The sequence below is a fragment of the Ambystoma mexicanum genome, chromosome 5q, assembly GCF_040938575.1.
Source record: "Ambystoma mexicanum isolate Mex_15411 chromosome 5q, UKY_AmexF1_1, whole genome shotgun sequence".
Taxonomy (NCBI): domain Eukaryota; kingdom Metazoa; phylum Chordata; class Amphibia; order Caudata; family Ambystomatidae; genus Ambystoma; species Ambystoma mexicanum.
In genome coordinates, this window is record NC_090933.1 from 81,875,779 (window position 1) to 82,887,435 (window position 1,011,657).

General features: G+C 45.4%; 1 protein-coding gene across 1 annotated transcript; it reads right to left on the minus strand.

Annotated features, from left to right (window-relative positions):
- Nucleotides 1-267,701: 267,701 nt before the first annotated feature.
- LOC138497230 (band 4.1-like protein 4B) lies at nucleotides 267,702-738,911 on the minus strand. The gene is made up of 10 exons (XM_069620556.1): nucleotides 738,755-738,911; nucleotides 698,790-698,908; nucleotides 558,017-558,223; nucleotides 503,124-503,191; nucleotides 474,135-474,239; nucleotides 464,632-464,827; nucleotides 386,041-386,118; nucleotides 351,615-351,683; nucleotides 300,317-300,477; nucleotides 267,702-277,353 (listed from the first exon to the last, which is right to left on the minus strand). Exons 1-10 carry the CDS (start codon nucleotides 738,801-738,803, stop codon nucleotides 277,284-277,286), a joined length of 1,122 nt encoding a protein of 373 aa, XP_069476657.1. The 5' UTR covers nucleotides 738,804-738,911; the 3' UTR covers nucleotides 267,702-277,283.
- Between the last annotated feature and the right edge of the window lie 272,746 nt (nucleotides 738,912-1,011,657).

A 1,011,657-nucleotide genomic window follows, 5' to 3' on the forward strand; every position in this document is an offset into this window, starting at 1 on the left:
GAAAAGGATGGATGGTCATTCCATGACAAAGTCCGCAAACTTGCTGGGCTTCCTTCTCTCTCTCTGAGGTCTGCTTAGATCTGTATCTGGGGCAGGATTGCTGGAGTACTCTTGAGGAGGTGCGGGTGATTCGAGTTCTCCTTGTCTTGTTCTTCGCTGTGCCTCCCTGGGTGTAGTTGGAGAGTTGGTTGCCATGGTGTGGCTCCAAGGCATCTCTTTCTGAGAGGTGAGGGTTTTCGAATGTCCCCTGGCGGTCTTGATCTTCTCCGGTATCCCAGTGTGGTTGTTCCCTGTCTTCCTTCCTGCGGTACATGGCCACTCTCTCTAGATTCCATTTCCTTCCGTCGCTGGTGCAAATGTGGTTTGACCCTCTCTCCATGACTTCTATGGGACTGCTGTATTTGGAGCCAGTCGAAGTGTCTTTGTGGGGAAGGCGTATTTTCACCAGGTCACCTCTGTTAACTACTGTGTGTCGCGCGGCTCGACGCAAGTCCCCTTGGGTCTTCATGGCTTCTTTGTTGCGCTGCATGTGAAACGCTACGTCATCCATGTCCACGTCTTCGTCAGCCCTCACTTGATGGAGCCAGGGTGGTACCAGTGAGGATGCTGCCCTTCTCCCCCTCAGCAGATGGAATGGCGAAACACCTGTGACGGCGTTGGGGGTGAGGCGGTGGGCTGCTACAGCTTCCTTGACTGTCTTGTACGGGTCTAGGCCCGAGGCATGAGCCAGTTGTAGCGCCCCTTTGATGAAGCGGTTTACCCGCTCAACCAGGCCATTGGCCTGTGGGTGGTATAGGCTTGCTCTCCGCTGTCGAATGTTGTTGAGCTTGAGAAATTTCTCCATTTCTCGGGAGACTAGCTGGACTCCGTTGTCTGTGACGAGTTCTTCTGGTAGACCTTCCCGCTGGAATACGGCGGTGAGTGCTTCAATGACTGTGCTTGTGGTGATGTCTGAGGTGAAGTCAGCTTCCACCCATTTGGAGAAGTAGTCGACCATGACTATCCCGTATTTGTGTTCTGGGGGCATGTTGTCCAGGGGCCCAATGAAATCCAAACCTAGTTTTCACCACACCCCTTTGGGGACTTCGGTGGGCAGAATGGGGGCTTGCCTCACAGCTAGGCGCTTGTCACTGTTGGTTCACTCATGGCACCTTTCGACCATTTGTCTTATGTCCTGATCCATGCCTGGCCACCAGTAGGTGTCGCGTATCCTGCGTCTGGTCATGTTGCATCCCAGGTGGCCTGAGTGTGCTCTGCACAGTATCACCTTGCGGATTCCGCTGGGCGGGATGATTTGATCGCCTCTGAGGATGAGACCGTTCATGGTGGTGATTTCCTCGTTCACTTTCCAGTAGGGACGAAGGCCTTCGGGGATCGCTCTCTCGTTGGGCCATCCTTCGCGAACCCAGGTACTAACATGCCGTAGGGCATCGTCCTGTTCGAACTCCTCCTGCCAGTGGCGCTCACTCAGGTCTATGTACTCGCCGTTCCTTAAGTCACTGATGGAGGCTACGACACACTCATCTTCCAAGAATGTGGTACCGGGGGCACTTTGGTTCAGGAGTCTGGACATGCAGTCTGCTTGTGCGTTTTTCCAACCCGCAATGTGGGCTATCTCGTATGTATAGTCTTGAAGCTTTGCGGCGATCCTGGCCAGCCTCGGGGTGGCAGTCTTGCTGCCGCCCGGGCTCAACATGTGAATGAGGGGTTTGTGGTCGGTGATCAGCTTGAATCTCGTCCCCCTTACATACGATCTGAAGTAGTTGACGGCCCATGCGAATGTCAACATTTCTTTCTCAACCGTGGAGTAATTCTTCTCCGATGATGACATCGCTTTGGATGCAAACGCCACGATATTCTCAGTGTCTTCCTTCTTCTGGGTCAAGGTGGCCCCCAGGCCATACGCGCTGGCGTCTGTGGTAATGCAGGTGTCCCATTCAGGGTTGTATGGTTTCAGGCACGGCGCGTGTAGAATTCTCTTTTTGATTTCACAGAAAGCTTCGTTCTGTTCCTGGCCCCAAGAGTAGGCTGCCCCCTTCTTCAGAAGCTCCCTCATGGGAGACGTGGTCTCGGAGAATCTAGGGACGAATTTGGCATAGTACTCCGCTAGCCCAGGAATGAGTGTAACTCCTCTTTGGACATCGGAGCCAGGGCTTCTGTTATGGCCTGCATGAGGTTCTTCTTGGGACTGACGCCGTCACTTGAGATGCAGTACCCAAGGTATTCTACCTTGTTCACCCCGAAGACGCGTTTTTCATGGTGTAGGTGAATGCCCTCCTCTTGAAGCCTGCTCAAGACTGTCCTGAGTGCCTTGTCATGGGTCTCGTTGTCTTTGGCATACACGAGGATATCACCTTGAAAGAAGGAAACATTCGTGAGTCCTTTAAGTAAGGAGTTCATCATCCTCTGAAATGCGGATGCTGCCGACGACAACCCACATGGCATGCGGGTATATTGGAAGGTGCTGAAAGGAGTGATGAACGCTGTAAGGGGGCAAGAGGATTTGTGCAGGGGGATCTGGTGATAGGCATCACGCATGTCCAGCTTAGAGAAGATTGCCGCCTCTTTCATCATGAAGACGATTTCATTGATGCTGGGGAGTGGAAAGCTATCCGTGATTACCTCTAGATTGAGGCTTCTTAGGTCGATGCAGATCCTGGGTCGTTGCTGGATTTCTTTTTGACCAAAACTACTGGACTCAGCCACTCTGAGGATTCCACGGTCTCGATGGTTCCTTCTTCGACCATCTTCCGAAGGTGGGCATCCAATGCGGGTCTCGCTGTGGCAGGTACTGCCCTGACTTTGTGTTTCACCGGGATCGCGTTGGGTTTCAGGCGAATCTTGTGGACAAAGTTTCTCACCTTCCCTGGGTTCTCGGAAAACAGGTTCGGGAACATCTCCTTGAAATTTTGCGCTGCTCCTGAGGAGACCATGAGTACCTGTTCCGGAGTGCTGGGATCTAGTTTCATGCTGAGTTTGTGTTGATCGTCCCATCCCAGCACGGCTGGGCCTTTGGGTGAGAAATACACTTTGGTGGTGGTAGACCTACCTTTGAAATCGATCCGGGCTTTGATGTAGCCTAAAAGGTCGACAGTTGCACCACCGAACACCGTCGGTTTTTGCCTGGTCGTTCTGATCTCTACTTTTGCTTGTCCCATCATCTCCTTGTATGTGTTGATGGGGAGGATAGTGAGGTCATATCCCGAGTCTGCCAAGACGCGCGTTTCCATTCCGTCAACCTTAATGGTGCAGTGGGGCTTTTCCCTCCTGGCATGGGGGGCGTTGACCATGACGACCATGGGTCTGTCCTGTAGATCGTCATCATCGCTCAAAGCGCAGTCACCATCGACACGGGAAACAGTTTTCTCCCGCCACGTGCATGCCGGAGCCACGTGACCAATGCGTCCGCACTTAGAGCACTCCTTATTCCTGGCGGGGCAATCGCGATCATTCGCCATGTGCTTGGTGCTGGTGCATCTATAGCATTTGGGTGCCTCCTTTTGCCTGGGACCTTTGTCTCTGGGGCCGTCACGGGACTGCTTGTCTCACGCCCTCTCCATTGTAGTGCCGCAAGTTCGGGCACGGGCAGGTGACTTCCCGCCTCTTTTCGTCTGCTGGAGGTTTCTTCCTCCGCCCTGGCAATTTGGATGGCCTTGTCAAGGGTGACCTCCTTTTCTTGTATGAACTTGTCCTGCACTTTCCTAGAGTTAGTGTGAACGACGAGCATGTCGCAGATGACCTGTTCTGCGTTTTCGCCAAAGGCGCAAAGAGAAGCCAGCTCCCTCATCCTGGTGATGAAGTCGTCCACGGGTTCGCTCCCTTCTTGTTTGCGGGTGTAGAACCTCAGCCTGTGCAGTACAACGTTCTCCTTATTGGTGAACCTCTTCACAATGCGACGAGTCGCTTCCTTGTAGACGTCGTCGTCGTCATCATTGGCCGCAGGTATTGCCTTCAAACTGGCAAAAATGCGCTGACCTTCAACCCCCAATGCATTTAACAGCATCGCCCTCTTCCTGACGGGGGCATACCGCCTGCCGCCCACTGCTTCCAGATAGGTGGAGAAAAGGGGCTCCCACTGCATCCATGGAATTGCTGGTGTCCCTGGTGAAGGGAGAAAGGCAGGGGGCGGTGTGGCGCCTTGCATGGTGGGCCCGTGGGTATTTTGATATCCTCGTCGCCAAATATGTTGTGGCCTTAAAGGACGACAGGATGCTGTAAGGGGTTCCAACTGTCTTTATTGTAAAACAAACGGGTGGACCTTAAACTGCCTTAACTCGGGACAAACATTTACTCACAGTTCGGTTCAGTTCAGCTTCATGGCTTCCCAGTAAACTCACTGTGGGAAGGGTGTGCACAATGATGGCACGCTGCAAGCTTCCAGGGCCCCCATGTAGCCTCCTGTGGCTGTGGATTTATGCCCTAGAAGCTGTGACTGGAGGCTGCTCAAAACCTCCTGTTATTGCCTCCTTATCAGGAGCAGCGCTGTGGCATGACCTGCTTGGTCTGCCGCTGCATCAACACTGGCGGGAACGTTTTCCCGCGGAGCGTGGGCTCGCAAGATCACGTTATGCCGAGATCTCGCGAGAACACGCTCCCGGGATCACGTGATGTCCCCACACTATTGCATTCAAATACTGATTCATGTGTACATAGGGATAAGAGCTTCTAACAAGGGGTACACATGAATGACTTTTGAGGAGCCATACACAGTGTATTTGGTGTTGTTAGTTTATTGATTTGTCCCATTCCATGCCCCTATCCAAGCTAATCCCTGTGGCTAATCCCACCCATTCCTGCCCATCTCTGGAACTCTGTGGGCTCTGAGCTCTTCCATGGAGGCAGCCATCTTGGATGACTGCTTCTAAGGAAGTTCTCTGGAATCAAGCCGAAACAAGCAGGCATCTTTGAATGCGAAAGATACCATGCATCTTGCAAATTAAATGATTCATTCAAGCATGTGAGTGTAATCTTTTTTGAAATTGCTCATGTAAATTTATTTTGTTTTTCATGATTTTGTTATACGTGCAACGTGTTGCGAGACGGCCGCCCCAGAGGGATGTTCGTTTACGTTCAAGGCATCTGGTGATGTAGCGTGCAGCCCCCGTGTGAGGTGGATGAAGGAACCGGCCCACAGAGATGCTCGGCACCTGCAAACATTTGGGGGAATCTTGCGTTCCGCAGACGTCCTTTCCTTTCTCGAATCACACTGAGTATTTGAGTATGATTGTTTCAGCTTCTGTTGCTAACCCAATGCAAAATCTATATTACGCTATGACATTGCATGATACGAGGGAACAAAAGCAGTGTAGATGTGTGCCTAATGCAGGTAATGTGCCCACTTCCCCACCAACAATGTCAACATCTAACACTTTATAAGTGCATTTTGCAAACTGACGCTTGCTTGTATGACCATGTTCACAGTGGTGCGCTGAGCTAACATGTGAAGCAGACTTTACTTTAATTGACTTATAATGCGCAAGAATGGACCCATGGGTATGATGGTGCAGACATGACAGACACAACAAGAAACACAAAGGTGATAGTCTAGAAAGGGGGTCATGAGCCGAAGCAAGAAACTTTAGTTAAACAACCGGGAAACATGGCACATGTTCAATACTTATTCCCATCACCTACAAGGACATAGGGCCTCATTACAAGTTTGGCGGTAGCTTTGCCGGTAAAACCGGCAGGCTGCTGCCGAACTTGTGAAATTTACCGGCGCCCGGGAATGGGCAATTACCAGGTCATTACAGCTCTGTCGGACCGGGTATTTGCCCATTCCCTGGAGCTGGTAAAAAATCCTCCCGTAATGGGGAGGCTGGATGCACCGGCACCAATCAGAATGGTGCCGGTGCATCCAACATGCTCTGCTTGCGGGTGCCGGTTTGCCCGCCAGTTCCGACCTGGAGGGCGAAAAGGCACCTGCGAGTAAAACTCGTAGTTTGCTGGTCTGGTAACTACGGTACTGGCAAGCTTACCGGTACCGTAGTTACCGGACCGGCAAACTTGTAATGAAGCCCATAGTCTCATATGAAAGTACGGAGAGCCAAAGCACTGCCCTGGGATTTGCGGCACATGTCTGTGTTCTTGAATCGATGGTCCCTGTATGTTTTCTGAATGGATTCAGAGTTCTGTTTTCTGCATGAAAGGTGGCTGAGTCTAAGAGTGTAGCTCTGAGCTCTGCCAAAAGGATGGCGCGTGCCTGATATTTGAGGATGGGCACAGCTTCTTTTGGTATTGTTTAAAGGGGAACCTGCAACATGTACAACATAGTAATTTATTTACATTTCAAAATATGTACCTTAATGGCATAACATTGTCCAAGGTGATAACATAATTTCCAGATGTTATCTTTCCCTCCCCCTGAGCTAGTGTTTTTCAACCAGTGGAGGTAGAAGACAAGTGTTTGTTTTACCACCTAAATTTCATCTACATGACATACCTCATAACACATACCTACAAACTAGCTTTAGAACTGTTGGCATATAAAATGCAATTCACAAGGATTTAATATCACCAAAGAACTAAGGATTCGTGTCAAGGCAGCAGGCTTGCTAGCTATTGAAAGGGAGCTAATTCTAATTAATCTTCTTGTGAAATTAAGCAGGATATGCAGCAGATCCTCCAGCTTAAAAATACTTGCTTGTGTTCTCATTACATATTGATCTGTGTGTCTGTTCAACACACAGTATCTGTTTTTGGAAACAGTAGTAAAGTCCTACGGTGTGTCTATAGCAAGTATTTTTAAGTGGGAAGAGTTTCCGCATATGCTGTATAATTGCTGAAATGTAGCAACAATAGGAAAAAACATGGATTACCAGAAAATATGATTCAATAGAAAAATTATTACCAGCACAAGAAGATTAATTAGAATTGGAAACTCCTTATGATATTGAGAGATGTAGGAGGAAACACTGATTGCTGACAATTTGTGCGAGCATTCTTTTTCCTGATGAAGACCTCTTGGAGGTCGAAACACGTGTCAGCTTTGTGTGTTGAACTGACATTACATTCTTAAGATATTTTGATCATAGACTGTAAAAAAATTATTTTTCAGACTTTTTTTCAAAATTCAGTTAATGGAAGATTAGGAGCACCTAGAGCATAGCTAACCAATGGAACTTTGCCATGTGTGGCCTTGGGCTTAGGCCATTTGCTCAAATCCATGCGCGCACCATCAATTGGCCTAGCGTTTGAATGTAATTTAACAAGAATACATAGAACTAATAGGTAACTAGCTCAACCTGATAATAACCCTCTTAATTTCTATTAATTTTATGTTGGTCAATTTTAAGGTTTCAAAATGTCCTAAAATCAAAGCAGATGCAATGATGTCCATCACTTTGTCAAGAATCCCCTTTACCACTACGCTTTAAAACGCAGAGACCCCCAAAGGTGGGACCTCTTTCACCAGAAAAAATTGTCTGTCTGTTGGAAAACACAGAGAGTTCATTTCTCTTATTTCTCGGATTAGGGATTTTGAGACCAATGCTCCAGCTGCCTGTCATTGTCTCTTAATCACTACCCACTTCAGCCTCTCCCCATGTGACCCACTCTCTTTTTTTGATTGCTTTTCTTAAATGCTTGCCAATTCCCATCCCTAATGTGTTCCACACTGCTACCACAGTCCCCCACAATCTCTCTCCCCCTACAGCCCTGGAAACCTCCGTTACCCTTTTGTCCCACTAACTGTACACCCTTGATTTCTTCCAGCTTCTTCCCACACACTCTTTTAATCCATCCTGCTTTACCTGTGTCAAGCCCCAACCATTCCTCTTCAGAATCTCGTTTTACCACAGCTCTTCTCCAGTCAAAATGCGGTTTTGTTGTAACATTATTCTCATTGCCACCTTTTCCGTGCCATGCTGTGCTAGTGTCTGGTTCTCTTTGCTGTCGCTTTGAAGCTGAGGGTTCCATCCCACATGGTAGCTCCACTGAGTAGAAAGGATCCCAGTTAAAAAAAGAAAATGTGCTGCTCAGATATTAAAGAAAATATGAATAGACACAAAAGCCCAAACTGTTGGCATTGCCAATTCTTGTTGTATGAGTATTCGCCTCCCGATTTTCAAAGTTGGTCTTTGCTGTGCATGTACTAGCAGAGCTTTACCTGGGCTAGGGCTTTCCGGCGTTGGGCCCGGTCCTAATTTGAAACTCTGCTTCCAGAAGGGGCGCTACTGGGACGCTGGACTGTGCGCAGAATCCACCCCACCAATATCATCTCTTAGCATACTCCTACAGCTGCTTTGCCGGGACAGGGCTTTGAATGCATAGAGGCCTTGAAATAAAAGGGGTAATAATTTGCTTGCACTGACCACTGCAGAGTGCTGATGGGACGATCCCCTTTTGTTGTTACCTTCCTCCTTTTTGGCCCAGAAGGAGAACACGTTCTTTTAAAGCAACAGAAAGGGGCACACACTTTTCTGTTTTGGGGATGGGCTGGAATAGTGAGTGCATGACCACGTTCTTCTGTTGTTTTGGGGGTACTCTTTCCTTTAAATTACATATAGATTGCTGCAGTAGGCACATTAGCTGATTAAGCTTTGCCATTAAAATATACTTTTTTGTCCTGTAGGGCATAAGCGTGGCTCTGCCAGAGGCACTTTTACACTATGAGTCATCGTATATGGATTGGATCCTGCATTGACCCTTTTTTGATGTGATTTATTTTTCTATTTAAATATTATATTAGTATAGTTTTGCAATTACTGATTGATAATACTATATTTAATAAAAAACATTTTTTATAGTGAAGAGAGGGTCCCTGGAATGCCCCTCCTCACCACCATGAACATGACAGCCCGAAGAGTCAAAATGCACACAGTCACTTACTATTCTCCCAGGCCCCAGGAGGACCAGTGACTGACATGTACGCAGAAAGATATTCTCTCAGACAGCTATTCAAATCGTATCCAGTGAATGGGCCTCATTACAGGTCCAGCGCTAACCCTGCCGGTGCATACCGGCGGGTTGCTGATGGACCCATAAAAATGTACTAGTAATGAGTCAGTGGCACCGGGAAGCCATGCACCAGTATATTTTTTAATCCCCATTCCCATATGGGATTGGGGACATGGAAGCACCAGCACAGTTGCTAACAGTGCTTGCATAAAGGGTTTGCCTACCGTGATGGCTGCGCTCGGCAGGGTCAGACCTGTCGGGCACAGCGGCTCCGACAGGCAATCACGTAGTTTGCCGGTCTGGAAACAAGGGTGCCCGTGAGCTTACCGGCACCCTTGTTTCCGGACCGGCAGCAATGTAATGAGGCCCAATGTCTTTATGGATACAGGTGCTTCGACATTGGTTATAGACCCAAATGCCTTGATGGATGACATTGACTAATGCCGAGAAACCACTGTGCTGACGTCATTAGTGACAAAACGAATTGTGCCTTATGTTTTGTACTCTTATAATTGTATTTTACCTTTCAGGACTCCTGTTATCTTACAATCTGGCTCCTTACACACACGTCCTCTCATTTGTTATAGATAAAAGAAACCCATTCCTGAAGAAAACAAACCCAACTAGGGCTTTCGTTGAAACTAGGACACTTTGCGCTTGACATCATTTTTGAATGGAAAACAGCAAATTGAATGTTATGGTATTGTCTCACCTAGTAGACCTCATATGATAGTATCTCCTGCATATGACTGTATTTCTGTTTACGCTGTACCATTTGAATTTATATGATAGTATCTACTGCATATGACTGTATTTCTGTTTACGCAGTACTAATTGGAAACCATTGATGGTTACAACATGAGACCGGACCTCTGTCGTTGACTATATTCTGGTATCTATAGTTTGGATTGTGATTCAATAGGGGTATCTTGTTTAGAACCCTATTGAACAGCTTAGAGCATTTATGTGACTTACCTTTTATGTTCTATCCCCTAACTTTCCACTATCTGTCATTTTTTCTTTTCCCCCTTTTTCCATGTACCTCATGTGTTGTATCCAATATCTACTGACCAAATGTTTTTTTAACATATTTGTGTTGAAGCCAGTGACTTGCAGCAATTTGGAACTATTAAATGAGACTTGTTTGATAATTTATCTGTATGATATCTATTCTCCTTTCCTCCCCTTCCTTTTGAATTTAAAAGTGGTATTGCTAACAGAAACATTGAGAACACATAGTCATTCCCACCACCTTGAAGAGGTGCACAGTGGTGCGAACAGAGCTGGGTCCCAGGACTGGGGAGACCAGTTCCAGCCAATCAGGGGACAGAAATTCAGGGGTGGATGGCAGAGGGCAAGAGCCAATAGTAATCCTGCAACCCTGCAACAATGTAATAGTTTCTTGGGGAAGGGACAGGTCAGCCATCTAACATGCAAGGGCCAATCAAACAAGATCTATAGGGGTAATCGGTGTGCAGTTAAAATGTCGAATGAATAATTTCGAATGCATTAATTTCGAAAAAAATAATGTCGAAAGAAAATGTTGAATATTTATTATTTTATTTTATATGTTTTTCTTGGGTTTGGCTAGTAAAAAAAGGGTTTTTAAAAAAAACAGAGGGTCAGGGGAACCAGCGGGTCAGGGGAATTCTTTTTTTTTCGCCATTGTTTTTCAAAATTAATGCATTAGAAATTATGACATTCGAAAATATCACTATAAACCGGGGTAATCTATAGTGTATGCCATTCAGATCACCCAACCAAAAGGAGGGATAGGTTTTTTGGGGAAAGGCCCATTTTATGATGACACACTGCAACAAAACGGGTTGACACAGGTTTGGGAGCAGTGACTATGGAGATTTTTGAATGTCCTGTATGGTCCCTGTCAGTTTTTTGTAATAAACAACAGTTTAACTTGTCCTCGGCTGAGTTCTCCATTTGTTCTGGGGGCAGGGTTTTTGGGTACTGGGGGCTGAATGGGTAGGCTCGAAGTAACCCCCAGACCTCTAGCATACCAGACCTTACCAGCAAGTTGGTAGCAGAGGGATGGTTTACTATGCCCATTCAGCATAACCCACCTTTTCCGCCGCAGCGCCTGGAGGGCTGCGGGATGACTCAGGGACACCAAGTCCGATGGGGTGTGCACCCCCGTACAAAGACTGTCAGGAGCCAGCTTGGAAATATCCTGCCCGTGGTCCGTGACGAGTCCAGCAGACCTGAAGGGTGGCATGGCAGCTTTGGGGGAGCCGGTAGCCGAACAGCATCAGTGGATCACATAGTGTAAGTATTGTCTCAGCCCCACAGCAACTAAGGGGAATGGGAAAGTAGCGGTGGGGGTGGTGATGAGTATTGTTGAGTATCTTTGGAGTATTGTTGAGTATTGTCTAGTAGTGTCGAGTATTGTTGAAGCATAGTAGGGAAAGGAGTGGAAGTAGATGTCATTTCTGTGTTTAGGGCACATTTGGTCTTGATGGAAAATGTTCTGGTGAATGACCTACACCATTGACTTAAGGGTACGAATGACAGAAGTCATGTACATTTTGGTTTCCCTGTGGATTGGGCATTTTAGCTCGGGTTATGGATGATGGTATCCCCGTGTAAAGGTTTAGAATAGGGAGCTAGCCTAAATTGCGGAAGGTGTTCGTCTGGTTAAGTCTTGAGGCGGAATTTTATCTGCAAGGTGATGCTGTAGGTACAGAGTGAACACAAAAAATATTTCTATCCCCTGTTAGGAGGCAGGAAGACAGCTGTGGGTTCATGTTACGGTTGTGTACATTTATTGTGTAATGGGACAGTAGCATTGTGAGTATTGTAAGTTATCTCTAGCACTCCGTTGTCTAGTAAAGTGGTGACATCAGCCATCTGGTCTGTGCATAGGAGTCAGAATGCACGAGGAGTTAGAGAAGTTGGTGGTGAAAAACTTAAAATTGACAGAGGAGGATGTTCGGTGGCGGTGCGTGGAAAGGCGCATGTGCAATATTGGTGGGTATGCCTGAGGAGGTGAAGAGTTGCAGAAGGGTGGTGCGTTGGACACACCTGACAGGTTGTTTTAGGGCCAGAGAGGCTTGAAAGATTGTTGAAAACGGATATTTGTGATATTCATGAATCTGAACTGAAAATATTCATTGTTCTTGTGTAATAACGGAGTGTCGAAAGCCTCGACTTGAGGTCAAGTAAATATAAAAGAAATGTACCAAGGGAAGTGCGTGGGGATACGCCCCACAGCACTTGTTTTATGCTCTACCACGACATAAGGACAAGAATTGTAAATATAGTGTGGAATGGATGAAAAGCACAGAGGTAAATTGACTAAGCCATGGCCATAATGCAGAGGTTTCTCCAAAAATGTGCAGCAACCATTACAGAAACACATACAAGACACCTATAAGGGGAAGAAGTTGGACAAGTGTATGGCCATATTTGAGCTCTGGAGAATGTTCCAGGAGGACGAGGGAGAAGTAGTGAGGCATCAATGGATGCTAAACCAGCAGGAGAAACCGGGGCAGCGCCCTCAGCTCCCGCTCCCCCACCTTCTCCTGAGAATGAGAAAGAAGGAGCTGCAGCAGAGGCGCAGGGAATATATCCTATACAGAAGCAAAAGGCAGCGGCGGTGTACACAAATACAATATTTTAACCTCCACTATATACCAAAAAGGAGGGGCAGAAAAGTGTCGGACAGATAGATGGTGGGAAAAGAGCATGCAGCAAGACCCATACTAGCACCAAGGAGGGGCTAGAGGGCATATCCTCGAACTAATGGGTAGGAGGGCAGATACTTCTGAAATTGTATGGGAAGGCGACTGGAGAATCAGCAGGGGCGACTAAAGAAATGGAGGGTCATAAGGGGAGCAGCGAAGAGACAGACTGGGCTGAGATAGTGGAAGAAGTAGAAAGAAAGGATAAGGAAGAAGAGGAGGGATGCGACAGAGCGCCCAGACACAAGCAAAGGGGAAGAGGAGAAAGAAAGGGAGCAGCAGGAAATGAGGAGTAGGAGAGAGAACAAAGAAATAGAGAGGCGAAGGGAAGAAGACAAAAAGGAAAAGCAAGTTGTAGTAAGAAGGAAACTGAGAAAGTGGCAAATAGAGCAGCTCATAAGAGAGCGTAAATGCAAGGAGGAGGAGGAGCACATAGTAAGAGACATAAGATTAAAGTGGGGAATGGGCACGAGAGATGACAAAACGTGTGGAAATAGGTGAACGGAGCCCGACAGCAGTACCTTACAGGATAGGACTGCCACTCCATCAGACAGGACATACATGGGGTCCTGAGTGAGAAGGGGTAGCAGGGACCTGATTGACTTTGAAGGGAATCTCAGCTAAGGTACAACCTCTAGGAGGCCGAGCTTCGCCGACAATTTTGACAGTGATATGGACACTGACTCAGGCGAGGACGCAAAGGGAAAGGAGGACGAGGGAAGTGGGTGAACCAAGCATCTGTCGATGGGGGAAAAGCGCAAATAGAAGTGTGACATGGGAAGTAGGAAAAGACACAGGGGGATTTAGGGTTGACAAGGACAATCGATCGCAACAGTCCAGAGACGCATCACGCAGTATGGGCGACTAGACCCCATACGTGCAGAGGCTTAGAGATCTTCCAAAGCAAAGGAAGGGGGATCCGGCAAGGGCATGTACTACATTAAAGACACTGACAGACCCAAAAGGCAGATCAGGCTGACACAAGGGGCGAATGAGGAGATCAGGTATACACAGTTGCTCTCAATGGAAAAGAAAGGGAGCAACCTCAATACATACCATGGAAACACATAGACAAGGAAAACTTGAGATTTAGGCTACTGTTGTTAAGCACAGGTGTGGAAAATGGATATATGAAATGGAAATGACGACAGCGGGACAGAAATTAGCAGTGGGGCATGTAAAGGGGCTACATGTTGCAATCCTCAGGGAAGCCGCTGATGATGTATGTTAAAGGGTGGGGTACCCAGGAGTATCCACCCAGGACACAGCGCATGATTTCTAACTGCTGAGCGGCCGTATGGCAAGCTCTACAGACACAGTACCCAGACACATCAGACATTAGTACGATTATGGCACGCAAAATGGGGGAAGACGAAGACCCCTTACACTACATTCAGATGATTCAAGAGCTTTGGCACCTTGAAACGTGAGAACCGTGGGACAAAACTGTAATATTATCCGATGACCTATTATGCCTGTGGTTGCCAGAGCAGGTGTAAAGGCAACTGAAGAAATTGGTGGTGAGGTATTGGCCTATTTGACCTAAAACAATTCACCTGATGACCAATTGTATAGAATTTTGCATGGCTGATTTGGCCTTCGGGACAATTAGGTCGCATATATTGCAAAATACCAACCCTGGAGAGTGGGGTTTTTAGGGGTGTCCCATGCTCCCATATTTGATATTTTGCAATTTTGAGGTTGCAGGGGTGTTGCCTGCTTCCTTAAAATTGTAGACAGGGACAAAAAATACTTTTTTAAAACATGAATGTGCATTTAAATTGTGCCCCGAGCACATAAATTGCGGTCAGTCTGCCCCGATCAAAAAAAATTCTATCAAACACCCAAACTGGTGGTGATGGAGGCAAACCGTTGGTCAGGAATACAGCTCATGATAGCACACTACTGTAGGTGAATGCAAGAAAATGTGAGGAAAAAGCATGAGGAAAGAAAGCAGGAGGATGCGTAGTTAGTACAGAAGAAGCTATCTAAATATGCCTTGGAAGGGGTAGTATTGACGAGCACGGGAGGACAAGGGGCACCACAGACGCAGTACGCACCACCGCTGGTGGGAGGCGGATTCATGGGATGGGGGATGCAGAGCATGTGTTTCAAGGAAGAGGGGGGCCACCTAGGGGGCGCGGGTATGCGCATTAGATGCAGAAGAACCATGGGGGATTCCCAGGAGGGTTTCGAGGTTATTGACAACAAACAGGGCTCAGGGGAGTTGCCAGGGTGGTTCCTGAGGCAGATAAGAGAGCCACCCCAATGCTGTGTGGGCTGATAGGGCATATTTCAAGGGTGTGCAGAAGTAGGGGTGGGGTGCAACAGAATGGGGGAATGCAGTACCAGCCAACAGAACGAGTATTACACACAGGACCAGACACCACAACAAGGACCAGACACCGAACGCATAACCGCAGACACACCAGCCCATGACAGAGGCAACGCAATTGCAAAGGACTATGAGCAGTATTCACAGGCACTGCAGATGCCACAGATGCAGGGTAACACACAACACGCATTTACAGCACAGCCAATACTGCAGATGCAAAACAGCACACAACCAAACGATGGGACAGTGGCACGCACAGACTCCATTGCAACGCGTGCCATTAGAAACCTGGGGGGTCACTGTAGTGGGCGGTAACCCATCCCAGGGGAACGGGATGTCCTTATACCCTCAATAGGACAGCCCACAAACTGACTTGATATGTCTATTCATTGATTACACCCAACCCTGTGATCCGGGAAGGGAAATATAGTGTGTCAGGCGATACCAAGAATTATCAAGGGTTCTCTGGGGCAACAGAGATGGTTCCTTTTACAGACAATATTACACTTTCTATAGGGGAGCCCGATCTATCCATGCCCCTACTCTATTCTCGACAGACACCTGTAACTATACTGGGGAGAGACATCATGGGCAGACTTAACATGACCATTTCATTCACTGACAAGGGACTAGTGTGCTCCACACCAAGGATCCACTTTCTAAATGTAAGGGAAATCATTCAAACTTATTGTAGGCGAAGGGTACAGAGGGGTTTGCCATTGGACAAGTTGCTGTTGTAATATGCGAAAAAAATTATAATAGCATGGCTTCCAGAGTTTCAGGGGAAAATGTGGCGCATTCCAAATGAGTACTTATTCAGGCCAGAGATACCATTAGATGAGAAAGAAAGGATGATAGTGCCACTAGAATTAGAGGCAGTAATCATGAGGGACAACTGTAAGCAGGCTGTTTTTGCGGCTACAGCTGCAGTCTCTCTTTCCGTCTCTTGGTTTCTTTCTTTGCGATATGTGTGCTCCACGTGCAGCTGCTGCCTTGCTGCTCTGTTTGTGTGTTCGTTGATGTTGGTCCCTCTATGAGTTGCACCTGACTTTCTCTGATTGCACTGAGCCTGCCGCTGCAGGCCTGTCTGTGAGGACATCCGTAGAAGCTGAGGGGACGACAGTGCCAGCAATTCCACTAGGAACATTGCAGTAAGTGGTCCGGCACCTTTATTCATCATTTGATTTGTCACCCTCTGCAAGTGGTGTGACCTCTATGGGCCAGAGGTTACTTTGCCTCCCTTTTTCCCTGGAACCTAGAGCAAAATTGTTTACTATGCGCTTTTTAACTTTGAAAATTTATTAATGTGCCTCAAGGCATTAAGGCATCAAGGTTTCAAGCTTCAGGCACCTCAGGTACTTGATCTTCGGTTCTGTAAGTGGCCCGGTGGGGGGGAGGAGACAGACTAAGGCAGCCCTTTCAGCCGGTCGGGCATGCTCTGGGCACTTCATCATTGTTCCATCTTGTTTTTGAATGACATTTGGTCCATTTTTATCTGGACTATTTTCATTATTCTTTTTAACTATTTAACTATTTTTAACACAGAAATTGTTGCAACCGTTGATTTGGCCTGTATTCCGATGGCTTACATCCAACCTATTTTAGCTTTTTTATTCTTTTTTTAGAAAATATGTAACTAATTTTACTCAGAACTTGCTCTTTTGCATCTTTGCATTTTTCAAAATAACAGGGCCTTGTGAACTTATACTTAGAACTTGTACCCAGTTTTGCCATTCTATTGCCATTTTCATTGCTATTTCACTTGTTTTCTTGCAGGGCCTGCATGGTTTGCACATACTTGTATTTTTCCAGATTAGCTTGGTGCTGCATAAGAATTGTACATTGGTCTCTTGGCCTATCGGTGTGTTTTGGTGGGTTTACCCCATTAATTTGAGTCATTATGTCCAAACGGAAGGCAAGAGACCAGCTGCATGTTGAGCGAAAAACTAAAAAGAGCAGGCAGGGTCAAAATGGCGCCAAAACCCATGGCGTTTTCTATTTCTCAACAACCCACCTTGAACGAATATCTGAAACAGATGGCTGAGAAAATTGAAGAATGCATCCTTAACGCAGAAAGGGCAATTGAAGAAGCCTCAAATCACACAGGTGATTTGGAGGGCATATTAACAGCCTCCTCAAGGCATAATTCTGGTACTCATGGGGGCGTTATTGATGTAAACTCGAGTGGACTCATATCTAGGGTATGCATAGACCTGTTGTCTAACCAACCGCCGGTCGGTTCTGCTCAACGTAGTGAAGGCCCCACAGTGACGGCCAGGGGCTCATTACACTCACAGGGGGATGTCGGTTTGGCTTCGGTTTCTAGTGATTTTAGGATCTTGGACAAGAAACATGCCCGGGTATTGGATGGCATCTCTCAATTAAAACACTCACTTAATATTTCCCTCACTATTTTAGATGATCTTATCAGAGGGATTAAGAATGACCTTTTGGAAGTTAAGCAAGTGGTTTCAGGCAGCACCTCGTTCATTGGTGCTGCCATGGGTTTGGTTTGGATTGAGACACAGGTTAAATCCCAGGGAAGTGTCTTGTCCTCAAAATTCACCAAAATTGGTGGATATTGGGCCAACTCCCACCTAGACAGCCTGTGAATAGGGCTACTCTGTTTAAGCATATAGTGCAACATAATCTTAATAAAACCCGAATCACATTTAGGCCCAGCCAGGTCGTGGGTCAACCAGGCAGTCATTGTTCTTCCACCCGAAGCGGCACTGTTAGTAGGGGTAATTACTGGCTTTCCCACCTTAGTAGAAGGGGTGGAGGAGACAACCATTTCACTAATAAATAAAACAACTCATTGTATTAATACTCACCTAATTGGTATGAAAATTAACCCAAGAAATATTCTTATGGCTTGAAGGGCCTCATGAGTCGGTATCACGGCTAAATTTGAGGAGGGTGATTGCTTGATTGTGACAGTAGCAACACCAGCCATGATGAATAATCTGGTCTCCACCCTGGATTCTAGTGGGCACAACATGAATGGCTTGAATAGGGAAAGCAAATTCATTCCCCTAGCTGCTTTTTACCCTCCACACAATGATCCTGGAAATGTGGTCTTCTGTCTCCCTATCCCTCAGAGGGAGCACTGGAAACTGATTAGAAGGCAGGCAAAAGCTAGCTACGCGTGTAGTGCAGGTGCAAGGTGGCAGGGTGTTTGGAATGTGAATGGGGCTGTTCTCACATTAAACCATTTTGACTCCATGTCAGGAATCGAAGAATTCGACTGACTAGGGGCCGCTAGCAAATTACTTTAAAACTCTTTGGGGACTCATGCGGTTCCCAAACAAGTTGTAGAATTGGCTGACCGAGTCATAGGGAATGTGGTCTCCATCCTCAGCTGGAACCTAGCAGGGGCCGCATTTAAACTTGATAGATTGGATGTAGTGGCACATATGAAACAACATGATATCATCCTTTTACTGGAAACTTGGGCCCGGGAACCCGTGTTGCTGGATGGATTTGCTTCTTTCTCATTCCGGCATGTAAGAACAAAAGAGGACGTTGCTTTGGGGGTTTGACAACTCCGATTAAATCTTCCTTGAATTATCGTATTCAACAATAGGAAGAATGATGGAAACCTGGGCAAGAGGGAACTCAAAAGCCACAATTCACTATATTTACATGACCAAAGGTATATACGACGAAAGTCTGCATACTCAAAACATCAAATCTGAAAATAGTGACCATTACATAATGATGAGAACATGGAATACCGTGAAACAAGCAAATGAAAAAAAGGAACTACCAGAAATGGAGATAAATAACGGCAGAAACAGGTTAAGGATTGGACAAAAAACGATACAAAAACTGGCGAACAGAATGAAAAACTCAACATTAGATGACACCCAAAAAATCAACTACGAATGGCTACTACAACCATTCAAGTGTCAGAATAGAACAAACCAAGAGCAAGCAACAAAAAAGCACTCTCATGCCTATAACCAGAAAATAATAACAACAAAAAAGGAACCGAGGCTAAAGATAAAATTGATAATGAAACAAAACCTAAGCGAGAAATTCAAACAAATCAAACTGGCGAAACAACAATACAAAAACTGGATAAGGAACAACAGAACTGTAGTAATGCAAGAAGATGCAGAGAAAATGCTGCAAACCCTGAAGAACATAAATACAAGACAACTATGGGCATTATTACACGGCCAATCTCAAATACAAAACACAATGATTATCGATCTACCAGAGGCGAGCTGGATGGCATACTTCACAAAGCTATACGGAAATCGCCAGCCTTCGAAAGAAATAATTCAGACAGCGAAAAATTTAACATGACAATGGGAATGGGAAACTGAAGACGTACAGAAAGCAATACGAGCCCTAAACGTCTCCAGAGCGCCAGGCCCCGACGGCCTATCGAATATGATAATTAAACAAAATCCAGAGGCCTGGGGATCAATATGTGAGAGCATATTTAAGATGATATATCGTACAAAATCGATTCCAAATACATGGAGGCAAGCCACAACAATACCAATATTTAAGCACGGCTCTACAAAGGAACCGAGAAATTACTGACTGCTTGCATTACTTGATCCTTTGGGGAAGATATTTGCGAAACTCCTACTAGGGAACTTGGACAACTGGGCGACAAAAGAAAAGAAATACGCAACCAGACAAATAGGGTTTGTGAAAACGATAGGAACCAACGTCAATCTGCTCTTATTGAACCTGCTGAAACATGAAGCCATAAGATTGAAAACACAGACTTATGCTGCATTTGTAGACTTAAAATTAGCCTTCGATTCAGTAAGTAGAAACTCTCTATGGGAGAAATTAAATGCATGGATGTGCCCGATCAATATCATCAAACCCATTAAATTTCTGTACGATAACAGTATAAGAATCAGACTATCAAAAGACGGCACACTCACGGAACAAATTAAGACATGGAACGGTTTGAAACAAGGATGCCCACTAGCTGCCACCCTTTTCCACCTATATATGGCAGACCTTGAAGCAAACATATACACTCCGCAAATGAATCTGCCGAGGATTACAGATTGCGCTACAAAAACTAGAAGAATACATGTTAACCAACATGGTGGAAATAAACACATAGAAAACCAAAATCATGCCACTAACAAAACAAACCAAAATAAATGGACTGTCAATTTCCTTCCATGGGGCAAGTGAAGAACATAAAATATCTAGGCGTATGGATATCTCAATCTCCTGTAGAGGATGAATGGGCACAACATCTTAAAGACAAAGCCCTATCACTAGCGCGCCAGGCTAAAATAATACATCGAAAATATGGAAAATTCTCCTTGACTCCAGTTGTAACATTCTACAACCAAAAAGTAACGGTAGTACTAACATATGAAGCGGGGACAATGATAAACATTGACAAATCCATCTGGGCTCAACTAGAGGAAAGATTCTGGAAGAAAGTACTAAACCTACCTATGTCGCTTCCTACACCGCGCATCCGAGCAGAACTCGCCCTCTAATCACTACAATCCATTGTGCAGTGGAAACAACTCGATCTTTATCGGAAAATCATGAGTGAATCCTACGCTTCACCACTCGAAATACTTAGAACCCAAAAAAACTGGTAGCACAGAACAAGCTCTAGAACTCTGGAAAAGATTGATTGAAGCAAAAAGAGAGGAACTAGACATCTCCCAGGAAATGCTGATAGAAAGACCCCAAAAAGCGAAGATAAAAGTCAAAGAGAATGACTGGATGAATATGAATCAAACTAAAGCTAAGTATGGACATGATATACCATGCACACTCGATACCAGATCAATGAATCAACTACCATTGTATCTGAAAACATTCCCTTCATCTAAGACAAGAGACATGTTTATGAGACTACGGCTAAACATCCTACCAACACGAGAAATAATGGCAGCCAGGAAGCAAATCCCGTAATCTAAAAAACATTGTCGAATTTGCAAGGACAGAACAGCAACTGAGAGCCTACACCACATCATCATGATATGTCCTGCTCTAAATGAAAAAAGGAATCTTTCCAGTGGATGGTTCATGAAAAATCAAACGATATTATCACCTGAAGACTGCTGGGCCACAATGATCGCAGGAAATTTAAAAAAAACGGTATTTTCTCTAATATAATTTTGGAAAAACATAATGGACAACAGACAAACAGGATAATGAAATTTGCGGATAATGAAGCAAAAGAAGGAGCAAAGGAAAATAACCACAAAGAAAGACAAAAAGAGACTTTTTTTTGACAAAAGAACAGCAAACAAAAACAAATCTACAAAATAGATGATAAGATGATAAGATGAGAGGTTTGAACTGTAAACCAAAACATTTTAAATAAAAATAAAAATGTTAAAAAAATGACTGTATTCAGGCAAGGAAAAAGAATACCACTTGCATACAATATATTAGTATGATGTTGGAGCAGGGAGATAAATTATTGATGGTTAATTTCTAAAATATCCCCCATGCTTCGGAAGCCAATCGGCTTGGGGCCTTGAAAGACTTGTTGGAGTGCTCTATTCTGGACCGCTTTGATCAACAAACGGTATTGGTTCTGGGAGGGGACTTCAATGTGAAGATGGGCAATGGGATTCCAAGAGACCTGGCTGATTCTGGTGAGGACAATGCCTATGGGGTTGCGTGCTTGCAGATGATGGACAACCAGGTATAGGGGTCTACAATTGGGCATTTGCCTGATGGAATGGGGAATGAGTTCCCTTAAGAGACGCATGCAACCTGATGCATCTGGTAAACCGACCTTTATAAATGCCCAGGGGTCATCTAGTATTGACTATTTCTGTATGCATGTCCAACACTGGAAATTAATATTTGATTGTAAGGTCGTACAGGCAATCTCCAGTGACCATTTTCCGCTGAGGTTGGCTCTCAAACAGGATTGTTCACAACTACTTATAGTTGCTCTACCGCAGTTGGATTTATGCAAAGTAAATCTGCATTGTACTGCAACGCAGAGTTAAATGGGCAAAGTGTGACACCACATTATCTAAACACAAAGTGGTATCTGTTAACCTAAAGCAGTTTTTGTCAATACTTGAACAGGATGCTGATCCCCACCAGATTATCATCTGGTTTAAGGACATGTGAAGGTTCTTGACTGAATCTTTTCAGTATGATTTCAAAAAAATGAGTAGCATGGTGATTAGCTGGTTTGATGATTCATACAGGAATGTGCAAAATAATCTAATGGGGATTTTGAAAAAAATTGATTGTGGTTCTCAAAGCTATGGCTGATTATAAAATGGATGTGGAATACAGAAAAGAGTCCCCAGAGAACAAAGCGTGGAAAGATCTTTTGTTGGCTGTTTCCACATGCAGGAGGTCCCTCATATAAAACAGTTAAGACACATAGGGAAAACCATGAAGTAGCTAAATCTTGGTTTGACCACTTTTCATCCCTATATCGGGGCCACATGACTAGGTATGCAGGTGGAGACTGTTGTTCTTTGATATGGCTGACATTGAAGGAGGTGGCGATGGCAGTAAGCCAACAGTCACACAATCGTGCTCCGGGACCAGATGCGGTCCCTGCAGAATTAGATTAGGGTGAAATGGATTTGTGGGTTCCTCTTCTGACAATTTGCTTTAATTCTGTTTTGGAAACACGTGTTCATCCGCAATCTTGGAAATGTGCAATTAATCACCCCATTTTTAAAAAGGGATATTCTGGAAGCCCTTTGGCTTACAGTCCAATGTCACTGCTAGACACCTCCTTCGAGGCTTTTGGCCATGTCATATTACAACATGTAGAGGACTGGATTCTGACTAGTCAGGTTCTTTCGGCTGTCCAATACAGCTTCAGGCCAGGATTGGGGACACTCAATTTGTATTTGGTGGGGGCATCTTCAGTTTTTGGCAAGGATGAACCGATTTATTTGGCCTTCATGGACCTAAGCACTGCGCTTGACAGGGTTGACAGAGCCTCTCTGTGGTGGGTGCTTGGGTCCATGGGCTGTCAAGTGGAGCTGTTAAAGGTTCTTCAAATGATTCATGAGGATACCAGGGCTTGTGTCCGTTTTCGGGAACAGGGCCAGTGCACAAGTTATTTTGAGGTTTTAACAGGAGTTCGCTAGGGCTGGGTTCTAGCACCTGTTTTATTTACTTTATAAAAACATATATATTCTTTTAAATGTATTGTTTTGGTTTATTTTAAACCTTTAAAAAAGTACAGAAAAAACAATCTTTAAATAGAATAAAGATACAACATTATTATTCAGTTACACAATTGAAATCAATACTCATTTCACAGAAATACAAGTTTACATTAAAACAATTTGCAGCACATAACCATTAAATCGACCATACAATTAATGAATCATCTGGACCATCTAAGCTATTTCACATATATTGTTCAAGAATGCGATGACTCAAATTGATTTACCATGCCTCATTTGAAACCATACAGATTTTCTTAATACTTGATGTGTATTACTCACAAAATGTGCAAAGTATAATAATCTTTGTGGGAGTAAGATTGGACAAGCCAATAAAAGATGAAGTAGGGTCTCTTCCATGTAATTTATTTTACAAAATCGACAGTATTGCCATTCATTCTCTCCGAGGTACCGTTTATTGCTAATTTCTTGAGTAGACATTACGTTAAATCTCAAGCGCATTATATTATTTCTGGTATTTCTACTCAGATACTTCTTTAAATATTGTTTGGGTTCTGGATATCATTTATAAAAGGAGACCATTTGTGAATATAATTGTGTATTTAATATAGCTGCATTATTCTCAGACCAATCATTAGCTCTCACCAGCTCTTTTACTTTATTGGGATTGCGTAGTAAGATTTTAATGGAACCCCCCAATTTCAACAGAGTGTCAAGCCTTGGGGATACCTCCCGAAACTCCTCCTCACCTGTATCCTCAATGGTGCTGTCTGGGGTCTCGGAATCCTTCTTCCGTCGCTGTTTCCTCTGCTCCTTAGCCTTCTTCTCTTTCTTTTGATGGAGGTAGGGGCAAGCTCCCTCAGTGGCCACCTTGACCAGAACGAAATCCAGGTCCAGGGGACCTCCGAGGAGCAAGCTCTCAAATCAGGGAAAAAGCCAGCAGGCGTAAAACACCCTGGATGGTATTGAAGCAAAAAGTCTTCTTTGTGTAGTCTTAGAACTGTCTTGCCGTAGAATGAAGAAAAGTTCTTTATGAACACTGTTCTTTGAGTTTACAAGTTTGTACATTGCTAGTAGGGAGCAGATATGCACTGTAGCATAGAGGGAATTCTCTTTGTGTACCACGTGAAAGCCGGTGAAGGCCTTACTCCAATGCAGTGGTATGTGGAAGTTCCAACAAAAGGTAAACAAACAGACGGACACGTGAGGGCGCGCAGAGACAGAAGACCGCAAATTCTATGAATGCGGTCGGGAAACTAAGACCTAAGAGGCAAGGTAGAATTAGTACAGAAGAGAGAAAGCGATAGATAAATGAAAAACAGGGAGAGCCACTGGACGCTACGCGCCGCGTAAGAAAAGACACAGCGGCGCGAGCAGAAAAGGTAATTAATCCAAAACAGAGAACGAATAGCAAGGTGGCTAGGAAAACGAAAAGGAAAGCAAAATAGGGAAAGCTAGGGCAAGGGAAATATAGCAAAGACAGCTGATGATCGATAGGGAAAAAGTTCACTGCGGGAAGATGACAAGAGGGAGAGTGAACTGCATGGTGAAAAGGAATAGACACAGACCGCCAATTACCTTAAAGTATAGAGGAGGCACTCGAATGTGCTGGAGGACAGCGGACACACGAAAGGAACAAAGGATAGGAAGAAAAATTCACAAAGGATCACAAGCACACTTTAGAACAGGAGCTGGCAGCGTCAGCACCAGAAGACGTATACAACGCACAGGAGCAGTGTTCTGAGAGCAGTATGAATACTCTGGCAGCCATCTTGGGGGAAGAATAGACCGTCAAGATGGAATCAAGAGAATCCATCTTAGGTGTATTTCCATCTCTGCCAACATTTCCAAGGACGGTGCATGACACAGAGCATCTTCACATTCATTTCTAAGTTCAGACATAAATACTTCACTGTTATTTCCATGAAATATAGAATATAATATGTCACTTCTTGCTGTAAGGCACTTACGCCACAATGATATGATATGATAGTTTATTTATATAGCGCCTGTACACAATGTGTTTCAAAGCGCTTCAAGGCAAGGGAGGGAACAAGGGAAAATACAATGAAATTCTTACAGGCCATGAGCAGTAAGGATGTGAAATTAACTATCGTACTCGGCCTGACGACATTTCAGATAGTGGAAGAGCTAAGACATAGATAAGGAAGGGAGGGGGAGAGTGGGAAGGAAATGGAAACAGACAAGCGACTACCTTACTAGGCCTGACAACGTTTCTGGTAGAGCCTGAGAAAAACAAGAGGTGAGGAATAGGGGTGCAGAAAGGTAGGGGAGGAACAAAACAAGCGACTATCATACTAGGCCTGACAACATTTCAGATAATGCCTGAGGGGGTGGGGAGGAAAAAACCAGTAAGGGGAAGGGGGAGGAGACAGACGAGGTTGCTATCATACTAGGTCCAGGGACAATTCTGATAGAGTAAGTGCATAGAAGAAAGTAAGGGGAGGAGATAGGAAAAGTGAGAAAGGTAAGGAGGAGTGAACAGAGAGTGAGCAGTCAAAAGAGTGGAGAAGCAAGAGGGGAGAGTGAATACAATTGCAGAAGTCAGTAGTATCACATAATTTTGCAAGCCAGGATACAAGATGAAGATGGGAACAGCATGATTCAGGGCCACCATGAGTACAAGATGCAAGGGAAGTCCAGCATGAGAGTTGAGAAAGGGCAACGCACTGTGAATAAGTCCATAAAAGTCAAATCCAGCATTGGCCACTAGACGGTGATGGTGAAACCAGAATTTATCAGGACAGACTCCTGCAGAAGTAGGCTTGAGGGGTTGAAGGGGGAGCAGTGTAGAAGAATCAAGCAAAGCAGGCAACACCTGTGTGCGAGAATGGTGCAGACACAAGGGAACATCACAGAGAGACCAGAGGGAGTGGGGATGGCCTGTGAGGACAGAGGGAGTAACACATGTTGGTGCATGCTTACCTGCTGTCTGAGCAGGGGGTCGAGCCCTGGGTCCTCCTGGTCCAAACAGGATTTGCCCTTTTCTTCGTCTGCCCTTTGTTTCGGACGCCCGGGCGAGAGACGCCCTTGATCTAATAGTTAAGAGCAGGAAGGAAGAGGCAGGGCTAAGAAGGTGGGCGGGGTTTAGGCCAGTTGACCTAGATCCACTTGCACCTGCTCCCCATCTGCAAAGGAAAAGAGGCTGGACGGCTCCTTAAGTAGGGAAAAAGAGCAGCAAGCAGGAAGGCACCAGGTGGGCGGGCCTTGCTAAGTGGTGAAAAAGAGTGGCAGGAAGGCACGCACCAGGTGGGCAGGGCTTAGGCCAGGTGATCTAGATCCACTTGCACCTTGTTAGGAAAGATTTCCTAATTGTGGGTAATTTTCCTTCCATGTGGCAACCCCTAAACTTTTTGCTGTTGTTTTCACCATGATCTAGACTTTGCCAGAGAAGTTCAGCCTTCTGCCGCACTCCTCTGGGCTTTCGCTCCATTCTTACGGGGAAACTGACATGCCCTTAAGACAGTCAGTACCGGAAAACGCTGATTTCCGTAGTTTCTTTATCATGTTGCAGCTTTCGTGCAACATGACACACGAGGGCACTGTAAGATAAGTTACTACTCTCTTGGGTCTCTAGTCTTCTACAGGCCCTAGATACTCTGTTTGGATTGTAAATGATCGGTGCAAGTGAATCACGGACGGGAATGGTGGCAGCGATCGTTTCTTGTGTTTCCGAGCTCCTTTTGGCGTTTTAAGCGCGTTTCTTGCGCTTAGCCCAAAATGGTGGCCTGGCTCCCAAAATGGCCAGACCACGAGGCTCCTTTGTCCTGTCCGCTGACCGTCTTGCCCCCTTCACCTTCCCCAGGTCGAGCCGACCTGGGGCCTTCCTTATTTGGGCATGTACTTTCCCGCGAAACACAAATGCTTTCGCTGGCTTCTACAGGCCTTGTGTGTGCCTCCAGGATGTGGGCTGGGATGTCTGGTCCCAATACACATCCTGGGTGCCAGAGAGTCTAGTGTGGTATGAATGCCTGGGACCACCGTGGTCCGTGATAGGTCCACGTATGGTGTGAGTGTTTGATGAGCGGATCTCCCATTGGGTCCCCTCCGTTTTGGTGCGAAGGGAACCGTGGATAAGAGGGGGCTGGAAACGCCACTACCATGTCGATCTCCTGAGTTCTCACGAACAAACGAATACAGGAGCCAAGTATCCTGCAACCACGAGGCTGAACCGAGGAATCGCTGGTGACCCACTGAAGGACTGCTCCTCTGCACTGCTGTCGCTTTGTGAAACCCTTTCTACCTCTGATCGAACCAGAAGGCCTGTACTGGTACTTCGACCCTTGGAATAGCGGGGACAGCTATTCTCGGCATCGTCACCATCTCCTGCACGTAAGCCTTCGGAAGTGTCTCTGGGCCATCCAGCAGACTGACCAGCCTACCGAGGAGTCTTGCTCTGTAACCGCCGCCAGGTGGTGTTGTATTTCGAGTCCTTGGCACTCTCACATGATTCGTACACTTGGCATTCCCAGGTCTGAAGTGAGTAGTGTACATTTGGCTGAGGTACACACGGACGCTCCGTTGCCCTGCTGTGGTAACAAACTGTGCGGGTTCACTTCGTTTGGGACATCTTTAACTCAACTCTGCTGCTGCAGAGTCTACATGACGACGAGACGTCCACTGCTCCCCTGAACCTACCAGCACTGAAACTGACGCAGAGAAGCCTGGGTCTGCTTGCATCGGGGACCGGTGAGTAGCATAGCTAGGAACTGGTCGCCCTCCTGCAGGAGCCCATAGCTTTTCCCCGCTGTGTCAAACAGCACGCCTTTCCGTACTCGCGCTCTGCTTCTGCCCACAGTGGAGGCTGTGCTTGAGTCGCGGAACTCTGTTCTTCTTCATTTGTGCACCAAACTGAACTGTCTGATTCCCTCGAAGAGACTCCCCTTTTTGCCCGTTGGCACCAACGTGTGCAGGTACTTTTGAGCACAAGGCTCCACTCTTCGTAGGGCTTAGACTTCCTTTTAGTTAGGTGCCTCTGAAGGCGGACTGGGTCTAATCATTATTTCGCACTGCCTGTTTTCCTCCCCTTCTAGGGGGACTACACATTTCGTGCATCTAACGCTTTAGACTCGTTTGTATTTGTATATATATTGTATTGGTTTGGTATGTGTTGGGTTACTAGAGTTTTTATCGTGATTTCTCGCTACGGTCATTGTTGCAAAGGCCTTGGAATAAATGTGTATATATTTTAATATAACACCTGTTTGGAGTAATTTGTAAGTGTCCTTGCTTTGTGTGCTCATTGCGGGCTTTCAGTCACCCTCACCCCTCTTGAGACCTAGTCTTGACCGCCGCGATCGCTACCCTGATTGGTCTGGCTTGTCCAGAGGTTACCCTGTTCCAAGTAATTAGGTTGGCCTTCTGAACCTCTGCGCCTCCAGCACAGAGTTCAGAAATCTGTCTTAACACACCTGCTCCCCATCTGCAAAGGAAAAGAGGCAGGAGGGCTCCTTAAGTAGGGAAAAAGAGCAGCAAGCAGGAAGGCACCAGGTGAGCGGGGCTTTCTAAGTGGTGAAAAAGAGCGGCAAGCAGGAAGGCACCAGGTGGGTGGGGCTTGCTAAGTGGTGAAAAAGAGCAGCAGGCAGGAAGGCACCAGGTGGGCGGGCCTTAGGCCAGGTGACCTAGATCCACTTGCACCTGCTCCCCATCTGCAAAGGAAAAGAGGCTGGAAGGCTCTTTGAGTAGGGAAGAAGAGCAGCAAGCAGGAAGGCACCCGGTGGGCGGGGCTTGCTAAGTGGTGAAAAAGAGCCGCAGGCAGGAAGGTACCAGGTGGGCGGGGCTTAGGCCAGGTGACCCAGCTCCACTTGCACCTGCTCCCCATCTGCAAAGGAAAAGAGGCTGGAGGGCTCCTTAAGTAGGGAAAAAGAGTGGCAAGCAGGAAGGCACCAGGTGGGCGGGGCTTGCTAAGTGGTGAAAAAGAGCGGCAGGCAGGAAGGCACCAGGTGGGTGGGGCTTAGGCCAGGTGACCTAGATCCACTTGCACCTGTTCCCCATCTGCTGGCTGCAAGTCTTTTCCATAACATAATGCTTCTCATTGATTGCAATCCCATTTCATATCTAATTAATTAAATCGGTATACATTTTGGTATGCAGAACATCACCCCACACCAAACGAGGCCCTCGATAACTTTTAAATACTTTGCTATTTGAGGTGAAAAAAATTCTATCCCGTCCTGCTATCTTGGTACAATTTTTGCGCGATAAAACTCTACAAGGTTTCGTAGAGAAGCAACCATATTTATGCTCTACTCTTCGAAGCTGACGGGATGCTGCGACTGCCTTTGTTTTTAAATGTGTCTTTATAAAATTGAGAGAGCAATTATTTGAAAATACGTATCCCAAATACTGAAGGACATTCTGGCTTTTACATTTCAACATACATTTTGCCTGACTCTTAGGAACCTTTCCAAGACACATAATAACCGTTTTTGATGGATTTATGGTTAATTTAAGGTCATCAATAAACTTTTCAAATGCTACTATCAAACGTTGAAGACCAATTCTAGTGCAATCAAGTAAGAGAAAATCATCAGCATAAGCTTACCAATGAATTCGTGCAGATCCCAATTTAGGTGAAATTAGGTCAATGTGCTCCAAGGCTTCTGCTGATCCAGCCATATACAAATTAAAGAGCGTAGAAGCAAGAATGCATCCTTGCCCCAGACCATTTTGTGTGGGAATATCCCTTGTTAGTAGTCCCATTCAATTAAGTTTTACCCTCATCTTAGTATTTGAATATAAATGTATAATTAAATCCAAGAGATTTGTTGAAATACCCATTGTCATGAGTTTATGCCGCAAAGTAGGTCAAACCTTGTCAAAAGCCATCGACAAATCTATTGAGGGAATAAAAATAGGAGAAGCATTTTTTATGGAAGCTTTCTTCTCAAGACATGCAATAGCAAGCCCTCCACCGTCAGTACTGACTCCCTTCATGAAACCTGTTTGTCTCAGGTCTAAGATCATATTTGTCTCAATCCAGACTTGTTTATGGTGAAGAACAATGGAAGCAAAGATTTTAGAATCAGTGTCCATTATCGCTATTGGTCTGTAATTTGACAGAGAGACACGGCTTCCCTTTTTAAGAACCTGAGAGGTATTCCAAGATATAGGGACATTCTTGGTTTTAACAATATCAGTAAAAAGAATATAGTTTTAGAAGAGCTTGGCTATGTTGGTCAGGTCTAACATGGCGACATCTTTAATGAGTAAAAAATGCTCTTTTCTCTACAACAGATTCCCTGCGGTCGAGTCCCCTTGGATGGTGGTTTTGCCAAGTGAAAACCACATATAAGTGGTTAAGTAAAGAGAAAAGATCCCAAGTTGAGACTGCGCCCAGTTTTTTCAACAAGTGTTTTATTATATTGCTGCCCTTTGTGATGACACGTGTTTCGGTCCCTCTTGGACCTTTCTCAAATCAGGGCTTATTTTCATCTACTGCCCCTTATGGGTTAAAGCAGATAGTAGTCTCTCTTCGAGTCTCGGGTTAGATCCCTGACAGCCTTATTCTCGCGTCTAATCGCGTGCCGGCATGGCTGCCGCCGGTATACATTTTTTACCGGCATCCGCGAATGGGCAATTCCCGGGTCATGCCGAGTTTGGCGGACCCAGTAATTGCCCATTCGCGGGTGCCGGTAATGAGGGACTCCCCATCCGGCCCCATAGGGCTCAATGGGAATGGGGAGGGTGGTAGCACCAGTACCGATACTAACAGTACCGGTATTACCATCAAGTTCTGCTCACGGGTGCCGGTACGGCCACCTGGTAAGACCAGGTGGCTGCAAGGGCACCCTCGAGCAGAACTCGTAGTATGGTGGTATGGTAACAACGGTGCCGGTAGCGATACCTGCACCGTTGTTGCCTTACCGCCACACTCGTAATGAGGCCCATTGTCTTGGTTTGAGGAACTAGAACTCGGCTTCTGCCTCCAGGAGGTGGAAGAAGAGTTGTGGGGAGCAGCCCTTATATGCCGGCTTACTACAGTTGAAACTGATGTAATAATTCGGTTGGCTTCTGCGCAGAGGCCAATTTATGAAAGAAGTAAAGCCAATTTGGTTGCATGTGACAAGGGCCCTCATTACGACCCAGGCGGAAAACCATGGTGCTAATAGCACCATGGTCCATGCCGGTAAATTACCGACTCCGCCATGGAGAAAGGGGGAATTACCACCCCATTACAAGGTTGGCGGGGCGGTAATTCCCCCTTCCTCCATGGCCCTTCCCAATTCCCATTTTTGACCCATAGGGCTCAATGGGAATGGGGAAGGCGCTAAGTACGGTACCGCAAATTGCGGTACCGTACTTAGCACCAAGGTCCCTTTGCGGGTCCCTACTTTAAAGACTGGTGTAGACCAGCCGTTAAGGTCGGGTCCCACAAAGGGACCTCGTAATCAGGCGCTAAGGGGTTAACGGCGCTGCAGCCTTTTACGGCGGCGTTAACCCATTAGCGCAAGGGTCGTAATGAGGCCCAATAACATTAAGAATTTTGAGATGGAGTTACACCAGCATTTAGTGGATAAAAATATCACAGAAACGAGGTAGCTTGCCAAGGCTGCCTACAGGCAAAGGTCGAAGTGGGCGGGAGCAGTCAGGAGCGGTGCTCCCATACGTTTTATTTTTAAGTTTCACTGTTCCTATACTTCTATTTTATAAAGACACCATTCTGGAATGGTTTAGTTTTAAAATAAAAGTGTAGGAAGAATTTGAAGCCTGCACTACAGTGCACTGCATTGCACATTACCATAAATAGCAGGTGATATGATATGGTATTTGTAACGCGCCTATACACAAGTGTTTCAAGGCGCGACGAGGCAGGGAGGGAGGGAAACAAGGGGAAGACAGACAAACGATCCTACTAGGCCAGGTGTCATTCAGATCGCGCAAGTGCAGAGTTAAGGGGAAAAGGAGGAAGTGCAGGGGGAGGAGGTGGGGGGGAAAGTGCAGTACAAGGTAAGTAGCGTAAGAAATAATAATTAATAAATAATAAATAAAAAGGGCCAGCTGCTGGCAAGTGCGAGGTAAGTGCAGAGCAAGTGCTGGGAAGGGGGCTGTAGGGTACAGTGACAGTCCCACAGTGCAAGGGGAGCCAGGGAGGCAGTGCAAGTGGAGAGTGGCTGGGCCCTGGACCGAGGTTGCTGAGAGTGGCCTAGATGCAGGTTTAGTGCTGAATTTAGTGGGGGGTTAAGCAGGTTTAGCAGGGGAGAGGGAGAGAGAAGGCAGAAGCGAAGAGGAAGGTTTTGAGGTGCTTCCGGAACCGGAGATGGTTCTCCTCAAGTTTCAGGGAGGCAGGAAGGCTGTTCCAGAGGGAGGCCCCTGCTGCGGAGAGAGATCTACCCCCAGCTCGTTGCTTCGAGAAGCGGCTGACCATGAGGGAGTTGGAGACGGATGAGCGAAGGGCTCGTGAAGGAAGATATTTAGGAAGAGAGAGTTGAAGGTATTTAGGTCCCTGGCCCCAGAAGGCCTTGTGGACAATGCAGAGGGTTTTGAACTTAATCCTCGCAGCCACTGGGAGCCAGTGAAGGGATTTCAGTCCTGGAGAGATACGGTCCCTGGGCTTGAGGCCAAGGACAAGTCTCGCAGTTCTGTTCTGGATAAATTGCAGAGGGCGGAGAGTGGAGGCAGGCAGATTAAGATAGAGGCTGTTACAGTAGTCCAGCCTTGAGAGAACCATGGCTCGGGAGACAGTGAGCTTCTGGGGGAAGGAGAGGAAGGGAAGAATACCTCTGAGGAGGTGCAGCTGGTAGTGTGACTTCTTAGAGACGTCAGATATATGAGGAGAGAAGGAGAGTGTGGAGTCGAAGATGACCCCGAGGTTTTTAGCCTTGCAGGTAGGGGCAGGAAGGGGGCCAAGGGAGGCCGGCCAGAGAGCTGCAGGGAAGGAGGGAGTGGGTGTGCCGATGAGTAGAATCTCAGTCTTACTGGCGTTGAGGCAGAGGTCATTGGCGGCACACCATTCCTGGATAGCAGACAGACAGTCGGAGATGAGGGAAGGAGAGGAGGAGGCCGAGGGTAGCCTGAAAATGAGCTGGGTATCGTCGGCATAGCACTGGAAGTAGGGGCAGAGAGCGGCGATGCGGTGGGCAAGGAGTGCCAGATACTGGTTGAAAAGCCAGGGAGAGAGGTTGGAACCCTGGGGGACACCACAGGTGGAGAAAAAGATGTCAGAGAGGAAGGAGCCCATTTGGACCTGGGAGGGTCGACCGGAAAGGAAAGAAGTCAGCCATGCCAGAGCCTGACCAGTGATACCCAGGTTATCACGGAGACAGTTGAGCAGGATGGCATGGTTGACAGTGTCAAAGGCAGAGGAGAGATCGAGCAGAATGAGAACACAGGGAGTGTTGGAATCGAGGTTCAGGAGCAGGTCCTCACGGATGTTCAGGAGAGCAGTTTCCGTGCTTCTAGCCGCTCTGAAGCCGGATTGATGGTCATGAAGATTACCAACAGATTCAGCATGGAGGTTAAGCTGGGAAATGGCCAGTTTCTCCAGGAGCTTACCCAGGAAGGGAGTAATGGAGATTGGGCGATAATTGGCCGGGCAGAAGGGGTCGGAAGAGGGTTTCTTGAGGAGGGGGTGCACAAGGGAGTGCTTGAGGGGGGATGGGAAGACTCCAGAGGCGAATGAGTGGTTGCAAAAGACAGCCAGGGCAGGAGCCAGGGAGTCGATGTGGTCCTTGATGGTTTTGGAGGAACAGGGGTGAACCTGTTTAGACGAGGCTTTCATAGATCGGACTTGTCTGGAAACCTCATCAGCAGAAAAAGGTGGAAAAGCAGAGAAGGAGGGCGGAGGGGCGGCTGCAAGAGAGCAGGAGGAAGAGCCGGGAAGAGAGGGAGGGGGGAGAGAGGAGGAGAGCGAGGACAGGATGTCCTGAGTTTTTGAGATGAAGTGCGAGGCCAGTGCAGTGCAGAGGGCCTGGGAGGGGACAGGAGAGGTAGAGACTGCAGCAGGGTTGGCCAGCTCCTTGCAGATTTTAAAGAGTTCGGCCGAGTTGTTAGATGCCTCAGAGATGCGGGCTTGGATAAGGGCTCTCTTCTTGGTGAGGACGGAGAGCCGGTATTGCCTTTGGAGCAGGCGACAGGCCAGTTTGTCAGAGGATGAACATGAAGCACGCCATTTCCTCTCTGCCACCCTGCACTTGCGTTTTAGGGTGACGAGATCCGAGTCATACCAGGAGTTACATTTGGCTTTGGGCTTCAGGCGGATTCTCATGACGGGGGCAAGGATATCGAGAGTATCAGATATAGAGGAATAGAGCATGGAGAGGGCTGTGTCAGGGTGGGAGTCAGCCGAGGGGGGAGGAGGGGGCGAGAAGGTAGCAGCGAAAGCCTCAACTGACACGCGCTTCATGGGTCGGATGACCGAGAAGGTGGGTGGCAGTGAAGAGGGTGGCTTTGCCTGTGGGGAAGGGAGGGAGAGGTGGGAGGATAGGAGAAAGTGATCGCTCCAGGAGAGAGGAGTGGAGAGAGGGAGGGAGAGGGGAAGGTCAGAAGAGATCAGAGCATCAAGAGTGTGCCCTGCAGAGTGGGTAGGCCCAGACGGGAGAATAGAGAGTGAGAGAGAGTTGCAGAGTTCGCGAAAGAGACCAGTGGGGGGACAGGAGGCATCGAGGTGGATGTTGAAGTCACCGAGAAAGAGGAGTTGGGTGGTTGAGGACAGGAGTGAGGAGGAGAGGTCAGCCCATTCAGAGAGGAAGGAGGAAATTTGACCAGGTGGCCGATAGATAGTAGCCACGGTAAGGGAATGGCTAGGAGAGAGAGAGTCGGCAGACAAGGCATTCAAAAGAGGAGTAGGTCTGCGTAGGAGTGACAGAGGCAGGAATCCACTCGGGGAAGATAAGGGCAACACCACCCCCTGAACGGTTAGGCCTGGGCACGGAGAGGATCTTGTAGCCGTCAGGTAGGAGTGTGTCGAAGCTGGTGGCAGAGCTGGCTGTGAACCATGTCTCAGTGAGACCGAGGACGTCGAGGTCCAGTTCCTCAAGAAGGCGACAGATATCAGAGGAGTGCTTGATGGCAGAGCGAGCATTTAGAGTGGCAATGTGGAGAAGGTTGCCACCTTTGAAATACTTCCGGGGAGGGGTACAGATCAGAGGTATGCCCTGCGGAGGTGTTAGAGAAGGAGTTGAGGAGGGAGCAAGAGAAGGGGCAGGGAGGGAGGGGAGAGGCAAGGTAGCCGAGGACAGAGGAAGGGGGACAGCGGGAGCGGGGAGGAAGTTGATGAGGCGTGGGAGGCGCCTATCAAAGAGGTGAAGGTTGGCCTGAGGGCCTTGGACCAAGACCGTCCCGTTAGCATAGACATTAATGATGGCCTTAGAGGAGTGGAAAGGGGCCAAGAGGACATCCCAACGGGTGCCACCATTAAAGGGAGAGGAGGAGAAAGGAGAGAGCACAGCGACCATGTGAAGGGTCCATAGGTCAGGAGAAGGCACGAAAAAGAGAATGTCAGTAAGAGTTTCCTTGGAGCAGGCGCTCGTGTAGGTGTCAGCGATAGGGAGGCCTGGGTTGGAGACCAGGATGTCCTTTTTAAACTTTTTCCTACCGGATTTAGTGAGGAGAGCAGGATAGTCAATAGAGAAGCAGTTAGAGTAGATAGGTGAGATAGAGAGCACCATGGAGTAGGAGGGGAGGCGGACGACACAAGTATGCAGACAGGAATTGAGTGGAGGGCACTAGTTTAACACAATACAGAGCAAACAGTAATGCGTAGTAGGTCAGGGCCACCTAAGTTTGAGAATCCTGCGAGGGGAGAAAAACACCCTAGTTTAAAACAATGCAGAGTAGGTCAGGGCCACCTAAGTTTGAGAATCCTGCGAGGGGAGAAAAACACCCTAGTTTAACACAATGCAGTAATGCGTAGTAGGTCAGGGCCACCTAAGTTTGAAAATCCTGCGAGGGGAGAAAAACACCCTAGTTTAACACAATGCAGTAATGCGTAGTAGGTCAGGGCCACGTAAGTTTGAGAATCCTGCGAGGGGAGAAAAACACCCTAGTTTAACACAATGCAGTAATGCGTAGTAGGTCAGGGCCACCTAAGTTTGAGAATCCTGCGAGGGGAGAAAAACACCCTAGTTTAACACAATGCAGTAATGCGTAGTAGGTCAGGGCCACCTAAGTTTGAGAATCCTGCGAGGGGAGAAAAACACCCTAGTTTAACACAGGTTAAAGGTGTTAAAGGTGTGTTTGTTTGGGGGTCTGGATTGTATGTGGGAGGGAGTGCAAGGATGGGGTTTGTGGGGAGTGGGGCAGACCGGCAGGCAACATAGTTCCACTACTTTTTTTCATACCTTCGACCACTGCCGACAGGTATGTGAGTACTTAAGTCCAGAAAAAGACACAGAAGACCACATCTAAGCCAGACGAGGAGTCAAATGATAAAAGCAAATTCAAGGAGGGCAATCATACACATTCACACCCTCCGGCCAAGAAAGGGCCCCAAAGGCATAATGGGAAATCCCTGACACACATTATGTTCACCCGCACAGAAAGGAGTGCGGCACCCAAATCCAAGCCAGATCCCATCCAATCTAAATGGGTTTTATAAGCATGTAACCTGCCAGGTCTAGGCACTAAGTAAGACTATTATCGTCAATATTGGTGGACCAAGAACCCAATCTATAGGTTATCTTTTCAGCTGTCACACCAATTTTACGTTCTCTTGAGTCATCTGCAGTTGTAAATAAATATGCAGAATTAGTCCCCTCAAGGGCAACATTTACATATCTGCTCAATCCCCAAAACAACTGCCAAATATTCTTTGGGGCAACAATAGATGGAGTTGCAACATGAAAAAATTGGCAACTTTTGTTCTTTGCTCAACAACATGTTATGCTATATTCATGATGTGGCAACCATTAACTAACTGTAAGAAAAAACAATATTTGTGGATTCAAAAGCATACAAGTGACTATGAATGCCCATAACACATAAAACAAACCCCACACCTTTATAGTCTGAGACCATATACAGTATCAATGATTTGCTTCCCATGAATAACAGTTACAGTGTACATTTTGTGACTTCACCTGTCTGGCCATGAATGATCTTGTAATAGCCAATCAAACAGGCAAGCTCACGTCAATTTTCCTGTTGGTGTAAAGATCTGGCCTACCCTTTCACAAAGCGACTATTATATCTTTATTATTATAATTGTTCTTTGATAACGCGCTTAATACCAGAGACCAGTTTCCAAGCGTGAGACCGGGATTCAAACCTGTTTTGCTATGTGTTGTCCTGCTTCCAAGACAAACACGTTGCCCCTGAGCTATCCTCCAAGTTGAACTTAAAACATGGTAGCTAAAAGGAGAAGATACGTTAATCAGAGAACACAGACACAAGTAACTTTTAATAAAAATGCGCCCGAAGATGTGTTGAGAACCATAGGAACAGAGTAGATCTATGAGTAAGAGATACCACCTGTACACTGTCCAAAAAGGCCTGGCTACCCTGTGCAAGTGCATGTATCTCCGAAACATGACCACAGTCATCAGGCAAACTTGAGTTCCCATGGTAGGACCCACCACATGTACCAGAAGCTAGCTTGTTCCCACGGATAGCAGTGACAGCCAAGCATGAGAGTTACAAATGCAACATACACCAGGAACAGAAGAAGCAATTAGCGAAACACGCCCTCTGTCCCACCCCCTTTAGCCCCTTTTTCCCATTGGGGCAGCAAGTACCTTTTGGCCAAGACTGAGCGGGTCAACATTTTGCCATGCCTTCTTGAGAAACTGTTAATCTTAGCTCCTCCTTTGTATTAATTAATTAGTCTACTCACTAGCAGGAACAGTCTCAAAAGAGTAAAAATGCATACTCTTATGAATAACCATGAGTAATAGCTGATGTTTGTTGTAATGTTAAGGTGGGTCTTGCCATCACATACCTGATATTCTCTACTGCTGAATTTCAGACTTGGAGAAGAATCCAGAGTGTCACATTTTCCATCGATGCAGTCTGCCTTATGAATGGCAGTCTCAGGGTGGCCTTATCTGAACAACTACAGGGTAAGCAGCCATGAGGGTGGCCGTCTTATAATCCAAGCCAACAACTATGTCCCTGCATACTTTCCTTGAATGTTTTTCCTACCAGAGAATGTTTCAGCATACTTTTCTCACCCCTCCATTACTGGCTATTAAAACCTCCCACCACAATTACCACCCAACAGTTAATAAACATGAAGCAAAAAGCCTGTTAGTATGGGCATAGAGGACCATCGGTTTTCACCTATCATCTCATGATATTCTAATTGTTGAATTGGCACAGACTTAAGACCTGTGGGCTGCAACACCATGGCAAGGCTCCCACAATATTGCATGAACAAATGTGGGCTATGTTCCAAAGGTAAATTATATAGTATGTGTAGTTACATAGTTACACTAGAACACAGTCAGGAATGTAAGCAGATCAGCTCTGGGGGAGGGTGGAAGGTTTTATTCCTAAAGGAATTGAATATGAACTTAAAGGAAGTCTTTGGATTCAGTCAACCCCATCCATTAAGGGGTTGAATGCACCTCAAGGCTTCCTTTAAACTAAAACAAAGTTGTCAAAAGCAAATCTCCATTATGGATCCAAGTTATGGATAGTTGCCTTTGGTACTTAGTCTAGGGCATAAATACTTCAACTGTATGAGGCGTCGGATCACTTCTTTTTTGTGAAGCCCTGAGATTGGGATAAATCAAACTGCAGGTTCACTTAGGACCTTTATTTAACACTGTGTCATGATGCCTACCTCCAAGGAGCCAGGTCCGACCCAGCAACCCCAGAGGCAGGCATCATTTCCCCCAGGGGAGTGCCAGCGGGCCCAAGCTGGGGCCCTTTGGACTCAGTCCTGGCGCCTTAGGCGCCAGGCTCATGTTGGACCTCTGTCCTGGCGCCTTAGGCGCCAGGCTCATAAAGCTATACATGTGTTCAAGTGTTTTAATGTGCACTTACCTGATGCAGACCATGCTGCCACATCCAGGCCCTCTTGAGGCCTGAATAGGAACTACTTTACCTGTGGGACTACTTTCCACCCGGGTGTGGTCGGGGAAGGATACATACCTGATCGGAGGAAGGATACACACTTGGAACTTCTTCCAAAGCTATTTAAACCACACCCGATCAGCAACTCACGCTTCGCGTTGTTCTGCTCCTCGCAGCTGAACGCTCACTGTGTCAGCTCCTGCATCTGGACTTCAGCCACGCCTGTCAGCATCCTGGGTCACCTGCAAAGGGAGACAAGAGACCTACCAGCTAATCTGCACCACGGAGACATCACCGACGATCTTGAAAGGGAAGACATCATTTTTAAAAGCATTTCGTTACGATCGCTGCAGCGCTGCATTTCACTCACCTTTCCTGGGTTCCTCCATCTTCAGCAGCGATCATCCGGATACACAGCCACTTCCCAGAGCCTAGAGAAAAAGACAAGAATAAGAGGTGAGAGAAGGAAGGGAATAGGAAAAGCTCAGTTTCCTTCTAAGACTTACCTGTTGGGTCATTCCCATTTCATTTCGGGTCTTGCTGCTTCCAAGCAGGACCCCGGCCCCTATGGGGAAAAAAGACAAAGACATTAGATGAGCGAATGCAAAAACATTACCTGAGCGCTCATCTAGGACTTACCAGATCTTTACTGGAACTGCACGTTTCACTTCGGGTCGGCGCCATATCTCCGGCATTCCGAACCCCGGCCCCTATGGGGAAAAGACATCAACATCAGCGCTTTGTTGCAAGAAGTCTCCAAAGGAATCTTCATTCATCACCTGAAAAAAGACAATGAACATTATTATTTAAAGCTTGAACTTTTGAATTTACAACAGAACTTTTACAGCGCCTTACCAGTATAATCAAGCTTACCTGAACTCCCATCCAACCTCAATCCAGTGAATTAACTGGGTTCAACGCGACCCTGCGTCAGAAGCAGGATGGAGAGCTCGTCCTTTCAGACCCTAAGGTGAGACTTCACGGGGAATCGTGGAAGGGTCTCGTGGAGGGTTGGAAGAGAGTGGGAGGCTTGAGCATAACTCAGTCAGTAGGTAATACTCCCTTTTCACGCACAGGGGAATATTCCTGCGAGCCGGAGAAGCCAGAGTAGAGGGCCCTTCCTGTCCATCTTCAGAGTCCTGCGCTTCACCATTGAAGAAGCATCAGCACTCGAAGCCAGACCTGCGCCTCCGTGGGAATCAGGTGAGCGTTACACACTGGCTGTTTTAAATCTTCTTTCTCTGTGTTCGTGGAGTGCAACCTCATTGTTTGCTTTTAATGAAACATGCCTTCCTTCTCAAGTTTCCTTTATGTAAGCTCCTTAGAGCACTACAGCAACTCTGTAGGCTTGAAGAACATTACAGAAAACGTAAAAGCCCTCCATGAAAGCTTTAGTTCCAATAAAAGCTGACATATATTTTGTTTTTAAAAAATGTTTATTTGTGTTGTAGCCGTATTATACGATTTTCCTAAATACGTAGGAAAAAAATACAATCAGTAACAAACATTAATATACAACAATGTTTAAACAGTTAAAAAGAGAAAAGGAGGGAAAATCCATTATTTCAATAGAATGAGACCTAATTTTTCCAAAGTCTTTAAGACGGCAAGGGGTAGACATCTTTTATGGCCCCCTATTAGACTTTTCCAGAATGCATTCATGGAGATCCAGGTTTTATCATCGACAAAGCCACCCAAATGTTTTTCTGGAACATCCCCGGTGCCATCACAGATAATGAGAAGATGGTACATTGGCTGTACCACATTTCCATTTCATAAAGAACAAATTGCTGTTTTGGGTGTGTTACTCTCTTAAATCGATTGAATCTCCCCGTTCTTACAAGATTGAGTCTCACGCTAAGAAATTCGGTTCTCATGTAGGCACTTGCAAACCAGGTTAATTTAGTTTAGTTTATTATTATACTAATAGCCATACGACTTTGTATATGCAAATACAATACATAAAATACATAAAACAAAACACGTTCACCATTTAGCTTATTCCATCGATTTACACACTTCGGTGATACAGCAGAATAAAAACATATTAAAAATCATGAAGCAACATTAAACATATAACTTATTTCATCTACCATCTTATTTGTGTAAAATAGTAACGTAAAAACATAATTTATTTACCTAATTAATAAGAATTAAAACGATGAAATGATCATTATTAAAATTGATGTGAAAACAAATATCAAAATTAATCTAGTATTTCTTTACATTTCCATTAACATATATACAATTTTGCGCATCACCCGTCATGAATTTAGACCAAATAGATGACGTATCTGTGCAATCAAAACTGTTGTCATAAGCCTGATGGGATAAAGACTTGCACATAATGTCATTAAGTGTTCCAATCTTTCTAGGTTATTTTCACCACACAAACAGCTTTTACGTTGCGAGCGAGGCAGACCAACTAACTTGCCTTTTATCTCTAGGGCAACACTACTATTACATTTCAGAAGTACATACTGGGCTTCATTACACAGATGGCGGTGTACCAATAGCAATAGCTAATAGCACCTTGGTCCATGCCGGTAAAATCCCAGCACCGCCTTGGTGGAAAGGGGAATTACTGCCCTATTCCAAGGTTGGTGGGGCGGTAATTCCCCCTTCCCCCATTGCCCTTCCCCATTCCCATTTTTGCCCCATAGGGCATAATGGTAATGGGGAAGGTGCTAATTACGGCACCGCAAATTGCGGTACCGTAATTAGCTCCCTGGTCCCTTTGCGGGTTGGTTTTTAATGCCTGCAAAAAGCAGGCGCTAAATTCCCCAACCCGCAAAGGGACCTCGTAGTAAGGCGGTAAGGGTTTACCGGTACCGGTAAACCCTTACCTCCTACCGTGTAATGAGGCCCACTGTCTAATTATATCACTATTCGGGTAGGCATCAATGTATGACGGCTTACAAACTCGAGCAGTTCTATTGCAAATAAAAGGACCACTGTTGGCGTTGGTACCTAATTTAACTAAGTTATTTTCGTAGCTAAAGGTAGTCAATGTCTGTTTTAACTGACTTTTCGCTATGAACACATTACCAGCCACTCATCGACCTTTGCACCTTACATGCACTTATTATATAGTGATAAGATGTTGCACATAGTGCCCATATTGCAACATCTATAAAGACATAGAAAAGCCTAAAGATACCCTGCCATGATCGTACCATTGTTTAACACACACAATTTTTCAAAGCACATGACTACTCGACATATCCTGTTTAAATCAAATTCAAGATACACGAATTCAACAGACCATGCTTCCGGCATTCTGAGCAACCTTCGGAGCATTTTAGCCTCAAATAGTTTCAATTGATCACCATATTTATGGCCCCATACCTCAATACCATAGTACAACATTGGCAGGATTTTTGCAGTTTACAGCAACAAAATCGTCAACAAAGAGGAACCCCCATTCTGCCCAATGAAGGAGCTGATGGTCTGTACAGATTTCATACATTTCACTTTTGTTTCTGACCAATGCAAATTCCAATTCTGAGTATTCTCCACATGTATGCCTAGATATTTATAAGAGTTCACACACTCTAATTGAGAGCAATTCAACATCCAGGCAATATTGTTTTGCTTTTTCAGATTCCCAGAGAACACCATGATCTTACTTTTGACAGTATCTACTTTGAGACCATTAGTAGCAGCATAGTCACGCAGTGCAACAATCATACTTTGCAACCCTTTCAGTGTATGGTCCATTAGAAGGAGATCATTTGCATGCGCAAGCCAACTGATTTGTTGGCTACCAACATTCACAGGACAATTATGAAGATTACTTAATACATCTTTCAAGTCTGCAAGATAGAGGTTGAAAGGGGTAGCTGCCACAATGAAACTCTGTTTCACGCCTCTATGAGTAGCCATAGATGCAGACAATGTACCTTCCACTTCCAGCCGGACCCTAATGGTATGTAATAACATAAGCATTTTTAATAGTCCGGGGGGAATATTCCATGCAACTCGTTTGCTCCATAATTTATTCTGCATCACAGTGTTAAAAGCTGCACTGAAATCTATGAACCCACAAGTCACCGGACATTCCCTTCTCAACCAAGCAAATTAAATAGCAGAGACTAGGATTAACAATTATGGGGTATAGGGGTTTTCATTCGGAAACCCGTCTGGTTTGGGCGGCAGGATATCGTTCTCTTTTATCCATATATTCAGTTCAGCAAGTAAAACTTTTGCAAGAATCATGGACCCTTTTTGTAAACAGGGTGTATGTGGCTCTCCCGCCATGTTTCAGGGAAAACGCCAAAGGTTCCATTGTGCATAAAAAGAAGATACAATGCATGAGCCCACATTCCAAGGAACAGTTTAAGTAAACTATTACATATACCATCTGGGCCAGCAGCACGGGAGCTGTTCAAACACTCGATTATTATAACAATGTCTAAAATCGTAACCTTACATACCCATGTGATATCTGGGACCTCTATGTTGGCATCAACGGGGTGAGAAGCCCCCAGTGTCGATTCAATATGAGCTGCCCATGCCGGTTCTGAGACACCATTAATTGATAAAATCAAATTTTTCAGCCCCCGTAATCACTTTACAGATTTCATAATTATTTCTCGAGGTCGCCAAATAAACAATATGTTGCAATTTTTCTTTCTCACATCTTGATTCATGCTCCCTGAGCCATCTACGATAATTCAGTTTGGCAAGTTTTATGTGAAAATGAATCTCTATAGAAGTATATAAATCCAATAAGGGATATGAAACCTCAGATATTTCGGCTTGCAATTTCTTTATGGCTGCAGCAATTCTAACATTGAAATTGGCATCCTTGTTATGAGCCTTGTCACAAAGCTCATTTGGACTTTTAAATTTTCTAGTTGGTAATTTCTTTAATATTGGCAATCAATATTGGCAATCAACGACCCGAAGGCAGTTACTATGTGAGGTGAAGTGGACAAACCCGGGTCAACAAATTGCTCAATAAAATGGGATAATAGCGTATCAGAGGCGTTTATGGCCTTGTTAAGGTTCAGTGCATTCCAATGAATATGGTTGTTAGTATTGTTTATATAGATATCCCCATTCAAATCGGTAAGAACTAATCACTGACGTTTCTTTAGATGGTTTAACAAGAACAAATAGGAGAGAGATGGCCACTTTCTTCACAGGTGAGAATGGATATGTCCTCCACTAAAGACAAGCCCTGCTAGTTCACGAAGAAAGCAGGTTAAGTAGTTTAATAAGTGACTACTTATCCTATCAAAACTGTACAGTGAGCAGAATGTTGTTCACTCCCGCATCTGCTCAATGGTATGGATCCAGTCCATTTGCAGCAGAGCTCGTTTTACACTGGTGGGATCTTGGACAAGATCATCAATGGAGCGCTCACATTCGTCCAACATTTGTCTTGCCTGGGTGAATAGATCCTGTAGAAACTGGATAGTTCCACTTTTAAGCTCATCTGCTATATCTATGTTAAGGGAATCTTTACTAGAAGACCATATTGACATGCAGAGTATTAATATCTTCCAGTGGAGGTGCGATTTTAGGGAATGAAGCCCTAGTTCGTACCTCAGAGATGCTATGGGTTAGCTTGATGGAACATGTAGAATTGTTTTCCAGATTCTGCCCTTAAAACACATCCATTGAGTGTATTGGAGTGTAAACTGAAATTATCTTAAAGTCAAGACCTTGTACTAGTAACTTTTTAGTGTGGATTGAGCAAAGTTTGATAGCTAGGTAGATGAGTTCCGTAGTCACATGCACAGTCTGATCTTGGAGGGACCACTTAAAATTTGTAGAGCTCTCACAGGGTCTCCTGAAAGACAATGGGCCTCATTACGACCCTGGAGGTAACCATGGCGCTATTAGCACCATGGTTGTTGCCTCCAAAACCTTACCGATTCCGCCATGGTGAATGGAGCAATTACCGCCCCATTCCAAGGTTGGCGGGGGCGGTAATTCCCCATGCACCATGGCGCTTCCCTATTCCCATTTTAGCCCCCATAGGGCTCAATGGGAATGGGGAAGGCGGTAATAACGGTACTGCAAATTGCGGTACCGTTATTACCTCTAAAGTCCCTTTGAGGGTCCCGTTCTTAACGGCTGGTTTTACCAGCCGTTAAGGGAGGACCCGCAAAGGGACCTCGGAATAGGGCGGTAAGGGATTACCGGCACCTCAGAATCTGCGGCCATAAGTAGGTTGTCAATGTACTGTACCAATGTGCAAGATGAAGGTACATCTAATGTGTCCAGTTGTTCCTTGAGGGCCCTACTATAAATGTTTGGGCTTTCAGTGAATCCTTGGAGTATTCTAGTGAATATATGGGGTATTCTTGTGAATGTAAATGACAGCCCCCCCAGAGTAAAGGCAAATAAGTACCTACTGTCAGTATGTATCGGTATGGTGAAAATTAAAAGTTATGAAATTGACAGACTACTTCAATAAAAGATTGTTATTAACCACCCTACTCTCTTGAATCTGAGTGATTTATTTCAAAAGAGCTGGCACAACTTCAATGTCCCTAATGTAAATTGTGTTCTTTAAATCTACCACAGAAAAATGAGTGGCCTGGGCAGCAATCATAGTCAACATAGTTGTGATGTCAGGCACAATAGGAAATTGGGGACAAACAATTTTGTTGATGTCATGCGATGAAGTATTAGTTGCTTGACAAATACCCTCCTTGGTTCCCTCCTCCTCCTCCTCACCTGTACTGTGTTCTTCTGAGGAACTGTCTGTGTCTATGGCTCGCCTTTCTCTCCAGAGGTCCAGTCCTTTCTTGTTGAGTTTGGGACGAGCTCCACTGGAAGCCACCCTGCCCGCTGTCAAACAGCAAGGCAGAAGGGACCCTCAGGGAGTCCGCCCCCAATTCCAGGGAAAAGCGTGGCTGAAAAACCCTGGTATGCTTGGATGCTGTAGCACTACGAATATCAAAACTGAAGGCTTTCCGTTGAAGTAGATGAGAGGACTTCAATTCCCAGAAGACACTGCTAGAGTCGAGCTAGCGTACGTAGTGCTGTTTGGATGTAGACTGTAGCCGAGGAATGAGGAAGAGGTCTGCAGAAGGCTGCGGTGGGAAGGAGCATACAATATATGTATGTACAACAGGTTAGGGAAAAGTACTAGAGCGGAAGAAGGAACAAGGACTACACAGCGGGAGGAATAGAGGAGTGGAGGAAGCACCATGAGAGATCAAGGCTAGTAGCAGGGCGGGCAATCACTGAGGACTTGAGAAGAGAAAACAAGCGGGAATTAACAAGGGGAGTCAGAGAGGAGCACTAGCGTACGAACCTGGCGAGGAAAGCAAGGTTGCAACGCATCGATTACCGCGTGTGACGCCTATATATATGCGTCATGACGGTAACGTGCAGTGCGTGGGAGACTAGACCGCTGGTGGAGGAACGGAATCAGCCCTTCCATCGGCTCCATAGTTTCCATGGAGCACGCGTCATGACAGTATAACCCCTTCGCCAAGGCCGTCCTCCAGGCTTGCCTGGATGGTGTCTGTGGAATATGCGTAGGAGTCTGGTGGCATGTAGATTTTTGGCTGGTTCCCAAGATCTTTCCGTCCAAGGGTATCCTTTCCACAGTACGAGGTATTGTAGGACTCCGTGTTTGTAACGTGAGTCTAGGATGCGTGAAACCTCATATTCTTTGTCGTCATCATCCACACTGGGTATCCTTCTTCTGGAGGTTCTCAAAAAAGGATCAGGTTTATACTCCTTGAGAAGCGAGGTATGGAACACTGGATGTATTCTTCGAAGAGAGTGCGGGAGGTTTAACCGAAAGGCCACAGGATTGATCCGTTGTTTTATGGAAAACGGTCCAATATATCTCGGAGTGAATTTACCTGGGTGGACTCTTCGGGGAAGGTATTTGGTGGATAACCATACCTTGCTTCCTTTCTTCCAATCAGGATTAGGTCTTCTGTTTTTGTCAGCCCATCTCTTGTAAGTCTGGCGACTGGCTAACAGGGTTTCTTGAGCAGACTTATGAGTTTGTTTCAGAGTGTCCAGTAGTAGGTCTATGGTAGGGACATTAGTGGGTTGAACAGTAGGAAATGGGAAGTGTTTGGGTTCGTATCCATATGTACATTTGAAAGGACTCATTCCTATCGCAGTATGTTTGGTGTTGTTATACGAGAATTCTGCAACCGATAAGAGATGATACCAGTTATCCTGAGTCTGGTTGCAGTAACATCTCAGAAACTGTTCAAGTGTAGCGTTGAGGCGTTCAGTCTGTCCGTTTGTTTCTGGGTGAAAGCCAGAAGACAACGCTCTCTGAATCTGCAACTGTTTACACAAGGTTGTCCAAAACTTGGAAGTGAACTGGGTTCCTCTATCAGACACGATTGAGGAAGGTAGACCATGGAGACGGACTATTTCCTTTAAGAACACGTCTGCCGTGGTAGTGGCAGAAGGAGTGCCTTTAAGAGGAGTGAAATGAGCCAGCTTACTGAAGGAGTCGACCACTACCATGATAGCAGAATATCCTCCCGATCTGGGTAACTCAACGATAAAATCCATAGATATATGTTGCCAGGGTCCGGCAGGTGGTTCATCTTGTTGTAGCAGCCCCAATGGTTTAGCCGAACTGTGTTTGCTTTGAGCACAGACTGGACAGGAAGAGACGTACTCCACAACACCTTTATTCATCTTAGGCCACCAGAAATTCCTCTTCAGTAGTTCCAGTGTAGCAGTACGGCCCTTGTGACCAGCCATGGGCAGATCATGGCACCACGAAAGAGCTTGGTTTTGGAGATCTTGAGTGGGTAGGTAAAGCAAATCATCTTTAAACAGATATTCTCCTTTGTAGGTTAGAGAGGGGTCTCTTGGAAGAGAGGTGGTTTTTTGGGCTTGCAGAACCTGTTGTAAATATTTATTTACTGTTCCTACGAATCTCTTCCCATTGAGCAGTCGTTCTTGTTCGGGGTGATTCTCTGATCCTTCTCGATGGCTGCGGGAGAGTGCATCCGCTAAGTGATTGTCTTTACCCGGTAGGTATGTGAGTGTGAAATCAAATTGGGAGAAATAATAAGCCCAACGAGCATGACGAGAGTTCCTGCATTCCATCTGTTGGAGGATACTTAGGTTCCTGTGGTCTGTTCGTACCTGAAACGGGTATTTCGCTCCTTGCAACAAATGGCGCCATTCCTCACAAGCCTGTTTAATTGCTAACAGTTCCTTTTCGATCACTGAATAGTTTCTTTCACTGGAGGTGAGTGTTCGGGAATAATAGGCAATGGGATGTTCGAGTTGATCCTCCTTCCTTTGTAGTAGGGCTGCTCCAATAGCCCCTTGTGAGGCGTCAGCTTCTACGATAAAGGGTTGAGACTGATCAGGCTGCCTGAGGATCGGTGCGGAGGTAAATGATTGTTTGAGCTGATGAAAAGCGAAATCTGCTTCTGACGTCCAACGGAACTTCACCCCTTTCTTTAGCAAAGCTGTGATAGGAAGGACTATGTTGGAGAAGCCTGTGATGAATTTTCGATAGAAATTTGTCAGCCCCAAGAACCTCTGGATGTCCTTGACTGAGCTGGGAACAGGCCAATTGTTAATAGATGTAGTCTTGTTAGGATCCATCTCAATGCGGTTTTCTGACAGAATAAAGCCCAGATATGAAACTGTGGAAACCTCAAAAAGACACTTTTCTGGCTTGACTAATAGGTGGTGGTCTCGAAGTCTCTTGAGCACTTCTCTTACGTGTAGACGATGTTGTTCGAGATTGTGGGAGTAAACCAAGATGTCATCCAAGTAAACTACAGTGGACTTAAACAGAAGATCACTGAAGACCTTGTCCATAAATCTTTGGAACTGGGCTGGCGCGTTAACCAACCCAAAGGGCATTACCTTGTACTCGAAATAGTACGAAAGGCGGTCTTCCATTCGTCCCCTTGTTTGATTCGTAGGAGATGATAAGCCCCTCTGAGGTCTAGTTTGGTAAACCATTTTGCCCCTTGTACTGCTTCCATGATCTCCTTTATTAGAGGCATCGGGTATCGATCTCGAATGGTTTGACTATTTAGACCCCTGAAGTCAATACAAGGTCTGAGTTCCTTGGTTCCCCTCTTTGGTATGAAGAACAGAGAAGCTCCAGCCGAGGAAGTAGATTCTTGTATCAAGCCATTCTGTAAATTGCTGGCTAGGTAGTCTCTTAATACTTCCTTCTCCGGGAGGGATAAGGGATACATTCTCCCGAATGGAACCACCGCATTAGGTATAAGGTCGATCTTACAATCCTCAGCTCGATGTGGAGGAAGAGGTCTGGGAAGAGTGTCTGCAAAGATGTCGGTAAATTCTTGATAGGCAACCGGAATGGAGTTAATACTCCTCGCTGGCACTGTGTCACCCTGATGTGAATGTTGCCCTTCCTCCTTCAAACAAGACTGCATACAAAGGTCTGACCTCAACTCTATAATGTTAGTTACCCAGTCGATTCCCGGATTGTGTTTTCTTAACCAGGGTATCCCGAGTATCACTGGAAAGTGGGCAGCCTTAATCAGATCGAATATCACGGTTTCATGGTGAGTCTTCATCTTAACCATGACTTCTGTGGTTTCTTGTCGGATAAAACCGGAAGACAAGGGGGTACCATCCACTCCTTCTACAGGTATGGGTTGAGGCTTTTCTCTCCTAGGTATGGCGTATCTACTGGCCCATTGATCGTCCATGAAGTTCCCAGCTGCACCACAGTCAAGCATTGCCAGACACTCAACTGCTTGGGTAGAGGTCCATTCCAGGACGATCTTCAGGACCATAAGTTGGTTTGAGGGGTTACACGGTATAGGTGGATTTGTAACACAGGGATTAGCAAGAGAAGCCCCTTCCGTGTCCCTGCTCAGGGTCGGGGTCTGTCGTTTCCCGATCTTCGGGGAGGTACTTCCGGACAGTCTCTTAGAAGGTGCTTCTCAGAACCGCAATACATGCACAAGTGCAGGTCTTTTCGTCTCTTTCTTTCTGCTGCGGTGAGGGGACCCCTTGCTGCACCTATTTGCATGGGCTCTTCAGTCTGGGGAAGAGATCTGTCTGGAGCAACTGGCATGTAGGAGGATGGTGTAGAAGGCGGATTGGATCTGGTCTTCCTTCTTTCTGCTCGTCTCTCGGATAATCGAAATTTCATCTGGAGAGTCAGAGCGACCAGTTCTTGGAAGGAGGAGGGTCTTGCTACTCGAGAGAGTTCATCCTTCAAGTCTTCATGTAGCCCTCTCCGAAAGAGAGTCTGCTTAACTGAGTCAGGCCATCCTGTCTCCAAAGCTATCCTCTGGAAGTTCGAGGCATAGGTTTGTACATCAACAAGACCCTGTTTGAGGTCTAGTATGTTTTCATAGGACGCGTACAAAGTCTCGGTCCTTTCAAAGCGTTCTCTGAATTGTAGTACAAAAGCATTGTAATCATTCAGCACAGGATCAGTTTCTGTAACCAACGGGGTGGCCCATGCTAGAGCGTTACCCCCAAGGTTTGAGACGAGGAAGCCAACCTTTGCTTTGTCGAATTCATACATCTTTGGGCGAAAAGTGAAGTATACTCTACAGGCATCGAGGAATTCCTTAATCTTCTTGGGGTTCCCTTCATACTTCCCACATGGTAAGGGCATAGGTGGGAGATCTCCCCGAACTTCTTCTCTCAGAATCATTTGTTGTCTCAGAGCGGCATTGTCAGCCTTAAGGGCGGTGTTTTCTACCCTCATGGTCTGGAGCTCAGCAGTTATTCCCTGTATGGCATTAACCAGTTCTTGATACTGCTCTAAGCCAGCCATCCTTGGGCGTTGCAAACTGTCATGCGATGAAGTATTAGTTGCTTGACAAATACCCTCCTTGGTTCCCTCCTCCTCCTCCTCACCTGTACTGTGTTCTTCTGAGGAACTGTCTGTGTCTATGGCTCGCCTTTCTCTCCAGAGGTCCAGTCCTTTCTTGTTGAGTTTGGGACGAGCTCCACTGGAAGCCACCCTGCCCGCTGTCAAACAGCAAGGCAGAAGGGACCCTCAGGGAGTCCGCCCCCAATTCCAGGGAAAAGCGTGGCTGAAAAACCCTGGTATGCTTGGATGTTGTAGCACTACGAATATCAAAACTGAAGGCTTTCCGTTGAAGTAGATGAGAGGACTTCAATTCCCAGAAGACACTGCTGGAGTCGAGCTAGCGTACGTAGCGCTGTTTGGATGTAGACCGTAGCCGAGGAATGAGGAAGAGGTCTGCAGAAGGCTGCGGTGGGAAGGAGCATACAATATATGTATGTACAACAGGTTAGGGAAAAGTACTAGAGCGGAAGAAGGAACAAGGACTACACAGCGGGAGGAATAGAGGAGTGGAGGAAGCACCATGAGAGATCAAGGCTAGGAGCAGGGCGGGCAATCACTGAGGACTTGAGAAGAGAAAACAAGCGGGAATTAACAAGGGGAGTCAGAGAGGAGCACTAGCGTACGAACCTGGCGAGGAAAGCAAGGTTGCAACGCATCGATTACCGCATGTGACGCCTATATATATGCGTCATGACGGTAACGTGCAGTGCGTGGGAGACTAGACCGCTGGTGGAGGAACGGAATCAGCCCTTCCATCGGCTCCATAGTTTCCATGGAGCACGCGTCATGACAGTTGATGGCCCGTGAATCAATTACAAAACGGTAAGGCAGTTCGTTGTCACCCTTCTTGTTTACAGGAAGTATGGAACTGTTACAACTGCTACCCGTAATCCGTTCAATGACACCTAGATGTACAAGATCTGAAATTATCATTTTCAGTGCGACTTCTCTGTCCACTGTAACCTTGTATTGTGGTGTGCGCGGTAAGGTAACATTTTGCTTTAACTGGATGCATACTGGTTCAACATTATACATTCCCACATCATTATCACTAAGGGCCCATAACTGAGTGGATACCCTTTACAATTGACTGGGTAGTGGGAGTGCTAACAACTGAGATGTAGAAGTGTGCTGCAGTGAAATAGTCAAATATACACCAACGGGTGAGCAGTAAATAACAGCATATCATTTCTTCCGTAAATTCAAAAGTAACAGGTTTTCACCACAGTTAGTTGTCAATAGAAAAGGACATGCATCAGTGAATGGTCCCAGAAAAATAGGTACCAGTTTGGAGACTGAAATCTTTACAGGTGTGCCAGCGAACCCTACAGAAACATTTTGTTGCCCTGACTGAGGAATATCTGGAACCGATAGGTGATCAATGGAGCACTTTAGTGCACCGGTATCAACTAGAAATATGTGTGGCCTATCCCAAACTTTCATTCCAACATTGGTCCTTTTTTGATTGACAGGGATAGGGGTAGGCACCAGCCCCTGTTTTGGGCTGTCCTAGTCAAAGAAAATGTAATCAGATGTGTAGTCCTGGGAGAATAATTCTGTGAGGGAGTGTAATCAAACATTTTGGCAGGCTTAGTTGGGTATTGTGTGTCTGTATTTGCAGTATCATTTCTGAACTGTGGAGGCTGAGAAAACTGGCTTCGATTTGGTCCCTGCATGCCATTACTATGTCCTCTTCCTCATCTCGCGTACATATTGTTTCCCTTCTGCTGGAGTATTGGGCATTGCGCCCTCCAGTGGCCTTCCTGCTTGCAGTAGGCACACTGGTTCTTATTCACTATCAGAATGCTTTGTATAACCTGTCCCCTATTTGGGGCATATCCTCGTGACTCCCTAGCTCTTTGGATCTACTTTCTTCTTTTCTTTCCTTTCCTTCCCATTGTTAACTCTGTTCTCATAATACTGAGCCATCAGCAGTATTTCGGAAAGGTGTCTTTGTTTGCCAGGCACTCTACGAAGCCGTGATTTCAGACTGAGTTTAGGGCAAGACAGCACATACAAACCTGTCAACAATCTCTTTCCTGATTCAGTGCTCAAATCATGTCCGCTGAAGTGAGCAAATACCTGCTCAAATCTATTGAAATACTCTGTTGCCCCCTCAGATTTCCCTTGCATGCAAGCTGTTCATTTGTTCCATATAATACTTTTCTCTAAGGTTAGCAAGGATAGCATTAGCTAATTGTAATATTTTCTCTGGAGGTTTCTTACCTGCTTTTCTCTTAATGGGGGCCATGAGTTCTGGCCGTATACCCCCAATGCCCCGTTATCATCAATGTTCTGGATTTGCTTCCATAAATCGGAAGGTAAAATGACGTGAAATAACAAATCTATATCTTTTAAGGTAAAAACTGAAGAAGCGAAGACTGCCTGAACTTCTATATAGAAACCGGTGGGGTTATTCCTTATGTCTGGGATGGATAGTTAAATCGTGTTAACTTCTTGTCTGGAAAAGGGCACATATACAAATTGTTTAATATAGTGTGCAGCAACTGTCCTAGCAGGCACGTCACCATTGGCTGGCTCCTCACGTTGTGGGACGAGTGTTGGAGGCACCTCTCTCATGGGCATCTGAGCGGTGGTCTTTAAATCCTATTGTTGAGCAGTCGAGCTAAGTCGAAAGACAGGGAACTGAGTGCAGTGTCATCTGTGAAGGTGCACTTATATATCTTCATAACAACTGCTGTACAACACAATTTCCTTTTAATGTATTGGTCTTGTAAATATTCAGCCATCATTTGTAATACCTATTTATGAATGGATGGGGATTTATTGCTTAAATGTGTCATGGATCTCCATAGGGGAAAGGGATGGATTAGAAATCCATATAAGAGCGTCTCTAATGATGATGTGCATTCCTGCAGCATCTCCACCATGTTTGGGGAGGGTGCTCTTCTGAATGAATGCGTTGTTTATTAAAGGACAAGATATTCCTAAAGCATCTAGATTTGCTATCTGTAGTTCATGTGGTTCCTCCTCACTTGAGAACAGCTCAAATAGGTGCTGATGTGCGTCTTCTAGTGTATTGATGGTGCATGCTGAAGTATTTAAATGTTGCAATTCAGTGAGTTTGCACCCTTCTCGGGCAAGTGTTTTTCCCATGTGTTCTAACAAATATTTTGGTTCAGGGGTATGCTGTCAGTCAAAGAATGTGTGAGAGATAATTCGGTCCCTTCCAGTATATAGTCTTCTGCTGTTACTTCTAACCTTGCCTTTTTATTCCCTGTCAGTGCGCTACAAAGCCCTGCTCTCTGATCACTAAGTGGGCGTGAATATTGCAATAGAAGGGTATCGGATTTGGAAGTGGAAGGGGAGCTAGGAGGCATACCTTTATGGAGTTCCAGTGTGCCTAGCCAACATATCTGTCAGTGATTTTCACAATTGCTTTTCTTCTCAGATATGGGAGGTGCAGGAGGCCAAGAGTCGGTTTCGGGTGTACCCGACACTGGTCGAGGAAGCGCTGGTGGCAAAGGTACATAGGGAGGTGGTGCAGTCGGACATTCTCTTTTTCACTCAATAGTGCATCCATTAATTTATAAGCTGTATGCAGCTCTTTGGATGAGAATATTCTGCATATGTCTAACTATATTGCTCTATCTGTTGCCCTATCAAAGTCTTCCTGTTGCTTTTGGTCATGTAATAAAGCCTTTTCTGTATGGGTCATATGTTTGCGAGCTTGCTTCTGCCTACATTTAATGCGTAGGGTTGCCTCTTTTTGACAATCCTTAACCGCATCAAAAGCACCTGGCCTAGCCTTCTTCTGCAAAAAAACTCACTCCTAAAGCTGTATCCTTGCCAGTTCAAATGACCCACAATCAGGCCATTGTAAATCAGGTACATGTCTGGTCTAGCGATGCCACAGACTATTAAAAACAATTGCTCCTAACCCATATTATACATATCATAAGAGGGAGAACATTCAGGTGGGGCAGGCTGTCCATATTCTAACCCAGTGAGTTGTTTTCTACAACAGCACAAAATTGCCCAAAAAGTGCACATTTTACTGAACCCAGGCATTTTTACATAAAATGGTATCTCACCTGGGAAAATATTTAGCTAAATATTGTTGTGCAATCAACTTGAAACAAACTCACCTGATTTCAATCAAGACAATCATCCCCCATCAAACGAAATCTGTGACTGGTAGTCTTCAAAAGGGCGAAATGAAGTTGCACAGCTATGGTCCGGAACGATTGTAGGGATGATCACTGGGCAGAGAGGCTGATGTGGATCACTAGTAGCAGCTGTGAGAAACCTCGTCTCAGATTTGGCAGGGATCCGTGGTACCTTAGTGGTCCCAACGCTCAGTCATCCATCCTCCAAATACGATGAATCATCCTCGAAAGGGCCCACTTCCCAGGCGCCAATTGTAAAACCAAAATCTGGTAACTGTACTGCAAACAAGATAAGACCAACAGACACTGAGATAAGTATAAACAACAGAATGTATTAGCTTCAAATGGGCTCCGGTTCCACACAACAATAGCTCTGTAGAAGTGAGCTATTTACAGAAAGGAAATCACGTCTTTTATGCACCCCATTTTACATGAGTTCTGCTGTTAGTGTGATGTCATAGATAGTTTACAGCTCCCTGCTATTTGTAGGGTTTTCTGAGAAAACATACATTCATCAGTGATTTCATGCTTGTACATTCTAGCTTTCTGACCTTACAAGACAACAAACTGTTCTCACTGAAAGGAGACATTCCTACCAATATTATCTTTTGTTTTCATGACCAAGAGTTACTGTGCAGCGGCATGTTTTACAGTTTCTTTAGGATAATCCTTTCCTGGTACAAAGAGAATAGAAAAGAACAGAACATCCCTGTGCCATAAATTAGTCTTATTACTAGTACGTGCATTTGTGAGACCCACGCAACTAACAGTGAAAAGCGAGAATATCTTAATGCGCTTGGTCCTGGTTGTGCAAGATCCAATGCTGTATAAATGATGAGCTAATTTCTTACCAGCAACATTTCTATGTGGCTCAGCACTTCTATGCAGCGAACATATTCCTTTCAGTTCTAACTATGAGATTTTCAAGATGGAGTGAGTGCATGAAACAAAAATCTATCTATTTATCTAAAGTATTTTTATATAGAGCCACTTGCCCAAAGGCCCCAGGGTGCTCGAAAATGGTGGAGCTTAGTTTACAACTGTTTACTGAAGATCTACAGAAGAAAGGCTGTTTAGAAAGTTTCAAAGCCACCACATCATAGAGAAGCAGAGCTCTCCCTGTAGGATTGTTCATGACTCCCACCATTTTGAATTTTAAAATGGGCCTCTTCTTGGAATTACAGTCAATGAAATTAAAAAAAGTGATTCAAAGGGTAACACATTCAACGTTCTCACTCCCACAGTCTACCTAGCAAGACCAGTCTCCTAGACTACAGTTATGCTGAGGCTTAATATGTGCACTCATGTACTTAGCTCCACAGGACTAGCACTACCTTGGAGTTTCTCCTCTATTTAATTTCCAGAGACACCAGCCTGAGACCACAGGCCTCACAGACCTGTATATTACAGTTACAAAATCCAAACATCACTAACTGGGTAGAAGCCAAAGCCAACCTTAGGGTACGTTTGACAATGCACAACAATACTGACATGAACATCATAACCTTCTCTTCTACATGGGCTACCACCCTCCAACTCTCTTTGGGGCTTGCTCGCCACTCTGTCAATGCAGTCAATGCAAGAGAAGAGGGGGGAGTGCAAGTCCTGCCACAAGGCAGGGTTGACATGCAATCATTATGTGCACTGTTCCTACGTTCTCCAAAGTTAGTCTAATAGTCATACTGATGGATCAGAGATTGCTTGGGCAAACAATACCATAGATAACATGGCCAGATCTGCCCTTTGTTCAATGTTTGGGGGTGGTGAATCCACAGAGATTTCAAACCTACGTCAGTTGAGCATAAGCCTTTCTGACTGGGCAGATGGAACACGAACCATGTTGTGCGAAGACTGTTATCATTAGGATTCCCCACAGAGTATTTGGACTCGCTGACGAGAAACCTTGTGCTAGAGTGAACTGGTGTATTTGTCATATTTCTTGACCATTTAGATGCCAATCTAGATACAGGCATATTGTTTTGGCCCATAATAAGAATTGGCCTGTGTCAGAGAGTAATTCTTGATTTTATTTGATAAATCAATGTAGGTTGTTATATGTGCAAGTACTGAGGAATCCCCTTTCTGGTAAAAGTATTACATATAATACCACATAAAGGGCACCACTCATCTCCTGAGAGACATGTCCTGCATTGCCAATCTTAGTGTCCCCAGAGATCGGGTCGCTCTAAACATACATTGCCCAGTTGGAAACTTTAATTTTAATTATCAGCACTTTATGTTAATCAAAACATTTTTTCCATACAATGAGGAGTTCTAATTAGGAACTGAAGGTACTGTTATAGGGTAAATGTTGCCCGCTGCCTAGCCAACATATCTGTCAATGATTTTCACAATTGCTGTCTTCTCAGATATGAATCACTTTCCCTTCACATAGATCTGTAAATCCCTTTCCCTTCACACCCGTGCTTCCTCTCACTTCCGCACTTTCTCTCTTATTGATAAACTTAAATGTAATTCTCTTACCCTGGGCATCTGAGAAACAGTTCATATGGATTTGTTCAAAAAGAAACTAAAAGCCTACCTCCTGGCCTCTGAGTTACCCTCTTAACCTACCTCTCAACTGCCTGCTAGCTAACATTTGTCCCTCGTCTCTAACCTGCCTCTGTCCTTCCCTTCCTCTGCCTCCGCTTTAGCACTTGACCCATCATGGTCACATCCCAAACATAGCTTGTGGTACTGCCTACATGCACTTAAAAATGTCCAATGTTGGTTGTCCTTAATCTATGCATGTCCACCTATGTAATGTCCCCTGTGACTGTTCCATTTATTCTCAAACTAATTGTATGATTCCTTCATGCAATGTTGCCGCTTGCAACCTTGGTTCAAACCCAAGCTGATTTCGTATTAGTTTCTCCAAGTTCCCGGCTGTGCTGCTTTAACTGGCGCGGCTTTCTTGCAGGAGCCAAGGACAGTACCATGGCAGCAATCGTTCCTCCAGGCCTGGGTTATCAACACAGTGCCCTGGATATCTTTGATGCACAGTGTATGATTGTTCAGCTTCAGTTCCCAGTTTTAGGCTTCTCACTTTCCAAGGCTTGTGAAAATAACAGTTTCTAGAGGTCAAGGGTACTTCCCTCCTTGCGACCCGCTGCTGTCTAGGAAGGTTGTTGGCTTGACCATGACAAACAGAGATGGATATTACCTAATGCTTATGTACAAGCTATAGTGACCATTGCGCAGCCCACATAAGCTCAAAAGGAATCTGTAAACACCTAGACCCGGTATGGAGGAACTCCAACATACCCAAAATAGCAGACCGCCTGGTCAAGAATTGCATGATCTGTTTACAGCATAACTTTGAGAAAGGAACACCAGTATCTAAGGGCATATTTGGTCCATATTCCATGCCCTTTGAAGTAATAAACTTAGATTTTATTGAGATGGAAAGATGTCAGAATGTTAAATACGTTCTAGTGGTAGTTTGTGCATTTAGCAAGGGGGTCGAGGCTTTACCTCTGAAAGATATCACTGCAATGTCAACCGCAAAAGTAATGCTAAAAGAGTACTAACCCCGTTTTGGTTTACCAAGGGTGAACTGGTCGGACAAATGTTTGCACTTTATAGCATCAGTCACCAAGCACGGTTGTGAGGGATTACAGATAAGAAAGAAATGTAATTCCGCAGACAACCCCAATCGGCTGGGCTCGTTGAGAGACACAACTGTACCCTGAAGAGCAAGTTAGCTAAGATATGTGCACAGAGCCAGCTAAAATGACATGAAGCCCTACCATTAGAATGATCGTCAATGAGAAAGACAACCCAATCAAAAACAGGTCTGTCCCCATGTGAAATTCTGATGGGGAGACCTGCTAATGTGTGGAATGTACCGAAGCCGAAAACAATGAATTCTGAGATTGAGTAGCCATTATTGGTAGACTATTGTAACCAGTTGACTCAAAATGGCCGATTGATTCACCAACAGGTGCTAGAAGCATTAGCTGATCGATAATTGGTTCCTGGCCACACCATTTGGCCTGGTGACTATGTTCTTGTGAAAGACTTCCAGTGGAAATCCAGTCTTGAACCACGCTGGAAGGGGCCACTCCAAGTCCTATTGGCCACCCAGACTGCTGTGAGTGTAGAAGGAAGAAGAACTGGTTATGTGCAGCACATCTGAAATGAGTACCTTTGCCCTATAAAAATGGGTAAAGGAGGGGGTAGTTGATGTGGAACACAAATACGTTCCTTTGTCAACCACCATCACATTGTACGAGGATAACTCTGTGCCCGGGGTATCCAGATATAATCTTTGACCACAGAAATCGCTAGGGTAGGACTTCTTGTAGGTAGGAAAGTGTGGTATTTTTTAGTATTGCATACACAAGAAACCAACGATATTTCCTCCATACCCCCCACAGATGCCTGGAGGTAGAGGGGGCAGGGAAAAGAAGACTCCAAGCAAGATAGGCCATGTGGTCAGGTGCCACCCATGGATGACGTTATAAAGCCTATATCAGTGAGGCTTCTTAACAGACACTGAGAGACTATGCCTCCGTTTGGGGTACGTAGAAGTGATGAAATACAACGTTTTCCCACTGGAATGACCGGGTCCAAAGGACTATGGTCGACTAGAGATAAATGTGTGATTATAGTTTTTGTGGCATGTACCGTACTTATAATAATGCCTGTTTTATATTTTCTGGGGAGATCACACCCCTTAGCACAATATTGCCCACTGTCAGCTCCACTACTATGTCTCCTTTCTATGTTCACACATACACACTTTGTCCCCTTGATCTTGAATACCGAGAGGGTTATCTAATAACACCTTCATAAGAATAATGAATGATACTCATGCAATACTGAACAAAACCAATTGTTGGGTATGTACCTACCTTCCACAACACAGTGAGAAAGGGTTAGGATGGTACATATATCCTCTCCCATTGTCCACTACTTGCTATGCACCCTTTAGGGCCATGTTTTTTGATAGATGGAATGACAATACCACAGGTAACTTTAATGGGACAAATATAAATACTTTTGTTCAGCAAGTGCTACTACCTTTGGGATGCTCTGTGTTTGCTCACAGGAGCACTACCAACACTGCCTCTACCAAACGCTCAGACAGGAATTCTAGGCCATACCAATCAATGATATTGTTTTGAATCGCACCAATAGGGAATAGGGAAACAAATCCTCCAGCATACACAATTAACAGAAATCCTGACACTGTAGCCTTTTGTCTGAGTAAGGCAGGGTCTAGGTACATGGGTACATATGACAAATGTATAAATACTGCAGTTTTGGTCAATGGAACAAGGCCCTTGCACATTGGGGGATCAATTTACTTTGTCCGTGGGAAGCAAGCATATCCATGGTTACCCAAAGATTGGAAGGGAACATGTTATTTAGGGATACAGTTACCAGGGTTTTACTTGACATCAACTTCAGAAATATTGAAACACCGTCCAAGGAGGGATATCGATGATACAACTGGTCAAATATTAGGGGATGTGTAAAAAGCGATAATTCCCTTTTGGCACCCGGCAATAAACTTCTGAGACATCAGAGGTTTGGCACAAGTATTAGAAAGAGCGATTAATGAGACGACCGATATACTGTTCAATATGACATTAGAACAGAGTGCTATTAGGCTGGTTGCACTTCAGAATAGGATCGTATTGGACACAGTGCTAGCGGAAAAAGGAGGGGGTTGGAAAATGGGTGGGTCATTCTACTGCGGTTACATAGCAGACTACTCCCCTAGTGTGTTTCAGGCTATTAAGAGGGTGCACACATTGGGGTCTGAAATTCATCTTAACGAAGGTACCTGGGACATCAGTACTTGGGCTTGGAATTTGTTTGCTGCATGGGGTTAGAAAATACTTTCTGTCCTTGCTATGATCCCTGTTGCCATTCTCTGCTGTTGTTGCTGAACACAGTGCTTACCTACTTTAGGATGTATGCTATGCCAGTTTTGTTCTAGAGCTCTGGAACACTTACAACCTGAACGCTTGTCCCCTGGGAATGTGACAAATGCACTAATTATGCAGGATATGGAAATTCAAAAATGTATGAATATCGATGTACAAGCATTTGCTGATGTATCAAAAAATAGGTTAGCTTAGGCTGAAAGGATGTTTTTGAAAATGCATTCATTCAGGTTAGCCTTAAGCTCCTCCTTTATTGTTTCATGCACTCATCTCCTATTTAAAGCTGAAAGGAATATGTTTGCCGCGTAGAAGTGCTGAGCCACATAGAAATGTTGTTGCAAAGAAATTAGCTCATTGTTTATACATCCTTGGATCTTGCACAGCCAGGAACAAGCCTGATAAGATATTCTTGTCTTTCACTGTTAATTGCATGGGTGTCACTAATGCACATACAAATAATAATAATAATTTATGACACAGGCGATGTTCTGTTTTATTCTGTTTGTACAATTAAATGGTTACCCTAAAGAAACTGTAAAGCAAGCAGCTGCACAGTAACCCTCAGTCATGAAAACAAAAGATAATATTGATAGAAATGTCTCCTTTCAGTAAGAACAGCCTGTTGCCTTCTAAGGTCAGAAAGCTAGAATGTGCAAGCATGAAATCACTGAAGAATGTATGTTTTCACAGAAAACCATATATGTAGCAGGGAGCTGTAAACTATCTATGACATCGCACTCGCAGCAGTACTCATGTAAACTAGAGTGAATAAAAGATGTGATTTCCTTTCTGTAAATGGCTCACATCTATACAGCTATTGTGTGGAACCTGAGTCCGCTTGAAGAGAATACATTCTGGTGTTTATACTCATCTCCGCGTCTATTGGTCTTATCTTGTTTGCAGTACAGTTAATATATTTTGGTTTTACATAAATGGTGAAGAAATCTGAAAAATATACCAGTACACTCTAACACAAGTTTTCTTGCCAACCAGTACAAATACTTTATGGGGAATCCTAATGATGGCTGTCTTTGCACAACATGGCCGGTCAGAAAGGCTTATCCTCAACTGAGGTAGGTTTGAAATCTCTCTGGATTCCACACCCCAAACATTAAACAAAGTGCAGAGCTGGCCATGTTATCTATGGTATTGTTTGCCCAAGCAATCTGTGATATGTTAGTATGATGATTAGACTAGCTTTGCAGAACATAGGAACTGTGCATACAATGATTGCATGTCAACCTCCCTTGTGGCAGAACTTGCACTCCCCCCTCTTGTCTTCAATTGACAGAATGGCAAGCAAGCCCCAAAGAGAGTTGGAGGGTGGTAGCCCACTGTAGGAGAGATGGTTATGATGTTCATGACAGTATTGTTGTTCATTGCCACACGTACCCTAAGGTTGGTTCTGGCTTCTACGCAGTTAGTGATTTATGGGATTTTGTAACAAACAGGTCTGTGAGGATTGTGGACTCAGGCTGGTGTCTCAGGACATTAAATAGAGAAACCCCAAGGTGGTATTAGTGTTGTGGAGCTAAGTACATGAGTGCACATATCAAGCCTCAGCATAACTGTAGTCTAGGAGACTGGTCTTGCTAAGAAGACTGTTGGGAGTGAGAACATTGAATGTGTTACCCTTTGAATCACTTTTTTTTTAATTTCATTAACTGTAATTCCAAGAAGAGGCCCATTTTATGAACAATCAAAGAGGGACAGCTCAGTTTCTCTATGATTTGGTGGCTTTGAAACTTTCTAAACAGCCTTTCTTATGTATATCTTCAGTAAACAGTTGTAAACATTGAAGAGGCAGGCAAAGGGGTCAACCTTAATGGCGAGTCTGAATTAGAAAATGCAGAGCTGTTGCCAACAAATGCTGCAATATTGTGGCTGCCCAATATTCTTTCAATAATATGTTACAATAGGGACATTGAAGCTGCACCAGCTCCTTTGATCCAAATCACTCAGATTCAAGAGAGTAGGGTTGTGAATAACACTCTTTTATTGAAGTAGTCTCTCAATGTCATAACTGTTCATTTGGGGAGTGATAACATTGAATCTGTTACACTTCTAATCACTTTTTAATTTCATTGACTGTAATTCCGAGACGAGGCCCATTTTCCAATTCAAAATGGTGGGAGTCATGAACAATCCTAGATGGACAGCTCAGCTTCTCTATGATTTGGCGGCTTTGAACCTTTCTGAACTGCCTTTCCTCTGTTGATCTTCAGTAAACAGTTGTACATTTTGAAGATGAAGCACAGGGGTCCACCTTAATGGCATTGAAAATGCATTTATTCATGTTACCCTTAAGCGCTAAAACAACAGTAAGGTTGAGGTATGCCAGATCGTTGTAGCGCTCGAGCCAATCAGATTCCAAAAATTGGAACTGTACAATTCACTAGCAGCTACAGGGTAGTGGAACTTAATAGGCACCTCCAACCTATTCAACATAGACAACAAAACCAGCAAGGGTTGAGTCCCACTGTTGATTTGCGCTGCTAGTTTCAGATTATTACATGAAGCTGCCAATGTGATGACAAATTAAAGTCCAACAGAATTAGAGTCACACAAATGAATGTCAAATGTATCTTGTATTCAAGTGGTTTTCATTAGCCAGAGTAATTTGCTGACACGTGTTTCGACCTTCTGCAGTCTTTCTCAAGGCAAAATTCTGGAATTCCATGCACAGTCAATGTAGTCAACCAACCCCAATCCACCAAAACATGTGTCATAGTCATAAAGAAAACATGATACACAAATTTAAATGACCACATATACATCCATATGGATTCCAGGTGATGGATACATGGGAAACAACAAACACATTCGAAAGCAATGCAAAAATAATGAATACATTACCATGGTACCCATGACCTAATTGTAATACATGTTCCAGGACCATATCATCATGTGGAAGATGAGAAGAAAGAAAACACATAAGCCAGAGGCCAAATTAGCCTCATTGTTTATCATTGTTTATCATAACATATAGTTCAATTGGCAAATCTACATGATACCTGATAATTGCCTAATGTGATATGCTATCTCAAACCATAACTGTGCAACATTGACCTGTATTTTCAATATGATTTATAGGCTTAATTTCAGAATGTGCTACCAATAAGCCTAAGCCCAGAATTACCGGTGGCTGTGCCGGCACACTGTGCCGGCTCGCATACCAAAAGTGAAATGACTGATATCATGCCCTGATATCACTAGTGGTACATAATACACCTCAACACCCTTGTGTGCAACCAAATAGGCTCTCGGTACCACTTTAGCTAAATTCATTACCTAATGTAAATGCCACTGGTACTGCTACTGTGCTGTAATTTATTAGAAATGTTCCGGATGTTGTATCCAAATAACCTGTATTGGACAACAACAAAAATAAAAGAATATATAGAGGTATTCATCCATTAGACCAGTTGTGTGACCCTAAATCAAATAATCTACAACCGATACCGCCCGGTCTATTTTACCTGCAGATTTAAGGCTATTAAGCCTAACAACCAAATACGTAAGCGTCGGCTCACTGTGAAACTGCAAATATATCCTGAGGCAAAGATCTGTATAGAGAAACAAAATCAACACAGAAACCCGCACTTCAATATGAGTCAAAAGTGTCTTGCCTCCAGTACAAGCGCTCAATACGCCACAACATTTAAGGTGTAAAGTCAGTCTTACCTCAATAATCTGACGTCGTCCAACAATATAGAGTCCTCATCCCTGCATGATGCTGCTCGATACCAATAACATCAGAGCAAAGCACCTCAACCGTACCCATATACGTAACTCATCACGTGTTCCATTACGCTCACGTGACATGGTGTTCCAATCACCAGTCCACTGCTATTGCGTGAAGCTCCTCATCCGTGCGGAATGTACGTATCTAGTCATGTGATTTGTGTGCTCACGTGACAGGTGTAAATGGTCATGTTGCCGCTGCTAAATGTTAATTCATGATGTGGGAATTGATGCTACGAACACATGCATGAATGCGCCCAAATGCCAGGGCTGCGTTACGATTGACCATATCCACTGCAACAGTGTGCAGACAAAACTCGGGTGCCCTAAATTACAATTAGCGCCCATTGGGAACGTGATTCCATAGTGCAGCAAAATTATGTTTTAGCCTGAATAAAGTATATGTGTCATTTCCCCTAATCTGTAGAATGTGCCCACAATAAGAGATGTCAATAATAATTCACAATATCCACTACTCAATGTACGTGATCCAATGCAGGGTTGCAGTGATAAAAGTACAGGCAAACATCTGATATCTAACGTGCCACCAGTAATATGATGACAGTGAAAAGTCCATGTTTAGAAACGATGAATGAAGAATAAAAGTAAATGGGCCTCATTACGACCCAGGCGGTAATCGTCCGTCATTACCGCCATGGCGTAATGAGCGTTTACGCCGTGGGCCGATGGCGTAAAGAGCGCCACATTACGACCCATCGCGCATGAGCATTACGCCATGGCGGTAATGCAATTAACGCCATGGTGGAAAAGGCCCCTACCGGCATCGTAAAGCGAGCAAGGTGCACTTCCGCCACCGTAAGTAGCGGCCACCGTAAGTAGCGGCCACCGTAATTTGCGGCGGCCGTAAAAAGCAGAACCGGAAATAGCGTCATCGCGCCGGAACGGGAAACAGCCCATCGGCCATCTTTAAAAACACAATCCATTGCCATCCTACCGAACAACACCAGACCCAACCCTGACACCTGTCCCAACCTATCACCCACCGATCCAAGTACCCGAAAATGCCTAAAGCTGTGAAAAAGGCATGTGACCGCCAGCGCCAGGAGAGATTCAGCCGGGAGGAACTCTGCATGCTTACGGAGACCCTGCAAGACAACGCAGGTGTCGTTTTCTCCCCGGAAATGACCAGGACAGCGATAGGGAAGAAGAAGGCCATCTGGGCCCTGGTGGCTGAGCGCGTCAGCGCGGTGGGGACCGTACCCCACACCCCACAGCAGTGCAGGAAGCGCTGGGATGACCTACGCATACGGGTCAGAGCCGTCATCTCTGCAAACCGCAACCTTGCCCTGGGTACCGGTGGAGGGTCGGAATCCCCCCTAAAACTCCAACCGTGAGAGGAGATCTGTGCAACCACGATTGGCATGGAATCCATTGAAGGCGTCGGAGGGATGGAAAGGGGAGCTCCGACATCAGGCGATGAAGGTAGGTGCCTCAAACAAGACATGCCATAGTCACTGCAGTCCAATCATGTGTAGCACAAGGTTGCCCTAGAGTGTAAATGCAACACATATCAACACTGCCCATAGCCACATGCAAGCACCACCCTGTATACACTGCTGGCACCCGCATACCTGCATCCACATTCCACACTAAAAGGAGACAACCTGCATGGCACTGCCTGAAATCTGCCTCATCTACTGACCAGAATAATGTCAATCATTGTCATTCCAAAGTCCGCAGACCCATCAATAACGCCCTCCCTCCTTTGCTCCACCACAGGCACAGATTCACACCCAGAGGACCAGGACACCCCTGCGCCGAAGAGAGCCAAGAAGGCAATCAATAACGTCCCTGCACCCTCAACCTCAGCTGCAGTGAGGCAGACCCCACTACAAGCAGGTCCCACTGCAAGCATACCGAACGTCCCACCGGCAAGCACCCCTGTAGGCAGCAGGCCAGCAGCAGCTGCTCCACCTCCACCGACATTGCCTGCCACAGAAGGCACGGGGTCAGCGGCCAGCAGCAACATCGGTGAGACAGCTGCAACAGCTGCATGTTCAGACTCAGACATGGAGCACGAGGTCAGAAGCCCCACTGACCTACTACATTCCCCCTGTTTCTCAGATGCCAGCCCCCATGAGGATCACACACAGGGGCACACAGAGGTAGAGGAGTGGCCTTCCACCCCATGCCCTGTCCACACTCCACAGGAGGGGAGCAGCCCCTCCATCACTCCACCAGCACTGGCCATGGGCCATCAGGGCCAGCAGTCCCTCGAGGACATCACTGAACGGCAGCATCAACTGTCCATGATGCTGAATGAGCATGCCGCGGAATGTGTGGGGGCTAGGTCTACCATTGAACAGGCCACGGAGACCCTAAGGGCCGAAGTAGCACAGAGCACTGCCACCCTGAGGGATGCCATGCAGGCCATGTCCAGGGACATCTGTGCGGAACTTGCCGCCTTGCGTCGTGCGCTCACTGAGCACACCCACACCCTACAGGATGTGCATGCACAGGGGCAGCCAGGGACATCCTCCACTGCCAGTTCTGCACAGAGCAGCCCCGTGCGACGTTCCGGACGTAACCTGCGCTCCACAGCCAGGGGTGCCCCGGGGGCCGGGAGAGGGGGCTTGTAACAGCCTGTGGCCACTGTCACAGGCATCTGTTGACACCTAGAGGGGGTGTGTTGGGGTGTGCAGGGGGGAGGTGGGAGGGGGTGTGTTGGGGTGTGCAGGGGGGAGGTGGGAGGGGGTGTGTTGGGGTGTGCAGGGGGGAGGTGGGAGGGGGTGTGTTGGGGTGTGCAGGGGGGAGGTGGGAGGGGGTGTGACACGACATTTCATAGTTTCAATACACTTTTTTCTTTCAAAAAAAGTAATGTGTGGACATTTTCATTGCGTATGTGTGCTTTATTGGTGTACAGTCCACAGTGTGCATGTCCCAGAGACACACAGTGCCCCAAGTGCAGTCTCCATGTGATAAACACCAGCCGTGTGTGCTAGAAGCAGTGGTCGATGATACTTTGGCGCATTGCACGCCCCTCCTGTGCATCGCCTCCTCCATGGGGTGCCGCCCTATCTGCACCCTCCTCATCCTCATCGTCAGGTGGTTGCAGTTCTGCGTCAGGGGGCAGGGGCACATTCCGTCTGACGCACATATTGTGTAGCATGACACATGCCATGACGATCTTTGCCACCTTCTCATGGCCATACAGGAGTGCCCCACCAGAGCTGCTGAGGCTTCGGAACCGTGCCTTCAATAGGCCGAATGTCTGCTCTATGACCACACGAGTACGTGTATGTGCACGGTTGAAGTCCTCCTCGTGCTGGTTCTGCGGGTTCCGGACTGGTGTAAGGAGCCACCTCTTCAGGGGATAGCCTGCATCACCTGTATGTAGGCGAGAATGTATGTGTCAGTCATGTTGTCTGATCAGGAACATGATGTTCCACCATGGCTCGCATCCAACTGTTACTTTGGCTCACTTCTACATGCACTGATTGATTCACACAATGCAACCAGTATATGCTCATGGCTCCCATGGCCTGTTTTGCATGCCATCACCCAATGTATGCAGAGGGGTTGTGTGCATTGTGAGTGCCCATCCTCTGTCTCCGTTCTCTGTGTTACTCACAGCCAGGTGGAGTATGCATCACCCCCCCTCCCCCTTTCAGCCAGGTGGAGTATGCATCATCCCCCCCCCCTTTCTGCCAGGTGGAGTATGCATCATCCCCCCCCCCTTTCTGCCAGGTGGAGTATGCATCATCCCCCCCTCCCCCTTTCCGCCAGGTGGAGTATGCATCACCCCCCCCCTTTCTGCCAGGTGGAGTATGCATCGGTACGTCATTCACCTGCCCACTTCCATGACATTGGACTCACCGAGTAGCCAGGATCTTGGGCCTGCATGTCGCTCCATGTAGCGTGGTATTGTGGAGTTCCTCAGGACCATAGAATCATGGGTTGATCCGGGGAATCGGGCACAACAATGTGTGATGATCTTGTTGGAGTCACAGACCATTTGCACGTTGATTGAGTGGAACTGTTTCCGGTTGCGGTACTGTACCTCCATGGCACGTGGAACCACCAATTCCACATGGGTGCAGTCGATGGCACCAATGCAACCGGGTATGCCGGCTAGTGCATGGAAACCCACTTTGGTGTTTGCAATCTCCTGGGCAGTCCGTGGTAATGAGATGTGGTCGTCTGTGTGCTGGAGGAGGGCATCGAGCACTTGGATGAGTGTTCGTGAGAATAATGGTTGTGAAATGCCATGCAGGTGCCCCACTGTGTGCTGGTAGGTGCCTGTGGCCAGGAAGTGGAGTACAGACACTACCTTCAGTAGGGGGGGGATGGCGGTTGGACTTTCTATCATGCTGACGATGTCGTTGTGTGTCATGTCTACGATGGCGGTGATGGTGTCCCGGTCCAAACGGTACAGGGTGTGGATCTGCTCAGCAGTGAGATTGAATGGATTGGCTCTGATGCGTGGGATTGGGGGCTGCCTGCGTGGTGGCACTGGCTGTGCTGGTGGGGCTTGCTGGGCCTGCCTTGCCCTCCTTCTCCTCCTGCGTCTCCTCTGTGCTGCCTGTTGTTGTTGTTGCTGTTGTAGCACATGCATTGCTATCAGGTCCTCCAGCCCCAACATTGCTAGTCGTATTGGCATCATTGTGGAGTGTGACTGGGTGTGGGAAGGGGTGGGGTGTTCTCTTTTTGTACTTCCCTGAGTCTGTATTGCCTTCACCTGTGCTGTTTCTGTGCACCTGTGGCAGCTGCATTCACTTAACATGGCCCTTTACGGTTGGTTCGCGATGGCGTTATTTGCACCATGGCGGTAAGGTACTTAACGGGCTGGGTGATGGCGTTAGGTGCATGTCCGCTTGGGTCGGCATTTGCGTACCTTTCCGCCATGGCGCTAAGTACGGTGTGGGCGGTCGCGTGCGCGCACTCTTAGCGCAGTTAGCGGCAGCGTTAACTACGATGCCGCTAATGACATCGTAGTTAACGGTCACGGGTCATGATCGGACCTGGCGGAAAACGATGGCGGTAACCATTTACCGCCATCGTTTTTCACTTAGCGCCAGGGTCGTAATGAGGCCCAATGTGTTTTTGGTATTACGAACAGGCACAGAGCCGCCAACTCATCCGGGTTCGGGCACTATTTAGAAAATGTGTACAACACTTAATGTTGATGTCACCTGAAACCTCAATTCTATTCTCATTGGGTGACAGGTGTATGGGTCACTGGCTCACATCCTTCCGACATTTAAAGAAACACATGTAGTTCCATGTCTTTATTTAGACCCATCGTGGTGCATCTAAGGCGACAAATGGTTTGTGCTTCCAACTGGCGCAATAATGCTTGACGGTCACCTCCCCTGGGGTGAACACGTGCTTGCATTAGCCCAATGAAGCGTAAGTTCAGAACATCACCCATCTGGTGATGTTCCTGCCAATGAATGGCAAGTGGCAATATGGGATCAGGACTATTTAAATGAGAAAAATGTTCTCTAATACGGATCCTCAATTCCCTAATCGTGGAACCCACATATGATATGAGTAATTTCACTTTTGGTTTGCGAGCGGGCACAGTGTGAAGGCACAGCCACCGGTAATTCTGGGCTTAGGCTTATTGGTAGCACATTCTGAAATTAAGCCTATAAGTCATATTGAAAATACAGGCCAATGTTGCACAGTTATGGTTTGAGATAGCATATCACAGGCAATTAGCAGGTATCATGTAGATTTGCCAATTGAACTATATGTTATGATAAACAATGATAAACAATGAGGCTAATTTGGCCTCTGGCTTATGTGTTTTCTTTCTTCTTATCTTCCACATGATGATATGGTCCTGGAACATGTATTACGATTATGTCATAGGTACCATGGTAATGTATTAATTATTTTTGCATTGCTTTCAAATGTGTTTGTTGTTTCCCATGTATCCATCACCTGGAATCCATATGGATGTATATGTGGTAATTTAAATTTGTGTATCATGTTTTCTTAACGACTATGACACATGTTTTGGTGGATTGGGGTTGGTTGACTACATTGACTGTGCATGGAATTCCAGAATTTTGCCTTGAGAAAGACTGCAGAAGGTCGAAACATGTGTCGGCAAATTACTCTGGCTAATGAAAACCACTTGAATACAAGATACATTTGACATTCATTTGTGTGACTCTAATTCTGTTGGACTTTAATTTGTCATCACATTGACAGCTTCATGTAATAATCTGAATCTAGCGGTGCAAATCAACAGTGGAACTCAAACCTTGTTGGTTTTGTTGTCTTAGCCTTAAGCGCCTCCATTTTTGGTTCATGCACTCACTCCATCTTGCAAATCTCCTATTTAGAGCTGAAAGGAATATGTTCACCACATAGAAGTGTTGAGCCGCATAGAAATGTTGTTGCAAAGAAATGAGCCCAATGTTTATACAGCTCTGGAACCTGCAGAGCCAGTACCCAGCGTGATAGGATATTCTCATCTTTCACTGTTAATTGCATTGGTCCCACAAATGCACATACTAATAATAAGAATAATTTATGAAACTGGAGATGTTCTGTGCTGTTCTATTCTGTTTGTACCAACAAAGGGGTACCCTAAAGTAACTGTACAACATGCCACTGCACAGTAACCCCCGGTCATGAACACAAAAGATAATATTGGTAGAAATGTCTCCTTACAGTCAGAACAGTCTGTTGTCTTGTAAGGTCAGAAAGCTAGAATGTTCAAGCATGAAATCACTGATGAATGTATGTTTTCACAGTAAGGCCTATACCAGACAGGGAACTGTAAACTATCTATGACATCTATGATATCACACTCGCAGCAGGACTCATGTAAACCGGGGTGCATAAAAGACGTGATTTCCTTTCTGCAAATGGCTCACTTGTAAACAGCTATTGTTGTGTGGAACCTGAGTCCGCTTGAAGCTAATACATTCTGTTGTTTATACTTATCGCCTGTCTGTTGATCTTATCTTGTTTGCAGTACAGTTATCAGATTTTGGTTTTACAATTGGCGCCTGGGACAGTGGCCCTTTTCGAGGATGATCCATCCTATTTCGAGGATGGAGTGACTGAGCGTTGGGACCACTGAGTACGAGGGATCTCTGCTAAATCTGAGACGAAGTTTCTCGCAGCTGCTACTTGTGATCCACATTGGCCTTTCTGCCCAGTGATCATCCCAACAAGGGTTCCGGACTGTAGCTCTGCGACTACATTTTGCCCTTTTGAAGACCACCAGTCATGGATTTCATTTGATGGGGGATGATGGTCTTGATTGAAATCAGGTGAGTTTGATTCGCGTTGATTGTAAAAAAATATATTTTGCAAAATATCATCCCGGGTTCAGTAAAATGTGCACTAAATATGGGTTAGGAGCAATTGTTTTTAATAGTCTTTGGCATAGCCAGACCAGACATGTACCTCATTTACAATGGCCTTGTTTTGGGTCGTTTGAACTGGCAAGCATACAGCATTTGGAGTCAGTTTTATTGGAGAAATAGGCTAGGCCAGCTGTTTTTGATGCAGTTAGGGATTGGCACAAAGAGGCAATGAAGCGCATCAAATCTAGACAGCAGCAAGCTCGCAAACATATGACCCAAACAGAAAAGGCTTTAGTACATGACCAAAAGCAACAGGAACACTGTGATAGGGGGACAGATACAGCAATACAGTTAGATATATGCAAAATATACCCATCCAAAGAGCTGATAAATTAATTGATGCACTATTTGTGAAAGACAAGAAAATCGGACTGCACCACCTCCCTATGTACCTTTGCCACCAGCGCTGCCTCGACCAGTGCCATGTGTATCCGACACCGACTCTTGACCTCCTGCACCTCCCCCACTGGAACGCCTTAAGGCTACACGACCTAGCCCCCTGCCACTTCCAAATCTGATACACCACTATTGCAATATTCACGCCGGCTTAGTGATCAGAGAGCAGGACTTTGTAGCACACTGACAGGGAATAAAAAGGCAAGGTTCGAAGTAACAGCAGAAGCCTATATACTGGAAGCGACTGAATCAGCTGTTGCACATTATTTGACTGACTACCATACCGCTGAAACGAAATATGTGTTAGAAAATGTGGGAAAACACTTGCCTGAGAATGGTGCAAACTCACTGATACCGCAGTATTGCAACATTTAAATCATTCAGCATGCACCATCAATAGACTAGAAGACGCACGTCAGCACCTATCTGAGCTGTTCTCACATAAAAAGGAACTACATGAACTACATATAGCAAAGATAGATGCTTTAGGAATATCTAATCATTTAATAAACAACACATTCATTCTCAAGAGCACTCTCCCCAAACAAGGTGGAGTTACTGCAGAAATGCGCATCATCATTAGAGACGCTCTTGGATGGATTTTTAATCCATCCCTTTCCCCTATGGAGATCCATGAAACATTTAAGCAATACTCCCCATCCATTCAGAAACAGATATTACAAATAATGGCTGAATACCTACAAGACGAATACATTAAAAGGAAATTGTGTTGTACAGCAGATGTTATGAAAATATATAAGTCACCTTCACAGATGACACTGCACTCACTTCCCTGTCTCTCGACTTTGCTTTACTGCTCAACAATAGGATTGAAAAGGGCACTGCTCAGATGCCCATGAGATAGGTGCCTCCGACACTCGTCCCACAATGAGAGGAGCCAGCCAATGGTGACGTGCCTGCTAGAACAGTTGCCGCACACTATATTGAACAATTTGTATATGTGCCCTTTTCCAGACAAAAAGTTAACACAATCAAACCATCCATCCCAGACATAAGGAAGAACCCCACCGGGTTCTATAAGGAAGTACAGTGTCTCCGCTTCTTCAGTTTTTACCTCAAAAGATATAGGGCCTCATTACGGGTCTAGCAGTACCGTGCCGGTGCTACCGGCAGGTCCCGCCAGGCACGATATGATTTACTGGCGCCTGACTTCCCAGTAACACCAGGGGATTACAACTCTGCCGGTCCGGGAAGTCAGGCGCCGAGCAAATTGTAAGTCCCCATTCTGGAATGGGGACCGCGGAAGCACCGGCACCATTATGAATGGTGCCGGTGCTTCTGTGACAGCTTGCCTACCATGGCAGCTGTGCCCGCCAGGATCAGGCCTGTTGGGCATAGCAGCTCCGACAGGCAAACCCATAGTGTGCACATTCTGGGAAACAACGGTGTCGGTAAGTTTACCGGCAAAGTTGATTCCGGACCGGCACACTTATAATGAGGCCCATAGATATGTTATTTCCTGTCATTTTACCTTCCCATTTATCGAAGCAAATTAGGAACATAGATGATAACAGGGCATTGGGGGGAACATGGCCAGAACTCATGCCCACCGACATACAGAGAGAAGCAGGTAAGAAACTTCCAGTGAAAATACTAGCATTACCTAACACCATCCTTGCTAAACTTAAGACTTTAGTACCAGAGAAAAGGATTATATGGGACAAATTAATGGCCTGCATGCAAGGGAAATATGAGGCGGCAACACAGTATTTCAATAGATTTGAGCAGGTATTTGCTGACTACAGCAGACAAGATTTGAGCACTGAATCAGGAAAGAGATTGAGGACAAGTTTGTACATGCTATCTTGCCTGAAATTCGGTCTCGAATCACAGCTTCAGAGACTGCCTGGCAAACAAAGACACCTTCCGAAATACTGCTGATGGCTCAGTATTATGAGAACAGAGTTAACAATGAGAAGAAAAGGATAGAAAAGAAGTTAATAGATCTGAAGACTAGGGTGTTGTTACAGCAGGTAGCTAAGGGACTGCAAGGATATGCCCAAATAGGGGACAGGTTATAAAACACACTGTGATAGTAAATGAAAACCAGTGCGCCTACTGCAAACAGGAAGGCCACTGCACGGCGCAAAGCCCAATACTCCAGCAGAAGGGAAACAATATGTACATGAGACGAGGAAGAGGACGTAGTAATGGCATGCAGGGACCAAATAGAAGCCAGTTTTCTCAGCCTCCACAGTTCAGCAATAATACAACAAATACAGACATGCAACAGCCAACTAAGCCTGGCAACATTTTCAATAACACTCCCTCACAGAATTATTTTTCCAAAGACTACACATCTGACAAAATATATTCTTTGGCTGGCAATGCATGAAACAGGGGCTGGAACCTACCCCTATCCCTGTCAATCAAAATGGGCCCTACGTTACAATGAAAGTTGGGGATATGCCACACTACATTTCTAGTTGATACTGGTGCACAGAAGTGCTCCATTGATCACCTATCGGTTCCAGATATTCCTTTGTCAGGGCAACAAAATGTTTCTGTAGGGTTCGCTGGCACACCTGTAATAAGTCCGGTCTCCAAACCTTACCTATTTCTCTGGGACCATTCACTGATGCATGTCCTTTTCTACTGACAACTATCTGTGGTGAAAACTTGTTAGGTGTCAATTTACTAAACAAATGATATGCTGTTATTTTCTGCTCAACCGATGGTGTATAATTGACTATTTTCCTGCAGCACACTTCTACATCTTAGCTGTTAGCACTCCCACTACCCAGTGAATTGAAAAGTGTTCCCACTCATGTATGGGCCCTTAGCGATAAAGATGTGGAAATGCTCGATGTTGAAACAGTACGCATACAGTTAAAGCAAAATGTCAAATTACCGCGCATACCACAATACAAGGTTTCAGTGAACGGAGAAGCCGCACTGAAAATTATAATTTCAGATCTTTTACATCTAGATGTCATTGAATGGGTTATGGGTAGCACTTGTAAAATTCCCATTCTTCCTGTATGCAAGAAGGGTGAAAACGCACTGCCTTACTGTTTTGCAATGGATTTACGGGCCATCAACAAAATTGCTTGTGCCCAATTTCCCATTGTGCCTGAAATCACAACTATTTTGACTATGATTCCTGCCCAGGCTGCTCATTTCTCTATGGTAGACTTAAAGAACTCATTTTTCAGCATACCAATACATACTGACAATAGGTACATATTTGCCTTTACTCTGGGGGCGGGGGGTTGCTTTAAATTCACTAGAATACCCCAATGTTACACTGAAAGCACAAGAATTTATAGTAGGGCCCTCAAGGAACAACTGGACACTTTAGAATTACCTTCATCTTGCACATTGATACAGAACTTTTATCGGGATGACTTTCTATTGCAGGCAATGGATTCCGAATTTCTCCCTTTTTATTAAGCCATTGTTAGAACTAACGAAAAAAGATGTAGCTCTGCCTTAGGGTGCATCTTGTTAAAATGCTCAAAACTGCTCTGTGTTCCTTTTTTTCTTTTGCAGCGACTCGCACTGATGAACATTCGCGCTGTAAGTCTTTCCTTTGCGGGCATCAGCCACATTAACTATGTGAGGGGACTCAACCCGTTCAGGACTGAAATCTCTGCACTGGCTCCCAGTTGCTGCGAGGATTAAGTTCAAAATCCTCTGCATCGTCCATAAGGCCTTCTGGGGCCTTGGGCCTCAATACCTTCAGCTCTCTCTTCCTAAATACATTCCTTCTCCAGCTTATCGCTCATCCGCCTCCAACTCCCTCAGGGTCAGTAGCTTCTCTATGCAACGAGTTGGTGGTTGATCTCTTTCTTCGGCTGGGGCCTCCCTCTGGGAGGGCTTCCCTGCCTCCCTGAAACTTGAGGATAATCATCTTCGGTTCCGGAAGCACCTCAAAACCTTTCTCTTTGCTTCTGCTTTTTCTCCTCTTCTCCCCTACTGACTTCCTGGCTGACACTGAAACTGCACCGCTTACCTGGCCACCCCCTGATCTCGGGCCCAGGTCCCCTCCCCCGCCAGTTGCACTCCTGCACTGCCTTCCTGGAAACCCCCTCACTTGGGGACTGTTTTCTGTATCCCTACAATCCCACTGCCAGCACTTGACACCTGCTGGCCGTACTTTTACTTATTGTTATTTATTTTCTCATCCCATGTACTGCACTGTCCTCTTCCCTACCCCCGCCCTCTCCTCCTTCCCCTTCCTATGCACTTGCGTGATCTGAATGACACCTGGCCTAGTAGGATCATTGTCTGTCTTCCCTCTGTTCCCCCTCGGTTGCCTCGTCGCGCCTTGAAACACTTGTGTATAGGCGCGTTATAAATGCCATATCATATCATATCATATCTGTGGAGCAGGCCAGGCGACGCCAATATTGAGCATGAAATTGAAGGTGTATTGAAGCCTTTCACCAATTTAATAAGACTCACATATTCAAAGGACCTGTTGAATCTAAACTACAGACTCACTATATACAGAATGATCAATTCAATACTGCCATAAGAAGTTTTCAGATATGGTGGTCACTCCAGACCTAGTGACAACACCACAATCCCATCAAGGGAATGGAATTTAATGATACCAGTGTGCCTTGAAAATGACCAGGGGGTCGAAACACGTGTCGGCTGTCCACAATCTGAAGAATAAAACATCTTTACTTATTATCTGAATTATTGCAGTGTTATGATCTTTATATCAGTGGACTTTCTCCAAGTTCTGGTGGTGTAAAGAGCGAGATACCTTCCCAAACCCAATTTCTGTTGTTCTGTGTTCCGCACCATTATTGGGCACACCAAACTACACTAAGAAGTTTGTGGTATTTGTGCATGAAAGAGATGGTTGTGCTTTGGCTGTTTTAACACCAGAACATTAGGGAAAGAACAGTCTGTGTGGCTAAATGTCTTAAAGCTGTGGCTGCTGCCGCTGCATCAGTACAACAGAGCGAAGGCATGGTTTTGGATCACTCCTTAGCCGTCATGGTGCCTCACTCAATAAATGTACTATTGAATGGAACACAAACCCAACATCTCACATCTGCTCAACTCATTTGATGCAAGCTAATTTTTTTTTGCACCTCATGCCAAAATTAAACGATGTAACACATTAAACCCAGCTGAAGTGTTACCTCCCCTAGAGGAGAGGAGCATTCCTGACACCAATCATGATTGCATTTTTATCACTGCATATGAAACCAAAGGGAGAATCGATTTGACTGACAAACCTCTGCCATCACCAGATGGAGAAATATTTTGTGATGGTTCTTGCTTTAAACTTCCGGATGGCATTTCTACTGCTGCCTAGGCAATCACTACACTAGATACAGTGGTAGAAAATAGGAGGATTCCTTAAAACTCTGCGCAAGCAGCAGAAATAATGATTGTGAGGCATTACAGATAAGAAAGAAATTTCATTCCGCAAATCATCCCCAATCGGCTAGCTTAGTTAAGAGACACAACTGTACCCTGAGAACAAGTTAGCTAAGATATGTGCACAAAGCCAGCCAAAATGGCCTGAATCCTTACCATTAGCCTTAATGTCAATGAGAATGAAAGCCCAAGCAGATACAGGTCTGTCCACATATGAGATTGTGAAAGGGAGACCTGCTAATGTGTGGAATGTACCTACGGCGGAAAAAAAATCTGAGATTGAGTATCCATTATTAGTAGACTATTGTAATAAGTTGACTCAAAACTTGTGTTTGATTGACCAACAAGTGCGAGAAGTGTTGCCTGTTCAATGCGTGGGTCCTGGCCACACCATTCAGCCTGGCGACTACGTTCTGGTGAAAGACTTCCAGCAGAAATCCTGACATGAACCCGCGCTGGCAGGAGCCACTCCAAGTCCTATTGGCCACCCATTCTGCTGTGTGTGTAGAAGGGAAGAAGAACTGGGTGAATGCAGCACATCTGAAACAAGTATCTTTGCCTTTGCCCTATGACGTTTCTCAGCATGCACCTTTCAGTGACGGAAAATACACTAACCCAAATTTTAAGCAGCCAGACTTTTCACCTTTGCCAACCACTCGGTGCCTGGGGTATCCAGATACAATCATCGATCACGGAAATAGCTAGGAAAATGTGGTATTATTTTAGTACTGCACCCACAAGAAACCAACGATATTCCCTCCATACCTCAGGGGGTGTGACACGACATTTCATAGTTTCAATACACTTTTTTCTTTCAAAAAAAGTAATGTGTGGACATTTTCATTGCGTATGTGTGCTTTATTGGTGTACAGTCCACAGTGTGCATGTCCCAGAGACACACAGTGCCCCAAGTGCAGTCTCCATGTGATAAACACCAGCCGTGTGTGCTAGAAGCAGTGGTCGATGATACTTTGGCGCATTGCACGCCCCTCCTGTGCATCGCCTCCTCCATGGGGTGCCGCCCTATCTGCACCCTCCTCATCCTCATCGTCAGGTGGTTGCAGTTCTGCGTCAGGGGGCAGGGGCACATTCCGTCTGACGCACATATTGTGTAGCATGACACATGCCATGACGATCTTTGCCACCTTCTCATGGCCATACAGGAGTGCCCCACCAGAGCTGCTGAGGCTTCGGAACCGTGCCTTCAATAGGCCGAATGTCTGCTCTATGACCACACGAGTACGTGTATGTGCACGGTTGAAGTCCTCCTCGTGCTGGTTCTGCGGGTTCCGGACTGGTGTAAGGAGCCACCTCTTCAGGGGATAGCCTGCATCACCTGTATGTAGGCGAGAATGTATGTGTCAGTCATGTTGTCTGATCAGGAACATGATGTTCCACCATGGCTCGCATCCAACTGTTACTTTGGCTCACTTCTACATGCACTGATTGATTCACACAATGCAACCAGTATATGCTCATGGCTCCCATGGCCTGTTTTGCATGCCATCACCCAATGTATGCAGAGGGGTTGTGTGCATTGTGAGTGCCCATCCTCTGTCTCCGTTCTCTGTGTTACTCACAGCCAGGTGGAGTATGCATCACCCCCCCTCCCCCTTTCAGCCAGGTGGAGTATGCATCATCCCCCCCCCCCTTTCTGCCAGGTGGAGTATGCATCATCCCCCCCCCCTTTCTGCCAGGTGGAGTATGCATCATCCCCCCCTCCCCCTTTCCGCCAGGTGGAGTATGCATCACCCCCCCCCCTTTCTGCCAGGTGGAGTATGCATCGGTACGTCATTCACCTGCCCACTTCCATGACATTGGACTCACCGAGTAGCCAGGATCTTGGGCCTGCATGTCGCTCCATGTAGCGTGGTATTGTGGAGTTCCTCAGGACCATAGAATCATGGGTTGATCCGGGGAATCGGGCACAACAATGTGTGATGATCTTGTTGGAGTCACAGACCATTTGCACGTTGATTGAGTGGAACTGTTTCCGGTTGCGGTACTGTACCTCCATGGCACGTGGAACCACCAATTCCACATGGGTGCAGTCGATGGCACCAATGCAACCGGGTATGCCGGCTAGTGCATGGAAACCCACTTTGGTGTTTGCAATCTCCTGGGCAGTCCGTGGTAATGAGATGTGGTCGTCTGTGTGCTGGAGGAGGGCATCGAGCACTTGGATGAGTGTTCGTGAGAATAATGGTTGTGAAATGCCATGCAGGTGCCCCACTGTGTGCTGGTAGGTGCCTGTGGCCAGGAAGTGGAGTACAGACACTACCTTCAGTAGGGGGGGGATGGCGGTTGGACTTTCTATCATGCTGACGATGTCGTTGTGTGTCATGTCTACGATGGCGGTGATGGTGTCCCGGTCCAAACGGTACAGGGTGTGGATCTGCTCAGCAGTGAGATTGAATGGATTGGCTCTGATGCGTGGGATTGGGGGCTGCCTGCGTGGTGGCACTGGCTGTGCTGGTGGGGCTTGCTGGGCCTGCCTTGCCCTCCTTCTCCTCCTGCGTCTCCTCTGTGCTGCCTGTTGTTGTTGTTGCTGTTGTAGCACATGCATTGCTATCAGGTCCTCCAGCCCCAACATTGCTAGTCGTATTGGCATCATTGTGGAGTGTGACTGGGTGTGGGAAGGGGTGGGGTGTTCTCTTTTTGTACTTCCCTGAGTCTGTATTGCCTTCACCTGTGCTGTTTCTGTGCACCTGTGGCAGCTGCATTCACTTAACATGGCCCTTTACGGTTGGTTCGCGATGGCGTTATTTGCACCATGGCGGTAAGGTACTTAACGGGCTGGGTGATGGCGTTAGGTGCATGTCCGCTTGGGTCGGCATTTGCGTACCTTTCCGCCATGGCGCTAAGTACGGTGTGGGCGGTCGCGTGCGCGCACTCTTAGCGCAGTTAGCGGCAGCGTTAACTACGATGCCGCTAATGACATCGTAGTTAACGGTCACGGGTCATGATCGGACCTGGCGGAAAACGATGGCGGTAACCATTTACCGCCATCGTTTTTCACTTAGCGCCAGGGTCGTAATGAGGCCCAATGTGTTTTTGGTATTACGAACAGGCACAGAGCCGCCAACTCATCCGGGTTCGGGCACTATTTAGAAAATGTGTACAACACTTAATGTTGATGTCACCTGAAACCTCAATTCTATTCTCATTGGGTGACAGGTGTATGGGTCACTGGCTCACATCCTTCCGACATTTAAAGAAACACATGTAGTTCCATGTCTTTATTTAGACCCATCGTGGTGCATCTAAGGCGACAAATGGTTTGTGCTTCCAACTGGCGCAATAATGCTTGACGGTCACCTCCCCTGGGGTGAACACGTGCTTGCATTAGCCCAATGAAGCGTAAGTTCAGAACATCACCCATCTGGTGATGTTCCTGCCAATGAATGGCAAGTGGCAATATGGGATCAGGACTATTTAAATGAGAAAAATGTTCTCTAATACGGATCCTCAATTCCCTAATCGTGGAACCCACATATGATATGAGTAATTTCACTTTTGGTTTGCGAGCGGGCACAGTGTGAAGGCACAGCCACCGGTAATTCTGGGCTTAGGCTTATTGGTAGCACATTCTGAAATTAAGCCTATAAGTCATATTGAAAATACAGGCCAATGTTGCACAGTTATGGTTTGAGATAGCATATCACAGGCAATTAGCAGGTATCATGTAGATTTGCCAATTGAACTATATGTTATGATAAACAATGATAAACAATGAGGCTAATTTGGCCTCTGGCTTATGTGTTTTCTTTCTTCTTATCTTCCACATGATGATATGGTCCTGGAACATGTATTACGATTATGTCATAGGTACCATGGTAATGTATTAATTATTTTTGCATTGCTTTCAAATGTGTTTGTTGTTTCCCATGTATCCATCACCTGGAATCCATATGGATGTATATGTGGTAATTTAAATTTGTGTATCATGTTTTCTTAACGACTATGACACATGTTTTGGTGGATTGGGGTTGGTTGACTACATTGACTGTGCATGGAATTCCAGAATTTTGCCTTGAGAAAGACTGCAGAAGGTCGAAACATGTGTCGGCAAATTACTCTGGCTAATGAAAACCACTTGAATACAAGATACATTTGACATTCATTTGTGTGACTCTAATTCTGTTGGACTTTAATTTGTCATCACATTGACAGCTTCATGTAATAATCTGAATCTAGCGGTGCAAATCAACAGTGGAACTCAAACCTTGTTGGTTTTGTTGTCTTAGCCTTAAGCGCCTCCATTTTTGGTTCATGCACTCACTCCATCTTGCAAATCTCCTATTTAGAGCTGAAAGGAATATGTTCACCACATAGAAGTGTTGAGCCGCATAGAAATGTTGTTGCAAAGAAATGAGCCCAATGTTTATACAGCTCTGGAACCTGCAGAGCCAGTACCCAGCGTGATAGGATATTCTCATCTTTCACTGTTAATTGCATTGGTCCCACAAATGCACATACTAATAATAAGAATAATTTATGAAACTGGAGATGTTCTGTGCTGTTCTATTCTGTTTGTACCAACAAAGGGGTACCCTAAAGTAACTGTACAACATGCCACTGCACAGTAACCCCCGGTCATGAACACAAAAGATAATATTGGTAGAAATGTCTCCTTACAGTCAGAACAGTCTGTTGTCTTGTAAGGTCAGAAAGCTAGAATGTTCAAGCATGAAATCACTGATGAATGTATGTTTTCACAGTAAGGCCTATACCAGACAGGGAACTGTAAACTATCTATGACATCTATGATATCACACTCGCAGCAGGACTCATGTAAACCGGGGTGCATAAAAGACGTGATTTCCTTTCTGCAAATGGCTCACTTGTAAACAGCTATTGTTGTGTGGAACCTGAGTCCGCTTGAAGCTAATACATTCTGTTGTTTATACTTATCGCCTGTCTGTTGATCTTATCTTGTTTGCAGTACAGTTATCAGATTTTGGTTTTACAATTGGCGCCTGGGACAGTGGCCCTTTTCGAGGATGATCCATCCTATTTCGAGGATGGAGTGACTGAGCGTTGGGACCACTGAGTACGAGGGATCTCTGCTAAATCTGAGACGAAGTTTCTCGCAGCTGCTACTTGTGATCCACATTGGCCTTTCTGCCCAGTGATCATCCCAACAAGGGTTCCGGACTGTAGCTCTGCGACTACATTTTGCCCTTTTGAAGACCACCAGTCATGGATTTCATTTGATGGGGGATGATGGTCTTGATTGAAATCAGGTGAGTTTGATTCGCGTTGATTGTAAAAAAATATATTTTGCAAAATATCATCCCGGGTTCAGTAAAATGTGCACTAAATATGGGTTAGGAGCAATTGTTTTTAATAGTCTTTGGCATAGCCAGACCAGACATGTACCTCATTTACAATGGCCTTGTTTTGGGTCGTTTGAACTGGCAAGCATACAGCATTTGGAGTCAGTTTTATTGGAGAAATAGGCTAGGCCAGCTGTTTTTGATGCAGTTAGGGATTGGCACAAAGAGGCAATGAAGCGCATCAAATCTAGACAGCAGCAAGCTCGCAAACATATGACCCAAACAGAAAAGGCTTTAGTACATGACCAAAAGCAACAGGAACACTGTGATAGGGGGACAGATACAGCAATACAGTTAGATATATGCAAAATATACCCATCCAAAGAGCTGATAAATTAATTGATGCACTATTTGTGAAAGACAAGAAAATCGGACTGCACCACCTCCCTATGTACCTTTGCCACCAGCGCTGCCTCGACCAGTGCCATGTGTATCCGACACCGACTCTTGACCTCCTGCACCTCCCCCACTGGAACGCCTTAAGGCTACACGACCTAGCCCCCTGCCACTTCCAAATCTGATACACCACTATTGCAATATTCACGCCGGCTTAGTGATCAGAGAGCAGGACTTTGTAGCACACTGACAGGGAATAAAAAGGCAAGGTTCGAAGTAACAGCAGAAGCCTATATACTGGAAGCGACTGAATCAGCTGTTGCACATTATTTGACTGACTACCATACCGCTGAAACGAAATATGTGTTAGAAAATGTGGGAAAACACTTGCCTGAGAATGGTGCAAACTCACTGATACCGCAGTATTGCAACATTTAAATCATTCAGCATGCACCATCAATAGACTAGAAGACGCACGTCAGCACCTATCTGAGCTGTTCTCACATAAAAAGGAACTACATGAACTACATATAGCAAAGATAGATGCTTTAGGAATATCTAATCATTTAATAAACAACACATTCATTCTCAAGAGCACTCTCCCCAAACAAGGTGGAGTTACTGCAGAAATGCGCATCATCATTAGAGACGCTCTTGGATGGATTTTTAATCCATCCCTTTCCCCTATGGAGATCCATGAAACATTTAAGCAATACTCCCCATCCATTCAGAAACAGATATTACAAATAATGGCTGAATACCTACAAGACGAATACATTAAAAGGAAATTGTGTTGTACAGCAGATGTTATGAAAATATATAAGTCACCTTCACAGATGACACTGCACTCACTTCCCTGTCTCTCGACTTTGCTTTACTGCTCAACAATAGGATTGAAAAGGGCACTGCTCAGATGCCCATGAGATAGGTGCCTCCGACACTCGTCCCACAATGAGAGGAGCCAGCCAATGGTGACGTGCCTGCTAGAACAGTTGCCGCACACTATATTGAACAATTTGTATATCTGCCCTTTTCCAGACAAAAAGTTAACACAATCAAACCATCCATCCCAGACATAAGGAAGAACCCCACCGGGTTCTATAAGGAAGTACAGTGTCTCCGCTTCTTCAGTTTTTACCTCAAAAGATATAGGGCCTCATTACGGGTCTAGCAGTACCGTGCCGGTGCTACCGGCAGGTCCCGCCAGGCACGATATGATTTACTGGCGCCTGACTTCCCAGTAACACCAGGGGATTACAACTCTGCCGGTCCGGGAAGTCAGGCGCCGAGCAAATTGTAAGTCCCCATTCTGGAATGGGGACCGCGGAAGCACCGGCACCATTATGAATGGTGCCGGTGCTTCTGTGACAGCTTGCCTACCATGGCAGCTGTGCCCGCCAGGATCAGGCCTGTTGGGCATAGCAGCTCCGACAGGCAAACCCATAGTGTGCACATTCTGGGAAACAACGGTGTCGGTAAGTTTACCGGCAAAGTTGATTCCGGACCGGCACACTTATAATGAGGCCCATAGATATGTTATTTCCTGTCATTTTACCTTCCCATTTATCGAAGCAAATTAGGAACATAGATGATAACAGGGCATTGGGGGGAACATGGCCAGAACTCATGCCCACCGACATACAGAGAGAAGCAGGTAAGAAACTTCCAGTGAAAATACTAGCATTACCTAACACCATCCTTGCTAAACTTAAGACTTTAGTACCAGAGAAAAGGATTATATGGGACAAATTAATGGCCTGCATGCAAGGGAAATATGAGGCGGCAACACAGTATTTCAATAGATTTGAGCAGGTATTTGCTGACTACAGCAGACAAGATTTGAGCACTGAATCAGGAAAGAGATTGAGGACAAGTTTGTACATGCTATCTTGCCTGAAATTCGGTCTCGAATCACAGCTTCAGAGACTGCCTGGCAAACAAAGACACCTTCCGAAATACTGCTGATGGCTCAGTATTATGAGAACAGAGTTAACAATGAGAAGAAAAGGATAGAAAAGAAGTTAATAGATCTGAAGACTAGGGTGTTGTTACAGCAGGTAGCTAAGGGACTGCAAGGATATGCCCAAATAGGGGACAGGTTATAAAACACACTGTGATAGTAAATGAAAACCAGTGCGCCTACTGCAAACAGGAAGGCCACTGCACGGCGCAAAGCCCAATACTCCAGCAGAAGGGAAACAATATGTACATGAGACGAGGAAGAGGACGTAGTAATGGCATGCAGGGACCAAATAGAAGCCAGTTTTCTCAGCCTCCACAGTTCAGCAATAATACAACAAATACAGACATGCAACAGCCAACTAAGCCTGGCAACATTTTCAATAACACTCCCTCACAGAATTATTTTTCCAAAGACTACACATCTGACAAAATATATTCTTTGGCTGGCAATGCATGAAACAGGGGCTGGAACCTACCCCTATCCCTGTCAATCAAAATGGGCCCTACGTTACAATGAAAGTTGGGGATATGCCACACTACATTTCTAGTTGATACTGGTGCACAGAAGTGCTCCATTGATCACCTATCGGTTCCAGATATTCCTTTGTCAGGGCAACAAAATGTTTCTGTAGGGTTCGCTGGCACACCTGTAATAAGTCCGGTCTCCAAACCTTACCTATTTCTCTGGGACCATTCACTGATGCATGTCCTTTTCTACTGACAACTATCTGTGGTGAAAACTTGTTAGGTGTCAATTTACTAAACAAATGATATGCTGTTATTTTCTGCTCAACCGATGGTGTATAATTGACTATTTTCCTGCAGCACACTTCTACATCTTAGCTGTTAGCACTCCCACTACCCAGTGAATTGAAAAGTGTTCCCACTCATGTATGGGCCCTTAGCGATAAAGATGTGGAAATGCTCGATGTTGAAACAGTACGCATACAGTTAAAGCAAAATGTCAAATTACCGCGCATACCACAATACAAGGTTTCAGTGAACGGAGAAGCCGCACTGAAAATTATAATTTCAGATCTTTTACATCTAGATGTCATTGAATGGGTTATGGGTAGCACTTGTAAAATTCCCATTCTTCCTGTATGCAAGAAGGGTGAAAACGCACTGCCTTACTGTTTTGCAATGGATTTACGGGCCATCAACAAAATTGCTTGTGCCCAATTTCCCATTGTGCCTGAAATCACAACTATTTTGACTATGATTCCTGCCCAGGCTGCTCATTTCTCTATGGTAGACTTAAAGAACTCATTTTTCAGCATACCAATACATACTGACAATAGGTACATATTTGCCTTTACTCTGGGGGCGGGGGGTTGCTTTAAATTCACTAGAATACCCCAATGTTACACTGAAAGCACAAGAATTTATAGTAGGGCCCTCAAGGAACAACTGGACACTTTAGAATTACCTTCATCTTGCACATTGATACAGAACTTTTATCGGGATGACTTTCTATTGCAGGCAATGGATTCCGAATTTCTCCCTTTTTATTAAGCCATTGTTAGAACTAACGAAAAAAGATGTAGCTCTGCCTTAGGGTGCATCTTGTTAAAATGCTCAAAACTGCTCTGTGTTCCTTTTTTTCTTTTGCAGCGACTCGCACTGATGAACATTCGCGCTGTAAGTCTTTCCTTTGCGGGCATCAGCCACATTAACTATGTGAGGGGACTCAACCCGTTCAGGACTGAAATCTCTGCACTGGCTCCCAGTTGCTGCGAGGATTAAGTTCAAAATCCTCTGCATCGTCCATAAGGCCTTCTGGGGCCTTGGGCCTCAATACCTTCAGCTCTCTCTTCCTAAATACATTCCTTCTCCAGCTTATCGCTCATCCGCCTCCAACTCCCTCAGGGTCAGTAGCTTCTCTATGCAACGAGTTGGTGGTTGATCTCTTTCTTCGGCTGGGGCCTCCCTCTGGGAGGGCTTCCCTGCCTCCCTGAAACTTGAGGATAATCATCTTCGGTTCCGGAAGCACCTCAAAACCTTTCTCTTTGCTTCTGCTTTTTCTCCTCTTCTCCCCTACTGACTTCCTGGCTGACACTGAAACTGCACCGCTTACCTGGCCACCCCCTGATCTCGGGCCCAGGTCCCCTCCCCCGCCAGTTGCACTCCTGCACTGCCTTCCTGGAAACCCCCTCACTTGGGGACTGTTTTCTGTATCCCTACAATCCCACTGCCAGCACTTGACACCTGCTGGCCGTACTTTTACTTATTGTTATTTATTTTCTCATCCCATGTACTGCACTGTCCTCTTCCCTACCCCCGCCCTCTCCTCCTTCCCCTTCCTATGCACTTGCGTGATCTGAATGACACCTGGCCTAGTAGGATCATTGTCTGTCTTCCCTCTGTTCCCCCTCGGTTGCCTCGTCGCGCCTTGAAACACTTGTGTATAGGCGCGTTATAAATGCCATATCATATCATATCATATCTGTGGAGCAGGCCAGGCGACGCCAATATTGAGCATGAAATTGAAGGTGTATTGAAGCCTTTCACCAATTTAATAAGACTCACATATTCAAAGGACCTGTTGAATCTAAACTACAGACTCACTATATACAGAATGATCAATTCAATACTGCCATAAGAAGTTTTCAGATATGGTGGTCACTCCAGACCTAGTGACAACACCACAATCCCATCAAGGGAATGGAATTTAATGATACCAGTGTGCCTTGAAAATGACCAGGGGGTCGAAACACGTGTCGGCTGTCCACAATCTGAAGAATAAAACATCTTTACTTATTATCTGAATTATTGCAGTGTTATGATCTTTATATCAGTGGACTTTCTCCAAGTTCTGGTGGTGTAAAGAGCGAGATACCTTCCCAAACCCAATTTCTGTTGTTCTGTGTTCCGCACCATTATTGGGCACACCAAACTACACTAAGAAGTTTGTGGTATTTGTGCATGAAAGAGATGGTTGTGCTTTGGCTGTTTTAACACCAGAACATTAGGGAAAGAACAGTCTGTGTGGCTAAATGTCTTAAAGCTGTGGCTGCTGCCGCTGCATCAGTACAACAGAGCGAAGGCATGGTTTTGGATCACTCCTTAGCCGTCATGGTGCCTCACTCAATAAATGTACTATTGAATGGAACACAAACCCAACATCTCACATCTGCTCAACTCATTTGATGCAAGCTAATTTTTTTTTGCACCTCATGCCAAAATTAAACGATGTAACACATTAAACCCAGCTGAAGTGTTACCTCCCCTAGAGGAGAGGAGCATTCCTGACACCAATCATGATTGCATTTTTATCACTGCATATGAAACCAAAGGGAGAATCGATTTGACTGACAAACCTCTGCCATCACCAGATGGAGAAATATTTTGTGATGGTTCTTGCTTTAAACTTCCGGATGGCATTTCTACTGCTGCCTAGGCAATCACTACACTAGATACAGTGGTAGAAAATAGGAGGATTCCTTAAAACTCTGCGCAAGCAGCAGAAATAATGATTGTGAGGCATTACAGATAAGAAAGAAATTTCATTCCGCAAATCATCCCCAATCGGCTAGCTTAGTTAAGAGACACAACTGTACCCTGAGAACAAGTTAGCTAAGATATGTGCACAAAGCCAGCCAAAATGGCCTGAATCCTTACCATTAGCCTTAATGTCAATGAGAATGAAAGCCCAAGCAGATACAGGTCTGTCCACATATGAGATTGTGAAAGGGAGACCTGCTAATGTGTGGAATGTACCTACGGCGGAAAAAAAATCTGAGATTGAGTATCCATTATTAGTAGACTATTGTAATAAGTTGACTCAAAACTTGTGTTTGATTGACCAACAAGTGCGAGAAGTGTTGCCTGTTCAATGCGTGGGTCCTGGCCACACCATTCAGCCTGGCGACTACGTTCTGGTGAAAGACTTCCAGCAGAAATCCTGACATGAACCCGCGCTGGCAGGAGCCACTCCAAGTCCTATTGGCCACCCATTCTGCTGTGTGTGTAGAAGGGAAGAAGAACTGGGTGAATGCAGCACATCTGAAACAAGTATCTTTGCCTTTGCCCTATGACGTTTCTCAGCATGCACCTTTCAGTGACGGAAAATACACTAACCCAAATTTTAAGCAGCCAGACTTTTCACCTTTGCCAACCACTCGGTGCCTGGGGTATCCAGATACAATCATCGATCACGGAAATAGCTAGGAAAATGTGGTATTATTTTAGTACTGCACCCACAAGAAACCAACGATATTCCCTCCATACCCCCCAAAGATGCCTTAAGGTAGAGGGGGGCAGGGAAAGGAAGACTCCAAGCAATTTAGGCCACGTGGTCAGGTACTACCCATGGTTAAACTTATAAAGCCTATATCAGTGAGGCTTCTTAACGGACAATGATAGACTATGGGCCTCATTACACGGATGGCGGTAAGGATTTACCGGTACCGGTAAATCCTTACCGCCTCACTACGAGGTCCCTTTGCGGGTTGGGGGATTTAACGCCTGCTTTTTGCAGGTGTTAAAATCCAACCCGCAAAGGGACCTCGGAGCTAATTACGGCACCGCAAAATTGCGGTGCCGTAATTAGCGCCTTCCCCATTCCCATAGAGCCCTATGGGGCAGAAATGGGAATGGGGAAGGGCAATGGTGGAAGGGGGATTTACCGCCCCTCCAACCTTGGAATGGGGCGGTAAATCCCCTTTCCACCAAGGCGGTGCCGGTATTTTAGCGCCATGGCTCACCGCCTACCGTGTAATGAGGCCCTATGCCTCTGTTTGGGGTACGCAGAAGTGATGAAATGGAATGTTTTACCACTGGAGTGAACAGGTCCAACTGACTATGGTTGACTAGAGATAAATGTGTGATTAATAGTTATTGTGGCATTTTTGGTACTTATATTAATGCCTGTTTTATGGTGAGTGGTGCGCTCATACCCCCTTAGCTCACTATTGCCCATGGTCAGCTCCACTACTATGTCTCCTTTCTATGTACATACAAACACACTTCGTCCCCTTGATCTTGAACACTGAAAAGGTTATCTCAATAACACCTTCATAAGAATAATGAATGATACTCATGCAATACTGAACAAAACCAACTGTTGGGTATGTACCCACATTCCACAACACAGTGAGAAAGGGTTAGGATAGTACATATATCCTCTCACATTGTCCACTACTTGCTATGCATCCTTTAGGGCCATGTTTTTTGGTAGATGGAATGACAGTACAAAAGGTATCTTTGATGGGACAAATATAAATACTTTGGATCAGCAGGTTCTACTACCTTTGGGATGCTCTGTGTTTGCTAACAGGAGCACTACCAACACTGCCTGTGCCAAATGCTCAGACGGGAAATCTAGGCCACACCAATCAATGATATTGTTTCGAATGGCACCAGTAGGGAATAGGGAAGCGACTCCTCCAGCATACACAATTAACAATAATCCTGCCACGGTAGCCTTTTGTCTGAGTAAGGAAGGTTCTAGGTACATGGGTAGATTTGACAAATGTATGAATACTGCAGTTTTGGTGAACGAAAGAAGGTCCTTGCACATTGGGGATCAATTTACTTTGTCTGTGGGAAGCAAGCATATCCATGGTTAGCCAAAGATTGGAAGGGAACACGTTACCTAGGGATACTGTTACCAGGCGGTAACACAACTTCAACACATCAACTTCAGAAATATTAAAACACCATCCTAGGAGGGTTATCGATGAGATACAGCTGGTCAAATATTAGGGGATGTGTCAAAAGTGATAATTCCCCTTTGGGGCCCGGCAATAACCTCCCGAGATATCAGAAGGTTGGCACAAGCGTTAGAAAGAATGATAAATGAGACAACAGATATACTATTCAATATGACATTACAATATAGAGCTGTTAGGCTGGTTGTACTTCAGAATAGGATGGTATTGGGCACAATGTGAGGTGAAAGAGGAGTGGTTTGCAAAATGGTCTGGTCATCTTGCTGCCTTTATGTAGCAGACTACTCCACTATTGTGTTTCAGGCTAATAAGAGGTTACACACATTGGGGTCCAGAATTCAAGTTAACGAAAGTAGCTGGGACATCGGTACTTGGGCTTGGAATTTGTTTACCGCATGGGGTTGGAAAATACTTTCTGTCCTTTCTATGATTGCTGTTGCCATTCTCTGCTGTTGTTGCTGAATACAATGCTTACCTAGTTTAGGATCTATGATATGCCAGTGTTGTCCTAGAGCTCTGGAACACTTATAACCTGAATGCTTGTCCCCTGGGAATGTGGCAAATGCACTAAATATGCAGGATATTGAAATTCAGAAATGTATCAATATCGATGTACATGCATTTGATGATGTATGAAAATGGGTTAGTTTAGACTAAAAGGAGGGTTTGTGAAAATGCATTTATTCAGGTTAGCCTTACACTCCTCTACTTTTATTTCATGCACTCACTCCATTTTGCAAATCTTCTATGTAGAGCTTAAAGGAATATGTTCACAGCATAGAAGTGCTGAGCCACATAGAAATGTTGTTTCAAAGAAATTAGTTCATTGTTTATACAGCCTTGGATCTTGCACAGCCAGGACCAAGCGCGATAGGATATTCTTGTCTTTCACTGTTAATTGCATGGGTCTCACAAATGCATGTACTAATAATAAGAATAATTCATGACAGAGGAGATGTTCTTTTCTATTCTGTTTGTACCACGTTATCCTAAAGAAACTGTAAAACATGTCACTGCACAGTAACCCTCGGTCATGAAAACAAAACATAATATTGGTAGGCATGTCTCCTTTCAGTGAGAACAGTCCATTGTCTTGTAAGGTTAGAAAGATAGACTGTACAAGCATGAAATCACTGATGAATGTATGTTTTCACAGAAAAGCCTATACGTAGCAGGGAGCTGTAAATTATACATGGCATCCTTGACATTGCACTCACAGCAGAACTCATGCAATCTAGGGTGCATAAAAGATGTGATTTCCTTTCTGTAAATGACTCACTTCTACACAGCTATTGTTGTGTGGAACCTGGGCCCGCTTGAAGCAAATACATTCTGTTGTTTATACGTTTCTCTGTGTCTGTTGGTCCTATCTTGTTTGCAGTACAGTTACCAGATTTTGGTTTTCCATAAATGGTCAAGAAATCAGAAAAATATATGAGTTCACTCTAGCACAAGGTTTCTTGGCAACCAATCCAAATACTCTGTGGAGAATCCTACTGATGGCTTTCTTCGCAATACATGGTTCATGTTTAATCTGCATTTTTTTCCGGCTCCCGGGAATGGGGAATTACCAGGGCATTACAGCCCCAGCGGACCTGGTAATTGCCCATTCCCGGGTGCCAGAAAAAAATGCTCCCCATTTCTATTGAGCCCAACAGGGCTCAATGGGAACAGGGAGGCCGGATGCGCCGGCACCATTCCGGCAAAAATAATACTGTCCCGTTCTCTAATAGTTGAGTTACAAAACTTTTCTTTTTTTAGTCCTTTACAGTGTTGCAGTTCTTAAATGAATACATTTCAATAGCTTTTGCAGCACAGGTTCTAGGACATTCCAATAAAATTGAACCAGCGCAATTAGCAATGACATTTGCATTCCTCTTAATAGTCGAGGCCACCAATCCTCTGCTGACAAGGATCTAGACTTCTCCACAAAACAACCAAGATATTGTCTACACTTCAAGGTAAAAGCGGAGCAGGTAGTGAAAAGATGATATAGAGTTTCATTTAGGTCCACTTTTTTACAGAACCTCCAGCCAGGAGTTATTACCGCTCCATGTGATCCATGTGATTATTTAATTGGACCTGCATTGTTTAAAACAGATCTTCATAAAGGCTGTCCATATATTAGGATTTGGACACCTCCAAAGGTAGGGTTGTAGGTCACTTTGTTTCCATGTTTCTGTTGCCAATTGCATGTCTAGTTTTAATTTGGGAACATCATCCACAGTCTGGATTCAATCACATTCATAACGTTTTCTTTTCACCTTATCCGTGTTTGGCAGCAGCTCTTCAGTTGCGCAATTTATCTCATTTAAGAGGTCAATGCAGTTCATACACAAAGCATTAAGATATGTGTTTGTACTCTTCAAGCATTCGTTATTGATCACTTTTATCATTTGAGGAGGATTATGATCAATACACTTTCTGAACAGGTTTCATGATTTCCAATTTGCAGCAGATTTCAAGGAGCGCAAGCCTAGCTCTTTCCGCACCACCTGAATAGGAAATGAACGTGGAAGCCCCAGCACTTTCTTCCAAAAGGACCCTTTCGGGGGAGCCCGTAGCTTAGCTGGTAAAGCCACAAACAACTCTGAGCCGTAATGTATGACCGGAACTACTTTCATTACATAAAAGTCAATAAGCGGCTTCAGTGTAAACTTGCAATATTTTTTCCCCTGCATACTCGCCTGGCACGCAAGCGTTCCATCTTCCAATTTTTAGTATGCAAATAAATCAGTGTCAGTCAGATTCTTGAGATCCAGATCCACGGGTATTTGAAGCGCACAACGTGTTCAATTTTTGAGTGATTAAGAAACCATTTTGCCATTTCTTTGTGCACTGTGCAACATTTTTTCACCGTACGGATCTTAGTTTTATTAATATTAATCGCCAAGGTGTTTATCTCTGCGTATTCCTGTAGGCAATTTAATTGCCTTTGTAGCCCTATGGCAGTGTGATCTAGTAATACGATATCATCCGCATATGGTTATTCTAACATCTCCCAGCTTAGTTGGAAAACCTCTACAGGCTTTCATAAAGTCCCCCAGATCGGAGATGTAGAAGTTGTATAATGCGGGTGCCAGAGCCCAGCCCTGCTTTACTCTTCAATATGTTGGGATTTCTTTAGTTAGATCGCCTTTCCTTGATAGGCGAATATGAATGGTTGTGTTGGTATAAAGACTTTGTATTTGTTCCAACAGATCAGGCGGGCAGTGTTTCTCCACCAATGGAAGTTGTCTATTTAGGCTATCAAAGGCCTTTGTGAAATCCATGAATGCCAGGTGGAGTTTGATGTTGTTTTTAATGGTTTTGCCTTTCAGTAGAATGTTCACAAGTGCCGGTGGCACTGTTCCTAGGCCTTTAACAAAGCATGCCTGGAAATAATCGTTAAATTCGTTGATCTGGATCCACATAGATAGCTGTTTGAGGAGCAGAGTTGAGTAGACTTTCCCTAGCACTTCTAGTAGTGCTATCGGCCTGTAGTTGTTTGGATCTGCATGGCTACCATTTTTGAATATAGGTATAATATGCACCGTCTTCCATGATAGTGGTATGACTTTGGTTAAAAGAACATTAGTAAGGACCAAGTGGAGTATTGTTGCCCATTGCTCAAGATTGTTATTCACCATCCTACTAGCTTGAATCTGAGTGATTTATATCAAAGGAGCTGACGCAACTTCAGTAAACAGTATCTCAGTAAATCCTCTCTCCAAGTTTAGGCCATCAAGATCCCCTATAGGACTCTGTTTGACTAAAGTAATTCTTAATGGGAACAGTTCAAGATATATTGGTGGGGTGCTTGCTTTTCATTAATATCAAAAGAAAAGAAAGGCGTTTAGAAAGGAAATGCTTTTTCAAGATAATAGTTTACAAAGCCTTGAAAGATTTACTTTGAAACCCAAAGAACACATAAAAGAAAGAAGATTTTAGAAGTAGAATTGGTATTTTCAGACAGAATTGTTAATTTAATGTTTTCAGTAATTTGTAGGTTAGGCTTAGGTGGTTATTGTTCTGTTTAGTTAGGGATGGTGGCAGCCTACCTAGTTAAGGGTTAGAAAGGATGATAAGGTTTCAAGAAATTATTTTATATTGCTGGATAACCAAGAGGAATCCTCTAGTGGACCTACACTGAGTAGTACTAATGAGAACTACTCTGAAAAAAAGATAGACAAAAGACTATGCTTTGAATTGAAAGAGATTAAGGAAATAGAAGGTCAATATTAATAAACTTCTATGCCTCCTCATAAAAAGTAATCTTCAGCTTTAGATTTTATGGAGAGAGGTCCAGGTAACAAAGGACCTGTGAGTACGGAGGACTAGGGATTAGTCGTTTGAAGCAGAGTACTAGGAATCGGTTGCTTTTCTATCTCTACAGATTTAGAGTTTATTAATTTGCCCCAATACCCTTTAACCTATGAGATCTCATTTACATGTGCAATATCATCTGAGGTGGGCACAACTCTCAGGGTTGGCTGTGGGGCTAGCGCCTGCCCTGTGGGTTTAGATGTTTTGATGACATGACCAAATAAAAAACAATTGAAAAACAACAGACCTATTAGCAATTCCCTTTTCCCTGTATTTGCCACCTAGGTTACTGGCCTAGCTGTCACTGTATGTAAATGTGCTTAAGCTCTTTCCTCAGAGACTGGTTTTCCTCCAGGGCTGGGGGAATTAAATATGTGTAATGGCCTGTGCTGTCCAGGATGTGATTTTATTCAATTAATTTAGAGCATGCTTTAAATAAAACTAGGTTCTGGTCTGCAGTTCCTTTACCACACATGCTGAGCAGATGTCAACTTTCCTTCTCCATTGTGAAATGTACTTCAATAAAAAGGTGCTTAAATGTCTAAATCAACCATGTCTCTGTTAATTTAGGTAGTTTCACAAGAGAGCTCTAAGGTAAGTGAAAAGGGTTCAATTGGTTAATCAAGTCTTAATCTTCTCTTGTTGATGAAAATCCAGTCTTAAATTAGGTAGTCTAAAAGTATTTTTTGCGAAGACCTATATGCCCAAATCAATATAACAAATCCAAGATTCACTATTCCAGGTTTGCAATACAGACCTGTGGTGGCCGCACTGGATGTTAACTCAGATTGCAAAGTCTGCCTGCACCCAACATATTACCAGAGTTTATAAATCCGAAGAATCCAGAATGGCTTCCGTTTTCCAACTCCCAACAGATTTGAGAACTTTCCAGTTTTTGTGAAGTTCATAGGAAATAGATATTTCTTTTCAGTGTAATCCCAGTGCTGAGTTAATAGTAGATGTTCTCTGGTGGACCTTTGAAATGTTTAGGACTTTCTATGCAGTATTCTATTCTCCAGGAGTAATGAAAACCTGTGAAAGGTTGGGCCTGGTGTTGCCCCTTTCTAAGGGTACGTTATGGGTAGGGTTAATGATGTTCTATTTCCTTTCACCCCTTTTCTGTGGTGTTCCTCTCCCCTGTGGTACAAGATGTTGTGTCTACTTTCCGATCATATTCAGCTCCCTTTGAATACCCTAACATGGACTTCAAAGAATAGTAGTAGATCCTACCAATCTAGACAGTTTTCTTTCCAAATTCCCTTCCCTAGTCCTGGTTTGATAGTGTTCTGCCTGTGGAACCTTCTGACAACATTGTGTGTGTAGATCTGTTTGGATGGCTCACAGGTTCTGTCCTGAGGTCCACACTCTTGTCAATCAATTGTACCATCCTGGACTTGATTTTAGAGTCAAAATTTGATTCACCGGGTCTTCAGGTACATAAGATGCAATTACCTGTGGGAAGGCTTGGGGGAGAATGTGTCTGTTGTCATGCTGTGTTGACAGATTTTAGTAAGGATGCATGAAAAACCATATGCATTTGTAATGATTTTGGGAGAGACACTTTTACAGAAATGCTACCAATGATATGCCTAATCTGATAGAGCCCTATAAAGTGTAGTTGCAACTTACCTGATCCTTCAAAGTATATGTGTTTTGTGGATAGCCAGATCTGGTCACCCCTGAGGTATTTTGGTGCTTGGCACCTCTTAGATTCACCAAACTTCCTGCACTTTTCATTGGCCATTGTTATGTGTGCAACTCCCTTTTATCTGACTTTCTGTCATTGCTCTGTAAGTCAACTACAGAAGTGTGTTCACTTAGTGGGGTATTCAGTTGAAGTAACCCTACAAAATAAAGAATGGAGAATAACCCATGGAGGTGCGTTATGTGTCAGTACATGCAAATTCTACTAGTTATAATGAAGTCACCCCATCTCCAGTTTCCTGATTTAGTGAGTGTCAAAGTATTTGACCCAGAGTCTGAGTTGCTCCATCTGTGCTTTGTATTGTGGGTATTAACTGATTTTTAAACATACGTCCATACCCACAATCTGACCGAGTGCTACCCAAAACTCGGATGTCAACTGTTCCCTCTCCGTCAGAAACTCCTACTGTAGGGAAACCATGCAGTCGTAACACATCCTTTAAAAACACCAAGGCCAGCTGACAAGCTGGCACTAGACACCTCATACAAATAAAGTGGCCCATTACTACTAATACCGTTTAACATCATATCTGTATACCTTTTGGAGATCCACCGTGTCATTCTTTGAGACCATACTTCAAGGATTAGTTGAATAAGTCAGCATTTGGAGAGAACATGCAGGTTTCAAATGAATACTGTGCACATACTGGTATACATCTGTGACCACCATGGAATGCTGCAAAGTCTTATTGGACTAAGCCAAGGACTTTTTGTTCTTCAGGATTGCCAGCAGTCTTGGAATTGTGTCACCGCTCCAAAACCTGGCTGTAAAGTGGTTTAGTTGGAATGAACCAGAGATTTCCCACATACCAATAACCATGGAGAATAGCACATCTTAGCTTTGACACAACCATACCTTCCTGTCCACATTCGAGTGGCAGGTACAAGCCCTGAATTAAAGTAATTACTAGAGGATGCAGTGATAAACTTGTTTTCAGGCATAATCTGTGAGGGCTTGTTTTGACCCACTGAGTTCTCTAGGGCAAGATGTGGAAAAAGCAATAAGGAGTCTGCTTTGCCATAATTCCTTCTGGGTTGATATGTATATGCAAATTAGTAATTAGAAAAGAGTAATGTAAATCTTAATGGTAGAGGTGCAAATCTGCAAGTTGTGGTGGCCCATGTAGACCGTAACATCATGCCACCCCCTAAGAATGAACACAGCCATTCTTCAAAAGTAGCTTTAACGGAAAACAATTCTCTATGACCGACTGCATAATTTACTTCAGCATGGCCTAGTTATCATGAGGTGTATGCTTCACGGTGTAGTCGACTTGTCAAGGGATGTCTTTGGGGCAGAACTCCCTCAATGGTGAAATCAGAGGCATCAGCATAAAAGGAACTCTCTGGATCAGAAAGTTACATTGAGAGAGCAGAGGTAAATGCTCTTTTAGGGTTTTCGAGGCTTTCTGGGCTCCTTCTGTCCATTCATTAATTTTCCCCTTTTTGAACCGATTTATGATAGGATGTATAAGAAAGCGGCTCCGTAGAATTAATTGCCTATGAATATTGATGAATTCAAGAAAACATAGATATGCATAACTGATTGTGTATGAGGTCACTGTGCTATGGCACTGGCTAATCTTGGGTCATGCGTATTCCTACGAAGTGTGAAACACTTTGGTGGTGTGAAACACAGTTTTCCAGTTTGACAAAGAAGCAATGATTCCGCAGACTGGATATGATATGCTTTACATGTTTGATGTTCTCTTCAAGTGACTGTGAAAATATCAGGATGGCAACAATATAAGCCACAGCAAAAAAGTTCCAAACAATTCCATAATACATCGGTTATAAAACAAATGGAAAACACCAGGAGCATTGCAGAGTGCCAAGGGCATCCCCTTGTACTCGTAAAAGGCAAAATTGGATCCTAAAACACAGTTTTCTATTTGTCTCCTTCCCTCACTCATAGCAGCTGACAAGCACATACGAGATATAAATTGGTGTAGATATTTGCCCCTTTACACCAAAATGATTCTTAGAGTTAAAGAGTAACCATTTCTTCAGTTATTCCATCTAAGGCTTGATAATTGATGCATGCTCATAAGTTCCGAGTTTACATATATACAAAGGCAATGGTGAAGAGACCAGTGATTTAGAATGCTGTATGAAGACTTTAGGAAAGTATTCATCCAGATATGTCATAAGGCATTCATTCTCTTTTTCAGTTAATGCATAGGTTAAACTGCACTTGAACAGTGACCCTGGCTGTAAATCCTTTTGGCTGTTGAAACTGTAATGATGGGCAAAGTCCAGGCTATTTTATTCCATCAAAAATATTATGTTGATATACCGCGTACCACTGCCATTTGCATGATCTACAGAAGCTCATGTGGCTCTGTAAGAAAAGTGGGTAGGGTTGGTTAGTGAAGGAGAGAGGGATAGGATAGATGTTGTGCTCATCTGTTGATGCGTGCAGAACCAGGAGAACCTGGTGTCTGTATGAGTGAGCTTTCTCAGTGTGCTTTGTTATGTGCACTAGGCATGTTGTGTCCAAAAGTGTGGCACACAATGTCTGAGTTGTTTGTTGTCTGCAGATATTGGGTTTGTAGCATGGTTTCCAGGATTTGGTGGGTTGTTTCACTAGCCCCGTGGGCGTGTGTAGTACGTGAGAGTTGTGGGGGGCAGGGGATTGGAAAAGAGAAGGGGAGGTGCTTAGGTGACTTCTGGCGATCTCAGGGTTTTCAATAGTTTTATTGTCGGTTTTTCATTCTGTATTGTCCCTTGTTTGCTCTGATCCAGGAGTATAGTTTGTAGGGGTGCATGTCTATGTTTATCTAAGTGAGTTGAATAGCTAGATTTTCAGTTATTTCCTGACTATTAGATGGTTTTCTGTTGTTCTTATTTCTTTCGGTATCGAGTTCCATAGTTTGGCAATCAGATTGGAGAAGGCGGTTTCTCTGAATGTCCTTTTCTCTTAGTCTCTTGCTTCTATTGGGAGGTCGTTGCTCGATCTTAAGTTTCTTGCTGGTTGATAATGGGTGATTTTAGCTTGGAGGAATTTGGCTCCTTGTCCATGTAGTGATTTATGAGCAACACAGAGGGCTTTGAAGTCAATGTGTTTCTTTAATGGCAGCCAGTGTAGACTTTTCAAGGCCAATATGATATCGTCTCTTCTATTTAGTCTAGTTTTTTTGGTGAGACGTTCTGGCATTCCATGATAGAGACTATTTGCATAGTCTATTCTTGATAATAACAAGGAGATGATCCCTCTTATTAATTGCAGGAGGTAGAAACTTTTTTTGCTATTCGTTGATTTGTGCTTCCACAGATAGGCCATTATACATGAAAATTCCAAGTTTCTTTGTCACTGTAGATGTCTTCGGATGGGTTTACATGCTTGGTTGTCAGGTCAGGTATGCCTGTGCTGTATTGTCTTCCGGTGGGGAGATCATTATTTCTGTTTTGGTTGGATTTAGCTTGAGGTGGTTCTTTGTCATCCAGGGATCTATGTCTGTGAGGCACTTGTTCAGGGTGTTGTCAGGGTCTCAGTTCAAAATTATCTTGAAGATGAGTTGGATGTCCTCTGCGTAGTCGTAGGCTGACAGTACATGGGTTTTAATGAGTTTCATTAGGAGGGTCATGTAGATGTTGAAGAGAAGCAGGGAGAGGCTTGATCCTTGTGGTACACCACGGTATCCAGTTAATTTATTAAAAAAAAGTGTAAAAAAACAAGAGGTTCAGGGGGAACCCCCCAACCCTGCTTAAAAAAGTAAAATAAAATAAAAATAAATTCAGAATTTTATTTTTGGACATATTTGTGTCGCAAAAATGGTATTTCAAAAATATTACATTCGAAAAAGTCACTATGAACCGTACAACACAGGTGATATTTTTAGTGTTTGATGTAAATGGCGGTAGGTTTGCTCTTTTGCTCAGGTTGGTGAGGAAAGATTTTAGCCATTGTAATGTAGTGCTTTTAATTTTCGCTCTGTATGGTGATTTGATATAGGTCTGTAGTTAGTAGAGTCTTTTATCTTTCCGTTTTCATCTCTTAGGAGGGGTTTAATGGATGCTGATTTTCATGATTTTGGTACTATTCCTGTGTCTAGGGATAGATTAATTAGTACTCGGAAGTATAAGGCTGGTGTTTTGTAGTTGAGAAGTCTTTTTGTAGTTACTTGGTAGCCATGGCTCTCTGCGAGACCTGGACATTTTTGCGTCTTTTATTAGTTTGTCAAAAACTTTCCTTGCTTATGTGTTTGAATTAATCAAGTGTTGTGGTAGTTGATGGAGTGCTGGTTTCTGGGAGGGTGTTTGTGGCACTTCGGCCTATGTCGGTGGCCTGCCGTATTGCTTCTATTTTTGCTCTTAGATGGTTCATGATATTGCCACATAGAGATTGCAATGGTACGGTGCAGTTGTTGCAAGAAGTTGGACTTTTTATTTCCTTGTTGAATTTGAACATTTCTTTTTGTGGGTTTGTTGCCGATTGGATTCTTGTGGGGTAGTAAGCTTTTTTGGCTTTCAGAACTGCTGATTTGTATAATCGAATGTGTCCTTGGTATTTGGCTTTATCCAGTTGGCTGTCATGTTTTCTTCATCGTTTTTCCAGTTTACGGTTTGTTTTTTTGAGTTCCCTCAGTTCTTCTGTGAATCATCTTGCTGCAATTTTCTTTGGAGTGGTTTGAGTTTTAGGGGTGCTAATTGATTTAGCACATCTGTGATCCAGGTGTGACGCCTCTCGCCCACTGAGACCAGTGTCATTCTATTTAGTTGGGAGTTGTCGGGTGTGGTAGATTTCTATATATCTATTAGGGTTTCCAGGCCAAGTCTTCTCCAGTTTCTTATGTTTGTCACTGGGAGTTTTATGTTTGTAGGCATCATGCAGCTGGGGATTTTGACGGTAAACGGGATCTTATGATGTTCGCTCCATGTAAAGAGTGGAGGGGGCTATCTGTAATTCTGACCCCTATACAGTTGGGTTAGAGGCACAGAGTACCCCAGCCAAGGTTCTCTAATGGTAGCAATGGACGAGCAACCAAGGTTGACACTCAAGGGAGGTGATGCAGGCCGGTTCTTGGGTACAGTCAATCCCTAAGCCCACACAAAGGAATGTCAACACACTATGCTATGTGCTAGCACATTTCTTTTATATGAAAATAAGGTTCAAGTAAATATATACATATATAAAAAACACACTTTGTACTCAGGCACCACTATCCTAATCAGGGACGTCATTTCACCAAAATGCCAGCGGTAGCGGAAGTGACATCACGCGACCCTTGACCTCAGATGACATCACAGGAAGTGATGTCATTTGATCCCACTCCAAAGTGATATTGCGGGAAGCAATGGAACACGACCTTTCGCCCCTTTATAAAACAGGAAGTGGCATCACATAGCATTGTCCCTAAGTACACTATGAAAAATATGGTTACGATATCACTAAAATGTTATGTACATTTCATACAAGAATGGATCACCATATGTATCATTATAATCTGTGTGTATAGGTCCATATTACCAAATGACTGTGAATGCAAGTAGATGTCCATGGCCAAATGATAATGGTGTGTTATTATACAGCACTTACGCTTAAGTGCTTTGTATAGAAAAAATATACAAACAATATCACCCATCCTGTGTTGGTACTCATATATCGACCTCAGAAGGATGAACGGCTGAGTTGAGGTGTTTAAGAACAGACTAAATAAATGACTCGCCCCCTGAAGTGTGCCTGAAATAAATCTTTAATGAGTGCAGCAATTATTGTATAGAATTCCAGAAAGACACATTATTTGGTTTTCCTATTCGTTCTTATTTAGGGTCACTGCTGAAAGTGTGATACTTGCTGTTCTTTTTTTTTTTTTTAAAGAGACCTGAATGAGAAAGCCAGCCACTCCAGAAGCAAAGAGCCACATGGGGCTGGTCACAGCCCAGGAGCTTCCATTAAAAAAATACTTTTAATTGAAAATTGAATTTAGCTGTGTGCATTTACATCCTGCACCCTAATTTCACTGCATCTGATGCCTTTCATGGAAAATCGTTTTTTGCTGTGTGCATTTACCTCCTGCACCCTAATTTCACTGCATTTGTGGCCTTTCATTGAAAATCATCATCATATAACTTTATTTCAGCTGATCGCCGTAAAAGTTGCACAACACAATTTTATGTATTACAATTAGGGCTGTACCGAATAGCATATTTAGTATTCGGCTGAATACTGAATAGTTTGTCAACTATTTGGCCAAAGCTGAATATAAAGCCGAATAGTTGCTTTATTTAATAAATCATGTTCCAAACTTCAAAAAACACACTTATTAAAAAAACAAATAAAGCACCATTGTAAATGCATTCTATGCTTTTATTTCTCTTCATTGTAATTAATGTTGCATCTTTATTTAAAGTATAAAAGTCAGAAATTAAGCAGATTTGACAAAAATTAAGGGACCAAATGTACAGAAGATTGTTGCCTATTCAGTGCCAGTTAAAGTAGGAGTCTTCACAAATGCAAAAGGACTGCCTTTGTGAATGAGATGCATTGCATTCTCTATCCAGTTGCAAAGTCGATGTGGTCGAGTTTCGAAACTTCTTTGCAGCTCACATAGAAATGTATAAAATGGTTCATGTCGGCTCATGCAGGACACAAATAAAGAGGAAATCTGAAATGCATTAACTCCATCTCACAACTATTCATCCCACCCAAACAAATGATGCTCACTTTTCACTTATCCTCGCCACTCTTTCTCGCCAATACACAAACCTATGCAACTTATAATTTCCAGAAAAAATATCAGATAATGTTAAACCCAGGAGTCAAGTCCTTAACAAAAGAAAAGGGGGGACTATGACGTATGCAATGGGAAGTGACATAACAGGAACTGAAAGTATCTATGTACATTTCTTTCAGTTTGTTTTTTCTAACTGAAAAAAGTGGACATTACATATAAACATTCACCAAAAGAAAAGCTATTCCTGTATTGTTGCAGGCTAAGTATAAAAGACGAGCATCTTTTTTGTCTAAGAACCTGTAACAAAACATGCCCTAAAGAGCAGATTACAATATAAGATATTTTTCAGCTGTGTGATAGCAATTTGTCTGGTCTAATTCTATTCAGTTTTGCAAACTGAAGTCTATATTTGCCTTTCTGAGTTCATGTTGCATTGTATTCAAATGAGAATGTCAGTATTCGACAAGAGCCGAATAGCAAGAAACTATTCGGCCGTAGCCCAATAGCTTTTTTTAGCCGGAATTCGACCGAATACTTACTCGAAGCCGAAGTTCGGTACACCCCATTTACAATACAAAACTCGTATTGATGGGTAGCCAGTGCAGCTCCTTGAGGATGAGGTGGTTGCATTTTCTTGGAACGTCAGAAGCAGCCAGTTCTCAGCTCTGTGATTGCTCTGTGATTGCGAGCCTCGAACGTGGTGCGGCTTGACGTGCTTGGAGAGACGTGTCTGGAGAGACTCGGAGGTCCTTTCCTCTATTGTGAGGAACCGTGAGTCGGGAGCCGAGAGAAGTGGCAGTGCGGTGCGGCAGCCTTGTAAGCTCTCAGTGAGTGGCCACCATCTGACATCTACCATCTGCCGCTTCTGCCGCACCCTGGTGCCTGACGGCACCCGGGGCGGAATCTTGCTTGGAGCATAACATCGGAAGCAGCCGGAAAGCCGGGGCAGCACGCAATCTACCTGGGGGTGAGTTCGACCGCAGGCACTGCGGATCCCCGGATACTATCGGCGCTGTGGAGCTGGGGGGACTAGTGGGGCTATTATCTGGGGGAATAAGGGGTGGCCCCCAAACACGTGCGGCTTGTGTATTTCTGTGCGGATGATCATTGCAACACAAGAAGCTGCACATACTGTTTAGTGTTGCACTGTGCTGAACAGGAACACACACACCCTGGGTCGGAAAAGCCTGAGTTAAAAAAGCTTCCTAGTTTGGATAATTGGGATAGCCTGGGTAGTGTAGTCCCTGTTGGAGGCGGCACTGTAGGTGGCCCTACTATAACGTAGCACATGCGTGGTATTCGCAGAAGTGCAGCCTGACACAGCGGAAAGGCTGAACGTCTAGTAGGTAAGAACGTGCAGGAGGCAGATATATACCCTGTAGGGTTACTTTTTTGACTCCGATAAACACCTGGAGACTGCGGGCCTGTGCCTTTGATCCAGGTGTAGAATAATAACGGTGTGCAGTAGAGCAGGCACAGTGGGCAGAACCCTGCAAATTGAGAGTCATTGAGGCAAGTTGATCGACTATCTGCGGGGATTCCATCAGCGGCCCTTCCAATGCAATCAGGCAAGAACCTGAACTATCCAGTGTACAATCTAAGGAAAACCAAGTCAAGAGCAGTTGCCTGGGGCCCTGTTAGCAAGAAGGCCGAGATGGAAAAACTGATACCTAAAGTAAAAATTCTCCCATCAAGCAAGGTGTGATTACTTCTTTCTTTCCTCCTCGAGAAATAAATTCGACCATAATTGAAGAAGATACACCCGATCAACAAGAAAATGCTCTACTGAATGTGTCAAACTTCAAAGATAGTGACAATAATTCATTATTAGACTTGTGCCTAAATAATCAAAGAAGTATGACACCACAATCTGAAGTAAGATTGAGGAATAACAGCGGATTACAGACAGATAAGCCAATGATCATACTCTCAGGAACATCTACGGTGGGAGAAGGATTAGACAGACTCTCTATTTCACCTAATTTAGCATTGGCTTCGATGGAAGATGACCCAGATGAAGAAATTGAATGCTCAGAAAAACTATACACAGGGGCAGCTGAAATTGCTGAGATTCAGGCATCGGTAGCTTCGCTACAATTCGTGCTCAAGATCTTGTTGAAAATGTCGGGGCGGATTTTGGCCAATATGGATATTCTAATCAGGGAAAACAAGGGGAGATCGATCTCTGTCAAAGATGTAGAAGCAAACTTATCTGAAGCTATCCATATAACAAGCGAGATTGATGAGCAACAAAATTTAGAAACCGATGAGGAGATGGGTAGACCTGACCCATTCCTCTCCAAAAAAGAGTAGAGGCTAGCAAGAAAAGTAAATAAGGGCAAAAGAGACAGTGCCACACAATCAACAACGACAGAGAAGAGTGCGATGGGAAAGTCAACTAAGAAGAGCAGGAAAAGAGTAGCAAGAGCCAAGAAAAAGAAGGCAGCCCGCAATGGATATTTGACCAGTTGGATACTCCCTGAACAAGCGTCCAAACCAGACCGGGAAGAAATGGTAGAGATTGTGGAAGAGGTGGAGGTGAGCTATAGTCCCGCAGTGGATACGGCTCTGGCAGCATGTCAATTGACAGTGCTGGAAGATCCACTAGCTGAAGCAGCGGCTACTATGGTAGATAAGAATGAGAAGAAGGCAGTCGTATATGCTTGATCAAGAACCTCTAAGGTCAACAAATGGTTATCACGATCAGAGCTGCTGATAAGACTATATTCTGTTCCACAACTCCGGGTATTAATCTCAGATGACTTTCAATTTGTGGAACCTTTGAAAGGCCCAAACCCAAATGTTTCTGCGCTTCACTGCAAGTTCTTGGCCACGGCTGATTTATTAAGAAAGTATAAAGAGGAATTAAAAACAGTAGACGTGGAAGTGGATGTCGATTTAAATGAAATAGATCCATGCTGCCCGGAGGAAGAGATTGCCATCTGTGTGGAAACAGCAGCCTGCCCAAACATATCTATGGACAAGAAGATAGAAGCAGCTGATGTCCAACAAGTATTGAAATGGTTGGCTAATGCTCTTCCCGAGATCCTAAGGAAACAATGAGATCTATCCATTGTATCATGGAACTGTCGGGGTTTCTCGCATTTACTTACACTAGAGGGCTCCACGAAAATGTTCGACAAATGCAGCTGTTTCTGTTTACAAGAGACATGGGCTATAGACCCTTTGATGCTAGATAGTTATACGGTGTTTCACGCAGCCGCTAAAAGAGGCAATAAAGGCAGGCCTTTTGGTGGACTGGCTATAGGAGTGGCTAACACTTTGGGTTCCAGGCAGATGGAATGTATTGTGAAAGCAATCTACTTGCAGTCGAAGTGATACTGGATGGCGAAGATTCTATGGGCTCTTTTTTTGTTGGTGAGCCTGTACAATCCTCCTGGAACAATACTGAATGAACAATTGCAAGACTCTTTACAGGACCTGTTGGCGAATTGCCTACACACAACTACTGATGCGGGAGTATTGGTTGTGGGAGATTTCAATTGCCATATGAGAGGATGGGAGAGCAAAACGCAGAATCCTAAATTGAGAGAAAAGGGAACTATGGTTCACAATAAAAAAGACCTGGAGGACAATGCATGGGAATATCTGTTCGAATCCTGGGATATGATAATGCTCAATGGTAGAACTGTCAGTGACCACCCTGGGCAACATACATGGTCCAATGGCGTCTCTTATAGTACTCTGGACTATGTATTTATATGCCCTGGGCTTCAAGAGCAGATTGAAGATCTGATAGTTATGCCTAACGAATGGAGTGACCATGCTGCCTTAAAATGTGTGAGGAGTATTCCCAGAAAACAGCCCCCATCTAGCAATGTGAGTACGGTAAATGTCAACAATGCAGGTACTAGGATCTTTTGGTCTGACAAAAATATAGTACTTGCGGCTGAAACTTTGGGAACAGTAGAGCCCAACGAGCTGTTCAAATTTAAGGCAATGACCATTAACTCCATAGAGGATTGGATTTGTGTCTTTGCAGGTAAACATGCGGCTGCTCCCATGGGGCTAATGATTGGTAGTGGGGGAAATAAATTGCCATTTGACAAAATAATCAGAGATATGAAACGTAACCTCAGAGCTGATCTACGAAGGGCCAAGAAAACAATGGCCCTTGGAAAAGTATACTATCGAACAATTAGAGAGATCAAAAATAGATACAGGTCGGCCATTAAGGCAAAAAAAAGGGCGGATAAGGTACTTTCATGGCAAAAACTGGTGAAGACCATATGTGAAGGAAAGACCCGTAATATCTGGTCCCTTTTGAGCGAGGCACAAGGTGTACAGAGGGGGGCTCTAGTTAACCCCATTGAAACAAGAGTGTGGGTAAAATTTCTCGAAAATAGAAACACAGAGGGCGAGGAAGTAACAATGTTGGGCAGCCTGCCTTTTGAGGTCCCATTTCCTATATCATACGAGCTCATTCTGAATAAGATTAAAGAGATAAAATCGTCAAGAGCACCGGGACCCAATGGTCTAGCCAACATTGTTATGAAAGCGTACCCTGAGTTTTGGGCGAGTCTGCTAAATATTCTGTTTGAGAAAGTCTTAAAAACAGGTAAAATACCCTGCTCTTGGCAGAAGGCAATATTAATTCCCATTTTTAAAAAGGGTAATAGACTTGATCCAAGCAACCTATAGGTTGCTCTCAATGTTAGATGTTACTGGAAAGATATTTGCCTCACTCCTGCTCAATGAATTACAATCCTGGGCGGAGGGTAAAGGAGTACTGTCTAAATTCCAAAATGGGTTTAGACAAGGTTATTCTACTGCCCATAATATCATGGTAATGGATATCTTGCGAACTAGGGCATTGAGAAGTGGATCAGCCCCTCTCTATGCACTGTACATAGATTTCTCTGCGGCATTTGATTCCATACCTCGTAGCCGTTTGTGGAAAAAATTACAATCAATGGGTTGTCCGGAAGGCTTAATATATTATCTAAGACTTTTGCATTCAAACAACTCAGTTAAATTGAAGTTAGACCAAGAAGGCCACACAACTGAAAATGTTGTGCAAAATAGGGGAGTCAAACAAGGCTGTGTAACAGCACCTCTAATCTATAATCTATATGTTTATGACATCCCAGATGCAATGAATGATGTAAGCAATTGCCCGCCGAGAATCGGAAAAGCAAGTTGTCCAGTATTAGCGTATGTAGACGACTTGGTGATATTTGATCATACCATCAGTGGGATGCGTAGATCGGCGGTTGCACTATGGGAGTATGCAGAAGAGAACGGTCTGCGTATTAACTTAGGAAAAACAAAAATTATGAGATATACAAAAAAGAAGGTCTCACGTGTGCAACTTAGAGTAGGGGTAGCGAATATTTCTTATGTCCCTCGGTACTGCTATTTAGGCATAGACTTTGAAGATGCTGGAGATTATGTTGCTTGCAAACAAACACGCCATATTAAAGCAGCACAATTGACCGCCTTGTTTCATAGATTTACTGCTAGGCAAGGCGGTTTTACCCTGTGGGGGACTCGCCAACTCTATATTCAGGTTTTTGCTCCGGCGGTAATATACGGCCTGGAAGCCCTACTGGAGTCCAATCTGAAATGGCTACAGGTGCTAGAGGATAAATTTTGGCGACACGTCCTTGGCTTATCTCCCTCCGTCCCTATGGCCATTATCAGATTAGAATTGGGCCTGACCTCCTTAAAGGCATTAGTATTGAAGAAGAGGGCCAGGTTGTATCTTAGAATGACCCGAGATGCAAGTAATGGACTATTAACAGCGGTCCACCAGGAAATAGTAAAGGAAAGTTTGACCTCCTCATCTGTCGACCAGATAAACAATCTGTTTCGCGAAATAGGCTGGCAACCCAGAGATGGTAAATACTCAGAGGAAGTAAACAGAGCGCTGAGCAAACGCGTAGATCTCTGGGATTGGCTGGAGAATTTTGAACATCTTAAGAGCCTGAGTAGTTACCACTTTGTGCAATATAGATTGTTTGATTTTAGGAAACCCCAGAGATATTTGAATATCTGTCCATCTGTCAGACTTAGACGGTTTATATTGTTGCTCAGATTGGAACAACTGCCCACGCTAATGACGACTGGGAGAAAAGACATGATTGCCGCTGAGAAGCGCATATGCCGACTATGTAAAATTCAAGAGCAGTTGGAGACGGCAAAGCATTTGTTGGCTGAATGTCCTCAGATGGCCAGCATATTTTCCCCTCTTTTTGCCAGCTATGTGCATGAAATCACGCATATTGGGGAAGCCTTGTTTTGGCATCATTGTTTCAACTCTAACAGCATATGCTTGCTGACAGTTTTGTACACTATTTGGCTGCAAATTGAAGCTAGATTGGGTATAACTTTTTAGATGGCTACATTTATTATATGTAGGTAATTATTAAATAGATTGTAGGGAATGTATGTATATAAATCTTATACCTTAATTTTGATTTACTCTATTTTTCTTCTTTTTTCTTTTTTGTGAACGATATGAATCACCTGTATTTAAAATTGCTTTTGGATTATGAATTATATGTATTTAAAATTGTACTTTGATTATGTTTTAATTTTATATGTTATTTAATGTTACATTTGTGTAAAGTTTATCATTTAAACTATAACACAATAAATATTAAATTAAATAAAAAACTCGGGGAAACAATAATCAAGATAATAATATGGAGCTAGAAGGGCTTGGGAATCAGAGCCATCTTGGAGCAGGGCAGAGGTTATTCTCTCTAGGTGATACCACAGTGGTCCGTGTAGCCCGTGGCCGACAAGGCCCCCTTGGGCTCTGTCCCCAATGGGACAGCATTTGCTCCTGTTAAGATGGGCCCAAAGACGTTTTTCCAGAGCAGCAGGAGCTTAGTACGATAGTGCTGTTTGGCGGGTGATTGATTCACCTGGCAGTTCTCAGTATGTCCCTGGCCACTTTGGGATCTCTGAGCTTTAGGTCGAAAGAGTCAAGCGCATTCTTTCCCCTTTCAGGTGTCCTACTATAGCCCACAATGTCATCCCCGGTTACATAGAGACGCCCACTCACGGAGCGGACACAATGTCAACATTTGTTCCAGAGCGCTTCAAATTGTTCATGCCGCGAGGAGATCTATTTGGGTACTCCGTGCAGTAATATTGACCAGTGAGCATAAGACCTAGACAATATAGGTGATGGATTAAACAGGTCCTTAGCCAATCCCTCGGCTGCTTTCGTGGGTATCCCAATTACCTCAGGGGTTCTAGCTACCTCCAGAGCTAGGGCCATTTCTTTGCCAGCCATAGCACCTGTATTCATTGGTTCGGGTCTGTGCACTTCAAAGACAATTGCCCCCCACCGACAGAGTGAACTACTTGAAAAAGCATGTGCGCCCAGAAATTGCTGAATTTCGGAAATCAGTAGATGTGCATTGCCAAAAGAACTGGCAACGTCATGCAGTTTGGGGGCAGATATACCATCAGCCCCTGGAGGTGATAGTGTGGTTGGCTTGGGTATCAGGGTTGGTTTGTTTCTCTTTAGAGACAGGATTTTATGTTTGGCCCCCAGCTCAAGCAAGGGACCCGAGCTAAAACCAGGGCCAAACACAGGAAGGGAACTAGATGCCTCTGCCAGATCCTGTGTAAGATTCTGCGCAAGTACCTGTGTATGCGTCAGGGCCAAGGCAGAGAATGCTGACATGGTAAGTTCTGGTAAATATGGAAGTATGTAACTGAAGCACAGGATCGAGGTAAGACTCCAGAAAAATCATAGTGGCCTCCATTGCATTGCATTAGGTCCCACCGGATAGGGCTGGCTGAAGGAAGCAGTATGCAGCCGGCGATGATTCTGGCAGCAGCCTACAGCGGCCAACAACGACTTCAGCAGACTTTGGGACAACTCATGGTGGAAGAGTGGGACTCACATGTCGAGCTGCTAACACCCAGCGAGACCCCAACACCTTGCACCCTTGACACCGCAAGCTCCACCCTGGTGGGGCTGTGTAGCAGTCCATATGCAAAGGGGAAAGTGGCTAGAAAGATTCCAACGGAGACCCTCCTCAGCCCTCCAGGGTCAGAAGACAGGAGCAGCAGCGGGATGCCAATACCCCACGCCCTTGACACCGCAGGCTTCATTGAAAATTGTTTTAGCTGTATGCATTTACATCCTGCACCCTAATCTCACTGCATTTGTGGCCTTTCATTGAAAATAGTTTTTAGCTGTGTGAATTTACAACCTGTACCCTAATTTCACTGCATTTGTGGCCTTTCATTGACAATAGTTTTTTTAGCTCTGTGCATTTACATCCTGCACCCCAATTTCATTGCATTTGCGGGCTTTCATTGAAAATCGTTTTTAGCTGTGTGCATCTACATCCTGCACTTGAACTTCATTGCATTGCGTCTTTGCTACTACTAGGCCACCTGTGAGATTAGGGCAGAACTGTACAGTGCAGTCACCCGTCTCCTTTCAACTTCATTCTGTCACCCTAATCGCACTCACCATCTCTCCTAACTTCTCTAATTGCTACTCTATCTCCTATCCCCACTCTCTCACTAAGTCTGAAATGAAAAAGCATAAAAAAGACATCTTGCATACAAACCCTGGTCTTCCCATTGCTGACACCTATGTCAGCGCTACTTCCAGAGGGGTCTTCATGGATATCCTCTTCTCTGCCCCCTCTCCAGATTTTTGGACTCATCTCCTTTCTACCCTCTCCCCTTCCACATCCTCACCATTAACGGTGGGACCAAGTGGGAAGTCCTCTTGGCTGGCTACTCATCCTCACGCTGCATCGTTAACGCCTACTACACTGGCACTATCCTGGTTCAGGGTCCTCAACCCAACCTTTTACTCTTTGACCGGATCCTGCCTTTTCTCATCAACTTCCTTACTTCTGCTGCCTCTCCCCTCACCACTCTTACTGTCCCTCCTTCCCTGTCCGGAGTTCCATGTCTCGGTACTCAGAAAACCTTCAAAGGCAGAGACTGCCTCCACCTGGAAACCCTTAACATCCACTCTGCCAACAAACACTCTGCTGACATCTGTCTCCTTCTTGAAGACACTGACCTCAACTGTCTCGCGCTCACAGAGACTTGGTTCAATGCCAGCTCAGTCACTGCTTTTGACTCCCTCCTCCCTATCGGTTTCAAGATAATTTCCAAGCCTCGACCTCACTGTGCTGGCGATGGAGTCACCTTAATCTATCCTGAGTCGGATACTTCTTCCATCATACCCACCCAACTCTATACTTCCTTCGAGAGCCTGGTCTGCAAGTTGGTCATCTCTCCCTCCTCCATTCCGATCATTACTACCCTCTACCGGCCTCCAGACGCTAACATCCTGTTCCTCTCTAAATGGGCTGATTTCTGCTCCTACTTACTTTCATCCATTTCCAACCTCCTCCTCTTGGGTCACTTTAACATCCAATTGGACGCCTCTGGCTCTGCCTCAGCATCCACTCTTTTCATTGACCTCTGCGCCTCTCTCTCAGTCTCCATCCTCCCCTACGGTCCAACCCACTCGGCTAGACACACCCTGGATGACCTCATCCACTCTGACCTCTCGCTCGCTCGCTCCCCCTCTGGTCACCACTCTCTCCTGGTCAGACCATGCTCTTCTCTCCTCCCACCTGGGTTCCTTCAGCCCTCCTACCACACCCACAAAAGCCCTGCCAACCTCGTTCTCTAACATTTGCCCAATGAAACGAGTGTCAACCACTGCCTTTGCCTCTACCTTAATCCCTGTTACCCCTACCTCAGACTCCACTTCAGACTCTGCTCTCAGCATCTTCACTCAGCAATCACCAGTATCCTTGACATCCTTGCCCCAGTCGTGAGGATACGCCTGAAAACCTGCCTCTAAGAGTAACACCTGGTATGACTCTGAACGTACAGCCCTGAAACAAAAGTGCAGAGCAGCTGTGAAAAACTGGCCAGCCGCCTGCTCCAAAGGCAATACAGACTCACCATCCATGCTAAGAAAAGGGCTCACATTCAGGCACGGAAATCAGGTGCATCCAATACACAACAGACATTTTCAAAATATGTATGGAGCTAGTCAACCCTTCTGCAGCCTCCTCCTGCCCTCTTCCTTCCCAGGCCCTATGCAATGCACTGGCCACACACTTTGCCACCAAAACTCAGGCCATCCTGAACACCCTTGTTACTCGCCCACCTAACCCATCCCACACCCCGTTGCCTCCTTTGCCCAATCCCCCTCCTCCGCCCATCTTCTACCTCCTTCACCCCTGTCACACCTGCAGCAGTTACCAGATTTGTCAGCTCTAGGAAGGCTTCTTCCAAACAGATTCCCCCCTTCTCATCCAGAACTTTCAAGGACAACATTGGCTCTCTTGCCCCTGCACTCGCTGATTTCTGCAACCACTCTTTCCCCTCCTCCCTCAATCACTCCATTGTGTGCTCCCTATTGAAAAAGCTTTTAGCAGACCCTACCTGCCTATCCAACTACCGCCCTATTTCAATCACCCCCTTCCTGGGGAAACTGCTGGAGAAGCTGGCCTTGCCCCAACTCAACTCGCACACTGAACTTGCCGGTGGTCTCCACGATCATCAATCTGGATTCCAAGCATCCAGAGGCACGGAAACAGCTCTTCTGAGCACCTGTGAAATACTGCTCGCATCCATGGTCCAACTCCCCAGCTGTCCTCATTCTACTTGATCTCTCTTCTGCCTTTGACACTGCCAACCATTGCATCATCATACAAAGGCTCCATGATACCCCTGGTATCTCGGACCGGGCACTGGAAAGGCTGACTTCTTTCGTGACAGCTCTACCCATGTCATCCTGGGCACCTTCTCTTCTCCGACTTCCTTCTCAACCTGTGGTGTCCCCCGGGGATCTATCCTCTACCCCTGGCTATTTAACAACTACCTTGCTCAGCTGGCACGCCTCATCTCCTCCTTCTCCTCCAACAGTGTTATGCAGACGAAATTCAACTCTTTTTCAGACTTCCTGCTGACTCACTCGCACCTTCCTTCATCCCTGACTGCCTGTCTGCCATGCAGGCTTGGTGCTCTTCCAATGATCTCTGCCTCAATGCCAGCAAAACTGAGATCCTTCCTGTTGGGACCCCTGCTCCCTCCTTCTTCTCTTCTCTCTGGCCCCCACCTTGGGCTCTCCCCCTGCACCTTCTTCTAAAGCCAGAAACCTTGGAGTAATCTTTAACTCCTCTTTATCCTTCCTCCCTCCCTCATGTGCAGGACATTGCCAAGAAGTCCCACTTCCAACTCTTCCTTTTCCAACAAACTCTCCCATTTCTCAGTTTCCCCCAGAAGCTCAATGTTTCCTAAACCCTGGTTCTCTCTAGGATTGACTATCGCAACAGCCTCCTCTTCAATCTACCTTCTTCCACTCTGCGACCTCCTCAGCTAATCCAGAATAGAGCAGCAAGACTTATTCTTGAACTTAAGCCCAGGGACTGCATCTCTCCTGCCCTAAAAAACATACACTGGCTCCCGGTTGCTGCACGGATCAAATTCAAATCCCTCTGCATCATCCACAAGGCTGTCTGTGGCCGGGGACCACACTATCTTCAATCTCCCTAGCATCTGTCTTCCTTCAGCACTTGCCTCAGCACACCCTCTGCACTGGAGATTCAAACTTTCCACCCAACGTGGCTCCTGACCACATAGCACTTACCATACCTTGCACTTAATCTGCGGCTCCCCCTCGAGCATGGACACCACCACTCCTGCCCCACTGCCCTCTTCCTTCCTGCACTTGCACGTTCTGAATTCTCAAAAGGCATAGTAGGTTCGGCCGTCCCTTCCCCCTGTACTTTTTTGTATTTAACTGCACTGCTATCACATGTTCCCTCCCTGCTGCCCTGTGGGCACTTTGAAACAGAATGTATTTCCTATATAAGCACCTAACAAGCAAACAATAAATGAATAAATAAATGGTTTGGAACTTTCACAGCTACGGGTGTCAAGCAGCACTATGCCAGGGTACCTCCTCTTCTGGGTAATACTCAGCAACCTGGCTTCCAGCGGTCACGGACACTCCTCCGGACCTTGGCCGATACAGATGAACTTCATGGCTTCAAGATGTTCAGGCACTCCTCTTCTGGACCCATGAAGATCCCTTCTCCGGATGGCAGGCACACAGGACTGGCTTCCAGGACAATTTGGGTGAAGAGCAGCAGTTACACAATGGTCCCTCAGAGCTACTGGAAGAGGTCCCCTATCCAAGTCCTTTCTGGTTCAGTCCTTGAATCAGCACGGCAGCTTTTGGATTAGATGAAGAGATGCAGCCACAGACTTCTTCCTCCAGCTTAATTCCAGGATGCAAGCTTAAGATGTCTTAAGCTTCTGCTTCAGGCTTCTTGTTTCAGCTTCTGACAAGGAGCTGATTGTGAGGCCCCCTGTTATACAAAACACCCCTGATTCACTGTGGCCGAGCCATGCACAAGTGCAGAGCCAATCACACACAAGTGCATTCATGCAGACAAACACCCAATCAGGCTCACAGACATTCAGGCTATTCACCAGAAACCAGACACCCAAAACACAGGATGTGGATTGGGTGTGACTCCCTAGCCTTTCAGGCCCCACACTGCATTCATTCCAGCTTCAGACTCCTGTGCAGAAAATAAGCAGAACACACAGTTTAAGGAGTTATAGGCAAAGGACAAGGAGACCCTGTCCCTCCAATGTATTTGCAGCATCACACTCCATATGATTGGTAATGGTAGGGCAGCGGCCGAGGGCCCATCTCTGCAGAAGATTGAGTGTAAAGGGTGTCCAGCTTAATGGGTGGGACCGTTTGCTATTTGTTTGAAGTGAAGGGGTTCCAGTAGGGCACTGAGGAACTATGTAGTGGTTTCATTTTCTCTTTTGAGCCAAATGTGAAAAAAGTCCTTTACTTGATGCTCGAGTTAGATGGTTGGGAGGCTCAGGGGGCTAGGCACTCCTGTCCACTACAGTATGCTGAGCCCGGGGACGGCGTCAGGTGGTCCCCTGGCCTATCCCGTCATGCCCTGTTATGAGGCAGGAGCTTGTCACAGTTAGAACAAATGCATTGAGTGAAGAGGTGAGGAGTGAGCAGGAGCAGAAGAATATCCATTGGAATCAGGTAGTGGAGAGGAATTAAACTGGACAAAAGGGTGAAGACGGAAGAAGAGAGGAGGTTGAGACAGAACCCAGAGAATGTTTGTGAGATCAGAGACTTTTGTTTGTTTGAATCATAGTGAGAATCCATCATATTATGTTTTTAATTGTATTAAAGGATAGTTCCGGGACTTTTTTTTTATTGTCCCTACGGGTCGGCCATGTGTTTGTAAGCATAAATCGGTAGATCGTAGGAAACTTTCCTATGGACCTTACCCGACTTTTCGCCCATTATCGCACTCGAAATCAGCCTCCATTTTGTGATAATCCTATCATTCCGCCGCATCGACCTGGCTCACCTGCCTTTGCGGCACTAAATCAAATCCCCCGCCCCTGAAACAGACTTTATCAAAACATTCATATTCCCCGCCTCTATCCGTGACGTGACTGAGCTGCGTAGGCAAACGCGCCCAGGCGTCTTCTACGCGACTCCACACAGACCCCGGAAATCAACACAGATCAGCTCACAATACAGCGCACCACAATTCGGAATATGAAACTGTACTTTGAAATCAAACCGCAAGATTGTAAATGTGGTAAAGTACATTTATTTGACATCAAATGTTTAGAGAATATTCAGCGATTTGCATTTTTATTTGCTCATGTTCCAAAAAGTTCGTATTGAGGAACGCGATGGTCCTTTGCTGTACACAGGGTCTTAGAGCATCTCACAATACAGCACCACAATTCGGAATGTGAAACCGTGGTTTAAAAGCAAACGGCAAGATTGTACATTTGGCAAAGTACGTTTATTGGACATCAAATGTTTAGAGAATATTCAGCGATTTGCATTTTTCTTTGCTCTCGATCCAAATTAGTTCGTCTTGAGGGAAGCGATGTTCGTGTGCAGTACACAGGGTGTTGGTTTACGATAAAAATAAGCTCTTCTGTCGCACTGATAATCGCATGGCTGTTCCAACAACGAGGCACTAGGCCACCACAACGGTAGGTATGTTGCATCTAACCGTTAGTACCGCGTAAGGGCATACTTGTACTTGGCGATCGTCCCATAAAATGGTCAGGGTGGTAACGTTGTTCACGCGGAGAAGCAACTGGCGGCTGTAGAAGCCGTCCGCCGGTGTCTGGTACTCGTGACACAGACAGTAGTGAATGATGTACCTAAAAACATAAAAAATGAAATTAGTCTCACCATCAGATCCTTATTAAAATTATTCATTTCATAGCGAGGACAGCGCTACTGGGTGTACACAAGTGTTTAAAGGCGTGGCGAGGCATGGAGGGGGGGGGAGTGGAGTACAAGGTAAGTAGCATAAAATAATAAATAAATAGGGCCAGCTGGTGGCAAGTGCAAGGTAAGTGCAGAACAAGTGCTGGGAAGGGGGGGCTGTAGGATACTGAGACAGTCCCCCAGTGCAGGGGTTGACAGGGAGGCAGTGCAGGTGGAGAGTGGAAGGGCCCAGGACCGAGGTCGCAGACAGTGGACCAGTTGTAGCAGGGGAGAGGGAGAGAGAAAGCAGAAGCAAAGAGGAAGGTTTTGAGGTGCTTCAGTAAAAGCAGATGTTTCTCCTCCAGATAGTGCGCGGTAGAAAACACTATGCCACATAGAACGAACAAGTACAACTGAACCCGTCTTTAAAGCCACTGTATAGTAATGAAATTGCGGTATAAACTCATCAAAAGTTACTTACATTATATTTGCATTTTCCATTGTGTCTCTGTGTAGGGCAGACCCGAAACACCACTCCTTCTTTGCCGACGTTACTTCTTCTAATGAACGTGGCTCATCGTTTAGTTTCTGAAATTTTATTCATTATCTTTTCTTAGTCTTTCAGGATGGTCCCGGCCTGTCAAGGTCAAATCACAATAGAACCTTATATTGGGTCGTGGGCCGTTCCGCCACCCGAGCAAAACATCAAAGCAGCTGACCTTCACTTTGAGCGAGCACACATTTCTAGTTAGCTCCAGTTAGTATAAGGGCATCTTGTCTGCGTGCCTTTTTTTTTATTGTCCCTATGGGTCGGCCATGTGTTTGTAATACGGAAACATTCTATAATTTTTGTAAAAATGATTTATATTACTGTTTGGTTTAATTGCAATGGGCCTGCAACATGAGGAGACTCGAGAGAACAGACAATCGAATTACAATCATTTAAACCGTGATGTGTATTTCTCAATGAGCTCTGCTTTAGGTGGACATGGAACAGAGGCAATGTTGGGTGGCAATGCAGTTGTCCCCTGCATAGGTTCGTTCACCACTCCATGTATGTGCCTATCGAGGACATCTACGATAAGTCTCTCAATAAACTCATATTGCATATCCTCAAACACTGGTTTGATCACCCATTGTTTACTTCTTTTAGTGAAGGCCTTATTGTAGCGAAGCGTCCCTAAAGTTCCGGTCGTCCTACTTTGTTGACGGCCAACATTATGGTTATGTGCCAAGACCGCTAGAAGAGTCCGATTTATCATGCCTTCCATGCCAAAATGCAATCTTTTGGGCCTGTACTTTAGGCACATATTGTGGAACACCTCCAAATCTCCTGTGTGGCAGAATTCCGTGAGTCCCCTCAAATCTCTTGTTATAGTTTTATCAAATACAATCTTTTCAATGGCCTTGTGAGTGGGTGATGAAGGAATCAACCACTTCTTCTTCCGTGCCTCCTCTGTGGACAAATGGCCATGTTCACATTTGTGGAAATGCTCATTTGTCGACCATCGATGTACGTTGCTACAGTGCAACATTACTGACCGCCATTTTTCCAGTAGAATTTCCAACGACCCTTCACATGTTTTTGAGCTCCACCAAAGATGGTTGCTGATTGACTTGGACCACTGTGAAATACCTTGCATATCTTTTTTTTTTCCTGCAGCCGACAATTTTTTATTGATTGATTTTGCAAGATGCCAAACGTCAAATTGGTGATTTATATTTTTGTACTGTTCTCTCATTGTCTTGGCAATTGAAACGTGTCTGTCCGTGGCTATCAGGTCGATCACCATTCCCCGCGATTGTAGTTCTTGCAATGATGCTACAAAGCCAACTTTCTCCATGGCCACTGAGGATGTACTTTGTGACACCTGCACGACCACCGAACTCACAATTTTCTTACTTTCCATGTCCTGAAAGTGGTAGGTGCAGTACTTGGCTGAAAATCCTGGACTGTCGCATTGTCCATCACCGGCTAGCCTGAAGCGTTTGCCCGCGAATGTACTTTCCATTGACATTTTTTCCATTCTCCAAGCTTCGCTGATGGCTGGAAATAGATAATCGGTTTGGTATTTGTAGAACTGACTTTTCGCAATGAAATGGATTCCCACAAACTGAAAGAAATACTGTAACTTTTTAAAACTTGAACCACTAAAAAGTGCGGCCGCTGCACAAAGTAGATTGCCTGCTGGCAGTTGCCCCAGCATGGGTTGTGCAGACCATGCGAACGGATGATATTGTGTACAGGTGGCATGTATTTTAAGGTTAGTGCCTCGAATTGCACGAGTCACATTAATCAATGGCTCCCCACATACTTCCCCACCAACCCAATGCCCACATTTCATCATCATAATAATATCCATCAAACAGCTATCGAATACAATGAATTTGGCCTCTTTCCTTATACTGTCACTCTGCATCCCAGCTGGTTCGGCCTGTAACGTTGAGGACATGTCACTTGCATGAAAGGTACAATCTCTGATATCGTCTTCCGCTATGCTGAGTGATATTGATGGTGTTTCATTGTCGTCCACTTCATTCTCTTCCATTGCAACATCTGTTCCTTGTCCGGAGATGGGAGAAAAAAACAATGTCTTCAACTTTCGCGTGCTCTTATTTTTTGCGGGTGTGGATTCTGTGAATTGATCTACGACTGCATCCAAACTACCAGGAGGACATTCACTATCAATGGCTGGTGGTGGTATAGCTCCGTTGTCAATCACTTCATATTCTTCCCATTGGCACGATGCATCTCCAGTCTCAAGTCCCTGCCAAAAGGTTTGACAAGCAACATCTCTCGTTCGCTTCACTGTCTGTGTAGATCTAGTTCTTACACCCACTCGCAACTAGAGGACAGATTAGAAAAGGGATGTTCAGTTTAAACACAATTTACAGTATTGAACTATTGACAGTGAAAGACAACATAATATAGTGAACAGGACACTAACCTTCTTTTGCTTTCTTTTCTTTGAAACTTTCTTTCCTCGAACTTCAACATCTGGACGCTGTTGCTCCGACTCGTGTGTGCATGTCTCCACTTCCTCTCGCGCTGCAACGACTATACTTTCATGATAAGCACATCCATCACTCACTGAGGCTCCATCGACTCGCTGAAACATAGAACTTTCATTAGTATGTATAATAATATTGAAAACACAAAATGTACTTGGGGACCAATACCCATACGTACATCTCAATAGCAAAACACGAATGAACGCATTGTGTAGAACATTCAAACGACAATAGTTCACGCATTGTTGATCTAGTTAGATTGAACTGTCAAGATCCATACCTCGGGCTCCGCATAGACTTCCATTGATGATATTATTGAAGATGACGCTTCAGCAACTCCCTGAAACACAGTAATTGCATTAGTATGGTTTTCTATTTTGTTTAAAAGAACATAAACTTTCTGCAGGCGTCAACGGCTCATCTAAATAGACCTGCACAAATGATCAGTTGTCTAAAATAAATAATGGATATCCAAATATGATTCGATTTGCTCCATCGTTGGAAGTGTCACCACCCAGAGATCTGCATCAACTACTAGGGGTGATGTTCTTGTTGAAGAAGCTCCGTCAGCTCCCTGAAACATAGTACTTGCGTTAATAAAGAAGGAAGTATAGCGGATGTAATCACGTCATTTGATCTCGCATGATTGATCTGTCAGTATCCATACCTCGAAATGCATAAGAACATCAAGGGACGCTGTAACTGCGGTGCACACTTCTGCAAGCTGTTGCGCCGACCCGTAACTGCATGCTCCCCCTTCCTCTTGGACTAATGCTCCATCGACTCCCTGAAACATAGGACTTTCATTAGTAATGAACACAATATTGAAAAAAGAAGACACATAGGAGGGCGACGACAGAAGGACATACCAATGGCTAAAAACGAAAGAAACATTGTGTGTAACAATCACGCTACAAGAATGCAAGATCTGATGATCTCCATCGATGGAACTGTCCGGAAACGTACCTCGAGCATCTGAGTGACATCTACGGTTGTCGTCAATGCGTTGGACTCCTCAGCATCTCCCTGAAAGACAGTACTTGCATTATTTTGGATAACAATAATTATAACTGAAAACAAAGACTAGAGGACGAGTACTGTGGTGTACCATTAGGTAAAATAATTACACGATCAATTAAAACTATTGATTTACATGCCTAAAACAAGTCAGTGTCAGAATAGCTAAGTAAGATTACCCGATAGGCGCTTGAAGTGGCTGATGACTGCAATAACGACACGGATGGAGAATCTTCAGCCTTCATATTGAGTGGATACATAAATGGGGAAATTATTGTTAGCTAATGCTACACACTACCGCAATGCCGAGAGATAAATACGTAAACTTGACTCACCAGTGGAGGGATGTGGACGAATAGAGTGGGAATAGCGGTTGAGAGCAATTTTCGCCTCGCTCGCAGTGTTTTCGTCCTTATTAGCAATGATGTGGAGTACATGTCTGGGCTAAAGTGCCTGCTGCAGATGCGGTATCGATCACCCCTCTTGTCCGCAAAGACTTCTAGGACTCTACTTTCTATCTCAGAGGCTGGATATCCGCAATATCGGACCCATTCTCTTATCTGATCTATTGTCTTAGGGAAAACATGCATTATAGTACCTTCAGATTTGTTATGGGTCTTCGAAGGGCAACCGCCAATGGAACAGGCAGGCATTATGGAAAGTTCTGAAAAGTAAAGATCAACAATTCTCTATGAATACCAATGTGTTAAAACATTAAATGACACATAAAAGGTTCAATGCAAGGTCCGTTTTGGTTCTTGGAACTATACATGTTATTCACATGCGGATAAGTATTTCAATAACTTTCAAAAAATAGAAAAGGTAATTTGACTAAACTCAGAACATGTGACTAGTTCCTTGCATGTACTGTCGTGAACGAAAAGAAAACATGGATGCAATTTGATGACTACTAGCAAATAGATATAAATTAAAAAATTGGACGCAAAATGATTATGGTACATGGACTTACCTTGACGAACAAACAGTTAGATGCAGGGATCAGAGTAGTTTCTTGTCGTAGAACAGGGAGCAGTTCACAGGTTACAAACTGACGAGTTTGCTCAAAGTGGTCACAGAAGTTCACAGAGACGAAGAGCAGATAACCAGCACCTTCACGGGTTGACTAGCAAAGCGCAAAGAAGTTCTCATTAGAAATATGAAGTGGGTTATAAAGAATTCGAAACAGGGGTGTGTTTGTGAATGAATGACGTGTATATGTCGTGGCATTATGCGGTCTGCAGGGGGCCGTCCAGCGTGAGCGGGGATGCTTGGCAGGAGACACGGGGTCTGGAGGTAGACATGGGAACAACAACCCATGCTCTATAGACCACTTTGAAGTGTACATGGTCTTTGGCACCTCTTGGCCTTTATCGCTCCCTGACAGCTCCACTTGCCAGCACAAGTACCCCGGTGCGAACTGCCTTTGATAGGGCGGGGGGTGGATCGGGGCGGTGGTCGTGCAGACAAGACACAGGAAGACTCGTGAATGGAGACACACTTATGTGGATTGCAGGGGGCCGTCCAGCGTGAGGGGGGATGCTTGGCAGGAGACACGGGGTCTGGAGGTAGACATGGGAACAACAACCCATGCTCTATAGACCACTTTGAAGTGTACATGGTCTTTGGCACCTCTTGGCCTTTATCGCTCCCTGACAGCTCCACTTGCCAGCACAAGTACCCCGGTGCGAACTGCCTTTGATAGGGCGGGGGGTGGATCGGGGCGGTGGTCGTGCAGACAAGACCCGTTTGCCGCAGGGCCTCACCAAGGAGAGGCCATCTAACTGAATGTAAGAGGATGGCTGCAGGATCTACTACATGGAATGCAGGGGGGTGAGTTTATAAATACCTCACCCTCCCAGGAGAATATACACTAGATTCATTTAAAAAATCAAAACAACCATTGTTAAAATATATGTTGGGCTTTATTTTAGATTTTAATTAAACATAAATAATAAACATTACACATTGTAAAGTTGAGGTTGCAGCACATCGAGGGAAAATCCGCGGTATTGTCCACTGTCACTGGGGAAATGTTGTCTAATGGCAAGTACCGCACAGGCAGGTATTACTCTCCGAACGCGGTGTCCGAGCCTCCCGTGAAGCCACCAAGTGAAGCAACGATAGGCCACCAGCCTGTACCACCTGTGAAAAAAAAAGATGCAAACTGTATTAAACTGACCAAACTTTCTTATCAATGTCGATTCAGGTAACACATGTCATTTTTCTTAGAAAAAAATTATATCTAGAAAATGCACTATATGGAACAAATTTACATGCGTTCGAATGATATGTAAATGTAATTTTATATGTGGGAGACGACCATGAAATAGTGGTGGCATCACTGACATCACAAACAGAGTATACTTACTCGTTACTCGGATTACGCGGACGAACAGTGCCGCGAAGTTCGTGCATAAGCACCATCATCATCCTCAACACGGTCCGTGAGAGGCAGGCTTCCCTGAACTCTGGCAGCTCGGTGATGCATTGCGGACTTTGCTCGCCTTCCTGCAGACTTTGCTCGCTTTCCGAAATGTAGGCCAAGCACCCGGAATTTTCACGGCAGCAGCAGTTCTCCTCCTCAGTTGGCATTAGCTCGCACCGATTGCACGTGCACCAGGTGGAGACGCCGTCCATGCGACATGGTCCAGGCTCTTCATCCGTTGACTGGTCCTCCCAACTGCCGTCCGAATCCCCATCGTTTTCGCGTGCTTGACTTTCCAGTAGTTCTTCCTCGGTGTACTCGGGCTCGTACATTTACGGCATTATTGTGGCCATTGTGCGGTAAAGATAGTAAAATAATTTACAGAGATGGTACAGGTGTTCACACGGGCTACAAGCGGCGAAGGTAGCTGACCAGAGCACTGAAACGAGTCACAGAATACTCAAAGTAACACAGAGAGAGGAATGGAATCGAAAATCTGCTGCTGTGTGTTGTGAAACGGTCTGTTTATACTTATTGGGGAAAGAGGCGTCCTGCCATTTCCATGGCAACACGTCAATAGCTGAGGCGCAGCGATTGTTGACACGAGACGTGCTTGAAATGGGCAGTACGCGTCTGCTGATGTCAGGCTCAGGGGCGGGGGATTTGATTTAGTGCCGCAAAGGCAGGTGAGCCAGGTCGATGCGGCGGAATGATAGGATTATCACAAAATGGAGGCTGATTTCGAGTGCGATAATGGGCGAAAAGTCGGGTAAGGTCCATAGGAAAGTTTCCTACGATCTACCGATTTATGCTTACAAACACATGGCCGACCCGTAGGGACAATAAAAAAAAAGTCCCGGAACTATCCTTTAAGTTGGCCCAACTTTTACAAATATCAATAATGAACCTGTATTTGTTAAAGAGATCGAACTTTCTCTGTCTGAGTCACATCAATTCAGCTCAGTTTCATGATAGAGGCAAAGTAGTAACTACCATTGAGCATTGCAAATCACAGTACTTCTGTTTCCTTTTATACACAGGACATAGATCCAGACAGGTGGTGTCGATTTTCTCTTTTATTTATTTTGCAACTTCCCTTTTTCCCAGTAACTCTGAGATTTAACTAGAGAGGGTCAAGTAATCCAGAGCGAATTATTGTGCCTGCTGGTCTTACTTTGGAGCACCTCTCAGTCCGTGGATGAGTGTTTAAGTCCTCAGCATTTCCTTTGCAATCGACAAATATGACTACAAAATGCAATGACTTAGGAAAAATGATGCCCACAAGTCAAGCTTATTTTCAACCATAATTATTTACACATTTCTCTTCAAACACCAAAGTTGACAATAGACATACCTATCCTCCCTACCCCCTTCCTAGTGAATACCACCCAAAATACCTACCCATCCCTAATTTGTCCCACTACTCACACCCCAGCAAACCCTTCTGTCCCCACCGTCGGTCCTGGTGAACAGATCTCCTCAGTATGAGGTTACTGGAGTTTCTGACTCTAGATTTTGCTGTGGGGCACTCCATTACCTGGTGGATTTGAAGTGGTATTACCCATGTGATCGAACTTGGGAACCTGCTCACCATGTCCATGCTCCTTGGGTGGTGAGGTAGATTCATGATCTGCATCTAGGCATAGAGAGGGGCGCATACTGTTACATTTCTTTGGAACCATGGTTTTCTCTGGCCTCAGTGGAAGTGTTATATTTGCCTCTGGGAATACTGCTCTGCCTTTAAGTCTTTTTCAAGATGGAGGCTCCCATTATGACCTATCAAGATGGCCAGCATCTTTTCTGGAAGAGCGAGGAAGGAAATCCCAGAAGGGGAAGGAGTATGCAGCCGACTGCTTTGCAGCACTTCAGGTGAGGTTGCCTGCTGTGAGGTGCTATAAGCACCATGGCTGCCTCCAAACTCGGGTCCGGGTAGTCGGAATGGGGACTTACTGGGACATTCCGACCTATGCGGACCCGGAAAGTCCCCATTTCGAAAACCAATCTCCATTCCCATTTGACCCCCCATAAGGCTCAATGGGAATGGGGAAGGAGCTAATAACGGGCCCGCAAATTGCGGGCCTGTTATTAGCTCCATGGTTCCTTAACGGCTCCCGCTAAGGGCGGCTGGTAAAACCAGCCAGCCCTAGTGGGACCTGCTAAGGGACCTCGGAATGCAGCGGTAGGGGGTTAACGGCACCGGCATCCTTACCAGTGCCGTTAACCCCCTACCGCCATACTCGGAATGACCCCCATAATCTTCAATATTTTAAGGTACAGGGGAGGAAAAACAGTCCTGGCACATGTGCTGACAATAATGAAGAACAAGATATAGTTCCCAAAAATTGGGAACTCCCGTCCCCTGCACACTTTCACAGGCCGAAAAATCAGCCAAAGATTTAACATTACGTTTTGAACAAACACAGTCTGAATATTAATTGGATTATTCAGTCTCAGTAACCACTAGGTCAAGAATTATTTCTGGAAAGAACTCTATTTCAATTCATTTCAACAACATATACCCTGAATTACCAAGGTAATCCAGCAGTGGACCCCTTGCTCACTGTGCTCAGAGAGGCACAGTTCCACCTCACTTGTGAGGCCTGACTAGGCCAAAACACGTGTCTGGGGTTGCTGTTGGTATTCTTGTTCAGAGGAGATTTCCCTGGCATTTCAGTACTGGGCTGCCTTTGGGTGGGATAAAGACTGATATGCAAATGGACATTTCTCCTCTGTGAAAAGCGCAGTGAGCTAAAGCGTGGTTGAAACTCTTGAGGGGGCCGTCCACCCAAGAACAGATCAATCGACTGTGTCTGTGCCGGTAGAGAGACTCCCAGACCTTCTTTCGCATATCAGAACTGATTGCTGACATTGATCAAGATACAATTTCTGAAGAGAACCCAGATAGATAAATTAACAAATTAGAGAGATTAATTAGAAAGAGAATCTCACAAAAACTCCATGCCACAACATTGGCCCAATACCACAAATCACAGAGAATTCCAAGGGGACTTAGGGTTTACCTTCATCCAACTCTGTGCAAAGAGAACCAAGAGTTTGTAAAGAGATGGGATCCGGTTTTAAATAAATGTTCACTAGATCATATTTTGCTTCCCATAGAAGAACGGTCAAAATCCCTATGCAGTATACATCAAGAGATAGATGAGATCAAGGAACAGCTAATTACATTAAATTCAAGAGAGGACTTGAATAAGATCCTAGAAGACTCCAAGCGCAAGTTGGAATCTTACCGTAAGGAAATTGAGCCCCGTAAAATTAGGAAATTCCGCAGGGATACCTTGGACTACACCAGGGATATAGTCTATTCCTGGCAGGATTTGTATAAAATCAATAGACCAACACCGAACAGACAACCTAGACATCCCCCATCTTCTGGTAATACAGATAGTGGTGATATTACTAGTGGTGAAGGGGATACCCTCACCAATACTACTATTACAACTGCCACACAGGCATTAGTGGTTCCACAGAGACAGCCAAGCACTAGTACCTCTACAACCATTCAAACACTGGTCCCTTTTCTAGACTGGGGAAGACTCAAAGAGGGCAAAAGAAAGCCACGGGCAAGGAACAAATAACACCATCTATTGGGATGAACATCTCTTCTAAACAACTGAACGAGGTACAGATTGGCACCCCCAATTCAGGCTGATCATTTATTCCTATACATAACAACTCTAATTTGGAAGAAGAAGTTAATTTGTTAAAACTAATAAGAAAAATGGAGTTGAAAGTGTTTTTTGAAACATTACCTGAAGTATAAGAAATAGCATCCATTGATTACTTAGAGATGAAAGGTAAAAGCTCATTCCATCCTCAGATTGACCATCCCATAATCAATATATTTAAATACCACAAGGGACCTTAGGAAAATTAACTGCAGTCCACACTAACAGGGTAACATCAAAGACACCAGTTGAAGCTTCTTAACGAGTTGTCAGAAGACACCTCTATGGTGATGAAACCAGCAGCCCAGGGGGGAGCTCTGGTGATCATGAATACCTCACTTTACCATCAGGGTTGCTTGGGGTTATTACAGGATCCGAGAACCTATCTGTTATTGGACAATTACTCGATATTGGTGATAAAAACCTTGATAGAATAAACTGTTCTGAAAGCTAAGGAGTCTGAATGGATAACTCGGCGTACAGCAGATTTCTTGATAATAAAATCCTAATAACTCCAGTTTTCTATGCACTTCCAAAAGTGCATAAGAATCCCACTAACCCTCCATTCCGTCCCATAGTGGCAAAACAGAAGGTGTGTTTGATCCTTTGGCTATCTATTTAGACACAGCCTTACAACCCCTCGTACAACAGGCTTCGATTTATCTCAAGGACACCTCCCATTTTTTACATTTATTAAGTGAGCTAGAACTTACAGAATAAGATTTGATTCTCTTCTCTTTAGATGTTTGTAGCCACTGTACCTCAATCCCCCATGGCGAAGGGATTAAGGCTATGGAATGGTTCCTGCTGGCACTATTCTCAAAACGGCTTGATCCACAGTGGGGGGTTCACAACTTCTTACTCCATGGAGAAGTACTTATATTATACAGAAAGAAGTTTAACAATTTGAAAGTGCCTATCTGAAATGATATCCTAACTAGCAAACAATAACATACCATATTATTTCATTAACATATACTTACATTTTATTACTCACATGTAGTGAAAATTATCAATGAAATAAATTTAAAAAAATGCTCATATCACATAAAACAATTACATAAGTAAAAAAGCAACACAAGTATATCTGTATAAGTGGGTCCTAATGGTACGATTTTTCTAAGGTCAATAACAGTGTCAACAATTGACACTCAGATCCTTAAGCCACAGAAGAATCTGGCTGTTTCATATTCTTTGATCTATTCAATAGGTTCCCAACTTGCACAAGTTTCTGTCCCTTAGACACACAGAACGTAGGACATTCTTCAGGGGTATAAAATGTCTTGTGTCGATTGTATTAAAAAAAGCTTCTAACATTGAGGGGATACCCTGCAGGTCAAAAAAGAAGGCACTAATTAGTACCGCATATCTCTATATAGGTCATTTTAATTTAACCATTTAATAACCCTAACCCCCAAGGGTGCACGGTATATTATTAATCACATATCTCTCTGTCTCGTGGGATAATTGTCCCGGAGTCTCTTAAACCTTTGACTTTGTTTATAAATGGCAGGTTCCAATTGATTGCGGAAATATTGCCTTTGTTTTCCTCTAGCTCCCAACCTAGTGCATAATAGATAATCAGACTCAGAAGTTTCTAATGTCAAAAATGTCACCCTAACTCACTTAATAGAAAACATGAGAAGGGAGAAGTCTTACCCAATATTGGCTGGGTCTTCAATTGTCTGCTTATTGTAAAACACCTACTGGGTGTTGCTGGTCTGGTTCCTGCTGGAACATGAAAGTGTATAGATACATAATATTTTTGCTATGGAATTAATTGATTTAATTCTTATATAACAACTACTTCAGGTATGAAGGACAATTCTACCTCCAGATTTATGCAACCATTTTTATGTTTCATTTCAAAAAGACATACATACTAGAGATGCAACTGGTTGTCTGATATAGTATTCTGGAGAATGTAAATAGATGATGTGTTCGCTATTTGGAAAGGAACTAAATTAGAACTTTTACAGTTCTTTGAGTATCTAAAAAATTTTCACAAACACATTACATTCACCCTGGAAATAGGGGAACCTGATATTCACTTTCTAGACGTGTTTGTTACTCACACAGGAGGAGAACTTCTTCTCAGCATATACAGGAAACCCACTGATGTTAACAACACATTGCATTACAACAGTTTCCATCCTGCACATCTGAAAGAAAGTCTGCCCTATAGTCAATTTGTAAGGCTGAAACGAATAGTCTGTAATACAGACATTCTGCAGAAGGAATATGACTTGATGACACACAGATTTAAGGATCGGGGGTTATTGCGATGAGATCTTAGAGAAAGCAGTATCTAGATCTGAGACACATAGGAGGGAAGACTTCCCGAAACAAGGCTCCAAGAAAGAAAGCACTAGGATGATCCTTACCCTATGAGTTTCGGCACAGAGTCATCAAGTTAGCAAAGTAATCAAGAAAAACTGGGATCTTATAAAGTTGGACCCCACCTTACATCGGTTATTTCCAGAACCTCCTATGATGGCATAAAAGAGAGGAAGAAATTTGAGGGACACTTTGGTGAGGGCAGAAAGGCCAAAGAAATCTGTACAAAGAACATTATACAAACCAAAATTAGGCACTTTTGTCTGTTTGAAGTGTCAGCATTGTTCCAGCATTATTAAAGGAAGCAACATTAGGCACCCAAACACATGCAAAAATATTATACTCCGTGATTATGCTACATGTGACCGCAAGAATATCATATCTGCATTAAGATGCCCTTGCAGGAAATATTAAATGGGTCAAACCACACGTAAAGCAAAAGACAGATGGAGAGAACATAGGTCTAATCTTAGAACAGCCAACATTAGATCACCAATATGCAGACACTTTAGAGACAATCGGCAGACAGTAGCACAAATGAAATGGGTCAATCTGGAAATTGTTCACCCCCTCCCAAGAGGGGGATACCTAGCGAAGAAGCTAGCACAGAGAGAATTACATTGGATTTATCTTCTTGGTGCAATAACCCCCTTGGGGTTGAATGAGGAGTTTTACTTGGGGTCATATCTAAAAAGGGTCTTAACTACAAATACCTGGGAACAGGTATCAAGTAGAAAATGGTTCCGATAAGTTAGTTACAATTCTGGTGGCTTACTACATCTATATGATGATTTACATATTTGATCCTAGACCACCTACACCTACAAATAATGTATAACAACTTACAGTATATAAGGATACATTGTACACTTTTCAGAGATAGCTTCATTGATAGGTCTGGACAATTTAATAATTGTAATATGCTCATGAACATTAAAGGGTTGCTTAGAGTTCATCTTCTGAGTAATTGCCTGAGAGGGGTAGCAGGATGTGCATGTCATCAGTATAGTCTCGGGAGGCTAGTTTAGGGGCAACGTGCTCGCCTTGGAAGCAAGATGACACGGAGCAACACAGGTTCGACCCCCGGGTCCGTGCTTAGAAACCTCTTGGTATTAAGCGTGTTAAGTGAGAACTGGGAGAGTGAGAACTTTCCTCCAAAACTTAGCCTCCATTTTTGTCCAAATGGTTGATGGTAAATTCGTCATTGCGGCTCCACCATATGTTAAAGTCAGTGTCACCTTTTTCTTGTAGTGTTCCAGTACTGGGATCAACGAGAATCTACCGAACTTTTAATCTATAGCTCTGGCTTGAGCTGCCAGTTTGTTGACTTTAGTCATCAGTGCTATTTGCATAGCTTTGTCTTGAGAAGAGGAGTCTAGAGTTACTCCTAAATATTTAAAATCAAACACTCTTTCGATCAGGGAACCTTCCAGCTTTAGTCTCAACTTTTCCTTTTTCCTGGTCGATTTTTCTAATACCAGGAATTTTGTTTTCTTTACATTTATTTCCAGTTCGTTTTTTTGCATATATTTCTGGAGGTTTGTCAATTGGCGCTGAAGACCTATTGGTGTGTGGTCCAATAGGACCAGGTCATCTGCGTAAAGAAGTCTTGTTATCGAGGTTTTACATATTTTAGGAGGGAATGCACGTATTTCAGTGTCCTCATCTTGTATATCACCGATGAATGCCAGGAATAAAACCGGGGCCAGCGGGCAGCCCAGCTTTACCACTCTTGCTGTGGGAATTGGATGATGATAGAAGGCCGCTTTGGTCTAGTCGAATTCAAATGGAGGTGTCAGTATACAAGGCCTTTATCGGGTTTAGTATGGGTTGTGGGCAATCCCAGGCTTCAAGTTTAGACCATAGAGTAGCCCTATCTATCCTATGAAACGCCTGGGTCAGATCGATAAAGGCTACAAAGACTCTTGTTCCCCCTTCCATTACTCTATTTTTTAAGACGTTTAGCATCAAAATATTTGCTGTCGTGCCCAAGTTTTTTTTTAATGCCGTTTGGAAGGGATCATTGCAAGGTGAGTCCGCCGCCCAGATCTTGAAACGGTCGAGAAGCATTGAGACAAATACTTTGCCTATCACAACAAAAAGGGCAATTGGTCTATAATTTGCAGGATCCCTTTTGTCTCCTTTTTTGAATATAGGTACCATTGTTGCTGTTTTCCATGAAGGTGGTATCGTTTTCAAGTTGGTAGATCTGTCAAAGATTTTGCTCAACAGGCTAACCCACTCCTTTTGGTTTGTTTTTAAATCCAAGTTCGTTATCCCATCGGGTCCTGATGCTCCGGAATTTTTTAAGCTCGCAATCTTCAATCGGATTTCCTCCGGGTTATCTACTCTTGCCCATGGCTCCCAGTTTTTATCACTTTGGCTCACTGATTGGATAGTTGGTGCCGCATACATTGCAGAGTAATGTTTTATCCACGTTGTTTCTCCGATCTCACTTATAATGGTGTTTTCTTGGACTTCATCAACGGTTCTTATAGCTCTCCAAAATTGTTTTATGTTTTTTCCGCTGATCATTTTTAGAATATTTTCTGCGTCCTGTTGGTAGAGAGCCAGTCTGTATCCTTTTAGCCAAGATTTGTAAAGTTTTGTTGCCACATCCGCTTCTTTCACTGCTACTAGTGATCATGTAGATTTTGCTTTACGCTGTATTTTACGAAGCACACGGCGTCTCTCCACCAGTGTTTTATCATATATATGTCTAGGAGGATTTCCACCGTTCATTTTAGTTGTACGCGCCTTCTTGTACTTTGTCAATAGGGGCGTGTAATCCGTTTGGTTTGTGCCCATATTATTTGGCATAGAACTGAATCTATTTTCTATGTCCATGATAGAGTCACTTGAAAGTTGTAATCGGTTTCCCTGTGCATTGGTGGTAACGTGATATTCCACGTATTCGTTCCGGGGGCTTGTTGACTCCCAGGTCGTTGACAAGGGATTGTGGTAACTTGCTTTTACTCGTGTTGTTTCAAAAGATTTTGTTATAGCCAAAATAGGTTCAGAAACGAAAATGTAATCTATGGTGGCCGTGGATTTGTTTCTTTCCCACGATGGAGGGCGCTTCGGGTCAGGAAAAGCAGGTTGTGGAGGTTTCTCGAATTCATCAGTTTGACCCATAATCTACCTCTTTGTTAACCTGTCGTGCTTTGGACTTGCTCCGTTACCCGATCTTTCGAACCCACACAGGTAGCATTCAGGTCACCACAAATAAGGAAGTATTTTGCCAAGTGGTCGGCTAGCGCCTCATCTATTGCGGCCTCGATGGTTTCTAGGTAAACACTTGTCTCAGTACTTGCTGGATTCCACTAGGTATTCGCTATTATTAGGGTTGTCGTTTCATAACCAACTTTGTCAGTTACCTGTCGAGTCCACGACGCCTTAACCATCAGTATCATTTGGTTACTGATCAATGTGTCTTCCAATTTGATCCCACAATCTTTTTTGCAGGCGATCAGTAATCCCGATGAAGGTCTTCCTATACACCCTTGTTTAGCTGGTGCCAGGATGACCTCAAAGCCCCTCATTTGCCATTTTTTCTAATTTTCGCTATTTGCTTTCTGTTCAAACTGCTTTGCTATAAGTGAATTCTATTTCGTTATTGCTCATGCATAGAGCAAGGCCACAAGTTCCATGTTGAAACGCAGCCCAGGCAACCCAGACAGCAATGCCCCGGTCTCCTCCCTCACAAGTCCTTGGAAGAAAGCAACAAGGCATTTAGTCACTACGCAGGTGCCAGCTAGTCTTGCTGGTGCGGCAAAAACGGTAGAAATGAACAATTAATGGCTTGAATTATGCTCTCTTTTACGGCCCCCCTTCACTGAGCCCCTGTAGTTCGAGCTGACCTCTAGCACACAAATAGAAACTAGAAGATAGTGAGGCCTGGAATGTGTCTCTCCCCTGCACGCAGCTTGCCTGTAAGAACAAGAGCATTATGTTCCCTAAAACAAAGAATGGTGTCTGCGACGTCGCAAATTGCAAACTGTTGCTGAATAAATGTCTGAAGGGTGTCATATTAGTCATAATTGTCAATCATCGAAACCATTGCAAACAAAGATACATTATGGGCGGTTTTGAATGTGTCACTACTGATAATAAGATGATCATTTTGTATATATCTAACTGATGTAGAATGCTCGCTCTCTTGCATCCCACAAGGTCTGGGTGACACACGTTGTGGGACGTGAGACCCAGTCGGCCGTCTGAGACTATTTGCTTTGCAATAAACCCTAGATTTTGGGAACTGAATCTCGTGTCTGGCGTATCAGTTTGTGTGTGGTGATTGCCTTGTTTCCATACGTGAGGGTCCCTTAGGGGCCCCATCAAAATGGTGCCCGAACAGGGACCCTCCCCCACTTGCTCCATCATAGACTGGTAATTTAAGGAAGGCGAGAGAGAGAGAAAAAATGAAACGAGGACGAGACGGTCGAGCCGGGATCAAGAGGTGTTCGGGGCGCCCCTGTGAAAGTGATGAGAGACTCCTTTGCAGATCTGTACACAACTGATCCCTGATTGGCGTGTCCGGCCAGAGAGCAAGGAGGCGAGGGTCCTGAAACGAGGCAGAGTGAGCCAAGATATGTAGACACAACGATTCTTGGTTGCCTCAGTATATGGACGAATTGCGTCTCGAAAGACGACTTGGTTGATCAGGTGAGTCGTGCCATAATTCTAAATAACCATGATATTGGTTGAGTGTTGCTCTTGCAAGATCAAATGCCCAGGGTAAGGTTAAAACATGCCTGGGATATTGTCTTCCTGTTTAGTGGGATTTTTCCACTGCGGTAGACAATCTTTGGAAACGGGCCAGGCTGCGCCACCTGTAGGGTCGCCGGCATATGGGATGTATGTGAAGTATGGTATAGGGGCAATAATGTTTTGTGAAATTTGGCATAGGCAAACCAGACACGAAGAAGATTTACAATGGCCAAAACATGGGAGTTATGAGATTGCACGGATAGACTATTTGGAATCAATACTGTTGAAAAAGAAAGCACGCCCTGCGACGTTTGACGTCATTAGAGACTGGAGGAAGGAAGCTATGCTTCGCTTGAGAAGCAGAGAGAAAAATGCGCACAGGCACAAGTCAAGAATAGAGAGAGTGAAAGAACAGGACGAATAGGAGTGAGGTGAGAATATAAGAAAGACAGATAGATGTGTCCAGATGGGGGTAGACAAAATATATCCTCAACAAGACTTGCATTAATCAGATGAACTAATCAATAAGATATTAACCGAGATGAGACAAGAGCGCCCTAAGAGTAAGGCTGATAATATTGCATTAACACCCATTGCCCAACCTATCCCTGTTGCCCAGTCATTATTACAGTTGCAGACCGTACAGCCGCAGCAACCACTCCCCCTTTCAGTTGTTCCATCTGCACCGCCCCCCGCCCCCGAAGACATTCCCCTTCCCTCTCCCCCTATTGAACTTGAATTCACAGTAACAAGAGAAGACGGTACGGGAAGAGAGGGGACGGCACAAAGTGAGTGCACTAGAATAACCCGTAGTGCGGTCAGCAAGGAGAGAAGAAAGGAGTTAAAAGAACAGGCAGAAATGTATATAGATGGAAACGATGAGACATCAACGCTGGATTCGATGTATGATTTCAGGAAAACTAGTGAAAAACAGATATTGTTGGAATGCATGGGAGAATATTTAATGGAGAGATGGAAGCAGTTGATTTCTATGGTACCGCTGCAGAAGTTGCAGGATTTGAATGCTTTTGCACGGATGAGAGAAAGAGATGTAGAAATAAAGGAACATGTGGACAGGCTTTTTGAATTTAAAAGTGAACTTGATGAAGCATATGCTGAAATGTTTTCTATGCCAGGGTAGAGGAACAAAGACATAAGGAGGGAAAGGAAAGAAGCGGTGCCATATGTGCAGCAGTGATTTCGTCCGCCGTCAAGACAGGCTAGTGAGAAAATGAAAATATGTACACGGGAGGCGGGTAAAATGGATTACAGATGCTAGTATTCCCACTATGGAAGTGCACAAAATATTTAATCAATATACATTACTGATGAAAAGGAAAGCACTGCAGGTGATGGTTGAATATTTGCAGGATAGAGATATAGAAAATAAACAACTTAGCCCTCCCGAATTAATGGCAGTATATAAGAGAGCTATTGAACGCGATACAGGAGAAACAGCCCTATCTCTTGATTTAGCAATAGTGTTGCATATGAGGGAGAGAGGAGGAAAAGTAAGTGCGGTATTTCCTATGAGGGAAGTTCCACCTACTTTTGTGCCGAAAGTAGAAATTCCTGAAACAGGTAATCAACCTGTGCAGGTAACGGAAGCACATTATACAGCACAATATGTATATGTCCCTTTCTCCAGACAAGAGATGAATAATATAAAACAGACGATCCCTGATTTGAGAAAAAATCTGGTGGGATTCTATAAAGAAATAGAGTCCTATTTGAAATCGTCCATTTTTACTATGAATGATATTGACCTAATCTTCCCAGTAATTTTACCAGCAGACATATGGAAGCAAATAAGAAAAGTAGATGATCGGGATAGTTTTGTTGACACATGGGAGCATCTAGCAACAGAGGATGCGGACAGGAAAGCAGGCGGCATTACCAGCACGCATAATACAAAAATTGAAGGAGATAGTTTCAGAAAAAATAATTGTATGGGACAAATTAACTGCATGTGTTCAAGGAAAAGATGAGTTAGCAACAGATTATTTCAATAGAATTGAAGAAGTGTTTACAGATTTCAGTGGGCAGGATGTAAGCACTGAGGCAGGGAAAAGACTATTTGTTGATAAATATGTGAGGGGATTAATACCTCCAATTCAAAACCTAATAATGACATCTGAAAATGCATGGTAAGCAAAATCATTGAGTGAAGTATTGCATATGGCCCAGTATTATGAGAATAGAGTGAATACAGAGAAAGAGAAAGAGGCGAAGGATAAGGTAAATTTAAAAACAAGGGTGTTACTCCAGCAGGTAGCGGGTCACAATAGAGGAAGAGTAAATGCGCAAGGGAGAGGAAGTAATTCCAACATGCATGGAGGTCCTTTTGGATTAAATCAGTGTGCATATTGTAATGAAGAGGGTCATTGGCGAGCGCAATGTCCACACTTGCAAAGTAGAAATGGGTATGGTCAGAGAAGACAGCACAGAGGTCACCCAGGAGCAAATGGACAGAATAGGAATAATAATATGCAGTAAAACCAGAATAATCAAGGAAATGGCAATCAGAATCAGAACCAAGATCAGAGTCAGACTCTTTACTTCCAAAATCAAAGTGAGCGCAATAGAGGCAGGAGCGTAAACATTTTTGATACCCAGCCAAATACATATTATTCTGGTGACTACACATTGGATGATCTATTGTTTCCCCAATAGGACAGCCCAAGACAGGGGTCAGAACCAGTGTCTATTCCCGTAAATCGAGACGAAAGTCGGGAATAGAGAGCACAGCTTTCTCGTAGACGCAGGTGCACAAAAGTGCTCAATAGACCACCACTTGGTTCCGGAAATACCGCTGTCAGGGCAAAAGAATATTTCAGTAGGGTTTACAGGTACGCCAATAATCAATCCCGTGTCCCAATCAGTACCAGTAGTACTAGGGCCATTTACCGAATATTGTCCATTTCTATTGACAAAGAATTGCGGGGAAAATCTATTAGGATTAAACTTATTGAAGAAACTAAGTGCAATTATCCATTGCAATCCTGATGGAGTGTTTTTGACAATATCACCTCAGAATATACCAGTGTCCGAGTTCCTGTCTAAGCCTCTGCCAGGGGAGTTAAGTGAAGTACCAGCTTGCGTGTGGGCAACGAATGACAATGATGTGGGATGTTTGAAGATAGAACCAGTGAAAATTGTTTTGAAAGAAGGAGTAACATTGCCACGTATTCCTCAGTACAAAATTTCGATGGAGGGCGAGAAAGCATTGAAAAGTATTGTCTCAGATTTGGTAAAACTGAAGGTAATTGAAGAGATTACAGGTAGCACTTGCAACAGCCCCATTCTTCCAGTGTATAAGAAAGGAGATAATGAGATACCGTACCGTTTCATAATTCATTTACACGATTTGAACAAAGTGGTTAATCCTCAGTTCCCATTGGTCCCAGATGTCACCACAATCTTGGCAATGATACCTGCCTCGGCAGCATATTTTAGCGTGACCTTAAGAATGCATTTTTCAGCATTGCAGTACACCAGGATAGCCGATATTTATTTGCTTTCACGTTAGGGGGACGGTCATTTACGTTCACACCTATTCCACAAGGCTATACAGAGAGTCCAAGTATTTACAGCAGAGCATGAAAAGAACAGTTAGATATGCTAGAATTACTGGCGGGTTGTGTATTATTGCAATACATAGATAATTTGTTAATTGCTGCTGATACAGAGGAAATTTGTAGAAATAGTACCGTTTTGTTATTGTCACACTTAGCAGCACATGGCCATAAAGCTAGTTTGAAAAAATTCCAATATTGTCGAAAGGAGGTGGCTTATTTGGGCTACCTACTTTCGAAAGAGGGGAGAAGACTGACACCAGAAAAGATAGAAAGTATCTCTGATATGCCTATTCCAAAAACGCAGAAAGAAGTCAGAGCCATAATAGGCATGGCTTCCTATTGCTGTCAATGGATAGCAAACTTTGCGATGATTGTGAAACCGATGATGGCATTGACGAAGAGGGTGTGATGCCTTTGCAATGGAATGAAGAATGCCAGAGAGCATTTGATCTGCTCAAAACTGCATTGTGCTCCGCCCCAGTTTTGGGCACACCAAACGATGAAAAAATGTTCAGATTATTTGTGCATGAGAATGAAGGCTGCGCGTTGGCTGTTTTAACGTGGGAGCAAGGTGGAAGAAAATAGACCATGCGGTCTACCATGCGGTATACCATGCGCGTTACCACGTGGTTTGCGAGCTGTTGCAGCGGCTGCTGCGTAAGTGAAACACACTGAAGGAATGGTGTTAGGGCACACCTTCATTTTAATGGTGCCACATGCCATAGATGTTCTATTAAATAGAACGCAGACGCAACACCTCACGGCCGCTATATTGACTAGATATAAAATTGTCCTATTTGCACCACACATTCAAATTATGAGGTGTAGCGCTTTGAATCCTGCAGAATTAATGCCACTGCCCAGTGGAGAAATAGGGGAGAATGAATCACCTCCCCACGATTGTTTAATGGTAACTGAAGAACAAACGAAAGGAAGAGGTGATTTAACTGACACCCCACAGAAGGAGCCAGATGGAGAATTGATTTGTGATGGCTCCTGCTTTAAATTACCTGATGGCACATCAACTGCGGCCTATGCCATTACGACACAAAAAAGTATTGTAGAAAGCAAAAGAATCCCCTACAACTCCGCACAAGCCGCGGAGATAATAGCGTTAACCAGAGCATGTGAAATTTCTGAAAATCTGAGTATAAATATATATACTGACAGTCAATACGCCTTTGGGGTGGTACATAATTTTGTCCGACTATGGGCTGAGAGGGGTTTCTTGACATCACATGGAACCAGAATTCAACATGGCGCTTTGATAGTACGATTGCTGTCTGTACTTACGTGTCCGAAGCGCCTACCGATAGTAAAATGCGAGGCACATAAAAAAGTAACATGTAAAGTGGGAGAGGGAAACGCATTTGCAGACAGGATTGCGAAACAAACTGCCACTGATTTGAGTACCAAAATGTTAACAGTATAGTCAGAAGAAGTGCCTTGCATGATAGAGAATGGGATTACTACCGTCAAAGAGATGCAGGCGGAAGCAACTGCTGATGAAATACAAGAATAGGCTGAGGGCTCTGCGGAATTAGATCTGGAAGGTTGCTAGGTTTCTGGGTGGACAAGAAGAGTAGAAATTGGATGCTGCCCAACTCCTATGTAACTGCAACGGTCACTATGGCCCACATCCCCACGCACATTTGTGCAAGGAAAATAATTCAGCATTTAGCTACAGTGTGGCAGAACACACACACATAAAGAAAAATTCAGAAAGGCTAGTACAGAATTGCATAACGTGTTTGAAACACAATGTTGGAAAAGGAACAGCTACTCCAACAGGTAGTTTTGCCCCCCCCCTCTATGCCATTTGAGGTGATCCATTTTGATTTTATAGAGATGGAAAAGTTTCAGAACTTAAAATATGTACTGGTGGTAGAGTGTGCGTTCAGTAAATGGGTGGAAGCATATCCACTGAAGGATTGCACCGCCATGAGCACTGCTAAAGTGATGTTAAAGGAGTATTTTTTGCGGTTTGGCTTGCCCCGAGTCATATGGTCAGACATTGGCCCGCACTTTGTTGGCGCAGTATTATTGCAGATTTGCGCAGGTCTTCAGATTGATAGAAGATTCCATTGCGCCAGGCATCCGATGAGTGCCGGGCTTGTTGAACGTCAGAACGGCATATTAAAGGCCAAGATTAGTAAAATGTGTGTAGGAAACAAGTTACGCTGGACGGATGCATTGCCCCTAGCTTTGTTGTGCATGCGCACATCTGTGCAAGCAAGGACTGGGCTCTCCCCCTATGAAATAGTAATGGGGAGGCCTACTAATGTTTGGTGTGCACCGCAGCCAAGGCGGTTGAGTGAAGTAGAATATCCTGTGCTAAGTACATATTGTAACCTGTTAATGCAGAAATTGCGTTTGATTCATCAGCAGGTGCAGGAGGCTCTTCCCATCAGATATACTGGTCCGGTGCATTCTCTGCAGCCAGGCAACTGGATCCTGGTGAAGAATTTTAAGAGGAAGTCATTGCTTGGACCCAAATGGCGTGGGCCTTACCAAGTCCTTCTGGCAACACAGACAGCAGTCCGTATGGACGGTAGGAAGGCATGGATACATGCCATGGATACGAAGAGAGTTCCATCGCCATTGAAAGAACTGCCTGATCCAGACGACAAGAAAGAAACAGCTGCCTCTGAAACGAAGGAAATTGTTGCCAGTTCTCTGCCACAAAATCTGTCTGATCCTGAAACAAAGCCTGGAAAGATTGCTATAAAGGAGAAAGGGCTAAGAGTGCTTTGCTGCTGGCTGACATGAAGCCTGCATCATCACTTTGGCGCCCACCACTTTTCATAGCGCCGCAGGCTGACTCTGAGCCTGAATCTGGAAGTGCACCCACACTATTCATAGATCACACAGTACCTGGAGCAATACGGTACAATCTACAGTCTCGAGATAAGAAGTGATCAGATCTTCGTTCTATTTTCTTTGTTGCCTCTATTTCCCATTACGGATGAAGTGGGAACCGGAGGCCTAGGGTAGAGAGACGTGGGAGTTGTGCACATCCGACAGCTCAGGAACGCGGCTCCCCGGTGCTATATTTGAAAACAAAAAAATCCATGTGTTAATCACCCCACACGGACAAATGGGGCTCATATGGTACAAAGGCAATTGATGCAACTGCTCCGGAGTTCTTTGAGCAATGTGCAGAAGCACGATAATCTTGCCCAACGTATAGCAATCCAGGCCGTGAAAAACTGGCTAAAACACTTTGTTGACACTTTAAAACTTACTGATATTCGGACAAATGCAGTGGTAAGAGATATTCACGACGAACATTGTTGGAGAAGAAGAATCAAGAAAAATGCTTGCACCAGCTTCGGCCCCCTCCTGCACCAATGCTGACAATGTAGTAAATATAGAGACTGTAAGATTGCTGAAAAAAAAGTGCAGAAAAAATTGTATGCTGATCTTAATAGTCATGTGTGTCATGAGTATACTAGCACCGATAATGACGGTACTGGTATTATGGTATCTAGAAGAAATACATCCATTGGAAGTGTTCTTGCCTATTAGAAATATTTCCGCCACTGAAAGCCCAGTCCATGTAATTTCCTATACTTTGTCCCCAATGGAAGAAAGACACAAGGAAGGATATGGAAATAACACATTACTTCTGAAAATGAATATGACACACTCAATTCTTAGAAAAAACAATTGTTGGGTGTGTGCCCATATACTGCAACATGGTGGAAAGGGAATAGCTTGGTATGTGCAGCCATTGCCATTGAGCTCTGCATGTTATGCGTCCTTAAGTGCACTATATTATGGGAAATGGAATAAGAGTGAAATGGGTCAATTAGATAAAACAAACATGGCTGAATTTGAGGAGGTAATAATGAAACCTGTAGGTTGCTTTATATTTCGCAAAGAAAGACCAATAACACCAGTAGTAATGCCACAAGATAGATTATATGTGCCATATAAATCTGTAATCACGTTTCACATGAACCTAGAAGGGAATAAAGATAGAGTGCCCCCCTCCTATACAGTAAATTACAGTCCACACTCTGTTCCATTTTGCTTAAGAAAGAAAGGCTCCTATTCAGTAGGGACATTCACTAGATGTACGAACATAGCGTTGCTTGAGAGAGAGGAAGAACCCGTATATATAGGTGATCCTGTCTTTTTCATATGTGGAGAAAAAGCTTATCCCTGGTTGCCTAGAAATTGGGGAGGTACTTGTTACTTTGGGGTTCTGTTTCCGGGGGTGCTTCTTTCAAAAACGGCAGATATAGCCAAACTATCTAGATCAAGACCACAACGAGATAAGGAAGGAGGATTAATTGCAAAAGACATAGCAAAATCATTTATACCATTTTGGGGTCAAGCAATAAATTCCTATAATATAAGACTGTCCAAAATATTAGAAAAAACAATAAATGGGACAACAGATATATTATACAACATGACTTTGGAGGAAAAAGGGATTAGATTGATGACACTCCAAAATAGGATGGCTCTTGACATAGTTTTGGCTGATCGTGGGGGAGTTTGCAAAATCGTGGGATCATCGTGTTGCGTATTTGTAAGTGACTCCTCCCCTACGATTTTTGAAGCGATAAAAAAGTTGCACGTTCTGAGCTCCGACCTCCATCCCCCAGAAGGTAGTTGGGAATTAAACATAAGCTCCTGGTTTGGGAAGTATTACGCTCATGGGGATGGAAATTGGTTGCAATTCTAGTAGAAGTGCTCGGAATATTCATGACATGCTGTTGTTGCATACACTGTTTACCAATAATTTGCACTGAATTAAGTGATGAATGCGTACACATGGTAACGCAGAAAAAAACCACCAGATTGGATACAAAAATGAATCATGCAATGAAGACAGTGAAAGAATTTATGTCAATCAATATCGATGACAATAATGACGATTATAGTAGTATGCAAAGCTCGGAATCAGATACATGGTCAGAGGAAGATGCGATGTTCGGATGATGCGTTTGGCTTACGGCCAAGAGGAGGATTTGTGAGTCTAGAAAATACCCTCCCATACCATAGGCGATATATTTTGTTGGCCGAAAACCAACCGCATCATATGTTCAGCATTATTAGTACAGACTCATGAGCATAACCAGAGAGCGCGTCCATTTTGTAGGACTAGAAATCGCCATTTTGACTAATTTTCGCTTTTTTCTTTCTGTTTAAACTGCTTTGCTGTAAATGAATTCTATTTCGTTATTGCTCATGCATAGAACAAGGCCACAAGTTACATGTTGAAACGCAGCCCAGGCAACCCAGACAGCAATGCCCCGGTCTCCTCCCTCACAAGTTCTTGGAAGAAAGCAACAAGGCATTTAATCACTACGCAGATGCCAGCTAGTCTCGCTGGTGCGGCAGAAACTGTAGAAATGAACAATTAATGGCTTGAATTATGCTCTCTTTTATGGCCTCCCTTCGCTGAGCCCTTGTAGATCGAGCTGACCTCTAGCATACGAATAGAAGCTAGACGATAGTGAGGCCTGAAATGTGTCTCTGTGTCTCTCCCTTTCACGCAGCTTGCTTGTAAGAGCAAGAGCATTATTTTCCCTAAAACAAAGAATGGTGTCTGCGACTTAGCAAATTGCAAACTGTTGCTGAATAAATGTCTGAAGGGTGTCATATTCGTCATAATTGTCAATCATCGAAACCATTGCAAAGAAAGATACATTATGGGCGGTTTTGAATGTGTCACTACTGATAATAAGATGATCATTTTGTATATATGTAACTGATGTAGAATGCTTGCTCTCTTGCGTCCCACGAGGTCTCGGTGACACACGTTGCGGGACGTGAGACCCAGTCAGCCGACTGAGACTATTTGCTTTGCAATAAACCCTAGATTTTGGGAATTGAACCTCGTGTCTGGCGTATCAGTTTGTGTGTGGTGATTGCCTTGTTTCCTTACGCGAGGGTCCCCTAGGGGCCCCATCATGGCTTTCTCCAAGAAATTGGTCGCAGAGTTGAGAGGACTGTAGACAATCTTATGGTCCACCAAGTCAAAGGCAGCTGAGAGGTCCAGAAGGAGAAGAAGAGCAGGCTTGCCTTCATCTCTGAAGGCGTCTAGTTGTTTTTTTAGGTCCAACAGTGCTGATTCCATTCTGTGATCTTGTCTAAAACCAGACTGGCACAGACCTAGGATTTTATTTGATTCTAGACAGTGCTAGATTTGTACATATGCAGCCCTATCTAGAATTTTCTGCAGAAATGGGACTGTTGTGATAGGTTGGTAGTTGCTAAGCGACGCTGGTTCAAGTGAGTTTTTTTTAATGAGGGGTAGAACCCAAGCTTCTTTCAGGGAGGTAGGGACCCTGATGGAGGCAAAGGAAGCATTGATGAAACTGGTGATGAAAGGGATGAGGGGTTCTGCACAGTGTTTGATGACTGATGCGGGGCAAATGTCCACTTCGCATCTGGAGGGTTTTAGGTTTTTTAGTATTTGCCTTACTTCGGTTTCTGAGACAGGGTGGAAGTAGAAGGGTACTTGGTTTTGGAAGGTGGGTGGTGGCAGACACAGTGAAGAGGCTTTGATGGAGGTTTGCTTGGCAAGGATTTTTGCTTGGAGGGTGGTGATTTTATTTAATAGAGCTTCCTGGATGTTTGCACACCAGGTATTATCCTTGATAATAGATAGTGGCACCAGTGTTGGGGTTTCGAGCTCCTTAAGGATAGTGAAGAGCTCCTGTGTTGGATTTCGCATTCACAAATCTGTTGTTGTAGGTGGTGGCCTTGCCTTGGGTAATGGCAAGTTTGTACATTCTAGCAGCTTCAGTTTGGTGCGTCTTTGCTCTTAAGTTCTGGAGGTGCTCGGTGATCCAGGAGTTGGTATGGGAGATGGATTTGGTCTTGCGAGGTGCCAGTGGGGCGACCACGTTCACAGCTGTTTTCATTGTTGTAAGGTCTGCCAGTGCATCTGGGTTATCAGCCCAATGTACCAGGTGTTCAGGTTGGCTATCAGAGAGGAGGGGTGAGATGCTATTTTCAGTGATTTTATGGGAGCTTCTCGCCCAGGTGGGTGGTAAGGGGACACCAGAATTCTGATCATCCTATGCTAGAGGGATGTTGAAGTAAATGATGAAGTTGTCAGAACAAGGGCATGGGGAGATGTCAGTGATTGCGATTTCAAAGTTTAAGTCACCCAGCTAGTCCAAGGTGCAGCCTTTGATGTGGGTTGTGCAATTTATCCGGAGTGTGAGACCTAGTGCCTTAAGGGCATATACTAGAGAGGAGGCGTTGCTGTCTGTAGGGTCATTCAGAACCAAATTCATGTCTCCCAGCTTGATGAATTTAGTTGAAGGTTTGAGGTTTGTATTGAGGAGGTATAGTAGGTCATCCTCAGACGTGCCAATGGGGCCTGGCGGTCGGTATATTAGGCTCAGTAGAGTGGAGCTAGTATGGGATGTGATGATTTTGAGTGATGGTAGATCACAATTCCCCTCTAGATTGGGGGATACTCTCTGATATTAAGGTTTTCTCTGTAGATCAGGGCAGCCCCACTTCCGTTGGTATGCTGACTGTCAACTCTTAGGATGTTAAACCCAGGAGGGATAGCTAAGGCGAGTGCAGGGCCTGAGGCAGGATAAAGCTACGATTCCATAAGGGCTAGGAGATCTAGATTGCGTGATACGATGAGATCCTGGATGTCCAAGGCATGGGCATGCACAGACCTGGCATTGATGAGGGCAGCTTTTAGCTGTGCCTGCTGGGTATCTGCATATTTGACAGGGATTTGGCATAAAGCAGGTATCGAAGGTGACACCTTCTGTAGTGGCTCATGTAGGGGGGGTGTTGGCACAAGAGGCGGGAAGCTGGTTTTACAGTAATAGGTAGGTATATGCCTTATGAGACTGTTCGTAAATGCGGCTGAGGTACGACTTGCCAGCGTACAGTTCCTGATGAGGAGAGGTTGTATGGTGGTGGCCGGAGTGTGGCTGGGTCTGTTATGGAGCCTCTTGTTCCTTAATATCGTAGGAGATGAAAGCGTGGAGTAGGGGGATGGGGGATGTGGAGTTGCATGATGGTATGTGGCAGTACTGCAGGAAATGGGCAGTTTGATGTGTGGGATGGTTTTATGGAGGTTCCTGAGGAGACAGTTGCATGGTCTCTCCGAAGCCTAATTTACTTTTGGCATAATATGCTGTGAGGAGCATGTCAGGTGGGCATCTGGATTGCGTGACTCTAGTAGAAGTTCACATAGAGAAGGTGTTGTGAGGTCAGGGTCACAGACCAGGGTCGGGGCGACAGCAGCATGTGCCCTGTCAGGCGACGAGTGGATAGAGTTGGCAGAGTGTACCAAGGTCTGAGGAGGATCTGCCACCATTAAGTTACAGACCGTATTGTTGGATGACTGTGAACTCAGGATGCCGGGGCACAAGTATGCTCAGTGGCATTATGGGGTGAAACATAAACACGCTTACCTAGTGGTGTGTGAGGAGTCACAAGCCTGTCTGCAATGAAGTCTTGATTATTCGCAGCAACCTTTTTGAGGGCATTGAGCTCGGTATAAGGCGACGAGGGACTTTGCTTCAGCTCTTTCCGATTAATTCGAATCAGGGGATCCGAGCAGGACTTGTCCCATGCTGTGAGCAGCGGAGAGCTTCAGAAAGTCGTGATGGCCTTAGGTCACGGCCTTTGGGAGTCTGTTTAGCCATGCAGCTTCGGTCAGGGCATATTATTGGTGGTTTGCTCACCCAATCAGCATCCTGCATGCTACTGGGTGCAGTAGAAGGGGTGTACGAAGTGCAGGCAGCAGCCATCTTATCACCGGTTGCTCAGCATACACTGCGATGAGGGTGAGCACTCTCCTGCGTGTCCTCTGCTCCCAATGAGGATGATGAATGCAGCAGAGCTGCAGAGAGTCCTGATGGCAATAGGTCACGGCCTTTTGGAGTCGGCTTTGCTATCCGGCTTCGGTCGGGGAATATTATTGGTGGTTTCCTCACCTAAACAGCATCCTGCATGCTAATGGGTGCAGTAGAAGGAGTGTACGAAGTGCAGGCGGCAGCCATTTTATCTCGGGTTGCTCAGCATACACTGCAGTGGGTGAGCACTCTCATGAGTGTCTTTTGCTCCCGATGAGGATGATGAATGCAGCGGAGCTGAAGCAGAGAGAATTATCTACAACTGTCTTGACCAGGAGTGTATTCTGGATGGACCTCTTCTATGATTGAATTTAGACGTATAAACATTCGTATATACTATCCACTAGCTACACAGTGGTTAACTATTTAACTTGGTTCCACTTTGTGGTTGGATAATTCTTGGCACCTAATGCATAGTAAGGATTTCTTATCCCTTATAAAATTGTCTGTAAATAATTGTTTCTGAAATACACGTTTTACCAAATCATTTTGATTATCCAACATCATTCCTTACTCAGACTCATGAACTGAGATGTAATTGAGCACAACATGAACCTTTTGGGGCTTATTACACCCCTTGTCCCTTTACAGGCTCAGTTAATCTTTAGGAAAATAGATTTTAGCGAGTAGAACTCGGGCTTTCATTTTAAACCTTATGTTGTAATATGCACGGGCTCGTGCATAGGCACACTGGTGGAATGTTGATGCGTGTTCGGCAATCAACGTTCCACAGTGGCCGTTGAGCTGAGGGAGCCGTGGCAGCAGGCTGCGGGGTCTCGCAATAAAGACACTTTCTTCCACTTACCAGAGTGTGTGTAGGAGTTTATGACATTGGCGACGAGGATTTCGGCGAGACCCCGTCCCACGTGTGCGCGGAACAGCTGTTCGGGCTCCGTGCTCATCTCTGGTGTTGTCGGCGAGGACGAACCGTTGGAGCTGTTTGCCATATGCCCTGTCCGCCATTGAGGACAGCGCGGGCCACAGTAGGGCCCTCTTGACGGGTGTGCGGTTGTCCTGTGAAGAGGGGAAGGAGAGGAGCTGTCCGGGTGCCCAGTCGGGGTACCGCGGAGGGCCAGTTCGTTGCCGGCTCGCCGTGAGCAGCTGGAAGCTCCAGGGAGTTCGCGTGTCGGTTGCTTTGCTTCCGTGTTTCCAACGGAGGCAGCGACAAGGGCAGGAGGGCTCCATTCTTGGGAGGAGTCTTTGGATGCTCGGGTCCAGTCGGGGCCGGGAGGAAGAGCAGCCGTTGGGCTTTACGGAGGCCTGCACACGACAGCATCTGCGTAACTAGCAGAGTGCCGGTCGCTGGCCCCGCCCCCGGCAGCGTCTCTATCCAACGCTGTTCTCCGCGGACTGCGGTCTCCTCTGGGAAGGAGGAGGGGCTGCGGTGGCGCTGCGCGGCGTGCTCAGCAATCAGCTGACTGCTGCCAAATTTGCGAGAAGGCAGGAGCATAATACGACCCAGCGACACATGCAAGTTGAGGGGCCACAGGTGAATCCAAAAGGCCGTTGGTGGTAAGGTTGGGGCACACAAACCTTGTGGAGTCCTGACAACTGGAGGTTGGCAGATTTGCTTGGGCTGGGGTGGCTGCAAGTGAGTTTTTGCATCAGTAGTTGAGACTCACCCAGTGCCAGAACCTGTCTGTACTGCATTTACGTGTGGGTGCACGTGCTCAAGGCAACAGTGGGAGACATCTGTCTGCTTTTACATTGGTTGGCGTGTTGTGACTCACCCAGTGCCAAATTCTTTGGGGTACTGCATATATTTGTGGGTGCATGTGCACAAAGTGACAGTGAGGTAATCCTCTGCCGCAAGGGAACAAAGAGCATTGAGGATTGCACAGAGGTGGGCAAGTTATTCTTGGGGACATAAGGAACAAGCGAGTACATTCAGCCATGTTGCATAGAGCTGCTAGGCCTCCACCTGCTTTTCTGCCTAATCCTGGAGAGCCAGTTGCTCCTTGGGAGCAGTGGGTAGATGCCTTTAAAGTATATTTGAGGGCTGCAGGTGGGGCAAAGTTCAACGATGATGAAAAGGAGGCTGCATTACTGAATTGTATTGGTACTGAGGGGTTGAGGGTTTTTCGTCATCTGCCTGGAGAGAATGTAATGGTTCAAGGGGGAGGTGAAGGGGAAATGGTTGTAAGTGCCAACAAGAGTGCTTTGAAGAAATTGCAAATACGTTTTGGTAAAAGAGTTAATGTGGTTTTAGAGCGATATAAGTTTTTCTCTAGGGCACAAGGTTCCACGGAAAGCATAGATTCATATGTTACAGCCCTACGTGCACTCATGGCTACGTGTGGGTTCCCGGGGAATGGAGAGGAACATATAAGGGATCAGATTATGATGAAGACGTCTAATCAAAACATTTGAGAGAGATTGTGGATTGAGAGCAATCCTTCTCTTGATAAGGTTTTGGAGATTGCCAGAGCAATTGAAGCCTCAAAGGCGAGCGTACAAGTGGTTACTGAAAGGGATGGGAATAGGGAGATGGTGCATGCTTTGGTGCCAAGGAGCAAGAAAGGTTTTGGATAACGTTGTGGTACAAGGCAATAGAGCATCTAAGGGTAAGGAGGGGTGCAAAAATTGTGGCTGGTCGAGTCACACTGCTGATTCGAAATCCTGTCCTGCTAACAATGTTGAATGCAGGAAATGTAAACGTTTGGGCCATTTTGCACGCATGTGTAAGGGGTAGGTGGTCGCTAGTGTAGCTACAGAGGACTCTACCATGGGGCTGGAAGGGGCATCAGGCGGTGGCTCTAATCAGAGTGTTATATTACATGTTGAGGGATGTGGGCGGAAGGATCCATGGGTGTCGGTGTCTACTTTGTTGACTCCGGACATCAGACCATATGCTTATGGGCAGAATTCCATCGACCTGCTTTGTTATAATTGGTCGAATTTCTCTTTCAAAGGGAGGCAAACTTCAGGTAAATTGTATGTGGCTTCAAAGGGCACAAGTGTGTTGGGTTGGGATGAGCCTGCTGCACTAAAAATACAAATTCATCCAGGTGAAAAGGAACCAGTTCTAAGTGTCATGGAGGGAGCGGGAGAGAATGACATAATGATTACTCCCACAGTGCTCATGAGTGAGTTTCCTGAAGTATTTTCAGACACTCTTGGTAAGCTTAGGGGTTTTACACATCGCATTGTGTTGAAGAAGGGTGCAATTCCGAGAGTTCATAAAGTGAGGGGAGTGCCAGTTGCAGCGAGGGAGGCATTTAAAGCGGAATTGGCTAAGTTGCAGTCAGCAGGAATAATTGAGCCTATTGAGTCCTCAGAGTGGTTGTTTCCCGTGGTTTTAGTTAAGAAGAGTGATGGCAGCATCAGAATGTGTGTTGACCTCCGGGAACTAAATTCCAGCATATGGGTGGATCGGCATCCTTTGCAAATATTAATGAGTTGTTGTTGACGTTGGGAGAAGCTAAATACTTTTCAACTTTTGATCTGTCAACGGCGTATCATCAAATTGACCTGCATGTTGAATCTAGACCCCTTACTTCATTTATGACTCCGTTTGGGGCATTCAGATTTTGTCGCATGCCTTTTGGACTGGCCTCGGCTTCGGCTGTGTTTCAGAGGCTGATGCAGCAGTTGTTTGGTGGTGTGATGGGTGTCAGCTACTTTCAAGATGACATTTTGGTTTGGGGCAGCAGCAAGGAGCAACATGATGTCAGGGTAAGGAATGTCATGCAGATTCTTAAAGAGAGAGGATTGACGGTAAAATTGACCAAGTGTCAGGTGGGTGTGGAGGAGGTCACATATTTGGGACACACATTGAGTTCACGAGGTGTGAGCCCAAAAAAGGAGTTAGTACAAGTGTTGAGGGATACACCAGCTCCGGTCAATAAGGATCAGCTAAGGGCTTTTCTGGGTCTTGCGGAGTACTATGTTAAATTTGTTTCAAATTACGCTGAAAAAACGGTGGCCATGAGAGCTCTCATGAGGAAATGCGTAAGGTTTGTATGGTCTGCGGAGTGTGCGGCAGAATTTGAGTTGGTCAAGAAGGAAGTGGAGAATGCTCCATCATTAAAGTCATTTGACCTGAAAAATAAAACTGCTTTGACTGTGGATGCAAGTGAGGTGGGTCTGGGGGCAGTTCTAGAGCAATGGATAATGGTGAATGGGTCCCAGTGGCTTTTGCTTTGAGGACCTTGAGAGATGTGGAAACCAGGTACTCTGTAATTGAGAGAGAGACTTTGGCAGTCTTATGGGCTTCAAAAAACTTCAGGACATTTTTGTGGGGCATACCCTATATTGTCAGAACGGACCATAAACCGTTGGTGCAGGTATTTTCTACCAAGGGAGTCATGGCAGTATCCCCGAGGATTGCAAGGTGGTCAGTACAGTTACAGGATTACAATTTTTCCTTGCAGTATTTTCCGGGAAAGTTTAATGTTGTTGCGGACTGTTTGTCCCGCTTGCCAGTGGTACAGGATGACAGTGAGGCAGGAATAGTAAAAGAGGATGATTTGCAGGAGTGTCAGGTTGCTTTGGTGACTTCAGCTGTGGAGAAGTCGTTGTGGGATCGGGAGTCTGAGGCTGATCTTGAGTTAAAGTGGATTAGGGAAGGTCTGGTTAAGGGGTGGCACACTGTTAAGGACAGGCCGGAAGGGAAAGCTTATATTCAGGTTCTTTATGAATTAGCCGAGGGTCCCTGGGGTGTGTCTAGGGGTAGTAGGTTGATACCTCCTGTAAGTCTGAGGGGAAGAATGGTGGAATTGGCACATGTTGGTCATTTGGGCCGATCTTTGACCAAAAGGAGACTGAGAGAGGAGTACTGGTGGCCGTCAATGGACAAGGACGTTGAGCAAGTGGTGAAAGATTGTCAGGCATGTTCTGTCAGCGATAAGAGCAAGGTACTGCGTCCACAACCTATGCATCCTGAAGAGGTTCCAGAGCAGGTATGGTCGAAATTGGCTTTGGACATCATGGGTCTGTTTGACTGTTTAGAGCCTGAGTCCAGATATATGTTGGTATTGGTGGACTATACGTCCAGGTGGATTGAGGTGGCGGCGTGTTCTTGTGTTACAACCAATTCCGTTATTGATTTTTTGAGGAAAGTATTTGATCGTGAGGGATTACCTGCAACTTTAGTTACTGATAATGGGGTGCCGTTCACCTCTAGAGCAATGAGAGAATTTTTGGAGCAGCATGCCATTTATCATTGTAGGACAGCTCTATATAATCCTTCTGCGAATGGATTAGTTGAGAGGGCAAATGGTACGATTAAGTCAGCCATACAATTGGCTTTGGCCAATGGTTTGGATTGGCAGGAAGTGCTGACACAATATCTGGCTGCATATCGGAGAACCCCTGCCATGCTTACGGGAAGATCTCCATTTGAACTAATGAGGGGGGGTGGTGGGCCATGTAATATGGATTTGCGAGCTATTCATCGCAGTATTTTGGAGCACCAGCAGAGCACAGTGTCTTCACAAAAGTCTAGGAAGGAGTTGAATGTTAAGCCTGGGGATGAAGTGTACATAAAGAATCCTAGGATGGTTCACAAAGGTTACAGCTCTTTGATGCCCTTAAGGAGAGTTGTTAAGGTCGGAAAAGGGCATGTGCACTTGGAGGATGGCTCTGTCTGGAGTAAGAGACGGGTGGTGGTGAATGGCTGTAAAAGTGTGGACAGGGCAGGTGTGGAATCTGATTTGGAATCGCAGGAAACTGTACTGGATTATGATCCTGTGGGTTCACAAGCAATGAGGCTTGAACAGGAAGAGATTGTCCCAATTCCAGGTCCTGTTGGTCCAGAGGTGAATGTGGAATGTCAAAATGCTATTGATCAGCAACCTGATGTAGGACAACAAAGGGGTCGTGTGGGTAGGAGCTGTGGTCCTCCCATAAGATTTAGAGATTACATTTGTTAAAAGTGAAAGTACATTTAATCGCACCCATGTTATTTTGTCTTTATCTAGGTGGAAGTTGTATTTATGACATGTCATGTAATATTTTGTTCATTTTTTCTATTTGTTCAAATTGGTGTTAATATTTTTATCCAAGGGAAGAGGATATGTTGTAATATGCACGGGCTCGTGCATAGGCACACTGGTGGAATGTTGATGCGTGTTCGGCAATCAACATTCCACAGTGGCCGTTGAGCTGAGGGAGCCGTGGCAGCAGGCTGCGGGCTCTCGCAATAAAGACACTTTGTTCCACTTACCAGAGTGTGTGTAGGAGTTTATGACACCTTAGCTCAAAAAAGGATGTTTACAATGATGACGACATCGCCGGCATTACATGACGACATCATCACACATTAACGGCACACCGCTTATAATAGCTGACATGTTTGTTTCTAAAAATCTTGGCGGCCACAAGAATGAAAAAGTCTCGCTGCACAGGGAGAGGGATCCACACTAATCTACTATGACATACCTTATGTTGGTGGTGATTCTGAATGACAAGACTAAATTATATTATCCTGATAGAAACCTCTGTTTATTTATAACAGGGGTACACTCATGAGAGCTCGTTCTTTAGCAGCAGCGAGCCACGTTTCCCATCGACTGCATATTAGATAAACCTCCATGGAGGGGTGGGTGGATTATTTGATCATCCTATTAACACAAGTGATTGATTGCCTTTTTAACGTGTTGTTGGATATTTGAGTGAACATGCCCAATATTTATAGTGACCATTTATTTCCCAGGCACAGACTGGTCTATCTCCCTGACTCTATTATTTTTGAGTCTGGAAAATTATACTAACCTTCAGTATTTGACATCTTAAACTGAGTGAGTTACTTGATTGGATATTCCAGGGATGTCATTTGGGGATCACCAGGGGTTGCAACTCTGACCCCTGGGGGCCACAGATACAACTGGTGGGGACTCCCTTGCGACCCCAACATTAAATAAAACCATTTAATTTTTGTTGCAAAGAAAACGGGTGCTCCTGGTTTAGCGGGTCCTCCCACGGCGCGGAGGCCCCCCGCCACACCAGGTCTGGTGGGTCCCCGGGCCAGTCCTCACCCATCAGGGTCAAGGATGGCCCGGGGAGGCACTCAGTAGGGGTTGGAGCTGACCGTGACATGTGACACATGTAAAAGTGTGATTGACAGGTGGGTGAATGAGAAGTGATGTGATGTGTGTTTTCTAATGTTCTGGGTGGGTGGGTGGGTGTGTGCCTGTGTAGACAATGTAATGAGTGGATGTAAGAGAATGTGTGTGTGTGTGTGTGTGTGAGAGTGACTGGTGGGTGAATAAGTTTGAATGTGATGGTGTGTTATTGAATGTTCTGGGTGGGTGGGTGGGTGTGTACCTGTGTAGAGAATGCAATGAGTGTGTGTAAGAGAAGGTGTGAGTGTCTGGTGGGTGAATGAGAAGTGATGTGATGTGTGATTTCTAATGTTATCGGTGGGTGTGTGTGGGCCTGTGTATACAATGTAATGATTGGATGTAAGATATGGTGTGAGTGACTGGTGGGTGGGTGAATGACAAGTGGTGTGATGTGTATTTCTGAATGTTCTGGGTGGATGGGTGGGTGGGTGTGTGCCTGTGTAGAGAATGCAATGAGTGGATGTAAGAGAAGGTGTGGGTGACTGGTGGGTGAATGAGAAGTAATGTGATGTGTGTTTTTGAATGTTGTGGGTGGGTGTGTGGGTGTGTGTGTGTGTGCCTGTGTGTGTGCCTGTGTAGAGATTGCAATGAGTGGATGGAAGAGAAGGTGTGAGTGACGGTGAATGAGAAGTGATGTGATGTGTGTTTTTGAATGTTCTGGGTGGGTGGTTGTGTGCCTATGTAGAGAATGCCATGAGTGGATGGGTGTGTGCTTGTGTAGAGAATGCAAGGAGTGGATGTAAGTGTCAGGCTGTTCCGTGTAGCAACGGTGAAGAAGACATGAAGCAGAGAAGAAGGATGACAGGATCCAATCCTTGTAGCAGTTGCCGGGTACACAGGTAAGGAGTAAAAGTAGAGGGATACGGGAGGTAAAGAAGAAGGGGAGTAAAGCATAGAATGGAGAGACGTTCCGTATAGAAACAAAGTGCAAGGAATGAAGAAAGGGTAGGTTTAGAAACAGCCCTTACTTACCAGATAAAGTCAGATCCACGAAAGGCACAGGGAGGAACATGTAGATACGCGAGGAAGGCGGACCAGCCGCTAGTTGGAGCGGCAAGGCGCCGAAAGTTAAAGGAAAAGATAGAGAATACGAAACGGCGGAGAGCCGAGGATGAACTGAGGGTGGAGGTTAGCAGGGACAGGCGGGTAGGAAATTCAGCTGCAGAAGGCACAGGGAAAGCCAAACAGGGGTTTAGCCGGAGCGCTCGTATCAAAGAGGTAACACAGATACAACGCGCAGGAAAGTGGGCGGGGCTTGCTTAAATAACAATGTCGGCCATGTTGGATGAGGACTGGCCCGCTAACTGAAGGTTCTCCGTGACGATACCTTCCACTTATGCCACAGATTCCAGGGACGGATCCTGACAGTAAGAGAATTTGTGTGTGAGTGACTGGTGGGTGAATGAGAATTAATGTGATGGTGTATTTTTCAATGTTCTGGTTGGGTGTGTGTGGGCCTGTGTAGAGAATGCAATGAGTGCATGTAAGAGAAGGTGTGAGTGAGTGACTGGTGGGTGAATGAGCATACATGTGGTAAGTGTGTGTTTGAATGTTCTGGGTGTGGTTTGGTGGGTGCCTGTGTGGTGAATCCGGTGTGAGTGAGTGCGAGAGGAGATGTATGGGTGAGTGACCAGTGGGTGAAAATGGATGCATGTGTGTGTAAGGCCCTGGGAGACTGGGGATCACTGGAGCATTTTTGCCACATCCTTTATTGACTTTGCATGTTTTACTGGTATTTTTGGCAAAGGCAAGTTCATGTGTGCCATTCACTGGCTAGACTGTCATTTTGGTGCAGTCAGTCTCGCCATTGCTTACTGTGGCATGACATGTATTACTCAGCACTTTAAAAAAGCAAGCATGGTAAGTAGTGTTACCTTGCTATACTGATGTTTTGGTGTAGCGGTCAGTATATTCTTCACCGTAGCATGACTTTTTATTAACTGAGCATCTATTATGAATCAAGCAAGATAAGTATTCTTATGGGTCTAGACTAGCTTGCATTGGAACCAGTTTGGACAGGCTTTCCTACTGTGACATGTCACTTTTAATGGCCAACAGGAGTAGGTACTTACATAGGAGTACTGGCATATATTGGGAAATCCAGTTTTGTGCCCACTGCCAGTAATGATAGTATAGAAGAACGTCTTAAAGTGAGCATAAGTATGGTCTTCTATGGGAAAACTAGCATATGTTGGTGGAGCCAGCATGGACATGCATGGGCACAGTCAGCATACAAATGCTTTTCATACTGGCATATATTGCAGGGGCAGGCATGATAATGCATTGGGAAATACCCTATGCACTTTTGGTGACTTGCATCTATTGTACTTTTTTCATGATTTACCCTACACCCTACAAACACAATTGTTGGCTTTTTACCCAAATTGTTGGCCTTTCACCCAAATTCTCCCAGAAAGTGTGCAGTGTAATGGACCATTTCAACCCATTATTCAAAACATTTACTCTGGGGATGGAGAAGAATCCCCCCGGAAACCCCAAACCCCCACACCCATTTTCATTAGTTCGGGCTCCCTCGCTATGCTCTGTCGAAATCGCATACTTGTGGAAAATATTTACACCCTCCAAAAAAACAACTCACCAGCCACCACTGGTGGCTGGTATATTTGTGTATCAGACACCGCCCCTTCTCTCTGTTACATTAAAGATTTAAGCTTTGATTGAAAATCATATTTACTTCTTTCACTTGCAGCAGTGCATGCCGAAACGGCCTGGGGAAACGGCCTGGGGTGTGGCGTGCCCTGTGCTTTGTTAAGGAGCTTGAGGGGACCCCCACAGAATGGCTTGCAGGGGAGCTGCCAAATGTTGTGCTACGCCATTGGGCACCACTGGGTCTGACAAAGGGGTAGTGTGCAGTGCGCGCCTTGAAGTCTGCCAGTGAGTCCCCGGGTGAGAAGCAACTCATGGGTGTTTTCAATTTTCAATATCTGTGTGGTGCTATGAATTTACGTGTGCTGAAATGATATTACATTAAATGGTGTTGTTTTTTTTTTTTTTAAGTCCTCTGGCACCCAGTATTACTATTAGATAATAATAACTATGGGGTTGGGGTGTTGAGTATATTGAAAGAACCTTTCCCAGGTATTATACTTCAGCAAAGATAACATTATCAGGTGCACTCCCCTCTGTGCACACAGACCAGTCTAATAGGTTTCTCCGATTGTAGTGGTAGCTGAAACATATTTAAGCAATATGACCCAAGCGGCAGGGGCATTACCGACTCAGGTAATGCCCCGGGCCCATAGTTATAGGCCCGAGCGAAGCATTTCATGCCTCCCTCTGTGCCTTGGTTCTTATATCTCGCTGAAATGAGAGCAACTGGAAACACGGGTGCTAGATGCATCTTAAAAATCTGAAGGTCATTTGTCATCACTTCCTGTGATGTCACTTGGGGGTGGGGACAAATTACATCACTTCCTGTGATGGCATCAGGGGGGTCAATGGCCGTGTGATGTCACTTCTGCTACCCCAGGCATTTTGGTGAAATGACGTCCCTGGGATATTCCTGGAAAGTTTATGGTTTCAACATTGTGTAAATGGACACGCGAGTTGAAATTTACAATTAATCCCTGATACAATATGAGGACAACTTTGGTTATTACACAACACAACACAGCAAAGATTCTGATTCTAGATATCCTCATTGGTGAAGAAACTGTTTGAGCCTCAGGAAAGCAGGAGAGGTGAGATAGTTGTGAAAAATCAGACCCATGAAAATGTCTCCTTAATCCTGGACCAGCAGCTCTGATCGCAGTAGTGGTAGCAGGTCAGCTTGAAGCACTTGTTCTGGTCTGTAGTAGTGGTAGCAGGTCAGCTTGAAACACTTGTTCTGGTCTGTAGTAGTGGTAGCAGGTCAGCTTGAAGCACTTGTTCTGGTCTGTAGTAGTGGTAGCAGGTCAGCTTGAAACACTTGTTCTGGTCTGTAGTAGTGGTAGCAGGTCAGCTTGAAACACTTGTTCTGGTCTGTAGTAGTGGTAGCAGGTCAGCTTGAAACACTTGTTCTGGTCTGTAGTAGTGGTAGCAGGTCAGCTTGAAACACTTGTTCTGGTCTGTAATAGTGGTAGCAGGTCAGCTTGAAACACTTGTTCTGGTCTGTAGTAGTGGTAGCTGGTCAGCTTGAAACACTTGTTCTGGTCTGTAGTAGTGGTAGCAGGTCAGCTTGAAACACTTGTTCTGGTCTGTAATAGTGGTAGCAGGTCAGCTTGAAACACTTGTTCTGGTCTGTAGTAGTGGTAGCTGGTCAGCTTGAAGCACTTGTTCTGGTCTGTGGCATGATGGGGCATCTAGAGCCACAAAAAAGATCTTGCTTAAGCCTTCCGCGGTCTCCAGAAACGCCAAAGGAGGCTGCGTGCGACCACCCTCAAGGTGATGATCTGCCCATGTCACCGCCACTGCCCACACCCATCTATAAATCTCTTGCTGGCACACAGGATGGCATAGGCACTGGTGTCATCTTGTAAGTAGCCTATGCAGCACTGTCTCTCCTCCCAGTGGACTTCATGGCACTGACCTACTAGTCTTCTTTACTTTGCACACATAGCAGGCGTCAGAGGTTGCTGATTGGACAACAGAGAGGGACATTTGTTTACTACTGATATGCAGTAAAAACTGCCAGGGGGTGTTGCATGTACGCCTTGCTTTTTTTTAAGAAGACCCATCAGGTGTCACTTGTCTTTGTAAACACTCCCTCATCTGAAATTACAGACAAAAAGTGCCTTAAGGACATTTAGACAGACAGCGAATATAAAGCCTAATTTCTGCACTGTCCCTGATGAATACAGACGGCGGTCCCCTCGTAGAGTATCACACCTTTTGTCATAAAAGAACATTATTCATTATTGTATTATGTGCGTGAATGTTCATTTCAACTTGTCTTAGCATATTCTTAAAGGTGCTGCCTAATCACGGTTAGTGCTTTGAATTCTTTACAGGGCCTCATTACGACCCTGGTGCTCCCGCAATGAAGGGGGCCGGCACAGGACCGGCCCCCTTCATTACGGGAGCGCCTGTTACGAGTTTCCCTTTGCGGGACCCGGAAAAGACGTCTGGTTTTACCCCGAGGGGAAGAGGGAGGTAACAACGGGACACTTGTAATGTGCCCGTGGTTACCTCCCACCCCATTCCCATTGAGCCCTATGGGGGCTCAAATGGGAATGGGGATGGGTTCCTGCAAGGAGGATTTACCGGGTCCTCCTATGTCGAATGACCCTGTAAGTCCCCATTGCAGGAACCCGGTAATGGAGCCCAGTTTGGAGGCAGCCATGGAGCTAATAGCTCCATGGCTGCCTCCAAAGGCGACATGTTGGCACCATCTAAAACATACATTTTTTTTTCTTAGAGCGTATTTTTTCACTCAGTCTCCTTACTGTGATATGCTAATTGTAACTCGTTGGGAGCAAACGCCATTTTTCACATCACAGTTGCTTTGTTTGCCCCTTTACAAATGGCCTTGTTTGCAGTTTCTGCTGGGAGAATATTGTGCCATGCCTTACAGTGAAGGTCATGGCATTACTGCAGATACTTTGTCACTCGTTTATTTGTGAAATCAGCTAAGCCCTTGCCTTGAGGGGTGATGCCAGTTCCCTTTTGTCTGATTGCTCCAGTGATCTATGCTTCGCAACCAACGATTACAATGATTCATTCTCGCCATCTTCTACTGACCCACAGAGATGGCTTTTTGTGGTTGCCATGGATACGCACAACATAAAGGCTCACTTTCCAATCTCAGAAACCTTTGGCTCTCCAGTGAGATTCTGAACACAATCAGAAGTAGATACTTACATTGATTGATTGATTTATTTATTTATTTATCATCGTTAAATGGATTTTACAGCCTTGCAGAGAAAGCTTTGGTAGCAAGGTACAATGTTTTCGCAGTTTTTCTGATTCAAAGAACTGTGCATGAAAGTTTGAATGTCATTTTTTTGCAACTGAGTCAAAAAACATTAATTTCGTCCGAAATAAATGTGTTTTAATTGTATGTTTCTTCAACCCCGTATTAAGAGAAATAGCAAAAGAGGCATTAGTACAACATATTCTTGCTGTTTTAATTTTCCGGAAACCCGATGTTAGAGGAGTTATTTGGATTGCACACAAGCAACAAATGCTGTAAACTATCATGGAAAGAGCCGGATCTTGAAGGTTTTTCAAATGCTAAGATGGCCGTCTCATTCTTGGGGATAATGGAAGAGAATATGTTCTAGAAACATATCTTGGGGATATGGAAGAGAATATGTTCTAGAAATTAGTAGCTTTATTAGGAGGATGGGGTGTGTGATATGCTTGCCTTGTGGCAGGGTGCCTACTATCTGGGTGATCAGGGGCCCAGGCGCCCTCCCGGAAAACAATCTCTAACAATGTTAATAGCTTTTCAATACCTGCTCTAAAATCAGGGCTGGAAATTAATAAGTTGGCTCCATTGACTTGTGGTCCTTGTGCAATGAGGAGGATGGTCGCGAGACATCTAGCTTCCTGGTATTTCAGGGAGTGTGATGCAGAGTGGTGCTTGAATGTATTGGCCAGAAAATCGGGGGCCATGGCTTGAAGTCTTGCGTACAATACATCATTGTGAAATTAGTTTAGTTGAAGGGAGCCACTGAATGCATTGTAGCTCTGTCTGGGGGCTCAGTTGTGAAGATCAGTAAGTTTGGTTTCGACCATGTGTAGAAACAATAGAAAAGTGTTGGCAAGGCATGGAGGATAACTCAGGGGCAACATCGCCTTGACGCAACACAGATTCGATCCCCAGGTCTGCGCTTAGAAACCTCTGGGTCTTAAGTGCGTTATAAATAACCAATTACAAGGCTGAGGTGGTGCTCTATCCGTGGATGACCCTAAAAGAGATCAGAACTGCGAATCCCAGATACAGAAATGGGGGACGGGGAGCAATTTGTTGGAATGTTGATAGATAAATGGATTGAAGTCATGTTTCCACAGAACACTTTTCTGCAGAACATGACTCCCCCCAGCGGATGACGCACACCCAATTTTTCGCTCCCGCCTTCTATCCTGACATGTTTTAGACCTCCCTCTAGTTTCCACCAGGCCCTCATTGTCCCTGCCCGCGCCTCCTTTTTCCTTTTTTGTTATTGGCATGCAGTTCTGCACCCCTGCTACTTTCCACTCCTTTTTTTTATTGGCATGCTGTCTTGGTTTCATGTCTTGGGATTCCGCCATGTTGGGGTTGGGTTTATGACTCGTGCCCTTAGTCCGGCGACGATGCAGCAGGAAAAGGTCTAAAAATGCAAGTTACACTTGTGTTGCACATGGAAGATCCCACGGAGAGGTGAGTGCTGGGTAGAGTCGTTCAGAATAAAGAGCAGACACGTTCGTTATTGGTTCTATGTTGTTCACCAGCTCATTTTTGAGTTCTTGGACACCTGCATGAGCAGAGTCTTGCTAAACAAGTGATAACACATTTGGGGTCTAGGTTTTGCTTCCACGGACATCAACGCACTACATTAGCAACATGATGCAAACCCTGTAATGATTTCATTTATGTACATTAATAATTCATTTTATGTGTATTAAAGCTTTATTCTGCCTAACATACATGAGGGCATGATCTTCAGCTGTCCTGCTAACTTGAAATGGAGTTATGCTGCTGTTCATGGAATCCAATATGAATAGCATATGCCAATAGACCAGTGGTTGGGTTTGCATTATTAGGTGCCGTGAATGTCCTGTCTGCTTCAGCAGGATACAATACCTAACTTACAAAGGGAATTTGTGTATGTTATTTGTAGTAGGGTTGTATTTTTGTAGATAAAATGTTCCTTTCCCCAGTGGTGGCCAACGATATTGGTTGTGATTGAGGAAGCAGAGAGCAGGGGTGCTCAAAGGGTAAATGAGCACTTTGGAGCTATGAAGTATATTGAGCGTATTTTCTGTGTGTTTGTTTATGATGTGCTGTTGGTTATAATGAAGGCCAGGGAAAAGTGAGCCAGGAGCATGGCTGCAGATATCGAGAAGGATAAGGATAGCTGGGGAGTTGGAGTCCAGGGATGCGAGCAGTTCTTCACAGGTGTTCCGAAGAGCAGTTTCCGTGCCCCTGGATGCTCGGAATCCAGATTGATGGTCGTGGAGGCCACCAACAAGTTCAATGTGCGAGTTGAGTTGGGGCAAAACCAACTTCTCCAGCAGTTTCCCCAGGAAGGGGGTGATGGAAAGAGGGCAGTAGTCGGCAGGGCAAGTAGGATCTGATGCAGAGGTGGGTGTACAAGGGAGTGCTTAAGGGAGGAGGGTAAAGATCCTGTGACAAAAGAGTGATTGCAGAAATCAGCAAGAGCAGGGGCAATAGAGCCAATGTTATCCTTGATGGTCCTGGATGAGCAGGGGAAATCTGCTTAGACGAGGCCTTCATGGAGCGGACAACTCTGGTAACTTCTTCAGGTGTGACAGGGGGGAAGGAGGAGAATGAGGATGGAGGAGGAGGTGAAGGTGTGTGAGATGGGTTATGAGGGTGTGTAGCAAGGTATGCTAAGGATGTCCTGGATTTGGGAGGCAAAGTGTGAGGCCAGTACATTGCAGAGGGCCTGGGAGGGAGAAGGGGAGGAGGAGATCGGGGAGGGGTTGGCTAATTCCCTGCAGATCTTGAAAGGTTCAGCCGTGTTATTGGATGCACTTGAAAACCGTGCCTGAATGTGGGCCTTTTTCTTTGCACGGATGGAGTGTCTGTATTGCCTTTGGAGCAGGCGACAGGCGAGTTTGTCAGAGGATGAGCCAGAGGTTTGCCATTTCCATTCTGCTGCCCGGCACTTATGTTTCAGGGTCTTCGGTTCGCTGTCGTACCAGGTCTTATGCTTAGAGGCAAGTTTCAAGTGGATCCTCATCAGTGGGGCAAGAATGTCAAGAGTATGGGTGATAGAAAGTTGGAGGATGCTGAGGGTAGAGTCAGAGGTAGGAGGGGTAAGGGGGGATGAAGGTGGAAGCAAAGGCAGCCGCAGACACTCGTTTCATCAGGCGGATGTAAGCGAACGAGGTTGGTAGGACTTTTGGGGGGCGCTCAGGGGGCCAAAGGCACTCAAGTGTGGAGGAGAGGAGAGAATGGTCAGACCAGGAGGGAGGTGTGACTAGTGGGGGGGAGAGAGGTCAGAGTGTATGAGGCACCCAGAGTGTGTTCAACTGAGTGGGTTTGCCCAGAAGGGAGAATGAAGAGGGAAAGCGAGGTGCAGAGGTCAGTGAAGAGAATGGATGCAGAGCCTGTGGAGTCCAGTTGGATGTTGAAGTCAACCTGTAGGAGGAGGTTGGATGTGGATGAAAGTAAGGAAGGAAGTCAGCCCATTAGGAGATGACCAAGATGAACAGAGAGGTGACACTTGGAGGCCGGTAAATGGTGGCAATGGTCAGGGTGGAGATGGGAGAGATTACCAACTTGCAAACCAGGCTTTCAAAGGAAGAGTAGTGCTGGGTAGGTAAGATGGAAGCAAGAACCCACTAAGCGCAGATTAAGGCAACCCCCCTGCCAGTGCGGTGAGGTTCGAGGCTTGGAGATAATCTTGAAGCTGTCAGGGAGGAAGGAGTCAAAAATAGTAACTGAGCTGGCATTGAACCATGTCTCGTAAGAGCGAGAATGTCGATGTCAATGTCTTCAAGAAGGAGACAGATGTCAATGGAGTGTTTGTTGGCTGAGTGGGCATTAAAAGTTGCCAGGAGGAGGAGGTCTGTTCCTTTGAATGTTTTCTGAGGTGGTGTGCAGAGGAGTGGTACATAAGACAGAGGATGGGAGAGAGAGTAGAAGGTGAAGATGCATGAGAAGGAAGGAAGTTAATGAGAGAAGGCAGGATCTGGTCATAGAGAAGAAGGTTGTGTTGTGAACTCTGAACCAGGATAGTGCCAGTGTGATAGACATTAACAAAACAACGTGAGGATGAGAAGCTTGCCAAGAGGACTTCCCACTTGGTGCTATCGTTAATGGTAGAGCATGTGAAAAGAGAGGAGAGATAAGATGGGGGTCCATAGATCTGGAGAGGGGACAGGGAAGAAGATATCAGTGTAAACGTTTCTAGTGGAAGCGCTGACATAGGTGTCTGTGATGGGAAGTCCAGAATTTGCACTCAAGATGGTTTTTTTGTGCTTTTTACTACCGGGCATTGTGAGAGAGGGGGGATAGGTGATAGTGTAGCAGTTAGAGAATATGGGAGAAATAGAGAGAACCATAATTCGGCAGGGGATTGGACAAAGAAAGAAAACAGAGAAACAGAGTGGCTGCACAGTACAATTATAGCTAAACTCACCGGGAGGCCTACTAGGAGAAGTCAAAATGGATGCACAAAACAATCTAATGAAGGAGGTTCACAGATGGAATACAAAGACACCTAAATCGGATTTATTTTAAAAATGGACGAGGTTCACAGATGGAATACAAAGACACCTAAATCGGATTTTAAAAATAGGGGCACAACAGTGAAATGCAGGAGGTTCACAGATGCAATACAAACATACCTAAATCCAATTTTTGAAATGGAGGCACAAAATAGTGAAATTCAAGAGGTTCATAGATGGACTACAAACACACCTAAATCCAAATTTAAAAATGTAGGCACAAAGGAGTGAAATGCAAAAGGTCCACAGATGGAATACAAACACACCTAAATCCGATATACCTAGGAGTCACTTGTGCACTGATGGAAGATGAGTGTTGATTGCAGCGAGGAAAGAGGAAGTGAAAGGCACAGTGGACATTAGAATGATAGTGGTGTAGGTCAGCCAAGCTCACTTTCATGTTTGCATGGAGCATAGATAGTCTAGGATCCAATGGCATGGTGAGAAGTAATAAGTCAGGAGGACGGAGCATAGTTCGAACAGGGGTAAGGCCCTCCAGGCCCTCCTCAGCCCAGACAGGCACAGACAGGGGCCTTACTTGCGGGGCCTCGATCTAAGGGGGCAACTTCCACATGCCGGTGCCCAGGATCAGGTCTTCACGGAAAGAGCTGCACAATCACAACTTGGCAGTTAGCTAGGCTGAGGGAGGCTCCTCTACACGAGGATGCAACAGCCATTTTGCAGTGGAGATTCATAAACCATATTTGAATGGCCAAGTGGCTTCAAATAAGGATGAACACCTTAAAATACACAATGAAAACATTTGCGATTAAGGTGAAGATGTAAAAATATCTCCAACACAAACTTTAACTAGCACTGCCATGAAAACAAGGCTCTGCCTTGTGTCCTGTGATGCCCAGAGCATTTACCTGCAACAAGATGGATTGGGCATGTGGGGAACCAGGAAGATGGTTCCCCATGCATGCGTGCCATCCCCAACTTTGCTCCCATGTGGTGGATGCACCATGCCAGCAGCCATTGCAGATACGGAGCAGCTTGATTCGAGGAAGCGAATCCCCCAACCGCCAGGCTGGATAGCACCGCCAACTCCTCCGTAAGTTAAATGAGCGGCGTCCATGCAATGTGGACACCTTGACAAAAGTGCCAAATTTAAGTATGTGTTTGTTAATTCTTGGACACCTTTCTTTGTCTGTAGATGTTTTACCTTACTGTACCATTCTCATATCTTGAATTTTTGTTTCGACTGCTTCTGGTTTGTAAACAGGGAAGCTTCCTTTTCAAAGCAGGAACCTATTTTTTTATGAAAACATTTGTTATTCTGAACAAACATAAAATGTTCTGGATTCTCAGATTTGTTCATGTCCTTCCTAAGAAGCAAATTAACGTGTCTTCCTGTTTGATCTTCAGATAGTTAACACATCTTTTTATTTTAATCATAGTGCTTAATGTCAACAGACCCAGCTCAATTCTTATTAGCGCTAACGGGCAATTTTGTGGAACTCCCAGACATGAGCGCCAGAAATGTTTTCCCTTGATCTTTGCTAATTCTCTATCCATGCCCTCGATGAGCATTTCCAAACCATATGTGTTTGAGGGAACTAAAATATATGGTTTTGATGTCTGCTTTGTTTGTAGGGGGCTGATAATTCTGTTGAAATTGTTTTGGAAGGTTATTTTTTGCATTTCTTTTCTGATGGAGTTGGAGGAATGACACTTGTTTTGCGATTGGTATGCTTATATGTTGCAAGATGAGAGTTCTCTCTTCTTTTGCTTGCACATTTTCGATAAACAATGTCAGAGTACGTTGAGTGTATGACTCCCTTGTTTTTACCAGCACCATGTTTTCTTCAGAGTTAGATTTAGATGGGGATTTTTGTGTCTGGCTCTGTGTCTAAAAAAAGAAAGAATATTTACATTGGGTTCTAGTAAAGTGTGTGTCTGGGAAGAGATGCTATGGTAACTAATGTTTAAATAGGGGCGTTGAAAGGAGGATTGTCGACTTGGGTATTGGTTGCTTTCTTAGCACCTTGAATAGTGCGGAACAGTGGGGCTGTGCCTGCCTAACAGGGCATGCAGGAGATCTGATCAGAAGTCATGCAAATGTTCACATATTACCTTAGAAATCACAGACAAGTTAGATGTGGGCATGGCCCAACCTTCCTGCCAGGATTTTGCTATTCTGTACCAACTTTTCATTCCCGCAGTGGCGGTGGCGGTGCATGTTGAACTGCTCGCTATCACCAGAATTCATGGGATGAGTAATGCGGTGCTGAAAGCAGAGTACGATTGAGAAAGGATTTACCTGCACACACTTGTACATAAACAGTACTTACGGCGGTTTCAGGTTGAGGCATGCCCCCTTTCTCAATGTACAAAAGTAGAGCCCCGCGCGCTCCGGCGCGCGCGCTCCGGAAATAGCACGAAGTAGCTGTTTGGCTGGGAGCTCTCTGCAACTGCACCTTGGTTGAGGCCACGCCCCCTTTCTCAACGTACAAAAGTAGAGCCCCGCGCGCTCCGGAAGTAGCACAAAGTAGCTGTTTGGCTGGGAGCTCTCTGCAACTGCACCTTGGTACGAGCTACTCTCCACTTTCAACTTTAATCAGGAGCTACTTGAACACTTGGACTTTATTATTGGCCTTTATTGTTGATGCTAATATATTTATAAGCCTTTACAGTATATTATAGTATCTAAATATACGGTTTTTGTAACTTTTTTATAGGTTGAGGCCACGGCCCCTTTCTCAATGTACAAAAGTAGAGCCCCACGCGCTCCGGCGCGCGCGCTCTGGAAGTAGCACGAAGTAGCTGTTTGGCTGTTAGGCTGCTCGCAATCGAGCAGTGGGCCAGCGCTTCTACTTCCTTCCCTCGGTCTGTCGTCCATTTGTTATCATAGTACCAAGAATTATGGTCCTGACGCATTATTGCTGTATAAATTGTATAAATTGAAGTTGCAGCCTGTTACCATAACGAGCGTACCGTACAGTTTCCATTCAAATCCCTTCTCCTTGGTGTTGCTGCTTGTTCGAGCGATGAACTCAATATATCTTTATAACATCACATGAAGTAAGCGTGATAGACTGTACACTGTCGCTACTATAATTGTGTCATTGCTTGTAAGGGAATCACAGGAGCCCAAAATCTTGATTGTTGTCAGTGACTGCTCTCTGCCTAATTGTTCTGAAAACACTGGGCACTTATGTGCAATTTCTGCCGTGTGGGCTTCAACACAGATCATTGAATATCAGTAACAAGTTGTGTCGTTAGTCCGTTCAATTTTTTGTCTTGAAGCTGTTTATGATAATAAGGTGCTTAATAGCTGGTTTCATCATATATCCCAGCGTATATTCTAAACGCCAAAATGGCTGACCATCTGAAAGAACTTGAGATGCACAAACAGCTTAGAAATCGACGCATCTGTGTTCCTAAGGTTATTTCACACCCAACTAAAACTATTAAAAACAGTAAACCAATTACTGCATATTTTGCTAAATATATTCCATCCAAAGTCTGTGTGACTGACCTAGAGGCAAGTAATGCAAGTAATGGCTGTTCAACCAATGCCTGGCACTCCTTGCCCACCGCATCGCCACTATCTGTCCCAACTTTCAGTGCTATGCAGATGACACCCAGCTCATTTTCTGGATACCTTGGCCTCCTCCTGCTCCTCTCGTTCCCTCATCTCTGACTGTCTGCCATCCAGGATTGGTGTGCCGCCAACAACCTCTGCCTTAATGCCAGTAAAACTGAGATTCTACTCATCGGCACACCCACTCCCTCCTTCCCTGCAGCTCCCTGGCCGGCCTCTCTTGGCCCTTCTCCCAATCCCACCTGCAAGGCAAAAAACCTTGGGGTCACCTTCGACTCTGTACTCTCCTTCTCCCCTCACATCTCTGACGTCTCTAAGAGGTCACACTACCAGCTGCACCTCCTTAGAGGTATTCTTCCTTTCCTATCCTTCCCCCAGGGCACTGTCTCCAGAGCGCTGGTCCTCTCCAAGCTGGACGACTGTAACAGCCTCAATCTAAATCTTCCTGCCTCCACTCTCCGCCCTCTGCAACTTATCCAGAACAGGACTGAGAGACTTGTCCTTGGCCTCAAGCTCAGGGATCGTATCTCTCCAGGACTGAAATCTCTGCACTGGCTCCCAGTGGCTGCGAGGATTAAATTCAATACCCTCGGCATTGTACACAAGAGCTTCTGGGGTCTGGGGCCGAAATACCTTCAACTCTCTCTTCCTAAATACCTTCCTTCTCGAGCTCTTCGCTCATCTGCCTCCAACTCCCTCAGGGTCAGTCGCTTCTCCAAGCAACGAGTTGGTGGCAGATCACTCTCTTCGGCAGGGGCCTCTCTCTGGAACAGCCTTCCTGCCTCCCTGAAACTCTAGGAGAACCCCCTCCGGTTCCGGAAACACCTCAAAACCTTCCTCTTTGCTTCTGCTTTCTCTCCTCCCCTCCCTTGCTGAACTCATGACTAAAAGTGTACTGGTGACCTGGCCACCCTTCTGATCTCTGGCCCAGGCCCTGTCAACTGCCCACCTGCACTTCCTCCCTGGCAACCTCTGCACTTGGGGACTGTTTTCTGTATCCCTTTAGTCCCCTTTCCAGCACTTTGTCCGCACTTCCTTGCACTTTCCTGTTTTTTATGTATTTTATTTATCTTATTTATTCCACTTCCCATGTACTGCACTTTCCCCCCTCCCTCTACCCCCTTGCACTCTTCCTTTCCCCCCTTCCCATGCACTTGCGGGGTCTGAATGACACCTGGCCTAGTAAGATCGTTGTCTGTCCTCCCTTTGTCCCCCCTTGCCTCGTCGCGCCTTGAAACACTTGTGTATAGGCGCATTATAAATGCCATATCATATCATATCATATCATGCAAGGTCGATTACTGCTACCACTGACGATTTGATATTGGAAATATTAGGCAAGTTGGGTTGTGTTAGCTCAAAATTTATTAACAATGTTTTGGGTGGTACACTATCTCCTATGCCTGATATGCAAGCGCATGTCCCTGTTGTAATCTCTGACTATCCTAAGGAACTATCTGCTATTGCTGCACAAACTGTTAATTACGATAACTGTCTTGTAGCATCGACTAAAAATAATGAGATTCTCTCAAGGCCACCCAAAGCCACTCTAGTTGTGCCTGTTAGACAATCCCTTAATCCTTCTTTGGAACATCCGACATTACAATCTATTGACCTAACCAACTCTTGTTTGGAAGAGATGGAGCTCGAATATCTTGGCCAAGACTTAGATTGTACGATTGGTGATCCTATTACTACCCCGTTATACTTTACACCTCCAACAAAGCTAGGCAATCTTTCCATTCCGTTGAAAACATCTCCTGGACACCTTCCTATAGTAAATACTAATGACATCGATGAGTATGATTCTAAACCTAATGTACCGTTGGTATTTATGTTTAACTCATCGGCTAAACCACGCATGCCATCCTATACACGGGCTACAACAACTGACCCCGCACCTAGGACTGACAGAGAGATGTAGATTCGAGCATGATCTTTAAAGATAAATTTGATGCTCTTGAAAATCTTTTATCTCATCTACTAGCCAAATGTACTTCGCTAGGAGCCAAACTTGATGTTCAATCACTTTTGATTCATACTAGCCTCAGGAGGAAATGCGATGGTCAGTGCAATAGGATTAACCAACTTGAGCGATCTGTCCCTCTTTTTTTGATTACCACAACATTTCCCTTAGCCACATTGCACGCACATAGCGTAAACCCTCCTAAGCCTAAAATTTGTCAACGGAATCGTGTCCATCACGCTTTTATGTACCATAATCATCGAGTCCAGTCTGGAAAGCGTAACCCACCTAAAGCAACCACCCTTTCTAATAATCAGCCTTTTGTAACGAATCAAGTCACCCCCCATATTGTGCCAACTCTTATTATATCTAACCTAGCACATACTGGTGCTTCACCTTGCGCTAAATCAGTTGGCATTACAGCTGACCAAAAAAATGGCAATTGTATGAAAACCATAGCAGTGAAACAAAATAAAAGAACAAATAATAAAAATAGTACCATCATTGCTGGCCATGCCAATAATTGGCAGACGACTCTCCCAACGGAATGGCACTCAAGCAAAGGCTTGGTTAGTGATCCTCCGATTACCCCACTAACTTCATCTAACCTTAAACTTACTGACATGATGGCAGTATTATAGCTTACTCAAATTCCTAAAGACTCGCCACAAGCCCCACTTAACAGATCAGCTATACTAAAGACCTTTCACGCAATAGTACCACTGCGTGGAATTAATTCTAGTGACATTCGACTAGTCAATCAGATTGAGCTGTACAACCATTTTACCTCCAATGTCTGTTTTTATACTGATTCCACACTAAATGACATACTGAGCTTTGATGATAATCTTCTCCAACATGGATATATTGCTCAACGAGTTTCTATTCCGACCATCAAAAGGCGCTTGGTCACTCTCCATACCCCTATAATTAAAGCATATGGTGTAGCGGCTAAATCTCAGGCCCTCATTCTTCATAAATCCAAGCAAGTTAAATCGGTAGCTTGTAGCATTACTGAACTTTCAAAGACTGTTTGTTCTTCTACTAATTCCAACAATCCTCCACAAGAGATTCCTGGTGGATATTGGCAATGGCTTCCTACATCGTTCAAAGAAATCTTTTCTGGGTCTGGGAATTGACCTGCGCGGTTGGAATTTCTGTCTTCATGGAACACTCGTGGTCACTCCCATATAATAGACACTGATGGACTATTGTGTAACATTGATATATTCTCTATTATTGCCCTTCAAGAGACCTGGCTCATTGCTGAACTACAAATTGATAATCGTAGTACGGTCTATGAAGTTGCAACCAAAGGCCCCTTAGGTCGTCCTAAAGGGAGGACTCGTAATATCAGTTCACACTCCCTGGTCTATTACGAAACTGCCTCAATCTTCTCCAAATGTTCTTATTGCTCAGGTCTCGTGTGCAGAGATAACGATCATTATTATTAACGTATATGATCCACCTAAAATGTCATTAATAACACAAAATATGAAAATAGTTGAATTGATTCTCTTGCTCTATTCGCATGTTTCCCAATATGGTTGCTTGGTGATTTCAATGCCAACATTGGTGAGTTGTCTCTAACCCACCAATTGACCCATGTCTCCCATAATTCAGAGCCTATTAAGCCAGTATTCAACACCCAAGGTAATAAATGGCACAAAACTCTTCTACCCTTTAATATGGTCCGTTTAAATGGCCTGACTCCCGGTGATGCCAAAATGGCACCAACAAGTATTGAGGGTCAGTCTGTGACCACATTAGACTATATATTCCCTAACCAACTAGGTTTACATCTCATTGTCGATATGGGAGTGGTAAATCGTGAAGAAAGCGACCATTTGCCCCTCTGTCTTCTTATTGACCTTAATCATGCAGTACAATCTCCCCGGTCTATGACATGAATTGGCAAATCTTAGTAAATTATGGAAAAAATCGTATTTTGTGCCAAAAGCACAAGATTGTGGAAGCACAAAAAATGTCCCAGATACTTTTGCCTGAATTTATTCGCAGCTCCTCTTCCGCCCAAAATGTGAATAATGCAGTGACTGATAAATATACATCTATGATGTCTGCCATCCAAAGTAAAGACACGGTACAACGATAGTACAAAACCTTTCTTGAACAAATTAACTCCCCGTTGCCCATGAGAATTGGCAACGACAAAATGATTCAAGCTGCGAAACGAAAATCAAAACCATCGTTGACCATCGGGATCGTATGTTACCTGCGCCTATTGTTTTGTCTCAGATTCGAGCACTCAAGCGCACGTATAAAAGATGGCTAAAAACCCATAAAAAAGAACTGGAATTGCGGCGTAAGATAGCTAACCTTGCACTAATAGGAAACAGCAATGGCATATGGCAATTGCTTGCGAATAATAAACAAAGAGACCCTACCCCAAACTGTATCAATGAAGAAACATGGGTGAAATACATTAAATCCACTCTAGGTCGTCCTGAAGCTGCTGATCCTTTACTTACGATCCCGAATGTAGCCTGGGTATGTAAAGCCTCCGTTCTCGACATAATTGATATTATTGAGAGGTTGAAATCCTCACGTGCAGCTGTCCCTGATGGTATTAGCAATTTAGTAATCAAGAGTGATCCACCATTATGGGGAGCAGCTTTACAGATACTATTCTCCCATATTGGTTTACATGGTATACTACCGCCATCATGGAAATCAAGTAATATACTGACAGTCCACAAGAAAGGTGCATGGAATGATCCTTCCAACTTCCGCATGTTGGCGATGCTTGATTCAACCTCAAAATGTTTTACTAAAGTCCTACTTCAAGAACTAAACACCTGGGTTACCGGTAATAAGATCTTGCCTACAAACCAAATAGGCTTCAAAAATAAATCCAGCACTTCCCACAACTTGTTAATATTGAGCTCGGCCATAAAACACGCTTGGCTACGCCGCAGTCTAAATGTACATTGTGCATTTATTGATTTTTCTGCCTCATTTGACACCGTTGGCAGGAATCGGCTATGGCGTAAATTAGACAGTTGGGGGATTCCCCCTGGTTTACTTCGTATGCTAATGCTGCTCCACGCTGACACTACAGTTTGCGTACACCTCAATGCACTTGGTATATTATCAAAATCCATATCTACCTCCTGTGGGGTAAAGCAGGGGTGTATGATCGCAGCCATCTTATTCAATCTTTATTTAGCTGGCATGTGCAGAGCATTCACCATACATGCAGCAAATCCGGTAAGAATTGGTAATGTCTCCTTGGGTTGGCTTGCTTACGCGGATGACCTTGTATTATTAGATTATACCCCTGCGGGATTGCAACCGATGTTGAATGCTCTTGCTTCTTACTCAGCAGCTAATGGCCTAGCAATCAACATATCCAAAAGTAAAATAATGGTTTTCTCTCAGAAACCCCGACCCAAAAGACATACTTGGACTCTTTCCTCTAATCCGATTGATGAAGTGTCGTCGTATTAATATTTGGGCCTTATGCTTGATGACAAATTGAAATGGGAGCTCCATTGGACAGATGTCAAACGGTAATGTTCGTTATCGGTTAATACCCTAAGTGCATTTATCGGCCGCAATAATTGCTATTGTGTTTCAACTGTATTGTCTATTTATATTGCTAAAATCTCCGCAATATTATCTTATGCAATAGCGATTTGGGGCCATAAATATAGGAAAGAGCTTGTCATTTTTTAAGCAAAACTATTGCGAAAGCGTTTTCGTCTTCCTCAATGTGTTAGTATTGAATACATTTATCTCGAATTCAACATCAAAGGCATTTGAACCATCTATATTGCGCAATGCGTATTATTTTTTGAATGCCTACTTACTGTGCAAACAGATACGATTATCGTTCCCTATATGAAAGCCTATCTGGGTCTCGCTGATAGAATTCAATTGGCATTTTAAAACAAACCCATAACAAATGGCTCCATGAGGGTTGCAATACGTATGTTTTGGGCAATATGAAGCTTTGGCTTAAGAAGAAACTACGTGAAGTAGCATTTATAGCAAATATGGTCCACATTGGAAGCATGGCCTCAACTCGGGACTATTGCAACGAGAGAATATCTAGCGTATATGAACCATCTTACTTAACTGCTTACCCTAGTCCTTCTATCTTTCGCAATTATCTGCCGATCAAATTTAATGTTACAGTTGTATAATCTCCTAAGCGTTGGAGTAATTACTCGTTGTACCAACACACTTATTGTCATCTTTGCGGCACTTTAGTTCATGAAACAATTTTTCATAAAATTATTGAATGTGAATATTTGATAAATCTCTGAATGAAATATTTTAAAGCCTACAATAATTCAGTCATTTTAAATGATATACCTTCCTTATGGTTGGCTTTTATGCAAGGAAATGACCCAAACCTAATGTATTTTATTGTCCGGTTTTATTTGAATGTTGTTGACATTTTTAAGTGTCTTGTATGAGTTTTGAGTCATCATGTTGAAATTTTATGATGTATACATTTTATATTTGACTTTCCTGTTAAATGTTATACAAAGCCTTGTTGCTATATGTGTATCAATAAACTACTACTACTATTCTGTACCATGATACAGCTGTGCCCAACCCTTATGCTAGTAGTAATCACTCATCACTAAACCAAAATATGGTATTCCTACTACAGCATAGTGAATTGGTTTATTGTTTAGTGGCTCATTGTTTTGTGCTTGCATCAGATTTTTTGTTTCTTATTATTTTTTTGCTTACGTTGTATCCTATTTTTTTCCTGCAGTCTTTCTGTTTAAAATGGGCAAGGGAGTAATAGTAGTTGATATGTTTATGTTATATATTGGCCATTTGGTGATTTGTAATATCTGTTTTACGTACCATAGGGAGCATTCAATGGTTACAATACCTGGTTGCAAACTGTTATCATCTTTAATACCTGTTGTTTACTGATTCTAATGTACATCTAATGTAGTTGATGGTAGATATAGTCTGCATACAATTGGTATGAAGTTTTATAAAGGGCCTCCAAAAGAACTTTTTACACAGATAGATCGCCTATTCTTTGACTTTTGCCTTCCCCTCTCCTGCTCACCTGTCCCACTTATCTGTTGGGTTGCCGGTCTCGTGCCGTATCGCGTGTCATTTTCTCCCAAGGCCACCATGGAAATGGAAAAGGGGGTTTACAGGGGCCCTGTCTTCCATTTCCCTGAGGGTTAATCATTCATTCATTTCTTTTGTCTTTCACTGTAATTATGGTCCCAACGTGCTTTTGGTTGAAAGCCCTTCGAGGGATAGGAGTCCCAAAATGTTGGTGAGTTTGAGAGATGCTATTATGCATGTGTGCATTTTAGCCATTAAGGTTAGACGCGGGTGGTCAATGGTATTGAAATTGGCAAATGGGTGCAGGAGAATCAGTATAGCACATCCTTTTTTTCTGTCGTCCCAAATGGACAGTAGGGAGGTCTGAAGCCAGATTGGGCAGGGTCAAGGAGGTTGTTGGCTTCAGTAAAATGGATGAGTTGCTTGTATGCTGTTGCGTCTATGGGTTTGGCCATGAAGCGAGTGTTGGAAATGGGCCAGAGTTCTGGGGAAGGAGTGGGTTAAGTGTAGATTTGTTTGAGGAGAGGTTTGATGTAGGAGGTTTTTAAGACTTACGGAAGAGTCATGATGTTAAGGAGTGGTTAGGAATTGAGCGTGCAATACTGCCTGCACAGCTTGAGGTTAGGATATATTTGAGGGGGGCGGGCGGGCAAGGATCCTCGGGGGATCTTGTCAGGCGGCTTTGTGCTATTGGAGTGAGACCGTGCCTTCTGCTAAGTTGCGAAGAGAAGAAATGGATTAACTGTACAAACAACAATGGACCTCATTACAAGGTTGCCGGTCTGGTAACAACGGTACCGGTAAGCTTGCTGGTACCGTTGTTAACGGACCAGTAAACTACGAGGTCTGCAAGCTGGTGTCTGTCAGCCCAGCAGGACTGACCTACTGGGCGGAATGGCACCCGCTCATAGACCATGTCGGATTCATCGACACCATTCACAAATGGTGCCCGTGCATCTGGCTTCCCCATACTCATTGAGTGAAATGGGACTCAAGTGGGAATGGGGACTAATATTTACCAGCGCCCGGGAATAGGCAATTACCGGGTCAGCCTGGGGGCTGTAATGCCCCAGTAATTGGCCATTCCCGGGCACCCGTAAATTCATGACTCCGGCGGCAGCCATGCCGGTAATTACCGGCACGGCTACCCCCGAGTCGTAATGAGGCCCAATGTCTATTTCCTGGGTTCCATCCATATGCAGGGAGCAGTGCTACTTTTCACAGGCGATCGAAGTGCTAGATGAATGCATAGTACTCACCCTCTCAGAGGGTTTTAGAGTGAGAGATTGATGTCCTTAGTTTCTTCGAGTGCAAAAACAAAGACTCTCATTCAGATTCCGGCAGTAACCCTGCCGGTGCTACCGGTGGGCTGCCGCTGGACTCAGAATAATTTACCGCTCATTCCGAGTCCAGCAGTCGGGAAGTCAGGCACCGGTAAATTGTTAATCCCCATTACCATAGAGATGTATGAGACACCATGGGAGTGGGGACCACGGAAGCACCGGCACATTGATAATGGTGCCGGTGCTTCCATGACGGTCTGCCTACCGTGGCCGCTGTGCCCAGCAGGGTCCAACCTGTCGGGCACAGCGGCTCTGGCAGGCAGACCTGTAGTATGCCGGTCCGCCATACTTGTAATGAGGCCCCCTGTTTCATTATTACATGTGGCAGCCTGCCCCACCCTCCTGTGCTTTAGAGTTACATGCAGTGCCAACCATGAGTGAGGGGACTGAGGTACCTGGTTGTCCCCCTACGGAGTGATCAGCATGAAATTTCCTAAGGTGTGATGCATTGCCCTCCTCCAAACCCATATAGGTGCAATACCTCGCACACTGTCAGGATTCATTTTAGGTGTGAATTGCTGGAATGGCTACCCGAGTTCTTCATGTGTGCTTGGCATCCCACATGAAGGTTGGATGACAGGGCAAAGTGGTTAAAAGGAAAGAAGGGGCTAGTAGTTGACAGATGGGCAGGAGGGGGAAGTGTGTGAGGGGGTCAGAAGAGGGGGACTGTGGGGTTAAAACATGTGTGTGAGAGGTGGGGAGTGGGTGCAGGGAGGCAGAGGGGATCAGGAAGTCGGGGGGACCAGCCAGGTTTTGAAGGCTTTACTGAAGGCCAGATGGTCCTCTATGAGGCATAGCGTTAGGGGAACGGAGTTCCAGGAAGCGGGTGCAAGGAGAGAGAAACATGCAGATCCTAATCTGGAGAATTTGAAAGGAGGGACTACCAGCAGGTGTGCAGAGCCTGATATGAGGATTCTGGTGTGGTGGTAGCGAGTGAGTTTGTTTTGGTGTAATGCACATGGCTTTAAATTAGGCCCGCTGGCTGATGGGCAGCCAGTGGAAAGTCCTGAGTGCGGGGGAGATGTGTTCTCTGTGGAGAGTGCGAGGAGGAGCCTTGCTGCAGAGTTTTGAATCCGCTGGAGCTTTCTCAGTTGGTATGGAGGCGCGACTAGGTAGAGGGAGTAAGAGTAGTCTAGGTACGAGAGGATGATGGCCATGATTACGGAAACTCTATGGGGGTAGGAGAGATAAGGAACGATCTGGTTGAGGATGCAGAGGTGGAAGGTGCATGATATGGAGACTGCATTGATGTGATGGGAGAAAATCCGATCTGAGCTAAAGGTGCATCCTAGGATAGAGGGGGATGCAGTGGGTGCAGGACCTAATGAGTGCAGGCAAGGGATGGGTTAGGGAAGGAGAGCTGTTTTGCCGCAGATTAGGATTTTGTGTTATCCGAGATTGAGGAGCAGGTGATGCTTCGTTTTACAGACTTCAATGTCTGAGAGGCAGGATGCGAGGTCTGGGTGGGGTGAGGAGGGGGAGTTGGGAATCTTGAGGATGATTTGGGTGTCATCAGCATAGTTGTTACAGGTGAGATTGTGGGAACGGATGAGCTTGAGTAGGGGCAAGAGGTAGAGGTAGAAGAGGAGGAGGGAGAGGAAGAGGGAGGTGGCAGAGGAGAAAGAATGGGGGCAGACGATTAAGGAGCAGTCGGATAGGAAAGAGGAGATCCATCTGAGGGCGAAGTACTGTATGCCTAGGTCGAAGAGTCTGTTCATGACGATGGCGTGGTTAATCGTGTCAAAGGATGCTGAGAGGTCACGGAGGCTGAGAGCAGCACAGTTCTCAGAGTCTGCTGTTCTTTTCATGTCGTCCAAGATAGAGACAAGGGGGTATTAAGTTCAATGGAGGGGTCTGAAGCCAGACTGGGCAGGGTCAAGTAGGCTGTGGGCCTCGTTGATGAGGCTGAGCTCGGAGTCTGCCTTGTGATCTAGTAGTTTGGCTTTGAAACGGTTGTTGGAGATGGGGCTGTAATTGGAGGGGAGGGGGGTCAAGAGAAGGCTTTTTGTTACAAGTGGTTTGATGTGGGAGGTTTTGTATTCAGACGGGAAGATACCTGCTGTTAGTGAGTGCTTGATTATAGATCTGATGAGGGTGCCTGCACGGGTAGAGGAGAGGATGTTTTTGAGGTGAAGGGGGTGAGGGAGGTGCAGGAGGCAGTGCTGAGGAGAAGTAGCAGAGTGATCAGTCCAGATGAGGGGGCGGCAGAGGGGGAGATCAGGTTGGATGAACTGAACACTACATATTAGGTGTGACCTGCAATGTGAGTGGGGCCTGATATGAGTTGGGTCAGATTGAGGGCTTCCATGTTGTCAATGAGGTAATGGTCATGGGGCTGGAGGGAGTGTCGAATCAGATGTTTAGATCACCAAGAATGGTGAGAGTTGGATGAGATAGTAGTATGCCCACTGCAGAGTCACTTAGGGAGTCTGCAAAGGTTCTGTAATAGCCCGGGGGTCTGTAAAAGAAGAGGAAGCTGAAGGAGAAAGCGGAAAAGGATTGGAATTTAACTAGCAGGGATTTGCAGTCATCATTGGGTTGTTTCTCTACCTGTAAGGATGTGAGGTGAAGTTTCTGGAGGATGGCCATACCACCACCTGCTCTGTTGGCTCTGTTGTGGGTGATCAGGGAGTAGCCTGTACGGAAGGTCTCATGTGCAGAGGGAAAGAAATTGTCAGAGTACCCGGTTTCAATGATGAAAAGGATGTCACGGTTTTCCTCTGAGATAAAGTCAAAAATCATATGTTTGAAGAGGCGGACAATGTCCTGAACAGGGATGGTTAAAGGGGGATATGCTGTGGATGGGGCAGGAGGGCATGGGTGCTGTGAGAAGAAGGCGAGGGAGAAAGAGGCGATAGGACGAGAAGATGGACAGGATTGGGCAAGGGGGTCAGGGGTCGGTGTGTAGCAGAGTGGGGATGAAAGGGGTTGCAGGGGCAGAGGGGAAGAGGAGCGCGACTGGTAGTGGCTGTGCGCAGAGAGTCTTCTGCGCCTGAGCTGATGGGGGGCAGCCAGATGTGTGTGGGTGAGGGTGGGTGGCTCTGCAGAGTCTGGTGTTTTGGTCAAGGCTGTGCGGGCTGTGCTTAATGAGCCGTAGGTTGAGTCCTAGGTGGGGGAGATTGGGCTGGGAGAGAGGGGGGTAGTGAAGGAGAGAGGGGTAGACACAGGAGTTTGAAACTAAAGTAGGGGTTATCTGGGGAGAGGGAGAGAGTATGAACAGGGTTGGGTAGGAGTGGGAATGGGTAGGGTGTAGGAGAAGGGGGAGGTGGAGTTGAGAGGGTGGGGAGGGGTAAGATTGTGAAGGATGGTGGGCAGGTCTGTGGTGGGAAGGTCTTGTGATCCTGGGTTGGTGTGCCGGTGCAACTTTGGCCAAGGATGTGCAGGCTGCACTGAGGCGAGGTAAGGGAAGGTTAAGTGTAGGGCAGCAGGGGTATGGTCTGGGTGGGTAAGGAAGGGGGGGCAGGCCCATACATAGGGAGGTGAAGGGAAGGGTTTGACCAGAAGGGTTACCAGGGGGAGGGATTGGGCAGGGTTGGTATGGTACCTAGAGAAGGAGGTGTGGGACAGGGAGGGAGGAGGGGGAGAGTGAAGGTGGTCTTACAGTGGGGGAAGAGGAGGGGCCAGTCTGACTAGTGAAGGTGGGTGTGAGCACTGGTACGGGGAGAGGAGGATGGGATAGGCTTAGCTTCTGGTTCCTGATGCACAAGAGGGCTCTGCTGGACTTGACATTGTTTGGCATGGGGGAGAATTTTGTTAGGAGCGGGAGAGGTCACTAGATTCAGATTCAGGTGGAATACATGCAAAATATGCCTACCTTGCAGAATGAGAGATAGCTGATTGATACAGGAGGGTTTAAGGCTAGATAAGGCTACCGTACACAAATAGGCTGAGTACAAGATATGGCTACCTTACACAAATGGGCTAAATGCATGTGGCTATATGATGTTCGGTAATAAGAGTGGTGGGGTTTTACTGTAGTGCAGTAATGGCTGTACTCCCCGGCCCACACCACACCACACTTACCTTATCAGTTGCTGCTGGTTCACTGCAGCAGCCCTCCCAGGCGAACAGGGGCAAACATGGGGTGGAGCTGCTTGGTCGGGAGCTGCCCTTTCCCTTGTGGCCCTTAGCTGAGGCCTGCCCAGACAGGGGCTGCCCTGGCAGGATCTATTAAGAGTGTATTTTGGCCAATCAAGGGGTCAGTGGGTGGAATGGGAGGCAAGAAGTTAGGCAAACAAGGAAGTGGGCAGGCTGGGGAGCGGTGAAGAAAGAGAGTGTGCAGAAGTGCTAAAACTATATTTTTTAAAACAGATTACAGCCCAAAGGGGGTAACAGACTCAAAGACATGCACTCCTGCAGCAGCAGGGGATCAAGTGGCTCGGGGCAGCAACGAGGTGCCTAGACCCTCGCAGAAAAAAAATCGAAAATCTGTGGCCAATCAGGGGGTTGGTGGGAGGGATGGGAGGCGTGAGGTTAGGCGAACAAGGAAGTAGGCAGACTGCAGAGCGGGGCAAGCAAGAGAGCACTCAGGGGTGCTAAAAAATTATTTTTTAAAACGAAATACAACTCAAAGGGGTAGCAGGCTCAAGTGCATGCACTCACCAGCAGCAGCAAGGGCTTAAGTGGTTGGGTGAGTATTTGTTTGGAAGAATGGGTTGCCGCAAACCAATACTTTAACTTTTATGGTAATATTAATAATAACCCTCTCTGAGGGCTTCATGTGCTAGGAAATAAACCTTTTGAAGGAAGATTATTTTCTAATTTCTGGTTTCTGTGGAATAAAAAAGACATAATTTTATTAAGTTTGAGAAAATGTAACAAACATGTAATAGATATGTGCTTTTCTATAGCTGGAGTGTGTGTGGCTGGCAATCAGGTGTTTTGGATCACAGACTGAATATTATGATTTACCTCATGTTCTGTGCAAGTTGACAACTGCTCGCACATGCCTGCCATCTTGTGTTTGTCTGCATTCTTTCCCAAACGTGACTTGTCCTCTGAACATACAGAACTTCTTAGTTGCTTGTTGGTTGTGACAGCGTGGCTACACTTTTCCTTACAAGGTTAACACCTGCCGGAGCCACATCAGCAAAGCATTGTGTGTATGCAAATTTCTTAAATGCATGACTTTTGCTCCAGAAAATTGCCAGTAAAAAGAGTCAGTATGGCATTGTTCTGTGTTTGGGGGATTGTTGAGAAGTCTTTGGCGGAAGTTAGTGCGACAAGACAGGCTTGAGACTAGACTGCTCAAGGTGGATACATATCATTTTGATTATTTATTGTGCAAGGTCTATGACCAATGATTTTAATTTGTTATATGAAGATGAATGGTATTGGAACTAGGGTTCTTGGGTGAAAATACCTAGTAAATAGTGGCCCGAGCCGGCTAGCTCAAGTATACTTTTCGCCTGGTGATGTAATGCATACTCCCACCTATAATTGTTATGTGATTTCTGTACCACAATTTGGATTATTACTTGTCTTAAATGATGCTGTTGTGTGCAAGAATTAGAGAATGGTGATTTTTATTCGCATCTTATTGATTGTGTTTTAATGTTTGATAGTGGCTTAGAATCACAGTGGATTTTAAACCAAAAAGTATAGTATATTATTGTATACTGTATTGTATACTGTATTTATACATTTAAATATTTTAGAAGTCATATTATGTGAACATGATGAACTAAACGGAATTTTATGCCAACTTCGTGTAAAATTGATTGAAGCTGATTGGAAATTGGAAGTATATCATGTACTACATTTTATGTTGTTTGTAAAGTTTCTTTGAACCATACACAAATAAAATAAATAAACAAATAAATATATATTACATGGTATATATATGGTAGCTGCCATGTAGTTATGGTTAAGTTGCTAAACCCATAGGAAGAGCACATTTTGGGCATCTTATAACTTTGCTCCCTGTGGACGAATCCTCACCAAACTTTGCATAAAAAGTATATGGCCCACTCTGATTTTATTTGCAAACTTTGGTGAGGTTTGGTCCAGGGGGGCAAAGTTGTATGGGGGGTCCGAAAATGTCTTTTTTCCCATAGACTGAATGGAGAAAAAATTTCTGTCGCGCCTACAGCCTAAACCGCTGGACGCATTTTCACCAAATTTGTGTAAGGAGCGGCAGCTTGGTCCCGAAAGCATGCTTTTGTAAATTTGGTGACAATCGATCCAGTAGTTTTGTTTAAAACGACCAAAAAGTTGGTCTAAAAAATTTAGTGATATCTGTGTCCGCTACGCGGATACACTTCCCAGTTCGCTCCGCAGACAGGGCACCGATTGGTTAATCGGCTTGCGTCATGTCCGCAGACATGTGACGTGTTCGCTGTTTGGCTGGAGTGAAGCGTGAGATGCGTCAGATTTTTGGAAATGCCTGCCATCTTGGATTCGCGGACACCGGCCGGTGTACGCGGACATCGTGCTAAAAACATATTAAAAAACACAACATTGCACTTGTCAAACTTATCAAATAATCTCTGGGGAGGTGAATGATGATGAGGATGGAATGGAACATGGCTGCAAGAAGCAAAAAAACAGCCGGTTTTTGCTGCGAAAGTCCGCAAACAATTTGGATGTTCGCTAACAGTCCTATTAAGTTTGCGGACACATCTGCATTGCAGGATTGGTGAAAAGCAGTTCTTGGATGGCTTATAACTTTGGCACCACTTTGTTAAAGGGACGTTATGGTTACAAGTAAAACCGAAACCCCCCAGAAATTCGCCAGTTATGGTAAGCTAAGCAACCATAACTCGCGCCACCACGGTGCACTGCTAAGACTAACACCCAGGACATCAAAGATGTCATCACAAATGTCATTGAGGAAATCACTGATGACATCACATGTGAAGCAAATTTTGATGAAAAGTCCATACAAGGAGTTGTGTTTATGTTGTTGGTAACAAGATGTCAGGGGTGATTGGGAGACCTATCATGAAGTACTTAATCTATTAAAGAATGTAACCATCTAAAATCATTGTATTGGAGCGTTGTTGTTAATACAGAAACAAAATCATATATAAACATAGGCAATGACTGCAGCATGCACCATAGAAGTACACTATTTATAATTTCGTAATTTTGGATAGCACAATAATGAATGCTACCTTATCAGAGTTTTGAGTAATGTTAAACTTGTAATAACTAGCTAACAATTCAAGACTTACAACACTTGTGCTGGTACAAACAATGCATATGAAGAACCACAATACATACAAAGCAGAGGCACATACAGGGAAACTAAAGTAAGGAAGAAAGAAACTGCATCATCAGAAAATGTTAATGACATTAAAGTTTATCTTCATGTATACAAATGAATTGTGTGTTTGAGGCCTGCTCATTTCCCCTTGTATGTGCACCATGAGCTGAGTCCAAACCCTAAGGAAAGTACATATGTGTAGGAGACATATTGGGCCTCATTACAACTCACCCGGCATGGAAACAACGGTGGCGGTAAACCCGCCGCCACCGTTGTTTCCATACTTGGTGATCACGACTCCTGCAGGCGGAGGCGTCAATGCCTCGAGGTTCTTTGTCCATCTTGCCCCTTTGCCCGAGCTGACCCGGTGCAGTCCTTATTTGGGCATGCATTCACCCATGAAACGCCAAGCTTTCGCGGGCTTCTGCATGCCTTGTGTGTGCACTCCCAGGATGTGGGCTGCACTGTCTAGTTCCAATACACATCCTGGGTGCCAAAGAGTCTGGTGTGCTGTGAATGACTGGGATCACCATGGTCGGTGATTGGTCCATGTCTGGTGTGCCTGAATGTGAGCAGATCTCCCACTGAGTCCTCTTCATTTTGGCACGACAGAGATTCTGGATAAGAGAAGGCCCCAAACACCCACACCAGGTCGATCTCTTGAGTTCTCACTGAACATAGGATAGAATCCAAGTATTCTAAAACTAAGAAGCCGAGTTGAGGAACCACTGGTGACCCGTTGGAAGGTTTGGCACCCTGAGCCCTCTGTCATCCTGCTGGACCTCTCTGCATTTGATCGAACTAGAAAGTCTGTGAAGATGCTTCGACCGATTAGAATAGTGGGATCAACTACTCTCTGCACCTTCTTCAAACCCTGCAAGTAAGCCTTCTCTGAAGTGTCCCTGGGCCAACCTGTGGGCTGATCAGCTTGCACAGGACCATTGCTCTGACACCGCCGCCATTTCCCTTGAAACTTGGTACATCGCAAGCTCTGTGTTCCTTGCACTCTCACACTGAATTTCGTATACTTGGCATTCCCAGGTCTGGAGTAAAGAGGGAGCACCGGAGCTGGAGTACACACGGTTACTGTGTCACCCAGCCGTGGTGACGAACTTCGCAGGTGCCTTGCTGCTATGCCCCTCTGTGCCCTCAAGCCTGCTACAGTGAAACTGGCCTGATCCATCCACCAGAAGTGGAGAAATCGCCACTGTCCCATTTGGGAATCAATGTTGTAACTTCGCTGCTGAAAGCTGCAGAGCTGCAAGATTGCCACATTTGAACCAGCAACCGAAGTGGACTCGACTGCCGAAGTTTGGTCCAGAGTGTGCCGGGGGTCGGTGAGTACTTACAACCTTTACCGGTGGCCCCTAGCGTATCCACCCACTTTTACTCACAAGTGTTCCCTGAGGGACACTCTCCTTTCCACAGATAGCCTGAGCTATTGAACCATTCCCACCTTCTGGAACGTGTTCCGCCCTTTTGGGGAGACCCTCCATGAATAGTGGGAACTTATTCTGCATCACCTCACCCAGCTTACTAAGCTGTGACAGACCCTACAGGAGACCCCATTTTCACCCTTCTGCACTATCGCGTGCACCAGCATTTGAAAGTTCATTGAGCCCTAGGCTCCTCTCTTCATAAGGACTGGACTGCCTCTCAGATAGGATTTGAACGTTGCTGAACTGCCTAAAGTGTATTTGCACTACTTGTTTCCATTCCTTTCAGGTTGTGGACCCATTCTGTGCTTTTTACCCTTTAGGCCACTTGGAATTGTATATATGTATTTTAGTAGGATTGTGCTGGTTTAAAGGTATTACTGTTGATAACTCAAAGGCCTTGAATAAATGTATTTGTATTTTTACTATATATACATATATACCTGGCAGGGAGTGTTTTGTAAGTGTACTTTACTCTGTGTGCTCATTGAGGTCTTCCAGTCACCCTCACCCCTCCTGAGACCTAGTCTTCATCGCTGCCAATGCTACCTTGATTGGCCTGGCTTGTCCAGAAGGTTACCCTGTTCCAGGAAACTAGGCTGGCCTCCTGAACCTCTGCCCAACAGGTCAGAGTTCAGAAATCCATCTTAACACCTGCGCTGTCACTTTCAATGAGCCACGGTGGCGGCAACATTTTTATAAAAATCGTCAAGCCATTTGGAGGCAATGACCACTTTTCCATTTCCTAGAGACCCTGAATCATTAACAGGTCTCTTATCTGAATTCTGATAGCATCCACCTCACTTGATCCTGTCGGTCTTTCACAAAGTGCATTATCACTTCGTATGATCGAGAGGCATCCTCTCTTTGCTCTCTGCCAGTGGGTAACCTTATTAATAAGGCCTTCACTCTGTTCATAGTTATTGTCCCCAAGTTTAGGGATTTTCATTAGATGAAAACAGGCCGTCCTAATTGTGCCACCAATGTTGTTCATAAGGGGGGGATGTGTCCTCTATCAATGATGGCTGATCCCGCACATTATTATCCAATCTTAACAAGCTATGGGGAAAATTGAGAGGTGAGCCTTTCTTCACCTGTGTGTGCTCTTGCTGGGTGGGGTGGGCTCATTTAAACTACATTTTACAAGATGGGCCCCCTTTCTCTGTTAGGCTGGCCCAACTTCCACTACTACCGCCTCAATCACTCAAACAGGTAGGGGGTATGCGTAAAGCCAACCCCTCAACCATCTTAGACAATCTACTGAAATCTCTTTTTAGTTCCTCGTTCTCCTTCTGCATTAGTGCTATAGGATCTAAAGCCCATTTACAACCCTTGCACCCATGAGGCCCTGGATCACTCCATGTATGTATGTCTTGGTCATCCTCCACAGACTCAATGATAGGGGACACAGCGGTTACAGTGGCAGTGGTGTCGTTATAGTGTGTGTTCAGAGCCTCAATCCTATTACTAATAACCACCCCGGGAGGGTAAATAATACTAGTTGTTACCTCTTGATCCACCTCCCACAAGGCATTGGCCCCTTCCTTCCCCTTGCCCCCTTTGCCCAAACTGTAAGCCCCTGCTGGGGGCACGTTAACCTCCACTGGCATATGTTTAGACATTCCTTCATTTTAGTTTGGATGATTTTGAACCTGATACCCAGGCAATATTTTTCCCACGCCCACAAGTGCAATTAGACTTGCCTTGTAAGTACCCATGCTATCATTAGGATCATCAATGCTGAGCTTTTGCTTGGGACCCAACCTCCCCCTGCAGACTGTGGGGGCCACCTCCTTATTACCATTTTGATAATTTCATCGCCATTTGGGACACTACAGTTGGAGATCACTCTCATGCTCCGGGGACCTCCTTTGTTGCATGCTTTCCTCCCACTACATGCCCTTTGCTAGTAGGGTGAATATCATATAATAACCCAGCAATCTCATCGGTCATCGCATGAGTCTCCTCAATGCCGTCTACAAACATTGTGGTACGTTTCCTTGCTGAGCCACTGGTTGACGGGCTTACTGCCTTTCTTTTGGACTTGGTGCCAATAATTTTATGTGTGATCTGGTGTGCAGCAGGAGTGTTTCAGTTTCCACTCTCTCAGCGTCACAAACCTGGAAGGATTGATATGCTACTACTTAAAATCTACGAGGCAGTAGATAATCTACAATTTCTAAAATGTTTAACAACCTTAAAAACTAACAAACACAAATCATCAGCACTATAAAATTCATTAAAATTCCTTAGAATATACATACATGAAACCATTAATCACCAATACTGAATTTAAGATGATAAAAATGTTAAAAACTAATAAGAAAATAATCTTCTATCCCGGTCAGGCCTCAGTTGTAACATTGGGATCCCCTCCAGCTGCCATTCTTCAAGTGGTTCCTCCTGCCAGCTGCTCACTCTGTGACAAATTCAAACAATCACCCAGCTCTCACAGAACTCCATGTCTAATTTCAGTCTGGGTTTGCGTCGTTACAGAGGAATCCAAGTCACACTTCCAGCGTCATCTTAGTCCCACAAATGGCCCGTTTTGAGGCGGGGCTCACAGTACCTCGGAATCACATAGGGAGCAGGTTGAGATTAACAGCAATTCGGCCCCTGGTTGCCAACCGGCACACTGCCCTCCTGCATTGATCCAACCAGAGAAGCCACGCGGCACTCTGCAAAATGCAGAGCAGGAGAAATGGGAGAAATGAGGGACCACCTCCAGCCACAGAACGAGTCCACAGAGCTGGTCCCTTAGAGAAACACGTCGATAGAACATGGCGCACTAATCAGTCATAGTAAGGGATTAAAATGGCATTAAAAATGTGGAAAAACCAAATACACAAAGTTACTGTGTAACCGTAACTGGAGAGATCATCTATCTCCTTCCAGCAGCCAGCAAGACTGCAGGACTGCCCTTTGTCGCGGCTTTGCCATGCCAAGATATTTTATTGGGAGAGCAGGTGTGTAGCAGTAGGGAGCCCCCCTCCTGCTCGCTAGCCTCTGCACAGCCCTGAGTCCACTGCAGGACTGCCCTTTGTTGCCCTCGAATTTTGTGAACAATACGTTATAAAATTAAAACGTTATCGAGAAAACAAAACACCAACATTTCATAGTTTTCAGTGCATTCATTTTTACAGAGGAAAAGTGTAGTCTTTGAACAGCCATAGCGCGAAAACCGCTCTGAAGATTTGGACCAAATAAGAAACAACTTATGCAGAAAGCATTGACTTAAATTTCTAGACTAGTTATGGGAGTAAATCCATCCAGTAGTTTTTAAAATATTTGACAGAGAAAGGGGTGCCCTCTGTTCCTTAAAACTTTACATCAGCCTTGTTGCTTTTTATAGTAGAGAGGCTGAGCAAGGCTAATATCTTTTGACTTGCTAGATGGATTTGGGTGAACTTTCCAAAAACAGTTTATCAAGAGCCCCACTAAACTGGAAATTCTGGGGACGATTTGTTGGCAAAGGAAAATGTTATTAAAAAAACATAAAAACACTGTTTTCAGCCTACCCGCAATCATAATCCCATAGACAAAAAGTGCAGTTTTTGAACAGCCATAGCATGAAAACTGCTTGGCAGATTTGTACCAAATAAGAAATACTTTGGGCACAAAGTTCCTTGACTGGTTTTGGGTAAATCCATACAGTAGTTGTAAAAATATTCGACAGAGAACTGGGTGCACCCAGCTCCTTTAAACCTTCCTATCGGTCTTGGTGCTTTGCAGCAGAGAGGCTGAGACAGGCTAATAAAATATCCGGGAGGTGCCTGGGGTTACTCCCTCCAATATGCACATTTATTCATTGCACAATTAGAGACAGATGTCCTTGGCACCTGTGACTGCAGACCTTTTAGGTACCTGCGCCACATCAATGAAATCCTCCAGATCTGGACTGCTGGGGAACAGGACCTCCTAAACTTCCACAGAAGATTTAATGAATTTCACACAACCATCAACCTCAAACTCTCCTGAAAAAAAGATTTCCTCAACACCACCATAACAATAAAAGATGGCTGGCTACAGACCACAGCATATTGCAAACCAGCTGACCGTGTCAGCTACTTGAAGAATGACAGCTTCCACCCAATGCACACAAAACATGCTACAATATTCAGCCAAGTATTCAGATAAAATTGAATATGCTCAGACACAAGGGACCAGAATAAAAACATTCAAACCTTGAGATCAAACTTCATAAACCATGGATACAACCACAGAATTGTAGACAACCACATTCCCAGGGCAACATGGATCCCCCGAGCAACCTCTTAGAATACAAAGCGAAAGAGACACTAACCCATGTGCCAATGGTAGTCAGATACAATCTAGTGTTAGAAGTCCTCAGCAAGGTTGCTATGGAACTCCAACCCATCCTGCAAAAAGATGAATGCCTGACAGAAGGTTTTCCTGAGATGCCCCTCCTTGCTTTCAGACAACCAGACAATCTGAAGGGAATGATGGTCAGAAGCAAACTACACACAAATAGCACAGATTATGGAACTGTTCCTTGCAGAAACAAAAGATTCCTAAACTGGCCGCATATCAACATTTCAGGCACAATTAAGATACACCACAGTGGGCAGGACTAGAAAATGATGGGATGTTTACATGTGCATCCTGCAATACTGTTTACTTGATTATGGGTATGAAATGTCCCAGACGGGGTTACTATGTTGGGGAAACTAGTCAACCGCTACATAAACGCATGAACCTCCAACGTTAAAGTCTCCAGCGATGTGCTAACGAGGCTCCATTGGGTGAGCAGTTTTCAGAAGTTAATCATACCCTTGATGATCTCAAGATTGCTGTACTCTGGCGTGATTTCAGGGGTGACAAAGCAAGAAAGACCTATGAATTCAAATGCATGCACATTTTCAATACACTGGCATGGGACTTGAACAGACATTGCGGTTTCATGAGTCACTGTTCCAACTAACAGACTTTCACTTTTTCCACCCATAGAGATATAGGGATCACAACATCCAGTTCTGACAATTATCATCTTTTTTTCCAAAGCTGTTCTCAGACATTCAACTGGCACTGAATCAGCCCCACCAGCCTCTCTAAAGCAATTAATTGTTGCCGACTCCCGCCAACCCAGCCCCATCTGCCCTCAAAATGACACAGCTGAAAAGTTTCCCAGAGACTTGTCAGGACTCCACCCTTTCCTCTTGGTTGTGATGTAACACAATCCCGAAATGGTATTTGACACAAAGTTAACACACTGGTCTCCACAGGTCACAGGTCTAACAAACTGGCTGTATATCTCCTCTTTCAGACTTCTAGATGCACAAGCCTGATATGTTGATGATTGTGCTACCACTGATCTTATTAAGGGACTGGGATGACATACCGAGCTTCAACTGGACTGAACATACAATAACGAACACGTAACCAACCCCTCCTTACTTCCTGACAACCCTCTAAAAGCGTGGGCTGTTTTTTTGTTTCTTTTCCCTGCTTTCCAGTTTCACTGACCCCTGACCCTCTAAACACAGTGTACCATTTAGACCTTGAAGATCGCAATGTGTGGGGAGTTGAACGTGCAATACATGCCTCTCTGAGCAAAACTACTAATCAGGTACAGGCAGGCACAGATAACGGGGTATCTGCAGGAGGGGCTATGGAAACTTTAATGCTGTGATGTTTTTCAAATACTTCATTTCATCTCTACCTGAGGAAATGGAGACATTTCACAAAAGCTTGCAAATATGCAAAATAAATGACTTTGTTAGCCTCATTAAGCGATCGACTCGTTTTCTTCTGACATGATATATGATATGGCATGTATAACGCACCTATACACAAGTGTTTCAACATTCAGGATCAACATTCTATTCAACCCGTGGCTAACATGGTACAAGCGAACTGAAATATATATAAGTATTATAAATTGTATCTATAGTATTGATAGAAACAGGAGTGTAGCTCCATGTGGTAATAATTTAACAATGTTCATTATAGTTAACAGAAAAACAGTTTATAAGAATGGGAACAAAAAGGAGGGGAGGGAGGAGAGAGTAGGTGAAAGAACAATTAGGGGAGTATCCACCAATCTTAGAAAGCTCAGCTTTCTCAAGTGCCCTCACGCCGACTCCTAACCCCTCACAATTAGGAAAAGGCATAATGCAACTTTAGACGACCATTGGTTACCTGCATGGCTTACGGTCATCACACCAAGCATAAGGTGAGAAATAAACGCTGTGGCAGGATTATGGACATTTAGCTCCCCAGGTTTGATGACAGTAATCTCCTATAGTTTCACCAGGAGCCTCTTTATGGAATGGATTCCATCAGTCGGCCACATCAGACCTTTTGGTGTGGCGTAACATGCACTGGGCATGACTCTGAAATTGAAACTCAGATGTCCCATCCACAGGCATGAGTACGACTGCAGTGTCCTCCTGAACTGTAAAGCAATGGAGGATGGGGCCAACGAACACAGAACCCGCTCCTAGCTGCCGGATCAGTTGCACAGGCAACATGTTTCTGTTGTTAGCTGAAGGATGCAAAGCTCACTATCCAGTAGTTAGTAGGTTTGCTGCACTCCTCCCACACCATGATGGTTGCCTCAGGAGGATAGATCTTGGCAGGATATTCAGGTTAGTAACCGGGCGGCGCACTCTAGCATCTATGTTGTTTATTTACTGCTAATGGCCATCCTTTCTCTACAATATAAAGCCGATCCTATGAAGTTCTGTTGCACAACATTATGCAGGTTAAAGGGTACTATGCACAAGCTTGTGGCACAGGCGCACAGAAGCTATCAGGCCCTGGGGTAGGGACTGATCAAATAAGGAAAAATCAATACTGATTACTACCTCATCTGGTAGTCCTAGCATTATGACTATGGGTACCTTGAGGAGTTTCCCCAGAACTCCTACACACACGTGAGCATGGGGATAGAGGCCAGTATCTCCATGCACACAAAGCATTCTTGGAAGAGATTCCAAGAACAGTTTCTTTCCTTGGTCTGATTGAATGGCCATTCACCTACTCTGAAATCACCAAGGGGGGCAAGGAGTGGGTGATTTGCTCCACTAACCACATCTCTTTTGATTCCTTCAATATCTTCATATCTTGCTCTTGATAGGACAGATCTCTATGTGGTTCCTCAACGGCATTTAACAATGCTCTTAGTCATGCCCCGTTTTTTTCTAGAAGACCTCTTTATTTTCATATGTAGAAGTCCCTTTGAGGTTCAGGGCTTGGTCAGTCTGTTGAGCTTTGCCAGGATGAAGTGGTGCCATGTAGAGAGACAATGCCATCCAGCTATCTCTGTGACCCTTTCAAACTTCACACAAAATGCTGCTGGGTCTTCTCCATTGCACAGCTTTTGGTGGTGTTAAAGGGCACCCAGCCTCCGCTCCAGAGCACCATGAGGGCTGTCAGTGTCTCCTGATGTCAGCTGTTCATCGTCAATTGTTCCTCAGCATAAGTCCTCAGCAGATCTTTCATCTTCCCTGGCAGCTGGGTCAGATTCTGCCTTATTAGGACTCTGTGTAATCTCTGGTTCCCGAGGTTGCTGAAGGGGCACTACCAACTCTCACCAAGGCTGGTGTCTCTGATTGCTTGGAGTCCACTCCCAACAACTTTGGCTTTCTATTGTCATGTTCCCCTCCAGAAGGCTAACCGATTACCGGTCCCTCTGGAACCACTGCCAGACCTCCTAGCATTTGCTTGAGCCACCAAACCATGCTTCCTTCAAGATGGTGCTGTGGCGGTGCCACATATACCGAGATGTCCTACGGCACTTCCCAGTCTCTGCCTCCTCCTCAGACAGCTTCCCGGCTATAACAGGTAGGAAGCCCAATGGCATTCCTTCTCTCTCCTCTGTCTATTATCGCGCCTCCACTCCTAGATCCTGTTTCCTACTTCCTGACCTTCCTGTATCTGCTCTCTGTGCTTCTGCTCCAGTTCTTTCCCTTTCTTGCTCCCTACTGCATGTGCCGGTGCCATGCCCACCTCCTGAACATCGTTCTATAGGCTTCATTGCATCTGCTCAAGTGTCTACATAATTACCCCTTTCCGCTTGTCCCTCAGATGTTTTGCATCCACTTCCTCTCAGTCTGTGCAATGGCTTACTCTCTTTTTCTCTTTCTCTCTCTTCACTGGTCTCTCTCTCCCCCTCTCTCTCCCTCCTCTCTCTCTTTCTCCCCCCTTTTTGCTCTATCCATCTTTTTCTCATTAAATTATTCTTGTGCTGTATCTCTGCTTCCTGTCTCTCTTTCTCTCATTCAGCTGTTCTCTCTTCCTCTCCCTCTTTCTTTCTCATTTCACAATTCTTTTGTTGTGTCGCTACTCCCTTTCTGTCTCTCTCTCCCTCTCTCTACACCTCTCTTTCTCTCTCTCTCTCTCTCTCTCTCTCTCTCTCTCTCTCTCTCTCTCTCTCTCTCTCTATCTATCTTTGTCTCATCTCTCTCACTCCTGCCGCTCTGCTGTTCTTTTTCACTCTCGCAAACTTGTGAGCTCACAGTCCTAGGTTTTAAAAGGTTCCTGCACCGTATTTTCCACAGTTCTTAGGGTTTCATCTCTTCAGTGGTCGGTCCCTGGTTTAAAGGTTGCCCACAGTTCTCAGTGATCTTTTCTCCTTGGCTTTTAGATCTATCCTTGGAGCATGTGGGTGAATTCTGGAAGTGGGGTTGTGAGTTCTGGGCTTTCCAAGGTGGATTGGAGCCAGAAGATGACAGGGGGCTGCCCTAGCATTAGGAGTGGGTTCTCACCGGATCCCTCACTGTCTCCCTTTTGGAACGTGTTCCACTCCTCCTTCCACATACTCCAATCTCTCTCCTTCTCTGTGTCTTACCCCAAACCCCACTCCCACAAAACTTCTCACATGGTTCCATGTCTTCCTCTTCCTCTTTGTGTCTGCTACCTACTCTTCAAAATAACACCAATCCACAGCTCTCTGTAATGCATCCTCCCCTAGTCCTGGTAGTTAACCTAACGTCTTCAGGTCTATCCACTGCCTCCTTAATTCCTCCCACCCAATGCTTTCCCATCACTTCTTTCTGTCACCTCTTCTTTCATTTTCCTGATGTTTCTCAGCTCCTCCACATCTTTCAACACTACTTTTACCCACTCTCTTTCACTTTCATCTTTCTCTTGCTCTTTCCTTATCCAGCTCTCATCAATATTTTCGCACCAACTGTATACCGTCTTGGGCACCTTCCTCACCCCTTTGGCACCTCCCTTAGAGTAATTCAGATACTCCAATTCCTCACTATCACCTGCATTTTCTTCACCCATTTGGACACCTGCTTCAATCAATTTAGCTCCTTCTCCAGTTTCATCTACCAGCACCACCTACTTGCTGAGCCCTTGATGTTTTATAGGACTTAGCCTCTCCTTCTAGTCTCCCTCTTGTAGAATGGAAATGAGGTGTGGTCATTTGATTAGGGAAGCTGGGAGTTGTGCCTCGTTGGGCATGGGTGGGTCTGGACCACAGCTTCAAGAACCACGTCCACCATATTGGAGTTCCAAACTCATTTTTTTATCCTTTAAGCTGCTGGTTTACTGTCTCAGGGGTACTTGATCTAGCTCAGGTACTTGTCTTTGTATAAATGGATTCCAGAGTAGCACCAGCACAAAGGGAGCCAAGCCTACCAGCGCTGCTGGCTCTGCGATAACGCTGTTCCTCAGTTTTCTTAAAGGGACCAGCGTTGCTATGATCATCTTGTGATCTCCCCTGTATTCAATGCATGGCATGGTGGTGTCAGCTCTGAGATCCTCCGAATGCAGACCAAGGGCTCAGCATCACTTTTCTCATAGTGCCAAATATCTGCCTTGGTAGCCCCATGGTCCACAAGCACGGTAAAACAGAGTGCTTTGTCACAGTACACTAGATATGAATATGCATTAAGGGCATCTCTTCTATCAGCTCCACTACTACTATATTCATTTTATGAATAATACATTCTGCGACCACAAGTGGGCCACGCAGAGGGGTCACTTGCAACTGCATCTTGCACAGCCTTGCCATTGCAGTAAGTGAATATGGGCCAAGGAAAGTAGGAAACAATTTAGTATGGGAAGAAGACAGCACCTAAGGGCATGGGTGAGATTGGCACCGATATAATGGTAGACTCAGATCTCTATAAAACATCAAGACTAGGCAGATGCGGCTGCAGATGTGTGGTAAAGGTCTGAATATAAAATTGCATCAGCCGATTACAATTCAAGGGCTTCGGAAATCTCCACCATTTGTTTTCAAGGCTACAGGAATGCTTTGGTGTAATTGTAGTATTATATGGCTGTGGTCAAGGTCTACGTGGCAAAGAAGGGTGTTAACATTTTGGGATGGAGGGTCAGGTCAAACTGGAGATGAAACTTGAACTAAGAAGCAATAACCTTGTATCTGTTGTGATTGGTGAATATACAGCTTTCCAGGAGTATTTAGTGTCAGTATTTGGAAGAGTTACCTCAAAAAGGTAATCTCCTAATAATTTTTCTTACGGGGGAGCAATAATAGACTAACTATAAAGAGGTGAGAAAAAGATTACCCCTCTCTATGCCGGTAGAGGTCAGGCTTGGTGATGTTCTGTACTATAACAAAATTAGTACGTCTCATTTGATCAACACACAATTTTTACACAATTTAATTTGTGGTACCACAGAACTACAAACACACTTTTTTATATAATTGAACCATATATCTATTGACCACTCTTATATTTACTTACAGTACACATTTTATTGGATGTAAAAAAATACATATATGTATAAAAGCAGTACACAATGTTCTAAATATATTCTTAAAAAGACACAGCACCATCTGTGAGGGGGTCAGTTTTAGTGAATGAGACACGCTACATCCAAGTTGTAGATGTTTAGCACAAGACTTCAGTTGTTCTTTTGTCTTTTGTCAATTGTCGACATGTTTCGGCCATGAGGTAATATTGGGCACTATCTCTAGTGCCTGTTGAACGATTAATTTCATGGCCTTCTTCAGGACAGACACATTTCTTCAATGTAGTATTAATACTTTCGTATACCCCATTACAATTTTGAAAATATCCACAAAAAAAAGAAAAATGAATAAAAACACATTACATAAGATAGTGGTTCCAAAAGATGTAGATATATCTAATAGGTTTACATTTCCTACACAGGTCCAACTGTCATTTAAATTACAAATTCATTATTCGACAGCGTTTATGTGTGGCACCTATTTAGGGTTTGTGCATATTTCAAAATAAATTACATCACGAACACAAAAAAACAAACGTCACAAAGCCGTCACTTACATCCATTACAGGCATGAGCAGGGTTCCGGCTCAATTGTAGCCAGTAGAGTTTTTAATTTCAGAATGGATATAAATTATTTCACCCACGATTTTATTTCCTTCATCAGCATCTCATTTATATTTGGACCTAGAAGGAGCATAGACAATGGAAAAGTTGTGTCTATGCATAATGGGTAATCATATGTTCTTACTATTTAATGTGGCTGTTAATCTATACCTTGTTCACTATTTTATACAGAATCAAGTCTCCTTAATGGGCATGTTACGAATTCAATACTTTCCCAAAGTGTCAAGTTCTGTGTTCTCATTTGTTTTATTTCTAAACGGTTGCACAGATCTTACTTTTGTCCAATGTAACACGTATTCATCTGGACAACGGTCTTTCTGTGAGTCCTTCACATAGAATTTGCGGGGATCCCTTATAAACGCTGAAAAATGGAGCGCGTATGAGTTGGGCAAAACTCTGTGCCTAAAATGTCAAAAGAGAGAAATATAGTTTAATATTGACCCGAGTCCCTTCCCATGCACGTCAGGTAATGGCATCCGGGTGGAAAAACATAACACGGACAAAACACCACGAGTCTGGCTTGCAAGCCGTATGTTCATCCATGCTAGTGATTTAGTGCCTCTTCTAAAGGGAGAAAGACTTCCAAAACAGTGCGCGCAATGCTTGTTACAGCGGTATGAGCATACGGAGCGCGCAAGTCAGTGCTTCCGATCTACATAGATGTTAACACACGGGGAGCGGGAGCCAAAGCTCAAGCTTACCGTCCTCCTCCGGTCAGTTTAAGGTTAGTTTCAGTGCGGTCGGGAACAAATGCTCAAAAGATTTTCTCATCTTGATCATTGACACCGCTGCAGAGGAATCGACGAAACAAAAAATTGATATTGAGACTTTGGAGAGCAAACTCAAAGGAGATGAACACATAAAGGACATCAAAGAAAAATTAGAAAAAAATAGATGAGGAAATACTTACATTTTAAAAATGTACACTTGACAAGAAGATCTAATTAGTCTCATATAAAGAGACTAATACCTATCCATACTTGATAGAGTCTTACTATGAGGATCAAAACAAACTATCTCAAAATAAAGGGAGAAACACAAATTGACAAAAGAACAAATATGTGAGTTTCTCTAACACCTTGAATAGCATGATTAGCGACTCAGACAGTACTAACTCTGCTAATAACATCAACCCCAATAACCAGCCCCATTTTCCACGAGGCCGAGGGAGGAGACCGCGTAATTGGCACCAGGGTCCCCCAGAATGCAAACTCACAACTGGAGAGGCACCCCAACGACTTGGTAATTCCAGTCTTCAATTTGTCTACTCATCACCTAACCAACACTGAAATGCAGGTTTTAAAAAACGGATTAAGCTTCGTACCAACTACGAAAGCTAGAGACTTTGAAACTCAAATTGAGTTACAAAAATTCTTTCGCCTAATCCGGCTCAAATATTTTTTCAAAGAGACACCAATCTCCAGTAAAGCACCAAGTGTGACTGGACTTAAACCTCCTTCGAGTTTTACAACACTGAACAACATGGTCTCCCCTAGTATAGTCGCTTTCGAAAATAAGATCATCAATGAGAGCAAAAAACTCTTACAATCCATTAACCAACATAAAGATAAAATGACCCGTGAAGAGAGAGATGCCCTTATTGCGTTACAGAATAATCATACCATTCACATAAAACCGGAAGATAAGCGTGGAGGCATTATGCTCTGGGACAAACAACTTTATGACAGGGAGGTTGCTATCCAACTCCATAATCCAGTTTTTTATCTTAAATTAGACAGAGACCCAACGACTCGCCTTAAAGATGAAATTAAGAGTCTGATGGATCATGCGTTCCACGAGTCGTGGATCGAACCAGAAGAACATCAATATTTGGTCAAAACAAATCCAACCATCCCTGCTTTTTATTTAGTTCCCAAAGTGCATACAAATTCTATAACCCCACCTGGTAGACCTATTGTTTCGGCAATAAATTCTATTTTGGAACCCTTGTCAGTCTACTCAGGTTGGTTCTTCAGACTGTTTGTAAGAACAATTAAATCATTCGTGAAAGACACAACTAGTATGGTCAATATAATTCATAACCCACTTTTTGAAAATAACATCTTACTTGTGACATTAGATGTCACAGTGCTATTTACTAGCATACCACATGGGGAATGCCTTAAAGTTGTAGAACGGTACTTGAACCAGCATACTACAACTTTAGAAAAAGTTCCAACAGTATTCATCCTGGAATGCATAAGAATAGCCCTAAATGAGAATTTTTTCTTTTGCGACAGAATTTTTTAGCGACAAATCCATGGAACTAGCATGGGGGCCACGTTTGTCCCCAATTTAGCAAATCTTTTTATGGACAACTATGAAAACCTACCTATATATCATACTAACAATCCTTTTAAAGAACAAATAGGCCAATGGTATCGATATATTGACAACGTGTTTATGGTGTGGAAGGGTGACAGCATTACATCAATGAATTTCCTAGATTGGCTTAATAGCCAAAACTAATACATCAAATTGACAATGTCTTTTGATTCAAAATCCATCCCCTTACTCGACCTTCTAATTTGTAAATCAGACGCAGGCCATCTATTTACAAGTCTGTACCGAAAACCTACAGATAAAAACACCCTTTTAAAATACAGTAGTTTCCATCCTTTGGCCCTATGCGACAATCTTCCTATCGGTCAATTTCTAAGAATCAGAAGAAATTGCTCCAACATGTCGAACTACATAAATGGAGGTAAGGATTTAAAATCAAGACTCAAAACACGAGGATACCCATAGAGAGTTGTCCATTCAGCTTTCAAACGAGCCCAACACTTCAATAGAGAGCGATGCTTACATCCTGAACCTAAAGTTAAAGAAGATAAAATGACATGTGTGACTACTTTTAGTCCCATTAGTAACAAGCTGAGAAAAAGCATCAATAAAAATTGGCACATTCTACAAACCGCCGACTTTAATCCTATTGTATCGCGTTTCGCCTTTAAGCGCCAAAAGAATTTCAGAGATATGCTAGTTCACACATATCCTAAAAAAGAGGAAACATCTAGTCAAACCACACTGTGGCACCTTCCACCTGTTATTGGCCATTTTAAATGTGGTCACTGTGTAGTATGTCCCCTAACAAGTAATTTGAAATCTGTTGAACTCAACAGTAAAAATTGGGTCTTCTGAGACTTTTCCAATTGTGCCTCATCTTGGGTAATCAATGGGATTAAGTGCCCATGTAACCTATTATATATAGGTAAAACAAAAAGATGTGTGAAACAACGCATATGTGGATATAAGTCATGTCTTAATAGCAAAGTGGCCAACAAACCATTAGTATCACATTACGAGGGAAGAAAACACAAACATACTGAAATATTTTGGTTCGTCCTACAAACAACTCAAGCTCCAGAGAGAGGTGGAAATAGAGAAATTACGCTCAGCATGAGTGAACAACGTTGGATTTATTCTTTGAATACTGCTAAAATTGGTCTAAATTCCGCCATTGAGTGGAACTCTTTATTGACATAACAATCCTATTTTTTGAATCTGTAAGTCAATGAGGTTACACATCTTGATGAAGGACATTTGAAGGTCTCTGTGGTCCGCTCACTCTATGGTAGAAAATGTGTCAAACTGCATATAAGAGAATGAGCCTGTTCAGCAGTTTGTGGGAGGTTATCGCCATTTTTTAGGTAACAGCAGGTGTCACACTCTTGACTCGCGCTTATATATCACACTGTTTGCTCTGTTGCATGTACAGAGTTTTTTGAACGGTTTCACTTTTCGGCAGTTCGTTTCCTTTAAAAATTGTCTGCAATAGTAGAGACATCATGTGACTATATCACGTCTGTTTTTGGAGTATGTGCAGTATAAATACAGGCAGAAAATGTGCATTTCGTGACACCTACGCCACGATATCCGAAAAGCTACATCCACGACCGACCGGAGGAGGAAGGTAAGCTTGAGCTTTGGCTCCCGCTCCCCGTGCGTTAACATCTATGTAGATCGGAAGCGCTGACTTGCGCGCTCCGTATGCTCGTACCACTGTAACAAGCGGTGCGTGCACTGTTTTGAAAGTCTTTCTCCCTTTAGAAGAGACGCTAAATAGCTAGCACGGATTAACATATGGCTTGCAAGCCAGACTCGTGGTGTTTTCTCCATGTTATATTGTTTTTCCACCCGGACGCCATTACCTGATGTGCATGGGAAGGGACTCGGGTCAATATTAAACTATATTTCTCTCTTTTGACATTGTAGGGACAGAGTTTTGCCCGACTCACACGTGCTCCGTTTTTCGGCGTTTATAAGAGATCCCCGCAAATTCTATGTGAAGGACCCGCAGAAAGACCATTGTCCAGATGAATACGTTTTACATTGGACAAAAGTAAGATCTGTGTGACTGTTTAGAAATAAAACAAAGCAGAACACAGAACTTGATACTGTGGGAAAGTATTGAATTAGTAACATGTCCATTAAGGAGACTTGATTCTGTATAAAATAGTGAACAATGTATAGATTAACGGCCACATTAAATAGTAAGAACATATGCTTTTTCATTCTCTATGCTCCTTCTAGGTACCAAATATAAATGTGATGCTGATGAAGGAAATAAAATCGTGGGTGAAATAATTTATATCCATTCTGAAATTAGAAACTCTACTGGCTACAGTTGAGCCAGAACTCTGCTCATGCCTGTAGTGGGTGTAAGTGACGGCTTGGTGATGTTTGTTTTGTTGTGTTTGGGATGTAATTTGTTTAGAAATATGCACAAACCCTAGATAGGTGCCACAAATAAACGCTGTCGAATAATGAATTTGTAATTTAAATGACAGTTTAACCTGTGTAGGAAATATAAACCTATTAGATATATCTACATCTTTTGGAACCACTATCTTATGTAATGTGTTTTTATTAATTTTTCTTTTTTTTAGATATTTTCAAACTTGTAATGGGGTATACAAAAGTATTAATACTACATTGAAGAAATGTGTCTGTCCTGAAGAAGGCTGTGAAATTAATCGTTTAACAGGCAGTAGAGATAGTGCCCAATATTACCTTATGGCCGAAACATGTTGACAATTGACAAAAGACTAAAGAACAACTGAAGTCTTGTGCTAAACATCTACAACTTGGATGTAGCGTGTCTTATTCACTAAAACTGACCCCCTCACAGATGGTGCTGTGTCTTTTTAAGAATTTATTTAGAACATTGTGTACTGCTTTTATGCATATATGTATTTTTTTACATCCAATAAAATTTGCACTGTAAGTAAATATGAGTGGTCAATAGATATATGGTTCAATGATATAAAAAAAGTGTGTTTGTAGTTCTGTGGTAGCACAAGATAAATTGTGTAAAAATTGTGTGTTGATCAAATTTGACATGTACTAATTTTGTTATAGTACAGAACATCACCAAGCCTGACCTCTACCGGCGTATAGAGGGGTCATCTTTTTCACTATTTGGAAGAGACAGGGGTACTCACACAGAATAGTGCGCAAGAAGGGTGTGAATCCAGTGGTCTGTACTGTGAGACATCTTCCCATATTACAAAATGAGGAAGTGAAGAAGGATATTGACAGACTAATGAGCAAAGTGGTGATTGAACCTGTGAAAGTGTTTGAATGCATCTTTCCCATTGAGGTGGCACATAAGGCCAATGCGAAGGTCTGGGTATGTATTGATTTGTGAGACCTGAAGAGAAACATTGTGGTGGAAAATACGTTTTGCCTGTCATTTCAGATTTGCTAACGTGATCAGGGGAGCCGATTTTGCCTCCACTATAGACCTGTTGGCGGCATTCCACCAGATTTCATTGCATAAGGATTCAAGGGAGTATCCAACATTCAGTACAGCATTTCGGATGTATCATTATCCAAGGGAGCCTTTTGGACTTTCATCAGATGCTGCTGTGCTTCAGTGTTGAATGTCTCACAGGTTAGCAGGTTTGCCTAGGGTGACAGTGTTTCAAGACATTCTAATGTATGGATGTGGTGGGAAGGAGCATGATAAGAGACTGAAGGCAGTAGTGAGTAAATTGGAAGAGAAGGGATTTACTGTAGAGTTCAGCAAGTGCACATTTTGGATGAAGTAGTCTATTTGGGACATACCCTTTCCAAGGAGGTTTATAAACCGAAGGCGGATGTCATGAAGGAAGTGAAGGATGCAGCTTTGCTGCCTAGTAAGAATACATCTCACTCATTTCTAGGGCTAGCTGAGTTCTATAATAAATGAATCTGGGGTGTCTCAGAAATCATTAACCCTTTAAGGAAACTGATGAAGAATGATTCAAGGGTTGTGTGGGATGATGCGCATGAAGACGCTGTAAGGGGAGCGAAGGAAGGTATATCTAGTTCCCCAGCTATGGTTGAATTTGTTCCGGAACGGCCTTCTAATATAACAGTGGGTGCTATATGTAAAGGTTTAGGAGCAGTCGTGTCTCAAGTTGAAGCTGAAAAGAAAGGGTAAGTTGGTTTGTTTCACATTCAGTAATGGAAATGTCCTCAAGATATCCTGTTTCTCAAAACGAGTTATTGTCATATTGTTCAGAAGCAGAGCATTTGCGGCAGTATGTGTGGGTCGAAGAACTACTTATTAGGACCGATCATAAACCCCTTCTAAAGGTATTGTTGGACCACTGTCCCAAAATAAGGCTAGGACAGAGATTGTTAGATTTAATTTGATCACACCCCTGGACCTGAATCAGGGGTGTCAACAGAATGTGGTAATACAAGGAGAAAAGGGGGAGAACTGGGGGTAAGTAGTTTGGTGAGGCCAAATGGAGCCCCGGTTGGTAACCTGGTTGGCCAACAGCTAGCTAGGCCAGGGAGCAGAGGTAGCCAGAAGCCCCTCCTGGACCAAAGGGGATGATCACGGCTCCATGACACTTGTGAACAAACTTTAACTCTTAGTAACTCCTTTACGGCTGATGGGTTTATCTATAAACACCAACAGTGGTTTGGACCTCCCCCCCTTTCAGGCCCAAACCTACTCCTCCTTGGTGATAGATTGGTTCAGGTGTCTCGTGAGGTAGGTTTATATCGGCAATGTCCCGCGGTTGGCCAAGGCTGTATATGAGGATGCAGACGTCCTTAAGAATAAGTGTTTACACTGGTTCAGGGAAACCAGGGGGTGCCTATCGGTCATTGGGGAAGATTTTTTAAAATGTGTCAGGGGCTCTTTCCTTAACTCTAGTACTGATTATATCGAGGTTTATTTGAGTTAATGGGGATTGGTGGGGGGGTATGCTGAGTATTGACTTGCGTGTTATCCCACCAAGGTGTGCCAAGATATTGGTATGATCCCAGGAATATTTTAATCTTATTCTCAGACAAAATTCTCTGAAATGGCAGCACACGAGTAATGTGGATCTAAATAGGAATGTTGCGATAGCAAGGGGCCAGAGAATCTTGTGGTGTGAGGACGTCTTCTGACTTGGAACAGGTGGACTGACTGGAGGGGGTTGAGAGAGAAGAACCGGTCTGCAGCCCCTTCAGAATTCTATCATGGACTATAGCGGGTCTAAAAAGAGTCATTATGGACCCCGATTGGTGCTGTTTTATTAGACAGGACCAGGTTTTACTGTTCGAGGAACCGTGGGCTTCGGGTCCTATTGATTTTCAAGGTTATGCACATTTTACAGTCTCTGTAACTAAAGACCCTAGAGGAAGACCAGTGGGGGGGTTGCAGATTTGGTATGATGTCAATCTGGATTGGGAGGTGGTTCCCCTTGACACTGGTCTACCATATATCCAATTGTTGGCCATATCTAAAAAAATGGGTCCGCGATTCCTGCACTTTAATTTATATAACAAATTAGGTGTGGGTTCAGGCCTGGAGACTTTATTGAAGTTGCAGGAACTGAGTAACTCAAATATTCCTTCGATTTCACGAAGCCAATACATTCTGGTTGCAGGTGACATGAATTTAAAGCTGGAACCATTGGAGGTTACTAAAGATCTCTGGGAAGAGCAGGATATTGCTTGGCCCATACCCCCTCTCCAGGCCCAACCCACTAAAAGAACTCATAAAGCGGCAGTGCAATCAACGTCCATTATAGGAATTTCAACGTGGAGGCATAAGCAGCGATCAAGGAGAATGTGGGGAATATTTGTAACACTAGCCTATTAGCTAGTACTGCAATTGTAGAATTCGAGACCTTGGGCAAGAAACGAATACCATTCTTGACCAGGTCAAATGATAAAAAAAGAGGGTGGTGGTGATAAATCCCTGGTATGATGAGGAGTGCTCTAGGGCAAATAGAGATATGGTTTTATGCGCAAGAATTCAAGGTTCATTGGACAAAAGTTCCCTACACAATCTAAGAGCCAAATATAGGGTGCTATTAAAAAAGAAAAAAGGGGACTATGTGAAAGACTCCTGGAAAGCTCCATATTTGTTTTTGGAGAATAGGGACAAAACACGATTCTGGAAATTGGCTACTCAGGGAGAGATGGAGGGAGAGCAGACTCTCCATTGTTGTGTCCGGCAATGTATGGTGGAGCTATTTTTCCAGCTTGTATGCAGTCCGGTAAACACACTTGAGCCAGCTAAAACCAATGATTTGACCATGCCAACAGCGCAGACGTATTGTTTGTCTCTAGAGCGGATGTGGAAGAGGCCCTGGTCTCACAGAAACTAGGAAAAGCAGCAGAACCGGACTTGATACCTCAGGATTTCTATAGAGATGAATTGACTGAGGCAACTTCATAGATCATGGAAGGAGACAATAATAGTCCCAGTGTATAAAAAAGGAGTAAGAGATTACCACGAAAACTACTGCCCGTTTTCATTTTTGGATTGTGTCAGGAAAACGTTTGGGAAAGTACTCCAAATTAAATTACAAAATTGGGTAGCTGACTCAGGGATTATTAGTGATGCCCAGGCGGGATTCCACAGGCGCAGGGGTACGGTAGACCACTGCTTTCTGCTCTTTTTTTTATTAATACAGAAATAGACCCGATGGCACAAAATAAAATGATATGCCATATTCCTAGATCCTAAAACTGCTTTTGATTCAGTACTAAGAGAAGCCTTGCAACAAGTTATGCAGGGCAGGAATGCACTGGTTCCACTAGTTGATATGTTGGTCCTCTCACGGCTGGACTATTGTAACTCCCTGTATTTATCCCAACCAACGGGCCTGATCCAACGGCTGCAGCGTATGCAAAATCTGGCAGCCAGATTAGCCTCTGGCTCCCCCTATGGTGCCCATATCTCACCGGTGCTTCGCCGACTCCACTGGCTCCCTGTGGCACAGCGAGTTAAGTTTAAGTCACTGTGTATTGTTCATCGGGCAATCCATGGCTTAGGAGCGGAGTTTCTTCAATCCAAATTTTCCCAATATATTCCGGAACGTAACCTCCGCTCTTCTACAACCAACCTACTTACGGTCCCTAGGTTTAACCGGGAAAGACTTGGCGGCAGAGCCTTTTCTATTGCCGCGGCCAAGCTTTGGAACACCCTTCCATCATCGCTAAAATCTTCTGCTAATCATCTGGCGTTGAGGAAAGCTTTGAAAACCACTCTGTTCTAGCTTTCTGCTTATATTTTTTTCCTTAGGTCGCTGCTTCCACACCAGCGCCATGATGCCTCTGGGCGACCGTGCGCTTTGCAAATGTATATAGCATAACATAACATAACATATGCAATAAAAATACTATATGTGGATACACGGGCCGTGATCTGCTATGGGCTTGGCGGGGAACAATCAAAACCCGTGTGCAGAAGGTTGTCCGCAAAGGATGCGGCTTGGCTCTCCTCCTCTTTTCAATATATATCCAGGGAATGGTGGATGCACTAGAGGTGGGTGCCTTGGAGGCACCTAGGATAGCTTCTAAGATGTGGCCAAACCTTTTTTTCGAAGACGCTGCAGTGATCCTTGCAAAAACAACAAAGGGGGTGAAAACATCTCCTGATATCTTTACGGGAAAGTGAAAGTACCTTGGGTTAGAAGTGAAGGCTAACAAAACCAAAGTCATGATTTTTAAACCTCCTGTCACTAAGCCTTGTCGCCTGGAAGTAGAGGAAGGTGGTTTAAAGTTGGAGCAGGTTAAGTTCTTTGATTATTTGGGTATTAGGTTTAACAAGTCTGGTGGTTGATCGATCAACTCCTCAAAGATAAAACTATCCTAAGCAAATTTAGTGGGGGCAGGCTCAGACTGGCCTATAGGGCAATAGACCCAGGGCCAAAACAAAAACTTAAAATGCTGGGGTGGGCCCATTTTTTTGGTCAACGTGGGCCACTTTTTTGGCTAATATGGGCCAGTTTGATGAGTTACTTCACTATGCGACTAATAGTTTTGACCAGTGTTGCTGAATAAATATTCTTTAAAATGCACAATTTGCATCAGATTTTATCGAACAACTCCCCCTTGGGTACTATTCAAACAATGTCACAAAAGGAATGAAGAGCCATTTGCAACGGTGGGACACTTTTTCATTGGTGCCTGGGACAATTGTACGTCCCTGTCTGACCCTGAGTGGGGGTATTTATTCCTTCTTTTTGAAACATGGTAGCAGGGCAGTTTAGCCGGCTGTAGAATTGTTTGAAAAACAAGCCTTGGCAGCAGCACTTTATGGCTCTGAGATTTAGGGTCATACCAATATAACATCCCTATATCCAATTGAGAAACATTTTTTAAGAAGCTATTGTTGCTACTGAAAAATGCCCCGACTTCATGGGTCCTCATGGACCTCATAATTTGGCCTATAGCCGATCACATTGCCCTGAAACCAGTATTATATTGGGTAAGACTTTCTTCTTCGCCGAGCCTGGCTCCCTATAGAGGAGCACTGATGAATGTTTTACAATTGGAATATGCCAAAAGGTGTGGATGGGTAGTTCATGTGAAACCAGTGTTAATTAAGCTGAATGCCACATTTTTGGGAGATAATCCCCCTGAGGGCCACAGAACACTAAACGTTGAAGATTAAGAAAGTGCAAAGAGACAAGCTATGCTAAAGCTAGAGGCAATAAGGTTTCTCACTGAAGAACGGACCAGAATTTCTACCTTGTAATATGATGGGAAAGTGTACAAACATCTTAGATGAAATGTATCCACCGTATGAACGCTCTTTATACATCCGCTTTAGTTTGGCCATACTACATACAGCATGGTATAATTGTTTGTAGTCTTCTTCAAGATCTGGTGAATGCCCCCTTTCTAAATCAGCAAACGAAACATTGACACACTTTATGTTAATTTCTCCTGTCTCGTTAGCCCTAAGGCGAAAGTACTTAAAGGTTATATTGATTGATTCGATGAGTAAACACACAGAAGAAGCCATGCAGTTGTTAATTTGTACAATAGAGTGGAAAGTGGTGTTTGCCTCTACTAGATATGTGTATCGTACCTGGTTACTAAGAAGGTGGCTGATGGGAAATAATTGGGAAGTACTGTGAGGCTGAGAGCTTGCTCTCCTCACAGGGGGGAACATGATTGTAAGGTAACTACTATACAGGGCTTGATTTTAATCAGTATGTGTTTTTAAGGTTTTATGTGTATTTGACCATGTAAATAAAATTGTCCTTTTGTATAAGATTTGAATGTGATGAATTGTGCTGAAGGTTTATATCGAATAAAGCATTAGAAATTAACAGAACAGATTAATTTGTGAGGTCAGGAACTTGCCTGGCAAGAACAATTGTATCACAGATTTCTTGCTGAGGATGCCAGTTAGCAGTTCAGGGTATTATGAGGCGGAAGAGGTTACGTTGTGGTGGGATTACTGGATGGGACTGCCAGTCCTGTAGGGGCTATATACTTATTTTATTTATTTTAATTTTATTTTAGTTATTTGTTACACGCCCAGACCCTCAGGTAGCACGGCGTGGTTACATGAAGGCTTAATCATTATTCATACATTATTGCACAATACAAAAGTTATTCATACATTATTACAGAATACAGAAATTATTAACAGATGATTACATAGTACATGGCAGATGATCGTGGGAACAACAATATACACATTTTACAGATTCCACTGGAGCAGTTTCTTGTAACCTGGGAAGGAGGGTTCTTTTTTAATATTGATGGGGAGGGTATTCCAATACTTAGGAGCTAAGACTAAGAAGCTGCTGCCCCCCCCCCGCTCTGTTCGTTTTGTAGCGCGGGGGTGCCAGTAGGAAGTTATTGTTGGATCTTAGTGATCTGGTGGATTCTTTTAACTGGAGGGTGTTGTTCAGGTATTTTGGGGCTTTTTTGGAGAGGCATTTGTACGCAATGCAAAAGTGTTTTGAAGATCATTCTGGCTTTGATGGGAAGCCAGTGAACATCCTTCCTTGTCTTGGTAATGTGGTCCAATTTTTTGCAATTTCGTGATGTTAGTATTGGATGTGCCTAACAGTAGTACATTGCAATAGTCCAATTTTGACAAGACTACGGCCCTGGCCAACGTGAGGCAGTTGGAAGGGGTCAGGATTTGACGGCTGAGAGCAATAAGTTCAGAGGTGTAAGCCGTGGAAGAGGCGAGTGTGTTAATATGCTTGGTCATAGTGACACTGGCATCAAGGTAGACGCCTAACGTTTTCACTTGCTTCAACACTGGAATGAAGGTGCCATCGATTTTGATAGACGAATAGTCCAGGTGGAGGGCCGCAATTTTGGCTGGGGATCCTACAGTGAGAACTTCAGTCTTTTCGTCGTTAAAACAGAGACTATTTAGTGCCATCCAATTCTGTATGATAACAAATATTTTGTTGAAGGTAACAGTGTCCTGGTCATAGTTGCCTGTGAGGGGTATGAGGATCTGGGTGTCATCCGCAAAATTAGTATAAATGACACCCATACCATCTAGTGTTGAAAAGAGGAGTTTAATATAGACATTGTAGAGTGTAGGGCAGAGACATGATCCTTGGGGCACTCCAATGGGGACGGAGATAGGGTTGGCCGCTTCTTTTCCTGTGAATACTCTGGAAGTACGATCAGCTAAGAAAGTCTTCATCCATGCAGTGGCATCGCAGGAAATATTGAAATCCTGAACAATTGAGGAACATAGATTGTCATGGTCTACGAGATCAAATGCTGCGGAAAGATCTAACAGCAGGAGGATGCATAGTTTCCCTGAATCTCTAATCACATCCATCTGGATTTTGAGGTCCAAGAGTGCTGTTTCTGTGCTCTGGTTGGGCCTAAAGCCTGATTGTCTGGTACCGAGGAGCTGATGCTGTTCCAGGTGTGCTTGGATTTGATTATAGGCTAATTTGTCAATGATTTTGAGTAAGAATGGGACCGTGGTTATGGGACGATAATTAGTCTGGATAGTAGGGTCAAGAGTAGGTTTTTTCAGAAGTGGGGTAACCCAGGCTTCTTTGAGGCCTACTGGTACTATGTTGGAGTTGAGGGATGAGTTGACAAATTTAGTGATGGTGGGAGACAGCGTGGACGCACATGCTTTGACTAAATTAGCTGGGACCGTATCTCCTTTACAGTTAGAGTCTTTTAACTTAGAGATGGTGTCGATCACTAGTTCTTGGGTGACAGGGGTGAAATGGAATAAAGATTTGGAGTTGTGGATAGTGGTAGGGAGGGGGCTAGGGGTGGCGGGATTTTTGTCTGCTAATAGCAATCTTTTGGTAGTTATTTTGTTCTGTAGCGAGCCAATTTTGGCGGCAAGTGCATCTTGTATGGTGGTAAACCATTCTTTACTAGAGATAGTGGATGTGACGGTTGGTACAGGGTTTTGTAGTTCTCTAAGGATAGAGAAGAGTTCTTTGGTGTCTGACGTTGCGTTGCTAATACAGGTGTTGTAGGAATTGGCTTTGTGCGAGATGATGGCTGTTTTGTATATTTTGTTGGCATCCTTAAAGGCTTTAGCTGAATCAGGGCAAGGGTGTTTACTATGCGCATGCTCAAGAGAGCGTTTAGTCCATCTTAGGGTGACTAGTTCTTCATTAAACCAAAAATTATTTTTATTTTGTTGGCACGTCGCGTTTTAGTTGTGATGGGAGCTACTTCATTGATAGTGATGGAGAGGCATTTGTGGTAGTAATCGGCAATGTCAGAGGGATTGTTGCTGACAATTGAATGAGTTACTAGTGTTTTAATCAGGGTTGGGTCAATGTTCTCTACGGTGAGCCTACGGGGATTTCTGCTTTCAAAGGTATTCATTATTATGGTTTTAGGAGGGCAGGGGTCATCACTCATGAGAGTGAATTCTACACAGAAATGGTCTGTAGAAAAGTGGGGTGATTGGGCCTATGGTGAGTTTGGTATTAAGAGTGAGAACACAGTTGAGGGTTCTACCCTTGCTGTGTGTGGGTACATCAACAAGTTGTTTGAAGTTCATATCTTTGATTGCTAGGTGTAGGGCTGCTGCTTTCAAATCTTGGTCATCATTGAATCCTAAATTCAGGTCCCCAAGAATAATACATTTAGTGTTGGGTTTTATGATGGGCGCGAGTAGTAGCGGAATGTCTATTTCTGGCTGGCTATTAGTACTGGGGGTTCTATAAATTACCACAATATTGAGTGTGGTATTTTCATTCATGGCAGGTTTGCCATGTTGGGAATAATGTATCAAGTCGGATGACACCTTTATGGTGGTCTGCAATTGGGTGTTTATGTTGTCAAGAAAAGAAACATCCGACAAGATCCATGTTGGATATTTTTGGGTCATATCATTTTTTGGGGTAGGATTAGCAAATTCTTCATTGTGGTAATAGGACAGAATTCTAAGTGGCCAGATGTCGATTGGATGCATTATAGAGTTTCTTGACAAAATCTTCAGGCCAGAGAGGTACCCAGAGACAGTGTTGAGTGATAATGGGCTATAGTTTGTGGTAAAATAAATGACGAAGTGTTTTGGGGAGAGAGGTTTCTGTTGGAATTTCTCCTCTATCAGCCACAAACCAATGGTATGGTGGAAATACTTAATTGCATAATTAATGGTTGCTTACAGCAAACTCTTATGTATGAGATGGACTAGAAAGGGGACTTAAATGAGTCGGTGTGGAGCAGGAGATATGCCTCCAACAGTACCCCATGGGTGTCCCCTTTTGGGTTTAGGAGAAGTAGAGAACAAAACTCCAAATGATCACCTGACAGGTTAATAGATAGAATGGGAGTGAATAGGGATGACGAATGTTGTGTTTCAGGAAATATGCATAAAGAATAAGACAAGTACAATGCTTATTATGATTCAAGGGTTAAACATATTAATGCAAGGAGAGAAGTTGAAATAGGCAATCAATTGAGAGTTGAGTAGGGCCATCAAGGTGAGAAAAGAAAACTGAAGTTTTCAAATCCTGTCAAGGTGATCAAGGTACCTAAGAGATGTTTGGAATATGAATTATGTCTCAGTGCGTGGAAAAGGAGTTGAGGCTAGAGTAAACTGTGGATACCATGACCCACAAGAGGGGAGGGGGATTGGCAGGAAGAGTTATAAAGTGAGAGGAGTGAAAGTCTAAGCAAAGTGGATGTCCTAGGTAAAAGGTTTGTGATTGAAGAAGGAGAGGAAGGGAGTGAGACATCTGGACAGTGTAGGAGAACATGTTGCTCTCCTAGAAAGTGATATTGTACAAGTGAATGAATAACCTTTTAGATTGTCCATTTTGTTAACATGCGTACAGGTATGGCTCCTATCATTCTATGTCAACCTCAGTGTAACGTGTTGGTTATTTCTTTTTCCTTCTATCTATTATTATTGCTTGGTTGACAATGTTAAGTTCTTCGATTGTTAAGTAGGGGATTGCAGTGTGTCCTGCTAGCTTATTTGGAGGTCCCCTTAACATCCTAGAATGTTGTGGGGAGAGGATTCCATGGAAGGCAGTTGTAGAAGCAGTGTTGAGGGGAGGGTGGAGGGTATGTAAGCAGAGTGTTTACTTGATGCTAAAGACTTTTCCTTGCTTGGTTTCCGACTCAGTGTGGATTTTTCACCCCTTGTACTTCCTCCGGTCATGATACACCACCCAGAGAAACCTCTCTTGGATGGAAGGGAGAGATCCTGCAGGTGGACTGGTATTGGTGTACCTGTTGTTTTTAAACATTGCTTTTTAGGTTGTTTTCAGGATATTACCTTTTAGTAGCCATCAGGTTTCTGATAGGCTTTTCCTTTTTTTATAGATTTCAAGTGGCTGAACTGACATCACATTACTACTAGCTCACCTTTCCAGACAGCACCAATGTGAGTATGTCTTTTGCTTTATCATATTTTTGATAGCTGTGAACATTAATGATTGGTTTCAGGCTTAAGATTCCTATACAAGAATGGGATGAGTATGATGCTAAGATTATATTGAGGCACACTATTAGTTACATTTGGAATTTCTTATCGTTTCACTGTACTATTATTAACACACATATATTATCTGTACACAAGAATAAATAAACCTATGTTATAAATAAATGTTTGACAGCATTCACTCTGTGTCCCTGTTTTATGAGTGTAAGAGGCACTATATTTCAAATATAAAATCTTGTTTTTTTAGTGATAAAATAGTTTTGGGACAATTGGTGCCATTTAATATTGATTGCCTACACAGGTGTATTACAGATTGATTCCTAGGAGTTCTAGCTGTAGGCTTAGGGAAATGGTGACTAATAGTAAACCTGTCAGGTTCTCAAGGGCAGAGGGCCCACTTGCCATAAAGCACAGCGATCCAACTTTGGTTGAAGCTCTGCATCAAGTATAGCTATTGCCTCTGCCACAAAACCTGCCACAGTCCCATGTGTGCATAGGGACCACTCCAGAAAAATAGACATGATAGCAAATTATGTCACCCTTAGGCCAGTTACCATGTCGTGCATTATTTTCAATGTTCCTCATCTTCTGGGCTTGGCATATCTTGGCCAGATGGTGGTATTTCTGTTTTTTGGAGACACTTATTGGCCGGTGTCTGGTGATGGACTATGGGCCTGGGGATCCTTCGTCTACCAGATCCAGAGGCTACATATTGAGCAACTCCAAGGTCACCTCAGTTCCACCATCTAGCCTCCAACACATGACTTCATCGCATACCCCTGTGAAGGCTCTTTGTGGTCTTTGTAACTGCATTTTGATCACAAGTGTCTTTTTTAAATGCATCCCGATCACTAGTGAATTTGTAAATTCAGCTTAGGCTCCAGTGGCCTTTGTAACTGCCTCTGCAGTCACTATTGGCCCTTTTAACTGAATTCTGGTTGCTAGTGGCTTTGTTGCTGCATTTTAGTCGCTAGTAGCCTAAGCTACACTTGGCCTCCTCCTGATAAATGACACAATACTCTACCAACATGCTCCTGCCCTTTCTCATCCTCCACACACTGCATCTACTCCTAACCTTTACCAGGGAACACTGAGTATCCACCTGAATTGTGCTATATTTGTTAGTTTTTATAGAGTGCATACAATGGGCCCAAAGGGCTTGATAATGCTGTGGGCATATGGTAAAAACATGAGTTAACCAGTCTAATACCATAATAAACAAATAGGAGTCAGGTGACTCCTTTGGGACCAGCAGTGCCTTTAATTTCTGTCTAAACAGCATGAAGTCGATGATGTTTTAAAGGGATAGCAGCAGCTCTTTTCAGAGGCAAGAAGCAAGATGGGAAAATTATCTGCCACCCCCCTCCGCACCGCTTAAAATTTAATATATTAACCAGATATAGCTTCTGAGACCAAAGAGAACAACTGGGGTTGTAGAAAGAAAGCTTTTGGGTCAGAAGGGTCACCAAATGCAGTTGAGCTAGAGCTTTGGAAATACTGGCTCTTCTGGAATGTTTCAAAATCAGCGGGGCCTCTGCACTCTGGATTCTCTGGAGTTTGCAAATGTTGTTCTTGGGAAGACAGAGATAGACAAATCTAACACATGAATTAATTAATCTTTTATTACTGTGCAAAACCTGAAGGGGATCTGTCATCCAGGTGACCAGGACACAGTCATCGCTATTGGATCCAGTTCTCTGTGGGATAACCAGTGCGGGAGGATCACCTGGATGGGTGGTCTTCGGGACGTGGGACACCGAAGGATGAGACGCGCTATACCCTTCCTCATGACACCTTTTCCCCATCCTGCCCAGTAGGATATTTAGAAACTCTACCTTCCTTTTCCAATACAAACACTTTCGCACACCGAGCGGCAACAGCCTAATATTAGAACCGTTTACCTGACATGTCCCAACACAAAGGTCAGGTAGAGTCAGGCAATTGCTGACAACTACACACACCTGACTGCCCTTCCCTTCCCCATGTGGATAAAAGGCAGAGCACAAGAGCACACTCTGAGCAAGGCCAAACGTACAAGGAAGCAGCTATTCAAGGACAGCAGTTCAAACGGATGAGAAAGACGGAGAGACCTGAAAGGCCGCCAAAGAGGGAGTTGCTCGTGACCCTTTCGAACCCAGAACTGCAAAGCCTCTGATAAAAGAAACATAAGACCGGCAATCACAGCTGGTGAATGGTGCGACGGATGTCAGCGGTACATGGAACCCTCCCACACTGACAGCCAGGGCGGGGATATGCAGTTATCATCGTGGTACCGTCTTTGACTCCAGCAGAAAAATAAATGCCAATGAGTTCAGCCAAGCTGGTGAGTCGGAAGAACTTGATAGTGGACTGGACTCTGTTAGGCTCAAAGTTGCAGTGGCAACATTAAGAAGATTAATAGACAGAAGTCTTTGTTGTGAACAAACTTGATACCAGAGATAGAGTGGTCCGGAATCACATGGGCGCTCATTTGAAGTAATCTGACTGGTACCCCTCTCCTGAACCAAGGGAAGGTGTTGAGTTAAAAGAGTATTGAAACTATAAGTACCAAGAGGCCATAGGCAAGGCCGGCGTAAGGTGACAAGGTGGTCATACAAGGGTCAAGCCAAACCCCTTGCACAATTGAAAGTCCTTGGCACGTTGCAGAAGTTTTGACAATGGTGAAATTGTGAACCCGACTGAGGGAATTGTGAAACAGGCATTTGCGCCCGGCTGAGGAGGAACGCTCTGCGTACTGTGATTTTGTAAAGCACGTTCTTGCCTTAGGCTAACAGAGTGACCCAGCGAGACGAGATAGCCCTTCGGCAGTCTCTGTTTAATGTGGCAAGTGCTCTGGGTGGTTGGCGCTGAAAGAAGGATTGGATCCCGTTTTAGGGGAATCCAAGGGTGAAAGGGAATCACCCGATGTGAAGATTAGCTGAAGGAACTTTTGTTTTGTTGGTTTTGGCATATCAGGCCTTCTGAAGCAAGAGTCTTGTGAACAGAAGCCCTGATATAGAGAAAATAAACAGTAAGTTTGTGGCGGAGAAGCCCAACAGTGTGCTGTGCTCAAGAGTCCCGCCTTATCCCGTGCTAAAAACATGGTGAAGGGAGACCCCGGCCATAACATTCTGACCTATCATTTTGTGAACACTCTTTTCTTTTCTTGTGAAACATTATGCAACACTATTTCGTAGCATAGCGGTAAGGACTGGCAATAGTTTTTTTAGTAAAGGTCCTTTTTAATTTGACTAGACTCTACTAGGACTGTATTATTATTATTTGATGGTCGTAGCCTGCTTCCATCTTAGATTTAGGTTTAGATTAGGCGTTTCTCTCCCCCATTTTACAGTTTAATAAACACCCTTGAACTGTGATCACTTGTGTCTGTCTTACTTTGATACCATGCCTTCCTTACATTACGCACTTAATACCCAAGACCATTCTCTAAGTGCAGGACCAGGATTTGAACAGTGTTGCTCTGGTCTTGCTTCCAAGACAAATGCATTGCCCTGGAACTGTCCTACTGGCCCAACTTAGTTTCAATAATCAATTCCTGATGAGACAAAAGTATTCATGGTCACATTTTTGTGACTGGAGAGAAAAGTAAGGAGAAATGTTCTTCTGTCATTTTAGTTGAAAGAAACAATATTGCGATAACTTATCAGCTTGACACTCAAAATCCAAAATACTGTTCATCAATATGCCAGGATTACGAACTGCTAAGCATGATTCAAGAGGATATCTGAAATCATCTTGCTAAGAGAGTATAAATATGATAGTGTTATATTTAATTTATGAGAATCAATATCTTAGCCCGCGGCTTGAAAGGGCATGCAGTTGTGCATGGTGAGAGCTGCCTTAATGGTCCCGAAAACCAAGAAGCAGAGGAGACCAGGACCCCTACCCTTTAATTTCCAAAGGGAGGCCCTGCACCGGCAAAGTCCACGGCACAAAAGGCACATAGTTGTGCGCAGCTTGCGTAGTTTGGTGCAGATTTGGAGTGGTATGGAGTTTGAGTCTCCTACGACTGATGCCTGTTTTGCCATTTCAGAACAACATCATATCACAAGCATAAACCTGTTTTTTTCATACTCATTTACCTGGGGAATGCGCAATAGGGTCCCAAGCAACCATAAAGGGCTCCTGACCCCATGAAAACAAACTATTTTTGCTCCTATTGGCAGCTTTTTGATTTTGGGTCCCTTACTTGCAATTGAGAATGTACTTAATCCATTTACTATGTCAAAAAAGAAGGGCCGCCCGGTTGCAAGCCCACCAAAGTAAAAGCCATCTCCGTCAATGGGCTCAATCAAGGAGGCCCAGTACTTAATTGAAGAGATTGCGGTCTTGCTATCCGACCTCAATGACAAAGCCAATATGGGGCAGGGGGGGGGGCACGTGGTTCACATGTGTCAGAACATTCTTCAAGTAAATAATGTTCTTCTCTAACACCACGTATAACAAAGGAGGTAATGCCACCTGGAATGGCAGAACTCCCTCATCTGATCGGGCAGGAGATGGGTCGCAATTATGAGGTAGTGGCTGTTATCCATCATGAGATACACCCATCAATCAAATGCAGTAATAAGTATGACGTTTTACCAATTGATAAACCCACCCAAGCCCAAGCTGGCAACCCAAAGATTCAGGAGTACTGTTAAACAAGTTCCAGAGTGTGGGAGCTTCAGATGCCACTGAATCTGAGGCACACTTTTGATCCTTTCTGAGAAGTGGTAATGTGTACATCTTTCGACCTACCCAAACAAGCTTAGAGTACCAAAACAGATGTTTTGATGGGCCCTAATACTGAGCCTAATTGTTGTAGCTTCTTTGAATTGAAAGACAGACCTGATTGTTCTCCGGGGCAACACGCTGGTGGCCAAATGTGCATCATATCTATCCCTCTCCAAACTCAGGTCCTGCTATCCCAAAGCCCCACCAACAACCTCAGTCCACAGTCCGTATTTGACAACATATGCCCTTACCTGCTCATAATTCTGGTACTAGGTTCGCAGCCACTGCTATCTTACCCTGTCCCGATTGAACATAGCCTGCAAATAGAATGTCCTTGCTTTCGTGGAACATTCATGGCATTCACAGTAAAATCATTGACGCAGATTGCTAAGATTTTTTGAGATCACATGAAATCATCTGCTTGCAAGAGACATGGGCAATTAATTAAGTAAACTGCCCAGAATTTGAGGCATTTAATACAAAGGTCCTGGTATGCTAAAGGGGGGGGTGAGCTTGCTATTTGGGTTAGCCTATATTTGCGAGCCAAATTTACTATTGCCGATACAATACACCTTGAGATGCAAGCCATAAGGATTATTCTCCCAGGCAATCTTAGCTATTTTATTATCGATATTTATCTCAGACCGATCAACTCACAAACTACTTTCAATGCTTACTTGCTTATAGGAATCCAAAAGATAAACTAATAATCGCCAGCGATTTTAACATGCAGCTAGAACCATCTCAGCAGTTAGACCTATTACTGCAAGTAGAAAATGAAATTCGGGGTGCACACCCATCCTCTGTTAATTCCCCCGACACTCCCATTTGCAAATACCCTATGTAGCATATGTAAGGAAGGCATGGTATCAAAGTAAGACAGAACAAGTGATCACAGTTTATCAAGGGGGTTTATTGAACTTTATCACGGGTGAAAAACACTTATCTAAACCTAAATCTAAGATGGGAGCAAGCTATGACCATCAAATAATAATAACACAGTCCTAGTGGAGTCTAGTCCAATAAAAAGGGCCAATACCACCAACAAACTATTGCCAATCCTTACTGCTATGCTAAACAATAGTGTGGGATAATGTTCACAAAAATATAGGTCAGAATGTTTAAGCTGACGGCCTCCCTTCCCCATGTTTTTAGCACGGGACAAGGCAGGTCCCTCCAGCACAGCACACTCCTGGGCCACTCGGGCACAAGGTCACTGTTCCTTTAGCCAATATCAAGGCCTTCTGTGCCCAAGTCTCTTTTGTACAAAGTCTCTTGCCTCAGAGGACCTGATATACCATAAATAACAAAGAAAGTTCCTTTCTCAATATTCACGTTGGGCGATTTACTCTTCACCCTGGATCCCCCTTAGCCAGGCTCCGATCCTTCTTTCACCTTTAGCCTCCCTCAGACGGGCTCAGACCAACTTCAATTTCTAGGCATTCCTCAGTCGGGTTCACATTTGCCACAACAATCTTCTGGGGTGTGTTACTTTTCACTCTGGATCACCCTCTTCCTGGCTCAGACCCCTTTTCTACAGTTAGCCCCCCTCGGCCTGCTCTGACCAATTTCAATTTACGGACAATCGAAGACTTTCGAATAACGTAACCCACTGCAGGACCACTTTGATTTCACAGTTCAATAATTCTTCCGCGTTTAGGGGGGGTACCAAAAAGAGACCTTCAAGTGAGCACCCATGTGGTACCGGACCACTCTGTATCTGGTACCTATCTTGTTTTCACAAAGTTCAAATGTATTCAAGTTCTCTTGCTTCATAGAAGGTTGCCGCTTGCAACCTTGAGCATAACACAGTCCGGTCGGCTATCAGTTTCTCCAACTCACCGGCTGTGCTGAACTCGTTGGTGTTGCTTTGCTGTCAAAGTAATGGACGGTACCACAGTGGCAATTGCTTCTCCTCGACTTGGCTATCAATGTGGGAGGGCCCTATGTACCTTTGACGCACGCTACACCATTCGTCAGCTGCAATGCCTGGTCTTAAGTTTCTTTTTCTTGAAGCTTCTTGAAAGTTGCAGTTATGTGTTGAAAAGGGCAAGGGCATTTCTCTCGTTGTCATCCTCTCCGATCTCACCTCCTTTCTCCTCGGTTTAATCTGCCACTGCCAAATTGTTGCTTCCTTGTGCATTTTGCCTTGCTTAGGGTGTGCTTTCGTGTCCCACATTTTATCCGCGTGGGGAAGAGTGATGGAAGTCAGGTGTCTGTAATTATCAGTAACTGCCCGACCCTTGTATTGGGACATGTCAGGTATACGGCTCTGGTGTTAGTCCATTGTTGCTCACGATGAACTGTCCATGAGAAAGTGTTCATGTCAGAAAAGGGTGGGTTGAGTTCCTAGGTATCGCACCTGGTAGGTTGGGGAAAAGGTGTTATGAGGAAGGGAATACCGCGTCTCACCCTTCGGTGTCCCACTCCCACTCCCCGAAGACCCCCAATCCAGATGATCCTCCGCACTAGTCCACCCCCAGGAACTGGATCCAATAGCGATGGCCGATGGTGAGACGTGGTATTCCCCCCTTTTTTGTTCATCTACCCCATCCTATTTTTTAGGATCTTCCCAACTCTCCCCCCTTTTTACACAAACACTGGGCCCAGGAAGAGGGTGACTGAGAGTAACCAGACTAACTCTCTCATATCGTACTGGATATGTCCCGTTAATCGGGTCAGGCAAAGTTATGCACTTTACCCTAAGTGCATACAACTGATACCAATTAGCTATCCTCACACAATAAAAGGCAACACCTAAAGACACACTCTGAGCAAGGCGGAACACACGAATGAGCAGAACTTCCAGGACGAAAGCACACCTGCTGGAGCAGAGCAACAGACCGAGGGACGAGAACAGCGGGCCGAAAACCCCAGGGCTTCCCTACTGGATGTCGTTGCCTCCGACAGACCACGAAAGACACGTGGAGATCCCACAAGTGAAGATTGCATTGTGTTTCAAGGGCGCCAGCGACCCTCATCGGTGAATGGCTTTGTTGGGGACGTGAGGTCAAGCCTGTGGTACTAACCTTGACTCAAAAATCAGAAAATCACAAAATGCAAAACAAGTCGGAAGCGCACACAGCCGGTAAATTGGCAAGCAACCTGAGACACCGGGGTGTGTTAAAGTGAAATGAAGTAGCAGCATCATATCAAAAGTGAAGGCTACATGCGTGTGTATGAGACGCGAACAAAGGCAAACCTGTGAAGTAACTTTAAAATAAAATACAGCTGCAAGTTCAGCGATACTATGTGACAGAGTCATCCGGTAAAAGGAAGTAGCCCATTCGAAAGTCCCTCTGAAAGGTGCATTGTTTGAAGCTAAAGGACGAACAAACAGCAAGAGTAAAAGTAAATAGTGACCGTTGAGTCAAAAGTGGTCCTGCGGTGATCTGTAACGAAAGCCACGCACCTTCGAAAGACTTCGACATCCAAAAGTGGTCTGATCACGATTGAGGGAGACATGAAGTATATTAAGCTTGGGGAAGGGAGCCCCCTTGCAACTTTGTGTGAACAATATTGTGCGAGATCTGAGCCCGGCAGAAGGTGACTTACGAGAATTGTGTGGTGAAAGGTCTGAGCCTGGCAGAGGGGGACCTTTGTGAATGTTTTGGCTGAAACATTATTTTGAAATTCAGAGAAAGGAACTTTAAATGTGGAAGTTAAGGCGGGCCTCGAACCATGGTTTTGAACTATGTACTGTGTTGGAAGCAGAGCCAGAGTGTGTCACCGTGCCTACAAGGATCGCCTTACCCCTTGAGTCCTAACGTAGGGAGGAGAACTAGTTCATCCACATTATCTTTTACTTTTGCATACATTTCCTCCTTTTACACTTTCTGTACAAGTGATAGGGCAGGCATTAGGTTTATGTTAGAATAGGTCATTTTGATTTGACAAGACTCCACTAGGACTGTTTTGTTTATTGTTTGATTGTCACGACAACTCCCATCTTAGTTATAGGACAGAATAGGAGTTTCTGCAGACCCAGCATTTTCAATAAAGGTTTTAGAAATGGTATCCATTGTGTCAGTGTCAATATTCGTGATACCATGCCTTCCCTACACTAAACAATGATCTTTTACCATCCTTAACTAAACATGCAGAGCCTTTGCAGTCCTGAGATCCTATTAAATAGCAAAGAAGGCCTTGATTGAGGAGATTAAATCAACAGGAGTAGATCACAGTGAGTCAGTGTCTACTAACATCGACTACCAACTCATAAACAATGAACCCACTACCGCTAAGAACAACATGTTGGGCTGGGTTGTGACCAGAAACCTCATAGCACATATCGGCTGTACCACCCCGTGTATATGGTCCAACCACTATGTGGTCAAATTTCATATCCAGCATCAAGTCCCTTCCCTGAAATCGTCCACCAACACGAATACAATCCTCACACAAATAAAAGGCAAGACTTAAAGACAATTCTGAGCAAAGCGGAACACGAGAAAAAGCAGAACTTCCGGTAGTAAGGCACACCTGCTGGAGCAGAGCAACGGACCAAGGGACGAGAACAGTGGGCTGAAAACCCCAGAACTTCCCTGCTGGAGGTCGATGCCTCCGAAAGACCTCGAAAGACACGTGGAGATCCCACAAGTGAAGATTGCGTTGTGTTTCAAGGACACCAGCGACCCTCCTGAGTGAACGGAAGAGTTGGGGAGGTGAGGTCAAGCCTGTGGTACTAAACTTGACTCAAAAATCAGAAAATCACAAAACGCAAAACAAGTCAGAAGCGCACACATCCGGTAAATTGGCAAGCAACCCGAGCCACCGGGGTCGGTCAAAGTGAAATGAAGTAGCAACATCATATCACAAGTGAAGGCTGCACGCGTGTGGATGGGACGCGAACAAAGGCAGACCTGTGAATTAACTTTAAAATAAAATACAGCTGCAAGATCAGCGATACTAAGTGACAGAGTAGTCAGGTGAAAGGAAGTAGCCCATTCGAAAGTCCCTCTGAAAGGTGCATTGTTTGAAGCTAAAGGGCGAACAAACAGCAAGAGTAAAAGTAAATGGTGAACATTCAGTGAAAGTGGTCCTGCAGTGATCTGTAATGAAAGCCGCGCACATTCGAAAGACTTTGACATCCAAAAGTGGTCCGAGTCTGATTGAGGAAGACCTGAAGTATATTCAGCTTGGGGAAGGAAACCCCCTTGCAACTTTGTATGAACTATATTGTGAGAGGTCTGAGCCCGGCAGAGGGGGATTTATGAGAACTGTCTGATGAAAGGTCTGAGCCCAGCAGAGGGGGACCTTTGTGAATGTTTTGGCTGAAACATTATTTTGAAAGTGAGAGAAAGGAACTTTAAACGTGGAAGGCAAGGCGGGTCTCGATCCATGGTTTTGAACTGTGTACTGTGTTGGAAGCAGAGCCAGAGTGTTTCATCATACCTACAAGGATCGCCTTAACCATTGAGGCCTAACGTAGGGCGGAGAGCTAGTTCAGCCACATTATCTTTTCATTTTGCATACATTTTCTCCTTTTACACTTTCTTTACAAGACATAGGGCAGGCATTAGGTTTTTGTTAGCATAGGCCATTTTGATTTGACAAGACTCCACTAGGACTGTTGTGTTTATTGTTTGATGTCGAGACTACTCCCATCTTAGTTATAGGGCAGATTAGGAGTTTCTGCAACCCCAACATTTTCAATAACGGTTTTACAAATTGTATCCTTTGTGTCAGTGTCAATATTTGTGATACCATGCCTTCCCTACACTATACAATGATCTTTTACCATCCATAACTAAATATGCAGAGCCCTTGCAGTCCTGAGATCATATTACATTCTATAAAAGGATGTCCAAAGTAATAAAACCTCTAGATACATCAAAAGTGTCCAAACATAATTGCACCCTGTCTAATGCAAATCACACCCAGTGGCACAATGCAGAATGTTGTGCAGCAAATAAGGCCTTGATTGAGGAGGTGAAATCAACAGGAGTAGGTTGCAGTGAGTCAGTGTCTACTAACATCGACTACCTATTCATAAACAATGAACCCACTACTGCTAAGAAGAACATGTTAAACTGGTTTGTGACCAGAAACCTCATAGCACATATCGGCTGTACCACCTTGTGTATATGGTCCAACCACTAGCTAGTCGAATTTCGTATCCAGCATCAAGCCCCTTCCCTGAAATCCTCCAACAACATTAAGAAAGTGCGGCTTCCTGATATCCAAACGTGTTTAGAATCCATTATGTCATCTACAGCTGATGCTGACTCAGAAGAGACCCTAGTGAACACCTTCTCCATCTATTTTCGGGACATACTAGATAGAGTTGCACCAATTCGGCCAGAGGCAGTCGGGGACAATATTGGGCATCAAAAAGGGGTTTACGGCTGAGTAGCCCGTTATGAAGAGGGAGAAACATACTTTGGAAGCAAGGTGGCTGAAATGTCCATCTAGAGAGAATAGAGACCTAGAAAGTTCAGGAAAAACTCTACAAAGGTAATACAATCGAGACTAAAAATAACCTTTTTAACACACAGATTAAGGAGGCTACAAACAACGCAGGGAAACTCTTTGAGATCCTCAAATCCCTGGAGAAGCTGAAAGCGCAAACTCTTTCCCTTGCGCCCACTGTGTGTAGGATTGTACAGAAGTACAAGCAGCTTTCGTAGCTAAAATAACTAAGGCCAGGGACAGAATTACAAATGCCTTTTTCCTTGCTCCACCAAGTGGAAATCCCTTAGTCCCTCTTGTTAGGTACCCGGAATCTCCTAAATTTACTTTGTCGCAGATCTCTATTACGAACATGGAGAATTTGCGATCCACCATGCTCTCCACCATTTAACCCTTTTCAAGTCTTGAAAATATTCTCCTGCATAAAGTGCTAATGGAGCACAGAGAATCTTTTGCTCCCTTCTGCCTGGTTAGCTCCTCCTTTCGGGACAATCACATCCCTGAATCAATAAAGGTAGTTACGGTCACCCCTCTTCTCAAAAAACCTGGAAGTGACCCTAAAAACCCAGTTAACCTCAGACCCATCGCACACTGTAATTTTCTTCTAAAAATACTTGATAAAGTTGCAACACTTCAGCTTCAATCCTTCATGGAACCTAACAATGTTATCCACAACAGGCAATCCGGTGAACCCTTATGGTCCTTTTAATTAAGGTAATACATCGTATGATGGATGGGCTGGAGAATAACTCTCACACCAAATAAGACTGACTCTGGAAGTTGGCAAAGTGTTTTATTCTCAATTATCTAAAACATGGATTACAACCGACATCAACGGACGTCTCACAGCATGGTCTAAAAGCATTTAATAAAAAACATTACTTTTATAGCAAAAACTTGTCATACGTGACATCATATTACGTTGCAAACTACAAAAACCTTCATGGGATTGTGATTGGACTAAGGGAAGTATCTAAGTATACTTTCTATAAGGGATTGGATTGTGATTGGGTCTCTATAGTCAGGTGGGCAACTCATGCCCTCCCTTAGTGCAAGTCATCTTTGACAGTGATTAGAAACACAATATATAATTGTCTCTCAAACTATTTGACCATTCGTTATATGTCCCTCTACAATTGGTTGGCATGCTTGTACTTTCTGAAACATTCAATTCTCTAGCAGCAGGTAAGCTGGTACCCCAGGTGCTGGTGGGTGGACTTAACTGTACCTCCCCACCCAATTAGCCCATCATCTCTCATCACTTATGCCTTCTGCCATTCAGATTGTCTTTGAACTTGGCCGTGTAGTAGCTTTTCTTTCTGGGAATATAAGGGAGTGTGAGCACGTTCTTATCAAGGTTCAGGCTTGCATGCCCACATCTATTTCCATCTTGCATTCACGTGACAGGAGACCATGAATCGGCCCATTTTATAGCATTTAATTGTCCTGAATAAAGAAATTTGGCTGTCATGGTGTTCTCTCTTTGCAACTTAACAAGGGATGCCTCGGCTTTCAAATATTCACTGTCCTTCAAGGACTGATAACCCACATTTTGGCTGCTTTAGCCTTTGACACTAGGCCAAGCAGTCTTCCTTTGGTCCATCTTCAAACCTTGGTTTATTTCTTTGCTGCGACACACACCAGTTATCAATCCTCCTTTCTCCACGGGTTGAGCTTACTAAAATTGTGACATCGAATGTCCAGATTCACTAAAATTGTGACATTGAATGTCCAGATTCTCCATACATGTATATATTGGCGGCACCACCTGCAGTCTATTTACTATGTATAGCTAGCCTTTACAGTTAGTCTACTTGCGTTACGGCATCTGTACGATTATAATGCATTTTCTGCAGTGCTTCTTCACATGTGCAATCTTCATTCCACACATGAAGTCTTCTCAATTCTTTTCTTCGCCATCTTGTTCTATGAGGTCTATGCCTTCTCTTCTTTGGTCATCTTTCTCGGTGCATCACGCTCATTTCTTGTGACATCATCAGCTTCTCCTTTTCACATCTTCACACTTCTTTGGGCTCTCCTTCAGAAGACCATCATCTCTTCGGGGATACATCATATAGGGTTGTCTCAGTGGATACCTTGTCTCAAAGGCTCTTTGTGGTATAGGTACCATTATTGGTGTTGCACATGTCGCAATTTCCGGTTTCCAACATATAGGCAAAATAGGGGCGGGACTTCCTGCAGAGGCATTCAGCTGCTCCTCTACGCCGGCTTCAGACCAGCACATAGTACGGAATCGGCCTTGGTCGATCTCCAAACACACATGCTAGGTACCATCGAAAAGGGAAAGGCTGGCCTCCTGGTCTTGCTCGAGCTGTGCGCGGACTTTGACTTGCTCGATCATAACCGCCTATTGAACACACTTGGACTCATAGGAAAATGCTATAAGAAAGCCATTGAATGGATGTAATCCTTTCTGTGCCAGAGCATGTCCAGAGTTCATTGGGACAACCCTTTTTCACTTTCAGTCCCCAATTCAGTGCGGTGTGCCCCAGGGAGCGTGCCTGTCTCCAATGTTATTTAACCTGTACATAAGACCCCTCGTTACACTCCTTGAGGAATCAGGTATATTTTTTGTAAACTCTTTTAAACCTACAATTTAATAGATTCTTTGATGTCTGAGAATTGGATGTGCCTCAATGGAGGAAAGACAGAGTTTCTGATCTTCATCTCTTCATCTCTTCACAGGCACGTTTCAAATTGAACCCAGACTATAAAAGCGTCACAATAAACAACTGCGCAATTCCAGTTCAGAGCAAAGTAAATACGTTGGGCACTCAACTTGAATCTTCCTTGAATGCCGATGCATACATCAACCAGATCAGCAGAAATTGCAATTACTACCTCCGGCTGCTTAAAAACATCCTCACTGAAAGGAATTGCGCCACTATTGCCCATGCAACCATTCTATCACGGTTGCACTATTGCAATGCTCTCCTGATGGGGGCAAATACCACCTGCCAATGGAAATGTCAAGCCATCCAGACGCTGTACGGATCATTAAGAAAATCCCAAGGAAGGAGCATATCTCCAAGTATAGGAGGAATCGGCTGCCAGTGCAGGACTGCATCAATTTCAAAGTAGGCAGCTTTGTTTGTCGTTTCCTATTTTGGATCGTCCCACTCTATTTAAATCCTTAGTCACACGTTATTCACTGACCAGATCATTGCGCTCTTCCAACCTGGCACGGGCCTATTGCCCTGGATTTAAATGTGCAAATGGCTTAGGAAGATCCTTCCTAGTTTGCACAGCAACATTTTCGAACGCGCTCCCACTTAAACTTAGACTTGAAGGCAATCCAAGAGTTTTACATAGAGGATTAAAACCCCATCTCTTTAAGTAAACAGATCCCCAATTATTTATCGGACCACCCTAGGATCTTGAACTGTCCTGTTTCTATATGTTGTCCATCAGTGTAATTGGGCACCCTGATGCCCGCTGGCGTGTTATACATAAATAAATAAATAAATAAATAAAATAAAAATAAAGGGCGTTACATAAAGAATTAATTAGCGAGCAAAAGACAAAACAAAATCGGCAGGCATAGCAAAAACTGAACATGGCAACCAAGTCCAATGATAAGAGAACTTTCTGGAAGTTAGTTAAAAACTCCCAGAATGGCATGGTATTTAACATATTAATCAGATTACCTCGGTAGAGTGGCATTCCATTTTAGTTCCCTGTATAACAGCGAGGTAGAAGAACCTAACCTCTCTGTAAGTCAATGCATTTTCCTGCAGATTTCTGGCGGCTCTGAGCTTAAACCCTTTTCAGCCTTGGAGGTTGAGGCATCAGTCCTATCGCAGAAAGCGGGTAAAGCGCCAGGTCCTGACTTCATCCCTGAAGATATATTCAAAGAGCAGCCAAAAATGTGGTCCCCTATTTAACAATGTTTTTACGTGAGCTTCTCAAAATAGGTTCTCTTCCCCGAGGCTGGTAGGGTGCTGTTAGGGAGCATTCTCTGTAAAGGCTAATTTCCCAAACCTAGTGAATCCCCCAGCAGCTTTGCTGGATTTTTGGGGTTTATTTTTTTTCTCCTGCTAAGAGTGAGACTCTTTTCCTCCCACTCTTAGACATGATTTGAGGTGTTCCTTTGACTTTGTATATGTTCTATGGGCTATGGGGTCCTTTACCCCATAGGGTTTCATGTGTTTTTGATATGTGGGTTACACAGCACCCTCCGTGCAGTAACCCAGGGGTGTCGTAGCAACCCCCCAACATAGACTCCATACCCTGGGACTGACCGTCTCCCAGGGCATGTAAAGTGACCATTGGCTTTACTAGTCTTAAATTGTGAACAGAACCAGTACAAACCATCATATTGTGGACGTACTGGTCGGGGCAATCCGATTGCCCCGGGGTCTGTTGTTTGAGGGGGCACTGTCCAGTCCCCCCGACTGATTTTTGGCTGGTGGCAGTGGATACTACTTTTTATATTCGACCGCGAATATATTCCTATGGGATTTTCCCATTGTTCGAGGCTACCACTTTTTAATATAGCCTCGAACATACCGCCGGTTTATTAAATGAATATAAATTCACCGGTTGGTATTTTTTTCCGAAACTTGGTTCCAAAATGGCGTTTGTGTTCGCTTCTGTGATTCCAACCCAAGTCGAGCCCTTTGTTCCACTTTTTGGCGGGCTTCTCCACAGAAGCCTCCAAAAGTGGTGCCACTCTGTCTGGGTACCACAGGGGGTATGGGAGGGGGTTTAGGCACCCTGGACTGAGTTGCCTTGGAAACTCAAGTCGCACTCTTGTGTGATAGGCCCAAGTGGTGAGCCGCCCGGCTCACCACTTAGCATGTTTGAGTGACAGCTAGGCTGAATGAATGGGGGTTTTCTGCATAAAAGCAGGGATTTGGGGACTGGGACTTCAGACGTCGCCACAGGACCTAAAGAATCCGAGGAGGGAGAAGCCGAGCCGACCTGCAACTACGACACCACCGGTGGAGCCCTGCTGAACCGTCTCACCACTTTTCCCGACGACAGAGGAGATCTCCAGCCCGGAGAGTCTTCTTCCTTTGACTGGAGGAGATAACCAGTTTGCCCGTCTTTTTGCCTTCCTGGACCATCTCGTGGCCGCCTTGCCCGTGCCAAGCACCCCGGCAACCGGAATACCAAGGTTTACCACTACCGCTAAGAAAAGGGTGGTACCTTGTAACCGGGAAACTCCGCGGCTGGTTTCTTCCCTGGCAGCGCAACGACCTTCAGCTTTCCTCCACGTCGAGACCTCCTCTTCCTCTGGATGAAACACTGACTTGCACCTGCTGCCAGGAACAACTACCCCCGCTGGAGCATTCTTCCCATCTTCAGGTACTGTGTCCCGCCTGGCTTCCCTTGCGACAGATCCTTCGGGGTGACAGTAAATCCTCGACTTTCTAACCTGGGTTGGCCTGGGGCCCGTTAACTAACTTTTCCTGACTTCATCTCAATCTTTTATGAACTATCTACAAAAGACTCTTTGGACATAACCCCGCTGTGTGATCCTGGACACATTTCGCTTGCTCTCTCTAAGAGTGGGCCTGGCATTTGAACTTCCTTGCTCTCCAGTAGACTTTGCCTAATCTGCCTCACTGTGGTTTTTTGAAAAGTATTGAAATTGTGTGCTTTCATAACTTTGCCTTTTCCCTCCCTTTTTCTAAAACTTATTAGAGTGCCTTCTTAGGTTAAGCGCTCACCTCTGTCTGAAAATAAGTGGTGTTTCTCACTAAGACTTGTCTAATAAGTAATTAGGGTTGTATATATATAATAGTGACTGTGTGTTGAATTTACTTACCTCTTTGTGTGCTAGTGTAATTTACAAGTGTGTCTTTAAATAAATAATTATATACTTTGATACCAAAGCTCTGGTCGGTGTTTGCTTGTATTATTGTATCTGAGTGCCTATTGTGTATACTTTGCATACTGTCTAACACTTCTTGAGGGAAGTCTGACTGCTCAGCCACAGCTACCAAGTGAATCTGTGTGGTACAGACTGCTACCAAGTGGGTTTACTGCCAAACACCTGTAGTCCTAAATCTTTTGCAGTGGTCCCTACCTAAGGGAACTGCACAGGTTTCTGCTTAACAGGTGCTATGCCAATCCCAATTTACAAAAAGTGACTACTAATTTACCCCATAATTCTAGACCAATATCCCTTTCCGACTTTTTGGGAACCTTTTACAGTCTAGACTGGAACTCTGTTGTAGCTACAATAAGGTGCTTTCCCCCCTAGAGGCAGGGTTCAGAAAAGAGGTGTCAACAATTGATCAGATGTTTTGTCTACTATTGATATTATATAAATATGTAATTCTCAAGATGCAACCTATTTAAGGCTCCTCGAAAAACTTTGGGGCCATTTGCTCGAATTTCTTTTTTTCTTTTACACATTTCTCTCTAAACAAATGTGGGGTGAGACCCCTGAATCAACCCTACACCCCCACTTAATAAATTACTAAACCTAAACCCCCATCCATGTAAACAAACAGCAACCACAAATGGGCCTCGAAGAAATGGGCCTCGAAGAAATGGGCCTCGAAGAAATGGGCCTCGAAGAAATGTGCTAGTTACGATTCTTTTATCTAAACCCCAAAAGGTTGACAGTTCCAATTATTAACCTTTTATGAGCTCCTTGAAGGCAACGGGCTAATTCTCAATGCACCAAAAACAAAGAGTCTTGTTTTTATTCCCCCCAGATTTAGGAAACATCTAAATCTGTCATTTAATCTGACTATCTAGGCATTAGGACAGATGCAACCCTTTCATGGAAACAACAAGTTCAGAAGGGAAGCCCTACGCTGGGTCAGAGAGGTGAAGCGATGGTAAAGTTCTTCAAGCAATTCGAGGACAGGTAATATGATGAATTAGTAGTGATTCCCCTCAAAACCTTGGCCTGGAACCTACCTCATGCATGTGGCCAGGGCAAGGCAGACGCTTCCTGGTCCTGACCCTGTGGGTGGTGTTCTGTGGGAGGATCACGCGGGGAAAGAAACAGGTCAGGAAGAAGGGCAAACCCCCAGTTTAATTTCCCCCGAAACCCTAATTTCTTAATGGCTTATTGTAAAGCAGAAAAGGTTAGTAAAATTAACTTTGTTGCCAGGGACTTCAAGTCCCATAATTCCCTCAGTACTGGGACAAGGAAGAGGGATGCAGAGGAACACTGCTGTAGGAGTAGTCAGCTAATTGGTGTAGATGACTCACACCTGAGGGAAACTGATAGGCTTAAAAAGCCCCCTCAGGGGCAGGTATTAGAGCAGCAAGAGAGTAGAATGCAGGGTAGGTGGTGTATGCAGCTGAAAGTGAAGCTGGAGGTGAGAGAAGGAGACAAGACCACTGTAACACCAGAAGCAGTGGCAAGTGCGAGAGGGTCTTTGCCTCGAGTTATAACCTGTTGTGGATACCGCGGAGCGGGAAGCGTGAGAAAAGGACACTTGCCCATTGAGGATTCATTGTGCAGAGCTTGTGCAGCAGGAAGCAGAAGTAGCAAGGGAAGTATGCCCTCTTTAGAGGTTTCAGGTGGCTCGGTTGCACCTGACCATCTCCGGACCGGAGGAAGCCCCATTTTCAAGTGGTGTGAGCAGAGGTGGACCAGAGGAGGCTGTTTGCTAGATCGCCAGGAGCCCTAATGATAAAAGACCTTTGAACACCAAGTGGAGCGTGAGCAAGCAACGTACTCGGTGAGTTCACAGCTCGCAAGTGACTCTGTTATGCTCCAACACTGTCCACGTGTGAATGGCAGTACGTTTTACTCGTGTGTGAGTGAAAGAAGCAGTGATAATCTGAATGCTGAACTATTAAAAAACAACAATAGTTATACTTATTGTATCAATATAACTATGCAAGCAAGCATATGAGTTTGTCGAAGGCCCAAAAACCCTCTGGGGAAGCTTTACTAGAATCAAAAGCTTACAAGCAAGCCAAGAGTACTTAAAAACTCAGCAATACCAAAACAACAAACATTGCTCAAGGCGAGAGGGGAATATTGGGAAACCTGAGAGTTGTAAGACATGCTGCTTATGTGTTGTGAAATACAGATCATCAGGTGACATAAAAACACATTGCCAAAGCCAAGACAGAAGTAGAGTGATACCATATCCTTGTTACTATTTGCTTGTTGGTGTAGAGGGGAAAGAAAGGTGGCAAGCAGGCTGCCCTTCTGGAGAAGATTATCCAGAGGGAGAGGAGCATAGTTGCAAAGAAGTCCTACAGAGTACTAATGTGCTTCATTTTCCCCCTGAAATTGGTTTAAAGTTTGATGCCAAAGAAACCTTGTGAAGTAGTTGTTCTAAGTTGGAAATCAACACTGAAGCACATTTTGTTCTTTTTTTTTCTTCTTTTTTTTAATTGTGATTCTGATTGTCAAAGCAACCTTACACGAAAGCGTATATATTTATACAGAAACATATAAAAGAAAATAGGAAATACACACACTGTAAAGAAAACAGAAGCAATTCTCACAGTATAAGAGCAGAAAAACATAATAAAAATGTATGCAAATATAAAATAAGCGATACAATATGGCCCCACATTAACCAAGACCAAAAAAGGTCAATAGAGAAATCATATTCCCTCAGAGCATTTTGTTTAAAACATCTTTCTCTATTTTCCCAAAAATAAGGACAGACAGCGATCCGATGCTTGGGGGTTTCCTGGTCATTCGTACTATCACAGAAATTACAGTAGATGTTATTGAGTAGGGACTGTTGACTTTTCCAATGTAAGATACGTTCCTTAGAGTGAAACTGGTTGAGGCGAAAGTGCAGATAAACAGCACAAGCTCTATTGCAGGGCAAACTCTGTAGATATTGGGGGATACATTCAATTTTGTGTACAAATTTAGCATTTTCAGTATATGTACTATACAAATAAATTGCATCAACTGTTTCCACCCAGTCTAATTTGTACAATTTAGCCATTAGATATCTAGGTTGATAAACAAATTCCTCTTCCGTTACACCAATGTGAATCAGAATATCCTGCATTCTTTTTATAAAGGAATTGATGGAGGAAACTGTGGCTTCTTTGGTAATACTAGACATATCCACATATAGACTATTAGGCGGTGGACAGAGGATCTTAGAAAAGGAAGCCAATGTATGCCAAGTGTAGCGGGCATTGAGCGAGATAAGGCCGAATGCATGGCTAATGATGCAGTTAGGAATAGCAATAGAAATACCCATGACCTGTTTCTACAGTTTACCTTGCACAAAATTAAAGTAATCCCCCAGGTCTATTAGGCAGACATCTAATCCAAACAATATCACAGGTTCAACCTTTGCCAAATGAAAACGCCAAATTGGTAAAACAGACAATCTGCACACCTTTCTGTAAAGACATTTCATTTGATAGGTCAAGGGGGATAGCCGAGTATGTAGGCCTGTCTTCCAAATAACACTAGAGGACAGATTGCTCAGATTGTAGCCTAAGTACTTTAGGGAGTCCACATGTTCCAGTATCTCTCCACCTCGATTCCAAGTGTTTAATTCTCTTCGTCCCTTAGAGAAGATGACCATTTTAGGTTTACCCCTATTGGGGGATACATTGTTGTAGGTACAGTACTGAGCTGAGGAAATAGATGTAATTTGTCTTGTAGGCCCATGGGTGTTTGATCAAAGAGGATAAAGTCATCAGCAATGGCCAACCAATCAAGCCTGAGGCCACCCAATCTAGCCGATGACATAATCTCACCCCTTCATGGATATTCCACAACCCACACACATAGATTGAAGAGGGCAGGGGCAACAGTACAGTCCTGCTTCAAACCCACCCAAGTTCGAATATGGATAGACAAAGAACCCTATCGCATGAAACACACCCATCAGAGAAGTGCCTGAGTGGAGCAGCACCAAGAGCTGAACTCAGATTGTGGGTACATCCCAGCTACGGCATTTGTTCCACTATTGGGATCTTACCACACAATCAAACGCACTGGCTAGATCTAGAGATCCCACATAGACGTCCTCCACATTTGTATTATGTATATTATTTAAAAGATGCACAAGTATTGTGGTGTTTAGTGGAGTGCCCAAGTTTTTCCTAAACCCAACCTGGAATTTCAAAAAAAGATCCAGTTGCCTAATATGATGGTCAAGGTGCCTAAGGAGAAGAATAGAAACACCTTACAGGTGGCATCAATGAGGGCAATTGGTCTATAATTGCCAGGGTCAGCAGGATCTCCCTTCTTGTAGATAGGTATGATGATTGACTGAACCCAAGATGGCGGGATAAGATGGTACACAAATGTTGCATCAAAGAGGGCCTTGAAAAGGGTTGCACATGGTGAAGGAGAGCACTTTAGTACAAATGACGGAATACCGCCTGGGCCAGGGGACCTCGATGGTTTGAGGCTTTCAATAGCCCAGATAATATCAGACACTTTCCGTTGGCACTCCCTCCACTCCACGGGTCCCAAATTAAGGTCTGCACAGGAAACCCCATCCTCCAGAGGCGAGTATTTAGCCTCAAAGAAAGCCACCCAGGTGGTCTCAGAAATGACAGAATCCATAACTGTGGTTCCCTCCCCACAAACAGAGTTTAGATTAGCCCAAAAGGTTGCCTCCTTGCCCACACATAAGCTATCCAGCATGCACAGGTTAGTAAGACTCGATAGATAGGGATTGGACCAGGTTTTTATGAGTCTGTGCAATTTTCTTCCTGGCTAGTTGATACTCCACAACATTTAGTCTATGGGCCTCATTACACGGAAGGCGGTGAGCCATGGCGCTATTAGCGCCATGGCTCATGCCGGTAAAATACCGGCACCGCCTTGGCGGAAAGGGGATTTACCGCCCCATTCCAAGGTTGGAGGGGCGGTAAATCCCCCTTCCGCCATTGCCCTTCCCCATTCCCATTTCTGCCCCATAGGGCTCTATGGGAATGGGGAAGGCGCTAATTACGGCACCGCAATTTTGCGGTGCCGTAATTAGCTCCGAGGTCCCTTAGCGGGTTGGTTTTTAACGCCTGCAAAAGCAGGCGTTAAAGCACCAACCCGCTAAGGGACCTCGTAGTAAGGCGGTAATGGTTAACGGTCACCGTTACCATTAACGGTGGCCGTTAACCATTACCGCCATCCGTGTAATGAGGCCCTATGTCTCTTAAGCCCAAAGATAGCTTGCCGTTTATTTATTTATCTTCTTAAAATGCTTAGAAGGCAGAATCCTATGATCAAAGGTATGGCGCTTTCTACCTTCAGTCAAAATCCCCTTCGTCGTCAAGACCTTCACTAGCAATACAGTGAACAAAAGTGACCTGCTCAACTCGAGTCCCCAAAGACAGCACCCCCCACTCGTTTCTGCAAACATCTTGGTAAAAAATTGAGTAAACTTGGATACTTTCTTGTAGTTCATGTAACTGTTCATCTGCCATTTACTGGCTGAAGTAGAGTCAGATCCATTCTAACATAAAGTAGGGAGAAATGAGTGTCCAACCAGTGTGTCAGCAGTAAATGGTCTTCCAAACCGGGGTCCACATGGGTCAAAGAACCACATCTAGCTCCCAGAGTGGTAGTAACATAGACATAATCGATCCTCGATTGAGAATTGCCCCTATGCCATGTATATGCTAGTTCACTAGTGGTCAGAGCCTCCAGTAGGAACATACCTCATTTGTTCAGGAACGAATCCCATTCAAAGCCTCTCTTCACGTTCACGGACTGGTGGTGTGCACCACTATTTGAGTAGTTTAGCAATGCACCCTCGGAACAACTAGAATTGAAATCCCCAGCTAGAATAATATAGGCCCCATTCCCCTTGCCATATCAGTCCCTAAGTAGTTGCCCTAAGCTTTTGGTTACATCCTCAAGAGACACCCTTACAGGATTCCAATACAGATTCACTACATGCTACGCCCCCCCTCCCGCCCCCACTCACGGATCCAGTGTGGGTTATTTTAACAGCAAGCAGCCATTCTGATTCAAAAAAGACCTCAGACACCAATTTAAGGCTGAGATCAACAGCCACTGCAAGCCTCCCCCTTGGCTATCCCAAACCGGAGCAGACGGCTAGTTTAGTGAAGGTCTGGTGACCATCCAGGTCAAAGTGTGCAATAGACATAGTTTCCTGCAACAATACAATTTTTGGCCCTTCAAGTAGCCGAATATTCAGACAAAACTTGTGTAGGTTGATCAACCCATAGACATTCCAGGATATCAATCAGACACCAATGTTGCTAGGGATGTCCCAATCCTTGTCGAATTAGATCAAAGGTTTTGAGAGTCGGTCCAACCCAAGACCAATCATTGGCTGTCTGTAAAAACTAGCCCCTAAGGTACTCCGATCCCCAGACAAATGTCCGGCATCGGCCCCTGGTGGGATATACCTCTTCACCAGCTTTTAGCGAATACAGATAGCTGAGAGACAAAAGGTTGGCCCTCTGTTCCCATACTTTGTTGGACACAATGGCTAAGTGAAAACAACTCACCATACGTAGATTGTTAACTAAGGGCAGGGTGATCCAGTCGATATCTTCTGTGATAATAGATCTGAGCTGGGGGATCTTTCTAAAAACAACCAAGATATGTGATCTGTTCATGGACGTTATTCCATCAGTGTCTTTCCAACAGACCATCCCACCAGTGTACCACAGATGTCATCCCTCTTCTTTCCTTCCTCTTTAATCCCAGCATTGCCCACTCTCACCCCAGCCTCTGAAGGCACAGAGTGTTCACTTGTTGGATCTCCTCCAGCTGTCACAGCCAAACCCCCACAAGAGTCCATCTAAATAGCATCAACATTACCCCCCTTCCTGTTGGAGATATTCCCATAATCTGTAATTTTGGTCAGTTTAGTTGCTGGACGGTCCAAAGCCCCCTCAGCCCGACTCTGTACAGATACTATTTGGACGGGCATTGAAGACCTTGAGCACTGGACCCCGTGGGTTTTGCCCTAAGATCCCCACCCAATGGATTGTTGACCATATTCCCCATCCCCTCAACATTGGTTATCACCTCTCCCACACCTTCCATATTAGCTGGGACCAGGTAACTCCCTTCCACATATCCAAAAGAGTATCTCTCAGTGTCCAAATGATCAGCAGCGATGCCCTTCTCATTGCTTAGATCCAGGGGTCTCCATTTAGGGGTCACCAGGCGTCACAACTGCGACCCATGAGGTCTCCGTTGCTACCCATGTGGTCTCTTTTGCTACCCCTAAAAAAACGGGAAAAAAAGAATTCTATTTTTTTTTAAATATGTTTTAAATGCAAGCTCCTGGGCTGTGGCCAGTGCCATGTGGCTCTTTGTTTCTGGAGTGGCTGGCTTTCTTGTTCAGAGCTCTTAAAAAAAAATTAAACAAAAAAAGAACATGGGTTCCACAAGTCTAACAGTTTCATCAGTGACCCTAAATAAGAAGGAATAGGAATACCAAATAATGTGTCTTTCTGGAATTCTATACAATAATTGCTGGACTCATTCAAGGTTTATTTCAGGCACACTTCAGGGGGTGAGTCACTGATTTAGTCTGTTCGTAAACACCTAAACTCAGCCTTTCATCCTTCTGAGGTCGATAAATGTGTACCAATACAGGTTGGGTGATATTACATGTATTCTATATAAAGCGATTAAGCATAAGTGCTATATAATAACACATCATTATCATTTGGCCATGGATGTCTGCTTGCATTCACAGTAATTTGGTAATATGGGCCTAAACACACTGATCTTAACGATAGATATGGTGATCCATTCTTGTAGTAAATGTATATCATATTATAGTGATATCGTAACCATATTTTTCGTACTGTACTTAGGAACAATGCTATGTGATACTGCTTCCTGTTTTGTCAAGGGGTGAAAGGTTGTGTTGCATCGCTTCCTGTGATATCACTTTTGCGTGGGGTCAAATGACATCACTTCCTGTGATGTCATCAGAGGTCAAGGGTCATATGACATCACTTCCGCTACCCCTGGCATTTTGGTGAAATGACGTCCCTGCTTAGATCATTCATTCCACTCACAGTAGAGAGATGCATAATGCCCCTTACATTAGTATTGTGCCCCTTTAACTTAGTATTGGGCATATTTTCTGGCTTTTTAGCCTGAGCCTTTATTTTACCAGTACTTTTGGCCCCTCTGGGGTTACCCTTTTTCTTCACTCTCGCCGCACATTATGACCACCGTCTCTTCTCATAACCTGGGTGAATTCTCCTTCTCCAAACCAGAGCAAGGTTTGTGCTCTACCGTTAAAGAAAAAACCCAAGGAAATCCAGGTTTGTCACAAAGTTCCAACACAGTTTTTGAGGGTTTTAAACTTGATAACAAAAAGTTCAACTGTCTCAATAATGTACCAGAATAAATAGTATGTCCCAGCTCCTCCTGGAGTAAGAACAAGTTTCACAATTGTCTTTGTCAGGATGATTTGCCACAACTTTGACTTTTGAAAAAATATTGAGGAATTCAATTGTATGCTATATATATTTGTTGAATTGAACTGCCATGCATTTCCTTATTGTCTTATTGAATGTACAAGTGTGAGGGATAGATACCCTTTTGATATAATGTTTCCCTTAGTTTATTTTAGGCAGGGAAATCCTCGTCAGGGTAGGGATAGTGAGGCACTCATCCAACCCTTTGATTTAATAAAATGGCTAATCTTGAAAACTCTTTACAAAGTTGTTTGTCTCACTGGGCCGGGAGGATCGCTCAGGGGCAACACGTTTGTCTTGGAAGTAAGACAACACAAATCAACACAGGTTAAAATCCTTTTCTCCCGCTTAGAAACTGGTCTCCAGTATTAAGCGCGTTATAAATTATAAAATAACATTTCAGAACCCTCACAATAATATCTAGTGCCCTCAAAGTCTATAGGATGGAAGCCGTTTTGGCCACCATATATGGATCTGAGTTATGGGGTCATTGTGACGTAAATCAGATCCAAATTAGGGAGAACACAATTTCTCTCACTAATTTGGATCTGATTTACATTGTTATGACCCCAGCGTGTTTACTCTCATTGGAATACAGTGCACCAACAATCCCGACACTGCTAGAATTGGGCCTGAGATGTATCTCCTACAAAGTGAAGTTAAAGTTGTTAAAATACTGGGTGAAAATGTTGTCAAGTGAAGTCCTTAAAGATTAGTTGAGCATTTTAATTAATCTCACATCTCAAGTGTCTAGATGCTGATGGTTTACCATGGTTCAAATATGTGAAAGACATGCTGACCAAATTGCACCTTTTGGATTTATGGTTTCACCCACAAGATATAGATTCTCAAACTAAAACCCACTTAATTAAGCCCTACAACCAATGGGTTGACTCAGAGGTCCACAGCCTGCTGGCAAAGGGTAGCTCGGTGATTGAATATCTTTGTATGAAAGATGCTAAGGTCTTTGAGCCTTATATTGACAGATCAGACCACAAGAATCACTTGTTGTTATTGAAATTGCCTCTGGGGATCAGGCCAGTTAGGTCCTTTTGTTTCAAGTGCGGGGCTAATCAACCAATGCAATGCCACTATTGTAAAACAACTGAAGAAACTATCCTTCATTTTCTTTTTTTCCCCTTATAGAAAGCATCAAAGTCTTGCTAGTTAAAGCCACTTCTTCTACAAGAAGGTATAAAAGGAACGTTTATAGTGCATTACACTTTTGCAGCATGATACTTAGTTACATGAGAAGTTCTTGGAAAACGAGAACACCGTTTATAGTGGCAAATACGCAATCTCTTATATATAATGAATTAACAGGTTATTTTTTTATTGTTTCCTTCTGTAAGTAATTTGGCAGGTTATGTTTCTACTATGATGAGTTTTATTTAGTCTGTTTTGATGGATGTTATTTATTGCCATTTAATTGTTGATTTGTCTTGTACTATTCGTTTAATGAGTGTATATCATCATCATCAAAGTTTATTCTGATAGAAGAAATCCATAAACCAGCATTAAAAAACAGCTACCTTCTAGACCTGAAATAAGCAGGTATTTTCTGTTCGACTCCACCTGAAGCCCAGATGTTTCCCTATTAATCACAGCAATAGACAGAAACATCTGCTTGAATTTATTCGCGATAACAGGAGTTAGAACAGGCAGGCACTGCAAGCTCTGGGCATTCAGCTGTAATAAACACTGAGAGATAAAGTTCAGCCATGGTATTTTACGCCACGACAAACTCACAATCAGGGTTTTGATAATCATATGTGTTAAACTAGCTTTTGGGTTTGACCAGAGCACCAACCAATGTAAAAGTGGGGCTGTATGCCAATCATCACCTATGTGAGGGATTTCCAGTTGAACATGTCTGGCATCATTTGGTGCCGAGCTGGGTAAACCTAGTAGATTTATTAGAAAGGTGTTTTCTGTTATTTCAATGGGTGTGTTTTTCTCAATGGTATGCCGTCATTTCATCGACGGGCTTTTCATCGCAGGGTTTTTTGCCACAATTTCTTTTTCGGAAAAAAAGTTCGATTTTTTTTTGGGAGGTTAAAAATTACATACATTTGGTGTGTATCTAGGGTAATATTAAAATAATTAAACGGATGGGACGTTTGAGGGGGTAACCCCCCCAAAAAAAAGAATCGATGTTTTTTTTCGAACAAAAAAAAAATCCGCGGCAAAAAACCCTGCGATGAAAAGTCTGTCGATGAAATCACATAATTTGTTAGAGCCTTAGTTTGTGCTCTATAAACTTCCAAAATAATTTTCATTGGCTGGCCTAAACACATGTTCCTAAAAAGAGTCAGACCCCCTAGGGCCCATTTCATTTTGGAGCACTGCTTCTCTATGAGTGAGGAACCCGCCAATTTTCACAAAAGGTGACACCCAGAAAATCAAATCTTTCTGCCCGTGGGATAATTGTTGCTCCACATTTTTCACATCTTTATCCCTCTGCCTTCTGCACTCGCACGCACCATTACTGACGACTTTTTAGAGTTCAGTGATAGCTTAAGATTTGACATCAAGGCAGTGTAGGCATCTATTAGGTGTTGCAGCAGAGTGATTGGGGTATGAGCCATCAAGACTGTGTTATCTGCACAAGCCAAGACAGGGAGGGGCAATATATATATATATATATATCTCAATCTCACAGCTGTTCAATTTTAGTCTGTTGATGTCCATCCAGTGATTGATGACCTTCATGAAATCTGAACATTTTTCTGGCTGGGTGAGGAATTTAGGAGGCTTTGGGTTTCAACTGCATAAGCATTTTAATATATATTACTCTTTCGTAGCAATCTGGCTAGAGGCTTCAGTATACATAAAGAAGAAGAAGAAGGTAAAATCAGATTCATGTGGCACCTAGTGGGCACTAGGAATACCTCAGATCCCTCTGCATCCATTAGGATGATCTGAGCTTTGTAGAATAAAATAGATTGAAACTATTGAATCACCAGATGTGACAGCCACATCTCATAAAATGACCCAATAAGACCTCATGATCGACAACTTCGAACATAGCCCCTAGATCTAACAGGACAATGGATTTTGCAGTAACAGAATCTTCCACTCGACGATTATCGTAAATCATAGATAGTGTTCCAATCTCGGTGGCCATTCAGGGGCAAAACACTAGTTGACAATCATCCAAAATATAGTGATTTTCTATACAAGCCTGTAACTTAGCTGCAGATGCCAAATGATTCCCCACAGGCCCGAGAGGGTTCTGAAGTTTAACAGACTATTTAGATTCATAGTGGAATTTTTGATTAGTGAGTGCACCATTGCTTTCTTGAAATTAGAAAGTGCTATGCCAATTGAGAAAGACTGATTAATCAGATGATTCGTTTTGGTGTCATGTAGTGTATTGTGAGGGTGTGGAAGGAGGAGACTGACACACAAGTGACATGGTTTTGGGCAAAGACCTTTATTCTTAAATAAAGGAAGAGAAAGCCTTTCCCTAACTCTAAGAGGGCTTTCCCTGCTTCAACTAAACACTAAGGAAAATGTCAGAATGTCCAAAAATAAAGAGTCCACAGTCCAGTATCAAAATCCTACTTCTATCCCTTACACTTGAAAACAAACTAAAGTGGTTTACTGTCCGCTTGGTCCAGAAGAATGACTCCCTTCTTCTGGACAGGCAGAGTTCAATATAAAAAGGGGGAATGTCTTCCCCGGCCTTGTTCAGGCTTCACTTGACAGTTCAACAAAGTAGGGGGAAGGTCTCTCTCCCCCTGGCCTTGTTCAGACTTCACTTGGCAGTTCAACAAAGTAGCGGGATTGTCTCCCTTCCCCTGGCCTTTTTTGGGCTTGTTTTCACAGTTCCATAAAGTGGGGGGAATGTCTCCCTTCCCAATGCCTTGCTCAGGCTTGTTTTCACAGTTCAACAAAGTATGCAAAATGTCTCCCTTCCCCTGGCCTTATTCAGTCTTGTTTTTGCAGTTTAACAAATGAGGGGCCCTTTCAATGTGCTCTTTCTTAGTCTTTAGCTGAGCCTCTCCATATATACTCCCCTGCCAGGTACTACCTTGGGTCGCAGACCGACTTGGTTTCTCTTATTTGGGTCCCTGTCACGCCACTTACCTGTTCGGAGGGTCGGGGTCCTCTGCTTCAGCGATCTCCCTCCTGGAGATTGTACCCACGCTGGCGTCTTCGCCGGTGTCCCGCGGCTCGGACTCCCGGCTCCCTGGGTGCTACCATTGTGAATGTCCTGCGCATGCGCGATCATCAGCGTTCGATGTTCCGCGCATGCGCATTGACAGACGCCTGCGCTCCAAGCCTCAGTTTGGCCCGGGCTATATATAGCCTCCTCACACCAGGAAACAACGCGTCTCAACGCAGTTGTTTTGGCCGTGTCTGTACTCCTGGCGGCCTGCCTTGCCTGAGTCCCTGGTCTTGTTTTCTGCTAGCCCTAGCACCCTTGAGTTCTGTTTTCCTTTCGCCTGCACTTGCCTTGCCCCTCCTGGGGTCCCAGACTTGTCCTTGGTTTCGGCTGTCCTTCCTGGTCTTCCTGTCTGCTTCCTTTCCCCCTGGGTTTCCCTGTTATTCCTTGTCCGGATTCCCTGTGGTTAGTCTCTTTCCTTGGTTCTGCCTGGGGCTGGTCCTGGGGTGGCTAGGGTTGGTTCCTCTCCAGCTCTTTGTCCTTTATTACTTTGGGGGTCCCGCCTTCACCTTCTCAAAATCCATCCTGACTTCTACTGGTCTTGTGCCCTGCCGGTATCTGTGCTCGAGACTACATTCACTGCAAGAAATCTCCGAAGACCAGACCATCGACCATCCTGTTCTGCAGCAGACTTCACCAGGCCTTCTCTGTCAGTGTTTACACTGTCCTGACATCACGATAATCAGAGAAGCGCTGCCCCGTGGCGTTGGGAGCCGATTCTGCTCTGTCCTGTCGTTTATTGTCAGGAGAGTGTTGGATCAGTACCCCGCATCGCTCATTCATCTTGTGAAGATTTACCGACAGACTGGCAGCCTCACCTCCTCGCTCCCCGGGAAGAAAAGGTAACCAGCGGTCTCTTGATGCTTTGTATAACAGATTGAGACGCATCTCTTCCAGCACTGACATGGATGAAATGCAGGAACTTCGGGAAGAACTTCGGGCCATGCGTCTTGAGATGAACACACTTCGCCTGGAAAACGACACCCTTCGTCAAGCCATTGATCGGGGGTTGAGTGTTGCTCCACTGCCTGAGAGTACTATGGGCCATACCACCCCTATGAAGTTCGATGGTGATCCGCGTCGAGTGGCAGGGTTTTGTACCCATTGTAGAATCCATTTTCAGTTTTGATCAGGCCATTTCACTCAAGACAAAGCCAAGATTGGGTACATCCTTGGTAATCTAACTGGCAACGCTCTAGACTGGGCCGCTCCTCTGGTTTCCTCCAACAGTCCTTTAAGTGATTTTGCTGCTTTCGAGAAGGCTTTTATAGATGTCTTCAAACCACCAAACTTGGCATCCGTTGCTCAGAACCAGTTGATGGTTATCAAACAAGGATCCAGTGACATCATCAACTACATTAGTCAGTTTCATCAGCTTGCAACGGACTCACAGTGGCCCGAGATCCCACAGAAGACTTTGTTCCGTCGTGGTCTATGAGACAAACACAAGGATGAATTGCTGCATATTCCAGAGCCGGATACTCTCCCAGCATTGGTGGATCAGGTTCTACGTATCGACCACAGACGGGCAGAAAGGACAAGTGAACGTAGTCGGACGGAAAGATACCACCCGGGACTATCAGTACCCCCTTCAGGGTCGGTGACTTCAACTGACATGGGCCCTGAGCATATGCAACTGGGAGCTATGCGGGGACCATTATTGGAGGCTGAGAAGAAGAGAAGACGCCAGCAAAACCTATGTCTGTATTGTGGAGGAACTGGACATTATCTGGGAACCTGTCCATTGCGTCCTCTGAAGAAGTCGGAAAACTGACGGGCCCGTTGTGTGGTGAGAAGGCAGCGGTGGGCCGTTTTTCGGAAATAGACCTTCCATCCATGCAATCTGTGCCCTTGTTGGTTTTGGAAGTCGGCATTGCATGGCAAGGGAAACGCATAAGGACATTGGCTCTTCTTGATTGTGGTGCATCAGGCAATTACATCGATGTCACGTTGCGGTCACCAATGGTATACTCCTGCATCGCAGGGACCACTCCGCAGTTGTGGAGGTTATCGATGGTATGCCATTGTCTTCAGGTCCTGTTTGCCAACATTCTGGTCAGCTATGGTAATCGGTGGAGGGACATCTACAAAGGATTTCCTTGGATGCAATCAAGTCTCCCTCCTTTCCAGTCGTACTTGATTTGCCTTGGCTTCTTTATCACAATCCGCAGGTTAACTGGACCTCCCGAACCCTGGCCTTTTCTTCTGCATGCTGTTCTCAAGAGTGTTGCCTTCGCGATACTTTTCCTGCGGAATTTGGCATGGGGCCAACCACTCCCGGGAACACCCCCGTCCACCTATGCGTTACCCAGTCTATACCTCAGGAATATGTTGGTTTTCTTAAGGAAATTCCAAGCCAGAGGACATTTCGTTACCACCTCATAGACGGTTTGACTGCTCCATCGATATTCTACCTGATGCCATCATTCCTCATGGCAAGATCTATTCCTTGACGCAATCCGAAAGAAGTGTCCTACAGGAGTACATCGAGGAGTGCCTTAAGAAGGGTTACATTGTACCATCAAAGTCCCCTGCGGGATTTCCACTTTTCTTTGTCAAGAAGAAAGAGGGTACATTGCGCCCTTGTATCGATATCGCCAGCTGAACGAAATCACGTGCAAAGACAGATATCCCCTGCCACTCATCCGTGACATTATAGAATCACTGAAATCTGCTCGGATCTTCACCAAATTGGATTTAAGAGGGGCCTACCACCTGGTGCAGATTAAAGGAGGTGATGAGCGGAAGACGGCCTTTAAGACTCCCTTTGGGCATTACCAATATAGGGTAATGCCGTTCGGACTCTGCAATGCCCCTGCCGTCTTCCAACGGTTCATGGATGTTGTCTTTTCAGATCTTGTTGGAGTATCTGTGTGGGTATACCTGGATGACATCCTTGTTTTCTCTCCTACCCGCACAGCTCATTTCGGACACGTTCAGGAGGTCCTTCGTAGGTTATCTGCCAATCATTTGTATGACAAGGCCGAGAAATGACAGTTTCATCAGGAAAGTGTGGAGTTTTTGGGTTATGTGATCAGCAGCACAGGAGTTTGGATGGACCCCACTAAGGTACGAGCCATACAGGAATGGAAACAGCCTAATGATCTAAAGGCACTGCAGCGGTTCCTGGGCTTCGCTAATTTCTATCGATGCTTCATTACCCATTTTTCCCACTTAACTGCCATGCTGACTCGTCTGACCAGTGACAAGGTACCTTTCTTTTGGGATTCCCAGGCTGAAGTGGCATTTCAGGAATTGAAGAAGGCCTTTATGTCTGCACCCATACTGAAACATCCTGATGACGAGAAACCATTCTTAGTTGAAACTGATGCATCTGACTATGCTATTGGTGCAGTCCTGTTGCAGCAAGATCCAGTTACGGAGATGGAACATCCTGTGGTATATTATTCTCGGAAACTATCACCCAGCGAAAGGAACTACGCAGTAATCGAGAAGGAACTCTTGGCCATAAAAGCGGCGGCATCACTTGCTGGGTGGAAGATATCCGGTGGAAGTGCGCACCGATCACCGCAACCTCCAGTTCTTACGTTCCTTGCAATGTAGAACTTCTCGGCATGCATGATGGGCCTTTTTCTTTTCTCAGTTCAATTTAATGGTGACTTACATACCTTGCTCTCAGAACATAAAGGCCGATGCTCTGTCCCGTTCCTTGGAGAATGACATCGACAGAGCCAAGATCAAGGAACCTTTAATTGCTTCTAAGCATTTCCTGTCTGTTGACTCCTCATCTTCAGCAACTCTTCGATGCCACCCGGACAAATCCATCCAAATTGCAGTTACTGCAACAATCTGACACCTGTGAACGCAATGGATTGCCCTTCTTCAAGGATCGCCTGTATGTCCCCACTTCAGATCTTCGGAGGACTGTTCTACAGAATTGCCATGATTCCGTTGTCAGTGGTCATCGAGGGGTCAGGACCACTCAGGAATTGATTGCTCAACAGTTCTGGTGCCCGGGATGGGCCAAACAAGTTAAGCAATATGTGGACTCCTGCCCCGTCTGTGCTCAGCTGAAGATTCCACGCAAGAAACCCCTTGGTCTACTGCAGCCCACTCCCATTCCAACGTACCCTTGGCATACCATTGCCACAGACTTCATCGTTGAACTTCCGCCCTCGGGTGGGAATATGTGTATCATCGTAGTGGTGGATTGTTTCTCCAAGATGGCTCATTTTATATCTTTCCCGAAGCTGTCTACGGCCTCCCAGATGGCACAACGTTTCTTGCATGAGGTATATCGTCTTCACGGCCTTCCTGAGAAGATCCTGTCGGACCGTGGTTCTGTTATGACTTGATGGTCATGAAGATTATGGGGCCTCTTTCCACAAGTACCACTCAGGAAGATACAAATAACTCCCTGAGCGATCTTTGAGGCCACAGGTTTTTGAGTGCCGGAAATGTCAGGAACCAGGAACACCGGAGACCCCCCGACCGCTGTAAGGCAAGCAATGGGTAAGTACAATGGCAATCGAAACAATCAAAACAGAGCATAAATGAATACCAAGGGGCTTACCAAGATGGAGGGGTCTGGGTTCTGAATAGCGCAGATGGAATGGAGGTGTTCCGTGCAGCTGCAGAGTGCGACAAGCTGCAGCGGGCAAGGTGCCACACTGGAAGGCAATTGAGATGGTATAGCACTGCAAAAACCTGCATGGGCGGGTAGAGTTGGAGATCCGTATTCAGTCCGTGAACAGTTCCCAGGTCGAGACCAGCCGTGTGCGTCAAAGCCAAGGGCAATCCAAAGGAATCCAAAAAACAGTCCAAAGAGTCCTGAAACAGCTGAGCAATATGATGACCAAGAGCTTGACAAGAGGAATCCAGGAAAACAGTCCGTAGTCCAGTACCGTGACAGTAAATACAAGAAGACGCCGAACAGTGCTGAAATGGATCAGCTGTGAAGCACTGAATGAGCGTTCCCTCTCAGGTTTTGAATAGGTTTTGAATGGGCTTAGGAGTGCCATGTGGCCCGTCACATGACGCGCAATCCGGCACGTTTCCTCGTCACGTGACCCAAAGTATCAATATGCTGCCGGGTCTTCCTGGAGGTGTGACGATGCAGCGGGAGGAGTCGGCGGCTCCTCTGCCGGCTGCGAGACGCCAGGGTAGCTGCCACTGATGAGGTGAAAGGAACAGGTTAGTATGCCCATAGCCAACAGGATGCCTTTGTGTGCCCTTCCTGTATATGATAACCCGCCACTACTGCCGCACTGCCTGAGGGAGTGGAGATGTGGAGGTAGAAGGGGAAGAGGAACGTGGACCAGAACCAGAGAGAAGGAACGGTAGACCTATGGGCTGGTCACACCCCGCGGACGGCGTAACAGGTTCTCAGTTTATTTCTTCTTTTTGGGATCAACTGTGTCGTCATTTGGACATTCAACGTGCTCTGAGTTCCGGATGCCATCCCCAGACCAATGGGCAAATGGAGCGTACCTATCAAACCCTTGAACAGTACCTGCGATGTTACGCCAATGCCACACAAGACAACTGGTTGGATTGGTTGGACACAGCGGATGTGGCATACAACAACTCAGTTCATTCTGCTACTGGACTCGGTCCCTTTGTTTGTTCTGTTGGCCTGCATCCCAAGTTGCTACCCACTCATCCGGTACCTCCTAGTACCGTTCCGACAGCTGATGCTATGGTGACTCTTATCCATGATGAACATCATCTGGCACCAGTACCTTAGCAGAGGCACAAGCACGTACGAAGGCTCAGGCCGATAAGCGGCGGACCCCCGAGACAGACCTTCGGGTTGGTGATATGGTGTGGCTATGCTCCAAGAATCTGCCAGTTCGCAATTTGCCTGTGAAATTGGCTCTCCGTTACTTTGGACCCTTTCGTGTCACTAGACGCGTATCCCCAGTAGCATTTCGTTTATCATTACTCGCTCCTGGCGGATACATCCTGTTCTCTCTTTTGAAACCTTGTGTGCCCGATGTTCTTGGCTGCACCTGTTCTCGTTCTGCTCCGGTCTTGGTTCAGGGGGTTTCGGAGTTTGAGGTACAGGAGATTTGTGATTCACGGATGAGGTGTGGGGTGCTTCCGTTTTTGGTCAGCTGGAAGGGTTATCTGGCTTGTGATCGCACCTGGGAGCCTCGCTCCTTTGTGCATGCCCCACGCTTGGTTCGGGACTTTTTGCCCTTCTGGGGACCCCGTCTTGTCCTTGGTTTTGCCTGTCCTTCCTGGTCTTCCTGCCTGATTCCTTTCCCCCTGGGTTTCCCTGTTATTCCTTGTCCGGATTCCCTGTGGTTAGTCTCTTTCCTTGGTTCTGCCTGAGGCCTGGGGTGACTAGGGTTGGTTCCTCTCCATCTCTTTGTCCTTTATTACTTTGGGGGTCCCGCCTTCACCTTCTCAAAATCCATCCCGACTTCTACTGGTCTTGTGCCCTGCCGGTATCTGTGCTCGAGACTACATTCACTGCAAGAAATCTCCGAAGACCATACCATCGACCATCCTGTTCTGCAGCAGACTTCACCAGGCCTTCTGTCAGTGTTTACACTGTCCTGACGTCACGATAATCAGAGAAGCGCTGTCCCGTGGCGTTGGGAGCCGGTTCTGCTCTGTCCTGTCATTTATTGTCAGGAGAGTGTTGGATCAGTACCCCGCGTCGCTCATTCATCTTGTGATAATTTACCGACAGACTGGCAGCCTCACCTCCTCGCTCCCCGGGAAGAAAAGGTAACCTGCGGTCTCGTGACGCTTTGTATAAAAGTCCCAGACCCTGTCAATATGCTTTCTCTTGCTTGGGTCCCAGACCCTGTAATTATGGCTTCTCGTGGTTGGGACACCGACCCCATGGATATGCTTTCCCTCGTTTTGGTCCGCTAACCCTTCAGCTTGGTTTCTTTCATGTGGGTGCCAGACCCCTTCACGGACCCAGACAGCCCCAGACTTTTTTGTCAGGCTACTGGTCCTTGGCGTCGATCTCGGGCGCCTCCGAGACTCCCAACAGCTTTTCTCTGCTTTCTTCCGTTCTCGCTCTGAGTCCAGTGTCTCTGTTGTACTTCTCTGGAGCCGGGCTGCACGTTTCGGATTGTGAATGCCAGATTGAATTCTCTCTCCCAGCAGCAGTGGATTTTTGATATTTACAAACAAGTCAGTGGGCTTCTTAACCAGACTTTCGAGGCAATATTAGTTGAGAACTGACCAGTTTAGAAGATATGCTGTCTACGTGAGTGACCTCCCATGGGCCTCTCTACCATACAAATAATTTAAGATCTCATTCACAAATTTGTAAATGAGACAATGGGAGCAGGAATTGAATACAGAGATAGATAATATCTCTAGGTTCAAAAGCTGGTCTAGAGCAGCTAAACTCTTAATTTGTACATGGGCGAAGGAAAATGCAGACAAAATTATGATGAGGCAGTACTTGACACAGTACAATAACACAAGATTCATACCAATGCACTTACCTTCTGTTGGAATATCTCATAGATCCATGTTTTAATGATGGTGGCCTCACTGTAAGGTTCAATTGTTATTTTACACAATAATTACCTATATTACACATTTCTTCCTTGGAGCTTTCAAGGGAACACAGGAAGTTCTTCTCAGTGATGTTGATGCAGTCAACTATTACATTTTAACTGATCTCCAGGCAAAGCTTACAAATCAAATGCTATTTGCACCACGCCTCACCAATGCTGGAAGACTCCAAAGTGACCAGATAAATGCATGGCATTAGCACAGTTGCATATTCGTAAATACACCTTAAGATGGGTCCTATTTATATACTCGGCAAAAGGAATCAAACGAGCTGGCTGTTATCCATATACTGAAGACATTGAAGGCATTCTCTTCTGTAAACCATATTGGGGGCTCCTTGAGGGGAAGTGGTTGGGCTTCAAGGATGAGCTTGTGTACACACTTTTCTTTTTATTGTTTGAGCCTAGATGTGAATGCCAACCTTCTCACTAGTCTACGTGATCTTGATGTTTTCTCTTGCATTAAGCATTCTTTATTGCTTCTTCCTGTGATCCTGAAATGTTTATGATAAAAATATATGTATTGGAAAACACAAATGCTCAGACCAATTGACTTTCCTCAGTTCAGATGTTATGACGATCTTTCATTTGAAAAAATCCCATTGAGGTTATGAGTCCTGTGAGGGATCAGAAATGCGAGACGGGCACAAAGGTATACTTTTCTCAATTTTTGTCATTTCTTAAAATTAACAGGGGCAAGATAAATCCCCATCTTTCCCTAGCCTAGCGAGGATGCCCCTGCCTAGCCAACTAAACTAAAGCAAGATGACCTAGTGCCCAAACATCTCTGACCCTCACATTAATACATACAACAAAATAACACAAGGAATATTTGACTGTATTCAATGCAGCACAACAGTGTAAAAGTTCAAACTTATGAGTTTTTAGAAAGCACTCCTCGTGAACAGGGTTGGATTCTCTTCCCCTGGATCAATGCAGGAACACCCTCTGATTCAACAAAGTTCTGTTCAGTTCAACACAAAAGATCCTCTCATTTGAATTAGAGTAGGCCTTTCAAATTCAGCATTGTAATTGGGGTGATAACCTCATTTAAGTCTTATGCGTTGCCCAGGAGGTATCTAGTGGGGTGACCAATGGGGCTGGGTAACGTTGCCAGCTAGCGTATGATGAGTGTGGGGGTGGTATGGGTAGGATCCTCTGCCCATCGCCACTTAGCCCTTCGTTTGGCAGAGGATGGTTACGTGAGGCCTAAGAATGTTGTCCCCTTAATAGATTCCCCAGAGCGAGTGCTCGGGGAATGGGACTCTGAAAGATAGTCATGATATAATGGTTTCCTTGTTGGCAGACTTAGGCCATTGATCTCTTCAGTGAGCTGACACAGCTGCTAACATCATCCCATGAAGAGAACAGAGTTTCTAGGCTCCAACCTACATTTAGCAGAGAGGGGGGGAAAGAATACCAGGAGATAAAAAGATGACAGCATGAGCAGGTGGGTGGAGAGACTTTTTTGAAAAAACGTGAGGGCGGGAGAAAGAGTTAGACAGGGTATGTCCCCAACTCAGAACTATTTTTAACACAAAAAGGAGGACACAAACCACTGTGAAAGTAGTTGGTTATAGCTCATAAAAATCCAAAAGCCTATGTGGACAGGGAGCAATGCAGTATAACCCAAAGAGAGGGTGCAAGTGCTACAAGGCTGTGGTAGGAGGACAGAAAAGGAATAAAATGAATATCTAACTATCCCTGCCTGAGTCTAGTGCCTCCACTAGGTAACGGTGCTGGGCCACTTACAAACAGGAGATAGAAAAAGACATAAACTAGCCACTTCTACGTAGGTAAAGCTTTCAGCCTTGTTGGTCCTGTTCCAGTCTCTTCCACTATGAAAAAATGCTCTTGTGTTCTGCATTCAGCATTGAAGGCGTTAAATATTCCAATACTCCTCGTTTTCCCAAGTAGAACGGCTTGAAATGCCTATAACTTTCATTCATTTCCTCCCCAAAATGTGTCTGTGTAATGCACTGTTTCCACCCATTTTGTTAACAAATATCTCTGGAGCGGAGCTCTCATCAACCTTTCTGGTTGGGTTTGTACATGGTCGTTAGTAAGGGGGAGTACTTACAGGTACTCACCATTTCGACTGAACGCAGATAAGTATGCCTAGGTTTCCTTGGTTGGTTTTTATCTGAAGTAGGGACATTCAAAAGTCGCTCATTCTCCACCACCCTCCCCTCTCTCCCGGGCCTCTCCTGCACTGATCCCTATACAATGCAGGCCACAACTATTGACTTTTTAGTCGTTTTTCAAAATGGCAAATAAAAAAAAAACATTATTGGCGTTGGTGAGTGCGCTCATTTGGTACTGCATACTGATGTGCAGCCATATGACTTCTGCTCTTGCGTTCCTGCACTTAAGGGAGATTGGCTGCAATGGAGGTCTGCAAAGGGAAGGCTTACCACAAGGGTTGGCCTCCCTCTTAGCGGCACGTGCCTCCCACTTCCTGAGCCATAACCCCCATTAGCAACACAGCACAACACCTGCGGTGCAAATGAAAAGAAGTTCTGTCCTCTTTCAAGAAGTGGCTCCCGCTCCCACCCAAATGCGCTCAGTGTGAAGCCATCTTTACAAAAAAAAAGCAACACAACCACCAATAAAAGAAGAATGGAGTGCTCTGTCACAACAGGAGGAGGCCTCTTTCTAGTTTTCTTAATATGAATGTGCAGCTCCTGTGCACAGCTGAGCAGCAGGATCCTCCAAAATCCTGCGGTCTGAGGAGGGAAATACAGTCTAACATAAGAGCTCATTTTCAGAGAGCCGTAAAGTAAAGCTCATTCGTAAGAGTCTTGTGTAAGACTTTAACTCGCATGGTTTACTACATGGCTCATTGTCCTGCATTTGTGGGGTGAGGAGGAGGGGCTGAACGCAACTTGTATTTCCGCCGCTCCCTTCCTCTCGGCCCAGCATTTGGGCCGGCTTTGATTTTTCACACCGGCACAAATTCTGTGGATCCCGATGACGTCCGCTGACTTTATGCACTAAGTAGGCAGACGGCATAAGGATCCATTATAAACGCTGCCTGCCATGCGTACATGGCAAGCAGGGTTTACACTGGTCAAACTGTGGCATGCAAAGGGGAGGGCAAAAGGCTGCAGAGTGCTTGTACACCGCCTTTTGCCCTCCCCTTTTGCACTACGCCATGCAAATGATGAAAATGTGGCGGCACCGAGACGTTTATGTTTAAGTGTTCATGTAATGGCCCCCTGCTTCCACATTAGGAACTGTAGCAAAAAGAGCTCCATAATGTCTAGTAATGTATAAAGTATTGTTTGTATTTGTGTTTATTTGAAGAACAGGGATGTCAATTTCGATCAGAAATGACTTACAATTACACATTTACATGCGGAAACATTCCCACGAAGGGTGCCTGTACAGTAGCATAAAGATGAGCACAAGCAGTGTGCCAGTTTAGGAGGGTATACACAATTAGGATATATACCATGGACACAAGAAAACAAACAGAAATAAAATGTATATAAGAAAACAGATGACTTACAAAGGGTACATTAACCTAAGGGGGAAAGTTCTTTCAACTAAAGAGGAGTACCAATGTAATATACACAATTATATTATTAAGTTCACTGGAGTCAGTGGAGGGGTCAGCCAGGGAGGATGGGGCAGATGGCAGGGGAGCAAGCAAGGGAAGTTTAAGCCAAGCTTTGAAGAGATCCAGAGTTGGCCAAGGTTTGATTGTTATGGGCACCGGGGTGCAGCGGAGCAGATAGAGTGGGGAGGAAGAGTGGAAGCCAGAGGAGGCGCTGGGAGGGTGTGAGACGGCCAAGTTGAATGCATGTTTACTCCTGTGCCCAGGTTCCAGTTAAATCCATGGGAAGCACAGAAACTGTTGATATTATTGTAGTTTATCTAATGTAGTAAACCGAACACCAGTGGATGCCCTGGTGCTGATGGGACTCTGGTGTTTTTTTCTCTAATGTTCTGTCTTCTGTTTTCTGTGTTTCTGAACCTTTTGAGTCGGGCCATTTTAACATAATTTGGGATGCGTGACACAGCCATCTTTGTGGGACCCCCTTATACAGGTGGTCCTAATGCAGGGGCACCTGCAGCTAAAAGATATATATATATATTTTATTTTGATGTTTTCTTTAGCATACTACCATGGACCAGGCCAAAGTTTGAACTATTCTAGGCCATTGAAGGCTTTTGACTAAGTAGGAGACACAATTTAACCAAATGCCCACTTCCATTGTCCTAAAACATAAAGCATTGTGAGCCCAAAAAAGATTCTCCTCTGAGTTTTACAACTGTATTTTCAAGGCATACCACAAAAGAAACTGTGTGATACGGGCACCTACTTGTAGGAATTACTTGACTGGGGTATGCCGGTTTCTGTTCTGTGCGATATGAAGAAAAAATGTAAGTGCTATTAAAAAAGGGAAGGGGGATCACTTTGTGATTCGATTTGTTGTTTTGGAAAATTGGATTAGTAAAACGGGCGTGTTGGGGCCACGAATCTCTGGTCATGCCCATCTCACGCCTTTGTCACAAATCACGAGCTTGATATTGTACCCTAGTAGTAATTGACATAAGCATGGGAAATCCCTTCGAGTCCTCTTATCTTTGTGCTGGAATGAGAAAAATAAACCAGTGGCGATTCAAGGACTACATTACCCCATACTGAATGGGGGTACTTGGTTTCTAACATACATACATAGTTTTTGCTACTGCACTCCTCCCACCCCCTGCACTTCTCATCTTCGCTCCCCCCGACACTTGCACGATCTGAATGACACAAGGCCTAGTATTAAGATCGTTTGTCTTGCCCTCCCTCTGTCTACCCTTCCTTGTCTTGTCGCGCCGAGGAACACTTGCGTACAGGAGCGTTATAAATGACTTATTGCATCATACTTACTTTCTTCTATGCACTTACTCTATCAGAATTGTCCCTGGACCTAATATGATAGCAACCTCGTCTGTTTCCTCCACCCTCCCATTACTGTTTTTTTCCTCCCCACCACCCTTCCAGCACTATCTGAAATGTCGCCAGGCCTAGTATGATAGTCGCTTGTTTTTTTCCTCCCCTACCTTTCTGCACCCCTCTCCCTCACCTTTTGTTTTTCTCTGGCTCTATCAGAAATGTCGTCAGGCCTAGTACGGTAGTTGCCTGTTTGTTTCCATTTCCTTCCCACTCTCTCCCTCCCTCCCTTCCTTATCTATGTCTTAGCTCTTGCACTATCTGAAATGTTGTCAGGCGGAGTAAGATAGTTAATTTCACATCCTTACTGTTCATGGCCTGAAAGAATGTGGTTGTATTTTCCCTTGTTCCCTCTCTTGCCTTGAAGCGCTTTGAAACACATTGTTGTATAGGCGCTATATAAATAAACAATCATATCATATCATATATCATACAGGGCCCACTTTAACACAAAGTAGGGATTCAGGACACGTAGCAGTATGCCAAGGGTTCACATACCATAGCATAGCGACAGAACACAGATTAGCAGTTTTATACAAAGTAAAACTGCTGAGGCATGGACGAAGGAGGCGGATTGGATGCAATGAGTAACGCTCTCATTGCTCTCATAACAGAGCATAAATAGAGGATACAGATTAGAAGTTACCAGGAAGGGGCAGGTACCCAGACATAGGGCCTCATTACGACCCTGGCGTTAAGGGTTTAACGGCGCCGTAAAAGGTGTTGGCGCCGTTAAACCCTTAACGCCTCATTACGAGTTTCCTTTGCGGGACCCGACCTTAACGCCTGCTTTTAGCAGGCGTTAAAGTAGGGTGCCTCAAAGGGACCGTACTTAGCGCCTTCCCCATTCCCATTGAGCCCTATGTGGCAAAAATGGGAATGGGGAAGGGCCCATGGTGAATGGGGAATTACCACCCCGCCAACCTTGGAATGGGGCGGTAATTCCGCCATTCATCATGGCGGACCCCGGCATGGACCATGGTGCTAATAGCACCATGGTTTAGCGCCGGGGTCGTAATGAGGCCCATAGACTGAGATGAGAAGTGGCCCTTTTTTTAAAGTAGTGCTCCAATGATTGTCCCAAGAAACACATTGTGGTGTGCAATACAACAATGGTCGTTATTATCATAGATGGAATGCAAAGCGTTTTTCGATAGCCCCTTCTTGCCATGTTTCTTGGCCTCACTGTGCATGGCTCTGCAAGGAAATGGCTGCGGAGCTGCTGGTGACATGGCCGCCGGAGAGGCAGATTAGAACGCAGTGGTGTCGACGAGTAAAAGGGCCTGAGGACCATTCTGCTTATATGTGTTTAGAGGATATGCTATTCGGAGGAGAGAGCCCGAGATCTCATAGACAGCAGCACTTTGGGTCTGGTTAGTCTCGATTTGAATAAGAGATAGAGACAGAAAACCAGACATGGATTGGGAGTGGCAGTGTGAGAAAGTGAAATGCTACAAGCCTGCAAGAGATCAGAGTTGGGAGTGCAGGGAGGGAATCAAGTTGTTCTACTTTGTCAGGCCTACTCCCCCCCCCCACAACTAACTCCACACTAGTAGCTCCTACCACCTTACACTACACACACAAATCCCACACAGACGGCCTCACCATGCCTAGCCATTAGCACATCAACACTAATCGAACTATTGGGACTTTGGCTCACACTGAACAGGGAACAGAGAGGGCACTGCCATGCGCTGGAGAGCCTTGTGTTTGTGTGCAGGGGAATAATAAAGAACAGTCAACTCAGTTCAGTATTTTACAAATGGCGCAAAGTGACTTTGACACGATTTTAATTCCTCCACAGTTTTTTTTTTTTTAATATGGAGCAGGCTGCGGCAAACCTGAACACGTCAAGGCGGCGCCCAATGACAAGACACTGGCTTCAACATAACATACTGGGAAGACTGACCATCCAGGGGTGTGATCGAACATAACTTTATTGCACAAAACACCAGTCTTTGCGGGAAAAGAGTGTACCAGATCAGAGTTTAATAAACTGATGGCAACAGACATACCTTACTTGTAGTCCATTCAAATATCAAAAGAAACGAGAATAACACAGCGTTTGCGGCAGTAGAAACTGGATTATAGACAAAGTATATCAGCTGACAGGAAATAGTATTAAAAGTTAAAAAGTGCACAGTTAATAAGACGTGTTACTAACAACTAGCGAAAAGGTTAAATCAGTTCGATTACATGCACTAATCTGATATACAATATATGGATATCATCATGTGTAGTTACTTTGGTTTTGTCAAATGGATAATCATTTATCAATTATTTTTAAAGTCAATAGCTTTTGGGATAAAGAGATAAAGAAACAGCTATTTACTGTAAATGAAACAGCTGTCCTTTGAAAGGTCACAATTGTAAGTAACTGTTGGTGGACGTGCACCCGCACACACTGAAACAGACACATACACATGAGTCACTTCCGGAGCCGACTTCATTCATCTGTTAGTTCATTTGGGATTAGATGCTTCTGATTCAGTGTCCTCTCACGTGATTGACAAGCCGCTGGTCCAATGAAAGCCTTTCATGCTTTGCATCCTATAAATCTTTCTTCATTTTCCCAAAAATGTGATTATTCTCAAGGGCATAGAGTGTTTGTTAGCACATGAAGCCCGTCCCCAAAAATGTAACGCGAGAATGAATGTCTGCTTCTTGTGGGAGTGTTTTTTAACTCCCATTTCGTAAGAGCACTAAAGGAGATTCTTAGACCCTGGTTATGAATTTGAAGTGGACAGAGTTGGGGAGCAAGCTTTAGGTGCCAGAGGTGGAAAGGGGTACTGGATGGGCACTGGTCAATACCATGCCACTACTTTGAGGGAGACGGGGAGCTGAGGGGCAAGAGGTTCTGGCAGGAACCTTGGGGAGTGGCCCCAGAAGCCTTACACTCCGCTCTACCCCTAACCAGTAAAGCAAGAGGTACATTAATGACTGCATACTATACCCCATGATATCATTAAGACAAATGGGGAAAATTCAGTTAAAGTTGTGGTAATTACCCATTTCTTTGCGGCGCACCTCAAAACACACATAGAGGGACATGTTTGGAGTACAGCATCCCCTCTTTTGAACTGCCAACGAATGCAGCCTTTCCTATCCATGGTACTTTTGAATACATTGTAAGGTAAGCATTTCATAACTGCACATTTCTGTAGTCCTCTATGGTCGCTAAGAAGCATGGAACATTCAAAACCAGGCGCTGTGTCAGACATCATTATCTGGGCGTCCTAAGTCCAGTTGGAGGCAAAGACCATCATTGAAGCCTTTGTTTCTTCCGGATTGCAGCAGAGGAAAAGAGCAACATCACTAGAAAACATTCAAGAATGCTACATTTGTTGGTTTGAAACACAGGAAGGGACGTGGACCCATCAGAGAATAGGAGTGTCCCTGAAAGGAGCTTCCACTGCAGCCAACTCATTTTGAAGCTTCAACGAGCAGTCTATTTGTGTTTGCAAAATACCTGATCCATGCCTTGTGTACCCTTGTGAAGGCTGATCACGAGCCCTCAACCCTGGATTATTCTTTTATTTTTAACCAAACTGCCCATCCTCTTAGCTTTAATGGGCGAAACCTCACATATCCTTTTTACTCCACTCTAGCCCATCTCTATCCTTACCTATCCCTGTTTCCTCCTGTTTTTTGTTACTGCTTTTTTAAAACCAAAACGCGTTTCTCTGTTTTTAGGCCTTTTCCTAATTTCGGCAATCCTCATCAGTTAATGGAAGCAAACATGTAGGCAGCCCATCATAGAAAACAGGAATGCGCGCTGGCGATGCTTCTAAACACATATGCAGTCTAAGTCTCAGACCACCAAACAGTCAAACTACAAGAAAAGCACATATGGACTTTAATGCTGTGTTGCACAGAGCAACCTCAGCCATTTTGGGGATTATTGGTGCTTTGAATAATCATATTAAGGGAAGTTCAGGTGTTGAAATGAATCCTGCATCATGCCCACTCATAAAATGTAAACCTCGAGCCACGATGCCTAGGAGGATTAGGCAATTTTATTTCAAGAAATTAACAATTTATATTAGCCTGGATCTGAAGTAGTCCTTCAACCTTCCTCCTTTTAAAAAAAAGCTTTTAATGCCCTTGCTTCTCTAAAAACAATCTAATACCAAAAATAGATGAGAGATCTGCAATAAAAGGCAAACGAGGCTTTGGAATATACATCACACCCTGAGGAGTTGCCTTAAGCTTTTTTTTAATGTATGCATCCAAGTGTGGAATGAGGAGAACGTTTGTTTTAATGAACCATGTTGTGTCCCGCCATCATTCAGCAGACATGAAACTCCATGAACGTCCCAGAAATGAGGATCTGAGGGCACAGGATGATTGTTCACATCCATGGACCCGTCAATTCTCCACAGTAAGGGCTGCTTTCCCACCACTTCTCCAGGTGTGGGAATGTGACGGTGTGGAAATAGGCGAGCCATAAGAAAGTATGGTTCCTTGTAGTGGATTTAGCTTTCAAGGAGAGCCCAAGGCAACCTTGCTCTTCAGACTCATATGCAGTGACCTTACAGGATCATGAGATGGCTGGGCATCGCCTGGTGGATCCTGATAGAGACGTCCCATGAGCTAGCCCTCAGGTAATTGGTTGATTTGACCATAAGGGGATGGCATGCAGTTTAAGAAAGACCAAGGCGTGTTACTATAACCAGGGAGGCACTCTGTCTCATCGCCTGTAGTAAAAAGCTTCTAATGTGGCAAATTGGAGGCAAGATATCACCCGTACTGTAAGGCCATTCCCGGCAGGGAAGCATCTAGACTGCCGGCCTCTGAATTGGATCTCAAACGTATACATTTGAGGGCATGGAGAATTCAAGTAAGTCACAATTCTAAGTGTGCATCTTGTAAACCTGAAAACTCAGAAACTCAAATAAATACTCCCCCATTCAGCATCCGCTCACCTCGGTCTGACAGACTTCTGGAGCTGAAGACTACTGCCGCATTTGCTGAACTTGGAAGAGATTTCATATTGCATGAGGATGTTTTTGTCCATAGAGCTGCAACCAAAACCTTTTCATCATACACCACAGGTGTATATTTTCTTCCTCCTGGTGAACTGGCGATCATCCGGCCGAAATGTTGCCCATCTGTTTCTTGCTATACTTCTGTGGGCAAAAATCCAACCACTTGACAATGCCTTAGCAAATGTCCAAATTTTCAGTCTGACCTGGTCATTAGCAGCTGCAAGGAAGATCTCATCAGGCTGGAAGAAAACATGGCAGCCGGAATACCGACATTGCTTGCAGAGTGCAGTTGCAGTCTATTATAAAGGGATCTGTTGATCAAACAATATCAATTATGGCACTAGGCCCTTTATAAGTTGCCCATTTATCTATGTTCTGTTCTCACTGCCACCAGCCTATGCCTCTTCTTAACTACACCTCCAATACCTGATGTTTTCTCGGCTCATAATTGTTGCATATAGCAAAGGAAGGGATTGCATCATCTGAACATGTGTAATATGTACATCGGTTCTGTTTGGAAATGAGATCCTGACTGTTCAATAAACACAAATACAGAAAAATCCTAGTCTGTAATAAGATCATTTAGGCATTTAAAGATTGAACATATCAACTCTTTGCTTCGGTCCTGGTGTCTGCGAGCCTCGGAGGACACAGTCAGTCTGTCCCATCAGAATGGCATACACCAAAGCCTGGGGAACCTTTCCACATAGTATATCATGATTAAGGGAGGGCATTCATGCCAATTGCAAAAATTATGTCTCGATCTCACCAAATGTGCCACACTCTTCTCCTTCAGCTCAGGCTATGATATGATATGATAGTTTGCTTATAACGTGCTTAATACCCAGAGGTTTCTAAGCTCAGACCCGGGGATCGAACCAGTATTGCTCCGTGATGTCTTGCTTCCAAGGCGAGCACGTTGCAGCTGAGCTATCCTCCTGAAACGGGATTCTCCAATATCCCTCTATTTCTTCACAATCAACTTCTATTTTACAGTCACACAGCCTACAGACACCCAGGTGTGCCACAATCTGATGTGCACGCTTGCCTTTCCATATAGTGCTGATGTAGTGAAAGGCTCTTCCCGAATTTCTGATCAAGTCGGTACTAGGAAAAATCTGCAGCCAATTTCTGACCCATTGCCATCACGGTTACATCATCAAACACTGCTAGACAGCACACCTGTGAGAACGCTCCGGAACACCAGAACATCATTCTGCTGATCCCTCACGCCCCTTTCTTTCCCTATTAAAAGGTTTTAGTTTGTGCTGGGATTTATAAACTGATGACATGCAGGCAGCATCTCTCCCAGCGAATAGCTTGTTAGCCAAATGTGCAGGCTCTCAACAACTGCATCTTTGCGAAGGAGCATCATCAACTTAATGCAAGGAAGACCAGGATTATTTTCTTGGGAAATCCGAGTGGCTTTAACAATTTACTCTCCGCGGCCTCCCAATAATCCCTCTCTAATCTTCCCATAATTCTCCAAGAGGAGGTAAAGAGCTTAAGCTTGTCCTGTAACCTTGCGCCTATTTGATTGCCAAGCCCTCGTCAATTGAGAGCTTCTTGCTTCCCTAAGTCTAAGAAGCACTAAAGAATGTTTCCAGGATAGGGCGGCCTGTTTCCTTACCTTTTCCCAAGATCGGTCACAATCGTTTGATCTGCCCTGAAGCCATGCACTATGTCTGGCTTCTGGAGATTAACTGCCTGAGGGGCCAGAGGTGCAGTACTGTATAGCTGTTGTGGAAAAGGCAGGTAATGAAGGGATTCTGCACGAGCACACCCCAAGAGGCCCCGGAGCAGGCCAAGTAGACAAGCTTCTCGAAGCCCTGAGTCTTCAAGACTTTGTAGCTGAAATAGAGTAGTCGCTGGAATGAAGTGTCAACAACTGTGGTCGCAGTCGGACAGGTATTGGAGTGTGTCTGTCCAAGGAAGAAGAAAGCTCCAAATCAGAAAAGAAGCACAAGTGTCACTTGTAGCAATGTTTTAAGCCCTCTGAGGGAGTTGATACTTCCCTGGATAATCACTGCAGCCCTCCTGCTTTGAGCATATCTCATGAGCCTCAAACGAATGGACTAATCCGAGGACCACACAGCCTGGTTTGGCAGGCAGCAGGACCTGCTCTCATCCAGCGTCTTTTCTTCATCGTCAAAGTTTGGCCACCACATTTGGCTTTCCCAGATGTACTCTATCCAGCCTCTGGCAGCGCTTCCTCCTGCTTGAAGAATTGCATCTCTTAAAGACTTTCACTTAGAGTTCAAGTCAGCCAATGCAGGGCCATGGTAATCTGGACACCGGCTTCACCTATTCACATATGAGTGAGCTGACAGTCATTCATTTTTCATAGTCCAAAAGTAACGTTAGCAAGCATCCCATAGCTCCAACTGTTGACCTGTGCATGGTTCTTGGCTCTTTGATAGCCCAGAATCTCCGGACTGCTTAACCACTGCATGGGACTAAGCCAGTTCAAAGGAGAGCCAAGCGATCAACAAGACGTTGTGGCTGATCGCGGTCATTGTGAGTTACCAGATCAGGTGTGCTGTGGATACCGTGGAAAGGTGCAGTAAACCTCTGTCATTCCCTTAACCTCCACTCCTCCAGTGGATTTCACGGAATCAACCACAAAGCTTAACATCTGGCTGTGGGTGGACATCAATCAAACTTGTCACTGAGGGATGAACTCATTGCGATGTATTGAAAGCATGTTTCATGAGTACACCATCATTCTGGCTCCCCTTGACCTCAGGAAAACCTGTGAATTTTGGAGGTTTTAGGAAAACCCAAATGAGGGAACAGATTTAAAACTAAAGGAAGGTGCACTGCTAGTCTAGGCGATAAGTAGGAACAACAGTGATGCGTCTTTCAAATCAATGTAACCAACCCATCTCCAATCTAGGTGGTCCCCTCAATTTAAAGTCGCCCTCTAGTCTCAGGTGGCTGCACACCCCCATGTGTGGTGTTTTTGCCCATCAAAAAAGGTTATGTAGAGTGGCTAGGGAAATAAATAATTGCTGTCATTTCTCTGTAGATCACACACTTCTTTATTCAACAACTGGCGTTGTTTCCAGGAACAAATAATAACAGGAGCATTTACCTAAATGTGTGGCTCACAGGCTCATACAGCCTCTAAGGCCGATGATAAGATGTCCTTGCTAGCCGGTTTGGAATGTATCAGCGGAGACAACTCGCCCGTCTTCCATGTCATGCGCTTACCTCTAATGTGCCTAGAATGGCAAGCATTGCTGCCGGGACCTGGGTAATGGAACCTTTGGTACTCTACGGAAAGAGAGTGTAGAGGGTCCGACCCCTGTTGATCAGTTTCCAAGGAAATCTTTGATTAATGATGCTGGAACAATGGTCCCTAACGTTTCCTCCCCTTGGGAAACGTGTTTCTCTAAACACCTGTGATGTTTACGTGGACCTTGCAACCCCTTCTGACTTGCTAGCTGCATCTCTCTACACTCTTCTTCCAGGACCCAGCCCTCCTGCTCGCTTCCCGACCTTTCCTTCCCCCGCCATCCAACGCAGGTGCCCCATCCACCGCCCACCAACTGACCCTTGTCTCGGGAGGATAACTCAGGGGCAACGTGCTCACCTTGGAAGCAAGACGACACGGAGCAACACAGGTTCGATCCGTGGGTCCACACTTAGAAACCTCTGGGTATTAAGCACGTTATAAATAACCTATCATATCATATCTTCCCCTCCTGATGATGCCACATTTGCGCTATAGTGGACATATGAACACTACGTGCTTGTTCAGGCTGTAGGTCCCAAATGTAACTTTTATTTATGCCTGTAGCCTGTTTTCATCCCTAGGCTACGCCTAAAGCCAAGACATTTTCATCACTTATTTGTTAGCTCAATCTCACCCCCCCTTGGCAAGGTACCATAGCCAGGGGCTGCCTCTGTTTCCTGCCTAACCTCCAGTGTACATCTTTTCTGCAACAAAGGGCACCCCCCTAATGTTCAATAAATACAAAAGAAATTGTGTAGTAAATAGTACTACCTGGAAAGGAAATGCCAAGACTAACTACTGCACTCATATTGACTGGCGTGAGATACAAATTCAGGTGTTTGTACTCAACAAACCTTAAGGCAACCTGCCCCCCTGCCAGAACCACAGGTACTTCAGAGGAGCACCCACAGAGTAAAGCTGAATAATACCCCTTTACTACGGTATCCTGTGGCAGGTGCTCTGATTTCCATTCATAATTTTCCTGGGAAGGTTCTGTCTTTCTTTCCAAGGAACCGTAACCATAACTGGGACCGCCGCCCTCACCTAGCCATAATCATATTCCTGAGCCCGCCGAACCAACCGACCTCCCCCACTCCTAGACGTACACAAAAGAAAAGCTAGCCTGGTAAAACATGCCTGTTTGCTCACCCGTTCCACAGAATATTCGGCAAGTGTAGATGGGTGTACATATTCAACAGGAAAGGTACCTCTCAAATTGTGGTCGTACCGCCTACCTTATCACCCCTCATTTGCTTTACCCCAGTCCAAAAGATATGCATGCAGATGAAAGTAATTTGTCCTATAGGACTGGCCCATAGAGTTATATTGGGGCAATTAATCTCTATGAGCATTTTGAGTTATCTGTATTGCAGTCCTACCCTTGGTCCATATTATCGCATAGAGATTTCTTTCCCATGCCCCTTTCACTCAGAATTTAAACTGTTCCTTTAAAACATTTTGGGTACAGTCTAACCATACATTGCTAGTGACACATTTCTAAGAAAATTGTTGCAAAGAACAAAAAAATTGGGCCAAATCTTTTCCAAGATTTGAAAAGTTCTGTAACTTTAGCTGATAAGGCCAGCTTTGCAAACAGCTTATTGCCTGCTTTATGGACTTTCGATGGCTGTATTTCTATTCAGGAATTTGACCTTTATAAGAATAGTGTGAGCGGACGTGAATTTATTGTCATCTCCAAAAACAAGGTAAGTGTGCAGCAACATGTGAGCTGTTCCCTAAGACTTGCAAAAGAGAGACCATATCATTTGCTCTTTGCAGAATCTACATGGGCATGTTCTCTTGCTAGGCAATAGTCTGTTTGTTGTAAGAAGCCATCCATCGCACTGCTCTATCAGCTGTAGCATCCAACATTAGCAGTGTACCTGCTCTTATAATCGTGTTTCCCTTCATCCCTGACTTGCATCTAATCTGATCTGACATGCTCTATTGATGATAACTCTGGGCGTGGGGAGCAAATGACTGCAACCCCTTGCTAATGTCCCGTCTACCCGAATGTCCACAAAGTCATTTTCAAGGAATTTAGTGGGAATATATAACTTAACACTTAGGAACACGACACAAGCCACATACTTTACAAAATAATGGGTGAAATAGATGCTCCTTTTTCTTAGAAACACATTACAAGAACATATGCGAAGACAGTGTTAAGTTTACCACAACAATAGCCATGGTCGAAGTCACCTATTTCCCAATGTGGACAGAAAATAGAACAGCAGTTCTTTAAGTGGAAGGATAACCTTGCAGCAGCACAATGGTCAAATACAATGGATCCCCAAGCCCCCTGCAAGGGCATCAAAGGTGGATTGCCTGGTGTAAAGCTCCTCTCCCCCTGTTCATTGGGAATTACAGTGTTCTGTGTAAATTATTTCTGTTCAGTGGGAGAGACATAAAGAACAGACAAGAAATACTAACTCTGTCAAAGGTGTGAGGCAAATGTGATAACCGTCCTAGACAGGAACAAAAGGCTAAGATTGTTTCTGCTTATTCCTGTTATTACCTCTGCCTGGCAATGATTGTGAGGAAACCCATTTTACCACTTGTTAATCTGTAGGCACGCGAAAATCATGTGTTGCATCATACAGCAAAGTATACTCAGGAAACTGTTGTACTGATATAGTCGCTAGCCGGAAACCTATCAAATACGATTTTTTGTCGTGTTTTTGGCTCCTGAGACCTTTATCAGGGTGCCCTTTTCTGTCAGATACTCCTCAACTACTATTGCATTTGCATCAAAAATGTCACATATACATGTCACATGTAGTGTGCATAGCGGTGAACTGACCACACCAAGTTTTCTCTGAGGGCTTCGGGTGGTAGTTTTGTAAAACAGCTTTGTAGAGTACGATACAGACTGGATGCAGTCAATGAAATCTCCAAGAGTAGAACGTGTTTATCTAAATACACCTTGAATATAATTAAGTCACTTTAAGTGCACCATATATGTAGAAAGCTGTGTTATCTGAATACCTTGTGTCTTTATTTGTTCTGTATCTGATAGTGAGGTAAGTGTGTGTATAAATGCATGTATGTATGGGATTTATAAAGCGCAAACCAAGCTGGGAAGGAATGAAGCACTATGCATAGGGGTCAAATCCAAGGGGTATCAAGTAGTGTGGGGTAGCTGGGATAGATATGAAGAGCATGGTAAGGGAGAGTTAGGCTTTAGTGGAGAAATTGACGATTGGCAAAATGTCCTTTGAAGAGTAGGGTATTCACGTCCTTACGGAAGTCTAGGGCAGCCTTATCTGTGTTGGTAACTTGTTCTAAAGGCCTGTTCCAGTGTTTTCCCCTCACAGCATTCTTTGTTTCCAGACAGGCAGGATGTGACTTCTGGTGGTACTCTGGCCTTTGGCAATTGTGAGAAACCAGAAGGTGTCTTACTTGCTAGGCCCCAGGGATCTGTCATCCAGGTGGCCAGGACAGGCCATCGCTTTAGGATCCAGTTCCTGTGAGTGGACCAGTGCGGGAGGATCACCTGGGTGAGGGGTCTTCGGGGAGTGGGAAACCAGATGGTGAGACGTGGTATCCCCTTGCTTATAACACTGTTACACCATCCTACCACGATATTTAGAACCCCTCCTTTACAACGCAAACACTTTCTAATGGACAGTCCGCTATAGAAGGAAGCAGACTAACACCCGAGCCATACAACTGACGTGTCCCAATACAATGGTCAGGCAATTACTGATCATCACACACACCTGACTTCCATTACACTTCCCCACACGGATAAAAGGCGGAGAACGGGAGCACACTCTGAGCGAGGCAAAGCTCACAAGGAAACAGCATTTCCAAGATGGCAGTTTAACGAGAGGAGAAAGGCGGCAAAACGGAGGTTCCCTTGACCTTTTCAACAAGAACTGTTACTTTAACGAAACCATGACAACAGAAAGCGTAAGACCATTAAACCAGGCTAAAGAATCCTGCATTGTTATGTTATGTTAAGTAATTTGGAATGCGCACCTGGTACCCGAAGGCTGATGGGCGCAGACCAACAAACACAAAACAGGCCACAAAAACAGCTAAATTATTGTCTATCCATTGTCCCACTGGGCGGGTTTAGGCAAAAAGCAATGTTTTCAGTTTCTTTTTTAAAAGTTCTGTTGAAACCAACGTTCTTATTGAGGATGGAAGGGCATTCCAAGCAATGGGTGCTGCAACTTCAAATGACCCCTGCCTCGTTTTGTTGGTCTTATGCCGGGGTACACTGAGTGTATTAGAATTATCTGATCTAAGTGACCTTCCCTTGTCCTTCACGATTATTGCTTCCTCCCATTGTGCGGCAGAGGTACCCGGGGCCCTCCCGCGTCAGTAATGAAGGTGGGGAGAATCTCCAGCCATGTGGTACTGTCCTTGGCTCCAAGAACAAAGCCATTTCAGTAAAAGCAGCACAGCCGGCGAGTTGGGGGGACCAATACAAAACCAGTCTCTGTTGAAGCCAAGTTTGCAAGCTGCAACATTGTATGACGAGCGCAGGAACAAACTTTGTTAAGACGTGTGTGATAAGAGATGCAAATTAAGTTAAACTGCTGATGAGAGATTGAACTTTAAAGCAATCTACAATACTTTTAACGGAGTGGTCCGGCACCACGTGTGTGTTCAATTGAAAGGTCTCTGTAAGTTATCCAGTTGAGAAGTAATAACAGTAGATAAAGTTGGACCGAGCCAGGCAGAGGGAGATCAAGTGAAAGAGAGCAAATAAATGTGAATCGTAGTGGTTCTGCGACAGGTCAAGTCAAATCCTGTGCACAGTCGAAAATCTTGGATTTCGATGAAGTAGAGAAAGTTTGGAAAAGTACATGGAATTGGTCCGAGCCCAACAGAGGAAGATTTATTGACCTATTTTGTTAAAGTGGGTTTGAGCCCAGCGGAGGGGGGCCCGAGGTGATTCGAAAATCACCCAAGACATTGTGCTTGAGAACTCTGAGAAGAAAGGAACTTTTGAATGTTTGTTTGTCGCATCATGCCCTCTGAAGTAAGAGACTTTGAATGGCAAAGAGACTTTGACATGGAAGGCCCTGATACTCAAATGTGAACTGCATCCTCGTGCTAGAGAAGCCAGAGACTGTGCTAAGCTTGAGTGTGCAGCCTTGTCCAGTGCTGAAAACATGGAGAAGGGAGACCAATGCCTTGAATATCCTGACCTATCATTTCTTGAACACTTTTCTTTAGCATAACCTTGTTTCAGACACTATTTTGTATTTAGAAGTAAGGATTGGCAATAGGTTTATTAGTATAGGCCCTTTTATTTTGACAAACTCGACTAGGACTGTGTTATTATTTGAAGGTCGTAGCTTGCTCCCATCATTAGATTTAGGTTTAGCATTTTTCAAACCCAATTGAAGTTCAATTAACACCCTTGAACTGTGGTCACTTGTGAATGTCTTACTGTTTGGTACCATGCCTTCCTTACATACGGTGTCAGGGTGGGATATGATTCAATTGATAAAAATTTAGAATCCATGCTGATAATCGTTGTACCACCAGAAGGGGAAAATAGAATCGTTGACCTCCTTGACTTTAACCGTCTAACCACTCTAAAATAAGTTTTGCTCTTCCAGCTGCACGTCTTAACTGGTCAACAGAATTTGTTTTTTAAAACCCAGTTGTTATTAGATACCGTTGCACTGTCCCACTATGACATCCAAGAGTGGGATTGAATAATCTTAAAAATATGACGAGCACACACCTTCATTAGACCTAGCGCTTTGAAGCCCCTTTGTCCCGAACCTTTTTTTTTGGTACCAAATTAACTCCGGTCCCTGGTCCATCAGGTCTAGAAAGCAATCATTCTAAATCTCCCCCTTCAGCGGAATCAGACTTGGAGGAGTCTGACAAATTCGAAACTCTATCAGAGGGAGTTGAGACCTGTTTCTTTTCTGACTCAGAAAAAACTACAGAAATAACTCTTTCCCTGCCGGAAGAAATGGCCGACGTGGCAGCTGTCATGGCCCAGCTGGCCACTGATCAGATTCAGGCCGAAGGCTAGGCTTTAAAAAAATTTAACAAAATTGATTGAGTTACAGGCAAGACCCCTGCTACCTGAAGGGATACTCAAACCATACCAAGGTCTCGGGAGGATAGCTCAGGGGCAACATGCTCGCCTTGGAAGCAAGATGACACAGAGCAACATAGGTTTGATCCCCGGATCCATGCTTAGAAACCTCTCAGTATTAAGCATATCATATTTCAAGAGGGCGAAGATCTAGGGAATTTCTTTTTGAATTCCGAACAATTATCTGAACAGTTAGGGTGGGAAGAAAATCTAAAAATTTTTCAACTAGGACCTCTGCTGAAAGGTGAACTACAGACCATCTACCAGTTACATAATCTTGCCCAGGGAGCTAGCTTTATGTCTATAAGAGAGGGGCTTTTACAAAGGGTAGGTCAAACCTGTAACTTCTATTGGCAAAAATTAAGGGCCATTAGACTAAACTCTGGTGAACTCCCCTCGAATTGGGAGAACGAATTAAAAACATGATCGCTCTTTGGATTAAACACAAAAACAATGGAAGAATTGGTAGAAAGTATTACGTTAGAACAATTGGCCTACTCTTTACATCTCTTTTTGCAAAAGGCAGTATTACAACTTAATCGAACTATCCTAGCCATGACCATTGAGACTGCCCAAAACCACTCTGATGCAGCCAAACACTTCCACTCGGTACACCGAAGTGAGGAGTGGAAAGATCACAAACGTACTCACTGGCCCCAAACCCAAGTATTAGATAGGGGAAGAAGATCCCATAAAACCAAGGAATGGATACCAAAAGAAAGAATGGAAGTTAAAAGACCTGAACCTAGAAGTAGAGAGGAAAGTAAAAGAGAAGAACCCAAGGGAATCAAACCATCTCCTCCCATTTGCTTTTCATGTAGGGAAACTGGCCACTTCCCCAGAAACTGTCCGTAAAATGTAAAGGAAGAACCAATGGAAATAGACTGTCTAAAAGGGGACGAGTGACAGGAATCCAAAGAAGATCTGGAAACCATCAGCATATGTTTATGTCAGACCTCCGCTGGCTTCATATATGAACAGGCCTTGATAAATGGGAACAATTAAAGGCATTAACTGACTCAGGCAGCAAACAAACCGCCATAAGAGCCGATTTGGATACAGCAACCAACCTTGAGGATGCCACCCTAGTTAAAGTTACATGTGTACACATGGATAACGAAATATACCCCACGATACCCGTATACATTAACATCAAGGACGAGGCATATGTAATATCATTGGCCATCATTCCTTGACTCCCCAAAGAAGTAATTGTGGGAAAGGACTTCCCTGCATTTTCCACTCATTTGCGGGAGTCTCCAACTGTCTATAGGGAATTTATACCACAAGACTACTGGCACTCCAACTGTTACTCCCAAACCATTCAAATGTGGGATTGGACAGAGACAGAAGACCATGAGCCTACCATTTACCAAGAGCCTTCCATGAAACATAAAGAGCACATAAATCCAGAGTCACCCCCTCGAGGCCAGTTTATGGAATACATTTCAGAGACAAATAGAAACACCTTGCCTCTGCCAGCACAGAGGAAAAGAAATCCATGGAATATGTGAGAGTCCTTGGATATATCTTGTTCTTTTTCTATCCAAGGTCTTCAAATCGAAGAACCTAGAAAAAGAATAAATATATCCACCTCGCATAGGGGAAAGGCATGTGAAAAACCAGAAGGTATGTCACCGGGTAGTCCCCGGGGATCTGTCATCCAGGTGGCCAGGACACGGGCATTGCTTTTGGATCCAGTTCCTGAGGTGGACCAGTGTGGCAGGATCACCTGGGTGAGAGGTCTTCAGGGAGTGGGAATGGGACACAGGATGATGAGACACGATATCCCCTTCCTTATAACACCTTTACCCGATCCTACCAAGTAGGATATTTAGGAACTTTAACCCCCCCCCCCCCCCGACACCCTTTACAACACGAACACTTTCTCACGGACAACCCACTATGAGAGAAAACAGACTAACACCCGAGCCGTATACCTGACCTGTCCCACTACAATTGTCAGGCAAGGTCAGGCAATTACTGATCATCATACACACCTGACTTTCATTTCACTTCCCCACACAGATAAACGGCAGAGCACGAGAGCACACTCTGAGCGAGGCAAAGTACATGAGGAAACAGCAGTTACAAGATGGCAGTTTAACTAGAGGAAAAAGACCTCAAAACAGAAGGGGGTCACAAGGAGGGAAGTTCCCTTGACCTTTTCGACAAGGAACCATTACTTTCACGAAACCTCGAGAACAGAAAGCGTAAGACCAGGAAACCAGGCTGAAGAATCCTGCATTGTGCGTCAGAGGTACCCAGGGCCCTCTACCGGGTACTTTAGTAATCAAGGTGGGGAGAATCTCCAGCCACTGTTGTACTGACCTTGGCTCCAAGAACCAAGCTCCTTCATTAAAAGCAACACAGACAGTGAATTGGGGAGATCGATACAAGACTGGTCTGTGTTAAAGCCAAGGTTGCAAGCAGCAACATTGTATGGCGAGTGCTGGAACGAATATTGTTAAAAGGAGTGTGATAAGAGACGCAAATTAAGTTAAACTGCTGATGAGTGATTGAACTTTAAAGCAAGCTACAATTCCTTTGACGGAGTGGTCTGGCACCACATGGGTGCTCAATCGAAGGCCTCTGTAAGGTATCCAGTTGAGAAGTAATAACAGAAGATAAAGTTAGTCCAAGCCCGGCAGAGGGAGATCAATTGAAAGAGAATGAATAAATGTGAATTGAAGTTGTCCTGCGATGGGTCAAGTCAAATCCCACGCAGTTGAAAGTCTTGGATTTCGAGGAAGTAGAGAAAGTTTGGAAAAGTACATGGATTTGTACGGGCCTGAGAGAGGGTGATCAATTGACATATTGTGTTAAAGTGGGTCTGAACCCGGCAGAGGGGGGCCCTGGGTCAATCAAAAATCACCCAATAAGTTGTGTGTGAGAATCCTGAGGTGAAAGGAACTTTTGAATGTTTGTTTGTCGCATCAGGCCCTCTGAAGTAAGAGACTTTGAATGGCAGAGAGACTTTGACATAGAAGGCCCTCATACTGAGATTTGAAGTGCATCCTCGTGCTGAGAAGCCAGAGACTGCGCTAAGCTCAAGTGTGCTGCCTTATCCCGTGCTGAAAACATGGGGAAGGGAGACCAACGGCTTGGATATCCTGACATATCATTTCTTGAACACCTTTCTTTAGCATAAACTTTTTCCCAAACTATTTTGTCTTTAGAAGTAAGGATTGGCAAAAGGTTTATTACTATAGGCCCTTTTATTTTGACAGACTCAACTAGGACTGTGTTATTATTATGTGATGGTCGTAGCTTGCTCCCATCTTTAGATTTAGGTTTAGATAGGTGTTTATCATACACAATTGAAGTTCAATTAACACCCTTGACTTGTAATTGGAATTGGTTATTTATAATGCGCTCAATACCCAGAGGTTTAATACCGAGAGGTTTCTAAGCACGGACCGGGGTATTGAACCTGTGTTGCTCCAGGGTATTGAACCTGTATTGCTCCTGCGTCGTTTTGCTTCCAAGGCGAACGTGTTGCCCCCTGAGTTATCCTCCCGGTCCAATCTGTGGTCACTTGTGTTTCTTTTACTATTTGATACCATGCCTTCCTTACACAATGGTGAATGTCTGGCTATATGTTATTTTAATGCTGAGATAACAGCAAAATGCATTTATAACGAGACATAAATAACTTTAAAAAAAATAACGAGTTACCTTTTTCACCGCTCATATCATCTGCATGCAGTCTGTATTTATAGTCTGTGAGTGCCATCTAGTGGCCCTTTCAGCAGTTTGATTCCCATTGTCATTGATGTCTGACATCTTTTTTCCAACTCATAGGGCCTGATCACGACCTCGGCGGTAACGCTAACGCTATTAGCGCGGAGGCTATTAGCGCGATCGCCATAGCCCCCAGCGCTAATAGCGCGGGATCACAAGTTGGGCGGACTTGGAAGTCCCCATTCCCCATTGAGCCCATTCGGGAATGCCCCGTTCCCCATTGGGCTCAATGGGGAAAATTTGCGCTCTTGCCGCCGGCGGATTTCCCGCCGGCGGTAATAGCGCAAATTTTCAGCAGATTTCCCCCCAGCCAAGAGCTGGGGCGAAATCCGCCGAAGCCCTGCTTCGGCGGACCCTTAAATCCGGCGGTAATAGCGCTACCGCCGGATTTAAGGGTTACCGCCGAGGTCGTGATCAGGCCCTATAGTATCTTCTTCCTAAATTTTTCTCACAAATTCCTTTTAGGGGTAGACCACCTGACCCACCTCGGACCTATCCTACCCCTGAACCCTCTTTTCCCGCTCCCTTTTATACTTTTTTCAGCTGAAGTGTAATTAGTCTTTTTTTAACACCTAAATCTCACGGCTGCCCTTTTACCTTGATACCTTTAGTTTAATATTTTTTCAACATGTAGTTATTTTTTACCCTCTTTATTAAAGGAAATCGATATTTTGACACCTTTGAAAAATGTCTCTTTTTTTTATTTTAGCGTTATTATTACTGGTCAGCTACCGAATGTCTCAGCCAGGTAGGGTGCTGTTTTGACTGCAAATGCTTTGTAGGTGATTCGGGCTGTGATTTACCAAACCACCTCAACCCTACAGAATCCCGACCTAACCTGCCTCACTAGGATACTGCAATGTTTCAGGCCTGAACGCATGCCGGTTCTCTTACAAAAGTCGACAAGTGTAAATGAGCAGAAAAAACATTAATAGATGCACGAACGCACATAAGGTCAGTTAACACAATTCTGAAATGTTAACAGACGGCCAAATTAAAAAGGGCACTGCCACCTGAAGCAGAACATACATCAGGAGATGTCTGCGATGGAAGCTTTTAACTTGGGAACTGCAGACTGGGGCATTAGCCTTACTGTATTGCACTGTGTTCAGGCCTGAACTTGTCATTTTCAAACAAAAAAAGAGCTTTATTGTATGTTTCCTAGTCAATTTCATGTCTTTCTTTCTTGCTGACATAAGTAAAGTAGGTGTTGATTGAAGCACATGGTGCTTAGTTTTCTCATATGAAAACAAAATTCCCTTGTAAATTCATGATCCCCCAAATATAGAACACGCCTCACAAAGATGTGTACTCTACCAGATCAGGATGTGCTTGGAGCAGGTGAGAATTGCACCTGTTGTGTTATTGTACACGGACATGCCGTTTGGAGGTTGCCAGGAGTACCAGCTGTTACACCTAGCATTTACGTTGGTACCCTTAGCGCCGCACCTGCAACCCCTGGGTCAAATGTCACAAGTGGCAACATTGGGAAAAGAAAGAAAACAGGGCTCTCCCCAAGACACGTTTACTTTCAGCTCTTCTGCTCCCTTGGCCTTCCACAGACAGCAGCGGACCCACATACGGAGTGAGAAGCAACCAGGCCTGTGACACAATACCTTGCAAGTTAAGTCTATTCCAGGCATCTGAGGCCTTTAGTGCAATAGCATGACCTTTGTGAGACCTCTGACCCAGACATGAAACGCTGCGCCCTGCCGATGGTGACCATGTGAAGCCTATGAGGCATTATTCGATATAGGGTGGCATTTCTAGGCATTGGTGTTGCACTTGACATGTGATGACAACATGCTGGCATGCGAGCTGGCGCCTTGCATATGATGACTGCATTGGGGAGATGAGAAATGTACTGACGTGAGGTGACAATGCCAAGCAATGTTGGAGTGCCCTTGGCTTGAGATTGCAGGAGGGCATGTGAGGCTTTACCTTGCATATAGCAACTATTCCTTGCATGTAGAACTATAAATGGCCAAGATTGCACTAAAATAGCCTTCTGTCTCGCACTTATTGGAGCTTTTTTTGTTTACATATGTCATGGTCAAGGTTGGTGTGACATAACTTCCTGTGGTAATTGTCAGGTGAAAGGTGCATTGGTGTCAGTTCCTGTGATGTCATCTGGCATGTGTTGTCACTTATGCTACCCCTGGCATTTTGGTGAATTAAGGCCACAGGTTACACCTGATTTACAAAGCCTAAAACGGGGGACAATCTGGTCGTGCCAGGGGCATATCTGAGCAAATCTTGGGGAACTGCATTAGTACATGAGCGTTTCAAAGATGCTTGAAGAAATGTTCTGATTTGCTGCAGTTGTAGGTCTTGTGAAAGGGAGCAGGTACACATCTGAGGTGCTCCTAATGAATCTCCGTCTTTGTTCCAGTGCAAATCTAGGTGAATCTGTCCCATAGTGTCTAGTGCAGGAGTCTCTTACTCGTTGTTTACTTCACTAATGGAAGTGAAGATCCGGCCTAGACACAAGGCCATGCAGTGGTCTTATGAAGATGTTGCCATCCATGTTGCGCGTAGACAGTAAGATAGGTCAGTGATTTAAAGGCTCGCTTCAGAGAATTATGCAACCTGCAGCCACAAGACCGAATCCCGGAAGGGTCGCCTCAGTCTTTTTATCCTTTCCGAGAATGATACATAGAACACAATCGAGCTGCCTAATAAAAACATCCATTATTACAGTGCGTGGAGGAGGGTTTCATCTGACAGAAAATGCTACTCAAAAGGTGATGACGTTATATATTGAAGCAGAGACATTTCTTGAAATCTGACATTGAAATATTTCCTGAGACTTTGCTCCTGGAAACATCTACTTGATGAAGTGTTGTGCAGTGGAAACATCCCTAGTGCTATATCAAATCAAATAGAAAATGGTATTTCCATTTTCTCTCCAGTTGACAACATTTTAGATTAGATTTAGATGATAAGTTTGTCTCATGTTTTTAGTAAAACCAGTATTTAAGTGTAAGCTATCTGCAGGTCTTAATACTTCCTCCATGATCAAGATGGAGCCTGTTGCCCAAAAATAAATGCTTTAGGAAAGTGGGTGTTCTGCGCGTGTGCACAGAAATTCTAACATGGGAGTACTACAAACATATTATTTTCTCATGACAAAAAAAATACGACACATAATCGCCAGCTGATGATGCAAATGTACAAACTCCTTCAACTGTCTGGTTCGCGACTTTTGGCTGCAGAGTACCTTGAAGAAAAGGCAGTCAAACATTACATTGCAGAACATAAATTAACGTATTCTTCAATTTACATATTTAAAAGTAATGAGTTCACTAATATTAAGGAGACCTTCGGTGATAGTCCTTGACGCTCAGTTGAGAATATACATATATTTCTCAACCGTATATCGTAGAAGCAAAATCGTTTGGGGGAATTGTGTTTGATATCATTTTGGTAGTTGGATCTAAAAAATACATACACCATATATATATATATATATATACATATATGGGTCGGAGGGGGTGGCGGGGTTGGGGGAATGGTGGAGGGAGGCTGGGGGGCCCACCTTAAAAGATGTCAGACTATGAAAATTATCTTGACCAAAATTTCTACTAAGAAAGTTGTGTTTCTACGAACCACCTAGAACCTTCCTAAACACATAATATTTCACAAAGGGCAGTGTTACACGACAGTAATAGAAAATGGCACATTTGTTCTCCCATCGGTCTATCAAAATAGTTTGTGTAATGTTGATCTCTGTTCATTTCTTTACATATGTACAGCTCAAGGTTTCCCAAGTGGAAACCGATCCTCATTTGTCCCCACCTTCCTCTCTTCCTCAATTCATGTAAAATAACCTTCCCATTCTTTCACGAGTGGTGTGCATCTCTCGTATAGCAAAGGTAATACGCGCTGTTGCTGACTTGTTCCCTAGCAGTGACGCCATAAATCCACTTGCTTTGCTTCCAAGCTCACACCGAGCCATCTCTCAGCTGCAGTACTTGAGATCACCAACAGTGCTGTGGGGGGCGGCCAGACGCTCCCATGAACACCTCTCCAAGAGGCCACGTGGTGTGAGCGCAGTGGAATGTAGACAGGCGGAAGGCACGTAGGAGGCCCCGGTCCATTCGCCATGCGACTTGAGCAGGCATTTCACAGCTCGGTCATCAGCAGCCTCTTCATCATCTTCTCTCGTTCGAGTTCCCGCCTCAGAGCCTCGGCGCTGAAATGATGGACATTTATTTAAAACCATTAGACATCACAAGCAGCGGAGATGCACTCACTGGTGGGCAGTTTTGTCATGATTTACACATAGTTACACATCTACTGCATGGGGAGGACAATACATTTCTGTAAAATACCTTCGAAGCCCTAAATGTTCACTACTCACTTATTTTTCCTAGCAAAACGCCTCTGTTGAAATGTTCTGAGCTACATAACCGCATTTATTTTTCTTTTCTAATCCTAGAAGGCACGTGAGCCCTAAACGATTTGCCATGCTCAGAGGTGCTCCAGCTTTTCAATGGGGGTAGGGCTGCTAAAAAGCGGATTCTCAGATTATGGAAGTCTACGGAACCCGCCCAGATATGGGGATTGGATAAAGATGCCCTCCTCTGATCCTCCACATCCCCATAATGGACGGGTGAAAGGGAAGGGGCAACTGTATTAAGACATATGAACTTGAATCCTTAAGGTGTACGGGTAAGAATGGGTTTCAGTGTTGGGGTACCCTGCAATCTGCATGCAGAGACAAATTGCAGGATCAAAAGGACTGTAAGATCCCGAAATGCACAGAAGACTCAGAAGGGAGACTGATGCAGCAGAAGACAATAGAGTGTACGAGTCCACTGGAAAAAGTTTCAGGGTTGGGGTAAAGGATTGAAGCATGGTGGTACTGTGCTACACCTTATCCAACCTGCTTCAGAGGACGTGGAGAGAAGTATTTGTGAGAACTGGTCTGGTATTGGGGGCCAACTTTGAGATCGATGCCAGGTTGGCTACCATTTAATCGATGACGCTTAAAGCAGTAACACACTTTACTATATTGTGTGTGGATAGATGGTCCCTCCACATCCACTCTGCTGTGCTGCTCCACCCCACCCCCCTCCGCCCTCCTCCTGCGGATAGGGGGCACATGGTGTTTTGTGTGGGATTCCCCACTTTGTCTTCTGTATTCCTTGGTTCAGTGTAGCAAGTGGCACTATTTAGGTCCTGGTTTAGGAGAGCAATGCTCATCTACTATTGATGTTGCCACATTTGTTTACTTTATGGGTGTGCTGGGCAACTTAAGTATTACTTGTTCTGCATGTGGCTTAGCTTTTGAAAAATAACGTGTTTGCAAACGAGAAAATAGTATATTAAACATCGGTAGACTTAGGAATGTCACTTGATCTTGTTGGTGACCTATCTGAAATTGATTTTACACATTGCCAGTCATGGGGTTCATTCCAAGTTTGCCGGTCTGGTAATAAAGTGCCGGTAATAACGTATACCAGCACTTTTACCGGACTGTCAAACTAAAAGCTGGAGGTAAATCCGACTGCTACCAGGAAAAAAACTGCTGGTAAAACTGGCATAATCCCATGTGTTCTTAAGTCAAACTGAATGATGCTCTTTTCAGTATAAAAGTTGGTTACATTTTTCGTTGTCTGATTTTCTCTGCTGTGCCATTGTTCGAATGCCATACAGAAGATTTTTAGATTTTGTTCTCTCAATTCTTATGTGACTATAATACATGGAAGCCTGCAGCATCTGTGTAAAAGTCTGTATATAAAATGTGCACCCGTGGAAGGGCATTCAGCCAATCAGGTGGCTGGAAAAGCAGGCGAGAACACACTGTGTACTGCCCATATTTTCTAGCCACCCAAGGCCATTCTCGGGTGGCGGCATCTTGATTATGGGGAGACATCCACTTTCCTGCTGGACCAGAGCTTTGCGCTCCGGTCCCAGTTCTCCTCCCGCCCACAGTGGCCTTGGAAATAAAAAAGGGACTAAGTCCCTTTTCCTATGGTGGTGCCAACTTGGTTTCTTTTCTTTTTTACGGGCGATTGGGCTCGCGCAATATGCGGAACCCATCTCCCATTAAACAAATACAAAATAAACTATTTGCATTTCGGATGAACCCCGGTGTGTGAAAAGCAATCACCCCCGATCAGGGCCCGATAACGGCTGTGAGCCCTTGCCTAGGCCCTTGCCTACCTAGGCTCAGGCTGGCGGGCTGCTACCAGACTTTTACGCCACCTGAGCGGGAGCGATTGCTACATTATCATTAGATTACAGTTCAAGTGGTCTTTGCGTGGTTGTGATTGGTCAATCTGTGGGCTATACGAACCGGTATAGCCCGCAATGTTAAGCGGAGTTCTTATCTGTGCGAACGCCACAGGCATGGGCCATTCAAAGCTCAATACGGAACGGAAAGAGTTAACGTTCTGTTCCGTGTTACACGTAGGAAAGCAATGTGAGCCATGTAGCCCTGCCCACTGAAAGGAAGCATGAAGGAACACTTTCGCAAGGAAAGCGTTTCAAAAAGCTGACAAGGAAAAGCAGAATGCTTTCCTAATATCGACCGTGTGTGCTTTCATTTTTGTCCGCATTCATTTTACGTGGAACCTTGCCCTAATGTCCTCGGTGCACTGTTCTATGGGAATTGGTAATCAAAAAGAAGGAGTTGTAAATGTAAGTTGATTGCTCTTTGTGTATTTTCATGTTAAATTTGTGTGTGTGTGTGTGTGTGCAAAGACGCCGTGCAAATGGTTTGCTACTCAATTTAAAGGTGCAATGCTTGAAAGGTAAAGGTTTTGGAGTGAATAAAAAAACACCTGAAATGTACTTAATTGGGATACTGGCCAGGCATACACACACCCTATTTCTCCTTAATAGCATACTCCTACCACCCAATCACCTTCCACCATCCTATAAAAAAAAACACAACCAAGTCAATGTGTCTGCAACATTTATGTCTAATTTCTCAATTCTTTCTACTTCAATCAGACATTTCTCATTTATTGTACTTTAATTAAAAATTCAGGGTGTTCTAATAGCTGAATTGACCTGCAGCTCGGCCCGTACCGGGCGTTATGGTCCCTCATACCTCATTAACTCAGTCTCCAGGGCCCATAACCCCCGGTACGGCACTCGCTGCAGGTCTATAAAGCTATAATAATACAATGACTACAATAATCACTTCCCTTGTTATTTTATAGACTATTCATGAGGTCACAAGGCCTGCTGCAAGAGTCAGCACATTGTGTGAAAGCCAGCTCTATTGACGAATTTCAACTGCTTCTAAAACATTTTTTATTAAAGCAAGAACTATCTTTTCAGACTCCTTTCTTTTGAATGTGCTTTCTTTGATAAGCCACAGCTATTAGTCAATAAATAAGTAGATATTTATAATGGAGTGAGCCCCCCTGATAAATCAGAATTGGCATTGACAGTGTTGTGGGGGCACCCTTTTATTATTAAAATCATTAAAACAAATAAGCACATTTTAACTAGTATATTAACGGTCACTCAGAAAACTTAGACCAGAGTAATAAATATGCATTATTGGACTTTTTACATTAACTACACAATTGAAAATATGTTGGACTCCTCTTGCACCCTTGCACTGGGGACAGATATAGGTTGTTCCTTGCTTCCTTTGTTTGCTTTGTTTAAGTTCTGATTTGTTCTCCTTTACTTTGATTTAGTCAGATTCTTTCAAATACCTATTTCCTATTGTATCAATCATATTACTGTGCGATATAGAAACATACCTCTGCGACATAAAAATGTTAAGTAAGAAAATGGTTATCTTTGTCTTATTTTTTCTTATTTCATTTTGTCACAGAGTGTAGTGAGTGCGTAACATAAGACAATGCTAAATCGGTGTCAACTAAGTGTTTAGCTAAGGTAAGTTTAGTGGATTACTCCAAGGTGAAAGGGGTAGCAATAAGGAAACTCAAATTCAGCTTGCTTCAGCAGGAACCCCTGTCTAATTCACTGGCCCCTCATGACAGTCTCTCAAAGAAATTCAAAATACGATACAGAATTTCTTGTAAAGTCCCAATTGTTGGCTTGGGTCTGTTCCTGCTTGAACGATAACTTGGCAATCCAGGTCTTTATCTTTGGGTCTGGGTTTTATGGTGCTTAGGTCTACATGGCCAACAGTTCTTGGGCTTGATGAAAATAATAGAAGAAAACCTCCAGAAGGCATAGGTGGTGGTTCCCTCGTTGGCTCAGGGCCTATTATCAGTGGTCTCAGAGTTGGACTCTGAGGGTTCCTGATCTGATTGGAAACTCCCTGCTAGGGGGTTGTGACCTCTGGACATTATCTATCTGAAACCCTCGTTCACTATGCTTCCCGAACCCCACGGACGTTGCATTGTCTCAAACCTCATTCCACCTGTTTTAGATTCAGCCCTGGAACAACCTGGTCTTTCAGAACCTCCTTGTTCTCTCATTCTGTATATGTTACGTGGTCTGCTCCTGCCTTCTCCGTTATGGTGGATATATCTCCCCCTCTAGTTCTTTATTCCCTTTCACAGATGTTAAGCGCCTTCATCTCCTCCTTACATCTAACCAGCTGGCTCTCTGGAGCTCTTTTCCTTCAAGCTTCCCACCTACTCTATCCTAGATGACACCAATCCTCATAGAGCCTCTTCACATCCCTCAGACCTGGAAATGTCTTCTCCTTCTTGATAACAGCTTCTTTTGCCAGCCTCCTCCTTAATATGCTTCCTCAAACGTCCTCCCAACTTTTGCTCTTTCTCTGATGGCCTGTCTCCTCTACCCCCTCAAAAATTCTCCACCTTCTTATGGTAACACCCTCTTTGTCCAACCTGCTCCTGAAACTCTCCTTCACTCTTCCAATCTGCCTCCTCCACTCCAAAACAAATCAGCTCCCTCTGTCAGTAACTTTCTCTTTTCCAAACCTCCACCTCTCTCCGACACCTCTTCTCCCACTGAGGACACCTCTCTTTTACTCCAACAACTTCCAAACTCTTCTTCAACCTCCAGCTCTCTCCTTGCTTTCGCCTCTCAGTGCTTCCCTCTGTCGTCACTCACTGGCAAACACCTTGGCCCATCTCCTACTTGCACAACCCACACTGCCAAACAAATCTAGCTGTTTTTCATAGTAGGCTCTCCGCACTCTTTGGGTGGTGCCTCAGGTTATTGAGAACACCTGTGTTCCAGGTGCTGTATTGGTAGGCGATTGGACCATTGTTTTGGGGTCATGTGGCTTGACAGGGGGTGATCTGAGTTTATATGAGGGCTTTCCTCCATCTTGGATTTCACTATGGCTCTGGATAGGGGTGCAGTCTCCTTCTTCCACTCTGGGAGCCCTGATGTAAGTGCCTGCATTAGTCAAGGTCACCCTACTTTCCTAAAATGTAATTCAACTGTTGTAAAAATAAATGCCTTGGTAACTTGAGAAGTTCTTTGTTATGTTTAGTTTACTTTTGTTGCAGGGAATGTGCAAGCTTGTACTCCTGCAACACTTGGAGAATATGATTTGTTTGTTTCCTTGTGCCCGCATTCTTTGCAAGTCAGCTACTCTAAATTTGAGTACCACTTTGTAATAGAGATACCTCGGGCCGCACAAGTGTGAGCCTTTCACACGGTAGATGTTTGGGTTTGGCTAAGGAGCTGGAATATCTCCCTTGGTGTGTTTACCTTATGGGAAGGAGTTCTTGGATGAGGCAGGTTCCTCTATGTATCTGTATGGGCATGTGGTGAATTTTCCGGTTACTAAACAATGCCTTCCAGAGGTTGAGCTGCAGTAACTTGCCCTCACAAGCAGCCCTGTACAATCTCGCAATTGGGAACACCGTCAGCCAGAATGCACCACAAGTAAGCAGACTGGTTCATGGACCAAAGTACAGAGCATGCTGCATCCAGCTGAACTCTGTTGATGGACCTGCAGAATTCACAAACTCTGAGGTTGACTTACCTGAACAAAAGCAGGCAGTGGAGTACTCACCGGCCATGCCCTATTTTAAAGGGTAACCTTGTTAATTGTGGCAGTGTTTTCATTCATTGTCTACTTTCTTAATTGTGCTTCATGCATTTTACAAAAATCCCGCTAATGAAATTGAACAAAAGTATTATTGTGTTGAGCGTTGATTTAAGTTGACATTTTACTGCATTGAAATGTATTCTAATGTTTAGTTGCATCCACACTTGTACACATGCTCTTCGGGGGATATAATGGCTTAAGCTCTTGTCCACAGGTGTATGCCAAAATCCTTAAGTACATTATAGCCCAGAGTATACGAATAAACGAGGGCCCTTCAGCAGGAAGTTTGTTTAGTGTACTGCTGAGATTTTGCACAGGTAATCAGGAGTCTATCTTCATGTTACCTCACATTCTGAAAAACAATGCTGGTTATTGAATGCAATTTTATTAAAGTGCTTAAACTGTATGTCTGAAACATAGAAGCTGTATATGAGTGCATTTTTCAAAACAGATATGAGATTTATTACACATCACATTTACATTGGATAATCATTGCATCAGAGCGAGCAAGCAATCAAGGATCAAAAGAGAAAATGATGTGTCCATATATTATGAAGAATAAAGTACACCCACCGTTCATTATAAGGATGTTGGAAGTCACCTCACAGTTGCGTGATCTTATATAGGAATTGAGCGGCCCTTATCATGAGTATGATACTAAGGGTAAACTATGCAGTATTTCAAATATCGCCTCTTGTTGCCAATCAAATGTATTAAAACTCTTGATCTATTTACCTTGTACAGTATTTCTCAAATACTATTTCTTCCTCTGGTATGCCTCATCAAAAGATGCAGGTAATTTCCCTTTGTCCTATGCATGACGAACATGTTCTCCTGTAACTGAAGGCATGCCCTAGTGCACCCACTTCACATGTCAGCCACAGACGGGGTGGCAATGTGAGTATCTAAGGTGCTCACTTTCCCATTCATGCACAATGTTCAGAATGGTCATTGTCCCTTGTCTATCTTTCTCATTTCAGCTCTAAAGAAAAGGGGATGAAGCAAGCAGTAACCAAGCCTTCAACCACGCAAATAAACCCAAGTAAGAGACTGACCACTGATATGCATCTCAATTAGATATATTCTGAATATTAAAATAGCATGCAAAGGCACTTGGGATATTGCCGAATGTAAAAAATTGGTTAGACTGTGTGGGCCACCAGGTTGCTGATTTGTAAGTGTCCACGAGCAAAGCTTGCAGACCAAGAATGTATTTATTTATTTATTGGTTTGTTATGCGCTTATACAGGAAGTAAATACTGTTTCAAAGTGGCAACAGGGAGGGGATAAGGGGACATGAAACAGTTAAACAATTAATACCATTAAATACATAAAGAAAATGTTAAATAAATAAGAGTGTGGGGGAGGAAGGACGAACCAACTATGCCTTGTGAGTGTTCCGAACGTGCAAGTGCAGAAGGGTGGGGGAATATGACAGGTGCTGTGGTGCTTATGGGTGTGCAACAGGTGAAGTGCAATGTGTAGGGTAAGTGCAAGCCTCCAGGGAGGAGGGTGAGCCGAGGCAAGTGCCGAGGAAAGACAGAAACTGGGGGCAATTTGGTGTGGGAGGTCAGGGCCCCAAGGATGCATAAGGGCCCTGCACACCAAACAAGCAACTGTGAGATTAGCAGAGGAGAGTGATGGGGGAGGAGGAGGTAAAGAGGAAAGTCTTGAGGAGCTTCCAGAATTTAAGAAAGCCCTGCTCAAGAGGAAGAGGGAGGGGCAGGCTGTTCCAAAGAAGGGAGCCAGAAGAGGAAAGTGATCGACCACCTGCCCTCTGTTTAGCAAAACACTTTACACACAAAGAGTTGGTGTCAGAGGAGCACTGGGCTCTAGAGGGGGAATATTTAGTAAGAGAGAGTTGCAGATAGTGTGGTTCCTGGCCCCAGAAAGCCTTGTGGATGATACAGAGGGGTTTGAATTGAATCCGTGAAGCAACCAGGAGCCAGTGAAGACTTTTTAGGGCAGGAGAGATGCGGTCCCTGGGCTTGAGACCAAGGATAAGACTGGCTGCCTATTCTGGATTAGCTGGAGTGGTCGCAGAGTGGAAGAAGGGCGACTCAGGAGAAGGCTATTGCAATAGTCAAGCCTAGAGAGAACCAGGGCTCGGGTAAAATTGAGCTTCTGGGGGAAGGTGAGAAAGGGTAGAATTCCTTGGAGAAGGAAGAGCAGAAAGTGGGACTTCTTGGCAATGTCCTTAGTGTGAGGGAGGAAGAAAAGAGAGGAGTTGAAGATGACTCCAAGGTTTCTGGCTTCAGCAGAGGGAGCAGGGGGAGAGCCCATGGAGGAAGGCCAGAGCGAAAAGAAGAAGTCGGGGGTAGGGGTCCCATTGGGAAGGATCTATGATTTTCTGGCATTGGGGCAGAGATCATTGGCAGTGCAGCAGGCCTGGATGTCAGAAAGGAAATCGGGGATGATGGTAGTAGCAAGAGGGTCAGCAGGAAATTTGAAGAAGAGTTGTGTGTCGTCAGCATAACACTGGAAGTTAAAGGAGAAGGAGGAGATGAGGAGTGCCAGCTGAGTGAGGTAGATATTAAAGAGCCACAGCAAGAGGATAGAGCCCTGGAGGACACCACAGGTGGAGAAGGAAGTAGGAGAGGAGAAGGTGCCCAGGATGACTTGAGAAGGAGGGTGTTGTGGAGCCTTTGTATGAGGATGGAGTGATTGACTGTGTCAAATGCAGAAGGGAGATCATGAAGGATGAGGACAGCTGGGGAGTTGGAATACAGGAATGCAACCAGTTCCTCACGGGTGTTCAGAAGAGCAGTTTCCGTGCCTCTGGATGCTGGGAATCTGATGGTCGTGGAGAGGGCCAACTACTTCAGTGTGGAAGTTGAGTTGGGCCAGGGCCAAGTTCTCCAGCAGTTTCCTAAGGAAGGGGATGGTGGAGATAGGGGTGTAGTTAGCTGGACAGGTAGATTCTTAAGGAGGGTACGCACACAGGGGAGTGCTAGAGGGAGGATGGGAAGGAACCACTAGCAAAGGAGTGGTTACAGAGATCAGCGAGTGCAGGGGCAAGATAGCCAATGTTGTCCTTGATTGGTTCTGGAAGAGCATGGGGAAACCTGTTTGGAAGAGACCTTCTTGGAGCAGACAACTCTGGAGACTTCCTCAGGTGAGACAAGGGTGAAGGAGGAGAAGGCAGGAAGAGGAGGGCAAGTGACCAAGGGAGGCAAGAAGGTGAGGGATGGGTTGGGCGAGTGTTTAACCAAGGTTGTTCGGGATGTCCTGAATTTTGGTGGTGAAGTGAGTGGCGAGTGCATTGCAGAGGGCCTGAGAGGGGATAGGGGAGGAGGATACTGCAGAAGGGTTGGCTAGTTCCCTGCAGATTTTGAAGAGTTCCGCCGTGTTGTTGGATGCACTAGATAACCGTGCCTGAATGTGGGCCCTTTTCTTGGCAAGGATAGAGAGTCTGTATTGCCTTTGGAGCAGCCAGCAGGCCAGGATGTCAGAGGGTGCACCTGAGGTTTACCACTCCTGTTCCACAGCTCTTCACTTTTGTTTCAGGGCTGCAAATTCAGAGTCATACCAGGTGTTGCACTTAGAGGTGGGTTTCAGGCAGATCCTCATGACTGGGGCAAGAATGTCAAGAGTGATGGACAGGTGGAGGTTGCTGAGAGAAGTGTCGGTGGTAGAGTCTGAGTTCGGGGGCAAAAGGGGATAAAGGTAGATGTGAAGGCAGCAGCCGACACTCGTTTCATCGGGAAGATGTTCATGAACGTGGTTGGCAGGGCTTTTGAAGGTGAAGTCACAGGGCCATAGGGACCCAGGCGAGAGGAGAGAAGGGAGTGGTCTGACCAAGAGAGTGGTGTGACCATGGGAGATGAGAGAGGGAGGTCGGAGTGGATGAGGGCGTCCAATGTGTGTCCAGTAATAACCAACGTGCCAGCATTGTCTTGGATGCCTTTGTTCCTCTACTGTGAAATGTCATTAATGTCATTTAAAGTGACTGCCACTGGAGAAGTTCATCCTTCTTGGAGTTGTAGACTACTGTAGCCTTGTGAATATCCAAACAGCGGAAACAGTGTTCATCAGGAATAGCTGTATTTGGGGAAAAAAGTAAGCAGAGATGGAAAGATAAAGATACAGTGAGCTTAACATCTGTATCAGGATGCAATCTATTAGTCAGAATTAAAAAAATACATTCCCTTGATAGTGAAGGCAAGTGGTAGCTCTCTGTTTTCTAAACCGATGCACTGAACGGCGGTCTTTGCTGGGTCTTGTGCTGTTTAACTTTAAGCACATTGGCCCTCATTACAAGTTATGCCGGTAGCCATGCCGCAATTTGCGGCATGGCTGCCGGCAAAACCGCATCCGTGTCCGTGTCCTCGGAATGAGGACTTACCAGACCATTCCGAGTTCGGATGGGCCGGTAATTCCTCACTCGAGGACACGGACACGGTTCATCCCCATTTCAGCCCCCATAGGGCTGAATGGGAATGGGAGAGGGAGTAAACAACGTGCCATTACGAGATGGGAAAACCAGGCGTGCATACCGGGTCCCGCGAGGGGACCTCGTAATGTGGCGGAACGGGCTGAACGGCGCCGCAGCCTTTTACAGCGCCGTTTAACCCGTTCCGCCAGGGTCGTAATGAGGCCCATTGTATTTCAGTCCATGCATTTTTAGCAAGCTACATCCTGTCAACCGAATGGTTCAGGAGAAAAGCAACATCAATAATGGTAGAACTAAAAACCTTGAGTGCAATGACAATCCTTGTCCAGCACATTACTCCCTACTCCCACTGAGAATATCAGCCAGCGAGCAGCATTCTTATTTCCTGATATGAATCTTTGATCATCATCCTCCTTCCCATTGCGTTGTATTTTACATACTGCCGTTGTCCCTGGCAACAAGCTGCTGCACCCCAGTCATTAAACAACCAGGTTGTAGTGTTACCAGTCCAACATTGAGTGTCATTGATCAATCAACACACAACAATGGTGTATTAACAAGATACTTACTGTATCTCACTTTTCATGTTTCACTAGCTTCCATGTATCCTTCACACACCACTCCCCCACCCGCCCTATATACCGTAGAGGTGTTTGTTTACCTACTTGTGCTCACTGATACTTACGACATCTGCTGACACATGACCCCAATCAAAAGGGGGTCAAATGTACCCTTGTGAAAGAGATTTTGGGGGTTAAAGACATGACAGCATTTTTTACGACGTGTCGTATCCTGTTGGATTGCATGTTTTGTGGTGGCTGTAGTGTCAGGTTTGGTTTTATTAACCTGTATGTGAGAACCTGTCTCTGGAACTTTAAAGAAGCCTTGGCTTCGAAAGGGATTATGGTCTGTTTTGATGCCATCTTCAAAACTTGTCATTTGCATGAGGCCTGGCTTGAGTCTACCTGGGGGGGGGGTGGTTTTTACCAGATCTCTCGTCCCCAGAAGCTCAAGCTGTTGGGGCCCGGGTGCAGAACTTGACAGCTGGTGGGCAGCTCATGGACTGCTCGCATGAAACACTGGAAGTTGCTTTAAAGGCCCCTGCTGTAGCCATTTCCTGGGGTGCTCTGGACACTTTATATCGATGCATGGGGGTGACCCCTCCATCTGGTGTTTGATGCTAGCATCGTCTATCGGGGGGATCTTATGGAGGGTTTAGTAAATGGAACTGAGCCTGAGCGGGCATCACTAGGCCCAGTATTGGAGGAAGTGCCAGCACTGCATAGACCCTAAGTGTGCGGCTCTAGGGTCCTGAGTGGGGTTGATGAGATTAAAGTTCTATCGTGGAACATTAAAAGGGTTGCCAGCAATGTATTAGATCCTGATAGGTAAGCACTGATTAATAACTATAGAGTGATATGTTTGCAGGAGACGTAGTCACTTTCACAGGTGCCCATGCCCAACTACCGGGCCTTCTCTTCACTTGCTGTTAGATCCCCAAGGGGGTGCCCTAAGGGAGGGTTATTCATTTGGATCCATGCAAGCATCAAGGCAACATGTAAAGTTTTGGATGTGGGCTCACCTGACCTGCTTTGTGTGGGGTGCAATTTTTGGAATGGTCTGTCTATCTTTTTCCTAAATGTATATCTGATGCAAAATCGGAGTGCCATTAAGCACCAGGATCTGGCTTTAAACAAGCTCTCTCTACCCATTGCTGCTTCACCCAACTGCCGGTTATTGGTGTTGGGTGACTTTAACTGCCAGTTGGAGGAACCGAGCCAGTCTACGTAGAACCTTGCAGCAGAAGATGAACCACTGGGTATCCTGTGGCTGTCGGTCCTCCCAAGCACGCGCTGTTACACTTTAGCCGGCAGGGTTTGGTCGCTGTTATATGCATATGGTCTGAGGGCGTGCAATAGGAGGTTTTTGGAAGACTCTCCGGCACATATTATCTTTCGCACACAGACAAAGGGGAGCTGCATTGATTATGTTCTTGCTCTTGCTTCCAATTGGGATGGGTTGGTTTCTTTTAAGGATTTGGAGAGGGTTGAGAGCAACCACGATCCATTGGTTGTTTCCTTTTTGGTCTTTTCCAACATTAGTGTCCAAAGCAGGCCTGTTGATTTGCAAGTCCGTACCTCTTGCCAGGCCCGATTTTACTGCTGATGGCCTCAATCACCAACAGCTGTTTTTCAGGGCAGAATTTATCAACTGTCGATTTTTAGAGACTACTTGTAGAAAGACTTTCCCTATCTGTCACCAAGGAAAGACGCCCTCAAGCGTTGGCTAACCACAAACCTGTGGGTTGGTATGACCGCAAATGTCAGGAGGCCAAGACTGTCCTGGTCAACACATTTAAGTCCGTGGTGGTTATTCCCCCGGGGGTGGTTAAAAAATGTAGGCATGACTATAAATGCATGTTTATTGAAAAGAAGAGTGAACAGGGTAGATGCATTTGGTTAGCTCTCGGCAGGGCTGCCCGGTCAAATGATTCTAAAGAGTTTTGGTATCTGGTGAAGAAAAACCTCAAACCAGAGCAGCCGGGTTTGGTAAAGAATATTTCCTTGGATACTCAACATGATCATTTCACTGGGTTATATGCTGTGGAGCAGTCTGTGCAGGACAGTAGTGAGATGACTGGACAGGCACTGATACTCTTTTTTCCACCCAACGAAGGCAGGGTTGATGCAATCACATCCCTTGAAAAGTAACACAGGCGCTGTCTGAAGCAAAAAAGGGAAAGATCCCTGGCCTGGACTGCATTCTCATTGATCTTTTTAAAAGTGAACCCATGCTTTGGGTACCCTTTTAACGAAAATTTGCAATGGTGTTTTTTCTAGTTATCACCCACCGAGTAGTTGGAGGGAGGTAACCATCATCCCAGTATATAAGAAAGGCGATCGGGATTCCCCGAGCAATTATAGGCCATTCTCGTTGATTGACTAATTGGCAAAACTTTATTCCACGGTGCTTTTGCACCGTCGGGAGGACTGGGTTGCCAGCGAAGGTATTCTTTCCAATGTGCAAGCAGGATTTAGAGGAGGTACCTCCACGGTAGATCAGGCGATGAGGCTGGACCTTCTATACCGGAAATATGTGCTTCTTAATTCACAATGCTTGTATCTGGTGTTTGTGGATCTGCTGTCAGCCTTTGACACAGTCCCGAGGGATTCTATGGGGTCTGAGCTAGAGGAACTAGGCATCCCATCATCCTTGGGTAATGCTATCAAATCTATATATTCCGGTAATACCGCCCGGATACGTTGGGGGTCGTCTGGTGAGCTAACCGATCCAGTATCTACTGATGTTGTGGTTAGGCAGGGGTGCGTTGTGGCGCCTTTGCTATTCTTATTATATATTAATAATCTAGTTCCTGGATTTTTAGAAGCTGCAAGGGACGCCCCAATGTTGGGTAATTGAAAATGGAGCCTATTGTTGTTTGCGGATGATGCAGTTTTTCTGTCAAAGACTCCGGTTGGCCTGCAGAACCAATTGGATATTTTTAATAAACTATGTTCCGCAAAAGGCCTTTGAATCAACTTTTCTAAAACCAAAACTATGCAGTCTGCTGGCGTTGGGAAAAAGGCCCGAGCATGGGGGAAGTTCAACTTAAATGGCCAGCCTCTGGAGTCTGTGGACTCGTATACATATTTGGGGTTGATTTTTTTGAATAAACTAAAATGGCAGGACCAGATAACAAAGTGTTTGCTATCACATTGCGCCAGTGCAGCCTTAGGAATCTGGTGTAAAGACTCGATGGCGAGGCTCTTTCGGTACCTCTCAAGATCTACCAGGTTCAGACAATCCTAGGGATAACCTATGGAGCTGATCGTTGGGGTGCAAATGATTGCAATGCCATTCATATAGCCGAAAATAGATTTTTGAAATCATTGCTTGGTCTACCCCCTAATGCGCCGTCTACACCAGTGGCATGCAAATTTGGCCTCATTCAATATGCTATTATGATGCAGCGAGTGTTATACTGGCTGTGGATTTGGAACAATAAAGCCTTGGTTCTGCTTAGGGAAGGTTTGGAGGAGCTGTTCTGATGCCAGGGGCTAGGAAACTTTCTTGGTTTAGGCATGTAAGAACCATGCTCTTTAGCATTGGGCTGGGGGATCTATGGAGTGACCCCACAAGGTTGGGTAGTGCCTACAAGGTGGTGGTCAAGAACAATTTCAGAGAATGGGCTTGGAGTACAATGGTCGATAATTGCCTAAAGGGGAAAAGATCAAGGGCTTATCTGCAGCTCAAGGACGTCTGGGGGTCAAAGGTATATCTGGACCTCCAGATGGTAGTCTCCAGATGGTAGTGAAATTAAAAAGTTTGTTTGCTAAGTTTTAATTAGGCATACTCCCATTGGCCCATGGCTCTGCCAAGTGGTAGTGTGGGTCCTGTCCCTCGTCCCTATGCCCCCTCTGTGACAAGGGGCGTGGGGATGAGGTGCATCTTTTCTTTTTTTGCAGGGCTCATTGACGGGCAACAGTGCGTTGGCTGACCTGGTTTGGAGCCACCTAGCCAAGTTGCCAATACTGTCAGCTATCTAAGCTTTGAAATGCTGCACCCATCCCGCATACGTGTTAGCAATCGCAACATTTTTAAGATCTGCATTTAACAAGACAATGCTAGAGGCTAGAATGGGTACTAATTTGACAGTGTTTAAACAAACAGGGAAAGCTTGTAGAAGCTGTCAGACACGGGCAAGCCGTCGGCGTCCTTTTAACCGTTAACAAGGTAACAAGACCCCCTGGAGACAGAACACCTTCACCAATTGCAACACAAAGGGTGGGATTTATATGATCACTTGCCCTTGCAATCTAAGGTACATAGGCATGACCACCAGGCCAGCCCGCACACGCATGATCGAACACAGATTATGCATCAGAACAAACAAGCTGACTGCGCCCTTAGTGTCTCACTTTTCACTTTTCAGCTGAAGGACCATCTTAGAAAAAATCACACCACCTCTTAGAGGCGGGAACTACCACAACATTTTGTTCAGGAGAGAACAGATGTGGATTTTTAGGTTAAGAACATGCTCCGAAAGGCCTAAACGAAAATATCCAGTGGCATGACCTAGCGTTGTTGGCTTACGTTTTTTCCTTGCCAAGACGTGTGGTCTCCACCCAGCAGCTTTGTAGGGCTTGTCCTTTCACCTTGCTGTACATGAGGCACTCTCATGCACATGCCCAGCTCTGAGCTCAAATATTCATCTTTTCGTCCTTCTTAGGGTGCATCACCACTCCCTACCTACCACCCTGGACTTTTGGTTCACACTCAGGCTCCCAGCCAGCCTGTTGGGGGCACCACTAATTATGGTCATCCTTTTCGACTCTCTCTCCCCTGTTCCCCCCCATTGTTGCCATCCATTTGGGACACTCTGTGCAGTACCCACATGCCTCGTATATGCCCAGATGCGCGACCGCGCTCTGGCATTGTTTTGAGAGGCGATCGAGCATCTTTTTTTTACCATTGTGCATACCGCTCCTAACAGGGCATTACCAAGACGCCTGCTCGCCTCACACTGACGCTAATGCGAGCGCGCTTTTGTTTTGGGAGGCGATCGGGCCTCTTATTCTAATTATTGAGCATCTCGCTCCAACAGGGTATCACCAAGGCGCCCGCCGCATCACAATGACGCTAGCGCGAGCGCGCTTATGTTTTATCTTTATAGGCGATTGGGAACTTCGTTACTCGTACGCCTTCAGAGCTGTACACTTCTGTACAGCACCCGGCGCGCACGGAGCAGGTAGCGACATTGAGCAGGTACTTTCTACCCAGCCAGCTTGCGCCATACCCAATGGCATCCCCCCACAACAGTCTTGTGCTAACCTGCAATTACTTGTGTTGTTGCAGTTGCAGTTACATTTGCAATTATTGTTGCTGGTGCAGTTGTTGGAAATAACCCTTGACAAGAGCTGCTCCCCTGCTCCTTCTGGCCTCCATTACAAAGGTATTTGTTTGCCCTTTCACCCTGCCTGTACAGCATGCTGCACCTCCAATTTGCAGGCACTGTACCTATACTTCCTGCATACTGGCTTTGTTCCATAAGCCAAGTGCCTCAGTTCCACCATCCTGGGCTTTTGGTCCACCACCTGCACAACCTTTCCCTCCTCACTCCCACTTGTGACGGCGAGACCCATTTCACTGGTGTCCAGGCACCTTCAACCACCCCTGTAATCTCTGGCCAATTAATTTGCTTCCCACACGCTTACTCAGACGCAGGAAATGCACCACTCCCACACAGGCAGTCATAAGATGTTGCCAAGTGGTTTCTAACTCCCTGCTCCCCTCTCTCCCCCCACCTCTTTTTTTGTCTCCTCACAGGAGACATCAGTACTCCCCCAATGGTACCTCCAGTTCAGCAACTCTGAACTCAGACAATTCAGTTTGCAGCTAGAATAACGGTCCTGATGAAGATGGCTCTACCCACCGACGCCATTGAAACCAGTCGACCACTGTGGTCATGAGGGCTCTCAGTACCAACTATTGATATCTCCCACATTAGCAGAGAGATACTATTTGAATATTTAGTTGCTTGCACACTCACATCCACTGAGTGAGCTGTTTGTATAAGAGCCACTGTTAGCCTTTCAGCTCTTCAGTCGTTTTAACCATATTGTTTGCTAGTGGGTTTTCCATTTGTACTTTTTGCATTCCAACTACTGTGACCTAAGGGCTAGATTAAAGTTGTACACTTTGGATGGAATACAATTAGTTGACCTGTTTCCCAGGTTGTCTCCAATTAGACCCAGCTGCTACAGAATCTAATTCACAGTTCTGTCTATCGCTGCAACGCCAATTTGGAAAACACCATTAATATTTGCTATTTTTGTATATTTTGTCTGCCACCAGACACAGCCACTAGTATAGAAGGTTAGGGACAGTCCTCTCCTCTATTACAATTAGATAGGCGATACAGCACGTGCCACCCAGGGACAGGCATCCCTGATAGGGACAGGGTGTTCTTCCCCAGGGTAAGATACGCTGAGCCGGGTGGCCCTCCTTTTCTCTTGAGTCTGAGCGTTGTATTTATGAATGTCTTTGAATAACTACTCTCCTATAAAACCGTTGTTTTTGTACTATTTTGACAGAGCAGTAGGATGGCCGGGATGTGTGCGTGCGTGTGTGTGACTTGGACTTATACAAGTTAATATTGGTTTTATTAAACCACATATATCCTGTGTATAATGATTTTAAGACATCAAGAATGGTGTGGATGTTGATGTACATTTTGTTTTTAATGTTTTTTATTGTGAAAATTGCACTTTAATGGAGATTTATTTTCCGAATAAATGTAATGATGATAAAAGAATTGCCCTTTCGGTTTTTGGTATTGTTGCAACCAGTCAATTGCGCGGCTGTGGATGCAGTCTATAACCATTTGACAACAGCAATATGTTTAACATGGATTGGTTGTTGCAGCACTAACTGTACGCTGTTGGGTGTGGACAAGTGTGAGACAATCCTGCCCACTTGTGGTAGTTGCAGTGTGCGCTACTGTGTTGCCTTTGTATTTTAGGACTGTGCACTGCTCTTGCCTCAAGGCAGCAGGTCTTGTGCCTAGTGGTAGGGCAGTAGATATACACACACCATGCATGCTCCTGAACACGTTTTAAATGTACCTACACTGGCACTGCATTGTTTCAGGTTTACTGGTCGATCTTGGAAAGGAGATGCCAGCAGTGTATTCTTGGAAATACATATGACATACAGCAAACAGCTCTTCTTCCCAAGCACACTCAGACATGCATGCAACAATGCATTTCCAGCGAAGGAGAAGGCTTCCGGTTCTCCGTACATGTCCATAGAAACCACTGCTTGTGTCAAACTGTAAAATGTATATCTTTGTTCATCATTTCATATGATTAGGATTCGAAGCACATCCAGTTTCACACATTTCTCAAATGGGGACCTATTTACAAAATGGAGCCCAATGTGGGACATTGCTTGAAGAGGAGCCACCGTTCAAAGCCCATTGTCATCTAAGAGAGCAGTACTTCTGGGGGAGTGTAGTTGACCCCAGATTGCCTGCCTTCAGAACCTGGCCATTTGTGGAAGTTTGGGACGTAGGCAGTACACAGCAGGGCAACTCCTATTCCCTTGTGCTTGTTTCAACATACTCATAAAAAATGACACCTAGGCATTGTGGAAAGCCTCAACACCCACTGTTCCTGAGCCAAAGACATACTCACATCAACAAACCATTTTGTACAAAAGGGTGCATACCTTTCACTGCATTCAGAATGACAGACATCTGGCTCATCCATCCCTACTAAGCCTGTTGTCTCCATCCGTAATCACCTTTAGCAGTCTCTATTATTGATTTGGCCACTAGGGCTTGGCAGTCTCAAAAATATCATTATGGAGTTTGCTTTGTGGGAGAAATGAAACATGTTCTTGGGCAACAAAAGCTGACACGCTTCAAGGGTTGACTTGAGCACATAATTGGGCCTGATCACGAGTCTGGTGGTATCCCGGCAGTAATATCGCTGGGATACCATGAGCGCAAATAGCGCTACCGCTACTGAATCTGGCGCTATTAGCGCCGGATCACGAGTAGCAATTGGGCGGTTATTGCCCATTCCCCATAGGGTCCATTCGAGCCAATGGGGTTTTCATGGCACTACTAGTGCCGGCACAATTAGCGCTGAGCTAATAACACTCAAAACGGGTGGGAAAAGTAGTATCTTTACCTCCAGCAAAAAAGGTGGAGGTAAAACTCCAATATTTCTGGCCAACCCATAATAGGGCCAGTCCTTAAATGCGGCGGCAATAGCGGTACCACTGCATTTAAGGGCTACCACCCAACTCATGATGAGGCCCATTGAGTTACTCACTCTGCCACAAATTCCTTTATTAATACCTATTTATCGCTCTGAAACGGCCGTCACAGAAATATTCCTTTCTCCTTCACACACCTCAGAATTTATCTTCCTAATTTCTACAATCGTGATCTAAGATCTACTTTGGCTGAATTAACATGCACCCAAGCTATCACATACGCAATACTTGCTCCTTTAATCTGCCCCACCTTCCTTTGAACCACTGTGTTTGTTTTATTTGTACCCTCTTTCACCCACAGTTTCCCCCACTTTCCCTTTTCTGTTCCTCCTTTTAACTTTTCTGTTGCTCTGTGGCTACAGTTTGGATCCCTCAGCGGGGCACAGTACACCAACTTCCAGACAAGGCTCAGTGCTTGTAGACCACGACGCTCGTTATTTGGTGCAGTATAAAATATTTCTAACATATGTCACAGGGACAGGGATTAATAGCCAGGCCAGGACAGAAACATCTAAACAAGCACTCTCTCTTTATTAGGTACATTTAGTACAAGATAGCCAAAATACCAAATGGGGACTGAAACATGTTGGAACTAAGGAACATGAATATATACACTAGAGCCGAAATAAATTCTCTTCCCTTTTACGGTGACCCAGGCATAATACAAGCTCAGGTGTGAAAGGGTTCCTCTAACATTTACTGGTCGTCTGGCATGGGAATCTCCCCACTGTTCCCATCTGAAGCTTTAAGGATTTCATGCACGTTGTGTCTCTCATTCTCAAAATTGTTTTTTGCGCTGAATTATCAATCTTGGGTTTAAGGGATTCCAGCATCCTCTACTTGCAATCATCTTGATGGTTTCCCTTTCAATTCCCCGGTTTAAGGGGTTACCATACCCTTTTTGTATAGAATTCTCAGTGTCTCCTCTTCTCTTGGTTCTCAGCCAGTATTTAAGGAATTTCTACACCATTTAATGATCTTCTCACTATATTCCTTCTCCTTGATGCTCAGTCTTAAGAGGGCCTCCAAAACCAACAGTTCTAACTCCTAACCTCTGCACTACTGTTTGACTCCTGCTCTGGTCCTTCTCCTGCTAGCTGCCATGTCACATTTTTCTAGCAACTCCTGTCAGGGGTGTGCCTCCTTCTGAATGGGGACTCACTCCTATACCCTTCTTTGCGCTACATGTTCACTGACAAATATTTCTGTTCTGGCTAGCTAGAGTCTCCCTACCCTGCTGATGTTCTTCTCCAACCTTCTGTTGGTGACTCCAACCAACCACCTACAGGTGCTTCCAAACCTCTTCCTGATATCATTATCCCCCATTCTAATAAACATCCATCATCTTAATATTTTCCCAACCTCCTCTGGAAAACTCCAACGAACCTCCTACTTATCTAACCCAACCTCGTTCTGATAACTTGCATTAACCATCTATAGATATTTCCTAACCACAACCTGATAACTCCAACCAAAGTCCTCCAAACTGTTCTCCCCCTCTTGCCTCCAACTTCATCCTCTAACCAATCTCCATCCAGACTCCGTCAATAACCTGCCTCAGGGTGGTAACCAAGTGTAGGTGACAAACGTATATGCTCCATTGCCCCCATATAACCATCATCCACAAACATTGAGGTGGCAATTGGTCCACTTGAACACCCCACTGCAAATTCCTAGAGTCAGGAAGGGGACTCTGTCAGACACAACATAACCTAACACGGCTAACAGACACCCAATTCACAAATATAAACATATGCACACTACTCAAACTTTGAGGAATCTCCCCTGTTATTCCCAGAGGTTTTAGTTGTTTGTACTTTATTTTAATTTGTGTTATTTATTGGACATTTGTCTGGCGCCTATACACAAGTGTTTCCAGGTGCCACACGACAAGATGGGTTTTGAGGCAGGGGTTTGGGGGGGCAAGGGAATAAAAACAAAACAAAAGATGTTATATTGGCCTTGTGACAATCCTACAAGGCAAGTGCTTGAGAAGGTTGCAAATGCAGGGGGTAAGGGGTAGAGGGAGAAGTGCAGTAGTGGGGTGCCTCCAGGGAAGGGGGCAGGGAAGTGCTGGGGGGCCTAGAAGGCAAGTGCCAGGGGAAAAATGGGGGGAAAGAGAGGATGAGTGCAGTGGGAAGGGTGGACCAAGTTGGGTTAGTCTGGGAAAGGGGGCCTGAGGGAAAGTGCTGGCAAAGGATGCAGGGGGACTGGTGGGGGATGGTCTGGCCGCCGTATGACTGTGAAGGGTCCAGTCGCCAGTCGTAGCAGCAGATTGAGAGTTAGCACAGGGGGGAAGAGGAAAAGGAAAGTCTTGAGAAGTTTCTGGAACTATAGAAGATCTGGCTTAAGTCGGAGGGAGGAAGGGAGGCCATTCCAGAGGGAGGAGCTGGCCGCAGAAAGGGGTCTACCTTCCACTCTCTGCCTGGAGAAAAGTTTGACCTACCATGAATTGGAGCCAGAGGACTGAAGGACTCTGGCCGGGAGGTATTTAGGGAGGGAAATCTGGATTTTAACAGGTCCCAAGTCCCAGACGACCTTGTGGATGATGTAGATGATCCTGAATTTGGTTCTTGCAGTCACCGGGAGCCAGTGGGGAGATTTTAGGGCAGGAGAGATGCAGTCCCTGGAACTGTTCCTTTCTGTGGTGGTGTTCTGCAATGTATTCCTATCCCCTGTGCTTTCTCCGCTTCTTTGATTCTCCACCCATCTGCTCTTTCTCTATCCTCATTCTGTACCCATCAGCATATCAGTCCCCTCTAATTCACTCCCAAATCCGTGATTCACATTCTCTTTGCTGCAGCATTTTCCCACTGCCACACACTTCTCTCCCTCCCCTTGTTGTACCTCCTCCTCTGCCCCTCATGCTTTACCATTCTTCTGTTCCCCATCGTTTCTTTACACCATTTCTTATTACACTCACCCAGTCACCCTTCCTGCAGTGAAGCCCTGATTCCCTGTGCATTCCATGGACTCCGATATCTTGCACCACTCTCAATCCCCCCAAAACCTGGCTTGGAAGTTTAGACTTCCATTACAGAGGGGGCGTGCTATGGAAAAAGGTAAAGGGGGTGCCCTTGGTCACCAACCAAATCAAACCCAAGCTTCTCATCAATGTGTTGGGCTTTGGAGGGGAACAGCATGTCCATCTCCTTCCCTCACCCTAAACCCCCACTCACCTCCTCTCCATAGATAGATCACTGCGAGGATACCGGTGAAAACAAACTCTGCAAAGTGATTTAATTTATCAGCACAGTGTGACTTTAGAAGCAAGTGCGGGACCTCCCCTTCTTTCATACACTGGCGCCCCCTGCTGAGTCCACCATAGGCAAGCGCCTAGTTAGCTTAGTGTTAGCACCGGCTCTCATGGTAGGTCAGAGAGAGCTGCCTGTGCCTGCAAGAAGCCTCTGTGTGTTTATCATATAATTCGAGGAAACTGGGTGTTTTTAAAGTTATTTTCAAGTTTCCCAGGCTGTTTGCATTCATCTTGCATGTGGGCGGGACAAAGACTGTCAAGATTTGTGTGTCAAGATCTGTGTGTTCCTGAGTTCAAGGGGGCCTCACTCAGGGCCTCCTTATGGTTGTTAGGACTGGGGAAGGTGTTTCCTGGGGACAAGGTTTAGAGGGGGGCCTGGTAGAGGTTGACTTGTATTGGAGTTGTGGTTTGGTGGAACTTCAGAGACTGACCCCTGCTAAGGGACCTGGATGGAGGGAGATTTCCCACGCATCCTCCCAATGACGGATGGATCACACGTTTTCAAAGTAAGACACCATGTTACCGACAAACTTCATTAATGCATTAACATAGAAGCACCAATCTCTGCCTTTGCTTTCAAAGAAATACAAACATGATATGAACAGGCAAAAAGAACACTTGTTGTTAGTTATGCTACAAGAATCTATATACTTTTAGGATACGAGTATGAATAATTTGTCACTTTCAAATATCTGGATATGTTTATGAATTCTATAGTTACAAGAACAAAACATTTTATAATAAAACATTACCTATCTGCTAAGGAAATAGGCTTGTGTGAAGAATGACTGGTCTGAAGAACCGGAACTGTCTCCACCAAAGGTCTTCCTGACATTGAGTGAGGAACCGGAGAAAAACGCTTTGGGGATTGTTGCATAGCGTAACACTGAAGGGTGCTTTCTATCAATTCTGACTGCAAAAAATAACAGAAGTATTTAGTATCTTTATCTTTTAGTTTAGTTGCAGACAATAATACTCAGCAAGTAGTGTTAAGTTCGAATTGTCAAAGTGTTCAAAAAACATTTAATAGTGGTAGAAATGTTAATCTCCCAACAGTGTCTGACTGGGCCATAAAATTGTCTAGGGCAACAATTAAAAAGTGGCCCACAGTTGCAAATGTCAATTAATTCCTTTTCTGACACTGTTTGAATAGTAAACAAGGGGGAGTTTTTTGATAAAGTGTGGTGCAAATTGTGCATTTTAAAGAAAATGCATTCAGCAACACTGGTCAAAACTACAAGCCACAGGGTGCATTAACTCATCAAACTGGACCAAATTGGCCAAACAACTGGCCTACTTTGACCAAAAGAACTGGCCCACACAACCATTTTGTGTTTTTGGTTCCGCCCTGGGCCTACTACCCTATAGGCCAGCCCGAGCTTATGTTCAAAGGTGGTAGTCGCCAAGATACAAATGTATCAGCTATTGAAACCCTTGAAAGGGTCATTGTGCACGCTGATTGGACAATCTGTGCGCTATACTAGTTGCTATAGCACACAGATTTCCGGTCACCCTACTCGGGGCAATGCATAGAGTGACCGCAGCCAATTCGCCACCAACTGCCTTGGTGGATTCATGTGCTATGCACAGGCCCATGCATAACCATGGTCATTTTAATAACAAACATTGGTTATCATAGCTTTATTGACCTACAGCTCAAGCCGCACCAGAAGTTATGGTCCCTCAAACTTTGCTAGAGGTCTCGGGAGGATAGCTCAGGGGCAACGTGCTCGCCTTCGAAGCAAGCCCACATGGAGCCCCACAGGTTCGATCCCCGGGTCCGCGCTTAGAAACCTCTGGGTATTAAGGACGTTATAAATAACCTATCATATCATATCACTGTGCCCCGGTCTTCGAGGCCCGTAATGCCCAGTAAGGCCCTGGGTGTTGGTCTACAAAGCTATATGAAACCTACATCCAGACTGAGGGCCTCATCACGAGTTGGGCGGTAACGCCGGCGCTATTCCCGCCGGTGCTATTAGTCCTACTGCCAAACCCCCCAGCGCTATTAGCGCCAGATCACGGGTTTGGCGGAACGGTTAGTGCCCATTCCCCATTGGGCCCATTCGGGAATTCCTCATTCCCCATTGGGCCCAATGGGGAAAGTTTGCGCTATTACTGTCGGCGGATTTCCCGCCGACAGTATTAGGGCCGAAAATCGGCAAATTTGCTGCGTATTTCCCCCCAGCTCAGAGCTTGGGGAAATCCGCCAAGGCCATGATCTGGCGGACCCTTAAATGTGGCGGTAATAGCGCTACCGTGGCATTTAAGGGTTACCACCAGACTCGTGATGAGGCTCTGAATCTGAATATCACACAACGCTGTAAATATTCAGATTGGTTTTAGTGCTGAACTTTTATGGCAGAGTAGTTTGAGAAGCCTAAAGCTAAACACTCGGCGGCTCGTGGCAAGACGTGAATGTCTAGACAATGAGGTTTGGTTGGCCCCACACACTCTAATGACTATTACATTATAGTGATGTTTGCAAATGTGTGTTGCTTTTAATGGTTAAGTGATTGAGACCCTGACAAACCTGACCCTGAGAAAAACGCTTGTTTCTGACGAGCAACTCTTGGCAGGCCCACCGCAGGTCCTTCAAACACTTTGAGCATTGATTTTTCATTGCAACATAAAACAATTTTCACTCCGTTTGTTTGCTGAGTGTTTCATGAACATACGAAGGTGCACACATATTTGAGCACCCTCTTAGTGGCACACGAGGTTTTCAAACTTACTATAATAAAATCGTAGTAGTAACATTGTAGAATTCCATAACATAGGAGTATGCTAATCAATTCAGCATTGCCATTTTATATACACAGTTTTAACATGTTTGTAAAGTTTATTACATAGTAGATCAATGTATGCAGGGGACAGTCAAATAAGTGGCTCTTTATGTGTACAAGTTCTAGGCCCTGAAGACCCTCGCGCATGGAAACAAAGCACAATCACCATACACCAAGTGATACGACAGACACAAGGATCGATTCCCAAATACTAGGGTTTATTGCAAAGCAAATAGTCTCAGTCGGCCGACTGGGTCTAATGTCTCGCAACGTGTGATCACCCAGACCTCGTGAGATGCAAGAGAGCGAACATTCTACAACAGTATCATATATATGAAAAAGCAATCATACAATCTCTTTGTGACACATCAAAACCGCCTATAATGTATCTTCTTGAGCTAGGGTTCGTTAATTGACAATTATGACAAATATGACACATTATGACACGTTTCTTTCTCGATCTATATTACTTGGTTTAGCGACAGTTGCAATTTGCAGTAAGCAGACATAGTTCTTTGTTATGAAGAACACAAAGCACTTGTTTAGCGAGGAAACTGTCAGGCCGATTCATGGAATAATTAGCGCGGCGCAAGTGGGCAAAAACGTGCGAATCGCAGTGGAATAGCGAAAATCGCAGTGCAATTGCGAAAATCGCACGAAAAGCAGCGCACGTCGATTCATGGAAGGCCGTGCGCGAGAAAACCAGCATATGTGCGATAAAAAAGTGCGCGGCGCACGTTGGCGCACAGGCCATCTAACAGCGTGCGCCAGGTCACAGCGAAAATCGCACAGGCCACAGCGAAATTCGCACATAGCGCGGCGCACGCAACAAAAGTAGGCGGAACACGGGCGTAACACTCGGAATGGGGAACAACTTGCCAAAACGTGGGCGTCACGGGGGAAGTACAGGGCACAAGTGCGCGGAACGCCCACACGCTCGCCTACAACACGTATTCATGGAATAGAATAGGGCAAAAAAGCGCACGCTCAAACCAGCGCACAGGCACAAACACGACCGCCACAAGAAAGCAGGCGGTAGCGTCTCTGCGGCTGTAAGAAATATGCGCCAAAAGGTGCGCCAACAAATAGCACCTATATACTGCCATGATGAATGTCCCATACTGTGGCCCTCCAGGAAAAATGACGTGCAAAGGGGTACCCACAAACACGGACACCCGCTGACAAAAAATACGTGTGCGTGTATACCGGGGTGCGCGGGAAGTCTAACACGCGATTTCAGCAGGGTACGTGCATCACAGGGGTTCGCGTGAAGTTATTCACGCGATCGGGCCTGGGGGAGCGGGCTACGTGTATTTCAGGGGTTCGCGTGAAGTTTCTCATGCGATCGGGCCTGGGGGAGCGTGCTACGTGTATTTCAGGGGTTCGCGTGAAGTTCCTCACGCGATCGGGCCTGGGGTAGCGGGCTACGTGTATTACAGGGGTTCGCGTGAAGTTCCTCACGCGATCGGGCCTGGGGGAGCGGGCTACGTGTATTCCAGGGGTGCGCGGGAAGTTCCACACGCGAATAGCCTGGGCGCGTGTATTTGAGGGGTGCGCGGGAAGTTCCACACGCGAATAGCCTGGGCGCGTGTATTTCAGGGGTGCGCGGGAAGTTCCACACGCGAATAGCCTGGGCGCGTGTATTTGAGGGGTGTGCGGGAAGTTCCACACGCGAATAGCCTGGGCGCGTGTATTTCAGGGGTGCGCGGGAAGTTCCACACGCGAATAGCCTGGGCGCGTGTATTTCAGGGGTGCGCGGGAAGTTCCACACGCGAATAGCCTGGGTGCGCGTGTATTTCAGGGGTGCGCGGGGAGTTCCACACGCGAATAGCCTGGGTGCGTGTATTTCAGGGGTGCGCGGGAAGTTCCACACGCGAATAGCCTGGGCGCGTGTATTTCAGGGGTGCGCGGGAAGTTCCACACGCGAATAGCCTGGGCGCGTGTATTTCAGGGCTGCGCGGGAAGTTCCACATGTGATTTGACAGTGTGGGTCCTCCCAGGTGTACCCTGTACACCCTCCACGGCCCCTGCAGGCAGCCCACACCACAGGGGACTACCCTGCATCCCTGGTCATGTCCCGCAGGCAGCCCACCCAACATGGGCATGCCCCCCAGCAAAGGCACATGTCTCCTTGAACTAATGAACACCAACCCATGTCCCCTTGCCCCCCCACCTCCCAGCACTGTGGGGCACCTGCCAGCAGGCCCCCACCCATGTCCAACTCATGTCTCCCACCACCCCCACACCCCAGCCACCAGGGGCACCCTCCACCAGGCCCCCACTCATGTCTCCCACCACCCCCACACCCCAGCAGTGCAGGGGCACCCTCCACCAGGCCCCCACTCATGTCACCCACCACCCCCACCCCCCAGCCACCAGGGGCACCCTCCACCAGGCCCCCACTCATGTCTCCCACCACCCCCACACCCCAGCAGTGCAGGGTCACCCTCCACCAGGCCCCCATTCATGTCTCCCACCACCCCCACACCCCAGCAGTGCAGGGGCAGCCTCCACCAGGCCCCCACTCATGTCACCCACCACCCCCAGCCACCAGGGGCACCCTCCACCAGGCCCCCACTCATGTCTCCCACCACCCCCACACCCCAGCCACCAGGGGCACCCTCCACCAGGCCCCCACTCATGTCTCCCACCACCCCCACACCCCAGCAGTGCAGGGGCACCGTCCACCAGGCCCCCACTCATGTCTCCCACCACCCCCACACCCCAGCAGTGCAGGGTCACCCTCCACCAGGCCCCCACTCATGTCTCCCACCACCCCCACACCCCAGCAGTGCAGGGTCACCCTCCACCAGGCCCCCACTCATGTCTCCCACCACCCCCACACCCCAGCAGTGCAGGGGCAGCCTCCACCAGGCCCCCACTCATGTCACCCACCACCCCCACCCCCCAGCACTGTGGGGCACCTGCCAGCAGGCCCCCACCCATGTCCAACTCATGTCTCCCACCACCCCCACACCCCATCAGTGCAGGGGCAGCCTCCACCAGGCCCCCACTCATGTCACCCACCACCCCCACACCCCAGCACTGTGGGGCACCTGCCAGCAGGCCCCCACCCATGTCCAACTCATGTCTCCCACCACCCCCACACCCCAGCAGTGCAGGGGCAGCCTCCACCAGGCCCCCACTCATGTCACCCACCACCCCCACCCCCCAGCACTGTGGGGCACCTGCCAGCAGGCCCCCACCCATGTCCAACTCATGTCTCCCACCACCCCCACACCCCAGCCACCAGGGGCACCCTCCACCAGGCCCCCACTCATTTCTCCCACCACCCCCACCCCCCAGCCACCAGGGGCACCCTCCACCAGGCCCCCACTCATGTCTCCCACCACCCCCACACCCCAGCCACCAGGGGCACCCTCCACCAGGCCCCCACTCATGTCTCCCACCACCCCCACACCCCAGCAGTGCAGGGGCAGCCTCCACCAGGCCCCCACTCATGTCACCCACCACCCCCACCCCCAGCACTGTGGGGCACCTGCCAGCAGGCCCCCACCCATGTCCAACTCATGTCTCCCACCACCCCCACACCCCAGCAGTGCAGGGTCACCCTCCACCAGGCCCCCACTCATGTCTCCCACCACCCCCACACCCCAGCATTGCAGGGGCAGCCTCCACCAGGCCCCCACTCATGTCACCCTCCACCCCCACCCCCCAGCATTGTGGGGCATCTGCCAGCAGGCCCCCACCCATGTCCAACTCATGTCTCCCACCACCCCCACACCCCAGCAGTGCAGGGGCAGCCTCCACCAGGCCCCCACTCATGTCACCCACCACCCCCAACCCCCAGCACTGTGGGGCACCTGCCAGCAGGCCCCCACCCATGTCGAACTCATGTCTCCCACCACCCCCACACCCCAGCCACCAGGGGCACCCTCCACCAGGCCCCCACTCATGTCTCCCACCACCCCCACCCCCCAGCCACCAGGGGCACCCTCCACCAGGCCCCCACTCATGTCTCCCACCACCCCCACACCCCAGCCACCAGGGGCACCCTCCACCAGGCCCCCACTCATGTCTCCCACCACCCCCACACCCCAGCAGTGCAGGGGCAGCCTCCACCAGGCCCCCACTCATGTCACCCACCACCCCCACCCCCCAGCACTGTGGGGCACCTGCCAGCAGGCCCCCACCCATGTCCAACTCATGTCTCCCACCACCCCCACACCCCAGCAGTGCAGGGTCACCCTCCACCAGGCCCCCACTCATGTCTCCCACCACCCCCACACCCCAGCAGTGCAGGGGCAGCCTCCACCAGGCCCCCACTCATGTCACCCACCACCCCCACCCCCCAGCACTGTGGGGCACCTGCCAGCAGGCCCCCACCCATGTCCAACTCATGTCTCCCACCACCCCCACACCCCAGCAGTGCAGGGGCAGCCTCCACCAGGCCCCCACTCATGTCACCCACCACCCCCACACCCCAGCACTGTGGGGCACCTGCCAGCAGGCCCCCACCCATGTCCAACTCATGTTTCCCACCACCCCCACACCCCAGCCACCAGGGGCACCCTCCACCAGGCCCCCACTCATGTCTCCCACCACCCCCAAACCCCAGCAGTGCAGGGTCACCCTCCACCAGGCCCCCACTCATGTCTCCCACCACCCCCACCCCCCAGCCACCAGGGGCACCCTCCACCAGGCCCCCAATCATGTCTCCCACCACCCCCACACCCCAGCCACCAGGGGCACCCTCCACCAGGCCCCCACTCATGTCACCCACCACCCCACACCCCAGCAGTGCAGGGGCAGCCTCCACCAGGCCCCCACTCATGTCACCCACCACCCCCACCCCCCAGCCACCAGGGGCACCCTCCACCAGGCCCCCACTCATGTCTCCCACCACCCCCAAACCCCAGCAGTGCAGGGTCACCCTCCACCAGGCCCCCACTCATGTCTCCCACCACCCCCACCCCCCAGCCACCAGGGGCACCTGTCATGATCTCTGCTTCCAAAAGGTCAGGGTTTTCCCATCTCCCTTGGAAGCAGATCCATAACCCAGGTTCCGAGTGCCAACCAGTCCCAATTGGGACCTTTTGGACCCAGTCCTGGCGCCAGTGGCACCAGGCTCATAAATATGCCCAGTCCCAGCGCTGGAAGCGCCGGGCTCATAATGCTTGGGTGGACTTACCTTCAGCAGACCATGCTGCTTACTTGCCTGCCAGTTGAGCCTCTGATCCTCTTCTGTTTGGAACTACTTTTCCTGTTGGGTGGGGCTGGAGCCACTCCCTAGATTCAGAACACTGGAACTCTTCTGGAAGGCAGGAACTCTTTTCTTACCAGGAACTCTTTTCTTACTTAGGCGTGGCTGTGGAAGGAGACACCTAAGCACTACAGGAGGCTATTTAAACCACACCCGGTGGATGAATCTTGCTTTGCGTTATTCTGCAACCTCTGCAGCAGAACGCTCATCGTGTCTTCTGCATCCGGTCCTGGGCCTAAGGAAAAAGGCTTACCATCCTGAATCCAGTCTTCAGCAACACCTATAAAGACAAGAAAGAACAGGTTAGCATTCCGGCATCTGAAAGGCAAAGGCTTACCATCCTGAATCCAGTCTTCAGCAACACCTATAAAGACAAGAAAGAACAGGTTAGCATTCCGGCATCTGAAAGGCAAAGGCTTACCTACTCTTCGTGCGCTCCGGAGGTCTTCACACTGCATTCCGGCATCTGAAAGACAAAAGTTTACCAACTCTTCGCACGCTCCGGAGGCCTTCGGCGCTGCATCCCGCATCTGAAAGACAAAACAAGGTGCGTTTAAAGACATTGGGGAACTTTAATACTCACGTGCCATTACTCCTTTCCACATCTAATCCAGTGGGTATTCCGGCACCCTGCAGCCGCTCCGAACTCGTACCTGCAAAATAAAAAGACAGTTAGAGCGCATAGTGAAGCAGGCAACAAGCGCTTACTTACGTGCTTCCAGGCGCTTCTATTCATCACACGGGCTCCATCTTCAACTCACTTCAGCCCGTCATCCGCCATCGCCGGAACCCTGCAAAACAAGAGACATCATTACTAAAGACTTTAAAGACATTTGAATGACTCGAAACTTACCGTTCGTGCAGTAAACGACGGACAGCAGTCCTCTGAAGTCAAGAGGCCTGCGCTACCTATCCAGTGAAGAAACTGGTTACAGCACCCTGCCCCGAGGCAGATGGAGAGCTCGGCATTCACTTACCTAAGGTGAGAGCGTTAACCTTTGGGGGTCTACAGGAGAGGAGAAGAGGAAAGAGATAGGGACACCCCAATAACCCCAGTTCATTAACCCCATATTTTCTATCTGCAGACATCTTACTCTACACGTCAGGCATACAGTGCACAGAGGTCCAGCCCAAAGAGCCAACCGGGTGCTACACATCACCTTTGAAGATACGGTAGTCGCCCAGTCAAGACCGGCGCCTCTGCGAGAATCAGGTGAGCGTTACAGAACGCAAAGCCTACCGCAAAACTCTCGCCCAGGCGCTATGGAAACCTCGGATACTGACCCCCTAGCCCGGTTACTTGGGGAACTAAGGGCAGAAGTGCATGCAGCTCGTCAGGAAACGAATGCTCTAAGAAGGGAACTAATTATTTCCAAGGAGAGAACAGACAATCTTGCTAGACAAGTGCTACAGTCACAAGCCGGACAGACCCCGTTACCCGCATCAGGGGCAAATCTTCCTTCAACATCCTCTATGAATCCAGTGCAGATCAACCTACCTGGGAATGTACCTCTGGCTCCGCCCGAACGATTTTCTGGTGACCCAAAGAGGTTTGCAGTATTTATCAATCAGTGCCGGTTGCACTTCTTATGCCGGCCAGCACCCTTTCCAACTGATCAAGCAAAAGTAGCTTTTGTACTTTCGTACCTTAGTGGCAATGCGGCAGACTGGTCGATCCCTCTAGTTAATCAAGATGATCCGGTTCTCCATAATTTTCAAGCCTTTCAGCTTAGTATGGAAAAACTGTTCGCAAGACATTCACAGGGGCAGGCCTTGGACAATGAGCTTCTTTCGTTGCGACAGGGTAATCAAGACCTTTTGGCTTATATTGCATCTTTCAATAGACTAATAGTGGAAACTCAATGGCCTGAGGACAAAAGGATTACGCTGTTTTATAGAGGTCTACGTGGAGAGCTCAAAGACGTTTTAGCCCAAGTAGTGAATCCCCCACAAGACTGTTCGGATTATATAGACTTGGTCGTTCAAATAGATCACAGGCTGCAGAACAGGAAGGCCGATCGTTCCAAGTTTGATGCTCGAGTATTTTCCAAACCGCCAACTCCTTCCAAAGGAGTAGACTCCGGGGAACCCATGCAAATAGGGGGTCTGAAAGGTCCTCTAACACAAAGGGAGCGGGAAAGGAGGAAACAGTTGCAATTATGCCTATATTGCGGAAACTCAGGGCACTTTCTTCGAGACTGTCCGGTGAAACCTGCCAAGAAGGCAGTAGGAGCTGCAGTTACCAAAGTTACAAACTCTGAGCAGGGAAACGACCTCGCCCGACAAGAATAGAGGTCCTCTTGCCGAGCGTGAAAACCAGTTCCGTGACCTCGCATTTCGTGATACCTATGGTCCTCATTAGCCCTGATAATCCGGATCGATTACATGCAATTGAAGCTTACGTCGACAGCGGTGCCATCGGCAATTATGTGGATCATGAAATGGTTTTGAGGATGAATCTAACTCTTTGTCCCAAGGCTGTAAAGGACGTCATTACTACGGTGGATGGTACGGAGATAGCCTCCGGGCCAGTAACGCATACCACTCAAGAGGTGACGCTAGTAAGTCAAGATGGACACCATGAGAAGATCGTGTTCGATGTGATCAAGGCCCCTCAGTTTCAGATTATTCTAGGAATACCTTGGTTAGAGAAACACAATCCTCTGATCGATTGGCGAGCAAGAACGGTCCAGTTTCCAGAATGTGTCTCTACTTGTCACCCTCCACCTGGTGTTGCACTGGCCGCAATTTCTTCAAAGACTCCCCAGTTACCTCCCGAATACCTAGAATACCAAGATGTTTTCCGGAAGGATCAGGCTAACTCTCTACCTCCTCATAGGTCTTATGACTGCCAGATAGACCTGATACCTGGATCTACTCCTCCTTGTAGTAGAATTTATGCCCTCACCGAGCCTGAGAACCTTCACCTTCGACAATACCTGGCAAATGGGTTTATTCGTCCTTCCAAGTCCCCTGCTTCTTCAGCTTTGTTCTTCGTTCCAAAAAAGGAAGGAGACCTTAGAACTTGTATCGATTATCGCTCCCTGAACCAGATCACCGTTAAGAATAGATATCCGTTCCCTTTGATCCCTGAACTCCTGGACCAAGTCAGAAAAGCATGCATATATACAAAGCTGGATCTTAGAGGAGCTTACCACTTGGTACGAGTAAAAGAGGGCGATGAATGGAAGACGGCCTTCCGCACCAAGTATGGGCTATTTGAATATCAGGTCATGCCCTTCGGACTTTGCAATGCCCCGGCCGCCTTTCAATATTTTATGAACGATGTCCTCAGAGAGCTCATAGATGTATGTGTTGTTGTTTACATTGACGACATCCTCGTTTATTCTTCATCGGAATCTGAACATCGGAAACACGTGAAAATGGTCCTCGAAAGATTGCGTCAACACAAACTTTTCGCTAAGTTGGAAAAATGTGTTTTCAACGTGACTGAAGTTGAATTCTTGGGATTCATATTATCACCTGGCGGAGTGCGTATGGATTCAAAGAAGGTTGATGCAGTTCTCAAATGGCCATCACCATCCTCCGTAAAAGGTGTGCAAAGCATGTTAGGCTTCGCTAACTTTTACCGCAGGTTTATCCCCGAATTCTCTCGAATAGTCCAGCCCATCACTGCCTTGTTAAAGAAAAACAAACGTTTTGAATGGTCTACCGAGGCGGAACAAGCTTTCCAGGATTTGAAGACTAAATTTATCTCTGCACCAATCTTAAAACACCCTCGCCCCGAACTCCCCTACATCGTGGAAACTGATGCTTCAAGCCTTGCCGTGGGGGCAGTTCTATCACAAAAGGACCCGGTAACCAATCAGTTGCATCCCGTGGCATTTTGGTCCCGCAAATTCTCGCCTCCTGAAATCAATTACACGATTACTGACAAGGAACTTCTGGCTATCAAGTCTGCCTTTAAGGCTTGGCGGCATTATCTGCTGGGGGCCCGACACACTGTTACTGTGATTACGGATCACCGAAACCTGCAATATTTGAAGACCGCAAAAGCCCAATCCTCTAGACAACTCCGTTGGGCATTATTCTTTGCCGAGTTTGACTTCATAATTACCTATCGACCTGGTACAAAGAACGGTAAAGCCGATGCCCTTTCTCGGATGGGAGTGGAAGAACACTTGGTCAACCCTAAACCTGTACCAATCATTCCCGAACAAAGAATTCTGGGTGTAATCGCCACAGAATCCATAGAGGAAGTTAAGGATAAAGCCAGGCAACTTGTAACTCCAGCAGACATACAGAATTGGCATCTGCAGGGAAAGGACTTTGCAGTAAAGGACAACTTATTGTATTTCCAAGAACGATTATACCTACCCAGCACAGATTTACAGAAAAAAGTAATCTCTTGTTATCACGACTCTTTAATGGAAGGTCATCCCGGTATAGCCAAGACCTCAGAAAAGATCAAGCGCTACTTCTGGTGGCCGTCTTGGAAAAAAGATATCAGAGACTTTATAATGTCCTGTGGAGTATGCGCCCAAAACAAGAGTCAAAAGGAAAGACCAGCAGGCCTCTTACGCCGTATTGACATCCCACCTCGCCCTTGGCATACGCTTTCTATGGACTTCATCACCGATCTACCTCCATGCTCCGGATACAATACGATTCTAGTAATCGTGGACTTATTCTCCAAGATGGCGCATTTCATTCCGCTCAAAGGCTTGCCAACAGCAGCAACTCTGGCCCGAGAATTTCTCGAAAACATCATCCGACTGCACGGTTTTCCTTCGGTTCTAATTTCGGATCGAGGTAGTCAATTTATTTCTCATTTTTGGCGAAGTTGCTGTCGGTCGGCTCAAATTGATGTGAGACTATCGACCAGTCACCACCCTCAGACCGACGGACAAACCGAGAGGACCAATCAAACTCTGGAACAGTATTTACGCTGCATGCTGCAACAAACTGAAAAAACTTGGAAAGATATCCTTTGGATAGCCGAGTATGCCTACAATAACTCTGTCCATTCGGGAACTGGGAAAACCCCGTTTTTTCTTTTGTACGGCAGTCACCCTCGAACCTCGGAGTTGGATCCCCTCCAAGATCTTGAAACACCAGCAGTAGACTACCTGCATTCTACAATCACCCAAGCCTTTAAGGAAGCTGTTTCTCACCTTCAAAGGGCTAAAGAACAATACAAGAAAGGAGCAGATCAACATCGGAAGGAAGCCCCTCACTATCAAGTAGGGGATCAAGTCTGGTTATCTACCAAATATCTATCTCTAAAAGGGCCACGCACATTCAACCCAAGATACCTTGGTCCCCATTCCATCACTACCATAGTAAACCCAGTAGCGGTCAAGTTGGACTTGCCCCCGCACATGAAGATACATCCGGTCTTCCACGTCTCTCTATTAAAACCCGTGCAACCTCAAACCCGACTAACCAAATCTCCAAAACCTATCCTAGTGGATGGAGAACTCGAGTTTGAAGTCAAAAGCATTCTGGACTCCAAGATCTCCAAATCTAAACTATTCTACCTAATTGACTGGAAAGGCTACGGCCCCCAAGAGAGATCCTGGGAACCTGCTGAATATGTCCACGCTCCTCGCCTAATCAAAAGATTTCACCGAACATTTCCTGACAAGCCAAAACCCCCGGAGAAGCCCGGTTTGGGAGGGGCCTTGAGGGGGGGTACTGTCATGATCTCTGCTTCCAAAAGGTCAGGGTTTTCCCATCTCCCTTGGAAGCAGATCCATAACCCAGGTTCCGAGTGCCAACCAGTCCCAATTGGGACCTTTTGGACCCAGTCCTGGCGCCAGTGGCACCAGGCTCATAAATATGCCCAGTCCCAGCGCTGGAAGCGCCGGGCTCATAATGCTTGGGTGGACTTACCTTCAGCAGACCATGCTGCTTACTTGCCTGCCAGTTGAGCCTCTGATCCTCTTCTGTTTGGAACTACTTTTCCTGTTGGGTGGGGCTGGAGCCACTCCCTAGATTCAGAACACTGGAACTCTTCTGGAAGGCAGGAACTCTTTTCTTACCAGGAACTCTTTTCTTACTTAGGCGTGGCTGTGGAAGGAGACACCTAAGCACTACAGGAGGCTATTTAAACCACACCCGGTGGATGAATCTTGCTTTGCGTTATTCTGCAACCTCTGCAGCAGAACGCTCATCGTGTCTTCTGCATCCGGTCCTGGGCCTAAGGAAAAAGGCTTACCATCCTGAATCCAGTCTTCAGCAACACCTATAAAGACAAGAAAGAACAGGTTAGCATTCCGGCATCTGAAAGGCAAAGGCTTACCATCCTGAATCCAGTCTTCAGCAACACCTATAAAGACAAGAAAGAACAGGTTAGCATTCCGGCATCTGAAAGGCAAAGGCTTACCTACTCTTCGTGCGCTCCGGAGGTCTTCACACTGCATTCCGGCATCTGAAAGACAAAAGTTTACCAACTCTTCGCACGCTCCGGAGGCCTTCGGCGCTGCATCCCGCATCTGAAAGACAAAACAAGGTGCGTTTAAAGACATTGGGGAACTTTAATACTCACGTGCCATTACACCTTTCCACATCTAATCCAGTGGGTATTCCGGCACCCTGCAGCCGCTCCGAACTCGTACCTGCAAAATAAAAAGACAGTTAGAGCGCATAGTGAAGCAGGCAACAAGCGCTTACTTACGTGCTTCCAGGCGCTTCTATTCATCACACGGGCTCCATCTTCAACTCACTTCAGCCCGTCATCCGCCATCGCCGGAACCCTGCAAAACAAGAGACATCATTACTAAAGACTTTAAAGACATTTGAATGACTCGAAACTTACCGTTCGTGCAGTAAACGACGGACAGCAGTCCTCTGAAGTCAAGAGGCCTGCGCTACCTATCCAGTGAAGAAACTGGTTACAGCACCCTGCCCCGAGGCAGATGGAGAGCTCGGCATTCACTTACCTAAGGTGAGAGCGTTAACCTTTGGGGGTCTACAGGAGAGGAGAAGAGGAAAGAGATAGGGACACCCCAATAACCCCAGTTCATTAACCCCATATTTTCTATCTGCAGACATCTTACTCTACACGTCAGGCATACAGTGCACAGAGGTCCAGCCCAAAGAGCCAACCGGGTGCTACACATCACCTTTGAAGATACGGTAGTCGCCCAGTCAAGACCGGCGCCTCTGCGAGAATCAGGTGAGCGTTACAGCACCCTCCACCAGGCCCCCACTCATGTCTCCCACCACCCCCAAACCCCAGCAGTGCAGGGGCACCCTCCACCAGGCCCCCACTCATGTCACCCACCACCCCCACACCCCAGCAGTGCAGGGTCACCCTCCACCAGGCCCCCACTCGTGTCTCCCACCACCCCCACCCCCCAGCCACCAGGGGCACCCTCCACCAGGCCCCCACTCATGTCACCCACCACCCCCACACCCCAGCAGTGCAGGGTCACCCTCCACCAGGCCCCCACCCATGTCTCCCAGCACCCCCACCCCCCCAGTCACCAGGGGCAGCCTCCACCAGGCCCCCACCCATGTCTCCCACTACCCCCACCCCCCCAGCACTGTGGGGCACCTGCCAGCAGGCCCCCACCCATGTCCAATCCATGCCCCCCTGCACCTGGGTCCCAACATTCCCCAATCATGTCCGTAATGCCCATCCTCCCCTGCCAAAAGGCCCAACCAACTATCACACCCACCCACATATCAAAGGCAATTACATGTTACACCCCCAATTTAAATAATGCAATTGAACACATGTCTGTCACACACAATGGCTGCAAGTGAATGACAAAACACCCAACATGACATGCCTGAAAGCAATGAGATGATACGACACATTGAAGAATCAAAAAAAATATGTATTGAACAGCAAGTAGAATGGAAATGTAATAAGAAAAAACACAAAGCAAATCAAACAAAACAAGATGAATGTCCAAGAAAATAATCTGAAAAATTAAAATAAGCCAATGAAGAACCATGAAGAAGATCATCCTGGGTCCATGAGCCCAACCAAATTAAACCTAACTATGACTACTAACTAAAAACTGAACTATATACAAAAAAGTGGTGCATTGTCCAATCGCAACCAAAAAGAAATCAAAAAAACAAAGGAAACCTAACCCTAACTATACAACTATATACAAAGGCAGCGGGCTATTCGGACGGCTCACTGGTTGTTGTCATGGGCCAGGGCATCATCGAACTCCTGGTCAATGGCTTGGAGGCGGGCATGTTCCCTGGCCCCGAGGTCCCGCAGGGATAACGCAGTGTCAAGCTCAAACTCCCTGCGAAGACCCTCGAGGCACTCAGCCCGCCTCAGCGCCCTCCGCATGGAGTCCTCCACCCTGACCATCGTGAGCCGTTCCTCCTCTGCCCGCTGCCGCTCCGCACCTATCCGCTGGCACAACCGCTCCCACACGGAAGCCACTCCCATTCCAGGGTTCTCCTGCCCTCCGGCCGATGCCTGCACCCCTGATGTTGATGGCCCCGAGCCATGATGCCTCCCACGTTGAGCCTGCTGCTGCCTCCGACGCAACTGCCTGTGCCAGCACGACGGCATCCAGGCTGATGGAAACCACCGACGCCGTCGTGCACGTGCCCTGCCCGATGATGCCGTCACATCCTCCATCTGCTGGGGTCCAGTTGCTGTGGTGTCCACCCCTGCTGGATCTCTGACTCCCGACTGTGGCAGGGATGGGATCCCCACCGAGCTGGCTGCATTGGTCGGGGCAGGTCCACAGGGGGCCCTGGTGGCATCTGGGCTGGAAGACGGCAAGGAGAACGACTGGTGGATAGCCTGCACAGAGGAGGAGAGGGCCGCCACATTGGCCAACACATGCAGGAAACCCCCGAACATGGCCGATCCCAATTGGGCCACGTCGGCACGGTGCACTTCGTGATGACGTGCGTGCTCCTCCCGGGAACCACGCACGGCATCACGAATCACAGCCGTGCGCATCGCGACCCCAATCAGGACCTTCTCCGCACGGCCAGGGGTTCCCACGTCCGCAGGTGGAGGGGAGTCAGGTGACATGGACATCCCCTCTACCTGCGGACAGGCCTGGGACGGGGCATCCCTGCTGGTGCATGGTGGTGCACTCACAGGGTCAGGGACAGCGACATGCACAGGCCCCTCCACGGTGACCTGTGCTGCCTCCTGCCCCTGGCCCTGGACTGCACCACTTGCACCAGCAGGGATGCCCCCACCAGGCCCCATGTGTGCCCCAGTGGCGGCCTCCTCCTCCTCTGTGCAAACCACCAACCTGGATGGCTCCTCACCGTCTCCCACCGTAGCAGGCCCCTGTGGGGGCTCACCCACCCCTTCCGCTGCAGCCGTGGGGGCATCCCCGCCGCCTTGCTCCACAGCGCCGTCTCCGCCCTCTTCTTCACTAGCCGCTGCGTAGAGGGAGACAAAGAACACAAGCATCAGGGCACTGTACAATGGTCCCCTAGACAGGAAGCAATAGCAGATGAGCACCATTGTCAAAGTACACTTCCATCATGTCCCTCCACAACACATGGGTCAGTCCAGGCAAAACACACACAGTAACAGGCATGGTGCATGCCATGGACATTACCATGCATGTCCAATGGACTCTTGAAACATTCAATGATATGTAACTCACATGCATCATGGCTCATGCCTATCACATGCACACACTTCACCTCAGTCACATCCATCTGGCCCCAAACACACCAAACACAGCGGATACAAGGGTAATTTGGCTGCTTTACTGAATCTGTGCATTGTCACACACATGTGTCATGCATCCATGGCATGCACAAGTCACAGACACGCAGGTCAGGCACACAGACATGGCTACCATATATGTACCTGGCATCAGCACCCATCCCTCACCCCCACCCATGTCCAGGTACAGAGACTGGCATGCTCTCATGTTCAAAATCTGCATAGGGCTCCCCATGCGGCATTTCAACACATGCAACAACCATGTGCATCACACATCACTGGTCGCACATGCATTACCATGATGTCCCTGCACACATACATGCATACATGGCCTATGGCACACATACAGGCAAGTATCATAGAACCAGCACACCGCAACATGCCCTGTCTCACACAGTAATGCATGGACACTTACCGCTCAACTCCAGACGGGCCTCCCTCTCAAGGATCTGGGCGTGGAGCGCTGGGCGTACGCGTTCCAGGACCCTCATCTGGATGGAACTCATGCGGCCCCGGCCCCCCTCCACGAGGCGCCGGGCCTTCACAAGGGTCCTGGACCTCAAGTCCTCCCAGCGCTTCTTGATCTTCAGGACGTCGCGGGTTGCCACCCCCTCCGCGTTGATGGCAACCACACAGTCGGCCCAGATCCTCTGCCGTCCTTCCTTGCTGGCGCGGGACGATCCAAAGAGGGCATCATACTGCCCCAGGACATGCTCCACCAGGACACCAACTTCGGTGACAGTGAAGCTGGTGCCCCTCTGCCCCTCTGGCCTGGGGTTGCCACTGGTGCCAGATGTGGAAGTGCCCGACATGGCAACCCCAGAGGCAGGTGTGGGTGGGCAACTGGGTCCTGGGGCTGGGCTGTGGAGCGATGTAATCCCAGTCGGGAGTCTTCAGTTCCAGCAGGGGTGGACACAGCAACTGGACCCCTGCAGATGGCTGATGTGCAGGCACCAAATGGCAGGGCACGGTGGCAGCAGGCAGGCAGGCAGGCAGGCAGCAGCAGATGGCACGTGGGAGGCTGCTCGGGGCACTGGGGGGCAGTAACTCGGCCTTCTGGGCAGGAGCGTGGTCTTCCGTGTGTTTTCGCGTGGCCAGCTTGATACGGAGTGATTTGGCACGTGAAAATCCTGCACGTCAGCGTGAAATCCGAGGAAAGGCCCTTAGCGCGTAAGCGCGTCAGCACGCATGCGCGATTCTATTGGACCAGAGTCCCTCAGCGCGTAAGCGCGTCTGTGACGTGACCCGCACGGGTGTTCCCGACTCAGCACGTGATGACGGGGCACACGTGGAGATACTGCACGTCAGAGTGTCATCGCGTGTAATTGGACAAAAGTGCGCGTACACGCGATTGGCCTATGTACGTGTATTTAATGGGTGCGCGGGCACTTACACACGCAAGTACGTCAGCGAACCTGTATCCCGTGGTGCGTCTGAATTTCCACACGCTATTGGACTGGGAACTGGATTCCAGGGGTGCGCGGGTCACACGCTGTATCCCGTGGTGCGTGTGAATTTCCACACGCTATTGGACTGGGAACTGGATTCCAGGGGTGCGCGGGTCACACGCTGTATCCCGTGGTGCGTGTGAATTTCCACACGCTATTGGACTGGGAACTGGATTCCAGGGGTGCGCGGGTCACACGCTGTATCCCGTGGTGCGTGTGAATTTCCACACGCTATTGTCCTGGGCAATTGGGGGTCAAAGGGGTTGGGTACCAGATGGTAATTGTACCCTAGTGCTCTAGCAAGGCTGAATGTAACCCCTGGGGAAAGATGACGGGTCACGCAACGCACAGGAGGCCCAAAAAAGGGAGATGACGTGCACGCAACCCCTCCTAGACCACGTGTGCAGAAAGAAAAACCTGCACTACGCTGTGGCACCCAGAAACACAAGAATGAACGTATGCGTGTCACACGCAGCCTAGAATGACCTCTGAAGGGGTAGGCTACACACGGGGCAAGCACAGATGTTAGATACGTGCGTGACTCACCGTCTGCCTGGTAAACGAGCGTGTAAAAGGAGCACGTTTGGTTGGCAACACCCCCGCCAAAAGAAGATTTGTCCGCTGTCTGAGGAGACAGGACAACAGTAGAAGGGAACACTGTTTGAGGGAACAGGCCCAGGTAAACCAGTAAAAGCGAAAGAAGAGAAAAAGCTGTCAGAGGTAACAGGGAATACGAACTTGAAACGCTGTGAAGTAAATCGCGTGTGAAACGACAAGAAGTACAGAATTCACCCACTCGCTCTCCACGAAAAGCACGTACAAGGAAGTGGTGTTCTACGCGTACCTTTTATACAGGCCCACACGTCCAGCGTCACTTACGCGGCGTGTACGCGCTAGGGCCATTTCCACCAATTACACGCTTTGTCACTTCTGCGTGTAGGGACATTTCCTCCAATTACACGCTTTGTCACTTCTGCGTGTAGGGCCGTTTCCACCAATTACACGCTTTGTCACTTCTGCGTGTAGGGCCATTTCCACCAATCACACGCGATGAGACTCTGACGTGCAGTCTTTCCACGTGTGCTCTGTCATCACGTGTTGTGTGGGAAACACCCGTGCGGGTCACGTCACAGACGCGCTTACGCGCTGAGGGCCTTTGGTCCAACAGAATCGCGTATGCGTGCTGACGCGCTTACGCGCTAAGGGCCTTTCCTCGATTTTCACGCTGACGTGCAGGATTTTCACGTGCCAAATCACTCCGTACCAAGCTGGCCACGCGTAAGCACACGGAAGACCACGCTCCTGCCCAGAAGGCCGAACTACTGCCCCCCAGAGCCCCGAGCACGCTCCCACCTACCATCTGCTGCTGCCTGACTGCCTGCTGCCCACGTGCACTGCCATTTGCTGCCTGCACATCAGCCAGGGGTGCTGTTGCTGTGACCACCCCTGCTGGTACCGAAGACTCCCGACTGGAATTCCATCGCTCCACAGCCCAGCCCCAGGACCCAGTTGCCCACCCACGCCTGCCTCTGGGGTTGTCATGTCGGGGCAAACACCATCTGTGACCACTGACAACCCCCGGCCAGAGAGGCAGAGGGGCACCAGCTTCAGTGCCACCGAAGTTGGTGTCCTGGTGGAGCAAGTCCTGGGGCAGTATGATGCCCTCTTCGGAAGTTCCCGCGCCGACAAGGAAGGACGGACTCGGATCTGGACTGACATCGTGACTGCCATCAACGCGGAGGGGGTGGCAGTCCGGGACTTACAACATGTCAGGAAGCGCTGGGAGGACTTCAGGTCCAGGACCCTGAACAAGGCCCGGCGCCTCTTGAAGGCAGCGGATGCCAAGGGGCGCCGGGGCCACTTGTCGGAAGAACAGATGGGGGTCCTGGAACGCATATCCCCAGCGCTCCACGTCCAGGTCCTGGAGAAGCAGACCCGTCTGGAGTCGAGCGGTGAGTGTACATGCATCCTGATTGTGAGCAGTGCGTGTGGTGATTATTCGGTATTGTGCAGGTTGCACATCTGTTTGTATGGGGTCGAGTATGGGTGGGGGTGTACATGGCCGTGGGGCTGACACATGCGAGGGCTGTAATGTGTGAGACATGGATGGTGCTTGTGTGTGTAGGCTTGCATGGCAAATGCAGTTGTGAGTGCACACATGTTTGTATGTATGTGTATGTAAGTAGACATGTCCGTGATGTCACGCATGTATGTTGTATTGGGCTGCATGTATGAGCACTGTGTACATGTGCATGTGTGTGTATTTGACAAGGGTGCAACAGTGATGCAACATGGATGCATGTGACTGCGGTATGTGTAAGCCTGATTGGCAGATGTGACATGGATGCCCGTCTGAACAGTGCGACACTTGGCAGAGGTGTACACATGCATGCAAGTGTGGTGGTGTGTGTACATGTGTGGTGCACTTCCTGTGTTGCATGTGATGTCTGGGTCACCTTTGGCTGCTCATGCTGTTGTATGTGTATGGATGGTGGTGGCAGTTGCGATATGGCTGTGGTATGGCTCATGTGTGCGAGTTGCAATGACATGTGTGTTGGGGATTGTGATGACATGTCTGAGGTTTGCCAATGCCACTCATGTGCAACTGTCATGTGTGTATGTGTCCATTGTACAGTGCCCTGATGCCTGTGTTTTGTTTCTCCCTGTCTGCAGCGTCAACTGATGAAGAGGGCGGAGAAGGTGCTGTGGAGCACAGCGGCGGGGATCCGACCGCCAGCCGGAGACGCAAGGCCCGGCTCCCCTCCCGTGTTGTCATCTCATCGGGGAGTGAGGAGTCCGGTGCCGCGTCCCAGGCCGCAGCTGCCGGGGGGAGGTCCAAGAGGCGGAGGTTGGAGTTGGACTCCTCGGCAGCAGAAGGGGCAGCTGGGACCCCACAGGGCCCAACAGGGGAAGATGGCACTGAGTCATCCAGGTTGGTGGGGGGTTTGGTGGAGGAGGAGGCCATGCAAGCACCAGAGACGGGGTCTGGAGGTGGGGATCCCACTGGTGCTAGTGGTGCAGTCCAGGACCAGGGACAGGAGGCAGCACAGGCCGCCGCGGAGGTGCCTGTGTGCAATCCTGTCCCCGATCCTGTCCCTGCATCATCTTGCACCAGCAGGGATGCCTACGTCCAGACCCGTTTCCAGGCAGGGGATGAGCTGACGTCAACTGGCCTTCCTCTGCCTGCGGACGTGGCTATCCAGGTCCGGGTTAAGCCTGTCCTGGCTGGTGTGGCGTTGCATCAACGGGCCATGCGAGGTGACCTGCAGTCTTTTCATGGAGAGACTGCACGTCATCTCGAATGGCTCGTTGACCACGTCAGCCTGCTGGGACAGGTCACCCAGACCGGATTCCTCCGTCTGATGGGGCTTGTTCCGACCCCCTCCTCAACTGGACCCCCTACGCGCCAGTCGTCCTCTGTGCCATCTTCCCACCCATCAGTCACCTGGGTGCCCTGTGGAGCTGCCTCTGACAGTGCGGCCAGGCTGGTGGAGGAGGCATCCCTGCCACAGTCGGGAGTCGGACGTCCAGCAGGGGTGGCCACATCAACAACTGCACCCCAGCCGGCGGAGGATGTGCAGGCAGCAGGAGGCAGTGCACGGGCAGAGGCAGAGCAGCAGCAGCAACATGGTGGGAGCCATGAAGGCTCGGGGCCTTCGACATCGGAGGGGCAGGCATCGGCCGGAGGGCAGGAGGACCCAGGACAGAGAGTGTCTTCCGTGTGGCAGCGGTTGGGCCACGCCATAGGTGCGGAGCGGCGGCGGGCGGAAGAGGCGCGGCTCACAATGGTCAGGGCGGAGAACTCCATGCGGAGGGCCCTGAGGCGGGCCGAGTGCCTCGAGGCAATCCGCAGGGGGTTGGAGGAGGACACGGCGTCGTCCCTGCGGACCCTCGGGGCCATGGAACTGGACCGCCTCCGGGACATCGAACAGGAGTTCGATGATGCCCTGGCCCGGAACACCACGGAGTGAGCCGCTGGACTTGCCAGCCGCCTTTGTATATAGTTCTTTAGTTTTAGGTTTCCTTTGTTTTCTCTTATGATTTGGAGTCGACGGACACTGCTCCACTTTTGTATATAGTTGATATTTAGGTAGGTTTTTTAGGAGGTTTCCTTAGTTCAGTTGTGATGATGGACCCTTGTTATTTTTGTACATAGTTCTTTGTTGCATGGAGAGTTTTTACATTTCACTTTGGACAAAATTTTATGGATTTGATTTTCTACTTTTGTGTTTTTATGCGGACATGTAGCTTATTTTTTCACATTTACATTGTAGTTATTTTTCTTTCTTTACCATTCGTATTTTTGTCCAATACATTTTTTTTTCCATTGTTCACTGTATGGTTTCATCTCATTGGTTTCATGCATGTCATGTTGTGTGTTTTCCCATTCAATTTGAAAATCTGTGTGTGATGGACATGGGTTCATTTGCTTCATGAACATTGGGGGTGTAACATGTGTTTTCATTTCCATGTGGGTGAATGGGTTACTTGGTAGGGCTTTTTGGCTGTGGAGGCTGACCATTACGCACATGATTGGGGATTGTGAGGACCTGGTGGGGGCTGCCCATGGTGGCAGGGGGGTGGGGGTGGTGGGAGACATGAGTGGGGGCCTGGTGGGGGCTGCCCATGGTGGCAGGGGGGTGGGGGTGGTGGGAGACATGAGTGGGGGCCTGGTGGAGGGTGACCCTGCACTGCTGGAGGGTGGGGGTGGTGGGAGACATGAGTGGGGGCCTGGTGGGGGCTGCCCATGGTGGCAGGGGGGTGGGGGTGGTGGGAGACATGAGTGGGGGCCTGGTGGAGGGTGACCCTGCACTGCTGGGGGGTGGGGGTGGTGGGAGACATGAGTGGGGGCCTGGTGGAGGGTGACCCTGCACTGCTGGGGGGTGGGGGTGCAGGGGGACATGAGTGGGGGCCTGGTGGAGGGTGACCCTGCACTGCTGGGGGTGGGGGCGGTGGGAGACATGAGTGGGGGCCTGGTGGGGGATGCCCATGGTGGCAGGGGGGTGGGGGTGGTGGGAGACATGAGTGGGGGCCTGGTGGGGGCTGCCCATGGTGGCAGGGGGGTGGGGGTGGTGGGAGACATGAGTGGGGGCCTGGTGGAGGGTGACCCTGCACTGCTGGGGGGTGGGGGTGGTGGGAGACATGAGTGGGGGCCTGGTGGAGGGTGACCCTGCACTGCTGGGGGGTGGGGGTGCATGGGGACATGAGTGGGGGCCTGGTGGAGGGTGACCCTGCACTGCTGGGGGGTGGGGGTGGTGGGAGACATGAGTGGGGGCCTGGTGGAGGGTGACCCTGCACTGCTGGGGGGTGGGGGTGCAGGGGGACATGAGTGGGGGCCTGGTGGAGGGTGACCCTGCACTGCTGGGGGGTGGGGGTGGTGTGAGACATGAGTGGGGGCTGCCCATGGTGGCAGGGGGGTGGGGGTGGTGGGAGACATGAGTGGGGGCCTGGTGGGGGCTGCCCATGGTGGCAGGGGGGTGGGGGTGGTGGGAGACATGAGTGGGGGCCTGGTGGAGGGTGACCCTGCACTGCTGGAGGGTGGGGGTGGTGGGAGACATGAGTGGGGGCCTGGTGGGGGCTGGCCATGGTGGCAGGGGGGTGGGGGTGGTGGGAGACATGAGTGGGGGCCTGGTGGAGGGTGACCCTGCACTGCTGGGGGGTGGGGGTGGTGGGAGACATGAGTGGGGGCCTGGTGGAGGGTGACCCTGCACTGCTGGGGGGTGGGGGTGCAGGGGGACATGAGTGGGGGCCTGGTGGAGGGTGACCCTGCACTGCTGGGGGGGTGGGGGTGGTGGGAGACATGAGTGGGGGCCTGGTGGGGGCTGCCCATGGTGGCAGGGGGGTGGGGGTGGTGGGAGACATGAGTGGGGGCCTGGTGGGGGCTGCCCATGGTGGCAGGGGGGTGGGGGTGGTGGGAGACATGAGTGGGGGCCTGGTGGAGGGTGACCCTGCACTGCTGGGGGGTGGGGGTGGTGGGAGACATGAGTGGGGGCCTGGTGGAGGGTGACCCTGCACTGCTGGGGGGTGGGGGTGCAGGGGGACATGAGTGGGGGCCTGGTGGAGGGTGACCCTGCACTGCTGGGGGGTGGGGGTGGTGGGAGACATGAGTGGGGGCCTGGTGGGGGCTGCCCATGGTGGCAGGGGGGTGGGGGTGGTGGGAGACATGAGTGGGGGCCTGGTGGGGGCTGCCCTTGGTGGCAGGGGGGTGGGGGTGGTGGGAGACATGAGTGGGGGCCTGGTGGAGGGTGACCCTGCACTGCTGGGGGGTGGGGGTGGTGGGAGACATGAGTGGGGGCCTGGTGGGGGCTGCCCATGGTGGCAGGGGGGTGGGGGTGGTGGGAGACATGAGTGGGGGCCTGGTGGGGGCTGCCCATGGTGGCAGGGGGGTGGGGGTGGTGGGAGCCATGAGTGGGGGCCTGGTGGAGGGTGACCCTGCACTGCTGGGGGGTGGGGGTGGTGGGAGACATGAGTGGGGGCCTGGTGGAGGGTGACCCTGCACTGCTGGGGGGTGGGGGTGCAGGGGGACATGAGTGGGGGCCTGGTGGAGGGTGACCCTGCACTGCTGGGGGGTGGGGGTGGTGGGAGACATGAGTGGGGGCCTGGTGGGGGCTGCCCATGGTGGCAGGGGGGTGGGGGTGGTGGGAGACATGAGTGGGGGCCTGGTGGAGGGTGACCCTGCACTGCTGGGGGCTGGGGGACATGAGCAGGTGTGCAGGGTAGTCCCCTGGTTTGTGGGCTGCCTGCTGGGGCCGTGGAGGGTGTACAGGGAACACCTGGGAGGACCCACCCAGCCTAATTGCGTGTGATAATTTCCACACACCCCTGTAATACACGTACCTGGCCAAATCGCATGTGAGAATTCCCGCGCACCCCTGTAATACACGTACCCAGCCGAATCGCGTGTAGAACTTCCCGTGTACCCCTGTAATACACGTACCCAGCCAAATCGCGTGTGATAATTCCCACTTACCCCTGTAATACACGTACCCTGGCCAATCGCGTGTAGAACTTCCCACGCACCCCTGTAATACACGTACCAAGCCAAATCGCGTCTGATCATTACCACGCACCCCTGTAATACACGTACCAAGCCAAATCGCGTGTGATCATTCCCGCGCACCCCTGTAATACACGTACCCAGCCGATTCGCGTGTAGAACTTCCCGTGTACCCCTGTAATACACGTACCCAGCCAAATCGCGTGTGATAATTCCCACTTACCCCTGTAATACACGTACCCTGGCTAATCGCATGTAAGACTTCCCGCGTACCCCTGTAATACACGTTCCCTGGACAATCGCGTGTTGAACTTCCCGCGTACCCCTGTAATACACGTTCCCTGGACAATCGCGTGTTGAACTTCCCGCGTACCCCTGTAATACACGTTCCCTGGACTATCGCGTGTTGAACTTCCCGCGCACCCCTGAAATACACGTACCCTGGCAGCCTGGCTAATCGCGTGTATAACTTCACGCGTACCCCTGATATGCACGTTACCCGCTTTGCGTTCCTTGTTTGGCAGCCCTGTAAACTGGTCCAGGGTTAGCGCAGCCCTTTGCAATGATTTAGCGATTTTGATGGCTTTTCCTTGCGCGAGGGCGTTCTTGGGGGCGTTACTGGCGCTGCTGCAGGGTCGCTGCGATACTCTGCGCCACGGCTGGTTTGGGAGCCTAAAATCCATGAATACGCTGTGCGCGGAAATCGGTTTTAGCGCACGTGCCTGGCGCAGACAATCGCACGCGGACACTCTGCGCCAGCCGCTTGCGACACTTTTCTGCGAAATTTTATGAATTACCCTGTGTGTTCGTAGGAGAGACACATTCCAACACATGTTATCTTCTGGTTTCTATTCGTGAACTAGGGGTCAGCCTGATCTAAAGAGGGCCCCGAAGGGGGGCCGCTAGGAAAGTATAATTCATTGCTTTGACAGCCTGTTTCTACAGTTTCAGCGAGACAGGCCAGCACCTGGCCGCTGATTAAATGCCTCTCTGCTCGCCTTCAAGGACTTGTGAGGGAGGAAAACAATGTATTTCTGTACTGCTTGGCATTTGTCTGGGCCAGTCTCTCAACATTTAAACTGTGGCCTTGCTCCGTGCATGAGCTTATGAAATAAAATCCAAGCGTTTAACAGAAGGGCAAAGAAAGCAAATGGCGGATCTTAGGACACAAAATGGACGGTCTATGGTTATGCTGACGATTCTGTTTGGCGATGTAGGGCATATGATGCGATTGCTTTTCGGGCAACATAATATACCTTCTATGCTTTGGTAGAGTATTTCTAGACTCACAGATGTTTCTAAGCACGGACCGGGTATTAAGCACGTTATAAATAACCTATCATATCATATCACTGTGCCCCGGTCTTCAAGGCCCATAATGCCCAGTAAGGCTCTGGGTGCTGGTCTACAAAGCTATATGAAACCTACATCGAGACTGAGGGCTTCATCACGAGTTGGGCGGTAACGTGGCTCTATTACCGCCGGTGCTATTAGCCCTACCGCCAAACCCCCAGCAATCACGGGTTTGGCGGAACGGTTAGTGCCCATTCCCCATTGGGCCCATTCGGGAATTCCTCATTCCCCATTGGGCCCAATGGGGAAAATTTGCGCTATTACCGCCGGCGGATTTTCAGCCGACGGTAATAGCGCACAAAATTTGCAAATTTGCTGCGGATTTCCCCCAGCTGATCTGGCGGACCCTTAAATGCAGCGGTAATAGCGCTACCTCCACATTTAATGGTTACCGCCAGACTCGTGATGAGGCACTGAATCTGAATATCACACAGCACTGTAAATATGCAGATTGGTTCTAGTGCTGAACTCTTATGGCAGAGTAGTTTGAGAAGCCTAAAGCTAAACACTCGGCGGCTTGTGGCAAGACGTGAACGTCTAGACAATGAGGTTTGGTTGGCCCCACACACTCTAAATACTATTCCATTATAGTGATGTTTGCAAATGTGTGTTGCTTTTAATGGTTCAGTGATTGAGACCTTAACAAACCTGACCCTGAGAAAAACGCTTGTTTCTGACAAGCAACTCTTGGCAGGCCCACCGCAGGTCCTTCAAACACTATGAGCATTGATTTTTCATAGCAACATAAAACAGTTTTCACTCAGTTTGTTTGCTGAGTGTTTCATGAACATACAAAGGTGCACACATTGTTGAGCACCCTCTGAGTGACTGTTATGCTTGAGCTAAAACATGGCGCTGGTGCGCAGTGCATTCTGGGAGCACACGGAGCCATGATGGATATTTACTTCATGCTGCAGTGAAAAGCTGCACTCATTTTGCTGAGAGTTAGATTCACGATGCTGAAGAAAACATGCTTTCCAAACCTGGTATGCAGTCAATGACATTTCTGCTGGGAAAGCTAACTTTATTATGTCTTGTTATGAGCTATGGGACTGTTTTCCGTGGTGCTTGTTTTTAGAGGAGGGAGGCACTTTGCTCCTTGAGGGTACTGTCGGTTGACCCAGCTGGCAACCAACGGCGGCTCATCAATGCGCAAGTGCGTTGCCAGAAGGTTCGAGAAATCGCCAGCCCTTTTGAAGGGTGCATATATGCAGAACCCCTGAGCGGTCAGGTGAGACTTCAGCCGGGTGGGGACACTTTCGTCCAGCATACCTGTGGGCTGTTTGTTGTGCTCTCGGCCTGGCTGTTATCAGGGTCTTCCAGCCGCTTCTGGCGAGATGAGGAATCCAGTTACGCTCACGGTGATGTATTTTCTTTTGAATTCTTTGGTTCTTCTATGATTAACTCTTTGTTTCTTCTGTGATTTATTTCTATGTTATCACTGGTTGCTTCTAAGCTTTGAATAAATAGCCGTATAAGTGCTCATTATTTTCTAAGAGTGTGTGGTTGCAAGTTATTGTGTCTTCCTGCGTTCAAAGTATTGGCTCCGTAATTGCATTGGTGATTTATGATTGTCCGTGCACTTTCGGAGAGAGCAATACATTTTGGCGTCACAAACAGGATATTTGTGATTAATTGTTCCAAATATTCAAGAATCTGTTTGAACGTAGATAGGCTTCGGTTACCTTGCAAGCGAAAGTAATTTGGCAGTGAGTGTTGAACTGTGTTAAGCTGTTTTTTTTTCTCCCTTTGCCGGTGTGTGCGTGCTTGTGGGAGTGATTGCAGTGTGGAAAGAACAAAACAAATATATAGATATAAAGAGGTTTTGTTCTGTTTGCAATAATGAGTAGTTTGTTCAGGAAAAAGAGCGTTACCGCTGGCGGTGAATGTTCTGATGTTATCATTCCAGGTTCTGTTGCATGCTTATAGGAAAATACATCAAAAGAATTTGGAAATGAAAAATGAGGTTTTGCAATTAGAAAGAGAGCTGGCTGCAGAAAGGCAGACTGCGTTAATGCAGCAAATTCAAATGAAACTTTTTAAAGATAAGGCTGACACATATCAGGCTGTGGCCGAGAGGGCAGCAGTCAGAGTAGCCCGGTATAAGTATAGAAAAACAGAGGGGAGGGGTCAACAAAAGAAAGGCGGCAGCTGTAATCGCTACCGCCGGTGTGGACTGGGACCCGGATAAGTGGGATGGTGATATTTTTGACTCAACCAGTCTAGAGAGTAGTTCCGCAGATGAGTCTGACCCCAAAATGGAAATGAAGCAGAAAATAGTGGCGGCTAAGCCAGTTAGAAGACGGCAAGCCATACCCCACCCGCATAACCCTCCAGGTGGAGTTGTGGATTTAACCACGCTGGAGGATTACACCCAGCAGGAGGTTGGGGAAATTATTACCCGTTTGAGGCAAAAATCAGGGGAACCTCTATTGACATGGACGGTGAGATTGCTAGATGGGGGTGCTGCATGGTTGTTGGTAGATTCCACGGACTCACCTTGTTTTCTACCCTTGTCAACTGACACCAATGTACAGGAGGTCTTAAGGGCAGGGCCGCCCCCTGATGACAATCGTCAAGATGCACAGGTGTCTTTGTTGCACCTAGCAGCCCAAGCATGTAACCGTAAATACCCCATTACCATAGATTGGCCTAGTGAAGAAACAAAATGGTATACTTTGAAAGAGGCAATTCAAAAAGTCAGAGAGCATGCTATGAAAGAGGCAATTCACGTAGATGCTCCAGGACACATGGAGCCCGTGCCGCTCTCAGTTTCAACTCAAAACATGGTGATTAGAACTGTGCCACCCGCATACAAAAGTGTCATTATGACTTTGCTCGTAGGTATGACGGGAAAACCCACTGATGAGGTAGTGGATGCCATTCGGCAACTGGCAGATTTAGGGGAGTGGGACAAGAGTGATGACAAGCCACGGGAGAGAGAGGGGCGTAGTGAGAGAAGAACTGAAGGCAGGAGCCAAGATAGTAGAGACTCCCGAGTGTCCAGAAAGGACATGTTTTTGGCTTTGTTAAAAGATGGTGTGCCACAAGAAGAAATTGATGGCATTGAAACCAGAGTAATGTATGAATTATACGAAAAAAGAGGACTTGCAGCCAAACAGCGCTACAAACAGGTTAAGAAGCAGGTAGTAACCAAGCCACAGGGGGACACCTCACCTACCGCTCCTCCTGAGGAAGAACAAGAAGGGTCTATGGGGACACTTTCCCCGCACCAGCCAACATACGCTGATTTGAGGAAGGTGGTGAGTGCAATGTTAGAGGCGGAGTCAAGTCACACTCATTCGAAATTTGACTAGGGCTACGGCCAAGCTCCGGCAGCGACTGCCCGCATAAAAGTTGATAGGCGGCCCCATGTTGATGTTAAGATTTTTTGGGGGCCAGGAAATACGCAAGGGGTGCGACCATTGATAGACACCGGGGCGGAGGCCTCTCTGATTCATGGCAATCCAGCACGATTTAAAGGCAAACAATTTACTATCACAGGTCTCGGGGGGGAAAGGAGACCTCTGCAGTACAAACGAAAGTGCAGATGAAAATAGGCAATTTGAATAGGCAGAAATACCAAGTGTTGATTGTCCCGATACCTGAATATATAATTGGCATTGACATTCTGGAAGGGTTGACGTTGGGACTTGGAGGCAAAACGTACCAGTTTGGGGTGAGTGCATTGACCTGTACACCCATTACCATAGGCAAATTGACGATGCCCCCAGTGCAAGTGCCTGTGGCAACCAAGCGGGTAGCAATGAAGCAATACCGCATTCCTGGAGGGCACAAGGAAATTTCAGACACCATCAAAGAGTATGTGGAGGCGGGTGTGTTACGCCCTATCACCACCGCATGGAACAATCCTCTCTGACCTATTAAAAAGGGGGATGGGTCGTGGAGGATGACGGTGGATTACCGTGAGTTGAATAAACACACTCCTCCCTTAGTGCCCGCGGTCCCAGATGCCATTACCTTGATTGAGAATGTCCAAAAGTTTGAGGGGACTCGGTATGCAGTGATAGATTTAGCCAATGCATTTTTCTCTGTGCCAATTGCTGAAGAGCGTCAAGCGCAGTTTGCATTTTCTTGGAGCGGGCGTCAGTACACCTTTACAAGGTTACCTATGGGCTACATACATAGCTCGACTATCTGTCACCGGCTGGTGGCAGAGCACTTAGACAAGATACCGTGTAAACCTGACATACACATCTCTCACTACATTGATGATATTTTGATTCAGGGCAAGGATGAGCACAGTGTACAAAAAAAGTTAGATGTCATTATGGAAGGATTGAAGAAGGAAGGGTGGGAGATTAACCCGAATAAAATTCAAGGCCCAGCTGAAACAGTGATATTCCTAGGGATTCAGTTGTATCATGGGCATCGAGAAATGGTGCCAAAAGCCCGACAGAAAATACTTGAATTCACCACTCCAATGAACAAAAAGCAAGCTCAGCAGTTTATAGGGCTGTTTGGGTTTTGGAGACCGCACATTCCCCATTTAGGGCAGATATTGGCCCCCCTCTACAAAGTGACACGCAAGAAATATGAGTTTCAGTAGGGGGAAGAGCAGCAGAAAGCATTTGAGTTGGCGAAAGACACCGTGCAGCAGGTGCTTGATTTATGGCCATTGAAGGAAAGTGAAGTGGAACTGATGTGTCTGAACAAGACAATTATGCTAACTGGAGTGTGTGGCAGAAACAGGACAGGAAACGTGTGCCATTGGGGTTTTGGAGTCGTAGGTTGCCCGATGCTGGCAACTCATACACTCCGTTTGAGAAGCAGTTGCTGGCATGTTATTGGGCCCTTGTTGATACCGAGCAAATGACGGTGGGCCATGATGTATTGATGAGGCCAGAAATACCAATCATGCAATGGGTACTGAGCACTCCTAAAACACATAGGGCCTCATTACACGGAAGGCGGTGGACCAAGGTGCTATTAGCACCTTGGTCCATGCCGGTAAAATACCGGCACCGCCTTGGCGGAAAGGGGATTTACCGCCCCATTCCAAGGTTGGAGGGGCGGTAAATCCCCTTTCCGCCATTGCCCTTCCCCATTCCCATTTCTGCCCCATAGGGCTCTATGGAAATGGGGAAGGCGCTAATTACGGCACCGCAATTTTGCGGTGCCGTAATTAGCTCCGAGGTCCCTTAGCGGGTTGAATTTTAACGCCTGCAAGAAGCAGGCGTTAAATCCTCCAACCCGCAAAGGGACCTCGTAGTACGGCGGTAAGGGTTAACGGTCACCGTTGCCATTAACGGTGACCGTTAACCCTTACCGCCGTCCGTGTAATGAGGCCCATAGAATAGGACATGCTCAAGAAGCCAGCATAATTAAATGGAAATGGTACATTCAAGACAGAGCCAAATCAGGGAAGGGTGGAGTTGCGAAATTACATGAGCAAGTAGCCAACATACCGCCCTCAGATTACATACCACCGGAAGCGCCTGAAAAATGCGAGTCTCCCGTGAAATGGGGAGTACCTTACAGCGATTTGACTGTGGAGCAGACAGAGCATGCCTGTTTCACGGATGGCTCACCCCGATATGTGGGAACTGAGCGATACTGGAAAGTAGTGCCGTACAATCCCAAGACAAAAAAGATTTTGACAACGTCAGGGAAAGGGAAGAGCAGTCAGTTTGCAGAGTTTTACGCAGTTTACCAAGCATTGAAACAAGAGACCCCTGGTCGATGTCATGTGTACACGGATTCATGGTCAGTGGCGAATGGATTGGCGGTGTGGTTGCCAACCTGGCAAAGAATGGGTGGAAGATTCATTCAAAAGAGTTGTGGGGAAAACAACTGTGGCAAGATATTGCAGAAATGTTATCACAAAGTGAAGTCACTGTGTATCATGTGGACGAGTATTGTGCCACAGACTCATTAGAACGTTGGTTTAATTCTGTTGCAGACGAACACACCAAGATTTCATCTGTGGATGCGGAGGCTCAGGAAGACGATTTGGAGGGTTTGGCCAAGTGGGCTCACCAGAAATGTGGGCATCTTGGAGAAAAGGCTACTATCAGGTGGGCACAAGCTCGAGGAATCAGTATTCCTTTAGAGGTAGTGAAAACGATCATTTTGCAATGTCCAGTGTGCCAACACCAACAGCATAGACCTATCCCTCAAATTGTTCGGGGTACATTGCGAAGAGGAAAACTACCAGGTCAAATTTGGCAGATTGATTATATCGGTCCCCTGCCAATCAGTAAAGGTTGTCAGTATGCATGCACTATTGTGGATACATACTCAGGATACATGATGGTTTTGCCATGCAAGCGTGCAACACAACTGAACACCATCAGGTTGTTAGATCAGATCATATTACATTATGGAGGGCCATTGCAGATTCAAAGTGACAATGGGTCACATTTCAAAGGCAAACTAATACAGGAGTATTGCCAGGAAAAGAGCATTGAGTGGCTTTACCATGTGCCTTATTACCCTGCTGCTTCAGGGCTGATTGAACGAATGAATGGGTTGTTGAAAGAACAGCTGCGCAAATCTGGAGATGGCAATTTAGCAGGCTGGCGTGATCGTGTGTTTGATGCAGTGCAAGTATTAAACAATAGGCGTGTGAATGAGCATGAAACTCCTTTGATGCGGCTAATGACTCCTACTTTACACATTCAACCCAATTCAGTCAGAGACACCCTATTGTACTGGGAAATTACCCCGGGTTCTTTAGCTCCCTATCGAGCGACTCCAGAGTCAGCAGGGGTAGACTTGCATTCCCATGAAGAAATCAGATTAGACCCAAGAGGGATTGTTGTAATTGAAACAGGGATTGGAGTACAAATTCCCCCAGAGCATATGGGATGGATTACCCCTAGATCTGGCCTAGCATTGAAGGGAGTTCAAGTGTTGGGAGGGGTAATTGATGCCGATTACCAAGGCGAGATCAAAGTCATCCTGATGAATAGTGGGGACCAATTGTTATTGATCCACAAGGGTGATCGTGTGGCCCAATTGATTATCATTCCCGTTAAGTTGTCCATGATTAAGAAGGGGGAGCCTCCTACAGTGTTATCTACCTGTGGGGATCGTGGTTTTGGCTCTTCAGACAGTATGGTACCGGGTGCGAAGGTGTGGGTGGAAAGGCCAAGTGGCCCACCAGTGCCCACAGATGTCATTGCATCAGGCAAAGACCAAGTAGTTTTAGTAATGGAGCCCGGTAGAAAGAAATGGCAATATGTGCCCGCAGACAAATGTTACCTGAGAGAGTGATGTACAACACTGATATCTCTTTTCTGGGTTTGCCTTGTAGATCCTGTGTCTGGCTTGTGTAATTGTGGTACTAAATGGACTCCATTTGGGAGAGTTAAACAGCATGCTGCTACCAATGAAAGATGTCACATCTGTGCCAGTGATCAAGGGGATACTTATAATGATGAGTAATACTGTCCAAAAGCAGCCTTATGCCGATGCCGAAAAGCCAGCCAGACCGAAGACATGGATTCGTGAAATGCAGTAAACACATCAGGAGCAAGTGAAAACAACCTTGATGCCAGTCATGCGAGAGGCATCTTCAGGACGGCAAAAACATTCTCCCATGATTACACAAACGGAGAATATGTGGATATAACTGGCGCAACAGGTGCTCAACATTACGCACTTTTGCCTTACTGATGTTCCCAATGCTGAAGCCTTATTGACTACGTGCTTAGTAGCAGTGCCGATGCCAGTTCCGGTTTTAAAGCATATTTTCGGTGTCACACACAATGATTCTTTGGTTCAAGATTTCGATATTAGGCAATCTTTTTCCGTCTATGAGTACTGCAGATTTTGCCAGGAAACCGATCGCAAATGGAGAAATTTGACACGTGTTATAACCTATAATATAACTCAAGGCGATGTGTGCTACCTTATGACATGCAATGCAAAAGAAATTGGCAAATGCCAACAGCTCGATTTAACCAAACAGCAAAATCATACGATGTTTGAGCAACAATTATCTTTGCGAGTGCCATGCACATGCACCAGCATGAATAACACTGTGGGCCTCATTACGACCCTGGCGGTACGGAGTGAACAGCGCCATAAAAGGTGCCCACGCCGTTCACTCCGTACCGCCGCATTACGAGGTCCCCTCGTGGGACCCAGGAAACAACGCGTGGGAAAACCAGGCGAGTTTACCGGGTCCCGCAAGGGGAAGAGGGAGCAAACAACGGGCCATCTCGTAATGACCTGTTGTTTGCTCCCTCTCCCATTCCCATTCAGCCTTATGGGGGCTGAAATGGGAATGGGGAAGGACCGTGTCCGGGTCCTTGGAGGGAGGAATTACCGGGCCTTCCGAACTCGGAATGGCCCGGTAAGTCCTCATTCCGAGGACCCGGACCCCGACACAATTTCGGCGGCAGCCATGCCGCCAATAGCAGCATGGTTACCGCCGAACTCGTAATGAGGGCCTATGTCTTGTAATCATACAGTGATAGCTGCCAGTCATTTGAATCATGTGAAACTTACAACAGGATGGCGTTTTTCATGTGGCAACACCACATACACTTATATTCCAGCTAACATTTCCGGAGGTCCATGTGCCTTAACTCGATTAGGACTAATGATGTTTCCTTTACACCCAGCGATAACTCGAGGCAAAAGGTCAACTTTCGAGTCTGTGGGTCTATCTCCCGATTGTGATTCACATGTACATTTGTTATCAGAAGCTGAGGTTCTAGCATTAACCCTTTCATTAGTGGGAGTTTGGGGTTTAGCTGCTGGGGGTTACAAATCTTTGATTAAATTAGCATGATTAGTAGTCAAAGGACTTAATCATACTTCTCAGGCATTAGAAGAATTACTCCTTGATAGTCAAGTTATTAGAAAAGCAACTTTGCACAACAGAGCTGCTGTTGATTATCTATTGCTAAAGCATAATTTAGGGTGTAACGCAGTTGAAGGTATGTGTTGTTTCAATCTAAGTGACCATTCACGATCCATTGAAAGTCATATTCGAGGTTTGAGGGATCTCATTTCTCAAGCGCCCAAGATCATACTGGGAATTGGTGGGATTGGTTATTTTCATGGATTCCTGATGTTGGGGGTACACTACGTTACGCTTTTGCTTGCATTTGCATTATATTAGCTATCATAATAGCTTGTTGTTGTTGTATTCAATGCATTCCTAATTTGGTTTTAATATTTTGTCGGTTTCAGAGACCGGCTCCTCTGCCACTGGGCTGTGGAAGATAAATATCTAAGGGTGGAATTGTTATGCTTGAGCTAAAACATGGCGCTGGTGCGCAGTGCATTCTGGGAGCGCTCGGAGCCATGATGGATATTTACTTCATGCCGCAGTGAAAAGCTGCACTCATTTTGCTGAGTGTTAGATTCACGATGCTGAAGAAAACATGCTTTCCAAACCTGGTATGCAGTCAAGGACATTTCTGCTGGGAAAGCTAACTTTGTTATGTCTTGTTATGAGCAATGGGACCGTTTTCCGTGGTGCTTGTTTTTAGAGGAGGGAGACACTTTGCTCCTTGAGGGTACTGTCGGTTGACCCAGCTGGCAACCAACGGCGGCTCATCAATGCCCAAGTGCGTTGCCAGAAGGTTCGAGAAATCGCCACCCCTTTTGAAGGGTGCATATATGCGGAACCCCTGAGCGGTCAGGTGAGACTTCAGCCGGAGGGGGACGCTTTCGTCCGGCATACCTGTGGGCTGTTGTGCTCTCAGCCTGGCTGTTACCGGGGCCTTCCAGCCGCTTCTGGCGAGATGAGGAATCCAGTTACGCTCACGGTGATGTATTTTCTTTTGAATTATTTGGTTCTTCTGTGATTTATTTTTTGTTATCACTGGTTGCTTCTAAGCTTTGAATAAATAGCCGTTTAAGTGCTCATTATTTTCTAAGAGTGTGTGGTTGCAAGTTATTGTGTCTTCCTGCGTTCAAAGTATTGGCTCCGTAATTGCATTGGTGATTTATGATTGTCTGTGCACTTTGGGAGAGCAATACAGTGGCACACAGGGTTTTCAAACTTACTATAATAAAATCGTAGTAGTAACATTGTATAATTCCATACAATAGGAGTATGCTAATCAATTCAGCATTGCCATCTTATATACACAGTTTTAACATGTTTGTAAAGTTTATTATATAGTAGATCAGTGTATGGAGGGGACAGTCAAATAAGTGCCTCTTTATGTGTACAAGTACCACTTTGCTAAAATAGGGTTTTTAGAATTGTTAACCATACATGGTTTAGTCAAGGACATATTGAAATGACATCTGAAATACATTGCACTGCTCGGAGGCAAACACAATCTTTGCTTATATGGGTTACCCCGCCCACAATCATTCCAAGTCTCTCTCTCTTTTTTTTGATTAACGTTTTTAACTGACCAGATAGAAAGGAAACATGTGCATAAACAGTTACAATATAAACATGGAATCTCGTAAAAATATATGAAAAAGGGTATGGGATGAAAGTGGAAATGGGAAGTTGTGAGGAGGAAAAAGGACCGGGGAGTGAGGGAGTGGCCTATCCACTGAAATCTGTGAATAATGAAAGTTTTTCATTCCATACTAATTAAAAAGGATGAGCATATACTTTCATAATTGTATATGTTTCCCTTGCATATGAAGGAGGTGTTGTTTTGTTGACAGACCACTTAGATCCTCTGTCTTCTTTATTTGGACGTGGCACAGCTCTCAGGGGTGTAAGGATGACGTTGTATGAAGAATAGACAGACACAAGTGATCACAGTGTAAGGGTGTTAATTAAACTGTATTTGCAGGTTGGAAAAACACTCTAATCTAAATCTAAATCTAGATGGGAGCAGGCTACGACCATCAAATAATAATAAGGCAGTGCTAGTGACGTCCTTTAAAAAAAAAAAGGGCCTATACTAAAAAAAAAACTATTGTCAATCCTTACACTAAATACAAACATAGTGTGGGATAAGGTTCACAAGAAAGAAAGAAGTGTTCACAAATAATAAGTCAGGATGTGTCTCCCTAACCCACGTTTTGAGCAAGGGACAAGGCGGGTCTTCTGATTAGAGCACACTCTCGAGCTTTCCCAGCACGATACGACAGATCCGTTCTCAGCTATCAGGACCGTCGATGGCCAAGTCTCTTTTCTCTTAAAAGTCTCTTGCCTTCGAGGACCTGATGTATTAAAAAATAACAAATGAATGTTTATATCCAAATGTACGTTGGGTGATGACTTTTCACCCCTGGATCCCCCTCTTCCGGACTCAGATCCACGAACAGTTCCTTTCGATATCACGACCTTCGGAGGTTAGCTTTCTTGCTTCCGATGGCCTGATCGGTTCAAAATAGAAAACAAAAAGTTCATTTCAGATTGCACTTAAGGTGATGACTTTTCACCCCTCGGTCCCCCTCTTCTGGGCTCAGACTCCTCTAGAATATCAGCCTCCCTCCCGTCGGGTTCACTCTGGTTTATATTCAAAACGATTTCTTGATTGCATTGACGTGTCGTTGGGGTGATTGCTTCTCACCCCTGGTTTTCCTTCTTTAGGGCTGAGACCCTTTTTAAACATTGACCTCCCTCCGTCTGGTTCACTACGGCTTCTCACAAATCAATTTCTCTATTAGCACTCACAAATCTTAATGTCTTTTTAAACATTTCACTGTGTGCATCCCTCTGTCAGGTTTACTTTTGTCAACACACGGTTCCTTGGGACTTTAGACTTACCCCTCTATGTTGACATCCTTCCGTCGGGGTTCACTCTTGCCACTTCACAATTCCTTTTACTTTCTTCTGGTGCAGGATTCACTTCCCTTGCATTCTCAATGGTTTGTCGGTCAAAGACTTCCGACTGCACAGGGATTTTGCTAGACCCCTCAATGACCAATTTGACCTTTTCCTTGCGGTCCTTAGGGCCTTCTGGTATCAGTAGTTTCATTCAACACAGGATCAAACAGAGTCTCTCGCAAGAGCACCTACAACCATGTACCCTCTGCAGCTGGCCCCCCTTATCAATTTACAGTTCTTTGAACTTTCCTCAATGTGCCACTTTGAGTCTTTCATTCAACACAGTTCGGTTTCTTTATCGGTTCCCCTTCGACTCACCGACTGTGATGTACTGCTTGTCTTTTCAGTATATCTGGAGTCAAGGCCGGTACCACAGTAGCAGGCGTATCCCTCTGTCCTGCTTATCAGCATAGGCATGTTTCTTGTACCATATGACATCTGCTGCAACGCACTTAGGCTATTGTTTGCGGTCTTACGATTCCTTCCATGGAGGTCTCACGGGTCTAGGTCGGAAAGGGCAAGGTTGCTTTTCTCCTTGTCAGCCTTTCGGTTCTCATTGCCTTTCTCCTCCTCTTGAACTGCAGTGCCTGGATAGCTGTCTTGTTGTGTGTTCTGCTTTGCTCGTATTGTGGTCTCATGCTCCACCTTTTATCCCTGTGGGGAAGGGAAAGGGCCGTCAGGTGTGTGTGGCTCTGATCAATTGCCTGACTTTACCTGATGCTTGGGCTGGGACATGTCAGGTAAACGGCTTCAGTATTAGTCTGTTGTCTTTCGTGTTGGGAGAAAGTGTTTGTGTCGTAAAAGAGGGGGGGGGGGCGTGACATGAGGAATTATATTATTCGTCCTAGGGGTTTTGGTAAATTCAGAAGGGTGAGATTGCTAGGGTTTGTGAAACAAACGGGAATGACCGGGATTATCATTGTGAAATGAACAGGGGGGACTGTGGGAACTATGGTGTTTTGTTAATGCCGATTGAGAGTTCGGAAAATAATGTCCAGAGGGACGTGGAAAAGAATGACCGGGAGTATTCGGGTAAGACGCAGGAAAACAGGGATTTTCGGAGAGATTGTTTCTGGATGTAACAGAGGGGTCGATGGATCTGGGCAAGAAAGATTAAATGGGAAGAAGGGAGGCAGATGTAGTACAACCTAAACAGGTCTTAGGGATCTCGTCCTCCTCTCCTTCCTGCCCGGTATAATACTGTGTCATACCTAGGGTATTCCCCTGAGCATAACTCTAGGTTCCCTTACCCAAGAGATCCTCCCTTGTCCGTCTACCCCTCGGGGTGGGATCTGAGTGGGCCAGTTCTTCTCTGGCCATCTGAATAAGGGATTCCCTGGGTCTACCCGGGAGAATACTCTCAGGTTTCTCACAAGAGCCATAGTACAGAACTGGCGTGAAGATTCGTATATATGTACATTGCCAACAAGAGCACTGTGAGAGGGTCTAAAGTGAGTGTAGTCCCCAGTAGTAGATTGACTCTCGTAGATACACTGAGCCAGAATAGTTTCATTCTCCTGCTTGAGCAGAACATGTGCAGAAAGCTCATATTTCCAGGCAAACTGCCCCAGCTGCGGCCTGTGTCCTAGGGGCCTGGTGTGTGTTACTTTGCAGGGGTCTAGTGGAGCCTGAACAGAGAACTTTGTTGCATCTAATGTTGAAGTCTCTGGATCAGTTCTGGTATTTCTCTAAATGGAGAAGTTCCAAGCTTAAACTGTAGGTGAAACCTCAGTATCTCTGCAGAATCTAGGTCCTGTAGGTATCTAGACTATTGGGGTCAAGGTTACCCTATTAAGGGCCTCATTATGAGTTTGGTGGTATTACCTATTGAAATACTGCTGAACATGTTCACTTTGCCACAGGCGACTGGCAGGCAGTAACAGGAGGTTACGCATGGCTCAGATTCATTCAGACCCTTCAGTATATTCCTTACTTTGGAATTCTATCAGACTCCATTGAGGAGTGCCATATTACCACTTACCTCAGTGAGCTATGAAAACCTGAAAATTCACATTGAACTGCCACCAGACGTAAGTTGCAGCTTCACGTATCCAGTTCTTTTCAACATCTGCCAAGGAAGCCTCACATGCCCCATGGTCACATATCACACAAATATTACATCCTGTGTAATTATTTTGCTAATATACAAATATGGGATGAAATGCTGATAAACAAATATGGGATGAAAAGCTGATTAAAACTGCAGGGATATGATCTTGTGACTATGAGGTCAACTCAGATATCTATAGTAAATGCATTAATCCACTAACCAAACATCCTGCTTAGATCAGAGAATTCATACTTCAGTTTACAGGTCATCACATGTATAATGTTTGTTGTAGCCACTGTCATGATCTCTGCTTCCAAAAGGTCAGGGTTTTCCCAACTCCCTTGGAAGCAGATCCATAACCCAGGTTCCGAGTGCCAACCAGTCCCAATTGGGACCTTTTGGACCCAGTCCTGGCGCCAGTGGCACCAGGTTCATAAATATGCCCAGTCCCAGCGCTGGAAGCGCTGGGCTCATAATGCTTGGGTGGACTTACCTGCAGCAGACCATGCTGCTTACTTGCCTGCCAGTTGAGCCTCTGATCCTCTTCTGTTTGGAACTACTTTTCCTGTTGGGTGGGGCTGGAGCCACTCCCTAGATTCAGAACACTGGAACTCTTCTGGAAGGCAGGAACTCTTTTTTTACCAGGAACTCTTTTCTTACTTAGGCGTGGCTGTGGAAGGAGACACCTAAGCACTACAGGAGGCTATTTAAACCACACCCGGTGGATGAATCTTGCTTTGCGTTATTCTGCACCCTCTGCAGCAGAACGCTCATCGTGTCTTCTGCATCCGGTCCTGGGCCTAAGGAAAAAGGCTTACCATCCTGAATCCAGTCTTCAGCAACACCTATAAAGACAAGAAAGAACAGGTTAGCATTCCGGCATCTGAAAGGCAAAGGCTTACCTACTCTTCGTGCGCTCCGGAGGTCTTCACACTGCATTCCGGCATCTGAAAGACAAAAGCTTACCAACTCTTCGCACGCTCCGGAGGCCGTCGGCGCTGCATCTCGCATCTGAAAGACAAAACAAGGTGCGTTTAAAGACATTGGGGAACTTTAATACTCACGTGCCATTACTCCTTTCCACATCTAACCCAGTGGGTATCTCGGCACCCTGCAGCCGCTCCGAACTTGTACCTGCAAAATAAAAAGACAGAGCGCTTCGTGAAGCTGGCAACAAGCGCTTACTTACGTGCTTCCAGGCGCTTCTATTCATCACACAGGCTCCATCTTCAACTCACTTCAGCCCTTCATCCGCCATCGCCGGAACCCTGCAAAACAAGAGACATCATTATTAAAGACTTTAAAGACATTTGAGTTACTCGAAACTTACCGTTCGTGCAGTAAACGACGGACAGCAGTCCTCTGAAGTCAAGAGGCCTGCGCTACCTATCCAGTGAAGAAACTGGTTACAGCACCCTGCCCCGAGGCAGATGGAGAGCTCGGCATTCACTTACCTAAGACATCTTACTCTGCACGTCAGGCATACAGCGCACAGAGGTCCAGCCCAAAGAGCCAACCGGGTGCTGCACATCACCTTTGAAGATACGGTAGTCGCCCAGTCAAGACCGGCGCCTCTGCGAGAATCAGGTGAGCGTTACAGAACGCAAAGCCTACCGCAAAACTCTCGCCCAGGCGCTATGGAAACCTCGGATACTGACCACCTAGCCCGGTTACTTGGGGAACTAAGGGCAGAAGTGCATGCAGCTCGTCAGGAAACAAACTCTCTAAGGAGGGAACTAATTATTTCCAAGGAGAGAACAGATGATCTTGCTAGACAATTGCTACAGTCACAAGCCGGACAGACCCCGCTACCCGCATCAGGGGCAAATCTTCCTTCAACATCCTCTATGAATCCAGTGCAGATCAACCTACCTGGGAATATACCTCTGGCTCCGCCCGAACGATTTTCTGGTGACCCAAAGAGGTTTGCGGTATTTATCAATCAGTGCCGGTTGCACTTCTTATGCCGGCCAGCAGCCTTTCCAACTGATCAAGCTAAAGTAGCTTTTGTACTTTCGTACCTTAGTGGCAATGCGGCAGACTGGTCGATCCCTCTAGTTAATCAAGATGATCCGGTTCTCCATGATTTTCAAGCCTTTCAGCTTAGTATGGAAAAACTGTTCGCAAGACATGCACAGGGGCAGGCCTTGGACAATGAGCTTCTTTCGTTGCGACAGGGTAATCAAGACCTTTTGGCTTATATTGCATCTTTCAATAGACTAATAGTGGAAACTCAATGGCCTGAGGACAAAAGGATTACGCTGTTTTATAGAGGTCTACGTGGAGAGCTCAAAGACGTTTTAGCCCAAGTAGTGAATCCCCCACAAGACTGTTCGGATTATATAGACTTGGTCGTTTAAATAGATCACAGACTGCAGAACAGGAAGGCCGATCGTTCCAAGTTTGATGCTCGAGTATTTTCCAAACCGCCAACTCCTTCCAAAGGAGTAGACTCCGGGGAACCCATGCAAATAGGGGGTCTGAAAGGTCCTCTAACACAAAGGGAGCGGGAAAGGAGAAAACAGTTGCAATTATGCCTATATTGCGGAAACTCAGGGCACTTTCTTCGAGACTGTCCGGTGAAACCTGCCAAGAAGGCAGTAGGAGCTGCAGTTACCACAGTTACAAACTCTGAGCAGGGAAACGACCTCGCCCGACAAGAATAGAGGTCCTCTTGCCGAGCGTGAAAACCAGTTCCGTGACCTCGCATTTCGTGATACCTATGGTCCTCATTAGCCCTGATAATCCGGGTCGATTACATGCAATTGAAGCTTACGTCGACAGCGGTGCCATCGGCAATTATGTGGATCATGAAATGGTTTTGAGGATGAATCTAACTCTTTGTCCCAAGGCTGTAAAGGACGTCATTACTACGGTGATGGTACGGAGATAGCCTCCGGGCCAGTAACGCATACCACTCAAGAGGTGACGCTAGTAAGTCAAGATGGACACCATGAGAAGATCGTGTTCGATGTGATCAAGGCCCCTCAGTTCCAGATTATTCTAGGAATACCTTGGTTAGAGAAACACAATCCTCTGATCGATTGGCGAGCAAGAACGGTCCAGTTTCCAGAATGTGTCTCTACGTGTCACCCTCCACCTGGTGTTGCGCTGGCAGCAATTTCTTCAGAGACTCCCCAGTTACCTCCCGAATACCTAGAATACCAAGATGTTTTCCGGAAGGAGCAGGCTAACTCTCTACCTCCTCATAGGTCTTATGACTGCCAGATAGACCTGATACCTGGATCTACTCCTCCTTGTAGTAGAATTTATGCCCTCACCGAGCCTGAGAACCTTCACCTTCGACAATACCTGGATCAATACCTGGCAAATGGGTTTATTCGTCCCTCCAAGTCCCCTGCCTCTTCAGCTTTGTTCTTCGTTCCAAAAAAGGAAGGAGACCTTAGAACTTGTATCGATTATCGCTCCCTGAACCAGATCACCGTTAAGAATAGATATCCGTTACCTTTGATCCCTGAACTCCTGGACCAAGTCAGAAAAGCATGCATATATACAAAGCTGGATCTTAGAGGAGCTTACCACTTGGTACGAGTAAAAGAGGGCGATGAATGGAAGACGGCCTTCCGCACCACGTATGGGCTATTTGAATATCAGGTCATGCCCTTCGGACTTTGCAATGCCCCGGTCGCCTTTCAATATTTTATGAACGATGTCCTCAGAGAGCTCATAGATGTGTGTGTTGTTGTTTACATCGACGACATTCTCGTTTATTCTTCATCGGAATCTGAACATCGGAAACACGTGAAAATGGTCCTCGAAAGATTGCGTCAACACAAACTTTTCGCTAAGTTGGAAAAATGTGTTTTCAACGTGACTGAAGTTGAATTCTTGGGATTCATATTATCACCTGGCGGAGTGCGTATGGATTCAAAGAAGGTCGATGCAGTTCTCAAATGGCCATCACCATCCTCCGTAAAAGGTGTGCAAAGCATGTTAGGCTTCGCTAACTTTTACCGCAGGTTTATCCCTGAGTTCTCTCAAATAGTCCAGCCCATCACTGCCTTGTTAAAGAAAAACAAACGTTTTGAATGGTCTACCGAGGCGGAACAAGCTTTCCAGGATTTGAAGACTAAATTTATCTCTGCACCAATCTTAAAACACCCTCGCCCCGAACTCCCCTATATCGTGGAAACTGATGCTTCAAGCCTTGCCATGGGGGCAGTTCTATCACAAAAGGACCCGGTAACCAATCAGTTGCATCCCGTGGCATTTTGGTCCCGCAAATTCTCGCCTCCTGAAGTCAATTACACGATTACTGACAAGGAACTTCTGGCTATCAAGTCTGCCTTTAAGGCTTGGCGGCATTATCTGCTGGGGGCCCGACACACCGTTACTCTGATTACGGATCACCGAAACCTGCAATATTTGAAAACCGCAAAAGCCCAATCCTCTAGACAACTCCGTTGGGCATTATTCTTTGCCGAGTTTGACTTCATAATTACCTATCGACCTGGTACCAAGAACGGTAAAGCCGATACCCTTTCTCGGATGGGAGTGGAAGAACACTTGATCAACCCTAAACCTGTACCAATCATTCCCCAACAAAGAATTCTGGGTGTAATCACCACAGAATCCATAGAGGAAGTTAAGGATAAAGCCAGGCAACTTGTAACTCCAGCAGACATAAAGAATTGGCATCTGCAGGGAAAGGACTTTGCAGTAAAGGACAACTTATTGTATTTCCAAGAACGATTATACCTACCCAGCACAGATTTACAGAAAAAAGTAATCTCTTGTTATCACGACTCTTAAATGGAAGGTCATCCCGGTATAGCCAAGACCTCAGAAAAGATCAAGCGCTACTTCTGGTGGCCGTCTTGGAAAAAAGATATCAGAGACTTTATAATGTCCTGTGGAGTATGCGCCCAAAACAAGAGTCAAAAGGAAAGACCAGCAGGCCTCTTACGCCCTATTGACATCCCACCTCGCCCTTGGCATACGCTTTCTATGGACTTCATCACCGATCTACCTCCATGCTCCGGATACAATACGATTCTAGTAATCGTGGACTTATTCTCCAAGATGGCGCATTTCATTCCGCTCAAAGGCTTGCCAACAGCAGCAACTCTGGCCCGAGAATTTCTCGAAAACATCGTCCGACTGCACGGTTTTCCTTCGGTTCTAATTTCGGATCGAGGTAGTCAATTTATTTCTCATTTTTGGCGAAGTTGCTGTCGGTCGGCGCAAATTGATGTGAGACTATCGACCAGTCACCACCCTCAGACCGACGGACAAACCGAGAGGACCAATCAAACTCTGGAACAGTATTTACGCTGCATGCTGCAACAAACTGAAAAAACTTGGAAAGATATCCTTTGGATAGCCGAGTATGCCTACAATAACTCTGTCCATTCGGGAACTGGGAAAACCCCGTTTTTTCTTTTGTACGGCAGTCACCCTCGAACCTCGGAGTTGGATCCCCTCCAAGATTTTGAAACACCAGCAGTAGACTACCTGCATTCTACAATCACCCAAGCCTTTAAGGAAGCTGTTTCTCACCTTCAAAGGGCTAAAGAACAATACAAGAAAGGAGCAGATCAACATCGGAAGGAAGCCCCTCACTATCAAGTAGGGGATCAAGTCTGGTTATCCACCAAATATCTATCTCTAAAAGGGCCACGCACATTCAACCCAAGATACCTTGGTCCCTATTCCATCACTACCATAGTAAACCCAGTAGCGGTCAAGTTGGACTTGCCCCCGCACATGAAGATACATTCGGTCTTCCACGTCTCTCTATTAAAACCCGTGCAACCTCAAACCCGACTAACCAAATCTCCAAAACCTATCCTAGTTGATGGAGAACTCGAGTTTGAAGTCAAAAGCATTCTGGACTCCAAGATCTCCAAATCTAAACTATTCTACCTAATTGACTGGAAAGGCTATGGCCCCCAAGAGAGATCCTGGGAACCTGCTGAATATGTCCACGCTCCTCGCCTAATCAAAAGATTTCACCGAACATTTCCTGACAAGCCAAAACCCCCGGAGAAGCCCGGTTTGGGAGGGGCCTTGAGGGGGGGTACTGTCATGATCTCTGCTTCCAAAAGGTCAGGGTTTTCCCAACTCCCTTGGAAGCAGATCCATAACCCAGGTTCCGAGTGCCAACCAGTCCCAATTGGGACCTTTTGGACCCAGTCCTGGCGCCAGTGGCACCAGGCTCATAAATATGCCCAGTCCCAGCGCTACTTTTCCTGTTGGGTGGGGCTGGAGCCACTCCCTAGATTCAGAACACTGGAACTCTTCTGGAAGGCAGGAACTCTTTTTTTACCAGGAACTCTTTTCTTACTTAGGCGTGGCTGTGGAAGGAGACACCTAAGCACTACAGGAGGCTATTTAAACCACACCCGGTGGATGAATCTTGCTTTGCGTTATTCTGCACCCTCTGCAGCAGAACGCTCATCGTGTCTTCTGCATCCGGTCCTGGGCCTAAGGAAAAAGGCTTACCATCCTGAATCCAGTCTTCAGCAACACCTATAAAGACAAGAAAGAACAGGTTAGCATTCCGGCATCTGAAAGGCAAAGGCTTACCTACTCTTCGTGCGCTCCGGAGGTCTTCACACTGCATTCCGGCATCTGAAAGACAAAAGCTTACCAACTCTTCGCACGCTCCGGAGGCCGTCGGCGCTGCATCTCGCATCTGAAAGACAAAACAAGGTGCGTTTAAAGACATTGGGGAACTTTAATACTCACGTGCCATTACTCCTTTCCACATCTAACCCAGTGGGTATCTCGGCACCCTGCAGCCGCTCCGAACTTGTACCTGCAAAATAAAAAGACAGAGCGCTTCGTGAAGCTGGCAACAAGCGCTTACTTACGTGCTTCCAGGCGCTTCTATTCATCACACAGGCTCCATCTTCAACTCACTTCAGCCCTTCATCCGCCATCGCCGGAACCCTGCAAAACAAGAGACATCATTATTAAAGACTTTAAAGACATTTGAGTTACTCGAAACTTACCGTTCGTGCAGTAAACGACGGACAGCAGTCCTCTGAAGTCAAGAGGCCTGCGCTACCTATCCAGTGAAGAAACTGGTTACAGCACCCTGCCCCGAGGCAGATGGAGAGCTCGGCATTCACTTACCTAAGACATCTTACTCTGCACGTCAGGCATACAGCGCACAGAGGTCCAGCCCAAAGAGCCAACCGGGTGCTGCACATCACCTTTGAAGATACGGTAGTCGCCCAGTCAAGACCGGCGCCTCTGCGAGAATCAGGTGAGCGTTACAGCCACTTGCTAAATGTTTACATTACAAATGAAATGTGGTTTCTGTCAAAACAAGAAAAATTGCCAACTTCCAAATTGCCCTTAGTTATATAAAAGTAGCCGTAGTAGGATAAAAAAGGATTGTAAGAACTCAGCAGCCTTGGTCAAATAGGATAGGAAAGAGGCCTGGCCAACATTAAGAGGTTGCCAAGTGAAGCAAAGAAACACCAATTGTTGAGTCATTACTTATGATGGTCAGCCTCTCCTTACACAACCTCATGCTTCAGCCTATTGTCTCTTGCACAGTCAGGGGCCGCAAGGGAAAGACCAGGGGTTCCCATGGAGATGACAAGAGTGGTAGTTGCTACCACAAAATGAGGACATGTACTTTACCAAGGGAGATACATATTCAACATTATAATGTCTTCAACAAAGGTTTGACTAATAAAACAAAACTCTACATGACGAGTTCAAATCAGTGCTTCAAGTGACAGTAACAAAAGTGGCTGTCCTTCAATGGCACTGTAAAAAAAAAAAACACTGACGGAAGTGTTTGTGCACACGCATTAGAAGTCCTGGGGGACACCTTATTCAACATTAGTACCCGGCGAGGGCGCATTCAGAATGAAAGAGCCATTCTGATTGGCCCTTGTCGTGTCATTACCATGCCGGGAATCCCTCTGTTGGGATTCCACGGCCTTTGTCCCTGGCGGGGGTCGTGGCAACCCCTCAGCCAATGAGCATGCTCGAGCGGGGCCATCCCCGCTCCGAGCCTCCCCACGGCTGAGAGGCTGCCTTCGCCCTCTGCCGGGGACTCAGGTAAGGCTTCGGCTTTTTTTTCTTCTCCCTCCCTCCTCCCACCTCCCTTCCCTCCCCACCCCACTTATCGTCCATCCCTTGTCACCGGTGGGGAACGATGGCAGCCTTCTGCTGTGTGGAGACTCGGAGCGGGGCCATCCCCGCTCCGAGCCTCCACACGGCTGGAGGCTTCTATCGTCCCCCGCCGGGGACCCAGGTACGTTTTTTAAAAAAAAATATTTTCTCCTCCCCTCCCTCTCCCCCAACCGCACTTACCTTCATTTTTTTTTCGGGAGCGGACGCGCTGGAAACGCTTTTGTTTCCAGCGCGTCCGCTCCTGATGGCTGCCATGGAAAGGGAAAACAGAATCCGGTTTCCCTTTCCATGGCGGCAGCCATTTTCTATGTCGTCTTTTTCTTTTTTCTCCCGAAAACGCTGCAGCGGGCAAAAAAAAGCTTTTAGTGCCCCTGTCACGCCCCGGTCACGCAGTTTTTGCGGGCCGGGGTACTAATAGCTATATGCCTCTCACGGCGGGGCATTACCGACTCTGGTAATGCCCCGGGGCCTTCGTTAAGGCCATCGCTTCGCTCGGACCTATAACTATGGGCCCCGGGGCATTACCTGAGTCGGTAATGCCCCCGCCGCTTGGGGCATATTGCTTATATAAGACTGCTTAGAGTTGCTTGTCAGCACAAAGTTCAAAGGGATGTGTACATTTCTTATTGGCACCATGAGAAAAGTAAATATGTCAATATTATACACAGTTACTGCATTTGTAAAGTAACAATTTTATAAGAATTAAATCGAATACACCATAATATAATAAAGTGAATAACATTTTAATAAAGTGTGAATTGTCACATACTTTTGCATTGAATTACTATGCTCTACTTTTTCTGTGAATTTAGGTTACTTTCATACAATATGAAACAATTGTTGCATTCACTGAGAAAAATTAGCTACATTTCAAATGAAACACCTTTGTTGAAATTCTAATCTATGGGAAATATTCTCGTAATTAAAATCAATGGTATGTCCAGGTAAAAAGATATCCATAGGATATTGTCAGACCCAATGCAAGTCTATGCAGTAGTTTGATACCTGCAAAAAATAGTTTGAATAGCTTAATTACACGATTGATGACTTTTGAAAGGAAATACTACCAAACCCTTGTTACCATTACTGCCATCCATTATGGTTTATTTACCACCGAATGACGTGTGTCTGTAAGGTGGTAGTAGTTTACATTCATGTAAACAATACAACTCCATTGGGTTTTTGGAGGAATTGTTGCAGGCAGTAATTCCAGCTGTGGTAATCCCTTCATTTTTAGATAGCAAAACGGAGGAAAGATCTACAGCCATATGTTGTAGGTTTCTTGGCAGTGCGGGAAACGGGTGGTAAAATGGTGATTTTTCAATTACTATACCTCGCACGTAACTCTAATAAGAGACATTAATTCAATCAACTTGATTGAATCTGCACTTATTCAGATGTTCTTTACGATTCAGAAATGTTCGCATAAACTATTACAAATTAATTTATTTTGTTGGAGTTATTTGCAAGGTATACATTTTTTAGTATGCATATAGGTTTCCCCACCATACCCCGCTTTTTAGATTTATGGTTTGGGGAGCCCTCATGTTTTGTTGATTTTTCCATTAGTGGTACTTTACCACCACTTGTAATCAGGCTCTTAATCTAAATTCTTGTGACACAGGCTTTTGAGGGCTTGACTCGTCTGATCTGAGAGAGGTGTTTTGCATGGGCTTGGTGAACCTCTTCCAATACTAGACATGTTCAGATAGAAAATAGCTGCAGAAGTCAAAGCATAAATGATGAGGACTGGGCAAAACATACTAAGTGAGTCAAGGAGCTATAGGAGTACCCAATCACAATATCTCTGTTGGGGCCATCATGATCAAGAGACTATGTTGGTGTTATGGTGCCCCGAGAGGTTTGGTTTGAAGCCTGAGACAGCTTGAGAGGCTTTGGGGACACAGTGGGCCTCATTATAACTGTGGCGGTAAGGCAACAACGGCACCGATAGTGCTCCCGGCACCACATTACGAGTTCAGCTTGCGGGTGCCACTTTGCACGCCTGGTCAGACCAGGCGTGCAGAGCGGCACCCGCAAGCAGAACAGGATGGTAGCTGCTACCATCCTCCCCTTTCCCATTGAGCCCTAAGGGGGCTCAAATGGGAATGGGAACCTACCGGCACCGGTTCCCGCGCAAGGGAAATTACCGGGCCCGCAAAGGTCAGAATGGCCAGGCTATTCCTCTTTCGCAGGGCCTGGTGCCGGACCCGAGTTTGGGGGTAGCTATGCCCTTATTAAGGGTATGGCTACCTCCAAACTCGTAATGAGGCCCAGTACCTTTTAAATGTTAAACAGTTGTGTGCACATGCTTTAAGTAACGTGTTGGGACTTCGGTGATCCTTTACAGTTGGTGATGTTTTCATGGTGTTTTTTTAAGTTAAATGATTTTTATTGAAAATTCATAAGCAAATTTACAAATTGATGTGTAAGTAGACCAATTATATAGAGGATTCAGGGTGTTTTTATACTAGTATCTAAGAGGGAGGGGTACCTGTTTCCTAAATCATAATGCTGCCATTAAGAAGTAACAGAAGTAATTGATTCCCTTGGCTGAAAAATTTGCTTACATTTTTCCTCAAAACATTGTCCAAAAAAGAGGGGAAAATCCTGGATGATGGCTGTCAAAAACAAAACAAGTCAGTGCTGCCGATGTATTTGTTTGCATACGAATATGTATTAATGTAAATTGAAGTTTCTACCTACCGAAAACTGAGGCACATTTGAAAAAGGGTCATAATAAGGGTTGACGGCATCGACTGGGAATGTCTTTATCTGCCAAGAGAAAAACAAAGAAGAGCAAAAGGGCTTTCAGAGAATAAAACAGGTATAAGATCAAACATGTACTAATATTAAATAAGTTCAGGGAACAACGCAGGTGGAACATAAAATATGTACTAACAGTAAGTAGGTTGTAGTATTTATAACTATATCATTGATGCAAAGGCCAGAGAAAATCAAGGACGCCAAGAGAGTCCTGAATGAATGCCCACTGCCACTAGTGGATTTTATACAATAAACACATAGGCTAAATCATTAGTTCTCACCAAGCATGGACCCGTTGATAAAGATGCACATATCAAAGGGGTGCATGCCCTAGATTATCAGAACTATTGTTCTATTGTTACGATCATTTGGCTCTTGCCAGCCCAACATTCAACTTTATTTTAAGACAATGATTTTCCAAAACCAGTCATCCCCATCCCCGTGTGTGGGCGGTGGGGGGCTTCTATCTAAGTCATAGTATTAGTGAATGAACCCTAGCTAATTATATTAGTAGAAAATGCATCCAAGTCAGTATTTTGCAACAAACGTTTTGCAATAATGCCCTTTCCAGTTGTTCTCCAAAGTATGAAAAAGGTGATGAATTGATGTTTTTGCCCCAGACTCTACACTTAAGAACTAAAAGTGTCCTTGTCATTCTGCTTTCGAAGTGACCTCACAGTGATCAGGAAGACATGGCCTAGTGGATATCAGGCACATTTTAATCAGTCTTTTGTATTAAAGGTAGGTCAAATACAAAGTGTTGTGGAGGGAACCGTGTGGTGTCTTGTTAGTGCATTCAAGATGATTCCTTAGGGATTAATCATTGTGAAAAATCTGATTTTACCTGGTTGTTTTTATTTGGTGGATTTGTGGAGCGCAAACCTAGTAAAGCATCAGAGTGCTGAATGGAAGAGCAATGAAACACTTGTGTATGAGCGTGATACAAATAAAATATATCAATGGGTTACAACGGGGTAATTTCACAAAGTAGAAAGGGGGATGGTGGGAATTTCTGCTCGGCATAGTTTACCAAAGCTGGGGAGGTGCTGCTCAATATCCCGGTGGTCTTTGATGTTTTGGACAAGTAGATTCTGGCATTAAAAATGGGGAACATTGTTGGGAACACAGTTGGGCCATTTCTATTGCTGAATCCAACTTTTGGTCCCAGAACAGCAAGAAGATATAAAAACTGACAAGCAGCCTGCAGACTACATATATTTATTTATTTTAACATTTGTGTAATGCCCTGACCCACAGGTATCACAGCGTTTGTACACGGTAACAACAGAGTAATAACAGATTACAAACTTTACAGATCATTGCGTTAGTAGGAAGTAGCACGGGCAAAGTAGGAGACTGTTCATGCGTAGAGTGTTAGTCAAACTTATTGAACAGCCAAGTTTCCAACAGTCGCTTGAATATACTAACCTGCTGTGCCACTCTGACTGTCTCTTGGTCTTAGATATGGTTTTATACCCGAACGTGTCTCTTGCAGTGCTATGCTAAGTCATCAGAGTATTTTTCCAAGTATATCACTGACACAGAGTTACGTGGCAGCATGTGCGTAATTTTAGGGGGGAATGGGGGTGTTTCCCCCTGCCCCAACTTTCATGGCACATCATTTTGTCCCCATTCATTTGGCTGGGGCACCTTTTCTTCAGATGTCATGTCCCCCACAACATTTTCAGCAAAGTTACTCCACTGCGCGGCAGTGATAGTGACAGAGATGGATTTAGTGGCCTGTGTAAACTTTGGAAGACCGACGTGTGGTGGATGTTTCAGCTAAAATAGCCAAATAACTTTGTGAGAAAGTCAGCAGCTGGATAGATGTAGAAGGGAAGGTGGTGGCTTGAGGGCATAGACCTATGCAAACTACTCAAAGACAAAGAAGGCTCAAGGACTTGCTAAGGTTCCTTTGAATATATTTTTGGTAGCACTGTTGAGCTAAAATCTTAAACCAAATAGTGCTAAGGAGGGGTTCAGAAAACAAGCAAAATGGTCCCACTCACAGGAAATCTGACCCATAATACAAAGGGCATTCCAAATGTTACTGGTTTCAAGATCACCTGAGTATCTCCTTTCCTTCTAGCAGGGAGTCTCAGAATCTTAAAGTACTATCACACACAGCCAAGGGTCCCACAACCACTGTCACCATTATATTGCATATATGTTTATGTCTGTAAATACTGAAGATGCAGTTCAAATCTGTATTGTCTTGTCCCATGTTATGTTTCCAGATTCCTCCCGACCACCAGCTAGTTGTATGCACGAACTGCTATATGCTGACTTTGTAAAGGTTTCTTAAGCACCCATCAGTGCAACTCTCCTGGCCACCAGATGCCCTTTGAACGGCGACTCTTGGTGGAGCACTTTTTGTATTTCTAAAAAAAATATGAACATAATGTAAAACAGTGAAGAAACAAAAATTCTTGTCCTTAACCTCGTGCTGTGGGACATTTTGGGACTCATCACGAGTTGGGCGGTAGCCCTTAAATGCAGCATTAACGGGGTTACCTCTGCATTTATTGGTCTGCCCAATCATGAGTATGGCTTGTCAGCTCAGAGCTGGGGGTAAACACACCGGAAAAAAGCTGATTTTCAATCCAATTACCTCACAGTAATACCGCCAATGGACTCAATGGGGAACAACGTTTACTGCCCAACCTGTGATCCAGCGGTAATACCGCCGGACGGGTGGGTGGTAACCCAAATAAAGATGGGCGGTATCGTGGGGATACCGCCCAACCTTGTGATGAGGACCTTTATGTCCAACCCATTCATTTCATGCCACTACGAAAAGTTTTTTTTCCTGCCATTTTAGGACGTTGTCACGTAGATGGTTGTGTACAGAGACCTTACATTTCAGCCTGTTGCTATGTGCATGGTCGGTGTGGGTAGCACAATACTCAGAATGCCTACCTAGGGCTCATATGTTGTGCTGCAACTTCTGAAATGTTAGGTTTTTTAACTTTCAGTACAGTGTCAATGGGACAGTGAAAAGAAACCTCAGGGCATACAATGCCACAACACTCAATACTCATGATCTGGAACATATTTTGTACTGGGAACTTTAGGTTTGCTAGCTTTTCCTTAAAACACTTTCACAGACTTGCAAATGTACCTAGAGTCAAATTTCAGCACATTGCCATGTCCTTTCTCTGTGGTATAGTGAAAAACACGGTGACACATAATTCTAAACACTGCAATTGCCTACGTAGGCGTAGGGCTGACATTTTGCAGAACCTAACTTGTCTTTTCTAACACTGTCTCACAATACCCAAGGCTACCCGAGCACCACGGGTCAGGCAGCTGGCATGTTTCGTTTTTGGATCGGCACAACAACTGCAACCAGGCACCAAAAGGCAGATGAACAGGGCAAAGTGGTGTGGGTTAAGAAGCAGCTACGCAGTGAGGGGTGCATTGTGTGAAGATAAGAGGGGTGGTGGAGAAACCTCACTCACAGTTCTCTGAAGACGGAGCCATTTCTGTTGCATTAAAACTCTGGTTTAACTTTCAACAGTACGTAGTTTGTCTTTCCCTAAGTCTCTTGATGGGACAGAGACAAACACAGGAGTGGGAATGGTTGCTTCGTGAGGGCGATAGCAGCTTTGATGTATCCCTCCATGGAGGTAGAGTGGGAGTTGCAGGAGAAATTCTATAGTGTGATGCCAGCATTCAAGGTTTTGGAGGCACTGGGTATTGTAACATGCAGATCTGCCACGGTTCGAGGGGCTAGACTGGAAGAGTTCTTTGCCATCCACCCCCCAGACCAACCAGTTATTTTGGTTGATTAATGTAGTTTTGCTTTTTTTACAGTCAAAATGGCTGGGAATAAGAGCAACATGACTGTAGAAGAAATAATTCAGAATGTTCTGAACACTACTTCCGATAGTAAACATTCTTATCACATGGTCAGCAAGGCCACAAACAGCCCATCGGGGATCCTTAACAGACATTGCACATCTACCTATAGTGGGAGCATGTGATTCAAGGAGAGAAATAATTGAACACGCATGTTGCTCTTTACGGAACAGGTCCTGTACATAATACTGAGGGAAATCAATTGTGAGTTGGAGCATGTATTCAGAAGTTGAAATGACAGCTATTCTGAAACAATACACCTGAAATCAACTAATGTGAAAGAACTATAGGTTTACTAGATGTTCCCGGCGTAACATACGCTGTTTTAGCAGATGTTAAAGGTCAGTATTGATCGGTAATCCATTGGGTCACTTCTAACCCCTTCTCAAATATCGAAATTACCATTGATCGCTTTCAGGAAAGGGGCGTAGGTCCCTTGTCATTTTTGAAATAGTAATTGAAAAGGCTAAACGTATAGGTAACTGTCTTATTTTGAATTTGAAAGGCATATTTGTATCAGATGGAATGAGAATTATGTACGGTATAAGAACAGTATCTAAACTCCATCGATTACACAGGCCTCTATGATGTGTCTTTGTAGAGGCATAATTGTTAAACTTGTTCCTTGCAGAGTCCCTGTGATGGCATAAGATTGTGTAGTAGCATAATGACAGCACCTACTTTCATTGTTAGCTCGTGAGGAGGCATTCGTCCTACAACGTTTTGCTCTTAGGAGACTGCAACTTTGAGCCGGTAATTAACTGTCCATTGATAATGGAACCGCCTAAACCCGTGTGAAGAGGAGTGGGGGTTGAAATAAGTAACTTGAAATTATGCCAATTGTTTGCGATACTGGAAGCTGAAGCTGACTATGCAGAGTTGTGCTTTCTATTTGTTAAAATGATAGCTGTTGTTGCAGTGGAAGGGCACAGAGAGGTACACTGCCATTTGGAATGCAGAGGGCAACCTAACACGGATTAATTGCATCAGCTGAGTATGGAAATACCTAAACATTTTAATGTTGGTCTATTGAACCTGTCTGTTATGTTTCATGGCAAAAGTGAAGCCCTTAATGAATCATGGTCTGAGCACTCAGGACACCCCTTATTTCAGAGTCAGGATGAGTCTCTAAAGATTGTAGAGCATCACAAAGTTTCTATACTTTGATGATGAAGCCACACGCCAGGAAAGAAGGCACGCAACAACCTGGCAACGTTCAAGGATATAAGGACTATGATTGTGGCACAGATTATGACATTGTATGTTCCCAGTACAGATTTGACAGTTGAAAAGCAGCCGGTGGGCTTCAGAGGCCACTGCCCCTTCGGTCAACCAAATAAATTTGGCATCAACACATGGGAAGCCTGCCGGGGACCAAGCTTCCAGCTTCTTTCTGACCCAGGAGGGACTCCAACTCTGTAGGATTGGTCTGCAGGCCACACCGCCTTGCTTATTTTAGAAGCTGCATATACCCTGCCAGGGCCGAAGCTTGCTGTGGACCAAGGGCTTGGCGTGTTGCACTCCAGCTTCCTCTGGCCAAGGAGGGCCTCCATACTCTGCAGGATCGGGCTGCAGGCCACTCCCCCTTCCTTATTTCAGCAGCTGCAAACCCCGTCTGGGTCAAAGCCTGCAGGGAACCAAGGGCGCGAGTTGTTGTGCTCTCACAGGCCTGTTCTGTGACAGCTGCAGGGTGAGCGGTGATCTGGCAAGGCGGAAACTATATCTCTGAGCTCCATGCTCTGGGCTCTGCATCTGAGGAATTTTCCTGGAACTGGACTGTGAGGGCAGAGTGTAAAAAGGCTTGGTTGAGGCAGGGGGCTGTAGCATGGTGACTATTTGATCCAATTTTCAGTGTAGGCTATATTTAAAAGCCCCTTCCCCACACTACCCTCTTACCATATACAGTATATCCCTAGCCAATTATGCAGGATTGCCCAGTCCCTAAGCATAAGATCCTGACTGTAAAGTGTAAATTGTCAACTCACGCATCTCGCCACGGTGCAGTGTAACACAGATACTGACACGGTTTCTGCGGGAAAAGTTACCAGTCCCATTAGGCTTACAGAAGAGGCCTATTTTTTGATAAATGAAATCCACCAATTTCTTGGGTTTAATCAGGACGTTTTGGGGGAGATAGCAAACAAAACAGGAGCCCCTCATGGAGGAGAGTCAACTAGCAGCTTGGGGGACTTAATTGGTGTATGCCTGGTAGAAAACTCCTCTGATAAAACCCAAGATGCACAGTTAATGAATGAGGGCTTGTTCATCACCATGGGTCCCCTCACCTGCACTGACACAGATAAGGGCAAAGACTTGGGCAGTGGAAATGGCTCTCTTTCAAGAACTCTGGTTGAAACCCCCTTGTACAACAAACCGTCCGCAACTATTCTGGTCCCCTCTAATGCGATGAACCCCTATCCCACTTCATTGCTGTCCTGCCATGAGCTGGAGTCACGACTAATATCAGCACCAGTGGTGGAAGATGTCACATTAGTCTCTTTTACAGGCTAGCATCCCTCTTGACTACAGGGTGGGGGAAGATCTCTATACCAAAAAACTGCACAGTCCCTGAGATTCCGTCTGTGTCTTGTTCGATCGGCATGCCCAATACTCTGCCTATACCTGTAGAGAATCTTAGCCTCCTGGAGGAGATGGCCCGAATGGACATGGAGGCCGACGATGAGCTTGAAGGTAGACACTCACTCACCAGTAGTGCCTGGAGTTAGAATATGATGAACATGTGTTGAGGGAATAGTTCCTTTCTTTGCTTAGCCCCACTAAGGGGTTCAAAGCAAATCAACCAATGTACTCGGTCCACTGCTGATTTGTCTGCAAAAGAGGTTAGCGCCACTCAAGGATGTAACTGTAATCAGGTGCTCTCTGAACTCGCCGCCATTAAAAAACTTATACTGGTTTTGATATAAATTCGGGGGAGAGGTAGAGGGGGTCAAATGGGGGGGGCTCCATCCAGGCCAATTGGATACAATGGGGTCATATTATACACAACTTGAAGCACCCGAGGAGTTAGTTATAAATGGTCCCTTGATTGATGAGGACAAGGATGATTCCAACAAATGGGATATTATGAAACAAGCGCCAGCCACTACTGATTGTGAGACTAATGTGCACACCAATGTGATCCCACATCAAGATGAGCAATCTGTCCAGCAGCACGGGGGAGTCAATAAGGCACCTATTGTTAATACAACGTATACTACACGGTAGGTCCGGGATATAACTACAGTGGGAAACCACAGCCCCAGTGTATTTGAACCCCGAGCACGCAGACCCCGGAATAGGGAATCTATGATACGTGATAAAGTCCATTGGGGGCCAAGGAATGAAACAGTATTTTTACATGGGGTACCCAAATTACCCCCAAACCATTCAGAACCAAGGGATGCTCTTTTAAATAAATGCTTGCTCTGGCTTCACTCTACTAGGGGCTGTGCTTCTGTGACCAGGGAAGCCATAGCAAGACACTTTAGAGTGTGCGAAGAGGGTGACATCTCCTGTGACCCAGTCAAGCTAGAATTTTGTGACCAAAGAGTGGCCAACATTGTTTTGGGCAGATTAAAGAGTCACCGCCAACAGTAAAATTGTAATAAGCCCCTACCCATTCTTTAGCACCGCTGGTCCACTCTGAAATGTTACATACACTCCTGTTTTATCTGGTGCGAATCTCAATACTATGGAGCAGGCTGAACATTTGCTGTCCACATACCTTTTATATTTTAACTTTATATTTCACATGCAATTAGCATTGGTCCCCGTACACCTAAAGGCCAAAGGATTAACCCAAAGCTAAGATATGAGGCATTCTGTGTGGTGTACTCCATTCCATGCCAGCCACAATGGATACACTGTAACTTTTGTAACATGTTCTATTGCTGTAGGTTTATTACAAACCTACTAATGATCTACTAAGCCCAATCAAGCTCACGCAAACTCGAGAATTTGCCGTCAAGGAATTTGGATAGTTACATTATCCCAGATGAGTTTGGAGCTATGCTGACGAAGCTCTCCTGGGTGTTTTCTTGTGCCCCAGGTAAACGCGGAGGACAGAGAAAGGGGGTGGTTTGACTCTGAGTGCACCAGAGCTCGGAAGAACCTTCTTTCCGCTCTGAGTAGTGCAGGAACACCTACAACTTCCATTATGGGTGCCGAGACCCATTATACAAAAGCTCTGGCCACTAGAAAAAGGGCAATTGAGGAAGAAGCATGAGAAGCCTGGGGATAATTAGTCCCAATTGTTCCGGGTCGGCTAATGTCTCGGCTGATTTATTTGTTATGGCTCTGGACCCCAGTACTAACGCAAGGATTTAATGCAATATGTGTGGGTGGGGCCATTCCACCCTCATGGTCCATGGCGGTTATCTAGCCAAAATATAAGAAGGGATCTCGGGCTTCCCTGGCTTCGTATAGACACATATCACTATTGGATTCTCTGTTTAAAATACTAGGAAGCAAAGGGGGGGAGGGGAAAGCGAACACAATAATGGTGGGAGAGGAGTATCTAAGATGTATCCAGCTGACTACACAGGCCGGGTGGAGGATCTGTGAGGGCACCACTTGGAATCCACAGAAGGTTATTTAACCTTAAATTCAATGGGTAAAACATGGGCAGGTTCCCAAGATTTCTTGGGATGTATCGTAAGATACTATGTCTAGACCAGATGAGGGAGCGGAGGTAAGGGTATGGGAGGTGAGGGGAAGGGAAGGGTTTGGGGGGATAGGGACAAGGGAAATGCAGTGTCTGATGCCACGAAGATGTCAGGTTAAGGAGATACAAAGCAGCCACAAGACAGCACATATTGCCAGAAACAAAGAGATCAAAAATGCTTAGCAGATTTTGGGTGGGAAACGATACAGGTCAATACATTGGCAATGCATGAGGAATAGTTCGGGAAAACAGTGGGAAGGGGCCTGAAAGAGATCGTGCCATGGCTGGGAACAAGTCACTAAGAATATTTTTGCATAACATACAGGGCCTAAACAGCCCTAAGAAGCGGAGGAAATTAGAGGCAAAACTTAAAAGGGGGGGCAGATATCCTTTTACAAGAGACACACATCAAAAGCGGGGACAGTTAAAGATCACACTTACATCAGTTCGCACAAATCTACCAGGCAAATGCCAAAAATAAAACTGCTGGAGTCTTGATAGGCCTTAGAAACTGTCTGGGAGCAACCTTAACCCGCACCCTGGGTGATCCGAATGGTAGACATTGATTTATTCAAATATGATTGGAGGATAAGTTATTTACAATAGGCACTATATATGCTTGCAACACGAGACAGTGTTACGCTTACCTCTGGTGCACTGCAGGAGTGGCTGGTCCAAATTCCCCTCTGCTTGACTCCTGGTGATGTGCTGCTTGCCCACACCACTCTCTACCCACCGTTCTGCTGGAAGGCTAATTGCCCAGCGTACAGGTAAGTTGAGAGTGATTTGGAGGTCGGAATATGGTGATTGTGGCCGAGGCCCCTCTGGAGGTATCTACAGGTGGACAAACAAGAGGAGAGGATAAACACTGTGTTTTCTGCTTCCCTCCCCACCACCCAGACTCTCCCCAGGGTGTACTAACTGGTTGGCAAGGCTGGGGTTGTGCTCACCTTTGTTTTCAGGTGGTTGCAGAACGTCAGATGGACATCATTCTCCCAGTTGCTTCACTAGGAATGGAGGCCCAGACTTTCTGCGGCACTCGTGAGGCCAAAAGTAAATATTCTGCCTTGCACGTTATAAATTGTCTGTGCGTGTAGTTTTAATATGTTCTGCTTTGCACGCGTAGTTGTTAGCATCCTTTTCCTGCCTCAGTTCAAAGTTATTTGTGAGGCAATGCACAGTAGGGAAGTGTCCTTTTCAGTTCAATTTGCCGTTTGGAATCCGTTCTGTGCGTGCAATACTAATGCGTTTCTAATTTCTCTTCACAGGCTGTCTGCAGCTTTTGGTTTTTGGGTCGCGCCCCCCGGTGAGGAATCAGCTGGAGCGGAGAGGAATGCAACTCCGCTCTGGTCGGAGGCAAGCAGGAATTCGGGGGGCATGCTGGAAAGTCTCCAAGCTGACAGGTGCTTTGCAAGTGTTGTTTCTCCTCTCCTTCTCTCGTAGGTGATGCACTGTTAGAATAGAGCCCTCTGGAGCAGATGCAGGAACTCCCACGGTGAGTATGCTGACTGGAGCCGGCTCCCGAGTCCTGAGCCGGAAAATGATGGTACTGCAGGAAAGCCACGAAGCACGTGGAGAGTTCTGTGGATGGCAAGCGTTACGCTGCTTGCACTCCGCAGCCAGAGAAAACGCTAAGCACTGGGTGTGGCCCAGAGTGGGGCTTATATAGCCCTGGGCTGCACCCAGCACCACTAGACCACACAGGACACTGTAGAAGAGACACTTAGTGTCCAGGCACTGCCTACACTACGTGTTTGTGTTTTGGGGGTCCTGCTAGGGATCATGACAGCACCCCATCCCTGCCCGCCAAGGAGAGCTACACCGGCTCCTGGGCACCCTGGGTGATTGCAGTGATAATAGGCCAAAAGGCGTGAAGCATGTATGTTTTCAGCTGGTTCCAACGTCTCGTCTAGTACACTATACCCTTTTCCAGTCAACCAGATAATACATTTCTTTATGTGTTACTTGGGAATCTAGGATATCCTTGACCTCATATTTGGCTTCCTCCCCCTGCACCTCTACCGGATGGGGTCATTTTAGGGAATCCTGAGTACCTGGGTGCATGGGTTTCAACAGTGACACGTGAAAGACTGGATGTATGTGAAGTGTGGAGGGCAATGCTAGCTTTAATGCTACAGGATTGATAATGGATTCTATGGAATACGGTCCGATATATCTTGGGTGAAATTTCCTAGGCCCTTTCAGTTGGATATGTCTTCTAGCAAGTCGCACCTTATCGCCTACTTTGTGCTTGGGTTCCTCAGTTCTCTTTTTATCTGAGAAATATTTGTGAGCTGCTTTTGACTCCAGGAGGGTTTGGGTGGATTCTTTCAGGGTTTCCTTAAAGCTTGTCTGTAAGGTACTAACGGCAGGCATGTCTAAAGGCACTGGTGGGTCAAGAGCTGAAGTACGTGGGTCCCTCCCGTGTAAGAAGAAAAAGGGTAAAAAAACTTGTAGAACTGTGGATGGTGTTATTATATGCATATTCAGCTGCCCATAGTAGGTCTACCCAACTTCTGTCTTCTTGAGTAAGCATACATCACAGATATTGTTTGAGGGTTTGATTTTTCCTTTCAGTCTGGCCGTCGGTCTGTGGGTGGTGACTGGTGGACAAACGGACCTCAATCTGGGCTTTGGCACAGCAGTTTTTCCAGAACTTGGAAATTAATTGACTTCCCCAGTCGGATATCAACACAGAGGGAAAGCCATGCAGTTTGACAGTATTAGTTAAGAAAGTCTGCGCCAGGACCCCTGCGCTCGGTAGCCCCTTTGGAGCGATGAAGTGTGCCATTTTAGTTAAGAGATTGACTACAACTAATATGGTATTGTAACCGCTGCAGGGCGGTAACTCTGTGATGAAGTCCAGAAAGGTGGTATGCCACAGGGCCGGGGGAATGGACAATGGACAGAGTAATCCATGTGGCTTGCTTCTTGATGTCTTGTGTCTGGCGCGGATGTCACAGGTTTGGGTGTATTGCATAACATCTTTCCACCACGTGGGCCACCTGAAATTCTGCTGGACCTTTGCCATTGTTTTTGTAATACCTGGATGTCCCGCTGTAAGTGCATCATGGTAGGTTTTAATTATCTGGTTGTGCATAGTATGGTGCGGTAGATACAACCTTTTCTGATAATACGCAAGACCGTTCACTTCTGTCCGTTGAGTTCCTTGAGGAATCCAGGCTTGTACTTGATCAGATTTAATGATTTTTCTGACTTCATCCTGTAGCTCGTCAAAAAAGGGCGAATTGGTTCTTGTGATTCCTAACAGTTTTTCTTCCGGTATAATTGGCAGGGGCGTAGGACTTGCATAAACATCCTCTCCATCAGCACCCCAACCAATTCGTGACAGTGCATCTAGCTTTCTGTTTTTCACACCAGGGCGATAAGTCACTGTGAAATCATACTCCAGAAAGAACTGAGCACACCGTAGGTGGCAAGGGGATTGCGCCCTGGCTGTCAGTAGGAATTGCAAGTAGCGGTGGTCTGCAAGTACTGTGACTGTATGACGTGCCCCAAGGAGATGATGTTGCCACTCCTTAAAAGCAGCCTTGATAGCAAATTCATTATCAGTCATAGCATAGTTCAGCTCCGCTGGATCACATTTTGCAGAATGCTACTGGATGTAATTGGTGGGTATCAGGATCTCGCTGGGACAAAACCGCCCCCATAGCTATGCTTGATGCATCAGTCTCGAACAGATATGGGAGTTCAGGATGTGGGTGCCTGAGTATTGGGGCAGTGGTAAACCGGTGTTTCAGTTGCACAAAGGCCTGCTCGGCTTCGGAGGTCCAATGAAAAGTTTGTTTTTTTCGGAGTAAGGAAGTGATGGGATAAACTGTGTCCGAAAAGTCTGCGATTAATCGCCTGTAAAAACTAGCCAACCCCAGGAAACTTAGGACTGCTTTGACTGAAGTTGATGAAGGTCATTGTAGTACTGTGTTCACCTTGTGGTTATCCATCTGCATCCCCTGTGGGGTCAAAATGAATCCTAGGAACTCCACTTTGGTTACATGGATAGCGCACTTCTCAAGTTTTGCAAACAGATGGTGCAGGCATAGTTTTTCCAAAACCGCTCTGACATGGTGTACGTGTTCTTCCCAGTGTCATGGAGTAAATTAAGATGTCACCTATGTACACCATAGTGCAAATATCCAGTAATTCTCTCAGGACATCATTCATAAAAAACTGAAAATCTGCTGGAACGTTGCACAGCCCAAAGGGCATGACGGTGCATTCAAATAACCCAAACTTTGTGCGGAAGGCCGTCTTCCATTAGTCCCCGACCTTCACGCAAACCAGATGGTAGGCTCCTCTAAGGTCAAGCTTTGTGTAAATTTTCACGCCCTTTACTTGGTCCAATAACACCGGAATTAACGGCAAAGGATACCGTTTTTTATGGTAATCTTATTAAGTCCCCTGTAATCTATTCAAGTTCTGAGGTCTCCCTCCTTCTTGGGGACGAAGATAAGAGCAGAGGAGGCGGGTGATTTGGATGGCCGAATAAACCCATTGGCTAGGTACTGGTCTAAATAGCTGCGCAGATGCTGGTTCTCCTTCTCCGTAAGTGCGTATATACGACTATTTTTTTTTATTTTTTTTTTTTTATTGTATATGGTTTACAAAAAACCTTTACAAATAGAACAAACTTTATAATTAAAAAAAACAAAATAGTAAAAAAAGAAAGATAAACATTCATTGCTTTGCATTTGCATTTGAAAAAAGAAGAAAAAGAAAATACCCGCTAAAGAAATACGAAATAACAGATTTACATAAGTTGCAAGAGTTAGCAAATTTTACAGAAAAGGGACAGACAATAGATAATCAACCGGTTTCAGATTTGAAATTTGATTATCTAAGATTAGTCAAGTCAATATAAAGTACTAGTTACAGAGAATAACAGATAGAATAAATACAAGGTATAAAATATGAAATACATTGCTCATATTAAAAAACACTGTGCTCCTATAGTAAAAAAATTCATAGTTCCAAGAATAGGAGCAAAAATCAGACCAAAGGGGCATATAGGTCAAGGGCTCTGATAAAGCCCGCCACAGCCAGACCAACCTTGATGTTCGAGATTGAGAGACATTGTGACCAAATCCAATTGTCTACCCCAAGTCGCCCCATAACATTAAAAATGCCTAGATATTTGTCCCTTAAAGAGGTCAAAGCCTTGCAATCAAGAATGAGATGCCGAGAAGTTTCAGTGACCCCCAAAAGTTTGCAAAAACGACAGGTGGGATCCAAATCAGAAAACTTCTTCCTTTTACGTAGGACTTCCCGAGTGGGAAGAAGGTTCCATCTGAGTTTTATAAGAAGAGAGCGGTAGTGTCTATTAGGAAATTGGAACAAAATAAAGGACATCACACCTCTCTTCTTATGATCAAATTGAAGATCACTCAGTGAGGAATAACCATGAAGTTTTTCGATAGTGTTACTCCAATCATGGCTGAACAGAGACTCCTTTACCTTGTTAGGGTTTGTAAGTAATGTGTCCCTGTCGGAGGATATATCCATCAGGGTCTTATCGCAGAGAGTGGAGAAAAGATGGAGATATATGTTGTGGCCCGAGTGTGTCTGGGAAAAAATCATGTGGCCCACATCAGCATATAAAGTATCGGGTCTGGGGGAAAGCAAGGCTGAGAACAATGAGAGAACCTTCCAAAGAATCCTAGCTCGTAGAGAAACCAGACCCAACTCATATCTAATGGCAACAGTAGGAATTGAATTGGGCAGTTTTAAAACTTTCCTCCAGTAAATACCTTCAAGAGAGTCCCAGAAGGGCAGAAGTGTAAGGTAATGGAGTTCCATACCATACAATAACTTTGGAGTCACCTTACCCTTGAAAAAGTCTACCACAGGTTTAAGGGAAAACGTACAATATTTATTCTCCAAAGTACGTGATTGGGAGATGAGAGGGAGCAGTTTCTGTCTAAGAAATCGTCTCAGTTCTATCACCGATGGTTGGGCCAAGATCAAAAAGCCCAAATAGACGATTTTGTTAACTCGAGAAATGTTTGTTCCCCCCATTTTCCATACTTTGTTGTTTCGGGTTCTCCCCTTTGAGAATTCCATGATACGTGTTTTACCAGGATTGATCTTCAGCCCATTTAGCAGTGCATACTGTTCAAATTTACACAGGAGCCTCTGCAGGCCCACTTTGGTCTGGTCGAACAAGAGAAAGTCATCGGCATATGCCAACCATGAGAATCTCAGGTCCCCAAGTTTAGCACTCACCATGCCTGCATTTTTCAGGAAGTTATCCACATCCGCCAAATAGAGGATAAATAGACAGGGAGCTAACGAGCAACCCTGTCTCACCCCGATACGCGTCCTAATCCTCCTAGAGAGAGTACCAGCCAAATCGAGCCTGATGTGTACCCCCGAGTTTTCATAGAGGGCCATAATGAGAGAAAGGAGGCCCGCCGGGATGCCCCATTTAGTTAATTTTTCCCATAATCTGGATCTAATGACCAGATCAAATGCATTGGATAAATCAATTGAGGCGACATACAAAGGACCATCAGATTTTCCCCAGGAAGAGGTCTGAAGGGCAGTTATAATAAGACCATTGAGATTGGTAGAGTGGCCGGCCCTGAAGCCAGTTTGGTATTTGGGGAGAATATGATTGTCCCTAATCCATATGTTAAGATGGGAGAGGAGCAGAGAAGCAAAAAGCTTACAGTCCGCGTCTATAAGAGAGATCGGTCTATAATTCTTTACCTCAGAGCGTAAGCCTCTCTTAAAGATTGGGACAATATGGGCCGTATGCCAACTCATAGGGACCTTCCCGGAATTTACTACGTCCTGAAAAAGCAGGAAGAGTAGATTGGCCCAAATCTCGGGCTCGGCTTTGAATGTATTGTTCGTAAGGCCATTTGGGCCTGGCGCCCTAGATTTCTTAGCCTTAGAAATAAGACAGAACACTGTCTCCAGATCAAAAACTGGTTTCCATGTGTCATTCGATGGGTAAATCATCAATGCATCCGAAGCCAAGTCTTCCTCCCCAATATCAAAAAGTTTAGAGTAATAGTCAAACCATTTGGCCTCTGGGATTGCATTAAGCTGATCAGCCATCAATGTGTTATCAAGGCTGGAAACCGAAGCCCAAAAAGCCCTCACATCTCGTTTTATTAGTACTGCAAGCATATACTGTGCGTCATTTTGAATCATAGTAATTTTTCTATGCTTACAGTAGTTTTTGTATTTTTGACGAATGGTTTTAATTTTTGTTGTTTTATCTGCCCAATCCATATCTAGGGCTTGAACATCCCTAATAAGTTTCTTAGTAAGGGCCTTAACATTGGCCAATTGTTGGTCGAAACTATGGTTGTGAGATTTTTTGAAGACCCCTTTCCTTAGCTGGCCATAAATACTACTCTGTAAGACATTGAGAAAACTATCAAAAGAAGAAGTGTTAAAGACTGCTATTTTCCAGCAGAGCGAGGTGTGGTTAAGGGAAGAGATCAGTTTATTATTAAGAACACTGATGTTAAAAGGAGACCACCTTATCCCTGTCCCTTGCCTAACAGTATAAAGCTGAGTGGGTCCACCCTCCGGCAGAAGCTTGGTGAAAAAGGGGCATAGAAATTGAACCCGGAGAATACCATGATCGCTCCATGAATTAAAGGACACCTCGACATTAGAAGAAAATGGAATCAGGGAATGGTCGACAAAGACATAGTCTAAGGTGGAAAATGAGGACGATCTACGCCAGGTTGGGCAGGAAGGATTAGTAGCATCATAATGGCTGTTAAGACAAGTTAGGCCAATTGAATCCAAAGCCAGATTCCAAGATCGGCCCCATGTAAGTTTTAGTCCTATACGTGGGTCGTCTTCCATAACCAAACCCAGGTCATCATAAATGGATTCCAGACAAAGAGTGCAGTCTGAATTTAGATCGCCCGCCAAAATGAGTTTGCCCATGGGGTGCAGATATCTCCAGGCAAGGATTGTATCAGTTAACTTCTCCAGAAACAATTCGAGAGGAGAGATTCCCGTATGCCAGTAAACATTGACCAAAAGAAAGTAACAATTAGAATCCGGAAAAAACACCTCTAAGGCCATAAAGCCAAAAGGTGTATCCGAAAGCTCCTTAGCAACAGAGCCGAAGGAGGTTCTTACCCCTATAATGAGTCCCCCCGATGCGCGGCCTCCCAGGCTAGGTTTGGCACATTGAGAGAAAATATCGAATCCATCAAGAACTGGAGTTGAAAGTAGCCAAGTTTCTTGGAGAAAAAAACAATGCGAAGCCTTAATCACGGCAACCGTTTCTAGGTTCGTGAACAGATGGGAATTACCTCTAGAGTTCCAAGAAAAGAAACTGAAGCTATTTAGATGGCGGGCCTTCGAAGAGGATTCTGATTTAGCGGGAATTAAGTCATTTCCATAAGCCTGCGGTGACATGTGCCCAGCTCGCGGAGTCTCCATTAGATTTGGGCAAAAAATGCCTCCGTTGGGGTGGGGGAGTTCTTTCTGGATGGTAGACCATTGTAAGATTACCTCTATATTCAGCCCCCTCTCCGTTATTTTTGGCAAATTGAGAAGAGTCCACTATTTTTGCTTCAAATCCTAGTTGCTTCAACCCTTCCATATGCCCCATGATCAAGTTTAAAACTACCTTCGATCTAAGAATAATATTACTAACATCTACCCGATCATGGAAAGGGAATAAAATGCAATCTATGTCATAGCTAGAGATAAGCGAAAGCGAAGGAAGTTGGTGAAAGATTTTAAGTATGTTACCACGATTTAAACAGATTGGCATATCTTCGCCCCAAAGACTGGAAAGCTGTATAACATCACCAGAACCTTTTGTTGTAGCAGAGACAGGTAAGGACTCAGTAATTTTTTTGGTAAAGTGAACAAGGGGGTCAGCCGCCAGATCACAACCCCTTGCCCCTCTTAGTATAGTCCTATTGTGGTTGACATTTGGCCCCAGTGGAAATCTTTCCCAAGATTTGGAAACGTTCTTATTATGGGCAAAGTCAAACCCAGAGGGGACCGCTTCTCGAGCCGCAGACATACGCATATTTGAGATGCTAAGAGAAGCAAGGTTAAAAGGGGGGAGAGTCGATAAGACATTGTCTGATCGATCTGTCATATCTCCATCCCTCTTAATGCAGTCCATATTAACATGGGGCTCCTCAGGAGCAGACAAGAATGCCGGGTCAGAAGGAGAGAGCCGAGTAGTAGGAACCTCGTCCTGTGACAAGCTTACGTTGGAATTAGACACTGTCACCTTGCTGATCTTGGGAACAAGTAGTGACTGAAATAAATGTTTAACCATATCAATGTTAACCATATTAACAGTCGGCGTAGTTAGAGAAGTGTCCGGATAATTCAGGCTTTTTCCAGAAGTAGACTCCAGAGAAGTAGAGGGGAGAATTGCTTCTGGGGCAGAGTCCATAGCCTCCGCTGCAACAATATCAGTAGGCAGTGCTACAGGGTTGGTACTAGTGGATGCTGGTACGGTAAGAGGTGTTATCCGAATGCTAGAAACTGCAATTTCACCAGTACCCACAGTCCTTGGCCCCGCATCTATAGAAGCAGAGGTATTAATCAACATACCCACCGCATCCGTTAAAACAGATGCAGGTGGTAAAATAGGTGGAGCATTGGTGGTAACTGGAGTGGTCACATGAATGGAAGGGGGGATTGGTTCAACAGAGTTATCAGTCCCCTGTGGAACTGCAACAGTGGTTGGAGGGACTAAAGAGTTTGCCATAAAGAGGTTTTTGAAAAATTGATTAGTATACGAAGTAATCTTTTTGACATTCTTCTGATTTTTAGTTTTCTTCATTTGTTGGCTCATTTTCCTTTTCTTTCCTAGACAGGGGGGGACTTTTGGACAGGAATTTTCCTCTGGGGGCTCAGAGGAAATTGCTGCGATTTCTGGAGTTAGGCTAATCATGTTTTCTCCTAAGGATGCGATATGGTCACCTTTAGAACGGACGGCCGACTCTGCAGTCCCACCTGCACATGAACGATCTTGTATAGAGGGTTTGAGGGATACCCTTGGCAGATCCTCCTGTACTTTGTCCTCTCCTCTTTCCGTAGAGAATACAGTCGGGACACTGGGAAGTATATCTGTAGGGTCGTCATCCTCTCGCAAACCATCAGAGGCAGCTCGGGGAGTCATAGAGGAAGGGCCCCGGGAATCAGGATCTAGTGGTTGGAGAACCAGAAGACCCGGGGCCGCATTGGGGTCCACCCCTAAAGTAGTTGCCGTAGTCCCCGTAGGCCCCTGATGTAAATCGTGTATAGGGGCCAAAGGTGGATTGATGGAGGTAGGGTCAAGACCTTGAGTGTTCAAAAATTGATTTTCTTCTTTTATAATTTTTACTAAATCTTCAAATCTATCTAGGCCCTCCAGCCTAGAATATATTTCAGAAAGTATACGTGAATGGGATGTAACCTCTGACCAGATGTTATCATAGAGACTCACAAAGGAACTCAGAACCATATTCAACGCAGAGATAGTTGGATGAGAGAGTTTAATTCTATCATCAACATCTTTAAGGGTATGATGTAGAATAGACTCACTGGGCGGATCAGTTTTGAAGTCCGGAAGAAGACCTCTTTCTTTTAACCAGTTTTGTTTTTCAGTATACTCGTCAATAAAGTTAGTGAGATCTGAAGGGGAACCTGCCCATGATTCATCACAAATTTGTTGTGTTACATTATTTGTTTTGTTAAGATGGGAGTCCAAGTGGCTATCAGCAATAGCCTTATCTGCACATTCTATGATACTGATATCGTCAATATCCTGGACTGAGAGATCTTCAATATCCAGTTTCTTAGCTACGTTAATTAAGTTAGTGTGGGCCGGGGTATGTACTGGAGGAAGAGGGTAAGGAGATTTAGCCAGAGTGCTAGAAACAGATTTCTTACCAAAAAAATGTGTGATGTTTTTCCCCTGGATTGGATTCCCCTGAGTACCTAGATTAATTTTTATTTTTGATATTGAGTTACGGGGTTTGTTGAGAGGGGTTTTGAACGGCAAAGGGATCCCATTAGGGGAGAAGGGAATTCCCACCACACTAGTAGAAAGGTTAACGTGAGAAGAGGATGTGTGCTTAATATCACTAAGTAATACTTTGGATCCTAAAGAGGGTTGAATGTGAGAGATAACAACGCTCCCACTGTCCTTCTTCTCTAATAGTTGTGGTACAGTAACTTCTGATTCATCCACCAAGACTGGGGGTATGGGCATACTAGGATTCAGTGAGGCAGTCATTGGAAGAGGGATATTAGGCAAAGGGTTGTTGTCATATGCCATATTGCTTTTTGTCTTTGAGAAACTGACCCCGACCAAAAGATTGGAGGCAAGAGTAGCAGCTAGACGTTCTTCCTGAGTATCTATAGAAATGTCATGTATTCCATTGAAAATACAGTTATTATGAGCTGTGTTACGTAAAGTGATACCCATAGCATTGCAAACCTCAGGCCTCTCTCTCACATGAATTTGGGCCTGGGCTATGTCCCTTAAAAGGAGAGGGTTATAATGGGCCTGAAATGGAGCATCATCAGAACTCCCCATAGCAATAGGAATGGGGGTTTCTGGCACAATAACTGTAGATGGCATGGAGGGTATACTGACAATGGACGGAGGGGACAAAGGAGGTGAGACCTCCATAGCAGTCTGACTTCTAAGTCCCTTACGTGTCATTCAGATAAAACCTCAACCTGACAGTAGGCAGAATGAGAAGAAAATAGAAGTTATGTCAGAGAAGGTACCCAGAAATACACTAGAAATAAGCCTAGATGTCAGGGGAAGTTAGACATAGAGACACACAGTAAAAAAATACTAGGCAATTTTTAAATTTTAAAAATGCAAGTGTTAGAGTATGGCACAAATAGCGAAAATCAAACTCTGAAAGACCAGTATATTGTCTAAAAACCCTATGAAGTATATATGTACCCTAGCATTAAGAGCGAATTAAAATAAAAAGCAATGTTACACACTCAATTAAATAAAAGTTTTAGTAAATGAGTTGTGTCAGCGTAATAGTCATTTTCTGGGAAGGGAACGCCCGACGGCTTGTGGAGCTGCCAGAGTCCGACTCTCCACCCCAAACCCTCGTAGTAAGAATACAACTTCAATTGGGTTGGCTTGGGAAGGCCCGGAACAGTGTACTCACAGATCACAGCCAAACAGCAAAACAGTATCTCCAGCCCTTACAGTCTCCAGGGCTTAACGCCGCAAGGGCGGCTGAGCCGGCAACTTGTGCAGGCTGGCAGTCACGTGCTGTGTCACGTGTTCAGGAAGGGGTCCGCCCCCTCCAGGAAGCAGAATGGGCTGCAAGAGCTCTGCTCGCAGTGCAGCTGTGAGGGATGGACCTTGCAAGCACGAGCGTTCGAAGGAGAATGAAACGCTCCTTCCAATCAGCAGGAAATACGCCGCAAGGGCGGCTGAGCCGGCAACTTGTGCAGGCTGGCAGTCACGTGCTGTGTCACGTGTTCAGGAAGGGGTCCGCCCCCTCCAGGAAGCAGAATGGGCTGCAAGAGCTCTGCTCGCAGTGCAGCTGTGAGGGATGGACCTTGCAAGCACGAGCGTTCGAAGGAGAATGAAACGCTCCTTCCAATCAGCAGGAAATACGCCGCAAGGGCGGCTGAGCCGGCAACTTGTGCAGGCTGGCAGTCACGTGCTGTGTCACGTGTTCAGGAAGGGGTCCGCCCCCTCCAGGAAGCAGAATGGGCTGCAAGAGCTCTGCTCGCAGTGCAGCTGTGAGGGATGGACCTTGCAAGCACGAGCGTTCGAAGGAGAATGAAACGCTCCTTCCAATCAGCAGGAAATACGCCGCAAGGGCGGCTGAGCCGGCAACTTGTGCAGGCTGGCAGTCACGTGCTGTGTCACGTGTTCAGGAAGGGGTCCGCCCCCTCCAGGAAGCAGAATGGGCTGCAAGAGCTCTGCTCGCAGTGCAGCTGTGAGGGATGGACCTTGCAAGCACGAGCGTTCGAAGGAGAATGAAACGCTCCTTCCAATACGACTACATGGAGCTTGGGCCCCCGGAACCAGGTCAATTTTGCAGTTGTAAAGCCAGTGGGGCGGCAAAGCATTGGGCTTGGTCTTTTAGAAAGACGTCCTGCTAGTCTTCATATGCCGGAGGCAGTTGTCCCATGATAACAATCACCACACTGTGTTCCTTGGTCTGTGGTCCGGATCCTAGTTCTTCACCTTTGATACCAACAGACGCAGCTGGATAACATGTCTGTGCACACTCAGCTGAGAAAGTTAATGAATGGGTTCGCCAGTCTATGGCCGGGTTATGACACTCCAACCAGGGCATGCCTAGTAGGAGCTGGAACTGGTGTGCATTCATTAGGTGAAAGACTATGTGTTCCCGGTGGCCGTCATGGCATAACAATACAGCCTTCCCTGTATATTGGATCACTGGTCCAGATGACAGCTGTGATCCCTCCACAGACACAATGTTGTCTGCCTTTTCCCTTCTCTGAATGGGCACACCTATCCGTTGGGCCACAGTGATGTCCATGTAGTTTACGACTGCCCCACAGTCAATGTACGCTTCCAAGGCATGCATTCATTTAGGCTGTTTGGGGCACAGTAGGATTACCAGTGTTGTAAGATGCAAGACCATAGACGTCCTTTCCTTTCCTGACAAGCTGATCTCTATTCTTATCGAGCCATAGATTATTCCGACAGCTCCTTTGGTTCTAATATGCTTACTTCGATGGCTCCAAGTGGTTTCTGGGGTGTCTTGCTTGGACAGTCCTTTAAGAAGTGCCCTGCCTTATCGCAATATAAACAGATTTGTCGCTTCCTGTGTCACTCCCTTTCTGCTTTGGTTAATGGTCCTTTTATACTGCCCAACTGCATGGGCTCAGGTGGGTTTTCTGTGGTCCGGGATGAGACTTTCCGGGGACATACATACAAAGGCCGGCCCTCAATGTCAGGAAGGGCCTAAGGGTAAAGGCGTGCTCACTAAGCCAAAGGGAGAAAGGACACACAAGAAGCTGAACTATAAGGAGTCCTGTAGACAAGAAACGATAGGCAAAGGAACCTGTGAACAAAAAAGGGGCAGGGAATACAAAGATACAAACAAGCTGCGTTCCCTCTTGGGGTGTATGCAGAAATGGGAAAGAGTGCTCCATGGACCTTTGTAATCTCCAGCCTTCTGCACAGATTGCTATAACAGGGGCCCACTCTGAATTCTCATGGCTCGGTACAACACCAGTGGATGTCTGTACTTGAACGCTAAGGCACAAACAAGGTAACAGTACTCAAAAGACTTAAGCATGTACGGGTCCAGCAGGAACCAAACAATGACAAGAAGTACAACACTGACACGTGACAAGGGAAGGGGCAGAGGTTGCCTGATGGAATTCAACAGTCAAGCTCTGTACAAAGGATTTACATAAGACACAAGTGAAGACAAGAACAGAAATATCCAGGGAAAAGGAAGTCAAAGAGAACAAGGTTCAGAACAGAATCCAGAAGAAAGGAAGGGCAGAAACCTAGTATCTAAATGTAGGGAATGGCGACCGGAAACTGTACACGGAATAGTAGAACAGTAACTCAGGGATGGAAAGACAAGAGAAAGCTAGCAGAAGGAAATGAAGGAAACAGTATAACTGAAATGGATAACCTAAGGGGAGGACTGAAGGAAGAGAAGGACAGGGATCAAGAACAGAGGGCTGCAGACAAGGAAGAGAGCAAGGGAGCAGTAGCCAGGAAACAGAGGGCTTAATAAAGAAAGGAATGAAGTGGGCTGTAGCCAGAAAACAGAGCGCTTTGAATAAGAAAGGGAGCAAGGGGCTGTAGCCAGGGAACAGGGGTTTGCAAACAAGGAAGAGAGCAGTAGCCAGGAAACAGGGGGGCTGCAAACAAGGAAGCAGGGCTGCAGTATGGAAGGCACAAAGGAGCAGGCAAAAGGCAGGGTAGAGATGGCGCAGGGCAGCAAGGTAGGAAGCACAGGGCTCTGGAACAAGAGCAGGAACTGGAAGCCACAGGACATAGCAAATATCCAAGGAACAGGGCAACAAAGGGCTGGTAGAAGGCTCAATGCAAGAGGCCTGTGCTCCTGCAGGCAGCTGCTTAAATACTGAGCTGCCCTGTGCTGAAGTATGCTAATTAGCGGCACCTGAAGCAGCACAGCTGAATGTTATTGGCCTCTTCCCTCTCTAGTCCTGGGAAAGCGAAAGCTGCACTGTGCTCTAAGGCTTCTGGGGATTGTAGTGCCAGAACTGCTGTATAGGAATAGCCAGGAAATGGGAACTGCCACAGGATGGGACATCTAGTTGGTAAAAGTAAATACGAAAGTTCCAAAGCCTTGCAAATTGAAAGTAAAGACAATAATATGAATAGATGTTGTCCAGGGAGTATTACGGAAGCAATTGAGTCCCAAATAGTCCACGATGGGTGCCAATTGGTGCGCCAGTGGAACGATCGTGACACTCAATATGAGACCGGTCAGACCTTTTTTCCTGTAGCCGGTCAGCCAGCGGCACCACCAGATCAATGTATTCTTTACAACGTTCAGGTGGATTCATGATCTGTGCCAAGACGTCCTTTAATTTGCTTCAGAGACCCTGGTAGAATAGGGTGGTCCTCTTGTCTTTGGACCAGTTGGTCTCAGCCACCAGCTGGTTGTACGTGGTAATATACACTAACAGGCCCTGTGATCCCTGTAAAAGGGGCAGCAACTCCCCATCTAAAGCATGCCCCTGAGTTCGGCCGGCAAAGAGTTTATCCAATTCTTGCTGGAAGCCGGCAAGATTGTATAGAATGGGAACATCCTGGTTAACCAGGGGCACTGACCAATTGGCTGCTAGCCCCCCTAGGTAAGACAGGACAAAGGCCACCTTGGTTTGGTCAGTTGGGAATGCCCCTGGACGACACAGGAAATGAAGTCGACAATGATTCATGAAAACGGCAAATTTTTGTGGGTCCCCCAAGTATCTCTCAGGTGCTGCTAAAGGGATGGTAACCGGGGTGGTCACTTGTATCTGAGGTGACGCTTCTGCAGCGCCATCGAGTGAACCTGGTAAGGGGGTCTGTCCAGCTTGTGTTCTAGTGAGGCGCTCTGCTAGCTCCTCTGTTCTCTCCTTATTGACCACTAATTCTTTTCTCATTGCGTTCATCTCAGAACGGGCAGCATGTACCTCTGCCCGCAACTCGCCCAACAATGCAGCTAACTTGTAAACCTCTGATGCCATGACACTCAGGCAAGGCGTATGCAGTGGGCTTACAGTTCTGTAAAGCTAACCTCTGGTGCCCTGCGGGACTTCCTAGTCCAGATTCCCCTGTGCGTGACTCCTGATGATGTGCTGCTTGCCCACACCACTCCCTACCCACCGTTCTGCTGGAAGGCTAATTGGCCAGCATACAGGTAAGTTGGGAGTGATTTGGAGGTATGGAAAATGGGGATTGTGGCTCAGGCCCCCATGGAGGTATCTACAGGTGAACAAACAAGAGGTGAGGGTAAGTGCTGTGTTTTCTGCATCCACCCCACCACCCCAACTCTCCCCAGGGTGTACTGACTGGTTGGCAAGGGTTGGGCTGTGTTCACCTTTGTTTGCAGCTGGTTGGAGAACGTCAGATGGACATCAGTCTCCCAGTTGCTTTACTAGGAATGGAGGTCCAGACCTGCTGCGGCAGTTGTGATGCCAAAAGTAATTGTTCTGCCTTGCATGTTATAAATTGTCTGTGTGCATACTTTTAATATGTTTTGCTTTGCTCATTGTTGTAAATAGTCTGTGCGCGTAGTTTTAAGATGTTGCACGCTACAAGAACAGTCTGCATGTGTAGTTGTTAACATCTTTTCCTGCCTCAGTTCAAAGTTATTTGTGAGGAAATGTGCGGTATGGAAGTTTGTTTTGCTGTTTGGAATCCATTCTGTGCGTGCACTACTCATGCGTTTCTACTTTCTCTTCAGACGCTGTCTGCAGCTTGTGGTTTTTCAGATGACACCCCCGGTGAGGAATCAGCTGCAGCGGAGAAGAATGCAACTGTGCTCTGGTGAGGTAAGCAGGAATGTGGGGTCGTGCTGGAAAGGCTCCAAGCTGACAGGTGCTTACTGAGTGTTGTTTCTTCTCTCCTTCTCTGGTAGGTGATGCAGTGTTGGAAAAGAGCCCTCCAGAGCGGATGCAGGAACTCCCATGGTGAGAATGCTGACTGGGTGTGGCCCAGGGCAGGGCTTATATAGCCCTGGGCTGCACCCAGCACCACTAGACTACCAAGGACACTGTAGATGAGGATTGGCAGGGGCCATCTTGGTTCCCATATGGCATCCTGCTCCGGGGGGCCATTTTGGAGGTGCAGCTGTCCAGATAAACAGGCTGCAACTTGTACTTGTGCCAGTCAGCAATCCTTAGTATGCAGGCACTGCCTACACTATGGGCCTCATTACACGTTTTGCGCTAAAAATCTCAAATTACCGGCATGACGCTCTTAACGTGTCCGCCCTCACAAGAGGGCGCTAATAGCGTACCATTACGAGTATGCAGACACGAGCATAGCGCCATGCCGGTAATGACCCTACCGCCATGCCGCTAAAGACCCCAAAAAGTCTCTTACCGCCTTCGACGAAAGTGCAGTTAGCACCTCCGCCCTCACGCTGCATGCAAATAGCGGTCACCGCTATTAGCGGTGATCGTTAAATTGCGGAACCGGAAATAGCGTCATCGCACAGGAAAGGGAAAGAGCACGGCGGCCATCTTTAAATACACAATCCATTGCCATCCTCTGCCCCCTGGACCTGTTTGGAGTAGCTTGCAGTTGGAAATCATCAGGGACACCCTCAACATGCCCAAGGCATTGAAAAAAAACACCGACCGGCAGCGGAAAGACAAATTCTCCTCAGAGGAGCTTATCATGCTGACCCAGACCCTAGCTGACAATGCTGCCATGGACTTTGCCTGCGACATGCGGCGGGACACTCTCATGGAAAAAAAAGGCAATCTGGGCTGAGGTTGCATTAAAAGTCAGTGCTTTGGGCACCACCACCCGCAATGTGCGTGAGTGCCGAAAGAGGTGGGATGACCTGAGACTCCGGGTGAGAAGCATCCTTGCCGAAAACCACCAAATTGCCACAGCAGGTGGATCTGGGTCACCCATAAAACTTAAAGAATGGGAGGAGACATGCGCCAACCTCATTGGCGTGGAATGCATAGAGGGAGTAGGCACGATGGAGCATGGCGTGGCAACCACTTCAGATGGAGGTGAGTGTACACATGAAAGCATGCAATGTCAATCTACTGGTCCCCTCAAATGTGAGCCCAGAATCACCTCATGGATGGGCAAACATCCACACATGCATCACACCCTGCCCATGTCAGTGTCAGACCCAAACACACACACATGCACACATCACCAGAGACAAGTGCCACACACAACCATGCATGGATGTGCCACTGCACTGACACATCACCTGTATCCTTTACAATGTAGTCCAAATGCCCACAACTGCATCATTGATGTATACTGCATTAAGTACATTGAACCGTAACCAGTAACATCCCCCTTCTTGTCCCCTACAGGCTCACATACAGACAGTGAGGATGCTGGCAATGCATCACTAGCACCCCCTGCGCATAAGAAACAAAGGGCTTTGGACACAGAGGACACTCCCACAACCTCAAGTGGCAAAGGCAGAAGGGTCCAGAAGCAGAGTGTGAAACATCGTTGGAGCGCCACTTCCAAGCCAAAAGTTGGCACACCACCAACAACTGCCCCACCTCCGGTGGTTAACCCACCAGCACCAATCCCGGCCACAAAGGGCCCACCCTCAGCTCCAGCTAGTTCAGCAGGAGAGGCGGCAGTTTTACCTTGTTGGCATCACATCCTCATCTGCCAGTTCGAGGCAGACAAGCCCCCTCCGCCGCTCCTCACGCACCACCAGGCACACCTCTAGTCAGCCTCCCAATGCTGGTGTTGGCAATGGCCAATAGGGAGTGCATGGTGAAGCCTCCGCGTGCATGGCTGGAGGGAAACATTGTGCAAGACACATGTGGAACTGTTTTCGGGGGGTGGGGGAAGGGTGTTATGGGACTGTTGTGGGGGTGGGGGTAAGGGTGTTATGGGACTGTTGTGGGGGGTGGGCGGAAGGGTGTTATGGGACTGTTGTGGGGGGTGGGGTAATGGTGTTATGGGACTGTTGTGGGGGGGAGGGGAAGGGTGGTGAGATGTTTGGGGACATGCACATTTTCTGCTTTACGTTCCTTAATACACTGGTATTTGAACAAAACACAGGCTTGTACTTCTTTATTGTGTGTGTGTACTTTATTGACACCATGGTCCATTGTGCGCTTCCAAGCAGACACCAGTGCACTACTACCCATATCCATGTGACAGTACGAAACCATCTTACTAGAATATTTGGTTGATCAGATGCTGTCTCACAGCACGTCCCTCCTGGCCATCCCCTATTGCATGACCTGCATCCCCTTCTCCTCCGTCCTCATCACCATCATCATCCTCATTAGGTGCTTCTATTTCAACGTCAGGGGGAAGTGGCACATTCCGTCTGATACACATATTGCATGCCATGGTGATCTTGGCCACCTTCTCATGGCCATACAACAGAGCTCCACCAGACCTGCTAATGCACCTAAACCGTGTCTTCAAAAGGCCAAAAGTCTGCTCGATCCCAATGCGGGTACGGGTATGTGCACGATTGTATTCCTCTTCGTGCCTGTTCTGTGGGTTCCGTACAGGGGTGAGGAGCCACCTCTTCAGGGCATAGCCGACATCACCTGTATGGGGGGACGAATGGGGTCCTGTTACTGTTCAACTCAAGAGCGGCCTGTTCATATCACACAAATGGACTTTGCATTGTGATTGAAGTACACAATTAACAGCATACATACAGATGGTCTGTGTGACTGCAATGTGCAAAGGTGAGCTCGACCATGCAAGTAGACATGCCCCATGAATGCCTACAACAGTAATTGACATGCCCTGGGTGAGGCCAGGTCTCAGGTGTCCCTGGGCCCAGGCAGATTTGGTACCACACTGCTGGTGTGATGCCATTCCAACATTGATGTTCTCATTCTGAGAGGCATCACTTCAGTGGTGCTATAGGTGTGTAGTGCTATGCTATGGCTAGGGGTGATCCCTTTGCATGCTTTCAAGGGCACATTGCATTATTGTTGTTGTGCTGGACTAATTCTGTACGACTATCTTGACGGCATGTATGACATTTGTGTATTTGGTGCCGTGGAATGTTGTGCAATGTGGATGTGGATAGATGTATAAGGTTTGTAAAACTGGATTGTCATCTATGTTGTGTAGCTTATACTTGCATGTCCGTTCATCTGAAGTACATTGCGGGCTTCCCAGATGGACATTGGCATACATGTGTATGTGCATTCAACTGACGGACGACAAGCTACACCCATTTCGAGTATGCATCTCCCCCCCCCCAATCACACCCAGTTGGAGTATGTATCTCCCCCCCATCACACTGACATGTGCTTGTCCTGCAACTCACCAAGTAGCCACGAACGTTGTCCGGTTTGTCGCTCCATGTAGCGTGGGATAGTTGAGTTCCGCAGGACCATGGAATCATGGGTTGATCCGGGGAAACGGGCACAACAATGCGTGATTACCTTGTTGGCATCACATACCTTTTGGACATTGATGGAGTGGAATTGCTTCCTATTTCGGTAGACTACTTCATTGTGATGTGGTACAACCAATTCCACATGGGTACAGTCGATGGCCGCAATGCAACTTGGGATGCCTGCCAGTGAATAGAAGCCAACTTTGGTGTTTGCAATCTCCTGGGCAGTCCGTGGCATGAATATGTGTTCAGGTGCATGCTTCATGAGGGCATCGAGTACCTAGTTCAGCGTGCGTGAGAATACTGGCTGTGAGATGCCATGCATCTGGCCCACTGTATGCTGGTAGGTGCCTGTGGCCAGGAAGTGGAGCACAGTCACCACCTTGAGTAGAGGGGGGGATGGCAGTTCTGATGTCTATGAGGCTCACAATGTCGTTGTGTATCATGTCCACGATCCTGGTGATGGTATCCCGGTCCAGACGGTACAGGGTGTGTATCTGCTCTGGGGTTAGATTGAATGGACTGGCTCTGATTCTGGGGATTGGTGGGTGCCTCTGTGGTATGATTAGGTGCTGTGGTGGTGCTTGCTGTGGCTGTCTTGCCCTCCTCCTCCTCCTGCGTCTCCTCTGTGCTGCCTGTTGTTGTTGCTGCTGCGCTGCAATCATGTCCTCCTGCCCATGTAATGCTGCAAGTATTGGAACCATCTTGGTGTGGGAAGGGGCGTGGGAAGGGGTGTGGTGTGCTCCTTTTGGGCTGCCACAGTCTCCATTGCCTCCACCTGTGCTGATTGTGTCCACCTGTGGCAGGTGGGAACACTGCTCAGTTCTCTAAACGGGTGGTTCGCGATGGCGGTATTAGCGCCATGATGGTAATGGGTTTTGGGGGCTTTACCGCTATTGGCATGTCCGCTCGCCTTGTGATGCTGTGCTATTAGTGGCAAGGTGTTATTTACGGGGTGGAGGGTCGCGCGCTCGTGGACTGCCTGCTATTAGTGGCACCGTACTTAGCGGTGCCGCTAATAGCGGTGAGCCAGGTCGTAATTAGCATGGGGATTTAACGTTACCGGTATTCCATTACCGGTAACGTTAAATCCCTACCGGCTACCGTGTAATGAGGCCCTATGTGTTTTTGTGTTGGGGGACCTGCTAGGGATCATGACAGCCAGGAGTCATTTCTTTATCAGGTCCTGGTGAAACTGGAAGGCTTTGCGGAAGGAGAGGTTTTATTGACAGGAGACTTCAATTTGGCCTGCAACCTAGATGAAAGATAGGAGCAGCCAAGGGCCCATTAGGGGGAACAACCCATCTAGCGCCTTAGGGGACAAGTTCTCCGTTTTAGCACTAAGAGATCTGTGGAGAGCAAAAAAGGAGAGGAGGCAGGGTACACATGTTTCTTGCACGTTCACTGCACATACTCTAGGATTGATTATGCGTGGGGAACTCCAGGGGCATTAGGGGCATTGATTGAGGTAAGGGAAGACCCGATCTCCTTGTCGGACCATGCCCCCATATGGTTGCAGCTAAGAGGGATGATGCCAAAAAGCTTGGTGTGGTTATGGAAGATGCCAAGGGACGTGCTGCATGACATAGTAGTGGGGAAAACACTGAGGGACAAAACTAGAACCTATTTTGAAATAAACAACACACAAGGGGCACCTCTTGATGTGGTTTGGGATGCCTTTAAGGTGGTGTTAAGGGGGGAAATAATCTCTCTCAATGCACAAATGTCCAAAGAGAAGGACCGATTATAAAAAGACTTAGAGGCCGAACTGAGAGATGCTCAAAGAAAATTGGCAGAAAGAAGAACAATGCAAATTATAGCAAGCCAAAGGATAGAATGAGACAATTGGATCTACTGCGAACGAGCAGGGCAGAAAAATAGCTACTTAATCTAAAACAGAAATATTACATTAGGGCGAATAAGGCAGACAAAATGTTAGCAAGACTTCTGAAACAACAGAGTAGTAAACGCAACAAAGACGGCATCAGGCTGGTGACTGTACAATCTCTAGAGTCCAGAGACATTATAGACTCCATCTCAGCCTTTTATACGCAATTATACTCCTCAGAGAGACCAGACCCACAAAATTACAAGATTATTTAGATAGGCTTCAGATGCCTAAGGTAACCTAAGAAGATAGGCACTCTCTGGAAAAAGACATAACAGAGGAAGAAGTATAAAAGACTATTAAACGTCTCCCCAGTAACAAGGCGCCGGGTGCGGATGGATTCCCTGCATTCTTTTATAAAATACTGAGCAGGGACCTCACGCCATTTCTCAAGAAACTATATAACTCTTTATGGCAAATGGGGAGGAATAACACGATCCATGCTGGAGGCAAAGGTTGTTCTCTTCGGGAAACCGAATAAAGATCTAACGAGCTGCGTCTCATATCGACCCATAGCGTTGTTGAACATAGACACCAAAATATACATGGGCTTCTGGTGGATAGAATAAAGAAAATATATCAGTGATTGGTCAGGATGAGTCAGGTTTCATTCTGCAGAGACAAACGTGGGATAACACAAGAAAGGTCATTCATCTCACAGAGAAGGCAGAAGTTAAAAAGACCCCACTGGTACTGATATCTCTAGATGCCGAAAAGGCTTTTGATAGGGTAGAATGGCCATAACTGTTTCAAGTAATGAAGCATATGGGGTTCGGGCCAAACTATATTCATATGGTGGAAGCAAATTATAAAGATCCATCGATGAGGCTCTCCATCAATTCACATGTCTCCGACCCGATACGGATAGACCGGGGTACGAGGCAGGAATGCCCCTTATCCTCCCACCTATACGCAATATACCCAGAACCATTGCTTGCCTCAATTAAACCAGACAAAAACATAAAAGGTATCCCTTTTGGTAGCGAAACACATTAGACAGCAGCATTTGAACATGAAATGCTGTTGATACTTGCAGAACTGGAAACATCAATCCCAGCTTTGGTAGCAGTCTTAGGGGAACAAGAAAAAATGTCAGGGCTCAAAATAAATATGACCAAGTCAGAAGTGCTGTAGCTGGGCCTATCAAAAGAACAATCCGCAGCCATGTGAAGGTGCTCCCCCTTTAGAACAGCCATAGAGAGCATCCCATACCTAGGGGTAGAAATAACTAGCAAGATATCCACGCTATATAAGGCCAACTACCCAGAGAGTCTAAAGAAAACACAGGAAGACCTTGAGAGATGGACCCCCCTTCATATCTCCTGGCTGGGGCGCATAACGACAGACAAAATGGTGATGTTCCCCAGACTTCTTTATAAATTCCAGACCCTTCCGATTGCAGTCCTGCAGTCGTTCTTTAAGACACTGAACACTATGCTGTCTAAATTCATCTGGCAAAACAAACGCCCCAGAGTAGCTTTGGTTCTGCTTATGACTCAAAGGAACAAAGCAGGGCTAGGACTGTCAAACATAAATAGATATTTCGAGGTGGCCCAACTGAGAGTGGTGTGAGAATGGCTTACAGAAAGCAAGACAGCAGGGGAAAGGTTTGGACATGGATGGACAGTCCTGTGGCAGGTTGTACACTGGCTGGGTTACTGTGGCTACCAGGGAAGGATAGGCCCTGGAGTGCAAGATGTAGTGTGGTCCTTAGAACAACATGCGAAATCTGGGATAGATGGCTAAAGAAGGGATTCCATTCATCTTGCCCCTCCCCATTCACTCACTGTTCGGGAATCAAAGCTTCACCCCAGGGATGGGAAAGGGCAAATTTAGCCAATGGCAGAAACATTGGTGCTGCAAGGTGGGAGACATGGTTTGGGAAGGAGAGATAGCAACATTTGAGGAGTGCAAAGCTCATCTGGGAGTGAAGGAAAGCTATAGATATGAATATATACAGTTAAGACACTGGTTAAGGTAGCCCAAAATACATTCCGCGGCAACTAGACAGCTGACAGAATTTGAAACATACATTGTCTCGGGAGGATACCTCAGGAGCAACTTTCTCGCCTTGGCAGCAAGATGACACGGTGCAACACAGGTTTGATCCCCAGGTCTGTGCTTAGAAACCTGTGGGTATTAAGCGTGTTATAAATACCAATCACATCATAACTACACATTCTGGGGATAAACACTTAACTTCGAGCATTTGCGCAATCCTTCAGGGATGCTCGGTTCGAGAGGAATGGCCATACCAGGCAGTATGGGAAGGTACGGCAGGAACGGTTATTTCACAGGAATTGTGGGAAGGGTTATGGAGAAACATCCCAAAGCTGACCAGGTCTATATAATACGGGAGGCCTGGTATGAGATGATGTTACAGTGGCACTACACCCCCAGTAAATTACACAAAATGTATAAAACTGTTCCCCAGGAATGCTGGAGGGGCTGCAAGGGGATAGTGGATTGGAGGCACATTTGGTGGGACTGCCCCCAGATAAAGAAATTCTGGGATGATGTGATGCTGCATGCTCTAACCCTGGGGGAAGGCTTATGTGGACTATTAGAACTGGAATTGTATATAATCTCGAAACCCCAAAAGAGAGCCCTAATGACAATTCTGATAACAGCTTGGATGTTGATAGCAAAGAACTGGAAACAAAAAGATCCTCCCACCTGGTCAGAAAGAATAGATAAACTGTGGGACGTATTGGCAATGGAGTGGATTACAATCGTATACAAGGGCAGGCAGATACGTTTCGGTCAGACTGGGGAGAAGTGTTAGAATACCTAAAAAGCGAATACATGCAACAATGGTGCCCACAAAACCTGAGGATATTGGACTTGAGTTGAACCCACATGCAAAAGAACCAGACTTTGAAAACCGAGGGGAGTAAGAACAAATACGAGAACGGGTTGGCTAAGACACTGCAGGAACCAAGGGCGGCGGTGTCAAGAGAGGGGTGGGGTTTCAGGAGTGCAAATGTTGTATAAATACTGTTAAAAATACTTTTTATTTTAAAAAACAGAGGAGTAAAAATTCATCAATTAAAATTCTGATTCCTCTGGAAATTGTCTGAGTGGGGCAACACAGGTTGATTGATCAAGTGCTTCAACAAATGGTGACATCCCCCACGTTGTGTTTGTGGTACATATCCTCCATTCCATCCTCTTACCTTTACCCTGCTCCTTTTCCTTCCGCAGACTTAAGGTCTGGATTTTTCTGACTGGGGCACAGTACACCAGCCACCAGAAAATATAGGGACCCAGCTACAGTGATGATTTGGAACAGTATAAAAAAGAACTTGTATCTCAACATCGGAAATGCAATCAGCCCATCACAAATGGCCTTCAGCAACAAGTCCCCCAAAATACACGGCGCACCTTCATAATAGACATTAATAGGAAAGGATAATGATTTACCATGGGCGTAGCTTCAGTAAAGTCCATGAGTAGATCGCCCGGCTCCAAGGAATACGAACTGCTTATGCTCGTTGGACTCTGAATGAGGGAAGCACATTTTCAATCAGGGATTATTTCTCAATGTGGTTGAAAATGGATTTGCCCAATCAAGCCTATGTTCCAATATTGAAACGTCACAGTTGTTCAGCTAAATCTATACAATGGTAATGCACTAGATAGTCAGTCAACGGCACGCCATTTATTCGGACATTACAACCATGACATAAGGTTTTAGGGCATAACATGCTTTCTATCTTTCAAAGTGATAAGGGAACATAAATTAGCAGTTCTATAAGAAGCATATGACCAGCATCCAGGAACCGTGCCAGTGTAGCTACTTTCAAGTGCTTAACACGTACTGCAAGATTGTTTGCCAAGAACACTTTACAAGCACTGGACTAAAATGTTGAGTTTGTTACATGTAAGAGAATACTTTTTGATTTTGCGAAATACAAACTTCCCATCAGTCAAGTGACACCTTATTCCTTTGCCCTTCATGTTGATGTCTTGATCATAGCGGACTCCCCTTTGCAGCGTGCTGATCTTCATGGGCAGCATGCTTTGAAAACAATTACATCCAAGCTCAGTTAATTGAGCTCAGAGTATTTAGCACAGATTTAGGATACAAGTTTTGTTTTTATTTAAAGAGTAGGACAGTTGTGCTTGAGCGTAAATTCCCTACAAAACGGCAAACCCCAGACATAGCCATCCCATTGCTGCGAGCTGTACCATAATGGATCCAGGAAGTAAATGGATTAAACATAAACGGGGCGGTGAAGTGCGAAGATGCGAAGAATACATGGTTTCATAGGTATTGAGTATAGTTAATGAATGTAGAGTAAATGTGAATGTTTACAGTTGAGGATTGTGGTGCTCATCAAGGCACCACACGGAGGAGGTGTGAGGCCCATGAACAACTCTGGGGTCCATGCAATGAATAAGTGGTGCATTTAGGTCAGACCCGGACCCTGCCAGTGTGGGGATGCACTTACGGTCAGGGAGCAAGGAGTTCAAGTGGAGAGAAGCGAGCTGGGTGAAAGAGCAGAAGCAAAAGGAATGCAGAATGTGGTGGATGGAGCTTATAAGGGGTTGGGATTGTACTGTTTGAAGTACAGCGTAGCAAACAATAGTCAGCCATATGTTGGGGGCAAAGCATATAGCCCATGAACAGCTCAGCAGACAAGAAGACTGAATTTAAGAAAGAAGGAAGCCATAATCCAGTCTGCAGGGAATTAGAGTGGGGATCAGAGTCCTACTCGAGTAAAGGCAGCAGGTAATGAACATTGCTCAGCAGACCCTCCCATGAACAAAGGCCTTCCCTGACATTCCCTGTCATTCACAGCACTCTTCAAAGTGCTGTGCATGACAGACAATTCACACTGTCCAACATGAACTAACCACAGGCCATAATTGGTGCAAGGGAGCCCAACCATTAGGCGGCCATGAAGTCATCAATCAGCATTTTGTCCTTATGCTCTCCTATGGGTGAAACATTGACGAGACTCAGGAAGGGAAGTTGTTAACTTCACACTCCCTGATTTCTATGTGTGGACAGAAGAGGAGTCAGAGACATATGCGTGCTGAGGGACTGTGTGGGGAAAAAGGTATGTGTAAAGAAAGATGCTTTTGTGTGTTTGTGAGAGTGTTGTGTGATTATGTATGCTTGTGTGAATATTGACATGTACATGTGTGTGGGCATGTTCATACATGTGCATCTGTGTGTGTCTGTGTGTGCATGTGAGGAGGAACACAGGGGTTAACACAGGCATATTGTGTTGGGCGCAGGCAGCATGAGGCAAATGTGTTTCACAGTGACAATGCTGGCATAATTTGGCAGCCAATGGTACCATGAAACTATGTTTTACAATGCCAATGCTGGCATATGCTATCGAGCACAGGCACTATGAAAATGTTTTACAGGGCAACATTCATTTAAATTGTTCAGACACGTCTTGTGACATTTATTTGGGCATGCTGTTGGGCACCATGCACAAATCTGATGTGTATTTCATTGAGATATTTTACTATGATTGATAAACTATGATGTTGTATGGCTTTATTACTTAGGCTAAGATCCCTTCACACGTATCTTTGTTGAAATGCTTACAGGTGGGCCAAACACCTCTGTCAGGCACGAAATGTGTCAGTATATTAGATGTATTTATGGAAACCTCTTAGAGCTCTTCATAAAACATACATGGGCCTATTATTTTTGCCCTAAATCATTTGGAATAGTTCTGTTTTACCACAGTATGCAATGGTCAGTATCTCAGCTCTCCTTTTTGTCCTGATGAAGGCGTGAAATTCATATGATATACTCTGAAATGTACATGTCAACTAGAGCACAACCTCTTGATTTCAGTTGGGTCATTTGTCCACTGCCAAAGCTAAATCAAGCTTCATAAATAATTCTCTCTTGAAAATATTAATGGGACCCAAAAACCTGCTGACAGAACTAATTAAGTACCATATATGAATTGCTATGTATGTCACTTCTGTATTTGCCTTATATTGTTTTTTGTTGCAGATTATTCTTCCTCTCTTCTTCTTTGTTTTTCCTTTCAGAGAATCTGTTGCTATGGGGATTTGAACAATGTGTTCATGTGATTTATCAGTTTTATTTGTTGAAATAGGTTTGTTTTATTCTCTTTGAGAATTAAAGGTTTTTTATTAGTTACATTAATTTTCTTCAAATTATTGCAAATAAGTATATGAAATTGCATATTTGAAATAATCCAACAGGAATATACTTTGTGTGTTGGCCACTTGGCTGGCAGCATGAAAGTGTGGCTATGTTGGCATATTGTGCCTCATTATGAGGATTGTCGTTCGGTGGTAGATCTACTGAATTTCCACCAATTCAATTACTGTTACTGCATCTTTGTCCTGTGGAGTTACCACAGGATTATAAATGGTGGTAGGCAGGTGTAATTCCACCTTTTTGGAGTCCATAGGGATTTTGGGTGGATTTACCGGCAGCAGAATTACTGCACCGTGTATTGGCCAGTTTCTGGAGGTAAAGTAGAGGATTTAACTCAAGCAAAAAGCTGCAGATGAATACGCCACTTTCCCTAACGAAATTGGCAGATTTACCACTTGGTAATTCCACCGGCAGTATATCTGCCAAAATGTATAATTTGGTGGTAAAAGAAAAACAGCAGTAATTCTGCTAACGCCTAAAAAAGAGCCAGTAACGGAATTACCGCCACTTTTTCCCTCACTGCCAAACTTGTACAGAGGCCCATTGACTTGACGGTTCTATGTCATTTCATCGATTGGTAAAATTTCGATGGGTTTTTTTCTGAGTATTTTTTTACAGAAAAAAACGCATCAAAATGTATTTCTTTTTTATTTTTGGGGGGTTTATTTTTGGGGGTTCGACCCCAAACCATCATCCCCTATTATTTTTTACCTATTCCTGACCACCCTCACCCCATATATATACTTTTCTAACACCCCCTAAAAATGTCGATGTGTTTTTTAAGTACAATGTACTCGGAAAAAAATACATCGAAATTTCACCCATCAATGAAAAACGCAATACCGTTTTGACAGGCTTTATGATCTGCTTTTGGCCTAGGCAGCATACAAATATGTTTTAAGCATGGTGACACTGGCACATATTGGGAACTGGAAGCACAGAAATGCATTCAGCAGTGTAATGAAGGCATATATTTGTCTCCATCTTCTTGAAAATGTGCTTATTGTTGGTCACATGCACCATGAAAATATATTGTACATGGCATGGCAGGCATATGTTTCTGAGACAGGTCTCGTGATTTGTCTTTTTAACAGCCAGCATGAAACAGTGTAAAAGGATAATGCTGTCGAATTCTTTTGGACACTGGCCTGGGAGCATGAAACAGGGAGGGCTCTATTGACAGCCCTCATGATTTACTTTGGGCATAGCCGGCGCAGCATTAAAACGTGTTTTACAGGGCAATGCTGGCCTTTAATGCGCACTGCCTGCAGGAAAAGGTGTTTTATACAGTAACACTGGCACATTTGTTTGCAGCGTGAAGTGTGTTTTCAGGGCAATGCTGCCATATATTTTTGAAACAGTTCATCATGATTTTTCCTTTGGGCCCTGCTAGCATGAGCGTGTGCTTTAAAGAGCAATGCTTGTTTTCGGACAAAGGGCTGGAATCATGGAAACAGTGCAGCACTGACCTGTATTGCTGGCAGGCCTAATTCTCTACTTTGGCACAGGTGGCATGAAAACATGGGTAATGCTGCCCAATAATGTTGGTTCAGGCTTCATGGTTTTTGTTTGCGTGCATCCAGCATGACAATTGGTCGCAACATGTTTTGATGTGCTTTCGTTGACCTGGCATCAATTGAAGTTTTTCATGTGTTTCTTTACAAAGTGATAGGGAAGTGGGTGACTTTGGTACTAATTTTTCCTATAATTACAGATCTTTTGGAGGCTGAAACAACGGCCATAGCAGCAGAGGTGATGTACTGGTAAAGTTTTAATTGCTGCCAAAGAGGAGCCCCAGATTGCGAGCCTATTTGGGGGAGTGAGGAGAGCAGATGAAAACAAATGATGTGATGTTTCTATGGTTGAGGGATTGGAGTGATTGTGCAAGAGGCACTGTAGCGCCATCAGGCAATGAATGGAGAAGAGTCAGTAATTGTTACAAGAGGGGTCGTCAGGGATGAATATGGGGAACAAAGAAGGATTTGAGTGTCATTGGTGAAGAGATGGTTTAGGAAACTGAAGTAAGGACATCAGTTTACCAAGATAGGCGGTGTGGAGTGTGATTAGAAAAGGCCAGATGACAGACGCTTGGGGCTTGTGTACTGTGAGGAGGGTGGCAGAAGAGCAGCCATTGTTACAGGATATAGAGAAGGTTTGATCAGTCACGTAGGAAACCCTGTCAAAGGTCAGGACATGGAGGCAGTCATTTGATAGGATAGAAGGATAGTTGACAGTGTTGAAGGCAGCAGAAAGGTTAAGGAGGGTGAACAAGGGTGAGAGGCGGGCTAAGCAATAGTAAGGACGTTTGAGATGCAGTGTGACCCATTTCTGTGGACCCTGCTGAGGATGGTTAAAGACCACCCATTCCAGAACCTTGGGGAAAAGAGGGAGATATTTATATTTTTCTGGTTGTTGAGGCCAGATGTCATTTTCTTCACGACAGGTAAAACAGAAGTTACCTCGAAATAAGCTTGTACGATTTGGGGTAATTGATGGGTTATAGAGTAACTGAAGATGCCGACGAGTTAATACCACCAGTTCCTAAATGGTCTGGAGTTCAAGAGGGTCAACAGGAGCATAGGAAATGTTTTTTCCCAAACTTATTAAATGGTCATGTCAATAATCACATATTACAATAATGTTAATTCACAGTGTATGGCATTTCCAACAGCAAATAACCATTTAGGCATTCACACATCATGGCGTAGGGAAGGGGAAATGTAATTGTCGGATAGTACATCACATAAATAGCTTCTGAAAGGGGCCCAAATATCTTTGGGGTGGTTCGTTACAGGCATGGACAATACAAATAGTTCTTCATATTAATTTACAAATGTTAGTTCTCAGTACGAGGTGCATATGTAGCCTTCCAGCATTTCATTATACATCTCTTGGCAATGACACATGTCACATTAAAACATCTTCTGTGGTTTCAGCAACTTTACCAATATCCCCGGACAAATATTTCAGGGGCGTGAGAGAGGATGAGATTTGCGTTATTTCTTCAATAATTTCAGCAACACTTCTCCAAAACACAGCGACCAAGGCACAAGCCCAATGCATATGAAAAGCATCCGCTTGCGGGCTACCACATTTCAAACATTCCCCAGAACAGTTCTCCGTAAATTTGGCCATTTTTACAGAGGTGTAATGTAACTGGTTTAGGATTTTAAAGTGGATCAGGTGTAAGCCGGCATTCAGAGATACTGTTTTCGAGCATAGGAAATGTTTGAAGGCTCGAGAATGGGATCTAGATCCGGATGTGTGGCAGGTGGGAAAGTCAAAAAAGAGGGGGGAGTGCAGCAGAAGGTAGAGGAGGGAAGGGGGAACAGATAGGATGAAAGTTAGGGTGTCACACATTTTTAAATGTGAAGTATGAGGAAAAGTCATGCTCTGAAAGTGAGGAGGAGACAGACAGGGGATAAAGGAGAAGCATGGAAGAGTCCTATCTAGGTCCTGTGGCTACGAGAGGAGAGAAGAGATAAAGCTTGTATAGTTGGTGGATTTGGCAGAGTCCAGAGCAGTGGAGAGAGCAAGGAGTGATTCCTTGTAAAAGGTGAGGCTTGCATGGCAGCAGTTTCTAAGTCAACAATGTAGAAGGAGCCATACAGTGGTCCTGAGTGGAACGGGAGAATTAGGATTGAGATATAGGGTAAGAGTGGGTGAATGATCGATCAGGATTGTGATGTTCAAATGCAGCAGCCAAAGCTGAGTTGAATTTCAGGAAACACAGATCTAAAGATGCAATGAGAGGACGAGAGAGAGTTTAGAAGGAAGACCTGCATTGGCTGAGATATGGGCAAAAGTAGACCGGCTTTAATTCCATTTGGTGATATGGGTAGGGAGGACGACTGGAGGGGGGGGCACAGTGACAGTTAGTGAATGAGGGAGTGATCAGAAGGAGAGGGAGCAATGGAGGGGGCATAGTTGCGATATAGTTCCTACTGTTGTCAGCACCTTGTACATAAGAGTTCCTTTGTAGAACCCTTAAGCTATGTTCCAATTTGAATTGTTATGAACTAAGCTTAAGAATGTTATGCAGTTGGAATCAAGAGGATGGTCAGTTGGAGATAGCAGGCCAAAGAGGGAGGGTGCGCTGCAGCTGTATCGCAATGTACTTGAAATAAAGAAAATTACGAGATGGCAATGCTGGTGACTTACCTCATTATAGGAGTTTTGAGAGAGGTGCTGAAGAAAGTGTGGTAAAATGAGGCTGGGAGGGACCACCAGAGAATACTCAAAATGAGTTGAGTTGTATTGGAGTTGTTGGTTGTTGAAATAATTGGGAAGAGGAAGTCTACCATAAGCATGGCAGAGATCTCAGAGGGGAGGATTGGAGGAGCAGCTTCTGCCTGGAAAATGTGGAGCTGATAGTGCCCACGGGCCAGTAGGTATGAATTATAATGAGGGGGGCCTTGTGTTAGGAGTTGAACAGAAATGTGTTGAAGGGAAGAGAATGCAATGGCAGAGTGGGAAGAGCTCTGGATTAACGCAGGCCCATACTAATATCACATAGCGCTCAACGTTTTGTCACCCCACAGTGATTTTGCTTTTGGCGGGTGAAAGCCCATTCATTTACATGGAAGGGTAGAGAGCTTGGCGGGTGAGAGAGATGCTTTCCGGGCAGGTGTCACCCACCGAAAGAGTGTTGAGAGTTATGATATCATGACTACAACTATGCTATGAAATATTTGATTGCTCCAGCGCTGCCTTTAGAGTGATGGGAACTAGCAAAGGGGAAATTAGGATTCTTGCAATACAAAGCATATTATCAGGCAAATATGGTATTTTTGACTGCAAACAAATATATAACTCTCAGATTATAAAATGGGGCACCCTTGAAGCCAGATATAATGGGGATGGGCTTCATGCATAGGGAAAGTATGCGACAGTAACTATGATCTTGATCATCTTCAAAGGCAAACAGTGCTAATGGTGCAGATATATGCCAGCAATGTCCCGCATGGCTGTATCCCATTCCCCTCCACCCTTCTCCCTTCCTCCCTCCAGCTTTACCTTGTCTGCTGATTGCAAGAGCTAGAGATGAGCTGTGTACTTTGAGAGCACTTCAATAAAAGTAAGGTTTAGGCTTAAACCACAAGAAAGGGAGGACTGTAAATTAATTGTTAAGATGCATTTGGGAATACCAGGGATAAACGCCCTCACAGTCATAGAAATGACACAATAGGGACTTGTTTGCACATACGACTAAATGTAGGTGGTTCCCTCTGTGCAATTGATGTGGACTTGGAGAATGAGTTCCTAAGAACATAATTTTCAGGTTTTCAAGTTAGGCCTGGAGTAGTCTTCGCCTACACGTGGTATAATTTGAGCCTTAAATGGCTTTCATTATTCTCCTGAGTGAATCCACATTGAACCTCCAACTGTCAATTAAACAGGTGGAAGTCCTGCCTGAGTGCCTAAAAAAGGACACTTACACCTGAAATCCACATGCAGATGTATTGCTAGCCAAGTTTGTCAGAATTAAAAGGTGAATATAAAAATTATCAAAAGGTTTTATCTCACACATTAGTTATTTCATCCAGCCCATTAATTTTCCTACACACTTAGTAACATCCACACTACTAAAATCATGTTTGCACCACAAATTAGTAGGTATAAGGTAAGAAATAGGAGACAGAGTTCGGCTAATGGACTAATGTTTGGTTAATACCATGTAGGGAACACCTCATTTTAGTACTGGTATGCCCACAAAATCAAGTATACAGCCGTTCACATGCCCATTCCAGGTGAAGAACACCAAATGTACAGGGTAGAACTTTTTCCATGTTCCTTGACCTGTTGTAATTTCTGTCAAAATGTAAATTTTCTGAACACTCCTAAGACTTAAGATGAATCAGGAGTACCTTTTCATGAATCGGTATAACCTCCTTCTGTGCAAGTCAGAACTTTTTCCGAGAGTAAACTAGACTTAAAAGTTAACTAATAGATTCTGTGTAGCGCAGACACAGTAGCACAGGAAACATAGTGTTTGAAATATGTGTGAGTGTTAAGCAAGGTACAGAGAGCAGCCATGTGCATTGATAGTGCAACCACTGTGTACGTCACTAGTATACCAACCTAGCACATATTATTTACACCTTCCAGCTATCGGTATACTTCATGGGTGACAATAAGTCATGCACAGTTCTATTTAGCATCAGATGCTTTATATTGTTCTTCTGGGAGGATAGCTCAGGGGCAACATGCTCGTCTTGGAAGCAAGACGACCCAGAGCAACACAGGTTCGATCCCCGGGTCCGTGCTTAGAAACCTCTGAGTATTAAGCACGCCATAAATAACCAATTATAAATTATATGACTTCCCACTTCCCAGAAGTCAATTGGTATTAGCATGGCTAGGTTTTTTGAAGTTATAAAAAATGTGTATTTATAAGTACCTTCTGTTGTTAGCAAACAGGGCGAGTGCCTGGGCTATGAGGCAAACACCATGTAAAAAGCATGAGGGCCTGGAAATATGATGGCAATGCCTGGCAACACAGACAATATTCTCCATGTAGAGTATCCCTCCAACATTTCAATACAACTCTACCTTCAACCTTAATCCTCTTAAAGAGGCCAGGTTGACTATGCTGCCCTTGCGAGAAGTTCCTGTGAAGCTAAATTTGGAGTATGCTAGACCAGGGAATCCTCCCATGCCTCCCTCTGGCTCAGCATCATGTAGGGGGTGTTTGCAGCCAACCCCCTAGCCCGCCCCATCCCTAGCCTCTAGAAAAGGGAGAGAGCTTCATTACAAATCCTATTAACCTATTAAGACAAGGTACATCTATGCAAACACCTATCTTGTTCCCTGGTTTCTTTGCAATGACTATAGAAGAACCCACTTAATTGTTCCCATTAAGCCTTTTTTTACAAGTGGTTTGACCTCCTCTATCGCTGCAATTGCTTAAATTAATAACTCCATGAACTTATAGTCCACTGTTATTAAACGTGTATTTAGTTGAATCATGTCTTAAATGTTTTACGCAACCTCTGCCCTTGCAGCTCACTTCCTTCATAATTGTGTATTTATTGCTGCATCTGAAAAGAGACTTTTTTCCTACAAGAGTCTAACTTCATCCAAAGATATTCCTGTTGTAGCCACCCTGATGAGGTAAGTACCACTGCATGAAACACATAGGCATCTTATTGTACTATTTTCTTTGAATTGCAATTATTGTTTAAACATCTCTATGTCGTGTATGGGCATATATCCAAATCCTCATGTTTCATGTGTGCATTCTGCAACTACATGCTTAATCCTTCTTTGAACTTTTCTAATGGCATTATGGTTAATTGTACACCAGAATCCACTCGAAACTCCATATCTCCATCTGCTACTTGGAATTAAGCATGAGGACCTTCATTATTCTACCGGCACATGTTAATATTTGATTCCTTCATTCCACAATTCTGTTATCATCCACACTTCATTCTTAGAGATATTTGATATTTCACATTTGACAAGGTGAACTCTACCTCTACAACTCTTCAAGACTAAGCTAACTGCAAAATAGGCTTGCCAGTTTGCCAGATGTTCAGTGCTCTGTGATGATTCACAGGTTCTCCTTACTCCTCCTCAGGTGGGAGCCCTTCCCTTGTGATGTTAGGGAGGTGAGGCTGCTACGCAATAGCCACCCTACAGGTGGTGTTGGAAAGTGGCACCTCACAGGGAGAGACTCCCCTCATGGGGATAAGGCCCTCCATTCTGTGAAGGAACTCCCTAACTCTCTTGCCCTTGCACCACAAAAAAACCTAAACTCTGCACAGAGTGCAACAGAAAGTATTACTGTGTGTTACTGTATCATTCCCTCCCTTCTATCCTTGAGACTTGACACCACTGAGATGAGGAAGATCAAGAATGGCGACACAGCTTTTTCTAAGAGTACTGGGAGGAAGTGGCCACGAGGAGGCATAGAAACAACTGAAAGAATATGACACTGCAGTGTATGGGCCCAGCTAGGCGATACAGAAACTGAGAAAGAACTGAAGGAAGAGGAGAGAAGCCAGCAAACCCTGCAAAGTTCAAACCCGGGAACCTGCCAGCTATCCAGAGAAGCTGGTCTTCGGAACAGAGGGTATCAAAGAGTGCAAGCCACAGAGGAATCCTGTGAGCCAGAAGTGAGCCGACTCACTCCAGTAAAGTCGAGGTGGTGGCATAACCTCTGGGAGGTGGACCTCTCAGTCCAACGACGACGCTGAGACCGCCAGTCCCAGGCCTTCACAGGCGAACCAGAAGGTAGCAATGAGTGAACAGCAAACCGCATGCAACACGAGGAAGAACCAGACATGCATTCCCAACACAAACAAGCTAACGGGAACTGTGGAAAACCCAGGTGGGATCCAGGGAGAGCAGAGAGAGGAAGTTGCACTGTGAGTAATCTCCCTTGTCATAGTAATTACCAAAAAGACACAGAGAGTGGAAGCTGCATCAGGAGTAATCTCCCTCGTCACAGTGGTGGTATCCAGAGAACCAAGAATCAATAAAGCCTCGGGAGTAATGTCCTCCTCACAGTAGTGATATCCAGAGAACCAGGGATCAAGAAAGCATAAGGAGTAATCTCCCTCATCCCAGTAGCGACATCCAGAGAACCAAGAGTCAAGAAAGCCTCGGGAGTAATCTCCACTGTCACAGTAATTACCAAAAAGGTACAGAGAGTAGAAATTGCATCAGGAGTAATATCCTTCGTCACAGAAATTATCGAAGAGACCCAGAGAGTGGAAGTTGCCTTGGGAGTAATCTCCCCCTTCACAGTAATTACCAAAGAAATACAGACAGTGGAAGTTGCACCGGGAGGGATCACCCTTGTCACAGTGATTATAGGGAAGATACAGAGAGTAAGAAATACAACACGAGTAATCTCCATCATCACTGTACCTGTGTTGAAGAAAAAAAGAACCAAGGAGATATCGGAAGTGATCTCCCGTGTCAAAGTGAGCACCAGAATGGACTCAGAGATAAAGAGTGTCTTGGGAGGAATCTCCCTCGTCACAACGATATACAGTGTGTGAGGTCTAGGAGTAAGAGACAGACACAAAGGTGGCATGTTGACTCGCAAAGACTTGTATTAACAACCAAAATGGGTTGTTTGGAGGAAGTCCTAACTAGTCCTACCACTAAGAGGGGTTTTCGTCTCTCCACAAAACTAACTAATGAAAGGGTCTGTGTTAGAATGTGCAAAGTAAAGTTTGCCATCCTGTGTCCAAATCCTAGCCTGTCCCTCACAACCTAAAATCAATATAAAGTGAAAAGGGGAAGTGTCTCCTGGCTGTCGACCTGCAGCTAGCTCAGTAGCTCAAAACGAAAGTTCCAAAAGGGTGTACAAAAAGAAAAAGTTCCACAAGACTCAAGTGGTTATTTCCCTTTCCTTCATGGGCATAATTTTAGGGGGGACAGGGGTGTTTGTACCCCCCAACTTTCATGGCACACTATTTTGTCCCCATTCATTTGGCTTGGGCACCTTTTCTTCAGATGTCATGTCTCCCCCAACATTTTCAGCAAAGTTACTCCACTGCTTTCCTCAGAGTCTTTCCATCTTTATCCAACTTTGTATCTGTGTCTTTAACAGCTGAGGCAAGTCTTTATCTTTACTTGATAAACCTGACTCCCAGGTCATGCAACAAGGACAAATGTCCTGGACACCTATGCCAGGCTGGGTTGAGGGTTCCAGACTCTATTTTCAGTACTCCTCCTATTGGCTTGATTCACTGTTCCCTTTCTCTGTATTCACTTCCACCCAGGGCCTTGGTGGTTTACTCTCCTGACAAAATCTCGGAGGGTTCCTTGTACACACAAGCTCCATATTCCTCTTGTTTACAATTTGGGGTATACATTCCCAACCTGGGTCCCAGACCCCCTTCACGTGATTGTTCACAATGTTATCTTGATCTAATTACTTTTCGTTTCACAGCCTTGGTTTACTCTCCTGCTAAGATCTGTGAATGTCACTTCTATGTGAAAAGTTCGTATTACCCTCTCTTCCTGGTCGGGCTATGGTTGCGCTTGGTTAAACCCACTGTTCTCTTTATCTGATGTCTCTTGATGCCACAGCCTTGGTTTACTCCCCTGCCAAGGTATATGAGTTCACTTTACCATTGGTTGGGGTGCATCTCCCCAGCATGGTCCCAGGCCCTCTTTGCTTGCTTATGCACAACGTTCTCTTAGCCTGATCTTCCTTAGATCCAAAGCCTTGGTTTACTCTCTTGCCAAGGTCTGTGACCGTTACTTATATTTTTAAAGTTTGTATACCACTTGGTTACTGGTAGGGTTATGCCTTCCTTATAGGGGTCCCAGACCCCTTCACTTGATTACTCTGCCCCTATTAACATTGCCTTTCTGCTTTGTTTCTGCCCCCTTGCACTCTCTGGGTCTCCCTAGCCCTGTGATTAGCCACCCTTGCACTTTTAGGGTTTTGGCCATCATCCGGGTGTTTGTGGGTCTCCCAAGATCTTCGGCGGCTCTCCTGACTTCTCAAGACCTTGTCATTCTTCCGCGTCCCTTCTCTTCAGCTTTCAGGCAGTTCTGGTGCTCGCTGGCAGTTTCAGTTAACGGCGAGTGTCTTGCCTCGCCTCGCCTCCGGTCTGCCTTCTGCGTCGCCTGCCTTCTGGGGGCGTTCATCCCTCAAGGACACTGAGTCTCATTACGAGCATGGTGGTAGCAGTGCCTGTATGGCAGGCACGGCTACCGCCATGCTCGCTACCGGCACTGCCTCCCGCGATTGGGCAATAACTGGCCCATTGCGAGATGAAGGGGCCGGTAATTGCCCATTCGCGGGAGGCGGTAATGCCGGTTTCCTGATCCCCATTCTGCCCTCTAGGGCAGAATGGGGGTGGGGAGCATGGATGCGCCGGCACCGGCATTACGAGTTATGCTCGCGGGTGCCGCAAAGCCCGACAGGTAAGACCTGGTGGGCTGTCAGGAACCCGTGAGCAGAACTCGTAATGCGGCGGGCCGGTATGAACAGTGCCAGTGCCTTACCGGCACCGCTCATACCGCAGCCGCCAGCCTTATAATGAGGCCCACTGTCTGCGTGGGCCTTGCCATGTTCTCGGCCTGTGCTGGACCGAAGTTGAAGACACTGGAGAAGAGGGAGAAGTCGTAGAAAGCCAGGAAACTGAGGAGAACTTTCGCTTCCAACCTATTGAGAAGGAAGATATAGAAGCTTTAATACTCAAGATAAAACCCACTAAGGACTTGGCTTGTCCTATACCAGCATATACCGCTATTCGTTTAGCAGCCAACCTCACCCATTTTTTAACAATTTTTGTAAATAAATCCCTATCAGAGGGCTATGTTCCTTGCTCGCTTAAGCGAGCGGTGGCAAAACCGCTATTAAAAAAGCCCAAGTTGGACCCCATGATACTAAAACATTACCGTCCTGTGGCTAATCTATGCTGGCCTACTAAAATTCTTGAAAAAATTGTTTGTAACCAATTCCAACAGTTCGTCGACAATAGAGACATCTTGGACGAACACCAATCAGGATTTCGCCATAATCATGGGACAGAGACTGCCTTACTGGCAGTCCAGGATGACCTACTAGAAGCTGCGGACAGAGGAAGCAACACAATACTGTTGATGCTCGATCTGTCGGCAGCATTCGACACAATCAACCACAAAATTATACTCCAACGGATTGGAAGTATAGGCAGCGCAGCTAAAGTTGTGGTGGATTGGTTTGATTCCTTCCTACAAGACAGAACTCAACAGGTGGCCCTGGGAACCTTTCTCTCAGAGTTAATACAACTGAGAAGTGGAGTCCCCCAAGGCTCAGCTCTTTCACCTCTGATTTTCAACCTATATATTCGACCACTGCTTGACATCCTGAGGAAACACGGTCTACGTTTCCACTCTTATGCCGACGATACGCAGATCTATGTGGAGACCGATAATCTGCCGGAGGCAATTGAAAGGATAGACCGGTGTATGCAAGATGTCAAAAAATGGATGGCTTGCAACCAGTTACAACTCAATGCAGCCAAAACGGAGGTAATCCTGTTCAGATCAGAGAACAAAAACAGAGAGGAAGGAACCCACATAACTCCACAGATCTTAGGTGAAAACATCCCGTTCTCTTGGAAAGTAAAAAATCTTGGTTGCATCTGGCAAGAAAACTTGGCCAGTGAAGCACAAGTTGGGGCAAAAATAAAAGCAGTATATTACGCCCTGCGCTTGCTTATGAACGTACTTCCTTTTTTTAACACCCCAAGATCAGCCAGTGGTGGTGGGAGCCTTGGTAAATGCCCATCTTGACTATTGTAACAGTCTCATGACAGGGATTCCTATGAAACAAATGTCAAGACTACAAAAGGCCCAGAATGCGGCAGTGAGGTTAACTGCCCACCTGGGCAAACGAGATCACGTTTCTACATCTCGGAAAGCATTCCACTGGCTGATGGTGGAGGACCGTATTAAATTCAAGGTGGCATGTCTGGTTTATAAATGTTACCACAAACTCGCTCCCAGATACCTGAATCCACCAGTATTACCCTACCAGAAACCTCTGTTCAGGAGACAAACTCCTACTATGTGTCCCTCGGACAAAATACACCTCTAAAGGAGACAGGAGGTTCTCTGTGTTCGGCCCCAAGCTGTGTAATCAGCTGCCTTTTGGCATTCGTTCATGCACTGCACTGGCAACGTTCAGAAAGGAATTAAAAACATTCCTATTCAAATGAACTTAAGTAACCATGGTGACCCTAAGCCTCCACAGCTAAACACATAACATATAGTTAACATCTGCGCCCGAATGCAATTGCTTGCTTGGTGCGCGTAAGAAATGAATCAAAATCAAAATCAAAATTTTTCTATTCCCCCCTCTGGCTTTAAATAACAGCTGGCCAATTGGAGCCTCTGGGAGACTAGAGTGTGTATGTTGGTTTTGGCGAGTGATCATCATTCCTTGTATCCTCTTCCTCATCCCAGTTGTTCTTATTTGGGATATGCTACAACAGGACATGGAAGTGATAGGTAATGGGGAACTGGAGGGGTCTTGAGGGAAGGTGGATGGGTCAAAGGGATACCGCGTTCTCCTGAAGTGGTGAATGCTCTCAATGGCGTCTACAATCCCCAAGAGATGCTTCCGCTGAGCACTATCGGGTAGTGGCCTCACCACCCTGGCCTCAGGCAAAGGGGCTTCTCCGTCTAAAGCAGTGACGACACCTTGGGATTCGTCACAAGAGCAAAAGAACTTTCAAGAATAGATCTAACAATATTGTGAAAAAAAGATGGGGAAGTAGCCAAGGTACAATTGACAGTGATCTTCCCTAATTTTGTAACATATACGAGGATAAAGAGATTCCTGATATATATATATATATATGGTTTTTTTTCGTTGACAAAGAGCACTTGTTGAACACCCACTCAACCCAGAGAAGGTCCCTGGGAGGAATTAAAGGAACTGGTAAGAATTCTTACCAAAGACTGAATCCGGTTTACCAGGCGAAGGGAGTCAGTCATTCTCCTGGAATGTTCTTGTTCTGGAATCAGAAGTTGTTGTAAAAAGATTGCTAACATTCCCTAAAGACTAATCCATTTTTGCCATTCTCTTGGTACCATTCCCTTTTCTCATTAGTGTTAGGGTTCGAGCAGGGTAGAATTGGACAGAGGACATTGTTTGGACAACCACCCTGATGACAAGCACCCATGTTGTCTTTCTTTATGATATTGCCAAACCTTTAGCGATATGAAAGGTAGGCCTTTTTCTTACGTGTTGAATAAAGATTTCTTAGTGGAAATACCACTTATTTGTCAGACTCCTGCTTAGGACTCCCCACAGCTCCCACATCGGGAACACACTCCATGTACATTGTCATATGCTTTTGCTCTTTAACCATTACCATTGCTTTTTTGCTACCTGTATTTCTTTTTTCTCATTCCTGTTCATCTCTATTATTTTTCCATCTAGTTCCTGGACTCGTCGAACTAAGCACTCGTCTCTGACATGGTTTAGATTGCACTTCACAGTGTGGAAACTTGTCGGTGCCAATTCAGCCCTTCATTCTTGCTAAATTCAGTTCCATTTATTAGGGTAATCATTATTATTCCATCTCTTAGAAGCAGGGAGAAATGTAATGAAGCACTATACATCATCCTGATATTATTACAAGACACACTCTTAATTAAGCCTGCACTTGGCATATAGTTGCAGCACCTAAACATGTGAAGCTGTGCAATATGCTTGATGAACATACTAGACAATACCCACACCTTAGATCTAATTTCTAAGGCATTTGAGAAAGTGCTTGGCACATGATGGCAGCACTTGCACATTTCAGTCTGAACTTACATACTGGGACTTTACGAGTCGTATGGCGTGTTTAGTGGTATTAGAAGACATAGCTTGTAAATTTGAGGCAGCACTTCCATTCAATGGTAGCACCTAGTCATGTGAGACTGTACCTTGCATATGGCAACTATACCAGGCGTAGGAGGAATCCGATGGCATTCCCCAATTATGTGAAGTTGTACATGGCATATGATGGAAGCACCTGCATGTGTGAGGGTTCACTTTACATATGGTGACGACACCAGCGATATAAGACATTGAGTGGCATTAGATGGCATTTCTGAGGTATTGGATACTGAACTTGGCAAATGATGTTAGCACATGGATATGTCAGGCTGCACCTTACCTATTATGGCATACCAGATATGTACGATTAAAACAGGCATAATATGTCAGCATCTGTTTATAGTAGGCAATATTATATCAGCACCTTGACATGCAGAGCTGTCTTACGCACAGAACTATATCTGCAGTGCGAGGCTATAACTCTCATAAGAAGGCAGTACTTGCCATATGTGTCTTTATTACCACATGAAGGCAGTGCTCCTGGCTAGTGCAGGCTCTGCAGGGCAAACCTCCTTTATATCATGAACCCACCCATGTGAGATCAAGGCAGCACCTTCCTTAAAACTATTCTTGCAAAATAAAACAGTCTTTTATCTGGATAAGTAACACTTGTTTTATTAATTTTATTTAAGTTGTTTTTATATCCAGAACGTCACTCCTATCTGTGTCAAAAAGGCATCTGAGATAATTTCCTGTGATGTCATTAGGTTCAAAGTGCATGCTACATCACTTTCTGTAATGTCATCAAGTGTTTGAGGTCATTTCCACGACACCTGGCATGGTGGTGAATTGACATCACAGTTCTAGGTTGCCACTCAAGTTTCTCACGTGACTACACACCAACCATGTGTAGCATCATGCATGGCTGGTTTAGTTACTGCCATCACGTTTAAGCATTGCTATTAAACCGAGCTGCATATTCCTAAAACGTTTTCTCACGCTTTCCAATAAATAAGCATAGTTAAGCACACATCCCAGCTAAAAGCTACTATAATTCCAGGTTACACAAATCTGGCGGTTATTACTCATTCGCAAACTCCTCAGTAGAAATTACAGCTGGGGGAATGATCACCCAAAGAGTTGCGATCTACTGCAGTGCTGATTCCTCTGGAGGTTAGCTCCAAAAATAAAAACATTAAATTCAAAGAGAAGTACTGTGGAAATGCCACCGAAAACAGGTGGCATTCGTCGGAAAACAATGCCTTTACTACTGCCACCTCAAATGTGGAGGTAAATAATTCAAGGTGATGAAAATGAAGCCACAGGTGCATTCAATTGGTTGCAAAAGGGTATTTCCCTAAAGACACTTCCAAGCAACATGCAGACCCAATGTCACGCACTCCACTCGTCCCATTCCTCATCCCTGTGCCCCGAACACCCCTCGCCCTCTTGCCCGGTTCCGGGACTCACAGGTTCTCTCTTCGCCCCAGTTGCCACGGTGCCGATTGCTACAAAGCTTGGGTCGGCATGCTGTTTGCCCGCGGAGACGTCTACCCCTTTGGCGTCTTCCGTGGCGGCTGCTAGACCGGCGTCTTCCGCGTCACATGTCCGCCGCCTTCCGCTCACGTGTTTCTGGACTACACTCACGTGATGTGCTCGCGGGTCATGTGACCGGGAGGAAATAGCAGCGCCAGTATTTAAACGGCTGTGTTGCGGTGCTTCGGTGCTTCACAGCTGTTTCTTCCGATTCCTGTACGACGCTACTTACCTTTTGTCTCACCTTTTGGATCTTGATCTCGGATTTGTTTCACGGACTGGCAACGGATAACCCTTGGCTTTGGTACTTGCTTTTGGATCATTGTTACGACCACAGACTGCTTCACGGACTCCTACTGCGTTCCGCCCTTCTTGTGCGGATTCTGGCATCAGGTGGGCCTGGCACTTGCAACGCTGCTGGGATCGCTGCATACTGAGAGAACAGCCTTGCTGGGTCTCGGAACCTTCTCCATAGGTACAACCGCTACTCCACAGACGCCTTTTGGTAAGACCGTTCCACTTACTTGTTGATTGGTTGTTGATTCTGTTTTGGCTTGACACTTAACCGGTGTTTCCTTTACAGTGGTTCGGGGTTCCACGAGTACCGCAGTTCCGGAAGAACATCTCCCACCTGTGGCCTCAAAGGCTGCACAGAGAGTGACTTTGATTCTCTCTGTGTGGCACTTGTGGACAGAGGACTCTTCGGCTACACGACAGTCAAGACACAACACCCAAGAACATGTGAACTATGGCCTCCACAACCTGTAAAGGTGTGCAGCGCAGCAGTCGCCAAGGATACCGGGAAGCCAAGGCAGAGAAAATGTGTGATGAATAATGCCTCATGTCTGACCTTCCCCCAAGTCACTTTCAGATGACCAAACAATCACCCCCTATTGCCTGGAATGGGACACGATTCCAGACCTGATGACCCGGAAGGATATGGGCATGGAGAGTGGGACCAACATCGGGTCTGCAATCCAACCTCTGATTAAGCTGGTGGATGTCGTACGCTTCTGTACTCCAGGCATATTTCAACACATGTTGGAATGCTGCATGCTATCTCCTGGTCAGCCTTCTCCAAAATGCTGTTTGAGGCATTGGATGCACTTAGGAGACATCCGCCTAGTCAAATGTCCCTGCCTACCACCCTGGTTCCGTTGTACGCCACAAAGGCCCATTTGTATGTGATAGCCAGCTTCCTCGACGTATTGACAGTCTAGGACTGCACACATATGATGTGGCATTTATAACGCGCCTGTACACAAGTGTTTCTAGGCGCGACAAGACAAGGAGGGGGAAACAAAGGGAGGACAAAACAATGATCTTACTAGGCCTTGTGTCATTCAGATCGCGCAAGCGTAGGGAGGTGGGATGGGAGAAGGGGAAAAAAGGGAGGATGGAGAAGTGCAGGTAACAGAGTGCAGCCAGCGGGTGGCTAAGTCCTGGTAATCAGAGGATGCACCCAGCGCGTGGCTCATAAGTGCAGAGAGAGGGGACTGTAGGGTTAGTGGCACTAGTGTCCTCCTAGGCAGTGGATCATGTCAACCACAACCGTAAACTATACCATTTCATGAAAAGAAAGATGAAGTGAGATGCCGATCTGACCATGAGTCACTGCTGTGTCCGATTCCCACGGTCAACTCACAAAACCATTGTGCTACCGAGCAGCACTCTGCCAGGGTACACAGATACCCACACAGGACAGTATACCCGGATTCTGTGTTTGTGGCCCACAGTCAGAAGGGAAATGGAAAATGGAGCATAAGAATCTCTGGCACTCTGACCAAGCAGCATACATACCCACTCCATGCTCTGTCCATGATGAACATGGTTGCAAGGGTAACATATTACACAGTTCACACCTACCCACCACTGTCATTCATTGCAGGCTTGGCTTGTTAGTCCATGCATGCGTCATGCTTAATAGCATGACAGGTATCACAATACAGTGCGTAAGAAATATGAAATAGCTCAAATCCCCCATTTCCCCAGACAGTGTGAAATAATAGTACAGCACAGTTGGACACCAAAGTATGCCAGGAAGTAAGCATCCCATATCCTTCTTTTCGCATGGATTCTGTCACATCATGGATTGCTTCCTAATTCTGGGCATATAGCCTCCACACAAATGCAATGTACATTCCGCACAGATTACCTAAATAAGGTCGGTGATTGGGCTAAGAGGATGCATGATGATGTCGCTGGGATGGTCATTTGTAAGATGTGATTGCTATGGAGATGGATGAGATGTAGATTTTCCCCATTCTACATTCTGAGGCACATGAACTGCAAGTGTGATAGGGCCAGATCACCCACGTGTATGCAACATGACACAGAGGCCTCTAGCAAAGTATTACAAACTATGATAGATCAGCACCCCATCAACAAACACTCTTTCCACTATACATTCCTTCAATTGCAGGTCACAGTAGCGGTCCACACCTAACATGGCTCATGACTTACGTCAGAAACTCTGAAATGCCAAAGGAGATGTCTTACAATGATGTACACATCAGGACCAGGGTGGGCCTGGAGCGCACCTTTGGACTGTGGAAGGGAATGGTCAGGTGCTGTGACCAGATAGTGCAGGTAACCTATGGACGGTCGGGAAGACAGTCATTGTGTGTGCAATGCTGCATGATATGTGCATTTGGAAGAATGTACCCAGGCCTCCAGGGGATTACATAGCACCCTAGGACACTAAGAATGATGATGATGATGCAGGGGACCACATACCATCGTGTGAGGACATGTGAATGCAAGGAAAGAATGCATTATCCAGCAGTGACTTATTGAGAACCTTTTTTGAGCATACATCACTAAAATCGAAGTGATACAACCAAAAAAAGAACATGCAATATATTTGTATGGATGCTGATGGGTTTTATTGACACCAATATTCCCATGCACTCCCACCACCCTCTTCACTCAAACCAATGTCATTGGTATGGCTGTCCCTATTTTTGTGTGTGCTTCCTATGTCCCTGCGTAACTGGTGCATTAGAATGTCACTTTCAGGCTTGAGTGCCTTAGTGGGCTGTTGGAGACAGGTCATCTGTGTGGGTGGCTGAGATTGGAGCGGGGTGATCACCCCCCGCCCTCACAGATCCTCGGTCACGGTCATTGACTCGCCCAATGACTAAATCCTCTGCCCATTGACAGTGATGGCAGATCCATTTCTCCTGCTCTGCTTCTCCCTGGCGGATGAATTCTTCCTCTATGTCCCTGTGAGGACAAACTAGCCATGAGCCCTCAGATGACACAAGTGTCAGTGGAGCCTCTTGAACAGACGGAAACTTGGCATCAACAGAGAGAAGTGGCGGGTGACTGGTGACTGCTCTGGCTCTGTGTTTGGAAGACACGCCGCCCCGGGGAGAACCACCATGATGTGCCTCGCACCTCGGTCCTATGTATGACCCTCCCTAGTTGGCGACCATGGCTCCGGCAACAATGGAGGCGGCTGGCTTGTACGGAACTGAGACGGCCGCCAAGACCTTCCTGAAGCCACGTGGGCAGTGGCAGAGGGTGAGCGGCCTGAGCTCTACTCAATCTGCAATGGTGGATACACGCGGCAAACACTGCAGTGAGACAGGAACAAAGGAGATGACGGACAGGCCCTTTTGGGAGGGACTGCCAAAGAAAAGGGTTAAGGATTGAAAGGCAGCACGAATCCACGGAAGCGGGGGTGAAATCAAGGGAGATCAAGCTGTTTTTATCGGGCTAATGAACCTACGCAGAGATTGGTGGTTTGCCATAGGCAATGGTATAAAGCTGGTAACGAAGCGGGCTAATGGGAAAACCACATTCTGTTTATTGTAGGAGGAAGGAAGGCAAGGAGTGGACCCCTCACTGGAGTGCGCCTAAAGGTTCCAGGACAATTAAGAGAAGAGAAACCAGAGAAGGCAAAGGTCCATGTCATGTATGGACCTTGAAGAAGGAGGGTGAAGTAACCTGAACTTCTGCTGCCAAAAGTATAACAACTTTGTACAAGAGAATAAATCTTGTTATCCAGAACTTTGGTGCCCTGTCTTCTCTATCCCACAGCCGCCTGCCAGGGAAGGGCCATCGCTTTTGGATCCCAACGCTGGGGGCGCACAAGCGAGGGAGGATCACCTGAGTGGAGGGTCTCTGGGGATTGGGAAGGGAATACCCAAGGGTGAGACATGGTATCCCCCCTTCCCAGCTATTCATCACCCCCTCTCTCTCAGCCTTTATGGGATACTATCAGTCCTGTCCCATTTCCCCCTCCCAATTTCTAAGACATACTGAGACGAGGAAGAGGCATCCGGGAGTAAGAAAGATTACCTATGGTAAATGTCTCTATAGTACTGTGAGGAGGAAGATGATTGAAGAGGTCTACTACACTACCAAATGTCCCTTTAATGAGGTCAGCCAGAGTCAGGCACTTGACAGCAACTATGCACACCTGACTCTTAGTGAACACCGACCAAAATATAAAAGGTGGAGTTTTGCCAGAGATGCAGAGCGAGTCACCGGTGCTGAGCAAGCCGTGGAAGCTGGAGGCCAGGAAGCTGCATTAGGGAGCCCCTGAGGAGTGCAGAGGAGAGTGGGACACCGAGACGCTGACCCTGTGTGCTGTAAGGGTTGTAGCCTGGCAAGGAAGCCGTGTCTCCAAGGAGCCAGACTGGGGCATATGCAGTCCTGTGGGCCGTGGGCAAACAGATACTGATTCCCCTGGCAGGAGTCCAGGTCCCAGGGGTATCTGAGGGGCAGGTGGTGTGACCCTGACCTCAGTATTGAAGCTGCAAACCCTCCCGATAACATTGCGTTAACCGGTGAGTTGCTGTATGCCAGTGGTCTTCAAACTTTTTTGGCCAGGGCCCCCCTGAGCAAAATTTGGGCAGGTCGGGACCCCCCAGAAATGCCAAATGGACAGTATATATTGCGCGCCGTCACCTGCTCCCATCAAAGTCGCTGGGCTCCCTCATCCCACTCCTACCCAGTCGCTGGTCTCTCCCCACCCCATCACACACCCAGGGCTCTCCCCACTCTGCTCCCATCACTATCCCATGGTTCCTGCCCATTGTGCTCCCACCATAGTCCCTCGGTTCCCCCATCCCGTTCCCAACACAGTCTGAGGGCCAGTGGCGGCTGGTGAATCTTTTTTAAGTGGAGGGGCATTAAGGGGAGGTTCGGGGGGTTTCCCCCTGTGAATTTTTTTTTAAATATTAGGTTAAAATGTTGCATTGTAGAGCATACTTTTAACAAAAAATGGGTAAATAGCCAAACAGTTTGCAATTGTTGCTGGGAGTCCAGGGGGCAGGCATTGATATTTTATTTCTATCGCGCTCGTACACAAGTGTTTCAGAGCGTGACAAGGCAAGGGAGGGGAACAGAGGAGAATAAAACAGCGATCTTACTAGGCCCAGTGACATTGAGAACGCGCAAGTGTGAGGGGAAAAGTGCATGGAAGGGGGGAGAAGTGGAAAGTGCGAAGCAGAGGAGAAACAGATAAATAACAATAAATAAATAATAAAGGCAACAAACAGTGGTAGTGCAGCCAGCAATTTGCAAGTGCTACGTTTAAGGCAGCAGACAGGGTAGGTCTGATAAGTGCAGGAAGAAAGATGGTTCTCCTCAAGTTTTAGAGTGGCAGGGCGCTGTTCCAGAGGGAGGCCCCAGCCGAAGACGGAGATCTACCCCCAGCTCGTTTCTTTGATAAACGACTGACCCTGAGGGAGTTGGAGGTAGAGGAGTGAAGAGCTCGAGAGGGGAGGTATTTGCGGAGGAATAGCTGAAGGTATTTTGGACCGAGGCCCCAGAAAGCCTTGTGGACAAGGCAGAGGGTTTTGAATGATAGATGTCCGGTAAAAAGATACCATCCCTGTCCCCTGGGCCCCACTGGTCCTAACACAATGAACATGATTATGTGTATATGCAAGGCGCTGCACATTCATACAGCAATCACTCTATCATTCACATGAGCATCCATCACCATACACTCACTCATAACGCATCCATACACATGTTTAAATAAAAACAATGAACATAAACGTACCTTCTGCATTGGCCTGTGTGTGGGTGCTGCTCCAGCTGCTCTGTCCGTATGTGCGAGGAGGCGCAGGAGCTCCCCCTCGGACAAACAGACATGCAGTGCCCCAGCCAGCATTTCCAATGAGCTATGCAATGCTGGCGAAGCAAAACACCCCAGCACTTGCATGGCTCAGTGAGCATGTGCGGCTGGGGAACTAAACTGAACTGTCAAAGGGAAACAGTGTTTCCCTTTGACAGTTCAGCCAGCCCAGGAGCACTCCATTAGCTGGATAAAGCAGCTGAGGGAGTGCTCACTGTTTCACTGGGCTGGCTCCTTAGCTCCTCCATAATGGGTGAGGGGCCACTATGCAGTTAGTAATGTTGACCATTGTTGCTGAATATATCACAATTTACTTACATTTTAACACAAAGCACCCCTTTGGGTACTATTGAAACAGTGGGCTTCATAACTACTCTGGCGGTAGCTGTGCCGGTAAAACCGGCACGGCTGCCACTGGAGTTGCATCCGGGTCTGGCACCCGCGAATGGGCAATTACTAGGTCATGCCGAGTTAGGCGGACATGATAATTGCCCTTTCGAAGGTGCCGGTAGATCCCCATTCCCATTTGAGCCCCATATGGCTCAAATGGGAAGGGGGAGCTCGGATGCATCCGACGAGCTGAGGTCAGACCTGGCGGGGGCTGTCAAGCACCCACGAGCACAACTCTTACTATGGCGGAACGGTAGCAACGGTGCCGGTAGCTTACCAGCACCGTTGTTACTGGTCCGCCATAGTAGTAATGAGGCCCAGTCTGTGACTAAAGGAATGAATATCCATTTACAACTGTGGGACACTTTTTCATTGTTGCCTGAGACAGTTTCATGCTTCAGCCCGACCATGTGGGCCACCCCTGCCCATTTCTTCCAATCTAAAAAAAAAAAAAAAAATCTTTTTTCATGCTGAGCTCTCAGGGCCCCCCTGGGATGCACCCGCGGACCCCTAGGGGGTCGCGACCCACAGTTTGAATACCACTGCTGTATGCTGAGAAACCTGGTACGCATGTGATGCTGAAGCGGGAGGTTGAAAGGAATGCAGTCAAAGTGCGCGATCAGCGCATGGGAAAGGAAAGCAAAGAAAGAAAGCGTGCAAACGACACGGAAAGAAAGGACAGAAAGAAAAGCATGCGAGCGGCACGTAGAGCAAACGGAAAATAGTAAAAGTTGAACAGAGAGCAACAAGAAGGAAAATCTTGAAACCAGAGGGTGCCAGAAACACATGAAGAAAGCAAAAGACCGGTGGGCTAAAGGCACAGCAGCATACATAAGAAAAAGAGAGGAAAGAAAGAAGAGGAGGGGGATAGGTAGCAGAGTGGGTACGCATAGGGGCAAGCAGAGATATGCGCTCCCAAAAGTCTCTGTTACAGACCCCGGGTTGAAAGGAGGCTACGAACCGCGCCACTTGAGAGGTGGTTAATAAAGATAAGCTACAATGAAGGTGAAGTGTTGTAAAAGACTGTTTGAGCTTCAGAGAAAGAATTATGGAAAGCTGAACTTTTGTGTTTTGGTGAACTTTGTGGTGAATCTTCAATCAGAGGGGCCTAAGCTCGGGGAAGGGAACCTCTGAGAGGCCCAAAAGAGACTGTGAGATAATCTCTTGAAATCAGAGGGGCCTAAGCTCGAGGAAGGGAACCTTGAGAGGCCTAAAGCAAATGCGAACTTTGAAAAGCTTGGGGAAAGGAGTAAAAGCAAACCTAGGAACCTTTGTGAACTGATTTGTTTTTAAGCTACAAGAACCTTCCCAGAGAGATTCCAAAAGCGCCTTTTAGTTTTACTGTTTTTGAACTGGCAAAGCTTAACCTGACGATAAAGCCACCTGAATCCAGCCTTGTGTTATACTTCTTTTTGGAACAGTATTTTATTTTGAGAAAACCCTACACAACGTTTGTTCTAAGAGTGAGATCAAGCATATGTTTGATACAGACAGACTTTGTTTTGGGACTGGACCTCGGCCATCCTTAGAAACATCAGTTGAGGGGAAACCCAAAATAGAGATAGGGCAAGTTAGGTATTACACCAATCCTAAGTATTGTAACCAAAGGTTTTCAAACTATTATCTCTTGTGCCTGTGTCTCTCTTGATACCATGCCTGCCTCACAATGGAGAATGACCCAGTTGCTCCTGTGTGCAATGTGCTGCATGCGCACCTGTCTCTCCTTAATCCGGGCATTTCTAGCGCTCCAAGGTTTTGTTAAGGACTGGGGATGCTGAGACATGGGGCAGCTTCCTTCCTAATGCGCATGCCTTTGAACCTGCAGTGACATCATCATTATGGCTAGAATCTGTGCTCTGCTGATGGCGCCACCACTGTAGTGCATGGGCTGTGGATAAGGGTGTAGTGGGCAGAGGGGAAAAGGAGTGAGGAGGTGGGCAAGTAAATGTTCACAATGGAAGGATTAGGGGTGCGTAGGGTGGATTTTGGGACTGGCACTGCAGACAATGGGCAGAGCTTGTTGTGGACATAGTAGTGGCAGGAGCCACAGAGACAAATGGGGCTAGGTGGTAGTGGCAGGAGAAGTTGTAGGAGACACAGTTTCATGAATGGCAAAGGTGTCACTGGTGCCAAATGTTGGGATGGTTCAGGCGCTCAGTGTGCCCACAGGCTCTGTGAGACAGGTGGTTGCCAGCTGGTGTCTTGTCGGGCGTTTTCTGACAAGTGCCAGGACAATGCTATGCATCCCTGGAGGTTTAGCCAGAGGTTGGCGCTGCTATTAAAGTAGCAGTCACAAAGGTGCCTCCTGTGCTGGTACCTTATTCCTCTTGATGGCTGGCCTGGCTGACATTGTGAGAGATGTGACACTCTATTGCTCTTCACCAAGAATTGGTTGTGCATTAAAGGAACATATTCAAAGCCAGCTCAATGCCAATCATGTATGAAAAGGGTGTAGACTGCGAGATGGAGTGACTGTAATGTGCAGCCTCGGTTATATGTACCCAGTGATGTGTCTTTGGCTTGTTTGGGTTGGGATGGCATTGCAATTCTGCACCAAAGCCGGACTTAGGGACATGTTGGCCTGGTTGTGCTCTATGTCCACACAATACATATGGTCAAACTGCATGCTGTAGGACAGTGACATTAGGTTATTGTGGCAGTACAGTGGGCACACATAAAGTGTGGTGATTTGAAGTGTTGTTGTACTCATCATGGTGTGCCCCTTGACTGATGGATAATTCATAGTACACAGGCCTTGTTGCCACTGCTTAATGCATGGATAGATGACATACGCCCAGAACATGACTGTTTGGCCAATTATATAAACTGATGTGAGGCTCTTTGTCAATCATACTTTTGGGCTGCATGGATGTGTATGTATGTGTCTGGGTGATAGGTTATGGTACGTGGTGATGGAGTGAGAACCTTGCAGATGCTCCAGTATGCATGCCACACACTTTATAGGACAGGTTTGATACCTTGACGATGTGTGCTCACCCACTGCATGTTCCGTTTACTTTGTGTGACCTCCCCTGGGCCTTCATTGCTGGGCTAATTGTATTGGTTTTGTTCATTGTGGATGTGCATTGCCAGCCCTAGTGTCGGCAGGATGACAGGCAGTTATGCCTTGATATTCAATAAGGGATTTCTCATTGGTAAAAGGACAATCATATAGTCACTGGGTCTGCCAGCTCTTACCTCAGCACCACCAAAGCCCTTGAGGTCAGACATGTGTAGGATGATGTTGATCGTCTCCTCTGCCCAGGGGGTTAGTTTGGTGGGTCTACAGTCCCTCCTGGGCAGCTGTCGCCTGGTGGTGTGCCAGGAGAGTGCAGACACCGGCAATCAGGTCCTTCCACTGCTTTGTAATATCTTCTGTGTCCCGCGTCACCATCCCAACTGCCACTACCTTATTCCACACCTCTGTGCAGATGGGTGTCTCCCTCTGGTGAGTGCTTTTCCTACTTTGGCCATCAAATAGCCCATCTGCATGTGCCACAACCTTGTCAACCATTACGGTGTGCTTTGCCTCAGTGAAGTTCGGCTTCTGCACTCCCATTTCTGGAACTTTCCCTTTTGATTTAACCCTTGTCATGTTTGCACCCAAATTTTCCCTTGGCCAAGGAAATGGCTGAATTATGATGGATGTTTTTAAAGATGGCCGCTGCTCAGCTTCCGCTTTTCAGCATGATGCAACTTCTGCCTAGTGATCATTTTGCCATTTATTGGAGGAATAACCTTTTGGTAATTCCGTAATTCCTCTAAGTATGGGTAGCAGTAATGGTAAATATGCCAAAAGGTGCCAGATGTATCACTCATGGCAAATGATAACCAGCCATGAGATCATAATATGGCGAAAAGTCCACCTACAATGTGAGCGGTAACCGTAATTCCATCTGGAAGAAATACTGCAATATTTACTGTCAAACTTGAAATGAGGCCCAATGTGCCAAACACGTAGATCAGACTTTCAAAAATAATACCTTTATTAGACTAACTGCATGTTTTTGCCTGCAAGCTTTCATGACCACATGGGTCTCTTCCTCAGGATGCAATAGTGCAACTGAAACAGAACATTCATTTATAGGGAAAAACAGTTTGGGTACTAGTGAGCACAGGAAGGGAAGGCATGCGATGGTGTGTAGAAGGGAAATATGAATTTGGTAAATAATATTGTATGATTACATTTTTAACCATGCATTTCAATTTCATGTTGCTGTGTGTGTGGTGGAGAACCTACAGGTTTGGCAAGCACATAGATGTAAAGTGCAGCTGCACTGCAGACATACTTAACTACAAGAGAGCTAGTGATGTGCAATGTATATAGATAGGGAATATAGACAGAGAAGAACAGGTTGATTAAAAGTGAGCACAGGGAGGGAAGAGGCAGTGTTTCATGTAATGGCATCTAAAAGGAAATGGGAATTTTTTGACAAAGGTGGGGGGGCAATACAGTATTTTATGTTTCCTTTATATTAATTCATTTTAATAGCATTTGCAGTGTGTGGGGAAGCTGTGGGTTTAGTATCTGTTAAAAGTGGGTGTGGAATTCTGCTTTCCTGAAGCCAGGTTGCTCACCATGAGGTGCTAGTGAGATATGAATTGACTATTTTTGAGCCTTTGACCTTGCATAGTACTGGGTCAGCTGTTACTGGAGGGGTGAAGAGGATGTTTGTGATCAACTTCAAAACAGGAAAAAGTAGTGTAACAATGGTACACAAAGTACTCAGTGTGCCTGTGACAATATGTGTACAGATCAAGCAAAAATTAAAGTTTGGAATGAAAAGGCATCAAGGCAGCAGAGTGGGTGCAGCCCCTTGTCACAGTTTATAAACTTAAAGGGGGGCTGAGACTATGCATTGATCTGATGTAATTGAACAAATGCATATGTCGGCAGGGATCCACTGACTAATATAGGGCAATTGCTGACCACAATGGGAAATGCCAAACACTCCACATCAGGCGTATCCCCAAGTACACCTGAACCCAGAATCACAATGGCCTTCATGACACGGGAAGGATTATCCCAGTGTGGTTAGATGATTTTGAGGGTGGAGCTGGGTTTTTAATTTATTATTCCAAGATGACATCCTGGTTTATGGAAAGGATAGGGGAGAACACAGGAACATATTGAAATGAATGGTATGAGACTGAACAAGGTAAAATGAACAGAGGAGAGATAGAGTTCCTGGGACATGTCATTTCAGGCAGAGATGTGGAACCAACAAGAGAGCTGGTGAACATCATCAGACAGACTCCTTAACTGGATTACAATGTACAAATGATTTGCATAGCCAGTTTTGAGGTGAGTACAGTCAACATGATGCATTCAGCAAAAAAAGGACAGACTTTTGAGTGGGATGAAGTATGCAAAAAAGAGTTCTGAAAGGTCTATCAAGTATTAGACAGGGCACCACCGCTTTTTGTTTATATATTTAGGAGGAGGATAATTATGAATAGCTGATCCAAGCAACAAAGGACTGGGTGCAGTACTGATACAAATGGAAGGAACCTAGGAGTTCTACCATACATAAGGAACATCCTTAAGGACATAAGGACATCCAATGGGCCATGGAGACGTTCAGAGCATTCAAATGGGGCATCAAGTTCGAGGGTTGCCTGGACCATGAAACATTAAAAGAAATATTGACAATGAAGGGCCTGGACAAAATGCACCCAAGGGTAAGGAAATAAACTACAAGAACATATAATTGAACTAGTCTATGTACAAGGAGGTAAGAATACAACTTCTGACTGTTCATCACGATTCAATAAGAAAATAGAAAAATCAGGACAAATAAGTCATAAGGATGAAAACATTCTTGGAGTAGGAAAATACACTAATAGTCCCACAACAATGGCAAGATGCTATGAAGCAGGACAAAAGCCTCAGCAGAAAAAGAGTATTTTCATTTTTTCTTTCATCTGCTTCTCACTGGGAGGGAGGTCCTGTTTCCACCCACCTGGCCATCTGTTGTTCTCCTGCACATGTGGAGTTTGTGCCTGGCTGCTGACCATTGCATTAGGTAGGTGCACTTTCTGTGCATTAATGCACCTCCTGGGGAATTATTGAACCTGAAAATCGAAATTTGAAAAAAAAGAAGAAAAAGAAAAATAGAGGAAATTTGCATAATAGTGTTGGAAAGGACTGTTTTATTTGGCATTTTCATTGTGCAGTCATATTTTGAGCTTTTTAATACCTGGAGCTGCGTTGCTATTTTGAAAGCACTCGTTTTTTCCTACTATTTCTGCTTATTTGACTGTTTTTGGCCCTTCCAAGATGGCCGCCGTGGTTTTCTTTGTTGTGTAGGCAGGCTGTGCTGAATCACCTCTTCCTGTGCTGCAGTGTTTTCTTCCATCCAATCAGAGACCGGCAGGCCGTCTCAGCAAAGGCCCACTTGCAAGGCCCCTGTCTGCTCCCTGTCCGCTTCCGGAACGCTAATTGGGGTCCCCCCTGCACCTTAACCACAATGATGCTGCCACCTCACTCCTCTAAGAAATCCGGACTGCCTTGACTTTGCCACCTCCAGAACTATGGGTTAGTTCCCTCCTCATGGACTCACTTCTACTGCCTTTGACTATCACTGTACTTCCTGCTTGTTGCTCCCATGTTGTCATCCTGCTGTGCAGTGCTTCCTAAAACCCTTTGCTAACATCCGATTCCAAGATTGAAAAAGTCAAATCTTGCTGCTTTTGCTTTGTACCAAAAAGACAAATCTTGCTGTTTTTGCTTTGTACTAAAAAGTCAAATCTTGCTGTTTTTGCTTTGTGCTACAAAGTCATATCTTGCTGCCCATTGTGAAATTCTCTGTATTTTGCTTGTATACTGTTTCTTCTCTCTAACTCGCCAGCCCAGTGACCTCACCACTCTCTTTTATCTCACACCTACCTGCCTTAGCCCCCTCAGTATCTCCATCCTCTGCTTACTTCCACCCTCTCCTTACTTCCACCCCAATGGCGCTTTCTGTTTCTCCTATTCTCCAACTGCTTCTCCATTGACTATCCTTCCCTTCTTACAAAGTCTGGTAGGAAGAAGTTCAAAAGGTATATCTCGGCCTCTAATCCTGGTCTTCCTATCGCCGACACCTACTCAAATGCTTCCGCCAGACAGACCCTTACCGACATCCTCTTTGTTGTTCCTTCGTCAGATCTATGGACTCCTCATATGGTCTCTGTGCTCTGCCCTATCTCCTCCTCTCCCATTAATGCTGGCACTCGCTGGGAAGTTCTCATGGCTTGCTTCGACTCCTCTAAAGTCATCATTAATGTCTACCTAAATGGCACTGTCATGGTCCAAGGCCCTCAGGCCAATCTCCTCCTCTTTGATAGGCGCTTCCCTCGCCTCATCAATTTCCTTTCATCTCCTGCTGTCTCCTCCTCTCATCCCTTGGCTACCTTGCCCTCGCTCTCCTCCTCCTCCTCTGCCTCTCTGAGGGCTCTTTCTCCTCCACAGGGCGTACCTCAGATCTGTACCCCTCCCCGGAAGGTCTTTAAGGCTGGCAACCTTCTTCATATTGCCACTCTCAACTCTCGCTCTGCCGTCAAACACTCCTCTGACATCTGCCACCTCCTTGAAGAACTAGACCTTGATGTCCTTGGTCTTACTGAGACATGGTTCACGGCCAGTTCAGTCACAAGCTTTACACTCTCCTCCCTGATGGCTACAAGATCCTCTCAGCACCCAGATCCTCCCAGTCCAGTGGGGGGGGGGTAGCCCTGATCTTTCCTGAGTGGATTCCTGCCTCTATCATTCCCACTCAGACCTACTTCTCTTTTGAATGCCTTGTCTGTAGGCTTTCTCTCTCGCCTACCCATTCTTTTACTGTGGTTACCATCTACCGGCCTCCTGGTCAAATCACCTAATTTCTCTCTGAGTGGGCAGACCTCTCCTCCTCCCTCCTGGTCTCTACCACTCAACTCCGCCTCCTCGGTGACCTAAATATACATTTAGACTTTCCTTGCTCCTCCGCTGTACTCTTCCGTGACCTCTGTGACTCCCTCTCCCTGTCCATCCTCCCCTCTGGCCCGACTCACTCTGCAGGGCACACACTCGATGTCTTGATCTCCTCTGACCTCCCACTCTCCATCCCTCTGACCACTCCTCTCTCCTGGAGCGATCACTCCCTCCTCTCATCTCATCTCTCCCGCTCTTCCCCCCAAGCCAAGCCTACCCCAACACTGCCACCTACCTTCTCGGACATCCGGCCCATGAAGCGTGTGTCAGTTGAGGCTTTTGCCGCCACTTTCTCTCCCCCCCTCTACCTTTGGCTGTCTCGCATCCTGATATAGCCCTGTCTCTGCTCTACTCTTCAATTTCTGATACGCTTGATGCTCTTGCCCCTGTCATGAGGATCCGTTTGAAGTCCAAAGCCAAGTGCAATTCCTGGTATGACTCTGACCTAGCTACACTTAAACGTAAGTGTAGGGCAGCTGAAAGGAAATGGAGGACTTCCTGTTCATCCTCTGACAAACTGGCCTGTCGCCTGCTACAAAGGCAATACCGACTCTCTGTCCTCACCAAGAAGAGAGTCCACATTCAAGCTCGTGTCTCTGCGGCATCTAAAAACTCGGCCGAACTCTTTAAAATCTGCAAGGAGCTGGCCAACCCTGCGGCAGTCTCTACCCCTCCTGTTGCCTCCCAGGCTCTTTGCAATGCCCTTGCCTCTCACTTCATTAAAAAAAAAAACAGGACAACCTGTCCACCCTCTCCACCCACACTCCTCCTCTTCCCTCTCCATCTGTGCTTGCTGACCCTCCTTTAGCCACCCTCCCACCATCCTTCTCGTCCTTTCCTCTTTTCACCCCTGACGAAGTTGCTAGACAAGTCTGATCTATGAAGGCCTCTTCAAAACAGGTTCATCCCTGTTCCTCTAAAACCATCAAGGACCACATTGCCACCCTCGCTCCGGCCCTCGCTGATTTTTGCAACCACTCCTTAGCCTCTGGATCCTTCCCCTCCCCTCTAAAGCACTCCTTTATGCATCCTCTTCTCAAGAAACCCACAGCTGATCCTTCTCGTCCAGCTAACTATCGCCCAATTTCCATTACTCAGTTTCTTGGCAAACTCCTGGAAAAGTTGGCCATCTCTCAGCTTAACCTTCATTTCAATTCGGTTGGCTGTCTCCATGACCACCAGTCTGGCTTCAGAGCTGCCAGAAGCACGGAAACTGCTCTCCTAAACATCCGTGAAGATCTGCTCACCAACCTTGACTCTAACATTCCATCTGTCCTCATCCTCTTCGATCTCTCTTCTGCCTTCAACACGGTCAATCATACCATCCTGCTCAACCGTCTCCGTGAAAACCTGGGTATCACTGATCAGGCTCTGGCCTGGCTGACCTCTTTCCTCTCAGATCGACCCTCCCAGGTCCAACTTGGGTCCTTCCTTTCATCTATCTTCCTCTCTACCTGTGGTGTTCCCCAGGGGTCTAACCTCTCGCCCTGGCTTTTCAACCAATACCTGGCAACTCTCACCCACTGCATTGCCATTTTCTGCTCAAATTTCCAGTGCTAAACTGACGACACTCAACTCATTTTCAAGCTGCCCTCTGCCACCTCCTCTCCCTCTCTCATCTCTGATTGCCTAACTGCCATTCAAGATTGGTGTGCCGCCAATGATCTTTGTCTGAATGCCAGCAAGACGGAGATCCTCCTCATCGGCACACCTTCACCATTCTTTCCCCTCACTCTCTGGCCGGCCTCCCTTGGCCCTCCTTCTACCCCCACCTGCGATGCTAAGAACCTCAGGGTCATCTTTGACTCCACCCTTTCCTTCTCCACCCACATATCTGAGGTCTCTAAAAAGTCAAATTTCCGACTGCACCTCCTCAGAGGTACTCTGCCTTTCCTCTCCTTCCCCCAGAAGCTCATGGTATCTCAAGCTCTGGTTCTCTCTAGCTTGGACTACTGTAACAGCCTCTTTCTAAATCTACCTGCCTCTATTCTCCGCCCTCTGCAACTAATCCAGAACAGGACTGCGAGACTTGTCCTTGGCCTCAAGCCCTGGGATCGTATTTCTCCAGCTCTGAAATCTCTCCGCTGGCTCCCAGTGGATGCAAGGATTAAATTCAAAACCCTCTGCATTGTCCACAAGGCTTTCTGGGGCCTGGGTCCAAAATACCTTCAGCTATCCCTCCGCAAATACCTCCCCTCTCGAGCTCTTCGCTCCTCTACCTCCAACTCACTCAGGGTCAGTCGTTTTTCTAAGAAACGAGCTGGGGGTAGATCTCTGTCTTCGGCTGGGGCCTCCCTCTGGAACAGCCTCCCTGCCACTCTAAAACTTGAGGAGAACCATCTTCGGTTCCGGAAGCACCTCAAGACCTTCCTCTTTTCTTCTGCCTTCGCTCGCCCTCTCCCCTGCTGATCTGTTCTCTCTTCGCACCATGCACCTGGCCACCCTCTGTCTTTTCGGCCCATTTACCTGCTCATCCTGCCACCCTCCCGCACTGCCTCCGGGCCACCCCTTGCACTGGGGTTGTATCTCTACCCATACAGCCCCCCCCCTTTTTCTTCCTGCACTTATCAGACCTACCCTGTCTGCTGCCTTAATGCTAGCACTTGCAAATTGCTGGCTGCATTACCACTGTTTGTTGCCTTTTTTATTTATTTATTGTTATTTATCTGTTTCTCCTCTGCTTCGCACTTTCCACCTCTCCCCCCTTCCATGCACTTTTCCCCTCCCCCCTCTCCCATGCACTTGCGCGTTCTCAATGTCACTAGGCCTAGTAAGATCGCTGTTTTGTTCTCCCCTGTTCCCCACCCTTGTCTTGTCGCGCTCTGAAACACTTGTGTACGAGTGCGATAGAAATAAAATATCAATCAATCAATCAATCAAAATAGGCCGGGGTAAGAACAAATACCCATACCTCAAAACCTTTGATTGCAAAGCCCTGGTAGCTGTACTTGGCATTAAAAATACAATACACAGAGGTACTCACAAGCTCAAATCTAAAATGACATACATATTTTCCATACAGGAGCTTAACATTTTCATAGTGTTTCAGAAGGTTTTTGACTCCCTTTGGTGTTGGTCCATTGTAGAAATGTACCTCAATTAAATCACAATGGGGGATTTTGTCTTTTAACACACAGAATATTAGGGCAATAAAATACAATTCCTCACTATTCCCATGAAAGCAATAAAGTAAAACTAAATAGAAAAACCTGAAGAAGGAAGACCTCTGACATGTTTTATTTGCATCTTCTTAAAAACGAGAACACCTTCAGCTGCCATCAGAGATAACTACCCGGCCTCTTGGAAGGCTAAGACTTCCACATTATTGATCTACTCAAGTCATTCATTATCTCCATTCTTTTACTCAGTCCACTATGGATAACATTTTAAAATAGATAGATATGCCTTTATGCAATGAGACTGTAACTGAGTGGGATTGGAACACCATTCCCACACTTCCTCTCCCCTTATATATCACTGTTGTAAGTTTGAGTGTGTTGATGTGAAGTGCATCAGCCTGGCCGATGAAAAGGTGGGATTTGTTGGTACTTTCTCCACTGAGAACACCTCTTGAAAAAGCTCTCTACAAACCTTCTGTTTTGTAAAACTGCTATTGCAGAGCAGTTGCAGTGTGATGAAAAATTATTTGCAAGGCCAATAGTTTGGGCTTTTGCAGTTATATATTGCAGTTTGCATTTAAAGCCACACATTTGTGTCAGGCCCCATAAAGAATGGGCCAATCTCACACCTGATTGAGGAAAAAACCTTGGTGTACATCTCGAGGAGGAACTGTTCCTCATCGAGATGTGTGACAAACAATTAAAGTTCCCTCTAATTGCTGCTCTGTTGGTACTACACCCGGTGCAGCTACAGCATATTCAGAATTCTTTGAACCCAATGTGTTGGTCAAAATATATGGTGCAGGATACATATTTTCACAGGTGGTGGGACTGCCCCCTTGTTGGTACGTTTTGAAAAAGGGTACTTACCTTTGACACAAACCGCAGTTCTGTTGCAACCCGAAGTAATCCTACTGGGTACACCGGTTCAGGGAATCTATCCTAAACCTGGGGTGATGGCCAAGCTAATCACCCAGCTCCACTTGCCAGCGAGAATCACGATTGCCCGCACTTGGAAATCCCCTGAGGGCCCATCGATGTCCTTAAGGTGGATCAAGGTCTGGCATATCCTGGTGGCAGAAAAGTTTACCGCGGCCAGGGAGGGTATGTTGCATCGGTTCACAGACATTTGGGCCCTGATCCTGGAATATGACAGAGACTTTCCAGCACTAACCCACAAGTCACAACTACAGAGCCTATTGTTACACGATTATTAGAGACTTTGGCGCCATCCCATCAATTGCTGAGATTACCGGGGAAATGGGGTGGCAATATCCAGGAATGTTATATGATAATGGTATCTATAATGGTACCAATTGCACCATTGAATCTGGTTGTTTTTCTAGATAATGTGTTAACTTCAAGCTAAAGTCTGCCCCTCCGCCCTTTAGTTTAAATTACCACTCCCTGATAGAAAACTGCTGCACCTTAGCTCGAGTCCATTTACCCTCAAACCAGTTACTGCCCTCTAGCCTACCCTACCCAGTTCAAACTAGCCACTATCAGCCTTAGTTTGGCCCGCTCCCCCAACTAGTGCCATCAGCCTCCAGCACTACACATCGTTGTTGCCAGACCATGATCTTCTGGCTTGCCCTAATCATGTTCCCTTTCTGCATAACGCTGGACAATGTACCCTGTAGCAGTAACAGCTACATAGCCTGCCAGGATGGCCTGGCTAAACTAGGGTGCCCTAGACACCACTCCATCCCCTGCCCCACACCGTTCCTACCCTCTGCATCCCCCTTCCCTCCCACTCACCACCACTGTCACACTTCCCATGTCAACCTAGGCCCCCCAGCCAACACAACGCACAGTCACCCCAGCCCTATCACTAAGTCCAACAAAACTAAACTGAATACCAAACATCCCGCTTGTTCCAAGCCCCCCGGCCTAAGCCCCCACTCCCTCGCTCCCACACTCACAACCCGCAACGACAGACTAGGCTCCAGGCTCCCCACTACAACTACTAGGCCCAATTCCAAACCTAACACCAAAACCACTACGAAGCACAATGCGCCAAATAAGCCCACAACTCCCACATTAAAAGGTGCCCTACTCAATATCAGATCCCTGGCTGCCCACCCCACAGAAATTGCAGACATAATTCTTACCAATGACCTGGACTTCCTAGCCCTAATAGAAACTTGGCTTCATGAGGCGTCCGGACCACATTTATCGTTAGCCATTCCGGACAATTACTCTATCCTCAGAACTGATAGACCTAACGCTAGAGGTGGAGGTGTAGCGATCATTTCCAAATCCTCCCTAGACCTCAGATTAGCCTTTACAGTCTCACTCACATCTTGCGAGATACTCACAGCCAAACTGCAAACCTCCCCCACAACCACGATCACCCTCCACCTCATATACAGACCCCCAGGCCACCCCGGGGTCTTTGAAGAAGACATCACATCTATCATCACTGAAAATTCCAAACCATCAGCACAAATCATGATCCTCGGGGACTTCAACCTCGGTTACCAGGACCCGCACGATACACATGCTGCATCCCTAGCCAATGTCCTAACAGATCATGACTTCACACAACTCATTTCACTACCCACCCACCGTAAGGGCAGAACCCTCAACTGGGTAGCAATTTACAACTACAATACAACCTGCAAGGATCCCCAACCTTTGGCATGGACTGATCATCACTTGATTCCTCTTGAGATCAACATTAAGCAGATACCTCCCAATAAATACCCCCCGGCACGAGCCTGTCCCACTAGGAATAAACGTAACATCACTGCTGAAGCCCTACTACCACTGATCCTACCCACCCTCAATGCTCTCCCAGCCAACGCTGACTTAAACTTGCTGATTGACACCTTAAATAACTCCATGGCTAGGGCAATGGATACCGTTGCCCCCCTGAAACTACGCAAAGACAAACCCAAAGCTCATCTGAACTCGTGGCACACCCATGAGCTCAAATTACCCAGAAAAAAGAAGCCAAGGCACAACACACCTGGAAAACTAACCCCACTGCGGAAAACAAATCCAACCTCACAAACTTATCCTCACTTTACAAAAGTGAGATAATTCGCACCAAAGAAGATGTATACAACACCAGGATTGCTCAGGCAGGATCCTCCACCAAAGAATTATTTCAAATTCTGAAGGAACTAGAAAACCCTATTTCACCTCCAGACACCTGTTTGAAAGACAAATCCTGGAGCACCAGCATCGAAAACGCCCTCAACAACAAAATCTCAGGACTCCAAACCAAAATTGAGGACAAGCGCCAACAACTCTCCAACAACAAGATCACCCACCCCAGCCCACCCACGTCCAACTACACCAGTTCGGGCTTCACGTTTAAGAAAGTTACCACTGCGGAAGTTCAAAAAATCATCACTGCCTTAAAACCTTCAAAATGCAAAGGAGACAGCTGCCCCGCCCAGATCATAAAAGATGCAGCCAGAGAGCTTTCCCCCTTCATTACCAAACTTATTAACCTATCCTCCACCAATAATTCTATCCCCAGCAACCTAAAACAATCATGGGTTCTCCCGCTCTTGAAAAAACAATCCCTTGATCCAGCCATACCCACCAACTACAGGCCCATCACCACAGACCCATTCCTCCTAAAAATCCTGGACAGAGTCGCCTACATCCACATTCAGGAATAGATGGAATCCAACCAATTGCTAGGAATATGTCAATCTGGCTTCAGACCTCAACATGGAACAGAAACTGCCCTTGTTGATCTCAAAAGCCAGATTGATGAAATTAAAGATAAAGGCAATGCCACAATTCTACTCCTCCTAGACCTCTCAGCGGCCTTTGACCTGGTCAGCCATGAAATCCTCTGTAGTCACCTAGCCACCACAGCCCACTTCTCTTCCTCTGCTATCACATGGATACAATCCTTCCTGGCAAACAGAACTATGCAGGTGTTCTCAACAACATCTGAAGCAGACCCCATCCCCATCACATGCGGAGTCCCACAGGGATCCTGTGTATCCCCCACTTTGTACAATATATTTACAAAGCTTCTATTTGACCAACTGGACCATCTGGGTGTCACCTACACAAATTACGCAGATGACACCCAGATACTCCTCACCATCACAGGCAATTACCAAGCAGACGTCGCCCGGATCAACAAAATATTCTCCATCATTCAGGCATGGATGGCCTTGCATGGCCTCTGCCTGAACGATGAGAAGACAGAGCTCCTTATTGTCGGCTCCCCTAACACCCTAACTAGACTCAATCCCAGCTACAACAACATCACGATCGATGGTCACACCATCCCTATTGCCAAAAGCGTGAAAACCCTCGGCTTCTATCTGGATGCCAAACAAACCAATATGATCGCCTCAGCCTCTGCCTACACCAGCAAGCTCATTAGGGCCAGCAGACCTTTCCTATCACCCAACAGCTGCCTCACCCTCGCCAGAGCCCTCATACAATCCAGACTGGACTACTGCAACAGCCTGTACCTAGGTGCCAACCAATCCGTACTCAACAAGCTACAGGTACAACAAAATAACGCTCTGCGCGCAGCCCTCAACATTCCCAGATGAGAGCATATTTCCACTACCAGGAAAGCCTGCAAATGGCTCTCTATACGCCAGAAAATTGACTTAAAAACCATCTGCCTCACGTACAAGTCCCTCAATCACATAGCACCACCATATCTAGCTAACAAATTTACCATGAAACCTGCTACCAGAACCACCAGATCCTCCAACACTCTATGCTTGACAGTGCCCAGATTCCACCTAAAAAGAGCGGGAGGGGCCCGCTTCACAGTACTTGCCTCCCAACTCTGGAACACCCTACCTCTCAACATGAAAACGATCAAGTCCTTCCAGATCTTCAGGAAGCAGGTCATCAGTTGGCTCCTAAACAAAGAGTAGCTCCACTAACACCCGACCTCACACCCCTGCTCGGTAACTGGCTCATGTATTGTATATGACTGTACATTGAAACTGTATATTGATAATTGTATTCTATACAAACTGGAAACTGTACTCCATTTTATTTTATATGTATTATAAGTATGTATGTACGAAGTATGCAACTCCAAGATACTTCTCAATGTTGTAACCATCCTCTAACGCGCCCTTCTACCCCGGGGTCTGGAGCGCTAAACAAATAAAATAAACAAACAAACAAACAAACAAAGTGAATGGAAATTTGTTATGAGCTTTGGAATTTGTAATATTGCTCCATGATTGCAACCGTTTAAAATAAAGTCTGCTAGCTAATTATATACTCCTATCATTTTATATCAGCAGCTGAGGCAGAAACCCTGCAGCTTTCACCAGCTGCTACAGAGGCTCATGAAATGCATTTGAACATCCAAAGTTGATATCAATAATGTTGAAACACAGCTTCAAGTCCCATTCCCCATGGCTATGAATGATGTCCAACAGAGCATTATACTCACTTACAATTAATCATCTAAAACAAAGGCATATAATATGGGTGTACCCCACTGAAATAGGATGCAGATATATATATTTGAGACCTTTTTTACGAGAGCATGTACTGCTTGATAATTATTGTTTGCAACAAGATGGGAATATTGTGCAGTACCAAGACCCCGCAAAGATACCATCACCATTTATGAAAACATGATACCATTTATGTAAGGAAGATCCCATAATGTGACTGTCATTTGCCCACTTTCGACTGAGAAAAACTTGGGCAACATGCATGCCTCACCATTTACCTCCAGGAAAACTGAAGCAGCTGCTCTACTCAGTCCTACAGATAAGGGGTGTATCAGCCACTTTTACTCCTGGAAAATGGGCAAATACTAGCCAAAAAAATAAATAGGGTGTAAAAATACTCCCAACAAAAAATAGCTTTCACCCACAAAGCTCCAGGGATATGTTTGGACCAGTAGTGCACATAGAACCACAGGAAGAAACTATTACTGCCTGATGGGAAGAAGTAAACCTGTATTTTTGTATGTGCTTGAATAACTAGGTGCAAAGAAATAATTATTAAAAAAACATTTTCACTTTCCAGTCAAAACTTATTTTTATCCGCATATAAAATACTCCCATTGGGAATTGGACTCCCTAAAAACCATTTTACTCCCAATTTAGTAAAATATTCCCACTTCCAAATCTCCCACTTGCTTGCCTGAAAATGCCATGCTTTGTAGCATGCTTAATAACAAGCTTACGTTCCATGCATACTTTGAGTTCTTCAACTAAGTCAAGCCCCCGGTTATGAAATGTATAACTACTACACACAGATCAATATGCATGCTTATAGGGTAGTTGTTTTAGTATAAGAATGTGAGATTCTTGAAGATTAAATTACTTTATACTTTCAGTGACAATCTGCCTAAAATACTTTCCATTCAGCTTTTAATTCTTACTTTGCCTTCTGTTGGCCCCTTCACTCCAACCACAACACACTCCCCAGTTAGAGGGAGAGAAAGAGAGAGGAGGAGAGAGCAAATAAGACAGAAAGAGTGACAGAGAGAAAGAAAGTGTCGAAGATGGATATAAGGTAGGAATTAACATGAAAATCTAGATGAATCGATACAGAGGGGGTGATAGAAACTTTGGCTGACTGCAAGACTGTGCCTGAGAAACTGTTCCTGAGAGACTGTGAGTGGCAGGTGTGAGAAACCTGACAGTCTTCTCCCACCTTCTCACCTGGGATCTTCTATTCAGGTAGCCAGGGAAGGGCCATCGCTTTTGGATGGAGGTGGACAAGCGAGGCAGGATCGCCTGAGTGGAAGGTCACATGCGGGTTTTGGGAGGAGAATACCTGAGGGAGAGACATGGCATTCCTCCTTTCCCAATTATACACCAACCCACTCTCCCTCAGCCTTAGTGGGGTATTTCCAATCACACCCCATCCCCATTTCAAATAAGTACTGGGACGAGGAAGAGGTGATCGGGCCCACTCAGGATTACCCATAGAAACAACATAGGAATACAAAATGAGGCCTATCATGTAACACCTTTGAATTGTCCCACTAGTAGAGTCAGACAAGGCCAGGCACTTTTTTCTGACTATTCACACCTGACTCAACTTGACCCTTTACTTATTTTATTTTTTATTTTATTTATTTTATTTGAATTTATAAAGCACCCAGCGGCCCGGAGGCATCGTGGCGTTGTTATGGCAATTTACTTATTACATTAGGACAGGTAATAAAAAGGTAGTGAAGAAGTTGGTATATGTTCAGTGACAGTGTAGAGAAAGAGTTCCAAGGGTTACAGTGGAACAGGGTGTAGAAAGTACATTTGTAAAAGGTGTTAGTTAAATAACTTTGTTTTTAGCAGTTTTCTGAACACTGTGAGAGATTCTTCGCTTCTTAAATTGAGAGGTAGTGCGTTCCAGGCTATTGGGGCTAATACTTCAAAGCTGGTGCCGCCAGCTTTAGCTCGGTTGAACGCCTGGACGGATAGTAGGTGGGAGTATTGGTCACGTTTAGGTCTGTGGGCTGTAGGCTGGTGTATTCTGTCTACTAGGTAGGCTGGGGCGGTCTTGACGAGGCACTTGTGTATGATGGTGAGGGCTTTGAATGTTATGCGTTCTCTGATTGGGAGCCAATGAGCGTCCTTTCTTGCCTGGGAGATGTGCTCTCTCTTGGGGATGCTGAGGGCAGCCCTGAGGGCGTTGTTTTGTGCAATCTGTAGTCTGTTAATGTTATTGGTAGAAGTGCCTATGAGAAGGATGTTAAAGTAGTCAAGTTTTGCTCCAATTGTGGCTCTCGCAATGTTGAGGATATTGCTTGTAGAAAGGTGGGGTTTTACTGCATTTATAATTTTTGTGGTGAGGGCAGCGGCGGATGAGATGGCGCTGACTTGCCTGTCCATAGTTAGGGTAGAGTCGAGGTAAACCCCAAGGGTTTTCACTGATGTGGAGGCTGTAATGGTAATATTCTCAATAATGAATGAATTATACTTCACATTCAGTTTTTTTAGGGCTTCTTTGGGGCCTACTAGCAGGATTTCAGTTTTTTCTCCTGTTTAAGCAGAGCCCATTGGCTGCCATCCAAGCCTGGATGCGTGCATATGTTAGCTGCAGGGTGTGGAGGTCTTGTTCGTAGTTTCCTGTTAAGGGGAGAAGAAATTGTGTGTCATCGGCATAGTTTGTGAAAGCTATGCTAAAGTCTTCTAGGTCTCTGAAAAATGGGAGGGTAAAGAGGTTGTAGAGGGTGGGGGCTGTACAGGATCCTTGGGGTACTCCGCATTCAATCAGAGTTGGAGAAGCTGAGGGTTGGTCCGAAAAGACCCGCATAGCTCGGCCCTCCAAGAAGGAAGTGATCCAGGCGGTGGCCTCTTGGGAGAATTGGGCATTGTCAGCTAGATGTTTACATAAGATCTTGTGGTCAATCAAGTCAAAGGCAGCAGAGAGATCCAGGAGTAGGAGGAGTGACGATTGACCTTTGTCCATGGCTTCTAGTAGTTGGTTCTTGAGGTCTAGTAGGGTTGATTCCATGCCTTTTTCCTAATATGTTGTGGGTTTCCAGGTATGACTGTATCTGTATATAGGCAGCTCTGTCCAATATCTTTAGCAGAAATGGTACGGTGGTGATTGGACGGTAGTTGTTAGGGGAGTCTGGGTCTAAGGTGGGTTTCTTTAATAGTGGTCGAATCCACGCTTCCTTAAGGGCTGATGGGACAGTGCTGTTGGCGAAGGAGGCATTTATGAAAGTGGTGACAAATGGGGCCAGGGCAGCTGCACAATCTTTAATTAGATTGGCTGGGCATATGTCTCCTTTACATAGCGATGGTTTGATGCGTTTCATGATTAGTAAGACTTCAGGGATTGTTACTTCCCTGAATGAGAAGAGTGTAGGCTTGTTTGTGGAGTGTGGAGGGTCTTGGACCATCTGGAGGGTTGTTGGCTCAGATGAGGGCGGAGTGATTTTGGGCAGTTTGTCGTATTGAGTCTTGATTTTGTTTTGGAGAGTTGTGATTTAGTTTAACAGGGCGTGTTGAATGTTGTTGCACCATGTTTCGTTTTTTTCTATAGGTTGTGTGGATGTGGGAGGGATGGACAGTTCTTTGTAAATGGTGAATAACTCTTTTGATTGGGAGTTGACTTTCTGGATTCTGGAATTGTGTGTGTCGGCTTTGGCCTTGGCGATGGCATGTTTATATTGTTTGGCGATTTTGGTGTATGTATCTCTTGTGATGGTAAAAGGGTTTGTTTGCCATGGAGTTAGTGCTTTTCTTTTAGCAGTGCGGGTGTCCGAGAGTTCTTGTGTGAACCAAGAGTTCACAAGTAGAATGTGCTTGGCTTTTTTGAATTCCAATGGGGCTATGTGTCTAGTACCTTTTTTAGAGTGGTATTGTAGATCTCTACTAGTTCTATAGGATCGTTGGAATTTGGGTGGGCAAGCACCGAAGTGTCGAGGAGGGGGATAATTCTTTCTGCGGTAAGTAGTTTCTTGGATCTAGCCATAGTGGCTGGTGCAGGTGAGTTTGGGTTGGCAGATGTTTTGGAGAGTATGAAGGAGTGCAGTAGATGGTGATCAGTCCATGGGCATGGGGTATTGGAACTTATGTCTACTGCGCAGTTGTGATCCGCTAGCCAATCTAATATATGACCTTTGATATGTGTGGGGTCATTGACTAGCTGAGAGAATCCTAAGTCTAGGAGAGCTTTAGAGAGGGCAAAGCCTTTCTTCTCTTTGGGGTCTTTGTAGCCAAAGTTGAGGTCGCCTAGAAGGATGGCTCTTGTATTTGTTTTAAGGTTAGCTCCTAGTGTATGGATGATGTTGGATTGGAAGTTGGGTGTGGGGTCTGGGGGCCGATATACAGTGAGAAGTGTTATGTTGTCATTTGGAGATGGAGATATTTGTACTGATAGCATGTAATAGTTGTCCGCTTCAGTAGTTTTTAGTTGCCTGGCTTTGAGGGATTCCCTATTCTTTATGGTGACACCTCCCCCTTTACTGGAGGTTCTGTCTTGGCGTAGGATGATGTAGTCTGGTGGTAGGGTTTGGCAGATGGCAGGACCAGAAGCTACGTGTAGCCAGGTCTCGGTAATGGCTAGGATGTCTAGGTTTAAGTTGGTGATGAGATTGTGGATCTCCATGGCGTGCACTGGGATGGAGCGTGCATTAATGAGTGCACATTGGAGATATGTTTTCTGATTTGTCCCTAGTTTTGTTTTAGGAGGGATGCTGGTGAGAGTGGTGGTTTCACTATGTTTTTTTTTCAGTGGGAGGACCTTGGGTGATGGCGTCTGCGGGGTTGACTTGACAGGGTATGTTTTAGTGTTGGCTGAGAGGCAGTGTGATTGGGTGTCTAGCCTTTGATTTCTCAGGAGGAGCGGCATAGTGCGGGTTTCTGTTTGTATGCTGTGGGAAGTACTGTGTAGCATAGGAGCTGGGCAAGTAGCTGTAGAGCTCCTAGTTGAAGAACCTACGGATAGTATTGGAAGGGCAGGTGTGGGTGGTACATTGTGGGACAGCGGCAGGGTGTGGTTTGGCATGTGGACTGAGTTGGTTTGTATCATTCTTGTGGTAGGTGAGGCTATTGTAAGTGGTTGAAGGAATGGTCTGGGCGGTATGCTGTGGGAGAGTGGGAGTTTGTGAGGCATGTTGGCCGTGGGTACTGTGGGATTCTCACAGTCCGGGTCTCCTCTCTTGTTGGTGCCTCTCTCCACGTAGCTCTGTATTTAATGGTGGGGTGCACTGTGGGCAAGGTTTAGTGCGCTGTTGGCTGCTTTTGAGAGCGTAATGGTTCTCATCAATTTCTTGCGGTGCAGGGAGGAGGATGTCGTTTTGCCTATTGGAGAGTGGTCTTATGCCAGATGACCACTGTCCCAATGCTCCAGAATGAAAACGGATGTATCCAGAGTTAGTAAGTGGCCTTCCTTGGTTGCGGGGTTAATATGCAATACAAATGTCTTCAGAATAGTTCCAGTAGTTTGCCCAATGACTAAGCGTGTTCCAGTGCTGTAGGCCGCTTTATTAGGGTCTGTCGGTCTCCTCCCTTCTATACGTCCACTGTAGCCAAACAGCTGTGAGTTGTTCTCAGGCCTCTCCCTTTGGTCTCCATATAGTTTGTAGGGATTGGTGTGCGCGCCTTGCGCTTCCAACCACATTCGATCACCATAAACTGGGGGCGAGAGATGGGTTGGGTGTGCGACTGTACACCCCTTTTACGCATCCAGTATTTAATGCATGTATTACATGTGGCTAGGGCATGCACTCTAAAATGTATCACCCGAGATACTAATAATGAGTACACGTCCAGAAAGTGGCCACTTCAGGTGGATTGCTGTGGGGATCGAACGTGAGGGGAAGCGGTGATTCGTGTATAGGCTCCTCCTCTGATGTCACTGGGGTCGGGGCACCCCGTTTCTCCCAGAAGGTCGCATCAGCATGGGTGGGGGTGGAGGGGGGGAATGAGTCGATTGCAGGGGCAGAAAGCAGAGCGACACCCGCCGACTCACCTCAATGAAAGTCAATGCTCGCACCACTGCGATCGGGTCCACCTCCGCCTTGCTCCTCCACTCGTAGTCCTGGGGGGACCAGCCTCCTATGATCGCTGGCAGTGAAGGATCGATCCCAAAAGGGTGTCACCACAGCATGGGGACACCTCTTGATGTTGCGGGTGATTCAGCTCTTTCCTTTGGAGTAAAGTTCCGATCGGGCGTCATGTATGGTGTCTATCCGTTCGCCTAGTGCACCTCTTATTCTAGTGCTCCGGTCAGTGATGCAGCATGTATTCGGTGGCGATCGGGGAGTGTGAAAGGATAAATAAATAAATAAATAAATCCCACCTTGCTCCCCCTGCTCAAGCTCGTGGCCGTGTCCCTCTTGAGTCTGTCTTGTCCCTGGACGAATGTGGCCTAATCCGGTCACTTCGCAGAGACCACGTTCTATTTTGTCTGCTGTGTGGCCACCAGCAGTAGACTAGGTGAGTGTAAAGTGGAGGGAGCCCAGTCTTGCGAGGGTGTGTGGCGCAGGCTGCAGTCTGTGGCTGTTGGGGGGCTGGTGATGTTCCTTACAGGCGTAGACAAGGACACCAGTAGACAAGGTGTGGTTCTGTCCAAGAATATGAGCGAGCTGGAGTTGCTGATCGGACCAGGAGAGCCAAGGAGCACGGAGTTGCAGTGGGAGAAGCCTGGATAGCGGGAGGAGGTTGGCATGCCGAGAGGCTGACCCTGTGTGTTTGAGGGGCTGAAGCGTGGCTACGGAGACGTGTCTCCAGAGACCAGGAGTGAGGCAGACTTTGACCTGCTGGCCAGGTTCAGAAAAATGCTGATTCCCTTGGGACTTGTGTCAGTTCCAGGGGTGTCTGAAGGGCAGGTGGTGAGACCCTAACCTCGACCCAGTCTATCCCGAGGAGACCGCTCGCGAGCACCGTGCTTCCTGGTGAGTTTCGTGAAAGCAAAGATATAAACTCGGGAGCGTGCAGATGGCTGTACCGTAGTGGAAGCAGAGAAGATTTGTAAGCGGCACGAAGGTAAAGAAAGCAGAAAGAAAGAGAAGTTAAAGAAAGCGGAAAGCAAGAGAAAGAAAAGCATAAAGAAAGATGCGCTTGCGGCCTGGAAATAAACAGAGATAAGAGGAAAGTGAACTTTAAAGAATATAACGGAAAGGGGTGTGATCCAACAGACTGAAAAGTGACAAAGCAATAGAAAGCCAAGAGAAGGCGCAAGCGGGCCAACAGACTGGAAAAGGGAAAGTAAAAGCGAGAGAAAGCAAATTAAGGGTGCAAGCGACCTGAAAACAGGAAAGAGGGTCCAAGCAACCCAAAAGCAGGAAAAGAGGGAATGAGCGACCCAAAGGCTGAAAAAAGTGCAAGAGGCATGGCAAAAGGAAAGGAAGGTGCAGGGTGCACATCCAAAGGAGTAACAGTGTGTGCCAGGAGCACAATGAAGACAAGAGGGGGTGTGCAAGAGGCGCAGTAAAGTTAGAAGAGCGTGCATGTGTGCACAGCAAAAGTAAAGAAAGGTGAAAGAGAAGAAAAACCAGAGTGGAAAGGGCACAGGAAGCAAAGGTGCTAGAAAAAAGATACAAAGTGAGGGGTCAGAAGTCAGCATGGTTGTACAGGGAGAGAAACAAAGCTCAGCGTTTTCAAAAAATGTCTCTGACACTACTCCATGGAAATAACTGTGTGTTAGAGTGGTGCATCCTGACAAGGTGAACTTTGGTTTGAAACTAGAGGAGCCTCGGTTGGGGAAGGGAACCCTAAGAGGCCCACAAAAGACATTGTTGAACTTTATGAAGAGAGGCATAAACATGGGGAAGGGAACTTTGCGAGGCCTAATAAGAACTGTCTATCCTGACAGAAGAACTTTGTTTGTTTGAAGAAAAAATGGGGCTACTCTTGGGGAAGGGAACCTGAGAGGCTCACAAGGACACTGTGAACTTTACAGGCGAGGCCGAGACCTGGGGCAGGGAGCCCTGGGAAGCCTGAATGGAACTGTGAATCCTCAGTTGAGTTGCAAAGTAGGAAACTGTGAATCTCTTGAACCCTGAGAGGCCCGAAAAGAACTGTGACTTATTTTTAAGCCAGAGGGGTCCGAGCCTGGGGAAGGGAAGCCCAAGAGACCCAGAGACATTGTGAAATGTATTGACTTGCTGCAAGAGCCCTACGTGGAAGGTTCTGAGGGCAACCCTTTGGAGTTGAACTATTTTTTAACTGGCAGAGCTACACCTATTGGTAAGACTACCTGAAACCAGCTGTGATTTACATTTCCTTTTTAACCACCATTTTTCCTTTAAGAAGATCCCCTATCCCTTTTGGTTTAAGAGTGAGGGCAAGCATACGTTTGGACCCAGACAAACTTTGGTTTTGGACTTACAGATATCGACAGCCCTTAGAAGCATCAGTCAAGGGAACAATCCCCTTAGAGTTAAGGCCAGGTAGGTATTACACCAACCCGACAAAGTTTCATAATAAAGGTTTTCAAACTATTACTTTTGAGTCATTGGGCCTCATTACAAATCAGGCAGTCCGGAAATAACGGTGGCGGTAAACCCGCCGCCACTGTTGTTTCCGGACCGCCTGATCCCGACTCCTGCAGGCGGGAGGTGATGTTCCCGCCAGGTCTGACCTGGCGGGTTTAACACCACCCGCCTGCAGGCGGACGAGGAAACACCGGCAGCATTACGAGAAGCTGCCGGTGTTTCCATGATCCCCATTCCATTGAGTCCTATAGGACTCAATGGAATGGGGATTAACACCATTCCGCCTCCGTGATTCCCAGGAAACCGGGGTTGTAATGCCCCAGTAATTCCGGGAATCACGAGGCGGGATGGTAATACGAGTCTGGCGGTAACCAGGTGGTTTTACCGCCTCAGTTACCGCCGGACTCGTAATGAGGCCCTGTGACTCTCTTGATACCATGCCTGTCTCACACAGGCTAACAAGAAATAATGGAAAAAGGAAGAGCGACTGGGGCTAGGACGAGGGACTAGTACTTTGATGAGAGACTAGGGTGACAGACTAGTATGTTGGCTGATGACTGTATGAGGGACAAGGAAAGGTACCAGGAAAAGATACTAGGGAGATGAAAAGGGACTAGAACAAGGAACAAGGTGCTTGAGGAGACTGGAAGACTATGATGATAAAGGTCAAGAGAAACTAAGATGAAGAAGAGAGAGAATGAAGAAGAAGAGGGACTAGGATGAGGAAGAGGAGCAGTTGCTAGGGAGTGACGGAGGAAGAAGGACTTAGCTGAGAAAGAGGGACTTGCAAGCCACCGTTGATAAGAAAGCCTTTATGCAGCCAAAATAATGAATCCACCTTTGGTTTCCTTACTTTGTAGATTGAATGAACGCACCTTGTGAACAAATGGATTCCTAATTGCAATTTAGTTTTTGAAAAATTAGAAAATCCCATTTCATCGTCTACAGGACAACTATTAAAAAAATAAACATGGAAAGCGGATTTGATTTCGACCCCAGAGTCTGCTAAGTCTTCCAAAATATTTTGCAATCGCACTGCATGGGAATATCTTTTGGCAAAATATTTACTTATTCAATTCACGAATAGAAGGGACAGGTAACACTTTATGAGATTAAGAATCAATCCCCTCCCTGCTCAGAGGGTTTTGGGAGCACGATAGATGATTCCTAGACATTTGCAAATGTGTAGATTTTGTAAAGAAGAACATTGTGGGAGAATCTGGAACATTTTGTTCATTGCCTGTGCATCCTATCAGCTGTCAATATTTTGCTCTCTTTGTCTACAATACCTCTTTTCGTGTATGCCGTAGTTTTTGGGTACGTGTATCAAGCGGAAACAATACTTTGTTGACCATTGCGGCCATAAAAAGTATTCACAAGATTGTAGGTATTTGCACATTAATTTTGTTATTTGTAACTTATATGTTTTTCCTAGTGGTTTAATGTGCATTTTACTTTCTCCGAGATCTAGTGGTTTTCAGTGTTCAGGTGAATCCTCCTGAAACTGATTGAATTCTTATGTTGAGACAGTTTCTTATTTAGAATCCTCCTGGATTTGATTGAATTCTTATGTTGAGATGGTTTCTAATTTAGATGGAATATACTTTAATGTTTCAAGCATGTTAAATTTGATGTATATAAAGTGCCTTGTTACGTGTGTAATGTAAAAGGTTTGTATCAAGCCAAGCACATATATAAATAAATAAAATTAAAAAGAACCAGGCACTCGGATGGGGAACCAAGAAGAGGGAGAGGGAAAAGTGACAAGGAAAGGAATCTGAAAGGGGAACGAAGAGGAGAAAGAGGAGGGACTTGGATGAGCAAGATGGATTAGCACCAGCATGAGGGAGAAGGAAGAGGGTAATAGATGAGAAGAGTGATGAGGAAGACAGTCTAGGATGAGGAAAGGTTAATGATATAAGGGACTAGAACAAAGTGGGATAGAGTGAGAAAGAGGGGTGTGGAAGGGATCAGGAAATAATATGAGGAAGGAGAAGACAAACTAACGTGATGAAGAAGGGGAAGATGGCCGGCCACAAGGGAATATCATGAGGGATCAGGACCAGGGGTGAGGATACCGAACATGGGGTGAGTATGAAGGAGTAGAGACAAGTGAGAGAGACTAGAGGGAGGGCAGGGATTAGGGAGAGGGACTCAGATGAGAAAGGAGGAGGAAGGGAGTTTTGGAAGAGAGATTAGGATGAGGAAGAGAAACTAGGACAAGGAAGTTGGCTTGGTTGAGGAAGATGGACTAGGGAGAGGGTCTATGAAGAGGAAGAGGCACTAGGACACAGAGGATGGACAAGGACTTTAGAAACAAGGCCTTATCAGCGATTTTAGAATGATGTAAAGTCAGACAAGACAAGGAACTGTATGCAGCACAGAAAAATTGGGACACCTAGCAGTGCAGAAACTGGCAGTCTGTGAGAATACATTTTTTATAAAGGTATTGAATTTGCCCAAGAGTACACCAATGCTTACATTACTTATGGAATTAAATCTGGAAGTAATAGATTAGGTTATTGCAACTGAACCTGTATTCTATTGGGTTCAGCTATGGGGTGATCCACATTTGTTTAAAGTACGACTCTAGAAGTCAAGAGTTAAAATCACTGTGTGGAACTTACCACAAAAGCACTTGGGAATCCTCTGCTGCTCCCTGCTCCTGCTGCGAACGCTGCTCTACACGCTTCCTGGAGGAGGCGTGGCAACACCGGCACGTGACCCCATCACGTGACTCGGGCCGGCCTTCAAAGGGCAGAGGCTGCCGCCCGCTCAGTGCGTCGAACTTACCACAAAAGCACTTGGGAATCCTCTGCTGCTCCCTGCTCCTGCTCCTGCTGCGAACGCTGCTCTACACGCTTCCTGGAGGAGGCGTGGCAACACCGGCACGTGACCCCATCACGTGACTCGGGCCGGCCTTCAAAGGGCAGAGGCTGCCGCCCGCTCAGTGCGTCGAACTTACCACAAAAGCACTTGGGAATCCTCTGCTGCTCCCTGCTCCTGCTCCTGCTGCGAACGCTGCTCTACACGCTTCCTGGAGGAGGCGTGGCAACACCGGCACGTGACCCCATCACGTGACTCGGGCCGGCCTTCAAAGGGCAGAGGCTACCACCCTTGTGGCGTTAAGCCCGTCTGGAGTAAAGCCCAGTGACTGTTAAGCGACTGTTAGGCACTGGTGGCCTCACTCCACGTACTGTTGGCGAGCCGTCATAAATAATGACTCTATCGGCAGACGGACCCCAGACCCGAAAAAAATCCTTACAGCAACGGCGCTCTACAAATCCTTGGTCGATGATGAAAGCTGCAGCCGGCACAAAGGTAAGCAAAGCTACGGGTCGTGCACTTATGGCTCCAAAGGAGTCACTACCAACAGAAGCTTGCAGCTCTTCAGACCCCCTAGTCTTGATATCTCTCGAAGAGCAATGCGCACAGACTGATGCTCTAACTCCACCTGCATTACCCATCGTTCCATCTCATGCCTCAGCAACACAGGCAAACAATCCTGATTCATCGAGACTCCTCTCCATTAATTTAGAATACAATCCAGCATCTAATGACGAAATCTTACTTGTCAACAAAACAGACATATCTGCAAACAAAGCGAGCAAGGTGGACTCACCGAACTCGATGAACGTGTTAGGGGATATTCCGGCGCCTCGGCTCGATGTTAAGACATCTGAAACACCACGAACGACGCAACCGGCCATAATAGCAACTACACCATTTCACAACAACAACTCTATGAATGCTGCTGGTCTTTCCACAGACAAAGGTATCTTGTCACACTTAGTGACCGATGAAGAACTGTTAACAATCCCAAATCTTGAGTCGGGAAACCTTGCGACGAACAATTTATTTCCCAAACAAGCTCTGGACAATAAACGACCTTCTACGCCAACTGTGAAGCTGACTTGTCGCCCCACAGACAATGATATTCTATCACAGAAGGGAAGCGCTTGTCACTTCCCGGTTCAGTCGCGTGGCCCCAAGAGCGCACTGGCCAGTACCGTAAATTCAATGATGGCCCCTGATAATATCTCACGTTTCTTGGTCACCACCAATCCAACTTATTCCCGAACTGCTCCTCCTAATCTAAAAATAGCAGGTCGTACTGCTATAGGAACAGTTTTTGAATGCACCGGATCTGACAACGATAGCGCTTTGGCATGTCAAGCTCCAGACGTTGGTCGCTCCTCTATCTCGAGTGCAAATGACCAGCTCAGCGCGACTCAGCCACTTAGCACTCCTCAGCCACTGGCGCCCGCACTCAATCCACTCCCCATTCCATGCGATCGGAGTGCGATTGCTCGGGCAAGTCGCCTGCAAAGAGTCGCCGAGCTAAAAGCTAAATGCACCTCCGCTATACCTCCTGTAGGTGAAAATTCAACGCCGAATGCAAGTACCCCACACCCAAGGCCATCTCAGTTCGGTGAAGAAGCTCATCCGACGATTTCTGCAAAAATATTTACCACTTTTAATCCGCATTACAACTTAGACAATTCTGTTGGCTCCTTGTCCCTCCAAGACTCCGCACCTCAGTCGTTTGGCATCTCACCCGAAGCACTTTCTCAGATACATAACAACGTCTTAGCTGCCTCGGCTGTTGCCTTAGCTCCATTCACCAAAATTTTTGAATCATTGATAGGATCAATAAGTGACCAAGGAGCTGCCATCTCGAACCTAACGGCAAAACTCGATAAACTTGAACACTTTTCGTGCTTCCTTCAAGCCCAAATGACAACAAATAATGAAAATGCGGCGCGATGGCAAGACAGGTTGAGTGATCTCGCTGCTCGTCATCACTGTCAAAACGATTCTCTAATGGAAGGCCTGCTGGACGCCGTGAAATGGATGCGAAAAAATACAACCCTGGCCTCCCGAGACCCTTGCAAGAAACAAGAAAATCCATCAAGATCCCCCCGCTCTCAAGTTTCGACTACACCTGCGACACTCGGAAAAGAACCATTGCTGTGCGATCCAACAATAAGCCTTCCGGCGCCCTCTTATGACACTCCTGTTCCAACCTCGGAAATGCAGGGACCAGTCCCGCAAACAAGCAGCCTCACAATAAAAGAAATCTCGTTACAAGGACATGTACCGGTACAAACCTCCAAATTAGTGAACTCATTTAATATATTCAAAGGGCCAGCAAAAACCATCATTACAAACGTCGAAACTTATCCGAAAAAGCCTGCCGGACAAGAGGCAGAGCCTTCTAACAAAAAAAGCACTCATCCTAAACAAAAACAGCAAATCAAAAAAAAAAAATTTATAAGGAATCTAACAACCCCCAAAAAGACAAGTCTGTTTACTCGACATGTTCATTCAGCGAATTTAATAAAACCTTCAAACAATGCACCATCAATATCTACAGGTGCTAGACCGAGTCCTTCAAGGACCTCAATAAAACGACGGCGCATAGCCTCCAACGATGCTTCCACTATAAACGGTTCTCAAGATTCCTCCGTTGACCTGTGTGACCTATCGACCTACTCAGCTGATTTTGAGAATTCCATCAATGCTTCTCTTGTAGCTCCAGCTGTAATATCAACCGGACCATCAATGGAAGAGAAGCTAGAAATAAATAAAACATCGAAGATCGCACAATCAAGGACCAATGCCCGACAAATTTTACCCTCAATAAAGAGGAAAGCCCAGCAACTACTAAGTTGTAGGCTAAATCCTAAATACACGTCGAATCAGTTAAAAATGTGCCTGCCTCCAATGCAGCGCGCTCCCGGTCCTGCCAATTTTGAGCCTCAAACTAGTAAGTGGAAACTCCGTCTCCAAAATATCCACTCAGACGGCAACGAAGTCAACCTAAATAGAGGAAACATCCTAAAACTGTTCGCATGTATACCTCCACTGCGAGCCATTTCGTCAGACGACATCAAAATTGTGGAATATATAACAGAAGCGTCTTCCGACCAAGTGATTCTTCATATTTCATCGACGGCGGTAAAAAATATGCTACTTCAAGCAACTGAAGATCTCCTACTTTACGGCTTTGATCTCACTCTTGAACCTCTCACAATGAGAGGCGCTTCATCTTCCAAGATAAATCGTGACCATGAAGCAAGTAACGGCACCGCCAGGCGTCAAGCTGTGCGCCAATCGCTAGTTTCATCACCCGACATTTTAGACGCTGCCACGCATCAATCATTTGAAAGAAGAGCCAATAACGCAAAACGATTCCCAAATGGACCATACAAACAACAATGAGCCGACGTCAAACAGAAGACACTGATTCTACTGTCATGGAACACGAGAGGATTCACGCACTTGTTTAACACTTTCCAAGAATCCTTGGCGAATGTGTTTGCGTTATGTCTACAGGAAACATGGCTACGGGATCCCCCGACTCGTGATGGATTCATTACGCTGATAAATCCAGCTAGAAAGAACCCAAAGGGTAGACCATTTGCAGGCTTGTTAACTCTTTTGAAAATCCAGAACTGGTGGTCGCTCGTTAGTTCCACGAACCCTAACCCATTCGTGCAAAGTACTTTGCTCAAACTTTCATTAAGAGCCACCGTCTCCCATCTTCTAATAATAAATGGATACTGGAATCCTGCTATGATCTCTTCAACATCTTTCATTCAGTCAATATTGAATGAAATAGATCACACTTTTGTAGAACACAACAATGTCTCTGTACTTATCTGCGGCGACCTCAACTGCAGTTGGTTTAAATATGATCCACTTACTAAACTAAATGTCCGGCTCCCGGACCTTGAAGTAGCTAAGCGAGGCCAAACTTGGTCAAAGGAACTTCTGGCACGCAACTGCCAGATGCTAAATGGAACAACAAAGGGCGACTCTCCAGCAAATCCGACGTGGCATAGCATGGCTCGAACAAACACCCTCGACTATATTTGGGCCTCGGCGGACCTCTTTGACAAGGTTTCTTCCCTCAAAGTACGGCCAATGCCATCTAGCGATCATAACCTGCTGCGGCTTGTTTGGCATGAAGAACTCTGCAAAACGCCAGACAAATATTCTATTCAATTACAAACAAATGCAGCAGGCAATCGATTAGTAATCAATGGTTCAGCTATCGCTAATCTATGCCACAGTGCAAACGAATCTGAGACAGTAGAATATACACATCTGCTGATGGACCACAGTCAAATAATTTCCAACTCAAGAACGTATGGATCACTCCCGAAACATCTATATAGCTCTGAAATCAGTCTGGCAAAAAAACTACTAAGGAAAGATCTCAGGCAAATTAAAAGAGAGTCGTGCGATCTACGCTGCAAGGCAATGAAGATCAAGGCCCGACGACAAGTCTATCGAAACTGGCTAAGATCACACTCAACCATCATTGATCAAGATCGAGCAGAAACGATGTTAAAACTTCTTGTACAGAAAAATACCCGTGAAATCTGGGCCATCTTGAATAAGGGTCGCTCCAAATCATCGCCAGCAATTTCTAATGAAATCACCGGCGACAAATGGCGCGAATACTTTACCTTAATGCACGAAAAACCTGAGTCTGAAGATCCCCCGCAGCCTGACGTGACACTCTCTACCTGGGACATCATACCTTCTTGTAAAGAGATTGAACATGCAATCTCCAAGTTGAAAAATTCAAGAGCCGCTGGGCCAGACCAAATATCAAATCTCATGCTCAAAAAACACAGTATACACTGGGCGAAATTTATTCATGAGATGTTTTTCCGAATTACAAGCTGCAAGAAACTGCCTTCCTCTTGGAGCAGGGCTATTGTAGTTCCGATATATAAGAAGGGATGTCGAGCCGACCCTTCGAACTATCGCCCGATTACCCTTCTAGATACTATTGGGAAAGTATTCGGATCCTTTTTGCGCCAACAGCTGGTGAATTGGGCAATTTCAACAGGAAAACTTGACTATCGCCAAACAGGGTTCACGAAAAACGTGGGGACTGATGTGAATCTGACAATACTATCATTTTTAAAGCTGTCAGCGATGGAGGCGAAAAAAAGAATCTTCCTGGCGTTTGTCGATCTTCGACAAGCATTTGACGTCATAAATAGGACCAAACTATGGGCAAAACTACGTCTGTGGCATTGCCCAGAGTCTCTGTTAGAGCCCATCATCGCCTTACACTCCAATACGTCCATCCAAGTCAGAATCAATTCACAAGGCGATCTTACAGATCCAATAAGAACATTTAAAGGCGTCAAACAAGGCTGCCCCCTCGCAGCAGACCTTTTTAAACTTTTCATAGCTGACTTACCCGAGTGGCTAAAGTCTGTTCATTGTTTTCCACCCAAACTAAACGGAACCTTCATTAATCACCTGGTATACGCGGATGACATAGTGTTGGTTGATCAAACCCAAATTGGCCTTCAACATCTTCTTCTTCGCCTGCATGAGTTTTTAACCTTTAACGAGCTCTATCTAAACACAGAGAAAACAAAAATCATGTGCATTGGCCAAGGTAGATCAAAAAAAGACAGGTCTTTCAAATGGCACATAGAAAAAAAAGTGCTAAATGTTGTCAAGTCTATTCGCTACCTTGGAGTAATGGTCAATGACTCGGTTTGCGAAGCTGCATGGACCGGTGATCTGAAGGACAAAATAAAGATCCTGAGTATCCAAGCTGCCAAAATAAACACTGACTACGGGAAATTTTCTATCGCTCCCGTAGTAACGTTCTATCTTCAAAAAGTAATCCCAACTATTACTTTTGGCAGCGAAGCAGCCTTGAATATCAACCACAACCTATGGTGCCAACTGGAGGGAAAGTTTTGGAAACGTGTCCTGAGCCTTCCGAATCAAATCCCCATGTCGGCTCTGAGATATGAGCTAGCTTTGAATTCCATGTATATGACAATTGTCTGGAAATCTCTATCTACCTTGCGTAAAATATTACTCAGCTCTACCATCCCAGCTTATAACATCCTTAAGCTGGGGCTGAAAACCACCGACAATGTCCTCATCCAGACATGGAAGCTCAAACTAAATTCTATCATGGCTGACGCAGGCATATCGGAGGAAGAGCTAGTCAAGCGCCCACAACATGCCAAGAAGAAGATAGCGGAATGGGATTGGATCACAACCTACAATACTCGCCTAGCCCTTAAATCAACCCTGCCCACTTCCAGATGTCAAGTTAAACTGAATTCTCAACCAAAATACCTCACAAACTGTCCATCTCGCCACCACAGGGCACAATTTCTAAGGCTGCGACTGAACGCTTTAAATACTAATGAGACGCTCTGGAGGCAAAAGAATAATGGAACAGCAAATAATTACTGCCGCTTTTGCAAAACCACAGAAGTTGAATCTCTGAAGCACCTAGCTATACTGTGCCCAATGTTGACAGATCTTCGTGAGGTGCATTTAAATGAATTCAAAACACAATCTGAGGAACCCGATGATTGGTGGGATAACGCAACAGCAGGTCATAATATCAAGCTCTCTTGCAATCTCATCAATTTCTTTGATGAAGCCCTAAAGTCAGTACCCAACTGAAGGACGCCAACATCTGAAAGTTCCGCCCTCTTGGTGGATGCTCTTCTCCAGTAACTGTGTTACCATAAAAAATGTGTTACCCTAAATTAAAACACTCACTGTTAAATCCAAATAAGAATACCCACGGCGGAGATAGATGAAGTAGAATTTATTTCTTTTTTTTCTTCCTTTTGGAAATGTAACAAAAACATGATACGAAAATATCAAGTTGAAGTTTTACAATAAAATAAAAAAAAAAAAATCACTGTCTGAAAGTGGCACCTAGATTCCCAGATAGACTATTGCTTGAGGATGTCTTTGGGCCATTAATATTGTCTGGTTAAGGCTATGCCAAGTTTGCTACCTTGTTGTGATGGAAAACTCTTTTTGTCCAATCCTTATTTATTATATTTAGATTAGGAATGCTTCCTTTGGCATTCTTTATGAAGAATTGGGCTTTAAACTCCTCAAGTGTTTGTTCCTATTGTGCAGGAACAGCAGAGACCCCACAGCATTTCCTATTTCTATGTCCTTTGTACAGGGATATCAGAAGGCTTAGCTTGAAACCAGTCCTAAAAAAGGGCAGGTGTAAACTTTGAAGGCAACAGAATGTATTTGTAAACTGAATATTCACCCATTTGTAACATTTTCTGTTGTACATTTTTACGCAAAGCCTTTTGAATTGGCCATTGTTCATTAAAAGAAAGTATGTCAAACTGTTGACAAGCACAGTGTCTTCCCAGAGACCATCAGCGGCTCACATTCTCGAAAGTGAACTTTTTCATAACACAGAAAAGGTTATCAATAATCTTCAAAAGAAAGTTATGCAACAAGAAGAAGAAAATGAAAAACTGAAAGAGCAAATACAGCTTCTCCTTCGAGACAGGGATCACAAAGTAGAAACTGTAGCCGACCCAATGTAATAGCATTCTAACGTGAAAATGTTTAGGCTGGGTGTAGGACTTGATATGTGGGTGATGAGTATGTTTATTATGTAAAGGCCGAGAGGCCTCCATTTACTTTGCTTAGTATTTATTTTAATATGTTCTTTAAAAGAAGCTTTTCTTTTTTGACAAAAATAAAACGTTCTCATTTAAAAAGAAATAATAATAATTTTTACGCAAAGCCTGATATTGCAGGATTAAATGTTTCAATCAATTTTAGTGATGATTTCGGCTTTAGGGGCAACTCTGTATCACACTTTAGATTTTATAATTGTATGATCTTCATGTTTTTTAATGTTTTAGATTTTAAAACTTTGAATGCCTTGAGGTTTTTGATTTATGAACTGTATTGATGAATTGTATGTATTTTGCTTGTTAGACAAAAAATCGAATAAAAGTTGTTGATAAAAAAAGAAGATGCACTAGGACATGGTCTAGTTTCTTTGTTACTGCTTTTAGTAACTTGTTATCAATTGTGTCAACTGTTTATCATTTTACTCTTAAAGTGCAGTACAATGGGGTGCACTTTTTGTTTTGCCCTAGCCTACCACTGAGAGGATTTTTGGTTTCACTCAGTGTGCTAAACGGACAAGCTGGTGACAGCAGTGACTTTCAACAATTTTTTTGGTGCATTTTCCTTATGCCTTACCGCGTTTGGCTACTAACTGTGGCTAGTGGTCAAACATGGCCATGCCACAAGATGTTTTGCTTGTCCTTTGGCGATCTTGTCTTTTAGCCTTCTTCCTGGCCTTTAAGGCCAGGAACTTTCTTATATGGACTTCCAGTGCCTGGGAAAGCAGAGGCTTTTGGTGGGCCAGTGGAGGGCTATGTGTGTTTTTCTGCCAGGAAGTGTGCTGGGACTGTCTGGTCCCAATCCACAAACTGGTGCCAGTGTGTCTGAGTGGTATGCATAAGTTTTGCCACCAGTGGGCCTGATGGGACCACTACTGGGGTGTGTGGGGCATATCTGTCATTGGCTAGTGGTAGCTGCTGCTCTTACCTCGCTTTTAGGATAAGAAGAGTACCCCTGCACCCACTTTAGAGAGATCCTGGAAGAAACTGAAGGAGCCAAGACTCCTGTCCAGCTACACGACTTGTAAGGAGACCGTGGACCTGTCGGAAGAAGGTTTGGTGACCAACTTCTGCGTCTGCCCTGGTAGAGCCCTGTCTTGTGGAAGATCTCCAGCAGTCCTGCGGAGGAGCTTTGACCCTTGGAGTGGAGGGAGCATCCATTCTTGACGTCCACTCCGAGTCCTACAAAGAAGAACCCTCAGAAGTGTTCCTGGACTGCCCTGTGGCTGACCAGCTCTGAGTTTGGGTTGCCGTGCTGCAGATGCCGCTGGTCCGGGTTGAAGCCTGGAACTTGGGGGATCCTCAGATTGTGCAACAAGACTTACCTCTGCGAAATGTAGTCGTTCTAGCATCAAGGGGAGCCGAGGCAGGAGGGAAAGTCTGACCGCGGTAAGTGAACCCCTTTGCGTCGCTGTGCATCAGTGGCCATCATGCAACACTGCTTACCTGCATCCATTCCTGTCTTGAGATGGGCCCTGATATGAGTTCTGCTGCATTCTTCAACTGTGAGACCTTCTACCAGCATTAGACATCGATCGGAGAGCTGCTCGAACCTGCAACCCTTGGGCAGGAAAAGTGACCTTGGTCTTTCTTCAATCGACCTGCCAAGTCCTGTGAAGAATTGGGGTAATGATGGGGGGTCAGTTGTACCAATACTTACCTGAACCCCTTTACTCCTTTTTAAAAGTTTGGTACCTTTTAGAAACTTTTAGATTACTTAGGCTTTGTCATTGCTTGTTGACACAAGCACTCCGAAAGTTGGGAACACGTTTGTTAGCTAGTTTAATTTATCTCCTTACACTTGGAACTGTTCGCTGGATCCCAGAGACCCTACCTTCATTTTTCCAGCTTCACAAAACTGTATGGAAATTTGCTGAACTTTTGGGCAGAAGGACCCGTACATTTTAGGGATGGACTTCTGAAGTTAGGATTGAATCTCTGCGGACTTGTAGTGCTAATACTAATCTGTACCTTCCTTTTCAGGGGTTTGATATATATAGTATTTTGCCCTACTCCAGTAATTATATATATGTATCTAATTTTTAGTATTGAGTGTTAATATTACCTGTTAGTAGTCATTTCTCACTGTGCTATTTGGCCATAAGTAAAGACGTATTTGCATATCTGTTTGTCTTTGTGTGTGTTGCTTGACTTATTCGCTGTGTCTGCTCATTGTGGAGCCCTTACAAGCTCCTCAACCACCTCTTGAGACTTGGCCTAGACCACTCACCTTGCTACCTTGATGTGGTTAGGCTACAGCTCCCAGAGTTGTCCTTGTCATAATATAGGTTGGCCTTCTATACATCTGTCCACCAGGCCAGAGTATAGAAAATCAGTCCTAACAGCATGCACAAAGAATTCCATCATACACGTTTCCAGTTGGCAAAGGAAGTACCAGCGCCAACAACATAAATACCATTCTCATTCAACCATTCGACATGACCACAGAACATGCTTCACAGAAGTGCAGAAAAAACATGCCACCTCACCACCAGGTGCACCTTGCTGTACACCTTACTGTACAGCCCATCATTCCATGTGTTAGTGTTTTAAGAACACCTTCCCAATTACAGAAGCAGGAACAGAACTTTGCATTGTGGGGAGTAAAACTCAAATGATGTCGGTGGTCATGACATAAAATTGCGCATCTCTTTAATACATTTTTTTTTAAAAAACAAAAGAAAATTGCAGACCTGGATTGGAGGACAATAAAGCTGTGGTCCACCTTGAGCTCAGGGTTCCACAACATGAACTCTGTTATCATGGATGTTGGAGAGCTGCTCCCACACAACTAAAAACATGCATTAGACTGGTGCCATAAAAGCAGGCTCAACTGGTCTCACACTTTTCTAGGAGACAGACGTCCAGAGGGCACCAGACCTCCAAGTACTAGGTGTGTAGCAGGAGGTTAACACATGCTTCCACGTGAGCCGGGCTCTCACAGTTGCATGCAAGAAAGACATCCCATGTTGAGACAGAACACACGCAAGACATCACACATGGCCTGGCACCTGGTAGGAGGCTGGTGGAGAGATGGTTCCTAGCAGCATCCCATATACTGTTAATGGTCCCAGGATTGTCACTGCCCTAGTTTTTCTACTAAATGTTTCGTGGGATCCGTAGCCTTTAATGAAAGAAATGTAAACATTCAGAGCCCCAAAAAAGGTTGGATCAAATAGGAGCAGATATGACATGGAACCAAGTATATATGCAGCTGGGATAACAGTTAACCTCATGGCCTAGTAGCTGGGGGCATCAGTATGTGTGAACTAAAGGCACCTGGGGTCCATGTAGCAATACAGCGCCACTAAAGCTTCCATGACTAGCATTGCCACATTTGTTCCCTCGCTTCAAACCGTTCTGCGCTTTTCTACAAGACTGTAAAAACCAGTCTACTTTACTGAAATGGTTCCAAGACATTTTAGCGTTGGATGTTTTTTCGTGGTTTTTTTACCGCAGATTTTTTTTACGAAAAAACGAATCGAATTTTTTTTATTTTTGGGTGGGTTCCTCCCCTAAACCCCTATATCCTTTAATGTTTTATACATTCCCGAACACCCACACCCCATATATATATTTTTATAATCTCCCCAAAACATTTAGATGGGTTTTTTTCGTTAAAAAATCTGCGGTAAAAAAGAAAACATGAAAAAACATACCGCGATGAAAGGACGTCGTACCATATACGGTTCTTCAACCTCACAATGGCCCTCATTACGACCCTGGCGGAAAGTGACTGACCGGACCGCCACAGCGTAAATAGCGTTTCCGCCATTGCACGATGGAGCAAAGTGCGGCCCATTCCGACCCATCGGGCACGAGCACCACGCCATGGCGGAAGTGCAAAGTCCGCGATGGCGGAAATGACCCCAAAACGGCCCACACCGCCGCCGTACGGCGCCCTAGGTGCAATACCGCCACCCATCATAGCGGACACTGCAGTGAGCGCCAACCGGAAAGTACGGTGACCGTAAATATACGGAAACGGAAGTAAAAACATGGGCCCGGAACGGGAAACAACACGCCGTGCACCTATAAAACCACAAAATACACACAACCACTAAAAACACCACCCTGAGACACATCCCAACCCGTCATCCACCCTAGTGAAACCAAGAAAAATGGGAAAAGTAGCGAAGAAAGCGTGCGACCGCAAGCGGCAGGTCCACTTCTCACGTGAGGAACTCACCGTGCTTACAGAGACCCTCCAGGAGAATGCCGCCGCCGTCTTCTCCACGCAAATGACCAGGACGGCACTTGCGAACAAGAAGGCCATATGGGCCCTGGTGGCACAGCGGGTAAGTGCGGTGGGGACCGCACCCCGCAACCCACAGCAATGCAGGAAGCGGTGGGACGACCTGCGGATACGCGTCCGTAGCATACTTTCTGCCAACCGCAACATTGCCACAGCCACCGGGGGAGGATCGGAATCACCCATCAAGTTGACCCCCTGGGAAGAAATCTGTGCCTCCACCATTGGAATGGAGAGCATAGAGGGAGTCGGAGGGATGGAGAAAGGAGTGCAGACATCCGGAGAATCAGGTAGGTGGCCCAAATAAAACCATGCCAAATCCACAATGTCCAATCATGTGACTCACATGTGTCCACATAGCGCAACAGCAACACATGGCCAGGAGAACGTCCACACACATTGGCCTGATAGCGCACTTTAAAACTCACAATAAATACATAAATAAGTAAAAACCCCAAAAACACCCACTACACGTGCAGCAGGCACACCCTAACTGCAGGCTGCCAAACAACTGCACCCTCACTCCACACACAAATGAAAGCACCTCCAAGGCCCCGACCCAAATCACCCTCAGGTACCACCCCAATGCATGTGATACATTGCCATTCCAATTCCCACAGACCCATTAATAACGCTCGCCCTCCTTTACTCCACCACAGGGTCTGATCCAAACGACGAGCTCCAGGACACCCCTACCAGCACACCTGCAAAGAGGGCCAAGACCAACGGCCAAAGACCCTCCACCTCAGCTGCACGCATCAAGACACGGCAGCAGCACATATCAAGTGGCAGCACACAGGAGGGAACATCAACAGGCACCCCAGCAGCCAGCATGCCCACAACAGCACCACCACAGGTCCCCCCAATGGATGCCACAGAAGGTACTGCCTCTGGTGGCAGCAGCACCATAGGTGACACCCCATTAATGGCAGCATGCTCCGACACAGAAGACGGGGATGTCGAAGTCAGATCCATCCATGACCTGTCCCAATCCCCCTGTCTGTTCCATCCCGTACACCATGAGGATACCACGCAGGGGCACCCACAAGACGACGACTGGCCATCCCCCACAAGCCCTGTGGCAGGGCAACATGAGGCGAACAGCCCCTCTGTGACACCACCGCAAATGGCCATGGCACAGCACAGGCAACAGTCCCTCGACCAGTTAATCGTGCAACAGCAGCAACTGGCCACGCTCCTCAAGGACCATGCCGATGGATGTGGGGGCACTAAGGCAGACATAGAAACATCAACTGAGACACTTAGGGCACAAATGGAGAGTAGCACCGAGAGCCTGAGAGTCCAAATGGAGAGTAGCACCGAGAGCCTGAGAGTCCAAATGGAGAGTAGCACCGAGAGCCTGAGAGTCCAAATGGAGAGAAGCACCGAGAGCCTGAGGGGGGAACTGCATGCGACGTCCAAAGACGTATGTGCCGAACTTGCCGCAGTGCGCCGTGTGCTCACTGAGCTCTCACAAACCCTTAGGGACATGCATGGACGTGAGCAGGCAGAGACATCATCCGTTGCAAGTTCCGTCCAGGGCAGCCCCCAACGTAGATCTGGGAGGAACCTGCGCTCCACAGGCAGGGGTGCCCCTGATACCCGCAGAGGGGGCTTGCAATAGCGACTGCCCACTGACAATGAGCATCTTTGGACACTGGTGTTCGGGGGGGAGGTAGGACGGTGGAGGGGGGTGTGTTGGGCTCACTTGGGTGGCGGGTCGATAGGGTGTTCAACATGATATCACATATGCCATAAACAATGCACGATCAAACAATGAGATGTGTGGACAATGATCTTTGTGTACTAGGCCATCATAGGCGTACAGTCCATATTGTGCATGTACCAGACACACACAGTGCCACGAGTTCCGTGTCCATGTATCAGCCACCAGGCGTGAGTGCTAGAAGCATGCATCTATGAGATGCTGACGAATTTCACGGCCCTCCTGTGCCTCGCAGACTCCTTGAGGTGCTGCCACATCCCCACCCTCATCATGACCATCTTCAGGTGCTTGCAGTTCTGCGTCAGGGGGCATGGGCACATTTCTACGTACGCACATGTTGTGGAGCATGACACATGCCATCACCATCTTTGCAACCTTCTCATGGCGGTACAGGAGTGCCCCGCCAGACCTGCTGAGGCACCGGAAACGGGTCTTCAGTAGGCCGAATGCCTGTTCAATGACTACACGGGTACGTGAGTGGGCATGGTTGTAGTCCTCCTCATGCTGGTCCCGTGGGTTCCGGACTGGTGTGAGGAGCCATCTCTTCAGTGGATATCCGGCATCACCTGTATGTGGACGATAAACGAATTATGTGGAATGCCATTGCTACGTACGCACCCCCCCCCCCCTTCCTGCCAGGTCATTGCCGCATCACATACCCCACATTATCATGCATGAAATGAGACTCACCGAGTAGCCAGGATCTGTTCCCTGCGTGTCGCTCCATGTAGCGTGGTATTGTAGAGTTCCTCAAGACCATAGAATCATGGGTTGATCCAGGGAATCGGGCACAACAATGTGTAATGATCCTATTGGAGTCACACACCATTTGTACATTCAGTGAATGAAATTGTTTTCGGTTGCGGTACTGGGCCTCCATGGCATGTGGGACGACCAATTCCACATGGGTGCAGTCGATGGCACCAATGCAACCCGGTATGCCGCCAAGTGCATGGAATCCCACTTTTGTGTTCGTAATTTCCTGCTCCGAGCAGGGACGTCATTTCACCAAAATGCCAGGGGTCGCGGAAGTGACATCACAATGTCACGCCCCCAAGAGTGACATCACAGGAAGTGATGTCATTTGACCACTCCCCACGTGACATCACATGAAGTGATGCCATTTGACCACGCCCCCACGTGCCATCACAGGAAGTGGCCTCACATAGCATTGTTTCTAAGTACTCTACGAACAATATGGTCACGATAACCCTGTGAATTGATGTACATTTCATACAAGAATGGATCACCATATGTATCGTTAATATCAGTGCGTATTGGCCCATATTACCAAATCACAGTGATTGCAAGCAGATGTCCAAGGCCAAACGATAATGATGCTTTAATATATAGCACTTAAGCACTGCTTGTGCCTCATGCCTCATGCCTGCAGGACACCGTTTCCTGGCTCCACAGAAGACAAGACAAAAGGCACGTGGAAGTGAAAAGCACTTGCACTTGCAGTAACTTTGCAGTAACTTTGAAACAAAACATGTGCATATCAAAGATCCAGGGACAAAAACAGCGCCTTTGACTCTTGCTAAATGGAAACCACTAAAATCCTATTGCCACCTGGACAGAAGCAGAGGGACGTCTTTGCTATACACTCAAGCCTGCAGATGTGAAAGCGATATTTGTGCCTGTCAGGAGTGACAAATTACAGGATTGGGGAGAGAAGGTGCCTGAGGAAATACTGCGAAGCTGCCCAGCACTTTTAGAATTCCTACACATTCTCCCCCTGCTGCCTTGCTTCCTAAACGAAGGGTAAAGCACAAGGCAGAGAATAATGTTCACCAACAGTGCGCACTGCATGCAGCCCTCACCTTGCTCGGATGCAGTGTGGTTCCGGCAGACCCCCTTGCCGTGCATCAGTGCTTGCAGCGGTAAGTTCCCCTTGGCCCGGCCGATGCAGCGCAGCCCCACACGCAGCTGGGAGTGTAGACCCCACATGGCTCCCCCAGGGCTCTGTAGCAGGCTGGGTTGCAGGGCTCCCCAGGAGCCACTCTGTAGCAGGATTGGTCGCAGTGCTCCTCCGGGCTCTGTGGCAGGAAGGGTTTCTGCAGGGGTCGCTCGAGTAGTCTTCCTCGGGGCGCGTAGTCTGCTCCTCCGTGCATCCAGATCTCCGCCGGTGCAGCCGGGGCATCCCCACGCCCCCACGCCCTGGACTCCAGCAGCAGCACCATCAGCAGCCAGCAGTGGGGACACATACTTTGGGGGGTGTTTGAGAGGGAGAATAGGTGTGCTGGGGGTCTGCGTGCGCGCGGCAGCCGGTATTCTGTCTGTGTGTCTAGCTATGACATCAAAGCCGGGCAATGCAGGAAACAAACATAGCGGAGGCGAGGTCAGACCCGACAAAGTTCATGGTTGCCAGGCAACCATGACCTCGAGTGCCAGCCTCCAGACCTAGTGGAGCTGCGCACGCCTCCAGGCAGGCATCATGGAGCCTGCCCTGCAAGTCGCTGCGCGCGCGATTCAGCCCGCCAGTGACTTGCCTCATAATTCTTTTTAAAATAATCGGAGTTCGAAAGGCACTGGCAGGTTGACTCGCGCGCACGGCAACCCGCATGGCAAACTCCATGACCTCTGCGATGCAGGAAACATAGCGGAGGCGAGGTCGGACAAAGTTCATGGTTGCCAGGCAACCATGACCTCGCGTGCCAGCCTCCAGACCTAGTGGAGCCGCGCCCGCCCCCAAGCAGGCATCATGGAGCCTGCCCTGCAAGTCGCTGTGCACGCGATTCAGCCCGCCAGTGACTTGCCTTGTAATTCTTTTTAAAATAATCAGAGGTTGAAGGCACTGGCAGGCTGACTCGCACGCACGGTAGCCCGCAAGACAAGCTCCATGACCTCTGCAATCTTTTCGCGACCCCTGATTATTTTAAAAAGAATTATGCAGCAAGGCTTAATCAGAGGTCGCAAAAAGATCACAGAGGTCGCAAGGGAATCACCAGAGGTCCCAGTTGCGACCTCTGGCGACCCCCAAATGACGTCCCTGGCTCCGAGCGGGGTAGAGAGATGTAGTCGTCTGCGTGCTTCAGGAGGGCATCGAGCACTTGCAATAGTGTCCGTGAGAACAGTGGCTGTGAAATGCCATGCAACTGTCCGACTGTGTGCTGGTAGGTGCCTGTGGCCAGGAAGTGGAGTACAGACACCATCCTCAGTAGGGGTGGGATGGCGGTTGGGCTATCTATCATGCTGACAAGGTCAGCCTGTGTCATGTCCACAATGGCGGCGATGGTGTCCCGGTCCAAACGGTAGAGGGTGTGGATCTGCTCATCAGTGAGGTTGAACGGATGTGCTCGGAGGCGTGGGATTGCGGGCTGCCTGCGTGGTGGTAGTGGCTGTGCTGGCAGCCCTTGCTGGCCCTGCCTTGCCCTCCTCCTTCTCCTGCGTCTCCTCCGTGCGGCCGGTTGTAGTTGGTGTTCGTCTTCTTCTTGGAGTTGGAGTACTTGCAGTGCTATCAGGTCCCCCAGGGCCAACATCGCGAGTCCTGCCGGTAGAATTTCGGAGTGGGTGTGGTTGTGGGAGGAGACTGGGTGTGCAATTTATGTGTTTTCAGGCTGTATGGCCTCCACCTGTGGTGATTCATTCCACCTGTGCAAGCTGCTCTCCCCTTTGGGCGAGCACGTCCCGCACACAACGCTGCAATTCGAGGAATGGCATCTTGCTATTACAATCATGTATTAGTACCCGATGGCCGTGTAACATTGGTTGATATGTTCATTCGGCTATGGTCCCATTGTTTCACATGCATTCTTTGCAGTCGCGAACAGACTTGTGAAGGGTCAGTGGAACGTAGTACTCGAGTAACGGTGGACACTCATGCATCACTGTACCGAGGTTCACCGACGGGCGGGGCCTCCCATTTGTGAGTGAAGGCAGTTGCCATTTTCACACACAGCCGCACTAGATGGATTAATTTGTGATTTCAAGCGGCCACAGATGCCTTTTCGACGTGATGTTGCAAATGAGGAATTCGAAGGGCGGCGCTTTCGGTCTTCAGCTAGCGGCGAGGAGATGCCCACAGGTCTGACTGCAAATATAACGTTCTATTGTTCAGTGTCCTTGGGACAGGGGCCATGGCGAGGATGCAATGATTGATATGAATAGTTTGGGATGCGCAATAGCGAAGTGGATGATGAGGCCGGACGTTCCCAAATACATGTAACTTCACAACACTGGAATTACGGGCTGGGGCACAGTGGATTTTGCAGGCTGCATAACGCACAGACTCAATGGAATTCTCACATGTTATGTGAGTATGGAAACAGGCGTTATCATTACGGGATGAGGGAATGATGAATGGATGCATGGACAGATGATTTGATACGGTGTTTGCCATGTACAGGGCTTCTTGGAATCTGTCCGCCTCCCCTGCGCTATGTGATGCAGGGCTGCCATAGTGGGACCATCGTCTATCTGGCCTTGTTGAGCCCTCCCTGTCTCGACGCGCCTTCAGACACTTGTGTCCATGCACGTTACCAATCCCATCTGATGGATTCTGTTTTCACAGACGCATGCACAGGTACACTCGTTTGTGATGGTGTTTTCACCTCGATATGGATAGTTATGAGTCGCAAGTGGTTTTGGGGTGGTGATGATCCTTTGGAGTGGGCTAGCATGCATATGGCTGTGGATTTAGTGTGATCATTGAAGTGAGTTGTACGAATGTAGTTCTGATGGCCATTCTATTCTTTTTCTTTTCTTTTGGTTGACAGGTATCTCCTCCCCTTTTGCCACTGCCATCTGTATGCCACTCCTGCAGATGGGTTTTACTCCCGACACCTGCTGCTTCGTGTTAATCAGTGGAGCAGCATTACGATCTTATGGGACGATCGCCAATGGGCCACATGCCCTTACGCAGTACTAGTGGCTCGGAGCAACATTTCGGCCTTTCAGCTGGACTAGTGCCTCCCTATTGGGACGGCCCTGCGGTTCTAGGCGCTTCCATGTTGCCTTTTCGTACGAGAATGTAGCCCCTGTGTACCATGAAGGAACAGGGCGTCACACAAGAAGTAGCTGGTCATTTATTGCGGATGCAGCCCACAATGGTGAAATGTGTTTTGGAGTTCATGGCCTAATGGCTGTATGGGCTTGGTGAATTTGTTGTGCATTAAATTTCTATTCTGATATGGGCCGTGTAGCGTTCTTCTTTGCAAGTGATGTGGCATATTCCTATTTGGGGAGAGATGTATTGTGAGGAGATCTGCATTGGGTTCCAGCTTCGGAGTATAGTTGCGTGGTACTGTGCTGGGCGCGTTTGCCTACGAAGCCCAGTGAGGTCAGGGGTGAGGGCTGCCAATATGACTGTTTGAATGATGTCATGCTCAGGGGCAGGGGATTAGGTTTTGTGTAACAGATGCCGGTCAGCCAGGTGGATTGGTGGAATGATGTGATTATCGGAATATTGCTGGTCACAGGTGCCTGTGTTTGCGTGCGTTTCTTGGTGGGAGACTGAGGTCATGTCCATTGGTATAGCTTCTGTATTCGTGCCATCTGTGCCCTGCAGCTCCCATTGGCCCCTCTTGTGATTCTTTTGTTCGTTGGCATGCATGGGTGACTTGTACATTTCACTGGTTGCATTGTGACTTTGTTGCACCTACGGGGAGTTGTACTATGTGGCCAGGGAGCGGTGTACAGGCACTCAGTGGGGCCGTTTACGGTTGATTCGCGATGCCGTACTTCTCACCATGGCGGAATGGTACTTTCCGCCGTGCTTGATGGCGTTAAGTACATGTCCGCTAGGGTCGGAATTCGCGTACCCTTGCGCCATGGTGCTAATTACGGTTTGGCATGGCGCGCGCGCGCGTACTTGGTGCAGTTAGCGTTGGCGTTCACTACGGTGTCGCTAATGGCATCGTACTTTACGGTGACGTGTCATAATCGCACCGAGCGCTATTCGATGGCGGTATTGCATTTCCGCCATCGTTTTTCGATTTCCGCCAGGGTCGTAATGAGGGCTGTCTATTTCTTTTTTTACTGTTTGTGAACAAGAAAAAAAAGGTCAGTTCGCAAAAGGCACTGGAGGAGGTGGGATTCAAAACCAGCTCCCGTGCCAGCTCCCGTGCCAGCTCCCGTGCCAGCTTCTGTGCCAGCTCCCATGCCAGCTTCCGTGCCAGCTCCCGTGCCAGCTCCCATGCCAGCTCCCATGCCAGCTTCCGTGCCAGCTCCCATGCCAGCTTCCGTGCCAGCTCCCGTGCCAGCTTCCGTGCCAGCTTCCGTGCCAGCTCCTGTGCCAGCTCCCATGCCAGCTTCCGTGCCAGCTCCCATGCCAGCTCCTGTGCCAGCTCCCATGCCAGCTTCCGTGCCAGCTTACGTGCCAGCTCCCATGCCAGCTTCCGTGCCAGCTCCTATGCCAGCTTCCGTGCCAGCTCCCATGCCAGCTTCCGTGCCAGCTCCCGTGCCAGCTCCCATGCCAGCTTCCGTGCCAGCTTCCGTGCCAGCTCCCGTGCCAGCTCCCGTGCCAGCTTCCATGCCAGCTCCCATGCCAGCTTCCGTGCCAGCTCCCATGCCAGCTTCCGTGCCAGCTCCCGTGCCAGCTCCCTTTTCCACGACGAGCGGGCCTTCGAGTTTGTTAGCAATGCTGTGGCTATACAGCTGGTAGTGGCCTGTTTATGCTTTCATACAGAAGAGCACAGTTCAGAAGCATGAGCATGTGCAGACCCGTTTGTGTTTAGTGCCACACCATGGAAAGAATAGAGAGATGATGGTTCTTTCGCTTTACGCCTAATGGTGATGGGAAAAAGAAGTACATTCCCTTGAGGTGGCCCACATAGACTAAGGGGATTGTATCAGGGCAAAGGCTACATTATGAATCTAGTGATATTAAAATTGTCAATGACAAGTGGGCCTCATTTCCAGTTGGGCGGTATTCAGCTGTAAATCTGCCGGCATACCGCCCAGCAGAACTACTGTTACCCCCACTTGGTCCGGCGGATTTACTGCCAGATTACAAGTGGTGGTGGAGGTGTTAGGCCCCATTACTTTGGAGTAATTCCACCGATTCTGCCGATTTCTGGCCAGAAAGTGGGAGAATTTACCTCCAGCATAATGCTGGAGGTAAATCACCCATTCCAGGGCCAAACTCGCAGTATGGCGGTGCAGGAAAAGTGGCGGTAATTCCATTACCACCACTTTTTCCCCCTCACTGCCATACTAGTAATGAGCCCCAAAGTGCACTCTCCAAAAAAGACTCCTGGTGCCCAAGCTGATGCAGTGGTACAGTGTGTGAGGATCAGAAGTAGCAGAAAGTATATTAATAAGGCGTTTGACAGGGTAGTATGACAAATCTAAGGCCACTGGGTCTATGTCCAAAGAAGCGTAGGATGGTCAATAATAGAGCATGAGTAGGACACATTAAGCAAGAAGATTCAAAATTGGACATTAGAGAAGGTATTCAAGACATCATGGGCCTCATTACGAGGAAGGCGTTAGAGGGTTAACGGCGCCGGTAGAGCTGCCGGCGCCGTTAACCCTCTACCGCCTCATTACGAGGTCTGCTTGCAGGTCCCGCAAAGGACGTCTGCTTGCAGGTCCCGCTAGCAGACCAGGATGCTAACAACGGGCCTGTCGTTAACGGGCCCGTTGTTAGCATCCTCCCCATTCCCATTGAGCCCTATGCGGGCTCAATGGGAATGGGGATGTACAGGGTCCGGGTCCCGGGAAAGGGAATTACTGGGCCCTCCAAGGTCGGAATGGGCCAGTAATTCCTCATTCCCGGAACCCAGACCGGCATGGCTACCTCCATACTCGTAATGAGGCCCCATGTGGCATATATGGCATATATGGCTCAGTTAGCCAAGCACTGTGCTGTAAACCTAACTCTCTCTCTCCCCTGGACTTACAGTGTAAACAGTGGAGTATCAGATGCAAAGAAATCTCTCATTGTTATTTTGGATGGTATATGACGTGCAACATTTTGACATTTCTGAAGTGCGGCTATGCCTGTTCTAGGATTCTCTAGGGATTTACTAGATATGGGAACAACCTCTTCAGCCATTTTAGATAGAAGGACCCTGCCCCAATAAAGTTGGACGTTTTGGAGTTCAACGCAAATTTGGATCTGAGGTTGACACATGGTTTCCAATTGCCAACACTCAACCAAGGTTCTGTGGCCACAGGTTGTTATAAAGTGTCAGAGTGTCTGTTTCCAATCAAGAGGGTTTCTGATTATAATGGATTCAATGTTTAGAAAATTCCACCTTTAAAATTCAGAGAAACACTCTGTAAAATGTTTTCATTATGAGCGAAAGGCCTTGTATAGTTAGTGACCCAGGAGGATAGCTCAGCCGCAACGTGCAACGTGCGCGCCTTGGAAGCAAGACAACACGAAGCAACACAGGTTCGATCCCCGGGTCCGCGCTTAGAAACCTCTGGGTGTTTAAGCGCGTTATAAATACGCAACTAAGACAAAAAAAACAATTATGCAACCACAAAACAAACAATTCCTATAACAGCGCCTCCATGCCTGCAGGCTGTGTGAGCGCTGTAAAAAAAATAAAAAAAATACCATAATGTTTGTATCATCTTTATATTTACGAACCGGAGCTAAAGTGCTCAGTGAGTGGATGGAAATACTGAGGAATGGAGAAAGGGACAATATCTAAGGCAGACCCTGCTCGGCCTCTTAACTTGGGCAACGGTGCAGTTATCAGCAGGGTCGGCCTGCAGCCAAGGGGCATATTGCCATTAGCACCTGTGTTCCCTACATTGATGGTAATGGTATATTTAAAAAAACAAAAAACTTACCTTGCTGCGCGGCTCTTTGGCCCGCCGTGGTTCCCCGGGTCCATTTTCAATGTTGATGAATTCACACATCTACATTGAAAACTGACTCTGGGAAACATGGCGTGGCGCTGGGCGGCACAAGGTAATTTTCTATATTGTTTTTTTTATACATACTTTTAGCACCCATGTAGATAACTACATGGGTGCAAAGAGGTGGGTGGCGAGGGGTGGCAGGGAAAGGGACACTGGCTAGCAGCACCCAATGTGCTAAGAATGAGCGCATGAACCAGACAATACAGCCCGCGTTCCGAGCATCCTGATTGGCCAGCACCCCCTTGCATTGTGCTCATTTCCTTTAACACAATTTGACTTGAACACTTGGCTGCAATTATTATGAATGAATGGATGTTAGCCAAGTGCAGGTAGTACCCGAAGACCATGGTGGTGCAGACATTAAAGCAAAATGCCCAGACATACCGTATGAAATGGGACAGATAGCTAGAGCACAATTTACATCAACAGCAGATCATAATTATCATAGCCCGCAATCAGCACAGATTTTCTCCCTGAATCTGGTCTAAAACCAAATTCGTATTCATTGAGCATGTTGTGCCATTCAATTTGCTGATACCTCCTCAGACAAATTCCCCTGTCTAACTATAAAGGTGGCTGGTGTGGGTGCCATAGAGGGCAGGTGCTACCAAGCACTCGGATGCTGAACCTGGAGTGGGATGTGGTGAGGATCCCTGTTTATCCCCACCATGCCACCAACAGGGGGCTAAGGTTTTGGCACATGTCTTTTTAAGGTGCATGAGTGCGCACCCAAAATAAATGTGTACAACAGGTCGCGGGAATACATTTTGCCAAAAACAGTCAACCCATTCAATTCTTAAACACATGGATCCAGTAGCAGAGGAAAATCATTCTAATCATTGATATAGAGAATGAAGAATGTGAGCAAGTGCACCCTCCTTCTTGTGTTATTACCTTGGTGGAGCTCGCAAAGTGGTCAAGTCATTCCATTGGCTGCATGGGAACAGGATAGGACACCACCATACTTAGAGGGAGGGTCAGTGTGAGTGAATTGCTCTATGTTGTGAAGCCGTCCAAAGGAAAATCTAAAATGGTAGCCTCTATACCTACTTCCTCAAGCCACAGGCCCACAATGTAGTTTTCCACAGGACTATAGAGGCACAGTCCCGCTCCACCATTCTAGAAGGCCTGCATCACTAATCCCCAATGTGAAAGCAATATATCAATTAGGTTGCCAGTCACTAGCTATCCAGACCTATACATTGGGCAGGCCATTTGAATCGAAGCGAGATGGGCCTTTGGAAAAGGAGTGGTGAGGCAGGAGGCCATAGGAGAGAATTGGGAGATTAGCGAGCAAGAGAGGCAAGTGAGTTGGGAAATAAAGAAATGAGAGTTTGGAGGAAAGAGTTTGAAGCCTCACGTGAAGAGCAATATCAGGAGCAGGTGGTTAACAGGAAGAAGGGGATCAAGCATGACAACAATAATATCATGGGGAGCAATAAGTAGAAGAGGTGGAACATTGGGTAGTGGAATAAGGAGATGGCAGAAGTGTTCAAGGAAGCATCAAGGAAGAATAACAGGAGAAGTGTAAATGAACTGTGAGGAGAAGCTGAAGAATGAGAGGAGGATACCTCAAAGAAGGAGTTTGAAGGATAGGGTAAAATAGATCCTGAGAAAAGAAAAGCAGTGGAAAGATTAGAGGCAATCCCAAAGCCTATAAATGGAGTTCCAGAGTTTGTGGAGTAACAAGCACACGGCTTGGCACTCAGGAGGTGTAGGTGAAGCCATTATATAGCGTGAAAATGGAAGAGAGAGTGGATGAAGACCCCGTGGGTAGGTGTATGGGGCAGAACATTGAGGAGGAGAGACCGAGAGTAGGATAACAAGCCAGAGAATCAGGACCCTGAGAAATGGAGGTGTTGAAAGTTGTGGAAAAAAAGACAGCAGGAGTTCAGGAAGGGCCTCCTGTCTGTTTAAACCTCTAGGTAATTAAGAGGGTCAGCCTCAGATACTGCGCATGAAACTGGATCCATTGAGCAAGCAACATTGCAAGCTTGAGGGAGTCTGGGAGGGAGAACCCCCACCCATTGCACTGAAGCCAAATTATAGAGCACCAGGAAAGTAGGAAGATTGGAGGAGAGACCTGACGCCCAGCAACAGTGAGTGGCAGATAAATCCCTGAGACTTAAAGAGAATTTTAGAAATCACAACCATAAACAACCTTTAACAGTGGGTCTAAAACCCAGGAGAAAATCAGACTTGACTTAAGAAATCTTAAGAGATCTTTTATTTTATCAATTTGATTTGTATGTTGTTCGGATTCATAGAACCTCCGAAATACAGCGACTGTGTACCATTTGGTGCTAACTTTGGGAGGTAGAAGAAGGCTGAGGGCAAGATCTGAGCAATCCTGCAAGAGAGCCAGTCATTTATTTGTGTTTCACTCATAAAACAAAACCCTTCCCCAGGTGTTGCTGTAAATGGAAGCTGGTTAAGGAGATGGTGGTTGGCATCTTTCTGATCCATGTTAATCTTGTGACACTGCCCAGGTCATCAGGATCAACAGAAGGTTTCTTAAAAAAAGGGGCATATATTTGCCATTTCAGGTGGACTGGAATCCATTGCTTTTCCAACATTTGTTAGCAAAGCATGTAATTAGATTGACATGTTTAGTGTTGTTAGCAACTCCTTAAATATCTTTGCAGCAAAGGAGTGTGGGGAATCTGAGCATTTGCAAATAAGCTCCAGGGTTATGTTATACTCTGCATACTGTTTTATGGCATGCCAGCGACTCAAAAGGTTGGTTGGAGTGGACCACTTTACGACACAAATGTTTCAGTGAGAAATTATTTTGTAACCTGGTTAAAAAAACAGGGTTCCTGGCGGTGTCCCCCTGCACACTGGGAGATAGGGTGGCAAGTGACCCCTCCCGATCAGTAAAGGGAGAACAAGAGCTGAAAAAAGGGTAGCAGAATGATGACCCACTAAATGATCGCCTCAATCCGTCCCAGATCTGGATTAAGTACATAGTACATATAATCAGTGTAGTCCATATTTTCAGGAAAATATGAAATCTATAACATTTGCTGTTTATGAGCTAAAAACCATTTTATATTAGAGGACACCCTGTGCAGTGTGGAACCTTCTACTTACATTTAGACATCTTCATTGCATTCCTGCCCTTGAGCTGAGCATACATTGGGAAAATACACATTGATATATTTAATGGTGAAAAATCCCTTATGTTGCATGCTGTTGAAATCAGATTGATCCAAAACAGAAAAGCTGCATATTCGATTCCTTTGCAAAATACAGGGAACTGTTGAGTGTGGTACTGTTTTTCTGGTGGTGACCCCATCTCTAGTTTTAAATGTGCCTTTACTTTTCTGTATGGTACCTTATCACTTGGTGAATGCTGGCTGTACCCATCACCCGTATGTGACATTTCATTTTTCTCTGACTCCAGTGACACAGCGTCGTCTCCTGCTGCTGCCGCCGCCGCCGCCGCTGCCGCCGCCGCTGCTGCCTCTGCCGCTGCTTCTGCCGCAACAGCTGCCAATGCTGGAGGTAGGTCATCTTCATCGCTGTGATTACTGCATGGAGACATTTTTAATACATTTACAGATATTTAGAAAGCACTGGTTCAGGACAACTTTAAGTGCATTAAAACCAGCAAATATGTATTTTGAGAAACTAAATACAAAATGTATAAAACAAAGTGGTTGCATGATCTCAATCCATTCGTTTCTGAAGATTTGCTGATCAGTCTATAACGGAGGGATAAGCCCATCTGTTATTTAGATTATTTGCCTGTGTTGAAGGTAAAAGTATTTTTAAATGTTAGTTCTATATTGTTCTCCTCCTTCAGCAGCAGATTATGAACTCTAGTTCCTGGAGTATTATTTTACTGAAAAAAGAAATATTATTTGTACGCAGTGGTCTTTTAGACAATATGAAACAGAAAATATCGAAGTTTTTCACCAGCTTATTTTATATCTGAATATTTAATCAAACTTACCAAATACATCAAATACAGTACATTTTTTTTGTCTTTTCTGGATTCGATTCAAAACTAAAATATATTACTAGTATATTACAAACTGTTAATTTACTGCATTTCCATATTTGTTACCTGTAGCTTCAAGATGCTGCATAAATGCTGAAACAAGAGTTTCTGTTGCCAAGTTTAACAATCAGCATTGTCTAAGCCAATATATTTGGCTTTTCTATAGGAAGACACGGGGCCTCATTACAACCATGGCGGTCCGGGAAGTACGGTACCGGTAAGCATGCCGGTACCGTAGTTCCCAGACCGCCATACTACGTGCTCTACTTGAGGGTGCCGTTTCACCTGCCAGGTTTTTCCTGGCGGGTGTAACGGCATCCGCGAGCAGAGCACGTTGAATGTTGTTATGCTTGAACTAAAATGGCGCTGGTGCGCAGTGCATTTTGGGAGCGCTCGGAGCCATGATGGATATTTACGTCATGCCGCAGTGAAAAGCTGCACGCATTTTGCTGAGTGTTAGATTCACGGTGCTGAAGAAAACATGCTTTCCAAACCTGGTATGCAGTCAAGGACATTTCTGCTGGGAAAGCTAACTTTGTTATGTCTTGTTATGAGCTATTGGACTGTTTTTCGTGGTGCTTGTTTTTAGAGGAGGGAGGCACTTTGCTCCTTGAGGGTACTGTCGGTTGACCCAGCTGGCAACCAACAGCTGCTCATCAATGCGCTAGTGCGTTGCCAGAAGGTTTGAGAAATCGCCACCCCTTTTCGGAGTGTGCATATATGCGGAACCCCGGGGGTGGTCAGGTGAAACTTCAGCCGTAGGAGGACGCTTTCGTCCGGCATTCCTGTGAGCTGTTGTGCTCTCGGCCTGGCTGTTACGGGGTCTTCCAGCCGCTTCCGGCGAGATGAGGAATCCGGTTACGCTCACGGTGATGTATTTCCTTTTGAATTCTTTGCTTCTTCTGTGATTTATGTCTATGTTTCTTCTGTGAGTTATTTCTATGTTATCAGTGGTTGCTTCTAAGCTTTTAATAAATAGCCGTATAAGTGCTCATTATTCTCTAAGAGTGTGTTTGCAAGTTATTGCATCTTTCTGCGTTCAAAGTATTGGCTCTGTAATTGCATTGGTGATTTATGATTTTCCATGCACTCTGGGAGAGCAATACATTTTTGGCGTCACGAACAGGATATTTGTGATGAATTGTTCCAAATATTCAAGAATGTGTTTGAACGTAGATAGGATTCGGTTATCTTGCAAGCGAATGTAATTGGGTAGTGAAGTTGTTGAGCAGTGAAGTTGTTTTTTTTCCTTTGCCGGTGTGTGCGTGCTTGTGGGAGTGATTGCAGTGTGGAGAGAAAAAATATATAGATATAAAGAGGTTTTGTTTTGTTTGCGATAATGAGTAGTTTGTTCAGGAAAAAGAGCGTTACCGCTGGCGGTGAATGTTCTGATGTTGGCATTCCAGGCTGGACTAAGAGTCCATATGATAAATTGGCTCAGGCGTGGGCATGTGGTGCAGGGCTAAGTGAAACATGGGATCAGAGATTGGGAGATGCTGATCCGTCTGATGTAATGGTATGCTTGCAACAAGTTCCAGTGGAACGTGGCAGAGAATGCGTGGGATTAGGTAGGCGAGGTTGGGTTCTTTTGCATGCTTATAGGAAAATACATCAAATAAAGGTAGAAATGAAAAATGAGGTGTTGCGATTAGTAAGAGAGCTGGCTGCAGAAAGGCAGACTGCATTAATGCATCAGATTCAAATTAAACTTTTTAAAGATAAGGCTGACACATATCAGGCTGTGGCCGAGAGGGCAGCAGTCAGAGTAGCCCGGTATAAGTATAGGAAAAGACGGGGAGGGTCAACAAAAGAAAGGTGGCAGCTGTAATCGCTACCGCTGGTGTGGACTGGGATCCGGATAAGTGCGATGGTGATATTTTTGACTCAACCAGTCTAGAGAGTAGTTCCGCCAATGAGTCTGACCCCAAAATGGAAGTGAAACAGAAAACTGTGGCGGCTAAGCGGCTAAGCCCGTTAGAAGACGGCGAGCCTGACCCCACCCGCAGAATCCTGCAGGCGGAATGGTGGATTTAACCACGCTTGAGGATTACACCCAGCAGGAGGTTGGGGAAATTATTACCCGTATGACCAAAAATCGGGGGAATCTTTATTGACATGGATGGTGAGATTGCTAGATGGGGGTGCTGCAGGGTTGTTGGTAGATTCTACCGATTCACCGCGTTTTCTACCCCTGTCAACTGACACCAATGTACAGGAGGTCTTAAGGGCAGGACCGCCCCCCGATGACAATGGTCACGATGCACAGGTGTCTTTGTTGCACCTAATAGCCCAAGCATGTAACCGTAAATACCCCATTACCACAGATTGGCCTAGTGAAGAAACTAAGTGGTATACTTTGAGAGAGGCAATTCAAAAAGTCAGAGAGCATGCTATGAAAGAGGCCATTCACGTAGATGCTCCTGGACACATGGGTGCCGTGCCGCTCTCAGTTTCAACTCGAAACATGGTGATTAGAACTGCGCCACCCGCATACAAAAGTGTCATTATGACTTTGCTCGTAGGTATGACGGGCAAACCTACTGATGAGGTAGTGGATGCCATTCGGCAACTTGCAGATTTAGGGGAGTGGGACAAGAGTGATGACAAGCCACGGGAGAGAGAGGGGCGTAGTGAGAGAAGAACCGAAGGCAGGCGGCAAGATAGCAGAGACTCCCGAGTGTCCTGAAAGGACATGTTTCTGGCTTTGTTAAAAGATGGTGTGCCACACGAAGAAATTGATGGCATCGAAACCAGAGTAATGTATGAATTATACAAAAAACAAGGACTTGCAGCCAAAGAGCGCTATAAACAGGTTAAGAAACAGGTAGTAACCAAGCCACAGGGGGACACCTCACCTTCTGCTCCCCCTGCGGAAGAACAAGAAGAAGAGTCTATGGGAACACCTTCCCTTTACCAGCCAGCATACGCTGATTTGAGAAAGGTGGTGAGTGCAATGTTAGAGGCGGAGTCGAGTCACACTCATTCAAAATTTGACTAGGGCTACGGCCAAGCTCTGGCAGCGTCTGCTCGCATAAAAGTTGATGGGCGGCCCCATGTTGATGTCAAGATTTTTTGGGGACCAGGAAATACACAAGGGGTGCGAGCTTTGATAGACACCGGGGCGGAGGCCTCTTTGATTCATGGCAATCCAGCACGATTTAAAGGCAAACAATTTACTATTACAGGTCTCGGGGGAAAGGAGACCCCCGCAGTACAAACGAAAGTGGAGATGAAAATAGGCTATTTGAATAGGCAGAAATACCAGGGGTACCGGTAAATCCTTACCGCCATCCGTGTAATGAGGCCCTATGTCTTGCAATCATACAGTGATAGCTGCCAGTCATTTGAATCATGTGAAACTTCCAACTGGATGGCTCTTTTCATGTGGCAACATCACATACACTTATATTCCAGCTAACATTTCCGGAGGTCCATGTGCTTTAACTCGATTAGGACTAATGATGTTTCCTTTACACCCAGCGATAACTCGAGGTAAAAGGTCAACTTTCGAGTCGGTGGGTCTATCTCCCGATTGTGATTCACATGTACACTTGTTATCAGAAGCTGAGGTTCTAGCATTAACCCTTTCATTAGTGGGAGTTTGGGGTTTAGCTGCTGGGGGTTACAAATCTTTGATGAAATTAACATGTTTAGTAGTCAAAAGCCTTAATCATACTTCTCAGGCATTAGAAGAATTACTCCTTGATAGTCAAGTTATTAGAAAAGCAACTTTGCAGAACAGAGCAGCTGTTGATTATCTATTGCTAAAGCATAATTTAGGGTGTAACGCAGTTGAAGGTATGTGTTGTTTCAATCTAAGATCCACTGAAAGTCATATTCAAGGTTTGAGGGATCTCATTTCTCAAGTGTCCCATGATCGTACTGGGAATTGGTGGGATTGGTTATTTTCATGGATCCCTCATATTGGGGGTACACTACGTTAGGCTTTTGCTTGCATTTGCATTATTTTAGCTATCATAATAGCTTGTTGTTGTTGTATTCAATGTATTCCCAATTTAGTTTTGATGTTTCGTCGGTTTCAGAGACCGGCTCCTCTGCCATTGGGCTATGGAAGGTAAATATCCAAGGGTGGAATTGTTAGGCTTGAACTATAATGGCGCTGGTGCGCAGTGCATTCTGGGAGCGCTCGGAGCCATGATGGATATTTGCTTCATGCCACAGTGAAAAGCTGCACGCATTTTGCTGAGTATTAGATTCACGGTGCTGAAGAAAACATGCTTTGCAAACCTGGTATGCAGTCAAGGACATTTCTGCTGGGAAAACTAACTTTGTTATGTCTTGTTATGAGCTATGGGACTGTTTTTCGTGGTGCTTGTTTTTAGAGGAGGGAGGCACTCTGCTCCTTGAGGGTACTGTCGGTTGACCCAGCTGGCAACCAACGGCTGCTCATCAATGCGCAAGTGCGTTGCCAGAAGGTTCGAGAAATCGCCACCCCTTTTCGGAGTGCGCATATATGCAGAACCCCGGGGGTGGTCAGGTGAGACTTCAGCTGGAGGAGGACGCTTTCGTCCGCCATTCCTGTGAGCTGCTGTGCTCTCGGCTTGGCTGTTATCGGGGTCTTCCAGCCGCTTCCGGCGCAATGAGGAATCCAGTTACGCTCACAGTGATGTATTTCCTTTTGAATTCTTTGCTTCTTCTGTGATTTATGTCTATGTTTCTTCTGCGAGTTATTTCTATGTTATCACTGGTAGCCGCATAAGTGCTCATTATTCTCTAAGAGTGTGTGGTTGCAAGTTATTGCGTCTTTCTGCTTTCAAAGTATTGGCTCTGTAATTGCAGTGGTGATTTATGATTTTCCGTGCACTCTGGGAGAGCAATACATATGTACCGGCACAACTCTGAATGTGCCGGTGCACCCGACGTCCCCATCCCCATTCAGCCCTATGGGGCAGAATGCGGATCGGGGCGCTCTTGATTCTGGCACCTGAAAAATGGGCAATTACCGGGTCCGCCGAGATCGGCATGACCCTGTTCCATTCGCGGGTGCCGTAAAAAATGCAACTCCGGCGGCAGCCTTGCCCTTAATAAGGGCATGGCTACCGCCAGAGTTGTAATGAGGCCCACGTTCTTTATTTATAACGTTACAACTTCTATATATTACAATAGTCTACCCATTGTCCCAATAAAATGAATAACCGGTTAGTACTAGCCTTTACCCTTTACAATACAAACCAGTTACATGTCCTGCTAGTCTAAACCTTTTCCATATACAAGAAAACATGATAAATAAAAACATCTTTTCCTACAAACCACACTAGATAACAACCTATATATACACATACACCCCTATCAAATATGTTGGATCACATGTTATTATTTATAGGCTAATATATCTCAGTCAGCAGCAGTAGATGGGCAAGTGGGATAATGTTTATTGTGAGAAGGAAAGGGCTTCAGTATACATTGAAATCATTAAGTTTACTTTGGAGTGATTTTATGTTTTTCTGATTGCTTCATATCACTTTCAGAGGACTTTCAGTCATGCTTGGGTTCGTTCACATTACATTAGATAACCCCATAAAGCAGAGTGTTTCAGGTGACGTTTGGGTTCATTCTAGTTACTTCGATTTACCGCAGATCATTGTCAGATCATTTTCAGATAACTTTCCAAACACGTCAGATGATTTGTGGATCGCGTCATATCATTTCAGATTATTTTGCATTAGCATATGTTTCTTCAGACAACTTCAGATCAAGTTGGACTCCTCTAAATTACTTCAGATTATGTTTGTATTATTTTGATTGTTTTACAGTACTTCACATTACATCACATTGATTTTATATCATCTTTGATTAACACAGATCAATGTGTATTACATTGGAATACTTCAGATCACTTTGGATTACTTATTCGCCACATCATCCAGGCTTCAATCAGTTATTGTGGGATATGAAGGTCACAGTCTCAAAAGTACCAAAAAAAGTGGCAGCCCAATTCACAAACGGCATCTAAATTTCTTAGATGCGCTCATTCAAGTGCCCTTTTTCCCCCTTTTGCGCAATTGCGCAAATAAGGGGGCGTTTCTGGGCATTTTAAAGCTCAACCCGAATTCTCAAACAGGATGCGCTTTGGAATGCCCAGAAACAAGGGGCACACACAGGGTGAGGCACAAATCATGGCAGCGCCATTTATGAGCCTGGTATGATATTTTGGACCATGAGTTAAACCGTGGCTGTTACACTCGCATTTCCATCTTCCAAAAGTATACGGAAGGCTTTCTTTCCCGAGATGAAATGTGCTCCCAACAACCACGTGATTTCTGGGAGCCTGTCATACATTAGTGTCAGGAGGTAACTCCTGACACTAATGTATGCAAAGGGGCTGGACAGCGCATCAATGCGCCACTGTGCACCGGATGCTCACGAAACAAGCCAAAAACTTTGAATGGGGCCTGTCACAGCAGGAGACATTCAACACAATAAGAAGAGACATTGTTGCGGCCGTGTGCATGTCTTACTTTGATCCCAACCTACAAACTGAGCTCACGGTGGATGCCAGCCTGGTGGGACTTGGAGCAATATTGGCGCATCACTCAGGGATTGAGCATGCGCAGGGGAGAATCGTCTCGTATGCCAGTAAGAGCCTCGTGGAGGCTGAGCAGAAATATTCGCAGGCAGAGAAGGAGGCCCTGGCAGTCGTGTGTGCATGTGAACATTTCCAGCTGTTCCTCTATGGAAAGCCCCTCACGACCATTTAAGACCACCAAGCCCATGTCACGATATACAGGAAGCCGAATGCACAAATGCCACCTAGAATAGCGATATGGGGACTGCGCCTACAAGAATACAAGTACACTATACTCCACAAACTAGGGAAGGATGAAAATCCAGCAGATTTATTTTCTCTACATCCGCTTGCCGGACCTACAACATCAGGAGGCAGGGCGGATGGGTACATAAATTACATCGTCCATCAGGCAGTTCCACCAGTGATCTCCATGGCAGAATTGACAACATGCATGGCGGAAGACGCAACACTCACTCTTGTGACATCATGCATCGGCAATGGGAGATGGAATTCAGCTGGAGATGCCATCCAAGAGTACCAGGCAATTGACAGACCAAGACGCTCCCAAAATCCAAAGAGGAACTGTCCTCCCCATCATCCCTGATACAGCAGGGAGTCCGGATTGTCATACCAGCAACACTCCAATGCATAGTGGACAACGCACATGAGGGTCACTGTGGCACTAAATGCATGCTACGGGGCAAAGTGTGGTTCCCAGATATGGACAAGTTGATTAAAAGGACACTAACATCTTGCCACATCTGCCTCAGCCTGCAAAACCCTGCATTCCTGGAATGACTGCATATGAGCAAACTCTCAAAAGGAGTGTGGGAGGAAGTGGCAATAGACTTTTATGGCCCTTTGAGCTCAGGTGAGTATGACCTAGTGGTGTTAGATGAACACTCACGATATCCAGAAGCAGAAGTAGTACCCTCCACAGCCGCTACAACCTTGATACCCGCACTGGATTGGATATTCTCGGATTTCGGAGTACCAAAGGTGGTGAAGTCGGACAATGGTCCAGCATTCAACAGTGGGGACTTTCGGGACTTTGCAAACTATTTAGGTTTCCAACACTGCAAGGTCACTTCTCTCTGGACACAGGCGAATGGAGTTGTGGAATACTTTATGGCAAACATCAAGAGGGCCATACGTATCGCTACCATTACACACATGCCCATAGAGCAAGCGCTGTGCCAACTCCTAAGGGATTATCGCAACATGCCACATGACTCCACTGGGACATCTCCAGCAGAATTAATGTTTGGCTGCCCTGTGCGTTCGAGAGAGTGCCTCAAGAGGATCACGGAACAGAGGACAGTGAAACTATGAATGAAGTGAGAAGAAGAGATGACAGGGCAAAAGAAAAAATGAAAACATATACAGATAGAAGAAGAAGGGTACGTGCTGCAGAATTGGCAGTTGCGGCAGGTCCTAGTGCAGCAAGTGCAAGTTCACAAGGACATGCCACCTTTCGACCCACGACCCGGGACCGTCTCCCATGTTACAGGATCGATGATAACGGCAGAAAGAGAAGGATGTTTAATAACAAAAAACAGTTCATTTTTCAGAAAGGCCAGGGATGGCAAACCTCATGTCAGTGAACAATGGAGTGAAGAGGAGGAATACACAAAAGAGCCGCCGGGATACTCAGCAGATGAAGATGAATAAGAAAGAGAAGAACAAAACATCATCGGAGAGATCCCAGAAGAAAACAATACCACATTGCAGGAACATGCAAGACCCTGCTGCATCGTACCAAGACCCCGGTGGTGGATCGAGGAAATGGGGTAGGACGATGTTATTTTGGGGGGAGATGTAGCATTGCACGCAGTCACCCTGTTGGGACCCGGCTATGCGTGCACTCGGGTCAGCTGACCCAATGTAAAGTAAGCGTGATCTGCACGCCAATAAATCAGTTACCGGTGATCTTGCATGGTGTGTGGCCGTATTATTGCTGGCAGCCCGTGCAGCATTCACCTCAGTGGACAGTACAGAGGACTTTGCCACTTACAGATTAGTGTTTTTGAAAGATAGTGATAATGTTTCCAAGAAGCTTTACAATGCTGCTAGCGAGTGAAGCTGTGTGTGCATTTCTTTTGTTAAACCAGCTTGTGATACCTTTTGTCAGAAATCCCAACATGTCGTCATGTCCATTTTGTATTAAAAGTGTTCCAAGTGTTTGAGATATATTGCTGAGGTGTCCTCTCCTTTACAACATCATTTCAATCAGGTGCATATTTGTATTTATTATATTTCAATCAACAGTTGCATTGGAAAAGGGAGATGCACAACTAAACCTTACAAGCTGTATTGTCTTGTTAACTTCCTCATGCGGGATGGCTTTATTTCCGGTTTTTCTGAAGATCCTGCTGATTGTGTTGTTTCTGTTCGTGAGGGACCAGGACTTCTGCAAGAGAAAGAACCAGCTGGTTATTTTTTTTATAATAGATACATTTGCATAATACGTGATGACGTATCCACAATCGAGGGGTCATGTCCAATTCAAGGCCAGCATCGCAATTTAGGTGAAACGTATCATGGAGTAAATCTAACTGGGACAAACTGACATGTGTGGCCAACGTACAGAATGCCGGAGGAATGCTGAAGTGAATCGAAATAGGAGGCGAGTTCATGGGGCTTTATTCATGGGGTTGTCCTCACCGCTGACTCCCTATCTGCAAATATTATCGATGCCAAGGTAACCTCATCATGTTCTCCCCAACAGTTATGATCATATTTGAATGGAAGTGTCAATGGAACCGACTTATGGGATCTATGTTATTTGCATGAGAATATTTCTTCGAAGCCCATTATATCGATTTTCTTTTAAATACATTTCACCAGCAATTCAATGACGGGGAAATACCCCTCACCTCTCCCCCTCCGCAACTCCCTATAATATCCCCCCACCTTAATTAGTACCCTAACCCAACCCCTCATCTACACTGTGGCAAAATGTGGTCAAAAGAATTTGATTGAATGGGCTTCGAAGAAATGGGCCTGCAATGCAATGGTGGAATACCGACTTCAGGACAGTGGCATTGAAAAAGTATTAATTTCATTAGAGACTGGTTCTAGAGGGGGGCCCGGGCCCTGGCGCACCCATGTACCCAGTGTTAAGATGGATTTCTAAACCCTGACCTGATGGGCAGATGTTTAGGAGGCCACGCTAGTTTAGTGGAACAGGGGAACCTTCTGGACAAGCCAGACCAATCATGGTAGCTTGGCAGGTGGTTAAGACTACGTCTCAGGAGGGGCGAGAGCGATCGAAAGCCCACAATGAGCACACACAGTAAAACTCCACAGAATACGCTTAGACAAGTGTATATAAGAAATACATATGAATTTACTATAGGCCTTAATAATTAAACACAAATAAACCACAGTAATATAAAACTGTTACCACACATGCCTTTCACTAGTTAACATATATACAGTTCCGTTTTGCCTAATGTGGTAAAGGGCAAAGCACAGCCACAACCTGTAACAGAAGGGTAGGTTAACACAAATATAGCATTAGGCGGTTCTTCAGTATCGATCCCTCACTTAAGCAGTCCAGCCCTACGAAGTAGGGAGCCTTGTGGTCAAAAGTACAGCAGTGCGTTGAAAACAACTGGTCATGTGTAATGAGATAAAGCGGGCCCTCTTCAGGGAGCTGTAACAGTTCAGGAAGGGGCTTGAGATGATGAAGAACAGTGTCCTACTATTCGAGGAGGGTCTACCCTATCAGGCAGAGCGACTTTCGAGTTTTGGGAATAGCTAGGAGGACCAGGCTAGCCCAGCTAAGGTGAGTATCTTTTTAGGTATTCGCTTGCGGAAAGAACAATGGCTGTGCCAGGGGACCCCACCAGTAAGTGATGCAAGTATGGGACGATCTTCCGTGGTGGGACACTAGTCTTTTCTCAGCTCTCGATGAAGAAAAGAGGACAGTCCTAGTGCAGCACGGTCCACGGTGGTGCCAGTCATTCAGGCATACCATACCAGACACAGTGTCGGATTGGCCCGTCGGCCGATCGGCCCGTGGCCGATACGAAATCCTTAGAGGCTGGCGAGGGGCCGGTTTCAAGCCCATGCCTGGGCCGGTCTCGCGCTGGCTCAGGGCTGCCTGCGGTGCTGATCTGCTCTGCATGATCAGGGCCTGCGGGCAGCAAGTCGGCGCGAGACTGACACCATGGCGCTGCTGCTAGGTGATTGTGAAGGAAGTGTTACTTTTTTACAAAACACTGGTAGTGGGTCGGGCTGGCCTCAGCCCGGCCCGCTACCAGTGTTTTGTAAAAAAGTAACAGATTCCTGCAACTGCTCGTCCTTGAAGACTGGCACCAGAAGTGTGGATTGGGACTAGACAGTGCCAATCCTCTCCCTGGGCACTATCCTACCTGTCATGCAGAAGCCCACAAAAGTTGCAGTTTTCACAGGAAGCTGCGTGCCCAAATAAGGAATTCCCAGGTCTGTTCGACCTGGGGAAAGGCAAAGGGACAAAATGGCCAAAGGACAGAACAAAAGACTTTGTAGATGGCCATTTTCGGCACTGCCACAGTCTTGCGGTAAACGTGATATGGTTGATTAAAAAGAAGTACAAATATTATAAAAGTAAACTGCTGCCACCAGTTCATCCTAGGTACACTTGCACAGTCACCAAAAAAGCCTTAGCGGGTGTCTAGGGCCATAACACAAAAGGACCCCTATGCATGTGCATGATACTGTAAACTACTTGGCACATAGATTAAAAGTTACCAAAAAATGGCAACATAGTCAAGGACTAAGGGAAACATAGTTTCCCAGTACTGACAGTCTGAAGGACGAGTCAGTTTACCCATTACAGATAAGCAAAAGCCCAGAGGAACACAGCTGAAGGCTGTGCTCCACTGGAATAAGTCAGGTTAGGTTAGCCAAACGAAAGCAAAATGTTTGGGGGTCCATAAATGGAGGGAAAATTGCACCTAAGGGAATTCTTTCCTAACACCCAGTGCCCCTGGGCAGTGTCAGATTGGCCCCAAAGCTTCACCCCCTCACATATCCAGGTATATAGGAAACAAGCTAGATTATATGAAACAAAGTGTGTTTTTTCTCTAGGAATCAATCTCCCCTAAATATAGCATAGATTTGCAATGTATCTCTATCCCGTTTCGAACCAAATCAGCTGGAACCAAACAGACTCAATACTAAATCAAAAATAATGGAACGTTTCCAAGGTACCTTTGAATGGGCTTGCAATGCATTATCTTGCTGTGAGAAATTAAGTTAATACAACCTCATAGGACTTTAAAGAGCAAATGATTCACATATACTCAGCTCCAATGTGATGGTCAGCATTTATACGAAAAGGCAATATCCGAGGCATACTATTCCAATGAGAGCTCTTTCTAACATCCAGAGCCCACATCTCTTGCAATGCATTTCTTCACTAGCGGAATGTTTATTGCAGTGATAATACCCGTCCCTGCTAGCCCAGGGCAAACATTAACCAGGTGCAAAAATGCATTGAAAGAGTATGTTTTTTTGGCATTAGGACTGATTTTGCTCAAGTGATTGAACAATTCCAAACTATCACTGGGGAAACCATTGCCCTGGTGCAAAAACGCATTGAAAGGAAACATTTGTTTACCCTAGCACACATCTTTCTCCAGTGCTTATATCTTCCGCACTATCACTAGGGAAACATTCCCCTGGTGCATGAATCCATTGAAAGAATATGTTTTTTGCAGAAGGACAATTTTTGCTCTAGTGCTTGTATGATTCCAACTATCAATAATGAAACTTTTCCCCTTATCACAAACGCATTGAAATAATATGTTTTTACTCTTGGACAATTTGCAATGCTCCCCCAGTTCCTCTTATCCCTTTCACTCCTTCCCCTCCTCCTTGGGCTTTCTCTCCTACACGCCCTTGCTCTATCACTCTTCCCCCACCTTATGCTTTCTCTTTACCTCCTGCACCGCTCTTGCTCCTATGCCATGCTTCTCCGCCAGCTCCCTCCACTACTTACTCTCTTCTGTTCGCTCCTTGCTGCTCATAGTCCCACCACCTTTCACAAACTCTGTCACCCAGCACCAAGCAATGGGCATCCTCATACTACAAAAGACCTACCTGAATAACACACGAACACTGAACTGCATTAAGCTTTGTGGGCCAACGAGCTGTTCCTGGGGCACGGATCTGCAGACTGAGCATTCAAGAGGACTAGCTATCTATTTGGTTGTCAAATTCCTGCTGCTCCTGGTATTGAAAGTTACCCGCTTAGCAGCTGACAGTCCTTCTGATACATCCACACCCGCACCCACAAGTGCTCTACTTCTCAGTTCACAGGCCCTCACTGCATTCTTCCATGTGACTTTCCTGATTAATACGTTTGTTGGATTCTTGATTGTCCGCGGGGGTTGGACCCCATGTTTTCTTCGTTCCATGCACATCTTGCTGCCTTTCTTGACCCTGGCCTGTGCTCAACATGCAATCTTCGGCAGCAGTCACATTGTTCACTAGAATCTCCTTCTTCGCCTGAAGTTCACCACGGCTTCATGAAAATCTTATAGCAAGTGGATATATCAGGGAAAAGGAGGTCAATTTGCAAGTCAACCAGTAAGTTGGACATTAGAGGTCTCATGGAGAGTATGTTGACAAACTGACTGGTACAATGTAAGATCTTTATTGTACCACACCATATACAGCAGTTACTGGCCCTCATTACGACCCTGGCGGAAAGTAACTGACCTGACCGCCATAGCGTAAATAGCGTTTCCGCCATTGCACGACGGAGTAAAGTGCGGCTAATTCTGACCCATCGGGCACGAGCACTACGCCATGGCGGAAGTGCAAAGTCCGCGATGGCGGAAATGTCCCCAAAACGCCCCTCACCGCCGTCGTACGGCGCCCTAGGTGCAATTCCGCCACCCATCATAGCGGTCACCGTAATGAGCGGTAATCGCAAAATACGGTGACCGTAAATATACGGAAACGGAAGTAAAAACATGGGCCCGGAACGGGAAACAGCACGCCGTACACCTATAAAATCAGAATCCCAACACAACCATCAAAAATCCTACCCTGAGACACATCCCAACCCGTTAGCCACCCTAGTGAAAACAATAAAAATGGGAAAAGTTGCGAAAAAAGCGTGCGACCGCAAGCGGCAGGTCCACTTCTCCCATGAGGAACTCACCGTGCTCACAGAGACCCTCCAGGAGAATGCTGCCGTCGTCTTCTCGACGCAAATGACCAGGACGGCACTTGCGAACAAGAAGGCCATATGGGCCCTGGTGGCACAGCGGGTAAGTGCGGTGGGGACCGCACCCCGCAACCCACAGCAATGCAGAAAGCGATGGGACGACTTGCGGATACGCGTACGGAGCATACTATCAGCCAACCGTAACATTGCCACAGCTACCGGGGGAGGATTGGAATCACCCATCAAGTTGACCCCCTGGGAAGAAATCTGTGCCTCCACCATTGGAATGGAGAGTATAGAGGGAGTCGGAGGGATGGAGAAAGGAGTGCAGACATCCGAAGAATCAGGTAGGTGGGCCAAATAAAACAATGCTAAATCCACAATGTCCAATCATGTGAAGTACCATGTGTCCACATAGTGCAACAGAAACACATGTCCAGGAGAACGTCCACATACATTGGCCTGATAGCGCACTTTAAAAGTCACTTTAAATACATAAATAATTAAAAATCCTAAAAACACCCTCTACACGTGCAGCATGCACACCCTAACTGCAGGCTGCAAAACAACTGCATCCTCAATCCACACAAAAATGAAACCACCTCCAAGGCCCTGACCCAAATCACCCTCAGGTACCACCCCGATGCATGTGATACATTGCCATTCCAATTTCCACAGACCCATAAATAACGCTCGCCCTCCTTTACTCCAACACAGGGTCCGATTCAAACGACGAGCTTCAGGACACCCCTACCAGCACACCTGCAAAGAGGGCCAAGACCAACGGCCAAAGACCCTCCACCTCAGCTGCACGGATCAAGACACGGCAGCAGCACAAATCAAGTGGCAGCACACAGGAGGGGACTTCAACAGGCACCCCAGCAGCCAGCATGCCCACAACAGCAGCACCACAGGTCCCCCCAATGGATGCCACAGAAGGCACTGCTTCTGGTGGCAGCAGCACCATAGGTGACACTGCATTAATGGCAGCATGCTCCGACACAGAAAACGGTGCTGTCGATGTAGGATCCATCCATGACCTGTCTCAATCCCCCTGTTTGTTTCATCCCGTACACCATGAGGATACCACGCAGGGGCACCCACAAGACGACGACTGGCCATCCCCCACAAGCCCTGTGGCAAGGCAACATGAGGTGATCAGCCCCTCTGTGACACCACCGCAAATGGGCAACAGTCCCTCGACCAGGTGATCGTGCAACAGCAGCAACTGGCCACGCTCCTCAAGGAGCATGCTGATGAATGTGGGGGTACTAAGGCAGCCATAGAAACATCAACTGAGACACTTATGTCAGAAATGGAGAGAAGTACAGAGACACTAAGGGCACAAATGGAGAGAAGCACCGAGAGCCTGAGGGTACAAATGGAGAGAAGCACCGAGAGCCTGAGGGGGGAACTGCATGCGACGTCCAAAGACGTATGTGCTGAACTTGCCGCTGTGCGCCGTGTGCTCACTGAGCTCTCACAAACCCTTAGGGACATGCATGGACGTGAGCAGGCAGAGACATCATCCGTTGCAAGTTCCGTCCAGGGCAGCCCCCAACGTAGATCTGGGAGGAACCTGCGCTCCACAGGCAGGGGTGCCCCTGATACCCGGAGAGGGGGCTTGCAATAGCGTCTGCCCACTGACAATGAGCATCTTCGGACACTGGTGTTCGGGGGGGGAGGTAGGAGGATGGAGGGGGTGTGTTGGGCTTTCTTGGGTGGCGGGTCGATGGGGTGTGTAACATAATTTCACATATGCTATAAACATTTCACAATCATCCAATGAGATGTGTGGACATTGATCTTTGTGTACGAGGCCTTTATAGGCGTACAGTCCATATTGTGCATGTTCCAGACACACACAGTGCCACAAGTCCCGTGCCCATGTATCAGCCACCAGGCGTGAGTGCTAGAAGCATGAATCTATGATAATCTGACGAATTTCACGGCCCTCCTGTGCCTCGCGGACTCCTTGAGGTGCTGCCACATCCCCACCCTCATCATGACCATCTTCAGGTGCTTGCAGTTCTGCGTCAGGGGGCATGGGCACATTTCTACGTACGCACATGTTGTGTAGCATGACACATGCCATGACCATCTTTGCAACCTTCTCATGGCGGTACAGGAGTGCCCCGCCAGACCTGCTGAGGCAGCGGAAACGAGCCTTCAGTAGGCCGAATGCCTGTTCTATGACTACACGGGTACGTGAGTGGGCATGGTTGTAGTCCTCCTCATGCTGGTTCTGTGGGTTCCGGAGTGGTGTAAGGAGCCATCTCTTCAGTGGATACCCGGCATCACCTGTATGTGGACAATAAAGGATGTTTGTGGAATGACATTGCTACGTACGCATCCCCCCCCCTTCCTGCCAGGTCATTGCCGCATCACATACCCCACATTATCATGCATGAAATGAGACTCACCGAGTAGCCAGGATCTGTTCCCTGCGTGTCGCTCCATGTAGCGTGGTATTGTAGAGTTCCTCAAGACCATAGAATCATGGGTTGATCTAGGAAATCGGGCACAACAATGTGTAATGATCCTGTTGGAGTCACACACCATTTGTACATTAAGAGAATGATATTGTTTTCGGTTGCGGTACTGGGCCTCCATGGCATGTGGGACAACCAATTCCACATGGGTGCAGTCGATGGCACCAATGCAACCCGGTATGCCGGCAAGTGCATGGAATCCCACTTTTGTGTTCGTAATTTCCTGCTCCGAGCGTGGTAGAGAGATGTAGTCGTCTGCGTGCTTCAGGAGGGCATCGAGCACTTGCAATAGTGTCCGTGACAACAGTGGCTGTGAAATGCCATGCAACTGTCCGACTGTGTGCTGGTAGGTGCCTGTGGCCAGGAAGTGTAGTACAGACACCACCTTCAGTAGGGGTGGGATAGCGGTTGGGCTATCTATCATGCTGGCAAGGTCAGCGTGTGTCATGTCCACAATGGCGGTTATGGTGTCCCGGTCCAAACGGTAGAGGGTGTGGATCTGCTCATCAGTGAGGTTGAACGGATGAGCTCGGAGGCGTGGGATTGCGGGCTGCCTGCGTGGTGGTAGTGGCTGTGCTGGTGGGCCTTGCTGGCCCTGCCTTGCCCTCCTCCTCCTCCTGCGTCTCCTCTGTGCGGCCGGTTGTTGTAGTAGTTGGTGTTCGTCTTCTTCTTGAAGTTGGAGTACTTGCAGTGCTATCAGGTCCCCCAGGGCCAACATCGCTAGTCCTGCCGGTAGCATTTTGGAGTGGGTGTGGTTGTGGGAGGTGGTTGGGTGTGCAATTTATGTGTTTTCAGGCAGTATGGCCTCCACCTGTGGTGATTCATTCCACCTGTGCAAGCTGCAATCCCCTTTGGGCGAGCACGTCCCGCACACAACGCTGCAATTCGACGCATGGCATCTTGCTATTACAATCATGTATTTAATCCCGATGGCAGTGGAATATTGGTTCATATGTTCATTCTGCTATGGTCCCATTGTTTCACATACTATCTTTACAGTCGCGAACAAACTTGTGAAGGGTCAGTGGAATGTAGTACTCGATTAACGGTGGACCCTCATGCAGCACTGTACCGAGGTTCACCGACGGGCGGGGCGTCCCATTTGTGAGTGAAGGCAGTTGCCATTTGCACACACTGCCGCACTACATGGATGAATTTGTGATTTCAAGCGGTCACAGATGCCTTTTCGACGTGATGTTGCAAATGAGGAATTCGAAGGACACCGCTTTCGGTTTTCAGCTAGCGGCGAGGAGACGCCCACAGGTCTGACTGCAGATATTAAGTTCTATTGTTTAATGTCCTTCGGACAGGGGCCATGGCGAGAATGCAATGATTGATATGAATAGTATGGGATGCGCAATAGCGTAGTGGACGATAAGGCAGGACGTTCCCAAATACATGTTACTTCACAACACTAGAATTCCGGGCTGGAGCACAGTGGATTTTGCAGACTGCATTACGCACAGACTCAATGGAAATTTCACATGTTATGTGAGTAAATAATCAGGCGTTTTCATACCGGGATGAGGGAATGATGTATGGATGCATGGACAGATGATTTAATTGAGAGTTTACCATGTACATGGCTTTTTGGAATCTATCCACTTCCCCTGCGCTATGTGATGCAGAGCTGCCATAGTGGGACCATCGTCTATCTGCCCTTGTTGAACCCTCCCTGTCTCGACGCGCCTTCAAACACTTGTGTCTATGCACGTTACTAATCCCATCTAATGGATTCTGTTTTAACAGACGCATGCTCACAAAGACTCGTTTGTAATAGTGTTTTCACCTCGATTTGTATAGTTATGATTCGCAAGTGATTTTTGGGTGGGAATAATCCTTTTGAGTGGGCTAACATGCATATGGCTGTAGATTTAGTGTGATCATTGAAGTGAGTAATTCAAATTAAGTTCTGATGCCCATACCATTCTTTTTCATTTCATTTGGGTGACAGGTATCTCCTCCCCTTTTGCCGCTGCCATCTGTATGCCACTCCTGCAGATGGCTTTTACTCCCGACACCTGCTGCTTCGTGTTAATCAGTGGAGCACCATTACGATCTTATGGGACGATCGCCAATGGGCCACATGCCCTTACGCAGTGCTAGTGGCTAGGAGCAACATATCGACCTTTCAGCTGGACTAGTGCCTACCTAATGGGATGGCCCTGCGGTTCTAGGCGCTTCCATGTTGCCTTTTTGTACGTGAATGTAGCCCCTGTGTACCATGAAGGAACAGGGCGTCACACAAGAAGAAGCTGGTCATTTATTGCGGATGCAGCCCACAATAATGAAATATATTTTGGAGTTCATGACCTAATAGCTGTATGGGCTTGGTGATATTAACCGTGTAGCGTTATTCTTTGCAAGTAATGTAGCATATTCCTATTTGTGGAGCGATGTATTGTGAGAAGATCTGCATTGGGTTCCGGCTTCTGAGTATAGTTGCGTGGTACTGTACTTGGCGCGTTTGCCTACAAAGCCCAGTGAGGTCAGGGATAGGGGCTGCCATTATGACTGTTTTAATGATGTCATGCTCAGGGGCGGGGGATTAGCTTTTGTGTAACAGATGCCGGTCAGCCAGGTGGATTGGTGGAATGATGTGATTATCAGAATATGGCTGGTCACAGGTGCCTGTGTTTGCGTGCGTTTCTTGGAGGGAGACTGAGGTCATGTCCATTGGAATAGCTTCTGTATTCGTGCCATCTGTGCCCTGCAGCTCCCATTGGCCCCTCTTGAGATGGGCCTGGCTGCTCAGTCACTCTGCCAACTTGTGTGGTACATGCTTATGCTGATGGTTGGTTTGTTTACTGGCAAGAGTACAGGGCTGGTGCAGTCTCCCTCAGGTTACTGCTTTGAATGTTGCCTTACACTGGTGTCAAGCGATGGGGGCCTGTTGTTGTTTTGTCTCATATTTCAGTTCATATTGCTGTACTTGAACCTTCACATGCCTGTGCTGCATCAGTACGGCAATGGTGACATGGCAAATATGGATGGCCACTCACAAGGCACTTGGAGCCCCTACATTCATTTGTTCGTTGGCATGCATGGGTGACTTGTACATTTCACTGGTTGCATTGTGTGACTTCATTGCACCTACGAGGAGTTGTGCAATGTGGCCAGGGAGTGGTGTACAGGCACTCAGTAGGGCCATTTACGGTTGGTTCGCGTTGCCGTACTTCTCACCATGGCGGAATGGTACTTTCCGCCATGCTTGATGGCGTTAGGTAAATGTCCGCTAGGGTCAGAATTTGCGTACCGTTGCGCCATGGTGGTAATTACGGTTTCGCATGGCGCGCGTGCGCGTACTTGGTGCAGTTAGCGTTGGCGTTCACTACGGTGTCGCTAATGGCATCGTACTTTACGGTGACGGGTCATAATCGCACCGAGCGCTATTCGATGGCGGTATTGCATTTCCGCCATCGTTTTTCGATTTCCGCCAGGGTCGTAATGAGGGCCACTGTCTTTTAACCGCAGCTGTTTTCACCATGGCTATTTTAACCGTGGTGCATTCACCGTGTCTGTTTTTGACGATTTTCTTAAAATAAATATTTGTTTCATGTGTTTGGGGAGTGGATATGGAGGTCGTGGGTGGCAGGTTGATGTGGTTGGGGTGGGTTAGATGGTGTCTTGGGGGGAACCCCCCATTTAAAATAAAAATCACAAAAGAATGCCATGATGAAAACACCACAATTAAAATAGTTACATTGAAAATAGCCACAACTAAAACACATGCAACCATATCTAGGAATTCCTTCAATGGTACACAGATGCCTTCTTTTTGGGAATGCTACACCCGACCATTGCCACAGCACTGCAGGGGGTGCGTTGGCCCGCTCACACAAGTATGAAAACAGTTTGACCCTCAATTTCATATTGCTTTGGCTTGCCTTATTGTACACTTCCTCGTAAATAATTTAGACCCCAACATTTTTTCTTTCTGACTCCAACGAATTGTGCATCAGAAGGGCCTGCAATGAGCCAACCTGAAGTGTTAAAGCAAAGCCAGATGCTGTAGGGGGGTTTACTGGGGCAGAAACAGAGCCCTACAATCAACGACATTCTCCCACGTTTTCAGATATGCCAATTCTCCCACGTTTTCAGATACGCCAAGAAGAAACTAGGCATCCGACACGCCGGAACATCTGGTTACAAATCTATTAGATCAACAACTGAGCAAAGAAGCACTGGAAGTTTTTAACTTAGGATGGTTCTTTACTAATATGGAATAAACAAACATAACTACTAACATTTACATTAAAGTTTTAAGCAGGGAACGCAAACTTAAAAATGTTTCACTTTTGAGAATAGACCAACGACAACATAATATCATCTACGACGACTACCATGGCTGATTCAGTACAATTCTATCTTCGGTATCTGACAGATAATAGTGCACATGTTATCCAAGTATTGGAGGAACTAAATATCACACATAACTTATCAGAGGAAGCCCTGCTAAAAATGACTCAACATTTATGCTAATCTTACCAAAGGACAATTGCATTGACACAATTCTTATAACTGTCAGTAAAGATCGATAAACATGTGAGGATACATATCGTTTCAAGCAAGCAATACAATAAATCAAGAAAGAATCTTAACAAGAAACAGGAACATCCTCTAACTTCCCGCACCAGTAAATACCCCTTGTAATTAAAGAGACTGGCCAAAGGATAACCTTGTAATGTTCACTTGCAAATTCTTGCCCGAGATTCCTAAGCCGTGCACTGATTATCCATCCTTTAGACCTAGTATCAACTGCACACACAGCATATTTCTGAAACGCATTGGTATTGAAAATGACCTCTTTTATCATAGACAGCACGGAAAACCTTAAACTCACAAAAGGACTTGAGAAGCACTGTATATTTTTGCAAAACCCAATGTTAAAACTCTATATACATCAACAACAAAAATATTACACACCTAGTGCAACGGGCCAATTATGCATATATGATATTCTGATTAAATGAATTTGTGACATAGCTTAACTACTGCAGTACCCCCTGTGGCATAGGAATAATCAGTTTTACATTGAACTGATACTCACTGACAAAACAACTAGCATCACGTTATTGGATTAGTAACTGTACACAAAACACACAGGAAAACAACTGTTGCAAATGCTACTCTATGCTTTAGAAGCAGGTACAGCTGATCAATTATAAATAAGATGGCATATACTGTGAGAAACCCGAGGGTGTTCTCACGGATAGATCCCAAGGATCTTTTGTTCAGGTGACCAGGGCACGGCCATCGCCTTTGGAACCAGACCCTGGGGGTGGACCAGTGTGGCAGGTTCACCTGGACAAGGGGTCCTCGGGGACTGCGGGAGGAATGCCCTTGGGAGAGATGCGGTTTTCCCCCCTTTCCCGACACAACCCTACCCGACACCCCCTCAATCTACATGGGATATGTTAAACCAAGTCCCATCCTACTCCAGTACTTTTCACAAAAGGAAAGAAGGCAAGAGCCTCGTGAGAAACCAGAACCCATGTACCCACAACCATACATCTATCTTCTGTAAGGAAGGCATGGTATCAAAGCAAGACAGACACAAGTGATCACAGTTCAAGGGTGTTTATTAAACTGTAAAAATGGATGAGATAAACACCTAATCTAAACCTAAATCTAAGATGGGAGCAAGCTACGACCATCAAATAATAATAATACAGTCCTAGTGGAGTCTAGTCTCTGGCCTCACCTCGGGCTTCTTGGTTCTTGTAGTTTTCTCAATTCAGCATATCCTCCTTGTTCAGGAGCAGGGTATTCGTTAGAGTCTTTCGAAGGAGCGGCCATGCGGCGCCGGACCACTCTAAACTTAATACCTTGGTTGTTCACAAAAAGACCTTTGTCTATTATCTTTTACGCAAATGTTGCTACTGCAACTTTGAGCTTAACACAGTCTGGGCCGCTATCAATTTTTTCCGACTCACCGGCTGTGCTGAACCCGTTGGATTTTCTTACGCTGGAGTCAAGAACAGTACCACAGCGGCACGCTCTTTTCCCCACGCTGGCTATCAGCGCGGGAGGGCCCAGTGTACCGTTGACATCTGCCACACCAATCGCCAGCTGCAATTCCCGGTCTTACTGTTCTTTCATCAAAGGCTTCTCGGCTCTGGTTTAAAAAGGGCAAGGGCAATTCCCTGTGTGTCGTCCTTTCAGTTTCCACCTCCTTTCTCCTTCGTTTGAACTGCTGTGCTGGAATAGCTGCTTCCTAGTGCGTTTGGCCTTGCTCAAAGTGTGCTCTTGTTGTCTGCTTTTTGTCTCTGTGGGGAAGGGAAAGCGCTGTCAGGTGTGTGTAGTTATCAGCAATTGCTGACATGTCAGGTAAGCAGCTCTGGTGTTAGTCCATTGTCTTTCACAGTGTGAGAAAGTGTTTGTGTAGCAAAAGGGGGGGTACAGTTTCTAAATATCCTACGGGGTAGGATGGGGAAATGGTGTCATAAGGAAGGGGGTACTGCATCTCACCTTCGGTGTCGCACTTCAACTCCCTGAAGATCCCTCATCCAGGTGATCCTCCCGCACTGGTCCACCCCCAGGAACTGGATCCAATAGCGATGGCCATGTCCTGGCCACCTGGATGACAGATCGGGTGAGACACCTTCAGGTTTCTCATACTTCCCTGATCTGACAATACCCTACCCAATTTTCTCATAATTACCAGAAAACACTACGACATCCCAACTCCCCCCCCTTTTAATACAAACACTGAGACGAGGAAGAGAGGAACTGAGAGGATGAAGATCACTGAGAAGAAACACACAGACACAGAGGACGGACTCTTCCTTTTTAACAACAGACTGTCCTCTTAACAAGGACAGGCAAGGTACGGCCTCCCTCTACAACCACTCACAGCTGATTCTGGTTGTCTCTCCCCATTGAGTATAAAAAGGTACACTCAGAGAGCTAGTGAAGCTTGATGGTAAATGGAAGCCAGAGGGAGAGAATTCGAGCTGGAGAGGCCCTGGAAAGTCAGGAGGAAGAAGAACGGCCTGATTGCTGGACCTCTCAGTACAGGGCATGCTACAGTGTGGAGAGGGAACTGTACCTCTAGGGAGCCAAACCAGGGGCAGCTGGGGTTACCTGGAAGTGCCCACACCAGAGCTCCTCCCCTGGGCAAAGCAGGAAAGCCCAGGCCTTTGAGGGGCAGGTGGCGATGCCCTGACCTCAACAAGTATCCCCTTGAACTCCTGCAGCCCCCAAAACCGCCAGAGTACCAAAAAGGGGAGGTAGAGAAGTAGAAGCAAAATCAGAATGAAGGATTATGGGACTTGAAGTCCAAAGACATTTTGGTGAGAAAAGCTGAGCAAGGTGGAACATGAGCAAGAGCAGAACTTCAGGGGTGAAGGCAAACCTACTGGAGCAGAGCGACGGACCGAGGGACAAGAGCAAAGGGTAGAGAGCCCAAGGAGTTCCTTGCTGGAGGTCGTTTCCTCCGAAGGCTGTGAAAGACAGGTGGAGATGGCCAAATCCCAGACAAGAAGACTGCATTGTGTTTCAAGGATGCCACTGACCCTCTCGGGTGAACGGCAGAGTTAGGGAGGTGAGGCCAAGCCTGTGGTATTAACCTTGACTTGTGAATTAAAAACTGCAAAGACAAGAAATAAATACACACAGCCGGTAGTTGGGAAGGGACATGAAAGACTGGTGTGTGTTAAGGAAAGATTGAAGTTGCAACAGTATATCGCACAATTGAAGGCTGCATGCATGTGGATGAGACACGAAGGAAGGCAGACCTGTGATGAACTTTGAATTACTGAAACCAGCGATACTGAGTAGCGGAGTGGTCTGACAAAAGAAAGTAGCCCACTTGAAAGTCTCTGCGAAAGGTGAAATGTTTTTGTTATGAAGTGATAAAATGGGGAGGGGAGGAGTAAAAAGGTGAACTTTGAGTTTTTGTGCTTATGATGTTGAACTACCCAGACCAAGAGACACTGGGCAAATAACACAAGAGTGTGAGCTAAAGGGATAGTTGAAGTGGTCCTGCGGAGGTCTATAGTAAAAGCCACGCACATTTTCAATTCTTCGACATCAGGAAAATGTCTGAGCCCGACTGAGGGAGATCGAAAGTGTCATAGGTTAGGGGAAGGGAACTCCTAAAGGATGTGAATTGAGCTTGGGGAAGGGAACCCCCACCTGCAAGTACTGGGATTGAAAGGTCTGAGCTCGACTGAGGGAGACCTATGTGAACTTTTGCTTTTGAAATTTTGCTTTGAGATGTCCGAGCCCCATTGAGGGACAACTATGTGAACTTTTTGTTGAACTGTGTTTTGAAAGCAGGAATGAGAGACTTTAACGTGGAAGGCCAAGTAGGCCTCGATCCATGTTTTGAACTGACTTTATTTTGAGAACCTGAGCCAGAGTGTGTCATCCTGTCTACGGGGGCCGCCTTTCTTGTTGTCCGACTTGGCAAGGAGATCTGACTCAGGCACATGGATTCTTTATATTCCTGCACACTATTCCTTTTGCATACGCATTTTCCCCACACACATTTTGTTACATTAGAGTAAGGGCTGGTAATAGGTTATGTTAGCATAGGCCATCTTGTTTTGACAGACTTGACTAGGACTCTGGTATTTATTATTTGATGGTCGAGCGTGCTCCCATCCTAGACGTAGTGCAGGATGGGCATTCTTCCAACCCCTTTTCGAGGACATTATATGTTTTGCAAACTTATCTTTTGTGTCTGTCTTGCTTTTGATACCATGGGTTCCTCACAATAGGGAGATATTGACACTATCTTCAAAGAAGGAACTAAGAAAATAAAAACATGTATCCACGAATAGGGATGTTAAACCAAATGTTTAGATACAGCAATTGAATAAGCCCACTTCCCTCTGTTCCCCCTCCCTTGCCTCGTCGTGCCTTGAAACACTTGTGTATAGGCGTGTTACAAATACCATATCATATCATATCAAATTTCATTCTGTCAGCCTAATGCAACCATCTCTCAAAGACGATCACCAATCACAGACTGATTTTGACATGTTTTTTTTTTTTTACAAAATATGGCAGGCTTTGAGAACTCACATTTTTTTCCAGGCAATACACAGTGAGATTACATTCTTTGCTAAGGATCACGAACGTTGGTTAAGCAGTGAATTTGGTATTCTTTCATACAAACGTCCAGTTTTTTGTTATGCACTGTGTTAAGAAAATGTCAATATTCATATATAATGAGACTTTCTTTTTTGCGTGTCAAACTAGCAGAGGGGATTATAGCTGTAAAGTTAGCTGTAAAAGGGGAGTTTTATTATTGCGCGCTTGCATTGTCTAATGATGAGGTATTTGGTTGGTAACTGGAGCTGTGTGCTGGTTTGCCGTCCAAAACATTCCATCACAACTCCAGTTACCTAAACATTTACATATTAGAAAAGGCACTTCTAACAACAAAGAAGCATGTTAAAGTAATTGGCCAGGCTTTCCAAATCAATCTGTGTTCCAAATGAAAACTCTCAAGGGGCCGGCCCCATGTGTAACATGTGAAGCCCACTTAGCGGAACGGTGTTACATGCCTAGTGTTCTGAGAGTAGGGATGTAACGGTATAACGGTATACCGTTAAAGATACCGTGAACCACTTAATTGAACAATAATAACCGTCACATTGTTTATAGCGTTATACCGTTCATACCGTAAAGTGTGCTTTTCAATCTGATTTGGAAAGGCTGCAGTAAGCAAGTGCTGCCCAGTCTTGGTCTTGCACTGTTGGATGTGCCGTCTGCCAAGTAGTTTCAGTTGGAGCAGTTTTTAATGCCATTCCATAAACCACACGTGCCTGACACAAAATCAATATGTTAGCAATAGGAAGAATAGATACAGTGCCAAGAAGGAAAAGGGTTTACTTTGGGTTGGCGGCTTTGGGGTTTATATATTTATAATGGATAATGTTCTCTAAACATATGGCAATGGGGGATTTCCCTGGTTCTATCATTGAATTTACATATAATAAGTCATACTGCGAAATTCACTCATCTCTGTGGGTATTCCCTGCTGCCATACCAAAGGGAAACATGTCCGTGATTACTGAACACCTTTTGGCCCGCAAGTAAACTAAAGGCTGTAACGTAAAGAGAGTGCGTCTGTGTGTGTGTGTGTGTGTGTGTGTGTCAGTGTGTGTATATGCGCACAAGCGTATACTACAATCAGCCTCCATTGATCGGTGGCATGCAGGTTATCAAGATGGCAACATGTTCATCTTCACCAGTAGCCAGTGGGGGAGCATAAAGCCTAAATGACCACTTAAGAAAAGCTATTCAGTTTGCTTTGCCAGTTGCAGCAGGGCTCCCCCCCTCCTCCTCTCCACACGTGTGTTTGGTGGAAGCAAGGCATTTCAGTGGAAAGTATGTTGAAAAGCCCAATTCTGGCCCTGGGTGCCTGGTTTTGTTTGTGATGCTAAATCTGTCAATTTATGACCTTTTAGAAAATATTTGTTAAGATTATTTAACTCCACCTGCTATACCGCGATAACCATGATATACCGTCATTTGGCAAGAAGGTTATCGTACCGTCATAAAACTAATACCGTGACACCCCTATCTGAGAGCTCAGCATCTGCATGTCTCCCCTCCCCCCCTTTGTTCTGCAGAGTGGTCCCTAAAGGAGACATTCTGTGCACTACAGGTGGTGGGCAGAGGAGGAGGGAGAGGGTGCTGCTTTCCCCAGCAAAAGCTGCAGACGCATAGGCCTTCATTGCCATGAAGTGAAATGAAATGTTTTCATTTTCACTTAGCAACATAGTTGAGTATCGGTACTCTCTTTCAGGCTTTGAGAAGTGCAGGTACTCAAGTGCTCAAACATAAGAAGTGCAGGTACTGAGGGCTGGAAAAGCACTGGTATCCATACAATTTACACAGCAAAGCTATCATCAGTAGCCCCAACATGTCTACCTCACCTGCTGCCTCCAGTGAAGCTTCAACTATCACCTGATTGACAAGCAAGTGCCACGAAACTAACACATGATAAACATATGATGCCTGCAGCCTTGCCTGGATCGCCTAATTTAGGAATGGCTGTGACTAAAAAGAAAGGCCAGAGGAAACTTTCAAAACCTGTGGTGCTCACAAATGCAATGATGCTGGAACTATAACTTTATATGTATCAAGCTTCAATCAAGCAACATCCCTGCCAACTTTAAATGAAATAATCAGGGTATTTGTCATCTACAGCGATGGATTTTTTTATCCACTAATAATTAGCCAACAAATTAAGATGTACAGACTTCTGTGTCTGTGGGTCAACTACCAACCTCTTTATTTCTGGCAATGATAGCAATTTCTTGCAGCCCTTGCCGCCACAGGCTAATAAAGGGATACCAGGGTGTTTTCAATTCTAAAGAGCTCAACTAGAAATGCAATATCTGCTCCCTAAACAAAGGGCCATCTAGCACCAGGTGCTTGGTTTTAGAGTCTATGTCACCAGGGAGTTCTCCAATAATGTTGTTTCTTTAATGTATGGGATTCCTGGTTTAAGATTAATTACCTCATGAGATCTATATTTGGTTACACTTGTGGACTCACCTAGAAATTACATTGTTATTTTGCATCTTCCTTCCGAAATTATGCACAATGGGATCTTAACCGAAACTGAATCTTTTCTTCGAATGGGTTATGATTTATCTACATATTGTGATAAGCAATTTTATAAAACAGATTTGAACGGAACCTCCATGTAAAGACGGAAATCATGAGATGTTGTAATCGTGATGCCTGGGACAAACGTTCCATCCACTTTGTGGATAGCAAAAGCTTTTCCACAAGTAATTTAGCGGACTGGTCCTAGTTACCATCTATTTTGCATTAATCAGACTCTGGAATTGAAGCTGTGGAATAATGCCTTTGACAAATATTCTGTTGGTGTTTTATCATGGAATTCACAGGGTAACTGCAATGTTTACATAATGCACTCCTATGCGCTCGCCTTAGGGATTATTCCTTAATGTTCCTTAAAGAGGTCTGGCTGCTAGAGCTCCCTATTATTGATGGTTAGTCTGTTTTCCTGAGGCCAGCACTACACGGCCCTCTAGGGGTCTTATTATTGCTGTTAACAATGAGCTGGGCATTCAAGCGGACACATGGAATTACTCATTTTCTGGGTATTTTGGCTGTTAAATCGATATGCACCACAAGGAATTTATGTATAAAAGACTTACTTCTGATTAATATTTATTGATACCCCAATATAGTTAATCTCAGTTAATTTTGTATTTCTTGGAGGAAATATTAGACGCTTGGTATGAGAATTTAAAACAGGTCATATCGTGGTAGCAGGTGACGATGAGTTAGGGATGGATTATATTTTCATAACCTCTCATTTAAATTAATTAAAAGTGGTTTTATTGGGTTATCATTGGGCTAATATATTAGCAGGATGGGATCTTTTTAAGGTTAATGAAAATATGAAGGGAAATATCCCTAGTAGAACCACTTAGCACAGAGGTTCCAGTAGTTCTTTTATTGATTATATGTTTGCCTCCCATGTTCAGTTCGATATGTTTACTTATTTTAACATCTTATAGACAGACATAAATGGCTATAAAATGCTAGCTGCATACTTTATATATGGTCTAGAATCAGCAATTTACAGGGGTGGACCAACCCAACAGTGGTTCACTCAGCTAAAACATTGTGTAACCTTGCACCCTAACAATATATGCAAATTTAATCAAATATTGCTAACTAAGTTTGCATCCACCACCATGGAGTGCAGAAATGCGATGTATACCTCACATGCATGTTCTACTTATATACTTGACTCCATGACAATATTGCCCGGCCATAATGTTTCAAAGATAAACAATGGATTCATGATCAATTAGTTCAACGAAACAAAAATGAATTAGGTTGTCATCTTCGATATTTTAGTAGTAGCATTTTAGATTTTGATCAAAAGCTGTGGAAAATAAAAGCAGTATGGCATGCTTATAAAAACTGGTTGATTAGTCATAGGCATTCCAAAATCCAGAAAGTTATGCGGAAAGATATTTTAAGCAAGCAAGATATTGAATTTTGGTCTTTAATGATGATGATGCTGCTCAAATTCATCACCAACTAAACACAATTGTGGTGAGTGCATTGTTCCAATATTTTACTGAATTTTATGTCCTTCCTACTGATAAGGCATATTTTGACGTGACTATTATTACAATAACTTGGCTGCCCAAATTCAAATTAGTTGATGTCAATGATCTTCTTTCTAGATCAGGTAATTCAACAGCTACAGGCCCTGATGTGTTATCGAATAGGACATTCAAATATTCCCAGCATATGCTGGTCTTTGTTCTGTCGGTCATGTTCTTAGATATTTTGATTTACAGTTTGATGCCGATTACCTGGAAAACATCATATATTGTCCCCATTTTCAAGAAAGGGTCAGGCTTAATCCAAGTAATTATTACAGGCCCACTGTTCTTTTAGATGCAAGCAGCAAACATCATTGAATCTTTAATACTGAATGAACTATACATTTGGGCTTTGAAAACTGCTAGATTGCAGAAAAATCAAAAGGGCTTTAGAAAAGGGATTGGTATGCTATTTAATGGATTTGTTACAGCTTGCTTTTTTTAGAGACAAGCCTGGAAAAAGCATGCTCTTTCTATCATTTTGGCTTTCATAGATCTTACTGCTGCATTTGATTATGTTTTTGGGGCCCGCCTCTGGGAAAAACTTGCTGGTTGGGGTTTACCAGAGGGATTACTTCGTATCTTGATCTATTTGCATACAGATATATACAACCAATTTAGAGTGAATGTTCAAGTGGATCTTTCTTTTACGATTAGGACGTATAGAGGATTAAGGCAAGGTTGTGCCTTGGCGTACTGTCTTTTCAATCTTTACCTCTTGGATATGGGGATATATATGGATAAGATATTGTTTGCTGCCTCATGTTAAGGCGCCTTAAAATTTGTTTGTTGGGGTATGCAGACGATATCACTTTCTTTGATCATATGCAAATTGGACTGCCAAGACTTATTGATGCTTTTCCTCGACATGCACTACAACAACCTTGCGGTCTAGGAAGCAACCCCACAGTATTGATTGGGAGACCAACACAGGTTAAATGAAAGAGAGAGTGATTGGAATACTTGTGATTCTGTAAATAAATATAGTTTAGACACCAATATAGCCATTGAGAATAAGATGTATGATGTTCTTGCCTCCGACTTGATGAAATTCCTAATGATAAATCTCTTAACACAGGAGATTATAGATATGAATGGAAAGTTTGATCCAGTGGCACACTCTTGTAGATTTTGTATGGCAATTGGTGAAATAGAGATGTTAAAGCACTTGTTACTTGTTTGTCCTACTTTTCACAATTTGAGAGTGTTATATTTTAATACATTTGTTCATAGCCAAGCATTTTTAGCATTTGAGGATTTTTGGACACGCCTTTTTTGGGGGAAATACATTTCGCTTTTAATAGCTCTGATTTGATATCTTGATAAATTAAACCAGAAAAAATTATAATTGATCTAGCATTTTTAAAGCAAATTATAAACTAAATACTTATAATAAATGTTGTATTATTGTTTTATGTTCTGTCATGATATTGTGTAGTAATGGATGTATGTATATATTCTAATTAGTATTGATATTAACTGTTGTACTTTTATAAGCTGTATCATAAACCATTGTCACAACAAAAAAAGTTCTCACCATATTTTAAAATGAAATTCTCAATTATCCTTATTATTATTTCAAACATTGTGCTAACTATGTGCACCAGTTTCCTAAAGATGAAAAATCATTTTAATCATCATTATTGAACATCTTAAATTTCAACAAAACACATTTTACAATCAAGTATTTAAGAATTAAGTAAAAAACACATACATTGTGGTGATTTTAACAAACACGTTTACAACATGCCGTCTCATTGGCCAGGGTATCATAAACAACCATGGATTTTTATCCTGTTGACCTCTAATATCAATATTGTAACCTAGAGATTGGCATCACATTTGGTGGTAAATTGCATCAATTGTTCACTGCATTGTTATTACCTGGTACAAAGTCTCTACATGTTTCAGTTTGTGAAGGTGAAGAATCCAGAACTTTCTTCAGGAGTGGGACCCTGGTAGTAGTAGTGCTGGCTTGTAGACTGCACTAGTGTTTGGGTTGTAAAAATCAGTAATAGGTGAAATCCATTCCCTGTACAGGGGATTTTGAGAGGGCGAGCCTGTTCCAAGGAACGTAGGTGGGAGATCGTTTTCGTCCTTCCTTTTGCCTCTCTTGTGGAGGGTGAGAATGTTGCAGTTTTGGTAAGTCTTCAGATCTGGTCTGGGTACTTCGGTAAATACTATGAGTAGCTGCGATGATAACCGCAGCAAGCATATTCTCGTTATCTTTCGTATCTGCTAATAGGGGATGACGCTGCCGCCGTTAGCCGCACTAAAACCGCTGGACGCTCGACTGACTGAGAGGCATCGCGGCTGCTTGATTCCAGATAGGACACGGATCGGGCGTTCGAACGTGGGAAACACAACTTTTTCGCCACAGCGGCGGCTTTCCTACGGCTGAAAAGAAAGTAAAAAAAAACAACCTTCTACTGCAGTGGCCACAACTTAATGACGAGAATATACTCGCTGCGGTTAACATCAGAGCTACTCATAGTATTTACCAGAGTACCCAGACCAGATCTGAAGAATCACCAAAACTGCAACGTTCTCACCCTCCACATCAGAGGCAAAAGGAAGGACAAAAACTATCTACTACCTACGTTCCTTGGAACAGACTCGCCCTCTCAAAATCACCTGTACACGGAATGGATTTCACCTATTACCAATTTTTACAACCCAAACACTAGTGCAGTCTACAAGCCAGTAGTACTATCAGGTTGCCACTCCTAAAGAAATTCTGGATTCTTCACCTTCATAAACTGAAACATGTAAAGACTTTGTACTGTGTAATAACAATGCAGTTAACAATTGATGCAATTTATCACCAAATATACAAACAATATTAATACAAGAGGTCAACAGGATAAAAAATCCATGGTTGTTTATGATACCCTGGCCAATGAGACGGCATGTTGTAAACATGTTTGTTAAAATCACCACACTGTATGTGTTTTTTACTTAATTTTTAAATACTTGATTGTAGAATGCGTTTTGTTGAAATTTAAGATGTTTAATAATGATGATTAAAATGATTTTTAAGTGCTGAAAGCCACCCCACTTTCAGCGATCCATCCTATCTGAAAGACCTCTATATTTTTCTTTCTGGCTAATCCCCACCCTGGAGCAGATAGAGGCAGCACTCTAATATTTGTTCAATGAGTGCACACCTGGGGTTCCTCCACTATTTGCAGGTACTGTAACGGTTCTCCATACCCAAGGAATACTTGTCACAGAGAATGATGAGGATAGTTGTCAGATGAATGTTGATTCCTTCCCTGTCCTTCTAAAGAGAATGTTCAGGCCACCCTAATTATATCTGTCCTCATTCATCCTCTCTGGTTTGATCTAGTGAGATCCTGTCACAGACTTGGTACATTTTCTGGGCTCAACCTGTGGAACATTTACTGGTATCAGGCACACAAGTGAGTTGCTGGGTTAGCATTAGACTAGTGTAATTTGTGTATTTGCTGGACTTCCCAATTCCACCACATCTGGACAAGGGTTAACAGCTAGTCTGATGTATTTTCTTGGGTTCAGTCTCCATTCTGTATGGCAAGCCTTCTTTAGAGTCATTGGTGCACCTGCCATTCCCAACAGATCTGGCCTATACCTACTGGTTAGCGCCTCTCTGGTCTGCTTGTTGATAGTGTTTAAATGTGGGCCTCATCAGCTCTTGGCCCCAGCTCAGTAAGGCTTTGAACGGCTTCAACCATGGTGCTTACAGCTTTATCTAACTCAAGACCCCCTTTTGGCTTTGCCTTTCACCTCCTGACTCTTTCGCTATCCCTTGGCCGTCTCAACGTGGCCAATGCATGATTTCATGGACCTCCCTGTCCAGCACTTGCTATTCTCCACCGCTCCTGGCTATAGATTGTTTCCTTCCTTTTTCCTCCTGATCTCTTCCTACGTCAATGTCTTATGTTCCCTTCACTTGCCTTCTGACTTCCTACTGATAGTTCCATTCTCCTTGCCGCCTCCCTCGTGACTTCTTCCCTTCTCTTTCCTCTTGCTCCCACCCACATCATTCCTCTCGCTGCTCCTCTCTCTACTGTGCCTTGCTCGCACCAAGCACCTCCAAACTCTCACAATATCCCTGGTGTTTGGCCATTTTTTATACTCTGGGCTAAGCTCATTAATCTTGCTAAGGGCTTCAGTGGAGGCACCTGCATTTGTCCTAGGATTTGGTTTACTTTACTTTTTACTTTACAATATTTGTATAGCGCGGCCATAGCGGCGGCCATTATTATAGAGCGGTTGGTGTCAGTCAGTCCCACCCCCATCCCTGGCGCAACTAAGGATCTTCTCACTGATACTATATGGCCCATGCCTCTGTGGGCAGGGTACACAAATACCTGGGCTCCCACCTTGCAACAGAAATAGTCCACTTTCTTCCCTACGTCTCTTTCTTGGCTCAATAGTAGTGGGCGTTTTTGGGGTGCGACTGTGACTTCTATGTTCGCAAGTCAGGTTAAGTGGTTACTCACTGTTCGCTCGATGTGCCGCCTGCTTGGGCCCCTTTGTTCTCTTCTGTAGAGATTCTACGAACCATGATCACTGTTTATTTATTTATTGGATATTTGTAAGGCACCTACAAAACAAATGGCATACCAAGAACTTGTGAAAAGAAATCTGGATTTCTGATTCCACATGTGAGGCATTCTCCACTAAGATCACAGAGGCCAGGAATAGGCAAGAGGCCCTCAGGGATCCATACAATGCACCAGGGTTTCGTCCACGGGCCCCAGGGTCTCTTTTTCCCCAATTAGTGACCTCAGAAATGCGACTTTGTCACACTTCCCATGCAAATGAATAGTTGTCATTAGTGCTCCTTATAGGCCCTGTCTTGTTGCAACGCCAGCTTGTGACCACAATACGCGCCCCTTAGGTAGCGTAGAAAAGCTCCACTTTAACTTCAGCTATACCCTTGGTGTGTCATCAAAACGTCTGTGCTGAACCTCACTTTTGAAAGTATCTACAGATGCCACCATAAAATAAAAACCATATCATTCTGTCTCTAAGAAACACAAGTGAAGCACACCTCATTGTCACACGCACAAGAGTGCCATACAAACATCAGCAAAGGTACGCCACATTTGTGTCTGTTCAAAATATGGTGTTCACACAAATAGTGGTGTAGAAAAGGAGCCAAGTACCCCCACCTCAAGCATCTCGCCCATATTACCTATGTAGGGAACCAGAGTATGAAACACATGCAGTACCAGTGAAAATACTGATACCAAGGAGAATCCTGGAAGCAAGGGTTCCATTAGGAAAGCCATACATGCATACAAGACAGTATGATGGCCATTTGAAAGAAATACCAGAAGAAGCATGAAATAAAAGAGCAACAGAGCAGATTGGCAACGTTACACAAAGTAAAAAATTACGCACTTAGAAGAGATGCAAAGACACGAAAGTGAAGATAGTCTATAAGGCATCAAGAAAGTATCAAAGATAAGTGACATCTCGGGCTCGAGATGAAAAGGCTTATGCTACAGACGATGAAGATATCAAGGCATTTTACAAGTGTACAGATGCAAAGAAGCACAAGCAGATGAAGTATTCATGAGGCTAGCTATGTAGTGAATAGATTGCGGCAAGCACAAACGTATACATATATAGGAGCAAGTAAAGAATGGATGTTACCACTACGTGTCATAGCAAAGCTGGACTAGAGAAGGAAGGCCTTTTTTCCAGTGTGTCTCAGTTGAAAAGCAATTGAATTACAGAAGTGAATCTCAGAAGGGCGAGGCTGGATCAAGAAGCCAAGGTCTTATCGGACAGGGATGAGAAGACTTTAGTTATAATTGTGTGAAAGAATGAAAATCCTGTTCAGAAGACATGGACAAAAACAAGGAAGACATCAGAGGTTCATCAAATAGTAGTATTTTAAATGCACCAGAGCTCAAATGTATGGTCTTCAGTCACGTCAAGAGATGAAACTGGACAAACATGACGAACCACACCTACGCAGAGAGGCAGAGTGTGCCTCTACTCCCCTGAATTCTCCAGAGCAAAGAACATTTACAAGGCCAGGTTCAAGGCCTTAATTGATGTGCAGACCACTGAGATAATGATAGATGATATGCTAATTGGTGGGAAGCTATGGTTATGACCAGCTCACCAGCACCTGGGAGTCCAGTCTGCATGCAGCTAACGTTTGTGGAAAAGTACTGACGGATGTAAGAGTGCCAACCAATTGTAGGGGGCCGAATAATTAAGGGCCCTATAGTTTATGTAGCCAATGGGACGTCATGTATTACTGACGTTCATAGTGACTTGTTTGAGGGACGGGCTTAGAAGTCCCACCTGATGTTGAAGAGCCTATCATTTCTTAGACTAGTATGGAACGTATAATTAGATGCCCCCCTTAAGCCTATCACATTTGCCACTAGGGTTTTGTAGTTTGCCACGTAGGATGACGTTAGGAAATACGTAGGTTAACGTCATCAATGACAAGTTTTTGTTATAAAAAGAATGTTTTTTATGAAATGCATTGAGAGACCATGATATGAGATGTCCGTTTATGTCCGTTGTACTCCCTGTTTTAGATAATTGATATTAAAACAGTCAACTTTGCCAACTTCCTGAGTCGTTTTGGTTGTTGATATTTGAGTATCTTCTGCATCCCCATTTATCTCAAAGTATTCCCACCTCATCTTAAAGGGCTGGGTCGGCTGTCCCGGTTCAGTGGTAACATGACATTCTTCACTACTGTGTGCGATAGCAGCACTGCTTCGCTGAAAACCAAATATGGGTATTTCTGTTTTACATTGTGTACAAACAGCAACAAATCCGACTTCAGCAACTGATATGGCAGTGCCTAACTTTAAAGACTGTTCACTCGCTTTTGTTGCAATGTAAAGATAGTAGTAATTATGGGGGTGGCTTTTCCTTGATGACTTTTTAGAGTACATTTATTAGACCCAGAGGAGCCAATCGACTAAATTTTCTAACACTCCCAAATACTATTGAAATGTTAAGTCATGAGTTTTAACCTATCCACACATAGTCGAATATTTCTGCCATATATAATGGAAAGTTTTTCTTTCATTATTTAGAAAGAAAAGAAAAACATTAGCACCCCTGCAGTGAGCTACAATGATGCTAAAGGGAAGGAGGAGCAGGGAAGGGAAGTGCCTGGCACTAATGAAAGTGCTCGGATGAGGGTGGCTTACCTTTGTGAACATAGCCTGCATTCCGAGCTTTTTCATTAGCTCCGGACACCTAATAGGGTGCTAATGACTGATATGCTTACTCTTACTAGGCGACAAAATCATTATAAAACACAACAGCTTTTTGAGTAGATGTATTCAACTAATCTGCAGATTAGCTCATTTAAACATAATTACTCATAATGGAGCAATTTAGTATTCCTCTCTGAGTTGTGCTCCATTTTGTCTAGTAGTATGTGCCATAGCTCTCAACTCACACGCTTTTGGCGGGTGTCACCCGCCTTGTAAACAGCTGACTCACCCGCCAAACCAACTTCACGCCCATTCGCATAGCTCTCAACTCACACGCTTTTGGCGGGTGTCACCCGCCTTGTAAAGGGCTGACTCACCCGCCAAGCCTCCTGCACTCCCATTCATTCCAATGGGCGCCTCACCCGCCAAAAACAAAATCGGGTGATTTCACCCGCCTTTGCAACACAAATGGTTGAGAGCTATGCCATTCGTTTCAATGGGCCTCTCACCCGCCAAAAATAAAATCGGGTGTTTTCACCCGCCTTTGCGACATAAATGGTTGAGAGCTATGTTATGTGCCTTCCCAAGGAGAAATGGTGGGCGGATGCCTTGCAACCATAATCAAACTAATGAATTTAAGCAACCTTTACCAGCTCCCCGGCATTAAGGGCCCGAGTGTAGGCCTGACCTTAACGTGAGTCCCCAGTCATTATCACCCTGTACAGCCCGTGGACCCGTTAATTGTTGCTATTTACACCCAAGTTAATGTCCCAGTGTGCTATTAGCAATTAATTTGTTTGAAACAGCGCGTTACAGCAAGCACGCAACAGCTTGTTTCTGATAAATAGTTACACAACATGGCCGACATGAAATTGGAAGTGAGGCTCAGAGGGGAGACTCTCTTCCATTTCCATGGCGGACTGGGGGCATGAGAGGAACAGTGCGGCAACGTCGTAACACCAAGGGTAAGTGGGAGGCAGAGAGGGAAAGGGGGCAACAGCAGGGATGATTGAAGATGGGCAGCGCAAGCGAACAACTGTGAGCTTGCACATAACACAAGCTTGCATCAGCAGATTCAGAAAAACCCGATTGGATGCCGCATCCGGCTCAGATGCTAATACACGTTCATGGCCTTTAAATTCATACAAGTCAGTTGCCGGCTGGATGAAATGAAGGTATTATATGACCACTAAAGGCAAAATCCTATGACAGTCAACCATCAACCAGCATGCAGCAGGCACATTTTAATCTACAGCAATTCAACTGTTTTCTGTTGTCACATTGTTATATTTGACTATGTTGCTATGCTACAAACAAAAGGAGACAGACCTTACATTAGTGTCCTGAAGGCTTGACGTCTTATTGAGATTTACAAGCAGTTTTTCTTCTTTCTGCACCTATTGGGGAAACAAGAGTTGCTTCACTGAAAGAGTTGCATCCTTTGCAAGCAGACAGATAGATCAAGCTGCATACTGATTGAAACGAGGCATGTATGTGTTTGGTCTGGCTTGCACAAGCTGTGCAATTTGGCTTCTGCAAAAGTACATTGCTGCAATCAGGGAGATAGCTTAGTGGGTTAAGTGCTCATTGTTAAGGTCCGTCTGTGATCGAAAGGTCACAGCTTTGAATTTGGCAAGGACAAGCCCGCGTTTCAGCCTTCCGAGGCTGTTAAATTAGTACTTTGCTTGGGTAATACTAGTTATATAGTGATATGTTCAATGTAAATAACACATTATAACTAACCTCTCATTTATGTAACCCGTTGTAATTTAATGTAACCATTATGCAAGAAATGCGCCCAGATGACGCAGGGCTTGGTGTGCTTTACAAATTAACAAAATACAAATACAAATATTCCACTGGGGCAAATGCGCAAGCAAAACTAGGTTGCACCGGTAAAAAGGTGTATGTAATGAGGCCAGGCTTATTTTGGAGATCTGTAATGATCTGTAGAGATTTTCTAATGTTCCTGACATGTCTCGTAAATACTGTGTTTGCATTTCTGTAATTAACCATGGGCTTTACATTAGAATCAGGCAACGCTTCACATACGTTAGTTTCCTTAACATAGGCACATACAAAATTGATGAAGCTGTGTAAGTCCATGTTATGAAACATGTACAGCAAATCGGCATTGCATTAGGCAAGAGCGGAATTAGGGTAGTTTTGTAACATGTGCGGCGAGCGCACATGCGCACTACAAATCGCAACGTGTTTTATTTGACAGCGCAATTGGCTTTGCGCATGCGCGGCAACCTTCAAATACTCACGGTTGCAATGACGTCACGGTGAGTTTTGTTTTGCACATGGGTGGGTGTGTCCTTGTGACTAGTTTGCGACGAGTTTATGATACAAACTTAACATAAACCAGTCCAGGGCCTTCTTGATATTTTAGGGCCTAATTCACAGAAGCACTTTATAAAGGTAAAACCCCATTGAAAAATGCTCTGTCAAACGGCCTTGGTCTGTGCTGTGCACTTTGCCATGCTACAATTAGGATGAAAAGCACTACAACATAGTGTTAGTGGCAGGGCATTAAGTGCGCCTCGGCAGGCTATGACAATTGTGTCTGAGAAGGGGCCGTGCCGGTTCTCCCTAATGTCTCCTGCTGACCCCAGCCCACTAGAAGCCACAGCTTTTTTTCTAAAGCCTGAAGCTCTCACGTATACGCAAGAGCTTCAGGCTTTAGGAAAAAAGCCTTGCCTGCCTTTTCATTGTGGAACGCCCCCTGCAAGGCACCCTTTTGATTAGAAATGCAGGGATCATCACTCTCGTGCCCCAGGTCCGAGGGGGATGATCAATGCAAAGTGGTGCCTGGCAGAGGATCGGTGCCACAATTAGGCGGCAACACTTACCTGATTTGAATGTCTGCTGTTAGGCCAGCGCTCTTTTTCAAAATGGAACCAGGGCTCTTTCGTGGGGGCAAGGCCTAACAGGCGCATTCTGCTGAGGCAAGTGTTGCCTCTTAATTGTGGAGCCGACCCCTTGCCAGGCCATGCCCCCTTTCGGCCGCACCACCGCCCCCGCAAGAGCCCGGCTCGATTTGGCAGGCCACTTAAAGCACTGGCTAGTGGCTTTTTTGTATATCACGGTACAAGCTGGAGGCCAGCCTGTACGCAGGACGGGCATCAAACCGCAAGAGAAACACGTTGCCCTTGAGCTGTCCTTGGCCCTAACAGCAGCACATTGTGCACAGGGTAAATATATGCTTGGTTACAAACTGGGATTCGGGCCTCTGTAACGGTGCAAAAATGGAGAGTGTCAACAAGTGGTATACCGTCGTTTCATCGACAGTAATTTTTGCGACCGCCTTTTTTACGAGTACAGAATTACGAAAATGCTCGGAGGGAATTAGGCTTATTAGCACCATTACAAAGAAAAAACTCCAAACACTGTTTATCAGGCGCTCCACACTGGAAATTTTATTGGTCTTGTTGTTGCAAAAAAGTTGTACTAGATGTACTTGTTCAAAACGAAAAAAGGTGTTTCCCTCACACGTGTTTCCCCACTTTAGTTCAGTGGTTCTTCAGGAGGTAAACATATCTATTTATCTAGTGTGAACAAGAAAAGGAAAAAAAGAAAAGAATGGAAAAGCAATTCAATGTTTAGAACAAAGAAAAATTGTTGTTGCTTTTGTTTCAACCCATTGTCAAAGATATATCACACTAATGCCCATAAGGAGGACACACTTCAAAACAATGTGAATTGCATCGATATGAGAACCGGAAATTCCTTATTAAAATGAGAACAGACAAAGCATCTAAATTTAGATGTATCTTATTTTAGTATATTGGTAATGGCTGTGCCCTGGTTTGGAATTAATTAATAAAAGTTGCACATCTAATAAGTAATGCAAGCTCTGACAGTAAATAATAGGGATAACTAGAAAGGCCTTACTTTTCAGATCTGGTTTCTTGTGCCTCTTGGTTGCTGATATAGTTGTAGGTTTCCTGTGTATTGCTGAAGTAGTTACTTTAAATATATGCTGGGGCAGTCCCTACTGGGTAATAAAAAAGAGAAGAGGACTCGATTTGTTAAGGTGCTGAGGGTTATCACTCAAGGGATTCAAGAAATGAGCTAAATGGAAGTATGATATAGGTCTTGAGGGATAATTTTTACCTTTTTGTTCTTCCTTGGATTTCTCCTGAGACGCGATTTCACTGGATTGCAATCGATGCTTGGAACTGCTCGAATTCGTCCAGCTAAAATGGCCGCTATTTAAATACGTAGGAAAACGTGGCGCCGTCATCCGCGAAATCACGTGATATGCGTGTTCACGTTTCCGACGCCATTTTGGAGCAGTTAGGTGGGCTGTCTATAGCGCTCCCTATGAGTATTAAAACATAGGGATATCTTATTGAGGTGAGACAAGTTGTCGAAACCAGAGCCTTAAGGGGCGAAACATGTCGCTTGTTAACTTGAGTAAGTAGACGCTACTTTTTTTTTGTCAATCACTTTAATCTTAAAATAAAGGCGAGACCGCATTGTCACGTCTGTGATAATAATAGTTAGAGTCACGTGACAGCTGCCATTGTGGGGTATCAGTTAATATACCACATTGAACTTGGAATCGCTAAATCCTACCTGAGTTGATGATAACAGCCTGTGTTATTACACTAATGGTAAGCTATCAATGAGATTATGAAGATTATTTGGGGACCATACTTTGAAATTGCGCATGTATTGCAGTTGCTTGCTGCAGTGCGGTTCTATGTTTAAATATTAAATTTAATAAAGAGAGTATGCAGAAACTTCATGATTAAATAAAATAGATTAATTTAAGCGTCTCTGAATGAGAGGATGAGTATTGGTATTCATTGCCAATATAATGTTCTGCATTTTGAATGTGGTAAAATGTTAGAGAGAAATTGCAAAACATGCATGAAAAAAGCATATGTGAAAGAGAAAATGAGTTATTAAAGAAAGTGATGGAGTTCATGGTCTGTGTTTAGACCAGTTTTGGTGCTGTCCATCCAGAAAATCCAGTGGGCTTCCATTTGCGCAATAGTCTCTATTTCCCCCTCTATTGGAGAGGGTAGCTTGTTCAATGCCAAAAAATCTTATCATGGTAATATCTTCTGGTCTGTGGTTTTCAAGGAAATGTTTACTCGGGGTAGCGTGTGTCACGTAATTTAATAGTCCTGATGTGTTCATATATCCTTTTCTAGAGAGGTCTGATGGTGCTTCCGATGTAGGTTTTAGCACATATGCATTTGATGGCATAAACTGTAAACTTGGAATTGCAATTGAGGAAATCTCTGATTTTGTAAATTGAGCAGTCTGCTCTAAGGCATTCCTTAAGTCCGTTAGTAGCAAAATTGCACATCTTACATGCTCCACATTTGTAGAAGCCAACCAGGTTTTCTGTTGCCCATAGTTGGTGTTGCCCTTTGGTTTTCTTGTGTTCTACAAAGTGAGATGGACTCAAAATAGTTTTTAAATTAGGTGCCTTTCTGTAGGTGAGGCAAGGAGATTCAGTTACATAAGGTCTTAGGTCTTGATCCATGGTTAATATGTTCCAATGTTTATTAAGAATTTTCCTCAGAGAGGTTGCCTCTGAATTGTAGGTAGTGATGAATCTTAAGTTTTGTACATTTGTTGTTCCCGTCTTTTTTTGTTGATGGGTTTTATAGCTCAAGAGGTCCATTCTGTTGTGTTCTTTGCTTTTGTTTTCCACCATGCTAAGGAGATCATTTTTGTAGCCTCTTGCCAAGAATTTCTTTTTAGCTACTTTGTAATGTTTCTCCCTTTCTCGATTTTCTGTGCAATTCCGCTTTATTCTCAAAAATTCCCCATCGGGGATGTTGTTTTTAATGTGGGGTGGATGGTGGCTTTTTGCGTGCAGGATGCTGTTGCCTGCTGTTGGTTTTGTGTATAAAGTTGTACTGATCTTATTTTTGCAGATATATAATTCCAAATCCAGGAAGTGGATAATTCCAAATCCAGGAAGTGGATTTTGTCTTGACTTTCTTCCATCGTTAGTTTTAAGTTATATTGATTGTTATTAAGAAAATGGTGGTATTCACTTAATGATTGTTTGTCACCTTTCCATATAACTAGGATGTCGTCTATGAATCTGCTCCAATAAACTGATTGAGTTCGCTGAAAGAGGGGTGCTGCCATGCATGGTGTAGTTCAAACGCACCAATATATAAGTTTGCATATGCTGGTGCAAATTGTGCCCCATAGCTGTTCCTCTTATTTGTTTGTAGATGTCTCCATTGAATATAAAGCTGTTATTAGTAAGCGTGAAATTTAACATTTCTAGAATCATTTAATTTTGGTTTTTGTACGAGATCGATCTTGTGTCTAAAAATTCTTTTGCCGTTTCCATTCCTTTGATGAAGAATGCTGGTGTACAAACTGGACACGTCAAAAGTTACTAATCTGAAATTCTCTTCCCATTCTATTGATTCCAATGGGTTAGTAACATCTGTTGTATCTTTGATAAAGGAAGCAAGGTTTGCTGCCGGAGGTTGTAGGTGTTTGTCAATATATGATGAAATGGGTTCCGTTAGGGATCCAATACTATTGATTATTGGTCTGCTAGATGGAAGATGATGATATTCTTTATGGATTTTGGGTAAAAAGTAAATGCTTGCTAATATCGGGTGCTGATTGTTCATGTAGTTATATTCATCTTCCGTTAGGAGTTGTTTTTCCAGATAGTGACTGTTGAGTAGATGCCATTCTGTGATGATGTTAGGAAGAGGATTACGGGTAAGTTTCTCATATGTTTGTTTGTCATTTAGATGTTTGGCAGACATTTTGATGTAATCTGTTGTGTTGAGCAGTACAATTTTTCCCCCTTTGTCTGCTTGTTTTATGACTACTGTTTCGTCTTTTTGTAGTTCAAGAAGGGATTCTCTTTCCTTAGTTGTAAGATTATAATGGATGTTGATGGATTTAGATGGTTTGAGGTACAAGGCTCTTAGATCCTCTGCTACCACTTGTTCAAATAAGTCTATGACATTTTCACTGTATAGATGTGGAAAGAATGTTGATTTAGGTTTCAAATTGGTCGTTTGACTGAGATCGATGGTTATACCTAGATCATCTGTGAAGGTTTCTAAAGTATGTCTTCCGGAAGGTTTAAAAGATCAACTGTTTGTATTGAATGGGCAATGGATAATTCTGAAGGGACAGGTTCCTCTTCTAAGCTGGTTTTTGACGGTATGATGCCAGTGGCAAAATATTTCTTGAGTTTTAAGTTTCTGCTGAATTTAAATAGGTCCACTCTTGTTTGGAAATAGTCCATTTTATGAGTAGAACAGAAGGACAGACCTTTCTTTAGGGAAGAGCAAAGTGTTGTTGAGCATGTTTTATTGGATAGATTAAGGATCAATTCTTCTTTCTCCTTTGTTCTTTTGATCTTGTTTTGACCCTGTTTGATAATTCTTCTTCTTCTGATGCATCCTCTGCCTCGTCTGCCTCTTTTGATGGGCCTCCATTTGTGGAAGCATTTGTTTTGCTTGAAGGATAATTTGCTTTCCATTGTTTGTGCTTGCGGCATTCTTCTAAAAAAGAGTATGGTGTAGTTTCTGATGTTTCTGATTCACTTGGCGCATTGGGTGGATCCTGTTCTCCTTCACTGCTCTGTTCTGTTTCAGAAGATTGTGCTGGCTGAGTGTTGTTACCAGTTTGGGGGTTTGTTTTATTAGCTGCGGGGGTGAATCCTTTAGTTTTCCTATTGGTTTGTTTTGGAACGTGTATACCCTTTTAAATTTGTAATCCATCCCATCCCGATGGAAGATTTGTTTTCAAATTTTTATGTCTTGTTCGAATTTGTCTAGGAATTCGTCCAGAATTTGATAGTTTTTGAAGGTCGCCTATGGTTGATTGAGGTCTTTGATTTTAGTTTTGACTTCATCTATTTCCTGAGTTAATTTGTCATGCTTTCTTTTGGTGTTGTTGATGATCCTGAACATCATTTCTTTTGAGGTATTTTTTAGGAGTTCTTCCCAATCTTTCAAATTGTCCAGGTCTTCCTCATCGAAGGAGGGAAAAATGCAAATTCGTAACCCTCGGGGGATTCTTTCCACTTGCAAATAATGTTCCAAGGATGTGAACTCACACCATTTTGAAAGTTCTTTTTAATAGGTTTTCTAGTAGTTCAAAAAGTTGTTTCAGTGATTTACTGTCTGTGTTTTGTTTGTTATTCAGTTTGTAGGTTGGTAGTCCCGAAAAATGTGTTTAGCTTCTTGTTCACAAGCTTTATATTTGTCTGTCATTGTCGTGATCTTTAGGTTAGTTGTATTTGATGAATATTAAACCCACTCAGCCTAATAAAGACTCCTTTTTCCTATCCCGTAGGAGTGTGAAAGCCAACCTTGATGCAGAGTGGACCAGGTGAGTAATGGGAAATTTAAGAAGTTAGTAGGATTCTATTCTATTATTAGCACCATTATTAGGGTGAAATGTCTTGAAAAGTTCTCTGACGATGTATTGAACAATTTGGTGCACATGCGCGTTCGTCTGCACCGCACTAGGCCAGATTTCCCTCGTAGACCATGATGATGATTGCTGTGGACACACCATAGATCGCTGCATGCTCCGGGCGGAAATGAGGCCACATTAAGCACATTTATGTGTGATCAACGCAACCCCTGGTTGCACATATAAAGGGGAGGGCAGTATTTTATCTTGCTGAGATATAGTTTTTGATTTTTAAACCGAAAGCACATACATTCAATGCAATAGCGACATCCTGTTAGATACACAATCTAAAATAATCTACACACACAGAAAACACACACACACACAGGATAAAATACCCTCTACCGTATGTTAAAAGAATATTGCAAGTAACCAAGGAGTCCCTTGACCAAGTAGTAGAGCGAGGCCGAAGGTCGAGTCCCTTTAAAATGGCACAAACCTACGGAGGTGGCATGCAACATCCTCTGCACACCTTGCAGGGGATATTGTATTCCATATTAATACATGGCCATACACTGGCATCCTTTTTAAGACCTGGCCACTTGCTTATTGTGATAAGAGATCTTCCAGTTGCTGTAAAATCTGTATGGATTAAAATCGAACACACATGCAGCTCCTAATGTGTTGCAGAATATTAGTTTAAGCAGTTAAGTAAAATGAATGTAAAACGTTTTCATTTTGTGCTTTGAAATGAGTAATTTTTATTGATTTTTGTTATTAGCATATAGTTTATTACATGCAGATTTGTTAATCTCGCAAGCTGAACTCCAGCAGTGCACAAAACACAATGAACCTACTACCATCAACAGGTCCTCATCAGTTAATGGCTATAAAGTGTCACAACAGGCTATAAACTCTCATCTTAGATTCACAAATGATGAAGTAGCTCGGGCGATATTACAACAAACATTGTCACAAAGCACCTCAACCTGTTCAAAAGTGAGGTAGTAATGTCGGCTCGGTATTTAACTAAGGTGTTTAATCGCATACTCCCAATTGGGAGTGTCCCAAAGTATTATAGAATAAAGCTGGCTCATGATCTCCCCCATTGAACCATAATGCAACATTTCTGAAAGGGAGCCTCGTGCCCACCTAGGAGATTGTATTTTTGCTAATAAACTTGTCTCGCACTTGCAAGCTGGTTTTGAAAGGAGCCCTAGTACAGTAGTAGATCAGCGTTTTAGACCTCACTTATTACTTCTGAAATATCACCTGGAGAAAGAGCATTTATTCCTGGCCATCGTGGATATGAAGGTGGCATTCGATTGGGTGGCACATAATAACTGATCTATGCGATTATTGTGAAAATAACATGTCGAATCCCAAGACACCGAATATTTAGTTTTATTTTTTTACCTCTTTTACCCCATATGTATGCAGGGGAGATCCCTCGCACCACCCCCAATACCTCTCTACCTTTTTAATTAATTTCACCCACCCACATATTTATAGGGTAAAATGGTGCTTTCGAAATTCAGTATTTTGAAACTCGAAATAATTGTATTCCTCATTTTGGTATGATCCCCGGAATAACTGTGGCTAGCACTGGTTAAGATCGGGCTACTGAAGGCAATATTAGATCTAATAGTGGCAAAGTATAAAGACAACTCACCTCAGCAATGGTAAGGCGAGGGTCGGAGAGGGAATGTGCCTGGAGCTTTAAAGGTTTAGCACCTTCCCATTGTTTAACAATGATATTGCAATTGGAATAGAAAAACTCAAGGCAGATGGCAGAAGTCTAAGGGGTAAAAAGTTGGAAATTCTCTATTTGCAGAAATGCTGTTTTGATCACAAAGACCAGTAGTCATCATTGGACTGTGGGGCTGAATGCAGCTGGGATCCAGAGCGGGCTCCTTACCCCCTTTTGAAAGACACAATTTCACAAGGCCTAGTAGGACAGCTGTTTGTTTCTCTCATATTTATTCATTGTCATTTCCATTGTTTATTTGTTCCCCTGCTCCCTTGCCTTTTGCCTGGTGGCACTTCGAAACACATTCTTGTTGTATACGCGCCTTATATGTGACCAATATAACAAATAAATGAATGTTAAAAGGCGATCCAGACTGCAGAAGGGCTGCACCAAGATGATTTACGCCTGACTAGGGACTGCCACGCTGTTGAGTAATGGGGGGAGTTGGGTTTTGTCTGCCTATTATTAACTACAGTTACAAGAATTCTTTGGACTTGCATTCTGATGCTTGAGAGTGATTTAACATTGCACACCTCAACCAAATCTGCCTCCCTGCTGATTGCTGAGGCGTGAAAGTCTAAATGGAAACGACATCACTGGATTGTGGGTCTGACTGCGGCTGAGATGCAGAGTGTGCCACTATTTCCGCTTAAAAAAAAAAAAAAAATATATATATATGGATATTCTTTCACACACACAAACACAGACACACATATATATGGAAGAAAAACCAGGTAACGAAGGACAATTCCCCACGCGTCTCAAAGGGCAGCCGGTGCCCGTCCAAAACTTTGTTTGTTACAATGTGCCAACATGCATCGAAGGAATAGACACTTCCATGCCATGGACCGCACTGCAGGACTCCAAGAATTCCAAATCCAAATTCTGAGGCGTTTCGCACCATAACAGGCGCTTGGTCACAGAAAAGCAAGCAAAGCTGACCTCAGTCATTTAAATACAACCACCTGTTAAGAGTCCTCTCTCCATTGCTATTGTTACATTCAGCATCCTCAAAATCTTGAGTGCCATTTTGGTGTTAGTTCAGTATAACATCATAGTGGTATGACCTTTCAGTACTTGTTTGTCCCACCCTTCTCTATCTGTTAGACATATCCCCAAATAGTCATAGTAGTCAACATTTTTCAGTACATTTCTATTGACTTCAATACATATTCTTTTTCCTGGTCTTCTCTTACCTCTGCAGACTACAGCTTTAGGTTTGTTGTCATTGGGCTCTAGGCCCCTATCTCTACACATATCAGTTTTTAAGCAAAGAAGAGCAGTGCCCTCCAAACACAGCTTAAAAACAGATATGTGTAAAGATGGTGGCCTAGAGATCAATGGCAGCATTGGCTCACTATGTAAATTTTTGTTAAATGGAGCCTCATGTCGACCTTGAAGATTGCATCTTTGCTAATTTGTCTCACACTTGCAAGCAGGTTTTTAAAGAGGCCCTAGTCCAGTAGATCAGAGTTTTAGACCCTACCTATTAATTCATATCTTTACACATATTTATATTTATTTTAGCATTTATAAAGCGCACTAAGCCCTGGGGCATCAAGGCGCTAAATACAATCAATAACTCAACTTGACATAATAACGATCATTAACACATTTTAACTAGTGCAGGATGCAGTCTTGTGGGGTATGCACAGGAAGCGAGTTTGGAGAAGAGGGATGTATCTTTCACCTCTAGGACTCTTGGGAGAAGAGCAGAGTTTTGAGCTGCTTGCAGGATGTCCAATAGGAATCTTCAAGTCTCAAGAAGGGTGGGAGGGCATTCCAGTTCTTGATGGCGATAACTGGGAAGCTGGCCCCCCAGTTCTTTGGAGTCTGACTTTTGGGGTGTTAAGGTGATTCGTGTGGGTTGAACGGATAAGTCTGGTGTCAGAAGTTTTGGTGAATTTAGATGTAAGGTATCTTGGGGCAGAGTTTGAGATCGGTAGGAGTAGCTGCGTGTCATCGGCATAGTTTGTGTAGGAAATTCCTTGGGTGTCGAGTAGATCGAATAGCGTCTTAGTGAATATGTTTTGGAGTGTGGGTGAGACTCATGAACCTTGGGGGACACCGCAAGTGACAGGGGTAGGAGAATCTGAGGCATAGGCAGAAAAGACTATTATTGTTCTATTTGATAAGACGGAAGAGATCCAAGTAGGGGCTTCAGGAGAGACATGGGCTGAATAGTGGAAGTGCTGGCATAGTATTTGGTGATCCACCAAGTCGAAGGCGGCTGAAAGATCAAGCAGTAGGAGGAGGGCAGGTTTGCCAACGTCTTTGGATTCATCTAGCTAATTTTTTAAGTCAAGTAGGGCTCTTTCTGTCATCTGGCCTGGTCTAAAGCCTGATTGACGCAAGCCCAGGGGGTTGTTGGATTCCAAGTGTTGTTGGATCTGTAAATAGGCTGTTCCTTCCATTATATTCAGAAGGAATGGTACTGTTGTGATGGGCGGTACTTAGTAGGGATGTCAGGGTCTAGTGTGGGCTTTATTTAGGAGTGGTAGAATCCAGGCATCTTTTAGGTTGGATGGCACAATGCCTGAGGAGGAGACATTGATGAGGGAAGAAATTAATGGTGCTAGAGCTTAAGTACAGTCTTTGATGACTGGGGTGGGACAGGCGTCTCCTTGACATCTGGAGGGCTTGAGACCCTTCATGGATGTTATGACATCACTTTCTGAGACAGGTTTGAACTCAAAGGCATGTTTAGCTGGTTGACTTGGGGTTTCAGGCCAAGGAGGTCGTTGAAAGCAAGCACTATATTTTTCTTTTGCTGGATTTTACCTTGAAGCATAGATATTTTATTAAATAGAGCATGTTATATGTCTGTACACCAGGCGGTATCTTTGGTACAGTTAGTGCTGGGTATTCTAGTTCCCGCAGTATGGAGAAGAGCTCCCTGGTACTGGAATTGGCTTTAGCAGTCCTGGCAATGTAGGGGGTGCTTTTTGCTTAGTGGATATCATATTTGAAGGCTTTTGCTGTGGCAGTAAATTCGGTTTTGTTTAGCTGATTAGGGTTATTTCTCCATGAGGTACTGCTTTGCGTTTCACAGTGCAGAGTATTTTCAAGTCTGGGGTGAACCATGTGTTGATGTGAGCAATGAGTTCGGATTTTCGATTGTTCAGTGGGGGTACCGTGTCAATGGCAATAGCTAAGGTTTGGTTGTATCTGTCAACCAGGATGGTAGGGTCTCTGATGGGTATAACTTGCTCTATGAGAGGTTTTAAAAAAGGCAGAATGCTTGCATGGGTGATGTTTCTGGAATTTCTTGGTATGGCAGGCAGCGGGGAGGGCTTGATGTGCTGTACCTGGGGTCTGGGTATCTGGAAGGTGACAATATTGTGGTCTGACCAGGAGGGGGCTGGTAGATCATGTGGACCGTTGCTGTGGCTGTGTGTGAGGGAGTACGTTTGACTGTTAGTATTTCCCCAGATTGTATGGTGTCGGTGTTGGTGTCTCTGATGGTTAGGGAGTACTTAGCTCTAATAGCAACTCCACCCCCTATCCCATCTATTCAGTATTTGCGAAAGATGGAGTATTTTTGGGGAAGCGCCATGTCAGTTTTTAAGCTGTTTTTGGAGGGGACTACTCACTTCACTGGACTGTGATGCTGACTGCACCCCTCACCGCCCTTTGAAAAACATGTTAATAGTAGTCCTGGTCTCCAGATGGGCTGCACCAAGGTGACTTATGCCTGACTAAGGAGTGCAACCCTGCTAGTAATCTCCCCACCCCCACTGAGGTTGAACATTGCATAATGTGGGAGAGTTGGGTCCTGGCTGGCTCTAATAAACTACAGCAACCAGAATTCCTTGACTTACATCCTGGCATTTAATTAAGAAGGATTTCCCCTTGACAACTGAACCAATTCTGCTTCCTTGATGATTGCTGAGGCATGAAAGCATGCTTGGAGGAGCTCCTCCAGACGGGCTTACATGATTCAGCAACCATCAGGGAGGCTGATAGGGTTCAGTTGTGCAAGGTTAAATCTCTCTTAAGTATGTACCAAGATGTAAGTGCAAGGAATTATGTCTGCTGTAGTTTATCAGAGCTAGCAAGGACCCTATTGTCCCCCATTACCCAATATATATATATATATATATATATATATATATATATAGGGCAGCGGTCACTGCACTATAGTTAAGTATTGAGTTCCAAAGGAAATCTGAAAAATAAATTGCTAATAGCTTTTGATTTGTGACGAATTGGCTGAAATTCTGAAGAAAAACTTGTACAAACGACCGCACCCTCCCTCTACTGCCCCCGACACCACCACCCGCACCCACCTACATACTGTAAATCATGGGAGAGATCTGTTAAAAAAATTAAGTTATTAAGAAAACAAAAAAAGCAGTTTCGCCTAGTCCCTATTCAGTTTCCCATAGAGGAAAATGTGCAGTTTTTGCTTGCGCGCACAGCCCAAACCGCTGGAAGGAATTAGACCAGGTACGAAACAACATGGGTATGAAGTGTTGACTTGATTTCTGGGAATTATTGCATCCAGTAGTTTTTTAAATATTGGATGCAGAAAGCATTGCCCCATCGCCAAAATTATAGGGATATCTCCCATGGTGCATTGCAGCAGAGATGCTTTGAGAAATCTGCCATTTTGTTTTGTTCAATGCGAGAGATAACCGAGGCTGTACCTGCGGCTACACGAAAATGAAAAGGTAGAAGGAAGGAAAAGGAGGAAAAACATTGCAATAGCATCAGGCTCGAGGTGGGATGGGGAGGAAAGAGGACACCATGTGAAATTTGGGAGTTGCAGGGGGATTAGGGACCAAGTTAAGAGCACAAAAGTTTTCTATATACTGCAGAAATTTGTTAGAATAACCACGGCTACACAAGAAAACGAGATCAGGAATTAACGTATGTTACACAGAGAAACAAGGGTTGGGGGACATGGAAGAGGACTAAGGAGGAAAATATGAGTGGGGGAGATTTCCAGGAGGAGCAGGGCACCTGGTGAGTGACCGAGAGGGCAGGGCAACATTGTTTTCCCATAGTTTTTCCCGATAACTGAAGTTATATGTAGTAAATGATAACCACAGCTATATCCGTAGTACATTGCTATTATAACAACGGTTATGTAGAAAAAGTAAGTGGCGCAGTAGTGTTTTAAAATATAGAGTGGGCACGGCCGCTTGTGTGCTCGAAAGCTGGAAGTGTTTAAAAATATACAGTTACAGGCCGTGGCCAGTGGCACATAAATAAACCATGGTATAACAAAACCCTTGAAATTCACTGAAATAACTTTAGTAAAGTTTAGTTGAGTTAACCAGATGTATGTATTGGATGGTGAAAAACGTGAGCTGCGTCAGATATTCGGAAACAGTTGTCATGTATGATTCACAAACTGTGCCAGTAGATGGCGGACATCATGGTAATAAACATATTAAAAAACACAACATTGCAATTGTCAAACTATTGAAACAATCTCTGGGGATGTGAGGGGTGATGAGGATAATATGGGATATGGCTATAAAAAGCAAAAAACAGGTGTTTTTCATCTCCAAAGTCTGCAAATGGTCCGTATGTTCAGGGGCATGCATGCCTATTTCTGAATTACAGGGTTGGTGAAAAGCAGTTTTTGGATGGCTTATAACCTTTTCAACACTCCATGAAACTGCAATATCATTCTAGACATGATTCTGAATGGTTTTTGCAAAGTCTGGTGCTGTTTTGCCAAGAGGGAGGAAACTTAGGGGGTTTCGGAGGTCCCAAAATATTTGAAAGGCTTATAAATTTGGAGACTTTTGACAAATCTGCACAAAAGTTTGCAAAAAGATTTGTATGTTTTTGTCAAGAGGGGCCAAAATTAGAGTGGGGTCTCAACATTTGTAGATGGTTTTTAACTTTTTTGCTGTTTGAGGAATCTGCACAAAAGTTTTCAGTAACATTATAGATCCCAGCTTAAATATTTTTGCAAAGTCTGAATGGATTTTGTCAAGTGGGGGCTAAGTTCTATGACTATATTATGTACGTACATTTTCACCCTTTTCAAAAAATGATTTATGGACAGATTGTCAGAAAACTCGTGCCACAAGCATTGGCAGGACCTGAAAGCATGTTTTCGTTTTTAAAGTGTCATAAAGTAGGTACAATAAATAGTGATATACCTTTGGTGACTGAGGTATGTATAGCCTGTGACCATGGGCAGTGATCATGACCCGTAAAATCTGGCTACTGGCCATGACCACGAGGGACCAACAATGGGGTTAAAGTGGGCATGGCTAGCAGGGGCCAGCTATGTGGTATCGTTTTTCAAAATGGGGATAGGTTTGAATAGGAAATAAATTCTGCTCGTGGCTACAGCCAGAAGTGCTGGACAGGATTACAGCAAACATTCGCAAGAAGCATCAGCAAGGAACTGAAAGCATGGTTTTGTAAATCTGTCCTGTGTTTCATTTCTTCTAGTGTTCAAAATGTAAGTACAAAAAATTGTAATATAACTTTGGTGCCTGGGCAATGGGTGTGGCCCCAAGCAAGGACAAATGTGTAACGTGATTTGCTTATTGGGGCATGCAGCATGGGCGAAGCCCTAGGTTTGAATGGGAAAAAATATTATGCTTGCAGCTACAGCCTGAAGTGCTGTACTGCATTACAACAAACCTGCGCGAGGAGCATCTGCAAGGACCCGAAAGCATGCTTTTGCAAATCTTCCTTGTGTTTTATTTTTCCAAAGTGTCCAAATGTAAGTACATAAAATAGTGATATAACTTTGGTGCATGGACAGTGGGCCTGGCCCTCGGCAGGGATAAATGCCTACTCCGATTTACTTATTGGGGTATGCGGTATGGCCGAAGCCCTAGGTTTAAATGGGGAAAATAATTCTGATTGTGGCGGATGGGATTGCAGAAAACTTGCGCGAGGAGTATCAGCAAGGACCGGAAAGCATGCTTTTTCAAATATGTCCTGTGTTTTACTTTTTAGAAAGTGTGAAAAAGTAAGTACAAAAAATAGTTTTATAACATTGCTGCTTCCAAGACAAATGCGTTGGCCCTGAGCTATCCTTCCTTCCTCCCCATTTATGCACTTCTTTCACAGCATTATGCATATGTGCATTTATAGGCGCACTGTATACAATTATTTTGTGTAACTAAGGGAAATGCAGATGCAAAAGGTTTGCAGAACATTGTTGAGTGGCAGTTGGTGTCTGGATGTTTAATATGTTGACAGAGTTATATTTAGAGGTTTTGGAAGTGATTGGTGGATGGACGTGTGACTGTTCGAAAGCAGGCAATGAAGGAGTGTTACAAATATAAAAGTAAAAAGTGTAGAAGGGCTGTCCTATGTGATGGTGTGCATGTGCCATCCAGGTCTTGTAATGATGCATGACCTGGAAAGGGGACTGCAGAGACAGTGAATCTTTACAAAGGTGCATGGATTATGGTCCTTAATGTATGCTAGAGAAAAGTATTTCGGACAGAAAATTGTTTTTGTCCTTTTATGTTTTCTCTATTATACAGTTGCCCATTATTTACATTAGCATAATATAAAATGTTGGAGAATGTTATTGAGTCTAACTACTTTACTGAGAAATGTAAAGTAGATGGAGTCCATAAGATTATTTTCTTTTAGTTCTATTTTTTAACTGTTAAAGATGGTTCCTAAAACATTTTTTTGTGTTTTTTGATTTTGTATTTTTTTGTATTTGCTTTGTAGGAGAGGTCAGGAAGTAAGATAGGGATGCAAATGAGGGAAGGGGCACCAGTAAAAGATACAAGGGACGTGGACAGGGAAAGATGTTGTGTGTACCTTAAATCTAAAATAAGGGGTAGTTTTTCACATACTCATTGATTGCAGCTTTGAAAGCACTTTGAAACTGCTCCCCCTCTGCAGAGTGGTGTGTTGCAGTATATACAAAGTACTGTTGTCTCAGAACGATATGGATCAACAGCCTGTTTTATGGCTTGTAAGGTAGATGGTGGGTCTTCTGCCCCACAGGAGTAGCCTGTGTGGTGGCAGTATTGGTTCAGGAAGATGAGGTAGAGGAAGACAGCGTACTGCTTCCTAAAAAAAGAACAGCCTTTCTCGGAGCATGTCAGTGGTTGGATTTGGTGTGGTGTCGCATGGAGGTGGTCCTGTAGGAGTACTGCCCAGGTTGTCCATGAATGAGTACAATGTTTCACTCAGTGCATTTAAACTTTGTATCCTTAGCCTTCGGTAGACACCCAACGGTGGTAAAGTACTGCCACTGGAGGTTGGAATTTCCTCTATCTCATCTTCCTGGTCCTCTTGATTGTTTTATGCATCATTGCGCTTATTCTGTTGTGGCAGCCTCCCAGGTGGTGGTGATGGTGGTGGTGGCTCCTGGGGATGCCATTTATTAAGTTAAATAGCATTTGTGCTAATATTGTTCCAGGCATGTGCTCTCTCCTGGATTGACAATGGAAAATCAGTAAGAATATGTGTAGGAACTTTTCCCAGTGCATCCTAATGTGCTACAACTTCCTAATATCATACTTACCCCCAATATATTAGTATTTTTAGCCAATCTGGAAAGTTTCAAGTAAAAACGCTGTCACATGACCATACGTGCGGAACGATGACTAGTCCATGCTTCACGAACAGTTAGAAACTGCATTTTTAGCAGGTCTAGGAAGTTTCAAGTTGAACATTTAACCTTGCACAGCTCCTACGCATAGTCTTAATGATTTTCCATTGCCAATCCAGGAGAGAGCACATGCGTGGAACAATATTAGCACAACTGCTATTTACCTTCAAAAATGGCATCCCCAGGAGCCACCACCACCACCTGGAAGGCCGCCACAACGGAAAACCCTAACTTAATGCAAGGGCGGTACATGAGCGCACCTCGAACTTGGATGCTTTCCTGGATCTCATTCTGCAATATTATTTATCTATGTGCCTAGGCCTAAGTGGTAAACTCCGAGACAACAGTTTGAATATTCATACAACCAACAAATAGAACTACTATAACAATATCAGTGATGCCCACCCTTTTCATTCAATAATTCCATAGGTTTTTATTAGTGTAACTTAACCTTAACGTCCCTTTAACAATGTTTTTTCAATTAATTTCATAGGTTTTTATTAGTGCAACTTAACCATAAAACTTTTCTTTCCTCCCTCTAATCTTCCTATCTCTGTCCACGCTTGCAATTTAGGCATTCACTTTGACTCCTCCCTCTCCTTTTCCCATCATATTTCTTTCACCTCTCGCACCTGTCGCTACCACCTCTTTAATATTCGCGAAGCCTGCTCCTCTCTCACTTTCCATGCTACTAAACTTTTAATCTCCTCCCTTATCTTCTCTTGCCTCTTCTACTGCTCCTCCTTACTCTTTGGACTACCTGCTTCTCACCTCGCCCCCCTCAAATCTATCTACCATTCTGCCGTCCGTACCCTCTGTCGCCTTACCTCCCGAGACTCCATTTCTACTTCTCTTTCTTCCCTTGGCTGGCTTCCCTTTCACTCCCAACTTAAATGTAATTTCCTCTGTTTAGTCTTTAAATCTCTCCATGGTCTTGCCCCCCCTTATCTATCCTCCCTCCTCTCTTTCTACACTCCTTCCCGCTCCCTTCGTTCAGCTGACCACTTCCTTCTCACTGTTCCTCCTTCCCCGTGTCCCCCCTCCCGTTTCCGCTCCTTCCAGCTCCTAGCCCCCCTGCACGGGAACTCCTTACCTCTCTCAATCCGCTCTATACTTACCTTCTCCTCCTTCCGCACTTACCTAAAATCTCTCCTTCTCCATCCCCGCCATGAAACCCTCCACGCCTCTTGCTCCCCCTCATTCTTTTGTCTCTTCCCTTTGATCCTCTACCTCCCCTTCCCTCCACAAACCCCATTCTCGCCCTTATACCCCTTCTGTTTCCCTCCTCCGTTCTCTCCTCACCCTTCCCTCTTCCCTCTCAGTTTAATTGCTCTACTTACTGTTTTGTTGGTTTGATTCATAATTGTAAATTGCTTCTACTGTTATTTAAGCAATATGACCCGAGCGGCGGGGGCATTACTGACTCAGGTAATGCCCCGGGGCCCATACTTATAGGCCCGAGCGAAGCAAGGGCCTTAACGAAGGCCCCGGGGCATTTCCTGAGTCGGTAATGCCCCCGCCGTGAGGGTCATATTGCTTTTAGTACCCCGGCCCGCATTATATGCGTGACCGGGGCACTAAAAGCATTTTTTTCTGTCCCGAAAAGCTGCAGTGTTTCGGGACAGAAAAAAAAAAAACAACCAAGAAAATGGCTGCCGGGAAAGGGAAAACGGCGAGTCCGTTTTCTCTTTCCATGGCGGCCTTCGGGAGCGGACGTGCTGGGAACACAAGTGTTCCCAGCGCTTCTGCTCCCGAAAAAAAAGAAGCAGAAGGTAAGTAGGGTTGGGAGGGTAGGAGGGAGGGGAAGGGGGGAGAAAAAATAAATAAATAAAAATGTACCTTCGTCCCTGCCAGGGGACGATGGAAGCCTCCAGCTGTGTGGAGGCGCGGAGTCTCCACTCTGCTGGAGGCTGCCATCGTCCCCCACCAGGGACGCAGGAGCAAGAAGGTAAGTGGGGTGGGGTAGGGAGGAGGTAGGGAAGGGAAAAAAAAAAGAAAAAAGCTTACCCGAGTCCACAGCGGGGGGCGGAGGCAACCTCTCAGCCGTGTGGAGGCTCGGCACGGAGTGGGGATGGTCCCGCTTCGAGCCTCCTCATTGGCTGAGGGGCTGCCATGCCCCCCCGCCGAGGACAAGGCAGCTGGAGTCTCGCCGAGAATCGAAGGATTCTCGGCCGGGTAAGGGCCCGGCGAGAGCCAATCAGAATGCGTTTTGCATTCTGCTTGACTCTCGCCGGGTACTAAAATGTTATATGTATCTAGTTGTTAAAAGTACAGCGTTTTGGAGTAAAGCACTATATAAACATAATAAATACAAATACAAATAGAATACTAACACCCAGGACACCAAAGATGACATCACACATGTCATTGATGACATCACTGATGACATCACATTTATTAATTTTGATAAACAGTCCCTACAAGGGTTTGTGTTTATAATGTTGGTATCAAGATGTCAGGGGTGATCGGGAGACCTATCATGAACTACTTAATGTATTAAAGAATGTACTCCTCTAAAAAAAACATTAGGGGCCTGATTCACAGAAGCGTTTTACAATGGCACAATCCCATAGGAAAACGTTCTGTGAATCGGGCCCTATATTGGAGCGCTGTAGTTAATACAGGAACCTAATCATACATACACATAGGCAATGGGTGTAGCATGCACCATAGAAGTACAATATTTTTTATCTGGTAAACTAATGACTGCTATCCTATCAAAGTTTTGACTAATGTTAAACAAAGAATAAATAGCTAACAATTCAAGACTTACTACACACCTGTGTTAGTAAAAGGAATACACATGAAGACCCACAATGCATACAAACCAGAGGCACATAAAAGGAAACTAAAGTAAGGAAGAAAGAAACAACAGCACCAGAAAATGTCAATAACTTTAAAGTTCATCCTTATGTATAGAAATGAATTGTGTGTTTGAGGCCTGCTCATTGCCCTGTGTATGTGCACCATGAGCTAAGACCAAACCCTAATGAAAGTACTTTAAGAACATACAACAATGTTAACGTCTAAATATATAGCACCTTTTACATTTTCATATTCTGAGTGTCAGTGAACAAAACCACCTGGCCTAGATATGTCAGTGAACAAAAACAAGAGGCCTACACATGTGATGCCATCAGTGATGTCATCAATGACATGTGTGATGTCATCTTTGATGTTCTAGGTGTTAGTGTTAGCAGTGCACAGTGGTGGCGTGAGTTATGGTTGCTTAATTTACCATAACTCGTGAATTTCTGGGGGTTTTCGGTTTTACTTGTAACCAAGTTTCTTCTTTGAATTTCATAGGTTTTTGTTAGTTCAATGTATCCATAACTTTTCTTTAACGTTTTCTCAATGATGACAGGGCCGATGGTAGCGGCCCTGTAGTTATAGGTAAGTTGCTCAACTCATAGGAAGAACACTTTTTGGGTAGCTTATAACTTTGCTCCCTGTGGACGGATCCTTACCAAACCTTGCAAAAAAAAAGTACATTGCCCTGTCTGAATCTTTTTTGGCAAGTTTGGTGAGGTTTCATCAATGGGGGGCAAAGTTATAGGGTGGTCTCGATTTTTTTTTTTTCCATAGACGCAACGGAAAGAAAATTTGCTCATGCCTACAGCCCAAACCGCTGAATGGGCTTTCACCAAATTTGCAGCAGGAGCTGCGGCTTGGTCCCAAAAGTAGGTAAAGAAAATGTGTGATATCTGGGTTCTAAATGCAAATATCAAAACCAGTTTTGGCTAATTTGCATACCCAAATAATAATCAAATTCTGTGACCTGCTCTATGCGTTGGTCCAACAAACACCCACAATGTTTACCTTTTCATTTTTTAATGGCATGCCATATATTTAGTTTTGGAAATGTTACTTTCAAGTCCAATGGCTAGGCGACTCGTCTGGGCTACTATTAGCTGATTTTGAGACCCCTACATGTTTTTATTTTATGTAAGAATCACATCTGGGAACAGGAGAATTCTCTGCTTTTCTCCAGCAATCAAGAGTGTTAAGTATATCATCCACATTAAGTATATCCTCCATCAAATTGTTGACATAGGTAAGAAACAATATTGGAGAAAGTATACATCCCTGCCTGACCACATAGATAATGTTAAAAGTATCTGTGCAAGGACCATTAACACTGGTTTGAATATTTGGCACATTGTCCCTATATAAATGCCTAATCATGGATAATATTGGAAAGGGGACAGACAAGAGCTCAAGGGTGGTCCTTAGTTTATCCCTAGGGACACTGTTGAATGGTATTCTGACGCCAACAAATACAAAATATGGCTTCTTGAGAGTACAGCTTGTTGGATAAGCAAAAAAGAGCGAAACACACCTGATCCACAGTGCTGATCCACGGCTTAATGCTGTACTGCGTAGTGTTTCGAGTCTCTTGACACCTTTCCCCATGGCAGTTTGATAGTATTTTAGCATCGGTTTCAGCATTGCAATCAATTAGGTAAATGGATCAATAATTCTTGGGCTATGAATGGTACCCTTTTTAAAAATGGGAATGATTCCTGTCTCGTTCCAACTATGCAGAATTAAACCAGTTGGACTAATTGCGGTAAATAACACATGCAAAAAGGGTATCCACACAATAGGTTCTTCTTTAATTAAGAAAAAGGGCAAGGGATCAGTGCCTGGTGCTTTTCCTGTTTTTTCAGTCAAATGGGCTTTTTTAATCTGCTCAATTGAACATTTCAGAGACGGTTTAGTATACTCAGTAGAAGACCCCAAAATTCTCAAATCTTATTTACCCATAATGTTCTCCTTCTGCCCATAAATCTTACTAAAGTCGTCATACAAAGTATTCTCTGGTATATTCAATGATGGCGCAGTAAAGACGGTCTCACACATAATCTCTCAATTTTTCTTCTAGTTTTTTTATATCAATGGTGTGGAGAATCCTGTGAATGCCCCACTAAAACCCTGCTTAAAGTCTCCTCCCAGCAGGCCAGGATAGGGCAGACGCTTCCTGATCCCAATCCTGGGGGTGGTGTACAGTGGGAAGATCACCTGGCTAGGGACAAGACCGAAGGAGGTGGGGAGAATTTTCAGGGTGAGACACAGTGGGCCTCATTATGAGTTAGCCGGTCCGATTGAACAATGCTGGTAAAACCGTACCGCACCATTTTCTGGACCGGCTAACTCCGAGTTGTGTGGCCATGTGGCGTTACGCCTGCCTGGTTAGACCTGGCAGGCGTAACGCCACCGGCCGCACATGGACGTGAAAACACCAGCACCATTACCGCATGGCGCCGATGTTTCCACTGCCCCCATTCTCATGGAGTCCTATGGGACTATGGGGCTCCATGGGAATGGGGAGTGCGGAATGCCAGCTCCGGAATAACCGGGCCACTGGGGCTGTAATGCCCTGTTAAGTCTGACAATTCCAGAGCCGGTAATTCATTCCAGGTCGGATCGCAACCTGCTAGTTTTTCCGGCACGGTTACCGCCAAACCTGGAATGAGCCCCAGTATTTCTCCTTGCCACGGGAATAGAGGAGGAATTGGCCTATTGCCACTTGATATATCTTGACCTGCTACTAAGGATGGGAGGGTAAACTCTAAAGGCATAATCCAACAAAATGTTGTACCCAAAGAACAAGTCTTTTGTACCCATTAGAATCCCATATCCTCCCCAAGGACAAAGGTATGCCAAAAGGAATGAAGGAAATGTGACCTTCCCTGTCCCATCGGTCTCCAAAAAGGTGAAACCCTATAATCCCTCTTCAAATAACAACAAGGGAAGAAAAATCGCCCTTGAAATCTTTACAGAAGAAACCCGAATTTATCAAAAATTTACTACATGTCCCAAAATCCCTCAGGCACTGTGAAGAAGAGGGATGAAGAGGCATGCAGAGGCCAAGAACAGGCAGGCGTAATAGCTTTTTGCAAAGTCAGGAAATTAGCTCTAAGGGTCTGTACCTAACAACCCACCTCAGGGGCATAAAAGGCTGCACAGGGCGGAAGCAGTAGAGAGACGCTGGAGCAGGAGCTGGCAGGTTGGGAGCAGTAGCAGAAGAAGAAGCAGAGCAGGAGGCTGGCAGTTCAATAGGAAGTGTGACCACAGACGGGACGCCGGAGCAAAGGAAGAGCAGATTTCACCTGCAGGCTCTCAGTTGGTCCTGTGCTCACAAACCATATTTGGCTGTGGCTGCATTGAAAGAGACTGGGAGGAACTTGTAGTCTTTCCAGGTGCGCCTAATTGCTGTGAATGCAGAGCTGAAGTTGTGCATCCACCTGAGGCCCGTGTACAGAAGCAAGCCGAGGGAAACTGGAGAAAGGAAGACTCTCCATCATCAAGGCAGGATCTGAGAAACCTGTCCTGAATAGGGGTGTGGGTCTCAAGAGTGCCAGTAGCAGTAGTAGCAGAAGAACTATAGACAGAAAGTAGAAGCAGCCTGCAACCGCTGAGATTGTGGAGCTGGTGAATGAAGGTCCCATTGTTATATTTGAACTGTTGCCGAATGGACGCGTGTCTTCTATTAAGCAGGAGAACAGTGCCGGGAAGCTTTGAAGAAGCAGTAGTTGACTATACTGTAGTGTTACAAGGCTATCTAACATCAGGAGAGGTTGCACGTACAAAACTCTGTTTCCTGATTCCTATAAAGCATAAGGCTGCCCGAATCAGGGGGAACACAAACCTTTAAGTGGAAGTTTGTCATCAAAGCGAAACTGAGTATATTGTGACAACATCATGAAAAAGAACACAGACAACAGATTCTGAATTCAAAATAACTACGTTTATTAACTTAAATGTCAGGATGGAAAAAGGTCTAACTTGCCCTACATTAAGGTAGGATTTCCCTACCTAAATAAAACAAAGGAAAGTCTGAGTCAAAGAGTCTCTGTCCGAAACATGTGCTTGCCCTCACAACTATAACTATACAATAATTATAATTATTCTTTTATAACGTGCTTAATGCCAGCAAGTGGTTTCTAAGCATGGGATGGGGATTCGAGCGCTGCGTTGCCTTGCTTCCAAGACAAATGCTTTGCCCCTTAGCTATTGTAAGGAACTCATGGTGTTTATTAAACTGTATAGGTAGGTTGGAAAAAGACCTAATCTAAACCTAAATCTAAGATGGGAGCAAGCTTCGACCATCAAACAATAACAAGGCAGTCTGAGTGGCGTCTTGTCAAAGAAAAGGGCCTATACTAAAAAATAAAACTATAGCCAATCCTTACGCTAAATACAAAAAGAAGTGTGGGATAATGTTCATAAGAAAGAAGTAAGTGTTCACAAATAATAAGTCAGGATGAGGTAGTCAGGGTCTCCCTTCCCCACATTTTAAGCACGGGACAAGGTAGGATTCTGGAGCACAGCACATGCTCGAGCTTTCCCAGCACGAGCCAACAGTTCCGCTCTCAGCAATCAGGGCCTTCGGTGGGGAAGTCTCTTTTCTACAAAAAGTCTCTTTCCTCTGAGGACCTGATGTGTTTCAAAATAATAAACAAAAGTTATTTTCTGTATACGCGGCGGGTGATGACCTTTCAACCTTGGATCCCCCTCTTCTGGGCTCAGATCTACAAAAAGTTTGTAATGATATCAGGACCTTTGGCAGTTAAGTTTTCTCATTTCCGAGGGTCTGATAGGTTCAACGTACCAAAACAAAAGTTCAACAAAAGTTATTTTCTGGTTGCACTTTGAGTGATGCTTTGTCACCATGGGATCCCCCTTTTGCGGGCTCAGACGCCTCTCGAATGTCAGCCTCCCTCTGTCGGGTTTTCTGTGACTTGGTGCCGGTTTTCCACCCCTTGGTCCATGTCTTCCGGGCTGAGACCCTTCTCACTATTTAGCCTCCCTCAGCCGGGTTCAATACGGCTTCTCGAAACAATTTTATCTGTGACATTCACGAATCTTAATGTCTTTTTAAACAGTTCACTGTGGACATCCCTCTGCCGGGTTCACTCTTGTCAACCCACTGTATATAGGGACTTTAGACTTCGCCCCCTGTTTATCGGCATTCCTCCATCGGGTTCACTCTTGACAACTGTCAATCGCAAATTTTCTCATTCAACTCTTAAAATGCGGGATTCATTTTCCCTTAGTTTCACAATAATCTGTCGGCCAAAGGTTTTCGACTGTACAGAGGATTTTACTGGACCCCTTTATGACCACTTTGACACCTTTCTCACCTTTCAAAAGGCCTTCTGGTAATGGTAGTTTCAACAATTGGTAATCGCCCAGAGTTTCCTGAGTACCCACATGGCGCCGGACTCGTCATTTGCTGGTTTTCCCCCTTTTCGATATCAATAGTTATTTGTAACTTTCACAGTTCAATTAGCTGTTTGCTACTTTTCGTTCAACACATTTTGGTTTCTTATCGACTCTCCCCTCGAATCAAAGGCTGTGATGAACCGCTTGGCTTTCTTTCTCTTTGGAGTCAAGGTTGGTACTACAGAGACAAGCGTCTCTCCCCGGCTTGGCTATCGGCGGACGAGGGGCCCTTGTACCGTTGACATCTGCTGTACCACACGCTGGATATTTTCGCGGTCTTACCTTTTCCTTCTGCAGAGGTTTCACGGGCCTTGGTCAGAAAGGGCAAGGTCGCTTCTCTCCTTGTCACACTCTCGGTTTGCGCCATCTTTCTCCTCCTCTTGAACCGCCGTGCTGAGTTAACTCTCTCATCATGCGATCTGCCCCTGCTCGTACTGCGCTCTTGTGCTGCACCTTTTATCCCTGTGGGGAAGGGAAAGGGCCGTCAGGTGTGTGCAGTTCTGGTCAATTGCCTGATTTTGCCTGACTCTGGAGTTGGGACAATCCGTCGTTCTTCATGATATGGGAAAGTGTTTGTGTCGAAAAAGGGGGGTAGAGTGTTTGAGCATCCTACATGGTAGGTTGAGGAAAAGGCGTTACAAGAGGGGGCATACCTTGTCTCACCCATCGGTGTCCCACTTCCACTCCCTGAGAACCCCCCATCCAGGTGATCCTCCCTCACTGGTCCACCCCCAGGAACTGGATCCAATAGCGATGGCTGTGTCTCCTGGCCACCTGGATGACAGACCCCCGGGAACTAATCAGGGAGACACCTGCCAGTGGGACCAGTGTGAATTTCAGTAGGAAAAACATAGTTTGCCTCCTGTTTATTTTGAATTTCGAGCCCATAGACCCACTTCTAATTCTACAGCCATTTTGAGAGGAAATGTTACTACTTAAAACCATAATGTGTGGATCATGGTTATCTGCGATTATGATCAAAACAAACAACAATAAATATTAACTGTAAACTATTATCTGTATTGGTATTGGCCACATTCCAAATCTTTTCATTTGGTGTCTCCTGTTCTCATTATTGAGCTTCCCGGAGATTTAAATTCCTACATAGAAGCACCCTTGATTGTAACTTAACAATCATTAACAAGACATTCAGTTACATTAATGAGGGTGCTGGCTTCAGCAATAAAGGCAGATACACTGAACAATTTCTTTTTTTTGGGACTGAATGGGGAATATTGAAGAATTTACCTTAAGTTTCATCGTGCTTAAAAAGAGGGGATTATTAAGAATACCCTTTAATGGCAATTAAATAATAATTCATAGCATATAACACATATTCTTGGTTAGTAAAACACAACAATTCTTTTAGTAAATAAACAAATAAAACATGTGTTTAGAACACTTTCAGCTTAAAAAAATAACAGCAATCAGCAAAGACATTTCAATTAAATTAAAGTATGTGGGTTAATTATGTTGATTATATTGATTGGGTTAGGAGAAAGGCACTGCCGTAGTCTGTTTCCCCGTAACGTAATCTCTTTGATCTCTTTTTAGGGAGTAGACTATTAAAAGGCAAGCTATCTAGGTGTCCTTACTTTGATAAAAATATTTTTAAAACCCTTTGATTCATGTTTTCTGTTCAGGAGTCAAATACAATTATCCACATTCAACTGCGTTCATCCCACACAGTCTATGGGAAGCATTTTCATACTAGGAATATTAAATTGCTTAATGTTCTTCCGAAACAGTTGTCTCAAAAACTGTATGACAGCCAGGGCTCAAAGTCAATATGGACCACAGTCACCCCGGAAAGCAGCGCAGAACATAAATACAGTTTAAGTACAGTGCTAACAATAGTTGAAGTGGCGTCTTGCATCGCATAGATTGCCAAGACAGGCAGCCTTCACTGAACTGTGGCCTGTAGTTGTAGGGGAAGACTGCATATGACTGCTGCACAACTAACAATAATGTTTGGGGACATCTAGCTGACATGTTTTGATGTTCTAAAAATTTAAGTAGACATACTATGAATAATGTATTGTCATGAATATACTTTGTGGTAGGATACCTTCTTGTTGTATTACTTCCCAGCCCTTCATCCTCCCACACAGGGGGCCATCCCTTCTGTCACCTCAACTCAGGATGAAGCCCATAATCTCCTCCTGCCACCAAAGAATTCAAAGAATTTTCTATGCGAGAAACAAGTATGTGGATTGGCTGCACAAAGACAAAACACTTGGCTGCAGCTACTCAATCCAATATCCACCTGCCCCCAAAAACCTTTTGACACAAGAATAAAGTATGGGGATTGGCAATGCAAAGATTAAACACTCAGTTACAGCCAGTCAATATCTACTCCTACCTCCAAAGAATTCAAACATTCTTCTGCACAAGCAACAAGTATATGGACAGGTAACACAAAGAAGACACATTCAGTTACATCCATTGAATGCACTCTCTTGCCTTAAATATGTATACAATTCATTCACAAAAATATTTCTAACACATGCTTCTCAAAAAAACTAGTCTAAGACGTATTATTTACAATTGTGTATGCAGCAAGTATTTGTTCCGACCATAAAAAGATTGTGGACTCAATTGCAGATCCTGACTATAATTTCCTACCTGACACTGCCTCCAAACAATTCTGTGGTGCCATTATCCACATTCTGACAAGCAATGGCACATGTGTTTTTTCTCTTACAACTTGTTTTCTCGGATTGCCTCCTCCATAGTACTGAGATAGCTCACTCAGTTTCAGTCAGTGAATGTTATTCTCCTTCCTCCAAAGAATTATTCGTCGTTCTAACTAAAATGGATGTCGGATGGCCACACAAAAAAGCACACTCAGTGTCATGCCCGCGCCGCTGGCACACGCATTGGCAACCATCATGGACTACTTGGTGCTCATTTATCCTCCTAATACTCCTTGAACAACTCCTTTTCACGCCTTGGTCTTTTATTTCCATTTCCTCAACTTTGGTTCTTTCTTATTTTATTCAATTAACTACATTTACCATAATGCACCTGGCTTCAGTCCTCAATTCCTGGCTATTCTCATTCATCGTTATTGGGACCACAATCCCCAGAAGCCCTAGCGGCCAGTGCTGCTTCCACCTGCTCAGGACCAGAGAGGGAGGAGGCAGATTGTCATCAGGTGTGCTGCCCCAGGTGCTGTCAATTAGCCTGCCTCAGAACAGGGCAGGGCTGTATATAAGCAGCTGCCTGCAGGAGCACAGTGTCTTGCATCTTGAGACCTCCCTGCTCCTGTTTGCCTTGACCTGCTACTTTGTATGCTGTTCCTGTTGCTGCATTATCCTGTTTTGATCCAGTGCCCTTTCTGGGCTCCCTGCCTTGCAGCCGATCACGCTCCGCTGCCTTCTACCTACAGCCCTTGTCCTCTGGGCTTCCTGCCTTGCAGCCTATTACAGTCCTCTGCAGCCCTCTACAGTCAGCGGCCCTGCTCCTCTGGGCTCACTCCTTGCCCTGCAGCCTGCCTCGCTCAAGCTGCCTACCGTCCTTGTCCTCTGGGCTCCCTGCCCTGCAGCCTACCTCACTCCGGCTGCCTACAATCCTAGTCCTCTGCAGCCCGCCTTGCAGCCTGCCTCACTCCGGCTGCCTACAATCCTTGTCCTCTGGGCTCCCTGCCCTGCAGCCTGCCTCACTCCGGCTTCCTACCATCCTTGTCCTCTGGGCTCCCTGCTCTGCAGCCTGCTTCACTCCAGCTGCCTACAGTCCTAGTCCTCTGCTGTCCGCCTTGCAGCCTGCCTCACTCCGGCTGCCTACAATCCTTGTCCTCTGGGCTCCCTGCCCTGCAGCCTGCCTCACTCCGGCTGCCTACCGTCCTTGTCCTCTGGGCTCCCTGCCCTGCAGCCTGCCTCACTCCGGCTGCCTACAGCCCTTGTCCTCTGGGCTCCCTACCGTGCAGCTTGCAACCTTCTGCTGTCTCCAAGCCCTTGTTCCCTGGGCTCCCTACCTTGCAGCCTGCACCTCTTCGCTGCCTACAGCCCTGCTCCTCTGGGCTCCCTACCTAGCAGCCCTATTCTTTTGGGCTCTCTGTCTGTCGCCTACTACTAATCTCTCTCTGTCCTGTTCTTCTGGACTCCCTGCGTTTCAGCCTACTACAGTCCTCTGCAGTTTGCCTGCACATAGTGCCACTCTTGACTGCAGACCTGCTTCCTACTTTGCAGCCTTCTGTTTTCCTGACTGCTGCTCCTTGTTCTCTTCCTTGAGTCCTCTGTACTCCACCTTAGGTTATCTATTTCAGTCTAACTGCCTTTCCTTCATTTCCTTCTGCTAGATTGCTCATTGATTTCCTTTTCGCTGGATATTTCTGTTCTTGTCTTCTCATGTGTCTTATGTAATCCCTTTGTACAGAGCTTGCCTGTTGGTTTCCGGCAGGCAACCTCTGCCCCTTCCTTAGTCGCGTTTTCAGTGTTACAGACACCCACTGCTGTTGTTCCCAGCCATGAGCATACAGTGTGGGCCTCTGTTATAGCAATCTGTGCAGAAGGCTGGAGTTTCCTAAGGTTCGTGGAACACTCTTTCCCATTTCAGCATACACCCCAAGAGGGAATCCAGTTTGTTTGTACCTTTGTATCTTTTGCCCCTTTTGGCTCACAGCTACTGTTTCCTACTCTTCTTTCCTGTTGAACTTCCTGCTGTGTGTGCTTATCTGCTACCTTACCTCAGCACAGCCACCCAAACCCTACTTGGGTACCCTGTGCCACTCTTGACAGAGTGCCATTCCTGACACTCAGTTACAGCTGCTGAATATATTATTCTACTTCCTCCAAAGAACTCTACGACTTTTCTAAGTAAAACTTATGTCGGATAGCCCCACAAAAACAGCACACTCAGTTACAGCCACTGAATGTAATCTCCTCCTACTTCCAAAGACCTCAAAGACTTTTCAACATAACCGAAAACATGTAGGCTGGCCACAAAAAGAAACACCACTGAATGAACTATCTTTCCGAAGAAGATTTTTCAGAATTGAAATTTCAAAACATGTTCTAAATATTTATCAAACATATTCTTAATTTTTATTTGCAAACAAAATGTATTTTGACTGCCCATAAAATGATGCTGCAGGCACTCACAGATACTGACTGTAACCTTTCCTTGCCTACAAAGAATCCTAAGGCTTTTGTACCCAAGGACCACACGGATCTGCACTTATGAGACACCCACTGGCTGCACTTATTGAGCTACCTGCACTTCTCCACTCGCCCAGTACTTCTCCCCTCCCTCTTCCCTGCACTTGCGCGATCTGAATGACACAAGGCATAGTAAGATCGTTGTGTTGTTCTACCTTTGTACACCACCCTTGTCTTGTCACGCCTAGGTGCGTTATGAATGCCATATCATATATCATATCACAGGGTAACTGCCCACAAGAAAACAACAAACTTCGTTACACCCACAGAATACAATCTCTTGCCTAAAATATGTTCTAACACTTTGCATTCGCTAAAAGATTTCTAAGACTTTTCGTCTGCAGAATGAATTCAAAGACTTTTTTACTTTCCAATTGGCGAGCAACAAGTACTTAGGGTCTGGCCAACAAAATATGGGGAATCGAGTTACAGCCACTAAATGTAATCTCCTGCCTGCCGTTGCCTCCAAACCATTGTGGGATGCTCTTTCTTCTCAATAACACATGCTTTTATGTCATACTAACAAAAGGTATCTGTTTTAAGAACGGGTTCTGTGGACAGACCATGCAACACACATCAATTATTGAAAATCAATGATCCTGTAGGTCGCTGTTCCGATTTGCTTACCGCTTGATTTGCTTTGCACTCGGAAATAAACTGCACTGAGAATGGGCGTGTGTGGCAGGCTGAAATACCCCACAGCAGACTTTGCGGGGTAGCAAGAGCTGTTGTGCTGCTGCTTACTAGGACCGACGGGGCTCTCTCCCCACCTGTTGCCTCACCCTGGCGTGGTGCAGTTCATTGCGTGGCATTGTGATGCAAATGTCCCAGAAACCATGCGTTCTAGAGGTGAAGACCAGTCCTTCTGTGACCACATTGATGTTTTCCCGATTTCAGGCAACCGTCTCATGTGTGAAGGTGCTGAAATCCGAGGAACGGGGTGGGGTTTCCAAATGTCATGCAGCCTGTGATATCTGGAGGGTCCTAACAGGTAACTAGGCATAATTTGGTGCAGATGGGTGAAACGGTGTGAAATTGTATAAGGAACAACGCTTCTCCAAGCCACAAACCCACACATTTTCACTTTTATAAATATAGAAGATAAGCCACAAAAATGGCATATCACAGTTTTTTACTTCTTCTTCCACTAAGTCCTATTGTATATTTGTACCTTCCGTTCATCTTAATCCTTCTTTTATTTTCTACCTCTCTTGCAACTAAATCCTATCAACGTTTTACTAATCCCGCAATGAAAGCCTGTTCTTGCACACAGAGAGAGAGAGAGAGAGGGGCTCTCATAATCAGAGAGAAGGGGGGAGGAGAGGTTGAACACCTTTGACCCTGCACTCTTTCCCAGTGTTCTTGGCACTCATTTTGTATTCAGACAGGGCGACCAGGCATAGATCTGAATTAATAAGATTAATTACAGAGACATTTTGCAGCCATTTGTTAAAGCCACGCTTGTAATTTGATATTCACCCATTTAAGCGGGAAGAAGCAGAGTGCACTGATGAATGGGAAGAGAAAGGCGGCTTAAAGAATTGATGCTTGTGCATCTTAAATTAGAGCAGCACCCGCGCAAGGAGGCGGCAGAGTCATTTGCATTATCCTTTGAAGACACCTAACAAAACTATCTGAAATGGTAATCAAGCACCAGAGGAATCCCACTTCTTAGAGCAATGCAATGTTAGGAGTTCAATTCATTTTCAACTCAAATGTTTAAGCAACCATGAGAGCGATTGTTCCGAATTTAACTCTGCAGAGCAACCCAATACTTTATAAATAGACCCAAGATCAGCCTAAACTACACTATTCCATTACCTAAAATGAACCTATTTTTAAAATAATGAAAGTTACACTTCTGTCTCATCCTTGTGATTTTCTGATCGCTGGGTTCCTCGTCACCCTTTTTAATGACCTGCTTTGCCACTGGGTGATAATGACACGTGTCTTTCCATCCATATACCGCTGTTACTCCATAGTGAATTGCTCTGTGGTCATTTACTTTGATGCAATTACTGCGTGTTGAGCTAATTTTCATGTGTATGTTTTCGGGGTTAAGGCCCACAAGTGGGGGCGGGGTGTGACCGGTATGGGGTGGGTGAGAGGTGGGTTGGTGGGTATGGGGAGGAACCCTCCCCACCATATAAAAAAAAGAACACGAAAAGTGAATTACCACAAAGTAATTTACTTTGATGTAGCAACACGTAGCACTCTGGCATCGTGGTGATGTTGTTGATCAACTCACGTAACAGTAACGTTGACATTTAGTTGCCCATGGCAGCACTGATTGCCACGTGGATGGATGCCCCCCACTGTTCCCCCTAAGTTTCCGAATGAAATCCTGGCGCAGGCTGCAGGGAAAAAAAAAACACCCATGTTCTTAATTAATAACTTGTCCATGATATTTTTATCTCAAGGCAGTTAGCTTCATTACGCATGATGAAACTACCAGAAAAAATATTAATTGAATCCATAAATCTATGCACGCATAATTGAATCCAACATGATGTTCAAATGCAACCATTAGCAACCTTGAAAACAAATGATCCTGTCCTGCCCTCTTCGTTTCCAAACAACTGCTTCAAGATCACAGTCACCTCTTTGGGATACCCAGGACCTTAGCTCCTCATCCATCTTCCTCATCACAGTCCTTGTTTACTTGAGGCGACAGCCATGTTGAATATACTCTACCTACTACACCTTCCGACCATATCCAGAAGCGAGACTAAAGCGAACTGGACCCACAGTCTGACTTTATCTCCATAACCCAAAATGCTGGCCCTTTCAAAGAGCCACAGAGATCGGCATCCAAGCTCTTCTAGTCAAGGAAGCTGTTATACCAATTCTTCACTTAGAGAATGGGAGAGGTACATATTTAATCCTTAATTGCTTTTTTGTGTGTAGAAGCCTTCATGTGAATACAAACCAGTTTTGAACCGGAAGAGTGTCAACACACATTTCAACTTATCGTCCTTTCAAGATGGTGGTTCTGGACTTATTCTTCTTGCCCAGACAACGTCCTGGAATCCCTGGACCAGAAGGATGCATTCTTGTACATTGCAGGTTCAACAGTCTTCCTGAGTTTCAGTAGTAGGGGTCAGCACTTCAGTTTGCCATTCTCCCATTCGGTCTGGCATCTGTTCATCAAGTCTTTATCAAACTCTTGACCCAACTGGTAGGTGATCTACATCTAGAAGGTAAGCAATGTTTCCACATCTGGATAAATGGCTAATCATTGCTTCTTTTTTATGGTCAAGTTTTATGTAAAGTGGGTGTACAGCTTTCTTCTTGAAGTGGGGCAAATTCCATTTGTCTACACCCCAGAGTCTGACCTTCATCAAGACTCCTTTTTTGATTTTGAAGGTCAGTATCATTTAAAAAGAAGTCTGGATTGCCAAGTCCAATTGAGACTGTCTTCACTTTTGGCTAAGGTGATAACATCTGTCAGAGAATGACTGTGAGTGCAGGGGAAAATGGTATCCTACACCCACATGGCACAGTGAGCTTTGCTCCACATGGAACCTGGTTTTTCACACCTTTTTAGGGATTGGCTTCCTACTCCCAATGGTACAACATCATGGTTCCTTTATTTATGTCACTCTGGCAGAAACTAAAGTGTTGGCTTTTTCTACTTTAGCTTGCTTGAGGAGTGTCTTTGACTTCACCCTTCACCAAGGGTGGTCCCCACTGATGCAAGTCACCCAGATAGGAAGCAACCTTGGACATGCTTTCAATTCAATCAGTCAAGGTGGTCTGTCGAGAAGGCTTCCAACTCTTGAAATTGGCAAGAAGGTGCAGGTAGCCAAAGGGCCCTCCTAGTGTCCCCTCACTGGGGGATCAGGCACTGCTGATAAGAACTGAAAGTTAAGTGTTCATATCATAAGGGGGCATCAGATACATCTGCCTTTGTGTGGAAGCCAATCTCTGACACTGTCATCCATGCATCTTCCTAAGAGGGAAGAGGTGAATGCCGACCAGCTGAATTGGTCATTAACATCCTCAATCCATTATGCACTGTCTCCAAATCTATTTCACCAGCTCTGCTTAATCTACAAGCCTTCTTGGTTTGCTTCAGAGATGGATGCATTGCTGCCTTGGTTTGTCTCACATCTCCCATCCTTTGAGCGTGTAGGGGGGATGTCCTTTTTACCCTCGCCTCTGGGATTATTACATGATATCCCTCGAATTCCTCCAATCCACAGGGATTTCTTTGTTGATTCATGAGAACAGGGGCGAGGTTCTCCTTATTGACCCTTCCTGGATGTGATGCCCTTGAGTTCCCTTTCTTCGACTACTGCATTAGGGAAAGACTTTGCCATTGCCTGTCACCATATCCTCTGACAGTCCCCTCTGGCCTCTCCAGCACTTATTTGATGTTTTGGGAAACATGGTTTGCAGTCTTTCTGGAGTGTAGTGCCATTGAGTCACTATTTTGGTCCACATTTCTCTGGTCTGTGCGGAGCGCGTCATCTTGGGGATGAGAGAAGTTACATTTTTAAATATTATCTAATATGGTTAATTATTTCAATAAATTGTTTCAATGTTCTGATGAATATCGAGCAGTTTTACTACCAATTTACACCCTCATTGCCACTTGCTCATCACAATCCTTAATCTACAAGGGTGAGTCATGCTTGGGAACCGGGAATAATCTGAAAAATTAATTTCTGAACTTTATGCTTTAATTTCAAAAGAATGTATAATTTTACAAAAAGGTCCATAAATAGTCTAGGGATATTTATTTGGGAATGTAATTTGTCTTTAAATAGTGAGTACACCTTCAGGGTGTGGGGCGTTCAAGTTGGGTAAATTAAAAGAAAGGTAAAAGACTACATGGTAACTTTCGCCTGTTGTGATTTTGGTCTCTATGGGCCTCATCAGTGGTTGGGCGGAGTGGTAAAAATGCAGCGGTAATGCTATTACTGCTGCATTACCGCTCCGCCCAATCCTGAGATTGGGCGGAACATTGCAGATTTACCCCCAGCTTTGAGCTGGAGGTACATCTTACCACTTTCCCGCCCATTTGCAGCGCTATTACCGCAGTGCTATTAGCGCAGCGCTATTAGTGCCGGTGGTAATAGCGCTGATACTATCCCATAGAGTCCTACGGACTCTACAAAAAATCGAGTAACAGCATTGCCACAACTTGGGATCCAGCGCTAATAGCCCCGGACTGAGTTGCAGTAATGCTTTGCATTGGAATGTATACCAGCGGATTTACCACTGGGATATCGCCCAAACTCTGATGAGGCCAAATGTCTTTTAAAATAATAAAACAAAATTTAGATTTTTGATATAGTACCATATACCATACATATACATAGTTTTCACATTCAAAACATGTTGTAATGATTTGCACTATTTTACATAATTCATTGCACATTTAAATATACAACCATTGTGAGTAATGGAACACATGATGGCAATATATTGAACATCACATGAGTACATATTTGTTAATTTACATAGGTAATTTATATTGGCAGTTCGATTCCAGCATCCCTTCGTAAATCCTCATATGGCAAGTCCACTGCAAGAAGGCTAGAGAGGGATTTCAAGAGGTCAAGTCTGTAAATATCACTTGAAGAGGTAGTGGTCATCTGTGTGACCAAGGGAAAGACGATGTGACATCCAATACCAATTGCCTCTTTCAGCTTTGTGTAAGATCAGATCAATACCACCAAATAGGACATAGTTGCTGATTTGGTACTGCTTTGGAACATGTAATGGTGTTGCTTTCTGGAAATAATAGGCAAGTCCTGGCCAAATTAGATATGATGGGTGATGCAGCAAGACTTAAACATGATTCTCTTGTCTTTGAGAGCAGGAGTGTTGGCAAGCTGCCGCATTCTACACCGATGGGGACAGTTGCAGTGGTCCAACAGTTTAGATAAAGTGATATTGACAATCATCACCTTGTCGAGGAAGGCATAACATGAGAGGATTCATCTATGGCTGCTATTCCTTTGAGAAAAGAAGTTAAATCACAGGCTGTATGGCAAGGGATATGTTCTGGTCCAGTAGCAATCAGAGGTTATTATCAGAGGTGGCAGAAATGCCAGTCAATGTTTTTTTTTTTAATGTGTGATTGATAATTGAATATAACTATTTTATTTTTAGAGTGTAAGTCAGACATGGTATCAAGGGATGACACAGACAACAGATGTAACAGTTTTGAAAACCTTTATTTAAACAACAAGATTGTTGTAATACCTAACTTGCCCTATAAATATGGTGGGGATTGCCCTACTAAAAGAAACTAAGGAAAGTATATGTCCGTAAATCCAGATCAAAAGTTTGTCTGTATCAAAACCTATGCTTGCCCTCTTGTCTAATACCTTAATGTAGTGCAGGGATATTCTAACTCAAAATAGTCTCCAAGTTAAAGTCTGGAGCAATATCTAGCTCCCTTCCCCATGTTCAGGATACAGTTCCAAAGATAATGTTCTCCAGAAACTCAGGATTCCCTTCCCCAAGCTTCAAATACTGATTCACAATACAAGGTTCCAAAGTAGCTCAGGGCCCTTCCTCCAAGATGCAGGTATTGGCTCACCTAAACAAAGTTCCAAAGAAGCTTGGGGTTCCCTTCCCCAAGCCTCAAGCATGGATCCGCAGAAACAATGTCCAAGAAGCTCAGGATTCCCTTCCCCAAGCTTCAAGCATTACTTCACAAAACAATGTTCCAAAACGGCTCAGGACTCTTCCCTAAACTGCACATGCTGGTACACAACAAACAAAGTTCCAAAGATAATGTTCCCAAGAAGCTCAGGACTTCCTTGCCCAAGCTTGTAGTCTTGATTCACAAATAATCTCACTGTGTTCAGAAGGAGCTTAAGTTTCTCTTTCCCAAGCTTGTTGCACTGATTTACAACCAATATACTGCTCTCTGTCGTTTCTAGGTTACTTTTACAATTCCTTTTCATTCCAGTTCCTTTTCATTTGTTTGGGCTCCCTGGTCTAGGTACAGTTGACAGACCACAGGGTCCACCCACTACAGGTCGTGCAACCAGTTGCCCTTGCCGAAGCGCTTTGGGTTGTTTAATTATTCACACTTTGGTAGATTCAAATGCAGTTTATACTTTCAATTCAGCATTTTGCTCACACTCCGCTGCTCCCCTCGGCTGCTCACGTACAGAAAACTCTTTCTCAATTTCACTAGCTTGCGTTGCTTTAGAATGCTCCTTTAACTGATCAGTCTTTTGAACGCATATACTTCCTTAGACATGAACACGCAGAAATATTGCTATTCATTAGCCTAGCATTCTTCTATTTCATCATTCGGTTTTCATCAGAGGCTTCTGAGAACATGCTGCCTGCACACGACTACTCCAATACAATGTAGGTTCACTAACTTTCATACGCGCACCGGGTTTCTCTCATTCATTGACTCTCACCGGTCACTTAACGGTTCTTTTCCAGTTTCTTGATTTGCACGGTCTGGATCTCACTGCTTGTCCCACAGACACCCCTAGACTGTTTCTTCCAGTCAGGGGAAGGAGCACTTCTTGGCCACAGCCCAGGGACCGCCTGCATTGCCGGCTCCCTTCCTTTGCGCTCTTGGGCTCCCTGGAGACACGGCTCCCTCACCATGCAGTCACGCTCTACTATACTCTGCCTTCCTCCAGCATCTCGGCGGCCTGTTCTCCTCTGGTTTATCGTGGGCTGTGCTGGCCTTTCTGCTTCTCTCTCTCTCCACAGGCTTCTCGTTCTCTTTGCTGTTTGTGGACTCCACCTTTTATATACCTGTGAGCCCCTAACATGCGGCAGGTGTGAAGTCACAGGCTCAATTGCCTGACCACAATCATTCATATTAACAGGACATGCCTGACCTTCAGCTCTATAGCCTTCAGGCTCCCTCTTCTTCCTCCCAGTACTATACTGGTGTCTCCTATAGGCAATCTGGATTACTTTTAGGGGTATCTTCTTCTCAGTACCTGGTCTGACTTTCGGGGGAAAAGTAGGCTATGGACAGCAATATCTTATAAAAGGCTGAGGGAGGGTAAGGTAAGTCACTGTCAAGAAAGGGGGGATACCGTATCTAACCCTCTGGCACCCTCTCCCCAATCCCCAAGAACCCTCTGCCCAGGTGATCTTCCCTCGCTACTCCACCCCCAGGGTCGGGATCCAAAGTGCCGGCCCTTCCCTGGCCACCTGAACAGAAGATCCCTGGGTGTGAGAGTGCCTTCAGGTTTCTCACAGGAGGGATTTATTAAGCGTCACATGTTCTTCATCCAATCAGTGATCACTAACGAGCAAAGGTGGCTGCTGAGGGTCTGTTTTTGTCTAGCTGTTGCAATATTTTAGAACCATCATAGTGCTCACATGTTTGGCTGAGGTATGTAAATACACAAGCTTGTAGATACCATGCTGACAAATTCCCAGACCTCCCCTCCCCATTTTTGTCTTCTCGCTCCATTGTATTGATTCCTTGCAATCTTCCACCACAAAAGTCGATGTCACTTTGATTTGTGTGGTGGCCAAAGTATCAGAGGTAATTTGTACATCTTGTAGTATTTCTGTGTCAGATAGTTTCCTCCAGTAATAAAATGTATCTTCTATCCACAAAATCCTATATGGTTAATGTGCTGAGGGGTACCTCATCTGTCACTGACACAATTACAATCAGACAATCTCATTAATACTTTTTACAAAGCAGTTGCACAAGAAATATAGTTGAGAGAAGATGAATTCAATAGACAAAGCAGGAACAAAAAATGTAACTTGAACCAAAAAATGTAACTTGAACCACAATGAATGGTAAGCCCTACAAGCACTTAATGATGATGGTAGCTTTATTATTAAGGGAGGTGATTAAGGGGGCAACATGGTGATACTTAAAACACATATGACATTATAAGGGCCAAACAACATCTGAATATGCCATATTGTTATTGCTTATTATATAATAATCCAACAAGACACATTATTTCCACAGTTAATACATTAATAGCTAAGTGGTACAAACAGGGTATGCTGGCAGATAAAGACAAATTATTCCTTCCAAATAACTGCCCTGTCATTCCAACAATCTACTTCTTACCAAAGTTCCATAAAGAACACACACAGTTACCACCACTCAGACCAATAGTCCATAGTATTGGTTGGATTACAAAGACGTTCTCCACATGTTTAGATCAATATCTACAACCAGAGGTATTTAAATTAGATTCCTACATCTGAGATACTATGCACTTCTTCACAAACGGTTGCCATGGCACAATGACGTTATGTTAGACACTTTGATGTAAGAGCTCTTTATACCTCCATTAGACATGCATTACATTTAGACTTACTGGGTCACTTTTTCAAAAACCTATCAGTTGCATATGAAGTCCAATTCACCAGGCTCATTCAGCTCAAATAAACTGCAGTGAAGAGACAGAAAGACTTCACGAGTTTGAGCTGATCACAGATTTTTTATCAGAGGATATATATATATATATATATATATATATATATATATATACAGCTATCCAATAGGCCAAAACTAAGGCACTTTCTAAAACTAGAAAAGATCTGATGACACCTAAACCAGAGGAACATAAGAAAAAGATTAGGCAGTTCATTTCATCACACAATACACACATAAGCTGCTTACCAGAAATTAGCCAAACACTGGCATCTATTATTATAAGAGAAGGATATGGCAGCCAGTAAACCTGATATTAGTTACACTAAGGCCCAATCCTGTATACTACTCTAAGTGGGAGCTATATGACTAGTGAAAATAGCAAGTATGCAACTCAAACTGCTTACTACAAGCGGTATGGAGGGCTGGTATCGAGTGATGCCTAAATTATCAGCACAACATTGTCAATGAGGCAAGGGACATCCGAGCGACATCCAGACCGGCTCGTCTACAGGTCACCGGCAGGCTCGTACTAGCCTACAGGGCAATAGGGTAATGCCTGGACCAAAAAACACAAAATACTAGTGTGGGCCAGTTTTTTGGGTCAAAGTGGCCCCCTTTTTTGGCCAATATAGTCCAGTTTATTGAGTTACTTCGCCATGCGGCTAGTAGTTTTGACCAATGTTGCTGAATAGTCTTCGAAATGCACAATTTAGGTACTACCATTTCAAACAGTCTCTGCCAAAAGGAATGAATTGCCATTTGAAACTGTGGCCCACTTTTTCATTGGTGCCAGAGAAAATTGTATACCCCAGTCCGACACTGGACACCGGCAGCACCCTGATTTGCCATGCCCAAAGTCCATTGTCAGAGCACAGCCCCCTTGTTTGACAAGGCACCAGTGCAGTTACCTGATGGAGTACTACTGCAGCAAGCACAAATGGGTGTCCAAGGGTTGTGGCTCATCAGGCAGTGCTTGTGACCATTCTGGGTGTCAAACTGATGCGGGTGGGTGCTGCTTCAGGCAGTAAAAATAAATCAAAATAAGGAAACTTAAAAAATGATGCATGCAGAAGGAATACCAGGGAGGAAAGGAATCAAAATGGGAGAGGAGGATAATGCAGGTTATAGGTTTGTTGCATGCCCGAGGCGGACCATGGGCATGTCTCCGTTGGCAGATATTGATGTCAAAGGTGCCCGTCTAGTCAAGGCCATCAATGGTCGCTGTGGGTAAAGGGGTTAGGAATGTACTTTACAGCCACCAAGAAAGATGATGATGCTGTTTTTTTTTTTTCATTTAAGCAATCTTGGGCACCGGAAGAAAGCACAAGAGACAGTCTCGGCGCATAGTGAAAATCCAGGACAAAGATATACCCCTGTGTTGACTGACAACGGCGCTTCTGTTAATTTCATGGTTTACTCACACTTATGTGCAATGCACAAGGACATGGTCTTGACACTCAGAAAAGCCAGAATATACCCTTTGGGAGGCACTAAACCCGTTCCAACAGGTCAGTTTATGATGAAAATGTAACATGTGCAGAAAATTGTGACATCACAGTTATTTCTTTTTATTTTTTTTTTATTTAAAATGATTTCGTTTTACAATTAAACTTTTCATTTATATTTATCTGAGTATGTCAGGTCTTGTACAGTCTCGGAAAACCATGCAACATCACTTAATTTGAAAAAGGGAGACCCCTATTAAATTGGCACTATGAAGTGATTCAAGATATTAGTCAAGTATTGAACTATTGTGTATGTCAATCTTCTGTTGTTGCCTTTTAGAATCTTTTGCTATCTTGAGTCTCCTTCCTCTACTTGTGAGGATATCTTAAATAGGTCACCGAATTGTCTTCTCTTTTCGGTGAGCGCAGGGCATACCATTATCAGGTGTTTCAAGGACTCTTGGATGTTTTCATCCATACAGAATCTGCAGAAGGCGTCATTTTCTGGATGGTAGCGAGGCGTTGTCTGGTCGGGACGATATTCAGATGGATTTTCTTAAAAATTGCACGCACAGAAGGGTCCGGAAACTGCATCAAATATTGTGCGAGTTCGTAAATTGCTCTGGTGTCAAAGGGACATTGTAAATGGCATATTTGTGTTTGTCGTCTGTGGTTTTAGCCCAATCGTTTAGTTAGATTTTTATCTTTGCCGGTCGTGGTCGATTGATGAGCATTTCAATAGAAATGTCCTCGTTTTTTTATTTGTTGAAGTATGCCAGTTTTCCAGGTTTCCAGCACAAACTTGTTCATGGCAGATGGCAATTTGCGTAGAACTTGGATTGCTGGAATAGGTTCTGAATTCATCAGCTTTCGTAGAATGTCCATCTGCTTCCACAGGACAATTGAGGATAGCGATTGGATTGCCAATTCGAACCTGATTCTTACCATGGGAAAGCTTTTAGGAAGTTTCAAAATTTTGCGCCAAAATATTGCTTCAAGGGATTTCCAGTTAATCTGGGCAGCTATGACCATCGCTTCACTCCCATAGGTGAAGATCGGGATGACTTTTTGGCGATAAAATGTCACAATTGGTTCTACAGAAAATTTGCAGTATTGTCTGTATAGCATAGCTCCTTGTCTGGCTAGGCTTAAGATCTTGTCATCTAGAGAGGTCGCCCAAGCTGTCTCGGCTTTCTGCTGATTGATAAGTATCCCCGAGTACTTGAAGGTGGATACTACTTCTAGGGATTTGTTGTCCGAAGCATAGATCATGTGTCTAGAACGTCAATTTCTTTCCTAGGCTTGGTAAGTGCCATCATTTTGGTTTTTATGATGTTTATCTGTAGTTCATTTGCCGCCATGTATTCTTCCATCATGCGCAAACTCTTTTGCAATCCGGAAGGGGTTTTATCCAGTAAAACAATATCATCTGCATAAATGAGGTAGGGAATCGGTGTTGAATTGAGTTTAGATGGGTTGAGGGTGTCTAGCTTGATATGAGTTATGAAGTCTGCAGTGTATAGGTTGTACAGTGTCGCGGCAAGTGGACAGCCTTGTTTAAGTCCATTATAAGATCGAATTTCTTTTGTGACGATGCCTTCTTTTGTTAGCCGGATGGAGACAGGGGTGTTAGAGTACAACAGCTTGATAGGTTCAATGATGTCCACTGGGCAGTTCCAGTTTTCAAGTTTTTGCCAGAGTATGGATCTGTTTATGGCATCAAACGCTTGTTGAAAATGTATGAAAGCTGCGTAAACCTGTAAATTATTTCTCAAGGATTCATGCTTTATTAGATTGAGTATGAGCAGATTAACATTTGTGCCCACGTTAGATGTAAACCCTGTTTGGCGGATGTCAAAGCGGTTTGTTTCTTTGGCCCACATAGTCAGTTTTTGGAGAAGATATGAGGCAAATAGTTTTCCCAGCGGGTCCAAAAGGGCAATGGGTCTAAAGTTGGCAGGCTCATCTCTGCTCTCTTGCTTGTAAATCGGGACCAATATTGCGTGTGGGTCCAGGTTGTGGGTATGACTTTTAGGATGTTGATTAACGAAAGAATATGGTCCATTAGTTTCGCCCAGGTCTCGGGGGCCTGTTTCAGAATCGCATTAGACAAGCCATCTGGGCCGGGTGCTCTAGAGGCATTTAATCTTTTGATCATCTCGCTGAAACAATCTTCTTCCCATGTGATAGTCCAGAGCTTTGAGCTTGGGGTTTGTTGAAAATTCTCTAGTTGGCGCCTTGATTTATACAATTTAGAGAAATGTAAAATCCATTTTTCTTCAGTCACATTGGAGATCATTGTGTGCTGCTGCCCTGGGTTGTGGTTTGGTAGGCTCCATAGATTCCTAACATTGGTATTTTTGAGCGTACGCAGCATCCGTTCAGCGTCTTTTTGTTGGAGGATCATCCAATGAGATTCCTTCCAGTTTCTGAAGGCTTGCTTTGCTTTTTTCATTTTGGGCATGGTTTCAGATTTGAGATTTTTCCTCCACTTTCTCAAATTTTGGTGAAGGGTTCTCTTTTGTTTTGCCATGTCAGTATTGATGAGAGGGTTTTTCTACATTAGTGCCTTTTTTCTGAAACGGTGTCAACATCCAGGTATAGTTCAATTTTTCTTCGTCTCCCATGAGTTTGCAAGAAAATTCTCGGGAGGGAGATTTGCTGGTTTATGCTCAGTCTCAGTCTTGGAGTTGCTCCGGTTAGTTCCAGTTCAGGGGGTAATCTTCCTGTGCGTGGTGCTCCTAGTACATCACTGTGGAGAAGAAGCATAGCATGGTTGCTCTGTGTATCTGGATATATTTTGTGTTCCAGTATCAATTTGTGCAATGTAGGGGATAAGTATATATAATCAATGATTGCCGAGGTCTTTTGGCCAGTCCAGGTGGGAATTGGCAAATTGTGTTCATCACAAGGATGCTTGGTTAATGTCGAATTTCTCATATCTGTTTTTTTGGACCAGCGGTGCGCTCTTGGTGTTATATTTGGGGTCGAACAAGAGAGAGCAGGTTCCGAAACAAGATGTATATTTAGGTCTCCACAGATGATGACCTCGGTGTTCATGTATTTCGTGATGTATTTATCGATATTCATGAAGACCCCATCTAGAAAGTTAGTATCATTAATAGCTGTCGGGTTCCAGTAGAGATTTACCACTAGAATCAGTTTGTTGATCAGAGTATTCATTCGGTGCTGAAGCTTCCGAGAATCTCGGTCACCGATCTTTAACAAGGTGAGTTATGTCCAGGGGTTGATGTTTACAGATTCAAGAATAGTCCAAAAGGGATTTATTTGGATGAGTGTCAGCATCCCAGATGATGCCCTCCCTCGTATGCCTTGTATTGCTGGGTTGAGCAAGCTTATAAACCCGTCACAGACCAGTGGTTTAGTTAACCAAGCCTCCTGGAGACAGATGACTTGGCAGGAATCTAAATATGGAACAGGGCGATCAAAGAGGTGAGAGAGTTCTCTCGTGTTCCACGAGCACAGGGTCCACGTATGTATTTTCGGCGAGATTGGTGGTTATAAATGATCGATTTCATCATGGGCTTGTAATGATGAATAATCCTCATAGTCTCGCCAAAATGGTGTCTCGGAACGGGTAACCGTCTGAGCAGCCAATTTTCTTTCTGATTCTTGGGAGTTCTTTTTTGCCGTTGTTCTCGACACTCTGCCTTGGTTTCCCCATCTTGAATCATCAGAACGGAAATTATTCGAGATATGGGTCCCCTTTGCTTCCCGTGGCGTGAGGGGATCGTGTGGTCATACAAAGCCCAACAATAGTAATGAAGGATTCATCTCCAGGATGCGATTCATTGTGTGTTGAGAATATAATTCAATCTGGATGTTATTTAATTCATTGTCGTTCAAGAAAAATACTGTCTTGATTTCATGGGATTTAATGCATTTCAGTTTGGGGATCGCAAGAACCAGTATTACGAGATTTGTCCTGTTGAGAATGATGGACTTTGTTCTATGATCAGCTCCACTGATTTGTAACATGTGCGTCGGTTTTTTCAGCCACGGGTCCACAAACTGGGGGAGGTCATTTCGAATGGGAGTGGCCATGGATTGAGCAGCCCGCGCCCGAACAGGAGAATTGGTATAAGGGGATTCAATGGTTGCCTCTGTCTCAGTACTCTCGGAGTTTGTGGTTCTTGATGGCTCCTCAATAGATCCTTATAGCTCAGCTGAGAAATTCAATGGGAGATCAGAAATGTTTGATATATCACCTAGATAGGAAGGTGAATCTGATATGCTTTCGGACAAGAGCATTATTCTGTCTGGGTTTTCATCCGGATCCATTACATATTTATCCAATATTAGGAGTACCGATTCACTTGATGTTGTTGTCGCCAGACTCTCAGCAGGGTCTATATGTCTGGTTAAATCAATTAGGTTTTCTATTTGTATGTCTGATGTGCTTGATGTAGGTTGGGTGTCAGCTTCTACATGTGCAGGGAAGTTGCAAGGTAATATCTTAAGAACTTTCTCTTTTCTTTTATTTATTCTGCCTTTTTTGGCAGAAATTATTTGACCGGGCTCTGTACTCTGCGTTATGTTGCGTAGAAAGGCTTGCGAGCCTGTTTGCTTATTACTCGATGTTTTTTTATTTTTAGGTTTGGATAGTTGTTTGGGTGGACAGGTTTCTGTGCATGATTTTTTAGTTGTAAATAAGGGAAAGGTGGGCACATCCTTTAAGTTTGGATTCATTTCAAGCAAGAGGATGCTGGCTGGGCATTGAACAGAGGCAGTCGGAAGGTTTATTTGGGAGGTCCAGGTTCCGCATAGTTTTCGCCGTGATGGGGCAATCTTGATGTGTCAGATTCTCTGATATTATAGGCATAGGGGGCTTAGATGGAAGGAGGGGATGTGCCTTCATGAGTGTCATTATTGTGGTCGATAGAAGGGTTTTTTCCGCTCTGTCGGCCGCTGCTATATCGAACAGTCTTGTTTGCCATTGATGGGATAACTCGGCTTCTCGGTCCAGTCGTTTTCCTATTGTTGTGATGAAAGTTTCCAAATGTATCTGTTTGGTAAGGATTAATGCCAAAAGGGTAGCTAGATCTTTAATGTTCTCGTTCAAAGTCTCCTAATGTTTACAAAAAGGGGCCATGGTTTGAATTGTGATTGCCATGAGTGTGTTTTTGAGCTCGACCATACTGGTGGGGATCCTTTGGTGATATTGGTTGTCCGCCATCATAATTATTCATCATAAAAAAATCATTGACGATACTATTGGGGTGTGACACAACGAAAGCTCTCCAAGTGGTGAATTTTGTATTTGGGGTCTATAAGGAAGTCGTGGGTCTCTTGTCGAAGACACAGAAAACTTCTCAGGAGTGTTAGGGGCCTGGATGCACAACCTATCCTTTTGCATATTTATTAAAGTATAAAGCCAGTCGCATTGAAACCACAAAGGGTACCGTTTCATCTTAGAGGGATCGCTGAATAAATTAGTTCAGGAGGACATAATTGAAAGGGTGTCTGGCCATACGCAATGTTTGTCCAGCATTGTGATTGCATCAAAGACGACGCAAATGGGGTCCGTCCGCATCCGAGTTGACAAGTGGATCCTGATTAAGGCCATTAAACTGGAAAGGTATTTGACGCCCACCAGTGTTAATGTTGTGGCTGATCTTCATGGTGCAGCGTTATATATACCATATGTTAATGCAGCTGGTACTGCTTCCGGAGTACAGTTACATGATTTGAATTTATATTTTATTATATTTGTATAGCGCTTTACACCAAAAGCACTGAAAAAACTAGGAGCAGTACAAGAAGCAGATAAATGAATACAAAAATACAGCTCATTCAAGTCCAAAGAAGATGTTGGTTTAGGTGGATTTTGAAAAGAGGGACAACAGAGAAAGAGTGAGGAGATAGAGAGCGAGCTTTCCAGAGGTTTGGGGTTAGTCGAGAAAAATAGCGAAAGCGAGAGGACGCACAGGGAGGACGAGGAACAGTCAAAATAAATTGGGACTGGCACCTGAGAGAGGGAGAGGGAACGTAGAAGGAAGCAAGATAAGAAAGATGGGGCGAGACCATAAAGACATTTAAAGACGAAACAGAGAAATTTTAACTGTAAATAAGAGTTCAACAAGCGCCAACGAAGAGAGAGTAAAGCAGGGGAAATAGATCTGCGTGGAGAAAGATGAAGAAGCAGGTGAATAGAAGAATTATAAATTGAGCAGGAAGGGGCAAGGCTCTATGTAGGGAGTACAAGAGGAATGGAAGAGCAATAGAGGAGTCAGGAAAAAACATGAGAAGAAAGCAAATACCTAGTAGATTGAATAGTTAAAAATGGACATGGCCTCTGAACACTATAGACCTGGAAGGGACAGGACTAAGAAATAGCAGAATGTGTGCAAAGAAAGAAAAGGAAGAATCAAAAGTAATACCCAAATTATGAGCAGTGTAAGAGGGTACAACAAATGAAGAAGGAAAGGAAATAGAGGCGGGATAAAGCGGGGGAGTAATAGTTGAGGCAGGAAAAAAGATAATCTCAGTTTTAAAGGGATTCAAATGTAGATAATGAGTTGTCATCCATGATTGGATAGCAAGAAGACAGGAAGAAAGAGTAGACTGCAGATTAGGAGTGAAAGAAGAAAAGGATAGAAAGATCTGTCAGTCACCCACATAAAGATGGTGGGCAACTCCAAAAGTAATAGATGCGAGTGGGATAGCGTAGAGAGCAATGAGTAAAGGAACTAAAACAGAGCCTTGGGGAACACTGTGGGTAAGAGGGAAGGTAGAAGATGATTGGCTAACCCAGGAGACAGAGAAAATGCGAGCAGATAGATAAGAGCAGAACCATTCTAAAACAGAACCCTGATATCCCATATGATGAAGAGAAAAAAGGAGAATGATGTGATCAACAGTGTCAAATGCAGCAGAAAGATCCAAGAGTATGAGAAGAGAGGAAAGTATAGATTAGTGGGCGGTGAGGAGAGAGTTAGAAACAGCAAGGTGGGAAGTCTCAGTGGAGTGGCATGGGTGAACCTGGATTGGTGAATAGAGAGACCATTAGCATTGACATGAGGGGAAACCTGCCTGTAGGTTATGCGCTCCAAGAGCTTACAGAGGAAAGTTAGGAGTGAAATAAAGCAAACATTTGCTAGAGAGGAAGGTTCCAAGGATGGTTTCTTCACAATAGGTAGAATAGAAGCATGCTTGAAAGTTGTAGGTAAAACAGCATTAGAGGGAGAAGAGTTAAAAGTGTGGTAAGAAAAGAAAAGCAGAATTAATCAGAGAAGAAGGGAGAGGATTAGAGCGAGTCATAGTAGGATTAGCATTAGTACAAGAAGAAATAGAAGAACGATGTTCATTACCCATAAGGGCCTCTGATAAAAGGCTCAATTTTGGAATATCATCGGTGGCCGAGGTCTTCCAGCACACCGTCAGAAGTATGTCGGCAGGCCTTTCTGGTTTTCTAAACATAAGTGATGATATATTGGTTTATGCCTCTTGTGGTACGTCAGATAAAGTGGTGGACACAAAGGTGGCATTTTGATTGATTGATTGGACAGGTTATTTATAATGCACCTATACACAAGTGTTTCAAGGCGCAACCAGGCAGACAGGGGAAAACATGGGAGAACAAGACAAACAATCTTACTTGGCCTAGTATCATTCAGATTGTGCAAGTGCGCAGACAAGAAGTGCAGGGGAGAGGAAGCGGGAGAAGTGCACCCAGTGGAACAGTGCCCTTGGTTAAGTGCAAGGAAGGAATGGCCTCCAAAGGGATAAAGCCGCAGAAGTGCAAGGAAGGCCAGATGGCAATGCAGGAAGTCCTGAAGGCAAGTGTTAGGGACTAGGCATGGGCATGGGCAAGACAGGTGTCCTATATGACGCAGAGTAGCACCAGGCAGCCAGTCACATATCTGAGCAGGAGGAAGGGAAGGATAGCAGAGGGAAGGCAGAGAGAAAGGGAGGAGGGGAAAGGTTAGCAGGGGCGAGGCCAAGAGAAGGAAGAAGAGAGACGGAAGGTCTTGTGGAGCTTCCGGAACTTAAGGATGTCTGTCTCAAGGCAGAGAGTGGCAGGGAGGCCATTCCAGAGGGTGGCGCCTGCAGAGGAAAGATGTCTACCACCCAGTCTCTGCTTGATGAAGCGACTCATCCGCAAATAATAGGTAGCAGACAAGCAGAGGGCACTTAGGAAGAGAGTGTTGGAGATAGTATAAACCCCGGCCCCAGATGGCCTTGTGGACGATGCAGAAGGTCTTTAACTTAATCCTTGGAGCCACTGGGAGTCAGTGAACTACATGAATTTAACACCATAGACACTGACCAACACTATGCTGCTGTACTCGATCAATGGCCACGATATCCAGAACATGGCTTTTTCTGGCTCAACAGCACCAAAGGAAGTCATTCCAGCATTAGAGAAAGTTTTGGCTAACAATAACCTGCCCCAAGAGATCAAGACTGACATTTGACCCCCTTTTTAAGGGAGGGGGTTTTGGACATTTTTTGCTAGGTTGGACATTGAACATAGGTTCATCACACCCGTGTGGCTTTGGGTCAATGGGGAAGCCCAACACTTCATAGGGACCCAAAATATCTGTGCCACATTACCAAAGGACAGGCAGGTTAATTGCGTCCGATGACCTTTTAATCATCTGGGAATATGGTACCATCCCATACATAGTCTCGTTCATGTTGACTGCTCTTTTGGAGGCGGCCTAGGAATCCTGGAGGCGGCGTAGGAATGATGTATAAATCCTCCTCAAAGTCTCACACTTAGTACCAGCGCACTCGTTGAAGATGGAGTGTCTTCTTGCCACTATATCCATATATGCAGTGACTACACCAACTGTTTTGCAGGTTTATCGCCCCCTGGGGCTGATGCTACCTTTTATGCCGATTTTCCCCGACCTTGTATCTGCTCTTCAAGTCATTCATCCAAACCTTTGGGTGGTAGGCGATTTTAATCTTCCTGCTAACTCTACCTCTGTTAGTCAGGTCGAACATTTTCTCTCTTTAATAATGGACCTTAATCTCCCACAACTAATCCTTGAACCCACTCAACAGCTGGGGACCACACTGGATTTTATTTGTGCTCCTAAGTCACTTATTGCTATTATCTCCTCTTCCCCTGTTCTTTGGTCTGATCATTTCCTGGTTTCGTTCACTATTTCTCTTCCTGGCCCTGCTAGATGACCTCCCAAGTTGGCCACTCTGAAGAGGAATTGGCGCAAGGCAGAACCTTCCGCACTGTCCGTTTCTCTTCATTCTCACTGTGCTCTTCATAATCCTTGTACCCTGGAAACACTGGGTACATCCTTTTTAGCCATGGCTGATTAGCTAGCGCCGGCCAGGCTCTGTAAGGAAAGAGCCCATGCATCTGAACCCTGGTTCTCGGATGAGCTTAGAACTTTAAAGCTAGGCTGTCGTCAGGCTGAAAGAAAGTGGCGGGCCAGCTACACGACTGCTAACAGAGCCACTTTTCGTCTGGCTCTGACAAGTTATGAAAGGGCAATTCTAGCAGCAAAAAAAAACCTTCTTTGGTGGAAAGTTTGAGGATGCTGTTAATAAGCCTAAAGCACTCTTCGAGTTAGTGCAGTCTCTCTCCACCCCGACTAAGACAGGCTCCTCCATTGAGTCCTCACAAGCTCTGTGTGAATCTCTCTCCTCCTTTTTTCCTTCGAAAATTGTAGCTATATGCGAGGATATTAAAGTCAATTCTGCTGGGATTGCAATTAAGCAGCCCTCCCCTGACCTGCCCATTCCTAATATGTCATGGCTTTCTTTTCCTGTTTTCTCTGAGCAGGATACTTTGAAAGCTATTCATGGCCTTAAATCAGCCTCGCCTGCGGATGCCATCCCGATATGCTTAAAGTTGTCTCGACAGACTTGATTGCTGATATTACAACGGCAGTTAACTTGGTTTTTCAAGAAGGGCTGATTCCAAGGTCCTTGAAGCATGCTCATGTGCTCCCCCTATTGAAGAAGCCCTCGTTGGATCCAGCTGTCCTGGCCAATTTTCAAACCATCTCCCTTCTTCCGTCCCTGATGAAAGTTCTTGAGGCGCTGGTCTCACCCCTCCCGTCATCTTTTATGGAATCCTCTGTTTTTTTTTACATATTTCTGTCCGGCTTCCACCCTGGGACAGACACCGAATCAGTTCTCAACTCCGTATTTGACGATCTAACCCGCCTAGTCGATCAGGGCGGTGTGGGAGCTTTGCTCTTGCTCAACCTGTCGGCAGCGTTCGGCACAGTGGATCATTCTACTCTTATCTCCCTGTTGTTGAATGTGGGCCTGGGAGGCTAGGTATTGAACTGGTTCGCTGACTTTCTGACTGAACGGTCCCAGCCTGTCTTCTTAGCCCCCTTTCTGTTCTGAGTCTATCGCATTGTTCTGTGGAGTCCTGCAAGGATCTGCGCTATCACCTATACTCTTTAACATCTACATCCGTCCTCTACTCCTTCTTATTATGTCACATGGCTTCCGCTTCTATCACTATGCTGATGATGCGCAGATCCTGGTATGTCTGGATCTCTCTCGTCCTGAAATGGCGGACCGGCTCAGGAGCTGTCTTGAGGACTTGGGTGCCTGGATGGCAAACAACTCCCTTAAACTTAATGGCAGTAAAACAGAGGTCCTCGTGGTCGGGACAACTAGTCCTCTCAATTACTGGACCCCGGACTTCTGGCCTGCTACTCTCTGCCCGTTTCCTTCTCCTTCCCTTAGAGCGAGAAATCTGGGGGTAAAGTTTTCATCTTCTTTGACTATGACTGAGCAGGTTGGTGCAGTCTGCAAAGTCGGTCATTTTAAATTGCGAACTCTGCTGAAGGTTCTCCCTTTCATTCCTGGTCATCTTCATATTCCCGTGGTAGGAGCAATGGTTCTTAGTATGGCTGATTATTGTAACTCGCTATACTATGGCCAACCAGGCTATTTGCTAAATCGCATTCAAATGCTCCAGAATGCAGCAGCTCAAGCAGTACTAGGCCCTCCGGCCCGCACTCCATATCACCACTCCTGAAACAACTGCACTGGCTTCCAATAGAACAACAGATTTTGTTTAAATCTATGCGCCTGGTGCATTGAGCCTCTTATAAGGTGGGAGCGGAGTATCTTTCAGGAGAAATTTGTTCACTATGTTCCTGCTCACAGGCTGCCTTATTTCTTTCGGTCACCCGTGTTAGACGGACTCGGACTGGCGGTCGTGCTTTTTCTCTGGCAGCCGCAAAAGCATGGAACCAACTGCCATGGTCCCTCCGTGTGACCCCCAATCACTTGGCCTTCCGGCGTGCCTTGAAGACTCTTCTCTTTTAAATTGGGTCTGCCTCACCTGCTCTCTCTAGCACCAAGATGCCTTCGGGCGTATGTGCGCTTTATAAGATCATATAACTTAGCATAACATAACTGTTGGGGTGAGTAGGCCCGCCTCAGTGCTCCAACATCCCTCACTCCAAGGGCATCCCCCTCTGATGCTAGAAGAACCTGGGACAAGCTTTCAATCTCCTCCCTGGTGTAACTGCAGTATATCCAGCTCCCACCTGGCAACCCCTCCCAAAATATCCATATGTTACATTCCAACCCGCCCTTCATTCAGGACCATCCAACCCACCCTTCTCTCCGACTGCCGACATACTGTGCCGGATTCTCTGAGGGCCCATTTAGAGACCTCTGAGGATGTTTCAGGACTCGGCTATAAGCGCTTACAGCACATCAGTAAAGAGGTTCATTAGAAGAGCTTTGCATATAACTCGCTATTGGATAGCAGGACACAGCTGCAAACAAGCTACTGAGGCATTATGGGAGATCTGTAGGTGTCTCAGTACCGGGATGAAACACAGTACGGTGGGTCACAATCGAGACCAATTGTGAGAACTGCATGAATCTTTCTCTCAGCAATGGAGAAGCAGGGCACATCAGAAATCCAGCTAGCAGTCTGTTGGGAGGGCCCTCTGGATGTCTGGGTACTGGAATGAGGCAAGAGGTGCATTGTGGGAGCTCTTTAGCAATGCCAGTACTGAGATGCAAGCAGGCTTAGCATGCCAGTATATTGAGCATCAAGAGGAGTCATGCAAGGCTCAGGGCAGAAGAGCTCTGGCATGTCTATGCACTGGGATAATACTACAGGTCGAAGATCTGTGGACAGTTCAATGCCAAGGCACCAGTGCATGGTGCAGATAAGGACAGAGGTGCATTGGGAGCGCCATGTGAATATCGCCCCACTGAGAGATTACTGAATGCTGTAGGTCCATGTGGAGGTTCATTTCTGAAATGTCTGCCTGTTTATCATCAGTAGGATATTCGTTTCCACTGCATATCAGGATAGTGAAGCATTGTGATGTCTGTGTGCGTGTTTCACTACTGAAATGCCAAGAGGTGAATTGCAAGCCGAGATAGGTGCACAGTAAGAGCTCTCTGTGGACGTTTCAGTGCCCAGATACCAGGGAACATTGTATATCAGGAATAATGTGAATTGCAAGAGCCCTACTGGTGTGCGAGGATATGATGTGAGTCTGCAATGAGGTGCATTGTGAGGGCGGTCCAGTTATATTTAGCTCATGGGGGTCCAGTGAATTGCCAGAGGTCTGTTGATGTTTTGATTGTGAGATGGCTGTGGGTGGAGCAGGTTGGGATGGGCACGCATCTCCTCTGTGGATGTCTGTGCACTGGAAGAGTGGGATGAACGCGCCGCATGCGTGAATTGTGATTGCTAACCGCAGACATATTGTTATTATTATGTAAATTGTAAACTTTTAGAATGCTATGACCCTGTGTACTACCAGAGACAATTTGTGCTGCAAAAAGTCAAAGGTTTGTTTTGTGCTTCACCAATTGTACATACCACCGTTGCATACCATATCGATTATGATAATTATTTGTTATTTATATATTATTGTATATGTAAAGGGTTGTACATAGAACATATTTACATACAATCATCACCCAACCGAAGTTGGTACTCATTTATCGACCTCAGAAGGATGAAAGACTGAGTTGGCCTTGAGGGGATTCGAACCTGTGACCTGCAGCTCAAACAGAGATTTCAGCTGCAAGTACTTAACCTGCTGAGCTATCTTGCAGAGACCGAGAGCTTCAGGATTTAGAAAAAAGGCCTAGGCCTCTAGCGGCCTCATCAGCTGGGGTTACTGAGAACTATAGGGAGCCCAGCAGCGCCCTGTCTCAAAGACATTTTACGAGAATGCTGGGCTTGGCCCTTACTAGCCCCGGCCCACTTAAAGCCCTGCATACACATCAATGGATTTCTAAACTGCTGGGTTATTGGTATATGTTGAACTCATGAATTATGTGCTAGATCTGCTTTACTATGTCCATATGCAGTACATATCTCACGTCACTAGTTCTGTTCTTGATGACAACATACCTGCGCTCCCACTCTGAACACAGCGTCTATTTGAGCTTTAAGAATATTGCATTTCAAGTGATCAGGGACTGCAGATGGTGAAAGCGGAGAGTGCATACTCGAGGGTGAAAGAGGAGGGTGAAGGCTCAATGGCGAGAGCGGGGGGTGAAGGCTCGACGGCGAGACAGGGGAGTGAAGGCTCTTCTCCGGAACCTTCTTTTCTTCTCCCTGTATGAAAAGAAGAAGGGTGACAGAATTGTTAGGTTAGGTGTTTGCACTGTAAATACGTACATCCGTGTTTTTGACTATGCATGCCAAATTAGTCTTATTAAATGGTCCTATAATCTTACATTATGAACAAAAAAAATGTATCATGGCCGAGGTCTGTATTTAACACACTTTTTTTTTTAAAAGTACCAAAGCTTTTAGAGAGCTATAAAGTTGTTTTAACTTTTAATGGAATTTTTTTGTTGTGTGTTCCGGTTCATAAAGTAAACCTTACACAATTACGTTTTAACATTACCCATATATACACAGTACTGAAAGCAGTAACATATAATATGGTCATTAGAACAGTCAGGAGTAAAGCATTCATAGCTTTCCATCATAGATCATTGGAAGGCAGCAGGAAAGTGCATACACATACAGTGCATGCATAGTTATCAGCACGTTTTCAATCCATTCTGTTCAGCATAACCATTTTTACACAAGCATCTAAAAGATGACATCACAAGTCTCATTCCATTATCCATACAAATATTCATCTATCCGCTTACTGGCCTCGATAACTTCAGGAGTTGTTAGAATATTTAATCTAAGGATAAGAAAGGTATTGTATATCTCCATTTCGGGCTGGCTGGGAATTTCTTTTAACGTTAGTATTCACGACATTGCAACGTCGCTCCTCCCCGTCAAGCTAATAACGATTTATTGATAGAATTGCGTATAGTGCACCAAAGAGTTGTTTACTGGCCGTGCCTCTTCTATCAGAATTTCTTTATTGGAACTGATCATGAACAGTACGTGTTCACACTCATTCAACCACGAATTCAGGTACGTGCATCTTTTCCCTGGCATGTTATGGTTGAAGTCAGCGGAAAGGGAACTACTTAGGGGGATTTAGGATTTTCCTATAGAAGGATAAGGTCCTCCCACTATTATGTTACTGAACCGTTTTGTAAACAAACAGCAACACTTTAACTAATTAACAGGTGTACATGGAAAACCTTTTACTGTAACTCCATCACAGTTATAGATGTGAAACCATATTGGGCCTCATTATGAGGTTGGACCGGCAAGGCTACCCCTCAAACTCACATCCAGCTCCAGCACCCGTGAAAGGGGAATCACCGGGCCATTCTGACCTCGGTGGACCCGGAAATTCACCTTGCGCTGGTGCCTGAGTTGGTACGTCCCCATTCCATTTTGAGCCCCCATTTATAACGGTACTGTTGCTACCATCATGTTCTGCTCGCGGGTGCTGGTAGGGCCACCTGGTCAGACCTGGTGGCTGCAAGGGCACCCGCGAGCAGAAGTCCTAATACGGCAGTACGGTAGCAACAGTGCCGGTAGCGACACCGGCGCCGTTTTTGCCTTACCTCCATACTTCCAATGAGGCCCATTGTATGTAATCGTATTTAAATGGAATGCTATGCATGATATTGAAGAAGGCCACACCAAAGCATGTCTGCCTCAGAAGACATCGCAGACTGCATAGGAAGGAAGCGTTATTCTAACAGAAAGACCTGCTCTCACAAAGAGGAGTCCCATGTCCAGTGTTTACGGTTTCCGAGAAGATCCTCACACCTGTAATAAGTGCAAGCCATTTTGAATCTTTATTATCTCTCTTACAGAAGCCAGTTGCATCTACCACAAGGGTGTCAAACACAATCTCGCAGGGGGTTGGGATCAATTCAAATGTTCTGCTCAATGGCCACACCCTTAGGTCTCTGAGAATTAAAAGCAAAATGATACAGAGTGGTCACTAGTAGATTTTTAAGGCCCGGAAGATAGCTCAGGGGCAACACACACGTCTTGGAAGCAAAGCACAGAAACACAGTATCGAATCCTGGCTCCGCTTAGAAACCTCTTCGGTATGAAACCGTTATAAAAAAAAAACAATTATAATAATTAAACAAAAGTGGTGAGGAGCACGGGTTGCTCGCCCATAATGGCTGACGGCCATCACCCTTGATTTGAATTATTTGTATGGCCACAGAACGAAATTAATCGTATATAGGTGCAGATGTAAACAATATGCAGAGGAAGAAAAAGGGGACAGCACAGTTCAAAGGTATTCTGATCCAGACACTGAAGACTCCTATACATTAATTTACTTAAACATGTACCTTGTTAGGGCTTTGTGAAATTGAAGGAGGACTTTTAGTGGCCGGATCTCCAGAGGAAGGCTACGCCATAATTCGGGCCCATAACCTACAAATCTAAGGTCTCACCTGAAGACACAGGAAGAGGGTGGAACTGTCAATAGCAATTTGTCACCTGACTGAGCGAGCAAGTGGGTTGATATCTGCTGATTTTATCCATCAAATATGATGGGGCAAGATAGCATTTAAATATTAGACAGTAGAACTTCAAGCCAATTTTACCACCCACAGACAGCCAGTGTAAAGAACGGCAGAATTCTGAGATGGTGGAAGACTTCCCCACTCTGAATACCAGTCTGACTGCAGCATTTTCTGCTTTCTGCAGACGGTGATGTTGTTTGAGCAGAATACCTGCAAGAAGGCTGTTGCAATTGTCCAGTTGCCAGTTCACTGAAGCTCCAACTACTACTGCACGATCATCCGAAGCAACTAATGGAAGTGTCTGCCGCAGGAGCCGTAGTGTATAGAAAATAGACTGCACCTTGGCCGTCACCTGAAATTTACTGTTCAAATTCTCCTGCCAAATGCAACCTAAGTATTGAGCCAAAAAAACATGGTGGATGAGGGCATCTCTTGGAGTCAAGGAGATGTTTGGGCCCAAACAATACTACTTCATTTTTGCTTGCATTAAGGTGAAGCCAAGGAGGACAGCTAATTGCCGAATCCATTCAAACACTGTTTGGCTCTAAAGAGCGACTCCTCCACATGGGCTACTTTGATGAACACCTGGGTGTCATCGACACGTTGAATCGAAATTTACCTCATGCTTCCTCAATATGTCCATCAGTGGGCGAATATATAGATTAAATAATAAGTGTGTGCATAGGGTCTCTGTGTCTGGAGGCACGCTGTATGGCTAATTTTCCTGTAACCGCATTTCTTACCTGTGGAATCTGTCTTCAGGATTCATTGCTGGGAGGTGCAAATCCATCAAAAACTGCCACTCTCGCTAAGCGTGCAGTGTCGCTGTGTCTGCGTGGTGCAAAGTTGGGAGTAATCCGAAGACCATACTCACCACGCTTCTTCGACAACTGAGAAAAGCGGTCTTTGAGAGAGCTCCTCACAGTAAGTACAAACTACTGTGAAACTGTTTTTTCAACAATTTCTCTCGTAAGGGGTCTCTATGCAAGAAGAGGGAGGCCACTTACGCTACAGTGTGCCAACACACTAAAACCGTTCAGGAAGTAAAAGTTTGCTAGCAAGCAGGAACCTTATATAGAAAATTCTTCTGGTCAACTTGTATTGCATACAGTCGGTCCAATATTAATTGACTCCACTTTGCCCAATTGATTCCATTACTATAATGATGGGTAAAAAGGGAACCGACAAAGGTCAAGGCCAGAGATACAATCTAAGAAATAAAAAACTGCCTCTAGCTCTAATATAAAAGATTTTTGACTATTATCAGGCATTAAGCATAGAGTCTAATAAGGAAAGGGGCAAGGCAAATGAAGGATCTAAAACCAATGCTCCCTTAGGTGTGGCACCTAAGGGGAGATCACATCCTTTTTTAGATCAGACTATGCCACCCTGCAGGGGACCAGTGAACATACTTGACAGATGGAAACAAATTCTGACAGTGGAATGGTGGAAGTAGTGTTGACTCTATGCAACAATGAGGACCTGGAGTTCTCGAAACATTCAAATATCGACAACAATTCCTGTTAGAAATATGTTATTCCCAAGAGAAAAGTGCTGCAATGGTGACCACGATACGTGACGACAGTGCTTAGCGTGTACCGGTTAACACCGATTGTATGAGACTATCATTGTCCGCTTCTAATCCATCATTTGATAACATGAGATTGTCTGCTTCTCCTAATCTTTTTTTGGAGAGCGAAAGCATAAAGGCGGACAACAGTCAAGTGATTCATCCTGACATTTTAACGTTTTTTTCCACAGTTCAAATGGCACTAGAAATTTAACTAAAGCTATGTGGCAAGACTAGAGAGGAAACATTAGATATGAGACACATTTTCAGCGAAAGAGAAAAGTGAAAAGGACAATCCAAGCACACATCAAGCTACCAAAAGTACTGCTGCTGGAACTCAGACTGGAGTCGACGAGGAGCAGGAAGACTAAATGGATTCCGGAATGTTTGTGACCTGGGACCAATGCCGCAAACTGAACCAGCAAAATAAAACAAAACGAGATACCACTGAATCCCCGATAAATAGGGCAGTAACAACAGATATGAATAACGTTAACATCAATACCTCTAAGAGACAGAAGATGAAAACAACCTGTTGAAAGAAACATCTCCTAAAAAGAGCTGGTATTATTTATCAGCTGGATTCTTAAAGATAATAAACCAGAACAGGTAAATGATAGAAATATAGATACTGCTGGGTCAGAGAATGAACCTCCTAATGTTAGCTTGAATCCTATGGAGGAAATATGCTCCGCACCGTGCTGTCGGCAAAAACAGGGTCCTAAGCAGTCTCTATCAGAACTTGAAGTAATCATTAATGAACAATGGCTATGGAATCCTATGTAACACTGAACACTAAGTCAATCACGATAAGGTCAGGAAAAATTGATAATTCGCTGTAATTTTTTTAAGATTATTCAGAAAATTCCACCACTAAAAGTCTATGTAACAGCTGACTTTGACTTCATTGAACCTTTAGATACTGACATCATGGTGACTTGTACACATTGTTGGGAGGCCGGAACCGTCATGGCTTTGCATTCTCATAATCAAAAATATGAGAAGCTTGCCTATGAAATTGATTTCAGGGCAACTGAGAACAACAATACAGACCAAACAGCTGCAGCTCCGCCTAGAATAGCCAATGAGTGGGTTAAAGGAGGGTCTTCTGCACAAAGAGCACAAAAATGGGCCCTCCATCTGTCTCCACCAATGCTATCCATCTTTTGGGGTCCCTCTTAAGATCACTATCGGAGACCAATTTCCAAAACAAAACATTGGGCCTCATTACGAGTCACCCGGTATGGAAATAATGGTGGCGTTAAACCCGCCGCCACCGTTGTTTCCATACCGGGTGATTCGAGGTCCTGCAGGCGGAGATGGAAACACCGGCACCATCACAAGATGGTGCCGGTGTTTCCATGGCCCCCATTCCCATTGAGTCCTCTAGGAATGGGGATTTACCAAATTCCGCCTCCGGAATTCCTGGTCACCGGGGTTGTAATGCCCCGGTAATTCTGGGAATCACGGAGGCGGAATGGTAATACGAGTCCGGCGGTAACCGAGCCGGAAAAACCGGCAGGTTACCGCCAGACTCGTAATGAGGTCCATTGTTTCCCCGACTGCCATGCATTGTGCAATCCCTCCCATTTCCCCATTTACCTTTTAGATATTTGCTCTTTCTATCATAGAGGAGGATTTTGGGTTCTCAAAGAATGAAGCAGGGGGTCTATCAATGCCAGAGGGATCTCTGAGGCATTTCCCTATATCTCTCTTTGCCTCTCTACAAGAGCCATCAAACCATGCCCCCACCCATCCCTCAGTAGTTGGATTACTCTTACATTTCGCCCCAGTCCTCGGAACATAACGTTGCACATTTATTTTCAACATTTCAAACTCGTCCCAAACCCCAATAGGCTTACTTTCTGGATTACAGATTACCTTGACGTTAACTAAAATTGCTACATACATATTCTGCTTCAACTCGTGGGTTAGGATTTTAGCCCATTTCAACGGTTTTAGCACAATGTCATTAACACTATTGGATCCTTTCATTGGGGCTTTCCTTCCAGAGTCTTGATTTTCCAGTTTTAAATGCATAGCCAATGGGCGGTGGTCACTTTCAGACCTAGCAATAACTCTAAACTCACCTGCCCGTGCCCAGGCTGATGTTGAGATTAATATGTAATCAATTAATGAAGAGCCATTCACTCCAAAACATTTTGTATGGCTGGTTGGTCTGTAACAAACCTTCCGTGGCAGGCTCTAAACTCAAGGTTATACAAGATTGTCAAAGTATTAGCTGCCAAGGGGTACAATGAGATTGGGCCAGGTGCCGCCATGTCTTCTTGATCCACCCACAACCCTTCAAGCAACATAATCGGCTCCAGTTGCAGGTTAAAGTCAACCACTATCATTAGAAAAGAATGTTGTTGGCCCGCAGCTTCATTGGCGTCTAGTGCCTTCTGAACAGATTAAATACAGGCCATTCCTGTTATGCCTGAGGGTCTGTTATAAATATTATTTAGGCATAATGTCCCTGCAGGGTTGTGTTTGAGATATAACAAGAACATCCAGGGACAGGGTGTCGACCCTCTTCACCTCCCAACCCATAGAAAAGTCGATCCAGATCAGCAGGCCCCCCTCGGCCTGCTTCTCATACCCTTAGTGACGGGATACAGAGGGACTGGTAACCATATAACATAACAGGATCCAAGACCCACATCTCCTGCAAAGCAATTATGTTAAAACCACCAATAAAACCAGTCCACATCGGATCATTCAATTGCCTATGCACTCCAGCAATGTTCCAGGAGAGCAGTCTGAGACCCTGCTTGCCTCCCTCTAGGCACACACCTTGATCAAGTCAATTAAATTCCTCCGCATTAGGTTGGCTCAAGGTCAAGGGCTGATGGTAGCCAGTAGGCACTCACTGGTAATTCTCCCTTGATCTTCCCCCACAAGATGGTAACGGCTCAACACAGAAGCCGGGGCAGGTACAACAAGGACCCTCCAGTGGCCATCCTCCTTTGCTGCTGCAGAGTTGCCATTGTAGCCAGGAGTGGAGATTTGAAGGTCGCAATTGGCAGACTGAAAGGATGAAGCCCATGGACAATAGGCTTTTTGCACATGCAGATAGTGATACAGCCACTGGTGAAATGAATGCCCAATTCTGGGTGCTGTACCACTTAGGTAGTTACAGTTTTACTATGTTGCTGCTGCATATTGAAGATAACTGTGGAATAGACCCCCACATAGAAAACAGTGAGGAATGATACAGAAATGGACTATCGTATCTCGGTGCAAGGTGCTCCAGTCTCACTGATCTGGAAGGCAGAAAGTTTACTTGTGCCTCATGGCTTTTGTGGGCATCAATAGAACACAACCCATGAGGCTGTGATTTCTGGTTTATTCCAGATAGATTTAGAGAATGGCCCTCTATAGGAAAGGATTGAGACCTCGGCACAAACGTCGAGCCATGCATGGCCAGGTTGGTCTCACTAACTCGCATGATGGTGCTTCGATTCTGCTGGTTGCTGGGGAGGTTTGGATTGACACGAGGGACCTGACTTACTTGCAGGCCTTGGAGGATCACCTGCCTCGCTGTCCCATCCCCCTAGGTCATTATAATAGACTTTTGATGGAAGGTTCTGCGAGGAGGAAGAGGCGTCTGCGTCTGTCTTAGTGCCACCCCAGACAATACCACCGAGGATACCACCTCCTCTGGGGAGGGTTCCGTGTAGGTCTTCCTAATGTTAGAGGCCAGGCAATGGTCCTGTTGCAGTGGTCGCCCACAGGGAATACCAGCACACATCAACTGCTCCACTTGTAGGGCCTCAATCGCCTCTTGCTCTGTTGCTACCTCAACAAGTAGGAAGTCGTTCGAAGCACAAGATTTTGATCGATTGTTATTTTCAGATCGGAGGTCTGCACTTTTGGGTAAAGAGGGGATGGGACCTCCACCAGCATCCTGCTGGGTTGAACATGTACTCCCGTTACCTGGTGGAGCCCGGGACCAAGGGTTCCTGAATTGACTGTTGACCATAAAGGCTTCTGCCACCTTTGCGGATGTAAACTTAAGGGATTGCTGGTCCACTGCCATCTTTGAGCAGAGCAAAAAATAAGGCTCTGTTTTAGAAAGGATAAACTTTATTGAAAGGGGTGTTAGAACATCTGCTTGAGTGGAGGTGTGCCTCGTCGGGGATGTCGGGGATGTCGCCATATCTGCAAAATCACCATCCATATAGGGAGCCTCATGCCTTAAGTTCGCTGCCACCGTGTTGGGGCTCAATGCTATGCTGGCACCAGCTGCCGGTGCAGAATTTACCAAGGCAGAGGCCATAGAATTCCACCTTAGGTTCTCACACATACGGAGGAGGGATCCATTGTTGTCGATTGATAGCAGGCTGTGATCTAAGTTGTTCACAGAATCAATATCAGCAGCAGTAGCCCTCACAGTAGCTCCGTGGAGGAGAAAATGCTGGGCGGCTTTGATAAAGAAAATAATGGGGGCAAGGCCAGTGAGTTCACAGAGCAATCTGCAAAATATCCTGTAATCCCCCTTTGGGCCCCATTAGGCCCATTTGTTTTGCTATCTTAGATACGAGAGCTGATGTTAGCTTGCCTCTAGATTTGACAGGAGACATAAGACGCTTCCCAACCTGGGGACCCTCACTTCATAGGCCCTGCGTGCGTGCTTTTTTCATTATCACAAAAAAGCCTTCCGCTCCGCCTAAAAAAATAGTTTGTTATGATGAGCAGCTGGCTGGCTGGTATTAAATTCACCTGACCAATATTACCAGCAATACCAGTAAGCAAACGTCTGATGACTAAAGGCAAGTGGGCTATAAATGGCTATAGTAGCTCCAATAGCTGTATCTGTAGCTGAGAGTGTCGCTGTAGCTTTAATTGTGTTATAAGCTACTGTGGTAATGCAGTTTCATCCAGAAGTGTTATAACACATTACTTTGTTTCGCTAAGCTGTATCTCAACAAAAAAAAAAGTAAAAATATGTGTGGAGATTCATAAGGCAGCGAAATACTAGCCACAGGAGGCCGAGAGGCGCTGCAAGGAGGAATTACTACCACAAGCACAGCCGGGCCTAGAGAGCAAACTTGGCTGTCCTGGGAAAACCTCACCCTCTTCCTACCTTGAGCCAATATTTGTTGGGGGGCACATAATGCCCCACTTAACACAGAGTACAAGGTGCACTCACTGAGAGTCACGGGAAAGCTAATAAACCCCCACTACCACAGCATAATGTCAGCAACAGCAACACGACACCAAGACCTCCCACGAGTACCCCTCACTTCGTTACCGGACTTTTTTTCTGGCTTCTTGGACTTCAGCACCTCTGGACCAATGCTCAGGACCTTGGGACCAGTGCTCATACGGGTCTACGAACAACCCTCCACAGCCAAGAAGTAGGACCAGAGAAGCTACGTTTTCTGCCACAGTCCCTGTGTCACTGTGTCCTTGTGTCTGTTGCTGCTCCAAATGGGCTAGAGGAAAGGACCCACTGCTGACCTGTTTCAAGCCGCACTGAAAATCAGGAAGAATCAAGGAATCAAAGGCAGCTACTTCCGATGCACCTCTAGAATCAACCACAGTTCAAGGGTGTTTATTTAACTTCAATTGAACTTGAAAAACACCTATCTAAAGCTAAATCTAAAGATGGATTTCTCCTCAGGATTCTCATGTACAACTTCTTGGGTGATTTTCGATTCACCCTGGGCCCCCATTCACTGGGCTCAGACCCATTTTCTTACAAATGGTATCCCAAGCTCTGGTTCTCTCTAGGTTGGACTATTGTAACAGTCTCGTTCTCAATCTACCTGCCTCTACTCTCTGCCCTCTGCAACTAATCCAGGACAGGACTGCAAGACTTGTCCTTGGCCTCAAGCCCTTGGATCGTATCTCTCCAGCTCTGAAATCTCTCCATTGGCTCCCAGTGGATGCAAGGATTAAATTAAAAACCCTCTGCATTGTCCACAAGGCTTTCTGGGGCCTGGGTCCAAAATACCTTTAGCTATCCCTCGGTAAATACCTCCCCTCTCGAGCTCTTCGCTTCTCTACCTCTAACTCCCTCAGGGTCAGTCGTTTTTAAAGAAACGAGCTGGGGGTAGATTTCTGTCTTCGGCTGGGGCTCCCTCTGGAACAGCCTCCCCGCCACTCTAAAACTTGAGGGGAACCATCTCCGGTTCCGGAAGCACCTCAAGACCTTCCTCTTTTCTTCTGTCTTTGCTCCCCCTCTCCCCTGAAGATCTGTTCTCTCTTGGCACTGTGGACCTGGCCACACTCTGTCCTCTGGGCCCAGGTACCTGCTCACCCTGCCACCCTCCCGCACTGCCTCTGGGCCACCCCTTGCACTGGGGTCTGTATCTGTACCCATGCAGCCCCCCCTTTTTCTTCCTGCACTTATCAGACCTACCCTGTCTGCTGTCTTAAACCTAGCACTTGCAAATTGCTGGCTGCACTACCACTGTTTGTTGCCTTTATTATTTATTTATTTATTTATTTATTTATTATTTATCTGTTTCTCCTCTGCTTCGCACTTTCCACTTCTCCCCCTTCCATGCACTTTTCCCCTCCCCCTCTCCGATGCACTTGCGCGTTCTCAATGTCACTTGGCCTAGTAAAATCGCTGTTTTGTTCTCCCCTGTTCCCCTCCCTTGCCTTGTTGCGCTGTAAAACAATTGTGTACGAGTGTGATAGAAATAAAATATCAATACCAATATCAAATATATCATATAACAAAACAAGTAAAAAAATTACAACAAAATGAATACTCATAATTTACATATATTTCCATTCAAATATTCCAAATCAATCTAGCAAAGTTGATTTCAATTCAATATACTGTTGTTCATGACAATACTTAAGAATACAAAAATAAAGAAGAAACAGAAACATTAATCTACTGAATTGACTGACCAGTTTCCTCAATTATGACATCTGTTTCTGTTTTCAAGTTCAAAATCTTTACAAAATGTACAACTGAGTAGCTCTCCGTCTTGCTTTCTGTGTGGAACAATCTTAGCCATAGGTCATCTGATGAAAAAACTTCAACTCGAGTGAAGTGTTTCCTAAAGTAGCATATTCTAGTATGTATTAAGGCAACACATTCCGTAAGTAAATGTATCTACGTTTCGCCCTGTGTACAACAGAATCGACATTCATCTTTTGATAGTCGTCTAATCTTCCGTTGAAAATTAATTTCATTAGTGTACCAGAAATTTTAACGAAAATGCAAAAAATCTGTTCCATAAGATGAACTGGGAGACTTCATCATATACTGCGGGAACACACCATATTTCTTTATGGCAAATGGAATTAATTGAAAGTCCTTATATAACATACACTGCTCCCTTGTCTTAAGCCAATCTGTCTGCCATATCTTTGTCTTGGCTTTGTCAGGATTTGTCAATAAAAGATGAATTGGTATATCAGCTTCTTTAAGAAAAGTTTGAACAGCAAATTTCCATTGTACGATGAAATTGTGGTTTGAAGTATCCACATAGTTTGCTAGTATCGACAGCAAATCCATTGACTTCCTAAGTATCATGCGTTTTCGATAAAAATCATGTATCCTCCATTTATACATTGCACATAGAGACAAAAGACCCAGTTTGTGCCTCACAACTGGTATGGGCTGGGAATTGGATAGCTTCAGTACAGATCTCCAATATTTGCCTTCTATTAGGTGCCAGAATTGATTAAACTTATGTATCTAAGTCTCAGCACTGTATAATATCACTGGTACAACCTTTTGTTCGTAGTACGTCAAGGTGGGTATGATTGTACATTTCCCATATCTTGCATTCATTATTTTAGATTGAGAGATAGCCGTTGTCAGTTTCCTTCTCAATTTTTGCTCATACGGGAGATCATTGTGATGATTATTTATATTCAATCCAAGATAAGTACATTCATTAACTACTGGACGCAATTGTTTCTGTATGTGCCAGGATCTTAACAGCTATTGCAGCTACTATAGCCATTTATAGCCCACTTGCCTTTAGTCATCTGCCATTTACTTACTGGTGTTACTGGTAATATTGGTCTCCTAGCTGGGCCAAATTGTATTATTTCAGTATTTGTGGTGTTTATAGTTAAACAATTTTTAATTGCATAGGCACCCAAAGCATCCAGTAGTGACTGTAATCCTCAGGGAGTTTTTGATATTAAAACCAGATCATCCGCGTAGAGTAACCATTTTATCACGGTGCTGCCTAATTTAGGTGAGTCTGAGATAACATTCTGGAAACAAATTCCTAAATCGGAAATAAAAAAATTAAATAGAGCTGAGGCAAACGTACAGCCTTGTTTGAGCCCTCTCGCAGTTTTTATTGGGGCAGTTAGCAATACGGCTGAGTTTAGACAAATCTGTACAGAAATGTGAGTATGTAATTGATGTATATAATGTATTAAGTGTCCTGGACATTATGCTTCAAACAGCTTTTTCAATACAAGTTCTCTTGGGACAGAATCAAATGCCATTTGAAAATCAACAAATGGCATATACCATGGTTGTTTATTATGTTGTTTGTTTGCTTTTATGATGTTAATAACTAGTAAATTAATACTCATCCCGATTCCTACAATAAATCCTGTCTAGAAGGGGTCTGGAAGACCCTTTTCATCCAGCCACCGATTAAACTCTTTACAACAGACCTACAAAAATATTTCCCGGAGTTTCCAGCAAGGCAATTGGTCTGTACGCAGCTGGATCCGTTCTATCCCCTTTTTTAAATAGGGGGATAATTATTGATTACCTCCAAGTAAAGGGTATGATACCTAGTTGTAGGTTCATTTTGTAGATCAGGAGCAGGATGTCTGCCCAGATTTCAGGATTAGACTTCAGGACCATATTAGATAAATTATCAGGTCCTGGAGCTCGGGATGAGCTTAACTTAATATTAGATCGAACAAGATCATCTCTTTCTATGTCAATGTAATGTTCCAAGGTTATGTTATCAAACTCCAGTGAGCTGGAAGAAAAAAAGAGACTGATATATGTTCTCATAATACTCAGCCCACCTATACTCAGACACTGCAATGGTCTGTACGGAAGACTGTGTGTTACGCTCACCTGGTTCCCACAGGGGTGTCGATCAGACCCGCACAGCTGCGGTCTCCACCAACGTGATGCATAGTGAAGAGATGACAGTCTGGACTGGCCTACCTAATCTTGTCTGCTGGACTCGTAGAAGTATTCTCCTGCAAGTGGAGAAAGGGATTTAGCCACCCGTGGACTTTTGTGATGGGCCCCCCAACTGTTCTCGTTCTCCCCACTAATCACCTCCGATATCCCCTCTTGGTAACCTCACCTTATGTTTTTAAATGATGAGCTCTCCATCCTGCATGGCATGCAGGGGCGCGTAGATACCAGTTACTTCACTGGTTTGAAGGCACTGGAGGAGTTCCGGAGGAATATTGACTCCAGTGTCTATAAAGTTCAAAGAGTTCAATATGTCCAATATTCACTCTTGTTCCATTCCCTCGTTAGGTTGCAGCTGGGTCCAAAAGAATATTGCCTGGAGGCAGCTGATGGCGTCCAGGTAAGAGTCTGTATTACCAAACACTGTCCGGTAAAAGTTGCATGAGTTTAACTTGCTGTTTTCTCTCCCTTTATAGGTGCGGCATAGAAAGATGCGGCGAATTAAAGGATAATACCTCCGGTGGTAAAGCAAGTAAGCCTATGGTGGCAAAGAGATTGTCTGTGTCGGTTTTCTCGGCTCACCTTGTTATCCTTTTGTTTTCCCCCCAGGTGCTGGGTTTCGACAAAGAAAATGATGGAGGCAGTGCCGAGTTGAAAGATGCTGTGGACTGGTGAGTATAATGCGGCGCTGCTGCTGGCAAAGAGCCGCATGCTGAAATAATGTCCTTTCCAGGCTCGGAGATGTGCTGGGTCCGGAATCAGGTAAGGAATCAAATAATGTCCGTGATCTAACCTCTTCTCCTTTCTTTTCCTTTTGTCTAGGAGCTCCGGATTTGAGGCGGGCGTGGCAGAAGACTGGATGCTGACTTGCAGACACGGTGAGCGTTACACTGCTGGATGCAGAATAACACGAAGCTTGAGCTGCTGTTCGGGCGTGGTTTAAATAACCTGCAAAGTAGTCCCAGGCAAGAAGTTCCCCAGAACCACACCCGAGCAAAAAATAGTCCCTGTAATAAAATAGTCCCATCCAGGCCTCACGTTGGCTTGGACTCATTTGCAGCATGGTCTGCATAAGGTAAGTAAAGTCTATGAGCCTGGCGCCTATGCCCGGGGCTGATGGACTCGATCCGGATGCCCGAGGGTAGGCATCATGACACTGTGTTGTATTTGTGGCATCATTCAAAAGCTGCCAGATTCCTGCGGATGATTTAGTGGTAATTTGTTTGAGCATTTTTTCCCCATCTCTTTGGATGAGCAGAAACTTTCTGGCTCGAATCCAGCTCTTATAGACACATTTCAGATGTTTTATAGCTTTTGGATTAGTCACCAACGATTTGTTCCTAAGATGTCTAATGTCCCTTCTTAACTGAATCTTTTTCTGTTTTAATTCCATATCGAAGGCATGAGTATGTTTAAAGATAACTTGATTATCAAAGGTCTTAATTTCACCGAAGGCTTGCATAGCGGTTATATAAATGTCATTGTCATGACAATCAACATGCAGGCACTCTTCCAATTTTGAATGCAACATCGCGTCGTCTTTGCCGTCCATTTTATCTTCGATCTCCCATTATTAACCAAGATTGTACCTTGCCTTTTAATTTCATACAGAGGATCAGAAGAACAAGGCCATGTCCACGTTAGACAGAGCTGCTTGTGATCGCGATAATCAGTATGACACATTTCCAAACATTCACACTGTATCATGAATGCATAGTCACTTTAACACAAAGTTTTCAACTGATCTCCCTGGGGCTCAGACCAAATCCATATATTTTTCAAAACTTTCTTTTACTTTATCTAAATCGAAGACTTTCGACTGTGCACAGAATTTGACTTGGCCTGTCGCAGGACCACTTTTATTTGTTCTTTTTCAATTGATCTCACTCCGCTGGACTTAGACCAACTTTATCTACTTTTATAATTTCTCAGCTCGGTACCTTACAGAGACCTTTTATTGAGCACCCACACGGTGCCGGACCACTCTTTCAAAGGTATTGTAGCTCGCTTTAAAATTCAATCATTCATCAGCAGTTTAACTTAATTCGCGCCTCTTATCACATGCGTCTTAACAATGTTAGTTTCTGCGCTCGCCATACAATGTTGCTGCTTGCAACCTTGGCTTCAACACTTACTGGTCTTGTATCGGTCTCAGCAACTCACTGGCTGTTATGCTCACCTGGTATCCACGGGGATGCCACCCAGCCGTAGGGACTCTGGTATCCTCTGCGGTTCCCAGGTGTGCCCAGCGGGGAAGTTATGCCTGGAATACAGGTGGGCAATGTTCAAGACTGGGCAACTGTCAAATCCTGAGGGCCACGTGGATTAGTATACCTCCGTCCCCAAGCACCAGTCAGAGAGGGGCAAAGTACTCGCTGACCGGCTATTGGAGCCACAGGTGGGGGTAAACAGGAAACTCCAGGTCCCGGGTGGCTGCAAAGAAAATACCAGGTTAGCTAATGGCTACACGGTATTCACAACAAGCATAAACAAATAATAAGAAAGACCTACCCTGGAGGTGAATGATGAGTGACTTGAACCTAAGTGAATTTTCCCCCAAGGGTCAGATGAGTAGTGCAGAGGGGATAACGGGACCACGGGATCTGAATGGAGAGGAGAGGGTTTGATTGTAGGTGCACAGTTCTTGACAAAGTTCCAAGAGTTCAAACAAAAGGTAGCTGAAGGTTTATCAAGCGCCAAATCCAAAGGTCAATCCATAAACAATCCAAGAAAACAGTTCAAAGTTCAGATAATCCAGTTATACAGGTCTGAAGAAATCCAAGTGCCAAAATTTGAGGGCAATCCAGAAGAAAAACGAAGTCCAAAATCCAAGAAATTCGATAAGCATGAAGTTCAAAACGCAGGAAATCGCTAAACACTGAGAGATCAGCTGAGAAGCAATGTGTGCAAAGGCCAAGCCCCTTTTATTGCAGTCTTCCTGATTCGTTGGCCAATCGGGGACGATTTCCTGGTCACGTGATCTTTCACTTGGTCACGTGATCCATTTCCTGGTAACGTGATCTTTCACTTGGTCACGTGATCCAGTGGTTCATTTGGTGCCTGTTTCCTGGAAGCCATGTCACATGACCCCTTCTTCGTGACGATCCGCGTCGAGCGGAGGACCGCAGTATGGAGTTGTGATCTCCTCCGCGCCTGCAGTCTCCAAGGCAATCACCACTGCAGGCGTGGAAATCGACGCCAGGGATGCCTCAGAGTGCAGCGTCCCACTAACGATCGAGCAGAGGTGATCGCGGGAGGGGTCCATGTTTCTCTCCGCCGCCTGCATATCACCCGGTCGTGATTGGGTGAGTCTGAAAGCATGACAGAGCCCCCCCCCTCAAAGGCACACGTCCTCGTGGGCTATGGGGATTGTTCTTATAAAACCGGGCAACTAGGAGTGGGGCATGTACTTGATCAGCAGGTTCCCAAGATCTTTCCTCCGGGCCGTAACCCAACCAGTCCACTAGATAATAAAGACGGCCCTTCGTGAGACGGGATCCAAGAATATCATTGACCTCGTACTCTCCAGAAGCACCTTTCATTACAGGGGAAGGGGGTAGGATTGATACGAGTGGAGAGAGGACATGGTTTGTGAAGGGAAGTGTGGAACACAGGTGTATTCGCCAAGTGGTTGGCAGGGAAACCTTGTAGGCTACTGGGTTGATGACTTTGGTAATACGATACGGCCCCACAAAGCGAGGAAGCAGTTTACGACAACCGGGTACAGGTAGGTGTCTGGTGGAAAGCCATACCCGATCCCCAACTGCATAAGTGGGGGCTGTAGTTCGTTTCTTATCAGCAGCCCGACATATAGAAGCCTGTGCTTCCTGAAGATGTAATGTGACCTGGCCATGGATGTCTTTAAGATGCTGTACACATGAGGAAACAGAAGGAGAGAGTAGAGGAGGTACATCTGGAATAGGAAGTATGCGAGGATGCTGCCCATACAAGGAATAGAAAGGTGAATAGCCTGTGGATGAGTGGGGTGCATTATTGTAAGCAAATTCAGCTACATGCAGTAGTTTGTGCCAGGATTGTTGATGTTGTAAGGAGAGACAACAGAGATATTGCTCCATGGTTTGGTTGACACGTTCGGTCTGCCCGTCAGTTTCGGGATGGTAGGAGGACGAGAAACGTGTGTCAATGCCTAGTTGTTTCTCGTAAGGGACTGCCAAAATCGGGAAGTAAACTGGGAGCCCCTATCAGAAATGACAATAGCAGGTAACCCAAAAAAACAAAAGACATGGCGGAAGAAGAGGTCAGCCAGGGCAGGTGCTGTAGGTATACCGGTGCAGGGAATGAATCGGGCCATCTTCGTGAAGGAATCAATCACTACCCAAATAGTATCAAATCCACTAACTTTAGGTAAGTCAGTGACGAAATCCATTGTAATTGTATGCCAGGGTTTAACTGGGAGAGGCAATGGTTGTAATAGGCCTAGAGGACGACCTTTTCTGTTTTTGGATTGGGCACAAACCGAACAGGAAGACACATAAGCCATTGTATCTCTGTTCATGGAAGGCCACCAACACCAACGTTGGAGCAAAGCCAGTGTGCGCTTCTGGCCGGGATGACCATTTATGGGAGCATCATGAGACCATTCTAATGCGATGGAGCGAGTGTCTGGTGTTGGTAAGTATAATCTGCCCTGTATATATGGTAGGCCTTCATACAATTCTATCTCCCACTCCCGTAGTTGTTCTGGATGTAACTTGACCCATTGTCGAACTAAGGTTAGTAAGTCTTTAGTTGGCGTACAGAGACAGATGATGTGTTTGCTGTCCAGAAGTGTCTCCGGAAAGACAGGCAAAGAAACGCCCCCAGGAATGGGGGAGAGAGTGTCCGCTTTGCCGGGGGCTATGCCCGGTCGGTGCTTAATGACAAAGTCATATGCTGCAAAGAATAAATGCCAGCGGACTTGGCGGCTATTCGTGCACTTGAATGTGGCCAAATCCTGAAGATTGCGATGGTCAGTATAAACCGTGACCTGATGTTTTGCCCCAAGTAAATGGTGACGCCAGACTTGGAAGGCATCTTTAATGGATAGAAGTTCTTTCTCTGTGACTGTGTAATAGATTTCAGCCTGTGTGAATTTTCGGGAATGAAAGGCAACCGGATGTAGGAGACCTGTGGCGGGGCATGATTGAGATAAGACAGCTCCCAGGGCATAGGAAGAGGCATCGGCTTCAAGAATAAAGGGGAGATCTGGATTGGGATGCTGTAAAATAGGGGCTGTGGTGAAAGCCGTTTTGAGAGCTGAAAAAGCATCTTGTTGAGAAGAGGACCAAACAAACGGGGTACAGGGGCTAGTGAGTTGAGTTAATGGGGAAGCCAAGGCTGAAAACCCTGCAATGAATCGCCTGTAGAAGTTGGCGAAGCCAAGGAATGACTGCACTTCCTTGACAGTTTGTGGAATGGGCCAATCTGCGACTGCGCGGATCTTGGTTGAATTCATAGCCAAACCGCCAGATGTGATGTGAAAACCTAGGAAGTCTACTTCCTTGGCGTGAAATAGGCATTTTTCTGGTTTAGCTTAAAGGGAGTGTGTGCGCACCTGACTCAGGACTTCTCGTACATGAGTGACATGATCTTGGTGTGATTGAGAAAATACCAAAATATCATCCAGATATACCACCACGTAGTTATCTATGATGTCGTGGAATATTTCATTCATAAACCTCTGGAAGGTGCGTTACATAGCCCAAAGGGCATGACGGTATATTCGAAGAGGCCGTATTTGGTACAAAAAGCTGTTTTCCATTCATCCCCTTTTCGGATGCGTATGAGATTATACGCTCCTCGCAGATCGAGCTTGGTAAAAATAGTGGCATGTGTGAGACGATCTAGCAGTGGAGTGATAAAGGGTATGGGGTATCTATTCTTGATCGTGATGTTGTTCAAACGGCGATAATCAATGCAGGGGCGAAGATCGCCTTCCTTCTTGGGTACAAAGAAAATAGGACTAGCTGCAGGAGACTGTGAGGGTCTGATGTGGCCTAAACGTAAAGAATGTTGTATGTACTCTTTAAGAATCAGGTCTTCAGATGCTGAAAGGGAGTATATGCGTCCGTGGGGCACAGGGACCCCTGGTTCCAGATCTATCGGACAATCAAAGGGACGATGCAGGAGTAAGTGTTCAGATGATTTTTTATCGAACACTTCCAAGAAGTCATGATATTGTGAGGGTATCAGGGCCGAAACCAGACCTATCACATGCCTAGGAGGGTCAACCTCCATCTGTGATTCTTGTAACGACAAATGAGCTAATGCCCTGAGCGCTTGTGCTGGTGTTGTTGCCTGCTCTGGGGATAACAAACAATGTTCCTGACAGTACAAGGATTCGAAAGAAATGGAGCCCAAGGACCAGTTAATGAGCGGGTTATGTGTGCGTAACCAGGGGATACCAAGGATAATACTGTATTGAGGGGTAGTTATCAAGTCAAAACTAAGGGTTTCCTTGTGTGTGTCCTGCAGTATGAGAGTTATGGGTGCCGTCTGTTGCCTGATAGGGCCCGAAATCAACGGAGAACCATCAACCGCTTGTACAGGTTCTGGATGCTTTTTATTTTGTAAAGGGAGATTTAGGGACGCGGCCAAAGCACTGTCAACGTAATTACCTGTTGCCCCTGAATCGATGACCAAGTGTACCTGGTGTTTAACGTTGTCAGAGGAAAACAAAAGTGCCGGAAGAAACAAAGGCCGGGTTGAATCCGAAAATGGAGGGGGTTCGTACGATTGTACTGGTAGGCTCGTCCGCGCCCCCTTATCTAAGGACGAGCCTTCAGAAAACCCGTTGTCTTTTGTTTGGGTCTTCGGGGACATTCCTTGACAAAATGACCTGACGCTCCGCAGTAAAAACAAGCATTAGCCTGTCTGCGTCGTTCTCTCTCTAAGGGTGATATGGGACTGCGTATTCCCCCTATTTGCATGGGTTCGCTAGTTTGTTCTGTAGAGTTCGAGCTTAGGGAAAATACCGGATTCGTTCTCTTTGTTTCAGTGTTTCTTTCATTGAACCGGGCATCAACTTGTAAGACCAAGTCAACCAATTCAGGGTATTGAGTAGGTAAGGTAGGTATGACGGACAGGGCGTTCTTCAAACGTTTGCTGAGACCTTTGTAGAACACAACTGCCTTTTTTTCTTCTGGCCAGGCAGTTTCGACAGACAGTTGGTTGAAGCGTGTTATGTATTCTATTAATGTGTTTTTTCCTTGGGTCAAATCTAGGAATTCGAGGTCCCGTGTTTGCGCTTTGTCGTGTGTCAAAAACCTTAGTCATTTCTGCCACCAGCCTATCAAAATCATACAAAACGGGACTACTATTCTCCAACAGGGGATTCGCCCACGTAGCGGAAATGCCGCTTAAATGAGACAAAGTGAAGGCTGCCTTAGTAGTCTAATCAGGGAAGGCCTGTGGCCGGCATAAAAAATGTAGCTTACACTGATTTAGGAAAGTGCGAAATTTACGTGGGTCACCCTGGAATTTCTCGGGGGCCGCTAAAGGAAATGGGGTGGGGACGTAGACTGGGGCTGGTGCCACTGCCCCTAAAGGTGGTGCAGCCTGTTCGGGTACATCTCCAAACTCCTCATCTGGTGGTAAGGCGTGTCTTTCACTTTGTATGGCATCTAACCGCTGATGAATAGCCGTGTTAGCGGCTGTCATGTCAGCCCTTAAGACAGTGATTGCTTGTACAAGCGCAGCCACCGGATCCCCGGCGGAGGTATCCATAATCCAGTGGTAAAAGGCTTTTCAGTCTGTCAAATCCTGAGGGCCACGTGGATTAGTATACCTCCGTCCCCAAGCACCAGTCAGAGAGGGGCAAAGTACTCGCTGACCGGCTATTGGAGCCACAGGTGGGGGTAAACGGGAAACTCCAGGTCCCGGGTGGCTGCAAAGAAAATACCAGGTTAGCTAATGGCTACACGGTATTCACAACAAGCATAAACAAATAATAAGAAAGACCTACCCTGGAGGTGAATGATGAGTGACTTGAACCTAAGTGAATTTTCCCCCAAGGGTCAGATGAGTAGTGCAGAGGGGATAACGGGACCACGGGATCTGAATGGAGAGGAGAGGGTTTGATTGTAGGTGCACAGTTCTTGACAAAGTTCCAAGAGTTCAAACAAAAGGTAGCTGAAGGTTTATCAAGCGCCAAATCCAAAGGTCAATCCATAAACAATCCAAGAAAACAGTTCAAAGTTCAGATAATCCAGTTATACAGGTCAGAAGAAATCCAAGCGCCAAAATTTGAGGGCAATCCAGAAGAAAAACGAAGTCCAAAATCCAAGAAATTCGATAAGCATGAAGTTCAAAACGCAGGAAATCGCTAAACGCCGAGAGATCAGCTGAGAAGCAATGTGTGCAAAGGCCAAGCCCCTTTTATTGCAGTCTTCCTGATTCGTTGGCCAATCGGGGACGATTTCCTGGTCACGTGATCCTTCACTTGGTCACGTGATCTATTTCCTGGTCACGTGGTCTTTCACTTGGTCACGTGATCCAGTGGTTCATTTGGTGCCTGTTTCCTGGAAGCCATGTCACATGACCCCTTCTTCGTGACGATCCGCGTCGAGCGGACGACCGCAGTATGGAGTGGTGATCTCCTCCGCACCTGCAGTCTCCAAGGCAATCCCCACTGCAGGCGTGGAAATCGACGCCAGGGATGCCTCAGAGTGTAGCGTCCCACTAACGATCGAGCAGAGGTGATCGCGGGAGGGGTCCATGTTTCTCTCCGCCGCCTGCATATCACCCGGTCGTGATTGGGTGAGTCTGAAAGCATGACAGCAACTGGGGTAAGCAGCCCCCCCCACCACCCTGTATGCCCGCAGCCCCTCTGGACCTCTCCTCACCTTGTTGTTAATTCAGGTGTGCTCTCCGTCCTTCCTTCTTGGCAGGGGCGCATTGTCCTTTGTGGGCAAATGCGATCTAGTTACTTCACTGATGCCTGCCCGCTTTGAGTCTTTCAAGTAGGTCTTATTGCTGTTGTATATTGTTGTTATTCTTGCATGCCTTTCTTGGTTTAATAAATGTCTCTTTCTCTTCCTTGGGTGCGCGGAAGTCCAATGTGATGCATTGGCTGAATTGGGTCATGCCGGTAAATGATGGCGTATAAAGAGCGCTATGATGCGGTAAGTAGGCACTATGCGCAGCGCTATGATGCCTTGCCTTTGCTAACCTGTTGTCTTTTCTTTCCCATAGATCGCGGTGCTCACCCGGTGTATGAAATCCTGAGGTGATGCTGGTCGAGGGGCGACTTGTGACGTAAGCTTTTCGGCACAGTTTGTTAAGTTGTAAAAGTATCTAATGTCTTGTTTCTTCCTTTTTTGCAGATCCGTTGGTCCGGGAGGCGCGCTGATCCTAGGATGCTGTTCGCAGGAGCTGTGGGCAGCTAACAGTGAAAATGACAGGTAAGCTGCTGCTGCTAACGATGTCCTTTTGTCTCTTTACAGATGCTGTTCTTCCGAGGTTCGGGGGTACAGCTGAACACGATGAGCGTCACGTTGCAGGATTGCAACGTAACCTGAAGTTTGTTATCCAAGTCGGGTGTGGTTTAAATAGCTTCAAGAAAGTAGTCCAGGTAAAGTAGTTCCTAGGCTACCACACCCAAAACACTATACCGCATTGCTTGGTTCCAAGGAGCCAAGCTATGTGGTTGCCTCCATGTTGGCTGGCACTTGAAATAAAGTAGTTCCCTAAACACAAGTCTTTATTAAGTATGAGCCTGGCACCAAAGGTGCCAGGACTGGCCCCAAGAGGGCCTAGGCAAAGGATGCCTAAGTTTGTTGGAGACCCGAGCCAAGACCCCTCCTGGCCCATGGGCTTGCCAGGGGGGGTTTCTGGATGTGGGTCGTGATACAGGCTGTGTTGCTTTCAATGAAGCGGCTTTGTTCTTGAAACCAAGGACAGTACCACGGTGGCTGGAGATTCTCCCCGACTTCATTACGGACGTGGGAGGGTCCCAGGTATCACTGACACACAATGCAGGAGTTTTCAGCCTGGTATCCTGGTCTTACGCTTTCTGTTCCCTAGGTTTTGTGAAAGTAATGGTTCCTTGTCGAAAAGGTAAAGGGAACTTCCCTCCTTGCAACCCTCTTCTGTTTTGCCGTCTTTCTCCTCTCGTTAAACGGCCATCTTGGAGCTGCTGTTTCCTTGTGTACTTTCCCTCATTCAGAGTGTGCTCTAGTGCTCTGCCTTTTATCCGTGTGGGGAAGTGTAATGGAAGTCAGGTGTAAGTGATTGCCGATAATTTCCTGACCTCCCCTGACCATAGTATTGGGACACGACAGGTATATGGCTCGGGTGTTAGTCTGTTTTCCCTCATTGTGGGTCGTCTGTGAGAAAGTGTGAGTGTTGTAAAGGAGGGGGGGGGGCTGTTCCTACATATCCTACCTGGTACGATGGAGTAAAGGTGTTACAGGAAAGGGGATACTGTGTCTCACCATCCACTGTCCTACTCCCCAAAGACCCCTCACCCAGGGGATCCTCCCTCACTGGTCCACCCTCAGGAACTGGATCCAAAATTGATTACTGTGTCCTGGTCACCTGGATGATAGATCCATGGGGATTAGTGGGTGAGACACCTTCTGGTTTCTCAGAGAGGCAACAAATGCAGATGCTCCTGAGATCTTGAGATGGCTGTTGAGTTTCATTACGTTGGCCCCGTCACCACCTATTACCAAAGGCCAATAAATCAATAGGATCTTAACGTGGAACATTAGGGGATACTCCAGACTCCTCCTTCCTAAAGGTGGTCTTGAGATATTAGCCATTAATGACATATTTTTGATACAGAAGATCTGGTTAGTGAACAAGCTCTACCTGGATGGTTATATTATTTGTCACATTTTGGCAACCAAGGGTCCTGCAGGAAGGTCATCTGGTGGTTTAATTGTGGGGGTCAAGTATGGGCTAAGTTCTCAACAGCTAAACACTACTGCTGACAAAGGCGTTTGTGCTAGCAGTAGAGGTTTCAACTATGGGCCAGATTGGACAACAAAGATTATTAATATTAAATGTTTATGACCCCGCAGGGGTGATGAATTTACAGGGGACATTTGTTCCTGTCTGGCTGACTTGATAAGTGAATGGTCTCATGGCGAATTAGAAGATTAAATTCTCTTGGCAGGTGATTTAAATACTCATTGTGCCTGCAGGAATGTGTCTGTAGAAACAGATTTCGTATATGTTAAATGTAAGATGAAACAGACCCGTGGTAACAAACCAGGGGGGTAGTGGCTTAGTTTTTTAGATTGTTGGAAATTAGTTGTTCTCAATGGTAGGATTAGAGGTGACTGCACTGGTGAGTATACTTGGGGAAATGGAGCCCCGACTGCCACTTGAGACTATGTATGTGTTAGTGCGAACCTTCTGACGAAGGTTACAGATCTGGATATTAAAATAAATTCGCTAAGCGACCATGCTACATTGTTTTTGAGCCTGAACTTAAAACTTAAGAGTTCGGCATCAACTGATATAGGCTTGGTTTCGACGAACAATGCAGGAAATCAGATATACTGGTCGCCAAAATCTATTGCTGAAATGGAAGAGCACATCCGCTTAATGAGTGGAAAAGAACTAAAAATGCTAAGAGGCCGATTATGGAATTAATGTGCGCTGAAATTTTCAGCGCAAGCGTGCGAAAGCATGCGATTCGCAGTGCCAGTGCGAAAATCGCAGCGAAACCCGTGCACAGCGATTCATGGAACTCCGTGCGCGTGTAAATCCCAGGATGTGCGCCAAAATTCTGGGTGGCGCACGCTGGCGCACACGTCTCCAAACAGCGTGCGCTATGCGCACAGTGAAATCGCACATAGCGTGGCGCACACAACAAAAGTAGGAGGAACAGGGGGCTTGACATGCGGAATGGGGAACAACTCGTGAAAATGTGGGCGTCACGGGGGAAGTACAGGAGGCAAGTGCGCGGAACACCCACACGCACGTTCAAAACACGTATTCATGGAATCGAACGGGGCTAACGCGTGCGCCAAAAAAGACGCGCTAATCAGGAAACACGTACGCCAGCAGGAAGCAGGCGTACGTGGACCCGCGCAGCATAAAAGTGCGCGCAAACAACAAACAAGCACAGACGCCAGGATGAATATTCCGTTCCTAGCAGCATACGGGCTGTGCAGGAGGAGGAGGATAGTCAGGCCCAGAATTTTTACACCCAGAACCAGCCTTTTTGGGATGCCTGATGACCAGGTGTATGGGAGGCACAGGTTTCCACCTCAGATAATACTCGACCTGGTCAGTGAGTGGGAGGATGACCTCACATCACCCACCCTGTGCTCCCAAGCACTCAGCCCCCTGCATAAGGTCCTCAATGTACTGCACTTCTTGGCCACTGGATCATTTCAGCGGACAACTGCTTTAGTGGGGGGAGTGTCACAGGCCACGCAGTCACACTGCCTACACCAGGTCTTGGCCATCATGACTGCACGCCCATTAGTCCGCAGGCACAAATACCTGCCCAGAACACCTGCAGAAAGGCAGGCTGTCGTCCAGGATTTTTACGGGTTGGCACACTTCCCCAAAGTGCTAGGTGCCATTGACTGCATCCATGTGGCTCTACGTCCTCCCAGGGCATCTGAGCACATCTATAGAAACCGCAAGCACTGGCATTCCATCAACGTCCATGTAGTATGTGATGCCAAGGGAATCATCACCTCAGTATATGCCAACTATCCAGGTTCCACCCATGACAGTTTTATTTACAGAATGTCAACCCCAAACAGGGACCTAGAAGCCGGGCGGCATGGGGATACATGGCTGCTCGGTGAGTATAAATGCCACAGCACATGCATGCATGTCAGATACTGAGCAATGTCACAACCCCACTAATGATACCCTTCACCACCTCCCCAGGGGACAGTGCCTACCCTCTGAGCACCCAAATGATGACGCCAATTCGGAAAACCACCACGCCACCCGAGGTAAGATACAACACAGCCCACATTGCAACCCTGGGCATAGTAGAGCACACATTCAGAGTGCTCAAGTCACGCTTTCGCTCCCTTGACCGTTCTGGCAGGCAGCTGTTATACGCTCCCCCAGTAGTGTGCAGGATCATAGTGGCAGCATGTGTCCTGCACAACGTTGCAACATGCCGGGGCCTGCCAGTGGACATGGTGGTGCCCCCACATCCCCAACCACATGCACGCCCGCTGCTCATGGGAGGGGAAAGGGCATGGGGTGAGGCAGCCCGTATGCAGCTGGTGGCTAATTCACCTAAAATCACACCCCTGTAGAGTGCACACAGCCCTGGCACATACCATCTGACAATCAATGATGATGACATAAGGGACAGTCAACTGTCAGAACCATACCAGCCTGAGACTGGTCACCTGGAAGTGTTACATTGTGTGCATCCCTACCTACACAAACACCACCAATGCTGTGTCATCAAAAGACACACTTCTATGCTGCTAAAATCATTACCCCCTTGCAAAATACAACATGTCAACAGTGCCATGTCACCCAACCCCTCCCCAGCACCGCCACCCAACACACCATGGCATGTCATGCTATGGGAGAGCAAACAAAGCAATCCCCAAAACATGACACAAGTGTCAAAGTACAGTGTCCCTAATGGAAACTGCCCACACACAATATGTTCCCAGTAATGTAGATCTAACAACACACATGACCAAATACTTACCAATAATACAATGCAGCTACACAACCTCAAACATAGCATAAACATGACAGTACTAAGTTAAAGTAGTGGTAGTCTTACAACCTGATCATGCCAGCAAATCGGCCACTTCCAACTGTACAGTGCTGCTGCCACGCAAATGTCTAAGTGCACTGCTTACAAAATGAACTCCATCTCCAAAGTAGACGGCCTTGTGAAGACATGAGGAATTAACCTGCAAATTAGCAGAAAGACATGGATGCACAAGCACATAGCAATACACCATGCAGTGTACAATACAACAACAATATCCACTAGGAATGTATACACAGTATTGACTACAGACTGCCCACACAGCTCATTGGAGTCCTACGTCACAGTGTAAGTCACTGTCACTTGGGCACACCCTTTGCAAGCCCATGGAAACGGGAAGCAGGAGGGGTGTGTGTCTGATGAACCCAAGCATCTAACCCAAACTCAGGACAAGCCTGCATGTGCCCACGCGGAATATAGTGGATGCCCACGTGAGCCACACAAGGCAACACACTGTAAAAAAAAATCAAAAATCAAAAATGGCTATGTGGGGGCCGGGGGGGGGGGGGTGGGTACCCAGGAGGCCTGAGGATAGGGTGCGCACCAACACCCTCCTGTGTGGATGTTGGGAAAAAAAAACACCTCCATGGGCTCATGGCCTGCACGGCTATGCCAATGTGGGAGAACTGCTGCTGTCGCTCTCATCACCCTCTGCTGCTGCCACAGGAGGTGGTGCTGCCACAGGAGGTGGTGGTGCTATGGGAGGCAGCCCACGCAAAGCCCTGGTATGGTCCTCCATGGCAGCAAGCATGCAGGTGTGGAAGGTCTCGTTCTGGAGGATTATAGTGCGGAGATCCCCATGCAGCACCTGATGTGATGCCCGGATCTCCTCCCGAGTTGCCTGCATCTCAGCTGAGAGCGAACGTGTGAGCCGCTCCAGCTGCTGTTCTGTCCTCAAGTTAGTGGAAGCCTCAAGGGCAACAAGAGTCTCCCTGAGGTGATGAAGTTCTACCCTCAGGGCTTCCCTGTGGCCCTGGGACTCTATTGAGATCGATTGGCGTAGAGTCTCCATTGCCGCGCGTCTGTCCCCGTTGGACGCCAACATGTCCTCCCTGTGTGATTGGAAAATGGAGTCTGTTGCCTGCTGTAGTTGCTTCATCTGCCTTTCAGGGGGGACAATGGAAGTGGCCACCCTCTCAATTGCTTGAGCCATCATCTCAACTGATGCTGCCTGTTGGGTTGCCGTACCGTACATGGATTGTTCCCATGCGGTATTGCCTGGTGGCGTACGGCCACCGCGTCGGTGGGCACCACACCTGTTTGGGGCAAGGCGATCTGCCCCAAACAGGTGTGGATAGGATACCAGATGGAATTCGTACCCTAGTGCTCTAACAAGGCTGTTTGTGACCCCTGGGGGAAGATGACGGGTCACGCAACGCACAGGCAGCCCAAAATCAAAAATTAACGTGCACGCAACCCCTCGTAGACCACGTGCGTGAAAAAATGAACCCGCACTACGCTGTGGCACCAAGAAACACAAAAATAAGCGTACGCGTAATACACGCAGCCTACAATGACCTCTGAAGGGGAACGCGACACACGGGGCAAGCACAGTTGCTAAGTATGTGCGGAAGAATTGTATGCTGTCTGAGAAGACAGGACAAAAGGAGAAGTGAACTCTGTTTGAGGAAACAGGCCCAACAAAAAATCAGAAAAGAGCTGTCAGAGGTAACGGGGAGTACGAACTAGAAACGCTGTGAAGTAATCGCATGTGAACCGACAAGAAGTATAGATTTCACCCACTCACTCTCCATGAAAAGCACGTACAAGGAAATGGCGTCCTACACGTAGCTTTTAAACCGGCCCACACGTACATGTCAGATACGCGTGTACGCGGGTGCTTTCCTCCAATTACACGCAATGACACTCGGACGTGCAGTTTTTCCACGTGTGCTCTGTCATCAAGTGCTATGAGGGAAACGCCCGCGCATGTAATGTAACTTACGCGCTAAGGGCCTTTGGTCCAATGGAATCGCGTGCGTGTGCTGATGCATTTACGCGCTAAGGCCCTTTCCTCGAATTACACGCTGACGTGCAATTATTCACGTGCCAAATCACTCTGTATCAAGCTGGCCACGCGAAAACACACGGAAGACCACGCTCCTGCACAGAAGGCCGAATTACTGCCCCCCAGAACCCTGAGCACGCTCCCACCTGCTGCTGCCTGACTGCCTGCTGCCCACGTGCCCTGCCATTTGCTGCATGCATATCAGCCAGGGGTGCTGTTGCTGTGGCCACCCCTGCTGGAACCGAAGACTCCCGACTGGGATTCCATCACTCCACAGCCCAGCCCCAGGACCCAGTTGCCCACCCACTCCTGCCTCTGGGGTTGCCATGTCCAGCACTACACCATCTGGCAGCACTGGCAACCTCCAGCCAGACAGGCAGAGGGCCACCAGCTTCAGTGCCACCGAAGTTGGTGTCCTGGTGGAGCAAGTCCTGGGGCAGTATGATGCCCTCTTTGGAAGTTCGCGCGCCGACAAGGACGGACGGACCAGGATCTGGATGGACATCGTGACTGCCATCAAGGCGGAGGGGGTGGCAGTCCGCGACTTACAACATGTCAAGAAGCGCTGGGAGGACTTCAGGTCCAGGACCCTCAACAAGGCCCGGCGCCTCGCTAAGGCAACGGATGCCAAGGGGCGCCAGGGCCAGCTGTAAGACCATCAAATGAGGGTCCTGGAACGCATATGCCCAGCGCTCTACGTCCAGATCCTTGAGAGGCAAACCCGTCTGGAGTCGAGCGGTAAGTGTACATGCATGTTGATGTTATAATGTGCGTGTCGTGTTGTGCCAGTAGTGTGCAGGTTGCACATGTGTTTATGTAGGGCCATGTAGGGATGTGTATGAACATGGGCGTGTGGCTGCCACATGTGAGTCCTCTCAGGTGTGAGACACATTGATGGTGTATGTGTTGGTAAGCATGCTGAGCATATGCAGGTGTGGGAGCACACAGGTTTCAATCTCTCCGTATGTACATTGGCATGGTTGTGGCACGGATGGTGGTTCATAATTCATGTATCTGCACTGTGTACATGTGCATGTATGTGTATTTGACAAGTGTGCAAATGTGATGCATCATGGATGCACGTGACACTGATATGGAGAAGGATGAATGGCAGATGTGACATGTAGGGCGATCTCTTCACTGAAACAGTTGCAGGAGATGTAGACATGCATGTAAGTGTGGTGGCGTGTGTGCATGTCTAGTGCACTCCCTGTGTTTCATGTGATGTCTGGCTCTCCTTTGGCTGCTCATGCTGTTGTATGTGTATGGATGGTGCTGGCCGTTGTGATATGGCTGTGGAATAGCTCATGTGTGTGAGTTGAAATGACATGTGTGTTGGGGATTGTGATGCCATGTCTGAAGTTTGACACTGCCACTCATGTGGAACTGTCATGTGTGTATCAGTCCATTGTACAGTGCCCTGATGCCTGTCTCCTATCTCTCCCTGTCTGCAGCGTCAACTGGTGAAGAGGGCGGAGAGGGTGCTGTGGAGCACAGCGGCAGGGATCGCACCGCCAGCTGGAGACGCAAGGCCCGGCTCCCCTCCCAGGTTGTGATCTCGTCGGGGAGTGAGGAGCCCGGTCGCGCGTCCCAGGCCGCAGCTGCCGAGGGTAGGTCCAAGAGGCAGAGGTCAGAGTTGGACTCCTCGGCAGCAGAAGGGGCAGCTGAGACCCCACAGGGTCCTACGGAGGAAGATGGCACGGAGTCATCCAGGTTGGTGGGGTGTTTGGTGGAGGAGGAGGCCGTGCAAGGGACAGAGACAGGGTTTGGAGGTGGGGATTCCACTGGTGCTAGTGGTGCAGTGCAGGGGCAGGGACAGGAGGCAGCACAGGCCATCATGGAGGTGCCTGTGTGTAATCCTGTCCCTGATCCTGTGACTGCATCATCCCGCACCAGCAGGGATGCCTACGTCCAGACCCGTGTTCAGGGAGGGGATCCGCTTACAACAACTGGCCTTCCTCTCCCTGCGGACGTGGCTATCCGGGACCGGGTTGAGCCTGTCCTGGGTGGGGTGGCGTTGCGTCAACGGGCCATGCGAGCTCACCTGCAGTGTTTTCATGAGGAGACTGCACGTCTTCTCGGATGGCTCGTTGACTGCATTGACCTACTGGGACAGCTCACCAGGGCCGGATTCCACCGTTTTCTGGACCTTGTTCCGACCCCCTCCTCAACTGAACCCCCTATGCCCCAGTCGTCCTCCATGCCATCTTCCCACCCATGTATCACCTGGGTACCCTGTGGAGCTGCCTCTGACCCTGCGGCCAGGCTGGTGGAGGACACATCCCTGCCACAGTCGGGAGTCGGACGTCCAGCAGGGGTGGCCACCTCAACAACTGCACCCCAGCCGGAGGAGGATGTGCAGGCAGCAAGAGCCAGGGCACAGGCAGAGGCACAGCAGCAACAAGGTGGGAGCCATCATGGCTCGGGGCCTTTGACATCGGAGGGGCAGGCATCGGCCAGAGGGCAGGAGGACCCAGGACTGGAAGTGTTTTCCGTGTGGCAGCGGTTAGGCCATGCTATAGATGCGGAGTGGCAGCGGGCAGAAGAGGCACGGTTCACGATGGTCAGGGCGGAGAACTCCATGCGGAGGGCCCTGAGGCGGGCCAAGTGCCTCCAGGCAATTCGCAGGGAGTTGGAGGAGAACATGTCGTCGTCCCTGCGAACCCTCGGGCCATGGAAGAGGACCGCCTCCAGGACATTGAGCAGGAGTTTGATGATGCCCTGGCCTGGGACATCCAAAAGTGAGCCATCGGACTAGCTCGCTGCCCTTGTAAATAGTTTTTAGTGTTAGGTTTCCTTTACGTTTTCCTTTTATTTATGGTCAATGGAAAATGCCACCCAAATTTGTATATAGTTATATTTTAGGTAGTTTGTTAGGTAGGTTTCGTTTCTTTGGTTGGGATCATGGACCCTTTACATCCTTGGACAATGGATTGTATATAGTTTCATCATGTTTTTGCATTATGGACATGGAGCAATGGATTTATTTTTTCCGGACAATGAATAGTAAATAGTTGGACTATGGATTGATTTATCTTATTTTCTGTATTATGAACATGAAGCAATGGAGATTTTCTTTTACATTTCCTTTGGATTTGCGTTGTTGGAGGGTGACTTTGGACTGTTTTTCTTTCAAATTTATATGGATTGGTTATCATTTTCATTCAATCATCTTTTTCACATGCTTTCATTTCATGTTTCATATTTTGGTATGCTTTCATTTCATTTTTGATTTCATGTACATAATACATTTTCATTTTTCAGTACCATGTGTGGGATTCGCTCATTGGGTTGATGCATGTGAAAATGTGGGTTTACACAAGCAATGCCAACCAGTGTATGTGTGTGACGGACATGTGTTGATGTACATAGTTGACTTTTGGTTTGTGTCATGAGATCGGCATTTCACTGCTGGGGGTGGGGTGCAGGGGGACATGAGTGGGGGCCTGCTGGCAGGTGCCCTGCACTGCTGGGGGGTGGAGGTGCAGGGGGACATGAGTGGGACATGAGTGGGGGCCTGCTGGGAGGTGCCCTGCACTGCTGGGGGTGGGGGTGGAGGAGGACATGAGTGGGACATGAGTGGGGCCTGCTGGCAGGTGCCCAGCACTGCTGGGGGGTGGGGGAGCAGGGGGACATGAGTGGGGGCCTGATGGCAGGTGCCCTGCACTGCTGGGGGGCGGGGGTTCAGGGGGACATGAGTGGGGGCCTGCTGGCAGGTGCTCCTCAGTGCTGGGGGTTGGGGGCACAGGGGGTCATGCGTTGGTGATCAGTAGTGCAAGGTGACATGTGGCTTGGCTGGGGGGCATGCCCATGGTGGATGGGCTGCCTGCGGGACATGACCAGGGGTGCAGGGTAGTCCCCTGTGGTGTGGGCTGCCTGCAGGGTCTGTGGAGGGTGTAGAGGGAACATCTGGGAGGACCCACACTGCCAATTCACGTGTAGGACTCACCTGCACCCCCGAAATACACGTACCCTGCTGAAATCGCGTGTGAGACTTCCCGCGAACCCCAGTTATACACGTACCCTGCTGAAATCGCGTGTGAGACTTCCCGTGAACCCCGTAATACACGTACCCTGCTCCAATCGCGTGTGAAACTTCACGCGAACCCCAGTTATACACGTACCCCACTCGCACAGGCCCTTTCGCGTGTGAAACTTCACGCGAACCCCACTTATACACGTACCCCGCTCGCACAGGGCCCTTTCGCGTGTGAAACTTCCCGCGAACCCCATAGTACAGGTACTCTGCTGAAATCGCGTGTGAGACTTCCCGCGAACCCCAGTTATACACGTACCCCGCTCGCACAGGGCCCTTTCGCTTGTGAAACTTCCCGCAAACCCCGTAATACACGTACCCTGCTCCAATCGCATGTGAAACTTCCCACGAACCCCAGTTATACACGTACCCCACTCGCACAGGCTCTTTCACGTGTGAAACTTCCCGCGCACCCCCGAAATACACGTACCCGGATCCAATTGCGTGTGAGACTTCCCGCGCACCCCCGTAATACACGTACCCTGCTGAAATTGCGTGTGAAACTTCCCGCGAACCCCAGTTATACACGTACTCCACTCGCACAGGCCCTTTCGCGTGTGAGACTTCCCACGCACCCCCGTAATACACGTACCCTGCTGAAATTGCGTGTGAAACTTCCTGCGAACCCCAGTTACACACGTTCCCCGCTTGGCGTTTGCTGTTTGGCAGTCCTGTAAAGTGGTCCAGAGTTAGCGCAGCCCTTTGCGCTGGATTGGGGATTTTGATGGCTTTTCCTTGCGCTAGGGGCGTTCTTGGGGGCGTAACTGGCGCTGCTGCAGGGTCGCTGCACCACTCTGCGCCACGGCTGGTTTTGGAGGCTAAAATCCATGAATACGCTGTGCGCGGAAACCGATTTTAGCGCACGTGGCTGGCGCAGACATTCGCACGTGCACACTGTGTGCCAGCCGCGTGCGCCACTTTTGTGCGAAATTCTATGAATTACCCTCTAACTTATTTAAGTTCCAATGAAACAGAAAGCTGGATTAGCAAACTATCAGTGAGAACGGCACTAAAAAAGCTATTGGTGATGTAGTGGAACGCAGATCCCTAAATAAGGCCTTTGACAGAAAAATCTTTGAGGAGAAGTGGAAAATGCAAAGGTCCCTTAGGCAGATCAGAGCACGAATGGGAAATACAGCATTCTGTTGGAACCAGGCTAGAGTCATTAAGATTAATTGTCGCAATTGGCTAAAACGAAGAAGAGCAAAAGGTCATGCTTTCAGATGGAAGCGTATGTTAACTATGCTTAGATGCTGTGATTCCGGCAAAATGTGGGGAATGGTTAATGGGGTCAACAAAGGCTTTGTTGATAGGACCATAAATCCAGTAAGTTCGGACAGTTGGGTTGATTATATTAGCAGTATGCAGAGAGAAATACCGGCCCAAAGTTATAAAATGTGTTCTTGGCTGTGATCGTGATGACACAGAGAACAAAATTAGACAATTAAAAGGCTCACGTGCCGCATGTCCAAACGGCTTAGCTTGCTTGGTCTTAAAATGTAATCCTGTGTCATGGGCTATGATTTCGGATATACTATTCCGAAGGGTCTGTGAAGAAGCCTAATTTTTGGCGACAAGTTATTCTGAATCCCATATGCAAGAGAAGCCTACAAACGCTGCCAGCTAACTATAGACTACTTTCCATGCATATTGTGACTGGAAAGGTGTTTGCCTCCTTTTTATTGAAATGTCTGCAAAGTTGGGTCAAAGCTCATCAGATCTTAGATTACTCTCAAACGGGTTTCAGACAGGGATCATCTACTATACATAATCTGTGCGCACTGGATACTCGTATGGAGAGGGCACAATGTCGAGACCAACAATCTCTCTATGGCACTTTTGTGGACTTCAGGTCGGCCTTCGACACAGTGGATCATGCCAGATTATGGGATATATTGAAAATATATGGCTTTCCGGGGGATTTATTGTTTATGATACAGCAACTTTACAGTGATAACTATGTTAAGGTGAGGTTGGATGGCAGGGGAGCAGTGACGCCATGGATTTCAGTAAACAAAGGAGTAAAGCAGGGACCCGTCATTGCTCCTTTGCTATTCAACATAAACCTTGCTGATCTGCCCATCATGATGAAAACTATTCACAATTGTCCCCCAAGATTTGATTGCATTCCAGTGAATTGTCTATCATACGCTGACAACAAGGTTATATTGGAACATACCTATTCTGGTATGAATAAGAGTATAGAAGAACTATGGAGTTATGCCTGAGTGAATTCCTTAAGTATAAACCTTGATAAAACTAAGGTCATGTTTATAACCAACACCATTTTGAAATATTCAATAAATAATTGCCCTGTAATTCATTCCCCACAGGGATTTTGGAGTATGTAAACAGTTCCAAATACCTGGGGGTGGAACTAAATACTGGCAGCACTTATGTGGAACTAAAGAAAACCATAAAAGTGAAAGCAATAGCTATAACCGACAAAATTGCAAATTTCTCTAGACTTACTGCTGAATATTCACTGATGGGTATAATACTGCTACATAAGAAATAGTTTTGTGCAGCCTTGCTGTATGGCTTGGATGCCTTAACCTTAGACTTGACAAGTTGATACAAGTACTGGAAGGCGCTTGGTGCAGAATATTAGGACTGGCCCAATTCGTACCAGTCAAAATACTGAGACTAGAATTGGGATTACTTTCCTTACCGGCACTAGCACAGAAAAAAAGAGGCATGTTGTGTATACGTTCCAGGAAGAACCCAAAATACCCACTTTTGGGAATGCTGGGCATAGTTTGGTGTAAGGCTGTTGGGAATTCTTATGTGAGATGAGTGGAATCCCTATTTGACAAAATAGGGTGGTACTCTGATTGGAATGAGGAGCTGAGAGTGCTAAAAGAACAATTTTCAAGGAAGTTAGAGGAATTGGTCTGGGTCAGAAACTATGACCATCTGAGCTCTCTGAAACATTATAATAACTGCTCCTCAGAAATCCATAGATGCAATATCCCTTGGCCTATTTGCTGCTTTGCCCATCACAGCTGCTTCGTAGATTCCTTCTATTGTTGCCCATTGGTCAACTACCAGTGCTAGACATTACAGGTCCTCAACTAAAATTGTCAAAAAACAAGAGGTTTAGTAGACTGTGCAGGAAAGAATGGATCAAAGAAACAGCTAGACATGTTTTGACACCTTGTGCAGAAAGGGGGGTTCCCTGCAGGACTACTTTGGGAAACTTTATTAGTAACTATGATCATTTAAAATCTGTGTCATTTGGGATTATTGTATCAACACAACTGATATGTCTTTAAACCTGCTCTCTACAGAGTATGGCAAGAGGTCTAGAAATACTTCAAAAATGTAAACTAAGCTGTGTCTTTTTGTATGTTTGTTTATTACCACAAAGTGCCTTTTATTTTTTTCTTCTTCCTTTTCTCTTTCTTTTATCCTGCTGTATCCTGTATTTTATGTACGATATATGTGAAAGTTTTTTTAAACTAAACACATTAATAAAACAAAAAACATAATAATAATAATAATAATAATAATAATAAGGGAGACAATGAAGCTCCCTGTTGTACTCCTCAACTCTGAAGTAAAGGGTCAGAAACAAACAACCATCTCACATTTTGCTGCCAATCTGTTAAGAATTATTCAAACCATTTAATGGCTTGTTCTGATAAATTTCCAATCATTCTGAGGGGATTAAGTAACATACGGTGGTCTACCATATCAAAAGCCGCAGATAGATCCAACATAACCAGTAATGAAAATTCTCCTTGATCTGCAAGAGGTCATCCTAGACAGACAATAAAGCAGCCTCAGTGCCAAAATGTGGTCGAAATCTGATTGTAGAGGGTCTAGGAGAGACTCTTTCGCAACATATTCCAGTAGTTGCATTGTTATTATTATGATATATTTTTAGCGTGGACCTACCTTCGAGAAGCAAGGAGGTAACAACAGAACATATATACAGCAGGGGGTAAGATACAGAGTGGCACAGAGAAGTGCAGCTGTACCGGGTGGCAGGGAGGAGAGGGGCGGGTTGCGTCTAGCGAGTCAGGTGTCACGAGTGGGTCGTGCATGATGGCCTAGGTGTTGAGGAGGAGAGACTCCTTGAAGAGGTGGGTCTTGAGCTCTTGTATGAATTGTAGGAGCGTGGGGGCGAGGCTGATGCTGAAGGAGGACAGGGCACTTTTCTGGGCATAAGGGAGGATGAAGGGGGGCCCTCGAGGAGTGCATTACCCCTACCCAGGTGGGATAGGACCAGTGCTTGAATGGTGGGTCTGAAGCTCTATGCAGGGAGGAAGGGTATGACCATAACAGGAGCGAAAGCTGATACCAAGCTGAGTTTTCTTATCTATGTGTGTCTTGAAGGAGAGGCGTTTGTCGATGTGGAACCTGAGCGACTTGACGCAGGAGGTGAGCTTGGGTGTGAAGCCCTCAGAGTTCATGGTTGATAGCAAGGTCTGGATGATGGGTGTTCAGTGTTGTTGGTGAGGAGTAGGAATTCGGTCTTGGAGGGGTTGAGCTTCAAGTATGGACAGGACATCCAAGGCTGGATCAGCGAGAGGCAGGTTTTGAGCCTATGGATGTAATTATTGGAGTCGATCTTGAGGCATAGCTGCGTGTCATTGGCATTTTGGTGGATGTGGATGTTGTGTGTGGCTGGGAGGGATACCAGTGGCTTCATATATGGATTAAAGATCACTGGGGTGAGGATGGAACCCTGCAGGACTCCACAGGTGTAGGGTAGCATTGGCGATCTAGAAGAGTCCATCTGAACAAATTGCAGTTGGCGAGGTAGGACTTGAACCAGCGAAGGACAAGGTTGCTAATCCCCATTTGTTGATGTAGGGTGCATGTAAGTGCCTGGTGGTCTACTGCGTCGAAAGCGTCTTGAGGTTGAGTAGAACCAGGAGGCACAGGTGGCCATCGTCAAGGATTTTGAGGGCGTTGTCAACCACCTATATGGTTCCCGTCTCGTTGTTGCAGCTGGCTCTGCACCCGGATTGATAGCTCTGGAGGAGATTGTTGGTGTCGATATTTTTCTGCAGTTGGGCAGCTACTTCCTTTTCCGATGATCTTACTTAGGAAGGGAAGATGGACGATGGAGTGATAGTTACCTAGGTTGTCTGGATCCAGAATGGGTTTCTTTAGTAAAGGGAGTATTTGTCCTGTTTTTAGGGTCAATGGGAAGGTGCCTTGAGTGAGGGAGGTGTTGATGATCTCCAGGTAGGGAAGGAGAGCTTCTGAAAGCAGTGTCTTGAGAATGGATGCTGGGAGGATGACGTCCGTATACGATGTGGCTTTGAGGGTGGCTAGGGATTCCATCAGTTCCTCTGTCGAGAGTGTCTTGAATATTGTCCAGGATTTGGAGCTTTCGTGAGGAGGGGCGTGAGGTGGGTCTGTGGATGCAGCGCTGGTGTCTATGCGCTGGCGAATTTTGCTGATTTTGTTGATGAAGAAGTTGTTGAGGGCGGTGGATTTTTTGATGAGTGTGGAATGGCAGGGTCTGGTAGCGGGTTGACGCAGTACTTGGCCACTTTGAAGAGGGCCCTGCTTTGGTTGTCAGCTTCTGCTATGGTATTCTGATAGTCAGCGGCCTTGGCTGTGTTGATTAGTTGTCAGCGGATTGCTCCGAGTTCCTTGACGAGTGATAGGTCAGATGCAGTCATGGAGCGGTGCCAGGTTTTCTCTTGTTTCATGATGACTCTTTTACAGAGGTTGAGTTCTTGTGTGTACCATAGTGCTGACCATTTTGATTTGCAGGTGCGTTGTTTCAGAAGCATGTGTTGGTTGATGAAGGCTGAGAGGGTGGAGTTGAATACTTCCAGTAGAGAGTCAGTGCTAGGTCCATGTGGCAAGGTCTTCCGTGAGGGCTTTCACCAGGAAGTTCTTGAAGGGCCTGAAGGTTTGTCTGATGGGCTTCTGCTGGGAGTGCTTGACTGTGGCAGCGTGCAGGATGCTGAAATTGTGATTCTGTAGAAATTGTGATTTTTATTGAATTTCTGCAGAACATCAACCTGCTGCCATTCATGTAACACAGTCATGATAATAACAACAGGAACAATGACAGTAACATCTGGAACATAAACAACTATAAAGTCCCTCTCACTTATCCAACCACCTCCCGGTACCCTCTTTCCTCCTTCCATCATCCAATGCTTGCCACCCCTCATTGTCCATGCCTCCTTCCCCATTCCGTGTGCATCTACCATGAACAGTTCCCTACATTCCCTCCTTCCCCTGACATTAGCCCCCAATGGTTCCTTAGCAAAATAGTATATACAGCATTAGGACAGAAGTTGAGCCACCACAGCTGCAACAAAAAACAACAACAATATGTATGATCAAGCTAGGAGCATCAGGCTGGCAGAAATCAATGGACAGACCGGCTCAGCCGCTGCTCCCTTTTGTTGTGGTAATAGGCACCCTACCCATCTTTGGCCTCGGATATAGTGGCCATCTCTCACCCACAACGGATCCTAAGCATTTACCCAGATCTCTGCTGTTAGCACGGTGGGCAATCCTCCTGTTGCCTGCCTACCTCGGTCTGTGATCATTTGAGATTGTACCGGACTCCCACCACTCTCTTCCGGATTAATATATTTGCCCCACATCTGCAGAAACTCTGCTTCCCTATCTTGTGCTCTATATGTCAACTTCTCATACTCCGCCATTTGCACTAAGACGGACTGCCATGCTTTCAATTAGGGTATCTTCTCAGTGCCCTACAATTGAAGTATCCCCCTTTTGGCTACCATCAAGGCTGAATTAAGCCAATGCAGGATGTTGAAAGGCACGACTAGGTGGTCAGACCAGTCAAGTGGGAGAGGAGAGCTGTAGTGATGATTAGGTTGAGGATGTTACCTTTCTAGTATGTTGGGTCTTTTGTGTGCTGTCTGCTGTGTGAGGTTGAGGGCATTGAGAAGGCAGAAGAGAGCTTCCTTCATCAGTTTGGTGGCCTTGTTGCCTGTGGGACATGGTGTTAACCAGGTTGGTGAAGTCTCAGATGAATAAAGGCAGTGTTGTGTTTGGGTGTTCTGTAGATGAGATAGAAGGAGACTGTGCCCATCGGGGAGAGTGGGAAGTGGCAGGAGAGGACTTTGAAGGAGCCATTGTTGTCGACATCAAGTCTGGTGCAGAGCCACAAGGTCTTGTGTGACCCTGACTGCGAGGCCTCCGCTTGTCCTGTTTGGCCGGCCTCTGTTTTGGATGCTGTAGCTGTCTGGGACAAGGACGTCTAGGATGTGGGTGGAGGTAGATGTCAGCCAGGTCTCAGTGATGAAGATGGTGTCAAGGTTGTGTGTAGGGATTAGGTTGGCGATGTCTGCTGCCTGGGTGATAGCTGAGAGGACGTTGGTCCAGCATCAACTTCCGTGCCGTGGATGGTGAGCGGTTGCTGATGGGCTTGGGGCTGATGTGGGTGAGGTTGCTGCATTGCAGAGTCAATGCCTTAGAGGAGGTGCGATGTCATTGACACTGGCATTACCTGGTGATGATGGGGATAGCCTGTGGGGACTGAGGGAGAAAACACATATCGGTGCATGCTTACCTTTGTCTGAGCAGGAGTTTGGGCACTGGCTCCTTCCCGTCGGAACAGGTCCAAACAGGAATTGCCCTTTTCTTTGTCTGCCCTTCAATTCGCCCTTGATCTAAGAGTTAAGAGCAGAAAGGAAGAGACAGGTCTAAGAAGGTAGGTGTGGCTTAGGCCAAGTGACCTAGATCCACTTGCACCTGCTCACCAACTGCAAAGGGAAAGAGGCTGGAGGGCTGCTTAAGTAGGGCAAAAAGGGCAGAAAACAGGAAGGCACAAACTGTTTAAAGTGATTGACAGGTGGGTGGGGCTTAGGCCACGTAACCTAGATCCATTTGCATCTGCTCACCAACTGCCACTGTGACTACCTTCTTTGATACCTTGCCAGGCCATGGAAGACAGGCCACCGGACGGTAATTCTGGAGATTTTCTGGATTTAGGTTAGGGTTTTTCAAGAGGGGTGTAATAATAGCTTCCCCAGGTCTGCATAGCCAATTGGCGATGCAGGCTGTGGTACTCCATGCCCGATTGTGCTTTTGGTAGCTCTTGCACCAACCTGCACATCCAAGGCCCACGGGGTGCTAATACGAAAGCGATTCGGCTCCATTGTACATGTGCAGGGGTCAGGGAGCACTCTCAGCTTCCTAGTTCCTATTGTATACTGCACAAAGTCGCAGGGGTTCATTTCAGAAGGCAGCAAAAGGCTGTGTGGAATGGAATCCAGAGCTGGGCTGCAGGAAATAACATTTTAAAAAATGTCTTTGTGTGTGTGTGTGCGTGTTGCAAGTGTTTGAGTTTGTAAGAGGGTGCATGAATGAGAGAGTGTATCTTGCTTCGGTGCGTGTGTTATGTATGGGTGCAAGGATAAATGTGAGAGTAAATGAAGGATGCCATATGAATGCTGATGCATGTGTATGATTGTGTGTGAATGTGAGAGTGAATGAAGAATAAATGATGCTGTATAAATGTGGACGCTTGTGTGTGTGAATGAAGAATACATACCGTATGAATGATGAATGCAGATGTGTGTGTGCCAGCTGGGCATCAGGCCTCTAATTGGGGGGAGGAGGAGGCTTGGACGGCAGCCAGGAGGACTTTCTTTTATTGGTGTGTACAGTTTGGACAAATATTCACTATAGCATGGCATTTCTTTTTACTGGGCAACAAGGGGGAAGGCAGCATATGATTTAATATGTCATTTATAACATGCATATTTTGGGTAGGGAAGACAGAGGTAGGACAAGACAACGATCTTACTAGGCCTGTGTCCTTCAGATTGTGCAAGTGCGACAGTGTAAAGTGCAGGGGGAAGCGAGAGGGGAGGTGCCATGGTTAGGGAAGTGGGAAGTGCAATCAGGGCAGCAATTGCTCCGAGAAAGTGCAGCCAGGGCAGCACGGTTCTGGGTAAGTGCAAGGAGGCAGGGGACTTTAGAGTTTACACTTACAGTTCCTAAGTGCATGGTAGGCCTAGAGGCAGTGGAGGCTGATCCTGGAGGATCCTGGTACCCAGTGAGGCTCTGACCGGAACCAGGCAACCAGTCAGCACAGCATACAGGTAGGTCAGCAGGGAGGAAGAGAGAGAAAGAAGAGGAGAAAGGGAAGGCCTTGAGCTGCTTCCGGAACTTCAGGTGGTCTGGCTCAAGTTTGAGAGAGGCAGGGAGAGCGTTCCAGGGGGAGGCACCTCCAGAGGAGAGAGATCTACCCCCCCACAATTTCTGCCTGGAGAAGCATCTGACCCTTAGATAGTTGGAGGTAGCAGAGCGAAGGGCTCAGGAAAAAAGGTATTTTGGAAACGATAGTTGAACATAATGCGGGTCCCGGCCCCAGAAAGCCTTGTGGACGATGCAGAGGGTCTTGAACTTGATCCTTGCAGCCACCGGGAGCCATTGTAGAGATTTCAGAGCAGGAGAGATATGGGCCCTGGGCTTGAGGCCAAGGCTAAGTTTTGCAGTCCTGTTCTGGATTAGTTCTGGATTAGTTGAAGAGGGCAGAGAGTAGAGGAAGGCAGATTTAGAAAGAGGCTGTTGCAGTAGTCCAGCCAGTGCTCTGGAGACAGTTAGCTTCTGGGGGAAAGTGAGAAAAGGAAGAATACCCTGAGGAGGTGCAGCTGGTACTTGGCCTTCTTGGCAAGGTGGGTGATGTGATGAGAGAAGGAGAGAGTGGAGTCGAAGGTGACACCAAGGTTTCTTTTCCTCACAGAAAGGTGAAGGAAGAGGGCCCAAGAAGGGTGCCCAGCGCGTGAGAGGGAAAGCAGGAGCAGGGGTACGAATTAGAAGAATCCCAGTCTTACTGGCATTAAGGCAGAGATCGTTGGAGGGGCACCAATTCTGAATCCCGGAAAGACAGACAGGAATGTTCGAGAGAGGAGACAAGACTGGGAGGAGCCTGAAACAGAGCTGAGTGTCATCTGCATAACAGTGAAATTACAGTTCTTACATAGTACTTGCCCACATTGGTGGGTCCTGCTTTCACATAGTTCTTTACTGAGGTAGGGCATTTTCTACTGGTAAACAGGGTGAAGTCATCATGATTAGTGTTTCTACATGGTTCTGGCCCACATTGGTGGGTGCAGTCTGGACATATTTCTTCACTGTGTTTTGGCACATTTTTAACTGGGAATCATGGGTGAAAGTAGCATGATGAGTGTTCCTACTTAGTACTGGTACACATTGATGGTTCCAGTCTTCATCACCAGTGAAGTAAAGGAGGGCAAGGGCTCTGGGTGAGGTTGTGTTCATTTGAAAATAAATGCCTAAAAGTGCATTTTTTCTCACTTAAAAATGTCCCACTCATATGTGCCCCTTCTGTCTTTTCTCTCTAGTCCCCTTCATCGATTCCCTGCCTCTACTGTCTCACTTGAACCATCTTTCATTTGTTCCTTTCTCTGTCCTTTTTTACCCATCTCATTACTCCATCCACTTATTTCTCTCTCAACATTTCTCTTACTGATCTTCTGTCCTCTTGCATGCTTTTCCTATATCTCTCCATCTCTTTTCCTTTTCCGTTCCACTCATTCTTTGCTTCTTTCTTCCTTTTTCCTCATCCCTCCAGGTATTGTCCTTCCTCTGCTGTCTTATTTTTTCCCTCTCTCCTCCTATTTGATCCCCTGATCTCTAGCTCCATATCACCTCCTAATCTTCTGTCTCGTCTCTCACACTAGTCTTCCTTTCTGCCACATCTCCTGCCTCCTTCACCACTATCTTGGACAGATGTATATTGGTCCCCATATGGAATTTTAAAACCTTTCATATATTCTAGAGCAGTCAATGGACTTAATCACGGCTTTGGCGGTATCCCAGTGGTAATTGCACCAGGATACCGCCAAAGCAAACAGTATTACCGCAACTCGGTCTGGCGCTATTGGCGCCGGATCCCAAGTTTCAGAAAGCCTGCTACTCCCCATTTTATGCAGAGTCCATAGGAGTCTATGGGGCAGTAACGGCGCATTTAGCGGCGCTCTAATAGCACCAAAAATGGGGGGGGGTTTACCTCCAGCAGAAAGCTTGAGGTAAACCTCCCACTTTCCGCCCTAACTCAGGAATGCGGTCATAGCATTACTGCCGCATTTTTACCACTCTGTCCAACTCCTGATGAGGCCCATTGTATTCTGAATGGATCGAAATCACTACAACACGATAATCTATTACAGAAACCATACCACTTGGTAAAGAAATTCATGTTTTTTATACAAGGGAATTAATACACAGGTGCAGTTGAGTCCTTTTGACAATATTATCCTATATCAAAGAACTGTATCAGATAAAGGCCTTCAAAAAGACTTGTGTGGGTCGAAACACGTGTGGGCTGTGGCTGTTTGAACATATGTACTAACAACAACTTGGTAATAAATGTACCATAGATTGGACATGATATTGAACCCACAAAATGTATCTTGTACTTCAAATTTACAACTATATTGAACCAGATTAAGATTAAAAGATCATATTAACCTCAATCTAGCTCGATACAGCCAAAGGACCCATCTAGCCTAACCTCATCTTTGAAGAGTTGCCATTGTACCGCACAGAGCACCTGCATCCTCCCCTACTCAACGCCTGGTTGCTGCCGGGGCCTCTGTGATCCTACGTACCCTAATTGAACCTGGTCAGCTTGCATAAACCTTCGACACTGGGTCTGACTGTGTCAGCCCACCAAGGACGGAATCCAGATACTGTTGACTCTTAACTCCTCCCACTGTCCACTTGCACCCTAGAGACTGGTCAGGTCACAATTGCTCCTGCTTACTAGACGATATCCCATGGAACCAAGCTCAGAATGCTACTTTCTTCAGGCTGTTGTACCTTCTCGGTTCTTTCCTGTAGGGTGGGTTTTCGTATAGTAATCTCTTTTTGTCCTACATGCAGGTGGTGCATTTAATGAAGTGTTTATATTTTTTATAGAACCTTGATTGGATATCTCCTTGATTGTGGAATGTTATACTGTGTTGTTTGGGTCACTACTGATTATCCTTCACGCCCCTCTTGACAGCATAGCCTTCTCTCGCTCCACTTTTCCACAAAAGGCGAAGGAGGTATATCTCTTGATTATCCCTGTTTTACCTTTATGCTGGCATTGTATTTTGGTTTGTACAAGTGTGGATCAGTAGGCCGTTTTACCCCTACTCATCCTTGTACACCTGAGAGACAGAGTTAATGTCATCACAATGCATCTTTGCAGAAGAGTACCAGTCATATGCAAATCATTCTTGGTCCTGCCACCCAGATAAAAACATGTCTGTGGTTGGTTGTTTTTCCTTGAAGAGGGGAAATGGCTGAGCAGTTTGGGCTTGAACAATACTGATTTGCTTATGTCTGGTCCCTTTCAATAAAGGCACAGGTTGTCTAAAAAATTATAGTGTGAAATATTGCCCACAGCAATGCCAGTGGTTAAGGGTAATGAATGACCTTCTAGTCATCACATTCTTTGGTTATAATTTGACTCCCTAAGTGGAGAGAGCATGCCCAGACGCGATTCCCTTAGTCACTGCGCCTTAAGGAACCAATGTGCACCTCTCTGCTGAAGTCTAACAAGGCTGAAACATGTCTAGGGTTGCTTGTGTTTTGGTGCAGACGGGACATTGCCCGGCAGTTCGGACAGGACTGCTCCCATTGATGCTGGGACCAAGACGGACTTGCATATGTCTGGTCCTCTTCTGCAATGGTGCAGAAAGGCTAAGAAACAACGGTATGGAAGGTTGCCCAGAGCAATGCCAGTGGTTAAGATTAATTCAGTTTACACCAATCACATTTTCTTGGTCCAAGGTGAAAACAATGTCTGAAATGTGGGTGGCATACATTTTGATTAGAGCACCTTTTCTTTGACAGATTGTAGACTATTGCCATGCAAAGGATCCGAGACACGTGTTCATTTCTGCACTTGTCAACAGATAGACAGATTACCCTGTCATGCCCGCTTGTGTGTAACATTCTCTTGCTTACAAGCTGAACATGAATGTTTTTATTTTCTGTTCCTGCCCCCAGGATACCGAGCAGGTAGTCTCTATTTAATATTTCATTTTCTCCTTGATTTCCCAGTGCACCACTCCGCGCCTGATGATCAGGCCACATTTACATTTCCCATTCGAACCACTCCACCACCGAGGAGCAAGTAATACATGATGTTAGTAGCAGAGGACGACGTGTACAATTTCTCTTCCAGTGCTAATCAGTGGCTGCATGGGTTGAAGCGATGCCATTGGGAGGACAGAGAATCTGGAAGTAAAAGGGAAAGTGTCCTCCTGCCTAAGAAGGACTATTGGTGAAGCAGATGCTCTGATGAATCGTTCCAACCGCTGCCAATAATAATAATAATAATAATAATAATAATATAATAATAATAATGTATTTCTTATATCGCGCTACACACCCACAGGCCTCAGAGCGCTAAAATAACAGAAGACGCTGTCATCCCACGGAACTCAATTATATCGACCTCGGAAGGATAAAAGGCTGAGTCGACTCAACCAGGATTCGACCCTGCCACAGCAGGCTGCACACAGATATTAGGGGCAACTGCTTAGCTCACTGTGCTATGGGACCGCCTTATCGCGTGGCGGGGGTTAAATATATCAGCTAGTGTTTTTTTTTATTTTTTATTGTTGCATACACGGTTCACAAAAAAACCTTACACAACATAGATGAAAAGAAACAAAAACAATATTTCCACATAAAAGCTATAAAAAGATTCAGAATTATTTTTTTTAAAAGAAAAGAAAAAAACAAACATTAATCAGCTAGTGTTGTGCAGGGGAGACGTGGGCAAGAATATTGTTATTTAAAGTTACAGGATATACGTATCACAATAAGTTGAGATTGAACTCAGAAAGCCACCAGAACTAAAAGAAAAGTAGCTTTCATCCGGTGCCTGGCCCTACCTTTCAGCACACGTCAGAGCAGATCCCTTCCTCCTGTACATCAGGAAGGAAATTAAGATCAGTCTTTTCGAAGAACAACTTGTCAGCACTGACCGGAGTCGCTGGTTCTTCCCAATGTCACTACCCTTATCCCATGCGTTATTGTACCCTCACCCACTTTTGTACAGTGCTTCGTTGCTCCCCAGCTGGGTTTGTGATATGATATGATATGGCATTTATAACGCGCCTATACGCAAGTGTTTCGAGGCGTGGTGAGGCAAGGGAGGGGAACAGAGAGAGGACGGACAGCGATCCTACTAGGCCAGGTGTCATTCAGATCGCGCAAGTGCGTGGGAAGGGGGAAGGGAGAAGGGACAGTGCTGTACATGGGAAGATGATAAAAATAAGTAAGTAAATGGCCAGCAAGTGGCAAGTGCAAGGTAAGTGCGGGCATCAGGTGTCAAGGGATGGTAGGAGGACTGTAGGGATACAGAAACAGTCCCTAAGTGCGGGGGGTGCCAGGTGGGCAGTAAAGGTGTATGACGCTGGCAGGGGAAGGACCTGGGCCCGAGATTAGAGGGTGTCCAGGTAGCCAGTGCAGTTCAGGTTACAGCAGAGGAGAGGAGGAGAAAAAGCAGAAGCAAAGAGAAAGGTTTTGGGGTGTTTCCGGAACCGGAGATGGTTCTCCTCAAGTTTAAGGGAGGCAGGGAGGCTATTCTAGAGGGAGGCCCCAGCCAAAGAAAGAGATCTACCACCAACTCGTTGCTTAGAGAAGCGACTGACTCTGAGAGAGTTGGAGGCGGATGAGCGAAGAGCTCGAGAGGGAAGATATTTAGGATGAGAGAGTTGAAGGTACTGAGGCCCCAGAAGGCCTTGTGAACGATGCAGAGGGTTTTGAACTTAATCCTTGCAGCCACTGGGAGCCAGTGCAGAGATTTCAGTCCTGGAGAGATACAATCCCTGGGCTTGAGGCCAATGACAAGTCTTGCAGTCCTGTTCTGGATAAATTGCAGAGGACGGAGACTAGAAGCAGGCAGATTTAGAAAGAAGCTGTTACAACAGTCCAACCTAGAGAGGACCAGAGCTCTGGAGACTGTGAGCTTCTGGGGGAAGGTGAGGAATACCCCTTACTTGCACCTCGTGATACACCTCATCAGTCCTACTAAAGAGCTCCATTACCCCCTGAGACTACTGGAGTCTCCCTCTCGCTCCTACTACTGTATTCAAGACCTTAGATTGCCATCTTGTTTCTTCCTACTATTTGTGCATGAATCAGCTGCTCTCCACCTAGTTGTGTCATGTATGAATATCAATAAAGCAAAAAACAAGGGGTGGGGGGTCCTGGGAGTCCCTCTGCCGGACATTTGTCCCGGTTATGAGAGCCTTACCCAGATGCTTTAGCTCACTATCTTTCACAGAGGAGAAATATGGGGTTGCTGTTGGCACTCTTGTTCAGAGGAGAATTGCCTAGCATTTTGGTGCTGGACTGCCCCAGGGCAGTACAACGACTGATATGTTTTTGATATTTCTCTCCCTTGTATTGACTCTCAGCTTTGCTTAAGCATATACAACCCTTCCAACGTGCTACTGTTTTAAAGAATGCCTTCAAAAGGGCAATGGGAAAGCATAACAGAAAAGCAACGAACCAGCATTGCCCACCTCTCTTCATGACAAATCGACGATTACCACACTGGCAGTCCAAGCGGAGAGGCCAACTAAACAGCAGGTGTAAAAGCCGTTAAAATACTGCAAGAGGCACTTGAGGGCCAGGGATTGGTGTGAATGATCTTGCATGCCAAGAACATGCTCGGTGCAGATAAATGTGAATGGAGTCATAGATGAGCAGAGCAGAAAATAGAATATGGGGCAACTTGTCAGAAAGGAGCGCAAATCAGAGAGAGACCGAATGATGCGCTTTTTCTGTTATTTTTGGAAGTGCGCAGATCACCTTATTCTGAAATGCGGCCTGCATATTTCAGGGGGCTGGACCCCAGTGCCATAGGGGCGCTGGCTAGCCCCCTTGCATGCATTAGTGTTGGGAGCGTACACTCGACTATGTATGACTTGCTCCTGGCACTCACATGGGTGCTGGGAGCACATTGCACAGTGGCATGCCCTTTAATGTGAAATACTAAAAGAAGAAACAAGTATTTGTAACCCAATTTGTGGGATTGAAATGGCAGAAGACAGCAGCGGGTCATACCGCTGCTATTCCACTTAAAAAACAATAGAACTGTAATGACTGTCGCACAATGCACACCACCCTGCCCCCACCCTGCCCCCGGTTTTAAAAGGTGCAGGGGAATTACTTTGTTTACTTTGCATTTAAACGCGCATTCCAATTTTGAGAACGATGAGCTTTAACATGTGCAGAAATGCCCCACATTTGCACAATTGAGCAAAGGGATGTAAAATGGGCCATTGAAATGTCATAGATGATCGCAGATGCCCTTTCAAAATAGGGTGCAGGTTTTTTGGCTCAAGGAAAGTGAGCGATTTGGGGGAGTTCCCGGGCTCTGTGTTGGCGTTTTCACGGATCCTGCAGGCATTGCTCTGGAAACAACCACCAATCATCAGGCAGCTACTTAACAGCAGCGTGTGATTGGATTGAGGCGGATGCTATTGGCGTAGAGGGGAAAACAGCTCGTTGGAACGTTTGGAAATGAGTGGAACGGTGAGTGAGATACCGGAGAAACCCGCGCAACATATAGAGCCGCCAGACTCAGCAAAAAGTGGCAACGGGGCGACTGTCGGTACTATATACCTTTTGAGCCCTCGACTTTTGGAACCTGGGGAGTGCGTGTTGTTTAATGCTCTATGTTTGCCGACAGGGAGTGATTCCCGGCACTGTGCTCTGCTGCTGACCGTGATGTCTTTACAGAACGTCTTACTGGAAGTCCAGTGGCGGGTGTATGTGCAGATCCAGGAAGGGAAAGCAGTGGGAACGCCAAACTAAAGACGCTATTTCACATTCCAATCAACTAAAAGGAGGGGGGAAAGGGATTTTGATGCGAGATTGTCTCGGGAGGATAGCCCAGGGGCAACGTGCTCGCATTGGAAGCAAGATGACGCAGAGCAACACATGTTCGATCCCTCTGGGTATAAATAACCAATTAAAAATAAATAACCAATTACAATAACAAGAAGAGCAATATTAATGATTGAGGTGGCGAAAGAGCCCCGGCCCTGAAGTTCCCATGGGATACCGGGTAGAACATGATGCCCCTTTGTTACAGAGGGGCAGGATAAGTGCACCCAGGACTAATAGCTCAGATGCTAAAGCCCCTCATCTGGGTTCCACATCTACCTCAAAGGGGGCCATAGTAAAGGATGTCCCTGAGCTATTTTTATTCTCCTCTCACGACATAGAGTACATTCAGTTTCCATATGAGAACACAACAGACATAGTTGAAGTTGGTCTTCAATCTCGTTTGGGGGTGAATACCTTGTTGTCAGTGGGGGGAACATTTTTGAAAAAGGGTTTTAGGATATCTTCTATCAAACCTAAGGATAAAGTAAAAGTGGTCAATGGACGGGAGGGCTGGACAGAAGGAGTGATGGTTAAGGGTTCCCAGGTGATGAGACGTTCAAACTCTCAGGCGGTGGGGAATGGAGATGTGGGAGGCTCTAAGAGCAAAGTTTGGGTTTGTTTGCCGATAATTTAGACAGAATCTTTCCAGAAACTTGATGAAAACAATGCATTGCTTTAGTAAATGTTGAGTTAAACATCTTGAGTTGTAACACAAGAGGTTATAGAAGCTTTACCAACAAAAGGACGTGTGAGGAAATCTTCGGCTCCTTTGATTTAATTTTACTACAGGAAACCTGATGGAAACTGATTTGAAATCTGATGGATTCACCATAATGGGACAACTGGCGACAAGGTGGGCATTCTGGAGAATTATTGCCTCCAGTAAATCCAAAATATCTAAAATGGTGAAAATATCGAATGATCACTATGGAATCTTGGCCACTAGAGTGAGCTTGCACATCAATGATGAATTGAAGAGCACAATGGTCTTTAATCTAAATATGAACCTCTCCTACTCCAACCTTGAGGAATATCTGGAGCAAATTGTGGAAGTCATGTCTGGTGCTATGAGTGGGGGTGAGGCGATAAGCATAATAATGGCAGGAGACCTACATTCACAATCCCTGAACGCTGTACAAAATCAGAAGGGAAATAGGTTGGGGGAGTGTCGGGTAGGAAATGGTGCAGGTTTTTTGAAGATTGGGATCTGGTGGTTTGCAATGGGAGTATGGAAGGGGACGAACCGGCGGCCTATACCTGGGTAGGATGTCAGGGTAAATCAGTTATTGACTAATTCTATCAAGAAGTCTGTTTCATCAATGCTCAGGAATGTGGGTGCAACCTTTGCAGAGAAGTGACCATAATATGCTGACTGCTAGATTATCAGATGGGTGGGGTCAGGTAACTAGGGGAGAACAGATAAACCTTGTGGTCAATCAAGGAGGAAATCACCTGGTAAAATTCGGTGAAACCAGAGATCCCTAAACAATAAATTAAGAGTTTGTATTTCAGAAAAGTGCAGTTTGGGCCTTTTCTGTGGGATCCGGAGAAACCCCAAGTGGCTGGGAAACCCATTAGATCAACCCATAAATTCCATTTCTATGAAGCCACTTGGATCTGAAAAAAAAGAACTGTGAAAAAATCTTAGAGAACTTAGAATAAGGGTTACCGATAAAGTTACTTTTCTGAGGGAGAAGAAATCATTACTAGCGAAATATCAGAATTGGAATAATGTTAACAGGTTCCTGAAACTCCAACGACAGGGGGAGCAAATGTTGGAAACACTAGTTTCAAAGATACTAGGATTTTCGGTTCCATTATAAATGGCAAACAGGTGTCACAAAGGAGTACTCAGAGTAACTGTGTGTCTGAGCATCTTTGCACTAGACACTATAGATCATTGTTCTGTGAAAGTCTGCAAGACGGTGCAGGGCAACTTCCAGATGTGCCATGGGCCAAGTGTGTCACTCCAGTGGTGGAAGCAAAACTAATAAAACATTCATCGAGCTCGAGAGCTCCCGGGCCAAATGGCCTTGCTAACGCTATCTTAAAAGGGGATGAGGAATCCTGAACTGTAATACTACACTCTCTCTTTGAAAATATAATTAAAAAGAGGCAATGTGTGGATAGTTGGAAGTCTGCTGTGGTTATACCAATTTACAAGAGGGGTGACCAAGCTGATCCAAATAACTATCGCCCGATCATCCTTCTTGACGCAGACAGTAAGATCTTTGCGTGGGCAGTGCTGTTGGAGTTGGAGTCCTGGGCAGAAAATAGCAGAATTTTTGAAAAAGCTCAAATTGGGTTTAGGCACGGCTTATCTACAACTCTAAACAGGCTAGTAGTGACCATGCTGAGAGATCAAGCATGGCAGTCAGGCAACCCTCCCCTATATATAGACCTAATAGATCTTAGTAAAGCCTTTGATACCGTGAACAGAAGCCGTTTGTGGGGAAAACGTAAAGCTTGCTGTATCCCGCCAGGCCTCTCGGCTATCCTGATATCCCTGCATGAGAACACTACCATCCAGATTAGATTAGACACTCTGGGCCATTTTACTCGGCCTATACGCACAGAGAGGGTGTTGAGGCAGGTCTGCATGCTCTCTACCTGCCTCTTCAATCTATATCTGGCTGATCAGAATCAGGCTCTGAGCGGACATGCATTTTCTAGCTCCAGGATTAGTGTGCATGGGGTCCGCTGGGTGGCCTCTGCTGATGACATCATGCTAATAGATTATACTCCCTGGGGAATTCAGTAGTTGCTTGTGGCAATGAGTGACTATGCAAATAAGAACGAAATGGTGATTAATTCTGGAAAAACTTGCATCATGATGTTTGGAGGAAAGAAAGGAGGGGCTGTTGTTTATTTCTGGAAACTATCTATTTGGGATTTAGATTAACATTTTACCCAAATAAGAAGCGGGTGGGAGATGCCTTGAAAGCCAAGTGTGACCAACTGCCGGTCCAGATGAAGAATATTCAGGGAAGACTGGTCGATTTTCATTGATTCCACTGATAACATTTTATAAGGGTAAAGTGATTCCGACCTTGGCATATGGTATGGATGTGGAATCTCAGGCTTGCGATATTGATTGGGATCTCCTGGAGGGGAGACTTTGGAAAAAGGTCCTGGGACTGCCACTATGCCTACCAATTGTCTCGCTCCATTGAGCTATGTTTTAACTCTCTTAGGGCAAGCATGGAGTGGAGATTGGTACACCTTTATAGCCTAACCCAGATGCCAAAGGAAAACTCTCTCTAAGCGGATATGCACGAGGAAAAGGTTAGACAATCTAGCCACTTTATGAGATCTTTAAGAAGAAAAATGCTGAGTATTCTGATTAATAATCCCAGTAAAATGGAAGATCTGCTCGAAGACCCAGTTAAAGCCAAAAGGCTACTATATGAAGTGGACTGGGTTAGAACGACTGCAGAAATGAGATCGTTTAAAATCCATGCTAGTCTCTCAGTTTTGAATAAGCCAAGAGGGGTTTTACCCAACTATCTGACCAGATTCCCAGATGGCTGAGCAAGAGGAGCCCTTTTAAGATTCCGTCTGAATGCTCTCCCAACTGGTGAAATTCTGGCACATAGATCCAGAGCACGACCAATAAAGGATTGGTGTGCTACATGTCAAACGGCATTCCGTCAATCCCTTTATCATATTATGATTGAGTGCCAAGGGCTTAGAGCAATTATGCTCTGTGCATTTGGAATATTTGGAAGTGCACAGTGGTGGCTTCAGACGATCGGCTTCTGGTACCGATTGTCCTCAGGGCATGAAACCTTTTTGTCTTTAGAACTTGTAAAAGTGTTAAAATGGATGGATCTATATAATGATTCTCCCTGAGGACAAGTTGGAATGTATGTTACTGCTTCTTTTGTTTTATTTATTGCTCTTTTTCTTTTTTCTCTTTAAGTACTTATTTATTAGTTATAGGAATGATTTTAGGATTCTATGATAGTTATTTTTTGTTTGATGATATATGAAAAGACAATTTATTGACTATGACATAGTAATACAAAATTTAAAAAAAGATGCTCTAGCAAAAGCTTGAAAATTTGCATGAATATGACTTTTAAGAATACACGTTTGCGATTCTCGAATTTGAGAGCAAGCTGGCTTTCAAATTACCTGATTATCTCCCACTCGCTCCCTGATATTCTGTTGGACTGTAAAAGTGGCCAACATGGTGGTGATGATAGATTTGAATGAGGTGGCGACGGCTCAGAGGAAGATCAGAAGGGAAGGTGAACCAGGGACTGGAGAATTGGCCACTTCTCTACCCCTTCTCTTCTTGAATTTCCTCCCAAAAAAGCCAAGGCAGGAAACCCTGGACCTCAGTCCCAGCCTACACACGAGGATGTCTCATTCATCAACATGGACCAAGTAACCTTTCAAATTGGTGAAGTTAAGGAAACCTTGGTTGAGATGAGGGTGGGGAATGCAGGCATCTAGAGAAAGACTGACCTTTGGAGACTCGGGTTGGCTCTGCGGGTGATCGTATTAAACTCCTACAGAAAAAGGTGTATCATTCACCTTGGATCTATAGGCAAATAAAGGCACAGGTAAGTTACTCAAAAAGGAGTACTCTGCAAATAGTGTAGCCCCCTGAAGGAGTTGAATTGCGTTGGCCTATTGCATTTCTGCACGTGGTGTTGTCTAAAATCTTAGATCTCCCCCCAGGAAAACTGCTTGAGATAGAAAGAGGACATCAATCCCTGGCCCCTAAACCTAATGAGGGTCAGCCTCCCAGGCTCTTTATAGTTCGATTTTTGCCATTTCCCGGGAAAGAAATGTTGCTGTGCAGAGCCACAGGGCGACTGACAATCACCAGGGGTAATAAAAAGGCCTGTATACTTTTTCTATCGATCTTTGCTGCACGGTTTGAGCAGAGTAAGCTCTTCAATGACACTAAACAAAAAGTGAGACAGCAGGACTTCAGTATTATATCTTTTAGTCTGCAGTCTTAAAGCTGAAAGTTGATAGAGTCTTACACACCTTCAATGAGGGTTGGGCCAGTCATCTACCTTTACGTGGTAGGCTTGTAGCCTTGCATTGAGCAATGTCATGACTTTGGGCCTACCCGTGCTGATTGTTCAGCACGGCCCACTTTAATTTCCCCAGCACAAAGGTGCTGGGACTGGTGATGCCTCGAGGGGACACCCCACCCGTGCCTCGTAAAGTTTGACACATTAAGTAATGGTGTCACCTTAGTATGGATGGAATGTATCTCTCCCGCTTAGTGCTTACTGAATTGATCCGTTCACAGTCCAACCATCTCCTGCGTTGGTCAGATTGGTTCGCGCAGCCAGAACCTGATCGTCCTTCAATTGAATTATGGTGAAGGCATGCCCGACCTTTACTTCAAAGGAACAGATGTAATGCTGTGGTGCTGGCATGTATCCAGCACCCACCAGTCAGTGAGGAGGTACTTCATCATGCTCTTGAACATGGATTTAATGGTGGTGGCACGTACAACCCTTCTGATGGTTGATCAGCTGGGAGGGATCTGAAGGTAATGAAAAGAATTTCAGCACTGCTTGCACTACTACAAATATTAGGTGAATGCTGAATTCCTGCTTCCCACTGCTGTCCAGATCACCCTGTAGGATTCTCTTGCCTCCACTCTCCCCTCCTTCTCTGAGATTGTTGCTGATGTCGCTTGGCACACCTTTTACTTTGGGCACTTGCTGTAGCCGAGACTGGCGGACTGTGCCATGGTGAACATAGATGCTGTGTGGTCACGCCGGGAAGATGTGGACCTGATGGCTTAGGTAACCACCACTGTCCTGACGCACACCATTATAGTTATTGATGTCATTGTTCTGTTGAGCTCATGTTCACTGCTGGCTTCTCTGCTGCGGGCATGGCCAGATGTAGGCAGCCGAGACTGTGACGCTTTGACCATCGTCTGTTGTACTTAAGGTGGGGAGAGGAAGGGGATGGGATAGTAGAATGCTCCCACATTACATCTAATCATATTACAGCGCCTTCCTTCCTCTCCTGTGCCCCTATGAAAAGGCCACTCCTCCTTAATGTTTGCTTACGTTGTCTTCATGTACAGTATGATGAGGCTTCTCTGCCATTTCTTTATATGCCATTCGCGGTTTTCCTGTCTACCTATGCCCTGGTCCCTGGGTTAATGGTGTGTGTGTGTGGGCTACTGGAATATGTTTTGCCCTCCCCTGACAAAGCCTGTTAATTTACATAGAACATAAAGAGGCTCAATAGTCCTGTGAAATGAAAGAAAGTACTTTTACAACGTTGCAGGTGGGGAGTTGATATCTCCTTCTTGCAGAAAATGCACCACTTCGAAAATTATAGTGGGTATAGTTTGAATAACACCTACAATAAGCTTCTGCATCTGTACGTCCAGGGGGGTCACCATTGCATTTAGGTAATCCTTCCCCTTTACTCTGGGGAGAGTTCTTTGGGATATGGAGGGATGCCTTGTTGTTTGTTTAGTTTCGTTTATTTGATCATTTTGACATTGCATCATAGATAACACAGAAATAAAATCACAAAATTCATAAAAACATTACATTAATCCATAGTACAATAATTCATAGATAGCACAGGAAATCCTGGCAAAACCATAAAAACTGCATCCAACTGATCCTTATCATAGTAGTAACTTCACAAATGTTGATCTTATCCACTCTCTAAAAATAATTTAGCTACAAGGAAGGTGTTTGCCAAATCATTCATACGAGCCCAAAAAAGCATAGCTTGCTCTGTTCATCTAAAGCGGTAGGTAAGAAATATGTGTTTCATATATAGTCTCCTGAGATTATGGTAGAAAGGACAGATCAGAAAGAAGTGTATTTCCAAATGGAGGAGGCGTGCTGCTACAGGAAGGGTACCAAATGTGAACTTCATAAAATGGAGTCTAAAAAATGTTGGCTTCAAAATATCCAGATATTTGTCATAACTCTGAATAGATTTTTTTATTCTAATAGAGGCTTAACGTTGCAGAGCTTTGCATTTAGCCAATCAACATATCATTGTCATAGTGTTGGTATTTAAACTTAATTAAAACTTTAGTTGTTTTAGTTGGGTTTGACCACAATTCTGAATACCACAAGGTAGCTATAAGATTCCTGATGTGCGAAAACCACACGGAACCATCTTGTGACAAGCCATATTTAGCTGGATCCCTAGATTTGGTTAATGTAGGTGTGCTCAAAGCCTAGCCCAGTAGAGCAACGGTTTAATCACTACTAAGCGGCCTATAGTGTGTACATTAAGCCCGATTAACAGTAGAATTTTAGATGTAGAAGTAGGAAGCCCTGAAATGTTCTTTAAAAAGAAATCTTGGTCACAACTACTTGGTTAATATCTATTTGACCCCATAATTCAGTCCCATAGAGAGCTGCCTGCCGAGCTTGTAGCTGGTGGGCTTCCATCAACACTTTCATGGCAACCCCGCCATAGTCACTAGAGAATTTGGAAATTGCCCCACCATATGTTTTTAGCATTACATTAGCTTTACTACATGATCTGGCAAAAATCATTTTGAGGTCACTCTCAAACCAAGATAATCCTACAAATTGACTTGTTCAATTATTTCACCATTCAGGAGGACATTAACACAAAGTTTGTGCTTCCCTTTCCTAGTTATTACCATGAGCTGGGTTTTAGATATGTTGACCTGTTGCCCATTTCCTTTGCAGAATTCTTCGAATTTCCAGGCCTCACGTGGTCATAGAGACCCACTCTGTGTCATCGGCAAACATCAGGGTGGGGTATTCATCACCACCTAATGCTGGCACATTTGTATGGGGTTTTGTGGAGGCAATGGTAGACCTTTACTGCCTGGTAACCTTTATTCTCTTAATACTTCTCAAGGAGCTTTTTTTTAAAGCTCAAAATGGAGCACGCCCTGTCCTCTGATGATAACAATTTGATCTCGGAGGGAGGAGGGGAGATTTGAACTTTTTTTAAGATGAGTCTATAGATCGCTACCCAAGCAAGGGCGCCCAGATGTTTAGGGAGGAGCAAGCTGGAGGCAATGTTGCAGGCCCCCTGTCTTCTCGACTCATGGCAATATTTGAACTCTACATTCAACTCCCCGGTGCACTCATATCATACAGATAACCTTTTAGTGTCAGACAATCTCCTAGGGGATGTGGGCACATCTACGATAGGGGACATAGGTATATCTGACCATGCCGAGGTAGTGTTAGATGTGTCTCTTGCTGAAGTCCTCAGAAAAGAACTTGCACAAACAGTATATCAGTGAGGATTGAGGCTCAGTCGAGGACTCCTTCACTTACTGGGATGTACAGAACGCCATGGTAGGTGAAGCTTAAATAGGTCATGCCTTCAGTAGGAACATGGCAAGTAGAAGAGACTTTTAAATATCGGAGAAGGCTCTGCAGATGTTAGAAAACGCATATCCTGACTGAAGCACAGTGAGATATGCCCATGATTTCCTGCTCATGAAACAGACAGAAAAGGCAGTCATGTTTACCCAGCAGTTACTCTGGGAACATTTATTTAGAGGGCCAGTAGACTTTTGGAAAATATGCTTAAGAAAATTGAGAAGTTGAGGCAGTGCCGTTATTTGGTCACATGATGTGACGCTCTAATGGGAACAATGATATTCTTGATAACTGTCTTTGTTTGAGAGAATGTATGTTTCTCTGTCTTACCCTTGTTCAGCTGACCTATGCTCTTTTTCCTGAGTTGACTTTACCATGATGTAATGAGGCTGATAGACAACAACTTGATAGGTAATTGGAGATTGGGTAGATTGCCCAAGTTATTACTTCCATGAAACCCGATAAGACCCTGTGTCCAGATGAATTTCCGGTTGGATTTGACAACACTTTTAAATAGGTGCTACATCCTCTTTTGAGTAATTATTTAAAAGACAGCCATGTATTTAGCCTTTATAACCCTAGTATTAAAACATGATAAGGAACTGATGGATATGGTCAGTTACCGCCCAATCTCCCTGCTTGACACTGATGTGCAGATCTTGGCAAATATCTTTGTCAATCGTGTGGATGGCATTAGGACTGTATTATTAAAAGTAACCAAGTGGACTATATAAAAGATAGACATGGCAGATAATAAGAGGGAATTGCGGAATGTGTTGCATATACATCACAACTCGGCTTCAACCTTAACCATGATCAGCATAGAGACAAGGAATTGACCTGGCGGATTAGGAATACCTCTCTTGTGCCCTTAGAAAATCTGGTTTTGGGCCTACCTTTTTGAGACTGTTTGGGGCCATATATGATGGTCCGGCTACTAAAAACCTATTCAATAGTCTTGTATCCAAGCCCTTTTTCCTCCAGTTGGGCACAATGCATGGTTACCCCCTTACTCATTACCTTTTTAATACTGCTGTAGGTCCCTTGCCAGCTGTAATTAGGATCCATGGGAGACATTTGCAGATTTGGGTTAGCCTTCTAAAATCCAAAGACCTAATTTATGCAGATGACTTGTTTTTTCTCGTATTATACCCAAAGGGCTTCTGTAATGATCTATTTGTCCTCCTTTAAAAATATGAGGTAACTTTGTATTTTAAGGTTAATTATGCAAAGACGTATGTTCTTTCGGATTACTCTTAATTGTCAAAGGGTGATGTTCTTAAAATGAGCTATTAGCTGTACAAATAATAAGATAACATACTTGGGCTTGATGCCCCTCCAGACCACAGGGATGCACTGATGGATAACATCAAGAAACAAGTGAGTCAGATGACAAAGCTGAAGCTCTCTCTATTGTGGAAGATACACACCATCAAAATGGCTATATGGTTCTTCTCCCTAAACGTCTGTACCTATTTAGTAGGCTTTACCTTCCTCTAAAAAGAAAGATGTGGTTCTTATTTGGAAGAAGTTCACAACATTGATGTGGGATGACGTGAAAATCTGCTAAATCCAGAAGTGTATCTGGAAGGAGATGTCTGAGGCGTGGGTTTACGGCTTCCCAGAAATAGAGAATTACCCAAATAATTTGTCTCACAGGCTCTTCATCTATGGCTGCCCCCACAACAAGCTCAGAATCCCTCCTGGTGTGAACTTGAGGGATCTCCTCTGCATCTCCTCCCCGTTGAATTTTTGCTGTTCTCAGACTATTCACTCTGGAAAATTCCCTGTACCATTTGTTATCTTGTGAAAGTATAGCAGATGGTATTACACTCTATGAATGATGACTATTTACTTGATACTGAGGACGGCCTCTAGGGCAACCCTGCAATTAAAACTGATAACAGCAAGAGTCTAAAGTGGCATGAGTTCAGGCACACTAAGCAATGATTGTAGGAATCCCACAGAAGAGTCTAATCCTATTGGACATTTCTGACCAAAGAGAGTAGGAATATGGACAACAAAGGGCATGCAACAAGTAACAGGGCTTCAGTCTTGAGGGACAGCCATTTTGAGGATATGGTAATGTAAAAGTTATTATTGTGGTACAAATGCAAGTGCACAGTTGCATAGCATTAAAAAGTGTATATACTGTTAAAATGGCACCAGCCTGGTCAGGTTGCCCATCCACAGAAAATCCAATGGGGGCATGTGTGTCCCTGCTGAAGGTGGCTTGTGCTGTCCTACAAAAAGGAAGGTGCTGGAAAATTGGAGAAGATTTCCCTGCACTGGTAGCCATAGCGGATGACTAGTGCACCCCAAATAAAGTGGGTTCAGCATGTTGGTGAGTCTTAACGGTCACACTCACCTCAAAAAGTAATTCAGGATCCACATCAGCAGCAGATATTCTAGGGATTCAATTGATGTCAATGGGGAAATGTTGCAAAAAGAACAGCATTCCTAACACTGGTAGGCAAACAGAGCATGGTATATTAACTTACAAGCGCCTTTTGAACATTACCAGAACATTACCTAGGGGAAAGCAAGTGGCCATTTTTGGTGATACCTTCGGAGATTTACAGCAAAGAAGGGAAAATGTTATGAAAACCTTTTGCTACTTAAATGGTGCTGATAGCTTCTGATTAACTCACACCCTTCAATATCCATGTCCCTACCCTTTGCAAACACTAGGGGCAGACCTTGCTTTTCTAACAGGGAGAGTTAGTGGTCTCTAAATAGCAATGTCCCCCCCCCCCCATCTGTAATCTATTTAATTATTACATACAAGTTCAAATTGTGTGAATCTATCTTCTTGGTATACCATTATTGCAGATTTTTGGGGAAATGCATAGAGGTTCATCATCACATGCTCATGTCGTTAGGCTTAAAGGATAGCACTTGTTAAAATCTATCAGTTGATCCAGCGGTGAGCCAATATCCAAGGTTCGGAAAACAGCTTGCACTTGGGGGGATATAGATAGTACATATCAGAAATCTCCTCTTACAGTAAACAAATCTATAAAACAGAACATCCTCATAATTGCCACCTGATTTGATAAAATGTACATTACAGTTGTCTCTCATTGGAGCCCTCCTACTCCTCTTAATTTCCTTGAATGCTTTCAATGGGAAGCTTTAAATCCTGCAAAAGGGTCTTCCCCCCCTCAGCCCGGGAATCCTGAAAATAAATTCATAGTGAAAAGGATTTCCAGGTTTATTCTTGTAAGTTCGGAGTTAATCAGGGCTGCAGGAGTTGATCTTTATAGACCTCACTCTTGATTTCTAGAGATTGGGATCACAAGAGCAAACCTGATCTTACAAAGTTGATAGTGGGTGAACCTATCTTTACAAACTATTTAAATCTGAAGCAATATAAACCACTGTTTTTCAATTGATTAGACAATGGGCCTCATTACAAGTATGGCTGTAAGGCAACAACAGCGCGGTATTGCTACCGGCACCGCTGCTACTGTACCGCCATACTAGGAGTTCTGCGCACGGGTGCTCTTGCAGCCACCAGGTCTGACCTGGTGGCCGTACCGGCACCCGCGAGCAGAACATGATGGTAGTACCGGTACCGTTATTAACGGTACCGGTGCTACCATCCTCCCCATTGCGCCCTATGGGGCTCAAATGGGAATGGGGATGTACCGGGCCCGGCACCCGCGAAAGGGCAATTACCGGGTCCAGCTGGGCCAGAATAGCCCGTAATTGCCCATTCGCGGGTGCCGGACCCGGATGCGAGTTTGGAGGTAGCCTTGCTGGTAAAACCGGCAAGGCTACCTCCAACCTCATAATGAGGCCCAATTTATCAAATGTTGATATACAAATCTAACTTTCAGACTGCAACCCCTACATTTTTGGCAGTTCAACAGGATCCCAGTTGCTGTGATGTTCCAATTCTAAACTTAACAGGTTTTCTCAAATTGTATTTAATAATACCCTTTTACATGTGATCATGCTATGACCCTGTGGAAGTGCACTTCAGTGTTCAATCTAGATTGCTTGTTTGACAACCTTCGATGGGTTCAATGCTATGCATATCAGGACTTTCTTTTAAAAGTGCAGTCAGTCAGTCAAACACTTTATTTCGGCTGTACACCATTAAAGTATGTAGGAATGAAAACATTTTTAGACAGTAGATATTGAGAAGATAAGAACTATAACATTTGTGCATTGGCAGCATAAGCATAGATATAAAGTGTTGGTGCAAAACGATACCATAGTTATTAAAAATGCAAGTACATTCAAGGAAAAGGTTAAACTGAAATAAAACAGCAACATTTTGCATTATGCTTGATGCTAATAAAAACTGCAACAGCAACACAAAAGCATAAGGTTCAAATGCATGCCATGATCCAAAGTGCACAAGAACATGTGTGTAGTCAGAACTTCATATAAGTGCAAGAATAAAGATTGCTTGATCAGATAATGTCCAGATGATGTGCATTACTTCGCTCCTAGTTACAATAGTGCCGCCCTTTTCAGCCATGATCTATATAAACATTTGGATACAGCAAAGACGTTTGTTATTTCAGTAGCAACGCAAGTGAGCTGGCAAAAATGTTCCAGCTCGGCCGTGCTGTCTTGCTCCCTTGCTGATGATTACATTTCGGGCTACCTTTAGTGGTGATTTGTGGGCACTAAGCTGAGAGGTCCTGTGAATCATGAGGAGTATCTCACCTATGTAGGGGAATGGATGCTCTGCGCCTGGGTGGTCGCCCAGTGAGTGGCTACAAGCGTGTTTAAATGGCGGTAAGCTCAATCAGGTCTGGGCAGATCTCAGTGACTGCGGGGTCCCTTTCTATATGAAGACCCTCTGAAATGAGCTCCTTACCATCACGCTGTATATTGTTCTATATTTTGGATTTCTGCTGGTCTATGCTGGTTCATGTTGTTCCCACAGTGTTATATGCAGGCGGAACTGTGACAAAGTGCTTTCATTCCAACTGAATAGTTCTAGTACTTAAGAACCAACCACCGCGGAAGTGCGTAGAAGTGCAGTTCAGTAGTTGAGCTGCTGACTGCTGGTTGGGTGCCTACTCTGGACCTACGAAGGAAGTGTCTGTAGATAATAAGCGGAGCGTGAGCAGAGGGTGAGCAGTCGTCACGCCAGTCTTTCTACACTGTCCTTCTGTGAGAAGTGCTTTAAACTCAGTCATTCACCGCAGAGCGGTGAGCGGAGCGTGAGCAGAGGGTGAGCAGTCGTCTGCAGTCTGCTGCAGACGATGGAGACGTTGACACAGACTGTCACACAGCCCGCAAACGCTGTTACAATGGATTCCTCCTCCTCCGAGGCCTCCCTCCAAATACTACGGAGCTCTCTGAAATCAGCTGATAACAAGAAAACCAAATTCAAATTAACGCTGTGCCTTAAAAAGTTGAAAGAACAAAGATTACCACAGAAGGCAACGATAGTCGTACCAGCGACTAGCACAAGCACAACAAACACAGCGAATATTATCCTTTTCCTGACCCAAACAACAGTTTCTACAGGCAGCAAGGCTCAAAGCCTGGAAACTACCCATAAGACCGAGGCAGAACCCTCCAGTGCCTCGACAACTCTTTCTGAATCAGCAAGTACATCGACTAACACGACCCTAAATGTGTCGGACATTTCGGATTCGGAAGCAGCAAAAACAGAAATGCCCTTTGAAATCGCCGAGTCAAACATGCACATACTACCCGCCATACCTGTTTCTCCTGTCTCCCCGGTGGTTCGGATCCAGGGCTCGGGTTCCTCCGACGCCTGCCATCCCGCCATGCTACAGCCGGCACGCCCCATTCCCTCTGGAAACCGCTCCCCCGCCCGACTAGCTCTGCCTCCCCGTCTCGGAAACGAGACGAGAGGTGCGCGGGATCCACCCGTCGAAGGACGGTTGGCCCGGGCCCCTGTGCAGCCGGTCGTGGGCGATGGGCGTGTGGCCGCGGGAAGTGGGGCCTCGGAGGCAAAGGCAATGGCGGATGCCTACAAAGAACGGGACTGCGCTATGATACTAACTGCGGAATCTGCGGGAAAGCTGATCCCGATGAGCTCCAGCAGGGCGCAAGACTTTAGTACAAAGTCCGCCCAGAACGGCGCCGCTCGGCGTTCTGAATCAGAGGGCCCTAGTAAGGTCTTCACGACGGGCAAAATCTCCATCGCAAACGCAATGACAAGCACGGTGGAGGCCCAGTACCACGCCTCGCAAGAAATCCCAAGCAACATAGACTGTCATCTGGCCCCTTGGGCCCCCCCATTAACAGATTGGGCCGAATTGTCTACACAGGGATCTGCTGCTACAACAGGGAAAGTGCCATGTGCGACCCCAAAGGGTTTGCCTATCTATCCAAGGAATCCATGTGCACTTCTTCATATGGACATGCTTTCAGACTTGTCTAGTTCCCATCTGGAAGTAGCTACTGTGTCGGAATTAGAAGTCAAAGACCCTCAAGAAGCCAGTAAAGAAAGTCAAAAAAGGAAAAAAAGACTACTACAAATGCAAAAATAAAACTAAACAGAGCTAAGAAAACAGGAAAGGCAACCCTACCGGTGCCCCTTCTCTCCAGTGCTCTGAAAGACATTATAAACAAACAATACAGAAGAAAATTGGACCAAACCAAAGAACTGTCAGATGCAGAAATTTTGGAGGCCATACAAGACTTACCACCGGTGACGAAATCAAGGAAATTAACCTCTGGGTTGCCCAATCAGGCCCAGATTCAAACGGCTATCAAAAACCAATTAATGGGATCGAAAGAAGCTTTGGAGCCCCCGAGAAATGAAGAGATACCCGAAAGGGCTGTTCCAAACCTTAACAACAAGGCCCCTTCGGCCACAGAAAGTAATAAAGATCCAGAACCACAGGAAACGATCCACAACACAGTCGGTGCAAATCGATCTGACATTGACAACTCTCATATGTCAGAGGCCAAGCAACATGAGTCATCTAAGCCGTCTAGCCCTAAAGACTCTGCACGAGGCATACAAATCTCGTCCACGCCTAAAAATGGCCCGCAACAAAAAGCTAGCCCATACGTGACGCCACCAGAAATACGGCCTCTTCCGGACCATCGGGTCCCAGATGTGGGGACCTTACAAACGGACGACCACATGCAAGCTTCAAACCAAGCGTCCCAACAAACACCACATCTCAGATCTCCCCGAAAAAAACGAAGACTCAGTGAAATCACAGCCTCAGGCAGCAAAGATTCACCTTAAAAAAAAAACAGATCTCCCAATTATTATGTCAGCGATTACAATAGCCCTAGCACCATTCGGAAAGCTGTATGAAGCAATCAACGATTCATTGAAAGACAGTTCGGTCCTAACCGCAATGATGCACAGCAAATTATTATTTGTTGAAGGTTTCATTACAGCACTGGACCAGAAAAATAAAGATCAGAGTGATATATGGGACGCTAAACTGACCCGGCTACTCTCTGTCCCGTCTTAATCCAGCTTCTCCGGCTACTGTGGATAAAGAATCCCAGACCGAAGGGCCAGCCTTTCCACGAGATCTGGCACCGGTCTTTAAAAAACAAACAGAAAAGCTCCCCCAAGGCAACGCAATAATGGCTAAACACCAGAAGACTACGGAAATACAACAAACAGTAACATTGTCGACTAAAAGTAAACCACTGTTGAAAATTGCTACGATTAACGAATCAAGAGGAAACGGAGAGCAAATAGTGTCGGCTTTGGATCCCCTGATGACAAAGAGAAATAAACAAAAGGAATTAGCAAAAGAAACCTCAAAATTATCTCAGTCAACTCAAAGCGCCAATAACTCAGTAATCTGCATGTCCACCTCTCCCAGGTCGATCGAAGAATTCAGAGTTCGATGATGGACCTTACTCAACATCTGGATGGAGTAGAAGGTGGAATAACGATTCCAGCTGCCACAAAAGGCAACTGCGCCCTAACCACCGATCCCATTGAAGTAACCACTCCCTCGGCGCAAAGGAACAAACCAGAATCAAAAGACTCTATTTCAGCACCGGACCCAACGGCTCGGAAGCATCAAAAACAACTTCCAGAGCCAGTCCCTCATCGAAATCGTAAAAATTGTCCACTAAGAAGCTCAAGGGACGATCATGCCAGACAAAGAGGTCCCTCTCTAACAGAGACACGTCTTTTCAAAATCGAACAAAAAACCTCAAACGACCAGTATATGGTCTTAAACTGCAATACGGTTCTTAAAACACTTAAGAAGGTAAAAACCCTACGAAACTTAAAATCTGATTGAGCCATATCATAGAAAGAAGCTAGCAAAGGCGTATTTGCACATCAAAAAACATGCCCTGAAAGAACTCTCCCTATATGCTTATGTGGAATTAGCGCATTTGGGGTTCAACTTATGCGAGATTCCTACAGTGATACCTAAAGATTCCCCAAGACCTCCCGACAGAACCTCCACAAAGAAGAACTACAGGTTCAAATCCAGAACTGAAGATCTATATAGATCACAAAGAAGGGGAAAAAGTCCAACAGCAGTATCGAACAAGATCCCAAGATCTGACGGCACTTCATCAGAAGGAGTGTCTGGTTCTGCCGATTGGACACACAAGTCAAGTAGGGACGAAAGATTTGAACACAGAGAATCACAAGTCTGAGCGGTACATAAAATCAGCTACAACTCTACGTTTTCGAGATCATGAACGAAGAACTTCACCGTTCGATGACATGTCAGCTAGAAGAGCCACTAAACAAACCCCGACTGAGCTAGAAAAAGTAACAAAGAAGGACAAATGGAGCTGGTTTCGCAGTGTCCTAACTCCGGGGTCGAAAAAATAGCAATCATCTGGGGATGCTAAGTCGATGATACTCACATCCCATTCGTCTGCGACAACACCTGTAAGTGAAATCCTAAGTATAGCATCTTGGAACACCAGGGGACATGTCCATTTTACTGAACCTAAGAGCCATGACCTCAGCCGCTATGTCATCATATGTTTACAAGAAACGTGGCTGCGCGAAAAACCGGCCCTCAACGGCTATTGCATTGAAATATCTCCGGCCCACAAGGGACTACTAGGCCGCACCTCGTCTGGTTTACTCACAGCAATCCGGACTGGCTCCGGGGTATCAATCATAAAGGTCATAAAGCGGACCTACGAAATCCTAGCAGTTCTAACCACATAGAATTCGGGAACTTTCTTGACTAAGCCGGGAACACAAGATGGTGTAGCAATAATAAATGTGTACTGGAACCCTCAAAAGACTTCAACTGAGAACATGTGCCAAGAAGTGACCAACACAATCGATGAAATCGCAATCAACTACAAATCTTCCAATATTCAGATTTGCGGTGACCTCAACGCCAATTGCGCAACACGCAGTTCGACTCAAAGAAAACAATCGATACATTCGACCTCCGCAAATAGGGGTTTGGCATGGAACGCAATCATGAAATTGCGTAATCTTTATAACTCGACCATGGTGACTGATTCAGATGCCCCGATTCCAACTTGGGAACGCAATACATCATCGGCCACTCTTGACTATATCTTTGTCTCCAACTCTGTATATCTCAACATAGTCTCCTTCAGTGTCGTCAAAACAAGACAGTGACCACAAATTACTAAATCTCACATGCAGATACAAGGGGACCAAGTCACAGTTTTACGATCCGAAAATCGAGACTAATCCGCAACAAACTCGATTACGTATGATCGCATCAGATGTCTGCAAACTTACAGACCAGTTTACAACCCTATTGTCGGATCCTGCATTGCAAGATGGTGTGGCTAGATCAAGCTACATTCCACTTCTTCTGGCCTTCAAAAAGCAGAAAAAAAACCTCAATACGCAGTCGATCCAGCACACCCACGAATACAATGCAACTTTGGTCGCTAAACGCAGAGCTTTAAGAAAACTAAGAAGAGAAGCAGTAACTTGGAACCTACCATCACATTGGGAAACTCTCAAAGTGGAAACTAGACATTACAAACAATGGCTGAAAAATTCAAGAAGCCTCCTATATCAAGCGGACGCCGAACAGATGTTGAAGGCCCTCGCCAACAAAAAATCCAGAGACTTTTGGGCATTGATAAACAAACACAATAATCTCTCAAATTCGCACATGATTAACCCAGTTCCGGAAGAAAATTGGAGTACGCACTTTTCAAAATTGTTACAACCACCAGAAGGTAACAAGGAGGTGTTTATACGAGCTACCGACTCACTATGGGTGGATTTGACGGACATAAGTGACATCAAATCCACAATAATGAAACTAAACCCATCAAGAGAACCCGGAACGGATGGGTTAGCGAACTGCGATTTAAAACAACATCCGGACGAGTGGTCTAATCTTATTAGTGCAATCTTCAAAATGTGCAGAGTAAAAAGAACAGTCCCGGAATCATGGTCAAAAGCTTTGATCGTCCCAATTTTCAAAAAAGGTTCCAGAGAGGATCCTCTGAACTATCGGCCGATAGCCCTTCTCGATGTTATTGGGAAGATTTTCACCTCCATCCTCTTGTCGCATTTTCGGAAATGGGCTCTCTCCTCCAAATGTTTCCTCTGTAAACAGGCTTTCAGAAAAACGCAAGTACCAGCGCAAACATAATGTGTCTGACTATACTCAAGAAAGAGTCCTGACAGAAGGCCCTCAAATCTTTCTTGCGTTTGTTGACTTATCTCAAGCTTTCGACAGAGTGGACAGGCAGAAACTGTGGGCGAAACTGAAGACATGGGACTATCCGGATTCAATCTTGGAGCCCATAATCAGTCTCCATAGCGACACCAGCATAAAAGTCCGCCTAAACAACAAAGACTTAACATCAAATTCCATCTCGACATGTCGCGGAGTAAAGCAAGGTTGCCCCCTGGCTCCGGCGCTGTTCATATCCTTTTAGGGAGATTTCAAGGATAGCCAAAGTAAGATCAGATCATTTCCACCAAAAATAGGTTTGGCAAGAATTTCTAGATTGCTGTACGCGGATGACCTAATTTTACTCGATCTTACCCAGGTTGGTCTCCAACGTCAACTGGACAATCTGTCTACGTATATACAGGAAAACAACTTGGAGATTAACAAAACCAAAACAAAAATAATGATCCTACAAAAACCGGCCAGCAAAAAGAAGGAGCGGTTTCACTGGCATCTCAACGAGACACAAATTGATGTGGTGGACTCTTTTAAATATCTGGGAGTACAACTTGACAGCTCGAAGAAATCTGGCAGCATGCAATCCATCCTATGGTCAAAAACTAAAAATCTGACAGCGCAATTGAGACTAGTAGACCGAAAATACATCAAGTTCACACTTCAACCGGCAATAAACTACAAAAAGGCAAAAATTGTTCCGTCACTGACTTATGGCATGGGCGCCATACCTTCAATCCCTCCTTTACTCTGGCAAAAACTTGAAGGCCACATATGGAAAGCTGTCCTGGGTCTACCAAACTCTACTCCGATAGCTCCTATAAGGCGAGAACTTGGCCTTCTGTCTCTGAAAGCAGTGGTGGACCACAGTTCTCTTCAGCGATACAGAAAGATCATTCACCCAGAGAGTCTCAAAATCTAACAAATGATGGCAGAAGAACTTGAAAAGGGCTCCAATCATACTATGAATCTGTGGGCTAAGGACCAAAAGCAAAAACTACAGAAATTAGCGTGCACCGAAGAAGAACTGAAGGAGAATCCAACTAGGATAAAAACTAATCTGGAATACTGGGACTGGATCAACGCGATTGAAAAAGCTGCAACAAAAAAACTTCTAGCACACCTTCCCATGAATACTAACAAATTGAAAGAACCCATGGAGTATTGCAAAAAATACCCCGACAAATTATTGATGAGAACTCTCCTAAAAGCACGCCTAAATGTCTTAACAACTCAAGAAATTCTCGTGATCAGAACAGGTTCAGAGGAAAAAACCTGTAGACTCTGTCCAAACCCCAAAGAAATTGAATCGATAAAACATCTACTGATGCGCTGCCCTGCTCTCCATCAAGCCAGGATCGCCTATTTCACTCCTTTGACGGCCACCTCCTTCGTGGGGAACAAACAGATATGGTGGAATCGCCTTATCACAGGAGAAAAGACTCAATGGCATACGGCTGCTGCAAAACTTTTGACCCTGGCAATGGAAAGAACAAAAGTGACAGTAGAGGTAGGAGTTACAACGAACCATCAAATAATCTAAATGCAAAGATCGCACTTACCTTAAGAGGCTATCCGAAATGAAAGTGTCCAGATTGAAACTCACTCTTGTAAAAATCTCTTTTGTGTGATCAAATATAAGTAAATAAAATAAAAAAAAAAAATAAATAAGCATGTATGCTCTCCGCAGCAAGGCTGGCACTCATGGCATGGAAGTTAATGCAGAGGATGCTGGCAGGTCTAGTTCTGTTTGTTCTCTAGATCACAGTAAACACAGTACAACTTTATCAGCAATTACAGATGGGTCTGGGGAATAAAATGACTAGCTACTTTGGTAAAGCAACTGACAGACCACTAAAGCAGTCTGGAAACCTGGAGAACGAGGGGGTGGGGGGGATCAGGGGTTGGTAACATATTCTCATTCTGGTATCCCGGGTGCAGGCCGTGCAACGGCCCAACCTAGGCATGATCCTGTTTCTGATGTCTCCATGCTGGCTCTAGTTTCATCACAAGAATTGGCACCAAGAGCAAGTTTGCCCCCCGACCCAAGAGCAACTCCTTACATGAGGACAGAACTCAAAGGAGAAAAAACGCTTTCACTCTTACTAAACCAGGAGGATGTAATTTAAAATCTCCTGACCTATTTGCTTTAAATAACGCCTACCCTAGCCTGTCTTTGAACATTTCTCTCTCTAATGAAGCTCCAAAATTAAACAGAATGGGAGATATTCCGAGTGGGGATGTTCACTGCAGTTCACCCCCAGTATGAAACGAGGGGCTTGTACATCAGCCTCCTCGTGTTTGATGGGGGTTGGTCCAGATGCGTCGGCCCTAGAAGCCCTGGACTTTGTGCTAAAGTCACTGGTTAGATCCTATGAAAATATCAACCAAGATCTTCTTTAAGATTGATCAACTCTAAAATGGCGTTCATTGAAGGACTTCTTACAGCGCAATGTATGGCATCTGGTAATTCTTTACCGCCTAGATGCAAAGGGAATGAGGGGGGTTCAAATTGGCTTCCCCTCATTCCGAGGAAGAAATCTAAAAATCTGAAAATAACTGGGGAAAATTGTGGGTCCAGGAAATGTTTAAGGAAATTAAAACCTCAGCTCCTTGAAACACACAATGATGCAATTTTGCAAGAACATCTAGGAAATGTGGGGAAATCTAAAAGTAAGAGGAGAAAGAGGAGACTATCAGATGCAGAAAGTGGGGCAGATGAGTCCGAAGAGGTACAGGGTACGATTCTTTCTACCTGCAAATGAAAGGAAATACTGGTCCCACTGTTGATCTTGAAGCTTTACGTGAATATTCTGAAGTGATGCTGGTCCTATAGAGTCTCTCTCGTCTGTGGAGAATGATGTGTCAAAGCTGTTGTCTGAGAGACTGGATCTAGCAACTATATTGGCAAAGCCTCTGGTATCACAAAATGGTGACGCCACTAAAAGCACCATCTATTGCGATAAGCGATGGTAGGACACATTTATGTGCCCCTGATTAAAGAAAAGTCTAAAGAGATCTGCCCTTTGGCCCAGGAAGGTGTATGGGCAATATTATGCTTAGAACAGGTATTAGATTCTAAGGAAGAGATTATATTGAATCATGCAAATGTTTATACCTGTTCGATGGCATCCCGCTCTGAGAAATGTGTACTCTAAAGACATTCTGCCTCATCACAAGTTGCGTGGTAGCCCTTAAATGTGGCAGTAATGCCATTACTGCCGCATTTAAGGGTCCGCCCAATCTCAGGCTGGCAGCATTTTCCTCCAGCTCCAAGCTGGGGGTAAATGCGATGGAAAAATGCCAATTTTCGGTGGCAATTAGCGCTGAGCTATTAGCACGCACTAATTGTATAGAAAATTCCCCATTGGGTCCAATGAGGAATGGGGAATTAAAGCTACTGCCCAACCCGTGATCTGGTGGTAATACTGCCGGAAGGTGGGCGGTAACGCCGGTCAGATATCACAGCGAGTATAGCGCTCGCTTTGGCATCGGGGCAGAGCCTGCTGGTGCAGGTTCGAATTCCAGCAGGGCCAAACTCAGCCTTTCATCCTTCTGAGGTTAATAAATGAGCTCCACACACCGTGAGTAATAAGCAGCGCTCAGATGCCTGAGGGTTCGTAGCGCTATATAAATGCAAAAATAAAATAAATAAATAAAACACAAATACAGTTGGCCGGTATCCCAGTCAGGATACCACCCAACTCGTGATGAGGCCCATAGTGTTAGTGGACTTTCAAGATGAGAACAAAACCAACTTCATATTGTTGCATATAAAATACGGATTCTTCACCAATCTGTTACTATCAGAGGCAGACACACTCCAAATGATGGGTTATGATATTTGGAAGTGGACTGCTACCATTTTGAATAAAAAGAGCGACAATCCCTCCATTGGTAATGGGGATGAGGTGGGTACGCTAAGATATCGCCAGGAGAAGTCTGTTTTTATGGATAGGTCCACGAGAATGGAGGACAGACGGGGGGTCTATCTGGGATTGGTTACCAGGCTGTTTAGCTGGAGATCGTACAGAACAGGGTATTAGATATCAGCAATAGGATTGGTGCATTAATGACGCCTCTTGGAACACAAGCAGGTATATCCACCTTCTGAGGAGAAATCTGGATTTTAATTTGCAGGGAAAATGTTGTGTCATAAATTGGCAAGAGGTTTGGTTAAAGGAAGCCCCCCTCTATGATGGCCATGATGTCTTTATTCAACCGGCAGCTCAAGGTGCAAGAGGAAAGCCTGTGGGGGGGTTGTTCACGGCTATTAAAAAGGATATTGTCTGGGAAGCTAAGAAAATTGTATCCACTCTCCCGGGTGTGCTCTCAATTGTTATTACAAACACTAGTGGGGGTGGGACGTCCAATAGTGATTTCCTGTTGATAAACGCATATTGGAATCACAATGCTGAGCAGGCTAGAAGCCTGGTAGACGGGGTGTAGAGATTGATATACATGTGGATTGGGGAATATGGTGGTGTGAATGTTATCATTGTGGGGGACCTACCTGCTACTATTAGTGATTATGACCTAAAGGATGGGGAGATCGGGAAGGATAGATGTAATAAGAAGGTGAAATCGGCCTCCCTTCAATAAATGAATCTTATGAAGGCCTTGAATTTCACATGCCTAAATGGGTTATTCAGAAAAGATAAACAATTAATGAAAACCTGGAAATCGGGACTATTGTCATCAACACTCGATTATGTCTTTGCCACTCAGCTGATGGCTAGTTTATGTCAGCATTTTAAGATCTTTGACACAATGAGAGGTGATCACATGATTCTTGGGTGTTCCTTCCTGTTCCCCCATTCTACAAAAACACCATATTCTGCTGTTGATGTTCGGATCAACAATTCTGGAAATCGCATATCGTGGAGCCCTCTTTGTACCACGAAGTTCAACGATGAATTAGTGGGATTGGTATGAGAGAATTTCTTTGGATGAGGCGTTTGACTGCCTTGCTATTCCAAATAGTGCTTATTTTCTCATAGCAAAGGTTAATGTGAAGAAGGGTGAGAAAACTCATGGGTTTTCAGGAGAGAATAGGAAAGTAAAATTTGATGCAGAAGTTCAGAAGCCAAAAAGAAACAGAGGTGACAGCTCCACAGTTTCAAAAGTAAATATACTTGTGCTGGTCAGGCCTCTAAAATTGCTAAAAGCTTGAGAGTACCTTCAAAAACTGGGTACGGGGGAAAAGAGCATGAATTATCAACAAGAAGGTGGAAAAATGTTGAGCGTTCTCTGTAAAGGGGACGCCAAACTATTTTGGAGGCTAATGAATGAAGACTTGGAAAATCAGGCATCCAGCCAGATAAATCCCCTCCCAGAATGTATCTGGGTGGCTCATTCTCAAGCTATGTATAAGGAAGCTAGGTGATAAAGGGTCTCAGGTACACCGTGATGGGCAGTCATGGGACCTATCCCTGGATAGAGAGGACATTTGTTCCTTAATTATGGCCACAAAGCTCTCCAGAGCTGTTGGCCCTGATGGGATACCAAACCTTGTACTGAGGGCAGACCCGAATCTCTGGGTGGAAATCCTAATTTTGCTGTTTAAAAATATCTTGGAGCAAAAAGAAGCCCCAGAATCGTGGAAAATGGCTATAATTGTTTCTACCTCCAGTCCTTTTTGTCAGATATCAAATTCATTAGAATTTCCCAGGTGCATTACCGAAATTTCGACAAAGGTGGACCTCCTGGATCAACAGATCCTGGAGGTGGAATGACGACTCAGAGAAGCAGAGGACCAGGAGCTGGACCAAACCACACTGGCAACAGAGCTACAACACAGTATCCAGGTACTAGAGGGGAAAAGTGAGGCCATGGAGTTCAAGCAAGAGGTCATGGAAAACAGGTCCCGAAGAAACAACGGCTGGGTCAAAGGGGTCCCGTTGCAGATCCCGGATCAAACCTTGGATGAATACATAAAGAATCTCTTCGAAACACTTCTACCGCAGGAAATTCTGTCAGCTTGCCAGACACAGGGGGACATAACCTTCCAGGGTGCACTGCTACAAATCCTCAAGGTCCTCATTATGGTGACAGTACAATGGCAAAGAGGTCTCAGACCACTGACAACGTTCCTGCAAGATCAAAAGGTCCGGTACCGATGGCTGTTTCCAACTACACTGCAATTCACCCTGGGCGACACAACACAAATCATCAGCTCTTTAGAGGAAGCTGAGGACATCCTGCAAAATGCTGCTCCTGATACAGTACAAGCTCCCCTATAAAAGCCCCCACACCATGGAAACGAGAGGTTCCCAAACAGAAGCGCAACATCTGGCCGAGGGTGGCCAAGGGGAGGAAACCCATGGCATCCCTACCACAGACATGACCACGCACCGATGGATCCCCGGCGTACCCCACGCTATGGGCGACTGCCTACGGGAGCTCCAGCATCACTCTGGGAAGCAGTATCCCTCCAACCCCGGGCTTCACACGGCACATGCCTGGCCAGGAGTGCAATGGCACCCAATAGCAGATTGGGCGAAGGCCCCTACTTCAGTTTTTCAATTTGCTTGCAGTTTAAAGGTTGGTTATTTTTAATTTGGTTCTCTTTGGGTTGGTTCACTTATCCTAAGACCCGGTTGCCACGTGGGGCTGGAGTCCAGATGCAGTTACATGGAGGATGAAGCTCACCAATCACCTCCGCGCCATGGTAGAGACGGATCCCCAACAGATGCTCCCATCCCACCAGAAGCGTACTCTTGTAATGCTCAATGAAAAGGCCTGAACTCCCCAATAAAACACAAATCGATTTTACTACACCTAAAAAAACTTGGAAGGGTTCAGTGTCAATGCTATAAGAAACTCGCATGGCCCCACCAGACGTGCAGCGACTGCAGAACAAAGACTTCCTCACTCAATTCCATGCTTCCAGTGAATCCAAAAAAGGGTGAACTGCCATTCTCATTTCCAGAGGAACGCCATTCGCAGAACTGGACTCTCTGCGGGACCAAGGGGGCCAATACAGAGGGGTCAAGGGACTATTGATTGGACAATTATATACTCTAATATCGATCTATGCCACATTTGAAGGTCATGAGACATTACTACAAGAATTGAAATCCGTTCTCCTCCCCTTCTCAGTAGGTCAGTTTATAATTGTGGGGGATTTCAACGGGGTCCCGGACCCCATGATGGACAAAACTCACAAACCCACTTCAATGGACTTCAAGATTGCCCTGGGACTGCTCCATTTTTTAGAACCATGGAAGTGTTCGATTCCTGGAGGGTGCTGCACCCCAATGATAAGGATTTTTTTTTCTTCTCCCATGTTCACTGCACCTCCTCCCGTATTGACCTCCTCCTAGCTACCCCCCCTCATTCTCCCTTATGTGAATGAGGTCAAGATCGAGCCCAGGATCCTATCAGACCACACCCCTGTCTGGTTGACAGCTTGCATCTGTGAACTGGCGCCCCCTCCAGGACCACGTGGCGCCTATTTGACCCAATCCTGAACGATATGTCACTAAGGGATGCTATAGCAAAGACCATTTGCAACTATTTGCAGGAGAACCCTGCCAGCCCTGTCAGAGGCAGTTACCTGGGACACAATGAAGGCGGTCGTTATAGGCAAACTTATGGCCCATACAGCAGCCTACAGGAAATGCAAAAGAGAAAAACGGGCCCAACTAGAAAGAGATATAGTTGAGGCAGAAGACAAATATGAAAAGAAGCGGTCCCCTAAAAGTCAGCAGTCACTGCACCTGGCCCATAAAAGACTGGAAGCCCTGTATGTGGAGGAAACAGCTCAATCTTTACTGACCACGAAACAGGCATACTACACTAAAGAAAACAAGGCTAAGAGATGTTTAGTCCGGAAATTGGCCAAGGTCAGGCAACACAACTTCATAGTGGGCCTACGGGATTCCCTAAGGGAACTACAATTTCGGGAAGACTCTAAGCTTCAATTAGCCGCCTCTCACCTGACCAACACTATAACTGCCCCCCAACCCCCGAAATTTCGTACAACAGACACAATAAATACAAGAGGCTTCTCTACTGCGTCTTCCAAGTGCCGAAAGGGAAGCCTTAGAAGCCCCAATCACCCTGGAGGAAGTGGACGCTGTCATCAAATCTTTGAAATCTAGGGCCCCTGGCCTAGACAGATTCATTACCAAATTCTATAAAATCTTCCGGGCCCAGTTGATATCTCCACTAACGGTTCTGTTGAACTCCTTCCAACAAACTGGTTCCACCACTCATTCTATGCAAACGTCTTCAACAATCTTACTGCTAAAGCTCAGAAAAGACGCTAAAGATTGTGCCTCTTACAGGCCAGTTTCATTGCTTAATATTGATGCTAATATCTGTTCATAATTTCTAGCCAACCGACTGTCCCGAGTTCTCCCCCAACTCATCAACCTGGATCAAACAGGATTTATCCAGGGCAGATCAACAAGAGACAATATTCGCTGGGACCTAAATCTGGTAGAAGTGGCGGCCTCGGACCATCATAAACTTGTGCTGCTAGCCTTGGATGCCATGAAGGCTTTTGACATAGTCATCTGGACTTTCCAAACGGCCACCCTAGAAGCTTTTCAATTTGGAACCACATTTCGTAAAATGATCTTAGCCAACTACAGTGCCCCGAAAACCTCCCTATAGGTTTCCCTGCGACACACAGCCCCACCCACTCACCTGTGGACCTAGGCAGGAATGACCCTTGTCCCCATTGTTATTCACCCTTATAACCGAGCCCTTGGCCCAAAAGTTTCAGAATAACCCCTCCATAGAGGGTCTGATGATTGGCCAATCGCAGCATAAAATATCCCTTTATGCAGATGACGTCCTACTTACCTTAACTAACACACAAGCCTCCCTACAACATTCTCTCTCAGAATTAAATTCCTTTGGCCAAGTGGCAGGATTTGAAATCAACTACAATAAATCAGCAACATTAGGAGTGGGCTTAACCACAAATGACTTTCTCTCCCGCCAATCGATCTGCCCAATTAAATGAAGGAAGGACTCTCTAGAGAACCTAGGGGTGCGAATGGCAGCTTCTCCGGAAAAGCTCTATGTGGTCAAATTTCCACCTCTTTCCAAAGCATTGGAAGCTGACGTGGTGCGATGGTCGACTCAATAAAGCTCATTAACGGGACGCATTACAGTCAACAAAATTAACCTCCTACCCCGGTTCCTATACTTTCGCTTGGCCCTCCCAGTGGAGGTCCCGCTAAGCCCCCTTCTTCATTTACAACGGAAAGTATCTCAGTTTATTTGAGGAGCAGGAAAGCCAGAATTCCCAAAAGGGTGGTGATGGGCAATCCTCGTCTGGGCAGTCCAGGGGCTCCAATGTTACGTCACTACTACGCCATGGCACAAGTGGCAAGGCTCTCTGTGTGGTGGGTTCCCACCGACAAACCAAAATGGGTTCACATCAAACAGTCTAGGACTTCACTGCCACTACACTCCACTCACTCCCACATGTTCCTAATTCAACACGTAAATCATGGCCTGTTCTGCTCTCTTCAACGAAAACATCCGTAAAGGTCTAGGACTGGTTGTTAATGTATAAAGGGATCCTGGGAGGTAGAGGCCCACTCACACCAATCATTCATAATCCTTCCCTCTCCCCGGGCCTGCAACCTGGTCATTTTGGGCGTTGGATTCAAGGGGGATTGCACACTGTTGCCGACCTGTTTCACGGTGGCCAGCCTTGTACTTTTGACTTTTATAAAGAAAAGTTCCACCTGACTGAAGCAGACAGATTCACATATGCCCAACTGTGTCACTGTATCATGCATCCCACAGTCAAATGGAGTGCCACCCGCAGCCTTGGGCCAGTAGAACTTGCCCTGCAGGAATGGTCCCAAGGGGGAACCATATCTAGGATATACAAACTGCTACAGGATGACCTGCTCGCCTCTCGGCCCAAATACATATCCCAGTAGGAGGAGGATCTCGGTCACACGTTGAACAATCAGGAATGGCTGGACATTTTGACGAGGAGCCACACTTCCTCCACCTGTGTAACAAACAAAGAGTGTGCCCTTAAGCTAACACTACGGTCGTACCTTCCCCCTTCACAAGATGCAGGGGGCTCTGGACCCATCGTGGTGGCGGGAATGTGGAGCACGTGGCTTCTACTTCTTGACCACATCAGGCTTCCCCTTCAGCCCGAGGTGCTCCTACTAGGGGTGCCAGTTTCCGGGATATACCCCAGATCCGGAAGAATCGCCAAACTGATTACTCAACTCCTCCTGGCCGCTAAGATCACTATCGCCCGGGCAGAGACCCATAATTCCCCTATGGTGGATTAAACTATGGGACATTTCAGTGGCAGAGAAAATCACAGCAGCCAAAGAGGGCATATTATATCACTTCTCAGATGTCTGGTCCCCACTCCTAAGCTATGACGCCGGGTTCCCAGCTTTAACAAGCAAACCAAGACTGACAAGATTATTCTTGCAAGCATAATGGGCTCAAAAAACGGTTTGCTAGAGTCGGACAGGGGACGTATGAGGGGGAACGGGTGGGGCGGACTATCGGGGGATCTGCTATCTGTGACTCATTTCCAATGGTTATTCTTGGTGTATGTACTGGTACTCCATGTTGCAACAGTCTTAAATAAAAATGGCCTCTACCCTCAAAATGAACGGGTCTCCAATCTTCTGCCTTTTTTTCTCGGTTTCCTTAACTACATGTGGGGACACTACTCTGGAAGTTTGGCAAATATATGGTTTGGTATTTAGGGCCTCCCCTTCTATAAATAGAAGTTCCACATTGTTAAAGTAATTAAAGTCATTATCTGTGAAACCTAAAGACTTTGACAACTCAAGTTTGACATTACCTTGTAAATCAGAACAAGATGATTCTGCCAGCTGTGGATTTACTAAAAATGTACATATATCATTTTAAGTCACATGTTTTGACTGTTCATTTTCTTAATAGCATTTTCAACTTTACCGTTTGGGCTTCTCAATTTTGACATGATTTAATTTGAATTGTTGAGCTGGGTTTGTGACTAAATAGAAGTTTGAAATCGCACTTATAATGACTTCTTTATTATTGGAGTTGTGCTGTTGCTCACACATTTTTGTTATATGCCATTTGTGAGCTACTCTTTGTCATCTAACATACAGAACTATAAATATTCTTTTAGCAGACTTAGGGGGTCATCACGGTAAATCTGCCGGGATTGCGCCCAACGCAAATAGCATTACCGCCGCATTTAAACCGGTCAGCCCAACCCGTGATGAGGCCCTTAAATGTATTATCAACCAAGATATTTTCTAAGCAAACCTTGGCCAAGGACATGCACAGGCTGTTGCCCACTCCACAAAAGGACCAAAGGGAGCCATGCAGCACTCAACCGAATATCAGTGGGAATATTCTCTTCAATATCTCCTTGAGGGCCATGTATCTTATCTACATCAATCTTTCCAAGTGAAATAGGTTGTTGTAAAGGGACAGACACTGTTTTCTGTATGTTTGTGCATGTATTAAAAAGTTCTCTTAATAATTCAGTAAAGGAAGTGACTTCAGAAAACACATCATCATACAGTTTGACAAAAGACTGTAGAACTGCATGCACACACTGACTGATGGCAGTGCCGGGGTTTGAAACTCAAAAGGTGAGTGTATCAATACATTATCCAAGTTGCTAGGCTTATTGAAACAGAGGTTTGACTTACAAAGGTTCTGCCAGAATGGTTTAGCATAGTCTCCTTATTTGCTGGTTCAAATGTTTCACTCTCGATATTTTCTTACTGTCCATGTTTTGCAAATCTAAAGGTTTCCAAGGTTACCAATGGTTTGCCATTTCAGGTTCATAGATATTCACAAGAACGATGAGTCTATCCCAATTGGAGTACTGATATCACCTCGGTTTGGTACAACTGGCTCTAAATTGCCATCCGTCAAGGAAGCTCCATCAAGAAAGAGTCTCTTATAGTTGTAGTGGCTGGGAGAACATAGTTTGTAATCTTGTTATATGACAACTATCACGCATACTGGATTTTAAACACATTTCACTATGGAGGAATCACATACGTTTACTTGTTGTTCCAGCTGAACATTACCATCTTTCACTTCCAAACACTGATCAGCAGGAACTGGCAATGTATCAAGAGAAGGAGGAACAGTTCCATATTTTCCCAGCTTTCCCCAGAGGTTATACGATTTCCAAATTCAAGATCAGTTCTTGATAGTACAGCAAGCCTATGCACAAAGTATAGGAACCCCCCCAATATACACTAAAACCGTGAAACGTAACGTGGAGCTGGCCAGTGCTGAAATGACAGCACTGGACAGCTCCATGTACCGTTTCAAAGTTTTTGTGTATATTGGCATTTACATTTTTTTTTTTTTTTACTTTGAAACGTTACATGGAGCGTCCAGTGGTGTAATTTCAGCACTGGACAGCTGCATCTAACATGTAAAAGTGCATTTCAATTGAAACCAGTCCATGACTATTGTCGACGGACTGGTTTTGAAAAAAATGCACTGTGCATGTTAAATATAGGCTGTCACAGCTTTGTTTTTCGAAACTTTTGTTATTAGAAACTTTTTTTTCGAACTTATCACTATGAACCAGATGGGTGTACTTAGTATTACACTTAAGGGGCTAGTTGGAGCACCACACTGGCGATGAGGACGGGATCCCTCAATCCACCAAAGGCTCACATAACGTGTGAAGAAAAATGCATAGAGCACAACCACGCCAGCCTTTGTAACAAATTCAGGTACTCCCTCCACACCATGGAATAGATGGCTTAAACTATTCAACATATATGTAATAGCCCTGGATGGAGCAGAATATGCTGATGCAAGAAAAAAGTGATGCGCTAGAACAATTTGGGTGCTGAAGGAGAGCCTCATTACGACCCTGGCGCTAAGTGTTTAACGGCGCCGTAAAAGGCTGCGGCGCCGTTAAACACTTAGCACCTTACTAAGAGGTCCCTTTGCGGGACCCGACCTTAACGGCTGGTCTACACCAGCCGTTAAAGTAGGGACCCGCAAAGGGACCTTGGTGCTAAGTACGGTACCGCAACTTGCGGTACCGTACTTAGCGCCTTCCCCATTCCCATAGAGCCCTATGGGGCGAAAATGGGAATGGGGAAGGGCCATGGTTCCATGGGGAATTACCGCCCCGCCAACCTTGGAATGGGGTGATAATTCCCCATTGAACCATGGCGGACCCGTTACAACACCGGCACCAACCATGCTGCTAATAGCGCCATGGTTTAGCGCTGGTGTTGTATTGAGGCCCAGAATATTCTAATGCCTACCAGTCCACCCAGCACCAACTGCAGATGCTGGCTAAGATGTATTCACGGAAGCCAAACTGCTCATCAACAAACGTTTGCAGAAGTGCCTAATATACTACTGAATCAAACCAAACTCTATACCAGATAACAAGGTTTGTCAGAATCTGTAAATGATTTTGTGGTTGTCTTGAGAGAGTTGGTGACTCCCTGCAACTTCGACAACACAGATGACGATAGACTCAGGGACATGTTAGTAACAAATTGTAGGCATTTAATACTGAAGGAGAAAATGATCAACACAAAGAATCCAACACTAGAAGAGGTGAATGTGATAGCACAAACAGCAGAGTAGACACAGATCAGAAGAAAGATTGTGGAGAAACAAGAGCAGATTGAAGTCAAACTTGTATCGAGATCACACATGTATAAGAAGACCACTGAGACGAAGAGCAATAAGAATAACTACAGGGCGCAAAAACAGAAAGAACCTTTAAGAGGTTTCAGGTGTGGTGACAACCGATATCTAGTAAACAATGAGAAATGTCCATCAAGACAGGTTACGTGTATGAGTTGCAATTAGGTAGTCCATTTCACAAAATGATGCACGTTGCAGAAAAGGTGGAAAGGCAGTGTAGTTGCTGCGCCATCGACTGACTTTTAAGAAAAGTGGTGGAAGGTCCAACCATATTAGAGATAGGTGACAAAAAAAGGAAACCCAAGTCCAAATCATACAGCGATGTGATGGTCAACGATGTGAAAGTCTCCATATTGGCAGGTTCGGAGTAAGACTTTACCATTCTTCCTTTGGAAATTTTAAAACGGTGTGGGTACCGATAACATTCAACTCAAAACCACAGATGTGGAGTGGTGTGTTAATGGCAGGAACAAGGTCATGCTGATGGGGTATACTCGCTGCTTGCTGATGTTCAATGGGAGAAGTACAAAGAAATGAGTATATGCAACAGACATATGCGACACGATTTTAGGGTGCCATGAACTAAGAAGCCTCAAAATAAACTCGATCCTCGCAGGAAAGACCAAGTCTACGTGATAGCTAGGAAAATCTTAAATGAAATACTGAACATACACAAAGATATTTTTAGGCAGAGAACTGGACACATGAAGAAATATGCCTGTGAGATTGTGTTAATGAAGGACGCATGTTCCAGTAGAAATGATTTACAAAAGTTGTCAATTGACAAGGAGTCTGAAGGCATCACTGGAGCCATTGAAGCAACCAGCTAGCTCAGCCTGGTAGTTCCCACGAAGAAGAAAGAGACAGGGGAAACTCTGCCAGTGCATTGATCTCAGACGTATTAACAAGAATATTGTAATAGACATGTACACATTGCCAAACATTTCAGAACTGACGCATGTCATTGGCGATGCAAAAGTATTCAGAAAACTCAACATGAGAAATGCATACCACCAGGTTCCTTACCACAATATGTCCAAAGAACTCACAGTCTCATCACGCCATTAAGAGTCTCATGCCTATTGGCCCATTTGGCCCAGAGCAATTGCCAGAGGTTTAAGATTAATTCCAATCCTTGCAGCTATCACCTCTTTGTTTTGCTTTGTCACCCTGAGTGGGATGGGTATGCCTAGTCATGGGTCCTGTGCCTGCTGGGCCTAGAGACCGAAGCTACTCTTCACTGATTATGCACAATGAGGTTGAAACATGTCTGGATATGCTTGTGGTCTCATGCAGAAGGGATGTGCAGAAGGGATGGGACCTGGTAGTTCAGGCTGGACAGTCCCTTTGGGGGTGGGACCATGCCTGATTTGCATATGGTATTTCCCCTTTCTGTAATGGCTTGGCAAGTGAAGAACGATGGTCTGGAGGGTTTCCCAGAGGTTTAAGATGAATTTTTAACCTTCCAGCCATCACCTCTTTGTTTTGCTTTGGCCTGTCATCACCAGCATCAGTCTTTCAACGCCTCATGCCCAAGTTACTGAAAAAAGTAAATTACGTGGCATACTTTCAAGATGACATGCTTTTGTTCGGGGACAATCTGGGGGACCACAACAAATCACTACTTGAGGTGTTGACTCAATTGAGCAAAGCGGGTGTACGTCTAAGCAGAGAGAAATGTTGTTTTGGAGTCTGCATGGTGGAATTCCTAGGACAAACAATCTCAGGTGAAGTTATCACCATAAAAGAAAACCTGTTGAGAGCCATCAGAGAAGCGCCAGCCCTTGAAGATAAAAAACAGCTAAAATCCTAAACTAAATCCGTCAAAAACTTCCAGAGTGAAACGGAGCCCACGAGACACCTTCTGAAAAAAGGCGTGCAGGTGAATGTCGATTTTTCTTTTGATCACATCAATGAAAGCACCACGCATTAAGCCATTCGACGACCTTCTGGAACAGGAGCCACAGTGGAGTCCAGTACATATAACATAGGTGCCAACCTCACAGAGCAGAAATGTGAAGATTAACAGATTGTTACCTATGCATCGAAGGCTCCAACAAAGGTGGAATCAAACTACTCCACAACAGATAGGGAAAAGCGTGCCTGTGCATGGGCCAAGCAGCACTTCCATGACTATTTGTAGGGAATGAAGTTTTGCCTTATCACCGACCACAAGCAAATGATAAATATCTTACAGACAGGAGGCCAAACGTCATCCACACCCAGCCTGGTAAACTTGGCTGCAAAGATGCAAGAATATTCATTTCCGGTGTACCACATCCCAGGATGAAGAATAAATAGGATGATCCAGCGTCTTCCAGGAGTTGATGAATGCATTGTCGCATCTATTCATGATTTATAAGCATGCATGGACTTCACTACTGACAAACACACCTGGACGTGTCATGATGCAGAAGACACAGACATGTACAAGTTAAAAACATTCTCAACCTCACACTGGCCTGATGGAAGGAGCCTGCATCCTTCACTGCAGCCTTACTGGAAAAAGTTTCAGACCAAATATATGTGCAAGGCAACTTTGTTATGAGAGTAGACGAATTCATTCCTGCCAGGGGTAAGCACACTCATAATTGAAAAGGCCCATGAGGTTCCTCGAGGGGAGGGGGATGCACGATCACGAAGAAAAGGATAAAAGAAAACCATTGGTGGGCCGCCATGAACAATGACAGCGATACTACATTGCCACGCTTGCACGGACAGTGACGAACATCTGTGCACAAGACAAGCCGCCCTGAGGAACACTGAGATTCTGGATCAGGCCTGGAAAAAAGTAGGTCTAATTTCATAGGTCCTCTGAATAGGTTGCATCAGGATAGCAAGATGGTAGCACGTACATTATAGTAGCAGTTGAAGACATGTCTAAGTGTATTGAACTGAAATTCGTGATTGTCATTTCTACAAAGACGAACTCTTAAGGTGAGAGGGATTCCCCTCAGAACTAGTCATGGAAAATGGTGTTCAGGTTGTCTCTCATGACATGGACAAGTTCTTAAAACTAAACCACATAGTACAATGCGAGGCAGCATACTGTCAGCTGCAAGCAAACAGACAAATGGAAAGGGCAAACAGGTTCATTAAAGAACTGGCAGCTGCCTCTGGTATGGATGGCAAGCGAACAGACCTAGAAGCAATAGCAGCTCACAAAGCCACTCCTAAAAGTATCACGGGCATACCACCTTTCAAGATCATAAGAGGGAGACGAATGAACAATAGACTGATGTCAAAATGGCTGTCAGAGATTGCACAAAAAAGAAGAGATACAACTCTCGAAATGCAATACCTGCTCCTGGCATACTACCCGATGACATGGTTAAGATAAAGCTCAATCACAAGAACAAACGAGCGCTATCCAAATACAGCCAGCCGATATGTGTAGAAAAGGCAGGCATGGATTTACATAGTCACAGAAAAAGGAAACATGGAAAGCATAGCGTTATACCAACGCAAACCCGATCTGAGACACAACCCCAATAGAGACAGACAAACCACAGAAGGTATTAGACAAGCACGTCCTATCATGTTGGGAGAAGCAAGTGCAGGTATCTCCACTGAAAAAGAGCAATGCCATCAAAGCGAGGACTAGTGGGGAGGAGTGAAGAGATGGGGTGAAATTGAAACAGACAGTGAGGGACCAGAACTTGACAAAGATCACACTATAGAACAGTAACATGGTCACCATGGGAACATTTAAATACTGAAACTAACACTCGTGCGCGTGCTCGTGCGAACACGGCTTCCATTGACACAGCATTTTTTGTCTGGTAAGGCAGGCTCTGCTCTCTTCGCATTTATGGCTTACAATTTCAGTTGTATGTTACTGATGAGCTTTCCTGTGGGTTTTACAGGAGCCCGCACTGCAAACTGTTGCTTCTCACACAAGGTGGAGAAACGTTAGATACTTAAGGTATGAGATCTATTCCCACATTTTTTTGCTTATCAGACAGAACTAATGTACACATAGTCATTGACAATTAGTTTGTTTCTCTTTTCTCTTTCCTTTTTTTTATGTTATCATCATGTTGGACACTGGGATATGGTATGTGTAAAAACATTTTTCAATTGTAACAATGCGGTCACTTAATGGTTTATAATTATGAAAAACTTGGAAATGCTAATTGATAACAGAATGAATGTACCGCCCTGATGAAGGTTTTTGTAACCGAAATGCATTGGCATCTGTAGATGCAATCTAAACTAATTTTGGCGCAGCCTCAGTGAATATGATACAACAATAATATTCCTATAAAAAGCTTTGCAAAGGGATGTGAATAAACATTTCCTTGAACGAATTACCGTTGATGGTGATAATTGATTGCAAATACTTTAACAAAAGGTCACGTATTGGATTCTCTGAAAGTGCAGCCCTCCTTAGGGCCAACTGAGAGCACCAGTTTTTGATAGAGTAGATTAACTCTATCTTTTTGCTCATTACTATTTGGTCCTTATGCCATAGGACCTCCTCGTAACTGGTAGCCCCAGGCAAAAGTTTTTTTATTTTAAAAAGAAAAAATACATATTTTTTGGACATATGAGCAATATCGTAGTGCCCAACTTCATACTTCATTTGACATTTCTCCGGACGCACATGTTTTGCAGCATGACACAGGCCATGGTGATCTTTGCCACCTTCTCAGGCCTATAAAGGAGTGCCCCACCAGACCTGCTTAGGCAGCGGAAACGCGCCTTCAACAAGCCAAAGGTCTGCTCAATCACATGATTGTACTCCTCTTCATGGCTGTTCTGCGAGTTCTGCACAGGGGTAAGTAGCCACGGCCTAAAGGGATATCCCCCATCACCTACAAGCGAATACAAATAGGTGTGTGTCACTCTGAGCTGCCACCTTCAGGAGGCACAGTCATGGCCGCAGCTATTTGGTGTGGACATGCACATGTCCCCATACGTATGCAAGAATGTTAACTAGATGCATACTATACTGCTATGAGGTGTGGTAGTCTGGATGGCGTTCAATAGATGATGCAGGGGGAAATAATGCATGCTGAGGCGGATGTACTGTGGTTGTACAACAATGTTTAGCCTCCCATTTATGCTATGTATTATACACTGTGCATGGTCACACCAGCCACATTGCCACAGTTGCAATCCTGTTCAGTCATGCATTGCTTGACATACCCATGGTGGCGTGGTTGTGCCTCTTAGTTGTTGTCCTCGATATGCATAATTGGTAAAATGTTTGCCAGTGATGTGTCATTTTGGGTTTGGGAGATTCAGGTCAGGTGTCAGGATTAGTCAGGCGAGTACAAAGGCAGCGAATATGGCAAGGGAAATGTGCACTAAATCACACAGTGAATAGCTTTGAATTAAACTATGTGCACACAGGAACAACGACTCATGTATGCTAGAAGCCAGGAGTGCAAATAGAGTGTGACAACAAAACCAATATATGAAAAGGGATGTGGGGTAAGCACCTGACCGCGAGGAAAGTCGGCAAGCGCCTTACCCCCAATTGCTGTTACAGGTACTGACAGCGCTAAACCCACGTGGAGGGCAAGCAATGACAGGAGCTGTGAACTAACACTCTTGATGGTATTAAATAAGGGAACTAAAGAACTGTACTCACGAGGACGAGATAAACCTCTTGAATGTCAGCTAGCCCACGAATCCTGTTGCTGAAACTGGGACCCAGAAAGGCTAGAACAGCAATGGGAGGAAAACTAAATACCTAAGTTGGAATAGTGGTTACAAATTAGTGAGGAAAACATAAGCATTCACACAGGAGCTAGCTACAACCGCACACCACACCTAATAATCAAATGGGAAATAAATGCAGAAGTGCAATGGAAAACATGGAATGGATCCCAATGGAAAGTAAGGATCAGGAGCAGGGAAAAACGAAATAACCAATGCAAACTTCTCCCTACCCCTCCAAGGAAAAGACAGGAAGCTAATCTAAGAGGAAGGCTAAGGCATACGGGTTTACAGCAGCAAAGGACAGAGTCAAAGAAATATAGAACACAGACAAACTGGGCTGCATCTAAAAGGGGAAAGCACTGAGAAATGCTGCCTGCAAACAGAGGAAGACAAAAAGGGAATCAAGGGAGCAGAAATCAATTAGCGCATGAATCCGAGATTCAGGGCGGAGGAACAAGAAAACAGGAACTAGGAACTAGGTACAAAGGCAAGGAACAAGGGACTAGTCACAACAGGAACACTGCAAACGATGACCAGCGCTGGACTGAAGTAAGACTGAGGCTTTTAAAGCTGCTTAACGAGCACACGCCTCAGGTGTGCTGATTGCTGCACCTGCAGCCACAGCTGTTACCTATCCTCCACCCAACCTTGTCCTGCAAGGGTGGAGGTGGAGCAGTGGGCCAGGCATTCTGGGAAGCATATTCATTTGGTTAAAGAAGCATGCTGGCTGCCAAAAACCTGGAATGGATCCGGAAGGGAAGTAGCTTGGAAAATAGGGATTTAGCGCTCCCAATTCATCATAGCACTGTAGCATAAGGTTCGGAGGAAAGGTCCAGTAGGGAATAAACCCCAAATCATGCCCCCAAGTGGTGGGAACGGGAGCGAAGGGAGCGAGTCGTGACAGTATACCCCCTCCTACGGCCGTCTTCGGGTGCCCGCCACCCGCACGAGACATCTTCTTTCCATGATGGGAGTGCTTTTTCTTTGGAGGTGGCACTGATGGAAATGGTGGCCTGTGGGCAAAGGCAGATGGACTTCCATGATAGGAGTGCTTTGTCTTTGGAGGTGGTACTGATGGAAACGGTGGCTTCTGGTGAGGAAGACACTCATGGTTCGAAGAAAGGCATGAAGGACTTGCAGGACCTGAAGCAGAGTTGGAAGGTCCAGGAAGCTCAGTCACTGGGAGTGGACCCTTGTAAGTCTTTGAGGAGGGAGGCAGGCTGGTGCAACATGCCTTAGACAATGGTAGAGGCCCTGTTAGCCTTTCTGCCGAGAGTGGACATGCGGGAGGTGAGGAAATTGCTGGCTTCAGGAAAGGTTTATGTTCAGCCATTAGAGAAGGTGGCAGCTGAGGTAGAGGTTCAGATTTTCTTCTGTCATCCATCTGGGAAAAGGCTTGTGGTTGAAAGTGACTAAGGTTTGACTGCACATGTTCTACGCCTTGGAGACCTGAAAGTCCAATGGGTTGTACAAGGCTGGTACTTCTGGTGACAGTCGTGTAACCACCTTGTTGCACATGGGATACAACAGCAGGGACGTTTGGCATACTGATAGGAGTGATAGACGCAGTACTTGGTATTTCAGGCACACTCGCAGAAGGAGCAATAACAGACACATTTTGAACTGCAGCAGTCATTCCCTTCCTTTGGCTACTAGCACCCAACTGGTGCTTCTTGGCGGAATTCTGTTGCACAAGTCCTGTAGGTAATACGCCGGTCTGCACCACCCCCTGTGCACACCCAGGTGAGTGGTTCTGACTCACCACTTGGTCCAGCTTGATGACTCTGAAGCGGGAGCTGGCAAAAGTCTCAAACTCTGATGCTGCATTTTTAGGAGGCTCTGATGCTAAAGTGAAGCAGTTGGGAGAATCGTCTTGTGGAAAAGGCAGGCATTCTGGTGCTCCTCCTGAAGCAAAAGAAAGGCAAGCTAGACGTTCATCAACAGTAAATGGTTGGGATTCAGGAGGAATCGCTGGAGCAGAAGAAAATACAGCAGGATCTGATGGTGTAGACAGGTATACCTCTGATATTGGCAGCGAGGCTAAGCAGGATACAGGCGTCTCATGAACTGAAGGCAAATACTCAGTATAATCCGGGACTGAAGACATGCACTTTTGATGGACTACCAGAGGCTCTAAAGCTGAAGGATGATCTGCAGGATGAGTCACTGTAGCTGAAGACAGGCAGGCCAGGGGAAACATTGAGGCTGAAGGCATGCAAGCTGAAGCAATCTCGGTTGCTGGATACAAACATGTCCAGGTCTTTGGGACTGGCTCTTGAGTAAATGGCAGACATGGCAGCGGTTCATTGGTTGAAGACACGTGTGCCAAAGATGACTGCAGGGCTGTGGATTGGATCATAGAAGAGTCAATGGTTGTAGGAGGACAGACAGAAGTCTCAGAAGTTGACAGACCCATTGGTGGCTCAGGAATGGAGGGCACCTTTAGGGCAGTAGACTCCTTGGCACTAGTAAACAAAGACTGAGCTGTACCCTTGCAGTCCCTTTCTTTAGTGGGTGACACAGAGTCTCTTTCTTTGTAGAAGTCAAAATCAACCAGTGGAATCACCATAGTAAAGTCTCTGTTAATCAGGATTTCGTCAATTGTCCATTCCTCTGTTTTAGCTTCTGAAAGAGGCAGATTAACAATCAACAGTTCAGTAATCGCCTGCCGGTCTTTTGGTTCTGTATACTGTGGAATGAGTCCATCAGAACATGAAATCTGTACTGTCTCTGACTGTTCGTATTGATCAGAATTGGCAGAAGGAAGAGTGAACCCAGAGGTAACATCGTTTTCCACATCAGCTTTAACATCTACTTCAGTCTCAGCAGCTGTATCAAGACCAGGGCCTAAGCCTACTGTAGTGACTGAATCTGTGTATGCCACCATTGTGGATTGTGTTTGGAAATCAGAAGCTTGTATGTGTGCTAGCTCAGAATTATGACAAACTGCTACACAGGAAATTATAGGTAAAGGAGTGGCTTGTAAATCTTCAGCTAACTGCAATCCCTGACAAACAGCAGAACAATTGTTAGAAACGGTGCCCAGATTAAGCGCTGTGCTAGACGAAAGACCTTCACTCCCAATAGATCTAACATATTGACAAATATCATGGTTTACCAAAGTCTCTGCACTCAGGGGCTGAACAGTGTTCACTTCCTCAACATCAACAGATAAAGTCTGAGGTGTATTCAGTAAAGAGTGCAAGGTTTTATTCTCCTCTTGTAAAGAAATTAATTCTTGTCTTAACTCCTCAAGCTTAGCTCTTAGCATGCCCTGCATTAACTGTACATCACTATCAGTAGGCACAGGGGGAGGCATAGTGGCATCAGGGCTGGATCCTGCACTAGCAATCTGGATGTGCACCGATTGTACATTGTCCTCTACTGCTTGCAGGTTCTGTGATTTATAGTTTCTCTTACCAACTTGGTCTGTGTTTCCCTTAAACAAACTATTGACATTAGACCTCTTGGCATTAGGGACTACAGTATGTACCTGTGCAAAGGAGTATGCTTTAGACTGAGGGTAGAAAACAGAAGTTATGCAAGGAACCCCTCCATTCTTTATGTTTGTATCATGAAACTGTTCTATCTGAGGTGAAGCACAACTGGAATCATGGGGTTCAACAACAGAGGTACTCTTGTATAATAAGTCTAACAGTGTGTTGTTTTCTGCGGCTAAGGCTTGCGCTGACATAGAATCGGGATCAAAACAAAAGATAGAACTAGGATCAGGCAATGTAGGATGTGCCATCCTATGGGAAAAATACTTTGCACGCAAATGCCCATTCGTGACAAGGAGTTCATTTAAGTCAGGACTAGTGATTTGATTGTCACAGGTAAATGTAGGGGAAGCTTTCTGTACAAACTTGTTAGAGGTCTTGCTGCCTTTCTTTCTTAAACTTGCCATATTCAATGGGAATTTTGGGCTGGTCATTCTGTCAGGATTAGTCAGGCGAGTACAAAGGCAGCGAATATGGCAAGGGAAATGTGCACTAAATCACACAGTGAATAGCTTTGAATTAAACTACGTGCACACAGGAACAACGACTCATGTATGCTAGAACCCAGGAGTGCAAATAGAGTGTGACAACAAAACCAATATATGAAAAGGGATGTGGGGTAAGCACCTGACCGCGAGGAAAGTCGGCAAGCGCCTTACCCCCAATTGCTGTTACAGGTACTGACAGCGCTAAACCCACGTGGAGGGCAAGCAATGACAGGAGCTGTGAACGAACACTCTTCATGGTATTAAATAAGGGAACTAAAGAACTGTACTCACGAGGACGAGATAAACCTCTTGAATATCAGCTAGCCCACGAATCCTGTTGCTGAAACTGGGACCCAGAAAGGCTAGAACAGCAATGGGAGGAAAACTAAATACCTAAGTTGGAATAGTGATCACAAATTAGTGAGGAAAACATAAGCATTCACACAGGAGCTAGCTACAACCGCACACCACACCTAATAATCAAATGGGAAATAAATGCAGAAGTGCAATGGAAAACATGGAATGGATCCCAATGGAAAGTAAGGATCAGGAGCAGGGAAAAACGAAATAACCAATGCAAACTTCTCCCTACCCCTCCAAGGAAAAGACAGGAAGCTAATCTAAGAGGAAGGCTAAGGCATACGGGTTTACAGCAGCAAAGGACAGAGTCAAAGAAATATAGAACACAGACAAACTGGGCTGCATCTAAAAGGGGAAAGCACTGAGAAATGCTGCCTGCAAACAGAGGAAGACAAAAAGGGAATCAAGGGAGCAGAAATCAATTAGCGCATGAATCCGAGATTCAGGGCGGAGGAACAAGAAAACAGGAACTAGGAACTAGGTACAAAGGCAAGGAACAAGGAACAAGGGACTAGTCACAACAGGAACACTGCAAACGATGACCAGCGCTGGACTGAAGTAAGACTGAGGCTTTTAAAGCTGCTTAACGAGCACACGCCTCAGGTGTGCTGATTGCTGCACCTGCAGCCACAGCTGTTACCTATCCTCCACCCAACCTTGTCCTGCAAGGGTGGAGGTGGAGCAGTGGCCCAGGCATTCTGGGAAGCATAGTCATTTGGTTAAAGAAGCATGCTGGCTGCCAAAAACCTGGAATGGATCCGGAAGGGAAGTAGCTTGGAAAATAGGGATTTAGCGCTCCCAATTCATCATAGCACTGTAGCATAAGGTTCGGAGGAAAGGTCCAGTAGGGAATAAACCCCAAATCATGCCCCCAAGTGGTGGGAACGGGAGCGAGTCGTGACATCAGGAGTGTCTGGCTCTGCATGCATTCTCCAATCACCGTCAATTGCCACCCAGGTGGAGTATGCACCCCCCCCTTTCCCACCCAGGTGGAGTATGCATCCCACCCTTTCCCACCAAGGTGGAGTATGCACCCCCGCCCCCCTTTCCCACCCAGGTGGAGTATGCATCCCTACACATCAGTAGCCCATTGCACTGCCATGGCCCACTCAGGCAACTCACCAAGCAGCCAGGCACGTGGTCCAGCATGTCGCTCCGTGTGACGAGGTAGCGTGGAGTTACGCAGCACCATGGCATCAAGTGTTGATTCAGGAAATCGGGCGCAGCATTGTGTGATGATCTTGTCGGAGTCACATGCCATTTGCACATTGATGGAATGGTATTGCTTGCGATTGCGGTACACCGCCTCTATGCCATGGGGGACTAACAATTCCACATGGGTGCAGTCCACGGCACCAACACAATTGGGCATTCCTGCCAGTGCATGGAAACCTACTTTGGTGTCGGCTATCTCCTGGGCAGTCCGTGGTAGGTATATGTCGGTGCTTGTGTGCTTCAGGAGGGCATCCAGCACTTGGTTCAGCATTCGTGAAAATAGTGGTTGCGAAATGCCATGCAGCTGCCCCACTGTGTGTTGATAGGTGCCTGTGGCCAGGAAGTGGAGCACATACACCACCTTTAGTAGCGGGGGGATGGCAGTGCGTATTTCTATGAGGCTGCCAATGTCGTTGTGTATCATGTCCACTATGGTGGTGATGGTGTCCCGTTCCAACCGGTACAGGGTGTGGATCTGCTCAGGGGTTAGGTTGAATGGACTGGGTCTGATGCGAGGGATTGGTGGCTGCCTACAAGGCACTGCTGGCTGTGCTGGTGGTAATTGATGGCCCTGTCTTGCCCTCCTTCTCCTCCTGCATCTCCTCTGTGCTGCCTGTGGTTGCTGCTGTAGTTGTTGTTGTAGTTGGTGTTGTTGCTGTAGTTGTAGTCCTCCAGCGCCATGATTGCAACCGCTAGTGGTAGCATTTTGGTGTAGGAAGGGGTGTGGTGTGTGGGTGTACTCATTTAATACTCGTCCAGCCTCCATTGACTCCACCTGTGGTGATTGTGTGCACCTGTGGCAGTTGGCTTGATTGCTGATTGCTGTTTGCGGGTGGTCAGCGATGCCTGTATGGCCAGCATCATGCAGATCCTGATTACCGCCTTAGGGATGCCGGTATTTGCATGTCCGCGTGGGTTGTGATGTCCTCTTATTACCAGCATGCCGGTATTTGCTCCCCGAAGGGGCACGTGTACGCGCCCATGCCGCTATTAGAGGCACCGTTATTTAGGGTGCCGCTAATAGCGGGTTGGTGGGTCATAATAGACCGGAGCGGTAAGCGATGCCGGTAATCCTTTACCGGCATCGTTTTTCCCTTACCTCCAACCTCGTAATGAGGCCCCGAGTGTTTTCTTTCTTTCTTTCTCTCTCTCTCTTTCATGTCACAGGGGATTGTTGGGTTGCATAAATTCCTCCTGAATATGTTAAATGAAGCATAACAGGGGAAACTGTCCATATACTGTGTCAGGATGAGATAATAAGTCAAATTTAGTGAGAGATCCTACGTTTGAAGGACCTCGTGTTCTTAGACCTGCAGATCACATCGATGTGCAGTACTCCTGGTGTTTGTAGACTTGTGAGACACTTGGGGGAAGGCCTTCCAGATGGCCTCTCTTGCTTTACAGTTTTCCACAGATTCTTGCAGCAACAAGGCGGTGTAGTTGTTTCCCCTCTTGTCCTAGTGATCGCTTGGGGATTATTTTTGTCCCATCAGACATGGGAGCATTTTATGCTGCAGTAATTATAGCCCCAATGCCAAGGGCTTCCTGCATGGGCTTCAGCCCCCCTCCCTCCCCCTACCAGAGCCTCTAATCAGATTCTCAGGGTGAAGAAAGCCTTCTTAGTTCTGGTGACTTTGCATCCACCATAGGGCTCTGGGATAGCACCTCCGGCCGATTACTCTCTCCTTTTTTCTCCTCACTTCCCTCCTATTCCTGCCGGCTTCTGGCTCAGGACTCTGCCTGCTTTTTTTTGCTTTAATCTCTCCTGCAAGTGTGTGCTCAATCACAGTGTAGCCTATTTGCACACCCACCGCCTGTTTCTCAGCTCTACCCCAGCCTGATGGACCTCTTTAGCTTGCCATCTCCAGATTCAGGCTTTTCTCACAGTATGGTCTGCCTCTTCACGCTTTTCTCACAGTATGGTCTCTTCTCTGTCTTCTGCCCGCTTCGGGGTAAAGACATCCAGCAGGCTCTTTGCCTGAGTCCCCCCTCTGATTTTTAGCTCTCTCACAGTCCGGCCGTATTTGGCGTAGCTACCTCTGGCTTCTCAGATCCCACACAGTGTGGCATATTTGGATTGGACGCTTCCAGGTCTCTCCTTCTGCTTCTCCTGTTGATCCCACTGCTCTGCCATCAACTCTCTGGAACACCGTTGTAGCTCCCTCCCGCTCTGCCAATGTCTGCCTCTTCTTCAATGTTGGCTTGGGCACACATTTTTCCAATGAAAGCTTGGACTGGTGGCTCAGTTTTACGATCAATGTGTGTTTCTTTGAGTGATTCATGCCCAATGGTTTCTCCTTGTGCCAATGTGCATCCCCCAGGCTACCACTAATATTCTTTTGTTGAGGTTTTCATCAATAAGAATTCAACTAGTGCCCCGACTTCATGGCCTAAGGGCTCAAATAGCTAGTCTGCCATTTATTGCGCTGGGTAGTCCAGCTGGAACTGTTTTTGTTTGCTCACTCTTAACATTTTTGCATGTGTGATCTGTGCTTTGCTCCTCTATGCCAATGTTCCTTGTTGGGATCTGTTCCATGCCTTAGGGCATGCACACCCAAGATGCGCTTAAAGAAGAATACCTCACTGTGTGTAAATTCACAAACATGGACTGGAGCCAAGAACACATTTCCAGCTTGTGAAACACTCATGGAAAACTCTTCTGGGGGCTTAATATCGCAGGGTTTCTTCTTCCGAATACTGCTCCCCTCATACGATGGCACTACCAGGCACTTTCTTCATTCACCTTGACATCTCAAGTGGACCGGCTAATGGATGTCTTGTCACAGAGGTCAAGTGCCTACATTGCACAATGGGTTGACATTTCTGCTTCAAAACCTGACTTAAGCAATGTGTGTGTTTCTGGGTCTCTCAATTACTCTCATCTGCCATTCCTGTTGCAGATGTTTCTGCTGGATGACCATAAGGGCTGTGCGCAGGACAGGCAGGGGTTACAGAGGCTCACACAGTGATTGTGGGGGATCTCGCTATCCTTCTTTACCCTGCCTGGTGCCAGCGGAGCAGCGTGCAAGGGTGGATCAAAGCTTTGTCTAAGCAATGCAAGCAGGGTTTGTCTCATCAATCATGCGGGTACATGGGATGAAATGGAGAATGCAGATACCTTGTCAGACTAGCATTACATGTACAGTAGAGGGGATTTACAGATAACCCTGGCTTCCTCCTATCTGACCCATCAAATTGAAATATAGAGGGTCTGACTGATGGACAGGATTTTTGTACGCATGAGCGTGTGGCAGAACTCTGGCAAATCCTCCATACAGCACCTCAGGGTAGCACTTGATGAGGCTTGAGGGTGAGGCCAGCCCCCACAGCTCCACACCTTCCCTCAGGATGCTCATAGCATGTGGGTTTGTCACATACAACCCTTTAATTCCATTCCCAGGATTTTCCTTGTTTGGGAGGATGCTCTTGTCTCCCTGATTTTGCCACCTCCTTCACTCCTTTGAACTAGGTGGATGCCTGTTGATTATAGCACTGCTTTGGGGTTAGTCTGAGAGGACATTTCACTGGTCGAAATGAAGTCTCAGACCACTAAGCCGGTCAAGTGGCACAGCGAGTAGAGCGCTCGCTTTGACACCCGTGCAGAGCCTGTTAACGCAGGTTCGAATCCCGGCGGGGCCAAACTCAGCCTTTCATCCTTCCGAGGTCGATAAATGAGCACCACACACCGTGGGTAATAATAAGCAGCGCTCGGATACCTGAGGGTTTGTAGCGCTATATAAAAGCCTAATTATTATTATTATTATTATTATTATTATTATTATTATTATTATTATTATTATTATTACTGGCATAAATCCATTGTCATCTCTTACAGGAACCATTCTCCCAACCAAGTGTGGAATTAGTTGCCTAGATATTTCTGGGAGTAGTATTCCTCAAGATGACTTTCGATGTTATTTTTTTTTTTTAAATGTACGATGTTATTTTCAGACACGGTGAACCAGTGATCAGAATCGAGGAGGTCCGTTCCTATTAATACAGCCTCAGGTAATCTGTGTACGATTCCAACTTCTACGGGTTTGGCTTGACCCGCAATCTCTACATTTAAGGGCACTTTGGGTTAGATTACTCTATCCCCAAGCACATATTGGATCTCAACCCTTCCTCAGGGAGTACTTCATGGTGAAATACCTGGTCCAACCTCACCACCATTAGTTTACTGCCAATGTCCGTCATGCCACAGTGGTTTGTTCTCATATGTATTTGTTTAGGTGTTTGGTAAAACACCACACAAAGAGAAGTTAATTCAGAGTGTTGAGTGAAGGTGTTTCAGGGTGTGTGGGAATAGATGATGGAAGAAGGGCAAAGGGGATTCAGGTAGGGTGGTGTGATGAATCCTGGCCTGAGCCTGGGGGTAGGGATGTAAGGGCCACAGAGGCCTGCTGCCACTACTTGCCATGTTATATTGTGCCTGAAGGAGGCACACTGGTTCCCTCAGACCACTGCACCTTGCTTAATGTCTAAGACATAGCAAGGAATGTTCAAATGGCTCCATCTCTGAACAAATAGAGAGCGGCTATTGTGTGCTGGTGAATCCTGAACTAAAAGACAACAGTTGATGGCTGAACTCGAGGAGAACATAGAAGAAACAGAGCAAGACATACTGGCCCAGAGCACAGACATAGGAAGATATGGAATGCCAATCAGCCAATCATACTAGGGCGCTTCTGGATTCAGAAAGTAGATACATTGCAGTTAGGTTGGGCTTTTTGTGTGCAGAACAGCTTATCCCAGTGAGTCTAAAATCTTTATCTGGTGTACATGGGGCCCAATAGACGTACCCCAAGTCTTGTCTAAACCTTCATATTGAAAATCATCATATCAGTGCACAAGTTGTTATTCCATGTTCACAAGCAAAAATCCACCTGGGAACAGACCTAACAAAATTGGAGGAGCAACTTTGACAAAATCAAAATGATAACCTGGAGGACAGAAGGAGAATCCAACAGTTGCAGATGACACCACCCGATAGATTGTTGGACAGGGGAACCCTTGAGTCTCTGCGAGTTGCCCCAAGCCTTTGACGGTCCATCCTCTATCACTTCAAAAGCCGCAGTACATAGAAATTCTATGTTGCATTCAAGTGATTCTATTTTTACATGTATTTTATTGCTAACTGTAAGTCATGATACCATTGCCCATCTATCTACTGTACTTATTTGTTGTACTTTTTTGTCATTTTTGAACTTTATTATGCCTGCCTGGCATTTGTGTCTACTTATATATTGCATTTAGGCACTTTAATATATCTTAATGTATGCACTTAAATACATCAGGGTGGGAAACCATCAGAGTTGAGTAGCTTTTCATGTCTTTACTTTGTATTATAATGATGTTCATGTATAGGTTGTTATGAATATTTCAACTTATCCGAAATAAACTTGAACTTCACTTGACTTGAATTTCCCTAGGGTGAGTCTTCAGAGAAGAGTTGGGGAAGAAATGTGGCCAAGTCCTCTGCCTGTGGCTGGGGGTAATGGATGCAGTAGTAATGGGAACCCGCACCCGCTCTGTGGTGCTGGACCAGGAGACGGTCCACTGGTGATCCCATTGTTAGCCCTACATTGACTCCAGACTAAGGAAGAAGACTTTTATGGACAGTGCACCTTCCAATCACCTTGCCTTTACTGAGTCAACTTGTGTGTTGAGTACTGTTAATATTTGTCATATCTATTGTTTAAAAAGGTGTAGGGATTTATATGTAAAGCAAATAGCCAACATATAAATAAATAAATACATACATAAATAAATAAATTGGGTACCAGTCACCACATTTGAAAAATTATTACTCGGTTGGGTTTTTCCACTAATCAGAATACTTGCCCATGTCAGTTTCCACATGTAGATTCTGAAAAAGGGCTCCTGGATAAAAAACCCTATTCTGCCCAGTCGGGCTCCATGATTAACAAAAATACAAGTGAACGGGTTGGAGTGGCACGCCCGACCGCTTCATATTCATTCACAATTCACACACAATGAATTGAAAAAAACACACCTAATTATTTCCAATACTTATTTTTGTAATAGAGAGCATGTAATTGCTAATTGTTTTAGGTATAGTGCTGAACATCATACGTTACAGGGTAAAGCAAAATCACTTTGCACAAAAGCACAAGAGGCAAGTCGAATTGCTTGCACATACATCTACACACGGTAACATAATACAGTTAGTACTGTCAATACAATGACAGGGGTCATTTTACATGAACAAGTGAAACAAGTATACAAAATGCATATCGGTACATAAAGAGTGAAAAGAACATTTGTGGCACTGTGGCTTAGAAAAAGTCGAACTTGTGTTTTTGTGCAAAGTGATTTTGCTTTAACCTGTAACGTATGATGTTCAGCACTATACCTAAAACAATTACCGATCGGGTCAGGATTGGCTGGACTTCTGCTAGCAGTTCTTCACAGCGATCTGGTCTCTGGTTCTCTCTGGTTCCGGATACAGCACTGCTTTCTGGATACTGCTACAGGTTCTTGTAAAAGTTCTTGGCAAAGAATTCAAACAGCTCGCCCGGCTGTTGAATAGTTTGGTGGGTTTTGAGGCCTGCTGAAGAGGATTCAGCTTGTGGATTCAGGCCTCTCTGCTACAAATTCTTGGGTTAATTTCTGGTCTCTGGAGATTGATGGATTTGAAGTCTGGATCTCTGGATGTGAAGTCTGAAGTCTCCCGGCAAAGCGTCCCGAAAGAAAGTGGAAAGTGAATCCCCTGCCTGTCTTTCAGTGGTCCTTTTTATGTCTTTAGAAAGTGGGTGTGTGCGTTGGTCATAACTAAACCTGGTCCAGTTAACATATTTTCTGTAGTACCAAACCATCCGATCCCTGTCTTTGTACAATGTTGTGTCCACTTTTGACAGAATTCTGCCCCTTTTCATCCAGATAACGACCTTTAAACCTTTCCAGATTTGACACAACTGTACACCCCCCTTCTACACACATTCCAGTAAATTTTCATTTGTCTAGCTTAAACACAGTGTCTGCAATATCAATAAATAGCGGGGTTCTGCCTCAGAACATGGTACAGAGTCCTAACGCCTTTTAAAATGTGCACGGAAAAATCCCAAGAATAATGATATTATTTATATAATTTTGACCAGTCCGCACTATGAGTTATCTATCTTGTAAAAATTATGCCCTGGTCAAAAAGGGGCATGGCTTCTCACATCACATGGTGGAATAACTGGTTTATCCACTTCCCTCAAGCTCAGTTTGCTCTCACAGGCACTGCCCCTCCCAGTTTCTCCCCAGAGGAAGCCATTTACGACCCCCCCAATATAACATTTGCCTGAATCCAGGACAGGGCTTTGTTCAATTTCCTGCAGTCTGCAGGTACCCCTCCCTTAATTCAATCAGAGAGGTGTGATCTCCTTTTGGTGGGGGCAGCAGGATGCAGTCAGGCCTGGGAAGAGTTGTTGAGCCAGTTCAACTCCTGTCGGGGGTAGTTGTCAGGCAGAATTCAATTTCTTTAAGCCAAGCGTCAGCTAAATGTCCTGTTTGTTCCCAGTTTAAATCAAACTTACAATTTTTACACATGCAGCTAGAATGCTGATTCTAAGTTCAAAACCATGACATTTAACAGTTGCAAACTATGTGACACACAAAAGTAGGTCACTCATTTAATTTAAACATTTTGATTTTTGTGGTTTTAAATCCAATTTCAATTAAGCTGCTGACATCCACAGCTCAGCCAGTTTTGCTATAAACATTGTTTTGGGCTCTTCATCTTCCCAGATTTTGTATGCACACAACACTTCATTCTGCCAGATTTCTGCTGGTGTTCAGTAAGATTTTTGAATATCCTGCAATGTTTGAAATAGGCACTTTGAGCTTGCATTCAGGAAAACAAAGGTGATTTTAAGGCGCTTTTGGTCTAACAAACTGTTATTTTTCCTTTGACACCACCTTTCACCCCTGGCGCTTCCGGTCCATCATGCTGGCACTGGTGGGTGGCAGGTTAGACAACCATTTTGGTGTGCGCACAACCACGCGGTTTTCCTGGTTCTGGGATGGAATGATGGGCGGCGACAGCTCATCCCCACATCCACCCAGTCTATTGATTTAGTTTTGTTCTGGGATTGAATGATGGGCGGCTACAGCTCATCCCCACAAAACTTCCCCGTCTAATAATTCAACATGGGTCAAAACCCTTGACAGGTGCTGCTCCGAGAAACCCTGGTAGATCCCTGTGTAAGTGAAAACTACAGATTTCAAAGGCAGTAGGGGAGCCGCCAACTTAGGTCAAAGTGGTCAAACAGAAGGTCAAGCAAAAACCCTGTACAGTCGAAAGCCTTTGACCTATGAACTGTGAGTGGAAAGCAAGGGAGGGAATCCTGTAAATATTAAAAGAAAATGTGAATTTAAAGTTGGCAAGAGTGAACCCGGAAGAGGGATATTGACGAAGAGGGGGCAAAGTCTAAAGTCCCAAGAAACAGTGTGTTGGCTAGAGTGAACCCGGCCAAGGGATGTCCACTGCAACTGTTTAAAAAGACATTAAGATTTGGAAAGCAAGAAGTATTGCAAGACAAGGAGAAGGGAAGTGCCCCCTTGTCATTTGGGATCCGGGCCCGGGTGAGGGAGATCCAGTGGTGGAAAGCTATCACCCAAAGTATACGTGAAGCAGACCTTTATGGTTGTTTGTTGAATACAAGTACTGAGGGGTTTGCACCAAGAAGAGGGGGACCCAGGGGTGAAGCCGTCACCCAAAGTATACGTGAAACAAAATATTTGTTGTTTTTGTAAACCTATCAGGCCCTCAGAACCAGGAGACAAAATCACTGAAGGTCCTGATACTGAAAGGAACTGTTTTGGGGATCTTAACCCAGAAGAGAGAGATCCAGAGGGTGAAAAATCTTTCACCCAACAACTCGCGGAACAAGGGTCAGGTCCTAGAAGAGGGAGACCCAGGGATGAGCCCATCACCCAATGAACATTTGGAACTGAACTTAATTTGTTTATTATTTTCGGCCCTCGATGGCAAGAGACTTTTTGGTTAAAGAGATTTGGTCATCGAGGCTCCTGATAAGCTGAAACAGAACTATCGACTCAGTGTGTTCTGTGCTCCAAGATCCCACCTTACCTCGTGCTTCAAACATGGGGAAGGAGGCCCAGGCAATCACATCCTAATTTATTAGTTGAACACGGTTTTCTTTATTCGATACCCTAATGCACACTCTTTCTGTAATTAGTGGTAAGGAATTGGCAATAGTTTTTTTAGTATAGGCCCTTTTATTTGACACAGCGCCACTAGGACTGCCTTATTTTTCATTAGATGGTTGACTCTTGCTCCCATCTTAAATTAAGGCTTAGATTAGGTGTTTTTCCAACCTGCATACAGTTTAATAAACACCCTTGAACTGTGATCACTTGTGTCGCCACCATGAGTTCCTTACATTCCTTATTCAACTTTATTGTCATATCATGAAAAACAACATTGTATGACTTTTTCTGCAAACAAGCTCTGCAATGTAAACCAATTGTAAGGAACTCATGGCGGCAACCGTAAAGACAGACACAAGTGATCACATTAAAGACAGACACAAGTGATCACATTTGAAGGGTGTTTTATTAAACTGTATAGGTAGGTTGGAAAAACGCCTAATCGAAACATAAATCTAAGATAGGAGCAAGCTACGACCATCAATCTAAAAACTATTGCCAATCCTTACAACTAAATACAAAAAGAATGTAGGATAATGTTCACAAGAAAGAAAGAAGTGTTCACAAATGATAAGTCGGGATGTGGTATCTGGGGGTCTCCCTTCCCCACGTTCTGTGCACGGGACAAGGCGGGACTCCTGAGCACAGCACACGATCGAGCTTTCCCAACATGAGACTACAGTTCTGTTCTCAAGTATCAGGACCTTCGTGGCTAAGTCTCTTTTCTACAACTAAGTCTCTTGCCTCTGAGGACCAGATGTCTTAAAAAATAACTAACAAAAAAAGTTCCTTTCCAATGTATGTTGGGTGATGACTCGTCACTCCTGGGACCTCCTCTTCCGGGTTTAGACCCCTCTCGAATGTTAGCCTCCCTTCGTCTGCGTTCATTATGGCTTGTATTATAAAAAAAGATTTAATCTGCTATATTCACGTGTCGTTGGGTGATGGCGTTTCACCCCTGGATCCCCCTCTTCCGGGCTCAGACTGGTTCACTATGGCTTTTATTCCAAAACAATTTCACCTTTCGCATTCACAAGTCTTAATTTCTTGTTAAACAATACACTGTGGACATCCCTCTGTTGGGTTCACTCTTGTCACCACAATGTTCATTGGGGTATCATGCTTTGCCCCTTTCTGTCGGCATCCCTCTGTCGGGTTCACTCTTGCCAAACACACAGTTCCTTCTCCTTTGTCACTATGCGGGATTCATCTCTCTTAGCCTTCCAATTAGGTGCCGGTCAACGACTTTCAACTGTACAGAGGATTTTGCTAGACCCCTTATGACCACTTTGACCTTTTCCTTGTGGCTCTCCTAAGGCATTCTGGTATTGGTAGTTTCAACAAAAGGGAAATCAACCAGAGTCTCTCGACCCCTCTGAAGCTGGTTTCCCCCTAAGGTTTTAACAGTTCTTTGTACTTTCCTTAATTTGCGATTTTGAAACTTTTGTTCAACACAGTTCAGTTTCTTATCGGTTCTCCCCTCGACTCACTGGCTGTGATGAACCGCTTAACCTTTCTTGTCTCTGGAGTCAAGGACGGTGCCACGCTAGCGAGCATCTCTCCCCGTCCCGATTATCAGTGTAGGAGGGCTCCATATACCGTTGAAATCTGCAACACATGCTGGCTATTGTTCACAGTCTTACAATTCCTTTCACTGAGGCTTCGTGGGTCTGGGTCGGAAAGGGAAAGGTCACTTCTCTCCTTGTCACCCCCTCGGCTTTCACTGCCTTTCTCCTCCTCTTGAATTGCTGTACTGGTATATCTGTCTCGTCGTGCGGTCTGCCTTGCTCGTAGTGTGCTCTCGTGCTCCACCTTTTATCCCTCTGGGAAAGGGAAAGGGCCGTTAGGTGTGTGTTATTCTGGCCAATTGCCCGACTTTGCCTGACCCTTGTGTGGGGACATGTCAGGTAAACGGCTCTGGTGTTAGTCTGTTGTCTTTCGTGGTGAACTAAAGTGTTCATGTCAGAAAAGGGGGGCAGTGTTTTCGAATGTCCTACGTGGTAGGATGAGGAAAAGTTATTGGAAGAAGGGGGTTACCACGCCTCAGCCATCGGTGTCCCACTCCCATTGACCCCCATCCAGGTGATCCTCCCTCACAAGTCCACCCCCAGGAAATGGATCCAATATTGATGGACGTGTCCTGACCACCTGGATGACAGATCCCCACAGACTAGCAAGGGAGAGACCTTCAGGTTTCTCACATACCCTCCTTCCATGCAATGTAGCCAGATTTGTTTCACAGAGGACCGGGAAAGAAAATCCACGTTTCGCTAGTCGTTTCCCTTCCGGTGTTCCACTGTGAAACAATAAGGTTGTAGGTCTAGAAACCATTGCATGACTCGAGGGTTGGACTCTTTGCGTTGTCTAATCAAACTAGGGCTGAGTGGTCTGTAACAAGCGTGAACTTTTGTCCCAATAGGTAATACACAAGATGGATAATGGCCCATTTGATAGCTAGGGCCTCTAGTTCTACCACTGAGTAATTTCTTTCACGTGTGAACAACATGCGACTGGTGTATTGTATGGGATTTTCTAGTCTATCGCAAATTTGGGACAGGACGGCTCCTAACCCTTTAAGAGAGGCATCCATCTGCAACACAAACTCCTTCAAGAAGTCAACTACTTTTCGGACTGGGTTCTGACATAGTGTCTGCTTTAGGATGTTATAGCACACCTCGTTGTCGTCGTTCCAATGAAGCTTCTGGGGTTCGGCATTTTTAAGTTTATCTGTTAGCCAAGCCGTTTTGTCAGAAAAGTTAGGGATAAACCTGCGGTAGTATCCTATTAACCCAAGGAAAGCTCTAAGGTCTCTTTTGGTCTTAGGAGTTGGTGTATCTAAGACAACTTTTACCTTGTCACGTTGGGGCTGTACGTTCCCATTCCCCACGAAGAAGCCAAGATATTTTATGGCTGACTGGGCCAATCTGCATTTAGCTGCATTAGCAGTTAGGCCTGCGTTTCTGAGGACCTTCATGATGGTATAAAGATGGAAGAGATGGTCCTCCCAGGTTTTACTGACAAACTTGTCAATATAAGCTCCACAGAAATCCGAATAGGGTTGCAGGATGGTATCCATAAGGCGTTGGAATGTAGCTGGTGCACCGTGTAGGCAGAAAGGAAGGACTTTAAACTGGAATAATCCAAGGGGCGTTCAGAACGCCATTTTTGTCCTTGTCTGGCCCATATATGGGTACTTGCCAGTACCCTTTTGTCAAATCTAGGGTAGTTAGAAAGGTGGCTGTCCCGAGTTTATCAATTAGATCATCAATGCACACCACGGGATAGGCATCAAAATATGATATGGTGTTAACTTGATGGAAGTCTATACAGAATCTCCACGAACGGTCAGGCATAGTGACCAACAGGAGCGACCAGGGACTTGAGGAGGGCTCAATAATATTAGCTTTTACAATTTTGTTGACTTCCTTGATCAGGGCATCTGGTAGACAATGTGGTTTTAAGTGTACTACCTTACCTTTAAGGGTTCAAATATAATGGTATGTACCTGTCACTTTTCCTGGTTTTTCTGAGAATACATCGGGAAATGAGACCACTACATCTTTTAGATCTTCTCTCTGTGTGATAGGTAACTCGGAAGGAATGAAGTCAAAGTTATCCACGTCTTTGGGAACCATGCAGGCTAGTACATTGGCATGGGTGGCTCATGGGTTCTCTTTACACTCCTTCAGGAGGTTTATGTGATACAAGTGAACTTTCTGTTTTCTATCTGGTTGGGCTATTTTGTACGTGCAGGTTCCCATCCGTTCTATTATCTCATAAGGTCTGTGTCACTTAAAGACAAGTTTGTTTTTTGAGGTGGGTAGGAGGACCAGTACTTTTTGTCCTATAGAGAATGATCTTAACACTACTTCCTTTTCATAATTGGCCTTTTGCTGGTGTCATGCCTCCCGCTTCCCCGTACTCAAAGTCCCACAATGCCCTACGGCTGTGTTCAACATCTCCAGCCCCACTTTCCCAATCACGCACCTCACGGCGGCATGTTCAACTCTCCTCAGCTCGTTCAAGGACAAGCATTCATTCATCAGCAGCAGGGACGCAAAGCAGCCGTTGTTTATCCCGTGGTCTGCGCCCCTTTCTTCACTGGCAGCTGCCGTGGCGTAGGACTACGACCCGAGCGGGGCTCTGTGTTTTCCATTGATCCATGCATGGTTGCAGGTCACGTGACACGGTACCACGATCACGTGAGACAGTGACTTTAAAAGGTTACGATTAGCGTTGTACTGCGCTTCACAGCTGTTCCATTTGGTTGTTTGGCACATACTCTGTTGCTTTACTTGTTTGCTTCACGACTGCCTCTTCTTTTGCCCATTGGATTTGTCTACGGCGTGTTTTTTCTTGGATCTCGACCTTGGAACTGTTACCGGATTTCTATTGGATTCTGCTTTGGACTTGGTTACTTTGGAACTTACAGCACCTTGCCCCTTCCGTTCAGTGCTGTGTTAATTCAGAAAACATCTTGGGGCATCCAGTGAATACTTCAGGGCAGTAGTTCCACAGCTGTCTCTTCCTTTGTGCTGCCTCCTTCACTGAGGGTACAGGACTTGCTTACAGTGCAATCATCCAAGCATTCTCCATTCCACACCCTGGTAAGACCATTCTTGCTAATACTTGTGGCACCTGCCACATGTGCTTTGCATTATTGTGTATGTAATTGCCTGTTTCCTTTGCAGTGTTACCTGGGATCTCCAGCGTTCCTGTACCTAACCACCACCTGTGGCCTCAAGGACTGAACAGCGAGTTGTTTCTTATTCTCTGTTTGGTACTTGGGGATGGAGGTTACTATAATCCTTGCGACAATCAAGTTCTGACAGACTGTAAAGCCTACCTTGTCGCCCGGATTATGGAGCCTTCCGCTGGGGATTCGGTGGCTGCTCTGGTTCAGGCAATTGCGGTACTGCGGGCGGATATGGCAGCTTCTACAACCACAATCCATCAGCGGCTTGACGCCATACAAAGTAAGCGCCATGCCCTGCCCGCTGACCCCGAATTTGGAGACCCACCACCCCAACCCAGCGCTTCCATTGATCCAGCCCCTGCCCCTGTCTACATCCCTACTCCTTTTCCTTTAGCGGCACCAGAAAAGGTCCAGGCTGACCCAAAACATTTTTGTACATTCCTGAATCAGTGTAAACTCCATTTCTTATGTAGACCACAAGCCTTCCCTAATTCCACCACCAAAGCTACATTCACACTATCGCACCTAGGCGGTATAGCCGCCGCCTGGGCCAATCCGTTACTGGAAAATGACAGCTCGACATTATATGATTTCGACCTCTTAGTTACGGAAATTACACGAGTATTTGACACCCAACACAAGGCTCAATCCCGAGATCTTGAATTATTGGACCTGACACAGGGTAGGACCCCACTCATTGAGTATATCACACGATTGAACCAGTTATCGGTAGAGACCTCATGGCCTGAAAACAGAAAGCTGTCGTTTTTTACAGGGGTTTGAACGATCCAATGAAAGATGCATTATCTGTTGTGCCTTCATTGCCCTTACAGTTCCCCGAACTCGTAGATTTGGCCCTACAGGTCGATGCGAGAAGAGCAGAACGGAAAGCAAAATCCGGTGCTTCGTCTTCCACGTCATTTACTGCTGCTTCAGATACTTCAGGGGAACCCATGCAAATAGGGGGAATCCGTAGCCCGATCACTGCAACTGAAAGAGAACGCTGTAGAACGGCTAATGCCTGTTTTTATTGCGGGCTAAATGGGCATTTTGTGAAGGAGTGTCCACGACGTCCCAAGCTCAAAGCTCAGGGTTTTCAGAAAGCTCGTCCCTAGATGTGGGGGTAAGGACGAGCACTCATTTGTCCCCCTTTGGACCTTCTCCCCTGTTTGGGAACATAAGACCTGTGGTGGTCCAAGCCACCCTGATGCCCATGCCAGAGTCAATGTACCCGGTTCATATTGTCATTGATTCCGGGGCTACTGGGAATTACATAGACATATCATTAGCAGCCTCCCTTAATTTGCCTTTACAAAACAAATCACACCCAGAACCCGTACAAGCCGTAGATGGCACTTCTCTCATCTCAGGGCCTATTAAGCAGCAAACAGCTCCTCTCACATTAGTAATCCAAGAGCAGCCCACAGAAACCATTACATTTGATTTGATATCTACACCCCAGTTCGGGCTAATACTTGGAATTCCCTGGCTGAAAACCCACAATCCTGTTATAGACTGGGCTCTGGGACGCATTTGTTTTGAATCTGCATTTTGCCAAAACAAATGCCTTATGCCCTCGGATGACTGTTCAGCACCATCTCAAGCCTTAGGGGCTATGGCTCGCCTTTCTCTGAATGATCCCATGAGTATGGATGTGGATCATACTCAGCACCGGGTGGGCATGATCACTGCAGGTACACCAAGGAGTACCATGATTACCTGGAGGTCTTTGATAAGGGTAGTGCGGAGGTGCTTCCTCCACATAGGTCTTATGACTGCCCCATAGACCTTATCCCAAATGCACCTATTCCCAATGGACGGGTTTAATCGTTGTCTGCCACAGAGGATCAGGCACTTAAGGAGTACATCCAGAATTTGCTTCGCTTGGATCATATTCAGACTTCAACCTCCCCGGCGGCCAGTCCTATTTTTTTTGTCCCCAAGAAGGAAGGCGACCTCCGCCCCTGTGTGAGGACTATAGACGCCTTAATGCTGTTACAATAAAGAACAGGTACCCTCTTCTGCTCATTGCCCCGTTACTCGATCGGTTAACGAATGCTTCAGTATACACCAAGCTGGATCTGAGGGTGGCATACAATCTGGTCATAGTGCGGGAAGGCGATGAGTGGAAGACCGCGTTCTGTAACCGATATGGTCTTTATGAGTACAGAGTTATGCCGTTTGGTTTGTGCAATGCTCCTGCCACATTCCAACGGTTTATGAATGAGATATTCGGTGATATATTGGGCACGTATGTCATTGTGTATTTGGACGACATCCTAGTTTTTTCCCCATCTTTTGCTGACCATGTACAACATGTACGGGAAGTACTGTCACGACTAAAACAACATTCCCTTTTGCTAAGCCAGAGAAATGCCTGTTTCATGTAAATGCTGTGGAATTCCTGGGGCTTCATATTACACCAGACGGGTTGTCCATGAACCAGTCCAAAGTATGTGCTGTCCTAGACTGGCCCACTCCCAAAAACATCAAAGCTCTTCAGTCGTTCCTTGGTTTTTCTAATTTCTATCGTCGTTTTATTTCTGGATTTTCCTCCATAGTAGCACCCCTCACTGCATTGACCAGTCATAGAACCCCGTTAATCTGGGCAAATGACCACCAAATAGCTTTTGAGATGCTCAAAACTGCCTTTACAGCAGCTCCGGTCCTCCAACATCCCAATCTGGATATGCCATTTGTGGTAGAGGCATACGCGTCTTCCTTCGCATTGGGTGCTGTCCTATCCCAGTCATGTGGTTCTTCGGGTCGGTTACACCCCGTGGCTTTTCATTCACGTAAATTCACGGAGGCCGAATAACATTACACAGTCACAGAGAAAGAGCTCCTGGCCGTGAAAGATGTTTTTCAGGTTTGGAGACATCACCTCCTAGAGACTCACCATCAAACCATTATGTACACAGATCATCGAAGGGTACAGGACTTGCTTACAGTGCAATCATCCAAGCATTCTCCATTCCACAGCCTGGTAAGACAATTCTTGCTAATACTTGTGACACCTGTCACATGTGCTTTGCATTATTGTGTATGTAATTGCCTGTTTCCCTTGCAGTGTTACCTGGGATCTCCAGCGTTCCTGTACCTAACCACCACCTGCGGCCTCAAGGACTGAACAGCGAGTTGTTTCTTATTCTCTGTTCGGTACTTGGTGACGGAGGTTACTATAATCCTTGCGACAATCAAGTTCTGACAGCTGGCTCTGGGCCTTTCCCATATGAGTGCAAACTAATTCCCAAACCAACTTCATGTGTTCTCGCATTCTAGTGGCGGTTTGTGAGATTAGAATGATGCCCTCCTCTCGTTCTTCCCAGGTTTCCTGGAGCATGTCCAAGACATCTCTGGGTTCCCTTCCATAGAGTAACTCAAAGGGAGAAAAACCTGTGGAAGCCTAGGGGGTTTTCCTCACTGCAAATAGTGCCCATGCGATCAATCAGTCCCCGTCTTTCCCATCCTTGTGTGCCAATTTTTGTAAAATTAGTTTTCAGGGTCTTATTGAATCTTTCCACCAAAGCATTGCTCTGGGGATGGTGCACAGAAGTTTGCAAGGTGGCAATGTGGATTAGCTCTTTGACTTCGGCCATAAGCTTACTCATAAACCCTGGTCGGTTAGTATTTCCTTGGGCAAGCCAACCCTAGAGAAATACGGTAGAAGATGTTTAAGGATCTGTTGGGTGGTGTTGTTTCTCATTGGGAATGCCTCTGGATGTCTGGATGTCGGGTGGCATAATCCACGATTACCAGGACATACTTATTGCCCAATTTAGATCTCTCTTGCTGTTCTATTATATCCATACCAATTCTTGAAAAGGGGATTTCTATTATCGGCAACGGGTGCAGAGGGGCAGGCAATGGGATGTGCATGCTGGTCTTTTGGCAGATTTTGCACGTCTGGATGAAAGTTTTTATATCAGCGTGGATACCTGGCCAGTAAAACTTCCCACTAATGTGTGCCTGAGTTTTAACGTGTCCTAAATGTCCCCCAGTAAGGTGAGAATGCGTGATCTCTAGCACAACCTTTCGGTGGCTTTTTGGTATCACCAACTGTGTTTTTACCAAACTTTCTGTAGAGGTTTCTATTCTGTAAAGTAACCCTTGCTTTACGAAGAAAAACAGACCTCCCTTCTCTATGCCTTCTTCTTCCGGAATTGCTTTAAAAAATGCTTCAGGGAGAGCTGGGTCATTTTGCTGGCCAAAGGCTAGGTCGGGATAGATGGTAGGTAGTTCTCCTTTCCTTTCTTTGATGTTAAGAGGTGTATGAACTTCCCCAAAGCCTAAGTTACCTCTTTCTGTTTTATCTGGTTTACTTTCTTTGAGCTGAGGAAATAGAGCTCTTTCCAAAATGCCCTGAGTAATTTGATCTCCCGACGTACCTCAAAAGGGACTTCACCATGATTCTGTAAAAGAACCTTCACATCTCCCCAGAAGTCGGGATCGATAATGCCTGCTAGGATATCTATCCCGAACTTCCACGCTAAGCCAGATTTTGGGGCTAATCATATGTAGCACCCCAGAGGGGGTATCAAAATGAAATCTGTAGAAATAATTCCTCTTTTCCAGGGGGGATAATAGCTTCCCTACTGCTACAGATATGAAACCCTATTGATTCCTTGGTGGCGATGGAAGGGTTAGGGCTCTCTGACTAAGTTTTTTAAATTGTAGGATTCCGCAGTGAGTTTGAATTGAGTCACTTCTGACACCATATGTAAGGAAGGCATATTATCAAGAATAGACAGCCACAAGTGATAACAGTTCAAGGGTGTGTATTAAACTGTATGCAGGTTGGAAAAAACAACTAATCTAAACCTAAATCTAAGAAGGGAGCAAGCTTCGACCAGCAAATCAAAATAAGGCAGTCCTTGTGGCGTTTTGTCAAAATAAATGGCTTATACTAAAAAAAAGATTGCCAAATCCTTACAACTAAACATAGAAAGAGTGTGGGATAGGGTTTTCAAAAGAAAGAAGTGTTCACAAGTAATATGTCAGGATGTGATTGCCAGGGGTCTCCCTTCCCCATGTTTTAAACATGGAAGAAGGTGGGTCTCCAGAGCACTGCACACACTCGAGCCTTCCCAGCATGAGTCGACAGTTCAGTTTCAGCTATCAGGTTCTCAAGGGCCAAGTTTCTTTACTCTCAAAAGTCTCTTGCCTTCGAGGGCCTGAAGTGTTAAAAAAAACACAAAGTTCTGTTCCACGTATCTCTTGGGTGATGGGTTCACCCCTGGGTCTCCCTCTTTTGGGTGCAGAACCCTCACAATCATATTCAACCCAATTCATTAAACAGTTCCTTTTCTCAATGAACGTAGGGTGCAGATTTCTCCCCCTCGGTTTTCCGGGCGCAGACCCCTCTCAAATCTCAGCTTCCCTCCGCCGGGTTCACCATGGCTATCCTCTTCTTCACAAATCTTAATGTCTTTTTAAACAGTTCCTGTGGACATCCCTCTGCTGGGTTCACCTTTGTCAACATACTGTTTCTTGGGACTTTAGACTTTGCCCCTCTTTACTTTTCATAGGTTTCTCTTCTTGATGCAGGATTCACTTCCCTTGCTTTCTTAACAGTTTGTCGGTCAAAGACTTTCGACAGGGATTTTGTATGACCACTTCGACCTGTCTTGGTGGCACTCGTACAGCCTTCTGGTATCAATAGTTTCATTCAACACGCGAACAACCAGAGTTTCTCGAGTCAGCACCCACTTGGTGCCGTTCCCCTCTGCAGCTGGTTTTCCCTTAACACTTTTACAGTTCTTTGAGCTTGGCAACTTTCATTCAACACCGTTTGGCTTCTTATAATATTACTCCTCGCCTCACTGGCTGTGATGAACTGCTTTGGCTTTCTTTGTATCTGGAGTCAAGGCCGGTACCACAGTATTAGGGGTCACCCTCTATCCGGCTTATCAGTGTAGGCATGCTCCGTATACAGTTGACATCTGCTGCAACACACTTGAGCTATTGTTTGCGGTCTTAGGTTTCCGCTTACGAAGGCTTTGCGGGTCTGGGACGGAAAGGGCAAGGCCGCTTCAATCCTTGTCACCCTCTTTGTTCCTGCTGCCTTTATCATTCTCTTGAACTGCCGGTCTGTATAGCTGCTTCCTCGTGCGGCCTGCTGTGCTCGTAGTGTGCTTTCATGCTCCACCTTTTATCCCTCTGGGTAAGTGAAAGGGCCGTCAGGTGTGTGTGATTCTGGTCAATTGCCTGGCTATGCCTGACCCTTATATCGGGACATGTCAGGTAAACGGCTCTGGTCCATTGACTTTCGTGCTGCGCAAATGTTTTCATGTTTTCATGTTGGAAAAGGGGGGGCAGTGTTTTCGAATGTCCTATGTGGTAGGATGGGGAAAAGGTATTGGAAGAATGGGGATACTGTGTCTCACCCGTTGGTGTCCCACTCCCACTCCCCAAGGACCCCACATCCAGGTGATCCTCCCTCACTGGTCGACCTCCAGGAACTGGATCCAATAGTGATGGCCATGTCCTGGCCACCTGGATGACAGATCCCCGGGGACTAGCTAGGGAGACACCTTCAGGTTTCTCACAACGGGGACTGGAAAGTGTGAATGTGCGAGCAGGATATTGTTGGTCAAAGGGAGTCATAAGTGCATAGTGAAAGTCCAACAAAGCATGGTCAATGGAAGAGGTATGAATAGGGGAGGAGAGAGGTCCTCACATCCTCAAGGTAAGGGGCAAGAAAGTCCTGCCTGACTTTCCTCTTACTTTATGCTAAGGGTGCCTGGTACACCTTGATAATGTGTGTGTTACATTTTGTATCCGGCAGCCCTCCGAGAGACACTGTTCTCTGAGCAGGATCAATTCACTGGCTATGCCCTGCCCACTCCACTCCAGGAGCACAAATCCCTAAGAAAATTAGAGGTCTTCACCCAGAGAACGTCCTGCATGCAGCAGGCTTGGGTGTACTATGAGTTCACTCCCAATTTATTCAAGTGGGCAAACTGGACTCCCACTACTGGTCTGGCTACTACTTAACACACAGAATACACTTTTTTGTATTTGAAAATTGGTCATGTCCTGACAAAGGGCGCAAATGTTTGGGAACCACAGCTCTGGTGGCCGAAACACACTGTCAACTTTCTATGAATTCATAACGACACTGCAAACAAAGGGCAGGTCACATATATATAGAAAAAGTACAATTGAGGATTGAAATGGCTCTTTAACAAGTCAGGGGTCTTCTGTTTTTGATTTTCATACAGATGTCGGATCTATGCTGAATATAGATCTTAAATTGGAATTTCAGGGTTTTTGTGTCTGAAAATCAAATGAAATGTCAATGTTTGTCACAGAAATATGTCCAACCGTCTAAATGTGGTTTGTAAAATGTGTATAAAAGATTGTTTTTTACAAATATTTTTGTTATATGAATAAAACTATATTTTGGATAAATAGTTACAAGTCTTCTAGTGGAAAAAGACTGAAGCAGTTTGTGTGTGACATACAAGGCCTTGCTCATTTTGCTTGGTAAATTACTTTCCTCTTAGACATTGAAGAGGGAAGATGAGGAGTAGAAAGTGGAGGGACCGACATGTTAAAGTGAACAATGGAGTGATCATATGGAGAGGAGTCAACCGAGAGGTTAGAGGATGAGAGTGAAATAGAAAGACAAGGTTAAGACAGCTCCTACTAGAGTGGGTAGGCCTGTCATGGAGGAATTCATGCGAGAGGTCAGATAGGAGGACGTTAAGTTCAAGGCATGTGGCTGCAGAAGGAATGGGGAGGTTAAAGTAACTCAACATGACAATGGGGATGTCCGTAGGAAGAGACTCAAGGGGAAGGGTCAGATCAGGGAAGAAGGAGTTGATAGGACCAGAGACTGGATGGTTTAGTCCAATGAGACACAGGTAATTTTACATTTACACCCAAACACAACAATAATAAAACACAACACTAAATAAAATACTGCCCCACCATAGTGGATGTGTCTTTATTTCTTAATTTCCCTCAGGGGACAAGCATGCAGCCCTCACTTGCTGGCCCAAATTGGGTCAGGGGATCCATTACTCCCCCGTGGGGAAATTCCCATCCCCGGGAATGCCTAACCCACCATCTTGGAAGGCATTGCTTTGATGCCATCCCCAGGTCCCTCAGGGGCATAAACCATCTCAGCAGTGCATCCAATGTATCCCTGTTATTTCGGTCCCTGGCCCGGGGCGAAGGTACACATTCCATTTCACCAGGCCCGGGATGTACCAGATTGGAACCACCCCACTCTGCAGACCGGCTAGACAGGAAGGGGTACAAAGCAACCTGCAAAATAAAGATGTTAGTCTCACAGGAGATGGGCCACGTCCTGAGTGGATTCTTTAAGGAATCCCATTGAGCAATCCTTTTTATTTAAAACAAAATACATAACCATTAATAACTGTAAACCTATATAACTCCTATCCAGTTCAACCCTGGTGTGATCTTTCCTCTGAGGAATCTGCCCCATCAGCCCATCCTGCCTGAGGGGTGAATGGTAGACCCTTATGGTGGTACTGACAGACGCTACCCCTACGCGGCACCACCTACCGTACAGGGAGGCCAGGAGATGGGCTGAGTTGGTGGTCCAATCCGATGGCCAGATTTTAGCAGGCTACCTCTTCTGCTTCCGATCTCACACCAGGCTATCCCTACACTTATATCCTCATCTATAACCGGAAATACATAAATAAACTATAAATATATATATTGTTTCAAAACATTTTTTTACAAAAGAGGTAAGGTTTAAACAAACAAAAACTTAAAGTCAGTCTGCAAACATCAGTAATAAAAACATTGTGGCAATAACATAATACACTTTATTAATACATTTAAAAAATATATTATATTAAAATCAAATATCACGTTAACCTTAACTAACCCTGTATCTGGTTTAACATTGTTTGTTGTTGCTATAACATGTTTTATAGTGAAAGTGATGTATAGTGTTGTGTGAATATTTGTTTGTGTTTAATAAACACGTTAAACGTTTTTATCTATTTATATTTTGAATTTGTATTACATTTGTGCTGCTTTTGTTAGCATTTACAATTGCCATTATTTACTAAATGTAATTTAGCACACATATTACATGTTTGCATTTTTTATGCACTGTGTAATGACTATAAATGTTGTCTATATATTAATGTTATTTGTAGAAGTAAATGTTACTAAGATTTTACTGCATGATATTTTACCACAATTTAGTTGCATAGTGTTTGTTTTATTTTTGTGATGTTATGTTTGTTTAGTAAAGTAAATGTATTTACAACAGTGAAATGTACCATGTTAATTGATATTATTGTTAATATAATATAAAATTCTGTTCTATTCTATTCTATACATTTTTTATTAAGCAACAACTCGCCCGCAGGCCTCAGAGCACTGTATAACACTTGAATGCTTATGTATATTTTGTTATTGTAGATTTATTTTAAAAAAAAAATATTTTGGCTGTTATTTATTTGAAATTCTTCAGAGGAATTATGCTGGTGTATATTGCAATTTAAGTTTGTTATGAAGTAATTTTGTTTTACAAAAATATTGTATACTTTCTTTTAACATTTATTATACATTTAATGTACTTTTGATTGACTTTACATCTTATACTTTTACTTGTTTTATACACAAATTTGTTATTAGTTTATGGTGATATTGTATGCTTTTAAGTGTGTGGGTGAGTTAAGGTTACCATGATATCTGTTTTTATATATTTATTTTAAATTTGCTGATAGAATTTATGATGTTGTTGCCTTAACCTTTTTAATTCTGATGTTTGTAGACTTTGTTTTTGTTGCTTTAACCTTAACTCTTTTGTAAAAACGTTTTTTCAAATAATTTCCACTTTTATACTGTTACGTGATTATTGATTGCGAGTGTTTGTAGAAGTAATAGCTTTTGTTGTATGAGCATGTAGTATAAGTGTGTGTGTGCGGCATAAGAGTATTTTGCTTAGTACATGGCACATTGTACGTTTCTTTGTTGTAAGAGCGTTTGTCATAACATTTTGTATCATAGGAGCACGTGTTGTAGGAGTGTGTGTGTTATAGGACCGTGTGTAGTAGGAGCTTGTGTCATAAAAGTGTGTGTCATAGGAGTGTGTGTCAATAAATTGCATGTTATGGGAGCATGTGCTTTAGGGCGTGCATTGTAGGAGCATGCGTCTACAAAGTGTGTATCATTGGAGGGTTTGTGGTAGGAATATTTGTCATAGAAGTGTGTGTTTTAAGAGTGTGTTTAGTTAGACTCTGTGGTGTAAGGCGTATGAGTTCTTGGTGTATAAGTGCTTGGCATATAAGTATGTAGCATATAAGAAGCGCATGAGTGTTTGGTTTAAAGTCATAAAATGAACATGTCCTATATGCTTTTTAAATCTATAAAAATATATATTTAAATCAGGTTTGACTTTATATGAGGTTTTTATACGTAAAAGAGGCATATTTCACTTCTATAGTTTGTACATATATGAAATTGCCATCTCCTAATAACCAAAATCATAGTTATTTTTCAATGTCATGTTAATTTTTAGAGGTATGTTAGTGTACATATACGATTTGTGTATTTCCCACATGTACAGGTAGAATTTGTTTATAAAACTGCATATGTTCTGATAATGCATTGTATGCCTCCCATACGCATGAAAGCTCACATGAAATGCAGCTGTAACTTGAATGAGCATTTTTAATATGTATAAGGCAATATAACTTCTCCGATGTTACTTTTATGTAATTTATAGTTCCTGAAAACTTACATCAAAGTAAGCCCTTCCTTTCCTGTTACTTTTCAAATGAGGTAAATTGCGTAATCTACGAACTCTGAAAATCATACGCCGCTTGGTAGAGTTTCTATGAAAAATGTACATTTATTACATACCCTGAAAACTAACATGAACATTTTTCCTGACTTTGATGTAGGTTTTCAGATGTAGACTGTGAAATGCAGAAACTAACATGTATATGACTTCAACAGTTCATACTCGTATGCAATTTACAGCTCCTGAAAACTTACATCAAATTAAGCCCTGACTTTCATGCATTTACAAAAGATATAAATTGCGTAATCTACAAACTGTTAAACTCATACGAACTTTGGTACAGTTCGTATGAAAAATGTCCATAAAAACTATCATCAAAATCAGACCTGACCTTGATGTGAGTTGCAGATGTAAACTGCGTAATGTATTACTTTGAAACTGATCCTCCGCTTGGTACAGTTTGTGTGGAAAGTGTACATTTATTCCATCACCTTAAAATTGTCATCAAATTCAGCTGTGTCTTGCCTTTGATATGAGTTTTTAGGAGATGAATTGTGTAATGTACGAACTGTAAAGGCCATGCACTCTGCATACAGTGTGTATGAAAAATGCACATTCATTCTGCGCATGCATCCTAGACGGATACATTTAAATTGTTAATATCTTAAAATTGGCCATTTTAAAAAAAAATAAAATCAGCACACTAATTCCAGATGAAATCTAGGCGCCTGCAAAAAATTGTGAAAATCGAAGCAGACAATTTTGAGATATGTTCAAAGTAAACATTTTTTAATCTAGGAAGCCATTAATGTGGAATTCTGCATACACAGGCGGCAACCTTGAAATATTACTGTGGAATATTTGCAGATTTTTTCATGCAAGGGTTTGAATGTTACTTTCTAAAACGTTGTCTTAAACTTAAAGGATAGTTCCGGGACTTTTTTTTTATTGTCCCTACGGGTCGGCCATGTGTTTGTAAGCATAAATCGGTAGATCGTAGGAAACTTTCCTATGGACCTTACCCGACTTTTCGCCCATTATCGCACTCGAAATCAGCCTCCATTTTGTGATAATCCTATCATTTCGCCCCATCGACCTGGCTCACCTGCCTTTGCGGCACTAAATCAAATCCCCCGCCCCTGAAACAGACTTTATCAAAACATTCATATTCCCCGCCTCTATCCGTGACGTGACTGAGCTGCGTAGGCAAACGCGCCCAGGCGTCTTCTACGCGACTCCACACAGACCCCGGAAATCAACACAGATCAGCTCACAATACAGCGCACCACAATTCGGAATATGAAACTGTACTTTGAAATCAAACCGCAAGATTGTAAATGTGGTAAAGTACATTTATTTGACATCAAATGTTTAGAGAATATTCAGCGATTTGCATTTTTATTTGCTCATGTTCCAAAAAGTTCGTATTGAGGAACGCGATGGTCCTTTGCTGTACACAGGGTCTTAGAGCATCTCACAATACAGCGCCACAATTCGGAATGTGAAACCGTGGTTTAAAAGCAAACGGCAAGATTGTACATTTGGCAAAGTACATTTATTGGACATCAAATGTTTAGAGAATATTCAGCGATTTGCATTTTTCTTTGCTCTCGATCCAAATTAGTTCGTCTTGAGGGAAGCGATGTTCGTGTGCAGTACGAGTACTGTGGTGTACCATTAGGTAAAATAATTACACGATCAATTAAAACTATTGATTTACATGCCTAAAACAAGTCAGTGTCAGAATAGCTAAGTAAGATTACCCGATAGGCGCTTGAAGTGGCTGATGACTGCAATAACGACACGGATGGAGAATCTTCCGCCTTCATATTGAGTGGATACATAAATGGGGAAATTATTGTTAGCTAATGCTACACACTACCGCAAGGCCGAGAGATAAATACGTAAACTTGACTCACCAGTGGAGGGATGTGGACGAATAGAGTGGGAATAGCGGTTGAGAGCAATTTTCGCCTCGCTCGCGGTGTTTTCTTCTTTATTAGCAATGATGTGGAGTACATGTCTGGGCTAAAGTGCCTGCTGCAGATGCGGTATCGATCACCCCTCTTGTCCGCAAAGACTTCTAGGACTCTACTTTCTAGCTCAGAGGCTGGATATCCGCAATATCGGACCCATTCTCTTATCTGATCTATTGTCTTAGGGAAAACATGCATTATAGTACCTTCAGATTTGTTATGGGTCTTCGAAGGGCAACCGCCAATGGAACAGGCAGGCATTATGGAAAGTTCTAAAGATCAACAATTCTCTATGAATACCAATGTGTTAAAACATTAAATGACACATAAAAGGTTCAATGCAAGGTCCGTTTTGGTTCTTGGAACTATACACGTTATTCACATGCGGATAAGTATTTCAATAACTTTCAAAAAATAGAAAAAGTAATTTGACTAAACTCAGAACATGTGACTAGTTCCTTGCATGTACTGTCGTGAACGAAAAGAAAACATGGATGCAATTTGATGACTACTAGCAAATAGATATAAATTAAAAAATTGGACGCAAAATGATTATGGTACATGGACTTACCTTGACGAACAAACAGTTAGATGCAGGGATCAGAGTAGTTTCTTGTCGTAGAACAGGGAGCAGTTCACAGGTTGCAAACTGACGAGTTTGCTCAAAGTGGTCACGGAAGTTCACAGAGACGAAGAGCAGATACCAGCACCTTCACGGGTTGACTAGCAAAGTGCAAAGAAGTTCTCATTAGAAATATGAAGTGGGTTATAAAGAATTCGAAACAGGGGTGTGTTTGTGAATGAATGACGTGTATATGTCGTGGCATTATGCGGATTGCAGGGGGGCGTCCAGCGTGAGGGGGGATGCTTGGCAGGAGACACGGGGTCTGGAGGTAGACATGGGAACAACAACCCATGCTCTATAGACCACTTTGAAGTGTACATGGTCTTTGGCACCTCTTGGCCTTTATCGCTCCCTGACAGCTCCACTTGCCAGCAGCGCAAGTACCCTGGTGCGAACTGCCTTTGATAGGGCGGGGGGTGGATCGGGGCGGTGGTCGTGCAGACAAGACACAGGAAGACTCGTGAATGGAGACACACTTATGTGGATTGCAGGGGGGCGTCCAGCGTGAGGGGGGATGCTTGGCAGGAGACACGGGGACTGGAGGTAGACATGGGAACAACAACCCATGCTCTATAGACCACTTTCAAGTGTACATGGTCTTTGGCACCTCTTGGCCTTTATCGCTCCCTGACAGCTCCACTTGCCAGCAGCGCAAGTACCCTGGTGCGAACTGCCTTTGATAGGGCGGGGGGTGGATCGGGGCGGTGGTCGTGCAGACAAGACACAGGAAGACTTGTGAATGGAAACACACTTATGTGGATTGCAGGGGGGCGTCCAGCGTGAGGGGGGATGCTTGGCAGGAGACACGGGGTCTGGAGGTAGACATGTGAACAACAACCCATGCTCTATAGACCACTTTCAAGTGTACATGGTCTTTGGCACCTCTTGGCCTTTTATCGCTCCCTGACAGCTCCACTTGCCAGCAGCGCAAGTACCCTGGTGCGAACTGCCTTTGATAGGGCGGGGGGTGGATCGGGGCGGTGGTCGTGCAGACAAGACCCGTTTGCCGCAGGGCCTCACCAAGGAGAGGCCATCTAACTGAATGTAAGAGGATGGCTGCAGGATCTACTACATGGAAGGCAGGGGGGTGAGTTTATAAATACCTCACCCTCCCAGGAGAATATATGGGGGTCATCTCTGTACCCGGTGCCCAAAAAGAGGATTTATTATGATCAACCATATTTATTATTTACCTATAACCATGTTTTGTATCAATAAAATCCAACAGCTTTTTATTGCCAACGCTTGATGCCAACCCACAAAATAATATATGTATGACTGCTGCATATATGGGTTCAACGGTTATGTGGATTGAAGGTGTGCGGCCAGCGTGAGGGAGGATGCTGGCCGGAGACATGTGGTGTGACAAGACAAGGCACTGGAAGGCTATTCAACGGAGACACACTAGATTCATTTAAAAAATCAAAACAACCATTGTTAAAATATATGTTGGGCTTTATTTTAGATTTTAATTAAACATAAATAATAAACATTACACATTGTAAAGTTGAGGTTGCAGCACATCGAGGGAAAATCCGCGGTATTGTCCACTGTCACTGGGGAAATGTTGTCTAATGGCAAGTACCGCACAGGCAGGTATTACTCTCCGAACGCGGTGTCCGAGCCTCCCGTGAAGCCACCAAGTGAAGCAACGATAGGCCACCAGCCTGTACCACCTGTGAAAAAAAAAGATGCAAACTGTATTAAACTGACAAAACTTTCTTATCAATGTCGATTCAGGTAACACATGTCATTTTTCTTAGAAAAAAATTATATCTAGAAAATGCACTATATGGAACCAATTTACATGCGTTCGAATGATATGTAAATGTAATTTTATATGTGGGAGACGACCATGAAATAGTAGTGGCATCACTGACATCACAAACAGAGTATACTTACTCGTTACTCGGATTACGCGGACGAACAGTGCCACGAAGTTCGTGCATAAGCACCATCATCATCCTCAACACGGTCCGTGAGAGGCAGGCTTCCCTGAACTCTGGCAGCTCGGTGATGCATTGCAGACTTTGCTCGCCTTCCTGCAGACTTTGCTCGCTTTCCGAAATGTAGGCCAAGCACCCGGAATTTTCACGGCAGCAGCAGTTCTCCTCCTCAGTTGGCATTAGCTCGCACCGATTGCACGTGCACCAGGTGGAGACGCCGTCCATGCGACATGGTCCAGGCTCTTCATCCGTTGACTGGTCCTCCCAACTGCCGTCCGAATCCCCATCGTTTTCGCGTGCTTGCCTTTCCAGTAGTTCCTCCTCGGTGTACTCGGGCTCGTACATATACGGCATTATTGTGGCCATTGTGCGGTAAAGATAGTAAAATAATTTACAGAGATGGTACAGGTGTTCACACGGGCTACAAGCGGCGAAGGTAGCTGACCAGAGCACTGAAACGAGTCACAGAATACTCAAAGTAACACAGAGAGAGGAATGGAATCGAAAATCTGCTGCTGTGTGTTGTGAAACGGTCTGTTTATACTTATTGGGGAAAGAGGCGTCCTGCCATTTCCATGGCAACACGTCAATAGCTGAGGCGCAGCGATTGTTGACACGAGACGTGCTTGAAATGGGCAGTACGCGTCTGCTGATGTCAGGCTCAGGGGCGGGGGATTTGATTTAGTGCCGCAAAGGCAGGTGAGCCAGGTCGATGGGGCGAAATGATAGGATTATCACAAAATGGAGGCTGATTTCGAGTGCGATAATGGGCGAAAAGTCGGGTAAGGTCCATAGGAAAGTTTCCTACGATCTACCGATTTATGCTTACAAACACATGGCCGACCCGTAGGGACAATAAAAAAAAAGTCCCGGAACTATCCTTTAACTTTGCCTTGTGCTAGGATGAATGTACTTAGTGCTATATACTTAAAGCACTAAATACCTAAATAACTCTTAAAAGATACATAAGCATATATGCAAAAATAAACAACACATAATTACAGACATTTCAATTGCATGGGAAGCTATTCACAATACATACAGGGGTATGACTGCTGCAGAAAGTGACACCACTACCACAGTACATTTCCTTTATCTGCTGCTGTTGTGTGACAGGGACAGTACTTACTTGTGGGTTTATCCAGTTCTGGCCCAGACTAGGTAATGTTCTTGTCCATCCACCAAGTGGAGAACTGCCTCCTCAAATGGGCCATGAAGGAGAGTCACTTCATCTCTGCCGACCTCATCCACCATGTGGGGTTCCATTGACATTGCTGTGCTGCCTGTGCTGTCAACAAGTCCAGCGGCAACCCCTTCCTCTCCCTCCTTTTCCCTGGGCTGCCTCTGGCATATGTGGCCGGGGAGGGCTTCTCTTCAGGAACTGTCCAGTCTGACCCCCGGGCAGGTCTACATGGGGTCCAGCCATGCAGCTTGGTTCCAGGCCAGCCCGCCTAAGCTACTTGGGATCTTTGCTTTTGGGCCTGCCTGCTCTGGCTCCAGGCAAGCCGACTTCTCTACACGACTTGTTGATGCCCAGGCTGCACCGGACATGCATCCTGGGCCCACTGTTGATACACGACCACACCTGGGTTACACGGCCCGGCGGGGGAAAGTTATTTTGCATGTGTGAGGTGGGGGGATCTGGCTGCTCGAGGCCACAGCGCCCCAGTGAGCTGATAGTGTATGCTTCCTGCTTCTTCCTCTGCTTTCTGCTTCTCCAAAGCCTTCAGTAACAGGAATAACAAATAGCCAGATAAGGGTGGCAAATACCCTGCAGAGTCTGCAAAGTATATAACAGAGAAGGACACAGCTCCAGATGCTCAACTGCGAACCTAATTAATCAGAACTAAAAGAAGAGGTTGCCGGGTCAGGAAGAGATGAATGTGGGAAACCCCAAATCGCAATATGGCATAGGCCAATCATCTCGAAGAGGGAAACTAAGTCGCACCCAAGAACAGGAGGCCCAGGAGGGGTTGTTGGCTGCAGAACCAGTAGATCCCCAAGAAGGCTGGTGACAAACAAATATTATATGTACCTTTAAAGGCCAAACTCATGGGAGGAATGATGCCTATGAAGGGGCCCTGATTAAAGCTCTGTTAGAGATTATGGACAATAATGATCTCAGGATATTTACAACTTCTTGCATTCTGTCCGATTGTATGTATTGCGAGGGGTGCAGCTTGTGTTTTGGGCTGGCTAATAATTATATAAGGCAATGGATTTTTAATTATTTAGACACACTAGCTACGAAAGATATTATGGTAACTCAAGATGCAAAATTCGACACCTGTCATGTACATGATAAATGGTTAGAACTCAATGCCTTTCAGCAGGAGAGGAAAGGTAATGATAACATTGAGTTGACCGCAGAAGAAAAATCCTGTGACTGTAAGCAGAATGGGATTTCTCTGAATACTCTACCAGCCCACCCTAGCTGGCACGTCCAGTTTATCTCAAAGCGGGCAAAAAAATATGTTTTTTTCATCATGTAGTTTGCACCCCTCCAACTAAGGTTTTGCAACACTGTGCTAACATAACTCGCTTACCTTAATCTGGCAGCTGGGGGGCACATTCCAAACCGAAGCTAGTAATCCTGAAACTCTGACGCAGCTTTTACCTATGAAGAGATTTGAGCATCATGTGGTGATATCTTTGCTACAAAGTGAGGAAATCATAGCTCTGCATACTAATCTGCTGAAGGCTCAATGTCATGTTGAAATAGGGACTTATTTTACTAAGTTTTTATTACATATCCATAATAAAGCCAATAATGGCTGCAATAATGGTTCATCTAAATTTACTAGTGACAGGTCGAATGCCCCATGGTTTGGCAAAGAATGCAGTATTGCTAAAAGGAATCTCCATCTGGCCCCTTTGCAAGAGTATATTTATCCTGTACAGCTGTGGTACCTTAAGATAGCTTACAAAGTTGCTAGGACAAAACAAATGTATAGATCTGCAATGCGACCTGCTAAATAGGTCTGTTAGGGAAAACCAACCAAAAAGATTTTGGGGCATGGGAAAAAAGAGGTTTTGTAGGAGTTACTGAGGTGTCTGATGACCAAATATCTTCAAGCCAGTGGATTGCACAATTTAATTACATTTCTTTTAATAAACCGGCCCGAGGGAACACCTGTTGTTGCCAGATAGGCGCCCACACCTCAGCCCTTTCTTCAATATGGGTGTAATAGAGGCAAAAATAAGGGGTTTAAATAATAGAAAAGCGTCACACCCAGATCGGTTGGGACCTGAAGTCTTTAGCACCCCAGCAGACTGGTAGGTTCTTCTCCAGGTATTTAACTCTATTGTTGATACCTCTGAGGAACCTGTAACCACAGAAATTAAGCCTAATAATTCTCATCTTTAATAAGGGGAATATAAAAGACCCCCACTGCTATCCAATCGCTCTGCTGGATGCCTCAAGAAAGATATTTGCAGGTTGCCTGGCTCAGCGATTGAAGGAATGGGTACAGCATAATAATGCTTCACATCTAGGTGCTGCCTGCCCTGTGTACTTTAGTCAATTTGCAATGTTTCACATCTAGGTGTTGCCTGCCTTGTGTATCCTAGCCTAAATTGAGAGGTTCCAAATGTAGGGCCCTGGCCAACTAACATTCCTGCCACCAGTACTGTTACCAGTACCGAGCATGTGTCCACTAACCACCATCGTACTTGAACGAACGCACCTTGATCCTTCCCAACATTGCATTACGGCCCAACATGGTACCCCAGCTACATCAGCTACCTAACATGCCATATTCAGCTTTGTCCATTACCAGGTCCCCATACCCAGATACTTACAACCCTCAATCACTGCAATGTACCAATCTCCCTCGATCCACTATCGATCGGAATTTAGGACTCAGAGCTAGACTAGCTAAAATCTATGAGCCCCTTGTCCACTCACTGCCCACCTCTCAGAACGCCAGAACGCTACTCATCTCCTCTACCAAAAAATCAAACTTGCCCCAAAACTCCAGCCCTAGACCCTCACGTAACTCCCCTACACATGATACACCTCACCCCACACGGTACAAGGGAGTCACTACCACAAACATAACTAGCCCCAATATAAAATGAGCCTTGATCAACGCCAGATCATTAGTAGCTCACGCTACAGAGATCGCTGACTTGATCCTCAAAGAAGACCTTGACCTTCTGGCCATTACTGAGACTTGGCTGCACCCAGCAGCAGGTATTATGCTCATGCTGGCAGTCCCAGACAACTACTCTTGAGACAGGACCGCCCTAATACTAGAGGAGGAGGTGTTGCCATCATTCACAAATATAGTCTTACTATGAGACTGGCAACATCTACAGAGGTCACATCATGCGAAATACTCCCAGTAAAAGTTCCACTCACCAACACCCAAACTCTTAACATCCACTTGATCTACCGCCCGCCAGGCCCCATTGGCACCTTTGATGAAGATATTAACACTATCCTCTCCAGTAACCTTACTAGCTCCACCCAGGTCCTCACCTTGGGCGACTTTAATATGGGCTACAACGATCCTGATGACCACGCCGCCAGCACTATAGTCAACACACTCACAGAACTAGGCTTTACGCAAAGAAGCATGTCACCAACACACTCCAGAGGTAGAACACTTGATTGGGTGGCTGACTACAACTGCCTAGCGAATATTACCCATACCTCAGCACTAGCCTGGACCGACCACCACCTGGTTTCGTTCATGCTCTCGACTGACAGACCCCCACCTCCACCCATTATCAGGGCCCCACCCACCCTCACAAGAAATAAGAAGAATATGACAGCCGAAAGACTCATCCCACACCTAGTTCTCACACTCAACGCACTCCCAGACAACCTGGACCCTGAGACCTTGGTCGAAGAATATAATGAGATCATGGCTACCTCACTGGACCAAATTGCCCCCCTCAAATTGAGATCAAGCAAACCGAACACGCACCTAAACAAATGGTACACGCCATTTCTTAAAAGTTTAAGACAGCAAAAAAGGAACTGTGAGGCTACCTGGAAAAAATCCCCCTCAGCCGCAAACAAACTTAAACTCTCCAAACTAACTACACTTGATAAAAAAGAAATCTACCTGGCTAAACGAACTTCCTACAACTCCTGCATATCCCAGGCTAAATCAAACATGAAGGAATTATTCGCCATCCTTAAAGAAGTAGAAACCCCCATAACAGCTCCTAACACCTGTACCAAAGACAAAAATTGGTACGCAGAAATCCAAAACGCCTTAGCAAACAAAATTGCGACCCTGCAAAGTAAAATCGCCCGTAAAAAAGCATCCCTCAATGACACTCCTCCCTCTAAAACACTAGATAAGCCCATGCCCTCAGATCTCACTCGTTTCTACTTCTCTAAAGTCACGACTCTTGAAGTAGAAAAAAATCATCTTATCCCTGAAACCCTCCAATTGTCAGGGAGACCTGTGCCCGGCACAGCTCATCAAGGATGCTGCCCGTGATCTCTCCCCCTTCATCACGAAACTAATTAATGCCTACTTCACCACTGGCTCCATCCTCACTAATTTGAAACAATCCTGGGTACTTCCATTACTAAAAAAACCCACACTTGACCCAGCCACGCCCACAAACTACAGACCTATAATGACCGTCCCCTTTCTACTAAAAATCCTGGACAAGGTTGCCTATGTACAAATTCAGAAGTTCCTGGAAGAACACCATCTACTAGGTTCCAGACAATCAGGGTTTCGCCCTCAACATGGGACTGAAACTGCTCTCATAGACTTGAAAGCTCAGATTGATACACTTAGAGATAACGGCCAAGTTGCCCTACTCCTTCTTCTCGATCTGTCTGCAGCTTTCGACCTGGTCGATCATTCTGTCCTCTGCACACATCTCCACACATCAGCACATTTCTCGACTGAGGCCATCACCTGGATTACCTCCTTTCTCAACGGCAGAACCATGAGGGTCTTTTCACCAACTGCGGCGGCAGACCCTATACCGATCACTTGTGGCGTCCCGCAGGGTTCCTGCGTCTCTCCCACATCGTACAACATATTTACCAAGCCCCTTTTGGATGATTTGGATCATCTCGGTATCACCTATACTAACTATGTAGATGATACACAGATCCTCCTTCCGCTTTCTGGAGATTATGGAAAGGATTTGGCCTTGCTAAATAGGGTGTACATCATCATCCAGGCATGGATGGCAACACATGGACTATTCCTGAATGATGATAAAATTGAACTCATGACCCTAGGCACTACGGCTAGCTTAAAGAAACTTGGCCCTGCCTACAACTCCTTCATGATTGATGGTAACAACATTAGGACAAGAGGTCAAAACTTTGGGTTTCTACCTGGATTCTAATTTCTCCTTCAGGAGACAGGTGAGCTCCCTAGCGTCCTCCACGGCCTATACGTGAAAATTAATCTGCACAGCTAAACCATTTCTGACCGACACTAGCTGCCTTACCCTCGCTAGAGCCCTTATACTGTCCCGCCTGGATTACTGCAACGCCCTCTACCTGGGATCTTCCAGGGCTACCACCAGCAAACTTCAAACCCTCCAGAACAATGCCCTCAGAGAGGCCCTGGGCATTTCCAGAAGAGAGCATATCTCAGAATTCAACCTACAGAATAATTGGCTCTCCATTAACAATAAAATTATTTTAAAAACTGCATCGCTCACGCACAAATCCCTCAATAACGCTGCCCCTATCTACCTGATTGATAGATTCCATAGATAGTCCTCCCTGAGACCCACTAGATCTGCCTACAAAGACTGCCTCTCTGTCCCCAACTTCAAACGCGCCACCATAGGGGGCAATAACTTCCCAGTGAAAGCAGCCAAACTGTGGAACTCCCTACCGCCCAATCTCAGAGTGGACTTGCCCTACCAGAACTTCCGATCCAAGGTTGTCGCATGGCTGAAAATGTAGGACGTCACTAACTCTGCCCACTGATAGGCCCATTTTCATGCTATCAGCAATGTACACACAATGTAACCATGTGTGCCCACTTGTCTATATGTTTATAATATCTCTGTACTTCATTGTTGAAATGTATATATTATCGTTGTACCCTACTATTACTCTGTATATTCTATACCTGTAACCAAGCTTCACAAATTCTTGTAAAGGTTGCGCCCTGATACCCCTGGGTATGCTCGCGCATTATAAATAATAAAACAAACAACAAACAAACAAAATAATCCCAGATAGACAAACTGGGTTTCGATCCGGCTTCTCAACCATAGATCAATGTATTATAATAAACCTATTGGTTGAGAAATACCTGAGCAGAAGGAGGGGTCGATTGTATGTCGCCTTCCTGGACCTTGCTAAAGCCTTCGTTTCAGTAGATCGAAGGTGAATGTGGGAAAAGCTTAGAGGGATTGGGGTCCTAATAAGGCTCCTCTAGCTAATCATGGAGCTATATGGCTATACTTTGGCAAAGGTTCGATCCGGATCAAACTATAATTATTCAGACAGATTCATGACTAATACGGGTGTAAAACAAGGTTGCACACTGGCCCCCTTATTGTTCACTCTCTTCCTTTATGATTCGAACCCACATGTACCAACCCAAGGCCTGATCCCACCTAGTTTAAATGGAGTGAAGTTCAGCGCATTATTATACGCAGACGATACAGCGATGTTTGATCTTACGCCAGAAGGTCAACAGAGGAATTTAGATTATGCCAATCAATACTTTAAAGATCTAAGCCTCCAGCTGAACTTCTCGAAATCAAAAATACTAGTGTTTGGTAAGAAGAAACTAGCTTTCACATGGCGTCTGAATAAACAATTACTCAAGGTGGTGAAAGAATATAAATACTTGGATCTTCACTTCTCAGAAAGGGGGGGCTGGAATAATCATATAAAGATGGTACCCCAGCAAGCATCAAGGGACTTACAGGGCCTCCTTCGTTTTTACTAACATTTTTGGGGGAAAAGATTGTATTAGTGCCTCCTGTTGTTAGGATCCAAAGTCAATGCCGCTATGCTGTATGGAGCAGAGATTTGGGGTGCAGCTCAATGTGGACTATGGATGTAATGATGAATAGCAGGTCGCAGAAGATCACAGGTTTGCCTACTAGAACACCAGGCGACGCACTAAGAAACAAACTTGGTTTAGTAAAGCTAGTTCTTCAAAGTCAAAGGAGGTTTTTAGAATCCTTTCTGAATGTACGACTTTCTCCTCCACAAAATATAAACATGATTACTGCACAGAGCGACTCAGCGCATGATTCTGTTAACAGAATAGAGAGCCGGTACAATTCTGGAATACGTTTAATGAAGCAGTGGAAGCCGGGAGACGTGAAGTCACTGGGCTATTGACCCCGCAGCCAGCGTAGCCGACTGCTAAAGGAGAGAGCAGCAGAAAGGGAGTATAATGATCTTCATGCAGCAATCAAATTGTTTAATTCATTGAAACATTATACTGCATTGCTAAGATGCCCAAGTGTGCCCACTGTTGTTCTTATGATAAAGTCCCCCGACTCCAGAAGACGTATTCTTATGAGCAGATTAAATATATAACCCCTAAGATCAAGAACACCTTAGTTGGATAGAGAAAAGGTTTGTCCCTGTGAGCTGGGCCAAGTCAAAGATTTATGGCATTTTTTACTAGACTATGCGCTACTGATTACTTTAAGAAAACAGTGGTTAAGGCCTGCTTTTATTAAAAAACAATTACGGACACGCATGGATGCTATGAATTATATTTTACATAGTGATGATGTGACATTTTCAACAGACCAAGCTCATTACACCAAGAATGCATTTCTAATAGGTGATGGTTTTGAACCGATTCGACAATGTTTTCATATGTATTTTCTTTTCCTGACAACCTGTTTTGCAATATGAGCTGAGGATGTGTAATTGTATATTTATTCATGTTATGTGTTTGTATTGGATTGTATATTGAAATAAAGCTTGTATCTCTCTGCTTTCAAGAGTTTCACTTAACGGTTAATTTCCTCAACGTTCTCTCCCCTGCCTAGGAGTGAACTGTGCAGGGGAGAGAATGTTAATGAAAATAACTGTCAAGAGGTGTTTTTTTTTGTTGTCTATAGTTCTTTCCTTTTTTTCCCCTTCATTCCATCCAGCCCCAGGATGGGTTGAATGGGTTAATCCAACAAGAAAACTGGTAAGTTTACTGTTACACCCAACTCAAAAATGACTAAACACAACACTAAATATTACCCCACCCCAGTTTCAGTGCCTTTATTTCCAAATTTCCTTCAGTGGATCAAGCACATAGCCCTACTTTGCAGGGCCCAAATCGGTTAAGGGGCTACACAGAGGCTAACCCTGCTTTCCAAAACCTGGTTCAGGCTTGTCTACTGTACAAAATGCATCAATATTGGTAGCAGTATTAGATCTTAAATAATCAAAGGTCGCTGGAACTAGTCGAGCCTTTCTGCTTTTTTCCCTTTTCCCAAATAATCAGTTGCTTGGTAAGGCCTTATTCTTAATCACGGGTTGCCCCCTGTGGCAGTTTGGGTGAACCTCATATAGAACGTTCAGTGTATCCCACTTCTAATTCAACAAAGGTAGCAGGCGCACCTCTCTCGGAAGAACAAGGCATGATAACCTGTTCAGTGGTTGTAAACCACATTGAGAGTTCACAGCCATCTGCTTTTTGCTCACTGTACCTTTCACAGATGGGAAATATCCATTTGCATATCTGTCTTTGTCCCGCCCACATGGGCAGTCCAGCACCGAAATGCTATGGCAATTCCTCTCTGAACAAGAGTACCACCAGCAACCCCATACACGTGTTTCAGCCTTGTTGGGCATCATCAGTGAGGTGACGCTGAGCCTCTCTAAGCACAGTGAGCAGGGAGTCCACGTCTGGTTGCCCCCAGGTAACCTAGGGTGACCAACCCCAAGTTCCTTCAAAGAATTCAACAAAGGTAGCAGGTGCCCCTCTCTCGGAAGAACAAGGCATGATAACCTGTTCAGTGGTTGTAAACCACATTGAGAGTTCGCAGCCATCTGCCCACTTCTAAGATCATGTGTGATGAAGAATAAACAGAGCACATGAGACAATTAAGGTTCAACACCTTTCTTGGGACACAACTGGAATGCCCAAGTCCCCAAGTCTTGTGGACTAACCATTGGCCAGAGGCGTTGCCAGGGGGGGGGCTGAGGAGGCTATAGCCCCCGTTCTTTTGGTGGTTGTAGCCCCGGATAGAAGCTTAGGGGCTACAACCAAAAGGCTGGCTAGCCCTGAGTCCTGACATTAGCGTACCGCCGGATCTTTGCCAGACCTAGCAACACCCCTACCATTGGCCAGTGCTCATGTACTGTGCCCACTTTGCTAAGAGCATGGCCTAAGGCGATATACCAATCCTCCCCTAAGCCACTCAAAGTGGCCATTGGCAAAGGCATGTGGCCATTGGCTGTGGTTACTGTGCCTGCTGCACCAGGGCCTTGCCTAAGGCCAGTCCCATGCCCCGTAAAGTCACCCAAAGAGGACCCTGGCCATGGACATCAGTTAAAGGCCTTTTAATTAAAAAAGGCTTTTATTCATGAACCAGGTGATATATTATTGCACATAAGGTTGGCTAATAAATGCAAAGAAAAAGTATCAGCCACAACAGTTTTCTGTTAAAGTGCATGTTCTGAGCAGCCTCATAAATACACGTTGGTGTGAAATTGATAAAGAACCTGTTGTTTGCTTCCATAAATGAACAAGCACACTTTATATGTGCCATGAAAAAAGATGGTCCTATTCATTTAAACAAAAACATGGAATATATGATAATTGTAATGTACTAATCTTGTTGGGTTATTCAAAGAACTATGTGAGGAAATGGGAAGGTTCCTGCATTACGAACGCTGTTCCTACTTTAAAACGCTGAAAGGTGTCCTCAAGCGAAGAATCCAGAAACATGATTGGGTTCGACATAATGACCACCTTCGAACCCTGAAATGCTATCCGTATGTGGCGGCAGTAGTTCATCGATATCTGAAGCCCGAGAGTTATCTAAAATTATGCCCTGACACGCGGGTCAGAGACTTCTATCTTTGGCTTCGCATGAATCAACTTCCGGTTCTGGCCATCTGTGGGGCACGGAGGGCGATTCCACGGAAGCCCAGATTTTGTAAGGTCTGTCATAGTCCCTCTAACCTTGGAACACCTAGACATGACGGAATGCCCTTGCCTTGGCTCTTTGTATATGGTGACACTGGGCCATTGTGTCCACAATCTAGACTACATTAAAAGCGACACATTTTGGATGCATTGCCTTAATTCTACCTCAATAATCGCGTTGTTGGGCCTTTATAGAGTCTAGAGATCGGTGCTGACGATGCTGGAGCATACTTGCCAACCCTACCGATTTAGGCGGTAGGATAACGCTTTTTAAGCAGTCCTACCGCCTACCGACTTCTGTGGCTGCACTACAGCCTTTTCAGGCCTCTGTCTGAGGCCCCAGAGCACTGGGGGCGTGACGGCCCGTGACTCCGGCTCTGCCCTGCTGCGCACCAAGCAAGGCTTGGTTGTGTGTCAATATGTCTGCATTAGTGGCAGTGCCTGCAGTGCCGTCAGTGCCATCCTTCGGGCAGTGCTGGTCACAGTGCCTATTCTCACTTTGCTGAGAACCAACGCAGCCTCTTGTTCGTCGTATGTCCACCCTCTATCTAAACGAAACAGCGCTGCTTGCGGAGCCTCAGCTGGCTGAAACGAATACGGCCTGGAGAAGGAGGCGTGTGAAAGGTATTTATTTTTCAAAAGAAAAAAGTCATGGCATTAAAGACATAAGGAGCTTAGAAACCCATACTGCAACACTAGCAATGCTCCTGGCAGTTAGTTTGTGGCACGCCTACTATTTCATTGTGTAATGGGGAGACTCAACTATGTAGACTAGTGTAAAGGAATGTGTTCCGACGTTGTTCAGAGTTCAACCTGCACTATAGGACTAAATATGTACTGCAGGAGCTGCCACTTCAGAGTAGTCGCAAACGTTGCCTACCAGCTCTGTGTGGATTATCTTCTGTGAAGTTAGGTAATTGAATTTGGTGATAACTTACCATTCACAATTATACATTTTAAACATTTGAGACTCTTCCATGTAGTGCTGTTTGATGGGTTGTGCATTTTGGGACACTCCACTGGTGCGAACAATGTATGTTTTGTAATTTTCTGTGATGTCAGTGTTATGCTATGTATTATTTTTGAAACTTGAAAAATCCTACATCTTTTTGGTCACATAATGTTGGCAAGTATGCTGGAGTAAACTGTCGTAGAACAGTGAGAGCAAGGGTTGCCACCGCACCCTTGCTCACTATATTGTGAGCGGGTGTTGCAAGGGTGTCCCCTGCAGCCGATCCCAAAAGCCACAAAAAAAAACAAAACAAAGGGAAAGGACACTGCAGCGCCTATTCCCGATCACGGAAGTGAAAGGGAACAGGCGTTGCAAGGACACAGCGAGTTGGCGGCCACCACAAGGTAAGTAGGGGTGTGGGGGTGGCAGTGGGGGTGGGGGCCAAGTCGGAAATGTTCAGGGGAGAAAAGACTGAAGGTTATTTCAGAAAAATAATCTTCGGTATTTTATCCCTCGAACATTTCCGTCCACTCCTTTTCACATAACACAGAGAAGCACACAATAGCCTACATCCATTTCCAACCCGCGGTTCATTTCTATGATTGTGAGCAGACAGCTTGCGAAAGATCTAGAAATTCACCCACTGCACAGAGCTCTGCCGTTCCAGATGAACTCACATTGATATTGCAGCAAAGCAATCTTTCCCTGGCCCCTTTACCACTAATAACCTGTACCCTGCCGCACTGTGTTCCGCTTTCTGATGCTGAAATGGCAACATAGCATGAACAAGGCATACATTGAGCTACAGAAAATCGATAATTTGACATAATAACATAAAATAACACAACGTTATGAGGGCAGTCTATGCAACAGTGGTCAGTTTGACAGTTTTAGGATGTGAGTTCATGGCGGATTGATAGGGGTTCTGTCGGCTTCTGAGGGTTAGCAGAAAAGGAAACTGAGAATCCTGCGATATAATCTGAAGCGTCAACCCGTTTTAGCAAACAACCAAGTATTCAGACCTTTCCAAACACTTAGATTGTCCTTTGTTGCTCTCAAATTCAAAGGAAGGAAGTCCCAACACGGGGAGCTTCCACAGAAAAGGAAATCCCACCATGTTTTTCTTTCAAAAAGTAGGAATTTGCAGCAGATGGCTGATTGACCGATGCAGACTATGGCTAGGTAGATATGGCTCAACATTATTCAGAATATACAATTTATTCTAGCCATAAAAATCTTTATGAGCAATGCAGAGAGTCTTAAAAAGAATGCGTTGCTGTAGCGGGAGCCAGTGTACTTACAATGCAGAAATATGAGATCTAAGGTCAAATCCATATTAGTAATGTACCTGCAAACAATTTAGGAATACTATTTTAAAAACGACAGTTGTCTACATCATGCACTTACATTTTTTTTTCTGCATTAACGGGAAATTGCTCATTGCGTATGGAGCCTCTCTTTGTATTAAATCACAATCTACCATAACTTCCGGTTTGGCACAAGGGTAATTATGATAGTCTGGAAGAAATGTCAGCCGAAACCAATGAATTGTGCCCATCAACGCACGAGGATAACTCAAGTCCATAGAAAAAGACCAAAAAGATTGATTCTAGTGGTCCCCAGAGCCACCAAAGACTAAGATCTCTGGCTTGTCAGTAGGGAGCGTGCCAAATGTTGGCATCCTCCGGTGCACCAGGATCTGAGTATCATTGGCATGGGACCAAAATAGAAAGCCCTCTTCCCAAGTCAATTTGATCAAAGGACAAACATAAATGTTAAAAAGCAGGCGCAACAGGGCTGACCGATGGGGCACCTCCATGTACTACCATAGGGATTAGGGACACAATGGGCCTCATTACGAGAATGGAGGCAACCATGCCCTTAATAAGGGCATGGCTGCCTCGATACCGGGTTCCAGTACCGGGTTCCTCCAATGAGGATTTACCGGGCTATTCCAACCTTGGAGGACCTGGTAAGTCCTCATTGGGAAAACCCATCCCCATTCCCAATTGAACCCTCATAGGGCTCAATGGGAATGGGGAGGGAGCTAATAACGGGCCCATTGATAACAGGCCCATTATTAGCTCCCTGGTCCCCTCGCGAGACCCGCTAAGGACGCCTGGTTTTACCAGGCGTCCTTAGCGGGTCCCGCAAAGGGGACCTCGTAATAGGGCATACCGTAATGAAGGGTGCCAGTCCCGTACCAGCACCCTTCATTACGGGAGCGCCTGCCTCACAATGAGGCCCAATGTCGCATAGCTATTGTTTGAGGCTTGTCAACCAAATAAGGGCCTGATTCACAGAGCGTTTTCCTATGGGATCGCACCATTATAAACGCTTCCATGAATCAGGCCCTAAGTGCTTTCCCTGGAATGTGGGCTTGGTCTAGTCTGTCTAAAGGAAGACTATGTTGGACAGTGTTGAGCACAGCTGACAGGTCGATCAGCAGCAAAGCTCGAATACTGGTAGGAGAGCTATTGCTGTGCCCATAGAGGGGCGGAAACTCGCCTGCTGTATATATTCTCTATAAGCCTGCAGTGGCTGTTACACTATTCCTCAATTGTGCTCCAAAAGAAAGTAAGGAAACGGGTGGCAAATTGCCTGGATGAGATGGATCCACCATAGGCTTCTTTAAAAAGGGCTGCGCGATGGCCTGCTTAAGCGAGGAGGCCTGATGAATAATGGGAATTGAATGTAAAGGGTCAAGAAAATCGGGAATGTGAGAGACGGTCGAAGATACACCCTTCGCGCGTGGCGATCCTCAGAACTGTGCAGATCACTGCATTTACAGTGGTGAACTCTGCATTTCTTGGGGTCTGTGCACCAGCCTAAATGGTGTCCTGCCCAGCCATACACTTGCATGGGTGTGCATGCTGAGAGTAATGTATTATAGGTTATCAGCATGCATGTAGGTACTGGGAGTGCATTTCATCATGACAGGCCCGAAGTGCACATGTTATGTTATGTTATGTTATTTGGCATTTATATAGCGCTCTATATATCATTGGTATGACCTCAAAGCACTGGTAGGTTGAACGCCCTCGGGGACCATAGTCCAGGTCAGTATAGTGAGTCGAGAGAGTGAGTGTCGTAGAGTGCGCTCTATATATCATTGGTATGACCTCAACGCGCTGGTTGGTTGAACGCCCTCGGGGACCATAGTCCAGGTCAGTATAGCGAGTAGAGAGAGTTAGTGTCGTAGAGTGCGCTCTATATATCATTGGTATGACCTCAACGCGCTGGTAGGTTGAACGCCCTCGGGGACCATAGTCCAGGTCAGTATAGTGAGTAGAGAGAGTGAGTGTCGTAGGGTGCGTGGGTGCTCCAGTTATGTGTGCAGCTGGTGGAATTGCCCGATGGTAGCTGCAGCCTAGCATTAGGTGTGGGGGTGGAGAATATCAGTTGAATGTGTGCATATCAGGGGGATCCCCCCCTGATTCAGGGAAAGAAATGTAAGCGGGCAATGGTAGTCACCATTGCTATTGCCTCAGTTTAAAAAAGAAAAGCCCAAAAGGGTAAAACTGATCCTGCGATGCATTGCGCCTCCCCATGTGCCTGTCTTAAACAGGCAGAAGAAGATGGGTGGGGCTCCTTCCACCAAAAATTGCATTCCGTTTGTGAATCGAAATGTGATTTTCTGTTCAGGTAAACGGCACCTACCCTGCCCGGGATTCACACAAATAATCAAACATGTTCAGCACGGGGAGCAGAATGTGCAGATCACAGATGCACACATTCTTAGCCACGCAGTGAATGACACACAGCACATTTTTCATGTCTTTACTTGTGTGGCGCACAGTCTTAAAACGGTATTACCCAAATTGTTTGTTTACAATTGTTCGAATGAACAATTGACCGAATTTAAAGGGTCACAATTGACCTTTTCACAACTGACCGTATATACATATATATATCGGTTTGGTAATATATATATATATTAGGCTGCCGTCTGGCTAAGCAAAATTTGCACTGGGAGATCACTTTTTATCTGCTGCATATGCAAAATAAAGGCTGTTATATTTTACACAACCGATGATGCAGTGTTTGCTGTTGGATTTCCGTGATTATTTGGATCATTGGAACACTTTTTTGTTCGTGGAGTGCTGCTCGCTTGAATAGTTTCTGTTTGAAGCTGTTTGTTTTTGAATATATATATATATATATATATATATATATATATATATATATATATATATATATATATATATATATATATATATATATATAGGGTTTTTGAGGGTTTGGCGTTGGGTGGCGGGTTGTGGGGGGTTTCCCCCCACATATATGTTACAATTGACCTTCACAATTCGGTCAATTGTGAAAAGGTCAATTGTAATTCGAACAGTTGTAAAACAAACAATTCGTATACAACCCTTAAAACAGAGCCAAACAAAAGAGCAGTGGTAAAAGTGTAAATAAAAGTAGTGAACTATGTCCCCTGTGCCCCTCCTACTTTTCTGCCCACTCCCCCCATATTCACCATCACCCCCTAGCCCCATTCAAACCCCATACCTGGGTCCTTTCTTTCCTCCACTTCATCCTGCAAAATTGAAAGAAAATTAGTGTGTCATTGTCCCACTCAGCATGCACCTTCATGCAGCCTCCCTTTCACCATCCTCCTTACACACCTCCTAAAGAACATGGCCAGCCACAGACACACCAATTCCATTGCCTGCAAATACGGCTGCGCCTAGAGCCATTCATGCGCAGATAGTTTTGGCGGCTTGAGAAATGGTTTTGCACCGCAAGCAGTCTATTGAAATAAATAAACTCTTTCCATCTGCGGTTCTGGGAGCACCTCAAGACCTATCTCTTTGCTTCCGACTTCACCCCACCTCTCCCCTGCTGATCTGCTCTCTCTCGGCACCGTGCACCTGGCCTACCCTCTGACTTCCCGGCCCAAGTACCTGCTCACCTTGCCACCCACCCGAACTGCCTACTGGCAATCACTTGCACTGGGGTCTGTATCGGTAACCATACAGTCCCCCGGCCCCTTCTTTCTGCACTTGCTAGACACACCCTGTCTTGTCTTAAACCAAGCACGTCCCACTTGCTGGCTGCACTACCATTGTTTGTGTTGCTTTTTATTATTTATTTTATTTTTTGTTGTTGCTTTTTATTATTTATTTTGGCATTATTTATCTGTTTTCCTTTGCTCAGCACTTTTCTCTTCTCCCCCTTTCCCTCTCCCATGCACTTGCGCGTTCTCAATGTCACTGGGCCTAGTACAATTGTTGTTTTCTTTTTGTTCTCCCTTTTTCCCCTCCCTCGTGTAGGAGCGCGATACAAATAAAATATCAATATCAATGTCCAGCACTTGAGAGATAGCGCAGTGCAATGTTGCACGGTCTCGTTATCAGCAGGGGTCAGCGTTGGGTCTCCAAGAGGGATGAAACAAAATACATATTTTAAAAGCATTTTTTTTTAAGTCCTGGGACGGTATCATGGCTCGCATAAAGTAAGGGAACGATGATGGGTTGTCCTGAAAAGTAAGGGAACGTTGTACATACCCTTTAGTTCCCCCCCACTTTGACCTCTGGATCAGAGTAGGGGAAAGGTTAGAGCAAGCAGTGACAATCAGACTCCCCCATGTACAGCCACCCCCCCCCCCAAAAATGCATGACTCAATAATTGGATTCTTACAGTCGAGTGTGAATGTATGCATTTGTGGTGGAAACCCCCATGGACAGAAATATTACGTGGGTCATAAGTCATTGGCAGCCATTGAAAATTAAAGAGGTGTCTATGTTAGTTTACCACATGCAATGAAACTTTCCCAACACTGCCATTATCATTGATATAGTATGTTACACAATTTTATTTAAATGCTGATGGATTCCTGTTGTTATCAGAAGCATCAAATATATATATTTATTATGTTATAAGTCTTCTGTATAGCAATAAGGGTATACATTACCATTAATCAGCAGTATATTACAAGACTGGAGCCTCCCATAGCCATACCTTATTAATATTGATATGTAGTCCCGGCCAAGGAGAAGCTACTTTTGATGTTTCAACCTCCACCTTTTTCAGATGTGCTGCAGCATCTTCATACAGCATGGGCACTCCAGAGCATACTTCTAATATGTCCCCAAGAAATAAAACAATAATCATGTCATTTGTATGCATTTCTATGTGCTTGGAGTATCTAAAAAATATGACAAGCTACATGTAGGAAGTAGTACAGTTCAGGCTAACATCATCATAATCATATCAGCTTTGTACGTAGCACGTGATGCCAGATGCCAAGATGCCAAGAGGTGATTAGGTTACACAGAGAGCGCTTTATAAATGGTCGCACTTGATCACACAGTAAACCAGCATTGGCAAAGTCAACAGTTTGGGCTTTGCACCTGCTACTATCAGCGTCCAGTTAATACCACTACGGCAGTGCCTGCTTTGCAATCGTTTTGTGGTATGCAGTAGACCGGTGACAAGTAGGAGTCCGCCAGTAGCTCTTAAATGTAAGTTCCTTATTTAAGTTCATTGTCACAAGTAAATATTAAGTACATAGCAGTGACCATACATGTATTTCACACCAAAGATATTTGTTTTTCCACTTACTCATTGCAACTTCTTGTAATGTCCCTTCTCATGTTGCCACTAAGTAGAGCTGGCAGTGGCAGGGAACACTGGGATAGGGCCGAGCTAGGACCAAGCCTTTGGATCTGGCCCTAGAAGCCCAGCGCGGCCCAAGCCAGAGTTGCATGGTGGCTGGACCAGGGGTGGAAGCCAAGGGGGAGGGCGGCACGCAGGGTGGGGAGGGGGTTTAGATGGGCAACATTATTCTTTTCATGGGGAGAGGGTCTGGGAAAGAGAACAAGCGGATGTTGGTGCTGGGGGAGTTGTGGGGATAGCAGTTGGAACAGGGAAAAAAGAAGATGGTGGCACTTGCGGCAGGGTGTGAACAACATGAGTATTTCTTTAGAATAGTGAGGAGAAGGCTGGGCATGTATTGTTAAGGGGAACAAACGCTGTAGAGGTAAGGCAGCGCTTGACTTACCTTTAAATTCCCCTGCCAGCATCTACCCTGTTGTTCCAGGAAGTGCTCTGCTCCATTCCAGCTAATAAAGTGGTTGGGGTGGGACAGGAAGTCTGGCAGCCCAGACAGGAAGTCAGGAGCCAGGCACCTGAACTTGCTAGCAGCACACCTGGAGCATTTCCTTTAACAATTTTCCGTGTTACGGGGCAGCAGATGAAGCTCTTGATCAGCCACTGCTTTGGGCAGGCACTGACCCGAGAGAAGGCCCAGGCCAGCCAAGCTCCACCGGGCTCACCCAGCACTAACAGTAACTATCAAAGATTGATGATGCCTCTTGCAGTGCCCTCTCCTGTGAAGTCACTTCTGTTGGTGTGAATACATAGGCACATTTTTCATGTGGCCTGGACAGACCTCTAACAGTTCATGTCCTGCATGGATAATGGCCCTACCATTTTGTTATTTGTTATTTGTTTGTGCTACGTATGTGCTAAAATGCCATATGCCACTAATGTTACTGAAAAGTTGTATGGTGGGGAGGGGCATGGGAACCGCGTGCACTGTGCTACTAGATCTGAAGTGACATGCAAAAACATTTTGTAAAGTTGCCCACCCTAGACGGAAAATGCTGGATGGAGGGGTGTGTGCGCCTCTGTGAGTTTGAAGATAAATCGGGCATTTCAAAGAGAAGCTACCACCCAAAGTTAACGACGCAGGCACAGGGCGAAATGTGGAGCGCTTCTAAAGTAAATATGAAAAACAAGAAGCCTACAAAGTACAATTTAGAAGTAGGAACAACTTTTAAATTCACTCTTTTGACCCATCATCAGACACACTTATCTGCGCTTCTCAAATGAGCAAGCTTGAAACTTCTGAAAATTTTCATTTATTCAACTTAAACTCTTTCCCTGTACGCGGGTACGGGCTGCGAAGCTCAGATGGTTTAAAGGAGGAACCAAGTCCATCTGGATAGAGAATGTTTCCAACGAGCTGCAGCAGCTGAACCCGGGGATTGTCATTAAGAAGGCACACAGCACGCTGCTCACATGCCCTCCTCTTGGATGCAATCACATGATGCAGTGAGAGCAAAAAGTACCCTCTGCGCGGGCTCTAGAGTGTCTCAATGCGGGAAAAGACCTTGTTTCTCAGTATACTGTACCTCTCACAGGACCTCACAGCTCAAGGACTACACAATATGCATTGATTTTAGTATGTACAAAGTGTGAAAAAACAACCCTAGTGCTGAAGAAATGTTGATCTAAAACAGATTAAAAACCAATAAACAACATGCCCAACATACAGATCCAGTAACATTCCTTGTTCAAATGCAATTACTTAAAGGGGTAGTTCAGTCAAAAAGGTTATGTTTTAAAAATTTTGGCCATAATAAAAAAGATATATTGGTATTGCAAATTATTTTTAAAATTACAATTCAAGTGTTCATTTTCAAGCACTAGGAGGCAGCCATTTTCTAAGCTGTAGCAGTTTTGTGTGTGAAAGTTAATGCTGTGTTCTTGTGGCAAAATCAAGCAAAAGCCCCCTACTGTGAGCTTTTGCTTATTGCAGCTGGGGAGCAGAGCATTTTCCAGCATGCGGGCAGAGGGATTGTTGACGCTGGCGACATTTAATAAAGTTAAAAGCGGAGAACCTATTTAAGTGCAGAGATGGAACTAATAGCTGATCTCATCAGGGCCATGTGACGCTTACTGCCCAGGCCTATTCACCTGCTATGTTTATTCACTGATGCCTCGAAAGCAAGGCCACTCCAATTCCACATGACATCTATTTGCCAAAATGGCTTTGTAGTGAAACTTTGAGTGGGGGAAACGGGAAAATGGTGGTACATCGCATGGCTTTATGTTTCAAATGGATCCCTGTGCAGGCGGCATGCCACAGTACAGTGAGATTGAAGCTTATTGTGTGGGTGTATCTGCTTACTCCATGTATTGGTTGGTTCCTCTGGAATGACCTTGCTTTCAAGGCATCAGTGAATAAACACAGCAGGTGAAAAGACCTGTGCAGTAAGCATCACATGGCCTCTATGCCCTGGTGATCTCTGGGAGTCCACAATTATACTGGCAAAAACTAGAAGTCCAGTGCTTCAGAAGACAGGCTCCATCAGGCCAAAGGAACTTACACCAGGGTGGTAATTAACAGAGACTCTTTGATGTAGCCAGAAAGGGGGAAGGGGAATAGAGTAGCTCATGAAAGGACTTTCCAGTAAGAGAGGGGTTTCACCATCCTGAGAATTCCTATGGCTCAAAATTTAACTGTACTCCTGCCCCATAGTTCTAAGAACCTTTGCCATATTTATTTTGCGGAAAACCTTTTCCCCAAAGGCATTTTCACTGAATTTTGCATTTTTGTTGCCACAAAATAGGGGGGGGGGACCCATCCTACCCCTCCTCATTAACCCCAACCCCCATATATTCCCTAACCCCACTTACCATCTGCATTTTGCAGCCAAATAAAGTAAAAATAAAATCAGCGAAAATGCATTTGGCAAAAATGTATTTGGCGAAAGTGGGCTAGACATGATACACTTCCGGCAGACAAAGCTCTTTGGGTACGATATCATCAGGCAAATGATTTAAAATCAGCCAGGATTAGATCCTTACAGGAGTCTAGAAGGGAGCCAGGATTAGATCCTTACAGGAGTCTAGAAGGGAGCCAATCCACTAAAGAAGATTTCCGACTTAAGAAGGAAAGCCCACACTATTAGTTGAATCGTCTTTCTATAACTAAGGAAAAAGGATTTCATCTGGAACTCTATTGGGAGTAGAGTTTGCTCAAAGCTCTCTTCCATAGAGGTGAAGACACAGGTCTCAAAGTAGGCCAAGCCTTTTCCCATAACCATCCCAGAAAAAAACACTTGGGGTGGTCTGCTGGTGGGACAAGGCCTATTGCAGCTGAGACCACTGGTACATAGGAACCTGCTCATTGGAGGTGAAAAAACCCTGCAAGTGCTATTTACAAAACATGCTTGCTGTAAAGTACAAAGCAAAGGACTTTCTGCACCCTAAATGGGTTACCTCAGAGCCCAGAAGTCAAGAAACAGCTCTGGACCCTGTTTTTCAGCTTTGACCTGTTTTTGAGCCCGTTTCAAGATGCTTTCTGAGATGTTTCAAGCACCCAGAGATCCCTTTGACACTAACCACTTTTCAATCCACTGTGAAGCTGGTGACGCGCCATTGCCTGCCTTCACCCCAGTGTTTTTGTGGATGATCATCACTGAAGAACTGCATTCTATCATTGTAGACCCATTGCCTGCCTGGTTTCTTCACCTGATTCGAGCCAATCACTGCTACGGGCCTGCACTGCATCACTGGACCATCTTGAGACAGCTTGAGTGTCTATTGTGAGAAACCTGAATGTGTCTCCCTGACTAGTTCCTAGGGATCTGTCATCCAGGTGGCCAGGGCACAGCCATCCCTATTGGATCCAGTTCCTGGGGGTGGACCAGTGAGGGAGGATGACATGGATGGGTGGTCTTCAGGGAGTGGAAGTGGGATACCAATGAGTGAGAAGCGGTATCCGCTTCTTATAACACCATTTCCCCATCATGCCACATAGGATACTCAGACACTCTGCCCCCCCCCTTGATGAAATGAACACTTTCTTACACCACGAATGTTACGCTCACCTGGTTCCCACGGGGACATCGATCTGGACCGGCCTGGTGATACGTAGAGCCGAGATGACTGACTGGACACCCCCTCTTACTTCGTTTGTCGGCTCGTATGAATACCTTTCTGCAAAGGAGAAAGGGAATTAACCTCCCGTAATTCGAGCATTAACCCACCTTCCACTCCCGTTGTCTGCCCACTGACCACTCCTGATGTTCCCTCTTGTTCTCACCTGATGGTTTAGAAAGGTGGGCTCTCCATCCTGCATCGAGCGCAGGGGCGCCTAGATGACCAGTTACTTCACTGGCGTGGAGGAATTGGTGAGTTCCAGTATTGACTCTAGGATCCAATAGTTTGTAAGAGTTCAAATGTCTGATCTTCACTCTTTCCGATTCCTTGTAGGTTGCCAACTTAACCACCACGAAGAGTCCAAAGGGCAGTTGGTGAGAGCCAGGTAAGGCTATAGTGGTTTTCCCCTTGGGGGCCGGGGTACGGCGATGATGCAGAGTTAACTGCGCCGACCCGATATGAGGTGAGTTCCCCCTGCGGTAAATCAGGTAAGTCTTTGGGGGGTAGCTTGTAATGTCCAGTGGTTTCCCCTTAGGGGCCGGGGTGCGGCGGTGATGCAGAGTTAACTGCGCCAACCCGAGATGAGGTGAGTACCCCCCGTGGTAAATCGGTAAGTCTTTGGGGGTAGCTTGTATTGCCCTTTTGCATTCCCGTGCTCACCTGGCTTTTCTTGTCCCCTTAGATATCGGAGAGCGGTTTGGAAATGCAGAGTCTGCAATGGAGTGAGGAAAAGCTGCACTGGATGGTGAGTACAGCGCGGCGCTGCGAGGTGCGTGACGATGCGCGTGCGATGACTCCTTCTTCAAGATCGACGGCGCGAAGGATCAAGAATTCAGGTAAGGTTTCAAGTTTGAACCTCTTCTCCTTCTTTCTTTTCGTTTCCAGGTGGTCCATGACTGAAGCGGGCGTGGCTGAAGACTGGAAGATGCTGGAGGCACGGTGAGCGTTACGCTGCTGAATGCAGAATAACGCGAAGCATGTGTGGTTGTCCGGGCGTGGTTTAAATAGCCTAGGAAGAAGTCCCAGGTAAGTATTCTTCCACAGCCCCCACCCGAGAAAAAAGTAGTCCCTTAGGTAAATAGTCCCTCCTAAACCCCATTTGGCTTGTGGCTTCGGGCAGCATGGTCTGCACCAGGTGAGTATGCAGCATGGTCTGCATTAGGTAAGTTTTCTGAAATGAGCCTGGCGCCCATGGCGCCAGGACTGACTTTATCCTTATGAGCCTGGCGCCATAGGCGCCAGGACTGCACCCAAACATCCCCTAACTGGGGTTTTTGGGCATGCTCCAAATGGCATGATGCCTGCTTCCGGGGTTGCTGGGCCTGGTCTGGCTTCCCGGGGGCAGGCATCATGACAACAAAAGACAACAGACTAACACCACAGCTGTTTACCTGACATGTCCCAACACAAGAGTCAGGCAAAGTCAGGCAATTGATCAGAATCACACACACCTGACAGCCCTTTCCCTTCCCCACAGGGATAAAAGGTGGAGAACGAAAGCACACTTTGAGCAAGGCAGACCGCACGCCGAGACAGCTATCCAAGTATGGCCATTCAAGAGGAGGAGAAAGACATTGAGAACCGAAGGGGCAACAAGGAGAGAAGCGACCTTGCCCTTTCCAACCCAGACCTGCAAAGCCTCCATGAAAGGAATCGTAAAACCGCAAACAATAGCCAGCGTGTGTTGTAGCAGATGTACACGGAGCATGCATACGCTGATAAGCAGGACAGAGAGAGACGCCTGCTACTGTGGTACCACCCTTGACTCCAGATACAAGAGAACCCAAGCGGTTCATCACAGTTGGTGAGTTGAGGAGAGAACCAATAGGAAACCGAACTGTGTTGAACGAAAGATGCAAAGTGGCAAAGTAAGGAAAGTTCAAAGAATTGTTAACCTTAAGGGAAAACCAGCTGCAGAGGGGTTCGGCAGGCACCACATGGATGCTTATTCGAGAAACTCTGGTTGATCCCAAGTTTGTTGAAACTACTGATACCAGGAGGCCCTAGGAGAGCCAGAAGGAAAAGGTCAAAGTGGTCATACAGGGGCCAAGCAAAACCCCCTGTACAGTCAAAAGTCTGTGACCTGCACAAAATAGAAAAGCTAAGGGAAATGAATCCTGCATAGTGAGAAAAGGGAAAGAACTTTGTGATTGACATTAGTTGGCAAGAGTGAACCCGACGGAGGGATGCCGATGGAAAGGGGGAGAAGTCTGAAGTCCCAATGAACAGTGTGTTGACAGGAGTGAACCCGACAGAGGGATGTCCACGGTGAACTGTTGAAAAAGACATTAAGGTTTGTGAATGCCACAGGTGATATTGTTTTGAGAAAAAGCTGTAGTGAACCCGACTAAGGGAGGCTGATATTCAAGAGAGGTCTGAGCCTGAAAGAGGGGGACCCAGGGGTGAAAAGTCATCACCCAATGTACATTTGGAAAGCAACTTTTTGTTTGGTATTTTGAACACATCAGGTCCTCGGAAGCAAGAGACATTTTGTAGAAAAGAGACTTAGCCACCGAAGGTCCTGATAGCTGAGCACGGCACTATCGTCTTGTGCTGGGAAAGCTCGAGTGTGTGCTGTGCTCTGGAGTCCCGCCTTGTCCTGTGCATAAAACGTGGGAAGGGAGACCCCCGGCTACCACATCCTGACTTATCATTTGTGAACACTTCTTTCTTTCTTGTGAAAATTATCCCACACTCTTTTTGTATTTAGTTGTAAGGATTGGCAATAGGTTTATTAGTATAGGCCCTTTTACTTGACAAGACGCCACTAGGAGTGCCTTATTATTATTTGATGGTCGTAGCCTGCTGCCATCTTACATTTAGGTTTAGATTAGCCATTTTTCCAACCTACCTATACAGTTTAATAAACACCCTTGAAATGTGATCACTTGTGTCTGTCTTTACTGTTGCCACCATGAGTTCCTTACACTAGATGCCTGTGTTGCTTTAGAAAGCACAGACTTGAACTCTTTTAAATGCAAAACTGCCTGGCTTGATGCTTTTGAGCCCCAAGAAAATGCATTTGAAGGTATTTTAAGTGGTTCTTTCCCTCCGACCAGCTTTATAGGTCACTAGTGACTAGTGAGGCCCCACTCTCTACCTTTTCAGAAGACATCTTCAGTTAAATGACATTGTGGCTGAAATGTCTGCCTGCACATCCCGGCTTTTAAACCCACAGTGCCCTCTTTTTACAATGTCTGCATATTCTGTGTTTTCTTTTACAGGTGTGGGTTACAGTGTAAGTGATCGGTGTGCTTGTATTGTTAGTGTAATTAAAGTATCTTATTTTTATAGAATCTTGGATGGACATTCTTTTATTTGAGTACCACAGTGCAGTTGTTTGTTCTGCTTCTACCTCACACCCCATGAGTATAGCCTGCTCTCAGTCTGCACTAAGAGGCAAAGGAGGCATTCCTGTCGGGCTGTGCCTGTTTCACTTTTATGATTGGGATCACTGCTAGGTTAATAGCAGGCTCCATGCTAATCATCTTGACGGATGGGGGTATGAGCCAACAAGCCTTCTTATTTCAGAATTTCATTCGTGACTAGGCTGACTGGATAGGGAATGATTATTTCAAATCAAAGCTCAATCAAATCTGTGGATCTTTTCTTCCTTCTATTGCTTTAGAAAAAATATGAAGACTTGCTCATCACGAATGATGCTCCGTATTAGTCTATCCAGCCAGCTTCCCTCTGAACTCTGTATAGCATCTCTATTTATAAATGACCACCTTATTCTGTTTATTTCTTACTGTAAATCATGTACATAGATGATATATTCTGAAATGTCTTTTTATTTTCTCTGTATGTAACTATGAAACTGCATTTTCTTGGATTGCGCCCAGATACTTTTGGGTGAGGCGCGCACTATAAATAAATAAACAAACAAACAAACTGACATCTTGAATAATTCATGATCTGTCTCCTTGGGCCATTTCCTCACCGTTGTTTAGAATACCAAACACAAATGTAGAGTTAATCATTGATAGCAATTTCTCTGTAGTGTAACATTGGTGTTATGGTGAGGAGATGTGTGTGCCTGGGGCAGTATGGGTATTATCTCTCATTGTTCCCAAAGCATAGGGGTGGGCTGTCAGGGGATCGTCACAAGGGTTGCATGAGTCCTTTGAGATAGGACTGGGAAAAACTTACTGTATCTCTCATGGACCTGTTATTGGTGGACTTGCAGTTTGACAATTATTGGTCCAAAGGACAGACCACAGTAGACAGTTGCAGCCTTGAAACACGCTTCCTGCACACATCTTAAGCAGATGAGGGGATGCAGAGATGAGCAGAGCCCGCTAAACGCATACTAAGTGTGTGAATATCAACTCGCATTCGCAAGCCTACGCAAACCAAGATGGCAGACCAGCCCTCTATAGGCTCGGTGCAAAGTCCATGGCAGACCTTGGGAAATCAACCTAATGCACTTGAAATGATAAAACACATGCCAGTGAGCCTTTCACCAAGCGAAAAAAACCAGGATACACAAGTGCCTCACATTTGCTTAAACCTGGCCCAGAATTGGAAAAAGACAAATATGAAAGCACAGAGGGAAACACTAGGTCTGTGGACATTTGGAGTAGCAGAGCGCTGAGCGGCCAAGAGAAGAAGTTGCAGGTATAGGAGGAGTAAGAGCCACAAAAGGAGTCGAATGTGCATTAGGAGGTGGAGGTGCAGAAGAGATGGAGCCCAGGATGAAATGGGAGGCGCAGGTGCATAAGGGGTTTGGAGTGCAGGCAAAGGCTGAGATACAGAAGGAAATGGAGGTATAGGAGCACGTGAAGGAGAAAGAGTGAGAAAAGCAGGAGAGATCGGAGCAGGTGACATCCAGGTGTCAGATTGAAGAAAGCAGGAGAGGTTAGAGGAGGTGAAGCAAAGTGGAAATAGCGGGAAAGGTAAACCATCTTAATAGAGAAATGCAAAGAAGTTGGACAGAGGAAGGAATGGTAGTTGGCGGAGAGGAAAGGAAGCAAGAATTAAGAGAGGAGGATGTGGGAAGTCCATGATTATAATAATGATTATAATTGTTCATTTAAAACACGCTTAATACCAACGAGTGGTTTCTAAGTACTCTCTCTCTCTCTCTCTCTCTCTCTCTCTCTCTCTCTTTCTCTCTCCCTCTCTCTCTCTCTCCCTCTCTCCCTCTCTCCCTCTCTCCCTCACTCCCTCCCTCCCTAGCTAGTCCCCGTAGATCTGTCTTCCACATGGCCAGGACAGGGGGTGGACCAGTGAAGGAGGATCACCTAGATGGGGGGTCGTTTGGGGAGTGGGATACTGACGGGTGAGATGCGGTATACCCCTTCTTCCAACACCTTTTCCCCATCCTACCACGTAGGATATTCCAAAACACGGCCCCCCCTTTTCCGACACGAACACTTTCGCACAACACGAAGGACAGTGGACTAACACCAGAGCCGTTTACCTGACATGTCCCAATACAAGGGTCAAGCAAAGTCAGGCAATTGACTACAATCACACACACCTGATGGCCCTTTACCTTCCCCACAGGGGTAAAAGGTGGAGCACGAGAGCACAGGACGAGCAAGGCAGACCACATGACGTGAGAGCTAACTCAGTACTGCAGTTCAAGAGGAGGTGAAAGTCGCCGCATACCGAGAGGAGAGAAGCGACTTGGCCCTTTCCAACCAAGGCCTGTGAAACCTCCGCAGATGGAAACATAAGACTGAGAACAATAGCCAGCGGGTATTGCAGCAAATGTCAACGGTACACAAGACCCTCCTCCTGTCACATCCCGAGCACTACAGTGGTCCATTTGGGATAGATGGAGGTATATTGGCTTGCTTTTTTCCACTTAGCACTCCAGCTCTCGAACAAATTCCAAGCCACTTCCTGTCCCTGCCTCTCTGTCTCCAGCAATGCTTATGAACAGTTCCAGTCAGGTATTCAGTGCGTAGCTACTCCATTAGCAGGGCGCTCTGTGAGTTTTTCCTTTCCTTTCCCTCCTTTACAAGCTCCCTGTCCTCACATACACCACTGACATTTCCCTTTTCCTATGCGCTTTAGTGTCAAGCGGAACGATCATCTCCGGGAATCACTCTTCCCATCATTCACCTTTCGCCCCGGCCCCAGATCGTTACGGTACATTCAGTTTCTCCCCTCTTGTATAGAGATTCCCATCTCACATCATCGCTGCTTTAACGCTCACCTCTTACAGAGTACCAGCTTCAGTCTACCTGATAGCCAGCCCGTGCAAGTAAATCCAACTCTCTGAGTTCTTCGGTAGGTCACCCCACCCTTTCTCTCCTTTCATCTCTGGCTCCCTCTCTTACCCATCTTACCAGTCTCTCTATCCCTCTACAGCGTACAGCTTGCTCTGGTCCTCCTGGGCAGCTCGGCTTACCTTCAAATCAGCACGTCGACTTTCATCTCCCGAGAGCCAAAAACCAATTGGATTGAAAGCTTCCCAGACCAACAGGATTTTCTCCCCCAAAGGGTTTCCCTGGGATCCTTGTACTCCCCGGTTCTTAACTCTTTGGGATCGGGAAGACAAGGGATCCTGGGGAATTCTTATGCTCTTCATCCTTTGCATCGGAAACAGGTCAGTGCAGGGCAATCATTTGCAATATTGAGTATTTTATTCAGGCTGCATGATACCTCTACTGATTACCAAGCCGTGGAGAGACGCTTGGTTCAGAGGTACCAATCTTGACTCCGAAGGTGCAGAAAGCCAAGTGGTTCATCAAAGCCGGTGAGTCGAGGGGAGAGTCGATAAGAAACCCGAACTGTGTTGAACGAAAAGTATCAAGCAGCTAATTTGAACTTTGAAAGGTTTAAAAGGAACTATTGAGAAAAGAAGGGGAAAACCAGCAACAGAGGAGTCCGGCACCACGTGGGTGCTCACGCAGGAAACTCTGGCTGATTACCCGATTGTAGAGACTACCATAACCAGAAGGCCTTGGGAAAAGGCGAGTAAAATCCTCTGTACCGGCGAAAGTCTTTGACTGACAGATGCTTGTGAAGCTAAGGGAAATGAATCCTGCATGGTGAAATCAGTATATGAACAGTGTATTTTGTAAAAGTTGGCAAGAGTGAACCCGGCGGAGGGATGCTAACGAGAAGGGGCGAAGTCTAAATTCCCATAGTGAACTGTTTGGTAAAATTTGGCAAGAGTGAACCCGGCGGAGGAATGCTAACGAGAAGGGGCGAAATCTAAATTCCCATAGTGAACTGTTTGGTAAAAATTGGCAAGAGTGCACCTGGCAGAGGGAAGCCGACAAAAAGGGGAAAAGGCTAAACAACTGTTTAAAAAGACATCAAGACTTGTGAATGTAAGAAGTATTGGAAGACCAGCAGAAGTGAAATGTCCGCCTTGTCAAGTGGGTCCAAACCCGGTCGAGGGAGATCCATGGGTGAAAAGTCCTCACCCAAAGTCCATTTGGATAGGAACTCTTTGTTTGTTTGAGGTTGAATACATCAGGTCCTCAAAGGCAAGAGACTTTTTTTTAAAAAAAAGAGACTTAACCATTGAAGAACCTGATAACAGAACTATCGGCTCATGCTGGGAAAGCTCGAGCGTGTGCTGTGCTCCAATGTCCCACCTTGTCCGTGCGGAAAATGTGGGGAAGTGAGACCCCTGGCAAACACATCCTGACTTATTATTTGTCAACACTTCTTTCTTTATTGAAAACCCTATCTCACACTCTTTCTGTAATTAGTTGTAAGGATTTGGACATAGTTATTTTTTTATTTTAGTATAGGCCTTTTTACTTTAACAAGACACCACAAGGGGTGTCTTATTTTTCATTTGATGGTCGAAGCTTGCTCCCATTTTAGATATAGGTTTAGGTTAGGCATTTTTCCACACTGCATTTATAGTTCAATAAAGACCCTTGAACTGTGATCACTTGTATCTGTCTTTACTGTTGCCACCATGAGTTCCTTACAACACACACCTATCTGTTTTCTGGAAGAGATGGAATGAGGAACTAGCATTGTGCAGAGCATTGAGAACATATGAGGAGACACAATTCAAGGGCTTGCAGCAAGATCCAGTATGAGGCCCATTGGTACGAGTGCAAATTGGCTGGGTGAGAAGGAAAGAAAGGTGGTTTGGGTGGTTATTAGTTTAGGACCTTGAGATAAAGAGGTGAGCCAGACCCCAACCAGGCACCTGGAGACTCTCCTGGCCTACCGCACCTCTGGCAGATGCTGTGACCCTTACTGCAGAGAAGCTTCAACCAGGATATCTGCAATATCTGGGTGATGCTATCTAACCTATGGCCTACAAGGAGAGCCAACATACCCATAAAGCTTAATTTGTCAGAGCACCTCTGTGCCAAAGACTTTGAGTGACACTGCAAAGAGAAACAGGCAGAGAGTATTTTAACCAGAGACGTTGGGGAAAAGAGGTACACACTGATTTGTAAGCATTGCTCATGTCTTTGACCTTTGAATAATTGACAGATGGAGGGATCCCGAGAAATGACCGTTGGAATCTTATTGCCAGTGGCAAGATACACTGAGGGTCCCGGGGAATCCTTATGAGAGCTTGACATGAACATTATAAATTATCCAGGAAGGGAATCCTGGTAGAGACCTCTGTAAGGAAGGCATGGTATCAATAGTAGACACAGTCACAATAGATGCAAGTTTCGAAAACCTTTATCTTGCTATTTTGGTTGGGTTGGTTGAATTCCTAACTGGCCCTAACTCTGAAATGGGAGTAGTCTCGACCATTAAACAATGAATAAACAATTCCAAGTCAGTCTAGTCAAAATAAAAATGCCTATACTAAAAAACTAACCTTGCTCTCCTTCTCAAATGACACATGTGTTAAGGGAACACAAAAGAAAATAGTGTCTTAAAAGAAATGTCAGAATGGCTTAGGTAACAACTCCCTTACCCACGTTCAGCAGCAGAGGGTCTCGAGAGTTTCTTAAAAAGGATAGGTGGATGGCACAGTTCTTTCAGTCTTGCACACTTTGTCTTACATGGACAATTTAACAGTTCAGGCTTGGGCTTCAAGCTTTTGCCAGTTCACTCAGTTCCTTAGGCTTCATCCGCCTTCTCATAAATACACAATTCTACTCTTGATATATAGTTTGCCACAATTCAAGAAAAGCTTCCTTCCGCCGGGCTCAAGCCTGCCTCTCTGTTCACATTCACCCTTTTAATTTATCACAGTTCAGCACAGACTTCCCTCCACCGGGCTGGAGCCTGTCTTTCTCTTTGTGGGGGTTCCCTTCCCAACTTTCCTTCACGTTTAACTTTCACTCTAGCATAGTTCAGCACAGTCTTCCCTCTGCCGGGTTTGAGCCTGTCTTTCTCTTTGTGAGGATTCCCTTCCTCACGTTTTTTCTTTATATCTTTTACTGTCGAAGAGTTTCGAACGGCAAGGAGTTTACGAAGACCTCTGCATGACCACTTCGACCTCTCTTTAAACAATTCAACAATCAATCTTATTTTCTTTACTTTGCCCTCTTGGCCTCTTTCAAAGTTCATATACTTTGTCCTCTTGGCATATTCAGGGTTCACATATTTTGCTTTATACTTATTCAACTTTCGCTCGGGATCGCGGTTACATTCTTGCCTTCGGTTCCCGTTTAATACACTTCAACTCATAACATTTCACAGAGACTTTCAAATGTGCAATTTTGACTTGCAGGACCACTCTGTTACTTTGTATCCCAATTTATCATAGTTCCTTGTATCAAGGCCCTCATGGGCATCTCGTGTCAACAATTCTCATATTTTGCTCCCACTTCCTTTGCTCCCCTCAGAAGCACTTTTCCTTGTTTTTCTTTTGGGAGACTCACCATGCAAATTTCTTTCAACACTTGCGTCTTCACACACCGGTCTCTTTCTTACCTTAAGCATTCCCTTGCTGTGATAGACTGCTCTATTTATGTCCCTCCCCCCAGAGACAATCAGTTACAGAGTAGCCGCGAAAGCATTCGGCGGCACTCTGCTATGTAACCTGAATCTGAAAAGAGGACTTTGAAAGGAGAAACCAGATATAATACTAAGGTAAGGAATCCTCAATTAACAAATAGCCTAAAAAGACTAAAAAGTGGTTATTGAACAAAACTCCATGAGCCAAATATTTGTTGAATATATGTTTAACTAGTTATAATAAACAAGACCTTCTCTATCCCCCACAGAATCTAAAAATATTAGACAGCAGAGGGCTGTAATATGGTATAAATTAGTTAAAACAAGAAGTAAAGAGAAAGTTATTTCACAAACAAAGGAAATTGGAACAAGAATAAGTTTTTTTTTTTTGGTGAGTACAAAACAATAATTATTAAATTAAGAATTTTACAAAGCAAATTATGAAGTCACAAATTAAGTGGCAATGGTCTGCCATTTTTAATTTTCTTTTCTAATGTAAACCTTTGAAACATTATTTTCTTTTTTCTCAAAAAGGTAATCAAGAATGTGTTAAACTCTCCTGAAGAACCATTGCAAAATGTGATGGGGAAACACGTGTAGAGAGTATTTGAGAGTAATTGGGAATTGAAAGAAACTATATGGAAAATTGATACACAAACCATAAGGATATGCTTGAATGTGAAGTTAACATGTCTAGTTTACAATAAATGGAACTATGGAATTACAGATCTGACTATTTGGAATCATTAATCTGTTGAACCTTACTCTTTATTTTCATCAATACTCACCGAAACAAACTCAATACAAGTGGTTGGCGCATTAGAGTAAAATTATAACTCTTATTGCTTTTTCAGTTTTTTGATTGTCTCTTTTATTCCTTTAAACTTCAAGTTCCAAAATGCTGTGCTTCAGCATTCTCCCTGTGCAACGTGCACCTCCTATCTGTTTACTTTCTTTCCTTTGTCCATTATATTACTTCTGCGCCCCTTTTGCACCTTTTACTTGCTGGGGGTCTTTATTCTGTCTCTTTGTCCCTTTTACTGCCCCAGCCACCCACACACTAGGGAGTTTCTCTTGCTTCCTCATGAACAAGAAACTCACCCGTAGCGTGGTGCTGATGTTTTGCCTTGCCGGGATACATGTGTCGAGGTCAGGGTCTCATTCGCTGCCCTTCTGACACGCCTGGGACCCGCATCTCAGTGGAACGAGCAACGGCCTAGGCACGGCTAGCCAGACACAGCTTTCTTCCTCCAGGCTCCTTGAAGACATGGCTCCCTCGCTACGCTGTGACCCTCTCTGCACACAGTGCCAGCGTTCTCGCGTTCTGTCCTCTCCCAGCCTCTCTGGATCTGCTATGTTTCGGTGGACCATCCGGCATTCAAAACTCGTTCTAACTGATATTTCTTGCTGCAGCTTTTATACTCCCAGCTAGAGTTGACAGTTTACAGGTGTTTGTAGCCAGCTTTAAGTGCCTGACTCTGCCGGACGTCATTAGTGGGACAAACAAGTGTTGGAGTATGGGAAGTATTTCCTTTCTTAGTGTTGTTCCTTTGGGTAATCCTCAGCACTGCTGGTTGCCTCTTCCTCGTTCAAGTACTTTGGCAGTCAAAGGGAAAACAGGACGTATGGGAGTTTTAGTGCCCCACAGAAAGGGAAGGAAAGTTGGATAGATCACTGTCAGGAAAGGGGGGTTACCATGACTCACCCTTAGGCACTCCCTCCTCAATCCCTGAGGACCCTCTACCTAGGTAGTCCTCCCTCGCTAGTCAACCCCCAGGATCATGATCCAAGAGCGATGGCCCTTTCATGGCCACCTGTGTAGGAAATCCCTGGGGAGTAAGGTGGGAAAATCCCTTAGGTATTTCACACTTCTAACACACTACCCCGATGAGAGACTTACTAATCAAGGGGACACAGTTGTTCACCAAAATACACATGGAAAAGGGGAGTACTATTAGAGAAACTAGTGTTTTGGAGTCATTTTAGATTGTTTTGTTACTCTGCCTTCAAGAGAACTTCCTTTTCATTTCAGCCCATCCCAAACAGCTGTGAACCCACTAACAAAGAACCTGTCTTTTATGTATATGACTGGTGGTCTTTGTGCTAGTTTCTATATACAAGAAGAAAGTCTTCTATTCTATTAGGTGTCCCCTTCTACTCTTCCCACATCAAGTAGAATTATTTCTCACAAAATTGTATTAGTCATAAATCCATCAATTTCATTAAACAATCATAAAAATGATCATCATACATAAAACACATACAAAATGTTAAAACAACACAAGTAGGAAATGTATACCTCATTATTTAGTACTAATAGGATGTCCCCTTTTTGATTAACAGGGTACTCTCCCCAACCAAAGAAGATTTTTAATACCGGCACAAGACACACTCCGCTGAAGAATGTCCTACATTGGTGTATATCAAGGACAGAAACTTGTACAAGTCGGGTTTTTTTAAAATATATTAACAGGAAATAGGCTGAAAATAGTGAGGCATGGGAATCAGAGTGTTATTTCTACACACACTTGAGATCCTTGAAAAATCATTGAAATGTGACTCACTCATGGTGTTCATACTTGTGTTGTTTTAACATTTTGTATGTGTTTTATGTATGATGATCATTTTTATGATTGTTTAATGAAATTGATGGATTTATGACTAATACAATTTTGTGAGAAATAATTCTACTTGATGTGGGAAGAGTAGAAGGGGACACCTAATAGAATAGAATACTTTCATCTTGTATATAGAAACTATATGCTCACAGAGTAAGTAAGTCGTTTGATCCCTACGTGTGGTTTAGAACCGTTTTGAGAATAGAGTTGTTAGAGACCAGGGTCTCGGTGGTGGACGTGATAAGTGACACGGTTGTTTTCCTATCTAATTAATTTTTTTTTTCCGACTAATGCGCCTTTAAACATATGATCGATATTCCACCATGGAATCCAAAAAGTGTCTAGCTTATGACGATGAGTATGTTCGAAAATTGATAGAATCTTTACCAATAGTTGGTCTAAATAAAGACCTTGAAGCACTTGACAAAGATGACCAATGGGATGAATTAATCCAGATGAGGAAAAGACTCATCCGTACAGAATTACATGCTATCATTATGCTCTATGTTAAAAATCAGGCTTTACCCCAGGGTCTCACTGTGAGAAATGAACCTAGACTGTTTTTGGACAATCCAGAGTTTAAATTGAAATGGAGTTACATTTCTAATAAATGTGGCCGTGACTGGTTGATATTGATTATTGAAACAGCACAAGAAACAGCTAAAAAAATCGAGATTGATTTGAAGAGCTTAGAAGACAAGGGGCCTCATTACAACCCTGGCGTTAAGGGGTTAACGGCGCCGTTAAACCCTTAACTGCTTTTTGCAGGCGTTAAAGTCCAACCCGCTAAGGGACCTTGGTGCTAATTACGGCACCGTAATTTACGGTGCCGTAATTAGCGCCTTCCCCATTCCCATTGAGCCCTATGGGCCAAAAATGGGAATGGGGAAGGGGCCATGGTGAATGGGGATTTACCGCCCGCCAACCTTGGAATGGGGCGGTAAATCCGCCATCCACCATGGCGGAATCCGGCATGGACCATGGTGCTAATAGCACCATGGTCCAACGCCAGGGTTGTAATAAGGCCCAAAATCAAGAGTAAATTTGATGTGGAAGCTTTCAAGAAAGGCCTAGATAAACATTTAAAAGAGATGCAAGATTTCAAAAATGAAACTCTCTCTGAAAGAGTGAAAAGAATGAAAAAGGATATTCAGAACTTTTCACATGAGAAGGCATTTCGCTATACTAATAAAGACTACAAATTTGGAGAATCTAGACCTAATACAAAACAGAACCGGAGAGTACGTTTCCGGAATACATCTTACAGCTCTAGTGGAGGGGGCTCCTCTGATGGTGATGAATCTGGTGATACAGATGGTCCAAATAAAAGAGGAGGAGGTCGCCCTTTCAGAGGAAAAGGTACAAGAAATAATGGTCAGCAAGGCAATAATCAAAGACAACCTTTTTTAGGAAGAGGAGGAGATCAGAGACAGTGGGAACCCGAACGGATGCAAACACGCAGCTACATGGGCTGGTAGTGAACCTCTCTAACATTCAGATTATTGAGAAAGAAGAAGAAGTACTCAATAAGGGATTGAATTTTGTACTTACAAAATTTCATAATCCTTTTGAGTTCAGGATTGAATTCAATCAGTTTATGCGTAAAGTACATTTAAAAGAGTTCTTCCTGGCCAATAATTTTGACAAAAGGGGATAACTATAGTGGGTTGAGAAATCCCTCCACTTTTTGTGCTCCAGCGACCACGCACTCTGCAGAATCTAAGGTTTTTGAAAGGAAGGTTCTAGAGGAGATCACCAAGTTGGAAACTAGTGGTATCCCTCACCATTCCAATTTGAGTATTACGGAACATAAGATTTTGAAAAATGTGGGTTCCAATGATAAGATCATCATCTGTCAAGCTGACAATGGAGGCACTATTGTAATATTGAATAGGAGCGACTACATTATTGAATGTGAAATGTTGCTATCAGATGAGAACCATTACCGGAAAATAGATAAAGATCCCAGTAGTGACCTTTTAAACATCATTCGAGAGAAGGTCCATAAGGCGGTGGACGAACATTTGATCAGTAAACAGGAGGGTGAATATCTTATTAGAGAGAATGGCAGGGTCCCCATCTTCTACACCCTCCCCAAAATTCATAAGAGTTTAGAGAACCCTGCGGGTAGACCCATTGTTTCAGGTGTGAGCTCCCTCTTGGAACCACTTTCCAAATTTGTAGACATCTATTTGAGACCTTTTATTCCAACTATGATAAGCTACATAAAGGACACCACAGACGCTATCAACAGAATAGAGGGTAACATCTTTGACCCGAAGGTCAATTTGTTAGTAAGTCTAGATATTCAAGCATTATATACTAACATACCACAATTGGCTACATTGGAGGTAGTGGAGGAAACTTTACTGAAAAGAGATGATGAAAGTCCAGTGTCTAATTCATTCATCAAATGGTGTACAGTAATGGCCCTTACAGAAAATGTCTTTCAATTTATGGGACAGTTCTACAAACAAATTGAAGGTATGGCAATGGGGTCAGCGATGGCTCCCAATGTCGCCAACCTGTACGTAAACATGTTTGAGGAAACTGTCGTCTACAATGATCGTAATCCATTTCAGAATAATATTCTCTGTTGGCTCTGTTATATAGACGATGTATTTGTCATTTGGAAAGATAGTGAAGAAGAAGCCTGCCACTTTATACAGTGGTTGAATCAACAAAACAGATATTTGAAATTCACTAGTAATATGAGTAATAAGGAAGTCATCTATTTAGATATCTGTATATACCACCAGAATGGGTCACTTCTAGTGTGACCGTATACAAAAGCCACCGACAAGCATGCGTTGTTACATTTTAAGAGCTATCATGCACAACATGTGAAGAATAATCTCCCTTTTGGGCAATTTTTACGTTTGAAAAAGAACAGTAGTACTAATGAATCATATGAAAATGGAGCTAACAATCTGATTACTAAATTGGTACATCGGGGCTACCCTACTCCGTTGGTGAAAAAAGCAGCCAAAAGGACATTTAACAATAACCGGGAATCTCTACTTGATCAGCAAATTCAGAGAGAAAAAAGTGCTAAAGATAGACCTTTAGTATTTGTGAATACATTCAGTAACATGTCATATAAGATCAAAAGTATTATTACAAGGAATTGGAATAAGATCATGACCAAGGAAGTAGGCAGGCCCATTGTGCTTTTAAGAAAAGCACCACTGTACGCAATTTGGTAATGAGAAATGATGTGAGTACCAGAAAAAAACCCTCTGAACAAACCAACCTATGGGATTTACCCCCAGTGGCGGGTCATTATCCTTGTGGTAATTGCACAATGTGTACCCAGATGAAAAAAAGTCTGGTGGTAGATCTGGGGTTTGAAGAAATGTGGAACATTAGTGAACATACAAATTGTAACACAAACAATGTTATTTATTTGATTAAATGTCCATGTGAACGCATGTATATTGGTAAAACAAATAGAAAATGCAAAACAAGAATGATAGAACATAGGAGTTGTATCAGGAATGAGGTTGAACAAGCTCCTATGGTCAGACATTTTGTGGAAATGAAGCATACATGCAACGACTTTGAATGGTGCATTTTAAAACAAATCAAAGGTCCATCACAAACAGTAATTAATAGGAAACTACTGCATTTGGAACAGAAATTGATTTTTTTGTCGAAAAGTTATATTAGTGGTCTGAATGAGGGAGTGGAATGGCATAATGCCTAACTGTGTGACCAAAGAACTATAATATTGTGAATTACCTTCCAGAATGTGGCCAAACAGAGTGATATGTTATGTTCCGTTATAATTCTGAAATCAGATCAACATTGTGAATTACCTTCTTTTCTGTGACCTAGTTGAACGGTATGGTAGCTCTTTGCTATAATTGTGAAATGAAGAACTACGTGAGATGTCATTCATTGCAATATCTGTACAATTAAGAGGAGGGTGTATTTCACGTGGTGAAGGTAGTATTGTTCCTGTGTTCAGCTGTAGGGTGTAGCACTGCAACCCACACATGATTTACCCTCGACTTTACGAGTTTAGTGATATGTCAAGACCATTACAAGTTCTCTCCATACCATTGCATGGTCTTTTCAATTTCTCTAATTTGCAATATCTTCCTTTTTAAATTCTAATTCAATTTGGATAAGTGGGGGGTTCACGCTGCGAGCGGTGAACTCTACTGTGAATAATGTAGTTGAGAAGTAGACTACATTTCCCACAATATTTTCGGCCGCATCCTTCGGCAATGTTAAAGCCCATATGTCCACGACACGATTCAAAAACACGGTTCGGATACTCATACCTGGACTGCATGGTGACGTCGCGACGCATGTTTTTACGTGATGTGGTGATGACACAGCGGTACGTTACAACTTGGTGTACCCGCGTACATATTGCGGGTCTGTAGAGATTGTGTAACATAACAAGAATGCGTAACTAATGGCATTTGGATGGTCTAGGCAATTACCAAAAGTAAGTGAGGAATTGAAGAGGGATTATAGTCTATTTTTGAAACCCCAGACAAGAGCAGGGTCTTATTTGGCTACGTGCATGTTTATATTTTCACAGAATTCGACCCATAGAAAGTAATTGATGTGCTTTATTGCTTCTAATACAGGAATCCCCCTGGGTTGAAGCTGAGAGCAACAACCTTTTTAGTCACAGCGACAAAAAAGGGAGTGTTGTATTTTTCAAATTGCACTGTGGCATACTGCTTGGAATCAAATTAATATTTATAACAGAGTGTACTAACTCTGTTTTACAGGGTGGCTACCATCTTCCTAGAGCTATGTTTGTGTCATCCGCAATCGCCACCGCGGTTGGCGGCACCTTCCACGTTGGAGACTGCGAACCGGCAGGTAGGGTTTGCAGTCCCTTCTTTGTTTTTGGTATAGGCCCATTGGCCGGCCGCAGAATTGCCGGGAGTTAAATTCTCCTTCCTCCTGGCAATCGCTGCGTTTCAACCTCGCTGGCGCTTGCTCCAGCTCCCCTGGTTCCTTCGCTCTGTTGCTTGTTGGCTCCTGTCTATCCGCTGCTCGCTTTTGCTCGACTGCGGATCTTGGTGCCGGCTGGTTTATTCGCTCTCCTAGCGAATCGCTTTACCTACCTGTCTTCTCCCTCTCTGCCTTCCCCTCTGGCAGTGGTTTTTCTCTCTTACTGTTTTTCCTCCAGCCGTCTTCTCGGCTCTCCCGGGAATCTCCTCTCTCCTCTCAGTTGCTGCTTCGGCGGCGGGTCCTGTTTCATCTCTTCTACCGCTACCCACTCAGTTAGCGGTTCTCCAGTTTTCTCTTTTCTCTTCTTCTTTCTCTCTTGGCTGTGTTCTCAGGGCCTGGTGGGTCAGCCGTCCCGTTTCCTCCACGGCTGCTGATACCCTACCTCGTAGGGTTTCCTCTATTCGACGGCAGTTTACTTCCCTGCTACCGGAGTGTGTTTTCCCATCATCTTTCCAGCGGAGTTCAGCACTTCTTTAGCCCAGCAAGTTCGGCTTTGGACATTCAACTGCCTACGTTCTCCCGACTAAGGGTTTTTTCCCCTGTGGGGGTTTTTCCCTTATTTTCCGGCCTGCTCCCGGAAGAGGAGTCCCGGGATGGCTGTCCAGCCAGCTGTTACTGTGGCTTCACTCCGAGACAGGCAAGTGCTACCAAAAAAAGGAAGAGACTACCTAAGTCGGTGGAATCTACTAAATACAGACAACTCAGGAAGTTCAGGTGAGGAGAGTGTGGAGGGACGGGAGGACCAGTCGGTTCAGAAGTCTAAACAGTCACAGTTTGAGGGAACTCAAAAAAAAATAATTGATTGAAGATTTGCAGGTTGGTAAGCATTACCATTTTCATGAGGACTAGACTCCTAAAGATAATATATGTGGGATGATATAGATGTCCCTTGATATTAATATGTCAGAATGTGCACTAGTTTAGGGAAAGAAGAGGAAACGCAAGAATTCCCCGAAGAAATTGGGAATCTGCAGTAAGAACCAGAAAAGGTCCAAGAGTCACTACTAGGATAGAGAAGTATGTAATAAGTAACATACTGCAATACCCTTTGAGGGATAAGGGTGTGATTATATGTCAATAGAGATGTATACCTCATTATTTAGTACTAATAGGATGTCCCCTTTTTGATTAACAGGTACTCTCCCCAACCAAAGAAGATTTTTAATACCGGCCAAGACACACTCCCCTGAAGAATGTCCTACATTGGTGTATATCAAAGACAGAAACGTGTACAAGTCGTTTTTTTAAAAATATATTAACAGGAAATAGGCTGAAAATAGTGAGGCATAGGAATCAGAGTGTTATTTCTACACCCACTTGAGATCCTTGAAAAATCATTGCAACGTGACTCACTCATGGTCTTCCTACTTGTGTTGTTTTAACATTTTGTGTGTGTTTTATGTATGATGATCATTTTTATGATTGTTTAATGAAATTGATGGATTTATGACTAATAAAATTTTGTGAGAAATAATTCTACTTGATGTGGGTGAGTAGAAGGGGACACCTAATAGAATAGAAAACTTTCTTCTTGTATATGGAAACTATATGCTCACAGAGTAAGTAAGTCGTTTGATCCCTACCTGTGGTTTAGAACCGTTTTGAGAATAGGGTCTTTGTGCTAGGACATATGGGAGTAACTTCATTCTAATGAATGGGTTGACCCGCTCATTGGTGGCAGGATACACAAAACAGAGAGCCTTAGAAACACCTGCCTAACATGCGGGCAACTAATGAAGTGAGTGCAGGGCCGGAGAAATGTGGTCTCGAGGACCCAGCCATGCTAGAATATGCGCTATTTGTTTATTCAACATGAGAAATGACAAAAGCCTGGAAGGCTTCAATCTACTAGGGGGTATTATAGGAGTGGTAGGATTCTTCTGTTTACATTAAAGCCAGAAAGGCAGATTTTGTCATCTGTGCTATGTGATATGACAGGCAGAGGAGTTTGCTGAAGCGACTGTGGGCAGATCTGGGAGGGCCACAGTTAAACATTGAGGTGTTCATTATGATTCTGTTTTGTTCCATCCACCAATTAACTACCATAGTGCAACTTAAGAGGGTGGCAAAATAGGTATCTGTTTTATGTCTTAGTTTGAAGAAAATTATTAGCAGTGCAATTGTAAAAATGACTAGCCAAATTACACTGATACCCCTTTACTGAATGACAGGGAGTCCCTTTGAAAAAAAATGAAAATAGCAACCTTGGCCATCACATCAAACGTTGATAGGCAGTGAAACTCGGCAGATACAGCGCATGCTCTCATCCTTGCATGCTGCTTGTTCGGACCTTGCATTTTTGTGTTCTGTCAATAAAGTTACATTTAGCTAATTATTCAACTTTGTTGAAAGTCACCTGCTAACACTTCCAACGAGATGGGTTTCCTCCCACCATGTGATCCTTGACATTTCTAAAGCAGACACCTTTTCTTTTTCCAATTTTCTCTTTTTTCCTCTTTTCTTGCATTTTATCTATGTTGTACATATAATTAATTTCCTTTTGGTGGACTATGTATGATGTCACTGTACCACAACACATCATACTGGTTGTATATATTATTTCTTTACTGGCTATATCGTTAGTTGTTAGCCCTGAAGACGGAGACCACTCTGAAATGCATTGGCTTCTGGACTGCATACTGCATTTTGAAAAGATGGAATAAATACCCACTGAGTTTTACCGATTGTATCTTGTAAAGGAATTTGTTGTTAAACCAAGTAATGGATTGGAGTACCTCAATCGCTATGACAGTTTAAATACTACATACTCTGAGCAACAGGTCCGACCAGGGTTTTTCCCTGATCCTTCCTTTTGGTATAGTTTTGTCCTTGTGCTAAGGATTTTTTACCTGTTTGCTCCAGACATTGTTATTAATTTTGTACACAGAACCTGTTCACAGATTGAATACAATTATCTAATAACTTGTTAGTGACCACCTTTACCCTTTCTTCCGTATATCTACATCCCGTTTTTCATCATCATTTCAAGTGTACTGAGGAGTATGTCCTCACATCGCTATCATTTCAAGTGTACTGAGGAGTATATCCTCACATCGCTATCATTTCAAGTGTACTGAGGAGTATGTCCTCACATCGCTATCATTTCAAGTGTACTGAGGAGTATGTCCTCACATCGCTATCATTTCAAGTGTACTGAGGAGTATGTCCTCACATCGCTATCATTTCAAGTGTACTGAGGAGTATGTCCTCACATCGCTATCATTTCAAGTGTACTGAGGAGTATGTCCTCACATCGCTATCATTTCAAGTGTACTGAGGAGTATGTCCTCACATCGCTATCATTTCAAGTGTACTGAGGAGTATGTCCTCACATCGCTATGTAAGCATTTGATCTGGATTGGCCTTTGTCCACCCCACCCAGTGAACTTACTTGCAGGATGACAGCGGTTTGTTGGCTTCCACTTTGTAGCATGGCTTGGGTGGGAATTCCATCCACCTGCACATCTAAGGTATACGGATAATGTCTCCCTCAAAAGGTTAAGGTTTGTATGGCTCCTATTTCCATCTGTTCGACATTGCTTTTCTTCTGACAAAATCGGACGCATAGCCCCACTCCCCAAATTCAAAGCATTGAGGTCGCCTGGGTCCAATCGACTTGGTTGCTCCACATGGTTCATATCAAACAGGCTTTTCTTCAGGTGCCTTCCATCGAGGGGCAATGGATCTTAGTCCACTAGTGACAAGGAAATGTGTCATTCTGAGGCACCCCCCTTTTGCAGAGCTTCTTCTGGAAACCAGCCTTTTGATATGCAGATGTTATGTTGATGGCCTCAGTTAGGCTGGGTCTATGATGTTGTCATACACATCATTGCATTGGTCCTTTTAGGATTCTAGGAATTGGTCCAGGATGACATTCTTCATTATATTAGCCCCAAAGGATGTGAAGCCATTTTTCTGCCATATGCCTAACACAATACAAAAGTTGTCAAGGGGTTTCCCCATTTCTCAGTTTGGTTTCTGTGAACTTGACTCTATAGGTTTCCTCATCCAACCCAAGCCCTTCCAGGATAGCACGTTTGATATCGGCATATGATGCATCTCCTGGATCTTGTAGGTGGCTTGCATTGGTCTGGTGAGAAACAGTGCTATGTATTGGCCCCACAGCTCTGGGGGCCATTGTGCATTGTGCAGTACGTTCGAAGTTGGTGAAGAAGAACCCGGAATCATCTGTCTTGATACATATGCAGTACTGAGGAGGCACTCTGGTGGCGGTCACCACATTGGTCAATTATAACAATGCTTCTTGGTGTTTTTTGGGACAGTGATTTGTCTAGTGCTTTGTATTTGGATGGCTTGTGGAAACACCTGTTAGTCTGCCTGGGCCTGCTGGTTCTGAAGCTGCACCAGTTATTGTAGCTGTTGTCCGTCTGACAATGTCTTTAACAGGGCACTCGCTCTCTCACTTCTGCCACCACTTTGTGAGAATAGAAGACACCAAACCGCCAGTAGTTGCAGTTTAAAGGGTTTATTGAGTGCCATGTCTTAGTTTCCTTCACCAAAGCTTCCTCTGCTGTTTGGCTTCTCACAGGAGTAAGGGGGTCTCCTCTTCTGTAGGGACTGTCGACTGCTGGCTGCTTTCCTTATAGTAAGCCAAGTAGAATTGAGGGCTCTCATCACTAGCGTCTTGCTCTTAGGAGTGAGAAATACAGAATGACAAAATGTATCAGGCAGACTCGCATTTGTATCATGTGAGGTCATTGATATCCAATCAGCCCAGGGTTGTCCTAGTCCTTCTCACTCTGCTACCTTGTAAGCCCCGCCTCTCCTTTCGCCCAATGGCATTACTGTATGGGGCTGCCATGATGCTTTTCTGTTCCATGCAAAGCCGGGACAGGGCTTTTTCCTTGCATACACCCTATTGGTGATTCTGAATCTCCCAGCAACCTCTCCCGGTCTGTGGAGTCCTCTGTTTGTCTCAGGTAAGGACATGTCAATGCCGGTTGACACTGCATTTGTTGTCACACCCATTCCTGACGTTCGACCTGGCTCCTCCTCTCCGCTCACAACGCTGCAGGCCACCGACCCTTCCCTGCGGTTCCTTGTCTCTTTCAGTGCTGTCAGCAGTACACCAGTTGTCACATTACATGGGATTTTCGTTTGAATATCTCTTCCCCGCCTGCTGTGTTCCCTCTTACAAGGAGGTAGAAGATAAAGGTATAATGGTATTTTACCTTGTTTCCTGCTTAAGGGTCCGGGCTAGGAGAATAGCTCAGGGGCAATGCGTTTGTTTTGGAAGCAAGATTACGCAGAGCAACATAATGATGCTTACGGGAGCTCAAAAGAAAAGGGGCATCATTGGTGTCACAAATGCTTAAATATGTAGGGCTTTTTTTGACGGTAACAAAAATGGGAGGGCATTACATGGGACAGGGATAATAATCAGGAGTGTGGGAGTCTTTACCCATAAGCAGCTCTCACCTCTGGTGGCATATTTTGAGGCGCAAGCAATACTTTTCATCCAATGATGATAGTGCTGAAAACGTGATCTCTGGTTGCTTAAAATGCTGGACACTCAGTCTTACAATATAATGTTTAATCTCATGAATAAACGTTTCCCTTTTTATTTTTCAAAATTTTAAATGTTATTTAATGTACCATGCATAATGCATAATAATGCTCGCCTGTGTGTCTTTAATAGAATATAAATCGCCTTGACAAGTCAGTAGGCGGGATTGGACACTACCCAAATAATGAGGCATTCTTCTGAAGTGGCAATGTTTAGCGCTACAGAGAGGCGCCACATTTCAAGGATGGCCATTTTGATGGATTGCTTGGTGTGACACTTCCTTGTTGGATTTTGAATGTCCTTTTTATTTATAAAGGATTAACATTTAAACTGTACATTAATATTGCCCTTGTTTTTTTTATCTTCCATGTTTATGCTAGGGGAAAAACAATAATCATTTTTTACAAATGTAAGCATCCTGTTCGCACCTAATAACACTGAACCGGTACTCATGACAATGCTCATTGTTGCTGTGCCCGGGGCAGAGTATAATAGGTTTTTCTACCAAGCATCTTTCAGGATTTCACAGAATCGGGCACAATGCTATGCATTATTGTTCTAATGATCCAATTTCTCAGCTGCCGCGGAGGCCAGACTTCAAAAAGACTTGTAAGAATATCCTTTTTTATCTCCCTTGGTCACTGAATATCCATGTCATTCTTATTGCCTCGTCAACTTCATCCTCGAGGGGCGAAAACTGAAATGCCTTGAGGGGAAGGGATATTATTTCTGCAAGATAAAACATATTTTTTTTTAAAAAGAAAAACCTACCATGTTTCGTCTTTGGAATACGATTACTTAATAATTAAAAGCACTGCTATGAGAAACTGTTCTAAAGAATCCAAGTCTTTTGATTCCATTATCCCTGCAAGAGAACAGATTTGCTATTATATTGGATTTCAAGAGGGGAGAAGTGTCCATCAGGCAATAAATGCAATACTCGACTGAGCAATAAGCAGCAGGGGTTGGAATGGCACAGGCTTCAGGAGAGGTGGCGAATGCAGCAGAGAGAACATTGGAAACCGGCTGAGTGGCTTCGTGTGGAAGGCGCATGCTCTTAAACCTCAAAAGGGCAGCAGACATCTCTGATAGTCTATGCAACGAGACTCCTGATACTTTCATTTCACAATGATTCTATTTTGGCTGTGCTCACTATGGGCCTAATTCACAGAAGGGCTTCATAATGGCAACACCCCATTGGAAAACGCTCTGTGAATCAAGGCCTATATCTTGTGAGGAACTTATATGATAGGTGTTACATGCACAGAAAAAGAAAGAACCCTTCAAATTCTTTACCCAGGACCCATTTGAGTGAGTCTGCTGGTTTCTGTCTAGCCCGCTGCAGTCAACAGGGAAAGAAAATCAGTCCAGGGAGACATCATTGCGTGACAATGTGAATGGCTTTCACGATTGCACGCGGTGGTGCAAAATAGGGAGACGTGTTCTCAAATTAAGAAGGCAACTAGATCACATTGTTAAGTCTGGCAGTTTTTGGAATCAAGTAATTCCTTTTTTGATGCCTCTTAGTATGTAATGCCGACCGATGGTGATGCTGCGTGTTACCCAGAAGCCTGAGGCACCAGGACCCCGAATAAACTCGGCCCCCAAAACACTCATCACCATGCCCCCTGCCATGGCACACAGAGACCGCAGTTATGCACTGACATGGACAGCAATCATTATGGCCAACTGCCAAATCTGGGGGAGGCCTTCTTGTGGGCTTTAGGGATTTACGGCATCAGGGCTACAGATGTGTCCCACAGCACAGTGGGATGCACCGTTGATGTTCGTAGTGGTGGTTGCTATCTTTAATGATGGTTCTGAACTTCTCTCTGATGGTTGTAAGTGTGTTTATCTTTGCATTATGCCTACCATATCTTGTGGTAATGTTTCCATCCTGGTCGATGGCAATGAGGATTTGCAATTCATCATGGCCAATAATTGATTCCTTGCCAGGTGACTGCACGGTGGTATACAAGACACCACTTACAGCATAAATATCCAATTCAAACTCTTCCTGTTCTTTGCCTCTATGGTTTCTGGTCAAGCCACTTGTCGGTGTGAACGGAGGTGGACCAGGAGGCTCTAGGTGCCAGGGATAGCCACCAGCTTCATGATGCACTGCTGGGGATGGTACCTGGGGGATCCCCGATGCGTGTTTCTCTGCTCCCCAATCTTTTGGGCAGAAGTTCTGCAGCAAAGGTAAAAGACAAACACGGTGCACCACAAGTGAATATCCAGGAAAACTACAGGCAGTTCAGGGACCGCAGCTCCTCTTTTCATGCTCACCACGCGATGTAGATATGTAGAAGGTAGGGATGTGTGCACACTGTGTGGGCATGAGAAAATTAAGAGGCCATTCAACCGGATGTTACAGGATACTGCTCGGTGGAGCTGCAGTACTACTATGAGAGCACTGCCTGACTCAAAGATGGCGATGGATGCCTTTTAGACCTTGGCCCACACAGTTCCATCCAATTCTCTAATTACACGAGAATCAGAAAAATACACACCAAATGAGAATAATTAACTTCGAGAAGGAAACACATGATCAGGAGGCGACTTTCAGAGGCCTTGTCCAATATGGTGACTCTGGGTTAGTAAGAGACAGACTTAACCAATCCCTGTGTTCATTTAGTTACTTGAGAGGTGTAAACCAGTATAAAAGGAGGCAGAGGGAACCAGGCAGTATGGAACTTAGGAAGGACAATTGGAAATCTGCTGCAGATGAAGAGAAGGCAAGAAGGAGCAAGTAACAGAGGCTGCATGGCCGTGTAGCACAATATGAGAAGCGCTTTGCTAGGAACCTCTTTGGCCTAAAGCCGAGTTCCTGGCAAGGGCTTAAAGATCTTGTAGGAGCAGGAACTGACTGTAGTCCTGCAGTGGGCTTAAACTCACAGCTCATAGGGGGGCAGAGAGTAATAAAGAGGAACTTCATAACGAGAGTCTATGCGTGGCTCAAACCTAGGTACAAAGCAGGCCACCCATGAATTCAGAGAAAACCAGACCTTGTTCTTGGATGACTCCAAGGAGGCCTTCTTTTTGCTAGCGAGGTATAATGGTGTCAATTTGAAAACCACCCATCACGCTGCATTTTCGACTGGGCCAGGGCTCAAATAATTTTTAGCACCCCTGTGACACAGAGGGTGGGCAGCACTGCTGCCACCACCCATAGCTGCTCCCCACAGTCTCGACATATTTGGGGTTACACCACAGCTCGCAGCTGCTCATTGTGGTTGATGGAGGCACTGACCAGCACCACTTCATAATTAAAGTGAGTCTGAGACAATAAGTGCTGGGGCTCAAAAATAAGTGCCAGGGCTGGGCCTTGGCAAGCACCTCCACACATAAAGCACTGTGGTAACCACTTCGGGTATCCCCTAGGGCAAGGGGGACCATAACTTCTAGGCTGGCGAGGTTTTGCTGTGTGAGAGACATGGAAGGAAGCCCATGGCTATAGGGTTAGAATATCTATGTCTATAATCTAACAAAGGGGAACATCTGAGCCAGGAAATCCCATCGAATTAGGCAGGAACGCTTGCATGGGCACTACAACACTGTGAAGGTGAGTTATTTTGGAAATAGCCAATCGGGAGCAGTATCCCTGAAATTATGCTTCTTTTAGAGGCAGGAACCTGGACATGCATAGGATCCTTGCACTTATTCCCTTAGCTCTCCATCCTGATATTGTTTCACAGTAGTTACTTGCCCCCCTTTATACTGTAGCCGACACCCTGTAGTGCTTGAAGCAGTTAATTCAACAGATGACTCTTAAGCCCCAGCATGGGACTAATGCATAGGACAATCAGCCGAGCTGTGACTTCAGTGAACCAGGTTGGTCGAAAGGCTGCAACCAGCATGTTCCTCCAAATGTTTTGTTACTATCCACTGTTTTATTGGGCAGCAGGAGTGGACTGGCCTAGGGTGAACTCTGGAGATTTCCTGGTGGGTGTCTGCACCCTGGGCCTCCTTTTGTGTGCTAACCTATTTTATTTCCAAATGTTCTCATTAGGAAAGGGGCCTGCTGAACATGTGTAAAATGAGGCGACTTTGAACATTATTTCCAGGACCCCTTTTGGCTCCCAGTCCAGACCTGTTGGGCAGCCACCGGTGCCATTTGTTTTGTTTCTTTCCCTTCTTTCTTATTGTAACCTCCCCTATATAGGGAGTTGGACTTGTAGACAGGTATTCTGAGTGTTCTGTTCCTCCTTGTTATGCTTGAGCTAAAACATGGCGCTGGTGTGCAGTGCATTCTGGGGGCACTCAGAGCCATAATGGATATTTATTCCATGCCTCAGTGAAAAGCTGTACTTGCCTTGCTGAAAGACATGCTTTCTAAACCTGTTATGCAGCCAGTCAAGGACATTATGCTGGGAAAGCTGTTTTTTTATGTCTTGCTATGAGTTATGGAATTGTTTTCCGTGGAGTTTTAGAAGAGGGAAGCTTTGCTCCTTGGGGTTACTGTCGGTTGACCGGCCGGCAATCAACAGTCACTCAGCAATGCGCAAACGCTAATGTCAGAGGGTTCGAGAAATTGCCACCCCTTTTGAGGAGGGCACATATATGCGCAGCTATCGGGAAGGTCAGGGGAAACCACAAAGACCTCAGTCGGAGGGGGGACGCCTTGTTCCGACCTTCCTGTGGGCTGTTGTGCTCTCTGCCTGGCTGTTACCGGGCTCTTCCAGTCGCTTCTGGCGAGATGAGGGATTCAGTTACGCCCACGGTGATGTATTTTCTTTTGAATTCTCTGTCCTTTCTGTGATTTATTTCTGTGTTATCACTTGTTGCTTCCAAGCTATGAATAAATAGCCGTATAAGTGCTCATTATTTCGCTAACTGCGTATCTGGTTGTGAGTTATTGCTTCGCCTACCTGCGTTCAAATTATTTTCTTGCTCTACAAATGTACTGGTGATGAATAATTGTCCGTGCCCTCTTGGAGAGCAAAACACTCCTATATCGGGGAAGGTTGCTGCATTATTGTTTTCCACCAGATCCCTGCTGTAAAGGACTTTGGAGTTGGATCAGATTGATGTTTAGTTGTCTGTACGGTACTATGTGCTGCAGTAATGGGCCTCGCCTCCAATCAGTCCGCGTACTGCTGTGTTCAGTCCAGAAGCGGCAAAGTGTAATTTGGGAAGAACCACAAGCTTCAACTCGCCAAGGGCTAGAGGGGCTAGAGGGGAGGTTCTTGGCTTCTCTATGCAGGTAGGAGTGTGATGAAAAGAATGCATGCTGCATAGAATCCAGGGGCATTGGGAGCAAGGTGGCACCCATCATGCAAGCACACCACCAAGTTCCAACTGCCCACCAATCACACTTGAGGGGAGCGGAAAGAGCGGCATGGTGAAGAAGAATGCCATACAAAATCCAGTGGCAACGGGTCACAGGATGCACCTTGTCCACATGCTCACCTTGCCCCTGCCAGAGCATGCTTAGAGACATAGGACAGAAGGTAGGGGTATACTAGAACACTCCACAATATCATGGGGAGGGAGGTGCACATTCACCAGCACACTCCCACTCTCTGATCGAGCACCCTAAGAAGCAGCAGAGCGGGGGGAATATTGAAGGAGGATGCTGCATGGATCACAGGACCCATGGGAATGAGAGACCAACAAAAGCTCTCCACATCCTGCTGAAACCCCCACCACCCCCTGTGAGATGTGGCAGTTGTGACTGGCCCGCCGAAGCGGAATCAGCTGTCTGACACTGGTGGTGCATGTTTTAGGCTCCCAGTGAATTCCCAGAGATCTGGTGGTTCCACAGAATCCCGGCAATGGGATTCAGTTCAAACCAGAAACGGGCCCGACGGAAGTTCACACAGAATAAGTGTTGAGTCGTTCCCAACCTAATTAAATATGCCAAACCTTATTCACAGCTTAAGAATCCTATGATGTACCTAATGTAAACAAGACTTAATCAATAGTGCATGCCTCTTATGCCCATGCATCACCAGCAAGTCTCATCTGCCATACTTAAGTGATATATGTCAAAGGACAGCATCTAATTCCAAGGCGAGGTGCATAGATATTATGCCAAGTCAAAGCCTCATATGCCTCGTTACAACTGTATATGCCAAGGTTTGGAATCATGTGTAAATATATGTTTGTGGCTGACAAACAAGTTTGAAAAACATGAACTAACGTCATTTTTTGATGTTCCTTCTGTGATGGATTGGTAGCGTTGGATGGGGATTCAAGGTATCCTCTTAGTTCACTTCTCTCTATGTATGGAAATGCAAGGTTTGCATTCTGTCCTTTTGCTGACATGTGAACTAATGTGCGATGAGGTTACCCACTATGCCCCATCTCCTTGTGCTGATCTTTCTGGGCACATCCTCAAATACAACGGAACATGCATCTCATGCACAGGCATGTCTTTTAGGCTGTGATCAAATCTTAAATGCCAAATGACAGCCTTCACAAACTCTTGATTGGATATATCAGTTTGATCATGGGTACTCTGGGCTTCATCACCAGTGTGGCGGTAATTCGGTATTTAACCTGCTGAATTACTGCCAAACTCTAAAAGTGCTACTGCCAGTTTGTCCCGCAGGATTAGTGGTGATAGGGTGGTGTAATTTCCCATATAGGGGGTCCGTAGGACCCCATGGGGATATCAGCGGAATTAGCTGGGTGGTAATTTCGCCTTGGTAATTCTGTCGATTTTTGCGGGGAAGGTAGAAGATTTACCTCCAGCTTTTGTTGGAGGTAAATCTTGCACATTACTGCTAAACTCGTAGTATGGTGATGCAGTAAAGGAATTACCTCTGCATTACCAACAGGTGTATCCGCACCGCCATACTTGTAATGAGGTCCTCTGTGTTTTTCCTTGATACCAATTCATTGAACCTCATTACGAGTTTGGCAGTAAAAAAAAGGAATCTGGTTTGTGGGCTATTGTAGATTTTCTGAAAAAGTAAATCTTACTGCCAAAATCATTTAACCTTTCTGCCAGTTGGGCCTGTGGGCTTAACGTGAGGGTAAGCGTGGGGGTAGCGTGGTGTAAATCCCTGTTTTTGGAGTCCATATGAATCCACTGGGATATTTGGCGAATTTTCCACAAGCAATAATTGTGCACAATATATCAGCTGATGTATTTATGGTCTAAAAGTGCACGATTTACAACTAGCATCATGCTGGCGGTAAATCCTCTACTAAAAGATCAAATTTGGAATGCAGCGTGGTGGTAAAAATGGCTGTAATTTCGTAACTGCCAAGAAAGTGGCAGTTGCAGTATTACCACCACTTATTTACAGCACTGCCAAAGCTCGTAATGAGGCCCATTGTCTCTTCTTTTCAGCAAAAGTTCTCTTGGCACATGGCTGTAGGCATAATTTTCAAGTTAACCTACGATGAGGTAGTTGGTTTTCCGATCAGAGGAACATCGGAATAGTTGGGTGGTGTTAGGGGCACTCATGGGTCACCAGAGCGCACCTCAATTAACATTTACACCAGCATGTGGTCATTGGGCTCCTGCCCGTGCTGGGGCTGAGACCCCTTTTATTATCTTGGTGACATAGGACATCACCTCACATTGGAGACGGCCTACGTCACAACATCCCATTCAACCATCATAAACAAAACCAACAATTAACATCAAACAAACAACAGCTAAATGCTGCCTCCCACACATGATTCCAGTACATTATCTCCATGCCTCCCTAGGGGTCTCTGCTTCACCTGCGGGGGGTATCTAGATGTCTGTACACTTTGCTCATCCACCCTTTGCCAACTATGGTCGAACTTCTCATGTAGTGGCTCTCCTTCCTCCTAATGAGCCATTGTGTCCCCCTCTTGCTCTGGAGTGGGGCTACATTGGTTTCGGACGAATAATAAAAATTAGTAATTAGTAATTCTTCCATATCGGTTATCATTTGCGCTTTAAAGCAATGGAAATAGTATTTACGACGTATAGCATATAATGCAGGACAGTAGGCGATGACATGTTTCAACGTTTCTGCGGTATCAGGGTCCTTACAAAATCGACAGATGTTCTCACTGGCATCTATTAGTTTTCGCCTAAATAAAATATCCTTTGTATGCCACAAATTTAGACGAAAACGAATATAGTCCTCTCTAAATTTTGGAGATGGATATTTTAAGATATAAGATTCTACAACTCTAAATTTTTTGTGGCCAAACTGGGCAATGTTCCAGTCTTTAGAATGGGAACATCTTTCCAAGGTATATATCCAATCTTGCCGATACAGTTTAATTTTAGCTTGCATTGGATTGTGGATTAAAGTATCTAAAGAGATGTCCGCATCAGAAAGGATATTTATAGCTGTATTTAACCAGCATTTTGGGTATTGATGATCTGAATATAGTAAATATTTACCCAAAATACAGGATATATCTACATATTGTAATGACAGGATGCATTTTCTCAACAGAGCTATCAATTTCCATGCAATAGTACTGTATAACGATAGCAGCCCTAATTCAAAACGAATGATTGCAATGGGGACACAGGTAGGCAAATTAAGACTTGAGCGCCAGTATTTACCCTCTAATCGATCCCACACTAAACGGGGCAACATCGATACAGCTTCAGAGCCATACGAGATAATGGGTTTTGCTTTCATGGAATAAAATGATATTATATGATTGCACGTAAACTTTCCAAACTTATATAAAATAACCCTAGATTGGGAAATTAGGGTTTGCAGTTTCAATTCAAGTTCTTTTTGAAACACTTTATCATTGTTACCCTGGCTGATCATAATACCCAAGTATCTATATATTGAAGTTGAGAAAATTTGCTCCTTTTTTATATACCACTTGAATTGAGAGTATTTTGTCATTTTACGATTTTGGCACATCATAATTTGAGTTTTCGTTAAGTTTATAGTCATGGCATTTTCTACAGTATACTCCGATAACCCATTAATCAAACGTTGCAAACCTGCCGGAGTTTTTGACAATAGAACAAGATTGTCTGCATAAAGGATCCATGGTATCTGTTCTTGGTCTAGTTTGGGAGCATCAGAGTTAACATTCTGAAATTTTTCACCCATATGAAGGATAAATAGGTTAAATATAGTAGCTGCCAAGATGCATCCCTGCTTCAGTCCTCGATATGTTGAGATGGGAGGAGTTAGCATCCCATCGCGAGTAACACGGATATGAACTGATGTATTTTCATGAAAGATAGAAATGAACTTGACCAGTGAATAAGGACAGCCCAATAGCAGCAGTTTATGCAGCATTAGATTGCGGTCTATACAATCGAATTATTCCTTGAAGTCTACAAAGGCAACGAATAACGGTTGCCTTTGCTGACAGCAGAGAGCCTTGATTGCAGTCAAGGAGACGATATTTATAGCCGTTCCCTTACCAGCCACAAATCCTGTCTGAAACCTATCTCTCATATTCGATGCGTTGATCCATGGTTGGAGATCTCTTAGAATTAGTGAAGCAAAGATTTTCCCTGGAACATCTAATAAGGCGATTGGCCTATAATTTGCGGGGTTTTGTCTATCGCCTTTTTTTTATAAATGTCCGAAATAAAAATTAACGAGCCCACCAAAAGACCTAAAACACACACCATGAAAAGTTCTAACTACCAAAAGTCAGGGTCATAATCTAACAAATCATAATCTAACAACGCATCCAATGATATGCAAGGGAAGGAGAATAATCAAGAGCTGAAAAGATATTCCTATATTATTGCTTTTATAACAAATGAATGCCGGTTAGGGGCTCTGAGGCCAGGAAGAAAAACGCATGTTTGAAATGTAGAGGTGTTTTTGCACATGTGCCTAATGCAAAATGTTTATTACAAATGTACACATGTCTAAGAAGTGACCTAGTTGAATAGTCTGACAGTTCCTGCTGGTGATATTGAATATATACGTAAAGTGCCTAACTCTGAAAGTGTGCAGTGGTCATTATGGTGTCTAGAGCCTGTCCCTTTTCTTGCATCTAGAGGTAAATGTGTATTATGAATGAAAGGCACAGTACCAAGCCTGAAGATCCCAAGCTAAGGTCTTGAGGTACAATAAAAGTGGTGTAAAGGAAGAGTAAGGCTATTTCTTCCAACACATCATGGAACACCCAAAAAATCTACTCTTGATTTCATAAAGCCGCACTTCCTTCTGTTCAGCGTTAGACCATGTTGAGCGATTCTTTACAGCACTGTTGTCAGCCATGGCATATGGTCCTTGTGGGACTTGGCGAATATCAAGACGTTGTCATTTATGTTAAGCACTCCAGGGAGTCCTTAGAGCATGCCCCTGATGGTGTGCTCAAACACTTCAGCTGCGGAAGAGACGCCGAAACTGAGTCACTTATAGCGAAATATTCCCAGATGCAACAAGAAGGGGTATGGATCTCGAGTCCTCGTGCAGCGGGACCTAGTGGTATCCTTCCATAAGGTCAAGAGTTGAGAACCCTGGCCCCCTGTAAATCCGCCAATATATCATCTAGCATATGCATGGGGTGTTGTTCCCTATGAATGGCCTTGTTTGGGAAGCCTCATGTCCACACATGTTCTCACTTCCTCTGGGCATTTGAGCTTGTTTTCCACCACTATGTGAAGCTGCACAGTGTTGAATAATCTGCGCCCGATTTCATCTGTTTCATCGGGAAGGTGACAAGACATAGCCAGGTGCCGGAGATGGACATGGTATGCATCCAGTGTACTTGGAGGGCTCCTGATCTGCCTGACGCAGTCGGAATCCCTCACAGTCCCTGTTGACCGGTGGTCTACAGGACACCTGGAAGGCACCCTTGGCTTCCTCGTATGTGTTGTCTCAGGGTTGCAGCATTATTATTTTATTTATTTTATTGCTTAAAGTACTGACCTAGCTCGAAAGCAGCGAAGCACTACACCGAGTGTGTGTTGCCAGCATTTGGGCAGGCATCTTTTAACAGTAGCGCAGTACTGTGAGGTATGTGTGTTGCTTCCTGAGTAAGACAACAGCGTGGCTTTCATGGCCCTGTCATAGGTTTCCCTGGTGGTGCCGAAAACATTTTCAGCCTGTCGCCCCACTGTCCCACCTGGGCCCTATTGTAGCTGGGGCACCAGTAAAGTCAAATTTGTGGACGGGACACACTGCAAAGCCTTGATGCTGCCCTTTGGGTTGCCTGCAGGCCCTGCCACTGTCCCTGCAGGGGCTTCAAAGGGTGTCCTCAGGGAGGAAGACTCTGTCATTATCCATGTCCCCATCCATCCTGGCAACTGGTGTGTCTGGCACCTGTTGCAGAGCCAACTTCGCCCCAGCGCCTTGTCCCTTTGTGACAAGCTATGAGTCAGTATATGACCTTTGTTTGGGGCCCACAGCTGCATGAGTACCGTGGGTGGCCCGCTAGCTGTACTTCACGGTTTTTTGTTTTTCTTTATTTTTCTGTGGGCTCACCTTCAGGGGATGCAGGTTTGTGTGTGATGCACCTCAACTTCAGCTGGGGCCACCACCCAGGCTTTATTCCCGACTGACAGGATCACATCCTGTAAACAGCCTGCAGGTCCTCTCCTTCACCCAGCGGTTATGTGTTCACCGTTCTGCCACCTCAGCACGGATAGGATGGCAGGCCGCAGTATGTGTCACCCTGATCACCTGCTCCGGCATACGTCGGAGACGTGTCTATGTCTCTGTGGTGTGACACGGGGCACAAGCGCGCTTGTTCAAGGGCTGTCTCACCAGAGGATGCAGGCGAGGAGCAAGGTACTGTGCCGTGCACGTTGTGGCGGGGGTGGATCGTGGTTCTGTGCCCACCTCATCAGCAGTTGTTAGGGGCACTCGCGGGATACTGGCGCGCACCTCCATTAACGACAATTACACCAGCATGTGGTCATTGGAACTCCTGCCTGTTCCAGGCGGAGACCCCTTTTATTATCTTTGTGAAATAGGCCGTCACCTTACTATGGAGACGCCGTAAATCACAACAGGTGGGACTATCCTTGTTAAATCACCTGCAAATTTGTAGCATAGGCTACAGAAAGCAAATTACCAAGGCTCTTGTTAAGTCACTTTTCTATAATGATATGATTACCCGCTGTAAGTAAGAAGCAATTTAACACGGAAAGGGGACAGCCATTCATCTAATGAGTGACCATGAGGGAGTGATCATGGCTGATCCAAACTTGACAAACCAGTTATACATTGTAAAGCACTGAACCCACATATTACTACTCCACCCATCTCAACACCCAATAAAAGAAATAATGTTAAAATATTCTACATTGTCCATTGGTCTTACCCCCAAGAATGTGCACAGCTTTTATTATGAGTAAAACATGCTGAGCCTAGACACACTTGTATACTTACTGTTTGCACCCAGAGCGCCATGGTTCACATCTTTGGTCTCGGTAGCCATTGCCCCATAGCTAGAGTGGTGGTGATGGTGGTGATGGTGGTGGTGGTGATGCCTCCCAGAGGCTTTTGGGGTGTATGGTGTCCCACCATTTTCTTCACTGTTGAATGGGTTTAGGTCAGTGTTATTTAGCAAAGGGTAGCTGTGTCAAGAAACAAAGTGTATTCAATGAATCCAAAAACACATGAAACACACATGTATGATTCACAAAAAGAGAGAGAGTGGCCACAACAGCTGTCCTAGTAATAAGAAAAGCATGCTGAAGGTGCCTGAACTAGTTTTCAGAAGCGCAAAGGAAATGGAATTTGCGCAATAAATGTGACAAAATGACTCACTATAAATCCACCAAATTCAACCAATGAATTATGCTTTAGTCAAACACAGTGGAGAAACCTCAAGTACTCAGTTCAAATAAATATTGAATGACACTTATTAGCACCCGGGCAGGGGAGCCGGCCAATCAGTTTACTTGGATTGAGGGCTGAATCGAATCATACAAGCCCACGTTTCAAGCAACCCCCACAATCCCTTTCCCTCGGCCAACATTCCTGCCCCTCCCCACCCTCCTATCCCACTCATCTTATTGTAATGGAAAATGGAAAAGGGGCTCCGCTTGGAGTCTGTCTTCCAGCTCTGTGGTGGCCATCTTGCTTAAGTATTTTGTATGAATGCATGCCGCTCATTCATACAAAAACCATTGCTGTCAGCACCCGGGTATCCGGATTGAAACCCAGGGTGCTAATAGCAATAACACCCGATCTGGCAGGTCGGATTGGGTGGTAACGGCACTGGTGCCCATTGTCGAGGCCCTCTCTGTGCTCAGGCCTGTAACTTGGGCAATGGGCTGTTAACACCTGATAGTTATTGCTAAAGTAGTAGGCATTTATTGAAGTATTCATAGATATGCGTAGCATGTAGTATGCACGTATTCAAAATGCTTCACGCCTGTTCTCTATTCCTTGAATAAACTCTTCTCTCTCACACACTCCCCGAAAATTAGTAAACTCACGGGTTTGGCTGGCAAAGAAAGCCAATAAAGGACATACCCACACACCAAGGTGTCGCACTTTATGACATCACTTTCAAAGAGCCATAATGCTCAAACTATTATTTACCTGTCATAAGCATCTGACATTTATTAACATCAAAAACGTCTTACCCCAAACAAGTGTGATTAAATATTTGGAATTCATTATTCTCACACTGAAATTGTAGCTAAGATTTAAATATCATTGTTATGGTGGCATCAAACTTTGATCACGTGGCCCGACCCCTGAAAGTGTTCTGATGTCTTGTTATCATCCATGACCAGGAAAAGAGGAGTCTGGCACTGAGCAGGAGCAGGTATCACACACTTATTGCAAAAACAACACAGATCAGGGCTGCATACAAAATGTGAATCGTGGCTTTCACGTTCCCACCTAAAAAGCAAACACTGTCCAGTGACCACAACTCTATTAGTAAATTTACTAAACACATACCTCTTATAAATGCGCATGATCGCTTTTTGACTTGATCTAATTAGCAGAACGCCCCTCAGTGACATTTTTATTATTATTTTATTTATTGTTTGGCTGTATGAGACAACCTTTCAATAATTACAAAAATGAATAAAAACATATCATAAACATATTACAATTCAATTCATCAGTATATAACACGTTTCAGTATTTTACGCCTGGCACCCAATGTATATAAAACCTTAATAGCAGCATTTCTTTTCTTCTTTTTTTTTTCTTTTTTCTTTCTTTCCTTCCTTTCCATCACCTTCCCCTCATAAAAGCATTCACAATTACTTTGGGTATAATTCATTTAAAAAACCTGTTGTTGCTAATCTAATTGACATTCTCTTTGCACCAAAAATCAGTAGCCATAATTCTTCCATATCGGTTATCATTTGCGCTTTAAAGCAATGGAAATAGTATTTACGACGTATAGCATATAATGCAGGACAGTAGGCGATGACATGTTTCAACGTTTCTGCGGTATCAGGGTCCTTACAAAATCGACAGATGTTCTCACTGGCATCTATTAGTTTTCGCCTAAATAAAATATCCTTTGTATGCCACAAATTTAGACGAAAAAACGAATATAGTCCTCTCTAAATTTTGGAGATGGATATTTTAAGACATAAGATTCTACAACTCTAAATTTTTTGTGGCCAAACTGGGCAATGTTCCAGTCTTTAGAATGGGAACATCTTTCCAAGGTATATATCCAATCTTGCCGATACAGTTTAATTTTAGCTTGCGTTGGATTGTGGATTAAAGTATCTAAAGAGATGTCCGCATCAGAAAGGATATTTATAGCTGTATTTAACCAGCATTTTGGGTATTGATGATCTGAATATAGTAAATATTTACCCAAAATACAGGATATATCTACACATTGTAATGACAGGATGCATTTTCTCAACAGAGCTATCAATTTCCATGCAATAGTACTGTATAACGATAGCAGCCCTAATTCAAAACGAATCATTGCAATGGGGACACAGGTAGGCAAATTAAGACTTGAGCGCCAGTATTTACCCTCTAATCGAACCCACACTAAACGGGGCAACATCGATACAGCTTCAGAGCCATACGAGATAATGGGTTTTGCTTTCATGGAATAAAATGATATTATATGATTGCACGTAAACTTTCCAAACTTACATAAAATAACCCTAGATTGGGAAATTAGGGTTTGCAGTTTCAATTCAAGTTCTTTTTGAAACACTTTATCATTGTTACTCTGGCTGATCATAATACCCAAGTATCTATATATTGAAGTTGAGAAAATGTGCTCCTTTTTTATATACCACTTGAATTGAGAGTATTTTGTCATTTTACGATTTTGGCACATCATAATTTGAGTTTTTGTTAAGTTTATAGTCATGGCATTTTCTACAGTATACTCCGATAACCCATTAATCAAACGTTGCAAACCTGCCGGAGTTTTTGACAATAGAACAAGATCGTCTGCATAAAGGATCCATGGTATCTGTTCTTGGTCTAGTTTGGGAGCATCAGAGTTAACATTCTGAAATTTTTCACCCATATCAAGGATAAATAGGTTAAATATAGTAGCTGCCAAGATGCATCCCTGCTTCAGTCCTCGATATGTTGAGATGGGAGGAGTTAGCATCCCATCGCGAGTAACACGGATATGAACTGATGTATTTTCATGAAAGATAGAAATGAACTTGACCAGTGAATAAGGACAGCCCAATAGCAGCAGTTTATGCAGCATTAGATTGCGGTCTATACAATCGAATTATTCCTTGAAGTCTACAAAGGCAACGAATAACGGTTGCCTTTGCTGACAGCAGAGAGCCTTGATTGCAGTCAAGGAGACGATATTTATAGCTGTTCCCTTACCAGCCACAAATCCTGTCTGAAACCTATCTCTCATATTCGATGCGTTGATCCATGGTTGGAGATCTCTTAGAATTAGTGAAGCAAAGATTTTCCCTGGAACATCTAATAAGGCGATTGGCCTATAATTTGCGGGGTTTTGTCTATCGCCTTTTTTATAAATGGGTACAATCAATGAAGTACACCACCATTTAGGGATCTTTTGGGTAATTACAACTTGAGAGAAGATTTCAAACAGGATGGGAGCCCATAAATCCGGAAATTCTATTAGCATGGCATTAGAAAGCCCATCAGGGCCTGGAGCACGGGATCTACTAGCTTTGTGGATGAGATAAAGAATATCATCTATTGTAAAATCTATTGAGAAGGATCCCTCAAGTTTTACAGAAGGTACGCAATTAGTAGAAGGGAGAAGAGCATGAAGGCCAGCAAAATGGGAGATCCATATGGAAGTAGCAACATCATTAATCTGCATTTGACATTGAGTGGTGTTATATGTGTCTGTTATTAATGACCAACATCCTGCAGAGTTTTTTGTCAACACTTTAACCAACATTGCCTCACCATCTTTTTGATATAATAGCGAACGATAAGTTCTTCTCCAATTCCTATGTTTTTTTTTAATTGCTTTAAGAGCAGCCCAGCGCTGATCAACTGGTAGAGATTGGACCGCTTTCTTATTTTTTCGAAATAGAGCTTTCGCTTTCTGCATATCTTGATTATAAGAATGTGCTGCACTGAAGATCTTGTTATCTTAGTAGAACCGGCAAATTGATACATTAGTTTTGTTTAATCAATATCAGAATTCCAATAATTTAGCGAGGTTTTACATGATATTTTAAGACAATCTGTAAAATGCAATAGTTTGGTACTGGTCCATTGTAAGCGGTTTCGACCAGGATTTACATGAATAGTACCTTCCATTGTTATAGAAGACACAAGTGGAGCAATTCCTTGATCACCAGAGTTCAGTGGCCAATGGAGATGCAGCATATTATGATCACTAGCCGAAGATGGCAAAACCTGAAACCCCTTCAGGAGATAGAACAATGAACAGCTAACATAAATGAAGTCAATGGTAGCCACAGAACTACCCCTTTTCCATGTCGGGTGGGGAGGAGAGTCCTCAGGAAATTATCCATTTACCATGAACATATCTTTCGACTGTATAAACGCATTCCAGCTTCGTACTCGATCGTCAGATAATACTTTACTATTATTTAAACAATGGAGATTTAAATCTCCCGCTAAAAATATGTGCATTTGTTTCTTGTATTGGTATATTTTTTCCCATAAGCGCTCAAGAGAGCGCAAGTAGGAATCGGTGGAGAAAGCAGCTGGATTCCATTATGTATTAATCAGAGAATACTGACAATCGTCAATAGATAGTTGAGCTAACTGGATATACGGGGTCAAGATTTCATGTGAGATAACACTCATGGATGGAGTTGTTTTCAACATCATCAACAGACCAGACATTGGGCGACCGTTAATAGCAGAAATAGCAGGATTTAGGATGGGATAATAACCATCCCACGACGGGCAGTTAGTTAGCCATGTTTCCTGTAGTAATATAAAATTGTACTCTCTTAGTTTAATGGCAGCATCAGAAAGAAGATGTTTGAAGCCTCTAGTATTCCAGCTTAATAATGAAAGTTGCTTACTAGGGGAGACGTTAAGCTTGAGAGGCAGAGCACCGACATTTACACTGTTGTTTGCATTGTGAACCACTCAAATCCGCTTTAGTAGAGGCGCCTAATGTTACTTGTGCATCTTTACATGGAACTGAAATAGCAGAGCTTCTTTGATGGTCAATAGCTAGATCAAAACCCAGATCCCACAAGGCTACGCGAGCGGCCCAAAGAGTATTTAAAACCACTCTTGAGCGGAGCCAGAGTCGCACTAAAGACAGGTCGTTATTATTTAAGAATTCAACTTGTTCAATGTCACCCGAATTAATATCCTCCAATGCATATATATCACCAAAAATGGCTAAAAGGCTAGCACGATTCAAATCATATGAATGATACGGCAAAGGCCTACATTTAATAATTAGTGAATGGAGATTTTTTTTTTACATCAGGTTTTTTCTGTCTATTTTGAGTACTCTCCGAATTCGTAGTGGGTATTGCATGGGAGCTTACCTGTTCAGTAAGGCCAAACGGAATTTGCTTTAAATTAGAAGCAGCAAATACAGTTTGGTTTAGATTCGAAGTAGCAATAGATGAAGGTAATTTCTGCCCCCCTTCATCACATGTAACAGCACTATTACCAGAAGTCTGGTGATATTTTAACATGTATTGTTCAATGGCTGAAGCTATGATACAATCTAAGGTTGGAGGCATGGAGGATAAATTACATTGATCCATTTTATTCGCAACTGCCAAGAAAGGAAGGGAAGGCAGCTGTGGTACAGATTTTATTGTAGAAGGCAATCTAAGTTGAGATGGCTTATTTGCTCCAATTTGAGAAAGGGAACTATCTTTAAATTTAGATCCATCAGTGATATTAGATTCAGCTAGAGGAAGTTTAAGGCTTTTAGCGTCTAGATAAAGGTCTATTTCTTTGCGCAACTCTGCACGTTTTAAACACAATTCAGCATCCAATAGATCGTTTACTCTTGGAGCAGTGATTAATTTCGGGTGATTATCAATTACAGCAGATTCATTGTCAATCAAGGCCACAATGTTATTTAAGGGCGAGTGTTCAACTGAAAGTTGTACATTTACAAGCCCTTTTAGGCTTTTCTCGGCAGCGATTTTTGCATATTTATCCCGTACGACTTTAGCAGCTATGGTCATTTTATTTTTGGCAGGTAGCTTTAGCCCTTTCAAGTATGATTTAGCGATCGAGGAGGGAATATGCTGCTTTGGTCGATTTTTTGTTTTCTTTCTTAAAGGGCTTGTATGAGTCTGTTTAGCAGGGGTAGCACCCGAAAAAATTGTGAATAGTTCTTTAGAAGATTGTAATACATTCACTGATGCTGAAGGCAACACAGTATTAGCTAATGAACATACAGGAGCACACTTCTCAACAGGGGAATGAAGTTCTCGAATAATATGTGGGAATGTAGGTAGGGTAAACTGGTCAGATGTAGCCGTATTTTCCATGGCCAATTTCGGTTTCTCCAATTGATTAAATGGAGAATCCTTGGTTGCTTTCTGCTGTAATAATTTAGCAGGAGATAACTTTGGTTTTTCAGGAGAAATGAGAGCAATGTCATTTAATGGTTTCAACTGTTGTAGGCGTAACTGTGATTGCCATCTAATTAATTTAGTAAGTTGTTTATCCTGGATTTTAAGTTTTTCATCCAAGGTCTCACATAATTTAAACAATGATGATATAGCCAGATTCATAGCATGCAAGGTGGTTTCAATTAGTATTGTGGAAGACAAACATGCAGTAGATGGAGGTGGCAGAGAAAGCAGGGGCATGGAAGGAGAAGGGATGGGTTTCGGTATGATATGAGACCGTCTGGAGTAGGCACTATATATGAGGAAACTGACATATGTTTCTCGTCATCAGAATAAATGTGGGAGATTTCTGGTAATTCGTAGTTTGCCTCAGGCGCCACATTATTATCAATAAAGGATGAATTAGAACAGTGATCAAGTTCGTCTTGATCCTTTATAGACTCGTCAGCCAATACTATAACCGTAGGATTAAAATATGTACCACACATAGAAGGAATACACGAAGCAGCAGGAGTTAATAAACAATTTGACCCAGGTATAACTAAAGGCTTGCTAGTGGGCATAAAATTATCACTCTGCGGCAACAGTGTGCTCACTTCTTTTGTAGCCTGTGTATCTTTGTCACATGGTAATTTTCTCAGATCAGTATTGGAATCCGGCAAAAGGGCCGGTTGTATTGGAATTTCGCTATCCTTCAACATTGTTATATCTGAAATAGAGCACTTGGATTTAGGCTGCATTATGGTAGATGGAATATCAGGCGCAGCACAATTACTGGGCAGATCACTGCTACATACCCTTTTGTCTTTGCCCATAGTGGCGAGCAACTCCTGTATATCACGCAACGCTACTGTTGCTTTAAATCGTGCGATTTTAGGAACTCGGGAAGCTGAAGCTGCATGCGGACGCGGCGTACTGCCCATTACTTTCCTTTTCTGAGGAGCAAGAGGTGGGGAAGATGGAACTGCCGCCAGTTTGCTTGATCTAAAATAGTAAAAGCGTCGGCGCATTTAATACGCCACCCAAAAAGCACTTGGATTAATATTTCAGTTAAAAAGGGTGAATTTGTTAATATTTTTTTTTTTTTTTAAAGAAGAGAGTATAACATTTTTTTTAAAAAAAGGCAAACTTTGGCGCCACACGCAAAGTGCTACACAGACTAATGCCAAATGTATTAAAAACTTAAATTAATAGTATTCTTAGTCAATACGCAGTTATGTAAATTCCTTTTTTTTTTAGAAGTGGTATCATTCATCCGAATAGTCTAAGGCAGCTGTTCGGTTTTCAGGGAAGGGAACGCCCGACAGCTTGTGGAGCTGCCAGAGTCCGACTCTCCACCCCAAACCCTGAGAGCTAATAGAATACGTGTAAGTAAAGTTAGCAACTGAAGGCCTCAATCCAGATTACTCACAGATCACAGCCAAACAGCACAACAGCGGCTCCAGCCCTTACTTCCTCCAGGGCTTAACGCCGCAAGGGTGGATATACCGGCAATTTATGCTGGGATAGAGTCACGTGACCACTCACGTGTGCACGATAGGCCCCGCCTCCTCCAGGAAGCAGGGAAGGCAGCAAGAGCTCGGCTCGCAGTGCTGCTAGGCTCAGAGTCAATTGCAGGCAAATTCAAACACTCGATACATGAAGCGCACCTTCCAGTTAAACAAACACACGCCGCTCGGGTGGATATACCGGCAATTTATGCTGGGATAGAGTCACGTGACCACTCACGTGTGCACGATAGGCCCCGCCTCCTCCAGGAAGCAGGGAAGGCAGCAAGAGCTCGGCTCGCAGTGCTGCTAGGCTCAGAGTCAATTGCAGGCAAATTCAAACACTCGATACATGAAGCGCACCTTCCAGTTAAACAAACACACGCCGCTCGGGCGGATATACCGGCAATTTATGCTGGGATAGAGTCACGTGACCACTCACGTGTGCACGATAGGCCCCGCCTCCTCCAGGAAGCAGGGAAGGCAGCAAGAGCTCGGCTCGCAGTGCTGCTAGGCTCAGAGTCAATTGCAGGCAAATTCAAACACTCGATACATGAAGCGCACCTTCCAGTTAAACAAACACACGCCGCTCAGGCGGATATACCGGCAATTTATGCTGGGATAGAGTCACGTGACCACTCACGTGTGCACGATAGGCCCCGCCTCCTCCAGGAAGCAGGGAAGGCAGCAAGAGCTTGGCTCGCAGTGCTGCTAGGCTCAGAGTCAATTGCAGGCAAATTCAAACACTCGATACATGAAGCGCACCTTCCAGTTAAACAAACACACGCCGCTCGGGCGGATATACCAGCAATTTATGCTGGGATAGAGTCACGTAACCACTCACGTGTGCACGATGGGCCCCGCCTCCTCCAGGAAGCAGGGAAGGCAGCAAGAGCTCGGCTCGCAGTGCTGCTAGGCTCAGAGTCAATTGCAGGCAAATTCAAACACTCGATACATGAAGCGCACCTTCCAGTTAAACAAACACACGCCGCTCGGGCGGATATACCGGCAATTTATGCTGGGATAGAGTCACGTGACCACTCACGTGTGCACGATAGGCCCCGCCTCCTCCAGGAAGCAGGGAAGGCAGCAAGAGCTCGGCTCGCAGTGCTGCTAGGCTCAGAGTCAATTGCAGGCAAATTCAAACACTCGATACATGAAGCGCACCTTCCAGTTAAACAAACACACGCCGCTCAGGCGGATATACCGGCAATTTATGCTGGGATAGAGTCACGTGACCACTCACGTGTGCACGATAGGCCCCGCCTCCTCCAGGAAGCAGGGAAGGCAGCAAGAGCTCGGCTCGCAGTGCTGCTAGGCTCAGAGTCAATTGCAGGCAAATTCAAACACTCGATACATGAAGCGCACCTTCCAGTTAAACAAACACACGCCGCTCGGGCGGATATACCGGCAATTTATGCTGGGATAGAGTCACGTGACCACTCACGTTTGCACGATAGGCCCCGCCTCCTCCAGGAAGCAGGGAAGGCAGCAAGAGCTCGGCTCGCAGTGCTGCTAGGCTCAGAGTCAATTGCAGGCAAATTCAAACGCTCGATACATGAAGCGCACCTTCCAGTTAAACAAACACACGCCGCTCGGGCGGATATACCGGCAATTTATGCTGGGATAGAGTCACGTGACCACTCACGTGTGCACGATAGGCCCCGCCTCCTCCAGGAAGCAGGGAAGGCAGCAAGAGCTCGGCTCGCAGTGCTGCTAGGCTCAGAGTCAATTGCAGGCAAATTCAAATGTTCGATACATGAAGCGCACCTTCCAGTTAAACAAACTCACGCCGCTCAGGCGGATATACCGGCAATTTATGCTGGGATAGAGTCACGTGACCACTCACGTGTGCACGATAGGCCCCGCCTCCTCCAGGAAGCAGGGAAGGCAGCAAGACATTTTTATTATTCTTCACTCTACTCAATAAAAAACAAACTTTCAACAGGCGCATCACATGTTTGAATTATTATGTGCAAATCATCAAGAAAATAATGCATGTCATTTTTTTAAAAAAATCCATGGGCACTGATACCACATTTGTATCTCAAAGGGACTCTGGCCCAGAATCAGACATTTATTACCACCTTACAAAGTTGCTCCCCTTTCTTTCAGAGCCAAGGTCATCTTGCTGTATGTATCCGCATAAAAGGGAATTTTTCAGTCAAAAAGACTGGTTCTACATTTGTTTTTCGATATCAGTTTATTCGTGTGCACTTTTGCTCGATATATTTTTGACCACTCTTTTTTTAAATTGGGGTGTGCCTCTCAAAACACCCCTTTAGCCCACTTCCACACTCACTCCCACACCTAGTCCCCGCCCACACACACACACACATTAACCTATACATACAATATATCACGCGAACCCGTGTTGCTTTGTGTAGTCTTACTTCCCAGGTGAGCACTTTGCCCCTGAGCTATCCTCCGAAGACTGCATATTTATTGTTGAAATCCGAGCAAAATAATGACATGTCAACACTGCGTTTCAGCAATAGCGTGGTGCAGTTAGACGTTCTGTTCCACGACTGATTTAATGCTGATAAAACATATGGCACAGCCCAGTGGGATGTGATTGATCGGGGTTGTCCTGATGAAAACCTCGGCCTAAACAAGTACTACATTATGCTATGCTACCATATGCTATGTTTGCTATGCCCTGCTCGGATTTAACATGCTATGCTCTCTTAGGTTTGGCATGCTATGTTGCATTATGTTATGCGACACAATCAGTCTTATTTTCCAAAAATCGCTGATAGCATGCACGGGACCACCAAGGTTAGCTCTAGTGTTCCCTGCAGGCAAATGTTCAACATTCAAGATACAGGAGAGAGTAAAAGCAAGACAAAATAGCTTTGACTTTTCCATTTGCCTTTCCGACTCATGAATAAATAAATGCTCCCTGGTTATGCTTTGCAGGCAGCGTTTACTAATGGATTCCTATGGAAGCCACATGGTCTCAAAACGGAGACGGATTCCATAGGAATCCATTTGTTTTATGCCTTAATGTAGGCGTAAAAAGAAAATGCACTGACGAGACGGAAGAGGTCAGCACGCTGGTGATCCTAGCTCCGATCCATGTGCCTCCTCCACCTGGTCCCTGTTCTAAAATGGAGCAGAGTTTTAAATAGTGGCGTAAAAGCATTACGCCTCGCTTTTATGCCTCCATTTAACACAACCATTTAAAATGAGGCCCTGTACCGTGTCTGAGCTGCAGGTGCTTGTTCTGCAATGATGGGATGTTAGGATCTATGTTTCCTGTCCCCAACCGCGGCTTTTGCAGGAATATGTTGCTTAACTTGAAATTGTGCTTTTGATGTAAACCTTCCTTTTGCTTTTTGGCAAATGCCCCCACCCACACACCCCTTTCCGGAATTCCACTTCCTCCTTCACTGCATCTAAAACTAACCTTGCTTTTTAATGCTTCGTTCCCAATTGCAATGTTGTAACTGAATTTGAATGAGTTTTGCTGATTTTTTGTTTTTATTTATGCATCCCTTTATTTTACTTTTTTGGGATATGATGTCTGTTTTTCCATGCTAGTTAGCTAGGCGATATTTTGTCAGGTTATAATTAAGTCAAGTTTCGTTAAGTCACACCACAGTAAGATCAAGTTTTATGGGCATCATAAATACATTTAAATGTAGTATTACATCTGACAAATAAATAACACTGCAAAACTCCTCATGCTATTTTGCATAAAGAAAGTAAGGGTTGCTCGTTAGCTCCCTGTCTCTTTATCCTCTATATGGCTGATGTTGATGACTTTCTGAGAAATGCACGCATGGTGATTGCTAAACTAGGGGATCTGAGGCTCTCATGGCTGGCTTATGTCGACGATTTTCTTCTTTTTGATCAAACTAAAGTGGTCTTGCAGAGGCTCATTTGCAAATTTGAAGAATATGCCACTCTTAATGGGTTTAAGATTAACCCGAGCAAAACCCGTACTATGATCTTCTCAAAGGGGAGAATGGGGAATAACAAAGTATGGAAAATAGGTGGTGAAAATATAATCAGAGCAAATCAAATCGTCTAACTTGGTTATTTGATTTTGGCCCAACTCTCGGCGATCGAACTTAGACGATTTCTTAGACACAAATTGCTCCCACTTATCTCCCAATCCCTTAGACTAGACAATAAATATGGCATGTTCTCCCTTAAGCCTGTAGTAGATTTCTTTAAGGGTAAGGTTACTCCAAAGCTTCTGTATGGAATGGAACTCCACTATTCGGCACTTTTGATTTTCTGGGACTCTCTTGAGGGTATTTATTGGAGGAAAATTCTAAAACTGCCAAATTCCATTCCAACATTGGCTATTAGGTATGAACTAGGGTTAGTCTCATTCCGAGCCAGGATTCTCTGGAGGGTTCTTTCACTTTTTTTCAGCTTTGCCCTCTCCTAAACCTGATACTCTCTATGCTGATGTGGGCCACGTGATTTCTTCTCAGGGACCTTTAGTCCAGAATCTTTATCTTAACGCTTTTAGTGATCTCTGTGACAAGACCTTGTTGGATATTTCGTCTGATAGGGACACCCTACTAACGAATCCCAACAAGGTCAAGGAGTGTCTCTTCAGTCATGACTGGAGTAACACTATTGATACATTACATTCGTGTTCCTCCCTGAGAGATTTACCATTTGACCATAAGAAAAGAGGCCTGCTGTCTTTTATCTTGAATCAATTTCCCAACAGATATTATTGCTCCCTTCTCGTTAAACTCAGATGAAATCTCCTTCCGACTCGAGAAGTTCTACATAAAAGGAAGGAGTTTTCTGATTTAGATCCTATCTGTCGTTTTTGCAAAACTCTGGGGGTGATTGAAACTGCTCGGCATCTCTTTTTAGACTGTACTGCTTTGACATCTTTAAGGGACAAACATTTAGGTCGTTTTAATGTAATGGGGCAAATGGGGGCGGACAATCTTATCTGGTCACAGTGTCTCTCTATTACAAATATTAAGGATGGACTTGCTGTGGCCGGTTTTATCAAAGCTTTAGATTTATATGCCCCGTGGTTATGATTATGCCTTTTATGACTATGCTTGTCTTTATGAAATTGTTTTAGTTTCTGCAGGTTTATTCCAATTAGAACTTTGAAAATTTTAAAATTTTAATGTCGGTATATTCTTTAATGCTGCACTGTACTTCGCACTGAACCTTTCAAATCTAAATTTAAATCTGTCCCTTATTCTCTGGAAATTTTAACTGGAAATTGGATCTATGTTTTAATGCTTGTTAGTATAATTGAAATTTAAATGTAATGAATGTCTTTTTACTTCTTAAAGTCTTTTTGTTTGTAAAGGTTTCTTGTAAACCATATACAATAAAATAATACAAAAATAAAAAAAAATAAATAAAGTGAGCTGTATTCAGTTTTCTTAATGTAAAATATACCCCACAAATCCATCCAGCAACTTTAGCTCTACACACATTGATAAAGGCTGAATTAAAAACATACCGTGAGAAAAACCTTCCTCTCAGCAAACCAACAAGAAGAAAGTGAATGCCTCTGCAAAAACTCTTGCTGCTGATGATGCTAGTGGCATCTATTATTTATCAGGGATAGAAAGTTACTTCAGCTGTTTCATAAGGGATTGCACAATGGCAAATATTTCTGACGAAGTTACATACTGGAGACCACAAGCCAATCCTCAGAAACTCAAGATCTGTGGCAAATCAGACATACCAGATCGATAATAGATCATGGTTCAACAATGATCTTTATTTAGAAATTAAGGAAAACCTCCTCTAACCCTATTTCTATGAAGGAGTACCTACACTACAAAACAACAAACTGGTGCTCATCAGGATGTCTCACAAAACAAACTGGCCTCGATCCAAATCTATTCTAACCGGTTTCATGTGTTAATATCCCCGCAAAAATATTGCAATACAAAAATAACGCCATATTTTTGCGGCGATATTGACCCATGGAACCTGCGAGGGACACCCCTGCAACAGTCTCATTATTTAAAAATGTGTGGGGAAATTTTTGGTGTGGATATTTTGGAGGGATACCTTCTAACCTATCAACTAACCTAACAATTTTAAAAGAAAGCAGGAAAAGAGATTCCTTCAGCTTTATTTTAGGCTCAAACAATGTCCTTGTTATTTACTCCAGACAGTCTTTGCTTGTTCTCTCATGGGACTGGACTGGACTGGTTGATAGTTGCAAAAGAAACAATGTTCACTCCTTGTCTCATCTGAATGTTTAGCTTTGGGTAGGCCTTGGTCTTGGTCAACCGTCTTTGGTGTGTCCTTTATGTCATCCCCTGAGGGTAACTGGAATCTAAGCTCTGGTGGGTTTACAGGACCACTTAGCTCTGCTCAGTGTCCTTACTTGTTCAACCTCATTTGGGGTTTTCTTATATTCAGTCCTGCATGGGCCATGGAGCTGCTCAGCCCTGTTTCGTATCTCGCTTCACTCAACACATCCTGGGGTATTTTATGTTCAGCCCGTCTGGATTATGGGCCTGTTTGGCACTGCTTGGTAGGATGCTTCATTCAACCCTTCCTGGGGTATTCTTATGTTCAAGCCGGTGTGGGCTAAACTGTGTCGTCAAAGCCCTCCGCCTGCTCTTGGTACATGCCATGTACCTCTCTTCCAGTGCCAGTGTGTTTCTGTGGCTTTAGTCTCTCTCAGCAGTGCGATTCCACAATTCAGACCTGGTTCGATGACCAATGTAATGTATTTATCTGTCAAAGAGGTTCCCATTGTCCATTTAGTTGGATGAATTAAAATAAGTCTGCTGATTTCTTTTATTATTATTATCATTTAAAAAGACCTGTTATCTGAAATAGGATTCAATAATTCACCAGCAGGAAGACAGATAGTGGTTAAAATATGTATTACCTGTCCCTATTCAACTATAGGGATAACCATTGTGCCTACCGGTCCCACCCACATTCAAGTGAAGTGTGGACACCCGTAAGATTACCCACATAAGGTAAGAGGTCAGATTTATGCTACATTAGTTGTCTTTTTAAAATGTATTACCTGATTAATTCGTTTTCAATAATGAGTTTGGATAGACTCAGTTCTTGTCTCACACCAGTCCATTCATTTTCATATTATAGGGATCCACCAACACAGGATTTGCCCATTCAAATCATTGCTCTATTGTCCTGAAGAAGGCCAACTATACTGCAAGCTCACAAATTGCTTTCTGAGGCCGAAACACACGCTGTTGACTACAAAAGTCTGGTTGTGAAGAAATATATAGAATGTATAAGATTTTTTTGTGACAGGAAATAAGAAATACATACCTATAATTGTTGTATTGGACCAGAAATTATCATCATGTACAGTGTTTGTTTTTTATGTTATTGATATCTATGGGCTTATGTTCGCTTCAGTGTAGGATTTTTTTCTGTTTGTTTAATTGTGGAAATATATTGATATCTGGTGGCATCCTGGGTCACAGGGTGTGAGATTACATGTTATACACTAACTGATCATGGTTTTATTGGGTATATTTAAAAAACTATTTTGGTAACCCACCAGTTCGACCTGTGTGTTGCCGCCAACCCCATAAAACTGAATCCGGCACCTGACTTCCCAGTGCCACTGGCACATTACAAGTCCTGGCAGCGCGGGAAGTCAGGTGCCGGATTTTGTAACTCCCCATTCCCACAGAGTCCTCTAGGACTGTATGGGAGTGGGGAGACGGAAGCATGGCACCGTTGCTTACTGGCACCCTTGTTTCCAGACTGCCACACTCACAACGAGGCTCTATATATATTTGTGTAATTGCGAGTATGGGTTGTATATTATTTCAGTACCACACCTCAGTATATCCCCTCTCCGGAGCCTGATCTGTTTGTTATAGTATACTAGCTGTACCCAGAGTAACATACAATGTCCAAGCATATTTTAAAGGTTATTAATTCAATATCATTGCAGTTTTATTTATTCATTTACACATATATTTCATTGTAAACACAATGAGCAATCTTTTTATTCTCAGATACAACACTTAATGAGTCGAGTGATCGAACTCTTGAGAGAGCAACATATAGTTGTCCGTGACTGAATACAGGTTTTGGAAGGTATAGACAGATTCTGTCAAAGGTCTGCTCCTGTGACTTATTAATGGTCATTGAAAAGGCTAAACATATAGGAAAGTGTCTTCTTTTGAATTTGAAAGGCATATTTGTATCAGATGGAATGAGAGGTCTGAGAACAGTATCTTAGTTTAATCCATCAGTTACATGGGCCTCTATAATGTGTATTTGTAGATGAGAAATTAACAACCTAGTTCTATTGCAGAGTGTCCATTGCAGAGTCCCTGTGATGGCATAAGTTTGCATAGTAATTACAGTGCTTAGTTACAGCACCTACTTTCAGTTTCAGCTCGTGTGGAGGAATTCGTCTTACCTGCATTTCGCTCCTTAGAGACTGAAACATTGAGCTGTCAATGAACTGTTCATTGACACTGGAACCACTGTGCACTGTGTGAAGTGAAGTGGGGTTGGAAAGAAGTAACTGGAAATTATTCTGAATGTTTGCGATAGTGGAAGGTGAAGGTGACCGCTTAGAACCGTGCTCATTCGGTTTGTTATAATGATAGCTGTTGTTGAACTGGAATGGCACACAGAGGTGCAGTTTGCCATTTGGACAGCAGAGGGCAACCTTACTCTGATAAATTGCATCAGTTGAGTACGGAAACATAAGTAAGCGTTTTATATAGAGAGATTTTGCATTACTGCCAGGGTGATCAGGGCCTCTACCAGGCACCCTCTCTAGTTATATTTAACAGCTATTTCACATCTACAATAGAACCTCAGGCATGGCACCACTGAACAGTTTGACTAGGATGAGAGATCTTGGGCCTCATTACGACCTCGGCGGTAGCCATGCCGCTATTGGCGGCATGGCTGCCGCCGAAATCGCATCCTGGTTCCCAGAATGAGGAATTACCGGGCCATTCTGAGTTCGGAGGGCCCGGTAATTCCTCCCTCCAAGGACCCGGACCTTCCCCATTCCCATTTCAGCCCCCATAGGGCTGAATGGGAATGGGAGAGGGAGCAAACAACAGGCCGATTATGAGTGGCCCGTTGTTTGCTCCCTCTTCCCCTTGCGGGACCCGGTAAGCACGCCTGGTTTTACCAGGCGTGCTTACCGTGTCCCGCGAGGGGACCTCGTAATGTGGCGGAACGGGTCCGCATCCTTTTGCGGCACCCGTTAACCCGTTCCGCCAGGATTGTATTGAGGCCCCATGTATTGGTGCATGAGACAATAAATATCATTGCCCCAGTAACCATGGCATTTGGCGACCTGAACCTTCAATATGAAGCACTGAGAATTGTTGATAAACTTGTAGGATGAACAAGATGTTGCGTGGGTGATTCTACCCCTACTGGCTGATTAGACTAAAAAATGTCATCCCCAAGCTATAGAGATGGCACAAACCTTGTATGGCCTTATCCTTAGGTTGTGCAATGGTCATTGTGTAGGAGACCAGCCAGCCAAAAACATGATTCATGGCCACAACGGTTCTAGCCAAATTGATTATATTATGATTTGTACTAAAGATTGGGACTTGATAACCTCATTAGAGGTTTTAGACTATAGAGAGAGTGACCATAGATCCATAGAGCGTTCCAACTCACTTGCCTCTGGCAGTCCACTCAAGAATGCTGCGCCTTCAAAAGCAGTTGCAATAGACATCAATGGCCACTCCAGGCGAGTAGTGAAATGGTCTCATGCAAAGGATGACAATTGGCTACCAGGGATATATAGCACCACATTACAGCTATTTGTGATCAAGCAATGAAGATGCACTATATATTGGATGCATTTTCAGCAATGGTAATGAATTTACATCCTATGTTTACCAAACCAAGCAAGATGATCAAAGCCCATCCCTTGATCAAACAGGACTGGTATAATGAGGAATGCCGGTTATGCAAGGAAAATATAATTTTATATATTAAGGAAGGCTCTTGTGTGGATACCATTAATTTACGTTCACTTTGAGCCCTTTATAAATATACCATTAAAAAGAAGAAAACGTTATCATTCAACAAGGTGGGAATTGATCCAGGAGGCTTGCATAAATAATGATGTGCATACTTTCTGGAAGTTTGTTGTGGGCAAAACACTTAATGCTCCATGTGGCTTGCAATGTAGTATAACATCTGATTCCTGGTGTGGCCATTTCTCGAACCTGTACAAGGATCCTGAGGCCTTACAATAGACCACTTCGACTGATGGATTGCCCCAGAGTGACCGTGATATCGTTATTACTGTGAAGGAGGTTGTGAAGGCCCTTAGTGTCTTGGGGAGTGGGAGAGCACCAGACCTGGACTAAATAACTATCAATCTCTTCAAAGAAAAATCTATGGTATGGAGGCCGGTTTTGACTCGAGTTTTAAATGCAGTCATCAAGTCAGATACTATTCCCAATACATGGTGTGAGGCTGTTATTATCCCCATATACAAGAAGGGAGCAAGAGTCCCCATGAATTACCACCCCATCTCATTGTTAGATAGGGCGGGGACAATATACGCCAAAGTAATTCTTGGTCGTCTACAAGAGTGGGTTGACTCAGGGGGAATATTCAGCCATCTAAAGGTGGGATTTCCAAAGAGTGTGGGGACACGCAAGCAATGTTTTAGACTTGACCTCACTGTAAAAAAATATATAGCCCTAAATAACACAAAACTATATGCTGTCTTTGCAGTTCTTAAAACAGCTTTCAACTGTGATCCTAGAAACCAATTATGGAAGGTATTGGATGCCCACAACATTCCTGCACTCTTACTGTCAATCATACAGGTTTTATATTCTAATAATAACAGGGCTTCTGTGTAATGGGGGTTGAGCGGCGAGGGTACCGAGAAATTTGATATCCAGCATGGAGTGAGACAGGGTTGATGGTTGGCCCCACTCCACTTTTACTTTTATATAAAGCTAGTAAACCAGTCCCAGTGTGGTGATAATGGGGAATTGAACATATGTTGTAATATTGAAAAGTTTATGATCTGCGTTGCAATATGTTTTGAGAAATGCAGGCGACATAGGATAAGGCTATTGTTGTTAAAATCAATCATGCATTTAATAATATCAATTCGTATTGAGTGAAAAGACATTGTAAATGCCAAGATTAAGTAAACACGCATTTAATCAGGGCAACAGAAAAAATCTAAGAGGCATCTGGGTCCAAGTGTGGGAGATTAATGTCTTGGAACTGTATTCACACAAACAAAATCTTGAGTAATTAGGCATGCGCCAGAGACTAGTGACTCTGAATCACACATGCGTAATAAGCAATGCTATCCAGAGCAATAAGGCATGTGCAAGAGATTAATGTCTCCCAAATGCACATCCGCTGAAAATAAAGGGATTAGAGATCAGTGTCTCTGCATCACGCATGTGCGAAAGAGAATTGCAGGCCAAGTAGCGCTCATGCGCGGGTTACTTGGCAAGCATAAAATCAAAGAATCTGCACTGGCTCGGTTGCGCGAGGCAGCTATTGGAGACATTTCCATAAGCGCTATTAAGAGTGCAATATAGGTGAGTAAGGCTAGGGTTATCATTTGAAAAATAGAGGCAGCAGGGAATGGGAAGTGTGGAACTGTTGGTTTCTAACAGTAATAAACACAATGATAACAGGTAAAGAAGGGACGCACAAGCAAAATAAGCAATAAGAACTGTCTAAATTGTGAACCTAAGAGATTACGGAAGGTAAAAGAGAAACTTCTTTAACGGGATTAAGCAGCGAGGATTTGGCAATTGTTGGTAACGGGTTGACCTGTACCTTATATTATAGATCAAGGTGGAGTGAACAAGCTCCTCACATTTGGACAATAGTTAATTTTTTATGCTAAAGCACAACGTGAATAAGAGAGGTAAGATCACCTCCAATAATTTCATATTAGACATTTGTATGCCCCACAATCTTTGGTAAAGGGTGCCCATTTCTAATGAAGAAATCATTAAGCTAATATAAGATTAGTTTATAACTATGTGGGTGCTGGACACATGGATTTATTATGGTTCAGCATAAAAGGAGTTCACTTCAGTATTTGAATCTAAAAACAATAGAAATGTTTGGTAGAACACAGGTAGTTGAATGCATGCTGATCACAGTGTTTAAATATGGAAGTCACTTTATTTCATTTGAAATGGAAGACAGTATAAACAATTCTCTTACGTGTATATATATCTTTTTTTTCTGTTTCCCTATGACATTGTAACTTCATCCCCCTGATATGGAACGACCCCTGATACACACGCTATGCGGTATTCACCAATGTTTATCCTTTTCTCAGGATTACCGTAACAAAACTGTATAACATAAAATACTGGATGATTTATGTTTAGTATTGATTGGATGAATTGGTAACAATGATTTGATTTTATTGAAATATGTGAATATGAAAGTGGTTTATTGGCCCTGAGAAAGGTAGAGGTTGAAAATACGTGTTGGCAGGAATGTGATAATTACTGTTAGAGAATAAAAGGTTTTGAATAAAGAAATATTCTTGATATCATTTGTGGACAATAACCAAGGAGGAAGTCAAACATTAATTATTGGATTCACAAGTTAAATTGATTGACAATGCACAGTGGATAAACCATCACGTTGGTTTGTGTATAACTTTCTTGTAGACTCATAAGGGGACTTGGAGTCTCGTTTGCTAATCCTTGCAGCTAGTATGTCCTACTGTCCGTATAACTAACCCAATTTGACAGCCACTTACTTGGAGTGGTTTGCGCAGCAGAGTATGTCTCCCCCATTCAATTGGGAGTGTATCAGTTATGTCTATATATATAAAAGTTAAAGGTTGTGTGTGCATTTGTGGGTTTGTGGTGCGAGACTTGTGCCTTATACGAATCCACACTGTTTCACCAATCTGCACCAAATATTGCATAGTTACCTGTTAAGACCATCCGGACGTTACTGGCTACATGACATTTGGACAGCCCACCCCTTTCCCAGGATTTCAGCAAAAGTCAAAATATGTTTGTGACTTAGCGAAGTGTTGTTCCTTATACAATTCCAAACACAGTTTCACCAATCTGCACCACATGTTGCATAGATACCGGTTACGACCCTCCAGACATTACTGGCTACATGGCATTTGAACACCTCACCCCTTTCCCTGGATTTCAGCAAAAGTTTAAATGTGTTTGTCGGTTTGTGGTGTCCCGACAAAGCCGTAAACCATATTCACCGGGAAGGGAAACAAAAAATGAGTGAGAGGCAAATGGACCTGAGAGGTGACAGTGAAGGCAGGTAGCATTCCAGAAGTTTCCAAGTGTTTGTCGCATTAGGTGAAATTACTTTACCAGAGGATTTTTGCGAGATAGTGCCTTCTGACAAAGCCGTAAACCATGTTTACCGGAAAGGGAAACAAAAAACAAAAACATTTGCTGCATCAGGTGAAATTACTTTTCCAGAGGATTTTTGCGAGATAGTGCATGCCGTCAAAACCGTAAACATTGTTCACTGGGAAGGGAACGAAATAATGTTGTTTCTTAACCGGTCCCAACACAAGGAACATATCTTTAGGTCAAAAACCTGTATCAAGGCCCTAGGATGCACGATTTCTGAGATATTTGCACAGCAATGCACTGCAACGAACTGCACCACGCCAGGGTAAGGTGGAACAGCGACCTACGGGATCATTCATTTTCAACAATTAATGAGAGAGTTATCATATCTGTCCCTAGTTCTTGGAAAGTATGGGAAATGATTCTGTTTCTCCAGCAGGCTACACAAAGTGTTGATGTATAAACAGTAGACAGTAGCGGGGGAGGGAGAGGCTGTGGGAAAACAATGCCCTAATCCTTTGAATTAGAATGTGTATTATCTTACTGGGAAGGGGCTTGTTTGTATATTTGCATCTGAAATATCTGAGGTTTTTATTTTCCTCAGTGTATCACCAAGGTAGCTATGTCATGATGTTTTATAATAGTCTTTCTTATTGCAAATATCAATCAAATTTAATTGGAGTAAACAAATGATCACCTATATGAGCTGAACGTCATTGCCACATTTCTCAGAGATCACAATAAGAGAGCATAAGGCCCCAATATCTCCTGGTGGTGTACATCGATGGGTTAAACAATATGTTAATGACCAGTGTCTCTTGGGAATTATAAAAATGATTACCTGAAAAATCACAGGCTTGCAGCACTGTTTAATACTATCCTAAAAGTTGAAGGAAATCTGGGCAGATTCCACCACAGTTACAAATAGAGCTGCCAAATGAGGTTGCTTACACAAGGCATATGCCCTTATCATTTGTGGTAGTATCGTTAGAAGTAATGGCATACAAATTGAATAAATGTGTTCCAGCACTGACTCACAAAATAAAAGTGAATATACAGTGTTCTGGCTGCCACAGATTAGGAGGTCGCTCACCTGGTATCCACGGGGCGCCACACGATACCGGATGGACGTCTAAGCGCTATCCCGGACCCCTCTCTGCTTGGTTATGTGCCAGCTGTTGGGTAGCGCCTATAACAGGAGAATGGAGGGTTAAGATACTGGTTCTGTGATGGGTGGACTCCCACCTCCCTCTGGTCCAAATCCCCTCCCTTGGGGTTATTGCTCATCTCAGGTTTTTGTGCGTTGAACTCTCCGTCCTGCGTCTCTGTACAGGGGCGCATGGTTGGTGCGGGGGATCCGTGGAACTAGTTTCTTCACTGGTCTGTGTGCCCTTATGTCAGGTCGAGACTGGCTGTGACTCTGACTCTGCTAGCTGTCTTCCAGGTGAGTTATAATTATAATGTCTTTTCCGTCTTTATTCTGTTTCTTTCTTTCCCTCCGTTTTCTCTGTCTTCTCTGCGTCTTGCTCCACTACGCTGTTCCCTAACAATGTCTCTTTCTGTTTTCACAGTGATGGTTGTGATCTCGGAGTTGCCGCGCAGATGGAGAAGACCACCGTGAGTTATTGATGCGTGGAGCGCTGCGCTGTTTATTGGTGTTAATTTCTAACCTGTGTTCTCTTCTTTGTACAGGTAACGGTAATGTTCCAGAGTGTTCCGGAGTGATGAGCGATCGAAGCGCTGTTTGCCCAGGTAAGTGCTTTGTTAATGCTGACCTTGTTCCTTCTCCCCTGCAGGTTGCGGTGAAACCCGGAGATGGGTGAGGTAAGAGAAGCGCAGGGTGCTGCCAGGTCTCGCTGCTTACCCAGGTAAGAATTGTTATTAATGCTGTCCTTGTTTCTTTACCTTTGCAAGTTGCGCCAAACTCCGGAGATGGGCGAGATAAGCAAAGCGCAGGATGGATTCCAGGCTGGTTACTTCACAGGTAAGTGTTCTTGCTTGCTAATGCTGTTCTTGTTCTTCCAGGTTATTAATGGAATCCGGATCAATTCAGGATCGAGCTGCCGGAGAAGCAGGTGAGCAGTAGCTGGACACGGTGAGCGTTACGCTGCAGGAGTGCAGAATAACTCGAAGCGTGTTCTGCTGTTTGGGTGTGGTTTAAATAGCCCATGTAAAGTAGTTCCAGGCCAAGTAGTTCCAGGCCCAGCCACACCCAAAACACTAGACTGCATGACTTGGTTCTAAAGAACTGAGCTGTGTAATAGGCCTCCATGTTGGATTAAGGTCCAAAACTGGCATCGCTTTATTCCTGATAATGAGCCAAGGAGCAAAGGCGCCAGGACTGACTCCATGTATGTTCCTGATGGAGTCTTAAGACACCTGGGTCCAGTGTGAAGGGCTTTAGCCCCACTGCTGCCAGGGGGCTGTTATACCTGAGTGGATCAGGGGCATGGATCGTGACAGTCGCTGAGGGAGTGCTACTTGGCGCCATCATTGATGATGCAGAGAATGCTTTTGAATGCACTGAGCAGAACTCCTTGTGGACTATGATGATGCATTTGGGACTTCAGGGTTGCTTTTTGATAGCATGTTTTATCAATCTATCAGAATTTATCAGACAGTTTGCATTAATAACTTTTTGTGAAAATTGTCTTTATTCCAGAGGGAAATCTAATAGGGTGCCACACTGCCTCTTTGTTTTCTACTATTCAGAGACGTTTGCCATGTAATTGTGGTAATCTACAAACATGCTGACATTTACAGTGACTAATAAAACATATTTAATCTGCCTTCATGTGGGTGATTTGTTAATCCTTGCATCAAACCTAGATTAATCGGTCACTTATTCTCTTGCAGACTCAGAATTTTGTGTCATCTCCGTGTTCAAAGTAAATATGGGAGGAACAGGAATGCTAACTGAAAAATGCCAAATCAAATCTCAGTTAACAAAAATAACACCCTACATTTAGGCATAAACATACTTTGAAAACCGGCTTTAATTCAGAAAACAACTTGTAAAATAGTTGAGAATTTTCTTAGAACCAATGTTAACCTCCCATTTTTAGTTGGCCTTAAAAACTATATCAAAATGATTATTCCTCCAACAATACTGTATATTTTTAATAAGGCTATTATGTACATTCCTATACAAATTTCCAAAAACATAGATTCGAAAGTAAATTCCTCAATATGGTCTATGAAAAAGAATCGAAGACCATTAGGACCTCATTACAACTTTGGTTGTACAGTAAAAAAAAGTAACGTTAAATCCATTACCGCCAGTTTCTCTGGGTTACCGGAATTAGTGCCACTTTTATGGCACAGCTGAATTATGGGTTTTACCTTAAAGGAAAGGATTTACTTCCACCAAGATGCTGGAGGTAAATCTCCCACTTTAAGGCCAAAAATCGGTGGATTTAACACAGAAAATTGCTGCTTGCGATAACCCTAAAAGAAAAAAATCCTAATTAATTCATATGGCCTCCAGAAATGGGGATTTTTGATGCCTTACCACCACTTGTAAGCTACGTCAATTCCAATGGACCAAAGTGGTGTTAAAGTTAGATGGTGGTAGTTTTACAGAATTACTGTGTAATTAATGCTAAACCCGTTATGATGCTCAATCGTTTAGCAATTCTTCATTATGCAGCTAGTTAGATGGGATTAGCCTTCCTCAATTTTCAAAGGAGTTATTGGACCTCCTTATTTCATCAACTTTAATATGCAGGTCCTAAAAGGTTTTTTCTTGTTTATGTTCCTTAATTTTTCCACCATATACAAGAGACTCATTATACTAAAATTTAAAATATTTCAATAAAATGTGACATCTCCTCTATTAAACTAGAGTCATTTGAATTAAATTCAAATCTTCCTGATTTTAGTGTGCCTCCATACGATACATAATTCACTTTAAGCTCTGTTGTACACTTTAAAATAACAATTCCATTCACCAGTAATTTCGAACTGGGGCAGAGAGGACCTTTATGTGAATTCTGATATTTGAACATAAAATGGACGCAGACACAGTTTAGTCTACATACATCTGAGCTACACAGACATTTACATCTCTTGTAGAGGCTGTACTTTATTTACTTAAATGCTTTACCATATGATAAAGAGGATGTAGTGCAAAATGATAGTGGGTTTCGCTAGGACGTGGATGTCCATGCTGTCAGCGACCCATACATTATGTGGAGGACATGGGCGCTCACATCCACTGCATTTTAGCAGGTAAAATAGAACATATCCATTGCAATCTAAGAGGATGACCTATATGCTTGGATAAAAGCAAAGATCACATACATATGGTTGTTGTATGCCCTTAATCTGAGATGTATCTCCAAGAAATGGGAGATCTATGGGGCACACTATGAATAAGAAAAAAAGAGCAAATCGGCATCACAGGGGGCTGAAGGGGGCTACCCAATCCTAGAAGACCCTCTCCCCAAACAACCAAGCAATGGCCACAATAATAATTTATGATAAGCCCACATTAGGGAATAACCTTTACATTTAGACTTCCCAATGGTCCTCCGAAGCAATGCTGCATCTCTGTCACTTAACCTGCAAGTTCTGCTCTGTGGGGCCCAGATCACAGATCACAGGCCGCATTGTTCCCCCCAGATCATCATCAAAAATTATTTTATTTATAAATGTATTTATTTACTAATAATAAATAATAATTTATTTCTTCTATAGTGGTACACACTTTTAGAACTCAGAGTGCTCAAATACAAGAAGACATTATCATCCCACAGAGTAATACTCAATTTAATGACCCTGGATGGATGAAAGGCTGAGTTGACCCTACCAGGATTCGAACCTGCTACAGCAGGCTGCACACAGATATCAGGGGTGAGCACCTAGCTCGCTGTGCTATCTGACCGGCTATCTATCCATAAAAAATATCATACAAAATTCATACGAAATGTGCATAATATTGTTGGAAAGGACTGTTTTATTTTGCATTTTTATTGTGCAGCCATTTTTTTTAGCTTTTTAATACCTGGAGCTGCGTTGCTATTTTGAAAGCACAAGTTTTTTCCTACTATTGCTGCTTATTTGACTACTTTTGGCTCTTCTAAGATGGCCGCTGTGGTTTTCTTTGCTGTGTAGGCAGGCTGTGCTGAACCACCTCTCCCTGTGCTGCACTCCCATTGGTTGCTGAGTGTTTTCTTACATCCAATCAGGGACCGGCAGGCTTCAATCGGCCCTCTCAGCAAGGCCCACTGGCTAGAACTGGTTTCTTTCATCTGCTTCGCACTGGAAGTGAGGTCCTGTTTCCACCCTCCTGGCCATCTGTTGTTCTCCTGCACATGTGGAGTTTGTGCCTGGCTGCTGACCATTCCATTACGTAGGTGCACTTTCTGTGCATTACTGCACCTCCAGGGGAATTATTGAACCTGAAAAATCGAAATTTTAAAAAAAAGAAGAAAAAGGAAACAGAGGAAATTTGCATAATATTGTTGGAAAGGACTGTTTTATTTGGCATTTTCATTGTGCAGCCATTTTTTTAGATTTTTAATACCTGGAGCTGCGTTGCTATTTTGAAAGCACAAGTTGTTTCCTACTATTGCTGCTTATTTGACTACTTTTGGCCCTTCCATGATGGCCGCCGTGGTTTTCTTTGTTGTGTAGCCAGACTGTGCTGAACCACCTCTCCCTGCGCTGCACTCCCATTGGTTGCTGAGTGTTTTCTTACATCCAATCAGGGACCGGCAGGCTTCAGCTGGCCCTCTCAGCAAAGGCCCACTTCCAAGGCCCCTGTCTACTCCCTGTCCGCTTCCGGAACGCTAATTGGAGTCCTCCCTGCACCTTAACCACAATGATGCTGCCACCTTACTCCTCTAAGAAATCCGGACTGCCTTGACTTTGCCACCTCCAGAACTATGGGTTAGTTCCCTCCTTATGGAGTCACTTCTACTGCCTTTGACTATCTCTGTGCTTTCTGCTTGTTACTCCCATGTTGTCATCCTGCTGTGCAGTGCTTCCTATAACCCTTTGCTAACATCCGATTCCAAGATTGAAAAAGTCAAATCTTGCTATTTTTGCTTTGCTTTTAAAAGTCAAATCTTGCTGTTTTCGCTTTGCTCTTAAAAGTCAAATCTTGCTGTTTTTGCTTTGTGCTAAAAAGACAAATCTTGCTGTTTTTGCTTTGCTCTTAAAAGTCAAATCTTGCTGTTTTTGCTTTGCTCTTAAAAATCAAATCTTGCTATTTTTGCTTTGCTCTTAAAAGTCAAATCTTGCTGTTTTTGCCTTGTGCTAAAAAGACAAATCTTGCTGTTTTTGCTTTGCTCTTAAAAGTCAAATCTTGCTGATTTTGCTTTGTGCTAAAACGACAAATCTTGCTGTTTTTGCTTTGCTCTTAAAAGTCAAATCTTGCTGTTTTGCTTTGTGCTAAAAAGACAAATCTTGCTGTTTGTGCTTTGCTCTTAAAAGTCAAATCTTGCTGTTTTTGCTTTGCTCTTAAAAGTCAAATCTTGCTGTTTTTGCTTTGTGCTAAAAAGACAAATCTTGCTGCTTTGCTTTGCTCTTAAAAGTCAAATCTTGCTGTTTTTGCTTTGGGCTAAAAAGACAAATCTTTTTTTTTTTTTGCTTTGCTCTTAAAAGTCAAATCTTGCTGTTTTTGCTTTGTGCTAAAAAGTCAAATCTTGCTGCCCATTGCGAAATTCTCTGTATTTTGCTTGTATACAGTTTATTCTCTGTAACTTGCCAGCCCAGTGACCTCTCAACTCTCTTTTGTCCCACACCTACCTGCCTTAGCCCCCCCAGTATCTCCATACTCTCCTCACTTCCACCCCAATGGCGCTTTCTGTTTCTTCTATCTTCTCCAACTGCTTCTCCATTGACTATCCTTCCCTTTTCACTAAGTCTGGTAGGAAGAAGTTCAAAAAGGATATCTTGGCCTCTAACTCTGGTCTTCCTATCGCCGACATCTAGTCCAATGCTTCCGCCAGACAGACCCTTACTGACATCCTCTTTGTCGTTCCTTCGCCAGATCTATAGACTCCTCATATGGTCTCTGTGCTCTTCCCTATCACCTCCTCTCCCATTAATGGTGGCACTCGCTGGGAAGTTCTAATGGCTTCCTTTGACTCCTCTAAAGTCATCATTAATGTCTACCTAAATGGCGCTGTCATGGTCCAAGGCCCTCAGGCCAATCTCCTCCTCTTTGATAGGCGCTTCCCTCGCCTCATCAATTTCCTCTCATCTCCTGCTGTCCCCTCCGCTCCCCGCTTGGCTACCTTGCCCTCTCTCTCCTCCTCCTCCTCTGCCCCTCCTAGGGCTCTTTCTCCTCCGCAGGGCGTACCTCTGATTTGTACCCCTCCCGGAAGGTCTTTAAGGCTGGCAACCTTCTTCATATTGCCACTCTCAACTCTCGCTCTGCCGTCAAACACTCCTCTGACATCTGCCACCTCCTTGAAGAACTAGACCTTGATGTCCTTGGTCTTACTGAGACATGGTTCACGCCCAGCTCTGTCACAAGCTTTGACACTCTCCTCCCTGATGGCTACAAGATCCTCTCAGCACCCAGATCCTCCCGGTCCGGTGGGGGGGGGGGTAGCCCTGATCTTTCCTGAGTAGATTCCTGCCTCTATCATTCCCACTCAGACCTACTCCTCTTTTGAATGACTTGTCTGTAGGCTTTCTCTATTGCCTACCCATTCTATTACTGTGGTTACCATCTACCGGCCTCCTGGTCAAATCACCTCATTTCTCTTTGAGTGGGCAGACCTCTCCTCCTCCCTCCGGCCTCTACCACTCAACTCCTCCTCCTCGGTGACCTAAATATACATTTAGACTCTCCTTGCTCCTCCTCTGTACTCTTCTGTGACCTCTGCGACTCCCTCTCCCTGTCCATCCTCCCCTCTGGCCTGCCTCACTCTGCAGGGCACACACTCGATGTCTTGATATCCTCTGACCTCCCCCTCTCCATCCCTCTGACCACTCCTCTCTCCTGGAGCGATCACTCCCTCCTCTCATCTCATCTCTCCCTCTCTTCCCCCCCAAGCCAAGACTACCCCAACACTGCCACCTACCTTCTCGGACTTCCGACCCATGAAGCGTGTGTCAGTTGAGGCTTTTGCCACCACTTTCTCTCCCCCCCTCCACCTTTGGCTGTCTCACATCCTGACACAGCCTGTCTCTGCTCTACTCTTCAATTTCTGATATGCTTGATGTTCTTGCCCCTGTCATGAGGATCCGTTTGATATCCAAAGCCAAGTGCAATTCCTGGTATGACTCTGACCTAGCTACACTTAAACTTAAGTGTAGGGCAGCTGAGAGGAAATGGAGGACTTCCTGTTCATCCTCTGACAAACTGGCCTGTCGCCTGCTACAAAGGCAATACTGACTCTCTGTCCTCACCAAGAACAGAGTCCACATTTAAGCTCGTGTCTCTGCGGCATCTAACAACTCGGCCGAACTCTTTAAAATCTGCAATGAGCTGGCCAACCCTGCTGCAGTCTCTACCCCTCCTGTTGCCTCCCAGACTATTTGCAATGCCCTTGCCTCTCACTTCATTTCAAAAACCCAGGACATCCTGCCCACCCTCCTCTCCACCCACACCCCTCCTCTTCCCTCTCCATCTGTGCTTGCTGACCCTCCTTTAGCCACCCTCCCACCATCCTGCTCGTCCTTTCCTCTTTTCACCCCTGACGAGGCTGCTAGACAAGTCCGATCTATGAGAGCCTCTTCAAAACAGGTTCATCCCTATTCCTCTAAAACCATCAAGGACCACATTGACACCCTCGCTCCGGCCCTTGCTGATTTTTGCAACCACTCCGTTGCCTCTGGATCCTTCCCCTCCCTTCTGAAGCACTTCTTTGTGCATCCCCTTCTCAAAAAACCCACAGCTGATCCTTCTTGTCCAGCTAACTATCGCCCAATTTCCATTACTCCCTTTCTTGGCAACCTCCTGGAAAAGTTGGCCATCTCTCAGTTTAACCTTCATTCCAATTCTGTTGGCTGTCTCCATGACCACCAGTCTGGCTTCAGAGCTGCCAGAAGCACGGAAACTGCTCTCCTGAACATCCGTGAAGATCTGCTCTCCAACCTTGACTCTAACATTCCCTCTGTCCTCATCCTCCTCGATCTCTCTTCTGCCTTCGACACTGTCAACCATACCATCCTGCTCAACCGTCTCCATGAAAACCTGGGTATCACTGATCAGGCTCTGGCCTGGCTGACCTCTTTCCTCTCAGATCGACCCTCCCAGGTCCAACTTGGGTCCTTCCTTTCATCTATCTTCCTCTCTACCTGTGGTGTTCCCCAGGGGTCTAACCTCTCGCCCTGGCTTTTCAACCAATACCTGGCAACTCTCGCCCACTGCATTGCCATTTTCTGCTCAAATTTCCAGTGCTACGCTGATGAAACTCAACTCATTTTCAGGCTGCCCTCTGCCACCTCCTCTCCCTCTCTCATCTCTGATTGCCTAACTGCCATTCAAGATTGATGTGCCGCCAATGATCTTTGTCAGAATGCCAGCAAGATGGAGATCCTCCTCATCGGCACACCTTCACCATCCTTTCCCCTCATTCTCTGGCCGGCCTCCCTTGGCCCTCCTCCTACCCCCACATGCGAGACTAAGAACCTCGGGGTCATCTTTGACTCCACCCTTTCCTTCTCCACCCACATCTCTGAGGTCTCTAAAAAGTCAAATTTCCGACTGCACCTCCTGAGAGGTACTCTGCCTTTCCTCTCCTTCCCCCAGAAGCTCATGGTATCCCAAGCTCTTCTTCTCTCTAGCTTGGACTATTGTAACATCCTCTTTCTAAATCTACCTGCCTCTACTCTCCGCCCTCTGCAACTAATCCAGAACAGGACTGCAAGACTTGTCCTTGGCCTCAAGCCCTGGGATCGTAGCTCTCCAGCTCTGAAATCTCTCCACTGGCTCCCAGTGGATGAAAGGATTAAATTCAAAACCCTCTGCATTGTCCACAAGGCTTTCTGGGGCCTGGGTCCAAAATACCTTCAGCTATCCCTCCGCAAATACCTCCCCTCTCAAGCTCTTCGCTCCTCTACCTCCAACTCCATCACGGTCAGTCGTTTTTCTAAGAAACGAGCTGGGGGTAGATCTCTGTCTTTGGCTGGGGCCCCCCTCTGGAACAGCCTCCCTGCCATTCTAAAACTTGAGAACCATCTCCGGTTCCGGAAGCACCTCAAGACCTTACTCTTTTCTTCTGCCTTTGCTCCCCCTCTCCCCTGCTGATCTGTTCTCTCTTGGCACCGTTCACCTGGCCACCCTCTGTCCTTCGACCCAGGTACCTGCTTATCCTGCCACCCTCCCGCACTGCCTACGGGCCACCCCTTGCACTGGGGTCTATATCTGTACCCATACAGCCCCCCCTTTTTCTTCCTGAACTTATCAGACCTACCCTGTCTGCTGCCTTAAACCTAGCACTTGCAAATTGCTGGCTGCATTACCACTGTTTGTTGCCTTTTATTATTTTTTTATTGTTATTTATCTGTTTCTCCTCTGCTTCGCACTTTCCACTTCTCCCCCCTTCCATGCACTTTTCCCCTCCCCCCTCTCCCATGCACTTGCGCGTTCTCAATGTCACTGGGCCTAGTAAGATCGCTGTTTTGTTCTCCCCTGTTCCTCTCCCTTGCCTTGTCGCGCTCTGAAACACTTGTGTACGAGCATGATAGAAATAAAATATCAATCAATCAATCAAATGGTAGAGTCAGTGAGGGTGCCTCCTTGGCATTGGGTCTGTCATGGTCAGGCTTTATTTTATTTTAGAAAAACAAAAGCACACCAATTTTCAACATTTTCACTTTGTACCCCCCCTTTGTCCCGGTCCGGAATTTGAATAATGCACACATTGACAGCAGGCCGCCCTGTTTATCAATGCAACACTGTTTCGATCCTCGGTCCAACACCTGAAGGTTGCTCAAAAACGAGTCACCCACTTAACTGATTTTCAACAAAAAAAAGTTATTTATAGTATTCAGTATGAGATTTTTCATTTCAAACGTCATTTAAATCTTTGTTCATTAGGACATAAACCATGTTTGTTTTTCAATGGTTCACCACGTCTTTCATGGTCATGCACCAGGCTACCTCCATGGAATGTGACTTGGAAAGGAGGCACTCATTCTGTAAGGTGAACAGCAGGCATACCCTTTATCATCTGATCTTAAAGAACTCAGGCAGCTTTGTGACGCTTCATCAGTCCTTTTTAGGTTCTATGCGACTGTGTCAGTTATGGAGGCTGCTTTTTGAGTGTTGTTGCTACCCAAAGTGCATTATGGCCAGGAACAACCATATTGGACCAACTCAAGCCATCTGACCTCGGATTCCTTAGGAGATATATATATATATATATATATATATGTATATATATATATACACATGCGCTGTGTCACTAGTGTGAGAAACCAGAAGGTGTCCCATTCACTAGTCCCTGGGGATGTGTCATTCAGGTGGCCAGGACATGGCCATCGCTTTTGGATCCAGTTCCTGGGAGTGGACCAGTGTGGGAGCATCACCTGGATGAGGGGTCTTCGGGGAGTGGAAGTGGGACACCGGACGGCGAGGTGTGGTATCCCCTTCCCTGTAACACCTTTTCCCCATCGTACCAGGTAAGATACTCAGGAACTCAACCCCTCCCCTTTTCTGACACAAACACTTTCTCACAGACAACTCACTGTGAGAAAAAACGGACTAACACCCGAGCCGTATACATGACATGTCCCAATACAATGGTCAGGCAATTACTGATCATTAAACACACCTGACTTCCATTGAACTTCCCAACACGGATAAAAGGCAGAGCAAGAAAGCACACTCTGAGCAAGCCAAAGCACACAAGGAAGCAGCAGTTCCAAGATGGCAGTGTAATACAAGGAGAAAGACGGCAAGATTGAAGAGGGTTGCAAGGAGGGAAATACCCTTGACCTTTTTCAGAGAAAACCCATTACTTTCATGAGCCTTCGAGAATAAGAAACATAAGACCCGGAATCAAAGCTGAAGAAACCTGCATTGTGTGTCGGAGGTACCCAAGGCTCTCCGACATCCATAGCCAAGGTCCAAGGTGGGGAGGATAGTTTGACGCCATGCTACTGTCCTTGGCTTCTGCAACAAAGCAGCACCAGTAAAGTCAACACAGCCAGTGAGTTGGGGAGACTGATACCAGACCGGTCTGTGTTAAAGCCAAGGTTGCAAACAGCAACATTCTATCGAGAAAACTGAAGAGAACTGTGTGTGAAGCGTACGAGACAAGCGACACTAATATAATTAAACAGCAGATGAGTGACTGAACTTTTGGAGAAAAGACAGATAACGTAAATAGAGTGGTCCGGTGCCACGTGGGTGCTCATTCGTAGGTCTCTGTTAGTATCCAACTGAAAGGTGGCAAATCTGAAAAGAAATTTTGAAATTGAATTGGTACTGCAGCAGGTCAAGTCAAACCCTGTGCACATTCGAAAGTCTTTGATAGTTGATGCTAACTGAAATGGTCCGAACCCAGCTAAAGGAGACTAATTGTATTAAGAAGGGGATCTGAGCCCGGCTGATGGAGATCCAGGGTGAACCATGAGTCACCTGAAAAGAATATCCAATGAACATTGTGAACGAGGATCTGAGCCCGGAAGATGAGGATCCAAAGTGACAATTGTTGTATTAAAGGGATCTGAGCCCCGCTGAGGGGGACCCAGGGTGAATAGTGAATCACCTGAACTGAGTGCTTGAAAGAGGAAAAGAACTTTATGTTTGTTTTGTTGCATCATGCCCTCTGATTTGAGAGACTTTGATAGGTAAAGAGTCTTTGGCACAGAAGGCACCTGATGCTAGTGATTGAACTGTATCCTCGTGCTAAAGAAGCTAGAGATTGTGCTACCCTCGGGTGAACCGCCTTGTCCCGTGCTGAAAACGTGGGGAAGGTAGGCCAATGGCCTAAACATTCTGACATATTATTTTTGTGAACACGTCTTTCTTTTTCATAAACACTACCCGACACTATTTGTATTTATAGTTAACGACTGGCAATAGGTTTTTTACTATAGACCCTTTTATTTTGACAAGACACCACTAGGACTGCGTTATTATTGTTTGATGGTTGTAGCTTGCTCCGATCTGTAGATTTCGGATTAGATAGGCATTTATCATACCCTTGTTGAAGTTCAATAAACACACTTGAACTGTGGGCACTTGTGTCCGTTTTACTGTTGATAACATGCCTTCCTTACTCTAGTTTTCTCTGGAAATCATAGGTTCCATTGGATCTATGTCTATAGGGCCTCCTATTTTGTTCTCCAGCTCTATGAATTGTCCCAAATTGATCACCATTCCAATGTGCTCAAGATTGGCTCTAGTTAATGATTATCAGCATGCTGATCAATCCCTGGTGGCAGACATGTGCATCTGGACGTTATATGTGAAACCCCAACCAAAATGCCTGGGCATATAAACGTCCCACCCTTCACACTGGGAAGCATTCAAGAAGCATGTAAGCCCAAGCCTGGTGAATATGTGTAAATTAGTTGAGTTCTAGGTCCTTGTGGACTCAAGACAAACACTGATGAATCCATTGGTCATTGTCTACATCCGATCATGGTGATCATGGTGGTCTGTGAGAGGATGCATATGAAATTAGATCTGACTTTGGCCGGATTCTATGGTAGTAAGGGCTGGGTTTTGAGCACCACAATTGCCATGAGTTTAGGCGCTGTACGGAGTGTTATATGGGCTATGATGGCGTGGCGTGGGGAGTTCTTTGGCCAAAAGTGCGCCCTCTGACGAGGTGACAATTGGGACTGGAGGAAGGACCCATGAATCACAGTAATTGAGAACTCAGGCCTGCGTGGAAGCCCCTTTGACTGCACGTTCCTCGTGATAGGCAGCGGTAGCATAAAAGAACAAAGCAGTAGTGCTTAAGGAGACAGGGCTAGAGCTCCATTCGGCCTGGTGGCTACTGACAAATTATGACATCAGGATGCAGTGCAACTGACAGCCACCGCTCACGGAAGAAGAGAAGAGCGATGCATGCACACCAGAATGACACCAGCGCAGTAGAGGAACAAGGAGGTTTTGCAAAGCAGCGATCAATGCGGTTCAGAACATGGCAGTGTAATCGGCCAGAAGAATGTTGTAGGCAAACTGATCAAAGTACTGACAAGTCACCGCCAACAAAGGACAAAAGACAGCTTGCCTGCTGCCCCATGTAAGCCTTACTTGTGATTCCTGAACATGATTCACTGCAACAAATGGGACATACAAGGTGACGTGCAATTTCATTCAAACACAGACTCTCCAGCAGTAGATCAAACTGCTCCCTGAACCAACGTGCCACAAGGAACACAACAGGAACCATATGGCAGAATACTGGAGGAGCTGGGAGAAATCAGTTCCAGTGGCAGCCACCAATACTGTAGGGGTACATGGGTGCAGGTGCTACTCCCTACTACAGATAGTGGACATGAGTAGAGGGATTTCTGTGACCAATGTTTACATGGATTTCTCTTTGCTTAGCCATGAGACAAAATAGGATTGAAGGGCCTCTCGTGTGGTATAGGATCTTTAGAATCGTCGTCCAGAGTGGAGAAGGACTTTGCTTAAACCAGTGTGGTAAAATGTGAGAGGTCCAGTGATAGAATAGCTCCAATGAGATTCCAGGATTAATGAGTAAGACCTATCATGCGAGTAAAAGCGTGTTATGAACTAAAGAACTCCAACAGCTTTTTATTTGCGGCAATTAATACAACTGTTCAATGATTACCTATATGTTGGCTGTGAAACAAAAGTAGTGGAACACTTAAATACAGCATGGCCAACTTGCTTACTCCACATATAAATTCATGGTTTAAGTGCAATATGGACGTGTGGGCTGAGCTGGCAATGTAGCTAAGGGTGTAGTTGCAACCTTCCTCTTTTACGGTGTAGCAGTGTAGCTAGGCTGTTTAGCTAGTAACATTATTGGTTACACATCTTGCCAGTTGTGAGTGAGGAACAGTCTGGTTTGCATGTTTGGTGATAAGATTCTGGCAACGGGGAGGGTTGCATTCATATTGATATACAAGCAACCTGCTGTAATATGATGGGGTGTGCGATGCTCCAATTAGCTATGGGCTAGTAGTGTGACATCCTATTGGCCTTAGGTTTGTGTGGAGCCACTTGGGAAAGGCATTAATATCCTTGATGGACTGTGGTGTTTCAACACTGGCGAGGATGCCATGGGACCCACTATGGTGCATGAAGTTCGTTTGCGTGCCGGTTAGGATTGTATGGTATCCTTCGTGGCACATTGGGTTTAGTTGGATGGCAAGGTAACCTCAGTGTTAAGTGCAGTGTGCAAACCATAGTACACTTCGAAAATATGAATTTGTTGCCCCCTGGTGCCTTGGCTCCCGTTTATCAGTTGGCCTTGCATGTGTAATTCCTAGGTACATGGGTCACATGTGGTGGTGGTGCGGCTTATGGAAGGTGACTCCTGTATTCTTAGCTGTTCTTCTGTGCATGTAATTTTGTTACCGTTGATATTCTTGAAGGCTCTTGTACTGGAATTACCGCCTTTGCCGTACTCATGGGTTTTGCTGTGTTTGTGGGTGTGAATGCACGTTTCCAGATATTTCCTCTCTCTCTTCCCTCGCTTGATAGTCGACGGCACTTTCCAGTTTCCCTGTGTGTCTGCCCTGTGTTGTTTGTAGAGGAGGGAGATGGGTGGCATCCTCCTTCCCGCCCCTGTGTTCCTCTCAGTATGTCTCTGCAGTGTTTGTGTGATGTCTTGTGATTCATGATGTCACCACAGAGTGTTCCTCCAGGAGTGTCAGAGATGGCTAGCTGAATGGTGGGAGCGGATGGGTCCATCTCCCTATGTACTTGAAGTGTACCTGCACATGAACTTAAATAAAAGGAAGGTACCTTGGCCATTTGGCTACAAGCTGAATTCACTAAATGATTAACTTTATTGTGTAGAGTTTTCCCCCTTAGAGTAGCTAAGTGCAAGGGAAGTCAAGCACATAAACCAGACATCGCAGGTCGGTAATGTGTTGCCTGCTGAAGTAACAGAGGAGACTCTGGAAAGTAAAGTAGTAGCGTAGTTCATTTAGTTCATAGGTAACAACCCTGCAGTCGTTCACATCCCAGCTTCTGATCGCACACTCTTCACCAACTGCTCTTCTTCCAACAGCTCACTTCTAGAACTCTCGCAGTCCAGAACACAGAGTTGTTTTACACTCAATGATATCACCTACATACCATACCTGTCATCATTCACATGGTATTTTGTTATGCATCCATTTCTTTATGGTCATTTTGTTTATATATTTTCTTGCTTAGAGAAGTAGAAGGTTGACAAAAAAGCAATGAAATAGCAACACTAGACATACATCTCTACACTCATCTCCATTATCCCAAGTATAACTCAATCTCCATTAAAACCTGTGTACTCTCCAGTTACACACATTTTATATAACATTATCCCAGGCTCATGAAAGATGTCCACAGAAAGTCATTACAGCAGCATATTGACCGCCTATTACTTGACAATGCTGTGCACTGGCGAATGCTGTAATGAATGTTCAAATCCAAGGTTGTGCCTTTGCTTCAAATAATCTTGGCAAAAGGAGAGGTGGGCTCTGCTTACTGATTACCAACATATGAGAGATTTCCAGTTCTAAGTTTGAGCACTAATCACAATGCTAGTTTATATTAAACGACCAGTGGACAACACTTGATCAATTAAGGGATCTGAAGGCTGTCCAACAGGAGTACAAAATTGGGCATGAAGTAAGGACGAATGTAGGAGTGACGAGTATGGAGCAGGAGATGAAGAGCAGCATGTGTGGCAAAGTGCTGAGGAGGAAATGTGCAGAGAAGGGGTTAAGGAAAAGCAAAGAGAGTGTAGACTGGAGGTGAATGTGGTGAAGAGGAGCGATCAGGAGGAGCTGAAGTATTTCAGGGAGGAGGTGGACGAGAATACTAGGAGTGATCAGTATGAGGAGAGGAGAGAGTTGAAAGAGGAGGTGGAGGGAATGTCCAACATTGATCAAAAGACAGATTGGGGAGATCGGGAGTGATCAGAAGGAGGAAAGGAGAGAGTTGAAACAGGAAGTGGAGGAGAGGACTAGGAGTTACCAGGAGAAGAGACATATGTAAGATAAAGTGGAAGAGATGACCAGAGTAATCATGCCAAGGGGGAAGAAAGGAAAGTGAAAGTGAAGAGAAAGAGGACTGATGATAACTTGGGTACGCCCAGACTAAGAGGGAATAAAGGAGGACTGACAGAGAGTGAGAGAGAGAGAGAGAGAGAGAGAGAGAGTGAGAGAGAGAGAGATAGTGAGAGAGAGAGAGAGTGAGAGAAAGAAGGAAGTTGACATTGGAGAGCTTATAGAGTTGCACAATGTCGAGACAGGCATGAGAAGAGACAACAAGAACAGTAGACAAGTCGGAGCCGAGCAGGAGGAGACAGGGCTAGTCAAGGTTTATGTTTTTGGTAAAGGTTCTAGCTTGGGGGAGGCAGAGCAGCCAGCTCTAGGGCTTAGGGCTATGAACCTCAAGTTCAGGATATAGGCATTGGAGTCTGACACCTGACCCACCTCTACATGACCCAAACACAAGCAGTGTTGGTGTCAGGTCTCTTGGACTAGAAACGGATGAGCAACATCGTGGAAAATTAAAACCCAAAAATCCCATGAGTGACTTTTCCCCCCAATCGGCAGGGAGGGAAGGTCTGAGGCCCACAGTGCCTAAAAGAAAGCTTTACTAGTTTTGTATTTTTGTTTACTGACCCACCCCAAGATGTTATTTAACACTAATAGTGTATTTTGTGGTTGTGTCAAATAGACATTGTAATTGTTTATTTGTAGAGTGCTTATACACAGGTGAAGTGCTTCAAAGACATTGTTGAATCATCTCACTTTCCAAATTGTATTTATTCTTTTAACGCTTACATAAACAATTTGGCAAAATAAAGCAATTCTAATGTACAAAATAACACTTATTTAAACACATCATAACAATTCAATCCTCAAAGAAAATGGCAGAGAGATGGTGGGAGGTGAGGTGAATAAAAGATGGAAAATGCAATAAAGAGAGAATAAAAAGAAAAAGAAAATTACAAAATGAGAAAATAAATGTCAAAACCCTTAGAATGTGAGTAAAATAACTAAGCATAAAGATCATTAAATGCTCAACCAATCATGTCATATTTATGATGTTGATCTTTGGACACTTTCTCTCTCCGAGACAGAAGAGACAACCAATCATCAACACAGGGAGAAGTAACGCTCTTTCAAAATTTCAGAATATGTCTCTTAGTGAGAAGGGCAATATATGTCCAAAACAGTTTACTACTAGTTAATACAATGTTTGAAGGAAATAGACCCAACACACCAAGAAGTGGGTCTCTTGGAAGAGATGGATCCAAACCCCGGTCTATTCTGTGGAAAACACCATCCCAGAATAGTTGGACTTTTCTACACAACCATAACATATGAAACGTGGTGCCCACCTCCCTTTTACTGTTCCAACAAGCATCTACATTACACATCTTACACAACTTAATTTTCCAAGGAGATCAGTATAGGTAATGGTTAATCCTTTGCTGCATATACCGTAGTTCTATATCAACTTTATATTTAATTGGACCTGTACATTTTCGGTTTTATTCAATATCTGACAACTAGCAACCCAAATCCGAATCCCAATTTCCTCTACCACATTATGCTGTTAACTGTGATGTAGAATGAGTAACTAATTTGTATAAAGTAGATGCAGAGAGGTGCATGGTCGTAGAGATGAGTAAGATTGTAGGTGGAGTGTGCATTGTAGCATTCATTGGTGAAAAATAACTGCAAAGAGTTCCTGCAAAACATTATAATGACAGATTTATATTGCTTTCAGCTTATATTTAAAGCGCAAGAACTCAAAGTCAACCATATTTTGACCATCATGGACCTGTCTAATTCTCCAGATACCTGCTCTTTGCCATGAAATCCACAATAAAACATAGTTACCCTGTTTCACAGCCTGGTTTTTCCACAAACTAGAGTCTTCACACAGTAAATATTTCTCATCTCAAATCTCACTACATCTTCTCCATTCTTTCACAACATGTTTTATGAAAGGTGGAGTCGTACTAACTGGCAGCCTTTTGTCCGTGAACAGAATAACATCTAGAGGCGTGGGCAAGACAGACTCCCTTTCCATTTTAACAGAGCCTGCACAATTAATTTGGTCATCCACCATCCAGTGATGAAATGTACATAACATAAATGCAGTGTGGTAACGTTTTATTTCAAAATAACCAAAACCACCTAGATGCACCAGTCTTTGAAGGACATCCTTCAGGATTCGGCCATGGCCTCCCTGCCCCCACATAAATGTATTCAAGAACTTATTAATGCTCAAAAGTAGGTTACTGGGAAGTGGTAGAGGGAGCATACTAAAAACATATAATAGCTTTGGGTGCAAAGACATCTTCACTACATTACCTTTTCCCTATAGGGTCAGTTTTAATGTCTCCAATTTACAGCAGAGTCTATCTATTTCTGCAATTTTCAGGTGAATATTACTTACAAATTTACAAGTAGTGACTCAATATCTCTATTGACATGAATGCCCAAATATTTAAGACTCAAATCAGCCCACACCTCTCGGCCCACCTCAAATAATCCCCTATGACATGAAAGGGAAATTTGAGTCTTTGTAACATTCACGTTATAATTAGAGAAATTACTGCAATGTCAATGAAGTTCTGGTTATGAGTGCTCTGGATTTGAGATTAGGGCCAGAAGGTCATGTGCATATATGAGGACTTTTGAGACATAGGGCCTCATTACACGTTGTGTGCTAAAAATCTCAAATTACCGGCATGGTGCTCTTAACGTGTCCGCACTCGCAAGAGGGCGCTAATAGCGTACCATTACGAGTACGCGGACACGAGCATAGCGCCATGCCGGTAATGACCCTCCCGCCATGCCGCTAAAGACCCCAAAAAGTCTCTTACCGCCTTCGACGAAAGTGCAGATAGCACCTCCGCCCTCACGCTGCATGCAAATAGCGGTCACCGCTATTAGCGGTGATCGTTAAATTGCGGAACCGGAAATAGCGTCATCGCACAGGAACGGAAAAGAGCACGGCGGCCATCTTTGAAAACACAATCCATTGCCATCCTCTGCCCCCTGGACCTGTTTGGAGTAGCTTGCAGTTGGAAATCATCAGGGACAGCCTAAACATGCCCAAGGCATTGGAAAAAAACACCGACCGGCAGCGGAAGAAAAATTCTCCTCAGAGGAGCTTATCATGCTGACTCAGACCCTAGCTAACAATGCTGCCGTGGTCTTTGCCTGCGACATGCGGCGGGAGACTCATGAAAAAAAAGGCAATCTGGGCTGAGGTTGCATTAAAAGTCAGTGCTGTGGGCACCACCACCCGCAATGTGCATGAGTGCCGAAAGAGGTGGGATGACCTGAGACTCCGGGTGAGAAGCATCCTTGCCGAAAACCACCAAATTGCCACAGCAGGTGGAACTGGGTCGCCCATAAAACTTAAAGAATGGGAGGAGACATGCGCCAACCTCATTGGCGTGGAATGCATAGAGGGAGTTGGCATGATGGAGCATGGCGTGGCAACCACTTCAGATGGAGGTGAGTGTACACGTGAAAGCCTGCAATGTGAATCTACTAGTCCCCTCAAATGTGAGACCAGAATCACCTCATGGATGGGCAAACATCCACACATGCATCACGCCCTGCCCATGTCAGTGTCAGACCCAAACACACACACATGCACACATCACCAGAGACAAGTGCCACACACAACCATGCATGGATGAGCCACTGCACTGACACATCACCTGCATCCTTTACAATGTAGTCTAAATGCCCACAACTGCATCATTGATGTATACTGCATTAAGTACATTGAACCGTAACCAATGACATCCCCCTTCTTGTCCCCGACAGCCTCACATACAGACAGTGAGGATGCTGGCAATGCATCACTAGCACCCCCTGTGCATAAGAAACAAAGGGCTTTGGACACAGAGGACACCCCCACAACCTCAAGTGGCAAAGGCAGAAGGGTCCAGAAGCAGAGTGCGAAACATCGTTGGAGCGCCAAATCCAAGCCACAAGTTGCCACACCACCAACAACTGCCCCACCTCTGGTGGTTAACCCACCATCACCGATCCCGGCCACAGAGGGCCCACCCTCAGCTCCAGCTAGTTCAGCAGGAGAGGCGGCATCCACTGCCCCACTATCAGATGTGGAGGGCCCCACCGACTTCCACATGGAGATGCACACCCCAACCCCCCCTGGAACCCTCGAGCCATCACCTCAGCACACACCTGGGTCCAATGTCACTGGCGATGAGAACATGGGAGCTTTTAGTAGCCCCCCGGTGGCTTCATCTGTTGACCTGGTCCCATCACAGGCCACAGCAGCCACACCACCAGGACCCAACACTGCCCTCGACCTGGCCAGCAACAGCCAGCGGCAACAAGAAATAACTGTGCTGGTTGGGCAGCATGTTGAGGAGGCTGCCCGTCTCAGGGCAGACATCACGGAGACAGCAAGGCACTCCAGGGAGGGGATGGAGGCATGTACATACAGGCTGTGTGGGGAGATCATCCGAGTCAGGGAGGTCCTCACACGGATAGCAGACGCATTGGACCGCCAATTCCCACCACCACCACCACCACCAGGACAGTCTGCCACATCCTCATCTGCCAGTTCGAGGCAGACAAGCCCCCTCCGCCGCTCCTCACGCACCACCAGGCGCACCTCTAGTCAGCCTCCCAATGCTCGTGTTGGCAATGGCCAATAGGGAGTGCATGGTGAAGCCTCCGCGTGCATGGCTGGAGGGAAACATTGTGCAAGACACATGTGGAACTGTTTTCGGGGGGTGGGGGAAGGGTGTTATGGGACTGTTGTGGGGGTGGGGGTAAGGGTGTTATGGGACTGTTGTGGGGGATGGGGGGAAGGGTTTTATGGGACTGTTGTGGGGGGTGGGGGAAGGGTGTTATGGGACTGTTGTGGGGGGAAGGGGAAGGGTGGTGGGATGTTTGGGGACATGCACATTTTCTGCTTTACGTTCCTTAATACACTGGTGTTTGAACAAAACTCAGGCTTGTACTTCTTCATTATGTATGTGTACTTTATTGACGCCATGGTCCATTGTGCGCTTCCAAACAGACACCAGTGCACTACTACCCATATCCATGTGACAGTACGAAACCATGTTACTCAGAATATTTGGTTGATCAGATGCTGTCTCACAGCACGTCCCTCCTGGCCATCCCCTCTTGCATGACCTGCATCCCCTTCACCTCCGTCCTCATCACCATCATCATCCTCATCAGGTGCTTCTATTTCAACGTCAGGGGGCAGTGGCACATTCCGTCTGATACACATATTGTGCAGCATGACACATGCCATGGTGATCTTGGCCACCTTCTCATGGCCATACAACGGAGCGCCACCAGACCTGCTAATGCACCTAAACCGTGTCTTCAAAAGGCCAAAGGTCTGCTCGATCACAATGCGGGTACGGGTATGTGCATGATTGTAGTCCTCTTCGTGCCTGTTCTGTGGGTTCCGTACAGGAGTGAGGAGCCACCTCTTCAGGGGATAGCCGGCATCACCTGTATGGGGGGACGAATGGGGTCCTATTACTGTTCAACTCAAGAGCGGCCTGTTCATATCACACAAATGGACTTTGCATTGTGATTGAAGTACACAATTAACAGCATACATACAGATGGTCTGTGTGACTGCAATGTGCAAAGGTGAGCTCGACCATGCAAGTAGACATGCCCCATGAATGCCTCCAGCAGTAATTGACATGTCCTGGGTGAGGCCAGGTCTCAGGTGTCCCTGGGCCCAGGCAGATTTGGTACCACACTGCTGGTGTGATGCCATTCCAACATTGATGTTCTCATTCTGAGAGGTATCACTTCAGTGGTGCTATAGGTGTGTGGTGCTATGCTATGGCTAGGGGTGATCCCTTTGCATGCTTTCAAGGGCACATTGCATTATTGTTGTTGTGCTGGACTAATTCTGTATGACTATCTTGACGGCATGTATGACATTTGTGTATTTGGTGGCGTGGAATGTTGTGCAATGTGGATGTGGATGGATGTATAAGGTTTGTAGACCTGTATTGTCATCTATGTTGTGTAGCTTATACTTGCATGTCCGTTCATCTGAAGTACGTTGGGGGCTTCTCAGATGGACATTGGCGTACATCTGTATGTGCATTCGTCCGACGGACGACAAGCTACACCCATTTCGAGTATGTATCCCCCCCCCGCCCAATCACACCCAGTTGGAGTATGTATCTCCCTCCTCCCCCTATCACACTGACATGTGCTTGTCCTGCAACTCACCAAGTAGCCACAAACGTTGTCCGGCTTGTCGCTCCATGTAGCGTGGGATAGTTGAGTTCCGCAGGATCATGGAATCATGGGTTGATTCGGGGAAACGGGCACAACAATGTGTGATTACCTTGTTGGCATCACATACCATTTGGACATTGATGGAGTGGAATTGCTTCCTATTTCAGTAGACTACTTCATTGTGATGTGGTACAACCAATTCCACATGGGTACAGTCGATGGCCCCGATGCAACTTGGGATGCCTGCCAGTGAATAGAAGCCAACTTTGGTGTTTGCAATCTCCTGGGCAGTCCGTGGCATGAATGTGTGTTCAGGTGCATGCTTCAGGAGGGCATCGAGTACCTGGTTCAGCGTGTGTGAGAATACTGGTTGTGAGATGCCATGCATCTGGCCCACTGTATGCTGGTAGGTGCCTGTGGCCAGGAAGTGGAGCACAGTCACCACCTTCAGTAGAGGGGGGATGGCAGTTCTGATGTCTATGAGGCTCACAATGTCGTTGTGTATCATGTCCGCGATGCTGATGATGGTATCCCGGTCCAGATGGTACAGGGTGTGTATCTGCTCTGGGGTTAGATTGAATGGACTGGCTCTGATCCTGGGGATTGGTGGGTGTCTCTGTGGTATGATTAGGTGCTGTGGTGGTGCTTGCTGTGGCTGTCTTGCCCTCCTCCTCCTGCGTCTCCTCTGTGCTGCCTGTTGCTGCTGCGCTGCAATCATGTCCTCCAGCCCATGTAATGCTGCAAGTATTGGAACCATCTTGGTGTGGGAAGGGGTGTGGTGTGCTCCTTTTGGGCTGCCACAGTCTCCATTGCCTCCACCTGTGCTGATTGTGTCCACCTGTGGCAGGTGGGAACACTGCTCAGTTCTCTTAACAGGTGGTTTGCAATGGCGGTATTAGCGCTATGGCGGTAAGGGGTTTTGGGGGCTTTACCATGCCGCTATTGGCATGTCCGCTCGCCTTGTGATGCTGTGCTTTTAGCGGCATGCGTTATTTACGGGATGGAGGGTCGCGTGCACGCGGACTGCCCGCTATTAGTGGCACCGTACTTAGCGGTTCCGCTAATAGCGGTGAGCCGGGTCGTAATTAGCATGGGGATTTAACGTTACCGGTATTCCATTACCGGTAACGTTAAATCCCTACCGCCTACCGTGTAATGAGGCCCAAAATCCCCAAATGGAATGCCCATTGTAACTGGATGATTTCTGAGTATAATGGCAAGTGGTTCAATGAATAAATCAAACAGCAATAGAGACAAGGGGCAGCCCTGCCGAGTTCCTTTTAGAATCTGGAAACATTCTGAATGACAACCATTAACAGCCACAGCCGCCTTCGCATGGCCATATGAGGCTCTAAAAAGTCTGAGGACGTGTGGTCCAAAATTTACTTTAAGCAATACTTGACGTAAGAAAACCCAATATGCCCTGTCAAGAGCATTTTCCACATCAATACTAACGGCTGCATATGTATCTACAGAATGTCTCTTTAGGTAAATAACATCAAGCAATTCCCATAGATTATCATTACTATTCCTACCACTACTTAAAAAACATGTCTGATTTTTATGAACCAGCTTTGGAAGATAGCCATTTAATCTTCTAGCGAATATTTTCGCTAAGAGTTTTACATCAATATTGAAGAGTGAAAAAGGTCGATAGTTCTCGCATATTGAGGGACTTTTACTTGGCTTTGGAATTACTGTTCTTAATGCAGTCTGCATTGACTCAGTGACTGCCTCATTATGTACAATCTCTGCATACGATTGTACAATTGTACAAGGAAAGGTGTCAGGGCTATTGGAAATCCATCAAGTGCAGGACATTTACCATTTGCCGATGTATTTATTGAAATTTCAATTTCCTCAATTGTTATCGGCGCATCAAGATCTAATCTTTCTTGTTCATTCAGATTTGGCATTTCTATTGTACCAAGATCGTTGCTAATTTCCAACTCATAAACAGTTTCATCAGCCCTATACAGTGAGGCATAATATTGTCTACATTCTTCATAAATGTCCTCATTCCTTCTCATTATTGTTCCTCCCTTATCCACAACAAAAAGCACCTCTCTGTTATTCTCCTTCTGCTGTATATGATTTGCCAACAAGGCACCTGACTTCAAACCCCGTTCCCAGAAAGCTTGTCAGGAACAGAATAGGTGCGTCTATGCATTATGATGAAGTTCACAAACCAAGGCTTGTTTCGCATTGGACAAAGCCAACATATTTTCCTTACCTGGACAACTACAATAGTGTATCTCACAAGCTTTATATTCGCCCTCTAATTTGACCATAACCATCTCACGTTGATGTTTCCTGTATGAAGCAAAACTAATCATTTTACCATGCAATGTTGCCTTCAACGTATCCCAAACTACCAATATGGAGTCAACTGAATTCAAATTATCACTCATAAACAGTGATATTTCTGTCTCTATATGCTTAACATATTCTAAATCGGAGAGCAATTGTATATTCATACGCAATTGTTTCTTAGACCTCAAACCGCCTGCAAACTTGTCCAGTGCCAAAACAATAGGCGCTTGATCTGAAATTACAACATGACAAATTGCTGCATTACAAACGTCCCCACATAAACTTCTACTGACAAGAAAAAAGTCGACACGTGAAGACGTACCATGTACCATTGAATGACAAGTATATCTTCTACTCTCTCCATTAAGATCCTGCCAGGTGACATGCAAATCCCACTTATATAGCAATCTTAAAAGTCTATTTCTCGCTTTATCTTCAATGTAAGAATTTAGCCTGGGTAGTCTTATCCATCTTCATATCAATTTTAGTATCGAAATCTCCTCCAATTTCAATCTCTGTACAACTCAGTGGTCCAATACTCAATCCAGTATTTCAGAAAAAGCAGCTTGCTCCACATTAGGTGCATATATATTCAGAATTGTCATGTATCTATTCTCAACAACTGAAAGCAAAGGATAATAGGTCGCCTTCCCCTACCTTAAGACCCTGAGTCACACCAGGTTAAATCCAAGGTAATCTCATGTAATTTTAAGATTACTCATACCACGCGTAATTTACAAAAATATTTTCTTTTTATTTTTATTGTTCAGACAACACATGCCTAAAATAAAAAGGGCATTCAAGCGCCTAGATCTAAAAAACAAACTGTGCTAGTCACTTACAATCTAACTGGTGTAAACCCACCAGGCCTTTCGAGATGCCAGATTACATGGAGAAAGGTAACGGGAAAAACAGTGTGTATTACTGCAAGCATGGACACATATAATTTCAGGGAAGAGTCAAATATATTGGAGTCTCCCAACTGTAATGTATGCCTCAAAGGTTTTTTGACCAGAACGGGTGATCTAGTTCTGTGTTTTGATTGTTAACCACTCTGTTCTAATTTACCTATGTTGGTGTAGGGTAACTGCGAGTTGCTTGATACGCGCCAGCTGCCCTTTTGCAATTTACTGAAAGTGAGAGATAGGAATCAAGAAAGTGAAAAAGTTCCTATTAGCAAGTCGACTCAGGGTCTTAAGGTAGGGGAAGGCGACCTATTATCCTTTGCTTTCAGCGTATCAGTCTCCCATTGATAGTGTCGTCCCCCCGATAACAAAAAACTGGGATTACCCAATTTTGAAATTCTATTCTCAACAAGCAATTTAAGTGCAACATATCTCCCCTCAGGATCCACACATACACAATCAGTCCTATATTTTAAATCTTTCCTAAAAAGAATATATACACCTCGAGAATTACTTGCAAAATAACTCAAAAACTCTTTTACATACAGGCCGTTTAAAATATTTCCTGCTGGATCTCCTCTCCAATGAGTCTCCTGTAGAAATACTATATCTGGCTTTCGCCTACTCAGTAGCAATAATATTCCCCTCCTCTTAATAGGGTTATTTACACCCTTAACATTCCAGCTCATGAAAGATAAGCATGCTGGCATTGTTTCCAACGTAACAAAATGTCAGTTCTGAACAACTTGCACCCATTGTCAACTTTCTTCAACATACATTCTTTATTATTTCTCCGTTTTTCTTCCCTCCCTCCCTTCATTTTCCCTTTTTTTATCCCCTCTCTCTTCCTTCCCCTTCCTATTTTTATGTGAAAATTGCAACTCAAAGGTGGTGTAGTTAAGGATTTCCCAGATAAAACACATTCAAGGAAAATAAACAAAATCAAGAATGTTTTAAAGTGAAACAAAAAGCAGGTAAAATGAACAAGAAGAAAAATCAAAACAAAAAGAAGAATGTAGGAAAGAGCATATACACCAAGATATTCAACAACAATATAAACAAAATCAAGCTTGTAAATTTCCTCTGTATCTATCATAACTAGAAAAAACATTACATATACAGCAGTGGAACAGCAACGACAATCCATCAACCAAATATGAGTGATAAACCCGAACAAATTTAACAGAGTGGGACTAAATCTACAGCATTTTATGCAACTAGAAACAAAACAAACGCTATGTAAGATTTGTACAGTACATACACAGTTAATTTAATGCACATTTTAAAGGTGTTGAGACAATATATCTATAAATACTAACCCACAAACAAATGCATCTATCTTTACACCCACACTCGTACAATAAATACATATCCGCATATCTACACACTTACCTACATCCCCATGTCTATACCTCAACAAGCGCATCTGTGTAGCAGGTACTTCCAAGTAAATATAGTTCTAAATTATTAAATAAAACCCATCACGAAAAGCACAGATACACAGTAACTACCTTCATGTATCTGTGAAATTATGCACATTAATATGAAACCCCGCGCACACAACGTCTATCACAACAGATAGGTGGCGACACATGAAAGATCTTACCCCCTTCACAGGTCACAGCACTATCCTGCAAGGCCACACGCTATGCAAATTAAAACTCCCTACTCCTGGAAAGGATAGTTGAAACACAGTAGACATGGAGTGGGGGCTTCCATTTTTGCTAAAGCTTACAATTACATAAGATGTTATCAAGGCATTACAAAATGTACCCAAATCAAAATTTCGGCTCCAATGTGTAGATAGTTCAATCAAACCTTTTCACATCATACATAAGAGAAAGAAAAACATAAAAAATACATAAATCAAAAATGTTGACAAAAACAACCAGTAAAATAAAAAGTATTATATTGCTTCATTTCACTTCCTCTGTACACATACAAAAGGGTATATACATGTATACCACAAATTTAAAATTAAGAAAGTTAAAAATCAGTGATAATAGAGAAGAAACACAGCATGAAGCATACCAATGCATACAAATGTATCATAATCAAGGGATCAGCAATTACGGGCATCTATAGTGAATGAGAGCATACAGGGACCAAGAAGATACAAATAGGTACATCATCACAGCTATGTCCTTAGCCCAATATTAAAGATGTGTGACCAGTTTCACATCAGCTTCAAAGCTCAGTAAGAATTTTACTGCACATTTCCACACCTGTGTAATCGCAATAGTAACACCCTGACAATAGCCAGATATACTTCTCAGCCAAAATAATTCACTGGTAATGTTGTCAAGATCATCAACATACTTTTTAAGATAACATTCATAAGAGGGCCTCATAGTAGGGCACGAAGTGAGGACATGCCTAGCTGACTCAATGAGTTTAGTATATTTACAGATTCTAAAAGTCCTCTTTTCCAAAGCAAAGCAAGACCAAACCAGGCTCCCATAACCTCCAAAATCTTCAACCCATTAAGTCTAAGGTTCATAAATATTCTTCGTGTTACCAAAGAGGGAAGGAGCCTGAGGTATGCTTGGGGTTCTTTGTAGGCAAAGTGCATCCTAGAAAAGGTACTGGGTGACCTCATACCAGATACCTTTTCATTGCTAGCCACCCAATCCCATCTGTCTGCGCTATTCTTTAGGGATTTAAGAGAGCTCCTATGCCACATGCCATCCCCACCCTCTCTGGTCCCCTGTCTTGTTCCCTTATTCCCCCTCCCCTTCCCGCACACAGGAGTCTGTCCTGATACATTTTGGTTTCACCATCACCGTCTTGTGGCCAATGCTGGATTTGACTTTTATGGACTTCATTGATTCATGGTGCGTTACCCTTTCTCACCTCATGCTGGACTTCCTTTGCATCTTCTACTCATGGTGGCCCTGAATCATGCTGTTCCCATACCATCTTCATCTTGTATCCTGGCTTGAAACATTATTTTTTACTACCGACTTCTGCAGTTGTATTCGCTCTCCACTCTTGCTTCTCCACTCTTTTTGACTGCTTACACTCTGTTCTCTCATCCCCTCTCCCTTTTTCTATCTCCTCCCCTCCTCTCCTTACTTTCTCCTACGCACTTACTCTATCAGAATTGTCCCTGGACCTAGTATGATAGCAACCTCGTCTGTCGCTCTCCCTTCCCCTTACTGTTCCCCCCCTCCCTCCAGCACTATCTGAAACGTTGTCAGGCCTAGTACGATAGTCGCTTGTTTTGTTCCACCCCTCCCTTTCTGCACCCCTCTCCCTCACCTTTTGTTTTTCTCCGGCTCTACCAGAAATGTCATCAGGCCTAGTACGGTAGTCGCCTGTCTGTTTCCATTTCCTTCCCACTCTCCCCTCCCTTCCTTATCTATGTCTTAGCTCTTGCACTATCTGAAATGTCGTCAGGCCGAGTACGATAGTTAATTTCACATCCTTACTGTTCATGGCCTGTAAGAATGTCATTGTATTTTCCCTTGTTCCCTCCCTTACCTTGAAGCACTTTGAAACACATTGTGTATAGGCGCTATATAAATAAACTATCATATAATTATCTAACATATTCCCAATGAGGACACCATCCTATTTTAGCAAAGAATTTCTCATTTCTTATTTTAAATTTCTGCAAGGCGTCACTTTTATTTTCCAACATGGCCGTTTTGATAACAGACAGTAATGAGTGCTTACTGGCAAACATGATCTTTATAAATAATTTGCCTGTATTTATTTCAATAAGGGTAGCCAAGGACATCAACCGCAATTCCAAGCATTTAGCTTCAATAAGGGTATACTTGGTCAACCCCAAGATTCTTCTCCAGACCACCCCCTCAAGGCAGTCAGCCCAGTTACCCCATTCCGCAAAAGATGTTTCCAAGGCGTATAGGATTGGAGCAGATAACTTTTGCATATATATATATATATATATATATTCAGGATACCAAGTAGACTGTATCCAGCAGACTTCTTAGAGAACATCGTAATTGCCGCCATGGTAGACAGTGCCATGGCGCTCTAATTTTTTTGCACTATTACATTTCTCTTATTTTCAGAAAGATGATCGTACCCCAAGTATCTATATCAAGCTACTTTATTAATAGACCTCAAAGGACTATCAATATGCATTTTACTAATGCGTTTCCTGCCTACTACCATGAACAGTCTTAGCTAAGTTAATTTTTCAGCATATTTACACACCTCCTGAGCACTACGGGAGATACCTACAAAAGTATTGTCCATGATTATTAAATCGTTAGCATACCTGATCCACCCCACTTTGCGGTTTCATATTTTGGGGAATGCATTGTCCTTTTCAACAAATATCCTGCCAAAGTCCGCTAGAAACAGGTTAAACAGGGTAAGCGCCAGAGCACAACCCTGTCTAACTCCCTTTCTAATAGGGATCTGTTTTGATAGATTACCTAGATTACTCAGTCTGACAGTCTTGTTTTCATAGATCATTTTACAAGCATGCAGGAGGAGCTCAGGCATGCCCATTTTCTTAAGCTTGGATCAGAGTATGGATCTGTCTATGGTATCAAATGCAGATGAAAAAAGTCTAGAAACACTAGATATAGAGGTAATTAATTGTTAAGTTTTGTTTCCTCTAGGAGCGTGTTTATGACAAAGATATTAGTACTTGTCACACATCCTTTTCTGTAGCCCGTCTGGAAAATACTGTAGACATTATCCCTAACTATCCACAGGTTAATTTCCTTCAGAATTTAGTTACAGAATACTTTACTGGTTATATCGGTCATGGCCAGTAGGTGGTAATTCTCTGGGAGAAGTCTGGAGCCCTTCTTAAAGACTGGTATAGTATGCAACATCCTCCAAGATTCAGGTATAATACCCGTGTTTATTATCTTGCCGAAGAGTGTCATGAGGATGTCTGCCCAAAAATCAAGATTATATTTAATAATTAGACTGCAGAGGCCATCAGGCTCGGGGGCTCTTGAGTATTTCATCTTCTTAATGATGGTTATTATGTCATCCGGTCTATATTTAATTCCAGCAAGGATCTCTCCAGGGGGACATCCCCACCAGAGAATTTGTTCCTGAGATATGGTTCCCAAGTAGTCTCGTCCATATTGCAAATAAACTCCTCCTGGCCACCACCAGTAACATTTTTGTATTTAGGACACATTTTTCTTGAGTCCCCATCATGCAGGCTCCCAACCATATTTTGCCATACTTCGTTATTCTCAGAGATACAATACCTTTTTATCCAATTTCTATAGTCATTTTTTATTTTACGCTTTCTAAGAGTATCCTCTTCAAAATGGAGATTCATATGATCAACAGCTCTAATTGCCAGATGTATCTTTTTCTTTTCAGTTGCTATTATCTTGATTTGATAATGTCTAATGCGCACCTAACAGAATCAACCATATATGGGCGCTGATGTAAACTTAAGGGTGGACTTTCGGAGTATCAGTTCAATATGCACTTTGTATAATGAAAGCAGCCTATCTGAAAATAAAGGTTTTCAAGCTCTTCCTAAAAAGTATTAGGGATTCAGAGGATCTAATCTCTAATGGAAGTTGGTTCCACTATTTAGGACCAAACACACTGAATCTTCTGTCTCCCCCAGAGACCAGGTTAGACCTTGGCACCGAAATCAAGAGTTGATCTCTAGACCGGAGATCTCTAATGGGACAGTAGCGAATGATCTTATCGGCAAGGTATCCCAGGGCAAGTCCATTCAAACATTTATATACAAGGCATGACAATCTTATCATATGGTCTCTCCGGTTTGGTTCCCTGTTTCATCGAAGAGATCTTACCCATGGGCATAAAGCTGTACGTACAGGAGGATATCCAAAATACAACTTCCTCAGCCATCTCCATATCTCTGTATTCGTTTCTTAGGCCTCTGCTCCAAATACGTATGTTATACAGGTTTCTATCTGACCATCTTGATCTATTTACACTTAGATTCACCTTTAAAGTACCAATCGCTTCCCAGTATTGCATCTAATTAGTGGAAAAAGCAACACTAAGGGCCTCATTGCGAGGTGGGCGGTAAGGGTTAACGTGCACCGGTAAGGAGACCGGTGCCGATAAACCCTTACCGCCTTATTCCGAGGTCCCTTAGCGGGTCCCGCTATGGGCGCCTGGTTTTGCCAGGCGCCTTTAGCGGCAGCCGCTAAGGGACCAATAGCGGGCCTGTTATTAGCTCCATCCCTATTCCCATTGAGCCCTATGGGGGCTCGAATGGGAATGGAGAATGGCTCTCGGAATGGGGACTTACCGGGTCCTCCAAGTTTGGAATGACCCGGTAAACCCCTATTTCGAGAACCCGGACCCGGAATGCGGTAAGGGGATAGGCATGGTGCTAATAGCACCATGGCTACCTCGTAATGAGGCCCAAAGACACAGTATTGTATGGTCACTGAACTCACTAAAGCTAATTTGCATCTCTAATATCACAGTAAAAATCTTTGTGCTAACAAAAATGTAATCCAGAGTGGATATATAAGCGCCCCTGCGCCACATAGGGCCTGATGGTATTTCATCTTTTACTGATCCATTGACAACTCTTAAATCTAGCTCTTCAAAAAATGTTTTCCATTTTATATATATTTATGGTTACTTTTACCTATTGCCCAGTTATGTTTATTAATGGTGCCACTTCCCAGCTATTATAATGCCAACCTTACTGTTCTCAGCATATATACTAGGAACCAATTCAAAGATGTTTAACTGGATCCCCATGTGAAATCGTCACCGAGAGGGTCATAAACATTAATTAGCAGGATTTTCTGGTCATCTCATATTTTTATTTCAACCCATAATAAATTATGGTCCATCACACCTATATATACCTGTGAGGGGATATCATTGGCTACTAAGATAGCTAACCCTCCGTAAGGTCTTCCTTTGGCGCCCCTAAAGGCATGTCAGAAATAGGAGGTATACCCATCAAAATAGGCTGAGCCCAAAAGCCAAGTTTCCTGAAGGAATATAATTTCAGCCTTGCTAAGTAGGCAATTAGACCCTTCCCGCTGAAAGAGATGTTTATGTCCTCTGGTATTCCAGGACAACATTTTTACATCAGCTCAGTTATTAGTAGTTATAGGGGTTAGAAAGGAACACAGCCACTCCCAGTGCGATTTCACACTGAGATCACTTAAAATACCAGATTTAGTTCTTTCATGCTGACCCTCTTTTCTATACTTCTTCCTCTCCCACTTATCTGTATATGATTTACCATTTTTACAAACATACTCAGTACATTCACAATCCAACTCATATCCACGTGTGTTAAGCTCAGTGGTATTTGTTCTAATTAAGCATACCATATCATCAGAAAAACAGTGAACATTGCCACTTATTAACAAATCTTCTTGTCAAGCGCATTACAAGGTGCCTCATGAGGGTGCCCCAATAGTACTTGTTAATTAAGCACATAGTGGGTTTCATGGAATAGGTGACGTGTCCCTAAAGTACTTCAATGCCGCTGCAAGCCCATCCAAATAATGAAGGCAATCACAATTTTATAAACAATTGGAAATGGCTCAGGATAAATTTCAGAAGGCAGCGCTCCCAAATGTTCCCCTGTCCCCGTATATTGACAAGGCGACACATGTGGAATCGTTAAGACACATTATAAAACCGGCAGTTTTAATCAGGGCGGTAAAATCTGGCAAGACATGGAACATGCCTGTCAAGGCAGAGCCTCTTCGAGTGCTGGGCTGATCCGACCTCGCATCTGCTCCTCTCCAGAGACCGGAAGGGGCCCAGCGTGGCGCGTAATGAGCCTGTCACAATATTTAGCTGCTTAGCTCAGGCTTCAGTTTCTGACAGAGCTCACTGGCAGAAACGCCGAATAAATCACAAACGCAGAAGAATGTGGGATCGACGGGAAGAAAAGGCTGCGTCAGAAATTGGTTAAGGACCGTCTGAAGAGAAGCAATCCGCTGTCGTCTCTTGATTTCTGCCACATACCACAAAACGTGAGCAAAGCTCGACTAATCGCATTACTGTCCCGAGTACATTTATTAGGGCCCGGAGATGAATTATTGATTTATTTTAAAGATATTTTGAAGGATTAAATATTGCTCTACCTTTCAACAGAAAACAGTTGAAAGACATTTCTAAACACCTATCGCTGCTTCCGTAGTAGGGTTTTATTGAACGTGTTGCTACAAGAAAAAGGTTCTGGAGCACTGAAAGACCCTTTCACGGTAACCATTAAAAACAAAACAAAAAATTACCTTTTTCCATGTGCTGACTGTTACGATGTTGACACTTGTAATTCATGTTTCTCTTCAAGAAGACACCCTTCACCCTCCATTCCAGAACTGAGTTGCTACACTCCAGTCCCTTAAAACAAGCATTAACAAAGCCAACAGTTTTGGTTTTTGTGTCGGCATACGATCTGCATTTTGCAGGCACTGTCGTATTTTAGTACTACCTGCCCATAAGGGCAAAATGGGCTAGTATCCGTGCATATCATGGTAGTCACCTGCAAATGGTTATGCACTGCTTATACAAGAGTCAACACTGTTGGATTTGCCAATGCGTGTTTATTAACAGGAATTCAGATGCAAGGACACATTTACTGCTTATGAACTAAGTGGCTATAGGCACACTTGCTGAAGACATCAGGAGCTGGTTTAGCGGTTTTAAAGATGCAGTTAAGTCGTAACCTTTCAGAAGGCTGCTCATAAAGCATGGACCTAGAAGACAATAGTTGTGGCTTATGGATAGCACTTTGACCACCATCTGATTGCCAAAACTCAAAATGTTGGCCTGGGAGATCTAGCATTGGAACGATTTCAAATATTCCCTTCTCAGTCAAGCTTATAGAAAAGACAGTGTAGGATGAAATGCAATCATTTAACAAAGAATACCACTCTTTAGATCCATTGCATGAAGAATTTCACAAACGGGGGGACATAAATGGGAGTCTTGGTGGATTTTGTTGACTTCACGCTTGAGCAAGGTAACAGTGGGCCGGCCGGTCAGGCAGCACCGATATTAATCTGGGGCATTTCATACTGACTCATGTTTTTGTCCGGTTTACAGAAAGTATGGATTAGGGTACCATTTTATCTTGGCGTTATACTCTTACCACTGCATTGTCGATCTGACCCCATGACTTTTTACTCATCCCTATTGAATCCTCGGTCCTGTGGAATTTGAGAACCCAGGTGTCTGCATTAGCCACTCTTCTTTTCAATGTTTACATTTTGCACCGTAGCAACACTTTGGTCTTAGTTTATTGTCTTTCTTGTCGGGGGACACAACAACTAATTCCCAAATTTTGCCACACTCTGGTTGGTTCCTTGCCCGAATGTTGCCTCGGGAAGCCCATAAATCGTGCACTTGGTATTTTGTTCCCATTTTGTTGATGTGGTCACTGGCCATGGAGTCCATGCATTTTGAGGGCTACTCGACTTGGTGTCTGGGTCGCCAGAGCCAAAAAGGCTTTAAGCCTCTGGGTTCGCACACGCACTGTGTTTGGAAGGCATGTGGATTTGGCCTCGCGCCCATCCTCATATTGGTGGAAATGATTGAGGCCTTTTGTGTCAGGATTTTGGTGTGAAAATTGTGCAAAACTTTGCTGAGCAAAGGCACTGATGACAGTAGGAACCACCAACTGACTCAATGGTCTGAAAATAGATCACATGTTCACAACAGAGCAGAAAGGCTCAAATTATGGAGTTATCACTTTATTGTATTTTTCAAAATAACTTTATTGTATATTTTCTTACTTTCCTAAATCCACCTTCTTGTAAGGACCTATTGTTTCCACTAGAGCAAAGTAAATGTGTTTTTTTAAACTGTCTTTATTAAAGCACTTGGTATCAAATACCACAAACAATGCGTAGATAGCATAGCTGTAATCAGCAGCAATAGAAGTACAGTGGACAACAGGCACGGGGAAAATACGGAGACAATGGACCTCATTGTAACCTTGCCAGTCCGGAAACAACAGTACCAGCACCATTGTTCCCGGACCGGTGAAGTACAACTCTGCTGGGCGGGGGGCGGGCGGGGGCCCACCCGCCCGGCTGGTCTCACCTGCCGAGCGGACCGGCACACACCCACAGAGTTTCACGGAAGCACCGGCACAGTTATTACCGGTGCTGGTGCTTCCGTGATCCGCATTCTCATAGAGTCATATTGGAACTCTATCGGAACGGGGAACATCATTTTACTGGCGCCTGACTTAGTAGCCGCTGGTGTTGTAATCCCCCCAGTGTTACCGGCAACTCAGGCGCCGGTAACTGCTTACGGGTCTGCTTACGGGTACTCTGCCAGTTTTACTGCCACGGTTACTGCCAGATCCGTAATGAGGCCCAATATCATTCAACAATAAAGAAACAAGATGGAGGCACTGGCAGAGAAAGGTAGCCACACGGTACCACAAGCACGCTGGGGGAAAGTAAATGTGTTTTAATGTATTTTATTCTTCCTGTGATAACCATGGATTTACTTAATATGTACCAAGTTTCAGGGGATCAATATATTTTCCGCTAAATGATGTATTGAAACAGATTGCTAGGCTTTTATGCTCAAGTACTGCCCTCAGGTATCTCCCATCTGTTCCTTAACTTCACTTATATTTGAATCTCCTTTGCACGTCTGTATCTTTTGACAACTATACGAATAGCATCCAATACGCAGGTATCCCCTTTAGTACCCATGTGCGTGTAGCAGCTATGCCGTCATCCTTCACTTGGTAGTGTGGCACTGTGTGAATGCTTACTTCACAGTTTCGAAAATATAATTAAATGGCCCACATATTTCTACTTTACCCAAAAGTTGGGGTAGACTTTCCGATTGTGTCCTTCTGTGTGATGAAATAGAATAATTTTTCTCTTATGCTGCCCAACAAAGCCTGGATAGGGATTTCAGGGTATTTTTCCGTACTATAGACGGGTGCATATTAATATTGTCTTCTCGTAATCTACAGCATTTTTTCTTAAAATGCTATCCCAATGAAATCAGTATGAAGGTTTCTACATTATATTCCACTAGGCACATTTCTCAGACAACCACGCAGTTGGTCGGTCTTAATACTGAGGCGATATGCAGCGAGGCAGTGGGCCAACCCTATTGGTAACGGCCCGCCATCCAAGTTAACGGCCCGAGCTAGCAAGTGTACCTTAACGCAGGTGGGGGGGTGCCATTCCCGGCAGCATGAGCCTGCCACTGAGTTGTATATTGGCATTAGCACCTCTGCAGTTTCTACGCAGGTGCTAAGGGTGTTTACATTTAAAAAAAAGAAAGCGTACTCTTGCGGTACGGCCCTGCACGGTTCCCCTGAAGTCCGGTTTCTATGTTGATGAGCGCAACGTCATCAACAAGGAAACAGAGTTCAGAAGGACTGCTATACGGTAAAGATACGTTTTAATTGTTTTTAACTTAAACACCCCTAGCACTTACATATAGACTACACAGGTGCTAATAGGAGAGGGAAGGGGGGGGTAGGGAAGGAGGAGCCGGGATGGGAAGCTGACGCTGGCCAGCAGCACTCAGACTGCTCAGCATGCCGGCATATATCAGAGAATACAGCAGGCATTCTGAGCATCCTGATTGGCCAGGGCGCTAATGCTACTTGTTCCAAGCAAGTGGTTATGGGTCATTCAAAACCTTCCATCCACCATGCTTCGATTTTGCATTAGTCCCCTCTATTAGGACAGGTTTGACCAGATCTAGGTCCTGGGGCTGCGCTGCTACACCTCAGTGATGATGTCCAATGAGACTGAAACATGTAGGCGATTGCTTGTGATCTTGTGCAAAGGGGGTGGGACCTAGCAGTTTGGCCGGAACTGTCCCTTTCAGGGTGGGAGGAGGCCTGATTTCCATATGGTCGGTACCCTTCTGTAATGGCATAGAAGACTCAAAAGCAGTGGTTCGAAGGGTTTACCCAGAGCAATGTCAGTGGTTATGATTCATTAGAAAGCTTCCATCCACACCCTTCAGCTTGCTTTGCATCATTTCCTAGTTGCAACTGTTTTTATATATATTAGCACCAATATGCCTGCACTTTATGAACACTGCACTCTACAAGTATCTGATAAATGTAGAAAATAGTGCTGACAATATTATTCAAAGATGGTTTTAGATGTACACATCTTATGAAATAGGTTTTCATTTCTCTGTTTAAAAATGAATCTTATTATCCGGCATATTGTATTTGTCTAAGCACTTATTTCATGAAGCTTCCGATGACACTCTTGTTTAATATTATTTTTAATGCCAGATACTCTGAAGGGCAGTGTGCACCCATACACACTTCCTTTTACGAGAGGTTACTGCATTGCCCTCCCCTTTTGTTTGAAATCACCCTCAAGAATGCACCCTGATAAAATAGATAAAATAAAATAAATGATGCAAGCCAAGACAGCCAAGACGCTTAATGAAAGTGGTATTATGAGACAAAAGACTCCGGGAAGAGAGATGATGAAAACTGCAAGAAATATGGAATAGCACAGGATCATATTAGCAAATTGATCAGGTTTCTGTCCTAATATTTGATGAATCCATTTAATGTGGGTTAGAACCACAAGGCTGGATGGTGAACAATATTCAACAGATATGTAAAAAAACCGATCTAAATAAAAACCTACCTACCATAAATGAAATGACAACTTGGTAAAGACTTTGGAAAGTATAAGATTGGAGGGCATCACCACAGATGGGCGCATTTGTAGAAAACAAATTTATGAGTACCTTAAAAAATGAAGAAAGTTCAGGCCTTTTTAAGTCAGCTAGTAATGAAATCAGAATCAAATTGGGAATTTGTACACTTTTAAGTATATTTGTATTTAGTTTATTGTATTATACAGTTAACAAAAGTCAACTTTCAATACACAAATAAATCCATTGATACGAATTTAAAAAGTAAACATACCGCAAATTACAATGCCATTCCCCAAGCAGTCCCACACTCATGTATTAAACACAGATCAAATTGTCATAACACATTGTCAAATACAATTTAAAAAATGTTCCTAATCAAATTCAAAAATTTCATAAGAAATAAAATACAACCATCATTATTGCCATTCATTAACAAGTTCCATGTTTAATCAATATTGTTAAAGTGGTCAGGATTAATACCAGCCTGAACCAAATATCCTTTTCTCAGTTTGTGCATTGTGGCACATTCCAGAAGGAGATATTTTGTGGTTTCGATATGGAAATCACCACACAATCGACAACATCTCTCTCTACTAGGGATTCCGGTCCGTGCACCGATAACTTCAAATGCGCTAACCATGTTAAACTTGACTTTTAAATATTCCCAAAACGAGTAACAACCCAAGTATTCTACGATATACCTAGGAGTAGCCACTCGCTCAATGCTATAATTATTAATATATAGTTCCGCCATGGATTTGGTCATCAAGTTGACAAAGGGTTGTTCCTTCTGATTCAAAAATAAAAGTTCACACATATTAATTCTGTACACCCTACAAGGGAGACTCACAATATCCTCAGCAACTCGAGATGACCATACAGCAAAAACAATCATAGATTTTAGTTAAGATACTAGGTTTCATAAGATCCTTGCGTGTCTTTAGAGTAGCCGACAGTAATCCCAATAAGATAAGATTCCTGTGGAAGAATTCGCTAATTTCCAATAAATAAGAAGGCAGCAAAATAGGAGGTTGGCAGCTATATCTATAATGCTAAACTCAAGCAGGAAGTATTCTGCCGAGGAGTTCCTAGGCAAGCGCAACAACCTCCTCAGAATTGTTCATTCAAGCCCAACAAGTAGCAGTTTTCCATTCAAGGCACACATTTCAGCTCCATAGAGCAGCACTGGAAGAATTTTGGTAAGATACAATCTGACAATGATACCAATTGAGTAGCCAACGCCACGTTTGGAAAAAGATCTAACAGCCCCCCTGGCCTGAGAGGTTTTTAACTGGAGCTGCTCCACTTTTGATGTACAGTTAAGTTTGTGATCTAAAATGAGCCCCAGATGTTTATACAATTGCACCACTTCAACGGGCTCTTGGTTCTGGATCCAAGTCCATTTATGAACATTACGAGAGTTAGGACTGAACACCATCATTTTGGTTTTTCTGATATTAATTTTTAATGAATTTTTCTTAGCATATACAGAAAGTGTATCAAACAATGACTGAAGCCCCCACATGGTTGAATCCAAGAGGGCAAGATCATCGGCATAAGCCAACCATTGCAGGCCAAAATTGTCCATTTTGGGAAGAGTGGAAACCAAATTCAAAAGACTATCCATCAGATTTGCCAAATAGAGATTAAACAGAGTGGGGTAATGAAACACCCCTGTTTTAAGCAGTGTTTGTGTTTATCCACTCTGTTGGCGAGCCAAATTGGCTAATACGCACTCTGACCTCACTATGTAGCGCGATAATCATATTTAGCAGACCAGGTGGGATGTTCCAGTTTCTCAGCTTCACCCAAAGCTTGTTCTGATCATTGTATGATGAACGTTGAAGCAAACAGTGTATGAAGCACATGGGATAACCAACAAAAGTAAAATTGGCCAACAGATGAGTGATTGACCTTTGATACCAAGATACAGTACTGTGTGCATGCTCATTAGAAGGTCTCTGTAAGGTATCCAAATGAGAGGTGGCAAAAGCGAAAGAGTGACAAAGGACTGTGAATCAAAGTGGTCCTGCAACGGGTAAAGCAAAATCCTTTGCACAATCGAAAGTCTTCGATGTTAATAGAGTATAGAAAGTTGATGATAAACTTGATTAAAGTTGGCCTGAGCCTGAACAAGGGAAATCAGCAGAGAGCTTTTGGATAAAACAAGTTTGTGTTAAAGAAAATTTAAATTGGTCCGAGACCGGGGGAGGGAAACTGGTTGAACATTTTGTCGAAACAGATCGAAGCCCGGCAGAGGGGGTGCTGGGGTGAACCGTGAATCACCTGAGAAGTTGGAGACATGAAAATGGTACAAGCATTGTGTTAAAGAGGATCTGAGCCCGGCTGAGGGGGATCCGAGGTGAATAGTGAATCACCTGAGAAATTGAGTGCATGTGAAATCCTGAGAGGAAAATAACGTATTGTTTGTTTGTCTCATCAGGCCCTCTGAAAGAAGGCAAAGAGACTTGGGCATAAAAGGCCCTGATGCTAATGTTTGAACTGCACCCTCATGCTAGAGAAGTCAGAGACTGTACTAAGCTCGAGTGCGTCGCCTTGCCCCATGCGGAAAATGTGGGCAAGGGAGGCCAACAGCCTGAATATCCTGAATTATCATTTCTTGGACACTTCTTTCTTTTACATAACATTGTTTCCCACACTAATTGTAATTGGAGGTAAGGATTGGCAATAGGTTTTTCTTAGTATAGGCCCTTTTACTTAGACAAGACACCAGTAGGACTGCGTTATTATTATTTGATGGTTGTAGCTTGCTCCCATCTTTAGATTTAGGATAAGATAGGCTTTTTCAAACCCTTTTTTAAAGTTCAATAAACACCCTTGAACTGTGCTCACTTATGTCTAACTGTTGATATCATGCCTTCCTTACAGAACCCATGGAGAGCTACACTGTGGGATAAGGCATACAGGCATCTGGGTACAATTTCAATTAAGTGGATTTGAAGGAGAAATGGATTGTCCCTCAGGGAAAATGAACAGTGTATGATTAAAAGTGCAACTCAAATAATGTGTTCCCACTCCTGCAGATTCACACAGGCAGTGTTGTGCCGACATTGGTGACTCATTCTGTAGGAGGCTGAGCTTAATGCATAGTTTACAGGCTCAGTGATCAGAAGTCCACTGAGCCACAGCATCGAAAAGCATTAGCTCTAAGTGAAAGGACATGGCATGCAAAACACTGATATACTGCAGCCCACCAAGAAAGCCTGCTTTGGAGAAGATGATATATACCATGCTTTAAGTTTACAGAAACCCTTAGTTTTGTGTTGTACCAATAAAGACCCTTGTAATGTGATCCCAGGTCTCATGTCTTTTGTTGATCCCTCAGCTGAAGACATTGCTCAAAAGGACCAATCTCAGAGAGTAGGGGAGATTTAGGATCGAACAGGACACACAACAGTTAGCCGGAATAGATCAGGGACAGGGACAGGAGTCGGGAAAGGATGTTAGATAGGGTATTTCTAAGGGCAGACAAAATACCAAAAAGTAAAATCAAAAAATGAAACCCACCCACATGCAGCCTCAAGCTTGTGATTACTGTGGCATATCTGTGTATATGACATACAGATTAGTTAAACCCCATATGCATAGTGTGACAAGGTCACCTGTTTAACTGCATGAGCAAAGGGTTGGGTGAGCTATGCGGCCTAGGGGCATCCACTTGATTCATAATGCAACCCATGGAAGTGGTATATGGTGGATTCCATAGAGCTCCCCAACCCTTAATGGAAGCACACCATATTTAAATGTAAAACCCAGGAGGAAGAAAAGTGGGAACCCAATAGGATCGGCCACAGGGAAATACCACGGTGGTCCCAAGAGTAAGGTGAAAGCCAACCGAGCAGAACCCGCCAGACAAAACATGTCAGAAGTCAAAGTGGCATCCGCAGAGGTACCATAGCTAGGGTTTGTGGCCATAGTTCACAAGTCTGCAATCAAAACAACAGCCCAGGCAGAACTCCCAAACAGAAGGCTCCAATGCTCTTAGAGCGGTTGCAGAGATTGGATACAGCGGGTGCTTGCATCCAAAACATTATCCCTCAAATGAAGCAAGTGTACTGGCAAGGATTGATAGAGGCTTGTGAGCTGGCCCATGGGCTGTCATGACTATGTCACCTGATTTTAAGATTGCAGATGGTGTATTGAATGGTTTGGGCAATGAGGACCAGGGCTGAGGGTGACCCGAATCAGATGTTTACGGACAACTCCTGGGGAGACAAGCTGTTATAGGTAGGGAGAAGGTAGAGCTAGTTTCGAAGGACAAATCACAAGACATGATGGCCTCATTATAACATTGCCGGTACAGTAACAACGGTGCCGGTAGGCTTACTGGCACCGTTTTTACCGGACCGGCAAAGTTCAAGTTTTCGGCCGGGATGCCCTTCCCCTCGCCACGGCTGACCTTGCGTGAGGAACGGCACCCGCCTGCAGACTTCAACAGATGTACCAGCAACTGTTGCACACAGTGCCGTGCATCCGTCCTCCCCATATCAATTGAGTCCTATGGGACTCGAATGGGAATGGGGAGTTACCTTTTCTGGCACCTGGCTTCAAGGACCTCCGAGGCTGTAATGCCGGAGGAGTTATGAGGCCCAATGTCATCAGGGGGGGCAGACTCACAAATTGGAACATGTGCTTAATCAAACTGCCTATCTACACTTGCATAAAAGGGCACCTCAAAGTTATGAGGTGGGAAAGGGGTTTAGAGAAGAGTTGAGAGTCTGTTTGAGAGAGATGATGTCAGGTTGGGAAAGGAGACAGTGGCTCTGAAAGAAGAGAGAGCAGAGATAAAGTAAAGAGAAAGTAGTACTCCAGATAAGGATGGAAAGTGCAGTGCTGAGGCGAAGCAAAGGAGGAGATCCACAAAACCAGTGGGATGAGAGAAAGAAAAAGCAAGACCAGCAGAGCCAAGGATGGAGGGATACTAGAACTAAAGTAAAGTGGTTCAGAGGTAGAACGCTGGTGGCAAGCAAACCCTTTCAGCCACTACGGAATCCTTAAGGCAATCAAAAGGAGACTAGAAAGCTAGCTGGGAGCTATACTCCAGTTATGATTGGACATAGGTAGACCATCAGATCACCTGCTGGGACTAGACTCAGGTACCGGGCCAGTACATTTTACCCAGAATTACCCTTGCATGGGTGAACACCTTCACTTGCAGAGAAAACACCTTGATGGCAAGGAGGTGTAAGGTTTAGCCCAGGAAAATTCTTGAAGACATGTATTTATTTATTGGACATTCATAAGGCCCCTATACACAGGTGTTTCCAGGTGCCACATGACAAGATGGGAGGTGGGGGTGCAGAGGGTCAGTGGAATCACAAAAGTGGAACAACAAAAACGGTTATATTGTCCTTGTGATAATCATACCGTGCAAGTGCATGAAAAAGGTGGTAAGTGCAAGGGGGAATGGGGTAGAGGGAGAAGTGAAGGTTTGGGGAACCCCCAAGGTTGGGGGTGGGCAAGTTCTGGGCCGGCCAAGGAGGCAGTGGTAGGGGAAGAAAGGGGAGAGGGTATGAGTGCGCTGGAAATTGCATGCCCAGTTGGGCTCGTCCGGAAAAGGGAGCCTGAGGACAAGTGCATGAAAGGATGCTGGGCAGACTGGTAGGGGGTTGTCTGGCCCCTGTATGACTCTGAAGGGACCAGACCCCAGTTGCATCGGCATATGGGGAGTTAGCATATGATATGATATGATAGGTTATTTATAACGCGCTTAATACCCAGAGGTTTCTAAGCGCGGACCCAGGGATCGAACCTGTGTTGCTCCGTGTCGTCTTGTTTCCAAGTCGAGCACGCTGCCGCTGAGCTATCCTCCTGAGGGGAGAGGGAAGGAAAAGGAGAAAAGGAACATTTTGAGAAGTTTCCGGAACTTAAGAAGATACGTCTCAAGTCTGAGGGAGGGTGGGAAGTCGTTCCAGAGGGAAGAGGCAGCTGAGGGAAGGGATCGACCTCCCACTCTGCTTGGAGAAAAGTTTGACCTGCAGAGTGTTGGAGTCAAAAGACCAAAGGACTCTGGCTGGGAGGTATTTAGGGAAGGAAAGCTGAATGTAAGAAGGTCCCAGGCCACAGACAGCTTTGTGGATGATGCAAAGGGTCTTGAGGCCTGTGATGCTGGAAATGCATCAGAGGGACAGGGCCTCTGAATCCTTGTCCTTTACTGCTTTTTATCGTGTGTTCTGTCATGTTTTCTGCCCAGGAGTCCATGTGGGACTCCTGGCAGTGCAGCTCTCTCTTTTGGTTTGGTGAACAGACCCATGGGATACCCTTATGGCACCCATGGGTAGGGGTACAACCCTGTGCCCCTAGTGTATGTTTTTGGGCACCTGTGGGTGGCCCACAGAGCAGGGTATGGGCTGGTGGCAGCTCCGTGCTGAATTTGACAGGTGCTCTGGGTGTCCTCCATTTTGGGATACCCAGGCCCTGCCATTGGGATCAGTTGATTCCTGATAGGAAACAAGATGGCCCCTGTGGCCTCTTGCTCTCCATTGCCTGTTACCTTGTTTTCCCAAAGTCCTGGGAAGCCCGGACTCTGTCCCTTCCCCCTGACTGGCTGTTGGGTGGAAGTTCCATATATGGTGTTGTTGTGAAGGCCCAGCTAGACTGACTGGAGCCTTCTCAGTGACTGTATGTTGTGGGTACCTCCTGTGGGTGGGACCTGGGTAAATGGAGTGTGTGACCAATATACACTCCTTGTTGTGGTTGTCTGGTTTCTGGCATGAGAGACAAAGACTGAGACAGCCCTGCCCGAAACTGGCCTGAATGCAGTGTGTAGTGTTGAATGGCTGGGTACTTGTCCCAATCCACATTCCTTGTTGTGAGTGTCTAAAAGGGAGGAGTGTGGCCTGAATGCACTGTGTGCCTGATTGGCTGACTAACTGAATGAATGCCCTTCTGTATGATTGGCTGCTGAGTGTGTGCCAGCAGTGTGGATGAGAGACAGAATAGTATATCTGGGGACCTCTCACCCCTGGTAAAAGGTTCAGGGAACGTTCAGAAGCGTTCAGAAGCGTTCTGGAGCTGAGTCTCCACTCTAAGAGTAACTGCAACTGCTGATCCTCGACGTCCAGCTGGAAGAAGAAGACTTGCTGTTGCATCTGCTTCGACCGATCCGAAGGCTGCCGAAATCGTCGAAGACTGACCCGAGAGAGGACCTGGTAAGGCGCCCTCTTCCCGTGCTCCGAGGGACCATCGAGCACCGCTCCATCTTCGCCGAAGCGCCCTGGAAGACAGACCCCAGCCGTGGGAACCACTTGACGCCGTGCCGCCGACGACCGGAGCCGTCCGCTCCTTTGCCTAAGAACATTCGAATCGAAGGACTCCCGCGTCCGCACCGTCGACCGCTTTATCCTGCCGGAGAAAGTCGAGAACGACCAACGCGCTGAGGAGAAACCTGCCGGTGGGTTTCCCGCCACCCGAAGACCACAAAGACTCGAACGACTCGACACCCTTGCTGGGCCTCCGTCTCCACAATCTTTGCGGTCCAGAACTATTGTCACCGAGGTGCCCCGCACGCCTCTGCCTTGCAGGACGCCGACGCTCCGACGCCGACGAGCACCGCTCGGACGAAGCTGCCGCCTCATCGACGCCGTTCTACCCTGTTTGTCGACGGACGTTCGACGCCCCGTGTCTCCCGCTTGAAAGGGAAGGCATTCAAGAAGGGCCGTCGATTCCCCGTCGCCGAACACCGAGTTCCTCGACGCTTCTCGACGCCTCTCGACGATCCATGACTCCCGCTTGAAAGGGGGTCGCTCAAGAAGGATCTGTCGACGCCTCTTCGAAGAACTCGACTCCACCAGGTACATTGGGGGGATAAAAACATTATAGGAGGGAATATGACTTGCAGAACAATATATGGACTGGGCTTGTGCTATATCTTTATTTTACAGGTTGCCCAGGTGGGGGGATCTCCACACAGAACTGTGTCTAGTGGTAGGGGCCAGTATTCTGCCTATTGCTCAACCATCTTATTTTCTCTCCTCTCTCTATTGCTGGTTTCACTCTATTGATCTGTGTGACATTGTTAGAGTATTGTTGATGCACTTTAATGAGATCTAATACAAAGGGTGGTACCACTTTAGAATTGTATATATTTGCCATTGTTGATCTTCCTAAGTACAAAGTGAGTTATTATGATAAGTGTACATAACCTTGAATATTGATTATATAAAGACTGTGTTCTAACCAATACAGTGTGTGGACATTCCTTTGTGGGGGCTTGGGGACTACACTGTACTTAAGAACCAGCCTGCATCACCTCCTGAGAAGCTAGGCCTTGATTGCTCGTCCATTGCTACCGTAATAGAGAATCTTGGCTGGGGTCTTCTGTGCCTCTCTTCTACCATATAGAGAGCAGAAGTACAGACACCCCCTACCAGTCCTTTACAGCTGGTGGCAGCGGTGGGATGCTTATGGTTTTAAGAATCAGTGTATAACCGTGCCACTTACAAAAGATATCCGCACTTTATTAAATTAAGGTTTAGTTGTGTACAAGATAACTGCATTACAAACAATGGAGTCTATTGCAAATGGCAAATTGACTCGGATGAGCTTAGAGGCTCTCCAGAGTGCTTGTGAAGCCAGGGAGTTAGACTTTGTGGATACATCTAGGGCTGAGCTGATAGCTGCCCTGGTGGACTACCAGACTGATGGTGAAACTCTTGATGAGGGGGGGAATGCAACCAATGAGTACTCTGCCCCTGGGGTTTCTGCTGAATCTGTTTCTGGGAATGCCGCCATTCCTGCTGCCTCTGTTCCAAACCCAAGCAATTCCTTGGAGCTTGAGTTATTAAGGATGAAATTGGCCTTTGAATACCGCAAGTTGGAAATAGATGCTGAACTTAAGAAAGAGGAGTTGGCTCAACAAGTGGAGCTCAAGAATAGGGATCTTGAACTCAGAAATAAGGACCTTGAACTCAAGAGCCAGGACACTGAATGTCAGAGAATCCAGCTAGAGAAAGCTAGAGTGGAGACTTCAGTTAAAACCAGTGAGAGTGTCAGGTCCCCAGCCACCAAGTTTATGAAAGATTTGGTTGGTGTATTTGTGGAGGGTTCAGATATCCTCCAATGGATTGAAGCGTTTGAAATGGCTTGTGCGATTCATGATGTTGATAAAAGAGATTGGGCTAAGTGTTTGTTAAGCAGAGTGCCTCAAACTGGATATGACTGTATTCTGAAGCTGAGTGTGGAAGAAAGGGGTCAGTATGAGTGTATGAAGTCTGCTTTGATTGCCAAGTTTGGCAAGACACCTACCCAATACCTTAGAAGGTTCAGGGATTTTAAGAAAAGAGAGAATGTGTCTTGGGTTGACTGGGTGAGTGCTGCGCACATGAACATGATGGGGTGGATCGATGGATACAAGGTTAAGACTTTTGTTGAATTGTCCCACCTCTTGTTTTTTGAGCATTTTTCTGAAGCCTGTTCACCAGAGCTGCGTCAGTATGTGGCTGACCAGAACATTTTGGACCCCTTTAAGCTGGCTAGGTTGGCTGACAAGTGGGTCTCCCACCGGGTGTCCCCTAAGGACTCCAGTGGGAAGGACAAGGACAAAGAAAAGGGGGCCTCTCAGAAAGCTGAGGAGTCCCACAAGCAGTCACAGTCGGGTAAACCTAAACCTTCCTCTCCCAAGACCCAAAAATCTAGTGGGGATAAGTCATCTGTGGGTGGGAATAAGAGTAGTGGTCCACCTGCTGCAAAGCAGGCTCCCAGTGGTTCCAGTACCGTACCCCACACTCCTGACGCTTGTTGGGACTGTGGGGCTCTGGATCACAAAAGGGGTGACTCCAAGTGTAAAGGTAAGGCACTTGGAGTACAGGCTGTCAGCCTGACCTGCCCTTACCCCGTGTCTGAGGTGGAAGCCACTGTCCTCCCCTCCTCTACCGGGATCACATTTGGAGCTCCGGTAGAGATTTCCTTAGTGTCCCTTGGGGCCTGGGACCAGTATGCAGAAGTACTGGCGACTATCCCACAGAACACCCGTAGGTTTTTGAGAAGTGTCCTCTTGAATGGCCAGCCTTCTACTGGTTTGAGAGACACTGGGGCAAGCATGACAGTGGTGGAGAGGACCCTGCTCAAGCCAGACGACTATGTAGGTGCTCCTCTGCGAACCACCAGGTTAGCTGGTGGCCCTCCCAAAGTATCGCCTGTAGCCTTAGTCACACTCATGATTGGAGACAAGACAGCAAAGCTTCCTGTCCTGGTTCAGGACAATGTCCCTGCTAACATTCTGTTAGGAAATGATCTAGTAGAGTTGGGGTTGATCTCGGATGGTCTTCCCATGACTGCTGCTGCAGTCACTAGGTCCCAGGTGACACCGGGTCTGGCTGTGAGTCAGGTACCCGAGCCAAAGGCGAGGCCTAAGGCAAGAAGAAGGAAGACCAAGAAGGCCACCTCTGTGGAGGGAACACCTTCTCTTCCTGCTGTTCCGACAGCACCCATTGGGACCCATGCTCCGGTCGGGCTGGGTCCAGTGGAAAACCCAAACTCAACTCCTGTGGGAGAAGAGACAGAAGACTCTCCTGTGGGAGAGGTTCTCAACCCGGAGGATCATCCCGACCTTCAATGCTTGTTAGCTGAAGGGGGACCCTCCCGGGCAGACTTCTGTAAGGGACAGAGAGAGTGCCACTCTCTCGAGGGACTGAGGAAACAGGCCCTGTCCCAGGCACAAGGAGAAGTGCCTAGGACGTTCCGGATTTATTGGGAGGGTGAGCTCCTTGTTAGTGAGCCCACTAAGCCTGAACCTGGTGCCCTCAAGAGGTTGGTGGTACCCCAGGTTTACAGGCCCTTCCTACTGCAGTTGGCGCATGAGGTGCCCTTGGCTGGTCATCTTGGGACCAAGAAGACTAAGCAGAGGCTCTCTGCCCATTTCTACTGGCCAGGGATGGGAGTAGAGGTGGAGTCCCACTGCAGGACCTGCCCAACTTGTCAGTTGTCTGGCAAGACTAGAGGCAGGGTCATTGCCCCACTGCAGGCCTTTGCCAATGGTTGGCACACCATTTGAGAGGGTGGGCAGGGTGGGCATCGACATCGTCGGTCCCCTTGACCCTCCCACTTCAGGTGGACATCGGTTCATCCTGGTCTTGGTAGATCATGCCACCAGGTACCCTGAGGCAATACCCCTTCGGACTGTTACTGCCAAGGTGGTTGCCAGGGCTCTCCTGGGCATTTTCTTTTTTTTTTTTTTTTTATTTGTAATTTACAGTTTTGTTTTACAAACTTTTATTACAAAATCCTCAAAAGAATCACGTCTCCTTGTTGAGTTCATCTTTGTCATCAGAGGTCCAACAGCATCACATCAAAAAGAGATGACAAAGGAATTTACATGATTAAACACGCAAGAAGAGTGGAAAACAAGAAGATTTAAAAGAAAAGCATAACAGAGCAGCCTCCATTCTATTCACTAATCGGCTTCTCTATTGTAGATATAACACTGTCCAACAGGTTTATAGTCGCACAAATTAAATGAACTGAGTTCCCGCTTAGGATTCGCATCCATAGGTCTTCTGGGTTTCCGGTCAATGGTGCAAATTGGCCCATAAGTAGGGATCTACTTTCTTTTAGAGATTGACATTCTGTTAATAAGTGCTTTACTGTTTCAGTGTTAAGCCCACAGAGCCTACATGCATCGTCTTTGATGTTTTCCATATGTCTTACAAGCAGCATGTTATGTGTCTTGTAGATATTAGTTCGTAGACGGAAAAAGCGGTCTCTATGGAGACGAGATGGAAATTGACAAAGATATTTTGGTGGGTTGTCTAATTTGTTAATTGTCGGTCCCAAGTCTATTGCAGTTGCCAGCTCGTAGTATTTGTCTAAATTTTGTATCCATAGCCACTGCCTCAGTTTTTTCTTTGCAGTTTGTGGCCACTTCAATAGCATCTCCATTGTGATGTTTGCAGATTGCATATAGATTTTTATTCTTTGAGACCATTCTTTCAGTAAGTTTGCTTGATTTGTTTCCCCATGCGGAGCAAAGATTTTGTATGCAGGTTCTACATTGTTGAGTTCCATCTTTCTTAGCATCGCCATCGATTTCCAAATAACTGTGCCGTACAAAGGCTCCATAGCAAGTTCATGCCGAATTATTGTCATTGATAGGTATTTTGGTAGATGTAACACACGTCGCCAAAAAATACCTTCAAGTTTTGTCCAGATTTTTAGGTCAATGTTCCAGCCTGCCTCTGCGCCAAATGTGATAGCTGGAATGACTTTTTGGAGATAGAAAGTGCGGACTGGGGCAAGCGTAAATTTTCCATATAGCATGTGGATTCTTGCTCCTTGTAGTGCCAGGGTTCGCGTTCGCTTGTCAAGTTCATTAACCCAGCTTTGTTCTCTGATTGAGGTGCTTATTGAGATTCCCAAGTAACGGATCACATTGACTTCGTCTATTGGAACCTTATTAATATGCCACTTGAAGTTCTTGTTTCTTGCTCCCTCTGTGTGACTAAATTTCATGATCTTCGTTTTTCCCACGTTGATCTTAAGGTCATTTGCTTCCATGTATCCTTCCAGGGCACTTAATAGACGCTGTAGGCCGATTTGTGTTCTATCGGCTAGCACCAAGTCATCCGCATAGATCAAGCAACGTATTTGATGACCATTTATTTTAGGCGGAAATTACTGTGTGCTGGCTAAGACTTCCGTGACATCAGCAATGTATAACTTAAATAAGACCGCAGCTAAGGGGCAGCCTTGTTTCACTCCTTTATTTGTTGCGATCGCTTCTGAGAGATCCCCATTTTCATTAAGCCTTATTCTTATTGTGGTGGATTCATGTAAGGCTTGTATTGGGTTTAACAGAGAGAGCGGGCATTTCCATTTCTTTAATTTTGCCCAAAGCATCTCTCTGTTTATGGTGTCGAATGCTTGTTGCATATCAATAAAGGCGAAGTACAGGTTTTCCCTCTTCCGAATGGCTTCAAGCTTCAGGATGTTCACTATAACGAGATTGTTTTCTGTGCCCACTCCTTTCGTGAAGCCTGTTTGTCTGTTGTCATCTATTTTAGATCTCCGGGCCCATGCTGTTATTTTTTTTTGTAAGAACATTGCAAATACCTTCCCAATAGTATCTAATAAATCGATTGGGCGGTAATTGACAGGATCTTCTCTGTTGCCTTCCTTATATATTGGGACAATTATAGCTTCCAACCATGATGCTGGGATTTTCCTTGTTTTGGCAATCTCCTTGAACAGCTCCGAGATGAACGCTGACCATTCGTGTTTATGTTCGTTTAGCATCACGTTGGTGATGCAATCAGGACTGGCTGCTCTTGAGTTTTTCAGTTTGGATATTACACTTGCTATGTCCTCTTCGGATTCGATTATGTCCCAGGGAGTGGAACATATCTCGTTTTTTTCTTCCAGCTCGGTTGGTTGTGACGCAAGTAGTTGTTTAAAATGCCTCACCCAGTTGGCTTCCGATACACCATTGGCCATAGTACTTGCGGGTTTTATACTGCCTTGGTTCAAGATGTTCCATATGTCTCTGGTGTTGTTTGTTTTAATCAGAGCTAGCATTGCCTCTCCTCGTTCTTGATCGCGCTGCATGTTGAAGGTCTTTGACCAATTGCGATAAACTTGTTTCCTATGTTTTATCATGGTAACTGTATTTGTGTTGCTTCCAGACCTCAGCTCTCGTAGGTCTTTTCTTAATTTCATCTTTTCCTTTTTCACGGTATTACTCCAGATGTGTAGATGATCATGTTCTTGATGGTGTTGCCTTTTTTTTGTTGTATTAGTATACGGCAATAAAGCAGTGTAATTTGGTGTTTCCTGATTGTCTTTGGTTTGTGATTGAAAAACCGCAGTTAGGTTCAGGATTTGCTTTGCTTTTATCCTCAGTCTGTTTCGTCCGGAATTTACTTCTAGCTCTGTACATGCCGAGCCTATTAATGTCTTATAGCTCGGATGACAAGACATGATCAGGAGTGAGTGATCACTGTTATTTGAGGGAATTATCGCCAGTTTATGAATTAGTTTTGTCACATTGTTAGACGTCCAAATATAGTCTAAAGTTTTTTCATAGCCCATATTTCGCCAAGTGACCTGTGGCGGTATGTCTCCCTTCACGTTTCCGTTGATCATTGTACAGTCTCGTGCCTCCATTGCGTCATTCCATCTTGCTTGCCTGGAGCTAGTTTTACGATCTTCAGCTCGGGATACTTTGATTAATTCTTTTTTTCCATTAAACCATGCTAGGTTTAAATCTCCGCATATAATGATCCATACATTTTGATGGGACGACTGGTTCTGGTCTATTAATGCTGTTATAGAGCTAATGAATTGGCTACTAGTGATCTTGTTTGGGTTCCAGTAGACATTCAGTAGCAATAGTTTTTGAACTTTCTCTTTTTCTCCACTCTTTCTTTCAAGTAAAGTCGCTTGTACATATTGATTTGGGTTAGCTGATTCAGTGACTTCCCAGTTTGTTCCAATTTTTATCAGCGTTAAGAGACCGGAAAATGGACGACCTGTTGTGTTTTTATCGTCAGGGTTGATCAATATTTGATAACCGTCCTTTATCGGCGATTTCCGCATCCAAGTTTCCTGTAGGCATATAGCAAAGTTGTTGGTTAGGTCAACTGGGAAGCCGTTGTATAAATGACTGAATCCCCTGGTGTTCCAGGAAATAAGAGTGGCATCAGCATCCTGTCCGGTTGTAACTAGTTAAAGTCTCCTTTTAGCCTGCGATCGCCGCTCTTCCTTTGTCCCAGTTGATGAGTAAGTACTCAAGTGGGATCGTATTTGAGCTCGGCGTTGGGTCAGGGATCTTTTTTTTGATTCAATTCCTTTCTCGCGAGCTTCAGCCAACGGTGTTGACATCTCGAGTTGTTCTGAAATCTCAAACCCCAGGCGTAGCAGTTCCTCTTTCTCGGTCAATATAATCTTTCTGATCGCTTGAGAGTTGATGTGTAAGAGAACACTATCAGCTCGTTCTTCTGACGTATATTCTACAATTCGTATATCATCAGACTTAATGATCCTTAGTGTCGGAACCGCATGAAATAGTCGCATAACATTGCCTCGGTTCAAATTTACCTCTGAGTCATCGTCCAATACATTGATTATTTTTATTTTTCCTGAGGCACCTGTGCTTTGTCCAGTCTGGGATTTTGACATTTCTTTTCTTATTTGATTTTGAGCTGACGTTTGTTTTGGGTTTAATGCCGTTTCCAGTTTCTTTTTAATGAAACGGTTATCATTCTGGTGTCTGTCAGCCATTTTTGTGGCTGCTGCCTGAGGAAATAACTTTTTGCTGTCTCCCATTTGTTTTTCGACAGCTCTTGAGTGTTTCGTTTTGCCTCCCTGTCTACCTTGATGTTTTTGGGTGGAAACTTCCATAATGCTCAGACTTTCGGATAAAGAGATGTTGGTTTCGTCTTGAGTTTCATCTTCTCCGGAAACATCGGAATATGTGGAGAGGTTGCACAGTTCCTGAATGTCATCAGATGATGAATCACTACTTGTGTCTGAGTCGATTCTTATCCGTTTTTTTGGATTTAATTTACCAGTTTTGTGTTCTCTTCGAACAGAGAGATCTTTAGGACCTATTTCGCTGTCTTTTTCCTTTTCCTTTTCCAAAGTGTCCACATTTGCTTCTTTTGTACCATTTACGGTCGCAGATTTGTTGGCCATTTTGCCCACTGCGTTTTCTCGAGCAAATAGCTTTGGTTTTGGGGGTGTGGTTAGGTTTCTAATAAATTTTCTTGAGATCGAAGTTTGGTTGTTGACTGTTATATGTTTTTTCTTTTCCTTTTGTTTTTTTCGGATAACTGTTGTTGAGGTGCCAGGGACCACCGACTGTTTAGGTTCAGGCATTTGTCCTGATCGGATGTTTTTTGCTGGTCCATGGAAGATCCCAAACGATGCCTTGACGGCTAAACAACTTGGTATACCTGACAAAGGCTCCGCAGCTTGTATCTTCGTGATCTCTTCATTTTTCTCTTGGACGTTAGTAGAGCGCTTTACTATTGCCGTCGCAGAGGGGGCTGTGGCACTTGCCTCTTGGCAGCTAGGTACAATTTGAGTGTTTAAATTTGCGTTTGCCGAATGGAGGATTGCGACATTTGAAGCTTTTTGAGACATTATTTCCTCTCCTTTGAGTTCTGAGCCAATAGGAATAGCAGTAGTATTGGGCCCCTCGTTCTTTTTAACTGCACATAAGTTTGCCACGTTTAGATCCAAGAAGGACTTTTTCATGAAGTCTAACAGATCGTCCATTTGTTTTCTTCCTTCATTTGTCTGTTTTTCGATTAGCTCATAAATCTTTCTGAGGCCATCATCTATCTCCGTGTATTGATTGTCTTTTTGTTGTTGTTGTATTTGTACTAAAGTTTCCATTTTCGAAACTTTTTCCACCAGATTGCCCAAGCAGGCTACATTGTTTTGTGTGGCTTCATTCAAGTTATCGTATGATTTTATGAAAGGAATTAGGGCCAAGGAGGTTGCAGCAAGTACATTGTTATGTATCTGGATTGCTGCTGCTACAGATAGGTTTGATTTTGCTTCATGTTCTTTTTCAACGGCATTTGGTGATTTTTCTTTGGCTGGTATTTTTGAATCCATATAGTCGCAGACCAGATGTAGGTCTTGAGGCTTTTGTGAATGCAAAGCAGTTTCACTTGCACCGTGATTTGCTGGAGTGGAACAATTTGGTGCATTTCTGTCCTTTTTATTTTGCCATTTCTTCCCGTGTCCAAGTGATTCACTTGGAGAGTTCCCAGAATTTTCACCAAATGCGAGGCTCTGTGGAAGATGATATACTGGCCTCTCAATATTCAACTCGGGATCCACTGTGTATTCTTTGTTCAGCTGACAATGTTCTTTACCTTGTAAATTTACGCGGCTTGAGTCTGTGTCAGTTACTGACTCTGCAGGTACTAGAGTTCTACAGCTATTTTTGTTGCCTTTCATTTTACTCATATAGCTGTCTGATAGTTTTGTTTTAATATTTTCAAAATCGGCTTGTAGTCTCAGGGTAAGCCTTGCCTCTCGTCCTGCTAAATCAATGCCACTATATTTTAGACTCTCCGTTGTATTTATTTGTGGAGCTGCTTTTTAATGGCAACTATATTCAGTAGGCAACGTGAGTCGCAGTGGTTGTATTGAGTTGGTTAAACGTGCTATATCTTCTCGATTACTACCGCATGGTTCCTGTTGGTGGGTGTCGAAGTTAAATATTTTAGAATTTAATGGAGTTTGTGATGTTTCAATGTTTAGTAATTCTGCATCCGTCACGTCGAATGGTGATTGAAACAGGTCTTTGCCTGCTTCAGTTCTTCCTTTTTCTGATTGTAATTGTTGTACTGCCGCTATTTTCGTGTTACCAACTGTTTCGCGTGCCATAGGCTCATTTCTTTCATTTTTCTCATCTTGATTCACTTGTGTTGTAGTCAGCGCCATTGAATTTGTTTTGCCAAACAAGTCCATCTGACTGGGCGAGACCAACAAGCCTGGTACCTGTGCAAAACTTGTTTCACTGACATTCTTTGATAATTCAGTTCTTTCGTTTTTACTACACTTGTTTTCTTTGTTTTTCATTTCATATATCCTCTGATTTGATTATATTATGGATTCTGTACTGATGGATATTGTGGACGCGGGATTGATTTCCACGGCGGCCAGCTGTAATTCATTCATCTGAGACCAAGGCTTTTCTTTCATTGATCTTGCTCCCGTTTGTATAAACACAGGTTCGGGGAGGCAACGGGCAGCCAAGTAAGCGAGCGCTGCCGGGCCATTAGTACTTTCAGAGGACGTGTGTGGTCGGGGATGCATGTGGATGGTGGGAGGCTGCGGCGTGGACTGGTCAAATATGCGCACGGTAGTAAGGTGAGCTGGAGAAACCACAAATTCACCGCGCGGTCTCTCACTCCCCCTCCCCACTTCCTGCTCACATGTTTTGTTTGCTAACAAAGAAATGTCGTATGGAGAGCTTTCATGCACTCCAAGGACTTTCTGGCATTTCATTTTTGCACTGGTGCATGCGGTTGAAGCCTGTTTTGCTTTTAAACGTGTTTGAGGCCCCATGTCCATGATTTTAATGTAGTTGTAAAGTCTTACCTTCTTCCTGACGTCCTGCCGCGGACTGCAGCAGACTGAAACTCTGCACGAAACTCTGCGCGCGCTCCGCGCTAGATCGGAGTATTTAAAGGAAAGTTGGGCTTGTATTCCTTAAACCCACAGTTCCAGTTCCACAAGCAAAACGAGCAAAGCAATGAGTAGCAGCAGCTCCTCTCTCCTCTCTCACTGCAGCAGACTGAAACTCTGCACGAAACTCCGCATTTTCACCCGTGTTGGATTCCCCAAGGAGGTTGTCTCTGACAGAGGATCCAACTTCATGTCTAGTTACATGAAAACCATGTGGAAAGAGTGCGGGGTAACCTACAAGTTCTCCACCTCTTACCACCCCCAGACCAATGGTCTGGTTGAGAGATTTAATAAAACTCTCAAGGGCATGCTAGGGGCTTTGGAAGAACCCCTAAGGAGGAAATGGGATTTCCTCCTGCCATGCCTGCTGTTTGCTTACAGAGAGGTACCTCAAGAGGGTGTTGGTTTCAGCCCCTTTGAGTTACTCTTTGGCATCCCGTGAGGGGGCCCCTCGCCTTGATCAGAGAAGGCTTGGAAGCCACCCCTCCAGGTCCCGCCAAGCAAGTGGGGGACTATGTGTTAGGCCTCAGACGGAGGATGACACAGATGATGAGTCAGGCAACAGCAAATCTCAAGGCCAGCCAGGAACTGAATAAGTACTGGCATGACCTTAAAGCCTCGCAAGTGGATTGGACTCCGGGACAGGAAATCCTTGTGATGGAGCCTACCAAGCCTAGAGCTCTGGCAGACAAGTGGACTGGACCCTTCAGGATCATCTCCAAGATGGGCGACGTCAATTATCTGGTTGACATGGGAGCCTCTCGGGTAGCCCCTCAGATATTCCATGTCAACAGGCTCAAGCCTTTCCACCGGCGAGCAGAAGTCTCATGTCTCTTGCTAGCTTCAGGGCAAGAAGAGGATGAGAGTGAGCCCCTTCCTGATTTGCTGCATAGCAACCCTCAGGATGGCTCAGTGGAGGGAGTACATCTCTCTCCGGATTTGACAACAGAGCAACAGAGGGCCTGCAGGGCTTTGCTCCAACAGTATGCTTCTCTGTTTTCACTGACGCCAGGCCTTACACCGTGGTGTAGGCATGAAATTGACACTGGTGACAGTGTGCCTGTCAAAAGCAGGTGCTACCGTATGTCAGATACCGTCAAGAACCACATCCAGGCTGAGGTCGCCAAGATGTTGGATCTGGGTGTTATTGAACCCTCAACCAGTCCCTGGTCCAGTCCAGTGGTCCTTGTCCCCAAGGCAAGTTCCCAGGCGGGTACCAAGGATTGGAGGTTCTGTGTGGACTACCGAGGAGTCAATGCCGTCACCAAAACTGACGCGCACCCATTGCCCAGGGCTGATGAGCTCGTGGACACCATAGGTGCTGCCAAATTTGTGAGCACCTTTGACCTTACCTCAGGCTATTGGCAAATAGCTCTGACGGACCATGCCAAGGAAAAGATGGCCTTCTCAACACCTAAGGGACTCTACCAGTTTTGGGTTGAAGAATGCCCCTGCCACCTTCCAGAGATTGGTCAACCATGCGCTCAGTGGGCTGGAAGCCTTTTGTGTGGCTTACTTAGACAACATTGCCGTCTACAGTTCCACCTGGGAAGAGCATTTGACACATCTGGATAAGGTGTTGCAGGCCTTGAAAAGGGCTAACCTCACTATCAAGGCCACCAAGTGCCAGATAGCTCAGGGGAAAGTTACCTATCTTGGTCATGAGGTAGGAGGGGGTCAAATCCAACCTCTCTCCAGTGAAGTACAGGATGTACAGAACTGGGAGACTCCCACTACTCAAACCCAGGTGAGAGCCTTTTTGGGCCTCACTGGGTACTATCGCAATTTCATGGCAGACTATGGAACCATAGCTGCACCCCTGACAGCTCTAACCTCACCCAAACAGCCTAGGAAGGTTAATTGGACCGAAGACTGTCAGAGGGCCTTTGATGGCTTGAAAGAAAGTCTGTGTAGGGCACCTGTGTTGTGTGCGCCTGACTACAGCCGACCCTTTATCGTCCAGACGGATGCCTGCGACACCGGAATTGGAGCTGTCTTGTCCCAGTTAGATGACAAAGGGAGAGAACATCCTATCATATTCATCAGTAGACAACTCAAGGGTAGAGAACTTAGGTGGGCTACTGTTGAAAAGGAGTGTTTTAGCATAGTTTGGAGCCTTAGGTGTTTTAGGCCCTACCTTATGGGGTCTACCTTCAAGGTCCAAACAGATCATAAGCCCCTGAATTGGCTTATGCAAATGAAGGGTGAGAATCCAAAATTGCTCAGGTGGTCCATTAGCCTGCAAGGGCTAGACTTCACCATAGAGCACAGACCAGGGAAGAGTCACGATAATGCAGATGGCCTTTCCAGAAGGTATGTTGACCGTTTGGATGAGGGTGTCTATCCCGTGGGAGATTAGACACCCTCCACCTCAGTCTGGGGGGGCGACTGTGATGCTGGAAATGCATCAGAGGGACAGGGCCTCTGAATCCTTGTCCTTTACTGCTTTTTATCGTGTGTTCTGTCATGTTTTCTGTCCATGTGGGACTCCTGGCAGTGCAGCTCTCTCTTTTGGTTTGGTGAACAGACCCATGGGATACCCTTATGGCACCCATGGGTAGGGGTACAACCCTGTGCCCCTAGTGTATGTTTTTGGGCACCTGTGGGTGGCCCACAGAGCAGGGTATGGGCTGGTGGCAGCTCTGTGCTGAATTTGACAGGTGCTCTGGGTGTCCTCCATTTTGGGATACCCAGGTCCTGCCATTGGGATCAGTTGATTCCTGATAGGAAACAAGATGGCCCCTGTGGCCTCTTGCTCTCTATTGCCTGTTACCTTGTTTTCCCAAAGTCCTGGGAAGCCCCGACTCTGTCCCTCCCACCTGACTGGCTGTTGGGTGGAAGTTCCATATATGGTGTTGTTGTGAAGGCCCAGCTAGACTGACTGGAGCCTTCCCAGTGACTGTATGTTGTGGGTACCTCCTGTGGGTGGGACCTGGGTGAATGGAGTGTGTGACCAATATACACTCCTTGTTGTGGTTGTCTGGTTTCTGGCATGAGAGACAAAGACTGAGACAGCCCTGCCCGAAACTGGCCTGAATGCAGTGTGTAGTGTTGAATGGCTGGGTACTTGTCCCAATCCACATTCCTTGTTGTGAGTGTCTGAAAGGGAGGAGTGTGGCCTGAATGCACTGTGTGCCTGATTGGCTGACTGACTGCATGAATGCCCTTCTGTATGATTGGCTGCTGAGTGTGTGCCAGCAGTGTGGATGAGAGACAGAATAGTATATCTGGGGACCTCTCACCACCGGTAAAAGGTTCAGGGAACGTTCAGAAGCGTTCAGAAGCGTTCTGGAGCTGAGTCTCCTCTCTAAGAGTAACTCGAACTGCTGATCCTCGACGTCCAGCTGGAAGAAGAAGACTTGCTGTTGCATCTGCTTCGACTGATCCGAAGGCTGCCGAAATCGTTGAAGACTGACCCGAGAGAGGACCTTGTAAGGCGCCCTCTTCCCGTGCTCCGAGGGACCATCGAGCACCGCTCCATCTTCGCCGAAGCGCCCTGGAAGACAGACCCTCGAAAGGCTGCCAACCCGAGACGGGACCGCCGAGGAGATCGAAGTGAAGCACCCGGACATCGCCGCCGTCGAAGTTCATTGCCGTCGACCAGGGTTCGCAGGTTTGTGTAACCGCTGGAGGCCTGTCGAAGTTGTGTTGCCCAGCCGTGTGAACCACTTGACGCCGTGCCGCCGACGACCGGAGCCGTCCGCTCCTTTGCCTAAGAACATTCGAATCGAAGGACTCCCTCGTCCGCACCGTCGACCGCTTTATCCTGCCGGAGAAAGTCGAGAACGACCAACGCGCTGAGGAGAAACCTGCCGGTGGGTTTCCCGCCACCCGAAGACCACAAAGACTCGAACGACTCGACGCCCTTGCTGGGCCTCCGTCTCCACAATCTTTGCGGTCCAGAACTATTGTCACCGAGGTGCCACGCACGCCTCTGCCTTGCAGGACGCCGACGCTCCTATGCCGACGAGCACAGCTCGGACGAAGCCGCCGCCTCATCGACGCCGTTCTACCCTGTTTGTCGACGGACGTTCGACGCCCCGTGTCTCCCGCTTGAAAGGGAAGGCATTCAAGAAGGGCCGTCGATTCCCCGTCGCCGAACACCGAGTTCCTCGACGCTTCTCGACGCCTCTCGACGATCCGTGACTCCCGCTTGAAAGGGGGTCGCTCAAGAAGGATCTGTCGACGCCTCTTCGAAGAACTCGACTCCACCAGGTACATTGGGGGGGATAAAAACATTATAGGAGGGAATAAGACTTGCAGAACAATATATGGACTGGGCTTGTGCTATATCTTTATTTTACAGGTTGCCCAGGTGGGGGGATCTCCACACAGAACTGTGTCTAGTGGTAGGGGCCAGTATTCTGCCTATTGCTCAACCATCTTATTTTCTCTCCTCTCTCTATTGCTGGTTTCACTCTATTGATCTGTGTGACATTGTTACAGTATTGTTGATGCACTTTAATGGGATCTAATACAAAGGGTGGTACCACTTTAGAATTGTATATATTTGCCATTGTTGATTTTCCTAAGTACAAAGTGAGTTATTATGATAAGTGTACATAACCTTGAATATTGATTATATAAAGACTGTGTTCTAACCAATACAGTGTGTGGACATTCCTTTGTGGGGGCTTGGGGACTACACTGTACTTAAGAACCAGCCTGCATCACCTCCTGAGAATCTAGGCCTTGATTGCTCGCCCATTGCTACCGTAATAGAGAATCTTGGCTGGGGTCTTCTGTGCCTCACTTCTACCATATAGAGAGCAGAAGTACAGACACCCCCTACCGGTCTTCTTCACAAGGCCAAGGATAAGTCTTGCATTCCTATTCTGGATTAGGTGAAGGGGACGAAGGGAGTAAAGAGGCAGGTTGAGGAAGAGGCTTTTGCAGTAATCTAGCCGAGAGAGAACCAAGGCTCTGGAGACATTGAGCTTCTGGGGGAAGGTGAGGAAAGGTAGAATGCCGCTGAGGAGATGCAACAGAAAATTTGACTTCTTGGCAAAGTCCATGCTGTGTGGCTAGAAAGAGAGAGAGGAATCAAAGATGATCCCTATGATGTTTGCCTCAGAAATGGGTGAAGGGAGAGGATCCAAGGAGTTTTGCCAGAGAGTGGGGGAAAACAAGGAGCAGGCATCCCAATGAGAAGGATATCTGTTTTACTGGCATTAAGGCAGAGATCATTGGCAGGGCACCATGCCTGAATAGCAGTCAGGCAGTCAGGCATGAGGGAGGAGGAAGTAGGGGAAGGCAGCATGAAAGAAAGATGCGTGTCATCTGCGTGACACTGGAAATGAGGGGAGTAAGTGAAGATCTGGTGTGCCAGAGGGGTCAGTTAGATACAGAAGACCCAGGGCAATAGGATCTATCTTGAGCCCTGAGGGATGCCACAGGTGGAGAGTGAGGTGGAAGAGAGACAAGCACCCATTTGCACTTGGGATGGTCTGTTTGAAAGGAAGGAGGTTAGTCACACCAGTGCCCTGTCCGTGATGCCTAGGGTATCATGAAGACAGTTTATGAGGATGGAGTGGTTGACTGTGTCAAAAGTAGGGGAAAGATCGAGGAGGATCAGAACAGAAGGAGTGTTAGAGTCCAGGTTAGAGAGCAGGCCCTCACGGGTGTTCAGGAGAGCAGTTTCCATGCCTCCTCTGCCCAGAAACCAGACTGGTGGTCATGGAGGCATCCAGCCATTTCGGTGTGGCGGGTCAGTTGGGGGATGGCCAGTTTCTCCATGAGTTTGCCCAAAAAAGGGGTCATAGAGATAGGGAAATAGTTAGCCGGCCAAGAAGGGTCAGCAGATGGCTTATTTAGGAGTGGGTGCACAAGAGAGTGTTTAGGGGTTTGAGGGAAAGAGCCAGTGGCAAATGAGTAGTTGCAGAGGTTAGCCAAGGCTGCAGTGAGCTTAATTTCTTCGGAGACAAGATAATTTTCACCAGACATCATCCTCTGCCAGACAAGCGAGGACCATAACCCGAGTCCAGACCATAATCCAACCACTTTGAGATGATGATCATCTTGAAAGAAGCTTTTACAATAAGTTGAACCACCATTTAGTAATAGCGGCACTTTTCTAGTTGAGAGTGAGGCGAAGAGAGGCCTCGCATACTAGCAAAGCGTAATCACGTTGCCATGGGTTACGGCACACACTCCATGGCCTAACAATGGCGCCGGTGGATGTGTACCTGTACGAGACTTTTGAACAGAAATTAGTTCACCACATACATTTTGGGAATCTTGAATACACATTAACGAGATCTAAAGGATCACCATGCTTAGATGACGGTTCTCGTCTCCACATCAAGTCGATGGACTTGGTTTACCATAGCAACGCTAATCACGTTGCTATGGTTACGACACTCTCTGTATTACAACAAAATGGCGCAGGCAGACGGCACTTCGAAATGCCAGTCAAACCTCCTTTGAACAAGGAACCCAGAGTTGGACCCCTTGCTCACTGGTCTCAGAGAGGCACAGCTCCACCTCATTGATGAGGCCCAACAAGGGTGAAACAGATGTCTGGGCTTGCTGTTAGTACTGTTTTTCAAAGGAGGTTTGCCTGGCATTTCGGTGCTGGACTGCCCTTGTGGGCGGAAGAAATACTGATATGCAAATGGATATTCCACCTTTGTAAAAAGTAAAGTGAGCAAAAAGCAATGGCTGCAAACTCTCAAAGTCGGGAAAAAAAACACAGAACAGGTTATCATGATATGCTCTTTTTAGAGAGGGGAGCCTGCAACTTTTTTTTAGTATATTATGGTTGTTTGCAACTCTATACCTGTATGTGGGGTAATCAGTACCATACTCATAAATAAGGTGTACACCGAGGCTCAGAAAACTATAAAGAACCCATACCAAGGTGTCTTCAAGGAAATATAAATGCACACATCACCTATACCTAAAGATAAAAAGAAACAAATGGATTGGCAGAAAGTCCAGGTGGTAAACATTTAGGAGCTCATGTTCATTGGAGGCATAACATTAATGAAAGGCGTACACATCTTGAGTAGGGCTTTAACGCCTTCCATTAACGTCACAGCATATTTTCAATCATTTGTATGGCGTAGAGCAGCGAGGGGGCATCGATCCACCAGGTCTTGGCCCCCTCTCACTCATTATGGGGGAACCAGCCCAGTGAAATACCAGCACTCGCTCAGCTGTTTTTTTCAGCTGGGGGAGTACTCTTAACTGTCAAAGGAAAACACTGTTTCCCTTAACAGTTAAAGTTCCCTAGCCGTACAAGCTCAATGTAGTGTTTGCTTCCCCAGCCTTGCATGGCTCATTGGAAAGGCTGGCTGGGGAACTGCAGGTCTTTATGTGCAAGGATGCGCTCCTGTGCCTCCTCGCACATGCAGACAGAGCAGGCTGGAGTGGGGCGTCTCGTCACCTATGCTCAGGCCCCCCTACGCATGAGCAGAAACCAGGAAGCTTCCTGATTCCTGTTCATGCTGGCAGGGGCCTGAGCGTTGGTGAGGAAAGACCTGCGGCCGAAGGGAAGTTTGTTTATGTTCTGTTTTTTTAATTTAAATTATGTGTATGGATGTGTGCATGCTTGTGTTGTTAGGTGAATGAATGTATGATGATGGATGCAGGTGTACACGAGAGTGTGATTGCTGTGTGCATGTTCCGTAAATGTGTGTGTTTATATGTTCATTTAAATATGTGTATGTATGCGTGTATGCCTGCGTCATGAGAGGGCATGATGGATGTTCGTGTGAATGAACCACAGTGTTTGCTCAGTGCATGTTGTGTAAATGTGTGTTTGTATGTTTATTTATTATTTAAATATGTGTATGGATGCATGTATGCTTGTGTTATGTGTGAGCGCATGATGGGTGCTCTTGACACTGAATGAGACAGCTAGAGCTTTACGTGTGTAGGGGAGGGGGGGGGGGGGGGGGGGGGGGTGTGTGTGTGTGTGTGTGTGTGTGTGTGTGTGTGTGTGTGTGTGTGTGTGTGTGTGTGTGTGTGTGTGTGTGTGTGTGTGTGTGTGTGTGTGTGTGTGTGTGTGTGTGTGTGTGTGTGTGTGTGTGTGTGTGTGTGTGTGTGTGTGTGTGTGTGTGTGTGTGTGTGTGTGTGTGTGTGTGTGTGTGTGTGTGTGTGTGTGTGTGTGTGTGTGTGTGTGTGTGTGTGTGAGAGAGAGAGAGAGAGAGAGAGAGAGAGAGACTTTTGGCGAGGCGAGTGGGGTAGAAGGTTTGTACAACAAATCAGCTCTCCATGTAAGGAAGGCATGGTATCAACAGTAAGACAGACACAAGTGACCACGGATCAAGGGTGTTTATTGAACTTCGACAATGGTGTGAAATGCCTATCTAATCTGAAATTTATAGATGGGAGCAAGCTACGACCATCAGACAATAGAAAATACTGTCCTAGTTGTGTCAAAATAAAGATGGCCTATACTAAAAAAAAACTATTACCAAACCTTACCACTAAATACAAATAGTGTGGGGTAATGTTCATGAAAAAGAAAGACGTGATCACAAAATGATAGGTAAGAATTATCAGCCCGTTGGCCTCTCTTCCGCCAAGTATTCAGCACGGGACAAGGTGGTTCACTCGGGCAAAGCACACACTCTGGATTCTTTGGCACGAGGATACAGTTCCATTAGCAGCATCAGGAACTCATCAAAGTCTCTTGATTCAGAGGACCTGATGTTCCAAAATAAAACACAAAGTTCCTTTCCTCTAATAAGCACTCAATGCATGCAGTTCAGTCTGGATCCCCCTCAGCCATGCTCAGCTCACTGTTCTTGCAGTTGTTACTGTGGATCCTCTTCTTCAGGGCTCAGATTCCCCTTTTTACAATGTTCAGAGAATATTCTTTCTCGGGTGACTCACAGTTCACCCCGGATCCCCCTCAGCCGGGCTGAGATCCTTCGTCTTACACAATTAGTCTCCCTATGCAGGGCTTGGACCAATTTCAGTTTGCATAAAACTATCAAAGACTTTCCAATTTGCACAGGGTTTAGCTGGACCTGTTGAAGTACCACTTTGATCTCAAAATATCCTTCCACAGTTGCCAACCAGTTGGATACCATACAGAGGCCTTGGAATGAGCACCCACGTAGTGCCAAACCACTCCGTCTACAGTATCTTTCATGGCCTCCAAAGTTCAGTCACTCCTATGGTTTTCAATTATATTCATGTCACTCTTTACATACTTTTCACACACTGTTCGCTTTAGATTTATTTTTAAAATGTTGGTGCTTGCAACCTTGGTTCAAACACAGCCTGTTCTAGTATCAGTCTCTCCGACTCACCGGATGTGCTGTCTTTATGGGCGCTGCTTTGTTGTAGGAGTCAAGGACAGAACCCTGGCATCAACCGATCCTCCCCACCTTGGTTATTGATGCAGCAGAGCCCCAGGTACCTCCGACACACAATAAAGGAATCTTCAGCTTTAGTACCCAGTCTTAGGTTTCTTATTTACCAAGGTTTGCGAAAGTAACGGTCCAAAAAGGTCAAAAGTATGTCCCTCCATGCAACCCTCTCTGGTCTCGTCGTCTTTCTCCTTGTATTACACTGCCATCTTGGAACAGCTGCTTCCTTGTGGGTTTTGCCCCCTCAGTTTGTGCTTTCATGCTCCGCCTTTTATCTGTGTGGGGAAGAGTGATGGAAGTCAGGTGTGCATAATTATCCGTAATTGCCTAACATTGCCTGACCATTGTATTAGGACATGCCAGGTATACGGCTCTGGTGTTAGTCCGTTTTCAATCACGCTGAGCTGTCCGTGAGAAAGTGTTTGTGTCCGGAAAGCTTGGGGGGGGTGAGTTCCTAAGTATCCTACCTGGTAGGATGGGGAAAAGGTGTTACAGGGAAAGGGATACTGTGCCTCACCCTCGGTGTCCGTCGTCCCACTCCCACTCCCCGAAGACCCCCCATACAGGGGATCCTCCCGCACTAGTCGACCGCCTAACTTGATCCAAATGTGATGGCCGTGTCCTGGCCACCTGAATGACAGAACCCCGGGGACTAGCGTGTGAGACACCTTCTGGTTTCTTACATCCGTCTGAAGTGCTGCGGGGCCCAAGGAATAGGGATGGTATATTTTTACTGGACATCTGTGATGGATGTCCAGTAAAAAATACCATCCCCTCCCGTGGAGCCTCATTGCCTGGCATACACACATAACCACATTGATTGTGTGTGTGTATTTGGCACTGTGGGGCCCTGGGGACAGGTATGGTATTTTTTTGATGATATCGATGATAGATGTCCAGTAAAAAATAGCATCCTCGCCAGTTGACCCTCAGTGCCTGACATACACACATAACCGCATTGATTGTGTGTGCGTTTGAGGAGCTCGGGACACAGGGGACAGGTGTGCCATTTGTTTTACTGGGCACTTATGATAGATGCCCAGTAAAAAAAAACATACCTTACCCCAGTGCTCCCCAGAGTCTCGCATATACACAATCACAATCACGTGCGTGTGATGCACTGGGGTCCAGAGGTCAGGCATGGCATTTTTTTCTGGGTATGCCCAGTAAAGTATGCCAGCCCAGTCCTGTAGGATTCCAACCGCCTCACATGCAATGTGAAGCCTAACTCCCAAGCCCCCCAGCGCCTTGCATGTACACACAATTCTGTGCATGTGAGGTGCTGCAGGACAATGAGGGAAGGAATGACATGTATTATCGCTCTGAGGCCAATGGGCATGCAGCACTCTATACACATTTAAATAAATAAATACATGAATAAATGGCCATCTGACAGATGCCCAGTAACAAATACCATGACTGGGCCCCCAGCACCTCACATGCACACAATTAATGTGAGATAAAAACGTTTGGCCAAACTAAATTGACAGCATTACTTGGTCTCAAGAATTCGGTTCTGTTGAGCATGGAGAACACATCTGAGAACACCTCTGAGATCCCTGTCACAGTAACGGAAACATGTAATACTTCTTTAGCAAATTGTTCACCAAATTCATCTCTGATTGATAACAATGAGTTGTTACTTAATCACTAGTCTAAATCTGAAGTGAAACTCACTTCCCCTGAATAATTTTAATTATATAAACACTGGTATAGATATTCCTGCTAATTCTGGTCTAGGGAAGTTGGCTCCTCCTACACGTATTTGCCATAATGAAAATGAGTGAGGAGTTACTACAAGGGGGGACTCCCAGGGTGTGTACTTGAGTGTGCCTTGGAGAGTGAATCCGCTCAGATTATTTCTACCTTGGATATGATCGGCTCAAAGTTAGACACACTTTTTCTACTCTGTTTAAAAGTAGCGGAGGACCAGAGTGATACTAAATGCATTGTGGCATGTGTGGTGGATGTAATCCTTACTACATCGGCTGAAGCAGATGAGTCATTCAACTCGGCCTGCAAACTTCTCCTGGGTTGATCTTGGAAATAAATTAGAGGGGGCTGCTACATCTGGTGGTATATCTGGGATGGAAGCTGGTCGGGAGAGCGGTTGCCTGAATGGCCACAGAGATAATTAAACACTCAAATCATGGGTCCAAATCATGTGGTGTTATATAAAGACTTATTAAAAGTTACTGCAGATTCTGTGGAGCATGTAATTAATAGCTTCAATGTGGAGAAATCCTTGCTTAAAAGTCCAGTTACCATCATAAAGAAGAAGAGGGGATGTCGATCAGTTTTAGCAAAGCGCTGGCAAAGACAAAGCAAGCAAACATCTACTAACAAAATTCCTTCTGGTTTTGCCTCTATTAAGATAACTAATATGACTAAAGGAAGTGATTTAAGGGATGGTAAATACATTGTTACCAATGAGTCTTCAGATGGCTTGGTGCGACAAGTGGTACTCCATGGCCCAATGGATAAATGGGTTCAGGCCAACAGTTCTGATATTGGGGTAGTGTGCCTTCTGAAAGAGGGGGTGAACGTTATTGAGGAGTCCTTGAATAGTGAACAAAGCCTGAGGAGGGCTTTTGCCCCTGTCCCCACATTCTGTTGCTCAGAGTCTAGGGGTGGGACGGCTGCACAGTGTGTGCCCTGTGGTTGTGGTATTGGTTGCTCTGCACCTCTGTGCGGGTCCTCTATCACGGCCCAGGGCCGGTTGGCTAATTCTACTTCTTGTGGTACTAACCCTTTGACGTATGTAAGTCATGAGCGCCATGCCAAAAAGCCATTTTCATTATGCAAGGGAGCTGACAAGGGGGGGCCTTAGTATAAATCAGATGACATGCCCGGCCTATGTAGATACCGTAACTGTGAAAATCCCCTTTAATATACATCCTGTCACATATCTTCTGGGGGGTATAGGCTCTAAATATCAAAACATTGTAGAAAACGTGCCTAGTGAAGCTAGTCCTTTTTAAAATCGCACATAGTTAATTCATGTATTCCATTTCATTGCAGATTTACAGGCCATTAAATCAGATGACATTATGAGTCTAGAATTACCGGCACATTATAGTCAAACTAATTGGGTGCTAGTATCTTTAGTTTTCCCTCTGGTAGTGGAGCGGATATGTAACAATGCTAAATCTTTATGTGATTTAGGGTTTGATATGGTTTATTTTTACCCAGCTGCTATGCTCCCAGTTCATAAGGCCAATGTGGGTTCATGACTAGATGGTCTGCATGGTTCGATTGTATCATCAGATATGGAGACAAGGCAGATGGGCTCAGAGCGTGAACAGAAGAGAGTTGCTGGTTCTTGGGTGAGGGTAACTGATTTTGGAGGCTGAATCGGGGACTTACATGACTGCCGGCTGTTGGAAATCTCAGGGAACATGCATGGTCAGTGTGGATCCCTTGTTGAAACAGATGATTCTAAAACGCATATGTTTGATAATTGTGTAGTACAGAGATTGCATAACAATGAGTCTCTTTGGGATGATCTGTTGAGGTCGAGACAAGTAGACCTGTGTGGCCACTAATGGATTTGTTCCCAGAGGGACGAGTTTAAGACGGTGTGAATGAGGCACAACTGCAAAGCATACTGCTAGGACAAATACTGGACGTTTTAAGCTGGAATATTCCTGCTGCTGAATCTAAATTTAGAGACCCAGAGATGGTGGCCTTTTTGAAACAAGATGATGTAGTTTCATTACAAGAAACATGGGCGATTGAGAATCTGCTACTGGATGGGTTTGTCTCTTTAAATGCGAAGGATTTTAAGAAGAAAAGGGTGTTCGATGTCTTGGGGGTCTGGCCATACTAATTAGGACTTCTCTGAATTATAGAATTAAAGAACTGGTAAGCAAATATGACTATATGATTTTGACTCCAAAGTGTGGGGACAATATAATAATAGTTAACTTTTACAACAGTCCCCACTCAGTGGAGATCCATAAGCTGGAGCAACTGAAAACTTTAGTGGAGGGTGCCATTTTGGACAAATTGGACGGTCGCACAGTGTTGCTATTGAAGGGGTGATTTTAATGTTAAGTTGGGCCCAGGGCTGCCGGCAGACTCATATAATGTGTGAGAAGACTATGTTTATTGCATTGCTGTGCAGCAACTAATAGATAATAGTTCATGCACCAGGGGCCAACAAGTGGGTAGGTGGATGCTGGATTGGGGGATGCACTCCTGAATTGTCGCATTAAATCCAATATTCCTGGAGCATTAACATTTGACAGTTCACTCAGATCATCCATTATTGATTATCTTTATGGATGTGTCACATTGGAAGTTGATTTCAGACTTCAGGGTAGTATATGAGATTTTCAGTGACCACTTCCCACTCAGGCCGACACTCACGTGGGCATATTTACAACTGACCTCAACACACGACTGACAATAAGATTTGTGTGGCATAAATCCCTATTGTAAACGTTGCTTGAAATGGGCAAAAAAGGACTCTGACTTTGCAACAAAAAGTGGTGGCACGAAATCTGTATCTTCTCCTATCAATTCTTGAGCCTAACTCATTGCCAGAGAGTATTGTGCAGATGTTTACGGACCTGACGGGCTCCTTGACTAATATTTGTCAGTATGATTTTAGACCCAAGTTTTATGGGAAAGTGGGTTGGTTTGATGAGTCGTGCAGGAGGGCAAAAACAAACCTATTGAAGGTATTACAAAATCCCATTAGATTAAGGGATGCCTATAAAACAGCTGTAAAAACCAGGAAAAAGCTGTGAAATAACCAGACCTGGAGGCTCTCTTAATCATGGTTAGTACTAGAAATACAAAGTGTTTTGGGGAGTTTGTGGCAAAGGGCCCAGCACATAGGACAGTAAAGACAGATAGGGAGATTGGTGTAAGTGGTTGTTGGGAACCCTGAGGTATTTATCGCTACAAATTAAAGATGCTATTTGCAAACAGGCATCAAATAGGGCTCCCTGTTCCAGCGCAAGGGTGAGGTTGATGCATGGGCACCTGTGCTGACTATCTGCTTTAACTCGTTTCTCCAAACAGGGATGTTTCTTCAATCTTGGAAAAGGGCAATTAAATGGACATTTTTCAATAAAGGTGATTGTAGGAGCTGTAGGGCCCGGCATGGCACTGCCGGTCTGATAGCACAGCGAGTAGAGTGCTTGCTTTGACATCTGTGCAGAGCCTGCGCACACAGGTTTGAATCCCGTTAAGACCAAACTTAGCCTTTCATCCTTCTGAGGTCGATAAATGAGCACCACACAGCGTGGGTAATAAGCAGCTTTCAGATGCCTGAGGGCGTGTATTGCTATATAAATGCTAAATTAAATTAATTAAATTAAATGGTATCATAAATATGACACTGACACAATAGGTACAATTTGTTTTTATTGAAGTTTCTGGGTTTGGAGAAACTCCTACTTTGCCCTATAACTAAGATGGGAGTAGCCTCGACCATCAAACGATAAAAAAAACAGTCCTAGTGGAGTCAGTCAAATCAAAATGGCCTATGCTAACACAAACCTAATGTTTGCCCCAGCTCTTGTACAAAAGGTGCACAAAGGGGAAATGTATGTAAAGGAAAAATCAGTGTTCAAAAGAATAAATGTGGCTGAATTAGCTCTCCTCCCCACTTTAGACCACACAAAGTAAGGCGATACCTGTAGGCAGGATGTCACCATCTGGCTCAGGGTTTCAACACATGAACAGTTCAAGAAGCGGATCGAGGCCCGCCTGGGCCTTCAGGTTAAAGTTGCTCTTCCCAGCCTTTCAAACAATGTTTCACAAAAAATTCACACTGTTCCCCCTCTGTCAGGCTTAGATCTCAAAACCAAAAGCTCACGTTGGTCCCTCTCTGTTGGGCTCAGACCTCAATACCAAAATTCAACAAGACTTGCAAGGCGGCTCCCTTCCCCAAGCTTCTTACACTTCGTGTCTCCTTCAGTCGGGCTCAGACCGTTTTCAGAAGCCAAAGACAGCTGTCCTTTCTTCATAGTTCATTCACAGGTCTGCCTCTCCTCACGTCTCATCCACATGCGTGCAGCCTTCACTTGTGATATAATATAATGTTGCCACTTTAATCTTTAACACACACCGGTATCTCAGGTGGCTTGCCAACTCACCGGCTGTGTGCATTTCTTTCTTGGTTTTCCAATTTCCAATTCACGAGTCAAGGTTAGTACCACAGGCTTGGCCTCGCCTCCCCAACTCAGCCTTTCACGCGGGAGGGTGGCTGGCATCCTTGGAACACAATGCAGCCTTCCGATGTGGGATCCAATCTTCTCCACGTATCTTTCGCGGCCTGTCGGAGACAACAACCTCCAGTAGGGAACTCTTGGGGTTTTCAACCCGCTGCTCTCATCCCTTGGTCCGTCGCTCTGCTCCAGTAGGATTGGCTTTGCCCCGGAAGTGTGGCTTGTACTCGTGTTCTACCTTGCTCACAGCATGTCTCTAGGTTCTCCCTTTTATCTGCGTGCAGAGATCTAATTGGTATCAAGTGTATGCACTTCAAGTCAAGTGCCGGACTTTGCCTGACCTAATTAACGTGACATGTCCAGTACAATGTATGAGTGTTAGTCTTGTTACTCTCAGTCAACCTCTTCCTCGGCCCAGCGTTTGCGTAAAAAAATGGGGTGGGGGGATTTGGGACCTCAGAAAATCCTAAAAAATAGGATGGGTTAGATGAACAAAAAAGGGGGGAATACCACATCTCACCATTGGCTGCCTCACCCCCACTCCCAGAAGACCCCTCACCCAGGTAATCCTCCCGCACTGGTCCACCCCCAGGAACTGCATCCAAAAGCGATGGCCGTTCTGCTGCCTGGATGACAAGTCCCCGAGGAGTAGCGAGTGAGACACCCTTTGGTTTCACACAGAGCGCTCTGGCATACAGATCAATTTCTTTATTGGACCATTCATTTAAGATTTTTGGCCTTATCTTACTGAAGTTTGTTGAGGAATGGATATCTAATGATGCTATTCTTGCAGATATTCAATATGGCTTTGGGCCAAGTTAGAGGACGCAAGAACAGACACTCAACCTGTAATTGGTGGGGGCACACTCCATATTCATTAAGGGGGAACTGATTTATTTGGCATTCGTGGATTTAAGCACTGCTTTTGATAAAGTTAACAGAGTTAAATTATGGCAGGTGCTTGAGTCCATGCATTGTCCAGTTGACCTGTTAAGCATTTTGTCAAGGCTACATCAGGATAGTAGTGCACTTTGGGGAATAGGAGCAATGTACCAAATATTTTAAGGTGATGTCAGGTGTCTGCCAAGGGTGTGTATTGGCTCCTGTCGTGTTTACTCTATATATATAGATATATATATAGTCTATATAAGGCACTGGTTGAGTCTGGGGCTGATGGCCCGCGGATTGGTAATAAACCATTTCCACTTCTGGCATATGCAGATGATGTGTTATCCTTGCTCGTGCACCTAATGCTCTCCAGAAACTTATGAAGATCTGTAAGGACTTTATGTCAAACCTAGACCTGAAAATAAATACAAGTAAATCTGCAGTGATGGAAGCTGCAGCAGGGAGAGCTAATAAAAAGAAGATGCGTAGTATCTTTAGCAATGGCACTGTGATTCCGCATGTAACAGAATTTGACTATTTGGGCATTCGATTTTCAGAGAACTAGAATGGAATTGCACATATACACAAACAACATATCAAAATGAGACATGCATTAGGGGGTTTAACACGTTTTATGGGGATGTACCAGGGGCAGCCGCTTAGAATGATCTTGGAAGTATATTGAGCACAGGGCAAAGCGGCAACTAATTATGGTGCTTCACTGTGGGGGTTCGAAAAAGTACCTTTCCTAGAGTCTACAGAAAGTGTTTTTTTAAAGCAACTGTTGGGCCTGCCTGGCTCGGCCCCAAATTATGCAGTGCATGTGGAGCTTTGGGGTCCCCCATATTGGGGACGACTGGTATGGGGCACTGCTGATGCGCTGGTTGAGTATTTGGTTGAACCTGAGAGCCTCTGTGACCCAGTCGTTGATTAATAATCTGATATGCATGATACCATGGATGAAATGTATTTTGATTGTTTGAATCAATTTAGTTTTGCTTACCTCCTCTGCCCTACGAACTTGTTGTCTATGGAAGAGAAGAAGTTGTATAAAAAGTGTATACTAAATGCCATTAAGACAAAGCGGGAATCAAATGGGTGGCTGCTGGTTTTACAGCAATATTTGACATTCAATAATAATCCAGCTGATCGATGGATTGTGACAAGAGCCTGTTTCAATTTACTACTTTTGCAAGATACCACAAGGAATTGGTAGGGATATGCTAAGAATTCCACCTATCCATGCTGTGAAACTCTAGTAGAGGATTGTTTACATTTTGTTATATTTTGCCCCTGTTATACTGAGATTAGAAAACAGACAATTATTCCACAGATAAAACTAGCGCGAATCACCATTTGTTGCCCCTGCCCTCATTTTTTTACTTCGGGCAGACTCGGTTTTCGCCGCCTGGTGTTCTTTAGTATTTCTGAGGAAGGCTTGATATTTGAGGAGATGGATTGCTGATAGAATGGTGTAGTATGTTTTAATTTTTTGGAAGACTGTGATTTGAATTTTGTATGTGTTTTAATCTTTTTAAATAGTGTGATAAATTGCAGTAACATTTTTATTTGATTTTCTGTGTACTTGCATTTATGGTATATTTTACCGAAATAAAGCTGATATGACGATGAGGATGACAATTAATGTGTGCATATGATGTGAGGCACTCGGGGCCTCAGGGGGCGGGCATGGAAGTTTTTCCATGACATCTATGCCCAATCAAAAATTCCATGACTGTAGCCTGGGACCCCAGCTCCTGGCACGCATCTGCCCTCTGAGCCGCGAGCAATCGCACATAATCACATTAATCCTTAATGTGATTATGTCTGACTGCAAGGCACTGGCACAAAATGGAGCAGGCATGGCATTTTTTACTGTGTATGGATGATAAAGCAAGCATGGTAAGTGTTATTATGTAGCTAGAATTGCATTTTAATGCAGCCAGTCTAGCCATCACTTATTATGGCATGACATTTTATATTGGGCAGCTTTGATAATGCAAGCATGATCAGTGGTATTATTCTTTCTGTGGCATAACATTTTGTATTAGTTATCTTTGATAAAGCAAGCATGATAGGTGTTAATAGGTGTTAATGCTCTGAGGAGGATAGCTCAGGGGCAACATGCTCGCCTTGGAAGCAAGACAACGCTGAGCAAGACAGGTTTGATCTCCGGGTCCGTGCTTAGAAACCTGTGGGTATTAAGTTTGTTACAAATAACCAAGTATATATAATATGTAGCTAGACTGGCATTTCAATGCAGCCAGTCTAGTAATTTCTTATAGTGGTATGACATTTTGTATAGGGCATCTTTGATAAAGCAAGCATGATGAGTGTCATTATGTAGCTCGACTGGCATTTTAGTACAGCCAGTTTGGACATGTTTCCATACTTTGGCATGCATTTTTAATGGTAAAGCCAAATGGAGTAGATTCTTATATGGGGATACTGCCATATATTGGCAGGACAAACATGCAAACATGGACATGTTTTCTTAGAGTATCATTACTAGCATTATGCACAAAGCAAACAAAAGTATATTCTTATATGGAACTAATAGGGTATAATGATGCCGTCTGCATGGAAATGTATGGGCACAAGCAGTCTTAATTTATTTTTAGACTGGCACATATTGTGGGAAACAGCATCACGAAAACGTGTTTGAGAAATGGTCCTGTGCACTGTTGGTGACTTGCATCTATTGGAATATTTTCATGAGTTATCCAACAAAATCCAATTGCTATTTAGCTTTTTACCCAATTTTCTAAAAACTGTGTTCTAAAATGCACAATTTTCACCCATTATTTAATAAAGTGTCTCAGGGGGAGAAACCCCGAACCACCCTTGAGTGGTTCGGGCTCCCTCGATACGCTCGGTTGTTCTGGTCTATTCGGGACAAATATTTACGCCCCTCCAGTTAAAAAATTCACCAGCTACCACAGGCGGAGAGGAGTGCTGGAACGCAACTTGCATTTCCGATACCTTCCCCTCTGCCATACAAATGCTCCAGTATTTGCGCGGCATAGGTTTTTATACCGAGAGCCACCAGCCTCATGCACTATCACAGAGGTGGTGGATCATAAGAATCCATTGTAAATGCTAACCATGCACACACGCATGGTAAGCAGCATTCACAATTACAAGTAAGCATGCTAGGCACCGTTTGCACACTTTGCATGGCATAGGGCAAAAAGTTCAGGCCACACGTGTTCACCACCTTTTGCCCTGCACATTTGCACTCTGTTGTGCAAATGACAAAAATTTGGCAGCAGGGACCTGGCTATGCCTGAGTGCAAACGTGCTAGGTCTCCACTGTATATCACAAGCTGGAGCAACATGAAATCCATAGTGATACACACAAACTATGTAGTTTGCTTTGTTTAGGTATTTATGTGATTTTCATTCACCCACATTTCCAATTGGGAGATGCAACACACCATTCTATCAAGCTGCACATGAAACTGTTTCAGCACCTGGAGTTGCCAGATATTGGGCAAACCCATACCACATGAGTCTGTCTGGCCCATTGCTGGCTGAAATGGGCCTTGGCCCCTGATAACATTGGGGTCTGACACCTTCTGGTCTTCCTTCCTCTAGGGTGGCCCCATCCAGCACGTGGAAACACCCAGGCTCACCGGCCACAGTCACTGCCTCTCCCACTACCTATAGGCTGGGGGACCACCTGCAATCACTGTCACGCCTTTGACTTAACTTAAATGTTTAGGGCACCCTACATCACTGCTGTGGCCCACGCAACCATCACTGCCTCAGGTGGCATCCCCTGCATCATGGGTATGCTGCCATGCTCACTGCTATACTCCAAATGCCATATTAACTTCAGGCAATGTCTCAATGACAACAGGGATGCCGGCACTTTCACTGCTGCGTGCCCATAGCTTGTTGGGGCTTCTTGGCTCGCAGCCTCAGCATTGCATCATTAGACAAAAAGAGTGGACTGCTGGCCTTCCCCCTGGCTGCTCTGCTACGCAGCCAGGGGCTTTCCTTCAGCCGGGCTGCACAACGGAGCAGTCCAGGACTTTCTAGGGCCGCTCTTCACCCGGGCTGGCCAGCGATGCCAGCCCGGGGCTTTCTTCACTTCTCTGCCCTCTGGGGCATAGGGGACTTTGCTTCTCTTCATCTCCCGGGACACGGGACTGCGGGGGAGCGCGTCCTTATCTCATCCAGAAGAAGAAGGGCAAGAATACCGACTCCAGGAGAAGGAAGAAGAAAAACAAGACCTCCAACATATCCTCAGAAGAATCAGGTGAGGAGGCAGACAAGGAAGAATCCTTGGATTTTGAGAATGCGGCCCAGGAAAACATTTGGAAGAAGCCTGTCTCGCTGGCCACAAGGCGGTCCAACAGGGGGCGCTGCCGGGCAGCCTGGTCTGGGCCGCCTCGTCACATGGCCCAGAATGGGCTGTTTGTTTTAGACCTGGGCAGCACTTTGCCCAGGCCCTTGATGATGAGGCCTGTCCAGTCTGGCCTCCCGGGGCAGGCTGTCATCCACCACGGCTCCAGAGCGGTTGATCTGCCTCTGGCATAAGCAGCTCAGCCCCCCGGCTCTTTCTCATGGAGGGGCTCCCCCTTGAATCCCCCACGCCAAGATACCTGGGGGATGCTTTAAGCAGTCACCACAGGTAAGTCTCTCTCATTCTCTTCTCTGCTTCCAGCTCTTTTTTCAACTGTCTCTTTTAATTTTTCTTTTCTTTTTTCTCTCTCCTAAAGATTCCATCCAGTTCCATGGAGGGCTGAATGTACTCTTCCATAACAAACGTATACAAAAAGAATCAGAAATAAAGTAAATCACACAATACAGTTATTTACCCCTGTGTCTGCAGCTTTATTTCTAGGTGTTCCCTTAGGGAACAATCATGTAGTCAATGGTAGAGCAGCAAGAAACATTAAAATCCCCACTTAGGCCCACCTTTTGTTGGTAGCATTGAAATCATGCTGCTATTTCCGTTTTGTGTGTGAAGTTGGTGAGTTTTCCTTCCAGAGCGTGGCAACTTCCATATGCTGCAGGGCTTCCTAGTACTTGGAGTGCAGGAATGAGATACACAAAACTATGGTCAGAACAAGGTACATCAGGCATTGGGTGATTGACAGTGGCACCTTCCACATTTAATAAGGCACATAGGAGGGCAGAGACTAGGGCCCTCCCAACTCCCTCAACTCGCCTGTAGGGGGACAGGACCGTCTCTGGTGAAAACCCTCATGCCCCCCCTGCCCTAGGCGAAGCAGGGTCCCTATCCCCCCTGACTGGGTCAATTCCCTGACCTTGTTATATACCTCCACCCTTTTCCCTGAGCCTTAATCTTCCTCAGGTGCCTGACCCGAAGAAGTGATTTTTGGCCTATTCACTCGTTCCCCCCTTCCAATTTTCTAGAATCTACCAACACTGGTTGATCAGGGGGAAATTGGTTCTGGGCAGTACCTCCTTGGGTAGTCTGTTCATCACTATCAAGAAAACCATCAAAGTCTTGCCTAATATTTGAGTTCTCTCTTGGGCCTAGGAATATAGGTTCATTTTCTCATCAACCAGATGATCTGGGTTAAGGGACTGGAATTAAGCTCCTAAAGAGCCATACGATCGGCTCGGATGGCTGTTTTTGTTACTTCCTGGTTCCCCTTGAACAAATATGGAAGGTGGAATGTTTGATCTGGCTGACTAGTCATGTACACTGTCCATATTTGGGAGTATGAGGTTTCCACTTCACTGAATAACTCCAGACGGTACTTTTCACTGATTGAGTCCGTCTCAGGGTCATGTTCTGGTTCTTGCTAGTATTGAGAAAGAAGTCTGATTTCCATGGGTTCTTTCTTTCGCTGCTCAGGGTCAAATCTTGCTTATGCCCCGGTTTCCCACAAGCCTAACACTGTACTTCCAGTTCCTGATGCTGAGTGGATAATGTTTGAGTCCAAGTGCAGCCTTCGTTTCTATTGTAGTCAGTTGAGGAATGTACCTTCTCATGGCTGGGCTCTCTTCTCTGGCCTCGCTCCCGCTTTTCACCTCATTAGGTTTCTTGAGCTCCAAACATGTGTCTTGGGAACAAGTAGCCCTTTGGTTTGTGTTAGCCATCTGGATAACCTTTACGATGGAAGGTTTGAGCAGTTGATGAACTACTTTTGTAGGTGTGAAGTAATGCCAACATCTCTTTGTATGTTTTTTGTTTTAACCATTTATTAAGTAAATCCTTCACCCAATAGAATATAATTTGGGGGAGCCTTGCCTTGTCGTATTCAAAGATGTCACAGTTGTATCTGGTAATGTTCTGTATCCTGGCCTAGTCAATCCAGGATCCCCTACTTCAGCTCTTAATATGAGTTGGCTCCTTTCAAATGTAGCACTTGAAAGACCTGCTGGGCCTCATCTGTTCCTATACCCCCTGATAGTTGCAAATCCCTGACCCTGTCACAATAAATTCTCTTTCACACTCACTTTCACTATGGTGTTGATGAAACCTGCCTAATACTTGAAGTGAGTGTTTGGTTGAAAAGCTTTTGAAGACACAATCCTGTGGGGTACATTTACCAGCCCAACAGAAATCCCCTGCATCACAAAACTGCATTTTAGCAGTTATAAAAATAATGGCTGTGCTGTGTCTGCTGAGCACATATGGGGCGAGATGGAACATAGACCCCCCGAGAATGGCTGCATTTTATTTTCTTCATGTGAATCCAAAGAGAAGAATTCAAAGGCAGAATGGCTCAGCGCTACTGTGCTGTCATCTCAACACTCAAAACTGCACAAGAAAATGTCCTGGATTTAAAACGATCTTGCACTGGTGGTACTTTCAACTTTAAACATCACACAGTTTTGTTCTAAGTAAAGCACAGCCATATCCATCTATTTCAGGTTGAACACCATCAAAAGAGGACCATCCCTCTCTGAAAGGCATTGTTTTGTAAAATAAAGTCAGTGAAGAGCAGGGAATTTCATTTCAGTCCGTACAGCTAGCATTCACGTTGGAAACAAATGAACACACACAAAGCACTTCAAAAAGAAGCTCTCTCTCTCCTTTGCCAGTTTCAAAGAACCCATTTCCCAACCATATCGCTGTGTATTGAAATTGACCAGAGATATGAAAGCCTTCAGAAAGCAAATGCGAGGAAAACTGCATTTTGTCAAATGTACATGAGCCAAGAAGCACACTTGTAAACCCGCTTTTTGCAAAGCAGTTTAATGACACGTTGAAAGCTAAATGTGAAATCATCCCAAATACTCTCACAGAAACAGTATATATGTGTGGGATTGGGGTGGTTTAAATGTATATTATATTTATTTACAAAAAGACTTGGGTTCTGGGGAAGAAAGAGAGAAAAAGAAAAAAAATGTTTGAAATCAGCAGAACCAGTTTGGAAAGGCAGGCACTTTGAAGGTACCCAGCCCCCTTGGGAAAGGAAGCCCCTTTACAAATGTGAAAGGACCAAGGTGTGGAAATTTGCGACCTCGTCAGAGTGACCGGCATTTCTGCTGCAAGGAACAATGGATCAAGGGGAACTAGCCTGTCACAGAAGTGTGGATTCCTTTGACACCTCTCCTCAGCTTCAACTGCCCAGGATCAAAGGGCACTATGGTAACCCTGTTGTTCAGAACTGACACAAAGGGGGTAGGCTGGCTGTAGAGATCTGAAGGACTGCCCTACAGTGACAAATGCCATCCATTTGAATTAAAAGACTTTGTACATTAAGACATTGTATTCAATATTCTCAATAAGCAGTAATGCAATCAGTTTTATGGGATTTTTAGATACACAGAATGAGACTGGGGTGTCTTTGTAGCCCCTGGAGAACTGGAATGGCAGAACAATTCTATCTTGTTGTGAATCATAAATGGTATAGACATGAAACTTGAGGAAAATATGCCCAATACTAATATGTATATATGGAGCCAGATGCAGAATTTTAGGTGTTTTGTTTCCCCGCAAAAGAGTGAAATTGTGCCCAAAGGGCAAAGCAGCATTGTACCGACTTGGCGTTTGACCCAGCATATTCCTTGTAAAATATGGGATCTCCCTGTCTGATTTGTATAATGGTGACTATTGAAAATATGAAGTTGTATTCCATAACTCCTTTTGTAAAAAGAAATTGGCTTGTGGAACAAAAGGGGTCATAAAAAACACACACTTAAACTGATGTCACTTCCTTCAGCCCAATCAGCTCGGAGTCAGGTGGCGACAGGAATAGCCTGACCTATCCAATCCAAGAGGTATGTCCAGGTTACTTACGCCCACATAGTAAACATTCTCTGATGTCATCCTGCTTATATAAGAGGGAGGCATAGGGAGATCCAGAGATTCAACATTCAAAATTCACCCTGCAAGACTGCAGAAACCAGATCCAGGCAGAACCTCCTATCCAGGCAGAACCACCTATCCAGAACTAAACCCTACAAAAATCCCAATAATTCAGGGAGAAAGAGGAAAGGCTGCTGATCCCTTTGGGAGAATCCAATGACCAGACCTGTCTTTGCACGGGTGATGAATCCCGCTCTCCAAAGTGACCAGACCCCTGTTGGCTTGCTGTTCCCTTAAAGGAGAGCCTAGCTGTTGCCCAGGTGACCAGATTCTTGTCCCGCTGTCCAGGGACCCAGCTAAGCCATCCTAATTACCCCACTCAAGTGCATTTTGTAAGTATCACCCTCCCCGTAAGAAAAACTGCATATCCCGCTCTGTTGTCTTGCATTCTGTCTAAACCCTATAAAATTCCTATAAGTACCCTAGTAACTTCCCAAATTGTTAGCATCCTTTGTGTATCCTGTTCTTAGAAGAATCTGTGTTAGTCTCCATGTGTTAGCGTAATTCTTTTCAAATCATTTCAGTACTTTGTTGTATTAACATTTTAAAATAAATTAATTAATTTCCCATATGGATGAATGCATTGCGAATAGGTTAACATTGCAAATTAACCTCCTTGCGTGCAGTGCCTTTCTTTAATAATCTAGCCACTAAAATATAGTCTCAGTAAAACAAATCATTTTGCTAACAAAACCGAGTTTGCCCGTGAAATTGTTTCCATTCTAAAATCAGATATTCCATTTCTATAAACAAACTCATACTGTCACCCCATAAGAGTAACCCATACACTTCAGTATCATACCTGTTATGTGCCTTTGAGACTCATCAGAAAAAATGATTTTCGATTTAGACTGTTTAACCCACTTCCTTAACTGTGTGCTTGTTTAAACCTGTGAAAGATACGAAATTGCAATTCTGCCAAGTGATTTTTGCTCCACTGCTTTTTTTCCCAAAGTCGATTCTCACCTGTATTCGTGTTGTTTAGTATTTTGCCTTGTAGCTTGTAAGCCTTCTTGCCTCTTTAGCCCAGCCACACGAAGTCCTGTCTGATTCATTCTACTGCACATGTAAACTGATCTCTAACTACCCAGTGAATTCCGAGTGCCATTTTGCTAAATTTCCAAGGGTTTTTCATTTCGTTTTGGCCTCCCATTCTGGGGCAGTAGGTCTTAATTCAAATCTGAGTTGTGCCTCTTATTTCTGACTCCTTGCTACTCCTTTCCACCCAGACAAAACTTGCTCAGTAGGTGTTTGGGGGAGTGTTGCAGGGGGGGTGCTTAACCTTGTTGCAATCTAAAAGTATGACAAAGAATGATCTTGTTTCTATCTCCATTTAAAACTCCTATAACTGATGTTATAAAGTAATTGGATCATAACATTTTGCTGTGTATTATCACCACACTGGTGACTGCTGCCCTAAAATTGATTATTTTGGTTTTCATTTGATTTTAAATACAATGAAAGGTAATTCCAGTAACGTACCCTAAACTGTTCCATCCACAGTGAACAACAATGATGTCCGGATGTTTTAAGTTAACCATATTCTTGCAAAACAGGAGTAAGTCAGCCCATTCATTCATCACATTCCATACCATGACACTTCAAATTCATGGAATCCAAGATTTTCAGCCAATCCACAGTGCTCAAAATAGACCTTCAGCCAATGGATCCATAAGTCCCCCAGAATCCATACAATCTGCCTCCTCAAAGACATTGCCATAGCCGTCTTCAGTGATCTCACCAAACAAAACTTCTGCTACCCTCTCTGTACACCACATGCAGAAAACCTGATTGGCTGACCCCCGATGTCTGTGAACTACCGCGTTGTCTGCAGTTGAAATGTTAAATCGAAGTGGTTGAGGGAAGTTTTAACTCAATTTTAGTTATTTACTCTTTAGTGTTGGCTCTGAAAAGAACCTTTGCTCGTGTTTTTTGTGGTTTGTTAAGACACACCTTTCTTTTCCTTTTCTTGCTTGTATGTACAGTAGTACTGTAGCGCTACATCTTGTCTTCCAATTTTCTTACAGGAACTGTTTCAATGCATTCCTAACATTGTAAAGAAAAATCGCATTTCAGACATCTTTATAATGAAATCAATCTTCACGAAACATATTCACACCATCAGTCCTTATGTTTTCATTCTCAAAAATGACATTCCTGCAGCATTTAAAAAAGCAGATACAGCTTTATTCACAAGCTGCCGCGATGCTTCCATTTGTACACTGAAAAGGTTTACACATCTCCATGTTTGCCTCTGATGTATTTGAGAAAAAATAATCTTTGCAGCAGGAAACAGTTCCATTAGACTTTTGAAGACATTCCCCAAACTGTTCCCTCCACAATGCAGAACTATAATGTCTGGAAATGTAAAGTGTGCCATACTCTGACAGAATGACAGCAAGCTTGCCCAGTTTAACTCACAAACTGCTTGCCACAATACTTCCACTTCCACAGATGCCATGATTTTCAGAATACACCTTCTCATGAAACAAACCTCCTGCTACCCTCTCTTCCTGTACATCACACCCAGGAAACGTGATTGGCTGATCCCCCGAAGTCTGCGAACATCCACGACTGTCAGCGGTCTCCGCAGTCCCCTTTAAATGCCAGGTACCCTCAAAAGGCATGTGCCATCCGCGGACTACCACGGTGCCTGCTGACACTACATAAAATTACATATAATTACTATGCACATATTACTATAATGGTTTTGGCCAGTGGTCAGATTCTTGGGGCTATGGTCTATGGCCATGCCCCAAGAATGTGGCCACTGGCCACAACCACCACAATATAATTAAAACATGTAACAAGTACATAACAAAACTCTCCATTAAACCCGTGCCCTTCAAATGATGTCCATATACACCAAAATTGAATGTGGACAGCGTGGCACCTGCACACCCTATTTCCACCTATACGACCACCCCATATCATCTTTATTCCACTCCCCCACCATTTCCAGACCCTTTCAGCCACCAAATAACCCAAAATGTGTTTTCCAGACTTTTTCCCCCACTGCACTTTCCACAGACTCCTTCAACACGAATCTAAAATGGCAACTGTTTCAAAATATCTGACGCAGCTCACGTTTTTCACCACTTAATCAGCGGGCGCGTCCTATGTCTGCAGACATCATGCCCCCCCTTGATTGGTCCAGAGGGGTGTCCCCAGACCGAATAGGGAAATGAGTCCATGGACCGAACCCAGATAAAACAAATCTTTTTTTTTACCTACCTTTTGGCTGTTTAAAAAAAAAACTACTGGACGGATTCACATCAAATTTACAAAAGCAGGCTTTGGGGACCATGCCGCCGCTCCTGATACACATTTGGTGAAAATCCTTCCAGGGATTTGGGCTGCAGTCGTGAGCAAAACATTTTTTCCATTGTGTCTATGAGGAAAATCACAAATTTTGGAACCCCCCTATAACTTTGCCCCCCTGGATGAAACCTCGCCAAACTTTGCAGAATCAATCCAGGGGGGCCATATACTGCTTTTTGCAAAGTTTGGTGAGGATTCGTCCATGGGGGTGATGGGGGGTGAAGTTATAATCTACCAAAAAGTGAGTTGAGCAGGCCGTGTTATATATATACTGCTATTTAACTTCAGAAATGGTATCAGCCATGACCATCCCTCCACCCCAGGAGACACCACCACCAGCAGCTGGAGGGCCTGGAAAACGGAAAAAGTGCAATGATGCAGAAAAGAATCAAGAGGACCAGGGAGATGAGATAGAGGAAATGCCTACCTCCAGCACCCAGAGAGAATCATGGGTGTAGCGGTTCTTTACCACCATTGGGGGTGTACAGAAGGCTAAGGCTACCAAGGTTAAATGCACTAAGTGCAACATTGTACTCAATCATGGACAACCCGGACAGTACTCCTACGGGACCACTTCCATGCGCCGCCACACCAAATCCAACCACCAGAATGATCTGAGAAAGGCTGTTCCTTTCTCAGGAAGTAGTAGGCTACTCCTGTGGGGCAGAAAATCCCCCAGCTACCTTGCAAGCCATAAAACAGGCTGTTGATACATATCTTTCCAAGACAACAGTACCCTGTATATACTGCAACACACCACTCTGCAGGGAGAGCAGTTTCTAAGTGTTTTCGAGGCTGTAATCAAGGAGCATTAGAACACTGCCCCGTACCTTAAATTTCATTGCACGCCCAAAATCTTCCCCTGTCCACTTACACCCCCATATCTGTGGTTGGTGCCCTTTCCTCATTTCCCCCCCTCAACTTACTTCCTGGCCTCTCCTGCAAAAAGAAAGAAAAAATACAAAATCAAAAAACACCCAAAAATAAAATGGTTCCCTTAAACAATATAGCTTTTAGACTCCATCTACTTTACATTTTTCAGTAAAGTAGACTGAATAAGATTCTCCAACATTTACATTAGCATTTTTCTATTATTCCAACGGAAATAATGGAGAATTGTATACCAGAGAAAAAGAAAAAAGGACAGAAACAATTTTCTCTCCCAAATACATTTCTCTACCATACAATAAGGCACATAATCCATAGACCTTCATGAATATCCGCGGTCTCCACAGTCCCCCTTAAAGGCCATGCATCATTAAAAAACTCAGATTGTACGTGCACACCATCGCACAGGACAGCCCTTCTACCCTTGTTACTGTTATGTTTGTAACACTCCCTCATTGCCTGATTGCAAACAGTCACACATCTATCCAATAATAACTACCAAAAACTCTACATATAACCTTATCAACCTATTAAACTTCCACGCACCAATTGACAAGTAACAATGTTCTAGAAATCTTTTGCATCTGTATTTCCCTCGCTTATCCAAATAAATTGTACACACTGCTGCTATAAATGCACATATGCATTGTGCAGTAAGAGAAGTGCATGAATGGAAAGGGGAGTTGGGATAGCCAAGTGCTGATAGGAGCCCAGAAGGAAAGTTCCTACGAGATGCTAAGGTGGAAAGGCTACTGGCTAACTTCTGTGGCAAAGGAATCCCAAGGGTGGGGTACACAACGGCCAGGCGGTAGACCTGCAAAGGCAGTGCTAAAGTGGGCGGGGCTTGTACTGGTATCGACTTGATATAGGGCCTGGAACCTGTGATGTTCATGAGGGACCAAGCCACCGGTTTCAGTGGCAGTGATATGGATTAGCAGGGAAGGGATTAAATGAAACAGGGAGAGAAAAGCACAGTTTTCAGAAGTTTGGTGAACTTAAGGAAGAACAGTATAAGAGAAGCAGGAAGGCTGTTCCAAAGAGAGGCACCGGCCAAATAGAGAGACATAACTTCCCAAATACCCCTGCCCCATCCTATTTTTTGGAAATTCCAACTTCCCAGATCCCTCCCCCCTTTCCTACACAAACACTGAGCCAATGAAGAGAAGGTTTGAGGCTGAAAGGAGTACCACCAATACAATACATTGTACATGTCCCACTAATAAGATCAAGCAGGGTCAGGCGCTTTATCTTAATTACAAACACTTGGTACCTATTAGCTCTCCCCACATGGTTAAAAGGTGGAACACAGACACATTCTGAGGAAGGAGATGCATGAGAAGGAGCGGTTCTTCCAGGGTGACAGTGAACCAGGTGGAACAGAGTGACAGGCTGAGGGACGGAATCCAGGTACAGAGACACCTAGGACACCCCGATGAGACACTGTTACCTCCGAAGGGCCTTGAAGGTTGCGCAAGGAAGCCCAGCCAGAGAGAAGAGACAAACCTCTTTTGTTTTCCAAGGATACCAGCCACTCTCCTGGGTGAACATCAGAGTTGGCGAGGTGCAGCGGCAGTTGTGGCATCAGCCTTGACTTCAGGTTCAAAGCCGCGAAAGACAAAAAAGAATTACCACAGCCGGTGAGTTGATGAAATCAATGAAAGTCCGATCTGTGTTAAATGAAACTTGACGGCAACAGTATCCGACGAATGAAGGTTGTGCGTGTGCCAATACGTTCCAAGGTGTACGTCCCTGGGACGTTGCGTACCTGTGTTTCCGGGAGTTGTTCGTTGAGAAGATGCCAGGCTGCCGGTTGGTGGGTAATCCGAAGAGAGGTAACGCCAGAAGTCAGCCCCACTCTCGCCCTAATGGCACAGGGATGAAGGGGAACCAACTCCTGACGCCACAAATGAGGCACTTCCGTGGATCTTAATGTGGCACCCACTGACAGGGAAGGCCGTTCCTGTCACGCTCACCTGATTCCCACGGAGGCGCAGGTCTGGCTTTGAGTGCTGATGCTTCTTCTATGGTGAAGCGCAGGGCTCTGAAGATGGACTCTCTGGCTCGCAGGAATATTCCCCTGTGCGTGAAAAGGGAGTATTACCCACTGACGGAATAAAGCTCAAGCCTCCCACTCCCTTCCAACCCTCCACGATACCCTTCCTCGATTCCCCGTGAAGTCTCACCTTAGGGTCTGGAAGGATGAGTTCTCCATCCTGCTTCTGATGCAGGGGCGCGTTGAAACCCAGTTACTTCACTGGATTGAGGTTTGATGGGAGTTCAAATAAGCTTGACTATTCAGGTAAGGCGCTGTAAGAGTTCTGTAGCAAGTTCAAAAGTTCAAGCTTAATAATAATGTTCATTGTCTTATTGCAGCAAGCGCTAACGCTTATGTCTTTTTCCCCTTAGGGGCCGGGGTTCGGAATGCCAGAGATATGGCGCCGACCCGAAGTGAAACGTGCAGTTCCAGTAAATGACAGGTAAGTTCTGGATGAGCGTTCGGGTAATGTCTTTGCATTCGCTCATTCAATGTCTTTGTCTTTTTTCCCCATAGGGGCCGGGGTCCGGAATGCCAGGAAGCGGCAGGACCCGAAATGAAATGGGAATGACCCAACAGGTAAGTCTTAGAAGGAAACTGAGCTTTTCCTATTCCCTTCCTTCTCTCACCTTGTGTTCTTGTCTTTTTCTCTCTAGGCTCTGGGAAGTGGCTGCGGATCCGGATGATCGCTGCTGAAGATGGAGGTGCCCAGGAAAGGTGAGTGAAATGCAGCGCTGCAGCGATCGAAGCAAAATGCTTTTAAAATGATGTCTTCCCTTTCAGGATTGTCGGAGTGATGGCTCCGTGATGCAGCTTTAGCAGGTAAGGTCTTCTTTCTCTCCAATTCTCTCTTAGCAGGTGACCCAGGATGCTGACAGGCGTGGCTGAAGTCCAGATGCAGGAGCTGACACGGTGAGCGTCCAGCTGCGAGGAGCAGAACAACGCGAAGCGTGAGTTGCTGATCGGGCGTGGTTTAAATAGCTTTGGAAGAAGTTCCAGGTATGTATCCTTCCACCGATCAGGTATGTATCCTTGCCCGACCACACCCAGGGGAAAGTAGTCCCACAGGTAGAGTAGTTCCATTCAGGCCTCAAGAGGGCCTGGATGTAGCAGCATGGTCTGCATCAGGTAAGTGCACATTAAAACACTTGAACACTTGTCTAGCTTTATGAGCCTGGCGCCTAAGGCGCCAGGACAGGGGTCCAACATGAGCCTGGCGTCTAAGGCGCCAGGACTGCGTCCAAAGGGCCCCAGCTTGGGCCCGCTGGCACTTCCCTGGGGGGAATGATGCCTGCCTCTGGGGTTGCTGGGTCGGACCTGGCTCCTTAGAGGTAGGCATCATGACAGTACCCCCCCTCAAGGCCCCTCCCAAGGTTGTTCCCTCCGGGGGTCTTGGCTTGTTCGGAAATCTCTGATGGAACCTTTGTATTAATCGAGGTGCGTGAACATGGTTACTAGGCTCCCACGATCTCTCCTGAGGTCCATATCCCTTCCAGTCAACAAGATAGAAGAGTTTGGACTTTAACACCTTGGAGTCTAAAATGTCTTTAACTTCGAATTCTAATTCCCCATCAATTTGAACTGGGTCTGGAGGCTTGGACAGTCGGGTCCCTGGTTGTACTGGCTTCAAAAGTGATGCATGAAAAACTGGATGACTACGCATGTTAGACGGTAAATCCAGTTTAAAGGCCACGGGATTGATTATAGCCTTGATGGGATAAGGTCCTATGAATCTGGGATTGAAGGTTCGCGGGCCCTTGAGGGGTAAATGTTTTGTTGCTAGCCATACCTGGTCTCCTACTTGGTAAGGAGGAGTTTTACTTCGGTGCAAATCAGCGTTTTCTTTATACTTTTTCTTGGCTTGCTGTAGATGAGTTGCAGCTTCTTTGAAGGCTCAGGTTATTGTGGAATGCAGATGATTTACTGCAGGCATTTCCAGAGTCAGAGGTGGATCTAGATCAGAGGTCCGAGGATGGTGACCATACAAAGTATAAAAAGGAGTTTGTCCGGTTCCAGAATGCACTGAATTGTTGTATGCATATTCTGCGATCCAAAGGATGTCTTTCCAATTTAACTCGGATTGGTGTAACATGCACCGAAGATATTGCTCGAGAGTCTGATTGGTTCTCTCGGTTTGTCCGTCGGTCTGGGGGTGGTGGCTGGTGGATAACCGCACATCTATTTGTGCTAGTTGGCAACACTTCTTCCAAAAATGGGAGATAAATTGACTTCCGCGATCCGAGACTAATATGGATGGGAAACCATGTATGCAAACTATATTCTCCAGAAATTCCTTGGCCAAGGTCGAAGCTGAAGGCAAACCTTTTAAAGGGATAAAGTGGGCCATTTTGGAGAATAGATCCACAATTACAAGGATAGTGTTGTAACCAGCACAAGGAGGCAGGTCTGTTATAAAGTCCATTGACAAGGTGTGCCATGGTGCCGGTGGAATATCCAAGGGTTGAAGTAGGCCGGCTGGCCTTTTCTTTTGACCCTTGTTTTGGGTGCAAATTCCGCAAGACAATATAAAAGACTTTATGTCTTTTCTCCAAGAAGGCCACCAGAAGTGGCGTTTGATTTTCTCCTCCGTTTTAGTGATACCAGGGTGTCCTTCCATTAATGATTCATGATGATGGGCAATAACAAGTTCTTGCAATTCTTTACTAGGCAGAAACAACCGCTCCTGGAAGTAGGGTAAGTCATCCTTAACGGTGTAATGAGGACCCTTTTGACTCCATTCCAGTAAGGCTGAAGAGTCTAGAAGTTGTTTTACTTGCGTTTGGATGTCCTCAATAGTTTGCAATGAAGTTAGGCTTAAGATTCTTTGTTCAGGTATGATTGGCACAGGTTCTAAACTCGAATTGGGTTCTTCCATGCCAATCTGGGATAAGGCGTCCGCTTTACCATTCTTGCAGCCAGGGCGATAGGTAATTACAAAATCAAATTCCGCAAAGAATAGAGCCCATCGGAGTTGTCGTGAAGATTGAGCTTTGGCCGTCTTTAAATACTGTAAATTCCTGTGGTCCGTAATTACGGTGATGGTGTGTCTTGCCCCGAGAAGGTAGTGACGCCAAGCCTTGAAAGCAGATTTAATAGCCAGTAACTCTTTGTCAGTAATTGCGTAGTTGATTTCAGGAGGAGAACATTTCCTGGACCAAAAGGCCACAGGGTGTAGTTGGTTAGTTTCTGGGTCTCTTTGCGACAGGACAGCTCCCATGGCCGAACTGGATGCATCGGTTTCCACAATGTAAGGGAGATCTGGGCGCGGGTGCTTCAATATAGGTGCAGAGGTGAATTTGGTTTTCAGGTCCTGAAAGGCTTGTTCGGCCTCAAGAGTCCATTCAAAGCGTTTGTTTTTCTTTAGGAGAGCTGTGATGGGTTGGACTGTTCGGGAAAATTCCGGGATGAATCTTCGATAGAAATTGGCGAAGCCGAGCATGCTCTGAACTCCCTTCACCGAGCTAGGAGATGGCCATTTGAGGATGGCGTCCACCTTTCGCGAGTCCATTCGGACTCCTTGAGGTGTCAGGATGAATCCGAGAAACTCCACTTCTGTGGTATGAAAAACGCATTTTTCAAGCTTTGCAAATAGTCTGTGCTGGCGCAATTTCTCAAGAACTGCCCTAACATGTTTTCTGTGATCGGATTCTAAAGAAGAGTACACCAGGATGTCGTCAATATAAACAACGACACAGACGTCGATAAGTTCCCGAAGAACATCATTCATAAAGTACTGAAAGGCGGCAGGTGCATTGCACAAACCGAAGGGCATTACCTGATATTCGAAGAGCCCAAATTTGGTGCGGAATGCAGTCTTCCATTCGTCGCCTTCTTTTATACGCACCAGGTGATAAGCTCCTCAGAGGTCTAACTTGGTGTACACACAAGCGTCTTTCACCTGGTCGATAAGCTCAGGGATCAAGGGCAGAGGATTTGATTTAGGGCGCGATAGTCTATACATGTTCTAAGGTCGCCCTCTTTTTTCGGCACGAAGAACAGAGCTGAGGAGACAGGAGACTTGGACGGGCGAATAAAACCATTGGCTAGGTACTGATCTAAATACTGACGCAAATGTAGGTTCTCAGGTTCCGTAAGAGCATAAATCCTACTACAAGGTAGTTGAGCATTGGGTACCAGATCGATTTGGCAATCATAAGACCGATGGGGAGGTAACGTGTTAGCCTGTTCTTTCTGAAAAACATCTTGGAATTCTTGGTATTCTGACGGTAGCTGTACAGGGGTGGAAGTTGCTGAGGCTAGACCCATAACTGAATTTCTTGGGTAACAAGTTGGTTCACAATCAGGAAAACTTATCTTCTTTGCTCGCCAGTCAATTCTGGGATTATGTGTTTCTAACCAAGGAATTCCAAGAATTACTTGAAATTGTGGGGCCTTGATCACATCAAACACGATTGCTTCCCGATGTCCATCCTGACCCACCACTGTCATTTCAACAGTGGAATGCGTTACAGGCACTGAGGCTATTTCGGTTCCATCTACTGTAGTAATGACATCTTGGGTTACTTTCGGGCGGAGAGGGAGCTTAATCCTGGAAGCCAATTCACGGTCTATGTAATTTCCAATAGCTCCACTGTCCATGTATGCTTTTATAGCATGCAACAGCTGAGGCTGTTTTGGGTCCACAAGCACCATTGGCATGACAAAATGCGAGGTCAAAGAGTTTGTTTTCAAGCTCGGCAAGCGGACCCCTACGCTTGTCGGGCTAGGTCGTTTCCCGAATCAGGTGTCAAAAAATCGTTATCAGTGGCTCCAACCACCTTCTTAGGTGGTTTAACCGGACAATTTCGAAGAAAGTGACCGGAAGTCCCGCAATACAGACAAAGTTGCATTTGCCGCCTTCTCTCTCGTTCCTTCTGCGTTAATGGTCCTTTAACACCGCCGATTTGCATAGGTTCGGATACGTCGGTACTCTTGGAGTTAGCGTGGGTTTTGATCGGTACTCGGGTTTCGTGCTTGAACCGATCTGCTTTTCTATTTTGAAGTCTGTGATCAAGTTGAACCACCAAGTCTATGTAGTCTGCGCAGACCTGGGGTGGATCTACTATCTGAGCTAGAACATCCTTAAGCTCTCCGCGCAGGCCTCGATGAAACAATGTGATCCTTTTGTTTTCTGGCCATCCAGTTTCCACAACCAGTCTATTAAAGGTGGCAACGTAGGACAGAAGATCCTGATTACCTGGTCGTAAGGATAGCAGTTCGTTATCAAGGGCCTGTCCTTGAGAGTGTGAGCAAACAATCTTTCCATGCTGGCCTGGAAACCCTGAAAATTCTGGAGAATGGGATCATCCTGATTTACCAATGGAATAGACCAATCGGCAGCACTGCCACTGAGGTAAGATAGTATAAAGGCTACCTTGGTCTGGTCGTTAGGGAAGGCCCCGGGTCTGCATAGAAAGTGTAAACAACATTGGTTCATAAAGACGGCATATTTCTTGGGATCCCCCGCAAAACGTTCAGGCGGGGCCAAAGGCATGTGTCCAGGTAGATTGATTTGTACCGGGTTATTCAAACCCATTGATGTGGAAGTACCTCCGGAATTAGGTAAAGGAGTGTGCCCTGCCTGGGCCTGCAATAACCTTTTGGCCAAGTCATCTGTTCTTTCCTTGGATAGGATCAGTTCTCTTTTGAGAGCGTTAGTCTCCTGGCGGGCTGAGTGCACTTCTGCCCGTAATTCCCCCAAAAGCTGGGCCAGCTGATCTGTCTCGGAAGTCTCCATAGCGCCCGGGTGGGAAATTGTGGGTAGGCTTCGCGTTCTGTCACGCTCACCTGATTCCCACGGAGGCGCAGGTCTGGCTTCGAGTGCTGATGCTTCTTCTATGGTGAAGCGCAGGGCTCTGAAGATGGACTCTCTGGCTCGCAGGAATATTCCCCTGTGCGTGAAAAGGGAGTATTACCCACTGAGGAATAATGCTCAAGCCTCCCACTCCCTTCCAACCCTCCACGATACCCTTCATCGATTCCCCGTGAAGTCTCACCTTAGGGTCTGGAAGGATGAGTTCTCCATCCTGCTTCTGATGCAGGGGCGCGTTGAAACCCAGTTACTTCACTGGATTGAGGTTTGATGGGAGTTCAAATAAGCTTGACTATTCAGGTAAGGCGCTGTAAGAGTTCTGTAGCAAGTTCAAAAGTTCAAGCTTAATAATAATGTTCATTGTCTTATTGCAGCAAGCGCTAACGCTTATTTCTTTTTCCCCTTAGGGGCCGGGGTTCGGAATGCCAGAGATATGGCGCCGACCCGAAGTGAAACGTGCAGTTCCAGTAAATGACAGGTAAGTTCTGGATGAGCGTTCGGGTAATGTCTTTGCATTCGCTCATTCAATGTCTTTGTCTTTTTTCCCCATAGGGGCCGGGGTCCGGAATGCCAGGAAGCGCCAGGACCCGAAATGAAATGGGAATGACCCAACAGGTAAGTCTTAGAAGGAAACTGAGCTTTTCCTATTCCCTTCCTTCTCTCACCTTGTGTTCTTGTCTTTTTCTCTCTAGGCTCTGGGAAGTGGCTGCAGATCCGGATGATCGCTGCTGAAGATGGAGGTGCCCAGGAAAGGTGAGTGAAATGCAGCGCTGCAGCGATCGAAGCGAAATGCTTTTAAAATGATGTCTTCCCTTTCAGGATTGTCGGAGTGATGTCTCCGTGATGCAGCTTTAGCAGGTAAGGTCTTCTTTCTCTCCAATTCTCTCTTAGCAGGTGACCCAGGATGCTGACAGGCGTGGCTGAAGTCCAGATGCAGGAGCTGACACGGTGAGCGTCCAGCTGCGAGGAGCAGAACAACGCGAAGCGTGAGTTGCTGATCGGGCGTGGTTTAAATAGCTTTGGAAGAAGTTCCAGGTATGTATCCTTCCACCGATCAGGTATGTATCCTTCCCCGACCACACCCAGGGGAAAGTAGTCCCACAGGTAAAGTAGTTCCATTCAGGCCTCAAGAGGGCCTGGATGTAGCAGCATGGTCTGCATCAGGTAAGTGCACATTAAAACACTTGAACACTTGTCTAGCTTTATGAGCCTGGCGCCTAAGGCACCAGGACAGGGGTCCAACATGAGCCTGGCGCCTAAGGCGCCAGGACTGCGTCCAAAGGGCCCCAGCTTGGGCCCGCTGGCACTTCCCTGGGGGGAATGATGCCTGCCTCTGGGGTTGCTGGGTCGGACCTGGCTCCTTAGAGGTAGGCATCATGACAGTTCCAACGAGGTACTGGGCTGGTAGTGTTCAGGTCCAGATGCAGAAACCAGGAAGGAAGGACGAGGATGCAGGAACCTTGGTTTGACAGGACCCCAAGCCAGGGGCAATCAGGCAGTCAGGATCAGGCAGAGGAACAAGGGGTGAGCCCAAGACAGGACCACCAGGAGGTAGGAGTGGACAGGAAACTGGATCCAGGACAAAGAGGGGGCACAAGGAGCAGAACAGGGGCTGGACGGAAGGGATCTGGAAGGGACAGAATCAGGGCAGGAGCAACTGGAAGGGCAGGGAACAACCTCCCAACAAGGCAGGAGAAAAGGCAAGAGAGGGGCCCTACCCAGCAGGGCAGGGGAATTGCGAGGTACTGAGTGGGTCAGGACTCACATGGAGCGATGCGGTGGGTCGGGAACCAAGCCGCGTTGAGACGCGACTTGTTCCCGACCCGACCACATAATAAGGAAGTCCCCGCCAAAACGAGGCTAGGCACGCAACGCCTCCTGGCGAGCACCCTCGGCGCGGAAGCGAGGCTTGCCACGCAAGCTCCGCAGCGCCACCTGACTGCGCATGTGCAGTGTTCAGGAGTAGGCGAGATATGCTGACGCGGGGCGGTGCCCCATGCACCCGTGGGCCCCCCCCAGCGGTAACAGGGATATAATCTCCAAGATCGCCCAAGACCCGGGGAACCCCTGAAGGACTGCCTGCAGGTAGGTGGTGTCCTAACAATAAGACGTGAGAGAAAGCAAAGCATTGTAAAGACCTGTAAATTAAAGATACAAAGTAACAGAGGGTCCGGCGAAAGAAGATTGCCCAATCGAAAGGCTCTGTGAAATGTCTGATGCTGTAGAAGCGGCGGGAAGAGAAAGAAACTGAGATGCAAGATTTGAACTGTTGTTAGGTTTGATCCCGGCAGAGGGAAACCTGGATGTGAGAGATATCTTTGAACTTTGAAATAAGTACTGTGCTTGAAACTACATTTACCAAGAGGACTTGGTGTAGGAGAGGAAAAGTGACATTTGAGGAAAGAAGGTCGAAATGGTCATGCTGAGGTAAGAGCAAAAGCCTTGCAGTTTTTAATGTCTTCGACAGCAGAAGGAAGTAAAAGGAGGCTTGAGTCTGACAGAGGGAAGGCTATGAAGGTGTGATTGAAGCTTGGGGAAGGGAACCCCCACACATTGTGATTGAAATGTTTGAGCCTGGTGGAGGGAAGCCTGTACTGAATTGTGGTAACCAGAAGGAAACACATTTTTGTTGAACTGTATTACAAGCTAAAAGGTGACCTGGGCTGGAGTGAGAGAAAGCCGAGAGGTCCAGCGGATAAACTAGTGACTTTTCGTGGAAAGGACAAGTGGGCCCCAGCCCACGAAAAGAACTGCATCCTTGTGTCGAAAGCCAGAGTGTGTTGCAAGATCCAAGTGTGCCACCTTACCCCGTGCTACAAAACGTGGACAAGGTTGTTTACTCAGCCATACTGACATTTCTTTTGAACACTGATTTTCCTTTTGCATTAAACATTCCCTTTACACATATATTGTATTAGAAAGAGGGCAGACATTAGGTTTATTATTATAGGCCGTTTTGACTAAAGAATGACTAGGACTGTATTTCCTTTTTGTTTGATGGTCAAGAATACTCCCATCTTAGTTATAGGACAGGATAGGAGTTATCCAACCCCTTTTTAATCATCAGTAAAGGTTTTCAAACTTGCAGCTTTTGTGTCATTGTCTACTTGTGATACCATGCCTTCCTCACAACTGTGGTACACCAATCTGCAGTGGTGAGAAGTTTCAGAGTGCTTTCGAGGGTGGTCTCAAGGAGCACGAGAAACACTACCACCTACCTTAAATTTAAGGCACGCCATACATCTTCCCTTGTCCACTTGCACCTCCGTATCTCTGGTTGGGGCCCCTTCCCTCCCTTCCCTCCCCCAATTTACCTCCTCTCTTATCCTACAAAAAAAAATACAAAAAAAATATACAGGCCTGAAAGACAAAAAAGGTTCCTTTAAGACCCACCTTTCAAAATGAAAAAAATCCAACTAAACATAAAAATCACAGGACCTTTTGCAATGTGCATAGTCCATTAACAGTATGAAAGTCCACAGACATCTGGAAAATTCCAGCCTTGGAGTGGGGAAATGTAATCAATTAACTTGTTTTTCGTTCAGAAATGAGAGCTCTGAAAAGAATGTTTTTTTGTTGTTCAAGGTTTTATATACTGCACGAGCAAATGTTCTACTGAACTTAATTATTTGTTCTAACCGTCACAAAAACGACTTCTATTTGTCTCTGGTTTTCTTTTTTATTTGCTACAACTACTAAACAAATCCTTCACAACATATTTCACGAGTTCACAAATAAATGTCAGTGAATTTTGGATATGCAAATGAAAAATCTAATTTACGACATCCGTCAAATTAATTGCATCTCCTCGCAAAATATTTTCACCATCCAAATTGATATTTGCATTGTCAAAAGATGCCATTCCTAAACCAAATAAAAAAAGCACATACACTTTTATTGACATGATATCTAGCTTCTTCTATTTCAGAACAAAACAAGTTTAGACGTCTCCATATTTGACTTTCATGGATTTCAGAAAAAATCATCTTCACAGCTTCACAGCTGGAAACAGTTCCATTAGACTTTTCAACGTGTCCTTAATGGCAAACTGCAAACATCCTGTAGTCACAGCTGCCGCCACAATGCACAATAATAATATCTGGATGTTTAAAGTGAGCTATACTCTCACAGAATGTTAATAAAGTTGGCCACTTTAATCCACAATCTGCATACCACGAAACTCCACTTCTACCAATCCAATAGTAGCAGAGATGCCATGAGATTCAGTGTAAACCTTCAATGAATGGATCCAAGAATCTGCACTATCCACACACATTCTGCTTCTTCATAGCCATAGCCACAGCTGTCTTCACTATACACAACAAATAAAAGACTTGCTATCCTGTACTCCTGTACACTTCAACTCCTCCTCCACAACCACAAAACCTGATTAGCTAATCCCTCAATGTCCACTTTCATGCCAGGCATCCTGAAAGGACCTGCATGGCACATGCGGGTCAGCGGACTACCGTGGTGTTCGCGTGCACAGAGCAGCCCTCCTACCTACATTGGCCACAACCACCCCAATAGAATTAAACCATATAACAGGTACGTACAATGCGCCTTCAAATAAGAAGACTCACCCTGAATCTCCCCACTCCCAAAGATGTCTGCAGACACTAAAATTGACTCCAGACTCGGTGTCACCTGCAACGACTTTATTCAACTATGAAAACAGACCCATATCAACTTTATTCCAGCCCCCCACTCTTTCCACTCCCTCTTTTGGCCACCAAATAACCTGAAATCTGTTTTCCACACTTTTCCCGCACCGTGCTATTCACGGACACTGCTGGCTGTCCGCGGAGTCAACATGGTGACAGTCTCCAAAACTCTGACACACCTTACATTTTTAATTAACCAATCAGCGAGCATGTATGATGTCTGCGAACAACACGTTGCTCTCCGATTAGTCCAGAGTAGTCGGCGGACTCTGAATCGGGAGATGAGTCTGCAGACCGGACACAGATTTCCCAATTTTATTTTTTACAAAACTACCAGACAGATTTACACCAAATTTACAAAAGCACGCTTTTTAATGATTCTGAGCGGGGCATATACTTGTTTTACAGAGTCTGGTGAGGATTCGTCAAGGGAGGGCAAAGTTATAAACCGGCCAAAAAGTGCTGTTCCTATGAGTTGAGCAACTTAGCCATAACTACAGGGCCAATATTGCAGGCCTTGATATACATATATATATATGGGATACATTACTCACCGTAATCGTATTTCTGATGCTTGTATCTGCTTAGATTCACATGCTGTGCATAGGCCGACATCTAGTGGAAGCTGCGGAGTATTACAGTTTGTTTTTCGAAACTCGAAAATGGGCGTCGACACAGGGCGTGCCAGTAATACTATCCCTAGTGTGACGTCCACTGTACCCAAGATCCCTCACGCGTCTAGGATCCTCAGATTGTATTTTTTCTGACATGAGGTAGCATGAGGAGTAGCGTGAGTACAGATAATCCAAGCAGATAGACAGAAAGGTAAGACTACAAGCAATCATGCGCCTTCTCTCGGAGGGGAGGAAGGGTGGGTCGCATGTGAATCTAAGCAGATACAAGCATCAGAAATACGATTACTTCTGAGGCTTGTGGAATCTGCTTAGATCACATGCTGTGCATAGATTAGCGAGCAGTACCAGAAGAAGGAGGTGGGATGTGAGAAGGGTCATGAGCAAATAAGTGTCTTAGAACCGCTTGTCCCACTTGTGTATCTGCCTTGGAATGGGTGTCAATTCAGTAATGCTGAGTAAAAGTGTGAATAGAGCTCCAAGTAGCTGCTTTGCAAATGGTGTCAAGGGGTACATTTGCAATGAAAGCCAGAGTGGCCCCAATGCCTCTAGTAGAGTGGGCCCTTGGCGTAAACGGCAGAGTTTTTTCAGAGAGTGAGTAACACAGCTGGATACAGTTAATAATCCACTTCGAGATGGCACCTTTAGAGACGCGATCCCCCTCTCTGCCTGTAGCTACGGAGACAAACAGTTGATCTGTTTTTCTTAGCGGTCTGGTTTTATTTACATAGTAGAGGACCGCCCTACGCACATCTAGGGTGTGTAGTTTCACCTCAGCCGAGCTTTGCGGGTTCTGGAAGAAAGCCGGAAGCTTGATGGACTGGTTTACATGAAATTTTGATATCAATTTAGGTGAGAACCTAGGGTGTGTGCGTAAAACCAGTTTGTCTTTATGGATAGTAAAGAAGGGATCCTGCACTGACAGAGCCTGAATTTCACTGACCCTTCTTATAGAAGTAATAGCTACTAAGAAGGCTGTTTTATAAGTCAGGTGTTTGAGACTGCTCTTATGCATGGGTTCGAAAGGGGGGCCCATGAGCTTGGCTAGCACCACATTAAGGTCCCACCCTGGTGGTGGGTTTGAAATAGGAGGGTGAAGTCTCTTTACTCCTTCCATGAAGGCTTTAACTACTGGTACTTTCCACCACGAAACCTTGCAATGGGAAGTGGTGTAAGCCGAGAGGGCTGCCAGGTGTACTTTCAGTGAGTTAAAAACCAATCCTGCATCTAGCAGGTGGAGCATGTATGTAACAATAGTGGAAGGAGTGCAATCAACTGGGTTGATTTGTCTACTCTGGCACCAGATAACGAACCTCTTCCACTTGTCAAAGTAACAGTGCCTTGTGTTTGGTTTCCTAGATTCCTTTAGGATTTCCATACACCTCTGTGGCAAATTGAGGTGTCCAAACTCTATGACCTCAGGAGCCATGCTGCCAGGTTCATTGAGTTGGGTTGCTGGTGCACTGTTTGACCTTGGTGCTGGGACAGTAGGTTGTACCAGGCTGGAAGTTTGATGGGCTCGCACACCGCCATCCTGTGTAGGTGTGGGAACCACGGTTGTCTTGCCCACATGGGAGCAACTAGGACGGGCGTCATCGATTCCTTGTTCATCCTGTTCACCACCTTCCTGATGAGAGGAGTTGGTGGAAAAGCGTACGCAAACATCCCTGACCAGTTCATCCACAGGGCGTTCCCCTGGGAGTCTGGTTGGGGGAACCTGGATGCAAATCCTGGGCATTGTCTGTTTTCGCTTGTGGCAAATAAGTCTATAGTGGGGAAACCCCACTGAGAGAAGATATCTTCTACGACCTCTCTGTGAAGAACCCATTCGTGTTCCTCTGGGAGGGAGTCTCTGCTCAGAGCATCCGCTAGGGAATTGAGCTCCCCTGGAACATGTTGTGATGACAGGAAGATGTTCCGTCTGAGTGCCCATATCCAGATTTTCTGGGCAAGCTTGGACAGATTTGGCGAGCGAGTCCCTCCTTGCTTGTTCAGGTAGAACATGGCTGTAGTGCTGTCCGTCCGGATTTGCACTGACAGGTTTAGTAGGTGGGGCTCGAACGCCTGAAGCGCTCTGAATACTGCCAGAAGCTCTAGCAGGTTGATGTGGTTCTTGGCCACTGAGTGAGACCAGAGACCCTGAGCTGTGTGGTGGAGATGGTGAGCTCCCCACCCCGTCAGACATGCATCTGTAGTGACTACTGCCTGTACTTCGGGATCGTAAAAGGGTTTCCCCTGTGCGAGATTCTCTCTTGTCCACCAGTGAAGGCTTTGTACCAGTGTTGGTGAAACGACCACTAGATCGTCCCACTGACCACTTGCCTGAGACCACTGTTTCACCAACCATTCCTGCATGGGACGCATGCGCAGGCGCACTTGGGGGACCAGGTAAATATATGACGCCATCATGCCCAGTAAACACATTGCTTTGCGTACTGTTATTTGTTGACCGGACTGATAATGCGGAATTTGCAGTAGTATATTCCGAATTCTTTCTTCTGAAGGAAAGTTCAACCCCTCCTGGGTATCCAGGATTGCTCCTAGGAATTGTTTTGAGGTGCTTGGCACCAGGCTTGACTTCTTCTCGTTGATTGAGAAGCCTAACTCGTGGAGGAGGTCGATAGTCCTTTGAATGTTTGTCCTGCAAATTCCTGGGGTTTCCCCCGTTATGAGCCAGTCGTCCAGATAAGGGTACACTGGGATTGCCTCCCTGCGTAGGTGTGCAGCCGCCACCGCCAGTACCTTGGTGAATACCCTTGGTGCTGAAGCTATCCCGAAGGGCAGTACCTTGAATTGGTAGTGGCGACTATCCACCTTGAAGCGCAAGTACTTTCTGTGCGCTGGGAACATGGAAATATGAAAATAAGCATCTTTCATATCCAAGGTTGCCATGTAATCCCCCTTTTTTAGGAGGGGGATTACCTCTTGTAGCGTGGTCATACGAAATTTTTGGGGCTTGACATACTTGTTGGCAGGCCGTAAGTCCAATACTGGGCGCATTGTCAAGTCTTTCTTTGGCACAAGGAAGTAAGTTGAATAAATACCCTTGTTTACCTGGTGTCCCGGGACGAGTTCTATCGCGTCCTTTTGTAGAAGAATGGCGATCTCCTCGAGGAGAATCTTCTGATGTTCTAAGGAGTGTACTCTTTGTCGTGGAGGATGGTTCCGGGGACGCTGCAGTAGCTCTATACAATATCCTGTGGATACTGTTGCCAGCACCCATCTGTCTGATGTGATCCCTTCCCAAGCCTGGGTGAAGTTTGAAATGCGTCCCCCTACTGGGGTTGCGTGAGAAGGGACCCTGAACTGAGCGTCACTGCTTTGGTGGAGGCGTGCTGCCTCCTTTGCTTGGGCTGGCTCTGCCTTTACCACGACCTCTCCTATTACCTCTGCCGTAACCCTGGGTAGACTGTTGGTTGTTGTTCCACTGTGTACCTTGCCCCTGGGAATAGTTAGATCCTCTCTGGGAATTTTGGCCGCGTGGGCGACGAAAATTACTATTCCCTCTCTGGTTAGGGGGTTTATTGGTTAACTGGCCAAGGGATTTGAGTGTCTCGTATTCGTCCTTGGCATTTTTCAGTGCGTCTTCGACCGCCTTACCAAACAACAGATCGGTTTCCACCGGCTTGTCCAACAATGATGCCTGGGTTTCTGCTTTAAAACCAGACTGCCGTAACCACGCATGTCTCTTGATAACAGTGCCCTCCGCTATCAATCTGCCTGCGTTGTCCGCGGCGTCGAAGGTTGCTTTCAAAATGCAACCAGACATGGCTCTACCCTCTGCGGAAATCCGAGCTAATTGGCCCTTTAACGGTTCAGGAGCAGAGGCTATGAGTGCCGCGACTTCTTCCCACTGATGGCAGTTGTAGCTGGCCAACAGGGTGGTGGAGTTAGCAATCCTTGCTTGATAGGCGGACGTTGAGGCTGCCTTCCTGCCGAAACCGTATAGTTTTTTGCTCTCCTTGTCTGGAGGAGCTTCTGACGAAGATAAGGGTGTCCCAGCCCTCTTACGAGTGTTGGTGACAACTAGGGAGTCTGGCTTCAGATGTCCTCTTATATAGAGAGGGTCAGACTGTGCCGCCCTAAAGAGTTTTTCAACCCTGGGATTGACTGCTCTGGTGAGGTTTGGGTTCACCAGGGACGGATCTATTCTCTGCTGAATGGATTTAAGGATAGGGATGGTCTGGGCAACAGGCCTCCTTTCTCCCACTAACTCTTCTGCCAAGTCCCTTTCCTCCTGTACACCGTGGGTTTCAATCTGGAAATGCTCTGCTGCGCGAGCGAGAACCTCATTTAGGAGGGGTTGGTTATCGACCGGGGAGTCAGTAACCGGGGCTTCGTTCTCTACCGGGGTATCTACTCTGTATGTTTCCGGGTCATCCTCTTCTTCTTCCTGGTCCTCATCATCCCCATAGTAGCCCGTCCCGGTTCGTTCTTCTATCATACCAAATTCTTGGTCTTCACAAAAGGAAGCCTCCCCTTGATACCTTGAGTATGGTATTGCGTAAGGTTGTACCTGGAAGGGTTCTGACCTCATCGGAGTTTCAAACCGGGCCTTTTTACTCGGGGGGATAGGATCAGTAGAGCCTGAGGGTGTGGCCCCCTGTGGATCATACGAGAGGAAATGTTCTGGATTTTTATCATAAAAATCAGCCAAAGAAGACATTCTTGACATGACCCTATCTATGTCTTCACTGGACCATTTTTTGGAACTGGGAATGACTCTCTCAGCAAGTCTATGGGATTTATCTTGAGTAGCTTTTCTGGTTGTGGACCTATCAGCAGACCTGGGCTTGTCTGTCTGTTTAGGGGGGGTGGAGTGTTTCACAGGTGTGGAAGAATGTACAGGTAGTTTCTTCTGCTGTTTTCCACCCTCCCCGTGCGTAGAAAAATGTTTTCCCTGTCCCTTAGTGGCTCCGGAGTTTTTCGACGCCTGGCGTCGAGGATGGGGAGAGGTGTCCCTGTCCTTCGAGCATGGGGCCTCGCTGGCTTTAATTGCGGGCTCCGACTCCTGGAGCGCGGCCTGGGGGTGGAAGTCGTCTTCGTCTTCCGACGATCGAACTTCTGTTAGCCTAGGGAGCGAGGCCAGCGGCCTTCCGAGGCCCAAATCCATCGTGCAGCAGCCGACGGTCGATTTCTTCTCCAGCCGGCGTCGAGTGTCGAAGTTCGACGTTGGGGTGGGGAAGGATGTCAATAGATTATTATTTTAAATTTTAGCAAAAGTATGGCTAAGGCCAGGGGACTCCGCAAAATGCTTCAGACCAGTATGGCGGAAAAAAACAATCTGAGGATCCTAGACGCGTGAGGGATCTTGGGTACAGTGGACGTCACACTAGGGATAGTATTACTGGCACGCCGTGTGTCGACGCCCATTTTCGAGTTTCGAAAAACAAACTGTAATACTCCGCAGCTTCCACTAGATGTCGGCCTATGCACAGCATGTGATCTAAGCAGATTCTACAAGCCTCAGAAATATATATATATGACACACACAAGGTTTAACAAGTACGTACTGTGAGAAACCTGAGGGCGCCCTCACTTCTTTTTTCCCTACTTCCTCTGCTCAGGTGGCCAGGGAAAGGCCATCGCCTTTGGATCCTTACCCTGGGGTGGATATGCGAGGGAGGATCAGCTGGGTGGAGGAGACTTGGGGAGTGAACATCCTTAGGTAAGACGCGGTATCCCCATTCCCTTTTCACAATGAACCTTCAGGGCCAGAAGCCTTTATAGGTTGTTGTAAAACCTTTCCCTTTCCTTCCTGTGAAAATGACCCTCAGAATTTCTATTGTTATAATAGGACAAGGAAGAGATCAAATAGGAGGGCATCGCCTTAGTCAGGCAGGGTAAACACACATCAGTCTCGTCTTATTAATACAGGCAAATATTAGATCCATGACAAGACAAGGAAGAAACAACTAGGAATTGTACCCCCTTCATCCTTTACCACTTTCACATACACAGACTGTCCCAAAATCCTTTCCCTTTAAGACTGGGACGAAGAAGAGGCAACCAGAAGTTCTGCACACTCCCATTCATTCACACCACTTTTGTTACTGGGATGAGGAAGAGGACTGTGGAGGAATACCATGGGACTGGTCAGGCATGTCCCGATAATAGATTCAACTATAGTCAGACAAAGGACCTACACCTGCAACCTGTTAAGGGTCCACAGGTGTATAAAATGAGAGACCATTATGAGAGGAGGGGAAACCCGCCTGGAGAGGCCAATGTGGCTGGCAGAAGTGGAGCAGGCTGGAGAGGGGCCGGTGAAAAGGATGCGGTGTTGCAGAGGGGTGAGAGAGATGCCGGGCCTGATTGTGCCACCAGACGGTTGAGTCACCTACAGTCCCCTGTCCTGTGTGTCCACAGCCAAAGCTGTGGGACACTGAGGGCTCCAGACTGCCACGGGCCTCTGCAGCAGGGTTCGAAGGCAGCAAGCGCTGTATACCGGTGCTCCAGAAGAGCTCAAGCTGAGCGAGAAGCCGAACAGAAGAAAGACGACGCCCGGGGGAATGACTGTACACCGGAAGTGTGAGAAAGGGAACACTCGTACCAAGGTTGCGGGGGCTGGAAAGGGGCATATGAAAATGCTGAATGAACTGAAACGTATGTTAATTGTGGCTGGATACCGAATTGAGGAATTTTTTATATATCGAACAAGCTGCAAAGTAACTTAAGATTTCAAAAATAATTATTCAATACCAAACTGAAAAAAGATATGAAAAGTGCATGAATATACGGCATGAATGAAAGCAAAGTTATGAGCACTTATGAACAGAGTCAAAGCAATTTATGAACATTTGTAAACAAAGTGAAGCAAGTAATGAATACTCATAAATAGAGTGAAAAGCAAGTGATGAACACTAATGGACAAAGTTAAAGCTAGGTGGTGGAAAAGGATGAACACCACAGAGTGAATTGTGTGAAATGCATTTTGCGATAAAGTCAAGAGACTGCCAAGAAGGGACAGCATTGAATTTTGACTGAGGACACAGGTTTAGAGAAAACCCTGTGTTGGCAAGAAAGCCTGAAGGTTTGTTGAGATATAAGGTATGCTAAGAAGAAGCTGAAATAAGGATGAGCCCAGAGATACCAAAAGGTATTGAATACACGTTATGGTAAAACCAAAAGACAGTTAAAGAGAAACAGAATTAAGTGGCAACTAATGATACAGGTTCATAACCAGAAAACAGAAGTTGATAACAACGTGTAAGGGTTATCGGTGGTGTGACCTTTAATGGGTGGACCGTGTGGTCCGATAACTATGCCTAGACCGAATGACCCCTTTTTTGGAAGAACCACGAGAACAAGAACATAACAAAGTGCCAAGGGTTATCGCTTGCTTTGTATGTTTTGTTTGTTTGTTTTATTTGCTTGTATAGCGCACCACGCCCTTGGGTATCTGGGTGCTTTTCTTAGGGTAAATGTTACATAATATACATACAATAGAATATGCAGTAAAAATACAGAGTACATTGCAATATGCAGTGGACTATACAAGACAAGAATATATACTAATATATACACAATATTGGAAGTTTACAGAATATTCAATCTCTTTGGGCACAAGGTAAGAGCTGGTAGGATTTCTACTGGATAACGGTAGGACCTACTAAGGCTCTGGGCATAGTCGAGTGGAAGGCAAAGTCTAGAGATCACGATAGGTCAATTTGGATATTATTGGTTATTTAGGTTGGATGCAGGAGTAACCAGCATTTTAGAGGAACACAGGGTCAGTTTTTAGATCAAGAGGGAGTTTGTTCCAAGTTTTGGCTGCTAACATGGGGAAGCTGGAGCCCCCTGCTTTCTTTAGATTAAAAGAGGGAATGTTTAGGCAGTGTAAGAAGATCTGGTAGGCCTCATGGAGTCTCTCCTTGCGCAGAATCATTGAGGCATTTGTGGGTAATCATAAGAGTTCGGAAGGTGATCCTATCTTGGATCGGAAGCCAGTTGACATTTTCTCTAGTTTGTGTGATGTGGCTGGAGCGTGGAATATTGAGTGTAGTCCTAAGAGCATTGTTTTGCAATACTTGGAGTTTGTGGAGATTCTTTAGACTAGTGCCCAAATATTGCAGTAGTCCAATTTGGACCTTATAAGGGCTCTGGCCAAAGTGAGACAGCTATTGGCAATGAGAAAGGGTTGGCAAGCATAATCAATTTTGAGATATAAGCCATGGGTGAGGCAGTAGCATTGGTTTGTCTTTGGGGGTTTAAGGCTGATGCTTGCCATCAATAGAGAATGAAGAGTATTTGGGGCCTAGTTTGCTGAATCTTGGGTTAGATCCGATGAGGAGGATCTCGGGTTTGTCGTTGTTGAGACAGAGGCCATGGTTGGCCATCCATCCCTGTATTTTGCTATACATTTCATTGAGAAGGGTAGAGTCAGATTGGTAGTTGACAGATAGAGTGATGAGAATCTGTGTGTCATCAGCGTAGTTCGTGTATGATATGCCCAGCTCATCTAGATGGTCGAACAGTAGCTTAGTGTATATGTTATAGAGGGTGGGTGATACACAAGAGCCTTGGGGGACTCTGCAGGTGATCAGTGAGAGTGTAGCTGATGCGATAGGGGAGAAGACCCCCATGGATCTGTCTGCCAGGAAGGAGTTGACCCAGGCTGCCGCTTGGCTGGAAAATGAGGCAACTGAGTTTAGATGGTTGGTAAGGATATTATGGTCGACTAGGTCGAATGTTGCCGATAAATCCAAAAGTAAGAGAAGTGCTGGTTTACCGTTATCTCTAGCCTCATCCATTTGGATTTTCAGGTCCAGGAGGGCTGTTTCTTTCTCATGTCTTGGTCTGAAGCCCGATTGTCTGAGGCCCAGGAGGTTATTTGCTTTGAGGTGATTTTGGATTTGGATATATGCAGCCTTGTCTAGGATTTTTAGAAGAAAGGGCACCATAGTGATTGGTCTGAAGTTGGTTGGGATATTCGGGTCAATATTTAGCTTTTTGATAAGCGGCATGACCCAGGCGTCCTTGAGATTTTTTGGGACGGTACATGAGGCAAATGAGGCGTTTATGAAGGATGTGATAAAAAGGTACAAATTCTTTTGCGTGACTTGTAATGGGTGGACCTTGTGGTCCGACAGCTGCACATAGACCGAGTGACCCCTACTTGGAAAGATCCAAGGGAAATCACGATCCAGAGGCTGTATACCACGTGCTGAAGTGATGTAAGAAAATAACAATCTGGATGTACTATTGAGAAACCTGGATGGTTACAAAGCAGAATTATTATTGAGAGCCAAGCGATTTTGAACAGATTATAGCTGGAAAGCTAGCTGCTAGGGGAAAGGAACCCCAAGGTTTTGGAACTGTATTGAACTGTTGAGGCAGATGACCCCGAAGCCTTTTTGGAACTGTTTTGAACTTGGGGAACGGGAAGCTGAAAAGCAAGACAGCAGCTGAAAGAAGCATGGAACTTTTTTTTTTGGTTGCTGACATCCCTACTCTTTGTATATCTTTAGTTGTGAGGGCAAGCATAGGTTTTGGACACAGACAGACTTTTGAGTTGAACTTAATGTCACAGACTATCCTTAGTTTCTTTAGGTAGGGAAATCCCACCTTTCTGGCACGCTATAAATACAATATCATATCATATCATTATCACAGGGCAAGTTAGGTTGTACTTCATTCTAACATAAAGAAAATAAAACACTTAATTCAGAAAAGTGAATCTGTTGTCTGTGTCTTACTTCATGCTGCCGTCACAGTACACAAAACAAATACTCAACTAACAAACATGAAACGTTAATCATTTGATCAGTTGATTATTTGTCCTATGTTATATATTCAAGAAAGATAATTATTGGAGTTTCCAAGTGGGTGCGGTCTTGATAATTTTACTGTCTGCCATTGCCTTCAAGAAAAGAGCATGTTTTAACTGTTTATTATCACTGCATTTTACTCGTGTAGCTGGAGATTGGTCATCTTGCCTCAAAATTAAATAGGTATTTTCTAAATAATAGAGAACATTTTCTTCACATGCCCGTTTTTGTCATCATTTTCTATGTTAAATGTGCAGTGCCTCGGGGCTCAGTCTGGACACTACAATATTGTACTTACCTTTCACACTGTTTCAACACATATTCGTTTGGTAACTGTTTCTGACCAAACTCAAGTCTTATTAAAACTGAGTCAACTATTCTCTTCCTCCACGCTCTACACTCCTCTTGAACAAATAGGAAGAGACATAGTACTGCAATTAGAATTGCCTGCGAGCAATCTAATGTTCTATACTAAACTACCAACACTCTGAACAAAACTCAGTCCCTCTTTCCTGACATGTGAACCCAATAAGCAGATGACCTGGCTAAGCAGCCCAAGCAAAGGATTCTATAAATGTGGGACTTGTAATTTTTGCATGTTTGCTCTATCACCCACAAAAATCTTTACCTGTCATGGAGGACTACTGGTTGAAATAACAGATTTCATTAATTGCAAAACCTAATTTGTGGTGTATGGAATTGTGTGCGTGTGCTGCAAAAACGTGTACATACGGGGCACTATTAGGGATCTTAGAGTTAGAATTCCTGAACACCTTGCAAACTTGCACAACCAAGATGCGAAACTCCCTCTAGCTCTTCATTGGCAAAGACAACACCAGCAGGGCAATAGCAAAGATATCTGCTTCGTGGGCCTACAGCAAGCAAAACCACACGCCAGAGGAGGAGACGACAAACTGTATTTACGGCAGTTAGAAGCCCGGACCATCTGTAAACTCAGATGTTTAAAACTTGGACTCAACAAGGAGCACAAGCTAAATGTCTTTCTGTAACCTTGTCCGTGACACTGTGAAAATGCATGCCTATACCTGAGGTGAAATGTGCTAATTTGCTTTACATATGGCCAATAATAATAGTTAGGAAGTATAATGTCATACAACTAGAAGATGCATATATTCATGCAAATTTGGCAGTAGACTAGGACACTTTGACATCCAAGATGTTGCAAGTGGGAATGGTGGCTGCTTATTTATTATGCACAATGAATGTTATCAATGAATATTAGAGAAATACACAAGCGAGCAACACAAGTTCACTGCTATTCTCAAACCAATATTAGTTGGGGAGCACAACTGAGCCTCTAATAAGAGCAGCTTTATATTCTGATTGATACAAAAGCATTATATTAGTACATGGCTCAAGCAATTTTTATCTAATTCGATAAGGAAAGTCAGAATTTTAGGGCTCCCATTATAATAGGGATAACGCCCTTATTGGTTTGTTCCAAATATTATATTGAGATAGCAAAGATTCAGCCTCAACTTACACCGAAACAAAGTAAAAGTGAACAGAGGCATAGGAGGTTCTCATTGGAATAATTACAACGCTCAATATAATTAAAGCACACGTTGAAAGCAGGACTGAGCCAAGTGACATCACTCCGCTTTCATTAGCTCACTAAATATATATTAACAACATTAGAGCTCAAGAAATAGGAGCGTGTTATACTTGATCATTAATGTATTTCAGACATTGTAACAGACGCACTATATTTAGCCATTCTTAAGTGAGACGGTAAAACAGGGTTAGGTGACTGGTCACATTACTCCTTTTCAAACGTACACATTGAGCGCACAAAGTAGAGACCGGCCTTTGACGGAGCAGTAGCAGGTCTTTCGCATTTACGAGTAGATTTTCACCGACTTCAATTATTAAATTAGGTAAGCGCAGTGCATAATATTTTTCTTTGCATATTTGATAGCACACGCAGCAGTGTGAAACCCCCTGCCCACACGTAATGGTAAATAGAACTTTTCCTAATCTTGTTGCAGCACGAATTCGCACGTACAACATCAGATAGACCACAAAAGGCTCTACCATTGACAGCAACGTTGCGTTTGAGCGGGTCAAGCAAATAACGGCTAGACACGTACACTTTCCAAAAATGGGAATTATGGCACAGCTTTAAAATAGGTAAGCAGTGTAACGGTCTTGACTCTTGATATAGTTATAAACAGAATGAACAGGTCAGAAACAATAGTCACGCTTCAGTTTCACAAAATGAATAGCGCCGTCTTTTCTAACACATAGGGGAACGCCCAGTACGAGGAAGCAAACCCCAAACAACCACATTGCTGTAACTGTTCGTAGTTGTCCAGTCCAAAACCGTGTATCACGAATACAGAGACAGTTAGACAGGTAATACACTCACCTCATCCATTAAGCTTCATTCCTTTTCCAAAACAGCCTTACATGCTTTTTAAAGAAATCACTAGTTACACAGTGGCTCCCTTGTGCAACCATTTGATGTTGTTTTTTTATTGAAATGAGGGCTATCTGCAAATTTCACTTAACTAAGCAGGGGCTATCTGGACCATAGCATTTAGGCATTTAAATCATCCATGAAAACAACTTTATATTCCAAGATTGCACAAATTGTAGTCCATTGGAAATGTTGTAATATTCTAATAGCTTTTTTTTCGTCTGTCTTTCCACCTCCCTCCTCCTCCAACAGTGTGTCGCCATTCATATTCATGACTTATGATTGATGATTAGATAACCAATGTGTGCAAGTGATTATATGAACAGTGCATCATATAAATCCAAAGAGTTGTACAGCTAAAATGTGCCCTGATGAGGACTCAGCGGGGCAAAACACAAGTTGACAATTTTATTTTTGTTATCTCTGTGTCTTTAGGATTTGCCACGACAATTTTGTATTTGCTAATTTTGTGAATTTCTACATTAGATCAACTGACAATTTTGTGTTTTGGTGAATCTCTATATCAGAATATGTAGTGTATTTTTTGCTTTTGAAACAAGGTGAATTGAATCCATTGATATCAATGTTACATATTCTCAGTTCTTCATTAAACTGGAGGTGAACTAATGTATGTTGAAACGGGCATCAATGCCAATAAAACATTGCATTGCTCGCATGCAATTCTAATTGCAGTACTATTTCTCTTCTTATTTCTTCAAGAGGTGTGTAAAGCGCGGAGGAGGAGAATAGTTGACTCATTTGACTTTATAGAGGTGGGCTGGGGTGACCCACCATTTCTACCTTTACCGCAGCCACACTCACTGCTGCTACACCCTCACTTATTTCACTATTAATATTTAAAGTTTGTAATTTGGGAAGGCCGTAAGCGCATGCCATATTCTCTTATTAAAACTGAGCTCTCCTACATGGGAGCACACCATCTGTAATGCCTTTGGCAACAGATTTCAGGATGACCAACAAATAGCTCAAAATGAACCGTTCCAAAGTGAGGATTGTGGGTGTCACTACTAGTGGTTGACCATGCAGGTCTGGCCACACATCATCTCTTTCTCCTACATCTAATCTCAAAGATTTAACACTCAAGCTGACCCATGATGTGTTTGGTTGTCAGGTGAGCATGGATGAAGCAAATAATGTTACTACAGTGCATCCTTTACAGTGGTCCGTCAAGAATGCATCCTGAGAAAATTCTGAGAACCCTCATTGGTTGCCTATGTCATGAGAACAGGTAGATCATGGTTACGCATTATGTGAACCTCCAGATGTTTTGGACAACAACCTTGATGCTCCATCACTTCTATCCATGCCGGCTAACGATCATGGGAGGTTAAGGCCAAACCATCTGGTGGGCCACAAAATGAGTAAGCATGATCAAGAAAGACGTTATCTTCATGCTGCTGTTGCAGTGCAAGCCTGGGCCTGGTTCTGTGCTGAACGTAGATTGCTGGTCGTTCACTGCCAGAATAGATGGCACAACCAACAGGAAGAGGATCTCACACATAGATTAAGAGAAAACTCAAAGGATCCGAGAAGGAACTGCGTTTATCATGGTACCAGGAAAATAATCACCAGCTTACAAATGAAGAGTGCATATGCAAAGCTGATGTAAGGATTTATACTTCCACAAGGAAAGGGCCATCTCCCACCTTACAATAAGGTCAGATTTTATGGTTACGGTCAAAATGGCTCTGTCTGGTGCCCCTACTCTGATGGTCCCCTAGTAGCTGCTTCTGACTGCCTTCATGTTGCCCGGGCCCTAATCATATATCTTGATAGAAATAACAATGCAATACAAATCAAGAGAAAGTATACATTTATTTTGAATGCCACCACACTGTTGTGACTATTCATTATGACATGAGGGTACATTGGGCCGCACAAAACAGGAACCACGGTTGGGTAGCATTACCAGAATGGCAATAATGCACACATCTATTTACAAACTAACCAACACCGTGCTAAGAATGTGGGGTGCAGTGCTTCATCTCTTTGGCACTGGGCAGCTGAACATATTTGTCAGCACTGGTACCTGTGACGGAGTTATGTGCCCGATCGCGTGAGCGTGGCAGCGTAGTGTGCCGTTGCGCATGCTTTGAATAAAGGGGAGGACTGGTTCTCTTCAGAGCGCGCCGGGAAACCATGAGGGACAGACCTGTGTCCTGCGTGTTATTCAAGGTACGGCAAGGTGCGGGAGGGCAGGGCCTGATCATGGGGGTTCCAGGTGCACATTGAAGGCCATCACACTGGCGACGAGGATGCCACTGGGCAGGGAGGGCATAATCTGATGCCGAGATCAGCGTCCATGTTATTATCCTGACGCCTGCCAGGTGCGTCACCCATGCGGTGAAGATCTCACTGGCATTTTATGCTGTCGATGGTTGTGGCCCCACACGTGGGGTGCTCGTACGCCATCTGCTGCCATTTTTGGAGCCTTCCAGGGCTAGAACTCACCAGATAACCACAGGAGGCACCAGGAGGGGTCTGCAGGGCTCTGATTCTTCTTCTTCTTCTTCTTCTTCAAAAAAGGACTTTTTTTCTTGTCTGAAAAGATAAAACTTTAATCATAAGCATACAGTGTATGCATGGTGGAACTGTGCATGGCAGTGGCTCTAGTACAGAGCAATATTTTCTTCTCCTTTTGTCCCTGATGCCAAGGGGGTGAGGCATACTATGCTATGCCTGCTTACTACTGATACATCGAAGCCCACTGGGATCCCAGAGGCCATCACACCAGTGGACTTGCGGCCTTCACGAGAGTGATGGGTGCCTGTGCGGTCCGTAGTCATGAGTGACCCTGCAGACAACGTTCAAGCAGCGGGGGCACCGCCACAGGTCGGGAGAGTACCCAGGCAACAAGGCACGCTAGCCCACATGCCAGAATTTGATATGTCAGGCCCACCTTCCAAATTTGGCCCAAGATGGCTGCTGTGGGTGAAGAAGCTGGAGATGTATTTCAAGGCCATGGGAGAGACGGACAATGAAGCAAAAGTGGCGACGCCGCTGTACGATGCAGGATCCGAGGTACACCGCATCTTCGAGTCCCTCAACCCACTGCTGACTCATATCAGGCAGTGAAGTATGCACTCAAGGAAAATGGTCTACCTCTTGCTAACCAGGACTTTGAACGATGTATAATGTGTAGCGAAAAGCAACGCGAAGATGAGTTGTTGGACCAGTTCTGTGGGTGGGTACGCCACCTGGCCCCATGTGTCACTGGGAGAATGAAGAGTGGATGGTCCATAACCAGATTCTACAAGATTGTAGCTCGGGGAATCTGATACGATAGGTACTCAGGGAAACGGGGCTGACGCTGACTCAAATTCTTGACACGGGGAGGTCCTATGAGCTGACTGCTAGCCAAGCCACCAAAATGGACGCCCCAGTCCAATTCATGAAGTGTGAGGAGGCTTGTGCGATGGGACGGTCAGTGACCGGCAGCCCATCACGCCCCTGGTGGCCCCAGAAGAAGATTGACACATCACAGCCCTGTTCTAAGTGCAGTTACGATCTCCTGCACTTCAGTGACTGTCTGGCAAAAGGGAGAGTGTGCGAGCGCCACGGGCGGCAGGACATTTTGCCAGAATGTGCCAAGCTGCTGCCCCAACTGCGATTCCCAGAGGCCCGAGTAGGGAAACCAATACAGTGCCACACAAGCCGATAAACCTAGTCATGGTGGAACAGGAACTCAAAGAACTGGACATCGCTGAAGAAGAGGAGGAGGATGAAGAGGTGTTCTTCATATCAAACATTGACACGAAAACAAAGAAAAGGAGGCAGCCTACATGTGTGGTGAAGATTTGCGAGACTCTGACTCCAGTACTGGTGACACAGCATTACGAATCACTCCCTGGACCACCAGCACTGGAAGACACGAAGGCAAAGATTTACTCATTTGGAGGGGCTAGTCCACTTCCGCTGCAAGGAGTGTTTGTAGCCCAAGTCACCCACTCCAACAACAACATCAGAGCGAGGTTCTTTGTGACGGATGTCAGCCCCCACTCGCTCCTGAGCTGTGCTGCCTCTGAGGCGTTGGACATTGTGCACTTTGCGCTCTCATTGTACGAAGCGGATATCAAGGACCTTGTTCACAAGTTTGCTGACATCTTTCGAGGAGTTGGGAAGCTAAAAGGTGAACCCATCAAGCTACACATTGATGAGTCGGTGCGCCCAACGGTACTGAAACACAAACGCATACCCTTCCACCTCCATGCACAAGTGGAAAGACAGCTGCACAGTCTAGTGGACGCAGACATTATTGAAAAAATAGATGGCCCAACCCTGCGGGTATCCCCCATTGTTGTTGCAGCTAAACCCAAACAGCCGGGCTCAGTAACCATCTGCGTGGACATGAGGCTACCCAACCTTGCTATAAAGCGGGAACGTCACCTCGCGCCGACACTGGATGACTTGGTGGTTGAACTGCAGGGAGCCAGGGTGTTTTCCAAGCTCAACTTGCACTCCAGATACCACCAACTTGAGTTGCACCCAGACTCACGCTATATAACCACATTTACAACACACAACAGACTTTACAGATATAAGCACCTGAGCTTTGGGGTCTCCTCAGCAGCAGAGGTGTTCCAAAACATCATCTATGGCACCCATGCTGGCGTGATCAATCTAAGTGACAATATATTAGTGTAGGTAGCATCGGAGACAGAACATATGGCCCGGTTGGAGAAGGCAGTCGAGAGAATCAGGGAATGTGAGTTTCCCAAAGACAGTATAACATTCTTTGGCTTCATTCTTCACTCCAAGGGCATATCCCCTGATCCCCAGAAGGTGAGAGACATTTGAGAGGCAAAGCCACCGGAGACTGCCTCGGAGGTGAGGAGCTTCCTCTGCATAGCAACGTACTGTCGGAGGCTCATCCAAAACCTGGCGTCTCTCTTGGAACCTCTCCGGGCACTCTCGAAGAAGGACATTGCATGGATCTGGTCGCACGCTGAACAGACGGAGTTTGACACCATAAAGGCAGCCCTCAAGAGGGATGAGACTATGGCATTCTTTGACCCGGGAAAGGAGTCTGAGCTGGTCGTGGATGCCAGCCCTGTGGGGCTGGGAGCTTTGCTACTTCAACCTGATCTCCATGAGCAAATGAAGCCCATTGCATATGCCAGCAAGGCGTTGACAGAGACAGAACAGAGATACTCCCAAATCAAGAGGGAGGCATTGGCCATACTCTGGGCTTTCGCCACTTTTTGCATTTGTATTCTGGGGAAAACTTTGTCCGTTATCACCGACCACAAACACCTCATCCCTATCGTGACAGGATTGTCATCCAAGCCACCACCGAGAAAGAGAGAAGGATGCTAGCTCTCATGGAGTATCGGGTGAAACTGCAGTAAATTCCGGAAACCCACAACCCGGCAGACTACCTGTCACGTCACCCTAGGGGTGACCGTGATCAAGAGGCAAGAACGGTAGGGGATTGTGAGGACTATGTTCGCCAAGTAGTAGACGGAGCCCTACCAGTAGCTCTGACACTTGAGGGGGTGGTTGACTCCTCACACGCAGATGGATGTTTTCAACTCATCCAAAGCGCCAAGGTTAGTAGTGACTGGAGGTCAGCTCTAGCAGATATGTCCCTCAAAGACAAAGTCACTCAATGTGAGATTCAGCAACTGTGGCGAATCCGACATGAACTGTGAAGGTCAGATGAAGGCTTGTTACTCTGAGGGAGACAAATTAATACAGAGAGAGCTGATTGGGCAAGTTATGGAATTAACCCACTGTGGCCACCAGGGCACTGCGAAATCCAAGGCAAGACTGAGACCCAAGGTGAGGTTCTCAGGGCTGCAGGAAAGGGTCGATGACTATGTAAGCAAATGCATTTGGTGCCAAGTGGCCACCCCTGGTAAACAAAGAACTATGCATTGAATCGATGGAATGAAGCGACAGCCCGTGGGGCACAGTACATGCTGACTTTGGATCAACAGGGAAGGCAATGTACTTTTTGGTGCTCATCGACAATTGTTCATGCTATCCAGAGGTGGAGCTTGTTAAACCCACGTCATGTGAACAAACCATGCAGGCGATGGAAAAGATATTCACAACCCATGTGTTTCCTTTAGTCATATGCTCGGACAACAGGCTGCCGTTTCGTGGCAGGCAGTTCATGGAATTTATGAGTGGCTATGGCATCACACACTGAAAGGTAACCCCAGGCTGGCCAAGAGCCAACGGAGAGGTGGAACACTTCATGCGCATGCTCAACAAAATATTCCAAATCTCACAAGGACAAGGAGGCGAATTGAAGAGAAACCTATATCAGTTCCTCCGGGAGTATCGGTTGACCACCCACCAATCTACAGGGGTACCTCCAGCAGAGGCTGTGTGTAACAGGTGCCCGCAAAGGCTGATTCCGGAGGCGGACGGCAGACCACCAGGTGACACTGAAAACCAAAAGCTACTAGAGGACAGACAGGCACACAATGAGAGGGAAAACACCAAGTGCGGGCATAAGCCCCTGAACATAGAAGTAGGGGACACAGTTCTGGTGAGTAACAGACACCGGGAAGAGAAGTTATCCCTAAACTGCGAGCCATCTCCTCTGGGAGTCACACACAAAAAAGGGACCAGCATAACGGCAGCCGACCAGAGGGGGATGGTAACAAGGAACTCGTGTTTCTTCAGGAAGATTGCAGGGGACGAACAACAGATGGAGCCGGCAGTCGGGATTTCCCCGGCACGAGTGAGACAAAGGGGGCCTACTCTCGAAGGGGACATGGGTGACGCCGAACCTGGAGGACACAGCCCAGAGAGTGAACGTAGTGAAGGGAGATATCCCCGCCAAGAGGTCCAGGAGTGTCCGGCCAGGTGCCAGGACTACATCATGGACCTGAGTTGAAAATGACCAGGAGTTGACGGTATCCATCCACGTTGGGCCAAGAGGCTGTTTGCTATGTATGCTCATGTTGACATGAAGTTAATGTTAATGCTTGTTATTTGTTTTGTTATGAAAAAGGAGGGATGTGACGGAGTCAAGTGAGCGATCACATGAGTGCAGCGGCATAGTGTGCCACAGCGTAAGCGTTGAATAAAGGGGAGGACCTGCTCTCTTCAGAGTGCGCCAGGAACCGGTGAGAGATGGACCTGTGTCCTGCATGTTAATCAAGGTACGGGAGGGCAGGGCATGATCCCGGGGGTTCCAGGTGTACATTGGAGGCCATCACAGTATCTATGTTTTTCTTAAGTTGCAAGTGCTTTCTCTTTTGGGCGTCCCTCATTCAGGGAGAAGGGACTAGGAAGCAGTGAGCTTTGTTTGTTTGTTTCTTTTAATATTTATAATGCGCGCCAGACCCGAGGGTATCAGGGCGCAGAAGGCATAAAGAGGGTTGTTCAGCTCCGGTTACATTGCTGTAAAATATCGTACATTTTATACACATTATGGCAGGAAACATCAAGAAAGAATTAAATACAGTATGTACAGGCATGGCAAGTGATGTAATCAGAGTGTAGTAGACTGTCAGAGGTCATGTTCCTTAATCCAATGGATGAGGTTGGATCTAAAGCGTAGATAAGGTAGGTCTTCCCTTAAGGTAGGTGAGAACGAGTTCCAATATTGGACAGCTTTAACCGGGAAGCTGCTTCCACCAGACTTCATGCGTTTAAATCTGGGCACTAGTAGGAGTTTGGCGTTGGCTGTTTTGGCAGGATGGATGGAGGATTGTCTCGAGAATCTGGCAGTGAGGTATTGAGGGGCAGCATGGTGTAGCATTTATGTGTTAGGGAGGCTGTTTTGAGGAGAATTGTGTCTTTTGTAGAGAGCCAGTTATTAGATCTTCTGAGGTCAGATATGTGGGCTTTCTTGGGAATACTTAGTGCTGCTCTCAGGGCATTATTTTGTAGAATCTGGATCCTATTGGTAATGTATTTGCTACTCCCTACATTTAAGGCATTGCAGTAATCCAGCTTGGATAAGACAAGGGCTCTTGCTAAGGTGATGCAGTTATTATATGAAAGGAAGGGCTTGGCTGCTCTTTTTAGCTTGCAGGTATAAGCAGTAGCTGAGGCCATGGAGTTAACTTGTTTTTTGAAGGTAAGAGTGGAGTCTAGATAGAATCCAAGGGTTTTGACTTCCTTGGCTACTGTGATATTGTTGTTGTGTATTTTGAAATTTGAGTAAAGGTGACCGAGTTTGTTGAGGTTAGCAGGGGTGCCGAGAATGAGGAGTTCCGTTTTGTCATCATTCAGGCATAGTGCATGAGATGCCATCCATGCCTGGATGATGAGGTACACTCTGTTCACAAACGCCAAATTCTTGTTGTAATCGCCCGTCAACGGGATGAGGATCTGTGTATCATCCGCATAGTTAATGTAGGTGATACCCAGGCCATCTAGATCATCAAAAAGGGGCTTTGTAAAGGTGTTGTACAGAGTAGGCGAAACGTAGGTATGGGGTCAGCAGCTGCTAGAGGTGAGAAAACCTGCATTGTTCTATTGTCAAGGAAGGATTGATTCCAGCCTATGGCTTCTTGTGAGAAGTGAACGACAGAGTCCAAGTGGTTACAGAGAATCTTATGGTCAACCAGATCGAACGCCGCTGAAAGATCAAGGAGCAGTAATAGTGCTGTTTTAACATTGTCTCTCAGGGTGTCTATTTGTGCTTTAAGGTCGATAAGCGCAGTTTCCGTTCAGTGTTGTGGTCTAAAACCTGACTGCCGTACTCCTAGAAGGTGATTGAATTCCAGGAATTGTTGGATTTGGAGGTACGCCATCTTATCTAGGATTTTAAGCAGAAAGGAACTGTGGTGATGGGGCGATAATTAGTGGGTATAGACGGGTTAAGTGTTTGTTTTTTAAGAAGTGGGAGGACCCTTAACTGTTTCAGGTTTTTGGGAATGATGCCGGTGGAGAAGGAGGCATTTATAAGCTTGACAATGAATGGGGAGAGGTCACGTGCAGCATCTTTTATAATTTGTGCTGGGCAAGGGTCGCCGTGGCAGTTGGACGGTTTGAGGGTTAGGATGACTTTTTCAACTTCTAGGATGGATAGTTTCTTGAAGTTGAAGAGAGGCGTAGGTAGAGTGGGAAGAGTGGGAGGCAGGGTGGTCAGGGGCAAGGGTGCAGAGATTTTATTAGGATTAGGGGCAAGGAGGAGAGTTTCTTTTTTATTGTTAATCTTGGTCTGGAGGGTCATTATCTTGTTAGATAGAGCACTCCATATGCTGGTGCACCAGTTTTTGTCCTTTACACAGGTGTCAGGGGCTTGGATGGGTGTTTCTATCTCTTTGAGGGATTGTGAACAATTCTTTAGTATTAGAGTTGGCTTGGGTAATACGCAGGTTGTATGACTCTTGTTTGGCAAGGATGATTTCTTTTTTATAGAGGGAGGCTAGTTTGCTGAGGTTATTTTTATTAGTGTCGGACGGCTCTAGTCTCCATATTTGTTTGCTTTTGCGTTTCTCTAGTCTGATTGTTTTCAGGTGAGGAGAGAACCATGTATTGACATGTTTTTTCAGTTTGCACTTTCTGATTTTCAATGGTGCTATGGCGTCTAAAGCAGATAGCATTACTTTGTTATACTCTTCTACCAAGATGAAAGGGTCTGTGAGGGCAGTAAGATAATTCAAAGTGGGAAGAATTAGAGGAGTGAGTTTATCAGCTGTAATGTTTTTTTGTTTCTAGTGGGAATGTCAGGAGCTATGCTATTAGTGTGTAGGGGAACTGCAGCCTCTAGGGAGAAGGAGATCAGGTGGTGGTCGGACCAGGGCAGCAGTGTTATGGAGGTGATGGATGTCTGGCAATTGTGCACTGCTATCCAATCAAGGGTCCTACCTTTGGTATGGGTTGCCCCTGTTACCTTTCGGGTGAACCCTAATTCCTCAAGGGAGTCGTTGATCTGCGTAGCGTTGAGATCTGATGCATCTTTGAAACTAAGGTTAAGGTCTCCTAAGAGAAGGCATAGTGGGGAGATTTTAAGGTTATCCAATAGGATATTGGTCAGATCTTCTTTGAAAGAGCCTAGTGGGCCCCGTGGTCTGTAAAAGAGGTGAATAGATAAGGTCTGGGTGTCTGAGATAGTCAGCTTGGCAGTGAGTGATTCGCATGAGTCTATATTTAGTGGAGAGGTGAGTCTCAGTGCAAGACTAGTTTTTGCAATTATGGCAAGACCTCCGCCTCGGGAGGTGGTGCAATCTATTCTTAGAAGGGTGTAGTCCTCGGGAATGACTAAAATGATCGCTGGGCCAGCTGCTGAGTGAAGCCAGGATTCAGTGATAGCAAGGAAGTCCATTTTTTCTGTTAGGAGTAGATCAGCTGTTTCTGTGGCATGGGCCGCCATAGAACGGGCATTTATTAGAGCTCCTTTTATACCGGTCTGTGTGGACTCCATAGGTAGTGCCTGGGTGTTGTGGTGGTGCCTTGGGTGGGTGTTATGGTCTTGAGTGAGTCTGCTATTGGGCTGGAGTGGGTGCTGAGTGTTGTTGGCTTTGTGCGAGGGGGATTTGGTGTTAGGCTGAGGGCCTCTTCGGTTTCTAGTGGTGTTATTAGAGAGAGGATATAAGGTTTTGGCTAGAGGTTCATAGATTTTGGGGAGTCTAGCGCAAAGTTTAAGGTTTCTTTGGAGGAGACTGCAGGATCTTGCGATCAGGTCATTTTGACTGGTGGGTTTGTTAAGGAGATTCTCATGCGCTGATAAGGGCAAAGTAAGTGGCATGGTAAGGTCTAGTGTACTAACTAGGTAGAGGATAGTCCTCAGTAGGACAGTGTAGATCGCAGGCATATACATGGTTTGTGCATGGAGTGGGTAGCTAGTGGTAAGTGTGGCGTTAACGTTAGTTGAGGGGTGTTCATGCGCAGGCGTGGGTGACTGGGTAAGGTAGCATCACAGGAGCTGTAGCAGGTGTGTGAGTGGATAGAAGCGATCTATCTAGGGTAAGATGATAGCAAAGAATCAATAAATGCCCAAGGGCCTAGATGCAGTACTTTCACAGTGGTCACAAGGCTAGGAACAGTGTAGGCACAGGGGGCTATGTTCAAAATATGCACAATTGACTAGAATCAGGATAAGCACAAATGTCTAGACATAATACTTTCATGGGGGACACAAGGCTAGGATCAGAGTGGATACAGGGGCTAAGTTTCAAACTATGCACAAATATCTAGATTCAAAATAAACACATATCTAGATGCAATGCTATCATAGTGGTCACAGTGGTCACAGGGCTGGGATCAGTACGGACACAGCATGGCTGCGTTCATGACATTTGCAGTGGCTAGGTTAAGCAAAGGCATATATGGCAAACATTGTAGTGTACTGATTTTGGGAGCAGGCAACGTGCGGTCAAGAAAGTCAAGTGCCGGCAGTGTTAGAAAGTCTGGAAGCATAATTGCTGTGGTTACATGAGAAATATGATACGCATGTCGAGGTGGAGCGTAGGAGTGCAGGTGGAGCAGTTTATTAGTTAGAGTCCATATGTTTGCACTGCTAATACGTGGGGAACCAAATCATTTCGAAGTAGTGCCGTGTAGGGCAGGGGCAAGACTAGCTTCTTACCGGGAAGCGTTACTTCAGGTTTACAGGGACCAAATCATACAAATGTTCTGAGGGCGTGGATTACAGAAGCTATAGGGCAGTTCTTACCGGATGGGTGCCAGCGTGCGGGGCCCCATTGCCCATACGGCTCCAGACAGGCTCACGACAGGTTTGTGCCTTTGTGTGGGCCGGCTCAAGCCTACCGGCTCATGATTGGATGTAGATACAGGCTTGAGGACCAATGGCACGGGGACGGTCGGTGGGGCCAGATGGTATGCTTCACAGCAAGGAAGGTGAAGCAAGATGGTAGGTGGCCATGTTGGAATGGCTCCTGCCTCGTGGCTGCTGATGGCAAATTACACAATAGTGTAAGTGCAGGCTGTTAGTTGCAGTCTGGATGGTAGAGGGGACTGCAGCCAAACCTGTCACCCACCCACGGCGCCTTCCTCAGAGATAGCCTCTATAGCCCTTCTTTAACAGGAAGTGAATGGAGGACAGGAAGAACTAAAGACTGTGGACCAATGGTGGAATTCAGGGTGCACTTTTCTGTTTAAAACATGGGGACGACCCTTTAAAAGAGAAAAACAGGAGCAGATGCAGGTGCGGGGGGGGTTTAAAATAAACCATAGGTTAGGTTAAGAGGTGCAAGGCAGAATGCACTGGTTAGAAAGCATGCACATTTATTGTACCGTTTTTGCTGTGCTGTGAAACGAACGCAATAGGTGTGTGACCTGTTTCAAGCTCAGACTACATGCATGCAGCATTCTTTTCGGGCTTCCTTTGAAAATCCACCTCCTCCCAGCTAGCATTTTATAGGTCTGTAAATGGCTCAGTGGGATAGGGCGCCTGCTGTGGGGATCTCGGTGTTAGGTGCATGCCTGAGCTTGAAATCCGGGCAGGGCTGCCTCATACTTTCCTCACTATAAGGCTCATAACATGAGCAGAAAGGAGTTGAGTGATAATTCAGTAGACATTTAGTGCCACATTACTGACGATAATTGTAGGAAGTGCGCTTCACAGTCGTAGACGTACAATGATCCCACATAATTGCAATCCAATTCCATGATCTAAAAGCTCCCTACTTTCAACATTACCCAACATGTATTAAAATAGTACATATTTATTTTATTTTTCAATCTAATGCCTGTTGTTGGACTTCTTACACCGAATCCCCAAATGCAAAACCTATTTCCTTGAAGCCCCCAATACAAATTGAGAGCTTGCAACATTCATGCCTTTGGGAGATAATGGTAGTACCCTGTTGATCCATGTACATATCTTTGATTCTAGTTTCAAAGAGTTGTGACTATGTGGTTAACGTGAGTGAAGACTGAGGAGGCAAACAAACAGACTTAGGGTTCTATGAGAGAGACTGGAGGACCAAGAAACCTAGGGCTGGAGATTGAAAGGGAAAGGAAGCAGTGAGGAGTGCAAGAACGACTAAGTGCATGTCGTCTGTCGAGATGAGAGTCATGGTCAGGAGAAAGAGAACACAGAGTTAGAGAGTAAAAGGAGCCAGGAAGTGCTAGATGTGGACCAAAAAAAAAATAGTGCAGCTGTGACCTCGGCGGGGGACAGTGTAGGCAGAAGGGGAGCAACGTGTGAAACACATGTTTCAAGGGGCTACAACCGTGCTGGTTGGCTGCCACTTTAGTTGAAACAGATTTAAGTTTAGCTGCAACTTGTATCGATTGGTAAAGTGGTAGAAGTGAGCTGTGAATTCAAAAAGAACAGTTCAGGAATGGTGAAAATGTTTATAAGTGGAACTGTTAACAGTAAATAATAAAAGTAGTGGATCTCTGCTCCTGACCATTCCCGCTCATTTCGACCTGTGGAGCCTTGCTGCAGTAACCTGGGAGGGATAGATAAGAGTGACCCAGATAATGGATCCGCAACCTTTGGCTCTCCAGACTTTGGGGCCTGTGATGCTCACCATCACACACCCTTGATTATGTTGGCTGGGGTTGATGGGATTTGTTGTCCCAACAACAGGAGAGCTGAAGGTTTCAGGCCCTGCTTTAGGGCCCGATTATGAGTTCTGCAGTGAAGGGAAGAAAAGGTGATATTTCAAATACTGCCTGTTTGCACTATCTGCATGAGCACGTGCAGGTGTTTCGTGCAGTATTTTGGAAATAGGGCAGGTGGCGTTTCTTAAATGCGGCACATAGTAAATACCAATAAAATAGTACATAATCCAACAAAGAACCTTCAATGCTTACCTCCACCTAAAAGGGTGATACGGGCAAGTGATGCCGCTTCAGACACAGATATAGTCTATCCCAAAAAAAAGGTATGAAAAGGTCAGAGGAAAGGGAAGCACAACATGGAACAACACGCCCTGAAGCTGCATCCGCATGAGCTTCTCATTAGGTCTGATGGAACCAGGAACCTGGAGGTACAGGAGGAGAGGAGATAGAGGATTGAAAGGAGAGAGAGGAGAGAGGGGAGGGGAGGGAAACGGAGGATAGGGGAGGAGAGGGCAGAGGAGAGAAAGGGAGAGGAGAGAAGAGAAGAGAAGAGAAGAGAAGAGAAGAGAAGAGAAGAGAAGAGAAGAGAAGAGAAGAGAAGAGAACGATGGCACAGAGGAGGAGAAGTTGCGGAAGACCCACTGACCAAAGTGACAGAACGCCACCATGGATGCTGATCAATGAGCAACACCTCACCCTTTATCACCAGACAGAGCCACAAGTACCTCCATATTGAAGGAGAGAGAGAGGGTCAAATGCAAAGGAGCAAATACATTAGGATGGACATATCCCATTTACTGACAGTGGGTCTGTTGCATTCATGCGGCTTTAGCAAATTCCAACCAACGTGCTAGAAATGCTGCACAGGAAGTCGCAGTCCACCTTCTCAGGGGTTTGGAGTCCGATGTTGGATGCCTTGTTGCCCCCTGGGCATCAACGCATCTGACTCTCCAACACCAAGGACAATGTGCCTACTGCCTGACAAAGCACTTCCATAATTGATGCCTTCTCTAACATGGATGAGGCCCTTTATTGCGCCCATATCCCATAAGACTCCTGCTTCCCATTACCTTCCTACTTTTATCAACTCCTCTCACCTGTGGTCTCCACTGGTGGCGGATGAGGCATTCGCGTAATAAGGGATCGGGCAAGCAACAAGGAAACCGATGTCACTGCACTGTCCGTGCACCTCTATTGCAATTCATGTCTGTGTACTTCCTTGCATCCATCTGTGGAGGATGGTGGTGGTGGTAGGGGTGGTGATGATGGTAATCACCCTGGCTTCCAATGTTATCTAGGCTGAACAATGCCATTGGTGGTGGCTCCTGAAGAGATAGCACAACAAGCACTGCATTGCCAAGTACAGCACATCACCGTTGTGTGGGTTGTTTGTAGAAGCTGAAAATTGGGCACCACACACAGGTGCAGTGGGTGTGACCATTGACAATGGCTTATGTACCATACATCTTGGCCATTTCTGGAGCCTGGTATATGTCACTGTCAATGGGTCAAAAGATAACTTGAGACTCTGGAAGTATGGGCGAAAAGGGTTTCATTTTACACAAAAATCATGCCAGGGACTCTGAGTGGACAGAAGGTAAGCATTGGGGACAATCAAAGAAACCAAAGATGAACTGTTACAGTTTGCTAAGGACCAGAGTTCTCCAGACCATCCCTTTCCTCTCTGGGTCTTCCGCTCCCAGTCTTCAAGTGAAAGTCACTCACTGTCTCTGGGCTTACAAATGTCCCATGGATGTCTTGCTTACTATGGCTGAGTAACTGCTGTGTCACAGACTGGCCTTAATGTTGATCTCCAGGCGCACCCTTCCACATTTCAGGGTTTGAGGAGCACTGGGGCATTGAACGGAGTTGCACGGTTGGGCGAGCCAGTGCCAGAACATTTTAGGCCTGAGTAAGAGTCTCTAAATGCCCACATGGAAGTCTCTGTCACAGTCTCGGTCGGCACTGAGCTGAAAGGTGCCTTGGTCATCAGGTACCGGTTGCACTGGACACCTCCTTTGTCCCTAGGACTCGCTTCTTCTCAACCTCACATCCTCACTGGTATCCCTCCTCCATCTTCTTCCACGATGCCTCGCAACAATCAGACCCTCCTCACCTCACCTCTTCCCTAATCCATGTTCTCTCTTTGGCCTTCTTCCTACTATCCATCTCTTTTGGCACTAATAACTCGGTGGCTGCATCTTTCCCCTTTTCTTCTCCTCTCATCATGCTTCCTCTCAGACACGTTTCACCAAATCCTCTACTCTCTGGATGGTATCTGCCTCTCCCAAACCTCAACTCTTTTTGACTCTACTTTCTTCCCAGCCTCCATCCCCTTAACCGATGTTTGCCCAACCTCCTCTGCTACAGCTGTTCCTCCCTCCCCGTCCTTTCCTCTCTGTCTCTCACGCTCTCTTCAGGTCTGTCCAATCTCCTCGCACTTTCCTGCCTTCTCCTTTCTTTGTGCCTGCCCCTTTACTTTTCCTCCACCACTGCTTGCTCTCTTTCTCTCTCTCCAATTCTCCTCTTCGCTGCTCTGACCACCTCCTTCCTTCCACAAACACCCTCCCTTAGCCTAAAACACTGACTGCTACCCTTGCAGAACTTTCCTCAGACCTGCAAAGACTAAACCATGATAAGCTGCGGAGCCAGGTAAGCAGAGTGTTAGGTTTGGTTATTCAAATTCAAAATTCCTCTCGCAGCTGCTCCCGGTTTTTTCCACTTGGCCCTGCTGAGCTGTGGACCGACATGGCTGCCATTTTGCAAGCCAAAGGTCTGAAAGATCCTGCTTCCAACGGTCCTCTACGAATCTGCTGACTGTCCATCACCCAGTGTTTCCACCTCCCTCATCCCCCAAAAACATTCATAACCCACAGTGGTGATGGCATTTTGTGAATCAATCCATTGTTGTGTATAGTTATCCTGGGTTGTCGCTGCTATCATGCAGGTCCTTCTGCCACTGCCCACAGTTTCCTTGAGCTGGATTGCATCTGACAAGCAGGTCACTGCAGTAAGACCTTAAAGCAGTGTTATTGGCTGAAAGGAATATGTTCCTCTGGTAACCACCATTGTCCAAGCAGAGTCTGCTGACATGCACCATGCCACAGATGTCTGAAGCAGTGGCGGCAAGTGTTTTTTTTAAATTGGAGCAGTCTAAACATTTTCCATGAATATGCTTGAGCAACTGAGCTAATGGGTTAAAATCGTGCATTTTATAGCACATTTCCTGTGAACAATTCAGTAAAATGCCACACAGTTTACAATCAATTTTGCAGGGTAAAATGAGAAAAAAAAAACAGGAGATGCCAAGTCACCAAGAGTGCACAGGAGCGCTTCCAACACATTTGCAGGATACCTTTGCCCATTATATGCTAGCCTAAAAAAAAATGTTCACGCTGACTGTACCAATATATGCCATTATTTCCACATAAGAACATACTTATTTTTACTTTGATCATAATACCAGGTATGATACTATAAGATACCATGTCTGCACTAGCTCTGCCAAGATATGCCATTATTACCACATAACAAGATACTCCTCTTGGGATTGCCCTCAACGCCAGTAAAAAAATGCCATGTTATAGTAAGAAAAACTGCCCAGACTGGTGGCACCAATATAGGCCAGAAAGATCACTTAAGAACAGTCATCATGTTGATTTTGCCCTTACCTCCAGTAAAAAAAAAAGTCAACCCACAATGAGAAAACATGTCTTTGCTGACTGCTCAAAAGACCTCCATGTAAAAACATAGATGATGTTGGCTTTGCCCTTAACACCTGTATCAAATCCCTTGTCACAGTTAGAAAACATGTCCTTGCTGGTTGCACAAATGCCCCCATGTCTAAGCACACAGCACTTGGCTTTGCACTTAATACAGGTATAGAATGCAATGCTATAATAAGAAAACATGTATTTTCTGGCAACACAAATGCATCCCCCAAATGTTAGAACACTAATGTTGGCTTTGCTCTTAAAGCCAGTATAAGATGCCATGCCATATGAAAAAAAACATGGCTTTGATGGGTACACAGATGCCCTCCACCTCTCAATGTAAGACAACTCTTGTTTATTTTGTCATTAACAGCAGTATAAAATGCTATGCCATAGTAAGAAAACAATGTATTTCCTGGCTACACAAAAGCGCCCCTCCCACCAACCCCAACATGATGGGTGTTCTCACATGCTGGGTGTGGGAGGGAGGCATTTCTATTTGTGTACCAAGCAAAAACCTTTTGTCTTACTATGGCATGTTGATGTTGTTCTTGTGTCTGAAATGCCATTCCCCAGTGAGAAAACATCACCCTGCTGTCTGCAAACACCAACCCCCCCCAGAAACAGCACCAGGGCCTTTCAACTATTTCAGATTAAAGGGGCGCATGGGTTCTGGCGAGGGGGTAGCGGGGGTCGGTCCTGGACAGCTTCCCTGTGTCTTATGACACAAAAGCATAGTCCTTTGATTCAGTGAATTAAACATGCATAGTGTGTGTTATGTGGTCCCCGGGGTCTTGGGGAAGTGGCAGGCAATCATACGGTCACACTCGCACACACGCAGAAGGAGACACGGGACGCGCTGCTGGTCTCTGCGCGTCCCGGCGTGAACTGCCGCACGGGCGCGGTTTATTGTATCTGCGCATGCGTGGCCGAGAACGAGGCCCACGCATGCGCGATAGTGGCGCTGGGACGTCACATCCCTTCTTTTTCCCCCAACAACAGAACAAAACCAAACTTTGGTGCATAACATGTTACAGTGGAACATAACAGTAACCAACTATGGTGAGCCCGTGATCCCAAACGTAACTCACCCCTCGCTCAGTCCCCTGAGTCCATGACATAGTCTTTCAGATGAGCTGGAGGCCTCCGACTCCCACGCACTGGATATCTCGGTGTGACCGTTGGCAAAACCCGGTCAGCCTCCGTTGTGGAGCCGGGAACCGATGAGGGGACGCCGTCCTGGTCCTCTGATGTTCCTTCCTGGCTCGAGGAGTCATTCGCTACCTGCGGGTCCGCCGGAACATCCACTTTCTTGAAAAAGGATCTATTTCAGGTAACGGTACCCCGTTCACTGGCTGCGGTCACCATCGTGCCCTTCACGTGAGTCACTGTCCATGGGCGTGGCTCAAACGGTAGGGACAACTTTCCTTCTGGATGTCTATTCTTTACTAGTACGGAATCTCCAACTCTTACTTCTTTTTCTTGCAGTCCTCTACGTTCACTCTCCTTCTGGTTGCGTACCGCTCTGTCCTCACGAGCTTTATCGTCGTCGATGACCCCCGGCCTCCTGCCTTCCATTTCTGGAAGCATCCCTCTCGGGCACCGCCCGAAGAGCGCCTCAGCTGGGGCAACCCCTGTGGATTGATGAGGGGTTGAGCGATACACTCGAAGGAATTCCACCACTCTTTGGACCAGATCCTCACCCCTGCTGGCCGAGATCCGCGTTACCTTGTTGAGCGTTCTCATCATCCTTTCGGCTTCGCCATTGGCTCGCGGCCATAGCGGGGAGACTCTCCTGTGTTTTATTCCCCTTTCTCGTAGATACTGCGCAAACTGGCTGCCGGTGAACGGTGGCCCATTGTCCGAGCAGATGATCTCCGGGAATCCATGTGCTGCAAACATCTTGTCCAATGCCTCCGTGGTGAACTCAGTCGCCGTCAATTCAACCACCTCTACTTCCGGGTACCGTGACCATTGGTCGACAGCCACCAAAAAGTATCGTCCACGGCCCATCGACCCAAAATCCACATGGACTGTACCCCATGGCTTTTCGCTGCGCTCCATCGAACTGATGGGTGGCGCTTTGTCACCCGGTGTTGCCGCCTGGCAGGCCAGACACCTCTTCACGAAGCTTTCCACTTTCCCTTCCAGATCGGGAAACCAGACTTTTGCCCTTAGCCTGGCCTTCGTCTTGACGACGCCCTGGTGTCCAATGTGCGCCAGCTCCAGCACGCGCATCCTTAGTCCCCTCGGAATGATGATTTGCTGCCCCCTGAGAAGCAGTCCATCCTCGGAAATCGACAACTCATCTCTCACCCTCCAGAGCGCCTGCAAGTCCTTCTGTGCTTCCTCCTGGCGCCTTGAGTTGTTCCGTAGCACTTCTCTCCAGTCCCCGCTCCTCACTGCTGCCTTGATGATGCGGAAGACTTCATCATTGGAGGACTCCGTCGCAACGGTGAGCCTCGAGAGCGCCATGGGAAGTGCATTTTCTACCACTTGACACAGCAGACCCTTACAGTCCACTTCTCCATTTTCCACTTCGGCATTCTCTTTGTTCGGGTGACGCGGCAAATAGTCTGCGGGGTTGTTGGTTCCGGGCCTATACACAAGCTTTACCCCATATTCCATTAGAGCCAGCATCCACCTCTCGATCCGGGGCGGCGGCTTGGATGATGCTCCCGCCAGTATCGGCAGAAAAGGCTTGTGGTCAGTGACCACCACGACTGGCTTGCCCAAAATGTACAGGCGGAAATGCCGACAGCCCCATAGGATGGCCAGAGCTTCCCTTTCGATCTGAGAATATCTCATCTCAGTATTGGTTAGCGCTTTGCTGGCGTACGCAATGGGTCTCATCTCGCCATGCTCATCGGGTTGCAGCAACACCGCACCTACACCCACGGGGCTGGCGTCTACCACCACTTCCGACTCCACGGCCGGGTTGAAGTACGCCATGGTGTCTGTGTCTGACAGAGCATTCTTGAGGGCCTGAAACGCCTCTTGTTCTCGGGATTCCCATTTCCATACCGCGTCATTTCGTGTCAGCGCCCTGAGAGGCTCCGCTATCGACGCTAACCCCTTGATGAACCGCCCACAATAATTCACCATTCCTAGGAAGCTCCTTACTTCCGTGGGGGATTGTGGTGCTGCAGCCTCCTTTATGTCTCTGACTTTTGCCGGGTCAGGTGACACGCCTGCAGCCTGAAAAATGAAACCGAAGAATCCTATCCGGTCTTTGAAAAATTCGCATTTCTGGCGATGTAGAGTGAGACCCAGTTCTTTCAACCTTCTTAACGTACCTTCCAACCTTCTCAGGTGCTCCGCCTCTGAATCTGCGAACACTAAAATGTCATCACTCATGTTTATAACGCCTGGAAGGCCGGCCAGCGCCCCCCTTATGGTGTTCTGAAAGACCTCAGCCGCCGATGAGATGCCAAAGCTTAGTCGCTTAAACTGGTAGAGGCCTTCGTGGGTGGTGAAGGTTGTAATAAATCTGGAGTCCGGGTGAAGTTCCAATTGGTGATAGCCGGCTCGTAGATCCAGCTTTGAGAACACCCGTGCCCCTTGGAGTCCCCCCACAATGTCATCAAGTGTCGGTGTTAAGTGTCTCTCCCTCTTAATCGCAGCATTGGGGAGGCGCATATCAACACAGATCCTTACCGCTCCTGGCTGTTTAGGTTTGGGAGCGACCACTATAGGCGATACCCAGGGTGTGGGCCCCTCCACCCTTTCAATTATATCCATGCTGATGAGCGACCTCAGTTCTTCCTCAACCTTCTCCCTGAGATGAAACGGGATTCTCCTATGCTTGAGGGCCACTGGTCTAATAGTGTCGTCGATGTGTAGCCTTATCGGGGGCGCTTTCAACTTCCCGACCCCTTCAAATATGTCCGCATACTTGTCGAGTAAGCCCACAATGTCTACTTGATACACCTCCCATGGAAAATGCACCAAATCGAGGGCTTCAGACGCGGCACAGCTGAGCAACGAATGGGGGCTCACGTCTGTGACAAAGAACCGCGCTCTGATGACCCTGTCCCCCTTCGCGACTGGCGTGATAAACACCCCTTTGTTAGGCAGCGGGGCATCCCCACCAAAAGTGAATATCTTTGCTGCCGAACTGTCCAGTGGGGGAGGACTTGGCAGCTTCTGATAGTGGTCCTCCGCCAACACACATACCGATGCGCCTGTATCAATCAGGACCTGAGTCGGCACCCCTTGAATGTCCACCATGCATTTAGGTTGTCTTTTCTTCTTAGCCACAGAGGCCAGGTTTGAGATGAAGAACATCTCTTCTTCGTCCTCATCCTCCTCTTCTTCGGCCAGCTGCAGTCGCTGCAGTTCTTGTTCCAGTGCCGCAATGCTCCTTAGCCTTCTGGTCCCACTGTTCCTGCCTCGTGCGGGGCCTCTCGGCACCGGAATGGGAACTGGAGCGCGACACATCCGGGCATAGTGCCCTGGCTTGCCGCACCGGCCGCACGACCTCGACACGGCTGGGCATTCCTCTGCATGGGGCAGGTCGTACCCGCAAGCCGGACACATTGACCCCGACTCGGGAGGATGACGCGTCTCTTGCCTTTTTTGTCCCCACTTGTCCTTTGTTCCGGGCCGTCTACTTATGGCAAATGCATCTTCGGACGCGCTTGTGTGCCTTGCCGCATCCATCTTGGCTCCTCTCACGTCTGCCAGCTCATATATTCTGCCACTATCTAGGATCTGCAGCAGAGTCCACCCCGGTTCCCTTAGCACTTACCTTCTTAATTTTCCGGAGTTGCAGCCTTGGATGAGTTGGTTCCGTATCATTAACTCGTCATTGTCCCACCGACACGTGGTGGCCATCGATCTCAACCTGGCGCAGAACTGATCAAGGGATTCTCCTTCTCTCTGCTTCTCACCACAAAACAGGAACCTCTCGTAGTCAACATTTGAGAGAGGAATCTCCAGCGCAGTTTTAACAGTATTGTACGTCACCACCTGCAGGTTGCATGATTCGAAAATGCGTAAGACATCCAACCCTGCAGAGTATAGCAGCGTAGCCCTCTTCGCATTATCATCACTAATGCCAGTTGCAGTAAAGTACATCTCAAGTTTCTTAATCCATAGCAACAACCTAGGCCCCAGCTTGGATGGGGGGCCAGACACATCAAACTCTTGCATTGGTAGCAGAGACCCTTGTTGAGGCCTGACTGCACCTGCCGCAGTTCCTTCCTCCCCCTCGCTTTCCGCCATGATTACAGGTCGCACAGGCACCTCCTGGTGTTATAGAGGCCGCAACCTTACTTGGGGATCTTGAACCTGCTGCCAGACGGATGCCCACTGTGTCTCCTCACTTCTTTCTTCCCAGGAGGCGTCAGCGTTCCGGAGGGGGAAGGAGAAGAAGAATCGTCCCCGTGTGCTGGGGGACAACCAACGTTCCAAAAATGTAAGCTAATTAGCTGTACAGCGGCGCACGAGCACCTGTTCAGGCCGCTACCGCTGCACGTGTCTCATGGGATCCGCGTCGGGTCTGTGACACGCTGCGACACAAGAGCACTGCCGATCACACTCTCTCGCAGCTGCCGTGCGTACATGCACAATGTTGCCGTGGCGATCGTCCCGCCTCGTCGCCAGTTGTTATGTGGTCCCCGGGGTCTCGGGGAAGTGGCAGGCAATCATACGGTCACACTCGCACACACGCACAAGGAGACACGGGACGCGCTGCTGGTCTCTGCGCGTCCCGGCGCGAACTGCCGCACGGGCACGGTTTATTGTATCTGCGCATGCGTGGCCGAGAACGAGGCCCACGCATGCGCGATAGTGGCGCTGGGACGTCACAGTGTGCACGTCATAGGCTGAACTTCCTATTGGCCTCAGCCATCACATCCCTGTGGCAGCCTCCAGCAACATTCTTAGTACCCGGATGTCTTTTTATTTAGGTGTGCCTGATATTAGCACGCGGCTAACAGAAAAAGCGATTAACATCTGTTCGGCGAACATGTAGTGTTTCACCCTGCTAAAAAAAATCGCCTCTATACTGCACTCCACCATCTTTTCTCCTGCTGTTGTTTTGGTCTTCCACCCCAAGCATAAAAAAAAAACCTTCTTCCTGGGGTACTTTTAACCTCCACCCTATCCCCGTGTTTGTCCGCTGGCCCTGGCCAATCTGGTATTCTTTTTCCCACCATGTGGTGTTATATCGAACACATTTTTCATATAGGGTGTTAACCCCCACTTTCTCTGCGCAGTATTGGTGACTGCTGCTTAGGAGGTCCGGCTCGTAATGTGATTGCTTCCTTTCACCTGGTGGTGTTTGTACGCAGCTCGTGCAGGGATCCTGGCAGGTGAGCAGGGGCTCCGGCTCTCTTCCCATTGGCTCTCTACCCCAGTGCTGTATGTAAGCACAGTGCCATGATCACATGGCATGGGAGCATGCTCTTTGGGATCTCCATTTAATCTCACTCAGCTGCGTGGCTTTCCGACAGGCATTAGGTTCTTTTGGAGCAGCCATATGTTGTGCCTTCATAGGTCAATGTTGGACAGGACAGGCGGCCATGTTTACAGTAAAGGACTTGGCAGAGGTAGAGGCAGGGGCAGGAGAGCTGGATCCCTCCCTCCCTTCTCCCCCCTCCCCATCTACCCCTGGATCCTCTCCTTCATGGTCTAGTTCTCCTCCAGCTTTAAAATATAGACAATTGATTTGGTGCCGGAGTCCCATCTGTGAGCCTCTCATATGCTGTACGCTACACCTCAATGATTGCTAGGCAACCAAATACAGATCCTGAGCCCTGGCCATGTGTTATTTATTACGTGTATTGCTTTTTTAAAGGGTTTGTATGTATGTGTGTGTGTGTATTTGAGGGAATGGGTGCATGCGTTTTTCATTGGGAATGCTAGCCTATATTGTAAGCATGACATTGTGAAAGTTGTTTTGCAGTGGAAATGCTGGCATCCGTTGTGGGCACAGGCCTCATGAAAATCATGTGAAATGCGGCTGTGTACTGTTGGTGACCTGACAATGTGCGTTATCCTACTGAATCAGCAGAACATGTTATTGCATTTTACCTTATTTTTCTCAAGACTGTCCTGTAAAATGCAGCATTTCAACTGATTATTTAAAAAATAATTAATGGCCGGGGGACCGCCTCAATCCATTTATATTTCATAGACTCTCTCAGCACGCTTGGCTGATCACTCTATTTCGAGGGACACACGAATGTCCCTCCACTTGTTTACCTGGTGTCCTGTTGGCAGCTTCAGTTCGGCTTTCACCGTGCACTGAGCTTGGGTGCGAGTACCGGATCGATGTCAGTCCTCGGGTGCTGTTGGTGCGGCTTATGTGTTGTTTGTTTGTTGTTGTGGTGAAGCGTGTGCGGTTTGCTGTGCAGAAATGTGAGATTTTGGTTAGTGGGTTATATGTCTTGCAACTAACATTCACAATTGGGCTCAATGCCTAGGTTTGAGAGTCCTGTATAGTGGGAGAGAGGTCTAGGTTTCACAGTAGAGTAGGTTTCAAGTGTAATAGACAAAGTTGGAGACTGCACCTAGATTTGAGAGTCCTGTATAGTAGGAGAGAGGTCTAGGTTTCACAGTAGAGTAGGTTTCAAGTGTAATAGACAAAGATGGAGACTGCACCTAGATTTGAGAGTCCTGTATAGTGGGAGAGAGGTCTAGGTTTCACAATACATTACATTTCACCATATAATAGATGAAGATGGAGGCTGCACCTAGATCTGAGCGTCCTGCATAGTGGGAGAAAGACCTGGTCACTTCTCTCACTGTATATTAGGCGCCCATTACACGAGTCTGTCACTGTGACACCGCACAAGGACTTGCAATACATTTAATATTGCCGAAAGTTTTGGTCGTACTGACGTAGACCCACAGATAGATTTATGTTAATGTTGAGCTGGCAAATAGTGGTCTTTTGCTTCACTCTTTGCAAAGTCTCAATCTACTTACATAGAGTTCTTATGACATGTAATTTATGTCATGAATCTATGTTATTTTACAACATTTAAGTGTTGGTTTGATTCACATTGTGGTTTTTTGATCTATTCACATTTTTGCAATGTTTTTTGTTTTTAGCATCATGATTGACTATATGCATTGACAAATGAATCACGTTCAATGATATACAATAGGTTTATGTGAAAAATGTTTGGATTAAATATGAACATTAATGTTTTGAAAAAATTGCAATAATGTAGACTGGTCATTTTTTCAGCTACTCCACTCTTCAGATAATTGGTACATCTGTAAGAGTATTTTTGCATGACCTTATTAGAATATAGGTCCTAGGTCTCTCCTGTTTTTTCATTTTGAAGGCTGGGGATGTGGAGCTTTACACCTCAGCCCAAGTTCATGTCCCATTCCCCCCCCCCACTTACAAAGTATCGGGTGGTCACCTGCAACTCCCTTGCATTACTTGGGAAATGTGGCTCCCTCCAGGGACCATGGCCCGATTTGGTGACATGTGATTCCACCCGTGACACTGGGTGTTCGATGGCCACGCCCCCTTTTCACCATAGCCACCATCCTTTGTCATATTTTGCTGCATGACGGGGTACTGTGTGGCACCTCCCTTACTTCACACTTTCTGTCCTGGTCTCCATTGGTAATTTCACCCTGGCAGGCCCGGGTATTTGTAGGCTTCGCCCCCCTTGCTGTGGCCGAGACACTCGAAGCTTTGTTGCTCCATGTACCGCCGCAGCCCTCATCATTGTTGCGGGTAAGATGCTTTCATGGATCACCACGGGGCCCAGGCGTTGGAAGGCCACCCCCCTCCCCTTGTTCATTTCGGGCCCGTCGCAAGGCTCTGTTGCCCTTGTTTTTTGTTTTTTTTCCAGTCCTTCTGTCCCCGCGGGCCCAGGTGGTGGTGGGCCTGCCTTGTGCTGGGGGGGGGGGGGGGGCTCTGTCTCCCCACATCCGCAGTTCAGGCCACCTCCCCTTTGTTGCGGCCGACAACGCCTTTTCATTTTAGTGCGGCCAAGGCCGCTACTGAGCCTCCTCTACGGCTGATGCCGCGTGTGCCCAGCCGCTCCATGTTGTGCGATTTACAGGTGGGGGAGGGGCAGCTTACCGCCCCCCCACGTGGCGGATGCCGCTTTCCTCAATGGGGGGGGCGGGTAACTCACCTCCCTCCCGATGGGAGAGGAGCACCAGCTCCTCGTTGTGGCGGCCGACGCCGCAGGGCAATCTCGCACCCGAACCTTCTTCTGTGCGGTGGATGTCGCCTCCCTCACCGTTGCGGCAGCGGCTGCTTCGATGGTGGGGGTGGGGGAGGGGGGACGTAGCAGCACACGTGGGCGATGCCGCTTCCATCTTCCTGGTGCGGGCACAAACCACACCTGGGCAGCGCGGCAGCTCCGGCCCCGCACAGCACGGCTCCCGTGCTGGCACCAGGTTTCCCGTGTCCACGAACACAGGGCCCTGGGCCACCCACAGAGCCACCGCCGCAATAGCGGCCAACGCCGCCATACACATGCGGGCTCCAGCCCTCGTCGCCATTGTTGGGGGCCTGCCTCGGATCACCGGGCAAGCCCCTAGCTGTGTCGGGAGCACCTGACACGGACCCTCAGTGTGTGGCTTACGACGCGAACAAAGTAGTGGGGGTCACCCCACTCGCTCCGGATCACCCGTGCGACCCACGTGGCTGGGGGCACCCAGCACACCACGGCCCCGGCTCTGGGGGCACCCAGGCCGGGGTCGCACCAGCAGCCATGGTCACATGGCATCAGGATTCCCAAGGGACGGAGTTGCCCAGCAGGGGCACCGTCCTCATGCTGGGCCCCGTCCTTGGGCCCAGGTCACGCGGTGTTGCACCATCATGGTGCCATACATGAACAACACTTTGTTGGTCTGACTGACGAGCCGGAAACAGCTCGTGCTTTTTATTAACTTGGTCACATGGTTCCCCATGTGACCAAGACAACACACTGGTAAATACCATGTCTCCCAACAGGGGTGACATGCAACATACAGGACACCGGAAGAGGGCCTGCGGTGCTACAGCCTATAAGTCTAGGCTCACGCTGCTGCCTGCACAAGCCCAACTGTGGCTGCTCGAGTCATGTTTGGTTCCAGTGGGGGTCGTGACTCGTGCGTGGACCACTGACTGTTGACAATGTAGGTGGTGCTGCCGCGGAGACCTTAGCCCCAAATGACTTAAGGCTGGCCCCTGGAGACTCTTAGACGATGATATGGCTTTCTGGAAAGCACACAACAACACACATTCAGGCTTTAGGTGCCCACTGCCCTTCCAGTCAGGCTGCCTTTTCTGCTCTCCTTCCTCCTCCTCCCACCCCTCATGGTGTCACCTCCCCCCCCCGCCCCTTAGTTCTCTTCCCTGTCAAAGCCTCTCCTTGGCCCCCCACCAGCTCCCCATCAATAAGTAATGCATTTTTGTTCGAGTTTGACACTGGCAGCAAAGCTGAGTTGTTAGTTCATCTTCCCAGCTGAATTAGCTGTTATTTAGAAATATTAAGCTACATTACATATTCAGATAGTTCCATTCAATTCTTTGCAGCAAACACCAAATATGTGCGTTGTAAGTAATTTGAACCTAATCCACAAATGACCATTTTGACTTGAGAGTACCATATAGGCTGCAGCGACACACCGCTTAACCAATCCGACAACATGCTGACTTAGAAGGCTTCTGTGGTATCCCAGCGGTATAGCTCAGCCAGTGCCCCTCGATCCAGACCTACAGCTCCACACTTGCAGCCCTTGATCTCACACACTTCTCTAGCAGTGTACTTCAGACTCCCCTGGCACCCCAGACCAGGAATCTGATGCAGCCTGCTCGGTCAGGGCACCTCTATTGTATTGCACAACACCCACTGCTCACCAGTCTGGAGCCCACACATCTTTCCCACTGCACCCCAGTTGTGATGTGACATCTCAGCACTAGGATCACGCCCAGCCTAATATGAATCAGGATGATTTTGTAGCTGACCAAGGATTTCTAGTTTTTTTGTTTGTTGATATTTCGTCTTTTTAAATTATCTGTTTCATATTTTGTCCTTTACTTTGGTAATTGGGACGTTAATATGATTATTTATTTTATGTAAAATCGTATATGCATGTGATGTACGAGTCTAGATATGTCATTATTATGAAAAATGTTAATATATGTAAACGTTTTGCTATAACTGTATCCATAAATACAAAATAAAAAAGAAGCAACTGCTACAATTGCAATTCTGCAATGCACACAACACTTACAATGGACCTTAACTCTTACCTGCTGTAAATACCCGATATTTCAGCGTGCAGATTCACATATAACTGTGCCAATGCACCCTTTCTGTGCCTTTTGGTTCCAGCACCGAGATCCATGCAAAGCACTCAATCCCTCGTCTTCTACCAGCATCACCTTCTGTTTCAGTGTTGAGATCCATATTCTGCTGTTAGTTGTGTTATGTTATGTTATTTTGCATTTGTATAGCACCTTATTTACCATTGGTATGATTTCAAGGCGCTGGTAGGTTGAACGCCCTCGGGAACCGCAGTTCGAGTCATAAAGTTTGTGGGCGCACCAGGTATGTGTGCCGCTGGTGTGGTTGTTGCTTGATACCTGCTTCTTGACGGTAGGTGTGGTGCAAAGGAGATCAATTGAATGTGTTGCGTCTGGAGGGTGGACATTCAGACTGAGTTCTGGCTGCGTTAGGCCTGAGGAGACGCCTAAACTAGCGGGTGTGTGCTAGCTATCTGTTTTATTAGGATGATGGGCAGTTTGATGGGTCATGTTAGTATGAGAACAGCTTTACCGAATGTGTCATAGTACTGCTGTGTTCTAGTTGAATGATGGTGTATAGGAGAGAGTAAGCGTAGTAATGGGATATTGTGGTAATCAGTAAAGTGTATGCGACCAGGTACACTCAGTGAATGTTGGGAATACCTACTAAATTCATTTCTTCTACAGTGACGCTATTAGGGTATACTTCAAAGTTCAACTTTAACACTGACGCTATTGGGCACACTCAATGATGTTGGAATTCAGTCTTTGGTGCAGAAGCAGGCTGGACACATTAAAGATCAAACCTGGAATATGCTGGAAGAGCGATTCTGGTGCCATGTGCTTAAACTACCACAGTCTATATCGATGACGATATTAAGACATGAACTGTCATTAAATTTGCTTCATAGCAATGTTGTATGGAAATCTATTTCGGTAATGCTGAAGATGTTTCTGGACATTCCGACTCCTGCTTATCAAATCTTTACACCACTTTGCACCACTTTCCCGCTTTCCAGCACCCTCCACTGTTCCAGAACTGAGATGAATGAACAGCTCTAAAATGCGCTCCTTTCCAGACCTTTAAAGCGCCCCCATCCAGGCCCTTGTGAACTCTCTTCTGTTCCACAGCTGAGATCCATACAAAGCAGTACTGATGCACCCCGTCACCTTTCTTGATCCACAAACAGGGAGATCTGCCAATGCACCTCAGTTCTGATGTGCGGCAGCACCTCCTGCCAGTCCTGTGTTTGACCTCCGTCACCATGCATAGCTCTACCAATTCATTTAAATTCGGACCCGCAGCTCCTATTGCTAGTGTAGTTCTATGCCAATATGCAGCTGTGCTGAAGGACCTCGGTACAGACCTCAAGTCACCCCACCCTTACCCCGGCCAACTCGGACACTGTATTCTCCCCCGGATGACCAACTCTCATCATCCTGAACTGCCAGTGGCAAAAAGCTCTGCCAGTGCACATCAAAGTGGCTGCCAGCAGCATTCTGATCCCCTGTAAGAGGAGCTGCAGCGCTCTGAGAGCCATTCCAAGGTCACTCCAGTGCCTGTGGAGGGTGTGCTCACCCCTGCCCCAGCATAGAGCGCAAACCAAGCCCAGTAAGGCATCTGGGCACTAAGGGAGAGAGCGGGGACCGCAGGGAAAGAGTGGGGAAGGAAACCACTTATTTATTTATTGGTCATTAATATAGCGCCTATACACTTAACAAGCATTTCAAAGCACTTCAACGCAGGGAGGGTGAAAAGCTAAGGCAGTTCTCAAAGGCGGTTCATTATGGGGATAAACAGAGGAGAGCTCTGGGGTGAGATTCTGCTGCTCATGGGTAATCTTTAGGGCAGGTCAGACAGAGCTTTGACCGTGTTACTTCGCAAAGGTCCCATTTTAAAAGTACAAAGCATGCAAATAAATGTATATGTATATCCATGCTCAGCTTCCTCCGCACATAAACTCTAAGGGAGATTGCACGCATCTCCTGTTTGCGGCACCGTTGGGCTGGTGCACAAAATAGTAAGGAGGCCTCACCACACCATGTGACAGCCCTGCTTGCAGGACACAACAACCGATTTCTGCATGGCGCGTGCACTCAGAGTGCAGCTCCATGCACTGGGCAGCTACTCTTTGCTTAAATATACTGTCAACCAAAGTGCTGCATTTTCTGTGCTGTTGTTGGCAAACATAAGTATCTCGGGGCGCACAGGTCTCCAAGCCCTGCTGGTCATGGCCAACAGGACGCCCCCCTAAACGGGACCTGAAACAAAGCACTGCGCCGAGTAGGCTGGAGCCAAAAGTGCTGCGCCAAAACACAGCATACCGCACAGGCACTTTACACCTACTGCACAGAACCGCAGGAGCCTGCACATCATTACTTTCCTTTTACCTGGACAACCTTCAATGATTCAAGCATCATATTTCTCAAAGACTACATGATCCCGTGAGACAACCCCCAAGTGCAACTGAAACAGGGGTCAAGTCCGAGAAATTAAAGAGGGGGGACTCATCAACAAACGCAATGGGAGGTGACGTCAAAATAAATAGCATATCATGATGAAATATGCACATTTCATCAAATTGGCTTTGCATAACCACCCAAATTGAACAGGACGAAGGGCATTTGCCTTTCTTAAAATCAACACACACACAAAACTAAGAGGATATTTTCTTCTAATAGAATTTCTGAAATCTTTAAAAGGTGTGCATGCTTTAAACTCCAAGAACCAATACAAATGTTTTCCATGGGACTTGCAGTACCAAAATGGAACATTTCATCTTTGGTTGTTTGTTATTTTTCATCAGATTATATAGTGTAGTGGTGAAGTGTCCAGCCTACAAACACGACGACTGTGGTTTGATCCCCCACGTCGGCTTTAATTCATTAATTCAAAGAGGACGTTCAATGTTTCTCGTTTTAGCTGGTGGGGGGACTAAGTCCACCCCCTGAATAAAGGGTGGACCCCCCCTTACGCTCGACTTGAGCCCTGATCTGAAACACGCTATTTGATCTCCCCAACACCTTGAACAGCAAACAGCACATGTCTGAGTCTACCCACAAAATGGCTGTCACCCCATTCCTCATCTTCACTGCATCAACTTCGCTTGATTGTGTTCCACAGAAAAAGAGACTAGAAGGATCCCTTCAACGTCCCATTGCACATTCCTCTTCTGCTGGTTAGCATCCCAGGAGAACCCGACAATAGTATTAATACTTCAAATATTGCCCTATCAACATCCTCCAGCAGGGTTCTGGGTGATTCCATGGAGAATTTTTCATTGTGGGAGAATTCATCAAATTATTTTTATAGGACATTTTATCGCAAAAGTATGTGGCAGAGACCCCCCCCACATGTGCCTCCAATTCCCTGCTACCTTTGTTACTGCCCTAAACCACTCCTCATATACATTTGCAGCAAAATGCAGCAGAAAAGATTCGATGAATTCTCACATGATGGAAAATCCAGCAATGGAATTTTCCTATCCCCTCCAGCAGTGAATTATGGCAATGGCCTCATGGTCAGACCTCACCAACACCGTAACTATGCTGGCCACAGGCAATCCCACTCTGAATACTACCAGCAACACGTGCCCTGCTGGAGCTGGCAAACACGAAGGTAGACAATATGGGACAAGGCCTGATACAATAAAATAGTTGAATACAATTTGGAAATTGGCAGGTTCAGCAAATGTCATTGTACACACTTTGGCATATTACCCTGCAGGACTTGTGGTGCATCACTCTGTAGTGCAGGGCCGGGCCAGATCTATGGCAGTGTGAGCGCGCTGTGTGTTTTTGTTCCTCATTGAACTGGCACTTAGAAAGCAGCCTGTCACTCTGGCCATCATGAACCAGCTCTCATTGGCTGCAGCATGTCCCATGACTCTCTCATACACCCACCATGTGTGGCTCGACGCGCCTCCCTGTATAGATGCACCCCTTTTTGAGAAGAGTCACCAGCCCCACAACAATCCTTTGTGGCATGTAGCCCTCCCTCACATCAACCCTGTACAACATGCCGCATTACCTTCTAACTCCAGCCCCTGAAACAGCAGTGCAGTGATCAACTACGCCAACTTCTGTGGCACCGTACAAAAGGGCCAGTTTGACGGGATTTTTACATTCCTGCTTTTGAACAAAATCCCAGCGCAATGCAAAAGTCCCGTGCAGCAGTACTGCCACAGTGGTCAAGTAATTGCCATGGAGCAATGGCATGAAGGAAAGCGCTGCAACATAAACCTCTACAATTGGCATTGGTCGGCCTCGAAAATAAAACATTATCCAACATATTTGCGAGTTTCTGAAATTTGATACAAATACAATAGGGATTAAGAGGTACTTTTGTCAAACTGAGTTTATGGGTCAGAGGAACACTGGGACCCTACTAAGCAACATTCCGTCTCAAGCTTCAGTGCCTTGTCTATCAGTGCTATATATATGTTTCTCCAAACACAGGAGGCAATTGGATATTTTCTTGAAAAAAAATAACAGAACGGATGCTTCAAGGATCAAAAGGATCATCCTTGTAAATCTGGATGAAGTTATGGAAGCACTTGGCTCACACGCTCCTAATAAATGCCTGGGTCTGGAAGGGATTTTCCTGGATGTCTTAAAGCTTGGCCCTGACCTTCGATCACTGATGTTATGGAATGTATTCAATTCTGTATAGTCTATGAGTTTATCCCAGTTACCTAACGAAGGCCATCTCAGGAGGAGGCTAGGTCAAATCCTAAATCATAGCAACCAATCTCTTTGGTGGATTCAGCAGCAAACCTATAAGGGGAAGCAATTTCATAACAGGCTTCGGGCGTGGCTTCCCAGTATGGACATGCTTTTGGGGGATTCAATCTTTGCTTACGGACTGGATTCAATCTACATCTCTCAGCATCGAAATATGTGACAGGTTACTAAACTTCCATTGATGGACATTGTTTCTACATATGACTACATGGATAAAAGTGTGCTCTTGAAAACTCTTGCTGCATCGTATCGGCCTGAGGATCTGCTGGGGCTATTAGTAGAAATATGCACAACAATAGGACAGTAGAACACAACTCACACTCATCAGGAACACACACACCTAAATCTTCTCAGAGCACACACTCGCCTCAACTTCCATAACTATTTCACTGAAAATATTAACCTCTGCCATACATTTCAATAAATGGTCCCCACATTTCCAAATAATCATCCTCGCGTTTTTGCTTTTGCATTATGAATTTCTTATAGCTGGATAAAGTCTGCAAATGTGATAACCAGCCCTCCACCGATGGCTTTTTCCTCGTTTTCCAAACCCTCAGAATTTGCTTAGCAGCTACCACCAGCACTTTATCTATCCAACTACTGTAGCCCCGAGCCACATACATCTCCCTGAATCGGAAAGCAGGATCACTGAACATGGTGACCTAGGAAACACCACTCCTAAAATGGTGTCTAATCAATCCTAAACATCAATCACTCTTGGGCAGTTCCATAACATGTTTAACAAGTTGCCACCCCTTCGACCACAGCCCCAACAGGACTCCTCATTTGTCATGCCTAATTCTATTGGAGTCCAATAGAGGCGGTTCAGAACTCTCTAACGAATGAACCGCAGATTCAAATCCATCTTTGATTTTGTTCCCACTTTCATCATACTATCCGATTCCTTGATTGAGAAGTCCCTGCCCAACACCCCTGTCCATGCTAGCCACAATTTCTCCCAGGAGGCAACACAGGACACGTCTATAGGCATAATTCTTAAGAACATTGAAACCACGTAAGGTTGTGAGTCAAACACATTACCGGCTGTCGATTCCAAGAGAAAGAGGTTTCTGTTAGTACAGACCAGGTTTCTTAGGTCAAAATCTATACCCAAACTTCTCAATAGTTTTGTAGTTCAGTCTTTCAGGACTGCTGCTGTGGTCATTAGTTGGAGAGTTGTGCTGCTCAAACCAAAAGTTAAAGCAATTATGCATGCTTGATATTTTGCTTTATGGGATCTAAGTATGGCAATTTCGACGATCTTGGCTGCAATGGCCTAAAGACTGTTTAAAGCAGTAGCCGTAAAAGCGACGATCTAGAGTTAATATATCTGAAAACACGCCTTTGTTAGCACCTTCCGCTATGTAACCAAAAGCATTGATCAGTGGAGTAACTTTGCTGAAAATGTTGGGGAGGGGGGGACATGACATCTGATGAAAAGGTGCCCCAGCCAAATGAATGGGGGCAAAATGGTGTGCCATGAAAGTTGGGGGGGACAAACACCCCTGTCCCCCCCTAAAATTACACCCATGGCATTGATTGATGGACTGGACTAGGATAGATCCGTGCTGATAATTGCCCCTTACCCGTCACACCTATATCTTTCAAATTCGTTGCATCCACTTATATTGAGCTTTATTCATTGAACAATTTTTTCTTTCACTGCATTTATCTCTCTGCAACTCCCTTGGGTTACAAGATACTTTTCTGTGTGTTCATACGTTTTACCAGGAACATATTACTCTTCAAATGGATACAGTTTTTAAGCTGAGCCTCGGATGGTTCTCTGTATCCTCCCCAAACTTACTTTCACAAGTGCTTCGGTATCTGAGATATTATCTAATAGGAAACTATCACAATAATTGAGTTATTTTGGTAAAGCTTTATGGGGGTTCCTCCATGTTGTAAGCGCTGTACTTATCGAGGTCCCTATTATTATTTACTGGTGCTACTCATATTATCGACCTAAGTGTGGTGTCCATAGGCTGAGTCGGTTCGACCGGGGTATCAAATCCAGTACGCGTAGCATCATCCTATTCCCAAGGAGAGGGCTTTGCGCTTCAGTTATCCTCTCATATTATGTGACAAGTGATGCCGATCCATAGGTTAGATTTATGAATATAAGCAAATGCATAGGCTACACTTAGCTTAAAAGCTTGAGACAGGTTCCCGAGTGTCCACTGATAGAATTAGAGGCAGCGGGGGGGGCGGCAGGCCGTGCAAGAGTGTTGACAACAACATGAAAACTACATGACCAAGAAAAATCAACAAGTGTGAGGAGCCAGCATGCACACAAAATAAGCCAACGCCAATGGAGTCCTCATAAGCCAGACATGAAGGTCCATGAGAGAAGTAATCGCCTAAAGAGTCACAGATTTGAAAAGCCATTCACTCCCCTGCGGCCAGTAAAACAAGTTACACTGAGTTGTGTAATTAAAAGATATTTCGTGTCAAATTACAGTTCATTTTTTGATGTGTGCTTCATAAATCGTCACAATTATTTGCTGAAATACTGCTCTGCGATTTTTGGTTTGGCTTGGTGGTGGACTGGCGTGCAGGGAACTCTGGAGGTTTACAGTTGGGCCTCAGCACCATTTAGTGTGGGTAAGTGGTTTTATGCTCTTGCACTCTCTTCCAGTCACCACACCACCTTCCTTCCATCTCTCCTCATCCCCCCACAACGAAGAAACAAATTTGCCATAAATCTTCCAGTAGGTTGTTCCTCATTTAAAAATACTAGCATGCAAATTTATTGTTATGGTTAACGACTTTTGAAACTCTATTTAGGGATAAATGTGCTTTAAGATATGCATGCTTAGAGACTGGTCTACGGTATTGAGCGCGCTATAAAAGATTCCTTAATTAAAATACACTATTTGGACCTATCTTTCCAAATTTCTTTGGGACGGAGAACCTCGCTAATTACATAGTGGGATTCGTCTTGCATGCCATATTCGCTCACGGTTTGGGTCTATTTGACCTAAAACATTTGACCTAATCATATTTGATTGACTTTAGTTGACCTTTTTTCTGTCTAAAATGCAGGGGGAGACCCCCGGAAACCCCCCAATTCCCCTCAACCTAATGTATACCCTTACCCACCCCATATATATATATTTAATTAAATTTGACCAAAAAAAGGTCAAAAAAATTCGATCAAATGTTTTAGGTCAAATGTTTTTAGGTCAATTATGCTAATACCTCACTCACATTGTGCAATATGGGGGTTCACTTTCAGGAACATTTCCAGGGCCACTTTCCCTTCTCAGTCCGCCCCTGGTTTAGCCGCACAGTATTATCTCAGGATTTGGAGCTTTGCACACAAATCTCAATACAGGAAGGGCTGTGCAACAGGAAGCCTCCACTTACCCTGGTTGCTGACATATTTAGTTGCTTGTTACAGGGAGGAAAACTGCCCTTCCCCCGCCCTATTAAGGTGTGTGGACAGTCACTGCGCATCCCGGCTGCCTTGGTATCACTTATGTCTTTACCTTTGACTCTGGCATCATTACTCTACCACTGGGTCAAGGCAGCACACCCAGATGGAAGATGGCTAGAACGTTTGGAATATTGTTATATGACTGAGCATCCAGAAGCAGGCTGGCATGGCACAGCTGTGCAGTACGTGACTTCCTCTTTCCTCTGGTTCCCACTGGCTGTATTCACAATTCCAGACCATCTATACAGTCACAACTCGAGAGTTGGATACAGTGCTCCACATCCGATTTTGAAGTGGGAAAAGTGTACTCCCTATTTTTTAAATTGGGAGTAAAGTTATTTTTAGGGAGTAACAAATTGATTCCAATTTCTTATGGGGCTATTTTTTGGTTGAGCTGGCATATTTTCCCCAATAAAATAAAACAGATGTAATTCTGTAACCTGCACTTCTTTTCACCTTAAAATATCCTTTTTTTATAGCTGCTTCATGTGGCATTCCTCTGCTGATACCTCTGATCCACGCGGAGCTGTGTTGGGGACCACTCCCATGGCAAGGGCATATGTGCCCGTTACTTTCCGATTTTCTTTTGTTAGTATGTTTACTCCCTCTTTTTGTTTCTTGGGGTATTTGCCTATTTGTAGGGAGTAAAAACGGAAGGCCTGCCGCTTATCTATAGGGCTGTTTGGATGTGGGCTTACCAGACACATATGTTCAGTGTCTTCAGAATGCTGAAGCGTGTGCTACAACATGTACCAGACCTAGTGACCATATCACTCCATTACCTCCAGTACCGCTGAAAACACAATTAGGCACACGCGACCTCTCTCTAAAGTAGATTTTAAGGAAATAGAGCATTGTATTACTGTGTAAAGGCAAAGGGTAAACGTCTGACTTCCGTTGGGAATCGCAATTAGGCACAAGCAACCTCTTTTTGATGTAGTTTTCATTCATTGTAAATTGTAATTCAGGTATTGTCAAGGTTAGGTATTTGGAAATGGTTTGAATAGCGTTCACTCTCCTTAATTAGAGGCACGTGCAGGGTCGGACAGGGACAACAAATGGGCCGGGGCAGCAAATGAAAAGTGTCCCAGCACCCAAAAAAAGTGGCCCACAATCGTGAATTCCAGCAATGTGTGACTATTCTCAACACCATATGGAAAGACGATGGATTGGTAGCGCTGCACGAATGTGTGCTTATTGAAAGCAATCTTTGGGTAATTATTTGGCACAGTCACGATTACAATTCAATATCAACAACACTTTCTAGAGTGTTATTGGCAAGTAATATACTGCAGCATTTGTTGCCATTATTGCCAGAGAAGGGAAAGGGGATGTCACTTTCAGCTGACCATCTATGTTGATTCTAAAGACACTGCAAGACCCTTCACACACACAGCATTCTGTGCTGTGATGGAGGTTCAGGTTTGACAGAAGGCAGGAAGGACAAGTATCCCAAGAATGAGGTGATTGCAAGCTATTTTCTCCAGGGGTTAAACAAGCTGTTATGGCACCTTAAAAAATACCACATCAATGACGGTCCTGTCTGGCCCCTCACATTAAGCGGCATTGATTAGCCCCACTTGGTTCAGTAAACAGTTCCCTTGCTGAATTATGCAGGAACTAAGTTATTCCCTCCCTGGGGTGACTTAACCGATACGGTTTGCCTCTCCAAAGCCTCTTCTAATTTGTATTTATAAGTCTTTCTAATAACATTTGCTGTTAGCAAGCACTTAGGAAGCCATGAAATTCTCCCTGATGCACTTGAAAGGAATAGTTTCTTACTTGTAACTCCATTTCTCCAGCATTGGTATCTTTCATGGATTCACATTCTTAGAATATTCCCCGTCGTCAGGCTGGGAATCCTCAGTAAATTCTATAGACCTTTTCCATAGGAAAAATGTTGACAATTTTATGTCCTATCTACGTCGTTTTGGGCCGCATACGCCTGCGCCACTAGGACGTAGAGGTATAAGTAGCCCCGCCCCCGCGCCTCCCTTAGGAAGCCATGAAATTCTCCCTGACGCACTTGAACATGGCTTACACCGTAAATGCGGTTACGACCCACTTACAGATGCCAGCAGAACTGGCAAAGACGGGAGTGTGAGTCTGAAGGGCACACGCTTATGTGAATACTACATATACTCTTTGAGAGAAAAATGAGGTTTCACTTGTGAAACATCTACTGTGGGTTAAACTTGATTGTAGTGGTCTCTGTACGGGCATTGCGTTGCTGCATTGCCTCTTGAGGGACAACCTGTGCCACTGGTTGACTTGCAATTCTGAATCCTCATCATGGAGGCAGAGGAACTTGTATTGGAATGGGAGCAACCAACGTCGCTGAATGGATTAAAATACGCGGGTATTTCAGTGAACATATCTCGAGAATAACGCTTTTCTATTTTGTAGATTTTGTGAAATACACCTTTGGGAACATAACGAAATCATTAGAAAATGCCACATAGAGTATATCAGTCAACTAGTTACTGTATTTCTACTCAATCTAGGCCTGCCTCCATCATTTGAATACAGAACTAGTTTGATACTAGTCATTTAGTCAAAGAGGGATCGTTATCCCTCTCCATTTTGAATAGGTGCTGCATGCCATCCATCGCTAATATGAACAGGCCCTGTAAATATGGAGAGAGAAGAGGACAAAAGGGAAGTCAAACATACACAAACAGGGAAAATGAGGAAGTGGGGAGTGGAATGCGATGGAAAGGGAAGGAAGAAAAATGCTGTGTGCGTGAAAGGCGACACAGAGTGATGTAATGGACACATTGCCGGGAGCGTCAATGTCCCCGTGCAGAACTTGGTAATTTTAATGAATGGCAATGTCAGGGATTTAAAATTGAGAGAGGCTAAAGATACACGCTCACATTTTCCTCTGATGATGACAGGTACAGACGTAGCGCCTTGGTAACTGTAGACAGGTTGATAGTGAGTGCGCCCGATTCGCAGTGACAGGCAGACTGCTCCGAGTGGGTACTCCCACTGCGACTAGTCTAGCTTTAGCGAGCGCACAGCAACAGGCACATATGTGTATTCTAGTTGACACCTATCTCTGCAGCACTGTAGTGAGTGCACCACAGTGACAGGCTTCCAGCAGACACCGCGTACATCTAACAATGCAAAGCACACTTCCAGCAGGGTGAGTGCTTTCAGAGGGCACTTGGTAGCAAGCGCGTCTCACTGTTAGACAGCAGACAGGCTTGAGTGCACCAGCAGGACAGTAACAGGCACACTGTCATGAGCGCACCACAGTGACAGGCTAACAGCAGATGCAGTATATTTAACAGAGGAAAGCACACTCTCACTGTGAAGAGCGTGTTCGAGGGGCACTTGGGAGCCAGCGCACCTCAGTGACAAGTGACAGCAGACTTAGTACAACAATCGAAAAGCATTTCCACCCTGGTGAGGTCTTTCATGTGGCGTCAGCGCATGTCGGTGACAGTGAATAGACTTGTATACTGACTGCACGAATAGGACAATGACAGACACACTGTCCTGAGTGCACACCAGTGACAGACTAACAGCAGACTTAAAGGAAAGCAGGCCCCCGCACCCCACCCCCCCTACCTGCATGCTGCAAGAGATCTCGAAATCGTCCAGCAGCCGGATGGTGCATTTAATCTGCAGCCGGTTCAAGGATTTCAGGCTGTTGCTCCGAAAACATATAATTTCCATGGTAACCCCTTTTTCCTTGGTGCACTGTTGTATGTGATTCCAGTCTCACTTTGACTTTCCTGAGGGCACGCCGGCCCGCTTGCATGTCTCCTCGAGATCAAGTAGACGCTGCCGCGCTCCATCCCAGCTTTTCATTGTGCTCACCTCGCCTCCACAGGGAGAAACCCAGACAAGGGCCCGGGAGGATAGCTCAGGGGCAATGCATTTGTCTTGGAAGCAAGACAACGCAGAGCCATCCAGGTTCGAATCCTGCAGTGCCACGCTCAGTAACCATGTTATAAAAATGTATTAATTAATGCCATGTGTTGTGAGTGACTCATGCAGCGGAAGAGATGCACAATTAAGTTTCAATTTCAATTGGCTAGGCTGCTGATGATGGTGCCACAGAGCGTGCAGAGCTATTCCAACTTCCTTTACTCAAAACAAGTAGTGATAAAGTATCAAGTTGGGCTGGGCCCATGCGCCAAAAAGTTGAAAGCAGAGCAGCCCATCCCAGGCCACACACCATCACAGATAAATAAGTTGAAGTTTAAACGCAGAGACAATTTAAAAATCGGCCCATATTTATAGTTTCTAAGACCACACTGAAAGCAAGTGAATTGCATTCGGTTTGTGGCCGAATGCCAGAGGGCCCAGTCCACTGTGGACACGAGACCACTCCGTTACACAGCAACAGTTTTTAAATAAGAAAACAATGGAATTCAGTAACTTTAGCTTCTCACGCGAGTAATAGATTTTTCACGTATACGCGAGTGCTACATTTGCATTGTTCACAACACATTGGAGACAAAAAACAGCTTTTACTTGCATAAAGCCATATTTGAGTTAGCAAGAAGCTGGATACAGTTACCGACAAGGCCCGCACAATGTGTTAGAACGATGTGCTTCACTCACCAGCTTCTTAGAAATTTGCTTTGCAGATTGCACTGCTTTCCCATCTTCCACTACAACTTCTACTGCTTCTGGTTTGCTGGGGACCTACACCTTTTTCTTAACACATGTCTCCAGCCAGGACACCCTTGTCGGGAGTTCCTTCTGCTCCAGAGACCCTTGGCTTACCTCTTGCTTCTTGCCTTGGTCTTGTGAGAAACCTGAAGATGTCTCAACCGCTAGTCCCTGGGGGTCTGTCAACCAGGTAGCCTGGACACGGCCATCACCTTTTGGATCTAAGTCCTGGGGGTGGAACAGTGCAGGAGGATCACCTGGGTGAGGGGTCTTTGGGATTTGGGAGGACAAAACACGATGGTGAGACGTGGTATCCCATTCCCTGTAACACCTTTATCCCATCCTATCAGGTAGGCTACTTAGGAACTCAACCCCCCCCCCATTCCAACGCAAACATTTTCTCGCGAACAGCTCGCTATGAGAGAAAACAGACTAATACCCGAGCCATATACCTGACATGTCCCAATACAATGGTCAGGCAATTACTGACCATTATACACACACCTGACTTCCATTACACTTCTCCACATGGATAAAAGGTGGAGCATGAGAGCACACTCTGCGCGAGGCAAAGAACACGAGGAAGCAGCCGTTCCAAGATGGCAGTTTAATACAAGGTGAAAGATGGCAAAACCAAGGGGATGGCAATGAGGGAAGTGCCCTTGACCTTTTCATAGAGGAACAGTTACTTTCATGAACCTTCGAGTATAGAAAACATAAGACCAGGAAACAAGGCTGAAGAGTCCTGCATTGTGTGTCAGAGGTAACCGGGACTCTTCCGCCTCGAAATTGAAGGCAGGGAGAATTGATTGCTGCCGAAGTACTGTCTTTGGCTCCTACAACAAACCAGCGCCAGAGAAGCCAGCACAGCCTGTGAGTTCGGGAGACTGATACCAGACCGTTCTGTGTTGAAGCCAAGGTTGCAAGCGGCAACATTGAATAGTGAAAGCTGAACGCGAACATTGTATGAAGCGTATGTGTAACGCTTACCTTAAGTCTCAGCGGAAGCGTAATGCCTTTTCAGCTGAGTACCTGTGGTTTGGGCACTAGTTCTGTGGAAACAACAATTATAACAAAACCACTATTGTAATTCCCATTCACAAACTGAAAACTGTGATATGGTGTACCTTGAAATAACCCTGCCTTCTCACCTGTGCTTTTGTTTTGTGGAGCTCTCCATCCTGTATTCTACAGGGGCGTGTTGGGTAGGTGACTTATTCTGAGGGGGCAATGGTGTTGAAAGCTTTTTATCTGAATAGTGTCCAAAACTTCTTTTAAGGTATCATGGGCAAGTCTCTTGGTGAAAATAATATTTATATATAGTTCATCAGATTAGAAATGGTCCCTACGTTGGAGAGATCTCTCTTGCTAGAATTTCCTTTTATCCTTTGCAGGTTCGTGGTTCCCTAACAAGGGCTGAGGCTGTGGTAAGGCAGCAGCTATACTCGTTTTTAAGGAAACATTAATTTAGGTCAGTTCATTAAAAAAAACAGAGTAAAAGCTGCCTTCAGAAACAAGCGCGGTGAGAAAATAGCGAAGAAAGCCCTGCTGAGACTTCAGGTAAGCACATATGAAACTTCTTCTTTCTTTTCTTTTTACAAGTTCATTCATTCATTAAATACCTTTGTTTTGCAATTCTTCAGAGAAACTGTGGAAGAAAATACCTTCGGACGAGGACTGCTGAGGAAAACTTTAGGAAGAATACGCTGCGACCGTGGACGAAGGCTGGTGAGAGAGAAAATGCTGCAGCTGCAACGGAGCTTCTGACAGAAGATGCAGAGACTTTGAATATTACTGTGGACTGAGGAATATTCTTGGAAAACTTCAGTTTGGTAAGTATTTACAGTTTTTCTGCTATTCTGTTGATTTTGCTATGGAGCTAATGTCTTTGACTCGTTTTCTTCTGTTGACAGGTTCTGTCAGGAGATCGTTGGAAGCGTTACCTGTTGTCAGCGGAGAAGACGTAAAGCGAGAACTTCGGCGAGGGCGGGGCTTAAGTAGCTCTCTCTGCTACAGGTGTACAATGCACTGTGAGTTATCTAATGGGATAAGCAGCAGCCATTTCTAGGATAGGGAAGATAATGTAAGTGTAATGAGCCTATGGGTACAATGCTAAGAGTGAAGTAAATGCCTCTTGCGCCAAGCTTGAAGCCACTGTTGACCCACTGATGGAAATGAAGTTCCCAGCCTCCCAAGTATTTCTGAATGGGATCTGTATCCCTGTGCTGGGATCATGACAGTATGTGATAATCAACACAAGTAAAATTGAATTAAAATTGAACAACAGATGAGTGATTGAACTTTGAAGCCCAGATACGATACCTTAGACAGAGTGATCCGGCAATGGAGCATGCTCCTTTGAAAGTATCCAACTGAAAGAGTGACAAAGAATTGTGAATCAAAGTAGTCGTGCAACGGTTCAAGCAAAATCCTGTGCACAATCAAAAGTCTTCAATGTTAATAGCATAAAGAAAGTTGATGTCAAAGAAGATTAAGTTGGTCGAAGAACGGCGGAGGGAGACCAGCTGGGAACCTTTGGTTGAAGCAAGTTTGTGTTAAAAAGTTAAATTGAGATTGGTCCGAGCCTGGTGGTGGGAGACCAATTGAACAATGTGTTAAAGAGGATCTGAGCCCAGCTCAGTGGGATCCAAGGTAGTGCATCACCTGAGAAACTGAGTGCGTGTGAAATCCGGAGAGGAAAATAACATATTGTTTGTTTGTCGCATCAGGCCCTCTGAAAGAAGAGACTTTGAAAGGCAACAAGACTTGTGCACGGAAGGCCCTGATGCTAATGATTGAACTGTATCCTCGTGCTAGAGAAGCCAGAGACTGTAGTAAGCTTGAGTGTACCGCCCTGTCCTGTCCTGAAAACGTGGGGTAGGGAGACAAATGGCCTAAATATCCTGACATATTTAATTTTGTGAACACTTCTTTCTTTTTCCTAACATTGTTTCACACACTATTTGTATTTAGAGGTAAGGCTTGACAATAGGTTTATTAGTACAGGCCCTTTTATTTTGACAAGACTCCACTAGGATTGTGTTATTATTATTTGATGGTCATAGCTTGCTCCCCTCTGTAGATTTAGGATTAGATTGGTGTTTTTCAAACCCTTTTTGAAGTTTAATAAACACCCTTGAACTGTGGTAATTTGTGTCTGTCTTACTCTTGATACCATGCCTTCCTTACAGTGTCCTACACATTCAAAGTTCGGCGACCACGGCAATCAGGCTCACATGGGGAAAACTGCCTCTCCTGCATCTCTTCCCGCTGCGCAGCCTCTGCACTTTAGATTTTGGGGGAACAGGACTCTCTCAGAACTTGCAGGTGAAACCTGCTGTTTCCACGTTCCAGCATCTCTCTTTTTCACCCACTTTTGCGTGGTTTGCCAGCCTCATGACTTCTGTCAGCTTCTACTGCTACAGCCTGCACTCCAGCTTATGTTCCCAGCTCCTTCCACACCTTCTTTCTGCCTGCACCTGAGGGGGCCTTGTATGCCTCCAAGGTTTAGTAATAGTCTTCAGGTGTGGACTATTAGACTCAACTGCCCAACTACGGCATCTGCTATACGGCTTAATTGCCTGACTACTAAATCTGCATGCCTCTTCAGCCCTCTTCCCCGTCTTAGTTCCTTCAGGATTCTGGGACTTTTCATTTCTTCCAATAAAGTTGGGATTTTCAACTTCTGAATTACTTACAAGAGTAGATTTAATTACCATAAAGATATTAAAAGAGGGGCTATGAGAATTAGTTGCTGCAGAGGAAGATGGTTTATTGAAGACACCATTTCCATACTCCTTTACTTTGTACCCTTGGGATTGTGGAAGGTGTCTAATTTGGGATACCATAAAGGATCTTTCTTTTGGTATAGTTAGCTCAGATTTTATAACCGGAGGGTTAACAACCCTAGATCTTATATGAGGTTTAAAGACATTAAAATGACAATAAGCCATTACATCTTTAGGTACATTGGAGAGAGTCTTCCTGTTAGAGGAAAAATACTGTGTCACATCCCACAGAATCTCCTCACCACCCGGGCCCTGTCTCCTTCCAGGTGATCCTCCTGCAGTTCACCACCCCCAGGATTGGGATCAGGAAGCATCTGCCTTCCCCAGGCCACCTGGGAGGAGACCTTAGGCAGGGTTTCAGTGACAGATCCGTAGAATTCTTCACAGAGTCCATGGCAGATCCACAAGGGTAATGACTGCTTCCTGGGCAGAGGCCCACGGTGTATCTACTGATGGAGATTGCAGGGCTGTCACTTGGGCCAACCATAGCACATTTGCAGGTCCTTTTGGCTCAGAGACAGTGGCGGTTGGTACCCTGTTAGAGCTGGATGATGTTTTTTGCAGTTAATAAAGTGGTGGTGGTGGTTTGTGTGTTCCTTACTCCCAGTCAACACTTCCAGTTGGTATAGATCACAAGTAAATACTGGGACAAGGAAGAGTGGCATGGAGGTAATGTGGGGATTACTTACCCATAATCCCCTTAATCTTTATTACTCCTAGTCCAACTCATCCTCGTCACTGTGCTTGCGTTCCGCCTCTCCCTCCCGCCATGGCTGAATGGTCAATGACTTAGTTATACTTAACTGGGTTCTGTTGGCTTGAAGGAAGGATGGTTAAAGCCTCAATGAAGGGGTGGGACATAGGGGGGTCATGAGATGAAAAGAAATAGAAAAAGGGTTCCTGGGGGATTTGGGACACTGCGCAAGTAAGTACTGTGACAAGGAGTAATGAAGATGAATCCTTGCATTCCGTAGTGCCTTGTATTGGCTCAGTGCATCAGATAGAATGTAACCTTATAGACTGATGGAGAGGTCCTCATTGCAGGATAATGACCCGCCATTGGGGAAGGGTCATTATCCCAAGCAATAACGACTCCTCCTGAAACTGGTGGAAGAAGCAATATATGTTTTGGAGTTTTTGTTAAAAATGTACTTTAAAATGAGTTAAGTATATAGACAAATTTAGAAATGAAGACAAAATACCCAGAATGTAGTCAATACCAGTAGTTATTGACCGCACTCTGAACATTGTGATTGGCTGAGAGGAGGTCCCAAACCGGTTTGATGAGCTAATAAAATGTCAAGCTCTCTGTATAGAGGTTCTGCTGTGGGCCTCCTCAGGACGCTACTTAAACCCACCTCTCATAAGGTACGAATAGAAGGAAGACCCATCACTTATATGGCTCCCCGGCCTGCTTATGCAACCAGGGGTGTTGCTAGGTCTGGAAAATATCTCGGACTAGCCTTTTGGCTTAGTCCCTGAACTTATATCCGTGGATACAACCAAAAGACCCAGGGCTATAGCCCCTCAGTCCCCCCAACCCCTAGCAACTCCTCTGCCTGCAACTCTCTTTTATTGACTACCTGCAAACCCCCCTTATTTTTCTAGCTTGATAAGGAAACTGGGACCTTGCTTTTTTAATGAGCTTGGTGGTTTCTGAGCTTTAGCTTTCAGTGGGTCTCGCCTTCAAGCATTGTATTTTACTAGAAAGAGGCTTTGGGAATCGCAGCACAATGGGCCTCATTATAAGGTTGCCGGTCCGGAAACAACTGTACCGGTAAGCTTGCCGGTACCATTGTTTCCGGACCGGCAAACTACGAGTTCTGCAAGGGCTATCCTGGCTGGCGGAACGGCACCCGCTTGCAGACCATGACAAATTCATTCATGAATGGTGGCGTGCATCCGTCCTCCCCATTCCCATTGAGTCCAATGGGACTCAAATGGGAACGGGCAGTAATATTTTCCGGCGCCCGGCAATGAGGAATTATCGGGACCGCCATAACAATGACTCCGTCGGCAGCCGTGCCGGTATTTACCACGGTTACCGCCAGACTCATAATGGCCCAATATGTATTTTCTAGTGACACGATTATTGTTGTAAAACAGTGCTAAAGGACTGAATGTCTATTGAACAGCAGAAAATTATGACATGCTTGGAGAAAGAGATTGTTCGTTCCTAGAGTTAAGAATACCACGGTACAGCTCTTATATGGGCAGTTTTTTTTAAGCTGTAGCAGCAAGCCAGGGGTTCGGGGTTTTTCTCTGCACAGTGTATGTTTGGCCCAGGTATGAACAGGCCCGCGAGCTCCAGAAATAGGACTCATGCGAGCCTTCCTTCACTGCTTGCGACCATCTGGTGAGAATAACAAACAACAGATGTACAAACAACAGTGATTGATTTTGTTCCGGTTTCCCGCTCTTTTAAGGGCCCTGCGGTCGTGCGTAGTGAGCCGGCCCCTCCCTTCCTTCCTTTAGCAATATTGATTGACATTTAATGCTCGGTAAGACGTCATTATTAAACAGATACTGCCTTTTGGAACTAAGTAGTTGCCATTTCATAACTGTGTGCCACTCCCAGCATGCCTCAGCTCCAACTCCTGCCTTCGTTCATTCAACTCTTTCATTTTCTGACATAGTGACAGAGCATGTATGAATACGGCCATAAAGTGATTCTTATCTTTATGGTCAGGCCGAGCCACAATTTGTAACTTTAGGCTTTGAGGAAGAAAATCGAACGCTATTTGCTTCCATTTCAACAATTTACAGGTCCGAAAATCCAGAAGGAATGGGAAGTGAAAAAAATATTTCACACAGTCAAATGAATTCCTATGTGTACCTTAGCAAAAATGAAGCAACGTGCCAACTTCAAAAACCTCTTATTTTATACACTAAGGGCCTCATCACGATTTGGGGGGTATTCCGGCGGTATTACCCCAGGGAAACCGGCCGCGCTAATAGAGTTACCGCCACCCGGTCCGGCGTTATTAGCGCAGGATCAAGGGTTGGGTGGTAATGGGTATCCCCCATGCCCCATTGGTTCCATTGAACCCAATGGGGCATTTTCGGCTGTGCTAATTGTGCTCGAAAATGGGTGTTATGTTGGCGCCTTTACCCCTAGCTTAAAGCTGGAGGTAAAGGCTGCAAGACTCATGATTGGGCGGACCCTTAAATGTGGCGGTAATAGCGTTATCGCTGGATTTAAGGGTTACCGCCCAACCCGTGATGACCACCTAAGTCTTTAAAAACACATAGCAGATAGTAGTACAGGCATTGAATAGCAAGATTCCTGGTAGCATGGCCCAAGTGATCTTTTTTCTCTGCTCGCATTGGATCATGTGACTAGATTATCTATGGCCAATGGGATCTGCCTTTCGTAGGCTGTTGCACTGCATTCATCTGTTTTTCTAGGCTCTCATTAGCATGTGACATTTTGGTCTTTATTTATGATAGAACCCAGCAGTTACTGTGTTTGAAATTTGTGGTGGCTGGCTCAGGCCTGGGCAGGTGACATTATAGAGTGGAATCGGGAATGCGGAATAGGGATAGGGAGACAGTTGGGAGTTGATTAGGAGGTTGCTGATACTTGTTGCAGGGTTTCTGACAATAAAGACTTACTTGTACCTCTAGTCCGTATTCACCTCCTTCATGTTGGCGACAACGGATTGTGGCGTTCCCCGGGCCCATGCAGGAAGAGGTTGAGACTTGTGGTGGCGGCGCTGCCTCGTGTGCTGTTCTCCGACAGGGGGAGCTGCAGGTGAGCTGTGGGAGACCCACGCTACCACCGGGTAGTGGAGGAAGTGTTGAGGTTGCTGCAGAAACCCAGCGGCACAGCAGTCAAATAGTTTGGTTGAGCCGTTCAACAGGGTGTTGGTAGGTGTGATTAAACAAGCAGTCAGGATTGGTATAGTGGTCACGGATGCAGTTCGGAAACTGCTATGGAATGTGAGAGTGTCTCTTTTAAGATTAGCAGGGCAAGGGAGGCCAACATTGGCCTCAACCCTGCCTGGGTCAACAGTGTGGTTAAGGGTTGTATTGGCATGGAGGAGGAGGGAGTGAAGGTGCCGTAGAAAAATAAAATTAATTATGATGCTAGGTTGGGAAAGAGGACCAAACCGGGTATCAAGGTGGCTAAAGGTTCATGGGTGAGGAGCAGGAAAAGCATGAATGCGGCCAAAGGAAGGTTGAAGTTCTCACAACCGAAGAGGGTCCTGGAATTGGTGGGTAATGCTGTAAGAGTGGAGGATGGATCCATTTGGAGACCCGATAGAGTGGTTGCTGTGAAGGATGTTGCTTGGTCAGTGTTGGAATGTCCCAGATTGGTGGATGTGTGTGGTGATGATTGTGGAATGAGGTGGTGGGATAACAGCTCTGTGTGTGATGCGGGTAATGTGAATTCTGCAGGTACAAGTGAGGAGAGCAGCTGTTTTCTTAGTATGGGTGGCATGATGAGAAGGAGAAGGGAGTCTGTGTGGATCAAAGATTATGTTAGATAAGATTGGTGAGAAGGAGAAGGGAGCCGGTGTGGTTCAAGGATTATTTTAGATACGATAATACACCTTATTTGTTCATGTTTACTTTGTAACATTCAGTATATTTACATTGCAATTTGTTGTTTATTGGGTGGTTGTTGCACAATTGCTTTCTGTTTTCTCTTGTTCTTAACTTTATCTTTCTTTGGGTTTGGGGAGGTGTGGTAGCTGGCTCAGGCCCGGGCCCGTGACATTCTCGAGTGGAATGGGGAAGGTAGAATGGCGACAGGGAGACGGTTGGGAGTTGATTAGGAGGTTGATGGTTGGTGATACTTGCTGCAGGGTTTCTAACAATAAAGGACTTAAATATACCTCCATCTCCGTGTTCACCTTCCATCTTCCATCTCCGTGTTCACCTTCTTCAACATGTCATCATGGTGCCGAGTTAACCACAAAGGGATGAGCGACCACAGGGCACAAAACTATTCATCATAAAGATGTAGTCCAAAGGTGTTGATGAAAAAACCTTTTTCAAGAAAGACAATTACCTCTTACTTAGACTTAGTCTCAATCACTTGCCTCTGCACGCGTCCATCTCTCTCTCTCTCACCCTCTCTCTCTCTTCAATGGCCTTACAGCTATTGAAGTAATCCTCTGCCGACTCAAATGTCCCAGCAAACTAATGCTCAGTTTCTCTCCTTCCCCATTACTCAATAGTCCTTCAGCAGGCGGTCTTCAGCAGATTATTAAGTACCTTGAGAATAATGGCCATGGAGATCCACTTCAATCTGACTTGTGTAGTAAACACTGCACTGAGACTGCACTGAAGCAGGTTTCCAACATTCTCTCTAATGCTCACCACTACAAACTCTCTTCTATACTGAACCTTTTGGGCCTTTCTGTCACTATTGACATTGTCAATCACTTCTCTCTCATCTTCACTCTCCAGGACCTTGGGATTTGCCTCCTACCAGGAAGGTCGCGTCTTTAAAATCTCTTGGAACTTGCAAACCTCTCACTCCACCCTTCTCCCTGACAGTGGGCCTTATTACAACCTGCCAGTCCGGGACCGTGCAAAATCCGTGACGGCGGTAAAAACGTTTCCGTGTCCGCAAGGTTGCGGAAAAACCGTCCGATTACACGCTGTCGGTCGCGCGCACCACACGGACTCGAAACGTTGTTACCGCCGTCACGGAAAACCCCACGGAAATGGAAATAACGAAGCCACAAGTGGCGCTAAACCCGTTTCCGCCTCCGCCACCACGGACACGGAACCGGAAATACCATGATCGCCAAAACAGGAAACAGAGAGGCGGCCATCATATAAAAGCACAATCCATTGCCATCCAGAGCCAGCACAAGCACAATCCTAACTCTGAGAAGCCAAAAGGGACCACCAGCATGTCTGCCAGGATTCCTGCTCAGAGGCAGCGCAAACAGCGCTTCAGCGAGGCGGAGCTAACCGTCTTGGTGGAGCACATTGTGGACAATGCTGAGATGCTGTTCAGCGCCGACCAACGGCGTGCCACACAGCAGCGGAGGAAGGAGGTGTGGGCCGAAGCTGCACGCAAGTGCACCGCCGTGGGCGTGGCAGTGAGGAGCGTGAAGGACTGCCACAAGCGTTGGGACGACCTGAGGCTGAGGGTACGCAACCTCATTTCCACGCACCGCCAACGCAGCAGTGGGACAGGCGGAGGACCCCCATCCCCACTGAGGCTGCAAGCATGGGAGGAGCGTTGCAGCAGCGTCCTCCACCTAGAGGGAATCCATGGGATCGGGCAGGCTGAGGCAGGAGTGAGCCCACCTGCAGATGCCGGTAAGTGCCCAAACATGAATGCCACATGTAAATATGCAGTTGTGAGTACTGGGCCAAAGGACCCATTAACAACCCCCCCCCCAGGCAGTGCATGTGTGGGCCAAAGGACCCATTAACAACCCCCCCCCAGGCAGTGCATGTGTGGGCCAAAGGACCCATCATGATCCGTATGGCAACCAATATCACTGAATGCAGACACCAGCAATCAGATGCATGTGACTAACACTATTCAATGTACAATCTTAATGACGCATGTGATGCACCCATCTGCCACCACAACAACACTAATTGCATGCCCTTTGTGTCCCCACAGCCGTTTCAAGTGACAGTGATACTGCACAACAGGCCAGCCAATCTGCATCGGCAAGTACACTAGCCACTGCCACCACACAGGAGGATGCTGCCGGCAGTTCTGCACCTCTGGCCACATTACCAGCCACTACAGATGTGCGGCACACCACCACCACCGACATCCCCACCGTCTCCACACTGGCTGAGTCTAGACAGGTGCCACGGGAACCTATCATGGACACCCAACACAACACCGAAGGCAGCAGCACTGCAGAGGGGGCGGCCTGCAGTGATAACAGTGCCCCGCAAGAGCACTCGGAAACGGGGCCACAGGGGGAGATGCCCACATTGGAAGACCTGGGCTCCTTCCATGAGCTGGGGTTCAGCCCCACTTCACTGGGGAGTCCCATGAGGTCGCCCACCCCATCCATGGCCGAACTGAATGCCCGCATGCAGCGGATGGAGGACCAGCAGGCTACCCTCACCCAGCTGGTGGAGAGGCAGCTAGAGGAATCCAGGCTGCAGAGGGAGAGCTACAGCGCCTCAGTGCGTCGCCTGTCGAGGTCCATTGGACGCTTTGCGAGCACCATAGTGACCCTTGCACGCCATGTGCGGGAGGGCAACGACCACACCTCCAGGCTTGTAGAGGCCATGTTGGTTGGCCAACAGGCAAATCTGGCACGGATGCCCTCAATCCCAGATTCTGGCCCATCAAACACTACCACCCCATCCAGCTCCACCACTGCCAGTCCAAGGAGGCGCTCGAGTAGGCTAACGGGTCCTTCGGGCAAGGTTGCACAGGCACAGAAGCGCACGCGGAAGTGATGGCATGTGTGTGGGGCAGTGCAGGACACATGTGGACTACAAGGGTGTGAGAGGGGTGGGCACGTTTGGGTGGTGGGGTAGGTAGTTTTGGGGGTTTGGACAATGGGCTCTGGGTGGGTGTGGGCACGTTTGGGTGGTGGGTGGCCCCGGGTGTACAGCTTCCCTAACCAATGCACCTTCTTCCCTGTTGTTATCACATCAATACATCACCATTTCAAATCAAGACATACATGTGTGGACATTGATCATTTATTTGGCAGTGCAACTATTAATTCATTGTCGTCACCATGTTTGTGCATTTCTGTGAATGTGCTGTGACTCAAAAGTAAATGCGAATCAGGGCATCCCGTGCTCTCTGGCCATCATGTGGACCCCCAGGGGGAGGCGGTGCCATCCCCATCCCCATCTCCATCCCCATCCCCATCCCCATCCCCATCCCCATCTCCATCTCCATCCCCATCCCCATCTTCCTCATCTGCGTCTGGTGGCATTGGGATGTACCTGCGCAGGCATATATTGTGCAGCATGGCACATACGAGCGTGATTTTGCCCGTCTTCACTGGCCTGTACAGCAGTGATCCGCCAGATCTGCTCAGACAGCGGAAACGGGCCTTCAGCAGTCCAAATGTCCTCTCAATCATTCCACGTGTGCGGATATGTGCCCTATTGTATGCCTCTTCATGCCTGTTCCTTGGTCTCCGTACAGGTGTCATCATCCATGGCGTGAGTGCATATCCCGCATCACCTACATGGGATGTAGATGGGGGAACATGTCAGTGTTTGTGGCATCATGTCCTCATCTGCTGCTGTGCATTCTTGTATCATCATTCATTCATGCATATGTACCATGCACTGTCTGGAGGTATGTTTCGGCCATCACGAGGTATGTCGCTGACTGCATATGGGCCTACACATTAACTTGCATGTTTACTGCGCCCTGCGGGTGAAATTTGATTGTGTGCATGTCATGGTGCAGTGCTGTCCACACATGGCAGAGTGACTCCACTGTACGGAAGTAGTAAATACACGTCGTCTCATTTACACGCCTCCCGTGCTTTTTGGGGCAGTGTTTCAATTGAGGGTGGGTGTCTGCAGTGGCACAGGGTTAATGGGACAGTGACGGGATTGGCTGTGGCAGCGTGTTCACGGGCACATTGTGGTGCCCTGTCATGTCTTCCTTCATGATGTTTGGCATCCGCTGTGTATTTGGTAGATGGAAGGGGGGTGATGCATGTGCGGTCACAGCGGCACACTCACAATGCTCATTGGCCTGGACACACACACACCACTCCGACAGGGTTGTAGCATCGTCAGCTGTACTCACCCAATAGCCATGTGCTTTGTCCGGCATAGCGTTCCATGTACCGTGGCAACGTGGAATTCCGCAGTACCATTGAGTCATGTGATGAGCCTGGGAAACGTGCACAGCAGTGTGTAATCAGTTGCATGGCATCACAAACCATCTGGACATTCAAAGAGTGATACTGTTTTCTATTGCGGAACACCGCCTCAATTGCATGTGGTACTGTCAGCTCGACGTGGGTGCAGTCAACTGCGCCTATGCAATTTGGCATGCCTGCTATGGCATGGAAGGCCAACTTGGTGGCAATGACCTCGGGGAGGGTGCGGGGTAGGGCTATGTGATCCGACACATGGCGCAACAGGGCATCCAGTACCTGTACCAGGATTTTTGAGAAACACGGTTGTGATATGCCGTGCAGCTCACCAACCGTGTATTGATAGGTGCCAGTGCCAAGGAAATGCAGAACTGAGACAACCTTCAAGAGGGGGGGGATGGCGGTGGGGGTGTCAATTAGGCTGCTGATGTTGTCCTCAATCATGGTGGTGTGTGCAGGATTGTTGGACGGTCCAGCCGGTATAGGGTGTGGATCTGTCCTGGGGTGAGGTTCCAGGGTGAGGCCCTGATGCGTGGTATTGGTGGCTGGCGGCGGGGTCGGGCTGGCTGGGCAATGGGGTTTGCCATAGCTGCAGGGTTGGCTGGTTGCCGCCTGCGCCTCCTCCGCCTACGCCTCCTCCTCTGCGCCATTACTGCCACCATGTGCAGCACTGCCTGTTGGTTGAGTAGGCCCAGTCCCAGTGCTACTAGACCTGCTGCCTGCATGGTTCTGTGTTGTGTTGGGCTGGGTGTGGCCCTTTTGTAGGCTCCCAGTGGCCTGCTAGGTCCAGCTGGGCTGATTTGGTGCACCTGTGCCCTGATTCAGTTCAGCAGGCAGTGTATAACGCCATGTTCGCGGTGGCCCCGGTTCCGCCACCGTGATCACGGTATTTTCGCCATTTTTATCCCGGTATTTCCGTGTCCGCGCTAGTTGTGATGCTCACGGTGTTTAGTGTTGCCGGTAACGGAGGGGTTTCCGTGCAGACGGACTTAAGGGGAACCCTATTTCCGCGGTGGCGGTTTAGGGTGGTGCTATTACCGGGGCCGCGGGTCATGATTGCGCGGACATGGAAACGGTGCCGGTATGGTTTTACCGGCAGTGTTAATTCCGGACCGGAGTACTTGTAATGAGGCCCAGTGTCTCCCAAGGAACAGTCCTTGTAACACTGCTCTTCACCCTCTATACTTCTGCCCTACAAAGACATACCTTATCCTTGGGCTTTCACTATGATGACCATCAAATGTTTTCCTCCTTTCCCTCTTTCACCTCAGCCATCTCAGAACAGATTATGAACTGTCTCACTGGAACTCGTCAACGGATGACTCTCTGCTGCCTCATGCTAAACTCTTCAAAAACTGTAGTCATAATTTTTCTTGACCTCCAATGCCAGCCCTGCTCTCTGCTATTTCCATCCCTCCTGACCTTCTGGCTGCCTCAGCCCATGCTTGCAGTCTTGTGGTCGGCTTTCATAGCGACCTACGACTACCACTGCCTCTGCTGCTCGTCATTCAGAAAAAGTGTCATTTTCTTACTAACTGCTCTATAAACACTCTAATCTTCACTCGTATGCTCAGAAAACTGTACTACTGATTAAGCACACTCCTTGACCTCCCTCTCTACCAGAAAAAAGTCATCAATTTTGCTACCCGCACTCTCTAGAACCTACCCAAATCCTTCCTCACTTCTACCTACCAACAAAAATGCTGGTTGGCTCTCCATGTACAACCGTTCACTTTTCAAGTTCCTTCTCGTAGTCTTCAAAGCTTTCCATGGTCTTGCTCCTCAGTCCATCTGTATCTTCGCCATCTCATTCCCTCCAATCTTCCCCTGCACTTAACCTCACTGTCTCATACCCTCCCTGTGCCTCTTCTTGCTTCCACTCTTTCTTCCTACTCGCCCCGCTCAACTGGTACCCACTGCCAACAACAATCAAAGCATGCACAACAGTGGAACGCTTCAAAGCTTGGCTTAGATGTCACTTACTTGCTAAAGAGGGATCAATTGACATGTTTCAAATAAATACAAATAAATACGAATACAAAAATACCTCCTTATCGCAGGCCTTAATCTATGAGGCGAGTCCACACCTTGGAAACAGGTACTTTGCAAGCCCCCTAAAACGTGTTGCTCTTTGCTTTTTTTCTTTGTTTTAAACTCTTACCCAAAGCTGTGAATAAAAGGACCTCTGACTCACCATAACTTCCTGATTGATTAACAAGCTGTTTAAAACTACAATGTGCCAGTGGAGGGATTTCAAGGACTGTGATAGGGAAGACATAACCTTGGAGGGTTGGCAATTACCCAAAGTTAATGGGGCCATTACTTCTCTTTCCAGAAGTGGTTTTACTTTGCCCCAGTTTTAAATTGTAACTCACTCCAGAGATATTTTAACTCCTAGTTTAAGTTTCCCAAAAATCTAGCTTTGTGGATCTTTTTCCAAAAGAAAACTTTCTAATTTGCCTTGCAGGTAGATATTTCCACTTTTCTGGTGAGGATGTCATAACCTACGAGTTTTGCACCGGTTAGACGAGCAGTTTGTATTCGTCATGGTAAGCGCATCCTGGTCATGAACACTTATTTGATGACGTCAAGAGGTTCCCTGTGAAGTCTACAAAATAATGCTTGATTATGAATGACAGTTTAAAATAATGATTTATTAAAATGAATATGACACTTTTACATCCATGTCTGTGTTCTTATGTGCTTGAGCCACGGTCTAGGCATGAATGCCTCCTAGAAGAAACCTTTGGACAGCCTGTACCAGGGGCCCAAAGTCCTGTGTCCAAAAGCAAAAACAGGTTTTGCAGGCGAGTCCTCAGGATTTGGGTGACAGGGAGTATGCAGATCCACCCTTTCCCCAAATTTAGGACTTACATTATGTGAAGGCATCACAAAGCAGACACAGACAACAGATTAAAGTTTGATCTATGAACTTTTATTAACTAAAAAGGCAGGATGGAAAAAGGCCTAATTTGCCCTATGCTAAGGTGGGATATCCATACCCAGAGGAAACTTGTCAGAAAGTCCAAAGCAAATGCCTGTCTGTGTCCAAAACCTATACCTGCCCTCATATCTAAATGTATGCAATGTGTAGGGATATCAGCATCAAAATAAAGAGTTTTCAAATAAAAGTGCGGGGCTTGGCCCAGCTCTTGGCTTGTAAACAGGTTTCCCTTCCCCAAGTTCAAAATAGTTCACAATATACATGGGTTCCCTATCCCAAGAGTTCCAGTCTTTCAGCTTTCCAAAAACAACAATTCCTTGGGACACTTCCCAGCTTTTCGTAGTTGGTTACCTTTCACCAATTTATCTGTACAGTTCAGTTCTTTGACTTCAGATCACACAAAAGCTCTTTACTATTCAAACACAAGCTTGTAGAGGAGCAGCTGTATACCTCTGTAGGCGATCCCGCCACCCTACCTCCCCTATATTTGAGACATGAGACCATGCCGTGTTTGACACCAGCTGTTGTGAAAATACCGCAATGAGTGTTTGGAAGAAGATACCATTAAAAGAACCTTATCGAATGTACCCCCAAAGTGGCGATAACCTGCAGGAGGAACTCCCTGAAGGAATAAGAAAAAGAAGCAAAGGAGAAGGGCTACTGACATCATAAGAAAGTATGCACAATGTCTTGAGACACTGGCAGAATATGATGTATGGATCCCAGGGGGCTAATAGTAAGGATCAAGTGAATTCTCAAATATGAAAGAAGAAGATTACACATGCACAAAGTGCTGCAGAGAACAACCATTCAATAAATGTACAGACGCTGAAATGCAAGGTAGATTAAGTGATCATAAAAGCCAGCTATCAGTAGTGAATAGAATGCAGGCTAAGCCAACATTGTACAGAAACTGGACATTGGTATCATGAATTGAGTAAGCCAGAACCCATGAAGCAGGAACAAAAAACGGTGTCGCACCAAGAATAATAGGCTCACTGAGCTGCAGGGCGAGGCTGCCTGGCCTGGAGTCAAGATTCAAGAAGCAAGGTCAGCTATCTATTCTGAAGAAGAACAAGTATGCAGAGGATGAACCTTCTCACGTTAAGGTGCAAGAAAGAAAGAACACAAAGGATGCCAAGCTTTAATTCATTTAGAGCATTTAAAAGCTGCAAAATGGACCAAATGGTGGTCTCCTGTCACGTGAGGCAAGGATGGAAATAGAGTTTGAACTTGGAGTTCCAGACATGATAGCGAGTGCCCTCACTCCTGTGCATTGTCAAAGACAAGGATACTCTGCAAGGCCAAGTACAAAGCCAATTTCATAGCAGAAGGCATGGGCGATGAGAGATGCTGGGCTAATTGGGTGGTGATGTAGTTTCATGTCCTATCTCCTTGCACCTGGGTCTGGGCTTATGTGCTGTTGAAGTGAACCAAATGTTCCAGACATGGCGTAAGCTTGCCAACCAATCATATCAGTCCATATAACGAAGGACCTTAGAGTTTGAAGACCAATGAGAAACTGTCAATCTAAATGTTTATGAATTTACATGTTTTTAGAGGTAGGTATACGTTGTCCACCTGATAACGGACAGCCAATAATGATTTTAGCTAGTATAGAAATGTATACTTAGATGTCTCCCTTAACATATCCGACCCTTGATAGGTTTTTCACTATTGCCACATAGTATGACGTCACTCTGATGAATTTTGTGTACAAGAACCATACTTTTTGTGGAGATCAGTGAGAGCCTGAGCCTACGTCCGTTGATGTTCGTTGTAACCTCCCTCTTTTAGATCATTGTTAATTAAATAGTAGTTTGCCATCTTCCCGAGTTGGTTCCGTTATTTGGACTCAGAATGACTCTGGTGTGATCCCATCCATTCCACATGCACGTTCCTGAGGGCCATATGCTCACATGGTGGTAGTGCGGATGGTTTCAAGATCCAAACAAGTTCGGCGCCAGAGTTTCTGACAATCAGGCATCCTCTGCCACTAGCTGGAAGATAGCAGAGTTTCCCGCAGAAAGCGGCCGATATAAATAAACTTTCAAGAAGAATTGAGACGGCGGGCAGGCCTCTCTTTGAAGAAATCCCCGCTCAGTTTCCACAAGGGCTCTGCGGATGGAAGGCGAAGTGGTTGGACTGGAGGAGGAGTCGATACCAAAGGCTTCGAGTTGATTAACGGATGTAAGTAGACTAAGGGAAATGGTAAAATAAAGGGGCAGGTTTATGATATTTTGAATAACAGGGAATCTTGTGTAGATAAAGGAACACCTAAGTATTCCTAGTTCAAGGGAATTAGAAGAAGACACCTCAAACTCCAACCGGAGTATTAATGATAAGGGAATACGCACGGACAGGACTGTGAAAGGTGACATCTTAAACGCTGTATAGGGTAAAATAAGTACAGGCGAGAGAAGTATACCCCTTACTATAAATGTTGAATAATGAAAGGAAGGTGATCATGCGGGTTATTAATGTGTACTGTGTGGTTATTTTAAGTATTATTTGTTGTGTGAAGTATTAAGAAGTAATAGAACTTTGAAAAGTTGGAAGTAACATTGGTTGAAGTTAAGGTGTAGTAAACGATTGGCGTCGATCAAAAGACAGATAGGTTATTGAAACAAAAGAGGATTGAGCGGCGATTGATGGTGCTTGCTCATGTTTGTTGTTTTAAAAAAAAATTGAAGGTAGCGTTTTAAGATGAAATTAAAGGTTTTGTTAATGACTTGGTAAGTATTGACAGTCAATCATGACTTGTCATTATGGAAAACATTCGTCTCATGCACCTTTGTAAAACATTACTAAAACATGCGCCCAAGCTCAAACAATACAGTTCAAAATGGGTAAAGGGCACAACCATGAAAATGTTCATGCATGGCCACAAGGGGGGATCATTGTCAAAAGCGGTATTGCAACACATGACCACATACGTGCACACTGCGTACACGGGAAAGGAATTTGAGAAAAGGATGACCCGCCACCCGGGGAGTGTATGGTTAATCAGCATAAGGGGGAGGGCATTGAGCCCTCAGCTCCTCTTACCTTGTCCGAGATTAAGAGTACAATTACACAAGAGATAGGAGTTTTTCCTTCATAGGAACTAAAAGCAGCAGCGGGGTATAGTAACGAGAGATATGAACCCCTGCTTACAGTAGTGATGATAGCCCAGAAGAGAGTGAAAGAAAGGAAGGTGCCTGTAAATTTGTACGAGATTAGGAAGAAAGAAGTTAAATATTTCGACAGATAAAGACAGAGAAATTAAGTGATGGAAGGGAGAAAAGGACAGGGCTAACGTGGTAATGCTCGTACAGAATGAATGGGTGGGAGGAGAGATATTACTCAAGTTAGATGGGAAAAGCATCGAGGAGTTCAGGCAGAGAGAAGATGAGGACGAGACAAGAAAAGAAGGATAGGGAACGAGAAAGGAGATTGAGGGAGGATGAGCAAGGAATGAAATGCAGGGATCGACAGGAACAGATATACAGCGAGGATCAAGAAAAGGATGAAAAACTATCAGAGGGACAAAGGAAGTATGACAATAGACAAAGAGATACAAGAAAGGGATAAGATGGAAAGAAAGAGAGAGGAGGAAGAAGCACAAAGAGTGTAGAACAAAAGGTTACAAAGAAGGAGAGAAGAAGAGGAACCAAGACAAGAAGTGAGAAGGGAAGAACGAAGCTAGTGGAAGAGAGGTTAAGAGATGGACAATAGCCCGCCCACCTCCCCTGATTGGTCTGTGTTGGCCTCACCTACTCTGTAGGTTGAGGAGGCCCTTCGCTCCGTGCTCGCTCTTCCCATCGAGCTGAGCAGGTGAGCGCTAGTCTCTGGGAGACCCTCCTGGCCTCCTTTGTGTGTATTTTTGCCTTCTCAGTGTCCCCCAGGCCCGCGTACACCCTCTCCCCTTCCCGACCCCTAGTTTCCTGATTCCCGCCTCCCTAGCCAGCCCACCTCCCCTGATTGGTCCAGACAAAATATTCCCCTCCATTACCAGTTCTCCCTGGGCATCCCTCTGCCCGGCAGCCCATCGGCTAAGGACCTGAGGCAAAGGACGACTCCCCCAGAGACGACTCCAGATCGTATCTGCAGGTATCCGCAGGAGGAGCAAAAAGCCGACAATAAGTAAGTGTGGACAGGGCAACCACCACTCAACCAATGAAGCCTCACATTTGTAAACCCGTTTTATCTGTGACATAATTGCACTTAAAAACTCGGTCCTATACCCCTGAAAGTTGCATTTTGAAGTGTGCCCAATAGCCTATCCCTGTGGAAAGTTGCATTTGGAGGTGTGCCCAATAGCCTCTCAGTGAAAAGTTGCATTAGAAGGGTGCCCAATAGCTTCTGAGTGAAAAGTTGAATTTAGAAGTGTCCCCAATAGCCTACTTCTGTAAAAGTTGCATTAGAAGTGCGCCCAATAAGCCTCTGTGCGAAAAGTTGAATTTAGAAGTGTGCCCAATAGTTTATCTCTGTGAAGACTGCATTTGGAGGTGTGCCCAATAGCCTCTGAGTGAAAAGTTGAATTTAGAAGTGTGCCCAATAGCCTACTTCTGTGAAAAGTTGAATTTAGAAGTGTGCCCAATAGCATATCCCTGTGGAAAATTGCATTTAGAAGTGTGCCCAATAGCCTATCTCTGTGAAGATTGCATTTGGAGGTGTGCCCAATAGCCTATCCCTGTGGAAAGTTGCATTTAGAAGTGTGCCCAATAGTATATCTCTGTGAAGATTGCATTTGGTGTTGTGCCCAATAGCCTCTGAGTGAAAAGTTGAATTTAGAAGTGTCCACAATAGCCTACTTCTGTGAAAAGTTGCATTAGAAGTGTGCCCAATAGCCTCTGAGTGAAAAGTTGAATTTAGAAGTGTGCCCAATAGCCTACTTCTGTGGAAAGTTGCATTAGAAGTGTGTCCAGTAAGCCTCCGTGCGAATAGTTAAATTTAGAAGTGTGCCCAATAGTTTATCTCTGTGAAGACTGCATTTGGAGGTGTGCCCAATAGCCTCTGAGTGAAAAGTTGAATTTAGAAGTGTGCCCAATAGCCTACTTCTGTGAAAAGTTGAATTTAGAAGTGTGCCCAATAGCCTATCCCTGTGGAAAGTTGCATTTAGAAGTGTGCCCAATAGTATATCTCTGTGAAGATTGCATTTGGTGTTGTGCCCAATAGCCTCTGAGTGAAAAGTTGAATTTAGAAGTGTCCACAATAGCCTACTTCTGTGAAAAGTTGCATTAGAAGTGTGCCCAATAGCCTCTGAGTGAAAAGTTGAATTTAGAAGTGTGCCCAATAGCCTACTTCTGTGGAAAGTTGCATTAGAAGTGTGTCCAGTAAGCCTCTGTGCGAAAAGTTGAATTTAGAAGTGTGCCCAATAGTTTATCTCTGTGAAGACTGCATTTGGAGGTGTGCCCAATAGCCTCTGAGTGAAAAGTTGAATTTAGAAGTGTGCCCAATAGCCTACTTCTGTGAAAAGTTGAATTTAGAAGTGTGCCCAATAGCATATCCCTGTGGAAAATTGCATTTAGAAGTGTGCCCAATAGCCTATCTCTGTGAAGATTGCATTTGGAGGTGTGCCCAATAGCCTATCCCTGTGGAAAGTTGCATTTAGAAGTGTGCCCAATAGTATATCTCTGTGAAGATTGCATTTGGTGTTGTGCCCAATAGCCTCTGAGTGAAAAGTTGAATTTAGAAGTGTCCACAATAGCCTACTTCTGTGAAAAGTTGCATTAGAAGTGTGCCCAATAGCCTCTGAGTGAAAAGTTGAATTTAGAAGTGTGCCCAATAGCCTACTTCTGTGGAAAGTTGCATTAGAAGTGTGTCCAGTAAGCCTCCGTGCGAATAGTTAAATTTAGAAGTGTGCCCAATAGCATATCTCTGTGAAGATTGCATTTGGTGTTGTGCCCAATAGCCTCCGAGTGAAAAGTTGAATTTAGAAGTGTCCACAATAGCCTATCTCTGTGAAAGTTGCATTTAGAAGTGTGCCCAATTGCTTATCCCTGTGAATGCTGCATTTAGAAGTGTGCCCAGCTCCCTCTCTGTGAAACTCGAACTTAGAAGTGTGCCCAATAGCCTATCTGTGAAAAGTTGAATTTAGAAGTGTGCCCAATAGCCTACCTCTGTGGAAAGTTGCATTTAGAAGTGTGCCCAATAGCCTATCTCTGTGGAAAGTTGCATTTAGAAGTGTGCCCAATAGCCTATCTCTGTGAAGATTCCATTTGGAGGTGTGCCCAATAGCCTCTGAGTGAAAAGTTGAATTAAGAAGTGTCCCCAATAGCCTACTTCTGTGAAAGTTGCACTAGAAGTGTGCCCAATAAGCCTCTGTGCGAAAAGTTGAATTTAGAAGTGTGCCCAATAGCCTATCTCTGTGAAAAGTTGAACTTAGAAGTGCGCCCAATAGCTATCTCTGTGAAAAGTTGAACTTAGAAGTGTGCCCAATAGCCCATCTCTGTGAAAGTTGCGTTTAGAAGTGTGCCCAATAGCTTATCCCTGTGCATGTTGCATTTAGAAGTGTGCCCAACTCCCTCTCCGTAAAACTCGAACTTAGAAGTGTGCCCAATAGCCTATCTCTGTGAAAAGTTGAATTTTGAAGTGTGCCCAATAGCCTATCTCTGTGAAAAGTTGAACTTAGAAGTGTGCCCAATAGCCCATCTCTGTGGAAAGTTGCATTTAGAAGTGTGCCCAATAGCCTATCTCTGTGAAGATTGCATTTGGAGGTGTGCCCAATAGCCTCTGAGTGAAAAGTTGAATTTAGAAGTGTGCCCAATAGCCTACTTCTGTGAAAAGTTGAACCTAGAAGTGTGCCCAATAGCCTCTGAGTGAAAAGTTGAATTTAGAAGTGTACCCTATACTCTATCTCTGTGAAAAGTTGAACTTAGAAGTGCGCCCAATAGCCTATCTCTGTGAAAAGTTGAACTCAGAAGTGTCCACAATAGCCTATCTCTGTGAATGTTGCATTTAGAAGTGTCCACAATAGCCTATCTCTGTGAATGTTGCATTTAGAAGTGTGCCCAATAGCTTATCTCTGTGAATGTTGCATTTTAGAAGTGTGCCGAACTCCCTCTCTGTGAAAAGTTGAACTTAGAAGTGTGCCCAATAGCCTCTGGTTGGAAAGTTGAATTTAGAAGTGTGCCCAATAGCCTATCTCTGTGGAAAGTTGCATTTAGAAGTGTGCCCAACTCCCTCTCTGTGAAAGTTGAATCTAGAAGTGTGCCCAATAGCTTATCTCTGTGGAAAGTTGCATTTAGAAGTGTGCCCAACAAGCTCTGAGTGGAAAGTTGAACTTAAAAGTGTGCCCAATAGTCTATCTCTGTGAAAAGTTGAACTTAAAAGTGTGCCCAATAGCCTATCTCTGTGAAAAGTTGCAATTAGAAGTTTGCCCAACTCCCTCTCTGTGAAAGTCCAATATAGAAGTGTGCCCAATAGCCTATCTCTGTGGAAAGTTTCTTTTAGAAGTTTGCCCAATAGATTCTAGGTGAAAGTTGGATTTAGAAGTTCATCTAGGAGTTGAATTTAGAAATGTGCCCAACAACCCTTCTCTGAATCTAGAGATGTCCCAAGTGCCCCCCTGTGAAAGTTGAAGTTAGAAGTGAGCCCAATATCCTATCTCTGTGAAAGCTGAAGTTAGAAGTGTGTCCAATAGCCTCTGAGGGAAAGTTAAATGTAAAAGAGCACCCAACAGTCTCTCTGCCGAGGTCGATCTTGGAAGTGTGCTCAATATCCTATTAGTCTAATACTGTCCCTGGTGAATCGACTAATCTCCCTAATATCTGCTCTGTACAAAGTTAACCTTAGAATCATACCTAATACCCTCCCTGTATAAAGTCGAATTAAGAGAAGTGTGCCTAATAGTCTATTACCCTCTAGAGGTAGACCTAATACCATCTCCATGTACAGTTGAATTTAGAATAGTACCTTATAGCCTAATATCACCTGTATGTACAGTCGTACCTAATAGCCTAATATCACCTCTTTGTACAGTCGAACCTAGAAGTGCACCCAACAGTCTAATATTATCTCTGTGCAAATAGAACCTGTAAGTGTGCCTAAAGCCCGCCACTAAACTTAGAATTACAATTAGAAAGCCCTCCTAAATTCCACCTAAAACCTTGTACCAAGCATGAGTACACCCACTTCACCAGTGCTGGTCGGCAAGGACCACCGTGGACCGCCTCCACTTCCAGATCTGCCTTCCCTACAGGCCGCCTGTGCCCAAAGCATCCCACCACCCTTCGCACTCCCTACCATTCCCCTCTCCAAACACCAAGCCAGAGGGGCACGATGGCGAGCCAACCACCCTAAGACCATTCCTTCCCTATACCCCACCACCGACCAGTCAATGTTAACCATGCCCGCTCCCGTCACCATCATAACAGGTACACCCCGCCCTGCAATCATCCACCCCCTGCCTTGCACACAAACCCCCGCCACTCCCCCCCCGACCGCACCTTTTCCCCTCCTTAAAAACTGCACGCCTAGCCCTAGTAAGAACCAAAGCTGCATCTCTCTACCCCTCTGACCCTCCTTCCCTCTCTCGCACTCCAATCGCAACAAAGAAACGAGAGAGGAAACGTACCTGATCACCCTCAATCTCTCAGCACTCGTCACCTCCCCTATCTCGTCCCACCATCTCATTCTCGCAATCACCACCTTCCCCCCCGGCTTCACCTTTCCTGAAACCCCTCTCCCTCGATTTCTCATCAACTGCAACTGAAACTCCAAACCACTCACACCCCACCTTCGGATCCCCCGAACCAAACCCGATCATCCTAACACACGCAGCCACCCAATCCCGCCCGAACCTCGCCAATTTTTCTGCCCGCCCACTATTCCCATCAAGCATCGCCCACCATACCCCTCGCCCTATTCTCCAATCTCCCCGCCACCGCCCCCTTCCGCGCCAGCTCCGAGACCAACCTCGCCTACCGATGTGAACTGCATCCTATTTAATGCCCGATCCGTAGCGAAAAACAGACACTGCATCTTTGACCTCCTCACCTCTGACAAACCAGACCTGGTTTTCGTCATCGAAACATGGTTCTCTGATGACTTCGCCCCAATTGCTAATGAAGCCTTTCCCCCTGACTACTCCCTCATCCCACTGAACCGTCCCTCCAGAGGAGGGGGAGTAGCATTCGTCTTCAAGTCTCTCTTCCATGCCTCAATCATCGACAACCAACCTTCCATTCCTTCCTGTGAATCTCTCCTTGTTAAACTATCCCTCTCCCCGTCGGTCCCACACAGCTTCCTAATAATCTACAGGCCCCCTGGCTACGATAGACAATTCGCAAACAACCTCTGCGGCTCTGTTGCCACCCTTCAACTAAACCATCCCAACCTCACCCTTCTTGGAGACTTCAACATATGGCTCGACATCCCCACCAACCCTATGACACATTCTCTGGTTGATGGTCTAGATGCAATTAACCTCCAACCCCACATAAATGGCCTGACTCACTATAAAGGACACACTCTTGATGCCATCTTTAGCTCCAACACCCTGATTCATTTAAAGCCCCCCACCCCTATCATCTGGTCTGATCATTATATTCTCTTTCACCATTCGCTCACCCGACCCCCATCCAGTACTTGAATCTGAACCTCTGAATCTACGCAAATGCTGGAAAAAACTAACAAACACTCCGGACCTAGCCGACGCACTCCTCCAGTCTCCACCACCGACCTGCCATCCCAACAAACAGCTAACCCCTGACACCTTTGACTCATGGCTCAATGCATCTCTGTTGCGGCTCACACCCCCTTGCAAACCACCAACCCGCCGTGGCCTCTTCCCCAGATGGTTCACTCCTGAGTTGAAGATCACTAAGCAAATATATAAACATCTAGAACGCAAATGGCAGAAAGACAAAACCCAGGAGAGCAGGGCCACCTTGGCCCGACACCTTTATCAGTACAAGGCCGAAATCCGGAAAGCAAAAAAAGCCCACTATAACTCCCGAATCCTAAACTGCAAAAACCCAAGCAAGGAACTTCACAAAATCATCGCCGAATTCACCAATCCAGCTTGCACAACGACCGTCCCGACCCCCTCACAATCACTGTGCGACTCACTCTCCCTCCATTTTTACACCACGGCTCTCGAAAGAACAAACACTCTAGCCACCAAACTTGCTCTCTTACATCCACCAGGCAATTCGCCGCCCGTACCGGCCAACCCACCAGCTGCGACCACTACGCAACCAACGTTTGAATCCTTTAGTCCAATATCACCAGAGCAATTTCTCAAACTTCTATCTGCATGCATACCATCTGGCTCGTCGCTAGACCCTTGCCCAGCCACAACCCTCAAAGAAATTTTTGAGGGTTGCAGGAGAACTCGCAAGATCCATCATAAATGCCTCCCTTTCCTCTGGTATCTTTCCCGACGCATTCAAAACGGTTCATGTCAAACCTCTAATTACAAAACCTTCGCTGGACCCTCTCGAGCCAAAAAACTACTGCCCTATCTCAAACACCAGGTTCCTTGCCAAACTCATTGACCGATCCGCCTATTCCCTACTAAATGCCTTTGTCGAAGCCAACAATCTGCTAGACCCCACCCAATCAGGCTTCAGGGCCCGCCACGGAACTGAAACCACCCTAACTTCAATCTGGGATGACCTTAAAATGACAGCAGACTCCGCGGGATGCGCCGCACTAATCCTTCTTGACCTATCTGCTGCCTTTGACACAATCAATCACTCAATCCTCCTAGACCGCCTCCACTCCCTAGGAATTCGTGGAATGGCTTTTAAATGGATAGCTTCATTCCTCAGAGACAGGTACCAAATAATGATACTCTCCACCTATACCGCCCAAGCCCGACCAGTCGACACAGGAGTCCCACAAGGGGCTTGCCTATCTGCCCTCCTGTTCAATCTCTACCTGATCACCCTCCCCTCCAATTATTCGTTCACACAACATCCTATGCTACAACTACGCCGACGACACTCAACTAATTCTAAACCTCCTGAACTCAAATCCCAACTCCCGACCTGACCTGGCCTCCTGCCTCCTTGACATAGAACTCTGGATGACCCAAAGCCACCTCCTGTTAAACCCCTCCAAAACAGAAATCATGGTATGTGGCAACTCCAAACTTCTTCCGCACCCACTACCATGGCCATCCGCCATGGGCAACTCACCGACCCCCTCCAAATCAGTGAAAAATCTTGGATGCACCCTTGACTCTGACCTAACACTCTCGCGCCAAGTCAACAATGTCTCAAAATTCTGCCACTATCACCTTAAAACCCTTAGACGCATCTTTCCATATCTCTCCTTTCCCAACACACTCTCCGCGGTCCAATCAATCGTTATATCTAGACTGGACTACGCAAACCCCCTATACCTCGGAGTCCATGCGTACCAACTGAATAAACTTCAAAGGGCACAAAACGCGGCAGCCAAATTGCTACTTGCACTCGGCCCAAGAGACCACATCTCCCCAGCCCTTAAAACACTGCACTGGCTTCCAGTAGCCCGAAGGGTGACCTTCAAAACCTTATGCATCTCTCATCGAGCACTGCATCAAACTGGACCCCAATATCTTCAAGACAAACTAAAACCCTATCACCCCGCCCGCACCCTAAGATCAAGCACAGACGGCTTCCTAGTCATACCGAAGACAAACTCAGTCAGGTTAGGCGGACCATCATTCTCAGTCTTAGCCCCCACACTATGGAACTCACTCCCACCCCACATTCGCCTAACTGAGGATTTAACGTCTTTCCGCAAACTGCTGAAAACCTGGCTCTTCCCCTAAAACCCAAGCCATACCAAACTAACCCAAACAGTCTAACAGCAACTCAATGACACCAAACCCAACAAACTACCTGATGCGAGAAATTGACAGCTAATAATCCAATAAAAAAGATCAAAGCAGTGAAATGGTTAATAAGACTAAGTTATACGGAAACAGTAAAGAGATTTTAACTCCGGAAATTGACAGAATGCATGTGGAGTAAACGAAGTGAACAGCGTAGATGAAATGGTTAGAATGGATGAAGCAGATGGAATACATGAATGCGCTGAGTGGAAGAATGCAAATGTGTGAGTGTATAGAATGAATGAACATGTTGTGCGGATGAGTGTGTAGAACAGCTGGGTTGTGGAGCGGACGAGCGTGTACAGCTGATGAGTGCGTAAATACAGAGAAGCGAGTAGAACGCTGGAGTGCGTAAAACAGAGCGGACGATTATTTATAGTGGTCAAGTGTATGGAGCGGCCGAATGCTTGGAGCGGCCGAGTGTATGGAGCGGACGAGTGTACGGAGCGGATCAGTGTACAAAGATGATGAGTGAAGAGATAATTCGATAGAACAGGATATTGCTGTTGAACGCGTGAAAAGCACGAATGCGTAAAGGCGGATGAGTGTGGAGAACGGATGAGTGTGGGGAGCGGATGAGAGGGGGGTGCGCGCGGAGAGGGGGGTGCGCGCGGAGAGGGGGGTGCGCGCGGAGAGGGGGACGCGCGCGGAGAGGGGGACGCGCGCGGAGAGGGGGACGCGCGCGGAGAGGGGGACGCGCGCGGAGAGGGGGCCGAGTGCCTAGAGGGGAATGGATGAGTGCGTAGAGGGGGATGGATGAGTGCATAGAGGGGGATGGATGAGTGCGTAGAGGGGGATGGATGAGTGCGTAGAGGGGAATGGATGAGTGCGTAGAGGGGAATGGATGAGTGCATAGAGGGGAATGGAGGAGTGCGTAGAGGGGAATGGAGGAGTGCGTAGAGGGGAATGGATGAGTGCGTAGAGGGGGTGGATGAGTGCGTAGAGGGGGATGGATGAGTGCGTAGAGATGGATGAATGCCTAGAGGAGGATGAATGCCTAGATGGGATGAGTGCCTAGAGGGATGAGTGCCTAGAAGGGGATGAGTGCGGAGAGGAGATGAGTGTGTAAAACAGGTGAATGCATAGTATGTGTGAGGCATAAAGCGGATGAGTGCCGGAGCGAACGAGTGCCCAGAGTGAGCGGACGTGTTGCATAGAGAGGACGAGTACGTAGAACAACGAGCACTGATTACGTCCAATACTGATGAGTAGAATGGATGAGTAGAGCATGGGACAGACAATGCATGCTTGGGGCAAACAGGAGGGCATGTGTGGGGCAGACATAAGTACTTATGTGGGGCAGTCTAGAGTACATTCATGGAGTAGACAAGAGTACATGTGTAGAGCAGACAAGGGTACATGCGTAGGCCGGACTGGAGCGTGCGTGGCGTACTGGACTGGAGCCTGCAGGGCGGACTGGAGCGTGCAGGGTGAACTGGAGCGCGCAGAGCGGACTGGAGCGCGCGCGGCGGGCTGGAATCCATGAGTGCGCAGAGCAGACCAGAGTGTATCGAGCAGACTGGGTGCATGGAGCGGATATGAGTGCATGGAACGGACTGGAGCGCATATTCTTGCGTGACGTATATAGTTCGGTTTGGAATGCAGAGAACGTTTGAAAGAGCATACAACTCATATCACACCACCACGCTTACTCTCTCCTTTACATCACCACTCAAATAGAACACAGGAATACTATGACACCATTCGGTATAACTGTTCTCATACCAACATCCGCCGCTCACTCCACATCATTCTAAGTAAACACTGCTGGTTACACACCCCCCCCCCAGCCAGGCGTTCTCCTCAGGCCTAATGCAGCCACATCCGGTCTGGATAAATCCTACCAGAGCGAACACATACACCTGATCTCTCTCCACCACACCTACCGCTATGAAGCAGCTATTACACAAATACTGCATGAGCTGCACACATACCCGGTGCTCACAAGCACCTTTTGACTCCTTTTACTCTCTCTACTGACCTGAACTTCGGTTCCCAAGGGCGTTCAACCTACCAGCGCCTTCAGACCATACCAATGGTATATAAGGCGCTATATAAATGCAAAGTAACATAACATAACAGGGCCACCCCCAGTGTGTTGTAATTGTGCAATTACAGGACACATTGCGCGCGCATGCATGAGCCAAGGGAATGTGAAGAATGGTCGGTTTTTAAGAGGGGGCAAAGTGTATCCACCACCATACAGCACACAAGCAAGAGAGGGCTCTGCCCAGTATCATATATCCTATCAGGCACAGGTGCCACAGGTGCTGCAAGCACAACAACAGGGACAAGTACAAATGTACCTGCCACAAGGGCAGTCGGAACAAGCACCTATGCAATCACAGAAAAATGCGAATGCGGAACACACACCTAGGATAGGGGGGTCGCTGTGGTAGGAGGAAACCCTTTCAGGGGAACGAGGATGAGTTTATACCTTCAATAGGACAGTTCACAGGGTGACTTGATGTGTTCAGTACAATCTGTGACACCAGACCCCCAAGAGGAACCACTGGGGTGACTTGCTCGTTTATACGGGAGGGACAATGTCAGGTATTGAATGAATGCTCAGTGGTTCTCTGGAGCTACGAATTTAGTTCCTTTTACTGATAAGTTAACAGTTTCTACAGGGGAATGTGGCATGTCCGTTCCTTATATGTTATATTCACGACAGACACCAGTTAACATTCTGGGAAGAGATTTGATGACAAAACATAACATGAAGATTTCATTCACTGATCAGGGAATAGTGTGCTCCACTCCAGGAATACACTATTTAAACGTAAGCGAGTACTGACATTTACAGGGCAAGTGGCTCTACGAGGAGTCCCGGTAGATCCAGAAGTCTTCCTATACGGAGTGAGCCTTTTGTTGACATGGTTACCTAGACTAGTGGGGAAGATTGTGAGGATACCTGACAGGTTTTTATTCAGACCACAAATACTTATGGATGAGGAAGGAGGGCAGACTATTCCTATAGAGTTGGAAGCTGCTATACTACAAGGTGAGATAGCTATGCTTGAAGGGGTGGATGGCAAAGGTAGATCATGGATAACGGTAATAGCTCTTGAAGAGGGGTACAAATTGACTGACATAACAGATGAAGATCTGTTCAGAGAAGAACGTATCGATGATGAAGTAGTGTTCTTCATGAGCATTATGTATTGGATAAGGATCAACAAAAGAGAAATCCCACAGCGTATGGCGATAATGCGGCAACAACCAGCATTTTTTCAGGAAGATCTAGAAAAGGTGCCAAGAGTCCTGTGGTCCACGGGGCCCGAGGACCTATGTCTACTGAAGGGAATAGGGCAGGTTAAAATAAAGCCTAAACCAGGAGCAATTTTACCTCGAGCGAAACATTACCCTTTTTCCCGAGAACCTGATGAGGGCATATTTCAGACTATTTCAGCACTGATGAATCAGGGCATCCTAGTGCCATCAGAGTCATTGTGCAATACCGCAGTGTATCCAATTAAAAAATCTAAAGGAGGGCTGTCGAGATTTATCCAGGAATTTAGGCCTCTTAATCAGATTGTAGAGGCAGACTTTCCTTTAGATCCTAATCCTGCGACAATATTGTGCAGTATCCCAGTTGAAGTTCAGTATTTTATGGTGATCGATTTGAAACATTTGATTTTCTCGATCCCATTGCAGAAGGACTCACAAGACCTGACTTCCTTTACGTTTAGACAAAAAAGACTAAATCATACTCGTCTTCCTCAAGGGTATTGTGAGTCCCCATCTATCTTCAACAGGGTCCTAATAATGGATCTAGGCAATGTCGATCTTAAAAGTGCAGTGATACAGTACATAGATTACATATGGATTTGCAGTACAAAAGAAGATGAATGTAGGCAAGACTCTGTCCAACTAATGATTATTTTAGCAGACAAAGGATATAAAGTGGACAAAGAGAAATTACAGTATCGTCAGGAAGAAGTGTTGTACATAGGTCAGTTAATTTCACATGAAGGAAAGGAAGTGACACCTAAAAGGGCTCAGGCAATTATGAAAACACCAAAACCGAACACAGTAAGACTAATTCAGCAGTTTTTGGGCTTGTGCAATTACTGCATAGCCTGGGTTTTTGATTACAGCACATACACCAAGCCACTTTTACAAACATTAAAGAAGGCACAAGTTGGTAAGGAAAAGATAGAATGGACTGAAGAAATGGAGGAAGGATTTGAGTTGAAAAGAGCAATTTGTACAGCTCTGGTTTTTGGGATTCCAAACTATAGCGAGGAATTTGATTTGTTTTCACACACGAATGGGGCAGTAATGACAGCATTGCTCACACAAAGGACGAAATTGGGGTACAAACCTTTGGCATACTATAGTGGGATTTTAGATCCAGTTATGAAAGGACAAATGTCCTTATGAAAGGACATTTCATGCAAACAATCTTTGGCTGCTGCTGCATTTCCAATTGAAAACATTGTCATGGGCTGCTCTATGACTCTTTACGTGGAGCATGTCTTATTTACCATTTTAGAGAAACCCAAGGGGACGTTAATATCCCAAACAGCTTCAGTTTACGAAGTACTGAGTTACAATCCACCGATTAAAATCATAAACTGTAAAATAGTGAACTCAGCCACTTTTGTAGCTGAACCAATAGAAGAAGGTGATCATGTGCATGACTGTGCAAATGATGTTGAATTCTATGATGATATGCCTCGTGAAAGAGAATGCTTTGGCTGGGGGGAAGATTCTTTTCATTGATAGTTCTTCGAAAATTGACCCGACTAGTGGGCAGAGGCATTGAGCGCTGCTGTGGTAAGACACAGATTGAATAGTGAATTTGAGGTAGTGGCGAGTGCTAGGCTACTGTCTCACTTTTCAGCGCAACCAGCAGAATTAGTAGCGCTTATTGTCGCGCTCAAAAAACATGAAGGACAGGAAGTGATGGTGTACAGTGACTCTGCCTTTCTGACATCAACCGTACACACAGGGCTGTCATGTTGGAAAAGGAGGGGCTATCTCCACGCAGGCGGCTCCCCAGTACAACATATGTCCTTATTGGACAGGCTCATTAAGGCACTATAACTCCCAGTAGCCATAGCGGTCATAAAATGCACAGCCCATACTATATGAACAGACCTTATCTCCTACAGAAACAAAGCCGCAGACATAGAAGCCAAAACGTTGCATATTCCCCAGCTATTTCAAGTTTGGCACCGAAGATATTAAAGAAAGTTCAATTAGAAGCATGTTAGTACGAGAGGGTTTAACATGCTGTCAATAATGCAACTAACAGAGATTCAGGGAAGAGCCCCACAGGAAGAGCAAGAGCTATGGAAATGAAGAGGGTGCTCTTTATCTCCCACGGAAGCATTATGGAGACAAGAAAGCACTGGAAAGCCAGTGATACCGGTGGCATTATTGAAGGTCGTACTTGAACAACTGCATTACTGCGCACATATATAACCAGAGAAAGTCTTGATGCCACCATTGCAGAAGACTGGTTCGTTCCTAACCTACTGCAACACATTGCATAGTTCATGGTGAAGTGCATTGTGTGTCAAAAATGTACTGCTGGGCATACACTGAGAACAATCAGAGGAAGACAATTTTGACTGAATAAGCCATTTCAGCATTTACATATCGACTATATCGATATGCTGCAGATATGTAATGGATACAGGTATCCATTAGTGGTGGTGTGCCCCTTCTCTAGGTGGATCGAAGCCGGTCCATGTGTACACCCCGATGACCCTTGCGCAGCAACGTTTCCCGTGCGCAAAGGCATCCAGAGGTGGGGTGTGTGTTAATGATACTAAGATCCGATAATGGGCCACATTTTGTCAATTAGCTATTTGAACAAATAGAGCTTCTATTGAGTATAAAGCACAGGTTTTCTTCTGCATATCACCCACAAGCAAACGGCGTATGTGAGAGACTCAACGGCCTCTTCAAAGAGAGGATCGGCAAGATTAAATAGACTTTAAAAAAGGGCTGGCTGTATTGCCTACCCATAGCCTTATATGCCCTTCGGAATCAGCCGGTTCTGACCACCACCTCACGAGTTTGTGACAGGACATCACATGAGAACGCCTCTTATGCCTCCCTCTAGAGTCAGAAGTGATGCCCAGATTGTAGCGAATACTTAAGATGACGAGATGCATGATTATTTGACATGTATGACTACCAGTATTTCTTTCATTTCAGATCAAGTCAAGCATCGGGGGAGAGGTCTAGGAACACAGAAGAGGCCGATCCAGTGGTCAATCCAAGTGAACTATTGCCACCACCAAAATGATATGTTGGGGACCTGATCCTTATAAAGAATTTCACTAGAAGATGGCACAAACTGAGGTTCAATGGCCACTTTGATGTTAAGGAAGTCTCCCCTTCTGCAGTTAAGGTATTGGGAAGACGCGCATGGCTGCATTTAAGTGACGTGAAGGTTTATAAAGGCGAGATCCTCCCTTGAACAGTTGCTGACCCAGAAGCAAGACAAAAAAGAATAATTTCTGCATGTGCAGACTTGAATAATGACCAAGAAGAAGGACGATAAGACAGCAAGTGATTAGTACAATATTTCTAGTGGACTGGAAGTCAATGGGAACTCCTTATATATTTTAGCAGGAAGTGCAAAGACTTGCAGAGAAATTCCAGAGGCTGAAACACACTTTTAGAAATGTATTGAAGAAAGGAATAGTGCATCAGCATTATGCCTAAACATCAGTTCTCAATTAGAAATTGGAAGAGAGATCAATGTCCAGACTCATTTTGTGGAGGCTATTTGTTTTAATTGAGAAACTACATGATACCTGTTGACAGTGACACACATCGGCTTGTGGTTGCTATTTTTGTGTTTATACTTCAGTCTTACCATGCTCTTGTCAGAAGGGACGTTAATATTCATACTTTTTTACAGGATCCCAAAAAGGGTCCAGTGATAAGAAGGCTCCTTATCGCTATAATTGAACAGATTGTGCAGTTACAAAAGTAAAGAATTGAATATCTGTATTTAAAATGATTTGTGATGAGGATAATGTGATTATAGAGAGAGCACTAGCTCAGCAAGCGTTGGGATGGCACAACAAACGGCGCTCCAGACCTCTAGGTGTGATATTCATATATATGTGTATTCTGTTTATCTCTTTGCCCCTTACATTTCACAGTCTCTAGTATCCTAATGGTCCCGTTGAAGAAAGAGCTCCTACGGGTACACATTATGACAATTCTTTTGATCTCTATGGGTATGTTAGACAACACAAAAGGGATGCAGAGGAAGATAGTCAGGGGATAAATACTTATCTAGATAATTCATCTCGCCTGGGGAATAATATGCGGTATAAGCACATGAAAAAGGTGTGGTAAAGAGCATCTGATGAGAATTGCTATGTCTGCTCTCTCATCCCATATGCCATGAATAAAGTAAAGACTTTCATTTCAAAGGAGGTGTTGGCATCCGATTCAAAATGCCACAGCCATCTTGCAGTATGTACTACTTGGGGACTATTCCAAAGGAGTTGGGCAACCCTGCGATGGAGAACAAGACATTTGTTCTGGTACCAAGATGACCATATTAAGACTACTCAGACGGAGTAGGAGCCTGGATGGACAGACAAGATGCTTCTGTATCCTGCTGTAGGACAAGATAAGGTGATTATCGAGGATATGAAGAGGATGAACTGTTATGATATGACATAAAAAGCTTGGATGCCTGGATGCTGGGAACAATCCCAGCTACTGATCTCTGAACGAATTAGCACGAGTAAAGGATGGGAAGATGGCATGATGTCCTGTGTGGTTCACCTGCTGAGGAAGGAGGCAATATGAGGAATACAGAAGGTGAATGATGAATGCCTGAAGTTGTGGGCCAAGTACTCCAAATTACTGACATGGGTGGAAGACAAAGCAGGCCCAGTACCCATAGTTCCATTGGTTAATGCTACAATGTGTTTCTGGGGTCATGGAAAGAATTACGGTGGACAGAATAAAGGGTGCAAATCTACAATTGATGTTTGAGGAATGAGAAAAGGGACGGCTGTCCTCATAGATTGATATTGGGCTTGCGGATCTAGAGCGTATATGAAGTTCCCAGGAATTGGGGCAGAGTGTGTTCCTTGGTGTACACCCATGTTCCCGCATTGGTGATTCCTCAGAGTGATTCCCGAAAGTGGATGACCATTTGGGAAAGAGAAGATCACTCAATCTTCAAAGGGTGAAAAGGGAGACCTATTTTTCATCCAAATCAATAAAGGTCTATGAAGCTTTTCCTGATGAACACAAATTGTTAAGCAAGACTGCTATGATAATGGCATCTATATTTATTGATGCCTGGACTTCAAACAGCAGTGAATGCCAAATGGCTACAGATCACCAGGTGGTAGCTTCTGCAGGAAATCACTGCTACTATAAAGGGATTTAACACCATTAAAAAGGAAGAGGTGAGGGCCATATGACTGGTGACCCTCCAGAACAGGAATGTCCTTGACATGATCACAGCAATGGAAGGAGGTGTTTGCGCCAAGATCTGGCCATTTTGCACATTCATACCTTCTCATGACGAAGAGAATGGGTCCATATCGATGCTGACAGACTTGCACACAAAGATGGAGGTAGAGACAGGTGGCATTGAAGATGATAGTTGGTTCGCGTTCCTGTTCTCATGGATTCCTCATTGGATGGCAAACGTATTCAAATTTCTTGAAACAAGACTGGTGCTGTGTAATACGGATAATAATTGCACAATGTCAGAAAACAGCAAAGAAAGCAGTAGGAATGAAGTTCATGATTGAGGCCAAGGATAAACAGCCAAGGAGCTGACTGATGATGCTGTCAGACATTACATAAAGGCAAGCATTGTAGCAACTGAAATAACAAAGTTCTTATACCCATAGGATCATAAAAAGTATGTGGGACATTGGGTCTATTGTACCCTAAAAGGACAATGTAATTACATGACCAGGACTGAGGGGGCTAATGAAAATATCGACACCCAAGAAACGCTTCTTCAAGAGAAAATACAAGGACACAGAGAGACTTGAGGAGGTGGTTGAGGACTTGACCAGAGCATCAGGGTTCCATTACGCTCTTCCTCATCATGTCTTGGACTAGGTACACACAAAAGGAAACATCCCCATGCTTCCAGTACATCTGCCTCTATTCCTGATAATTGGGGACTCAAACACCCGTTACCAAGCCCTCAGAAAACACGTTCATCCAGAAGTTTGCGTTCCTTCAGAGAACGATATGGGTTGCCATGGAAACACTGGCTTCCACTGCATAGACGTTTGCCTCCTGGATTACGGCGGCGCGTTGTGTGTGCAGTCAGCTGTTCCTAATATAAACTCTGCCCACTCTGCACAGCGCTGTTTCTGAATTTGTTCTGAAAGCTTCGTTACATCTTCAATTCTCTTGATTCCTGGCTTTGAACTCTTGGTCTGTATTTCGGCTACCCTTGCTTAGTCTCCTGATTCTGCTCTACATTGTTTACCTGGTCGACGCGGAACGCTTACTGGACTGTAAACGATTATCCCCGTACATCTTCCTGAGTAGGTTCCATCCTTTGGACTCAAAAATACTCTGGTGTGATCCCATTCATGCCATGTGCATATTCCTAAAGGCCATATGCTCAAGCTTATTTGTGGATGCTTTCAGTTGCTCTTTCCCAGAGGGATGCACTCGGTCTAGGCGCAGTTGTCGGACCACACGGTCCACCCATTACAGGTCACGCAACCTCATTTGCTTCCTTTTCACCAACATGTTGCCACTGCTTCAGCTCGACGGTGGTGCTTAATTCATTCTGCACTTGTTGCACTTTCTTAGATTCTCCTGGCTCTTTCCAATGCTAGTTTTCTCATCTGATTCAGTTCCTTAAATTCTCTTGGCTCTTGCCAATGCTTGTTTTCTCATATCATTCAGTTCCTTAAATTCTCTTGGCTCTTGCCAATGCCTGTTCAGCAATGCTGGATGTCTTAAATCTCACAGTTCCTTGTATTTAGGAAGTTTCACAAACTTGCTTTCACTCAGATCGGTATTCAAAAGTGCTTATTCTAATGTTCATTTGGATCAGTATTAAAAAAAAATGCTTGCTTTCATTCAAATCGGTATGCAACACCAGCTTGTCATACTCACCTGCCTACCCGGTGTCTCCCTTGCTTGACTTATTCACTGATCGGAGCTTACGGCATCCCAGCGAGGCCTTCGGCTGTCACACGCTCTCCCTTTCTCATGCAGCGGCTCGTTCAGTCTCTCAGCGGCTCTCCATGGCTACGCGCACCCAGCGATGCTTCTCCTGCAGCTTGCACCTCATGCGACTGCTTTGCCTGGTCACTCCGGTTCCCTTTCCGCGGTCTGCCACTCCCTCAAGCGTCCTTCAACTTCACTTCCAGCTGAAAAAACTCTGCATCCTCCACAGGATCTCGAGTGCTCTGCTTGCCACGCTCCTTTCCAGGAGAGGTCTGCTCTCGCCCAGCAGTCAGTAGACCTGCTTCCACAGCTGACTCCATCTTCCCAATAGTTGCTGCTTTTAAAGTTGCGGTCACGTTGATTGGTCTAAAAAGTACTAGACAACTCACTGTTGAAACGGGAGTCCTGCATTACTCTTACTGGCCTCCTCCTTGTCCCAATACACAACGTGTGTGTATGTTACTAAAGTGAGGATGTGTATCTCTAGATGGCCTCTTCCTCATTCCAGTACGAAAGTTTCTTGGACAATGTTTTAGGGAAAAAATAGGGAAAGGATTGACAATAGCTTATAAAGACTTGAGGGACAGAAGACTCATTGTGAAAGGGAAATGGGGCATACCATGTCTCACCTAAGGGCACCTCATCCCCACTCCCCAAGTCTCCTCCACCCAGGTGATCCTTCCTCACACATGCACCCTCGGGGTCAGGATACAAGAGCGATGGCCTTTCCACGGCCAACCGAGAGGAGGATACATGGGGGAAAGACGTGAGGACACCCTCAGGTTCCTCACAATAAACACACGGGGGTGTAACATGAATGAAAGGCGAAAAAGACTTGAGTATGGATTAACGCCTTTCATTCACATTATGTCCCATTTTCCAGCATTTGTATGAGACGGAACACAACTTGCATTTCCACCACCTCCATTCTCTCTATCATACAAATGCTCCAGCATCTGCACAGGCATGGATTTTCATCCTGATGCAAATGCTGGAGATCCCCATGGGGTCAGTCAGCTTTATGCACCAACATAAAGCAAGCAGACTACATAGAGATCCATTGTACGTTCTGCCTGCCATAATCGCATGACAGCGAGCACGTACAAGTAAATCAAACCCTTCTGTTTACTTTCAACTGGGAGCACTGCTTACCATGCTCACAAACAAAAGTAAATGCTGCCTAGCAAACCAGCATGCCATGGAAGGTTTACTCACTTTGCACTGTGGCAGTGACGTACCGATCGGGAGGGCAGCGGGGGTGGTGGTGCTAGACTCCCCTCCGATTAGTCCAATTACTCTTTTAAGAGCCAGACCAGAACAATTTCAGAGCATTACAATACGAGCCATTAGGCATTGATTGTAGGGACGGGGGGACTATTAGCAGGGACTTTTGTCCCTTTAGAAATGGAATGGGGGTGAGTGATCAGAGGTGAGAGGGTGCATAATGTTGAAATAATGACTATGGCTTTAAAACTCAAGGGGGATTTGTTAGGCTCACATGAATCTGCATGTTGCTATTGTGAATTTGCATGCAGGATTGGAGAATAAAACTAAAGCCGTACTCTTATTGCTAAACATATTTCTATGACAATTAGGAGAATAGCTTAGGGTTTCTCACAAGTAGAACTCGTGAATCCCTTATTCAGGTGGCCAGGGGAGGGCTGATGCTCTCAGATCCCACCCCTAGGGGTGGACGAGCAAGGAGGATCACCTGGGTAGGGGAGCCCGGGGTTGTGCTCGGGGAAATCCCAGGAACGTCATTTCACCAAAATGCCAGGGGTAGCAAAAGTGACATCACATGACCCTTGACCTCTGATCACATCACAGAATGTGATGTCATTTGACCACATCCCAAAGTGGCATCACAGGAGGCAATGGAACGCGACCTTTCACCCCGTGACAAAACAGGAAGTGGCATCACATAGCATTGTTACTGAATACACTGTGAAAAATATGGTTACGATGTCACAGTAATGTGATCTACATTTCATACAAGAATGGAATACCACATGTATTGTTAATATCAGTGTGTATAGGCCCATATTACCAAATTACTGTGAATGCAAGCAGACGTCCAAGGCCAAATGATAATGATGTGTTATTATATAGCACTTACGCGTATGCGCTTTATATAGAACAAATATACATTCAATGTCACCCAACCTGTTTCGGTACTCCTTTATTGACCACAGACGGACGAAAGGCTGAAATGGCCTTGCCGCGATTCGAACCTACGGATCACACAACCACTGCACCAGCAGGCGCTCAACCCTCTGAGCTTTCTTTTACCAGCTATAATTATTTTAGCGGCTATAGTAAAATGAGTAATTACATTTCTGAATGTTACCCAAGTCAGAAAGCAAATTACATTCTGTAGTGGATAACATTAAACTAGTAACTGAGATTTAACAGCAGGCCAGTTCATCTGCAGGCCGGGTGCAAAGTTGTCCACATGTCAAGCGTGCTTGGATCTACTTTTCAGGCTTCAGAGGTTGGCAAAATACATATCATTGGGAGGGTTCATAATACTGTATTAAAGAATTTAGATTAGTGTTTCGAATGCAGCGCACTCACACAGGATCCCGTACTCTGGGCACTCTTTACCTGATACATGCAAACAAACATCCTAAACAGCATGCCAGGGAGATAGGACAGATAGACACATTAAAACAAAGCATTAATTGTGGAACAATGAAATCAAGGGACACTTTAAATGCTATGGTCAAATATTTCTACACGTACACAAGCTTTTAGACACAAGGATTTTGTCAAGTGACTGAGGACACAGAGATGGAATGTCTTGTGATGATCGTAACAGAGACAACGGCAGAAAAAAACATGCTGATAACCAAGGCGAAGGGAGACGCTTGCCACTGTGGTACCGGCCTTGACTCCAGAGTCAAGAAAAGCCAAGCGGTTAATCACAGCCGGTGAGTCGGGGGGGATGGGGAAAGCCGATAAGAGAACTGTGTTGAACAAAAGTAACAAACGGCTAATTGAAGAAAGTACAAAGAACTGCTAATGTGAGAGGGGAAAACCAGCTACACAGGAGTCAGGCACCACGTGGGTGCTCACTTAGGAAACGCTGGGCGATGACCCTTTTATTTGTTACCAGAAGGCCTTGGGAAAGGCACGAGAAAAGGGTCAAAGTGGTCATATGGGGGTCTAGTAAAATCCTCTGTACAGTCGAAAGTCTTTGACCGGCAAATGAAGGTAAAGCTAAGGGAACTGAATCCTACACTGTTTGAATTGCAAAAGTTGGCAAGAGTGAATCCGACATAGGGATGCCGATGAACAGGGGGCAAAGTCTGAAGTCCCAATGTACAGTGTGTTGACAAGAGTGAACCCGGCAGAGGGATGTCCACAGTGAACTGTTTAAAAAGACATTAAGATTTGTGAATCTCACAGATGAGATTGTGTTGAGAGGCTGTACTAGACCATACGGAGGGAGGCTGATATGTGAGAAGGGTCCAAGCCTGGAAGAGGGGGACCCAGAGGTGAAAAAACCATCACCCAACGACACGTGAATATAACAAAGCAAATCTTTTGAATACACGCCACAGTGAACCCAACGGAGGGAGGCTGACACTCGAGAGGGGTTTGAGCCCGGAAGAGGGGGATCTAGGGGTAAAACATCATCACTCTAAAGACAATCAGAAAATAACTTTTGTTGGTGATTTTGAATATATCAGGCCCGTGGAAGGAAGATATATAAAACACTGAAGATCCTGATATTGCTAGGAACTTTCTGCGGATCTGAGCCATAAAGAGCAGGACCGAGGGGTGAGAAGTCATCACCCAGCAAGCATATAGAAAGGAACTTTTTTGTTTATTATTTTGGATACATCAGGTCCTCAGACGCAAGAGACTTATTATAGAAAAGACTTAACCACTCAAGGCCCTGATAGCTGAGAGCGGAACAGTAGTCTTGTGCTGGTAAAGCTCGAGCGTGTGCTGTGCTCCGGAGTCTTGCCTTGTCCCGTGCTCAAAACGGGGCAAGGTAGACCCCGACCACCGCATGCTGACTTATTATTTGTGAACACTTATTTCTTTCCTGTGAATCCTATCCCACACTTTTGTTTGTATTTATCGTAAGGATTGGCAATAGGTTTTTCTTAGTAGAGGCCATTTTATTTGACAAGAAGCCACTAGAACTGCCTTATTATTATTTGATGGTAGGAAGTTGCTCCCATCTTAGATTTAGGTTTAGATTAGGTGTTTTTCCAACCCGCATATACAGTTTAATAAACACCCTTGAACTATGATCACTTGTGTCTGTCTTTCCTGTTGCCACCAGGAGTGTGTATAGTTAGTTGACTATGAAAGGCTAGTTTATTATGTAATGTGGTTTGCTTCCAAGGCATTGCTATGAATAAAGTATTATTTAAGCACATGAAATGCAAAGAAAAACCTTTATACATATCTATATCAACTAAACCTGGGAAGATGTGCTCAGTTGCTTAAATTGTCCACATCCTGGTTTCACCATTTAACCAGCGTGTGTGATCCTGGGCAAATCATTTAAGCGCACTGTCTCTTATATGCAACTCTGTAAGTGATTCTGATTCACTTCATAATTTATGTTCATATATCATGTTATGTTCATATATCATGCTGTTATAAAAAAAACAACGAATGACTATAGAGTTGCTCCATATACAATAATAGTGCAATTTAGGTATTTTGCAACACAAAGTTATTTGCCACTTGGCTTACTTATGGGAAACTATTCTAAAGTCACTTTAATGGTACCTCCAAGTATCAAAGACTGATGATGCTCCTTGCAATGGGCTTTTTTTTTGTGCAGTCACTTCTGTTGATGCAATCCATATGCAAATTAGGATGCATGCATGTATTTTCCCCCAGAGCGCCTGGACAGAGATAGACGGGTTTCCTGCATCTGTAATGATCCTGCAGTTGTATTATTTGTGTTATGTGTCAAAAGCACATCTGCCACTAATGTTACCAAAAAAGTAGATTGGGGCGGGGGGGGGGGGTGGTTTGGGGGCGCAGATGAGACCGTATGCAATTGCGCGTAGTGCATTGGGGGCGGGGGGGGAGTAGCAGAACTTTTTTCGTGGCTCAAATCCTCCGCCCCCCGCAGAGTTCTTACTCGTTGACTGCTACCTCTTCGTACCTGTGTTTACCAAATAGTTTTTTACATTTTAGTGATATATCATTTAAGGGTACATATTTTTAATGCCTTTGGGTACACTTAGGACACACAACCTTTGCCTAAAAAAGTGTACGTTTTTTCCACAAGCCCTCTACACACATCCCTACATTGGGCAGTCAATAGGCCCTATGTTTTCCAACCCCTCTCCCTCCTCCCCCTTTGTGAAGCCGAAAGCGTAGAGGTCAGCCCAGTGTATTCGAGTGAAGTTAAAGGGAAGACTTCAATGATGTGAAAATAACAGTGTAAGCACGACAAAGGGGAGATGCACCTATGTGAAGTAATAAGTGGAATAAGGTTGGACATTCAAGTGATACGTGTAAAGGGGGCCAGAAGCCCATGAGAGAGGTGCAAGAGGCACAAATGGAAAAGAAAGTGCCAAAGGGGCCAGAAGCCGTGGAGAAACTTGCAAGAGGCACGACCAAGAGGAGGATTCAAGGACAGTGCAAGTGTGCACGGCAAAGGGAAAGGAATGCATCAAAGTGGTGCAGTTAGCACCTGAAGATGAAAAGTGCAAAGAGTAAGAAACCAAGACAGGGGCAAAGGCTCAGAGTGGTCGCACTGAGGCAAAGCAAAGAGCTTGGGGTTTACAAAAGCCTCTGATTCTACCCCATGAGAAGATGATCTGTAAGAAATACTTATGTGTTTTGTGTTGAAAAGTGGAACAGGCCTGAGCTTGGGGAAGGGAACCCTGAGAGGCCTATTGAGAAAAGTAAAGTGAACAAGTTGAAACTTGGGGAAACTGAAGGTGTTTGAAATCACTGTAAGGGCCTTGTGGAGAAGGTTTTAAGTACAGCCCTGTTGAGTGAAACCATCTTTGTGACATTGACCAAATTAAACCTGTTGAGGAGACCACCTGAAACCAACTCTGGCTTTGCCATTTTTGTTGAACCACCAATTTTCCTTTTGAAAAGACGTCCTATCACATTTGTGTACATTGCGAGGGCAAGCAATAGGTTTAGACACAGATGGACATTTATTTTGTAACTATATGACAACGACGGCCATTGGAAACATCAGTTAGGGGAACCATCCCTTTAGAGTTAGGGCCAGTCAGGCATTCCACCAACCCAGGAACCTTAGTAAATAAAGATTTTAAAACGAATGCTTCTGAGGCTGTGCCTCTCTTGATACCAGGCTTCTCTCACAGTAGGTGGTTGTAAACACTGTTCCTTAAACAGTTGCCACTCCCTCCTTCGTGGGTATTTCCCCCTGCAGAAGTAGCTCTCTCATTTCATGGGGTATGCTTCTTTGACAGCATGCAGATATTCCTCTGCTGTGCCTGCAGTAGCAACCACAATCTTCTCAGGAAGGGCAAATGGGAAGCCTGGTTCTTTGAACTTGATTCATATTATTGTGTATGGATTATGCATCTGTCTTACTGTTTTGACTACTGGGCTCTGAGGTGATCAGGACATCAAAACAAGCGAAGAAATGTAGCCATCTTGATTGTTTTGTTTGGCACATTGGGCAGTTTTGATGTAGACAAGGTTATGAAGATTAGTTAGCACAGGAATAATATACAAGTCTATGCACCACCAACCACAGAATGTAAGTCTCTTTGAAGCTATTAAAAAAAAACATCATTTATGGCTATGAGTTATTCTTCAAACACCTTAGTTGATCTCACAGGATGTGACCTTTTAGGAGTGACAAGTAATTTGACGCACTGAGATACTGTTGTGATGGACAGCCCACACAGGGCTTTACACAACAGGGGCTGGCATGAGGGTGTTGTTAAATTTTTGAAGGCATGTGTGGCTTGCTGATGCCAGGTAAACTTCTCCCATCTCATTTTAATGTGATTTCTAGCCCTGATAATAGTTTGACAAGATAATGATCTTTCAACCATTACAGTAGAGCAGCCACCTTTAGAGACATCAATAGCTGCACCCCTGAGGATAGGCCATACCCCATATATGTGACAGGTCATTGGTTAAATTCACACTTGATTACTTTTTTTTTTTATTATTATTTGTTTTATTTTTTTTTTATTATTTGTTTTAATCAATAAGATTTTTACAAAGAGAAGACATTTGATTTTCAGTCTAGGTGTGGCAGTATGAAGATAGAAGCCAAAAAGAAGACTGCTACAGGACGAAAGTAGGAGACACAGCCGATGATGGATGGTAAATGGGAAAGACCCGGGAGTGTCGCGGGTCCTTTTGAGCGCCATTAGACTGGCGATGGCCTGCTAAGAAGTTCAGTATTTATGTAGTCCAACATTTTGTAGGCGGCCAGTTGCCACGAGGGTCTGTCCCCGGCCATCAGTCTAGACCAACATAAGTCTTGGTCGCTTAGAATGTGATCCGAAAAAGTCCTTGTCAGGTATACTGTTCTGATCCTGGCAGTACTCGTGCATGTCAAAAGCAGGTGCCGGATTGTCTCTGTTACTTCTGGTGCTTTGCAGAAGCGGCACTTGTTCGATGAAGAGAGCCCTCTGATTGCCAAGATTTCATTCGTTCGAAGTAGGTTCAGTCGAGCTCTCATAATTAGATCTTGTGCTTGTCTCGAACGGAACTTTTTGATATATGGTTGTAGCTCGTTGATATTAGGCGGTAGGTGCTGTGTAAGTTTGTTCTTTGAGGCTGCCTCACTGGTTTGAATCCAGTCGATTTCTTTTAGTTTTTTTTGGATTTTTGTAGGGTTTATGAAGAGAGTCTCTTCGTCACATTCTGTGGTCGCCAGTAGTGCCAAATTTGCTTTTGTCCAGCGATTTAATATTTTGCTTTGGCCGTTGTCGCATTCCTTCTTGATTAAGGTGAAGATGGAGACGTCTGATGCCATTCTGGACTTGCGATAGAGCATAAGCATGCTGGATTTCACTGCTCCCCCATTTTAATGTGATTTCTATCCCTGATAATAGTTTGAGAAGATAATGACCGTTCAACCATTACAGTAGAGCAGCCACCTTTAGAGACATCAATAGCTGCACCCCTGGGGATAGGCCATACCCCATATATGTGACAGGTCATTGGTGAAATTCACACTTGATTACTTTTGCATATAAGCAATGATCGCGTAGGCAGATCAGGACTTCCTTTACATAGCCCACATGATCATGATTTGATTTATAGTATATTAAGATATCATCTAGGTAAATCACCACAGACCTATCTAGCAGGATTTAGAAACCATTGTTGAGAGAATGCTGTAAGGCCGTCAGAGCATTACATACCCCAAACTACATACCCCAAGCAGCATGCCCATATACTCATCTTTGGTCCGAAACGGAGCGTTCTCTTCATCGGCAGGAAAAATATGTACTAAATTGCAAGCCCCTTTTTTTTTTTTAAATCTAGCTTACTATAGATAGTGGATCCAGGAACTTTATCTATGAGTAAGTTGATAATTCAAGGGGATATATGTTTTAAATAATGATCTGGTTGATATGGCAGTCGCTGATGCAGGGCCTACATTTACTGTAGTTTTTCTTCAGCATGAAGATCAGGGCTCCTGAAGAAGTGGACAGGGATTTTCTGAAACCTTTGAGAAGAGTCTCTTGGATATAGGTTTTCAGAACCTCCATTTCCTTGTTTGTGATGAAAAAGGTTCTGGGAATTGAATCAATATGATAATCATGGGGGATAGTATATTGGCTTCTTTAGCATTAGACATCTGAAAAATGATTATATTTATTTGGCAATTCCTCTAGTGTCATAGGTAGGGGGATGACAGTTGCAAATGTGGATCAGGTAAAAGAGAAACATGGCAATTCTGGGAACAGTGATCCAAATGACACAAGGCCTAGTAAGATCGTTTGTCTGGTCCTCCCCTCTGTCCTCCCACCCTTGTCTTGTGGCGCCTTGAAACACTTGTGTACAGGCGCGATATAAATGGCTTATCATATCATATAAAGGATAAAGGGTCCTCTGGAACCCCTGATTTTCAAAGGTTCTGGTTTGGGACTACAGACTTCACGGATTGTCCTACTGGTTTAATTATTTAAAAACAGTGTTGTTCGCCCTTGCATTCTCCATGGCAATGCTCAATCTGTAACGTAAGGCTATGTAACTCGGTTATAGTAATGGACTATGTGGTAGGTGGGAAGGAGTCAGACACACTTCGAACATGTTAATGATTGTTTAATGAAATTATAGAAAAAGGTCTAGCTTACCCTATTGCTAAAGGGCGTTTCCCTGCCTAACTAAAATACCTAAAGGTGCTTGTCTGCCATCAGCAAGTCTGAAGCAAATGTCCTCACTCCAAACCTATCTCTACCTGACCCTACCACTAAGATGAACAATGCAAATACATTGCCCAAAATAATGTCTCTCTTTTCTGATTGTTTCCTTTTGTGAATATCTCCATTTAGAACCATGTTATTTGGCCCTCTACTATTAGGCAATTTTTCATGAGCTCTTGTAGCTCATCCTGAATAGTCCTGGGTGTTGTGCTCTTTTTAAAAGAATGCTTACTGTGGTTTTCCTTGAGAGACTGCCATGCTCTTTCTTTTGATTTTATGTCTCTCACTTTCTGGAGTTCCAACAGTTTCTGGGTTTTCTATGACTTGGTCCATATTAGGAATCCCTCTCTCCTGGATTTCCTATATTGTGCTATTCCTCTTATTATTCAAGTCACTTGATAGTCTTAGTTTAGAACACTTAATGCACTTTTTCATGGAGTGTCCTCTCCCATCTTCAATGCCGAATTCCTGGGGCCCTTTCCCTTCTTCGCAGGGTATTTGTTTTGACTTTCTTTTCAGCTTTCCAAACAACCTTATTTGCCACTTTCATCAATGGTTTCTCATATCCCCAATTATACTGGTTTATAGTTCATATTTCACCGTCGGGGTCTTTACGAGTTTCTCTCCTCACCTCATGCTGCCCCAGCGGCCCCTCTTCTCCCATTCTCCCTAGCACCTTCGTTTCTGCAGTGGAACGTCACAGTGCTCGGCACTCTGTCAGGTAATTGATCTTGCCTTCTTGTGTCTCGTTCTCGGACCCCGCCGGCATCCTGATATCGGCCTGCGGGTGGTTGGGAGCTGTCAGCACTCCTTGCTGCTGTGGTCTGGGTGCCCTTAGACAGATGTCTTGTCCACCACGGTACGACCGTGGTCACGCCACCACTTTGGACGGGTCTTCTCTCTCGTTCGTACAATGGTTTCCCCATTGCTGGTACCGAATGCCCTCCAGCGTCTCGACTTGGCATTATTCATCTTCACCAAAGACGCAGACTCTGCAGCTTAGTTCTGATCCACCTCTCCAAGGTGCGATTACATAAAGGGGGCTCCCCAGGTGCACCGTACTCTCTCTCCATCTTTGCTCTACTCATCCCAGTTATAGACAGATCTCTTCAAAGATATATCTACTTTTCCTTTGTATGGTTGGTGTGACTGAACGATTTCTGAATGCAAATGAAGGAGGATGCATTATTCTTCCTAGACAGGATGTTTGGTCTAAGGAGTTCCTCGAGGGAACGAGAGTCCTTGTTTCCTAAGGGCGAGTCACTCCCAGTAGGGTCCCACTTGCCCAGACCTCTAGGGAGGGTCTTTTGCACAGTGGGCTTACCTCCTCAGCCTCAAAGGGGGTCAGTCCCCTTGGGGAGAAGGGACAAAAACTCACGATGCGTCACAACTAACAAGTGACCAGTGGGAGAGAATCCTTTATTTCTGCTCTCAAGCCACTGTAAAACACAGTAGCTAGGACAACCATTGTGTTTCTGCCACTAGATTTTTTAACTAGGAAATATAGGCCACTTGATCATGTAATCCATGTTTAACATCTAGGATGTTGCATCTAATAGCAGTGTTACAGGAATATCTGTCAAAACATGTTTCAAAAGTTCAGGATCTCCCAGATTCATTGAATGCAACTATGGATTTTCCCACTGTGTATACTTTGGGTCAGTTCAGAAACTAGAGTAAACACTGCATCATAAACCTTTGGAACTACTTTAGTTCCCGATGCATTTAATGCAGAAAGATGGGGAACTTCCTTATGCTCTCTGAAGGCATCATCAAGTAAGACACAGACAACAGATTCAACGTTCAAAACAAAGTGTTTTATTAAATCAAATATCAGGATGGTTGAAGGCCTAACCTGCCCTGTGCTAAGGTGGGATTTCCCTACCTGAATGAAACTAAGGAAAGTCTGAGTCAGAAAGTGCAATTTAAAAGTATGTCTCTGTCCTAAATCTATCCTTGCCCTCACAACTAAGCTAAATAATGTGTAGGGATGGAAATCTAAAGATTAAAGTTGCAGGAGCAGATGCCCCCCCCTGCATTTAATTGTGAAGAAGCCTTGGTAATTGATTTGCAGAAGCCAGGCATCAGTACTGCTGCCGGAAGTCAGGCACCTGCCTCAACCTTCATTTAGTGCCCAGAACGGCTTGTTCTTTTGAGATTCGCACATCGCTGATCTACCTTCTGATGTCCCCAGCTATTTTGCAACAAATAATGGAGGTACACTTTACAGCACAGCGATGTGACGTAGTGCCCTGCCTTGCTCTAGGGGTCGGAAGTGGGGATATGAAGAGGGGCCAGGTACATTCACCCACTACATGATATAGGGCACATGGGCAGCGTGGAGAGGATCCCCTAGTCTGAGCCACCCGAGAGCTTTTGCTTGAAGTTTTGAGAAGGGCATCTCTCAACAGATAAATTCAGCCGGTAGATATGCAGAAAGCCACCAGCGAAAAGCCTCAGTTTGCTGAGAGGAAGTAGATGAGACTAGTAATATGAACACTCAGGAAACACCACCCTGGGGGACACCCGGCCCAATCACAAACAACCCCTGAACTTACACACCTGCAACCCATAGTCTTAAAACCATACCTGAAGGCTGGGTTGGGAGTGAATAAGAAGTTCATGGTAAAATGAGCTTGTGTGGGATTTTCCAGTGAGCAGAGACAAGGAGATGAAGCATACTGGAGGCAAAGCAGAGAGTTCTCTGTAGGTGGCTGGGGGGGAGAAAAGGTGCGGACTGGGAGAGATAGGTTTGGAGGAAGAAGAATGCCGAGAGAGTGCTTCGTAGCAGGAAGGAGAAGAGAAAAGAACATTGGAGTGAGTTTAAGGGGAAAAAAGCCTCAATGGTCAGGGAGAGAGTGTTCCCATACATTGCATAAGAGCTTCTCCAGATGTCAGGGAGAGCGATCCCCAAAGGTTGGAGAGAGAGATTTCCCCAAATATTGGGAAAAGAGGCTGGGCAGAGGAAGAGTGCAGAGGTGGGAAGTGAGATAAATCAAAGTGTGCGGAAAGTCTGAACCAAGGGTTTGAGGAAAGGCAAACCCAGTACTTCGGAGAGATTAGCAGGAAAGAAAATCAGGTGGCTGGGAAAGGAACCGAAGGGAAGAGGCAAATAATGGTGAGAAAGGGTGAATGCACCAGTAGAGGGGGAAAGGAAAGTAGCCCACCAACCTGGAGGAAGAAAGCCCATGGAAAGGGACAACAAACGGAAGAAAATACTCCCAGAAAGGGGACATCAACCAAAGAGGCAGAACAGGGAGGAGAACCCCAAGGTGAGAGACAGAGATGTTAGAGGAGAAGGTCAGAAGAAAATTGTAGGCAGGTAGGGATGGGGAGGGAAAATCCCTCTGATAAAACTACACATTTGGCAGATCAGTGGGGTTGGAGGAGGAAGGAGCATGTGTTGGTGTGCAGAGAAGGTACTATGACCAAATAACTAGAAAGGAGAAAGTAACTAAAGAGAGGAAGATGCATCCCAAAATGTTAGACTGGTAGGGGTCAGGAGGTGGGTAGTGTGAGAAACCAGAAGGTGTCTAACCCACTAGTCCCAAGGGGATCTGTCATTCAGGTGGCCAGGACATGGCCATTGATTTTGGATCCAGTTCCTGGGGGTGGACCAGTGCGGGAGCATCACCTGGGTGAGGGGTCTTCGGGGAGTAGGAGTAGGACACCGGATGGTGAGACACAGTATCCCCTTCCTTGTAACACCTTTACCCCATCCTACCTTTATAGGATATTAAGGAACTCCACCCCCAGCCCCCTTTATAAAACAAACCTTTTCTCACGGACAGCCCGCTATGAGAGAAACCAGACTAACACCCGAGCAGTATACCTGATGTGTCCCAATAGAAGGGTCAGGCAAGGACAGGCAATTACTGATCCTCACACACACCTGACTTCCATTACACTTCCCCACACAGATAAAAGGGGGAGCACGAGAGCACACTGTGAGCGAGGCAAAGCTCTCAAGGAACCAGCATGACGGCGCAGAGACAAGGGCCTGGAGGGATGAGCTGTTCTGGTCAGTGCTGGAAAGTTCATTTTGGAAACCACTGTTGAAATTATCTAAATCTGTATCAATATGTTTGGTGTGCTATGAAATGGGGCTAACTTCGCTCTACGCAATGTATATGTGGAAGCTGTGCAGTATGTATCGTAAGTGTATAATAACGTCAGATGTGAATTAAATTTTGCATACTTTATCCACCTATATAAAATTCGACAAATCATTGCGCTATGGCTGTATGGAGGCGGAGTGTTCAAGAATTTCTGCAGAACGTTAACGTTTCAGAGGAACTGCTGATAAGTAATCCGATGAAAGCCAAAACGAAAATTCTGCTATGGGACTGGATTAATACGTATAACCAATGTGTAAACACCAAAAATGTATAGCATAGTGGTTAAAAAATTAAGAACAACGGAATCATATATGCTAAAATTCCCAGGTGCAAAATACAGAGATCTATTTTTGAGATTTAGATTTAATGTTTGGCACACCAGAGAGGTCCTGTCTAAATGGAAGTTAATTCCTGCTAAAAATTAAGTGTTGCCGCTTTTGCAGAGATTCAAAGGCAATTGAATCATTATACCATCTCATAGTCGTTTGTCTTTGTCTGATAGACAAAAGAATTGTGTATTTTAGACCACATTTTGAAGCATTTACACTTCTCACGATCGAAACTTTTTGGCTGTATGTATATAACACCAGATTGACTAAAGTAAGAATTGCAGTGGTCAATTTTTTACCAGCTTTGAAATTGACAGATGATAATCATTATGATGGAACCGAATAATGGTAATTGGCATGATACTACTAATCAGGTGCTACATTATCAATTTGGTAATTGTTATTGTGATTATTTGGATTTGTTTTAGTTTTATGTTTTTTAATATGTAATCCAATTATTTTTTACTGTGTTTGTTTCTGAAACATTATGAAATGTGATTTTAGAATTTTACCTTGTTTGTGTGGAGAAATTGGATTTTTAGTGTAAATACTTGAATTGTGAAAATTAGTATGTTTATTAATATTGATGTACAAAAAAAATGTGTGTAGAGTTTATATTGAAAAGTTGATTTATCAACTGTAACAATAAAACAAAAAAAACAAAAAAAATCCCAGAGAGTCCCGAGAAGAGCGAGACGCCGGGACGCTGACCCTGTGTGACTGGAGGGTTGCAGTGTGGAGAGGGAGCCGTGTCTCTATGGAGCCGGTGTGAGGCGAGTAGCTAATAATTGGCCGTGTCCAGGCCACTGCTCGTTCCCCTGGGACATGTGCTGGTCCCAGGGGTATCTGAGGGGCAGGTGGTGAGACCCTGACCTCGACCGACAGAACCTGAAAAAGCTGCTCTCCAGTGCCATGCTATCTGGATGAATCTTGTATCAGGAGAGAGAGAACCCCAGTGGCCTATGTGTGGCTGCAGCATGAGCAGAGATCAGAAAGCAGAAAGTGGCACAGTAAAAGAAAAGCAAAGAACACAAGAGGCGCAAGCGACCCGAAAGCAGAAGATAGGGTTCGAGCTTCCCGAAAGACAGAAAGTGTGTATTTAAAGTCCAAGGAAAGTAAAGGAAGGGCGCGACTCGAAAGACAGAAAGAGTGCAAAAAAAGGGTGCGAGCGACCCAAAAGCAGAAGAAAGGGTCAGAGCAATCTGAAATTAAGAAAAGAAAGGGTGCACAGAAAAGTGAAAGGAGTGTGACAGGGGCACAATAAAGCAAGAGGAATGTGCAAGAGGCACAGCAAAGAGAAGGAAGGTGCAGGAGTGCACTGAGTGCACTGCAAAGTGGGAAAGAAAGGGGAAAGTAAAACTAGACAGAAGAAAATATACCAAGAATGAGAAGAGGGGTCAGAAGTCAGTGTGGTCGTGCAGGGGTGGAGCATTTTCGAAAGTCTCTGACATGGTAGGAACTGTGTGAATTTTTGTTTGAGACCAGTGGGGCCTACGCTTGGGGAAGGGAACCCTGAGAGGCCTTAACTGAACTGTGTGTTTTTCTGTTTGGAACTGCAAGGAGCAAAGCTTGGGTAGGGGACCCCAGGCGACCCAGAGACCTTATTAACGTTATTTGCGGCAAGAGCTATATCTGGTACCAAGAGCAACCCTTTTTGTGTTGAACCATCTTTTTTCCAAAACTGGCAGATCTACACCTGATGTTAGGGCCACCTGAAACCAGTCGTGGTTTACATTTCTTTTTGAGCCACCTTTTTTCTTTAAGAAGATACCAGAGCGCATTTTGTCTAACATTGAGGGCACACATAGGTCTTGACAAAGACAAACTTTGGTTTTGGACTTACGGACATCGATGGCCCATCAGTTGAGGGAACAACCCCTTTAGAGTTAGGGCCAGTTAGGCACTACACCAACCAAACAAAGTTTTCAACCAAGGTTTTTGAACTGTTGCGCTTTTGAGTCCCTCTCTCTCTTGATGCCATGCCTGTCTCACAGTAGCCAGACAAGAAGTTTGGGGAGTTTCCAATGACACCCCCTGAAGTAGGAAGTACAAGCCTTTTCCTCTGACACCACAGCTAACATACTAAATGCAAGCTGGAGACCTGGAAGCTGGAGATTTGCGAAACGAGCACTTCCATCAGTGGTCACCCTAATCTAGAGTATAGCTTGTGCGGACTCTTGTATAATCTCATCTAGAACAGATTGTTAGGGCAGCATTACATTTCTGAGGGGTTGCCCCCCCCCCCACACACCCTTTGGTTTTTTGGATCCGTAGTTTCTTTTTGCAGTCAGATGCTTATCTACTGAAGTTCTGATGCAATTTTTTTTAGTATACGGTCAGGAATATTTTGTCCATATGTGGTACTATCACCAGACATTGGTTTTAGGGAGAAGGCTGGTGGCAGCTGTAACTTAGTTTTGGCTTTACCAGGTTTGCACGTCGATTTACTGAATTAGTATCCAAATTAACCTTATTGGTAGCCTTTCGGGTACTAATGTATTTTTGTAAGGCCATCCGTTTTTCTTAAGAAAAGGCAATCTCAGTCACTCACTCTTAGCTCAGCCACACAACCTCTATCGAGGTTTGAACTAGTTTAGAACTGTCTCTAACCCTAGCCAGCCCATTACACACATCCTTTGCACAGGTACCTGATTGTCTGGCTGCCAAAACCTTTAAGGAGCTCTGATGTGCAATTGGATGGCTAGCTTAGTCCAGCCCATGTGTGCATGTGTTAAACTAGGAATGACCTTGACCATGCCCTGGTTCTGCTGGATTGTTGCTGGAGTTCATTTGAAATCTGCAGGTTTACTTACCTGCTGGACGTTTTGGCACCAAAAAGCTGTCCCCTGCAGTTTTGGGAGCAAGTCTGGCAATATTGGCTGGACTTGTGTCTCACTAACTTAACTTTGGTTTGGATTCTTGGCCAATCTCTAGGCTGTTTAACCTCCACTTGCCTGTTCTACTGCCTTGGTCATCTGCCTTGATGTAGGAAGCGACCATTACTCAGCTCCCAGTTCTTCTGTGAAGGATTATGCTACTCTTCTTCTCCTCACATGTGCTTATGCAATTACTTTGTCCGGAGTTTGGCTGCTGGATGTTCCAGAAGGCAACCTCTTACCCTTTCCTTTGTCCCATCTCCGTATTCTTCATTGTGCCACATTTATTAACAGTCTGCTGGTTCCTGTTTCCTGAGGCAATCACTGTCCTGTTCCTGCTGGACCCGTTCAGGCTTCAGTTTTATGTACTGTTTTCTTGTATATGCTTTATGGTCCACATACCGAATCCCACTCCTTCTGCTCCTCTCCATGAGCCTTCACAGTGAGGCACTGTACGAATCTGCTCAGGGGATAGAGTGTCCCCTGACCCTGTGGGAAACCCTGCTCCCGTTATGTGTACACCCCACATGGGAAACACGCAGGCTTGTCTTATTTGTAATCCACGTCCTTTTCTTTCACTCCCTTTTTTGCTTGTCTACAGGGGCGTAGGAGACACATAAAATCTGGGGGGGACAGGGAACAACTTGGGGACTTTGCTATATATTTTTTTTTAATTTTATTTATTGTGTTTTAGTCAAAGAACTGGACTTTTCACAAAATTAGAATTAAAATAGCAGTACGCATTAAATTACAAATATCACTGGATAAAACAAGAGAAAAGAAGAAAAGAAAACAGAAGAAAAGTTAAGGATGCAGCAGCAAAGAACATGTCTTTGTATGTTGCATTTCTGGATTTTTCATCTGACTATGAGCTCATGGTAAGAGAGGAAATAACAATTACTTCCAGTGGGCCACCGCTAGGACGCCAGCTCGTTAAGAGGCAGATCACCTGTAAGTGGACTCCTGCCAAATAAAGGAGTTGCAGCCGTTTCTACCAACTGCAAGTTGCTACTTTTTTTGTGTGGGGCAAGGAGACATGTGTGTCTCTTGGAATGGAAGGATGGGGGTTTCAAAGAAAGAGGAAATCTTGTTTGTACCTCTGAGTAAGCCCTGTTATGGGAGTAGAGGGACCAAGTGTGTGATGTTGCTGCTTTGACTGTCCTCTGGGGGTTGGGGGGTACAGCAAACAAGGAGGATGAGCGATCGCAAGCCCACCCCCTTATAAGCACTCCCCAGGTCCACAGCCGGATGTGTCAGACTCGGGGGATGCATAGTAGGTGGGGTGTATGTGGACCCAGGGGGGTGGCCAGAGGGTCAGCCCGCTATGTGGGCTGCCCCTCAAGCGCCCCTGCGAGGGCCGGGCCAGCCTCTCACGATGATTCTGGTCCTTCTTATTCCATCTCATGCTGGCTTCAGAGCCTAGCCTTTCTTTGCCTTTGTTATTCTGAATGCAGAGCTGGACTCTGTTCCTTTCTCGTTTAACATTTGCTGCAAAGCCTGATCTATTTGGTTATCTCATATGTTACTGGGACGGCAGAGCATGGGTCCTCTGCCCTGTTACATTATTCAAAGAGCCCTCCTGGCCTTTCTTTGCCTCTACCTTATCTCACTGCTTGCTTAATACATACCTCCTTGCTTGAACACTCAACATATTCTCCCTAACACAGCAATGGCAGCTGCAGTCTGTCTTAACTTCTATTTGTTCCGTGTCTTGATTGGCCTCTTATTTCCGCTTTTCTGTCTGCAGAGGAAAGGCATTTGCCAGTCACTGCCATGATGGTTCTACCTGGCCATAAGAGGGCAACAGCTAGCCAATATTGGAAGAACATCGGCATATTATTCCAGAGGCTGGCGACTGCCTTCCTAATTCCTACACAAGAGACACAACTCTTGCCTTTGTTTCTAACAATAATTCAGTGGATGAAGAAACGCGAGAACACACATATTGCTTATAAATGAAGGGGATGATGTCACACTTGGTTAAGACATTTTGATCACGCCAGGCGCTAATATCCAGCTGCAATTAAGCGATTACCTTTTAGACTTCTGGCTTTAAAAAACGTTAGTATCACCTGGAAAGCACAGAGGTTGTTCAACAGGGTTCCTGGAGCATGAGGGGTACCCTACTCGTGGGCATGGATGATTGGAGGGCATTCTTGCCCCGGTTTGGAGCCTGGCCCCTACAGCCATGATGGGGGGAGGGGCCTTTTACTTTGGGTTGTACGTACCCTTTGAGGGTGGGCAGACATTGCCTCCTGCTTTAGCCCACTAACAGCTCTGCTTTGCAACTTTATCACACATACCTGTCAGGTGGCATGTAACTCAATGCTACTAATGTTATCAGCCTCAGAAGTCTGGAATCCTTTGCCACATCAACTAGGGTACAGGCTTGCCACCTGAGACTTACCCATGTCTGAGTCTGCATCTGTCACCCTGTGGGGAAGACACACACAGAAAACGCAGGGCACAGTGCCCTTGTGGGTTTTTCACACTTCTTCCTCGGGGTGGCACAATTCACTCCGCAGAGAAAGTGGCACATGCTGGGCAACATTCTCCCACTTTGACAATGTCACCCAAAGAGCGAAATTGGCCATTTGAAATACCTCTGTCGACTTATTATTGCGCAATCCATACTGATGGGTTTAAGCCCCTGCTTAACGCGAGATGGCAATTAAGGGCATTTGCCAGCGCACTCAAAAAGCACAGGACACCCTCTTACCAGCGACATGCCATGCTCACTCATTCTGATCACAAATTGCCATTTATCTGGGGTCATGTTAAATGTATTTATTTATTTATTACATGTGTAGCATCACGCAAAACCCCCAAGCATCAAGGCGCAAAGTAAACTGCATGGAGTGGACCATTTCCATTGGCGCACATTTTTACTTTTCTGCCACAAAATGGAAGATTTTAGCTTAAAAGGCAGGTGAAATCACATTGCTTTTCCACTTCGGAAGAGTGTAAATACCTCACGCAATTAGCGATTGCTGGCGGAATTGACAATGGCTTCCTATGGACTCTGCCCGCTTTTAACAGGTTTTATTTCCAAGCAGATCCCAGAGGTATCTCTTTCCTTATTTCCAGCATGAGAATCCATGCTGGCAGTAAGGCCGCATTTGTCTGGTGGAGTGGGAAATACAGGGAGTCCTGGTGTGTCCACTCGGCTCCCGAACTCCACCCAGAAAATGCACGAAAATCTGGCCAATTAGAAAAAGCGACAGTCGTAGTGTTTTCCACCACTTTTTCTGAACCATTGACCTGGAAAATGCTGAGTTGCATCAGACGCTGAATGCATTCACTCTGCCTATTATCCCACCGGAAGATTAAGCCAGGTGCTGAACACAGGTTTTACATATTCCTGTGCACAATCTGCATTTGGAGCATTAACTAACTGAGCTACCTTACAAATGATATCTCCTCTGGGGCTTTACGTCTTAACCCCTTAACTGCCATGGGTATTTCCCCCAAGTGCCAAGGCCTTTTTTGGTGATTTCGGTATGTCGCCATTCAATTCCTTGTAACTTCTTTGTTACATGAGATATCTCAGCCAAAGTTGGCCCCTTTTTCCCACATGTAGGTGGTCGTAACGCCACCCAGGAATCCTAGTTTGCTGTAGTGGGGGTGAGAGAAAATGACCAAAAAGGAGAACATTTGGGGTTTTTCAGAAAATGCCAATAAAATGTTGTACAAAGAAGCCTGTGGTGTTTTCCTTGTAAGAGCTAGGAACAAATGGTTTCCTGTGCTGGATTCGCCATTTTCCAGGCTTTCAAGAACAGATTGAGTGGAAACCAAAATAACATATTTTGATATGCTAATCAGCCGTTTTGTGAGAGGTAGGTGATTTTGGCATTTTTTGTCCAATAGGACATGCGTGGACGGAATGAAAGAAAAGGGTAAGAAAAATGAATGGGAAGCCAGAAAGGCATACATTTCTGAAAAGTAGACTATATTCCAAGTTTAGGAAGGGTTTATTTGCGCAGGTCAGGCAACAACTATGTAGGGAAAGATTCCATAGTTTGGGGGGAAATTGGGAAAATTACTGAAAAAGGACCACAATTTCCGCACATTTCACTCTGGTCACCCACCGAAACACGCAGCCAACAACACATGGCCTACCTTCTCGTGTTCCCACAGGTTTCCCAACGAAAACGGTCCCTCACATGTGTGGGTGCACTTACCTGGGTGCAAAGGGAAAAGCCTAAAACTCTGGTAACCCCAAGTCTTTTTGCACAGCAGATTTTCAGGAATTGTGCTCATGTGGACAACCTACAGATTGGGGCCTAGGGTGACGAAGCCACAAAGGAAAACAGGGAACCCCATGCATTTCCGAAAAGAAGACACCCGGGGGAATCCACAGAGGTCTGACTTGCGCGAATCGCCCCATAATTTATGACCCACAATCCATGACAAAGTCTGAAATTTGGTGGAAAAAACACAATTTTCACTTTGTCTGGGATTGTGGGTAATACATTCTGGGGTGATGATCACCCATCTGCCCCCACGGTATTGCCCCCATGCTTTGGGGGCCAGGGGGGAGATGGCAGCTTACATAGTAAGCAGCCCCTCCCCCCACTTCAAAAACAAATCCCTGCACGACACACCAAACACATATTCTGGGGGGGAGATAAATGACATTACATCCCCCCCACTTAAAATTTGTTCCTCCTGTCCCCCCATGTCCTACGCCCATGCTTGTCTATTGTTACAGCGTAACCTTTTTCGTCTGCAGACGTCCTTTAATTCGTCTCTCCTTTCAGCTTTGGGAGCAGATAGTTACACAGCCCTCATCACACGGTTGTGTAAAAATCTCCCTGACAGTGATCGAGAAAGCGACAGCTTGAACTTAAGGATTGATAGAAGGAAGTGTCCAGGGACTTGAAACACCTCAAATGGCAAGACACAATCCATCCATCCCCATGGATCGCCGAGCATTGATTCCTGAGGACGTGACTTATTACAGGCTAGCCTTCACCCACTTGCCCACACTCATCCTGTTTGTTGGCCTTATTTTTTTTTTTAAACTTTATTTTATTAGCATTTTCATTATGTAACAAACAGGCTGAAAGCTTTACCATAGAGTATACAAGTCACAGGCCCAAAAAAAGAAAAGAAAAAGAGCTCCTCCCCCCTCATCCTCCCAAAAAGACAAACCCTCCCCCACAATAACTTGAACCCAGTAGAACCCCCTTTACAGGGAGACGCGGTGCAAACTTTGTGTGACCGGAGTTCGGGAAAGAGCGAGAATTTCAACTGCATGTTTGGCTGTGTGTCATCCGCTGTCCCCCGGGCCGTGGGCGCCCTTTTCCATCCATGTTCCCTCCCAGAGCGTCAGTGGACCTCCCATCCCCAGATCTGCTGTACCCCGTACCAGTTAGTCTGGAAAGAGTTCATGTCATTGTTCATCATTGCCGTTAATTTGTCCATCAAGAACATGTTTTTAACCTTAAGTAGCCAGTCCTCCTTTGTGGGAGTCTCCCTGCTCTTCCATTTCTGGGCCAAGGCCACCCTCCTAGCCCTCAGCATTGTTTCCCACATTCTCGGGTATCTGTATACAACCGTATCCTTTGGGGGAAGGCCCAGCAGCACTGTCAGGGGATTATGGGGAAGCAGTTCCTCCGTGACTTCAGCGATCCAACCCCTTACCCTCTCCCAGTTTGCTTGCACTTTCGGGCAGTGCCACCACATGTGGCCCCTCGTGCCTGCCTGGTCACATCCCCTCGGGCAGACGGGGGATGTTCCCGTGAACATTTTTGACAGTTTGACGGGGTCTCTGTGCCACCCCTGTAGGATCTTAAAGTTGTGCTCCATGTCCGCTGTGAACAGGTTCCCGTGGAATGCTATTTTAAATATCCTCGACCAGGAGTCCTCCGAGATTTCTTCCCCGGCCAGGCCGTTCCAAAAAGTGCGGAACCCCCTCCTTCTCCCCAGGTCAACAGTGTTAAGGATTTTATACATTGCAGATACCGCCCCCTTCCTGGAGGTTGCAGTATCGAGTAGTTTCTCAAAGGGGGTCATCTGTCTCTTTAGACTCTGGCCCCATGATTGATCACATAAGATACCCTTCAGGCGGAGGTACTCGAATATGGAGATTGACTCCCGGCCGAGGGCGACCCTCAAATCTTCGTATGGTAGGAATTCTCCCTCTTTAAACATTTGTCCAGCCCATTCCATCCCTGAATCTGACCAGGACTGTGCATTACGGAATCCCCTGCTTCCCAGTCTAAGTGGGTGACCCCAAAGGGATGACATCGGGGACGGCCATGATGTCAGATGTGCCGTCTGGGGACCCTCCCTCCAGATTGCCCAGAGAACTCCCAGTGTTGGGTGGGATTTGAGTCTGTTCGGGATGAATTTGTGTGGGGCCCATAGGAGGTCGCGTACCTTGAGTGGGTGCGCATCCATGTCCTCCAGGTACGACCAGTATGTGCCCATCCCTTCCCTCATGTGTTCCAGGAGGACGCGCAATTGGGCGGCGCGGAAGTAAAGGTGGAAGTCAGGCAGCCCGAACCCCCCCTCCTCTCTAGGTAAGGTAAGAATGGCCTTCGCGGTCCTCGGGGTCCTGCCCTGCCATACAAACTCGCGCACCGCGTTCTGAAGAACCCTGAAGGTCTGGTCGGGGACGCTGGTAGGGAGAGCAGTGAAGAGGTATAGTAAGCGCGGGCATATATTCATTTTCACTGCCGTCATACGGCCGTACCAGGAAAGGATCATGGAGCCCCATCTCCTTAAATCGGCGGTGACCTGTGACATAACGGGGTCATAGTTGGCGAGGGCGAGATTAGACAGGTCCCTGGTCAAAAAGATCCCCAGGTATCGGATAGAGGTCTTCCCCACCGCTATTCCCCCCAGACTGTCCCGGGAGTCCAGGCCTGGGTCCCGAGTTTTCATGGGGAGGAGGACTGATTTAGATGTGTTGATCTTTAGGCCTAAAAAGCGCTCAAATGCGGACAGCAGGGACAGGAGGGGGGGGGAGTGAGGATCTTGGGTCCACCAGATAGGCCAGGATATCGTCCGCAAACAGGGAGAGCTTGAATTCTACATCACCTCTCCTGATCCCCCTGATGTCTGGGTGTGTTCTGATTGCTATTGCCAGGAGTTCATAGTTAGGAGATCAGAGGGGAGAGTGGGCATCCCTGTCTTGTTCCTCGTGATAGGGGGAATGGGTCTGACAATCTACCATTCACTTGGACTCTGGCCTTTGGGGCCCTGTATAACGCGGCCACCCAGTCCCTGATGTGTGTCCCGAAGCCCATCTTCTGAAGGGTGAGTTCCATGAACCTCCACTCGACCCTGTCGAATGCCTTTTCTGAGTCCAGGGAAAGGACGCTCGCGTCTAGGTCCGACACCTGGGCGTAGTGAAACAAGTCTATAGTCTTACGAATATTATCTGAGCCCTGTCTCCCCCTAACAAACCCCACCTGGTCACCGTGGACCAGCTTCGGCAGGATCCCCTCCACCCGGCTCCCAATGACCTTGGCCAGGATCTTGACATCAATATTCAGCAGGGAGATCGGGCGGTAGGAGGAGTACTCCGAGGGGTCTCTACCGTCCTTGGGGAGCACTACAATGATTGCCTCCATCATGGAGTCCGGGAGAGGGCCCCCCTCCAGTACCGCATTGAACACCCTGACCAGGTGGGGGGCGAGGGCCGACCGAAACCTTTTGTAAAAGTAGACTGAGTAGCCATCTTCGCCCGGGGAAGTGCCCACCTTCATGCCACTGATCGCATGTTCCACCTCCTCCTCGGTCACCGGACCCTCCAACCCCTCCGCCATCTCCCTAGTCAGGGACGGGATCTGTATGGAGTTTAGGAATTCCTCGATCTCCCCCCCGTCCCCCTTGTATTCGGACGAGTATAGCCTTTCATAGTATCGGCGGAAGGCCTCTCCAATGTGGGAAGTATCATATCCCAGCTCCCCCACCTCGTTCTTCACTGCCTTCACCATTCTACTCCTCTGTACCTCCCTCAGTCTCCAAGCTAAGATCCTGTCCGCCCTGTCCCCTTTTTCATAATACTTTTGTTTAACCAGGTGGAGGCTTCTCTCTGTTTTGTGGAGGAGGTCTTTTAGTTGGAGCCTGTAGTCGTCCAGGGCGGCCACCCGGTCACGATTTAGGGGCTCCATAGGGGGGCCTCCCGGTTGGAGTTGGGCGATTTTTCCCCTCAGATGCCGTTCCTGGGCTTCCCTTTCTCTTTTCCTCTGGGTTCCCAACTGGATCTGGACTCCCCGCAGGGTTGCCTTAAAGGCGTCCCACAGAGTGTGTGTTCGCACCTCACCGTTGTCATTGAGCTCAAAGAAATCTGCAATGGCGTCAAGAACCTCCTGGGCTAGGACCTCGTCCTTCAGGAGGGAATCATTACACTCCCATCTTCCCCTGTGTTCATTAAGACCCCCTCTTGCTATGGTGACTCGGACCAAGTCGAGGTCAGACCAGGGGACTGGGTCAACCCTATGGCCAGTGACAAATGGATACAAGGTCTCGTCCACCAGGACATAGTCTATCCGGGAAAATGACGTGTGTACGGATGAGTAGTAAATGAAGAGGGGGGTGTCCGTTCTAGGGGTCGGGACCGTGTCCACCAGGCCCAGCTCCGAGTTGACCCTCTGGAAGCCCCGTGCCATGATCTCATCAGGTGCCCTGGGGGCCTGGGGACCAGCTCGTTTCCTGTCCCAGGTTGGGTCCAAGACCATGTTAAAGCCCCCCCCCCCACCACCACCGTCCCATGGCCAAAGCCTTTGAGTTTGTCCCTCACCTCCTCCCAGAACTGAATTTGGCCTTCATTTGGGCCGTAGACAACGGCTAGGGTAAGTGGGGCCCCCTGCAGGGATCCCCGCACCATCAGGTAGCGACCCTCTGGGTCTTTCAGCACGGCCTCTTTCTCGAGCCCCACGTTCCTCGCCACCAAGATGGCCACCCCTCTCTTTTTATTTTTGTGGGATGCACTGAAGACCTCCCCAATACCTCCTCCCTGGATTTTGGGTTCCTTCCCCCGTGGCCAGTGGGTTTCCTGCAAAAAGAGGATGTCGAGGTTGGCCCTTCTAAACTCTCTGCAGACCAGGGATCTCTTTGTGGGCGTGTTTAAGCCCCGTACATTGAGGGAGCCCACTCCCAGGGCAGGCAGACTATCAGCCATAGTCCCAGATTCCCTCCCTCTCGGTCAATACCCTCGTATCTCTTTTCTTCACGTGCTCCCTTGGTTCTACTTTGTGGTCCCCTTTGTTCCCTTCCCCTCCCCCTCGGGTGGGCCTAGAACACCCCAACTGCCCCCCGTATCCCAACCGTGTCTGAACAACCCCAACTCCCGTAAACACCCCCACCCCACTCCCCGGCGTCCAGCCAATTAGTTCTGCCATTGCTGGCTTTTGGCCGAACCACCAGCCTGCCCACCTCGGCCAGGCATTTCACACAAAGCTCATCCCCTCGAGCCCCCAATGTTCCCCCCCGGCTGTAATCCGACCATGTGTCCCCTGTACTTGCTGTTCGTGGGGACGGTAGTAGTGGTAGACTCTCCGAATCTGCGCATATCCGTCCCGGATTCGGTGGGTCACCCCCGTTCTCAGTCCTCGGGGTCGTTTCGTTGACCCGCTTTTGCTGGGGATGGGGTGTTCATTTTTCTAAATTTCCTTGCACCGGTTCGCCTTCTCCTCTCTCCGGACGGGCCGGGGCTATTTGTTCTGAGGTTCTCTGGTCCCACTGGTCCCCTCCGGGGGTGCGGGTCCACTGTGTACTCTTGAATAGCACTCCGGATGTCTTCTTCCGTGATCAGGGTTGAGCGTTGGCCCATGTATTCAAAGTTCAGGGAGAAGGGGTAGCCCCATCTATAACGCACGCCCTTTTCTTTGAATAGTAGCGTAAGGGGTCGGTACAGTCTGCGCTTGGCCAGCGTGTAGGAGAAAATATCCTGATATATTGAGACCTGAGCATTGTTGTAGGTGATTACTCTGGTCTTTCGGGCCTCCTCCAGCACCTTTGTCTTTTCCGAGTAATAGTGGAACCGGACCAAAATTGACCGGGGGGCCCCCGCTCTGCCCCCTGCCCTATGCACTCTGTCGAATGTGGGCTCGGTTGTCATCTCCTCTGCGAATAGGAGGGTAATGATGTCCTTCACTATTCGGGTGACGTCCCTCTCCGTTTCCCCCTCCGCTTCAGGTACCCCGAAGATTCTGAGGTTGTTCCGCCTCTCCCTGTTTTCAAAGTCATCCATCTGTCGTCCCTCTTCTCCAGGGCCTCCAGCCTCATACATAGTTGTATGTCCTGGGCTGCTGTTGAAGATTGGTTGGCCTCCACTTGTAATAGTCTATCTTCGACCTTGTCCACCCTCTGGTCCATTTTTTAAAACTTCTGGGCTATATCGGAACGCATATCCCTGATTTCCTGCAAAATCGAGGCAAACCCTCTTTCCATTGCTGCCGATGAGGGGGCCGCATCCTCGGGTTGGGCCATAGTTCCTTTGGGGTTCGTACCCATGTTACCTCTGGGGGTCTCCTGGAAACGGTATCCCTGTAAGGCTTCTCGCCAGTTCATCTGGTATTTACCTGCACCTTGCAGTATCGACCCCCGCCCACTCCGGGTCAGTACTTGGTCTCCCTCCCGGGGCACGGGTGCAAGGGGGGGAGGCCAGGCGAGGCCGCTCCGCTCGCGAAACAGATGGGTCTTGGCTGTTTCTTGGGGGTTAGTCTTTTCTTGGGGGGGGCGGGCACACGCCCCACCTGTCCCTGGGTGGGGGCCTCACACCCCGCTCGATGTCTGCCGCAGTGGTCTGGGGCTTCTTCTGGCCGCCCCGTAGAAGGGTGTCACGTGTGGCCTGGGCCGGCGGGGGCAGAGGGCACCACGACCCCGACGCCCTGCCCGAGTGTTCTCGTGGTGGGGGGGGCGTTCACACGCCCCACCAACAGTGGGTGGGGGCCTCACACCCCGACCACCCCAAGTTCTTCTGTCCGTGGGGGGGGCGGGGCGCCCAAGACTGGTCCCCCCTGGATGGGGTTGATGTATTCCGGGGGGCCCCCCCGCGCTTAATCCGGGTGTGCGGGGAGATATCCCCACCCGCGCCAGCGGGGGAGCGGGCCCGGGTCTCCCCGCGTCGCTGCCGCTCACTCTCCTCGCCTCCCTCCTCCGGGACCCCGAGGGCCGCGGCAGCCCGCCTCGGGGACTCCTGATGGGGGCGGAGGGCGTCTGAGCGCCGGTCCGCTCCGCTCAAGCGGATCCAACCGCGAGCGCTCCGGGACGGTCTCCCGGGCCGGGGGCGTTGTTCCGTCGCTTCTCTGGTCCGGGCGGTGGGAGGGAGAGGAGGGGGGAGCCCGTCTCCCGAGCCGCCGCCGGGCTCGCAGTACTTCCGGCCTCTCGTCAAGGCGAGGAGGCCTCGTCCCTCCTCTGGTGTGGGGCCCGTTCGGGCCGCGTTCAGGTGTTCAGGCCGCGTCTTCTTCCGCTGGACCCGGGGTCGTCGGACTCCGCTCTTTCTCTCACGGGGCGCCCCGAGGGTTCACCCGTCCCATTCGCCGCGTTGGGCCCGCCGGGGAGGTTGCGGGGGGGGGCTCAATTCCCTCTAGACGCCTGGCTTCGGGGAGAGCAGCACGTTCAGGCAGCCATTGCCTGCGCGCCCCCTGGTGGCCTCGTTGGCCTTATTTTCCCTCTTCCCGACTCAAAAGTCAGGCTGCTTGCTTTTAAGCAGAGTTGGACCCGCTTCTCTTGTTCATTACGTCAACATCCCTTTGATTTGTCATGAGAGTCTGGGCGTTTTATTGATTCCCCACTCGGCTTCATGACATGGTCCATATCTGTTTAAGTAAATATGTGTGCTAATCTATTGGGTTTCTGTACTTAATTGGAATATAAATGATTCTCGAATTGCAATTCCACCTTTGCAATTTATGTCCTTTAGAGTCAATGTGCCAAGATGTAGACAGGAGAACAATTCATTAAGTACATCTTCGATTTCTAGAAAAAGTAAACACATTCACAGATACCTAATAACGGAATAAACACACCATAACGATTGTCAATATTAATATCCTAAGGGCTTGCAAAGATTAGGGAAGGAGATTACTGCCACAATTAGAAAGTTCTGTCATTGAAATTCTGAAGAGATTGCAAAAATCGTGGAAGGAGAGGACTGCCGCCTGCGGTCAGCTAGAGCCAGTGCTCTTCCTAGCACCTACATTTGCAGTATGACTGGATCATCAAAGCCATAGGTGTACCTGTTCACCATTCTGCAGACTGTGATTACAGACTGCAGATCACAAATCAATGCGTAGCCAGCTCCTGTTAAAGAGCACAGTCTTTAAGAGCTGCTGCTCCAACCTGTGTTGTAGTTAAAGGACCTCATCACGAGTTGGGCGGTATTCCTGCCAGGATACCGCCAGCGCTAATAGCGCTACTGCCACCAGGACCGGACGGGTTTGGCGGAACGGTCCTTCCCCATTCCCCATGGGGCCCATTCAGGAATTCCCCATTGGATCCAATGGGGAATTTTCGGTGCTATTACCGTCGGCGGTATTACCGCATGGTAATGGCGCCAAAATCGGCACATTCCTGGCAGATTTCCCCCAGCTCAGAGCTGGGGGTAAATACTGACAATCCCATGGTTTGGCAGATCCTTAAATGCAGCGGTAATAGCGTTACCACCGCATTTAAGGGTTACCGTCCAACTCGTGATGACCCCGAGAATATCCTCGCTTGGGTAGCCTGTATGTAGCATTAGTTACCATAACAATACCGTTTTGGTTACATAGGACAACCATCCATTTCCTGTTGCAGGAAAAGACATTTCTGCTGTAATTTCAGCGGTTCCTACCTGAAGTGTAACGCTCCAACTGCAGGGTACAATATATGGAACTTCAAGCTCCAAGAGCAAGAATGTATGTTACATTTTTCTGAGTATGCAATGAAGTGGCTACTAATAAGGTGATGTAGCACCTCCCTCATTTGAAATACGACAGCAGAAATTAAACCTTGCCAATATGTATTACATTTGTGAATATAAATATCACACCAGATATTCTATATCATTCTTTATAAATCCATGAATAGAAGATAGCAATCAAGATGCGGCTACGGAACGTTAATAAACTGACTATGTTATTTGTGCCATCTAAGGAAATCACCCATAACATGGGACTATCATGCATGCGATGGTCCCCAATGCACCTCATTGGACTGCACATTGCACTAATACACAAGAGTTTTGTGAAGTAGCCCTTAGACGGTGAAGGGGCTTGTGCAACCTCACCTTTCGGGCACAAAGATCATTGGTTATAATCTTAGGGGATACTCCAGGACTGTAGTATCTTTCTGAAAGGTGGTGCCCTGGAGTTTGTCATTCTCTCTCCTTCCTTTCTTCCTTGCATCACCGCTCTGTTCCTCTTAGCACCTTCCTCCGTTCACCAGTCACATTTCTCTCCTTCTCTCACATTCTCCCATTCCTTCCTTCCTGATCTCTCTTTATTCCTCCTCTTTTCCTTCTCTTCTCCATTATTTTTCTTTTTCTGCTTGATGCCACCTCTTTCTCACTTACTCCTCTCCCTTCTTTTCTGTTAGGTCCCTTCCTCCCCTTCTCCTCTCCTCACCCACCCCTTTCCACCTTCTCGCCTCTCAAGCACACTGTCTCCTCACTTTGTTCTCTACCTCTCAGTTCTCCCCACCTCTCCACCAAACTCTAGTCTGCACTTTCCACTATGCAAAATGCTACGCATTTCGCCTTCTAACATCTACACTTTCCTGTTGTTGTGGTGACCCTTCTACGTGCACAGCACCAGAGCTTGTAAAGCAGACATATCGAACAACAATATATGAAGAACAGCTATTCGTATTGGACTTTATTTTGTATTTTTTATAAAACAATATACCTCAGTTATTATGAACATCAGCTTTATTATCGGAAAATACATACTATTAAGACAGTACATATTCAGGGGGATAGATCAGATATTCCAAAAGAATAATGACCTGTGCCTAAACATGAAGAAGCGAAGAAAAAGGTATCACAATCATTAAATGCAGTTAGAATACAAAAAGATGCTTTTTGAAGTCTTCATCAGGGCACAAAATCCCTCCGAAAATATGAGGGAGACTAAATTGGCACAAGAAAGCAAAGAACTGTTTAGACATTTTATTGATCTTGACAATTATGTTGATCAATTCATTTAGTCAAAAAAGCAATTGTTTGAGTTAATAAAACATTGATGGAAGTTGCATTCTTTCCGCTAATCCGTCATGAAGAGTACAGTTTGGTGGCTTACACATTTCAAATGAGCGTCCTTAATACATAATCTTCACAAGGATCACTGCTTCTTGATTTCATATTCGCACCTGGGAAAGGCAAATTGACCAATCACAGTGCGTCTTCCCCGGGCCGCCTTGCATTCACCACCCGCACCTTTGAAAATCCCTTGGCCAGATTAAGGTGTAACTTGTTACCTCCTCCCAGGTTACACGCTTGCACAAGAGCCAGAGCGTTGTGTGTTTGTTAGCTTTTCACAACACATTATGTAACTACTGGCAAACAGGAAGTGTTGGGAAAAATCAGCAGGAACCCACAAACGTACCCTAATTTGACTGGAAGATTCGCTGGAGCCCCTGGATCACTCTTGAGAACGTTTGCACAGGCTCAGTCTCGAGAGACCCTTTGTAGTTCAGAGCAAACTGAGTCCTATGCATCTGTGTGATCCATGTCCAACCTTCAGGTCCCAGGTTTGAATCTAGGGATGAGGACTTCAACCTTTCATCCTTCTGAAATTGATCAAAATACTAAAGAATTGGAGAGTTTAAAGATTGCATGTCAGACATGCCTGGGTATGCTTTTCATCATTCAAAAAATGTTCTGACCTCTGGTTTGATACGTTGTGTATTATTAAGGTTTGTAATATCACAATATAGGGACTTCATAACAGACAAGAACCACTGAAAAGCACATTGGGCTGGGGAAAAGTCAGTCAAGCACGCGTTATAAATAATCTATCATATCATAACATATCATTGAGGGTGCATGAAGTTTCAGCCTGCTAAGTTTGCTTCCTTGAGGACTTCTGTGTTTATTTTATAATAGTGTCCATGTCTGCAGGTTAATGACCTTAGGAAGGCCAATGGGACTGAGGCAGAGTCAGTCACATGTCAAGCATTCATGATGTATAGTTTGACGATCCTTAACCCCTTAAGTGTCAAGGACGAGTATCCTCGTCCTTTTTGCATAGACTTGCATAATAGCCTGAGCGTTAGGAATGTCATTTAGTCCGTTAGAATTGCAATGGTATGTTCTTTGTACTAGGAAAAACACATAACATATCTACATGAAGAGATCTACATGCGCAGGGAGTGCCATATATGCTCCTGACGCAAGGCGTATGCAAGGGGGCTGGCCAGCAAATAGTTTGTGCTGCAGTACAGTTACAGTCCCCCGGAAATTCAGACCACTTTTGTAAGGTGACCTGCGCATTTCAAAAAGTAAGGCAAATAAATAAATCTATCATCTGCACACTTTAAATTAGCATTAACTTTTTGTGTGTTTTTTTTTAAAGATTAACATTTTTAGTCACCCCGGAGTTTCATTTGGTTTTTATATGAAAGAAACCGTCAGGTGCAAGGCATTACTCATTCTTACACTTTGCTTTCTTGAACATCCCTGGCAGGAAAAGGTTCTGAACTTCTGACCTATTCCATTACTTGTATAATTTGTTTGCTTTGAACAAGTGCTAGCAGGAATAGGTTGGACATATCCAACCCAATCTTTATAGAAACATTTCATCAGCATGAATTGTCCTAAAATGAATCGGCATCTTTAACCTGAGTCTTTTGATAGCCCAGCTGACCCGAATACAGCGAAAATGTGGGGGATTCGGCCAAATGAATACACTCAGGCTTACTTTGCACCACCAAACTGAAACAATAGCTTTTGATATATCTGTTGTTCCATACCTAGGAATTACACTGGGCTTACCTTGGACGGTTCTGCATAACCCCAACATTGACTAGGCGGAAAATACTTTCTTTATCTGTTTATTGTGAATAGCAGTATTTGGGGGAAGCATGGGAAAGAACCGGACCTTGCAGATCTTTGGTATCTTCCATTTATGTATCAAGTGCTGTGTTCCCAGATATTGTGGTTCCTAAGCTACTTTGAAGTTGTTAGCAAGAAATATGCAGTGAAACGTGTTTTTAGTATAGTGTGTGTAGAGTGATTTTTGTACAGAGTTTTTGGTATAGATTACTTCCGTGATTTCCTCCTGTTTTCACATTCTTGGGTGATATCTTAGCTGATTTTGGCCATCTATGAGAAAATGAATTTGCAGTATTAACGGTATACATTATTTAAAAATTCAAATTTAAAAATCACTGAGAGTCCCATTTCCTGTGAACAGATATTTCCCGTCACTGTGCAAACAGGTGCAAACCTCATGCACTACCTTGAAGGAGCTCTGAAGTGGGGCCTCATCTGACACTCAATGCCTAGCAGCATTGCCTTACTTTTTTCGTGGCCAAGAAGGAAAGTGAACTTTGGACTTGCATACACCATGATTAGGATCTGCCATGGAGATGAGTGGTGAAACAGTCTTCTGTATAAAGTATGGCTATTACGAATACTCCGTTATGACCTTTGCATCTGTGACTTTTGGATACTTCATTAATGAGATTTTCTTTGGACTCCTACAAAGGTCTGTGGTGGTTTATGTGGAGGGTATACTGTGTAGAGCAGCAGCTGACGTCATCTCCAGTGCCCGCCCCCTCACCTCCGTCATACTGGAAGCAAAGCAGGAAGACTCTGTGCATGGCACCAGGTATGATCCCAATACCGCATGGAAGATATGAGAGACGTTATGCACTCAGACAACCGGATCAAATGTACCCTCGCACTGATGTGGTTGAAGGATGTCGGCATACACCACTGGCTATAGATGAACAGTACGTGCGAACTGATGAGAATAAAGTGACGTCATGAAGAGAAGATATTAAGATGTACAGAAACGATATCCGAATGATTAAAGAATGATAATGTAATTGAAGTAACAAGAGAAACATATATGCAGACACGAAGAAACCATATTTACAAAGAAGATAAGTAACCAAACGAGAAGTGAATGTATATAAGCAGAAACGCAAGGTAGATGATATAAATAGAAGCTTGCTGCAGTAGAAACTATAACGTGAGTAAAGCGGCCATGATGGAAAAGTGTACGTCAGATCGTATCAAAACTACCTCCGAAAAAACCCAGGATCGCAGATAAGAAACTCTGCAGAAAACAGCTTCATGCAAGAACCAAAGAATATTTGTTTTACCGAGACTAAGGATGACACAGTAAGACATAATTGGAAAGTACAAAGGGAGTTAACCAGGATGAGCTATGAACAAAGGGCGCATTCCTCTTAGATTAAGCAGATGCAAAAACATCTCCATGTTCCAAGTATTGGACAATCAAGTATGAAGAAAGCAAGCACATGAAAGATGGAGCATCCAAGTCTCTAGAGGCCAAGAGGGATTATAGCACCCATCATAATTAAATCAAATAGCATGTCTAAATGGACAAATACATTGTCTACTGACACGTGGTGCAAGACTCGAAAACAAGGTCTATTCATTAAGCCTCAGGCGGAGATAGAGGTGTACCCCGACTCCCTTAAAAATCCCAAAGAAGAAAATAGACAGCAAGGTCAACTACAAAGGAGAAGCCTTGGCTCATGGTCTGACTGACGAGAGATGGTAGGCTAATTGACCAAAGTGGACAGTGGTCTGACGCTGTTCTCTGAACCTGGGTTTCGTTCTGTTCACGTGCTACTAGCGAGCCGAATGTGCAAGGATGGGAGAGTATGCCAACCAATCATGAGTGGCTATGTAGCTGCATATATAATGCTGCAGAAGCCAATCCGCTGTTATTATTTTTCATAATCAGTATTGTATGTATTTAGAGGTAGTTCGAGGCATGCATACCAGATAAGGGCAGCCAATAATGTTAACACTTATACCTACTATAGGTATATATGTTCCCTTAGCCAATCCTTCCCCCTCGATAGGTTTTACTGTTTTCCATTTAGGATGACGTCATAGCTGACGTACATCGAGATATAAAGTCTTTGTGTAATCAAATTTTAGATGAGAGTGTGTGAGCTGCATCTGGTGTGGTCACCAGATTTTCCTATTTTATTTGAGCTGACAATAAAGTAGTACTTTGCCATATTTTTTCAGTCTATCTGGGGCCAAGGTCATTTACTATGGTAATTCCATTCTGCGCATGATATGCGCTCCAAGGTGCTAGTGCACAAATGATTTACTCCACGATCTTGCAACAGCACATGGACAATGTTGACCTATCCTACACTTGCTACAGGACAATGCTCTTTATGATAAGGAGGTGAAGTGCATGTATCATTGAAAGGAGGTGGAGTTCCTTGGGTTTGTGCTGGCACTGGTAGCAGTTAGACTGGATACCATAAAGCCGCAGGTTGTGTTATCCTGTCCAAGGGGCTACACAGTGAAGGCGGTGCAAGCATTTCTGAGATTCATCCAATTTCTATTGCCACTTCATGCACAGGTTATTGTCCATAGATGTATCTCTGACTGGACTGACATGTACTGCAGTCCCCTATTTGTGGTCTGTGGAGGCCCTGAAGCCTTTGAAGCCTCAAAACAAACATTCCTCACTGTCCCACAGCAACCCAATCTGAGGGAGCCTTTTGTTGTAGAAAAAACTGCCTTGGGAACAGCTGCTGGGGTCGTCATCTCGCAACAGTGCACAACTACCAGTCAGCTGCTTGCTGTAGCTTACTTCTCGAGGAAGTTGACACAAAACCGCTCAATAACAAGAGGAAGGCCATTAAGTTAGCCTTCTCTGAACGGGGCTACCATTTACCAGGGGCAAGGCATTTGGTTACAGTGGATACAGACATCCAAAACCTTCTTGCACTGAGTACTTCCTACAGCATTAATCCCCAACAAGCACACTGGGACCTGTTTTTTCAGCATGTAATTGTATGTTATATACTGGCTAGGCACAGAACACAGAAAGGCAGACACACTGTCAAGAATATTCAAGAGTTCAGAAGAGGTCTTCCCTTTAGATGTATCCATCTTGGCTCCATTTCAAGTCCTTCTCCCAACCCAGGTCCTTGTTGTCAGCGTTCAAGAATTTGGCCAGTAGTTATCCTGAAGAGTTGATGTATTGAATGCAGATATTTATGAGCTGTGGCATAGATTTGTAGCCAATCGAAGACACTTTATGGTCTGCACTTACCTGGCATCACAATTCCAAGTTAATAGGTCATCCTTTTAAGATCAAACCCTAATCATACTGTTGTGCTGGTGTTGGTGGCTCCTGATGAGGATGGGTGTGGTAATTTATCTAGCAACTTGCACTATCTACAGGCTGTGTAAAACTGCTAAATCGAAACCTGTGGGGCTTATAATACAGAATTGCACACTGCATTTCATGTATTTGCCTTCCGTTTGCTCAAGAGCTGGTAGATCTCTTCTTCCAACATGTATTCAGAGTGCAGGCTCTTCCTTGGGCTGCTTTCACTGACTGGGGGTCACAGTTCATGACCAGTTTTTGGAAGGTGCTTACTGGACATCTGGACAAAAATGCACAACTCCCCACGGCCTATCGACAAATACGGCCAATGTTTTTTTCTTTTTATCACTCTCTGTCCCTCTCTCTGTCTCCCTCTCTGTCTCTCTCTCTCTCTGTCATAAAAGTCTTCCAACACGCATACACGTGGTTGTCTCCTTTTAATGCATTATCAGAGTGCACACTCAGATGGTATCCCTCAATGTACCAAATCTATCACTGGTTCTGGCAGCCAAAGAATGCATAGCAGATGTCCATGGAATTCCGTCACCCCTGTTGAGACACATCTGACCAGCCTGCCCGGTCCATGAATCACGCCGATGCTTGATGGCAAGCAAAACCTGAGTATTCTAATTCTACAGGTCATATCTACAGGTCATAGATCCATAGAACAGGGTTAGTTGAAGATCTTCCAATGCAAGAGCTTCTAGGAGCCTTAAAGAAATGGGGATTCAATGACCAGGGATGGGAGCAAATTAGACAGCATCTACCACCATGCTGCCTGACTTCAAGGCAGAAGTCCTGGAAACGATGGGAAAACTGAAAAGGCAGCTTAACCAACACTGGGAAGTGGTCCACAGAGGAATAGTTCAGTGGCAGGAGAGAGGCAGTTAGGGAGAAAGTTGGGACAAAAAAGGGGGGGAATTAGAGTGAAGAGAGGTCTTTGTTGGGAGACAAGTGAAAGAGTGCCAGAATGCTGCAGAAGAATGATGGCCAGAGAGAAGAAGGCCCTAAACAGAGTAATTAGTAGGAGCTTGAGTATGGCTAACATAGCGGAGGAAAGCAGGATGACAGTGAAGAGCAGTGGGGATGGAGGAGAGAAAGAGAAACAAAGAAGAGAAGAAGGGAAGCGAACACCAGGGGAAACCCCAAAAAGGGTACTGCATGGGAGTTGGGGCTGAACATAGACCTCAAGGATGCCCAGAAAGAAGGAAGAGGGAATGTATGGATGAGAAAATTACTCCAAGAAGCACAGAGCAGCGAGAAAAGGAAGAAGCAGATGAAGAAGAGCCGTCTTTGCATGGGATAGGGAAGAAGGGAAAAGGAGGTAGGAAAAAGTGAAGAGAGGAGAGGAGGCTGAAAATGGGAGGAGGTGTGGCGATAAGGAATAAAGGTGTGAAATGGATTTAAAAAGATAGATCCCAGAATAGAAGATCTCATGAGAAGGGAACCAAGAAAGTTATATTGAGAGAATTGCATGTAGCAGGACAGAGGGCCAGCAAGAGATAGCCAGGCCAGGAACAAAAAACAAGGCTAAAAACCCCATAGGTCAGTCATGGTGGAAGAGTATGTTTATGCCTTTTCTCTTCTTTCTAAGTGGATTTAAATGAGAATAAAGTCAGTCAGAAAAGGAAAATGGAGGCGAGGGGTGAAGTGAGAGATTTGAGAAGGCACGGCCAAAATACCATCAGTGAAAATAGAAGGAAAGAAAAGGAAGACAGAGTTACTGGTGAAGATGAAACTAAAACAATTAAACTAAAACAATTATAGGGAGGTGGAAATAAGGTGCATAAGATGAGATGGAGGAGGGAAGACGCAGGGTTCCGAACATCCCAGTCTGGTATAGCATGCTGATTAAGAGAAACAGAGTCAAAGAAAAGAAGAGCAACCAAAGGATGGACAGGACGCAGGTGAATAAACAGTGATACCGGAGAGAAGAGCTGGTGCCACTAGGAAGAGGGAAATCAAGAGCCCTGGAGAAGACATGGAACTAAGTCTAGAGCATGCTAATGGGGTGTAGCTATAGCAGGAAAAGGTTAATTGGAAATTAGGCAGGGATGGGTTGGATCTACAAAGGGAAACCACAGTAGGAAAAGAGCTGCAGACCCCTATCCCAGGGGAAAGCAAAAGGCCACCCTTAATAAACAGATGTTTGGAATTTAGAAAGAATCACACGTGATTGTGAAAACAATCATGCAAAACAGACATGGAAGTCAAGAGAGCATTACAAAAGTGGTTTGAAGGAGATTTGGCCCACAAAGTTGATGCAGCTTCTGAGGAGAAGACCTTGGCCCTGGACAAGCAAGAGAAAAACCGGAGGAAGGTCATCAAGTGGTCCACAGAGTGGTCAACAAGTCCATTATACCATTCAGGTGACACAAGGTGAATAGTAAGAGCATGCAAACACAGGTTTCTTGGAACTTACACATTCCTGTAAAGCATGTAGCGCAGCTATGTATCTGGGTACTGTGATAAAGTCCCCAGGATAGGTTGGGGTCAGGTGGATCCACAGGATAACCCCATCTTGCTATGTAAGGGAGGCATGGACTTATTGTATTGCTGCCTGAGAAGCTTCTGCCCCTTTAAAGCAATCTACGACGTGCGGCCTCTCATAGGCATAGGAAGACGCACCCAAGTTGCCGTAGCCTAAACAGAGGCTTACATGTAGAGTCATGCCTTTATAACGAGCCTCTATAAAAAAAAATCCAAAATTGAAGAATGAGCTAATTTGGTGACATTTAATATAGAATGCATTACGACATGGAGTAGGAAATAGGAAGTCAGAGGAGAGGCCCTGCAGCCTGGGGGGAGTGAAGGACACAGCAGGCTAGAGTAAGCAAGAGATTGGGGCATGAGAAGAAACACAAGGTCCTGGTCCTGGGTATTGAAAGACCTAGGGCACTGGGGAGAGAAATACCCAGGAGGCTGGGGAGGGAGAGGGACCCAGGTGGCTTGGGAAAGACACTCAGATGAGAATAAGAACCAGGGGTCTAGGAAGAGAGAGAGAGAAACCTGGACAGAGAGGCCTAAGAGGCTTAGGAGATAAAAACCTAGGAGTCTATGGAAGGAGAGAGTACCAGGAGGCTGGGGGAGGGGAGGAGAGAGAAACCCAGGAGGCTCGGAAGAGGAAGACAGACAATTGAGTGACCGGAGGGGTGGGGTTATAGAAAACAAAATGGCTGGGGAAAGAAGGACCCAGGAAGTTGAAAGAGAGAGAATGTAAAGTGTAAGCAGACCTTGTAAAGAGGGGGTAAGGACCCCACTTGGCCAGGTCTGGGGGACTTACCAGGTGGAAACCCAGAGTCAGCCATAAGCCCAGAAAAAGGTGCGGGGGTGGGGAGCAGCCAGGAAGGACCAATTTCTTACAATCTTCCTTGGCAGCAGAATCATGTAGAGCAGTACACCTTTATCTCATGCCATATCTCTTAGCAGAATACTGGTACATTTTCTCTCATCTCTCCCAATATCCTGTAACACGAGGGGAAGAGTCTGCAGTCCCTAGAAGAAACACTGAATACCTGCTGCCAGGACACCCAACCACCAGAAGACCGCCCACAGCAAAGTAACACTATGTGGACCAGCACAGAGACCGAGATAGAGACTGTGAGGCAGAGGCCAAGACCCTGGACCACCAGAGATAATTGACAAAGGAATACAATCCATAATCAAGGGCAGTAATTACCTTTGGGATATGAAACACAGCCTCTGACATGCACTGGACCCTCTCCAGCCTTTCCGGGCCACCATTACCTTTCTGCAGCAGTCCTGCATGCACAAAGTGGGCAGGGCTTGGATCCCTTTTCAAAGTTCTCCTTTGAGTGCAAATATACACACATACGCACACCGTGGCTAAAATAAGACAGGACCAGATTGGCCAGGGAGAGATGTCCAATCATGTGGGGAAGACAGCCATTTAAACCCAGGACAGGAAACAGGAAGTGTGGGTTGTCAGAGTGAGGTGATAGGAGTAGGAAGGAGATAGGCGAGTGGAGGCTTTTATTGAAAAGGTGAGGTATTGGTGGAGCATGCAAGGGTACTGTAGTTTGTTTGTGCATGTGTGGGAAGTGAATGAAGATAGCTTATGCAGTGTAGCAGATGCTTGTGAAGCAGTTGTCTGTATGAAAGTAGGGTGTGCTGTAGAAAGGGGGTGGAGTGGTAGGTGTACTAGTAGTGGGAGGAGATTGCTAGGAGTGGGAGGAGTAGACTCATAGTGGGAGGAGGATAGTATTAGTGGGAGGAAGAGAGTAGTAGTTGGAGGAAGAGAGTAGTATTTGGAGGAGGAGAGTAGTAGAGGACCGAGTGTAGTGGTAGAAGGAGAAGAGTCGTAGTAGAAGGAGGGAAGTAGTATTGTAGAGGAGGAGTGGTGTGGGAGGAGACATTACATTAAAGGGTAGAGGTGAGACCTAGAAGAAGTGATGGGTGGAGTAAGAAGGAGGGCTCGACCGTAACAGGGAAGACGAAAGCCTGGGCATGAGTGATCACACCTGAATTCAATAGAGCAAGTGGAAGGCACTTGCCTACTCCCTTAGACGACTAATAACTGGGTGGGCTAGGGGCAGTTTGGGTGTTCCTGAGGCAGATTACAAAGCCATCGTCTTAGAATGGCATCCTTAGCCTCAAACAGAAATGGACAGTAGGGATGACCTTTCGGTAGCACTAACCTGACATACGGAAGCCACAGTAAGTGAGGATATCCCACAGGAGACGAGAGAGAGTGACTGCCCTAGTGCCACTCCCCAAATCTCTTTCTCAGCCTAGACGCTACCTTCAAGTACTGGTCTACCATTTCACTGAAACATCAGATAAATCCCTACTGTAAACTACTGTGAAAAGCAAAAAGGCTAAAAACCCTTGAAACTTCCCAAAGTCTCTGAGATTTATTTCAGTCATCAGTGAAATGTGGTGTCAGAACATGGGAGCCTGAGAACAGGAGGCAGAAATCAGGGGTTACACCAAAAACCTAAGTTCCAGGGCTGGTCTTCTATACTTTGATTGAGAAAGAGTACAGACCTTTATGAAGGTCCCCCTGAGAGAGCCTGTATGAAGTACAGAGCCCATATACTTATTGGGTCCCAGCAAACAAGAGAGTAATGGTGGCAACAGACCACTGAGTGGACATACCCAGGGATTGCATTGGATACTTTCTTCCTGACCACGAAAACCATACAAGTCCACTATACAAACTAGTCATGGTGGTTAGTCACTACAAGCACCCCAGTAATATCCAGACCCTCTTGGTCAAATAATCTCCTGAATCCATTAATCTCCAGAAAGGAGAGGTGCTTGGCCAATTCTGCTGGGATGCAGTATGGGACACAGAAGCAGCCCTGGTGAGGAGAGCCTTCTTTGGAAACCGATCGCCACCAACAGGGGATCCAAGTACCAGTTTGGAGGATGTGACTGGTCTAGAGCAGGAGAGCCTGAGAGTTTCCTCAGAGGGCTCAAAAGAAGATATAGCAAACCAAAACAAAAACAAACTATCAGGTCTCTCCCTTCGGTAGCTGCCAGAACAGCACCCTCCTATTGGGTTCTCCTGGGGTCTTGGCTAAGATGGTGCAGTTATTCCCTCTTACACCCCCCTCAGGTTGTTATACCTTCTGTTGAGCAAAAACAAAGAGGTGACTGGAAGCTTTAGAATGAATCTTAAACCTCTGGCAATTGTATATCGAACAAGCTGCAAGGTATTTTTAAGTATGCAACAAGAATGATTGAATACCGAACTGAAGAAAAGATATGAAAAGTATATGTAAGCAGAGCACGAATGAAAGCAAGTAATGCGCACTGATGAACAGAGTGGAAAGCAAGCAGTAAGCCTTAATGAATAAGGTGAAAGCAAGGTGGTAGAAAAGGATGAACACCACAGAGTGAGTTGTGTGAAATACACGCTGTGGCAGACTGTTCAGGAGAAACAGAATTGAATGTTGGTTAATGACATAGGTTCAGAGAGAAAAAACCTGTGTTGGCAAGAAAGACCAAAGAGAACGTGTAAGTATAACAAAGTGCTAACGGTTATCGGTTGGGTGACCTGTGATGGGTGGACCGTGTAGTCTGACAACTGCGCCTACACCGAGTGACCCCTACTTGGAAAGAGCCAAGGAAAAGCCAAATTACAGAAGTTGTATTGTATACCGAGTGCTGCAGTGATTGAAGAAAAGAACATTCTGTATGAACTATTGCAAAGCCTGGATGAATTGATTGTAGTTTTGAAGCTGGAAGAGCTGACTTCCTGGGGGAAGGGAACCCTGATACTTTGTGAACTGTGTTGAACTCCTGGGGAAGGGAACCCAGAGGCTGTTTTGGAACTGTTTTGAACTTGGGGAAGGAGAAGCTGGAACACAAGTCAGGAGCTGGAAGATGCGCTGAACTTTATTTGGAACACTGTTTCTTTTGTTGTTGACATGCCTACACATTGCATATCTTTAGTTGTGAGGGTAAGTATACATTTTGGACATAGACTTTTGAGTTGGACTTAATGAAACAGACTATCCTTAAAAGAAAAATTATTTTGTTTAGAAAAGTGAATCTTGTCTGTATCTTACTTCATAATGCCTTCACACCACTTTGTGCATTTGTACAAATCGGGGGCAGTTTCTGTGCATTTTAAAATACATCTCATGTTAAAAAACAGGATGCACTTTACAATGTGCAGAAAACAAAGACTTCCATTTGGAATAGACACTGGAGTCTGCATATTACATGACAGGACCATTCCTGTCCTATACACATGAATATTCTATTCAGGGGTGTGACAAATCCAGGGAATTCATTCCTTCTCCTTAAGTCGGAGCCACCACCTTTGGGACTAGGGAGGTGAGCCTGCTATGCAAACACCCTCCCCTAGGAGGTAGGGTAAGCAGAATCCCACTGTGGGTGACTCCCACCTCTGGCACCAAGGAATGCCCAAATGACAATTCAATCCCACCTCCTGAAAGAGTATGGTTTATATAGGGGTTGAACAAGGTAACCATTTACAGGGCCCCTTTAAAGGTGGATGGCTTGGTTTCTGAACTATACTTGTTACTGCCTTCTAGTGAAGACCACAACCAAAGGAATCATCACTTACCTTAAAGGGAGAATGCAAATACCACTGGATGTCAGAAACAAAAGGAAAGCAGCCGGAGCGCAAGAAATGCTGGCCTGTGCGACCGTACAGAGGATGGAGCCCGACCCTCACAGAAAGAAGCAAGAACCACATTGTTAAAGTGGTGGACGGAGAGTTGAAAGAGCCAGCAGACAACTTTCACTTGGAGACCGGCAGAGAATCCGGAGAACCCAGTAACGCTGCAGATGAGCAAACTGAGGTCCCAGCAGGAGCAGCGGGTTGACATCTCACTGACGAAACGTCCCGAGGTGTCTGCCAAGAATCTGGACCACTAACAAAAGAGACACAACTGTGCAGACCAAAACCAGGTCTGAATCGCAACCCGCACCTGCCAGAGATGCGGACACCATGGAGACACACCCCAATGTCCGAGAGGGATGCAATGCTGTACCGAGAGCAGATGGAGGATGGAGAGTCCAGAGCGAGATACCATGCATTTAAAAAAAAAATGTGTCAAATAACGTATGCTCCAGGATATATTATGTTTACCACAGATGTTAAAAGTATAAATTACTATACAAGACTTAGGAATTGAAGCTGTTGCGTGGTTCCTCCTCCACGAGGAGCACATTAAAACCTCACAAGAGTTCATTCTGGATCTATTACAATTCATTGCAGAAATTCTTACTTTCAGTTTAATTACCATTTGTACTTGCAGACATCAGGCACATCTATGGGGGGCACCAACAAACGCAAATAGCTTCATGTACAAGTGAGAAAGAGATCACGTGTTGGAACACCCAGTTTGGCGAAATTACCTGAGGTTTTGGGTTAGGTATATTGATGATATTTTTTTCACTGTGGGTATTTACTGCAGAGTGTCTGCATGGATTCCTTATGTATCTGAATACCATTGATCCCTGAATACAATTTAGCAATGAAACATCTGAAGATCATATTCACTTTTGAGACATAGTGATTACACTTAAAAATGGGGGTATGTCACTAACATGCATTGGATGGAGATGGATAGAAACAACATATTGCATCACTTAACCTTCCATCAACCAAGTTTGATTAGGAATCTTCCTCTCTGTTAGATGCTGAGAGTAAGAAGAATAGTTAGTGATCCGGAAGATTATTACAACCAGATTAAGAAAATGGGTGACACATTTTTGGCCAGAGGGTACAAACCCGAGGAAATGAATGCTTCTGAATGTGTCGCCAACATTTCACAGATTGATAAACTCACTAAAGAAGAGAAAGAGAAAAAGGATCCAGCCTTATTATATGCCTCTAAATACTCCATTCAGAGTAAACAGATCAAATCTGTTGTGCAGTAGAACTGGAAAACACTTACATGCGACTCATGGGTTGAGCACTTCTTTCAAGAGCCTCCCACATTTGCTTATAAAAGAAGTACAAATCTTAAAGATCATCTGGTTAAAATCGGCACGACAAAAAACCCACCCCAGACCAAAAGGACAGGCACGTTCCCATGTCTGCATTGTATAAACTGTGGGCTGGTAACCAAGAGCAACATAATACATCACCGTAGATCAAGTGAAAAGATTAAAATTAAAAGCTTTGTGTTGTAATAGGCACGGGCTCGTGCATAGGCACACTGGTGGAATGTTGATGCACGTTCTGAATCAACATTCCACAGTGGCCGTTGAGTGAGGGGAGCCGTAGCATCTGGCTGCGGGGTCTCGTTAATAAAGATACATAACTGCACTTACTTGTGTCGGAGAGATTGTGTCATTGGTGACGAGGATTTCGACGAGACCCTGCCCCCCAGGTGCACAGATCAGCTGTTCGGGCTCCTTGCTCACTTCTGGCGCAGTCGGCGAGGACGTGGGCCGATCAACGCCGGATCCGTCGGAGCTGTTGCTGCAAGCCTGGTCCAATATTAGGACAGCGTTGGCCATGGGTTGGCCCCCCCCTCGCCGGGCGGGCGGCTGGCCTGTGAAGGAGGGGAAGTCGAGAAACTGTTCGGGTGCCCAGTCGGGGTGTTTATGCGGGCCAGCTCGCCGCCGGCCGTACGCCTTGCCGGCTGCATTGTTTTCATTGGTGGCAGCGGAGTCTTCGTGTGCGTGAAGTTCAGTCGGGGCCTCGCTGCGAGTGTGCCAGTTGAGTGAGGCAGAGGCCTGTACGCGGAGTGCACTGCATCCACAGTCCGCCGGCAGCTGTCCCCGCCCCCGGCAGCGTCTCTGCGCTACGCTGTTCAGCGTGAACTGCAGTCTCCTCAGGGGACGAGGAGGGGCTGCGACCGCTTGCATTGGCAGCCCCCCGGCAGCTGGCTCCGCCCCGGCAGCGTGGCTACGCTACGCTGTTCAGCGTGGACTGCAGTCTCCTCAGGGAACGAGGAGGGGCTGCGCTGACGCCTACGCCACCCAGCGCGGACTGCGGTCGCCCCAGGGAAGGAGGAGGGGCTGCGGGGGCATTGCGCGGTGTGCTTTGATAGCAGCTGACTGCGGCTACTGGCGGATGAGAGAAGACTAGAGGATAACACCTTCAGCGACGTGGCAAGTTTGAGGGGCCACGGTTTATAGTAAAGGTGGATCTGGAGGGGTGTTGCTGGTAAGGTTGGGGCACACAAAACCTGTGTGGCCCAGACAAGTGAAGGTTGGCAGTTCGGCTGGGGCTGGGATTGTTGCAAATCTGTTGGTACATCAGTGGTTGTGACTCACCCAGTGCCAGGACCTGGCTGTACTGCATATGCGTGGGGGTACACGCTCACAAGGCTACAGTGGAAGACAGCTGTCTGTGGTCACATTGGTTGGTGTGTTGTGACTCACCCACTGCCGGGAAAATTTAAAAAACAATATATTTTTGGTGGTACTGCAGATACGTGTGGGTGCACTGGCACAAAGTGACAGAGAGGACATTTTCTGACTTAAGGGTGCAAAGGGCATTGGGTTGGGCACAGCAAAGCATAGTGTTATTTTGGGGGCACTAGGAACAAGGTAGCAAATTTGGCCATGTTGCATACAGCTGCTAGGCCTCCACCTGCTTTTCTGCCTAACCCAGGAGAGCCGGTTGCTCCTTGGGAGCAGTGGGTAGATGCCTTTAAGGTATATTTGCGGGCTGCAGGTGGGGCAAAGTTCAACGATGATGAAAAGGAGGCTGCTTTGCTTAATTGTATTGGTACTGAGGGCTTGAGAGTTTTTCGTCACCTGCCTGGAGAGAATGTTATGGTTCAAGGGGGAGGTGAGGGGGAAATGGTTGTAAGCGCCTACGAGACGGCTTTGAAGAAATTGCAAGTACGTTTTGGTAAAAGAGTTAATGTGGTTTTAGAGTGGTATAAGTTTTTCTCTAGGGCACAAGGTTCCGCGGAAAGCATAGATTCATATGTTACAGCCCTACGTGCACTCATGGCTACATGTGGGTTCCCGGGTAACGGTGAGGAACATATAAGGGATCAGATTATGATGAAAACGTGAAATCAAAAAATAAGAGAGAGATTGTGGATTGAGAGCGATCCTTCACTTGATACGGTTTTGGAGATTGCTAGAGCAATCGAAGCCTCGAAGGCGAGTGTACAAATTGTTACTGAAAGGGATGGAAATAGGGAGATGGTGCATGCTGTGGTGTCAAGGAGCAAGAAGGGTTTGGATAAAGTGGGGGTGCAAGGGAATAGAGCATCTAAGAGTAAAGAGGTGTGCAAAAATTGTGGTTGGTCGAGTCACACTGCGGATTCGAAATCCTGTCCGGCTAGCAATGTGGAATGCAGGAAATGTAAACGGATGGGCCATTTTGCACGCATGTGTAAGGGGCAGGTGGTTGCAAATGTAACTACAGAGGAGTTTACCATGGGGCTAGAAGGGGCATCAGGTGGAGGTCCCAAACAGAGTCTCATATTACATGTGGAGGGTTGTGGGCGGAAGGGTCCATGGGTGTCGGTATTGGTGGACCAGCACCCCGTGGATATGCTTGTGGATTCTGGGTCACCTTATACCCTGGTGTCGCCGGAAATGTATCAAGAGGTTTTGGGTAAACCGATCTCTACTTTGTTGACTCCAGACATCAGACCATATGCATATGGGCAGAGTTCAATCGACCTGCTTGGTTATAATCGGTCAAATTTCTCATTCAAAGGGAGGCAAACCTTGGGTAAATTGTATGTGGCTTCAAAGGGGACAAGTGTGTTGGGTTGGGATGAGCAGGCTGCACTAAAAATACAAATTCATCCAGGTGAAAAAGAACCGGTTCTCAGTGTCATGGAGGGAACGGAAGAGAAGGACATAAGGGTTACCCCAACAGTGCTTATGAGTGAAGAAGGGTGCAGTTCCTAGAGTTCATAAAGTGAGGGGGGTGCCAGTTGCAGTGAGGGAGGCAGGAATAATAGAGCCTATTGAGTCCTCGGAGTGGTTGTTTCCTGTGGTTTTAGTTAAGAAGAGTGACAGCAGCATCAGAATGTGTGTAGATCTCTGGGAGTTAAATTCCAGCACATGGGTGGATCGGCATCCTTTGCCAAATATTAATGAGTTGTTGTTGACGTTGGGTGAAGCTAAATATTTTTCAACTTTTGATCTATCAGCGGCGTATCACCAAATTGACCTGCACGTTGAATCTAGACCCCTTACTTCATTTGTGACTCCGTTTGGGGCATACAGATTTTGTCGCATGCCTTTTGGCCTGGCTTCGGCTGTGTTTCAGAGGCTAATGCAGCAGTTGTTTGGAGGGGTGGTGGGTGTCAGTTACTTTCAAGATGACATTTTGGTTTGGGGCAGCAGCAAGGAGCAACATGATGCAAGGGTAAGGAAGGTCATGCAGATTCTTAAAGAGAGAGGTCTGACTGTAAAATTAACAAAGTGTCAGGTGGGGGTGGAGGAGGTCATATATTTGGGACACACATTCAGTTCACGTGGTGTGAGCCCCAAAAAGGGAGTTGGTACAAGTGTTGAGGGATACGCCAGCTCCGGTCAATAAGGATCAGCTAAGGGCCTTTCTGGGTCTTGCAGAGTACTATGTTAAATTTGTTTCAAATTACTCTGAAAAAACAGTGGCCATGAGAGCTCTTATGAGGAAGTGTGTAAGATTTGTATGGTCTGCGGAGTGTGCGGCAGAATTTGAGTTGGTTAAGAGGGAGGTGGAGAAGGCTCCATATGTCTAAAATCATTTGACCCAAAAAATAGAACTGTGTTGACGGTGGATGCGAGTGAGGTGGGTCTAGGGGCAGTGCTAGAGCAATGGATTAATGGTGAGTGGGTCCCACTGGCTTTTGCTTTGAGGACCTTGAGAGATGTGGAAACCAGGCACTCTGTAATTGAGAAAGAGATGTTGGCAGTCTTGAGGGCTTCAAAACATTTCAGGACATTTGTGTGGGGCATACCCTATGTGGTCAGAACGGACCATAAACCGTTGGTGCAGGTATTTTCTTCCAAGAGAGTCATGGCAGTATCCCCGAGGATTGCAAGGTGGTCAGTACAGTTACAGGATTACAATTTTTCCTTGCAGTATTTTCCGGGGAAGTTTAATGTTGTCGCGGATTGTGTGTCCCGTTTGCCAGTTGTAGAGGAGGACAGTGAGGGGGGAGTAGTTAAGGAGGATTATTTGCAGGAGTGTCAGGTTGCTTTGGTCACTTCTGCTGTGGAGAAGTCGGTGTGGGATCGGGAGTCTGAGGATGATCTTGAGTTAAAGTGGATTAGGGAAGGTCTGGTGAAGGGGTGGCACAATGTGAAGGACAAGCCAGAAGGGAAAGGTTATGTTCAGGTTCTTCATGAATTAGCCGAGGGTCCCTGGGGTGCGTCTAGGGGTAGTAGGTTGATACCCCCGGTAAGTCTGAGGGGAAGAATGGTGGAATTGGCACATGTAGGTCATGTGGGCCGATCTTTGACCAAAAGGAGACAGAGAGGAGTACTGGTGGCCATCAATGGACAAGGATGTGGAACAGGTGGTGAAAGATTGTCTGGCGTGTTCTGTCAGTGATAAGAGCAAGGTACTGCATCCACAACCTGTGCATCCTGTAGAGGTTCCAGAGCAGGTATGGTCGAAATTGGCTCTGGACATTATGGGTCCGTTTGACTGTTTAGAGGCTGAGTCCAGATATATGTTGGTGTTGGTGGATTATACGTCCAGGTGGATTGAGGTGGCGGTGTGTCCTTGTATTACAACTAAGTCCGTAATTGATTTTCTGAGGAAAGTATTTGACCGTGAGGGATTACCTGCAAGTTTAGTTACTGATAATGGTGTGCAGTTCACTTCTGGAGCCATGAGAAAATTCTTGGAACAGCATGCCATTTCTCACTATAGGACAGCTCTGTATAATCCTTCTGCGAATGGTCTAGTTGAGAGGGCCAATGGCACGATTAAGCCAGCCATACAATTGGCTTTGGCCAATGGTTTGGATTGGCAGGAAGTTGTGACACAATACCTGGCTGCATATCGGAGAACTCCTGCTATGCTTACGGGAAGATCTCCATTTGAACTAATGAGGGGCAGGAAGGCAGGTACGATCTTGAGAACCCTGGCTATGGGTGGTGGTGGTCCATGCGATATGGATTTGCAAGCTATTCATCGCACCATTTTAGAGCGCCAGCAGACCACGGGGTCCTCACAAAAGAGTAGGAAGGAGTTAAATGTAAAGCCTGGGGATCAGGTGTACATAAAGAATCCTAGGATAGTTCATAAAGGATACAGCACTTTTATGCCCTCAAGGAAGGTTGTTAAAGTTGGAAAAGGGCATGTGCACTTGGAGGATGGCTCTGTCTGGAGTAAGAGGCGGGTGGTGGTGGATGGATGCAAACGGGTGGACAGGGCTGGTGTGGAATCTGATGTGGAATCACAGGAAACAGTGCTGGATTATAATCCTGTTGGTTCACAAGCCATCAGGTGTGAACAGGAAGAGGTTGTCCCAATTCCAGGTCCTGTTGATCCAGAGGTCGATGTGGAATGTCAAACTGCCATGGCTCAGCAACCTGATGCAGGTCAACAAAGGGGTCGTGCGGGTAGGAGCTGTGGTCCTCCCATAAAATTTAGAGATTATGTTTGTTAAAGGTGGTAGTACATTGAATGGCACCTATGTTACTTGTATTTATCTAGCTGTGAAAGTTGTATTTATGACATGTCATGTAATATTTGTTTCATTTTCCATTTTTCAATTTGGTGTTAACATTTTTATCCAAGGGAAGAGGATATGTTGTAATATGCACGGGCTCGTGCATAGGCACACTGGTGGAATGTTGATGCACGTTCTGAATCAACATTCCACAGTGGCCGTTGAGTGAGGGGAGCCGTAGCATCTGGCTGCGGGGTCTCGTTAATAAAGATACATAACTGCACTTACCTGTGTCGGAGAGATTGTGTCACTTTGCAACTTGCGACACAAGTAATGTGATCTACACTATAAGATGTCCGTGTGGTATTTTTTATGGGGGACAATAAAAAAAAAGTGTAAACAGCGCTGCAAGGAAAATCGGTCATGCATACGAACCAAGAACAAGAACTCAGCAGTGGGACGACATTGGATGGATAAAAAAAACATATCTCACAGATACGTTTTCAAGTAGTAGAAGTGGTGGCAAGAAGGGGCCCACACGAAAACTTGGCTAAAAGACTCAACCAAACAGAAACATATTGGATTGAAAGGCTGGATTCTATGGCCCCACAGGGGATCAACAAAGAGATTGACTTAGTTTGCTTTTTGTAAATAGGATCCACCGGGATTAGGTCTCCTGTGTTCAAGTAGACCAAACCTCTGTGTTAATCTAGTGATGCTCATTTTGAACGTTTATCTGTGTACCTATGCCCTATGAAGACCTAGAGATGTAACAACTAGTCCTGTTTTTTGACTTGCTGTAGCTCTGCATGTTGCACTTTTATTAACATGACTTTTAGCTATGAAACTGTACTCACATATATTATAGGTTACACAGGTTCTCCATTATAATTCTGCATTATTCGAACCTCTTGAACATTACCCTGGTTTAACCCCTTCATTGGACTTGCGTTGCAAATAACGTTGATGATATGTGATCATAGGGACCACCACGACATGACCACCCGTAACCGTACTGGAATTCCACATCTGGGTACCTTTTTTTGGCCCCAGTGTACGTTGTGCCCTACCACTATGGTGGCGTAATATTTTCATGTTTGAATTTTCATATTTTTTTTTCTTAATAGCACATTTGTGTATTTACATGCATTAGTATTAATCTCTATTGCATACATCCTTGGGATACGCCTCTACACACACATGCAGCGTTTGAGTAGCACCCCACTCTTTTCTAGCGCTCAGACAAGAACATGGAGGATCTTATGAACCCACTTGCCTTTGGGTTTGTTTACTTAGTAACACATGGGCACGATAGCGCCATACACCTGAGGTCCCGTGATATCATCATGCACGAGTGCGTGCGGGTGACATCACAGGACCCAAGGCTCACTACTTAGTGGTAGCAGGTAGGTGGCAGGCGCTTCTCGGCATCTATGTGCATACAGGCTTCACCCGTTTAAAGCAGAGACTGAAGACATAAGTTAAAGCATTATTAGCATCCATCGAATCTGGGATGCTTTGTCAATCTCACTTTGGCAGCATTTTACTGTTTGCTTTTCTTTGAATTTGATCATTGCTAAGCATTATAAGCACCCAGTTAATTTGAGATGCCTTGTCATTCACACTTTGGTGGCATTTTACCGTGTGGTTCCCTTTGAATGTGATCATTGTTAAGTATCTCCAGCATCCATTTAACCTGAGATGCTTAGGCATTTACACCTCTGCAGTATTTCACTGCTTGGTTGTTGCTGGTACAAGTTTGGGGTATTATGATGGCCCCAATCAGAATACCACTATTGTTATTATTTTTGAATATGTAGATGCTGATGATATTGATCACATCCTGACTACCGAGAAGGACCTACTAAAGACACAGGTGAATATTCACTATGTTTATTCTGTGAATTAGTTACCCGACATTAGTACCCGACGAGGGAGAATCAGAATGAAAGAACCATTCTGATTGGCCCTCGCCAGGGCATTACCCGGCCGGGAATCCCTCGGATTCCATGCCTTTGTCCCGGGGGGCGTGGCAGCCCCTCAGCCAATGAGGAGGTTCGAATCAGTGCCATCCCCGCTCCGAGCCTCCACACGGCTGGAGACCGCCTTCGTCCCCCGCCAGGAATTTAGGTATGTTTTGTTTTTCCTCCCCGCGCCCTGCCCTCCCAACCCCACTTACCTTCTGTTCTGCCTGCTTTGTCCCCGGTGGGGCATGATGGCAGCCTCCAGCTGTGTGTAGACTCAAAGCGGGTCATCCCTGCTCCGAGCCTCCACACGGCTGGAGGCTTCCATCGTCCCCCGCCAGGGGCCCAGGTATGTTTTTTCCCTATTTTATTCCCTCCTCCCTCCCAACCCCACTTACCTTCTTCTCTTTATTTTTTCGGGAGCGGATGCGCTGGGAACAGAAGTGTTTCCAGCACGTCCGATTGATGACTGCCATGAAAAAGGGAAAACGGACTCCGTTTTCCCTTTTCCGGCAGCCATTTTCTTGGTCTTTTTTTTTAAAGTGCTTTTAGTGCCCCGGTCACGCAGATCTTGCGGGCCGGGGTACTAATAGCAATATGCCCCGCGCAGCAGGGGCATTACCAAGTCAGGTAATGCCCCGGGGCCTTCGTTAAGTCCCTGGCTTCGCTCAGGCCTATAACTATGGGCCCCGGGGCATTTGCTGACTCGGTAATGCCCCCGCCGCTCGGGGTATATTGTTTAATTATGACATGGTAGGTCTTGATACTCTTTTTTCTCATATTCCGTTTGAACAAGGAGTGTTTAGTGAGGTATGGCGGCAAATATTTTGGTGATATTTTGATAATTACTGTGATGATGTGAACGCCATCTGGATTCACTAACAGTATTCCCTTTATGTTTTTATGTTTCACTGTGTGTCCATACATGTTTTTGTTTATAGTTTTCTTTTTATTTTTTATAATTATTCTTTGTTCTGATGTTGATGTAAATTGTAAACCTATTATGACAGAAGGGTTCAGTGCTGAAGTCAGATTATATCCGACATGAATAGGCAATTTTGAACACATTCATCAACACTGCCTCAATTGTACATTAAAGCAAACTGTGTTATAGGTCTGATTCTATAGGTTTTTCAGATGTAAAGAAGCAATGACTGAATGAGTGGTTTTTGTACATCCTAAGAGTTTAAATCACTTTGAGCTAATTTTTTGATCAAGGCTTGAGCACGTGGGTCTTGCAGGGGCAACCCTGGAAGTATATTACTTGCATGATTATAACCATGTGCCAATGGCTTTTTTTCACCACTGAGCAATAAGGATTAATTAATATAGACAAGGAAAATAAGTATATTTATGGATCAAAAGTTAGCAGTGCCCACCTTTATTTGGTTTTCTGTACACTTCACTAGAGGTCAGAGCAAAGTCCACGAAGGCTGAGCATATAAATACCCTAGGTGTAGTTGAGTGCAGCAAGCCACAAGATGGGGTTTAGCAGGCCCATAGCCCATGCAGGGCTGACCACGTCAAAAGGGTAGAAACAAATGATTTACCAAGCTGGCCTGTAACCCACCCAGGGTTGAGACACCAGTTACCTATGAGGGGTTTATAGAAAGGTTTGTCTGAAGTTCAGAAGGTGGATGTATATGTTTTGGTCGTGGCACAATTGTTTGTAGCTTAATTGACTGTGGTGAATTCGGCCACAATGCCTATTTTGCTGTGGCCAAATACGCCCAAACTAAAAAAAAAACACCCACCCCCATAAAGCCCAACCCACCCCCTACGTACGTTTTTGCCGTCAGCTCATCTTCTAACCCTGTGGCGTCGGATCCATCCCTCCAACGTGGGTCTGATCTCCACTTTTCTTTTTTTTTCTTGCCGTCCCCTGCCTCCAAACCTCCGGAAGCGGGGGACACCCCTATGAAGTCTTAAGGGACTCCAACGGGAACGGAAATGTACTGTTCCACCGCTCCCCATAATATCCCAGCATTACTGCGATATTGGGCGGCAGAAACGGTAAGCCGAGGTTGCCGGTAGGCCGCCGGTACTACTGGTGGGTTACCGGCAACCTCATAAAAAAGGCCATTGTCTTGACTTAAAAGAAATCTGAGACACATTTGTTTTGTTGGACATTTCGACACTTTATCATGAAGTGGAGGAGATCATAGTTACTCTTTGGTGGGCGTCTGCAAATCAGCCTCCACTAAGTTATTAACAGGGGAAGTAACTCTATCCTAGGTTTCACGCTTAGATTGTCTTTTCTTTCTTCCTTAAGTGGTAGATTAGTGGATAGGTTAGTATAGATTTCGACGGAGGACAGTTTTTATTTGCAAGATATCCTGACAAGCACCCGCTGTTTATTTTGTAGAGTAGGCACCCCTTTATAGAAATAGGGTTAGGGGATGTTTTCTTTAATTTCTCAATAAAGATCATCTTGAACCAAGTCCTCTTGTCCATCCCCTATTCCGGACTTACCGCGGGGACTAATATGCAGAAATAACGTGTTATTAAAAAAACTAAAGTCATCATACAGACTAAAATACGGTTGGTTCTTTTCATGGGATTGATTATATCCTCTTGTTACATCACTAATCAAACAAAGAAAACTAAAAGGTACAATTTAAATAATTCCCATTAAAATGATGCCAAAATCATGCGGTCTACAAACCGCTCTTAGCAGCATCAGATTAATTCTACATTTATACATAAAATACACGCCCTTGTTTTCCAACTGCAATCAGGAAAATATAGAAACTCTTCTTGAGTTCGTTTTTGTTTGCAAACAACCAGGCGCTTCCAAAGACATTATGCAACATGTTATGGAAATACTTAACAAAGAGAGGATGCACAATATCAGGTGTTTAATAGCCAATGAAAATGATATTTAGGAATCCGTGATTTAAAACTGAGCGACTGACTCTGATAGAAATAAACCGGCAATAAACGATTAAATATTACGTTTACTTGCATAGGTCCTTAAGATGCACGCACCTCGAGAAAACGTAGGTGTGTGTAGGACAATTTGCGTGTATCCAACCATCTTAACTTTAAACCAATATTTTTGTTGTTGTTGTTGACTAGTGATGTAATGAGAGGATATAATCTTTCCCTTGAAAGGAACCAATCGCCAGGAACACATTTGATTCCTTCTAGATGACATTTTTTCTGTTAAAAATAAATTCTTTGTGCACAATAAATCCCTGAGTAAAGTATTCATGTATGTTTGAATCCTTACAGGTAGGATTAATGGGCGACTATAGGGTTAGGTATAATACATATTCGCATGCAGGGAAGTACCATTAGCCAATCAGGTGGCTGGAACAACAGGCGAGAATATACATTCTGCGCCTGCAGTTCCATCCCCCCGAGGCCCTTCCTTTTTTTGTTTGTTTTCGAATGTGGGAAGTGAACAGGGAGCATCTCCTGGTTGCCTCGCCAACCCCCATAACAAACCCAAACCGCTTCACCACCCCCTCCCTCTCTCCCCACTTACCTGCTGGACTCTGGTCCCGGTGCTCCTCCTGCTCCCGGCCGCCATAAACATAGAAAAGTGACTTTGGTCCTATTCCCTATGGCAGCGCCCATCTTGTGTTTTTCTTTTCCCCAGGAGATTGTCATTGCTTGCTAAGCTAATCTGCTGAGGGGAGAAAAAAAAAACATTTGCACCCTGGATAAACTCTGGGGTGCAAATAACGTTCACCCCCACTGTAGATGGTCTTTAACTGCCCCCAGCATAAGCCTAAGTAGGCCCGAGCAAGCGAAAGCCATAGGATTGATAAATATTCATCATTCTCAGTATCTCGATTGAATATATATTGGCACAATGACCACCACTCTTTAACTGTATGAATCATACTTCATTATTGAGCTCGTCATGCATTTTTTTTTTTTAAAGTGGATCAGCCGGGCTATGAACCTCTGCTTCCCTACTTGCATTTCAATCCCTCCAATGGGGAATAGAAATACTTTTTTCTTTTGATAGAATTTCATTTCCACGGGCCATTTAAGTGCTTTCGATGTGAAATGTGCTTTCAAAGCCCATGTGCTGCTGGAAGCATGTAATACATGTATGTATGCAAGGGGGCTGGCCAGCGCGTCTTTTCCACTGGTGTTCAGCCTGTTTTGCACAGATCACCTTAAAGCATAAGGTGACCACTGCTTTTTGATAACTAATGCAAATAGCAAAAAAAGCACACCATCTGCGCATTTGTTATTTGCATTCGTGTTTTAGAATCTTTAACTGAAACAACATACACCTGCACATGTAAAACATGTACTACATAAGCTGAACTGTGAAGGTACTCTCTTTTTTCCATTTCACATTGAAAAGCCCTCAGTACTGCCTGTAAACAAAGCTCCTCTCTGGAGGAAGCCTGCTTGGAAATGTTGATTCATTGCACAGCGGTTTGGAGGCAGTATGCCGATGAATTCAAATTTCCCCAAGCCCAGGCTTGGCTACGTTTTGGACGTGTGAAGATAGGAGGGAACCGAGAGACCTTATAGGAGATTTTAAATCTTCTGCAGTGCAATGTCAAACTTTTAATTAGAATTGAAGAAAGGCTGAGCAAGATTCCCATTATTTGTGTACAAAATGCCCTTTGAAAAATGGCCGGGCATGGAAGTGCTGACAAGAGAATTGATCATTTCAGCTGAGTGTCATTGGAAGAACTGCGTGTCCAGCCGAAGCCAAACCAAGCCTTTTTCGCAAACAATTGATTCTTCGTAGATGTTCTTGCAGACATAAGGAGCTCCAATGTAGGTCAACACTTTCTTTTGTAATGCAGAACGTGTAAATGTCTCCTAAAATGGACTCTCATAGATGGAATCTGCCTACTTTTAGCAAGTGCTGAAAAGCAGGTGCAATCCATCTGGAATCAAAAGGTTTCCCGCCAGCATTGAAATCGCACGCGGGCAGAAACGCATTCTGTTTTGCCCAGCCGAGCGTAGGGGCAGGGGGCAATAGTAATCCTGTTCCATTCTCCAGGTCCGTCTGTCAAAATGACGCAAATGCCCCGGGACAGACCGTTACAACATTTGCAAAACCTGTCATACACCTGTCGCTAGGTTTTCACACACCAGGACTGGGAAAACAAGGGCCCTTGTGTTAAGAATTAACTGGCCACGGGTTCGAAACATATTTCTTGTGCAATATCAAATGGATGCATGCACATACTGTCAGTATTTATTAAGGAAATTAACATCCACAGAAGCAAGTACAAGCATCACTGCTTCTCTGTAAATTTCACCAAATACATTTCACCTTACTTGTCATATATATTTACATTCAAAAGTTAGGTATTTTTCCCGGCACGCTAATAAAGAATATACTTAATTTCAACACTGATTTTAAGGTCAGTGTGGGAATAGAGCAAAGTGAATAATGGCCGACTGACAATCTTAACGGTGCAGCCATCACCAACAGCTGTGGAAGCTCTTGACGCTAGCGCACCAAAATCACACAATTATTACAAAGTTAATCTATTTTAGTATTTTTTTTATGTTACAATACAAAACGTTTTTATTGCGCCAACTGACCACCACAGTAGTGTCAGCTCCCCTAGCCTTGTTCAAAAAGTGGCATAATGTGCCCTTGTCAGGGTTTTTCAGGACTTGGTATGAGAGGAAAGGTTTAAGAGGAGAGAGTAGAGGAAAAGAAGAGGGTACCAAACAATGGACGCTCAGTTACAGGCAAGCTAGCTGGTAAAATGGAGAGAGATACAGTTGTGAACGTGTGGGTGAATGATGATCCAAAACATCTGGAACAAACAGAATTTTGTACAAAGGTACAATGTGTTCAAAGGATACACAGTGATGTTAAATAGTGATGTGGAAATACCTAGATCCTTAAATATATCAACCTATGTAGTTATGGTTTGGCCTTCTAAGAATATGACCAGACAAATATTGCCTCTATCCTTAATAGAAGATTAATGGTCTGGATAGATTTCACACACCAGCCGTTCCCTAAAATGTTTGTGATGAAAACATAATTTAAGCTGCAATTTTCTCGTGAACTTGAACAAATCAATGTGTTTGCGTCCAATCAGTGCTATTAGATGGAGCAAAAGACAAGCCTTTATTCAAAGTCTTTAACTCAATATCTGATAAATGTTTATCAGACAGGTTGAGGACAAAATTCACTGACATTGTGGTCTCTGTCGTCTCTAGGTTCATGACCTGGTTATTGTTCTTCTGGGTTCTGCTTCTTCTCCCCTTTCCAGATGTATTTCCTTTTGTTCCCTTTCGGGTTCAAAAACTGTAGAGGCACCAATTGCCGGCAGTTCTTAGAATTGGATAGGTTTCATTGGCGTGTTCTGAAATGTCCTTTTTTTAACTTATTTCATCTAACAAAAATGTTCTTTCTTGTGGGGTTCACAGTCGATAATGTTTCTGTGGCCTCAAGATCACTTGCATCATCAGAAATCCCTGGTGAGGTATTGGGAGTACTATCCCTTGACCGTGGAAAGTCATCAAATTTCAGCTGAAAAGTGTATGAGCGGTGTTCTCTATAGTCCTTATCGTCGCTAAAAAACTTGTGGGATTTCCTCAACTTGACCTCATCTTGATGTATTGTAAGAATCTCATACATTGTTTTCTATTTTTATTTCTTTAGTAGCTACTGGTGAGTTAATTTGTACAATCTCTAGTTTTAAAGCTTCTATTTGCCTAACATGTCTTGTATATTCCCGACTAGCATGTTCAATTAAAAATCACTGTTAACATACGACTATGGTTCAAATTTTCCTCCTAATTCTCTGCTAGGTCAGAATATTCTGTATTTTTAAAATTTTGAAAAATAAGTATACATAAACCTCTGGGGATCTTCTGTTCTTGATAGTTGTTCAATGTGGTCATCTCACAGAGCTTGTTGATCTCCTTTCTTGATAACCTTTCTAATCTGAGAAATGTTTGTGCTAAATGTTCTTGGGTGTTCCCAGCTGGACTCCAGAAAGCATTCAATGTGCTACCCTCTCGGAGCAAAAAAAAAGTTGATATCATCATCTCTTTTCAATAGTCTTCCATAACTAGATATAGGATAGGAGCTCAAAAAACCAAGGGAAATATTATGTACTAAACACAAACAAGAAAACAATATCTCTGAATTTATCTCGGATTACCATTATCAGGATTCAATAAAAGCGTACCGAGTTTCGTATACAGACTTTTTTGGTACAAGGATTATTTTGTCTTCAAGAGGAACACTGTTTGTCGAAACACGTGTTGGCTGAACTTTTTGAAAAATCAATCATGCAATAAACAGAGCGGATTGCTGAAATAATTCAATACTTGTTGGAATATCAATCTCACGAATATTGTAAATAGTTTCTTGAAGGGTGTGTTTTATATATATTTATTAATAATGTGAGTGTAGATTGAAAGCGACTAAACCACCGTTTTTTCAGTGCAACTCTTGTGATCTTAGTCCAGGGTCAGCAGCAGTCTCCATCCCTGCAGCTCCTTTTCAGAAATAAGGTAGGTGTTTTGTAAGCTCGAACCCGGGAACAGCCCTTTTCCTGTTTGTGTTTTCTTTCTGATAAACATTATGTCTGCAAATTGCATTGTTGTTTGCCTGTCAGCTTTTGTAGACAGAGGCTCAGAGTGCAGTAAATACCTTTAGTTATTGACTGGACTCTAAACAGTCTGATTGGCTGAGTGTTGGTCAATAATGATATACATGTGCTAATATACATTAGGTTTTCCATCTGCCCGTGCTTTCCCCAGTATATATGCATAGTTTATTTCTCTGCGCTAGCTCTCCTCCGCTAACTTGATCATTACATGCCTGTTTAAAATAAGTACCGTTTGCAAAACACTTCTTAGGATTTTCCTTGTTTTCTGACTTATTTACCCTGGAAAGTGTTTAAGATCCAAGTACTCTTCCTCCTGTTAAATAAATGCAATACAATAGATTTGGTTGATTTTGAAGAACAAAGGTGTGTTACTTTAAGTTGGCCTTTTTGCAGACAAGAAGCAAATCAAGAAGACAAACTGTTACACATAATTGATGGTCACTCTATTAAACGTGGATGCGTGCTGGCGAGCTTTATCAGCTTGTCTTTGAGATGAGTCACATGGCAGAAGAAACACACAATCACTGAAACAAAATAGGCTTAAAGGGATTTATTAAACAATAGTAAAACATAACACTATTGAGTGGAAATTGGTTCAGGATGGCTGGAACAAAGATTCTTGGGAGTCATAGTCCTTTAACTAAGTATTATGAAAGGATATCAACCAAAAAGGCATTCAGAACGTTCCAGACCAGATGGTCTCCTGTTTAGGTTACTCTAGCATACAGTCAATTACTTTTTCTGGAGACCACCAGGCCTATACTCCTATCACAGGATTGAGGACTTTCTCCTTTTGTCATGTGATCCAAAAGTCCTTCCCTTCACTGGGGCTCACCTTCTCTGTTACCTAGTCCTCTCTTCCGGGGCCAAAGGGCTCTCCCTCTCTGGTCTTTTACTCAGGGATATAGTGCCCTGCTCACTATCCACGCCCTAGTGCCTTGCTCACTGTTCCAGGGATACAGGGGTACAGCAAACTCCTCTCCCCATTTCCAAACCCAAAAGACACTGTTTCTCAGCCTGAGTTATGAAACTCTCGCTGTTCTCCCATTAGCCGAGGCAAACTGTTTGTCTAGTGTTTTGCTATACTCCTGCCTTGCCTCCCGACTGTCCCCTTGCACAAACGTTCTTTTTTGTGTGTTTCTGGTGTTAACAAGGTCGTCAAAATGGAGAGGCAAGTGTCTAGTAAGTTCCCACCTGTGCAAAAAACGGTGTTTCCTTTGGGAAGGAGGAAGTAAGTTTTATTATTAAATGTTGCAGCTTCAGGGGAGAGAGAAAAATATTCTGCTTCACAATCACTGCTGCTGAGGGGTAGGGGTGGCATAAGTTGGGTTTTTCCCTACGATTGTCTGGACCTGTTGACTAAGGAGCCTCTCTGGATATTCCATTGTTCCCCCATTGTTCTGAATAACCTGTTTCTTTTGGGGCCTGGTACTTAGTTGCTCTCTCGGGAGGTTTGGGAATGGGTTAGGGTTGTTCCTTCCAGTGCTACTCTCAAGTGGACCGGGGACTTGAGATGTTTGCACTGTGACTTTGACACCAATGTATTTGTGATATTCACACGTAAGGAAGTGCTTCCCATCTGCTAAACGCATTATCAGAAACCTAATGCAATGATTAGCATCAATGACTGAACCTCGGGTCAATAAACACCAAAAAATACTACCCGAAAGTTGTAGTGCATTCTCTAGTTACCTCTCCTTCATAGTATATCCAATCATTGCCAATTAGCTATCCAGCTCCCGTTG

Coding starts and splice junctions, on each gene's coding strand:
- LOC138497230 (XM_069620556.1), bottom strand. CDS start 738,803: ATGGCTACCGAGACCAAAGATGTGAACCATGGCGCTCTGGGTGCAAAC. Junction 698,909..738,754: donor TGGCGCTCTGGGTGCAAACA/GTAAGTATACAA, acceptor GGGACATATTAG/AAGTATGCTCTGGAGTGCCC. Junction 351,684..386,040: donor TTACTGAAGCTACGCCCATG/GTAAATCATTAT, acceptor TTCTCTTGGCAG/ATAAAGACATTCCCAGTCGA.